The sequence below is a fragment of the Delphinus delphis genome, chromosome 12 (assembly GCF_949987515.2).
Source record: "Delphinus delphis chromosome 12, mDelDel1.2, whole genome shotgun sequence".
In the NCBI taxonomy this organism is placed as follows: Eukaryota; Metazoa; Chordata; class Mammalia; order Artiodactyla; family Delphinidae; genus Delphinus; species Delphinus delphis.
Genome location: NC_082694.2, coordinates 52,542,920 through 53,696,352, shown reverse-complemented (window position 1 = coordinate 53,696,352; position 1,153,433 = coordinate 52,542,920). Strand labels below are relative to the sequence as shown.

Genomic DNA, 1,153,433 nt, shown 5'->3' with positions numbered 1-1,153,433 from the left:
CATGTGGACAGGAGGCCCCATGCAAGCGTGGCTGGTGCCAGGCCTTGCTCACACGCCTCCCTCAGGACTTGCAGTCATTAAGAAAGTTCTCATAATGAGCACTTTGGCCTCAAAGCACCCAGCCTTCCCTGCCCCTCTCACAGCCAGCCTTCAGGGTCCGCCCTCCCCTGTCCCAGGCCTGGCACCTTCTCATGGTGGGAACGGTCCTGGATTCCCTCCCTCTCCCCTTCTTTCTCTGTGCAGCCTCCTTCCTGGAAGTGTTAACAAGGGCTGAAGGCCAGGGGGGCGTGAATCATGGCGCTCAATCAGTTCTGCTACACAAAGCGTGAGCTGCCTCAGCACGCGGAGCTAACTTGCTTTTTATCACCAGAACACTCCCATTTATCTCTCCAATGTTAGTCAGCTTCCTCTGGCTTCAAGGGGAGACATCACAGAAGCAGAGCAAGGTACATTCAATTGGGGGATCGAACAGTGGCTCCCTCCCACTGGCACATTCACCTCCAAGGAAGAAGGTCCAAAGAAAGCTGCCTTGGGATTCCCTGGTACAGGATGGTGCCCCTTGGCGCTCACCGGGTCCTAAGAGTTATTTCATGAGGTTTACTCAGCATCTTGAAATGACAATCCGTGCCTCTGGAGCCTGGCTGCAAGGAAGATGAGGCAAGTGGACTTCTTTTTCTGTATCCAAAGCAGGCAGCTGTGTCCCTGCAGATGGGTTCTGTCTCTTCACTTGTTGAGCATATCATAGGTATCAGTGACTACTTGGATGAAAGATTTATTGGTTTCCAGCCAACATGTTTTTAGATGTTTAGTCCTTTTCCACACAGAAACCAACATGGGGAACATTAGCATAGGAGGACTCTTTAATTTGGAGAGACAGAAGTTGTTATAGGGCAGCACGCAATGGCATGATGGCCTTGGCAGGAGGAGGAAATCTCGAAAACAAGCTTAGGCTTTTTAATCCAAATTTGAACCCAGCTCCTCAGTTGTAAAAAGGGGACGATGTTGCCTAAATAACTGGTACACTGTGAAACAATTCAGCCAGAATGGACACTTGGCAAAGGGTTTAATACATCGTAAATCCCAACCATGATCATTTACTTCTTCCTCTCTTTGGTCATCAAATTCAAGCTTGTACGGTGGATCCTTTGGAAGAGAAAGACGTGTACCTTTTAGACAGTGGAAGTCAATTTCTGCAATTCATTCTTTCTAGATGCGGCTCTGATGGCAAATACAAAGAGTTCACTGGAGAACTGGGACGCATCATGAACGCCGGATGCGCCGCCTTTAGAGGCTGTGGAAGAGGTTCCTCGTGGTCCCCGCACCAGACCATGCCCAGGTGTCTCAGCATCACGAGATTCCAGGCTGGACAGAACCTGAGTGCCGATACCATGGAGGCCTTTCTTGGGCTCTGACTTTCTTTGTCTCACTCTGGCCTGCCAATGGCACAGTGCCTGAGCTTAAAGTCAACAGGTGGTCAAGAGTGGCTTCAAAAGTCTCCTTAGGGCTTTGGGAAGGGACCTGGAGATGCTTGGAAGAGGTACAGCAGAGCAGACCCCATGGAATCACTGTCTTCTGTCAGTTAGGTGAGTCATGGTGGATGGCAACAAGGTGCCTTGTGTCCCCTCCTCTGGGCTTGTCCCCTGCTTGAGGCCCTGGACAGTGAGTCTCAGCTCTTCCGATCCTTTCTCCACTCTGGTCAAGGCTAGATGCTGCCCTGACAGAGAGTTAGGAGCCTCCAGCCACATGGGTGTGATGACCTGACCACAGCTCCGACAGGGTTTACCTTCCCAGGCTAAACTGGATAGCATTTGTTCAGTATCTGTTTAGCTTAGGCAACCCCACTGAACTTCAAGAACAAGTCAAAAGACCAATGAAGTTTTTGCAAAACAGGTTTTGCTTGTTTGTTTTTGTTTTCTTTTACTGCTGCAATGAGAGGGCAAGAACTAAACCTCAAACCTCTTTCTTTGCGAGGTTACCTTTATTTAAATTACACCTATTTTCCAGGAAGCTAGTAAATAAACAGAATGTGTCCCAGAGGTAGGCGTGGAGGAGTAATGATGTAAAAAGTAAAGTGGGGCTTCCCTGGTGGTGCAGTGGTTGAGAGTCCGCCTGCCTATGCAGGGGACCCGGGTTCGTGCCCCAGTCTGGGAAGATCCCACATGCCGCGGAGCGGCTGGGCCCATGAGCCATGGCCGCTGAGCCTGCGCGTCCAGAGCCTGTGCTCCTCAATGGGAGAGGCCACAGCAGTGAGAGGCCCGCGTACCGAAAAAAAAAAAAAAAAAAGTCAAAGTGATCTGCCCGATCACACGGCACGGGCACACCAAGGGGAAGGAGAGGCTGCTCTGGGACTTAGTTTTCTAAGCCTCTAGTTTACAATTCTCTCTGGCAGTGGTCTGTATTTTTTGTTTAAAACTTTTCCAAATTTGCTCTCCAAACTTCGGCCCAAGACAAGGCTGTACTGGTCTTGGAGGTGAAGCCCAGCCATGTCAACTGAAAGGCTTCCTGCTGTCAGATTCTCCCTGGCTGGCCCCTAAGGCCCTTGCTTCTGGCTTCCCACTGCAGCTGTGGTGCCGTCACCAGCCGGAGTGTCCCCAGCCACATGTTCTCTGCTTCTGCTCCTGTTCCCAGGTGGCCAGGATGGCTGGAGCACAGGTTATTACGGCCACGCATGTTGGACGGAGCCAGGTTTCCATCTACAGTTTGCTTCTCAATGCTGCCCATGCCCTATTATTCATTACTGTTTGACTTTCTACCCCATTTCCTGCCTGCCTCCAATTTCCAAGCCATCCCACTCTTACATCACCTTCATCCCCGGCCCCACTCTCAGCACATGATCTCATCGGTTCCTTCCTCAAGAGGCTGCCAGTACTCTCACCCCCACCCTTGCCTTTATCTCTGGCCCATCACCCCTCCTTCTTGCTGCTTTTTAAGGTCAATCCCTCCACCCCTTTCTGCTCCCACCTGTCCCGATCGTGCTCCATCAGAGAGACCCCTCTCTGATATCTTTTCAGTCTCTCCCGTCTTACTAATTCCTCATTAAATATTGTTCAAGGGCCCATCACCTCCGCCCCACCCCCCGCCGCAAATCTTTCCTTTCACATTATCACTGTGAAATTTCTTTAAATTCACTTTTGCTGCCTCTACTTCCCACCCCCTTTTTACTTAGACTGTCCTCCCAGAGGTAACCATTGTCCTCTTTATTGCTTTATTGAACCCAAACAGCCCAGCATCTCCCCTGCTGGGGCCCCCTTGAAGCATCAGAAATGTGTTCCAGCTCTTCTCAAAACTCTCCTCTCTTTCCCTCTTGGCTCTTCTCCTACTCCCCCTGCTGTTCCCTCTTGTCCGTTGCATTGGCACCTCTCAATGTGGATGTTCCTGTCCTATTTTGGTCCCTTTCTCCCGCTGCTGTCCCTTGGATATTGCCTCATGAGAGTCACTGCCAAGAATTCCAGCTCCGCGTATCCAACTGGAACGGATGGCTTTTTCTCTCCCTCCCCGCAAACCACTTCTCTCAGAGTTCTGTCTCTGTCATGGCTGTGGGCATCCTCCCAGGCACCCCGAAAATAGCAAACGACTTGCTGGTGGTTCCCTTGCTCCCACCACATCTCGTGGTTGACCTCTGCAGGGCCCCCAGCACCCGTTCCCCCTCTCCAGGAGCACCGCCAATGTCTTGCAGCGTCTTGTCTTCCTCTCTGACCTGGGCTACTGAGATAACCTTTGGTCCCCCTGCCTCCACTGTCTTCCCTCCTCAGCCTGCTCTTTTTTATGGCTCACAGCGTCTATAATGAACACACAGATGGGGTCACATCACCACCCCCTCACCCACTCACCCCCTTCTCAAGGCTCCAACATCTTTAAGAGGTGACTGTGGTTTGCAAAATAAAGCATGGCTTCTGTAGCCTGCTGACCACAGTTCTCAATATGGCCCCAGATCAACTTCAATTCCATTTCCCACCACCCTTTCCACCCCCACCGACACCCCCCCACAGCCCACAGACACTTGTCTTTTTCTCCTTTCATTTGAGACCACTTATCATTCTCTAGATACAACTTTTACTTTCATACCTCCATGGTATGCCGTGTCTTTCATGCTTATGCTGGTTCCTTACCCTGGAACATCATTCTCTCTTTTTGAAATCCTCCCTATCTTTTCAGTCTCATCTCCTCCTCCTTCTTCCTCCTGGCACAGCTCACTGCTTCCTCCCCTGAAGTCACGCAGCATTTTGTTTGTATCTCCATTACAGCACTTGACAGACCTAGCAACATGGCTTGCACACAGTGAGAATTTACTCTGCTGAATGCACGAGTGAATGAATGAGTAAAGTGTTCCAGTGTTGTATGGGGTGAAAAGTATAATCACTTGAGTGGTAGAGGACGTGCTCTCACAGTATCTATACCTTAGTTTCATCAGGATCCCAGCTCAGACTCAGCCACGGGCCACGTGAACAGCCCTCCAGCTTCACTTCCTCACTACCTTTCCATTCTTCCTTCTGGAGCATGGGCCTCTCCGCTGCACCTTTACCCTGGATTATATTAAGTCTCTACCTCTTCCATAAGTCTGCTGGCAGTCCTTTCATCAAGGGGCTTCCTACTTCTTCACAGGGCCACTGTGAAGGTGTCTGCTGGCTATGGCACCAGTCACCCCCCACTGCTTTGCCCTCACTCGTCCAAGAGCTCCCCTCCTGCTGTTCAGATGCTGGTAAACTTGGATGCTTTTTCTGTCACCCTCTCATGACGGGCTTTTTGCCTTGCCCATCACTGACATCATAGTGAAGATTTGAGTCCCTATGTTTCCCTGCCAAAGACTTCTGCAGTGAAGCCTCTTATGAAGTGCAAATTTTGTCCCCTATTAAAGGCAATTTGCAGCTTTGGAAAGGGACAGGGGAGCTCTGAGATGTTGAGATCCTTCCTCATGCTCCCAAAACCTGCAAGCAGCCATCTCCTCTATCTTCCACTGCAGTAAATTCAGGGAGGCCAGGACCACACAGAAGCCCTTCCCCTGAACAGTGTCCTAGCACGCGGCAAGAGGAAGCCATGCTGGGGTGGGACAGCTTGTAATTCTGGCCTGCCCCGAGGGTGAGTCAGCATTCCTACAGGTGGGCCCTGGCTCCTCTCCCCCGCCCCGTCTGGAGGGAAGATGCCAGCAGCACACCTTGTGGGCAGCCCCTGAGCCAAAGACCCCGTGGCTCTCCATCTGCGCATGTCCCACAGGGCAGTGGGCCTTGGTACCTCCTTCCCAGCACTTGATGAGGGGGCCTAGGAGGCTCCAGAGGAGCAGCCGCCGCCCTGGGAAGCCGTCCCTCTAGTGGTCGGATGAAACACCGACCTTCCAAAGAAGGGACAGGGCCTCGGGTCACGAGTCCATCGCCTGTACCTGCACGGGCCTGAGAGCGCTGAAGGCTCCCATCCCCAGGTGGGGTGTAAACGGAGCCAGCCAAGGCCACCACCGCCATCCAGGTTTCCCCGCACGAACCCTCCTACAGGCGCAAGGCTGGAAGGCCGCCTCCTTTGCCATGGCTTGAAATGGTTTGCACCGACAGAGTCCAGAGATGTAATAACCGTTCTCTATTTTCTATGAGAAGATTTATTCAAAAATAAATTTAGCTAAGGGGAAAAAGTTTAAAAAAAAAAAAAAGGAAAACAGAGGGACAGATTTTCTTGTTGACCGGCTGCCAGGGATTGAAACGTTGAGGCAGCCAGTCCCTTCGGAGGAGACAGCTGTAACATTTCACGGTGTAAAGTCAGCGAATTTCCACCAGCCCGCCTGCCAGAGACCACAAAATGGTTTCAAACAACGGCTCGCTTCATGCTATGTGTGTGTGTGTGTGTGTGTGTGTGTGTGTGTGTGTGTGTGCGTGCGTGTGTGTGCGAGTCCGCGTGTGTTTGAGAAAAAGGCGAGGGTGGGAGCTAAAAAGTGTCCTCCCGCGGCCGGCCGAGAGGACAGGGGCGCGGGAGCCGATTAATGAAAATGTTTCGCTGGCACGAGGGGTTAGGTTGCCCCACTGCAAAATTGCTTGCAGATTTGAAAACAGCATGTTTCATTTCAAACTCATTCTCTTGCCATACATTAGCACTTGTCAATGTAACCATTAAGCACAGGCAGTGCAGAAATTTAATTACAAAACCATTTATTTTATTGAAAGAAAAATAAACCCAAGCTACCTCAAATGCATTAGGTAGGTTCAAAACATGTTCAGCTGATAACACCCAAGGGTAGGGAGGCTGCTGCAGGAATAAATGCGTCTTTCATGTGCGGTGGGGACTCGATATTAGAAACAGCTGCCTATAGGTCGCTCTTTATTTAAGTTCAATTATGAATTAAAAAACAACTGATATAATGAAGGGACTTTTTATATCTGAAGTTATTCAGCTGTGGTATGCATTCTTCTCGTCCCATTTCTGCCTCCCCTTTTGGGCGTTTGAATTAAAAATGTTAATTAGGCAAATGGAACTTTTTATTGAATGGGTCTCCCTCCTCCCCACCTCCAGCTCAGGCTTGTCTTTTGTTCTCCTAATCGTGGAAGAACGCAAGGTCTGTGGTATTAAAGGAAGTCACAAAAATGTGCTAAACACATCAAAAAGTCTCCAATCTGTGTCTTATTTATGTCTTCTTCCCCTCTCCCCCATGTGTGTCTTCTGTACTGTTGGAAAGCCGGCAGCGTATGGCTCTCTGGTGAAATAATAGATTTGGGTCAAGCCGTGGGCTGATGTCATGCTGGAGACGGCCTCTCTTAGCACTAATGGGCTGCCAATAACGCGTCTGTTTTACTATTCTGCTGGAAAGGGGAAAAAAGAGTTATAACCTTAGCGGTTTGGACTGATTTGTCAATTTAAAGTGTTTTTTTTTTTTTTTTTCTTTCCTGTCTGAGATATCTACCCTCAATTTCTTACAGACATCTCCCGCAGTCCACTCAGAGGAGGAATCTGGAAAGCGAAGATTTTTTTTTTCTTTCCCTAGTGAGAATACGAATCTCTAAAATTTCAAGGAGGCATCATTTGTCTGGCAGGAAGTGGGGAGCAGGATGTAGATCCCACAGAGGGGGCTCTGGGACTGAAAGTTCAATTTTAGCTCTTGGAACTAAACTTTTGCACAGTAGCGGACCAGTGACACTGAGACAGCGAGGGTTTACATGTGTCATTGTTTCCTAGGGTGAGACCTAAGGAGCACATCCTGGCCTGTTTTAGAAGGGCCTCCAGACCTCCCTTGCCTCTTGCAGGACCACTGTTTCTGCTCTCTGAGGGGGGCGGTGGGGATGAGCATCTGTCCAAACTGCGCTGAAACCTGCCAGGAGCAGAGCCTGAGCAGCCATGCTGTCCTGGCATCTTGGAAATTATACCCGCTCCCTCGCCTGGATGGGCACCTCTCCTCAGACCCAAATGCTCTGCTCTGTGCTTAACACGTGCTCTCCATGCCAAATACCCAGGGAGCCTCAGGCAAGAAAAACATTCAGAAATAGAGAAACTCACCACTCCAGGTAGCAAACCTTTTACCAGTAGATTTAGATAATCACTTGTTTGGGAAGGAGGAAATGGGGCAGAAGAAAACAGGATGAGGAAGTTGGAGGTGGGCGGGGGCAGGTGTTTGCGTCCTACTTTAATATTCTGAGAGAACTGGAATCTAAACTGAGGGCTGTAAATCAAGAAAGCCCCAGAGTAGAGTGGCCCTCCATCCTGTTATCACATGTGCACCCAGCAGAGAAAATAGCAAAACACGACAAACATTCGCTGATGGGGTCAAGAAGGTGATGCCCCATCCTGACCCAGCCAAGGAGAGACGCTCATATTCCATGACTGTGTGAGAGAAAGAACAAGGAGGAAAAGGGAGACGATGGGGAGAGAGGGCTGACTGGCTAATGCACTGTTACTGAAAGAATTTCCACTGGGAATACGTGCTGCAGACTTTCTGAACATCACATCACACTCAATAAAAGCACATGCCAACACCACGTGCTCCTGCTTATGTCTCTCCCTGTCCAGTGCTTGGGATGGATGAAGTTGCTTCCGTTGGCTCCCAACTCTTGTTAAGTGTGCAATTTCTAATTAAGTGATGTTTCCTGGCCTGGGTTGTAGGCAGGAGAGTTCCAAAAATGTATCCTAGTTTTAAAAACAGCAATGGTTTTTAAAATGAAGCAACTCAATGGATTCTTCAAGAATGATTTCTTTTCTCTTATTCCTGCTGTCTTTGGGAATAAGAAGTAAACTCCTAGGAAACAGAAGAGGTTTCCTCTCCTAGGAGTTGAGCTGACAAAGCAGATGGAGCAAGCAAGGTCTTCAAAACCATCCTGTGGCTTAGAAGAACTGGGGAAAGTGAAATGAGCTTCCATCCACAGCAGCCTTCTGGGCAGTGTGGATGGATAAAGAAAATATGGTGTATATATACACAATGGAATATTATTCAGCCATAAAAAGGAAGGAAGTTCTGCCATTTGCTACACATGGATGAATCTGGAGGGTTTTATGCTAAGTGAAATAAGCCAGACGGAGAAAGACAAATACTGTATGGTATCACTTATATGTGGAATGTAAAAAACAAAAACAAAAAAAAACAAACTGATTTCACAGAAACAGAGAATAGAATTGTGATTTCCAGGAGCTGGGGGAGGAGGGAGAAATGCGATAATATAGGTCAAAGGGTACACATCTTCAGTTATAAGTTCTCAGGAGCTAATGTACAGCATGGTGACTATAGTTAATAATGATATTAAATACTTGAAAGTTGCTGAGAGTAGGTCTTAAGCATTCTCACCACAAAGAAAGAGTTCACTGTGTTAACTATGTGAGATGATAGGTATGTTAATTGTCTTGATCTTGATAATCATTCTATAATGCATATGTATATCAAATCATCATTGTATACTTTAAATATATACAATTAAAATTGTCAATTTTTCTTCAAACTAGTTTAAAAATAAATTTTAAAAAGGGATAAACTTAAAGTATAATGGTCAATAATAATCATAAACGTGCACGTGTGTAAGAATAGAAGCTCAAGATACACGAAGCAAAAAATGACAGAATAAAAGAAATAGAAAAATTTACGATTATAACAGGATATTTTAACACTTCTTTCTGCAACTGATAGACCCACCAGACAAAAAATTCAGTAAAGACCTAGAGCTTCAGAACAACTTACTGATATTTATGTAACACTACACCCAACAAATGAAGGACATTATTTTCAGCTGTACAAGTTCACCAAGAGAGACCACATCCAGGCTAAAAACAAAGTCCTAATAAAATAAAAAGATTGAAATAATAGTAGTGTGTATCCTCTAATCACAATGTAATTAAATTAGGAATCAATAAAAATAAGATACATTGGAAAAACCCAAATATTAGGAAATTAAACACACACTTCTAAACAACCCATGGGTGAAAGAAGAAATCAGAGAGATATAAGAAAATATCTAAAATGTAATGATGGTAAAAATACAACAAAACTTGTGAGATGTAGGTAAAGGAGTGCTTAGAGGGAATTTTATGGATTTAAATGCTTATATTCAAAAAGAACAAAGGTCTAAAATCAGCGACTGAAGATTCCACTTGAACCTCAAGTAAACCAAAGTATAGCCTACCGTCCAAGTCCATGGATGTGGAACCCAAGGAGATGGTGGGCCAACTGTACTAGACCATTTCATATAAGGGACTTGAGCATCCGTGAATTTTGGTATATGTGGGGGTCCTGCAACCAATCCCCTGCAGATATACTGAGGGATGACTGTAGAAGAAACAATAAATATGAGAGTGGAAATGAATGTAATAAGAAGCAGACAAGCAATAAAAATAATCAGCAAACCCCAAAGTTGTCTCTTTGTAAAGAACAAAAAAATTTGATAAGTTTTATTAGACTGCCTGAGAAAGAGAGCACAAATTATCAATATCAGAAATGAAAAGGGATTATCACAACAGATCTTACAGACATTAAAATAATAAAAAGAGAATATGAGAATGTTTTAAAGGAATGTTTAAAGAATGTTTTAAAGAGATTATATCAATGATTTCTACAAAATAGAGGAAATAAAAAAATTCTTTAAAACTCTAAATCCCTAACATTTACACAGATGAAACAGAAAAGCTGAATTCTAGGCACAGGTGATTTCACTGGTAAATTCTACCAAACATTCAAAGAAGAAAAAAGCTCAAACTTACACAAACTCTTTCAGAAAATAGAGGAGGATGGGGTACAATTCTCAACTTGTTTTATGAGGCCATCAAAACTTTAATACTAAAACCTGTCAAATGCATATATAAAAGAGGTTAATATCCCTTATGAACATAAATGTAAAAATTCTTAACAAAATATTAGCAGATTAAACCCAACAATATCTAAAAAAGAGTAATATGTCATGACCAACTAGGGTTCATCCCAGGAAGGCAAAGTTGATTTAATATTCAAAAATTAATCAATATAATTCACCACATTAACAGGTTAGAGGAGAAAAATAATATGACCACTTTGATAGATGCACAGAAAGCAGTTGAAAAAATGTAGCATGTATTTATGATAAAAACTCTCAGCAATCTAAATAGAGAGGAACTTTTTCAGTATGATCAAGGGTATAAAGATGAAATATTGAACACTTTCCCAGTAAGTCTGAGAACAGGCAAGGATGTCTACTTTCATAACTTCTGTTCAACATCATACTGGTGGTGCCAGCCATTGCAACAAGGCAATAAAAAGAAATAAATGGTTTAAACATCAAAAAGGAAGAAAAACAAACTATTTGCAGATGGCATGATTTCTTAGGTAGAAAATTCTAAAGAATCTACAAAACTATTATTAAAACTATGAATGGATTTAACAAGGTTGCATGTTATAAAGTTAATATACAAATTAATTTTGTTTTTATATACTAACAGCAAACAATTAGCAAATGAAATTGAAAAAAGTTAATTTACAAGAGTGACAAATATACTTAGAAATAAATTTAACAAAAGATATGCGAGACCTATATACTGAAAACTGCAGAATATTTCTGAGAGAAATTAAAACATAAATATATGGAGAAATATACTACATTCATGAATTAGAAGAATCCATTCCTTGTTGTAAAGATGTTAATTCTTTCCAAATTTATCTATAGATCCAATGCAAAATTCCAGCAACCTTTTTTGTAGCAATTAACAAGTCAATTATAAAATTTATGTGGAACTAGAACCCAACTAGGATTGCCAAGGTATTTTTTATAAAGAAGAACAAAGTCTGTAGTCCTCTACTACCTGGTTTCAAGGCTTGTCATAAAGCTACTGAAATCAAAACAGTGGTATTGGCCAAAGGACAGACATGGAGATCAATTGAACAGAATAGAGAGTTCAAAAACAGACCCACAGATATATTGTCAGTGATTTTTCACAAAAGTGGAAATGCAATTCAAAGGATAAAGGATGGTCTTTTTGATAAATGGTACTGGAACGATTACACGTCTATAGGTCAAAAAGAAAAAAAAAAGGTAAGAACAGAAAGAAAAAGAAAAGAAAGAACCTCTCTGTACCCTCCACACCTTGTAGCGTATTCAAAACTAAAAATGGATCATAGATCTAAATATAAAACCTTAGATTATATAACGTCTAGAAGGAAAAAAATTTTATGACCTTGGCAAAGATTTCTTAGATACATCAAAAAAAATCATAAGGGCTTCCCTGGTGATGCAGTGGTTGAGAGTCTGCCTGCCGATGCAGGGGACACGGGTTCGTGCCCCGGTCCGGGAAGATCCCACATGCCGCGGAGCGGCTGGGCCCGTGAGCCATGGCCGCTGAGCCTGCGCGTCCGGAGCCTGTGCTCCGCAATGGGAGAGGCCACAACAGTGAGAAGCCCGCGTACCGCAAAAAAAAAAAAAAAAAAGAAAAAAAAATTCATAAAAAGAGAAATTTGATTTTATCCAAATTAAGCAGGAAATAAAGTATTATTTTATTAATAGTTGGAAAATTGAGGCTTGCACCAGGTCCCAAGGCTAGCAAATGGCAGAGCCTAGAAATGAACTCAGGGCAGTCTGACTCCAGAAACCACATTTTTGTGCTCAGAAACAACTCCATTCACAAGATACAATGCACGGAGCACAGACTTCAACAGCTCAGCTGTGCTTCTGGGCTAATAGGCCAGGACTACATCCCCAATTCCCACCCTGAAACTGGGGAGGCCTGAGTGCTTGAGCTTTAACAACACTGAATGAGCTTTCAGCAAACCCGGCAATGCTTCATCGCAAAAGAAAAATGTTATGACGGAGGTTAGAACTGGGCTGTCCTCCCTGAAGATTTGGTAGCTCAATCTTACTGACTTGTTATTGCTTAAAACAAGGGCCATCCATGTGACTGGTGTCACCCCAGAGGCTGTGCTGCAGAGAATTCCGCCCCTCAGTCAGGGCTTGTACAGGGAGGGGTGGGTAAGGTTCGGGGCTGAAATCCCATTGTGGGCCCTCACTCACTGGACCTGCCGCTGCCTCTTTCTTTCCTGCAGTGCCTAACTCAGGACTAGGCACATGGTAGATTTCAATAAAGATATTGCTTGACAGATGGTCTGGAGATGCCATTATTCACATTAGGGATTTATTTGTAGTTCCAAACTCCAGACTTAGACCATTAGATTATTTTCTCTGTGTTCTATAGAGCGTCACATATAAATCTCTTTAAAGTTCAGACTCAAATCTAGTAGGTCTGGGGTGGGGCCCGAGATTCTGCATTTCTAACAAGCTTCCAAGTATTGATACTGATGCTGTCCATGGACCACACTGAGACTATCAAGGATAGAGAACACAAATGCCAGAAATAATTTCTCTATTCCTTTTTTTTTTTTTTTTTTTTTTTGCGGTACGCGGGCCTCTCACTGTTGTAGCCTCTCCCGTTGCGGAGCACAGGCTCTGGACGCACAGGCTCAGTGGCCACGGCTCACGGGCCCAGCCGCTCCGCGGCATGTGGGATCCGCCCGGACCGGGGCACAAACCCACGTCCCCTACATCGGCAGGCGGACTCTCAACCACTGCGCCACCAGGGAAGCCCTTCCCTTTCAACCAAGAGAGAGTTCAACATGAATAATCATTTTCCTCCGGGGAGGAAAGGCTCAATTAGTTCATTTCAATTCGTTTTGTGCATTCATTTATTTTTAAAGGATGGATTAAGAGTATACTATGTTTGTGTTACAGCTACCAGACCAGATGGAGAGCTGTGAGTGCCAGGGCAGGCTCATAGGATGGGGCCCTTCAAACACATTTGGGCACAGGTATTTAGAGGCCATACCAGCTTTCCCTGGTGACGGGGGAAATGTAACCCAGCCTCCCTACTGTCTTTCCAACCAGTTGGACTCTGGTTCACACTTGCAAACTCCTTAGAAAAGAAGTGTAGCAACTATCTGCTGAATGCCTCCGAGTGTCTCTTCCAGCCACACTTTCCTTCTTTCCATGAGACAGATCAAAGTGTGTGCAACTTGCCCTCACACTCCCCCTGAGAAGAACCCTGCTAAGGTTAAGTTTTCCATCTTGTTATTTATAATAGCTTGGCATCCTCAGGAAAGGCCTTGACTAAGCCATCTTTCAATTGGTACAATTACATTTCATTCACCTATACTTTCTACTCAGCCCGCTGCTGAGAAAACATAGTCTTTGCCTTCATCAAGCTTTCCATCTTCTTAAGGAAAGCAGGCTCACAGCTAAGCAATAAGAGCATGTAGCGGAATCCTGGATCAGGCTGTACCCAGCTGACTGCTGTGTAGGCAGGGACAGGTCACTGTGGCCTGGCGGGGCTTGTGGAAGGCTTCATGCAAAGGGCTGGGCCGGGCCTGAGGGACAGGAACATAATGTGAATCCAGAGAGCAGAAACTAAGGCCAGGAAGGAAAATTTGCAGTCTGGACAAATGCACACAGGAGCACGCCTGCAGGTAGTGGGAACCCAGCTCCTCTGGGTTTTCAGAGATTCTCCAGCCCCTATGCCCCTCTTACTGGCACTTGGCCAAAAGATCCACAAACATTTCCATCCTGAATTCAGCCAGGTTAGGATATTTCATTCTAACAAAGAGAGAAGCCAGAGGCTTTGACCTGAATGCAAAGGATGAAAGTGGAAAAACAATGTTTGAATTTTTCTTCAGAAAAAGGAAGCAACCACCAATAATCTGGAAATTCTTAATAGAGTAGCAATTTAGGACAGCAGCTGAAAGTGCCTGACAGAGTAGAAAACCGTGAGGCACCTTCCCTGAGCTGCAGTTATGATCCCACTGTTACTAGGAGAAAGAGAGCGGGTGACACAGCATTGCCGTCTTAGGTCTTTAAAAATCCACATCTGCCCCCGTTACCTGATGCTACAGCCAAGCCCTGGGCCTTTTCTTCAAAAGCACCACAGTAAAAGCATCCCCATGCATTCTCGCCATTCTTCTGCCTTGCGGCAGGCTTCAGGTCAGAGCAGTTGCAAGATTGGCTTTGTCTGTGGTGTGTTTGTAGAATGAAGTGTTTTAACCGGTTGGCAGAAGGAGGGAAAGGTGAAACCAAGATGGCTGGAGCGCTTACACCTGATGGGTCACTCTTGGCAAGAGAAGGGAACTACTGGGTAGCAGGGCAGAGGGAGGCCTAGGGCCCCTTCCTGTCAGCCCCCAACTCTGTGCAGCTGCCCAGAACCTTGAGCTGGTAAGGTCCCTTCAGAGGGGCAGCTGGGCAATGAGGAAGGCCCAGGTGTTAACAGCGACTGCAGAGAGTCAGAGCACAGCATAGGCCAGTGCCACTGGGGTCACAGGGATCCTAGGTACCCATTACTTGGGACTTCTGCTCAAGGGGGCTTTGAGTACCTTGGCTTCCTGGCCATTCAGATTTAGGGGAGGAAAGACAATGCCAGGAACAAAATTGCATCAACCTCCCACAGAGTCCCATAGCATGTGGGGTGTATTACATACCCCTTGACCAGGAATTCAAGGTCTTTAAAATACAGACCCAAACTATCTGCCCAACCTAGTTGCTTCCCTGCACACACCATGTGCTCCAGCGAGGCCAGGGTTCCCAGTTCTTCACTGCCCCTCCAGCCAGGCACAGCCTTTCCTCCTCTCTCCCCTTTCTTAATCCTACCCATCCTTCAAGATCCATGAAGCTTGCTGATTCTACAGGCCCACAATAAGCTCTTCTTCCCCTAGAACTGGATTACCCAAACTGCAGACCACGCCAAATTTAGCACCAGCAAAGCACGGACAACTAAAAGCATCGTTTGATTCCAAAGAATTTGTTACCAGAAGATTTCTTTTAAAAGTACTGAAATAATCATCATGGGAAAACTATAAATTTTCTTGTATTTCTTTACTCTTATTTTGTTGTTTATAGTAATGCTTATTTTTTAATTACCTGGAGGGGGACACCCTGTAATCTTTCCCCTAGACCTGCACCATGCCTGTCCCTCTTTGACCACTTCACCCAGTGACAGCCTGTCCTGCATATCAGGGTCCCTAATCATTCATATCTTACATATGGTTATGTAACTATTTTCTGCCTCACTTTCTAACTAATCAGAATCTCCTTCTGGGCAGGCACTAAGTTTTCAGCATGGTTAAAGGATGTGATGCATGGAAAGCTGTTAGGACAGTGCTTGGCACATTGTAAGAATTCACTACATGTTAGCTATTACTATAGTTGTTATTATTTTACTTCTTTGTATCACCCTAGAGAAGAGGTTTTTATTTTCCTCAAAGGTTAGACATGGGACTTCCCTGGTGGTGCAGTGGTTAAGAATCTGCCTGCCAATGCAGGGAACACGGGTTTGAGTCCTGGTCTGGGAAGATCCCACATGCTGTGGAGCAGCTGAGCCTGTGTGCCGCAACTACTGAGCCCACACTCTAGAGCCCGTGAGTCAAAACTACTGAGCCCGTGTGCCAAAACTACTGAAACCCACTCGCCTAGAGCCCATGCTCCACAACAAGAGAAGCCACTGTAATGAGAAGCCCGCGCACCGCAATGAAGAGTAGCCCCCACTCGCTGCAAATAGAGAAAGCCCGCACGCAGCAACAAAGACCCAACACAGCCAAAAATAAATAAATTAAAAAAAAAAAAGATTAGACATGGGCAACCAATAGGAGCTCAATAAATACTTGTTAAATTACTTTGCAGGGATATACTGTCTACTAAATTAAAGTGTGGGATCAAGAGCCAGCATATCAGAATGGTTACAAGCACAGCCTCTGGAGGTATAATACTTTGATCCAAATCATGGCGCCACCACTTGAGTTCGATTACTTAATCTTAGGGTCTCTGTTTCCTTGTCTGTAGTGCCTACTTCATAGGTTTGTTATAAGAATTAAATAACATTTCAACAGTACATCACACTGTGCCTAGAACATTATAAGCCCTGTGTCAGTATCTGAAATACAAACATTACCACATAGACATTTACCTTAGAGAAAAAGCTTTCTAAGAAGTACCAAGAAGGTTAGTGCTTTTTTTGTTTTTAATCAGTTTGAGAGAGTAAGTTCCTCTTTTTGCAGATGAGCCATTGGTATGCTAATTACATTAAGTCCCAACTCTTCTTCAAAGCTGATGCAATAGGATCTTTCCTTGGCAGGATTTGACTAATGATTAAACTTCAAGTGTATACCTTTGTAATATTTGTACTCAAACTCTTCTCTACCTTTGGGGGGGTAGATGCTGTGCTATGCCACCCTGACCCCTCCTTCGGGACTGCTGGGAGTGCTGCCAGCTGTCAGACCTCCTCCAGAAATCTACCCTCAGCTGGGGAGAGCCCTCAGGAACAGCCATATCCAATGACTGGTGGGTGTGGAGAACAGAGGCCAGTCCCCCTCACACCAACTTGCAAAAACTGTGAAGGTCGTCCCAGCCCCAGTCACTGAGGTCTTTGATAAGACTGCCTTTCCTTCTTGCCTTCCACAGGTATTAATCCCAGGAGCTCTCCCTAATAGATGTCCTGCCCACTAATCTCCATCTCAAAGTCCACTTCCAGGGAACCCAGCCTGTATGTAGCACCAGGTAGGACAAATTCATTTATTTTCACTAATTCTGATAAGACCTCTAATTTACAATGACCTGGATTCCATCTGTAACACAGGTGAGTACACGTAATTATGAAAAGATTTAATTATTCATAGCAATCTCTTTTACTTTAAAAATATTCCCAGTTTGAACAATAAAGTATACCGCCATGCTATCTGTACACAACCTCAGTGTCCCCAGGCCTCACTGCTACTGTGGAAAATGAGCTCTTATTTTTATTTTTTTTGCAGTACGCGGGCCTCTCACCGCCGCGGCCCCTCCCGTTGGGAGCACAGGCTCCGGACGCGCAGGCTCAGCGGCCATGGCCCAAGGGCCCAGCCGCCCCGCGGCATGCGGGATCCTCCCGGACCGGGGCACGAACCCGTGTCCCCTGCATCGGCAGGCGGACTCTCAACCACTGCGCCACCAGGGAAGCCCTGAATTCTTATTAACATAGCCTAAATTGCCCTGGTGTGGAGCTCCTCTTAAATATAACTTTGGAACCTCAGCACCCTTGCGGAGCTCTTTCCACTAATCCTCCCCTGCTGCCCGGAACATCTGAGCAACTCTCTAGAGCTCACACACTCTCAACAGATCAAACTGTCGTTCAGCTCCTGCTCTCAACGCTCTTCTGAGGCTGCTGCTTGCACCCAGCGCTGACAGCAGCCCTCTCCACTCTCCCCGGGACTGGTGGCTCTCACTGGCACTGCTGCTCCTGGGCCTCAGACAGCCTCTGGGTGTTCCAGCATTGCCACAGGGCCCAGATGGCCTGAGGAGGCTCGTGGGTGCTCAGCCCTGACCAGGGTTTGAGTATCTATTTCAGTTGTATTTCATATATCTACCCTCCCATGAAATAAGTAAAGAAACACATTCCCTTTGTCTGGATCCCACAGCAGGATGGCATGGGCCCTAAATGGGGGCAGTTCATCTCATGTTGCCCACAAAGCTCTTTCCCACTCGGAGTCACACAGAGGCCATCAGCGTGGCTGGATCAGGTTGGGGTTGGATAACAGCCTCCGAACTATACCTGGAACCCCTATACCTACCTAACTCTAGTGGCTCAAGTTCTTTTTCCAGAATTTTCCTTACACTCCACATAATTGAGTTGGCACAAGCAGATGTGGAGGAATTGTAATCTAACTCTGCACAAACCAGGTATATATACAGGCAGTCCTCGCTTTGCAGGATCGTGCAGGACCATAAAAATGCCTGTGTAAGTTGAAACCCTGCAAAGTGATCTTGATAATCGATGGGGAAAATTACAATTGTTCTGTGACCTTTAGAAAATTCTGTCAAAATGTGAAAAACTCTTACTGTAAGTTCCAAATGCACTGGGAAATGAAAAATTAGTAAAACTAATATTTACATATTACACTGTAATTTAAAACATTAGAAACATTGAAAATTACAGTGTTTTGGTTTTTTATAAAAAAACTTATCAAAAGTAGTTTGAACAGTTCCTGCCTTCTTCTTCTCATTATATAACTGATGTTACAGAGCAAGCATCTTGTCTATGCCTTAGTGCTTTTTCACACTTCTTTCTAAATTTGGATTGGCTTGCAATATTTCTTGCAATGCCATGAAATGTCTATGAGCATTCCTTTAAGGTGAAGTTTTTTCGCCGGCGTCACTTCCTCTGGGACATGTTCGTTTTCTTGGAATTTGGGTGCAAATTTCACTGTAGCATGCTTATCTGAGCTAGCATCTTCACCAGTAGCTCAACATCAGTCATCTCATGCTGAATTATGAAATAGTGAAACAAGCCTTTATTGGCAGCAAAAGTTCTTCTTCAGTCTTCTTGTAATTACCTTTTTCTTTTGATGCGGCAACTTACTTCAATGCTTCGGCCTGAATACTAGCCAGACTAATTAGGATTTGAAAATATTACAGTCTTCAATCCAAAATAGAAAAAAAAAAACCTCCGTTTCAACCTTAAGTGGCTTTCTGTTTCTAGTGCAATATAAACTAAAAGATGATAAAGTGACTTTATCTTGTTTTTTATACTCATTGGACTTTCCAGTATGGTTTGAGACATCACTTCTAGGGCCCCATGTCTCATCCTATCTTTGTTTTGCGGTTGCCATTTCCATATCTTTTATTCACATCCAATTTCACTTCCAGCATTAACACTTTTTGTTTCTCTGTTGTACTTGTATTTTTGTTATCTAACCCTCTATAGATTATCTATATTTGTAAGATATCATATTAGTTTATCACAGGGAGATAAAGAGGCAACGTAGCTATATGCACTGCTGTCTGTGCATGAACTGAGTAGCAGCTGCATGGTGACCAATCACAGACAGACTTTGAAAGAACTGACGCTATTGCTCACATCATGATGCACATGTGTTGTTTACAAAGTGGTCTGTGACCTGAAGAGTGGGCAGTGAAATCTGTACTCTATGCAATTACAGTCATGTACTATGGTGATGCAAATTTGAACCATTTTGTTGGGGACTGGTATTATTTAACTAAATCATGATAACTGAAATTTGTGCATATCAGAACCATGAAAAGGAAGGACTGTTTTATGAATGTTGTTTATCAAATATTTCTGAGCATATTTCTAGCATGCCATTTCACCCACCTTGTGGTTGGGAGGTTGCATGTGTTTACTCCTGGCTAGTGAACTGTGAGTGGAAGTTACATGTATCACTTTCATGCCAAAGCATTTGCTTGCCGGTCAGCACCCGCACAGCCTCTGAGGATATCTGAGAAGGTGGCTGCTCTGTTAGCCTGAGGCCCCTGCTAAGATGTCACAGACACATAGCATAAGCAAGATGTAAGCCTTTGTTTTAAGCCATGGACATCTTAGGGTTGTTCATTTCTGCAGCATAATAGCCCATCCTGATCGATACAGTATATAATTAGGAGAGAATCTAGGAAAAGGAGGATAGGGAACTGGGCAGAAGTCAGAACCCAGAAATTGGCAGCTAATAGTTAAAAAGGCTCCAAACTGGGGAGAGGTTGGGGGCTAGAGAAAGAATCAAGATGGCCTCCATTGGCCCAGCCTTCTCTCACTAAGCTTTTGATCCCCTAAGAAGTCTCCCCAGGCTCTGAACATCCATAGTCTTTCTCCCCATCTCTCCACCCCATCAGAGCCCACCTGCGGGGAGAGAGGGTCCTTAGAAGATAAATTGTGACAATCACCGCCTTAGAAGATAAATTGTGACAATCACCCATCCTAGAGGTATATGGATTTTAAGCCACATCTTTCAAACATTCTGTCAAAATCCTTGTGGAACTGAAAATGGGTAGCCCTAAGCCCAAACCCAGCTTGGGACTATGTTTTGTTTTGGCTTGCAAGAGTGTTTTCGCTTGTTGAGCTTTTTGGTTTGTTTGTTTTAAGCTGAATGAGACCATTTGGGTAAGGGGCATTTTCTCTCTAGTTACAGCAGAGCCTACCACCCTGTTTTACACTTTCCCTGTTTTCTGAGTCCCAGAGGTACTTGTGTTTGCCACCTCTATCTTATAGCAATCTTGTAGACAGGTGTTAGTAGCCCATTTTACAGGTGAATGAACAAGAACTGGAGAGGAGACAGGCCTGAGTGAGGCCTAATGGAAATGGGATGGGTAGTGAGTGCTCTGGGAAGCAGACCACATGGGGGAGAATGGGTGGGGGGCCCTCTCCAGCCCTGCCCAAACTAAAACCCACATTCTCTTTTCTTCCCTTTTACAGAGACAGCTCAAGGAAGCATGATAAAATGAGGCCTAAGATAATATTTGGGGGGAGAGTTTATTTTTCTATGGTCTGTTTGCATTAGACCGTCAGGCGAAGAGAGGCAGTTAAAGACTTGTCCCAAATGGCTGGGCTGGAGAAGCACAAATCCAATGTCAATAGATGGAAATACAAGTGTTTGGTTTCATTAAACTTCTTTTTAAAAAACATTTCTTCTTTCCTTTTCCTGAGGCAATCCAAGGGAAAGATGCATAGCCGGAAAGAAGCAGGGAGGAGGAGGGAGCAAGCCGGGGCCAGTGAGAAGCTGGTCCAGAAGACTTGCTTCCCTCTCGGTGTCTCCGCCAGCCCAGGAGGTTGTCAGAACTGACTAGGGGCAGCCACCTGGAGTCATCCGCCGGTCCCAAGGACTGGTGTTGATTGAGGGCAGAGGAGCCAGAGTTCTAGCATTTGCCCAGCCACAAACTTTAAAAAAAATAAGTGAATATGAACAAATTGTCAAATCAGGACCAGCTCTGGGAAAAAATGATTTGAATTCTGTATTCTCCTGTGGCCCCTGTTGCAACAGCTGTGTCCTTTCCCTCCCTCACCACCTTGCTGGCCCACGGCTACCCCAAGGCAGAGGCCACATCTGTAGAAGCAGAAGGAGGCAGGTAAAGTAGGCAGGATCTAGTCAGCTTGGGTTTTCAGGTTAAAATCCCAGCTCTGACACTTGTTAACTGGGTCATTTTGGGCAAATTCTTTGTGCCTCAGTTTTCCCATCTGTAAAATTGATAAATAATAATACCATGGCTGTTGAAAGAATTAAATGAGGAAACAAATGCTTAGCATAGTGCCTAGCATATAGTAAAGTGTTCAGTGAACACTTGTTGTATTATTTTTATTTTTATAAATATAAATATATATATATAAATATATATATTTATATGTATATACATATATGTATATACATATGTATATACATACATTTATATGTATATGTACATATGTATTATATGTATTTATAAATATATAAATACAAATATATATATATATTTGTATTATTTTTATTTTTATCCCTCATTATTTTTAGTGCTTTTATCCCTCATTTCATCCCTCATTATTTTTAGTGCTCCCTCTCTCTCTACCTCTGTCCTTGCATTACATTCCACCCCCCAGTAATCCCACTGCATTTGTTAACATAGATAAATGTACCCAGAAGAGTGAAAACACATACTCTCTTGCAGGGCACTTTGCACATTGTCCACCAAGACCCTCTCTCCAGTACGTTTCTATACAGCTCCATGAATACCACTTTCTTTTCCGTATGGCAACATCTGCTTGGGTTGCCCTCTTCATTCACCTCCATCCACTCAAATCTAGTTCAAGGGCCACATTGTAACAATATACTTTCTGTTCCAAGAAAACCAACCCCAAATTCGTATAAGAAGAAAGAAAATGTACTGACTACACAGTTGAAAAGTCCAGGGGACAGGTATGTCTTCAGGCATGGCTTGATTCAGGGTCTTGGATGAAGTCACTAGTACCTGGTGTCATCTCTTGGTCTTGCTTACTCCAGATTGGCACAACTCCTAGACAGACTCTACATTTGTGGTGGCAAGAGGTCTGCATGGCAAGGTGAACTCCAAGTTCAAGCCCAGTGAGAAAGAGAACTTTCCTCTCTCCTAATAGCCCCAGCAGATGTTGCATGTGTTCCTTGGCTGTGATTGGGTCATAAGTCCATCCCTGGACCAATCTTATAATTGGGAGATGGAGGGAGGAATTTGGTGTTCCCACCGGTAACCCAACCTGCAGTTCCTGGGCTGATGGGGCTGGGGAGGGGTGCTTCTCAGAAAGAAATCAGGATAGTTTCCTAAATAAGGGAGAATGGACACAGGAGCCAAACCCCTGCAAATATCCACTACACACACATCTCTTCCAAAACCCATCCCCAACAATTCTAGCCAATTCTCTTCTCTGAATTCCTGACCTAATTCTTCATAATGCCACTCGTGTTGGCCATGTATTTTGCTGTGATCCCTTTGTTGAGAATAAATCTTGCTATATCAGCTACTCTATGAACTGCTTGATGAGAAAACTGTTCCCATGCCCTTCATTTGCCAATGCATCATGTACTGCCTTCTTGTACTGCACTGTTACATTTCTATTACTGATATTGAACTTCCCATATATGTATGCATTACCTTCCTTACAGATTGTAAACTTCCCCAAGGAGGGAAATAAGGATACTTCTTTCTATATAATAATTGCTTGATAGAAGTTGTTGACTGATCAATAATTGAATGATATTTCTTCTCTTATACCTTCCATTGGTTAAATGTCTAGTAGGTGCTAAATAATAGTCTTAGAATTACAGATTTAGAAGAAATGTTGAATTAGGGCAGGACCTTATAATCTAATGCAGGTCCCTCATTTTATTGTATATGGAGTTAGAACAGGACCCAGGGTAACACAGTAATTATATAAGCAAGCTTAGAAAAAAATTTAAATCAAGATCCTTTGAACCACAGTTGGCACTTGTAATTGTTGATTACCTGATTGAAAATTCAATGGTTTTTCCACTGAACTTTTATGTAAGATCAGGAGCAAGCCAAGGATGCCCACTCTCACCACTTCTATTCAACCTAGTATTTGAAGTTCCAGCCAGAGAAACTAGACAAGAAAAAAGAAATAAAAGACATCCTAATAAGAAAAGAAGAAGTAAAATTATGTTTGCAGATGACATAATATTATTATATGTAGAAACTCCTGAAGATTCTACAAAGAAACTCTTAGAGCTGATAAATTTAGTAAAGTTGCAAGGTACAAAATCAGCCTACAAAAATTAGTTGCATTTAAAAAAATCATTTTATTGTGGAAATAACACTTAGCATGAGATCTACCCTTTTAACAAATTGTTAAGTGTACAATACAGTATTGTTGGCCTTAGGTACAACTTTGTACAATAAATCTCTGGAATTATTCATCTTGCTTACCTGAAACTTCATGCCCATTGATTAGTAATTTTCCATTTCACTCTCCCCCTAGCCCCTGAAAACTACCATTCCACTCTTCTGTGAATTTCACTATTTCAGATACCGCATATAAGTGAAATGATGCACTTACCGACGTATCACTTCTGTGACTGACTTATTTCACTTAGCATAATGTCCTTAAGGTTCATCCATGTGGTCACATATTGCATAATTTCCTTCTTTTTAAAGGCTGAATAATATTCCATTGTATGTATATACCACATTCTCTTTATCCATGCATCGACTTTGATCAAAGCATATTTAGGTTGTTTCCATATCTGGGCTATTGTGAATAGTGCTGCAATGAACATGGGGGTGCAGATATCAACTTGAGATCCTGATTCCATTTCTTTTGGATAAATATCCAGAAGTAGGATTGCTGCATCACATGATAATTCTATTTTCATTTTTTTGAGAAACCTTCATTCTTTTTTTATAGTGGTTGTACCATTTTGCATTCTCACCAACGGAGTGCAAAGGTTCCAATTTCTCCACATCCTCAACATGTGTTTTTTGGGTTTTTTTGATAATAGCCATCCTGACAGGTGTGAGGTAATATCTCATTGTGGTTTTTATTTTCTTTTCCCTGATGATTAGTGATGTTGGACACCTTTTCATATACCTGTTGGCCATTTATATGTCTTTTTTGGAGAAATATCTATTCAAGTCCTTTGCCTATTTTTTAAATTGGGTTATTAGGTTTTTTGCTTTTAAGTTGTAGGGGTTCCTTACACATTTTGGATATTAACCCCCTAAAAGATATATGGCTTGCAAATATTTTCTTCCATTCGATAGGTTACCTTTCACTCTGTTGACTGTTTCACTTGTTATGCATAAGCTTTTTAGCTTGATGAATTCACACTTGTCTATTTTTGTTTTTAATGCCTGTGCTTTTTATGTCATAAACAAGAGACAATTGCCAAGACCAATGTCATGAAGGTTTTCCCTTATGTTTTCTTCTAGGAGTTTCATAGTTTCAGGTCTTACATTTATGTCTTTAACCTACTTTGAGCTGATTTTTGTATATGGTGTAAGATAAGGGTCCAATTTAATTCTTTTGCATGTGGATATCCAGTTTTCCCAACACCATTTGTTGAAGAGACTATCCTTTCCCCACTGCATATTCTTGACACCTTTGTTGAAGATCAATTGACTGTATATGCATGGATTTATTTCTGAGCTCTCTATTCTCTTCCATTGGTCCATGTATCTATCTTTAGGCCAGTACCATACTGTTTTGATTACTGTAGCTTTGTAATATATTTTGAAATCAGGACGTAATTGCATCTTGATCCCTAACATCACTAGAAGCTCCAGTCTGCCTACCTGGGCCTATTGGCTGGAGGCCCAGTGGGAAGACCAGCTAAGTCCAGCACAGGAGACAGGAGTACAGCCCTTAAACAGACAAAATAAACAAACAAAAATCTTATCTGGCTTTTCATTCCTCAGGGACCAGAGATTAAGGCAGAGTATATCCTTAACGTGTACAGGAAATAAATCTATAAAATAAGAAATACCAAAGGAGTGTTAAGCCAGTTTAGACACTTCATCCAAAGTCTTTGCCATTACCCGCAATGTAAGCTTGTGTACCTCCGGCGGTAACTCTGTCCCAGGCCCAAGATATCTCTCTGGGCCTTGGCCAGGGGCTTGATCCCAATGCAATTCAAGCTGAGCACTGGGCAAGGCCCAAGGTGAGCACTGCTTAACCTGATTCCCAGGTCAAAGGATCCCCAGGGACACCAACTAGCACCCAGCAAGGGCGAGGAGGGCTGCGGAGGCATAGAATTCAAAAGGCTCTCCAGTTCTCCTCAATCCTCTTTACCAGACGGGGGGGCTCCCTAGTTGCCAGACCCAGGGCAAGAACCAGTGATCAGGCCAACATGGTTCTCTGTCCCACAGGAAATCTCCAGATAACTCCAGATAACTGCTCTAAGTTAGGTGACAGTCAGTTCTGAGGGCACGCTATCGCTGCACCAACTGTACACCCCAGGCCACATCTCTGAGACGTTTGATTTCTCAGTGGACGATCAAGGCCACATCTCTCCTCTGGCCTGTGCCATGGAGCCATGGAGCAGTGCTGCCCAACAGTGAAGGGCACTGCTCTGGAGCCGAACTGCTGGGTTTGTATCCCAGCTCTGCCCCGCTTTCCATGCCTCAGCCTCCCCATCTCTCTAAGTTGGAGATAATTCCTATCTTGTAGGGTGGTTATGAAGATTGAATGAGGTAATTTAGACAAAATCTCTCAGAACGGTGCCCGGAACTTGTACTATAAGGTTGGCTGTTATTACCATGCGTCAGGAGCCCACAGAGCTCTCAAAACCACCATTTGAGCTAATATAAAGTCCAGGGTGCAGCTCCCCAGGACTTTGGGGGAAAGCTGAGCCTCTTGCACACAAGGGCCAGAAAGAGATGGCCTTGGATGTTCTCCTTCTCACTCTGTGGCCTGCAGATTAGAGGCCCTCCCAGCCTCCAGCTCCAGGGGGCCATTGGGACCGTGCTATTGACTTGGAAGGTAACACCCCATGTTTGCACAATGCGGCCTGGCAGTCCGGATGTGGCCTCCTTTCCCAGCAGGCTCGTGCCAGGTGGCTCCATTTCTATGGGGTGCATTTCAGGCCTCCTCTCTATTATCAGCGTCTCACTTTCAGCTGCTGGATCAGGGGCAGGATTCTTCCCTTCCTCCCTCTGCCCCATCATTGGGTGTTTGTTTTCACTGGCAGCCTGGATTCCAGAGGTGAGCCACCTCCTGTCCTGGTGAAGGCTTCTCCCAGCCTGATGCTCAGACTCACCCCACATTGCCTCAGTTAGAACCCAACTCTTGCCTCCCAGTCTCAACCCCAAATGAATCTGTCTTGAGTGAGGGGTGGGAGGTGAGGAAGGGACTAGGTAATAACTATCCTGTCCATGCCACCCACAATTGAAGAAAAAAATCTTTCCTGCAGTGATGACTAGCACACCAGGAAAGACAGAAGGGGAGGAGAAGAAAATGGTAGAGAGGGAAGAAGCAAAGATTTACCCTGGAATCATGAACACCGGATTTACAAAATCTGCCATGCGCCACCCCCCGCTGCTCCTTCACTTGTACAGTGGCCCCTCCTGCTGCGCCCTTTCCCCTCTCCTCCCTGAAGCTGCCCTAGGACATCAGCTGTCACAGTCCTTCCTTCCTGATCATTCCTTCCCCCACTAGAAAAGACACTCTCAAGTAAAGCTGTTTTGATGCTCTCCCTCCCTTCCCTTCTCTCCACCCCCTGGCCAGGGGCAGGGGACTGGGGGCAGGAGCTGTGAGCGCTCCCCACCATACCCAGGTCAGCGCAACTTCCTTATGTTAGATGAATTCCTCACAACGGGGTGGGGGGCATTTCATCTTTGAATAAACAAACAAACAGAATTCTTTCATCAAAGAGCTCCCAAAGAAGCCTGTCAGGGGGAGGGGCATTTAGCAGCTGGTCCCTTTCCCTCCCAGGTTTTCGTCCTCACTGGCAATGCTCTTTTGTTCTCAGTGCCATCAAGTCACCTGGTCCGCCTTGTTCTGCCCAGGTGTGGGCTGCACCTCCACTGTCCCCCTTTGCAGGACTCAGGCTGGAATTCTCTAAAAATAATCCCAAAGAAAATCAACAAAATGAACAAAGAGAACACAAACAGCTGAAGGGCAGAGGCACTGACTGAGTGCCGGTACCTCCGAAAACGACCAAAGTCTCACCACCCCTGGGCCAGCCGGGCCTGGGTTCCTCCCTGCCCATTCCGTCCCCCACTAGAAAAGACACTCTCAAGTAAAGCTTTTTTGATGCTCTCTCTCCCTTCCCTTCTCTCCACACCCTAGCCAGGCACAGTGGGTAAGAGAAGGGGCAGGAGGTGTTCAGAGTGCAGCAAACAGCTGGCCTTGTGTCTGAGCTAGGGTCAAAGGGGAGGCGGGCCCCTAAGTCTCTTGGTCACTCAGTGTGACCTTTGGAGAAGGGAGGTATCCACAGAGGGGGACGTAGGGTGGGGAGGGGAGCTGGTGAAACTAGGCTTGGAGCCAAGGCCAAGGTCTAGATGTTGGGAGCAGGCGCCTGGTTCCAGCTCTGCCTTTGTCACTCTGGCCACGTCCCCATCTTTTCTGGGCCTCAGCTTCCCCATTGGTAAGAGGAGGGAGTTTAAGTAGGTGATCTCCAAAGTTACCTACTCACTTCTAGCACTTGGAAATTTTTCAATTTTCCAATTTCAACCACCAGTTCCCCGAGGTAAGAAAACACCAGTCCACTTAGATGGGTCTCATATATGGCACCTTGGTGTAAAGGCATCAACTCCCAACAGCTAACTTCCTGAATGTTGACCAGGTGCCAGAAACAATTTCAGTTACTTTACATGTGTTGACTTATTTCTTCCTCACAAGATCCCTGAGCAGAAAGGCCTAGTCTCCCCATCTCACAAAAGAGAAAACTCATGCACAAAGAGGTTAAGACCATCCCAGGGTGGTAAGTAAAAAGATCGGCTTCAGGCAGTGTGGCTCCAGCGTCTGTGCTCTGATCCCCTAAACTACTTCTTCATAATGTGCGACTATAATATCTATCATAGGCACAACAGCCAAAAGGTGGAAGCAACCCACATGTCCATCAACAGATGAATGGATAAACAAAATGTGGTATATCCACACAACGGAATCTTATTATGCCTTAAAGAGGAATGAAATTCTGATATGTGCTACAACATGGATGAACCTTGGAAACATTATGCTAAGTGAAGGAAGCCAGACACAACAGGACAAATGTTGTATGATCCCACTTACATGAAATATCTGGACTAGACAAATTCACAGAGACAGAGAATAGACTAAAGATTACCAGGGGCTGAGGGGAGGGGAGAATAGGGCGTTATTGCTTGATTGGTACAGAATTTCTGTTTGGGATGAAGAAAAGTTCTAGAAATGGATAGTGAAGATTGCTGCACATTACATATGCATTTAATGCCACTGAATTGTACACTTAAAAATGGTTAAGATGGTGAATGTTCTATGTTAAACATTTTAAAAAAAATATCTGTAACAGAATAGACGCCGCTTATTGAGCACCTGCTACGCCCCTACTGCAGTAGGTGCTTTATGTGTCACCTCGTTCAGCCTTTACAACAACACTGTGCGCTACGCTACGCTGACATTCCATCTAATTTATAGGCAAGGACACCAAGGCTCAGAGAATAAATTCCCCAAGGTCTCACAAGCAGTAAGTGGCAGAGCTGATATATAAACCCAGGCAATACTGACAGCAAACTCAGAGAAGAGGGTAGAGAGAAACTTGAGCAGGCTAGGAACAAGCTGATATGAACCAGGGTGTGGGGCTTCTCACATCCCTCCTGTGCTGGCCACGTTCCACAAAACCCACGTTCATCTTTCTCACATCCCTTTCTGCATTTGTTATGCAGAAATATATATTGTTTCCCCCTGTATTTTAGCCAACTAACGCCCTCCTGCCTCACCCCTCCATATCACCACCTCTGCCTATGTCTGCCCAGGACACCTCCCCAGCACAGTAGGACAACCTGTCAGAATTTTGGGCAGGGGGAAGGCTCAGAGCCCATCAGTGTTTATTCTGTGCTGAGCAAGACAGGGGCCCAGATCTCTACTAAAGGTGACCCCCTGAGCAAGCAAATCCCATACCCCCTCTGGGAGTTCTGCTGGGGCCAGGGGTCCTGCTGGGGCCAGGGGTCCTGCTGGGGCCAGGGGCAGCTGGCTGATGACTGACTGTCTGCAGAAGAACCTTAGGGAGGCTGTGCAGGTGACTCCATGGGGTGCCAGGCCTTGGTAGGCACCAGTTTATCCCAGTCAGGGCTGCAGGTTTCCTCTGCCTTGTAAAAAAAAAAAAAAAAAAATGCACATGCAACTTTGCATTCAGGTCACCCAGGAAAGCCAAGCACACCTAGGTCCAGGCCACCACACTCCTGTCCATTTAAGCCTCCTGAGGCGTTAGCCTAGCCATGAAGCTCATGCGGAGGCACAGAGCATCCTTAGAAACTCCTCGTATGGGAAGGTTCAGGCAAAAGTGCCAGATGCCGAAGGTTGTGACTGTCAGGGTTGGAGGGGATTTTGTGTCACCCCACGACTTGGTTTCTCTAGCCCGAATCCCCCTAGACATTTCCCTAGCATTCTCCTCCTCCAGGCCCTGCGCCCAGCCAATGACTGTAAATCCCTAGAAGATGTTCACTGATGATCTGGAATCCCTCTCAGGGGACGCTGAACAAATAACACTGACCCAAGAAGTGAAATCCACGGGATTCCAGACCTCAGGCACAGTATGGAGGAAAGATGTTTAAGCAGATGAGTCTTCCTAAATACCCCTTTAATCATGTCCAGTAAGACTGACCCCCACCAGAGGGCAGATTTAAAGAATAGGCTCCCATGCTCTCGGGAGAGTCACTGTGGCATAACAGAGTGGACTCTAGTGTCGAACTTCCAGAGTCTAACTCCCGAGCTGCCACTAACCAGATGGGTGATCTTGAGCCAGTTGTGGCTAAATATTCCTTCTTTATAAACTAGAAACAATAATAATGCCCACCTCAGAATACTGAAGAGAACCAAATGGATGAAGCACATAAACTACTGAGGACAGTGCCTGGCACAAAGGTCCTATTCAATAAATATTAACTAACATTATTATGCAAACAGATAGTGGTAGTCAATTGTGGCATCTTTGCCCCTGAAACCCTGGGAGTCAAGACTCCTTCTCAATGCAGCATAGCAGGTAGCTACTACCAACTGGCCAGGGCACTGCATCTAAGACAAGATCTATTTGCAACCATTGTCCGATTTTTTCTCCACTGAGTTTACTGCCCTTCCCCTCTCTGTGAGCTGGGACTCCTCTACTTCTCCACCCTGTCTCCTATTATGCCAATTCTAGGACCACCCTCCTCATAACATGTACATGCACTTTAGATGCAAAACTGATCCCTGATTTCCCCATGCACAATTTTATTTATTTATTTATTTATTTATTTTTTCTGCATCAGGTCTTAGTTGCAGTGAGCAGGTTCTCCAGCTGCGGGGTGTGGGCTCTCTAGTTGTGGTGTGTGGGCTCTGTAGTTGTGGTGCCCAGGCTTAGTTGCCCTACAGAATGTGGGATCTTAGTTCCCTGACCAGGGATCAAACCCGCATTCTCTGCTTTGGAAGGAGGATTCTTAACCACTGGACCACCAGGGAAGTCCCTTTCCCATGCACAATTTTAAACAGCTTTATTGAAATATAATTCATAACTATATGATTCACCCATTTAAAGTGTACAATTCAATGGCTTTTAGTATGTACAGAGCTGTACATATATCCCCACAGTCAATTTGAGCATATTTTCATTACCCCCCAAAAAAACTCTTACACCTCTTACCCATCACCTCCAAAAATTTCCTTCCCCCATCCTACCAGTCCTAGGCAACCACTAATTACCTTTTGTCTTTATAGATTTGCTTATTGTAGGGACTTCATATAAATAGAATCATATAATATGTGGTCTTTTGTGACTGGCTTCTTTCACTTAGCATAATGTTTTCAAGGTCCATCCACATGGTAGCATGTATCAATACTTTATTTTTATTGCTGAAAAATATTCCATTTTATGAATATAATACATTTTATTTATTTATTATAAATTTATTTTATTTATTTTTGACTGCATTGGGTCTTCGTTGCTGCACGTGGGCTTTCTCCAGTTGAGGTGCATGGGCTTCTCATTGCAGTGGCTTCTCTTCTTGTGGAGCACGGGCTCTAGGCACGCGGGCTTCAGTAGTTGTGGCTCGAGGGCTCTAGAGTGCAGGCTCAGTAGCTGTGGCGCACGGGCTTAGTTGCTCCGCAGCATGTGGGATCTTCCCAGACCAGGGCTAGAACCTGTGTCCCCTGCATTTGCAGGCGGATTCTTAACCACTGCACCACCAGGGAAGCCCCATACATTTTATTTATTGATTCATCCATTGGTGGACATTTGGGTTGTTTCCACTACTATGAATAATGCTGCTATGAACATTTACGTTGAAGTTTTTGTGAGGACATATGTTTTCATTTCTTGGATAGATCTCTAGGAGTGGAATTGTTGGGTAATACGATAACTCTATGTTTAACCATTTCAGAAACTGCCAGAATGTTTTCCAAACAGCGGTACCATTTTAAATTTCCACCAGGAATGTATGAGGGTTTAATTCTCCACTTCCCCACCAACACTTGTTATCATCTGTATTTTCGATTAAACCTATCCTAGAGGGTGTAAAATGCTAACTCATTGTGGGTTTGATTTGCATTTCCTGATGGCTAATGATGCTGAACATCTTCTCTCAGGCTTATTATTGGTCATTTGTATATATTCATTGGAGAAATATCTATTCAGACCCTTTGCCCATTTTTAAATTAGGTTATTTGTCTATTTAGTATTGAGTTGTAAGAGTTCTTTATATATTCTAAATACAAGTCCCTTATCAGATGTATGATTTGCAAAAATTTTCTCCCACTCTGTGGGTTGTTTTTTCATTTTTTTGATGGTATCTTTTGAAGCACGAAAGTTTTTAATTTTGAAGCCATTTTAAGTAATTTTTGTATTTGGTGTGAGGTAGGAGTTTAACTTCATTCTATACATGTGGCTCTCCAGGTGTCCCAGCACCATTTGAAAGATTTTTCTTTCCCCAATTTAATTGTCTTGGCACCCTTGTCAAAGATCAGTTGACCGTAAAGTTGAGGGTTTATTTCTGGACTCTCAATTCTGTTCCATTGATCTATTATATTTATCCATATGCCAGTACCAAACTGTCTTGATTACTAAGCTTTGTAGTAAGTTTTGAAATCTGGCAGTGTGAGTTCTCCAACTCTTTCCTCATTTTCAAGATTTTGACTAATCTGAGTCCCTTGCATTTTCATATGAATTTTAGGGTCAGCTTGTCAATTTCTGCAAAGAAATCAGCTGGAATTTTGATAGAAATTATGTTGAATCTGTGGATCAATTTGGGGAGTATTGCCATCTTAAAATGTCTTCCAGTCCATAAGCATGAGATGAATTTCCATTTATTTAGGTCTTTAATTTCTTCCAACAATGTTTTGTAGTTTTCAGAGTATAAATTTTGTATTTCTTTTGTCAAATTTATTTCTAAGTACTTTATTATTTTGACACTATTGTAAGTGGAATTGTTTTTAATTTCAGTTTCAGTTTACTCATTTTTAGTGTAAAGAAATAAATTGATTTTTGTATATTGATCATGTATCCTGCAACTTTGCTGAACTCACTTATTAGAGATAATAGTGTTTTTGTGAATTATTTAGGGTGTTCTCTATATAAATCATGTCATCTGAGAATAGAGATAGTTTTACTTCTTCCCTTCTAATTTTGATGTCTTTTACTTCTTTTCTTGCCTTATTTTCCTGCATAGAACCTCCAGCACAATGTTGTATAGAAGTGACAAGAGTAGACAACCTTGTCTTGTTTTGAGTCTTAGGAGAAGAGCTTTAAGTCTTTTACCATTAAATAGAATGTTAGCTGTGGGGATTTGTAGATGCCCTTAGTCAGATTGAGGAAGTTCCCTTCTATTCCTAGTTTCTTAAGGTTTTTATCATTAAGGGATGTTGAATTTTGTGAAATGCTTTTTCTCTGTCTATTGAGATGATCATGGAGTTTTTGTCCTTTATTCCAGGGGTCAAGCCTACTTGGTCGTGGTGTATAATCCTTTTTATGTATTGCTAGATTTGATTTGCTAGTATTTTGTTGAGGGTCTTTGTATCTGTACTAGTAATAAGTATTGGTCTGTAGTTTTCTCATGAAATCTTTGTCTGGTTTTTGGTATCGTGGTAATACTGGCTTCACAGAATGAGTTGGGAAGTGTTTCCTCCTCTTTTATTTTTGGAAGAATCTGTGAAGAATTGGTATTAGTTCTTTAAATGTGTAGTAGAATTCACCAATGAAGTCAGTTTTGGTAGTTTGTGCCTTTCTAGGAATTTATCAATTTCAACTAAATTAATATATTGTCATATATTTGTTCATAGTACTACTTTACATTCATTTTATTTCTGGAAAGTCTGTGATGATATCCTTTCTTTAACTTCTGATTTTAATAAGCTGATTCCTTTCTCTTTTTTTCTTCATCAGTCTAGTTAAGGTCTTGTCAATTTTTTTATCTTTTCAAAGAACCAACTTTTACTTTTGTTGATTTTCTCTATTGTTTTCTTAGCCTCTATTTCATTAGTTTATGCTCTAATATTTACATTTTCTTCTTTCTGTTTTCTTTGTGTTTAGTTTTCTCTTCTTTTCCTAATATTTTAAGGTGGAGCATCTAGTTATATGAGATCTTTCTTCTTTTTTAGTGGAAGCATCTACAGCTATAAAACTTCCTCTAAGGACTGCTTTAGTATGGTATCTTTCATTTACACTCAAATATCTTCTAGTTTCCCTATGATTTCTTCTTTGATCTATTGGTTTTTCAATAGTATGTTGTTTAATTTCTGCATATTTGTAAATTTCCTAATTTTTTTCTATTATTAATTCCAAGTTCATGCTATTATGATTAGAGAACATACGTTGTATAATTTCAATCCTTTTCAATTTATTGAGTTTTGTTTTATAGCCTAGCATATGGTCTATCCTGGAGAATGTTCCATGTGTGCTTAAGAAGAATGTTTATTCTGTTTCTTTTCAGCAAGGTAGTCTATAGATGTCTGTTACTTATACATGGTTTATCTAAGTTCTCATTAGTTCCCATTCCTAGAGTGCCTTTCCCTTTATCTCCATGGTACTAAACTGTATCCTTTACTCAAAGCATAGAGTAAATCTTACTTCAAATGCTGTGTAAGCTGCTATGGGCAATTAAAAATAAGGAAAAACTTATGCATTCATTATTAATGCTGAATAACAAATTACCCCAAAACTTAGTAGCTTTAAACAACAAACATTTGTTATCTCAGATTCTGTGGCTCAGGAATCCAGGAGCAGCTTAGCTGGATGGCTCTGAATCAGCATCTCTCATAAGGTGGCAGCCAGACTCTCAGCCAGGGCTACAGTCATCTCCAAGCTTGACTGGGGGAGGATCTGCTTCTGAGATCATTTATGTGGCTATTGGCAGTCCTCAGTTTCTTGCTGGCTGTTGGCTGGAGACTTCAGTTTCTTGCCACATGAGCCACTTGCTTGCTTCTCCCAGAGCAAGTGATCCAAGAGAGAGCCAAAGGCAAGGAAACACCCAAGACGGAAGCCACAGTCTTTTATAACCTAATCTCAGAAGTGAGATTCTGCCATATGCTATCAGTCACACAGACAAACTCTATACCAGAGTCTACACAGGATGTAAATACTAGGAGGAAGGGATTATTGGGGGCCATTCTGAAGGCTGGCTGCCAGAGTTTACAAATAATTTGTTTGAAGCAGCATAACACTGATCCCTAAATCTAATAAATGGCACAAAAAAGAAAACTACAGGTCAATCTCACTGATGAATTATTGAGACAAAATTCATAAATTACTTATTAACAAACAGATTCATGTGGCACCTTTTAAGAATAATACCCATATGTAAGTGGGGGTTTATCTTGGGAATGCAAGGATGGTTCAATATTCATAAATCTGTTAATATGATTCACCATATTAAAAGATCCAAGGAGAAAAATTAATCATTTCCATAGATGCTTAAAAGGCATTTGAATAAAATTCAACATTCGTTTCAATTCAACATTCATTTCAATGAATTCAGATTTGTTTCATAAATTCTTAATAAAAGAGGGTGTTGGGCTGCACCCCACATGCCTGCAAGCCCTGTGCTCGCCCAGCCTTAAGACCAAAGAAAGAGCCTGGAGTCAGTGACAGAGACATCAATGGTTTAATGGATGGGGGAGTTTACACATCAGAAACAAGGTCTTGGAGTGACACCCTACCATGTGGCAGACAGAGGGTAGGACATGGCAGCAGTCTTCTCTCCTGGGGGGAGTGGAAAGTTACCAGTTATAGGCGGAATTGACATCAGGTTGGCTCACAGTTTACCAGGGAAACTAGCAGAGGAACACGCCCCTCACCGCCCTTTTTATAAGCTATCATGGTGGAGATATTCTGATTTAAAGATTAGAACAATCACTAGCTGGGATGGGGTCAATTATGTAGGAAGGTCAGTCATGTGAGTAGGGTGTAGGTAAAGCAGGCACTGGTCAAGCAGGGGATGTACAGAGAGCAAGAGAACAGCCATCTTGGGTGGCCTGATCATACAGAGGAATAGATGGATTCTTTCTCGGTGTGATAAAATATCTTTCCCAAAAGTTAGCATCTTGCCTAAAGGGAAAACAATAAAAGCAATTCCATTATAGTTAGGTAAAAAGACAAGGGTGCCCATTATCATTATTATTTAAAAAGCTCTGGAGAATTATGGCTTTCTCAGGGTATATGCCCAGTAGTGGGATTGCTGGGTCATATGATAGTTTTCTATTTTTAGTTTTTTAAGGAACCTTCATACTGTTCTTCATAGTGGCTGTATCAATTTACATTCCCACCAACAGTGCAGAAGGGTTCCCTTTTCTCCACACCCTCTCCAGCATTTATTGTTTGCATATTTTTTTGATAATGGCCATTCTGACCAGTGTGAGGTGATACCTCATTGAAGTTTTGATTTGCATTTCTCTAATGATTAGTGATGTTGAGCATCCTTTCATGTGTTTTGTGGCAATCTGTATATCTTCTTTGGAGAAATGTCTATTTAGGTCTTCCCATTTTTGGATTGGGTTGTTGGTTTTTTGATATTGAGCTGCATGAGCTGCTTGTAAATTTTGGAGATTAATCCTTTGTCAGTTGCTTCGTTTACAAATATTTTCTCCCATTCTGAGGGTTGTCTTTTTTTCTTGTTTATGGTTTCCTTTGCTGTGCAAAAGCTTTTAAGTTTCATTAGGTTCCATTTGTTTATTTTTATTTCCATTTCTCTAGGAGGTGGGTCAAAAAGGATCTTGCTGTGATTTATGTCATAGAGTGTTCTGCCTATGTTTTCCTCTAGAGTTTTATAGTGTCTGCCCTTACATTTAGGTCTTTAATCTGTATTGAGGTTATTTTTGTGTATGGTGTTAGGAAGTGTTCTAAATTTCATTCTTTTACATGTAGCTGTCCACTTTTCCCAGCACCACTTATTGAAGAGGCTGTCTTTTCTCCACTGTATATTCTTGCCTCCTTTATCAAAGATAAGGTGACCATACGTGCGTGGGTTTATCTCTGGGCTTTCTATCCTGTCCCATTGATCTATATTTCTGTTTTTGTGCCAGTACCATACTGTCTTGATTACTGTAGCTTTGTAGTATAGTCTGAGGTCAGGGAGCCTGATTCTTCCAGCTCTGTTTTTCTTTCTCAAGATTGGTTTGGCTATTCGGGGTCTTTTGTGTTTCCATACAAATTGTGAAATTTTTTGTCCTAGTTCTGTGAAAAATGCCATTGGTAGTTTGATAGAGACTGCCTTGAATCTGTAGATTGCTTTGGGTAGTATAGTCATTTTCACCATGTTGATTCTTCTAATCCAGGAACATGGTATATCTCTCCCTCTGTTTGTATCATCTTTAATTTCTTTCATCAGCGTTTTACAGTTTTCTGCATACAGTCTTTTGTCTCCTTAGGGAGGTTTATTCCTAGGTATTTTATTCTTTTTGTTGCATTGGTAAATGTGAGTATTTCCTTAACTTCTCTTTTGCATTTTTCATCATTAGTGTATAGGAATGCATATACCCTGAGAAAACCATAATTCTAAAAGAGACATGTACCACGATGTTCATTGCAGCACTATTTACAATAGCCAGTACATGGAAGTAACCTAAGTGTCCATCGACAGATGAATGGATAAAGAAGATGTGGCACATATATACAATGGAATATTACTCAGCCATAAAAAGAAATGAATTGACTTATTTGTAGTGAGGTGGATGGACCTACAGTCTGTCATACAGAATGAAGTCAGAAAGAGAAAAACAAATACCTATGCTAACACATATATATGGAATCTAAAAAAATATATGGTTCTGATGAACCTCAGGGCAGGACAGGACAGGAATAAAGATGCAGACGTAGAGAATGGACTTGAGGACACAGGGAGGGGGAAGGGTAAGCTGGGACGAAGTGAGAGAGTAGCATGGACATATATACACTACCAAATGCAAAATAGATAGCTAGTGGGAAGCAGCTGCATTGCACAGGGAGATCAGTTCGGTGCTTTGTGACCACCTAGAGGGGTGGGATAGGGAGGGTGGGAGGGAGGTGCCAGAGGGAGGGGATATGGAGATATATGTATAAGTATAGCTGATTCACTTTGTTATACAGCAGAAACTAACACAAGATTGTAAAGCAATTATACTCCAATAAAGATGTTAAAAAAATTAAAATTAAATCATGGGGGAAAAAAAGAGAAAGCTCTGTAGATAGTAGCCAATAAAATTATGCAACAGAAAGAAGTTGAAGGTGTAAAATTTGAAAATAAGAGGCAAAGTTATCATGATTTGTAAATGATATGATTGTATATCTTGAAAACCTAAGAGAACCAACTGAGAAACTGCTGTAAACAAGAGAATTTGGTAATGAAGCAGCAATATTTTGTTTATAATAAGAAATATATATTTGGTCTTCATCTCATTTCTGGTATAGAGCTCCTAAAACCTTTAGAATTTCCTAAGTGATTAGAGCCATAAAAGTGTCTTTTGTTATGTTATTGAGGTGACTTAGGGCCTCACCTAAGGATGGGGACTTGTTGCTAGGAGAACCAACCATGTGAATAAGGCGTTGAAAATTTCAGTCCCATACCTGACCTCCAGGGAGAGGAGAGGGGCGGGAGGCTGAATGGATTGCCAATGGCCAACAGTCTAATCAATCATAACTATGTAGTGAAGCTTTGATAAAAACCCAAAAGCACAGAGCTTCCAGGTTGGTGAACACATGGAGATGTGGGGAGACTAGCATGCTCAGAGAGAGCATGGAAGCCCTGCACCCTTTCCCTATGCTCTTCCCTCTGGCTGTTCCTGAGTTATATCCTTTTATAATAAACCTGTGATTTATTAAGTAAAATCTGAGTCTGTGAACTACTCTAGTAAGTTAATCAAACCTGAGTAGGAGGTTGTGGAAACCTCCCATCTATAACCATTCAGTTGGAAGTACAGGTGGCAACCTGAACTTGAAACTGGTGTCTGAAGTCCAAGGAAAAGTTCATGGAAACCTCTAATATGTGGCCATTAAGATAGAAGCACAGGTAACAAACTGGGCTTGCACTGGCATTTGAAGTTGGGGGGTGGGGGACAGTCTTGTAAGACTGAACCTTCAACCTGTGGGATCTGATGCTATCTCCAGGTAGACAGTGTCAGAATTGGGTTGAATTCTCTGACACCCTGCTGGTGTCTGAGAACTGCCTGGTGGTGTGTGGGGAAACCCCCTCCCCGCCACACACACATAAACACACACGTTGGAATTGGGTCCAAGAATCCAAAAGAGAAGCCAATTACAAAATTAATGTATGGTAAACAATAGCTTTTATACATAAAAGTATCAACCAGTTACAAGATATAGTGGAAGAAAAGATTGTATTTTCAACATCAATTAAAGTATAAAATAGCTGGGAATAACCTTTAAAATGTGCAAGAAATGTATGAAGAAAACTTTAACATACAAAAGGGACTTGAAAAAATGAAAAGGTATAATACCATAATCTTATATTGGAAAATACATCACTGTAAAAATATCAATTCTCCACTCAGTTATTTTCTAAATCTAACACCATCTCAATAAAGATAACTACAGGACTCTTGTGAAATTAGAAAAGCTGACTGTAGAAGTAAACAATCAGGCATAGATATGAAAACTGGGGACGGGAGAATAATGAGCAAACTTTAGAGTGAGAATCAAGAAATCAGGGCTCTAGTCCAGCTCTGCCCTCATAAATTGAAGGACCATTCATCACTTCTGTTGGCGCTTCAGTTTCCTCATCAGCAAAGTGAAGCCCCCAGGCTCTAGAATGTTCTGATTGATTCTGTTATAAGAATACTCAAATACCCCAGACTTGGTTGGAGCTATGTCTATTCTAAACAGGTCCAGGACAACTTGGCTCAGCAAGGCACCTAGGTATGGGAGTTTCTGGGGTACCAGCTTCACCCTATGCTAAAAAGTGTTCCTACTCTTACCTTTACCCACATCCTTTCTCTGGTATCCCTTCTCCCTGGGATATAGTCAGTTGATTTGACCTGGCCTGTCCCTCCATTACCTTCCCACTGAGGAAGTCAGCAGTGTATTTGGATCTTGGTGTAGCTCCTATTAGATCCTTTCTTAGGAGCCAATTTGCAAAGTAAAAGTAAGAAGATGGGGTGCACAGAGACCCCTCAGAGGGAGGATGAACTAACTACCCAGGGGAAAGAAAAGAGAACACAGAGACACAGAGAACAGACACCGGGCATTTTAGTCCCAGAGAGTCCATTCTGAGAGGATCATTGCCATTGGGCCTGATAGAGAGAAATGGATGCTCAAACAGAGAGCCCACAGGAAGGCACAAGACCTATACCCAGACTCAGGTGGAATTAATTGATCAATATCTTCATGTATGAAACAACAAATGCATAATAGACTGAACTCAGTATTTATTGCCTTGAATAGAGAAGAATAATTTGCACAAGAAGAAAAGAAAAACTTCTCCTCTACCCAGTCAGGAAGGGGAAGAAGATGCTTGGTTAGGATGTGCTTTCTCCAAAATCCAGAGAAGTCACAGGAGAGGGAGATGGGGGAGGATGGCCAGAGAGCAGTGAGGAAGACTTCACATGAAGAGAGAGAAGGGTAGAGGAATGGGGGGAGAAAGATACTAGCCCAGGATGGCCAAGCCCCATGAAGGTTCTGTGAGTGGGCTGACATAAAGTACATTGAACAACAGGGGGTGGGACGATGCCCCAGTACCAGGCCCAAGCATGGGAGTTTTAGAAGCAACTCTCTGGGAACTAGTATAATTCCCTATGATATTATTGCAGGGCTTCAAAGGAGCTCAGAGTTTGACCACTTCCAAGCATTCTCCATCTACCCTCAGAAATGTAAATCATGCTGTATTATTGCCTGTGGCCAGGCAATGGTTTGAGTTCAGATCAACTCAAGTAATTGCTAAACTATTACCATGAGTCCAGCTCCACACTAAGGGCATGGTGACCAAAAGGGAAGTCAGAGCAGGGTCCTTGCTATTAAGGAGTTTATAGCTGGAAAAACACAATTGGAAAATCGTATGATTCATATTACTCACCCAAGTCCCCAATGAAATGTAAATGGATGAAAAAGTGAGTGAGGTAGGAGTTCAGAGGGAACAGAGAAAGACAGTGGGCTGGTGGCCAGGGAGAACTTCACAGAAAAGGTGGAACCTGACACCAATATGCATCTGTGAGAATTTAAGATCCCTCTTCCTTCCTCCCTGCCCCAAGCTACAAGGGGTCCAAGCTGGAGCCCAGGAGTGGAAGAAGCAGCTTCTCTTCTGGAAGCTTAGAGGTGACGCTCTAAGTGAGAACTTTTTCCTATCCTATCTTTTTCAGTGCTGTTTATTTGAAAAGGGAATAGATTTTCCTGTTCCAACAGCCAAAAAACCAAAAATAAATCAAGAAAGGAATGACAAGGATGGACCTGGAAATGAAGTTAAAATATCTAGGCTTCGTGAAGACACCATGAAATGGTTTTCTCCTCATAGTGGCTGCTCAACTTATAGGGACGGCGGACCAGATTGCTCTAATGGATCTGGGGACGTATTCTTCTCCCTGACAACCCTGCCCACCCCTCTTCCCACACCATTTCCTCCAAAAGCCTTTTGCAGATGGTACCTCTCAGTTCCCAGAACCAGTCTGGAGCAGTGATTAAAAGATCAAAATTCCAGGAATCATTTTTGTCTTCTTGTACACCTTGGCAAATGCTTAAGCTACACTGAGACACAGTGAATCATTTAAGAATAACAATCAAGATGCTGGAGAAAAATTAAGAATTCCACTAGGCATGGGGCCAGTCCTCAAAAAAGTGGTTGTTTGGGAAAAGGTAGGATTCTGTGAAGACGCTGGGAACGCTTCCTCCCCATAGGTGCTCAGACCTCCCTCTTGCCTCTCCCCATTTTACATGGACAGGAATCAGTTACATTACTACCAGTTTTCTTCATGTTACAGAGTTGTAACATAGCCTAGAAAAAAGAAATAATGAAAGACTCAGGACGTTATTAGATCTAATAACCCTGAAGAGTCCTTTATACCATGCCCCAGATTCCACTGAAAGGACTCCCAGCGTCCTCTTGCCCATTTCGGTCTTTCAAAATTTTTCCTGACACTCAAGAAGCTCTCCCAGAATGAGGGGAAAAAGACAAAGAGATTTAAGCATACAATCGAGTTTAAATAATTATTGTAAATATCATTTCAAAGCATGTAAGGTAAACATAAATTATTTTTTGAAAGAATATAATGTAAAATGTTAATAATTTAATAGTAATACATTGTTTCCCCATATCCCAGATCACACAACACACACAGAAGATGTGCATAAGAAAGGATAGAAGGAAGTCAAAGAATGAAAATGTCTTCGTGTTACACATGGCTATTTAGCATTTTTTATTCTTAGCACTGGTATTTAAAAGAAATATGGATTCAAGCACGTTTACTGACAGTTTTTATAATTGATAAAACAATCTGTGGGGTGTGTGTGTGTGTGTGTGTGTGTGTGTGTGTGTGTGTGTGTGAGAGAGAGAGAGAGAGAGAAAGCACACCCAAGAGAGAGCAGCTAGTTCCCTTCCCTTTAATTTGATAGGAGGTCGTTTTTCCCCTTAGCTTTACTGAGGTATAACTGACAGATAAAAAGTATATATACGTAAGGTCTACAACTGATGATTTGATATATATATACATTGTGAAATAATTACTGTGTTAAAGCTAATTAACATACCCATCACCTCACATAGTTACCATTTTCTTTTCTTTCTTTTTCTGTGTGTGTGTGTGGTGAGAACACTTAGCATCTGCCCTCCTAGCAGATTTCAAGTATAGAGTCTGTACAGTGTTATTAACTATTGTCACCATGCTGTACATTACATCCCCAGAAGTTATGTTGCATAACTGAAACAGTGCCACGTGACCACCATCTTCCCATTTCCCCCAGGAGGTCACTTCTAAAGAATCTGTCTTTTGTCCCCACTGTTATCTCAGTTCTTTCACAGTTCCCTAGCCCTGCAGGCCTCCATTTCTGGTTTCACGTGCCTTCATATCCAGCTTTGTACATTCTCGAGGGCAAAGGGGAAGCGGGGAGGTATAGGAGGAGAGAAGTGGACAGTGGATGATGGGGCTCTGCTCTGTATACTTTGCCCTCTCCGACATCACAGCCTAAATTGAGCTGAGCTGGGGTTGGGGGCGGGGAGAGGTACACACTATGAAGATAATTCCCAGCCCTTTGTGCTGTGCTGTTTCTAATTTTTTGTTATTATCAATAACACAGTAATGAACATCTTTATACATGTTTTAGCTTCAAAACTTGTATTATTTCTGTACAAGGATATGGAGTGAGACTTTCCCTCTTACCCCAGAAAGCAACCAGGACTCAACACTAAGACTGAGGAAGTATGAAGTGCCACGCTACGGCAGGCAGCCACGCTATGCTTGGCTCCCAGGGATCGTTGCCTCCTGGTATTCACACCCTTATCTAAAGTGCAGTATATAATTAACAATCATTCGGTAAGTCTAAGTAGAGACTTTTTGATATAATTTCTAGAAACCCGAGAAAATGAATAAGTGCAATGACATTTATTCAAAATAAGTTTTCCCAGTTAGTTGATTCTCCATTCTTTGCATTCAGCTAAATAGATAGAGGACCTAATTGAACTGTCAGCTGATAGATCATTAAAAATAACTTTTGCTGATAGGTCACCATGTGATTTTGGTATACAACTGGGAAAGAGTTCAAAGAATTGCTATAATAAAACTCTTTCTATTCCCACCATATTTTTGTGAACACATTTTCTCAGCATGTATATCTACAAGAAAGGAAAACAGGAATAGAACTGAAGCTAAACACTGTCTTATTCTAAAAATAAATAACACTTATCCATGGATAGAGGAGCAAACAAAAAAGAAAGCCTTCCCATGTCAATGAAGAGATACATTTACAATAACAATGTATTTTTGTTATTTATTAAAATTTGTATTACATTTATGGTATTTTGATCAATTGTATAATAAAATTATTTTAATGCATAATCTAGAAAAGTTTTTTTTAACATTTAGAGGTTATAGTCACAGGAGATTTTTTAATGTTAACTTTAATATATACACACATTTTAATTTTTTTTATACACACATTTTTATTGCAGAGAGTATGATAAGCATAAAAAGATATTAGAATAAAATTCTATGGGAGAAATGGAATAAAAATGCAGATTCAAAAAGAAATAGAAACAATGTAAGATTTCTGATGGAAAAAAAAGCTTCTTCATGTACTTTTAAAACAAATGATGGTGAATATCAAACTGCTATGGTATTTATATTTCTTTGGATACATCTAAAAAGAGTAATGTTTCAGTTTTATAACTGTCACATTTCCAACATGCCAGAAATTGCACGCTTTTGTGATTACTTTTTAAATTTGTGATGAAAATATTTAGCTGTCAATGCGCTCATGCTGCCGCTCAGACTTGGCTTAGCTCTTCTCCTTATCTGGAATATTCTTTCCTTCCTAGCCAGGACTGCATGGGTACGGAGGACCTAGGACAGGCGCACACAGTGCGGGTGGGGTGCCTCAGGCTGCACTGTCTGCATCGCAGCTTTCCAGGGCTGTCCTGAACCCACCATTCTCCAAGAGCCAAGCAGAGGCACATCACACAGCTTACCTTAGGGATTATGCCCTCTGAGCTGAGGATAGCAACAGGCCCTGCTCACACAAATAAAGGGTCCCCAGGATTTTCAGGGCACAGACCCCTCCATTGTCCTCTGCCCTAATCAGTGATGCTTGGCTTCCTATGGGGAAGTGGGCTGAGGGGCCTGGGCTCCGTACCAGCCATCTACCATCCACTGTACAGCTTGTGCCTCCTCCCAGCAAGCCCTGGGTAAGCACTCTGGAGACAGAGAGGGAGGACTGAGCACCCAGGCTGATGGAGGAGACAGTCTCTACACAGAGGTGGAGAGGGGACATCAGAATCCCTGCCCCCTTGTCCTCAGCCTAAAAGAGGGACTTTATGCTCTTAATTTTTTTCTTTATGCTCATAATTCAATATAATTGGTGATTTAAAGGGTCCAGGGCCTGAAATAGTCACAGTGTACCTTTAGGACCAGCAACAACAGAAGATAACTACCTATATAATAGCAAGGGCATCAAACGCTTTGGGAAAGGCAATCTGGGAAGGCTGCCTGGAGGAAGTGAGATATTTGAACCAGTTTTTAAAGGAGATTTGAGTCTAAGCAACAATTCCATTATTAATTGCCTCCTGGAATGTTCTCTCTGTGGTGAGGAGTTATAACACTGACAATGCCAGAGATCACCTAAAGACAGATTAGGCGAATTTTGGAGGAAAGGGGTGAGGGGGGTGGAGTGGGAGGAGAGAAAAACAAAAGAAAACAATCCTATTTCAGATCCAATAACATTGCCCTGCTTCATTTCATTACCAGAGATGAACGAAGCTTACAGATGACATTATAAGTTGAAATGTGATCCCCTGGGAAAGAGTATCAGCTACCTCAGTAATTATAGATCTGCTCCCTGCCTGCAGAGAGGTCCAAGAACTAACAGGCAGTATCCCCTTCCACTGAGGCCCATGAGGTTTTAGTTGTAAAGAGCATAACCCAGCACAGCTCTGACACTTGTTGGGTTGGTCAATAAACCCATAGGAGCTGTGCCCTGCTGCAGCTCAGTGGACAGGCCAAGGGGGATAATCTTGGGAGAGGAGGACACAGAGCAGTGGGTACCTACCAACTTTCCAACCTAATATGGCCACTCCCTTCCAGGAACTCTTGGCTCCAGGATAACAAAGCTGTTTGCTCTTGCCCCACACCTCCCTGCCCCGTGTTCTCCTGCCTAAGCCACTTCCCTCCTTTATATGTCCTTTATTCCCATATCCCCATGTCGACCTCCTGCCATTCCTAAGGCTCCTCCTCTGGAAAGGTTTCTCTGTGTTCCCATCAACCCACCCAGCCCTTTAGCTGAAGACTGTCTGTCATCCTCTGCACTGCAGGCCCTGAGCCCCCATCTTGCAATTCTCTCATGAAATGGATCCCTTTCTACCTTGCACTATGGTAATTTAAATGGTCTGGTTTCCCCTTCCAGCCCAGGGCTAGAATTATCAGTCCCTGTTCACTTCAAATCCACAGACATGAGCTGAACATTTCCTGGGTGCCAGGCACTGAGCAGGGTGCACTAACGAGGGTGGGAGATACGGTTCTGTGGCCAGGCATTCCCATTCCAGTAGGAGAGCAGAGGCCAAGCACAGCCCAGCCACCACCCTTCCTGGCCAGGTTCAACGCTTGTTCTATAACTTCGGCCCAGAGTGTGGCTTAGTTCCAGGTCGTTGGAAAATGGTTTATCTTTAGCCGAACGTAGAACAGCCTGTGACTGGGTTAGGGTCCAGGGAGCAGTGGTTGGAAGGAGGTCCAGCAAATATTGCTCAGCGCTCAGGGCATGGGCTTCCGGGGAATGGTGAGAATACCCTTGGTCATCACATTTTCTCTATGTGGAGGCCCAGGAGGGACTCTGAAGCCAAGATTCCTATGCACCCCAGCTGAGTACAGGGAGAACATTCAGTTCACATCCAACAGGTGGTTTCTAATGTTCTGAGAAGCTAATGGAAGTTCTGGATGTTCTTTCCAGAAGTGCACAGACTCCTGCACCCACTATTTGGCACATAATTTCAGGGGATTCACCTACTCTTGGAAATCTATCCACAAATCCCTGGATCCGTATCTTGGTGAAAACAATGAGTCCTTCAGCGTGGTTGCGGTGGAACAATGGGCAAAACCTATACTCCCTGGGGGGAAATTTGCTCAGTAAATGTTTGTTGAATTAATGATGACCTTGAATTTAAGCAGGCCAAGATCCCCACTTGTGTTCACTGATCACTAATTATTTCTTGTACTGTCTGGTAGAGCCAGCATGAAGTCTCAGCCAGAGCCCATCCAGTGTTCAGGTGGAACAGGAGGCCTCTGCATGGTGGCATGTGGGTTCAGTGAATGCCTCACCTCTCAAACGTATCTTCCCCCAACAGTCTTCCTTTGGCCGCATCATGTCTGAAACTCCACCATTGACACAGCCATTAACACAACATCCCTTTGAAGCAAGAGGTCGGAGTCAAGAGGTTACTGAAGTCCTTTCGTCCTTCCAGGAGAGCCCAGGGGTTAAGAACAGACGTGTAGAGCTTCTCTTCCTCTTAGCCATGGGCTTGGCACATGGACTACAGTGCATCATACACACAGACTTCCCGACCTGGGCTCTGCCTACCTCAGTGGTGATGTTCAGACTGTGGGGAACTGCAGAGACCTTAAGAGCGGTTTCAAAATCAAAACGCCACCTGTATGATCTGACAACACTGAAACACAGAAATATCCTGGAAAACCTTGAGAGTCAGTGAATGAAAACTGCCAAGCACCTTCAGCCTCCAGACTAGATTTATCCAAGCGGGAAAGGGGTTGGGAAGGATGAGGATGAACATTTACTGGGTATCTGCTATGTGCCGGGTGATTTCCATATACTATCTCATTTAATCGTCACAATATGGGGAAAAGAAAGTATGATTTTCCCCAATGACAAGTGAGGAAACTGAGGCAAACGTGCCCAAAGGTACACAGCTGGTATAATAAAGAACCCAGATTCAAACTGAGGCTGTCAGTTTTCGGAGCACATGAGCTTCCCACTGTACAATAAATTCGTTTTGTTTCAGGATAGAACACAGATCAGACCTGTGATCACTTCAGCTCAGAAATAATGGAAAATCAGGGGAGACCAGGGTTGCCCTGAATGACATCAACTTTAAAGTTGGGGGATGAGTCCAAGCCCCACTATTTCCCATGGAACCAATGCTGGGTTTGTTTCATGATCATGAGAACGAATCACTTTTCTTTATCAATGTACATGCTTTGCAGACCTTAAGATCCTTGTAAAATCTGAAAATAGGAAAGATTTTCCACGACAGCCCAAGTCCAAATCTTCCAGAGGCTGGGGAGCTGCTATACACACACTTCCACAAGATGCCAGGTTCTGAGGCCCAGCAGAGCCCAAGAAGGCTGACCCCTGTGACTCCAGATGACTGTGACCAAGGACTCATTTGCCCATACACTTCACAGTGCAAGGAAATTAGCAACCTGGGAAAATATTCAGTTTTCAACCACATTTATTATTTCAATTTTTTTTTAGTTCAAAATATCTTTGTTTTACTTTACCTCTTTGGCATTTTCTATTGTTTACGTGACCAAGTGTATTTCCCATAAATGTGATAATTATCATCAAGACAGTCAACGTCCAGGAATTCATCTGCAGTCTAAAAAGCACTTTCCTACAAATGCAAATCACCATCATGGGCCGTAACCAAGACTTCCTAAGACAGACAGTGTTGAGATAATTTTTTTCTTTGGGAGTAAGCAATTTTTGGTGTATTTATTAATTTTTGTGCCTGGATTTTTCCTCTTCTATTTCTCATAATTTTTTTTTAACTAGATGATTTTGAATAAATCATTCTCCTACTGATCCCATTAGACAGGGAAATAGGAACCAACCAGGGTATCTACACACAAATAAATAGCTTTGCACACTAATATTAGCAAACTGATGACTTTCGAGGTCTAGTTAGAGTGGTTTCTCAGATAAAAACCATTTGGATAACATTAAAGAAAATAACTCCAAAACTGTTTTTCACTTCATAGAGGGCTCTGCAGAAAATATATTTGGCACCTCAGGTTGTCTTGTTGTTAATCAGCTCTTACTACAGGGGTTCACACCAGAATAATGTTCCAAAAGCTCTTTATCTCGTGACATAAGCAGAATGACATTTCAAAATCGCATTTTAAAAAGGCATTTAAAAAAAAAAGGCATTAGTCACCAGTATAACAAAACACATGCTCTGTACCAATAAAATTTAATGTTCAAATAAAAAATGCTTATTTACATGTATTTTTATATGGCTTCCGATATAAAAGAAACCATGTTTTCATAAAAGAAACCATGTTTTCATGAGATATTTCCCTTAGAGGAGTGGACTCTCCCTCCTATTTCTCTGACTAATGGGAAGCCAGCCCATCTCGTTGTCATCACCCCTGGAGATGAGGCAGAGATCCAAGAAGGGAGGAGCACATTCGGTAGTTATGACTTTGTGATTTGAAGATAAACAGTAGCTCTGCCTCCCCACTCCCCGACTCAGTCTGGTATAAGAACTATTTCTACAGGTGGGTCGTTGTTGCAATGAGCTTCATCACTTCTCTGCCACCAAACCCACCTGTGGTGGACCCTGCAAGAGGTCCCTTCTTTCTGCACCAACAACACTCAGTTGCATGTATTATAACAAGAACAGTGACAAAAGGTAGAGTTGTTTTTTTTTTTTTAACAGTCCTTTTTTAGTCCCAATTCCAGAGGAACCATCCATCAACAAAACAACTTGTTAAACTTATTAACTTTTACTTCATCCAAGATAACGAAATCTTATGAGATAGGGCAATAGTTCGTTTTACACCACTGTAACTCTATTTGATATCTGTAGGTTAAAATGTCCCCTTCAATCTAACTTAAATTTCCTCACTGAAGTTTATGCGCTAGCAGTATCTGATTTTTACCTGTGTTACTGAGTTTGATGTATTTCTTACATGCATTTAGAATTCACGTGGCTTAACATTGTAAACATAATACTAGGTCATTCATAGACTTGTCTTATATGCTTAGCATCCTGGGAAAGGATATCAGAGTTAAGGATGGAGTTTCTTGTAGGTAATATCTTCCTTTTTGGTTCTACAAACAAAAGTTAAGTGTTGTGTTAAGGAATATTTTATTTTACTAAGAGGTTAGAATTTTATTCAGTAGCAGGTTAATGATTTATTAGTCTTATTAATAAGATGACAAAGCCCTAACATTTTAAATTAAGCTTAATAGTAACAGAGAGGGACCAGGAGGACAGAGAAACATGTCCTAGAAACTATTTATTTGTGTGTGTGGAATAAGTACAACCACCATTAATTCTTCCTTCTGCTTACCTGAAAGCCTTGCAAATTCTAGACAATCTACCTCTCTGTCAGAGTTCAGAAAGAGAAAGAAAAAACAAAATGAAGCTGACACAATTTTTTGCCCATGATGTCATTTGCTGTCTTCCAAAGCCCGTGGGTCTGATTTTGATGTCAGGGTGCGTAACTCCACAGTGACAGGCCCAAATGTATTTGCAGGGGGAAATAACCTTTCAGCTCTGCGGCAGTCATTTTCCCCACGAAGAAAAATATAGCCCAGGCTGAAATCACTTAGTGTCAATCAAGGTAACCAGATCACTTCAGCGTTAATAATGAATTTGATCACATGCCCCCCACAGAGAGAAAAGTGTGAGATAGCTGAACTCTCCTTCCATGGGACACCCACTGGCTTCTATGTCAGGCCACAGTTCTCCTAGCCCAGCTGGGAAGCAACAGGGTAATTTTATCTGCCATCCACTCTAATTGCTAAACTGAGAGAATTATCAGGGTTGCCAGAAAGCGATTTCAGGGCCCTGAGTCCAGGCTGGGTGGCTGGTATGCAGAGCAATGCCTGGGATTGTCATTAGGGATGGACCCAGGTTTTTTGTGGGGTCTAAGGCTTATACAAGTCGGGATCTCTACTTAAGGAAAAGAATACCAAATTACAAAAGCAAAATTAGGAGCAGGGCCTTGGAAGGGGCCCTCTTAAGTTAGAGGTCCTGAAGCTTAAATTTCATTAACATCATGGTAAATCTGCCTCTGGTTGTCATGGAAACCAAAAGAACATTAGCCTCCTGTCTGGGTCCTGGATTTTGGATTGACTGTCTCCAAGGAGGTATATTCTCTCTACTCTTTATGTATTCATTTGTATCTTTCTGTGTTTTATTACATGAAGATGAAGTATATACAATGCTATCATGGGTACTGGTACTGACTGACACCAATCATCAGTTGGTATGCCCTGGCTGTCCTCTATGATGCCAACATTTAAAGGTTAAGAATATGTCCCAAATATCCCTAGTTTCCCCTAAATAATCTGCAGTAAAACTTTTTAAAAAGAGGATAACTACGAACTCAACCACTACAGACAAAAATAATGGAACAATGTAATCAAGGAGAACTCTGAAGCAGTCAGTTTTCAGGCAAACCAAAGATTGCCTGTCCTATTTAAGTTCTTACAAGCAAACATTTATTACCACAAATGGGAAAAATCAAATAGTGTTTAATCCCTCAAGTGCAATGTTGGTCCAACATTTCAAAATATTGTTCAATTAATAGACGAGAAGAGAAAAATTATATGATTATCTCAACAGAAGCAGAAAAATTATTTCATGAGATTTAGCACTCATTCCCAAGAAACTCTTAGCAACCTGGAAGTAGAAGAAAATTTTCTTTTCTTGAAAAAGAATGTCAACCAGAAGCCTAGAGCAAATATCATTCTAATGATAAAACAGAATTATTTCTATTAACATTAGAGATAAGGATGCTCACAACTATTTCACATTGACTTAGAAGTCCCAGAAGTCCCAGCCAATTAACTGACAAAGAAAAGAAATAAGACATAAGGATTTGAAAGGAAGAAACCGTCAGTATTTGCAGACAGCATGAAAGTCTAAGAGAGTATGAAGCAAGCTATCACAATTCACAGAGTTCAGTTAGGAGGCCAAGTACCACATTAACATATGCAAGCAATAGATTGCCTCTGTTCCACAATAACTATGACAAAATGTCATGAAAAAAGATCTTATTCACAAAAGCCACAAAACCACAAAACTGCAAGATACCTAAGAATAAACTAAAAATATTCAAGATCTAAATGATAAAATTTTACTACAGGACATAAAAGAAAACCCAAATAAATGGAGAAAATGTTCATGTATCTGGTTGGAAAGACTTGGCATCGTAAAGATGGTTGTTCCCCTCAAATTAATCTATACATTCAGCGAAATCACAATCAAATTCCCAGTGGGATTTTTCAAATAACTCACAAACTGATTCTAAAATTCTTCTAGAAGAGAAAATGTGAAAGAATATCCAAGGCCAATTTGAAAAAGAAGTTCTAAAAGAGAGAGCATACTGTTCTAAATTTCTGAAGTAGCCCAACAGAGGCTGGGCTTGAAGATGAGTAAGAAGGAACACTTAGGCACAGAGAGTACACGACTTGCATGTCATTGCAACTGACCTTAAAGGATAAGAGATCATATCAAGCAACAGAACTTAGGGAGCACAGTTTCTTGGATTTACCTTAATTCCACCATAAGATACAGGCTTGAGTGCTGCCCATGGTCAGCCTGCCAGGGGGAAACTGCCAGGTACTGAGAAGTCCCAATCTGTGTTTTCTGGAGCCCATAGATTCCCAGCCACAAATCTCAAAACTCTAGAATGGTTTTACAAAACCACTGGATAATGTTGGTAGGGCACATTATCCAGACCTATTATCAGATTCAATTTCTTGCTATATTGCTATAATGCCATATTGCTGCACCAAGCACAGATTAAACGATAATAACTAGGCATCACACATGTCTGGTTGACCTGAGACAATATGACAGGCCATGTGTGATGTCTGGTTATTATCACTACTTGTCCTAAAGCCCATTTTTTGGTGAACTGCTTCAAAAATACAGAAGAGCATGGGCTCCCTTTTAGAACTCCTTTCTCAGAATTTCAGGCAGCCATGTTATTTATCTACTAGGAGGAGCTGGGCAGGTCAAGCCTGGCCATTGCCTGTCACAATATCAAAACATAATGTAAAGCTGTGGGAAATAAAACATTGTGACATTGGTTTAAAATAGCTCAATAGGACATAAAGGGAAAACCGAGCCATGAATATATGGTTTTATATATATATATATGATACATGCATTATATGATAAATGTGACATTTTAAATCAATAGGGAAAGGATAGATTGGCTGTTCAAAGAATGATATTGGAGCAACTTCCAGACCATTGGGAGAAATTCATTTACATCACTACTTTTCACTATTCAAAAATATCAATTCTAGGGCTTCCCTGGTGGCGCAATGGTTGAGAGTCCACCTGCCGATGCAGGGGACACGGGTTCGTGCCCCGGTCCAGGAAGATCCCACATGCCGCAGTGGCTGGGCCCGTGAACCATGGCCGCTAAGCCTGCACGTCCAGAGCCCGTGCTCCGCAACGGGAGAGGCCACAGCAGTGAGAGGCCCGCGTCCGGCAAAAAAAAAAAAAAAAAAAAAAAAAAAAATTCCAGAAGGATTAAAGACCTAAACACTATACAAAACTATAAAACCTTAGAAGAAAATCTTAGAGAATGTGACATAGGGAAAGCCAATGCAAAAATATAGAGGAAAAAGTGATTAAATTTAATTTTGTCAAATTTTAAAGTTCTGTCAACAGAAGTCACCAGAAACATACTAAAAGGAAAGTAACAGATTACAAAAAGATATTAGCTACACATATAACACAGGATTGCTATTCAAACTATAAGGAATTCACACAAAGAAAAGACAAATAGCCCAAGAGAAAATGGGTGAAAGCTATTAATCAGCAATTCATATAAGACCAACTACAAGTCAATATTAACATAACAAAAAAAGTAAACCGATCAGCTTCTCTGCTCACTAGGAATAGATTAAACAGTAGTGCGATACCACTTCCATTTTTTACTTGTGGTTGACAATGCTTTTTGTTTGTATACAGAGAAGGTCTTTATTTTTCCTTCATTTTTGCAAGATATTTTCACTGGGTATAAAATTCTGATTGACAGAGGCTTTTTCCCACCCATAGCACTTTTTTTTGGCTGCACTGGGTCTTTGTTGCTGTGCGCGGGCTTTCTCTAGTTGCCGTGGGCAGGAGCTACTCTTCGGTGCAGTGAGAGGGCTTCTCATTGTGGTGGCTTCTCTTGCTGCGGAGCTTGGGCTCTAGGCGCGCAGGCTTCAGTAGTTGTGGCACGTGGACTTCAGAAGTTGTGGCACGCAGGCTCAGTAGTTGTGACTTGTGGGCTCTAGAGCGCAGGCTCAGTAGTTGTGGAGCGTGGTCTTAGTTGCTCCATGGCATGTGGGATCTTCCTGGACCAGGGATAGAACCCGTGTCCCCTGCACTGGCAGGTAGATTCTTAACCACTGCGCCACCAGGGAAGCACCCCCACCCATAGCACTTTAAAGATGTCACTCCATCATCTTCTCATAGTTTCTGACAAGAAATTTGCTGTAATATTTTATCTTTGTTCCTCAGCATATAATGTCTTTTTTTTTTGCGGTATGCGGGCCTCTCACTGTTGTGGCCTCTCCCGTTGCAGAGCACAGGCTCCGGACGCGCGGGCTCAGCGGCCATGGCTCACGAGCCTAGCCGCTCCGCGGCATGTGGGATCTTCCCGGACCAGGGCATGAACCCGTGTCCCCTGCATCGGCAGGTGGACTCTCAACCACTGCGCCACCAGGGAAGCCCTTTTGTTTTTTCACTGCTTTCAAGCTTTTCTCTTTATCCTTGGCATTCAACAATTTGAATATGATATGCCTAGGTTATTTTGTTTTGTTTTGTATTTATTCTGTTTAGTGTTCTCTGAGCTTTTTAGATCCATGAGTAGTGTTTATAATTAACTTTGGAAAATTCTCAGCCATTATTTCTTTAAGTATTTCTTCTGCCTTTTACCTCTCTTCTCTTTCTGGAATTGTAACTTCCATGTATGTTAGACTATTTGATATTTTCCCACAGATTTTGCATTCTCTGTTCTGTTGTTCTTTCTTTTTTCACTCATGTGCGTGTGCTTCAGTTTGGGTAATTTCATGAAGATAGATCTTCACGTTCAATGATCCTTTCTTTGGCTGTAACAAGTTTACTTATGAGCCTACTGAAAGCATTCTTCATCTGTTACTGTGTCTTTCATGTGTAGCATTTCCATTTGATTCTTTCTTATCATTTCCATCTCTCTACTGAAATTACCCAAACCATCTGCTATTATGCATTGTCCATCTTTTCCATTAGAACCTTCAACATATAAACCATAGCTATTTTATTTATTTATTTATTAAACCATAGCTATTTTAAATTCTGCTGATGGCTTTGTCTCTCGACAGTGTGTTTTTTCCTTGCTGTTTTGTATGTTTTATAATTTTTTTGTTGAAAGCCAGACATCTTGTATGTGACAGTAAAAATTGATGCAAATAGTTTTTATGCCTGGAAATGATTATACCTTTCCCTCTGCTAGGCCTTTGGTATAGGGGTTTGAGTCAGTATATTCAGAAGATGCTCTATGGCAGACACTGTTGGTTGTCTCCCCAACAGTAATCACTTCTTCTTCCTTGCTAAAAAACTCCAACATTGATCAAGTATTATGTGACAATGCCTTTAGGGAAGATAGGACCTTCCTCCAGTTTCAGAAGATGAATCATGTTTGGTTTAAACTTATCATGGAAATCTGATTTCTCTTTGCCAGTGATTGGTTTAAAAATATGCTTGTGATCCAGTCCACACTAATATTAGTGTGAAGACTTCAGGGAGGAGTCTGGGAAAGATTTTCCCACATGATATAAAAAAGGGATGTGGAAGAGGCCTTAACAATTTTCCACCCTATCTTTCTGCCATGCTGTTTGAAGCTGTGGATGTCATCTTGTGACCATGAAGGGAGAACCAGAGGAATCTTAGAGACATGACTCAAAGCCCTAACATGATTGAACTGTTGAATGAATCCACCCTGGAATCACCTTATCTCTGGATTTCACATTGTATGAGAAAATGAAAAGTCTCTATTGCTAGTCTTGTTTCTTCCAGGGAAAGCTATCCCAGAGAATCTAATACTTAAAGAGTATTCATTGACAAAATGAACACAAGGCTCAGGGCTAGGCCACTGCTTAGCTCCAATAAAGTTCTCGATACTCCTCCACACCTCCTCTCTGCCCCAGCCATCCTGATCTTTGATTGCTTCTGTGACTGTGTTAGATGGTTTACACGTGCTGTTCTCTCCGCTGAAACCATCTTCCACAACGTCTTTGCCTAGCTAATTCCTATTCATCCTTTAAGTCTCACTTAGGGCATTGCTTTTTATGAAAGACTCTCTGCCCCCTGAGTATGTTTACGTGGCCCTCCTATGTTCTTCCATGGTGCTCAGTACTATCCCCTCAATAGTACTTGTCACACTAAATGGTTATTGTTCCTCACTAGACTATAAGCTCTGTAGGGCAGCGACCATGTCTGTCTTATTCGCTGCAGCACTCCTGCATGGAGCTCAGGGCCTCACAGGTGGTTAGTCCACAATAAATATTTTTTGAATAAATGAATGAAATCTTACCACCTAGAAAGGAAAATAAGGCACACATATGTAAAAGAAATAAAAATATAAGTCAGGGTATGCTAAGTATCAAATAATCCCCACTAAATTTCAAGGGAGTTGGAGAGAGTATCTGGGAAAAGCTTCCCAGTGGAGGTCGAAGTGAGCTGGACCTTGCAGGAATTGTACCAGAGGGAGGAAGGCATTTCTGGCAGAAGTCGAGGTGCCTGAAGTGGGGAGAGAAGCAAGTAAAGCAGCAAGGCTGGATCCAAGGTGTCAAGTGAGGTGAGTGCCAGAGATAACACTGGATCAGATTATAGAGGGTCTTAAAGGGGTCTGAGCTTTATTCTGTAAGCAAAAGGATTGTCTTAAATATTCTGAGTGGAGCAGTGGCATATGCAGAGCCGAGCTTTTGACTATTAAATCTTGAGAGAGCAAGAGGCGGCTTGGAGCAGGTGGGGTAGAGCCAGGATGACCAATGAGTCAGTCATTGTGATACTCCGAGTGTGAGCAGATGGGGGTATCTGCTTGAGTAATGATTCCGCTCCCATTTTTAACCCATGATTGGGTTAAAAAAAAAAAGCGTGATTAGCGTATACAGCAGATACAAAAAGCGATTTAAAGAAGACCTGTAGAAAGAACAAGTCGGGCAAAGATTATTCCTCACCATGACCCTATAGACAGGAGATCAAGAAGCAGACCCAGGAAAAGAAGGAAAGAAGGTTTCCAGGCTACTTCTTTACCAACAAAAATGAGCTCTTTTTAAGTCATCTGTTTTGGCTGAGGCTACGAGAAGAAACTTGGTTCATTTTTGCAAATTCCAATGTCATTCATGGTTTGCAGTGTTTTCAACTGCAAGACAATTTTCCTGCTGTCACTAAGAGCTATAACTTTTCTTCAAACTACAAAGTTATGGTCAAAACAATACCGAAGTGGGTGAGTGTGCTTTTCTCTAGAAATGCCTTTTAAGAAGGGGCGTGAGGAGAGAGATTCAAGTAAGATTTTTGTTTCCCATAGCACTTTAATTATGTAACAGCTTGAAAATTCTTAACACCTTTCATGTGAGGTGATCAAAAGCAATTTTATCGCACTCGTGGTTTTATTTATATGCAGAAAATCTCTTCAGTTTTCAGAAGAGAGTTGATATATATTTGCATCAAAGCTACCAACTCATATACCTGACAGCAAGTCATATTTTACCAAAAAATGAAGCCTTAAAATTTTACTGTCATAAGGTTTCCAGTCCCCGCGTTGTATCTTAGCCTTCCTGCCAAACTTGCCGAGAAGGCGCCTTGAATTTTTCTGACCCTATTGTGTCAAACACATCTCTCATGCTTCATACTTTGTCTCAGTTCTTTTCGACAATCAGGTCTGAGATTTAAGAAATTCTCCACAGGAAAAACCTCAAAACAAGGACTGTACCTCCTATCACATCTGGAGCTATATATCAAAACCTGTCCTCACAGGTTAGTTGCCAGCTCCTCCTGACAGAAAGGAAGGGATGTCCGTCTTTTGACTAGGAACTGGCTCCCCTAGGTGCCTGCCCTTCCCTCCTTTTCCCTCACGTGAACCCTTGTTTCCCCTTTAGGAAACTGCTCTCCTTCTAGAGCTCGGAGTCCTTGGACTGTCCGCCTCTGATATCCCAAGAACCCTCACGATAATTCCTCAACAGGGCTCAGCCATCTGTGATCCACCCCTCAGGCCTCAATTTGTGAAGTCAAATTTCTTCACTTCCAAGGAATATGCATATTTTAAAATACTAAGGCCCCACTGAATCTGAATCTGGGGGTGAGGCCCAGACATCAGTTTAATTTTTAAAGCAGCCCAGGTAACCTGCAGTCTACCTTCAGAACCACTAGGTTAGATGGTCTCCGAAGTTCTACCACCTTTAACATTCCATGATTCTAGGAGGTGCTAATGGCTTACTAGGATACACCACTTCCCTTTTCCTTTCATCACCAGAGACCCTGGAAACATAATGACGAATCCTAGAAAGGCAAATTGTTTCAGTTCAAAGGCCTAAATCAATGGCTTTGTAATTGTTGTCTAGAGCTCTGGGGTGAAGTTTAAGGCAATATGTGGGTGAATGGGGAAAAAAGTTATATCAACCAGCAGTGTCTGTCAAGAGCAAGAGGAATAGAGCAGCACTCAAGATGTTTCCCAGGCTGTCCTAATCCAAAGAGGACATTACACAGGAAATCTCAGACATGGATCTAGATCAGTGCTATCCCTTGTTTCAGATATGTACTGCTGTGTAACAAAACATTTCAAATTGAAGTGGCTCAAAACAACAAGCACGTGCTCATGATGGGATAACTTGGACTGGGTTTTAGGGAGACATCTTATTGCTTTTCCAAGTGGTGTGAAGGGGCAGGACTTGACTGGGGCTGGAGGAGCCAAGATGACTTCCCATTACGTGTCTAGCACCTTGGCTGGGGAGGCTGGAATGGTGGGAGGTTGGCTGGGCCCCCCTCTCCAGCAGGGTAGTCAGATGTCCTTACATGGTGGCTCAAGGCTCTAAGAGAGTGAAAGTAGAAGCTACTGGGACTCCTGGGAGCCTTTTGCAAGGCTCAGGACGGGCACAGCATTGTTTCTGCAGAATTCTGTTGACCAAAGCAAGTCACAAGGCCAGGCTAGGTTCAAGGGGAGGAGAACTACACTCAATCCCTTGACAGGAGGCACAACAGGTGTGTCCAAGGAGGGGAGGAATTGTTGGCAGCATCTTTGCACACAGTTTACCACACCCCTTACTCAGCTCATCGAATGGGTCCTATTGTGTGTCTACTGGCCTGAAAACTATATTATAAAGTAGGTGACAAGAGTATGTTGATATTCCTAAGTATCCACCTGTAATTTAAATTGTTTAAATAGTAATATAACCACAGACACATGCATATGATATTCACAAACACATATATTTTCATCACTGCCTTAGCTAATATCTAAATATTGTCAAATATGGGTCATCTATTAGATTATTATCTTCACCAGTGACCATCAGGAAGAGATAACATGGTTGAATTTTTACCTGACAATCCCTTGGAAGGACTGTATTTTGTTTTATTTAAGAATACAAGGGGAAATGGGAAATTAAGCCTACAATAGGAAGATAGCTGTTTCCCCCTGACCTAAACCCAAACTGGTGGATACACAGTCTCTTGGGTGTCCGTTTCAGGATATGGCACATAGCAGCAAGATTAAGAACAGGAAGTGAAACCAGGGGCTTAAAATCTGCTTCTTCTGGGAAATTACAACCCCAGCCCCACTCTGGCCTTCCCCTCTCGCTGCATACCCTTATCTCATCTGTCTCTTTTGGGAGACTGTGTTCACTTACTGAAACCCTTTGTATCCCTTCATACCATATGATCCCAAAGACTCTGGGGGGGATCTCCTTTTATTTTAACTACTCTTCAAACAGACCCTAGCCCTGGGACCACAACGCCAAGCAGAAAGATTTATTATCAGTTGAGTTTCACTTGTTTCCACATTGTAGTTCTATCGGTTAAAATTCCAAGACAACTTTTTGTTATTTAAACAAAAATGAGACTTGGGATATTTTGTAAACCACAAGACAATTCATAAGAAGGCCACAGAGCCATGGTTGATAGACTGCTTGTCCCATGAAGTTTGCTGGAAAAAATACATAAATGATGTCCGACAGAACCACACAGGCTATGCCCAATCATTTACTCAACAAGTATTCACTGAGCACTTAGTATGTTCTTGACATGGTGTTAAACACTGAGAAAACAGAGAAAAATAGGACTGTTCTGGCTCTAATAGTTGGAGTAGAAGAGAGAGACGTAAAATCCATTACATCGCACACAATATATTAAGTATCCTAATAGTAACAACAACAGAAAATATGTAGCATTTACCATGAATCAGGCATTGTTCTAAATGCTGTAACTTATACTAATCCACTTACTCCTCAGAATAACCCTATAATCTACATTCTCTTATTATCTCCATTTTACAAATGAGGAAGCTGAGACACAGACAGCCTAAAGAATGTGTTCAAGGCAAGCCCCTAGGAGGTGGGAGAGCTGGAACTTAACCCTATATGGTCTGGCTCTAGAGTTTGTTCCTTTCACCAGCACACAGAGAAGACAGCAACTAATTTGTCTGGGGGAGTTGGGAATGGTCCTATGGAGGTAGTGATGCTACCATTTGAAAGGATAGGGGCAGTTCCCCAGGGGAAGAAGAGACATTCACAAACTTGAAGACAACCTTGAGAACTGAGGAGAAAGCTGGTGAGGCCGTGGAGCTGGGGTGTGATAAGGAGGTGACGGCGGGGCGGGGGGGGACAGGGGGGTGGGCGTTGATGGTGACGAGCCCGGTGTACTGTGACCGTGAAGGCGAAGGGTCCATTTGCGGACGGCCGACTCCCCCCCACATCCCCTGTTCAGAGCCTCACCCTTAATTCAGAACCATGTCCTCACAAACAACATGTTGCAATCTGAAGAAGAGAGATGGAAAAGAATGGTCGGAGAAACCTCCATGCATAGTTTCAGTCAACACACATTCTCTTAGCTACATTTCATGTTTTGCAGTTGAGAAAACAGTCGAAGAAACAAGTGTCACCCAGTAAATTCATCTAGAAAGCCAGGCCTCAGACCAGGTCTTTGGATTCCTTATTCAGTGCCCTTTCTGTTGTGACCAACACAGTCCGTCCCCATCACTGGACCCCAAAACCTCCAAGGGTCCATTCAGCTAGACCTGGGTCCAGAGGACCACTGTCACACAAAAAGGAGAGCTAATGACATTTAGAATGCTGAGACTCTAGAGGAGGCAGATGCACCCACACGAAAATGACATTAGAGTCTCGTCATTATCACAGTCACAGTGTGACCTGCAGGTCTTGGTGTCCTCACCTGTAAAGTAAAGGAAGAGTGTTCAAGATGATTTCCAAAGGGCCCGTCCAGACTCATCTTTCTCTGCCTCCATCACTGTCTACACGTAGCTTCATTATTTTAGTCAACTGCTGTTTTTGGCCATCACTGAGTGTCCAGTTCCACTCAAAACAGAGCTGAGCTGACAGACTGTGCCATTAGAGCTGGAAGTGCAGTGTCTGGGACACAGCCTCAGGCGTGTCTGTATTCCAGCCAAGTTCCTCTCTTCAGTTAAAGCTAACCTTGAAGCGCCCAGCATTTCCATGTCCCACTGAGGGATCTGCTTTGTAGGCTGAAATGAGATATGTGTCTCCCTATTAATATCCTCACACTGTCTGAATGCATTTTAAAAAGCTCACCGTGTTCGGCAACTTGTGGGCCTGTTTTTGTTATTGTTGGTTGGAGCCGTGCATACTTGACTTAAAAGTTAGCACCAAATGCAGCTTTATCTGATCAGGGAAGCATGAAATAGAGAAGGAATGGGTAAATTTCCTTTGCAAAGCGGATACCCCTGGATGCATTTTTCATGCTAGAGATTTCCATCAACTTGAATGAATGGCAGTGGTGGTTCTCACCAGGTGAAGGGAGTGCCAGTGAGGTCAGAGAGAGAACAGTATAGAGTACTGCAAAGATTACAACACAGACTGAGTCTACTGGGCCCAAGGAAAGGGACATGGGGCAATGACCACGTTAACTTGATTCCCTAATCTCCTCCTCTGTTTATGCAGGGCTCTTCAGTTTTCAAAGAGTCTTTATATTCCTTTATTCTTTTGATTTGCCACAGTACCTAGGAGGTGACCAGGACATAGGTCATTATCTCCAGTGACAGGAAGCTGAGGTTTGGCAAATGGCCAAGGTTAAATGGAAAGACTAGAACCCAGGTCTCCCAACTCCCTAGTCCAGGGCTCTTTCCTCTGCACCATGATGCCACAACCACTGGGATTCAAACTTGAACTTTTTGAAGGTAGAAACTGCCTCACTCATCAATGTATGCCTCAGGACTTGGCATACACAATCAAGAAATTTTTGTTGAATTTCTTGAACTCTAGTTTGACTAATGAGAGAGCCTGGCCTTTAGGAACTTACTTAGGTTAGGCACAGACAGAAAAAGTCAAAGTCATTACAGTACCTGCAGCCTCCTATGTGATCTGGTCCCTGTTATCTTTCTGACCTCATCTCCTTTTACTTCTCCCATTGGTCACTTCACTCTGGCCACTCTGACCTTCTTGCTGGTCTTTACACATGCCAGACATTAGCCCTGCCTCGGGGCCTTTGCAATGGCTGTTCCCTCGGCCTAGAACACACTTCCCCAGATACCCTCACGGCTAACTTCCTTGCCTCCCTCAAATCTATGTTCAAACATCACCTCCTCTATAGGCTTGCCCCAAACATCATATTTGAACATGTAACTCACCCCCACTCTGGTACTTTCCAATCTCTCTTACCTTGTTCTGTTTTATTCATTGGCATTTTTTGCCTTCTATCCCACTGCACACATTTCTTATTGTTTATGATTATTTGTCATCTGCTTACACCTACTAGAATATGAACTCCAGGAGGGCAAGGATTCACTGATGTGTATCCCAAGGGCATAGAACAGCGTCTGACACACAGTAGACTCAATAAATGTTGAATGAATGGGTCTGCAAAGTTACAAACACACTTTTATTTCATAGAGAGGTTTTCTTTCTGGTCTATCCAAGTGTATAAGCATAACTGTGGTATAACTGACCCTTTCTGGTACTGCAGGTTGGTCGGGGAGAAGGGAATCTGTCCCGTTGCTCTTGTTGGCGGGGAGGAGCAGCTGTGGCCTGAATCACTGATCTAGAATCTTCTCCCACTGGGCATGGGCATTTTGACCCTAGGTGGGGTTCTTGTAAAGAGGAATAGAGGGGCAGATGGAAAAAAACAGGAAAACATATTCCTCATGGTAGAATTTCAGAGGGGCTCTCACATCTCAGAATCAGTAAGGGATAGCACTGAGAGGGCTGCAGAGAGCACTACTAGATGTTGAGGAACAGACAGAATGTGGCACCAGACCCACTGACATTGCAGCACAGGAGCCAGGACAGGGATTCAAAGCAGACGGGCAGGCATTGAGTTCAATGGGCACACGGCTTCTTCCAGCCCTGGGCCCAGGCCCGCACTGACTAGGGGGGCAGGGGCTGAGGGGGCAGGGCATTTCCAATCATGCCAAGCCCGGGTGCAGGCGAGCTGGAGAGCTGGCTTCAAGCGCCCAGACATCTGTATGGAGCAAGCTGGAGCCTTTGCTGTCACGGGGCTGCTTGGTCCTAGGCTGGCCACCTGGGCAGGACCCAGGAGAGACTGCAGCTCGGGAAGGAGGCTCATGCTGTGCTCAGGCAGGACGAGCAGCCGCTAGTCTGGAGACCTCAGGACTTCCTACATCACCCCAGGCCTGGTCCGGGAACTGGGGTCAAGTGGAGCCAAAGGGGGAGAACGGGGGGAGGGGTGTGAAGCAGCCCCAGCTGTGAGAGACGGAGGGGAGCAGGGCAGGGCCAAGCAGGGCTGACCCGGGGCGAAAGGCTTCTTCTCAGAGACACCCAGCTCTTTATTCACCAAGGCCTTGTAGAGAGAGACTGCATGGGCTTTCAGAGTCAGGGTCAACGCCAATGTCACCGTTCTTTAAAGCTGGGCAAATTGTTACCACGTCCTCACTCTCTTTCCTCACAGGAGTGCTGAAATAACCAACAGAGAGCGAGCGCTCGGACAGCCTGTGTACTTCACGGGCACACTGAGGGGCCCCTCTCGGAAGAAGCAGCGGCCTCCGATCTTTCTACCATGGCCCCCAGCCCAGGCAGGCTGGAGGAGCAGAGCCTGCTGCACGGCCTCCAGCCCACTTCCCATCTCCCACCCCACGCCCAGCGAGAGATGGTTTATTTGAACTAAGAATTTAAATGTAAATATGCAACATCCCTTCTCCTCTCCCTCCACGCAGTGGGAGAGAGCGTGTGTCCACCTCTGTCAGCTGCAGCGAGAGTGCCCTGTGTGCAGAGATCCTATCTACACCGAAAAGAGCAGAAATATTAGACGCGGCTAAATAAGAAAACACAGATTATTGCTGGAGACCCCTAAGGCCTACTTTGTCTGTGCAATAGTTTGTTTTACTTTTCACAGAATTTATTTTGGCTGCAGCCAGATTGATGGTGATTATATCTGAAATCCCTCCCACATATCTGTCACATAAACACTTCGTTTAATTCAGGTCTGTAAAAGCTACAGGCCAACAGGGAGCCGGGTTTTCCAATTAATTAGCAGACGCTAATGCTGGGCATCTTGTCACATGGTCCAACGGCTCAGAGGCTGAGGGCCCAAGAGGCGATGGCACGCGGCCCTGGCCCCTTTCTCAGGAGTTTGATCCCTTGGCCAATAAAGGAAAACCAAGGAAAAGATGGAGGAGGAAGGTCGCTCGCTGTCTAGGCTGCCTGGGGAGCGGGATTCCAGGCTGCAGAGTGGGCCAAAGTCGTCCATCTGGGCACAGCCAGAGGAGGAGGGGGGATTCGTAGGCGTTTTGAAGTGGATACAAAATAAACCCCAGGCTTCCCCGGACTCTCTGTCGATAGAATCACTGGATCCGACACCTTCTGAGAAGGAAAAGGGCCGTAGGGGCCTGTGGCTGGGGAGGGAGGCCCCTGCTCAGGCAGCCGAGGAGGGACATGGAGCCTGGAGCCTTGGCAGCAACGGCTCTGACTCCCCGAGAGCCCCAAACCGCCTGCTCCCCAGTGGCTGCTAAGGCCCTGCTGTAGCCAGCAGGATTTCCTTCTGTCTGATGGGAGCGTGCCCCTAACAGGCCGCATATGCCCGCCAGCTGTTGCGCGCCTTCTGCCCACAGCTGAGACAAGAAAAGCATTATTTCCTCCTGGCCTTCTCATCTCTGGGCCTCTCTAACTTCACAGGCCTGCTTCGGGCATCGTTAACTCGGTGCTGCTTCTCAGGGTGAGTCCCTCTTTGCTCAGAAAAGCCCCCTTTTTATTCTCTCCATCCCGTTTGCCTTTCCGGTTGACGCGGGGTTCCTCCACTAAGGGGCTGGGAGTATGCAGAACTTCAACAAGGATATTTGGTTTTCAGAGGCTTTACCTGCAACCTTACTGATTTGGAAGAGCCTGTCCCAAGCCTGGGAGAATTCCCGGTAGCCCAAGAACAAACATTTTTTGAGCCTCTGGTCTTTATACAGACCATCTCATTTAATACCAAAAACCCGGCCAAAGAGCTATTTTGAACCCCATTTCGCAGATGAGGGATCCGAATGGAGAAGGGAAAAGATGAACCAGAGGTAACCCAGCCAAGAAGAGGCTGAACTAGCCCTCAATCCGCGTCTGCCTGAATCCATGTGCTAGAATAATCCAGGGCTTTCCAGAAAGGACACTGGGACTGGAAGCAAGACTTTCCCACTCTTGTCTTTGCCGTACCACTGTAAGGATGGCCTGAGTCAAGTCCCCAGCCTTCCCTGGGTTTTGTTTCCCTCTGTGTAAAGGAGGGGAGGGTAGCACCCCCCAGGCCCTGCCCTCCAGAGCTGCCTGCCTCGATTCTACCTCCAAACAACCACAAGAACTGGGCCAACCTCAACTCTCAACCTGCGGAGGGACGGGAGGCCAAAAACCCAGCTCAAGCCATATCCAGTTACTAACTAAACACTCGTCTTTCTTCCCGACTGAAACTGGACAGGCCTGGCGCTTAGGGCTCTTGAATTTTTAACCCTTTCACAGCACCTGGTTTTTTTCCCCCCAAAGCGCATAAAACACAAGTCTCAGATTGGTCAGACATTACTCAGCTCAGACCTCACCTGGGGAGAAAGATCTGCGGGAGCCTTAGCGGGACACACCATTTTTGACTTAACCAGTCCTAGGCGTTCACTTCTGTCCCTTTTTGCAAATGTTACTTTGGAAGTGTGATTCCTATTTCACCCTCCTTCTTGAAACAAAGGGTGCCATTGTTTAGACGGCCGGAGGAGAGAGGGAGGGGACAGGAGTTGGGGTCAGGGGTCATGTCTTAGTACAGACATGCTGTTCCCTAAGGCGGAGCTGGGGTACGCAGGCTCCTGGGAAATGCCTATCCAATCAGGGCACCCCAAGTCTGCGAGGAACTCCCCATCTCATTACTTCAAAGGGTCATTTAACTCCTTATTCCTCTGAGGTCTCGAGACTCTCAGGACAAGCCTGGGGTTAGAGGTTTGTTCTCCTGCACTGAAACTGACTGGATTCCAAGATTTTTAAAGCTCCACTCCCAGGGCCAAAAACAGACAAACAAACAAAACTGAAACAGAACGAAAAGCAACCTCGGGGGACAGTACTGTAGAAACCATGAGGATCCAAATTCCCAAACTCTTGCATTCAGCCCAGAATTAAGGATGTGATAGTCACAGCCAGGAAACAAATGCAGAGCCTGAGTGCTGGCCTCCGGGCTCAGAGGCCTAATTGTCAGACTGTGTTTCCAGATGCAAGGTTCCTGCCTTTGGCACGAACGTTTTCTATAACAAACCCACTTTGGGGTCATTTATCAGTGCATAAATACACACCTGGGAGGTGGGGGACAAGCCCCCATTTTTCTGGCTTTATAAATACGGAACTCACATTTCTCCCATTGACATTTGCAGAGGAATGATCGATTAGAGGGCCTTGCACCATGGAGCAATTTCAAATAAACGAGAGTCGGCTGTGCTTGCTCCAGCTCTCCACGCTCTACGAAGGAAACAAGCTTTCCCTTCCAGCCTCTTTCTTGTTAGGTGAGCAAAAGTAAAGACCCCAGCTGAGAGGCGGTCCAGCTTCAGGATTCTGACTCAACAAGGTATGGGGAGAAGGGTGCGAACTCTCAGTTCCACGTGCTGCTCAGCAAACGGCGTGGGAACGGGAAGTCCAGAACTCAGAGCCCTCAGGCCTCCAGGACTACCTGGGACCAAAGAGATGGAAGTGGGTGAGACTCACCGCTGGGTGACTTCCCAGCGTCACTAGTTATAGGGATCTAGGACCACCTCTGATTGTGGGCCAAGTCGGTAGTTATCCAAATGGAAAGATTTGAGAAAACCCCTAGCACTGTTGGCTAACCCAAAATATTGTCTGCATCTGATGCCTGCAGTGACACCACTGGAAACCCATTTCTTTGGGTTGACCATGTTACCAGCTTGTAACATGGTGAAGGTGCAGTGGGAGGAGGTGGGAATATACCGGGAGGAGATGGGGGTGGACTGGAAATTGGTAACAGGAAAAAATGCACCAGAGCCAGTGAGGACTCAGAAAGGGCCCTAGGGTTAGACCTGGACATTAATGGTCACCTTAATGAAGGCAGCTCCAGTCAGTGTGCGAGGAGGGTTGTAAGGCATGAAGTAGAGGCAGTGTGTATGAAACTTCTTTCTTCCACAAGTCTGGGACTGAAGGAAAGATGAGAGAGCTTCAACTACTGCTAGATAAGACAACTGAACGAGGGATTTGGGGGCACCTTCTAGACTTTTGGGGCAGTTCGCATAATACACTATATGTGAAAGTACCTTCAAGACAGTAGGGGGCCACATGGGTGAGAATTTGGGGTCCTGATTGTTAACCGGTAGGAGTGTTGAGTCAGCAGACAGGGGAGACCTGAGCGTCGGCCGGCCAGCCGTGCTGTGCCCTCCACCTCTCTGACCCTCCAAAGCCTCTCGGGCTTTCTGTCTAGAACGTCAGTGACTGTGGCTTCTCCACTTCCGCCGTTATACCCGCCCCAGGAGATGAAGCCTGAGCCTTGAGTGTCTGGGAGGGAAGGGTGTGAGGGAGGAGTACTCCAGCCACCCCCTCCTCCCATTAGACCCTCTTTCAACACCAAGCAGGCGTCTGGCACTTGCTGAACTTTTAGAGGGAAAGACCAGCTTGGTGAGGGGAGGGCTAAGTGGAGCCAGTGAATGTCTTAGGAGGAGAATTAAATTACCCCAAAGAGGGCTCTCTTCTTGGAATCCCTGAAAGCTTGTGTGACAATATAATTAAGTAGGAGGCCACAACAGCCTGTCAAATTGGAAGTGTGCCTCTGGCTTGCCTAAGGGGATGGGTGGGTGAGCAGGGCTGGGGGCGTCAGGCCTGCCGTCAGCGCAGTAATTCCAGGTATGCACGTCTCTCTGTCAGTTCCTGAGAATCACAGACGAAGTAAACAGAGGCCCTGAGCCTTTAACAGGTGAGGATGCCAGCTACTCACCGGCTCACTTCAGCAGGACAGAGCCACCCACGGAAAGTTCTGACAGCCCAGCCCCACTCGACCTCTTCTTTCCCCAAGCTCAGCCTCATGGTCACCAACGCTAGTTAGCACTTTAGGTTGTTTTATTCTTTTTGGCGCCTATGCAGGGGCATTGCCCATGTATCACCACCACATTTGCTCCTTTGATATGGAGACTGGTGCAGCCAGGAGAGGCTTTGCATCCAGTGCAGAGATGCAGAGAGAAAGAGAAAGAGAAGGAAAGGACGGAGGGAGGGCCCTCAACGGAATAACAAGAGACCTTACTGCTAACTCAATGGCTCAGTTTCCCCACTTGTAATTCGTCCCCCTCCACCTCGACTTCTTCCCAGTCCACTGTGCCGCATCGTCCGGGTCCACCGCCACCATCACCACACAGCTGTTTCAACCGAACTCAGGGCTCCAAACGGAACACATCTTTGATTGGAAATCATTGCTGAATAACCAACGGTGGCCTCCGAAGCAACTGCCATTATCCACTGACCACAGACACTAACACACATATGTAGAGATAAACATATATGTGTTCTGTCTCCCAAGCATTTTAAATAAATGTTACCACAACACCTCAGCTATGTATACTTTTTTAAAAAATCAATATTGCCTCAAGCTAGCAAATAAGGAAGGAAATCACTGGGAAATGCATTATTCATGAACTTGCCAGAGCGCTGATGACTCGCAGTGATAAAAGTCCCAGTTGTGAGCGAGCTGCAGTCTGATAGCTCCGTATCGAGTCAATCTATCCAGCCTGCTTCCTGTTTTTGGGAGCAGGGATATCGGCTCTCATCACTTTTCTCGTCTCTCTCATTTAGGAGAGTGGGATCTGTGCACCTGTGGGAAATGAACCTGGCTTCTGCTCCGGTCATGACACGCAGGGAGCAGCATGGAACCAGGCGGAGGAGAGGACCGAGCTCCGGCAGGGGGAAACCCTGTTGAGAACTACTTAGAATTCTGTCCTCTGTAGCTCTTCAGCTCACACCTTCCTGTGAGTGAGAAAAAATCACTCTCAGCTTTTGAGAATTCTAATCGGCATGAGGAAACAATGAGTGGACATTAGTCAATATAGAGCCCTTGCCTAATGAAATTATGGGAAAGGCTCTCAGAAGCCTAAGCACAGGGCTGGTTAGGAATGGCTTGGCTGCCTCATCAGTTAGCTTTCCTAGCAGAGACAGGTCACCAAGCCTGGAGAATGGAGGATGAGGAGAGAGGAAGGGCTCGTGGGGTAGGGAATCCTTGGGACTTATTCACAGATCCTCTGCTGGCCCATCGAGTTGCCTTGGGCAAGACACTCCACTCCACCTGGGCTACTGAGCACCTCCCCACTATTAAAGTAAAAAGTCAGGAACGCCACAGTGTCAGGAAAAGCAAATCAATTGCTTCTGAAGTGTTGCATGAGCTTGAGTGGAGAGAGAGGGAAAACGGAGGAGTAAGAAAAAATTGTTGTGTTCAAATGAAATGTCAAACGATTAACACAGACTCATGCATAACTTATGTGCACCTGAGAAATGTGTTATGTAAATGAACACAGTTCCAACGAGCACTAGTTCACACATGATCACACATGCAGTGGGCATGAATCCCAGAACAATAAGCACGGTGCCCGTATAAGACACAGAGACCATTGCAACAGGGAGATGATGGGTCATTTCCAGCCCTGCTGAATCAGCTACAATCATTTTCGTTAAGCCTCTGGAGGAAAGTAAGAGTCAGCCGTCTGAAGCAGTTTGTTACAGGCCCCCACTACACTCCTTGCCAGAACTCCTGGCAGGCAGGGCGACTGGTACTTCTAGACAGCAGGGTGCAAGTCAGAGATCAACGGATGCAGTTCCAAAGGACGGGGTGGAGGGCAGGAGCAGGGTCCAAGGACCCAGTCCTCCAGCTGCCCAGGTGCCAAGCAGAGGGGAACAGAAGCAGTGTCATCCCCTTTCAGTCCTGGCCAAACCGGTCTCCTGGGCAGGCAGGCAGGGTGAGCCAGAACCAGTGCCGGGCAGAGCCCAGGCAGCAATGCTCAGCTGAAGGCAATGAGGCCATTACTCAGCACAAGCAATGAAACCCCCATTAGAAAAATCACACCATTTTTCACATGAAAAAGTGTGAGTTACAGATTTTTTTCTTCTTTATGTTACATTGGTATTTTCATGTGCATACAGGGCTTTGAAGGAGGTTAACAAAGATAGACGAGTAGCAGTTTCGTGGGTCCCACTTTACCAAATAGAGAAGAATCATCATTTATACTCACATGGTCGACTGTATTCAAGCACATGTTCCTGAATTGTGTGACAGCTGTGCTTTTAATTGAGCTACCTTTCCTCCTGCAACTTTATTTGTGCCACAGCAGTTACCTGAAGGAAATGCTTGCAGGAACCTCTAGACGGAACTATCATGATACCCACCAGGAAGTGGAAAGAATAGCTGAGGAGCAGAGAGCTTTCGCCAAGCTCGTGCATTGCACTCTCAGAAGACACATGTCCTTCAGCCTCTTGCCCAGATGTGGCACCTAAGTACCAGAGCCCAGGAGCAAAAAGCGCTAACAGCAGAACCACATTACCACTGACAGCCAAGGAAGGGCTGTGGAAACAGTTCTGTGTGTTTGCTTTCTGGGTCATGAATCTGGGTTCATTTAGTGTAGGGGCTGGGAGAAAAATACACAACAACAACACAAAACCCCTCTCCTTTTCTTAATAGTCCCAGAGTGTATCCCCGTGTTACAAAATAACATAGAGTAATAGGACTTGGTGTTAAAAGTCACCCTAAGAATCATTAGTCTGGTGTTTTCAAAACCGGGGTTTCCCAGAACATTTTTTCTAAGAGATGTTAACAGGTAGCCTGTATAAAAAGTATCCCACAGTCAATTCGTTTGGGAAATATTTCATACTCTCCCCATATATTCACAATGCACATTGAAATACTGAAGGCACTGAGAAGGACTGTAGTAGATAACTCTTCATTTTAATTTATTGAGCATCTGCAAATTTATCTAAGGATGGGACAATTTTCCCGTCAGTATAGCTAATAATATACTATGGGATAATATTATTTTGGTTAAACATATATCTGTCTTCCCTCTCTCCACCCCCCAGATGAAGCCCTCAGAATACCTGCTTGAATAAGGCAGCTTGTCGTATATGATTGATTCCTTTAATGGCCCCAATTTTTCACCCTTCCCTGTATCCATATCTTTCGCCACGTAATTTTGCAGTTCCTTCCATAAAAGAGGAGTATATTCCCCACTCTTGATGCTGAGTTGGATCATATGACTTGGTTTGGCCAATAGAAATGACTGTGTGCCAGTTTCCAGCCTGTATGATTCAAGGGGTTGTATGGTTCCTCCTGCTCTCTTCCGCCTGTGCCATTGCCACTAGAACATGCCTGGGCTAGCCTGCTGAGGTTGAAAGACATGTGGAGCAGAGCTGAGCCGCCCCATCTGCCCCAGACAAGGCCAGCCTAGATCAGCCCATAGCCAGTCAACCACAAGACAGGTGGCTGAGCCCAGCCGAGAACAGCAGGAGTGCCTGGCCGACTCCCCGCTGAGCCCAGAGGGATGAGCAATACGCACTTACTGTTGCAGGCCACTGAGGTTTCGTGGTTGCCCGTCATGCAGCATTGCTGAAACAACAGATAATCGGCGCAGTACAGAAGGAGGCACACGGGCTTTGGAGTCAGTTATATTTATATCCAAATCCTAGCCCCACTCTCTTTCAACTGTGTGAACCTGAGCGAGCCACACAACATCTCTTAGCTTTAGCTTCCTTGTCTACGCAACAAAGATAACGTCAGAGCATCATCATCAGGATCAACAGAGGTAACATATGAAAGCAACTAAAATAGTGTCTGGCACATGATGGGTGATCAGTAAGTGTTGCTTCCTTTGCCTGGAATTCTTTAACTGAACCCACAGAACTTTCATCTAAGGCTGAGTACTTTGGTGTCTTCATGCATAGATGTGAACAGTCTGGAATCAGAATGCATCAGGATTCCCAGGCATAGAGGCCACCCTGATGTACATACTGTGTAGCAGCCACTGCATCACTTAGTGATACAGCAAAAACTTCTTTCCAATATTTCAATTTCTATATCAAGAGTCTTCTACATCCTTTTCAAAGGTCACAGAGTAACCCATAGAGTGAGTACATCATCATTTATTTTGCCATTTGGGATGTTTCCATCATTTTTCACCACTAAATAAGGAGTAAATGTGTATTAAATACCAAGATAGATGAAGTGACGTAATTATAAAAGAGCACATAATGAACAAAAGAACAGCAAAAAGAAGACAGTCTTTAAAACTGACATTCACAATAATGGCCCTGTGTCATCAACGAACACTTAACATCTCTGCAACATTTCTGTTGAAGAAGAGGCACAGGTAATATATTCTTGAAAACTGTCTGTCCTGAATGGTTAAAATAAAAGCTTTGCTGTCTGCAGGAAAAAGCCCCAGTTGTCTGAGAAATGTCACTTCTGAGGTGCACCAAAACCAGATAACTCAAATTTGCCTGCAGATTCTTAGACAGAAAAAAGATGAAGCCCAACCTTTTCAAATTTCAAGGGTTCCAACTGGTGAGATTTGGCTGTTAAAACCATCATGCTCTCCACCCTTGTGAACCTATATTTATTCCTGGTCCTCTCAGTACGTAAGACAAACAAGAGCACCAGCATCAGCCTTTCTCCAAAGCCCTCTGTGAGCTCACAGTCCCCTGAAAATGCCATTTTCCCCCTCCCTAAGCCTTCCAGGGGAAACAGTAGGTACCTCTGAAAACAGCCATGGCCAACTAATCACCATTAGCTGATCGCTCGCTCCTGGAGGAAGTCATCCTGGCCTACAGCGGAAGTCCATTTCCAGTTATTACCACTAGACAAACGGCTTTTAAATTACATCCTAAAAGGCTAACAGGCCATTTGTCTTTTTCAGTAATGGCACAGAGATACTGTATTACTGCCACCCCAGCCCTGCAAAGGGGCTCTGACTTGCAAGGGGGAGTGTGGGTGGGTGGATAGGAAAGGGGTCCAGGAGACAGAAACACCTGACTTGGGGGGCGTGGGGTGGGATTTGATTCAGAAAACCTGGCGGCTTTTCTAGAGCCAAATGGGGGCGCGCCGCACTGGCTAGACCTCGGAGAAGGCAACGCCGAGGTGATTTTCCCTGGCAGGTGTCTAAGATTAACAGAGAGAACTGGAGCTGAGCTTCTGGAATGGGAAAGGTGAGTGAAGAGGAGGGGCACTGGAGTAGGGAGAGAGAGACCAGACAACGCCTATGACCGGGGCTCGGCCAGCAGGCTAGAGTTGGGACTTTATCCTCAAACATGCGACCCCAGGAGCATGGACTTCCCAAGGAAGCAGCCAGATGCTCTGACTCTGAGCTCAGCCTCTGGGCTTCCGGCCTTGCCCCTTACTACCCTTGGGACATCTTAAAAGCCGGGAACTGCTACCTCCACCAGGCCAGGCGTTAACTCTGTGACATGTTGTGAATAGGGAAACATTAAAGAAAGAATTCCGGCATTCCTCCTCCATGCTCTAAAGCCTTTGTTTACCTTATTAGTCCAGGCCTGTCAGTTCCCCCGTGAGATGACAGGTCTGGAGGGTGAAGGAAGCTGTCACCGCATGGTTTCCACGCTGACAGTCTGTCTCGCCTTCGTTTCAGCACATAGCCTGCCTCGAGGCACCAAGTCACGCCACATCTTTCAGATCGTGGCCTCCCGGGGGCATGGCGAGACCAGAGCCCCCCGTCTGGAGCCCAGAGAATCACACAGAGGGGCCTCTGGGCCTGCCAAGAACAAAAAGCTGGCAGCTTTCAGGGATGGAGTTATCATCATCTCACGGCTGGCTCTCCCCGCCTTCCCAGGGAGGAGGTGCCGCTTCTGTGGGACTTTCTCCCTCCTGCTTTCTGCAAGACACCTGAAGCCCCCCCTCGTGGAAGCAATCACTGGCTGTTTAAGATACTCCACATACTAACCTCATGTCCCTCAAACTGGAGTTTCCCACTCTTAGATATGCTCACCGTACAAAGAGTAAGCATCACTTATGTTTAGGAGAGTCGATTTTATAATGATAAAGAGTTTGTGGGGGAACCACTATTTCTAGATTGGAACAAACACAAACATTAAGAAATAAAATGCATATTTTATGTGCATTTTTAAAGATAACACAAAAGTCCAAGATATTTCATTCTTATGGAATGGAGTTAAGCCCCTAGATTACTTGGATTTACATTTCCACTCTTCTCTGATATTAGGGATGCTTTGGTGAAAAGTTTAAGAACCACTTAACTAGCATGACAAATTACAAAATAGTTCCCAGTATCCAGTTTCCAGCAAGTCTACAGAATATGTCTGTCTCAAGTTCTTCATTTATAGCAATAATAAAAAAATAGTATTCATATGCCAAGTGCTATTCTAAGCACTTTATATGAATTATCTTCTTTAAATATGGCCACCAACCAATGAAACAAGGACTATTGTAACTGTTCAAAGAGGTTAAGTGATATGTCCAAGGTCATGAAGCTTCAAAGTGGTGGGACCAGGATTTAAACCCCGTCACTATGACACCAGACCTTCCTTTCTTAGCCATTCACCCACACAGACTATAAAATGAAGGGCCTGGATCGAGCGATCTCAAATGTCTCTTTCAGCTTTGCATTCCCATGGCTAAAGTACAAGAAATACAATCAAATAAAGAGAAACCCTTTCTTATAAAGGCAAATCCAAGACAGTCAGGGCGTCCTTAGTTTGGTCTCCTCCAACCTTGGTAAGAGGGAATTTCGAGCTGGCTTCACTACTAGAATCGATTCAGGCAAAATGGAATCTGAGAAAGCTTCTTGGAGGAAGCCCTGGGAGTGGGCTCGGAGAGCAAGGACCCGAGGGGCTTTCCAAAGCGTACACAGTGCCAACATGTGTAGAGTGGGAGTGGCTGCTTAGCAGCTGCACCTGCCTAGAAAGCAAATGGAGGAGACGACAGTCAAGGGACAAACGTGTGATGTGAGAGGAGGCAGCATGGCCGAAGAGTGGGCTCAGCAGGAAAGCCTCTGTCTGTGGGCTCCTAAGGGCTCTGAGCACAGTGGCCCCTGAAGGACAGGGACACCTGGGGCCCAAACCCTACCTTCCTGCCCCTTCCAAATGGCCTTCCGGCCCTGTTCTTATAAAAAGCACAGTAAAGGCAGGTTTAATCCACCAAGTCAAGGGAAGAAGCAGACAGCCATGCAAGAGGTCCAGGGGAAGAGAACACAAAGGGAGGGGAGCCTCAGTGAGAAGGTGTATGTGAGGGAGGGGAGGCCCCACCAGTCTCATGGCCCATCAAATGCTGGGGAATGGCAGTGGGGCCATGGGCTCAATACTGGAGAACATGGAGCTTTTATTAGCATTGACCTGAAGGCTCTCTTTACCCATCTGTCTCTAAACGTCCCCCCCCTCCTCCCCCAAACAGTCCAGAGCTCAATGCCTCCCCCAAAATGCTTGGCTCAAGATAATGCTGCCAAAGAACCTGGCGCCATATGGCCAAGGATGGGATGCGGGGGAGATTTCAGAATACTGAACTCTTGGTACAGCCTGGGTATCCACCAACCAGGACAGGGTTCTCACCAGATAACTTTGTGTTAAGTCCCTTCTGCCATTTAGCTTTGTAACCTTCAGTGACGTCTCCCCACGTGGGGCAGGCAGTCATCCTCATAATTAGCTGCTGTGGATTTCCCCCAGTGGCAGCACCTGCCTCTCTGCCCCAAATCCCTCTTCATACCCACATACTTCCCTCAAGTCCTGGGCTCTCTCCAGCAAAGACCATTAAAGCACATGACCCACTGGGGCTTCCCTGGTGGCGCAGTGGTTAAGAATCTGCCTGCCGATGCAGGGGACGCAGGTTCGTGCCCCGGTCCGGGAAGATCCCACATGCCGCGGAGCGCCTGGGCCCGTGAGCCATGGCCGCTGAGCCTGCGCGTCCGGAGCCTGTGCTCCGCAACGGGAGAGGCCACAGCAGTGAGAGGCCCGCGTACCGCAAAAAAAAAACAAAAAAAGCACATGATCCACACATCATTCACTCTAACCTCCAAGCTGTCACCCAACCTCTCCCCCTGGAAAGTGCCCTCTCCTCCCCTTCACTGGCCACATGTCCCTGCCCTGAGCTCTGCCTATGGCCTCCTGACTCCAAGAATTCTTCCCTCCAGTCCAAACAGTGTTGTTAGCATCTCTTCCAGGACACTTTACCTGGACTTGGCGTTTGATGTTAGGAAGCTCTGCTCTTGAGTGAACACTGCCCTACCACGTTCATTTGACTGCTTCATCCATGAGTTCTGCCGCCCCACCAAGGTTGTTTGCTCCTTGAGGGCAGGGAGCAGGCTTCAGTCTCCTCTTGTAACCCCATGGTGCCCAGGGCAGGACTGAGCACTCTGCAGGTGTTTAACAACCACCAAGCAATCCAAACTGACCTATGCCTGGATCTGAGTCCTGGCCCTGACACTGGCAGTCACCTCTGTTTGGGGGCCTCTATAAGCTGAAAGGTTGGACTGTGGTTCCCAATGCTGGCATCACGTCAGAGTCACCTGGGGACTTAGAAAAAGTCTCACTAGCCAGGGCCTACCCCAGGTCTTCTGTTTGAATAGTGTTGGGTGGGAACAGACATTAGTTTTTGTACAGTTTTAAAGCGTTCCAGGTGATTCCAAGGTGCAGCCAACACTGAGAACCACTGGATGAGATCATCACAGTCCTGTGCACTTTGTGCTTCCACGAACTGAAATGAATTGGACGGTATTCCAGGTGAGGTCATCCCTGAGAGAGGGTTAGCTTTAAAGCTCCTCCTCACTGACAGGCAGAGAGAGGCCACCGGTGAGGCTGTAGTAATAGCTGCTGTCAGAGCTCACGGGAGGGTCACACCTACACCCATGGCGGGTCCTCCCCTGGGGCTGTTCTTAGGTGACGCTTACTCCAGAGGACTCTTAGGTGCTAAATGAAAGGGTTAAGGCCTCCCCCACATCTGCCCCCCCGCCCCCTCCCTACGTGCTCTTTAGAGTGTCAGGAAAAGTTCAAGATTGCTGCTGGCAGGTGTGCCAGAACTCTTGCCTGAACATATTGGATTATAAAATATGTGGATGTGACAAGCATATCTGACAGGTCCGTTTGCTTCATACTAAGATGATGTTTAGAAGAAAGACATGTTTTTGCACCGTTGTGGTTTAGAGTTTTCTGGTTGTTTTGTGTGTTTCCCAAGTGTTTTCATTCTTTCCTCCTTCTTGAAATACGGTCCTGACTTTGAGTTGTGACATCTATTAAAAACTAAGCTAATGAGAAAGCGAAACCCATGGGAGTACATTAAATGCCACTTAGGAAAGTTGATTCCGGATCCTTTTCAAAGCCAAATCTTGGACACCAAATCACGCTCAATCACAGACCTTCATTTTTCCTTGGATAGAAAAGTCTTTTTGTAACTCTCCCTCATTGTGGCGCTGCATAAATGGGGCACATTCATATTCTCTCTGACCCTCCCTCCCTCCTTCCTTCACTCTCTCACTTGTTGAAACAAGCACAGTAATTGCATTACCAGATTTCCAGGATTAACTTTTCGTTCAAGGAAAAGAGCTCAGTTTGAGCGTGTATCTGTAATTAGAGGTGGTAGGGTAATTAGCTGCACACAGCTAGATTGTGTCTACAAGGAACCTAGAAGACAGGTCTGTTTGTTCTGTTTCATCAAACAATTTAATCAAACAGTGAGTGCCTTGCTCACAGGCCTCACAGAACAAATATTTGCTGATTGATTAATTCATCAAACAACTGGTCAATTCAGCTAAACCAGCTCTTTGCTGTCCAGTAAGCCAAGGAAAGAAAAATAATTGACCTAAGTCTTTCACTTTTTAAATGGCTGCTTTGCTGCCTTATAGAAACAACGGCAGAACAGCACATGGTAAAGGTGTTGAAATCCACTTCTTTCTTTCCTTTTAATGTCTTTCCAAAATAAATAGCATTTAAAAATTAATAGGCTACAAAATGAAAATCTACAAAAGACACTCATCACTTTGTCTACCCGAAGGCCCCTTCCCTGAGCAGCCTGTCTCCTTGGGGTCAAGGTGTGTCCCATCATTGAGAGGCTCTTAAGTCAGCACATCCCTCCAGCAGAGCAGGACTGACCCGTGGAGACAGCCTCTCACGTGCCAGGAGAAGGTGCAGCACATCGCTGGGGATTTTGCTGTGGACATGATGCCAACATCTAGATGCACAAGGAACACCCAGACCGGACCCTGGTGTCATGCCCGCCTCACAGAGAAACCTCTGCTTTCTTTGTTGCTATTAGCAGATGGTAATGACTGGCTAGAAGCCCTGCTTGGCCCTGCTCTGCTGGTAGAAATTCCTGGTGGGGAGTGAAGTGTTTCAACACACTTAATTTTCCATTCTGGACCAAGTGACCAGAGGAGATTTGTCTCTGTTGGGCCCAGAAGAAAGAAGTTTGCCCCACAGCAAGGCAAGGCTCCAGCTGTGCACAGAGTTGCCTGGCCAGAGAGGCTCTCTGCTGAGGCTGAGGAATGGCAGGGAGGCTGTTTTCCATGAAAAGCAATTTAAAGTGACATGATGTTAAAGGCCAAGAGTCCAAAAAAGGCAAACAGCCCATCACTTGTGAGTGATCCCCTGAGTCCAGTCACATTTTTTAAAAATCCATCTCACAAATCGTTCAGTGTTTAACTTGAAGTCCATTTGTTAATTTGGTAAACACTGGCATGATACTGACAGTATGACTCTAATCCAGGCAGGAAGGAAGTATCAGGTGTCAGATGACTTCAGCCCCCTTTCCAGTCCCTCCTCACCTGAGGGTCAGGGAGGGGGTAGTGACAGTTCAGACAGCAGGTGGAAGAGCAGCGAGACAGGGGCTCCTTAACCCTCCGTGTGCCAAAATGCTCTCACTTGGGGTGGAGGGTGGAACCTGCAGATCTTGCCTCTCTTTCAGCAGTACAGAGCAGTTTACCATTCACAAAACACTTCTCACAGTTCCTGACTAATTAAATCTTCTGGCCTATGAGACCAGCTGTGATAAGGGTTAATTTTTAAATTAACTTGGCTGGGCCACAGGGCCCAGCTATTTGGTCAAACATTATTCTGGGTGTTTCTGTGAAGGTGTTTTTTTGGATGAGAGTAACATTTTTTTTTTTTTTGCGGTACGCGGGCGTCTCACTGTTGTGGCCTCTTCCATTGCGGAGCACAGGCTCTGGACGCGCAGGCTCAGCAGCCATGGCTCACGGGCCCAGCCGCTCCGCGGCATGTGGGATCTTCCCGGACCAGGGCACGAACCCATGTCCCCTGCATCAGCAGGCGGACTCTCAACCACTGCGCCACCAGGGAAGCCCGAGATTAACATTTTAATCAGTGGACTTTGAGCGAGCAGATTCCTCTCCATGATGTGGTGAGCCTCATCCAATCAGCTGAAGGCCTGAATATCGAACAAAGTCTGACCATCCCTGAGCAAGAAGGAATTCTGCCCGTTGACTGCCTTTGGACTTGATCAGCAACTCTTCTCTGGGTCTGCAGCCTGCTGGCCTACCCTGCAGATTTTGGACTTGCCAAGCCTCTATAATCACATGAACCAATTCTGTAAAATCCGTCTCTCTCTCCTCTCTCAGAAATATATTTCTGTTGGTTCTGTTTCTCTGGAGGACCCTGTCTAATACACCCAAAGTGTTATCAACCCTATTTTATGGATGAGGAAACAGCTTCAGTGAGAACAGAAACCAAAATCAGGCCACTGCAATGTAAATTGGTCACAGAGACAGGTGCTGGGTCTGCATTCTAACATGATGACTTCGCCATTTAGTAACATAAAAACCCAGGGCTGGAAGAGAACCCAAGAGTCGGGCTTTAGCCCCTGCCATCAGACAGGCATATGTCTTGATCATATCACTTCTATTCTTGAAGATTTCCAGGCATGTAACCCCACTCCTCACTTACATGACCCGTTGCTTCTTCCTCCACTGCCAATTGGAATGACCTTCTCTCCTAATTTAAACTCATTTTCTTTGGTGATATCACCCACACAGGAGAAAAGTACTGCTTATAAAGTTTCTAGCAGGAGCCCTCCATGAACTAAAAGACAATTTTAAATAGCATGTGGCCCAAAGCTAAGAACACAGCAGCAGATGCACAGAATAAACAAACAATTGTGTTTGTGGTATCCTACAAAGGTGATCTAGGCTTTGTAAACTATAAGGCAAATATACAAATGGAAAGTACTGTCATCATTAATGTTCCAGGTTGCAGGACCGGATGAAGTTGAGAGTACACTCAGTTTCTCAGGTCTAAGAAGCAGATCATAAAAGCTTCTGGTTCAAGGCTGAGACTACTCCATTCTAAAAATTAGTTTAAGTGAGATGATATGAGATTTAACACTCTAAACTTAACTAAATAAATTCTGGACCCCTGGCTTAGACCCTCTCCAAACCCTCCAAATCCTTTCCTTTCTTCATAGTAAAATAAATAGGTGCCCCTTCTCTTATTAAAGAGAACTGTTTTGGTCGCAAGAAATGGAAACCATCTTACATTAACTTAAATGCACAAGTGTAGGTCTCACAGACCCTGAAGGCAAGAGCAACTAAACCTAAGGAGGGGACTGGAATCAGAAAATGGAAAGCCATGGGGAACCCAGGGGCTACTCCTTCTTCCTCTCACAAGGACTCCATTCTTGTCTCTCTGCTAACTCAGTCCACATAGTGGGGAAAAGCCTCCTTCCTGGTCCAAAATTTATAATGTCTTCTTTGTTCAAAAGTCTAGCCAAGAATGAAATCTCTTGGTCCTTATTCCAGATTCTTGGGTAAGGAATTTTGACTGTTCACCTTTAAGCCAGATGTTCACCCCTTATCCAGTTGACTGTGGCAGGGGTCTGGGGTCAGTTAGTACCTCCCATGTGGCTGGCAGAGGACCTATGACTACACACCCTTGTGATCCAGGACCATAGGATGGAGACAGGAAAGTCACCCCCTGAATTGTCAACCATACCAGTGTTTCTGAAAGTTGCTCTGCATCCAAACCACCTGGAAAGCTTAGAAAAAGCACAGATTCTGCAAGCCTACTCTAGCTCAGAGCCCTTGGACCAATAGCTTCCAGCTGCCAGCAGCACTGTCTACTTTCCCCAGAATGTTCTAGGAAGGGGAAAGGATAATCAGTGCATGTAGAAATAGCCTCTTCCCCTTTTCCCACCCCACCCAAATGGTTCTGTGCAACCGTCTGAATCCCCTTTTTGGGGAAAGCACTGTAAAATATCATCAGGCAATGCAGAGTGAGAGATGGGGAATAATAATCTAATAACCCTGTATCAGCCTTTCACCTTGTGTCAAGTGCTTCCCCTCTTGCTAAGCGCTTCCTGCCAGCTGGTCATTGAGCGAGGCTGTTTAATAATTATGGCCTCTTTCCATCTTCACAACGATCCCACAAGGTACATGCTTTTTATTCTCATTTGACAGACGAAAAAAGTGAAGCTCAGAGAGGTTAAGGGACTTGCCCAAGGCCACTTAGCTAGTCAGTGACAGAACCACTTGTATGCTTGTCTCCCTCAGTTCCATGAGGCCAGGGATGATATGTCATTGCTTTTGCCCCTCCCAGGATCCATCTGCAGCACCTGGTGCCTGACACAGGACAGCTGCTCAGTAGTGTTTATGGGGCAAATGTAAAATAAATGAATGGCAGCCTGACAGTCTTCAGCAAGCCCATTCCATGTGTTCCTACCAGAGCTCCCCACCCGTCTGGTTGTTGCACCTTGGCAGGTCTTGGTGGGTTATAAGTCGACTGAGATACATAACCTCTCAGCTGCTGGGGCAGCCAGAGCCCTTGGACCAGTAGCTTCCTCTGGCTGGAAGCAGCCTTGTCTACTTTCCTTAGAAGGTCCAACAATATTCTGTTCTACAGGTGGTATGATTTGAGAAAGTGTGGGAAGTACAGCACAGTCTCATTTAAAGAGTAAATATATGTCCTGCTAATTAAAAACTTGGAAGGTGGGCTGTGAACCCACCCCAACCCTTTCGAGTTATCCTGAGACATTTAGAGAATTGTTCTGGGACTTCCCTGGCAGTCCAGCACGTTGAGACTCCGTGCTCCCAATGCAGGGGGCCCGGGTTTGATCACTGGTCAGGGAACTAGATCCCGCATGCCGCAACTAAAGATCCTGCAAGTCACAACGAAGATCCCGCGTGCCACAACTAAGACCCAGAGCAGCCAAATAAATAAATATTTAAAAAAGAAAACAAAAAAGAAAATTGTTCTGTATCCTCTCTCTTGGGAAAGTCCTGGATGACAGCCCTCATGAGCCAGCAGCCTGCTCCCTTCCAGCAAGAGCACCCAAAGGCTCCAGAGTTAAACTCAGACCTTAATGAAAGGCCGGCAGCATCTGGCATTCTTCACGTGAAACCCAGAGGCCCCCAGCTTGATGCCAGGACTCCGAAACGCCTTTCCTGCCAGGGGATTATGTTCATTTGCACAGGATCTGAGACAGAAATTCCAAAGAGATGATACTGGAAACCAAAGGCCTATATCGTATTAATAATACAGACAGGAAGACTCCCTTGGCAGCTGGTAGCAAACCTATTACATAAAGAAGGGGCCCTGGTCCCAACCCCAGCCCCAGCAAGCCAGCCAGGTCATTTCAGATTACGAATAGACACAATTCAAACTTACTATGTCTATTAGAGACTTCGTCTCTGTTTAGCTATTAGGTTTACGCACTTACATGCTAATTTCTGAGTCAAAGAATCAGAGATCTCTCCAGATGAGGTATCCACCACAGCTCAGCAGGCTACAAAAATCAAGCTGTACTTACCCTTCATTGGATCCTCCGTGCCCGTGTCTGGGTGCAGCTGCAGCAACGAGCAGAGGCCAGAGTCGGTGGAAGGCTGGGTTACAAGGCACAGCAAGGAGAGCATCAGCTCTGCATTCAGAGACCTTGGGTCAGAGGCCTGTCTCGGCCACTCACCAGCTTGGTGACTGTGAAAGAGAGAGAACCCACATTTTTAATTGACGATTTTAAACTTCAGCCAGCCCAGGCACCCTCAGCTCTCACCTATCCCAAACCCCGATTCCAGTTCCCAAATTCCTATACCCACCACTTCTTCAGTCAGTGAGCAAGCTAGCTAAGCGGAGGTCAAAAGCAGACAATCACACCTTTAAATGGTATGATTTCAAATATACACAGACAGCCCTCAGCTTTCTCATCTATAAAACGAGAACGCTAGTAATCCCTGCCTGGGTTCTGAACCCTTATGGGTTCATATTCTTGCTTGGGATCATTAGTTGTATAACTTTATTTAACCTCTCCTGGCCTCAGTTCCTCATCCATAAAAGGGAGACTGTCCTGTGGAGAGGGGTCATGAGATTGGTATATTTCTTCTTTTGTAAACCGCCACTTGTTCTTTTGGAACACTTAGATTATACTGGTTTGTAAGAGCTCTTTATATATTATAAACTTTAGCCCTTCCCCATTAATACCACATTTTTTGCTTAGTTTATCTTTTATTTATGACATATAAAGTGCTTAGCATGGTGATTATGACATTGGCAGCAATTTTATTATTGAGAAATGGTTTCTACGTGGAAAGTTCTAGAACAAGATGAGCTATCATTACTTTGTTATTACCAACAAGGGCAAGGCTGGACCCAAAGAAAAGGAGCTCTACCTTCCTGGAGAACTGAAGCCAATTTGAGCCAGCTGGAAGCAAGGGGTGCTATGGAGACAAACGTGACTGCCTAGGGCTATGCTAGAGACCTGAGGTCCTCAGGTGAGAAAGACAAATGTTGAGAGGAACCAAGATCCCGAAAATGAAGGGCTTTCCTGGAATCAGATTACATCCCATCACCACCCACAACATATACACACACACACATCATATATCGGACATCACACATATACATACACATCACCCACATCACACACACATACACATAACCCCCCCTCACACACACAACACACACATTCATACTCATCACGCAAACGTACATTTCACACCCATCTCTCTCTCTCTCTCTCTCACACACACACACACACACACACACACACACACACACACACACACACCACACACGAGAGCAGTAGAAAGGCTCACAAGAAAGACCGCCTTACATCACACCTTTGGAGAAAACAGAGAGCAGCTCACCTGAAGAGCCGGCACCGGCTAGAACAGAAACCAGGCTGAGAAAGTGCCTTTGTGTGAACAAAGGTCACGGTTGCTTAGCAAGAGGAGCTTCTGGGAGCAAAAGGAAGACAGTAATCTGGGTGCCTGTGTGAAGACCTTGAAGGACCTACACTTTCTATGATCCTCAAAGCAGCCCTCGGAGGTGTCCGGGACAGGTATTTACAGGCCCTTTCACAGAAGGGGAAACTGAGGCTTAGAAGGTGCATGTTTTATTTTAAAACAGTTCACAACTATCAGAACCAGGGCCAGGGTCTGGGTCTTTTGATTCCTATTCAAAGTCATTCATTCAACAAATATTTACTGAGACCCTACCTTGGGCCTGGCCTTAAGTTGTCGGTTTGTTTTAACACCTGGTTATAGAAGGTTTCTGAGTTCCTTAAGCCTTTCCATGTTGGCCTAATGCACCCTAGGATTCCCAGAATCAGCGTCTCAGGCTGCAAGGATCCTTGGAAAGGACTCTGGCCAGACTGGCATGTCTCAGGGTTTTGCAAATATTCCTATATCACATGCCTAAGAAAACAGAACATTGTTCTGTTTGCCAAACAGCTGGACCGTGGCCGCTCTAATAAAGACCAAGCTCAGGGGCCAAGCAGAATCCTCCAGTTTATTTAATAGCATAAGGGGTTTGCAAGTCTAGGAAATACCTCTGGTTTCACTGCCCTGGTTGAAAACCCTTTTACATTCTACTTCCTGCTGACTCAGCACGATGAACATGGCTTGGGTTTGGGCTGGAGGGGTGGAAGATACCTTTGTCCCTAACCCCAGTGCACTGGCTTGCCAAAGCAGCCCCGTGGGCTCCGTCTCACTTCATTCCCCCAGCAAGCTCCTCCACCACCGCCTGGACTGTTCATGGGTCTGAGCAGTGATGAGACCACAGAGACCCAAAGCGTGCCCAGGATGAGCTGCCACATGGAACTCACAGCTCTCTTGGTCCCTCCCTCCTCCCCGGTACCCTCTCCCTCAAGAACTGCTCCCCTTTCAGGAAAGTCTAATCAGCAGGCGGCCAGATCCGTGGTAACTGAGCTCAGACACTGGATCGAATGTCCGGTGGGCCCCCACCATAAACGGCAGGTCACATAATTCAACTTGATCCCTCACTCCATCCTACACTTTATATGCTTCGGGGGACATGGCGGCTGATGGTGAGAGAGATAAGTCCCTGCGATGGGGCTGCAAGATGAGGGATTGCTCTCAAATGGAAAAGTTACTTCGGATCCAAAGAGGAGCAACTGGCTCAAGACCTTGCAGAGGGGAGAGGAGGGGAGGGGAGGGGAGGGCCACCCTGGGGAAGCCCAACCCCAGTCCCCGTTTTCCACTCTGACCCCCATCAGGAAGACTCGACCCTCCTCCTTACTCATGCCCCAGGCAACCTCAGAACCCTGTTGGGAGGTTTTGGAAGCCCCATTTTCTCATCTGTAACATGGGAAGGAGAAAATCTGCTGAGAAAATGAGATAAAATAGCAATGCACATCAGTCCTAGGAGGAAGAAACTTTGAACTGGGCAAGAAGGTTATTTTCCATCCACATGACCTGGTAGCCACAGAGCAAATGCTTCATTTTGTTCACCAGCAGTGACAGGGTTGAGTGGGAATGACGGTGGCACTTGGTTTGTCACCGAAGGCCTATGCAGTTGATATGTAAGAAGACAAAGTCCTCCACAGGGCCTCAGAAAGAGGCTCGGACTCCCCCTTCTGTTTTCACAGACCCAGCACCCCCAGACCCCAGGAAACCAGAAACAAAGGAGCAAGTGGGCCAGGCCCTACTCGTCTCCACCTGCTCGCACCCTCCCAGCTCGGGAATCAGGCCGGAGGCCCATCCTCCCAGCGGAGGCCTCGTACCTTTTGCTGCTGTGTGCCCCGGGGTGCAATCGCCCCTTTTGCTGCTGTGTACCCTGGGGCGCCATCACACCTGCGTCTGGCCTTTTCCTGTGCGCAAATCTCTCTCGTAACAGTTGTGGCCGGACAGGCCCAATGGTAGGGCCGCTGTGCAACAATCTTTAGACACATTGCTAAATATTTCCAGCTGCCCAGAGGGCCCCTATACTATATGAGGTGAGACTGTGACGTTTCACCGCACAGGCGAGGACAGCCAAAGGGCATCCCCTCGACTTTTCTCTACTGTCCTCCATTTGATGAAAGACTTGTGGTTAAACCTTTACCTTCCATAAACATTTAAAATGCGGTTACCTTGATTTCCATGTCTCATTTTTGTTTTATTAAAAAAATGGGTTCCTTGCAGTAAAACATCTGATACTGTGGATGTTCTGCAGAAAACAGATGTTTCTCCATGTAATAGACGTTGGCGGGCCTCCGCATGCCCACCAGGCCTCAGACTACCACTCAGATGCACGTACCCACACATGTGTCTCATGAAAGGCCGGGCATGGCTGGGTCCCACCAGGGACCCTGAGGCCACAAGGCCGCAAGGCTTGAGTCCCCACAGCCGTGGCACCCTTGAGCCAAGAGGCCAGAGAGGTAACATGACCTGGGACTCACTGAGAGGGCTCACCGCCTCTGGGTTCCGCTCCCTCTCTCTGCCTCTAAGGGGACAGGAGCAGAAGCTTCAAACCAAGCAGGCACACTCTTTCTCAAGGGCACACAAAGCGCCCTCGCCCGCTCTATCCCTCAGGCGCTGGGGCGGACTGGCTCGCTCATTTCCCCAGGAATTTTCTCCCCGTCCCCTCTGGAGATTCGCCTGAAACTGGCTGAGACAGCTGAGACTTGCTTCCTTCCCAGGGATAGCAGCACCTTCATGGACCCTGAAAAATTAAGGGTTATCAAGACCCAAAAGAATTAGCTCCCTGCTATGGAATGTCTCAGGTACTCAGAAAGCTGTTTCTGGGCAACAGGGGACTGTCAGGCTGGAGGGGGTCTCCACCACCCACGTGGCCCTACCCACAGGACAGTGTCCTAGAACTTGCCCAGCACTGGGATGACTGGGTTCCCTTTCAACCTGCCTCTCCTTCTCCTATGACCCCAGCAGCATCACTTCCCCTCTCTGTACCTCAGGATCACTTAAGGAAGCTGGACTTTCCTCTCACTGAGCTCCTGTAGTTCCTACAAGCTGAAACTCTGAGCCAATGATTCTGTGAACTTATTTCCCTAGAATTATATTTATAATTCCAAGTAAGATTTGTGGATGCTTATAGAAGTGTACACAAATTTAAAAAAGAGAGAGAGAGAGAGGATGATGACGATGACGACGATATTATAGCAAATGACTAAGAATCAAGGGTAGAAAAAATAAGATGAATCCTGGTTGCTACACAAAATCTTTGCTAAGGAGAACTATAAATTTGGGTCTGGGCTTCCCAGATGCAGAGCAACGAGGATAATACTGTCAGTTACAAGAAGTACGGTGTCACTGAGGTGAAAAAACAGACCATTACTCAGAAGAATCACAGATATTCTCGGGAGTGAGACTTCAAAGCAATTTCTCACAGGGAATTTTGAGGTGTGTAGTAAACCAGTGCTTTTCATCTTGAAAAACAAAAACAAATGGATAACTCTTTTTTTCAAAGTAAAATTTATTTTCAAAATGCAAAGAAACGAAATAGACAAAAAAACTGCTCTGGCTGAAGGGGAGTTTGGGGACAAGGGCTCCATGCTCTGTGCAGGACGCCAAAGTAACCCACAACCTCGCTCCCCAAACAGCTCAGCTGGATTGACCAGGCACTGCATGAGTCACTGTTTCCAAACCCTGCCAGAAGGTAGGAGCCCCCTGGAGGGCTTGCTCAGCACATAGAGCCCACAGCCCCACAGCAAACCGACTGCACCAGAATCTTGGAAGGAAGGGAGACAGGGTCTGATCTGTGTCTCCTGGTGATCTATGTTCAGCAAGCTTTAGAAACACTGCCATAAACCAATACCACAACAGTCTGGCTCAATGAAACAGCAAAAGCTCCTTAGAATGGCGAGCCCCATCCCTGGGAATGTGGCATTCTTTGTAAGGTAAGGCCCCAGAGGGGTAAGAGTACATGGAGTAGGCTGCCAGGGCCACAGACCGCTGATCCGGGAGGAGGCAGAGAATTTCTCTGCTCCCTCTCCGGCAGCCCCGCCCACACCTCCACACCAGCTGCCCCTTCCATCCTGCTCTTCCCTGCTCTCGAGGTGAAGCAGTCTTGCTGTCCTCTCCTCAGAGACATGCAAATATCATGGCAACAATAACAGGCAGAGCAGGCGACAAGGCTTCCCTTCCGTGCAGCAGAAGTTGCAGAAGCACAAACCTCAGGTGACCTGATGGGCTGTGGACATGTGCTCCATCTTCCTACTCCAGCTCACCCTCCATAGGCCAGGTCAGGCCCCACAGACTCTGCTGTCATCAGGGCATCCAGCTTGCAAAGTCCTTCCATGACTTTCCAACGGCCATGACTTCTGCATATGGAATTATATCATGGCGGTTTAGAGCTGGGGCTCTGGAGCCGTATCAGGTTCAAACTGTGATGTTCTCACTTTTGACTGGTGTGTCCTGGGCGAGTTCCTGCCTACTCAGAGCCCAAGTTTCCTCATCTGTAAAATGAGGGTGTCCACTAGGCAGGATATGCTAGCTTGTTTTGCAGTAGCAAACAACCCCAAAATTTCAATGGATTAAAACAACAAAGGCTTATTTTTTATGCAAGCAAAGTTGGCGATGGCTCCAGAGACCTCCCAAGGCACTCGCCCCCCTATGTGGAAGCTCAACAATCCAGGCTATTTCAACCATGTGCCACTGCTGTCTACCACACGCTTCCACGATTAGAATGGGACTCTGGAGGGCCTCGCAGAGACTTTTAAATGCCTCAACCCAGAAGTGATGCACGTCACTTCCCCTCACCAATCACTGGTCAAAACTAGTCACATGGGCTTCCCTGGTGGCGCAGTGGTTGAGAGTCCGCCTGCCGATGCAGGGGACATGGGTTCGTGCCCTGGTCCGGGAAGATCCCACATGCCGCGGAGCGGCTGGGCCCGTGAGCCACGGCCGCTGAGCCTGCGTGTCTGGAGCCTGTGCTCCGCAACGGGAGAGGCCACAACAGTGAGAGGCCCGCGTACAGCAAAAAACAAACAAACAAACAAACAAAAAACTAGTCACATGGCCCTGTCTCCAGCAAGGGTACGGGGAAGCATAATCAAGCTTGTGCCTAGGAGAAGAGAAGCAGACATGGGGGAGCGCTAACCATGGGGCAATGCATAATGAGGGGCTGGTAATCATGCGATCAATGTAAATCTTCAGCACACAGAAAAGTTTTAATAAACGTTCAACATCATTATTACTATCATGGCCTTCCAACGCCCTGCCTTCTCTTCCGTTCTGGCTCTGGCCAGTGTTCTAAGGAGCAGTGGCCCATTTCCTAGCTTGCAAATCCTTTTACCCTCCAGGCTGGGATTTTTGTAGCTCTTCCTTTCCATTAAGCCCAGTATTAATCATGAGATTTACATCAGCCATCGTAAGAACTCTGGATGTTACTACAGCAAGAGGCCAAGGATGATTTATCATCCAATATATACACACAGCACACACATACTTGTTAACACGCGCATATTACAGAGGTCGTTAATTAATGTTTCATCAGCACTATCGCCATCAGTGAATACAGCTGGTTCAAGATCAAGAAGCAGGAGGGGTCACCAGATGCAGAGGGAAGAGCATTCCTGGGAAATGAATGAGAAGCCTGGGTTCTGAAACCTAAGTGTCCACATCTGTGAAATGGGGCTAATGTTCCTGCCAAGCTCACTAGGTTGTTGGGAGGACCCAGCAAGAGCAAGAAGCCGAGTCCCCTGTGAAGCATCATCCAAATGCAGGCCATAGTATCCCCTGACAGGTGCCAAGTACCACGCTGCCTCAGAAAAAAACTCAGCAGAGTCCTTTGAACATCTCAAGTGCTTCTTTTCTATCTCCCAGCGTTTCTCTCCCCAGAGATCTCTGTCCCCCACTAATTCTTATTCCCTTGATAACCAACTCACCATCAGATTGCATAGCCCAGTATCTTCCTCTCTCCAGACTTCCCGGTGAGGGGAGGGGGGAGGTCAGATTGTATTGGGGAGTGTGTGCAGGTTCCCAGGGCTTTTCCTACCAGAGCGCCGAGCTCTGGGCAACAGCTTACTGCTGCCCTAATCGTAACGAGGCTCACGCCACCATTACACAACTTTAGTACCAGCTTTTATGCGGGCATCTGGGGATGTGTGTACTTATGAGCAATCTGTAATGAAAAAAAGACCGACCTGCAGCAGGCTGGGAGAAGAGGGGCCCAGAGCACCAGGCAGGGCAGGCCCCATCACAGGGGCCGCCCCAGGCTCTGGGGACAGGGCTGCTGCCCTGGGACATTTAAGGCACTATTTGATCTCTTGTTAAGTTCCACATGGCTTCAATTTCCACGTGCTCTGAAAGAGAATGGAATTAGAGTCAACAGATCCATCGTGTCTTTCATAAAGATGTGTTCTTAATCAAGGAGATGGAGGAGGAAAGGAAACTCACATTCCTGGAAGGCCTACTATGTGCCAGGACCATGCCAAGAGCTTTGTTTCTATGCATTATCTCATATGAGCCTCACAGTAACCCACTGAGGTAGGATTTGTTATTAACCTTTGTGGCAGTTTGCAAAAAAAACCCCAAAAAGCCACAATATTTTGAGCTGGAGTCTGTTTCTCCATCCTCTGAATCTTGCTTGGGCCAGTGTGTTTGCATTAGCAAACACAATGCAAGCAGGGGCTTGAAAAGTGCCTGTGTATCAGACTTGCCTTCTCTTGCTGCTTTGAACCATTTCACTGCTATGTGAACAAGCACAAGCTAGCCTCCTGGAGGATGAGAGACCACATGGGGCATGACCCCAGCTGGGACCACAAACATAGGAGCGAGGCCATCCTAGCCCATCCAGCCACAGCTGAGGCAGCCCAGACCTGAAGAACACCCAGCCAGCCTGGAGACTCACAGGAAATACTAAATGCTTCTTATCATGAGCCACCCTGTTTTCGGGTAGTTTGTTGTTCAGTAAGAGCTGCCTGATACATCCTTTGTTACAGATAAGGAGTCTGAGGCCCAGAAAGCTCAAGTCAATTCTCCAAGGTTCCTTAACTGGCTAAACGGCAGAGAGGGGTTTGAACCCCAGGCTTATATTCAGTGCGCTGAATTACCATGGTTCCCCTACAGCATGCTGGCATGTGGAGTGGGACTCCCGAGAGCAAGCTGTCCTGAGAGGTGCTGACTCCCCCCACAGCCATTGCCACCATTCCCCTCGGAGGGAAGCTGGAAAGCCTCCAGTGCTCCGGAGACTTTCTGCCTAGGTGGGCTTCGCATCTTACAAAAGGCACAGCACAGACCTGAAAACTTTTCTCTAGATGGCATTTTCATAAATAGAGTCTAATTTTTCCATTACTTCTTATTTAAGAATTGCTCCATCTTTCCGCCTAAAGAATCATCAGAAGACTGAGGTAGCCCCTGCAAGTTCTCTACTCCTCTGGCTCAGAAACCCTCACCTCTGGTCATGTGTGAGTGGTTTGAAGACAAACCTTTTTGTGTGTGATTTTTGTTATGATAAAATATATACAACATAAAATTTACTATTGTAACCGTTTTTAAGTGTACAAGTCAGTGGTGGTAAAGACCTTCATAATCTTGTGCACCATCACCACCATCCATCTCCACAGCTCTTTTCATCTTATAAAACGGAAACTCTGCACCCATTAAACAGCATTTCCCCCATTCCCTCTCTCCCAGCCCCTGACAAGCACCATTCTACATTCTCTATGAATCTGATGACTCTCGGCACCTCATGGAAGTGGAATCATACAGTATTTGTCTCTGTGTGACTGGCTTATTTCACTTAGTATAACAGCCTCAAGGCTCATCCATGTTGTAGCATGTGTTAGAATTTCCTTCCTTTTTAAGGCTGAATAATATTCAACTGTATGCTTATCCATCCATCCATCAGTGGACACTTGGGTTGCTCTCGTATCTTAGCTACTGTCAATAATGCTGTTATGAATATGGGTGTACAAACATCTGGAAGATAAACCATCCAGTGTATCTGGGAATCCTCTTGTTCAATAGTTATACTAAGGGGAGTCATTTTGGATGTTTGAATTTATGCCCTGAGGAAACTACCTTCCTATCCCAACATCATGTTCCAAGGAGGGCTTGCTTAAATATGGACACACCAGGATCAGGGAGCCCCAGTTATGAATCCTCTGTGCCCCCAAAGGCAGTTAACTGAGAAGAAATCTCCCCAGCAAAATCCACTGTGCTTGTCAGTCTGTTCTGGGGCTAACCTGTGTACCTCACAGCGCAGCTGAAGGATCACATACTAGTTCTGGGTCCTAGGGGCAGGGCAGCCCTCCTTCCTGATGTAGAATTGGTTTTAAGTAGAATTTTGAAATAGCCACTGTTACATTTTAGCACTTCTGGGGCTCCTTGTCAGGTCCCTGCCTTCCCTGCTTTGGAATGAGCCCTCCACCACCTCCTACCTTCCCAGCATCAATGTGCTCCACACCCTAGAATAATCTCTCCTCTCCTCTTCTTCTCTCTCCCCCTATTCCTCTCCCCTCCATTCCCCTCTCCTCACCATGTAGATGGGCCAGAGCTGGTGGGCCTTCTTTGGCTGTTCCTATTTAGTTCATTTTAACTATGTCTCATCCTCCATTTAGAATCCCACATATTACCTAGAAGCACCAGTGCTGTTTCACTGGTCTCTCACCTGGAAACAGAAGTGGAGAATCTGCTGGTAGCTGCACCAACTAGTTCAGTAACAACATAAACTGGATTCTAATCAATCTGGAATTTCATATGTAAACTCTCACATCTATGGTGAGGAAGGGGGTTGAGTTTGGGATCCTTCACAGCTTAAAATCTAAAGTCTGAACCTGTTTAAAAATAAAGTGCGTAGAAGACATCTTTTGATATGATTTATGGGATACTGTATGGAACCTGGAATTTATTCTTGAAAGCAATTGTGTGCAGAGAAATTAGCAGACACTAATTGCTTTCAAGAGAAAATTGCATCTCATTACAAACTATTGAATTTTTTTTTTTAAATGACCTCCTTCCCTGCAGTGAAAACATCTGGATTCCCAGGGGCATGGGCAAAGCCAGAGCCTCTTCCAGCCCAAGATAGGTTTTGCAAGTTGCTGGAGCTCTGCGTGAGAAAGGTCACAGGACAGGGAAGTGTGGGATTTTGTTGTTGTTGTTGTTGTTTTTTGCATGGCAAGTTAAATCTAGTAATGGGGCCATCAGTAACACGGAATTGTTTAAAATCTCAGCTTCAAGCCCAAACTCCACATGGCATTCAAAGCTCTCTAAAATCAATCCAGCTCCTCGGCAACCTGAAAATCCTGTCTTCTGTCTTGGACTGGAAGAGGCTCTCCATAGAGCTGCCTCCTGAGTGCAGCGCTGACGACAGAAGGAAAAATGCCTTTCCAAGGTTGTGGCAATCGATGTGTTCCACGGCCAAGAATGAAAATTTTAAGAATGGTCACTCATTAAGTAATCAGCAAGAATGACTCAGGCACCCATGATGTGCGCACAGTACACCAGCAGCTAGTTATCAAGATCCTGCCTATGTAAACATATCGGTTGGAGCACAGCAGCCCAAGGTCCCCAACAGCTGAAGGAGCCACAGCTTGATCGCGTCACGTCTGAGCGAGCTGCTACACACTTTTATTCTTCAGATGGTCCTTTTCCCAAAGGTAGAAGACGACTCCCTGGGAATGCTGTGTGGAGCTATGTTTTTTCAGACCGTTTTAGTCACAGAATCCTTTCTTCAAATTGAAATTTCACGTGGAAGCCCCGGATTTAAAACCCAAGGCCTACAGGACGGACCCCTTCCTTTTTGGTTCCTTAGGGGCCCATTTTTGGCTGCTTCTTGGGAAGGGGGCTGAGGGGTTGGAAGGCTGTACCCTGCTGTTTCTACAAGCAGATACTCCACATGACCTGGTAGTCCAGAGAGAGGGCCCTCCATGCCCGTCAAGACCATAGGAAAGTAGTTGCCCTCAACCTACTCTGAACCCCTCCTTACCTGCTTTCTCCTGGCTGAATCCCCACTGACTTTTCTGAAGGTCCAAAGCTGTTCTTTTCTGATGAAATCAGTCGACTGATCCAAAGCTAATACAAAGCCAGGCAGTGCAGTGAAGGATGGGGTGGGCAATACAATTCTGAGCCTCGTGTTTCACACTTTCTTCTCTGCATCACACAAGGGACCACACTTCACTGCCTGGGCCTTCAGAAAGGGTGATGAGGATGCTTCCTCCTTCCCTGACTCTCCTCTTCTCCCCTCAATTCCTTTAACCCTTTCCTCCCCAGAGGGTGGCAACCCTAACCATCTCCGTCCTTTCCCTGCCAGCCCCACCCTTCCCCATTCATGTATCAGTTTCTAACCCCTAAAGTCCCTCCCCGTATCTTGCAAACATCACAGACTTCAGCAGCATCCTCTGACTGTCCCGGAGCCTCTTCCCAGCCCAGTATCTGCTGCTCTATGGAGTGAGGGAGGGTGCACTCTGGTCTTAAGGTTTTCCCACAACGTGGGGGCAGGATGGACAGTGGAGACGTCCTTTCCTGGATGCAACTGTCTTCTCAACAATAACTCACCATCATGAGGATCAATTCCCTAAAACAATAGCAACAACAACAAAACACTTCGGCTGGTCTTCAAGAGAGATTTATACTTCTCCTTTAATGCAACTTTGACTTATCTGGGGAGAGTTAATAACCCTGGCCATGAATAGCACCATGCCCAAATCTCTTCCTGTAACACCTAGGATTCTTCCTTTGTCACAGAACACAGAGAGGGGAGGAGTTGTTTTGTCTGTCTGTTTTAACTAGATAAAAGCAGAGTTGGTCTTTTTAAAATGGTGGATGGGTGGTAGAAATCCCTGCCCCTTGAACCCTCCATTTCTCTGCTGGCAGGTCCCCTGAATAAGGTTGCCAAATTTAGCAAATAAAAATATAGGATACCCAGTTAAATTTGAATTTTAGATAAACAATGAATAATTTTTAGTATAATTATGTTCCAAATACTGCATGGGGCAACCCTACCCCTGAGACAGCCCTAAGGAGCACTGACTGAACCCACTGTGTGGGAAATGTTGGCTTCAGTTAGGGGATCACAACAGTTGACCTCCAAGAGTCCTTCATCCCAAGGACTCTGATTTCTTATATACCAACACACTAAGAGTGGGGGGTACAAAGAACATGGGTCCTTGTTCTTGGCAGAAGGGCCCCCCTTCCTGAGCCTCAGCTCCCACCTAGGGCCCTGACTGTGGTAATGTCTCCTTCAGCTCAGGGGACTCAAACTCTGCACCTCGCTCTTTCCTCAGCTCCCAGACTGTCTCCATTTAGCATTACCAAGTGACCACCAACATTTGGTAACGGGCTCTGGCTCTGCCTCCCGTGTCTCCTTGACCTGCCTTCAAGGCTGGGACCGCCTCACTCATTCTCTACAACTATCACCTGACACTTGTGATGAGTAGCATTTGGCCAAGAGCTTGGCTGGGATATCAAGTCTCCCTCCAGACCAGCACAGGCCAATCTTTCCTTGCAGCAGGAGGGCCTGAGGCACCCAGAATGAGAATCCGTGTCAGGAAAGTAAATGAGGGTGTCCCTTCTTAAAAACAAGGAGCCAAGATCACCATATGAGAGACAGAACTGTGTTTAGTTTGGCTAAACTCAGGTCTAATGGAGGGTGTGTGTGATAACTATCTCCAGGCTTGGCTAGGGGATACAGATCGAAGAGGAAAGAGGAGCTGGGCAGGGGACTCAAAGAATCAGAAGATAACGGAGGAGGGGAAACACAGTCCGAAATGCAGGAATGTACCCAGCTCTGGTTCACTGGATATGTTGAAGCAGGCTTACAGATAAAAAGATAAAGATGCTGTCAATAATGCTAGAGTCATCCTCCAGCAACCTCAACTTTCTCTCAAACTGAAAAGAAAAAAAGAAAAAAAAAAAGAAAAAAGAGAGAGAGAGAGAGAAACCACCTCCATTTCTGTCTCATTTTAAAATGCAGGAGGATCACAGGAATCAGACTCCCTCACTTCAGACTATACTACAAAGCTACAGTAATCAAGACAATATGGTAATGGCACAAAAACAGAAATATAGATCAATGGAACAAGATAGAAAGCCCAGAGATAAACCCACACACCTATGGTCAACTAATCTATGACAAAGGAGGCAAGGATATACAATGGAGAAAAGACAGTCTCTTCAATAAGTGGTGCTGGGAAAACTGGACAGCTACATGTAAAAGAATGGAATTAGAACACTCCCTAACACCATACACAAAAATAAACTCCAAATGGATTCAAGACCTAAATGTAAGACCGGACACTATAAAACTCTTAGAGGAAAACATAGGAAGAACACTCTTTGACACAAATCACAGCGAGATCTTTTTGGATCCACCTCCTAGAGTAATGGAAATAAAAACAAAAATAAACAAATGGGACCTAATAAAACTTCAAAGCTTTTGCACAGCAAAGGAAGCCATAAACAAGACGAAAAGACAACCCTCAGAATGGGAGAAAATATTTGTAAACGCATCAACGGACAAAGGATTAATCTCCAAAATATATAAACAGCTCATGCAGCTCAATAATAAAAAAACAACCCAATCCAAAAATGGGCAGAAGACCTAAATAGACATTTCTCCAAAGAAGACATACAGATGGCCAAGAAGCACATGAAAAGCTGCTCAACATCACTAATTATTAGAGAAATGCAAATCAAAACTACAATGAAGTATCACCTCACACCAGTTAGAATGGGCATCATCAGAAAATCTACAAACAACAAATACTGGAGAGGGTGTGGAGAAAAGGGAACCCCCTTGCACTGTTGGTGGGAATGTAAATTGATACAGCCACTATGGAGAACAGTATGGAGGTTCCTTAAAAAACTAAAAATAGAATTACCATATGACCCAGCAATCCCACATATACTGGGCATATACCCTGAGAAAAACATAATTCAAAAAGAAACACTGACCCCAATATTCATTGCAGCACTGTTTACAATAGCCAGGTCATGGAAGCAACCTAAATGCCCATCAACAGACGAATGGATAAAGAAGATGTGGTATATATATACAATGGAATATTACTCGGCCATAAAAAGGAACAAAATTGGGTCATTTGTTGAGACGTGGATGGATCTAGAGACTGTCATACAGAGTGAAGTAAGTCAGAAAGAGAAAAACAAATATCATATATTAACACATGTATGTGGAACCTAGAAAAATGGTACAGATGAACCAGTCTGCAGGACAGAAGTTGAGACACAGATGTAGAGAACAAACGTATGGACATCAAGGGGGGAAAGCCGCAGGGGGGTGGGGATGGTGGTGTGATGAATTGGGCGATTGGGAGACATGTATACACTGATGTGTATAAAATTGATGACTAATAAGAACCTGCTGTATAAGAAAATAAATAAAATTAAATTTAAAAAATTTTTTTAAAAAATGGAGGAGGATAATGCCTAGTTAATGTCAGCAGCAGGCACACAGCCTCCACCCAGAATAATCAACACATGAACTGACAAGTGAATGGACAAATACATGAAGGTAGCTGCTCAGTTAGAACTCCCTCTACATTCGAAACCAGAATATCTTGGTTCAGATCCCAGCTCTACTACTACTTACTCCATGGCCTTGAGCAACCGCTTGATCTCTCCAAAGCCTCAGTTTTCTCATCTAAAAACTGGCATTAATAACTGTATCAACTTCACCAGACCACAGTAAGGATGAAAGGAGGTGACATATCAGAAAGGGCTCATAAACTCTAAAGCAATTTCCAAGTACTAAATATTGATACCACAAAATGCAATCCCTACCTTTAAGCAGCTTACAGTCTAGGTCTGTACTGTCCAATATGGTAGCCACTAGGTACGTGTGCCTACTGAGCACTTGAAATGTGACCGATGAAAATTTACACAGGCTGCAAGTATATAACACACACTAGGGAGTGTGTGCGCTTTAATACAAAACAAGAATGCCAACATATCTCGTTACTATGTTTTATACTAAACGCATGATGAAATGGTAATATTTTTATACACTGAACTAAATAAAATGGCAGTAGCTTATTAGTACACAAATGCTGGCCAACCAATGTGTCTTGAAATGTAAACTAATGTGTCTCCTGGGCCTCTGCTGATCAGAAGAGCAAACATAAATACTTGGAACTCTAAGCAACCTTCAGGGCTGTCCAATACAACACCTTATTTTTTTCAAATGAAGAATCTGAGGTCCAGAGAGGGTTGAGACTTAATCAAGACCACACAGCCCATGAACGACCCAGTGTATTTTCCATGAGACCACAGTGCAGGTTTTAGAGCTTTTCAAACCTTTTTTTAATAAAGATTGCCTAAAATCAAGTCACATGATAATTCTGGGAAATAACAACATATCCACAGCTGGCAGATGAAAAAACTGAGGCCCTGAATGACTAAACACACACAATTAGTGGCATCTTTGAGGCCAGCACCCTTTCACCCCATGCTCTCCCTCCTACCCCAGGCTCCCTCTCCAGGTCCAGAAGATGGTGCAATAACACGTAGCATCCCCTTCCCTGGTGCCTCCACCACCTCATGTTCAGGACACGCCCATGAGCATTCTTCAGCCTAATTAAATAATGGAACCACACTGATCCTTTCTTCCAAGGTCCAGGGGCACTGTTTCCTCTCCACCCCAGTTCTGCTTGGGAATGTTGACTTTGGAAAACGGCACCAAATACACTCTAACTGCAATTTCCAAATCAGAAACAGCCTCCAAATCTTTATTCAGCAGAGAGTAAAAGATCTCAGAAGGGCTGAGCCTGTCGAGGCCACGAGAGCCTAGAAGCTCTTCTGCCCAAAGAGCCTCCGGGGACAAACAGGTCATTACAAGTCAGCTCAAATCCACAAATGGGTACCTGCTGCATGTCCTGGAATTCAGAGGTGACTAAAACAAAGCTATCACCTCTTAGTCATTCCTGGTCCAACAGAGGAGATTCATACAAATGGTTAGTTGGACTATGAGGCAGAAAGACATGGGTACCGTACTTTGGGGGCCCAGAAATTAAGGAGCCTCAGGTTCAGGTAGGCTTCCTGGAGCAGGGGGGTCTGACCAAAGTCTTAGAGGGTGAGAAGGACATCATAGGCCGAGAAGGGACGGATAAACCCTCCAGGCAGAGAGAGCAGAGATTCAAGACAACTTTAGTCTTTGAGGACATGTGACACTGGGCTGGCTGTTCCTTTCTGGCACTCTCCAAGGTGACCGTGAGCTAAGCTTCTGAATCAGCAATATTGATAGTACCTCCTCACCTCTCGGGGATGCTTCATGGCCAATCTCATTGCATACTCACAAACACCCCAGAAAGCAGGCAGAGCAAATGTCACACAGCCATTCTCCAGATCAGGGAAGACTCGGGGAGATTAGTGCCCTGACTGGCTTCACATAGCAATTAAGTGACAGAGCCCAGGCATCACCAAGCGTTTCTGGGTCCTCCACCTCTGATCTTGCTTCCATACAGTTCAGCAGCTGAGAATTGCATAGCTCCAAGGTTTTCCCCAACCTCCCTTGTCTTAAAGGCAACTTAGTTATTGCCAAGTACCACTTATGGGGCACTTTGCATGAATGGCCTTGCCCCTGCAGCTGTTTTCTCAAGGTTTGTGTCTTATCTCCCAAGGTGCTTCTTTTATCTCTCACAACATCTAGAAGGCGCTCAGTAGACTCATAGATTCATTGATTGGTAGGCCTAGTGCAGAGATGACGTCAAAAGGGAAAGGGCATGTTAAAAGGATTTTAAATATTATTGCTACCTAAATTCATAGACACTTTCTTTGGAGGTCTTTAAAACACAGGGCTAGCCTCTCTAATTACGCCCTATCTCCATGCCTGTCATGTACCTACAAACGTCTCCTTAATCACATTCAACCTACCTACTTGCCTCCCTGATATTATGACTTTCCAGACTGCTAGATAAACACCAATCCGTTTAACATCTATATCTTGGGCACCAATGCACAGGTGTGTGTGTGTGTGTGTGTGTGTGTGTGTGTGTGTGTGACATAAGGGGAGGAAGGTGTTGTAAGGAGATGCATAGCCGTGCCCAGTCCACTAAGCCGCGTGTGGCTATCGAGCACTTGGATTGTGGCCAGTCTAAATGAAGACCTGCTGTGAGTGTAAAATCCACACTGGATTTCAATGATTTAGTGCAGAAAAACAAAGAATGTAAGATAGCTCATTAATATTGAATATACAACAAAAAGATAATATTTTAGATATAATGGATTAAATAAAATATACTATTAAAATTAACTTCACTCGTTTCTTTTTACTCATTAATGTGGCTACTAGAAAGTGTTAAGATACACGTGTGGCTCATGTTATATTTCTATCGGACATGACCAACCTTTAGAGGGGGTCTAACCCGGGAAGGGAACAGACTTGTGAACAGCCACGCAAGTAGGACCCAGAGTGTGGGGAGCGGCATCTCCCTCAAAACCTTAGTCTTATGGATCTTAATTTCTTTATCCATTTTCTCCATATTTGGTCCTTTAACTTGTCCAACCCAGTAACTATTTATATCTCCCATTCCACCAACCGATTCAAACACATGCAGTTCAGAATGCAAGTCAAAGGCATCCTCGACCCATACCTGCCCACCACACATGCCTCTTGTCTGATTCCCTTTTCTTTTTATTGCTGATTTTGCCCAACTGCTGCCTTATCAGCCACAGGACAAAGCACCTGGCACAGGGTAGTCCCTCAACAAGGACGTGAATGTGGGCTGAAAAATGGGTAAATGAATGTACAAAGTGCATAATGCAGATACGTGTGTGTGCGTGCGCACGTACACACACACATACACAGAGTCTTGTATTTCTTGTTTCATATACACGTCTTGTGTCTTTAGCTAGCTATAAGACTTCTGCCTTAGGACTTTACTTAAGCTTTAGCCATACTGTTTTTATGCTAGATACTCAATACATTCTTGTTGGCTAATTAATTCTTTTCTTTTTCTAAAGCCAAGGAGAAATCACTTCCTTCATAAAGTCTCTATCGTCTCCTTCCACACTGCTCTTCCTCCTGATTCCCATCGACAGTCTATTCTATACTGTGTGACAATTATGTCTTGTGTTTTCTTTTTGTTTCATGAATGAATCCTGCACTCCCTTTTGGTCTTCCCTCTACCCACACTCCCAGTGAACTGTAAACTTCTTTGAAGCCTGAAACTATCTTCTCTTAAAGCTCTAGCACAGAGCTTAGCCCATGGTAATTGTTCAATAAAGACTTGCTGGTTGGTTGCTTGGGGGGATATACCTATAAGAGTCTTGTGATATATAATAGGAAACACATAGACATACCTCAGAGATATTGTGGGATCAGTTCCAGACCACCACAGTAAGTTGAATATCACAATAAAGTGAGTCAAATGTTTTGATTTCCTAGTGCATATAAAAGCTATATTTACACTATACTGTAGTCTAAGTGTGCAATAGCATTATGTCTAAAAAAATGTACATGCTTTAGTTAAAAAAATACTTGACTGCCAAAAAATGCTAACCATCACCTAAGCCCTCAGTGGGTTGTAACCTTTTTGTTGGTGGAGGTTTTGCCTCAGTGTTGACTGATCTGGGTGTGGTTGCTGAAGGCTGGGTGGCTGTAGCAACTTCTTAAATAAGACAGCAACGAGGTTTGTCGCATCAGTTGACTCTTCCTTTCCTGCATGATGTCTCTGTGGCAGGCAATACCGTTTGACAGCATTTTATCCACAGTAGAACTTCTTTCAACTAAGTTTATCAACTAAGTTTACAACATAACCTAAATCGTTGTCATTTCAACAATCTTCATAGCGTCTTCACCAGGAGTAGATGCCATCTCCAGAAACCGTTTTCTTTGCTCATCCATAAGAAGCAATTCATCATTAAAGTCTTACCATGAGACTGCAGCAATTCAGTTACATCTTCAGGCCCCACTTCTAATTTTGCTATTTCCACCACATCTGCAGTTACTTCCATCACTAAAGTCTTAAACCCCTCAAAGTCATCCATGAGGGTTGGAATTAACTTCTTCCAAACTCCTGTTAATGTTGATATTTTGACCTCTTCCCATGAATCACAAATGTTCTTTATGGCATCAAAAATGGTGAATGCTTTCAGAAGGTTTTCAATTTACTTTGCCCAGATTCCTAAGAATAATTACTATCCATAGCCTTATGAAATGTTTTTCCTAAATAATAAGACTTGAAAGTCAAAATTACTCCTTAATCCATGGGCTGCAGAATGGACGCTGTATTAGCAGGCATGAAAACGACGTGAATCTCATTGTACATCTCCATCAGAGCTCTTGGGTGACCAGGTGCATTGTCAATGAGCAGTCGTATTTTGAAAGGAATCTTTTTTTCTGAGAGTAGGTCCCAAAGGTGGGCTTAAAATATTCAGTAAACCATGTTGTAAATAGATGTGCTGTCATCCAGGCTTTGCTCTTCCGTCCATAAAGCACAGGCAGAGTAGATTTAGCATACTTCTTAAGGGCTCCAGGAGTTTTTGAATGGTAAATGAGCATTGGTTTTAACTTAAAGTGACCAGTGGCACTGGCTCTTTACAGCAGAGTTAGATTGTCTTTCGAAGATTTGAAGCCAGGCCTTGACTTCTCCTCTCTAGCTATGAAAGTCCCAGATGACATCTTCTTCCAGTATAAGGCTGATTCGTCCACACTGAATATCTCTTGTTTAGTGTAGCCACCTTCGTGATTATCTGAGCTAGATCTTCTAGATAACTTGCTGCAGCTTCTCCATCAGCACCTGCTGCTTCACCTTGCACTTTTAGGTTACGGAGATGGCCTCTTTCCTGAAGCCTCATAAAGCAAACTCTGCTCGCTTCAAACTTTTCTGCTGCAGCTTCCTCATCTCTCCCAGCCTTCAAAGAATTGAAGAGAGTTATGCCTCACACTGGATTAAGCTTTGGCTTAAAGGGATGTTGTGGCTGGTTTAATCTTCTATCCAAATGACTAAAACTTTCTCCGTCTCAGCAGTAAGGCTGTTTTGCTTTCTTGTCATTTATGTGTGTCCTGGAGTAGCACTTTTCATTTCTTTCAAGAACTTCTCTTTTCATTCAGAACTTTGCTGTTTGGTGCAAGAGGCCTGGCTTTTGGCCTATCTTGGCTTTTGACATGCCTTTCTCACTAACCTGAATCACTTCTAGCTTTTGATTTAAAGTGAGAGATGTACAAACTCTTCCTTTCACTTGAACACTTACATGCCATTGTAAGGTTATCAATTGGCCTAATTTCAGTATCATTGTGTCTCAGGGAACAGGGAGGCCCAAGGAGAGGGAGAAACGTGGGGGAGCAGTCAAAATACATTTATTAAGTTCAACATCTTTATGTGTGCAGTTCATGGCTCCCCAAAATAATTATAATAGTAACATCAAAGATCACTGATCACAGACCACCATGACAAATTAATAATAATGAAAAAGTCTGAAATATTGTGAGAATTACCAAACTGTGATACAGTGACACAAAGTGAGCAAAATCCTTTTGGAAAAATGGCACCGATAGACTTGCTCAATGCAGGTTTGACACAAACCTTCGATTTGTAAAAAGGGCAATATCTGTGAAGCACAACAAAGCGAAGTGCAATAAAACAAGGTATACCTGTATATTCGGTCTTGTCCCCTTTCCTGGTACAGAGGCTGGGAAACCCTTGGAATTTCCTAAGAGGTGAGAGCTAGGGAGGTGTCTTTTTTTCCATGAATGATGTGGCTTTTGGAAAGCCCTTAGGTAAACTAAGGATGGGGGTGCTGGTTGCCAGAAAAACCAATCATGTGATTAGAGGGTGGAACTTTCCATTTCACCCCTGACCTCCTGGGATGGGGGAGGGGAAAAGCTGGAGATTGAGTTCAATCAGCAATGGTCAGTGATTTAATCATTCTCACCTCTGTAACAGCAGCCTCCACAAAAACCTAAAAGGATGGGTTCGGATAGCTCCAGACTGGTGACCATACAGAGGAAATTCGGGGAGAGTGGTCCACCCAGAGACAGCATGGAAGCTCTGTGCCCCTTCCCGCATACCTTGCCCTATTCTTCTCTTCCATCTGGCTCTTCCTGAGTTATATCCTTTTATAATCAACCAGCAATCCAATAAGTAAAACGTTCCTCTTAATTCTGTAAGCCTCCCTAGCAAATTAATCAACACCGAGGAGGAGGTCATAGGCTCCAAACTATAGCCAGTTGATCAGAAGCACAGGTGACAACCTAGACTCGCAATCACCTCGGAAGTGTTTATGTGCTGAGGGGGGTTGGAGGCAGTCCTGTAGGACTGAGCCCTTAACCTGTGGGATCTATTTCTAGGTAGTGTCAGAATTGAATTAACTGTCAATTTGAGTTAACAGACACACACTGGAGGACTTCAAAGGAGATGTATTTTGTAAGCTTGGTGCCTGGATTTCTTATCCCTTCTCTCTACCCCTAGCATTCACCTATGTCCATTAAAAATAAAAATACGCCAAATAAAAATTACTTCAAAGGGTGAGGCCCCCTCCCCCCCAACACACACACCCGGGGCTCCATGCACTGCCTGTCAATGGGTTTCTCCTTGCTAAGAACTCTCTTCACGAATGAATCAATTGGTCTGCTCAGAAACCAATCACAGTAAGGTCATTTAACCTGGGGCTCCAGAAAGAGGCCTCCAACCAGGAACTTCTGCAAAAACAGGTGCTGATTAAGAACTCCCTAATCTGTATCAGCTCTTGCACAGACAAGGATGGCTGTGAGTGGCCCCAGCCAGGGCAGGGAAGGCAGGCGGGCCGCTGAGCAGTGGTGAGTTCCCGGCAGGGAGGACAGGAGACCTCAGAACGAACATGACACCATGCTCTTTCCACACACAAAGCTCCTAGAAAGAGCCCACACATGCCAAAGTTTGGTCCCTCATGTTCACCAAGCCAGCAGACCAGGGCATAATCTCAGAAGACTCCACCTCCTGTGGCCTAGAGGCTGTCCCTGGGTCCTGCCCTCTGGCTTCCCAAGGCTCCTCTTATAGTCGGAGACCTCAGTGCTGGTCAACAGCGAGACACTGGGTGAGGGATGGCTGGAAGGGGAGGAGGGGCCCTGCTTCTGCAGTTGTATCTGGCCTCTTGACCTTCTTTACCACAAGGCCACTCCTGTTATCCTAACTCTCTTGAATTTCCATGGGGCTATGGGTGCCTTGCCCACAGAGCGACAGCCCCATGGCATCAACCAAAGAACGTGTTTGGAATAGGAGAGAGACTAGGCTTTGGCCCACAGGTGCTCCCTGGGCCACCAGTAGACCATTGCTGGGAATGCTCAGTGAAGCCGGCCATAGCCCTGAAATCAGGCCTAGGATTCTCCGACCTTCTTTAAGGGAGCATCAGGTCCCTTACCCAGCATCTCAGATCCTACAGGGCCTAGACCCGACGGGCCCGAGAGAACAGTGCTCCTCTAAGCTACACCCCACCTATCTCCGGGACCCCTCTCGGCCCCAGTAATGTCTTCTAGACTGAAATAACCAGGTTCACCAAGTGTCACAGGGGATGAGCCTTAGAGCTGTCTTTTTCTAGGAGGTCTCTACACCCAGGTGTGGAACCCTGATGTAGTTTTGAGGGTTCTGAGGGCTCATCCCTGACTCACTTTTAATTTTACTCAGGCCCTTAGAAGACTCACAGCATGGGTACTAACCCATTAGGAAACTTGAAGGCTATGGTCAGCTCCAGACTTTGCTGGCATTTGGGGGGTTGCTCTGGCTGTCCCAGAGATGGTGGAGCCGCCAGGGACCCCAACAGAGGCATGCGTGGCAGCTTATTCACCATCCACTCACCTCCCCTCTGTGCTGTGAGGGGGATGGGTCTTCAGGCTCTCCAGGAAGGCCAACCCCTAAAGCTGCTGTGATGTTTGGGATCCCCCAGAGCTGACCTTGGCGTTCTCAGGGGCCATCCTCCTTCACTACTGCCAGGGTCTCTTAAAGCCCTGGTGAATGAGAGAGGGCCCTGCACTCAGGAGAGAAGGGAGCCAGGAGCAAGGGGAGGAAACGGAGAAAAAGGCCAAGCATCTCCCAAGCCCAGGCACCAAGCCTGGTAATTTGCACCCTCTATGCCCCTGGCAGCACTCCGGAGAGCACCTCTCTCCTCTCTGGAGACCCCACTGGCTCTGTGGGAATATTCCTGGTTGTGCTGTGTACACAGCAGGTAGGCTGTAGTGGCAAAGGCAGGTTTGAGCTCACAGCCTCGATTCAAAAGGGCCATCCACATTCGAAACTCGGCAAGACTCTGAACAAATTTCTGAACAGCTCTGGGGCAGCCGAGATTGGGAAATTATGAGTGTACCCACCCTGAAAAGCTGCGTGACATATGGAAACGTTCTGATCACCAGAACTTACACAGGCCTTGGCTTGCTCTGCAGGTGCCGTGATGCTTCAGAATTTCTCACCGAGGCTCTGTGCTTCGTTCTTCTTGGGGCTAAAGCGAGGCTCTTAGGCCCAGGGACCTGCACATAACCAGCGGGTACGTGTATCCCCTGTGGACATCACTGCCATGTAGAAAAGTGGAGAATCACTGGACTGCACGCAATGCTCTGAGAGCAGGAGAGCCTATCTTGTTTCCAGCACCCTCCACAGGGCCAGCCACACGATAAGTGCTCAACAAAGACCCGCTGATTATAATGCATCAGTCTCTAAATGGATTTGTTAGTGACCTCAGTATAGGAGACCCACAAACAGGCCTCTCCTGGCCATGAGAGGGACCACACTGCACCCCCATGCTCCCCTTCCCAGGGAACAGGCCGAGTCAACAGAGCAGGGCAGGCAATAATATGGGTGATGGGAGATCTAGAATGAGGGCAGTTGGAGGTCTGGAGGTCGGCACCCAGCATGACCTGGAAAGCTGCTGAGCCCGTGAAGGGACCCAGGCAGCCACGGAGCCAGCATCGCAGAGGACTGGCAGGCAGAGCAGGCACGGGGACCTTTCTGGGAGCGCCACTGGGATCCCAGGGAGGGCTCGGTAGGGAGCCCCGAGCAAGCTTCAACTCCAGATGAACTGGGCCCTGAGTGAGGCGGGGCAGGGCACAGACTGAAGCTCCAGGGGCTGAGAGGAGCCTCAGAGGAGATGGCCTGCGGCCCAGCTGCTCGTCCAGAGCCCCTGAGTTGCAGCAGCGTGCGCCCCGGCATCCAGGTAAGCCTGAGCTGGAGGCTCTATTCCTGGCCCCTGCAGGAAGGTGACAGGGACGCGGCATCAGGGCCTCTGCAAATCATTTCAATAGTCGGAGCCAAAGAACCACACTGACTGACCGCAAGAGAGGCCAGAAAGTAAACACACCACCTATGACCCGCGCCTTCAAGGAGAACCCTGAGAGCCACGGCCAGGCCAGCCGCGCACGCACCATCTCACCGTCCCGCGGCCTGACGTCCCCCTCAAGGTCCGCATTTCTCTTAGGCAGCGACTTCAGCCCACGCTCTTTGAGTGCGTGTGCTCCTGGACGTGTGCACACACCCACCTCAGGCATTCGAGGAGCAACGGTTTATGTTCTTCACTGTCCTCACAGGCATTTCTATTGAAGTTACATTTTCCTCAACCTTTACTGCAGGTGAAAGAAATGCATAACTGGGCAGGATGGAATTACTGACACGTTCAGGATATATGAGGGACGTTAAAGGCAGTTAGGATCTGAGGACAGCTGCCAAGAATCTTTCCTATAATCATAAGTGAGACAAGCGGGAAGCCACGAAGGCGACAGAAAAATCCCAGCACGAGCCAGGGCAGGTGTTTCCCTGCTGCAGTTAATGACCCTGGGGGAGTTTGCCGCAGACCCAGAACATGTGCAGGTGCCCCTGGCCCCGGGCTCGGAGGGCCAGGGAGCCTCAGGGTGGGTCACTCATTCCTGATGTCAGTTCTTACCTGCGTTTTCCCGGCTGGGACCCCTGCCTGGGAAGCATGGCCTCCTGGCATTCATCTGTGGGAACCCCTGCCAGCCTCCGGGTCTCTCAGGCTCAGGCGGACCCTCTTCCTCCTGGGCAGGAAGCAGCCGTAGCCCCTCCGCCCCACAGTGCTCTTGCAGAGCAGGGCATCTCCTGGTTTCGCTGCAGGGCGCACGCTGCTCACGCAGGCAAACCTTTCACTGGGCTCTTATTAGCTACACCCTGGAGATACCCCAACGAACAAGGGGGTACCTACTGCCTCTACCGTTCTTTACTTTCAAACGCTTCCTCCCTTCCTTCCAAAAGTACTCTGTTCCGACACTGGCAAGCAACTTCATATGATGGATACACCCCACTCTGTCATCCCTACAGAGACCCTCAAGGAGCAGTCAGCCTGAGAGAAGCTGTGAAGTCCACAGAGCTTAACTCGGGGTGCTCAGCATGTCTGTCCTTCTCTCCCTCCACTCCTCTCGCCCCGCCCGCACCCAGGGCTCTCCAGCCTCTGGGGTCTCACACAATTGGAGAACTCAGAGGCATGGGGAAGGGATGAGGTGCAAGGGGGGAGGGCTGCGGCTTCAGCGCTAGGCCTGAAGGCAGATTCCAAGCAGTGGAGGCTTCAGGGATGGGCCTTCGCTCCAGGCGCTCCACAGCTGAGGCCGGACAGGGAATTCAGCCCACCCCCTGCCCCCCGCATTGTAGGCTAGTCAGACTGAGGGGGTGCGGCTCCCTCAGCCTGCCAGGAGCCGATGGGGAATGCGGAGGCTCTGGGACCTAGGGCAGACCCGCCTAAATGTCCTCACCTTTCCCCCCCACTCCTCAGAGAGAACTCCAGTTCCTAGGCTCTCGTGGCCATGTGGACCAAGCTAAGAGTCAGGGGAAATGACACCCCCATGTTCTAAGGCCCCTCATTGAACCAGGGTGTCATGGTTTGGTTTGGAGCTCTCCCCTAAGCTCCCAGATAAACATAGGTGGAGAGTCCACAGGCACCAATTCACAGCAGGAAGGGGCTTTAATGGTGGGAAGCTCTGGGCCAGGGGTCTTCTGGGAAATCCAGGGGGAGGCAGGAAAGGCTCCCAAGGCTTTTGGCTTTTCTATCTCAAATGCCACCTGCACTCACCCCAGGATGGCCCTCCTGCTGCCATGATGCTAAGCCCACCCAGATGATTCTTACTTCACCCCAATTCAACACAACCCTGTCTACCCCACTCATTTGCTGCATGGCCTCCAAGATCTGTCCACTTTCTAAGCCTGTTTCCTCATCGGTAAAATGGTGAAGATAGTAGCAGTGCTTCCTTCAGGACTATGACGATTAAATTTCATGTGATGCACCTGGAGCAGTGGCTGACACACAGCAATTACTCACTGAACGTCAGCTGTTGTGGTTGGTGTTACAATTGACCCTTGAACAACATGGGTTTGAACAGTACCGGCCCACTTATACGTAGATTTTTTTCAACTGTAAATAGTACGGTACTGCACCATCTAGGCTTGGTTGAATCTGAGGAGGCAGAGCTGAGGATACGAATACGGAGGGCCTACTATAAGTTATATGTGGATTTTCCTCTGTGTGGAGGGCCAGTGCGCCTAACCCTCAAGTTCAAGGGTCAACTGTACTAGTATTATCATCGTTATTCTCCCTGGGTGAGCTCTGGGTTCTCCACTGACAGTTACCTTTTATGTGCAATCTTGGGCCTTATGGGCCTGGAGCCGGTGGGGAAAGGGAGCTGGGACCACGGAGCACTACTTATTGCTATTTGTTCGCACCGTTGCCAACTCCTTTCCACTGAGCACCCGCTCCATGCCGGCGATGGCATCTAGACAGGACTTCCCAAATGTTAGTGTGGAGATCTTGCTAAAGCACAAAACACTGGGCCACGCCCTCGGAGTTTCTGTTTAAACTTGCATTTCTCCCTGGTTCCCAGGTGGGGCCGATGCCGCTGGTCTGGGGACCACACTTTGAGAACCACTGCTCTAGGATGCCGGAGGCATCCGCTTTGTCACTGCTGTGCCCCCGGGACAGTTCTCAGCACAAAGTAGGTGTTACCACCCGATGCTTTGTTCGTGCCTTGCCTACTCTGTGGTCAGCTGGCACACCGCCTCCTGGCTTGGGGCAGCCGGACCCTCATTTGAGAAGCATGCGATCTGACTACTCAAGCGGCAGGGAGACCACTCAGTGCTGAACCTCCGCAGAGAGCCTCCAACAGAACTGGAGGCCAGCCCACACCCGCTGGCGAAGCTCCCCACCCTGCCACACCCGGCACAGGCTCCCCACAGCTGTCTGTCACAAGTAATCCGTGACATGTCCCGCATTCTTAACTGTCCCCGAGACAGAATGGAGCTGAGGTGAAAGGCAGATAGTGAGAATGGGGAAGGCAGGCAACCTGATGCCAGTGACAGCAGTGCTCAGCCTTTCAATAACCCACCAAACTCTTCTAGCCTTTTTTTTTTCTTCTCCTTCCTTTTTTCTTTCCCTCCTTCTTCCTCCTTTTCCTCCTCTTCCTCCTGCTCCTCTGCCTCTTCTTCTTCTTTTTATATACAGTTGACCCTTAAATGACAGGGGTTAGGGGTGCCAACCCCAGCACAGTCAAAAATCCGTGTATAACTTATAAGTTAACCCTCTGGACCCACAGTTCTGCATCCACAGACTCAACCAGCCACAGATCGTGTCGTACTGTAGCATTTACTGAAAAGAATTTGCATGTAGGTGGAACCGCACAGTTCAAACTTGTGTAGTTCAAGGTTAACTGTACTTTTTATTGGTTCCCAGTTTTTCACTTTTATCTTCTAAAATGTCTTCGACCATGACAAGGCACCCCCATGACCAATGATGAGATTTAGGAGTTCCTCACTGAGATAGAGGTTTAGCAGACCTTGGAGGATGTAACGCCTTCCAATCTGCTGCCTCCATCACATCTGCCTAAATCTTCCTTTGTAACATGACTCCATCCTGCATCCCAAACATTAGGCTCCCATGAGCCTCCACCCACCACATTCCCCATGAACTCAGCTCATTTTTATGATCATGGTAGACTCTTGCTCTGTCTCCAGGGAGGTCTACATCATTCTCCTTGTTGGAGCAAGTCCTCAGGAGAAAATGCCAGTGCAGCAGAATAGAACCGTGTCACCTATTCTCTTCTTGGGAAACAAAGTGAGGAAAAGCAGGGCCAGATGAAGACAGGTGGATTAGGTGATGGAGAAGCCGTTTCTGCTGAGGGTCAGAAGGTTGACGGGGAAAGCCTGGGGTGGGGCCGAAGTGGAGTGGCTGCCAAGGGCCCCTCAGATGAGCTTCTGCAGGGCCCCTGGGGATGAGTGTGAGAGCCTAGCAAGCAGGAAATACATAAAGGCTGCCTGGCCCCAAGTCCCCCACCAGAATTAACCAAGAGAACAGGCCTGCACTGTGCTATGAGCCCGCGGCAGGTAGGGGTACATGGAGCAGGGGAGGCCCTCTTCCCCTGACTCCAGGGCTGGGCACCTGGAACCCCGCAGGGAAAGTGCCCTCTCAGAGCAGTCAGTGATGGCCTTCTGGGCATAAGCATAAGGTGGTCCAAGGGTCCGCTCTGAAGGACAATACACGAGATTATGTGAGTTCTAATGGGGTTTTGTTCTTTTCTTAGACACGGCACATATGGTCCAATAACCTGGGCATTTTTCTGCTTTTTTTTACCCTAAATTAAAGGGTTTGGGGCTTTGTGGGCCACACTGCATTCCTACGGTTAATGAGAACCACAGATGTGTCTTCTTCAGTTTGGGTTGAATCCCCCGTGGACTAGTTCGTTCTTTCAGCCTCCCCACAGCACCTGTAGGGGTTTCTGCCCACGGTGGGTTTGAGTGGTGCTCACCCGTCTACTCTCATGGGTTCAGATAATAGCAGTGGGGAAGGAGATTAGCTACGGGGAAGGAGAGGTTGAAACTCAGAGCTGCTGAACAGCCCCGCAGGGCCGGGGGCACCTATTATACAGGTAAGATTTGGCAGGCCACGCAGGGCTGAAATAGGACATTATAAACAGAGTGGCTCAACTCCCTCTTCAATCAAGAAAATGCATTTTTGTTTGTTGTTGTTTTGCTTTTCGTTTTTTTCCTGATCCTTCTTTCAGGAAAATGGAAAAGAGAAGGGAAAACAAACGAAAACATAAAACAATGTTCTCTTAAGCTTGACAGTGGCCAGAGCTTTTGATGATTCAACTGCAAGTTTACAAACTGTTCCCATTTGGGTGGTTTCACTGAGCAGCAGATAAGCGGCAGCTTCTCTGCATCTACTTATGGTATCAGCAACAAGCAACAGCATTTCTGGGACTGTTCACCATCGTAGGACCCTTGACATTAATCAACTCCATGCTCTGGCTCCCAGCAGGAAGAGCTCAACTCGAAATCACTCCAGGTTACAGACAACACACTCCAGTGAGTTACCACCTGCACAGCCTCAAACTTCACATCAACCATCTGAGAGGCAGGTGAGAGACCCGTCGTACAGCCAGTGTTAGAGGCAGAGACTGAAAGACTGAAACCAGCCAGGGTCCCCGTAGTCCTTGGCCAGGGCCGGGCATCAGATTCACTGGGGGCTGTTTCCAAAAGGTGCAAGCCCAGGCCCCGCCCCCAGAGGTTCCTTTTATAGGTCTGACCCAAGGCATCTGTATTCTGCAAAAGCAGCTCAGTGATTCTGGTGTGTACCCAAGGTCACCATACACAGCTGAACAGTACATGGCAGCCCCGTGGGCCCTCTAGTTCTAACCACTGGATTCGACCCAGCAAGGCGGCCAGCTTCCATGCAGAAACATGCTGGGACAGGATGAAGAAGGTTGGCAGGGTGACCCTTTGCTAGCAGCAGAAAGCCCTTGTCATTCCGATCCTGAAGAGGCTGGGTGGAAGCGTGTCAAGCCACACCACCCAGAGACAGCTTAAACTACTGACTCATGGCCTATCCATCAGTCAGCAGGGTCCTGCCCAGGAATGACTGGCCCAGAGGGTATAGGCTTTTGAACTCTTTAGAGGAAAACTAGAAAAGAATTTCTTGGTTTAAAAAAAAATGCGAGGCTCAAAATGTAATGTGCCAAAACTTAGGGGGAAAGGTCAAAAAACCCTGCTGCCTGTTCCCAATAACCAGCTAAAACTCTCCAGTGACGCTGACTACTTTGGTGGTTTAAAAGCACGATGCTTGTGCCAGACTGCCGGGTTCAAATCCCAGCACAATCACTTACTGTGTGACCTTGCACAAGTTTCTCTCTCTCTCTTTGAGCTTCAATTTCCCCATAGGGTTGTTATGAAAATTAAGTGAGATAATATTCATAAAGTGCTTAGGACGGGGCAAGTCCAGAGTGCTGTGTAAGCGTTAATTACTGTTGTCACTGGGTGCGATGTTCTCACGACCGCTTCCAGTCATTCTTAGGCACCAAGCCCCCCAAAATGAAGATCTGAGGAGACATCCCAGCGCTCCTGAGGGCAGCAGCAAGATGAAGACTCTCCCCTCTTCCAGCCTTTTGGAGAGACGGGTTTTGGAGAGAGATTGGGTTAGGAAGTATTTAGATGGGCTGGTTGAGTCAACTGTGATACATTCAGACGATGAGATGTGATGTGACTGTTACAAATAACGGCGAGTGCATAGGAACACACACGGAAGACCTGTGTGATCCAGTGCTGAGTGGAATAACCAGGTAACAGAACAGAATGGCCCCGTTTCTGTTAAAAGCATATACGTGCAACATGTATGAATCATACTCCACAAGCTCAGATATGCAAGAAGTATCACATGTCGTTATTTAAATCAACTCAAATCTGACTTCAGGCTTTACCCTGCTGGGCTGGCAGGCAATTCACTCTTGGCATCGCTGAGTTTTCTTCCCCTACCCAGCATCACACGAGAATCCAACACGCTAACACGGTGCCCAGAAAACAGAGGCTGGCCTCTAGCCCCCCATCCCTTGGCCACGGTCAAGCCCACGGGTCTCTTGCAGGTAGATGGCTGTTCATGAGATGGGGATGTGTGGAGGTGCTCCTTTAGCAAGGCTGGGAGCTCAGGTGCCTTTAACCCGTCCCCTGGGGCAGTCATTTCCCTCAGGTGTCCTGTCCCCTCTTCAGGTGCTGCCAAGACAGCTTGGGTTCCCTGCAACTTGGGGCCCACCAGTCTGCATCCCTGACCAGGGCCAGGTGCTGTCTCGTCCCTTCTCCCAACCCCCCGCACACACCTGCCATAATACGGGGCTGGAGGGAGCTTGGGCTTTCCTGAGAGACGGAAAGAGGGGCAACTTCTGCTTCTTCTTCTACCAGAGGCTCCCCAGGCTAGGAATGCATGGGCTTAGAATAGGGAGGGAAGGGGCCAGGGAGAACCCACGCTGATTAGGAGCCCAGGACGTTACTTAACTACATGCTTGTGTGTGCACACGTGGGTACGGGCAAGTCTGTGTGTGGGAGGCCAAATGTGGTACCTCTAGGGGAGGGGAGATTATGGGTGATTGGAATTTTCTCCTTTTAATTTCTCTGTACTTTCTACAATTAATATGAATCATCTGTATCAAAAATTATGAAATTTGACAGAAGCGTTTCGTAAGGAAGCTAGGACTTGTTTAGAAGCCCGAATGACAAGTTTCTGAAATAGGGGGAATTTAAAAGCTGGGGCAATGGAAGCAGCCTTGTGTGCAAAGTGAATATCGTCTGAGTGGTTTTACCTCTAGTGCATGGTCTGAGCATTAAGTTCTTGCCCCGTGTAAATAACTACATGGTGCTAAGAGGCACACTCAGAGCTCTGGGTGGACAAGTCAAGAGCTCCTCCCTGCCCCACCATCCCCTCCACCAGGAGCCAGCTTTCCCGAGTGCGTGGACGGGGCTGTGCCTGCTGATGCCGGGCAGTGTGTGTGTGGTGTGTGTGTGTGTGAGTGGGTGTGTGTGTGGGGTGTGTGTGTGTGTGAGTGGGTGTGTGTGTGCGGGGTGTGTGTGGGGGTGTGTGTGTGTGTGAGTGGGTGTGTGTATGTGTGTGGGATGTGTGTGGGGGTGTGTGTGTGGTGTGTGTGGGGTGTGTGTGTGTGTATGTGTGTGGTGTGTGTGGGGGGTGTGTGTGTGTGTGTATGTGTGTGGTGTGTGTGTGTGTGTGTGTGTGTGTGTGAATTTTCCATGCTGCCTCCTTCCCTGAGCCCTCGTTCAGTGCATCCTTCTCTGAGCTGCAGCAACACCTCCAGATGTGTTTATGTGTTTCACCACCTCCCCTCCCACAAGCCTTCCCGGGGCCACAGAACAAAGGAGAGGAGCAAGAGGGTCTGGGTGTCACTCATTCCCGTTCTGCTGACCCGGGGAACCTGGCTTATTTGTTTTGGTGAGCGGGCCAGCTGCAAGCTGTTTGGTTTGGGGCTATAGGATTAGGACTGTTTTCCTTTCTGAGTTTGGTGCAGTCGGGGGTGAGGCGAAGGATCCCAGGCTGAGGACAGCCAGGGTCTGGCCTCTCAGCTCTGGTTTCTCAGTGCTGCTGCTGGGGATTCCAGCTCCTGCAACAAGTATGAGGACGTTGCCTTTCGGGGGGGGCAGCTCCCTGGACAGGGCAGCTGGTTGTCACCCATGCCACAGGGGCTAGCTCCCCTAGCTCCTGGAAGAAAGCCCCTGGGGGCGGGGGGGGGGCGTAAAATACAGAGGAAATAGGCAGGGCCACAGCCCCTCTCTCAGCCTTAGGGCTCCCCATCTCAGGCCTGTCAAAGGCTGTTTCCCCTCCCCCTCCCAGCAGATTCTCAGCACCCCCAGGATAAGCAGTGTTTGGGGTCCTCAAAGACCCTTTGATCTTTAGACCCTCAAATCCATTGGAGTGCCAGGCCATAAATATTGTGCTACTAACCCTGTCACCAGCCCTCTAGAGTGACAACGCCTATGTTTTAAATTCTGGCTTAGATAACAATGGCTAGGTTGTATTTAATGATTCCCATGTCTGAGCTTTTTCCCCTAACTTCATTAGAAGTTCTTTAAGGTAGACACCATTTTCCTACAGGCCAAAGCATAGGGCAAAAAAGGACCGGGCACCTAAAACACACTCATTGAATGACTAACCTGGATGGGCAGCTGGATAGGTGTACAGACAGACAGATGGACAGATAGATGGATGGCAGACGTCCTTCATGGAAATCTTCCCATAACAGAAACAGTTTTTATGTGCATTCCAACAAATATTTATTGTGCACTAACTACATGCCAGCCATTGTTTTAGGCCATTGAGATTCATCAGTGAACAAAAATACAAAAAAAAGCTCTACCTTCCTGGAACTTATATTCTATCAGGAGGAGATCTATAAACAATAAACACTTAAAATCAAGCAATTTCATAGTATGTCAGAAAGTGATAACTACTATGGAAACAAACTAAGTAGAACAGGATGAGGAGGGCTGGGATTTGAGTAGAGGCAGTTGTACTATAAACAGGAGTCAGAGTGGGTCTCACTGAGATGGTGACATCTGAGCAAAAATTTGAGGGACGTGAAGGAGTGAGTCATGTGGCTATTTGGGGGAGGAGCATTCCAGGAGAGTGAACAGATAGTTTGTAAAACGGAGCATCCTAGGTGTGTCTGAGGAACCGCCATGGGGTCAGTAGGCTGGAGTGGAGTAAATAAGAAGGATAGTAGGAGAGAGTTGAGAGAGGTAGAGTTGAGACGGTTGGCAGATTCTGTAGGACCACAGAGAAATGGGGAACCATTGAAAGGTTTTGAGAAAAGGAATGACATGATCTGATGACATGATTTGATTTAAATTTTGGAAGACTCCCTCTAGTTGCTGTTTTGAGAACAGATTGCAAGGAAACAAAGGTGGGAGCAATCAGGAGGCTATTATAGTAATCCAGGTGAGAAATGATAGTTTCCAACCAGGGTGGTAGCCATAAATGCGGCAAGACTAAGCAATTGGAGGATGGAGTTGGCATCAACTGAGATGGAGATGGCTGTGGGTAGAGCAGGTTTATGAGGCAGGGGTGGGCATAGGGCAGACCAGGAGAGCATGCTGAACTTAAGATATCACCCAAGTAGACATCCAAATAGATATCTGAGGGCTGGAGGTATAAACTGAAATTTGGACATCAACAGTGATATATGATGTGCAAAGCCATGAGATCACCAAAAATATTAATTGTAGAAAAAGGAGAGAAGAGTACCAAGGACTGAGCTCTGAGGTATATCAACATTAAAAGATCAAGGAGATGAGGAGGAACCAGCAAAAGAGACCAAGAGGGAGCAACTTGCAAGACAGGAGGAAAAACAAAGAGAAGGTACTGTTCTGGAAGTCAAGGGAAGAATATGTAACAAGGAGGAAAAGTGATCAACTTGTGTTAAATGCAGCTGATCAGCTAAGTGGTAAAGACACACCTGACCACTGAACTCGGCAACAAGAAGGCTGTCAAGAGTAGCCTGTTGAGTACTGGGGGCAAAGGCTGATTGGAGTGTATTTAAGAGAGAATGGGAGGAGTCCACACGTTTATGGTCAACTGACTTTCAACAAGCATGCCATGAACACACAATGGGGACAAGACAGTCTCTTCTATAACTGAATATCCACAGGCAGAAGAATGAAATTGGATCCTTATCTCATACCATATACAAAAATTAACTCAAAATGGATTAAAGACTTACATGTAAGACCTGAAACTGTAAAACTACTAGAAGAAAACCTAGGGGAAGGCTTCTTGACATTGCTCTTGGCAATAATTTTTTGGTTATGACACCAAAATCACAGGCAACAAAGGCAAAAACAGACAAGTGGAACTATACCAAACTAAGCTTCTGTACAGAATGAAAAGGAAACCTATGGAATGGGAGAAAAAAACTGCAAACCACATATCTGATAAGGTGTTAATATCTAAAATATATAAGGAACTCCTACAACTCAATTTTTTTAAAAGGTGATTTTAAAATGGGCAAGGGACCTGAATAGACATTTTTCAAAAGAAGATATACAAATGACCAACAGGTACATGGAAAGATACTAAACATCATTAATCATCAGGGAAGTGTAATTCAAAACCACAATGACATATCACCTTATACCTGTTAGAACAGCTATTATCAAAAAGACAAATATAACACGTGTTGGCGAGGATGTAGAAAAAAGGGAAACTTTGTGCACTGTTGGTGGGAATGTAAATTGGTACAGCCACTATGGAAAATAGTATTAAAGTTCCTCAAAAAATTAAAAATAGAACTACCAGGTGATCCAGCAACCCCACTTCTGGGTATATATCCAAAGGAAATGAAATCAGTATCTCAAAGAGATATCTCACATGTTTATTACAGCATCATTCACAATAGTCAAGATATGGAAACACCCTAAATGTCCACCAAAGGACAAATGGATAAAGAAAATGTGACATATATATCACAATGGTATATTATTCAGCCTTACAAAATGAAGGAAATCCTCCCATTTGTGACAACATGGAGGACATTATGCCAAGTGAAACAAAACAGAAAGACAAATACTACATGATCTCATTTGTATGTGGAATGTAAAAGGGTCAAACTCATATAAGCAGAAAGTAGAATGGTGGTTGCCAGGAGCTAGGAGGATGGGAGGGGGAAATGAGATGTTGGTCAAAGGGTACAAAATTTCAGTTATGCAACATGAATGAGTTGTGTATAGCATGGTGATGATAGTTAACAGTACCATATTGTATACTTGAAAGCTACTAAGAGGATAGATTTTAAAGTTAGATCTTAGGGACTTCCCTGGTGGCGCAGTGGTTGAAAGTCTGCCTGCCAATGCAGGGGACACGGGTTCGAGCCCTGGTCTGGGAAGATCCCACATGCCGTGGAGCAACTAAGCCCGTGCACCACAACTACTGAGCCTGTGCTCTAGAGCCCGCAAGCCACAACTACTGAGCCCATGCACTACAACTACTGAAGCCTGCGCACCTAGAGCCCGTGCTCTGCAATGGGAGAGGCCACCGCAGTGAGAAGCCTGTGCATTGCAACGAAGAGTAGCCCCCGCTCGCCGCAACTAAAGAAAGCCCGCGTGCAGCAATTAAAACCCAACACTGCCAAAAATAAAATAATAAAATAAATAAATTAAAAAAAAAAGATCTTAAACTTAAATTAAATCTTAAAGTTAAATCTTCTCAACACACACACACACACCCACACACACAATGGTAACTATGTAGAGGTGATGGATAAATTATTGAGCTTGATTGTGGTGATGTTTTCATAATATATCAAAATATATCAAAACATCAAATATATCCAAATAGCCTATCGAATATATCAAAACATCAAGATGTACTCCTTAAATATATATAATTTTTATATGTCCATGATATCTCAAAAAAGTTGTTTTCAAGAAACAACTAATTGGAGACAGTGAGTACAGACAATTTTCTGGAGAAGTTCTGCTGTGAATGGGGAGCAAATCAGAAGTTTCAGAAGTGGGTTCAAAAGGAGGATTTTATAAAGTGGGAGAGACAATCACATGCCTGCATGCTGATGAAATGATTCAGGAGAACATGAACAATTGAAGATGGAGGAGAGAAGTGGGCAATATGGCCAGAGCAATATCCTTGAGTAGGTGAGCAGGGACGGGATCTGATGCCCAGGTGGAAAGGCTGGCTCTAGAGAGGGGCGTGGAGAGTTCATCAAGTTACAGCCAAGGAAACGGAGGATACGAGGGAAGACGAAGGCAGGCAGGGAGATGTGGTGGAGTCCGTGGAAGTTCTCTTCTGGTGACTTCACCTTTGTCATAAAGAAGGAAACAAGGTCATATGGGAAGAGGGCGTTAGGGACCTGGAGAAAGAAGTGACAGTGTAAAGTCATCATCCAGGATAATGGCAGAGTGAGTGGACTAGGAGAGTAGAGGAGGATGACCTGGCAGCAGCTGAAGGCCACCTCGGAAATTGTGGGCATAAATTTCAAGTGACACAAGTCAGCATGGTTGTATTTTTTTTCCCCTAAACCAGCATGGAGTAAATGGGGAGTTGGATTTAACCTTGACTGCGGTTTACAGTACAATAAAATGAGAGGGGCAAGGGAGTGATTATAATGACGGACCAGGAATTTAAGTTGTATTCTAGAAAGAAGGGTTTCCATTTTAGTAAATGGGAACATGTGAGGTCTTTCACTTTGCCAAGAGTGAGCTGTGGATGGAAAAAGGCCAAGACTCACTGCCCTGGAGCCATCATTAACTCAGTGACTCCCTGAGGATTTAATGGAGGTGACCTGCCTTCCGAACTCGCCCTCAGGACTGTCTTGCCAAGAGGTGTGATATAGCACAGGGGCTGGCAGTAGAACAAGGAGGTGAGGGGTTGTCATATTTGTACTAAACTCGCTCTTAGGCTGCCTGTGGGGCACCCCATTCACCCCAAGACACAGTCCTCTCTGGGACATCAGCAAGCCTGGCCTTACCAGGAATGAGTTCAGCAGTCACCTCTGACCTCAGCCAAGTCTCTCAGCTCCTCCAACTGGGCCAACGTACCTCTACCATGCAGCTGCCTTTCCCTATCCCTGCCATATTGGTTAGTCCCAAGATAGCAGCTCTATCTCAATTCATGTCCTCTGAATTTATTTTCAGGGATTTCTGAATCTCTGCTCCTGGCTTATATGACCAAGTCCTTGGCTGTTCCGCCCTCCATTCCTCCCCACCCAACCGGCCCCATCAGACATGCAGACTAGACCTCTGCACACCCACCCCACCAGACGGGCTCATTCTTACGTACTCAGACTGAAAGTTTGCTGGCTCAGCCTCACCCACCCACTGGCAGACAATCAATGTCTAGGCCTCTTTCCAGAATCATGACGACAATAATAATAACAACAGTAGTAACTACCACAGTATAACTACTGAGAAAACAAGAACCTGATCTACTTTGCTCACTGCTATGTTCATGTTCTCAGAATCCAGAGCCTTACAATAGTAGGTACTCAGTAAACATTTGAGGAATAAAGGAGTAAACGAGTAGCATCTACCCAGTGCACATAAAGCCCCAAGGACGGCACTACAGCTTTTCCACACGTGATCTAATTTCAATCCTCCGAGCAACCTCCTTCAGTGCAGGAGATGATACTGTACTAATTTTATGAAGGCGGAAAACTAAGATGCTAAGGGGTCATATAGCTAATAAATGCCAGAAACAGAATTAGGACCAGTTCTATCTTCTAACCCACTACCTTATATGGATCCAACCCAATGAGTCCCCAAAGTCACCTTAGTCCTCCCCACCCCTCCCCTCAAAGGACAGAACAAAAAGTTGCAACTGAGAGCACCCAGGCCAGAACCCTCACCAGTCAAGCCACATCTCGTGATTCACGGCATAAGAATGGCAAACCCCTGGCTCTCAGAAATGTCCTTGTTTCCCCAACCCCAGCTCTGGGACGCCAGGCTCCAAAGATGGCCCAGCACCTTCAGGAAGCTCTGCCCAGGGGTGCCAGATGACCATCCAGAGCTCTGGCCAAGGATCCCAGAAAGTCCTCCCCCTGGTGACCACCCTTAGTCCCTTACCTCCACAGCCAGCCCCATTGTGCATTTTGGGCCGGTACCTCGGATATGAGGTGGACTTCAGTAATTTGGCAGTCCAGATAGTAGTCTTTGCAGATGAAACAGATGCAAAGACTACAAGGTGTCCCCATTCTCTCTTCATTTATAGAGAACTTCCAAGTTTTAGATGGGTACATGGCTACCCAGCTTGTCATGACCATACAAATAACTTCTATGCAATAGGATAACACCAGAAGTAATAGGTGCTTTCACTAGATCAGTGATTCCCAACCAGGAGTGACTTTCTCCCCACTCCCCAGACATTTCTGGTTGTCACTACTGGTGGATGCTGCTGGTATCTAGTGGGTAGAGGCCAGGGACGCTGCTAAACATCCTACAATGCACAAAACGGTCTCCACAATAAATGATTTTCTGGCCCAAAATGTCAACAGAGTCAAGGTTGAGAAATTCTATTCTAGATCATGCCCTTAAAAGGAATGTACATGACCTTCTCCAGTCCCTTCTTCCTGTTCTCCAGGCTATGAGCTGAGGAAAATTGAAGCAATGTCCTTGGACCTAGAAATAGAAACCAGAAGCTTGGAGACAGCAGAGCCACCATGGCAGCCTACCTCCATTACTACCATGAAAAAGAAACAGCTTCTTTTGTTTAAGCCATTGTATTTTGGGGGTCCTTTTGTTATAGCAGCTTAGCCCATACCCTAACTGATACAATGGATTTTAAGAGGCCAGTGACCCAGACCATCTGAAATGACTTACACAGTCATTTAGGGCCAGACTGTGTCCTTTGGCCCATACTCCCAGACCACTATCTGGTGCTTGTCTGGGATGGTTTCTAATCCCAGGATAAGTAGGGTTTCAATTTAGTATAATTTCTTGTAATTCCGTTTCTCCCATTCCCCGCACCCCCCCCTCGCCTTTCTGCTGTAATACCCCGCAGTAAGCAGAATTAACGCCTCCCTAAACATGTCTATGTCCTAATCTCCAAAACCTGTGAATGTCATGTTACAAGGCGCAGGGGAATTAAGGATGCTAATCAGCTAAGGAGGGTATCCTGGATTTTTCAGGTGAGTGCAATGTTATCACAAAGGTCCTTAAAGTAAAAGGGGGAGGCAGAGAGGCAAAGATGGAGTGATGCAGTGTGGGAAGGACTCCACTGCCCACTGCTGGCTTTGAAGATGAAGCGGGGGCCACAAGCCATGGAATGTGGCAGCCTCTAGAAGCTGGACTAGGCAAGGAAATGGATTCTCCCCTAGAGCCTCCAGAAGGAACACAGCCCTACTGATATCTGATTTTAGCCCAAAGAGACCCATGTAGGACATCTTACCTCCAGAGCTGTAAGATAATACATTTATGTTGTTTTAAGCACCAACTGTGTGATAGTTGATTAAGCAGCCACTGGAAACAAATATTCACCTTTCTTCCTTTCTCCTTCTTCCCTCTCTTTCTTTCTAGCTTCTACTTAATCTCTGTAAGAGTCTGAGCCAGTGTGGCAAACAGACCAAGGCCCAGGCTGGTCAACTTCTGGGGCCTCCTGGAAAGCTCTTAAGAGCAGGATAGAATGAACACCTGGGAGAAGAGTCTGGTCATGCTAACCCAGAGCATGGTCTGGGTTCAGCAATTCATGGATTCAGGACTAATTCCCTTTATGACTTGCTTTCAGAAACATACATTTCGTCTGCACCCAAGATCCTGCAGTAAGCAGCCCGGTCCTACTCTTTATGAAATCCAGGTCATCACTGGATTACCTGCAGTTCCAAAGGTGTCTCTGCCCAAAGCCAGGGACCACTAGGTGATAGTCATACTAACTGGAGGTGGAATTACCCAACCCTCTAATTCCAAAGTGTTTAGCTTTGGAGCACAAAAAGTTAAACACCTTCTTGCAACACATAGTAAACATGTCAGTGTGTTTAACATGTTAACCGTCCTCTGTTCTCCTGCCCAAGTATTTAGAAAAGAAACAGGTTATGATGTTTAACTAGTGAATGGATATATGTGCTCATAGCAGCTAACACTTTTTAAATACTTGTGGATGCTTAAAATTATGATGTGTTTAAGATTTGAACACATTTGCTTTTCTACACTCTTAATCCAATGAGTGTTGGCTAAACTTTTTTTTCCCCGAACAGCAAGGGTTTGCCCACCTTGCAAAGGCCAGTCTGCAATAAGTTCCTAGAGCTGTAAACTGCATTGTTGTTGGTGGTTTTGTTTGGGGGAGTTTTGTATTTTTGTTTGTTTTTCAACATTTTCTTTCATACATGGACCCCCTCACCAGGAGAGTGTAAGTGATAGTCATTCTTTGGAGGACGTCTGGAGTCCTATTCTATTAGAGAATCTAAAGGATTTTAATGGAATCAACACGGAAACTTTACCAATTTCACTATAATTTCAGAAGATAAAAACCAAAGAGGCTCCAGGTGCTGCCCAGGCCACGCAGAAGTGTGTGGAGGGCCTGGGGGTTAAGCCAGACCTCCAGGTGTCACCTGGGGCTCTACCTGTCTTCTCCACCGAGCCTGCCCAAACCAGTAGCTGGAAAAGGCATTAAACCCTCCTGCTCCCTTCCAAGTGTGGGCTCACAGTACGTAATCGTGGAGAGGGTTGTTTGGGGTGGTTGTCAGTCTGCTTTCCTCTGCTGCACTGTGACCTCCCTACCCGAGGCCTCCATCCTTTCTCGCTTGATGTCTCTGGTGATCTCCCCATCCACTCGTGCCCACTCATTTCTCCATACCCCACTTCCCACCACAGCCCCTGCTGGACGTGGCCTTTAAATGGCCCCTCAGACACCCTGCCCTGACCAGCCTTGTTTCTTGCCAGTTGTCTCTCTCCCTCTCTATGCTTCAGCCACCCTGGCCTTCTTTTCATCCTCTCTACTTCCTGCCCCAGGGCCTTTAAATATTCCCTCCTCCATGATGAAAGCCATTCTTTTCTAGGTCTCCTTCAACTAGATAACTGTTTTAAACAGCGATGTCTCAGGAAAGGTCTTCCCGACTATCCACAGCCCCTCAAGTCTAGGCAGACACCCCTTCTCTATTCCATCCCAGCACTCTTTGTCCCCCTAGCATGTAATTATCATGTACTTAGTTCTGCCTTCCCCCATCGGTTTAAGCCTCCCATTGAGGGCAGGGTCTGCCACTGTCTTTTCACCAGTGTATCACCAGCACCCAAGGCCAGACACAAAGTCAGCGGCTGATGAGTATTTGTTGAACGGCCAGTGGGACTTCTGGCTCTTCAGCTAGCCTTGTGATCAAGGAAAGAAAGACTGCACTGGGAGTCGGGGGCTGTGAGCATAGTTTCTGACCTGGTGCAAGCTACTTAATTTCTTTGATTCTCAGACTGTCTGCACGCTGGATGGGGAATCCGCTCAATTCAGCCAATGTTTTTGGAGCTGGTACAACGTTTAAGGACCCTGCCAGGCTCTCCTGGTGCCTGCAGAGATGAAAACCACAAGGGGCTTGCCTTCCTTGCCCTCAAAGAGCTTGTAGTTTAGTGTGCAAGGTTAGACTTCTACATAAGTAACCACAATAAAAGGCAAATTTGATAAAGCTTCAAGATACTTTGAAAGGACTAGGGAAAGCATAGAAGAACCCACTTGTAAGTGACTAAGAAGGCCTTGTGGAGGAAAGGACATTTGAGCAAACTTATGAACAGGTAGGGCTCCAACAGGCCAAAAAGTGGGGGAAATAAGAGGGAGTCTTCTAATCACATCAGTGACATTAAAGGCCCAGAGATGCAGAAGCCTGGGACATGCTTCAGGAATGTCTAGGATCCAGCCTGGCTGCCATGTAAGACACAGAACAGGAAGTGAAACTGGAGAGGTAGATTGGAGTCACGCATAGTAAGAGATCTTGAAATGCCACTCAGGAGTTTGGAATAAATTCATAAGGCAGTAGGGAGTGCTGGAGGGCTGTGAGCGGGGAGTGACCAGTGAGAGCTACACTTAGGGTGGTTAATCCAGCTACAAGGACTGGGCTGGGATGATCACTTGGGAGGCAACTACAATTGTTCAGGAGAGAAGGGAGAAGGCAGATGGCAGTGAGAGAAGGCAGCTGAAATCAGAGGCCGAAGATACCAAAGATAGAAGCAGAGGGACTTAGGGGCTGATTGGATATGCAGTCAAGGAAGAGAGTGAAACCCAACAAGGATGTCAAGATTTCAGGTCTGGACCAACAGGAACATGACGCTGCAATGAACAAAAGCAAAACACAGGAGTAAGAGAGGTAGGTGGGGGCCAGACAGCATGTTTCAGAAGTGTTCACTGTGAGTCCCTGATGAAGCTGAATGGTAAAAACACTGCAGGCAGTGAGAAACGCAAGAATGTGGATTAATACCTTCCCAGCCTGGCCACAGGGCTACTGGGGAAATCAAAAGAGATGGTGGGACAGAAGGCACTTTGGGATGTACAAGTCACTCTGGACGTGTAAGGCATGATGGTCTGTATTTTTGTTACTGGTACAGAATACATCTCTAAATATCTCAGAAGTAAAGATGGGGAAACTACGTCTGGTCTCTCTCTCTCCCTGGAGATTAGAAACCTAAAATTGTTCCTTGAGTGTTAAAATCCACCCATAGGGCTTCCCTGGTGGCGCAGTGGTTGAGAGTCCGCCTGCCGATGCAGGGGACACGGGTTCGTGCCCCGGTCCGGGAGGATCCCACATGCCGCGGAGCGGCTGGGCCCGTGAGCCATGGCCGCTGAGCCTGCGCGTCCGGAGCCTGTGCTCCGCAACGGGAGAGGCCACAACAGTGAGAGGCCCACGTACCGCAAAAACAAAAAAATCCACCCATAAAGAAGCAGCCTGGAGGTCCTTGAGAAAGACATAATGGGTTCAGGGCCAGCAGATAGTGGGAAAGGGGTTGAGTTATCCTTGGGGACATGAGAAGGGAGAGCACGAGGCACCACTGGCCTTACCCACCCAGGCACTATCTAGGGATGCAGGGGCAGGAGCATTTCTATTTCCTTGGAAGACTTATCCCAGGCAGCACATGGTTCTTGGACCTAAGTATTCAATCAATCCATCAATGTTACTGATACCCGGATTCTGTCACCAGCAAACCTCATTAACAATTCCCAGGAAACAGAAATAGAATCTGGGTAATAAAATAAAGTCTGACCTTCTTTTCCTTTCCTTTGTGCTTAGTCTAGTTTCACTTGTTCACAGGGTGCTGTGGACAGAGGCCTTGACCCCGGCGCTTCAGAACGGAGTTCCCGGCGCAACGCGGCTGTGCCGACACCTCAGCTGGGAGGCCGCGTGCAGAAGCTGCGCGGGACGCTCAATTCAAGATGGCGGCGGCGGGCCGGGAGCAGAGGCTTGTGCCGGGTACTGGAGCTGGAGCGGGAGCAGCACAGCTCCGCCCATCCCGGAAGAACTCGGCCCCCTCCCCTCCCTGCTGCCGAGATCCCTATAAGGCAGCCTCGCCCACAGCCTGATGGGAGAGCCAGTGTTCTAGAGGTCTGTGCTCTAGAGGTCCCCAGCCCCCGGCGAGGGGCCTGTTAGGAATCGGGACGCACGGCAGGAGGTGAGCGGCGGCGAGCAAGCGAGCGAAGCTTCATCTGCCGCCCCACAGCTCGCGTGACCGCCTGAACCCCTCCCCCAACCCACCGCCGGTCCGTGGAAAAATTGTCTTCCGTGAAACCGGCCCCGGTGCCAAAAAAGGTTGGGGACCGATGCTCTAGAGCATGAGCTCGCACCACTCCATCCTCTGATCAAAGAATAAAGATTCCCTTTGCTTCTCAACTGAGCTTGGTCTCATTCTATTGGCTCAAATGACACCAGGCAGGAGGACCTTTGTCTGGGTCCGACTGGAAAGGGTCCGTAATAATTCTGTTCCCAAAGATTCAGATTTAATTTGGGGTATGGCCTGGATATTGAGGTTTTTTTTTTAAAGTTCTCTAAATAATTCCAATATGTAGCCAAGTTTGAAATATATTGCTTAGTGCCTTAAGTGATCTCAAATTGTACAAATAACCTTCTCATTTCAACCTGACCTCTCCTGTGATTTGCCACCAGGGAAAGAATATGTGAGCCGTAAGACCTGGGCAGCTTAAACCTCACACCCATCAGAAGGGCAATTATCAAAAAGACAACAAATAACAAGTATTGGCGAGGATGTAGAGAAAAGGGAAGCTTTGAACACTACTGGTGGGACTGCAAATTGGTGCAGCCACTATGAAGATTCCTCAAAAAATTAAAAATAGAACTGCCACACAATCCAGCAATTCCACTCCTCAATATTTGTCCAAAGAAAATTAAAACACTAATTTGAAAAGATATATGCACCTCTATGCTCATTGAAGCATTATTCACAATAGCTAAGATATGGAAGCAACCTAAGTGCCCACTGATCGATAAATGGATAAAGAAGATGTGGCATACTATATACAATGGAATATTACTCAGTCATAAAAAAGGATGAAATCTTGCCATTTGTGACAACATGGATAGACCTAGAGGGTATTATGCTAAGTGAAATAAGTCAGACAGAGAAAGAAAAACACCATATAATTTCACTTACATGTGGAATCTAAAAAACAAAACAAATGAACAAACACAAAACAGAAACAGAGTCATAGATACAGAGAACAAACAGGTGGTTGCCAGAGGGGTGAGGGGTGAGGGGTGAGGGCAGGAAAGAAATAGGTGAGGGAGATTAAGAGGTACAAACTTCCAGTTGCAAAATAAATGAGTTGTGGGTGTGAAATGTACAGCGTGGGGCATATAGTCAGTAACTGTGTAATATCTTCGTGTGGTGACAGATGGTAACTAGACTTAATCACGGTGATTGTTTTGAAATGTATAGAGATACAGATTCACTATATTGTGTGCCAGGAACTAACATAGTGTTGTAGGTTAATTGTACTTAAAAAACCAACCAAACAAACAAACAAACTCATAGAAAAAGAGATCAGATTTGTGGTTACCAGAGGTAGGGGGTGGGGAGAGAGGGGAATTAGATGAAGACGGTCAAAGATACAAACTTCCAGTTATAAGATATTTAAGCACTAGGGATGGAATGTACAACATGATAAATATAATTAACACTGCTATTCGTTATGTATGAAAGTTGTAAAGAGAGTAAATCCTAAAAGTTCTCATCAAAAGGAAAAAATTTGTTTTTCTATTTCTTTAATGTTCTATCTGTATGAGATGATGGATGTTCACTAAATTGGCTGTGGTGATCATTCCACAATGTATATAAGTCAAATCATTATGTTGTACCTTAAACTTATACAGTGCTATATACCAATTATATGTCAATAAAACTAAGAAAAATTTTAAGTAAGGTTTGGAAAATTAAAAAAAAATCAATACAGAATTATTTCAGACCTTGAATGAGCCATAACATTTTTTTTTCTGCTTGCCTCTTTTATTTAATTTTTTTAACATCTTTATTGGAGTATAATCGCTTTACATTGTTGTGTTAGTTGCTGCTGTATAACAAAGTTAATCAGCTATACGTATACATATATCCCCATTTTGATGGCTTTGGAGCAGTCTCTCATTTCCCAGTTTTCTCATCACTTGCAAATGGGTAGCATTAGCCCCTCACACTCACTGAAGTCTGAGGCAGCCTCCAGATAGAATTATAAACCTGTGTTCAAAATATGATTTAAATGTCTTTCTCCCTGGGCTTTCCATTTTTTTCCCATGATTCCTTTGGGGACTGGGTGTGGAAGGTTGGTTCCCTGCAGGTGGTCTCCCAGAGAGGGAGACAGCCTTCTGTAGAGCCCTGTGGTTCCTCTGCAGTTTTCTGAGCCAGGGAACTTCTTGGGAGGTATATTAAAATGTTTAAATTTTAGATAATACAATAAATCACTCATCTCTTGAGGATAGTACTACTCATTGCATGATTCAGTGTCAGAATTTCAGCTGATGACGCCTGCTGGCTCGAGGTAACTGTCTGCTGGCTGGTCCTGGGACCGGTCAGGAGGCCCGAATTCATGGCACACAGCTGCAAATGTGAGTCACAAAGCACTTGATAGACATGGAGTTAGAGCAGCAGAGACCGGTTCTCCTTGCCTCTGGCATGCACAACCTGGTAGACTTTACTAGTATCTGCTAATCACCAGCTCTCATCCCCTTTCTGGCAGCAGGAAGGCTGCACGCCTCAAGCCACATAGAGCAGGGCAGAGCTGTATGCTGTGAGAGGGACTTCCAGCCTGAGGCAGGGAACAGGCCATGCATGGTTTTCCCTCTCTTCCTCTGCCTCGTTGATTAAGGAGGCCGCTTTTCAGACACAGGGCCCTCATGGGTCCCTGAGTTGTCATCCGGAGGACATTTGTTTTCCAGAGTCATTGGGACTGGTGTGAGTGAGAAGTAAATTGTGTGTGTTAAAACACTGATACTAGAAGATTGCATATGGAAATGTGACCCATACCCCATTTTTCATTTATTTCAGTGACATTTTAGCTCCTATAACAGATTGGTGACTATATGAATTTCTTACTGCTGTTAAAACAAATGGCCACAAACTTGGTTGCTTAAAGCAATACAAATTTATTATTTTACAGTTTGAGAGGTCAGAAGCCCCAAATCAGTCTTACTGGGCTAAAATCAAGGTGTTGACAGGGTTGGTTCCTTCTGGAGGCTTTAGGGGAGAATCCTGTTCTTGCCTTTTCAAGCTTCTAGAAGCTACCTACATTCTTTGGCTCATGGCCCCTTTCTCCATCCTCAAAGCCATCCTTTTTCTCTCTCTGATCTCTGCTTCTGTATTCACATCTCCTTCTATTACGCTGACCCTCCTGTCTCCCCCTTATAAGGGCCTTTGTGATTACACTGGGCCCCGCCAGATAATCCAGGATAATCTCCCATCTCAAAATTCTTAACCAAACCTACGTCTGCAAAATCCCTTTTACAATGTAAGGCAACCATCTTCACAGGTTCAGGGGATACATCGTGGATATCTTTAGCGGGGAATTGTTCAGCCTTCCACAGTGCCCCATGCATTTGCTTATCTGACTGACCCTCCCAGTCTGGTGGGATTTGGCTGGGAGCCACATGGCCTTCCCCAGGCAGCACCCTTCCATATCACCAAAAGCCATACATCTCTTCTTTTGAGATTCATAAAGTTCCATGTAGAATTGATTATGGGGAAATATTCCAAATGAAGATAAGCTGTATGCACCAGGGTGTTTGTGAAGCATTACAGATTTTGTTATTAAAAAAATTAGAAACACCTACATGTGCAGCAATAGGGGAACGTGCAAAGAAATTCTAGAGCAACGCATGTTTGAATTTTATGCAGCCATTATAAATGTTTATGACAAATTTTAATAACTGAAATTCTTTAAAATAATTTTTAAAGCAAGTTGCACATTTATATAATCTTAATTCTGAGAAAAACATGTAGAAGAGAAATGTATACACCAAAATATCAACAATGCCTTTTTTTTTTTTTTTTTTTTTTTTTGCGGTACACGGGCCTCTCACTGTTGTGGCCTCTCCCGTGTTGTGGGGCACAGGCTCCAGACGCGCAGGCTCAGCGGCCATGGCTCACGGGCCCAGCCGCTCCGTGGCATGTGGGATCTTCCCGGACTGGGGCACGAATCCACGTCCCCTGCATCGGCAGGCGGACTCTCAACCACTGCGCCACCAGGGAAGCCCTCAACAATGCTTTTTATTTGTTTTCCTAGAGGTCATGCATGACTTTTATTTTCTTCTTTACACTTTCTTTCTTTTTTTTTTTCATGTCCACAAAGGATTAGGACTACTTTTGTAATCAGAAAGCTCTGTTGGTGATAAGAGCAGATAACCAGACTGGACAAGAGTGACCTGGCAGTCGTGGAGAATCACTGTTTATGAGGAAAGGTGCTTCATCTTCTCTCTGTAAGCACTTGAGGATTTGTGGCAGGGTGATTCCTTTTCCATGTGTGCTCAGACCATTGAGTGTCCCTTCTTTTGGGGTATTTGCCCTGAGGGAGCAGCTAGGACTTCTGCAGAAGGCATAGGGACCCACTGGGCCATCCTGAACAATGAGGTCCAAGGTTAGAGATATCAGATTGCTGGTTACCCACAGGCTTCTGTTCAGCTCAGCAAGGAGATGATCAGAAGAAGGTCTTCAGTGTGAGTATGAAAAAGTGCACCATCTTCCTAGGTGGCCAGAGCAAAGGAGAAACAAACAAACTCAAGCCACAGCTCCAGGGCACAGAAGCAGTGCGGGTCTGAGACCTCATCATCCCCAATGTCAAAATGGATGTCAGCCCATGTGGCATTGTCACCTCCCTGGTGGGGACATGTCCTTCCTAAAAGACCAAGGTGGGTGGGGCGGGTGAGGAACTGAGGCAGATGAGCAAGCCACCTGCATTGCAGATGTGATCTGAGTGCAAGGACACCGAAATGCTCTCTGCTTTTCAACTTTCTCTTTTCAGCCCAATCCCTGGGACCCCTTCCATTCACCAGCCTTGAGGGAAGTTAATCCACTCATCACCAAACACCTCAGGAGGATTGAATCCACAGCTGCTTCCCAAGAGGAAGGGGACAAGGCACAAGAAAACTCTGGGCATGGGTGAGGATGATGCCCCCTCTGTGCTCATGGATACGGGGGCCGCCATGGTGCTCGGCCAGGTTCCCCATCCTTTACCTTCTTTCTCCAGGTCCTGATCCAAAGTCCACTCTCAAGGATGCTGCCTGTCTCAGACTATGAGCTCCTTAAGAACAGAGAGATGGGGCCACTCCCAGCACAGGGAGTTTAAAGGTGACCAAGAAAGGGGAGGGAGACAAGGGAGGAGGGAAGAGCGTGCCCCTTTATCCTAGTCCCATGCCTTGGTTCATGCTGAAACCTAAGGAGGCTGTCCCTCGACCACTCCAGTCCTAGTCGCCCTCCCCCTCCCCCGGCCTCGCCATCACTTAGCAGAGAGTTTAGCCAGCCTGGACTCCGCCTGCCGGCGCTGTGGCTGTGCACTGCCTGTGCAACGGTCCTGAGTCCACACCTCCACTGTGAGCTGCTCCTTGTGGGGACTCACAGGCCCTCGCTGCAGCCTTGATTGATTGGGTGATGGGGTGGCCAGGGGCTGAGACGCCCTGGTGGCTCCTGCCGAGGAAAGGGGAGTCCAGGGCACATTCCAGCCCTGTCAGCGCTGGCTCAGCCCGAGTGGTGCAAAATCTCATGCCCGGGGTCCCGGGAGCCCCTGGTGCCAGCTGCAGTTTTATTGGTGGTCTGTGACTTCAAAGGCCTCTCCTCCTGAGTGGCTGAGCTGGGCAGGCTTGGAGCAGGAGGCCTTGTGCCCAGGGCACTGGGGAGCTCCTCTGGACCTGGACCTGGACCCAGCCTCTCCCCAGCCTGCCCTGTCACTGCCTTCTGTATTCACTAAAAGCCACTTTCCCAGCTCACTCTGTGACCACAGCAGATGGAGAGGAGCTGCTTGTTTAGGAGACTGCTTTCATGGACCTGTGTGTCCCAGTTTGCAGGCAAAACACTTGTGACCAAACATCTATTCAATGCCCCAACACTTTTTCCTATAGAAACCCCTGCAGTGGCAAGACAGCAGGCTGGGCTGTGGTCTGGGTGACATGGGTCCCGACTTGACATCTCTGTGCCTTACCTCACCTAAAAAGGGAAGTGACACCCAGATCTGGCTGCCTGCCTCACCGTGCTCGGAGGCCTAGAAGAGGTCAAGTGTGGGAGAGGAGGAAAAAATCTCTCAGTGAAAAGTAGTGCTCACTCCACACTGCCGGCATCCTTCTCTGGCAGGACTGAAACTCAATCAAGTGTTTAAGACACACTCTGAGTTTGAATCACAACTCTGACATTTCCCAGCTGTGTTACCTTGGGAGAGTTACCCAACATCTCTGTGCTTCAGTTTCCTCATAGGGATTAGTTAACACCGGGGAAACACTTGACTAGTCCCTGGCACCCAGTAGGTGCTAGAACAGTGTTTGCTATTATTATCATCACCACACATAAACCTCACCTTGCTTGTTTATTCCACACGAATAGGTGCGTCTGTCAGCGAGATGACAAGTTTCCAGCATTCTTTCCTCCTCCCCACGACACACACGGACACACAGGCACACCCCCAGGCTGGTATGGTAGCAAGAGCAACCCAGGGGTCAGATCCTGCTCTGCCATCTGCTTGCTAAACGAGCTTGGGTAAATTATTACAACCGTGCAAAACCAGCTTACTCATTGATAAAGACAGCCAAGAATAACCTGCTTCACAATAGTGGAGAATTTACATGAAATTTAAGGAAAGCTACCAATAAGTATCAGTGAAGCTCAGTGTCTAGCCTATAGAAAACGTTTAGTGAACCTTCTAGTCTCAGGGCTGGACACACCATAGCTCAATAAACACTTGCTGGCCTGAGGTCAGTTCTGCACAAGATGTGTTAAATTGGAGGTGATGTGAAGTCACCAGCCTCACACCCCCATCACAGGCCACACCTTCCACGGCAGCCCCACACTCAGAAGGACTGAGAGAAGTGAACCCCTTAAGGGCAAGGGCTGCATCTTCTCCTTCACACTTGCCGGCAGCTGGTCCAGCTCGGTACAAACAATGCGAGACGCACCCCCGCAGAAGTGACCCTGGCTGTCTGAAATCCTGTCCAGAAGAAAATGATTGAGAGAAAGCTGAAGAAGGAAAAGCTGCCCTGAAACATACCCAGAATCTTGCTGGAGATGGAAACTAACAGGGATGGAAACATGACAGCAACAAAATACAGACAGTTTTGAAGTCTGCCCACCTGGGAGTCAAGCCACATTGAAAATCAATAAGGCATCAGGCCGGGAGCACGGAGAGCGGACTGGATACCTGCTTCTGCCTCCTTTAAAGCAAGGAAACCTTTGAAGTTGCAGACGACCAATAAAAATACAGCTGGCGTTTACAGCTTCAACTCCTCCTGCCTTTGCTTTTCACCAAGTATCTCAAGCTGTAGCCAGAGTTGCCTCGGGCTGGAATGTTGGCCCAGGACCACAGGGCCCATGCCGTTGACAAGGACAATGTCTCCTGGCATGCACTGGCCAGGGATTGGTGATTAACTGTAGGCCTGCTGGCACCTTTCCAGGACAACCGTGGCTTGGGTTCTGGCCACCAGACGCAGTGGCTGAGATCCTCCAAAATCCTTTAGTAAGGTGAGCTCTGTCCGAAGCAGTCTAAGTCAAGGCCAAGTTGAACCACAGGGAAGCTCTCGTTTGCATGGGATACCTCCACTTGATTTAGCGTGCTTTCCATCCACTGGCTCTTTCTGTACTCCCTTTGGAAGGCCTGTTAACACCAGAAGGATACCTGCAGGAATGACGTCCCCCACCTCAGAAGATGGAGCAATCCAAACAGAACAGATTTAATCGATTAGTGACAAAGGCAACAAAAGTTATAAGGAAAGGGCCCTAGAACCCAGTTTCCAGCCCAAGGCCGATCGCTTAGGATGCTGAAGTTGGAGGCGCTTCTCATTTGTCTCATTTTTCTGCTTAGCACCCATAGGAAGCGCCATGACCTCACTCTTCTTTCAGTAAGCACGTAACAGGCTCAGGGCTCATGGTCCAGCCGGGGAGACAGAAAACCTCCAACAAGAAAGCAATAACGGAGTCTTTGAATGGAAGATATTATACCATACAACGTACATGGGCGATGTCAGGCTTAATGACCAAGCTGAGCTAATGTCAATAAACAGAGAACTATTAGGAAATTCATTAATCAAGGCCTTGTTTATACTCCTATTTGTCAACCAAATTATTTGTTTGACTTGTGGCCTCCCTGGTTTATTATGGTCATTTCTGTCATCAGAAGAGCTGGGTTGCTGGAATTTCACACATAGGCAGGGCCTGCACTGTCTTCATTATGCTGTCTTGGTCACCCTTTCCAAGAACCAGAGCTCTCATCAGGGGCCAAGGTCTGTCTTCAGTTAACAAACAACCGCTCTTCGGAATCCAGGGGCTCACTGGACCTTAATTAATTGATTTGCTAATCACTGTTTCCTGCTTCCAGAAGCTGACCTCTGGAGCACCCTCCTGCTCTTGGGGGAATGTCATCGGGAAGAAACTCGAGGCTGAAAAGCAACAGCAGGGTTGAGGGGGACCAGCAGCTCTCTGTGGTCTTTAAAAGGTCATCTCTCGGGGCTTCCCTGGTGGCGCAGTGGTTGGGAGTCCGCCTGCCGATGCAGGGGACGCGGGTTCGTGCCCCGGTCTGGGAAGATCCCACATGCCGCGGAGCGGCTGGGCCCGTGAGCCGTGGCCGCTGAGTCTGCGCGTCCGGAGCCTGTGCTCCGTGACGGGAGAGGCCATAGCAGTGAGAGGCCCGCGTACCGCAAAAAAAAAAAAAAAAAAAAAAAACCCGTCCCCACCCCGCTCCACAGCCCAGAGGTCAAGCTCCTCTGTGAAAGTGTCCCCCTGACCACGGAAGCCGGAAAGGATTTGTCCCACCTCTGGCTTTCAAACTACTCAGTCCCGACGATTGCCTCTGCTCTGTTCTGTTGGCACTGTTTATACCCAGCTTTGCAACTAGTGGGTAAATTCTTTGAGGGCAAGCCAACCTTAGGGGTCTCACAGCTTTGCATCCTTTCTCCTTGGCCCCTCTACTCACACACTCACACACACACACACACACACACTCACACACACAATGCTGGACCAACAGAGGATACTCTGCTCAGTGCAAATGTAACTTTCATTAGGGGTTTTGCTTCTCCCCAGACCCTAAGGTACCCCTGTTTAAGACCTTGCCCATAAGAAGATAAAGAATGATAATCACCTTGGCAACCACCTTCTCTGCTTTCATCTCCTAAGTTGAACTAATTTTGGGGGTTTCCACCTTCTTTGAGCCAGTGCTTCCTGTTTAGGAAATAAATGTTAAATGATTTCACCACTCAGAGTGATGATTGCAGTGGATTTCTGGGTAGCAAGCAGGCAGGGGAGCCCCCTTCCTAAAAAGTAGACATCCTTTATTACTTTGAAGGGAAAAGGGTGAAGGGCCTTGAGGGGAGTGGGATGAAGGGTCAGATTTCTCCATAATGACTCAGAGTAATATCTCCCCTCAGCAGCCACCCTATGAATTTTGACACATTTCAAAAAGCAGGAGTCTGGAAAAAGCAGTCAGAATCTCTTACCTTCTGCAAAAAGCTACTGTGCAGTCTGTTCCTTTGTAGTTTGGGTTTTTTTTTTTTTTTTTAAAATCAAACCATCTTGGAAAAATCAAAAAGCAGATGCACTCATAATTGAAGTTGGCAAGGGCAACAGAAACCTTGTTATAGGTGTTACAGGCCCTCGCACCCCAATTAACCTGGGGGGGGTGGCTCAGTGGCTGTGGGTTTCCCTGCACAGATGTCCGAGGGGAGAGGCCCTGGTGGGCAAGAGACTGAGGTGCTCTGAGACCCTTCTGGAAACTCAGGGCCCAGGGCCCTCGCCCAGTCCTGATGTGGAATCACTCTCCAGCCTTCGGAGAGCCATGTCCAGGGGAGTCCTGGCCCAGGGCCGGCCCTGGAGAAGCGTGGGCCACAGCAAGGCCCACCCGAAAGCGAGCCAGGGAGCGCCCACAGCCATGACCCAGGGCCGAATTTTACTACCCGCCATTTACCATTCTGACGGGAAAACAAATTTAAAACACCTGGACATTTACGTCTCTGATGGGTCGAGTTGCACTGTTCCATTATATTAACTAATGCAGGCGGTGCGCTTCAAAGGCCGCCATCTCCGGGAGGCCGCTGGGCACAGCCTGGGTGAGAGCGCGGCCTGGGCCGCAGGTGGGAGGGCAGCCTTGGGAAGAGCCGTGTGTGCGTTCAGAGGTGGAGGCTCGCGGTGAGCCCCAGGTTCTCACCTGTGACACGGCCCCTGCCGGCCACACCCTGCCCCCGACACACCACTGCCCCAGACTTACCAGCAAAATTTACTCCATTTGGTCAGGTCACGGAGCTCTAAAGGTCAGAGTGGGCACTGAGTGGAGAGGAGGTTTGGGTTGACAGGAAATATCAAAAAGCTAAGACTGGATGGCGAAAGCGGCTCAGAAGAAGCTGGGGAAAAAGTTTAGGATGCACTTGGGACTTGGGGCCCAACAGACCTCTTCAAGGCTGGGACAGCCAAGAGCAGCACTGCGGTAGGGGCGGGTGTGGGGGCCTCAGCATCCTGGGACCATCCAGAAAGCAGGCCTCAGCGCTGACCCTGCAGTGGGTAGGGGTCGGGGCTGGGTCCAGGGCTTTCCCCAGGCTCAGGAGGTGAGGACCAACTGCCCAGGAGCCGGGCAGGTGTTTGGAGACTGAAACCAACAGACTGGTTTAGGGGCTCGTATGAGGTCCACCTTGGAAACTTCCAGAAAACCCCAGAGGAGAGGTGAGGGTGAGCTGTGACATGCTCTGGCCCTGAGGTGAGGGCTGTGAAGTTTCTTAGCATTTGTGCTCCACCTGTGAAATGGCGGGAACGCCTCCTGCTTCTTCTACGTCGCAGCGCCCTAGTGTGAGGACCAGAAAGAAAGTTTTCTGAAGGCACATTGTAAACTTAAGATGATGCAAATGAGCTCATATTAGTGCATTTGGGAAACGGGAGCCTGGGGAACACCTCATAGCCACGGCAGCAGGAGGAGAAAGGCTGGGAGAAGGGGCTCTCACTCCGGCCTCTTTGCCGTCCAGGCCCCATCCTTCAGGGCCCGCTCCCCTCCTCTCTGCATCTCCTCCGAGCATCTCTGCCAAGTTGTGGCTCCTTCCCAGTCTCTGGTGCTCTCTTCCCAGCCACGGCACCAGGGTGTAGAGAAAACACCAAGACGTCTCTTCTTTGTGCAGCGAAAAGGTTTGCTAGAACAGGTTTGCTCTTTGGTTTCACAGCCGTTATGTGGATAATAAGTCACTAATCAGTCCATACACAGGTGGCGCAGAACACTTAGGAAGGTGCCTGCCTCAGACCAGGGCTTCAGAGGCCTGAGTCCCAGACCTGGATCTGCCTGCATCTAACCGTGGCCTCAAGTGAACACGTACTTCACCTCCTCGGTCTTGTCACTTTGCAAGTGAGGGCACGGGGCTGCAGTCCTTGAAGCCATCCCATTCTCTTCTGTGGCTCTTGACCTTGGCGGCACATGTGAGTCATCCGAGGAACTTTGGAACAGAACCATTGCCTGGGCTCAACTCCCGGAAGTCCAGAAGTTTTGCTGTAATTGGGCTGGGATGGAACCTCAGGGGACTGCACCGTGTGGGCACGGCTCGGAAAGCCTGTGCTAGTTGCTGTGACGATTTTATTAAGCGACTGTCCAGTCTACATGGAGTGGTCCAGGGGCCAGAACCTGGAAACGTAAGAGGGAGCTCCTGGGAATTTCACTTCCCCTCCTGGAATAAAAAGCTTAAGAACTAAAAAGCTCTAAAGGTGATTCTGTGGTCTCTTTTCAGATGGTAGCACCGAAGTCTAGGCCACCAGTTGTACTACATAGGTCTGCTATCTAAGAAGTGGGCCGAGTCATGGCCTCGGGGTTGGTTGAGTTCATTGGCCACAAACATTCCATTGAACTATCTTCAGGGGGTCTCCTGGGCAGGAGGGGTTTGCAGCTGGAGGGGTCTGTAGCTGGAGAGGCCTCCCCTGCTGTATCCAAACCCCCAAGTTGGAGGGGCCCTTTGAACCCCCATGCCACCCAGGCAGCATCCCTGACCTGTAATGTGTGATCAGTCATCCCTCTAGGCCTCAAGGGAACCTGAAAGCTTTGAGCTGGTTTGCCCCAACCACTGTGCAAAGTCTGTTGTGAGCAGACATATGAGAGAGAGACCCCAGAAAGTCACTCCTCTATGGACCAGAAGGGGAAGGACTTGGGGAGCAGAGAAAAGTTCTCCATCAGAGGCTTTAAAAGAAATTCTCTAGGAACCCTTTCAAGGATACCAAATGGCAGATGCTGGAGCCCAAGGAGCACCTACCTCAGGCAGGAAGGGTGCTTATCCCCCTGTTACCTCTGCCGTAAAGACCCAAGGGAAGGGCTGAGGACGTGTCATCCATTGGTCTGCTCTACTGAAATAGGGTCATTTCTAATTAACCAGATTCCACATAAATGGGTGCAACTGACATGCTTGGAAAGATTTCCTTTCTTAAGTAATAAAATGAATCCTTTCCCATGATTGCATGTTTGATTCCAATGTGCTTGCACAGAACACTTCACTACCCCTTTGGATAAGTGAGGCAGGTATTAATGTCACTGTTTTAGACACCTAGTGTAAGTAATGACAGGGCAAAAACGTTCTGTAACCCAGGTCTCCTGAGTATCTGCCACGGTCTCATCTCTACCCCATGTTGCTGTTAAACAGTTCTCTCTCCAGCTACAATCAAGCTTATACCATTTGTTTGTTCAGGAATTTTATTTTTAATGTAAGGGCATATGTTGTGTCCCCAGTTATATCATAAAGATGTAAAGCATGATACGAAATTCCGTTTGATGTTCCCAACTTTGAAAAAAGCGTGTATGTGTGTGTAACTCACATAGGATAAAATAACCAAAATAAGAGACATCAAAATATTAACCATGGTTATCTATGGACAATGAGAGTGTGGTTGACCTTTTTCATTTTGCCTTTCTCTATATTTTAAGACCTTTAAAATGAGCATGTGTTAATTTTGAGATTTTTGAAACAAGGTATTTTAAAAATAGAGTTTTGCTTCAGCAAACTGTGTAAGAGTAAGCTTCAGCTCAGCCCCGCCTGTGTCATTTTGAATTTAAAAATGACACCTATGCAGTTGGGAATGACAATCACCAAGGGAGGGCTTGTGGCTTAGCACCCCAAGCAAAGCCCCCGATTAATGGCCATTAGCCATTGCAATGGCCAGTTTCTCAGGGATCACTCCAATTAGGATCTTCTTCACAGCTTACAACACCAGCCCTCTGACTTCAGACAGGGAGCATCTGTGGCACAGCTGGAGCAGCAGGGTTGGAAAATCAATCACTGCCCAACAACTGTGCGACTGATGGCCCATCAATCAGAAACATAAGGCGTCCGCTCCATTTATAAAACACATACATTCTCTTGCGAATCTGCAAATGCAATAAGCAGTCCCAGCACTTCAGCGCTGGAGAAATGGCAGCACCACTCACTTTTGACTGGATGATCACAGATCCGCATCACCAGTGGAGCACGACTGACCCTCCAAGCCCCTGCTGTCCTCAGGGACCCTGAGTCTTCCTGATACCCACACTCAGGGCTGGCTTTGAGATTTTCATTGGCCCTGAAAGCAAGTCATGCTGTAACTCTGTGGGAATGCATCAGTACTTGAAGAATTTCTTTGAGACTTTCTAAAATGGCCATTTCCTCCTTCCTTCCTATTCTCTTTTCCTTCCCTTCCTCCTTCTCTCGTTCTTTCTAACCTCCACACATTAAAGGAGAAATGTCTTTTCCCTAGATTATGGTCAGGTGATGACCAGATCTATGGGACTTCAACACTCACCGTGTGAACATATATATATATATATATATATACTGAATAAATGTATAAACTAAAGAACTCATATACAAGTCTGTCTGCTTGTAGAAGCACCAAAGCTACCTCTCTTCCCCCCAACGACACCCTGATGCTGTCAGGTGGTATCTCCTTCACTAGCCTCTGGAGGAAGTCATTGCGCTTTGGCTAATGGGGTGGAAAGATAGCCCAGCCAATATCTCTGGTCCCTACCAGGAGCACTTAAAATGTTCCTCTTCGAATAATAATAATGACGATGAACATTGTATGCTGCTGTGTGATTTATAGACGATCTCATTTGACCCTGAAAGTCTTGTAAAATAGGCATTGTCATTACCAATACAGATGAAGATGCTGAAAGGCAACTAAGGGGAAGAATATTTAATGAGCGTCTGACAGTGCTGCGCCTGGCACCATGCTAAGCACTTTTCCAATGTGAGATCATTTATTCCTCAGGACAGCCCTGAAGAATGTGGCATGTGTGTATTAGCCCCATGTTACAGATAAGGAATTAAGGCTCGAAAAGGAAAAAGAATCAGAGAGATTGTAAGACATACCAAGGTTACATGGCACATGACCAGGTGAACTAGGATTTCTGACTCCAAATCCTCAAAACTTTCCGACTACAGTTTTGTGAACTAAAGTATGGTAGGGACGTTGTTCTTTAAGTCATATGACATTTCCTGGTTGATTGATGGCCTGGAGCTCAGGAATTCTTTCTAGGAGCAGAGCGCTGGACCAGGAAAACCCCAGAATGGCCCAGCCTGAAGTCCAAACTCACCCTGAGAATAGTTCCCTATGACCTACCCTAGTCCAACTCAGCCCTGAGGCTGGCACTCGGGGTTCTGGGGATATCCTGACTTGCATATGTTACGTCAGGCCAACTCCTCTCGGTCCCTGCCCAGACCCCAGAACTGCAGGCTCTCCTTGCTCCCAATAGGATGCTTCCTGAAGCCCCAGGATCCTCCACCTGCACTGGTTTGGGGAAAGAAAGGTTGAGCTGCCTTTGCCCATGGCTGTGAGCACCTTTCTTTCGCTCTGTGAGCCCAGAACACATGCCACGGGCAGGAGCCAGTGCTGCTGGGGCCCCATTCCCCTTCCGAGAAACGTAATGGTATTACTACAGGGTCAGGAAACTCCAGGCAGCAGAAGCAGACTGCGAAACCACGGCATGCCTCGGGGTCAGCTATGAAACAGCGACGCAGTTAGTGCACCGGCAACCTGGCTGGGTTAATGGTGTTCAGAAATAATCACTGTAGCGAGCAGTTATTGATCATTTACATGTGGCAGGTGGAAGGGTGATTCAACTTTTCTGTATGGTTCCCAGGGGAGGCATGAGGCCCACTGGGAAGAAGGTAAAGGGAGACAGATTTCAGGTTGTAAAGGGGAGAACACAGCTACGCAGAGATTCAAAGGGCCGCCTTGCGGGGCCGTGGTTCCTCGTCACTCGAGTTGTTCAGACGCACTGTGGACAATCCCTTGCTGTGATGTTGGAGATGGAATCATGGCATAGGGGAGCACAGGGTAAGGTCTGAGGATTTTTAACGTCCCTTCCAATGATGAGGTTTCTACGATTCTGCTTCCGTGTTTTAGCCATGCGCCTCCTCTTTACCATCCTTCAGACCAAGCACTTGCTGATATTCTCCAGCTCTTCTGGGCAAATGCTGTATCCCCGAAGCTCCTGGAGGGGTGGGGATGTGAGATCTCCTTTCCCTATGTCTCCCCACAAAGGTTCAAGGCCACGCCCCACAGCTTTGTACCAACGTGGCATTAATTAGTTCATACGTGGAGGCCTTCCTGTACTCTGAATCATAGCAACGTTAGATAAAATAGGAGATGGGGAAGTTACAAAGTCTTAGTCCCAATAGCTCAAAACCAGATAAACACCTCTGAGGACCTGAGATCAAGTAGAAAGACAAGCTAGCAGACAGGCGGCAGCTCAGCTCTTACAGGATAATGAGGGTATAAGTGCTCTAAAGAAGCAAGAAATGGATCCAGATTCATGGTCTGATACCAGGGGTTGGGATGCGGCTTCCCTGCCTGGGAAATGAAGCAGGAGATAGCTCTGAGCGCTGCTTGAGGCTCTGCTTTACCTGGAGGGGCAGGGGACATGGTGCAGCCTTGCATACGGACAGGGGCCCACCTGCCCACTGGCTCAAGACAGGAGAGCTGAGCAACACCAGGCCTGGGTCTAGACAGGATTCCTGGGACACTGTGTGAGGACCCTGCCAAACTGCTAAGCAGAGGAGTAAGTGCAAAGAAAGCGATAAAGAGCAAAACTGGATTTCAAATGAGCTTGCAAACAAAATTCCGCAAACCTCAGAAAAAGAGCCTGACATCAACAATCAGGAAATGACTTTAATCCAAAGGAAATGAAAATAAAAGAGAAATCTGAGGACAAGTTTAGAATAAGTAGGTTTAGGGAAAGGAGGTAAAAGAAGCAAAGAAAGAAAAAGCAATTATATTTTTTAAATTGTGAAACAAAGAAGAAATAAATTAAGACAGAGAGAGAGAGAAAAATAAACAAAATGATAATCTTGGAAATAAAAATATAGTTGATGAAATAAAAAATGTAAATTCCCCATGGGATACAGTTAAAGAGAGAACTAATAAATTAGAAGATAGTACCAAGGTATTTAGTCAGAATGCAGCATAGAGAGAAAAAGAAATTCTACATATGTATTATATATAATGCATATATACACACATGCTGTTTAAGAGACATGGAGCATAGACTGAGAGGCTCAAACATATATTTAATAGAAGCACCAAAAAAAAAGAATAGAAGGAATAAGAGAAGGAACATTCAAAGACATGATGCTGGGTATTTCCCCAAATTGAAGAGATACAACGCCTCAGGTTGAAAGTCATCACCAAGTACAGATCAGGATCAAGAAAAATACCTTGAGCCATCATTATGAAACTGCAGATCCTCAGGGAGAAGAGGAAAATCATCAGAAGCTCCTGGAGCCTGCCCCATTAGAGGTCAGAGAAGGCACACTCAGGGAAGCCGGGGCCTAGGAGTGGTAACTTCTCCTTCCCTGTCTCTAAAACAAGGAACCAGCTTGGCCCCCAACACCAGGAGGGAGTTGGTGTCCAGCCTGGTGTGCAGGGAAGCACCCACACACGCGCCGTGCCAGGGAAAGGGAGCCTGTTGGGTTCCTCCTGTGCTTCCTGACAAGTTCTTTATAAGAACTCTCAGAGTCACAATTAGCCCTTTCTGGCATTTTCAATGAACATGGAATCCAGAACTTCTCTCTGTCGCTGAAATGATGCTTCTTTCCTGGTTCCCGAAGAAATGGGCCTTTTGCAAGGCATTGGATTCCTTCCCTGGCTTTTGCCAATTGCTCTTTTTCTTTACTTTGTAACTTGCAGTTTTTCCCACAGTATGTCACGCTGGAAAAAAATGTGGAAATGAGGTTTTCACATGTCTGAGACAGACAGCAAACTCCCGTTGGACAAAAATCTCCAACCTGGAGCCCCCAAGCCTGAGTCAAACTTTCCACGGACTCAAGATCTCTACTTGCAATTTGAGAGGCAAAATTAAGTTGTAATATTCCAGCAGATAGCTATAGCCACTCAGAATGCTACTCCCGGCTCTTTGGCCGCATCACAAACCAACGCAGAGGCAAACTGAATTACCTGTCAGGAACTAAATAAAAGGTTTGCTTCACCTAATACTCCCAGCGTGCAGGACAGCTATGAAAACAAGCCTGCTTGTATCAATCAATCTGCTGTTTACAGAGGCCCAAAGAGGAGCTGAGACACACAAGTGGGCTGCTTGAAGCTTCTGGAAGGTTAAATACTCTTTAATGCATTTGTCTACCATTCGCTCTTCCTCAGCTAGACTCAAAGAAACCACTGCTAACTCCCAAGAGCTCTTAAAACTCTTCCTTAAAAATATCCCATAATAATCTTTCCTTTCAGATGTCCAAAATGGCTAGTAAGGAAGCCCCACCCCATTAGCTTATCCACACCAGAAAGCTCGTCTCTCCCCGAGAAAAGCCTGTTTTCTGGGGTCCGCTGCCTATGCATCAAGACCTCCAGGCTGTCTGTTATCCCTGCCGGCATCGGCCATCAGTTGAGTCACAATAGAAAGAAACTTTTGGCACCCGGAGACTTTGGTGAGCTAGGCTAAGTTCACATCCGTTGTGCTAAACCTCAGTTTCCCCAACTGCAACATGGAGAAAATTGCCCCATCTACTCTACTTCTAGGGTTGTAGCAAGCCTACGTGTGATGATGAGTGAAAACCAGGGCCAAACTAAGGAGGTGTTACGATCACTGATTCAAATGGATATTAATCACCGCCTGGAGTCCGAGGGCCAGAGGGCAGGGGAGGAGGAGGGTCCATCTTCACAGAAGTCGGACATGGAGGCTGTGGGCAGCACACTGAGAACAGAGGGAAGGGGCGGGGCTGGACTGAGCACAGAGCAGAGCTCTGAGGTATGAACCGGGCAGAGACGGCCCGCCCTCAGCACCACCAGGACTCTCCTCTAAGGCTTAGCAGAAAGCGAGTCAGCCCACCCCTGCTGTCTCAGGGGAGACTCTGAAAAGGTAGCGAAGTAGCAGCTGGCTGGAAATAAAGGGCAAAATCGGGACTGGGGAGCAAAGTTTCTATTTTTAAACAGCTTTTCTCCCTTGGGCCAAAAGTCAGCAGCGTTGATTGGTAGGGATGGACTCTACATTGTCGTGTCCCTAGGACATATTACTTAATGTCTCTGAGCTTCGGCTTCCTTCTCTATAAAATAGATTCGGAACCAGTAAATAAATTTCTAAAGTGAAAATCATTATGGAAACCATTACTGCACCTTTATGGTTTCTGCCCCTTTTCCCTAGGATCCTGGAGGACTTTAATGAATGAAATGGGTTCAAGCGTCCTCGCTCTGGCCTTCGGAAGGATGTGAAAGAAAGGGCAGACTGGAGCCGCACCAGAGGGCAGTACAACCTGGGTCAGGGTCCTCAGCCCCAGGTCACGGGGCCAAGTGGGCACACTTTTCAATGCCAATGTGAATGGTGTGATGCCCTGAGGCTTTGCCTGCTTGCTTTGTCCTTGGTGTGAATGTCCTAGACTTATAAGGGATGGATCAGAGCAGATTCTCCCCATCTGCCCCTAGATCCTGACACCCAGGTCCTACCCCCGCCTCTAGCAGGGCTCCCGGGACCAGAGGGGCTTCGTGCCCTTTCTCTAGACCCCTTCCCCATGCTTCACTCCCTGTCTTGTTGAGTTCCCAGACAAGTGCTGGCACAGCTGGGCCAGGACCAAAGTCTGTGACTCACCACCCCTCTGCTGGCCCTTCTGTCACTGGAGGAGCCCCTGGGCTCTATCTGCAGTCCCACCTCCCGGCCTCTGCCCTCTCTGCCTTTCACAGGTCAGGTTAGAGTGCACCTCCTCCAGGAACAGCTTCTCAACCTCTGTGATCTCCAGAGAGCCTTCCTTCACCTGTGCCCCTGCGGCCCTCACTGTGCTGGCTCCCAGCACAAGCAAGCAGGCAAAGCCTCAGGGCATCTCTTCAGCTGTCACACTCTACTGGAAGTAACTCAGGAGAGAGAGAGGCTCGGGCCAGCCCCACAGGTCTGCAGCCAGGCCTCCCTGCCCCTCCCCACCTCCTGACAGGGGATTGGGGTAGATGGACGGTACTGGAAACCCCACGGGCCACCAAAGCAATGTCTTATCCCCAAAGTCCTAGAAGGGGCTGAGAACAGTCTCACTCCTGACCTGGCCAAACTCAGGGAGGCCCAGGCTGCCCCAGCACAGCTGCCCTTTTAGTTAATGATGGAATAGATAATGCCTTTTAGAGATCCTCTGATTCCTTTTTCCAAGAGCAGGGAAAAGGAAGATGCTCCCTGCCACATCTTTAACCATCCGTTATCAGGAAGGCACTGCATTTTAAATTTCTCTCTGTGGTGTTTTCTTTTTTTTTTTCCCTGAGCAGTGCAAATACAATCTCTAACCCACGTGGCAGCCCCACCGCTCATCAACTATTAGCTGCCCTCAGGCTGCACCAGTCTGTTTATATTATAAATAAAGGCTGAAATATGCTGCTTGCTCAGTGCAGGCTCCTTGGGGGCCGGTGGTGGAGCAAAGTCAGCCCCTCCCTCCTCCCTCTCACCCCAGTTGGGGGAGGGATGGCCCAACAGAGGCCTTGCCTGAAGCTAGCTCCTTTGGACATTAACAAACCACTACAAGGATCTACGATCCATCCCTGGAATCCTGGTTTAATTATTTAGGAAGAGTGCTTTATGCTCCCCCCAAGCTGTGCCGCTCCCCAGAGCCTGAGGAATCATTGTTCAATGCTTATTACCGCCGCAGGCCCCCGGGCACAGTGTGCCAGAGACCTCATTTCAATATTTACCACTTAGATCACTTAAGGGCTGTCAGCTTTAATAACATTTTATCAATTGGATACTTATATTATTCACGGCTTCATAAAAATAACAAGACCTGCCTTGGCATTTCAATCATAGCCGGGCTAATTTCAGTGACTGCTTGGGGATTTCGTTTTTATTAACGTTTAGATCCTACGTGACTGCTTCTCTTCCTGGATGCATAGCGCATGAAGTGGCAGGCAGCGGGGACTGAGCTGCACGGATCTCTGTCCTGGGTGTGTGGTCAGCGAAGGTAGGCGCCCACACATCCCCAGGCCAGGCTGAGACGGCGCCCGTGGCGGGTGCGGTGGCTCAGGGCTCTGTATGTGGGAAACCCTCTGCTCGCCCTTCACGATCGGGCCCCCAGCTTCACGTCCTTCCTTCCCGCTCCTAGGCTGCAGCCGCTGGGAACTGTCCCCTGAACTCCAGAGGCAGCATTCTCTTCCATGGGGCTCAGCCTGGAAAGCCTCTGCTCTGTCCTCTGCCTGCAGAACCCCTACGCAGCCTTCCAGGCTCACCTCCAAGGTCACCTCCGCCCTGAAGCCTGCCCTGCTTTCATGGTGGCTGCTCAGAGTGTGCCTGTGAGTAAATGGCGCCTCCTGGCCCTTCTGGTCACTTCCTGCAGATTCCCACCTCTTCTGGGGCCCCAAGCACCAGAGTTCAGGCCTTTTCTAAAGTCACCATCACTCTCCCTTCTGGTATCCTGAAGGAATGTGGCATTTACCTTGACTTTTCCTGCATTTTGCTGAGAAAAATTTGTTTGCAAACCCCTTCTGGTCTCCAAGGTGTTTGCTGTTGCTCGTAATTGCAGGGCAACACCAGGACTGCTGTTAATTGTTCAGACCCCAGAGATGTGACCCTTTCAGAGGAAATCCCACCTCATTCAGTGGCTGCCCCATCCTCAGTACTCTTGGCTCCAGCTCTAACTCCCTTTCTTGCTGCCCCCAGGCCCCCTGGCCCCTCTTCAGCCCTGGGCCTGCAGGTGTACTGCCTGCTGCAGCCTCCCAACTGGCCTCACCTGCTCCCTTTGACCCCTCCAGCCCATTCTCCTCACAGAGACCACAGTCCTTTCATGTCAATCTCCTGATTAAAGCCTCATCGTGGGTTTTTACTGCTCTCAGAACCAAATCCAATCTTCACCTTTCGCACGGTCCCTCCCTTGGCTCGGGGGCCTCACCGCCCAGCCCCTCCTCCAGCTCACAGTTCTCTGGCGGCTGCTCTATCAGAGACTCGACCCAAGCCCTTCTCTCCCTCAGAGCCTTGCAACGTCGGCAACTCTGGAAGGCCCTTCTCACTGCTCCCCACATGGCCAACGCTTGTGTCCACTTCCTGTCATCTAAGAGAGACCGGCCCTGACGCCTGGCTTCTCCTTCCAGCCCGTCATCCTCTATCTTGGTCCCCTTTGCTGCCTCCGTGAGACTGATCACAACGTGCAATTATTTTTAACTTCTTTGTTGATTTGTTTTGCTCCATGAACTCAGAGACTGTAACTGGCTGTTCAATGAAAATGTGGTGACTGGGTGAAATTATCCATTCCGTTCTTCCCTCGCCTTTGTGAGAATCCCTCACACTCAGCAGCCTTCCCTCTCACATCACCTTGGGTACACAGATGAGTAGGTAAAGGGGATCCAGTGCATATGAGCCGTTCCTGTTACTGGGAAATGCCCAGACCAACCCACGGACAACATGCACAGTTGGTAGGGGCACGGGCTCTGGAGGCAGCCTGTGTCCACTTGTCAGATGTGTGCCTTTGGGCAAGTTCCTTAATCTCTCTGTGCCTCAGTCTGTTCATTTGTAACTTAGGGTTAGTGATACGTCATAGGGTCATTATCAGGATTAATATACGTAAAGTCCTTAGAATTGTGCCTGGTACACAGTAAGCGCTCTGTGCACGCCAACCACTATTGCTGTAGGTTTAGAGTGGCCTTCTGCATTCCTGCCGGGAAAGGTGTCCCCTCTCCCCTGCATACACACACCACCACTGCTCTCTTGGCTGGCTGGATGTCATTCACTGTTGAGCCCAGGGAGGCCCTTGCAGTGAAGCCGTGACTCCCTCACTTTTCGGGATGGGGAAGGAGGAGGCGGGTGAATCCTTGCTGCTGGCTGACCAAGCAGATCTCACACCTGGGGAGACTGGCTTTCTTACAAGAAGATGCTTCTTGTTCTTGTCTACCGCACGAAGGTTGACTCTCTGGATCCCCCAAGAAAAAGCCTATTCTTTGTGATGGAGACTTACAGGAAGTCAGTTTCTCACAAGTACTCCCAAGAAAGGGTTGTCACATCTGCAGGCCCCATGGGGCCACCAGTGTCCCTGGAAAGACAGGGAAGGGGAAGCCTGGGCCGGCTTCTCTGGTCCCCCCCGCAGGAGGAGCAAAGCTTGGCCTGCCACTCATCTCCAGGGCAGCTGGAGTTCTCCACACACACACACACACACATGTTCCAGAGCTGCCAGGCTCCAAATGTGCCCCATAAACTATACTGATTCTACCGGTCAAGTTCTCCATTGCTTGAAGCTTCTATTTCTGTTAGAAAGACATTAAGTGCCTCTCAGGTGGCAGGGCTGCAGGGTTTCGGCCTCTCTGGGTTATTGTGTGTGTGTGTGTGTGTGTGTGTGTGTGTGTGTGTGTGTGTGTGTGTGTGTGTGTGTGTGTGTGTGTGTGTGTGTGTGTTGGGGAGCTACGTGGAGTAAGACCTGTCCCTTTTGACACTCTGATTTGCCTGGGTTCTGTCCTCCCAAATGTTCTAAATTGCAGGTGAAATTGCCCTGACAGAACTTCCCGCTGACAGCCAGTGTCTTGTTACAGACGGAGGTGTTGATCCTTCTCTAATCAACGGTTTAATTAGGTCTGCTGAGATGAAAGAGTCATTTTTACTTGGGGAGCAAATATTTATAGACAACCCTCTCCCCGGCCCCTGCACTGGAGGTGTTACCAACTTGAGGACTAAATCAAATAAAAATTATAAAACTCATTTCTCCACTCTACTAAAATCACTGGCAAACTCAGACAGAACTCTCCAGACCGTGAGCTGCCTACAGAGCAGCTTCATTCGTGGCCGGAGAGCCCAGCAGACATTGTGGTGCACGGTGGGCACGTGGGAAGCACTTGTTGAATTCTGAAAGAGTGGAGAGCCTGCTCGATGGCTTTCTTCTCCAGCAGGAATCACCAGGGCACTGTGGTTCAGTCAGACAGACCTGGAATTGAACCCTAGCAGCCTGGTCACTCAGCTGTATGACCTTGGGCAAGTTGTTTACCATCTCTAGGTCTCTATGGCTGTTAATCGGGACAGTAATAATACCTAATTTTAGGGTTGTTACCCTGAAAGCCTGTAGCACGGTTTCTGGCACACAGAAGCAACTTTAGCGTTGGCTGCTAAGAGCAGAGATGGTGGCAGTAAAGGCAGAGGTGACAATTAATCCTCAGAGCCTCTGATCCCATAGGAAGGTCTCCTGGGCAAGCTTTTAAGCCATCTCGTTTCATAGACTTCTCAGTTCTGTTAAGAATGTATTAGGCTCCCTCATGAGGGAAGTGGAAATTAAAACTACAATGAGATACCACTTCATACCCACTAGGATGGCTATATTCAAAAAAACAGAAAATAACAAGTGTTGGCTATGATGTAGAAAAAATGGACCCTTCATACATTGCTGGTGAGTATGTTTGACGGTGCAGCCACTGTGGAAAACAGCTTGGCGTTCCTCAAGAGGTTAGACATACTGTCACCAAATGATCCAGCAATTTCACTCCTGGATATATACCCCAAAGAACTGAAAACAGAGATTCAAACAGATACCTGAATGCCAATGTTCATAGCATCATTATTCACAAGAGCCAAGAAGTGGAAACTACTCAAATATCTATCACCTGATAAATGGAAAAACAAATGGAGATATGTCCATACAATGGAATATTATTCAGCCATAAAAGAATGAAATCTAATACATGCTACATGAACCTTAAAACCATCATGCTAAGGGAAAGAAGCCAGACACAAAAGGCCGTGTATCGTATGATTGCATTTATAAGAAACATCCAGAATAGGGAACCCTATAGAGATAGAGAGTAGATTAGTGGTTGCTATGGCTACTCCATCTCCCCCCATACAGCTGAGGGGTATAGGGAGAGACTGCTAAGGGGTACAGTGTTTCTTTATGGGGTGATGGGAACATTGTGGAATTAGTGATGATGGTTGCACATCATAGTATATACTAAAGACCACTGACTTGTACAGTTTAAAGCAGTGAATTTCATATGATGTGAGCTATATCTCAACCAAAAAACAAAATTAAAAAAAAGAGACTGTATGGGGCCCCCAGTGGTCTCACTTCCAACTCATCCACAATGACTGTTTTCAAAGTGAAGCCTCTACAGTAGAAAACCTTTACTAACATTTTACAATTTGCAAATCACCTTATGCCAGCCATGAAAATAGGCATTATTATCGCTATTAAACAGATGTGGAAACTAAAATTCAGAAACATGAAGCAAATTGGCACAGATGAATAATAAGTAGAAAAGATGGAACTGGAACTCAAGCCTTCAAACTCCAACACCCTCTATTTTCCCTACCGATGAAACACAATGTGACCAACGGTGCTCTCAGATCTTCCCAACGGTGAGCTGCTTCCCGACAGAGTCTGGATTACCGAGGACTTCAGCCTTCCGCCTCATGTATGTGGGCAGCATTCCTGACTCTATCTGTGCCGGGCCCCCAGAGTACAAACTCCGCAGGTCAGAGAGCCTCGCACAGGACCTGCGAAACAGGTCACCCAATTCCCATTCTACCCAGGCAAAGAGTTTGTCACTTATCCAGCTGCCAGGTGCTCCCCCAAATGTCCCGCTGCTTTTGACATTGACTAAGCACCTCAAGCCAACAAGAGGCGGTAAGGAAGTCCCTGTTTACGGTTATTTCTGTCTCCTTCCTGCCCCATGTAAACCCCACTGCATTTGGAAGAGGGCTTCTCTTGAAGTTCAGAGACTTTTAGGTACAGAAGGGAATCAGGTGTTGGGAGCATCCAATCAGTGCGTCAAGAAGAAAAGGACAGATGTGAAGGAGCTGAGAAGAGTGACGAGGGCTTTCCATTCCACACTACTGGGACGGGGAGTGAGCGAAAGGGAGGAAGGGGAAACCAAGGAATAAGAGTGGAGAAGGTGTAGAGTGTGTGGAGGAGCTCCTGAGGGGCTCTGCCTGCCTGGAGCAAAAAGGGCAGAGATGAGGCTGGAATAGCAGAAGGGAACCAGATTTATTTTATTTTATTAAAAAAATTTTTTTTTTTGCGGTACGTGGGCCTATCACTGTTGTGGCCTCTCCCACTGCGGAGCACAGGCTCTGGACGCGCAGGCTCAGCGGCCATGGCTCACGGGCCAGCCGCTCCGTGGCATGTGGGATCTTCCTGGACCGGGGCGCGAACCCGTGTCCCCTGCATCGGCAGGCGGACCCTCAACCACTGCGCCACCAGGGAAGCCCGGGAACCAGATTTAAAGGGCTGTGGCCACCAGGATAAGGAGGAGGCCACTCCAACAGGCAGTGGGGAGCCATTGGAACTTCTTGAGTAGGGGGCTGACATGAGAGTTTACAAGTCTCCACAGTATAAACTGTCCATATGGAAAAGCCATTAAAAAGAAAAACACCTGCTCGGGGGGCCTTAAATGGAGTTTCTGTGGGTGGCAAGAAAGGCTCTAATAACCAAGTTGAAGGTTGCTTCGGGAACAGGAGGACTAATGGAGTACAAAACTTTTGAACAAAACTCCTAGCTATGAGATGCTGGAGAAAGGTCATGAAATCTCAATGCCCGCTTCTTCATTTGACCCCCCCCAGTACCTCACCAGACTAGACAACGACTTCCTTCAGAACCGGTCAGGTTCAATAGGTGCAAAGAGGCCTTATCACTTTTTTCTGTAGTCACAACAAATCATTTCTTCTTAAGACTGAAAGCGACCTTGAAGTCACTGACACTTCCATGTGAGGCCGAAGTTCCAAAGTCACATCCTTGCTACACTGTGGTCCAGCCTCTGGCTGCACACCCACAGTGACAGGGCTGTCACTGTCTATTAGGTGACCCTCTCTAGCTTTAGAAATGTCTGGCTTTTAGAAACTATTTCCTCTGACAAAGTCAAAACCTGACTTCCTGTGGGCTCCTCTCGTTGACCTCAATCTACCTCTTAGGGCCATTCAGAAACTCATTTGCTCATTCTTCCACACGACGGCCCTTCAATATTTTAAGCCATCTATTATACACTCAGCATCTACTCGATGAGTCTTCTCTTCTTTGTATTTCTTATATGACACTGATTGGAAGCTCTAAGCCTTAGTTTGCTCTTTTTTCTTTTCTTACAGTTTACTTTTTAGGGAAGGAAAAATTCATACTTTGCATTTCTTCTGAGATACTTCCGAACTTCCCTTCCATGGGTCAGCATTGCATCAAAAACGTTAGAATTTAGGCATGGCTTTATCTCCTCTTCATCCAGGAAGTGCTACATCTTGGGGCAAGGCCATGCGTGGGTGACAGCAACAGTGGGACCTGCAGCCAGACCCGTCTGCTGAGGTATAGCAGGTTCTGAGAGGAAGTCAAGTACAACTGCAGAATGTGACATCTAAAGGGCATGGAAACAAAGCGCAGCAGCCATCAGAGTCAGCCTGACAGTGAGGGTCTCAAGGAAGATGTCCCCATAGATCCAGGGCTGGACATTCAGGAACAAGTGATACCCCACGAGCCAGGCAGGTAGTCCGCACTTGGGAAGTTTTGCAGCAAGTGGTCAAGCCTCAGGCCCAGGGCCCCAGTCTTAAGGAGACTGGTATTCCGTGAAGGCTATCAGGACACAGGTACAGAGAACTGAGCCCCAGACCTGGGTCTGGGTGAGGGGCTTGGTCTTGGCCAGGTGGCATGCCAACTCGGACTCACTGGTAGTGAGCCCTGGGGCGCCTTGTTGAACAAGATTCTGGTTCCCCTCCGCTTGTCCAGCCTCATCTCTGCCCTTTTTGCTCCAGGCCGGCTGGGCTCCTCAGGAGCCCCTCTACACGCTCACCACCTTCTCCACTCTATTCCTTGTTTCCCCTTCCTCCCTTTCTCTCACTCCCCATCCCAACAATCTGGGATGGAATGCCCTCCTCACTAGCCCTTCTCAGCTTCACATCCAGCTCTTCTTCTTGACCCAGATAACTGGATGCTGACACCTGATTCATCTAGATTCTAAGACTGCTTCCAGAAAAGTTTCATGATTGTTTGCCAATGTCACTTCAGGCATAGGAGGGGAGGGTGGTGGCATTTCCAAACTAGCCACAAGGTCGGTTGCTAGACCTGGGGCCAGGGTAGAATGGGAAGAGCAGCAAATGGTACTTGATGCTGTTGGACCAGAGCTGCTTCAATCCCTCCTGCCGAGGGACGGGATCCAGAGAGAACGCTGCAACATAGCTGAGCCTGTACGGGTCTGGGGAGAGAGAGTCTGCCAAGGCTGGGAGGGCAGGCAGGCCTGCCAGCCACAATCCTCAGGGCCCCAACATGAGGTTCTGGCTGTATAAATCTCCCAAATTGTGCTGATACTTTTCTCAGCTTATGTGGTAAAGTTGGGCAATCAGAAAAGCACTCTGCAGAAGCAACTTTCACAGTGAGCAGACCGAGAACGCCATCTGTTTTAGGTAAATAAATAAATAAATAAAGTGGAGCGTGGGGTGGAGAAGAGAGATAAAGTAAGGGTCGAAATAGTAATATAGAGAAATAGACTTCTATCATAGTAACTGGCAACATATTTGTGACTTCTTTATGTATATTTAAAAGTTTCATATCACTACTTGGAAGGTAATCCTGCGTGTGAAACCTGTAATAGAAACTGACTGGGTTTTCTCTGAATGACTTTATTGTAAAACATCTACATTCTTAATGAGGCACAGGAAAGTCAGAGGAGGCCACCAGGATGGACCATGGCAAAGGAGGAAGCGCGGGGTATCCTGAGATGTTTGAAGCCCGTCAGGACATTGGAGTAGGATTTTATGGAAATCCAATCAGCTCCAAAATCAAATCACAATTATTTAACCCATTATCACTGGTCCAGAATAATGCCAGACACATTATTCTTACCAGTCCTCACCCTGTCAAGATGAGGAAAAAAAAAATACAAGTGTTTACTTTGATTAGTATGCATCCTGTTATGAGCCCCACCGTCGCTAAGTGCACGCAGCACCTTTAACTAAAGAAACTAATTGCAAGCCACTTTCAATATCTCTTGTTTTTTAATTTAATGCCCTCGGAGAGATATAATTGGGCTGGAGGGAAGAATTTTCACTGAAGTCATGAATTTGCTATATAAATACAAACAAGAAAGAAAGCTAATACAGTAAGGGAATATGGGATTAATTTTGAAATTGTCTGATTAGTGGATTGCTGCCCATCAATAATTGCCTTATATTTTCCCAAGGCCCTCTCTTTATTAGAGTCTGGCACCGCATCTGCCCACAGTCTGTCAATCAGCCCGTGCAGCTGGGAGGGTCTGCAGAGAGACCACAATTGGAAGCCTGCTGGGGCGCCTTGTTAGACAAAGCAATATATCCCAGACGTGAAAACGCTGCCATCTCGACGCGGCTGCTAACGTCCTTACACTCAATCCTCCCATGTTGGAGAAGGGGCTCATGTGACTAGGTCTGATTTTTTAAAAAGGAAAAGAAAAAGTTGCAGTCGTTTCTTTACATGTATTTTACAGGCCTGGGCTCTGCTAGAGTTTGAGGTCACAAACGCCTTCCCCCTCCCAGGGGCTGAGTTGCCGGTAATGTAGTTAAAAAGAGCTTTGCAACAGCTGGAATTTCTAAAGCAACATCGGCATCATGGGGGACAACTAAACATGCTTCATACATTTAAACATTATGAAGATTATCACAAGGGTTACGAGCAAGTGTGCAGATGGTGGGTTTCTAACTTAATTAATGCTTAAAATCTGGAAAGTTCCCCAAGCTCTCAGAACCTTTCCTGTCTATCCTCTCCAGGCCTGATGTTCCCAAGTCCTTAAAGACTCTTGATCAGAGAAAGCTGAGGAGGGTCTGTTGACTGAACTCGCCATAAACATCTTTTCAAACCACACAGACACACACACACAAAGTTGCAACCTGGCTAATGATATGTTTATGCCATGTCCATTTCCTGAAATATTTATGTCTCTCTATCTTGCCAGCAATCAGTCAAAATATACAAAAATGGATTTGCATGTAGAGATGCTTCATTTGGAAGACAGAATATGATGATAATAGGACAAAGATGGCTCACAGCATGCTCTTTTTTTTTGTTTGTTTTCTTCTTATCATCTACTGTTTTCCTTTTCTGTTTGGTAAACTGAGCATTTGTTTTAAATTGAGATTTTGTTCTTGTGAGGTAGGAAATAAAACGATCCTGGAGCCAAGACCCCTGCAGCACCCAGAAGGGTTTATTAGCTACTGAAGTGCAATTTCCTCTCAATGTGCAGGTCCCCGCTCTGCCCTGTGGCCAAGACTAGCCTTGTCGCCATCTTCCATTGGGCACCGTGGACATCTGTGTCTGCCCCTCGCCACATCGACAGCCTGCTAGGCTCAGGGGCCGAGGTCTGGAGGACAGAGCTTGACTCCCTCCAGTCTTGTGTGATAGGAACATGGCCGGTACACTGAACGACTCGTTTCGTGCAGAAACCTTAGAAACACATCAATTCCCCTTCCCGTTATGTGCCATTTGGGTCCCAGCCCTGGAGTTGCTCACACCTCCCTCCTTCATGGCTGTGTCTCCCATTCTGAAAGACTAATAAGGGTAGGGCTCACTGGTGTTGCTGCTCGGATGGCCAAAAACACCCCAGTGGTGCTTAGTGCCCCGGGCACACTGTCCTGTGGATCAGCAGGACCAGGGCCACTCTGAAAATGTCCATCTCCTTCTGTTAGGTGGGAATGCAAATACTTACAGCAGAGGTGTGAGAGTTAAGCCAATAGAATGGAAGCACTTCTTAAGCTGTAGCCTAGAGCTTTCTGCCAAAGGGGCTATTTTGCTATTAACAATGCAAACCTTTAACGACTGCTTGTACAGCGGCACGGAGGCAGCCACCTTGGCGCCTTGCTTTGCTCTGCAGGAGCCGTCAGCTTAGGCCACGGGGACTCCGGGCTTGGCTCACACCAGCAAGCTTCCCCGGTACTGGATGTGGCCCCAGAGATGGCAGAGTGTCTTCCCCACCTCCGTTTCTCTTTTCCAGTCTGCTGCCCCTCTGATATTGGACCTCTTCTCACTCCACCTTGAAGGAAGTCACAACTTCTTTCCTTATGAATTACAACCCTGAGTAGAACAAAGCAGTGGCAGGCGAAGTCCTCCTTCCAGGTCTTCAATTGGCTTTAAGGACCACCATAGTGGTACCTGCTACTCCCCAAATGCACCCACCCCTCCTCCCAGGTTGATCTTGTTGCCCCCGAGGAAGACTCGGTCTTTCATTTATTCACCTTCTTTCCTCACCTGTGATACTTCCCTTCTGTCCTTCGCTGGCCCAAGCCCACCCCTCTTGAAAGCCCATCCTCACCTCACAGCTTCCAACTTCATCTCCCTCCACTTTCTCTGACCACACCAGCCCTTGCCATCTCCTCCTCCCTGACTCTTGTGGCATTTGTGATAGGTAGTTGCCACTGGACAATGATTGGTGGGTGTGTTCCTTTCATATGTGTTGAGAATGTCCTATGTGCTCGACACTGTGCCGGAGCAGATCCACACCAGAATATACACCTTGATGTCATGTCTCACGTGATGTTTGTGACTTTCAACTGTCTGGCTTGATTTTAAGCTCCTGGAGAGCAGGAACCATATCTTATTCTATATTTTGCAAATGTTCATAGTTATCTGTCAATAAACATTAAGTAAGTGACTCAGGGATAACCAGGTGCTGCAGAGGTTCAAAGGGTGAGGTTGAACCACAGAGAAAACAAGCTCTTGAAAATCAAAATGTTGGTGCCCCAGTCAAAACAGCAATGTCCCTTGCCTCACAGATGGCCTGCCCCATAGTCCTCAAACACATAGCATGACAGATAAAATTAAAAAGTCACAACATATTCATATCCTCTCTCTAAGACAAAAACATCAACTCTGTGGTTCAAACACAAAATGGAAAGACAGTACCATAAGTGGGCCGAAACCATTAGTTTGCCGATTCTCCATCCAGAGGCAGGTTCCCCGCTTGCAAAGGAGGCCAAACAGCTGCTTGAGACCTAGGGCTCCTGCCAGGAGGAGGCCACCAGGACCTGGGCCAGAGCTAAATCCATGAGATACCCAAGGTCACTGTGGGACAGGAGCCTTAGTCACCAATATGTAAGGCTTAGTTCTGGACTGGGAGGCCCAGGAAACTGGATGGAGACTTCCACAAAACTGCTAGACCAGGGCAGTGAGCTCAGGGGTAGCTCTTCCTCCTTGTCCAAATTTATGAGTGTTGGAGTGCCCCATGCTCAGTCCTTGGACCTCTTCTCTTCTCCATCTACACTCACTCTCTGAGTAACTCTGTCCTCTCCTACAGCCCTAATATTATCAAGGTGCTAAGGATGCCTGTATTTACATCTCCAGACTCAACCTCTTCCTGGGCTCCAGATACTCGGATGTCTCCTAAGTATCCCAAAGTTCCCATGTCCAAAACACACCTCTAGATTCCTGTCCCAAACCAGCAGTGCCCCAGCCTCTCCCCTTCTCAGTAAACAGCATGGCCATTTACCCAGCTGCTCAGGCCCAAAACCTAGGGGTCATTTTTGAGTTCTCGTTTTCCCTCACACCTGGCATGCAATCCCTCAGCAAGGTCTGTTGGCTTTACCTTCAAAAGATATCCTGAGTTTGATGACTTCTCACTACCGCGACCCCTTGAAGAGTACACAAAGCCAGCCAACACCTCTTGCCAGATTGCTGCAGCCGTCCAGCTGGTCTTGTTGCTGCCATCTTGTTCCCTACTCTCTGTGCTCCACATAGCAGTCACAGTGATGTTTTAAGATCATAAATCAAACCATGTCAGCCCACTACCCCAAACCCTCTCCTGGCTTTCCCTTATACTTAAAATAAGATCCAAAATCCCTGTCTGATGTGGCCTCATTTCCTACTCAGCCCTTCCTGCATACTGGGCACCAGACACATGGGCTTCTTGCTCTTCCTTGAACCCATCATCCTGTTTCCTGCCCTAGGATCTTCCCACCTCCTTGGTGTTCTTCTCCAGAATCTTTGGATAGTTCCCTGCCCCTACGCACCCCAGCTTTCACCCAAATGTCACCTTCCAAAGAACGTCTATCCTGTCTGCAATGCCTAGCTCCCACATCCTTGTCACTCTTTATCCTCCTTCCTGCTTCATTAGTCTTCACATTAACTGCCTGAAACGATGTATTTTGTTGTTGTTGTTGACCTCTCCCCCATACAAGATCCATGATGACAGGGATTTTGCTGCTCTTGATCACTGTTACCTTTCCTGTGCCTGAACTGTGCTTGACACATTAAAGGCACTCAGTGAGTACTTGTTACGTGAGTAAATTAGTGAATGGGTAAATAAGTAAGCAATAAGCTAAGACAACGTTAGTATCCTCATTATCATGTACACGTGACTCTCATGGAGCAATTTTTTAAAAACTGGGTTTGTTTGTGGGGGAAAAACGGTCCCCAAAAGAAAGAAAAACACTGGGGCTGATGATAGGACAGCACAGATCATAAAGAGAACCTCTAGCTCCCCTAATAAAGCAAAACCCAGACAGCACAAGTCTGGAAAAGGATGTCATGGGGAGGTGTGGCTGGACCCCCCTTCCGCCCCCTCCCCCCCAGGAGCTCTGAACCATTACTGCTTTCATCCCAGCTTTCATTTCTCAAAGCAGAGCTAAGACCAGACTGGAACATCTGAACAAGATGTCACCAAAGGTCCAGGGAGACTGAGGATAGGCTTGGGTATAAAGTGAGGGAGGCACCAGGAGTTGTGAGGGCTACAGAAAAAGAAGAAAGAGCTCCAGATGGGACATTTCACTCAGGGCCAGGCTCACTTACAGGATGGGCCACTTTGGAAAAGATAACATAAGCTTCGGGTGGCAGAAAAAGGTCTTAGAAATGGACGTGGGAATGTGCTTATACTTTTACTTGTTCACTTCAGTCTCCCTCACCATACACGCAAGATGGAAGATATAATCCCAGTTTTTTTACAGGCAAACACTGTGCCTGGGGGCAGGAGTTGAAATTAGGTCTGCATGACCAGAAAGCTTTTTGAAACACCTTGGATCACCATTCCATTAGGACCCATTGAGCCAAGGTCCCTTCTCCAGCTGGCACCTAAAGAACATTGCACGAGTCTGCTCACATTCCACAGTCTTTAAGAGTCTACAAACATGTGTGCTGGCTTGTTTGAAAACAGATGCTATCGGGACTTCCCTGGTGGCACAGTCATTAAGAATCCGCCTGCCAACGCAGGGGACACCGGTTTGAGCTCTGGTCCGGGAAGATCCCACATGCCGTGGACCAACTAAGCCCGCGAGTTGCAACTACTGAGCCTAAGTGCCACAACTACTGAAGCCCTCGCACCTAGAGCCCATGCTCTGCAGCAAGAGAAGCCACCACAATGAGAAGCCCACGCACCGCAACTAAGAGTAGCCCCTGCTCACCACAACTAGAGAAAGCCTGCACGCAGAAACAAAGACCCAACACAGCCAAACATAAATAAATAAAATAAATAAATTTAAAAATAAAACAAATGCTATCACCCTGATTCCCTAATGATTCTCACACCAAAATGGGCTGGGGGTGGCAGGAGGAAGGGCAGGGGATGCACAGGGGAAGGAAAGCTCTGAAGCAAAGCTACTCCCTAACCATAGGCCAAAACCTTGCTAGAAACATGACTGATGATGTGATAAGAGGGTGCCCTACCATACTAAATGCAAAACAGGAATTGCAAGGTGCATGTAAAGGACTAGGTAACGGGTTGTGTATTAAGAACACAGTTTCCATTTAGTCACTTGGAACAGAACAATCTGCAGCATTAAAGGAGAGGAAAATTTGGCAGGGCTCACTGGGAGGAGGCATGGGTGGAGAGAATTCCTAAAAGAGATCCTAACTAATCACTTGAAGCAGGAGACCAAAAGCTGCCTTCGGAAATAGATCAAAAGAGTTGTATCGGCCCAGGAGTGCACACACCGTATCAATCTCTGGCCCAAGTGTGTGAGCCTCCAGGCATCACCTCGGAAGCGTGCCCAGAGCGGCCTGGTTTTATTTGTAAATGCACAGGAAGGGTCTGAAACAATCCCAGAGCAAGGCTCTGGGGCAGCAGCCAGGTGGAGTAGGAGTCAGGACCAATTGGAAATTCCCTCAGGTTTACTTTCCTACTGATCTCATTCCCGTGGAACACACACTAAATCCATCCTTAAGCTGACAAATTAGTGGGGCCCCATCTAAGAGATGGGAAAGGGCCTGAGGCAAGAAAGACAGGCCAGGCCTGGCTTGCACCAAGGAGAGGACCTGCCTCTTTGGCCTATATCCTCATGAGCTGTACTCCAGTAACTGAGGCCATTGCTGTCGCCCATCTCAAGAGCTCCAGACTGGGCCCAGAGGCCAGCCTTTGCTCACCTAACATTCTGCACAGATAAGTAACCAGATAGGTACTGTTTTGTTTACACAAAGGGGATTAACTATGCACTTTGTTGTCCATCTTGCTTTTCTTGAGGCCCGAAGGCTACAAGGTATGTCATGAATTGAGGACCCAGGTGAAGAAAGACTGATGGAGTGTTACCCTGTAAGGTGAACTGTAATTTATCTAGTCCTGTACTGATGGACATTTAGGTTGTCCCCTCACACCAGTTTTTTTTTTCTATTACAAATAATGCTGCAGTGAACATCCTTGTAACACAACTCGGTGAACTCTTGCAGGTATATCTGTAGGGTAAATTCCTAGCTCAGCGACTGCACTTTAAATTCCTTCAGAATAGGAAAATGAATTAATCACCTTTCTTGCTTCTTTGCCTAGCATAGTCACAAAATTCTGTGTATAGTACGGACTCAATAAATATTCGTTGGACTCAATAAATATTTGTTAACATGAGTTAATGACAAAGACACAATCTATACCCTGAATTACAAAGCCCTAAGCATGAAACAGATAACAGGACAAAATGGTTTTTAACACAGTGATAAGCGGAATGATCTGGACCAGGTAAAACTGCTACAGGAATTCCAAATGGAGGGTTAGAATCTCAGATTTTTACCCTTTCCTACACCTGAATTTTATATAGCTTTGCTAACGTCTTGTTCTAACAAGCCAGTTATGGATAGGCCAGCTCTGCCTTCTTCCTCTTAGAGATAACAGGAAGAAGAGAAAGATCCTGGTCACAACTTGCTCCCTTCGCTGAGATTTCTGGGAGACATCTAGAACAGCATTTACTCATTAGGCCTGATCTTGGAACACAATTTCCCAGTGACCTGAGTGGCTCCATATGTTTACCAAAGATGGAAAAAAGCTGCTATAATTTGGAATTTTATATTTTCCCCTCAAAATGAATTTTTTTCAGAGCTACCTAAGGATATACTCCACCAATAACCAGAAGTTTCTGAATTCATACTGTATTACAGACATGAGGATCCCAGGGGTCTCAGTGGGATTTGGGACAGCTGTTTTTGACTTTGAAGCTAGCTGCTATTTCATTAAGATGATGTCATCATTATTTCATCAGCCTCTCGTTCAACACTGTGAGGACTTATTATCACCACTTTACAGGCTGGGAAACTGAGGCACAGAGAAGTTAAGTACTTGCCACCCCATACTTCCTAACAAGCAGAACTGATCTCGGATCTGGGTCTTCAAGTCTACTCTCTTGCCTTTGCTTCCAGGAGCAGTTCTATCACGAAGCTTCAGCTTCCAGCCCACACTTGCACCTCTCCTTTCAGGACCCTGGGAGGGGCTCTCACATCGTGTTTATACGGTCACCTGTTTTCATAAAATTTGCAGAAGCAAGATCTTGAACTGTAGTTAAAAACCACTGTCTCTTTTCATTCTGACTTTCCTCTCTGACTCATTCACCTAGTGTTGGGTGGCCTCTGAGTAGTGGAGGGCATTTTTAGGATCTGGCTAAAGGGAAGGTGAGTTGGGCTATGTTCAGTTTGAGTTTGGTCAGAGATGTGGTTCACAATCACTTTGATGTCGAGTTAAATTATCGCTGGCTGTCCTTGTGCAAAACAAAACCAACCAAACAAAACCTTAATTTTACTAAAATAATATATGCACATGGGAACAAATCCAATAGTACAGGGGGCTTAGAGACAAGTTGGATGGTAGCACAAGACTTACAACAAAATAAGTTCTCCCCACCTCTCTAACTACTTTCATTTATTTTAGCAATTTCTTTTCACAGTATCACCATATTTTTAAACAATATCCTAATATTTCAATATTCTAAGTCAAAAAACTGGTGGACCTGTAAATTTTCCTTAGAAAAATTATTTTAAAGAAATTTTGCTTTTGTATAGGAAACTATCTAAATTTGGTTTTGTATATTATAAATGGTAAATATTGTAGTAAACCTTATAATATTTTTATAATACTTTCTTCATTTATCAATATTAGACATTATCTATTGATTTCCTGTCATTAGGTAAAGCTATAGCTCTCTCTCTCAAACCTATTCACTTCCTCTCTCCCATTTTCTTTTTATAGTTCTGCTTTAATATTTGGTTAAATCAATAGTCAGAGTTTACAGTTTATATGACAGGGATAATATTTTTGCAAATATTAAATCAATACATTGTATTTTCCACTTAAATAATTATTTCCAACAGAAAAGCAGGCTTACGTTTACCAAAAAGACAAGTACAGGAATGTTCATAGGAAAATTATTCGTAATAGTCTCCTACTAAAACTTATCCAAATGCCTATCAACAGCAGAGTGGATAAAAAAATTGTGACACATTCATATAATTGAGTACTGAACATATATGATAATAAATGAACTATTGTTGCATGTGACAACATGAATGAATATTAAAAACATAATATTAAGCAAAAGAAACCAGACACATGATAGTACTATATGAATCAATTACATAATATATCAACAACAGACAACACTAAAATAGTCAGAAATTAGTATAGTGGTTGCCCTGGAGTGACTGTGAGGAGGTGAGAAGAGGCTTTTGAGTGCTAGTGATGTCCTATTTCTTGATCTAGGTCCTTTTAATATGGGCGTATTATATATTCATTTTGTGAAAATTCAACAGTATATATACTTAAAATTTCTGTATTTTTCTATACATGTTTTACTTCCATAAAAAGTTTATTTTAAAATATCATTATGAAAAAGATATTTTATACCTCTATTATTAAATATCTATTGATCTCCCAGCTTTTAAAGATTTTGTTATTCTTACCCTAACATCTGTGTCTTTATCCCTTCTCCTCCCAACTTTTGTTACTTTATTTTTTATAATATCTTGGATTAGAATATATTCTCTTCTGTAATCAAAAAAGCCCACATTTCTTTTCATTTTAGTTCTATAGTGAAATAGATTTAATGCTTACCACCAGGTCATTTTATTGTAGTTTTGTCAGTTTTCTCTTAGGTAACTAAAGTGCATGCTCTTATTCATCAAAAAGGACAATGAAACAATAACCCCTCTACCATGTTCTTGCATATTCTAAACAGTTTGCTGGGCTTCCCTGGTGGCGCAGTGGTTGAGAGTCCGCCTGCCAATGCAGGGGACGCAGGTTCGTGCCCCGGTCCGGGAAGATCCCACATGCTGCGGAGCGGCTGGGCCCATGAGCCATGGCCGCTGAGCCTGCGTGTCTGGAGCCTGTGCTCCGCAACGGGAGAGGCCACCACAGTGAGAGGCCCGCGTACCGAAAAAAAACCAAAAACCAAAAAAAAACCAGTTTGCTGGTTGCTTTAGTATAGTAATGGGATAATAGTTTGGCTGGGAATAAAATTCTTGAGAAAAGAAAAGTATATTCATACTGCCTTTTAGTCACTCTGAGGCCTGTCTGATTTCACTTCCATTAGTTACTCTACTTTTTTTTTTCCTTGCTTTCCCAAAGAATTCTTTGAGGTTCAGTAATTTTACAACACTATATCGCTAGGTTGACCATTCTGGCTGTTTTTCCTGGATGCTCCATTTGCATATAAAGATTCATACCCTTATTTTAGTTCAGGAAAGTTTTCATAAAGTATATCTTTATACTTTTGTCCTTTATACATTTGTCCTGTCCATTATTTCTGTTGCCTTCTTTGAAGACCTTACATTGAACTCCTTGGCTTGTCTACCATAACTATTATTTCTCCTTTAAGCCTCTACTCATTCATTTGCTTTCATTTCATTTTGCAATCTTTTCTCATTTCTACTCTGTTAGTCTTAAATGAAGAGTGCATACCCCTGGGCAAAGACTTCCTAAGGAATATGCACGTATATATATAGTTTTAACAGCATCAATTTCCACGTCCTCAATTTCCATATATTCTCTTTCCAAAAAATTGATCTGCCAGAAAATGTACCTGAGGAGGTGTTTTGTGAGTTCTTTTTTCCCATTAACCCTTTCACAATCTCCTTCAGTCAAGGCATCATAAACCCTCAATAGGGCTTCATGTCTTTCCTCCTCTTGTATACGTTTATGTTAAGCTTGAAACAAGGCATTAGAAACTGAGTATTTTGCCTGAATTGGCACGTTCTGAATTCATTGTAGCATAAAGCAGCAGAAGAAACGACAATTTTTGTTTACTAATTTCACCTCTTTTACCCCATAACTATTGTCAAGAATGCACTGCCTCAGGACTTCCCTGGTGGCGCAGTGGATAAGACTCTGCAGTCCCAATGCAGGGGTCCTGGGTTTGGTCCCTGGTCGGGGAACTAGATCCCACATGCATGCTGCAACTAAGAGTTCGCATGCCACAACTAAGGAGCCCACCTGCTGCAACTAAGATCTGGCTCGATCAAATAAATAAATAAATATTAAAAAAAATAATGTATTGCTTCTAAGGAAGAAGCTTGTGAGAGTACACAAGGGACAAATTTATGAAAAGCTCTGGCTCTTATCTATCTTATCTACACCCATTAATCTACGAATTTTAGTATTAACATTTCTTTAAAATTTTATTTATTTTATTTTTTTGTTGTGCCGTGTGTTAGTTGTGGCATGCAGGATCTTTCATTGCACGCGTGGGCTCTTTGTTGCAGCGCACGGACTTATCTCTAGTTGTGGTGTGCAGGTTTTCTCTCTCTAGTTGTGGCACGCGGGCTCTCTAGTTGAGGCACACGGGCTTAGCTGCCCTGTGGGATGTGGGATCTTGGTTCCCCAACCAGGGATTGAACCCATGTCCCCTGCATTGGAAGGAGGATTCTTTACCACTGGACCACCAGGGAAGTCCCAACGTTTATTTTTAAATGATGTATCAATCTGCCACAAATCACTCTTTCTGAATTTCCACCATTCTTGGTGATGGAATTGGGAGAGTATTTGCATTCAAGGCATGGATCGTGCCTTAGTCCATCTCAGATGCATTTCTGCATGATTTTTGGGAGGAGGAAGTGAAGCACTCCACACTAACTTCCAATGCTTCTAGCAGATTAGTGCAACATCTGGAAATGAAATATACATCTAAGTTAGGGTTTTATATTTTCTTGAACACTTATGCAGACTGGTAGGAGAAACATTTTCATTACTTTTGCCAAAAGATGGTTGGATGCTATGAACTAATATTTATTTTTTATTGGGGCATATGTCTCCTTCTCACTGTTACTAGTCAACTACCTGCTGATCAATTATTCTTTTTCACCATGTAGTTATTAGATTTATATTATTATATATATTTTTTATTTACTTTAATTTTTATATTCCTATTACATTATAACAGGAATGTTATAGATTCTACTGTAAATAATACATATAGCAACAATGATTAATAAACTTTTTATAAGTCCCCCACTAACTGATGGTCTAACACTTTCCTTTTGCTATTACTTTCCACAAAGTAGTTTAAATTGCATTCTTAAAAATAGACAAGTAAGAGAATGAAAAGACAAATCATACTGGGAGAAATATTTGTAAGACATGTCTGATAAAGCACAGCCATCCAAAATAAACAAAGAACACTTAAAACTCAACAAGAAAACAACAATCCATTAAAAAATGGGCCAAAGGCCTTAACAGACACCTCACCAAAGACGATATACAGATAGCAAACAAACGTATGAAGGGATGCTCCACATAATATGCCATTAGGGAAATGCAAATTAAAACAATGAAATACCACACTACACATCTATTAGAATGGCCCAAATTCAGAACACTAACAACACAAAGTGCTGGCCAGGACACTAACAACACCGAATGCTGACAACAGGAACTCTCATTTACTGCTGATGGAAATACAAAATGCCACAGCACTTTCGAAGATATTTAGTTTAGTTTGGTGGTTTCTTACAAAACTAAACATAGTCTTGCCATGAAGTACAGCAATCTCACTCCTTGGTCTTTCCCTAAAAAAGCTGAAAACTTATGTCTACACAAAAACCTGAACACGGATATTTATAGCATATTTATTCATAATTGCCAAAATTTGGAAGCAACCAAGATGGTCCTTTAGTAGGTGAATGGATAAATAAACCAATACATCCAGTCAATGGTATTGCACAAAAGAGATGGGTTCAGCACAAAAGAGCATTCAGCACAAAAGAGATGGGTTATCAAGCCATGAAAAGACATGGGGTGGGACTTCCCTGGTGGTCCAGTAGTTAAGACTCTACGCTTCCACTGCAGGGGGCGTGGGTTTGATCCCTGGTTGGGGAACTAAGAACCCACATGCTGTGTGGCGCGGCCAAAAAAAAAAAAAACCAAACCAAAACAAAAAAAACTTGCAGTCTGAGAGAAAAGACATGGGGTTAAGTTAAACGCATATTAGTAACGGAAAGAAGCCAATCTAAAAAGGCTACTTACGATGAGTTTCCAACTCTATCGCATTCTAGAAAAGGTAAAACTATGGAGACAATAAAAAATGATCAGTGGTTGCAAGGGATTAGACGGGAGGGAGAGATGAATTGACATAGCGCAGAGGATTTTTAGGGCAGTGAAACTACTCTGTATGATACTATAATGGTGGATACATGTCATTACACATTTGTCCAAACCCACAGAATATACAAGCCAAGAGTGCACCCTAATGTAAACTATGGACTTTGGGTGATAATGATGTGTCAATGTAGATTCAACAATTGTAACAAATGCACCACTTTGGTGGGGGATGTTGATAATGGGGGACCTTATGCATGTGTGAGAGCAGGGGATACATGGGAACTCTCTTTACCTTCTGTTCAATTTTGCTGAGAACTTCTTAAGTAATAAAGTCTATTAAAAAAAAATAGAACACCTACTGCTGTACAGGTGTAGGACAAAATGTTCCCAAAACATAAACTAGAACATAGTATCTTGAACTTTATAAAACCACCTTTATTTAATTAGGGATAATTCCTCCTTCTCAGATTTTGATGTGCTTTTCTAATAATATCAAACACATAATTATAAACATGCTCCTTTTCAATCATTAAATAAATTACTAACTTATCTCTAACAACTGTCAAGTATCCAACTCTGTCCATCTGTCTTCCCATTTTAAGACATTTTAGGATATTCTAGAAAACTGAAATTCAGTACGATTATACTTTGTTCACAAAGGATTTATAATTTCCAATAAAAAAATCTCAGTTTAAAAGCTATAAAAATGAAATGTATCTAAAACTTACAAGAATAAGTAATAGAAATTTTGTCTTGGAAAGGCTTTTTTTGGCAAAATTATAAGAAATTGAGAAAAAGAATGTCTTTAAAGACTTAGGAAACAAAATTTTTTGCAAATTGGGTGGTTTCTAATTCCTGGGTTTCAACAAAATTGCGGGAGGATCTAATCAAGTTGTCAGTGATGGAGCATTAAAAATAATTTTTGATGATCACTTATAATTTTTGATTTTGGCATATAACTTGAAGGAATTTCCAAGCCCTGGGTGATATTTTTAAAAATAAAACTCCTTTTACCTCCATCAAGTTATTTATGTAAACATGGGTTCTCGGCTCTGATATCTAAAAAAACGAAAAGGAGGAACAGAATTGACGCTAAGCCTGTCTCATTCTGAAAATGTCGTACTTGAATATTTACCTATAGTTACATGAACTAACAGAGAAATGCCTCACCAATATCATTAAGTGATAACTTTCTAATAACTTTTATTAATATTTAGGAGACTTAAGGATATAGGAATTTAAAACAAATTAAAAAATGTTTATTGAGGTATAATTGACATTAGTTTCAGGTGTTACAATATAATGATTTGATATTTGTATATACTGCAAAATGATCACCACATAAGTCTTGTTAACATATATGATTTTTGTTGCAGAGAACTATGATAAGGTAATCAATAAAAATTTTTTTAAACAATGATATTGTACTGGGATATAATTATATGGAAGAAATGGAAAAAAATAGAAGTTCAAGGTAAAAAGAAATGGTAATATTTGACTACTAAAAAGAACTTATTCATGTATTTTGGTGCATGTCAAGGCACTGTAATATTTAGATCTGAATGGATAATTTAAAAGAGTTATGTATGCAGCTCTCGGGTTGTAGTTTGCTGAATCTTGGTCTACAGCTAAGAAAGTGATAGAGAAAATGTAAATAATGCAGATGAAACTTACAAATATGACATGTCTGTAGCCATTACACTGTGAATACCAAATAAAAAAACCCAAAATAAAAAAAACCAAACTATTCTTCTAATATTCAAAAACTATTATCCAACTCAGCAAAGATGTCACACATGCCTATTGATGAATGAATGAAACGCCAACATATGTCTTCATTATTTCACTTTCATCCTACTTGTTAACATCAACAAAACTATTATTCAACATCCATTTGGAACTACACTTGGGGAGCCAGCTGTTAAACATTTATCAGCAGCATGCACTATATTGGACTTAAGTGTATGATTCTTTATTTAGTTCATCTCCTTTTGTTCCTAAAAACCAAATTTTGTCTTGGGGAAATTTCTGTCACCAGCCTACCCATTTTCCTCGTTATTGTGCACCAAGGATTTAGGTCTTACGTTTCAGGATAAGTCCCTCAACTCTGAGAAACACACTTGGTAGTCTGTTCTGAATCCTGCAGGCACAAATCCTCTGCTTCTCTCTGCATGCTCCCCTGCTTGAGCACCACAGCTTTTGTTTTGTTTTTGTTTCATCCAGACTGAGTAATCTCTGCCCAGTTGTTAAGACTCTGTGCTTCCACTGCAGGGGGCACGGGTTCGATCCCTGGTCCAGGAACCAAGGTCCCACATGCCGTGCAGCAAGGCCAAAATAAATAAATAAATAAATAAAGTAATTATTTATGTATTAGGGTTTACATCTACCATCTTATTGTTTTATATTTGTCTCATCTGTTCTGTGCTCTTTCACTCTTCTTTCTTGCATTTTAAAAAGAGATTAATCAAATAATTATCACTCCATTTCCCTTTTGATTAGCTAACTACTTTTGCATTATTTCACTATTCTTTTCATGGTTAGCTTAGAGATTAGAACATGCATCTTGATTTACTAGAATCTAACATAAATTTGTATTTTCACCAATGCAAGGGGCCATAGAACACTTTAATTTCCTTTTCTCTCCTCCTGCCTTTTGTACTTGGTACTATCATTGTCGTGAATTTTATTTCTACATATTTTAAACACCTCAAGATAATATTATAAATGTTTTATATTGTCAGTATGTTAATATATTTATCCACGTATTTTTATGGTTTCAATATCAGGGAAATGCTGTCCTCATAGAATGAGTTGGGAAGTATCCCCCTCTTCAGTATTCTGGAAATGTAAGTGTAGAATAGGTGTAATTTCTTTATTCAATGTTTGGTTAAATTCCCCAGTGAAACAATCTAGGCCTGGAGTTTTCTTTGTAGGAAGGTTTTAAACCATAAATTCAATCTCTTTAATAGATAAAGCATAATTCAAGCTATCTATTTCTTCTTGAGTGAGCTTTGGTAGTTTGTGCTTTTCAAGGAATTTGTCTATTTCACCTAAGTTGTTGAACTGATTGGCATAAAGTTAGTCTTTTACTCTTTAATTATTTTTAATATGAATAGACTCTATAGTTATATTACTGCTCTTATTCCTGATCATGGTAACTTGTGTTTTATTGTTGTTTTTGTTTTTCTGATCAGTCTGGGTAGAAGTTTATCCTTTTTTCCCTCCAAGAGTCACTTTCTGGTTTCAATGACTTTGTTTTTCTGTTTTCTAATTCATTGAGTTTTGCTCTTCTGTACTACTTTCTTTCTTCTGCTTATTTTCATTTGCTCTTCTTTTTTTAAATTTATTAAGGTGGAAGCTGACATCATTGACAAGACTTAAAGGGCAAGGATCCCAAAGAGAAGAGTGGTATATTCTGTAAAAATTTCTTTCAGTAAATTTGCTGATCTTAAGTGGCTCAGGTACAACAGGGAAAGGACCAAAGCAAAGAGCGTCAGCTAAGAACCTGGGAAGCCAATCAGATCTTTTGGCAATCTCTCAGGCTGGGTGACAGAAATTATAGAGATCAGAACCCACCAATGAGGAAGGACCCTCATATACATCCCAGACTTCCAGTTAAGACTCTGGAAGAGTAACACTGTAGGTATAAGGCTCAGTTGGAAATAGAAGAGTATGCACAGAAGACTGAAACCCACCTTCAAATGAGCTCATCCCAGATTGGTTTAATGTCCCTACACTAACTGCCTGCTAAATGGCAGGTAAATCTTCTCTGGAAGAAGAAAACATTAGCCAGGGCCTAAATTTATATCTATAATTTTCATATATGATGTCTGGCATTCAATCAAAGAATTACCAGATATGCCATCTGTCAGTTCAAATGTGTTATACACGGTGTTTGTGGTCCTGGTTGACAATTAAAAAATTAAAAATAGAACTACCATATGATCCAGATATTTCAATTCTGGGTATTTATCTGAAGGAAATGAAAACAGTAACTCAAAAAGATATCTGTAACCCCATGTCCATTGCAGTGTTATTTTAATAGAAATAACTGAAGTGTCCATTGATGAATGGATAAAGAAAATGTGGTATGTTTATATGTATATAGAATATTATTGAGCCATAAAAAAGAAAATCTTGCCATTTGCAACAATATGGATGAACTTTGAGGGTATAATGCCCTCAAAGTGAAATAAGACAAAGGAAGACAAATACTGTATGATCTCACTTATATCTGGAATCTAAAAACAAAAACAAAAAAAATGAGCTCATAGATAGAGAATAGATTGGTGATTACCAGAGGCAATGGGTGGGGAGTGGGCAAAATGGGTAAAGGTGGTCAAAAGGTACAAACTTCCAGTTAGAAAATAAATAAGTCTTGGGGATGTAATGTACAGCATGGTGACTACAGTTAATAACACTGTATTGTACATTTGAAAGTTGCTAAGGCAGTAGATCTTAAAAGTTCTCATCACAAGGAAAAAAAACTGTAACTATGTGTGGTGATATACATTAACTAGACTTAGTGTGATGATCATTTTGCAATATATACAAATATCGAATCATTATGCTGTACACCTGAAACTTATATGATGTTATATGTCAATTATCTCTGAATTAAGAAACAAAAGAAAGTAACTAGTCCCATCGGACCCCAGAAAGGTTATCTTCATGAAGAAAGCAGATTTTATTAAAAGGTAGTATGGTGAAGAAAATTAATGTTTTAAAGTTATGGTGAATATATATATATTGTGTATATCATAAATAACCTTTATATAATGTATATATTGAAAAGAAAAAAGAAAGGTAATTAAAAGGCTGGGGGGGTACTGTACAAGAAATGTGAAGCAACTAAAATACAGTATATATTTTTTTCCTCAGAGTATAAAAAAGATAATTCATTTGACATGAGACTTGGAACACTCTCCTTCAAGAGTTAGTGATACAGGATTATGTTTCCTTCTCTGAGGCTCCAATAATACTATTTTACTCCACGGTTCACAATATTTACACAGTCTATAATAATTTAACCAATTTCTATTTTTTCCATTTTTGGAATAGGTTACAGACAAAAAAAAGTACAGACACTTAATTATACTTACAAAGAAGAATATAAATGCCATAAATCTTAGTGTCGTAAAAATAATGGAATACTAGCAGATGTTGCAGGGCAACATAGAGAATAGAGAAAAGAAAAAAGAGAAAGAAAGGAGAAGGAACTGCAGATATGTTTTTTTTTCTTAGTTACAAAGTGGTGAATCAAAATACATACAGTCTAAAGTTGATGGGCAGAAATAGAAGTTTAAATATGTTTGAATAATAACCAAAAATAGATTGAAAAATAACCAAAAGAACTAAATTAATAATAAAATGAGCAGTCTCTCATTTTAAGATGGAAAAATAAAGAAATCTCTGACTCTGTTATGGACTGAATGTGTGTTTCCCCCCAGAATTCATGTTGAAACCCTACCCTCCAATGTGATGGTATTAGGAGGTAGGGTTTTGAGGAGGTAAATTAGGGTTAGGAGAGGTCATGCAAGTGGAGCCCTCATGAATGCAATTACTCTTGTAAGTATCACGAGACAGCTTGCTTCCTATCTCAGCCTTTCACCATGTGAGGACACAACAAGACAGCAGTTTGCAACCCAGAAAAGGGTCCTCACTAGAACCCAACCATGCTGGCACCCTGATCTCAAACTTCCAGCCTCCAGAACTGTGAGAAATAAATTTCTGTTGTTTATACGCCATCCAATGTATGGCATTTGTTATAGCAGCTGGAGTTGACTAAGACCGAATCTGCTTGCTAAAACCAATCTGAAACAATAAGAATAAAAATGGAATAAAAACTCCATTTAGGAGGAAATCAGGTAACACTCATGACCTAAATTTTAATATTTATAAAGGGCTGCTGCCAAGTGCAGTGGAAATTTGACCAGAGAAAGGACTCCAAAAGACGATGCCTATTGTTGCAGAGCTCAAGTAGAGTCTACAGTTTTGCAATAACTTGAGGAGCAAAATCCAGTTCCTTGTTTGAAAAAAAAAAAGCCTGAGGTTTGCAAACTGGCTCTAGAATTCTCTATGATCCCTTTTGAAACCACACAGACATGACATTCTGCAAAAGAATTTTTAAGATAATAGAGAGGCTAAGGTTAATGGGTGGCCCTGAAGCTACCAATTCTAGTCAATTAAAATTTTGTAAAGTTTGAATATACACTAACACTCACAATATACTCCACTAGACCTTGTATATGCAGGGCTTTGTTTTAAGTTAGGACAAAGCCTTGTTGGTCCAGAGGTTGTTCAAAGCCTCTTACACCTCTCTCACATTTTCCTTCCCCATGTAACTGGTCCAGAAAGGACTCTGTGTGCAAAAAAGAGAACCAAAAAACGAACCAGGAATGGTTTCACGACCCTATGAATGTATGTAAAAATACTGAATGATACATTTTAAGTGGTAAATTATATTGTATGTGAATTATATTTCAATAAAACTTTTAAAAGAAGGAACCAGGAGAGAAAATCACTGCAGGAAAAAGGCAAAGGAGAAAACAAAACAAATTCAGCATTCATCAGAAAAAAATTTATTGTGGTATAGCTGAAAACTGTGACCAAAAAATTTCTTATGGATTCAAATAATTCACTGAAAAAGTGGACTCCATGAATCAAGAGTCCAAAGCACAGATAAAAGGACTGAAGTAAGAAATGATAAGACAACAAAGGATAAGATAAAACTGACTTGAATGAACCCAGGAAAGACGTAGAAAAATAATGACATACAGAAATGGAAATCGCAGAAAGAAGAATAAATGTTGTTGAAAACAAGTTAAAGAAATGGAGGACAGGCTCAACAAAACTGAGCAAAAGAAGAGAAAAAAGAAAAGAAAAGAATTTTAAAGAGTTATAGGGAAAAATATACATGGAAGACAGATGGGATATTCAGTTATGCATTCAGAAGATGGAACAATCTCAAGCACATAAAAAATATTCAAAATGTAATTCAAGAAAATTATTCTGAAATATAAGACTTGAATCTGTACATTTAAACAGGTACACCATCTCCCAGAAAGAATCAACAAAGGTTAATCAGCACTAGAACATATCCTAATAAAGTTACTGGACTTCAAAGAAATGATCTTTCAGACAGAAAATCAAATTACCTCAAGGGGGAGAGGTAGAAATCAAGCTGCTTCATACTTCTTTAAAGCAACATTCAACATTGTAGCAATTTAATGTCTTCAAAATTCTCAGGGATCCTATGACCCAAGAATTTTAGTTCCAGTCAAAGTATAGTTTAAGCATAAAGGCAACGTGCAGATGATTTCAAACATATAAATCCTCAAAGAACATAGTTCCTACGAATCTTTCTTTAAAAAACTACCAAAAAATAGCTTCTGTCAATTGAAAGACAAATGGAAAAGGTAAATAATTAAGTATCCAATTCAGTAAGTTAGAAAAAAAACAACACAGTAATCTTAAGAACAAAAGAAAGGAGATACTATTAAAGATAAAGCAACAATTAAAGAATAGAAGACTATACAACAAATAAACATATCTCCAGAATGTTCTTAAAACAAAACCAAAAAGGTAAAAATTTAGCAAAGCTAGATAAACAATATAAATAAAGAAGCACATATATAAATATGAAAAATGAGTATAGAAAAATAAGCATAGATACTTAAGGAATTTTAAAAATTGTAAGAGAATATATTGTTCAGCTTTATGCAAATACATAATCAGTTAGGGAAATATAAACTATTAAAACTGACCCCAGTGGGCTTCCCAGGTGGCGCAGTGGTTAGGAATCCACCTGCCAATGCAGGGGACACGGGTTCGAGCCATGGCCTGGGAAGATCCCACATGCCGTGGAGCAACTAGGCCCATGTGCCACAACTACTGAGCCTGCGCTCTAGAGCCTGAGAGACATAACTACTGAAGCCCGTGCACCTAGAGCCTGTGCTCCGCAACAAGAGAAGCCACCTCAATGAGAAGCCTGCGCACCACAACGAAGAGTAGCCCCCTCTTGCCACAACTAGAGAAAGCCCGTGCGCAGCAACGAAGACCCAACACAGCCAAAAAAAACCCCCAAAACAAAAAACTGACCCCAGTAAAAGAAGAAAGTTACAAATAGGTCAATTTTTAGAAAATTTTGTAAGTGAATTCTATCAAATCTTTACGGAACATGTAACTTTTCTTTTTTTTTTTTTGGAACATGTAACTTTAATATTATTTAATGGTTCCAGAGTACTAAAAGGAAAGTTTCCAAAATCTTTTCATCAATTCGACGTAACACTGACATGGTCCAATCCCTAAACATTGTAAATAAAACATTAGCCAATAGACTCTAGTAGCACATAAATCAAATATATATCATGATGAAGGAAGACTCAAATCAATGATGCAAAGATGACATAATATTAAGGAATCTACTATATAATACAACTTAAATATATATCAAAAGAGAAATACTACATGAACATTTCTGTAGATGCTGAAAAGGTATCTAATAGCATTCAATATCCCTTTTGATTAAAAAAAATGCTATTAATAAAATAGAAATAGACAAATAGTTTCTTAACATGAAAAAGTACATATATCATTACAAATGCCAAAAACTATCCAGTGAAACACTGAGTTTCATTAAATCAGAAACAAAACAAGAATGCACATTATTACCAGTATTATTTAACTTGGGCCGATATTAGCCAATGTCATTAGAGAAGAAAAGGGAAGATTACAAGGGAAAGGAAAGAAAAAGGAAGAAAACATTACTATTTGCAGGTGAGATAATATTATGACAGAAAATCAACTTTAAAAATCATCACTACAAGAATAAGATAATTTAGTAAGGTGGCTGATAACAAAATTAAAACACAATCAATAGTTATCCAATATATGAACAATTACCTAGAAAATATTCAATTTACAAAAACAAGAACTACGATGGAATACCTAGGAATAAAAATACAAGATTCACATGAAGAAAACTTAGAAACACTTTGAAAGGTCATTAAAAAAGACCTGAATAAATAGTAAGACATTCTTAGATGATGGAAAATGATGGCAATCCTCTCCAAATAAATATATAAATCAAACTTCCTCAAGAAAAATACCAACACTATTATTTTGGAAATAAAGTGAGAAAAGACTAATGATGGAGGACTAGCCCTACCAGATACTGAAAAAAAAGGATAAACATTATAGTAATGAAAACAGTTTGGTACCAGCACACGAACAGACAGATCTGGGACAGAACAGATATCCCGGAAACAGATGTAGATAAATACTGGGAGTAGTTTCTGATACAGCTGGCATTTCAAATCAGTGGGGTAAAATGATATATTTAATAAACAGTATTAGGATAAGAGGGTAGCCATCTGGAAAATATGAAATTGGATTCTGTCTTTCACCTACACCAAACTAACTTCTAAATAGAGTATTAAAACAAATAAACATAAAGGTAACAGAAATGATATATCTGACTTTGTAAAAATTTTGGTTTTCTTTATGGCAAAAAATTCCAATTATATTCTTCATTTCCAAACATTCATTTAGTTCTTTTATCAGACCTACTTGATCACTTAAAAAATATTCTTTCTCCTTATTCAAATGGCTTATGTGTTCAACCTCTTCTTTCATTTAAATACATTATATTTATTTTATAATCTGTGTCTAATAATATCAATATGTGGAGGCTCTGTTTTTTACCTGCTGTCTCTTATCACAGTGGTTTGTTTCTTATTTTTGTTTGGTTTGGTTTTAAATTTTTGACTGTGATATCATATTCCTTGAACTTTTCTGAGAGAATTCTCCTTCAGAGAAGACTTGCATTCACTTCTGCAGATGTCAAGGGGCACAACATTAAATGATTTTGAGACCACTCAGTAGTATGAAATCAGCAGTGCTAATCAGCATTTTTTCTAATTCTCACTTTCATTACTTCTTTGATTGACGGGTTATTTTTAAACTTCCAAATATTTGCTATTATTACTTTTTGCTACCCTCGATTATCTCCATGAGCATTCAGCAAGTAAACCTTTATCACTATGACCTTATTCAGGTCTTGGTTACCTCTCCCTTGTCCTAGAACAATCACTCTGTATGATCTATAGCACCAATGTTGTCTCTGCACTTAGGGGAGAATGCTCTTTATTGTGTGTGTGTGTGTGTGTGTGTGTGTGTGCGTGTGTGTGCGTGTGTGTGTGTGTGTTTAAACACATGTCTAATCCAGATCTTATGAAATTATTCCAGAGGAAAATTCACAGACAAAACCTCTTAATGAGGATATCAGTGATGAATTAAATCACCTGGCTTCACCTGAAACAATGGAGCCCATTGAATCAAGGCAATCAAACATGCCTCCTCTGAGGACACATAATTGATTTGTTTAATTTCTGAAAGGTCATCTGCCCTGAGAAAGGGAAGGGGAATTCTGCATTATCTTCCACGGTCTGTAACCTTATCCCTGACAGCTGCAGGGACACGTGCATGGGGAAGAATCTCTCCTTCTCCTCCTTCCCCCCTCCTGCCTTGCATTCACACATAGCTGTGTGGCAATTTTCTTTTATCACCATGGCCTGGAATGGGTTTTATTTGCTAGGCATCGTGTTCTCCACAGAGGCTTCCCATGGGAAAGTCTCTCTGAGGCCCCTCAAATCACCAGACCAGGCATTTTTTCCCATCTTGGGTTCATTCTTGGATGGACCTCAGTACATCAACAAGTTTTGATGAGTATACCTATCCATGCCCAACTCTGAGTCAGTGCCTGTTCGCACTGTCTTAAGACATTCCCAGCTCCAGAAAGCAAACTACAAAGCAATAGAGCCCAAATCGAGCCAAATCCAGGCTCCCATGAACTTGTACTTTGATGGCTTCAACTGCCTCCTAACTTATATCCCTAATTTCTATCCCTCGTACCACCCCAACGTGTTTATACGTGTCTGCCAGAACAATTGTCCTCAAATTTAACTACATATTTAAATGACCACCATCCCCTTCCCTCCACCAAAAATCTTCAGAGGATCCTCTTTGCTTAGAAAATAAGGTACAAATGAAGAGAACCAGGAATGATGGACAAAGAGGTTAATATAACAAGCTCTATAGAGTTTCTTGCTTTCCTCTTGCTGTCCTTTCTTTTATCAGCTTCTTTAATAGACATAAAATTATATAAAGTAATAATTATACTTATGTATTGCTAGGTTTGTAACATATATAGGAGTAACAATAATATAATATGATATAACATAACAAGTACAGAAAGGGGGAGAGAGAATAGAATTATATAGGAGTAATGGTTCTGTCTCACTGGGAGTAAGTTTCTATAAATCTGAAGTAGGTTCTGATCAGGTGTATCTGGTAAGCATAGAGAAACAATAAGAAAATAGCTCCAAAGACATCACAAGTAAAGAAAACTACAGACCAACATCTGTTATGAATACAGAGGCAAAAATTCTCAACAAAACACAGAAACCAAATCCAAGAATATATAAAAAAGAGAATACACTGTATAAGTTTGCTAGGGCTGCTATAACAAAGCACCACAAATTGGGGGGCTTAAGGAACAGTTCTGAAGACTAAAAGTCTGAGATTAATGTGTTGGCAGGATTGGTCCTTCTGAGGAATCTGCTCCAGGTCTCTCTCCTACCTTCTGAGAGTTCCATGGTTTGTGGCAGTGTAACTCCAATTTTCAATTGACATTCTCCCTGTGCGCATGTCTACGTCCAAATCTCTCCTTTTTATAAGGACATCAGTCACGTTAGATTAGGGTCCACTGTAATTCAGTATGACCTCATCTTTAATTACATCTTCAGTGATCCTTTTTGCAAATATGGTCATATTCTGTGCTACTGGGAGTTAGGACGTCAACATATACATTTTTCCAGAGACACAATTCAACCTATAACATACACCATGACCAAGTGAAATTTATCCCAGGAATGCAAGATTGGTTTAAGATTTGAACATTAATTAATGTAATACACCATATTAATAGAATTCAACACCCGTCAGGATAAAAATATTAAAGAACTAGGAATACAAGGGAACTTCATCATTCTGATAAAAGGCAAATACAAAAACCTCACAACTAAATCATACTTAATGATAAAGGACTGAATACTTCCTTCCTCCTTAAGATCAGGAACAAGACAAGAATTCCACTGTCACTACTTTTATTCAACATTGTACTGGAGGTTCTAATCAGAATAATCAGGCAAGGAGATTAGATAAAAGGAATTCAGATTGAAAAGGAAGTAAACTATCTGCATTCACAGATGGCATGATCTTACAACAGACAGTCCTAATGAATGCACTAAAAAAATGATTAAAAGTAATAAATGAGTTCAGCAAATTTACAAAATACAAATCAATATAAAAAATCAATTGTATTTTTATACACTTGCAGCAAACATTCAGAGAATGAATATGTACAAGAAAACAATTCCATTTATTATTGCATCAAAAAGAATAAGATACTTAGGAATAAATTTAACAAAAGAAGTACAAAGCTTAAACTCTGAAAACAACAAAACGTTGTTAAAAGAAATTAAAGAAGACCTAAATAAATGAAAAGACTTCTCTCCCATGTTTTATGGATTAGAAGACTCAATATTGCTAAGATGGCAATACTTCCCAAATTGATCTACAGATTTGATACAATCCCTACCAAAATCTCAGCTGATTTCTTTACAAAATTGACAGGCAGATCCTAAAATACTTATGCAAACACAAGAGATACAGAATAGCCAAAAATGAAAAAGAACAGAATTGGAAGACTCACATAACACAATTTCAAAATTGCTACAAAGCTGAAGTACTCAAGACTGTATGGTACTGCCATAAGCAGAGACATAAAGATCAATGAAATAGAATTTACCTATATGTCTATAGAATAGAACCCATGTGTCTATGGTCAACTGATTACTGATAAGAGTGCCAAGATAATTAAATGGGGAAAGAACTGTCTTTACAACGAACAGTGCTAGGATAACTGGATATTCACATTATTAAGAATCAGCTGGACCTCTACCTCAATCCATATACAAATTAACTCAAAATGGATCAAAGACCTAAATGTAAGAGCTAAAACTCCTAAACTCTTGAAGAAAACACAGGTGTAAATCTTTATGACCTTTGGTTAGGCCGTGGTTTCTTAAATATAACACCAAAAGCACAAGCAATCAGAGGAAAAAAATAAATTGGACATACTAACAATTAAAAATTTTGTTCTTCAAAGGATATTATCAGGAAAAATTTTTTAAAAGTCCAGAGAATAGGATAAAGTTTTTATAAATCATATATCTGATAGAAGACTTATATTGAGAATACATAAGGAACTCCTACAATATAGAAAAAATAACCTAATTAAAAAGTGATCAAAGAGTTTGAACAGACAATTCTTCAAAGAAGATATACAAATGGCTAATAAGCACATGAAGAGATGCTCAATATTATTATCCAGGAGGAAAATGTAAATTAAAACCACCTCACACCCACTAGGATCACTATAATAAAAAATACCAATAAATAAGAAGTGTTGATGAGGATGAAGAAAAACTGTAACCCTTATACACTGCTAGTGAGGATGTAAAATGGTACAGCCACTTTGCAAAACATGCTGGCAGTTCCCCAAAATGTTAAACACAGAGTAACCATTTGGCTCAGCAATTCCACTCTTAGGTATATACATAAGGGAAATAACAACATATGTCTACATGAAAACTTGTACATGAATATTCATGGCAGAATAATTCATAATAGCCAAAAAGTAGAAAATAATCCAAATGTCCTTCAACTAATGAATGGATAAAAAAATGTGGTATACCCATACAGCAAAATATCATTCAGCAATAAAAAGAAATGAAGTGGGGGGACCTTCAAGATGGCAGAGCGGTAAGATGTAGAGATCTCCGTCCTAACCAGAAATACATCAAAAATACATCTACATGTGGAACAACTCCTACAGAACTTCTACTGAATGCTGACAGAAGACATTAGACTTCCCAAAAGGCAAGAAAATCCCCATGTACCTGAGTAGGGAGAAAGAAAAAAGAAAAAACACAGACAAAGGAATAGGGACAGGACCTTCACCTCTGGGAGGGAGCTGTGAAAGAGGAAAAGTTTCCACACACTAGGAAGCCCCTTCACTGGTGGAGACAGTGGGTGGGCAGGGGGGAAACTTCTGAGCCACTGAGGAGAGCGCAGCAACAGGGGTGCAGAGGGCAAAGCGGAGAGATTCCCGCACAGAGGATCAGTGCCGACCAGCACTCACCAGCCTGAGAGGCTTGTCTGCGGGGCTGGTAGCTGAGGCTCCGGCTTGGAGGTCAGATCCCAGGGAGAGGACTGGGGTTGGCTGCGTGAAGTCAGAAGGGGACTAGTGCGCCACAGCTAGCTGGGAGGGAGTCCAGGAAACAGTCTGGACCTGCCAAAGAGGCAAGAGACCACAGTTTCAGAGTGCGTGAGGAGAGGGGATTCCTTCCCCGTGTGCCCACAGAAGGCAGAGCACCACCTAAGCGAGCTCCAGAGATAGGCGCGAGTTGTGGCTATCAGCTTGGACCCCAGAGATGGGTATGAAATGCTAACGCTACTGCTGCTGTCACCAAGAATCCTATGTGCAAGCACAGGTCACTATCCACAACTCCCCACCCCCCACCACCGGGGAGTCTGTGCAGCTCGCCACTGCCAGGATCCCATGATCCAGGGACAACTTCCCTGGAAGAACACACAGCACGCCTCAGCCTGTTGCAACGTCATGCTGGCCTCTGCTGCCACAGGCTCGCCCCACATTCCATATATAACTACCGTACACCCTCCCTACCCCTGGCCTGAGTGAGCAAGAGCACTCTAATCAGCCGCTGCTTTAAGCCCCGCCTGTGTGGGCGGGGCACAGATGCCCTAGGGCGACCTACACGCAGAGGTGGGGCCAAAACCAAAGCTGAACCCCAGGAGCTGTGCGAACAAAGAAGAGAAAGGGAAATCTCTCCGTGCAGCCTCAGGAGCAGCAGATTAAATCCCCACAATCAACTTCATGTACCCTGCATCTGTGGAATATCTGAATAGACAACGAATTGCCCCACAATTGAGGTGGTGGACCTTGGGAGCAACTGTAGACTTGCGGTTTGCTGTCTGCTACTGATTTGTTTATGATTTTAATGTTTATCTTAGTTTAATTTTTAGCGCTTGTTATCATTGGTGGATTTGTTTATTGGTTTGGTTGCTCTCTTCTTTTTTTAAATTATTTTTTAAATTTTAATTATTTTATTTTATTTTATTTTTCTTTCTTTTTTTCCTCCCTTTTCTTCTGAGCCGTGTGGCTGACACGGTCTTGGTCTCCGGCCCTGGTGTCAGGCCTGAGCCTCTGAGGTGGGAGAGCTGAGTTCAGGACATTGGACAACCACAGACCTCTGAGCCCCTCGTAATATCAATCAGTGAGAGCTCTCCCAGAGATCTCCGTCTCGACGCTAAGACCCAGCTCCACCCAAAGGCCAGCAAGCTCCAGTGCTGGATGCCCCACGCCAAACAACTAGCAAGACAGGAACACAATCGCATCCATTAACAGAGAGGCTGCCTAAAATCATAATAAGGTCACAGACAGCCCATAACACACAACCAGATGTGGCCCTGCCCACCAGAAAGACAAGATCCAGCCCAACCCACCAGAATACAGGCACCAGTCCCCTCCACCAGGAAGCTTACACAAGCCACTGAACCAACCTCACCCACTGGGGGTAGATACCAAAAACAACAGGAACTACAAATCTGCAGCCTGTGAAAAGGGGACCCCAAACACAGTAAGTTAAACAAAATGAGAAGACAGAGAAATATGCAGCAGACGAAGGAGCAAGATAAAAACCCACCAGACCTAACAAATGAAGAGGAAGTAGGCAGTCTACCTGAAAAAGAATTCAGAGTAATGATAGTAAAGATGATCTAAAATCTTGGAAATAGAATGGAGAAAATACAAGAAACATTTAACAGCAACCTAGAAGAGCTAAACAGCAAACAAACAATGATGAACAACACAATAAATGAAATTAAAAATTCTCTAGAAGGGGCTTCCCTGGTGGCGCAGTGGTTGGGGGTCCGCCTGCCGATGCGGGGGGGCGCGGGTTCGTGCCCCGGTCCGGGAGGATCCCACGTGCCACGAAGCGTCTGGGCCCGTGGGCCATGGCCGCTGGGCCTGCGCGTCCGGAGCCTGTGCTCCACAACGAGAGAGGCCACAGTGGTGAGAGGCCCGCGTACCGCAAAAAAAAAAAAAAAAAAAATTCTCTAGAAGGAATTAACAGCAGAATAACTGAGGCAGAAGAACGGATACATGACCTGGAAGATAAAATAGTGGAAATAACCACCACAGAGCAGAATAAAGAAAAAAGAATGAAAAGAATTGAGGACCTCTGGGACAACATTAAACATGCCAACATTCAAATTATAGGGGTCCCAGAAGAAGAAGAGAAAAAAAGGGTCTGAGAAAATATTTGAAGAGATTATAGTTGAAAACTTCCCTAACATGGGAAAGGAAATAGTCAATCAAGTCTGGGAAGCACAATGAGTCCCACACAGGATAAATCCAAGGAGAAACATGACAAGACACACACTAATCAAACTAACGAAAATTAGGTACAAAGAAAAAATATTAAAAGCACCAAGGGAAAAAAAACAAGTACATACAAGGGAATCTCCATAAGGTTAACAGCTGATCTTTCAGCAGAAACTCTACAAGCCAGAAGGGAGTGGCAGAACATATTTAAATTGATGAAACGGAAAAACCTACAAACAAGATTACTCTACCCAGCAAGGATCTCATTCAGATTCGGTGGAGAAAATAAAACCTTTACAGGCAAGCAAAAGTTGAGAGAATTCAGCACCACCAAACCAGTTTTAAAACAAATGCTAAAGGAACTTCTCTAGGTAGGAAACACAAGAGAAGGAAAAGACCTACAATAACAAACCCAAAACAATTAAGAAAATGGTAATAGGAACATACATATCAATAATTACCTTCAATGTAAATGGATTAAATCCTCCAATCAAAAGACATAGACTGGCTGAATAGATACAATAACAAGACCTTTATATGTGCTGTCAACAAGAGACCCACTTCAGACGTAGGGACACATACAGACTGCAAGTGAGGGGATGGAAAAAGATATTCCATGCAAATGGAAATGAAAAGAAAGCTGGAGTAGCAATTCTCATATCAGACAAAATTGACTTTAAAATAAAGACTATTATAAGAGACAAAGAAGCACACTACATAATGATCAAGGGATCAATCCAAGAAGAAGATATAAAAATTGTAAATATTTATGCACCCAACATAGAAGCACCTCAATACATAAGGCAAATGCTAACAGCCACAAAAGGGGAAATCGACAGTAACACAATAACAGTAGGGGACTTTAACACCTCACTTTCACCCATGGACAGATCATCCAAAATGAAAATAAATAAGGAAACACAAGCTTTAAAAGGCACATTAGACAAGATGGACTTAATTAATATTCATAGGACATTCCATCCAAAAACAACAGAATACACTTTCTTCTCAAGGGCTCATGGAACATTCTCCAGGATAGATCATATCTGGGGTCACAAATCAAGCCTTGGTAAATTTAAGAAAGTTGAAATGGTATCAAGTATCTTTTCTGACCACAATGCTATGAGACTACATATCAATTATAGGAAAAAAACTGTAAAAAATACAAACACATGGAGGCTAAGCCATACGCTACTAAATAACCAAGAGATCACTGAAGAAATCAAAGAAGAAATCAAAAAATACTTAGAAACAAATGACAATGAAAACACGACAACCCAAAACCTTTGGGATGCAGCAAAAGCAGTTCTAAGAGGGAAGTTTATAGCAATACAATCCTACCTCAAGTAACAAGAAACATCTCAAATAAACAACCTAACCTTACACCTAAAGCAATTAGAGAAAGAAGAACAAAAAACCCCCAAAGTTAGCAGAAGGAAAGAAATCATAAAGATCAGATCAGAAATAAATGAAAAAGAAATGAAGGAAATAATAGCAAGGATCAATAAAACTAAAAGCTGGCTCTTTGAGAAGATAAACGAAATTGATAAACCCTTAGCCAGACTCATCAAAAAAAAAAAAAAAAAAAAGGGAGAAGACTCAAATCAACAGAATTAGAAATGAAAAAGAAGTTACAACTGACACTGTCGAAATACAAAGGATCATGAGAGATTACTACAAGCAACTATATGCCAATAAAATGGACAACCAAGAAGAAATGGACAAATTCTTAGAAAAGCACACCCTTCCAAGACTGAACCTGGAAGAAATAGAAAATATAAACAGACCAATCACAAGCACTGATATTGAAACTGTGATTAAAAATCTTCCAACAAACTAAAGCCCAGTACCAGATGGCTTCACAGGCGAATTCTATCGAACATTTAGAGAAAAGCTAACACCTATCTTTCTCAAACTCTTCCAAATAATGGAAGAGGGAGAAACACTTCCAAACTCATTCTACGAGGCCACCATCACCCTGATACCAAAACCAGGCAAAGATGTCACAAAAAAATAAAACTACAGGCCAATATCACTGATGAACATTGATGCAAAATACTAGCAAACAGAATCCAACAGCACATTAAATGGATCACACACCATGATCAAGTGGGGTTTATTCCAGGAACGCAAGGATGCTTCAATATACAAAAATCAATCAATGTGATACACCATATTAACAAATTGAAGGAGAAAAACCATATGATCATCGCAATAGATGCAGAAAAAGCTTTTGACAAAATTCAACACCCATTTGTGATAAAAACTCTACAGAAAGTAGGCACAGAGGGAACCTCCCTCAACATAATAAAGGCCATATATGACAAACCCATAGGCAACATCATTCTCAATGGTGAAAAACTGAAACCATTTCCTCTAAGGTCAGGAACAAGACAAGGTTGCCCACTCTCACCACTATTATTCAACATAGTTTTGGAAGTTTTAGCCATGGCAATCAGAGAAGAAAAAGAAATAAAAGGAATCCAAATCAGAAAAGAAGTAAAGCTGTCACTGTTTGCAGATGACATGATACTATATATAGAGAATCCTAAAGATGCTACCAGAAAACTATTAGAGCTAATCAACGAATTTGGTAAAGTGGCAGGATACAAAATTAATGCACAGAAAGCTCTTGCATTCTTATACACTAATGACGAAAAGTCTGAAAGAGGAATTAAGGAAACACTCCCATTTACCACTGCAACAAAAAGAATAAAATATCTAGGGATAAACCTACCTAAGGAGACAAAAGACCTATATGCAGAAAACTATAAGGCACTGATGAAAGAAATTAAAGATGATACAAACAGAGGGAGAGATATACCATGTTCTTGGAGTAGAAGAATCAACATGGTGAAAATGACTATACTACCCAAAGCAATCTACAGATTCAAGGCAATCCATATCAAACTACCAATGGCATTTTTCACAGAACTAGAACAAAAAATTTCATAATTTGTATGGAAACACAAAAGACCCCGAATAGCCAAAGCAATCTTGAGAAAGAAAAACAGAGCTGGAGGAATCCGGTTCCCTGACCTCAGACTATACTACAAAGCTACAGTAACCAAGACAGTATGGTACTGGCACAAAAACAGACATATAGGTCAATGGAACAGGATAGAAAGCCCAGGGATATACCCATGCACATATGGTCACCTTATCTTTGATAAAGGAGGCAAGAATATACAATGGAGAAAAGACAGCCTCTTCAATCCGTGGTGCTGGGAAAACTGGACAGCTACATGGAAAAGAATGAAATTAGAACGCTTCTTAACACCATGCACAAAAATAAACTCCAAATGGATTAAAGACCTAAATGGAAGGTCAGACACTATAAAACTATTAGAGGAAAACATCGGCAGAGCACTCTATGACATAAATCACAGCAAGATCCTTTTGAACCACCTCCTAGAGAAATGGAAATAAAAACAAAAATAAACAAATGGGACCTAATGAAACCTAAAAGCTTTTGCACAGCAAAGGAAACCATAAACAAGACAAAAAGACAACCCTCAGAACAGGAGAAAATATTTGCAAACGAAGCAACTTACAAAGGATTAATCTCCAAAATATGCAAACAGCTCATGCAGCTCAATATCAAAAAAACAAACAACCCAATCCAAAAATGGGCAGAAGACCTAAATAGACATTTCTCCAAAGATATACAGATTGCCAATAATCATATGAAAGGATGCTCAACATCACTAATCACTAGAGAAATGCAAATCAAAACTACAATGACTTATCACCTCACACCAGTCAGAATGGCCATCACAAAAAATCTACAGACAATAAATGCTGGAGAGGGTGTGGAGAAAAGGGAACCCTCTTGTACTGTTGGTGGGAATGTAAATTGATACAGCCACTATGGAGAACAGTATGAAGGTTCCTTAAAAAATTAAAAATACAACTACCATATGACCGAGCAATCCCAATACTGGGCATATACCCTGAGAAAACTATAATTAAAAAAGAGACATGTACCACATGTTCACTGCAGCACTATTTACAATAGCCAGGACATGGAAGCAACCTAAGCGTCCACTGACAGATGAATGGATAAAGATGTGGCACGTATATACAATGGAATATTAGTCAGTCATAAAAAGAAACGAAATTGAATTATTTGTAGGGAGGTGCATGGACCTAGAGTCTGTCATACAGAGTGAAGTAAGTCAGAAAGAGAAAAACAAATACCGCATGCTAGCACATGTATATGGAATCCAAAAAAAAAAAAAGGTTCTGAAGAACCTAGGGGCAGGACAGGAATAAAGATGCAGACATAGAGAATGGACTTGAGGACACGGGGAGGGGGAAGTGAAAGCATAGCACAGGGAGATCAGCTCGGTGCTTTGTGACCACCTAGAGGGGTGGGATGGGGAGGGTGGGAGGGAGGCTCAAGAGGGAGGGGATATGGGGATATATGTATACGTATAGCTGATTCACTTTGTTATACAGCAGAAACTAACACAACATTGTAAAGCAATTATACTCCAATGAAGATGTTAAAAAAAAAAGAAAAAGAAATGAAGTACTGATGCATGCTACAACATGGATGAACTTTGAAAACAGTATTCTAAGTGAAAGAAGCCAGTCACAGAAGACCACATATTATATTACCCCAATTACATGAAATGTCCAGAAGCGGCAAATCCATACAGACAGAAAGTAGATCAGTGGCTGCCTAGTGCTGAAGGCGTGGAGCCACTGCTAATGGGTACAGGGTTTCTTCTTGGGGTGATGAAAATAAATTCTAAAATTTATTGTGGTGATGGCTGCAGAACTCTGTGAATATACTCAAAATCATTGATTTGTACCTTTTAAATGGTGAATTATACTTCAATTAAGTTGTTACCAAAACCAAAACCCAAAGAAGAGCAAGGTAAAGTTTCCCGAGACCAATTTTCGACTGCAGACTATTTTCCTTGGTCCTGGCTCTATTCACTGGGGCCAGCAGCTTTTATTAGTGAAGACTTGGCCAAAGCCCAAAGGAACTCTCTTCATCTGTGCTTTGCCTTGAGCAATTTATTTTTAAATAACCCTTGTCAAATTAGACATACACAGTCTGGTTTTGCATATCCTCTCCTATGGTTTTTGATGTTTTTATCTTGGGGATGGGGTGGGGCATCAAGGGTATGTTTTCCTCTTTAAAAGATGTGATGGGTTAAAGGCCAATTAATTGTCAGTTTTAGTTTTCTTGGTCCCTGAATCACATCCATTTTCAACTCCAACAGCTTCCAGTATCAATCACACAGGAGCCAAACTCTCCATGAGGCAGAGAGATCTCCCCACTGCTCTGAATTTCTACTTTCTTCTTTAATGGATCTGTGGCCTCTGCTCAGTGTTCTTAGAGATCTAGGTGGGAGGGAAGTAATCTAAGGGAAGCTTGTAAACAATGAAGATACAGAGGTTTCCTTAGCACCTAGGTTACCTGGTACTGCTATAAACTGTGAGGCCAGGGCTGGCGAGGTTCTGGGGCTGGCTTGCTTCACAGCTGGTTGGGGAGCCTGGGTTACAGTTGATTTCCACAAGTACAGGATAGGATCAAGGGATAAGAGGGGGAAAAGAGGGAGACGGTGAGTTCATGAGGCGGTGAATCATGTAAGCTAAGTTAGTTTGGAGGAATCGCAGTCCTAGTGCTCCAGAGGCTGTACTGGGCCAGTTTATGAGGCTCCCAGATTCACTCGCCTCCTCCTCAGCCAGAAACTCCATAGGAAGCACTGTTTGCAGTGGTTCATACACTTATCATGAAACACATTAAGGTAGATATAGGGGTACTGATATGGAAAGGTGTGCATGACATATTGTAAAAAATAGAATATATATATATAATCTGACCCTGATTTTTAAGAAAATCTTCATATATGAAGGAGTGTATATATAGAAAAAGGTTGAGGATATACATAAATTATAAAAGGTGACTATTTCTCAAATGACAAGGGACTTTTATTTTCCAACTTTTATATTTCGTTATTTATACTTTTTATAATATATGTATTTTCAATCAGGAAAAAAAATATATTTATAAGAAAATGACCAAAAGTAACTTCAGATGTTTCTTGTGGGTGTTACTACAGGTAAAGTGACAGTATATCTTACTTAGTTGTTTTGGTTATTGAAGTAGCAAATTATACCAAATTTGACTCAATTGGCCTTTTGAGTTTTAGCTCCATGGAATCATTTTAACCCTGTGAAGCAAAGAATTTGAACAAACGTTAGGTTTGACTTTCACTGGTGCCACCTTCTCTTTCATTGCCAAGAGACTTAAACCTGGGAAGGAGACGGGCGGATGTCAAATGGTCAAAGAACCAGCCACTGGGATGGGAGAAAGGCAACCAAAGGCTTGCTCCCTTGAGGAAATTTCCCGAGTTATTGTAGACCTGGTCATAGGAGGTGGAAAGTTTGTCAGAAGTGGGCCGCTTTCAGTAGCAGGCTGTCATTCTTCCATTACTTGACTGCTTTTGCAAAAAAAATACTGCAACAAATCTGGAGACTTATACTTGGCCTAATTGCGTGGATAAAACAAGACTTGAAACTTGAGACAAAACAAAGCTGGGCTATTCCAATGCTTTTTTCTCCCCTCCCTTACCCCATCTCTCCCCTTACCACTGTATCTTTAACTTTAGATTTTTCTGTAGAATTGAGCTACAAAACATTTCAGACCTGTCACATTAGATGAGCTATATATAGTTGTGACAAATTCTCTGCTCCCTGAGAGGTTTCCCTGTAGTATTTAGATTAATAATTTATTTTCTTTCTTCAGGGTTAGACTTTTTTCTTTAAAAAATATTTAGTGGGGGGATACTGCAATCCTTATATAGATTCTTGATATGAGGTAAGAGAACAGCAAATCTTTTCTGGGGGTGGTTTTTAAATTAATTTCTAAAAAGGTAATTTTTAGTACTGACAGGACAAGAGTCTGCTTATCCCACTCTCCCTTTAAATAATAAATGCAGCCATCATGCACAGAATCATCCTCACCATGTAAAATGAGTGAGTGGGAAGAAATCTATATCTTTCTTCCTGTGGAACGGACTGCTTTGGCAATGAGCCCAGTCATTCAGGACTTCTCCATGATCTGTTATTTAAATCCAACTCATTATGACTAATTTTAGGCAGGAAGCCAAAATAAAAAGATCAACTAAATATATTTTTGGTTTTTCCATCCTGTCCTTTCTTTCCATCTCCAATTTTAACACAAGTGCTAACTCTGAGGTCAGGGTTAGATGTATAGACACCCTCAACACAAGCACTCCATTAATCCAAAACCAAGCATTCCAAAAGGGTCTTGTGGCTTCAAATGAGATGGGATGACACTATATTCTGAAGTAGATAGCAGCCAGGTTTAACTCCAAAATGCCCATGATATTTAACTTAAGATATTCTTTGCTGCAGCTTAAATTCCAACTCTAGGCTACAGACATCATCAAGATACCATATTCATCTTTCATCTCCAGCACCTGGCACAGGGTCTCATAGGAGGTGTCCAACAAATGTCTTCTGAATGGAACTTTTAGGTCTATAGGCCCATGTTTCCTCTATTTTTTCTTGTGTGCCAAAAACATGGCTATCTAGTCAGTTCTCAAAGCCCTTCTATGTTTGTTTGTAGTTCTTTTAAAATTTTATTTATGTTTAATTCATCTGGAACTAATTTTTGTGTTAGTGTGGCAATATGATTTTGCCCCAATCTGGAATGCCACTTTTAACATATATTAAATTCCCATTGATTTTAAATTCTCTGCTTATTCCACTCTTCTGTTTAGCTATTCCTGTGCTAGTACGACACTATTTAGATGATAGAAGCTTTTGCGTATACTTTAATATCTGACAGGACAAATTCCCCCATATCATCCACCTCAATTATTCCTTTAAGATATTGATTTGACCTTTTTCACACTCTTCCAAATAACTTTAATTTAAGTTTGAATAAACAAACAAACATACAAACAAAAAGCAAAGTTGATTGAAATGATGATTGAAATTTTGGCAAAAGTAGATATACCTACATCTATATCTATCCATATCTATCTATCTATCTAGATATGATAATTTTTGGAGGACTAATCTTTCTACAATATCATGTCTTCCAGTCCAGGAACACAGTATACTTTAACATATTCTGCTTTTATTTCATATTCAATAGTAAAGTTTTATAATTTTTCTTCATATTAATCTTGCACATTGCTTATTAAATTTTAGATTTTTAAATCAATCAATCAATTAATTAATTTTTGGCTGCATTGGGTCTTCATTGTGGTGCACAGGCTTCTCATTGTGGTGGCTTCTCTTGTTACGGAGCACGGGCTCTAGGCACGTGGGCTTCAGTAGTTGTGGCATGCGGGCTCAGTAGTTGTGGCTCACAGGCTCTAGAGCGCAGGCTCAGTAGTTGTGGCGCACGGGCTTAGTTGCTCCACGGCATGTGGGATCCTCCCAGACCAGGGCTCGAACCCGTGTCCCCTGCATTGGCAGGCGGATTCTTAACCACTGTACCACCAGGGAAGCCCTATTTTAGATATTTTATAGTGTGCTGTTGTAATATATAGGAACCATTTATTCCATCATATTGTTTAACATGATTAAGGAAAACTGGATTTTTCTGAAAACTTATATGTAACCATTTTATTGAACTCTTTTATTAGCTATTTATTCATCCACTCAATCAACATTCGGTGAGTACCTATCACATGCCAGGCATTTTTACATGTAGAGGGGGTAGGGTACAGCACAAATGTATATCAGGGAATACATTTTTCTGTAAACCTCTGTTCGCCCCCCAATAGCTGAAATGAATATATGAAGCTCTTGTTTTTCTCACATAGTGTGAAGTCTAGAGTAGGCAGTTCAAGACTGCTTTAGTGCCTCCACAATGCCAAGATGGATTCAGGAACTTTCTTTCTGTTCAGCAGTTGCTATCTAGTGCTGGAGATGCACTGTTTGCCCTCCAGCACTTCCACATTCTACGTGCACTCCAAGCAGGAAGGAGGGCCAGAGCAAAGGATAAGAAAAGCATAATAGTTGAGCCTGACCCCCCCTCCCCCCAACTCTTTCTAACCTTCCTAGAACCTCACCTCATGGCTTTTGCCTACACTCTCTAGCCACAGCTATATCACACGGCCACATCCACATCCACTAGTCACATTATTGATCCCCTCAAATGAGAATTCCCTTAGTAAGGAAGAAGGGGAGAATTCTGAATATACATCTAGAAGACTGTGCCACAACAAGACAAAATCCCTGTCCCTACAGAGATGGTCAAAGAATTTACAGCTGAGTGTCTTAGATTTCCAACAACCCAACTCTTGGATCTCTCTCTGCTCCGTATTATTTCCACTCATTCCATTGGTGATCTTAAACAGTCTCATGGCTGTAAGTACAGTTATACACTGCTGACTACCAATTTATGTCTCCAGCCCAGCCTTCTCTCCTGAACTTCAGACTGAAATAGCCAACAGTCTACCTGTCATTTCCACTCAGACGTCTAATGAATATCTCAAATTTAACCTGTCCAAAATGAACTTTTTCACCAAAACTTCCTTCCTATCTTAGTAGATAACAATTTCATCCTTCTGGTTCCTTAGGCCCAAAACCATCCTAGACTCCTGTGTGTCTCACATCTTACATCCAATACACCAGGAAACCCTGTTTGACTATACCTTTACCTTTGAACTGCATCCGGAATCCCACCACTTCTCACCTTTTCTAACACTAACATTCTGGTCCAAGTCACCATTACTTTATACCTGCATTACTGCGACAGTCTCCAAAAATCATTGCACATATAGATAATCCTGAATTCTCAGTTCTTTCACTTCCTCTTCTCTAATGAGCTTATCCTTGTCCCCCTACCATGCCCTACCCATTGTTACAAAACCACTCCCAAAACTGTAATTTCAGAGTTAATAAGCATCCAACTTTTGACAACCACTCTTTCCCATCCATTATACCCTCTATTATTCCCACTATAACACTTGCTCCATCAGGACCTATAATCCGTCAATCCTATTCTTTCTCACTTCTCCTCACTCTCCCCTCATATTCTTACTTTTCTTCTTATTGGGCTTAAATTCCACGTTCAGTGATTTCATTGTTCACATGCCCTCAACTTCCTTGCCCTTCTTTCTATTGTATTCACTTGGCAAACTCCCAAACCTGATTGATTAGATCCGTCTCTCCACCTAATCTGGACCTGTACCACATAGTTGATGTGGATGAAGAAATACATAACCAAGCTGACTGATCTTACATTCAGTTGACCACTAACCTGGTAGAACATTTAACACGGCCTGGAAATCATACTCTGTTTCCCTAGGTTTTTCACTTTTTTCTTACCTTTTCTTTTCTTCTCGAACTTTCAACTCCTTTTTGCTCTGCTCTTTGGTCTCAGTCTTCTTTTATATTTCAGTAAGAAAAACAGAGGTAATACAGAGAGACCTTCCATGAGCACCCATCATCTATCTCCCTTCCTGCATCTGCGCCCACATATTCAATCTTCTCTCTTTTAATATGGATGAACTCTTTGTATCCCTATCTTAGACCAATCACTTGTGCACTAGATTCTATCCAATCTCCTCCACTCAGTGATCTCATTCTGGTAATTCTCCTCTTTGTCTCCCGTATCAAATTTTCCTGGATCCTTTCCATTTGCATATATTATTATTTCTTCTGTCTTTGAAATGAATACAAAAACTCTCCCTGGACTCCATTTCCCCCTTCCAGTCACTCTTTTATTTCTCTTTTTCCTTTACAGCAAAACTCCCTGAAAAATTACCTATGTTCAGTATTTCCAATCTAACTCCTCTTACTCTCTCTTAAACCCATTCCAATGAGGCTCTCACCTCCACAATTGATCAGAAAAAACTCTTGTTAAGGTCAATAAAACATCTGTCCCAGTTAAATTCCAGTCATTTTTTCATATCTCAGTTAAGCCCCAATGAAACATTTTCTGACTTTTCTGAAAAGGTCAATCCATCTATTATATGCTGTCACCATTACACTGCTTATCATGCTTGTAATTTTATATTTTTATATGATTTTTTGATTAATGATTCTTTCTTCTTCAATAAACTTCAAGCCCCATAAGGGCAGGGATAATCTCTATTTCTCTCTCATAATTGTACGGTCAGTGTTTAGCACAATGCCTGGCACAAAGGAGACCACTAACACAATCTGGAAAAATGAATGCTTCTTTATCATCATCCCCATTTTAAACTTGGGAAATGGAGGCCCAGAGAAGTAGAGGTACCAGCTCAAAGGCACACTGTAGATTATTGGTAGAATAGGGACTAGAACTAGTTGGACATACTGACCACCAAGCACCATGCTACATTCTGCGGTTACGAGATAAATGAGATGTGCCTCTCTTCACCCAGCCTACACCTTATAGAGCACCACCATGTTTGGGCTGAACAGGACAAATCATGCAACCCAGTGCAATATCAAGTCCTCCTTGTGTCCCCAAGGGCTTAGCTACCAGGTCAACAGAGCTGCTTCATACTGTCGACTGCTCTGTTCCTGTATTCAAAGTGCCCAGGAAGAAGGCCTTTTCCCCCAAAGCATTTGTTTGACTACGTACGGTGATGGATGTTAACCAGACTCCTTGTGGTGATCATTTTGCAATATATACAAATATCAGGTCATTATGCTGAATACCTGAAAATAATATAATGTCATATGCCAATTATACCTCAATTTTTTTTTTTTTTTTGGTGGTACGCGGCCGTCTCACTGTTGTGGCCTCTCCCATTGCGGAGCACAGGCTCTGGACGCGCAGGCTCAGCGGTCATGGCTCACGGTCCCAGCCACTCCGCGGCATGTGGGATCTTCCCGGACCGGGGCACGAACCCACGTCCCCTGCATCGGCAGGCGGACTCTCAACGACTGCGCCACCAGGGAAGCCCCTATACCTCAATTTAAAAAAAAAGGCATTTGCTTGAAATTACATTGCATGCTTTAGAATAAAACTCTTCAGGTGCATATCACTCGTCACTGATCTACAAACTAGGAACTGGGAGGAGTGAATGGGAAGATCAACTTAAAGTTACAACATTAAGATCCATTGTCAGTTGAAGACCAGTAAGAGAGAAAAAGCATTTCAGAAATGAAATCATCAGGCAAACAGGAGTTGAGTTATACAACTTTTAAGGAACCCACTTATTAAAAATATCTATGTATACTGGTTGGAAGGCTGCATATTTCAAGAAAAATAAACCACCAGTCAGAACTGTCAATAAACACAGTCCGATTTACCACTTTGTAAGGGACTGTGACTATTAAGGTGATCATACGATTTATTATCCAAAATGGGGCACTTTGGAAATAAAAAGTGGCACTGTTAAAAATTATGCCAGGACAATGAGCATTTACCAGGACTGACTGTCCCAGGCAAACAAGCAGGATTGGTCACCCTCCTTAGCCAACCATCCACTCACTACACATGAAGAAAACCAGGCACTCATTCAGTCATGCAAATGACTCCACCAGGGAAATGAACCACAGCAGCCAGAATGGACAAGATACCCGTCCAGTGTGGTCTCCGTTTAAATCATTTTTACCCTGTATGGTCAGGCTAATATTTACCATCTCCACTGAATAAAAACAGAGTTAAGAGGACTGGCTTCATCTACTTGTTTTTCTTGCCCCTTCACACCTGATCTGTATTGAATCTTTAGGCGGGCCATTTCTATCCCCATCTGGAGTTTGATCTTAATGCTTAAGAAAGAATATGCCTTTCTGTGATAAGTCAAACAGAAAGTCACTCTTCAAATTAATAGAGGCTTCCCTTTTCCCCAAAGGCACAGTTAGTTGGCTTATATGAAACTTGTATGAATATGTGCCACATCTTCGTTAATCAAGATTGACTCTTAGATCATTCACTGAATCAACATAGCAAAAACAAGATCACTAGCCACAAAATTTTATTGTAGGGATCAATACGTATATCCTTCTGAGAAATAGTTCGAGCTATTCACTTGATGGTTACAAACACATCAGGATCTGTTTTATTGGGATATCTCTGGTTTGTCTGGCAAAGGAAAATCATGAGTCAAGTCCAAAAGGCCTGATTTTTAAAAAAAATCTATAAAAAGAGAGGATTAAGTACTGCCAGCCCTACTGTCAAGAAACACTGTACAATTTAAATCAAGAAGATAGTTCCATACAAATCCAGCAAGGCATGTTGGCAAGTAGAAATGAAACAATCTATTATACAAAATGCAAAAGGAGTCAAAGATGAGTTATAAAAAATAAAATTTTGGTCAGAAAATCATTACTACATAAAGCCAAATAAAGATGTCTATTAGTTGCTTTTTTTAAGGGGAAAAGAAATCAAACCGTTAGCTCTCTATTTATCCAGAAGGAATCATAAGGAAAGTGTCTGGAAAATACTTCTGATATTAAGTGAATTCTCTCTCATCTGCTATCTAGAGCTCACAAACATCTGACTTATTCTTGCCAAACTGTAGAAATGAGGGAATAAAAATCAGTGTTTGGCCACCAGTGGCACACTCACAACACCCGAATGAGGTCCAGAGTAATCCGAGATCGGGGAATGTCAATGTTGAGTACTCGGACTTCCACTCTTTCTCCAGGGCCCAGCCCAAGACTCCTTCTCTTCTTCGTCTTAGAAAGTTTTGCTTCTGTTACATTTCGTATGGGAATCAGCCCTGATCTCCCCACTCCTATATCCACAAAAATTCCAAATAGGGTGGCATTCTCGACTTTGCCTGTAAGAACTGTCCCAACCTGCAGGTCTTCCAAGCAGACTATGCTTCTCTTGAAATCAGGTTTATCAAAATCTACAAGGAAAGGGGAAAAAAGACAGTTTGTGTAAATAATAAAGCACTGTTAGACACAACGTAGATTAGTGAGTAAGTATGGACTATGTGTCGATTGTGTGCCCAGGCCAGTATTAAGCATTGAGGGGGGACGTAAAAGGAGCTGAAGATACAGGGCTGCCTTCAGAGAAGAGGCATCCTAGTTGGAGAAACAGCATGTGCCAAGCAGAAACAATTCAAGAAAATTTACTCAGATACTTCCTTCGCCTCAAATTCTATCTTGCTAGCATGTAAACATTAGCACTATACATAAGGACTAAAATTTTAGATTAGAGAGTCTTATTTTCTTCTCTATGAGGAGGTGATGAGAAAGTATATTTGTTCAATGAATATGCAAGGCTAAGTCACAAACACTGAGAAAATAAGACCCTCGGAGATAGAAGATTGGGAGCTTTTCCCCCAGTACCTGAATTCTCAAACTGTTTAAAGGGGGTAGAACATACATAAATGTTTAGTCAAATGTGGATGAAATTTAAATGGTCTTCTCACTTCTCCCCATAAATTTTGAACTCAAGGATCAATTCCTATCCACTTTGAATATATTTATCCAATCAACATTTATGGATTCTTGATTATCTATTGCTCAGAAACCCAGATCAGCTCCTCATCTCCTTTCCCCTCTTTCAATTCAATTCATACAACATTTATTAACCCCTATTATTACCTCCTGGCCAGGCACTCCGCTGGGTGCTTGAGAGACAAAGATGAAGCATAGACCTCTGCTCTCAAGTTCCTTACAGCCCTCTTCCCTTGCTCACTCCAGTACATTTCTCTACACACCCAAAGGTAGGCACAAAGCCTGCCAAGGAATCATTATGGCTTTAGTTAAAACAAAACAAAAACAACAACAAATGTTTTACGGTGGAGAAGGTTACAACTCACAATTTAAATGGGGCTTTTGGATTATCTGTGGATTCCGTTTACCCATTTACCCATGCTCCCCTTGGCCCCCTTTCCTAGGATTACTGAATGTTGACTCTAGTAACAAAGAACACATTCTATGCTCCAATCTCCTTTTACTAAGACCTCATTTTCCCCTCCGCCCATTCCATTTCCTTTTCCTCCACAGCTGTTGCCTTTATCCTGATTACTTGTTGAAGCTATCCTTTACATTTGTATTAACAACTGGTCACCTCTTGGTTCCCCTCCCGCAGCCCAACCATATTGAAATCAACGTTTTTAAAAAATTCACCTTTTGCCTTTAAAACAAAACAAAAACCCTCTTTAAACCTGAAATCTCATTTTTTTTCATAAAAAAGCAATATGTTAACATTGGAATTGATTGTGTAGAATTCCACCTGATGCTGCAGCAGTGAATTCCAAAAACAAAAAACCCACTAAATGTGCCATTACACTGGGCAAGGACTGTGTCAAAGCAAAGTGAAACAAAGTTGTTGATCAGGGTCAGAGGTAGGATGGTCTCTGAGGCCCCATAGGCATTGTTTTTATGCTTAGAAACTTTTTTCCCCCTTCTTTCTTACAGAGGTCCAGCTGCTACAGATTCCCCAAGGGTTCCTGATCAGCTGCTTAGTTTAATTTCGCATGGAAAATCAGAGTCAAGAACTACTTAACATGTTTCTGAAGACAGCCTGGGTCACTGAGAAATCAGAAATCCTCCATGTACCAGGCAAACTTTAACACTTTGATTGCCAAGGCTACATATTCAGTCCTTTGTCACCTGGATGCCTCTGATGAAGCCAATTATGGAAACTAGCAACCAGAGTGTTAACAAAATAGAATTGATTATGTCACTGGGAAAACAGAAGACAGGATGAGTATGAAGAAAGAATGAGGCAAGGAAGGAAATAATTTTGAGAAAATGGAGAAAAGAAAAGAGATGTAGCATAACTACTGTAATACAGAAACATCCAAAATACTATCTGCCTCTTCAAAAGTAAGACTGTCTGCTTTCCTTCCTGGGGATGTTTTTAGTATTAAAACGAAAGTTCTCAGGCATCTAGGAAACTGTGACTTACTCTAGGGCAAAAGTTTGTTTCAAAGAGATTTATTTGAAATTTCACTTGTCACAATGATAAACACTGCAGTAACTGGTAAGCTCAGTTGAGAGCCCAGGTGCATCTGTTTCTGCTCAACCAGGTAAGGACCAACTTAGCTGTTGGTTGTTTAGCTGAACTATATAATTTGAGTATTGATCTTTGCTCTGAGTCTACAGTGTAACTGGGATAATGGAGCAATCAACACCAAGACCGAAAAATAAGATGGACAAGAAAAGCCAGTACAGAGCATATTTGCCAACCCTCTAATGTAGTGGTTCTAGGCATAGCACCCTCAAATCCCACCGTGCTTGAAAACTACTGCTCACTTAGTATTCCTGATAGATAACACCTAGGTGGAATTCACACATAAGAATACCTGCAAAGGGAGATGGATTTGTCTACTGAAATATTCACTTTGGATGGACCACACAGAAGCTTCTACTCCTGCATTTCTGGCACAGGTCTTCCTGTATGTTTCATTTTATTTTTCTCCAACCTTAAAAGTAATTTCAAACTTACACAACAGTTGAGGGAATGGTGCATTGAGCTTGCTGGGTTAGCACAAATTCCCTTAAACCTTTTCAAAGAAACCACCTCAACACAGCCCAACCCAGAATGCAAAGAGCCAAGCCCTAACATGGTATCATAAAACTGGTGTGAGACAAGCACAGACTCATTTAAATCTAAGGGCTTCCTATTCAAATTTCCTTGGGAAGTAGGTCATTTGAAACCTTAATTCCTTCTCACCGGGTCATTGCTCTCAACAACTATGGCTGTTATACTTCCCTCACCATCTACCTGTGCTGAAAGCCGAGAGACTTTTAGTTAGAAGGAGAATAAACAGAGAGATAGTATCTTATTTGTTAAATGTGTTCATTGACATAGAATCCAGGAACTTGGAAGGCTGTAATTTAGGGAGAAGATTCACTTTAGTTTGTGAATCGAATGCTTTACCTTGGACTTCTCTTATGAGGTAAAAACAGTTTACAAAAGGATCATGAAGAATACATGCCTCCATGCACATGCCAGCACCTGCATGATGCACTTAGTCTAGTGTGATGGGAAATAAGCCTGGGACAAGGGTTCTGGAGACCTGGCTTTTAGCTTCGGCTTTGGATACTAACCAGCTGCAATGACTTTGAAGGCAGGTCACTACGCTTTAGTTTTCTCATGGATAGAATGGGAATGGAGAATCCAACGGCTTAGGATTATTGTGAGCTATGCAAGTGAAAGGTGCTGTTATTCAAGTTCAATTGTTTACCTGTTCGAAAGTCAAAGCTCTCAGGCTGGCTGAGACCATCTATGATGACCTGTAAGGTGTGTACTGTTGTTTGCAATCTTTCTGCAGTTTTCTCTATTCCTTCTTTTTCAAGGAATGAATTTATTTTTTGTTGCATTTCAGGCTTGCCAATCTCACACAGTGTCCCTCCAACAAATGACAAAAACCTGCAGAGGAAAAAAAAACCCCAACACTTATTAATAACATTACTTATTTTCCAATCTCCTTATACAGGTCACTCCTTATTCATCTCAGATCCATATATCAATCAATCAATTGGTCTTTATTGAAAATCTACTATGTGTCCCATGCCATAACAGATGATGTGTCTTGGGGGAAAAAAAGGGAGGGGATAACTTTACGTTTTTGTGCTATTTTCCAGTGAAGCACCTGCTCAGAATCAGCACCAGAAACGTCTTACAGTGCAATGTTCATTAGAGTTTAGTGTCATATATATTTTCTAAATAAGGATACCTGTATTTGCTTCATGTTTCCCAAAATTTCAGTTAGGAAAACTTATTTGTATTTAAATTATCTATTAGGCAAACAATAAATTGATGCTATCAAAATCTGGCAAAACATCCAACAAGCACTGCCAGCTTTTGACAAATAACTCACTCTATTCATATGCCAGATCATCGCTCTTGACTTCTGTGTACCCATGATGACAGTGTTACCTGTGCAAGCATACGCTCAACCTAATAATTCTCAAATTCCATCAACAGTCAAGCCTCACATGGACTAAATAATATCAAGTACATTAAGCATTCAGAGTCAACAGAAAAAATATGAGGGGATTATCAAAAAGAAAAAGTAACTTTCTTCCAAAATGGAAGCATTGCAAGCAAGACCTCAATTGTATAATCTTAAGATGGACATTACTTTATATTCTTTACATATTATATAGCTGCAATATTTATAAAATAAAAACATTTGTCTTTCTCCATTTCCCTTTGCTATGTTTACCATTTCCCTTGCTTGTACAGCTGCCTCTCAATTACTTAGCTTTGGAGTTCAGTAATAAGTTAATTAAGAAAAAAACAATTATAGGGTTAAGCTGAATTTCCCTTCAATCTCATCTGAATATTAGGCTGTAGCTTACTTTCTTGATATTCCTTGGCTGGGTATTTTTCTACAGCAAGTTCCATTCCCTATGATTAATGGCTCTTAAAAAATGTCAGCACAGTAATCAGACAGATAGTGATGCTAATGCCCTCAAATCCTTTCCTCTAATGATGTCTCTGGAATACAAACAGGGGAAAAGGAAACGGAGGCTTGTCTATGATCAGAATTGGGAGGTATCCCATTTGTCAGGTTGCTGCATGATCACAAAAGGAATGCTTATGATTTTCAGTCTTTTCTTACATTGTTGTCTTCAACTAGAAAAGACCTCTTCAGTGATAATCCGGTAGTGATAATCTGTTATCTGGTGGAGAAAGCTCTCTCAACTCTCATTTAGCCAGGGGCATCTCTTTGGGTTCGAACAAAGAGGTTCCTCCTACCTTTCCAAAGCTGTATTTTTAGTCAGAAACAGATTCACCAAAATCCAACTTATTTTCTTGAATATATTTTGGTTAAGGGTTTAATGAAAGACCAGAGAGTTGTCGCTTGGGCTCCCTTTTTTTAAATGAGCTTCCATCCCAACTGATGGCCAGTGAGATACACACTTTGTCTCTGTGCGTCCATGGCTTCCCTGGCCCACGGAGAGGCAGCGGTATCTGTTAGTGCTGATGGGTGAGCAGTAGCACGTAAGGGCCCTAGTGACAGGGAACAGCTGCTACAACTGACTGATGGGGCAGACGACACAGGACAACCTCTGCCCACAGCCAACTTCCTTGCACAACTTTCTAAATAAAACAGGCCCTGCTGAGCAGACTTCCCTGCTATTTACCCTCTTGGCTTGACTGGTCTGCAACTGGCTATTTAGCAGAACATCTTTCAAATCCCGAAGATTCTGGCTTACAATCAACTGATAAAATGCCAAAAAAAGTATATTCATGAGTTGAAAATCTATAATAACCTTGAATAGCATTTTATAACTAATAAAAGTAACTAAAAGGCAGAAACTTCCCAAAGTAATGTACAAGTCTTGGTCTCAATAACAAAAACACTGGCTCAGGAGGTTACTTGGAGTCTTAAGGTTGTGTGTGTGTGTGTGTGTGTAACTAACTGCTCCTAAAGTAACTTCCATATAAAGAATTCTGTTTATAGTGGTTACAGATGTACAAAGAATATTGGTTTGTTTAACCTGGGTGCATATTTCATATATTATTTTCATCCTCACACACACAAGCCTGAGGGCAATGGTAACTGAAATCAATAAAAAAGCACCAAATTGTGCTCCTAGCTAATGCTTCAGTATTGATCAACCCCATTTTTAAATGACTATGAAACAAAGTCAGATGCTTTTTTATTTTGAAAACTTTCTTAAAGTTACAACAGGGTTGCAGAAAAAGGAAAACAGGAAAAAAAGGGGAGAGGGACTATAAAATGAACTGGGAATAGCTTGAGTTTGAGCTCTCCATTATTGGATTTCAAATATATTCAACTGTAAATGATAGGAAACAATGTTTCTTGCTCAGTAGCCACTCAATAAACATGTGTTCTTTAAATAACGTAAGAATAATTTATTCTACATTATTCTCAATTCTTACTCTAGAATCGAGTGTAATAAGTAATGTCCAATACACAGTTTCATTTTATAATTGAGTATAATAAGAAATACACAATACAAAGTACTTTCTGGCTCAAAAGTACCATATAAAAACACACTGTACTTTATGTGAACGTAAGAATGTATGTGAACATGTTCTGAAAAATATATTCTGAAAAAACAGTGCTTGATAGATGTTCTCATTTAATCCTGACAATAATCCTGAAAGGTAGGTATCACATCATACAGAAAGGGAAAATTGAGGTTTAGGGAGGTTAAATAACTTGCCCAAGGCCACACAGCTCTTTTCACCAACTGGAGTTTCATGCTATACATATCAGTGTGTGTCTGTTTATAACTGCAGTTACATCAAAATTAAAGTGCTATATTTGGTTAAGATATAAAACAATACTTTGGGTAACATTTCACCAACACAATTTAATGGCAGATTAGTTTTAAACATTAGACAGTTAACACTGATAAATCCCACAGAGAAATTATTATATATATGCGTTTAAGTAGACAATTCTCTCAAAAGTCCATGCGTTATTAAAATCATAGTCTCATTTTCTCCACTGTCTCTGGAAGGCTTTCAGTTTGCTAAGGACTGCTGTCAGACCTGCTGTTTTTATTTAATATGTAATTTCATCCATCTTACTTAAAGTAAGAAAGTAGCATAAATGCAACAAATAAGCACATCATGTTCTTTCAGCACACATCTGCACAAAGTTAAAATACAGACCTTGCAGCAGAAAGACTGCTTGTTTTTCAAACAGAATGCTATATAACCTAAAATCGCTGATATTTTTAACAGAAACTTGTTACAAATGCTAGTTTTCCCCCTCAAAAAATAAGAAAAGTCTTTGTAATATTTTTCCTGAAGAATAAGAAATTCTCAAGATTCATAAGACTTCAGATATAGCCATTCAGTTTTATGTAATCATTTCCAGCATGGAGAAAAAAATTTAGGAGCCCAGGACTCATTACACTAAAGCAACATGATACCCCACAGAGCACAGAAGAACCGTGGTGATCCAACTCCATCACTTTAAAAACAACTTAATATTAACATGTGCTTTGTGGGCTAAACACACCGGATTTAAGACTCTGCAAAGAACCATGTGGCAAGGGCAAAGTACTTCTAGTTGTCTATCCGCTCAGGACACTTTTAAAAGAGACTTTTACACTTTATTTTTATCCATTAGTTTTTACTGTCTTAAAGTAATCACATCAATAAACCAATAAATGCAAGAGCACAGTCATTTTAGAAAAAGTAGTTACAGATAAAGCAGGTCATTATTTGCAATACAGGCAGATGGCAGTCAATGATTTAACAGAGAGCTTACACTCTAAGAGCTAACCTGGCCTTCTTAACTGATTATAGAGGAAGAGGTGGGACACAAAAGTTCGGCAATAATTTGTTATACCGAAAACCACAGATTCTATATATATTTAAAAATTTACTGCTTTTAATAATAAAGACTAAATATAAATTCCAACGTGCCTAAGGAGGGAAACCTGCTACCCCTTTACACTATCTACCAGGAGCTGAAATTCACCCAGGTGAGCGTGTAGCAGCACACTTTAGTTTCACTTCAAGGAGTGTGGCTTTACCACATCTGCTGTTTCAGCAGTCAAATCAAAGGGGTGGCAGTGTGAACTGCACTTTCATCAACATCAAAGAATCTTTTCCAATTTCTAACCTCTTTGTTAAACCGAGAAACTGAACTGGGCCAGAATCCCTAAAAATCTTTGCTGGTGCAAAATCCACAAGTAATAGTAAATTCAAGTAGAGTGCATTTACAGAGAGGCCCACAGAACAACCAACCGACTGTGCTGAATTAGAAGCTAGTAGGTACCTAGTGAAGGTGATACTGAAATGGCTTTTGCTAGTGTATCATCAGCCATGGAAAGTTATAGCAAGTGATTTTTCATAAGAACTTAATAGCTTTTGATAACTTATATACTGCACATAAACTTTTAAAAAATGTAACCCTTTCAGAAAGGGTTAACAAGGTTGTTCTGAAAGCCTTTATAGACTTTGATCTGAAAGTATAGTTTTAAATGGTATGCAGCTATCTGGGTGGCAGGGGGGCACTTTCAGTGTCATTGCTTGGAAACATCTGGAGTGTCTTTGGAGCACCTCCTGCATCTGAACACACTCTTGGATCTATGAGCAGCAGAAAAAAACAAGAAGAACCAAAAAGGAGAAGCTGCCATAGATTAAGGAATGCAGTTTGTCTTCCAAAAGACTTGGTTTATAAGCATCAGACTTTACCTGCTTCTAACTTTGAAGAACTTAGTAAATGTTTCTTCCTTTTTCAAAAGTCTGTTATATTGATACGTGCACAGAAACTGGATCCTCGATGCACATTGCATTAATTGTATGTAGGAGAACAAACATATTCTTAGAAAGCTGTTTTATTTTATTTTAGCAATTTAGTACAAGGAATTGACTTCGTAAAAAAAAAAAAAAGCCAGTTAAAATGTGATATCCTCTAAAAGTGTGAGATTTAGGATGATCTTTGACATTGCTTATATACTTACATCAAAAAAAATTGCTTATATACTTACATCAAAAAAAATATCTAAGATCAGTGAAATAATAACCAATGCCACAAAGAATAAGCAGCATTGATTTGTACGTAGCTTTTCCTATTTCAGAACCACTTACTAGGTATGACATATTATGATATAATTCAAGATATAATTTAAAAAACCAAATGTGTGTGTATGTGTGTGTATATATACACACACACACACACATCCAAATGAGTATGAGTATATAAAAATGGGAAAGCGTCATGTATTGAAATATTGTGATTACTGCTCTAAAGATTTCTAAAATCTTATCTTAGAAATAAATTTACAAGTGACAAAGGAAAATCAGTTTTATTACACTTGTTAAAACAATAATCCCCATTAAAAAAACACAGAAAACCCCCAAACAACCCAATTACTCAGTGTGATCATCCTCTTTCCATTGAGTCTGGGTTGTTTTAAACATGCTCATACTTATACACACAGACACACACAACACCCTCAAATGATAAAGATTTGCTAAAATCAAGGCTCTTCAAAGGAATGTGACAAAATGCTGAAGTGAATTAAAAATAATTTAGAAAAGTGTTCAGCTAAGTATTCATTTACTGTGGAAGAAGACTCTATGAAAGATGGTAACAGAGCTTTTGCCTTGAATGAACTTATTCTAATTTAAGTACTGACAGTCTATTGGAATAATCTTCCACTTATATCTGCTCTTTTAGAGGTAGGATTTTATATGCAGACAAATAGATATTTTGAAAGTGCTCAATAAAGATTTAAAGTTCATTTAATTCTCTCAACAATTTATTGTGGATATAAATTTGCAGATAAGGAAATCTAAACTCAGATAGATTAAGTGACCTGCCCAAAGTCACATAGCTGAGACCACAAGGTTGTAGCTAAGGTAAAAGTCATATATCACATCTTCATTAGCATTGCTTACCTCTTAACTCTGGCAGATTTTCAATGTAGACAGAAGATTTAGATCCCAGATAAAATCTGGCACCCAGGACCACTGCCTGGGAGCAATTTATTATTATTTTTTAAACCAAATTCAAAAGGAAAAAGTTTGGCTCTTTTTGAGTTACCGAATAAGAGTTATACAAAATTAAGTTAGTGGTTTCAAAGGCTGCGGACTCTCTACAGCTCAAAAACACTGTTCAGAATTCATGTAATTTAATTTACTGTCTGTAAAGCCATAACGTGGATTAGTGCCTGTGAATATTTGAAAGAGGAGGGCAAATAAAAAAGTAGTATTCAAAAACATACAGGCTAGTGATAGCAGAGCTAAAATTAAACAGCTCTGGCACTACTAGGTGATAAAGCCCATGTACTGTAATAAAGAACTTTCTTCCTTGGGAAACAGCCTTTTTACTATGAATTCCATCCTGTCAAGGAATCCTCCTTTTAAGAAATTTGAAAATGCATTTCCATAAATCTCCCCAGTTGTCCTCTGAATGCGCAGAGCCATTTTTATTCCATTTAAAGAGTGGGCAATTGAGGTCAAAGGGATTTGCTTATGGTCACACAGAGAGTCAGAAGACAGGCTAAGATTAAAATCCATAGCTAGAGTGGGGACAGGAAGGGGAGAAGGGAGATAATGGGAGACTAAATCAATACCCTACTGAGTTTCAGGCTCCAGACTGAGTGATCTAAACCTGAAGAAGAGAAGAGAAGGAGAAGGGCAAATACTTTGGAGACTGGAAGAGACTGAAGCAAGCACAACTTTATGGCTGGTCGGCAACTCCCTCTCACTTCTGTTCCACTGGGTACTACAAGGCTACTCCAGATACTCAGGTGAGAAAACAGTGTTTTCTTCAATTCTAGGACCCAGTGTTAACATTAATGAACAATGTTAAATTATATTATAATTTAATTATATCTGGCTCACATGGTAAAACATTTTTTTCCCTCGGAAACTAACAGCTGTAAATCAACCCCCCCCCTTTTCTTTTATGAGTCAGCTTGACAGCCCCTTCTCAATCACGACAAAAATAACAGCAATGACTATAGCAATAACAATAGTTTACTCCGTCCCAGGTGCTAAGAATTCTATGTATATTAATTCATGCCATCCCATGAGATAGGTACTATTATTATCCTCATTTAACAGATAAGGAAATGAGGTAGAGGGAGGCTGAATAACTTTCCCAGATCAAATAGGCATGATCTGAACCCTCAGCAGTCTGGCACTGTACTGCCTCTACAGTGAGCTGTGGGAAGTTAGGCACCAGCTCAGATTCTTAAACCTCCTATTTACCTCTACTAGCCTTGCCCAAAACTTCATGCAGCGTGTGTTAGAACAGTGTGTAAGACATCAGATATGACAATCAGTTCCTAAGTATCCCACATCCTGGTCATCTGATTCTCAAATGGGTAGAATCTCTTTCATCATTTTTTTCTTTTGTGAAAGCACTTTCAAAAATACGATGAATGTTACTTCCTGGGAATTATAGTAAGCTGTTTGGGTTTTTAACTATAGTATTAACAAGAAAAAAACAAACACCAAAAATCACTTTCAGTAATCTGTCCTTTTATCATCTTTAGGTTTGGTCTCTCTTTTATGATGCTATGTCTCTTTATGAAAAGGCAATCTAATATTGTCTAATCATAGTTCCATAGAAGAAGTTAATGTGCAGTAACTAACTGATACACATCCTAAGACATCACTTATCAAAAGCCAGAAAAGATTCTGCCTTAATTTTCATGTCCGAATGCTGCCAACTCTTGTGAGGCAAGTCCAGAAAAATTTAAGATCTTTCAAATTTGCAAGTAACTTTTTAGGTCTGTTTATCAAATCTTCATTTATTTTACAGTATTTGTAGCTGGGTTTCTTTTCAGGAAAGTTTCCCACAGAGAAACATGTTTTTATCATTGTAGAAGTTAGTTGGCACGTGAATGCAGAATAAAGCTGCAGTGAATTTTAGATGTGGGAGGTGTGCTAGACATACTCATTAGACTGACTTACCCCTCCGAAAAATTGCAAAGCACCACAAGTCATGGGCCTTCTGAGTTGCTCACAGTCAAAACTATGAATACCAATGCTCTACTTCTGCCATTTTGTTTTGTTTTTTTAAAACAAAAACAACCTCAACTCCCTGTATTACAGCTGCTTATTAGCTCGAAGGCTTCTCTTCTTGCTGGGCAGAAAGCTAAACTTGGGAAGAATGTGATAAAACCTCTGAAAGCAATGCTAAAAAAAAAGAGTTCAGAGGTGCTCAATCCTTGAACAGGAATGGGAAAGAAACAGAGATTGAGATCTGCTCAGTCATTAAAGGTCTTCAGTATGGGCCACCAGTCACTGTCTGGTTTGACTATGTTAGCTCCATGGCAGAGAGCAAGGCAGGACCTCCGAAGGGACTCTCCACCCCCTTGGCCCCCAACTGCTTTTAGCCCAGAAGCACCAGTTGGGATCCATGTATTCATTTATCTAAACACAGAATCCTTGTTGGGTTAACTCTACTTTTGTGGGTTTTCTCCCCACCAGCTTCATTGAGATGTAACTGACACATAACATTGTATAAGTTTAAGGTGTACAACCTGTTGATCTGATACACTTAACAACTGCAAAATGATTACCACCACAGCATTAGCTTAATACCCGCATCGGGTCACATAATTACCATTTCTTTTTTGGGGGGTGAAACATTTAAGATCTACTCTCTTAGCAACTTTCAAGTATATAATAGAATATTATTAACTATAATCACCCTGCTGTACATTAGATCTCTAGAACTTATCCATCTTATAATTGGAAGTTTGTACTGTTTGAGCAACTTCTGGTCTTAAAAACCAGACACAAGTTTTTTCCATAAATTAAGAATAAACAGTGCTTGGCTTTTGTACAGAAGAGCTCCTGTCCCCAGGAAAATATTTTGTGAGGTTATATGATTACTCCTGTTCCAGACCTGAATTTTAAGTTAATGGTTATTTACTCTCTGAAAACATACTTTTCCACATTGATCTAAGGGTCAGAAATAGGTATATCCTCAGTAATAAAGGAAATATCACATTACTATTAGAATAGTGCAGATACTGATATAAATCATCCCTCGAAAGACAACTTACCTAGTCCATCATTTTGGTGCTGCATGTCATATTCCTGCTACACAGGCTGTTAACCACTTCTAGAAACTAACCTTTAAAAAATTTTCCCTGATGGCCAAAATAGAAATAACAATTAAATACTAGCTAAAGCTTTATCAAAATGAGTGCCGAGTAAAAATTTAACATTAAATTTCCTGGCATTTCTCAAGTTAAATCAAGAACATAACAACTTTCAAGCTTAACTATCTGGAGTGAATCAAATTCTTAATGCAGCAGATTCTTTGGGAGAGTGCCAGGTCTCACTGTGACACGTACCAATCAGCATAATCTGCAGCACAAAGCACTACCTCCTGGTACCTCGTTCAAGCAAAAGGGGAAATCGGACACTTGCCTTTGGCTCTCTTGATCTACCAGAATGGCAGGACAAAACCAGAGGAGGCGTGGGGGGTGGCAACCCCCCCCCACCCCCCAGGCTGCTGGCGATTTCACTCAGGGCCCGCAGAGCCAGCACGATGAAATCACTCACACATGGAGACACTGTGGCAATTTCTGGAGGACGGTAGAAAATGGGAAATAATCCTCTGTCATGGTCTGTCTCTGTCTTCTAGTCTGTAAAATCTAGGAAAGCCCAGGCTCTGGACACAATACTCTGTGGAGGCTTGGGATTTAACTTGGGGAGGTCCTAAAATCCCTTCAATCCACAAAAGATTCTCAAAGAAGCACTTACTCAACACAATGGCAGAAAGGATGATCCAGAGGTTCTATCAACAGTTTTGCTTACACAACTGCATTGACCTCAGCCAGTTTAGACTACATAAAAAATTTTTTTAAATTGGAATAAAGCTAGACACTTCACTTTGCTCTATTAAAACTGTCAATTCCTGGGCTTCCCTGGTGGCGCAGTGGTTAAGAATCCACCAATGCAGGGGACACGGGTCCGGAAAGATCCCACATGCCGCAGAGCAACAAAGCCCGTGTGCCACAACTACTGAGTCTGGGCTCTAGAGCCCGCGAGTCACAACTAATGAGCCCGCGTGCCACAACTACTGAAGCCTGTGCGCCTAGAGCCCATGCTCTGCAACAAGAGAAGCCACCACAATGAGAAGTCCGCACACCACAACGAAGAGTAGTTCCACTCGCCGCAACTAGAGAAAGCCCGCACACAGCAACAAAGACTCGACGCAGTCAAAAATAAATAAAATTTAAAAAATAAATTTATAATAAAAACAAAATTGTCAATTGCTAAGTAGTTCTGTTTCCTCAGTCTTCTCCTATGTAGTCATCTTTCATTCTTTATTTCTATCATTTATTCTTTCATTAAACAAATAATGTCATATCAGTCTGTGTCCTAAAGCCATGAGACTAGAAGACACCACTGGGGAGTGGTGATCAAAGTTTAGTTCTTTAACTCCTCTCTTCCCCCATTGCCCTCCTTTACAACGAGTTTCCACTTCATCCTCCAGTGTCTCTGGCATTCACATAATTTTTGTCATTCATATCCACAATTACTGTCTTTCATACCCTTCATTCAATCTGTCAGCAAATCATATTGACTCTTCTTTAAAAATATACCTAGAATCTGGTAACTTCTTACCAACTCTTTTATCATTTTAGTCTCAGTCACCAACATCTTTCACCTGGATTATTGCACTTAGTCTAACTTGTCTCCCTGTTTCTACCACCACTCCTTATAGTCCCCCTAATACAGCAAACAACAGGATCCTTTTAACATGTAAGTCAGAGCATGTCACTCTTCAGCATAAAACCTTGCTGTGGCTCCTGATTCTGGCTCAGAATTAAGGCCAAGTCCCTGTAATAGCCTCCCAATGCCCTTTTCACCTGATCTCCTATTTTTCTCTCCCTTGCTCACTCTGCATTAGCCTCACTGGCTTCCTTGCTATTCCTTGATCAGGCCAGGCCTGCTCCCACATTAGGGCCTTTACACTGTCTGGTCCCTCTTCCTGGAACACTCTTCCCCCAGATATCTGCACAGCTAACTCCTTTACTTCCATCAAGACTTTGCTCAAATGTCGCCTTGTCAATGAGGTCTACCCTGACCACCCTACTTAAATTGGCAAGCCCTTATCCATAACCCTGGTAACCCTGATCCCCATTACTCTGCTCTCTTTTTCCCACTGATCTTATCACCTTTATCAACTATACAATTTATTTATTATGCTGGTTGTATACTATCTGTCTCCTTGAGAGCTGGGATCTTTGAATGTACTCCAAGATTGCAGAACAGTACCTGGAATACAGCAGGTACTCACTCAGAAGGTATGTGTTTAATGAATGAATGAATGAACAATCTGTTAACTCCAGCCTTGATTAATGGAAAGACAGTAGTGCCATTAACTATTCATCATGGGATAAGAGAGGAAGACCAAGCCTTTTTGTTTGTCTGTCTTGTTTTTTTTTTTTTTTTTTTTGCAGTACGCGGGCCTCTCACTGTTGTGGCCTCTCCCGTTGCGGAGCACAGGCTCCGGACGCGCAGGCTCAGCGGCCATGGCTCACGGGCCCAGCAGCTCCACGGCATGTGGGATCTTCCCAGACCGGGGCATGAACCCGTGTCCCCTGCATCAGCAGGCAGACTCTCAACCACTGCGCCACCAGGGAAGCCCTGTCTTGTTTATATATGGGGCCGGTGAGGAGGATTAGTGGGAGGAAAAGAGGGAGTTATAAAGGGAGGGAGAAAGGAGGATACAAGTTTTAGTTTTAGATATATTGAGTTGGAGCTGCTAAGATATTCATGAGAAAATCTCTCACAGGTAAATGGAAAAGGAGAGCTAGAGCTTAGGAGAAAGGCCTGGACTAGAGATATTGAAATATAGGATTGGAATTAGCAGTGGAGGGGTGAGAGATAAAGATAGTCATGTGAGTGGATGCAGTCATTCAGGGGAAAATATAGAATAAAAGAAGAAGGTGACTAAGGTAAAAACTTGAAGAATATCTACATTTAGAGGGCCAGAGAAAGAAGTCAGAGAAGACAGAATGTGAAAACAGTCATGGAAGAAGATCAGTAAGTTGCTGGTGTCAAATGTTGCAGAATGGGTGAGTGGTTTAAGGACAGAAAGAGGCCACTGATTTTGACAATCAGGAGGTCATTAGTTGAGAGAGTAATTCCAGAAGAGTGGTAAGGATAGAAGCCAATCTATAAAGGCTGGGAGAAAGCAAACAGTAAAAATTAGAGGCAGATAATTCTGAGAAGTCTGGCAATGAGAAAAAGGAGCACTAAGAGAGAAGTTCTAGGAGGAAGTAAGATAAAAAGTGGTTGCTGCTTTTAGCTTTTAGGAAGTGAAGAATGGGAGACCAGAGCAACAATATGTCTGTGGGGCAAAACAAAAGGGATAATTATGGAGACATTAAAGATACAAGAGACAGTCATAACATTTTACAAAGTTAAAAGAACTTATTCACTTGGCTGTCACTCTAACACTACCCCACACCAACTTTTAGAGGTGAGGCAACTATGACTCAGAGAGACCAAGAGAATGCCAAGGTCAAGTGTCCTTAGCGACAACCAGTGAGACGTGAGAATCGGAAGAGAAGCAGAATCAAGTGATGGAAGGGTAGCTTGGGGAAGTGTGGGACAGAATGAATAAAGATATGGAGACAATTATAAGGAAGGTAGCTCTCAATTTTTTCAGTGACGTGGAATGTAAAGTAATGAACTAAATGTGAGAAGATCCTGAAACAAGTAAGAGATTGAGAACAGAAAGGGTTCAAAGGACTATTGAAATAAAAACTACCTGTAGCAAGAGTAGGTTTCTTAATCCCATGTTCCCCTTATATCTTCTATAATATGGAGTTTCTTACTGTTTTTAAATGGACATTTACTAAAAACCTCAAATTATCCCTTACTCTCTTACTTAAAAACACCTTCTGGCAGAGGTGAGTGCAATTCTAGGATGAGTATGCTACTCCTGCTCTTCACCCTCCTTGTCTTTTAAAATGAGAAGATACCAAGTGTGGTCACTATCAACCTGCTTATTTTGAAATGTACATGTCTCATTCTAAAAAGCATAATGAAAGGAATTCTTTTCAGTGCAATACTCAGGAAACATCATACCTGCAGCAGAACAGCATAAAATTCCACATACTCTATGTGAAGAATCCATTTCTTACAGATCCCTTAATAAAATAAATAGGCAAAGTTTCCTTTATTGGAGGAGGTAATGTTTTCTCCAGAAGAAAGAGAGAGTCTACTTTCAGCCATGTGATGATAGAGAATAACAGTCAAAGCTAGCACATTACAGATATTCTGGGTTTTTTTTTCCTTTAGAAGCACACAAAACACAAGCCTTGTTACATTTCTGTGCTGAACACAGACTGTCTTTAAGGGTATGATTCCCTTAAATCTGAAAGACCATTACTATTACATTTAAATCTGGCTCCAAACTAGCTTTTTAATTGTGAGCTCAGGCTTTGGAGTGTCATAGATCTGGTTCAGATCTTGGTTCCACCAGCTGACTTATCTTAGGCAATCTACTTCACCCATTGGAGACTTTGTATACCTAAAGAAGTGGGAATATTAACAGTACTAACCTCGTTAAGATTGCTGTGGGGTTTAAACAAAATGATGCTTCTAAAGTGCCTGGTAATGAGGAAATACTCAATGAATGTTTGTTTTTATTGGACTATTAACTAATCCTCAAATCTGACCTGAGCTATATTTTTTGGTCTCCAACCCTTCAAACATCTTTTTTCCTCTTTCTACTGGCTGGAAGACCTAGCCCAAATGTCACCTCCTGCAAGAAACCTTACAAGAAACTCCTATCTGGAAATGAGATCTTTCTCCTGTGAACAACTTTGTGCTTTGCAAAGGACGCTTACTAATTATTGACCTTTACTATGGTTATTTGTGAATAAGTTTCATCCTCCCTATTTTGGTAGGCTCCTTAGGACCATAAATCACCTCTATTCATTTTTATATTCTTCAGGCCCCCCACCACAGTGCTTTGTACATTTGAAGTGATGAATGAAATCATCAGCAATAAAATTCACAGAATAAAAAATGAAACCATAAAGAACATGAAAAAAAATATGGGGAACACTGAATTGATCTTAGAAATCAGATATCTTAAGAGAAGATCAATTTGCATAAAAGCATGAAAAAGAATAGTAGGTTTACTTCATAAAAATTAAACATTCATATTTCAAAAACATAATAGCATTATAAGCAGATATAAAATTAAATAAACTAGAAAAAATTCAGCCCATACAACACTTTAATATTTAATAGAGAATCCCTACATGTAAATAAAACTTTTAAGTAATATAAATAATAAAAGTAGTCCAAAAAAAAAGTAGACTTTTTAAAACCACTAAACGACTAACTTAGGTTACAAAATACCATGATCTCAGTTTTCTAAAATATGAATGTGAGACAGAATATCATACATACAAAAGTAAAACGACTTAATGGCTTCACATTTTGTTGTATTTCTGGGAGTGACATCATGGTAGGGTAGCATTAAAGCTATTTATGTTCCTACTGCTTTTCTAATATAACTAAAAATGAAATTTACTGCAATGGAACTTACTTTTACAGAACTGAAGTCAAACCAGTGATGACCTAATCACATCCATAGTGGGCTTTTCTTCCCTGGGAAGACACTTTTTTAACGCTATATGAAAGTTTGAACTACCTATATGTTGGGTGATGTCTTTACTAAGTATACTTGAAAGCCAGAAAAGACCATCGCAGTTCCAAAGTGGATAACGGGGATGGTAAGCAAAATTAGATAAACTACCAGTCTGTCTCCAGATTTTAAAGGTCAGGAGTTGAACTTCATGTAGAGAAATTTCCCATGAAAAAGTCCTCAAGTACCCTGCTTGTGAGAGACAAGCCTACTCCCAAAGGAAGCATAGCGAAGGGTGCAGTCACTGGTAGGGCTTTTATGCTCCACATGCAGAAACTAGCCCATGTGAAAACTGGTAGAGAAGTCCTGTCTGACAGGAGAAACTCAAGATTTCTCAGGCTTCAACACTGCTGGTGGCATTGCAAATCAGTGTGTTACTTGGCAATGTATATTAAGAGCCACATAAACTTTCAAACCCTTTGGCAGAGTAATTCCACTTCTAGGAACCCATCATAAGGAACCCCTACTAGTACTACTATTACTAAACTGCAGTTCCATCACTTGATGGAATATTATTTAGTCTTTTAAAAAGGGATATGCAGAAACAAAAAATTTGTGCTTATATTAGAAAGCAAATAGAAAAACTTATAAACCACATTAGAACTACATCATAGAAACAAACAAAAATTAAAAAAAGACACTGGCTTTGCACAGAGCAAAATGCTAATTTAGTGCCCATGGAGATGTCAATTGTTGCAAGAAGTCTATAAATCCATGTGTACATATGCCTCTTCTCAAACAACAAACACTAAAAATACAATTACTATAATATGAGACCACAATTTTATTTAATATTAAAAAAAGGAGAACCACGTGCTAGGATTAAGAATGGGACAAGGATGCCCATTCTCACCACTCTTATTCAACATAGTACTGAAAGTCCTGGCCATTGTAATAGGCAAGAAAAAGAAATAAAAAGCATGAAGATTAAAAAAGAAGTAGTAAAGCTTTCATCTATTTGCTGATAACATAATTGTTTATATAGGGAAATTTAAAGAATATACAAACACACACTAAGAACTAGTAAGTGAATTTAGCAAGGCCACGGGATACAAGGTTACTATAAAAAAATCAACTGTGTTTTTACATATTAGCAGCAAACAATTAGCAACAAGTTAAAAAACATTCCATTTGCAATAGTGCTGAAAAGAATAAAATACATTTAATAAAATACATGCAAGACCTCTACTCTAGAAACTAAAAAACATTGCTGACAGAAATGACAGAAGATCTAAATAAATAGAAAGAAAATAAGTTCATGATGAAAAGACTCAAGAAATATTATGAGAACATCAACTGTTCCTAAATTCACCTAGACTCAATGTAATCCCAATCATAATCCCACCAGGTTTTGTTTTTTTTAATGTAAATTGACAAGTTCATTCTAAAATTTACAGGAAAATCAAATCATCTAGACTATTCAGAGCAATATTAAAAAAACAAAGTTGGAGGACTGACGCTACCTGACTTAGAAACTTAGCATAAAACTACAGTAATAAAGATACTGTGGTATTGACAAACAGACCAGTGAAACAGAATAGAGAGCCAGAAATAGACCTACACTTACACAGTCATCTGACTTTCAACAAAGGTACAAAACAATGGGTAAAGAAAAGTTGTGTTGTTGCTATTATTTTTCAAACTGGTGCTGGAATAACTAAATGTTCATAATGAAGAAAGAAAATGAACCTTGACCCCTACTTCAAATCATACACAAAATGTAACTGCAGATATATCACTGACTTAAATGTGAAAGTTAAAACCATCAAGCTTGGGCTTCCCTGGTGGCACAGTAGTTAGGAATCTGCCTGCCAGTGCAGAGGACACTGGTTCGAGCCCTGGTCCAGGAAGATCCCACATGCCATGGAGCAGCTGGGCCCGGGTGCCACAACTACTGAGCCTGTGCTCTAGAGCCCTCGAGCCACAACTACTGAAGACCACGTGCCTGGAGCCTGAGCTCCACAGTAGGAGAAGCCACCGCAATGAGAAGCCTGTGCGCCACAACTGGAGGCCCGTGCACAGCAACGAAGACCCAATGCAGCCCAAAATAAATAAATAAAATAAATTTACATTAAAAAAAAAATTAAAACCATCAAGCTTTAAGAAGAAAACATTGAGGAAAGATTCATAACTTGAGGTAGGCAAAAGTTTCTTAGGACAAATAAAGCAGTAACTTCATATAAAAGAAAAAAACAGATAAATTAGACATCATCAAAATTAAAAACTTCTGCACATCAAAAGACGTTAATCAGAAAATAAAGATGTAAGCCACAGACTGGGACAAAATATTTGTGGAACATATATTTGACAAAGGACTAATATGCAGAATATGTTTTTAGGGGGCAGAGTCAAGATGGCGGTGTGAGAAGATGCCGAGTTAGCATCTTCTCCCCACTAGGACACCTGGCAGCCACTGGTGAGGGACCCTTACACCCAAGGAGACGGAAGGAATCCCCAAGTGAACCGGTAGGACGTGGGGGACAGAGTGGGGAGGAGAAGTGGAGGCCAGACAGGATCAGCGCCCCTGAGGCCAGGGAGATCAGGAGAAGTAAGCAGGAGGGACCCTCTGGAGGAGCAGGAGAGGAGCTGAGGGTGACTGCCCAGTCCACTCGGGCCCGGGGAGCCTGCTGAGCTCCCAGGCTGGTCCCCTGTCCTCCAAGGCACCCCCACCTCCCTGGCCGCATTGGTCTTGGGGGCATACAAAGGAGGCCAAGGGGAGTTCAGGAGAGGCAGGCAGGAGGGACCCTCCAGGAGGAGTGGGAGAGGAGCAGAGGGTGTTTGCCCCGCCCACTAGGGCCCTGGTAGCCTGCTGAGTTCCCAGGCTGGTCCCCTGCCCTCCAAGGCCCCCTGCCGCCAACCCCTGGCCGCATTGGTCCTGGGGGCATAGGAAGGACGTCAACAGGAGAACAGGAGAGGCAGGTGGGAGGGGCCCTCAGGGACTGGAGGAGCAGGAGAGGAGAGGAGGAGCAGGAATGCCCTGCCCACTCGAAACCAGGAAGCCTGGTGGGCTCCCAGGTGAGGTCCCCCGCCCTCTGAGACCAGGGGTGGGGGGACACGCCTGGGCCCCTTCTGCTCCTTGAGCCTAAGCCCCACCCCCCACAGCCCCCAGGGCCTTTTCCAGCCCTGTGGGCCCTAAGCATAGGCCCCACCCACAGCCCAAACCTTGCCCTTGCTTAGGCCCTGCCCTCCACAACCATGGCCTTTCCCCTTGCCTTTTTTTTTTTCTCTTTTCCCTCCTTTTTTACTATTGTGGTACTGTTGTACCTTCTGGTTGTTGATTCACCTATGTTTTTATTTTTATATTCTTTCTAACATATCTGTTAGTTTCCTAGTCTAATTTTATTTTTCACTTTGTTATTGTTCTCTCTCTCTCTCTCTCTTTTTTTTCTGCCACTGCATGCTGCTTGCAGGATCTTGCTTCACGAGCCAGGGGTCCGGCCAAAGCTCCTGTGGTGGGAGGTCTGTGTTGGAACCACTGGACTAACAGAGAACCTCAGATCCCAGGGAATATTAACTGGAGTGAGGTCAAACAGAGGTCCTCATCTCAGCACCAAGACCCAGCTCTACCCAACAGCCACCAAATTCCAGTGTTGGAAGCCTCAGGCCAAATAACCACTAAGACAGGGACACAATCCCACTCAAAAAAAAAGAGACAGCAAAAAAAATACATCACAGATGAAGGAGCAAGGTAAAAACCTATAAGACCAAATAAATGAAGAGGAAATAAGCAATCTACCTGAAAAAGAATTCAGAGAGTAAAGATGATCCAGAATCTTGGAAACAGAATGGAAGCATGGATTGAGAAACTACAAAAAATGTTTAACAAAGATCTAAAGAACTAAAGAACAAACCAACAGAGATGAACAACACAATAACTGAAATGAAAAATACACTAGAAGGAATCAATAACAGAATAACTGAGGCAGAAGAATGAATAAGTGAGCTGGAAAACAAAATGGTGGAAATAACTGCCGAGGAGCAGAATAAAGAACAAAGATGAAAAGAATTGAGGACAGTCTGAGAGACCTCTGGGACAATGCTAACAACGCACCACATTTGAATTATGGGGGTCCCAGAAGAAGAAGAGAAAAAGAAAGGGTCTGAGAAAATATCTGAAGAGATCACAGTTGAAAACTTCCCTAACATGGGAAAGAAAATAGTCACTCAAGTCCAGGAAGCACAGAGTCCCATACAGGATAAACTCTAGGAAAAACAAACCAAGACACATATTAATCAAACTAACAAAAATTAAATTCAAGGGAAAAACAAAAAATAACATACAAAGGAGTCCCCATAAGGTTATCCGCTGATTTTTCAGCAGAAACTCTGCAGGCCAGAAGGGAGTTGCAGGATATACTTAAAGTGATGAAAGAGAAAAACCTACAACCAGGATTACTCAATCCAGCAAGGATCTCATTCAGATGCAAGGGAGAAATCAAAAGCTTTTCAAACAAGGAAAAGCTAAGAGAATTCAGCACCACCAAACCAGCCTTACAACAAACGCTAATGAAACATGTCTAGGCGGGAAACGCAAGAGAAGAAAAAGACCCACAAAAACAAACCCGAAACAATTAAGAAAATGGTAATAGGAACATACATATCAATAATAACCTTGAATGTAAATGGATTACATGCCCCAACCAAAAGACAGAGACTGGCTGAACAGATACAAAAACAAGACCCATATATATGCTGTCTACAAAAGACTCACTTCAGACCTAGGGACACATACAGACTGAAAGTGAGGGGATGGAAAATGATATTCCATGCAAATGGAAATCAAAAGAAAGTTGGAGTAGCAATACTCATATCAGACAAAATAAACTTAAAAATAAAGACTTACAAGAGACAAGGAGGGATCCTACATAATGATCAAAGGATCAATCCAAGAAGAAGATATAACAATTATAAATGTTTATGCACCCAACACAGGAGCACCTCAATACATAAGGCAAATGTCAACAACCATGAAAGGAGAAATTGACAGTAACACAGTAATAGTAGGGAACTTTTAACATGCCACTTACACCAATGGATAGATCATCCAAACAGAAAATAAATAAGGAAACACAAGCTTTAAATGACACAATAGACCAGATAGATTTAATTGATATTTATAAAACATTCCACAGAAAAGTGGCAGAATACCCTTTCTTCTCAAGTGCACATGGAACATTCTCCAGGATAGATCACATCTTGGGTCACAAATCAAGCCTTGGAAAATTTAAGAAAACTGAATTCTTATCAAGCATATTTTCTGACCACAACGCTATGAGACTGGAAATCAATTACAGAAGAAAATTTGTATAAAACACAAATACATGGAGGCTAAACATGTGCTACTAAATACCCAAGAGATCCCTGAAGAAATCAAAGAAGAAATAAAAAAATACCTAGAAACAAATGACAACAAAAACACGATGACCCAAAACCTATGGGATGCAGCAAAAGCAGTTCTAACAGGGAACTTTATAGCAATTCAATCTCACCTCAAGAAACAAGAAAAATCACAAATAAACAATCTAACCCAACACTGAAAACAACTAGAGAAAGAAGAACAAAGAAAACCCAAAGTAAGTAGAAGGAAAGAAACCATAAATATCAGAGCAGAAATAAATGAAGAAAACAATAGCAAAGAACAATAAAATTACAAGCTGGTTCTTTGAGAAGATAAACAAAATTGATAAACCCTTAGCCAGATCCATCAAGAAAAAAAGAGACAGGATGCAAATCAATAAAATTAGAAATGAAAAAGGAGAAATCACAACTGACACTGCAGAAACACAAAGGATTATAAGAGACTACTACAAACAACTATATACCAATAAAATGGACAACCAAGAAGAAATGGACAAATTCTTGGAAAGGTACAATTTTCCAAGATTGAACCAGGAAGCATTAGAAAATATAAACAGACCTATCACAAGTAATGAAATTGAAACCATAATTAAAAATCTTCCAACAAACAAAAGTCCAGGACCAGATGGCTTCACAGGCGAATTCTATCAAACATTTAGAGAAGAGCTAACACCGATCCTTCTCAAACTCTTCCAAAAAATTGCAGAGGGAGAAACACTCCCAAACTCATTCTATGAAGCCACCATCACCCTAATACCAAAACCAGAAAAAGATATCACAAAAAAAGAAAATTATAGGGGAGGGGCTTCCCTGGTGGCACAGTGGTTAAGAACCTGCCTGTGAATGCAGGGGATGCAGGTTCGAGCCCTGGTCCGGGAAGATTCCACATGCCACGAAGCGGCTAGGCCCGTGAGCCATGGCTGCTGAGCCTGTGCATCCAGAGCCTGTGCTCCGCAATGGGAGAGGCCACAACAGTGAGAGGCCCGCCTACCGCAAAAAAAAAGAAAAGAAAAGAAAATTATAGACCAATATCACTGATGAACATAGATGCACAAATCCTGAACAAAATACTAGCAAACAGAATCCAACAACACATTAAAAGAATCATATACCATGATCAACTGGGATTTACCCCAGGTATGCAAGGATTCTTCAAGATATGCAAACCAATCAATGTGATACACCACATTAACAAATTAAGGAATAAAAACCATATGATCATCTCAACAGATGCAGAAAAAGCTTCCGACAAAATTCAACACTCATTTACAATAAAAACTCTCCAGAAAATGGGCATAGAGGGAACCTACCTCAACATGATAAACGCCATATATGAGAAAGCCACAGCAAGCATCATACTCAATGGTGAAAAACTGAAAGCATTTCCACAAAGATCAGGAACAAGACAAGGATGACCACTCTTGCCACTCTTATTCAACATAGTTTCGGAAGTCCTAGCTACGGCAATCAGAGAAGAAAAAGAAATAAAAGGAATACAAATGGGAAAAGAAGTAAAACTGTCACTGTTTGCGGATGACATGATACTATACATAGAAAATCCTAAAGATGCCACAAGAAAACTACTAGAACTAAACAATGAATTTGGTAAGGTTGTAGGATACAAAATTAATGCACAGAAATCTCTGGCTTTCCTATACACCAACAATGAAAAATCAGAAAGCGAAATTAAGGAAACAATCCCATTTACCATCGCAACAAAAAGAATATCTAGGAAAAAACTTGCCTGTGGAGGCGAAGACTTGTACTCAGAAAACTATAAAACACTGATGAATGAAATCAAATATGACATAAACAGATGGAGAAATATACTATGTTCTAGATTGGAAGAATCAATATTGTAAAAATGATTATACTACCCAAAGCAATCTACAGATTCAATACAATCCCTATCAAACTACCAATGGCACTCTTCACAGAATTGGAACAAAAAATTTTACAATTCATATGGAAAACACAAAAGACCCTGAATAACCAAAGCAATCTTGAGAAAGAAAAACGGAGTTGGAAAAATCAGGCTCCCCAACTTCAAACTATACCACAAAGCTACAGTAATCAAGACAGTATGGTACTGGCACAAAAATAGAAATATAGACCAATGGACAGGATAGAAATCCCAGAGATAAACCCATGCACATATGGTCACCTAATTTATGACAAAGGAGGCAAGAACGTACAATGGAGAAAAGACAGCTTCTTCAATACGTGGTGCTAGGAAAACTGGATAGCTACATGTAAAGAATGAAATTAGAACACTTCTTAACACCATACACAAAAATAAACTCCAAATGGATTAAAGACCTAAATGTAAGGCCAGACACTGTAAAACTCTTAGAGGAAAACATAGGAAATATACTCTCTGACATAAACCACAGCAAGATCTTTTTTGACCCACCTCCTAGAGTTACAGAAATAAATACAAAAATAAACAAATGGGACTTAATTAAACTTAAAAGCTTTTGCACAGCAAGGGAAACCATAAACAAGACAAAAAGACAACCCTCAGAATGGGAGAAAATATTTGCAAATGAAACAACAGACAAAGGATTAATATCCAAAATATACAAACAGCTCATGAAGCTCGATATCAAAAAAACAAACAATCCAATTAAAAATGGGCAGAAGACCTAAATAGACATTTCACCAAGGAAGACATACAGATGGCCAAGAGGCACATGAAAAGATGGGTCAACATCACTAATCATTAGAGAAATGGAAATCAAAATTAGAATGAGGTATCACCTCATGCCAGTCAGAATGGCTATGATCAAGAAATCGAGAAACAATAAATGTTGGAAAGGGTGTGGTGAAATGGGAACCCTCCTGCACTGTTAGTGGGAATGTAAATTGATACAATCACTATGGAAAACAGTATGGAGGTTCCTTAAAAAACGAAAAATAGAATTACCATATGATCCAGCAATCCCATAACTGGGCATATACCCTGAGAAAACCATAATTCAAAAAGAGACATGTACCACAGTGTTCACTGCAGCACTTACAATAGCCAGGACATGGAACCAAGCTAAATGTCCATTGACAGATGAATGGATAAATAAGATGTGGCACATTTACACAATGGAATATTACTCAGCCATAAGAAGAAATGAAATTGAGTTATTTTTAGTGAGGTGGGTGTACCTAGAGTCTGTCACACAGAGTGAAGTAAGTCAGAAAAACAAATACTGTATTCTAACGCATATATATGGATCTAAAAAAAATATATGGTACTGATGAACCTAGTTGCAGGGCAGGAATAAAGACGTAGACATAGAGAATGGACTTGAGGACATGGGGTGGGAGGGGGAAACTGGGGTGAAGTGTGAGTAGCATCAACATATATACACTACCGAATGTAAAATAGCTAGTAGGAAGCAGTAGCATAGCACAGGGAGATCAGCTCGGTGCTTTGCAATGACCTAGAGGGGTGGGAAAGGGAGGATGGGAGGGAGGCTCAAGAGGAAGGGAATATGGGGACACATGTATGCATATGGCTGATTCACTTTGGTGTACAACAGAAGCTAACACAGTATTGTGAAGCAATTATACTCCAATAAAGATCTATTAAAAAAGAAAAAGCATATGTTTTTAACATTCTCACAACTCAATAATAAAAAAGGTAAACAACTCAATTAGAAAATGACTAAATGATATGAACAGATAGTTCACAAAAGAAGCTACACAAATGGCTAATAAGCACATGAAAAACTGCTCACTGTCACCAGGGAAATGCAAATTAAAACCACAAAGAGATACTACCACATACACACATATACTAGAATGGCTAAAATTAAAAAGACTAACATCAAATGATGTCAAAGAGAACGCTTAGCATTGTTGGTGAAGTGTAAAATGGTACAACTACACTGGAGCGTAGTCTAGAAGTTTCTAAGAAAACTAAACACTCACCTGATTTATGACCCAGCAAATCCTCTCCTAAGTAATTTTCCAAGATAAATGAAAAAAAATGTCAACAACAAAAAATTATAGAAGAATGTTCATAGCAGCTTTACTCATAATAACCAAAAACTGGAATAACCAAAAAACTGGAAATAGGCAAGCTTCCTTCAATAAGGAGAATAAACTATGGTACAGTCATACAATGGCATATTATTCAGCAATAAAAATACTTATCCATGTTACAACATGAATTAAAAATCTCTAAACATGTTGAAAGAAGCTTTATACAAAAGAGTACACTGTGTGATATCATTTACATGAAGTTCAAGAAGAGGCAAACTAATCTGGCTGAAGAAATGAGAACACATGGTTAGTGCTGAGAGGCTAGGCAGGGATTTTCTAGGAAGAGGTACAAGGGAACATTCTAGGATGATGGCAATGTTTTTTATCTTGACAGAGGTTTGGGTTACACAGATGTAGGTATTTATTTGCCAAAATTCAGCTCTTGAACACTTATAATTAAAATGTATATGAATTTTACTTCAAAAGAAAAAAAAATAGGAATTATTGAGTTCTAGTTAATGATATACATGCCAAAGTATTAGCTGACCGTGTGTTGATGTCTGCAATTTTCTTTAAAATATGTATAAAGAAAGAGATGGACTCATGGACAAATAGATGGGTAGATAAGTGGAAAAACAGGCATAGTAAAATGTAAATGATAAAATCTGGATGTGGGTATACAGGAATTCACTGCAAAATTTTTTTTTCAACTTTTCTCTATGTTAAATTTTTTCACAATAAAATGCTGGGAGAAAGATACGACTGCTTTTGATGTTGACAGAATATTATTTTTTACTTCCTTTTTTTATTTTCTAAGTTTTCTATAATGTGCAGTAGTCTTTACAATCTTAACATTTTTAAAAGAAATTAAAATTATATTTCTTAAAATAATCAAATATAAATTATTTTTAAAACAAGTTAAAAATCTTACTTTAGATTCAATGAAAATTAAAATATCCACTATTTTTAAACTCACTGTCATTTAATTCACTAAAAGCCTTAAAATATTTAGTTATGTAGGAAGTCATGGTTTTTGAACTAATTAAAATTTTTCAACTAATCAAATGTGGTATCAAAGTTTTCTCTTTTAATGTCTAATATTAAACTTTCCCTTCTACTCAAACTTCCCCCTGTGTTAATTAATGTATGCTCATTAAAAGTACATCATTTATTAAACTCTATAATAACTAAGCAGGGCAACATTTCTTAAGAAATCTGAGAGTTGGCTGTTTACTAAAGGGCTTTATCTTTAGATAAGCATAAGCGTTAAGCCAGGTGCTAGTCATTTGTGTCTTGTTAATTTCCAAAACAAACAGAGGAGAGTGCCATGCTATTTCCATTACACCCACTTCACCATTAGGACCAGGGTTTATGAGCTTGACATTGCTCCAGGAATAATGGTTTCATTCCTCACTGAAATAAAATAATGTGCCACATAAGTCAGCAATGTGGAACTTCTGAAAAATGTTGTCATGTTAAACATGGTCATATTTTTAAAGTCTCCATTATGCCAAAACAAAGGCCATTTGCTGTAGAGAACTCACTCTGGGCACAGAAAACTCTCACACAGGCCTCAGACTTACCTCATCGCTATGTCATATGATTCCGGGTGAATACAAGTTTGGTCCAAAGGATTTGGCTTTAGTACAGCATTCACTGCAGTTTTGCTCTTCTTCTTGCTTTGCTTCTCATTTGTGACTTCAACACCTGCTGAAGATGCCACAGCAACTCCCTGCATTTCACCAGCAGATTCAGTTTGCTGACTACTGTAACCATTCAAAACAACATGGGGGCGGTGGGGGGAGGGAGGGTTAGGGGGCGGGCAGAAAAGAGTCTTTAATTAAAAATGTGCTTATTTCTCTGCCATACAAATATACACAAACAGCAACCAGATTCTGACCATTCACTTCACAGAAATTACCACTTAGCTTAAACACTGTTAATAGGGTTTTCCGTTACTTAAAGCCAAAAACATTCTTAAGTGATTCTGCTTGTATAACTGGCATTCTAGGAGAGAACAGAGAGAAATGGAGGAAAATTAATTAAATAAGGAGAAGGCGAAGGTGATTTCTCAGAGCTGAAGAAAAAGCTCCCCAAAGGAATCTACTGAGTATAAAATAGAATGAATGGGAAAAGAATGAAAAAGATATATTGACATATCATGGGGAAACTTTAGAATATAATTTTTAAAATTAAGAAAGAAAAATAAAACAGATTATTGAAAGGAACTAGAATCAGACTGGCATCAGTTTTCTTACTGACAAACATCAGATGCCAGAACACAGTGGAATAATATTTTAAAAGTCTGAGACACAATGATTTTGAATCTAGAATCATATACCTAGCCAAAGCAGCATTCAAATTAAAATCATTTTCAGACATGTAAGGACTGAAGTACAACCCATATAATATACCCTCTCTGAAAAGAGTTTCTTAAGTATATACTCCAGCAAAAACAATGAATTCACGAAAAATGATAATGTGGGCTACAAGAAACAGTGATGTGCACAGAAACCATATTATTAGGTTAAATAACTGCTCATGAATAATGTAGAAAATATATTAAAAGGACACAGTCTGAAACTAAAATCCCAGATCATCTCACCATAGCACATAGTGTGGAAGGGAGGAAGACTGGTAAAGAGACCTAAGGTTCTAGTCTTCTCCAGGAGGAGGACAGAGAAACGTATTAACTCCAGAGACCAATCCAAATCAAATTTAAAGATAAATTTAAAAGATAAATTTAAAGATAATTTAAAAGTAAGATATACAAACTGAAATCACTAAGAGGAGATAAAGATGAGTAAGGAAGACAAGAAGAGAAACAGGGAGAAAACGTGTTAACTGATAAATCCAACAAACAGCATGAAAGGAAAAGAATCAGAAGGCATGAAGAGAAAATATATAATAAGATGGAAGATCAAGTCCAAACACATCAATAAATATAATAAATGTGAATGTATTAGTAAGACTGAGCAAACCTAGAAAATCTATTTGTTTATAAGAGTCATAAAAAATTGAATGTCATAGAAAGTTTGAAAATAAAAAATACCAAGCATATTCTGAAAAGGTAGATATAGCAAAAATGCCAGCAAACAAAACAGATTTCAAAGTAAAAAAACAGTCAATGAGATAGCAAGAGGCATTCTGAATAAAAGTATGACCTATCAAGGAGATATAATACTCATGAATCTTCAAGTCCTTCGTTACCAGTTGAAAAAATTTAAGGCTTTAAAACAACCCAAATGTTCATCAACAGGGCACTGATTAGATTAAATTATAGTACATCTATAAATTAAATACTGTGCAGGCATTATATATAAATGATAATTTATATATAATGATATAAATAAATATATAAATCAATATGTAATATTTGGAAAGAGATCCAAGATATTTTACTGAAACTAATAAAACAAGTTTCAAATAGTGGTATAGCATGATTCCTTCTGTATGCATTTAACAATAACAAATATGTTATTAATTTACATAAATTTATTTTCAGGAAGCAATATATAAGAAACTATTTTGAAGTGACAAGTTGAGGTGCCCTTTTCATTTCATTCTTTTTTATACTGTTTGAATTTTCTAACCAAGTGTTCAAAAAACATAAAGTAAGAAACCCAGTTTTTTTTGCTTCTGGGTTTGGTGGTCTACTTAGAAAGAACTTCCACTACTCCAGCGGTCTGCAAAATTTACCCATGTTTTTTTCTGGTACTTTTAGAGTTTTACTTTTTCCATTTAAGTGTATGATCCATCTGGAATTTATTTGGGTATAAGGTATGGGGTAGGACTGTATTTTCTCCCACACATACCAAATTCCAGTTGTCATAATGCCACTTACTGGATAATTAATCAATTTTTCCAACTATTTGAAATATCACCTTTATCATAAACTAAATTCCCTCTGGGTTTGATATATTTCAGACTCCTGTTCTACCTGCTTCTACATCAAAACCAAACTGCTTAATTACTATGGCTTTATAATATATTCTACTATCCAGTGGGACTGGTTTTTCCTTAGTCTTTTCCAGGAAAAAAAAATTATTATTATAACTTTGTCAAAAGAAAAAAATACACATGAATGAATCAGGTAGTCCCAAAGAAGCAAATAAATAAAAGCCATTCTTTCATGATTACAAAATGCTAAGAAGCTTACCAAATTTCTTTGCATTTGTGCTACCAGGATTAGAAAGCAAGGATTTAGCTCTTAATCGACACATCTGATAATTAATGCTTTGGCCAGTTTTCAGTGAGGAAGGAGCGGGGAAACCCAACTATGCTTAGGGTAAAAGCTGTCAGTATGAAGTGGTCATTGAGAAGTCCTCTTTGTTACCTCATCTTAGAACAGTCCTTCCCACTTGTGGTGCTCCAATCACACTGGCCTCAGTTTCATTTCCTGAATACACCAAAGTTGGTCCTGCCTTAGGATGTTGCACATGTACTGTTTCCCCTGCTTGGAATGCCCTCCTTCTGATCCCTGTGTGACTGGCTCCTTCATTTCATTCAAAACTCAGCTCAAATAACTTTTCAATGAATAACTCATATAAAGCAGTTTATTGCTCCCCAAAGGCAGTATCATATTGCTTTGTTTTAATTTTTATAACACTTATTACATCTGAAACTATTTATTTTTACTAGTTTATTTATTGTCTGTCTCATTCATTAAAATTTAACTTCATGAGGCCAGGGAATTTGTTGATTTGCTCACTGCTGTATTCCCAGTGCCTAGCAAAGATTAGACAGTTGACACATATTGAATGAAGGAATGAACAAATAGCTAGGATTTATGCCAGTGAGAAGGATGGGTAACAGAAAGAGAGGAGGTTGATAATAGAACAGACAGGGTACACTTCAATAATGACCTGCAAAATGTTCGAATATAATCCTGGTTGACTCTGATGAAACCAGCACACTGTTGGAAAGATTTTGGACCTAGCCCTTTCACTTTCTTCAGCTGTTCTCGGTTGATGAATGGCCCATTTTTCTCACGCCATTCAATAATATTTTTGGCTCGGTTGGCATTGAGTCCAGCAATATGCCTAAAAAAGTAAACAAAATGAGTTATGTGGCCAATGTAATTGTTCTAAGAGTAATGAAAGAAAAGATCTCATCTGAAAAGACAATGATATAAAACATTTGCATCATAAAAGCAACTATAATTACATCTTGTCATATGTCTCTACACTATTCACATTCCTTGTGTTTCTGAATCAAGTAATAATTCTGCCTATTCCTGGTTAGCTTACAAAGTGAGTTAGCAGTAGAAGTTACAATAGCTACAGCTGCATTGTACTATTCTATTTTTTTGATCAGCCTGTTCTCATTAGTAAAGACTTGAACTATAGAAAGGTACTTATTCATGATATAAAAACTCTATCATTACACAGTTGGCTTGGTGTTGATTAGAGAATCTTCATTTTATTACAGAATTCCATATATGGCATTATGGAATGTTTGTCGCTGTGGTAGAAAAGCAACACCTAACAATGCAAGGGTTATTTTCTGCTATTCCAATTTCAAAGCAGAAAGATCCATATTTTTTCCAGAGGTCCAGAATTTCATGCTGCATCAGCAGAATTGTATAATAAATGCAAGACGAGGAACAAAAAATCAGCTCTTCTACAGTCACAGGGGAAAAAAAAAGAATGTATAAGACATGATCATAGTACAATGAAGATATTGAGATGTGACTTGTGGAATCAAGGTAAAAATATGGTAACCATACCTTGAACCCTCAGGATTTATCTTTTGGTGACTGCCAGCTTTGACAGATGTAAGCAAGAGACTGAACTAGTGAAAAATATCTACGTTCCTGTGGTGGGAAACAGCTCTTTTCCATGTTAACCTAATTTAAATTCTATTAGCGACATTAATGCACTCGATAGTCACCATATGTTCTTCACGTTAGATTTCCAGTATTAAAAATAACATGAATTGTTATAACTCTTTTCTTAAATGATGCCTTCCGCTCTGACTGATTATTGGAAGCAATGTATGAACTCACAGATATTTCTATACTTGACAACTTTATACACGTGTCCCCTTGCTCTAGCTGAGTTTGAACTGGATAGCAAGTAAAACTCAAGATTCTGTGATCTTCAGCCACAGACTTCTTGTCTCACCTTAACAAAACTTCTGAACAGATGTTAATATCCACTCCCACAAAGCTGACACATTCTTCTACAACACTATCCAGTGTGGCCTTGAGTAGAGTCTGAGACACATCGTGCTGAAAAGACAAAGATCAAATATGAATCAAAAGTAAAGAACATGCAAAAAACCACATTTAAAAAAAGACAGACAAGATGAAAAGGCAGAGGGCTATGTACCAGATGAGGGAACAAGATAAAACCCCAGAAAAACAACTAAATGAAGTGGAGATAGGAAATCTTCCAAAAAAAGAATTCAGAATAATGACAGTGAAGATGATCCAGACCTCGGAAAAAGAATGGAGGCAAAGATCGAGAAGATGCAAGAAATGTTTAAGAAAGACCTACAAGAATTAAAGAACAAACAAACAGAGATGAACAATACAATAACTGAAATGAAAACCACACTAGAAGGAATCAATAGCAGAATAACTGAGGCAGAATGGATAAGTGACCTGGAAGACAGAATGGTGGAATTCACTGCTGTGGAACAGAATAAACAAAAAAGAAGGAAAAGAAATGAAGACAGCCTAAGAACCTCTGGGACAACATTAAACACAAAAACATTCACATTATAGGGGTCCCAGAAGGAGAAGAGAGAAAGGACCAGAGAAAATATTTGAACAGATTATAGTCGAAAAGCTTCCTAACGTGGGAAAGGAAAGAGCCACCTAAGTCCAGGAAGCACAGAGAGTCCCATACAGGAGAAACACACTGAGACGCATAGTAATCAAATTGGCAAAAATTAAAGACAAAGAACAATTATTGAAAGCAGCAAGGGGAAAACGACAAATAACATATAAGGGAACTACCATAAGGTTAACAGCTGATTTCTCAGCAGAAACTCTACAAACCAGAAGGGAGTGGCATGATATACTTAAAGTGATGAAAGGGAAGAACCTACAACCAAGATTACTCTACCGGGCAAGCATCTCATTCAGATTCGATGGAGAAATCAAAAGCTTTACAGACAAGCAAAAGCTAAGAGAATTCAGCACCACCAAACCAGCCCTACAACAAATGACAAAGGAACTTCTCTAAGTGGGAAACACAAGAGAAGAAAAGGACCTATGAAACCAAACCCAAAACAATTAAGAAAATGGTCATAGGAACATACATATCGATAATCACCTTAATCGTGAATGGATTAAATGCTCCAACCAAAAGACACAGGCTTGCTGAATGGATACAAAAACAAGACCCATCTATATGCTGTCTACAAGAGACCCACTTCAGATCTAGGGACACATACAGACTGAAAGTGAGGGGATGGAAAAAGATATTCCATGCAAATGGAAATCAAAAGAAAGCTGGAGTAGCAATACTCATACCAGATAAAATAGACTTTAAAATAAAGAATGTTACAAGAGACAGGGAAGGACAATACATAATGATCAAGGGATCAATCCAAGAAGAAGATATAACAATTGTAAATATTTTTGCACCAAACAGAAGACAACTGCAACTGCTAACAGCTATAAAAGAGGAAATCGACAGTAACACAATAATAGTGGGGGACTTTAACACCTCACTTACACAAATGGACAGATCATCCAAAATGAAAATAAGGAAACAGAACCTGTAAATGACACAAAAGACCAGATAGATTTAACTGATATTTATAGGACATTCCATCCAAAAACAGCAGATTACACTTTATTCTAAAGTGCGCACGGAACATTCTCCAGGATAGATCACATCTTGGGTCACAAATCAAACCTCAGTAAATTTAAGAAAACTGAAATCATATCAAGCATCTTTTCTGACCACAATGCTATGAGATTAGAAATCAATTAAAGGGAAAAAAACTAAAAAACACAAACACATGGAGGCTAAACAATACGTTACTAAATAACCAAGAAATCACTGAAAAAATCAAAGGGGAAATCAAAAAATATCTAGAGACAAATGACAATGAAAACATGATGATCCAAAACCTATGGGATGCAGCAAAAGCACTTCTAAGAGGGAAGTTTATAGCTATACAAGCCTACCTCAAGAAACAAGAAAAACCTCAAATAAACAATCTAACCTTACACCTAAAGGAACTAGAGAAAGAAGAAAAAACAAAACCCAAAGTTAGCAGAAGGAAAGAAATCATAAAGATCAGATCAGAAATAAATGAAATAGAAACAAAGAAAACAATAGAAAAGATCAATAAAACTAAAAGCTGGTTTTTTGAGAAGATAAACCAAATTGATAAACCATTAGGCAAACTCATCAAGAAAAAGAGGGAGAGGACTCAAATCAATAAAATTGGAAATGAAAAAGGAGAAGTTACAACAGACACCGCAGAAATACAAAGCATCCTAAGAGACTACTACAAGCAACTCTATGCCAATAAAATGGACAACCTGGAAGAAATGGACAAATTCTTAGAAAGGTATAGCCTTCCAAGACTGAACCAGGAAGAAATAGAAAATATGAACAGACCAATCACAAGTAATGAAATTGAAACTGTGATTAAAAATCTTCCAACAAACAGAAGTCCAGGACCAGATGGCTTCACAGGTGAATTCTATCAAACATTGAGAGAAGAGTTAACACCGATCCTTCTCAAAATCTTCCAAAAAATTGTGGAGGAAGGAACACTCCCAAACTCATTCTATGAGGCCACCATCACCCTGATACCAAAACCAGACACAGATACTACAAAAAAAGAAAATGACAGACCAATATGACTGATGAATATAGATGCAAAAATCCTCAACAAAATACTAGCAAACAGAATCCAACAACACATTAAAAGGATCATACACCATGATCAAGTGGGATTTATCCCAGGGATGCAGGGATTCTTCAATATACACAAATGAATCAATGTGATAAACCATATTAACAAACTGAAGAATAAACCATATGATCATCTCGATAGATGCAGAAAAAGCTTTTGACAAAATTCAACACCCATTTATGATAAAAATTCTCCAGAAACTGGGCATAGAGGGAACCTACCTCAGCATAGTAAAGTCCATATACGACAAACCCACAGCAAACATCATTCTCAATGGTGAAAAACTGAAAGCATTTCCTCTAAGATCAGGAACAAGACAAGGATGTCCACCCTCACCAATATTATTCAACATAGTTTTGGAAGTCCTAGCCACGGCAATCAGAGAAGAAAAAGAAATAAAAGGAATACAAATTGGAAAAGAAGAAGTAAAACTGTCACTGTTTGCAGATGACATGATACTATACATAGAGAATGCTAAAGATGCCACCAGAAAACTACTAGAGCTAATCAACGAATTTGGCAAAGTTGCAGGACACAAAATTAATGCACAGAAATCTCTTGCATTCCTATACACTAATGATGAAAAACCTGAAAGAGAAATTAAGGAAATGCTCCCATTTACCACTGCTACAAAAAGAATAAAATACCTAGGAACAAACCTACCTAGGGAGACAAAAGACCTGTATGCAGAAAACTATAAGACACTGATGAAAGAAATTAAAGATGATACCAACAGATGGAGAGATATACCATGTTCTGGGATTGGAAGAATCAATATTGTGAAAATGACTATACTACCCAAAGCAATCTACAGATTCAATGTGATCCCTATCAAATTACCAATGGCATCTTTTACGGAAGTAGAACAAATAATCTTAAAATTTGTATGGAGACACGAAAGACCCCAAATAGCCAAAGCGGTCTTGAGGGAAAAAAACGGAGCTGGAGGAATCAGACTCCCTGACTTCAGACTATACTACAAAGCTACAGTAATCAAGACAACATGGTACTGGCACAAAAACAGAAAGACAGATCAATGGAACAGCATAGAAAGCCCAGAGATAAACCCACACACCTATGGTCAACTAATCTATGACAAAGGAGGCAAGGATATACAATGGAGAAAAGACAGTCTCTTCAATAAGTGGTGCTGGGAAAACTGGACAGCTATATGTAAAAGAATGGAATTAGAACACTCCCTAACACCATACACAAAAATAAACTCCAAATGGATTCGAGACCTAAATGTAAGACTGGACACTATAAAACTCTTAGAGGAAAACATAGGAAGAACACTCTTTGACATAAATCACAGCAAGATCTTTTTTGATACACCTCCTAGAGTAATGGAAATAAAAACAAAAATAAACAAATGGGACCTAATAAAACTTCAAAGCTTTTGCACAGCAAAGGAAGCCATAAACAAGACGAAAAGACAACCCTCAGAATGGGAGAAAATATTTGCAAACAAATAAACAGACAAAGGATTAATCTCCAAAATATATAAACAGCTCATGCAGCTCAATATTAAAGAAACCAACAACCCAATCCAAAAATGGGCAGAAGACCTAAACAGACATTTCTCCAAAGAAGACATACAGATGGCCAAGAAGCACATGAAAAGCTGCTCAACATCACTAATTATTAGACAAATGCAAATCAAAACTACAATGAGGTATCACCTCACACCAGTTAGAATGGGCATCAACAGAAAATCTACAAACAACAAATGCTGGAAAGGGTGGAGAAAAGGGAACCCTCTTGCACTGTTGGTGGGAATGTAAATTGATATAGCCACTATGGAGAACAGTATGGAGGTTCCTTAAAAAACTAAAAACAGAATTACCATATGATCCAGCAATCCCACTACTGGGTATATACCTAGAGAAAACCATAATCCAAAAAGACACATGCACCCCTACGCTCACTGCAGCGCTATTTACAATAGCCAGGACATGGAAGCAACCTAAATGCCCATCGACAGACGAATGGATAAAGAAGATGTGGTACATATATACAATGGAATATTACTCAGCCATAAAAAGGAACGAAAGTGGGTCATTTGTGAGATGTGGATGGATCTAGAGACTGTCATACAGAGTGAAGTAAGTCAGAAAGAGAAAAACAAATATTGTATATTAACGCATATATGTGGAACCTAGAAAAATGGTACAGATGAACCGGTTTGCAGGGCAGAGGTTGAGACACAGATGTAGAGAACAAATGTATGGACACCAAGGGGGGAAAGCGGTGGGCGGGGGGGTGGGAGGGTGGTATGATGAATTGGGAGATTGGGATTGACATGTATACACTGATGTGTATAAAACTGATGACTAATAAGGACCTGCTGTATAAAAAAGTAAATAAAATAAAATTCAAAAAAAAACCAAAGTTATGTTACACTGCCAAAAAAAAAAAAAGTAAAGAACATACAGTTCTTGGACTAGTCCCTTTGCGTATACTACTGGTAGCAGGCTGAGACATAGCAAAGTAAATTTCTTCATTTCTTTTAGACACATTGTTAGCCAATGTAATTGAGCTGAACTTAAGGAATCTGTTCTTACTCTCTAAATTACTCATACACTTGACTCAAATATAACAGCACCAGTATTTTTCCCTTTTGTGAAATTCTGCCAGAGCAGGGGTTCTCAAACTTTAGCTTGCCATCAAAATCACCTGCAGGGTTTGTTAAAACACAGGTTGCTAGGCCCCACATCCAGAGTCTTTGATTCAGTAGGTCTGAGGTGGGGCCTGAGAATTTGCATTCTAAGAAGCTCCCCAGTACTGTTGTTGCTGTTGGTTCTGGGAGCACACTTTGAGCCATACTGGTCACTATCATTCACGCACTGCCTTGTAGTCTTATCTTCACTTGCATATGTATTCTGTCCCTTAGTTCTTCTTAACAGGAGAGAGTGAATTATAATAGGAAGCAGAACACAAATACTCAGTAAATTTGACAGTAAACCAAACTCTCATATTTCATGAAACTGAAGATACTACTGCTTATAAGAAGCACCATTATTTTATATACCACTAAGAAAGAAGATATACCACCAATTAAATCATGACACAATGCTTTCTTGTTACTCAGAATTTTTGTTTTATAAAAATTAAAAGAACTCTTTTAGACTTATTTAGAAAGTTTTAAAATCATATATCATGCATAGACAAAAAGGAAAATATAAGCAATTTAATCTGATTAAGGTATTCCTGAAATTTCTTCACATTAAACATTCAACTTTTCTGTATCACTTTGTAAAGTCAGAGTCATAGATGTCCAAATTCTTCCACCCATTTTATCTTTTATGCTGCTGAGCACCTAGATAATGCAGCATTTCTTAAAAGAGTAATACTCTATAGTTTCTGAGATTTTCTTTCAAGCTGTCAGACGCTCATTCTGTAGTCCTACCTTAATCTCAACACAAGAGATTTTAGACAGCAACAAAACTCCTACTTTTCCTTAAAGGTCCTTAAATGTTTCATTGTTCAATAGTTTATTGACTAGAACAGTGAAGAGCTTGCAGTTCAGCCATGTCTCCAGGATTCACAATCAAATTCACGAAGATGCTACACCATGATTTGCCACAGGGCCAACCAGAGGACATCATTAATTGGAAGATGCATCCTACTATCAGAGTGTTAAAATGTGAGAAAATATGCATCTTAGAATTGATGAAATGCAGTATCTGAATAACTATTTGTTCGTTAATTGAAGCCAGATTACCATAGTGAATGGTTCAAAACACTTGATGTTATTCACAGTTCTAAAATTAAAGATCTTCCGTTAATGTTCCCAGACATGAAACTGTAATTCAGCATTCTTCTCCTCTCCATATGTCTTAAGGAATCAAGGATAGGTTTGATAACCTTAAATTCTTAGGAAGACAATATAGTAAGTAGACTCTCTAGGTATTGTGATTACACTATTATCATTTAATAACAGCTGAAGTTTTTGATCTGCCAGACTGTTTTTGTTTTTCAGAGATAACCTAGTTGGTAACTACTCAGACCACAGCTTAAAAATATAGACACAATTATAAAAATCTAATAAGCAAATATAATCATGAAAAATATCATAAAGTAAAACCCAAGACATCACTAAGAACCTGATTATTTATGAGCCACAGCTTTTAAGAAGCTGGATAATCTTTTCTGTGTCTAAGTAGATGAGAATCAGCAAAATGAAAAGGGGACTTTACAAAATGAGAGGGTAGAAGATGGGTGACAATATAGAGGCAAGTACAATGAAAGTAATGAGAAAAAATATTTGAGGAAAGAGACATAACTTTAAGCAAATAGGAAAAACTAAGAGTAATAGTTAGGGGTCGCTAGAATAAATGCAAACAACTCCACATACTTCCAAACACACCAGATGCTTAGGATATCTAAATGAGTAGCAGTCCCTATAGCAGACAATCTTGGTTGCCTATCCTACCTCTAGTCTCCAACACCCTTTTCCTCCTTCCAGACAGAAGCCTGATTGTGTTTCATGCATCCACTCAACCTCTGTAAGGCCATATGCTTTAGGGAAGCTGGCCCTATTTCCAGCAGATGATAATGACCGGTTAAAACCAATGGTTTTCAAACTGAGGCTTGTGACCAATTAGTGGATCATAAAGTTAATTTGGTTGCTTGCCACACAGCATTAAAAAAATCAATAAAGAAACAGAATAGACCACATCAAGCCTGTTGCACATATCCTTAACATGGAATGAACAGTGTAATAAAAAAATGCAGCCAACTGAGATTATCATGTGAGAAGAATATATAAACTGGCCAGGAACATGTGTTTTGTTCACTGATGTCTCATTTGATCTTTTGATAAATGATGGTCCCTTTGACCACGGATTGATAGAGAGGTTAAAGAGTAACTTTATAGAGTTATAAAGCAAAGTATTTTAAAAAGTAAGTCAGAAAGAGAAAAACAAATATCGTATGTATGAATTCATATATGTGGAATCTAGAAAAATGGTATAGATGATCTTATTTGCAAAGCAGAAAGAGAGAAACAGATGTAGAGAACAAATGTATGGATACCAATGGGGAAAGGGGGGTGGGTGGGAGGAACTGGGAGATTAGGATTGACACATACATACTATTGATACTATGTATAAAATAGTAACTAGGGAGGACCTTCAAGATGGGGGAGGAGTAAGACGTGGAGATCACCTTCCTCCCCACAGATACATCAAAAATACATCTACATGTGGAACAACTCCTACAGAACACCTACTGAATGCTGGCAGAAGACCTCAGACTTCCCAAAAGGCAAGAAACTCCCCATGTAGCTGGGTAGGGTAAAAGAAAAAAGAAAAAACAGAGACAAAAGAACAGGGACGGGACCTGTACCTCTGGGAGGGAGCTATGAAGGAGGAAAAGTTTCCACACACCAGGAAGCCCCTTCACTGGCACACACCAGGAAGCCCCTTCACTGGCGGAGACAGGGAGTGGCGGGGAGGAAGCTTCGGAGCCATGGAGGAGAGCGCAGCAACAGGGGTGCAGAGGGCAAAGCAGAGAGATTCCCGCACAGAGGATTGGTGCCAACCAGCACTGACCAGCCTGAGACGCTTGTCTGCTCACCCGCTGGATTGGGTGGGGGCTGGGAGCTGAGGCTCTGGCTTCGGAGGTCAGACCCCAGGGAGAGGACTGGGGTTGGCTGCGTGAACACAGCCTGAAGGGGGGTGCAAGTGCACCACATCTAGCTGGGAGGGAGTCCGAGAAAAACTCTTGAACTGCCTAAGTGGCAAGAGAATATTGTTTCAGGGTGTGCGAGGAGATGAGATTCAGAGCATCGCCTAAACAAGCTTCAGAGATGGGCACAAGCCGCGGCTAGCAGCGCGGATACCAGAGAACGGCATGAAACTCTAATACTGCTGCTACAGCCACCAAGAATCCTGTGTACAAGCACAGGTCACTATCCACACCTCCCCTCGCGGAAGGCCATTCATCCCGCCACTGCCAGGGTCCTGTGATAGAGGGACAACTTCCCCGGGAGAACACATGGCACACCCCAGGCTGTTGCAATGTCACACTGGCCTCTGCCGCCGCAGGCTCACCCAGCATCCCGTACCCCTCCTTCCCCCGGGCCTGAGTGAGCCAGAGCCCCCTAATCAGCCGCTCCTTTTACCTCCTCCTGTCTGGGCAAAGAACAGACGCCAGAGAGCAACCTACATGCAGAGGCTGGGCCGAATCCAAAGCTGAACCCCAGAAGCTGTGCCAACAAAGAAGAGAAAGGGAAATCTCTCCATACAGCCTCAGAAGCAGTGGATTAAATCTCCACAATCAACTTGATGTACCCTGCATCTGTGGAATACTTGAATAGAAAACGAATCATCCCAAAGTTGAGGCAGTGGACTTTGGGAGCAACTATATACTTGGGGTTTGCTGTATGCGACTGACTAGTTTCTGATTTTTATGTTTACCCTAGTTTAGTTTTTGGCACTTGTTATCATTGGTGGATTTGTTTACTGGTTTGGTTGCTCTCTTCTCCTTTTTTCTTTTATTACTATTTTTATTTTAATAATATATTAAAAATTCTTTATTTTAATAACTTTAATTAATTTATTTATTTATTCTTTCTTTTTTCTCCCTTTTATTCTGAGCCATGTGGCTGACAAGGTCTTGGTGTTCTGGCTGGGTGTCAGGCCTGAGCCTCTGAGGTGCGAGAGCCAAGTTCAGGACATTGGTCCACCAGAGACCTCCTGGCCCCACGTAATATCAATTGGCGAGAGGTCTCCCAGAGATCTCCATCTCAACACTAAGACTCAGGTGCAATCAACGACCAGAAAGCTCCACTGCTGGATGCCCCATGCCAAACAAATAGCAACACGGGAACATAACCCCATCCATTAGCAGAGAGGCTGCCTAAGATCATAATAAGTTCACAGACACCCCAAAACATACCACCGGACATGATCCTGCCCACCAGAAAGATCCAGTCTTGTCCATGAGAACACAGGAACCAGTCCTCTCCACCAGGAAGCATACACAACCCACTAAACCAACCTTACCCACTGGGGGCAGACACCAAAAAAACCGGGAACTATGAACCTGCCGCCTGCAAAAAGGAGACCCTAAACACAGTAAGTTAAGCAAAATGAGAAGACAGAGAAATATGCAGCAGATGAAGGAGCAAGGTAAAAACCCACCAGACCAAACAAATGAAGAGGAAATAGGCACTCTACTTGAAAAAGAATTCAGAGTAGCTATAGTAAAGATGATCCAAAATCTTGTAAATGGAATGGAGAAAATATAAGAAGCGTTTAACAAGGACCTAGAGGGGCTAAAGGGCAAACAAACAATGATGAACAACACAATAAATGAAATTAAAAATTCCCTAGAAGGAATCAATAGCAGAATAACTGAGGCAGAAGAATGGATAAGTGACCTGGAAGATAAAATAGTGGAAAAAGCTACCACAGAGCAGAATAAAGAAAAAAGAATGAAAAGAATTGAGGACAGTATCAGAGACCTCTGGGACAACATTAAACGCACCAACATTCACATTACAGGAGTCCCAGAAGAAGAGAAAAAAAAAGGGAGTGAGAAAATATTTGCAGAGATTATACTTGAAAACTTCCCTAACATGGGAAAGGAAATAGTAAATCAAGTCCAGGAAGCATAAAGAGTCCCAAACAGTGACATATATACACTAATAGGTATAAAATGAATAACTAATAAGAACTTGCCGTATAAAAAAATAAATAAAATTATAAAATAAAAAAAAAAGCAGCAAGGGAAAAGCAACAAATAACATACAAGGGAATCCCTATAAGGTTAACAGCTGATCTTTCAGCAGAAACTCTACAAGTCAGAGGGAGTGGCAGAACATATTTAAATTGATGAAAGGGAAAAAACTACAACCAAGATTACTCTACTCAGCAAGGATCTCATTCAGATTCAACGGAGAAATTAAAACCTTTACAGACAAGCAAAAGCTGAGAGAATTCAGCACCACCAAAGCAGCTTTAAAACAAATTCTAAAGGAACTTCTCTAGGCCAGAAACACAAGAAAAGGAAAAGACTTACAAAAACAAACCCAAAACAATTAAGAAAATGGTAATAGGAACATACATATCGCTAATTACCTTCAATGTAAATGGATTAACTGCTCCAACCAAAAGACACAGACTGGCTGAATGGATACAATAACAAGACCTGTATATATGCTGTCTACAGGAGACCCACTTCAGATCGAGGGACACATACAGACTGAAAGTGAGGGGATGTAAAAACATTTTCCATGCAAATGGAAATGAAAAGAAAGCTGGAATAACATTTCTTCTATCAGACAAAATTGCTTTAAAATAAAGACTGTTACAAGAGACAAAGAAGGACACTACATAATGATCAAGGGATCAGTCCAAGAAGAAGATATAACAATTGTAAATATTTATGCACCCAACATAGGAGCACCTCAATACATAAGGTAAATGCTAACAGCCATAAAAGGGGAAACTGACAGTAACACAATCATAGTAGGGGACATCAACATCCCACTTTCACCCATGGACAGATCATCCAAAATGAAAATAAATAAGGAAACACAAGCTTTAAATGATACATTAAACAAGATGGACTTAATTGATATTTATAGGATACTCCATCCAAAAACAACAGAATACACATTTTTCTCAAGTGCTCATGGAACATTCTCCAGGATAGATCATATCTTGGGTCACAAATCAAGCCTTGGTAAATTTAAGAAAATTGAAATTGTATCAAGTATCTTTTCCGACCACAACGCCATGAGACTAGATATCAATTACAGGAAAAGATCTGTAAAAAATACAAACACATGGAGGCTAAACGATACACTACTTAATAATGAAGTGATCACTGAAGAAATCAAGGAGGAAATAAAAAAATACCTAGAAACAAATGACAATGGAGACACAACGACCCAAAACCTATGGGATGCAGCAAAAGCAGTTCTAGGGGGGAAGTTTATAGCAATACAAGCCCACCTTAAGAAGCAGGAAACATCTCAAATAAGCAACCTAATCTTGCACCTCAAGCAATTAGAGAAAGAAGAACAAAAAAACCCCAAAGCTAGCAGAAGGAAAGAAATCATAAAAATCAGATCAGAAATAAATGAAAAAGAAATGAAGGAAACAATAGCAAAGATCAATAAAACTAAAAGCTGGTTCTTTGAGAAGATGAACAAAATAGATAAACCACTAGCCAGACTCATCAAGAAAAAAAGGGAGAAGATCAAATCAATAGAAGTAGAAATGAAAAAGGAGAGGTAACAACTGACACTGCAGAAATAAAAAAGATCATGAGAGATTACTACAAGCAACTCTATGCCAATAAAATGGACAATTTGGAAGAAATGGACAAATTCTTAGAAATGCACAACCTGCCAAGACTGAATCAGGAAGAAATAGAAAATATGAACAGACCAATCACAAGCACTGAAATTGAAACTGTGATTAAAAATCTTCCAACAAACAAAAGCCCAGGACCAGATGGCTTCACAGGCGAATTCTATCAAACATTTAGAGAAGAGCTAACACCTATCCTTCTCAAACTCTTCCAAAATATAGCAGAGGGAGGAACACTCCCAAATTCCTTCTACGAGGCCACCATCACCTTGATACCAAAACCAGACAAGGATGTCACAAAGAAAGAAAACTACAGGCCAATATCACTGATGAACATGGATGCAAAAATCCTCAACAAAATACTAGCAAACAGAATCCAACAGCACATCAAATGGATCGTACACCATGATCAAGTGGGGTTTATTCCAGGAATGCAAGGATTCTTCAATATACGCAAATCTATCAATGTGATAAACCATATTAACAAATTGAAGGAGAAAAACCATATGATCATCTCAATAGATGCAGAGAAAGCTTTTGACAAAATTCAACACCCATTTATGATAAAAACCCTGCAGAAAGTAGGCATAGAGGGAACTTTCCTCAACATAATAAAGGCCATATACGACAAGCCCACAGCAAACATCATCCTCAATGGTGAAAAACTGAAAGCATTTGCACTAAGATCAGGAACAAGACAAGGTTGCCCACTCTCACCACTCTTATTCAACATAGTTTTGGAAGTTTTAGCCACAGCAATCAGAGAAGAAAAGGAAATAAAAGGAATCCAAACCGGAAAAGAAGAAGTAAAGTTGTCACTGTTTGCAGATGACATGATCCTATACATAGAGAATCCTAAAGATGCTACCAGAAAACTACTAGAGCTAATCAATGAATTTGGTAAAGTGGCAGGATACAAAATTAATGCACAGAAATCTCTGGCATTCCTATATACTAATGATGAAAAATCTGAAAGTGAAATCAAGAAAACACTCCCATTTACCACTGCAACAAAAAGAATAAAATATCTAGGAATAAACCTACCTAAGGAGACAAAAGACCTGTATGCAGAAAATGATAAGACACTGATGAAAGAAATTAAAGATGATACAAATAGATGGAGAGATATACCATGTTCTTGGATTGGAAGAATCAACATTGTGAAAATGTCTCTACTATCCAAAGCAATCTATAGATTCAATGCAATCCCTATCAAACTACCACTGGCATTTTTCACAGAACTAGAACAAAAAATTTTGCAATTTGTATGGAAACACAAAAGACCCCGAATAGCCAAAGCAATCTTGAGAACGAAAAAAGGAATTGGAGGAATCAGGCTCCCTGACTTCAGACTATACTACAAAGCTACAGTTATCAAGACAGTACGGTACTGGCACAAAAACAGAAAGACAGATCAATGGAACAGCATAGAAAGCCCAGAGATAAACCCACGCACATATGGACACCTTATCCTTGATAAAGGTGGCAGGAATGTACAGTGGAGAAAGGACAGCCTCTTCAATAAGTGGTGCTGGGAAAACTGGACAGCTACATGTAAAAGTATGAGATTAGATCACTCCCTAACACCATACACAAAAATAAGCTCAAAATGGATTAAAGACCTAAATGTAAGGCCAGAAACTATCAAACTCTTAGAGGAAAACATAGGCAGAACACTCTATGACATAAATCACAGCAAGATCCTTTCTGACCCACCTCCTAGAGTAATGGAAATAAAAACAAAAATAAACAAATGGGACCTAATGAAACTTCAAAGCTTTTGCACAGCAAAGGAAGCCATAAACAAGACCAAAAGACAACCCTCAGAATGGGAGAAAATATTTGCAAATGAAGCAACCGACAAAGGATTAATCTCCAAAATTTACAAGCAGCTCATGCAGCTCAATAACAAAAAAACAAACAACCCAATCCAAAAATGGGCAGAAGACCTAAATAGACGTTTCTCCATAGAAGATATACAGACTGCCAACAAACACATGAAAGAATGCTCAACATCATTAATCATTAGAGAAATGCAAATCAAAACTACAATGAGATATCATCTCACACCAGTCAGAATGGCCATCATCAAAAAATCTAGAAACAATAAATGCTGGAGAGAGTGTGGAGAAAAGGGAACACTCTTGCACTGCTGGTGGGAATGTGAATTGGTTCAGCCACTATGGAGAACAGTATGGAGGTTCCTTAAAAAACTACAAATAGAACTACCATATGACCCAGCAATCCCACTACTGGGCATATACCCTGAGAAAACCAAAATTCAAAGAGTCATGTACCAAAATGTTCATTGCAGCTCTATTTACAATAGCCCGGAGATGGAAACAACCTAAGTGCCCATCATCAGATGAATGGATAAAGAAGATGTGGCACATATATACAATGGAATATTACTCAGCCATAAAAAGAAACGAAATTGAGCTATTTGTAATGAGGTGGATAGATCTAGAGTCTGTCATACAGAGTGAAGTAAGTCAGAAAGAAAAAGACAAATACCATATGCTAACACATATATATGGAATGTAAGAAAAAAAAATGTCATGAAGAACCTAGGGGTAAGGCAGGAATAAAGACGCAGACCTACTAGAGAACGGACTTGAGGTTATGGGGAGGGGGAAGGGTGAGCTGTGACAGGGCGAGAGAGAGTCATGGACATATACACACTAACAAACGTAGTAAGGTAGATAGCTAGTGGGAAGCAGCCGCATGGCACAGGGATATTGGCTCGGTGCTTTGTGACAGCCTGGAGGGGTGGGATAGGGAGGGTGGGAGGGAGGGAGATGCAAGAGGGAAGACATATGGGAACATATGTATATGTATAACTGATTCACTTTGTTATAAAGCAGAAACTAACACACCATTGTAAAGCAATTATACCCCAATAAAGATGTTAAAAAAAAAAAAAAAAGAGACATGTACCACAATGTTCATTGCAGCACTATTTACAATAGCCAGGACATGGAAGCAACCTAAGTGTCCATCGACAGATGAATGGATAAGGAAGATGTGGCACATATATACAATGGAATATTCCTCAGCCATAAAAAGAAACGAAATTGGGTCATTTGTAGTGAGGTGGATAGACCTAGAGTGTGTCATACAGAGTGAAGTAAGTCAGAAAGAGAAAAACAAGTACTGCATACTAACACATATATATGGAATATCAAAAAGAAAAAAGATTCTGAAGAACCTAGGGGCAGGACAGGAATAAAGACGCAGAAGTAGAGAATGGACTTGAGGACACAGGGAGTGGGAAGGGTAAGTACCACACAGGGAGTGGTACTCTTTTTGATTTATGGTTTTCTCAGAGTATATGCCCAGTAGTGGGATTGCTGGGTCATATGGTAGTTCTATTTTTAGTTTTTTAATGAACTCCATACTGTTCTCCATAGTGGCTGTATCAATTTACTTTCCCACCAGCAGTGTAGGAGGGTTCCCTTTTCTCTACACCCTTTCCAGCATTTATTGTTTCTAGATTTTTTGATGATGGCCATTCTGACTGATATGAGGTGATACCTCTTTGTGGTTTTAATATGCATTTCTCTAATGATTAGTTATGTTGAGCAGCTTTTCATGTGTTTGTTGGCAATCTGTATGTCTTCTTTGGAGAAATGTCTGTTTAGGTCTTCTGCCCATTTTTGGATTGGGTTGTTTGTTTTTTTGAGTGAGCTGCATGAGCTGTTTGTATATTTTAGAGATTAATCCTTTGTCAGCTGCTTCATTTGCAAATATTTTCTCCCATTCTGAGGGTTGTCTTTTCGTCTTGTTTATGGTTTCCTTTGCTGTGCAAAAGATTTTAAGTTTCATTAGGTCCCATTTGTTTATTTTTGTTTTTATTTCCATTTCTCTAGGAGGTGGGTCAAAAAGGATCTTGCTGTGATTTATGGCATACAGTGTTCTGCCTATGAACAAAGTTGATTGTAATAATAATTTTACAAACACAGAAAACAATAAGAATGACAGACCCCAGATGTATTGTCAGTAATGATGTTCTTATAGATGATAGTTTAAAACCTTCAAAATTAAAAACCAAAGAAAAACATCCCCACCAGAATGGCTAAAATGAAAAATATGAAAAATACCGAGTATTGATAAGGATGTGAAGCAGCTGGAATGCTCAAAATATCATCATGATAAATGCATGTTAGGTCAGATATGCAAGGCAAGGCAAGTTGTATGGGGGATTTATTTTGTATGGTTTAAATATAACTTCACATAAAACTGAATCAAATATATGTACACAATGTAAAAATGCATTATTGTTCAATATAAATTAAACTGGGTAACTGCAAAGGAATAAAAAATGAAAATTCGTAGAAACAAAGAAATCGCCAAAACTGACTCAAGAAGAAATAAGAAAATCTTAACAGACCTATCAAAAATCTCCCAGAAAAGAGAAGTCTAGGACTGGATAGCTTCATTAATGAATTCTACCATATATTTAAAGAAGAATTAACATTAATCCTTCTCAAGCTCTTCCAGAAAAATAAATGAGGAGAGAACATCTCTCAACTCATTCTGTGAGGTCAGCATTACTCTGATATCAAAGCCAAACAAAGATACCACCAGAAAAGAAAGCTATAGATCAATAGTCCTTATGAATATAGGTGCAAAAATCATCAACAAAATACTAGCAAACCAAATCGAACAATGTATTGAAAGAATTAAACACCATGACATAGAATACATATCATGCATTCAGTGGATGTAAACTCAAGAACTAGATACATATTTTTTTCAGTTGAAAAACAATTCGTTGGCATTTTATAACTTAATTTTGAAGTAACTTCAAATTTAGAAAAAACCTGCAATAGTAGTATAAAGCATTTCCTTATAGCCTTCCTTCAAATAAATACGTCAGTGTGCATTTCCCAATAACAAGGACATTGTATTACATACCATTGTATGATAAATAAAATAAGGTAAGTCACCAAGAATGTAATATTATCTAATGCATAGGCCATACTCGAATTTCATCAATTGTCTCAATTCTACTTAACATCATTTTCTTCCCAGTCCAGAATTCAATCCAGGGTCACACATTGCATTTAGATGTATCTTTTTATACTCTGTGCTAGGCAGCTTCCAAGATGCTTCCCAATGATCCCCAACTCCTGATTTTCATGCATTTGTGTATCCTGTCTCCTTGAGTGTAGAATTCACTGATGATTCTTGCATGTATCAATTATTATTAAGATTATTTTACTACTCACAATTACCTATTTGTGTGAAAAAGTATTTATCTTGACTCAGTCAAAATTTAGAATAGGCTCAGTAGTGTACCATACAGTCTTACTGTCCTCATGTGTTCTGGACTGGAACAAATTCATGAATAGCTTATACTATATATTAAGTCTTTCCAAATTTTTGCATTTGAGGGTTTAAAAACCTTATATTTAAATATAAATAAAATAGTGTTTAAGTTTATCATAGGTAGTAAGGATAAGTATTATATTGAGAAGCTTTTATTGTGAATTATGTTTGTATAGAGAGACATGTACATATACACAAATATATGTGTGATGAGTATCTTGATCATGGTATAAAATGTATTTCCTACTGTGTGTCATGATCAAAAGGTATGAAAAATAATGGTATAAGCCAATCATAGTGGTCCCATTCCATTTACTCAATTAGGGCAAATGAAACGTGAGGGTAAATCTGATGGGGCCTTCAGAAAGAGACTTCACTCTCGTAAATATATACCCTTATGAAGAGCTGGTCTTTTCTTCCTTTCATTCAAGTACGACTCCTGCAGCCAAAGTAAGCATTATATTATGTGACTGGGACCAGCTTCAGGACAAAGCTGACTCAATGAGTATGGCAGGTGGCACACATGGAAAGACTTTGGTTCTCTTTCCTGAAATCCTGTATTGACAAGTTCTGGACTCACCCCTCCTCTGACCTTCTAGTAATGAAATTTCCCCATTGTTTAATAAAGAATAATACATTTTCTTATCTTTCAAGCCACTCCCAGTTGGGATCTCCGATGTTTTTCTAACTGAAGCAGTCATTTTATTTAGGGGCTTGAAGTCCAGTGGGAAGACTAAAGCAATGAAAACAACTAACAATGACCATATACCAAAGCTCTTGAGATTTTACTGTCAGGCACTGTTATGTCTTCTATAATATTACCTAATTTAATCCTCAAAAGAATTATAAGACGTATGTGTATGATTTCATGCACCTTCATATATAAGAATTTATTCTAAGGAAAGAGCAAGACAAATGTGCAAAGGTGTGTGTGTGTGTGTGTGTGTGTGTGTGTGTGGGTGTATGATCTAAAAATTCACCCAGAAGGTACTGATACAAATAAATTATGGAACAACCACAACATGAACTATTATGAAGTCATTAAAAAACATAAGGCAGAACAGCTATCTTACCAAAATGCCCTGTAAGAAAAAAGATCCAAGATAACAACATACTGAGTTGAAATACTTTTTAAGTCCTCTAGCATCTAGACTCATGTAAGAAAAATTTCTGCTGTCATCTATAATCCTGGATTTTGCCTACATTCTTCTCCAACTTTTTGCTTAGAAAAGCACTAAAGAGTTAATAGTATTTTCTAAAAGTAAAAATCATATATGTTTAGGGGAGGGAATACTGAACAAAGTTCCATATTGTCCTCATAATAATGTTTCTGACATTAAAGTAGCGGCATTGATTCTGTCATTCTAAAAACATTTTCTAAGCAACTATTATTACCAGACACTGTGCTAGTTGTGCTCGGTGTTGAAAGTACAGGAAAAAGCATATGAATTTCATGTCTTCAAGAAGCTCAGTTTACATTTGCTTAAAGTTGGGGTGTGACACATCATTCTACTGGCAGTCATGAGTGTAAGAGGCAAGAGGACCCCAGGACTGATTGTGCTAACTGTCAGACTTGATGCCAGGAAAGATGAATTGTTCCATTTTTAAAAAGTAACCTAACTCTGAATTTCAGGGCAAATTATTTGAATTTTATAAACAGACTGTTCGAATTCAAGGAAACATTATTTGGGCAATTAGATTTTTACCTAAAATTTATGAGATTTTTAAAAAGGAATTTAAGCAGTCATTTATGCTAGTCAGCTTTTTTGAGGTCAGAATCCACATTGTTATTATTGTTCTACCACAAACTTCTAAAGAATTGCTGATCCAAACTGCTCTTTTTTTTTGGTCCTAAGCACTAAAATTATCTCACAATTAGTTTTAAAAATCCTTCCAGATGAAACACTGGCTATGGACTATAACAACAAAATTTCACTTTGCATATTCCATATAAATTTTAGGTTTATTCCCAAGTGGTTTTCTGATGCAATATTCTTGAGTATTTTCTTTAGCAATTATTACTCACTCATGTCCCTTCCTATCCCTTACTATTGCCAAAATATAAAATGCAGTTGGAAACTGAAGATGCAAAAAAGCTTTACAGGAAAAGTCTAGCCAATTTCAAATAAGACAAGTTTATTTCCTCATCTTACATTTACTTTTCTTTGATTGACATGTGACAGTTTAAAAGAGTCACCCAGAGGTGTGTGGGTTGAATGACCCATGAAAAACAGGACTGACAGAAGAATGGAAAACATTTGAGAAAACAGAATATGTATTCTTAAGAGTAGCTCCTCCTCCAAATCTTCAAATCCAGCATACGAGGTCATTATATAGTCCCTTTAAAGATTAAGACAACATTCAGTACCATAGAAATACTGTATTTAACACTATTTCCTAAAAGTAAAAATCGCATATGTTTAGGGGAGGGAATATTAAACAAAGTTCCATATTTTCCTCATAATAATATCTTTCTAAAAACATATGTGTCCTAACTCTACTGGATCATACATATTTACATGTAACAGACAGACATTCTTGAAAAAAGTCTGGAAAAAGACTTTAAAAATATTTCTTCATAAGCACAGTGTTTTAAAAAATTCTTTTAACACTAGGAGAACATTTTTGTTTTTTAAATGAATAAACTATAGCTACAATGAACAGTTCATTGTGCCTATGGGGCTCTGGGATTAAGATGGCAAAGGGCATTTCAGCACTGGAGGTACTTTTCTGAAAGATCTGGAAACATAGATTTAAAGTATGGCCAGTGGTCATAACAGGTAAAAACAACATAGGAAGAGGTTCTCCTTGTAAATCCTCCTCCTCTGATAAAGCAGATGAAGGGTATGCTGAAGAATCGTTTATTGCTAACTCAGTATTTAGGCACTCAGTTGGCATTAACTTATACCATTTAATGTAAGTCAATTTATTCGGGCTAACTTGACAGAAAGATCCCTAGGACAATGATTGCCTTCTCTGTTCTGCAGAAGACAAATGGAAGCTATTTTTTTTAAAATGAAACTTCCACCCTGACTCTGGGGCTACAGTAGCTCCACTCCTAAGGCGTAGATCTTCTGGGTCTCAAAGGAGCCCCCACAGCTGTTCAGTGAGGTCTCCCCACTCTGGATGACCAGAATTTCTGTTTCCAGGACACTGTATAACCTCTGGAATCTCCAATCAGCACAAAACTTCAGCAGTTTTTATGCACTGGCATTATGGAGTCTTGGCCTACAAATGTGCACCTTAATATCTGGTCAAAGACCTATTTGAAAAAAACAAACAAGACTTCTACTTTTAGCTATGATGGAGTAATTGGTACCAGAGTACTTTTCTCACCATGAACAACTAGAAAACTGGGTGAAATATATTTGGTGACTAATTTTAGATGTTAGACAACTGGCAGTGCAGGACTATGATTCTAGAGAGAGGGGAACTACATAAGTTGAGCCTCCACAATTGCCCACAATCTCTTTCTGAAGAGACTTTATAGACTGTGGCACAGGGAGGTGGCAGAAGCAGATCACAGCAGTTTTACTGAGCTGGGGAAGCAGAGACTAGAGTTCAAGATTGCTGAAGTGACTGGAATTTTAAGAGTAGTATAGCAGAGGGAATGGAGCTTTGAAGAGCAGAGCTCCAGAAATCTGTATGAGGCCCCTAATGTATTTAGCTAAATACTAAGCTACATATACCCAGGGCACCAGGACAAGACTCTACAAACCAGGCAAAAAACAGCTGTCTGGAAGTTTGAGGCTATACAGAGATTCCTGTGATTGCAGAGCTGGAAGACATAGGATGTTCTACCAGTCACAGTGGGGAGACCTCACTGATCACTCAGATACTCTGTTGATACCTCAGAAAGGCCAGGGCTTAGAAGTGGGGCTACTCTAGTCCTAGAGTAAGGGCTACTCTACACCCATCCTAACAAACTCTATAAAACAATCCTTTCCAGACTGGTTCACTGGTATACTTTACCAAACATTTAAGGAAAAAAATCATACCAATTCTCTATAATCTTTTCCAGAAGATAAAAGCAGCTTTATTCATAATTGCCAAAACTTAGAAGCAACCAAGATGTTCTTCAGCAGGTGAATGAATAAATAACTGTGGTACAACCAGACAATGGAATATTATTCAATACCAAAAAGAAATGTGCTTTCAAGCCATGGAAAGACATAGAGGAACCTTAAATAATATTATTACTATATGAAAAGAAGCCAATCTAAAAAGGCTATATACTGTATGATTTCAACTCTGTCACATTCTGGAAAAGGCAAAACTATGCAGACAATAAAAAGATCAGTGGTTGCCTGGGGTCAGAGAGGAGGGAGGAAGGGATTAGCATAGCTCAGAGTATCTTTAGGGTAGTAAAACTGTTCTGTATGATACTATAATGGTGGATCCATATCATTATACATTTGTCAAAATCCATAGACTGTACAACACCAAGAATAAACCTTAATATAACTATGAACTTTGGGTGATAATGATGTGTCAATATAGGTTCACCGAATGTAACAAATGTATCACTCCAGTGTGGGATGCTGATAGTGGGGGAGACTGTGCATATGTGGGGACGAGCGGTAATGGAAACTCTGTTTTTCCACTCAATTTTGTTGTAAACCTAAAAACTGTTCTTAAAAAAAGTTTAAAGTTTATTTAAAATGACATAATAATCCTTGCAAGATTCAATCTGATCTGATAATAAATTAACTGATTGCCAGAACAAAATTCAACACTCTAAAAGAAGACAAAACTTGCACTCCCAAGAACATAACATCCACAATGTCCACCGTATAATAAAAAAATAACTAGGCACAGAAAGAAGCAGACAAATATGATCCATAACAGAGTGAAAGTGAAGAACAGTCAGTGAATAGAAACCAATGTAGGTTGCAGACAAGAACTTTAAAGCACTTAAAGGAAAACAAGGTCATAAATGAACAGATGGGGAAAAAAATAGCAGCAGAGAAATGGAAGCTATAATAAATAAACAAATGGAAATTCCAGATCCGACAATATAGTATCTGAAATGAAAAATTTACTGGAAGGGTTTAACAGCAGCTTAGAGATGAGTAGAAGAAAGGGTCAGTGAACACGAAGAAAGAGCCAACAGAAATTATCCTTTCTAAAGAACAGCGATAAAACAGAGAGGGGGGAAAAAAGCAGAGCCATAGTGACCTGTGAGACAATATCAAAATATCTAAATATGTGTAATCAGAGAAGAGAGAATAGGGTAGAAAAATATTGGAAGAAGTAGTGACTAAAATTTCCCGAATATTTTGAAAAACATAATGTATAGATCCAAGAAGCTCAGTGAATTCCAAAAAGGATAAATACAAAGAAAACCACACTTAGGAATATTAGAGTCAAACTGCTGGAAAACAAATATAAGGAGAAAATCATGAAAGCAGGCAGAGAGAAAGAACACATTGCATATGGAGGAACAACAATATGAGAAATGGCTAACTTCTTATCTGAAACAACAGCGGTCAAGAGACAATGAAATGACATCTTTAAATGTTGCATTAAAAAACAAAAATAAAACAAACAACCTGTCAACCCCAAATCCTGCATCTTTCAAAGATGAAGGAAAAATAAAGGCATTTTCAGGTAAATGAGAACTCCCAGCCAACAGACCAACACTACAAAAAATGTTAGAATTCTTCACGCTAAAGAAAATTGATACCAGGTGGTAAATGGTAAGTATGTGGATAAATATTTGACTATGCACATGTGTATGTGTGTGCATATGTATCCTAATTTTACTTAAAAGGCATATGACCATTTAAAGCAAAAATTATAGCACTATACTTTGGGATTTATATACATGAAAACAATCACACAAAGAATGGAGGGTAGTGAGGTGGTATAATATTAACTCAGACTATGAAAAGGTAAGAATATAAATTGTAATCCCTAGAGTAACCACTAAAAAAAAAAAAAAAAAAAAAAAAAAGCAAAAAAAGAATGCATGAAAGTCTAGGTGAAAAGTCCATAGAAGACTTAAAATGGAAAGCTAAAAATTATTTAATTTTTTTTGGCCAAAATAAGGCAGAAAAGGAAAAACACAGGATAGAAAAACAGATGGGGCAAATAAGAAAAGAAACAACAAAACTGTAGACCTTAATTCAACTATATTAATACTTATATTAAATGTTAATGATGTAAATGCTTCAATTAAAAGGCAAAGATTGTCAATCAAGATATAACTATATACTGTCCCAAAGAGACACAATAAATACAAACAAATGGGTTACAATTAAAAGAATGGAAAAAAAAGTATCACGCAAACATTAAGACTACAAGGACTAAAGCAGCTATATTAATATCAAACAAAACAGAGAAAATGTGTATTACCTAATCACTTCAAGAGCTTCAAAACACTTGCAGCAATTCAACTGCTAAATGTTTACCTAAGGGAAAATTTTATAATATGGCCCCCCCAAATCTTATACAAGGATGTCTATAGCATTTTTATTCATTAATAGTCAAAAACTAGGAACAGCCTAGGTGGCCAACAATAGGAGAAAGGATTTTAAAATGTGTATTTTCATATAATGGAATACTATTCTGCAACAAAAAAGAACAAATTGCTGATACATACAAAAACATGGATGAATTGAAAGAACTTGGGTCCAATGGGATACAAACTGTATACTGTCATTTATGCAAAATTCTAGAACAGACAAAACTAATGTGTGCTGCAAAAAATCAAAACAGTGCTCTGTGTGTGGGAAGGGGCAGGAGTGAACTTTCTGGGATGATAGAAATGCTCTACATTTTCACAGATGTGGGTTATGCATTTGTCAAAATTCATTGCAGTGTATCACTTTGCTCTTTTCTGTATGTAAATGATAACTTAAAAAAAACTATAAACAAAAATCCAACCTAAGTTTCTGAACTAGAAACTAATTAGACCAGATAATCATTTTAGGAGGGATTGGTGATACCTTAACTATAGATCTCTCTCAGGATTCATAACTCTAGAGCAGGTATCTGGGGTTTTTGTTCTTTGGAATCTGATAGAAGAGGTCCTCCCAAGGTGGCTCACCTCCTGAACCCAAAAGGTAATTCTTTTCTATATACAGTAATTTTCAAAGCCAGAATCATTCTCAGCATAGTTTTAGTAGACCACATGGGAACTTAGTTAATGAAAAAAAGCATGCAGTTAAATGGCTCAAGCATGCTAGTTAGCTGCTTGTTTGGCTATCATTCCATAATTATTAACATAAGATACTGATCCTGCCTTAAGAAGTTTCCCATGATGACTAAAATTTAAACAAAATGTATAATTCTTCATGAATCACGAAGCTAAAAAATGAGTCTTTTCATATGCTATCATAACAGCCCAGTGTTTAAATTTTAATCTAGTCAGGCTTTCATTCCATCTTCTAGTAGGTGCTCCTGTGTCCCCTAGTGGATACAGGTCGACATGGTGGAAGAAAGATAGGGGCAATACTGGATAAGTAAAGGTCCATAAATCCTAAATGTCTGCCTTGCCCACAGACTTTTCCAAACCAGTGCCTCACACCATCTAATTTACTGTAAACAAAGAAAAACATTAACACATCTAACTTAAGCCACACTTATCTGTCCCATGTGTGGCCATGTACAGGGCCTGGGCTAAAACATAATCCTGGCTTAGGACATATGCACGAACAAATGCATACCAATTAGCTAGACATTTTGACCTAACATAATACAAAGGAGTCAACATTTCCACTGTAAATCTCCATTTTTATAGATTTATAGCTTAGTCATAAACATGGACTTCAGAAAAATTTAGGGTGCAAAGATTAGCCACAAGAGGGAAATTTCCCTTCTAATAAGTTAAAACATGGTGTGTAGGAAGTCTGATCTGCAACTATTGTTTGTATGGTACATATATGAGAGAGGGAGAAAAATCCTTCTGCACAGAAATTCTGACAGCCTGGTGTTTAAACTGTTTGGGGCTGAGGGACAGGGGTTAGCGTTAAAAGGAGGTACTTTGCATTAGCAAAGTAATAAAAAAGGTTTTTTCCTGCCCAAATGGTAGAAACTAGGTTCCTTGTTAATATTTAATTAATAAGTTCTAAAGATACATTTTCTCTCCCCAAATACACATACATTTACTCATTCGTGGCCACACATGCCGCCAGATATGAATTGGCTTCCAGTCCATTAATATTACACAGTAAATTTTCCCCAATCACACCTGAGGCTGACACCACCAGCACAGGATCCACATCAATGTGTTTCCATGGGGGTAGAAGGTTAATACGGTAAAGTAAGGTTCCCTTTTGTTTGCAAGTCCCTTGCCTCTACACGACTATGACAACAGAGAGCCCAGGGCTCCACGGAACGTGAAATGATTACTCTACACTTAGCCTCTTGCGCTGGTGAGAGTGAAGACAGGGATCCAAAACTCTGCCCCCCACACCACTCTTAACCCCACTGCCTATTTTATTTTTTTATCCATAGTACTTATCATCTCCTTCACACAGGTTTGTTGTGTGTATAAGTTAATAAATATTTATGTGTTGTTCACTGCTGTATCTTAGCACATAGCAGGCACTCACTACTGTTTTAATGTGTATTTCCTTGAAAACTGGTTTAATTGAGGATCTCTCTGTGAGTTTTCTGGCCATTTAGACTTTTCTCTGCATTCCCACTTCTTAACACCATGCTTCTTAACACATGGTAGGTACTCAATAAATTACAACTTAATTGGATAAAGGGAGGAACACCAGGGGCAAATTTCTAGCAGTTTTGCTTTTGGATTCTTCTTGCTGAAGTTGGGAATTTGGTTTAAGAAAAAAGAGTTACCTTAAAATAAAAAGAGACAGTAGTGACATAGAATTGCTTGAGGGCATTACAGCAATACAATTTAAATTCATATTATAGAAAAACTTTTTTAGCAGGAGTCAATCAACAGCAAGCTCAGAAGGTGATATTTTAAGATGAAAATCTAAGATGCCCTAACATAACATGTTAAGACTGACCATGGCCACAGGCTCTCTCACTCCAAGCCACCAAATCCTCTGGCAAATAGTTTCTGGTAGGTTTCTAGGTCAATAAAGAGTCCTGTTAACTCAGACCTTACTCACAGACTAATCGCTGATGCTTCTAATTAGAAAAGCTTAAGTATTTATTTTCCTGGGAATTGAGTTAAACTTAAGCTTCTGTCATTTTGAACATGAGCTGAAGTACAAGCATCCTGTCATATAATAAAAGAAGACCAAAGAAGCTGGAAGATTTGGACCCAGAATGCAAAGAAACCCTTAGGAAGAAAGTCCTGACTCACCAGCTCCCAGGTCAAGACTTGTAAGACTCATTTATGGGAATCCATTTATTTACCATAGACAATCTCATAGTCAACATGATTAGAAACTGACTAGGCACCTCTAGCAGAAAGGTCAAAAAGCATACCTTGATACATACCTTGATACAACTAATGGGTTTGGGGAAGAAAATACTTTTTGATATGAAAATGTTGTATTTAGACATAATCTTTTCTTTAAAGCTCAGTGTAGTATAATGACTCATTTTCCCAAAGTATCTGTATGAGTCATGGCAGAATTGGGCAAAATCAAACCCATTTGACCCCCAGAGTAACCAGGCCATGGACAAGGGTTAGGTCATAAAGTTAAAGAAAATACAAATTAGAGAATTCTATAATTTAGAAGTGGGAGACAGATGTTCCTAACTCTTCTTTACCAAGGAAAGAATTCTAGGGCATAAGAACTAAACACTGGTCCTTATAGGATCAGCTATGCAAGCAAGACCAGAGTGCAAATAATTCATCTTATTCATTCCTCAAACCACCAAGGGGAATATTCTGTTGGAGTAAATCTCAGTTCAGAACTGACAGTTTGTTTTAAATAAATTGGGTTTTAAAGTGAATTAGCAACTTATTTCCATTTTAGTATGAAAGTTTTTCTTTTTTTCTGATATTGAGAAGAAATGGGAGGGAAAGGTGGTCTAGCTGTCTTCTTTTACGTGCCTCCCTTTTATAATATTCTAACAAAACTTCTTTCCTTCTCTTTGAGGCAGGAGTGTCTTTTGTCCATAAGAGTAGGTTTGTAATAAATATCTGCTGTTCTGAATGGAAAACTTCAGAATCAGCCAAAGTCCCCCATTCCAATGGGAAGAAGTAGTAAGTTTCACTCTCTTTAAAAGTCACTTTGACCCAGGTATCACTTAAGAAAACCAACACTTTATCATTAATTACTGTAGCAGACAGACCCTGAGGTGACCTCCGTGATATTCACCTCCTCTTGTTCACTCGTTGTGTAATCCCCTCACCTTCAGTGCGAGCAAGACCTGCGACATGCTTCTAAGCTGTGGAATATGGCAGCGGTGATAGGCTGTCACTCCAGTGATTAGGTTACATTATGGAGGAAAGGTGATTCTCCTAATGCCTTGATGAAATAAGCAGTCATGCTGAAGAAGGCCATGTGGAAAGGAACTGTGAGTGACCTCTAGAACCTGACAGCGGGCTACAGTCAGCAGCTAGTAAAAAGCTGGAGATCTCAGTCACTCAGCCAGGCAATGAATTCTGCCAACACCGCGAATGAGCTTAGAAGTGCCCTGAATAGACTCAAAGCAAGCAAATAAAAAATAAACTTTCTATAAGAATTCATTCATTCATTCATTCAATAAACATTACAAATGTTTACTGAGTGTCTACTTTGTACCTGGCCTTGTTCTAATTAATGAGAGTACAGCAGCAAACACACAGATAGCATATATCATTAAATAAACAAATTAAAATTATAACTTGTGATAAATGCTATACGGGAAATAAATAGAGTAACATGATAGTCCAAGGAGTTAAAGGTGGCTACCTGGGTGACTGGAAATTTACTCTTTAAAGAAATATATTAAAACTGACACGAGGAATGAGAAGGAGCCAGTCATGGAAAGAGCCAGAGAGATTATTCTAGGATGAAGAAAAACAAGTGCAAAGGCCCTCAGGTGGGAACAAACTACAGTGTTCATGAAAGGAGGGCAGTGTGGCCAAAACACAATAAGGATGGCAAAAGTGGTCAGAAATAAGCCTGGAGAAGCAGACAAGGATCGTATAGGTCCCATGGCAAGGAGTTAGAATTTTATTCTAACTACAATGAGAACAGAGACAAGATCTGACACACATGTTCAAAAAAGTATGCTACAGAACATGGATTGACAAAAGACAAAAGTGGAAACAGGGAGTCCTGGTAAGAGACTTTTCAGTGTATCCAGAGGGAGATGGCGGTTGTCTAGAGTCAGGTGGCTGGGGTGGAAAGAGGTAGATGAAATTAATATTGAGGGTGAGAAAGCAAAAAAAGGGAGACTCAAGGATTTTAATAAAAGTGATTTTTAAAAAATGAGAACAGGTTTGTAGCTTTACTATTTGGTTGGATGATGATGCCATTACAGAAATAGGGTAAGATGAAAGAGAAACAGGTTAATGGTTTTCGTTTCAAATTTGGAGGAGGCAGGGAGATTAGTAGAGGGACGACAAGAGTTCTTTGCTAGACACATTAAGTTTGAGAGGTCTACTAGACCTCTAAATTGAGAGCTCCGGTTGGTGGGTGGATATATGAAGTTTGGAGTTCAGGGGAGAGATCTGCGGTGAAGCATTCTAAGTATAAACTGTCTAGCACGCAAATGGGAGGAACATAATAAACATAGAAAACCTTGAGAGGGAGGCAGAGTGTAGAGAGAGGATCTGGCAATATCAAGGAACAGAAGCGGAAATGTGCATGTTGTAAATAGCTAAATAAACAAAAACCTTTTGCAGTTCCTATATGCAAATAATTCTGAAATTCATCTTTAAAAAAGAAGAGAAGGTGGTAACTACCTACTTGTTTTATAAGAAATGCTGCCTCCAGAATCCTTTTTATGTACATGTAGTAATTTTCATTGGGTGAGGTATGTAATCTTTAATGACAGGTACTTCGTAAGTAAATGTCTGTGACAGGGTTGAATTTTCATAATTTGGTACAGTTGTTATTACCACAAGGGAGCAAAATACAAAGTGTTACAGAGAAGCTATACTAAGCTGTCAAAGTTCTTCAAAATCCTTGTACAAGAAAACCCATTTTGTAGTAATAACACTATAATGGGTACTACTGGGTACTATAATATATATCGGGAATTTTACAATGCTAACTTAATTCATCCTCACAACCCTGTGGTTCTTATTATTGTTACATTATTATTTCCATTTTACAGAAGAGGAAACAGGCACAGAGAGGTTAAGTAAGTTGCCCAATGTCACACTGCTAGGGTATAGTTGAATGCAAAGGGTCTATCTCTTGAGCTGGAGCTCTAAACACCATGCCCCCCTGTTTCGCATAAGTAGTATCAGTTGATCTAGCAATGCAAATTCCAGCTCTCTTACTTGGGTTGCAAAAAAACTCCACTGACTTCAGCTATTTTATTTTTTAAGGGAAAGTTATGTACCAATCAGGAATACATTTTTTTGCTTATAAGATATTTTCTCTTCATTCATAAGGCTTATCATGATGAAAAATGTTCTGACAAAATAGACATGTTTTTAAAATTCTGTATCACATTGTTCTTATTACAAATCTTATATAAATGGTAACAGTGTCTATGCATAACAGAAAAAAAAGGAGATTTCTGAAGAAACATGGCAACTTACTTTGACAGGACACTAGTCTTTTCTATCATGAAACTATAATTTACTTTCTCCTTTTCACTTTCCCTCTAATTTTTCTATCCTTCTGTCACTAAGAAGGATCCACTGTAGCATTTTACTTGACAGACTGAAAATAATTATGATTTGTCACCTAACCAGCTCAGCTATGAATGACAGATGCAAATCTCTCTCAAAGAAAACTTTAAGACATTTCCATTCCTGCTTGGTTCCTTCACAGTAGCAGCACAGTAAGTACAGAGTTTGGGACATAAGTATCCACAAGTCGGAGTCAGAGGAAAAGGAGTATGTTCCAGCCACTGGCAGTTTTCCTTCTTTCTCCTGGGTAACGATATTAGTCCTGATCAAGTTCCAATTTTGATTGTAAACGACTGCATTTTTAAAAATGGAAAAAGCAAAGATTTTATGATTATCCACCTCCCTTCTGTTGGCAAACAGTGAAGGAGAAAAGAATGACGTCCAAAGGTCTTCCACTGGAATCTCAAAATTTTAGAACTGGAAAGGTTTATAAGAGATCATATATAGTATAACCCATCAATTCACAGATGAGAAAATCTAAACCCAGATGAACTTTACCTGTTAATATACCTTCTACCACGAAAAATAACTACAACCTGAGTTTCCTCAGTTTGGTGTTTCTATAGCCACGTTTCAAAAGACAACAAATTTTCCTTTATTCAGCAAACACCTGAGGACACAAAAAAAGGCAAAGTTGAAAGCTACTAATAGAAACACAGTATGATGAAGTACCATGGTTCCCAAATACCAGTTCATGACAAAGTTTTCAGTCATCAACAACAAAATGAGAAAAAGAACAATGTGAAAGTTTTTCAACAAGATCAATTTATTCAATCTAAGCAACCGTCCTTTACTATAGAATTATGACTTTCCTACTGTTTTGGTACTAAAATAGTCCGTTCCCTTTTCCTTGTTTGTGATAAGGAAAAAATTTGGAAACATGTCAGTTCTCCACAACTCTACTACATTAGTTATCTACTGCTGTGTAACAAATTACTCCCAAATCTAGCAGCTTAAAGCAACAAACTTTTATTATCTCACACAGTTTCTGAGGGTCAGGAGTCCAGGAGCAGCTTAGCTGGGTAGTTCTGACTCTCAGTGAGAGTTCTTGATGTGGTTGCAGTCAAGATGTCAGCTGGGGCTGAAATCACCTGAAGACCTGAGTGGGTTGAAGGATCCGTTCCTAAGATGCTCATTCACATCATTGTTGGCAGAAGGCCTGAGTTCCTCACATGCTGTTGGCCAGAGGCCTCAATTCCTCTCCATATGAGTATCTACCAGGGCTGCTCATGACATGGAAGTTGGCTTCCCCCACAGGAAGTGATCCAAGAAAACGAAAGCATCCAAGACAGAACTACAGTGTCTTTTATAACTTAGTCTCAGGAGTGATATACCATTCCTTCTGCCATATCCTATGGTCACAAAGACCAGTACAACGCAGGAAGAGACTACACCAGAGTGTTAGTACCAAGAGGCAGGGATTATTGAGGGCCATATTGGAGACAGGCTACCAGAACCACAGATGTTTTAAAAAATTATTTTATCAGGCCCTGAAATCAAAAGTATAGAAACTGCCTGGAGTAGAAAGGACATAAAAGTTAAAAGATCAGGGACTTCCCTGGTGGCACAGTGGTTAAGAATCCGCCTGCCAATGCAGGGGACACGGGTTCGAGCCCAGGTCTGGGAGGATCCCACATGCCGCGGAGCAACTAAGCCCGTGCGCCACAACTACTGAGCCTGCACTCTAGAGCCCGTGAGCCACAACTACTGAAGCCCACACGCCTAGAGTCCATGCTTCGCAGCAAGAGAAGCCACCGCAATGAGAAGCCCACGCACCTCAGTGAAGAGTAGCCCCCCTCGCCAAAACTAGAGAAAGCCCATGTGCAGCAACGCAGACCCAACACAGCCAAAAATAAATAAATAAAATAAATTTATATTTAAAAAAAAGTTAAAAGATCATTGCTCTAGTTGTAAGTAAAACACTAGCTAGTGACGGATAAATCACCTAATTTTTTAGGCTTCAGTTTCCTTAGACACTAAGGGGTTTGGGTTTGACAGTCCTTAGATAACTTTCAGTGCTAACAGACTACAATTCTACACTAGGAATGATGATGACTCTGACAATGACAAAGACTATGACAAACTTGATAACTTGCCCAAAGTCAGTAGGCTAGTAAATGGTAAAGCCAAAATTTGAACTCAGGCAGCTAGACTGCAGAGCCTATGCTATCCTAACCTTAGGAAACAAATGAGAATGAAAGGTAATGAGGAAGACCAATCAAGTCATATAACATCTTGCTGCCTTACTCTCATCAACTGTAAAAAGGAGAGGGTAATATCATCCTATCCCTATTAAGTACTTCATAAACACTAATTAACTATTTTATTATTATTGACTTAGGATAATGTAATGTAACAGCCCGCTCTAAGAAACCTGTCTTCAAATCAACTTGTAATAAAATAATGCTTCTTGTAATGTGAAATTTCCATTGTAAAATCATCATGCTTACTATATTGTTATGGTATCACTTCCAGACGACTTTGGTAAAGAACACCGACAGTCAGGAAACCTTCTGTGCAGGCTTAGAATGGAGGTGGGGTAGTGGTAATTTTTAATCTTAGTATTTTTCTTTCCTGTACATTCCTTTCTTCTTTTTCCTAACCTAAGAACTACTTTTAATTTCGCAGGGAAACTTTATAATATCTTAGTTTTTAATGAATCTTTTTTTCCCAATTAATATGTTTTTTGAGAAAATATCAAATATTATGCAAATAAATGGACCAAAGACCATACTATAATGGTTTAGAGTTCTTATCTTTCTCTTTTAGTTAAAATAACAATAATAATATACATATGCTAACTGGAATCATACTGAGAATAATTTCAGTTATGTTTTTTCTGTATTTCCTTTGATTGTCCTTCTCAGTTCCCCAAATACTAATGCTCTTCTACACCAGAAACAGAAACTACTGGGGGAACTCCTTTGGTACCAGTAAGAAACAAGGAAAATCTACAACTCTGTGATTGTTTCGTGTTCAGTAAAGGCAACCTTCCGGCATGAAAGCGAGGCCAGAAGTCAGCTAGAAAAAACGAAGTGAAATTTCTCAGAAACCTTGCCAGGGGATGAACATGAAAAATGGGGGCAAAATAACGCTGTCAAAGTTGTTCTCCATTTTAGGAACTCAAGGAAGACAAGAGGCATCTCAGGAATAGTAGACAATATTTCTCTTGCTTTTAACTAAGATAGTAGGAAAAAGCATTTAAGGTTTCAGGCATTCAAGAGTGACAACTGTCTTTCAGTTAGTTGGAAAGAACTTGAAAAAAACAGTTGTTGGAATAAATGGAATGTGCCTTGGCTTCTGTGGTCAAAATTTCTGAGACTCAGCTGAAACAAGATTCTGGCTTAAGACTTATATGGTTTTCATCACCCTATAAACATTAACATTATTGATGCAGATCCGTCGCTTGAAATATTTTACCCATATCCTCTACTGCAAGGAATTTTCTTTTTACCCATTCATCTCTAGTGACAAATTTGTGGCACTTACAAATTTAAAAGGCTGTCAGAATCTAATAATGAAATCTGGGGGAAGTCATGTGGGGAGCACAGATCAGAAAGAACCAAAATTAATTTCAGAGGATTTACTACACAGGTTAGGGGTCACAATGAGGTGAGTTTCTCTGTACAATGTGAAACCTACAGAAGCAATACCTTCCTAGAAGTAAAGAAAAAGTAGAAAAGGAATTAGTGCTAGTCAAGCCAATGCATGACGTTAGAAACACATTACAGAAATCAGTGCATAGATGGCACAGAAAACCATATGTTGTCAGTGACTTAAATCCATGCCTGGGCCCATGCTTGTTTTAATAATGGCTATTACTAAAAGTCAGACATACTTTTCAATTGATAACTCACCTAGGAAACTTTTCCAATCTCAACAGGGATTGAATTTAAAGGCTTGAGTTCTACAACTTTTCCCCAGGAAAGTGTAACAAAAATGGAAAGGTAGTTCAGAAAGAAACAAGGCCAGGGCTTTTTTCCTTTCCTAAGCCTCTGTGAGGTACCTGCTATTATAGAAAGTTCAACGGCTAAGACAACGTTTTCCTCAAGGTGTCTTTCGGCAGAAGGAGGAAGTTGCAAGCTGATGCATTCATGCTGGGGACCCAGTTGAGGGGGACTTACGAGTTGCCCTAAGTCAGGCAGAAGCTCTAGAGAGGCTCTGTCCTGGGATATGTCAGAGATCACATTGTATAAAACCTGGAGTGTTAATTCAAAGTCAGACTATAAAACAGTTGCCTTCTGAGAGAGGTAAGAGTTAACATGCCATAGACTGATTCCCAGCAAGCTGACTTCACACAAAAGGAGATGGCCTTCAGCACAGAATATCATGGAAGGAGTAGTCCAGTGCTTAAGACAAACCTGATAGAAAGTTGGGCTGGTGAATCACGCCACTATTTCAAAATGTCCCCAGTGCTGGAAATGCAAGTCCGGAGTGCCCAGTCCTCTTTATCAGGCCAGGGATTTGTCCCCCAACCACAAATGCCGGCTAGCATAACAAGAGTGGAGACAAAAGCTCTGCTACACTATAACACGACTGAGTCTCCCCAGGCCCTATTTATACAAGAGGAGGAAATGATCCTTGCCTACTCCTTAAACCTAAAATCTCACAGTCTAGGGACTGGGAATCCTTTTCTCGAGTCTGAGTTTTCAAATGTGTGGTCTGGTCCTTTGAAATTCTTGTGTACAGTCCTCAAATGCAAGAGGCTAGGAGGCAAAAGATGCTTCAAAGCTCTGGTGAGTACGCTGGTCAGGTCATTAAGGCTTGTTTGCTGCACACCTGTTTTAGTTTCACAGGGTTACCGAAAAAAATTACCAAAAACTGCGTGGCTTAAACCAACGGAAGTTTATTCTCTCACGGTTGTGGAGCGTAGAAGTCCAAAATCAAGACGCTGGCAGCTGGTTCTCTCTGGAAACTGAGGGACAATCTGTTCCATGCCTCTCTCCTAGCTTCCAGCATTGCCGGCAACGTTTGGCATTCCTTGGCTTGCAGCTGCATCACTTCACATTCCATCTCCACCTTCACATGGTGTTCTCTCTGTGTGTCTGTTTTCTCTGCTCACAAGGACACCAGTTGTTGGATTAGGGCCCACCCCAACCCAGTATGACCTCATCTTAACTAATTATACCTACAAGGATCCTATTTCCAAATAAGGCCACATTCTGAAGTCCTGGGTAGACATGAATTTTGAGGAGACGCTACTCAACCCGGTACACCTCCAAATTCACCAAAAGCAGCATCCAAAATATTTATTCCATCTTTCCAGCCAAATATTTACTTCTTCTTCTCTCACCAAAAAAGAAAAAAATGCAGGGTTCTTCACTAAAGAAACTAAAAAGTTTGCCCCAAGGAAAAAGTCTTCTGAAATGTGGCGTGTACACATTCCTCAGTTCAAGAATAGCTACCTCCCCTCAAGAGATCATGATAAATCAAAACCTGCTAATAAAACAAACTCTACCTGCATATAGCAAAGTTCCATTCAGTTCTATGAAGCCATATCCTTACACAGGAAGAGATCATCAAGGTTCTCCCAAGAAAGTGAAAAAGTCTCTGTCCTAAGAGATATCAAGGTAACAAACAGAAAAATAAATGACCAAAAAAAAAAAAAGCAGGAGGAATGGGGATAGAGGGGAAAATCTCTTTGGTGTGTATTCTTAGGAAAATCAAAGAAAATATGATAGCTAAAAAAAAAAAAAAGAACAAAAAATAAGAACATAATATTACGTAAAAAGGGAATTAGAGAACAAGAAAACATTTTTTAGAAGTTCAAAATGATTACCAAAATGAAATATTTAAAATAAAATGACTAGAAGATAAAATTGAGGGCTCCACCAGAGCAAAGACAATGACAAAAATCAAGAGCTGAAAATTTTAGAAAAGAGACACAGAGAGGTTCCATCTAAGAGCTCCCATTCCTACCTTAATAGAATTAGAGAAAACAAAGGACAAGAAATCAAATACAGAACACAAGATATTTTCCCAGAGTGGAAGGACATCTTCAGAATATAAAGGTACAAGAAGCATCCAGCCCAAAGAATGGAAGAAGACAAGCACCCATGCTTATAAAGGAAGATGCAAAGAACAGGTCACTCTCAAAGAAATGAGACTCAGATCACCACCAATACCACCAGATGATAGAAGACAACAGAATGGATGCAATATAATCTCTGAAGAAAAATTATCTCAACCACCTAAAATTATACACCGTGTGAAAATATTATTCAAGTGTAAGAATAAAATACCTTTTCGACATGCACAAACTCAGAACATTTACCTCTTACACACCTCTAAACAGTTACCCATCGGTGGTAGGATTTTACTTACTGCTTTGTCTTCTTTTCTAACTTTCCATGTACTATTAGTATAATAAGTGTATTCATTATCAAAGTATTTATAAAGTTATAAATTATGATAAAATTATCATCAAGATATTTATAAATGTATTTGTTATATTTATTATAAAAGTACTTGCTTAATGAACACCCTTTCCCTAAAGAGTTTAAAGCAGAGGTTACTTCTGCGACTTTCTTCCTTTTCCCATCACTCGTAAATAATTTTTAAATGGCACATCACGTTTCCTAGATATGAAAGTTAAGTGACTTAACCCTCATGAGATTATTACACATTCTGGAGAGCATATATTTTTTGTTCCATATAGAAACCAATTTTCTACCTCTAATCAGAATCCCCCACATTGGTTTCTTTTGTCAAAAGAAAACCAAAGGGTAAAACAAAACATATTTAAGATATTAGGCATTAGGTATATAGTACTATGAAAGGTGTATATCAAAGTATTTAACAGAGAGCTTTGTTTTTATAAACTCAGATGGTTATTGTAGGGGTTACGTTATGTTCCTGAATACGTTATGTAACAGAAACTGAGTATATCAGAATTAACATATCTGAAGTCAACAGAATTTTATGAGAAATAGGTATACTATTCCTTAGTATAAAGAAGAACGTTTATACCAAGTTTTCATGGTATACACCAGTATTTCCTCCCTATATCTTAACACATAATGTAAAATTACAAACTAAAAATGAATTAACATGGTTTATTGTTTAATAAAGTATCAAGAATAATACTAAAAACCTTTTCTCCATTCATGCATAATCAAGAATGGCAATTGTTACTGTAAAGTCCCCTCCTCAATAGTATAAACATGATGGTTAAAGATTTTCAGTGATGCTAAAGTATAATCATTATGCATACAACTTAACTATTAATGGCACTGACTTTGAATCCAAGTAGACTTAGCTTCAAATCTTGCCCCTATTACTAGGAGATTCTTAACCTCTTTGAGTTTCAGTTGTTTCCTCATTAAGATTGGAGGGGAGGACTTCCCTGGTGGCGCAGTGGTTAAGAATCCGCTTGCCAACGTAAGGGAAACGGGTTCAAGCCCTGGACTTGGAAGATCCCACATGCTGCGGAGCAACTAAGCCTGTGTGCCACAACTATGGAGACTGCGCTCTAGAGCCCGCCAGCCACAACTACTGAGCCCGCGCGCCCTAGAAACCGTGCTCTGCAACAAGGGAAGCCACCACAATGAGCAGCCTGCGCACTGCAACGAAGAGCAGCCCCCACTCGCCGCAACTAGAGAAAGCCCGTGCGCAGCAACGAAGACCCAACACAGCCAATAAATAAATAAATAAAAAAGATGGCGGAGAAACAGCACCTAGCCTTGTAGAATGGTGAAGATTAGATTACATAATTAATTTAAGTTTTATTATAAGACTGGCACATACTAAGGGCTCAGCAAATGGTAACTTATGATCAACATCATCACCACTACCACTATTATCACGTGCTGGGTGAGCAAAACCAAAAACAAAACCCAAGCACCGAAGTGGACCTTCTACTACTGACAGAAGAATTCAGCACTAGGCACAAAGCTGTACAAATAAAAACATCTGCATCTCAGAGGCCTGGGAGGTTACATAAATGTATGAATCAGGCCAGGAATGAGACAGAGATAGGTAGGGGCTGGTGGTACACTGGAGAGGACTGTGCCCTCTCCTAAAGGCATCCAAACTTAAATTATTTTAAAATTCCAGGGACTTCCCTGGTGGTCCAGTGACTAAGACTCCATGCTCCCAATGCAGTGGACCCAGGTTCGTTACCTGGTCGGGGAACTAGATCCCACATGTCACGACTAAGAGTTTGCATGCCACAACGAAGATCCCGCGTGCTGCAACTAAGAACCAGTGCAGCTAAATAAATAAATAAATAAATAAATAAATATATATATATATATATTTAAAGTTCTTTCAAAAAAGGTAAAATAAAATTCCAGTGCTAGCCAAGCAAAATCCTCCGCTGGTGGAATATGGCCCATAGGTGATTGTTTTTCACCTTGTGAACTACAACCATTATTCAAGCCCTCAAGCTGCACCGAAAGAAATTAGAAAACAGGATTCCTAGATTCCAATGTGTCACTACTATTTTTTTCTAAGTTTCTCATTTAATAAACCTGTTTTTCTTCCAGCAAATAAAAGATACATGCTTTAATTATAGCAAATTAGGAAAGTGCACAGGTGCATAAAGGAGAAGAAAATAATATACGCAACCTTATCATTCAGAGCAACTCAACTTTTAGGGATTTTTCCTTCAACTTTTCCTAGGTATATTTTTCTTCCTTAATACAAGTACAAATCCAGCTTTTTGACTATTTGAACATTTTATTTAAGATTCTTTGGAAACATTAAATGATTGTAGATTATTCAATTATATAGACACACTTTAGTTAATCCAGTCTTTTTTCTAATTGAACATTTTCCTTTTCTTTCTCAGTTCAATTATTATAGGTAATACTATAAGAATATGTTTATGCATAAAATTTTAAATTAACTTACTTCCTTGGGATACAATCCCCAAAAAAGAATTGTTCAAAACAAAAAAGGACAATTTAAGGTCCTTTATACATAGTGTCAATCTGTACACTGAAATAGTTACAAAGGATGACATTCCCCCAAAAGGACAGAGGAATGCCTTTTTGGCTACCTGTTCACCAACTATGGGTCTATGAGTATTCGTAACACTTATATCAAATTAAGATTCCAAAATTGTTCCTTTCACATCATCAAAATAGGGGAAAAGAATTTAAACTCTTATTTAAAAAGTGATTCTGAAATCAATGCCACTATGACTTCAAAATTATACTATTTTAGGGCTTCCGTGGTGGCGCAGTGGTTGAGAGTCCGCCTGCCAGTGCAGGGGACACGGGTTCGTGCCCCGGTCCGGGAAGATCCCACATGCCGCGGAGCGGCTAGGCCCGTGAACCATGGCCGCTGAGCCTGCGCGTCTGGAGCCTCTGCTCCGCCAACGGGAGAGGCCACAACAGTAAGAGGCCTGTGTACCGCAAAAAAAAAAAAAGTTATATTATTTTACTAATAATGTGTTATAATGTATTGATCCTCTGAAATTTTCTATATTAATACAAATGGATATGGTATGATTTTATTTCAATTATCTAAGTTACTGGGGAGCAAAACCAGGGTGAGATATTGAAATTTAGGGATAATATCAAAATTATCATTTTAGCCAATAATTTCAACCAATATCAACCCTGAATTTCTCTCTGTTTCAGAGCTGTAAGTTAAAACACTGAATCTTACAACAACATTCTCAGAGGGCATACTGTCCAGCACTAGCTCACACTCTTGTGTATATGCTACAGAATGTAGTCTATGTACCTAAAAGTAAAGCAGCAGCAACATGCCAGCTACAGTTAATACAAACTGTATAATCACCCTGAATCAGCTATTTAAATTAAATGTGCAGGGGTGTGAGCTGAGATGGTGAAGATCAAAGCTTCATAAAGGTGATCAGGATCTATAGTGATTACCTATCTCAGCTCCTTGTCTTAAGACAGGTGAAACCAGGTATCACGTATAGATATTAGGGTTAATAGCTCCACATAGCACAACAAGTAGTGCCCAAAAATCTGAAAGTGAAACCAGAGTTTTCCATTTCCCAACAGATAGCATGAGACACAAAAAACCCACAGGCCCAGGATACTAAATTTTCTTATTCATCTCATAAGACTGTTATATGAAAATCAAATACAGTAACAGCTACGCATTTGAAAAACGAAAAATCATTACTATTAGATGTTAATAAATTATTGCATTTTGAAGCACTAATTATCAGTGAACTATAATAAGAAGATACTGAATTCAAAGTTCCTTAAAGGTGGGAATCATGTATTTTGTGACTCCTATGGTTTATAGTATATTGCCCTTGAAATTGAAGGCATAATTATTTGTTAGGTAAATTAATAAATAATATTAATAAACTATATTTGTATAGTATATGCAAAATGTTTTTCAAAATATTTTCACATAATGAATGAATCTATAAGTCCTTGTAGCAACATGTTTACAAACATGTTAGATCCTCTATACTGGGAGAAACAATAGCAATATTCCTAAATTTTCTGTGCTCTGTAACATTAATTGCAAAATAAGTTCTTCTCAATTAGCATCATAAAGTAAAGCACTGTCCTAGTCCATTAGATGTTCAAGGGAGGGAACAAGGGAATGACTATGTATGTCAATAAAAGCAATTATAGAACAGAAAGATGTTGGGATGAATATCCATCAAGTTAGTTTTAGAACACATAAGAAGCATCAGAGTTTTGGAGGGGGGAAAAAAGGCAAAAGTGCCCTATCTTGGCTGAGTAGCACTATTAAATTCAGATGCAGGGTTCTATTTAGCTTGGACAGGTCCCAGCCACAGAACAAAGTCAGTCTGTCTTAGTACCATAACTGAATTCTACAAGTTAACAGCTTTTCATGAAAAGCTGCCATTTCAAAATGTCAATCAAATCTGAGCATAAGTGGGAACTCCTGCAGAAATAACCAGCTGCAGGTTTGAAAAACATTTTTCACTGAAAGTGGAAACACAAAAGATGTTTGAATGGGATCTCTTTTCATTCCTGTAACAGTACACGGCCATTTTCACAACATCAAGGACAGAAAACAGAGGACAAAATTGCAAATAATGTCTTGAAAGGGCTATTTGCAGGGGTGATGACTGATTCAAGTTGCAAATGACAGAATTATTGGCAAATGGGAACTCATTAATATGAAATTGTTTGTTTCTCATTAACTGATCACAGTCTCAGACTATTCTTTTAATTGCACTTGAATGATTATGCCATACAGAATGAAATGTTGCCTCAAGTTTTGACATTTATTTCAACTTCTTTATAGAAATTGATGAGGGTATCACCTGACTTTATGGGGGGGAAATCCACAAATTATAGTTTATGAACAAATAAAAAAGAAACATTATTTCACTTTTCAGAATGTCAAAGATGATAAAAATACCATGCATTAATATTGCACCTTTCTTCCAAGAAAAATTCCCTTATAAGCATGATGTAATAAAGTGAAACTAAATAACAGAGTAGTAAATATGATATACTATGAGAGTTTATATAGAAAGGAGATAGGACTTACTTAGGGAGATGCACATTAGAAAATAACTCTACAGAAGATCTGCCACCATGCTAGACCTCCAGAGGCATAAGATAGCATGAAGATTAATCAGAAAATAACTTTAAAAAATTGTTCCACAACTTGAAGAAAGTGATACAACACAAATACCCTCCCGTTTTCTTTTTTACATCACACATTTCAACAAATCTTTTTTAAAAATTTGTTGGCAGCTAATAGGAGAATTAAAGTTCATAGAAATGATGACTCCTCTCAATACCAAGGCAATTGTCTGTGCAGTAAAGATGATATCAATGTTGATCTTCTTTTACAGAAATGAAAGGTAAAATCAAAACTAGTTTAAAAGGCACTACCCATACCATAAGGTTCTATTAGAATTTTGGGGGCTCCCACAGTTGACCAATTTTTATCTATTTGTAAGATTTAGAGAACTTGTTTGAATCTTGTTTACTTATTGTACCCCATATTATTGTCACTTAAATATGAAAACAAAAAAAGCAGTATTTAGAAAGTAGACTTCCCAACCCCAAATAAATGCTACAAACTGTTCAAACCAAAAAGTGCTTTCATATGGTATGAGATAATTCAGGGACACTACAATCTGTCTTCCTTTACTTCATAAAAAAGTTCAATTTCTCTCATTTTCAGAAATTTGGACTTTCTGTGTTTTGTTGACACAAATGTTAACACACATCTATCCCAAACGCAGATTTATTTAATTTTAGTAGGTACGGTCTCATTAACATACTTATCTCTAGCCCAAATTGTGATTCCCTGGTTTCACTCACCTTTGTATACCTGAGAATTTCTCTTGGGCTCAGACTCAACAACAGCAAAGCCTTCAAATAAACATCTAACAGTATTTGTATATAAAATTAAGCAGAGATATAATAAATCTCACTAATCTCTCTTAATCTTTCCAAAAGAACTACACTCATGTTCAGCTATATACTACACACATTCTCCATTATAAAGAGAAAATACATCCTCTTTATCTGAATTTGAGTAAATGAATTCAGTTTTAACAGATGTTTCCAAATATGTGATAGTTAAGCCTTGGCACAGTAGTACCTTTTGCTTTACTTTAAGAACTTTTTCACTTAGTACTACAGCATCCATAGGTCTTCCTAAGAGAGCATCCAATATTTAGTTCCGAATGCTTTTAATTCTTGTGTTCAAACAGCTGTATGAGGTTGTAGAGCTTGTTTAAAAAAAAAAATTGTTGGGCGGGGGGGTGGGCATGAGTTGGTAACCAGTTGTCACCCAAAGACAACAGTTACTTTTACTGGGGTATTACAAATGCAAATGGTTAATGTGGTATAAACTGTACACTAGATTTTAGTTAGAATGTCTAAAGCTATTACACAAGGCATTCATCTGCGTTCCCTGTTTATGGGAATGAAATATGTAGTCATCTGAAGTCCACAATATGTATACTGTGTTTGTAATAACTGCAGATTTTACAAGCACATTATTCTTTCCATTAGGATTAAAACCTCACCGAATAGCAATTTGTGAAAGAATTCTAGCAGGGCCCCGAGCCCAGAACTCTGACCTCTGATGAGATGCTTGGCAGCAACAAACTCCGAGTCTAGGCAAAACATCTGGTTTGAGTTAGACTTCCTGAAAAAATAGCCCCTGTACTGGGTAAACTGGTATTCACTCAGCTTTGTATATATACTTTGACTGACTTCAACACTGCTATAGGAAAAAAGAGAGAAACAGAGAGAGAGAGACAGAGAGACAGAAAGAGACAGAGAAAGACAGAGAGAAAAGTAAGACTCTACTAGAATGCTTGTCAATCACGACAGATTCCTTGGTGGCCTCTCTAGAATGAAGTTCTCTTATTAGCTAGAACAGTCTTTCCTTCCATATTCCTTGAGTATCTCCCCCCACATTATAGCATAATAGAATGTAGGATAACTTCAAAGTAAGTCCAGACTTTTTATTAGCAAACACAACAATACATTACTTTTCTTTTAATCACTCCAGAGGAGGAATCACTGGTTAATTTTGACTTCATTCTGTTTACATATATGAGGGAAAAAGATAAAACAGTAATGTTTTGAGGGTTCCTATAAATTTGGTACATACTAAAACTCCAAAAAATTAAATAGCTTCTAAATAGTGTTCCTTTCTTTTAAATGATAAGCTTACTGTAGTAAATGTTTATTAAGAGGTTCTTTGAGTTTTTGCAAATTTAATAAAAACCTCAATTCAAAAATGATTCTTCTAATATATATACTAGAGAAAAAATGCTCTGGATTAATATGGAAACATGAAACAACAATTTGGAGACAGGTCATTATTTAAAGGTTCTCCTGCCCATTTTCACATTCTGATTAGCAGGTTTAGTAAGACAAATGTGGAAATCCATCCACCACAATTAACAGTTCATTTAAACTCATCATAAAATTGTTTCACATTTTTATACAGACACACCATCTTCTGAAGCACAGTTCTTAAACATCAGACTGAAAATGGCCCCAAACTATGAATGGTGCTAAAAAAGAAAAGGCCAGCGTCTAGGTGAGCTGTTTTTTATAGCCAAAGGTTAACGTTTGGACCTAACAGAAACATAAAAGCAGGATATTCCAACGCAGTACTCCCTACCTTGACTGTGATTTGATTTGAGTTTCTAGTAAAAGCAAAAATATAACCCAATTTATCCCACTGTCAATGTGTAAGATTAAGGTCATATGGGATAATGATTTGGAACATGATTTCAACTTTGCAGGACGTGGGAGAGTTCTGTCATTCTCAGATGGTTGGTAAATTGCCATTTCACCTTTCTATATATCACCTTAGTTTAATTATTACCTTTGTGAATAGAAGTAGAAACTAATTTAAATTTAGTCTTTTGAGAGAATAGTGTGGAAGAGAATGCAAATTAATAGCTGTACATTTCTTTAGGTACAAATTTACTTTTCTGCCCAGTGGCATTTCTAGGGACCCTACTGAATAGTAACATGTCATAAAACATCAGTATCTTTCTTCAACATGTACCAGCATTCTGCAAACCCCACTTTTACCTTACTTCAGGGAGCTATTCAGAAATAACCAAGATTATTTACGCCCTGCTTAAAGATTAAAAATAAAATCTTACTGACCAAACTCAAACCAGAGTCTGCTCGAAGTTCCTCAGAACCTCATGAGACACGTGCACTTGTTTGTCTACTTGCCACAAACAGCATGGTTTTTAATGTATATCACAACTATTATTCAGCAAATTATAAACTTTGTACTATCTCCACATTATACAATTTTTAAAAATTCATATTTCCACCATCAAGTCTTATCATTTCTATTATAATCAGAATCAACAAAATAATCATGCAAAATAAAAAATTTTGCTTCTCCAAACTCTGTTTCTTGAATTCATAATTTACATATATTTTAACATAAAATGTTCCTTTGCCAGCTTTGAGTAAAATACCATGCAGCCTAAGTTCAGCACTTCCTTTCTCCACACCCTTGCAGCCTTCTTTTGTACACATACCATAAACGCAACCCCTCTACATTCCTTAGCTCACTATGAACTGAAATGTTTCTCTAAGATATTCATTTTGACACAAAATAAAAGGTAATAACAATGTGACAAAACTTCTCATTTAAATGTAATTTTTGAGAGAATATATTGTGAAATAAAATGCAGATTGATAATAGCAACTTTCTGTAAACACACATTTACTTTTCCACTCAAAACAAGGATAAACTAAAGCTGTAGTGTTCATCTCAGAAAGAAGGCAGAGGCATTTTTTAAAACTGTGTAAAAATGCATGCAGAATTATCATACATATTTATACATAATCACACTGCAGGTATATGGCAATAGACTCAGGGATAAAGTTTTTAAAAATAACCATTGCCTGGGATGCCTACATAAATTATATTTGAAAGCCTGCTTTCCCTTAAACCTGACTGTGAAACAATCCATATTTGGGTCAGAGCACAAACATAAATGTACATGACTTGACACCTGTAGTTTTTTCATTTTGTCTGATGATGATAAAAAAGAAAATTATTATCATAATTCTGAAGGCCACTCAGATAGAGAAACCCTCCAAAGTACAGGGAAGAGGACTCCTCTGTCATCCTCCTTAGGACAGAAGTAGCAAGTAAAACACTTTCTTCCTGATACAGCTTTGGAATATATGTAGTTCAATCCTGAGAGTACAGATCCAAAAACTGAGTATGACAATGAATAGTAACAAAAAATAATGGTGGTGATTTTGTATTCTGGTAGTACTTTTATACTGGAATTAAACAGCAAATTTGCTTTCCAAAAGGCATAAAGAGCATTTCACTGCTAACTCCCCGCATTTTTTAAAGCTATGGCCACAAAGACACATTTATAAAATAAGCCCCCACTTGTTAAAACTGTAACACTGCCACCATCACTAGAGTTTCACCTTAGTGACTTAAATAAATATAAATAAAGTAATAAACACTATATGTTTTATAGAGTTCTATGAACCAGCAAAAAAAAAAAAAAAAAAAAAAATCACCTTACAAAATAACCTCCTGGCAAATGCAAAAGAAAAGCTAAGTTTGGTTTGCCCATATTTTCTGAGTTCCCAGAATACAAGAAGCAGCTAGGGGAAACCTAACTTACTTAACTGAAAGACTTTCACCTATTTCATTTTCCACATTAGCCTTTCTGGAAAGCAAGGGGAAAAAAGTATTAAACAGGAAAGGATGAAAGAAGTAGAGAAGAGCAATCAATGTAATAAAAAATATCTGGGGGTTTAAAACTAGATATCTTTCATAGTCTAGGTTTTAAGATGACCTTGATGGAAATCTTTCTATTGACTGGGGTTAAATATTGAAAATAAGCTCTATAAGAATCAGACATGATGGCCTGCTATCCTAAGTGGTCAAAATGTTCAGCAAGTAAGTTACTCACTTTGCTTCCTCATCAATCAAGTGATGGTAAAACTCTTCATGCTACTGCTGTCAGATTGCTTGTCAAGTAAACTGTTTCATTCAGAATTGAGGAATAAAAATTTTAATGGCTACTGTCATATGAACAACTTTAAAAAATATGTAATTTCATACTTGTTAATATACTAATGGAGATTTTGTAAAGTTTGAATATAATTTTCAAGTCATCACCTGTATAATAGCAATAACAACAATACTTATTTTAAATAACTCCAAATTATATACAGTTGAGTAAATTTTAATTTGTTTTCCTTTAAGGTCTTCTAAAGTTGAGGCCAGCATGCTGAAGAAAAATATTAAACTATCTATAACCCTGTGTCAACATATGATGCTACTGGGAATGGTAAGTGAATTAATTTTCCAAGGAAAATTAATTACTTATGACTTACAGTTGTAAAAGCAAACAACGTAACTCTGGATTAGGGCACATTTAATTTCTGTTTGCAGTAGCGATTAAATTAATTTCATATAATTCATGGTATGTAATAGAAAGCAGAACAAAAATGAAATTCTAGACAATGACTGACACAGAAAAATGTATATATTTATGAAGCTGATCCAAAAATAAAGGTCATGGGTATTAATCACTGGATACTAAAACAGTAATTTTAATAGCTCTGTAATAATGGATTTTTAGCATAGTTTTTGAGAAAGCTTCACCGAAAAAAGTGTAACACAGAGAAACAAGATAAAAAGCTGTAATAATAGCCTGTAACATCTCCTAAATTTCTCCCTTCCCCCCTTAAAAGGCAGCTGGAATAAGAATTTGCACATCTTTTCTTTATAACAATAATTTTTGTCCACATAGATTTTGGGCAGCTAAAATTTAATATACCATTAAATAATTTGGGGATGAAGTTCTTAAAATTACAACTAAATTCTCTTCCCCTGACACCAAATAGTAAAGTGCTTCTAAAATGGATCATCTGTGATTCATCTGATCGAATTATGTACCTGAGTACTACTAAGACAACAGATTTTGGCTAATAGGGCCCTAAGAATATACGCACAGCTGCACATATAAAAATACTCATCTTTACACCCCACCACATCCTACCTGTTCCAGTTAAGCCATACATAACCTTTTAATTTTGGACTCCAACTTCATGGTATAGTTCATGTGTTAAGATAAAGAATTAAGTCTTGCCCTGATACTAATTGTAATTAAATAGTTTAAAGTAGCTATTAGAAAATGAAATGTCATTCTCATGGTATATTAAAACACACATGCAAATTCAGAACATTTCATATTCTGCTAATAATCTTAAGTATTGACCACTAGCCACCTGGTGAAATCATTGTTAGTCAAATTCCCACTGACGTTTGGGATCATCTGGCTATGAGAGATCAAGCAATTTTGACACATTCTTTTAAAGTAAACTATTTCTATGATTTATGCTTTTAGAAAAAAGTATATGTGGATTTCTAATGAAAGACAGAGCATAAACACATGCAAATAGAAATAAAAACTATATATATATATACTTTTCTCAAAATTTTACTTTTTACAAATTTTAAAGTATTCCCTTTTGTAGTCACACCGTCTATAACAAAAAAGCACTCTTCCCACATTACTTTATCTTTAAAAATACATATTTATATAGAGAAAGACTATCATTTATGTAATGCCTTTGAGATCAAAGAGAAAAAAATTACTAAAAATATTCTAAATTCCATTTTAATCTTAAACCTATCAAAGGAAGAAGAAATTGTTACATTACTTTGGAGTTTATGAAAATAAAAATTCGTGGCACCATAGTTTTTAAAGGGATGTTTTTTTGAAGTAACTGCACTGTGAAAAGATTCATTAAGAGAGAAACTTTTCCATTCCTAGAGAAGCTGCGATTTAATCATGATTAGAAACCCTTTTTGCTCTATTTTGAAGAATAAAACTAAATGAAGCAACAGAAACCTCACCTTTCTGGCTTGTTTTCTTAAAACCCAGGGTTACTCTTATTTCAAAATGGACCTCACTCAGCATAATCCAGATTGAAAGGGGTTTGTTTATAAAATGTCCTCGATAGGTTCTCTTTAGGGTAAGAGGCACATTCAGCTTTTTTTTTTTTTTTTTAGCTAGTAAAGCTACCCAGGAGGCTGAAACATCACCTTGGACTCTCAGAATTTAACTTTCCTTTCATTCTTGGCTTCGACACTGGAACAGGATTGTAAGAAGACAGAAAAAGAAGGAACAAAGGAACAAAACCATGTCCTTCCACACCAAAAAAAAAATCTATCCTGCTGCCCACATCAGTGCTGCCTAACTACACTCAGGAAAAGAGAACAAAGGAAAGAAAAGAAAGAAAAAGAAAAAAGGAAGGAAAGGAAGGAAGAAAGGGGAAAGAGGAAGGAAGGAAAGAAGGAAGGGAGGGAGGAAGGAAAGGAAGGAAGGAAGGAGGGAGGGAGGAAGAGAGAGAAAATGAGAGAACACAGAACCCTTTTCTGATTGGCAGTAGTCTACAAGACAGGGAAGTTACACTGAAACTCCCTCATTAGAAAACACACACAAGACACCCTCTACATTCCCTCAAGCCTGAAATGAATTTCAGAAACCTCTTCAGGCATCTTTCTTTTATTACAACCCACATTCATATTTCAGTAGAATCACTACAGGGGAATCACTAATTTTTTATCTAAACTATGACGTTTTGGCAAATGCTATATAACCAACTATAAATCTACAACAAGCCTCAAATACTAAAGACTTGGTAATTATATGATGAGAAACAGCTTGATTATGGGCGAGGCAAGGCAGGCTGTCAACAAACAAACAGCTGTTTCTTATTGACAATCCATAACCAGATCATGCATCCCAACCAAGTGAGGAGTTTGTTTCTGTTGTGTTTGTTTTTGACTGTTCTACCCTCTTCCCCTCCCACCTCCAAAATACTGAGTCAATTTAAACATTAGATGTGAACCACAACAGAAGAATCAGATATGCAAGGATAACAAGTAAAGCACTACAGACTTACAAAACATTCTCTAGGTAATAACTAACAGAAGTTTAAAGTGTACTTTCTAATTCAACTTCAAATGCCTATCTTTCCCTGTGCAACACGTCCTGTCATTACTATTTATATGAGGCAGCTCAGGCAATGGGCCTGTTTCCTCATTCCTGGATTATGAGCACAGCAATGCCGCCACTCTGATCCTTTGTTCTGGAAGTTTTCCTTGCAGATTCTTCTGTCCTCCCTTTTAGCAGAAGGCAATGAACATGCTTATACCTGCTAGTGTGAACTAAATGACCTCTAAGGTCCCTTGTGACTTGAAATTAAATGATTCTAGGAATACTTGAGAAGCTCAGCATATGAATAAATAATAGAAATAAATAGAACCTTAACACAAAGGTTTAAAAAATACCCCACCAACATAAATGGAATCTGTTTATTTGATAGTTCCATCATATGAAATAAAATGCACCTTTGGGCATTTTCATATATATGTGAAATATATATCTGAAATATATATATTCCTTTTAACATTCAGAAACCATACAGATAACCTTATTTTATTTTCCAACAAGGCATGAAGAAGTAAAATTAGTTTCCCAAGGTCACAAAGCAAATGCAGCTAAACCAAAACAAGACCACAGCTCCCTTTGGTGAACTGGGGCTTTGTGTTCCATTTCACTGAACCACACTGAAATGAGGAAAGGACCAGTGAGAACGTTTACACAATTTCAGTCTAAGGTAAGTTCCCTTTAAACACACCCTGAATTATAACTACGCAACTGCAAGGGGGGGCATATGTCAAAGAGCATAGTTATGTGCCCTAGGTATGACTAACCAAGTATTTTAATCTAGAATCCAAATTTCCTTTGCAAACTTAATGATAAATACAGAATTTCTCTACAAGAAGGTATCTCCTGTCTCACTCTCAACTACAGTGTTCCACTTTATTTAAAACCACGTCCTTACCATAATTTTTAAATCTCAATCCTTTAAAAAGTAACCAAACCATGATGAAGACAAATGCACATGGTGTCAAACATATTGTCTCTCGGAATGTGCAAAACTTGGTTTCATTCTACTAGTAAGGATACCTGAAAGTTTGAGAAGCCCAACCAATGTCATTAAAATTAAGTCTTGCCTACAATCCAATTCCTTTTAAAATTAAATTCTTACCATAGTCTGTGACCATGGATGGTCATAACTAATCACTGTGGCTGAATCAGTCTCAAAGTGGACACGTTCTCACCAGGACTGACAGCACGTGATGACTAAATAACAACATAACCAGGGGTGCCAGTGTCCCCTCCCAGTCCACCCTGTTTACATAAACCACAGGCCTGGACCTCCCTCCTCTACACTGTCTCTAAACTATACAAATAATGTTTCTTCTGGCCTTTGCCAACTCGCTGGGGAAGCGCTATGAGGGAATGACATAATTTTTAGAGGAAATTTAGGGCTCTGAAGAGATATGTGGTGTGTCACTCCAAAGAAGCAGAGAGAAAATATAAAACTGACTGTCATCCTTACTTTCATAGAGCCTTGTAATATGCCAGGTATAAAATGCTTTAATGAATTCTTATCAGTTAAGACTGATTGATTTCTGAGTCCTTCTGTTTGTAAGTGGTTGACACTTGGCACATCTGGAAAACGAAGGGGTCTTTCAAAAATACTGCCAGGAAGATGACCTATTTTCCATCAGGTTCACATCACCAGATGATGCTGGATATGGCACAACTCCAGAGAAAACAACCTTTTCTTGGTCTCTCAGTGACTGTTGCTATGAGTATACAACAAGTGCTTTATACCCCTACAAGCTCATCAGGTGGATCGCTGTTCTGTTAATTTCCTTCTAGAGTGTGTGTACTTCTAGGTGGCATAATATCCTCACCTTCTCCCATAATCACCCCCCACTTCCAAACAAACATTTGTCAGAGACTGTTTTACCTAAGATTGATTTTGTTTTCTACTACAGCATTTGTTTATAAATGCATCCAACAAAAGGGAAGAACAACAGGTGCCTCACTTTTTCTTAACTCATATCTGATACCAGATAGCTATCCTCATTGGTGGAGGGGTTAGCAGATTGACTTATTTATGGAGTCCTCCTCTGAGGTATATGTGGGCTACCTGGAAACCGTAAAGATGTTACCCACTTCCCTAATACCCGAACACATGAGCCCCCTTCTTTTTTCCCCCCCTACTTAACTTGCAGAACTATTTAGATCATTCACATTCATTAAATACCCAAAATAAAATAAAGGAAAAAATTTCAAGTTTAAAGTTGGACAAAAACCTTCCAGGGGAAAAAAAGGAAGAAACCATTTTGTAGATAAACTTCATGCTCTGGTGCTGAAAGTTAAGGTCCACAAATCAAAAAGCAGTCATTTCTACAGAGCTAGGCTTTTCCACCGCTCTCTCAGTGAATCACGCTGTGGTTAGTTGAAAGTGCTGTTCACATAATAAATTAACCACCTCATTTCCTTCATCACCAAAATATACATAGCACCCCCATACAGATTTGTTTTAATAAAAGTAATAAAGCAAGCCCAGAGGTCATGGCTGTTATGACACAATCACACCTCTGAGATTTAAAAACACTCACTTGCACATCATGCCTCAAAAAGTCTTTGCAATCCACCCTCCAACGAAATCTAACTGCACTCATACTCTCTGGCCCCATTTATTCCAAATAAATAATGAACAAAAGCCTTGTATATGGCAGGAGAAAATTCTCCCTTTCAGTTATACATTTGAAAAGAAAATATATCTTTTTTAATAATACTGTACAATAAACAGCTTGGGTAGCCTGATCTAGATTATTAAAGAAAATATATCACCAGAGGGACTTCCCTAGTGGCACAGTAGTTAAGAGTCCACCTGCCAATGCAGGCGACACGGGTTCAAGCCCTGGTCCAGGAAGATCCCAGATGCTGCGGAGCAACTAAGCCCGTGTGCCACAACTACTGAGCCTGTGCTCTAGAGCCCGCGAGCCACAACTACTGAGCCCACATGCCACAACTACTGAAGCCCATGCACCTAGAGCCCATGCTCTGCAACAAGAGAAGCCACCGCAATGAGAAGCCCAAGCACGGCAATGAAGAGTAGCCCCCACTCACCACAACTAGAGAAAGCCCGGGCGCAGCAATGAAAACCCAACGCAGCCAAAAATAAATAAATTTATTTAAAAAAAAGAAAGAAAGAAAATATATCACCAGAGTTAACAGTGCACAAAGAAGGCAGCCAACTAGCCTACTATCTCACCCAAAACCAAAGATATCTTCTAAAGTTAATTGTTCAAAAAGAAAAACAACTCGTGTTTATTTCTGTGGAAGTGAGAAACAATCTTCATTCTATATAAATCCAGGCAAATTAGTTTTTCTTACCTGTAATGCTATTTAAAATTATTGAGAAAAACCCAGGGAAAAAGACCTCTCATCGATATAATTTTTCCTCAATACAGACTTTTCTCCTTAGAACTCCTTTCCATGATCACCAGAAGAAAGACATTGTAACACAACTGTCCACAGCATAAGAGATTTGCTGGACAAATGTGCCATGAGTGAACTCATACCATAAATGAACAAGGCCCATTTTCCTGTGTCTGCACCACATTACAATCACTTTGCAGACAGTTCATTTCTGACCTAAATTCTATCAAACTCACAGTCCTTTCTATAGGATCATGCATTTAATGCATATTATTACTATGATAATGATGAAGACTTCCCCTTGAATTTAAAATATAATCTTACTAGTAATTAAATTTATCTGTGCTATTCTCAAAGCCCACGATCAACACCCACCTCCAACACACATATTTAGAGGAATGAGTTGATCAACATTCCTGAACAACATCAAATATATAGAACATAGTTTTTAAATTCTCGGAAGTGGCCTTCCTAATATTTACACATTTTATTTCTCTTCCCAATCGCTATAATTATCTAGCACAATCCTTACATTTGAGTTTTCAATAATTCTTTCTAATATGAACATTATTATATTATACAGATAGTAGTGTTTTGCACTGAGTAAAGAATTACATCTCAGGTTCTCTCTTTAGTATGCCAAACAATTATCCACACATAATTATATATAAATATTCAGCAAAATAAATAGTAATATCTATATGAATGCCAGAATTAAACATCTTTGCAACAATCGTATTTTTAGTCTATAGGCTATCCATCCACGTACAACCAATATCAGACCTAACCAGTATACTAAAAACCTCCTTAGAGCTCTGTGGAGAACAAAGATGAAATTTTAAAGAATTTCCATAAGCTTATATTTTAATAGACAATTTCACTTTAAAGGAAAGAGTCTATTCTGATGAATTCCATGGCAACAAAGATTTTTCTTTGATAAGGATATTATACTGTATTAATCATAGATCCTTAGAAATACTGATTTACTAATTTAATCACAATCAAAGAACATTCCTATATAAGTGCTCCCTCTGATCTGTCCCGGTAAAAATTATTTCCATAGGGAAAAGGATGTGTGTTGTTGGGAAGAAAGAAATGAAGAGATACGTGCTATGAAGACTAGTTCTTTCATCCCCAGCAATCCTTTACATTCCACAGCCATTCTCACTCCACATGGCTGTTCTAATGTTCTCTGCTCCTTAAGTTCTCGCTTTTCCCGAAAAGAGATTCATTAAAAAAAATACTAGTAACCAACATTTCAAGTTTACCAAACAAAATTTTTAAGTGAGAGGGTATAAAATTTTATGGTGCGTTCACAACAGAGTGAAAAGTATAATAAGTGAGCAACTATACCGATAATCTACCATTCGTTCATTCATTCAGCAAATACAATACTTACTGAGTATCTATGTGTGCCAGGTCCTGGGAGCTGTGGATAGAGGTGGAAACACCTTGTCCTCATATGAGAGTTTACATTCCATTAGAGGAGAGACAGTAAACAAAAGAATACTATGATTTCAGCAATCTTAAAACTAGCAGCTGTTTCTTTGGGGTGGGGGATGAGGCGTATACAACAGTAGGCTCCTACTTCAAAGAGAAAAAAAATGTTCAACCCCTCCCAGTCCTGCTCTCTTCCACTTCTTCCCAGTCACCCACCACCCCAGGAGCTTCTCTCTTCTGAACTCTTGTCCATTTCCTTCCTTAGCCTATTTCTTAGGTAAGCTGTGGGTGTCATCTCCTCAGGCATCTAGCTTCCTCTCTCTCTAGCATCTTCAACTTCTCCCTCTTTGTTTCTACTTCCTTCCTATAAACATTTAAACACATTTAAATCCTGACCTCCTTTGAAAATTCTCTCCTTTAAAGATCTGTATATACCTGTCTCTAAGTGCTCACCTTTCATTCAGTCCTCAATCTACTTCTGACTTCTGCCTCCACTACTCCAATGAAATTATTCTCGTTAGGGTCACCATCAACAATAAAAAATAATAAAACATGAAAGACACATTTTTAGTTCTTATCCTACCTTTATTTTTTTCAGTGTTTTACAATATTGATTTTTGCTTCTCAAGCTCTCATCCCCCTTAGATACTGGCATGTCCTGATTTTCCTTCTACTTTACAAATACTGTAATGTGAATTCAAAACACCTGGAAATCTTGTTAAAATCAGATTCTGATTCAACGGGTCTGGGGTACGGCCCAAGAGGCTTTCAGTAGGGTCTCTTGCTAGTCGAAGTATAATCCTCAGACAAACAGCACTGGTATCACCTGGGAGTCTATTAGAAACACAGAATCTCAGTCGCCACCTTAGACCAACTGAATCAAAATCTGCATTTTAACAAGACCTTGTGAAGGGTTTTTTTACATTCAAGCTTGAGAAGCATTAGAGACCAGTGGTTCTCAAACCTTAGCCATTAAAACACAGATTCCAGTGCCCCACTCACAGAATTTGTGATCCTATATGTCTGGGAAGGGGGTGCAAAAATTTGCATTTCTAACAAGTTCTCAGATGATATTGATGCTGCTGGTCCAGGGACTGTACTTTAAGAAGCAGTGGTTCTTAACCCTGCCAGTACATTAGAATCACCTGTGGAATTTTAAAAAGTTTGTTGATGTCTAGGGCCTAGCCCAGACCAATTAAACTAAAATATCTGGGGAGGTAGTGTAGGCTAGGATTATTAAAAGCTCCCTTGCCTAATCTTAAGGTTTCTAATTTAGGTAATTTAGGAGTCTGTTGGTTGTGGGGGTGTAGTGGTGAAAAGAAAATAGTATAGGATGAATGCTAGTCATATTATGGTAACATTATTACAACACATTATACTATAACCCCTTAAACATCTGTTCTACCCACCTCTGTCCTGTAAATAAACACTAGAAGTTATAACAGTCTACAGGTTTGTCTTAGGCCATGTCTCTGAAATGACCATTTCAGGTAATGGAGCAAAGCAAATAATATTTAATTCTTAAAATTCACAGAGAAGAATCCAATATTTGTGAAATGAAAAAATATAGTGTTAAAACTCTGCATTAAAGAGTATTTGATTTGCTGTGAAATTAGTCTTAAAGATGAAAATTTGAAAGAATATTATGAAGAGAAATGTAACCTAGTATTAAAAGTATTTTTTCATTTTCACTGGAAAATGAAAATAGCTTTATTATTTTTCTGGTTACATAAATCCTCACAGTAAAATACACACACACACCCCAACGTATAAGGCAGAAATTAAAACCAACTGAAAGCCAAAGTTCCTGAGATAAAACACATTTATCATTTGACCCAGCTTTCTTGCATCTTTTTATAAAATTTGACTTACTTAACAAAAAAGTTATAAAGTATAAAGGACACCATGTACCCACCAAACAGCCTAAGAAATATAATATACAGTTGAAACTCCTGTTATACCCCTCCCCGTTCCCATTCCCCTCCCATCTCATGCCCCACTCAAGGTAACCACTACCTTAGATTCCAGTACTTATTTCTATATTCTTACTTTGTACATTGGTATTCATAAATAGTACACAGTATTATTTTTCATATTTAAAATTTTTATACCAATCATAAAATACTATACATATTCTGCAACTTGCTTTCTCTCTTAATATTGTATCTTATGAGGTTTATCCATATTAATATAGGTAGCTCTAATTGGGTCATCTTTGCTCCTATGTAATATTCTACCACCTGAGTATACTACAGTTTTATTTTCCTGTTTTCCAGATGAGGGACATACTGTTTCCAAATTTTTACTACTATAAATAGTGCTTCAGTGAAATTCTTGTACATGTCTTCTTGTGCACATGAGAGTTTTTCAAGGCTATAAATATCTAGCAACAAAATTAAGTTGAAGAGAATCCCAGTCTCTCAATTTACTAGTTTCCAGTTGCTCTCCAAAGAGGCTGTGCCAGTTTAGACTTCTACAAATAATGTGTAAGATTCCCAATGCTCCATATTGTTGCTAACATCCAAACTGTCAGACTAACTTTTGACAACCTGAAAGGTTTCCCATCATGGCTTTAGTTTGCATTTCCCCAATTATTAATCAGAGTGATAATTTTTTTCACATTTTTATTTTCTGTGTGTGTCTCCTCTTCTGTCAATTGCCTGTTCACGTCCCTTGCTATTTTTCTGTGGAATTGTTTTTTTCTCTTAATTTATAGCAGATCTTTATAAATTATGGATCCTTTGTAGGTTTTATGTGATGCAAATACCTTCTCCCTGTCTGTGGATTTTCTATGTACTGTTTTCTGATTCAGAGATGTTTTAGATTCTAATGCAGAACTTAAAAATCTTTTCCATTATGGTAGGTAGTACCTTTAGTGTCATGTGTAATTTTTTTAAATCATTCATGATAAACCTAGTTTAAAATACTGTGAAAATACTTTAAAGTTTTAGAAATCCTAAAAGTGATTTTTGTGCCGATGTATGAAACCAGAAGGCGAACTTAAGTAGAAACAGAAATTGATCTAGTTTCATTGTCCAAGGTCAATGACATACAAAGAGTAAGTAAACAAAAGACAAAGGTAATTACCTATTTCATTGTTAATAATTTAAGGTATTATTGGTAAAAGGTTTTTCAAACCACACCAACATTTCACATTTCTTTTAAAGATAAGTAATGGTGTTATACTAGGGTGTGTGCATATGTACATGGCTTATTACATCGTCAGTGATTTCTAAGAACCTGAGAAAACTATAGTTAATACCTCAACATAGGAAGCATAATTCAACCAGAAGTGAAAAAACATACCCAGAAAAGACATTTTAAAACTTTAAATTTAGGAATAACCAGGAAATTCTAATATATGAGTTCATGCTCCCAGTCAAGGTCAATTACTTGTTTTTGTTCAATTACAGAAACAGCTCAGTTATGGTCAAAATAAATGAAATACCTAAATTGCAAGGCTAAGTTTGAATTTCATGCATAAATACCTGGTAAATCAGGGATTCAAGTACAGCCCGTATCCTGGGATTTACAGTTAAGGGACAAGATTGTAAAAACGTTTGTCAAGGAACTCATCTACGTGAATACTGCCCAATTTCTAGAACAACTTCCTCTATGTTTCTTTCACATTTGCGTTTTATCCATTTCAAAATATTGCTTTAGTATAGGGGGCAAAATCCAGGTAAAGTCATCTAAGTGGATATCCATGGGACAGACTTTTTTCTATATTCCACTCTACAATAACACATAATTAAAGGATTAAAATGTTTAAAAAGATTTGGACAAACAATACAGGACAGATGAGAATCCTTATTACCCTTTACATACCTAAACTAAAACATTTCATAATCCCTACAATATTAACTATAAAATAGGTTTTAACAGAGTAATGTCACCACTGAAGAGTTGGGTTATTTTGGTTTTGTTTAGTTTTTACCCAGAACTGATCCCACAGAGGGGGTAGGGAAATAAAATACAAATTCCCACCTTTGAGTTTTTATGATGAAAAACTGCAGCTGGGAAGATGATTTTCCTTTTACAGTGACTCCTCATTATACATAATAATGAGGAATAAAGATGGCCTGGATATAGAAAATCCACTAAGGGTTCCAGAAACTCATTTTGGAAAACCATTTCACTCTCTAATATCATCAAATGATCTAACAGAGAGGCACAAAGGAGGAAAGGGGACTGCCCTGTCTTTCCTACTTTACCGTGCATACTCATTAACAAATACAGGTGTAAATGAGCATGAAAGTATCTAAAACACAGTTCAAAGAAGAAATAAATAGCAAGTAAATCCAACGTACTCAAGTTGTACTCTCAGGATATGACAAGGCCAAGCTAAAACCATCATTCCCCATGTCCCACAGAACTCAACAGAGCCAACCCTGCATCATCCTGCTCTCACCCTGGAGTGTTTTCTTGGGAGTAACACCAAGCCACTTTCCAGCAAAGTCTTTAGGGGTCAGTTAGGGATATGCTGTCATTCGACCACACTGGCTGCCTCTCTCTCCAGAAATAATGACAGGCATGTGTTTTTGAAATCAGCTCTCCCCATTTTCTAAGACAAGGACTGGAGTGCTGCCTTGAGCATTTTAGCTGTTATTAAACCAAAAGTATTTTAGTTTCTATTGAAATAATATTATAGCTTCTATTATTTCATCTATTTAACATTCTTTGAACAGCTTTCATTTTTAAAATCAGCACTGTTTGTCCGGCTACTCATAATTTAAATCAGAATAAATGTAAGTATTAAATTTATACTAAAAGCACTTAAAGGTCCCAACTAAAAAGAAATCCAGCCCCACTCTGGTCGTACTGGAAGTCTATTGTATCAAGGTTTAAAATTAAGTGGCCCATCGGCTAGGAAATGGAAACAGATATTTGTTTTACAGCACATCTTTCCTAATACATAATCACTATAAGAAGTTTGAAAAAAAGTAAAAAAAAAAAAAAAAAGAAAGGAAAGGAAAAGAAAAGATTCCCTAATCACACCACCAACAAAGATATAAATATCAGTCACCAGCCAGTTACCTTTTTCTTCAATGTAAATGCACATCTCTAGTTCTAAAACACAAATTGGTTTAATTCTGTATCAACAACTTTATTGCAATTTAAAAATATGTCAAGAGCAATTTCTCATGTCATTAAATCGGCCTTGAAAGTCTAAATTTTTAATGGTTGTATAAATATTTCAACTGGTGGATATACCATAACTCATTTAACTATTTTCCTATTGTAGCTGCTTCCAACATTTTGCTGTAACAGCAAACTTGTATGTGAATTTTAGAAATAGTTCTTATTACTGCCTGAGAAGAGACTCCTAAAGGAAGAACTACCAGGTCAAAGGGATGCCTTTTCTTAAAGTGCATCTTGATTGGTATTAACTATTCGCTAGAAATAACAATTTACACTTCCACCAGCAGTGTTTGTGAATGCTCATTTCACTGTACCCTTCTTACTTGTACAGATATTTATCACTTTATTACAACTTTACTCAACTGTTAGGTTGAAATAATAACCCCTTGTCTAATTTGGGTTTGTTTGATAAAGAGAGAAATTTATATTTCATCCATGGTGAATGGTATGTAGAGGCTCTTTGTCAATGTTTTGTAAATGTTTTATATAAACCAATATATAAATGTGTACAAATCAACAAGAAAATACCAAACTCTAATAATAAAATATGTACTAGTTATATGTACATGTATATTTGTGGCCAATAAATTCCCTACTTCATCATCTGTCTTTAAACTTATGTTACATAGCACAGCAAATCCACTCCTAGGTATATATTCAAGAGAAATGAAAACATACATCATAAAAACTTGTACACAGTTTTACTATACATCCATATCTCTCTAGATAAAAAGCCAATAGACTAGTTTGGGATGGATCCACTGAACAATGCTAGCTCACCTAAGAACTGAATATCTAATGATAATTTCTTGTTGCTCACTAACCAATACCTATTTAAAAATAAAATGCTAAATCTACCCACCCCAAATAAAATAAATTAAAATAAAAACTTGTACACAAATGTTCATAGTAGCATTATTCATAATGACCCCAAAATGGAAATAACCCGAACTTCCATGAACTGATAAATGGATAAACAAAATGTGGTGTATATATCCAATGAGATACTATCACCCATAAAAAGGAATGAAGTTCTGATACATGCTACACTACGGATGAACCTTGAAAACATTATGCTAAAGGAAAGAAGCCAGTCACAAAAGGCCACATATTGTATAATTTCATTTATATGACAGATCCAGAATAGATAACTCAATAGATACAAAAAATAAATCAGTAGTTGCTCTAGGGCTGGAGAGTGACTGCTAATGGTTTCCTTTTGGGATGATGAAAATGTTCAAAAATTAAGGGTAACAGTTTCACAACCCTATGAATATACTAAAAATCTTTGACTTGTACACTTTAAGTGGGTGAATTTATTCAAGTATGTATGTATGTATGATTTGTGATTATATCTCAATAAAGCTGTTTTTAAATGTATGTGTTGCTATGTTTTTCCTGAAAAAGAATCCTAATACTTCATCACTTCTTTTTCTTATACCCTCTCATGTTGAGTTGATCTGATCCAGACTAATATATTTAAAGATGAACATTATAGTTAAAAAACTATGAGACTCAACAATACAAATACACTTTACTGGATATGTGTGTATTGTAAAGCTCTCCACTGTTTCCTTACCTTGATCCTGTTTCCTCACAACATGCCTTTCCCTTCTTCGGACCTCCATTCCCCCTCCCCGCCCCATCCCCCCGACCCTCCCTCCGACACTTTAGGCAGGAGTAATTCCATAAATAATTCTTTCAAAGAAGGTCTGTAACAACCAGAGAAGGTGAATCATTACAGATCCAAAAATGCTTTTATTTTCCTCTCACACTGAATTGCTGGTTTGCCTGAATATAGAATTATAGGTTCAAAATAAAATTTTTCTCACAACTTCAAAACTACTGCATTTCTATCTTCTATTACTTGTTTTTTACCAATAATAGGACTGATGTCAACTTGATTCTTTCCTTTGTAGATAAACTATGTTTGCTCTCTGGAAGCTTTTAGTTAGTTCCTCCTCATTACTAGCATTCTGAAATTTCACAGGAAGGCATCTGAGTGTAGGTCTTTTGTTACTCTTTTATGCAGTATTCATTAGGCCTTTTCAAAAGACTTGTCTGTCAACTGGAGAAATTTCATTCTATTATTTCTGTGGTTATAACTCCCCTTCACTCATTGTTTATTTGAACCTTCTGTTAGATGAATGTTGAAGCTTTAGAAGGAGCTCTACATCATATGACTTTTTGTTCATGCTTCCCACCTTTTTCAGTTTAAGACTGCACTCTAAGGAAGGAATCTCTTAGCTCAATCTTCCAATTCATTAATTTGCTTTTAGCTGTGTCCACTCTATTTCACCTGTTTATATGGGGTTTTTTAAAATCTTAACAATCATATTTTAAAATTCTTACATTGGTTTAATTTCATTCTATCCCATATTTGTTTTAGAAATGCAATAACCACTTATCTCTCTGTGAATGTTAATTTAACTTATTTCAGAGTCTGTTGCCTGTTCATTGTTTCTTTGGGTGTTAGTTTTTTAAGTTTGATGCCTCATTTTTCTATCATAGGTTTTCCTCAAACATTTAGTGATTCTTGGCATCAAGATCGTTTCAGAGTCCCTCTTTGTCTGTGTATGCTGTTTCTGTTAAGCACCATGTGCCTCGAGTGATAATGTGGGATATGATGCCAGGTGTCATGTACATGTCAGGAGTTTGTCCTGCCAGGAAGAGACTCCTTGAGCTTCCTGACAATCAAAAGTTACTTGAGGGATCACCCAGCCTCTCTGGCCTCTGTGTTATACTCAGTGCTTTAGCTGGGACTCACAGAATATTGAGGGAGGGGGGTCTCCACAGGCCTAGCCACTCTATACACACCTGCTTATCTAATCCTGCAGGTCCCCTCCCCACTACTTGAATATGATTCTGCTTTGAGAACCCTGCTGATCTATATATTTTTGGGTGTGGCTCCACCATGTTTCATTTTTCTGTGGATGTGATTCTTCAGGCTTAATATCTTTAAAGAGTTCCTCAAATTTCTACCCACTGATGGGACCCTTTCTTATTTTTCCCGGACTATTATCAATTGATTCATGTAAGTGAGTGTTTACATAGGTACAGATATATATGTACAACCTTTCTGTCATCTTACGGAATTTGGTGTTGTGCGTATGCCAGTGGTGGTGGTAATTTAGTGAGAATATCATGAGCTCTGCCCACCATTTTGATCATTTTCTTAGTGTCATTATTTGCTAAATAGTCTGTACTCCAATGTTAATATGGCCATATCTCTTCATCTCAGACTTGTATATCCAACTCCTAGTTTCCTGTATTTCTTACAGGCACCTCAAATTTAACATGTTTGAAACTGAATTACTAACCTTATCCTCACCAAATCTGCTCCACTCAGGCATCCTCAGGACCTTTGGAGCAAATTCTTCACAACTCCTTTTCCCTCACTATTACCAAGCAGTCCCTAAAAATAGATTTAACTTCTTTCCATTTCTACTGCCATTAACTTTGTCCAAGCCACCATTATCTTTCACCTGGAGTAGTCAGAGTCAACATTTAAAAATACAAATCAGATCATGGCATTCCTCTGCTTAAAACTCTTGCTTTACTTCTCATTGCTGTTGGAATGAATTCCAAACTGTTTTCACGTTAAATGCTATCTCTGAATCCAAATCTGGAGACTAGGTCCCTGCTATTTACTTAAAGACCACTTTGATGCCAATAGGTTACTAGCCTCCTGGGCTCTATAAGTTTGACTCTCTCTTTCCTTTGTTTCACTAAGGAACCGAGGTATTCCATAACTTCCATAACTTCACCTTAAATTAATATAACTATAATTTCTCTTAACTATGATGCCTATATCATAAAACTGCTATAAGAGGTATACTCTTTAGTTACTAGGCATTTTATCTATCTGTAGCTAGATCAGTCCCTTTAGGAAGCATCCTCGCCAGTGAACAAGTCCAGTTAAAGGTTTGGATGCCTCTTGGTCTAACTTGCTGTACAATGGGAAAACTCCAGTTAAGTCCCAATATATGACTGGTTAGTCCAGGCTTTGACGGTGTGAGCCTGGGTAAAAATCCTAACTACTCTAGGACACAGCTTCTTTTCCTGTCAGATGAGCAGGGTAGGGTTGTATGATCTCAAAGGTCTCTTCCATTTCTAGTGGCCACAGATTCCATGACTTCATATAATATTTCCTTAGAGAAAGTATAGTACCTATCACTCAAATCTCATGAAAATTATATAGAGAGTAATATTCTATTTCAGGCTTAAGAAGAACTTTCATCAAAGAGAAAATAATTCAACTTGAGGTTTCTGGAGACCACTTAAGCCAACATGGATTCATTTTGCCAAGATTTAGTGCTGCCCTCAATTGCCTAAGGAACACAGTCTCAAGAACTGAAAATACAGCAGCAACACCAAGAAGCACTATTACTACTAAACAGTAACAAAAATGAAAGGTTTTAGCTCATACTGGGCAATGACCAAAAACTAACTATAATACTCAAATAGGAATGAAAACAGGAAAAAAAATCACAGTAGGTACCAAAGGCTTCTTCCTGAAAGATCAATAAAGATCAATAGCTCATACTGGTTTAGAAAAAGAGGCAACATACCCCCCTTTCTCCACACCCCTTCCATTTTTACAGCGACATTAAAAGGAGAGGCTCTTCAGATTAAGTTACTAGTCGTATCTAGAGTTTTAATAGTCTTTAAACTGATTATAGTCCATTATGAGCCTTAATCAAAATCATAAAGACCAGGAAAAAAAAACTCCCTCCTTCCTGAATAATTTGTAACACATAGACTACCTTTCCACAAACTGTATAACCTTTGAAAATGGGAACTTATTCCCACTGACAATTACTATGCCAAGTTTGAGTACTGTCTCTGTACTGATGGATTTCACAAATTAAATGATCCACACTGCTTTACCTGATACATTCCAACTCCAATGTGCTTCGGCTCAATTTTCACTAGCTCAGCTAATGGATCCTGTACACGCCTTGCTATGGAAACTGAAAAAACAGAATCAGAAAACAAGTATGGCTTAATGTAAAAGCAGTATCCAGAAAATTACTATTTTAGTTCCTCATAATGCATAGTTATCCCTCTTTATTCCTCCCCCCAAGGAGGCCAACAATTTAACCAAGTTTCAGAGTTCCTTTTTTTTTTCCACACAAAAAGTGAATGCAAAATTTCAGGATTAATTATATCACCAGAACTCCTAGGTATTCCTGAGCACGAACACACTGAAAGGGTTATACATTTGGAAAAACAAATAAAACACTTAGTTGCTATATTTATACAATTACCTGTTCGTTCTTTAAATATAGTATAGTAGGGCACCTCACACTTTAAAGAACAAGTAGATATTTGTTTTACTTTTAAATAATCCTGCATTGCTATAAACATGATACACATTTGTACATTAAATATGCTTATTAGGACTAGATCCTGATAAAGATGAGTAAATGATAGAATCATATCTTATTGCAATCAGAGATCGTTAGTTGATTAGTGAATACTCTTGAATCACCTTGAATATGATTGCAAGATTAGTCTGAGAAGTGATCTACGTCCCAACTGCTTGTTCCTAACACATGCACAGTCCTAATTACATCTCTTTCTTGACCATTACTTTCCATTTTTAAGAGACTTGAGAGTTAACTTTAAACATCCTTCGTGTCATGATTTTTATTTAGTCATCATTTATTATCATCTTTTTAAAAGCCATATGTTATTAACAAAATCTCATAACTAATTTAGCTTATAAGATAGATTTAGTTAGAGAAAAGAAATTTAGTTGCATTGAGTGTTTACAAATGAACAGCTTTTATTTTCTAAACACATGAAAGCTAGTCAGTGTCACCTACTCACACAGAAGGTTGGATGAAATATAAATTCATTAAGTAAAAACATTAAGGCCATTAAAGGAAACCCCATGCCTGTTTTCGTGTTAAACTGTTCAAGGTCTGGTAAAAGAAGCCAACTTCTTAGACGTAACTATCAGATTCTCCAGTCAGTGATTTGTGCCACCTCTCATCAGAGATAAGATCTACTGTGAACGTAAAGTTCACTGCACATTCAAGTCTTTTTCATATCTTTTATGATTACTGCTAACAGACAGTGACAATGGCAGCTTGCAAAGTAAGCTTAGAGAGCAATAAGCTGATGTTTTACAATCTGCCTATTTCTCCCACAGAAGAGATGGGGATTCCAAGGCCTTCACATACACCTTTCTCATCAAATCTCATAAAAAGTTAATTAGTGCAAGCATGCCAGGTTATAGGAGAAATGGTTTCCTTTAATAACCACATTTATAGTCATATGAAAACATATGCCACCAGAGAAATACCTGATATCCTCTAAAACCAAATAGTCAGGCCTCCATATCTGTGGGTTTCACATCCACAGATTCAACCAACTATGGATCAAAAATATTCGAAAAATAAGTTCCATAAAGTTCCAAAAAGGAAAGCTTGAATTTGATGCTCTCAGCAACTATTTATATTGCACTTACAACTAATTACATAACATTTACATTGTATTAGGTATTATAAGTAATCTAGAGATGATTCAAAGTATATTGGAGGATGTGCATAGGTTATATGCAAATACTATGCTGTTTTATATAAGGGACTTGAGCATCCTTGGATTTTGGTATCTGAGACGGGTCCTGAAACCAATCTCCTGTGGATACCAAGGGACAACTCAACTGTATTATTTCTTTATTCTAGCCTTTACATATATTATACAATAAGAGTGATTTTCAAACACGTACATACATTGCCAAAATATTTTCGGATTAAAAAAACAACCCACAACAGTAGACCAAGTTAAGGTAACAGGCATCAGAACGTTTGCTGTGTAGGAAGGCAATATTAGAAATTCAATAAAAGTATATCAATAATAGGTAAATCTCTCAAATCTACACCTTCAGAAAACCCACATTATGAAAACCTAAACTTAGAAATTGTGTGAGTAGATCCCATATTTTAACATTTCTGAAATACACAAAAGGCTTTTAAACTATTTTCTACTGGATTCCCTCCTAACAGTTCACTGCCAGTGTATCCTTTGTTCATCCTAATATTGCTAAATATTAGCAACAATGGATTTAAAATGATGGCTTCTAGATAACATATTAATTCTACAATAAGTCCCAATGGCTTCTGGAGTTACACTGTACCCAGTAAACAACCCCCAACATAGATCTAATATTTCTAGAATTGGCATTTCACTTTCAGATGCTGTTCATTCTGTGTAGCATAGAAACCCAAGCATGGAAGAGATGGGAGGCAGGAGGAGGGAGAGAGAGGAACATTGTTTAAAGTAGAATTCGAAAAGTAGTACGCTCAGGCTTTGGAGAAAAGATGGTGGTGTTTTCCTGCTGGCAGGATAATCAAGAGAAGGGTTATGCAATAAACAGTAATAATGATCAGGCTGACAAAAGATTTCTGAAAGTAAGAGACAGATAAGTAGTTCAGGCAAAAGGAGTTTAACAGATTGCTGATAAAAAAAAAAGAAGAGGGAGTAAGAATCATGGCCCAAAAACTTGGGGCACATTCATATTTTGAGACAGAAAAGAGAAGGAGGAAATGGTGAAAGAGGCAGAGAAGGAATGGTGAGGAAAGTATAGCAGAAGAAGTCAAAAAGACTTCTGGAACATGTTACTTATGTAACATGTTACCCTATGTCCCTGTGTCCCCAAGTTTTTACTCCTAGGTACATACTCAAAAGAAATGAAAACATTGGTCTACATAAAATCTTGTACATGGATGTTCACAGCAGCATTACTCATAATAGCCAAAAAGGTGAAAACAACCCAAATATCCAACAACTGATAAATGGATGAATACAATGTGGTGTACCTGTATAATGGTAAATTATTTGGCAATACAAAGGAATGGAGTACTGATATATGCTACAGCATGAGTGAACTTTGAAAACACTATGCTAAGTGAAAGAAGCCAGCCAATCACAAAAGACCTCATATTGTAATGATTCCATTTATACGAAATATCCAGAATAGGCAAATCCACAGAGACAGAAGGTAGATTAGTGTTTTCCAGGGATTGGGAAGAAGAGGGGAAGGGGGACCGATTGCTAATGGGTATAGGGATTCTAGGGGCGATGAAAATATTCTAAAATTGGATAGTGGCAATAGTTACACAACTCTGACTATACTAAAAAATGATGACATATACTTTAAAAGGGTAAACTGTATGCTATGTAAACTATATCTCAATGAAGTTGTTATGTATTTTTTAAATGCAGTTTGTCCAAATGTATGGCAAATATTGACTATTTTGCCGACATGTAACGTCCACATTTCTCTGTATCACTGCGACTATTTACCACTGTTTAGGAAGTTCTAGTTAACGCAATTGGAAGAGAAAAGAAAGAAGGTATAATTACTCAAAAGACAGAAACTAGATTATTATTACTTGCAGATGATGACTGTCTACTTAGAAAACCCAAGCAAGTCAACTGAAAAAATATCAGAACTAATAAGATTTCAATCAGTTGGCTGGTGTCAAGACACCCAGACAAAAACTGATGCTCCACCATATGCCATCAACAACCAATAAGAAAATATCATGAAGGAGAATCCATTCACTGTCTGTGGTGTGTGTGTGTGTGTGTGTGTACTGCAGGTGAGTAAGAAAAATAAAATGTGCATAACCTGGATGAAGGTATAAATTTAATGGAATTTCACTGTATTTCTACAGAGTTTGAAAAATATTAGTTAAATGGCTCTAAAGTTTACATAGAAAGGAAGAAATGCATAGGACAAGTGCAATTAAAAAAAACATTAAGGCAAGTCATATTATAAGCCACAGTAATTGAGTCTTGCATTGTAGCAGACTAGACAGACCAAGGAAAAAAGGAAAAAAGTACATATAGGAATTTTGGTTTTAATAAATGGTAATTTGTTAAACGGTAATGAAACATATTGTGTAAAGGAAGACAGTAAAAAGCAGGGAAAAGGAGCTTCGACCGAGTGAAGATTATCATCCTAAAAGGTAAGCAACCAGAGAGCCATATGCAGTAGCACTGAAAACAACATTTCCCCCTCATTCATAAGGTATCTTATATCCAAAGAACAAAAGGGGTTCTATTGGTTTTGGTCTTCAGTTCCATGAAATACATAGAAGCTTAAAGCTTCTAGAGCAAATAAATGTATTGCTTAAAAGACTGTACTAAACTGTGTTCTCTTTAAAATTTGCCTTACTCTGTTATCTGAGAATACCGAAGTGGAAATCTTTATTTTTAAAGTCCAATACTCACTTCTTTTTTATACTTCCTCTTGCCATCAGACAGCAACAGAGGAATCCCCATGCTGTCTTATTTCATCCAACAACTTCAAATTGGAATTTTTTTCACTAAAAAGCTTATTAAAATGTAGTTTTATTGCTCTTAATGCAAATTTATTATAATCTTGATCCTCTAATTAGTAATTACATTTTTCAATAAGGAGCTGACAAATCTGCTGACCTAATATAAATACTCTATATCTTGACTGCAGTGGTTGTGGCTACCCGACTAGTACAAGCTTTTCAAAATTCATAGATGGTGTACCTAAAAAGGGTGAATTTTACTTTATGCAAATATACCCTTAAATTTGAAAGAAATATCTTTTCTCTAAGGATATCAAACTTTTTCTTTATTTTTCTTCTTTCTGTATAGTCTCTATTTCTTCCATGTAGTGTACCCCACCTCCCACCCCATATTTTGGCATCTGTCTTTAATAGCATAAGTTTTCCTTACATGTTAAGTGACCCCAGACTTTCCATCAGGAGTAGGGTACTAAAAAGCTGACTGTAAGTGCTTTGCTCAAAGGTGAGGTTTGTCAACTGTGGGCTTCACTATAGGGTGATTTGGCCAATTCTTTGTGAAATCTCTGATCTCAGTTTGTTTAAGTGTTTTCTCTTGTGTTAGTCAGAATCCCCTAGTCTCCCACATAAGGTTTCTTTAGGTGTTTTCTCTTGTGTTAGTCAGAATCTCCTAGTCTCCCACATAAGGTATCATCTACAACAGCATGTCAATAATTATTTAATCTCTCTTTTTTTTAGTAGGTATTCCCACTCTCACCTATAACCCATGTCCTCCAGTGTAGAAACCTTCGGTTTAACCCTCTCTAGAGAACAATTCTCCAGTCTTCTGCAAAAGTGGAAGAAGGACAGTTACTCAACTGTGTGGAATGGGAGGTCTAATTCATTTCTTCTTTTTTTACTGATGTGAAATTCACATAACATAAAGTTAACCATTTTAAGGTGTATCATTCAGTAGTATTTAGTATACTTACAACATTGTGCAAACCATCACCTCTATCAAGTTCCAAAACATTTTCATCACCCCCAAAGGAAACCCTGTACACATTAAACAGTCCCTCTTCATTGTCCCCTCTCCCGAGCCCCTGGCAACCACCAATCAGCTCTCTGTGTCTGCAGATTTGCCCATTTTGGACATTTCACATATATGCAATCATACAATATGTGACCTTTTGTGTTTAGCTTCTTTCACTTAGCATGTTTTCAAGGTTCATCCATGTTGTAGCATGTATCATTACTTCATTCTTTCTTATGGTTAAAAATACCCTTCCATCGTATGGATAGACCACATTTTGTTTATCTATTCACTTGCTGATGGACATTTGGGTTGTTTCCAGTTTTGGGCTATTGTGAATAGTGCTGCTATGAGCATCTGTGTACAAGTATTTGCTGAGTACCTGTTTTCAATTCTTTTGAGTATATACCAAGGAGTGGGATTGCTGGGTTATATGATATTCTATGTTTAACTTGATCTCACTGCTTTTTAAACAGACTTTCAATCAATCCTCTTATTTTAGACCCATTCTCAGCCCTCCCAAGACACTTCTAAAGGTGCTTAGTGCATTTCCTGAGTCTTTAGGGTTTCTACGATCTATTTCAGGTTAGCTCTGTTTTCTACAATGCTGTCTCAGTATTCCACTTTCTCAAGTTGGCTAGATCTCATCCGGTTTCCAGCTTCAAAACTATTGTTGCTGTTATCTCCTCTCCCATTCTCCTTGTCCTAGTAAGTTTATGCCTTCATTCTATCAAGTTACTGTCATTTTAATGAGATTTCAGAAGAGAGTGAAGGAGTAACAGGTATATTTAATCTTCATTTTAAATCAGAAATCCATAATAAACTTTTTAATACCAACTATCTACTATTCTATCCATCCAATTTAAACTGTCTCAGTACAATGAATTTATTATGAGGGGAATGTAAGCACATATAAGGGTAACTTCTGTTTTCAATAAGCTGATAAACTGGTCAAGAAGATGTAGTAAGATAAAGGTCATTTTCTTACATATGTTTAACACTTGTATGAATGTTGAGGTTCTGTTATATTTGATATGGTAAACTTATGGAGGGTTGAAAGGTAAAACCCACACCCATAGATAGGTCAGGTCTCAGATGAAGTACGAAGTCATCCCAGGCATCAATCACTAGGAAAGAGAAAAATGCCTAGTGAGAAGAAAGGAACTGAAGTGGAAGTGGGGCCTAGAAAGCCAAGAGTGGAGACTCTCAGTTAATTTCAATATTTGCTTCCAGGACCAGACTTTGAAGACTCAGAATGTCTAGATAGGTGTTTTGAGTTGATATGGATCAAACATAGTCACTGCCAATGTGGAAACAAGCTAAGACAAAGAAAAATGGCACACCTGCAGTGAATCACAAACTGAAGACACAACTAGGTTTTGAAATCAGAGTAACCAGGACTATATACCAATTCCCCTTTTTATTATTTCCTATTTTCATAGTCTTGTTAGAATGTTGTGATCTTGTTCCCTTATAATACTGTGGCAGTTATGCACCCACATGGGCCAGTGGTGAAGAGGAAATAGCAGCTCCCTTAGCAAAGGGAAGTCTGAGGAACTGCTACCTCCTATATAATATTTTTCTAATGCCCTGTTGGATGATTACCTTTCAGTGCTCACTTGGGAGGCTCTGAATTTTATTTTCTATAAAGGAAAGTATCCTTTTATTACAGAAGTTACGTACATAAATATTATGTACACACTTGGCTATGCGGCCTCATTAAGCCTTGGTTTCCTCATCTGTAAAGTGGGAATAATAAATGACTCATAGGGCAATTGTGAGGATTAAATAAAATAATCCTGGTAATGTATTTATCACAATGTTTCATATATATTAAGTGCTTTAAAAAGATTAGTGTTAGCAGCTCCCTCCTCCTCCTATTATTATTATTACTATTGTTATTACAAGGCAAGTACCAAAAGAGAACATGGCAAGGAGGCAGAGACCACATTGAGTTGATGTGACACAGAGAAAAGCTTCACTGAAGAAGCAAGACTTTGAGCTGGGATCTGAGTTTGAAAAGATGACCATTTTAGGGGACTTCCCTGGTAGTCCAGTGGTAAAGAATCTGCCTTCCAATGCAGGGGACGTGGGTTTGATCCCTGGTCGAGGAACTAAGATCCCACATGCCTTGGGGCAACTAAGCCCTCGCACCTCAACTAGAGAGCCCGCATGCCACAAACTACAGAGCCCAAGCGCTCTGGAGCCCAAGCGCCACAACTAGAGAGAGAAAACCCACACGTCACAACTAGAGAGAAGGCTGCATGCCACAACGAAGACCCGAAGCAGCCAAAGAAATTAAAATAAAATAAATAAATAAAATAAATATTTTTAAAAGAAAAAAGAAAAGATGATCATGTTAGTCAGGGGACTGTGTCGTCGAATGAACAACTGAAGGGAAACTACAAGTTCTTTTGGATCAAAAAAGAAGTTTTTAACTTTAGATTAACGCAAAAATTTTCAAATACGTATCATCAGGTGTAGATTTCAAGAACAGTCAATGAAATTTGATGAGAATATTTAAGGAAAAAAAATTAAATAAAAAGTCTATTTCCCCTAATTTGGAATTTCCCCAAATTGGGGGATTAAGAGATACAAACTACTATATATAAAATAGATAAACAACAAGGATATATTGTATAGCAATGGGAATTATAGCCATTATCTTCTAAGAAGTTATAATGGAGTACAATCTGTAAAAATACTGGATCACAATGCTGTGCACCTGAAACTAATATAATATTGTAAATCAACTATACATCCATTAAAAAAAATAAATAAATCAGTAAACACACATACACAAGCCACTTCTAACAAAGTAGTCTAAACATCCACCTATTACATAGGAAAATGCTCTGACCAGATCTATATTTTGCTTGTGATACCAATTATTGTCATTAGATGTACCAAAATATCTTTTTAAAAAATAAATTTATTTATTTATTTATTTTTGGTTGCATTGGGTCTCTGTTGCTGTGCGCAGGCTTTCTTTTTAGATGCAGCAAGCGGGGGCTACTCTTCATTGCAGGCTTCTCATTGCAGTGGCTTCTCTTGCTGCGGAGCACGGGCTCTAGGCACGCAGATTTCAGTAGTTGTGGCTCCCGGGCTCTAGAGCGCAGGCTCAGTACCTGTGGCGCATGGGCTTAGCTGCTACGCAGCATGTGGGATCTTCCCGGACCAGGGCTTGAACCCGTGTCCACTGCATTGGTAGGCATATTCTCAACCACTGTGCCACCAGGAAACCCTCAAAATATCTTTAATTTCTTCACACACAAGATTTAAACTATTCCACATCACAGAAATCAAAGCAATTTTATACAACTAAAATCAAATCAGGCTGATTTAAACAATATAGTAATGACAATTCCTATTAGCAAGGCAAGAGAAACTGGTCATTTAACAAATATTTAGCTATAGCCTGAAAGTCTGTGCATGTTCATACATTTGCACTTTAAATATTTTATGTTAATATATTACTTTCCTCCAACAAAAAGCTGTAATAAGTAATATTTTGCAATAATAATAAGAGAACTGAGTATTTTATTGTTTTTACTATTAACTCTCTAGCATTTAATTTTACTAAAGATGTTTTGGGCTAATTTTTCACCACACTCTAGAATACTATGCAGTGTTCTTTAAAAGCAGTATTCTTCTACTTCTTTTCCATAATTCCCAGTATTATTCCAATCAAACACTTTCTTTCTAACATGACTGCAATATATCTTCTAAAATTTCTTGGATATTTAAATATTTTGCTTGCTACAAATACAAGTCCAAAATATCAAAATCACACGCTTTAGTGATGACCCACAGTTTCTTACCTGCACTTCTCAAATTAGGGTCCAGTCCTGGCATCTCTTTATTAGCTTCAGGGCTGACACTGTAGACTGATGCTCCTGCTTCACTGACGATACTGAAAAGAAAGAAAAGGGGAATATCATTTTCCAAACTTTCTACCTGCCCCAAGAAAATAAATGAATGAGACTAGGTATTATAAGAAAAGAAAACTGCAGGGCAAAGCACTCTCTTTATATTTCAATGATACCTATACTATTTAATTTTACATTAACATAAAGTGATTAAGCAATGCTTATTTTCTACACATAGGAAATACACAGGCTTAAATCCATAATGAATTCATTCAGTTGTTTTCTGTTTAAGAGAGAGTTTATAAATGAACACAGTGGATACTCCTCCATGATGCCAACATCAAAATTTTCAGAATGCTTAGCTCCTCTTGTGTTTATAATCCATTATTGACTGACATTTATGACTCCCGTCTGAATCATTCTAAAGCATCTTGGGAAGCACAGACATGTGTGTGGATATGTGCATATGTGGATATACACAAAAAAAATTGCCATTATTATTACTTGGTTATAATTAAAAACCACAATGTGAAAAGGAAGGGGATCAGACAGGATCCCACTTCTTTTCAAGAGGGTCTGAAATCATCCTTTTGGTGAACTTGAAACATACCACTTCAGGCAGGTGTTAAACCACTTCATTTCATCACTTCTTTAACCAAAGCATCACACATATCATCCTGTTCCTTTCTTCTTTGGCTCCATATACTTTACAATCCACAATGGCAGCACTCTCTTACAGATGACCGTTGTATAGTGGTTGACATTTGTACAGTTTACCAAACATTTTAAAATTAGAGGCTTTCTTTATGACATAATACGTAAAGAAGCATCATCTACTTTAAGTATTTACAATACCTTTGGTTCTCTACCATGTGACCATCTAGATGTCACAATTCAAAAGCAGAAACATATTAGTGCTTAATTTTTAATCCACTCTTAGAAACCTCTCCCATTCTCTGCTCTTCAGTAGTTACTTCAATTGTTAGATAAGTTGAGCAGATAACTTTTAACATTATTGCCCCACTGTAACAACTCAACACTGATAAGTAAAATGTGAAACAGTTAGTTCGCTACTCCAAAGAGTTCTCTGAAGAACTCTTGATTGAACTTCGACAACAATTATAAACCAGAGACTTGAGAAGATTATTTGGGGGCAACGAGAAGATTTATATCTTTTGCAACCAAGATCTACTAACCCAAATTTCATAATAGGCAAAATGAACACTGCAACTGAAAAGCAAGGCTGCTCATCCTGTTCCTCATCAACAGCATCATCATGATACAATAAGAGGTGCATATTATATACAAAGCACAAAACCAACCCCTTTATGAAACAGGATAAATAAGAATAGTCAGCCATCAGCCAAGTAAAATTTGGTTTCAAACACAAATGAACACTCAGCCTAACAAATTTTTTTCTAAAAAACCAGAGTATCTGTGAAGTGCAGAGAAAAGAATATTTTAAAAAATCTTACCACAAATTTATTTTCTGGCATTGCCAGAAGCCTCCAAAATTACCTCTATTTGAGCAAAGGAACTTAAATGGTAAATAAAAGTTCCCATTAACTGTGGGCTTCAGCAGTTGGGTACCTGAGAATTTGCTGGGTGATTCACTGTCTCTTGGAAGTTATAATTCTCAAAAGACTGAGGGAAACTGTTGCAAAGAAAAACACTCAGATAATAAATATTCCTCCAAATACCAAATTGCCACTTCTTTTAAACAGAGGAATACAAAACAGATGTGACACGCTGCACCCAAAGATTTTAGATTAACATTAATATTAAATCAATACAAAATGCAGTAAATTTCATATGCTTTAGTTACTAGACAGCATGGGTCCAATAAACTGTTCAGTACTACGCACAGATCAGAATGCTTAAATAATCTAAATGAAGAGAAAAAGCTCAACATTGATTACTTCAATATAAAACATATAAGGATCTAAGAAGTATATGTGGCAAGAGTCAAGTGAAAGAAATCAAGCTGGGAGTGGTGATGATTCTTTCCAGGAGAAGCTGCTAAGAACAAAAGTTATAGCCTTTCCCCCCTTCCTTTTTTTCTTTCCTATTTAGAGTTCAAGGATAGACATTAACTAGAAAGTATGCTAGATTTCACAAGGCACTTTCTGTTCATTAGGAAGTTTCCCAATAAACTATTAGAAAATTATTCCAATTATCTCTAGTATATTTTGAGGAAAGCAAAAGTAAGCTTTGCACAAAATACAGATATCTAACATTTAATACGTATCATATGTCACAAAACAAATTTCACTCAGGTGTAAACTAATTAGGCTCATAATCTTAGCAATTCGATTATTTTATTTACTTTGCCATAAAGCAGACAAGACTCTGAGTAAAATTTATAATTCTGGGGGAATTTAACTGACACAGTTCTAACTGAACTCAAAGGTTTTGAGATTATTACAGTACTTGAAGCCCTTTCAAATTGTTTGTTTAGACAAACGCCTAAATAGATACATATCGTATATGAAACTTTAAATATATGAAAGTACACTTCAGAAGCTACCACTGGACTTAACGTTTTACCAGATCTATGTGTTAATGTGCTAATTCTTTAGAATTAAATTGATAATTTTTAAAGCACTTTATCTAATTCAGCACTTTTCTAGAGTCTTTCTACGCTTTTTAATCTGAAAATATATACGTATAAACCACACACTCATAACCTAAAAAACAAGTGAAATGCCCACAATATAGATGGATTTACTTTTAAATTCATTTAAAAAATTTTAACAAAAACCCTGCAAGTTAAAAATGCCAATTTTTGTTATCTCAAGTAAAATTCAATGCTGTTACATAAATCTGATCATTTATCAATACAATGTACTTTATTTTTTACACAAATATATGTTTAAACCACAGAATTTATATCTCCACAGTTTATAAGTCTCTTCTACCAAGATAAATTGTATGTTGATGAATCTTTTAAAACCGCGCTTGCAAGTACTTTTCTTACTGTGCCTATTCATTCTGACAGTAAAAGAAGGGCAACTTCTTTTGCCAAATTGAGATGGGAGAATTTTTTTCATGAGAGAGGAAAACTAGCTGGTTTTTTTAAGTTATTGGGCTAATAGTTTTCACATTCATTTACAAGGTTGCTTGAAGCCTCTGTATGAGTCTCCTCCCCTCTTCTTATTTCCCAAATATGAAAATAGCTTTTTTGTTTTTCTTATTTTAAAATAAATTGCATGCTTCCTATGTTAACAAGAAAATTCAATTCAAAGTTAACCTACTTAAATGAAAACACAATTAATATTTAGTAAGCTATCAAAAATCAGCCAGGATATATTTGCTTAAACTAATAAAAACTGATTTCTCATTTTTTATAAAAGTATACTAGAATTGCTTAAGTGTTACCAATATCTAGAAGCTTCCTTTTCCTTCTGCCCACCGAAAAAAATAGGTACTAAAAAGCTCCGATACTAAATGCACAGCTCATTTCAGTAAAGTTTTAAAAATAATTTATCTAAAAAGTTTTTCCAAATTTTCAGGCTGAGAAACATTCATATGAAGAGAGGGTAGGTAAATGACCTAAGTTTCTCAACAAGTAACAGAAAATGCTATAAAAAGTTAATCAACACAGATCTTAAGTTTTTGCTTTGCATATGAGAACCTGTTTTGAAGTATGAAAGGATAGCTGTTTGTATTTTGGGGATAGGAGACAAGGCCAAAAACCAAACCACCATAAATAAAAGGGGCTCTAGGGTTTAATGTTTAAAGGATACTTATTTCTAAAAAAAAAATCAAAGCAATTTTAAATTCCTTTATTTAGTGATGAATTGTCATTTCAGGGAGCCTCAAATGAGCGATACCTAGTCACTTTAAAAACTAACATGGGAATTCCCTGGCAGTCCAGTGGTTAGGACTCCACGCTTCCAGTGCAGGGGGCACGAGTTCGATCCCTGGTTGGGGAACTAAGATCCCGCAAGCCATGCACACAGCCAAAAAAAAAATTTTTTTAATTAAAAATAAATTAAAAACTAAGGTAATCTGGTGATGATAAGGAAGCAGGGGAACAAATAAAATCCTATACTATTAAAGATATTTAAACTGTAAAACTCTTTTGGATGGTAATTTGAAAATATAGATCAAAAGTCACAAGAATATACATTCTTTCTGAACTGGCTATTATATTTTTAAGAATTTATATGAAGGAAATTTTAATTTACACAAAAATTTAAACAGCGTTATTCATCACAGCATAGCTCCGACCAAAAGAAACTGAAACCAAAATGCCTATCATTAAAGAGTTCTTTAATGAAAACCTATACTGTCATTTAAAATTACTGTTGTAATGTATTAAGTGGAAAGGCTGGTTATAAAAGTAAGACATGAGACCAACTTTGATATTTTTAAAATATAGGTATATACAAAAGAAAAAAAGGTTTATGTTAATATTAATAGTACTTAACTATGAGTTATTCCTTTAAAAGAATTTTTATTTCTTTAAATTTTTCTGCAATAACTGTAATATTTATTTGTAAAAAGAAAAAGTTTAAAATTTAAGTTTCTAATGACCATTATTTACCTGGCCAGGAGATCCAATATTGCATAATAGCCAACATTTTTTTTTTAATCAAACTTTCTTTTAAAGTTATCAAAGTTATTTTGAACTTAAGTGTGGGTAAATATGTCATTTGTTAGTAATAACTTCCAAACATGACTCCTAGGAAACCTCAAATAATAATATTTTATGATATTGTTTTATAACATGAAAGAAAGGTCAAGAATAACTCTTGATTTGTACATACAGGTCATATAAAAATCAAATGCACAATGAAAAATTTTATAAGAAAGTACATATAATATACAGTTTAAAGTTGTACTTAGTCCTTGGCCTGTGCATCCAACCCCCAAGTTATTCTTCATGAACACCACAGCACAATCAATTCACTACCCACAACAGAAAAGGTGTGAGGTGACACAGTTGTATACCAGGAAAGTAGTGTGTGTGAGAAAAAAAAACACTAAAGGCAAAATATGGTGAAAAAGAAAAAGAGCAGAAATACACCACCTCAAGATTTCAATGGCACCAAATTTACATGTAGGTATGTAACACTAGCACCATCTGGTGGAAGACCAGTTAGATGCCATTCTCCAACTATCACAGTTTTTTAAAAAAAATTCTAAGCTATCTTTCAAAGAATGAGCATTTTCCAAAGAGAACGAGTCTAGCAATGGTACAGTAATTATTTACACAGAGGACCCATAACAAGCCTGTGAGAACTTAAAATGTCTACCAAACAGAGGGTGAGTATATCCCGGGATGGACATCTTATCACATCCACTGAGCAGTATTTCAACAATACAGAATTCCCTTGGCTACTTTTCCTTCAGTGTCTCATAGCATATCAGATGAACACTTTCTAGCCACAAAAGAAACCTAAAAAGGACAACCCCAAATTAGCAACTACCGAACAGAACTGTAATTTGGAATTTGGGGTTCCTCAAAGTAACAGCTACCGACTCTTCTGGGCCATAAACATAACAATAGTATTCATTCCACATGAGAATCTGATTCTGGTTTATGTTCACAATGATGCTGAGCTGCTACAATGTACCACAATGTGTAAAAATATTACACTTAAATCACTTCTACTGCTGTCAGTGGGCCACTCAATTTGACAAAATCACTGGTACCTTCAAATGCCATCAAGGGGAAAGCCAATTAACAAACTGAAGGACAAAGATGGAGAGCTTCTCTCTATTTGTAGGTTGAGTCCCTCTGCTGAGGTAGAAGCAGTTTCTGACAAAGAATGGAACCAGCAGAAATTGTCGGTCTCCACCACTCTCAGGGTAAGCATTCCTTTTATTTTCTTTCTCCCTTCCTTTCACTGTCTTCTGTTTTCCTTTTAAAAACAAAAATTCCTCCTTTATTTTTTTTTCCCCATTTATGTTTGAGTCCAACATGAAGTTGTTACAAGTACTGCACAGTACCACTAAAGGGAGCTCAAGGAAAAAAGTCACAGCAGCAACCAACCACAAGGCCTGATGCCTAAGTGGTGTTAGACTAGGCACAAGGACAAGGGCCCCACTGAACCAAGACACGAAAAGCAGGCTTGAAGAGCAGAACACTGGGACATCCCTGGAGGCGCAGTGATTGAGAGTCCGCCAGCCAATGCAGAGGACACGGGTTTGAGCCCTGGTCCGGGAGGATCCCACATGCCCCAGAGCAGCTGAGAATGTGTACCACAGCTGCTGAGTCTGCGCTCTGGAGCCCGTGAGCCACAACTGCTGAAGCCCGTGCACCTGGAGCCTGTGCTTCGCAGTGGGAGAGGCCACCGCAATGTGAGGTGTGCACACCGCGGGGAGGAGTGGCCCCTGCTTGCCGCAGCTGGAGAGGACCCACGTGCAGTGGTGAAGACCCAACGCAGCCAAAAAAGTAAAATTAATTAAAAAAAAAAGAGCGGAACACTAACTGTGAAAGAGGCTGTTGTTTGCAGCAGTACTGTAAGCATTCCATGTTCGCTACTAATGAGTTCCCAAAAACTAACAGGGCAAGGAAGAAATACTGATCTAATTTTTGTGCTTTCATCAACATTTTGAAATGTCCTGATTTAAAGAACATGATGTCAACCTACCTGCCATCCCTACTGCCCCAAACATACCAAAAAGTATGCTTCTCCTGATTCTTGCAGTTAACTCCAAAACGGTCAAATTTTTAGGTACTCAGCTTGTATTTACTCATAGAATAACAGATTATCTGTGTTTGTTTATTCTTGTTCAAATGCAACTCTACATTTAGATATAAATCTAAGAGTATGAACTGGAGAGTTTTCTTACAAAGGGAGAAGTTTGTTTATTTTTTTCTTTTCTATCCCTATGTTTCTTTTAAGCTTAAGTACATCTATAGGAATTTATCCACTAATAAATAAGTGGAATTCAGACTGCTACGGCATAGACTTTTCAGAATGAAACTTATTGCAAGATATTTTATTCCTTTATTATCCATCCAATAACAGAAGTCAGAATCAGAATTACTAATTTAGAGGGTTATAATATCTAATATTTTGCTAATAATAAGTGCTAAATAATAAAATGTGAATTATTAAAAGTTTTAAGAAAGAACAAAAAAGAGAGAAGCAAAGGGAAAAAGATAATGAGAAATAAAATAATTAAAGAGAGAGACAGAAGCCAAGATACACTTTGCCAGCAACTAACAGCCCAGTTCTTTTTACCTACAGTTGAATAAAGTTTTGGAAATAACAATGGTTTGTGCTACATTCCCTAATATTCTTCCAAATGCTACTGCTAAAAAGCTCAGTGGACTCCACTAATAAGTCACATACATTTTATCAGTTTTCACATCCTGTTACTCACTCCTCTTTTTCTCCCTTGTCTGATGTTTGTTTTTGCCTCCCACCCCCCACCCTGCCAACCTCTACTTTCCTCTGACGTGAACTTATACCTCTGTAGAAGTCATCACCGCCCACTTAAGGGACCCTATCTACAAACTTCACTTAACACATTCACCAACCAGCAGTCTCCAGTTTGAATCATCAGGCTCTTTTCTGGGGCAGCCTCAAACTTTAGAATTTCTTTTGGCCACCCAGATAATGCTAGGGGAAAAAAAAAACCAAACAAACTCTGAAAGCACAGGCCAAATGTAAGATGACGACTCTAGATCAACCACTTTTTCTAATCGTGGTTTTCAAAAGTACACTGAACAGATGGAGGGAGAAAATGAGTTGTTCAGTTCAGCTGGCTGCTCCATTTACTACTTTATCTATGGTCAGATCTTTACTTTCTTGGGATCACTGCACATTTCTGGCTCTGCTATATTACACTGTGTAAATATTTAGGAGAAATAATTCCTTTCAAGGATCTAAACTTCCACTGTCGTTATGGCAAATGAACCTGTTTATGCTATGTTTGTTAAGTAACAGCAAGTCTAAAAGAACACAGGAATTTACTAATATATGTGGTACACAAACATCACAATCATAAAGCTTCTCATAGGGTCATATCAAGAACATGAAAGGCCAGTTTATTTTTACTCCCACTGCCCTGTAATTTTCTTTAACTCTACTACAACAGTCCTTAATTCAAACCTTTCCTACAGTTACAGTAACAGGGTAGACTGAATGTACATAAGCTGTACCAAAACTACTCACATCTCCATTTAACCTTCCTTGATTCTCAAGTGGTTATCAAACTTAATCCTACATCTGAATCTGCTGGAGGTTGTTAAAACACACATTGCCAGGCTCCACCCCCAGAGCTTCTGCTTCACTGGCACTGAGAATTTGCATTTCTAACCAGTTCACTGGTGATGCTGATGTTGCTGGGACCATATAGGTTTTAAAGTCTTATTAAGGTATAACTTACATTTCATAAAGTTCACCCATCTTAAGTATACAATTCAATGACTTCTAGCAAATGCTGTACAATCATCACCAAAATCCAACTTCAGAACATTTCCATCCAGAAAGATCCTTTGCGCCCATTTGCAGTCCTCATTCCCATCTCCAATCCTAGGTATCCACTAGTTTACTTTTTGTCTCTATACATTCACCTGCCTGGACATACCATATAAATGGAATCATAAAATATGTGGTCTTTTCTGTCTGGCTTCTTCACTTAGCATAATGTTTTTGAGATTCATTCATGCTATAGTATCAGTACTTCTTTTTTATTGCTGAATAGTATTCCACTGTTCTAGAAATACCACATTTTGTTTATCCATTCACCAGTTGATAGAATTTGGGGTTGGTCCAAGTTCTCTGGTATTATGAATAATGCTGCTATAAACATTCATTTACAAATATTTGTGTAGACTTATGTTTCATTTCTCTTGGATATATTCCCAGGAGTGGAAATGCTGGGTTGTAAATTCATGTCTAATTTTTTAAGAAACTGCCTAAGTACAATGAATAAGGGCTCCAGTTTGTTCATTTCCTTGACAATACTTGCTGTTGCCTTTTTGACAACTATTCTAGTGGTTATGAAGTGGTATCTACTTCTAGCTTATTTTACATTTTTAAATCATTGATGATGTGAACACTTACTCAATGTCTTTGTTGGCCTTTCCCAATCTTCTTTAGTAGAATATCTGTTCAAATCTTTGCCCATTTTTATTTGGCTTGTCTCCTTATTATTGACTTATAAGTGTTTTTATGTATAAATACAAGTCCTGCATCAGATACATGATTTGCAAATATTTTCTCCAAATTTTTGGTTTGTCATTTTCCTAATGGTCTTTTGAAACATAAAAGTTTTAAATACTGATGAAGTCTAGGACTACACTTTGAGAGCCAGTGTTCTAAAGCCTCAGGTGGGGCATGCGGTGGTGCGTGCGTGCGGCGCCGTTGAGCAACTGGATAAGATAGAGGGGCGGCGCCGCCGCCAGGCCCACTCTCCGTCCACTCCACACGTCGCACCGCCCGCCCGCTGCCCAGCGTCCGCCGCCTCCTCCGCCATGGCAGTGGAGGGAGGAGACCATCTCCCCGGAGACGGGCACACCTTCCCCAAGCACGGCCAGACCTGCGTGGTGCACTACACCAGGATGCTTGAAGATGGAAAGAAATTCGATTCCTCTAGGGACAGAAACAAGCCCTTTAAGTTTGTGCTGGGCAAGAAGGAGGTGATCTGAGGCTGGGAAGAAAGAGTTGCCCAGATGAGCGTGAGTCAGAGAGCCAAACTAACTGTCTCCCCAGACTATGCCTACACTGCCTCTGGGCACCCAGGCATCATCCCACCAAATGCCACTCTCATCTTTGACGTGGAGCTTCTAAAACTGGAATGACAGGAACGGCCTCCTCCCTGAGCTCCCCGTTCTTGGATGTGCCATGGAAGGATCTGGCGCCTCCAGATGTGCACAGCGAGTCCATATGGAGCTTTTCCTGAAATTCCACTACACTCTTTGTATAAGCACCTTCCTTGGCTGAATGTGTCCCGTCACCAGCTTTGCTCTTCCCCTTTCTCCTGGTATGTATGTTGAGCTGAACTACATTACATAAACCTCGAGTTACTCATTTTAGTTTGTTTTCATTTTGGGGTGAAGACTGAGTTTCAGTCCTTTGGATCTAGGTTTCCAGTTAAGTACTAGTCAAGTGTTAACAGCACAAGAAATGGGTTGACTTCAGAATAGGAACTGGTGTGTGGGGTGCAAGAATCTTTATTTTATTTTATTTTGGATCAAAGTTTTATCTATTATATATATCTATTAAACATTCTTGCTGCTGTGCTGCAGAGCCATAGCTGATTTGAGGCGCTCTTGAGGACCGAATTATTCTCCAAGTTGAGAGACATCCTCGGGTTGAATGAAAAGCCCGACCCCAAACTAAAGTGGCCTCCACTGCCCCACCCTCCCCTCCCCTTAACCCTCTGCCTTTTGAAAGCATATCCTTTTCACTGAGATGTTGGACACTACAGGGTCTGTCCCTGGGCTAGCAGGGACCTCTGAAGCCTTCTTCATGGCCTGGCTTTTTTTTTTCTTTCCATCCTGTGGTTTTTCTAATGGATATTCAGGACTTTCGTAATCTCATAGCTATCCAAGCTCCACTTCCTAAATTTTAAGGACTTTAATCAAAAGTTAAATTGAAGGCGCTGTTTGTAGACACTTCACACCCATGAAAGCCCAGCCATCATGACAAATCCCTGAGTGTTGTCTTAAGAAAATGATGCTGGTCATCACAGCTTCAGCATCTCCTGTTTTTTGATGCTCAGCTCCCCCTGCTGATCTCAGAGTTTCCTGGCTTCTCCCTCTCACCCCTCTGCTGTCCTGTGTAGTGATGTGGTGAGAGAAACTGCTGCCTACTCCCTTACCTCCACACTACATATGAGTTTCAAGTTTTATTATTGCAATACAAGTGCTTTATGCCGGCTTTTCTCAACAACAACAAAAATGCCTCAAAAATTCAAAAGAAATAGTAAACCCTTGAAAAATGTGAAAGCTTAGTGGTTTCCATCTGCAATAAGCAATATGTAAATGTCATGCATAGTATCTGCTTTTCTGTTTTGTTTTGTTTTGTTTTAGCAAAGCCTATCAGAACTACCATCCTAAACATACTTATTCTTTTTATGAGAAAGGGAAAAGAGAACTTGCAGCTTACTGGCTTTAATACATTATGGAATGAATAAATTCAGCTGCAGGTGGGCCTACCTGGGAATGCTGGATGGCATGCTGGCATTAAAGAACATGGACCCATGTCAGCGTTTTCAGAAGCATTGGTCAGTCCATGGCTTTTGACACCATTCTTAAGAATATAAGAAATATGTCCACCTTACAAACTAATGGGAATAAAGATAAATGGTGCACCATAGAAGATATTATAGAAAAAGAGCATATTACCTGAAAGATACATTTGATTTATTTTGATATTTTTATTAGTCTTCACGTCAGGGCATTTTAAAACAATTCATATACCAGTACAGCCCTTTCTTTGTTGAAAATTCACTGTACCTTAAGTGAAGAGGAGCCAAAGATGGCAGCTAAAATTCAAATCTTGTCTAGGACCATAACTTGCAAATGTATAAAACATACTTCAGGAAAATATAGGATATGTTTGATTCAGGTATAAGCAATATTAAGATGATTCATTTCCAGGGTGAAACCCAAATTACTACACGTTTACCTCTTGATGATTATCCATGTCCACAAATCATAACAAAACAAATCATAAGAAAAAGAAGCTTATATGAACACACTATTTCTATAACCATGACCTAAGATACAGATTTTGTGATTTTATGGACAAACTATAATGATAAGAAGGATCCAGTTAAAAGATAAAGAAAACCCATTTAAATTTGCAACAACAATCCTTCTTTATATAATTCAAGTCAACCTAGGACCCAAAGCAAGAAGTTTTGTATACTGAAGAATTCCCATGCTTCTGCTATGAAATGTTTTCAAATATTTATGTTCTAATTCATGGACCCTGCTCATAAAAGCCGTTAGTCCTCATTGCCTTTCAGTTGCTGGAGATGGATTTTATTATTCTACTAGTCTTTATAAATTACAATACAAGGAAGAAGCCTGCTGGCCAAAACTCATTCTCCTTTTTTCACTGAGCCGCTCAAAGCCACTTAAGAAGTTGTCCAAAGAGATGTCAGAGAATACAGTTTCCCAAGTGATCCACAGTCTCTCAACATGGTCTGGCTCCTAATAAAACTTACAGGGCATCTCATCCAACCTTTTTACATTTTTTGCAATTCAAAATAACTAAAGTTATTGGAACATCTTTCCCAAATTACACAAAATTAAGCTATCATCATCTCTGTGATGTTACTGGCCCTGAGATCCAAGATAAAGATCAAGATGTAAGAAATAAAGGAAAGAGTTTACTCAACAGCATACAGCCAATTATAATTTATCCATAAGATTGAAAGGTAGGAATAAGCAAAATAATGTTAATAGGTTTTTAAGCCTTCATTTTATGACATGTTCAAGTCCCTTCTTCAACCAGTTAGATACCAGTTACTAGGTGGAACAAACTCAGCAGGTTACACTACTTTTCCTGTCCTTATTTAGCAATCAGTCCTCTGGTCTTAGAACACTAAGGCTCAATGAAAAAAAAAAGGAAGCAGCAGCAGCAAGGACCTCAAGCAGGAGGTCTTACTCCTGGTCATTTAAAATTTGACAGTCATCAGTGTGTGTATCTGTATGACAATATGATCATAACAGAAGTCCATCCTCCAAAATCTGCAATTTCCTAGTGAGGTTCTTGATAACAATAAGGTGCAAGGAGAACTGCACCCCCTGACCCCAGCTCTTACCATTTATCCCATAAAATCCAAAAAAGTAATCACTAAAACCTCTGCTTATACTAACAGCAAATTAGTATCATGCCAAATAGGTACAAAAGTGAATAAGAACACATAAACAAACACCTTTGACTCTTCTGTACAAAATCGGTGTGCCTCTCTCCAAAGTAACAGAACTATACCACTTCAGCAATTCATCCATTTATGAACAAATGCCCTCAGCCTATTCCTGAGAAAGGGAAGAATGATCAGTTATATCTGTCTTCATCTTGTCTGAAAATCTTGACATTTTTCAGCAAGTAAAGTTTCCAAATGGCAGGTGTCAGAATGCCTTAGCCTCACATGTGGTGCTGGAAGGCAGGAAAAGCAGCAGCAGTATGTGGTCATGTCAGAGCCACATAGAAGCTGCCTAGAGAGCACATTCTGAAAAGAGCAAACCTCAGACTTGGTTAAATCAATCTACTGCCAGATGCCACTCTCAGAAAAAGCTGCAGTGAGAAACATTTGCAAAGCTGCCCAGAGAAACATTCAACTCAGAGCTCTCACAAAAGGGAAAATAGCTGAGTGCAGTGGCACCTGTCCATATCCTGTCTGATAATTTGGTCAAACTGGCTCAATGCAGAGATGAAAAATTGCCATAGAATTCTTTGCTTAGTCTACAAGTGAGTATTATTTCCTCAAGGTCATTTTCAGTTAATCTGAAGTAAATAATATGAATCTTCTGCACTCCCATAATATCTATAGTTTTCTAAAAGTGTTTTAACTCCTATAAGGAAGTCAGGATCATAAGTACCCTGTTCATTTTACCTGTGGGGTTAGAAAGAACCAAAGAGGTAAATAAAATTAAATCAAGATCATCTGAAACTAAGACTCAAAAAGGAAAAACTGGTCTCTGTACTGTTAGGCCAGGCTTCTTTCTACTTAGATGCCTACACTCTGCCCACTTCTCGCCTCCCAATCATCTTTTCACAGGTTTACCCAATAATTAGAAAGCTTTGGAGCTTTTTATTTTATTTTATTTTATTTATTTATTTATTTTTGCAGTACGCGGGCCTCTCACTGTTCTGGCCTCTCCCGTTGCAGAGCACAGGCTCTGGACACGCAGGCTCAGCGGCCATGGCTCACGGGCCCAGCCGCTCCGCGGCATGTGGGATCTTCCCAGACCGGGGCACGAACCCATGTCCCCCGCATCGGCAGGCGGACTCTCAACCACTGTGCCACCAGGGAAGCCCAGCTTTGGAGCTTTTTGAAAGTTGTTTGTGAAGGTCAATCAATAAGCACTTTTGTTCCCAGAGGTTAACGTAATTGGCATGATGGTCTACTTTATTTCTCCTCAGATCTGAGTCTATGAAAATGTAATGGTTTCTGAGGAAAACTCAAAGCAGGAGATGTCAAAGAAGCATAAGAACAAGTTATGTTTTAGGGAGGAGCATTCATTGTCAAGTCATCTGGTTAGATACATCAGAAACTAAACAAATTAGGATTCATTCAGATGAACAGTACATAGTTAATGATATAACCATCCATGGAAAAGAATATTCAATATCATTTAGGTTTTTATACTCTATTGGAATATACAAAGGATCCCTGGGCCAAGGATTGATACCTCAAAACACCTGATTTCCTCTCATACCTCAAAAGACAAAGCACAAACAAGAGCCAGGACTTCCTTGAAGTTAACAGTATTTTAAAATAAAAGTGTCAAAATGAGGACATTTGGAAGCATCCAGAACAAGCATGATCTTCCAATTATTGCACAAAGAAATCGGATTCTTCCTTAACATTTTACTCCCTGTGGCTACACCACTGAAATGTATTAATTTGCCACACAATTGTGCATATTTTCAAACTAAAACAATTCACTGGAGTCTGCATTGTCTTGTCTTGCCTTCTAAGCACCTAGAAGGTACTGTTCTTCAACTCTGTGCAATTGGTTCAAGTAATTTCTCATCTTTGTATTTTCCGATCTTATTCTAAGGCCAGTTAACATATACGGCACAGAAAGGATCAAAGTAAATACTAATTAACACAGACCCACATTCAGATAAGGACTAAGAGTATTCTCACATACATATTCTACAGTTTGAAAATCAAATGTATTAAATAAAATTAAAGTATTAAATAAACAGAAATTTCCTAAATTAATTTCTTATTCACCATTTAGTCTGCAAGTTTCTATTTCTATAAAACAAGTCATTTTGATGTGATCATTTTCCATGTCTGCTGTCTTTTTCCTACACACTTTGCTAACTTAATTGATTCCAGACTTCCCAGCATCTCATGCTTTTCTGTTTTACTCATTGAAATAGAAGAATTTGTTTTTTTCATTAACATGGATAAAAACCAATTTGTGTTCATGTTTGGAGTAAAGATGAGTGTTGGTAAAAACAAAGTGTGATGCTGTTGTCAAGGAATGTTTATTGCTCAAAATCATGCAAATGATAAACAGACACATGAAATGGACAAGCTTTGTGCTGGCATCAGATTTAGTATACATTTCAAATGAAATAAAAGCAGAACTAGGACAAGCCAGAAACAGATAGCTCATAATTTTCAATGTCATTGTAAAGAGTCATACTAAGTCATCACTTTTTTTCATTCCACAAAAAAGCAAGAGTACAAGCTAGGGCACTTAAATGTTAGTTGGTTAATGACATTCACCGCAACCTCTTTAATTAAGCCTATGCTTATTAAAAGTCACTGAACATTCTCTAAAACTTAAAATCTTTTAATATCTCTTTTGGTATCCCTGGCAATTTTAAATCTTAATTGTTGGGCCTTATTTTGGGCAAATGTATTTTATCTCAACAATGCTAAGATGAAATCAGAAGCAGGGGGGGAAAAGATCCCAAAACTAACAAATGAAAAAACATCATCTCCTGGTCTAATCTTACCTAAAAGTAATGCCATCTCCCCTATCCCTTCATAAAGTTTCCTGCCCCAAATTCTTAAAACCTGGCCAGTAGATATTTATACAATTTTTAAAACACAATATACTAAAGAAAGTTAGAAGTTTGTTTGGATACTTAGTCATGCTGTAGCTTGAAGGTATAAACTCTTGAAAATTAAAAACAAATATAAAGATAACACAAATAAGAAGAAAGCTAAAGCTGTGTTCTTGAGATTCCCAAAGGTAAGAAAGGAAAAGAAAGTTATAGCAGTCACTTAATATGTACTTAACACCATGTGTAAAGAAAATCTGCGATATAATCTGATCCTGAAGAATTTAAACTACAGACTTCCTGATTCCCCAGTGCTGGCAATCACATCCAACAGTAACTGTGAGCAATGGCTGAAAGAACTTTTTAAATTATTTCATTTCCCCTAAGTTTGTTTTAAGTATGAAGTCTCCATTCCAAAGTAAATTTTAAATGATTTGATGTTTTTCTGAAAATACATTTTATATCAAAGGGCTCCAGTGAATTTTTCCTGTTAATTTCTAGTGTAGTAACTCAAACTTAGGACAATTACAAGTAAAGTTACAATCTCTAAAGTAATATTAATGTTTCACATCACACAACTGGTGTCATATTCCAACATCATTTTCATCTGAAAGTTAAAAAAAACAAAAACAAAAAGATGTTAGAATACAAACTCCAGTGTACATGTGTTAATGTAACATTGACTTTTTACTCCTAGAGGAAAACTGAATAGTGGTGTTTCTTTATGAGAAATTATAAACAGTGAATTGCTAGATGTCATAAGTGATTTTACTAAAAATGGATATAAAAGTGATTTAAATCCTAAGTCTTCATGAAACAAAACAAATCATTTATAGTCATAGGCATTCTTAACAATGCTATGAAAGATGTTTTCCTTCTTTTCCCCTTATTTAAATGGGAGGGGGGAAAAAAAGAAGAGAGAAAGGGAGGCGGGGAAGGCAAGGGAAGGGAAGGGAAACAGATAAATGTTTTCAGGAAAGAGAGAGTGAGCAAGTGCACACATACACATATATGACTGGCAAATCTATTAAAACTTTTTTTTTCACTAAATTATGTAGGATACAAAGTAATAATGACTTGTAAAGAAGTAACAGAACATAACCAATCAACCCTAAGCAGTCTACTTCTCTGAATCATCCACCCACCCCAATCGCAGGGGGATACACTGGTAGTGAAATGAATGCATTTTCCTCACCTGGAATAAATCACTACCATCATGAGCAAGTTTGAGAGTATCCATTTCCAACCTTATCTACTGGTTAAAAAACAAAACCTCACATATTAGAAACACACACACAAAGAAGAAACTAAAAAGCACTCTTTTCTGTTCTTTCACCTATTTCTCAGGCATAGAAACCAGGCTTCTGTCAGCAGATATTTTTCAAACACATGCTTCGGTTTCAACTTGGCCCTTAAATATTCTCCAAAATACTTGGAGAAACGCAGGTATCTAAGACAGTTTTTCAGAAATAAATTAGCATGCATGCTTATGTATTGTGTATGCACTCTATATTTTCTTCAAGCTTTAACTTCTCTATTTAAAAATGTAAATTTTCCGTTATATAGAAAGAGATACACACCAAATAACTTGTACTGAAATTAGTCTCTTCCACCATTTTCAAATGCCATAGGGAAAATTTTTAAAGCAAATAATACTTCTGAGTTAGAAAGATGTAGATTATAACATAATTAAAGAAAAGAGGCCAAAAAGTTTTCACATTTTATACCTGAATTTATTGTCCTTATGGAATACTGTTTTTGTCACAAAGATTAGTATTTACTGCATTAGCCCCACATCCTAACATCTACAGAAAAAATTCTTTCAACCATGTAGGAGTATTTTAGGTGAAGCTCCTATGAAAACACCTGCCAAGGAGCTTGAGCTATCATATTAAATGGATCACAGGGTTTACAAAGTGTTGCAGACGTTCAAAAGCATTCCCTGCACTGAGTATCACAATCATAGCAAGAGAAGACTTTAGGCACATGCCTAAGTTGTTTCCCTGAATTGTTTCTTGTCAAATTAAAATGTCAAAAATTAGTCTATCAAATGCCGTCCCTGAGGAATCTAGCTCAACCCAAAGAGCAGCTACCAATTAGTAAAGTCGGGTGTTTTAATGGGGAAGATTTTTCTTTTTCTATTGATATCTGAAATTAGCAGGGCCCCCAAAGAAAAGTTTCATCTCAGCAGTTAGTTTAAGTGCTACTGATAGCTATAATCACATGCAGGCTGCAATTCCTTTTGAAAGGCTTTTCAAATGAACAAATACAAAGAAAAAAGAGAAACACGAGTGTTTTCACAGTGAATGACTGCCTAGGATTACAGAGGTAATAAAAAGCCAAGGTTAGAGATCCAGATATACATGAGTATTGTGAACTAACAAAACAAAGTCAAATGAAATTCTTGCTTACTTTTTTGACAAGGTCAGTGCACCCATCCCTTAGCACAATATATGACTGAATTTCGGGTTGTAGAAGGTGCTTCAGGAAAATAAAATCCACCACAAATCATTTAATATTCTCTATTAAAATCCTCCAAGAAAAACATTTCCTGTTCACTTGGTTTTTTACCAAAAGCTGCCTATCTCTCAGAGGCTGCCTTGTTGAAGTGTTCATTTGTTAGCAGCACAACTGTGCAGAGGTAATAGATGTTCTTTGGCAGCCAAATCATACTGTATTTTTTTTTTACCTGATAGTCCAGATGAATTTATATAGTGCAACATTTGTAATCTACCCACAGAAATGTGAGCCATGTCCATGTACTAGAAAGAGCTACTGGTTGTCCATGAACTTCCCCCCAAAGGTTCTAAAACTTGATTTCAAAGGACAGAAATACAAGCAACAAGACAAACTCACAGAATAAGACTGTTTACATGAGACATGTACTTAAGTTGCCTAGGCTTACAGTTTGGCAAAAATCATTATATGACCTGTGGCTACTGAAGTAATCAAAAGGTTCAATTGTAACTGTGGCAAGGGACATTAAAAGCAAAAATTCAATGATATGTATATATTCCCACGTATACAGTCCTTTTGCACTTTTCACAAAAAGCCTCTTTGATTTGAATTATCAAACATTTCCCAATATTGTTGCCCTTTAAAGTCTCCATTCCCAAACACTAAGTTTCTTGGCTTTGTGGCTCAAGCGATGCCAAACAGATCATTTCCTGTTCCCTCCACTTACTTCATCACCAACAAGACTGCTAGAATCCAGTTATATTAAGAATTATTTTCAACAGCCACCTTCAATTTCAAATGTCTGACATGATCACAGACTTCCAATGCTAATCCCCTTTCAAGGTGAAATACCCACACTAGGGCCCTTTAAGACACACAGCATGGCTATTTTCTTGGCTTTGCCCTATCCTGCAAAGCTGCTGAAATACATTTGAATCCTTTCTCTCCTCCCCCATCACTACCAACCATCTCTTAAGCAAAGTAATACGCAGACCCGCATGCTTTTGTCAAGACCTAAGTCTTGAACAAAGCAGTTTTCATGGTTAAAACATTTTCCTAAGTATGCCTCTAAACCTGAAAGCTATTTAAAGAAAGGAAAAGAAACTTTTCATGTAACTGACTCTCATTTCCCCAAGTTCGCTGCCTATAGACTATATTTCCTTAGTTTACATACATTTGCATGACCTGAGTATATTTAATTTCCAGATCCTTATTGCTAACCACAATTCTGGACTTAGAAACTTTCAGTCTTGTCTATTCAGGAAGAATGCCCATCCCTTAACCCAATGTAAAGAAAACCTGAATCTATAAAGAATAATATTGTCAACAAACTAAATTATACTTATCCGTTGAGGAGAAACTTTTAAATTTCAAAGAATAATATAATTTTCTGGCACACCAAATTCAGGCATTTATACCAAGAGCACATATCTAAGTCTTTACTATTTCCAAATGACAACCAATTGGGGCTTTGAACAAAAAAACCATGATTCTGCTTCATGTGTAGGTGGACTTATTAAAATCTTTTCTTAACCTGAATTTTCCTAAGTCAAATTCCATTTTAACTGCATTTTAAAAGCAACAAGAGAGCTCATGAACTCAGGAACTACAAAACGAACTTTTTACAGTACAAAGAACACCGGTAAAGCAACTGATCATCCTTTCAATTACGAGCTTTTAACTTGTGATTTTGTGTTTAGAATTCGCATAGTGAATAATACTTTTCTTTAAGCCTGTACCACACCTATGTTAATCATGGAAACATGGACCTCTATGTTCTACTGTTAGAGGAAAGATAGGTCTATCCCCTTAATGTACATCTAGTTTATGTTCCCAAGGAAACTGGGAAGAGTTAAAAACGTCATTCTGAGAAGGACCAAGCAAGAATACAATAACCACTCACAAATTACCCTTGGAGTACACTCCTCAGCTAACAGGAAGCAAAATCAGAAAGTAAAGGGAATCAGGATATGTCACCCCAAAATATGCCACTTTGACAGAATAATTATTTTAAGCTGAAGGAATCTGAGAAATGGCAAGTATAGGAAGGATTCGCTTCCCTTTCTACCCTGAAGCAGGTCGTAAGATTCTCATGTGAGAGGTGTCCTCCTTATATTTGGAGGAAAGGAGCACCCTTATCTCCAAAGATGGGGCGATACTGAGAGGAATCCGAAAGCACAAGCTTGCTGTTTCCCCCAGTTTACTACCCTTAGCTCATATCCTTTATGTCTCCTATCATGATTTCCCACAACTTTCTACTCTTCAACAAACCTAGAATAAAAACACTCAGGCTTAACCGTTTCTTTGGATCTTCACTTCCTTATAAAGGCTCCTGTGCCATGTAAAACATAATTAAATAAATTTGTATGCTTTTCTCTGCTAATTTGTCTTTGTTAGTTTAATTTTCAGGTCCAGCCAGGGAGCTCAAGAGAGTCAAGGAAGAGTTTTTCCTCCCCTACAAATCCAAGAAATCAGTTTCCACCTTCAAACTCTTTCCTTCCTGTTCATGCCACTATTATTCTATAACATTTAACCCATTGCTCCAGCAAGGTCACACCCCCAGGATAGCATAGTAGAAGTGGTGGAGAGATCTTCTCTTTCTTACTCCACTTTCTTCAACATATAAAACTATGTTAGGCCAAAGGGAATCCCTAAGTGATTATTTCCTGTCACCTGCTGAGATTTCAGGCTCATCTGGGTGCTGATGAGAACATATGACTAGTCTGCAGTCTAGTTACATAACAAGGGCGGCTTAACCCCAGAGAGTTCTACTCCTCCAGAATGCTCCCTTTAAAAAAAACCTTACCAGTTAATAAAGTAGTTAATTAGTTTCAACTTAGCATTGAGACAAATTTAGTTCATGCTGAATTTGAAAACATTTAAAAGTTGAAGAAGGTGGAAAATTCAAAAGAGGTGTTGCGTTTCACTACCTTTACAAAACTATCTAAGAGTTTTAGGGCCCACAAAGAACAAAATCTGGCTGGCTTGATCACGCAGCCTCAAGTCCCTTCTGGAACACGGGCTGTTAGACTAGATCTTTGAGGGTATTCTACCTCCAATACTACATCATGTATGACTTAGGAAAATTCCTTAATGCTAAGAAACAGATGAAAATGGATTAATCTGAATATAAACTCAGTTTCGTTAAGATGTTTTTTGCTATTTTCTCCACCATCTCCAAATGAACGATCAAAGGTAAAAGGTAAAATTAAGAATGTTAAAAATAGGCAAGCTTATTTCCTTAAGCCAAACTTTCTGGAAACACCATATTTAAACAACAGAGAGGTGCAAAGCACGTGTGCTGGAAATAGCATGAGATTTAAGATCAGGTAACCTGGACTTGAGTCCCCATTCCACTAATTCTTTCATTCGTATCAACCTGCAATTCAGGTTCCAAACCTGTAAAATGTGAATAATACAACCAGGGGTTTACTATGAGAGCTAAATAAGAAGAGGTGTAATGGCACTTGATAAGCAGTAGTAAATACATGGGACATTATTACAAAGAATTCTGAATCAAAGAACTTATTAAAATCTACTTTGGGACCTCCCTGGCGGTCCCATGGTGGAGATTCCCCACTTCCACTGCAGGGGCCATGGGTTCGAACTCTGGTTGGGGAACTAAGATCCCACATGCCACGCAGCACACACACACAAAAAATCTTCTTTTATTCAACTCTACGAAAAGTACATCATGATTTAAGTTAGAAATACGTAATACAACACAAAGTGATTTACTATAAAGTAAAAATAGTTTTCCCAAGTAAAACTCCTAAAGTCAATATTTGAAGGCAAGGTTCCTGAGTTGTTTTTCTGTTTTGTTTCGTTTTAATTTTATTTATTTATTTTTGGCTGCATTGGGTCTTTGTTGCTGTGCGCGGGCTTTCTCCAGCTGCAGCGAGCAGGGGCTATGCTTCGCTGGCGGTGCGCGTGCCTCTCACTGCAGTGGCCTCTCTTGCTGCGGAGCACAGGCTCTAGGCGCATGTGCTTCAGCAGTTGTGGCACACGGGCTCAGTAGTTGTGGCACGCGGGCTCTAGAGCGCAGGCTCAGTAGTTGTGGCGCACGGGCTTAATTGCTCCACCGCATGCGGGATCTTCCCGGACCAGGGCTCAAACCCGTGTCCCCTACATTGGCAGGCGGATTCTTAACCACTGCGCCTCCAGGGAAGCCCGGTTCCTGAGTTTTGAGGGGAGTAACTCCCCCCCGCCCCATTTTTTTTCTTTACGAAAAATAAACTATTTTAAATTCTTACTAAGAGTTTTAATTCCTGTAACTTAATTCTTCACAAATTCCCAGTTTATGAAATCACATTCTATGAGTCAGTGACCTACTGATAAAAGCACAGAAGCCAGGATAATTTATTGTGGAGAGGTAGCAGGCAGGATAACCAGCAGTACTAAATAATACAAATATAACTTCACAAGTTAATGGGTATGAATCTCAACAAAAATAAATATGAGAAATAAAATTTAGGCAACTCACCTATGGAAGAAAAGGAAAAATGATTACTTTACTGCCACACGTTATTTCCGAAAGTGCAAAAACACCATTCAAAAACACATCCCAACACAGACAATTTAATTATGACTTAGTTTAGCTAACTTTCAAGGTAAAATTAGGTAGCAAAATAATTTTCTCACATGCTTACACAATCCATGACTGAAATGAAAACACATACACGTCATACTTCTGGACCCTTCTCGGCAAGAATAAAATGGAATGGGGGAGGGAGGGTGTTGGGACTATCTGACACCTTCAGGCTCCATCATTATCAAAATCAATGAAGAGTCTGACTCTGGTTTTCCAGAGAAAATATTTATTTTTATCATAGGCTCTCTGGAACAAATGCCTTTTGAAGTGTTCAAATTCTCATTTAAACTGCTTTAAAAATTATTAATCACTTATACCTTATATAAACAACTTTCTTATAACTTCAAATTTTATAGCACAAACAATTTTCAGGGCATTTTCAACCAAAACTCTAAGTCTGTCTTAGATTATGAACAGCTATGACAAACCATATTTTTTATCAAATATCCTTATTCAGTCCTTTAATCACTGTATGTCACTCTTTAATTTTAAAAGGAATTTCTCAATCTCATGAGAAAACATATCACTAAACAATGTGACACGTGGAAACTAATAGTGCTTCAAGCTCAAGAACAATAAATTCAGTGAGAATCTGGGAACAAGAGAGTAGATGAAATTTTATCCTACTGGACACAAAGTGTAAAACCCCTTCAGAATGAAAGAAGACATTATTAGTCATAATAAAATAATAATATAATGAGTGTTAGAATTTACAGGGTCAGACACTGCTGTGCTGCATACATATTAATGTCTTTGATCTTCACAACCACCCTGTTATCATCCCATATAACAACTGAGGAAACCTAGGTACAGAGAGGTTAGCTAATGTGCTGAAGGTTATGCAACTGGTAAGGGCAGAGTTACAATATGAGCACAGGTAGTCCTGACTCAAGAGCTCATATTCTTAACCACTATTTTGAGCTATTTATTATATTCAGCACAGTACAGACCTCATTAAACATCATAATCCTGAGAGGCAGGTATTATTCTCATTTTACTAAGTAGAAACCTGAAGCTCAGAGAGATTAAGAAACTTGTCCAAAGTCAGACAGCTAGCAAGAGGCAGAGCTGAGGTTCAAACCCAGGACTGTAGGACTCTGAAGTCTATGCTCTCATACTTAGCACTGTACACACCACCTACCAAGGAGGCAGTGACTACATCACCACCACAACCCCTCACCAATCACTGTGATACTTACTTCTCCTCCTATAGCTCACTGCCATAAAAGGGTAGGTATAAAACTAAAATAAATTATGTGAAGAAGGAAAATGAGCAGCCGAGAAAGACCTGAAACATCACCTAAGTACTGTGATTATTTCTAAGTCAGCTCTATATTCAGAAAAACCATCATCACCACTTTTTTTAAATATGTCATCAAGAGGCAGAACATAAAATCTCCTTTCCATAATCACTGTGAATGTTAGTTGATTCGCTCCATGATGAGTCCTGGAGACACACTACAGGGAATCCCTGGGTGTAACTGTGATGTTTTTTAGCAAACCCTGTCTTGTCCTTTTTGTTGCCTACCTTTTCCTCCATTCAAAAAACACTTTAATCAAGTACTCAGCCTTGACTCTAAACACAGGGAAAAGGAAAGGGAGAGATCTAATAAGTTCACTTGAAAGTGCCAGAACTTACTGTGTTCAACTAGAAAAAAGGGATTTGAGATATACTACTAAATATACAGATTGTACCAAGAGTTAAAATAAGAATCTTTTACACTTAGGAAGGGAGCAAAGTAGACACTATAACATATAAACAAAACTATAAGGCAGAACACTATTTTTTTGAAAAATAAGTACTAGGGGTAACTAGTAGTTGGAGTTGTTTTCACAGATGGAAGCTGTGTGCTTAATAATAACCCTGGAAAGAAAAATTCATATTCTATAAAAGAACCATAAAATATGCACGTGCAATAAAATAGCATTCAGCAGTCCTTAAAAAATGATATTATCTATAACACATAAAAGAGTGAGGAAAAAGATAGGTATTCATTAATGTTAAATTGTATAACATACACAACACAGATATATTTGGACTCATGTTCACCAAAATAATGACTGTGACCTCTGGATGGTGGAGTACAGATAATTTTCTACACTGCTCTTTAGACTACTCTATACTGTTTGAACTGCTTATAGGAGTACATATTTACACAAAAACAATAAAAGTATTCTTAATTTGTCAGTACTTAGTGTACACATAGAGAAGACACATTACAATTTCACAAAATATATAGTTAAAAACCAAACAAAAGCACTACAAGAAAGGAAAACAACAGACCAGTATCTCTCCTGTACATAGATAACAAATGTCCTGAACAAAATATTAGCAAATCAAATCTAACAATGTATGAAAAGAATTATACACCATGAGTAGGATTTATCCTAGGAATGCAAGACTGCTTAAACATTCAAAAATCAATTAATATAGTCCATCATATCAACAGGCTATATAACTCACATCATCATAGCAATAGATACAAAAAATCATTTGACAAAATCCAATACCCATTCATGATAAAAAGTCTCAGTAAACTAGGAATAGAAGGAAACTTCCTCAACTTGATAAAGACTATCTACAAAAAAAACTACAGCTAATATTATACTTACTGGTGAGACACTAGAGCTTTCCCACTAAGATCAGGAACAAGACAGGGATGTCCCCTCTCACCACTCCTTTTCAACATCACACTGGAAATTCTATCTTATACAACATGACAAGAAAAGAAAAGAAAAGAAAAGGTATACAGGGTTGGAAGGAAGAAATAAAACTGACTTTGTTCACAGATGACATGATTTTCTATGTAGAAAATCTGAAAGAATCAGCAAAAAAATTCCTGGAACATATAAGCAATTATAGCAAGGTTGCAGAATACGAGGTTAATGTACAAAAGTCAATCACTTTCCTATAAACTAGGAATGAACAAGTTAAATTTGAAATTAAAAACACAATACCATGGCAGGGAGGAAGGATCAAGATGGCAGAGTAGCAAGACACTGAGCTCACCGCCCCCCCCCGCCCCATCCACCCATGAACACATCAAAACTACAACTACAGGGAACTGCCTGGTGGTCCCATGGTTAGGACTCCATGCTTTCACTACTGAGGGTGCGGATTCAATCCCTGGTTGGGAACTAAGATCCCCGCAAGACATGTGGCATGGCCAAAAAAAAAAACCCAAAAAACAAAACCCAAAAAACAAAACAAAAAACAAACCTACAACTACATGTAAAGCAACTCGCACTTAAAATGACCTGGAGACTAGCAGAACTGCTCTTCTACAACCAAGTTTATAAAGAAAGAACCACACAGAGTCTGGTGAGAGGCGAGGAAAAACGACCTAGTTGGGACCCACACCCCTAGCAGGTGACCTAGAAGAGGGGGGAATATCACAGGCTCAAGGATCCTCCCTGAGGAGTGAGGTGTTCAAGCCACATATTAAGCACCCCAGCCCTGGGGTCCTACACCAGGAAAACAAACCCCCTTAGCTGGTTTGAAAACCAGTGGAGCTTCCTGAACAGCTGTAAGAAACCAAGACTCTACTCTTAAAGAGTGCTCACACTGACGTTCTTGTTCCCAGTCCTAGCACAGAGGCAGCAGATTGAAAACTGCCTGGTGTTCTAGTCAGCTTGCCAAGATGGCCCCAGAGTCTGTACTGGACTCCTGTTCCTGACCCTCCTGTTCTGATGCTGCTCCCCCATAAGGCAGAGGCTACCATTGCCAACAGTAGTGCACATACTTGGAGGGAATGGAGCTGGCTTGGGCTACAGACCTGCCTATGACCAGGGCACAGGCAGTAACTGCTGGTGGGCCTGGCCATGACCAAGCACATACTTGGGAAGGAGCAGAACCAGTTCAGTAGTGCAGCTCCAACCCCTCCAGCCCCAACCCGGCCTCTAACCAAGGCGCATACACTGGGGGAAAAAGTTGAAACAGCTCAGAAGTACAGCCCCAAGCCCTCGGGCCCTGGACACTCCCAGCTGAGGCAGCATCACAGAAACTCAATCCCCTCAGGGCTCCAGGCCCAGCCCACTGGGCTTGAATCCACCCCCAACTGGGCAGTGACAGTCACTGAGAACAGGGGAAGCCCTGACTTGCACCTAGCTCTGACTCTAGCTCCTCCAGCTCCAGCCCTACCTCCCACCAAGGTGGTGGCTGCCAGCACATCCGAGGGGAAGATGCAGCTCGTGCTCACTTCAGATCTAGCTCTCCCACCAAAGCCACAGGGCACACATATCCTGCAGAGGAAAACTCCCTCACAAGGACACACCTTCAAGACCTGGCTAGGTAACTGTTTCACCTAATTTCACAGAGTAAGAGAGAGATAAACAAAATGAGAAGAGAGAGGAATATGTTTCAAATAACAGAAGAAAAAAACCCCTAATGAAACAGAGATAAATAATTCACCTGATAAAGAGTTCAAGGCAACAGTAATAAGAATGGTAACTGAACTGGGGAAAAGAATAGATGGACACAATGAGAACTTTAACAAAGAACTAGAAAACAAAAAAGAACCAGACAGAGCTGAAGAATACAATAACTGAAATGAAAAATACACTAAAGGGAATTAACAGCAGATTAGGTGATACAGAAGAACTCATAAGGTATCTGAAAGATAGAATAATAGAAATCATCCAATCAGAACAGCAAAAAAGAAAAACAAACTTTAAAAAATGAGAATAGTTTAAGAAATCTCTAGGACAACATCAAGCATACTAACATTCACATGATAGGGTCCCAGGAGAAGAAAGAAAAAGGTAGAAAATGTATTTCATGAAATTATGGCTGAAAATTTCACAAACCTGAAGAAGGGAACAGATATCCAGGTACAGGAAGCACAGAGTCTCAAACAAGATGAATCAGAGACCCACACCAAGACAGATCATAACTAAAATGTCAAAAGTTAAAGAGACAATTCTAAAAGCAGCAAGAAAAAACGAGTTATATACAAGAGAATATTGCAGCTATCATTTTCAGCAGAAACTTTGCAGACCAGAAGGGAGTAGCATGATATATTCAAAGTGATGAAACAAAAAAATCCGACAATCTAGCATAGTGTACGCAGTTATCATTCAGTAGGATGCAAAGTCCCCCAATTGTATTAATCCCCCAATTAATACAATGCAAATTGTCATTGTATTATTGTCAATTTCTCCCTTTCTGTTAACATTTGCTTTATATATTTGGGTGCTCCTATGTCAGGTGCATATATGTTTATGAATGCTATACCTTCTTCTTGTATCGATCCCCTTATCTTTATATGATGCCCTTCTTTGTTTCTTATTATAGACTATGTTTTAAAGTCTACTTTGGGGACTTCCCCGGTGGTCCAGTGGTGAAGAATCCGCCTTCCAATGCAGGGAACACAGGTTCAATCCCTGGTTGGGGAGCTAAGATCCCATATGCCGCAGGGCAACTGGGCCCGCATGCCACAACTACTGAGCTTGTGCACCTCAACAAGAGAGTCCACATGCTGCAAACTACAGAGCCCACGTGCTCTGGAGCCCACCACAACTAGAGGGAGAAAACCTGCATGCCACAACTAGAGAGAAGCCCTCGCGCCACAACGAAGATCCCGTGTGCCGCAACTAAGACCCGACACAGCCAAAAAAAAATGAAAGAAAAACTTTAAAAAATAAATAAAATAAATAAATTAAATAAAATAAATTAAAAAAAAATAAAGTCTACTTTGTCTGATATGAGTATTGCTACAACAGCTTTCTTTTTGTTTCCATTTGCATTGAATATCATTTTCCATCTTCTCACTTTCAATCTGTGTCTAGCTCTGAAAGGAGTCTCTTGTAGGCTACATATAGATGGGTCTTTTTTTAATCCAATCTGCCACCCTAGCCTTTTTTTTTTTAAAAAACATCTTTATTGGAGTAAAGCTGCTTTACAATGGTGTGTTAGTTTCTGCTTTATAACAAAGTGAATCAGCTATACATATACATATATCCTTGTATCTCCTCCCTCTTGTGTCTCCATCCCACCCTCCCTATCCCACCCCTCTAGGTGGACACAAAGCACCAAGCTGATCTCCCTGTGCTATGTGGCTGCTTCCCACTAGCTATCTATTTTACATTTGGTAGTGTATATATGTCCATGCCACTCTCTCACTTCATCCCAGCTTACCCTTCCCCCTCACCCTAGTCTTTTGACTGGACAGATCCACAGACACAGAGAACATGCTAATGGTTACCAGGGGTGAGAGGGGGAGGGGGAAAGGCAAAACAGGGGATGGGCATTAAGAGGTAAAAACTACTAGGTATAAAATGAACTTCAAGGAGGTAATGTACAAGAGAATATAGCCAATATTTTATAATCTTAAATGAAGTATGATCTATAAAAATACTGAATCATTATATTGTACACCTGAAAATATTGTAATTCAACTATACTTCAGCAATAGATAGATAGATAGATTTTTAAAAAAATACTATTTACATTATCATCCAAAAATGAAATACTTAGGTATAAATTTAACAATACATGCATGAGATCTATGTACAAGTGAGTAAAACTACAACACTCTGGGGACTTCCCTGGTGGCACAGTGGTTAAGAATCGCCTGCCAATGCAGGGGACACAGGTTCGAGCCCTGGTCCGGGAAGATCCCACAGTTGCGGAGCAACTAAGCCTGTGCGCCACAACTACTGAGCCTGCACTCTACAGCCTGCGAGCCACAACTGCTGAGCCCACATGCTGCAACTACTAAAGCCCACGCGCCTAGAGCCCGTGCTCCGCAACAAGAAAAGCCACCTCAATAAGAAGCCCGCACACCGCAATGAAGAGTAGCTCCCGCTCGCTGCAACTAGAGAAAGCTCGCAGATAGCAATGAAGACCCAATGCAGCCAAAAATAAATAAATAAAATTTATAAAAAAAAAAAACTACAACATTGATGAACTAAATAAAGGGGGAAATATTCCATGCTCATGGATAAGAAGACTCAATATTGTCAAGGTGTCAGTTCTTCCCAGAGATCTATAGATTCAATACAATCTCAATCAAAATCCCAGCAAGTTATTTTATGAATATGGACAATCTACAGTTTACAGTTGACCCTTGAACATGGGTTTGAATTGCACAGGTCTACTTATACACAAATTCTTTTCAATAAATATATTGGACAATTTTTTGAAGAATTGCAACAATTAAAAAAACTCACAGTTGAACTGCATAGCTTGAAAATTAAGAAAAAGTTAGATATGTCATGAATGCATAAAATATATGTAGATACTAGTCTATTTTATCATAAAATATACACAAATCTATCATGAAAAGTTAAAATTTATCAAAACTTATTCACACATACACTTACGGACTGTATTCCTGGTGCTATTCCTGGTCAAGAGAAACATAAACAAATGTAAAGATGCAGCATTAAATCATAGCTGCATAAAATTAATTGCACTACATACTGTACTACTGTAATAATTCCATAGCCACCTCCTGTTGCTACTGCGCTAAGCTCAAGTGCTGCAATATCTGCTTAAAACACTGTGTGATGCTAATCATCTGTTTGAGCAGTTCATTTCTCTAGTAAATTGCATATCACAGTAAAAAGTGATCTCTTGTGGTTCTCACATATTTTTCACTGTATCTAGTGCAATACTGTAAACCTTGAATAACACCTTGGGACCCACATGAAGCACAACTAGTGATGATGGAAGTGCTCCCGAGAAGCAGAGAAGTCATGACATTATAAGGAAAAGTTGAATTACTTGATATATACCATAGATTGAGGTCTGCAACTATGGTTGCCCACCACTTCAAGACAAATGAGTCTAGCATAAGGACCAATGTAAAAAAAGAAAAGGAAATTTGTGAAGCCATGCCAGCAGGCACAAAAACCTTATGCTTTTTGCAAAATACCTTTCTTTCTTGTACTGAAAATGCAGTTTTTATGTCGGTGCAGGATTGCTATAAGAAAGGCATACACCTATAGACTCTAAAATGATTTGAGGAAAAAATGAAGTCATTATATGACAACTTTACACAACAGGAAGGTGAAAGAGAGAATTTAATGCCAGCAAAGGATGATTTAATAATTTTAGAAAGAGATCTGACTTTAAAAATGTCAAGATAACAGGAGAAATAGCTTCTGCTGACCAAGAAGCAGCAGACAAGTTCCCAGAAGCCATTAAGAAGATTATTAAGGAGAAAGGATATCTGCCTGAACAGATTTTTAATACAGACCAAAATGCCCTATTCTGGGGAGAAAATGCCACAAAGGACATTTATTAGTAAGGAAGAGAGACAAGAACCAGGACTTAAGGCAGAAAGGGATAGGCTAACTCTACTGTTCTGTGCAACAAAACTGCCCTTATCTATTAAGCTGCTAACCCCTGAGCCTTGAAGGGAAAGATAAACACTGCCAGTCTTCTGGTTGTACAAGAGGGCCTAGACAACAAGCACCCTTTTCCTGTATTGGTTCCATGGATGCTTTGTCCCTGAGGTCAGGAAGTACCCTGCCGGTAAGGGACTGCCTTTTACAATTCTTTTGATATTGGACAATGCCCCTGGCAACCCAGAACCCCACCAGTGTGACACCAAATGTATCAAAGTGGTCTACTTGCCCCCAAACACAACATCTCTTATTCAGCCTCTAGACCAAGGGGCCCATAAAGACCTTTAAGGCTTACTACATGCTGTACTCTAAGGAAAGGACTGTCAACACCATGGAAGAGATCCCCAATAGAAAGAACATCATGAAAATCTAGAAGGATGACACCACTGAAGATGACTATGTTACAGAAAACTCCATGAAAGCCATCAAGCCCGAAATGATAAATTCCTGCTGGAGAAAACTGTGTCCAGATGTTGTGCATGACTTCACAGGATTTACAACAGAGCCAATCAAGGACATCATGAAAGAGACTGTGGATATGGCAAAAAAAAAAGGTTGGGGGTGAAGGGTTTCAAGATATGGATCTTGGAGAAATTCAAGAGAAAACTGACACCATACCAGAGGAATTAACAGAAGACTTGATGGAGGTGAGTGCTTCCAACCCAGTGCCAGACAACAAGGAAGAAGATGTAGAAGAAGCAACAAGAACTAATTGACATTATACAATCTGACATAAGGGTTCCCATTATTCAACACTGCTTCTGACTTCTTTTACAACATGGACCTTCTATGATACAGGCTCTGAAACTAAAGCAAACAGTCGAAGAGGGACTGGTGCCATATAGCAACATTTTTAGAGAAATGAAAAAGCAAAAGGCAGAAATTACAATGTATTTCTGTAGAGTTACACTGAGTGTGCCTGCCTCTCCTGCCTCCCCTTCCATCTCTTCCGCCTCTTCAGCCTCTGCCACCCCTGAGACAGCAAGACCACCCCGCCTCTTCCTCCTCAGCCTACTCAACATGAAGACGATGGGGCTGAAGACCTTTATGATGATCCACTTCCACTTAATAGTAAATAATCATTATGCCATACAGTTAATAAACTTATCTGTTGTGTATGTGTGTGTCTGTGTAAAAATATAGTAACTGTACAGCAAAACTGTTTGAGACATTTTTGTGTCATCATCATCACCACCTAAGAAATCACTGTGTATAACATTGTGCACAAGACTTGTATTGAAGTGGATAGCCTAGCCTTACATAGGCATAAGGTTAGAGTGATACTTAGTATAAAACTAATAATGGGTTAGTTTTCTTACTGTTTTATTACCTTGCTTTCAAAAAATTTCATTATTGCACAGTGTGCCTCTCTTTCTCCTAAATGGAGAAACTGTATATCAGCCTACCATTACAGGTAAGTGGTACTAAAAAAAAAAAAAAAAAAAAAAAGTATTTCTGATACTGTATTACAAATATGACTAATACTGTATGCCACAAAAATTTTATAACGATTCATTCATTAGGGTATAGGCTAGGCCACCATGAAGCAATCTTATCAATTACACTAGGCTACCATAAAGCAATCACGTTGCTACTTCTTCATTATCAATGCTTGAATCATTATATCTATAAATATGAATTTCTTTTTTATATTACCTTTTTGCTTTTGATGTCTAGTGTTAGTAATACTAACTATATAACATCTACAGTGTTTTATATCATGTAAGACAATACTGATGTAGGTACTGACGGATGATTCATCTTAGAAACAGATGACATAAATGTATAGTATCAATAAACACAGTACAGTACTGTAAATGTACTTTCTCTTCCTTATGATTTCCTTAACATTTTCTTTTCTCTAGCTTATTTTATTGTAAAAATACAGTATACAATACACATAATACAAAATATGTGTCAACTGACTGTTTATGTTAAGGCTCTGGTCAACAGTAGGCTATTGATAGTTAAGTTTTGAGGGAGTCAAAAGTTATACATGGAGTTTCCACTTCATGGGGGGTGTTGGCATCCCTAACGCCTACGTTATTCCCGGGTTAAGTGCTTATGGAGAGGCAAAGACCCAGAACAGCCCACATAACACTGAAAGAAAAGAACAAAGTTGGAAGGCTGACATTACATGACTTCAAGACTTATTATAAAGACAGTGGGGGGCTTCCCTGGTGGTGCAGTGGTTGAGAGTCCGCCTGCCGATGCAGGGGACACGGGTTCGTGCCCCGGTCTGGGAAGATCTCACGTGCCACGGAGCGGCTGGGCCCGTGAGCCACGGCCGCTGAGCCTGTGTGTCCGGAGCCTGTGCTCTGCAACGGGAGGGGCCACAACAGTGAGAGGCCCGCGTACCGCAAAAAAAAAAAAAAATAAAAGACAGTGGGTATTAGTGAAGAATACACAAATAGATCAATGGAACACAACAGAGAGCTCAGATACAGAACCACATAATATAGACAACTGACCTTTGACAAGGAACAGAGGCAATACAATGGAGCAAAGATAGTCTTTTCAACAAACGGTGCTAGAGAAACTGGACTTCCACATGTAAAAAAGTGAACCTAGACACAGACCCTACACCCTCACAAAAATTAACTCAAAGTATATCACAGACCTAAATATAAAATTATAAAACTCCTACAAGATAACACAGGAAAGATGACCTTGGGCGTGGAAATGACTTACAGTATTTAGATACAACACCAAAGACACGATCCATGAAAAAAACAATTGATAAGCTGGATTTCATTAAAATTAAAAACTTCTGCTCTGCGAAAAATGATGTCAAGAGAATGAGAAGACAAGGTACAGACTGAGAGAAAATATTTGCAAAAACTATCTGATAAAGAACTTTTATCCAAAAAATGCAAAGAACTCTTAAAACTCAATAGTAAGAAAACAAACAACTCTATTTAAAAATGAGCCAAAGACACTGCACCAAAGAAGAAACACAGATGGCAACTAGGCTTATGAAAGGATGCTACACATGATATGTCATCAGGGATATGCAAATTAGAACAATGAGATACCACTACAAAACTATTAGAATGGCCCAGATCTAAAACACCAACCACACCAAATGCTGACAAGGATACAGAGAAACAGAAACTCTCATACATTGCTGGTGGAAATGCAAAATGGTACAGCATTCTGGAAGACAGTTTGATGGTTTCTTACAAAACTAAATATACTATTACCATACAGTCCAGCAGTCACGCTTCTTGGTATTTACCCAGAGGAGCTGAAAACTTACAACCACACAAAAACCTACACACAGATGTTTATATATAGCAGCTTTATTCACAACTGCCAAAAACTTGGAAGCAACCAAGATATCCTTCAACAGGTGAGTAAACTGTGCTACATCCAGACAATGGAATACTATTCAGTGCTAAAAAGAAATGCACTATCAAGCCATAAAAAGACATGGGGAAACTTCAATGCATACTACGAAGTGAAAGGAGCCAATCTGAAAAGCCTACATACTATGTGATTACAATTAAATGACATTCTGAAAAAGGCAAAATTATGGAAACGGTAAAAAGATCAGTGGTTGCTAGGGGTCTGGAGGTGGGGGGAGAGATAAGCAGGTGGAGCACAGAGGAGTTTTAAGGCAGTGAAACTACTTTGTATGATACCACAATGATGGATAAGTATCATTATATAGTTGTCCAAACCCACAGACTACACAACACCAAGAATGAAACATAATGTAAATTTTGGACTTTAGGTGATTACGACGTATCAATTTAGGTTCACTAATTGTAACAAATGTACCACCCTTGTGGGGGATGTTAATAGCTGGGGGAGAATGTGTGGTGTGTGGGGCAGGGAGAAGAAGGGAAATCTCTGTACCTTCCTCTCAATTTTGGTGTGAACCTAAAACTGCTATAAAAAAAAAAAAGATAAAGCCTTAATTTAAAAAAAACTAAGAACTTTCACCATATATATGCTGTAAGGGATTTTAAAATCGTTCTGTAGGGTAAGGCATTTTGTTAATGTAAATGCAAGATAAGATATACTAGAACCCATTAAGTTCTGGTTAGACAGAATCCATTCATTTAGTCAAGAATACATGAGTAAGTACCATGTGCTACATGCTGCCCTATATCCGGAGGAGATAAGAGTAAATGGCCAAACTTGCCTGTGCCCATGGAACTTATATGTTAGTAAATATTTACTAATTATTAAATTGAAAATGTATAAAACTCAATAGCGAAAAACATATATACTGATATTGAGTCACAGTATACCATAGCAATAAAAAAATACAAATTTCCACCAAAAAACAGCTTTCCAGAAGAGTTATACTAATTCATACACACTAATTCATACACAGTATATGAGGATATCTATCTCGCTACACACTTGTCAGCATTATTACTTAAATCTAAAAAAATAAATGCAAACATTAAAACATATATTCTTCCCATTGTTTTGCTATGCTTATTTTATCTTCTAAATAGCCCTGTTTTGGCATTTTCTATTGCATTTAGTGATCTCTATTCCTATTTTTGCGAGTGTCACAATGCTTTGTAATATGTTTAATTTCAACTTTTACATTAGTGAGAGTCTTCATTTTAACATACTGTGATCACAAACAAGTCTAAAAAATAAGTAGGTTACAGCAGGGCAACTAAAAGCAGGAAAAGTGCTAAATCCCTCAGAATAGATGAAAGCTGTTTCAGAGAAAGGAGAGGCTGGTGTGACAAGCTCTGAGTAGGTCTAGTGAATTCGCTGAGCATTAATTTGTCGAAAGTTCCTGCTGACATTACAAAAAAGTTAACTCTCAATTAAGTCTTTGAATATAGTTTCAGAAATAACCTGATCAATTTGATATTTTACTTTTTATGTACATACAAGAGTAAAATATGGTAAAAAATGTAAGTCTAGGTAATTCGAAAAGCTCTATGTGATGATAAAGCACAATGTCATAATTTAATAGTCACTTTTTTTCTTAAAGGTACATAAAAAAATGGTGTGTCTTAAAACTGATAACATCTTAGATTCATTAAAATACAATAATACATTTAGCCCCCACAACGACCCTATGAGTTAAGTATTATTATCATGAACATCTTTACAGGTAGGAAAACTGAAAGGCTAAATAAATCATCCAAGTATATAAAACTTATAAAATATCAAAGTTAACCTTACTCTTCTATGCAATACAGACCCTTCAAAGAATCTACCGAATATTTAAGTAATTATCCACAACACCTCCCAACTTACTTGAGCCCTGCTACATGAGATTATTTTGAGCAGAATGAATAGCAGAACAGTATTATGTAGAAATTTCCAAACAAGGCTGGCAGCACTAGTCAATCCAGGTATTTGTGAGCAGAATGGAAGAGGGAAGAAAGAACTGAGGTACTGGAAGAAGCCTCAAAGCCCCAGGTCATGCCTCTCATTACCTGAACAGGTAATACTTTGTTTGGAAAACGACAGCTAAGGATGAGGTAGGTAGTAATCTTCTACTTTGCATTTTTACAACATGCCCGGGGCTTTCTTAAGAATCATCTTCTTTATCTTTTTGAAATACTATAAAGGAACAGTTTGGAAAAGGACAGATCACAGAATAATGACCCCACATTTTTCTATATGAAGAACATAGTTGTATTCAAGCAAATAAATCACTTTAAACACAAATATCTGGTTTGATTATTTTGTTCACATTAATGAGCCAATTTACAAACTGCCAAAGCATATTTTGTTTGTACAACTAAAAAAATTTATTTCAATCTCATTTTGCTCAGAGATGACAGAGTTGGACTTTCTCTACGACTTTCTCAATGTGAGCTCCTGAAAATGAACAAGGCTGAAAAAAGAGGTAAGGAATGGATGGATCCTGGGAGGGCACTGAAAAAGAAAACAAAATATTTAGTTTTCTCAAATACAGATAAGTATCAGTTATTCCTGGAAAGACAAAGGGAACAACTTTATAGCCCTTACCAAACTACCATACTCAAGGGTGCTCAACTGTACAACAAGGGTACCCCTTTGCCCTCACTACCACCTCACCTCACCTCACATCTCTTTCAAATTACACCTTGACTTCCACAGGCACACGGAAAGGAACACCTTAACCAAAGCAAAAAAGAAACAATAACTTCATCTGGCCTGTTGTGCTTCCAAGGGCCCGGGTGGCCATTTGAGTTTACAAGGTTATCTTTGATTAAGTTTGATTTTCACTGTGCTCTCCCTCTCTTCCATTCTACTCTCTTTTATTTCCTTAAATACATTCAACATGTGTACACTATATTCTTTATGTGATAATCCCAACAACTGCATGTTTGTTGGTTCAAAAGTAAATGTGTTACTTCTGCTAACTCAGGCACATATATTACGTGATTTTTTTTTTTAAGCATGGATTAATTTTCTCTGGAATTTTAACTCCAGAAAAATCTTTGATGTCTGAGTTTAACATGGTTTCCCTTCAGAGAGGATGGAATTTGCCTTTGCTACACAGTAGTGGAGTACTCTTCAAAATACTTAATCATTTAATCCCTGCAACAACCTTATAAAGTTGCTCTTAGTGTTTAAAAAAGATATATCTATACAATGAGATATCATCTTACACCAGTCAGAATGGCCATCATCAAAAAATCTAGAAACAATAAATGCTGGAGAGGGTGTGGAGAAAAGGGAACACTCTTGCACTGCTGGTGGGAATGTGAATTGGTTCAGCCACTATGGAGAACAGTATGGAGGTTCCTTAAAAAACTACAAATAGAACTACCATATGACCCAGCAATCCCACTACTGGGCATATACCCTGAGAAAACCAAAATTCAAAAAGAGTCATGTACCAAATTGTTCATTGCAGCTCTATTTACAATAGCCCGGAGATGGAAACAACCTAAGTGCCCATCATCGGATGAATGGATAAAGAAGATGTGGCACATACATACAATGGAATATTACTCAGACATAAAAAGAAACGAAATTGAGCTATTTGTAATGAGGTGGATAGACCTAGAGTCTGTCATACAGAGTGAAGTAAGTCAGAAAGAAAAAGACAAATACCGTATGCTAACACATATATATGGAATTTAAGAAAAAAAAATGTCATGAAGAACCTAGGGGTAAGACAGGAATAAAGACGCAGAACTACTGGAGAACGGACTTGAGGTTATGGGGAGGGGGAAGGGTGAGCTGTGACAGGGCGAGAGAGAGTCATGGACATATACACATTAACAAATGTAGTAAGGTAGATAGCTAGCGGGAAGCAGCCGCATGGCACAGGGATATTGGCTCGGTGCTTTGTGACAGCCTGGAGGGGTGGGATAGGGAGGGTGGGAGGCAGGGAGACGCAAGAGGGAAGACATATGGGAACATATGTATATGTATAACTGATTCACTTTGTTATAAAGCAGAAACTAACACACCATTGTAAAGCAATTATACCCCAATAAAGATGTTAAAAAAAAAAAGAACTAAAATAAAACAGTATTGAGGCCAAAAAAAAAAAAAAAAAATTCAGACCTGTGTGTTTTTAGGCAGAATTTCCCTTCTTTAAACTAAACAGCTACCATCAAGGAGCATTCATTCCTACTTGACTGACTAAACTACACTTTAAAAAAAAAAAAAAAAAAAGATATATCTAAAACGTGAGACAGAGAAAAGACAAAAGTAAAAGAATGGAAAATTACATCCCAGGAAATTACTAATCAAAAAAAAGCATTTCCAGATGTCAGTCAAGGAGGGCCCAAAAGCAGTCAGCAGTGGGCAGTGCAAAATCAGGAGCAGCAGATTCTGTGGCCCCAGTGGTACTTCTGTGCTATTGCTGGGTTCAGTCAGGCCCATGCCTGCAGAAGTATATCTGTTCAAGTTATGAATCTGGTTTGATTGAAGAGCATCTGGAAGAGATACCCTTGGCAGCCCAGGATACCTTGTGAGAAAGATTCACAACTGTTCACACTGCCAAAGAGCAGTTTGCTTTTGGCATCTTTGATGACAGCTTCAAGATCTCCACATTCACCACCAGAATGCAGCCAAAAAGTTGCAAAGAGCTTGCGAAGCAGTGGAAGAGAGCACCAGTTCCAGGATATATAACTAACTCCTACAACTCAATAACAAAAGACGGACAAGCCTATTAAAATGAATAAAGGGCCTGAACAGACATTTCTCCAAAGAAGACATACAAACAGCCAATAAGCACATGAAAAGATGCTCAACATCATTAGTCATTATGGAAATGCAAATCAAAATCACAATGAGATACCGCATCACAGCTACTTGGATTGCAATCATAAAAAAACCTGGGATAATAATAAGTGTTAACAAGAATGTGGAGAAACTGGAACCCTTGTGCATTGCTGGTAGGAATGATATATGATACGACATGGATGGACCTTGAAAATACTATGCTCAAGAAAGAAGCCAGACAGAGAAGGACAAATATTATGTGAGTCCACTTATTTAAGGTACCTAGAATAGGCAAATTCATAGAGACAAAAGGAGAAAGAGGTTACTAGGGGTGGGCAGAAAGGTGGTAGGGCAAATTATTATTTAATGGGTACAAAGTTTGGGTTGGGTATGATGAAAAAGTTTTGGATACAGACGGCTGGTAGCAATTGTTACACAACATTGCAAATATCTTTAATACTACTGAATGGCACACTTATGAATAATTAAAATGATAAATAACATGTTATGTATACTACAGTAAAAAAAAAAGTTAAAGCAGTGCTGGTGATAAATAAAAACTAAAAGGATAGAAATAACACAAAGTATGTTTTACAACCAAAATGGAATAAAATTAGAAATGAGAAAGAAATTTGGGAAATTCACAAATATAGGGAAACTGAACAATATACTCAACTAATTGGTCAAAGAAAAAAATCAAAAATGGAAATTAGAAAGTATTCTGAATGAAAGTAAAGACAAAACATACCAAACATTATGGAATATAGCTGAAAGATTGCTTAGAGGAAAAATTACAGCTCTAAATGCCTATATTAAAAAAAAGAAAGATTGCAAATAAAGACTTATATGTCCATGTAAGACACTGGAAAAAGAGCAAACTAAATCTAAAACAAGCAGAAGGAAGTAATAAAGATAAGAACATAAGTTAATGAAGTAGAGAACAGAAAAACAATACAGAAATTCAATGAAATAAAAAGTTGGTTCTTAGAAAATATCAACAAAATTAACAAACTGTTAGCTATACTGACGAAGAAGAGAAGAGATGAATTAAATTACTAAAATTATAAATGTAAAGAGGACATTATTACCTTTATAAAAATAAAAAATGACTTTAAAGGAATAATAAGAAAAATACCAATAAATTAGATAACTTAGATTAAATGGACAAATTCCTGAAAAGACAAAAACTACTGAAAATGACTTAAGAAGAAAGTAGACTATCTGAATAGACCAGTAACAAATAAAGATGCTGAGCCAGTAATCAAAGAACTGTCCACAAAGAAAAACCAGGACCAGATGGCTTTATGACTGAATTCTACCAAACATAAAAAAAAAAGAAAAATTAACACCAATTCCTCACAAACTCTTCCACATAGAAGGGGGAACACTTCCCAACTCATTCAATGGGGCCAGTATTACCCTGATACCAAAACCAGGCTAAGACAGCACAAGAAAACTACAGATCGATATCACTTACGAATGTGGATGTAACAATTCTCAACAAAATACTAGCAAACCAAATCTAGCAACATATTAAAAAGAATTATACACCAAGACCAAGTGGGACTTACCCCAAGAATGCAAGATTGGTTTAGCATCCAAAAATCAATTAATGTAATATATCTTATTAACAGAATAAAAAACAAAATTCATATGATCACCTCAATAGACACAGAAAAGGCATTTCACAAAATCTAACATCCTTTCATGATAAAAACACTAAAAAAAAATGAGGATAAGAAGGGAACTTCCTCAACTACATAAAGGGCATGTTTTAAAAAAACCCCAAAAACCTCATAGCTAGCATCACAGTTAATGGTGAAAGACTGGATGCTTTTCCTTAAGAATAGGAACAACATAAGGATTCTATCCTGGCCACTTTTATTCAACACCGTATTGGAGGTTCTAGCTAGGGCAATTAGGCAAAAGTAAAATAAAATAAAATTCATCCAGACTGGAAAGGAAAAAATAAAATTATCTCTATTTATAGATGACATGATCTTAATATAGAGAAAATCCTAAGGAATACACTAAAAAACTGTCAGAACTAATTAACATGTTCAGCAAGGTTGTAAGATACAAGATTACAAAAATCAGTTGTATTTCTATACACTTGAAATGAACAATCCAAAAGTGAAATAAGAAAATTCCATTTATAGTAACATCAAGAAGAATAAAATATCTAGCAATAAATTTAACAAAAGAAGTATAAAGCTTTTACTCTGAAAACTGTAAAACACTGTTGAAAGAAATTAAAGAAGATCTAAACAAATGGAAACACATAACATGTTCACGGATTGGAAGACTTACTGTTTAAAAAATAATAACAATCTCCAATAATCTCCAAATTGATCTACTCATTCAATAATCCCTATCAGAATCTCAGCTGACTGCTTTGTAGAAACTGACAAACTGATTCTAAAATTCATATGGAATTGCAAGGGATCCTGAATAGCCTAAACAACCTTGAAAAAGAAGAACAAAGCAGAGGACTCACACTTCCTGATTTCAAAACTTACTATAAAGCAATGATAATCAAGATAGTGTGATAAGTGGCACTAGGATAGACAAATAGATCAATAAAATAGAATCCACATATAAACTTACACTTATTTGGTCAACTGATTTCATTAAGGGTGCCAAGATCATCCAATGGGGAAAAAATAGTCTTTCTAATGAATGTCACAGGCACAGCTGGATAGCCACATGCAAAAAACTGAAAATTGACTCTTACCTTACACCATATACAAAAATTAACTCAAAATAGATGAAAGACCTGAATGTAAGAGATAAAACTATAAAACTCTTAGAAGAAAACATATGAGTAAATCTTCATGACCTTGGATCTGGCAAAGGATTCTTACATCAGATGACCTCAAAACATGAGCAACCAAAGGAAAAAAAAAGATAAACTAGATTTCAGCAAGATTTAAAACTTTTGTGCTTTAAATGTGATCATCAAGAAAGTAAAAAAGGCAATCCACAGTATGGAAGAAAGTATCTGCAAATCATCCATCTGATAAGGGACTTGTACCTAAAATTTATAAAGAACTCTTAAAACTCAGTAATAAAAAGACAAATAATCTAAAAGAAAAATTAGCAAGGGATCTGAATAGGTATGTAATCAAGGAATTTATACAAATGGCCACTATGTATATGAAAAGATGCAGGACGCCATTAGTCATCAAAGAAATTCAAACTGAATCCACAAGGACATCACGTCATACCCACTAGAATGTCTATAAATCAAAAAGTCAAATAATTAGTGTGGTGACGATGTGAAGTCAGAACCTTCATACACTGCTGTTAGGAATGTAAAACAGTACCAACACTTTGGAAAACAGTCTGCATTGCCTCAGCCAATTAGACAGAAGAGTCACCACAGCAATTCCCCACATGTCCACACAAAAACTTGTACATGAATGTTTACAGCAGCATTATTCATAATAGCCAGAGTATAAATAACCCAAATGTCCATCAACTGATGAATGGATAAACAAACTGGTATATCCATATGATGGAATATTATTCAGCCATAAAAAATAACATTCTGATACATGCTACAACATGGATGAACCTTGAAAACATTATACTAAGTGAAAGAAGACAGTTACAAAAGACCATATATGCTATGATTTCATTAATATGAAATGTTCAAAACAGAGATATCTATAGAGACAAAAAGTAGATTAATGGTTGCTTAGAGCTGGGAGGAAGGGGATGGGGAGTGATAGCTAAAGGAACAGGGTTCTTTTTGAGATGATGAAATGTTTTAAAATTGACGGTGGCAATCACTGCACATATTTGTAAATATACTAAAAATCACTGAATTGTACATTTCAAATGGGTAAAGTGCATGGTATGTGAATTATATCTCAATAAAGGTGGTATTTAAACAAAATAAGTGAATTGAGGCTTCCAAAACAACAAACAAAACTAATAAGAACCCAAATGTCCATCAACTCTAGAATAGAAAAATACTGTATAATTATGGAATGCAACACTAAAAAGTAATGAATCACAGTTATATATGTATATATATCAAAATGAATGAGTCTATGAAATGATCTTGGATAAGAAAGGAAAAACTACTCACAGAAGAATACATGCAGTAGGATTCTATTTCCATAAAGGAGCCATCATGAAAAATAGGAAGGGAATTACTAACACAGAGTTCAGTAGAGTGACTATTTCTGGCAGGGGAGACAGGAGATGTGTTGAAGGAGGGACAGACGGGGGCTTCAAGAGTACTGATAATGTTATATGTCTTAAAAGCTGAATGGTGAGGACACAATATATAATTGTTTAAATTATACATTTTCTTTTGTTTGTAAGGTATATTTTAAAAAAAATTTTTTAATGTACTGATAACATTTGGTTCTAACCTGGAAAACACACCTTTTATTTTTTGTATCCTCCACAGCCCTTACAGGAGTACATGATGCCCAAAAGAATTATGTATGCAAATAAATATATATACGTACTCTCCACATACATATGTGCAGGTAGAGGGAGGGGTTAACCAGTTTTAAATCAATTCACACTTCTGAGTACCAGCACAGGCAAAACACTGAACAAGGTACTCTTCTAAAAGCATGGACAACAATGCCTCCCCTAGACACAAGGGATTTTCCAGATAACAGTTACACAGCAGGAACAGTACAAAGAACACTATATTTTAAGTGTCATAGTAGAAGTACATAGAAAGTTTTGTGAGGATACAAAGGAAGACAAGATTAATTCCAACTGCAGGCACCTAAAAGACTTTCATGGAGGATGTGGCACCTCAGACAGGCCCTGAAGTATAGGTAGGATTATAATAGGCAGAGGATGAAGAAAGGGTATTCCATTTTTTTAGTAGTTATAATAAAAATAGTAGCAGCTAATATTTATTAATTGCATACTATGTGCCAAGCATTATTCTAAGTGTTTTAAAATGTATTACCCCATATAATCTTAACCAAAATCCTTTGGTAGATACTATTATTATCTCCACTTTGGAGATGAAGCGACAGAGAGATTAAATAACTTGTCATTGTGGCAGTAAGAAATAAAGCTGTAATTTGAATCTGGCTCCACAGCCTGTTCTTTCAACTACAAAAGAGGTAGAAAAAAGAAAACCACACATGTTCAAAGAACAAATATTCCAATTTACCTGGCATATAACAATTATTGATAACTGAGGATACTTGGTAAGAGGAGAAAGGGCACTTAAGTGGAATCCACTGAAAACAAGAACCAAAATATCACTGTAAATAAAGGAGCAGATCAGGGGAGGACTTAAATGAGACTACCTTGCAAAATAAAATATTGAAAATGGATATATTTTAGCTTACATTTAATAAAATATAGGCTTATAAATTATAACTGTGCTAATTCTTATAATGAATCAACTGTTGGTTATAAGATTAAATTACATGATTACTTAATGAATGGCATACCAAAAAGATAACTATGTAGACTTGGATTACAAATGCTTGAATGATGAATATCATGTCTTGGGTTGAAAGGAAATATAAGAGATTATATTAGAAAAGTAGCTTGAGGCCAGCTCATGAAAGGCTTAAGCCTTAACCCTCAAAGGGAGAAGACCAGCAAACACGAGACACTGAAAGAAAGAAACAGGAGAAACATTCCAGAGGGAGAATTGACAGGACTTGCTGACAGTATGAATGGAGTATATAGCAGAAAAAGAAATAAAAGATTACCAATTTGGGGCCCAAGGAATTGCTAGCCCATCAGCGAAGGAGGGGCTTAAAGAAGAAAAAAAATCACATGAAGAAAACTGGGATTGGGAGCCAAAGCAAGGAGTTAAGCTTGGTTGAAACAGTGGGATACTCAGGAGACTGGCAGCAAGCCACTGAAATTTGAGTCCAGATCTCTGGAGAAACTAAGGATGTAGATTTAGAACCCAGAGATGCAAAAGATGAAGTCCCAGAAGTGGACGGAGAAATTATCAAGGAAAAGAAGATACAGGAAGATAAAGAGAAGAAAAAGGGAATGAAGAAAATATTTGGGTGCTGTCTAAGAGCACAGAAGGATGCATAGAAAGGATGACTAGCAGAAGTTCAAGTAAGATCATTCAAAAGCAGTGGGAGAAATATCAGTATACGAAACTGAGAAGGAGTCCAGATGAGCTCGACCAAAGGGTAACTGAAATATTTCACTTCTATGTAGTAACAAAAAAAGGATGCTGTGCATACACCAGATTTTGGAGACAAACTCCCCCTCAAGATATTAAATTCAACAGAACAGATACAGTTTACATTTTTCCACTTAACAAAAACCTGTCACTTCTCACTAAGGAAAGGTAGTCAGAAAGAAGACAGAAAAGAAAAAAAAAAAAAGCAGTAAGAAAATGAAAGAGTGGAAGAAATCAAACCTGAAAAATCTAAGATACTTCAAAAGTCCAACATGTTCCTGAGAGAGTCTCAGATCAGTTTTCTCTATCAACTTCTCATACCTGCCTGCCAAAAACCATGAATGAGAAAAATACCGAGTCCCAAATTGAAAAATTTGAGGAGAGGTCCTTAACATCCTTCCAGTCTTTCTGCACCCAACAAAATTTTATTAAAATAGAAAAAATACCAATTTCTTGATAGAAATTTTAATTATTACTCTTCCCACCAAAGTCTAAACCACCTAAAAGTAGCATTTCATTTTTAGAACCAGACACAGAATCTCCCAAAAGGCTTAAGAGGTAGGGCTCCCCTAACAAAGGAGCGGAGATAAGAAAGAAAACAGGTATCAGGGTTCTTCTTATATAACCAGTGAATTTTAATTTAAAATAAACCTAGGACCTGGAAGAGAAGGAAATCATTGAATCCTAGAAATTAGAGCATGTGGCTTGAATAGAAATGAACATCCTTAAAGTATTTCTTGTTATACATTGAAGACATTATAGAGGCTTCTTCACATCTGTATCTTTCGTCAAAGTTTTTGCATTTTGGTCACACCAACATGTGAATTCTGAGCCAGAGACATCCACAATATGTTACTAAGTGTCGCTTAAAATAGCAAGTAGAATATGACAATGACAATGATGGCCGCATCATGATTTAAACCATGGAACTATCTGAATTTAAACCTGTTGGAAGTTGTGAGTGTAGTCTAACTTCTTATGGCCCCTTCTGCGGTTCATGAAAATTATGTTGAAAGGAAAAATAAAAATACTTCGAAGAATAGTAGAGTTTTGGGTAAATGAGATAACTAAGTAAACTAAGAATCAGTCAGAAATATACTGATCAACTGCTAAGCTGGTGACTCACCTCCAAGCTCAAACTGCTTATCACTAAGTAACTAATAAATGTCACTTACAACCCTTCACTATGTTGACTCTTATCGATCAAGCTTTACATTAATTTATAGTTAATAAGTTTGAGTATCATGCAATAATACTGAATAATAATAAATGCAATAGTAGGGCCAAATCATGTGCTTTTAACGATACTAGTCCTAAATTAGATAGGATACACAAAACCTCAAAAAAAAAAAAAGGTCAAAGCATGAGTCACTATGTCAACCAAAACACTCCACAAGTCTGCCTCTGAAAAGCTAAAATCCTTGCAAAAAAAGATCCTGATGACTTTTTTAGGCAGTGTCATGCTTCATTGTCTCCCAATTCCCTATTACTATGATGAGTCATGTCAAATTATTAAAGGAGGCTTCCGTGGTGGCGCAGTGGTTAAGACTCCGCCTGCCGATGCAGGGGACACGGGTTCAGGCCCCGGTCGGGGAAGATCCCACATGCACGGAGCGGCTGGGCCCGTGAGCCATGGCCGCTGAGCCTGCGCGTCCGGAGCCTGTGCTCTGCAACGGGAGAGGCCACCAACAGTGAGAGGCCCGCGTACCGAAAAAAAAAAAAAAAAAAAAAAAAAAAAAAAAAAAAATTAAAGGAACATATCTTATATGCAAAAGAAGATGCTGTTAACTGTGAAGGGGGGATGGGTAAGGGGTTGAAGAAAATTGTGGCATGAATGGAAATCTATACATCTTCCAGCTTTCATTCTACTATTCATTTGCTAATTTCCATCTCTCTCAAGTCCAGAGGCCAGGGGCGAGCCATATATGGCTTATGGCAACGGCAGCAAGCTCTGGATTTCCTATATCAACAAATGGACAAGATGTACCTCTCCCACCTCCTTCCTTAATCACAGACTCAAATGCCATGCAAACTAAATACATTGCTCACTTTCGACATATACTAAGTAAACTATCCCCCTTCAGGAGACCTCTGTAGCTCATTCTATGTTGACAGTCTGTCTCAAATATCTGCTTTCCTTAGAAAGAAAAGGCCATTACCAAACTCCTCTGTGTCAACTGTAGTGTTGGTTTCTTATACCTTATAGGCCAAACACTTTAGTTCAATAAATCACCAAGACCAGGTCTGGGTTATAATTTATTTTCCCACCATATAGGAATAAAAAGTTAAACATGTAAATGCAAACAAAATTAAAGAATATCAGGAGAATATGCTATTTTTAAAGCATTTTAATACTATAAAAATACATCTTAACAGATACTAATCACAAAAAAGTTTTTATTACAATAGATTTTAAAAGACTTCCACAAGTCAAGGTTATGTTAATAAGTTGAAAATAAAGTATAAATTTGGAAACAAGTAAATTTCATTTTATGACATTCTGCAATTTCTATTCCTCACTATTCTGATTTAGTTCTATGGTAAAGATGATAGGAACAGATCCACAGACAATGCTTGTGATTATCTAAAAAGCAAAAATGGTTTTCAATATTTTTTCTTAAGTAAGAGAAACATCCAACAAATATTTGTGAAACAAAGAAGGAATCAATTTCAAAACTGAGCTACGAGAAGTTCTACCCCATATATTCAGCCTAGAACAGAGACGATAAATAGCCTCTAAAATAGGCGTTTACAGGAAAATAAATATTCCACAATACATATGGCAAACCTCCTCTGAGTCCTGTTTCCTTTGTTCTTCTTAAGACTCAGTTTCCCACATTACTATGTTTAAAAGCTTTTTCTCAATTGGCTCAGTAAAGAATAAACAGGCTGTGAAGTTAAACTAATTAAATAATCTCTAATAAGATACTGACACTGCCTTTTATTCTTGCTTTCACAGAGGTCTAATGAATTCTCTTTGGTCATCCTCTTAAGTTTTCTTATAACCCAGATGAGTGCCTCATCATTCTGATCATAAGTACCACATTGGACTAAACACCCCCCAGCCCAAAGGAACATACAAAAACAAGCCATTGTGGGAGGAGCACAGTTGAAAAAGAATATGTCCTTAACTTTTCATTCACTCTCTTCTCTAGCTAACCATTGCCACTCAACCACCACCACCACTGCCACCGTGAAGCACCCCCCCAAGAATGGAAACAACTGCTTTAAATTTCTTTTAGTGCAGCAAGCGATAGCTTGTAAAAGGATGCAAAACAGCTGAAACATTTGACAGACAGTGTTAAATACCAGGGAATTCCTATCAACCATTTTACTTTAAAAGGTACTTTGATGTTGGCTATCTTTCATGTACCTCTTTCATGGCACATTAATAAAGAAAACGGAGCTGAAGTAAATCAAGTCCCAAGGTCACATCTAGAATTACAGCACTGTAGGTACCTGATGAAATACGGATTAATGCTGCATGAGCAGTGAATAAATAAAAGCTCTTCTACCCACCAATCAGGCAAGTTTTACAAGTGCTTCTGAACTTTATTCTGCAACTAGACCTGAGACATCTTTAATCCCCTATGCCCCTGAAACCTAATTATCATAATGTGAACCCAAATGTTAGGGTCCCTTCAAAATGCAAGTGCTGTGAAGCGGAAAAGTAATGGGAATTAAGCTGGGTGTAACCTTAGAAATGTACGGATGTGGGAAACTTGAAAGTGGTATTTCAATAAGTTAGGAAAGCGTAACACAAAGATTTAGCCACATAAAATACATTAGAATCAAAAGGTGCCCCCTCAAAAAAAAAAACATATAAAACACAAATAAGGTGGATTCAAAAACTATTTACAAATACCAATTTCTGGCCCCAGAATCTTCAAGTTCTACATAACCAAATGAAAAAGATGTCAACAACAAAGAATTCTAGCAGTTTTGCATTGTTCTAATGCAACTGAACTATGAAACAGAACCAGAGTGATTCTGCACAACCCAAACAATTCTCATAAAGAAAAAAATTTTAATGTTCCCAAATAATCAACTGAATACAATGCTGGCCAAAGGTGAGGGAGAAAAGCAAGCTGTTTAATGCCAAAGAAAAGAGAAAAATATGAATCAGAATAGGCCAAAGAGTTGACAATCTCAAGGCAAAACTCATTCCGTTAGTAATTTGTTGATAATGCATTTACACATCTAATTTATTCCAGAAACTATGATTAAAAAAGAAGTAAAATTACATAATACGAATACATTCTTCTTGTATTCACTATACATCTGTGTTCACTATAACACAGAATTCAGTGTAAATCAGGACTGAATTGGGCTCTAATCACAGAGACGGTCACTTACAGTTCCAAAATATCTACACTACAACCCTATAATATGGTTGCTAACTTCACCAAATACATGAGTTTTTGAAAGATCAATGTATAATTATTTCACCTACCTATTTATAAGCATTAGAATCTTAAAAATGATTTTTTCTACTCAACAATGTGTCTATGACAAAACAGCATCTATCTGATGCACGTACTTTAAGAAATAACAGAACTATGTTATTTGTATTTTCATATGTATATATGAAATTGGTGAACTCCACTCTACTTTCAAGATCATAGTAAAATGTTAGTTTAGAGGAGGATCTAAGAATATAAGACTGTACATACACAAACTGATATGGATGGAGAAAAAATATAAAACAATTGTTCAAAATAAGGCAGTGTTCCTTTCATTTCTAAAGGTTATCAAAAACACTCATAACATTCCAAAGTTCATCAGTTCTTACATTAATGTTGAACATATTTAATATACATTTTTGGTTCTGTTATAGCAAATACACTTGTCTAAACAGAACATCTGTTTTGGTTACAATGCATTGTATCTTTGGCAAGAACTTATAATAAAACTAACAAAAACAACCAAGAATCTTTATTGGATCTGGCAACAAAAGCAGATTTGTAACCAAAAACCTTAAGACGTGAAATGACCATCACTGGGCTCTAGGCCAGTTCTAATCTAAGTCAATAAACAAAGATCTCCAAGAGTTAAGGCGGGGAGAGGGAGGCTGGGTAATTCCTGCAGATACTTAAGTTGGACTTGGAGATGCAGAAACACATGGGTTACAAACTGCTAAAACATATTTTATTTTGATCAAAAACTGTCAAACTGAATCCGAATCCAAATAGTATTTTAAAACCACACACACACCATAATTATTCATTCCTTACGTCTCCTTTCCAACATACCTCACTGAAATGGTGTACTTACACAGGTATATTTTAAAAATATTCTGGCCCTTTCAACAAAATGAACATAAATTACACTGGCTGTAAAACAATTTTAGTTTTAAATTTACTTAATTTCACAAACATCCCAGAAAGTAAGCCTTATAAACAAGACTCTAGTGTTTATAATAGTCAAAGAAATGGAGGAAGGAGTATCAGTAGGTGAAAGGAAACAAAGTCCTAGAATATCACAGCACATTTTCTAAAGCCATCGCTGTAGAAAGAAGTGAGACAAATACTATAACACCTTAACTTGTCATTAAGCATAATAATCAAACTAATATCCAAAAAACAATTTAGGCTGTTCTAGTTCTAAAGCTAATTCACCTTGCCCTACACATCTCTTCCATCTAAATGTTCATCTGTATCCTATATAGTATCCTTTTATAATAAACCACTTAAGTAAGTAAACGGTTTTCCTGGGTTCTTTGAGCCACCCTAGCAAATTAATCGAAATTAATCGATTGGGAACTCCAATCTACAGCCAGTTAGCTGGTCAGAAGTCCAGGTGACAACCTGGGCTTGGGACTGGCATCTGAAGTGTGGGGGGTGGAGGCGGAGTTAACAGTCCTGTGGGAATGAGCCCTTAACCTGTGGAATCTGATGTTATTTCTAGGTAGATAGTATAAGAACTGAATTGAATGGTAGGACACCCAGCTGGTGTCAGAGCACTGCTTGTTATACATGGGGGACTATATATAGGGGGACGCCACACACACACTTTGAAATTAGGTCAAGGAACCCAAAAGAATTGACAATAAGAAATACTCTCTACATGTCAACCCAGTACACAATACATGTATGTAACTAAAACAAATATTCATGAAATAATACTTAGCCTTACTATATGAAATGAACTCTATTTTCTATTTTTTTCTATTGAATATTTTTTTAATGCTGTTGGGACCCACTGCATTGCCTTCACCTTCCACCAATGGACTGCAACCTACAATTTGAAAAACATGGCCCTAGAGAGCTCATATGACGTGGAAAAGATGAGGATAATGAGGACATGAATCTGGATGCTGTAGATAAATGAGGATATAAATTCATCACACTTTACTTCAGCCTGGGTGGTTTCCTTAAAATATATCTCATATACCATACCACACAAATAGAATTCCTATCACTAAAAGAATATCTGTTATATCTATATCTACCAAAAAATGTCACTTCTTCTCCCTCTCTATCCCCTTACCTTGCTTTTAATTCTCTATATAGAATTTATCACTAACTGACATAGTATACACACAAACACACACACACACACACACACACACACACACACACGTTTTCATCTGTTTTCCTCACTACAATAAAGGCTTCAAGAAGGCAGGCACCTTGTCTGTCTTGTTCACTGCTCTTACTCCCAGCACATAGTATTGTGCCTGCCATACACTTTGGTACTAACAGTACTTTGCTGATTGTATGAGAGCACATGGGATGGTTTTGTTCTGGCTCAAGTCCCAAAAGCCTGTTTTGCTAACGTTAGCAATCCTCCAACTTCGTCCTATAAAATGGGTACGTGTTTGAGGAGAGGGACAGGAGGGAGTTAGAGCTGAAAGAGACAATTTCTTTAAAAAGATAGTTGGAATGCTGTGGCATTTCTCCGGCTGCTCCAATACCTCATTTGAAAGTGTCCCACTCACCCCATGCCAAGTGATGGGGCTTCACTGGGACCAACCAATATGTGAACATAAGAAAGAGAATAAAGGTAAGAACAAGCATAGGAGAGAAAGAGAATGAAAAAGGGGAGAGCTGCACTAAGGATAAGTTGCTGTTCCCCCTTTGAGAGTAGGCAAGGATGTATGAACCAATCGGGCCTGCAGGAGGAAGTGGGAGGTAGCTTGAAAGAGATTCTGTCCAAGAGCACTGAGTAGCAAAAGGAACCAGAGAAGAGCAGCCTGTCTGAAGCCTGGATCTGAAGAAGGAGAGTCAGAACCAGTCAGCCAGAGAAGATACCTGCCAAGTCACACGGATGGCAGCTCAAGGACGCTGTTGGTGAAAATCTCAGAAAACAAAAACAAAAGTTTTTCAAAAACAGCCCATGGAAGAATGAATCAGCAGTGGTAAATGGGCCACCGAAAGGACTCTATCCTTAGACTGCAACTGTCCCCACTTTGTATGACTATGCTCCTTTTCCCTATTCTCAACTCTGAGGACTAAACCTAGAGAAAATTCAGCTAGTGAATTGGGGAGAAGAGAAAAATAAGAAGGGAAGAAAGAGAAAGCTAAACAAGCCCCCTGCAAAGCCCTACAGTAAAGTAGTATTTCCCAGAAGGACATGGAATTTAATTTATCTCAAGTTGGAGCTTTGATTATTACACTAGAGAAGATATTTTGATTGCTAAAATGAGACTGTTCTAATGACTAAAAGGAAATGAAGAAGCTGAGATCTCTCCATTATTTCAGACAAGGATGAAAAGAACTACTCAGGGCCCATGGCTCATGATTACGGAGTAGGATAGAAATTAAGTTTTCTTCTTGTACCTTACTGAGTCTACTTCAGTCAATTAATCATTTACATGTGATAAATATTTGTCAAATAAATGAATATATAACTAAAATAACTAGAATAAAATATAATAAAATATTAATAGCATTCTCGGAGTGGTGAATTACAAATATTTTTATTTTCCTTTTTGTATTTTCCTAGATTTTTCAAAACTCTTTTGAGCATGCTTAAAAGAAAAGAAAGACTATTAAATTGACAGAGAAAAATGTCACACACATGTTTCACAGGCATTCATACCCAGAGGAAACAAGTAAAAGAAACAAGTAATTCTTAATTCAAAAGTATAAACTGAGGGAATCCTTGGCAGTACAGTGGTTAGGGCTCGGAGCTTTCACTGCCACAAGCCAAGCAGTGCGGCCAAAAGAAAAAAAAAGTGTAAATCAAAATTATTTAAAATGATCATCTTCTAATTTTCCCTTATGGTTTATGTCTCTGCTGTCTGAAAATGCCAAATTTGAAATTTAAAGTAGACTAAAAGTAGAAAATCAAGTATTGACCTTGTTGCCAGTAATAGGGAAGACTGGCTACCTGGATCAACAGTTTACTGAAAACAACTAAACATACTAGATATAATACAGCTTCTTAAATGCATCAGCGAGTTGGCAAGAAAATAAAAATACTCAAGCTAAAAAAAAGAACATGGAAACCTTGATTTCTGAAGCTTTCACCTGAGGGCATTGCTGAGCCAGGTGAATTTTATGGCCTCAGAGAGCTTCACAGAACTAGAGGATTAGAAGACAAAACCTAGGGTCCACCTAAGATCATAGTAACAAATGATTCCCCCAACTCCCTTCCTACATATAAAGCCGATATCCCAAAGGGTTAAACCTGCAGTATAAGGGTCAAAGTATATACCCTGTACCCTAACTCCAGGATATTGCAATAAAAAATGGACTATCTCAAACCTTGTCACAGGAGGAATCTCTGATAAGAATATGGAACCATAAGCCATCTCTCTCGTTTGCAGCCTAAATTCACACGACCTGGGTGGCCAGGAAAAAATTCAAGCTGAGAATTTAAGTGTCTACAGGAGCCTGGCAGAAGCAAATGCAAATCTTCTTTCAAGCGATACACAATCAATCCAGGCCTCCATGAATTCTCACAGACAAAGTTCCATGAAAATAAGGAGTTTTCAGTAAAAATTAACCGAACAGAAAAGGAAACAAAGCAGAACCAGCAGTAACAACAGATGGCAGAAACAGAATTGCAGGGATTTTAGATATCAGAATTATCACAGTCTGCAAAATAATAATTCTTAGTATGACTAAGGAAATAAAAGGTTTAAAAATATATTCAGGAACAAGTAAAAAACTGTAAGAATGATCAAGCAGATTTGAAAAATATAAACTTTCTAGATATAAAAAATATAACTGAAATTAAAAATTAAATTGATGGATGTCAGTTTTCTACAAATTAAATTATAGAGTCAACTTAATTCTAATCAAAATCCCAGCAGGCCCATTAGAAGAAACTGAAAAGCTGATTCTACAATTTATGTAGAAGTGCTATGGACCTAGAATAGCCAAAACAATTTTGAAAAAGAAGAACAAAATTGAAGGACTACACTATCTAATTTCATCACTTATTAAGCTACACAAATCAGCACTGAGTAGTATTAAAGATACAAAGATTAGTGTAAAGACATACAGCTCAATTAAACAGAATAGACTCCAGAAATAGATCCATACATTTATGAGCAGTTGATTTTCAACAAAAACGTCAAAGCAATTCAATGCGGAAAGGAAAAATCTTTCAACAAATGGTACTGGAATAATTCATAGCCATATAGAAAAAAAGAACTGCTTATCATATATAAAAATTAACTTTAAATGGATCACAGACCTAAATAAATTTAAAGCTATAAAACTTCTAAAACAAAACACAGAGGAAAATCACAGTGACCTTAGTTTTTCCAAACATTACTTAAACAGGACAAAAAGCAAGAATTTATAAAACAAATTGATAAACTGGACTTCATCAAAATTTAAAATGTTTGCTTTTCCAAAGACCATGTTAAAAAAGGAAAAGGTAAGCTTCAGACTGGGAGAAAATGTTTACAAAACATGTATTTAACAAAGGAGTTGTATTCAGAATAAATATAAAATACTCTTACTCAATAATAGGACGAAAAACAATCCAATTTTTTTTTTTTTTTTTTTTTTTTTGCGGTACACGGACCTCTCACTGCTGTGGCCTCTCCCATTGCGGAGCATAGGCTCCAGATGTGCAGGCTCAGCGACTGTGGCTCACAGGCCCAGCCGCTCCGTGGCATGTGAGATCTTCCCAGACCGGGGCACGAACCCGTGTCCCCTGCATCGGCAGGTGGACTCTCAACCACTGTGCCACCAGGGAAGCCCAATCCAATTTTTTCTAATGGTAAGAAGATTCGGACAGATACTACAAAGAAAATACATGGATGACAAATAAGCAAATAAAGATGCTCAACATCATTTATTGCTAAGGATGTCACTTAAAACTACACTGCAATATCACTGCACATCCACTAAGATAGCTAAATTTAACAGACTGGCCATACCAAGCAGATGGATGAGAATATGGGGAAGCTGGAACTCTGATACACTGCTGGTGGGAATGCAAAATGGTAAAACCACCTTGGAAAACAGTTTGGCAGTTTCTTAAGGTAAACATACACCTACCATACAACACAGCCATTACACTCATACTTATGTACCAAATATAAATGAAAGCATATGTCCATGCAAAGACTTGAACAAGAATGTTCATACAGTTTTATTTGTAATAGCCAAAAACTGGCAACAATCCAAATATCCATCAACAGGTAAATGAACAAACTAATTATGATTTAACCATACAACAGAATACTCAGTAACAAAAAGAACAAACTATGGCATATATAACATCATGGATGAACCTCAAAATAATTATTGCACTGTGTGAATATATACTGTATGATTCCAATTATATATAAGTCTAGATGATGCAAGCTAATCTATAGCTACGTAAAGCAAATCAGAGGTTGCCTGGGAAACAGAGGGATCAAGGAAGGCAGGACGGATTATAAAGGAACATAAGGAAATTTGGGGGCTAATGGGTATGCTCATTATCTTTTTTTAAAATTTTATTTATTTATTTATTTATTTTGCGGTACGCGGACCTCTCACTGCTGTGGCCTCTCCTGTTGCGGAGCACAGGCTCCGGACGCGCAGGCTCAGGGGCCATGGCTCATGGGCCCAGCCGCTCCACGGTATGTGGGATCCTCCCAGACCAGGGCACGAACCTGCGTCCCCCGCTTCGGCAGGCGGACTCCCAACCACTGCGCCACCAGGGAAGCCCTCATTATCTTAATTGTGGTGATAGTTTCATGGGAGAACACATATGTCAAAACTTAGGAAACTGAAAACTTTAAATATGTGCAGTTTATTATATGTCAATTATCTCTCAAGCTGAAAAACTAACAAATAGGACTTCTAGAAGTGAAAAATATAACTTCTAGAAAAAGAAAATTCAATGGACGGGTCTGAAAGCTAAAGAAAAAGCTAGTGAATTGGAGAAACGATCTGAAGAAATCAACCACAAAGCAGCCCAGAGAAACAAGAAATGGAAAATGAAAAGAAAGAGGTTAAAAGGCATGGAGGATAGAGTGAGAAGCCTGAATAGACATTAGAATTTCAGAGGGAGAACAGAGAGAAAAAATGGGACAGAGGTAATATTTGAAAAATGATGGCTGAGATTTTGAAGAATGAAAAGATATCACTCCACCGATTCAAGAATCCCAATAAATTTTAAGTAGAATAAATAAAGAAAGCAGTATAAATGCTACCTAATAGCAAAAAGGAACAATAAACAATTTGATATTTTATTTCTTATCAACATAGCTATACTCTTCTGACTGAGTTGTCAATGATAAATTTGGAAACAGAAATGCCCTTCTCCTCAGCTCATTACAAACACCATACTAAACATGCCTATAAATAAATACTGAAATTATGGTCAATAAGTCTGTACTGATAGGTTTAAAACTAAAGATACATCAAAGATTGGAAATAATCCAGCTGTCAAACAACAGGAGATGTCAAAAATATGGTATAACCAAACAAGAGAAGTAAGGTAGGGAAAAGGGAGGGAAGAAGGAAAAAAAATGAGGGAAGGAGAAAGGAAGCAGGAAAGGAGAGGAGGGGAGGAAAAGGAAGGGAAGAAATCAGGTGTCTCTGCTGTTTACAAAACACCAGAGTTGGCGAAAAGAGAGGCCTTAAGAAAGAATGGGGGAAATTGGCACCCATTCCTTGTTCAAAACTACCCTCAGGTTATCTAACAGCCTTCTACTCTGTTTCTGTTATCTAAGCTGACTGAAGTTCTCTCATTAATTTTTGGTTTCTTGGAGAATAAAGTTTCAAAGCAGCCATACAAGTAACTGAGGATAATGAGGTTTTGTGGCTTCAAAACAAAAAGTCAGAAGACTTAAAAGTTTCAAGCATAATACAAAACTCAAAAGCCATAAAGAAAAAGACAGACAAATCTGAGAAAATAATATTTTAAATTCGATATGAAATACAGCTCAAATTGTAAACACAAAAACAGGGGAAATGATTAGCAAAATTTGCAGAAATTATGACAGATTAATCATTACTATAGACATTTACAAATCTGAACAAGATAAGCAATTATGAACAAGATGAAAACCTCTTAAAGAAAAAAAAAATGGGCAAAGGACTTCCCTGGTGGTTCAGCGGTAAAGAATCTGCTGCAGGGGACACGGGTTTGATCCCTCGTCAGGGAACTAAGATCCCACATGCCACGGGGCAACTAAGCCCGCATATCACAACTACTGAGCCCAACCAGAGAGCCGGTGTGCTGCAAACTACAGAGCCCACGCACTCTGGAGCCTGCGTGCCACAACTAGAGAGAAGCCCAGTGCCTCAACGAAAGATCCCACGTGCTGCAACTTAGACCCGATGCAGCCAAAAATAATAAATAAATAAATAAAATGGGCAAAGGCCACAAACAAGCCATCCATACATACACAAAAAATCCAGAAATGGCCAATAAATATCTAAAAAGATATTTGACCTCATTAATAACAATAATAATGTGCTGTTCTAAGCCCTTTATACTATATATAAACTCATTTAACATTCAATGATAACTCTATAGGATGCGTACTATTATTATTCCACTTTATGCATGATGAAACTGAAACAGAGACAGGTTTATTGGTATGAGAAGATGATACTATATTAAGTAGGGAAAAGGTTGTAAACCATGTACAGTGAGTTCCTTTTCATAATACACACACACACGCACACAAGAAAAATCTAGAAATATGCTCTAAAATATAAATAACGGTTTAGATAATAGAAAATCCTGTCACTTATCTATATTTTCCAATCAATCTATAATAAATATTATTATCTTTAAAGAAATATATGTTTTTTAAATTTTAATCAAAAGATTCTCATTAGCTTCACTATTATGCAGTTTTCACAAATGAGTTAACCCTTTGAAGATCAATCTATTTCCTACAATTAAGTTATACTCTGAAAGGTACATCAAGTTATCTCAAGCAACAGAGCCATGATTCCTTAAATTGTATCTTCCGGGGTTCCCTGGTGGCGCAGTGGTTAAGAACCCGCCTGCCAATGCAGGGGACATGGGTTCGAGCCCTGGTCCAGGAAGATCCCACGTGCCGCGGAGCAACTAAGCCCGTGCACCACAACTATTGAGCCTGCATTCCATAGTCCGCGAGCCACAGCTACTGAGCCCACGTGCCACAGCTACTGAAGCCCGTGCACCTAGAGCCCGTGCTCCACAACAAGAGAGGCCACCGCAATGAGAAGCCCGCACACCGCAACAAAGAGTAGCCCCCGCTCGCCACAACTAGAGAAAGCCCGCGCACAGCAACAAAGACCCAATGCAACCAAAAATAATAATAAATTAATTTTAAAAAATTATATCTTCCTTCTGTTAAATGTCTGGTATGCTTCTGAAATAAAAGAATAAGAAAGAGGTCCAATGTGTATTCCACAGATGTCCAAAACCAATGCTTTTTCCTAATAGGGTCTGGCTACCTGCTTAACCTTCACTGACCAGGCCCCTTGGTATACATCTAACCTCAAAAATTAAAACTCCAATCCTCCACCACAGCTCCCCTTCCCTTTCCTCATTCTGTCGTCACATACCACACCTTATCGGTTCATTCCATTTTCTAATTCTTTTCACTATGCTAATGAATAATGTCATTCGGAAGCAAAATTAATTTCTCTTCTTTTCTATATTTGCCTGCTCAAAGTCATTCATATATTGCAGCTTTTAGAGTAGAAACATTAAGCATGGGGTCTGAATTAACAGCACAAAATTTTATTTTCCATTTTCTGCTCCCAGGTTTTGAGGGGTTTCATGTATCTGTGATTCTCCAGAATGTACATAATGCTGTGATTTCTAGCAATGTTTCCACTAACAGCATGAATCTTGCCAATCATGGTTTAAAATATAAGACAGCAAGTATTAGAGATTACTTATAATTCTTTCATAGTTCATTAATAAATATATAACTCTAACCATACAATATTTTTATTTCAGAAATCATCATTTATCTTTGGCAAGATATAAGTCTATAATCCATCAAATGCAAATTTCTATATCAATGAAAAAATACAGAAAACAGTACATCATAGGTTTACCAAAGCATTAAGCAGAGGGGAAATTTTCCGTAATTGTTGCAGACATTAATTCCTGTCTATAGCCTTGAAAAGACTTATCTGATTAAAAATAGTTTTATTGTTAATATTTGACAATTCAAATTAGTAATATTTATTGAGATGCATCTATAAGTACAGAAATATGCAATGTGAAGGAGGCAGTGCATCTATCTATAAGTACAGAAATATGCAATGTGAAGGAGGCAGAGATAAGTAAAACATAGTACCCTGATTTAAGAAGGTAACAATGTAGGAGAAACCAGATACAGTACATATAAACACAAATGTCTCATAAGGAGCTAGCCATTTCTACATTTCAATAAATTTTACCATTGCTACACAAAAGAAAACACTATTTTTTACCAAGGAAAAACGGATTTTTAAAAAAACAAAAGAGAGAGAAGGGCTTCCCTGGTGGCGCAGTGGTTGAGAGTCCGCCTGCCGATGCAGGGGACACGGGTTCGTGCCCCGGTCCGGGAAGATCCCACATGCCGCAGAGCGGTTAGGCCCGTGAGCCATGGCCGCTGAGCCTGCACGTCCGGAGCCTGTGCTCCGCGACGGGAGAGGCCACAACAGTGAGAGGCCCGTGTACCGCCAAAAAAAAAAAAAAAAAAGAGAGAGAAGAAAATAATCAAGTGTGACATTTTAAAATGAATGGGAACAAATATTCAGACACTCAAAAAATAAAGTGACCGCCTACTATGGGCCAGAGGATTGAAAAGAACAGATCATTCTAGCACATACTTAAAACAAATGACACATATAATACTGTAGAATTTCTTTTCACAAACACTTGCAACTTTAAACGTGTGACAAACTAAGATCTAGCATAGTTATATTCTACAACTTAATCCACTTTTTTTCTCCTTTGGTAACTGAGATTTGAAGCTCTGGATGACTTCCTCCATAAGAGATATAAGTATCAGAGTTTACAAGGTATTTTAAGAGAAATGACAGAAAGAAGTTGGATGGATGGGTCAGGATGCATGGGGTTTACAAGTTAGAAGATAAATCATGGTGTATGTTAACCTATGGCAAGTAGGTCAGGGCAAAAGCTGTTAGAAGGAACAGATAAGAAGGAATGTGCTGGTGGATGTGTCTGGAAAAGGTTTTCCAGGATGAGCAGAATTATAGGAATGCCTATCAGATTATCTGTTCAAGACAATCTGTTCACATTATCTGTTGAAAATGACTGCTAGAAAAGCATGGGAATTTCAACTTAAGTGTAGTTTGCGATGTAATTTCAAACCAGTAGATGAGAAAATATGGTTTCTTCATAAAGGCATGTTGAACTGGCAAAATGATAACAAAATGAAGTTGAACAGCTGATGCCCTAAGCACACACTGTAACTTCTGATTAAGTATTTGCATCATTGAGGATTTCAAAAGCACATAATAAAATACTAGCAAATATATTCCAAAAGTACATTAAAAGAATAATACACTACGACAAAGAAAAGTTCAACTCAGAACTGCAGAGATGGTTCAATTGTAGGAAATCTACTACTTTTACGATTCAGCATATTGATCAAAAGAGGATAAAAAACCTCTTTAGAGAAAAATTATTATGGCAAAATTCTGAAAAAGCATTAACGTTATCTTTTATTCTTGATTTTTAAAGTATAATAAAACAGGAATCAGTATTTTTAAAACACTCATAAATAAGACTATTTCCTTTAAAAGATTTAAAAAAAATACATACAAAAGGCAGTACCATACTTAAGGGAAACACTAGTAGCATTCTAATAAAATTAAAAGAGGAAAAAAAAATCCACTATCACTACTACTATTTAATAGCTTTTCAAAGATACTGCATGATACCTTTAAAGAGAAGAAAATAAAAAGGTATAAAACTAGAAAAAGAACTGATAAATTCATCATCTTTTGCAGATGATATGACCATATCATATCTCTTGAAATCCAAGAAAATGAACTGAAAAACTAATTATAAACAATGAAGGAATTCTGTACTATGGTTGGGGGACCAAACTAACATTAAAAAAGTGCTCCTTCATAGAGATATAAAGTAACGTAGTAAAGTAATTCTTAATACAAACACAAAAAGAGAGACATATAAAAGAAAGTTTTAATATTGAATATAAAAAATAATTATAAAAAAACTTCAAAATGTTACTGAAAGCAAAAGCATTCCCCATTTTAATGATGGAAAGAGAAACTCAGAGAGGCAGAGTAAGTCTTCCAAACTTGCATAACTAGTAAATGGTGACAACAAAAGATGAACCCAGATTTGTCTGGCTCCAAAGCTCATCCTCTTTCTACTACCATATACTGCTGCAAGTTCAAGAAAGAGAGCCTCTGTAAGCAAATTCAGGTGAAATCCAACAAGTCTTCACTATTTAATGTTTCTAATAATTTGAAAGTTCTATTTATAATCACTATAAATGTACCCAAGATATTTATATCCAATTAATGTGAACAAGTTAAAAAGAAATCAGAGAAGTTGCCTGAAATAAACTGTATTTGCTATGTCAGGTCCTTATGGTAGGTTCTCAAAAGGACTGGGTACGTGTGCAATTCCCAGAATAGAGAAGATCCACCGTATTTCCCAGACCAAACTGAATAAGAAGGAGAGGGAAAAACGCTGAGCCAAACTATTCAACCTAATCCTTTACTGAACCATGATCCCATGGAACCTACAGTTTGTCCCTGACCTTCTAATCCCCTTTGGTTACTCTGCATTTGTTTTTCTAACATCTTGATTATACTCTTGGAACACGGAATATTACACTAAACACAAGACCCCTCTCTTTTGGCCTATCTGAATGGATCCTAGAATTGTTCTTCCTGTGTTGGCTTTTGGCTTTGTTTTGTTGAACCTGATCCCATACTTATCAGTTGACTATTCTTAGTTATTACATTTCTCAAAAAGCAGTGGGAGATGGCTCTTACATGCTCTCCCCTAGATATCATCTATTATAACTATCTTCTCTCCTGAATTAAACCCTTTAGGATTTAGCATTCTACCATACTTTGGAAAAGGTAAAGGTGGCCATTTGAGGTTAAAAGGGAAAGTAAGGAAACAATGGTGAATGACAGCAAAACTACTACAGATCTAGGAGCAGGACTAAAGAAATGGGTCATGCTAATACAAAGTTATTTAGAAGTCAACTGTATGCCTATACAAAATGAGAGCATGTGATGAAGAGATTAACAAGAAACGAACATCAGAAATGCTTTAAAAAAAAGAAAAGAAACACTTTTAATTTGTAATACTTACCTTGGCTCTCAGTTCTGAAGGCCAATGACTCATGGTCATCAAAACTTTGGGAGAAGAAGGCTAAGTTATCCATGGTCTATAGCTGCTAGACCTATACACCATTCTACTTATTAGTCACTAGTTAGCTAGAGCCATCACACAAAGTACTGCCTGGAAAATCCCATGAATTCAAGTAAGCCCTAACCTGCTGCATCTGTGAGCGGTTTCAGGATACTGAAATGTCAATTTCTCCAAGACGCAGACACTTTACATTGTCCTGCAAAGCTCTTATGAATAGGAAGAAGTGATATGAGGGCAAATAAGAAGTACATCTTAAAAAGACAAGGGAGAATTTATCACAGAAGGAACTTCAGAAGTTCCTTTGCCTCTCAAAGAAAACAAACATTCCTAACATCCTTACCAGTAAACAATGTCCAGTGGTGCAAAGTAGTTTTTCATTATCAGGTCAGCAAAGTAAGCTTCTGTTTCCCGGCAGGCAGTTCCATTTCCAATCACCACTGTGCTGCAGCTTCAAGGAGAAACAGAATGAGAAACTGGATGAGATCAAGGCACGCTTCTAAATCAATCAGGAGAAAATGGACAGAATGCACGAACAGTATTATATGATGCTCTTATTCTCTCATATATCCAAGCAATCTCTCCACTATCTCACAGGGGCCACGCAGACTTATGTAGAATCAAAGACACTGCTCCTGCACTTGGTATTATAGGAGGCAGTGGAGAAATGTCTTATGGTCACACAATCTCAAGAATAGTCAGCTTTCTTCCCATCTAGAAGGAATGAAATTTAGACATGAGTAAGTAAACTCTGGAACATTCTAAGCCATAATAAAGAATTATGACTGAATTATGTGATATGTTTTCAAGTAATTTCTGAAGCTTCTCTAACTACTGCCACATCCATTCCTCAGATCCATGAAAAAGAAAGAGAGAGAGAGAGAGGGAGGGAGGGAGGAAGAAAGAAAGAGAGAGAAGGCCCAAACTGAAGAATTAAAATCTCACTTTTGGTCATATTACCACCTTTGTTTAGTGAAGGCGGCAGAGGAAGGGAGTAGCATTCCTCCAGAGTCTCCAAATGTAGAGTTCTCCAGCAATTTGCCCCAGCATTGTTTTACATGGTTCCTTTTCTAACACCAAGGCACTTCCCTTAATCCCTCCCACCAAATTACGGACTTCAAAGATATCTCTGATTGGCTGAGCCACTGAAATACTCAAAAGGTTACTTATTTTCATACTTGAAATTCAGCAAAAGCCTCTTTATTTTCTCTGCCTCTCGGAAGCCTTGTCCACAATGCAAGTATACCACATCGGTATGAAGTATCTGACCTTAGGAAAAAATGAAAAGAAAAGGCCATTTTGTAAGAAATTACAAAACATAACACACCACTGATTTGATTAAGCAAGTTGAAATGAAAAGGGGACTGGTTCACCTTTTAAAATGCAGTCTGAATCTTTCATATTCCTTAATCAGATTCCCCCTTAAGCATTCTGAAATTCTGTTACCTCCAAAGTTATTAGAACTCTGTTTTGCTATACAAAAATCATTATCAACTAGATAATATGCCATGATACTAAAAGAGAAATGATTTTTAATAACACTTAACATCAAAAATAGTAAAAGCTGGGACTTCCCTGGTGGCGCCGTGGTTAAGAATCCACCTGCCAATGTAGAGGACATGGGTTCGAGCCCTGGTCCAGGAAGATCCCAGATACCACAGAGCAACTAAGCCCATACTCCACAACTACCGAGCCTGTACTCTAGAGCCCATAAGCCACAACTACTGAGCCCGCGCACCACAACTACTGAAGCCCACACACCTAGAGCCTGTGCTCAGCAACAAGAGAAGCCACCACATGAGAAGCCTGCGCACCGCAACGAAGAGTAGCCACCCAAAGAGCAGCCCCCACTTGCCGCAACTAGAAAAAGCCAGAAAACCTGCATGCAGCAACGAAGACCCAACGCAGCCAAAAAATAAATAAAATTAAAAAAAAATAGTAAAAGCTAACATTTACTGAATATTTACTATATATCAGTGAGTGTTGTAATACTACTCTATTTCTTCCTTTGGGTTGTAGATATGTAAATTTCTTTACCTTATGTAATTTTTTCAGCTGCATACTTATGAACTGTACTATATTTCAGACAGAAATATATTTTAAAATTTGAGGGTAACTCCTAAAGAACAGAAATAATGAGCTAAGTGACCAAATTAGGAAGTTAGGAAAAGGACGACAGAATAATCTCAAAGGAAGTGGAAGGAAGAAAATAATAAAGTTAAAAAAGCAGAAATTAATGAAATAGAAAAAAAACATATAAAACAGAGAGGACCAATGAAGCTTAAAATTTTAAATCACCTGTTAAGAAAAATACATACTTTTAGCTATACCAATCAAGTAAAAGAAAGGATGACACAAGTAAATTATATTAGAAATGAAAAGGGAGTATAACTAGAGATTCAGCACAAATTTAAAAGATACAGAGAGATTATTATAAACAACTTGATGTTAATTTAGATTAAATGATGAAATGGATAAATTCTTGGAAAAGTCTTACCAAAACAGACTGAAAATACATATGCATGTATGTATGTATGTGTGCATAAAATTTTAAAAAGAACCATTCTATAAACAATACAAATACAGTAAAGGACAAAAGCCATATGATAGCTCAATAGATTCAGGAAAAAACACTGACAGAATATACTTCCCGTTTATTGTAAAAATGCACAGCATGAAAAAAGAGCAACTTAGAACAGCAAAATCAAAAGCCCATGACTATATTTATAAAAAAAAAGTATCCCCACAAAACACAAAAGGTGAGCAGGTGGGAACAATGCACCAATAATCACCAAGACCAATGTGCATCAGCATTTCTGTGGGAGGAGGCACAGAGAAACAATGGAGTATCTCATGGACCTGAGATTGGAGGAAGCCTCAAAATGTCAGAAGGTACTTCCCTGGAAATCAAAACTGGCCCATCTGAGAATAGAAAGTAAAACTGGAAAAGACCTTTGCATACTGTAATTTATAGGTCAGTACAAAGGTTGCACAGTAAGTTCAGAAAGGACTGGAAAACTCTGATCTCTGAACTCTTGAAATTAACAAGTAGAACATTCTTTTCAAGACAAAACCCCACAGAGAAAAAACTGTTGAGCATCATATTCACATTGAGCAAGGTAAGGACAGTATGGACAAAAGGGAAAAAAAGTCTAGATAAAAGGAAAGAAAGCAATAGGAAAGCAAATTTCAGAAAGTATAAGGTTATCTCTCTATCCAAATAGATAAAGTTTTTCTTCTCAATAGTTTGGAAAAAGTAGAAATGATAGTTCTAGAGATATACAGCTAGCTTTCCATCCTAAAAGTTGAGAAAAACTAATTTGATGTAAAACTAAGCAACAGAAAAGGATCATAGTCAAATTTCATATAGAATGATTATTTTTCAAATCAGGAAATAAAAAAGACTAGTATGATGTCCTTACAGAAAGATGTGCCCCCAAACAGAGGAAAAACTGTAACCTAATATATAAGAACAAGCTACCAAAAAAAAAAAAGATTAGAGAAAATGAGAATAAAATAAATCAGAATTAGAAATGTCAGAAGTAAGATGAAAGAACTTAGGAATGAATTAAATATGAAAGAAAAAGTTATTCTAGGAATGAAAACTTAAACCAAAAGAAACATAAGAAAAATGTAAACAATCAAAAAAATTAAAAGGTGAAGAAGTTCACCACAGAACTGTAATCTATTTTTTATAAACACCAAATGGAAATTCAAAAACTTAAAAACATAACTTAAATAAATAACTCAATGGATGGATTTAATAGCACATTAGACATAGCAGAATAGAGGATTAATTAACTTAAAGACAATCAATAAAAAATAAAAGAATTGAAAATAGAAGAGGAAATTGAATGGTCTAAAATACACGTAATTAGAATTCCAGAAAGAGATGCAAGAAGGTCTACAAACCTCAAGCAGAATTCACATCCCCTTCCCTCCAAAACAAATAAATAACACACACACAAACAGCTAAGCATATAAGAAAACTTCTGAAAGCCACAAAGAAAAAATCTTAGCAGGCAGAGGAAAAAATTATCACCTTCAAAGGAGCAATAATAAGACTTTTGTCTGACTTCTCAACAGAAACTGTAAAAGCCAGGAAAAAAAAAAAAAAGAAAGAAAGAAATGACATCTTTAAAGCACTGAAAATAACTGCCAATCTTGAATTCTACACCCAGCAAAAATATTTTTCAAAACCGAAGGCAAATCAGAAACTTTCAGACAAAAAAAACGAGACAATTTGTCACTAGCTGATCCACATTAAAAAGAAACAGACTAGAGTTTTAGGAAGAAAGAAAGTGATCTCAAATGGAAACACAGAAATGCAGAAAGAAATGAAGATAATAGAAAGGGCAAATAAATGAGTAAACAGGAAAAAAAATACTGACTGGACAAAACAATAAAAATGTCTCATGGTATTTAAAATATACACAGAATCAGGACTTCCCTGGTGGTCCAGTGGTTAAGAATCCACCTTCCATTGCAGGGGACGCAGGTTCAATCCCTGGTTGGGGAACTAAGATCCCACATGCCACAGGGCAACTAAGCCTGTGAGCTGCAACTACTAAGCCCGCGCACTCTGGAGCCCACGTGCCACAACTAGAGAGAAACCCACGCACAGCAACTAGAGAAGCCCGTGTGCCGCAACAAAAAGATCCTGCATGCTGCAACTAAGACCCGATGCAGCCAAATAAATAAATAAATATTTTTAAAAAAACAAAAATAAAATATACACAGAATCAAAATGTATCATATATAAATGCAGTCAGTATAAACAGAAGTTGATGGGGGATAAGCAGAGTTATTAAAGTCTGAGCCCAGTTAATCCTCAATATATCTATTGTGACCTAGGAAAGGGCATAAATGATAGTAAATGTTGACTGAGTCTACAAACAGGCCCAACAGGAAGCTTCATCCTGATTCCTATATCGCTTTTTGTGAGAAAACCATCTTCTGTTCCTTGAAAATTAGCATTATTTCCAAATCCTCATGAAGTATATGAAGCGAAATTTATGACCAACCAAACAACTTCTATATAAAACGCTGAAAGGTATGCTTACTGGTAGGAGAAATTATAGCTAATTTGCAACCGTGTTTATAACCGGGATCCACTCCCATCAAGGTACGCCCTGGGACAGGGCTTGTTAAAAGGAGCTGACGAAGGTTCCGTCCAAACATCATTACTGATTCTTTCTCTGCATCTGATGTTAGTTTGGCTCTTTAGAAATAGAAAAAGAGAATAAAAAAGATAAAGTATTCAGTTTTCATTCATTCAAATTTTCTTCCAGAAAAAGAACACAATTATTCCTCATTGGAGCATTCATTATAACAAAATAACTTAAGATCTTTAGAAATAGAAAAAGAGAAGAAAAAAGATAAAGTACTCAGTTTTCATTCATTCAAATTTTCTTCTGGAAAAAGAACACAATTATTCCTTATTGGAGCATTCATTATAACAAAATAACTTAAGAGAAAAAAATCACATACAAAATTATATTGAGTCTCTTTTTGCTAAGCTCAGTAATGCAGATACCTCAAACAATTTTGTGGTATCAAACCTGCTGAGTTTGTCATACCTACACTCCTCTATCTGCTCACCCTTATATAAGAAATCTACATGTATAAAGTATCTGTGTATATGAGAGAGACAGGGTGTATAAAGATTTGGACATTACATGGGATGTCAAAGTTTATCAGCTGATTAAAAATATAAACACATAATTAGTGGTCAATTACTGAATCATAAGTAGCCTCCTCCAACAATGCTTAGTTTTATACCCTCACCTATATATATCTCAAGGCCATCTTCTCACTTTATTCCATTCCCTACATCTATCCCCTCGTCATTCTCACAGTGATGTGACATGACCACAGATATTAATACCAGTCCAGAACCCTGTCTCACATAAATAATTTCCCAATTTTATCCAGAGAAGCTATTAAAAGTCTAATTTTCAAATTTTTTTCTAGGATAAAAATATATATCTCTATTGGACTTAAAGGCATTTGGAAACTAAGTTTTACACCATTTGCCTATTTAACAAGAGTTCTTAACATATTATCTTCTGAAACTCAAAAGAATTTATTAAAAGTGTGTCTTCTCTATTAGCCTAGGTTAAAAACAAACTGCATGCCAATGGCCACAAGAGCAAAAGCAATTCAGGGCACATTTCTATCAGCGTTGAGGTAGAATTATCTACATATCTAAAGGCACATACAGCTAACCAACATTTGTTTTCCTGGCTTAATTCAGCTTCTTACGGCTTTTCTCTCATCTTCTCTAATATTTCACTGTCATTCTCCCTGCATTCAGCCAAGCAACATGAAGATATCATTTCAGGTATCTCTAAATCTTCACGTTTAACTTTATTTATTGAGTGAGCACTTGTACTCAATCTTATATAAAGTACTGTGATTGATGTAAGAGATACAAAGCTGAAAAAATCCCTACCCTGAAGATCACTGTCTAGTGGAAGAGACAGAAAAATAAACAGATGAGTATAACACACGGTAGGGATAGCTAAATTAGGATAACTTTCTAAGAGATGTCTTCTCAGGTGAATCAAGAAGGATAAGTAATAGTTAAGCAAACAAAGGCAGGGATAGTAGCTGAAGAGCATTGAGAAAACACTCTGGGCAATAGAAGCAGCAGATGTCAAAGCTCATGGCTTATTTATAGAAAAAGCAAGTAACTTCATATGATAAAATAAAAAGAAATACCAAGACAAAGGGCTACAGAGGAAGAAAAACACAGACCACAAAGGGTTATTCTAAAGAGCTTGGATTTTATCCTGGAGACAAAGAAGATCCACTGAAGGATTTTAAGTAGAAGAGTATGAAATAATCAGATGGGAATTTAAGGATGGCAATGTGGAATATGTATTAGAAAATACAAGACAGAGATCATCTATGATCCTAGTATAGTAATTCAGACAAGAAATGATGATAACCTGAACTAACCATGGATATACTTTCTCCTAGTAAAGATGGAGATAGAGAGGAGGCAAAATTCAAGATATAATAAAAGATGGCATAATAGACAGCACTTGGTAATACTGATAATGTAGTTTTCATGAAAGAGGTATGTGTGAAAAATGACACAGGGATGAAAGATCATGACAGTCATGGAAACAAAAATGCAGAAGTAGACTCTGAATCTTATATAGTCAACTGAATAAAATGGCTGCAAAATAATATAGTCTATTTGATCTCTTTTAATACACACATATGAATGGAGAAAAGTCTAGTTAACAATGGCTATCTCTACGTGGTGAAATTATACGTTTTTTTTTTCCTTTGTTTTACTGATTCTTTCAATTTTTCTGCATTTGGACAAATTTCTTTTTAATTAGAGAATTAAAGTAATTTAATTACTTTAATAAATCAATTGAGGGTTTTCCCCCTCAACTGCTGTTTCAGGTAATTACAAGTATTTCTATGAAGAGATACATCTGTAGACAATGTCTGCAAACCAACTTATGGAATGAAATAAGACATATTTTTTAACCACAGGCATTTTAGAAAAAGAGGAGGAAAGTGCTCTTGCTTGCCACTGCTAATGGAAGTCGGAGAAGAATTATACATTAAATAATCCCACAGCAAACTGCACACATTAAATCTCAATGAAACTATTCCACAAGCAGTAAAGCTATTCACATCAAATATATGCAAAAATGTCAAATGCACCACTGGACATTATATGCGACATGAGAACACAAGATAAAAGGATGAATCAAGAGAATGAATGATTTTGATAAAAAAGAGGTTGGACAAAGGAGCTATATGTCCTTTTTAATAGTACCTGCTCACTCCTGACTCTAAATGCCTCCAAAGTCAATGGCCAAGTCCAGTAAAAGAAAAACAGACAAACATAAAGGCTGCTATAAATTCTAGTGAGGCTGAAGAGATGGCTAGAAATCTATAGTTTCCAGGTGACCCTTGCTGAAACACTAAATAAGTGGGAATGAAGAAAATCTATAGCAAATAGAAAGGCATATATGAAGGCATGGCTGGTGTCTAAACATTGACTACCAAGACAAAGGCTAGAGAGAAGCAGGAAAGAGGGTTTTTGCCTCCCAACATTTCTGTCCACCTCCTCCCCTAAAAACAATTCGGTACCTCACCTCTTTTGCAGTTCTTTGTAACCTTTAGTTCTTCTGCTAGTCCATTTAGATGGTCACCTTAATAATCTCCTAATATTTGTTCATCACTGCTGATAATTATTCATTGAAACAACTCCATCTGCTAATATATATTAGCTTTCTCTCATAGTAATACATTCATCACGTGCTCCCCTGATATCCTTATGCTTTTTTTGGCTCTTTTACCTCTAAAACTGCTGCCAACTAACTTCTCCATTAACTTCTTAGTTTGTTTCTCCCAAGCCAAATCTCTCATCAATAAAACCATTTGTTTGGCTTGGTTGTCAAATTGCAAGACTAGTATTGCAGAACTGGAAGGGGTACACATTAAGTGGTCAAGATTTGAAAAGTATACCGTAATTAAGAGCTGTGTTTTGTGATCTATGCATGTGAATGCCTCTACAGATTGAAATCTATGCTTAAATTTAAGACTCTGTGATTATGACTCAGTTCTTTTGATTGGCTAATGGATCAACAAATATTTACTACACGCTTTAATGGGCCTATTACCATACATAAAAGTAAACAGTCCAGAAAGTTAAATAAGACAAGATGCATACCTGAACTCTCTACAAAGGAGAGGATAAATAAGGCGTTTAAAGGAATCATCCAGTGAGTTGTATAAGATCTTCATTAACTCTGGCCTTGCAAAGCCACGTGGTCTCCACCTGCAAAAAAGAAAAGCCTATACTAAAACTGATGTAACAATAATAAGGCCATAAAAGGGCTCCTGGAAGAGCAGAGAGGAAGTGGAAAAGGGGAGAAGAAACTTTATTGAATCCAAAGTAACATAATCTGTAAGGAGAGACAGTGATGTCTGAAAATTATTACTATGACATCTGGAGTTCTTATTTTTAAAAACCTGGTAACCATGGTAACACATAAAACTTAAGGGAGGAAAAAACTTCCCTATTCTGGGGAGAGTCCCCAAGGCATTATTAATAATGGTAAAAATTTTTAAGATATGAGAAAGTCACCAAAAAATTACTGAACCACTGCTATAGACTGAATTATGTCCCCTAAAATTAGTATGTTGAAGCCCTAACCCTCAAATCGGATGATATTTGGAGACGGGGCCTTTGGGAGGTAATTAGGTTTAGATGAGGTCATGAGGGTAGGGCCCCCATGAGAGGATTAGTGAGTGCCCTTAAAAGAAGAAATATCAGATACCCCCTTCTCTCTCCCCCCACATCAGGTGAGGACATAATGAGAAGGCTGCTGTCTGCAAGACAAAAAGAGGGTTCTCACCAGAAACCAAATCAGCCTGACCTTGATCTTGGACTTCCAGCCTTCAGAACAGGGAGAAAATAAATTTCTGTTGTTTAAGCCACCTAGTCTATGGTATTTTGTTATGGCAGCCGAAGCTAAGACAAGCACTATGTCCTTCTTTTTCCATTTCTTAATCTCTTCCTGAGAGTTAAAGTAGATTGAGCAAAGGAGAAACTCTGTTCTAACCTTTGCCTCTTGTCATCCTTGAGTAGAACTCACTCTATTCCTCAGGTTGTACTGTTCTACTAGGCAGTGTATCTGCATACATACTGATAAATACAAATGCCAGAGAACTCACTGTTAGTAGAAACTGGAGAAAGAACAGTAAGAGAAAAACACAAGCTAAAAAGGACAAACAAATTCAGTCCTACCACTTCTGTGTTCCCTACTTCTACAGCATCTCTGCCCATGTCCTTCAATGGCTCTTGAATAGAAAACATTAATATTTTATCAATGGTTCCTAATAAACCATTAATATACTTCAGGGGCACTGTCATCTCCCTTACTTATAATGTGATACACCAAAGGCTACATAATAATAACTAATTGAATCCCTTCCATAGAAGGGTATTATTTGAGTCTAGTTTTGTTTTTTAATTTGAACGAAAGTGCTTTTAGGCAGGTCATACATCCTTCCTTCCATCCAAATCCTTGTTTCTCCCTACTGTCACCTATACCTGAGGGCATGAAACGTAGGGAGAACTAGGATATGAATTAGAAAGTTATTAATATTATTTTGTTATGTTACAGGCATACCTTGGAGATACTGTGGGTTTGGTTCCAGACCACCACAATAAAGTGAATATCACAGTAAAGTGAGTCACATGAAGTTTTTGGTTTCCTAGAGCATACAAGAGTTATGGTTATACTATAATGTAGTCTATTAAGTATGTAATACCATTATGTCTTAGAAAACAATGTATATATCTTAACCAAAAAAATAATGCTATTGGAAAAATGGTACCAATAGATATGCTCAACACAGGGTTGCCACAAACTTTCAATTTGTAAAAAAAAACAAAAAACCCCAATATCTGTGAAGCACAATAAAGCAAAGTGCAATAAAACTTATAGCTGTGTTGTTGTTATTAATTGGGGAAATTCAATGTCAAACAAAGACATCCCAGAAGAAACATCTGAGACGGCTTTAAAAAAATGAATTGTGGTTTACCAAGTAAGACAAAGGAATAAAAGCATTCTGGGAAGAAACCATACCATATGTAAAAGCTTAGAGGCATGAAAGAGCATGATAAGCTCGAGTAACTAGAAGCAGATTAGTAATACAAGGGCATAAAGCTGCAGGATCAGGTTGCGGGGTAGATGAGGCTAGAAAGTATGGCAGTAGCCAGATTACTGAGGCTCTTATCACCATACTCTGGAGCTTGGCCAGTTAGGAGAGAACATAGACAGCCCTGGGTCATGGGACAATACACTAGGAAAAGAGTCCTTAGAGGCAGGAAGGCCCTAAAGGAATGATTCTTATAATGAATCTATCCGATGTCTGCTGGGGGGTCATTCCCTTTAAAGCCAAACCAAGGTTTCCACATTGCTTGTAGGAAAAAAAATGGAAATCTTTAACATTAGATACCCAATTTCTCTGGAAGCCCCAGTAGGCTTCCTTAAACCTCAAGGTTCTCCTGTGGCGTGACTGCTCACCTCCCTGGAACAGAGTGCTGTGGGTCTATTTTATAACTAAGGATGCCTCAATTATACTCATTCACAGTGACCTTTAGACCACAGACCCAGCTATACTCACTTCCTGCATTACAGAAACTCCTTTTTCTTCCTCACCCCACAGCAATTTCTGTCTCTTGACTGGCTTCCTGTGATCTATTCATTTAGCACTCGAAGGGACCTGAAACAGTATAGCGAAGCCACAGACCTTATTACTTCTAAACTTAAAGGAAATACAATGGGTTTCCCTTACAGGGTATCACTGTAAAACTTGATTCTTCCTCTAATTCAATAGTTAAACACTGCTGAATAAAACTAAGAAGGACCTCACTTTAACTACATTTCACAATACAAAATACATGCTATGTAAGATGTGCACAATGAAGCATACGAATTAAGACAGAGTCACAAACTCAAATACCTACGGGGGGTCAGGAAAGTACTGTAAACAAATGAATAAGACCCAGGGCCTATACGTATGTTTTTGACAGAGACATGCTTTATTCACCCATTACAGACAAAGAAATATTCTCCACTTTGGCAAAGAAATATATTCCCCCACATTCGGTATCTATAGATAAAGATAGGCTCTCTCCATCTAGCTTTCATTTTCCCACATTTAAAATAAAAATGGATACAGGATATAGTTCCCCTTAAATCTACCACAAGAAAAAAGCAGCACCATTTAGTGTAGCATTTTCTCAAAGTGATATGACAGACATTTGCGGACAGAATAATTTACAAGACTATCCTATGCATTGGCACTAAAAGCTAGTTTTAAAAAAGAAAAAAAGCTAGTAGCCAGCCTCAGTCATTCATCTGTTATTCCTATAATATCTGATAAATTAAATTTTTGATTCAATTATCCTTAATAAACAAAACATTTCAGATATACTATATACAGTATGTTTCTATTAATTCATTTTTCATAAAAGAAAATATACTCTTTATAAAAGATTCATAAGGTACAGGATTATAGTAAAAGTCTCTCTCCCTAGAAATAATCACTATTAATAATTCTTATGTACTTCCCAGATATTTCCTATTTAAACATACACAACATATGTACTTTTTAAATTAAAAAAAATTTTTTTAACATCTTTATTGGAGTATAATTGCTTTACAGTGGTGTGTTAGTTTCTGCTTTATAACAAAGTGAATCAGCGATACATATACATATATCCCCATATCTCTTCCCTCTTGCGTCTCCCTCCCACCTTCCCTATCCCACCCCTCTAGGTGGTCACAAATCACAGAGCTGAGCTCCCTGTGCTATGCGGCTGCTTCCCACTAGCTATCTATTTTACATTTGGTAGTGTATATATGTCCATGCCACTCTCTCACTTCGTCCCAGCTTTCCCTTCCCCTCTCCGTGTCCTCAAGTCCATTCTCTATGTCTTTATTCCTGTTCTGCCCCTAGGTTCGTTAGAACCTTTTTTTTTTTAGATTCCATATATATGTGTTAGCATACGGTATTTGTTTTTCTCTTTCTGACTTACTTCACTCTGTATGACAGACTCTAGGTCCATCCACTTCACTACAAGACACTATATCCATTGCCTGTCACTGTTTTTGTTTTTTTTAACACAATGGACATCTTTCCATTATCAGTACATATAGATCTCAATATAGCATTTTAAAAATGAAAAAAAGAATATTCTGTAAAAATCTATAAACAGACCTGTTTTGGATGCACCACCTACAGAACTCATTCTTCACTCCATCAGAAATGTTAACCTTGACCGTCAGTATCTTCAAATTTTCTCCACGGTTAATTGCCAGAATCTGAGTGCAAACATATATGGCAAAGACTGATGATCCACAAAATATATAAATGATCAATTTAACCAGTCAATATTTGTGAAACAAACTGGGTGGTTATCCAGCCTAGAGCTATATCAATTTTGTATTCATTTATTTACCAAGAATGTATTCAAAAATAATCATTTCTTTATATTTTTTCAAGTATTTTCAAAATAAAATACAGGTACAAAGCCTATAATATTCACAGGAAGAGATAGTGTTGATCTAAAAATCTCATTTCAGATCCTATTAATTGAAAGTTTTTGATCATCTAGAGTTAGAAGGATATACTTCTTATGTTTGTGAAAAAACATTACTAAGATAAATACAAACATGGAAATTTCTAAGTGGAATATTTAATAACTACTGTTAGCATTTATTGAGCACTTACTAATTGTCAGGCCCATCTAAGCACTTTAAATACATTAACTCATTTATCTTCAAAGCCACCAGTGATGTATGTATTAACATCTTACTCTTGTATGATAATTTTTCTAAGACTAACTTTTCCTAAATCACAAAGCTAGCAAGTAGAAGGAGGAATTTAAATGCAGATCGACCTGTCTCTGCTTTTAATTAATATATTAAAAGAACAATTGCTTTAAAACACATTAAAAACACTCCTTAAAGAAAAGCAAACAAACCTAAAGCAAGAAGAAGAAAGGAAATAATAAAGAACAGAGGGAAAATTAATAAAATGGAGAATAGAAAAACAACAAAAAATATCAACAAAACCAAAAGTTGGTTCTTGGAAAATATCAACAAAATTGACAAACCTTTCACTAGAGTGACCAAAGAAAAAAGGGAGACATTCCAATTATCAAAATCAGGAATGAAAGAGGGGCCATTAATATGAATGTTATAGAAATAAAAAGAATCATAAGAGAATACTATGAACAACTGTATGCCAAATTAGATCACTTAAATAAAACGAACAAATTCCTAAAAAGACACAAACTTCTAAACTAGAATAAAAAAGAAATAGAAAATTCAAAATTATCTATAACAAGAGATAGAATTAGTAATTTTAAAATTTCCCACAAGGAAATACCCAGGCTCATATGGCTTCACTGCTGAATTCTACTAAACATTTAAAAAAGAATTAATAAGAATTCTTCACAAACTCTTCCAAAAATACAATAGAAGAAAAAACTTCCTGACTCTATTTACCCTGTTCTTGCAAGAACACTGCAAGAGAAAAGTAAACACCATTGCCTCTTATGAATATAGATGTAAAATTTCTCAATAAAATACTAGTAAACTAAACCCAGAAACATATAAAAAGGATTATACACAAGGATCAAAAGGGATTTATTCCAGAAAAGCAAGGTTGGTTTAACATCCAAAAAAGAAGTAATGTAATACATCATAACTATAGAATAAAAACAAAAATTACATGATCATTTCAATAAATGCAGAAAGAATATTTGAGAAAATTCCAGCAGTTGTTTATGATAAAAATACTCAAGAAACTAGGAAGAGAAAGCAAATTCTTCAACATGATAAAGGGCACATACAAAAACTCCACAGATAACATAATGTTTAATAGTGAAAGACTGGATGCTTTCCCTCTAAGATTACAAGGGTGTCTCCTCTTGCAGTTGCTTTTCAACATTGTACTGGAGGGTCTATCTAGGGAAATTAGGCAAGAAAAAGAAATAAAAGCCCTCTAGATTGAAAAGAAAGAAGTTAAAACTATTTGCAGATACTATGATCTGTATACAGAAAATCCTAAGGAAACCACTATAAAACTATTAGAACTAATAGAGTTCAGTAAGGTTGCAGGATAATCAATTTCTACACACTAGCAATAAACACCCTAAAAATAATTTTTTAAAATTCCATTTACCATACCACCAGCACAAATAAAATACTTTCCAATAAATTTAACAAAAGAAGTTCAGAATTATACACTGAGAACTATAAAATATTGTTTTTAAAAAAAATTGAAGAAGACCTAAATAAATGGAAAGACATCCCAGGTCCATGGATCAAAAGGCTTAATATTGCTAAATAGCACTAATCCCCAAATTACTTCATAAATTCAATGTGATCCCTATCAAATCTCAGCTAGCTTCTTTGCAGAAATTGACAAACTAATTCTAAGATTAATATAGAAATGCAAGGGACCCAGAATAACCAAGTCTATTTTGTAAAAAAAGAACAAACCTGGAGGACTCCCACTTCTCAATTTCAAAACTTACTACAAAACTACAGTAATCAAGACAGTGTGGTACTGGCAATACAGATAAACATACAGATGAATGGAATAGAATTCAGAGTCCAAAAATAAATCTATACATCTACCATCAAGTGAATGTCAACAAGGGTGCTAAGACAATTAAATGGGGAAAATACAGTCTTTTCAACAAGTGATGCTGGGACAATTGATGGCCAAATTCAAAAGTATGAAGTTGGACAGCTTCTTCACACCATACACAAAAATTAGCTCAAAACTGATCATAGACCTTAATATAAAAACCAAACCTATAAAATGCTTAGAAGAAAATACTTGAGAAAATCTTCATGACCTTGAGTTACATAAGGCCTTAGGTAAAACACCACATGCATAATTAACACAAGAAAAAAATAAATAGATTGGAATTCAACAAAATTATAATTTTTATATCTCAAAGGATACTATCAAAAAATTGAAAAGAAAGCACTTAGCACAGGAGAAAAGTTTTACAAATCATGTATCACATACAGGACTTATATCTAAAACATACAAATATCTCTTATAACTCAACAATAAAAAGACACAACTTAACAAAAATGTGCAAAAGGTCTAAAGAGACATTTTTTCAAAGATAATATAGAAATGTTCAATAAGTACATGAAAAGATGCTCAACATCATTAGTTAGAAGAGAAGTGCAAACCAAAACCATAATGAGAAATCAGTTCATACTAAAATGGCCATAATCAAAAAGAGACAGGGACTTCTCTCATAGTGCAGTAGTTAAGAATCCACCTGCCAATGCAGGGGACACAGGTTCAAGTCCTGGTCTAGGAGGATCCCACATGCCACAGAGCAACTAAGCCTGTGTGCCACAACTACTGAGCCTGTGCTCTAGAGCCTGCAAGCCACAACTACGGAGCCTGCAACCACAACTATGGAGCCCAAGTGCCACAACTACTGAAGCTTGCGCACCTAGAGCTTGTGCTCCACAACAAAAAGAAGTCACTGCAATGAGAAGCCTGCACACCACGATGAAGAGTAGCCCCCGCTCGCTGCAACTAAAGCCCACGTGCAGCAACGAAGACCCAATGCAGCCAAAAATAAAATAAAATAAAATTTATATATAAAAAAAGATAGACAATAAATAAGTATTGGTGAGGATGTAAAGAAACAGAACTTTCATAAACTGCTGGTGGGAAGGTAAAAATGGTATAGCCACTCTGGAAAACAGCAACCTTAATTTATATAAATTCTAAAGGTATTTTCAAGTAAAATGTTAAATATAGAACAAATCCTCAAAGTTTAAAAAATTACCTATACTGGGGCTTCCCTGGTGGCGCAGTGGTTGAGAATCTGCTTGCCAATGCAGGGGACACAGGTTCGAGCCCTGGTCTGGGAAGATCCCACATGCCACGGAGCAACTAGGCCCGTGAGCCACAACTACTGAGCCTGCATGTCTGGAGCCTGTGCTCTGCAACAAGAGAGGCCGTGACAGTGAGAGGCCCGCGCACCGCGATGAAGAGTGGCCCCCACTTGCTGCAACTAGAGAAAGCCCTTGCACAGAAACTAAGACCCAACACAGCCATAAATAAATAAATAAATAAATAAATAAATTTTAAAAAATTACAGATACTTTAAAAAAATTCTTTAAATATATTTGAGAAATTTCTAAGGTAAACATTGGCAGAAATAAAATAATCAGTTAAAAATAAACTTCTAATACAAAATAAACTTTAGTTTGGGCTGGACAAAATCTTCAATGTCTGCCAGCTCTCTGAAATACTGAAAGGAACACTGAACAGTAAATAAAAGTTCTTCATCCAAGAATTTATCAGTAATAAATTCATTCATGCAGAATACAATATTATAGGGGAAAAAGAGTTATTTAATTCAGATTTATATAAATACACTATTAGGGACTTCCCTGGTGGTGCAGTGGTTAAGAATCCACCTGCCAATGCAGGGGACATGGGTTTGATCCCTGGTCCAGGAAGATCCCACATGCCATGGAGCAACTAAGCCCGTGCACCACAACTACTGAGCCCGCGTGCCACAACTACTGAAGCCCGTGCGCTTAGAGTTCGTGCTCCGTAACAAGAGAAGCCACTGCAATGAGAAGCCCACACACCACAACAAGGAGTAGCCCCCGCTCGCCGCAATTAGGGAAAGCCCACGCGCAGCAACGAAGACCCAATGCAGCCAAAAAAAAAAAAAACCCAAATAAATAAAAATATAAATACACTATTGTATCAAAATATATTATTGGAGGGTGCTTTTTTTTCCACCATACCTAGTAAAGTCATAGGTCAAACTTTAAAAAATCTTAACATAGAAGATCCATGGTATAAAAGGGAGTGGAGTAGCAGAAACAGAGCTTGGGGCAAAAACTGAGGTTGAAAGTAAATACAGAGTTAAAGCAGAATTACTGTAAATGGCAGTACTGAATGTGAAACAGGTGTTTTAAAAGACAAAGAAAGTGAGACATTAGTGAAAGAAGCTACAGAAAAGAATGGGAAGGCTGAGTTACAAATTCATGTAGTGGAAAGCAGCACATTAAGGACCAATGTGGAGAAGAAAGAAAACAAGATGCAGCTAGAAGAATTAATTTAGTAGACAGCTATAACAGCTCTTCCCACAGCATTTGGAGAAGGAGTTCCAGGTACCGTTGTTCCTTTACCACTGTCTATCATCATTCTCCCTCACTTCTGTATTCTGGGATGCTGTATGCTGGGCTATCTAGGTGAAAGCTGAAAAACAGAGTCTGGAGTCAGGGACATGAGGCCTTAGCACTACAGGGATTAAAAATCCATCTTTGTGAGCTAGTATATCATCACTCTAGCCTGCAAGATAACTAGAAAGTTCTCAAAACACAGGTCCGTTTTTCAAAACTGATATTCCCAAAATGTTCTACTTTCTCAGGTCTTAAGACTGTCACACTTAGAAGCCTGTGTTAGTCACAAACTTAGATTCAACCACAAACTAACTCAGAATGCCACATGTGCTAATAAGCACACTAGTTAAAATGCAGAGACCAAAATGTTTTCAAGCAAATACTAGAAAGACTAAGTTTTAATAGAGTAAAAGTATTCATATTTTTCCAAAGTTGCAATAAAATTAAATCAAATAAAGGGAGATAAAATCCAGCAGCAAAATCATTTCTGCAAAAGGAATTTTAGTATTTTAGTCACTGGCTTTATTAAAAACTCTTTTTCATTAGGCTCTATCAGTAGACAATAGCTAGGTAAGTAAAATTTCACTCTTCTAACAATTTTTCCAATTATCAAAAGTATTCATTTCACCACATATTTTACAGTGTACACAAAGGTAAAAAGAACAACTTCGATATAATAGAGAAACACTTCAAAAGTTCAACAGCAGGGACCATGTCATCTACATACCCCAAGTAGGCACCAACACATAATAAGTGTTCAAGAAGTATTTGTAGCGTAACTGAAGACTCTTCATGTTATGTTACACACACACACACACACACACACACACACAGAATAATAACATACCTTTTCATATCTATACCACCGTTTTTTTAATTACATTTTTAAGGAAGATAACTAAACATTATCAATGAAAAGCGACGCATTCTCGTCTTTTTCATTATCCTCTCCTTATAACGGTAAAATTCAGAAAGGAAGAAAAAGTAAATTTAAAAAATGATTCATTGAGGAATTTCAGGTTTAAAGAACACTGGCAGGCCCCTCATTCTAAATCCCCCCCTCATACTCCTATAAAACCAATAAAGTGAATAAATAAAACAACACAGGACCCACATCTTCAGCATTTCTAAGAAACAGAGAATTAGATTGGCATCTGATTTCAAAAACAAGCAAACAAAAAAAAACTTGCAAAGTAAGACAACAACAGAGCAACACGTTTGACAAACTTAAGGAAAGAAAGTGCAAACAAAAAATATTATACTGGGCTTCCTTAGTGGCACAGTAGTTAAGAATCTGCCTGCCAATGCAGGGGACACAGGTTTGAGCCCTTGCCCGGGAATATCCCACATGCCGCGGAACAACTAAGCCCATGCGCCACAACTACTGAGCCTGTGCTCTAGAGCCCACGAGCCACAACTACTGAAGCCCGTGCGCCTAGAACCTGTGCTCCACAACAAGAGAAGCCACCACAATGAAGAGTAGCCCCGCTTGCCACACTAGAGAAAGCCCACGTGCAGCAATGAAGACCCAACGTAGCCAAAAATAAAATAAAAAATAAAATTTAAAAAAATCATTGGATTATTAAAAATATATATATTTACTGAGCTAAACTATCCTTCAAGTATCAAGGACATAGGAAACAATTGTGACTGTGTAAAAACTCAGAATTACAGGCATATCTCGGAGATATTACAGGTTCAGTTCCAGACTACTACAATAAAACAACATCACAATAAAGCAAGTCATACACGTTTTTTGGTTTCCCAGTGCATATAAAGGTTATGTTACACTATACTTTAGTCTAGGTGTGCAATAACATTATGTCTAAAAAAAAAGATGTACATACCTTAAATTAAAAGTGGCTATCATCAAAGAGAACACAAATAACAAATGTTGGAAAGGATGTGGAGAAAAGGGTACCCTGTACATTGTTGCTGAGAATGTAAATTGGTGCAGCCACTGTGGAAAACAGTTTGGAAGTTCCTCAAAAAACTAAAACTAGGGCTTCCCTGGTGGCACAGTGGTTACGAATCTGCCTGCCAATACAGAGGACGTGGGTTTGAGCCCTGGTCTGGGAAGATCCCACATGTCACAGAGCAACTAAGCCCACGAGCCACAACTACTGAACCTGCGTGCCACAACTACTGAAGCCCATGCACCACAACTACTAAAGCCTGCATGCCTAGAGCCTGTGCTCCGCGACAAGAGAAGCCACTGCAATGAGAAGGCTGCGCAACACAACGAAGAGTAGCCCCTGCTCACTGCAACTAAAGAAAGCCCATGCTCAGCAACAAAGACCCAACAGAGCCAAAAATAAATAAATAAATTAATTAATTAAAAAACAAAACAAAACAAAACCTAAAACTAGAACTACCATATGGCCCAGGATTCCACTCTTGGGTATACACCCAAAACAAAAACACTAATTGGAAAAGATAAATGTACCCCAATGTTCATAGCAGTATTATTTACAATTGACAAGATATGGAAGCAACCTAAGTGTCCGTCAACAGAAGAATGGATAAAGAAGATGTGACAGATAGATAGACAGATATAGATACACACTGTGGAGTACTACTCAGCCATAAAAAAGAACAAAATTTTGCCATTTGCAACAACATGGATGGACTTGGAGAGTATTATGCTAAGTAAAATAAGTCAGAAAGAGAAAGACAAATACTGTATGATACCACTTTTATATGGAATATAAAAAATACAACAAACTAGTGAATATAGCAAAAAACAAATAGACTCACAGATATAGAGAACTAGAGTACCAGTGGGGAGAGGGAAAGAAGGAGGGGCAAAGATAGGATAAGGGGATTAAGAGGTACAAACTACTAATATTATGTATAAAATAAGCTACAAGGATATATTGTACAACACAGGGAATGTAGCAAATATTTTATAATGACTACAAATGGAGTATAACCTTCTAAAATTGTGAATCGCTATACTGTAACCTATAATTTATATAATATTGTACATAAACTATACTTCAATAAAAATTAAAAATAAATTTTTAAAATTAAAAAATACTTTAATGCTAAAAAGTCATAGTCATCATCTGAACCTTCAGCAAGCCATAATCTTTTTGCTGGTGGAGGGTCCTGCCTCCGTGTTGACAGCTGCTATCTGATGGGGTGGTGGCTGCTGAGGGCTGGGGTGGCCGTGGCAATTTCTTAAAAGAAGACGACAATGAAGTTTGCCACATCGACTGACTCTTCCTTTCAGGAACGATTTCTCTGTAACATGCAATGCTGATAGCATTTTACTCACAGTAGAACTCCTTTCAAACCTGGAGTCAATCCTCTCAAACCCTGACATTGCTTTATCAACTAAGTTGATGTAACACTCTAAATCACTTGTTGTCATTTGAACAATCTTCACCAGGAGCAGATCCCATCTCACAAAACCTCTTTCTTTGCTCATCCGTAAGAAGTAACTCCTCATCAATTAAAGTTTAGTCATGAGATTTCAGCAATTCTTTCACATCTTCAGCCACCAGTTCTAATTCTGTTTCTCTTGCTATTTCCATCACAGCTGCAGTTACTTCCTTTACTGAAGTCTGGAACCCTTAAAAGTCACCCATAAGGATTAGAATCAATTTCTTCCAAACTCCTATTAATATTGATATTATATCTCTTCCCACGAATCACAAGTGGTCTTAATGGCATCTAGAGTGGTGAATCCCTTCTAGAGGTTTTTTTTTTTTTTTTTTTTTTTTTTTTGCGGTACGCGGGCCTCTCACCGCTGTGGCCTCTCCCGCTGCGGATCACAGGCTCCGGACGCGCAGGTCCAGCGGCCATGGCTCACGGGCCCAGCCGCTCCACGGCATGTGGGATCTTCCCGGACCGGGGCACGAACCCGTGTCCCCTGCATCAGCAGGCGGACTCTCAACCACTGCACCACCAGGGAAGCCCTTTTCTAGAGGTTTTCAATTTACTTTGCCCAAATCCATCAGAGGAATCATTATCTATGGCAGCTATAGCCTTATGAAATGCATTTCTTAAATAATAAGACTTGAAAGTTGAAATGACTCCCTGACCCATGGGCTGCAGAATGGATGTTGTGTTAGCAGGCATGAAAACAACATTAATCTCATTGTACATCTCCATCAGAGGTCTTGGGTGATCAGGCATATTGTGAATAAGCAGTAATATTTTGAAAGGAATCTTTTTTCCTGAGCAGTAGGTCTCAACTGTGGGCTTAAAATATTTAGCAAACCATGTTGTAAACAGATGTGCTGTTATCCAGGCTTTGTTGTTCCATTTATAGAGCACTGGTAAATGAGCATTGGCTTCAATTTCAAGTCACCAGCTGCATTAGTCCCTAACAAGAAAGACCCTATCCTTTGAAGCTTTGAAGCCTTGAAACCAGGCATTTTACTCCTCTCTAGCTATGAAAGTCCTAGATGGCATCTTCTTCAAGTATAAGGCTGTTTCGTTTATAATGAAAATCTGTTGTTTACTGTAGCTACCTTCATTAATTATCTTAGTTAGATCTTCTGCATAACTTACTGCAGCTTCTACATCAGCACTTGCTGCTTCACCTTGTACTTTTTTTTTTTAATAAATATTTATTTATTTACTTACTTATGGCTGCGTTGGGTCTCCACTGTTGCGTGTGGGCTTTCTCTAGTTGCAGCGAGTAGGGGCTACTCTTCGTTGCAGTGCGCGGGCTTCTCTTGTTGCGGAACACAGGCTCTAGGCACGCGGGCTTCAGTAGTTGTGGCTCATGGGCTCTAGAGCGCAGGCTCAGTAGTTGTGGTGCACAGGCTTAGTTGTTCTGCGGTATGTGGGATCTTCCCGGACCAGGGATCAAACCCATGTCCCCTGCATTGGCAGGCGGATTCTTAACCACTGTGCCACAAGGGAAGTCCCTCACCTTGTACTTTTATGTTATGGAGAAGGCTTCTTTCCTTAAACCTCACGAACCAACCTTTGCTAACTTCAAGCTTTTCTTCTGCAGCTTCCTTAACTCTCAGCCTTCATAGAACTGAACAGAGTTTGGGCCACGCTATGGATTAGGCTTTGGCTTAAGGGAGTGTTACAGCTGATTTGATCTTCTATCCAGACCACTGAAACTTTCTCCATATCAGCAATAAGGCTGTTTCACTTTCTTATCATTTGTGTGTTCACTAGAGTAGCAGTCTTAGTTTCCTTCAAGAACTTATCCTTTGTATTCACAACTTGGCACCTATTTGGCACAAGAGGCCTAGATTGCAGCCTACCTTGGCTTTTGACATATCTTCCTCACTAAGCTTAATCATTTCTAGCTTTTGATTTAAAGTGAGAGATGTGCAACTCCTTCCTTTCACTGAACACTTAGGGGCCACTGTTGGGTTATTAAATGGCCTAATGTCAATATTATTGTGTCTCAGGGAATAGGGAGGCCCAAGGAGGATAGAGACGGAGGGAACAGCTGGTCCATGGAGCAATCAGAACACACATAATACTTAACAATTAAGTTTGCTGTCTTATATGGGTGCAGTCATGGCACCTCAAAACAATTACAACAGTAATGTCAAATATCACTGATCACAGATCACCAGAACAAATATAATAATAATGGAAAATTCTGAAATATTGAGAGAATTACCAAAATGTGACACAAGAGACACAAAGTCAGCAAATGCTGTTGGAAAATGGTGCCAACAGACTTGTATGAAACACAGTTGCCACAAACCTTCAATCTGTAAAACACACAGTATCTGCAAAGCACAATAAAGCAAAAAGCACTACGGAATAAGGCACACCTGTACTATACACATAAAATCTTCTTGAGAAATATACAAGAGCAGAGGCCAGCAAACTATGGCCCATGGACCAAATCCAGTCTAACATCTGTTTCATAAATAAAATTTTATTAAAACACAGCCATGCTCATTCATTTATGTATTAGCTGTGGCTGCTTTCATGCTGCAATGGCAGTTGTGTAGCTGCAGGAAGAGGCATCTAGCTCACAAAGTCTAAAATATTTTCTCCCTGATCCTTTACAGAAAAACTTTGCCAACTACATACTAGACTAGAGAATAAGCTTCAATCAGCTTAAAAGAAGACTGGAAAATTTTGGCAAAAGGACTAAGGGCAAGCATTTCATATAATTGTAGGGCTAAGAGTAAAACAAGGGTGAAATCAATTTCCATTAAGAAAATACAGGTTGCAATCCTGATACCAAAGTAGACTTCAAGCTAAAAACCATTAAACAAGATAAAGAAGGACAGTTCATAAGGTTAAGGCCACATGCTGGTTTTGGAATAGAACAGGGTAATACACACCACACTTTAAAGATGCTGTCAGGTGTGATATCACCAAAGTGGTGGAGTAGGGAATTCCAAAACTCCAAACCTCTACAAAAGCAACAAACTGGCAAGAACTGCCAGATTCTACTTTTTCAGAACTCTGGAATCTAATCAAAAACTTACAACAATCAGAGGAACACTTAAAGAAGCTGCAGAATTTTGGTGAAAGAGCACTTTTAACTTACCCACTTACCATCCTCCACTCTGCAGTTCAGCAGTGGCAGTGAAGATAACAGTCTACTTCTGCTAGTACCAGAGGGAGCAATATGGACCTTATTCTCCAAAGTTTGTGATTATGTGTTTCGATCTGTCTCATGGCTCCCTGACGGTTTGGCTCAAGGGCTTGCCTTTGTTTTGCTTGTCTCAGAGCTTCCCCAGGAAGCTCCTGGGTGGCATTTGTTCAAAGTATTTAAAGGCAATGTGTTAGCTGCAGTTTCAAGGGGTAAGGGATAACACCTGGGGATAAGGGATTATAGTCAGGGCAACCATCAGACAGACCAGAAAAACCTGGGAAGGAAGAGGCTAGTAAAGGAGATAATTGAGAGGAAAGGGGCTTTTTAAAATTTCCACATATTTTAGGAAATCTAAGAGGTCATGCACGCATTCAGGACTAGACAGACACCTGCTCTGAAAAGACCTGGGAAGACATTAAGTGTTCACCTCTGTCTGACCTTTGAGCTCCACACAAAGACAAAGTGAAGGCTAAGGTAGAGTTGTAAACAGCCTCGCTAAGCATTGAAGGGTGCCCCAACATAGAGCAAATACGCAGGACCAGGAAAGTTGTTATTTGTTTTGGCTCTAGGAATGAAGGAAATCTCTGTCAAGTAACTAGCTGTCCACTAAGCTAATAGACCAGGGACTTCAGTGGCCAAACATGACAAAGAATACAGATTACAGAAACAGTTCAGAAGTCGCTAAATAAACCACAAAACCCCACAACAGCAACAACAACAAATGCCGGGGAGGGGGGAAGAATCTGATTTTCAGTGTTGCCAACTTATAATATTCAAAATGACAAGTTTTAACAAAAAATTACATGGCAGGCAAAGAAACAAGAAAATATGACCCATTTACAGAAAAAAGAAATTAACAGAAACCATCTCTGAGGAAGTTCAGACTTCGGCATTACTAGACACACTTTAACTGTCTTAAATATGCTCAAAGTTAAAGGAAATCAGAGTCCTAAAGGAAATCATGAGCATGTTATCCCAACAAACAGAATATCAATAAAGAGCTGGGTATTATAAAAAAGAACCAAAGAGAAATTCTTGAGCAAAAAAGTACAATGACTGAAATGAAAAATTTACTAGAGGGGTTCAATATTTGAACAATCAGAAGAAAGAATCAGCAAACTTGAAGATATGTCAATTGAGATTACATAGTCTGAGAAGAATTAAAAGAAAGAAAAAAAAGAAATAAACAAAGGCTAAGAGACTTGTGGGACACTCTCAAGCATGCCAACACACATATAATGGGAGACCCAGGAGAAAAGGGATCAAAGAATATTTGAAGAAATAATGGTCAAAATTTTCCCAATTTTGATCAGAAACATCTAACTACACAACCAAAAATCACAACAAACTCCAAGAAAAATAAACTCAGAGAGATCCACAGCAAGACAAATTATAATCAAATTGTCAAAAGTCAGAGAATCTTAAATGTAGCAAGAAAATCAAGTGCAATCATCATGTGCAAGGGCTCAGTGAGGTTAACAGCTGATTTCTCGTCAAAACCATTAAGGCCAGAAGATAGTGGGGTAACATTCAAAGTGCTGAAAGAAAAAACTGTTAACCAAGAATTCTATATTCAGAAAATCTATGTTTTGCAAGATAAAAAAATTCTGGAGATTGGTTGCACAATGTTAATATACTTAACATTACTAAACTGTACACTTAAAAACAGTTAAGATGGTAAAGTTTATATGTATTTTATCACAATTAAAAATAAATTTTAAAATATAAGGAGAAATTAAGACTTTACAGATAAACAAAAACTGAGGGAGTTTACTTGCCCTACCTGAAATGTTACAGAAAGTCCTCCAGGCTGAAATAAAATCTAGATAGTAACTCAAAAGCATACAAAGAGGTAAAAAATACTGGTAAAGGTAGCTACACAGGTAAATACAAAAGTCAGTATTACTGTATTTTTGGTTTGTAAAAAAAATTTTTTTCTATATGATTTAAAGCCACATTCCACAATGTAGATATATAACCTATAACTACAATTAGGATAAAAATTAATAAAATGAAATGTGAAATTAAAAGACTGAGATATAAGTATGATTTATATAACTGAGATCTCTCATATTTTATTTATTCTAAATCAGTTATCTCTATTTTGTATTTCACATGGAAAAGATCCAGAATTGAGCTCAAATCCAAGCATACTGGGAAGGAAACTCTAATAAGAAAGATCACCAGCCAGAGAGTAAAGATACGGAAGTGTTATACTGTTAGCACAGCTAGTAAGTCTCAGTGTCATTTACTAACTTCTGTGGGTCTTGAGTTCCCCATTTGTCAAATGGGGAGGATATAACAATATTATAAAAATTTACATGAAGGAAGAAAATAGTTGATTGAAAATTCTTTAGTAAACAAATAAGCAAATCTGAGGTATTATCATTATTACTACTATCAGCATGCATAAGCAGTCTTCTTATTTACCTGATGATGTTGGATGTTTCTTATGTTGCACGAAAAATTTTGGTAGAGCAGAAACTTATCAACATCTTTTTCATTTACTTTTTTTGAGGATACCTTTGCCAGAGATGACTGGATACAAATATATCTATTTTGGCACCTGTTCAGATACACAAATATTCAAACATTAAGTAGTTATTAACATGTGCTTTAGTAAAGAAACACGTTATATAGAAAGAAGATTAACAAAAAACTAAATGAGATTTACCACATGAGATTTTTTTTAATGATGCTCAACTATAAAAATGTTATTGACCCATCAAAAGGGGACTCCTCGCCTATTCATGCTAGCATAGGTGTTCCAGATCTATTTATATTTCAACCCAATCCTCCCATAAAATGCCTAAATGAGTTCAGATACTATCTGCAGTTATGCAAGAGACTAATAACTTTGGCTTAGATATCATCCTTTTCTAACCACTGAGTTAGAGAGTCAGAACCAATTAAAAGCTAAAAAGAAGGGAAACAAGACGATGTGTTAGGACAGCTTCCAATGACAATTTATGAAATTGAACCAAATTTCAGCAGCATAATTACTTGTAAAAACACATTTAAAAACCTGCACAATTCTCCTACTTCAACTCATTCCTGTGAGGGCCACTGAGGAAAAAGAAAAATTCTCTCCCTTACATTAACAAAAACCCTGACAAGCTACAGTAGTCAACCGGTTCATTTTCACCTTTACTCTCCTCTGCACAGCTCACACAGCTAGAGATGTGGAGAGAGAGGAAGAGTAGACCTCTGCCAAACCCTGTCCTCTGATACACAGAAGCACAGGAAGGACAGAGTGCCTAAAAATAAGGTTTTTAAAATAATATCCTTTTTTAATGAGGCATAAAATCCATAAGCCCAAACAGGGTCTAGGTCAAAGGGTTTTACTCTCTTATAAATTGGGACTATGATACTATGGATAAGCTGCTCTCTCCATCAGCTAAAATTCATTTTGACGTCAGCACTTTTATCCATACCTGATATTAAACATTCTCAAGTTAACCCAACCACTGGTAAACATTATAAAATTAAGTGCATACAACTCAATACGTTTAAAAAGCAATGCCACCCATTCTAAATGGTTATGAATCTCTCTGTAGCATATATTGCACAGTGCAGTGGTTTTTAAACTGTGTTCCTCAGAGGCCTCTGCTAAGATGCTTCAGGGTAAGGAGGATGAACAGGCAGAGTTCCAGGCTCCCTGCCCAGAATTCAATTAAAGCAACTTTACTTTTATGTTTTATGTATTCGGGTTCTGTTGTTTGAGCAGAGAGCTGTGCTACTAAAAAAAAAATTTTAATTTTTAAAAGTCTGAAACTAAGTTTTTAATGAACACTGGAGTTAGCACTAACCATGCGACCCTTAACATCATGAGTCCACAAGGCAGAAAACTCTAAGAGTTACTCACAATTTCCGAATGAAGTCAAGCGTGTCTTTGTCTTTAGCAATCATGTCTGCTAAAATATGCTGCACTCCTGTTTCAATATCCTGGAGTGCTGAAAGCCCTTTAGGAGAAGGGTAAGAGGGAAAACAAAAGCAAGAACTACAGATTGGTTTTTAAATCTATAAATAAATCACAATAAATTTATTCCAGTCAAAATAAAACCCTAAGTTGACAAACTTAAGACAGAAAAGTATCCTCTGTGGTGACCTAAATGGGAAAGAAATCCAAAAAAGAGGGGATGTATGTATACATGTAGCTGATTCACTTTGCTGTACAGTGGAAACTAACACGACATTGTAAAGCAACTATACTCCAATAAAAATTTAAAAAACAAACAAACAAAAAGACAGAAAAGTATCATAGCAGTGACTAGCTTCCCTCAGCAACAAAATCAAGTCTCCAAAAACAATAATACAGGACCTTAACATACCATATAACCTAGTGGTGAAAAATGCAGCTCTGGAGCCAGCTGCCTGGTCTAATCCTGGCTCCACCATCTACCAAATGTATGACCCTGGGCAAGTTACTTGTTCTCTCTGTGCCTCAGTTTCCTATAAAAATGGAATAATAATAGTATCTACTTCATGAAGTATTTACAAAGATTAAGCATTATAGGATTAAGCATTATAGGTTATAGGAAATATATATTAATAGAGTCATATCCCAAGGTATACTATTTCATTCCAGTTACAAAAATTCTCCTTTGCAAATAATTTTATTAATATTCCTATTTTGGCTTATGAGACAGTTATTCACATTTTCAATGACCTATTTGAATTTCTCAAACCTCAAATGAGCACAAAACAAGAGCCATTATGTGGTTGGTCATCTTCACAGCTGAACTGTCTACCAATGGCACATTAAGTTCTCTCCAAGTGCTTTCAGTTTGCTAATTTACAGCAGTGTGTCTTGTACATTATGGCTCCTGCAATATCAACTTATACACTGAGAGAGATCATTTGCAATGCATTATTTATTTCTTTTGTCTTTATTGCTCTATTTTCATTAAAGCTTCTTTTTTTTCTTCCATTAAAACTTGAATTACACAAGCACTAAGTATCATAAGTATGTTTTTCTGAGGGTATGGTTTTAGTGAGTAACAAGTACAGAAGACAAAGAGGACAGGAGAACAAACTTACAGAGTAATTAATAAAGAGAAAATGCCTTGTTGGGTTGTATTATGATAACTGATAACTGATCTTAACTAATGATGTAACTGCATTTATTCCAAAGAAATTTAAAGAAAGAAATTTGGCCACTGAAATTAATAGGAATCCTGTTTACATTTTAAGAGAGTTTCCCTATGAGGGAATTTTCAGGAACAAATTACCTTTGAGAGGTGTTAGACTGTATATGTAAAGACTTACAACAGCTGTGGCGCATAGTCAGGAGTCAGTAAGTGTCTGCTCTTGTGTTAGCTTTCTCACTAGATCAGTCTTTATCCTAGAAAACCACTCACTATGCATTCATTCCTGGAGTCCAAAAGTACCTCACAGCATCATTACCCGAAGTTTAATGAGAATACCAGGGTGAGAAGTCAGTAGTAAAGATGGAACCTACAATGAGACCAATTAATGAGAGAGACTAGAAAGAGGAAATTATAGATTTTGCAATTGTAACAATGGGCTTTTGTAAAGCCCACATCATTCAGGGGAAAACAATTTGTAAACCTTATGTTATCAAACCTACTTAGTAGGAACTCAGTATGTGTGTGAACTAAGGAAAACTTTGTACCAGAGGAGGTGAAGAGTGGAAGGAAAGAAAATAGACCAGAAGAGAAAAATAAAAACTGACCATAAATCATTATGCATCTAACAATCATTAACATCTAACAAAGCTCCAACGTTTGATTCTATTGATAAGAAAATATACCATCACTGGGCACAGATAGTTCCCACTGTGGCTAATCTTTTTTTTTTTTTTTTTTTTTTTGCGGTACGCGGGCCTCTCACTGTTGTGGCCTCTCCCGTTGCGGAGCACAGGCTCCGGACGCGCAGGCTCAGCGGCCATGGCTCACGGGCCCAGCCGCTCCGCGGCATGTGGGATCTTCCCAGACCGGGGCACGAACCTGTGTCTCCTGCATCAGCAGGCGGACTCTCAACCACTGCGCCACCAGGGAAGCCCCCCACTGTGGCTAATCTTAACGCATGGCTATATGGTCTCAGTTAATATTAAAATATTAAAGTTGCAAACATTTGAAAATATAACGAAAAAAGTAGAACTTGAATTTTACTCATTTCAACCCATCTCTAAATTCAAATATTTACCATTGCTTTTTCTTTTCATTATTGCCCTTTTCAATATAGATATTAGGATGTGTGTATTTGTGTATGAGCAGATATTCATATTTTCACAGACACATAATTTTTTTAATTGCAAATTCACATTTGCCAGATTATATAAAATAAACATAGATTTTGGTATGCTTATTCTCTACAGTAGATTTTGTTGTCAGAGACTGCCCCCTACAGACACTCTCCCAGCTTAAAGGAAGGAAGGCTAAAAGGAACTAGAATGAGAGTAGTAATCACCAGAGCATCAATCTCCCCATTCAATCCTAGCATCGATCTCCCCATTCAATCCTTTCCACTCCCTGGAAAAAGCCACTCTTACTCAAAAAGCTCTCACTCCAAGGCTCATTTTGACAATAAAACCAATATACGTTGACACGTATCAGTTGACACTTTCCTTGGGTTCTTCTTAGAAATATCTCTCCCTTACCCCCTTCCTCTCTCATTCTCTCCTGTGCACGCACACACACAAAGTGAAAGTAAGATTCACTTAAGAAAAAGACAAACACTTTATTCATGGAGAGTAGAAGTGTGGAAGTAGGACTTCACTTTACAATCCATGTCTGTCCGAATTGTTGAAGTTCTTTTCAAAAAGTAGATATGATTTTTATAATTAAATAAGTTTTTAGAAATAGAATAAAAAATTTAAAAGACAATACAGGAGGATCTTTATAACCTTGGATATAAAGGAAATTCTTTAAAAAGAAAAAGAAGCAATTATCTAAAAAGAAAAGATTAACAAAATTGAAAAGATTAATAAATTAACTATGATAAAACTAAGACCTTCTATTTACCAAAAGACAGCATAAGGAAAGTGAAAAGAGGGCTTCCCTGGTGGGGCAGCAGTTGAGAGTCCGCCTGCCGATGCAGGAGACACGGGTTCATGCCCCGGTCTGGGAAGATCCCACATGCCGCGGAGCGGCTGGGCCCGTGAGCCATGGCCACTGAGCCTGCGCGTCCGGAGCCTGTGCTCCGCAACGGGAGAGGCCACAACAGTGAGAGGCCCGCGTACCGCAAATAAATAAATAAAAGAAAGTGAAAAGAGAAGTTACAAGCTGGGAGAAAAGATTTGTAGCACATGTAACTGAGCAAGAATATCTAAAAAATACTTATAAATTAATAAGAAAAAGTGAAACACCACAATAGAAAAATGAGCAAAAGAGTAGAACAGGCACTTCATTAAAAGAGGAAATCTGAATGGCTAAGCAGGAGGTATACTGGGATTTGTTTTATTAGAATTATTTACTCTTTATATGCTGTAATATTCTTTTGTATCATCATTACTTAATGAAACAATTTTTTTAACCTAGGTTTTCAAATTAAAAAAAGAAAGAAACAGGAGCGACCTCTTTATTAAGTAAAGCTGGTACCTTTCACATTGGGCTTAATGTAAGAGAGCAGATTGAGGTCCCCTGGATTCTCAAGCAGTGTCCTGGCTGCTCCTTCTAATCCCAGCTGCTTTGCTCTCTGGGCTTTGGTGCCCTTGCTCCCAGTTTTATATGGTGCTGACTAGGAAAAAAAGTCAGAAAACATACCAAATTATTCAGTTTTAAAAAGCAAAAGTTAAAATTAGGACACAAAATTAGAGGACATGTGAGAATGCTAAAGACATCCTCTTCTCAATCCTTTCCTCTTCCTTCAAAGATTAATGCTAACAGAGAATACAAGTTGTACGAAAACAGTTGTTTCTTATCAGACTCTTTATACTTTTCTACATGCTTACAGTTAGCTATCTGCTTGGATTCACTCATCACACAAACTCAGTGCTTGGACTGCCAGGACTGCAAGTCCTCAACTCAAGCAAGCTCCTCTAAAAGATGTCCTCACACAATGCTTCTACTTCTTAGTCCACATTCACTCCTCAACCCACTGCCCCCTGGCTTCTCTTTCCACACACCTTGCTGCAAGTGGTATCACAAAGATCCACAATGATCCTCTAATTACCAAATATACATTTTTCAGTCCTTATCTTGCCAAAACTCCCTGCTATATTTAATTACTTAACCATTGATCATTACCTCCTTCTATGACTCTCTTCCTTAATCTTTTATGGGTATCATCATCTCCTGATTCTCTTCATACTTCTCTGACTATTCTTTCCATGTCTCCTTCTTAGGCTCTCCCTTCCTCCACCCATGCTTCAAAAGTTAGTGTTCCTCAATGTCTATCCTGACCTGCTTACCCCATGATCTCTCCTTGAGTGAAATCTTCCATTTTCATGGTTCCAAATACCAATTACATGCTGCAGACACTCACATCTATGCCTCCAGCTCAGCACACTCTCCCTTAAGCTTACGCTTCTGTTACCTACTCTCCTTTTTCCCCACTCAACTGGGAATTCCTTGAAGACAAGGACTATGTATTAGTCATCTTTGTATTGGGTTGGCCAAAAAGTGCCTTTGGTTTTTAAGTAAAAATAAAAGACATTTTTCATTTTCACCAAGAACTTTATTAAACAACGTATTCACCCTTTTGTTCCACTACCTTCTGCCATTTTTCAGGCAACTTCATAATTCCATCTTCCCAAAACTTTTTATCTTTTTGAGCAAAGAACAGTTCCAGGTGCCTTTCACAGTCTTCCAGGGAATTGAAATTTTTTCCATTAAGAGAATTTTGTGAAGACCGAAATAAATGGAAATCCGAAGGTGCAATGTCTGGCGAATACGGCAGATGAATCAGAACTTCCCAGCCAAACTGTAACAGTTTTTGCCTGGTCATCAAAGAAACATGCGGTCTTGCATTGTCCTGATGAAAGATTATGCATTTTCTGTTGACTAATTCCAGACGCTTTTTGTCGAGTGCTGCTTTCAGTTGGTCTAATTGGGAGCATTACTTGTTGGAATTAATCATTTGATTTTCCAGAAGGAGCTCATAATAGAGGACTCTCTTCCAATCCCACCATATATACATCACCTTCTTTGGATGAAGACAAGCCTTTGGTGTGGTTGGTGGTGGTTCATTTCACTTGCCCCACAATCTCTTCCGTTCCACATTGTTGGACAGTATCCACTTTTCATTGCCCGTCACAATTTGTTTTAAAAACAGAATGTTTTCATTACGTTTAAGTAGAGAATCGCATGTGGAAGTGTGGTCAAGAAGGTTTCTTTCGCTTAACTTATGTGGAACCCAAACATCAAAGCAATTAACATAACGAAGGTGGTGCAAATGATTTTCAACGCTTGATTTGGATATTTTGAGTATGTCAGCTATCTCCCGCGTGGTATAATGTTGGCTGTTCTCAATGAATGCCTCGATTTGATCGCTATCAACTTCAACTGGTCTACCCTACTGTGGAGCATTGTTCAGTGAGAACTTTCTAGCTCGAAACTTCGCAAACCACTTTTGACACGTTTGATCAGTTAGAGCACCTTCTCCATATGCTGCACAAATCTTTTTTTCCACAAATCTCTTTTTGCATTTCAGTTGCATTTTTACCTTTCTTGAAATAATAAAGCATAATATGCTGAAAATGTTGCTTTTTCCCTTCATCTTTAATATTAAAATGGCTACACAAAAATTCACCAGTTTTGATAAGTCCTTTTTTTAAATGCACGCTGATATGACAGCTGTCACATACAATCTAACAAAATTGTTTTGAATGAAGTTAAAGACAACTAAGTGCTACTAGAGCCATATTATGGGAAAAAACGATCGAACCTTTTGGCCCACCCAATAAACCCAAGTGCCTATCACAAAAAAGTGCTTAATAGATATTTACTGAATAAAGAATATTTTATTGAATTAAATAATGATGGTGGCTGATGACTTTAGCTTTTTATTTCAAGCTCTTTAACTATAAGACCCAAATCATAATATACTGAGGTAAGTATTACATTAAAAGATAAAAAGGATTCCTTACCACGTGTTCTAGTTCTTCAAAAGTTTTACAGTTCAGCAAGGCTTTTAACAAGCACTCAGACATCTTCCCCTCCTTCTTAATTTTTTGGATTGTGTTATAAGTCTTCTTTGCAACAGCCCTGAAAATAGAAACTTTTATAATATACAAGACCTATATGTTAAAACTTTCTTTTTGAAGCTATATCAAACTTACAGAAAAGTTGTAAGTAAGGTAAAAAGAACTTTTCCCCCGCTCTGAACCATTTGAGAATAAGTTACCATCATCCCCAAGTACTTTAGTATGTATTTTCTATAAACAAGAATCTTCTCCTATAACCATCAAAAGCAGGTGATTAAAATTGATATTAACATTGATATAATACTGATATATTCTAACCCTCAGATCTCATTTAAGTTTCACCAATTGTTCCTATATATGTCCTTGATAGTGAATTCAGCTAAGAATGGGTTTTATGTAATTGCTAGCTGTCTACAGTCTCCTTCAAGCTGAAACAGTATTTCAGTTTCTCCTTGATTTTCAAAACCTTGATACTTTAGAATGTATTATTATTACAGCCTTTCATCCTATTTCATTACCTGTTACGATTTATAATTTCTGCCTAATAATGGTATTGCTAAAATGATGGGCAAAAGTTAGAGAGATGATAATATAAATGACTAAAAATGACTGATGGAAAAGAAAACTAAATCTACTTATGAAAAAAAAGAAAGGCAGAAGATTATAAGTTAATGAGGAAGAATATGCAGTCCTTAGATCACACCTCTGTGTCTTCTACATTCCTGGTAGCCCAAGACTGTTTTCAGAGGCTGAAGCCTACCAGGGTCATTTCGACAAAAGGCCAATGACCTACTGGCTTGCATATGAGGGAGAGGAAAGACATCTTTAGAGAAAATTCAGACGTTTCTTACTATCCATAATCATAATCTTTTTTTTTTTTGCGGTACGCGGGCCCCTCACTGTTGTGGCCTCTCCCGTTGCGGAGCACAGGCTCCGGCCGCGCAGGCTCAGCGGCCATGGCTCACGGCCCTAGCCGCTCCGCGGCATGTGGGATCCTCCCAGACCGGGGCACGAACCCGCGTCCCCTGCATCGGCAGGCGGACTCTCAACCACTGCGCCATCAGGGAAGCCCCATAATCATTTTTTGATTCACTTTTTTAAGTGACCCTCAGTAAGAAATATTTTTACCTTGCAACCCAGTATATACACATATATAATTTCATATTTAATAAACAGTTAATAAACATGATAGTTTCATGAAATAATATTTACCTTTACCACAGAAACTGCACTCATATTTTCTATTCTCTATTTCATTTTTGTTAAAGTGGTAATAACCTACCAAATTAGTTTCACTACTCATTTATGAGTAGCAATTAATAGGGTAAAAACCAATGCTCTAGTTATAGAAAAAGCTGAGCTCAAGAAAAGTAGAGACCATACCTCATTACCAAAAAGAAATCTCTGTACGATATAAAAAGATCTTCTAAGTCCTAGTCAATGCCACCACTTACTTGGAGAAATAGTCCTCTACTAATATTTAATGTATTCCTCTATTAATAGATACCCAGAGAATGAACTCTGTTGCAGCTAAAGTGTGTTTTTAGAGAAAAAGAAAATAATAATGTTAATCTTGACATAAAGCTCCTATTTGTCCCCCACCCAATCAAAAACTGGTAGAATACCTTTAATTTTTTTAAGTAAACTATTCTTGATTGTTTGTGACACTTTCCCCAATTTCAGATCCCAAACCCTTAAGATTTTCTTCATTACTTTGCCTTCAACCAAACAGAAAGCTTATTTCCGAATTTGCAAATTGCTGGACTTCTAGATGTGGCCTGTAGATGATTTTGTTTGACCTCAAAATTTTTTTACATAAAAATTCAGATTATCAGTTTTTCAAAAATAGGAAGATACAGCAATCTGGGTAGAGAACCCCACATGTTATAATCTGATGGAGATGAGTAGCAGCTGCCCCTCTTAGACAGGACTTGTGATCTCCAGTTTGCGTCCCTTTGTGCTTGATTATACTAGCCTGGCCCTGGGTGATCTGAATCTGAAACCACTTGAATAACTAGTCATTTATTTTTCTGGGTTGGCTAATTGATTTTGCCTCTTGATGAAATATAACTTTCCACATATTAGCATTTAAATCTTCCTGGCACTAAAAGAAATTCAACAAAAGGGGTAAAAATGTTAGTGAGAGGCAAGTTCCTCCAAAATCACAGAGGCTTATTAGGCTCATTCTAAAAATAACCCTTAGTGCTTTTAAAATGGCTTCATGGTAAGATTATATCCAATATAAATCATATCCTTGTTGAAGAACACACATAGCAACAACACAGCCCTTGGCATGTAGGAGACATGCAAAAAATAAATGAATGGTAAAGACTGTTTTAATAAACTCTACTGAATACAGTTAGTTTTATAGCCTTTATATGCTTATTTCTGAGTTATTACAATAAATCCAGAGGAATAATTTTTTAAAGAGTGCTTTCCATTCTATAACCATACAAAACTCACAATCCACTAACATTAAATTACCATGCCCTATAAAAGAATAGAAAAAGGAAATATACATATTTCCTACCAAACTCTATATAGCCAAAGAACTCTCCATTTAGGGACTTCACAGTATTAACAGGACAGTTTTATGTAAGCTATTGAAGACTTAGACTAAAATGTATTTTTTTGAGTTACCTGCTGGTAGTTCTAATTTTTCCATTATGCAAAATCATTTCTATGAGAGAAGATGACATTCAAACTCATAGGCACAGACTCTTAATAATGCAAACCACCTTTTGCAGATACATGCCCAAGCTATGCATGAACACACCAGCAGAGGGACTCTGCACACCCCTAAATAAGTAAAATGGAGCTGGCTTCCTCTGTCAGAAGGGGACTATATCCAGATTACAATAAATCAAGAAAACAAAATATTGGAACTGTCAAAATATACTATCACTCACTTCCTCACTGTTTCGCCTCATTGGCTCACACACCCTCTTTCCCCTTACACAAAGCTCATCCCTTCCCAGGTTTCTTACCGTAGCTCCTCTAGAGTTTGTTGAACTTCTCTCAAGGAATCAGCATCAAGGTTATTAATAAGCTCTTTTCGATAACGTATAATGAAGGGAATTGTGTTATCATCATTAAAGAGACGAATAACGTTGGCACAAACCCAAAGTTCAATATCAGTTCTCTCAGATAAAACCTGTAAATTAATATTTAATGATTTAAAACTCTGAAAATTAAACATCTGTATTATAACATATGGTTTAAAATACAGCAATTAAATAATGTTCTCCAGCCACTTAGAAACAAACTGCTGTGGTTTTAAAAAAAGAAGAAAAGGAAATTGTATGAAATATATATATATACTGACAATCACGGAATAGTCATTTCACTCATTCTATAAAATCCAATCGAAACCACTCTGTATTGCCCGAACTCTACAGGGCTCAAATGAGATATGCATTTTTCATCTCTCAGATTGGCACCAAAGAAGGAGATGGTAACTCACTGTGCTGGCATAAGTGATGGGAAAAGGCACTTTCAACTATTGCTAGTGAGAAAGTACAATGGTAAACCTCTGGAAGAAGAACAGTTTGGCAATATCTATCAAAATTTACAATGCATAAACTCTATGACCCACCAGTTACACTTCTGGAAATTTGTTCTGATATATTCATACCTCTGGAAAATGACATTATTTACAGTGATATTTTTTGAAGAATTTTTTCCAGTATGGTAGAAGTCAGCAAAAAATAGTCTACAATGGGGAATTGATAAATTATGATATGCCCGTGGAGCAGAATACCACTCAACTTACTCTTATATGAACGGATATGGAATGAATTACAAGAACTTGGAACATGGCTTATTTTGGGGAAAGGTAACTGGTTAGCTTAGAACTAGGGCAGGAAGATCTTTCTATATCTTTGGAATCTTGTATCATTCCCATATACTACATATTCAAAATAATTATTTTTTAAAAAACAAGTCTACAGGTTTCAGCAAAAATGTACATGTAAGCAGAAAAGTTTAGAGAAGTCAGCCTGGAGAAAAGAAAGAATAAAATGCAATTCCAGTAACTGTTCAGTAACTGTTCTCAAAACCTAAGCCGATTTTTTTTTTTTTTTTTTTTCTCGGTACGTGGGCCTCTCACTGTTGTGGCCTCTCCCGTTGCGGAGCACAGGCTCCGGACGTGCAGGCTCAGCGGCCATGGCTCACGGGCCCAGCCGCTCCGCGGCATGCGGGATCCTCCCGGACCCGGGCAGGAACCCGCGTCCTCTGCATCGGCAGGCGGACTCTCAACCACTGCGCCACCATGGAAGGCCCCATGCCGATTTTTTAAAGTAAAGCATGAGAGGCATAAGCTTTATTATTATTTCAATCTTGATGCTCAAGATATGCCAAAAATGTAAGAAAAAATTCAAAAATTATTAAAGCATTAACATGGTCAACTGCTTAACAAAATCAAGTCAATATATAAAATACACTGAATTTCAAAACTACAGATGAAATAAATGGCTGAGCTCCAGAGACTATTAAGGATACCCTCATTCCTCTGTGCACTGTATATCCGAAGGCCTACATCTTAGCACCCATTCTCAGAATGCCAGCTTTACGTCTCCAGCCCTACCTCTCTTCTGCATGAGCTCTGGACTCATTTAGCCAGCTACCTGACCTACCTCTTGAAATCCTATTAGGTATCTCAAACTTTGCATTCGCAAAAGTGATCTCCCTCTCAAACTTCTTCCTCTTCCAGTTTTCCCCTTATTATGTCCATTCAAATTACCAGTTCAGGCCTGAAAACTAAGAGTCTTCAACTCTTTTGACTCCTTTAACTCTTAAATCTACTCTATCATAAGAATCAATCAACTCTAGTGGGAAAATATTTCTTTAGTCTATTACTGCTCTTCATTTCTGCCCTATAGCCCAGTCTAGTTCAAGCCAGGATTACTGCAACTGCCTTTTACTATTCTTCTTGCATCCATAGCAATCTCATCTATGTCAATTTCCATAAAACAACAAGAATTATCTTTCCAAAATCTATATTGGATCATGTCACCTGACTAGTCAAAACCTTTCAATGATTTCCCATAGCATTTAGAATCCAAAGTCCTTACCATGACCCAAAAAACATGGGCCTCCCTCTCCAACCTCATCTTATCCAGTCTTCCCCTCATTAGAAGCCAGCCCCAATGGGCTGCTCCTAGAACAATGTTCACTTCCTAGAACAAGCTCAGTTGCTTCCCTCTTCAGAGGCCTTCATGAGGCTGCGCCATCATGCAGAAATGCTCCTCTTGCTTGATATCATCCCTGACCCCTACGTCATGTTCATTAGTATTTTCTCTCTCATCCTGTACCTCTTCCTGTTTCCTATTCCAGTTAACATTATCTCCTACCACAGAAACCTTTGGGGATACTGTGGTTATCTCCCCCAACAATACCTCCCCATTATGTAGCAGCTTTGTGGCTGAAGAACACTTGACCTCAACTCCACCTCTACAGCATTTTGTTCAGTAACCAGTTGTTTTAGAATTACAACAGCCAGAGTTTGGACAGAGAGATGAGTCCAGTCAGCAGAAAGCTCAAGATCTGGCTTAGAACTCTGGACCCTGATACAATTTCTTCCTCGGGAGAAATATGGTTTATACAAGTAGAATCTTGAAGTTGGATGGCAGTGCAAAGAGAATTGTGGAGAGACTATTGCAGTGCACTTAGGTAACTTTCCTGTTACCTAAATCAGTAAATCTCCTTTATTGCTTAAGCTAGTTCAAGATAGGTTTTCTCTTATTGCAACCAAAAGCATTCTAATCAATGTCCTCAGTTTCACTGTGTGTTCTCTATCTCGCTCTTCTAATCTGTCACCAAGGAAGCAAACTGAACTTCTAAAATGTCTGTTCTTTCCCCTCAAGCTCCCTTTCTATTATCTTCTGTTATCTAAACCACAGAGCATTTTTTTTTCTCTATGCATTCCACCCAACCTTTCTGCATTACTACTGATTATACTTCTAAGACACATTTATAATAAGTCCCTTATTTTTTTCCTCTTTTTCTTCTTTTGAACATAAGCTTCAATGACTCTTTCCCAACTACTAGTAAAAGTCCAACCATTGTAGCATAGTTTTAAAATCCTTTCCCAAGCTTGCTCCCAAATTTCACTGTCCTCACGGAATAAACGATCTAGAACGGAAGATAAAACATTAATATAAATAAGTACAAATAAAACAGAATACACCAGGGAATAAGTGGTATAACATCTTCAGAGAAGAGAACCATCTCCCTGGTGTAATCAAGGAAGGCTTGCTGCAGGGGCAGCATTTCAGCTGGCCCTTGAAAGGCCAGATTCTGAAAGATGGACATAAGACACAAAAATGACAAAAATGCTCATTATTTTGGAACTGAGTGATTGTTAGAACCCACGGGCTCCCACTATCCTAAACTAGTTCAGTGACTGTTAACTAAAAGGGGCCCAAGACAGCTAAGACTCCAGACCCACATCTGAAGTGTACCAGGTCCTGACAAATCCAGAAGCATCATATGTGTTGAGAGTGTATACTGCTGCTTATGAAAATTTGCTTCTTGAAATTAAGGATAATAAAACTACATACAAGCAGTCACAACTTTGGGGCCTCCAAATCATCCAATTTCTTCTGTCTTAATTTAGTCAAACATTTATTTTAGCTCATATTATATGCCAATAACCATACTAAGCCAGTAATAAAATGTAAAAAGCCAAGTCCCTCTTGCCAAGAAGCTTATAAGCTAGAAAGAAGAAAGACACTCAAGTAGACAGTTAAAATACAGTGTGATCTGTACTCTGACAGAAGCATATACAGGCTCTTTGAGAGCACGTGGGAGGAAGAAACATCTACCTCTGCAGAAATTGAAAAGTAACAAGGGAATGAAGGTATCTCAGGCAGCCAAATGAGGGCAGGAATTCTAGGAAGAGAGAAGAGCATATCAAAAGCCACTGATGAGGAACCACTGCACATTTAAAAAAATTCCTATGTTCAGTAATGCTAAAATGTACAAGGTGTATTGAGATGAGTGAGAAATGGAAAAAGGGATGGAGCTAGATGGTGAATTCTAAAAAAAGTTTGAACTTTATCCTATACTTAATATCAAGCCACTCAATGACTGATCTGCTCATTACTTGATTTCAGCTGTTGAGTCAACCCCCGACCCTGTAAACTCCCTTGACATTTTATGAGTCAATGAGATTTGGGGACTAGAGTAGTGGTTCACAACATGTGATTCCCAAACCAGCAGCATAAGCATAATCAGGAAACTTGTTAGAACTGTAACTTCTTGAGCCCCACCCCAGATCAACTGAATCAGAACCTCTAGGGTGGGGCCCAGCATCTGTGTTTTAGACAGATGAGGCAAACGCCAAAGAAACAGCTAAGCGTTAAAAGTAGAGATCAAACTTTAGGGATGGGCAGGGAACGACTAAAATTTTTACTTTTAAACTACTACTTATTTCAACTATTACACTTATTACTTTAATAATTTTTATAGTTAACTGGTGAATAGGAATGAGGGTAAAGTAAAAAGGAAGGCAGTCTCGATATTTTTTTCACCTCTAAGACTTAAATAGACAGACACTTTTTGTGACTGTTGTTGTTTTAAGCTAATACCTGTACAGGGCTTATTATGCTCTACACACTTTTACATATTCAATATTAACTCATTTTACAGATACAAAAACTGAGACCCAAAGAAGTTAAGTAAATAGCCCAAAGTCCCACAAGCTATATTTCCTTTTCAGAAATTTGTGTGCAAAGCAAGATGATTTTCTTCAGCCACAAGTATCAATACAAATTAATCAAATCGCCTTACTTTTCCTCCTGAATCCAACTGCGATGAGACACGGTGCCTTCATACTGTCCTCTACTGTCTAAAACCTCCAACAAAATGGCCTTCTCCCCAAGTGGCATGAGAATTTCCTCCTTCAAAATCTATATTCCCATTTCCTCAGTTAAAAAAGGAAACTGCTGGGTATCAACAGCTAAACTATTGCCTTAATCATACAGGCAGCATTTTAAAAGAACTAGCATCTAAATTAAATGACACTCAAATGAGCAGATTGACAGATAATTTTTTATTTAAAATCAAACCAGCAACTGGACACCTCCCTTCTAAAACAGTTTTGATTACTGCTGTTCTCTTTTCCCTTACCTGTTCATTTTATTATACCACTTATTTTACCACACACACAAGCTTCCTTAAAGACTGCAAAAGGAAAAACTATGCTGTTAGAAGTCAGAAGAGTGGTTTTAGGCAAGGGGATGGAGGACTGAAAAAGTGTATGAAGGGATTGTAGGGGGCTGGTAATGTTCTGTTTCTTGATCTGAAAGCTTGTTACAATGGTTACAATTTTTATTTATTTATTTATTTTTGTGTGTGTGGTACGCAGGCCTCTCACTGCTGTGGCCTTTCCCATTGCAGAGCACAGGCTCCGGACGCGCAGGCTCAGTGGCCATGGCTCACGGGCCTAGCCGCTCCGCAGCATGTGGGATCCTCCCGGACCCGGGCACGAACCCATGTCCCCTGCATTGGCAGGCGGACTCTCAACCACTGCGCCACCAGGGAAGCCCTTTGGTTACAATTTTGAACATTCATGAGTTGCATATTTAAGTACAATTTTATATATATATATGCATATATGTATACATATATTTCAGAAAGTTGTTTTTAAGCCCATAATAAATACGAGCTAAATTATAAAAATAAAAAGGGCCAATACAATTTCTTTTCCTTAATCCCTCCTGGAACACACAGGTTGACCTAACGGATGGTGCATGCTTAGGTGTAGAAGTGCAACGAGAAAGCCAACTCAGAGACACCTGCCTCCTTCCTGTCCCTCTTCCTTCCCCTATACTTTCATCCCATGCTCTTCTTCACCTATATAATCCCACATCATCTTCTTGCAAGAATGGGGAAAATGGCTAATAAAGGGGTTTTTGCTTGCTTTTCTTCCCTAATTTAGCAAACATTACTAAGATATTCTATATGGCTACTCCACGCCCACCCCCCTCAAAATAAAGACACTACATAACAACAGTCACCACTTGGGAGCATTTAATTTTCTCAAAAACTGCTTGTAGCTAGTCACCTCTTAAAATTCTTACAAAGGTTATGGTACTCACAATATATTTGTGTAATGATAAAATATACTTTAACAAAAACTAGTTTCTAATGGCAACCACACATGTGTGGCTTGGGGGAAGGGCTGAAGTAGGTTGTTTCTCAAGGAGTCTGGTGATCGCCAAACCTGATTAGGAAATAGACACAAAGTGTGTTTCTACGTAAAGTCTACAAATAAATTAAGTATTGACAATGTAGTTTTCCCTCCCCAAACAAGACAGTGATATTCCTGAAAAAGCTGTGGACTTTTCAGAAATGAGAAACACACCTTGAAGAGAAAAAACATTTAGAGGATCGAAGTGTCATGGTGGGTAGGGTCCATGGGGAACAGCACACAAAATGAAGCAAATATAAATGACATTTCCCTCATGTTCAATTAGTAATAATAATTCCTATACAATTAATTTCCATTGACTATTTCTTACTAACTAGGAACTTGTTACGACTTCCCCAAAGAACTTGGACATACATTTCATTTTGTGACAGATAAAATGCATACCACAGGCATTTCACTGACTCTGGTCCTCACTCAAATGTTCAAAGCCTTCCTGATTGTCTGACTTGGCATTGCTGACCCTCGCTCTTCTCAGCCCCTTTCCCCCTAACACCTGCCACTATTGTAAAACATGTTTGGAAGCAGGAATACAGTGCTAAGATAGAATGATTCTCTCTCCTGCTTATAGAGAATAAAAAGTATAGGACAGGAAGTCCACATACACTAAAAGACTTGTCTGTAAAAGTAACTCAAGGTTAGACAAGGATGACTGAATCTGGGTAAATTTTTTAAAAACCCAAACATGTAAATCACACCTAAAGTTCCCCAGGCAATTTCCCTAAACCGATCTAGAAAATGCTGAGCGTACTAGTTGTCCTCAGGGTGCTCAGCGAGGGCGGCAGCTGAGGCACCCGCTTCTCCCAACTCACAAGCAAGGAGTGCCACATTCTGAGTATAGGCTTGTTTGAGCCGTCAAAATCACTTTCAGTAAGGAGGAGGAGAAAAAATGCTTGGAATTGAACAGAAAGACAAGCACACCCATATTACCCAAATAGTATGGCCAAAGGCCATAAAAATAGTTCTAGGACCTGAAAACTTGCTTCCATTTGATATTCAAACAACACAACCATGGACACTGCTGCTACCGATTTACAAATGAAGCTTTTACTCCTGGCTGCTCTTCTTCTGCGACTCACCCTCTGGCAGTTGAGAACCTGTTCTCTCTGTACACTTCTCCCTCTTCACAAGCTAAAACTAATGGTAAATGAATTGTGGAGCTGTCATCTTCCACCTTCAATGAAGAAGCGGGGAAATCTGGTCTGTTGAGAGGAAATAACAACTCAGACAAACAGAGAAGGGGCAAAACTGGGTGATCATGAAACCTCTGAAAGAGAGAAAACTGAGAAAATGACTTCCTCGAGTCCTCAGTTTTCCAATTTTTGGTTCAAGGCCTTTAGGAGACTCGATCACACTTTGTCCCTTGCATCTCTGAAAGGACCCTGGTCCTTGGTAATAAACTCTTTTCTGCTTAAGCTCATTAGAAGCAGGTTTCTATTACTTGTAACCAAGAGACAGCTGGCAAAGGTAGCGTCATTTTCATCTCTTTCTCTGTTACACAGATTAGGAGATAGGGGTGTGAAGCAAAGTTTCATAAAATAAGTAGCCCTTGACTTCCTTTTGTAAAATTTATTTCCACAGTTCAAGCGATTTCCTGGGCTTTGAAAGCTTCCTCTCTCCCTCCCTCCCTCCCTCCCTCCTGCTCAGGGTCAGCTACTAAAGGTAGATCTATGTCAGAGGTAAGCTTAAAAGTAAAGGAGAAGAGAAGGGAAGTGGGACACATCCACCTGCCCCTGTAGGTCTGGACTGGAACCAAGGAGTCTGCCTGTTAAGAAAGGCTTCAGGGTGAATCTGATTCAGGCTGCCATGAACCAACCTTTTAAAACAATTCTTTGTAGGCCTAAATGAAAAAAGAAAAAGAAGGCATAGAAAGGAGCCTAATTATACTGTTTCTCCAGGAAACTCTGAACTGTTCAGGAACAAGAAGGAGAAGAAAGCTATGAGGCAACATTCTATTCCTTAATAAGTCAGAGAGAAGAAAAATCATAATTAAAAATTACTGGTGATGTTCAACTAATAGGTAATAGAAAAGGCAGCATGGATAAAAAGAAGTTCCTCTGAAAAAAAGGTAACACACAGACAATCCGAGACTGAGAAGCAGTATTACCCAGCAGAGACACTAAGCTCTAGAGCAGTAATTCACAGCAGAGGAAGGAGTACACATCAAATCACCATGGGACAGACAATAAGGAGGGAGGTTATCCCCATTTACACAGAGGGGCACTGCTATGATTAACTTTGAACCATTCCCAGAGTGTTGGGACAGACAAAAGGTTGAGAATCACTGTTTAAGAGTCACTCTTCAGGTCTTCTCTACCATCCCCAAAGCCAGCCAAAGAAACTGGGAGAAATCCAATTTCTCCTGTATTAAGAAATGTAATTATGGCAGCTCAAGTTAGAATTTGGATAAAATTTTCCTTTAAGAAATTACTAGGCCTTGTTCGTCATCTATTACAACATTACACTAAGAGTTAACAGACGTACTAATGGTCAATGACAATAACTTGCACTGCTTTTATAGGCAATATAGTCCAAGTGCAAAGCAAAAACTTAACAAGGAACTTAGGAGGGCCCAATCTGTTGATGCAATCTGTCTGTATAGGACATGTTCACTAGAACACCAAGGCGGAGATCTACCTTGCCTGAGGTCACAGCTTTTAGCTAAAGAACTGATGACAATAAGCAATAATACCAAACTGCATACCCAGGAAAGGAACCAGTGGGCAAAGCCTCCAGAGACCACTGGCAAAAGTGAAAAGAGAACTGAAAACTCCCAGCCCTTCCCTAGCCCCATCCCAGTCAAAAAGAAAGGAATCAAACAAATTGAAGTGACAGAAAGAGGCTGCACATACCTGTACTATGTCCCAGTTCATTTCCACCTCCTCCTTAATATTGTTGGCATTTGCTGGAAACCTGACAGGCTGCCCCTGAGGACACATTTCCGTCTTCACTTTCTTCAGAGGGGACTGACTGCATGTGAAGTCGTCTTCACTCTCCTCCTTCTTGCACCCACCTTCCCACGTGGTGCTTGTGGACGGTGTCTCTGTGCTGTTATTCCCGCTCTCTAAGCCGCTGGCTTTGTTGGTTTCTTCATCAGCTTTCAGCTTTTTGGTCCTCCGAGCTGAAGGTGACTGAGCTGAATTTTTCCGTTTCATCTTTGCTGTTTTCAGAGTTTGCACAGTCTCCAATTTATTTTTTCTGTCTTCCAAATCAACATCAGCAATAGGCACAGAGCTATCCTATCAAATCACAAAGAGATCACACAAGAATTAGATGATAAAAACCAATGGCTCTGGAATATTATTCAGCAATGCAAAGGCACAAACTGTAGACATACACAATAATTTGGAAGAATCTCAAGGAAATTATGTTGAGTGGAGGGAAAACACCAATCTCAAAAAGTTACATACTATATGATTGCATTTATACAATATTCCTGAAAAAATTAGTGGTTATTGGGGGTCAGAGATGGGGGTGGAGGTTGGGAGGGAGGTAGGTATGACAATAAAAGGGCAATACTAGGGATCCTTGTGATAGGACTGTCCTGCGTGGTGGACACACAGACCTACACATATTGTAAAATTGCACAGAACTAAATATACACATACACATACACACATATAAATGAATACAAATAAAACTGGAGAAATCTAAATAAGATCAGTGGATTTATCAATGTCAATATCCTAGCGTGATATTTAACTATAGTTTTACAAGACGTGACCATAGGGGTCAATGTGATAAAGGGTACATGATATCTCTCTGTATTATTTTCACAACTGCAGGTGAAGGTTTAATTTTTTTAAATAAGTGGAGAATAGGTGTACACCTGGCAGAAAAAACAAGATTTAAAACTTGCAAAAGTCAACACTTTAGAGGGAGAAGAGTAACACTCACAGGTTCATAAAACTCAACATGCTACACCTGCCACCAATTTACGCAGAAAGAGAACACAAAACATGGCAGGACAGCAGGGTAGTACCAGGCATTTTTCCTTAGTAAGAGGCTGCAGAGCAGTACATGCAGGTGTCCAAGGGCTACTCTCTGCACCACCCACCCCTCCCCCCAGGTGACAACTCAGGTGTGAAGCAATGACATCTGGCACTCATTTTGAGACTAGAGTAGTAAATAAGATACAGACCCTGCCCCACAGAGTTCACAATTTCACAAGCTAGCCTGTTTTTAGTTACCTAAGTGATGTAGATGGCACAAACTCAAACAAAAGAACTGCTCCCAAACTAAATTTCAGTCAATATTGAATTTTCTCTCCTATCAGATAATTTTCCATAATTACTGACTACTGAAAACACTGGGAACTATAATAAAGAGCACACCTCCTCCATCCTAATGCCCACCCACCACCACCTAACCTGGAAATGATATATAATACATTAAATAGCCCTCCAAGTATTACATTTTTAATTGGAACATAATAGATAAGAACAGAGGTATAAAAATAGAATGCCTCCTCAAGTCCATAAGAGTTGATAATAACCTGATCAAATTAATTGACATAGCTAAAGAATGTGTCAATCATACAGAGAGTTGTCAGCCCTAGAGGAACAGAAAAAGGAGAACTGTAGAAAGCAAATACAATCAGCATTCTAAGTAACATACAAAGAAGAGGAAAGGTTAGCAAACAGATTCTGAGTAATTTGCTCCCAATGGTTAAGACAGCCCTCCTGTGAGATGGATACATCAGATTACCTTAGACTCATGCAGTTAAAACATTCAGTTCTCATTGTGACAAGCACAGTACCTCGACCACAGAAGGGATTCAATAAACCCAAATGAATATTTATCTAATTCTCCTATTCGGAGCCCATGCTCATCAGGTAAATTTCTGACTATTATTTAATTCCCTACTTACTTCAGCCTCCAACGAGAGACAGTGCTAGTCATAAGAATTTAACTCCTTGCGACGGTTATATCAAACTATTAATTATTAAACCAGCACTCTGGTTTTATACACCACTCTTATGAGCATGGCTGATGTAAAAACACCCACGAGAGATATATTGGTTCCTGAAATGCTGACAAAATCATGTTCTTGACTTAGAAACCCAGTTCCATTACTTACTATCTGTGATCCATGAGCAAGTCACTTAACATCTCTCCCCTTGGCTTTCTGGTCTATAAAATCAGGATAATTAAAGCACCTGCCTCAAGGGATTGTTGTGAAGATTAAGTGATATCATGCAAATGCAGTGCTGAACATGTCACCGGGCTAACGGTAAGCAATCAAATATCTGCTGTTACCACCATCATTACCATGACTACCATACCCAGACTACCTCCCAGGAGAGGGAAAAGGAAGTAGATGAAGAAATAAAGAAAAAGTAAAATGACTAAAGGTGGGGGGTTTAAAGTAAGAGGGAAAAAAAGAAAAGCCAGCAGTCAAAAATTAGACACTTAAAGGTATCTTCTCTGGAGTCTTCAAGCAAAATATACCTAGGGTTTCTCAGTGTTGTTCATAGACCCCTGAGACCCTTTCAGGGGGTCTGCAAGGTCACAACTATTTTCATAATAATGCCAAGGCACTGTTTGACATTTCACTGATGGTGCAAGAGCAATGGCAGCAAAAAAACAAGGCAGTGGCACCAAGCTGTACTAGAAATCACTGTTCCCTTCACTGTCACACACTTGCAATAAAACAAGGTCAGCTTCACTTAAGAATGAAGCAGTAAAAGTTATTAATTTTTAAAATTTCAATCCTTGAAAGCACATCTTTTTCACAGTCTGTACTGAAATGTACATAAAGCACAAATGTACACATAAAGCACTTCTGCTGCAGGCCAATGCATACTGACGTGCAGTGGTTGTCTCACAGTAAATCAATTAGTGAACCAGTATTTTCCAAATGACCAACATATAAGGTTACAAAATCATGCATAGGTAAAAGAGCCATTCAAACAACACAGACCAATGGATTTTAATGTAATAGAATATAGTATGGTTACAGATTCCACAATGAAACCTTTTAAACTACCACTTACTGAGTTTTGGTATAGTATAAAATAATATCTACAATTATCTGAAAAGGCTATTAAAACACCATTCCCTTTTCCAAATACACATCTGTGTGGAGGCTGGGATTTCTTTTTTATTTCAAATATCTTCTAGTAAATCAGACATTAAAGACATTTGCAAAAATGTAAAACAACGTCATTCTTATCATTAATTTTTTTGTTGTTTGGGGAAATATATACCTATTTTTCATTAAAACATGTTATTTGCATTAACATGTAATAGGATTATTATTTTTTTAATTGATGAATATTTTCTCATTTTTAATTTCTAATATGGTAAATATTTACAGATATAACCCAACTTAGCAAAAGTTCCTTGGGGTCCTCAGTACGTTCTAAAAGTGTAAAGGATTCCAAAGACCAAAAATTTTGAGAAAAGTGAATCCAAACATGTTTAGATCAAAACACAGATCAAAAACATATGGAAAGGGCTTCCCTGGTGGTGCAGTGGTTAAGAATCCGCCTGCCAATGCAGGGGACACAGGTTCGAGCCCTGGTCTGGGAAGAGCCCACATACCGCAGAGCAACTAAGCCCATGTGCCACAACAACTGAACCTGCACCCTAGAGCCCGTGAGCCTAAACTACTGAAGCTCACGCGCCGAGAGCCCGTGCTCCGCAGCAAGAGAAGCCCGTGCACCACAACAAAGAGTAGCCTCACTCGCTGCAACTAGAGAAAGCCTGTGTGCAGCAACGAAGACTCAATGCAGCCAAAAATAAAATAAACAAACAAACAAAAATATGGAAATAACTCTCCATTTTTAAAGCTTCTAAGATTCTACAGCCTTCCTCAGTGACATACTCAAGTTTAATAAGCTATGAAAATATTTTTCCTCCTTATATTTAACCTGAATCTTTGACACACTGAAAAATCACAGTTCATTATCTTTTGCCTTCATGGGTTTTTTAATCACTCTTAACATTTCAAATGGTAATTATGTAGCCTATAACTAAACCCAGAACTCCAGGAAGAATCTGACCATTCTTTTTGCTATCTCTGAAAGTCGTAAACTGTCTAGATCAAAAAAGTGGCTCACTGTAAATATCTTTACCAGTTGAATCAGTCAGCAGGCCTTGGCCTTGACCTTGTGTTGTATTGTGTGAGCTTGAAAGATAGCTGGAAAGGGATATGGAGTCAAGGGAAGCCTTCTTAAAAGTTAGATGTAAAACAGCATTTTATACTTTGTAGCAATTGAGGAAGAAAAGTTGACAAGAGAAAAGAAAGGAGATGACAGAGGGAACAGAGACCTTGCACAAGAGTGGATGAGATCTTAAGCCCAAGCGGCGAACCAATCCTTGGTAGGAGGAATGACATTTCCTCCATGGCAATAGGACAGAAGGTGAACACAAATATAGATAGCTTCGTCGTGAGAAAACTGGAAACTTCATATATTCTCAAATAAATAAAAGGCAATGTCATCAGCTGAGTGAGAGAAGAGAAAGGAATTCAGGAAGTTTAAGAAAAGAGAAAAAGGTGGAAAAACAAACCTGCTGAAGAAAAATAATGGGGTTACCAGATATTTCTGATGCAATTTTGAGGTCTGAGATTATGAATCTAAAGTAAAACAAATTAGGCCACTGGTGAGACTGTTTCCTGCAATGGTTAGCTGCTCAGTGCAGGCAGGAAAGGCTATGGCTCACCCAGTGCTGGGGTTTAATCAGCCATGTAGGATCTAATAAAAGAAGGGCAAAATGGTGAGACTATTCAATAAAAAGTGATTATGTAATCTAGGCTAGATTAGGTAGGAAAAGAAAAGGGCTGATGGACAATGACAGAGCCCTAGAGTCAAAGAATTAGGTAATGGATCTCAACTCTGGCTGTACATAAAAATCACATGAGGAGCTTTAAGAAAATAATACCACTGGTGCCAAGGCCTACCTCCAAAATTCTTTCCAGATTTAATTGGTTTGGAAAAGGGGCCTGGGCATTGGTTTTTTTTTTTTTTTTTTTTCAAGTTCCCTAGGCTGAGAACTACTGATGAGAAGTTGTGACAAATTTGCAAAATTACAGCAGTAAGGGCACCTGAGCAAGTAAGCTGGAAAAACAGGAAATGATGAGCTGATGGTACAAAAGTGAGATAGGAGGGAAAGAAATGTCAGCGGTAGCACAGTTTCTGGTCATGACAAGATTCAGGTTGAGCTCATGAGAGGTGTGGTGAAGGCAGAGAAGAAGAAAAAGGCACTGGAGGTGGGGAGGTTAAAGAACCAGGAACACAGGGTATTAGAAGGCTCATCCAAGTGGAGGAGGGTATCACTGAGAAGAGTGAAAGAAGATGCAGAGAGGAAGATACAAAGCAGGAGCTAAAGTCTTCAAAGAATGAAGAGGAATGGCCAATGGACTGGCAAATTACAGCAACATGGAGAGGAAGAGACTGAGTAATGATGGATTTTGTCTACAATGTTTGCTAACCATAGATTTTTAAATTATTAAGAGGCTACCAATTCTACCTCCACCCAAAACCAATTCTAGCTCCACCTAATTAGGGTTTTCAATTATTTTGTTTGGTGGTGGTTACACAAGAACAAGATGCCAAACCAATGAAATGAAATAGTCTAACATGCTCTATGTGCTTTGATTGAGCCAAAAAACTTGTGGAATATCTCTTAAGTGAGAGACTTTCTATGTGAATTCCCTTTTTCCCTTTAAAAGAAATATACATATACCAAGCACCATGGGAAGGATCAAGAAGTCACCATGACAAGGGTTCTTAAGCTGTATGCTCTTGAACCATACTTTAAAACTTATGTGTACATTTTACTGAAGAGAAGGTTCATAACTATAATCAAATTCTCAAAGGGTTTGTGACCCCAATACAAAGAACCCCGGAACTAAGAGATATTTCCTAATTAGGCAGTCAAGCTACTTTTAAGTGCAGCTATGCCATGCTCAACAAAACCTCCAAATTCTGCCAACAAGTCAATACTTTCTCAGCTATAGATAAAGCCTACCCACCCACCCACTAAAAGTGTGTTCAGTGAAAAGCTTGCATGCAAAGATGAAGAAACAGAGGTGCTGGCTGATAGGAGAAAAGATCGATTCAAATGTCCTATCCAAGGGTACAGCAAGGTACGATGTAATGTCCCCTCTATACACGATAAATGAGTCCCTGGGAAGTCACGCATCCACTGCATATTAAAAGAGTATTCTTTTAAATGAACTAGGGAAGCTGTTATTTAAAGGAATACCACAGTGAATGATTTTGGAAATGCATAATCCTTTCGGTACTGCAACAGAGCCTATAATTTATTGTTGTTGGTTTTTTTAATCCAGATTGGTGTAGCCACAGTGTTTGCTTACAGCACGATATACATATGTGCCAGTTGATAAATATTCCTTCTGCTCCAACACGGTGGATCTGATGGTAAATATTATTAAGGCCCCTGGCAGAAGGCACCATTGCCCTGCAGTTTTTGCCATTTACCTGCTTTGTCCTAATCCATGTAGGGAGAAAGTAGCATCACTAATTAGGAAGGCACAGCAGTGTTCCTTCTATCCAGCTAAAGCACCTACCAGCTCTTCCTTAACAGCCACACCTTCTGAGCCATCTTTGGTCTGTAGGGTGTTCTTCTTCACCCGTGGCGCCCTCTTCAGTTTGGATTCCTTGGAAACAGGCAGCTTACGGCTTCTGGGGACCTTCTTTTGGGGCTCCCAGGCACTATCCTCCTTGTCATCTTCAGAGGCAGATGATCTAAAAGTAAAACAATAGAAAAATTTCCAGAAAAAATGAAGCCAAATGTTAAAGGTGAAAAAGAGATATATGTTTTTTGAAAAAAGAATAAGGTAGAAGGCGTTTAATATAAAATGGAGTGATGTGAACACAGAATATGAAGAGATATTGCTAAGAACTAAAGCAAGAGAGTTGACCAGAAACACCCTCCAATACATTATAAATCACAGGTCTCCCTCCGTTCTCCTCTCACCTAACCAATACACGCACCTGTACACTCAAAACATAAGAAATCATGTATTACCTTAAGTAATAAGTGGGTCATGTCACACCATAGTCATAGTGAGGTTTTCCATTTTTAAACAGTGTCTAAAGACATTTTTGATTGTCCCAACTGAGGTGGGGGAGGGGATGCTATTGGCAACTAATGGGTAGAGACCAGGGATGCTACTAAACATCCCACAATGTAAAGAACAGTCCCTGTACCAAAGAATTATCTGGTCAATAGTGCTGAAGTTGAGAAACTGTGCTCTAAAGGAATATAACAAACTCCACTGCCCTCATGGACCTTATATTCTAGTGTATATATTTTATATTTAGTTGGTCACTTTCTCCTTGTTCAATAGTTTATCACCAACACCTAAACACAGCCTGGGACACAGCATGAGTTCAATAAATATTTGTTACATAAATGAATGAAAAAGACACAGCCTTCTTCAACACAAATGACTTCAGAAGTTAGTAAATGGCAGAATGCATCGCCTTAAAATACACATCATTCTCCCACCCCATATGAAACCAGTATGCTTACAACTCAGAGAAGGAAGAGAATTCATCTTTGGATACCACAGTCTGGACCTTCACTTTTGCTCTTCTTGGCAATGATGACATCTAAAAGAAGAAATACAACATGAAATTAGTGTGATTTAAATCACTGATCACTTATTTTCTCTACAAAATGATGTGCCATTCAAAACTAACACTCCAATACCTCTGCTGCTAGAAAATGTCACGGGGGAAAATGACAGTCATTCACAAGCCTAAACACTTGTTTCCCCTCCTATGTGGCTGCCAATTATAAGGGCAGCTAACAGCCTTCCCATGGTTTCAAAAGCCTGATGAGTATGGGCCATCTCTGGAAACATATAAGTTCCTGTAGGGTGAGAATTCTTCATTTTTTAGAATTATATGCTTGCATATACTGCAAGTATTATTTGATAATTTATCAGACAGCAAATTATAAAGTCCTTTATTAAACTCTATCTCAAAGACAAGAAATACCTTCCTTCTTCTTTATCTTCTACAGTATAAGTAGAGGCCCATCTACAAAGTTGGCAGTCAAATAAGCAATGCTGACTGACTGAATAAGCAGCCAGGCTATTCCTAAAACAAGATAATCTAGTCCCTTATAATAAAAGCTCACAATTTTTAAGTAAAATAATTAATCACAAATGCCACTAGAAAACATTCCCCAAATTCAAAGGCCCAGCTCTAAAAAAAACAACAAAAAAAAGGACTCAAATAACCAGAGACATCATACAATACAGGAAGTAAACAAATTTACTTTAGCTGATAAATTTTATTACCTAAAGACTGTATGTCAAACCATAAAAACTACATTAGACTCTGACATGCTTGTAAACCTTTAAACAAGTTCCTAAACCTGTCATATGTTACAATGCCTCCGTTCTAACTTCCACTTGGAGAAGGAACAAACACCTCACAGAAATACCAAAGTGGTTGTCACAAAAGGGAACATGTCTCCCTGGCAGCTATAGCTCAACTCAGTCCAGTGGGTGCAGAACTACTGGACAGGAGAGTGCCCAGAGGGAACCAGGACAACAAAAGAAGTAGACAGGATATTCTTCCATCTTTTCCTTCACCGCCTTTTCTGAATTTTATGTTTATCAAGGTCATCATTCCTCAAATAAGTGCTCCTAGATACTGATCATAAAGGAATGGATAATTTGTGATTTCTGTGTTGTACGTATTTTACCACAATAAAACAAAAACAGAAAGAGTAAGTCAGTGTATGATGGAGTGGCATTTCAATCAATTTTATTTATTCATTTATTTTTGGTTGCGCTGGGTCTCTGTTCCTGCGCGCAGGCTTTCTCTAGTTGCGGCGAGTGGGGGCTACTCTTCGTTGCGGTGCACGGGCTTCTTGTTGTGGCGCGGGGTCTTCTTGTCGTGGTGCGCATGTTTCTCATCGCAATGGCTTCTCTTGTTGCAGAGCACAGGCTCTAGGCGCACAGGCTTCAGTAGTTGTGGCTTGCGGGCTCTAGAGCGCAGGCTCAGTGGTTGTGGTGCACAGGCTTAGTTGCTCCAGGGCATGTGGGATCTTCCCGGACCAGGGATCAAACCGGTGTCCCCTGCGTTGGCAGTTGATTCTGAACCACTGTGCCACCAGGGAAGTCCAGAAATGAATTATTGAATAAGTAGTATTAAGACAAACAGCTATCCCTCTGGAGGAAAAGAAGTGTTTAATTCTTGCTGCCACACCATGAACTAAAATATATTCCACACTGACTAATGATTTAAATGTACCAAATAAAAGTACAGTACTACAAAAGGCAAAGAAGACTGTTTTGATAATTCTGAGTGGAGGTGGGAGAATTAAGGTTTTCCTAGGCATGACTCGAAATTCCAAAAGCCAAAAAGATTAGCAAATTTTACTATATAAAAATTAAAACCCCAAGTCAGCAGTGGGAGCATTTCAGAACCAAACCAATTTACTCTGCAGTATCCTCAAAAAAAAAAAAAAAATCACAGGACATGGTATCTGATACCTTGGAACTAAGGGTAAAGGGAGTCAGGGCTGGGTGTAAGCTGTCTGAAGCAAAGGAATATCTCTAGATGCCCTACTCCACTTCGTGCTATTAACAACTGCCCCAGGAAAAAGTCTGGAGGTTTATTCTCTGGAGAAGGTAAAATAAGTCTCTAGACTAGAGGACATGAAGTACAGTTGTGGACATGGGAACCATACAGGCTGAATGTTAAACTGAGATTCCCGGCCCCCTTCCCCCACTATGCTCCTAAAAAAGCCTCCTACCCTCCAGGGAGGAGCATGGGAAGATTCTTTGGAGAATCTGACCAGCCCAAGAATAAAAAGCTGAAGGTGCTAAGCTCCTCGACAAACAGCCCAACCAGATCATCCACTCCCATCACCCCCTTCTACATTACACCTGAATTCAGAACTTTCCCACTCAGACCACCATGCACCAATTCTAACTCCACACTTCAGCTTGAACAGAAATGTGTTATAAATAGGGGTAGACAAATCCTTGGGAAGCTCATAAAATTGTAATTAACCACTGGAGAAGACTTTCCTAAAACAAATATTTCCAAATGCTCCTTTATCAGGCACTCTGGAGGCAATGCTGCCATTAAGAGGTGAACTTGTCTTTTGACAAGTAGCAAAAACAATATGAATTTGAAAAAGGAGGTGGGAAAGGAGAATATGCATGAACACATAGGCCTATTTCTGGCAAATCAGTTTTAGAAAGAGTATATACAGAAGGTAAGGACTTAGAAATTTTTTTCTTAAAAACTGTGTACCTATCTAGGTATACTCCCAGGGGTATGTATACTCCCAGGGGTATCCATACTCCAGTTTTACCACCAATGTTCTGGGAAGTGTCCATCTCCAATCCTCCCATGTTCTCTTATTTCCTATCATAGGATTTGTAGATTAACCAAAATTTAATCCATTTGCATGGTTTTAAATACTTGTATCACCTACATACTAACAAACCTAATACCTCCATCACAAATCTTACCTCTGAGATTCAGATTTACATAATAAACTGCCTGCCTATGAAACTATCTAGATGTTTCACAGTTATCCCAAATTTAACATATCCACAATGGAACTCCTGATAAACTATTCCTTGTCCTAAAACCCATTCGGATCTCAGTCTTTCCCATCTTTGTACATGGCACCACCATCCACCTAAGATGAATGGTTCTTTGCTAAGTTAGAACGTTGTTAAAATTTTAACAGTTTCATTGAGCTATAACTGACATACAATAAATTATTTGTGTTTAAAGTGTACAGATTTGATAAGTTTTGACATATGTATACTTATCTCCACCATCAAGATACTGAACATAACCATCATCCTCTAAAGTTTCACTTGCTAAACCAAAACCTTGCAAATCTGTTATTTCTTTCATCTCCCACATCCAGTCTGTAAGTAAGTCACATAAATTCTGCCTCCAAAATGTATCTTAAATCTTGATGATCTCCAGTGAGGCTTCAGTCCCAAACGCTTCTCACCTAGACTACTGTAATAGCCTCTTAACTGGCCTCCCTGCTTCCACTCCTGCTCCTAAAACTCATCCTCCACAAACCCATTCAATCTAACATTTAGAAAATGCTTTAAAACCATTCAATGACTTCCTATTCCATCCTCCATTTAAGAGTCAAATCATATTTTTTACCACAGCCTTCTAGAACGCCTTGAAGAAGTGACCACTGCCTACCTTTCTAACCACATTTACCACTCCCTGTAGCTCCTCAGCCATAGTCACAACATTCTTTCAGTCCGTGTAACAAGCGTGATCCTTCCCCACCCCAGGTTCCCTCTGCCGGGAGCACTATTCCCCCTGCTCATCAATAGGCTGGCTCCTTCTCAGCGCTTAGATCTCAATATTTTAGGCCTAACATGCATTTCTCAGATAAAGTATTATTATAGGACACTATTTATTTCCTTTATACAGTACTATGTAACATAATCTATAATTATCCTTGTTTATTGTCTGCATTCCCCACGTTTACTTCATGGCGGTAAGCACCACAAAGTTTGAAGAAACCACATTTGTCTTTTTCACTTCTGTATCACATGGAGCCTGGCACTTAATAGCTGCTCTATAACTATTTTCAAATGAACATAAGAATATATATATATAAATAGTCTCTACACAGGAATATACATTTTTTTCCCCAGCACTATTAGGCAACATCACACATGGCACTCATTGCTTTCTTGAAAAAGTGATGGTACAAGAGAACATCCCTATTGTTAGTGGCTTGAGATTTTCACTCCTCCAAGCTCTCTTATCTCTGTGGGTACGAAAGCTGACTCAGAATCAATAACTTGGAGGTTGCTATGATGTTACTGAGAGGAGGCACCAAGCCAGGGCAAGTGAAAAGCGGAGGAGAGGCTGGAAAGACCTGCACACACACAAATATTACATTAAAATTGTAAAAACAACAATTAGATAACTTAAAGGAAAACAGGGGGAACAACTTTTTAAGAGGCACCTAAAGAAGTTTCCCTGTGTACCAACAAAAGTCCTTGGAATGTCAGCACAGATCCCTAACTTAGTAATAAAAATAAAATACTAGAGCTGGAAAGAGCCTCAGAAATCAGACAGTCCTGCTATTCTCTTTTATGAATAAGAAGCCTGAGATCCAGTGAAGTGATATGGTTTACTCAAAGGGAAGATCTATGTGGCATAAGGACCAGAACCCAGAGCCCCAAACACAAAGCCTAGGCTCGTTTCCCATTGCACATACATTATATTTATGACATGCTGGCGAATGGGAGGCTCGAGAAGAGGTGCCTGGAGTGTTCCCATTCGTTCCTTTCCTCTACAGTTATTCAGTACCTCCTACGCGCCAGGCACACTACTGAGGATGCAGCTGATTCTGCCAGGGCCATGATCTGATAGTGAAAAGGGCGCTTCCTCCCCCATCTCCGATTTGAGGTTTGAAAACAATCTAGGTCTGCCCGGGCTTTCCCACGTCTGCCCCTTTGCGCTAAGAGCTTGTCTGAGAAGACGCGCCAGGTGACACGCGGCAGGTAGGAGGGGTTTTCGAGGGTACGGTATGAGATACAGACTGCAGACAGTAAACTGTAATGAAACTTCTCACTTTAAAAAGGGATGTTATTTCCCAAATGAGCGCTCAGAACTTTCTTAATGGCCCCAAAAATACCGGAGCCCGGACGCCGGGCTCCCGCGAGCCCGCAGGAAGACCGCCAAGGCGGACGCTCAGCTCACCTTCCCGCCCGGCGTGTCAGAAGGCCCGGGATTCTGTGTGTGCGACCACATCTTCCGGTTCCCGCCGGAAGTTTTTCAAACGCCGGAAGTCCCGCCTGGTTTTTCCCTGACTCGCTGCATAGGCGCGCAGCTCCCGGAGAGGGGTGGAGCCGAGCCAAGCGGAGGCGGAACTAGAGCGAGGATCCCGTGGGACCCGCCCGTCGGCTGGGGGCGGAGCTCCATTTACCCACATCCGGCGGAGGGGGTCGTGAGGTTCTTGAAAAGGTCGACGGCTTCCCAGTTTTATTTCTTTATCTTCTGTTAATCCGCTTTGCTTGTATTTTCTTCTCTTTTAAGTTTAATCAAGAATGTTTCTGTTTATTGCATTATTTGTAATTTGCAAATGTGGAAAAACGAAAAACAATCAAGCTTTATTCTAACGTCAATCTTAAATGTCAGTAATTAACTTCCCTAAGGGTGTTTCCTAAACCCTGAGGTAAAGGTTTGCTCGAGGCTTATGGAACTATCCCAGTTTTGCCTCTTCTGTTAAGCCCTCACGCAGCCCCTGAGGTTTATGGGAGAGTTTAGCCCTAGAGTCATTACTGTCTTACGTTGGTCTCTCAGGCAGCTTGGGGGAGGCTTCCATCAAGATGCCGGAATAGAAGGACAGGGGAGATCACCTCCTCTCACGGGTACATCAAAAATACATCTGCATCTGAAACAATTCTCACAGAATACCTGCTGAACGCTGGCAAAACAGCTCAAACACTCCAAATCACAAGAAAGATCTCCACGTGACCAGGTAGGACAAAAGAAAAAAAAAAAGGAATCTCAGGCAGCTTGGTACACTGCCAAACACACTGACTGGGAAACCCGGTTTTCTCAGGAACTTACTCGTGCTCTGGGCAAATACTTTATGTCTTTGGATTTATTTCCACGGCCTACCCCTCCATCTCACTCCTTACCTGATAAGGTACCCCGCACATATTAGTGGTGAATATTCACTGAATTAATTTACTTGAGGCAAATGCAGGTCCCAGTTACCTAACCTTTTGGGGCAAGAATGGAAAAATCCATTTCATTTTTAGATTCTTGAAAAGTGCTGTGTCTTAAGTCCTGATAACCTAGTAACCTAGGTGAGCTATCCTCCATATCCAGCAGTTCCATTTCCCTTCCCAGAAAACAAAAATAGCCCCTACTTATTATCTTGATGAGGCCAAGTATCTCAACCCCACTTCCATACTCAAAGCCCCACTTTTTTTCACTAACGGAACTTAAAAGCTATTATAAAGGTCTCCCAAACAATTCTTCTTTCACTTTCCCTTTAATATATTTTCTCAAAATCAGTTGTCATTAGAAATGAAAAATGACTTGTTTTTTGGTGTTGTGTTTTTTACAAAGTACATTAAACTCTAAGCGCCAAAGAAATTAGATTGTAAAATTAGGGAAATAAGGCTGCTGTTAGTCTAGATTAGAATTTAGCAAATCAAAACCCCATGGATTCGTTTTAGAAGACTCTAAAGAGCAGCTTTCCATGCTACTGAATCATTTCCAGGAACTCTTAAGTGCTGAAGAGCTGAGCAAGCTATTGAAATGGCCCTTTGGGTGCTACAGATTCACCCACAATGAACATAAATTTTATTGGCTAATTTTTGCAATGGGGAGGAAAACAGGACCCCTTAACCTTAGTAAGGTCTCTTTGTCTATATCTAAGATCCTTGGTGATAAGGATCCATTTCTGAGATTGATTAGGGATTTGTTTTTTCTTTCTTAATTTGCAGCCTTATGTTGCGTTTTGCAATGGTTGCAGTAGATCTGCAACTCTGCTGCAATCAGTCTGCTCCACAATTTCTAGTTCTGAAGGAATTCTAGAGAACACATTATAGTTCAGGATATGGGGAAGTGAAACCAGGTCATAATAATCAACAACAACAATTTACAATTTATCATTCACCTACTTTTGATGTCGAAGTGTGCTACGTAGGTTTAAGGTACAGGTGGGTAAAGTTTAACCAATATTCTACAAAATCTTTTGACAAAATTCCTGTCCTGAAGGAATTTTCAAATAAGACTGGGGACTAGATACAGCCACAAGAGACAGAGACTCAGACAAGACAGTCTAGATTCAAGGACTAGGTTGTACATGGGAGTAGCCACATTACCAGTGAGAACAAGAGTAGGGCCTGGCCAGCGTAGTGTTGGACCTTGATTCCCCTCTCCTCTACCAGGGAGAATTGTCTTTCAACTGGGGAAGAAAAAAGATTAGTAAGCTAAAGTAAATAACCTGGTGAGGTTTTAGACATCAGACACCTGGGGAAAATAAAAGCTAGGGCAGTATCTTCCAAAATTAATGTAGGTAGTGACCTACTCCAAAGGCAAGTAAGGTTGTCCAGAACATATTTCCCTTAGAATTTTGCAAGAAAGCTACTCCCACTAAAATATGTCAAGGGAAATTTGTAATCACTAGGTATAAACCAGACTCCAGGGCAAAAACTGTCTTTTCTCTCTAGAACCTTGCCCAGTCTCTTGTTTACCTTTGGATCTTAAGTGCTGAATTCTGAGAAATTCATGGGTTTAGACTTACAGCCTGGAATAATCTGAACACCAGCCTGAGACTAATGCAGTAGAGTTTGGGAGTAATGAAAACATGTTTTGGATTTTCTTGGAGGTTATTTATTTTATTGCTCCAAAGCAAATAGCCCTTTGTATGCTATTCATTGGTATGTATTACTGTAATAATAATAGTAATAACTTACAGTCATTCCTCATCTACGACGTGCCAGGTGCTAAATTAATGTTTTTACGTGTATTTGTGTATTTAACTCATATCAGCTCAGTGAGATGTTGCTATTATCCTCTTTTTATGAAATGAGAAGGCCAAGGTATAGATAAGTTAAATAACTCTTCCAAAGTCACATCAACTATTAAATTGCAGATCTGGGATTCAAACCCAGTGATCTGCCTTACTCCAAATCTAGAACTCTTAAAGACATCCATATACTACCACCAACTTGAAGCAAGTTCTTTTCTTTCTCCATGATGGTGGCCAGTGTAAGACTCAAAATCCTTGAGATGCTCAAGAACCATTGAATCTCTAAATGTACTAAATAAAGTACTATCCACCCACTTAAAACATAGCAAGGCCATTTTCCCTATTGACTTCAAACTAATTTACGTTCCATGAGAACAAAAATTTTTAATATAGATGCAACTGTTTCACCCACTAAATTGTAAGATATTTGGATCTAAGTCCTGGAACTAAGTCTTAATCATTTTAGTCTCCCCGTCTCCAATTTCTCCTTCCACCCACACAGTGTCTAATAATACGTTACAAATAATACGTACCCAATAAAATAGTAGACTAGCTCTTGGACCCAAGAATGTGCCTGGAGTAAAGAAAAATCCTTCCTTGTACTAGAAAAGTAATCTAAAGCTCCTGCCACACAGAAGGGGGGGGTTACCATTTTAAAAATCAAGTGTACTTTTGGAAATTCAAACATTTTGTCACTTAAGAGTCAATCACTTAGCAAAGGCAAAAAAGTCTGTTTCAGATTAGAGGATGTACAAATTGAAACTGAGCCCTATTTCATAAATGTGTGTGTTACCTCCTGCCCATCCACTTTCCCACTATCAGAAGCTCTCATTCCTAAACACTACAACTCATTGGCTTCAATGAGCTTCCCTCAGTAACTCAGCCAGGAATATGGAGGATTTTCTGCAAAATCTAAGACACTGGGAAGCAGAGAGGGGACTGCCTCTGTTTCCCAAATGAGAAAGGGGTTTCTTGTGAAGTGAGGTGGACTGGGCTGGTAGACGAGTTCCCAAACTTAGACTTCCCTGTTGCTCTTTCATTCTGGCTAGGAACAGCAGCATAATTCCGGAGTGCTAGTCTAGTACTGAAGACAATGCTCTAACCCAGAGTGAGTTTGTCAGTCTTTTGTGTAAAAGAAAAAAGATTCAAGGGATTAAAATCCTGAGTTTTGAAAAAATATTGAATGGATCTTGAGAAGGCATCAGTTAAGCGTGAGGAAATTAATTGTACAGATTTTTCAAGGAAATGGATATTCATGCATCATTCAAAAGGATTATACACATTTAAATTTATCTTACGTGAAGTAAAATTGTGGGATTTACATATCAAGCTAGAATATAATTTTAATCTTTCGCTGAAAACTGAAATTTTCAGTGTTTTGTCCACTTAATCTTTTACAAATCCTCAAAGGATTTTTGTAATGAATGTAATTAAAAGCAATGTTAAGGGGGAAAAAGTCTGAATCATCGACAAACCACTGTATCTATTGCATGGCCCACTGTTCCACTTATCATCTGCCTGGCGAAGTCACTGGCTCAATCACTGGCACTCAATCAGTTGCACTCATGAGCAGACATATTGCAAAATTTTCTCCTGGTGAGTGTCTCATCCTCAAGTAAGTGTCCAGGGACCACTTCAAAGGCCTACAATATCCATTGAATGGCCTGAGATCCAGGCATAGACACCCCAGAGAGCTCATTAGGAGATCCTAATGATGGCATGGCTGGTTGAGTTGCAGGGAAGGAATGGAAGGCAGTATAGTGGGACCAGATTTATTTTGTTCATCACCACAGGGAACCATGTCTGAAGACTCTATACATCAGAACTAGTAGTTTGTTTGCAGTACCTTGAGTCCCGTCTTCCAGCTTAATAAACTGGAACTATCTGCAAGGTGCTTGTTTGAAACACTCATCCAGAACCCTATAGTCAGCGTTTTAATACTAGGAGCTTCACACACTAGCTGGAATTCAAATTTAGAAAAGCATCACGTGTCAAATCAGTCTATGTCCAAGTTTGTGTGTACTCATGTTTTTAAGTCAAGTTTATTGAGTATAATTTACATAGAGTAAAACTCAACTTTTTTATTCTGACAAACACATACAGGCATGGAACACAACCACAATCAAAATATAAAACATTTCCATCACCTAAGGAAAAAAAAAATGCCCCTGTGTAGTCAACCTCCTCCCCTATGCCAGCCCCCTGGCAACCATTCATTGTTCTCCGTCCCAATAATTCCATCTTTTCCAGATTATCATGTAAACAAAATCACACACTATGTAGCCATTTGAGTCTTTTTTTTTTTTCCACTTAGTAGAAGGCATTTTAGATGAATCCAATGTTGTTGCATGTTTCAGTAGTTTGTTTCTTTCTATTGCCAGTTAGCATTCCATTGTGTGAATGTTTGTTTAGCCATTCCGCAACTGATGGACATCTAGGTGTTTTCTTTCCACTTTTTGGCTCTTGTTAACAATGCTTCTATGAAAACTCACGGACAAGTTTTTGTGTGGACGTGTGTTTTCATTTCTCTTGGTAAATAAATACCTAGGAACAGGATTGCTGAGTCACATGGTGAGTGTTTAGTTTTATAAGAAACTACTAAATTGTTTTCAAAAGTGGCTGTAGCATTTTGCATTCCCACCAGCAATGCATGAGAGTTCCAAATGCTCATCCTCACAGGGACTTGATATTGTCAGGTTTGTCTATTTGTCTGTTTGTTTGATTTTTGCCATTTAATAGGTGTGTAGGAGTATCTGATTATAATTTTAATTTGCATTTCCTTAATGACTAATGTTTAGTTATTTGCCACTCACGTATCCTCTTTGATGAAGTGTCTGTTCAAATATTTTGACATTTTTTAGTTGGATTTTTTGATTGTTGAATTATGAGAGTTCTTTATATGTTGTGGATACTAGTTCTTTATTAAATATGACACTTGGCTTTAAGAGTTTTGAGTTATTACAGGCAACTGCCATCATAATAGCACACAGAAAAATGATTCCTCCTCTGACTATGAAGAAAGCTCTACCACAGCCAAGTGTCCTTCAAGAGGCTAGCTAACAGATGGTATCAAAACCACCAACCTTTTTACATGCATGAATTTTCCTGAAACGACCATTACCACAGACAGAAAACATTCTTTGTAGAAAAATGGCCTAACTTCACAGTGAAGGATGATAAAAGTATGAGCTTAAAATACCCTCAGCATTTGTCACCCTAAAGGAATGCTTTAAAATTGAGAAAGTGGCATGCACAAGCTTTTAGCAAATTATGTGGAAAGTTAGCTAAACCATAATGTTCATACAGAAGTGGGTATTTTGTTTAGACTGGACCATGACCTGAGTATAAGAAAATCCAAAGAGTTTACCAAGAAACTCCTGTTGGTTTCTGAAAGAGAGTTTAGCAGAAGTAGGTGTGGCATATATAAGGGCCTTTCATAACTTTCTGCCATGAGCTTTTTTTAAAAACATTTATTTATTTATTTATTTATGGCTGTGTTTATCTTCATTGCTGCACGCATGCTTTCTCTAGTTGCGGCTAGCTGGGGCTACTCTTCATTGCAATGCACAGGCTTCTCATTGCAGTGGCTTCTTTTGTTGTGGAGCACAGGCTCTAGGCACGTGGCCTTCAGTAGTTGTGGCTCGCAGGCTCAGTAGTTGTGGCTCTCAGGCTCTAGAGCGCAGGCTCCGTAGTTGTGGCACACAGGCTTAGTTGCTCTGCAGCATGTGGGATCTTTCCGGACCAGGGCTCGAACCCGTGTCCCCTGCATTGGCACACGGATTCTTAACCACTGCGCCACCAGGGAAGTCCCTGCCATGAGCTTTTGTTAGTTAGGAGACCCAGATCTATAATTCCTATAACTTTCAGGCCTGTTTCTAGAAATCATTAGCTAGTACTTCTCAAATTTTAATGCACATAAGAATCACCAGCAGAACTTCTTTTTAAATGCTAATTTCCAGCCCCTAGCACCCAAAATCCCAACTGAATGAGTTTACCATGGCATCTACATGTATCTCAGTACACTGGATGATTCTGATGGGGTGTTTATACATTACTGGAAAAACTGGCCTAATTCTTACCATGTACTTGATTTAGAAAGCTTAGAGGACTGAGCTGTAGCCGTAGGGTTTCTACAGTGTTTTATGGTGCTTAACCTTAAACGCCACCTTCCAAAAGGTAGACCAGATAGTTCTGCTAGCCACACTGACTATGATGGTATAGTTTATTAACTGAAAATAACTTATACTTACAGATTGCTTAATATTTGTAAGATAATTATGGTAATTATATACTTTTTTGTTTTGTTTTTAAAATAGTTTTTGAGGCAGATAGATGATATATTTATCCCCATTTTAAGGTGATAAAACTGAAGCTTAGAGCATTCACCCAAACTCACCCCAAATTACAGAGCACTATTAAATAAATGTATCACGAACTAAAAGAGTAGTTTTATGCAAAATAGTTTTATACCTACTTCAACTAAACCCTTATATATTATTTATCTATTGCTGTATAGCACATTACCCTGAAATATTTTTTTCATGCTGTAAATATTTTAATGTAAATATGTAAATATGTAAATATTTTAAATAACCTCCTGGTAAATAAACTGGATGAACTGGATTCCAGAGAGACTGAGTCTGGTCAAGTAAGAGTGCATATTCAAAGATATATTGAAAATAATGTCCCAACTATTTCATAATATAGCAAAAACGTCCAGTTATAAGACAAATAAGTTCTAGGAATGTAATGTACAGCATAATGACTGTAGTAAACAATATTATATTGTATATTTGAAAGTTACTAATAGAGTAGATCTTGAGTTCTCATCAGAAGGAACTGTTTTATGTCAGTTGCATGTTAAATAATCAACCTTATTAAAAAGTAAATTTATGTAAAAGTAAGTCTGTCCTAATTCTAGGAAGTATTGTTTCTGTACCCCAGCACACAAATCCCTGAAAATTGTTCATTTTACTGCTGGGCCTTTAAGCTTTCTTTACCTCAAACCTGCCTGTTGATGAGAGGGAACCATAAATGCCAACAAGAATTGATGGTAATCACCCTGGAACCTGTTGTTATCCACACCCAACCAGCACTGGTTGGATCCTATCTATGTCAAACTTGAAAGCTCTGGCCCTGAAAATTCTGCCTCTATTCTGTATTGAACTTTTTGAGTTCTTTTTGGAATAGGCCTGAGATCTCAGCTTGGCCCTACTTGGTAACTATTCTTTGCCATCTGGAATTGCTAGGATTGATTTTGCTTACTTGAGATTTAATACTACTTTTGTGTGTATAAAACATTCAGAGTGGTCTGGGAAGTGGCTACTTCCATTTCTAAATATCATCATCAGCAGAAATGAATCAGCAATGCTGTTTTAGTGACACACATAACTGCCAGCATCTTAGAGTCATGCACTGCAGCTGCCTCCTGGTTTATTTAGCAAACACTATGTATGAGCTATCATGGTAACCCAATGGTTGCCAAGTGCTTTGGTGCCAATTAAACTGTTTTTTTTTTTTTTTTTTTTTTTTTTTTACTTTTCAAGACGTTTCTCACCCCACCCTCCCTAGATACTGCTAGATGATTCTGCTGAAAGTCATGTCTTATAAAAGAAGAGCATCTGATATATTTATGCTTTGCCTTATAGAACAATTTCATCAGTAGAAATGTGAAGGAAGCAATGAGGCGAACAGCTATAGTGAACTTAATTTTAACTAATAAAAATCTGCTTGATTATTTACAAGTAACAGAAAACTTGGGAGAAAGGGACAATGTCAGTTGGAGTTAGGGCCCAGCCAGGCACAATGCTGGACTTGGGTTGAGATTGGGGCACGTGATGGCACAGCCATTACTAAGAACAATCACAAAACCATGTACAAATCTGCACAGAAGTAGTGGTATCAGGAGGACTCATGTCCAGTTGCAGTTTTTGAATTTGAATTATTGTTCAAATGTTTCATTTATTAATATAATTATGATTCAAAATGTGAAGGATACAAAAGGGAATGCAACAGAAATCGTCACCTCTGCTTTCCAGTCACTTTGTTCCCCTCCCTTTGAGTGATCTTTTTTACCAGTTTCTTGCAAATTCTCCTAGAGAAAATTCTTTGCATATGCAATCAAATGAAATAATATACTTTAGCAAACCTAGGATCCCATTGATTGGAAGATGTGCCATTATTATGTTTATATATTATTAATATACATATACTATATATATTATATGGTGTGTTGTATTATATGGTATGTATTATACATATACTATAATTATAGTATGTTATACTACTACAAAAGAAATTTTTAAAAAAGCACTGTCAATTAAACTGTGATTTGCCACTATTATACAATGAATTCTAGTTTCGGAGACATTCAAAGTGTGAAAATATGTGCATTTTAGAATCAATGAAGTATGACTTATATTCTTTTTTTCAAATTTTACACAAAAGATTGTAGCCTATGTTTATGATTCTGTATTATGCATGCTTTACTCAACAATACATCCTGGAGCTTATTTCGTATCAGTACATAAGGTATTTCCTCCTCCTTTTTTATGTGGGAGAACTGTGAAAAGAGGACTTTAATGAGTATGTTCTATGACAGAAAGTGAAAAAGGAAGGAATAGGACACTCTTTGGAAAAGATAGTGAATAAACTGCAGATGACTGAAAGAAAAAACCATAATAACCCTTATTTTGCTTGTTTCTTCTCCAAGGATAAAGATATTCATATTGGAAAGTGTAGGATAGATATCATGAAAAAAGGGCTCAAGTTTGCCATAAAAGAAAAAAGAATAGTAAGATGATGTCTAGATAGTTTATAGGAGTTAAAGCCTCTGAACCCGAACAAATACAAACCACAGCACTAAAACACACAGACATGACAAAATCATTTGGGGGAATTTTTGTGAAATAATGAAGGAAGAGGTGACTGAAGATGTGGTGAAAGATTTGTACAAAAGTGAAAATTATAGGAAATACAGACTAGCAAATTTTCCCATTCATAAGTTTTAAAATACATTATTAAAAATACAGTTTATTAGCACTTAAAAAGTTAAAATGTCATGCTTATTTTAATTGAAAAACAAAGAGGTGATTAAAAGGAACCAGAATAGGTTCACTAGAAATGTTATGCCATGGCTAGGTTGTGGCTATGGTGAGGGGGAAGGAACTGAAGAGAAGCTTGCTTTGCCAGCATACTAAACGACTGCCCTGCCAACAGTCAGGGAACATTCCCTTCACTTGTGCTCTGAGTGACACACTACAAAGGACAACAAGGTAAAAAATGGAACTGGAGTCAAGTTATGTCTCAGATGCTACCTAGTAACCTTGGAAAAGTCACACATTTTGTTTTTCCTTATCTAAAATAAGGAGACTTCATTTATTGATTACTAAATTCCTTTCTGTAAATTACATTTTAACTATAATCTGGTTATAACTATATTACATATAACTATATATTATCACTCTAATGTAGAAAATTTGAAAGATCAAGAGTTTTTTGATGTAAGCAAAATGTCTGATGTTTTTCATGATATCTTTATGGAAGTGATGAACAAATATGGATTAGGTTCCCATCTAGTTCCAATCAGGCTGACATTTCTATGCAACAGGTTGATCAATAAATCAAATAAAAACATAAGATTGGGAAAATGGGAAAACCAGTGTTCAAAATCACCTCAAATTACTGAAAATGTGCCTGAAATCAATAAAAGGAAATTTAATAAAGTTGATCTTGAACACCTCTACTTTGATTGTAAAAAAAAAAAGTCATTTATGATGTGGAGAAATTATGTTGCTGGTGGAAATGTAAAAATTGGTGCAGATGCTGTCGAAAACACTTTGATGGCTCCTCAAAAAGTTAAACATAGAGCTGCCATATGACCCAGCAATTCCACCCCTTGATATACACCCGTGGGAAATGAAAATGTGTTCATACGAAAACTTGTACATGAACATTCATAGCAGCATTTGCAAAAGCAGAAAAGGGAAACAACCCAACTGTCTTATCAATTGATGATTGGGTAGTATGTCCACACAATGGAATATTATTCAGCCACTAAAAGGAATGAAATACTGATACATGCTACAATATGGATGAACCTTAAAAACATTATCCTCAGTGAAAGAAAACAAACACAAAAGGCCACATATTATGTGATTCCATTTATATGAAATGTCCGGACTAGGCAAATCCATAGAGACAAAAAGTAGATTAGTGATTGGCAGGGGGTGTGGTAGGGGGCATTGGGGAATGCCTGCTAATAGGTATGAGGTTTCTTTGGAGGATAATGAAAGTGTTCTGGAATTAGATTGTGGTGATAGCTATGCAATCTTGTGAATAAACTACATACCACTGAGTTGTACATTTGAAAATGGTAAATTTTATGGCATGTGAGTTATATCTTAATATAAAAATTAATTAAAAGTTATTTACAGGGGCTTCCCTGGTGGCGCAGTGGTTGAGAGTCCACCTGCCGATGCAGGGGACACGGGTTCATGCCCTGGTCTGGGAAGATCCCACATGCCGCAGAGCAGCTGGGCCCATGAGCCATGGCCGCTGAGCCTGCGCGTCCGGAGCCTGTGCTCCGCAACGGGAGAGGCCACAACAGTGAGAGGCCCGTGTACCGCAAAAAAAAAAAAAAAAAAAAAAAGTTATTTACAGAAAATCAGTATGAGAGACCAGACTTCATAGTTTAATAAGGTGAAAACAAAACAGCAATTCTGAGTTGGCTGTGAGCTCTTAATTGAATCAACAGACTGAAATGGCTGCTTAAGAGAGTACGCCATCTTGAGTTTTGTTAATGCTTACTGAGAACATATTGAGAATTAGGCCAAGCATTTCCAGGATCATCAGAACAACTCTGTAAGTGGCTGTTATTATCTTCATTTTACAGAAAAGGAATCTGAGGTTAAGTGACTTGCCCGAGGTCACCCAACTAGGAAGGGGAGGGCCAAGCTTTGAACCCAGTTAATTTGACTTTGGGAACTATGTACCTGACCACTGCACCATACTTGTGTTAAGAAAAGATTAAAGTCCAGATCAAGGAAGGTGATAGCCTGACAGCCAACTACACTAATCATACTTCATCTTGGCCATCATGGCCAGTTCTGAAAACCACACTGATGGTTTTAGATTATGTCCGCAAGCTCTTTGATGCAGCCCCCTTCAAAAGGTGAAACTAAACTTCCCTCCTTGAGTGTAGGCTGTGCTTTGTAACTGGCTTCTATAGAATAAGGAGGAAGTAATAGTGTGTAATTCTGATATTAGGACATAAAACATGTTATGGCTTCCCTCTTGCTCTCTCTTTTGGATCACTACCTCTGGGGGAAGCAAACTGCCATATTTCGAGGACGCTCAAGCAGCCCTATGGAGAGTTCCACACGGCGAGGAGCTAAAGCCCCCAGGAACTCAGGCCTCCTGCCAAAAACCAGCAGTGACTTGCCAAGCATGTGAATGGGCCTTCTTAGAAGCAGATCCTCCTGTTCCAGTCAAGCCTGCAAATGACTGACTCTTGACTGGGACCTCATGGGAGACCCAGACCCAGACCCTAAGCTATTTGTGGATTCCTGACTCTTTCTTTTTGGACTGATGAAAGTGTTCTGGAATTACATTGTAGTGATGGTTGCACAACCTTGTGAATATACTAAAAAAAATCACCGAGTTGTAAACTCAGAAATGATATAAAATAATACACAGTTAAAGCATCAACTAAGTTTTAGGGTAATTAGTTTCATGGCAATAGATGACTAATACATAACTTTAAGGGACACTGAAAAACCTAAGTGTGTCCCAAGAAGGACAACCAGGAGGTCCCTAGGGTTTTAAGCCCTGTCATGTGTGGAATGTACTTGAGGTGTTTTTGTCTGGACTAGAGGAGTCTGAGGCGGACCTAGCTTCTGTGTGCAAAAATCTTCCAGCAGGGTGACATCAGCATCAAAGCTGAATAAGATGTCCCTCGTCGTGTCCCACCCCTCAACAGCAACAATTTGGCATCCATCCATGGACAAAAGTGCCTGTGGGAGCTTGGAATCCAGTGTCATGCCAAGGGGCCTGGGAGTATTCTTGCCCACCTGTGCATCAAGTAATAAGCATACAGACCTCAAAGCCATGAACAGACTCCGCCCTTCCTGACCATGGACTGAGAGCCCCTGGGAAACATTGCCTTAGACAATCACCCGTGGATGAGAGAGGCTTTGTGGAAGTCCAGATTTCCAGTGGAGGTGTTCCAGCACACTGTTGGAGCAAAGAAAATGCAAGTTTGGACACGTTGGAGAGGTTAGTAAAGACTGGAGGAGGTGACTGCTACTTCAAATGCCAAGACAGTGATGCAAAACTTCACAGAACATGAAAAATCAAGGAAACATGACACCACCAAAGGACCACGATAATTTTCTAGTAACTGACCACATTGACATGGAGATCTACAATTTACCCAACAAAGAATTCAAAATAGCTGTTTTAAGGAAACTCAACAAAACTAAGAGTTGTTTTTCTGAAAAGATAAAGAAAATTGACAAACCTATAGCTAGACTAAGAAAAAAAGAAGATTCAAATAAATAAAATCAGAAATAAAAGAAGAAACGTTACAATTGATACCACAGAAACAGAAAGAATCATAAGAGACTACTATGAATAATTATACACCAACAAATTGGACAATCTAGAAGAAATGAATAAATTTCTAGAAATATACAACCTACCAAGACTGAATCATGAGAAAATAGAAAATCTGAGCAAACCAATAATGAATAAGGAAATTTAATCAGTAATCAAAACCGCCCCAACAAAGAAAAACCAAGGACCAGATGGTATCCCTAGTGAATTCTACCAAACATTTAAAGAAGAATTAACATCAATCTTTGTCAAACTCTTCCAAAAAACTAAAGAGGTAGGAACACTTCCAAACTCATTTTACGAGGCCACTCTGATACCAAAGCCAGGTAAGGACACTACAAGGAAAGAAAACTATAGGCCAGTATCCCTGATGTATATAGGTGTAAAAATTCTCAATAAAATAGTAACAAACCAAATTCAATAACACATTAAAAGGATCATACAGCACAACCAAGTGGGATTTATCCCTGGGATTTAAGAATGGTTCAACATATGCAAATCAGTAAATGTGATACAACACATTAAGATAATGAAAGATAAAAATTATATGATCATCTCAGTAGATGCCGAAAAAGCGTTTGACAAAATACAACCTCCTTTCATGATTAAAAACTCTCAATAAATTGGGTATAGAAGGAATGTACTTCAACATAATAAAGGCCATATGTGACAACCCCACAGCTGACATTATACTCAAAGGTAAAAGGCTGAAAGCTTTTCCTCTAAGATTAGGAAGTTTGAGGAGCAGGAAGTGGTGCCCTATGGGATACAGAGATCTGAGAAAATCTCCCAACCTTTTTTTTTTTTCTTTTTTAACTTTCTTTCCCATTCGAGCCCCAGGCAAGCCCCAGACATAAAACTACAGTCCTGTGATGGATGGATAACATCTGGGCAGTAATGGCAGTGGCTGCCAATAGGCACCTAAAACCTAGAGGGAGGGGATTGCTCATCTCTCACAATTGGAATGTGATCCTAAAAATATAGGGAGAATCCCCATTGCTTTTTTTCTCTATATATTCTCCTGCTGTTTGGCCCCAGAGGTAGACTCACTTGCAGGAAGTAAATGGCAGAACAGGGAAATTAAAACTTTGGATTTCTAATCAGAAGACCAGGAAAGGGGAGCCTTGGAAACTAGACAAGAGGCAGCTCAGGAAAGGGATTCTATAAAGTATGTATCAATTTTTGGGCTCACACCTGAGCTGCACATGCATGGCTATGATCCTAAATTCATACCAAAGACTTAAAGAACTGAACTATAGAGGAGATCACCCAGACACATCTCAGACTGGTCACTGGATGGCACTGATGTGCAACAGATCTGAAAAGCACAGCAAAGTCTTTGAAAGTTGGACATTGAAATCATAGCTCATAGGAGGCAAATTAGACCCTGCAGTCTGAACTTAAAAGGCTTATTGCCTGTTAAAACAAACAGGCAAACAAAAAGTTGATATTCTCCATGGGATTTAAATGAGACACAGAATTCTTATGATATTTTAAATGTCAATTTAAACATTTAGGATCCAATCCAAAAGTACTCAACTAATGAAGAACCAGGAACAGCTCAATAACTAACAAAGGAAAAGACAATCAACAGACACAAATTTCTAGAAAATACAGATGTTGAAATGATCAGACTTTAAAGGAACTTCTATAACCATGCTCCAGTAAGTAAGTGTGAATACTCTTGAAACAAATGGAACGATAAAAAGTCTCAGAAGAAAAATGGAAGCATTGAAAAAGAACCAAGTGGAGTTTTTAGAACTGAAAAACGCAATAAGCAAAATTTTAAAATCACTTCAGAGGATCAGTTGCAGAGTGGAAATGACCAGAGTCAGTGAACTTGGAGATAGGTTAATAGAAATTATCTAGTCTTGAAAGCAATCAAAGAGGAAATCTCAAGGTAAATTAGAAGGTCTTTTGAACTAAATGAAAATGAAAATACACATGTCAATTTATGGGATACAGCTAAAATAATGCTTAGAGGGAAATTTTTAGCACTAAATGCTTAAATTAGAAAATGAGAATAGAAAGCAAACTACAGACTGATATCCTTCATGAATATAGAAGTGAAAATCCTTAACAAAATATTAACAAATGAAATTTAGCAATATATTAAAAAAAATACATGATGACCAAAACAAGGCTGATTCAGCATTTGAAAATCAATCTATGTAGTACACTACATTAACAGACTAAAGAAAAAAATTATCATATTAATTGAAGCAGAAAAAGCATTTGACAAATTCCCATCCATTCATGACAAAAAAAAAAAGTCTCATAAAACTAGGAATATAAGGACACATCCTTAACCTAATAAACTGTATCTACAAAAACCAACCTCTTCCTCAAGATCAGGAAAAAGGCAAGGATGTCCATTCGTATGATCCCTATTCAGCATTGTACTTGAAGTCTTGGTCAGTGCAATAAGGCAAGAAAAAAAGGAAAGGAAGAAATAAAAGTGTCCCTACTTGCAACTGATATGACTGCTTACATAGGAAGGTCCAAGGAATTTACAAAAAAAAGTTTCTAAAACTAATAGTTGAGTAGCGCAAGGTTGTAGAATACAAAGCCAACATACAAAAAGCAATAGTATTTCTATATACTAGCGATGAACAACTGAAAACTTAAATCTTCTAAAATACCATTTATATTAGGCCCCCCAAAATGACACCTAGGTATAAATCTAAGAAAACATGTGTAAGACCTATATGCTAAAAACTATAAAAACTACAAAACACTGATGAAGGAAATCAAAGAAGCCCTAAATAAATAAAGAAAAATACTATGTTCGTAAATTAGAACACTCAGATAGTTAAGTGTTAATTCTCCCCCAACTAAAGTTGCCAAATTTAGGAAAAAAATTACAGGCTGCCAAGTTAAATTTGAATTTCAGATAAATAATGAATAATTTTTTGTATAATTATGTCCCATGCAATATTTGGAATGCTATGATGTTAAATATTAATTTATTTTTATCTTAAATTCAAATTTAACTGAATGTCCTACATATTAATGGCAATTCTACAAGGCCCAATTGATTTTATAGATTTAATGGAATAACAATCAAAATCTCAGCAGGATTTTTGGTAGATAGAGGCAAGCCAATTCTAAAATATATGTGGAAAGGCAAAGAACCTAAAATAACCAAAATAATTTCGAAAAAGAAAAACAAGAGTTCGAGTACTCACATTACTCAATTTCAAAACTTATCCTAAAGCTAAATAATCCAGACAGTGTGGTCCTGGTGAAAGTTTAGACACATAGATCAATGGAACAAAATAAGATTCTAGAAATAGATCCTCACAAATATGATCAACTCATTTAAGACAGATTATTTTATTAAGATAAAATTCACATTACATAAAATTCACCATTTTAATCATTTTAAAGTGTACAATTCACTACTGAGATGAAGACCAAACCAGTGGTTGCCAGGCATGAGGGGCAGAATTTCACCTATGTTAAAATAAGGGAATTTGGGGTGTGTGTGATAGAACTGTTCTGTATTGATTAGGGTGGTGGTTTTATAAATCTATACATGCGTTAAAACTCATAGAACTGTACACACACATACGTACACATCCAAGTACACTTCACTCTTTGTAAATAAAAAGGGGATACATATATTGAAGACATTGTGCTCAAATGTTTAAAATGCTAAGGATGCACCATCAAAAAAAGTTTGGGATTGGTGCGGGCCCCTTATTTTACAGTTGGGGAAACTGAGGCCAGAAGGCAAATGTAACATAAGCCTAAAAGAATTACAAAGCAGCCACAGGGGTGGATTTTTTCTTGGAACATATCTCTGATGCCTGTTTCTCACCACAGGCTCACCCAGGTTTAATTGGGCTTCTGTTTTTCTTCAGGCAGTTTCTAAATTCAGAGTTTTCTGTGACAGACAGAATCATGGTTATGTGTACAAGTTAAAACAAAATCAGTATGAATGAAAGAAATATATATCCTATTTTACCGAGTATGCAGTCAGCATGAGCCCGGTTCCTGATAGGCAGACCTATGGGGAGATGCTTGCAGGATGCCTGAGGTTGCAAAACAAACAGACAAACAGGTGGACTCTGGGCTACTTGTGTCTTAATCCAGGCTCTGCTACCTACTAGCAGTAGGACCCCGGGTACATTGCTTAGTTTTTCTCCATTTTACTTGCTTCACCTGTAAAATGCACCCTAATTTTATGTACTACTACGAGATTAAAAAAAAATTCACCAGCCATTATAATATGACATATTACCATGGATTATAAAACGTTAAAATGTGATTTTATTTATTTATTTATTTTTAGGCACGGTGCTGCGCTGCTTGTGGGATCTTAGTTCCCCAACCAGGGACTGAACCCAGCCCTGGCAGTGAAAGCGCCCAGTCCTAACCACTGGGCCGCCAGGGAATTCCCTAAAAGGTGATTTTTAAAAATGTCTTAGAATTGGAGAAATACGGTAATACCTAGTTCACTGGGCTGTTTAAATGATCAAAAGAGTTGTTACGTGTTAATGCATGGCACACGGCTCTCAACCAGTAGTTGTTAACTGTCATTATTATTAATGTTGCTACTATTGTTACTATGACTCCTATTACTACTTTAAGAAGTGAAGAGTAGGAGACTAGCCTTGCAGTAAATGGTAGTAAACTGCCCCTCCCACTCCACCCTGCCTTCTTCCCCCCTCTACCCTCTTTGCTGTTGAATTTTCAAGCTCTGGCACGAGCAAACACAGAATGTGGGACGAGACCAGAGGAAAACGTGAGAAACATTTACCACTTCTCCATTCTTGTTAGAGAGAAACCACAATGACACACTCTGGGCTGTGTTGGCAAGGTCAGTTCTTGCATTGGCTTGTGCCCTGGTTCCCACGAGACGAGGGAGTCAGAGTGGGAACTTGAACGAATGGAGCAGTGTTTGTGCCAATCCTGCGCCGAGGGACGGGGACCGGAGGCCGTGTCCGGGGTGGCAGGAGCATGGACCTTGTCTGCAGTTCTGGGTCTGCCGCCTGCCCACCCTGGAACCTTAGTTAGGCAGGTGGCTTCACGCCATTTCAGTCTGTTTCTTCTCTGAGAGACAGAGATAAATAATTACTACTTTACAGCCACTGAGGGTTCCAGTTGGGTTAAATGGCTGGAAAACTCAACCGCAGCTGCAGACGGAAGCTGGTTAGCCACATGACTTGTTTTCTTATTATTTATATTTTTATTCAAGTTCCTTGAATGTTTCCTACAGTCCTCTATCTTATCGTAGGAAGGAGCAGTGTAGAAGGGGTACCCCATACATGGTCTCAGGGCCATTCTTAGTGGGGTGCTGGGCCCAGGGCAAATCCCTTTGTGTGCCTGGACCCTTCACACCAAAACCCCACTATCCAGAAGCCATGGTTAAAAGGCTATGGGGAGAGTGGGCTGTCAATGCTAGAGATAAAAAGGATTTTTAAAAAATGTGCCTTAGGGGGCTTCCCTGGTGGTGCAGTGGTTGACAGTCCGCCTGCCGATGCAGGGGACATGGGTTCGTGCCCCGGGCCGGGAAGATCCCACATGCTGCGGAGCGGCTGGGCCTGTGAGCCATGGCCGCTGAGCCTGCGCGTCCGGAGCCTGTGCTCCACAACAGGGGAGGGCACAACAGTGAGAGGCCCGCGTACCGCAAAAAAAAAAAAATGTGCCTTAGAGAGTGAGTATGTAAAGGCATTTCCTAAGACCTACTCAGTGTCAGGCACTGTACCCATCTGTAGCACAATGCCTATTGTTAATCGATAAGGCGGTTGTTACAACACCTTGTTACATTTGAATCAACCAGGGCCCACTGAGAGGCGGGTAATTTGCCCCAGATCCCAGAACTAAGTCCCTGAGCTTCCAAGCTGGACTCCACTCCACACTGCACTGTGCTAAAGGGACAGGCCAGCCTGTCCAGGTTGCCCAGGTGACAGTGCTGAGGGCTCTTAATGAGAACCCCTGGTCTGCTAAACACTAGCCAAGGATCCTTTCTTCCTTTCATTTTTTTCATTTAACAAACGTTTGTTGAGAGCCTAGCCTGTCTGTTGAGACCTAGGAGTACCCCAGGGAACCTGACATACAGTCCCTGAATCAGGGAGTTTGCAGAGCAATGGGAAATACCACAGGAAGACCCGGGTTGCATGTGGCCTGAAGCTTAAACATTTGAAAAGCCCCCTTTAGGAAAAAGAATACAAAATTAGGAATATAAAATTAGGAACAGGGCCTTGGAAGGAGCAAGGGAAGGGCCCTGAAATTTAAACTGTATTAGCTTTGCTGTAACTCTGCCTTTGGTGAAAACCAACAAGTAGACCAGCACTAACAACAACGTGTATTCAGGGCTGATGGGGGAGCGTTTCTCTGGGAAGAAGTGCTGTCTAAGCTGAGACCCACAGGATGGGGCAGGGAGCCCTGGCAGAGGGAATAACTGGGTGCAGGACTCAGGTCAGGAAATGGAGCTGGCGTGGTTTTCAGGGAGTGAAGAGGGAAATGTCCATTCTCGTTCCTTCACTAGACCTCAGGCCTCAGCGACCCTCCCACAGCGCAGGGCCCTGAAGGGGCCACAGCCTGGAGGTTAACAGGATGTCATCCCGGGCAGGGCTTCCACCTTTCCTCCAAGCTCCCTGGGGGATCTCCGGTCCCAGAAGAGGGCTCCCGTGCTTGGTTCCTGCACCCCACCAACAAAGGCCTGCCTCGGCTAGGCCTGGCTTGACTCTCCTGGTTAGGTTGTTTGCATTTGCAAGAATAAAACAATCCAGAAAAGCTTCCTTTGTTAGAAGTTAACGACAGAAGTGCAACAGGTTCAGAGAAAGAAAAGATAAGGGAGGGGAAGGGAAAAAAAGCAGACAAAGACTGACTTTTATAAGAAAATCCTTCAGTGAGATAAGAATTTGAGAGATAGCTATCCTCACCCAGAGGGGGGTGCAGGTAGTGCCCCCCAACCCTCCACCACCACCCCATCCCAGGAAAAGCAATCAGCAGGGTGCCCAGTAGCTCTAAGTTCCTCAGGGGGCAAAGGGCATGTTTAGTGCCTTCCCCGCTGGACCAGGATGCAAATGTGCCCCAGCCAGCACTCCTTCGTTAACTACCACCCACACCGCCCAGGCCAGTTAGGCAGCTGAGGGTGGGTAGAACGGCCTCCATGCAACCCACCAGCTGGAGCAGCAGCCTTTGCCTTGCAGGGCAATGAGGCGTCCTCATTGAGGAGACTCAGTTTCCAGGGAAATGGGAGAAGAGCCACCCACCAGTGACTTGATCATACTCAGATAGAGGGGGTAAGGTTGGTCTTGTGGGAGGCCCCATCTAGGGAGCCAGGTTCTGCTCTGGGCCCTGATCCTGTGTCCACTTGAGTCCCTACCCTTCTCTGAGTTCCAGTTACTCTCCTCTGTAAAATGGGGGATGATAATATTTGCTTTGAACTTGTGGTTGAGAAGTGAGTAGTAAAGGAGGGATAGACATAAAATCTTCCTTAGAAGTTCAAAGTACAGAACAGTATTATTATACATCTGATGCTTGCGCCTGGTGACTCACTTTCACCCCACACTGTCCTGCAGCATCTCCCAGGTCACCTGGAGGGAGGACCTTGACCAAGTTCACTTGTGGGTTGAGAACTTCCCCCCACCAGGAAACAACAGGTGTCTCCCACCACGTCACAACTTTCACCAAAGATAAGGGCAACTTGGCATGTTAATGGGCAGAGACAGGGAGGGGCTGGAAGACGCTGTCCTCTCTAGACACTGTAGCCCAGCACACTGCTTTCTCCTGTTTCTTGACCTTTATCTTGACTCGCACCTGCACCTGTATCTCTCTTCACAACTGTAGAGTCTTTGTAGCTCTTTTTAACACATAAGATAGGGAAAGAATGAGGATAATGAAGAATGGATCAAATTTGTACTATAGGTTAACCCAAATGTCATCCTAATCTCCAGCCAAGGGGAAAGGACCAAGTGGGAAACAGCTCTTTGCTCACCAAAAGCCATGCTCCCCTCACCCTCCTGGCACTTGACCAGACTGTTTCCCGTGCAGCTACATGTGGCCATGTGACTAAGTCCTAGCCAATAGGATGTGAGCAACCTGGCCCATAAATACGTTTCTGGCTCCATGATCCTTCATGTTCTTTTCTCTTTATGGATGGGTCCATTGGCTACAATCCCCAGGGTGACTATGGAAGCCTGAGAGGAACAGGGCCACCCCTCTGGCCTATTCACCCACTCAATACCGTTAGGTGAGAAAACATAAACGTCTCTTGTGTTTGAGCTTTTATATATTAGAGGCTGTATCTCCGATAGAGCAGTTAGCCTACCCTAATTCAAACAGAGCAATATAGCCCACAAGTCCTGCCATCTCCAGGAAGCCCGTGCTGATCTCTTCCTTCTTTGCACCATCTATACCTCTATCAAATGCTACCTTATGTTGCTTTCTGATCATTTCACAGGAACGTAAGCTAAAATTTAAACTAGGGACTCATGTCTTCCTTTTTTATTTTATGCCATGCCTAGCAAAGAGATGCTTAATAGTTTTGGATTAAATCTTTTCTTCCTTCTGTGCACTTAGTGGGAAGTTCCTCTACCAGGAATGCCATTTCTCTTTCTTTCTGATACTTTACCCCATGTCCGCGCCCACTTTCCATCTCTCTTTCTCCACGGGGGCTTCCCTTACCACTCTAGGCCGTAGTGATCTTTCCTTCCTTAAAGTGTACGGAACCTATGGTCACTCACCTGACATTTTCATCGAGAAAACGTTTGCATTATTGTCTTAGCGTTCTGCAGTGTAATTAATGATGCATTTAAGAGATGGGCAGAGGAAGAGAAGAACAAAAGAAACTGGAAAGGAGAAGCCGAGGAGGCAGGGAGAACATTTTGGAGAGCTCAGATGTCACGTGAACCAGGGGAAGAGAGCATTTTAAGGACGGAGGGGGAACAGCATCCCATGCTGCCGAGAGAGTGGCCAAGCGAGGTGTTCACTCCAAAACTGGGCTTAGCGGGGTGGAGGTGACTCGTCCCCTCCATGAGAGAGGGCTCAGTGAGCCTCATGGCATGGGCTGAGGAGGGAGTGGATTGTAAGAAAATAGACAACGTGAGACTAGGTAATGCTTAACTTTAGGGAGGGAGGAGAAGAGGTTTGAGAGGTAGCTGGCGAGAGATGTGTGGTGACGAAAATATTTTTTAGGATGGGTGAGACTTACTGATGGGAAGGAATGGTGGAGAGGGAGAGGTTGAAGGCGAGGAGTGAGGTGTCATCAGCAGTGAAGTCCCTGAAACGGAGGGGTGGGTAATGGATCCAGGGCACAGGTGGGGGCCTAAGCTGGAGGGACCCGCTTCCGTGACAACCGGTGGGATGGAGAAGTGACACTCATCCTTTCTTCCTTCCTAGGTGGTTGTTGGGTTAAGTGGCAAAGTTAGGTCAGCCCCCAGATGATGGCTTCTGTGTTTTTCGTAAAAGGAAACCAAGTGGGCTTCCCTGGTGGCGCAGTGGTTGAGAGTCCGCCTGCCGATGCAGGGGATGCGGGTTCCTGCCCGGGTCCGGGAGGATCCCGCATGCCGCAGAGCGGCTGGGCCCGTGAGCCATGTACACTGGGCTTGCGCGTCCGGAGCCTGTGCTCCGCAACGGGAGAGGCCACAACAGTGAGAGGCCCGCGTACCACAAAAAAAAAAAAAAAAAAAAAAGGAAACCAAGTTATCTGCTGGAATGAGGGGAGCAACCTCTGAGGGGACCCCAATCCTCTGCCACTCCCAGTGCTTCCCATTCTGAATGCGACTCCTCCAGCAGGGTTCCTTGGCCATTTCTCACAACCCTCACCTCAGCTTTGGGAACTGACCAGCCGTCTTAAATCAAGAAAAAAGCAGGGTTGGTGTCTGTGGCCCACAGGGAGGCCCTTTGAGTTCTAACTCCTCAAAAACCTGGACCGCAACTCTTTCATTTCTGTTTTTCCTGGACCCAGCATGGATTTAACTGGCAAACGGATGGCTTATTGCTCTAATGCAATGATAGGAACATAATTCTTCACTTTAAGAAGCCTAGTTGTTGAAAAAAAAAAAAAAAGAACATTATTCACAGTATTTTCATACTGCAGGTGCTTGCTGACTGCATCTGTCCCCTGCTCCCGATGGGCATGTGGGTATAGCCAATGGTCCCATGCCAGGTGGTCTGCCCCTTGACCTCAGCTTTTAAAGAAATCCTAGAGCTCCCAGAGTTTGGAGCCCCAGTCCGCGGACACAAGAGTTAGCAGAGGCGGTCAGAGCGCCGGAAAAACCGGGCTGGGCGCGCTCGCGTCCGCCAGAGGGCGCTGTCGGCTCGCGGAGTCCGGCGCAGTGGCCGCAGGCCCCGAGGTGCCCTCGCGACGCCGCCCAGCAGCCCCAGTGACTTATCACTACAGCCCCTGGTTGCCTTGGAGCGGAGCGAGCCAACCATCGCCAAGGCGCTCATCTGGGCAAGGACGGGAGAGGCTAAAAGATTCGTGACACTCTTATTTCACAGGGCCATCCTTGTGACGAATATTTATAGAGCGCCAACTTGTACCTACCATGTCCAAGGTACTGGGGAGCAGGTATGGAGATGAGTCATATTTCAGAGAAGGGGCAGAGTTAAGACAGGTACCAAATAAGAGACTTATAGCTGACTGGGCAATAAGAAGTGAGGAGGAGGTGGTAGGGGAGTTCAGGGAGGACGATGCATAGCTTCAGCTGGGGGAATAAGGACCGGGCCCACGGAAGATTTGGGCCTTAAAGGAGAGAAGGAATTGCCACCCTGCATCACATGTTGGTTGTAACAAAACCTGTGAATTTAACCTGTTCTGGTTTTACATTTGTTATAACTACATGATCCTTATTGGTAACGAGAAGCAATGTTCCCTGCCCTGGAGCCCCAGCTCCTTGATCCTGAAAAGTAAATTAGAAGTAGAAATGGATTAATCAAATGTCCAGAACTTGTTAGAGATCTATAACCTGATCTGAACAGTCAGATCAGTCATTCTGCTAATTGATAAGATATCCACGGGGAGCCTCGGGAAACAGCTGCTATACTTGGTGCAGGTATCATAAAACCATCTGCCGAAAACACATCTGATTGGTGTTAGGAGAGAAGAGGTAAAAATAGAGAAGTTGAGGAACAATAAAGTCCTTTTGTTTTCAGGAAGACCTCTAGCAATATCATAGTCCCCCGAGAATTATTGTAAGTCTATAATATTGTATTTCACCCAGGCCAGTTAAACTTGAAACCAATACATTAAAACTAACCTGAACCTTAGATTTACAGAAATTTTGTTTCCGAGGTATTAAAATGGAACTGGGGTTATTATCATTACATGGCATTGCATTGGTTCCAGCAGGACAATGTAGAAAAAAAGTGAACTTAAACTAGTAAGTGCAAGCATTGGTTTTGACCTCTAAATAGTGTTTTGGTTATTATGATTATTTTTTTCAATTTTCTTGTGTGGCAAGTCAGTTAACCTCTCTAGAACTGAGTTTCCTCATTTAATAGATGAATATAATAAGAATTAAGGATATAGGCCAGGTAATCTCTCAAATCCTGCAGAGTGAAACAAACAAGTTTTAGTTCTATTGAGTCCAAATGCCTCCTTAGTGCTCATTTGGTTCTGAAGTCGCTTTTGAAGGACCTGCAGGTCCTGTGAAGTTAGACATATTGAGGGAAGGGGAAGAGGAGCTTAGGTGGTTGCTAGTCTGACACTTGGTAGGACTCTCCAGTCACCGGAAGTCTTCTGTATGCCGTGGCCCAGGGCCATTGGACATCAAACAGTCCCACTCTGATTGTGATAGCTGCTCTCCCTAAATGACTATAGCTCTTTCTGACGGTGCCATTTATCTGCCATTTACTATGTGCTATCTTGAATTATCTCTAGGCACCAGTTATCTGAAGACAGGGTCTAGGGCAGTCTTCAGTGCTATTCACCAAACAGTCCAGGCTCCTCCCCTCTGCGGGTAGGAGAGCTTCCCAGCCCCCTCATGTCTGGGGAAGGGAGGCCACGTGACTCGTTCTAGCCAACAACTAGTGAGCAGAAATGGAGGTTAGCACTTCCGGTGGGCTATTGAATTGCCTGAGTAAGACCTTCTAGAGGTCCTTTTGCTCTCTGCCTGTGACCAGCTATGTTCCAGAAAGTGAGAATGACGTGAATGAGTGAGAATGATGCTGATACGGAGGCAGACCTGCAGCCAACCCTGCCATGGACTTTCAGCAGTGTGAGAAGAGATCTCTTGTTATTTTTAGACCTTGAGATTTGGGGACTGTTTATTAGAGCAGCATGAACTGGCCCATCCCAACTAATAAAGGGTCACTGTGTGTCATCATCTTCATTTCCTCAGTGCTCTAGATGACATGGCACTCAATACCGACTGCTAAATATATGAATGACTGCCTGAATTGATCTTTCTGTCTCCCCCACTGGAGTAGGAATCATCCACGTATCTGTTTGTTCTCCTAGAACACCTGCCCCAGTATTCTGAACATAGCAGGTACTCAGTAAAGACGGATGGGTTAATTCATAGATTTAAAAGTCCCAAGATGCAGCCCAACATCACAGCCAAAGAAGATGTGGTATGTGATACTATTTTCCATATGGCACCTGAGAGAGTGGGGCTCAGGGTCAAAGGAACTGAGGAGGGAGGGGCGCCAGGCCCTTTCCTGTCCACATCCACCTTTAAGCTCTATGGAGTTACCTCTGATCCCTCCATCTCTCTGCACGGTGGGAATGAAGCCTGGTCTCTGGGTCATTGCAACAGAGTTTAGAGCAGAGACAGGGCCCAAATAAGCAGACATGGCAGGCCAGATATGGGCCAGAAACAGGAGGGTAGGCCTAGGGCGGGGTTAGAATTGGGGTTGGAACTAAGGTGGGGACTGAGCCAGGGCAGGGTCAACAAAACTCTGCAAGGTTTTCTACTGTTGTGCTCCTGCATATTCCATCACAGGGCCCAGGTGGTTGAACTCTGTTTCACGGAGCGTGTGTGGAATGTATGAGAGACCCTGACCAGGCAGACCTTTGCAGAAGCCATTAACATCCTGTAAACGGCGACAACCAGCAGAGCAACAAGGCCATGAATCTGAACGCGCTAGTCTAAGGTTCTGGCGTCCCTCCCTGCTTGCTTTTACCCAGCTCAACAATATCCACAGACCGTTCCGTTTTTGATCAGATGGAGTGTAAAGCATCCTCAGACTTGGAGCTTCTGTTTCTCCGACAGCCTGTGTTTGGGGTGAGTCTTCTGGAGAAAAATTACAGCAGAGGAAAGGATCCATCCAGTTATGCTGCTTCTCCACTTTACAGGGATCCTTGTCTCTCATGGAGGAAGTTCAGACTTCCTTTGCAGGCTCTACAAGGCCTTAATTATTAAGTCCAACCTACCTCACCTCCTCTTACCTCACAGGCCAGGTACACCGGTCCCTTACTCATCCCAAACAGCCATGCTCTTACCTACCTGTGCTTTATACACTCTGTTCCCGTTGCCTCCAATGCCCTTTCCTCTCCTCTTTGCCTCTGAAGGAATTCCTGTTGAAAAGCCTAGGCCTGCCGGGTGATGCCTTCCCAGGCAGCCCCAGGCAAAGGGCTGATCCTTCTTCCGTGCTCTCCCAGAGGCTGGTGCAGCCCTCCGTGGGCTACTATCACACTGCCCTGGGGACTCTTGCTCCATCAGCCTTTTTCCATAAGCCTTAATTTTAAAAGGAGAAGGTCACCATCCTGATCATTTTTGTCAAATTCTTCTATCACTTTTCTTCCCTTCCTCTTCCCTCTCCCAAAGATCACAATACAACTAGGCCATAGTCGGAATCCAAAGGGTGTTTTACTGAATGTCTATACCCATGGCTGTCCTGTCTTTCAAGACTATACAGGGGCCAAGAGAAGGATGAAGTAGGCAGTAATTATTGACTGGAATTGTACATTGTAAAACTTCTGCCCTGCAAGGGCTTGTTTTTCTTTTCACATGAAATCTGGAGCAGAGGGTCATTTTAGACCCACTGCCCCTACTCCTCAGGTAAATTTAAGGGTTTCCCCCTAAAGAGGCTCACGTCTGGCATCTCCATGGTGCCCCTGGAGGATACATATTTTCATTCAGCCAAGTTTGAGAGGAGGATGGTGAGAGATTTATTTAGAAATAAGGATGTAATAAGGGCAGGAAATTTAGCAATGTTTGTATGTAGACAGCCAGCATTCTCCCTTTTTATTTAAATACTCTTCCAACACAAAACAGAAAGTTTGTTTGGCCAAGTTTTTTAGTTACCCCACTTTCCTCCACCCCCAGACAGAAAGACTTGTAATTGAAAGGAAAGGTCACCCTGGGATCGGCTGCATCTGAGGACTGCAGGCTGATTTATTCACACGGTGTAACAAACATTCTGCTAAGAGGCGGATGCTGCCTTCCTGTAACCTTACCCAGGTCCAAGGAAATGGGATTAGAAACGTGTAGCTTATTGGTTTTAACAACGCCTGGTCACTGGGATGGCAACAGACCCTATTTAATATCATTGGGGTTCTTGCCTGGGGAGGTGGGGGGAATCTAATATCATGCCAAAAGTTCAAGTTTAGTGTGTCTTTAATTCTAAACGTATTTCCTGTTGAACACATAGAAGAGGAGGGATTTTGACCAATGTCCTTCAATCCCTGTACTTCTCTGTTTGCAGGTAAGATAGGACTCACCCAGAGAAAGAGTAGAGAGAAGGTGTGAAACACTCAAGAATCCCTAACTTCACGAAATCTGTGCCTTTCTCCACCGCCCCAAAGGGCTGGGGCTGGTGTGGGGCAAGTGAAGCCCTCATCTCAGACACAAAATTTCAGGGGTGCCAATAAACTCAGTAATACAAAGACTATTTTAATGCAATATTTTAAATTATTCAAAATTTGGATATTATGTTCACCCTGGAATTCTACATTCGTTTTGATTTTTTTAAAAAAAATATTGCATTAAAATATTATTTGTCTTGATGGCCGAGTTTGTTGGTAGGCCTTCAATTTTGCCTCTTTGTCAGGCATCGTAGTCATCTCTCTCTAGCTCTTGCTCTGCTCCCAAATGCATTTTTAAAACATAAGCCCTATTTGCCATTCTCGCCCATCACATGCCCCATGAAGGGGGAAACATGTTTAGTAAGAACAGAATGATGGCAGTAAGAAACAAGGTGGAAAAAGTTATGATGATCAAAGAAATAAAGTTAAACAGCAACGAGATATCCCACCTGTGCTTTGTCAAACGGGCAGATTTTTAAATATGCCTCCAGTTGGTGGGAGTGGCTCTGGAAGGCACAACTTTTATATCTTGACATTTTACATGTGAGTGGTCTCAATTGTCCTTAAGACTGCTTGGTAGCTCTCTCTCTACCCCGCTGCTCCATCCAACAGGGCGGGCTTCGAGAAATTACTTCGAAGTTCAGGAGAGCGCGGTGGCTGCAGGCCTTCGGAGAGGATCTGCCTGGGGCTTTTCGGATCATTTTTGCGACCTGCGTGCTGCACTTGGTATCCTGTTGTTCCAGGGGCCGGCCTTCTTCTTCGCCTTTAAGCCTTTTTAAGCCTTTAAGCCACAATGATAACCTTTTTTCCACTGAGAAAAAGTGATCGAGAGGTGGGTTTCAAATTTTGGCCGACACTAACCAGACTCGAGAGATAAACACTCAGCTTACCACGATTCCTACAAACTCCCTGACTTGACTTGGCACACGGGGCAGGGCCGAGGTTTTCTTTTTCCGTTTGCACAACCCCCCGGCTCGCAGGTTGCGGAGATGACCTCTTCCCAGCGCTGTCCTTCTGCTGTTCCAGCCTGGGCCGCCACCGGGACCTCCGCGCTCTCCGCCCCGGCCTCCCAGGTTCGTGTCCCCAGGCGCGAGGCCGTCCCTCGCCGGGCCGCCTTCCCAGTCCTCGGCTCCCCGCGGAGGAAATTCTTCCCCAGCAGCCCAGGGCTCGCCTCACGTGATCAGCAGCCGCCGCGGCTTCCAGCGAGAGTTTAAAGGTTACAGAGGAAATTAGCACGGACACAGACCCTCGCCCCTCGGAGGACGCACCCCGTTTACGCGCATCTGGGACGGCCGCTGTCAGCGCGCTGATCAGAGCCCAGAAGGGCACAGGCAAGGTCCAGAGTAAATATGAAGTCACTTCGTAAAATATAAACAAACACACAAACCGAGCCAGGGTGCTACTAAGCTTTCACTTGTCAACAAGTTTCTCGCAGCCCGATAAGTCTGGGACAGACCCCCAAAGGGAGAATGCCCCCAAAGAAAGGGAAGAGAGAATAAATGTTTTAAAACTCATACGGAGCCTTGCACGCCCCTCCCTTTCCCCCTTCCCCCACGACCGCGGAGCAGAGCGTCTCCGGACAGAATGACAGACAGACCGACCAATACTCCGCAGGCTGCCCTTGCCAGCCACGGTCCGAGGAGGGGTGGGGCCGGGGGAGGGTCCCGAGTCCTCTCCGGCTGCGCGACCCCTGCCACTTCTCCACCCTCGGCTCTAAAAGACAGTGTTGGCCACAGAGCCTGGAGAGATGCGCGGCCCGCTCGTCTCCCGGCGGAGACCACAGGCCAGGTATCGACAGCCGGCGGGCTCGCACCCCAGCCCCCAAGGCCGCCACTCTCCGGGGTCCCGCGCGGGGTCCCGGTCTGGCTCCTCCGCCCGCCGCCGCGACCCCGGCAGGCTCGCCCGCTCTCGGTCGTCCTCTCCTCGGCTCACTTTTCCCGTACTGCTCCCCCAACCGGCAAAACTTTCTATTTCCCCAAACACAGGAGCGCGCCCGCGCGCGTGCACACACACACACAGACACACACACACAGACACACATACACACACACACTGACGTCTTTTGCGCATTTCCTGCATTAGAGGGAGGGAGACTCGCTCGCACACCGACGGAGGGAGAAGAGACCGAGGGGGAGAGCGGGCGGGCGGGCGGCGAGCGAGCGGCAGCCGAGAGCTGGGACGCGGGGAGCGCGGCAGGCGGGCGCCGGCGCCCGGGAGGTGGGGCCGCGCGGAGTCGCAGTCCCGTCCCCGCCGCCGCGCTGCGCACCGCCCGCTGCCGGCCTGCGCCCCGAGCCTTAGCGGCGGCCACCCCGACTCCCGACCCCGCGCGGATGTGAGATTCCCGACTCCTGGCGCTTCCCGATCGCCGACTGAGGCGCGGCGCGGCTTCGCCCAGGAGGAGGCGGCCGGGCTGGCCGTGTGGCTTGTGGATTTTTAAAAATTTGGCTCCGAGGAGGACCATTTCCTCTCGACATGCATCCCTCCGGATAGACTGCACATCCCTTGGTCCATCCCCCCGCCCCGCGCGGTCAGAGGCAGGCGCTGGGTGTGCGAAGAGGATCCGGGTTGAAATCTGCGCCCCCGGTTCTCGTCCCCGCCCCGTCTCACCGCCCCCTCCCCCTCCCGGAGTCGAAATTTCCCGGGGATTATGTTTCGGAAAGGTAGGTAAGCGCCGGGCGCGGAGCCCGCTTCCCCGCAGCCCGGACCCAGTGAGGCGGCGAGGCGACGACACAGCCCCCGCGGCTTGCAGCGGAGCCAGCACCTCATCTCCTCTTCTGGAGGTGCTGCTGTTGGGGTGGGGGGGGAGAGACTTGCTCCAAACACGGACGTCCCCCAGCTCTCCCCCCCTCCCTGTTTTCCGTTAGGAACCCGGTGAGGAAATACATGCACTGGCTGAGAATCGCCCGCGCCAGGGCGCAACGCTACAAGGTGTAGGGAGAGTGTGCGGTGGGGCGAGAGGGGACCCAGGAGTCCCCGTGCTCGGAGCGCCGCGGCGTCGGTTCTTCGTTCCTGCCCTCGGGGCGGACGGAGTGACCCCGGCCCCTACTCCCCGCCCCGACCATGGTAGTGTTCAATGGCCTTCTTAAGATCAAAATCTGCGAGGCCGTGAGCTTGAAGCCCACAGCCTGGTCGCTGCGCCATGCGGTGGGACCCCGGCCGCAGACTTTCCTTCTCGACCCCTACATCGCCCTCAACGTGGACGATTCGCGTATCGGCCAAACGGCCACCAAGCAGAAGACCAACAGCCCGGCCTGGCACGACGAGTTCGTCACCGATGTGTGTAACGGGCGCAAGATCGAGCTGGCCGTCTTCCATGATGCCCCCATCGGCTACGACGACTTCGTGGCCAACTGCACCATCCAGTTTGAGGAGCTGCTGCAGAACGGGAGCCGCCACTTCGAGGACTGGGTGAGTTGGGCGCCTCTTGGTCCAGGAGCGCGGCTCTGGGGTTCCGGGGGAAGACTCTTGGCCTTGGCTTTGGTCGTGGGGCGCAGGGTCTTAGTGCCATCTGAGGTGTGTGTGTGTATGTCTCAATTACTTTGGGGAAGCACAGTCCACTTCGTAGTTGGGAAGAAGTAGGCATTTGGGCAAGGAAGAAGAGACTTGGAAAGAGGGTACGGCCCTCTGCCCCTTCCAGACAGCGGGTGCTACAGGGAGCTCGCAAGCTGGGAGCCCCGAGCCGCCGGTGCTGAAGGTTGGCGGAGAACCCGGCGCCTTCTGCAGGCGCGCGGTGGGCTGGCTGTGTGTGATTGTGTGTGTGTGGGTTCCTCCGTCCTTGGAGAGGCACGTGGAGCCCTAGACTGAAGGCTTCTTGCACGTCCTGGCTTTGTCCTGCGTAGCACTGAGGAGCTGTTTTATCTTTCCCTCCGGGAGGAAGCTAGCTCGTTTCTATTCTGTTGCCTGGCGGTTAGCTCATCTGCTGACATACGGGGAGAAAAATGTCTTCTCCTCTAGTCCCCTCCAGGGTCCCAGAAACATCGGCCGAGCTGGTTTTGCCCAATGCATTGCCTATCCATCCAGAACGAGTGTTGTATTCTACAAATGGTTCTGCTAGTGAGTAATTGGAAGTCAGTGCTTTGAATCCGACTTCAAGTTATGTCGTTTCCCTGTTTTGATTTTCAAGACACTGTGCAATGAGATACTAAGTATGAGACTGAGTTAATTGATGACATTGTCAAAATATTAGGGACTTGGAAACAGGCCTTGTGCACCTACTATAAGCCAAATGCATTAAACCTTGGCATTCGGAGAAGCAGGGAGAAGCAAGCTTGCTTTAGCTCTTTTTTAGGGGGAAGGTGTTCAATTAGGAAATGGATTTCTTTATTTTCAGATTTGTTACATGTTTCCACCAAGAGCAGGTGTGGCTCTGGGTATATATGTTTTCAGGGTTTTTTGGTCTACCCCAAAAGAGAGATATCTGATCCTCATGGAGAGGTGTTTAATTATTGAAAATGAATAACTTCATGATTGTCCTATGGTCAGAGGTTGCACATGAATCACCTTGGCATATCGCCTTACATATATATACATATACGTACACCCGTATATATGCATATATAGATGTATATATATTTTAAGGATATGGAATTTTAGGGGAAAATAGGAAGAAGCCTCTTCCCTTTATGCTCACAGCTGTGATGTAGTCTGCCCGAAACCATGGTTACGGGGCTTACAGGGAAGCTCCAACAGACCACACCAAGTATAGCCCTAGGAGATTGTGGCTTACACTTTGGGAAGCAGGCAAACCTTTATGGAATCCCAAAGAACACAATGCTATTCCATTCCATTCCAGTTCACCAGTGGCCCTTGCCACTGCCTCCCTCGCACCACTGGCGTTCCCACTCATTCCCCATTTCCTCTCCACACTGGCCTCCAGTCCTTTCACTCATGAAAGCGGTGCATGTCTGAGGGGGAGCTGAAGGTATAACTAATTTCAAAGCCAAATCTTAACACCAAAAACCTGTGGTTTTCAAGTTGTTGTTGTTGTTGTTGTTGTTTTAGAACGTGAAGGGGAAGAAAAAGCTATGACTGTGGTAGTGAGGAGATGGGGCGTTTTGCCGTGTATTCAGATGAAGGAGTTGGACAGTGAGGCAGAGAGCAGGTAGGGTGACCAGCAGGTCTGCTTTTATCCATATGCAGATGCTGGTTGGAAGGAAAGGTGTCTGAGTGTCTCTGATGATGCTTTGCTGGGGCCCACCCAAATCTTGGGCACATTGGGGCACCATCCCCACTTTGGAGCATGTCCAGTGAAGTGTGCATTGGGCACTAGTCTTGTTTGGCTATCATTCTCTAAGGTACTCAAATTCACGTGGAACTTGGCCCTAGACCAGATCATCTAGTGCACAGGCAAGTTTCACAGACAAGGACGTTGAGTCCCAGAGCAGCTAAGTGGGTACCTGAGGTCATGTGACAAGCAAAGGGGGCAGAGTTGGAAGGAGGGACCACACCTCCTATTGCTCACGGCTGGCCCAGTGGAGAACTGACCCCTCTGGCCTCCCAGTCTAATTCTCCTTGCAGAGTCATGTGCTGTGGTCCCTGATGTTTTTATTGTACCTGATAATTTAAACTGCTTTCAAAATCAGTGTTTCTTTTGCCTTATAGCAAGTATGTATTAGATATGACAGGTATTGGATAGATTCAAAAACTTGAGATACGGAAAGGCCAAAGTCACAGGATGAATCAAGTAGTGGAGCTTGTTCTGTTTGCCCATTTGTGGTTGTTTCCACGAGGGTTCTTTGGCCATTCTGGTTTTTCCAGACTGAGGGTGAGGATGCAGCAGCAAAGGTGACTGGCCCTTGGAAATAGACAAGCTGCCACTGGAATGGCTGAGGTCACCTTTCCCATCCCTGTCGGCCAGGGGACACCCACAGAATCACACCTTTGGGTAGAATTTCCTAGGCTCTGGCTTCTGTGCTCTTCACCTGACAGTGAGGAGAGATGTGGCTGAGAAATCTGGCCTGGAGTAAGGAGATGCAGAGGGCCTGCAACAGCCACTTCTCTCAGTGCTGTGGAACATTTCATTCAGCTACATGATGAGTTCCCACGTAGTCACTGGGTTCCTGTTTTGTGCTCGGATCCAACCAGGGACGTTTAGCTCTCTGGGTAATCCAGGAGTAAAAGAGACCATGGGTTACTCTCAGGAGGCTCGGTTTCACTAGGGAAATGACACTGCATAGATCCATATAGACACTTAAGTAACGATTATGTTATAAATGAGTGGTACCTTAAGTATGTTACAGGAATTCCAAAAGGGAGTGTGCTGGGGTGGCTGGAAGAATCTGGAGGTTCCTGGAAGGAGGCATGAACTGGGTGTGAAATGATGGGTAACATTTAAAGAGACATTTATAAGAGGAGATAGTGTTCCATGGGCACGGACATTCTGGAATAAAGGCAGAGAATGCCTGTGGTCAGAGACACATGGCTGGAACTGATGGTGCCTGTCAGAAAGGACAAAGGCAAATTTGAGGTTTCCCAAATTTAAGACCTTTATCTGAGTACTGCCTGTACTATTACATATTTATTTAATATTTTTAAACATTGATGCTTTTATTTCCCACTGAAGCCCCAGTATTCATGAAATCACAGGTTTGGATACTGTAGTTACAATTTTTCTTCATTTATATTAACATAGACATTGGGCCTCTAAAAGAAAAAGAAAAGTTTATCTCAGATGCCTCTTAAAATCATTAGTGCCACGGGGGCCACCCTCTGGAAACACTGGAGCGGGAGAAAGTTTAGAAAATTGAGGTGGATTCTAGAATGTTTAAAACCAGGCTGAGATCATTATTCTCCAGACCATGAGAGATGTATCAGTTCTGATGACAAAAGGGATTGCTTTAAAGAAAGCTTATTACAGAGAGAGGGGAAGATTGCATCTGTACTTGAAGCAGAATCCCATTAAATACTATTGCCATAGCTTGTTTCCTACGAACTAGATAATGACGCTACTCAGACTTTGGTGTGCAGAAGAATCACTGGTTGAGGGGCTTAAAAATATAGGTTCTCCTGCCCCACCTTCAGAGCTTTTCATTCTGTAATTTAGGACGAGTGCTAGGAATACTCATTTTTAACAAAATGTCCTGGAGATTCTGACCAGACCATACCTTAAGAAACACTGAATTAGAATAGAAATAATTAATGTACCAAGACTTTGTACATAGAAATGTCCTGAGATTTTTGAATGGACTTTTATCGTTCCTAAAGCAAGATTTATAAGCAGGATTGGGTAGACTAGAAGTATTGGGATTCCCGTGAGAACCAGAGGCTGAATGGATGCTGGCTGGAGCCGCGCTTGCATTTTAGGACAGATGATGGGGGAGCAGGGGGATAGCAGAGAGGGTGGGTGGAGCGTGCCGCTACAGCTGGCTGGTCCTGTCACACTCTGGAGTTTGCTCTTTGTCACCTCAGTAGCCTATATCCTTAGCCTCAGTTCTCTCCTGTTCTCCCCTTCCTGCCTCTGAAGATATCTTTGGTTGGTGTCACTCCCATGCTTCATCCTGTGGAAGAGGCACTCATAACAGTGCTAATGACAGAAAGTCATTGTCTGAGAGGTGGCGTGGCAGAGCACCTAAGGGCAGAGCACTGGAGCCTGGCTGCTTGGACTTGAATCTCACCTCTACCACCAACTACTTTCGAGACCTTTAGGGAGTGATATAACCTGTGTTTCTGTTTCTTCCTCTGTAAAAAGTGGGGATAGTACAAGTCCCTACCTGTAATGAAAACGGGCTTGTCATGGGATAGAAGGAACACATAAAGTGCATAAGCCAATGCCTGGCCCTCAGTCAGGGCTCTGTGAATGTTTAACAACTATAGCTATCATTGTTATGTCCCCCTAAACCTACCATGGGGCTGGCCCTAGAGAAGGTTCTTTCCTGAGTTGATTATTATACAGGACCTAAGGAAGCCAGTTTTTCTTAGCCTCCAAAATGTTTTTCATTCGGGGAGTCTCATTTGGCAAGGAATGGGACTCTAGTGTTTCTGTTTCATTTTTCCAAAGTAGCTTCTTAAAATTATCCCACCCTGCTGACCCTGGGGGATAGGCCGATGCCCCTTTTGGAGAGGTTAGGCTTGGGGGGGCTGGCAATGCCCCTGGGCCCCAAAGCCCTTGGGGAGAGTCTTACAAAGCCAAAGCCAAACAGAGGGGCCTAGTGGTTCAGATGGTGGTGCCCTGGGCAGAGCCTGAGGACACGTGTTCCAGTGAAACTACCCTAGCTGAGTCTGCTCTGCTGGTGGCCTGAGCCCGTGTTGATATACGCTGCCTAGAGGCCCATCTCCTCTGTCTTCAGGACTCTCGTAAGGCAATCTTTCGGAGGATTTCTGAAAACTTCTATTATCATTTAAATAGAGTGAGGTGGGATGGTCTGGAAAGAGGCACCGAAGACCTGGGAAGGGTCCACACCCACTTTGTGGGCACCTATGCCTTGAATTCGTCCCCCAGCACCTGAGGTTCCAGATCTCTCCCTGCTCTACTTCCTACCGACTCATATAATACTTAACCATCTAATTAAATATTGCTCCCCACGGTACATAATTACTTATTTAATCACTAAGAGTGATTCTTGATCCAGTGCTGTCATGGAGAGCTGCTTGACTTTGGGTGCCCGAAGTTAAAGGGCCTCGAGCCTCATGGGCTGTCAGGCCTTGTCTGTCTGTCCTGTTCCTCTTTCTCTGTCTTTGACCAGCAGCAGATCTAGTGAATGTTTAAGACCATCAGCTCCCTAGCTCCTCAGTGGGCCCCTCGCCCTGAATCTGTGAGCTCTAACTGCAGGATGCCTGGACCAGTCACTAGCTGGGTGTCTTTGGGTACGTGACTTAGGCTCTTCAAGTCTGTTTCTTTGTTTGTAAAATGGGAACATAATAATTCTTACCTCTTAGGGTTGCTGTGAGAAATAAGGGAATCTATGTAAAGTTCTTAGCAAGGGGCCAGGCTACAGTACATTCTAACAATTTTTATTAATAATTGAAGGGTTATGTGCGTCTATTCATAGTTTTAGAATCTTAAATCAGAACATATTGTCTGGTGAAAGATATTTTTCTCTTTGATTTGTGAATGTATTTATATGAGAAGTCTCACATTGTCTAAAAATAAAGTTGATTTAGTTACCCTTAACAATTGCCTTTTTGGAAATATTAGAATTACTTGAAATGAGATTGTTTTGGAAAGTCTAGAACTGTGACCTCTGGGGTCAAAGGTTAATTATTTATTGAAGCATATGAGTAATTGGAAATAAGAATATTTGGGAGCTGCTCTTTTGGTTTTGCTGTAGCAATTTCATCTAGTTTCATGGGTTTAAATACATTCTCAGTGCTGTTGACTCTAAATTCCTAATTCCAGCCCATACCTGCTCTTGAGACTCACAACTCATATATGAGACTGCCTTCTTGTCATGGCCATATGATGGTATAAAGGGCATCTCAAACTCAATTATGTCCCAACCTGATGTTCCCCCTCCCCAGTTTAAGCCTCTCGTAGTTTTCCCCATCTCAAGAAACGGCAACTCCATCCTTCCAATTGCCCAGGCCATTCTTGACGCCTCTCATTCTCATGCACCCTGCCCCGTATGCAGTCCCTCAAGCAACATCTCTCGTCTCTGCCTTCAAAATATGTCCCACATCTGATCAGCTTTCCATACCTCTGCCGACGCCACTCTGGCCCAAGTCCAAGTCATCTCATGCCTGGATTATTTCAACAGCCTCCTAAGTGGTACCCCCTGCCCGAACTTCAACAGATCATGTCACTCTGCTCACAGACCTCTCAGGGTAAAAACCCTTATCACCATCTGTAAGGCCACCATGGTCAGGCCTCCTGTTATGACCTCTCTGACCCCATGGCCCAGTACTCCTCACCATTCAGTCCTCTCCCAGTCACATTGACCCACTTGACACCCTTACACTTACTCACTATGTTCCTGCCTCAGTCTTTGCACCTGCTATTCCATCTTTCTAGAATATTCCTTCCTCAGATACCCTCATGGTTCAAGTCTTTACTCAAATGTTACATTCTCAGTAAGGCCTTTTCTGACAATCCTGTCTAAAATTTTACTCTTCTCCTTGAAACTTTATATGCTCCTTTCCTGCTTTATTTTTGCTTTTTAGCTCTTATCTATCTTATATATTATATAGTTTTATTATTTGTCTTCATCTCTAGCACCAGAACAGAGGTTCAATAAATGTGGAGGTTTTTGTTCACTGCTCTATTCTTGGTACTCAGAACAATTCCTGGCACACCATTGCATTAAAGAATGAATTTAGTCAAACAAAGGTGTATTCCCCTAGCACCCTCTGTGGTCTAGCACTGTGGTAGATACTGGGGGCTTGATAAAACAGAGTGGTGTATGGTATCATTCCCGCCTCTGAGGAGTAGGAAGTCTAGTTGGGAAGACCAGTAAGATAAGCAGTTGAGTGAATTCCTTAAACGATCTTTCTGTATGGTTGAAAGAAGTAAGGATAAGGCAGGAGAAGAGGATATTTTATTTTATAAAAATCTATGGGATCCTTAAAGATGGATCTTTTTGTGAGAGAATGCTGTATTGTTTCCATGAGGCAATTTGCACCAAGCTGAAGCATCTCTATCAAGTCTGAGGTTTCTTTATTTTTTATTTTTTTCCAGCCTACTGAGATATAATTGACAAAAATTATATACATTTAGGGTGTACAGTGTGATGATTTACTATACATATACATTGTAAAAAATTATATATGTATATATATATACACACAGACAGACATACATATATATATATATATATTCTTTTTCAGATTCTTTTCCATTACAGGCTATTACAAGATATTGAATATTATTTCCTGTGCTATACAGCAGGTCCTTGTCAAACCATTTTTTTTTTTTTTTGCTAGTTTTTTTTTTTTTTTTTTTTTTTTTTTTTTTTTTTTTTGCGGTACGCGGGCCTTCCACCGCTGCGGCCTCTCCCGTCGCGGAGCACAGGCTCCGGAGCGCAGGCTCAGCGGCCATGGCTCACGGGCCCAGCCGCTCCGCGGCATGCGGGATCCTCCCGGACCGGGGAACGAACCCGCGTCTCCCGCATCGGCAGGCGGACTCTCCACCACTGCGCCACCCAGGAAGCCCTCAAACCATTTTTAAAGGTGGAAGCTGTCACAAAAAAATAAAGGTTCCAAAAAGTATAGAGTTTCCTCAAAAAACTAAAAACAGAGTTACCATATGATCCAGCAATCCCACTCCTGGGCATATATCTGGACAAAACTATACTTCAAAAAGATACCTGCACCCCTATGCTCATAGCAGCACTGTTCACAATAGCCAAGACATGGAAACAACCTAAATGTCCATCGGCAGATGAATGGTTAAAGAAGATGTGGTGCATATACATAACGGAGCACTTACAGCCATAAAAAGAGTGAAATAATGCCATTTGCAGCAACATGGATGGAACTAGAGATTATCATAGTAAGTGAAGTAAGTCAGACAGAGAAAGACAAATACCATGTGATATCACTTATATGTGGAATCTAAAATATGGCACAAAATAACTTATCTGTGAAACAGAAACAGACTCACAGACATAGAGAACAGACTTGTGGTTGTCAAGGGGGAGGGGAGATGGGAGAGGCATGGATTGGGAGTTTGGGATTAGTAGATACAAACTACTATATATAGAATGGATAAACAACAAGGTTCTACTATATAGCACAGGGGACTATATTCAATATCCTGTGATAAACCATAATGGAAAAGAATATGAAAAAGAATCTATATATATGTATAACTGAGTCACTTTGCTGTACAGCAGAAATTAACACAACATTGTAAATCAACTATACTTCAATAAAATAAATTTAAAATAAAAAAAAGTAAAGGCTACAAATGCTGTATAACCATTACGGAACAAAATGATTATCTGAGGTTTCTGAAGGAGGGAACTGTATACCCTGTGGGTGCTCAGGGCCCATGCAAGGTGCTGTGATAGGGGGAGAAGGAAAAGGCCCACTCGTCTTTCCTTCGCAGAGTTTAAAACTAAGTTTAAATTCTCATAAGGGCTTTAGATGCAACACCCTTTGTAATTGGCAGCAACAAGAAGTGAAATTTTATATTCCAGCACCTGAACTCACAGAGCTCGTTGAAGCACATGCAGACAAAGCTTCCAGGGGTTTCACTTAGTTGAAAAGAACTCTGGAGCAGGCCTGCAGTATTTAACATAAGTAAAAGCTACACTTGGCAAAACATTATATTTCTCTTCAAGTCCCTCCGGGTATATATGGGCTTGCTAAGTAATTACAATCTATTATAATGCTAATTAGCAGGCTGCACCTGTTTGAAATCTAATTTTCTGGCAGGAACCATGCAAAGTGGGCAAAACTCTGCACTGTGCTGGGAGAACGGGAAGGACAGGGACGGACTGTTGTCCTTGTACCTCGCCGACCTCTAAACGGAATGGAAACTCCGTACAGAATACGATTGAGCTCTGTAGTATCTATTGCCTGGGAAGAGGAGGGGCACAAGCCTGTCACCAGAGCCAGGTTCAGGAATGAGGACCTCCCCCCCATCCCCCGTCCTGGTCCCCTCTACCTCACCTTGAAGTCTCAGAGAGTTAGTTTTGAAGCTAGTGAAAAGTCACTTTCATTTGCCAGCAAGGAATAAACTCATTGAGCTACTGACCCAGCTTCAGGGTGTAATCAGGTTCAAGAAGGGTTTAGCGGGTGCATCTATGATTAATTATTGACGAAAAAATTGACTTGGAGTTTGCTTATGTCCTTCTTGAATAGATTTGTTTGTTTTTTTCAGACTAGAGCAACTCTTGGTGCCCATTGTCTTTCTGCAGCCAGATGTAAGCATCTTGTTTTCTTCTTTTAAAATAAATTCTGGGTTTATTTATATATTAGGAAAAAAAGACTTTTTTTTTTACATCAGTCATGGAGTCATAGAAAAGTTGAGAAGAGATACAGAGATTTCCCATACACCCCCTATGTATGCATGTGACCCCTCATTATCAGCGTCTCCCACCAGAGGTACATTTGTTACAACTGATGAACCTATACCATAATCAAAATCACCCACTGTCCATAGTTTACATTAGGGTTCGCTCTTGGTGTTGTACATTCTGTGTTTGTACAAATGTGTAATAACATATATCCATCATGATAGTATTATATGAAGCAGTTTCACTGCCCTAAAAATTCTCAGATGTAAGCATTTTGTGAGCAGACGTGTCTTCAACGCTAGTCAGAGTATGAGCCACTCGGAAGGTGCATGTAACCTACTCCCTCATCCGTGGGTTGAGTAAAAGGTTGCTTCTTTGGAGTCTGTCTTGTAGAATCTTAAATAAGCAGCACTCTTTCATCGGACTAACTTAGCTTCTGCCCCTCTTAGAAGTTCATCATCCAGTACAGTGCTGAAAAGAAGGATGGTGGAACCCACAAAAGATTCTAACCAGTCGACAAAGAGGAGTCTTCCTTCATTGTTCCAGCCATCCTTTCAGCCATTTAGTGAATATTCATTGAATACCTTATATGCCAGGCACCATGCTAGAAGCTGGTCCCTGATCTCATGGAGTGTATAGACTAGTAGGAGACACAATATTAATCAAGGAATAACACAAATGTCCTGGTATGTAAAATTACAGCTAAGAAGGAGAGCTCTTCACAAAACTTTCAGAGCCTGGGGACACCTAGACCTCACCTCTTCAGAGTTGGATTGGCTAATACCTTCTTCTTTCCCTGAAAAATTTGTTGAATGGTGAGTCAGGTGACTTCTATTACCAAGTGGCATTGGACCTTAAACTCCACGTCTGTGAAAGCAGGAGTTTGCCCAGTCTAGAGACTTGGCAAGGCCTGTGTGAACAACGATCCTGACTTGGCTGTCTGCATTTGGGGCCTTGACTGTGCTCAACCTAGCACTTGATAGTATTTTATCTTTATTGGTCTCCATGTAGCTAAGTCTTGTCTCCCCTGAGAAACTTCCAGCTTCTGCCTTTTCCCCTCCTCATCCTTCTTCGTTGTTGTGATCAAAATCACAAAGTTATTTTTGAAAGCTCACTTCTTCGCCTGGTGTTCAAGGCCCACAAAAATACTCTTATTTTTAAAATGGAGCCCTCTGTATCCTTGAGCCATTCAAAGGATATTCTAAAAACAAACAAACAAGCAAGCAGAATTTCTAGAATGCAGGGTCTGTGAATCCATCTCTCTACCTTCCAGACTGATGATTACCTAAAATGTTTGGGGCAGCTGATCGAATCATCAATCCGCCAGCAAGGATGGAGCATGTGATCGACCAGTATTTGCCAGCATATCTTTCAAATAGTTTCAGGTTGCTGTGATCAAAGAGTTTGGGAAATGTTACAGAGTCAAATGCACATTAGTATATTAAAGACTCCAAGATGGCCTGTAGCAAAGGGACTTGTATAACTCTGCGTGGAACCACTTATTTCCAAAATTATTTTGTCATAGAATGCTCTTACTTGTTAAAAACTGTTAGCACCATAGAGCTAGTGTTTTGTGGACATATTTTGCAAAATATTATAATTAGAAAAAAGAAAGAATGGACTTCCTCAAGTGGGCCACTTGGGGATTCAAAGGTAACACCCTTTTATGAAAGTGAACTCGAGGAACTGTGGGAATTCACAGGAGGGGGGATTACTGTGGGTTCTGATAGTTGGCAGAGACTTCTTGGTAAGATTTGGAGCCAGTCCTTGTAGAAAATGGAATCTGAATAGACAGGGAAGGGAGCCTCTAAGTTGAAAGGAGACCATAAAGAATATTGGACTGGCAGTTTCTAGCATTTTGGGTTATGAGGGCAGTCAGGAAATCAGTGAGATTAAAGTAAGAATGCATTCCAAAAATAATTGCTTCAGTAACAAAACACACACAAAAAAACCCCAAGGAATAAGATATCCAATAAAAGGGAACAGTGAGTAGCATGGGGTATTCATTCATTAATCTATCCATCTGTCTAGCTGGCCAGCCAACTAGCCGGCCAGCCATTCAACAAATACATATTGAATAGTTTCTATGTTCTAGGAATTTTGCTCAGAGCACAGTGTTGAACAAAATCACTCGTGATATATTGAACTCTTTATTAGCAAGGAAAACTATCCTGAGGGCTAACATCAGTCTCTCATCCTGTATTTCCAGTTAATTTTCCTTTGTTTATTTCTTGATAGGCCTAATAGAGATGGAGAATAGCTTTGTAGCATCCTTCATGTAATTGAGTGGTGGCTTGTCCAAATTCATGAACATAAAAAAAATTGTGTGGGCTTTGGAGTCAGTCCATCCTGGGTTGAATTCTGGTTTATCAGTTTTGGCTGCATGATCTTGGGCAAATTATTTGACTTATATCTGTACCAGCCTCTTATCTATAAAGGGGAATAATAGCTGTCTTGTAGAGTTATTGTAATATTAGATGAGAAATGTGAAAGTGCCCAGCTTCTAGGAAGTTTTAAAAAAAATGGTAGTTAATTATTATTGGGAAATATCTGCAATTAATATTTCTTACTAGATACAGGTAAAATTGTGCTTTGAAGATTTTGTTCAGTAATTCCCAGCTAAGGAGTCTTAAGCAAAACCTTTTTCAGTCCCTACTTCCCTCCCTCCCTGAAATGAGCTAGCAACAGGAATTCAGGGTTTGCTAATTCCAAGTGTGCAGAACTAGAATCCCACACTTAGCTCTTCTTAGGTGACCCCTTGGGGTGGGAGGTACAGGGAACATAGATGACCTGCCCTTGGGCTCTCCTTTGGTCCTGATGGACAGACCTTCCCAACAAATTGCTCCCTCTTGCCTTTTTAAAAAGCAGAGACAGTGTTGCATTTTGACCTGAACAACACCTGCATCAGTTTGTGAGCCTAATGTGGTAACTGAGGTTTGAGGGTTTTTTAACAGCCCAGTTTGCTGTGGTCCAGGTGTATGTCCCATTTCTCTGGGCCAAAGCATCTGACTTCATTTCCCTACTATGTGTGTCTTCTGTAAGCCCAGCCTCCAATGCAGTGCATGCCGGTCGCTCTGTTGTCCTAGCCGAAATGCTGGCGGCACCCAAAGCCACTCCATTTAGAGAGTAGGACTTTGCTTTTGACCCAGACACTGGAGTTGCTAAGGAGTACCAAGCGTTGAAGAATAGCCAGTCTTTTGAAAAGATTACTGTGTGCTCATAAGGAACTATACACTTACTGGTTACTTTTCGGTTAAGACCCTTGGTCTTTCAGCTCAGATTTCATTTTAGATAATTTATATTGAAATAACAAAAATAAGTGTGGCAGATAGCTCATCTGCCCTTCTTTATGGGTCAGTTCTCAGAAACTGCCTTTTCTTCTCTTCAGTCATAAAGTCCTTTTCTTCCTTCAAATCCTTCTTCAGACTTCACCCAGGAGCAGCAGGTCTGGTTCTTTTGTAGCTTTGTGACTTTGTGAAGATTCACTTAACATCCTCAAACTTTGGTTTCCTAGTTTATAAAAAGCGTTCGTACTAGTTTTCATTTTAGAGAAGACTATCTCATTTAAGTTACAGGTGCCTGAGTACTAATTCAGGACGGCAGCTTTAGGACTGGTTTTCGTATCTTTATTAGTCTGGTTCTCCGGAATCCAGAGGATTTGTGCGAGAGTTGTACGGTAGCACTAAATCCCCTTTCTGGGTGCTCAGAACCAAGGATAGTCTCCACCCACCCCAGGAGCTTATAGGGTAGAGTCCAGCCCCATCATCCTGCCAGACATCCAGGGCCCTGCGCGGCTTGCCCCCTTCCCCGTTTAGCAGATCCCACATCTTCTGCGCTAGGAACCTCCTCCACGAGGGCTTGTTTCTGTCCTCTGCACCCAGTGTTTCCTTGTGCTCTGATTCCCCATGTCCATCTTCCTGGGATATTCTTGCCACCCAACCAAGTCTCATCCTTTTTGGGCCATGATTCGTAGAACTCTCCAGGCTACTGCTCTTTTGGCCTTTGGAATCCTGGTGAGGTTTCGCATCTGTGCCCTCCCTTTACAAGTATTGGTGTCTGCTGTTGACGACCCCATACCCTCTGTCTCTGTTCTCTCACAGAGGCAGCAAAGGTCTCTGAGAGGAAAAACTTGTGCCATTTTGTGCTAACACTTGGCGTATTGCCTTGAACATAATAGATACTTGCTGGGCCAAAAATTTGAACGTTAAATACAGTAAGATTTACCTAAAAAAAGATGTCCTTTAGATGTTTGTTCTGGGGTGTTCTCCTTCCTTCTATGACAGAAAAGAATGTCATATTTTAAAAATTACACACACACACACATCTGTATGTGCTTTAAAAAAGAAAAAGGCAAGAGAGAGTGCTGATACATGGGGAGGATTTTTATCTTTTACTTTTATTTCAGCATTTTTAAAAAAATTAATAAACTTTATTTTCTAGAGCAGTTTTAGGTTTACAGAAAAATTGAACAGGCAGTACAGAGAATCCCATAAACTCCCTCTGTCCCCCACCACCCCAGGTTTCCCCAATTATTTAATATATATTTTGACTTTGAAAAAAAGCAGGGGAAAGATGCAACACAGCCACTGCAAACTGAGGCAGGTGGTGTCATGGTTAAATGCAGAGGCTTTGCATTAGAGGGAGGTGGGTTCTAATCCTGGTTGTACCACTGAACCAGCTGTGTGACCTTTTGACAAACTGGGTAACCACTCTGAGCCTTCATCATCCGTAAAACAAGGTCAGTAATCTCTACCTATTACTATTGTGTTGTTTGGAATAAATAATATAATGCATAGAAAGTGCTTAGAAAAGTGCTTGTCACATGATAATCACTTTAAAATTTTAGCTATTATTATTCTAATTCTATTGTAAAAAATAAATTGTAGATTATGTGGTTTGGGATTTATGATGTCAGAGTCCATTTGATTTGATTTTCTGTGTTGGAGGGTGACTTGGGCTTGGGGGTTGCTTTTTGTCTGAGGGCCGTGTCTCCGATAGACAGTAGTTCTTGTTGTAATGAGTGACATAGGAAATGACTGTGGTTTGCCGAGTTTGTATTTGCTGTCTGCGTCAGGCATTTATAGACCAGAATACATTCACAGAGTGCTGTGTTCACAGTGGCTTGTTTATTCTTTATCAACTCAGCTCCGCTGCTAATGAGCTGTGTGACCTTGGGGAAGAAATGTAACCTCTCTGATCTTCAGTTTCCTCTACTGTAAAATAGGAATAGTCATATTGGCTCTGCCTACCTCATGGTGTTGAAAGACTCATTTACTATACCTCTGAAAAATGAAATATGTCACACACATGTTAAGCAGCGATGATGAACCACTTTGGGATTTGGGGGAGGGGTGTGGCATTTTCATGTGAAGTTTACAGATGGGAAAATTGAGGCTAGAGGTTGTCCCCTGGCAGGGACTAGGGTGGATCTTATCTCCCCAAAGTCCCTGATAAAACTGAGCGGTGAGCAACATTTGGATTTCTGAGCCAAACAGTCTGCCTTACCCTCACATCGTTAGGGCTGAGGATTTAAAATTGATCTGCGGGCTTTGTTTCTAGGAAACTGGCGTCTTAGAAGCCCACCCCCACAAGCAAGAGAACATGTCTCTTTCTCCTTGTTTCCTTATCCCTTCTTGGCTCTTAAAATTTTTGTCTTTATCACTGCTTATCATATGACTGGGCACAGACAACCGAACGCCAACTATTTTAAGGGGAAAAGGGGAGGAAGACAGATAAGACAGTGATTCAGAAAAGAGCAGGAAAGTGGAGTCATGTGGTCGTCCCCTGTGGGTGGGATGTACAGCAGTTTTTGAGACTGAGGAGGCCTCCTGAGTGCCTGGAGAGTAAATTAGGCCTGTCGTGAATGTGTTTTGAAGCCCTTCCCTGTGCTGGGAGAGATCCAGGGCCCAGAAGGAGCACACGATCCACAAGTCATGCCCTCCGGCCCTGCTCTGTGTCTGGGGCGTGCTAGGTGCAGTGGAGGCTCCAAAGGAGAGGCCTTGGCGCCTGCCCCCTGGGCATAGGAAAGGGTGAAGCGATGCCCACTTGAAAAGACCGCTCACATCAGTTTCAGAGTGAGAGGAAACTGGGTCTTGTCCTAACCTATTGGTGAAGGTATAAATTAGTGAAGCCTTTTTTTAGAGAGCAGCCTGGCTGGTAGTATCTGTAAAAACCAAAATGTATATAATCCAGATAATATTTATAATTAATTCCATTGTTAGTTATCAATCATATGGATATGTTACACCGATACTATCTGAGATCCAAACCATCGCTTGTCCCTGATGGCTGAAGGGGGGGCCATGTTGGTGCCCGCATACCGTGAAGACTGCCATGTGACTTCTCTGATGGAATTGGGATTTTAGACAAGGGAGCATCATTTGACCCTTTCAAATTTAAGTCGATTAAGAACTTTCGGAGCTTTCGTCTATTTTTTTGTAGGAGGATCTGTTTTTCTTTTTGATGGGGAAAGACATGAGAAAAGAGAATAAGGGTACATCTTGTTGAGTTTTTCAAACCACAGGTCAGGGCCCATCCACGGAGGTCATGAGATCAATTAGGTGGCTCTCAAACAGCGATTTTAGATATGGAAATAGAATAGAACAATGTCAAAATGACCAGAATGCATTGCAGGCAGTAAGCGTAAATATTACTTTAGAAAACTTTTGCTTCAGTTTTATGTGAGTATTATTTATATGATGATCTTAATTCTCACTGTGGGTCCCAGTAAAAATTTTAAAAAATTTGAGAAACATTGGCGTAGAACACAATTTCTAATTTAACAGACTTTTGATGAGTACCACTAAGAGGGAGATAAGAAAGGAAAGAAGATAGGTTTCCCTGCATTCAATAAGCTTCCAGTTGGACTTCCCTGGTGGCGCAGTGGTTACGAATCCACCTGCCAATGCAGGGGACAAGGGTTGGATCCCTGGTCGGGGAGGATCCCACATGCCGTGGAGCAACTAAGCCCGTGTGCCACAACTACTGAGCCTGCGTGCCACAACTACTGAAGCCTGTGTACCCTAGAGCCCACGTGCCACAACTACTGAGCCCGCATGCTGCAGCTACTGAAACCCGCGAGCCTAGAGCCCGTGCTCCACGACAAGAGAAGCCACTGCAATGAGAAGCTCACGCACTGCAACGAAGCCCCGACACAGCCAAAAAAAAAAAAAAAGTAAGCTTCCAATTTCCTCACCCTCAAAATTCCATAAAGGTGGTGGCTTTTGAAGAATGGGTGGGATAGACTGCTTCTGGAAAACCTGCCTGAGTCTTCCTTAGTGAACAAGTTCACAACAATGTAGGATGCAAAAGTGACCTGATGAACTGAAATACCTTATGTTCTCAAAGAGCCCCCATCTCCTGACACCCCTGCAAATGGCATTCAGTATCAGATAGTGGTGCCTCAGGGTTCACGTGTTGAACTATCCGAAGTTCAAGGTTAGAGAGCTCCGTTCGTGCCCTGTGATGTGTGGTGGGTTTCTCCAGCACTAGCTACACTTCAGCCAGCACAGGATAGTTCTGTACTTTTTCATCAGGAATGTGGTGTCTTTGGAAAATAATGTGTTTTGACCTCACCCCTCATGGCACTGCACAAGGTTAATACATTTGTTCAAAAGCCTGTACTGTTTCTCTTGATTTTCCCATCAAACTTGTATGGTGGTAAATAGATGTTCTCCCTCGTAATTTAACATTCGAGGACAACAAGACCCAGGGGAGTTAAATGATGAATTGGAGGCTGGGGCAGGTGAATGAGGACCTGGGTCTCTTGGTTTTTAGGATGAGGCTATTTACTGCACAGGTACAGGTATATAGTCTCCCAAACACACTGACCTAGGGGACCCAGGGCCTGGTCCAGAAAGTATTGATGTCAATACCATTATACACTTAATACCGTTATATATTTGTACATTTAAGCTGTATTCAAAAGGCATTCAGATGAATCAAAATTCCTTCCTAGGGCTTCCCTGGTGGCACAGTGGTTGAGAGTCCGCCTGCCGATGCAGGGGACACAGGTTCGTGCCCCGGTCCAGGAAGATCCCACAGATCCCAAGATCCCGCGGAGCGGCTGTGCCCGTGAGCCATGGCCACTGAGCCTGCATGTCCGGAGCCTGTGCTCCACAACGGGAGAGGCCACAACAGTGAGAGGCCCGCGTACCACACACACACAAAAAAATTCCTTCCTACCTTTCTCTTTCCCTCCTCTTGCTTCTCTCTCTCTCTCTCTCTCTCTCTCTCTCTCTATCTCTCTCTCTCTTTCTCTTAGGAATGATCAGATGGAGGAAGGGTCCATGGAACATTTTCCCTCCAGCTGAAATTATGCAAAAACTGCTATTTAATACGAGATATTCACTTAACGCTTATGTATAGATGGAAAACTCTTAAGAGCTCAGAACGTCGGTGATTTGATCAAAGTAAAAACTCCAGTAGAGACAGTGAAAATATGAGAAAACAGGTTTCCTCATTCCTATCAAGGTGATTGTATAGCTCCACCACATTGGATCCAACCATCACCCACCTACCAGGCTTCCATCCTCCAGCATTTTCCATCCATCCCATTTATTGGTCATAAGTTAATGCCAATACCATGTGTCTAGAACTTTTAGTAAGGGAGGTTGATCTATTTATTTATCTTTTCAATTTGCTCTTCAGCTGTTGACTGGGGCAGATGATCAGACCACCTTTGGGCTGACGAAAGTTGAAACTTGCCTGTTTGATGAGATGACCATTTGCCTGTCTCTCTGGGGTTGGTCTTTACATGTCAAGGGGATGGTAAAAACCGTGATGAGGGGTAATTTTTAAAAAATAAGTTCCCTTTTTCGTCCCCCGACTTCCAGAATTCTCTGGAGTGTCAGGATACGTTGATTTTGTAATTCAGCCTACTGTACTGACAAGATCCTTCCTTTCAAGTTGGAGTAGGGTTTCCCAAAATGTGTTCTGCAGAATAAAACAAGTTATTCTTTCAAAAAAGGAATACATTCAAAAAAGGAATGCTGTGTCAAGTAGATTTGGCAAACAATGGATTAAATAAAACAAAACACTTACTGTAGGACTTTTCAGAGCCTTTAATGTGCTGATTTCCGTTAGTCTTCTTTATGGCAATTGAGTGAATAGTGCTCCCAGACTCATTGGGCCATACAACACTGTTTGGGGGACAGTCCTTATATATCTTGAAGTAGTATCATTTAAGAAGTACTATCTGAGAATCTGGCCTCTACCATATAAAGCAAATACTACATATTTGGGGCCGTTGACCAAGGGAGACTGATGTGGTGAGCAGGAAGGGATCATTATTAGTTTCCGTTAATCTTTTAATTAATTTACTTATTATTTTATTTTATTATTTTTTTTGCGGTACACGGGCCTCTCACTGTTGTGGTCCCTCCTGTTGCAGAGCACAGGCTCCGGACGCGCAGGCTCAGCGGCCACGGCTCACGGGCCCAGCTGCTCCGCGCCATGTGGGATCTTCCCAGACCGGGACACGAACCCACGTCCCCTGCATCGGCAGGCGGACTCTCAACCACTGCGCCACCAGGGAAGCCCCCGTTAATCTTTTAATCATTAAGTCTAGACCTTTGTTTTTTAAAAATAGGATCCCAAGTGTTGTCCATAGGCCTCTGACCCTAAAGGGAGAGAAGCTGAGGCTGGACAGTTGTTTTTATATGAAAAAAGGAGTGCAAATAGGGCTTTTATTAGTAGGATTTTCTACCTGATATTCTAGTAGTTCATTGTTGTTCTGTCTTTAGCCAGTGACATTATAAAGCGGTCGCCAAGCTAATGTTATGCTTCCTGGGGTCATTCATATAGAATTACATGGGCTGAGGTCAGAGGCCCGTGGTTCCTCCTCCTTCCTGACTCAGGTCAGGCTGAATAGTATCCAAGTGCCATTTAACTCTTGCTCCTTCTCTTCAGAAATCACTTGTTACTGGGTTGCTACCAATCAACTCTATTGTGGAGGCATGTTTTAATATTTCATTTCCTTCTGTTTATTAGAAAAGATTGGGGGAAAGCTACATGAAAAGATCTGAGTGTGATCGTGAGAGCTGACCTGCAGTTAAAAAACGTGAAGGAGGCAAAGATTGATTTCAGGTTTTCATGTCTTTGAGGGCCCCTCCTCGCCTGGGGCCCAGTCAGGGCTCCTGGGTTCCTCTTGGCTGATAAACTCATTTACACTGGGGTGTCCACAGATAATGAGTTATACAGGCTGGAGAGGGAGCAATCCTTCACCCAGAAGGCGATATCTTCACCTCTGGGGTTTTCAGATGTCAGTGATAGGTGAAGATGAGCTTTTTTGGTGGAGAGGAAGCTTTCAAACCAGGTACTGTCCTGTGACCAGGCTATTATGGAGACTATGTCAAGGGCTAGGGTCTTCACATAAACCTTCAACAGTGGGTCAGGACCCAGCTCACCTATGCTGAGTGGACATATCTCGAGATTACCTCACACTGAAATGCTTGTCTCCCTCGTCTGTGAGGGATTAGTGCTTTTCCGCTTTAAAGGAAAAACAGGCCATCAATTACTGCGGAATTTTATGGCACTGTCCAAAGCACAGTTTGGAAGCCAAGGAAAAATAAAACTCCAGCTTCTTTATGGAAAGTCAAATGTAAAAGAGAGATTGCTTCCTGAAAAGAGGGAGGCGCTGCCTAAGGGGAGTGGAGGGATAAGAGACTTGAATTTAGTCTGTAGAAACTCGTCTTCTGGTGCCCCTGAGGGTTTTAGGAGAACTCCGGGCCTCAAACTGATGACCTTGGAGGCAAAGGGAAGCAGGGGGTTGAACTGTTTGGAAAGTAGGTGAGAAAAGTGATTATTTTTGGTAGCAAGATTTTTGTGTTTGGATTATGCCTGCTGTAGATCTAGTATCTTAATTTACATTCGCCTCAGCAAGGCGAAGAATTCCCTAGGTCATTCATACACCTGATTCCAATTCGAGGCTTGTTAAATGTTGGAGAAGGAAAGGAAGGGGTGGTGTGGAAGTTTCTGAGGCTGGCAGACCAGGGAGAAAGCAGACAGATCCTGGGGGCTGGACTTCATCATAAATTACAGACAAACAGAACACTCTAGAACATTGTATGTTGCAAAGCAAAGTAGGACCAGCACAAGAAAGCGCTTTGTACACATACGTGAAGCAGTCTCCTTTCTAGAAAATGTTTCCTCAAACTAGGAAGATCAGCAAGCCTTGTATCATCTTAACCTAAGCCTTCAACTCTTTTCAGCTGTCCTTTTCTGACAGTGGATACACATGATGCTGTAAGTCTTTGCTTTCATGCCTTTATCCCATCTCAGGAGCAGTGGGGGGATTGTGACCGTATGGGGGGAGTAGTCATTTCACTGTCATTTCTTGTTTCAGCATTGGAGTGAATCTGAATGAATCATAACAGTTGCATTTAATAAATTCTCCTGGGTATTAGCTACTTTTAAACCGGTCAGACGAGTTTTAAGGTCCATGTGGTTTGGGGAAATTCAGCGGTGCATTTCCTCGTTTGGTCACCCCTTATTTCCCTCCAACTTTGTTCCTTTTCAGCAAGCTGGTCTACTTGGCACAGTTATCTTTGATCATCTGAGGTAGGGAGGAGGGGAGACTGGGGAGGGGCTGGGCTGAAGGTCATGCAAGAAGCATTCAGGCCTCTGCTTGTTAGCCAGCACCGCTGGGAATTCCCAGGGGTCTTGGGGAGCTGGCCTTCAGCTCGCAGAGGGCCCCAGGTGGGAGGCCGCCATCCACCAGGAAGCTTCCAGCTAGCACATGCCGGGCAGGGGAGGGGGCAAAACTCTGATGGTGGAAATGAAAGTATCTCAGCATTTTGCTTCTTTTCCTCAAGTCCCTGCCTCCACTCCAGGCTCTGACACGAGCAGCTTTAGCCTCTCTACGTTGACTTTCTGCCTCGGCTCTACAATCATGGTGGTTAATGGATGCCAGGTGTGTTGGTTTTTTTGGCGAAGTTATTTACTACCAGAGTGGGGAGATCTTCTGGGTCATGGGAAGTTCAGGGAGCCCCAAGACAGCGTCACTGGAGGGGATCATTACCAGAATCACCCGCAATCTCAGGAGGTCTGCCCCCACCTCCCCTTGCTTCTCTGCTAGATGTTCAGCCCTGTCGACGTTTCATAGCTCACCTGAGCAGGTGCCCCCAGTAGCCTGTATCTTGATAATTGTTTGCCTCACAGGGCAAGCATTACAGTGATTGAAGTGTTGCTCTGTGAAGGAGATTTTTAAAAACCCAAACAAGTGCAACAAAACCATTTAAAACATTTTAATAATTTCTTAAAGGATGCAGAGCCCTTTCCTCGCCTAACACATGCAGTTCAGAATGACATCAATAAAGACTATATTTTCACACTAAGAGGAGAACTCAGTTCAAGGCTGGAGTGTACATAGAGAGAAGGATGGTTCTGCTTGAAGTAAATTCTGACCCACCCACCAAAGGAAAGCCAGGAAGTGGCACCAGGGGGTGCAGATACCATAACCCTTTCATTCTCTACCAGACACACACATTGTTCCATTGTGATGGAAGATTTGTGGTTATGAAGAGGGTAGTGAAAAGCTCAGTCCAGGTTCTAGGGAGGTTTGCAGTAAAGGCAGCACACGCCCATCCTTCTGTGGTTAGTCACTGCTAGTTGCTGAAGGAGGGAGGTGTCAGGCATCTCCATTCTTCCCTTTTTTCTTCCTCATTTCTAGATCATTCACTCATTCATTCAACAGATCATTAGGGAACCCCTGCCTTGTGCCAGGCATCAAACCAGGCCCTAGGGATAGAACTAGGTCATGATAGATGTATGCACCCTGACCTCAGAGACCTTGCAGTCAAATTGGGGGACAGATAAGCAAATGGGCAATTACATAGTATGGAAGTGCTGTGACGTGTGCCACTCTAAAGGGGCCTCGAACTAGGTTGTGGGGTAGGGAGAGGCTTTTGGGAGAAGATGACATTTAAGCAGAGACCTAAAATGAGAAACTAGAAACGTGACTGCATTGTGAAGTGGGGTGGTGGATGGGAGTGGGTTGGAGGCGTGGGCAAGAGTAAGATTTTTTGTGTCAGCTGGTCCCTCCCTCCCGCACCCTCCCCCTCCCTCCCCCTCTCTTCCTGTCTCCCTCCCTCCCTTTCTCCCTCCTTCTCTCCCTTCTTTCCTTAAGAATTAATCCTTGGATCACGAGGAGCTACTTTGCGCGCATAGCAATTTGTGAGTTTGAGCTCTATTCTGGGGGCAACAGGGGAGCCAGGGAAAGAGTTTTAAGCTGAGAAATAGCCTGACCAGATTTGCAATTTATCACCCTGGAGGATGGACCAGAGATAGATTGAAAACTTAGGGAACTGTGGTGGTTAACCCGTTAGAGATGCCAGTGACCTGGAGTGGGAATTGGCAGGGCTGATAGTGATCGGAGAAGGCAGAGCTGGCGGTGGATTGAACACGGGGACGAGGGTGGCTAGCATCTAGGATGAACCTCACGTTTCTGGCTTGAGCCATGGGATGGCTCTGGGTGTCTTTGTGGGTGCTGGGGTCTTTGATGGCTGCTTTAGATCTGCTTTGGGGAATTTCATCTTGGAATAGATAGAGCTGTTTAAGGTAGCGAACATGAGGACAGTTGAAACGTGAATTAAGTGATAGAAAGTCTGCAGAGATAGTGGGAAGTGAGATGAGCATATCACTAGCTTTTCCTGCCCTCTTCTCTGCCCGCACAGTGTAAATATCAACCTTATTTTATGTGAGTCTGAAATATCCTTTAGGACCAAATCAACCAAGTTGGTGGTTCATCCACTGATCCAGGAGAAAAGCTTTGTTTCTTTGTTGTAACAAGGGAATTTTGACTTACCTGGCTTTTCTGCCTTCCTCAAGTCTTTCTTTTTGGTTTTCTTGGATTATATGTGTATGTAAATACTTCATTATTGAAATTTTGGGCTTTTCTGCTTAAACTTTTAATATTCTACCCATGTTCACATGCATTCGGAATATACAGTATAATTCCTTTGAATTACATAGTGCAAAATATTCTTAAAATGTCCTTTTTTTAATTAAAAAAAAAAAGAAACCAAAGTTAAGATTTAAAATTTTATTTTGGTATTTGTTACTAGTGTGATGTATAATTCTAGTGAAGGATCAGGTTTTAAAAATCTCTCCACTGTTGTTACATTCTGCAGATTGCAAATGTTTTGCAACAGCTCTTGCCAAATAAAAAATGCATGTGCTAGTTAAGGGCACCAATTGTTTCTAAACTTCTTTCTGATTTTAAGGGCACAGAGTAAACTTGGGTAAATCAGAGTGTTAAAACAAGTATCAGGTAAGGACATTTTATAGATGAGAAGTTAGAAGGCAAAAAACGTTTATATTAAGGAAAATTTGGAGGGAACTCTTCTTCCAAGACAATTAAATTATTTACCATTCAGAAATTTATCCTGGAATTTTCTGGAAACCTTTTTCATTTCTCTGAGTGTAAGCTCAGGCTCAGTGGACTCAGATTTCACAAATACAATGTATTTTTAAATTCTAGAAGTCATGCATCTGTGGGCATTTGGGAAACAGTGCAAATAAAATGAAGAGATAAATATTTCAATTGTTTCTGCTTTATTCTCCTTCCATTATCTCATTATCAGCAAGGTTCATCCTTGATGAAGCCTAGACAAGTGGAAAGTTTCTCATTTTGAAGTTTAGTTGTTTTTTAATTGGTCACGCCAAAGAAAGGCTTACATTGATTTTGGAAGACAAAACATGTCATTGTTTTTTTCACTCATGCCCAACTCCTACATGGCTGACTGGATATTGTTCAAATTTTCCAAAAGAAAAAAAAAAAAAGAGAAAGAAACACCCTTATTTTGGGTCAGAAGCCAATCATGGAAAATTTCATCCCAAAAGGATAATTTTTCATAAACATGTAAGCAGCAAATGGCAACGTGACTACAATAAACTCTGCCCCTGAACTTCCATAGAAAATCTCTCGCTGTAAATACTCAACTTCAGGCTCACATATTAGGTCCAAAAGAAAAACACAGTATCGGAAGCCTAATTATGCATTTCCACTGGAACTGAGACATCTTATTCTGAGACCTGTAGTGGCGTAGGCACAGGCCCCAGCTTCGTTTTTATTCCACATTCATTCATTCATTCATTTTTATAGCATGTCTACTATGCAAAAGGTGGTTTTGCTAGGGAAAACTCTGCCCTCTGCAATCCAGTTTGGAAAATAAAGTGCACATATATTAAAATCTAAGTCCATTTGTAATAAGTGCCAAGGATGTGATAGAGACAGGAAGCACTATATATCTAAGAAGGTCAAGCTCATGGGTATACGGGCTCTAATAGTTGGGGAAGTCCTCCTAGGAGAAGTGGAACTTGAGTGATAGGCTGAGAGATGGGGTGGATTGAAGCACATGTGCGATACTTACACAACGAAGGGGGTGTGGGGAGCGTGTGATCGCAAAGAGCAGGTAGCCCGGCGCCTGCGGGTGTATGTGGGCCTCTGCTATGGGTTTGTTGATTGACCTGTGTAGACACTCTGCTCTTCCGTCATCTGGGTTTCTGCCAGCTGGAACAGAGAGGCTGGCTCAGCTCAGCCCTTCTGGGTTTTGCCCGAGGACTATGCAAAGTGAAGGTGAAGTCTTTGCCCAATAGGGCAAAGGTCATGGGAAATCTATTTTCCAAATCCAGGCTCTGCCTATTTCCTGCACTTTTATTCCATGTTATTAGATCTGGGAAGGGGTTTAGCGTCTCTCGATGTTAATAGAGGATTTTGAGAGAGAGGGTATACTGAGAGAGAGAGAGGCAAAGAGAATCAGAGATGAACAGGTGTGTGTTGGGATGAAGGGTGAGGGTACGGGTTTGAAGCTAGCATTCACAGATGTGGTGCTGGCTGTCCTAGAAACAATAAAAGTCACCAGGGAAATCATGAAGGGGTGGATTCGTATTGGGACTGTAAATTTCTAGAGGCTGTCAACTTTGTTGAGTTTAAATGGTGAGCACTAGCCATCACAGGAGGCCTCGCTGCAAGATCTGTTCTTTCCAAGTTAGGAGATTCTGGTGTGTTCAGGCTAATAGAATGGACTCTGCATACCCCTCTCTCCCCTCACTGGGAGGGAGAATGGAAAAAGAGGATCATCCTCCTGATATCCCAAATATGAGCTAATACGTGGTAGGGATGCTCACCCCAGCCCTTTAGGCTCAAATCTGTTCCTTTGACTGACAGTTTTTTGGTGCCCAGGGTTAAACATTAAAGTCAAGCTGTTTATATGCTCAGGACATGGAGAGCCAAACTGGGAAAGTAAGACAAAGCACAGCCCACTTCTGCCATTAGACCAGAACTCACACACTCTTGGATATATGCATACATCCATAACCAAGGCATCTTGCTGTTGAATGATCTTCAGGAGAGCAGAAAAACGTTTGAACAAATGTCCATATTATAGAGACTTGCCAGTAGCCTTCTACATTTCAGCTTGTGAAAGTAAATGAGGAGGTATGGTTGTCTCAAGGTGCTTATAACAAAAATCTGACTGATACACATAAAGCAGAGCTTTGTCCTAAACACTCTACAGTTCTTATACATCATATTTGTTCTTCACTCAACAGACATTTATTGACTACTGTGCTCCAGGCACTGTGCTAGAGGTTAGATATTTTAAACCTTGAGAAACTTAGGCATTACAACCTATAAAATGTCATTTAAAGACATAGTGTTTTCTTCCTATACTTACTATAACCACTCTTCATTTTTCTCATGATAGGAAGTGATTGTGGTTGAGTATCGAGGGCCACATAGTTATTCTAGACTTTAGCCAGGTGTTTTTTTAAATTTCCATTTAGAAATTGGTCCTGTTATATTTATCTGTAAACCAAGTCATAAAGTTGTCAGAGTGACCGGGTAGGAATTTATGCACATAACTAGAGGCCAATCAGATCTGTTTTGGTTTTAGTGTTTTTACCTGTGGTTAATGCCCCGTTTGACTCCTTAGGCAATTTCATCTGTGTTATTATATTCCAAAATTTGTCTAGTTGTGTTGGTTATCCCTTCCTCGGCCTGGGGGTGAGACCAGGGATACCAGAAGCTAGGGTCATTTCTTGGTGACACAACTACCAGGCCCACATGAGTGGACAGGAATGGGTAATGCCTATGGGAATCCAAACACTGAGACTGTGAGAGGAATGCACACCCTGTATTTAAAACAAAAAGCAAAGGGGCTGGGTTCCCCCTAAGTGAATACAGTCAGCAGTCGCTACTCCTATAACGTGTATTGTCTGGGTCACTCATTTGGCACTTATTACATCCTGTCTTGGGTTATTAGTAACCGTTGCATGCATCTGTTTTTTCCTCCCCAGCTACACTGCCGCATTGGTGTTGTTCCAGGCTTTCCTCCCCATTCAAATTCTTTACCAGCGCTCTTTATGGGGAGCAAACTTGATGATTGTTTTTATTATGAAATAGGCGTGTTTGATTTATTAAAATATAAGTATTTTTTTTTCAAACAATTATAAATTGCCTAATCGAGCCTTCTTTTAAAAAACAGATTTATTGAGGCATCGTTGACATAGAATAAACTACATGTGTACAGGTGATAAGTGTACAATTTGATAAGTTTGGACTCGATAACTTTTTTTTTTTCAAAAAAAAAATTCAGTAAGCACCGACTTTGTGTAAGTTGCCAATCTAAGAGTGTGAGGTAGGAAGTTTCAAAATGACGCTTGTGTGGTGGTGAGGGGGTGATTTGGCTCCCAGATGACTTTCCAATTGTAGTTTTCTGCCTTGGTGAGTTGGGGTGCTTCTGGGATGCAGTGGACATGTGATAAATCCTGCTCACTGAAGGTCATGTGTGTGTAGTTGTAAAGTCTTCATCTCTGTGCCCTTTAAAAAAGCAGTATTTTACGTCTTTTATTTGTTTATTTTTTAATGAAGGACAGTTTTTAAAAATATATTTTTTCCCAGCTATACTGAGGTATCATTAACAAATAAAAGTGGACATATTTAAAGCATACAACATGCTGATTTGATATACTTATATATCGTGAAATGATTACCACAATTAAGTTAATTAACATATCTGTCACTTAACGCACTTTTTTTTTTTAATGGAGGATCGTTTATAATGCCCTCCGCAACTTAGGACATTTTATCCTCTTGACAAATCCAGATGATTTTACTTTCTGAGTGAAGGGATGCTGGCTGGCCAAGGCTTGGTTGGAAGATTCAGTCAGGAAAGTAGGTGGATATTCTTATTGCTGCAGAATCTCTTCCTCTCTGGATCCTTCTCTGATTTTCATAAGGGCTGAGTGAGTCCTGCAAGCGAATTGAGTGCCAGGGCAGGCCAGCTGAGTGTTAATTGATTCTAATTAACACCCCCATAGACTGTAACAATTTTTTTTTTTTTTTCCCTCCAAGCAGTCAGCCAAGTGGCATTAGGAAAGGTGAGACATCTTTCTTTGGAATCATGGAAGAGGAAAAACTATTTTCAGGCTCTGTCTCTGCAAGTCCTGCCTTTCTCAGGAATAGGCAGGAAGTGAGATAAGGAAAAGAAGTACCTGAGGAGACAGGTGCCAGGAAATATTCACTCTAAACCTAGCTGTGGGCTTAGTACAACAGGAAGAAGATGCTTAAGGTCTTTGCACTCAAGTACCTGCCAGTCGAGTTGGAAAGAATGAGAGATGGGATGTAATCAAGCCTTAATGTTTCATGGGAACTGGGGAAATGTTTCTTGGGAGCAGTATTTATGGACATTACAGAAGGCGTTTTCTTACCTTGAACGAGTCATTAGAGCTGGAACTGGACGCTGCAGCCAAGAGAATAAAGTCTAAGAAAACAAACAGTCTGCAGACAGTCCTGAATGCTCCCTCCCCTTTCATCCACACTCAGCGGGGACCCAGTGCCTGCCTGTAGTAGTAGAGGCTCCCGTTTTCCCATCCCTTGGCAAGGCAGACAGTTTCCATTAATGGGCAGCTAAATTTGCAGCCAATTCTCAATCATTTGTGGTGTTAGGGGGACAGAAATAATGTGGGAAGCTAGAGCCCCAAGTCAACCCAAGGCCTTACTAGTCAGAAATTTCAATCTTCCTTGCCATCTAACACCACAAACAGCTTCAGAGTACAACTGGCTTGGTCTTGGGAGACTTGGGGGAGGGAGGAAGTGAGAAGTTATGCCAGAGCTGGACAAAATGGTGAAGTGAGGTGGGGATATCTTCATTCCCCTCCCCTCCGTTCAGTGATGCGATGGTTTTGATGGTCACTTCATCAAAACTTGCTCTCCGACACATGTGCTATCAGCCATGTAGACCCCAGTATGACTGTAAGCCTCTGGGTTCCCATTTTTAGGAAATTTGCCTTTTGAATTTGGGTCTTCTTGGTGAACCGAAAGGCCTGGGCTTCTGGTGAAGGAATCATAAGGAGTTGAGGAATGGGCAGGCCCGATTCTGAGATGACACTCGGGAGGAGAAGGCCTGCCTCCTGTGCACTCAGGAGAGCACCGCGGGCAAGCTTCACCCTGGGTTTTCAGAGACACGAGCTAGGCCCACGGTAGGAAATACCTTCTGCCTGTGGCACAGGGCGCACACATGAGGAGGAATGGAAGAATATTTACCTTCCTACGTGAGAGGCACCTGATCCATTTTAATAACCTATGGCTTAATTTAAATAATGTTGACTGGATCTGCTAAACCGATTCCACTACCCACAAGTAGCATGTGAGTTACAGGGCCAGGGCAAGCTGCAGTTTTGGGTTTCCTGTACCAGGGCGCCTAGTCAGGGGGCTGGTGTGGGCAGAACCTTGACTCTCATTTCTCTTGCCAAGCGGGTGCCCAGACTTGGGGCTGGGTCTTCCAGAAGAAGGGGTGCCTTTTAGAATGTGTACATGGAGTGATCCTTGTGCCCAAGACTTGTATGCATGGGACTTGTGTGCCCCACCCAACACCCTTTGGAATTTACAAATAAGATCTCTGTGGCTGGTAGTGTCCTGACAGTAGGCACTGTGCAGAAGAAAGAGAGGGTAGAAAGGTACAGGTCAGGAGAGACTAGATCCAGAGTGAGAAAGGATGCCTGCTATGGCTCTGGCACTGGTGAGAGTGCAGTTGACGGGGATTGGTTCCAGCGCCCCACAGATACCAAAACTGGTGGATGCTCAAGTCCCTTATCTAAAATGGTGACATATTTGAAGTATATAATCTGTGCACCTCCTCCTGCATATTCAAATGTCTCTAGATTACTTGTAATACCTAATACAATGTAAATGCTATGGAAATAGTTGCCAGCATGCAGCAAGTTCACGTTTTGCTTTTTGGAACTTTCTGGAATTTTTTTCTCAAATATTTTCTCTCCACGGTTGGTTGAAACCTTAGATGTTGAATTCGCGGATATGGAGGCTCCAACTGTATCTGTTCCCGGCTTCTTCCTTGCGTCCCATTCGCTTTGTGGTCAAAAGATCAGGAAGGTGCTGAACCACGACAAGGAGAAAAGGGCCCATGTGACACTGGCCACTGCTTCTTAGATTTCTCTGAAGGGAGGAGCTAAATTTCTGTCTGTGATGGAAAAATTGGGAAAGAGCAATAAGGAAAAAATACATGTAATAAAAAATGAAAATAAACAATAAAGGCAGCAAATGTCCGTTGAAAACTTTCTCTGTACCAGAGACTGAATCAGATACTACATTGTTTAAATAGCTTCTTATAGTCACCATGGATTACAATAAATTCTTTTGAAAAAAGATGAGATTTACCCATCTGCATGAGCGCTCTCATTTGAATTCTGTGATTTTTCTTTATTTCTACCTAGTCACTAGGCATAAATTTCCTGAAAACAGAAGAGACTCAACTACTGTTATTCAAATAACGACCATTTTGCCAGGAGGGAATGTCAGGGAGTTAATTAAAGCTAACAAAACCATTGCCAGGTTTCCTAGGGTAAGGAAAAGTTTTCTTTTCCCCCCTGTTCTTTTTTTTTTTTTTGCGGTACGCGGGCCTCTCACTGTTGTGGCCTCTCCCGTTGCGGAGCACAGGCTCCGGACGCGCAGGCTCAGCGGCCGTGGCTCACGGACCCAGCCGCTGCGCGGCATGTGGGATCTTCCCGGACTGGGGCATGAACCCACGTCCCCTGCATCGGCAGACGGACTCCCAACCACTGCGCCACCAGGGAAGCCCTCCCCTGTGTTCTTGATTACACTATGGAAAGCATAGAAGACTAACAGGCATTTCTTTTGTGTCACTCAGAGTTTATCATTCAGCAAATACTTACTGAATATCCACTGTGTTGCAGACCCTGAGTAGGAACCTGGCATGAAGCAGGACTAAGAAATCCTTGACCTCAGGGAGCAGGGTTGAGGGGAAGGTAAGGCTTACTCATGAGCAAGAAAGGGCCCTGAGACCCCCTTATATGGGGATCACTAAGGGTCCTACTCAGTGTGTACCAGTTAGGATTAAGTGTGCCTGCATGTGATAGAAAACCTAAATTAACAGTGGCTTAAAGAGACAAAGTTTTAGTTTTTCAAGGGTAAGAAGTTTTGATCAGGGCTGATACGGTATTCCAAGATGCTTTCAGGGACCCAGGGTCCATCCAACTTTCCACTTCACCATCCTTAGTGTGTGGTCCTCTCTCACATGGTCCAATGTGGCTGCCAGAGCTCCAGCTCCAGTGTGGCTGCCATAGTCATTCTAAGAGAAAGAGAAGAAGGAGGGCATACTTTCTCCCTTTTAAGAAAGGTTGGGAAATATAGTCTTTATTCTAGGCAGTCATATGCACAGCTAAAATTCAGGAGGTTTATTACTAAGGAGAAGAGGGGAGACTCGATATTAAGGTAAGCAACTAGCAGCCTCTCCCCAAGCACGGGGTGAAGGGATGTGGGAAAGCTTTGTAAAGGAGGTGGGATGTGACACAAGCTTTCATGGACTGGGTAGTATTTGGATGAGATTGGATGACACCCTGTTCACTGTACACTAGACCCGTCCTCTGCTGTGCCAGTTGTAATAGAGCTTGCGAAGGTCCTCCTCTGGCAGCTTGGTTGCAACTTGTCCATTGATAGAGCCCTGACCACCCAGTAGTCCCAAGAGTCAAGTTGTAGCTTAGCATGTTTTGATTATTATTGTTATTTAAAAATTTAAGTACAGGAGATTTTGTAGGTATAACCGAGGAAATCACACCTGCAAGTTCTTAGAATGGAATCTTAGTTCCTTGTTTTTGGTCATCCACAAAACATACTCCTGACCCTATCAAGCATGGTAAATAAAGGGGAGGGGAAGGCAAACCGAAATCCAGAGAGACCCAGCAGGGAGAGTGCAGTGGGATGGTCCTAGAGAAAAGCTTTTCCTTCTTCATAATTTCCTTGCTTCTGTTTCCCCCACATCCCAGAGTGGATATTGGCAGTTTGATATTCTCCCTTCTTTTTTTTTCTCCTCTGAGCTTCTGCAGAATACAGAGCCAAGCAGGATTCCATGGATTGTTAAGGGTCATGCTGCCAACAAAATAAGGATGTCTAATACCACTGCCTGTATGAAACATTGTTCTGTAGGTACTCGCTGAGGTACCTGGACAAGAGAAAGTATACCTGTGGAAAGCAAGAGGTGGAATTATCATTATATGCACGTGCTATGCTTATATACTAAATGATATACTGTTTATTATAAAAAACCAGAGAGTACAGTAAGGTAGTTCGACACGAAATTAATATACAAAAATAGCTTTAGAGAAAAACAACCAGGTAGAAATAGGAAATAGAGTGGAAGCAAAGACTCCATTCATAGCAAGGATAAGTGAGAATAATTAATATGATCTAGTTTTACAGGATATTATATATTTTAAGTGATATTATACATATTTAAGTAGTGTAATACTGACCCTTGAATAGACAGGAAGATCAGTAGTATAGAACAGAATCCAGAACTAAGACACCTATATATATATGGAAACTTTGTCTTTAGATAAGGGTGGCATTTTATATCAGTAAGGAAAATGATAGGTTATTCAATAAATAGTTTGAGACAACTGGATAGCCATCTGGAAGAACAAAAATTGGAACAATACCTCACTTCTTATGCCAACATAAATGCCAGATGGATAAAAATTTAAATATTAAATGTAGTAGAAGACAAGTTTTAAAAGTCTTGTGGTAAAACAGTCTTCCTAGGTATAACACAAACCCTAGAAATCATAAATAAAAAGATTTATATATTAAATTTCAAAAAACTGAAAAAACCCAGGCCTCATTGAGGCTAGGTCCCTGACAGCTTCATGGACAATCAGAAAGTCAAGAAACAAACAATGAACAGAGAATTATGTATAAAAACCAAAGGACTGGGCTTCCCTGGTGGCACAGTGGTTGAGAGTCCGCCTGCTGATGTGGGGGACACGGGTTTGTGCCCCGGTTGGGGAGGATCCCACATGCTGCAGAGCGGCTGGGCCGGTGAGCCATGGCCGCTGAGCCTGTGCGTCCGGAGCCTGTGCTCCGCAACGGGAGAGGCCACAACAGTGAGAGGCCCGCGTACCGCAAAAAAAAAAACAAAACAAAAACAAACCAAAGGACTAATATCCTCTATAAAGAGCTCTAATCAATTAATAAAAGATCAACAACATAATGGAAAAATGGGGAAAGACAAGAACAGATTATTGACAGAAAAAAGAAATAAAAGTTACTCACATATATAAGAAGATATTCAACCTACAACAGGGTTTGTTTGTTTGTTTTTTGATTATCAGAATGGTAGTTAAAATTTTTTTAACTATCAGAATGATAAAAAAATTTATCATTGAGAGTGAAGGGAACCAGACATTCAAGCATAATGGGAGCATAAATTGGAACAACTTCCATGGTGGGTGTTTTGATGCTCTTTTATGAAAATAAAAAGTGCACATTAACTCAATAATTCCACTTCCAGAAATGCTATCCTTCAGAAATATTTATGTGTAAAGATATGTATGAGAAGATTCATTGCCTCATCTCAATGTCTTCATTACTCTGTGTTTCATTCTGCTCATCTGTGAGGTGGGAATAATGATTCTAGTTTCCTGAGACTTGAAATGGCTGGTATAAGAACATCTCAGAAACAAGCTAGGCTGCCTGAAAGAAGAAGAAAGGTAGTCTTTAAATTCAGGACATTATTCTGGTGTTTCAGAAAAACGGTCTCAATTATAAAGCGATTGGCTGTGCTTTGAAATACCAGGGCAAAGCCAGCACAGCCATGCTAGGTTTACACCTGCTTCGCTACTCTGGTATCAAGAGTTGTGTTTGGAAACACTTGGAAGGCCTTTGGAGGCCAGCGTGATGGAATGGCTGGTAGCCTTTTTGGCACAGGGCCTCAAGAGATGGAGCAATGGGTCAAAGCACACCTCACCACTTGGGGACATGTGGCCCGACCTTCCCGAATGCCTCAAGATGGAAGCTCTCCTAGGGCTGTCTTCCTGGGTCCAGCATGTGGAGAGCCCTCAGATTTGACATTACTTTCACACCAACATTAATTTGACACAGATAATGATGCAACCTGTTACACAGCCCATCAGCATAATTATAGGTAAGGAAATTGCTAAGGGAGGTCCCTGAGCAGTTGGAGGCCAGAAGGAAATATTTTCAAGTAATTAATGGGTGACAGGTGAAAGATTTTATTATTAAAAAAAAATAAGAGGGCTTCCCTGGTGGCGCAGTGGTTGAGAGTCCGCCTGCCGATGCAAGGGACACGGGTTCGTGCCCCGGTCCGGGAGGATCCCACATGCTGCGGAGCGGCTGGGCCCGTGAGCCGTGGCCGCTGAGCCTGCGCGTCCGGAGCCTGTGCTCCGCAACGGGAGAGGCCACAGCAGTGAGAGGCCCACGTTTTGCAAAAAAAAAAAAAAGCAAAAAAAAAGAAAGTCCTAGAATAAGATGTTATAGCTCATATCTGTCCAGAAAAGGATATATACTAGAAGAAGTTAAGCTGAAATTCATGGAGGCTCAAACTTTGATTTTAATCTCTTTTCTTCTTTAAAATATCATTTTAAAATACGTTGTTATATTTCCTTGTTTTTTTTCTCTTAACCCCCAAATAAGACCTAAAAAAATAACCATTCTGGGAGTTCATAAACAGCAGAGGCTAGAATTTACCAAAACAAAGAGAATTTAACTTGGATGAATACATTATGCATAAAAAATAGAGCATCGGTCTGGGCTTTGTTAATGGCAAACGCCTAAACCACCAAATGATTGTGTTGATTTTGTGGGTTTCTTGAAAGAGACCAAGTATTTAGAAACTCTCTGACTTATGTAACACTTCAGCTAGAGCATTGGTTAAGTCAAGAAAAATAAGGCACGGGGAACAGGATTTCAAATAGAGCTTCCTATCTGATTGGAAGAATACACTGTAGTGATGTGTTACGATCGTTTTATAAATTGCACTGATAGCAAATGCACCTTGGGCCTGGGGTCAAGGGCATTAGCTGAAGAGACTGTTGTATCAGAAGGCTTCTGAAATGCCTGCATGAAGCAAAATTCAACAGTTGAGCATCAACAACATAAGCGAATTGGTGATGACCTTTTGGGAGCTCATGTTTCAAAGCAGATCTCACTGATGTGGCCAGAACCTTAAGAACACAAGGAAAATGAACCAAATGTTGCAGGCACAGATGAGCCATCTGCCTGCTCTGTTTAGAGCAAACCTCATACAAGAAAAACAGGGTGAAAGAAACGTGAATGAGTTAGGGATCATTTCTTTGCTTTTCATGAAGGGAGAGATTTAAGCACAACTTGTAGCATCTTGGGAATAGAATTTGATTTAAAAGAAAATCTGGATCACAGATTCCCTGTTTTAAGCATGTCATATAAATAAAACAAACAGCAGTGACGCCTCATTTACCTGGGAAGTAGATTTCAGGTAACCCTGGGCAACCGGAACAGGGCCATGAATACGGAAGTGCTGTGGAAGAGCAGCGAGAACTGAAGGGCCAGAGGTCCAGCCTCCAGCCACCCTCAGGCCATTTTCTGGACCTCGGTTTCCTCATTGTTGAAATGAAGGTATTAGACAGTTTCAAGGTCTCTCTCCCTGTTAAAAATAAAAAGTGTGTAATCTATGCTTTATTTGTGTTTATACATTTATATTTTTATAATATTTAAAAAGATTTAATAAATATACTTTGTAAAGAGTTCAAACAGTAAAAAGGCAGATGGCGAAAAATGACCTTTCCCCTTATCCCAGACTACCAGCTCCCTCTGCAGAGGCAACCATTATACTAGCTCCTTGTATATCCTTCCGAAAATATTCTATAGGCGTATTATGTATATATCTCTTGAAAATGAATGGGATAATTGTCATACACACTGTCCTGCTTCTTGTCTTTTTTACTTAACCATTTTGCAAACTTTTTACAATTTTGGGAATTGTAACTATAGGCTCCATCTGCTTTCTTCCTTTTAAAGACTCTACAGTATGATAATCCGTAGTTCAGTCATTAGTTTAACTAATGTCTTGTTGATGAAGAGTCAGTTTATATCCATAGATCTTTCCTTCGACTCCCTATAGCTCTAAATTCCTATGGCTTTAACATCTTGGTGAAAAGATATCTGAGTAAGAAAAAAAAAAGATAGCTGTTACAAATCACATGTACTGCTCCTCTTGGGAGATAGAAGCCCACCTGTTATCAGCTCTTGACCACAGGTGCGTATATAGTGAGGCGACAGATGAAACTCTAGTCCTTACATCAGCGGAGGCGGGAGATAGAGGAAGCATGTTGATTCCCACAGGGTGGGCCTCCTGCACTGTCATTTTTACCCAAGTGAGAACCCCTGTTGATGCCTGGGTCATTCATTAGTAAATGGGTAAATCAGATTTGAGACCAAAACTTCACTGCCTTTTAAAATGATAAATACATGTTAGAGATTTTGCATTTCAGAAAATTAAAAGAAGCATTTGGGGTTGCCGAAGAACCTCTCAAAGAGAGGGCTGAGCACGTGGTGTGGGAGACCGAAGTAAGGGAGTTCACAGTTAGGGAGGTAGAGGGTGGCGTGATTTTCCCTCTGTATCTAATGACTGAGTGAAGAGACTCCTGCACTCTCAGGGTTGCAGAGGGGACAGTGGAAAGGCGATCGTGGACTGCCCAGGTGCTCCCGAGCTGCAGAACAAGTGACAGTGGCAGTGTGGGCCCTGCTCAGCTAGCCCCAGGCAGATGAAGTGCTGGCAGAGTGGGGACACAGCACATTTATCTTGGAAAGAATTTTATGTTTAGTGTTTACCAAAAAGCTTCAAAGTAGTCATCATGGGAAAAGCCTGAACTTTGTTGGACATCCTCCTCTTATGGCTTAGTAGTTGTTTTATTTAAAATCACACACGTGGGGAACACTGAGTTTTTAGGACTGAGGATCTACAGGCTGTAACCAGGCCCGAGAGGGGGCTTCTGGAAATCAGCGAGCTGTGTCCGTCCGTGGCCAGGCTGGGCAGTTCCCCTTTCTAAGCCGGGCAGGGAAGAATGGACCATTTGCATTTGTGGGGCAGGGGGTGGTCGTCTTGCCACCCACCCCAGGCTTGGTTTCCTCACAGGAACAGGGCTGGGCACACCTGCCGCTGCTCTGCTGTGTCTCCAGAGAGGTTGTGGGTTTTCACTGTGACTCATGAGCCTTATTTATGGCCACCACACCAGTGGAGACACACAGACGGAGTGACACAAGCTAAGAGAGTGTTTCCCCTCTTTCCATTCAGAGGTTTTTCTGGAACGCCCCCAGCATGTTGGCTTTCAGTGTTCAAGAAAGAGAAAAGAGAAAAAACTCATTCTCGGGCGAATTTAGCCACCTTCTCCCCACCCTGTTCATTCCCAAAGGCCTTTGGTTCAAGGGTCCACTTGGCTGAATTGCAAGCATTTTGGTGTCAGCATGGACATCTTGATAATTACACTCTGCTTCACTTTGCGTGTGAAGAGAGACGCTGTCCTTATCAGCCTCCACTCCCCATGCCCCTTTTAGTGAGTCTCATTTCTGCTGGCTGGTATTTGAGGTCATCAGCTTAGTGGAACAGGGCCCTGTGCTAATGAGTCCAAGGTCACAGCTTTGCACAGAGGGTGGCCTTGCTCTCCCTTGGAGGACACCTGCAGGCCCCGCCAGCTGCTTTGCCCACGTTTCCATGAGGTATGGGGAGGCCAGGTGAAGAGGGTACAGGTAGCTTAAACTCAGCCCATCTCTTTTTCTTTCTGGACACAAAACACAGAGCTGAGGTTCTAGTGATTATGGGTCAGTAATTCTGTCTTAGGAAATTATAGTTTAAGTATGAATATACATTCAAGTTTAAGGGATTAATTTTTAGAAAATTCTGCATTCGTGGCCAGAGTTCCTTGGTGTGCGTGGTTCATTTTTGTTCATGAATTCACCGGGATGTTAATGAGTTTCAAGGACTCTGTGGATACTGAGAGTTCACAAAGAGAAATTAAGATGCAGTTCCAACCTGTGTGAGTTTCCCAGGGCTGCCGGCAACAAAGTACCACAAACTGGGTGGCTTACAACAACAGAAATGTATTCTCTCGAGGTTCTGCCAGCTACAAGTCTGAAGTCAAGGTGTTGGCTGGCCCATGCTTCCTCTGAAGCCTGGAGGGGAATCCTTCCTCGTCCAGCTTCTGGTAGCCCCAGACTTTACTCGGCTTGTGTCAGCAGAACTCCAGGCTCTGGCTCTGTCTTTAACATGGCTGTCTCCCTCCCTCTGTCTTCTCTTCTTATAAGGACAACAGTCATTGGATAAAGGGCCCACCCTAATGACCTCATCTTCACCTGATTACATCTGCAAAGGCTCTATTTCCAAATAAGGTCACATTCACAGGTGTGAGGACTTAGAACTTCAACATACCTTTTTGGGGGACACAATTCAACCCACAGCCCCACCTGTCCTTAGGTACCTTCCAATTCATGAGGGAAACTGATGGAAAAGGATGGTGAAATCAGTGCTATAAGAGCCCCAAGCACTGTGTTGTAAGAGTCCAAGGAAGGATACACACACTCCCAATACCAAACATGCACCTATGGCATGATGTGGAATGGTTAAGTTATAAAGACTCTGTGGAGGAGTTTTCCCGGGCATGTGGCCTTGAAGGATGGGATTTAGTTCTAGAGAAGTAGGCAGTGAAGGGCATTTCAAACTGACAGTAAGCAGGGACTTCCCTGGTGGCACAGTGGTTAAGACTCTGTGCTCCCAATGAAGGGGGCCTGGGTTCGATCCCTGGTCTGGGAACTAGATCCCACATGCATGCTGCAACTAAGAGTTTGCATGCTGCAACTAAGATTTCGCATGCCACAACTAAGGAGCTGGTGAGCCGCAACTAAGACCTGACGCAACCAAATAAATAAATAAATAAACCAAGTGTGAGCAAAGTTATGAAAGCACACTTGGTTAGACCTGGGAAGAAAGATGCTTCCGGCAGAAATGTGAGGGCGGGATTGGAGATCTGGAGACTGGAGGCCAGTTGGGAGATTCTATAGGAGCCCCAGGCAGCTCTGGAGGACCTGAACTTGGAAATGGTGGTGGGGTGAGAGGTCAGGGACAGATTATGAGGAGTGGGCTGGGGGCTGGGGAGTTGGTGGAAGGTGGCAACGGACGGGTAGGGGGAGATGGTCAGGGGAGAGCTGACCCTCAGACTAATGGTGGGATTGACTGGGAGGAGGGTGATACCTTTCGACAGGAGGGAGAGCTCAGGAAGAAAGCACATTTGAAAGGGAAGATAATAAGTTTGTTTGTAAATATGCTGAGTTTGAGGTCATTGTAGCTCTAGGTGTAGAGGCTCAGCACACATTCTGAAACTTGAGATTAGCACTCCGGAGGAAGTGGTCCAGGTTGGAGGCGAGAATGCCAGCATGCTAGCTGGAATCATGGGAGTGGATGAAGTGACCTGGAGAGAGAGGGGACAGAGGCAGAAGAGCAGAGGGGCAAAGCCCAAGCCTTGGGGAATGCCCAGGGGATGGACAGGGGTAAGAGACAGTGCAGGTCGAAAGGCAGGGAGGGAGTGGAGAGTTTAGAGGAGAGAGTACACCCAGCAGGGCTGCAGCAGCCTTGCATTAGCCGAGAAGACTGGAAACTAAGGAGACTGTCAGAGCTGACGGCTGGTGTTCTGTCTGAAGGCTGATTGGGAGAAAACCCTCTCAGTGAAGTGATGGGGGCAGAATCCAAATTGCAAGAGGTTGAGGAGATGAGCGGGAGATGTGGCAGCGAGGGTGGACCGTCACTCTTGAAAAGGAGAGAAGGGTAGACTGTCACTTCTTGGCAGGATGAATAGAGAAGGCAGGTCACCTGAAGAAGCAGAGTAAAAAGAAGGAATAGTCAGTCAGGAAGATAGAAAAGCGGATCATTAGTTGGTGAACTGAGTTCTGGAAGAGCCGGCAGGCTCTGGGGTGTGTAGCCGGGAGAGAAGGAGAAGTTTAATTGAGACTCTCAAGGGAATTTTGCGAACAGTGTAAGGAGTCATGGTGTGACTGCAGTGTGAACCTTGTGGGGATTTTTAATCCATGAGGATCGTTCTTGTGGGGGGCTCCCTGAAGACTAGAGAATGGACTAGTTGACCTGTGGACACAGAATTTTGTGATTATTGGCCTCTGCTGCACCCCACCGCCACGGGGACTGAAGGGTCACACCCAGCTCCAGTAACTTCCTCAGAGAGTGTCTAACTTTGTCATTTTATGGCTGTTCCCCAAACTAAGGGACAGCTCCACCATCCTAGATAGTCTTTCTCTGACCCAAGAACTAATGTGTCCTCTGGGTAAACAAAATTGCTATAGGAACCTGACCTAGAAATAGCCATTGTCCCTCTGTCACCATCCAGAGGAACTACTATGCTTTTCTCCTCACCCTACCTCTCTCTAGATCTGAATTTCTGGATCTGGATCTGGATCCAGGAAATGGGCAGGAGAGTGGGGGTGGGGTTAGGAAGCCTGAAGTGAGTGACCTCAACCCCTTGCCGTGCTTATATTTACCAAAGGCATCAGTCAGTCCAGCCCTGTGCTAAGTGCTTCCAGATAAAAGAGGGATGGGTTCCCTGCCTTCATGGACTTCCATGGGACTTAGAGCCTGTGCTACGCTGGTAGAGGAGACAAGAGTTCCCTGAGAATTGCATGTGTGCTAGTGTTGTGGTTCAGAAAGGAGAAGCAAGGTCGGTGTTGGCTGGAGTGGTTGAGAAGGGCTTCGTGGAAGACAAGAGTGGGACTATGAATGATGGGTCGATTGCATAGATCGGTAAGAAATGCAGTAGCATCCCAGGTTGATGGTCAACGTGCTGGAAACAACGTGGCGTGTCCATGAGACAAGGAAAAGACTGGCCAGACTAGAGGGGACTGTATCTGGGAGTGAATGTGATCGGATAGGAAGGAGGCTGGAGTTTGGAGGGCTTTGAGTATAAGGCTGAAGAGTGTGGACTTTTTCCTGAGAGTGAGTGGGAGCTGCTGAACATTATAGAGTAGGGGTCACATGGGCAAGTCAGTGTTTTGGAGAAAGAATTGCCTCTCCTGTCTACTTCACTTTGGCTGTGTAGAGCTAACCGGCTCATGAAAGATGTGTTGGCTGTGTTCCCTGCCCTTGTGGAACTCACCTACAGGAAGGGCACTTCCTCCTTCCTGTTTCTCCTCTCTCTGTTAGGAAACATCCCCCAGGAACTTGGGTTCATTCCTCCAAACTGCAGAATGTAGGTTACTGTAAAGCTTGAGGGGGAAAACCTGTTTTTCAATTTTTCTCTTCTTTTTTTTCCCCCCTCAACATTGGTCTTTTGCCCTTAGCCTCTGAGGATCTCGACAACATTCTTCTTTGGATGTTTCCTATTCCCACAATGAGTTTTCTGAAACCATCACCGCTCCCAGAAGAGAACCCAATCCCAGACCGGAGGTGGAGAGGCCGATTGCGTAGCAGTCTTTCTCACCTTTCCTGCGGGGAGATGGCGTGTGTGTTAGATAAATGCACCACCACTTAATGAAATAACTACCCATCACAGAGCTCCTTGAAGAAATCCTAAAATAACAATAATAGAACATGTGCCACGCTCGTGGGCAGCAAGGGCTTTGTGGGGAAGGGGGTAGGCAGCAGAGAAAAGAAACAGATTTTAATGTTGGGCTGACAAGAGTTTATTATACACATCAGTGGTTAAAATAATTACTTTTTAAATTATGAAAAAGGCTTTGGGGGGGGGCCCTGTTACATATCAGCTGCAGTTCCTTGCAATAGATTTGCTGGGGCCACAAAAGAGACACCTTGCTTTTCCAGATCCCTGTGGGAATTTTGGCAGGAGGCAGCGAAGTACACCCACTCTCCTCCTGCCCTCACGTTTCGGCTTTTGGTTGCAGTGCTCTGTGTGTCCTTGCTCTCCTGAGGCCTTCTTCGATTTCTCCATCTCCCGTCTTGGGTTTGCTTCTGCTTCTCCATCTTCCCACTGCTCTCAGGAGAGAAGTCACAGGGCCACAGGGCAGAGGAAGGTGCCACTTGGCATCCTCTTTTCGTTTTCTCTGAAAAATTTAAGCCCTGTCTGGAATAAGCAAAAGGTGTGACAGGGAGCTGCCAAGATGGTGGGATGAGTGCAGACCTGAGAACTTGGATCTCAGTTTTCCCACCCAGCTAGAATCTTCTCGCAGGAAGCAGAGAATGCTGACTGTCAGATTGTTCCACATGGTCTGCGTGTGATGTTCCAGCATCAGACCTCTCATTACATTTCTAGACTCATCACAGAACTTGAAGAGCTCTAATGCCCTTACCTGTGCAGGTAAGGACGACCAGGCAGCGATTGCTCAGGACACGGCTTGGTCATGTGACCACAGCTCCCTAGACACAGATCTCCTGTTCTCCCCCTGGAACCCTGAACCCCACTTCCTTTTTTATTCTGAACGTCCTTTCCCCCTTGGCTTCTGTACCTGCCAAAAAGGGCCATGTTTGGTACAGAGCTGAAGGCAAGTCCTTTTATGACCGCTCTTCCATTCATGCCCATGGTGATACTGGGGATTATCCCCTGAGATCAAAGGTGGATTTCACTCTAATACTCAGGAAGACGCCTCCATATAAAATGAAATGCTCTGGTGAAGATGACAAGGATCACTTCCTCCTTGCAAAGCCAGTGCTCTGCCTGGGAAGGCCTGGGAGGTGGGGAGGGGAATGTCACCCCTGGCCTTGCCCCGTCCTCCTGGCTGCCCACATTCTGCTTGGCTCTGGTCCTGAGGATTTTTTTCTTTTTTTTTTGAGCTTCGGGAAACTCTGGTCTGGCTCACATTGTCGCCCTCTCTGCCTCCTAATGGTGTTCTGCTTCTCTACTGGTTTGGGCCAAAATATGGGTGTAAACCCATTTTCTTCTTCGTTTAACCAGGACAGATGAGGACTTTTACTGTCAAAAACAAAATGAAATAACCAAAGCAAACAGACAAAACAAAACAAAACCAGAGTGGGAATGGCAACCAGAACCTCCCCCCGAAAGTGAAGAAATTGGGGTCCAACATAGAACAGGCTTCTGCTCTTTACTCCGTGTGGACTGGTTGGCACATGTACAGGACACCTCCAGCCCCCTGTTTTCACTCTGGCCCTGGTTACCTCATGCCTTAGGTGGCTTCCTGCAGGTGCCAGCTTCACCTGGAGGCCCAAGGACCTCACCTACCTCCATTCCCAGGAGCTGGCCGGAAGGAGCTTCCTGTTTCTAAGCCCTGCCCTTTCCTTGAGGCTCCCATTTTAAAGCTGAATGAATTTCCAGACCAGCCCAGCTCACCACCCCAATTCCCAGCGAGGTTTTTGTGGATGAACCAGCACCCAGATATTCCTGCAGGCAGGTAAACTTTGTCCCCAGTTTCTTCAATTGTGTGTGGATTCGCTTTCTACCTTGAAAGAAACTCAGAACATTAAAACTCTTGAGGACTTCATTCTCAGCCAGTGTGAATGGAGTGCAGCCTTTTGACAGAAGAAAGAGACCAGTTTCCAAAGAGCTGTGAGCGTGTGTCATCTCCCTGTAGACTTATTTTCAGTTTCCAGGCATCTGCGATTGGTGTGGACGTCAAGCCTGTGCTAGCTTTATCTTCCACACATGCTCCATTGGGTGCCACGTACAAATGTGAACAGTCCCCACTCATTTTGTGGACGAGCTTCTGGACAAGAGGTTAAAATAGGATTTTGTGTGTGATTATCTACTTCATAGATGTACATTAAAGTGCCCAGATTACCGGTAGGTGAATTTGATGGAATCTTTTTTCTACCAGAATCCCAAATTGTATTTCGAATCTTATTTTAGTAAAGTTAATGTAATCTGGCTTGATATAAAACAGAAATCTCCAGTTGGGGGCTGGGAGTGAAGGGAAGGGGCTGTTTGGGGGGAGTGTCCCCCCCCTCCCCCCCAGTCAGCGTGGGGCTATGGCTCCCTGGGGGGAGGGTGGGGGAGGTGACAGCCTTGATTTTGCCCGACATCTCTGCTAACGATGCGGTGCTCGAGTAAACAGCACATTAATGGACTTCCCAGATATGTGAAATTCAGCAGCTGTTGCAAACAGCAGTGAGCACAGGAAAAAAAAAATATTATAGAGGAAGAGAGAAGGGAAGAGGAAAGAGCGGAAGACGAGGGGAGAGAGGTCGGCAATGTGAGCAGGAAACAACAAGGATGAGATTCCATCTTTCAAATCCAAATTCTTGTATCTGGGCATGATTGCAAATGCACGGAGCTTAGGAATCCATCTGGAAAACCCACCAATCTGAGGAAGCCCCCGAGGGCGACCAAGGGCAGCCGTGCGGCCTGGAGTCCTCTGGGTTTCTTCGGATCTGGTTGTGCATGTAGAGGTGAACCGAACAGGCATCATATAGAGAGGCAATAGGTGCTGACACCCCTTTTGAGAGAATGAACATCCGTGACCTTCAAAATTCACCATCAGTCTTAGGTTAAGATTTACGTATTGTCCAGGGAGTGGTAACAAATTATGCCTTGTCAGCTAATCATAAGACCCTTTATGAACTGCCCCCAGTTTTATCTTTTTAGCTTCATCTATTTCTATTTTTACTGGATACCCTACACCACAGGCAAGTGGCGTGGTTTGCTGTTGCCATAACATCTTATTCTTTGCCTCTGCTTGGAAGCTTTGCCCTACGCCCCCCACCCCCTCCCACCCTCCTCCCTGTCTTACTGGCCTTTGCAGGCAGAGGAGGGGCTTCCCCAAAGCCCCAGAACTCACCCCCTGTAGCCCTTTTGCACTTAACTCTGTTGGGGCATTCACCTCACTGTCTTCTCATTATCTGATTCCCTGTCTCTCTCTCCAGCGTCTCTAAGGTAGGGACAAAATGGACCTCTGTTTTTTTTCTTTCCCTCTATCAGTCCCGTTGTCTTAAATTGTTCCGTTGACACTGTAAGAACTCGGTAAAGGTTGTCTGAGGGAGTGAATGCGATACGAGTTACAAAGTGAGAGTGAAGGAATGGCCACATGGCCTTCCTGCGTGGTACCACACAGAGCTCCTCAGGTTGAGGGGCTGCTGATGGGGGCTGAAGGACCAGTCCCGGTGCTGGGTCACTATAGGCGTAGCTCTGCTGTCCTCATCAATACGCGGGCCAAGCTTGCTTTAGCCATGGTGACTGTTTAAAACGGATCTCAAGGAAACCTGCCGTGTTTTCGATGGTCCTGGAGAATTTCAGAAGCATATAGGTGTGTGTGGTGTTCAGGGTTGAGCAGGGTGTTAAAAGCACGAAATTAAATCCTCAGAAAGTAGTGGCTTTGAGGAGACTGTGTGTGGCTGGCAGCCGCCGAGGAAGGTGTGAAGTGGAAACACCCCTTAGGGCCCTGGGAAACTCTAGTGCCAATGTCGCCTCTTGTGTCTACTGGGGAGTGAAGACATTTGTTTCCCACACTGATGAGGGCTGGATGCAGGGTGCGGGGAGCTGTGGAGTTGAGGGGGTAGCGCTGGGTGAGAGCCCTTTCGTTCTCAGCGATTGCCAGCCATGGGCTGGGGTGGAGAGGGGAGGCAGTCTGGGCCCAGCCTGTGAAGGTGGAAGGCTTAGGTCACAAGGCTAATGACTGCCCTCTACTAACCAGGCTGCTTGGGGCTGAGGATAAACTGGTTAGCTGAGTTTTCTTTCCAAGGACAGAGGACTAAGGTCTGAGCCCCCCCTGAGAGCCGGGAGCTGTGCTAAGAGTCAGGAAGACAGCCGTGAGCAAAGCAGGGAGGTGCTTGCAGTCGGATAGCGGAGAGAGACACCTATCAGATAATCCCAAAACAAATGGAAAATTGCAACAGTGATGAGGGCGATGAGGGAGAGAGAGATGGTGTGCAGAGATCCTGAAGTAGGGGGTTTTGACCTGGTCTGGGAGGTCAGGGAAGGCTCCCTCGGGTCAGGTGCTTGAGCTCCTTGGAGGAGTTGAGCAAAGAGTTGGGGAGAGGAGGTCTGAAGCAGAGGGAGCCGCAAGAGGAGCACAGCACTGTTGATCTTTGATGTCATAGACTCCTTCACGGTATTTGAGTCTGTGCTTCCACCTGGCTGAGGATAATCTAGGAAATGAAACTGAACGTTGCTATGACCAGGACCTTGTAGGACCTTGAGGTCATCACTCTCTCATAGGTGGGTATTATGAGTTGAATTGTGTCCCCCTCCCCCAATTTAAGGTATGTTAAATTCCTAACCCAGGATACCTTAGTATTGACCTAGTATCTCAGAATATGACCTTCTTTGGAAGTAGGGTCTTTGCAGATGTAATCAACTTACGGTGAGGTCATTAGGGTGGCCTCCAATCCAATATGATTGGTATACTTATATAAAAGGGGAATTTGGACACAAAGACAGATGCAGGGAGAAGATGGCTATGTGAGGATGGACGCAGGGGTTGGTATGATGCTACCACAGCCAAGGAACACCTGGGGCTACCAGAAGCTAGAAGAGGCAAGGAAGCGTTCTCTTTTAGAGGCTTTGGAGAGAGCACAGCCCTGCCAACACCTTAATTTCAGACTTCCAGTCTCTAGAACTGCAAGAGAATGCATTTCTGTTGTTTTAAGTCACCCAGTTTGTGGTTCTTTGTTGTGGCAGCCCTAGGAAACTAATACAGTGAGGAAGAAAGGAAAATGAGGGCTTGTGTTGAAGATTAAACATAAGATATTTACACCTAGAACAAGACCTGAAAAATAATATAGTCCAGTAACTATTGTTATCTTATTGGGTAGATTCCATTTTGTTTTTCAGGTTTGTGTGTGTGTGTGTGTGTGTGTGTGTGTGTGTGTGTGTGTGTGTGTGCGTGTGTATGCATGCACACATACTTTGTGTTTCTTTTTGTAAAAACTGGAAAAACTCAAAAGTTAAATCGGGCTGCCTTATATAGATAGACTATTGATAGCTACGGTAGAGAATTTTTACTTCCTTATGCTCAAAAAAATGCCCTGGTCAGTCCACCTATGGTAAGATCTCTGGCCCTTTATCAGAGGACAGAGCTTTAAAATGCAGGTGCCCTGGGAGGTAGGTCACAGTGACTTGCAGAGGCACTAGCGGATAAATGATTGATGCCCCACATCCTCTGGGGACAATTTTGATCTAGAGAGGGGAGAGCACAGAGCCTACTAGGGCAATAAAGGCCTGAACTACAGAAGAGGCCATTCCAGAAGGGATAACACAGTGAAGAAAGAAAGTTTTGCCCAACTTGTAGGTTAACCCAGGCACGGCCCCAGGTGAAGGCGGAACTCTTCCTGTTGGTCCAGGCAGCTTCCCATTCCCACTTACATTCCAGGCTGATAAAGGCCCATCTTTTACATCAGTGTTTTAGAAAACATCTGAATTCTTAGACATCAATGGGTCTGGATCATTTCCTTCCTTCCTTGGTATCTGAAAATTAGACTCACCTAGCAATACAAAATCACAAAGCAAATACAAAGGTGAGTAAACCTGAAATGGGGAGTTACCAATGAAGCCTGAATCAACGTGGTTTTGGTAGCTGGTAAGGAGGCCTTGGTGTCAGGTGCCCTGGGGTTCTAGTCCCAGCCCTTGGACAAGTTATTTGCCTTTTGTCAGTGTCAGTGTCCTCATCTGTAAGATAAAGATGATAGTACCTGCCACTGCATGCAGTCCTGTGCCGGTGATCAAATGAGAGCATCAGTAAGTTGCCAAGTCAGATGTTGCTGTGTTTACTCTGAGCTGTGGGATTTATGCCTCCTGAAGGCTGATCTCTGAGATCTAGTTTTTCTTTTTTCTATTTTTTTTCCAGTTTTGTTGAGGTATGGTTGACAAAAATTATATATGCACATATTCTTTGATGTATAACGTGGTTACATCGGATAAACTCATCGTTAGTTGAAGATACCAAGTCGAAAATACTTTTAATACACCTAACCTATTGACAATTGTAGCTTGGCCTCACCTACCTTAAATGTGCTCAGAACACTTACATTAGCTTTCAGTTGGGCAAAATCATCTAACACAAAGCCTACTTTATGTTTCCCCTTGTGATCACGTGGCTGACTGGGAGCTGCGGCTCACTGCCCTGCCCAGCATCACGAGAGAGTGTATATTGCATATTGATATATTGGGAAAAGATCAAAATTCAAAAATCAAAGTACAACTTCTACTGAAAGTGTGTCAATCTCGTACCATTGTAAGGTTGAAAAATCCTAAGTCGAACCATCATAAGTCAGGGCCATCTGTATTTAGGTTATGCAACATGACTTTTTTTAAAGGTGTACAATGTGATGATTTAACATACGTACACATTGGGATAATTGTGAAGTGATTGTGAAATGCTTACTACAATCAAATTAACATATCTGTCACTTCACATAGTTACTGGGTTTTTTTTATGGTGAGAACACTTAAGATTTACTCTCTTAGCAAATATCAAGTATACAATACAGTGTTATTAACTATAATCACCATGTTGTACATTAGATCCCCAGAATTTATTCATCTTATAACTGTACCCTTTGACCAATATCTCCCCATTTCCCCCAGCCCACCCCCAGCCCCTGGCAACCACAGTTCAACTCTCTGGTTCTATGAGTTTGACTTTTCTAGATTCCACAAATGAGTGAGATGATACACTATTTGTCTTTCTGTGTCTGGCTTATTTCATTTAGCATAATGTCTTCCAGGTTCATCCGTGTTGTCACAAATGTCAGGATTTCCTTCTTTTTTGTGTCTGAGTAATATTCCATTATATGTATGTCTCCCTTATCCACAGGGGATATGTTCTAAGACCTCCAGTGGATGCCTGAAACTTTGGAGGGTACCAAACCCTATATATACTATGTTTTTTCTATACATACATACCTATGATAAAGTTTAATTTATAAACTAGGCACAGTAAGAGGTTAACAACAGTAACTAATAATAAAATAGAACAATTATATCAATATACTATAATAAAATTATATGAATGTGGTCTCTTTCTCAAAATATCTTATTGCACAAATGTAATGCTTTTCCCTCTTAACTAAACAACATGCACCATGGCTGTAATTTTTGCAGTTTGAGGTGCGACAGCGAAACTAGCACACATTTTTTTTTCTTCTTCACAATTTCGCACAGAAGATTCATTCTTATCATAGGTCTTAGCAACATCAGCATATGATGTTTTTTCCCTTATCAAGTTGAGAACTTTCACCTTTTCACTTAAAGGAAGCGCTTTACGACTTCTCTTTGGCGTATCTGAATTGCCAGCATCACTACTCTTGCTGGCTTTGGGGCCACTATGAAGTAAAATAAGGGTCACTTGAACATAAGCACTGAGATACCGCAACAGTTAATCTGATAACCAAGACAGCTACTAAGTGACTAAGGGGCGAGATATGCTGGCCAAGTGGGCAGGATGGAGCGGGATAGCGTGACATTTCATCACCCTGCTCAGAATGGCGTGTGATTGAAAACTTATGAATTGTTTATTTCTGATATTTTCCATTTAATATTTTGGGACCACAGTTGACCACAGGTAACTGAAACTGCAGAAAGTGAAACCGAGGCTAACAGGGGACTACTATATAGATACCACATTTTTTCTTTTTTTAAATTGAAATCTAGCTGATGTACAATATTATGTTACAGGTATACAATATAATGATTCACAATTTTTAAAAGTTACTCTCCATTTATAGTGATTATAAAATATTAACTATATTCCCCACGTTGTACAATATATCCGTGCAGCTTATTTTATACATAATAGTTTGTACCTCTTAATCACCTACCCCTATATTGCCCCTCCCCCCTTCTCTCTCCCCACCCGTCACCACCAGTTTGTTCTCTGTATCTGTGAATCTGCTTCTTTTTTGTTATATTCACTAGTTTGTTGTAATTTTTAGATTCCACATATCAGTGATATCATACAGTATTTGTCTTTCTCTGTTTGACTTATTTCAGTAAGCATAATACTCTCCAAGTCCATTCATGTTGTTGAAAATGGCAAAATGTCATTCTTTTTTATGGCTGAGTCGTACTCCATTGTATGTATATATCTTTTCAAATTAGTGTTTTAGTTTTTTTCAGATATATACCCAAGAATGGAATTGCTGGGTCGTTTGGTAGTTCTGTTTTTAGTTTTTTGAGAAACCTCAATACTGTTTTCCACAGTGGCTCCACCAATTTGCATTCCCACCAACGGTGTATGAGAGTTCCCTTTTCTCCACATCCTTGTCAACATTTGTTATTTGTGTTCTTTTTGATGGTAACTGTTCGATATCTCTTTGTGTTTTTGTGTGTGTGTGTGTGTGTGTGGTACGCGGGCCTCTCACTGTTATGGCCTCTCCCGTTGTGGAGCACAGGCTCCGGACGCGCAGGCTCAGTGGCCATGGCTCACGGGCCCAGCCGCTCCGCGGCATGTGGGATCCTCCCGGACTGGGGCATGAACCCGTGTCCCCTGCATCGGCAGGTGGACTCTCAACCACTGCGCCACCAGGGAAGCCCTCTTTGTGGTTTTTATTTGCATTTCTCTGATGATTAGTGATGAGCATCTTTTCATGTGCCTGTTGGCCATCTGCACGAACTCTTTGGAAAAACGTCTGTCGAGGTCTTCTGCCCATTTTTTAATCGGATTGTTTGTTTTTTTGAGGTTGAGTTGTATGAGCTGTTTATGTATTTTAGATATTAACCCCTTATCGGTCATATCATTTCCATGTCATTTTTTAATCCATATCTGTTGATGGGTACTTAGGTAGTTTCCATAGCTTGGCTACTTAAAGCACCTAGTTTTGTACCTGATTCCATAGATATTTATTGAATGACTAATGAATGAGATTTAGCCAATGTTCTACAACAGTGGTATCCAAATTATTATTATATTTTAGTAGTAGGAATCCTCCTCCCCTTTTTTCCCTAAATAAAGCTCTAGGGTAGATCCAAGAGGAGCTTCTCTTGTTGAACACAGGGCAGGGGCTACCTCTCTTTGTCCCCATTCCCTTTCCTTCATCCTACTGAAGACAACTTCCTAGAACGAGCAATTTGAAAACCTTATACTGACCATAGGACTGAAAACTCTACTGGAACCAGAAAGGATTTTTGCTTTTTGCTTTTTCAGGAAGTCAGTCCTTACTCCTAACTAAAAATCTTAAAATTTAGCTGTTCTTAGTAAGGGTGGAATGTGTTGGGCCTCAGCTTCTGTGTAATTATTTTTTGCATTCCTGGTGACTGTTGTTAGGTTCTCCCTACCTGAGTTAAAGACCACAACACCATTTCCTTTCCTCCTAAGTTTTATTCTCTAGCCCATAAATGAACACCTCGATTTGACACTCCTGGAGGGCAGGGCTCATTTGGAATTTCCTGAGCACCTCCCGCTTGAAGGACACACAGAGGCCCTCTGTTCATGTTCATGGAATGATTCTTCTTTGGATTTTTTTTATTGTCCTAAATAGAAAGCTCCACTTATGCTTGTAAAGATTCTTTCCTAGAACATTTGTTTTGTCTTTAAAAAGACAATAATTGGGCTTCTGTCACAATCTTTGGAAAACTATCTTTAACTCTGCAGCCTGTTCACTTGCAACAAAACATTCATATTCTTTCCTCCATATGCTCACAGAAGATAAAGCTAAAATAGCTTGTGTTACAAGTATTAAAATGACAAACATGTCTCCAAATATCAAATGACTGGAATAGTACAGATTTAAATTCCACCTAGATTGGGAGGCATTATTACTGACAACAGTATTATTCCATCCATTCATCTATCTATCCATCCATCCATCCAACATTCATTGAGCATTTACTTGGGGCAGGCCCAGAGACACATGGGTGATGTATACATGCATAGAAAAAGGCCAAGGAAATCATGGCAGGGAGCAGTGTATAATATTTGAGATTATTAACATTTTACCTCCATTTAATTTCTTTCATTGTCTTTAGAATTAAATATAGGAAAAACAACTCTATGTGCCTCTTCAGTGTAGTATATCTGAAGGACACTACTGGATTACTATGTAGGGGATGGTTTTCTGGCTTGTAGATTGTTCCATTTCATTCTTTCCCCATCCCCTGAACATTCCATAGTACTTTTGGACTATGACCGTCTGTTTTTTTTGTTTTTGTTTTTTCAGATGGAACTTCAAACATTTAATTACTGAACAGTGTAGGAAGTACAAAAACAAATGCATACGAAGTATGCAAGGTTCAGTGGTAGCACAAGGAAGAAAGTGTCCAAAACTTGAAAAAGAGGTGCCCAGAGAAATGATTACAGAGAAAATATTTTATTTATTTATTTATTTAATTTATTTTTTAACATCTTTATTGGAGTATAATTGCTTTACAATGGTGTGTTAGTTTCTGCTCTATAACAAAGTGAATCGGCTCTACATGTACATATATCCCCATATCCCCTTCCTCTTGCGTCTCCCTCCCACCCTCCCTATCCCACCCCTCTAGGTGGTCCCAAAGCACTGAGCCGATCTCCCCATGCAATGCAGCTGCTTCCCACTAGCGATCTATTTTACATTTGGTAGTGTATATACGTCAATGCTACTCTCTCACTTCGTCCCAGCTTACCCTTCCCCCTCCCCATTCCTCAAGTCCATTCTCTACATCTGCATCTTTATTCCTGTCCTTCCCCTAGGTTCAGCAGAACCTTTTGTTTTTTTTTTAGATTCCATATATATGTGTTAGCATACGGTATTTGTTTTTCTCTTTCTGACTTACTTCACTCTGTATGACAGACTCTAGGTCTATCCACCTCATTACAAATAGCTCAATTTCATTTCTTTTTATGGCTGAGTAATATTCCATTGTGTATATGTGCCACATCTTCTTTATCCTTTCGTCTGTTGATGGGCACCTAGGTTGCTTCCATGTCCTGGCTATTGTAAATAGTGCTGCAATGAACATTGTGGTACATGACTCTTTTTGAATTTTGGTTTTCTCAGGGTATATGCCCAGTAGTGGGATTGCTGGGTCATATGGTAGTTCTATTTTTAGTTTTTTAAGGAACCTCCATGCTGTTCTCCATAGTGGCCTTATCAATTTACATTCCCACCAACAGTGCAAGAAGGTTCTCTTTTCTCCACACCCTCTCCAGCATTTATTGTTTGTAGATGTTTTGATGATGGCCATTCTGACCAGTGTGAGGTGATCCCTCATTGTAGTTCTGATTTGCATTTCTCTAATGATTAGTGACGTTGAGCATCCTTTCATGTGTTTGTTGGCAATCTGTATATCTTCTTTGGAGAATTGTCTGTTTAGATCTTATGACTGTCTCTTTTCAGAGACTGGGCGGTTGGAGAGGGACAGGAAAGGAAGGACAAGTCTTTAGTTTAGATTTTGTTAGCAAATCCTAAAGTGATTTTTCTGTATTAATGTGACTTGGGGTCTTGCAGTTTTCCTGAGCCTGGCATTCTGGTGTGAAGACATGGCCTTTGCCAGCAGATCCACTTGAAGTACCCACTGGGAAGTACTAGTTCTGCCAATTACAGGCACACCTTGTTTTATTGAACTTTGCGTTATTACAGTTCCCAGATTTTTTTTTTTTAATTGAAGGTTTGTGGCAACCCTGCATTAAGCAAGTCTATGGGTGACATTTTTCCAACAGTGTTTGCTCACTTCCTGTCTTTGTGGCACATTTTGGTAATTCTTACAATATTCCAAACTTTTTCGTTATTATTAGTTTGTTATAGTGATCTGTGATCAGTGACCTTTGATGTTACCGTTGTCATTGTTTTGGGGAGCCATGCACCGTGCCCGTATAAGATGGTGAACTTTATCAATAGACGTGTGTGCTCTGACTGCTCCACCGACTGGCTCTCCCCCTGTCTTGCTCCCTCTCCTCAGGCCTCCCTAGTCCCTGAGTCACAACAGTATTGACATTAGACTAGTTAATAACCCTACAGTGGCCTCTAAGTGTTCAAGTGAAAGGAGAGTTAGTCAGTATGGCAGCCTTCGTTATCGTCTTCTATTAAGAAATTGACACAGCCATTCCAGCCTTCAGGAACCAGACTCTGATCACTCAGCCATCAACATCGAGGTGAGATCCTGCACCAGCAAAACGATTATGACTCGCTGAAGACTCAGATGATATTCAGCACTTTTTTTAACAATAAAGTACTTTAAAATTAAGATATGTCCATTATTGTTGAGACAGAATGCTATGCACACTACCTAGACTACGGTATCATGGAAACATAACTTTCGTTTGTGGTGGGAAACCAAAAAATTTGCGTGACTTGTTTGATTGCAATATTCGCTTTATTGCAGTGGTCTGGCACCAAACCTGCAATATCTCTGAGGTCCGCGTGTACTATCTGGGTGTCTCATCCACCTCCTCTGAAGAATGGGCATCGTGGTACCAGTGTTGTAGAAGTTTGGTGAGAATGAGGTGCCTGGTATTGTGTCTGGAAAGTGTGGATACTCAGTAAATGTCAGTCTCTTCCTCCTCCTAATTTGTGAAGATACCAAACAAGATAACAAAGTTTTAAGAACCTTTGATAACATAGTTCAGTGCCATATTTTAAGATTCTGTTGGAACTCCTGTACTTATCATTAAAGGCTATAAAACTTGGCCCGGGAGGACCAGGGGTCAGGAGGGTGGTCTTGAACTTACCAACCGTGGTGTAACGTGACCTTAAGTCATTCTCAGCCCCTCTTTTGCTCCCATTTTACCATCTGTCAGTTGGGAGCTGGGGTGGGGGGGTGGGTCCCCTCTTAGCCCCAGGGCAGCCGTGTGGTATGTATGAGATAATGGGATCAAGTATTTTGAGAAGTCTAAAGCTTACAAACGCTTGCAATTCACTATCATCACTATTTGCATAGGTCGAAATGAAATTTGAGCACCTCATTCACTATCACGTTTGGAGGCATATCTTTTCACACCACATTTAATGCATACTTTGTCCCTGGATCTGTGGAGATTGGCCCCATGTAACCCTAGGGGCCTGAACTATTGCTGTACTCACAGGACATAATTTTATGTGGGGGGAAGTAGCAGCCTTTCTTTCACCTGCTTAAAACTCTAAGTTGCAGAAAAACTTGGCTCAGACTTTCCAAAATAAATTCACCTTTGAATTGAATCCAGGAGTGGAAAATTTTAGCTGGAAACGATGGCTTGTCAGAAAACATAGGAATGACTGCAAAGGGGGGCATAGGTGCCCATCAGAGAAGGCTGGGTGTAATTGCAACCATACCATCCCCTGCCCTCCCCCGAGTATAGGTTACAGGCTCCACAGGAGGGGGGAGGCAGGAAAAATCTTAAGAACTGTCTGTTTTTTCCACCGTCAGATCAACCTCAAGGCTTTAGCTTCTGGAGTGATGGGTGGGCTCGCTTTCATTTTGTGGCTTTGATAGCATTTGACTCTATAATTATTCCTCTCAGCTGAATATCCCTGAATATTGTTTGACATGATGGTGGTATAGGTGGCTTTACCAGACATAATTCCTATAATCCACGGAGTGTTAAAAGAAGGTGCTTATTTTCAGATCAAATGCTGCTGACCTGATTAAGCCTCCTGTCTTGCCTTGGAGCAGAGGATAATCAGTTTGTCCAGCGCGCTGGCTGGTGGGACGTGAGGGGCTTTTTTAAGATGGTTCTGAGGCTGCGTGCTGAGCCGGCTTGTATAACTATCAGACGTGTCAAGTTAGATGTATGCTTTGCAGCTCTGCGCCTGGCTTTCTATGCTCTGTTCACTCTGTCCCACAGGTCATTTTGCAGATAAAGGGATCTCTGGTCCTGCTTGAATTTTCCATTGTTTGAGGACTGGAAACTATTTCTACCAGGGATTTCACCTGAACAGCAACGTGTCCAGATGAAAGCTGGGGGGGTGGGGTAGAAGGAGAAGAAGTGGAAGCCCAGGGATTTGGGGGGTGGGGTGGGGGACGATTCTGAGTTGATGCTGGGGTAGAACTGCCACAGGGCTGGCGGGGAGGCTAGGGCTTAACAGCTGCTGTCATAGTTGGCAAGAAAAGTAGTCTATGAAGTGAAATATTACACAGAATTGCTCTAGACTCTCAATGGAAAACTTTTTTCCCCTTCCAACAGAGGAAATAAGTACACAGTAATGGTAATGAGAAAATAAGTCTCTGAATGTGTCCTGTTTTTCTTCATTCTCATCTTTCCCTTCTTTTCCCTGAATCCTCTCTGCCCTTGTTTCAGGCCTTACCCAATCTGTCAACCAGTCTGGAAAGGTATCTGGAAACCTGGGCTCAGCCCTGGCAAGAGTCAGACTAGAATCCAGAACGATCTTTGCTCTTGCTTCTGTTCAGAATGAACAGTTTACAGGTGTCACAACCTCTACTGTCTCATCCCAGCAGTGCCTTCTCTCCTGTTCATCCCGAGGTAGCATTGTGTGTTGGCTGCAGGAGAGATGAGACCCACCACTGTGAATTAAATTCCAGAAGAAGGAAAATGGGAACCCCTGTCTTCTGTGTGTGAGGGAATCTGAGAACACTGTAGGGGATTCATAGGGAAGAAATACCTTTCATCTGATCAGTGTCTTTTAGTTGCCAAAGTGCTTCCCCATCCTGTACTCTTCTGAGTAAGAAACTGGCATATTGGGGTGGTTAAATAACTTGCTGAAGATCCCGATCCAAATAAGTGATGATAGACAGAAACCTGTTTTGCCTTTCATGAGTCAGTTTTCCACTTTTACTTGGGAGCTAGCTCGTTTCCCTCAAGGACTGGGGTCCGCACCGAGTGTAGAAGTCTCGGATTTTTTCTGACTGTGTGTTCCTCGCAGTTCAAAGATACCACACCTGAGTCTGTGAGAGTCGGCTTCTGTGCGGTGGAAGTGATCCTCGTGGATCACAGTTCACTGTTTTACATGCGGATGTTTCTTGATTAGAGCGTGCATCCCAGAACATACCGGGCCTATGTCTGGCACGGGCTTCTGCCTCAGGACCCATTTCTTAAATGTGGAGGCTGCCACGTTGCTCCGACTCATTGAGGCGGAGCCTTTGCCAGATTGTAATTGTTATCAAACATCTGAATTTGCTGGAGAGGCATGAAGGGTGAGTGGATAATAACACCTTATATTCTCGTAGAAAGCATTATACTTTCCAGAGCCATTTACACATTGATTATCTCATTCTAACTTCCGAACAGCTTTTATTATCTCCATTTGACAGATGGGGAAAAAATGGAGACAGAGAATCTGTCACTTGCCCAAGGTCACAAAGCCAGCTAATAGCTGTGCTTGCTTTTTGATCTCTCCCCTCTCTTGGCCCCTTTGGTGGTGGAGGGACTTTGTCTGTCCCCTGAAGGCAAGGGTGTCCTCACCAACGTTTTTCCTGGCTCCCTGCTTTGGAGATGCTGCAGTGGGGGAGGGAGAATGCTGCTTCTGTGGCTTCTCATGTCTGTGGGACACAGTTCGTGATGAATATGAAATAAAATGGAAACAGCTCCTTCTTCCTTCCCACACAGATGAGGCGAGAGTCTGCCTCTGACGTGAGAGCTGGGCATGGGGGCGGGTATGGGGGCAGAGGAGGCTCTGGCTGTCCCCTTCTCCTTGCTTCCCCCCCCGCAAAGTAGATCAGGGAATCCCAGGCATGAAGCTCCGGTGAGTCAGACCGTGGTATTCCTGCAAGACGGCTGGTGCCTGGCACCCCTGCAGGCCCCAGTCCTCCCCTCCTCCTGTTCGACAGACACGCACGGGGGAGCCTTGCTCTGTGACAGGCCATGGGCGAGGAACGCGGGGCTGCCGCACGAGCTGCCGCACGGTTCTTGCCCTCGAAGAGTTCCCCGTCTGCTACAATCTGTCCCTCTCGCTCCTCCCTGCATGTCATAGCCCGGACATTGAGGGCCATCAGATTCCCTTTAAAGGCACCTGGGCAGAGCAAGCCTCCAGCTTAAGCTGGGGCTCCAGTCTAGGACCATCAAGTGCCGCAGAGCAAAGGCGTGAGGTCGATGGCAGCAGGTGGCCTTTGTGTCCACCAAAGCCTCTTTCTTCTGTTCCCTGGGCAAAGAGCTAGACTGCGCCTCCCAGCTTCCCTTATGGACAGGTATGGCCAGGCGTGGCCAGGTGGCTAAATCCTGGCCAGTGGAAGATGGATGAAAGGGATAAGTGGCTCTTCTGGGCTAGCCCGCAAACCCTCCAGGGCCACGCCCCATGTGCCTTCCACCTCCGTTGGCTTGTATCAGCCAGTTGTGGTCATCGTGGGGGCCATGAGTTGAAGGTGGCAGAGTCACAAGGAGGAAGGAGCCATGGTCTTCACATCCCATGTGGATGGCGGCGCACGGTGGGACTTCAATTGCCTTGAGCCCCTGAAGATCTGGGGATTTCCCTGCTTCCCTAATAGGCCAGTTTTAGCAACAGAGATGCTGGCTTGAGTCAGGAACATGGAATCAGTCTGGATGAGACAAGTGAGGTTGTGGAACTTTTTGGGCTGCTTCTTCTAGACTCGTGCTCAGGCCCGGAGCCACCTCCAGTGTGAACACGTAGGAGGTGAGGACTCGCAATCCCCACTTCCGAAAGAGGAGATTGAGCCTGAGGTCTCTAGGGACTGCCAGAGCTTGGTGGCAGGTGCTGGTCTGGAACAGCCTGCACTGGGGCCGGTGCACGGCAGGCCCTGCCAGCCCCGGGTGGCAGCTGCTTCAGCCATGCCGAGACCTAGATGCTGGGCTCCCAGCCTCCCTGGGGCACGGCCAACAGGCCGAGGTGGTCGCAGCTGCTCCAGATCCAGCAGCCCCTGGCTCCTCCTCCTTTCCCACACCAGCCAGCTACCGTGACCTTGGACAAGACCCTTCTCTGGCTCTCAGCGTGATTCTCTTCCTGCCCAGTGGGCTGGGTGTGCACTGGATGCTTTTGGATATTTCTGAGTGTGAATTTTGAAAGCTTTAGTATAAACTACACCCCAGGAATTTCTAGCATCCTTGGGCCATGCCACCCCATCCTGGATTCCAAGGCCCTGACTCTGCCTTGGGATAGCTGCTGTGGCACGTTGTTGAATAGCACTGCAACTTTCCCTGGGACCCGAAATCAGTAACTTTCAACTTTTAAAAAATCTATAAACTCTTAAAAGACATAGAAACATCTCGTCCCCATCCCCGGCCTCCATGAACTTGTGCGTGATGGTATCCTCCACCATGAGACGTGCGATGTCTCATGTTTCCCCCAGCCCATTTATCTTATTTAATCAACATATATATAGCACTGCCTAGGTGTGATGTACTGTTCTCAGAGCTTTCTATATATTAACTCATTGAATCCCCATAACCTGATGAGGCAGGTACTATTATTATCCTCCTATAACTGGGGAGAAAACTGAGGCCTGGAGAGATGAAGGAACATGCCCAAGTCTCTAAACCAGTAAGTGGTCAAGCTGGGATACGAACCCAGGGAGTCTGGCTTCAAAGTCCACACCCTTGACCGCTGTGATACTCAGCCTCTCATAAGTGCTCCTTCAAAGTCCCACAGAACCTTTAAAATGTCCTCCTGGCGGTTTTGCCCTCCTGCTTCAGAATCACTGCCTTAAATGGTCTGGTCTTAGCTAAACCCTGGTGAATTTTTTAGCTCTGTTTCCTTCGGTAAAATTTCCTGCATGTTTTCCTCCGTAGGAAGCCAGTCCATAGATTAATGATTCCATGGCCAGGCCCCAGGCCAGGACTCCCAGTCCCGAGAAGTGGCAGGAGAGGGCTCTGGACATTGCGGCTCCAGCATGGCCCAGAGTGTGCCTGGGGCCTGGGGCGCTGCTGTCACCAGGATTTACAGCTGTTGCTAACTGACATCTTGTTTTTGCCAAGACCAATCAGTGAAGCCCGGACCTGACTGAGATATCATTGTTTGCCACCCCCCTGCCCCGTTCCCAGTGCCACGGCCTGCAGATCCTCACGCCCAAGGGATCGGGGTGTTTTATTGCCCAGCTGACAGGGTCTGACTTGTATGCCAGGCTGAGCAGGGGTGCTGGGAGAGAGGGGAACTTGCCTTCTCTCTTCTCTGCTTAACACTGGGTAGAAAAACTTATTCCGGCTGCTTGCCCACTCCTCTCAGCGTTCAGCCTTCCACTGAGTTGCTGCTCCTTCTGTTTTTCGTACTTTTAGAACGAAGGGAGAGGGGAGGGCGGTTAAAAGCAGTCACACAGTGCGTTAAAAGCAGACTGCAGGGTGCAGTTTGTAACTCTACCACTTCCTAGAATGCGTAACTTTGGGCGAAGTGCTGGTTCTCTCTGTGTCTCGGTTTCTTTACCTGCAAAACAGGCACAGAAAGAGTGCTTACCCAGGGCTTCCCTGGTGGCGCAGTGGTTGAGAGTCCGCCTGACGATGCAGGGGACACGGGTTCGTGCCCCGGTCCGGGAAGATCCCACGTGCCGCGGAGCGGCTGGGCCCGTGAGCCGTGGCCGCTGAGCCTGCGCGTCTGGAGCCTGCACTCCGCAACGGGAGAGGCCACAGCAGTGAGAGGCCCGCGTACCGCAAAAAAAAAAAAAAAAAAAAAATGAGTGCCTACCTCATGGAATCATTGTGAGGACCAAAGTAATAAACAATGACTATAAGGCACTCACCACAGTGCTGGGACATGACGAGCAAGAGGCCATGAATGTGACCAAGAGCCAAGGAAGGGACTGGGGTCAGATTGCCTGGATATAAATCCCAGCTCCGCTACTTACTGCCTGTGTGACCTGGTGTAAGTCATTTAACGTCTCTGTGCCTCAATTTTCTCATCTGTAAAATGGGGATAATTAAAAGCCTTATTTTATAGGATTGTTATGAGGATTAAATGGACTAGTGTTTGTAAAGCACTTAGAACAATGCCTGATACCTATCAAATGCTATCTATTTGTTAACTAAAATACATATGTTCTCAATATATGTTGGTCATTATTTTTATTATATTTTTGTTATGATTAACAACTTTATCATAGCCCCATAAGGGAGGCAGGACAAATATTATTATTTCACTTTTCAGGTGAAAGGTTAAGTGACAAGGTCAGATCTTCTGCTTAGCTCCCCCACTGAGCTAAGTGACAAGGTCAGATCTTCTGCAAGCTCCCCCCCTTGCCTGAACAATTATATTTTCTCACTGATCTGTGTCCCCAGGTGCTCCTGTTAACTTCTAGCCAGATCTGTTCGTGCTGTCCTGCTGTTTAACACCTCTGATGCAGGCAGGTCCTGTTGGCCTCCGGAAAATCTCCCCTCCTTAGTGAGACCCGTGAGCCTTTTGGCTAGTTGACCCTGGCTGACGCCACCAGACATCTGCAGTCCCTTCATGATGTGTCACACCGCCAGGGCCTTGGCACACTGTTCCCTCAGGCTGGAATGGCCCTTTGCTTCTTCTCCACCCAGCGAAGCCCTCCTTCAGGTTGTAGCTCAGATGCCCCCTCCTCCTTGCTCCTACAGACAGTCAGGCTGTCCTCGTCTGGGCTCCTAGCTGCGAGGCTCTAGAATTCCATTGTGCGGTACAGGTTTGTTTAAAAGAGATGGTCAGCTCCTCTAGTACACTTCCCTTTCCTTGATGGGCAGGGACCATGCATCCTTTACCTTTGTACCGCCCAGCCCCTGCCACATGCCTACCTCCTTGAGGTTGGGAGAGCCTGTGGCACATGGTCAATGCCCAGAGATCTTGAGTGGAAACATAATGATGAGAACTACAGCACTGTTGCCTTGCATCTCCAATGCACATCATGATTTCAAGGCTCTGACACCTTTGCATTTTCATCCTAGTTCTGCTCTGGGGTTGACTTGCAGCACTGCCTTCAGTAAGCTAGCTCATCCCCTGGGCCTCAGTTTTTCTACCTGTAAATGACCTGCAGTCGCCCTCACATCAAGGATCTTGTAGCAGTGAGTGGATGCTTACTGAAGAATTTGTTTAGGATGGAGCTCTAGACATACGGAGGGCGTCACTGTTTTGCGCATCTTGCCCTTGGACTTCATGGCCGATCGCCTGGCCAGATGGGAACAGCTACGGGAGAGCACAAGCCTGGGCATGGCTGCTAATGCATGTTTTTCTGTGCCCTACCTAGTTGTACAGTGCCTGGTGGAAATGGAGAGCTGTAAAGACTCATTATGTCCCATGTAGCTGCAGGGATAAGTGTTCTTTTCTTGCGTTACTGATCGGGAGGCTGCCCCCCCGCCCCCCGGGGAGCCAGCCAGTGCACAGGTAAGCCCTGCTGTAAGAAAACTCAGTATCCGAACATCCAAATCCGTACACTGAGAGATCATTAATGCGATCAGAAATGGTTCTCCATTGAAAGAAAGGATCCATCGGTATTTCCTTAAGCAGGAACCCCTGAATGTTTATGGGTTGAAAAATTAAAACCTACGTAATAAAGAGCTTGATAAGGAAAGGGAAAGGCAGAAGATGCTAAAGCTGTGATATTAGTGTCCACTGTTGGGGAATGAGAAGTGAAGATAAAATACCTCCAAGAAAGGGAGTCTCTTTGGAAGTAGATGTGGATTTGCACACATTTTGTTTATAGGTATCTGTTTCAGAAGTAGGTCTGTGGTTTTAACAGAGGGACCCCATAATATGTTTGCTTCCGCGAAAGGACTTACTCTATAAAGCATTGGTTTGCAAACTTTTCATTTCTTGAAGCAACAAAATGCCTCCTCTCCCTCCACCTTTCTCCCCTGAAAAAGGGGAAGGTACCAACCTAGAGTTACGCTCTTTTAATTTTACTAAGTAAGAATTTAAAAATAAATTTACCTTCATAATTATTTCACAAACAGAGCATTTTCATTCAATGATTGGATAAGCATTTATTGAGAGTGTGTGTGCTCCAAATGCTGTGCTAAGTAGTGGCTGTTTAATGGCAAACAAAACAGGAATGGCCCTTGCTCTAATGGGACTTGGAGTTGGGTGGGGGATTGGCACGAAACAAGCCGATAAATAAGCACAGGTTCTAAGAAGGGATTTGAAGAAAAACAAGGGTCTAAGATTGAGGTGAGGAGAGGAGGCTGCCTTCCAGTGGCATGTCCAGGGAAGGCCTCCCCGTGGAAGGGACAACGAAACTGAGGCACAGAGGGAGCGAAGGAGCTGGAGGTGGAAAGGGCGATAAGTGTTCCAGGCAGAGGAAACTGCATATGCAAAGGCTCTGAGGTGGGAAAGGACTTGGTGTGTTCAAGATAGAAAATCCAAAAAGTAAGACAAACATATCTCAGAATAAAGGATGGCTCTTTCAATGAAATATATTCAGTGTTATGAAAAACTCAAAACAATGTCTGCCTTTCTGTCTTCCTCCCTCCCCTTCCTGCCTCATTGTGCTGTGGCCTAGTAAAAGGTTTTCTTGTCTCACCACTGTTAAGCCTGTTAAAGAGGCGATGTCCTTTCCATGTGGGGAGCGTGGATCATGTTGGGGAGGAGCCTGGGGGATCAAGGTTAGGCTTCACAGATGACCTCCCTGACTCAGTGGACGGACCTTGAGGCTGTTGAGCCTGTCCTGGAATCTCTTGGCGTTCTTGGAGTGTAATTTCTGTGTCCCTAAAACCAAGGCAGACCAGAGGCATTGCCGCTGGCCTGAGAGTATTAATATCTGCCGCGTCTGTGAGTAAGCTGGTTACAGCCTCGTGGTCTGCGTGTTTGGGTGGCACTGACAACCGCAAGGCACTTCGCCTCTCGGCTTCACAGTCTCCAGCCTTTACAGGTTCCTCCCCAGACTTTGTTGTTTTCCCTGAAACAGGCTGGAATTGTTCCCTAGCAGAAAATGAGATGGGATTTCACAGAGCTTTTCCGAAGGCGAGCGACGCAAAACTGTGAATTGAGTGAATAAATCATTCATTCAGTTAACAAATATTTTTTGAGTGCCGACTGTATGCAGCTGTGTATGTGGCTTCCCTGGACTCCCTTGATCTGCACTTTGTCGTCTTTTGCCATGGACTCTCCCCAGTGTATGGGCTGCCAGATGAAAGCTCTACCGGGAGGAAGCTTCTCTTGATTTTCTGTTCTGACCCCCTCAGCACCTGGTGCCCCTTGACACCCCCAGGTGGAGCTACTGAATCTTAAATTATGTCACCCGCCTTCAGATCCTCAGGGAAATCAGTGTCCTTAAGGACATGGTTGGTTTTCTCTCTGACCAGTTCCAGCTCTTCCTCTTGGAGGAAGACCCTCACATCCTGCTTTCATCCATCCACTGTCCCTCATTGTCATGGAGCAATGTCCCTTGCTTAGGAGCGAGGGACTCCTGCTGTCTCTCACAAAGACTCGGCTTCTTCTGGAATTTTCTAGGAGTGTCTGTCTACTGTCTCCATAGAAACAGACTAGTATATTCTAAGGAGTTGGATCTCTTTCAAAAATAAAGTCTGCATGGTGGGGTACGGATCCCACCATGAGGGGCTGAAGATGGGGTGAAGATGGGGTGAGTGGGGAAAGGGAGGACCATATATGGATGGATTCTGAGTGCCCCCTCAGAATCCATCTATATAGGGATGAGTGGATATGGATTTTTTTTTCAAATGTCACTTCTTTTTACTTTATTTATTTATTTAATTTTTTGGCTGCGTTGGGTCTTTGCTGCCGTGCGCGGGCTTTCTCTAGTTGCAGCGAGTGGGGACTGCCCTTCGTTGCGGTGCACGGGCTTCTCATTGCGGTGGCTTCTCTTGTTGCGGAGCACCGGCTCTAGGCATGAGGGCTTCAGGAGTTGTGGCGTGTGGGCTTAGCTGCTCTGCAGCATGTGGGATCTTCCCGGACCAGGGATCAAACCCATGTCCCCTGCATTGGCAGGCGGATTCTTAACCACTGCGCCAACAGGGAAGTGCACCACTGCACCATCTCGGGCCTCACAGCTCTAGGAAGGAGGCCTTGTCACCATCTTGCAGAGCAGGAAACTGTGTCTCAGAAGGTAAGCCACCTCTCCCGAGATCACTCGGCTTCTCTGTGATGGAACCAGGCTTTGAGCCCGGTCTATGGGGCTCTGGAGCCCATGCATGTACCACTCTACCATGGTGACTCCTTTCCTCAGCTGAGAGCTCTCACTGGTTCCTGGCGAATAATGGCACTGTATATGTGTGTGTGTGTGTGTGTGTGTGTGTGTGTGTGTGTGTGTTGGGAGTGCTCACTTTTTATCAACGTGGCTTAAGTTGTCTTGTTTTTCCTACTTTGAACTCTTGTCTGCTAGTTCAACTTTCCTTCCTTCTTGCCATCTTTCCTCACCACATAAACTGCTTGTCTCTGGTGACTCAGTTATTTCCTCTCGCTCCTATTTTTGGGACAGGATGGGGTCTGATGGTTTGGGACAGGTTGAGCAGTGTTAGCTGAAGGCAAACGGAGTCCATAAAGCCTGTCTTTATTGCCTGTCTTCCCTTTCTGCACTTTGTCCCTGGAGCCTCTCACCTCAAAGCACCCCTGAAGCCCTCCCTCCTGGAGAGAGGCACCCAGGCCTCTCCTCCCAGGGCCGTGCCCCACATTCTCGGTTGAGTCCCACCTGCCCAAATCCGGTTTTCAGTTTTTAACCTGGAAAGTGCCTTTCGAAGCCTGCAAACCCTCCCGTCCCCTCCCTCCCTCTCTGCACTCGTCTCTTACTCACCTTCAGCTGTTACATGGAGACCCAGGCAGAATTAGAATCCTCCAGAAGGGTTGTTTCTCCAGCTTTCAAAGGTCAAGGCCAAGGCCATGGTGATAGTCCAGCTGCCCCAACCTGTTCAAGGTCCTTGAGGGAACGGATGGGGCTCCCACTGTGTCCTCCACCTCCCAGCTCAGGCTGGGCCCAGGTGAGGATGACATAACTGCTTGTGGGAGGAGGAGCTTAGTCTTTTCATTTGTCACCCAGAGTGCAACTTCTCTGGCTTCCAGGTTGTTGGTGTGTCTGTGTCGTTGGACAGGGAGGAGAGCTGGACCTGTGAGTTAAGGAGAGCACTTGGATACCAGCCACCTGAGAATCTCTCTCAATCCATCCATCAACCATCTGTCTACCTATTCACCATCTGTCTTTTTCTGTCTGTCTACGCAAGGGCACATGTGTGTCAACACAGATACATCCACAGTTTGGAGCATTTTGCTTGCATAAGGAAACCAGCATTGGGTTCCCCCCAAAGCATAACTGGTCTTTGTGCATATTTGCTGGTCCCACAGAGCACAATGTGTCCCTTCTGTCTGAGGTCTTTAATCTCTCTCGACTTCAGGAAGAGCATACTGAGGCTTCTTTCCTAATGTCTTGTGTTTTTAGTGGTGATGACAACGTTCGGTGCACTGAAGTTGTCTGCGACTAACATTCACATCTTTTGCTTCTTCCCCTGTGATGGGAAAGGAGGCAGCTGGAGTACCCACTAGCCTGGCTGCTTCCGCTAGCTGGTCATTACTTTTTGAGCAAATGACATTCCAGCTGTGTAAATGGCTTCATGTGTCCGTTAACTAAGTAGGTGGAGGACAGGGCCGAGGACCTGTTGTCACAGGGTCACTCTGTGTGTGACTGGCCTTTGTGCCCAGCCCCAGGTTGTATATCTTGTGGACATTAAAGAAAAGGCTCCTTCTGTACGGGTGAGCAGATTGACCCCCTGCAGAGGCTGATGGCTGGTTGTCAACAGTCCTTTTGCGGTAGCATTCATTGTTTTGGTCAATTTATCAAGATTCTCAACCTTGCAGACCAAGACCATGGGTTTATAGGTTTCCCAACCTCAGTACTATTGGCATTTTAGACCAGACAACTCTTTATTGTGGAGGCTGTTCCATGCATTGTAGCAGGGGTCCCCAAGCCCCTGGCTGCAGACCGGTACTGGCCTGTTAGGAACCGGGCCGCACAGCAGGAGGGGAGAGGCAGGCGGGCAAGTGAGCAAAGCTTCATCTGCCGCTCCCCATCGCTCGCATTCCCATCTGAACCATCCACCCCTCCGCCCTCCATCCATAGAAAAATTGTCTTCCACGAAACTGGTCCCTGGTGCCAAAAAAGTTGCAGACTGCTGCATTATAGGATGTTTATTTAGTAGCGTCCCTGGCCTCTACCCACTAGATGCTAATAACATCTTGTTGCCAGTTATGACAACTAAATACGTCTCCAGCTATTACCAAATACCCCCCATCCAGGGCAAAACATTCCTAGTTGGGACCCACTATGTTCGAACATGAGAGAGGCTCCAGGTATTTGGGGAAGCTAATGGTAACCGAGTGTTTGCAACGGATGTATAATGTTGGGGTGTCAGTTCATCCCGTTACAAGGAGAATTGGATGTTAGTCTAAAGTTTGAAAAAAAGGTTTATCAGCAACAGGTTGGGGAGGCCTGAGGCATCAATTCCCACCACAAAATCCCCTCCCCTGCGGGCAGTGCTGGGCACTGTCATTGTATGCTTTGAGATTTCCCTCTTCCCTCGCTCTCTTTGTCGGTCCCCCCTGCCCCAGCCCCATCCCAGCCTCTTACTTTTTTGAGATGATGTTAAAGTGTTGAATCTGGTTGAGATCTATTCTAAGTGATTGACTTTTTAATTTTTATGCTGATTCTTGATTGTGTTGATCTTACAGTTTTATTGTTGGAGGGCAAACTGTGTTTCTTATTTTAAAGTTTTTTCTTAAGAAGGATATCAGTGGAGTCAGGAGGGCTGACCCCCCTTTAGGCCATATCCCCAGGGTGTCCTGTAGACCACGGGAAGAACTGTTTGGGCATCTGCCCATCTTTGTTTCCTCCAGCTCTTTCCCACTCTCAGGAATGCAGTGGTTGGCACTGGGCACTTGGGAAATGTATACTGAATGGATGGGTGGATGAATTGATGGTGAGTTGCATTTGAAAGACAGGGTCAGGGTTTTATCTAACAAATATTTCAAGGTGTGATATATCTGAAATACATGTGCACAATACATAATATATAGTCATTAAACACACGTAGCGTGTAGTTATGGCTTGGAAGAAATTTCCTCTCACTCCTTTGCAACCTGGATCGAACAAATCATGCCTCCCCGTAAAACAATTAAAATACTCAGATTGCCTGTCGTGAGTTCACACAGGGCTTGTTTGCTGAAGTCCCTTCCCAGGGATCACAGTTCGAAGCAGTGGAATCCGAATTCACACAGTAACAGCATTCCTTGTCTGCTTCCTGTCTCTCTCTGACGGAGCTGTGGGCTGCCTGCCAGAGAGAGAGTGAGGGAGTGGGGCCGGAGGGCTGAGAACTGTGATGAGGTGCACTAGGTGAAGGGGACACACCCCCAAAGCTGGGAGTAGACACCTCCCCACCCCTCTGGGAGTTGAGAGTAAGTGAAGTGATGCACCATCATTTCAGCCTATTGGTTGGGGAGAGAACTAACCACCTGGAATGTTGGAGGAACTGGCATTCCTCCTAGGGGTTTGCGGATACCCTGGAGAGCCCCCCCGGGAATGGCTTGGGCAGGAACACTGGGGCCCCTCGTCTATGAGTGAGGGAGAAGCTTATGTCCTGAGAGGTACAGTATGAGGCAGCAGGATGCTGAGAAGATGTTCACATCTGAGATAGAAATCTGTGGCATTTGGGTGGATGGAGTTTTAGGTAGGTCCCTGCCCACTAAATGCGAATAATTCATGCTCACTAAAAGCCAGTAGCCCTCTTTTCCCTCCCTTGTTTCCTAGTGTCCCTCTAGGAAGGGCATACTGTACCCCGGTGAGACCCCAACTTTGTGCATTGATTCATGCCTCATTCATTCATTCACCTAATAAGTGTGGGTGATAGTTAAGGCCATTTCTGCCTATCATAGCAACACAGTTGGGAAGAAGACTGATGAACCTCCTGCACACCAGCACCTTGCTTGGAGCTCAAGGTTGTTGGTTGTTCGTTCTCAGAAAAATCCTAAGTTATGTGGTGTTGGTAGAGCAGGTAATTGCCTGTGGTTCACAGAAAGTCTGCCTGCCCTGAGTTTTAGAAATGAGGAAACAGGCTTTGTAACTCGACCAAGGTCAGCCTGCTAGTTAAGAGGCAGAGCTGGGATTGGGACCCATTTGCACAGTTCCACATTGCCTTGGGAAGCAAGACACACCCTTGGGGAAAGTTAAATAACAGGAGTTACGTAACCCAGGACAATAATGCAGGGGAGGTCACAGGGCAGAGTGTGATGAAATGCTAGGTGGTATGGAAAAACCAGTTGCCAGGGAGATCAGAGGGTGGAATTCTTAGAGGGCTGGGTCATCTGGAGGATTTGAAGGAGAACATGGAGCTTGAACTAGACCCCGAAGGATGGGTAGGGTCTGATGGGCAGAAAGCAGCAGGGTTATTCAGATTTAGTTTCTTAAGAAACAGATGGGATGTGAGCATCTTTCTTACGAACCAGTGGTTCTCAAACGTTTGGGTCCCAAGAGCAAAATTGAAATGATTTCAATTTAAATATTTTAAAATTACTGAGGACTCCAGAGACTTTTTTGTTTATGTGGGTTATATCTATCAATATTTACCACATTAAGATTAAAACCAATACATTTTAGAACGAATTAATTAAAAAGAAACCCATTTCATGTTAATGTAAGAGCATATTTTTGTGCAATATTAACTACATTTTCCACAACAAAAATCTTAGAAGCATGGCATTGTTTTACAGTTTTGCCAATCTCTTTAATGTCTGGCTTAATAGAAGTCAGCTGGATTCTTCTATCTGCTTCTGCACTGTTGCCATATCACACATCATGTAGCCCCTGGAAACCCCCCTGGACACTCCTGAGAGTATGAGCGTGAAAGAGACCAAAAAGAATGTGTGTGTATTATTCTGAAAATAATTTTGAACTTGCAAACCAACTGAAGAAGTCTCAGGGACCCCCAGGTATCCCCGGATCACACGTTGGGAACCACTGCTAGGAATCAATAGAACTTTCATGTAGGCAGAAGAGGGTGCTGCACTTGGGATGATGGTCTTGGTGAGTCTCCCTTGGGAAACAAGAAGAAGAAAGAAAGCAGACGGGACACCGTCCTTTCACTTCCTGGAATGATCGCGTGATCTGACTCTTGAATCTGAGTGTACTAACCAGGTGTGATTCAGTGCTGGTGACAGATTTGGCCTGTTTCCATTTGGAGTTCTAATCTCGCCTTTTGTGTGTAACAAAGGCACCTCATGGCTCTCTTCATAGAAACCCAGGAATACACTGTTGTCAGTTAGAAGCTAAATTCACAGCATTTCCTGTGAATTTCCTGACAGTGGGAAACAAGCAGAGTATGAGAGGCGACTTCTACCCTCTCGGAGCTTTCAGTCCACATGGTTTACACATGTGGTTTTCCACCCCTGGAGATTCTTGGGAGAAAATGCCGTGAATCCTCCCTGCTAAAATATGCAATAGGGGAAGAGAGGCCCCGGTGAGCCCAGAACCCAGTTCCCATGTGTTTTCCTGAAAGTACTTAGAGGGTGCCTGCCTGAGCCCCAGGAATCTTTCAGGGCCCGAGGTTTAAGTGTCAGTTTTCAACACAGATGTGCTTGTGGGCTTCTGTGCTCTAAGTTAAGCGTGTGCTGCTTGTTGCTGTCCTTTGGGAAGGGACCGTCCTCTTTCCTATAGCCAGTTTGGCCCATGGACGGTCATGATTCACCATTCACTTCTGCCCACTGTGGAGTTTCTGCTGCTCAGGATAGCTTACTGGTTTTGAGTTGAACATTCCAACACATGTTCTTTTAATTTCTTCATGCTGTGATGACATGGCCTGTTTTTACATTCTTTTAGGAGATCCTGATTTTGGTTCTTGTTTTGTGAGCAGTTTAAACAGTCTAGAAGCTCTAGTTACCACTGCCTGGCTTCAGATCCTGGACAGTGTGCGGGGGTCTCCACTGCCTAGTTTTGCTTCTCGGGATCTATTTTTCTTAAACAAAATATTACTGATTTAACGAATCAGATGTGTCCTGGGAGCCTTTGGCTTCTTATAGTGCCTGTGCTTTCAGCCCTCCTGTTTTCCCAGGTGACATGAAAGGCCTTGTAGGGTGGCTGTAGGGCAGTGGAAAAGGAATTGGAACTGGATCGCTGACTTTGCTGTGTGTTGGCTGGGTGACCGTGGTTAAGCCACTTAACCTTTCTGAGCCTCACTTTCCTGATGGGAAACAGGTATAAGAGTGCATGTGAAGGCTTAGTATGGTCAGGCTCCATTCAGTTTAAAATTTGGCCTTAGAGTTCTTATTAATAGACCTGCCATTCGCTGAGAAAATTTTCTAGGTGAGGATATATTCCCGGATGTGTGTCATAGTACACTTACTTATCTGCCCAAGGTGAAATTAATTTTCTATGACTGGGTATAGTTGATCTTTATTAGGCCAATGGTGCTATCTTCTCCTGAGAAGAGAATTAGGTGCACATTAAGAATGGTTTACTTACACATTTAAGCCACAGTTATTTATTCCGTGTGAGCCAAGTGCAAGGTGAAATGGGAGATAAAATAAAACCCTTTGGAAGTCCCTTCACGAGCACGAGGTGTATTTGGAGGACAGAAAACAAGCAATGGCAGAACGCTTTGCATGTCCAGTGAGTGCTCAGCAGGAAATGTGAGAGGGTGTCCCTAATGGGAGAGACACTGGGTGCAGTATTACCAGTGGAGGCTTCCAGGACGAGGGGGCAGGCGTGTTGAACTCTGCCTTCAAGGATAAGAGGATTTGGACTGGGAGGGAGGGCATTCCCAGTAGCTTAGAGGATTTGGCCAAGCTTTTGTGCAACATCTGTCATTCCGCCCAGATGTGCTGGCTGTCACTTAAGCCCTGATGACACTGGTTTCTTGCCATTGCAGTGGTCTCTGCTTCTTGGCGCCACGCTTGGGGCATGTATTTTCACACTGTATCAGAACTCTGGGAAGCCAGGAAGGACACCATTGATGCTGAAGCCCTGACTGGTTTAAACTAGGCTACGGGAGGGGGAGTATTGTGTAAACACCCTGCCTCGCTCTCTGTTTAAGTATGTTTTTTAAAGTGTGACTTCACATCCTTTCTGAAAGCCTTTTGTAGTCCATCAAGGGAGTAAGGTGATGGGTGAGAAGCCATTCTATATAAATTAAAGGCGCTTTGGCTTTTGGCTTCAAAGGACAAAGAATCAAGGTTAGGGTGAAGAGACATCTCGCTCTCCTGATTTCAGGGGAAACTGTTTTTAACAAGACCTGAATTGCCTTCTTGGTACCTAGACGGCCAGAAACTTCTCTAGTTGCTGGTCTAGAAAACCCAAGCATAACAATGCAAGCAATGCCAGTTGTGGTTAACCAGCGGCACCCCACCCCCTCCTCACCCCTCCCCCAACACTCCCACGCCAGACACACTCACTCACTCTTCACACGCCCCTGTTGTGCACGTAGCTTCCTTTGATGCAGGAAGTTTTCCCGTTAGGTTTTCTCTCTGCTCTCACTTCTTCCCCCATTTCCAACCCTCTCTCCTTTCCCCTGTCCCACTGGGGACCTCCTTCTCTACTATGGTACAAAGGTACATGGCCGCCATGATGAGTCAGGAGCCTGGGCCCCTTCCTTTAGAGCCTTTTCAGTGGTTCAGAATCCTCATCCTGGGCATGTAAAGGGGCTGATATCACATCACTGATACCAGGAGTCCTGGGCTCGTTAAGTGAGGCAGTTAGGGCAGTGGACGGCATAATGCAGTCCCTTATTGCATTGGTTTGTGAGAGACTGAGCAAGATATAGTAGAGAGAAAGTGGATGGAAGGCTCCATGAAACCCACCTCCAGCTCAAACACATGCCCTCTTAGCTGGAGTCAGTTGCATCATCTTTATTGTCAAAGAGTATGTTCCCAATTTGGATGGCCTAGGATATACCAGTGCAGATGCGGTGCTAAGCTAGCTGAGGGGCTCCTGCCTGCATCTCCCACCATTGCATCTGTGTTTCTCCCTTTCATTCTCTTTTCTGTCTCTCTTCTCCCCTTCTTATAGCAGTAGCCTGAAGGATATTACTCAGACCCCATAAGGCTATGACCTCTGGCTTACGTGAATTTTAACACAGTATTGGAGAGACATGTATACTCAAGAATGTAGCCATTTTTGAATCTGTACCAGAGATTCTAGGCTGTGCCAGAGGCTTCATCCTCTACGGGGCTTATTTTTCAAGTTTGAGCAGAAAATAGTCCAAGGGACCTTGGGAATGTAATTGATCAGCCTGCATGGTGACTCTGATGCAGAGTGGGGGCTGAGGGATGCTCTGGTTATCCTTCACAGGGATAAAACTGGTATGTTCACCTCACCGCAAGGAAGATAGACTTGGCAATGGCTTAGAAGTCTACCAAACTGGAGGCAGGGTTCTAGACCCTTCTGGGTTCTTATGAGGGAAACAGATCACTATGGAGAAGATCTTTGGGTCACGGGCATATTTTGCCTTTTTTTAAAGGATAGAGGGTCATAATTTTATAGTGCAACGACACTGACAAGCGTGGATGCTTTTGAGTCCCTTCATTAACCTTGGATTAGAAAAGAGGAAGAAAATGGGAACCACACATCAGAAGAACAGCACTGGGGGTACAGTAGTGTTGCCGAGGACACCAAGCCTGAATTGCCATTTGGGGCTTAACAGAGCACAACTTTTTTTTTTTTTTTTTGCGGTACGCGGGCCTCTCACTGTTGTGGCCTCTCCCGTTGCGGAGCACAGGCTCCGGACGCGCAGGCTCAGCGGCCATGGCTCACGGGCCCAGCCGCTCCGTGGCACGTGGGATCCTCCCGGACCGGGGCACGAACCCGCGTCCCCTGCATCGGCAGGCGGACTCTTAACCAGTGCGCCACCAGGGAAGCCCCAGAGCACAACATTTTTAACTGTCAAGAGCTTTCATCACCACCAGTTTCTTTTCTGTCTCTTAAGAGACACTTCTCCCAAGAAAAAGAAATCAACTTTGTGTATATGCCCAGCAGATCATAGGAGACAGAGAGTTATTATTTGTAAAATGTTTTAAAATTTTTTTAAATAAACTTTTACATTCATGGGCCATGAGAATGATATTCCCCAGATATTCCTGAAAGGAAACCAAATCCCACTGGTGTGAAACGACACATGGAGACTGTTAATGAAAATTTTGAGGTGAAGGAAATAGGAATGTGGAAAATGATGGAAGATTGGGTGCTTTTGAACCAGGAAGAAGTATCAGGCAGTGGTCTAGGGACTGGTAAGAAGGTATTTTAGGGCCAGTTGATTACCATGGTTAGTGAGCGCTCTGCTTTGCTTTTAGAGAAGAGGGGTGTTACAACAACCGTCAGGGTAGCAGGGCGGCATGACTTCACTGAGAGACACACAGTCTTTGCCTCTGATTGACACGTGGTGTTTTCCCGTGGTTTAAAGATGGAGGCCACTTGCTGAAGAGATGGCCTACTTTTCACAGCTCAGCCTCTTGGACCCAGAGTGTTCGCTTTGAAAGAGCAGCCCCTGTGGTTTTCTGGTTAATATTTCAGGACCATCAGTTCTATGACTTATGTGGGTCTGATGTATAAATGTACCCCTTTGGGAGAGATGCCCAAAGGGGTGGGGAGATGAGTATTATTAGAGTAAAAAGCGTCTGTCTGGAGATGTCTCATTGACTGAGTTTGTCTTAAGGTGTTTTGTTTTGTTTTGTTTTGCTTTTGTGGTACGTGGGCCTCTCACTGTTGTGGCCTCTCCCGTTGTGGAGCACAGGCTCCGGATGCGCAGGCTCAGTGGCCGTGGCTCACGGGCCCAGCCGCTCCGCTACATGTGGGATCTTCCTGGACGGGGGCACGAACCCATGTCCCCTGCATCAGCAGGCGGACTCTCAACCACTGCGCCGCCAGGGAAGCCCTTGTTTTTTTTTTTTTTTATATTTTTTTATTTTTTTAACATCTTTATTGGGGTATAATTGCTTTACAATGGTGTGTTAGTTTCTGCTTTATAACAAAGTGAATCAGTCATACATAAACATATGTTCCCATATGTCTTCCCTCTTGCATCTCCCTCCCTCCCACCCCCTTGTTTTGTTTTTAAATCATGGTTAAGAACACTTAACATGAGGTCTACCCTTTTAACAAAAACTTTAAGTGCAGGGACTCCCCTGGTGGCTGGTAGTAGTGCTGGTAACAATAATAATACTATTTTTTAAATTAATTAATTAATTTGTTTATTTTTAGCTGCGTTGGGTCTTTGTTGCTGCATGCGGGCTTTCTCTAGTTGCGGTGAGCGGGGGCTACTCTTTGTTGTGGTGCGCGGGCTTCTCATTGCAATGGCTTGTCTTGTTGTGGAGCACGGGCTCCAGGCGTGTAGGCTTCAGTAGTTGTGGCACGTGGGCTCAGTAGTTGTGGCTCATGGGCTTTAGAGCACAGGCTCAGTAGTTGTGGCACACGGGCTTAGTTTCTCCGTGGCATGTGGGATCTTACCGGACCAGGGCTCGGACCCATGTCCGCTGCACTGGCAGGCAGATTCTTAATTACTGCCCCACCAGGGATGTCCAGTAATACTATTTTAGATGTCACTTCCTCCAGGAAGCCTTCATGGATCCTCCATGTCAGGCTATGTGCAGATTTCTATGTGCTTCTGTGGTATCTTGCCTCACTTCCCCCAGTCAGTACCTAACACACTATTTGATATTTTCCTGTTCGTTTGTTTCTTTTCTTTCTCAAGTAGAATTCCACATCTGGAGCACAGAACAAAAAAATGACATGAATGACTATTTTCTCGATCCTCCCAAGGACGGTACATAACTAGGACAACTGTAGATGCACAGGAGAGATGCTAATTCACTATGATTAATAGACGCCCGAGATCAGAGGCTGGCAACTTCTTGCCACAAAGGGCCAGATAGGAAATGCTTTTAGCTTTGTGGGCTATACAATCCCAGTCAAAACAATTAACTCTGCTATTGTAGCGCAAAAGCAACCACAGACAATGCAAATAAATGAGTTAATAAATTAATTAATGTTTCAATAAAATTTTATGTCCATGAACAGGAAGTGGCTGGGATTTGGCCCAGGGGCCGTAGTTTGCTGACCCCCATGGCTTAGGGCATTAGGGTTTGTTCCTCTCTCAGAGCTTGTTTGAGAAAGTACTAGATTGATGGTGAGCTTGGTAAGGGCAGGGATTCTGGCCACTCACCACCACCTCCCTGGTGGCTGGCCTGTCTCGGTACATAGCAAGTACTCAACAGATACTAGCTCTTATTCATTCATTGAACAAGTATTTATTGAGTGTTTACTATATTCCAACTCCATTCAAGGAGCTTTGGATACATCAGTACAGAAAACCGAGATGCCTGTGTTCATGGAGCTTAAATGGAAGACAAATAATAAACACTAAACGGAGTAAATAGTAAATGATATATAGTATGTGACGAGATCATAAAAACTATGGTAAAAAAAATACCAAGCAGGGTAAGGGGCACTGGAAGCCCCTGGGTGCTGAGGGAGTGGGCAGGCTGGGGTATGATTAGTCAGTAGTACATACGGTCAGCATTGGCCTCATCGAGAGGATGGGGTTTGAGCCAAGAGTTGAAGCAGGTCATGGAGTCGGCCAGGTAGCTGCCTGAAATGCCATTTCTCCTCCCTTCCACATCCCCACATGCCATCCTTCTCTCTTACCCCAGGCAGTTGGTAGGTAGAGCTCAGGGCTTAGGGAGTTGTGGATTCCAGATGCACCCTGTGGTCTCTTTCTGTCTGCTGAGTCATGATCTGCCTTAGGCCTGCTGAACCCCGCCTTCTCAGAACTCTGATTTCACAGCAAGCCAGTGTCTCGTGCGATCCAGTGTGGAACTGTTACTGTGTAACAGTTCTTGGGGTGGTCTCAAGAAAATCTCCTTGAAGGCAGGACCATCCCCTACTTTTTATGGACATATACCATACAACAGATGGCATAGCACGGAACGTGCCGTCGAGGCTGGGTGATCGTGAATTGGTTGAAAAGTGCCCAGTTTAGGTTGTTCGGGTTGGAGTTGCAGCCCGATGGACAACATTAAACTGAAATTCAGTTCTGGTCTACAGTCGGCCCTCATCTTAGGCAAGGAGTGCAATCCTGAAAGGCAGCATGTTCGTCCGGGCAAGTGCACGGTTGCCTGTGTTGCGTGGCTCGGGCATTGGAAGTGAGTGAGTGTCTGGGGAACAGCCCGCACTGTGGTGCATCTTTGGAGTCTGACACGTGGGAGAGGAGGGAGGCGCCCAGGTCTGTGCTCCCGCCTTCCTGGGAGCAGCAGGACTTTGGCCTGAGCCTTTAGTGTCAAGATAACCCGTGAGCCTCAGGGTAGTGGCGGATGCCGTGGTGCACGGACCCCCTACAGGCTTGAAGCATTCATTCCCCCAGCTGCCGGGAGGGATGACTGACGGCTCACAATCACCAACAGGCCCCTCTCTTCCAGTCTGTTGCCTTCAGAGGAAGAGAGCCTTCTGGCCCAAGGTCCACCCCTCCCTGGGGGCAGCCCCTATGGAATGACCTGCTTCTGGGGAGTCAAAAGGCCCTTCCCCCTTACTTCAATGGGAGACAGCTCTGTAAAGCCATCCTCGCTGCAGAGCACCCCTGAGACTTGGCTAAGACCTTTAAGGCTGCATCACAGTCCGTTGGGCCCCATCCCGCTTCCGTCACTCCTCCCACAGGGGTTGATGCTGAGAGCAGTCTCCAATAAACCTCCTGCACGCAAATGTCCGTCTCAGAGTTGGCTCTCTGGGGACCCAACCTGTGACACTAGGCCAGGCCAGCCTCTGGCGGAAACAGTTGCCGGTGATGTGGGCAGATCCCTGGAGCCATAGGGACAGACATGACTGCCTCGCTGTCTGTGGTCCATCACCCTGGGGGGTGTTTTGGGGACTACGGTAAGGCTGTCCACCATCGCTATCCCCACTGGAAGTTTATGTCTTTGAGTTAAATGTGCTCCTTGCTTCAGGCTCTCCTATGGCTCTATGCATTCCTCAGAGATCATCACCTCGGTATGAACAAATATCTCAGAGTGATTTAGTCCCTGCGAAGAGTAACCTAACGAAACTGTAAGACACGGGGGCAGTGCAGTCTGGGGCTAAGGACGTAGACTTTGAATGGGGACTGCTTGGGTTTGCATTTCAGCCCCTTACCTGTTAGCTTCGGTGACCACAGGCAAGTCCTTTAACCTCTCTGTGCCCAGCTTCATCATCTGGGAAACGGGGTTAATGATGGTGCTCACCTCGTAGGGTTGTTTTGCAGATTAAGTGAAGTAGTGCCTGCAAAGCCGTTATGGGGGTTCATGACACACACCTGTGTGAGTGTTGGCTCTTGGAAGAGTAATAGGAAGGGAAAGGAGCTCAGGGGAGATGGGAGGAGGCAGAAAAGTCAAATGTTCGCCAAAGAGGAAATGGCTCTTAGAACGTGACTGTTTTGTACATTTTGTCTGAAGATGCACATGCAAATGAATGAGGAAGGCAGGCCAGACCCTTATCCTGGGGAGGATGGGAGCAAGGACAGGAGACACTTCTCCTGAAAGCCAGGGCTCAGACTCTAGCATTGGGGGCGGGGGGGAGTGGGGAAGGGAACTAACGCTAATTGGGCACGTACTGTGTGCTAGGTGCTGTGCTAAGTCCTTCCATATATTTTCCCATTTACTCCTTACCGTTTCCATTTGACATACGTACTTTCATGCCTATTTCATAGGTGGGTGGGAAACTGAGGTTGTGAGAGATTAAGTTGCTTGCCCCAAATTAGAGAGCTATTATGTGATAGGCAGGGTTGGAAGGCAGGTCTGTGTGACAATAGGGCCCGTGTTCCTGTGGCTAGGTCACACTGCCTAAAGCATTTTGCTTCAGTGCTGTCATGTGCCAGGGCCAGAAGGGCATGAGAAGAAATCAGTTGCTTAAGGTTAAATCAACCTGTTAGGCAAATCAGACGGAGAAGCCACCTCCTCCAGGAAGCCTTTCCTGAGTTCCCTTGTCCTGGAGTCTGCCCCTTGCTCTGATTTCTCTGATGCTGAGGACATCTCCATCAGCTTTAAAGCTCCTCTCACTTCCTGCCAGGTGTTGTTTTTACCTGAGGAGCCGTTCTCAGTCCTGTTAACACAGTCCAGTTTCTAGAGAACATGAGAGGCTGAACCTCTTTCCTTCCATTGACCTGCACATTGCCTGTCCCCTAGCATCCTCCAAAGTGTGCGGAAAGTCTCATGGAAAGAATGAACAAGTAGGAACACTAGACAGTAATAAGTGACTGGGTCCTGCAGCCTCACGTGTTTTAGAAATCCGATGGATATAAGCATCATTTTGGAGACGGGGAGTCAGGGGAGGCTTCTCTGAGGAGGTGAGGCCCAAACCCGGATCTTGGAGAATGGGAACAATTCGGGGATGGGTTGGGCAGAGAGTGAAGAGGAGCACCATCATTCTGAGGGGGAGCTGTCACCTTTGTGGGAGGGGCAGCTGTCAGTTGTGGTGCCTCTCCTGCTGTGTGCTGTCAGGGCCGAACCTGGTGACCAGCGTCTCTCCCGCCAAACAGGGGGCTGGACGGTTCCCCTGGGGGATTGTGGATATGCCAGCCTTGCCAACTTGAGACCAAATGTTCCTCCTACACAGCTGTCTTCAGAATGAAATCCTGACGGCAGGTGGGTGAGCGAGCGAGCATGAATTACCTCTGGCCCACGTCCTGGCGCGCTTACAGGCTGCCTGCTTGCCTGAGCGTCCGCTCATCTTTTAGATGAATCAGGAACCCCCAAACACTCCTCATGGAGTCATTCCCCCTCCCCATCCTTGCCCTGGCAGAATCAAGGCCTGCCAGTCGTGGGACACTCCTTGCTCTTCCTTGGGACACTCATACACATGTTACCTGTCTACCTTTCACACGGGCGGGCCGAGAGGCAGGGCAGGAAGCAGTGTGTCCATCCACACAGCTGGAAACTGAGGCCCAAAGTGGAGGCCCATTTGTCCAAGGCTCATGGCTCCTCTCAGCTGCCTGGCAGAATGATACTGGTTCTCCTCTGATTTCTCGGCTCCTTTTCTGCCTCTTTCATGGGTGCCTTTCCTTTCATCCCTGACATGTAGATACTCCCCAGCATCTGCCGTCACTGGTCCCCTTCTACCCTGGAGCCACAAGCTGTAGACAGTCAGGGTTGGAAGAGTCAAGTCCAACCAGGTGCCCTCTGCTGATTCTCCCTCCCATCCTCTCCTGAAGGCTCTCCATGTTCTGCTCGGGGACCTCGTCCACCCCACAGCTCTTCCTCTCTCCTCCCTCTGGGTCCCGAGACTTTCCCCATCTGCTAACTTGTTTGCATTTCTAAATGCTTCTTGGACATCTCAATTGGACATGACCCCAGCATCCCAAATTCAACTAATCCAGCAATGCACTTAAAATCCCTTCCCTAACCTTAGCTTCCCTTCGTGATGGTAACCGCACCTCCATTCTTCTAGTCTCCCTGGCTTGCACCCTTTATAGCATTCCTTTCCCTCCTTGTTCTCCCTCAGTACTTCCTGGAAGGTCCTGTCTGTTGGTGCTGACAGTCTCTGGCACCCAAATCTTCCTGTGTGCAGTCCTGGTGCGGGCACGTGTCACTTGTTGCCTGGTCTCCTGTGGTTTCCTCTCACTGGCCTCCCTGCTGCCAATCTCTCTCATCTCCAGCTCAGCCTACACACTATTACCAGGTTTATAGTTTTAATTACGTTAATTGAAATCATTAATTAGCACAGTTTTAATTATGTTATTTTCCTGCTCAAATCTTTCAGGGTTTTCTCTTCCCTTTAGAATTAAATAATGACTTCTTGCCTAGCAATTACAGTCTTCTTCAGTATTCTCAGTCTTTCTGACTTAATTCCTTTATACCTGTAGATAAACTACACCTGAAGCAAAGGGCTTATTTGCTGTTTTCTGCATTAGCTGAGTATTTCCTTCCTCTGTGCCTTCCTACTCTCCTCCACTGTTTGAAATCCCATCCCTTTTCGAATAACATGTCTTCAAGGATCTTATTCTGATTTTCCCAACCAGATGTGTTTTCTCTATCCTTTGAATTGCATTCATGATAAAGACTCTATCTTATTAAGCCTTACATAACCGCAGATCCTAGCTTTGTACCTTGTTCTCAGGAAGTATTGGCTGGACTGGACTGGATTTGGTCACCTTGCAAAGAGCCATGCTGAGAAGTCTTGGATGTTTGGCTGTAATGTGTGGCCTAACAAATGCTTTGCCTTTGGCCTTAGGGTTATTGGGAATTAAGATGTGATAGCTCTTAAAGGTGCAGGATTGGGAATCATGTTTCTAGAGTCTGAAATAGAAGAATTTTAACACCATATATCTGTGTAGTTTACATGGCCCTGTCATAGGTGTTATTTTATGATCCTTCCAACATCTCTGAGCAGTGAGGTTGCTTGTGTATTACTTTTATTAAGCAAAGAAAGGGACTGTATTGGTTCAAGCCCGGTCCAGGGATAGATGGAAACAAAGTTGGATCAGGGTACTCACACATTGGTGTCATCACATTGCTGTCTTGTCCTTGTAGGCTGCTATCTTCTGGCTGGCTCTATTCACAGGCAAGTTCTTCCCATGGGGTGGCGGAAATGGCCACCTGCAGCTCCTGGCCTAAGTTCAACTATTGATATTTTAGGAACCCACAGAATGACCAGAGGAGGTATCTTTCTTCATAGCTTCAGCAGAAGTCACTGGGAGGGTCTGTCCCTGAGTTCATCACTGTGGCCAAGGAGATGTGGTGCTCTGATTGGCTGGGTCTGGGCCTCATTGGACACAGAAGGAAATTGTGACTCTCAGAAAGGCTAAGTGACTTACCCAAGATCACAAAGCGAATTGAAGTATGTGTCTTCTGACCACAGTTCATGTTAGCCTAAGTTGTTCCAAGGCAGCCAGTGTCTTTCTACGTCTGTGTGTGAGCCCTTTTTATTTAGGGGCAGCCCTTAGCTGCAAAGGCGGCAGATTGTATTTTGGGGGTTCCTACTTTCCTTTGCCTGGACCTTTCGGGGCCTATTTGAAGACTCAGCTAATGCCCAGTTCCTTCTAGTTCTTTTTCTTCCTATCCTCTTTAAAAACCTGATATTGCGCTCAAAAGTATTATGCTAAATGAAAGAAACCAGACTCGGAATGCTACATATTATATGATCCCGTGTATATGACATTCTGGAAAAGGGCGCAACTTCAGGTTTGGAAAACAGATGCCAGGAGTGGGGTAGGGGTAGGGGTAGGGGATTGACTACAAAGGGACACAGGGGAAGATTTTTGAGGTAATAGACTGTTTTATATCTTGATTGTGGTGGTGTTTACAAGACTGTATATATTTGTCGAAATTCACAGAACCATACACAAAAACAGGTGAATTTTACAGCATGTAAATGATACCTTAATAAAAACAACAACAACAACAAAAACCCCTGATCTTAGATCCTGTTCAAGCCTGAGTGACCATGAGATTTGCGTCTTAATGAGCATCAAAACTTTAGATTGTGATGGACTAAGTAGCTTTGAGATACCACCACAATCTAATAGCAAGAATGAAAAACCACAAAGTATTTGAGTCATTCAAGAATAGTTACTCATGGACTTCCCTGCTGGTGCCGTGGTTAAGAATCCGCCTCCCAATGCCGGGGACACGGCGGGTTGAGCCCTGGTCCGGAAAGATCCCACATGCCGGAGCAACTAAGCCCATGTGCCGCAACTACTGAGCCTGCGCTCTAGAGCCTGTGAGCCACAACTACTGAAGCCCGCGTGCCACAACTACTGAAGCCCACGTGCCTAGAGGCCGCAAGCCACAACTACTGAAGCCCGCGTGCCTAGAGCCTGTGCTCTGCAACCAGAGAAGCCACCGCAATGAGAAGTCTGTGCACCACAAGGAAGAGTAGCCCCCGCTCGCCGCCACTAGAGAAAGCCCGCACGCAGCAATGAAGACCCAACGCAGCCAAAAATAAATACATTAAAAAACAAAAAGAAAGAAGAAGAATAACTCGCATTCCCTGGGAAGGGAACGAGCCCTCCCCGAGCTGAGTGAATCAGTGGCTCTTCTGCTGCCGCCGCCATCAGACTGGAACAGGGAGGCTGTGTCCCAGCTCCCCTCCCTTGGGCTGAGTCAGGGGTGGAGGCTTTCTAGGGAATGAGGGGGATCTGGGATTGGTGTAGAGGGCTTAGGGCACAGCATGGGTGACAGAGGCTGATCAGTTGGCAGGAGAGGGGGAAAGTAAGACCATTCACAGTGTTTAGCATCTACCCCTCTCATCCCCCTCCCCGCTGCTCTGCCACCCTGGCCACTCTGTTGTTCTCTATGATCCACTTAGATGCCTCCTCCCCTTCCCCATTGCGAGTCCTCCCCACACAGCTTCCCTGTCCTTGGCTCCAGGAGTGTCCCCAGGGGACCGTCTCATGCCAGTCTGTGTCTTCCCTCTTCTCCCAAACTCCTCCCCGCTCTCTCTCTCTTAGCTCATCTCATTACAGTGGGGGCATTTCACTTTAACATCCCCATCTGATTATTCCCTTCTGCACCCCCAAATGTTCTGATTTCTCCTGCCTCATCGCAACTCGGTCTCATCTCAGACCACAGTTGTTCAAAGGTGAGGCGTTACCAGGTGATACTATAGAATATACAAATGACAGATGGTTTCTGAAGGTTTAGTAGCCTTCTGTTCCGTGGAAGTCTCTACTGACGGGAAAATTAGAAATACTTTCAGCTGTAGAAATCTATCACATTTTCTGATTTAAAGCATCTCATTAAAAATATATATAAGCTGCAAACATTTTAATTTTTTCTGAAATAATGCTCTTGCCAAAAAAAAAAAAAAGTTGCCTGCGATTACAAACTAAAATAGAGAAAGCTCTAGTGGTGGAATTGAGGCGTTAGGAAGCTTGTCTCAGCAATCCCAGGTGCGATCCCTTCTATCTCTGCCTGTTAAGGAGTCACTGATTATGGAGGCAGGTTTGTACTAAGCTGCAGGTAAGAGCGGTGCTCAGAGTAGACCTTTATGTGTTCAGCATCTAAGGGATATATATATATATATATATATACACACACACACACATATATATACATATATATATTTATATTTTTTTTAGGTGTGAAAGACTCTTATGGAAAAAATTATACAACTTTATTGAACGATGTAAGAGCTATATAAATGGAGAGACGTACCGTGCTTTTGAATGGGAAAACATAATAGAAATTCTCCCCAAATGAATCTGATAAGGTCAATAATTCAATTTTATAATCAAAATCTAAACTAGCATTTTTTACAACATTGGACAACCTGATTTTAAAATTGACATAGAAGCATAAAGGGCAAGAAGAACCAAATAATTTCAAAGAACAATACGGGTGAACTCACCCTACCACACACCCAGATCTATACCCTGCTACGTAAAGCAGTAGTTAATTAACTAGTATGGTCATGACCCAGGTAAACATACTAATGGAAAGGTCTGCCTTTTCACCCTTGTTTCCTAACTCCTCTTTGTGTATAGCTACATGCCAGCCACTCTGAATGATACATGCCAACACTCCTGCCTTGGGAATTCCAGTACCGTGCCTAAAGGATTTTTTTTGATGAGTTGGAAATCAGATTGAAATACATACCCTGGAAACAAGGTTGAAGCCTAGACTCTAGTTGTAAGAAAGCTCCTAAGAAACATTTCCTGGCGGTTGTTTATAGCTTGCCTTTAGCTAAATGGGTCTGACACTTTCCAGTTAAGTTACACGAAAATACTCAATCAGTTATAGGGAGTGAGACAAGGGGCTTGAGCCCACTGGGAACGAACATCAGGGTCTTCCTGGGGCGGGTAGTGCCAGAAGAATGCGGCCTGGCTTTGGCAGAGAGAGACCAGGGGCTCCTCTGGGGGAAGCCAGCACTGCCCTGGTAGAATGAGGCCTGCTCTCCTGCTCTGACATGGTGGATCCCCAGCCAGGGTCCACCAATCACGTCAGAGATCTTGCCAGCCCAGCCCAGCAGATGGGCGTGTGCATGTTTTGGGCTCCTGCCTGGGCTGGACTGCGTTGCTGACAGGCTGTGGGCTGTGGTCTCGAAAGGCAAGTTCAGGAGGGAGCTCGAAGCTAATACAGCCTGTGCTGGATTAGCCGGGAAGGCTGTCAGCACCACTGCCACTGCGGCAGAGAGTGCAGCAGGGCTCTGCGCCTCTGGCACCATCCTCGACGTCATGAGATGCAAGGGTCTCCCAGTTAATCCCCCGAAATGCTAGTTACCTGCTCCGCCTCGGACAGCACCGGCGGGTGCGCTGTGCTGTAGTGATGTTGGGAAGACAACCTGTGGTTAGAGTGCAGAGGACTCGTGTGTTCCTGCTTCCGGGTGCTCCCTGCTTCCTCTCAGGGATGGAAACAGGTGCCTTAAGACACATATTGGAGCTATTAGCAGCGATAGACTTGGGTGAGCCTCTGGATCTACCTCCTTGAAGGAGGTATAGACTCAGGAGCCGGCTGAGGTCTGGAGGGAGGAGGCTGACAGCTCATGCCTGGGGACATAGCCAAGGCTGTCCTGGTCTCAGAGAGGCAGGCTTAGAACATATCCAGGAGAGGGGGCGTAGTTCAACAGCCTGAATAGCCTTGGTTTCTTTTCTCTTTATTAACACTAAAAATTCTAAGAATCGGGGATAAAGAGTCGGCCAAGGGCATCTTGATGGAAGTCTTTCTCCTCTCCTGCTATTTCCTACCCCTCACAGATGGGTCCAGGAGCCTTCCAGACTAGACTGATGCTTTTCTGCCTTTGAAGTTGCTTCGGAGAAAGCAACCAGGAGAAGCTGACGTCGGAAGTTAGCTCATCCCTTCCTACTGAGCCAATTCTGGTTTATCTTTCAGATCCTGCCCTGCCTGGCTACATCTGTGTACATTTACTTATTCTTCACATCCGTATTGTGGGCGTGGGTAACCCCCCTCCCACTCCCCCACTGCTTCTTTTCAAAACCTTGCCCCAAGCATGAGGTCTTAGATTCTGTTTAGTCCAAATAGTTTGAGCCAACACACCCACATTAGCAGACTCTGCAGAGAGCTTGATTCCGGCCCTGGTCCCTACAGATGTTCTCTCAGCTTCTGGGCCATCAAAATAGGAAGCTGGCCTGGCCAGAGACAGCCTGAGTGCCAGAATGACCTCATCGCTGGGCCCTGGTGAAGGGTGCGGAGACCTGAATGTACAGGAAGGAGCTTGACTCCTGAGAGCTAAGTTGATTGTGGATTTGGCGGTTGTTTTTTCAGATAGTGCATCTAATAAATAATGTATGGGAAAGAGGCAGATAGCCCTGGGTTCAAATCCCAACCATCACAAGCTGGGTAACGTTGAGTTACTTGCTTAATGTTTCTGAGCTTAGTTTCCTCATCTGTAAAATGGGAATAGAGATACCAACTGTGTTGTTTGATATGAGAAAAAAGAGACAATATGATTTGTGAGTCTCATGTGGTGCCCTAGAAACTGTATTTTTCAAAGTTCTCCAGGTGATTCTGATGTGCTTTCTGGTTGAACCAAAAGGAATGAATTGCCCCAGTGGAATTTTAGATATTGCTGTGGGGTGTAGTGTAGTTGGTGCAAAGAGGGGAGGTTTGCAGGGAAGGATGGCCACTTTCTGGGGACTCTGAGATCAACCACTTCTTATAATTGTCCTTGTTTGTTCTTGGGGGTTCTAGAGACCACTCCATTCTGCGTAATCTGCCCCTTCCCGAGGCGATGGAGACAGATGGTGGTGGAAGTGGTGAGTCTGGGACGGGGGAACCCTGATACCCAGATGCCCTTTGTCTCACTGTGCTCTGACAGGCCTGCTGCCCCTCTCCCTGCAGTGGCCTCAGAACTTGTGCCTAGAATCACAGCCTTCGAGGCTTCCTTTCTCCATCTGCTCTGGTGTGTTTACCTTTCTCATCCCTGGTTTTTTTTTTTTTTTTTGGCGGTACGCGGGCCTCTCACAGTTGTGGCCTCTCCCGTTGCAGAGCACAGGCTCCGACGCGCAGGCCCAGCGGCCATGGCTCACGGGCGCAGCCGCTCCGCGGCATGTGGGATCTTCCCGGACCGGGGCACGAACCCGTGTCCCCTGCATCGGCAGGCGGACTCTCAACCACTGCGCCACCAGGGAAGCCCTCTCATCCCTGTTTTAAACAGCTTTTCTTTCTCATGCCCTATCCACATCACTCACTCTGCCCTGAAGGTATCTGACCTCCGGATCTTGCTGTAATTTGAGGAAGTTTTCTCATTTAAACTGAAAGACTTGGTTTTCCTTTTCTGTGCTTAGGGTCTGTATAGATAACCTCCCCCAAACAGAAGTGGGTATGGCATTAAGAAAATTTTAATCTCACTTCTAATCCCAGTCAGTTTGTTTCTGGTGGTTAATGGGATGCCTGGGGGCTGGAGAGTTGGCTCTGACCAGCCTGATTAGTTTGTCTCCCAGGGAGATCATGGATGTGGACCAGAGCATCCCCAATATCTGAACAGTGGTGAGATGGGGGAACCAGAACAATATCGGCGTTCTTTCTGAGAGTCAGAGTTTCAGTTTCTGTATTTTGTTTTGTTTGGGTCAGCATCTAATTTTTTTTTCCACCTTGTTTCAACTCTCTCTAGCCCTGAGTCACTGGGCTAATTCCACCTTGTTTCAACTCTCTCTAGCCCTGAGTCACTGGGATGGTCTAAGAGGTCATTATACATCAAGCCACAAACCTGTGGACTTTTACTGTACTATGATGTTTTTTCTCTTTTGTAAATTATGTCAATTATTGTGTGCCCACGTGTGATAGTTAAGAGAAACCAGGCAGTGGAACCGAAGGAAATTAGGCAGCAATCCTAAGTATGCCTGTCTCTCATTTCTGAGAATTTCTCTTTTTCCACTCTTTCTTTCTTTCAAGCATTTATTTGTATTTGTAGGAAAGACTATCATCTATATCCAGTTCCATGGCTTCAAATACATCTTATATACTGATGGTTCTTAAATTTTTACGTCTGTCCAAACCTCCCCTCTAAGACTCATGTATCCACCTGCCTGGGTATCTAATAGTCTTCTCACACTTCAGCTGTCCAAGAAGAGGGAGTGCCTGGCACGTAGTCAGTGCTCAATAAATATTTATAGAACAAAGAACAAGAAAATGAAGAGTTCATGCCTTTGTGCTTGGAGTCAGGAATGGAGGGCTCCATTCCAAACTCTGCAGCTAATGAAATGTGTGTCACCAGAGGAGTCGCTCACCTCCCTACCCCAGTTTCTATCCCACTAAAATGTGGATAATATTACTATCTGTAGTGGAAGTACAAGGACATAATGAGAGAGTGGTGCTGGGTAAATGCAAGACATTATACTATACACCTTCCCCAGAGCATTCAGTGCCCCCCTTTTTCCTGCAGCATCACGTGGACATTTAACCCAGCTTTTCTTCAAGACTGCTTTACACATCTCTATCAAAACCTGTCTACCCAAATGATTTCTCAACAGACTTCTTCTCTCCAAGGTGACAGATTTTCACATTGTTCCTCTCCCAATCCCAGGCCTGGAATGCCCTCCTCTATCTCCCAAGCCCTTCTAGACTCTTCCTACCTTTCAAGGCTTTAGTTCCCACCACCTGAGTCCCCCTGACTCTGCAGCTGCGCTGATTACTTGCTTCTCTGATTTCTCCAGGACTGACCCACATTAGATGGTACCCTGCCTCATTCTGCATGTGTTTATCTTCTTTCCTCAGAGATTGTAACCCTTGAGGCCAGGACAATTTGTTTCTCATTCTCTTTCATCCCTATAGTACATAGCATGAAACAACTATGCACTTTTATTTTTGGCAAATTTTTTTTAAATGTGGTAAAATACACATAAAATTTACCATCTTAACCATTTTTAAGTGTAATGTTCAGTGGTATTAAGTACATTCACATTGTTGTGCAGTCGCCACCAACCTCCATCTTTATTATTCTTTTCATTGTAAAACTGAAACTCTGTACCTGTTAAACAACAACTCCCCATTCTCCCCTGTCCCCAGACCCCGACAACCACCACTATACTTTCCACCTTCATGATTTTTGACTACTTTAAGTATCTCATATAAGTGGAATCATACAATAATTGTCTTTTTGTGGCTGGCTTATTTCACTTAGCATAATGTCCTCAAGGTTCATCCGTGTTGTAGCATGTATCAGAATTTCCTTTCCTTTTTAAGGCTGAATAATACTTCATTATATATATATATATATATATATATATATACACACACACCATTGAGTTTATCCATTCATTTATCAAAGGATACTTGGGTTGCTTCCACCTTTTGGCTCTTGTGAATAATGCTGCTGTGAACATGGGTGTACAAATATCTCTTAGAGACCCTGCTTTCAGTTCTTCTGTGTATATACCCAGAAGCCGAATCGCTGGATCATATGTTTAACTTTCTGAGGAGCCACCGTACTGTTTTCCATAGTGGCTGCACCCTTTTACATTCCTATCAGCAGTGCACAAGGGCTCCAATTTCTCCACATCCTTGCTAATACTTTGCTAATACTTTGTTTTGACAGTAGCCACCATTTACATTTTCCTAAGATTAGAGATATCGAGTACCTTTTCATGTGTTTATTGACCATTTGCCTATCTTCTTTGGAGAAATATCTGTTCCCGTACTTTACCCATTTTTTAATCAGGTGGTTTCTTTTTTTGGTTGTTGAGTTGTAAGAAGAGTTCTTTATATATTCTGCACATTAACCCCTTATCCGATATATGGTTTGCAACAACTGGGTAATTTTGACTGGGAACTCATTGCTCACCCTTCACACAGTATTATAGGAGTCTGCATTTGAAGGTCCTGAAATGCCAGCTGGCAGGTAATTTGAAAGAACTTTTCTGACCTGTGGACACACGCCAGGCATTTTCTATACCCGCCCTCAGAGAAAACTCACAACAATCCTGTCGGGTATGCAAGATCACGTTCATTTTACAGATGAAGAGACTGAGGCTCAGAGAGGTCAAATAATTTACTCAAGGTCCTCCAGCCTAGTCAATGGCATAACCGGGAGGTGAAGCCATGCCTGCCTGCCTCCCCTCACCTCCTGGGCCTTCGGGCTGCGTGTGAGAGCGTGCAAGCCAGCTTCACACATGTGTTGCTCATCACTCTCGTTCTCTGGATTTCATTAAAGAAACCCCTGTGCCTGGCAAGCGAGCCACCGCCAGCACCCCTGACTCTGCAAAATGTGATCCCTCCCTGCATTCGGATCTCCGCCTGACTCAGATACCTGGGGTTCCTTTACCCAGTCTTCACTGGGAGGGCAGATACTCTGGCTTTTCCAATCTGTTATCTCCACTGTCCTGTTTCTAGCTTAGGACTTCTCAGAGCTGTTCACATGCATTAATCAATTGGATTCAACAGGAAGTTAGCGCTGGGCAGAGGACGCTTTGTGTTGGGATAGGGGGATGGGAAGACAGTCCCGCCCTGAAGGATTAGACACCCCAGGGGCTGGACTGGGCGGCAACTGCAACTCTAGAGCAAAGAGAGATGTGCCTTTGAAAGCCGAGTAAACGGTGTAGTGCAGACTGTCAGGGCGCCAAAACAGGGAGGGAACAGGATTTTAATGTGCTCCTGAATCATCTTCCCTGACCCACGGCGGGTGTGTGCTCAGAAAAGCCAACCTGTTCAATGTCAGGCTGAACAAAATATATTCAGGAAGGAAATATGCTACAAACAAATGACACAGTGTAGTCCAAAGCTAAGAGATGTCGTCTTTGGATTATGCATTTTTCTAGCTCCCTGGGCTTCGTGTTTCGTTGGGATTGAATGTCTACCCCGGAGTGTCGCTGGCATGTGGCTCAAAGCCTATGCGATGCAGTTCTGCTACAGGACATAGACCAACCACTTAGATGAACATCAGACAAAAACTAAGGGAAGTCATTACAGAGAGGGTTTCACCAGCCTCCAAGAGGGATTCCACCGTTCCAGATATGGAACGGCATTCATAAGATGTGAATTGCATATTTTAGCACTTATAAAATTATAACCCACATTATGAGTGCTTAGCTACTTTATGAATGCAATCTCACTTATTTTTTATAAAAATCCTATGAAGTACAGGTACTATTATTAGTGAGGCAGAGTGAATTCTCCCGAGTCTCACAAGTGGTAGATGATGGAACCCAGGCTTGAACGTGATTCTGCTTCATTTCTCAAGCCTTTGCTTTCCAATGCTGCACGAAACCACCTCTCCATCACACGTGCTACCAGAAGATAGGACATCAGTTGAAAAAAGGAAGACGATAGAAATACCTCTTACCTTTGTCCACGCTTAGTATTCTTCCAGAGATATTTGTAGGGGTCAAAAACCATGTACAAGAATGAGGAATTCTGGGGGGAGAACATCTACTCTGTATTAAAGGAAAACTTACTTGTCTGCAGCCTGAGTTCTTTCAGCATGGCTGATTTCTCTTGGCTCTTAAGTAGTGAATAATATACCAACTTCAACAATTCCCTTGTCCTTATACCCCAAGGGTTTTTCTTTCCTGTTAGGGTTTTTTTTTTTTTTAAACTGTGGTAAAATACATACTATATACAATATATCATTAATGACATTTGGTAAATTCACAGTTTTGTGCAACCATCACCACTATCTAGTTCCAAAGTATTTTCATCACCCCGAAAAGGAAGCCCTGTACCTATTAGGCCGTCACTCCCTATTCCTCCCTCTTCCAGCTCCTGGCAAACATTAATCTGCTTTGTATCTCTATAGATTTGCTGATTCTAGATATTCATATCAATGGAAACCTATAGTATGCGGCCTTGTGTGTGTCCTGTCAACTTTATCACTCATGGTTCCTCCTTTCCATACCAACAGTTGCAGCCCCACTGCTCTAGTGGGGAGCTGTGTTCCAAGGTGGGTACAGCTTCAGGATCAGAGTGATCGAACTGGGCAAGTTATATGACTTTGAGCTGATCAAGGTCGTTGGAGGATTAAGTGAAATGATGTAAAGCTCCTTGTTCTTGACCTTAGGCAAGCTAGTTAACACTTCTTTGCCCCAGTTTTCTTTCCCTATAAGATGAAGATGTAATAATATCTGCATCATGGGGCTCTTCTGAGGATTGAATGAGGAAATACATGAAAGTATGTAGAAGGACGCTTGCATATGGGAATGGCTTCACACGTGTTAGGATCACGTGCTTGGTTGGTGGCATGAGTTAGACCAGGCCTGACATCATACACTGGGATAATAATGGAGGCCCCTCAGTGGCCTGTCTGCCTGCAGACCCATCCTGAACGTTGTCACCAGAGCCATGCTGGTCACTCACTCTTCGTTTCAGGAAACTTCCAAGACTCTACTACCTGGAGAGTTCAGATTCCTTAGCTTTGTGTTTAAGATCCTCTGCATCTCGCTTCTTTCCTTTCTGGTTCTTCTTCCCATCCTCTTCCCCATGAACCCTTTCCCTGCCACCATGCTGGACCACCCTCGGTTCACAAGGGCCCCCTGGGCTTTCCAGCCTCTGTGCCTTTGTTCCTACTCTTCGCTCTGCTGGGAATGCCCTTCCACTCATCATCACCTGGCTATGCTCCTTTCTTCCCCTCAGTTCTTTCATCCATCATAATTGTATGGACATCATAGGGTTGTTCTGAAATCATTTGACATAATCTCAGTACATGACCAAGATGACATGTGGTACATAATAATGTTAATTGAGATAAAAAGCACACGTGTGTGGGAGACATCTGGTAATTGTTCAGGATGTGTTAATTATCTTCATCTCATATCATTACATCATTCTATGAGGACTGTTTGTACACACCTGCTTTCCCAGCTAGACTGCACATTCCTTGAGAATAAGGCCATATCTTATGTTTATATCCCCGTGGGTGCCTAGATGGAAGCTTGCATCTAGAGTTTCCATAATCATGTATTAAATTGAATTAAAATGAGAGATCTCCGTGGTTCTTCCCAACCCCTGTTTTCTTTAGGGGAAGAAATCGGTTGTCAGTGAAGTCATAGCCAGTTGTGGAGACAGGCTGAGTTTGTCCATTTTGACCTTTCAGGCTCCCAAACTATACCCTGGCCCCCAGTGTTCCCATGTGGACACTGGGTTCCCGGCGACCCTCTCACAGGGCCGCCATAGCCAGGCCCCCTTTTCCTGATTGAGGCCTTTCCCTCCTTCCTTCCACACTTCAGAATGTACCCATTTTGTGTTCCAGCATTTCTCCAGGTTTGTGGTAGGTGAACGGCTAATTAGTCTGACACTGATCAACGCCACCTTGCTGAAGAGGGGCCAACAGTGCCACAGATGAACAGTGTGACCTTTAGCAAACCCCTTCATCATTCTGACCCCGAACTACTTTCAGGTGCTGTTTCTGGAGATTCCTCCAGGAAGGAGGCCTGCCCCTCTGTGCTTTTGTTTACTCTCTTCCCTGCGTGGAATACTTCCTTCCTGGAGACTCCTGGCTTCTTATCACTGCCCTTCATTCTCCCTTCATCACGACTCCGTGTGTGTGTGTATGTGTGTGTGTATGTGTGTGTATCCACACTCATACATGAATACATTCAGCTCTTTGTATCCGCGCGTTCCACATCTGCGTATTCAGCTACTATGTTTACAATCAGCAATTGGTTGCATCTACCCACGCGAAATCTGCCAATACGGAGGGCCGACTATACTAGGCCATTTTATATAAGGGACTTGAGCATCTGTGGCTTTGATACCCGCTGGGGTCCTGGAAACAGTCCCCTGCAGACACAGAGGGACAACTGTATGCATATATATATATGTGTGTGTGTGTGTGTGTGTGTATATGTATATATATGTGTATGTGTATATATATATATATATATGTGAAATCTTCACTTGACATCACGTACTGATTTAGTTCCCAAACAGTTCCTCTTGTTTCTCTAATCAGATGTGAGTCAGGAGGGCCTTTGGCTTCTTCTATTCTCTGATCTTCCATGGCAGTCAGCACCAGGTTGCGCAGATAGAATAGGATTAATACATACCTGATGAATTTAATTAACTTAAACAAAAATTAACGAAGCAACATGTGTGTACCTTACAGGTTTTTGAAAATACAAAAAAGAAAAAAATTACCTGTAATCTCACTTCTAGTGCTACCACTACTGACCTTAAAACAAGTTAATATTGTATGTAATAAATAACATAATTAATGACTGCTTGCTATATGCTAAGCCCTTTGCTGACTATCCATCTGATTTAACTCATGTGTTCCCCCTGTGAGGCAGGTGTTATTATTATCCCCATTTTATAGACTAGGAACCTCCCGAGGCACAAAGAAGTTAACTTATTTAAGGTCACAAGGCTTATAAGTAGAGGAGCTAAGTTTGACACACAAGCAGTTTGACTTTAGGGTCTCTCCTCACCTTCCCCCTCCCCATACCCTTTGAGATGCCCCCTCCCCCATGTTTAATAGAACAAATCAGCACTGGGACTCAGGGAAGCTGGATTCTCTTTCCTCTGTGCACTCACTGGTTGTAAGACATTAGGACGATCACCTTTTGCCTCTCTGAGCCTCAGTTTCCTCACCTATAAATCGGGGAGCTGGCCTCAGCGATCTCTGTTTTTCAGCTAGAACATTCTGTGATTTTATGAATTAAACACTGAAGCGGGGACTTGCTTTGGTGTGTGTCCTTCCCTGCTTGCTTCCTCATCTCCACACCTGCAGGCGTGTTATCTTCCATCCAGTCGGGTCACCCTGACCCAGGTACCTCTCCCCACTTCTCTGTGCCTGCAGAAGCCTCCAGCTGGCCCCTACGCTGTCAGTGGGGTTTGCCCAGCGGTTGGGATTTAGTGGGTTATGTAAGCCATTTACAATCCATTTTAATAGAGTGTGCGCCCTTTGAACTGCAGACGGGGCGCCTGCTGTTTCTGGGGCTTCCTGGAGCGTGGACTTAGGGGGAGGGTCCCCAGGGTGTATGGGGCTTCCCAGGGCACAGGCATTTAATGGCGGCTGTGTCTTTTTGTTTCTCTTCCACTACCAGCTTTCTGGCCCTGGCGGTGGCTGCAGAGCGGGGTTTGTCTGAGCAGGAGTGTGTGTGTTTACACCACTGCTGTGTAAACAACAGGCTCAGAGCAATGTCTGGCCCACCTAGCGCCCCAGGTTAAAGAGCATCAGAATCACCCAAAGACTTGTTAAAGCACCTGGACCCCATCCTGGAATTTTTGATTCAGGAGGTCTGGAGTGGAGCCTGGTAATCTGCATTTCTAACAAGTTTCCAGGTGTTGCTGAAGCCGCTACTCCTGGGACCACACCTTGGCAACCAACTGTACCAGGGAATTGAAACTTTACATTTCTTTAAGTACTAAGTTGAAACGAAAATATTTCTGTCCATGTTTTTAGGTAAACATCCTTCACTTGTATCCATAGTATACTGAAAAAAATAATCGAATATCTTCTTGATATCGATAGTCATAATGTTGATTATTCATTATTGTGGTCGGCTGTCATTTGGAATGTGCTAGACCCTCTGGATGTTGGCGCAGGCTATTTGAGTTGCTGGTTTGCATCTGACATTTTTTTGACTCTTCCCTTGAGGTCAGGTGGTCACGCTGGCTGGTGTGCCCGTAGCATTCTTCCCTGCCTGAAGCTTTTTTTTTTTAAAAAAAAACTTTCTTGTTAAAACATCTGCCCTTTAGGAGTCAGGAGAGTAGAACAATGAACTCCCATATACCCATCATCTAGATTTTTAACATTTTTGCTTCATCTTTTTTTGTGGAAGTATTCTAAAGCTAATCCCAGACATCATCACATTCCCCTCTCAAATATTTCCAACTGCATCTCTAAAAAATAAAGACATTTCTTGCACAACCACAAGACCATTATCACAACTCACAGACCCAATAGTAAGTCCTCAGTATCATCTAATGTTCAAACCATATTCAGATTTTCCCCAGTTGTTCAAAAACTTCCAGTTGAATCAGGATGCAAAAAAGGTCTATGTCCACATTGCCTTTGACTGTTAAGTACCTTTCCCTTCGAACTTGCTATTTTGGAGGGTCAGGGGATCTGCAGGGAGTTGGGGATAGATAGTTGCTCCTAGTTGCCGACGGCTGATGAAGTGTGTCTAAAGTGGGGAAAGCGGGTTTTGAGTTAGGCTTTGTGAGAAGAGCGCAGTTCTCTTGCAGGGGCTTAGAGACGTCTCTGTCTTAGAAACAGATGCGCTTTAACTTTCTTCTCTTTTCTTTGATCTTCAGAGGCAAGGAGGCCAGGCGTGTGACTTCCAGCTCCGTGAATTGCTTTCATGTGGGAATATGTATCTGTTAGAAGATGTTTATAAAGCAGCTAAGTTGCCCGGGGTCGGCAACAGAGTCTTTCGCCCCGAGGCCGCTTGGCTGTGGGTGTTCTCGAGTGTCTGGGATGTGTGTTTTATTCTCCACAGGCTTTCCTTTCTCCCTCTGTTAATAATCCACCCTCCATCCATGCTTTGCGGGGGGAAGAATTCCTTGGAGCTGCAGGCTCTGGGAGCTCGCACACACACCTAGTCCCCTTGGGTGGCCTGGTTTCTTGCCAGAGGTATGATGAATAAATATTGATGTGCTGTGGCTGGCCCCCTTGCATCCCTGCTTCCATGCTCATCCTTCACGTAGGTGTTTCAAACGTGTTACAGGCTTCTAATTTAACTTCCGCATCAAAATCAAAGGTCCCTCGCTGCAGTTTAAATGCCACAGTGTACCCGTGGCTGGGGCTGACGTGGATTGGAAAGCAGAGCTGTTCTGCATCACGCAGCATCCGCTGTACTACCATATGGGCCACAGCCTGGTGCTAAGAGGGGCTGCCAACTTCAAGCTGGGCTGAGGATGGAATCATGAGGCTGCCGGGAGGGGAGGGACCTTCTGGACAGGGACCTGATTGTCGGCGGCTTCCGGGGGCTTTGGACCATTGGTTCAAGGTTCGGGACCAAGCAGCAACACTATGCATGGAGCTGCCCTAGATGACCCACAAGGAGGGCCTGGAGGAGAGGGGAGAGAGCTTGGCTCATGGCCTCATTTCAGCCCCTGTGCTGCCTCCCCGACCCCCTGACAGCCCCCTTTGTGCATCTGTTGTGGTCCCCAGTGTGCTTCATCAGGGCACCAACCACACTGGATTATAAAGGGCTATTGCCTTATTCTTATCCTCCTCTGGACAGGAAGATCCTCAGGGTCAGTGATGTTCACCATCTTGCTGTTTGACACACAGTGGCACTCAGTAAATGTGCAGCGAACACATTACTGCAGCCCAGGAAATGGAGAGAAGGGAGGGGTCTTTGTGGTGAGTTAGGTTAAGCACACTGTACAAAAGCAAGTCAGAGATGGTCCTGAATATCATAGTACATCTAACCTGCCCAAGACATGGGGCTTCATTCTAACGTGACTGCTCCTGGCTGCCATCTTGCTGAGAAACCCTTAACCACGTGCTGTTCCTCACCTTTTCCTGCCTGGCAAACCCGCATGACATTTGGCTCAAATGTCTTATGGCAGTTACCAGGCTGCTTAGAAATATTTCAGTTGTAACTATGTCTTATCCATGATCTGTACTTTATGGTGCATGAGGGTGGCATTTATGCTTGGTTTCTCTTTTCATCCTCCTTAGCCTTGCCACTGTGGTTTATACATACTAAATCTAGTTGCCCAATGACGTGCAAGGCTGTGTTTGGGGAGTGCTAAAGAAATGGCTCAGACGGAGGCTTCTTTTGAATTAGGGGAGGGAGAGCTCCCTGGGTGCTGGAGTCATCAGGAGAACCCTCCTATAGGGAGTTGGAACTGATTGGCACATGGAGAATTGGGGAAGGAGGAGAGAGAGCAGGTTCGGTGCTGGGAAGATCAGGGGAGGCTTTGAATCTCCATGGCTGGGTGTCATAAAAAGGTGTGGCTAATTAGTTTGGAACCACCGAGTTCTGGGTGTTTACTAGACACACAGTGAACTGCCAAGAACTATATAGACTGACCGCAGGGAAGGGTGGCTACAAAATTTTTAAAACATGATGCTCACTCCAAGCTCCTGGTGAGACTGATGGGGATGAGTCAGGTTGAAGCCGAGATAAACATTCACTTATCAGATGAAGAGCCATCCTATTATCTAAGTTCTTGGATTTTGAAAAAGTGTGGACCCAAATACCAGATAATGGAGCAGGGTGGAAGAAGAGGATAAAGGGGCTCTTGCCCCAGGGCTTTGGTGGTTTAGCTGGAAAAGAAATACTGAGATGGGTTGGAGACGATGGAAAGAAGCAAAGTTTCAGGCTTAGAAAAGTGGTGATTGTACAATTGCTTTGGAAAACAATTTGGCAGTGTTTCTTAAAAAGTTAAACATAAACCTGCCATGTGATCCAGCCACTCCACTCCTAGGTGTTTACCCAAGAGAAATGAAAGCATATGTCCATACAAGGTCTCGTACAGGAACGTTCATAGCAGCTTTGTAATAGCCCCAAACCGGAAACAACTCAAATGTCCGTCAAGAGATGAATGGATAAACAGATTGTGGTATGTCCGTACAATGGACTACTATTGAGAAATAAAGAGGAAGAACTGGCTGAATCTCAAAATAATTATACTGGATGGAAAGAGCCAGATTTAAAAAAATACGTATTGTGATTCCATTCGTATAAAAGTCTTGAAAATGCAAACTAATCTATAGTGACAGAAAGTGAAACAGCAGAAGGGACAGGAGGAGGATATCGCAGAGATGGATGAGGAAACTTTTGGGGCTGCAGGATATGTTCATTGTCTTGATTATAGTGGTGGTTTTACAGGTGTATATATATATATATATGTCGAAACTTATCAACGTTTACTCTTTAAAGGTGTTCAATTTATTGTCTGTTAATTATACCTCAGTAAAGCTGCTACAAATAAAGTGGTGATTGAGAGTTTCATTTCAGTTCAATCAAACAAGTCATAATTGCGAACTTGCCCACTCCTGAACTAGAATTGCTTCATTTCAGTGGAAATGAGAAGAGAAAGAACGGACAATTTCAAGGAGGTTAGGATGGCAAGGAAGGGCCGGCCTCGATGGAAGCTAGTGCTGACGAAAACAAAAGGAACTGCCTTTGAGAATTGGTCAGAATGAAGAGAATGTTAAAAGCACAGAGGTGCCAAATAAGAAGGCCTAAAAGATAGAATCCACAAGCTGTGTTGAATTACAAAGAAGAGGTCACACAAGGAAGGCCAGTGGTGCAGTTTGAGAAGGGCTAATATCAAGAAGTAGGGCTGCATGGGCTGGTGGCAGGGCCCAGGGGGTGGATGCAGACGGCCTGGCTGTGTGTCTTGGATGCACACACTTAGAAACTGGGCAGCATTTGGTCAAATTACCTAACTTCTCTGAGCCTCAGTTTTCTCATCTGAGAGATAGTCCAGATCTCATAGGATTACAGTGAACGTGAAACCAATTAATGTACAAAACGTATTTAGAACCATGCCTGGCATATATTAAGTGTTCAATAAATGCTATTGCCGCTGCTGTTATCCTTATCATCATTATTATCATTATCTGCTATTGGGCAGGACCCTGAATGCTAACCTTTTGCAGCTGACTTCTTTCACTTAGTATGTTGTTTTTGAGGTTCATTTATGCTGTAGCATGTATCAAGAGAGCTTTGTTCCTTTTTATGGTTGAATGCTATTCCACTATATCGCGTATGACACATTTTGTTTATCATTTCATCAGTGATGGACAGTTGGTGGAGTTGTTTCCACCTTTGGGCTATTATGAATAATAACTGCTGTGAACATTTACATACAAGTTTTTGTTCCCCTCCTTTTCTTTAAAGCTCGTACTTTTTGAGACTTAAGCATGTTCTGCCTCCCACATGTTTGAAATGACAAAGTGAATTCAGTCATTTAAAGGTAACTTTGAAGATAACAGAGACCTACTGTACAGCACAGGGAACTGTACTCAATATTTTGTAATTAACTGTAAGGGAAAAGAATCTGAAAAAGAACACAAAAATATGTGTGTGTGTATATATATATATATATATATATATATATATATATATATATATATATGAGTCACTGTGTGTTACACTTGAAACTAACACGATATTGTAAGTCAACTATATACTTCAGTAAAAACAGTAAACAAACCTAATTTGGATACTTTAATTTTAGACAGTTTAAAATACACTAGTTCAAAATTTAGAGAAAATTATTTTTCTAATTAAAAAAAACTTTGTGAAATATGCAACAAAATTGAATTTCTAATAAAATAAGAAGAAATTAAGAAAATTAAAATATTTGCATAACTATAAGGGAGAAGATTCACATACAAATAATACTGAAACTAATTTGTATAGATAGTGTTTTCTGGCTGTTAAAAGTTCAAGGTATGTTCTTGATGGACTAGAGTTGAGTAAATTAAGCAAGGCACATATTGCTACCTTAAATTTTCTTTATAATATCCTAGCAATGAAATGAGTCAAAGAAGCATGTGTGGTTCTAGATGTTGCACTATGAAATGGCAAAAATCTTGGTATCAGTAATATAAAATTATATAATTAAATTAAATCTTTTTGAACTAGTTTCTGTGAAGTGTTCATTTTTCAAGTGTTATCCCCATTACAGTGTTTGAACATAAAAACTTACAGAATTATTCCAAGTATTGCATCATAACTTTATAAACAATTTCAGAGCAGTTTTTCCAAATTGAAGTTTTTAAAGCAAATAAGCATATTTAAGCACTAAAAAAAAAATTAATAAATAAGGGACCTTTGTGATTTTCCAAACTTTCTCCTTTTCCCGTTGGGCACGGTGCCCTCTCCTGCTCATGCCTCACAGTGAGAGTCCCAGCTCTAGATACACGCAGGAAATGAATATGCCAGAACGAGGCAGCACCAGTTGGTGCCCCAGGAGAGGCACGCGGGGTCATCGGTTTACTCTGTCATGAGCTGTTCCGTTTTGAAGGGGAGCCGACTCCAGGTTCTGTGCGGAAGGAACGCGTTAGGCGGAGGGGGCGTGGAGGCTGGGAGAGGCGCTGACACATGTGTCAGAAGAGGGGCCAGCCAGATGGCTCTGATTTATCCGTGTCAGGACGGGGCCGGGAAGGAGCCCAGCCCTGCCTGGAGGCTTCCACGCTGCTCGGCCCTTGGGAGGCTGGGCCTCTGCCCTGGCACCTGAGCTCCCTGAGGAAGCAGGGGCGGCAGCGGCTGGGAGACGCCGGTTGTTCCTCAAGTTCAGCAATTAGCGCACTCTCTTTCAGGGCAGACCTCCTCTTAGCTGTAATCTGAAATGTCAGTTATTACACTTGTTTGATTTAAGTATAGAAGCGCCTCGGTTATGCTCTCAGGAGTAAGACAGAAATAGCTAGTCAGCGTGGGTGAGTAATCTTCTAAAAGCATTCACAGGGATCATCCTTGCCATGGCATCATGTACTGTTCAAAGTTTGAGTGAATGTCAGGCATTTGGCATTTAGGGTTGGGGGAGGGGAGGTGGACGATCTTAGGGAAATCCTGGGTTAAATCCCTCAGAGTTTCTGTACTGAGTGATCCGTCAAGCACTTAATATTCTTTTAGTCCCCAGTGTGTGACTGGGGTTGGATTTTATGGGAGGTACTAGAAAGTGCAGGACGCAGCCCTTGGGCCCTAGCTTAGGTGCCCGTTAAGAGGACTAGCACTTGTGCACAGGTAAGAGGCTGCATCTGAAAGCACTGCATGCGAGGGGCAGTAGGAGCTGTTAGCATTCGGGCAGGAAGGGATCCTGTGGACTGGGTGGTCAGCGAATATTTCCTGGAGGAAGCAGCATGTGAAAAGGTAAAAATATTAGGGATAGAATGTTTTGCTTTAACTTGATCCTCGCCCTGCCTTTGTCTACTAAGGGTGGAAGCATCCTATACAAGAAAGTTAACAAACATAAATAGAAAATTGAGGCCATAAAAAAGAAAGAAGTGGCTAATCTAGTTGCTCTGATGGCGCCCTGAATTTGGTTTGGAGCAGCCAGGCCAGGATGAAAACCAGGTTAATTACGTAGCTCTCTTGATCAGAAAGGGGAAAATCTACCAGCTCCTGAGGGGAAGCAAAATTCTTCCTGGCACATTTTTCCAAAATCATTTTCTCATGTAGGAGGTTATACAAAAGACACAGGGGCATAATAGACATTGATCCATCAGCAGCAAAAACCTTTATGAATGTGGAGGATTGAATGCCAAGGTGTGACCCGGTGAAGGTAATCAGGCCAGTGGCTAAGCTGCCAAGATCCAGTTATGTGGCTTTGGGGGCTCTGACTTGATGCAAAATGAACTGAGAATCATTCTCTGGAAGAGTAGACAGAGGAGAAATCCTGATGGAGCCTTTCTAGTGGAAATTCAGAGGGGTCCTGGTGAGATTATACCCAGGGAAAGGATGTGGATCCTGTCTCCCTGGGTTCCCACTGTCCAGCATATAATTATCCTGTCTGGGGATCAGATCTGGTGCTGAGTGTCCTGGCGGCCAGGGACACAAAAGGAAACACACGTCTGATTCCAGAGTCTGGAGCTGGTCTTGTCTCTGTTACCAGCACCCCTTAGTACACTATCCCTTGGTCTATGTTAATTGAGGCCGTAAAGCACTGGCTCTTGTCTCTGACAATTTCTCAAGCAGTTTGAAGTCTAGAAAGGGTAGTTTTACTTTAAAAAAATGAATCCAAGATAGGCACGCGTACAGAAGAGATTACATGCTAGTAGGTTGGCTTTGTAACTATTCCTACTATCGCTATCTGCCATTTGTTGAGTGTTTACTCTGTCCCAAGCACTTTACCTACATTCTCTTTATATCATCCTCAGAACAGCTTCCTGAGGTGTGTGCTGTTATTATCCCCATTTTATTGGAGAGACTGGGGCTTGTGGAGATTTAGATGTACTCTTAAGCCTCCAGTTTGAGGAAGATTCCAGCTGGCCTCACTTTGGGATCTTGTGGGTTGAGTCCTGGCTGCCTGACCAATCCCTGGCCATGGATCTCCTCCTCTCCCATATCATGCCTGGCAGAGGTTTTCTGTTTCAAGCTTGTCCTGGGTATCCTGCTAGTCCCTGGCCTTTTGTATGAGATAGGCACTTCCCCATCTGATCTCAAAGGTTCTTCTTCTGGGCCTCATGCTGCCGTGTCTGTCCCTAGAGTCACACCCTTTCTCATCCTTTATGCTTGAACCAGTTCTGTCTGCGTCCCATCAGTCCGTTCCAAGAATCATAAAAGCAGTGTCCAGGTCTCCTTGTTTTTACAGCCCGTGTTCCATTCAGGACCTTCCAGCAAATTCCTGCTACCCATCAGGGGTACCACGGATCAGGGACTGAGGGAGGGTGAAGCCTGGCTCTTGGTTCCATTCCACCCCTTCACCTGGGTTCCCCTGGTTGGCTCTCTGCTCAGCCACTCTCCAGGGACATAGCTGCCATGTGTCAGTGCCATTTTCTCCTATCAAAAATACTTGAAAACTGCATTAAGATTTGCACTCTCATCAATGGAGGAGGAAAGCATTTTGTTAAGCTGTCTTCCTTCTTCCTTCCTTCCTTCCTTCCTTCCTTCCTTCCTTCCTTTCTTTCTTTCTTTATTTCACTGCCTTGGGTCTTAGTTGCAGCATGCGGGATCTTCATCGTGGCATGCGGGGTCTTTCGTTACAGTGCGCGGGCTTCTCTCTATTTGGGGCGTGTGGGACTCCAGAGCACACTTACTCAGTAGTTGTGGTGCGAGGGCTTAGTCGCCCCGTAGCATGTGGGATCTTAGTACCCCAGCCAGGGATCAAACCCATGTCCCTTGCACTGGAAGGTGGATTCTCAACCACTGGACCACCAGGAAAGTCCCAAGCTGTCTTACTTCTGAAAGATTTGGGATTCTTCTTTTTTAAAAAAAATAAATTTATTTATTTATTAATTTATTAATTTTTTGGCTGTGTTGGGTCTTCGTTGCTGTGCGTGGGCTTTCTCTAGTTGCGGCAAGCGGGGGCTTGCGGAGCATGGGCTCTAGGCGCACGGGCTTCAGTAGTTGCAGCATGCAGGCTCAGTAGTTGTGGCTTGTGGGCTCTAGGTCACAGGCTCAGTAGTTGTGGCGCACGGGCTTAGTTGCTCCGCGGCATATGGGATCTTCCTGGACCAGGGCTCGAACCCCTGTCTTCTGCATTGACAGACGGATTCTTAACCACTGTGCCACGAGGGAAGTCCCAGATTTGGGATTCTTGCTGTCTTTGGACCCCAGGATCAGTGTGCATTCATTTCTGTAGGAAGAGATTGTGTATCTGGGGATGGTGGCAAATTGGTCCCCCTGTGTTGGGAAAGCTGGTGACCAGCTGAGTAACTCGGGTTTAGGCTGAAATTCCTGCCTTCGCCCCTGTTCTGTCTCTCTTCGGCTCCCATTGACCTCTGTCACTGGGAACAGGATGAGGAGAACTAGGTGGCCTCAGATGCACATCTTCAGAGGCTCAGAGGGAACCTTCTGGAACACCAGGACTCTTTTTTATTCTTTGAAGCTTTTGAAGGACAGTATTTTCAATGGGATCCACTTGGCCTCTTGTGTTTGGCTGTCGCTGGAAGGACTAGCCTGGGAAGGCAAAGAAGGTGGCTGTCTAAAAGATATACTGTATGGTAGAGTCACTTCGTTAAATTTGGAGAAGGTATCAGTTGAATATCCAAGTCCAAATAACCACCATTTGTATATTGGTCAGTCTTTCAAATAAAGTTGCACGTCCATGAAAAAAATAAATAAAAGGTACATTGTAAGCAGCTCTCACCTGGGACTCTACACCTGAAAGTGCATTGATGGCTTAATTTCTCCATCACCACAGCAGCTGCCATTTACTGAGTGCTCGCTAAGTGCTTCGAGTGTATTACTTGTTTAATCTGCACAGCAATCTAACACATACCTATTAGCCCATTTTACAGATGAGAAAATAGCAGGACCAGAATGGGAAGACCCTGTGCTATAGGAAGCCCTCAGGTCGTAAGGTCCAGAGTGGGCCAAGAGCCCTTTGAGGTGGTTCCCTCTTTGGCCCCTGGAGATCTTGGACGTGCTTTGGCTTGGGCGTGTAGATGGGAGAGGTGCTTCCTCCTCAGATGAGGAACAGTTGCAGTACAAAACAGCAGAGACCTGTCTGGTAGAAGCTTATGCCAAAGGGTAAGGGCTGAAATGATTTCATATCATCCTTCTTCCCCGTCATCCAAACCCAGACCCAGTGCTACACAGCCAAGTGCAGGAAATGTCAAGTCTTTGACCATGTCCCATCTCTCTCCCCGGATGTCCTCTGGAGATGACCTCAGCCCTCATTGACTTCCCTTCTTCTCTGAAAGTCCCAGCATTTGGATTCTGTAATATCCAGTCTAGGGCTTGATTCTCCAGTCTCCCTTGGTAACAACCCCTCACACTGTTTCAGTCATTGCCCCCCCTCTCCTCTCCAGTCCCTTTTGCTGCCCTCTGGCCTAGACTCAGTGAGCCCCAGAGTCAGGAAGGACCTGAGGGGCATGTAGTTTAATTTACTCATTTCATCAGTGAGCAGAAAGTGTCTCTTTCATGGCAGAGGGAAGAATTCTACCCCCTTGTTGAAGGAATCCCAACCTGAAATGAACAGATTGGAAGCTTTGTGTATTGTTTGTTTTGGTGGATGCTTTCCTGCGTGCCTGGGATTTCTCCACTTAGATCTAAAATCCTTTTACTGAATTAACCCCATTCTCCCCATACCCTTCCATCCTGCTTATGTTCTAGGCTGGTTCTGATTTTTAGTATCAAATCACAGACTCTCAGAGCTGGAAGGAATCTTTGAGGCCATGAAGTGCGATCCCTTCAGAGCAAATGCTTTAGATGATCATTTACAGCGTTCTCCTCATTCTCGAGAAAGGCTTGTGGGCACTCACCGCTAGACTGAGGTCAGTGCTTCAATTATAATACCCCAGGAGTTCTTATTACTGGTTACTCTTTGGAGGAACCAAGAGGACTTCCATACCAAGAATAGTCATCTTTTATCTTTTTTAAAAAATGCTGATTTTCTTATTCTGAGTTTCTTAAAGCAAAGCCCACCTGTATGAATGTCAGTGGGGTGAAACTATTGACTCACTTAAGTTACACTTGTGCAGTACCAGATGGATGACATTTTAATCTGCTTGAGGAAATTCAAGCACATGTTTTACTAAGAGCCTGTAAATGGAGGTAGAAGATTTAGTTCAAAGAAAGAAATGAGTATAGTTGACAATTACAGCCAAAGTAGGACCTTACTTGAGGAGTAATTAAGTGATGAACGAATTAATCTGCTAACCGGCTTCTGTTGTCACTAGGGTTCACTCTTTAGGCTTGACCTGTATGTACACGCGTGCGTGGAAGTTAATATCTGCAGCTCAAAGAGTGTATAGTGTGACGGTCAGGGCCCTTAAACCCCACAGAGGAATTCAGATCTGAGGCTGAGTGAAAGAGGTGAGCGACAGCAAGTTTAAACTCTCCAAATTTTTCTTTATCCATTTGCTGAAAACCTATAAAAGTTGAGAACAATTCAGCTGTTCATTTAGTAAGCCCACCCAGAAGTAAATTCAAATCATTATGTTCATGTCAGAGGCTAAAGGAAGGAGTTACTATTACCTTTGGAGTGGAAAGAAATTACCATCTGAGGGAGATGAATTTAGCCTACATTGAAGAGAAAAGTTGAAATCATACAGCAAAAATATCTATAATTCCTCCCTTTATTCTTTGTGGTCTTGCCCTTATATCTCACGGAATGGGTTGATGTGAATGCCTTAGAGACAGAGGGACCTGTGGCATCTCTTGGTTCTCTTTGCCATCAGGAGCAGACATGCTGAAGAACCTGGACCCCACTTGAGCCACCAGCCTTCCTCCCTGTGGCCTTGGCCTGGGGCAGTTCTAGATGTCAGATCCTCAGAATCCACCCGCTGACATGGACCTTGCTCTCAGCCAGTCTTCAAGCCCGGATGGAGGAAATGTTTTACCCTTAACATGTTGTTAAGCCATGTATAACTTTCTGAGAAATTTCGCCATGTGTTTCTAATTAATTTGCACCTAATTCTTCAGTGGGTTTTTTTCTCTTCATTTTTTTAAAAGAAGAAGTCACATGATGAATAAGCCTGGAGATTAAGCTGCTCTCTGAAGAGGTTTCATTGACAACAAAAACGATATGTTTATAGAAAGATACAACTAATGGCCAAGGGCTATGGAATAGGCAGGTTGGGCTCTCAGGGGTGACCTGTGGATGGAGTTCTGAGGAGATGCTCCATTTGCATCAAAGTCACAGGGTACCCACCTCCAAACTGGCCTCATTCTCAAACTCTGCTCCTTCCTTACAGGACAACTATGCTGTGTAGCAATACCTTTTGTGGTTTGCTGCCAAAGTCTTCATTCAGTACCTAGTATTTCTCCCCGCAGTGTGTGGTCATCCTCTTCTACTTCTTTCTTCCTCCTCCTCTCTTTCCCTTTCATTTGGGGGAAAGGGCTTATGAAAAGAGATCAAATATCTTGGCTGAAGTTTTTTTTTTGTTGTTTTTTTTTGTTTTTTGTTTTTTGTTTTTGCGCGGGCCTCTCACTGTTGTGGCCTCTCCCGCTGCGGAGCACAGGCTCCGGACGCGCAGGCTCAGCGGCCATGGCTCACGGGCCCAGCCTCTCCGCAGCATGTGGGATCCTCCTGGACTGAGGCACGAACCCGTGTCCCCTGCATCGGCAGGCGGACTCTCAACCACTGCACCACCAGGGAAGCCCTTGGCTGAAGTTTTGATGGTGATGGAAATAGAACTCTGGAGCATTGACCCCCACACCCCGGGCCCCAAAATGAGACCACCCAGCAGGATCCTGGGCTGCCCCCAGAGCTGCTTCCCAGAACTGGGCTGTTGGCAGAGTTTGCCTTTCAGAACTCAGAGCATTACTGCACAGAAGGGAATTTCCCCTTTTTCCTGCCCGCCCCCCACCCCCTTCCCACTTCCAGCCAGAAGAGCCAGTCTCGACCAAGTTTAGGAAAAGGGAATTACATTGGGTCAATGCAGGTAGCTGAAATAACCAAGAACCTTTGTGTAGTGAACTTGCAAGTACGGAGGCTGGTTCCAACCTGACATCACACACAGCCCCCGCCCCCCCCCCTCCGCCCCCCGCAACCACCTACTTCCAGGCGGCAACTAGAAAACTTAAAAGAAATACTGGAGATGGGAGAGATTCTCTCAGGACTCTGGCAAGCATAGCAGTTCCCTTGTGTTGCTGGCAGGTACCCAAGTTTATCCATGTTTATGGGGATTTGCAGTGTTGAACTGCGGTGGATAGAAGTGTGTAGTTCTGCAGGCTCCATAGTCAATTAAATTTCCTGCTCATCCCCAAGCTTTGGGCCAAGATAATCAACTGAGAGAAGGAAAAGAGAAGGCTGTTTATTAATCTGAAGGATTTGCACCAATGTACTATTACCTTTTGGGTTCAGGGTGCTGTGTAGATCTTTGTCAATTCTGAAAGAATTGAGAGGCCATTCTAGCACTTTCTCACTTGAGTAAGAGAGAAAGCCCTGTGGCCACTTGCAGCTTGGTTCCATTGTCTTATTTTTCTCCAGCCTGCAGACCTTCTAGTTTACTTTGAATAAAATCAGAGAAATTCCTAGAGAATTAATGGAGATATAGAGAGAGGCAGAGAAGAGGTGTTGAGAGAAGTTTGATAAACAAATCACAGTAAGACCAAAAAAAAAAGAGCCTGGGGTGTAACTGTTTAACCCCAGTTATAATGAATCTTAAAGATGGAATTTCAGACCCTGGGATGGGCTGATGGATGGAGGGTATTTTTTTTTTTAACATCTTTATTGGGGTATAATTGCTTTACAATGGTGTGTTAGTTTCTGCTTTATAACAAAGTGAACCAGTTATACATATACATATGTTCCCATATCTCTTCCCTCTTGCGTCTCCCTCCCTGCCACCCTCCCTATCCCACCTCTCCAGGCGGTCACAAAGCACCTAGCTGATCTCCCTGTGCTATGCGGCTGCTTCCCACTAGCTATCTACCTTACGTTTGGTAGTGTATATATGTCCATGCCTCTCTCTCGCTTTGTCACAGCTCGGGAGGGTAGTTTTTGAATAGCATATCCTGAGCCTCTTACATCATGCTTCATAGAGGAGCCTCTTCCACTTACATTCAAGTTCCTAGCAGTGGGACAAAAAAAAAAGGTCTGACAGCTTGAGTAAATTTGTGAAAATGGCATGCCCCTGACCTACTTTGGTCTTCATGTTTACCTCCCTCAGAGATGTACTATTTACTTGAATGGGATCTGCGCAAATAATCACAAAAATAAGATGAAGGCAACAGTTTTATCAAAAACTTCCCTGCAGGAAGGAGGGTGGAATTAGCCCTCCTCACTCAAGACATTGATGCTCTTTGTAATTGTGTTTGTTTTTTTTTTTTAAAAAGCAAGGAAATAAAATGTCTGTACCACGTTGTCTCCTTTTAATCAGCCTTTTAATGGGCCATTTTAAGCACTTTCAGGATTTGGAAGAGTGCTGATGTCAGGAATGTGTATCATCTCAGCATCCTTGTTGTGTTTATCCAAAAGTCTTGCCTCTTCTCATTTTGAGGGCATGTATGTAGAAACAGAGTATGTCATCAATCAAGTTCCTATTACACAGAGAATTGATACAGGAAGACCCTGGCATAGTCTTGGTGATACTGAGGGCTAGCCATAACTAACAGAAGAATTTTCTAATCCAGCACGCTTAAACTACTGGAGCATACTTTTTCTCTAATCATTGCCCTCAGGTTCTATTAAGGATCAAAGAAACTGCCTTACAGAGAATGTGCCTTCACGCTCAGCAGAAGTTCTAATGACTTGCTGGCTACCTGGCATGGGCGTCCGCTGGGAAGGATCCATGAGTTGCATTCCTTACTGGATGACTTTACTGGAGGAAGACTTAGGGCTTTATTTTAGGAGTTAAGGACCTCTCTAACCCTACCCTTCCAGCTGTCACAGGTGTTTGCCTCCCGGAGCTTGGTGAAGTAGAAACACCGAGGGATAGGAAACGTTTGTGGGAATAGTCGATTCATACAGAAATAACCTCAAGTGCAACATTTAGCCTGATACCAAGCAGAGGAGTTAAAACTCTGAGAGCTGAGCCTCCAGAAGCTTTCTGGAGAGGGGCTGTTCCTTGACAGCAGTGCCAGTGCCCTGGTGAGAAGCAAAAATCCTGGCCGGGCCTTGTGGGTAGTTACCCAAGCCCAGATGTCTGAGATCATGGAAAAGGAGCTCTGAGGGAATGAGCTTTTCACACCCTTTTCACCCAGATGTTTTCCGATAGGTGGAAACCACCTCCGAGGACGTTTCACAATTTTGTTAATAGAAAAAAGTCAAAACAAGGACAGAACCTCCAAAAGCCATTTCATTGCTAAATGTACATTGTGGAAGTGCTGTTCTCCTTGGTCCTATCCTGGCCTGGTTCTAATTAGTTGTAGAGACATCCGATTAACTCCAAATGACATGGTCTATGTGTGAGTCCCATGGGGATGGGTTCTGGAAGGAACCATATCGCATTTCATCAGCTGGCTCTCTTCTTGCAGGCGCTATCCAATTTGGTTGAGAAATGAAAGACACTTCAGCATTTCTTTCCCTATTTTCCTTCCACAAAAGCTTAAGCAACTGATAGTTGGCCAGAGGGGTAGGAGGATAGGGGAGAGTTTGAATGGGGACAGTCAGGGTTGGGAGTTAATTCTTTTCCTTCTTACCTGGAGCCCCAACTGAATAATGCTCCCAACAGATGGGCAGGAGAATTGATATTGAGCAGTGATGCTGTCTTCCCTCTGTTTTTCCAAATCCTCTGTGTCCTTTATGTGCCAGGATGAAGGAAAGCCCACCCTCACTTTCAGTTATCTGTCCCTTCTCTAAATAGTAGCAGCAGTTATGGGCTTTACCACAAAGTGTTACACAAATTTTACACCCACTGACACTGTTTCTCGTATTCAAATGGTGTGTGTCTGCCTCGCAGTAGGTTATTGGTGGCCTGGAACTGATTGGACATCTTTACATGACCACGTTGCCAGGACAGGGCTTAGCCACCGATAGTTGTTGGTCATCTGACTGTCCTCCTTCGGACACATTCGTCTTGTCAAGCCCTGGTTTCAGTGTTTAGCAGATTGTGGGCCGTTTTGGCAGCAGAGCCGTGGGGCAAGATTTAAGTTATTTGTTCCCATTTATCAGTGAACTGGGCAATCCATCCACATGTACAATTCCCTAATCGGCTTAGCTCCGTTTTAATCATCTGGAGTCTGGCTGGGTTTGTTCTGTGTAGGAGCCAGCAAGGCCCAACTGTTGCACTGACTTCCTTTGTCGCTCCTGATGAAGGTCTTTTTATCCTTGCCCACCTTGCGCCTTCAAAACTATGAGTCGGGGCTTCCCTGGTGGCGCAGTGGTTGAGAGTCCGCCTGCCGATGCAGGGGACACGGGTTCGTGCCCCGGTCCGGGAAGATCCCACATGCCGCGGAGCGGCTGGGCCCGTGAGCCATGGCCGCTGAGCCTGCGCGTCCAGAGCCTGTGCTCCGCAACGGGAGAGACCACAACAGTGAGAGGCCCGCGTACCGCAAAAAAAAAAATTTGAGTCAAACTGCTTTTCGAAGAGCTTTTTTTCTCCTTCCTCCTCATGGGTACTTTTTAGCTGCCATTTTCTCTTCTACCCCTTTTGTTAGGTTTTATGACTGCACAGTCATGCTGCCTCCCCTTCAGCTTGACTGGAAGGAGTGTGTGTGTGTGTGTGTGTCTGTGTGTGTGTCCATCTGCATTGGTGATGTGTCTGTGTGGGTTTGTGTGGGTACTCGTGCACACATATGTATATATGTGTATATCTGCACACACCTATGGGTACACACACGTGTGTGGGTTTCGGTGTGTGTATCTAAGTGCTGTGCGTGCACATAGCCACGCACATTTGCTGGTGAATAGCCCCTACTTGACTGACATGGCAAGTGAGTAGGATCTAGGGCCCCAACAAAGTGAACAAAATCACTTTTTTCCCTCAGAGACTGTAGTTTATTCCTCACTGACATTAAGTTTGTTTAACCAGTGGTGCAGAATTGTGGAGGGATTCTGGTTCCTGAGTTTGTAAGTTATTTTCTTTTCTCTGGGCTTAAGCCGGCTTGCCTTTAGCGTGAAGTTTTGTATACGGCGCTCATGTATCTTGGTGTGCTTTGCTAGCTGGCGTCATCCCTAGGGTCTAGGATCAATCAGATATAGATTAACCTGTGGACGGTTAGCCTTTGCTAAGTGCATACTTGTCTCCAAACCCTCATATTCCAGCACCCTGGATAAAACCGTAGGAGGAAAAGGGAGGGACAGATGGACAGATGCATGTACACAACCCCAGTCTCCATGGTTCCTTGCTCTTGCCAGGGCGCAAGCGTGTGCCTACCCCCTATTCAGTGACTCAAGCACATCCTCACTCCTGGATGCCTGGGTAAATAGTCTCGCAGGGTTACCACCAAGGATTTGCAATTCTGCAAGCGGTAGGGCTAGGAAACACTCTCCTCTTGTCCTCACGGGTCTCCTATCCCCTTTCCTAGGTGGTTCTTATATAGGGGACGCCGAGCATTGGCTTGGGGGTGAGCTCCTACCCGCTTTCAGGGGCCGCCCTCCCGGTGGGCGATGTTCAGCTGCCCCCCCACGCCCCTTGCCCTGTGGAATTGCTTGCTCCTCTTCCCTAGGGTCAAGCGCTGAGCAGTCAGGCACGAGCTGGCATTACTATCCAGATGCATCTGGAAGGTGGAAATTCTGCTTCCTCTGTCTGGAAAACACAACCCTGGCTGTGGCTTTTTTATTTTAGGGACATAATGTCACTCTTCTGTTTCCAAAGTATGAGTATTGCCCAAGCTTTTATGTTCGTGAAGATTGTGGTGTTTGAGTCCTGTTTGCAGTCACAGAGATGGTAACATTAGAGGTAGAGTCTGAGATGTCAGGTGCATGGCATCCCTTCTGCAGTGCTGTTGGGGCCAGCAGGAGTATGAATTTCTGTTTTATCAGCAGCCTGGATATCGCTTTAGCTTTATACCTTCACAGGAGGACCAGGCTGGCACAACCGTGGTCCCGCCCCCAAACCCACAAAAACAGGTGGTGGCCGTTATGATTATCTTTACTTCATAGGTGGATGATGAAATTGAGAGAGTGAGAAGCCCAGGGGCCAGGATGCCAGCCCTCTAACTGCACCCTCTCTCTTGACCTGTGGGTTGCCAGAACCGGCCCCACTGGCAGCCGATTATTTCTTCCTTCCTAAAAATCCAGGCTGCTTCTGGCCATGCGGAGACAATGAAATCCTCAACCACGGTTGAAAAAGACCAACCAAATCCAAACAAACAAGGGCTTTTTTTTTTTTTTACACTTTTCTTAGGAAGTCATTAAGGAATTATTGAGCTGATTAATGTGAGTGGAAAATATTTAAGTTTGGTCATTGTTTAGGCTGGCCAGTTTGGCTGCATTAGGAATGGACTTTTGGAAACCACTGTACTGTTCTCTCCAGGAGTCCACTTAGCTCTAGAGTACTCCGGGACTGGGTCAGGCCACCTCCAAACTCAGGGATGAGGAGGGGCTGCCACAGTGTTTAGGGGGACCCTGGCTGAACAGGGAGCTTGGGGGTGGGAGAGGATGGTCATTTCAGGCTTCCCCAGGCTGACATTCTTTCTTGTCCTGTGTTGGCCAAGATGGAGATGCCCTAGAAGCTAAAGGGAAAACAAAGGGATGGACTTAGGAGGAAGGCAAAGCAAAAGGGAACAAGCGGGATCTGTTTATATAGGGCTTGCATTAAGCAGATCCTTTTCCTGGCAGAAGCTGCAGCTCGCGGTGGGCTGGGGAAGAGCCTTGCAGACGGCAAACGAGAGGTTGCTCCTCGCCGAGCGAGCCTGCGGAGACGGGGAAGCTGGCGGCCCCAGGTTGACCTCTCCCCGCAGCTGCCGGCTCCTCTGGGGCACGATGCCGCCGCATGTGCTCTGCCGCCCAGGGTTCTCCTCCTCCTGCGAGCAGCCCTTTGTGATGTGGACTGAATCCTGGCCATCTTCCCCTTCCTCCCCCTTTGTCTTCTCTCAGAACTTTCGTTCCGCTTTTACACTTGCCTGAGACACAGGGGAAGTGGGGTGGTTCTTTCTGGGGTGATTCTGAAAGTGGCTGTGGGGGGAGCTGCCCACCACCAGGGGCAGGCAGGGTGTGCCTCTTCCTCTTCTGGACGCCCCCAGCCCCTTTCTGCCCCTGCTGGAAGCCTTTTCCGAGGGTCCCAAATCTTGCATAGGCTGCCAGGGGTGGAGAGAAGAGAGTAGAGCTAGAACCACACACGTAATTCCAGCTGCCTGGCTGGGATGCTCAGTCATTGACATTAGGGCCCAACCACTGCCCCTACCCTCTGGAAGCACGCGGTAGATGGGTGGAAGGGGCAGGAAGGGAGGGCAACCCCTCCTTGTATCATTTCGTTCTCCCAGCAGCTCTTGGAAATGTCTCCATTTGACAGAAGGGAAAACTGAGGCCCAGAGAGACTGAGTGGCTTCTTCGACCAGGTTAAGTAGTAGAGTCAGAATTAGCCCCTAGACATGCTGGTGCCTAGTTTAGTGCTTTTGCATAAAGCTGGAGAGCAAGGGAAAAACAAGGGCAGTAAAAGTAACTGAAGGAGAAAGGGGAAACAGAGAGTTATAGGGCAGAGAAAAGGGAGCTGGTGGAACCGAGGGAATGTTAGGACTCTCCTAAGTTAGTGAGATGTTCTGTCTGCCTGCAAGGGTCGCAGAGAGAAGGAAATGCAGATTTTGTTCACTTGCCCTCTTAGTTCTTGATCACTTTCACTAATCAGTTTAAAAAAAAAAAAGCTTACTGATCATCTTCTGGTCACTCTGCCTGGCCCTGAGCCCTCTGGGGACACTTGAGATTGAGGAGAGACAGGCTCTTCCCTCAGTAAGCTTGCAGCCTATGCTGGACCATCATGCCTGGAAGCGCTGAGTAGTGTAGCAAGAGGTTGTTGATGGAGAAACGTGAGTTGAGCATCTGCCGTGTGGTCGGCTCCATCGAGGACCAAGCCGTGGGTTCTGAGGAACAGACTCTGAGTGGGAAAGGCGGTCAGGGGGGCGTGTCTCAGGGGAGAGGAGCCTGAGCTAGAGAATGGGACCCCTCCCGCTCTCATGGGGAAAGGCGCTGGAGAATGTAAAGTGGGCAGTGCTGGCGCCATGCCTCAGACGGTGCTCTGCACCTGTGACAGCCTAGCGAGTGACCTATTTGCTGGGTGTTCAGAATCGAGCTTGCTTGAATGGGGTGGTGATGGCAGGTGGCCTGTAAGATGTCTGGGCTGGATATAACGCCTTTCTGAAAGCAGGCAGCTTTGTCGTTCCCGGGAAGGCAAGAGCCCTGCCCAGTGGTCTCCTCCTGGCTCCTCTGTCCCTTCCCCTTCAGGTTACCTTGGGCACTGGCTGACTGGCCCCTGGAAGGGGTTTTCTTTCCAGGCTATGAGTCCAAGAAACTGCCTTAGCTCCTGTGACCCGCAGCCCTCCAACACTGCCCTTTGCTGGACGAGCCAGCCGGAGAGGCTGTGTCACTGTCCCCAGGATGCCCCCAGGAGAAGGGCACCCAGGCTGCAGGAGGGTGGGGCGAGGTGGGAGTGGGGGCAAAGGAGACCCAGATCCAGGCTTGCTCCTGGCCAGCTGTGTGGCTTAGGTGAAGATAACGATGGTGAAGGTAGCAATAGTCACCACTACTTGTGCCCAGATTGTGTAGAACATCACAGGCACAACTCGTCTGATCTTCCCAGTGGCTGTGTAAAAGGGGTGCTGTCTTTACCCTCCTCCTGCAGATGAGGAAGTGGAAGCTCAGGAACTCATGGGCACCGGGAAGCAGAGTTGAGATTCAAGCCCACTCTTCCTGACTCCCGAGATGCTGCCCTAATGATTAGGGCATACTGTCCCCTTAGCTATTACTCTGGGCCTCTCTTTTCTCTCAAGAGGAGGACTTGAATGAACTGACTACTTGGGCCCCTCTGGGCACCATCATTCTAGAATTTTAGGGAAGGGTGTCCCCAAGGACATTGTAAAGGCATAGGCCTTGGGAACAACGGTCCTTCCGAAATGACGGGGACGAAACCCAAGCTGCTGAGACCGTTTGCCCCACGGCAGCCTAGGGCCAATTTCTCAGCTCTTTCTCCACTGGCCGCCCTGAGCACACCTGCCCTGCTGGGAACACTCGGGGACTCTAGGGGCTATTTTATGTAGAGCCGCCCATCCCTGGAGGAGGTGCACTGGGGTGGGATGGCTGAGGCGCCCCCCGTTGCGGGCTGGGTCCTTAGCACCATCCCCGCAGAGCGCGCTGCTCACCAGTCAGAGCTGTCTGCCGCTGTCATCCCACAGCTGCCGCTGACTGCCACATCAGGTTAGAAATAGAAACTCCCTGCTGGGCCCCCAGCCCTCCCCTCCCACTGCTGCCGCTCATCTGGGGGGCCCCCCGTGCTGCCTTAGTTGGTGAGGCCTCTCTCGGAGGAGCAGGGGGCTGGAGGAAGCCAGGGATGTGTCAGCCTGGGAGCTCCAGGGCCAGCCCCACTGGGATGACCACCGTGTGGTCAGGCCCTGCGATGGGCTCACGATGTCCAGGCCTCCCCTCTCTCAGCAGCTGCTTCTCAAGCTCCGGGAAGGTGATTTGACGCTAGCCTGGCAGGGGGGCTCACCCTGCCACCTGCGACTTCCAGCCTTCCGCTGTGGAGGGCCTCCCTGAATACGTGTTGAACTTGACTTTTGAACACAGGACCAGGCAGAACCCCAGCAGGGCTTACAAAGGCAACCTCGGCACGGCCTCAGGGGTTGAGGGCTGCATTTGGGGTTTTTTTCACCGCATCCCTTTCCTCCCCGTCTCTCCTGTCTTCCCTCCATTGTGCCAAAGCGCTCTGTGCCCCCTTCTCCCCCCGCGTGGTTATCTGCCTTGGGAGCGCTGAATGTTAGGAATCAGGGATGGATTTCTGTGTGACCCTTCAGAGCAGGGCGGGGGGAGGAGTGGCGTTCTGCCCAGGGGTTGTTCTGAAGCCGCAGGCCTCTGGGGAGACAGACAGGCCTTGGCCTCTGGGACCATCTTCCCTCCATCCCTGACTCCTGACAGCTGATCCAAGCCAGGAGGCCTGGCCACCCTGACTTTGACCCCTTCCTGGAGAGGCCAGCCCAGGCTGCATCCCTGGAGCCAGCACACACCCTTCCCCCTGTGCCTCTGAGCAGCGGCCCTGCTCCCCCCATTCCCCAGGCTGTCTCCAAGTCCAGGGTATCCGCTGACCCGAGGAAGCACAGTGACACCGTCCCAGCAGGGTGTGGTGAAGGAAGTTGTTTTCATCCATGGTAAACAGGGTAGTAAAACAACAATAGCAGTGTAGACGCTTCGCAGTTATTTACCAGTGGATTCATCTGCATTGTGGATAATCCGTGGCTTTCTCTTCCCAAGGTGGGATTGGTTCCTAGGGGGTATTAGCAGTAAGGAAGGAACTAAGGTTTATTGAGACTGTACTATGTGCCGGGCATTGTGACAGGCACTTTACCCACATTTGTTTTTGTCATTGTCCCCTAAACCTCATTTGTCCCTGTTTTATCCTGTTTGCTCAGGAAGAACTAAGCCTCGTGGACTTTAAATAAGTCGCTCATGGTCACATGGTTAAAAAGTGTCCTAGCTGGGCTCCTGACAGATCTGCCTTTCTCCAGGGGTTATGTCTTCCTACCCTGAGTGTGCGGGGGTGTGTGGGCAGACACACGGAAAGATGGACTCCATAAGGCCCCCTCCCCCCAACCCCATCCGCATGCTTCATGCAGTATATTTGAGGCTCATGAAGTCCTCCCACCAGCAAGAATTTATTCATCCCACCATGAGTTTCCAGGGGCATTTTAAATCGAGGTGGCCCCAAACATTTCCAGATAGTTGTTGTTTTCCACTTATTTTTATACCTCCCTGGAATATGGAAAGGGAGTGCTGAGACCATTACAGGTTGGGAAATTGAGGGTCAAAGAAGGAAAGAAATCCAGGATCTGACCCCTCCTTTGCATTTCTACCCCCTGTTCTGAGGCTCCACCATCTCCTGCCAGGATCACTGCAGTGGCCTCCCCATGGGTCTCTCTGCATCTACCCCTGCTCCCTCCCCACTGCCCCAGCCAACACAGTCTTCAGATTATGTTATTCGTCTCCCTGGATTCCCATGATGGGTCTTCGTCATGGTGAAAACCGAAATTCTTCTAACAGCCTACATGGCCCCGTATGCTCTGTACCCCCATCCCTACGTCTCTGATTTCATTTTATATTTTGCTCTCCCAACTCATTCCACTGGCCTTTGCGCTGTTCCTAGAACGGACGAGGCACTTTCCTGTCTGTACTGGCCATTCTCTCTGCCTGGATCACTTCTGATAGCTGAACCTCTCCCTTCAAGTCTTGCTCTGATGACCCGGCAATGAGGCCGTCCTGGATACCCTGCTTCAAACCACCACGCCCTTCCCCATTCTGATCCTCCTCGCCCTGCTTTATCTGTTTTTTTTTGTCCAGAGTACTTATCACACTCTAAAATGTCATACAATTGACTTTCCTTACCAGTAGTATGTAGACTCTCCTAGGACAGCGATTTCTTCCCCTCTTGTCTTCGTTGATATAGCCCAAGCCTCTAGAACAGTGCCTGGGACATAGTAGGCACTTTAATAAATGTTGGATGAATGAATGAAATCGCATATCAGGTTAGTGAGGGACTCATGAATAGAACCTGGTGTTTTACTCCAAAGATAAGGATTCCCCCCAAGTGTTTGTGTTAGAACAATTACACACACACACACACACACACACACACACACACACACGTATATATATTTACGATAAAACTTAACATGGGCATAGAAAGCAGAAGAGCCTCAACATGTACTGTGCATGAGATATGTGCCAGGTACCATGTATGCATTATCTCACGTGTCTGCACATCTTTCCCGGGAGGAAAGTGACACTCAAGGAAGATAAATGATGTGCCCATGACCGCAGCTACTCAGAGATACAGCTGGGTTTAACCTCAGATGTGTCTGGCCTCAGAGCCTCTTTCCTGTTCTTCCCTGGAGAAAACAGCACTGATAAGCTAGCTGTTTGGCCCTCACGTTCCTGCCAGCTGCACAGAGAACCAGACTTGATGCTGAGCCCACTTGTCTGGGTCCTGCTCCCCTCCCCCAGTTTCCTGTGGGCTGGTCTCTGTCTTGCTCTTCCTTCCCTGGGAGGTCTTGGGTGGCCAGGACCGCATTCGTACGCAGTCCTGGTCGTCACGCAGACCTCGTCGTCAGGTCCTGATGCTTGTAGCAGCTAAAGTAAGCCAGGGGGTTGCAGAAAAGCCATGGCAGGGTCTGGCTACTCACTGAAGGACACATTGGTGGCTGATTTCCAGGGCCCGGGCACCACTGCAGCCCTCCCCTCCTCTCCAGCCAAGCTGAGTTGTAGGTTCCCGTGAAGAGAGCCTGCAGGGAAGTGTGATCCAGACCAACTTGCGACTTGCGTTCTCGTCCCCCTGCAGGCTCCTCCCCAATCCTCCAGGCTGGGGTTCCAAGCTTCTGAGAACCAACATGGAACAGGTTTGAAAGCCACCCAGCATGAGCATACACCTGTCTATTTTAGAGGGACTCACCATCCGGATCACGTTGGGGGCCGAGGAAGATGCAGTGAGGGGTGAATTCATTCCTTTCGCTCAAGAAGTTTCTGTTCTACTCATGGAGATTAGATATACATACTATATAAAATAATTAACGTTACAAATCCGCGAATCAGGAACGTAAATGAGCTATGGATTTTTTTTTTCAAGAAGGACGTGAAGCCTTTATTAAACTTTTCCACTCGACCTGTGGTTTGAGAGGCCCCAAAGTGGGGCCCAGCTGACTGACCAGGCCCCTTGAACCCCACAGGCCTCCTGCATGGAAGGGCAGTTTTGAGGAACGACATAATTCACAAAAGTGGGGTGTTTCTTCAGTTGGTAGTTTGGAATTGAAAAGCACTATATAACCTATAACTATAATGTGTTCTTAAAAATGGAAAGAGAGAAGTGTGGAAATACGGCAAATAGAGAGTTAATCCCCATGTAATGTGGGTGCACATGTAACTGTAGGTTTTTGTGACAGAGGTAGCATCATCTTTGAACATGAAGGGCCAGGATACACGAAGCTAGGCCTTGGGTTACAGTAGCGTGTGTTCATTGGAAGTAGGTATCCCTTTTGCCCAGAATGGCCAGGAAAAAAATCCTGTTGGCCACCGAGAGGGTGATAATTAGGAACATTGAGAGCACCTTTCAGAACATTGAGTTCCAATGAAGGGAAAGCTTTGGAAGTCTCCACGGAGACAGGAACGCTTCACTTAGGCTTCGTGTGGTAATTTAAGGGCATTTCATCCCTGCATGCGCTCAGGTACCAGGGACCCAAGCTGCTTCTTCTCCCTCAGCCTCAGATCTTCGTGGACTGTAGGGGAAAGTTTGAAGGGTTATAACAGAGACCAGTAGGATTGAACTAGTTCTTGGAGCGTTTGGATTTCATTTACCACGGGAGTGTTATAGAATTATAATTCTGCCTTCCAATATTTTAATTAGACAATGGATTCAGCACTTATTGTGGGAGTGAAGAGTGAAGCTTCTGGGAAGAGACAGTCTGATGGAGACTCCGCCCCTGCTTAAGGCCCGGTTCCAACTTCCCCCACTCAGCCCTTCTTCTAGAAGACATTATTTCTTGGCCACCAGCTCCACCATACTTAGATTCTTCTTGTTTTCTCAGCCATTCCTTTGGCGTTTTCCCTGAGGTCAGGAATCAGACATCATACAAGGCGTTCGTCCTCACACACCCTCAATAAATGCAGTTGACTTGAGAGGAACGGAAACTGCCGTTGCCCACCGAGGAGAATGAATAACCAGGAACTTGCAGATTAGAGGACAAAGGGTGACTTTTCTCAGGGCATCTTAATAAACTAACCAAGCCTAGACTCTCATCCACATAATCTGGCCGGATTTTCCTTAGGGGACTTGAATCTTAACTCCAGCATCAGGCTTGGTATTTTCCAGTAGGTGGTCTGCTTGCAAATTTATTTGCTTTGACTCAAGCCCTGCCTCTGAGAACTATTAATTCCGATGATCTAATCAAAACCACACATGAGGCTTTAATGATGCTACCCCTCATCCTCTACCCTACCCCCACCCCCATTACACTCTGATTTTGTTTAAAGAAGTCCAAGCACGGTTGAGTGCCTTGGAGAAAACTGTCAGAGGAGGCCAGCCTCACATGGCTGGACATCCCCACTGGCCTCTTTTCATAGATGACTGATTCTGGTTCTTTTCTGGACCAGAACTCTCCAAGCAAACTCCTCCCAAGAGCCTAGAATGTTAACCTTTTCTGCTGATTATCTCACCTATGAGAAGGATCCCAGCCTTAATATGATATTGTTCAGTGTGTTAGAAATGTATTAGAAATTAAAATGTAGAAATTAAAATTTCATTTTATTATTTCATTTTATAAGCAGCCCTTAGGAGCAGCGTGGCCTCGGGAGAAGAGTGCAGGTCTTGTGACCTCACGGGGTACCAGGGGCCTCTGGATGCCGTAGACTTACTCTGTTTCTTGATCTGGGCACCGGTCACGCAGGTGCTGTCACCTTGCACACTTTTCTGTAAATATATTCCACTTCAATCCAAAGTTAAGAAGAAGAGAAAATAAGCAAGAGAATAACAAACACAAATTTAGGGTAGCACCCCCTTGGGGTGGGGGAAGGCAGGGAGGTGGTATTGGAGAGCCGTGCGTGGGCAGCTTCAAGCCTCCATTCTAGTGTTTGGTTTGGATTTTAGGTTCCTTAGAATTCTTCTCCATAACTCACACATATAAATATCCTTTTATAGATATCAAGTATTAAATAATAAGCTACATGGGGTTATAGAGAAAAGATCTTGCGGGTTCTGTGGTCAAACTGACCAGGTTTGAATCTTGTCTTGCCACTTACAGGCTGTGGGGGTCTTAAATGAATAGCAAAAGCTCCCCGACTCTCAGTTTGCTCATCTGCAAAATGGGGATTGCAATCCACAACCAATAATTCAGTTGACGTTTGGGGTATGTATTACAAAGCAAAGTATAGAGTGTTATGAGAGCATAAAACAGTGGGACCTAACCTAGTTGAAGGGGGATGGGGTGGGAGTGGGGTGTTAGGGAAAATTTCCTTGAGAAGGCAATGTTTGAGCTGGGTGTCGATAGAGGGCTAGTTTTTATGTTTTCTTTAGTTTATTTATTTATTTATTATTTTTCGCTGCGTTGGGTCTTCGTTGCTGCGCACGGGCTTTCTCTAGTTGTGGCGAGCAGGGGCTACTCTTCGTTGCAGTGCGCAGGCTTCTCACTGCGGTGGCTTCTCTTGTTGCGGAGCACGGGCTCTTAGGAGCGAGGGCTTCAGTTGTTGCAAGGGCTAGTTTTTTTTGTCTTTTGTTTTTTTCCGGTACGCAGGCCTCTCACTGTTGTGGCCTCTCCCGTTGCGGAGCACAGGCTCCGGACGCGCAGGCTCAGCGGCCATGGCTCACGGGCCCAGCCGCTCCGCGACACGTGGGATCTTCCTGGACCGGGGCACGAACCCGCGTCCCCTGCATCGGCAGGCGGACTCTCAACCACTGCGCCACCAGGGAAGCCCGCAAGGGCTAGTTTTAAGTACACAGAGTCAGTACCTGGATTTCTCTCTCCTCATACTCATACACTAGCTATGTCCTGTGGCGAGTGGGAGATAAGTGTTCCAGAGAATCATGGAACCTCACAGCCACAGTGGATTTCAGAGAACAATACATAACCCACCGTCTCCCACCCTCACTCTTCCTCTATTTTGCCAATGAAGAAAATGAAGCCCAAGAGATGATGTGACTTGTCCAGGCCCCTCAGCTGATGAACAGCAGGACCTGGACTGAAACACACCGCATTTACCCCTGTCATGTGCCAGACATAGTGCCAGTGCTTTACATTCTTGATATTTAATCTTCATTAACATCTCTATGTACTAAGTCAGTGATATTATCTCTTGCTTACAGATGAGGAAACTGATGCCCAGAGAGGTTAAGTACTCCCTCAAGGTCACACAGCTAGCTCAGGAGAGCAGGATTTGAACGCAGCCTGACTGCAGAGACCCCACATTCCTAATTACCACCCTGCACTTCCTCCTACCAGAACCTCGATTTGCAGTATTTCTGCTAAACCATGACATTTTCCCTGCCCTCACGGAACTACAGTCTTTTTGGAGAGAAAAGGTGTCTTCAATACAGCACAGATGAGAAAGCCCAGCTGGGGGAAGGGTCGGCTTTGGGAGTAACCTGTCAGATCACCTCCTGGGATTAATTTTCTTCATTGGGAACATTGAGGAAGAGTGCGGGTGGGTGACATAATGTTCTCTGAAGTCCATTGGCTGGTAGGTCACTGGCTGGACTTCAGACCAGTGGCTGATGACTGGCAACTGGCAGAGGAGTTCAGACTTGGTCTTGAGGCACTGGGGTGCCAGTGTGAGGTTCTGGGCAGTGGGACCTGAAGAAGGAAAACCGGGGAGGGCTTTATCTTCCACCTATGTTTCTCTGGAGGCTGATCTCCCAAGAGGACACTCCTGGCTGCTTAGGTCCACAGAGTTTGTGCTCCCAGGAGTCCCTGACAGGGGGGACTCATTGCCATTGGTCGCATTCATGTTCCTCTTCAGATGAGGAAGGTTGAGTCATGGTTTGGACTTCTAGCAAGTTCTCACTCTCAACTGGAGTTCCCTGTTTGCGACGGTACCTCCACTTTCGCTCAACATCCCCTCCGCTGCCCCTCCCCCCATTATTCCCAACATTCCTTCCCACCCCTACAGAGAGACCAAGGGATCCTGGATGGGGTTTCATCATTGGTACTGACGGATGTTCTTCTAAGTTGGTGCATTTTCTCCTGCTAACCTCTATTTTAGTATTATGGGGAAATTAATAGAAATGTTCTCCTTTGTATCAGTATGAGAAGAATGTTTTTCCCTTCGGATGGCCCTCCTCTCTATTTGCATAATGGCGAGAAAACGCTACTGCCACCTAGTGGGAGTTCAGAGTGTGACCTTCAGAGCTCCTCCTCCTGACCCCAGCACATTATTTCTATTATTAACATTTAAACTAAGGAGCAGTTCTGAGTACAGTGTTCTTCCCAGTGTATAGATTCAAGTGGATTTCAGGTCCCCTTCCCATTCTCTTAAAACTTGCAGCTGCAAGTCTTAGAGGGGTTGTTTTGTGTATACCAGACAGAGCCTTTGAAATAGGCACAGGGAGCTTGATCTGCTTTCCCCTGGCTTGTCTTTACAGCAGTCCAATGAGGTAGGTACCTGTGTCCCCACTTACAAACGAGGAAATCAAGGCTCAGAAAGGTTAAGTACCTTAACTCACCTGTGTCGTAGGCCTCCTAGGTAGTATGCGGATTATGGCTTGTTTTCCTCTAAAAGTGTGCTAACCAGACATAGTGGCAAAGTGTTGTCAGGTCCTGCCCATCTTGTGGAGGGAGAGGCCCTTGTGCCCTGAGGTAGTCCAGCAGGGCTTCCTGGATGGAGGAGGTGGGTCTGGAGCTGGGATTTGGAAGTCTGAATGGGAGGAAAACGTTTGGTGAATGAGGGCACAGAAGTAGCACAGGAATGGGGCTGTCTGTGAGTAAGGAATATTAGCCAATCTAGAGCTGAGCCTCATGTCATGGATGGAGGTCCAGGATGCAGAGACCTTGAGAGCTAGGCTGGGGGCTCCAGGGAGTCACTGTGTCTACTCCCACACTGCCTTTGTAAATTGAGAAGTGGGACATGCTTGATGGAAGAAATTGAAATAATGCAGAAGTATGTAAAGTAAAAAACGAATACCTCCCTCCAGTTCCATCCTCCCCCCAAAACAGGATTGATAAAAGTTTGCTGTGTGTGCTTCCAGAAGATTTCCTGTGTCTGTAAACTTATATAGATAAACATGCCCATTCATATATACATAAATTAATACATGCAGTCATAGTATGAGTTATTTTAAATAGGATTATTTTAACTACAGTTTTTAAATTTTATAAAAACTCTATATTATGGTCATCTTTTAGCTTTTTAAATAGTCTTTTACTATGGAAGCTTTTAAACATATATAAAAATAAAACAGTCTAATAAATCCACTCTAACAGTCTCAGTATTTGTGAGTGTATGGCCAGTCTTGTATTACCTCTACCTCTCTCCATAGGTTCCTCCCAACTGGATTATTTTAAAGAATGTTCCAGACGTCAAACATTTCATCTGTAAATATGTCTGTATCTATCTCAAAAGACAAGAACACTTAAAAAAGAACCAAAATGCCACTATCTCATTGAAGAAAGCATGAACTCCTTTATATCATCAAATATCTAGTCGGTGTTCAAAGTTTTCCAGTTGTCTTAGAAACTTCCCTTTTACCAGTTGATGTGTTTGAATCATGATTCAAATAAGGTCCATATATAGCATTTGGTTGATGCTTTTTAAGTCTCTTTTCATTCATAGGTTTCTATTTTCTCCTTTTCCTTTTTTGGTTTTTGCCTGTATTTGTTGAAGAAATGAGTCATGTGCCCTGTAGTTTCCCACATTCTGAATTTGCTGATTGTATCCCCGTTGTATCTTTTAACCTGTTCCTCTGTTCCTATATTTCTTTCTTTCTTTTTTTTTTTTTTTTTTTTTGCGGTACGCGGGCCTCTCACTGCCGTGGCCTCTCCCGTTGCGGAGCACAGGCTCTGGACGCGCAGGCTCAGCAGCCATGGCTTACAGGCCCAGCAGCTCCACGGCATGTGGGATCTTCCCGAACCGGGTCACGAACCCGCGTACCCTGCATCGGCAGGCGAACTCTCAACCACTGCACCACCAGGGAAGCCCTGTTCCTATATTTCTTATAATCAGGTGGTTAGTTAGAGGGGGTGGAGAAGGATCAGACTTGATTTCTTTGCAAAAAGGTTGGAGCTCCTTAGGTAGGGGAATGAGGTGACCAGGAGCAAGAGTGGTGGCTTTAGGAAAGAAGGGGACCCTTCATGGGCCTCCCAAAGTCAACCCCTTGATTTGCTCTTCCTAGGTGCAGGTAGGAGACAAAGGGCGGGGGTGCCCCCAAACCTCTGTAGGGTTGGCTTCTGGGATGCTCATTTGCTGGGGGGTGGGGGGGGCGTGGCTTGCATCTCATCAGCGCCTTCTGGGGGCCATCTGGGGCCATCAGATCCCATCATCTGACCAGCACCTGGCTCTCATGACAAGTGGAAGCCTATGGCTTCCTCCTCCTGTGGTTTTGCCCTGGCTTTCTTCCCTTCTTCCCATAAGTAGTAGATCTCCACTTAAAACATACACACACTCACACACACACACACACACCCCACCATAAAAATGCTTTTCTTTCCTCTTCTCAACTCATTCATCCAGTTGACACTGCTGACCCACTGAGGACAGCTTAACTGTCTCAGCTCAGAGTTAGGAAAAATCTGGACAGTGTTTACAGACACTGCCCATGCTCTTGAAATGCTTTACACATTGTATCACAAACTCCTGCAGGAGAATCATTTAATTTAGAAATTAAATGACAATCTCCAAATCCTCCTTCCCACCTCATCCCCAGAAGATAACTTAATTTTCTATGTAGTCTTATCTCAGTAAAATGTATGCTTTTCTTTAGGCCTTCTGAAATATTAAAGATAGTTTCTCATCATCACTTTCCAGAGCTCCTAGGAGTCGGGGATACCAGAGGATGGGGTTACTTTTCTTAGAAACTGGATTCATCAGCCTCCCTGCTGGAGGGGACCACAGGTAATAACCTGGTCCGGGATTCTGCCTGAGCCATCCCCTCCCCTGCCCCTTCACTTAAAAAAAAATATTATCTGACTCGTAGATGGATTATATCATCTCTCAGAATCAATAGGTAATAAGTAGAGGTGAGGTTTGGGCCTAGTCTTTGGTTATGTCTGTTTGAGTTTTATCAAAATCCTTATATTTTTTATGATTTACCCACAAGGTAAAGTCCATAATGAAGGACATCCTTCATATATGCAGTTTGTGAATTGGGGATTATTCCTTCTGAAATATGCCATATAAAGTCTTTGGAGCTGAGTTAAGGGAGGGATGCTTTCTTGTCTAAGTTACCAATGCTTCACCAGGGCTCTTCTTATTGTCCTTTTGTTCACATCCTTCTTCTGACTCTGGCCTAGCAAGTACTCACAGGCTCAGCTGCCCACTTCCTAGGAATCCATGCTGATTTGGGGGACTGTATGTACATCCTTGCATGGAGGCAGTGTGGTTTAATGAAACAAACCCAAGACAGACTTAGGTTCACATCCTACTTGGTAGCAATGTGGTGTTTGAGCAAGTCACTTAGGTTATGATCCTCAGTTTCTTTCCCTCTAAAATGGGCTGACAACCCCAGTCCCAGGACTGGCATGGGCATTCCAGACTGTACATCTCCAGCCCTTGGCAAATACCACATGCTTAATAAATGGTCACCATTGTAACCGTGGAGAGGCAGAGTTGAATCCAGCCTTCAGGGAAGCAGGGAGGAGAGAGATCTAAGATAGAAGGCCTGTGTTTTCAGGATAATGTATGCTTTTGTCTGACCCTGAGATTTGGAAAAGTTGGTTGTTTTTTATGAACTACCCACTTTTCTTCCTCACAAGCTAAAAACTATATTGAGATAATCAGCTCTCTGTCATAAAGCCTCTTGAGTCTTTTTGTTTGTTTGTTTGACTGATTTTATATACTCATATATGTGGACACACACACACACACACACACACACACACACACACACAGAGCAAGTGGGGAAACTCAGCAAACCTCCACCTGCAAGTTGGCCTGTGATTTCTGGTAAGTTGTTAGTATGGTTCCCTCATGTCTGAATCCAGAAAGCAAACTGGGTCGGAAACAGTTCATAAGAAACATGCCCTCAATTGACCTACTCAGGTACTTCCTCTTTATTATTTCATTACTTTTCGTCCCGGAGAATTTTGCTCTTACAGTTTCAAGATAATCAATTTATTTGCACGCGCCTTCCCCATCCAAATTGGATTACAAATATAAACAGCCGTGTCCTAGCCCCGGCGGCCAGGCCAGCCTGTGCTCCCAGCCTCTGCTTGGCAGCCTGGGTCCTTGGGCAGCCTGGGCTGTTTGTTTATTTTCAATTGAAGCTCTAAGTGCTGGAATGACTCCCCCCTCCTTCACACACAGCCATGTCAACACCGCCTTTGTTCTCTGGTTGCAGAGGACAGATACTTGGGGTTTTTATTAGTTGTGGTAAGAATGCCAGTTCCCTTGGCATCATCCTGCCAGTTGCTGTCCTGTGGTTAGCCTTTTTATTTAAAACATTTTCTAAATCATTCTGTCCATTTGTGCGCACACACAGCCCCACCCGCCCAAGGCTGTACCCTGAAGTTTACCTTACTTTTGGTTTTCCTTCCAGGAACAGAAAAACACCATGGTGTAATGTTATAAGGAAAACAGGACAAGGTCTCAGGTCAGGAACTGTGGTTTCCTTTGCTGGGGTTCAGCTTTGCCCTCATTGGGAATCTACTTCTATCTGCATTTTTTTACTTCGTGCCACCTTTGGTCGTATGCAAGTAGTTTTCTTATTGTTTAATCCCACCTCCAGGGACAGAAGTAGAATTAACTAGAACTCAAGTTGGGCTCTGCATGCCATCCGGGAACACCATTTTGCTTGGTCTTCTAGGTGTGAGGATGTTCCGTATCCCAACTTGTTCTCTGTTCACAGGTGGTATGTCTCTTGGCGTGGTCCAGAACCACTGACATTAGAATCTTCTGGGAGCTGGGGAAGATACAAACTCTTGAGCCCTATTCCAGACTTGTTAAATCTGAAATTTCTAAGAGTGGGCCCCAGAAATCCGTGATAGGAAATTCACAGAAACAGTGTTGGTCTGTATATAAAATGCCATCATTGAAAATACTGGGGCTGCTACCATTTCTTCCTTTCTTTCTCTTTAGGGCTCTGACTTTGAACCTGTAGGTAGTCACTCATACATTCATCCCTATGTACTCCTCTATCTCCAGTATCTTTTCATTTATGCCAAGATAATTCTGTGCTTGCCCTCAAGGAGCTCAGGGTCTAGTTGAAGAGATAAGCTGTGTTCGTATTATAAGTAACAACAGAAGGCAAGGAAGGCTAAGTGCAAGTGTGTAGTGTAAACTTGATTTTAAAGGAGAGGAGAGGTGTGGCCTTGGGCGGGACCCTGAGGAAGGACAGCGCAGGGCAGGAGGTAGGTGGGAAAGCAGCCCCTCAGAGGGAGCCGCGTGAGCAGTGGTCCACTTTGGGGATGAGGGGCACGTGTGGGTGGGGAGGGGCGCAGGACCTGAACAAAGAAGGAGGAAGAATGGGGCTGGTTGTGAAGGAATGCAAGCCTAGGAGAAGACTTTTTATGGGGAGCTTAAAAGATAATCAGATTAATTGGGATTTAGGGGAGAAGATTTGGCAAATCAGCGCTATAATCAGCATCATGTTGGGATTTGCCAAGTCAGAATCCAATTTCCTGATTTGGCATCGTCCCCTTTCATTAGTTCAGGGTGCCCCGAACTGTAGGTCTCATTGCCATTGAAGTCTCTGAAGAAGACTGTAAGTAAAGTTATGGACAGGGTGTTCCATAACTGAAAAAATTATTTTTATCATGAAAAATTTCAAGCACATACAAAAGTATGACATTATCATAACTTTTATTTAACAATGAAAAAACCATCACTGTGAGCCAATAACATGAAGTTCAAGAACAGAAGAAACTAGTCTATGAGGATAGAAATGAAAATGGTGGTGGCCTCTGGTTGTCAGGAGAGGTTGCAGGGGAAGGGGCACGAGAGACCTTTCTAGGATAATGATAGTTTTTTGTCTTAATTGGGGCATCGGTGACACAGGTGTATCCGTTTGTGAAACTCAGCGAACTGTGCACACTTAAGACCTGGGCGTTGCACAGCATATAATTCTACCTCCAAAAAAATAATTTTTTTTCTTTTCTCCCAGTTTTCTTTCAGTCCTTCTGATCATATCAAGGAAAAACTCTCAGGTTGGGGTCAGAGTATCAGTAATATGTCTCTAATATTTATCTCCCTTTTAAAACAAGAGTAGAAGCCCTCAGAAGAATATTGTTTTTATTTTAAAAAATAATTGCTTATGATCACTGATACTAACTTTCCTAAGTAGTAGTATAATGTGTGTTCTTCAAAAATAAAATTATTTAAGAAGAGAGCTAAGTGGCGAGGATATAGAGTGAAAACTGTAGGTGGGAGGTGACTGGCAGACATTTGAGGACCCTTGGTGAAATGGGGAGATACCCTGTAGGGCAGAGGAGAAGGGTCTTACTGGAAAGTACTCTGTTCTTACAGTGTCACTCAGACGTTACACGCAGAGTTTGGTTTTGCTATCTGAACTCCTGGCAACAATTCGCCACAGAACCAGCAGCATGGAGAGGTGGCCGTCAGGGTTAGGCCCCTGTGAGGCCTAGAGGAAACAGCAGATGTCAGTGGTTCAGCCGGAAGCAAAACTCTGACCTCCAGCTCACGGGCAGCGCCTGGTCGCTGGGAGGCTTGGCTGCGCTGTCTACTGGAATGAGACAGAGAGGAAACTGCCCTGAACCCTCTCCCTGCTCACCTGTGACTGTGTCCGGTGCCTTCCAGGGCTCTGCTGCAGGAACAGCAACAGGTTACGGCCAGGCTGCCTTGACGCTGCCCAAGGGCTGAGAGTCTCACAGCCCTGCTGGCTTATCGTGGGGCTGAATAGATACCCCTTCTCTCCAGGGAGCCGAGGCCTTGCAGTGACACCCGCTGGGATCTTTGTTTGAAATAAGTAATGTACGGGGAACATGGGTTGCAGCCCTCTAGTGAGTTATTGACGCCCAGTGCTGACCCTGTCCTCTGGTTTCCAGGGAGCCCGGGCTCTCCTGGACAGCTGCCCAATGTCTCTGCGAATACGGTAGAATTCATCCCACATCTCTGGGGGCGGGAGGGGGGTTACAGTGAAGAGACAGTTCAAGTGACAGATGCTGTTCAACCACCTTCCATGGGGTTCCTAGAAAACTGTGACATCGGCAAAGTTTGTGCCCCTGCCCCGTCTTCCGTCTCTGTACACCGTCAACACACCCCACTCTGTCTTTTTCTGGCTGCTCCTCGTATCTCCTTTCAGCCATTTTATCTTTCGATTCCATCTGCCTACAATTTGCTTCACCGCAATAAGACCAGGTAGACCTGAAGGGGTTGCTCCCAGGGACGGGATAGGCCTCCGGGGCACAGTGATCTTGGATGCTGGAGGTTCGCTGGGAAGGCAGAGTATTTTGTGTGAGAGGTCGGAGGTGGTGGGCAAGGCGGCAAGGTCCAAGTTCATTATCAATAGCAGCGAACCTTCCTGGCGGGTTACCGTGCGCCAGGTGGGCTCTAAGTGTTTTCTGCGCCCTCTAGGCCACCGAATCCTCCAACACCCCAGCAAGGAAGCCGCTGTCACTACCCCTGCTTTACAGATCTGGAAAGCGAGGGCTCAGACAGCTTAAGTCGCTTGCATGAAACGGCATGGCAGTGGTAGTGCAGGATTCAAACCCAGGCATTCTCGTTCCTGAGCCTTATGGGTAACCGTGAATCAGTGTTTCTCAAACTCATCCAATTACAGGAATCACTTGAGGCTTTGGTGCATGTGATGGAACTCAGGTGGTTCCACCAGGAACTAGGATCCCATGGGTTTAGAAACCTATACATCCATGAGAGGCCCTTAGTGAATTGCCTGGTGGTGGGTTTAGGAAATTCTGCACCAGGCCATTTGAAAGTGAGGTACTGTCCCCTCAGCTGGGAGGAGTCAGGCTGTGGTTGTAGGCTTTGCTGGGAGCAGAGCTGCTGGCAGGTGGCTTCCTGACATCTGTGTTAGCTGGAACAGAGCCTGGACTTAGGAGCTTGGTCAAATGAACTTCCAGGTACAAGAGCTCAGTTGGCAGACATAGATGGGGTTGGGGATGGATTTGGGGAACAAATAGAGAGCCTAACAAGATAAAATGTAAGGAGGGGGTTCTCACCTCCACACCAGCCTTAACACTGGGCAATATTGGCTGTAGGGCTGGACTTAGCTTGTAGGGGGGTTCTGGGGTTGGGGACCTGGTAGGTCCTTGCCAAATGGTTTCCTAATGGTGTTTCATGGAATTTTAATGGGAGGGAGGAGTAACAAGACTTCAGCTACTAAGAGCCCTTCAACCAGGGGTGTCCCATGTTATCTTTGTAATATATTTGGGTTCCATATAAGATTTCATCTGCAGAGGGGAAAATGTGAAAACAAGGGCCTTACAATATAAACAGTGGTCGGGATTCAGGTATCATCCCAGGGCTTTGCATTTAAAAGAATTGTCTAGATGGTGGTTAGCGTGGCCTCCAGGGAGAATGTTCTTAGGAAGGGATTGCAGGCCTGGAGACCCTGTGCATTGGAGATCCATTTAATGGGAGGCCCAGCTAGAGCAATCAGGTCCTGCCAGCCAAGAAGGATGCCCTGGGACTTAGCTGGGCCTGATCTTAGGTTGTCAGTGAGAGCTCAGAGGACTGTGTCTGTGCCCCGGTACCTAGAAACCCTGAGGGTCAGGAGTATCCATTACCATTTCCCCCTCTCCGGCCTCACCTTCTCCTGAATCTGATAGGGAGGTGGATTTCTTCTTGGTCAAGCTGCAGCTTTTCCTGCTAAAATGTCTCCTACAGAAGTCTATGGCTACCTGGGAGCCCCAGGAGATGAGTCATTCTGGGTGGCAGTAATTTCCAAAGAGCTCAAGATTCATCCCTTTCATCGCACTTGCTGTTTATTATTACTGGTTTTGAGAGAAATCATCATATATTTCAGCTTCCATAACCACTTTATCGTGAGCATCATTTAACTTGACCTGAGTGACTCCGGACTATTCTTAGGATTATCAGTGCTGTGGCACCTTGATGTCCACAGTGTCCTTTCATTAAAGAACCCTGACTTTCATGCTTTTTTTTGTGCTGTGTCTACTGATTTCAGTTTTTCTGTCTCCTCCCTATTAGCGCTCACTTCTCACTGCAGTCAGGGGACCTGCTTCTAATAGTCTCTCTCCTCTTTTCTACCTGCCCCCTCTATCACTTTTAATTTGCATGATTCTAATCTGCTGTTGGTTTAGAAACCAGATAAATGATCTTGTTTCAACGATGTATGCAATGAAATGAACACGCTCCCCGTGAGGGCCCGAGGGACACTCAGCCTGAAAGGTGTACGTGGCCATCATGACGTCAAATTCAGGTGTTCACTCAGATGCCTTTATTACTTGCTTCCTATTTCAGGTAGGCAAAGTAGTGCTGTTCTCTGGATTTTTAGATCTGAAAAAAGGTCTGAAGATAAATTTCCTGAGTTCTTCTCCACCTTCATGTGTTTGAGGGTAAGCGAATCAGAGAAGTGCAGTGACTTCGACCAGTGGTCCTCAACCCTGGCTGAATTCTCAAATAAATTTCAACTATCAGGGCTCAGCCCCATCCCAGACTTATTAAGTCAGGATCGTTGGAGGGGATGAGTCCCAAACATTGATGTTTTAAAAAAAAATTCTGCAGATTCTAATATGCAACCCAGGTGGAGAACCACTGATTTAAATCCCTGCAGAAGCATCACACCAAAGCCCTGTGTTCCTTTAAGACGGGGCTGCACAGGAGAACCATGTGGATGATGGCGCCTGTGCTGCCAGGTGCTTCTAATGAGCAGTCGGGGCTGAGAACCACGCTGCTGTAAGACATTTTGCCTGCAATATTGCTCTTTGTAAGTCTGTGTTTTCTGAAGGGCTCGGATATCTTTTTTTTTTAATGTATCAGCGTCTTTCTGGAGACAATGACAACATTTGTCTTTAGATTAGCTTTACAAATCGAACACCCAAACGGTAGCATTTGCTCGTGTTGGAGTGATAGGAAGGAAAGGAGAACTTTGATCAAACACCTGGGATGCCACAAATTTGTCTCTGATCTTGAGAGTGGAAATCCCAAGCGCAGCCGTGAATTACAGGTCTGGCAGGGCTCCCAAATCGTTTGTGGAAGGATCAGCTTTTGTGATGGCCGCCTGGACAGACAGCTGTGTGTAACTCGCTCTTCCGTGTTTTCTCACCTGCATGTTTGTATTTGCAAAAATGCACATATCCGTAAATGACAGCATCATCCTTCAGCTTTCAGATCAAATGTGCAGTTGAATGAGGGATGCCAAAAAAGATAAATCAATGCAACAAAATTCTCCAGTGTTGCATGAGAGCAGCGACTTAAACCGAGCTTCGGGGAAGAATCATGAGAATCTGTGTCGAGGAGGCCAGAATGTGAGGAAACTTGCAGGATGCGCTGAGAAAAAAACACACACGTGTGTGTTCCAATCTCACTGTTTTTGATTCTCCAATTCACTGTTAGGGCTTGTGATATATTTAGCCTTGTTATCAGAGCATAGAGCAGGTTTTCAAGGCTTGTAGGATGTATCTATTAAAATAACCTATGTGACTGAGCAGCTTCTCACTATAACATTGTTGTTCCACTGAAACACAATGAGAGGAAACGGGGCTCCAGGAAATGGCCGTTATATCAGGGGATTCAAAGCAGCACAGGGCCACTCCAGTATTTACACACATTCTGGCCATTGTGCTTGCAACCTTGGGTAACCCTCTACTTTTTTCTGCTCCTTTTTAATCTTCTGCAGACTTTGAAGGCTATCACTCTTAAGGAGGGATGTACTAAGCTCTGGGCATTGGGAAAATTGATTTGTGAACACACTTTGTATCTCTTTCTCTGCCTTCCTTGGAAGATTTCAAGGTTGTTGATTTTCTAACCAAGCAGCTGACAGTATAACTTTGTGGTCCAGATGGTGTGGTGATAGTGGTGGTTGGGGGATGGGGGTGGAGGATGGGGCACAGCCCCAGGAGACCTGGGGCCTGTACTCGATTCTAGACCTCTATAAGAGCATCTTGGCCTTCCAAGGAGGTCAGGTCCACCTCTCTCCCCTTTTGTCGTCTACAGCCAGCTCACTTTGGTGACAAGGGGAGGTTTAGAAATTGGCTTGTAGAGGTGCCCATGACCTATATGGGCTTGGCAGGGATAGGTCATGGTGGCCTACACTCTCCTGGCCCCCAGCCCCCATTCCCACCTGATCAGCTCCCTCTGTCCATTTTAGATATTGGACTTTCTGATAAAGAGGATCCTGCTACTAAAAGACTGAAATCCACTACTTGGAATAACTCACCCTAGAGATGGAAAAGACCCCAGGAGCTGTGAGTCTGGCTCTGAGGCTTCCAATGGGGGAAAGGCCATAGCCTAGCAGGTGGAGGGACCGGTCCAGAGCCCTTTGCCCAGCGGAGCCCATATAGCAGCCCCTCAGCCCATTCCTGTACCCAAGAGGTCTTGCTTCCTTCTTTCAGGCACTCCTTTGTGCCAATTGGATCCACATACACCCTACTTTTTTTTTTTTAACTTTTTATTTTATATTGGAGTATAGCCGATTAACAATGCTGTGATAGTTTCAGGTGCACAGCAAAGTGACTCAGCCATACATATACATGTATCCATTCTCCCCTAGGGTCCCCTCCCATCCAGGCTGCCACACAGCATTGAGCAGAGGTCCCTGTGCTATACGGTAGGTCCTTGTTGGTTAGCCTTTTTAAATATAGTAGTGACACATACACTGTACTTTTATAATGCCCTAATTTGTTTCCATATCCTTTCTTTCTTTAATTTCTTTCTTGAAGTATGGAGTCAGTTAAGTAACCAAATAGAAACCCAGTAAACACCTGCTGAATTGAATCCTGATAGCTAATTTGACCCCCCATCTTATGGGTAGCTTGACAAAGCAGTTGTACTTTCCTTAAAGACAGCCTGGTCTTGATGGGGGGTTACTGTGCCCAGATCTGCCCTTGCTGCTAGTAAAGCAGTACTGAAGCTTGGATACTCACGGCCAGCTCCAACTCCAGCAAGAGTATCATGGTTGATAGCATAAACTCTGCCACCGGCTGTGTGGATGGGAATCCTGGCTCTAGTACGAGCCCACTGCGGGACCTCTCTGGATCTCGGTTTTCTCATCCATAAAATGAGGATAATGGCGCCTACCTTGTAGGGTGTTGTAAATGACCACATGGGGTTCAGTTGACACATAGTAAGGTCTCAATAAATCTTAAGTGTTATTGTCACTAGCACTTCCCATCACTATCCTAAACACAAAGCTAGAGTAGCCCCTCCCGCCTCTTCACCCCTGTTCAGCTTATTCCTCCAGCTCTAAGACACCAGAGAGTGTGGTGGTTGAGTGTGGCTTGTGGCACCAGACTGCCCAAGTTCATGTCCACTTCCACCACTCACTGACTGTGTGACCTGGGGCAATTTACTTCACTTCTCTGTGCCTAGGGTCTCTCACTTGTAAAATGGGGTTATCCTCCAATAATCCTATATTTGTTTTTAGGATTGAATGAGATAATGCTTATTAATGTATCCATCCATCTATCATAAGAACTGATAAATGGTAGGTGGTATAATCCATTTATTTACCTTCCCTTTTTCCAGAATAGATTTAAAACAGGGCACAGAAGAGGTACTCAATAAACAAAATGTATTGGAAAACTCTGATGACTGTGAGAGAGCTGTGAAGGATCCTTCCTATTTGTTGCATTTGGGTGAATGGTGAAGACGTACCGCTTTGAATCCCACTGGTTCTTGGTCTGTTTGCTGGGCTTCTGCTCTTCTTTCCCGCTTGTTCTCTTTCTTCTGCTGCTAGCCTGTGTTCTCTGTTTGGTTGGACAGTTCTGGGGGAGGGAAGCAAGCTGAGAGAGGAAGAAGGAAGAATAAATTGTATCTAGACTTCCCCAAGCCTTGCTCTTTGGAAACGCTGAGAACGCTCAGGTGTTCTGTCTCTTGTTTCTCTGTCACAGAATTCCTGAGCAATAGCTTCGGCCTGTATTCCTCCAGCAGTGTGAGGTTTGTGTCAAAAAGCAACTTCTAAAGGGCCTCCTCGGCTTCCTGATTTTCTCTCTAATGCTCTCGCTTTTACTTCTGAATAAGCGTATGTTGGGTAGCTAGCCAGTGCCAGGTGTGGGGCTCTATTTGCACAGCCCTGATCAACGCCAACCTCTGTGCTTTGGTTGAGGCCATCCGGAACCATCAATAAAAGGAACAATTGTTTAAATTTCCCCACAGATAGAGTCAGCCTTCGGTATCCGCGGGTTGGGTATCTGCGAGTTCCGCATCGCAGATTCAACCAACCGTCGATGAAAACATAGCACAAGATCTGTGGTTGGTTGAATCTGCAGATGCGAAACCCGTGGATGTGCAACCTGAGGATACAGAGGGCCAATTATGGGGTTTGAGCATGCGTGGATTTTGATATCCACTGGGAGAGGCGGGGGTTGGGTTCCGGAACCAATTCCCTGGCGGATACTGAGGGACTCCTGTAGGTTTAGGTCCAGGATCCGGGCTCAGCCAGAACCTGTGCAGGTGCCTGTGATGGATGAGGACAGGGTCTTACCTTGCTAAACAGCCAGGTGAAAAGGGCGCTGAGTCATGACTGTGCAAAGCGTTGGTTTTTTGCTTGATTCAGATTGGTTGTGGTTATTGGTGCATAACAGAAGGTAATAGATTTAGATAAAACTCAGAGTAATCCCACAGCCCAGTTCCTGAATCCCAAAGAACATAAGATTCTGACGGTCACTGAAACATTGCCTCATTATTGAGGGGCAGCGGCTCTCCACTCTGGCTGGAGACTCAGGGGCCGCAGATGTTTCAGCCTGTTGCAAATGGAATTGCTGAGCAGTCAATGCAGAACGCTTCCTCGGGAGGGTGGCGTCACTGATTTATGAATTATGGCCCTTTTAAACTCTCTGCTTGCCTTCTCAGATATCGACGTTTTAAAAAGTGATTTCTCATGTGGATCCTTTTCAAAAACACACAGGGCCCAAGATTAGCACTTACGCCGGAATAAATGGAGTGGAGCTCTCTGGGCTGATGTTTCCTTTGAATAATGAATTATTCAGGGAGAGGTTTTTGTTTTTGAAAATGGCAAATGCATTGCCAGGCCAGACAGGAAAGGGTTCCACTCAGGGTTGTGTTTCTTCTTATCTATTAGGGAAGGGTTAATCAGCCTGAATGAAACTAGAAGCTCATCTTCCCAGCTCCTGCCTTATTCTAGCACAGTCCCCGGTGCAAAACTTTTCTGTGGTTCAAAGTGCCTGGGGAAGAAACTCGGTGCTGCTGTTGCTAGAAATCTTAGGAAGAGCGCGACGATCACCCAACAATGCCATCCCTGGGGGGAGAAGTGTGACTGGTCCCTGATCGTTCACAGCTTTGTTCTTTTCCTTCTGAGGGTCTCTGGCATCCTGTCTTCCTTACATGGTGGCCGTTTTGGGTGGCTGAAGTACCGTCGTTCTCCATTTCTAGTCATTTGCAATCATAATCATAACTAGAGCCATCGCGGACTGGTCCCCTGCTGTGTGCTTGGTCAGTGTGCTGGGTGGTACGGTGTCAGTCAATTCTCATGGAACCATATGGCGGAGGGGCTGTTAGTGCCCCATTTCTTTTTTAGCAGAACCTCAAAGACGTAGAAATTTCAAGATCACAGAGGCAATGAGAGCAGAACAATTCAGATCCAGTTTTTGTAGTTGTTTGTTGTTGCTTTCCAAACTCTTTTCTTTATTCTCTGTGCCACCCACCCTTCCCTTGCTGCTGCCAGGTTGAGGGGCCCATTTCCACCTTCCTGAGGAGGTGAGGCCAGCCCCTCTTCCTCTCCTCCAGGTCCCACCCCACTGGGGTTTCCAGAGACTGCAGCACCCATGCTCATGAGCCAGCCAGGCACCCGGGCTCAGAGTTCCCGGTCCTGCTCCAGCAGGTGTGTCTGCCGCAGGGACCCGAGGTTGCACCTGGAGCTTGTACTCTTGAGACACCTTGTGGCACAGGTGCTTTCCGACCTCGGGCTCCTTAACTCCTACCTTCCACGTCTTCCCCTTCTGTACACCTGTGCTCTCCCTCGAACCTCGAATGGTTGAACATTTTCAATTTACTCAGCCTGTGATCTGCTGCTTGGCTACACCAGATTCCCTGCCTGGCCCAAAGATCACAGTCAGCTACTTCAGAACCATACACCCTGGCTCCCTGGGCTCTGATTCCCTCCCTAGGGGCTTTCTGGCAATCGGCCTCTATGCTCTGAACCCTTTTTCACTTCATTGCCTGCCAACCCCACCCAGGAGCCTAGGAGCCGGGCAGAGCTGGGCAGTGCCCTTGGACTCCATGCATTTGTCCACTGTGGATTTATGCCTTTTTTTTTTTTTGTATGATCTCTACTGAGGCGTGACATTGCTTTAAATTTTTTCTTATTACAAACAATTTCAGGCATTCAGGAAAGTTAAAAAGAATAGAAAAGGAAACACAGCTCATTATCTCTAAGGAATTCTCCCATCCTCGTCTCCCTTCACTCTAGCCTTACTTGCATTTCTTTGAATGCCGTAATGCTTCGTGCCGCTGTGCCTTTGCCCATGCTATCCCTTCAGTGTGGAATGCCCTTCCCTGTTCTACTTGCCTAACTCCAGCTAGTTCTCTGACATCTTCTCTAGGATCCCCACCCCAACCCCTGCCTCAGGTTCGTTGTCCCTCTTCTATGTTCACAAAACATCCAGGTGGAGTTAGCGTAATGTGCTTGGTAACACAGACCAAGGAGCCAGGCTGCCTGGATTCAAATCCCAGCCTGCTTACTAGCTGGAACCTTGAGCAGTTACTTAATTCTGTATGCTTCAGTGTCCTTGTGTGTAAACAGGGTGATAATAATTATTTCTTAGAGATGTAATGAGCATTAAATGTTCCTATATGTTATGCACTGAGAGCAATGCCTGGTACATAGTAAGCGCCACATACGTAAGGGTTGACTATTACTGATGTCCTATGATACCGTTTAGTATTTACCAAACTGAAATTATCAATAACCTTGAACCTGAGAAGAGGCACTGCCTTAACTTGGGCAGTCTAATGCCGGGCAAGTCAACTTAACCTTTCTGACCTTAGCTTTTCCATCTGGTAAACGGGGTCACTATAATATCTACTTCACTGGGTAGCTGGGGAGATGAAATGAGCAAATAGAGGTAAAGTGTTGAGAACAGTGGCTGGTGCGTCGTGATCAATAGGGTGAGCCATCGTTATTAGTTAGCGGGCATTTCGCTCAGGCTCAGGTCAAGGATTGTAGAGCTGGAAAGGTCATGAGTTTTTTCTTTTTAAACTTTACAAATAAAGATAACAAAGTAGCTTAAAAAAATCATTCAAGGTCACATAGCTCTATTTGCTATTTATTTGAGATATAACAATGCAGGAGAGTACGTGCCTAGGAGGGTCCAAGGTGTTTCAGAGAATGCAGACTTGAAAGGGGGGGAGAGAGGCGGGAGTGGAGTGTGTGATATTTTCACACTGCCTATTACCTCCTCTGTGTAACAGGTCCAGAGGGTATTCTTAGCCTATTGTCCACGTGGAGAAACTGCCCCCAAACCCACTCTAGCCAACGTCACACAGACGTCACACAGCTGGCCACTTGCAGAGTTCAAGATCTTGTCACCTTACTCCTTTGGCCACATTGCTCAGTCTTCTTTGAGCACAACCCAGACCAAAGACAGCTGGCTGGGTGGGTTGGGGAGCGGAGCCACGGATCCCCACATCCTTACTGGAGTGATTCAGCTCTCCATGACTGGCGTGACAGCGCATCCCAGTGTGCCCTGGACAGTCCCGGTTTACACCTGTGGACCGAGTAAAATGGTGCATAGCAGACCTATTGACTCTCACAAGTGTCCTTTCCAGAGCTTGGGGGCCACCTCTTATGCCTTATTTTGTAATCTTCTGGGAACAGGGCTGAAATCACTGTTCCCCTCAATTTATTCCCTGTGCAAACCAGTTGAGCCCACTGATGCTGTGGAAGGTGGTGGAGCCCCTCAGAGAGACTGAGCATTTGAACAGGCCCTGCACCAGGTCCTTTTGGAGGGTCTCACCTGCCAGGGCAGAGGCCTGTTGGAACGGACAGCTGAGACTCCATACACTCAGGAAGGGCTGCCATGCACTTCATCATCTTTTTGACTGGGACTGCCTTGTCACCTTTGGTGTTATGCTTTTAGGGTAAATGCTGCCGTGCTTTATCTCGGTGAAGGCCGAGGGGGTCTAGGCCTCCTCACGGGGCTCTGGTATTCAGCTGGATTTTGGTTAGAATGAGAATGCAGACTGCCAGTACAGCAAATGGCCAGGGCTTACAGAGCCCCTGGATTTGCCAGAAAACAGGGATGTAGCCTTGTTCCCATTTCCTCATCTTATATTCCTGTGAAGAATTCTCGGGGATGCATAATCTCATAAACCTGGGAACCAGCTCCTTGGTATCCCTGGAGAGGCCAAGTTTAATGAGGTTTCCAGGGCCACCGCTTTAAGGACTTTGTCCCAGCTGGATCTCAAGGAGCCGCAGAGTCATTTGTGCAAAGGAAGCGCACGGCTGAAACGACTGTTGCTTTGGATTAGGCTAAATGAGATTGTAAAAGGCAGATGGGAAACGTGAATAAGGAATTAAAGAATGTGAAAGGGAAATTTACATTATGGAACATATACTACGAGCTAGGTTTTACCATGTCCATTTTATAGATGTGGAAACTGAGGTTCCCAGAAGTTAAGTCATCTAGCTAGTAAGTACGGAGCAGTGATTTGAACTTGAAAGTCCATGCTCTTACCACTGAGACACACTGCTTCCTGCCTAGGCTCATATACGTGCTGCCCCCAGCATTCATGGGACGTGGTGTAGGTGCTAACTGAATACCATGTATCTGAATATTGAAACAAATTAACTGTTAAATATGTACTAGCTTCCTAGCTTGACAAATATATCCTCAGAATAACAAAATTTTAAAATGTGTAAAGCCAGCTCCCTTTTTCTTTCTCAAGATTGCTTTGGCTCTTCGGGGTCTTTTGTGTTTCCATACAAATTGTAAAATTTTTTGTTCTAATTCTGTGAAGAATGTCATTGGTAGATTGATAGGGATTGCAATGAATCTGTGGATTGCTTGGGGTAGTATAGTCATTTTCACAATGTTGATTCTTCCAATCCAAGAACATGGTATATTTCTCCATCTGTTTATGTCATCTTTGATTTCTTTCATCAGTGTTTTATAGTTTTCTGAGTACAAGTCTTTTGCCTCCTTAGGTAGGTTTATTCCTAGGTGTTTTATTCTTTTTGTTGTGATGGTAAATGGGACTGTTTCCTTAATTTCTCTTTCTGATTTTTCGTTAGAGACATAGACATAGAGAATGAACTTGAGGACACAGGGTGGGGAGAGGGAAGCTGGGGCGAAGTGAGAGTAGCATCGACATATATACACTACCGAAAGTAAAATAGGTAGCTAGTGGGAAGCAGCATAGCACAGGGAGATCAGCTTGGTGCTTTGTGATGACCTAAAGGGGTGGGGTACGGAGGGTGGCAGGGAGCTCAAGAGGGAGGGGATATGGGGATATATGTATGCATATGGCTGATTCCCTTTGTTGTACAACAGAAACTAACACAGTATTGTGAAGCAATTATACTCCAATAAAGATCTATTAAAAAAAATGTGTAAAGCCAGAGTTTTATATGATTGAAAGTTATTAGCAAAATGTTAAGTTCAGCTTGCACATTTGATGGGAATATTTGTCTCCCTAATTTTCATTGTTTTGATCAGTAGTTAAGTCTTGAATCTTTACTAAATCAAGAATCTGTAATATTCTGTTTCAAATTGTAGGTAGGCCATGCTCAACAGAAGTCTCTTTTCTTTCAGTGTTTGCAGTTTTAAAAAATGTAACATTTTCCTTCATTACTGATTTTCTATTCTATTTTTCTTTTGTTTTTTTCTTTTCTCTGAGCTCCACTTTCTTTTCTGTTTCTACTGTGATCTCATATCCTCAGTGATCTAAAGAATTACACAATAAATTATAATTATATTCAAAGTATAAAAATTGAATATATTTTTAATCAGATATATAAGTTGGAATAAATAAATATAAAAATTAAAAAATTAAATTGTTTTCAAAAAATATTCTTCTTCTAAAATATCCAAAATTATCCATGAAATTAAAAGGCAAAAATATATAATTTAATAAATATTAAATTTTAATTAAAATTACTTAAAGCTAAAATTTTTTTTCTAGTTAATTAATTAATTAATTAATTTTTGGCTGTGTTGGGTCTTCGTTTCTGTGCGAGGGCTTTCTCTAGTTGTGGCAAGCGGGGCCCACTCTTCATCGCGGTGCGCAGGCCTCTCACTATCGCGGCCTCTCTTCTTGCGGAGCACAGGCTCCAGAAGCGCAGGTGTAGTAGTTGTGGCTCACGGGCCTAGTTGCTCCGCGGCATGTGGGATCTTCCCAGGCCAGGGCTCAAACCCGTGTCCCCTGCATTAGCAGGCAGATTCTCAACCACTGTGCCACCAGGGAAGCCCTAAAATTTTAATTTAACTTGAAAAATTAATTAAATCTCATTAGATGTTTTTATATAAATAAAACCATTCACAGCTTTAGGATTCTAATCCATTGAGTTGTCAATATACAGAGTCAGTATCACTTTTCTCTTGCTATATCTAGACCTAAGTCTACACACATTTAAGAGTAGTGTGAATCGATATTGCAAAATGTTCCTCAGCTGCCATTGCAACAACCAATGCCACACGAATTCATGAGTATCTCTGGAACAAGGAATTGGGACGCAAAGAGAAGCAAGAAAGTGATTTTTTTTTATTTATTTATTTTATTTATTTATCTTTGGCTGTGGTGGGTCTGTTGCTGCACACAGACTTTCTCTAGTTGCGGCGAGCGGGGGCTACACTTTGTTGTGGTGCGCAGGCTTCTCATTGTGGTGGCTTCTCGTTGCGGAGCACGGGCTCTAGGCACGTGGGCTTCAGTAGTTGTGGCTCGCAGGCTTCAGGAGCTGTGGCTCGCGGGCTCTGGAGCGCAGGCTCAGTAGTTGTGGTGCACGGGCTTAGTTGCTCTGCAGCATGTGGGATCTTCTGGACCAGGGCTCGAACCCATGTCCCCTGCATTGGCAGGTGGATTCTTAACCACTGAGCCACCAGGGAAGCCCAAAAGTGATTTCTTGACACTGATGAAAAATATACTTGGTTATACAAGACTCTGTTGCATTCAGTCATGTGATATGAAAGGAAGACTTGTTCAGACTAATTAGTTTGCTGCTTCTCTTACTTAAGCATTTAGATCCCTCAAATCTCCCTACACTCCAAAGCCAGGTTGGTCTCCACTGTCTGAAGCAGCACCACACACACATCTTCCTGGCATTTGGATAGTCGTCTTTGGTTTTGAGGACCTGGGACAGGAAATATGGGGAAACATGTCCCTGGGGCCTGAATTATGTTGACACGAGAGAGATGATTAGAGTAATGTGTCGCGCCGGCTCTGTACTGTGCATTGGCTCCTTAGCAACAGAAACACCATGTGCTTTTTTAATAAATTAAACTTTTTTGTGTGTTGTGATACGCATGGCTTTCTAAGCAGGGCCGGGCCAGGGCCGGGCCAGGGCTGTCCAGCACAGGCAGGATTGGGAGCTGGCATCGCATCTTCGGGCTGTGGCTGAGGGAGGTAAGCCCTTAGCATCTGGATATCTGGACTTCTCGTCCACGAGGCGAGGAGAGCTGGGGTGGGGTACTGCCCCCCTGGTGGCCCTGGGGAGGGGGAGGACAGGTATGTGGGTAGTTCCCTCCAGGCTGGCCAAGCTGGCAGGGATTTCCTACCTGGTTCGCTTGGCTGTATAACGTTGAGTAGATGAACGTGCAGTTGCAGGAGGTGGGGTGGGAGTCGGTGCCGAAGAGGCAAGCTGCCGCAGACTGGGTGACGTGTTACAGCAAATACAAGAAGCAGTTTTGTAAACTCTGCTCAGTCCAGTCACAGGCTGCTAGGTGAGGTGGGGTAGGGTGCCCCACCTTCCCTAGAGCCCCACCCTAGGCCGGCCACTCCAGAGAGCAGTCAGGTCACCTGTGTCTTTGGCCATGATCTCAGGCCAGGCCTGGGGTGACCAGACCCCCAGCGGACCCGCAGGCCCTGGCAGGTACTAAAGGAGGTAGTTTAGTACCTGGCAGGTACTAAAGCCTGGCAGGCTACAGGCTCTGGCAACAGGCACTGGGAACCCGGTCTTAGACTCAGGTTCAAGGGCAGCCTCCGTTCCCTGGAAGGACTAAGGACTAGAGAAAAGGACGAGAGACAACCACGATTTGGCAGAAGTGGCTGCTGGGCAGGGGTCAAGACCATGCCTTAAGCTTCGTGGGGAGTTTTAACCTATGGAGTTCGAGGCAGAAGAACAAAATAAAACTCCCATCATTAAAACTGGGGAAGGGGGCTTCCCTGGTGGCGCAGTGGTTGAGAATCTGCCTGCCATGCAGGGGACATGGTTTCGAGCCCTGGTCTGGGAAGACCCCACATGCTGCGGAGCAACTAGGCCCATGAGCCACAACTACTGAGCCTGCGCGTCTGGAGCCTGTGCTCCGCAACAAGAGAGGCCGTGATAGTGAGAGGCCCGCGCACCGCGATGAAGAGTGGGCCCCGCTCGCCGCAACTGGAGAAAACCCTCGCACAGAAACGAAGACCCAACACAGCCAAAAATAAATTAATTAATTTAAAAAAAAAAAAAGGTAAAACTGGGGAAGGAGGGTAGAACAGAACTAGTAAAGCTGGCTGCCCTCCTTCCTTCTACAAATATCCGTGACTTCTGTCCTGTGCACAGCGCATTATGCTAGGCACTCACACACAAGTACGAATGAGCCAGGGTCCCAGCTCCTCCCCACCAGGTGATTCAAATCCACCCTAAGAGGTAGACAGAAGAGAGCATGACAGTACACGGACACCAGTGCAGCCGTAAAGGAAATGGATTGCTGACCTGTGTCAGAAAAGATTCCTCAGCAAGTTTCAGAGATGGATAAGAATTAGCTGGTAAAGGGATTTCAGGAAGAGGGAACGGCGTGAGCAAAAGCAGAGAGGTGAGTGACAACGCTGGAGTGTTCTGGGTACACCTGGTAGGGTGTACCAGGTTTGATGGAGGGTGGTTGGAGGTGAGGCTGGAGAACGTCAGCCACACCTGGGGGCCTGGCTTGCTAGGCTTGGGTGCTTCCTCGGTGGTCTCAGAGGCCATGATGGAAGGATTTGAAGCTGAAGGGTCGCCATTTTTAGTGCCTCATTAGAGACTGGATTTTGAAATGAATTTATCAGGGATGCATTTAGAGAGGAGAAGACCAGAGGAGGGAACCAATTTGAGGGTTGTCTAGAATCCAGGCAAAAGGTGGCATGAACAGGACTGGGGCATGTTAATTGGAATGGAGGGGGCAGACTGGAGAAATATTTAGGAGAATCCACAGGACTTACTGATGAGTGTTAGGGGTGGTGGAGGGGAGATGAGGGGTCCAGTTTGGGAGCTGGTGGAGAAGGGTCTGTGGAAGGCCTGGGGCGCACAGTGAGAGTAGAGGTTCTGGGGGAAAGGAAGTGAGGTCCCAAAGAGGATGTCCTTCCCTGATGTCTCCTGGCGGCCACCAGGCAAGCTGCCTTGCCCAAGGGAGGGAGGGAGGCCACCGTGGATCTTAGGATGGTGCCCAGAACTGGTCAGGAAACCGAGTCAGGGTCCCAGCTTTGCTGCATGTACCAGCCCTGGGACTGGGGCTAATCTTGCACCTCTCCTCCTTTCCTTTTCTGCAAAATGTGGATAATAATACCTACCGTCTAGGTTCAGGTTTAAAAGCATTATGCTGTTTCCTTGAGTCTAAGATGCAGTTTTGTGCCTTTTAGCATCTATGAATTCCAGATACATCTTACAAATGTCTGTTACACTTTAATTGGCAGCATTTTTTCTTTCTTAATGATAGATAAAATAATGGTTTATCTTAAAAGTGATGGTGTCTGAGATTAGATGAACTGCTGTCATTAATGTGTGTTTCGAAAATCTCAACAGAGTAAGACTATTATAGGGCCCTTGACAGCCTACCTCCCACTGAAGATGAGGCTGTCTTCTGGCTTAATCTTCACAACGACAAACAAATTAAAGTGGATTAAGGCACAGTTCTAAACAAATGGAGTAAACCCTCCAGGAAAGCTGGAACACTTTCAGCCCCCTTTCATGGCAGTGGATTTGATAGCTCTCTAAAAGCAGAAAGAGTTGTGAATACATAGGGGCTTTCCTTTTGTTCCTTCCATAAAGATCCCGTTTAGGGACTTCACTGGTGGCATAGTAGTTAAGAATCCTCCTGCTAATGCAGGGGACACGGGTTCGATCCCTGGTCCAGGAAGATCCCACATGCCGCGGAGCAACTAAGCCTGTGCGCCACAACTGCTGAAGCCCGCGTGCCTGGAGCCCGTGCTCCACAACAAGAGAAGCCTCCGCAATGAGAAGCCTGCGTACTGCAACGAAGAGTAGCCCCCGCTCACCGCAACTAGAGGAAGCCTGCAGGCAACAGCGAAGACCCAACGCAACCAAAAGTAAATAAATAAAAAATAAATAAATTTATAAAAAAAAAGATCCAGTTCAGTGGTTCTCAAACTTCAAGGTGCATTAAGATCCTTGGACACAGAAACATAAGCATAAACAGTATACATACTCCATGGTGTGGGTGATTTAAGACTTTCTAGGACAATTTTGACTATTACTTCAATTTGCTTAGTCCCTGACTTGAGAACACAGCTGGCATCTGTATACGATGCGGTGTCACTGCTATCCCCTGTTTATTGTGGAAGGCTCAACTGTTAGATGAACTGTAGTCCAACTCGTGTGGAAGTCAACTAATTTTATGAAAAATATTACAAAATGCAGATATGTAGACAGAGATGCATATTTTTAAAGTAAAATGTGGCTTAAAAGTTGGAACCTAATTTCTAAACAATATGCCAAAGCTACTTTGATGAAAAATTCAAAATTTAAACTGTCAGACAGTGGTGGATCTCTGAGAAATCATGTTAATCACTGCTACACGTCCCGGAGCAAAAGGGGAGTGTTTAGAAGCAAGAGAACAAGATTTGGCGTATGCCCAGGTGTTGGAATTGTACAAGATGATATGGTCCCTTAGCTGTGACAATTTTGCATTGCAAAATAAGACAAGAACAAGAATGTTGGACAGTGCTTCGGGGTCTGTGTGGGGTTGTAGGGGCTGGTACTAACCCTGAAATCATCAAGTTTCAGTTTGTCTTCCCCACTGGGATTTCACCTGCTGGGCAGTGTCAGCTGCCTTTGGCCATAGGTTGCCATCAGAAGGTGGCCTGTGATTATGCTTTTCCCACTGGCGTTGTCATAGAGAGAAGGGTTCCCTAGAACCCCTTTGGCCCTGCTTGTCACATTTGCCTTAAGAGAGTGGTCATTGGGAGGCTTTTAACTTGAATCCCTCTCTGCTTCCAGCTGTAAACTGGCCTTTAATATTTGTTGATGGCTTGGATTTGGACGGTCCTGGACTTGTCGCCATCCCTAGCAGTTATGAGTGCTGACTCAGCCACTGTGGGCTACACTGAATAAATGTTTGGTAAATTGTTTCTGAAACGTTTAGTAACAGAGTGCTTCCCCCCAGAATATTGTATACACTATAACTTTACTTTCAAACAATGTATTATGCTTTTTTGGAGGGTAGTCCCATAAAATAGTCTATCTAAACTTGCAGAGATTCTGCAGAGAGAATGTTATTTAAATGGGCAAAGCTAGAAGTCAGGATTCCCAGGTCCTCATCCTCAACCCATCCTGGGAGAAGGACCTTTGGTCACAAGTTCGAGCCTAGCGTCAGATGCACTGTCTTGCGGGAACCCATATCTCCCTTCCTGGACAGGGGGTCCGGGGGTGCTGTCTGAGGCTGATTCATCTTTGTTTCCGCTGCCGTAGCGTTCAGTTCAATGTCTTGTCTGCCGTGAGCGCTTAGTGTATGACACACATGAGAGCTTTGTGAAGGTGCAGCGAGGTACAGCAAGCTTAATGCCGTGTAGCTAAAGCCGAGAGTCGTTAGGGAAAATAGTGGAGTGGGTCTGAACCCTGGCTAAGCGTCGGCACGATCTGTAGCAGCATTAAAACATACGGATGCCCAGGCCTCACCCCAGACCTACTGAACCGAATCTGGAGGAGAGGACCCGGGCACGTAGTGTTCAGGTAGTTGCAGGTTATTCTAATGGGCTTCCAGGGCTTTGTCCTGATTAGGAATAACGTCTCCTACTCTGAGTTGCTGAAGGCTGTGGGTAGGGGAAGGACCAAGCCCTGGGAAAACCTAAAGCTCTACGGGCTTTGGAGTTGGCCAGCTCCTCGCGGAGACCAATGCTATGGGGAGGGAACATGGTTCCCCTTGGAAAGCAATTCAGCTCTCGGATTGAGAGAAAAGATGGCTCTTCTGCCCCCTCCTCCACCCAGTGACTATGGAGACCCAGGGAATTAAGTCTCTGGCAGGAGACTCCACCATGTTGACGTTGGATGTCGGAAATCAGAGATTAGGGCAAGTTAGCACAGGAAGGCCAACCAGGAATCAAATTTGATTGTTTCATAAGACATCTCTATTTGTTTGCTTCTTTGGGAGATTTTGTATTAAGCCTTTAAATTCTCTGTTCATTTAACTTCATCAACTGTTTTTTGAGCACTTAGTGTATGTTCCCAGTTCTGCTGCCTAAATCCTTCTAGAATGAGGTTAGATATTTGGAAGCAAAGGAGAAGGGAATACAAAAGACAAGTCAAAGACCCAATAATTAGACTAGCTAAGCCGTGAATATCTCTTTTTCCTTTTCAGATATTGTTCTGAGCATTAATTTATCCAATCTTTATAGGAACCCCATGAGTTAGACACTATTTTTAGGATCCCTATTTTATAGATAAGAAAATGGAGGCACAGAGAGGGTAAGTAACTTGTCCAAGATTACACAGTTGGATTCAAATCCAGGCTAGCCACATGGTTGTAAGAGCTTAACCACTATACATAGGGCCTCTTAGGGAATTTAGAACCTGGTGAGGAGAAGTTACACAGTTAGGGATGAATCCTCCTTTCTTGGCTGCGTTCGGCGCTCACCCAGCCCACCATGGTGTGTTTACCTGTGTCTGCCCTTTCCTCGTCTGTCTCCCTGGGCCGTGACTTCTGGAGGACAGGACAAGGTCTTACAAGAACGGGCCTTGGCAATTAAAGATCCTCAAAGAACTTTCACTTATCGAGAGCTTGTGCTAGGTATTTGCATGCATTATCTCCTTGCTCCTATCACAGTGCTCCCGTGTCACACGGGAAGAAATGACCTTTCGAGAAGCCAAGGAACTTGCCCAAGTTTGCACAGCCATCCAGCGTGTCCCTGCCCATGCCCTTGGGCTCCCATGTCCCACTCAGTCAGTGTTTGCTGAATTGAGCTCAAGGGCTTTTAGCAGCCCCAGGGGACAGGAGGAGGTGAGGCTGGGGCTCTCATCCCGGGCTTCAAGGGGAAAGTTCATACTCCACACGTACATCACTGAGAAAGTAGATTCTAGAAGGGTTTTGCTCTGGGGACCCTGGCCAGGTCATCAACCAAACGAGCTCATGTGTGTGAGAAAGCTTGTGGACTGAAGAGCACCCTACACATACACAGCGTTATTATTCCACTACTGGCCCGTCAGCAGCACTGCCCCGCCGCACCCCTCTCTTGGCTCAAGCATGTCTATCTCTCGCTCAGCTCATGTTCATTTCCACCTCCTGCTGCACCCCTGTGAGCAGTGGATACAGGAGACATAGGCTGCCTGGAGCGGGACTCAGGAGATCCCATTGTCTTCTATCACTGGATCCTCCATTCATTCATTTATTAAATTACGGTAAAATACACATAATATAAAATTAACCACCTTGGACTTCCCTGGTGGCGCAGTGGTTAAGAATCTGTCTGCCAATGCAGGGGACGCAGGTTCGAGCCCTGGTCTGGGAAGATCCCACATGCCGTGGAGCAACTAAGCCTGTGCGGCACAACTACTGAGCCTGCGCTCTAGAGCGCGCGAGCCACAACCACTGAGCCCACATGCCTGAAGCCCGCGTGCCTAGAGCCTGTACTCCACAACAAGAGAAGCCACCGCAGTGAGAAGCCCGCGCACCTCAATGAAGAGTAGCCCCCGCTCACCGCAACTAGAGAAAGCCCACGAGCAGCAAAGACCCAACGCAGACAAAAATAAATAAATAAAATTTAAAAAAAATTTACCATCTTAAGCATTTTTAAGCATACAGTTAGTTCAACGGCATTAAGTACATTCACATTGTTGTGCACCCATCACCACCATCATCTTCAGAACTCTTCATTCTCCCCAACTAACACTCTGCACTCATTAAACACTGACGCCCATCCCCCCTCCCTCCAGCCCCTGGCAACCACCATTCCGCTTTCCCGCTCTATGACTTTGACTACTCTGGGTGTCTCGTATAATTGGAATCACACCATATTTCTCCTTTTGTAACTGGCTTATTTGACTCAGATGACTTGATTCTGTCCCCTCAGTTGTTCTCAGGTTGAGTGAAGGTGAGGGAGGACCCGAGGGGGTTGAGGAGGAGAGTGTGCCATGAGAGACCATGGGTGAGTCAGGGGCCTAAGGAAAGGGACTGAGGAAGCCCTGAAACCCCAGGGGCCTGTGCGGAGGGGTGAGGGCCTGACACTCAGAACTTCTGAGAGGCCGGTTTCAAAATTGAGTCCCTGCGGACGTTTTGCCCAGAGAGCCAGTTCTCACTGAGGTTGACAAGAAGGCGCTGAAACAGCATCCAAGAGCTCTCTGCAGGTCTGGGTGGACGGAGCAGGACAGGCCACAGGGTGCAGGCCTGGCACAGGCTGGGGAGAAGGTAGACCTTGGTTTTGCGTACTGGTTCTGTCTTTCATCAGATGTGATTTTTTTTTTTTTTTTTTTTTTTTTGGCCCCATGGCTTGTAGGATCTCAGTTCCACGACCAGGGATTGAAGCTGGGCCATGGCAGTGAAAGCCCGGAATCCTAACTGCTAGGCCACCAGGGAACTCCCATATTAGATATTGTGATCTTGAGCAAGCCACTTAACTGGTCTCAGCCTTAGTTTTTTCATCTGTAAAATGGGGATGATAATCCCTACCTTGCAATAATGTACGTAAAGCGTGAAGTACTGTGTCCGGCACATAGGTGTTCACAAATAGTAACGCTGGAATGATCCCCTCTGGGTTTCTCACACTTACTCGGCATTTTTAAAGCAGGTGAACTCTTCACCTGGACAGTGTTTTCTGGTTATGACTGCTAATTTCTCTTTAAAACAATGTGTTTCACACAGAAATGAGAAGTGGGAGTGTGGTAGAGGTGGTAGGTCGTGGTTGACGGTCTGGTGATCCTATGTCTACACAAACAGACAATAGCAAAGGGCAGAAAGCTATTCATAGAAATGGAGAAGAGCAGGATACAAATTAAACAAAGCGCCACTCCCATTCCATCTCTCCTCTGGGGAAAGATCTCCCGGACCTTGCAGCGGCTCAGCATTCGCGGCCCTCTACAGTCTGGTGCAGTGGTTCTCACACTGAGGTCCCGACCAGCAACATTAGCATCAGCATCACCTGGGAACCTGTTAGAAATGCAAATTCGGAAGTTCCACCCCAGACATCCTGAATCAGAAAGCCTGGGGGTGGAGCCCAGCAAGCTGCGCTTTAACCAGCCCGCTGGTGCACGCACAGGTTGAGGACCACGGCTCCAGCCACGCCCTCCCCCCAGCCTGCATTTCTGCTTTCTCTCGCCTGCTGTGTAACACAACCTCTCTGGTCCAGCCAGACTAGTCTCCCTTTTGAAAATACAAGGGACATTTCTACTCTCGCTCCTTTGCTGTGCCACTCCCTGCACCGGGAATGTTCTTTCTTTTACTTAATGGGGATCTTATCTATCCTGCAAGGCTGCCCTCAGAACTCAGCTTACCGAGTACTCTGAGTCACTCCAGACTGTAGTGGTCACTTCCTCTCTGATCATCTGTAACCCTTAGCACCCTACCTACTCACCTCGGCTCTTCTCGCCGGCTAACTTCTCTGAAGGTTGGTCTTGTCCCAAACGTGAGTTGTAGGTGGCTGGCTGGCAAGGAGTGAGCCTTCTAGTTCTTTCTTTCCCCTTCAGCATTCAATGTGTGTTTTACCCTGGTGAGCACCAGTAATAGACACTCAAAATATACCTACTTGATCAATGACATTTGTAGCTTTAGAAGTTTGAGAAAGGGAACTGTAGAAAATTGTCAGGGGAATACTGTTCCTGTCATCTTTGATGGTACATCGCGATCAACATTAACCAGCACAAGAAACTGTTATTCCCTGCACGCCTGGCTTTTCGTGTGATTAGAGGAAACTCAACACAACAGGTGTTGCTAGAGAGCTGATTAAACAATTATCACCCCTCCCTGACTTCCTGTTTGTGTACAGTCTGGAGAAATCACCGATTCCGCCAGCCCTTCCTCTACCACTGAGCTAGCTGCCAGGGAGCTGCCAGGACTGGAGCCCCGCCCCCCCCCCCCCCCCCCCCCCCCCGCTGCCTGGGGTTGGGGGTGGGCGCGAGGATTGTCTCTGCACCTGGCCCTGCTGAGCTGAAGATGCTCTCAAGAGACTGTGTTGCTGAAAGAAGTATATACTTTTAGGCCTAGGAATCACCTAGTCCAGTCTCAGCTGAGGAATCTGAGACCCAGTGAAGGAGAGCTAATTAGGAGCAGAGCTGAAAGGGATGATTCTTCCCTGATCCTAGCTTAGTGCTTTTTCTGCAACTGTACTCTGGATTGGCACGTGTAGAACTATAGTTTGGGGTCTCTTTATATATCCTGCCCCCTACCCACTGGCAGGCCAATATTTCTAAGTCATGACTGTGCCCTGCCCCAGTCTACCCAGAACTAGCACCGGTGGTACTTATCCATCCAGGTGACTTGTTCCCTCTGTGACCTTGTGGGTATGAGATTGTGAGTGAACTCATCGCAGGCCAGGACCTCGGTCTGGATGCATCCTGGACTGATGGGAAGGGCTGAGACACCCCCCATCCCCCATCCTGAAACTCTACAGGCCTTCACATAGGTCCCTATAGTTTTCTGATCTAAATCTTCTCAGGACTAAGATGGCATCTAAATCAATAAGTTTGCGTTGGAACCTGGACATTTGAGAAACTTGTGCTGATTTGTTACCCTGTGGCAGGAATAGTAATTAAAAGTCATTCATGACTCTTTTTGATACTAATGACCGCTTAGAATGTGACCTGAAGAAGCATTTTGAGTAAGGGCTCTGGGGGAATTGATTAATGATGTCTGCCAAGAACAGTCTAAAGGAGAATTTGCAGCTGCATAAAGATGAAATCGCGACATATTCTGTTAGTAAAGATTTCTCTTGGAAGTCATTTCACTGTTAGGCTTCACTCTAACAGAAAACTCCAAATAACAGTCACTTAAACAAGACAGACATGTGTTTTTCTTACACATAAAAGTCTAGATGAAGTCCAAGGTGGGTGGGGTGCTCCCAGGTCTCAGGCACCCAGGCTCCTTCTGTCTAGGGTGGTCTCAAGCTTATTGTCCAAGATGGAACCATCTGTGTTCCAAGCAGCAGGATGGAGAAAAGGGTTATTAAAGGATAATGTTTTTAAAGGTAAAATCATAACTGTCATACAAATGTAAAAATAAACACATTGTAAAGATGTTATTTAACTCAATTAATGAGGGAACTAGTAAGATGTCATAGTTGGTTCAAAGGAGAGCTGAACACATACACATATATAGGCCACAAGAATGCTGACGTGAACTTAGATGCAAAATGGATCAGTATTCACTGCGATATCAACGTCATCTCCACTGACATAATTTGCATTTTTATGAATGGGGCTCATTTGCATTATTGACAGTATTTGACCACTCACAGAGTTGTAAAGTAGCTCAAAGACAGCCAAAGTCTGATATAATGCAGAAGTGGGCCCTGGACAGGACACCAGTAATTATTTTTGTTCATTTCACAGTGTTTCCTGGCGAGATAAAGATGAAGCAAGTAAAGGGGGTACATTTGCTTTCTCTCAAGGGAGGTTCCTAAAAATCCCCACATATGCATTTGTTTACATCCATGACCAGAATTTAGTCACGTGGCCACACCTAGTCGCAAGGGAGGTTGGGAAATGTGGCCTTTATAAAATTCTCTCGTGTGGAAGAAGGGGAACCCCGATATTGGGGAGACCCAGCAGCCTCTGCCTCAGCCATTATCTATGGTTGTTGAGTCATTGTTCTTAGTAGCAAACAGTTGGAAGCAACTAAAGGTCCATCAGATAATTCGTGGTACATCCATACAATGGAATATTATGTAGCCATTAAAAGGAGGGAGCTGTATAAGTACAGATGTAAAGATCTCCAAGATAGACTGTTCAGTGAAAAAACACATGCAGAAAAGTGTGCATACGTCTACAATTTTAGTTGGAAAAAAATGTATGGATATCCTTGTAAATACTTAGATTCTCATTGAAAAGAATAAGAGAAGGGAGTAACAGTTTCTGGGTGACTGGGGACCAGAGAAAAAAGGAAGTCTGACTTTTCATTATAATTGTTTTTTGGTACTTTCTGAACCTGAGCAACATTCATGTGTTATCTATTGTTGATAAAATAAAATAAAAGTCACCATCATGTATGGCTTGAAGGAAAATCGGAGCTGGTCTGAGGCTGGGAGGGGGTAAGGTTTCTAAATTGTTACAGTAGGTCATCCAAGTGTGGAAAGAAGAGGGAGGCTTGGAGAAGAAGATGGGCCCTCGAATAAAAAGCCATGGTAGGAAGTCTTTTCACTGCACACCATTTTGTGATTCTTGAATTTTGAACCACTTGGATTTAATATTATTTTAAAATGTTGATGCCATCTAAAAATATTGGAAAAAAAGTTTAAATCTTTTGACCCTCATCAGCACTAATTTAAATAAAATTTTGAAATTACGGTACCTATTACAGGTATCTCCACACCTCTGCACATCCTCTCCTATTTATCTCTATCTTGATCTCTATCTCTATCCCCATCTCCATCCATATCCATATATTCCTATCTGGGGAATTCCACTACAGAGCAAATCTCCCGTCAGTGTTTGTAGCCATCTCTTCCTAAGGTGGGAAGAAGAGTGAACCAAGAGATAGGAAGCCTGGGTTTTAGCCTTAGCCTCAGCCTCAACCCAGAAAAGCTGTGTGACTTTGGGTGAGTCACGCCACCTCTCTGGGTAAAGGTTCCGCCTCATTAGAAGAGGCTTACACATACTTGTTCTACTTACATTACAGGAACGTTCTCAGATTTGTGTTTGGGGGAGAGGTGATCTGTTGGCGCTTGTAAAAAATGTAAAGCATTGTTCAAGTGCAGAGGATTATTATTACCCACTGACAGAAGAAGCCACGAATCTCAGATCTCGGATAGGAAATTCAATCGTAGGCAGCAGAGAGGCTGTCTGAAACATGAAGCCGAAGAGTGAACTGAGGAACTGTCTGCCAGTGAAACTAGTATTTATGGAGCACTGTTGTGTGTCAACCCTGTGTCAAGGACAGCAGGGGGTGGGGCAGTGGAGTGTGATGGTGAAGAGCGCCAACTCCAGGACTGCTGGCTCCCCTCCCACCTGCTGGGTGAACTCAGGCTGGTGACTTAGCCTCTCTGTGCCTCAGTGTTCTCTTCTGTACAATCGGGGTATTAGTGCCCACCGCGTAGGCTCATTTTGAGGATTAAATGCGTTAATAGATGTATGAAAACACATAACCAACATGCCTGGCACATGGTCAATGCTATGAAATGCCGTGCCTCAGCAGGTGATGGTCATGAAATGTGCTATTGATTTGTAAAGTACCCAGCGCAGGGCCTGAAGCCCATGGGTGGCCTCACGGTAAGTGTGGTGGTGGGAGTGAAGGCACAGAAGTGTTAATAGCATTTTTCTCTGCTCTTGTGTGACTTACAATCTAGTGGAGGAAAGACTCCTGTGAAACAACACACACTAGCAAAATAACAGTATACCAGGTGAGTATTTTAGTGTCCAGCGGGCATATTAGAGTCATGAAGCTTTGTCAGGGTAACAAGGAGGGTTTACTTAACTCTCTTAAGGAAAGTTTTTAGCTTGGTTGCAAAAAACCACGAAGGGCAATTAGAAGAAAATGGCTATTGGAAATTCCATTTCTGGGTTTCCTGGCCCCGCTCGCAGCCCAGGAATGAGCCTCGCTGGGGATGGAGTTAATAAGCTCTTGGCGTCTAGTTCCAGGCTGCAAAACTTCAGGGAATTTGGCATTATCTCATCTAGTGTGTTGATCACCAGCCAGGAGGCCACTGCGCCTTCCTGAGGCGTTTCTCTGCGGTCCTGGGCTGGGCTCACAGACCTCCCTCTGCCAGGGCCTTAGGGCTGGCCAGTCACGGGTCATTTTTTAAAAGGGCCTAAAAGTGACCCCAGCTGCATGAGCAGGAAGGGGCTCTTGGGGTTAATGGCTAGAGGGGTGCAGATGGCTCTCGCTGGCGACTCTGGCACGAAGCAAATGCAGGTGCTAATGAGGACAGGGTTTGTCCCTGAGCAGAGAGGAGGGGGAGGGGCAGTTTTGTTCTTTCCTTCCCCGTGCCCAGCCCCCAGCAAAATGCATGTGGGACATGAAGGGACCTCAGGAGTCACCCCTGCCCTTTTACAGAGAGAAGATTGGGGCTCAGGGAGGTGCGAAGAGGTCACCCAGCGCTCCGGCCCTCAGAGGCCCAGTCTGGGCGGGGAGCGGGTGGGGAAGCAGGCAGAGCAGGGTCCAGATTATGGCCAGTCAGGAGTTTTCCTCTGCAAATAGAAATAACCCTGTGGGGTGTGTGTCAGGAATCTCTGAGATGGTGTAAGGTGCCCGATATGGCTCACCGACTACATGCCCCAGAACGTCTGCATTCGTTCTCTACTGTAGGGTATAGATACAACTGAGTTTAGCTGCATACCTGTGAAATCTGAACCTCCGAGAGCATGTACAGTAACTCAAAAATGAGTATAGTTTCTGTGAATCCAACACGAACCATTTCAATTGACACTTATCAGGGAACAGAGCCCCCATGGTAAGCAGAATAATCAGAAAAGGCCCCTCCCGGCCCCCCACCCCCAGGAGATTAATTTGAGAAAAAAATGAGATGTGAGTGCAGGTTGGAGTGAGTAGAGGGTAACCACCCCCCAGCCATTGTGATGAGGCTGGTGGTGGCCAGGAACCCGGGCATGACTTTGCCACCAGGTTGAGAAGAATCTTGAAGTCAGAGCTGGAGACTGGAAATGGCAAACTGGTTGGGTCTGATCAAATTCAGCCCACCAGGAAGGATGTGGAGGCCGCAGACCTGAGTAACCCGGTGGTCCCTGTCCCCCTGCCCTGCAGCCAGGGACTGTCAGGTGACTTTGCAGAAGTGCTCCCTGCAAGGAAGCCAGCCTTTCCAGGGGACAGCTGGGGAGGTCAGAGCCCTGCCTCTGTCCAGATCTCCAGTTTCATTCCTGGCACCACTGCTGGGGTCCGGGCTCACTCCTCCTCCAGTGGGATTTTAGAAATCTTTCATGCTGAAAACAGGGAAGGCAAATAAAACTCATGGAGAAAATATGTAGCTGTATGTGCAAAAGGAGGGATGGATAGTTCCGCATCCCCACCAGTTTGAAAGGAAATGTGCAGCCCCAATTCTCCTGGGGTCCGGGCTGCTCGAGGGTGCAAGCCAAGCATCTCGATTCTTTCAGGCCTCAGGCACATTCAGGAGGGGCTTAGGCGCCAAGAATATTTGGGGCAGCAGAGTTGCTGAAATGTCCTAGCCCTGGACAGTGTCTTGCAGGGCACTTTACACTCTCTGGAGGGAGGAGTGGAGAGGAGGAGGGGGGAGGAGCGGGGAGGAGGGAGGAGAGGGGAGGAGGGGGGAGGAGGGAGGAGGGACAAGGCGGGAGGGAAGAAGTGGGAGGCAAGAGGGAGGAGAGTTTTCGTAGCACCTCAGCCACAAGCTGCACTTCTCCGGATGACCCCTAAGGAGGAGAAGAGACCCAAGAAGGGGTGTGGGGACGCCCTCCCATGTCCCAGGCTGGGAGGCTGTGGCAACATGATTTTTCCACAAATGAACCTACAAGGGCATTGGGTTAGGTTCTAACTTCCTTTCGGCTCTACAGCTCCGTGCTCCTGGTTTGAAATGGCTCCAGTCTCACCCATTTAGAGCCGGGGATCACAGGTCTGTGTTTCCACCCTGCTTCATATAGTCAAGCATCCCCCTCTCCCCCAGAGGAGAATTACCCAGTGGTATAATTTAGTTCCCAAGCCAGAACCTCATTACCATTTAAGAAGGCACTAATCTCATAAGATGATTATGCAGGAAATTTGATACAGAAGTCCTCACGCCCACCCCGCCTTCTCTTCTCTTTGGTGGTGGTCAAGAATATGACTTTTTTTTTTTTTTTAACAATGTTCAACAAGAAATGTGTTTGGTGAAGTGCTGGTTCTAGAACCAAAGGAAAGCAGTGTGTTCTTTGAGGTGTGACCATAGCAGGCGGGCTGTGATTCCAGGTGTTTTGAATCCTCTGCCCCAGAGCGCAGGTGGAGTCTTCCCAGACTCCCCAAGAGGTCCATCCTCTCCCTTAACCGAGTCTAACTGGATACTGTTCTTACTTTGCATTTCATTGCCTCCTTTCAGCTTTCCAACCTTGGATGCTCTGTCATTTTCTTCCTGGGTTTCCTCCACTGGCCAAAGATCACATCCTGGTCAGTCACTTCAGAGGGGAGGTGGCCTAAGTGAAAATCCCTCAGGCAATTAGAACCAACCCAAAGTTCAGGCAGAGTCTCCAGCCCCTGTGCAGGGAGAGCGTTTTATTGATAGAATATTCCAGCAAATATACCACTTTCTCTATTTTATTTATAAGAAAGAACTAGGCGATGTGGCTGAGGAGTGACATGGAGTCAGAGTAGGAAATCAGCCCTCCTGGCTGTTACTACGAGTAGAACTTGTGCCTCTGCTTCCTGTTAGATGATCTGGGGTAAGTCATCCTCAAGTTTTGATTTCTCCTCTGAAAAATGGCAATGATGGTATCCGCCCCACCCATCCAGTGCCTGTGCCGGCATGATGGATGTGAACGCTTATAGTGCAAGTGAGATGAGAGTTAACACGAGCACCTCCATGAACCTGGCAATTAAGGCAAGACACGTCCCAGTGGAGATGGGCCTCTCATTTCACCATTTCTCTTGGTCCCTGAGGAGTACCGAAAAGACACGTCTTGATTTATATTTGTATTTATTCATCTGCTTGTCTATTATCACAACTACTGAAATTTCTACTACGGTCATCGCCTGGCACCGCGTTATACGGAGGTTTGCTGTGTGAATGTACCGTATCTCAGGAGTCTGCTTTAAAGGCCCCATTTACCTCTTCCCTGAGTCCCAGACCGGCTTGTGAATGGGGAAGGGCACTTTGTCCTTAATGACCAGGCTGAATGGAATTTGTACTCTCTCCCCTGGACTGTGGTAAGGTTTAATGTTTTGGGGGTGCCCTGTGGACCTAGGAAGTCATTCAGTGATTTGTCTTGGGGATGAGACCGGGTGCACTTTGTCCAGGATGTAGCGCACAGGTGGATAACTCGGGACCTCATTCTCCCTCACACCTAGAGGCGCACTTGACTTTCTGTGTCAACTAGACAGAAGCAATGCAGCGCTGGCCAGACTCCAAGCTTCTCGTGAAACTTCTGGCTTCGGTTTGTTTTGTTTTGTTTTCAATTAATCTTTCTTTCCTTATCCTTAGGTTCCTGCCATTTTATTATTATAATCATTTTTCAAGTGCCAGGACTTTGTTTTCGGCATGCTCTTGCTTTCTCTTCTGTCCTCTCCTCCACACCCCTTCTCCTGTCCCTGGCCCCGCCCCATGCTGTCCTGCATCCCCATCCCCATGCATCAGATGTCCCTTCCCTGCCTTCCGGTTTTCCCCATGCCTCCTTGGTCTTCCTGTCGGCCTCCATTTCCTTTTCCCTAAGTGTTAGAGGGTGAACTGGCCCAAGGTATGAACCAGGGGGTAAGTGTGATTCCCTTCAGAGTTGTTGCACTTTAAAGGAGAATGTTTTAGAGAACAAAATAATGATACTACTTAGCGTTGATGAAAATGTAAGAATTTATTCATGCACTGCAAGCGGAAGTGTAATTTATGAAATCTTTCAGGAGTGCAACATGGCAAAAAATAGCAAGGACTTTAAAAACAGGCATTTCTCTTGACCCAGCAATTCCACTTCTAGGTAAGAATGATCATAGATAGGTATAAAGGGTGTTCTTTTTAGTGTTGCTTAAGTTATTGAAAAGCTAGAAAATAAATGTCCCAAACAGGAGTATGTTGTAGATACTCAGAATTAGTCTGGTTAAACAATTGATTAAAACTTGGCTCATCCCTACTATGGAAGAGTGTGTAATCATGACAGTAGAAAACATAATGAATAAAATGCAAAGATTTTCAAGATATATTAAGTGGCAAAGTTTGCAGGTCATATCTTATGTTTGGTTTGGTGACTCAGTGGACTCTGCCTGGGTTTGAACCCAGGCTCTGCCACTTACAAGCTGTGTGACCTTGGACATGTTTCTTAACTTCCCTGAGTTTCAGTTTCCTCATCTGTAAAATAAAGGATGAACAGTACCTACTCGGGGATTGTTGAGAGGATTATATGACTAAAAACATGTAAAGCGGTTAATTCTGTACCTGGCACACAATAAGTATTCAATACTTTAGCTATTATTATTAAAAAATCACTCATGCACGCATATACATACACACACAAACAGCTATGAAAGGCTGGGAGGAATATATTGCAAATGATCTATGGGTAGTGAGATTATGGTAAATTTTTTTTGTTTTATTTCTCTTTTTTACAGTTACTACTGTGAACTTTTGTAATAACAGAACTACTAAAATCCTTAGGGGCGTAGAAAGTGGGGGAAAAATGATTGTTCTGTAAGGAAATTACTCAAGTGACAGAATGTCTGCAGGGAGTGTGTGTGAGTCTCTCTGTGGGTGTTTTGGGTAGGAACATGCCCCAGGGGAGGGACAGGCCTCCCTCTGGCACTCCTCTCCACCACCAGCTGCAACACTAACCTTTGGAATAATAGCAGTAGCTAACTTCTTATTGGGGGTTGCAGGTTCCATGCAATAGGGCTTTACAGTTTGCCAAGTACCAACTTTCAAATATCTTATCTTTTAAATTCCTCAAATACCCCTCAAACTCTGCTGATCCTGAGGCTTAACTGGGTTTAGTGGCCTGACACCACCCTTAACAAAGGAGAAGCCAGGAATGGAGCCCTGTGTCTTAAGGCAAGGGCAGTGTTTGCTCTACCTGCCTGCAGAGAGCCGGGAAGAGCAGGGCCAGCTTCAGCCCCACCCCACCCCCCACCCTGCTCTCAGGGTTCTGGGCAAGCAAGAGGCAGGGTTTCATCCAGCTGTGTTAGGAATCAGGAGAAGCTCAGTCTCCTTGGAATTTCTCCTTGTTAACCCTGGAGTCCTGCAGAATTTAAATCAGTTTGGTCTTTCAAGTATGAAAGGAGAAAAGAAGGTCAGGCATTGATTTGGTGACTTTCTTCCTTTGGGTGCAGTAGGAATTTCACAATCATTTTGCATAAGCAGTCGGTCCATAAGGTAACCGTGATTATCTGTTACATAGAAATGGAGGTTCTGTTTTTATGTTTTGGCATTCATAGGACATGTTTTTGTTACATCAAAGTGGTCATTCCAAATATTTGGGATTGAAGGCGTAAACAAAAATCAATCCTGTGACTTGTAGATTTCTATCTCTTTGGCTTCAGAAGATGGATAGATAGTCTGGCTGCCCCACACCCCCTTCTGGATTTGAACATTGACTTTCATCTGAGCCATAAGAATAACATTTACGAGATCAACACCCCAACGGAAGTTTTAGCAAAGAAAGAATAAACTACCCTGAGTCTCAGTCATCATAACAGATGTTTTGCTCAGGAAGGACAGGACTGATGGGCAAGTCTCAGAAACTATGTTATTAAATGAGGACATCTAAAGGGTTCATCTTACACTTTGGGGTTCAACCCTTTACCCTGATTTCATCCTCAGTTTTTCCCATCTGCCTTATCTCCTTCCCAGGCCGGCTCTTGGAGCCCACAGTTTGAATTCAGAAGAACAAAAGACTCAAGGAGCCTGTGGCTTTGGTGGAGACTGACCACTGCAGTTTTTTTTTTTTTTTGCGGCACACGGGCCTCTCACTGTTGTGGCCTCTCCCTTTGCGGAGCACAGGCTCCGGACGCGCAGGCTCAGCGGCCATGGCTCACGGGCCCAGCCGCTCCGTGCATGTGGGATCTTCCCCGACCGGGGCACGAACCCGCGTCCCCTGCATCGGCAGGCGGACTCTCAACCACTGCGCCACCAGGGAAGCCCCCACTGCAGTTTTAAGATGAGGAGGCGGAGACCTGTTTTTGATCTTTTCAATGCCGTGCTTTCTCCTCTGCCCTGCTTCAGCGCTCACCACACGTTTCCAAAACACGTATAATGATAAAAACCTGTATAAGCATTATTGAATTTGCCACCAAGTGGATCCAGTAGCTCACAAGAAATCTGGGGTGTTGGCCGAGGAGAGGAAGCAAGTGAGATCAGTTCACCGTGATGGTTTGAATGCTTGAATGGATATTTGATGTTTGAGATACAGGAGGTGAAAAAAGGAGGTAGGAAAAAAATACGATTTGGAACGTAGTCTCCAGTGACAGGAAGATCTGTGTTGAGGGTGAGGCGTTTGCTTTTGTGCCTAAATAAAGAAAAGAAGAGGAATTAATGATAATAACCACAATGATGCTGATGACGATAATAATAATAAATATTTACTTTGTCAGGCATAGTTTCTATGCATTTTATATAAATTAACAACAATGCTGTGAGGTAGGTAATGTTGTTATCCCCAGTCTGCAGACTGAGAATGAGGAATCATTGACTTGCCCAAGGTCACACTGCTATTAAATGGAGCTGGTGCCCAGGAAGTCTGGCTCCCAAGTCCACTTCCTGCACCATGTGCTATGGCTTTACTTCTTAAGAACTCACCTGACTCGGAATGCTGCCTTTCCTCTGGGGCAGTCGGGGAGAACACCACTCTTGTGAGTCCAGGTCTAGAGTTGATCCAAGGGGACACACTGTCAGTTACAGCCATGGAGCTGGGTGGCCGTTCTGTCCCTCCAAGCCTGGGGTTTCAGGGATGCTTCTCTTCTTCCAGCTCGTTCTCTGCCAGGCTGGCTGGTTGTCAGCGTGTGGTTCTTCCTGTTCCTGGACTGGGGGTGGGAGTCCAGGTGATGGAAAGGCAGCACACACGTAGTGAGGATGGGATGTGGGAGGTTGGAGGAGGGAGGTTAGCTCTGGATGACACCGTATAGCAAGGTGGTTTGCGAAATTGCTCTCCACAGAGGCTCGAGAGTCACCAGCGAAAGCTTTGAAACCCATGTTGGCGAGCTGGGAAGTGTGGAATATAAGGCAAGTCATAATTCATTTTTCCTATAAAGCTTCAGACCTAGCTCTCTGGGTAAATGAAGAACAATGGTAGGACCGCAGAGAAGCAACAACACAAGGAAATAATTGCATCAAGATGGGTGTGGGCCGTGTCATTGCACAGCCCACTGCCTTTGTAATGTGTGGATCTGGGGTGGCTGATTCTTTGAAAAGTAATAGGGAGTTTAATGGGGGTTGGAAGTGATCACTGGTCTGGGGAATGCAGATGGAAGTTGGATTCAGCACTTTTATAGGACTGAGATGAGCTCAGCAGCAAAATAAAGGAGGATGTTTTCAGGGGGTTGGACCCAAGGAGTGAATCTTCAATGGAGTTTTCCTGCTGAATGTAATGGAAACGTCATGGAGTCTCAGTTTTTCTGGGTGTTACATCATTTAACAAACAAGGGTTTATTGAGCACTTTTCAGCAGTGTTCCATGTGCTCATGGTGGGGAGAGGGGACTCTCCAGGGATGAGCTACAAGGATATAGGAGAGGACCTGCCATTGAGGGACACCAGTGTTGAGAGGGGAAGCAGATTCAGGTGGAGATAGCCCTGAAAGTTTAGGTAGATTTTATTTGGGCTTTTGGTGAGGGGTGGTTTGGAAGGGACAAAGTGTGCTGAGGAAGGGAGAGTGGGATGTGAAAAGCCTGGTACAGTAGGAGAGCAATATGGCTGAAACATAAGGGGGTGGGAGAAAGAGCTGGAAATTCCAGTTGGGGCCCAGTTTTAAAGAATGTTAAATGCCAGCAAGAGAAGTTGTGACTTGCGGCAGTAGGAATTACAGAGTTGAAGATTTTAACTTTGTTACTTGGAAGTGAGTTTGCTAGGGGGCCTTCTATCCTTGAGTCTTGATTCAGAACCCAAAGGCCATTGAAGTTTTCAAACTGATAGCTTCATTCTCTTTGTTTGTTGCGTTCTTGATTATTCTGAACATACTGGTTTATGCATGATTGTGGCAGATCTCTTCCCCGCCCCTGTGGGAGTTTACAGTTGAGGCAATTAAAGCTCCGAGAGGTTGTCCCGGGTCATGTGGACCTTAGTGGCAGAGGCCAGGGTGAGAAACTTGGCCTTTGGGCTCTTCTCCTCCATGACAACGAACTGAAATCCTATGAGGTCTAGCTCCCTCCCCTCCCTCCCTCCCTCCCTCTCCCAAGAGAGCTTGTTTAGGCCTGGTGACAGATCACCTTACACAAGGCTGCATAGAGCCAGCGTCTCTGAGCCTCCAGGGTTGGGGGAGCCAGGCTCAGGGCAGGGAAACGGGGGAGCCTCTGGTTCAGAACCTCTAAGGCTAGTCTGGGATAATTCACCCCTTCAAGCTCCCCGTCTCCCCCAGTCCATACCCTGTGGTCACCTCATAGGCTGTAGTAGACACACTACCTTTTTGTGCTATTTAGAAACTGGTTGATATATGGAAAGGAGGTGTAGCATTTAAAAATTAGTGTTTGTGTCTAGAGTCACTTTACTCAACATCGAACACCTAGAAGTTGAAGGAATCATCTCTGCTAAGTTACAGATGCTAAAGGAAAAGATGGGGAGCATCACAGCCTGGAGTGGAAGCAAGCAACAAATAAATGTTTATTGAAGAGCTCCTTTGTGGGCTGCTCTGCTCGGTCCTAGAAGCTGAGGGATAGGGGTGGGGGTTCAGGAAGAAGGAATACAGGGCGAAGGTGATGCCCCTGAAAAAGTACCTTTGGTGACTGGTAATATAGGTGAGAAGAGAGTTCCTGACAGCCTAAATGATACTCCGTGCCAAAGGAGTGGCTCAGACAGGCGCAGGAGGAGGCTGGAGGAGGCAGGCTGGATCCCAGGAAGGAACGCATTGGAGCCCAGGGTAAGGCACGTGTTGGGGGGCTTGGGCAGGATGGTGGCTACGTGAGCCTGGCTGCAGCACCAGGCATCTGTGGTGGCCAATAAGGAATAAGAGGAACACAGCACAGTGTAGAGGAAGTGGGCTGCCATGTTGAGGAACTGAATGTCATCCTATGGGCAGAGGGAAGTTTTGGTGAAAGAGGCATTGTTGTGATGACTGTTTTGTACATCAGTGGGTTGGGTTTCCAGAAAGGTGGATTAGTGCTGAGAATAAGGAAGATCTAGGAGCTACTGGGTGGATTCTATTCAGTATGAGGACTGGCACCAGGGCTGAGCATGGAACCCAAGTGTAGGCACAGAAGCTTATGAAGAAAGTGTTGGGGCTCAGTGACTGATGAGATAGGAGGGGCAGAGTGTGGGAGGACCTGGAGACAGCTCCAAGTGAAGGGCCTGGGGGAACGGGCTGCAAAATGTTCGGGCGCTTGTCCAGCACTCTCTCTTTCCCAGTTCTTTGTATATATCGTCTCAGAGGTTATTGTGTTAAGTCAGCATATATCAGTTATTGTGTATATCAAATACGTGTGTCTACAAAGGCACAGGGAGACAGGAAAGCTTATGTTCCTGTCATCTCCAGAGGGGAGAAGAGTAATTTTGTAGTTTGGGGAAGGCCCATGGCATTTTAAGAGCAGCTGGTTTCCAGAGGATGAAATTTGAGCCAACCCTGGAGAGAAGCGCAGTGGCTCTTGGGAAAAATGAGAAGGCGGCCCAAATCGTGCACCCACGAGTGGCCCCAGTAGATTAGGTTGTAAGTGGGTGTAAGCCCGCTGGAGCTCCCCCCTCCTGCCTGCACAGTTGGGGTTGTCTGTGGATGAGTTTGTTGTTGGAAGTGGAGGATAACCGCTAGGGATCCCCAGCTCTGCACGGCTACTTTCTTCCTTCTTTCCTGAGGATGGATGCCCTGTATGCCCTGAGCGGTAGAGAGCTTTATGCCACTGGACTTTGCACCTTCAACCTGGTTAACTCAGGTGGCTTGGCCATTGAGGTGCTGGTAGGGGTGCAGCTGGGGCTACTGTGGGTAAGAGATACAAATCGATGTCACTCACTGAATGGGTTGCATAATTAGGGGTAAAATCTTTCTCATAAGACGGACTTTTCTTTTTTGATTAGGAGTGTTTGCTTTATAACCTTCTCTGTTTGCTTTATAACCTTCTCTCTCAGTGGGGAGAGTTGCGTCTTTTAATTTTGGCAATGATTCCCTTATGCAAAACATAAACTCATGTTAATAATTATCCTCATCCCCTCTAAGAGGTCCTGTGATTGATAGTTAATGGCCCAAACAAATGTAACACCAGGTAAGTGAAGTTCCTCTTGAGTCTTCTGATTGGGTCCTGGTAGTCACTTCCCTGTAACTGACACCTGTTCCCCCCACCCCACCCCAGTTGCCCAGGTGCCATGCCGGGCCTGGGGAGACAAAGACCAAAGGGAAACTGTCCCAGAAGAGCCCAGGCTCCCGCTGAGGTGGCTCCCCGTTGTCAAGCCCGGCGCCCCAGGTGACTTGGCAAAGAGTGAGGGGAGCTCCATTAGGGCTCTGAGCATTGGAGTGAATTCCCAGTACGGTGATTCTTAAGGCTTGAGAAGCTGGCCAGACAACCACATCCTTCCCACTGCCTTAAGCAACACCCCTGGGACTGCCAGGTTTGTCAGCAGTAACTTTGATCCCCTGCTCTCTTTGGGTGAAAAGAAGTTGGAATTTGTTGGAAAATATTTCACACCAAATGGCTGAGCTATTGAAATCACTTTCTCAGGAAGGCTCTGGCAAGCTTTGGGTCCCTTAAGTTAGGAAACCTGTGATTCGCCCTTTGGTTTGTGAATTAAAGACTCGGAGTAACTTGACTTGCGAGAAGCAAGTGGTGGATTTTCTCATATTTGACTAATTGGGTACTAGGGTCTATGTTACACTCCAGGAGATTTACCCACAGTGACAAAGTTGTCGGGGGAGGGGTAGCAAGGCAGATGAGCTGTGGGACATCAGTCCAGTTGGGGTATAGAAGTTGTCCACTTTCTCCCTCCCTTCCTCTTTCCCTCTTTTCTTCCCTTCTCCTTCTCCTCTTCCTCCTCTTTATCTCTTATGGAAAATTTCAACACACCCCGCCATCCCCCAGCTGCTTGCTTTGATGCTCCCTGCAGGCTTCCGAGGGGAGCGTCTTCCATCCGTCTGTGACAGAGAACTTCAGGTTTTCCATCCCTTCCTCTGGCTGCATTTTGCTTATTTCCCAGGTTGTCCTCTGAGCCCAGTTCCACCTCCGAGGGCTCGCCGGCAGCCGCAGAGGCATCTGAGATGTGTGTGCTCTGGACAGCTGTTTCTGTTCTTGTGCTGGTGGAGTTTTTGTACGGTAGATACCAGCCAGAGGGTCACAGCCCCGGGGGTGCATGAGGGCAGGGTGTCTGGCTCGGCTGACATGGCCCAAGCTTTGCACTCCCAGGGCATATGCCCATCGGATCGCTGGCTTTCCCTGGGCACCGCCGGGAGGTTGGCAGGCTTACTTCATACTCTGGAGGCTCCCACAGCCTTCATCCCCGCAGAAGGCTGACTTTGCACACTGGCTTGCTGTGGGGCACAGCCTAGCGTGGTCATATGGAAGCTGACTGGGTTTAGTGGTGGTGAGGTAATCTCTAGGCAATCAAAGCAAATCAGGGATAATTTGCAGGCTTCAGCGGGACAGTCACATTGTTAACACAATTAGTTCCATTAATCTTTCCTAATCATCTAAGGTAAACAGATGGCTTTTGAAGTCAGGGAAAACATCTCTATGAAGAAAGGAAAGGATGAAGTGATCAACTTCTTTTTTCTTCAAAGCACTTATTGTGAATCCTGACTAAAAAAAAAAAAAAGCCACCGCCTACTGTATGTGCGTGAGAGGATCAGGGAAAGGACTTGGGGAGTCTCTTCAGAGGGGCATGAGAAGGGCCAGATGGACAGCTGTGGCTTGGGTTTATTCATCCCATGTCCTGGTTGGAACAGGAGGTGGGAGAGGCTTGGGTTACCTGAGGTACCCCGCTCCCCAGTTAAGGTCTTTAAGAAAGGCTAAGATGAGCTGTGGGACATCAGTCCAGTTGGGGTATAGAAGTTGTCCACTTTCTCCCTCCCTTCCTCTTTCCCTCTTTTCTTCCCTTCTCCTTCTCCTCTTCCTCCTCTTTATCTCTTATGGAAAATTTCAAACACCTACAGAAGTAAACCGAGTAGAATGATGGATTCCTGTGTATCTACCACCTAGTTTCAACAGAGATCATGGCCAACGACCAGTTTTCCAGTTGATGATATTTAATCATCACCACCCCCTGCCTCTCTGGAGACGTTTCTTATTCATTGTACGTTGCTCCTCTGTTTATGAACGATAGGGCTCGCAGATTTTCTGGTAGTGATTTCTTGTCTCTTCTTTTTTTTCTTCCTTAGAGGTCAAATGGGCCAACAATTTAGGTTGATACGGAGGTTTTCAGATCCTAGGAATCTGCATCCAGGGCAGGAGAAGTGGATGAGGGAGGTTGGGTCGTGGGGCCTGGGAAGACAACAGAACCTGGGTCCATCTGGTGGGCTAGAAGGATTGATGAGTGAAATATCTTTTCATTTTTATTTTTAACTGTTGACAAGGCCTCTTACCTGCAGCCGAGCCGCCCACCGTGGAGCACATGTATCCACAGGAATGAACATAGGAACAATAGCTTCGAGAAGAGCAGCTGCCTCACCCTCACCTTTACCTGGCTGAGGTTCTAAATCCTCTCAACCCTTTCCTGTGTCTTGCCTTAGAACGCACAAAGGATCCTCTGTGGGAATCTTGTGCCTCTGTAGTCTAAGAGGGCACCTTGGACGGGGGTTCAGGCACCCAGCCTCTTGCTCCATTGTTTTCTTGCAACGGGCCTGGGACTTGGGGTGCGCCACCGCAGCCCCCCTGCCACTACGTCCTGACTGAATTTAGAGTTGGTGTGTTTAATGGCGGCGGGGAGGGATACTCAATCTGTTAGAGCAAACAGCAGCAGACAGACAGGCTTCCGAGAAACAGGAAATGCCTTTATGCTAACTTAAAGCATTATTTCAGTTTTTCTACAGTTTTTTTTTCTCACTGCACAAACCCCACCTTGCAACAGATACAGCCAGTTAGTTCAGTGGTGCATGAAGTCAGCGTCACATCAGGCTTAACAAGAACTACTGTGTGTGTGTGTGTATGTGTGTTGGGTGGGGGTGGGTAGAGAGGTTTTCTGCCTTCTCTTTTGAAGACATAGAGAAAGCTAAAAAACCAAGGTTTTTATTATCCCCAAGTCTGGGATGAGTGTGCATGTTTGGTGGTGGTGGTTTGGAGGGAGGAAGGTGGGAAGTCAAAGCCGACTCCACCCAGGGCGGTCGAGGTTGGACCTCTGTATCGAGGTCTTTCTGACATCTGGGCAGGTCCCTCTCGTCTTCCCAGTCCCTATGTGTCCTCCTGGCTCAAACTACAGATCCACATTCCTTATGCAAAAGCCCCCAAGGCCAGATTTATTTAGAAATTCACACTTCTTTGTATTCTTAAACAGCGGTCCCCAACCTTTTTGGCACCAGGGACCAGTTTTGTGGAAGACAATTTTTCCGCAGACCGGGGCCGGGCGGCGGTGGTTCAGGCGGTAAAGCAAGCGATGGTTCAGGCAGTGATGGGAGCGATGGGGAGCGACAGGGAGCAGCAGATGAAGCTTCCCTCACTCCCCTGCCGCCCACCTCCTGCTGTGCGGCCCAGTTCCTAACAGGCTGCGGACAGGTAGCGGTCTGTGGCCCAGGGGTTGGGGACCCCTGTTCTAGAATGTTATTCTGTATATTATTGAATACGTAATAACTCCAGTAGATTCTGGGGCAGTCCTTTAAGAGGAAACAAATTAATATTTCTATAACGCAATTGTATGGCTGTTTACACTAAGTGGAATAAATGGAGACAATAAATAGCTGCGTGTCAGCTTGGGTCAGGGTTTGTGGCCAAAGGATTTTGACCCAAACTTCAAAAAAAGTCCAGGTTTTAGAGCATTTTGGATGTCAGTGTTGTGGGTCAGGGGTTTCAGATCTGTACTGTGTCTCTCTGCTAGTGACTTCCGAATTCAGATCTTAAGCTTGGACCTTTCCCCTGCCCTTGGCTATCTCAGAGGTGTCTCCAAGCGTGCCTGTCCAAACCCCGCTCTGGGTGCCCCCCTCCCGCCCTGCCCCCCTCCCAGTCCTCTCCTGCTCGGCCAAGGACAGCTTCATGTTTCGCTCAGGCTCCAAATCTCCACGCTAGCCTCGAGCCCTCTCTTTATCTTATACACTGCGTCCAATCCACCGGCAATCCTTTCGGCTCCACCTTCAAAATATGTTCCAAAACTGACCACTTCCCGTCACCTCCACTATCCCATCCCTTCCTAGCCACCATCATCTCCCCTGGATTATTATGATAGCTTCCAACTCTCACCTGGATTATCACGATAGCCTCGTCAGTGGCCTTCCTGCTTCCTCACTCGCCCCTAAAATTTATTCTCCACACAGTAGCCAGACTGATCCTGTCAAAGTGTAAGGCACAGCACGTCACTTCTATACGCAAACTCACCTCTGGCTTCCCATCTCGCTCAGCGCCAAAGCCCAGTCCTTACCATGTTCCACCTCTGTGACCTTGTCGCCAGTGACCTCCCTCACTCTGCTCCTGTCACTCCATCTCCTACCCTGGCAAAGGTCAAGTCCTCTCCCACCTCCCAGCCTTTGCACTTGCCCTTCCCTCTGCTTGTTACGCTGCTGGTATCCTCCCCGAAATCCACAGGCCTGACTCCTCGAGTATCAAGAAGGCTTTCCTTGATCTTAGATAAATGAACCCTCAGTCACCAAACCCAAACTCTGAAATTTGCCTTTTGACGAACAAGACATGAAATACTCTAAAGGGAAACCAACAAAAGGTTCAACGTTAGAAAAGATCTATTAACTAAAAAAAGAAAAGATCTATTAACTAGAAAAGATCTATTAACTAAAACTTGGCTCCAGTTACGTCTACTCTGGGCAACGAACAGAGCATTGACGATTCTAAGGATAGACTTGAAAAATTTAAACTTTATTTTCCTTTGATGCCTCTGAAAGGCCAAGGACTTTTTTTGTGCTTCTTCTATTTATTTCAAGCCCTGACTTCGTTAATTAATGATCATAGATAGCCCTAAACTATCCTCACAGAGTAGATGGAATTCATAGAACCCCTCCCATATGGTCTGTATATAACATGACATACTTGTGATATGTCTTTTCTGTGCTTGTCCAAAATATGTGGAAATCTGATGTCCACAAGAGAAAGCCACACATTCAGAACTATTCTGACATTCAGAGCTTGGACAATTTTCTGATCCCCTTTGCTATATGCTTCAGGAAATATCTTCCCTTCTAGTTCAGTTATTGGTGGGGTTTCAGCACATGTAAATCTGATTTGTGAGTCCAGCTGCGTTAGCCTGTTCATTTTACAATGCCTGCAGCTTCATAAAGGTATAGAAACCGAGCAGAGAATTATAAGGAGAGTTGCCCATTTTCAGAGAATAGATGGTCCCTGCTTTCATATATTATTTGTACCTGAAAACCTATGTATTCGTTTATCTATAGGAAAAACCCAGTTGAACATTCACACATGCTCATTAGGTTACATGTTAAGGTAGGCTTTATCCCAGAAAGCTGGAAATTATGTCAGAATTTTTATTTATATCTTTACTAGTTTGATACAAAATCTAAGTTTTAAAGCTTTCATGTTTTCCTTCAAAATTCAACAGTCAAATGATGAACATCTAATAGAGGGTAAGATTTTGCTGACGTTGACCTGCCTAATAAATTCCATTTTCCTCTATATTATATGTTTGAGACCTATGCTTGGTTTTCTTAGAACCAGCATTTTAAATTTTTTATAAATTAAAAAAATTATACGTTTTATAGGACACTGAGGACAAATGGGAGAATATATTCCAAAGAACTCCTGTAAAACAAAGATGGTGACACTGCATGGCTAGGTGATAGCACGGTATAGTTATGTCTTGGCAGAAATGTCTGCTCATTACCTGATTGACAAAGTCTATGTTGTTATGGAAGTTTATCACATACAAGGTAGTTTAAAGGTTAACCGTGTATAAGGTATAAAAATGTGGGCCACACCACCCCACAAAAATTGAGGAAGAGCGTCGTACAGAGAAGGAGATTTGATCAAAGCAAAGGATTTTTAAATGAGTGTGTTCTATTTGGTTGAGCTATTGAAGCTTCTGTTAAGATGTTCTGACTGTATTTGACTGAGGAATATGCCTGGCTACTAACCCCTCATAACTGGTGATTAGGATTGAGTAGTGCTGTGAACCATTTGACCAGAAAATTACACTTTTAAAGAAGTAAGTAAATTTAACATAATTTGTCCCATTTTTACCTTGCACCTTAAAGAATTCTGCAGTGAAAATCGGGACAACTGAGTCAGCTGTGGTTAATTTACTGAGATGCCTGAGTGGGTTGCTTGACCTCACTGTGCTTCAGTTTCCTTACCTGTAAATGAGGGGACTGAGCCACATAATGTCCTTCAAGCAACAAGTTTATTGTCTATTTTTTTTTTAATCACAAAAGTTATAATAGAAAGTAGAAGATTTAAAAGACAGTTTAGAGCTTCCCTGGTGGCGCAGTGGTTGGGAGTCCGCCTGCCGATGCAGGGGACACGGGTTCGTGCCCCGGTCCGGGAAGATCCCACATGCCACGGAGCGGCTAGGCCCGTGAGCCATGGCCGCTGAGCCTGCGTGTCCGGAGCAAAAAAAAAAAAAAGACAGTTTAGAAAGACTATGGTTATGCACAAAGAAAAAAATCACATTATTTTACTCTCCAGTAGATAACTGGTTTTTTCCTTTGTATATGTACCTACTTACACACATTTTATTTTTTAAAAATTGGATCATAGTACATATATTCCTTTATAATCTCATTTTTCCTTCCACTTTTAATACCATATTTTGAATATCTTTCCATGTCATTAAATATAATTCTGCAAGATTTTTTTCGTGATGGCATGGTATCTAATGATTTGAATATGCTACAATTTATTTAAATAGTTTGCTATTATTAGACAATTAGTTTCTAATTTTACACGCTTCAAAATGTTGTAATAATGATCTCTGTATTTAAATCTTTTTGCACATGTGTGATTTGGGATAAATTCCCAGAAATGGAATTGCTAGGTCAAAGGATTTTTGTTATATAATGCCAAACCACCCTACAAATTTTGTGCCAATTTATACTTCATTAGCAGTGTGTAAGGGGGCCTATTTCTCCTCCACTCGCACCAGCCCTGGATAATATCATTTAAGACGATGCGTTTTTGGAATTTTCATTCAAGGTGGTCTAGGAGCAAATACGTTTATTGCTTTGCCTACTCAAGATCCCATTTAGATAACAGAAAAGGAAAAAGGTGTGGGGGGGATACAATTTTATAACGAGTAAGTGAGCAGAAGGATGCCATCATTAAGCTATTTCAGTGAATTTCTGGGAAAAGAAAGGAGAGGGCAGGGTGGAAACTACAGAGCAGGATAGAAGTACAAAGGAGCCACAGCCCAGAACATGGGCGGGGGGCTACCGGAGCCTAGCCTAGAGCCACCTGTTCTGCAGGACCCTTAAGGAGCTCTGGGCATGGAAACTGTAGTCACCCCAGAGGCAAGAGTGAGAAGTGCAGCTGAAAGCAAGTGACTATTTGAAAGTCTGTATGTGGCACGTATAGTGAGTATACTCACTACTCTCACTGCTGAAGGACCTGGAGCCAGACCCTGACCCCCAGGGTCAGAAATTGGAAAGTTCTTGTAAAAAGCAATGGAATAATGGTTTGGGGAGAGCTATCATAGATGGTGGGGACCGTTGCTATCACGGCCAGCTCCCACTCTGTAACCCTGTGTTCACAGAAATAGGTTGTGTCCATAAAACACAAAAAGAAAAGGATGCTATGAGGAGAAAGAAGCTGCTGAAAATAGGAAGGTGCTTCTGGAATCTTAACATACTGTTGTCAGAAATAAAAGTTCAGTGGAAGGGTTGTAAGATATAGTCAAAGAAATCTAGAATATGGACTAAAAAGAGAAAAGAGATGGAAATATATATAACAAATAGTAAGAGACATAGGGATTAATTCTACTGGTCCAATAGCCAAATAATGGGAGTTTCATACAGAAAATGAAGAGGCCAATAGCAAAGGACAAATTAGAAGAATATCTCCCACAAATTCAGTGAATCAAAAGAACAAGTACAATGAATCAAAAAAAGATACCCTGAGACATATCACGTTGGAATTTCAGAACACTTAGGGTAAAAAAGATGCTAAAACTTCTAGAGAGTGAAAACAAAACAAAGTCACATACTAAACAACAGTAGCCAGGCTGACATCAGAGTCCATAGGCAATGTTGATGTTAGAAGAAAGTTCTGATAGGTAATGATTTTTTTTTTAACCTAGAATTCTATATCCAGCCAAACTATCAATCGTGTGTGAGGACAAGCATGCAAGGTCTTAGAAAGCTAGCTTTCTATGCACTCTTAATCAATATTTCAATCAGAATGTACTTTACTGGCAAAAAACAAGGGAATAACCCAGAACAAGGAAGATGATGGATTCCAGAAACAGTGACTGTTTCCAGCAGAGCAGTGAAAATAAGTCACGGTACTACAGCTGCGCAGGAGACCAGAGAGTAGTCAGCCCAGATTAGGGAAAAGTGTACGGTGAGGGTCTCCAGAAGGACAGACCCTGAGAGAAGGGGACCCAGGGGAAAAACTTGAGGATCTGAGAAAGGCAATTGAAAGAGTGAAAAAAAAAAAAAAAAAAGAATCCATTCGAATTTGATGCTAGGTATATTCGCCATTGAGTGAGTTGGCACATTGGACCTGTGGAAAAGAAAGTATATGTGGTATCATTTACAAAGTTATAATATTAAGTAAACACTATTAATTCAGATTTTGGAACCAGCATATACACAAAGCATGCAACTCAACTACAATTAGAAAAAAATGTCAGTTTTGTCAATGTTGATAGTCTAACAGTAAAAATGCAGAGGATGGGGAGGGCGGGAAGCACTCACGTCCTCCAGTTAGAAGGTGTAGGGTCAAGGGATATTGTCTATAGTTGATGGAACAAGAAATTGACATTTAGATTGCTTTTTTTGTTTTGCAGTTGTCAAGAAGAATAGAGAAGGAACTGAGAATTGCGATGTGTAATTATTTTGTGAAGGGAGGAAAGTGGCGTGAGGTGGTGAGTGAACTAAATCCTCAACTCTCACAGCAGCAGGGCAAGAGTGAATGTCTAAAACAAGAAATCAGGAAACTGAGGTATAAACATTTTATTTAGGGACATGGCAGTGATGACCAGAAAAAACCAAATAGAAGTTATTAAAATTGCCTCCCTCTGGGGAGTATAGGGCAAGAGACTGCTGCCTCTCATTGTAAGTTTTGATTTTTAAAAACTGAACACATCATGATACTTAATTTTGTTTATATATTAATAAACAAATAACACAAGGATACATAGCCCCAAAGAAACTTTGGCTAAATTGTTAGGCAAAAGACAAAAAGTCTTACCCTTGTTTAAATTTGTATTTTGTTGCTTATTTGGACCAAGTGATTTCAAAGTTGCTTATCACTGTTAGCTTTCATGCTTCTGTGATTTTTATAAAACTCCTCCTCACTGGACATGTTTCCAACTATATGGTGCAAAGCAGTGGCAAATAGGACTTGCTATACAGAAAATCCCAATACAGCAATATTTCCAAGAGGGCATTTACTCCCTGAAGCTGGGCGTCCTACCCTGTGTCTGTGTCTCATAGTCTGAGCCTCCCAGCTGTTTTGCTGTGGGATTGGTGTTCCTTCAACTATGAGCTCCAGGAGGACAATGAAAAAGCTTTACTTTCATTGTTCTTGTGCCCAAGAAGTGACTCCACCATCACGCACACAGCGTGGGCTCCTTGACCAGCTCACGATGTGTTCTTTCCTCAGGATCTCCTTGAGTCCATGCCCTTGGCTGGGTCCAAGGTAACCGGAGCATCGGGGTGGGAGTCGGAGAGCCCTGCCTTAATTCAGGCTGCTCTTCTTCAAGCTGTGAGAATGTGGGCAAGCCACTCAGATCCATGAGCCTCAGTTCTCTCATTCCTGAAATGGTTCAGATAAGGATATGGCCTCCCTCACTCAGATAACGCATGTAAAGTGCTCAATAAAGGGTGTTTATTAGAGTTGTGATTATTATTATGAATAGAAGAGTCTCCATGAGGAGCTCAAAGTGCTGAATAACAATTATAATGTCTTAGGTTTTGAAGGGAGTCAGGAACTGAATGTCTTTGTGAGTAGCTGTTGGTGAAAGGTCCTGCTGGGTTGTGATATAACAGAGACAGAAAAGTTCCTGGTCTGGAGATAATTTTTCTGGTTGCACAATCTCGAGCTCCCGACTGAGCTCGGCTCTGTTCCACGTGGATCCATTCAGTTCCACTTGGAGTCTCTACTGATTCCCTGCCATGTGCCCAGCTGTGGATCAAGAACTGTGGAAACCTCCCCACCCCCACCAAGGGACACGTGGCTCTTCCCAAGAGGGGCTCGCAGTCTAGGCGGGAAATAACCCTAATGACTTGACAGCTGACATTTAGAGGATGCTAGCTGTGTGCTAGGCGCGGCTCCAAGTGCTTCACCCTCTCATTTGAGCCTCCCAACATTCTGAAGCAGATGCCACTGACATTCTCAATGTGTAGATGAGGAGATCGCAGCAAGGGCCACACAGCTTGTGACAGGCAGAGCTGGGGTTTGGACCCGGGTAAGTTAGCTTCAGAGCCTTGACTCTCAATCACCGCAGTTGGCTTATTAGTGTAAAAAAATAGGAAACGTGCAATAAAGCACATGGATGAAAGTGCACGCAGTGAGAGAGAGAACTGCAAAGCAAAACGCAAAACGCAAAGCGCGCACGGGTAGTGGGTATTTTTCACTTCAGAACACTGAGGGTAAGTGGCTACATTTCCTGCTGTTTGCGCTCAGCATCTCCTTGTGGGAGTCAGTGGGAGGACAGTCATGTACTGCCATTTCCCTGAAAGAAGAGAGGAAAACGAAAACGACACCATGACCAGGCAATGCTTCGTAAGCCATTGCACACTCTTGACGTTAGGTTTGGCACTTTTGGATGTTTTCTCAGCTCAGAAAAGCATCTGCATACACAGACTTATTTGTTTTTAGCCACCTCTGTCATCAGAGGGAGCCAGCTCTCTGGGTCTATTCTGCGCCTGTTGAAAAGAGGAAGCAGGTACTAGCTTGAGTTTACTCCATTTGTGGCCTGTGGGGAGCTGGGATCTGGAAGGTAGGCATGCGGTCCAGCCAATGGGACTTTCGCATGGAGATGATGGCTGCTGCTCGGTTGGTGTCTGGGACCTGGGTACCGGGGGATGGACAAGCAACGTGTCAGCCAATTTTGAGGGGCGTTTCTTTAAGAAGTGTCTGGGAACCGAGGCAAGCTTCTCTCTGGGGGACCGGGTTAGAAATAGGTAGTGAAAAAAGGTGTTGACAAATATTGTGACAAGTTCACTCAAGGACACGATTTTAAAAATCAAATGGTTCAAAAGAGCATAGAGTGAAGAATAATGCCCCTTTCCTGATTTCTCGCCCCTCCATCCTCTAGTTTCCATCTCTTGAGGCAACCCCTGTTTCCTGTTGATTAAGACTCCTTCTAGAGATAATCTATGCCAAACAAGTGTGACAGTGTGTGTGTGTGTCTGTTTACCCACATGCACACCCATTTTATTCACATGATAGCCTAGCATAATAAACACATTATACCATCCTTTTTTCCACTTAATATACCCCAGAGATAGTTTCATGTAAGTCAGTACATTTAGATCTTTTTATTCTTTTTTTAGGGCTTGCATAGTGATCTACCAAACGGTGTCCCATAATTTATTTAAGCTGTCTCCTATTCATGGATATTTAGGTCCTTGAGGTTGTTAAAAGCCATTCTAGAGCATTTGGCCTAAATTTTTTTGTTTTGCATATGAGGAAATTGAGATCCACACACAGAAAGACAGGTTTAGATAATTCAGCAGGGAACCTACATTTTGGATGTGTTTTTCTTGCTATTACCGTATTTTGATCACAGAAGACAAGAGAAGGTGGGTTTGAGCGTGTTTTGCACACGTGGGTGGGTGTGTGAATGTGTGCCTACACAGGTAGGTGTACATTATGTTGGGTGACAGATGTGTTCTTGAAAAACTCTGAATGAACCCTTTTATTTTTAAAAATGGAATATGAAATCTTAAATGCCCTGAGGGTGGGAAGATGATTTGTTATTTAAAGGAAAATTGTAGAGCAATCCTTATGTGAAATGATGACTTCTTTTTTTCCTTTTTCAAAAGCGACTTTATTGAGGTATACTTTACATGCAAAAAAAAGAATGCATCCATTTTAAGTGTGTGGCTTGATTCAGTTTAACAAACATACACATTCATGTCACCACCGCCCAATCAACATATAGAAGACTTTCATCTTCCCCAAAGGTCCTTCTGTGCCTCTTTTCTTTTTTATTGAATATATACTTTACTATTGTAAAACACAATACTCAAAATCATTCAATCATCCCCTGTGCCTCTTTGAATCCAGTTCCCATGTCCACCTCCAGGAGATCACCGATACACTTTTTGTCATGATAGATTAGTTTTGTCTGTTCTGGAACCTAATGTAAGTGGAATGGTAATCTTTTGCATTTGGCTTCTGTCCCATAGCATTCGTTTTGTTGCATGTACCAGGAGTTCATTCTTTACTGCTGAGTAAAAGTCTGTCATATGGATACAGCATGGTTTGCTTATTCATTTATCTGTTCTTGGACTTTTGGGTTGTTTCCAGTATTTGGCTGTTATGAATGAAGCTGCTAGGAACACTTCTGTACAGGTTGATGGCTTCCCAAGTAAATCATCTCCCTAATCCAGTTGTGCAGGTCCAGTTTAAAATCGGGCCATTCATCCATTGAGCCCACATGTATAAATATGTATTAAATCCCTTCCATGTGCTGGACAGACAGGGCTCTGCCCTTCAGGGATGTACACGAAAGCCCACATAACGTCTTTGGACTACCATGGAAGGCATATGAGAAAGGAGCAATCCTCCTCTCCTCTTATTTTATGAAAGTAAGTGCTATTCGAAGCCTGTGAGCCGAGTGGAACTCTTAAAATATTTAGTTACACGTGCACCCTCTGCTTTTTAACCAGCCAGTGCACTCTACCAATACATCTAGTAGCAAACTCCTCAAATGAAGAGTCTTTAGTTTAATTGGTGGCTAGCTCCAAAATCACCACCCAGCGGCTGCTCAAGAGCTGCCCATCATAGTGCCTGCACGTTTTGTGCTTTCCAAAAGCAGCAGCTGGGAAGACGCCTGCTGCTTGAAGATCTCCTGCTCTGTCTGGCTTGCCTCTTCCATGCCAGGCACCCCTGGGGACAGTACGTGCCTGAGGGGCCTCCAGGGGAAAATAGCCAGCAATACAGGGGGTGCAGACCTTGGGAAGCGGGTCCTCTGCCTTGGGAAAGAAGCCCTGAGTCTTCTCCCTTCTTCTCCTTCCCACCTCCTCCTCCCTCACTCCCCACCCTCCTCCAGGAAAAAAAAGAAACAGCCTATTATCGGACTTAATTGGTGCAACATGGACAGCGCAGCCTCTTTTCCTCCTTCTCCTCCTTTGTGGAGTCATCCTTTTCTGACCGCCCCCCCCCCCCTTTTTGCTTCTTTCTAGGACCTGGTGCCTGACACCAGATGGAAAAGGAAATGAAGCTCAAATTGGGTCTGTGTGACCCTTGTGGGCTGTTCTGAGAGGTTTGCCTAGAGGTCTCCAGTGAAAGTTGAGCCGGTGGTTAGGAGGAAGCTTGACTATGAATTTCTTGCCTCCTGTGTCTCAAACTCGATTACCCCCAAACACAGGCACACAGACACCTATGGGTCACAGTGACACACAGTGGTGACAGCTAAGCGGGCTGCATGGCTGGGGTGCAAGTCCAGTGGTCAGGGTTCTTGCTGGACAGGTGTGGTGTGCTGGGAGGAGTATAGGACTCAGAGTCAGGAACTGAGGGTGCAAGTTATGATGACTCTGCCACTTACCTCTGGCTGTTCAGCTCCGGAGGACTTGTCCTCAGAGACTACCGTGTGGACGGTGCCCCTGCAGTTGTGCCGTGTGTGCGCTCTCACTAGCCCTGCTTATCTTCCTTAACCACAGTTTTCTCGTACATACAATGTTGCTAATAATACTTGTTACCTTACGGGTTAATTGTGAGGAATCAATGAAATAATGCTTGTGAAGGACTTTGTCAATGCTCAGGTACCACCCAAAAAAGCGCCTGTGTGTCTTTTTGCTTTTCAGAGATGGCTTTTTCCTGGTTTCTGTGGTTTGGGCTCTTTCCCCATTGCTTTGTACCTAAGTCGCAGGAATGGAGCTCTTGTTTATGCCCAGACCTTCCCCAAGGGCTCTGGGGGTGGGGGGGGGCAAGGTGTTCTACGTGTTGCTCTGACTTAAACGGGCCTGGCTGGGGAGCCAGTCAGTTGCACCTGAGAAGGAGAATGAACCCACGGAGGACAAGCCAGAGGCTTCGAGTTATGAGAACCCTGAGACCTGGTTGTCAGAGAAGGCTTTGTGGGGCTTGAGATGGGAGCTCCCGGGCTGGGTGGGGCTCGAGGTGGGAGCTCTGTCAGAGTCATCTCTCCGGTGTGCTCCAGGCAGCAGCGCTGCACGGGAATCCAGCTGAAAGCTCTCGGTACCCCAGTGTTTCTATCTGAAAAGTAGGGAAGATGTATTGCTGGCCTCCCAGGAGATTAGATGAACTAATACAAGTAAAACCTCAATACAGTGTCCCAGGCCTAGTAGGTGCTCAGACAATACGTGGTCATCCTCAGCTTCTCCTTCTCTCGTAATCACCTCACGACCCTCTGATGACCAGGGCTATAGCCTTTTTTCCCACTGGGTTTCCTCCAGGGCTGGGTGAGAAATTCTCACCTTAGGTCTACATCTGATATTCGCAGCACTGTAAAAATCATCAGATGTCCTGAAATAATATGTAATAACATCAATTTGGGGCAAGAAAATGCTTTTTTGGGGGTGGGAAGTTTCATAGAGTGGAAAGAACATCACATCGGATTAAGTAACAGATTTGAAGACTTGGCTTTTTAATAGCAAGAGCAGCAACAGTTACCGAGTGTTCTGTGCCAGGCGCCATGCTATGCACTGTACGTAGATTTTCACATTTTACATTGTGACACCCCCAGTGTTGCAGGACCTTTTATTAGCTCCATTTCACTGAGGAGCAGTCTGAGTCTTAGAGAAGATAGTTGCTTGCTTCAGGCGAGAGAGCCAGTAAGTTCACTGTTAACCACCATATACTGAGTAACTCCTAAGTGCCAAGTGCTTTGCATGTGTGTCTCATGGAATTGTTACAATAACCTGTTTCACAGATGAAGAGACAGAGGTTGAAGTTCAGGAAGAATAAATAATTGCCTGACCTGTAAGTGACAAAACTGGGATTCAGTCCTGGTGTGACTCCAAAGGCTGTGTTTGTCTCCCCCATGGTTCTACTGCCTTGCTTCTGGCCTCAGCTGGAGGTTGAAAGAGAATCATAGTCAAAAACAGAGATAGGGGCTTCCCTGGTGGCGCAGTGGTTGAGAGTCCTCCTGCCGATGCAGGGGACACGGGTTCGTGCCCCGGTCCGGGAAGGTCCCACATGGAGCGGCTGGGCCCGTGAGCCATGGCCGCTGAGCCTGCGCGTCCAGAGCCTGTGCTCCGCAACGGGAGAGGCCACAACAGTGAGAGGCCCGTGTACCGCAAAAACAAAAACAAACAAAAAAACAGAGATAGTATCTGGGAAAGTGCATCAAATAAAGGTATGAGGTTCAAGGAGATTTGATAAATGGGGTTGCATCTGGGAGAATTGGGAGGAACCTGAAGCCGGGGAGAAGGAGCTGAGAAGAAACCCTGGGAATGGTTGGGAGGAGGGAGGAGGCCTGCTTTTATGTAGTGCCAGCTGCCTGGTGGTGATGCCAGCTATCATCTTGCAGGGGTTGTGCAGGGCTGGGTACCTACATTGCTTCATTATCCGGGCCACATGATCGTGAACAGAATTGTGATTAAGTTAATTTGGCCATGAAGTGACAAGGCATTCCACCCCCTTTTGTACCTGATAACCCCTCTATTTATCCACGTTGAAGTCCCACCACCCTGCATGGATTCTCAGAGCCCTCTCACTTGGCTGGCTGGCGCTCAGCCAGTGCTCTGCAGCCATCTGCCCAGGCTGCAAAGCCCTTTGTTGCTCTTGGCATGTTTAATAGCTTAATTTCTATTTTTCTGTTTGAAAATGCAGTTCATCGGCACTGAGGCAGCAGTGGGTGCTAAAATGGTTTCTGATTGCTATCTTGAATGTTAATATCCTAATACATTTTATCATCAATGACCTGTCCCCCGCCACGAGTTCTCACTCCCCTTTTGCAAAGAAGGGCACGCTGCCTGCCTTCCGACAGGCCTCGCGGCCCATCTCATTCCTTTGCTGTCTCCCTCCCTGCTTTTCTCAGATACCATTGTACTTTGCCAGTGAAATCCACAGTCGTGGGAAATCTTTGACTTGGAGGATATGAGAAAGTGTTTCATTTTGCCGGCGGGGTTTAATAGGGATGACCTAATCTCTAAGAGGCGTACATTATTTAAATTCCATGCTTTCGGACAAGGGGGCCCCTGATACTTTTGAACTGTGGCAGGGACAGGATTCTGGTTGGGCTCTGTTGTTTTTCCTGTTTGCAATACAGTGCAGGGGCCAGGTTATGCTCGTGGCACGGGACAGTATTAGTGGTGAGAGTGGTGGAGAACATTTTCTTTACCCAGAAACCTGAAATCTTTGGCATCACGAGTGTGTTATTTGGTTCTTATCTGGATCCCAAGCTCAAGGTCCCAAACCCAGGTGAGCGGTCGCTGTGGGGCTACCTGAGAGCTCCCTGCCCTCCCTCCCTCTCTGCCCTGACAGAGTACCTGAAATATCACAGGGACCTCACCTGGGGGGCATTGAAGACCCGTGTTGGTGGAATTAAAATTTTGAGGGAAGCCATAAGCACTCTCAACCACTAAGAGGCTGAGACTGGAAATGAAGTGAGGCTCACGAATGGCTCAGGGAATCTGCATTAGGAGTGGAGTGAGATGTCGGGGGAAGGGACACAGGGAGCATCAGTTCAAGGTGAGTTTTTACCTCATAGGGAATATATGGTACTCCTGGTATAGCTGCCTCTTCTTCCCCTCTTGCCGCATTGGAACATCATTTTAGTACAGATCACCTGCCTTCCTTCCTTCCTCAGGAAGGGGCTTGCAGGAGTGAATAATTCCAGAATAGGCTCCGGGACACAGAACATTTTCCCACCTCCACAAAGGTTTATTGGGTGTCTCCTGACCAACAGACGGTACGCTAAACACTAGGGATGCAAATAGGCTTGTCATAGTCTCTGTCTAGCCGAGGAGAGAGACATACTGGAGCCGCGGTTGAGATATGTATGTGTACTATAAGAACACAAGTGAGGGTAGTCAATTCTGACTCGGAATATCTGGAAAGGCTTCAGAGAGGAGGCAATAACTGACCTTGACCTTGGAGGAGGAGGAGGTGTTCACCAGGCTAACCCTTCCCAAGTAGTACTTGTTAAATGTGTGCCTGCTTCTCGCTGAGGACTGTGGAAAAGAAAGGGAGGGGCTCGTGGCTCCTGCCCTCAAGAAAACTCACAGCTTGTTGAGACCAGCCTGGCACATCTGAGCCAATTGGAGCTCTGCACAGACAGATGGGACTGTGGAGGCGGGGGTCGGTACCAGGGGTACTCAGTGATCCAGGGTTTCCAGAGTGGCTACTCTCTCAGGGAGAACATGGTCTCTGTGAGGACAGTGCAGACCCTGGAAGGATGTTAACTGCAAGCGGCCCAGCCCCTCTGGCTCTCCTCGTCATCCTGCCAGTAGCTTGCTGGATTGGGAGGTGGGGAGGGAGGGCACGAGGGTGGGTAGAGAAGGTTGGTGGGGAGAATTTAGCGACATCGTCTCTCTCCTTACAACCCTGGTAGAGGCTGGGGTTTGCAACACGCATGCGCCAGCATACCGCGAGCATGGTGGGCCTTCAGTCCCGCACAAGCAGCACTCGCATGCCCAGCCTTTGCTTATCTGTTGCTTCCACCTGGAATGCTTTCCCTTTCTTGCCTTCGTGAAGTCTTCGCAGGCTGCTCTTTTACACTGATTTCAGGTTCACCAGCTACTTTATATGTCATTCTCTGTCCCTCATCATTAAGCTGGGTTCAGCATTGTTCTATTTTTGTTTTAGACTCCCTAGTGAGATTGTAAACACCTTGAGAGTGGGAATAATGTCTTATGCTTTTCTTTTCTTTTCTTTTCTTTTTGCGGTACGCGGGCCTCTCACTGTTGGGGCCTCTCCCGTTGCGGAGCACAGGGTCCGGACGCGCAGGCCCAGCGGCCATGGCTCACGGGCGCAGCCGCTCCGCGGCATGTGGGAACTTCCCGGACCGGGGCCCGAACCCGTGTCCCCTGCATCGGCAGGCAGACTCTCAACCACTGCGCCACCAGGGAAGCCCTGTCTTATGCTTTTCTTATCTCCCGTGAGCAATTTGTGTAGTATAAAGAGCAGGGGCTTCTGTAGACAGTCTTGGCATTGGATCCCAGCATCGCCATTTACCTTGGAACTTTGAGCTCAGTTTCCTTATTTGTGAAACGGGATTTAACACAGGGTTTTTCAACCTTGACACTGTTGGCATTTGGGGCTGGATAATCCTTTGTTGTGGGGACTGTCCTGTCTGCTGTAGGATGTTTAGCACATCCTTGACCTCCACCCATTAGATGCCAGTAGCATCACTCCCTCTCCAATCATAACAATCAAAAATGTCTCCAGATGTTTTCATGTCCTCCAAAATGTTCCTTATGTAGGTGTCCCCAGTGTAGTTCCTCATGTCAGGTTTCCCTTGTGCAGCAAAATTGCTTCCAGTTGGGAACCACTGGGATGACACTACCTGTCGGGTATGCATCAGACCTCATTGTTACTGCATCTGGAACATAGTAGACATTCCACAAATGCTGATTCTCCTTCATCCCTAGTTCACCCAGCACTCGGTGTGTTGCAGATTCATGGATCGAATGGAGCTGTGACTCCAGGTTTTAGCAGTTTGGGGTGGAAATGCCATGAACTCCCGGGTTGCCCCTACAATGCACTAACAGAGTCACTGTCATTTTCTTAATTGCAGATTGATCTGGAGCCAGAAGGAAGAGTGTATGTGATCATTGATCTCTCGGGGTCATCGGGTGAAGGTAGGAGAGTGTGAGCTCTCGTCATTGTTCTTGTCCACCGACCCTTTTGTCTTTTGGTCTCTCCCTTCCCTCCTCGGCTGAGACATATTCCAGTGACATTTAATTAATTGGCACCCTTTAAAGGAAAAGGTTATTTTGAAGATGCTTACGCCTGTGTACCAAAAGGGACCAGCCATCTGTTAGCTTTGGTGGAGCAGAGGGAAGATTTTCGACTTAGGGAGTGAGGCCAGTAAAGCAGGCGTTCCTTCGCATGGGTGCCCAGGCGGGCTTCGGTGGGGCGGCTCCTCTCCCCGGAGGTGCGCGTGGGGTCAGCGCGTGTGTGGTGGCCAGGAAGTAAGACCAGTTGGTCTCACGGTATTCAGAAATGAAACAAATGAGGTGTCAAATTTCAGAATCAGAAATGTTACTTCTATAAAGAGGGATGAATGAGGAGTTTGGGATTAACATATACACACTACTATATATTATAGATAACCAACAAGGACCTACTGTATAGCACAGGGAACTATACTCAATATCTTGTAATAATCTATAAGGGAAAAAGAATTTATATGTATATATACATATTTTTTATGCATATGTGTGTGTGTATAACTGAATCAAAAAAATAAAAGAAGTGTTACTTCTCTTTACCAGTTCTTTACCCAGGCAAAAGCTCTGCTCTTAAAGAGAAATAATGGGGTGAGGATATCTGCTCCCCACTAGCTGATTAAGTAGGGTATAAATGTTCTCTGATCGTTGGATTTTCCTTCTTTCTTCTTCTTACACCCTCTTCTCTCCATCCTGTCTTTGCTCACTTACTACCTTTCAATGCTTTTCGCGTGTTGAGGGCTGAGCAGTCGGGGTAGAAGGGAAGACTGGACAATAAAACCTGTGGAAACAGGGAGATGGTGGCAGACTTGGGCTCTAGGGAGGTTGGGAATTAGGACTAAAGTTTAGTTACTGGGACCATCTTTCTTCTCCTCTTCTCTTTGTGGGCAGGGGACAGAACAGTTGGCTTTAATGTCATGGCAGAAAGATGGGACGAGCAAGGCGGGTTCTTCTTGGCAGTGAGAAAAAATGGGGATTAGAGGTTGTGGCCCCAAGGGAAAGGCACAGCTCCTGGCTGGGAGACTTGGGCATTTTATAGCATCTCCCCAGAATACTGGGGATTATAAGCACAAAGTCACAACCCCACAGTTTTGGGGATGAAGCTCTAGTTTAAGTTTCTATAATGGAGGAGGGACTATGTAAGCAAATTTAAAGGAGCTGGTCAAATGATGCACTTGACAGTGGGGCCTGATGACTTTCATTTAACTAATTTAATCACCTGATTTCAACAGGTGTTCAGAATAATTCAATAATTGTGTGTATATGGAGCTCATGATAGAATTCAGTCCTCTCTTAATAGATCTCAATTATTTGGCATAGGTTTAAAACTTTAAACATCCTTCCAAAATTGGTCTCTTAACATTTTCTGCTCTTTATTGCAATTACATTTTGGTGTTTCCAACTTCCCCTCTCTACTCTCAGCTCTGAACAGCCCAGAATAGAAACTATTGTAGAAGATTTAGAGATCTAACAATATTTAGTATGAATTATTCAAGATGTACAAAAGGGCCTAAAATATAATAAAATGGGTACCAGTGTACCCGCCACCCAGATTAAGAAATAAAGCATCCAGTAAGGTAAAGCCTTGCCTTACTTTTAACACAGCGTGTGATCCCAAATTTACCAGACTTTACAGTATTACAATGGTCTCCTGATTGTTGATACTGGTGAAACATTTGCTGAGCAAAATCAATCCCCCTTTTTCCTTACATAATGTATATGCAACAGGATAATTAACTAAATATGTATTCCCTGTGCCAAGACCCTGGGCAATCAATGGGAGGCTTGGATTATTTTTTTCTTTGAAAAGATTAACGACTTGCAAAATTATAGAAGACATCCTTTTTTACATTAGAGGGGAAGGATATGGACAAATGAATGAATAAATAAATAAGAGGCAATTGCTTTTTTTCTTCTTGCTTCTACAGTTTATTGCATGTGAATGACCAAAGCAGTTTTCATTAGACTGAACTCATAGCCTATTTTTTTTATCTCTTTCATCTAAAGAAAATAGAGTTTACTTCAGAAATGCTGACACATGCCAGACTCTGTCAAGTGTTAGCATGTGTTGCTCTGAAGAAAAGAAGTTTTTCTGCTTTTTCTTAATTGCTTTTCCTGGATTTGGAATTCTTTCTCTGGATAGTGGGAAGGACTTCCAGTAATCTCTTTCTAGAAGCTGATCTTGGTGTGTTCTGTTTGTGTTCTCCACATCTGTTCTCCCACTCCTGCTGCTGGGACTGTGAGTGCTCCTGGCCCAGAGGTGGCTTTGTTTTTGGAAGGATTGAGAGGGTGAGAAGAGGAATGGGAGAATGAGTAGCCACAACACTTGCTATCTGGGTTGCATGGGAAGGGTCCAGGGCAAAAACACGGTTGTCACACCCAGACTATGGGCATTCATTGATTCTTATTTAGGTCCCTTTCTTTAGTGAAAATTCCTAACTCTATATTCTGAGAGAGGGTGAAAAAGAGAATTGAAATGAGGCACAGCTGACATTTTCACCACTCTATTTTTCTGCCATCAAGCATCCCTTCAGCTCACCTATTTCAAGTGCTCCAGTCAGTCCCATCAATGGAAAAAAAGATATTCGTAGCAATTGCACAAACTCTACACCACATGCAAATACCAAAGAGCCCAGAGAAAGGTATGGGGGTGAGACTGTGTGAATACACCCCCTTCTTCTGGGATGTGCTAAAGGATTCTTTTTTCTTGCTAACGCGCTGTAGAAAGCCTGGATGTTTACGTCTGCTAGAGCTGGGGTTAATGTGCTTTCTAACTATTTAATAAAATTCCATTGCTTTCACGTCCTGTGCAGTTCATCATAATGGGATTTGACTGGTGTGTGCTTTAGCTAAACCCGGCAACCTAACCCCAGGTGTAAGGGGTCAGGCTGGATGACAGTCAAGGTCATTTCTGGTCATGCAATTTTGATCGTCGGTATAATGTGAATAGACATCTATCAGAGCTCAAGGCTGAAGGCTGGCTAATATCTGTAGCCAGTAGAAGGGATTGACAGGTACAGTGCCAGGAACTTTACCTATGTTATCCCATGTAGTAAACCTTCTTAGGATGTTTTGTGTGTTGCTCCAGGCTCGGGTGCCTCTTAGTGTTTGCTTTTATCATAAGTAATGGCCATGGGGCTTCCTCGTAAACATGGCACTACAGGGTCACCAGATACTTAAATCAGAGCATAATTAGCCCGGGCAACAGAAGCATAAGCAACAATGGATGTAGTTCTCAGTTGTGCAAATTACTATTTCCTGTTGTGGACATTAGTTACTATTTCTTCCTTTTTTGTGATGTAATTTGTATATTACTTCTATTCTTCATAGTAATAGGACAGTGAACCATCATTTGCAGGCTCCCCAGAGGAGGGGCAGTCAGGGTCTGACCCAGGGATTTCTAGGCTCTTCTTCCCCCACCTTCCTTCCAGGTGTCGTGTTCACCCAGGAGAGTTTTTCAGAGTCTTAGGCAACAATAGAAAGAACAAGAAGTGGGCCTCAGTGGTATGTTTGGGCCCCCAAACTGTTTCTCCAATAAAATGCCAAAGATACAAAATAATTGGAATGGTTTTTGCAGCACGTCCATCACAAATACTGTGGTTAGATCAGGTTGTGGAATGAGTGCATATTGTGGAAGCAGAAGATGAAGAGGTGGGCTCAGGATCCAGCCCTCTGCCCTTCTTTCTATAGCCACAGGCTCCAGAAAGCATTCAATATCCTCTCTGGGACCGGCAGCAGAGAGAAGAAAGAGAGAGCCTTAGGAGTCCACAGTCCTGAATGTAAATCCTGTCTCCGGTGCCTACTAGTTTAGAGCTTCAGATTTCTCACCCGTCTGTGGGGATAATGGGATGTGTGGTAGGTATTATGATAGGACTGCTATAAGGACAGTGCCCTCACATAAAGGTGACGCTCAGTAAATATCCTAAAGGCCCTGGAGACCTGAGGGCAGGGAGGTGAGCAACGTTCTAACCCAGTGCCCAGGAAGGAGCAGCAGGCAGGGTATCCAGGGAAGCAGTTTGAGGGCAGGTTTCTGACTCTGGGGTGTGGCATATTCAAAAGGTCCAAGAATAGAGCAAGGTGACAAAGAGGCAACTCATAGAATAATATCTGTATCTGGCAGGGCCTATGAGGTTGCTTTTTGCAGAGTTCAGACCTTCCCATAGTTTTGCCCCATTTTCTGTCTTTCTCTTTCTTCCCAACCCTTCCCCCATTGAAGTATTTCCCAGAAGAACATTCTTTAGCTTGTCTGTGTCCTGTGGCCCTTAATGTTAGAAATGTCTCCTTGTCAGAGCCTGGGCTTGTGCCCTCTCTTCTCAGTGCAGACAGAACATGTTGTCCTTACACTCTCATCGGTCCTGGGTAAAAGCCCTGCATATATTTGAAGACAGTTATTAAATCTCTCTTCTTCAGGCTGAATCAATCAAACCCCTTAACCTTTCTGAAGAGAGAGTTTAGAAATCTTATCTCATCTTTGCAGCTCTCTTCTGGACTTTTTTTCAAGTTGCACAGACAGGTAGACATGATCAAACCTGCTTTGCTTCGTTCTAAAATGATCATGTGTGTATAGCAAGTATTACCCGCTGGTGGGAGATGGTGACTTCGAGAGGTCAAGTGATGTGCCTGTGGCCAAACAGTTGATTACAAGGCCCTGTTGGGTCCAGACCCCAGGCTACGATCCAGGGCCCTGCCTGGATCATGGCCCTAATCATGGCCCCATGAGTTTGCCAACAAAGACCTCCTCGCTGCTTTTAACATTTTAGTGCTTTTCTTCAGGAAGCTTTTTACAGAAATAGGAAGGTAAAGTTTATAGCTTTGAATCCAAAGATGACCCAGAAAGTCCCTTTCATAAATCAGCAGATCTCTTTTCCACTCTCTTTGAAATGAAAACTTCCATGGTCCCAGTTCAGTTCTGGTCAGCTCCTTCTCAGGCTCTCTGTAAGGTGAATCCTTAACTAAGTCTTGGTCGGACTCATCCCAGCAGGTTAGTAATCTTTCTTACCTGTGTCCATGGCAAGCATTAGAGCACTGCCTTCAGGGTTGAAATAGAGAGGTAGGCCTTCCTCTCGACCCTCTGCCACTGGTAGTTTCTACCTAGATAATGTCTTTCAGATTCCAGGGTCCCACTGATGCTTCAGTTCATAAGAAGTCTACCCTTTTCCTTAGAATTTCTGCATTATTTAATCCAATGCCTTCTGATGATCAGATAATTAAGAAGAACCATTCATTCAAATGAAAAGTAGTCACTAATGCACTTTAGCAAATGTGCCCAGTTTGGTGCCCATGCTGAATCGGGCGACAGGGAAGTGGAAAATGAGAGATGGCATTTACAAGAACACATGGCCCTTGACTTCAAGGAGCTTGCAATTCAATTAGGAATCCTAGGCTTACCTGAAGGCCAAAAGCATTAGGGAACAAGGCAAGGCAGTATCACATTGAGTGCCTAATTTGGTGTTACCAGGAGTTCTCCAAATGGGAATAAATTCAAGCCAGAATAACCAGGGAAGTTCAAGAAAGAGGCAGGGCTTGGGCTGAAAAGGAAAAGTTAGGTAGACTGGATTGACAGGGAAGAAGCAGGGAGGCCATTCTTTTTTTTCTTTTTTTTTTTTTAAATACTTATTTATTTGGCTACGCCGGGTCATAGTGGCTGCACAAGGGATCTTCATTGCCACATGTGGGCTCCTAGTTGTGGCATGTGGGACCTTGTTCCCTGACCAGGGATCTAACCTGGGCCTCCTGCATCAGGAGCGCAGAGTCTTAACCACTGGACCACCAGGAAAGTCCCAGGGAGGCCATTCTGAGTAGAGGGGATCATGCCATCATTATCAAAGACAGCTTTGAAGCTCTTATTTTTAGGTAAGTCTGGAGAGACACGATAAATTCAATAGATGCAATTTGTGTTCTCAGGCTGCTTCCAAACAGAGTCATCAGTGTGGCGGACAGACATTTTCAAACAAGAAAATGAAATACCTTAAATGATGAAGCTGTATTTGAAGACTGAAGGCAGTTCTTTCTGGGTGTGTCTTCATGGTCAAGGCTTCTCACTTACCTTGGTCACCAGGGAGAAGGGATGTTCTAGGTCAAGTATGGTCAAGTCTGGGACATTGAGTAGAGCACATTTTATAAGCATGGGACTTAAGTGAGTAGGAGGTCAAGCCTGGTACAGGCATCCCTGTATATCTTTTCTGCACTCTCTTGTTTCTCCCTCAGCAGTCTTATGGAGTCCCATGGTAAGCCCTCCACCACCCTCAACCTTCTCCTCCTCTCCAGACTATCTAGCTAGTGTCCCGGCGTCAAGCCCTGACACTCCCACCCTTTTCAAGTTCTGTCCAGTCTCTAATGAGAAACATTGCTCGACATGTTAAAGGGAGCCCTTACCCTCCCAAATCGGGGATTTCAAAGTCAGGCACTTGCTCCAAGGAGCTGATAGGTCTGCCTCCTGTGAGGTGCCTCAGGCAATAAGATGGTGTCCTGCTCACCCCACGGCGTCCCCAGACATCCATGGACAAGTTGGATTCTCCAGTAGCATGTGGGGAACAGAAACAGCCTCAGCATTTGATAAGGGTGGAAATAACAAAAGTCAGATGTTCAAAAACATTGATCTTGCAACGTGTACCCCGCATTCCCCCGACCCAGCATCACTGCTTGCCATTGCTACTCAGACTCAGGGAGTGGACCCTCTTTTTTCCAGATTTTTGTCTCCATCCTTTGTCCTGATAGAGTAAATGCTTGTTCCTGGAAGTGGCCATATGCACCAGATGAGACAGGGGGAGTCAGCTTGAAAGCAACGAGTAGCTAAACCCCCATCAAGAGGTTTCTCATGTCACAGAGACAATGCTAAAAGGCTTGATGAGAAATACGCCAAGAAACCCTCATTTCCTTCCAGATAGGCTCGAGGTGCACAGCAGTTCCTCTGAAATGAATCATCCACAGTTAACAACACCAAATGCCAACCATTAGCAGATGAAAAACAGAATTGAATCCTGAGTGTTTGGAGAGCAGAGCCCTTTAGGATCACTACCAAAGCCTCCTTCCTCTCGGCCATTACGGGAGCGTAGATGTGCATTTTCTATTGACGTGTGTGCCTGTTTTACTAATGAAGTAATTGAAGGAGGGAGACTCAGGTTGAAGAAATAAGCTTATAGAGAGGGTGGGTTTATAACAGATCCTTAGTCAAGAAGTGGGCCCCGTGTTTCCTGACAGGGCCTCCAACTCTGTCTCTGTTGTCTTGCTACACATCATTTCTTTGTCTTATAAAGAAGATGGTTTCAGGAAATTCATGTTTGCAGCTCAGATCGTGGGTCAAAGTGGCTTATAATTGAATTGTTTACTGTTGTTGATGTCCTTGTGATTTGGCTTAAAACAAAAGGGTATTTCCATTCATCTAACCTAATTTAGAGAGTTGTCTTTCAGGACCCATTACTTTATTCTTTTATCCAGTTGAAATTGGCCACTGCTGACAGTTTTATTGATTTTCCTTATTACCTAGCTTCGTTGAAACATTCACATTTTCACAATCAAGTGCATTCGCCATCTTATTCAAGCTGCTTTTATTTTCCTCCTTTGTTATAAATCTTTGGTGTGAGCTTGTGGGGGCCTGTGAGAGTGTGTGCTTTTGCCCATATACATACAGCTGAGAACGAACGTCTGTGAATCTCCCATTCTAAGCTCCCCTTCGTCCTCCTTGTCCCTCATTGGAGTCATCATTTATTTACTTACCTAAGAAGTACTAGGCCCTGGGAGTATAGAGTTAATGAAGATGGTCCCTGCTCTAGGGCATCTGTACTCTTACAGAAGGAGGCAGGCACTAGACCAGTAAGTACAGTAATATGTTTTATCAGTTGGGTAGCTGTTGGGAGAACAGGGTGCAGTGGGACCACCACGGAGACTGCTCTTTCTAGAGTAGGCAGTCAGTAAATGACAACCACCGATACTTCCTTCCACATGCACGCATCAGCTCCATGGCAACCATGAAAGGCAGGTAATAACTGTTATCCTCTTTTCTTGGTTGAGGAGGCAGAGCCGCTGTCCACTGAAGGTCATCCAATCAGAAGATAAAATAAAGGCAGAGTAGGACTTGATTTACCAAAATGTGAACTTTTCAGGAATACATCTGATTTATAGATTAATTTATTCAACATAGAGCTATTGGGCACCTTTTCCAGTTACTCTTCTCAGTACGAGGGGCACAGAAGTGAACAGTGAAAACAGAAATCCCTGTCCTTAGGCACCTTCCATTCTAGTGGACATGCTTGCCTGTGTGTCAGCTGTCTCTTCAAGATACATCACACACTGGGAACAGCAGTTGCCTCTGGGGAAGGGAAGGGGTGAATTTAGAAAGGAGGAAACCTTTCTTGTCAATGCCGATAATCTTGGTTTTCTTTCCCATTGATGTGTATGAGCTGCTAAAACGATTACTCAGAAAATTGGAAACAAAATGAATTAGGTGGAAATGTGACCATTCCCATACCTACGGAGACCGTGACTTGCCCATGGCCAGAGGTTATGACAGGTTTCAGAAGACCCAGGCAGAGAGGAATGACTGGCTTAATCCATAGCGTGAACGTCTAAGGGCAGGGAGCTCAGAAATAGTGCACATGGCCCACTTCATGTCCTCCGTCGCCCAAGACACCTCTGATTTGGAGTGGGAAATACTGAAATTCAGGATTCCCTCCGATAGTGCCCGTCACTGAGGACTGAATGCTCCCAACGTGGAGAGGCAGGTGGGCTAGGTAGCCAGACTCCGTGGAGCGAGTGATGATGAACGATGCACACAGAGCGTTCATTCCAGGGAGCCGCTGGCCTCTGCGTGCCCCGTCCTGCTGCTGAGAGGCTGCACCCCTCTGGATGGACAATCCCACGTGGGTGTTTTTACTAGTGCCAGGCAGCACTCTCCAGCGTTTAGGGTCAGCTGCTCCTGTCCCAAGCTTGGCCATCTCCACACACCGAGAGGCTTCGCTAGCTGGGGTCCCTTCTGCCCAGCTAAGCAGGGCGCACTGGCTGTCAGTGGGTTATTCCTACTCTGCAGACCCTCAAGTTTGCCTCTTTCCTGACACTGAGAATAATGGTCATGTTTTAGTTCAGAGAGCTGTTGCCTGCAGCAGAAACCCGTGGTCTCAACTATTAGCCAGGTATAAATTCTTTGGGAACTGTCGGGAAGAATGAAGTCAGGGGAAGTTAAGTCCGCTTTCAGGTGTATCTGTGTGTTATTGGGACTAGGATTTCGTAGACACCTGGATATTAGCTTTTGTTCCACAGTTAGTTAATTACTGAATGTACCGATTGATTCAACAGATGTATCTGGAGAGTCTGTTGCCTGCCTGGCACCATGCAAGAGTTGGAGAAACAAAGATGTAAAAGACATAGGCCTTGCCCTTGAGGAGCTCCCAAGCTAGGGCACGTCAGGCAACGAATCATCTGTTCCACTTGGACCTCCGTGGCCTCCTTGGTACACAGAGAGGGAGGTGGGACTAATGGCCCCTTGGCCCTCTGCAGTGCTGAGTTAAAACCAAGAGAAGTTTGCATAGAGCTGGGCACCTGGAAGGAGGAAGGGAGGCAGAACAAAAGTTTTAAGCCAAATCTCTGTAGAGAGATTATTTTATTTAAGCGTAAATGGATCTGCCATTTTATCATCCCTATTTTACAGATGGGAAAACTGAGGCTTAAAGAGTTTTAAGAATGTAAATCAGGCTTCCCTGGTGGCACAGTGGTTGAGAGTCCGCCTGCTGATGCAGGGGGCGCGGGTTCGTGCCCCGGTCTAGGAAGATCCCACATGCCGCGGAGCGGCTGGGCCCGTGAGCCGTGGCCGCTGAGCCTGCACGTCCGGAGCCTGTGCTCCGCAACGGGAGAGGCCACAACAGGGAGAGGCCCGTGTACCGCAAAAAAAAAAAAAAAAAAAAAAAAAGGATGTGAATCACCCGGATCCTGTGAAGACGCAGATTCCAACTCCTCAGTGGGCCTGGGGTGGGGCCTGAGGGGGACAACAGTTTGAGGAGTGAGAGTCTCTTAAGACCTGTGATTTCCCCTCTGAACCAGTTTCTATGGGATTGAAAATTAAGAGGGAAATCTGCTTTCTCTCTTGCCCAACTTCCAATCATTTAGTCTTTCTAAAGTCAAGAATTTTGAATCCCTTTTTGTTTAGTATCCTTCCCCCCACCTTCTCCTTTCTTCTGGAAAAGGGCTCGGAAGGCACTTGGCGTATTCTTAGGGAGGTAGGCAATGTCCAGGCCCTGGTGTTCCAGTCCCGGCTTTAATCATCGGCAGAAGGTCAAAATGGATAGCATCAGTGCTCTTCAGCTAGGAGAACAGGCACCAGTTTATACCAGGAAACCGAAAAGCAACCAGTCAGGGTATTGGATTTTTTTGTTTTTGTGTTTGTTTTTCTATAAATACCCTCAAGTATTGAGTGGTGCTTGAATTTGATCCCACTGTGCTAATTTTCTCCTGATTCCTGGGGCTTTAATTAAAATAACTCACCCAGGGACCTTGCTAAAACTTACCTCTACGTGATCCTCCTCTGAGGTAGGCACGTTGCACCTGCCTTTAATGGATGGGGAAACGCAGGGGGAGTTCTGGGTTAGGTGCTGGGTACACAGTAGGGGCATAATTTTTAACTTGTCGCATAAATGAATGCATGACTAAATGAAATAACAGGAGAAGTGTCACTATAAAAGGAAATTATGGAGAGAAACAAGGTGTTGGGACTGATGTTGCTTTGGATAACCGGTTGTTTCATGTTCCAGTGTACAGTCAGTTTCACGGGTGCGCGTGGGCCTGCATGATTACTTTCTGTGCCTAGCACTTATGAGGGGCGCTCTGAGGCCACCTCAGGGTCTCCACACACACCAAGTCCCCTATTATAATATCCTGTACCCTTCCTGTTAATTCAACTTCTTCTCTGTTCTTTCAGAATTTGATTTCAAGTTTGTCTCCTCCTGGGAGCCTTCCCACGCTCGCCCACCCACCCCAGCCTGCTGGTTCACACACTGTGCTCCCACACTCCTCTGTGTCTTTCTGTATAAGCATGTACTCAGATATTTACATTGTGTCTATAACTAGAGTCCTGGTTGTACCCTGCCTACCCCAGCGAGCCACAAGTTATTCAAGGGCAGAGGCTTCTAGAACATGGGCTTCGAGCTGAGAGCTGGCCCAGTGCACATGAGGCTCCCGGCTGGTCTCGTGATATAGCCGCGCTGAGCCTAGGGTGCTGTCCTGCCATTCGGACTACACAAAGCCAGACTGGGAACAAGGGCCATCTCTGTAGTTGGGGCCTCTTTGTCCACTGGGGAGCCAGACCACCCCAAGCCATTGTGGGCCTGGCTATCATGGTGGCACCGACAAAGTCCATGGGAGTCCTGATATCACAGGGCCTCTTGGTGCTGGGCACGAGGCCCCCAGTTAGCTCCACTGAATTCAGCAGAAGCAGCCTTCTGATGAAGTGTAGTGGGAGCAACCTCTTTACTGAAATCAGAAGCTTGGATTCTGTTCCTGGCCCTGCTTCCATTTTGAAGGTGAACGAATGATTGTTTCTGGCCCTCAGCTGGATGGCATCAAAGGCATTAAGATGCTATGATTCAGTGAATGCTCAGGAGTTTGGATTCTAAGATTTAAGACTCTCTGAATACAGGTGTGAGCCAATGAGAAGGTTTCCTAATCTCTCTTTATACTTATCACGAGGGAGCCAGACTCAATTATTCCTCAGCAAAACACAGGACCCTGAGTAGTGGGTGAGGCATGGTGGGTATCGTAAGAACTTAAAGTGTTGCCAAGACAAATAGGGAGAGAACTTATCCCGTGGCTCCTTAGGGCAGCTCTGGGACCAGAGGGGTAGAAGTTACAGGGAGGCAACTTAAGCTTAGTTTAGTAACTACTCGTTAGCAGTTAAGTACATCTGAGCAGTAAGTAGGGAGCTCTCCATCTCTGCAGGTATTCAGAGACTGAATGAGCATTTTAAAAAATTGTAGAAAAGATTCCTCTTCTAATGGTCTTTTGTAAGATGTGAATATCTGTAACAACTTCCATAAGTATCTACAAATGGAGGATCAGGGAACTGTTTATCTTATTTGAAAAAAATCCAAGGTCTGCATGGAAAAAAAGGTAGAGAAAAAGAGTGTATGAAATAATAGGAAAAGGGAATCAGCTGGATCGCAGCATCTATTTACAGAATAGTTGTATTTCTTGAAAATTTAGTCACAAATGGAAGTGTTGAAACTTGAGTCTTATTTCCAAAGATCTGGGGAAGGATTCTGTTTGAGTGGACCCCAAATTGTGTGAACCCCTCCTGGAAGCCTTTTTTAAGTGGAATAATCTCTTGTAACACCAATCTCCCTCCTTAATTCTCTCTCACATGGGGATGCACGTGGAGTTCAATTAAAGAGTGGTCCATTGGTTGAGCAGGTCCATGTGGGGGAAGGAAAAAGGGCAACAGAGGTCCCTGACTCGAGGGAAAACATCATTTTGTCATGCTTGTCCATGTCTGCTGGGAGGTAAGGATTTTCTCCTTAAACTTATGAGGGTATTGCATGGAAGCTACAGAAGTGGGAAGAAACTGAGGTTTCTTTGCCTCTTAGCCTCTTGCCCCGGGAAAGGGTTTGATTTTGGGTAGATAGCTTCTCACTATGGTGGGTGATGACGGCCATGAACAGGCTAAACCATTTACTGCCTATGTGAGGTGGAGGTACCAGGAAGGTAGTTGACAGCCTGCCCCCAACCGTTGACCTACCTTTTATCTAATGCTTGAAATTACCTTCAGAGCTTTCACACTGTTGTTGGTTTTTGAGGCCATTACATAGTTAACTCCTCCTGCCCTCAAAAAAACAAAAACAAAACAAAAACAAACAAAACCCAAAGAACAAACCCTTGTAGAAAGACGAAATCCTGTCTTTTTAACCTCCTCATTCATGAAGTACCAGCAGCCAGATTTGCAGTCCCCTAAATTTGTGCATGATGTTTTCTAAAAAAACATGTCTGAAGGGCAAAGCAGTGAAAGTTTGAATAACTGAGTTAAATGTTATAATGGGAGATTCCATTCCCAGAAAATGAAAATATCTTACAAAATCCTCTCATCATGTCTCATTGTGTAGACACAATTTTTAGTAATATTTCCGGCATCTTTTTTTTTTCCTTTTTTTCTCATTTGGTCATACGGGCAGCGTGTCAACCTGCTTAAGTGCTAGGAGGATCCAGCTGAGGCTAAATAGGGGCCTTTGCAGCCCCCTGAGGACCTTTTGCTGATTTGCTCTATTCCCTAAAGGAGAAAAGATGCATCTTATCACAAGGGCCAATATTTTCACTTTTTTCCTTACCCATCATTTTTATTTAACAAAAAAGGGCAGGAGCAATAAAATATTCAACAAATGCACAAGTGCTTTCTTTAGACTCTAAACTCTGAGAAGGCCAGGACTGTGTCTATTTTGGTCTTTGCTGGACTTTCTTGGCCTTAGTGCCAGCGTACAGCAGTGCTTAGGACATATTTGTTCCATGAATTAATGAGCGACCGCTGTCCAGGTGAACGTGGCGAAGGTGTGGAGGCGGCACCGGGGCTTGGCAGGCAGAGAGCACTGCTGTGAAATGTCATTGCTGGCTGGTGGCGAGTGTCCCTGTTTGGCCTGTGTGTTGTTTGAAGGCGAAAAGTATGAAAGTCAAGAACTGCCTGTAATAGGTGGGTTTGGGGTCACCAGGGCCGTCGGCAGTGCGCCTGGAGCCTGGACGACAGACTTCACCTGCTTAATTACAGATGGCCATCTAGCTACTCGACCTCTCCCTGGCTGTAATTATGACCCTTGTAGCCACTATACTGCCAGGCCGACTAGAATCACCTAGCGCTGCCTGGAGACGGACCTATTTTGCTTTTATTTTTAATTTTTTAAAACAGAAATCAAACCAGTGTCCTTTGGATTTAACACTCACTTCCTATATTGCATGAGGCCTTCACCAGGCTTCCTTGCCTTGGAAAACCAACAAATGATAATTCTTTTGTTTGACTTAAGGAAAAAATACCGTCAGTGATTTGTTCCCTTGAACCAATCTGTCCTTTGGGATTGATTTAAATCAGCCTTACCTTCCCTCCCTCCTGCTAGTCATGTGTACCTATGAGCCAGATTAAGAAAAAATGTTTCCGGGACCTTTGCAGCCTCCGGGGCCCTTCACTGACCTTGTCTTTTCTTCCCCAAAGGTAACTACTATCCTGAATTTCGTGTTAAATTATTCTTTTTTTGCATTTCTTTATGATTTTACCACCTATATGCACGTTTTCTTAAATAATATATTGTTTTGTCTTACCTACTTTTTAGCTTTTTTAAAAGAGTACCATCCTATATAAATTCTTTGATTCATCCATATTGACGTGTGACGGTAGTTCATATTATTCCATTTATTAATATATCAAAATTCATTTATCCGTTTTCCTATTCATGGACATCTGGGTTATTTTCACGTTTTTGCTATTAGGGACAATACTGTATTCTGGGGCACACTTGCACCTATAGTTTTCTACATTATTTACTTAGGTGTGGAACTGATGTTTCAAAAGGTCTTTGCATGCCCAACGTTAGTAAGTAATGATAAATTGTTTACTAGGTAATGATAAATTGTTTTCCAAAGTGACTATACCAATGGATGCTACCACCAGACATAAATGTACTTCAGTTTGCAGTTTCCTGTTACTTTATATCCTCACAAATACTTTAAAACTTTAAATTTCTGCTAGCGTGGTGGGTGGTGTGTCATTATACTTTTAATTTGTATTTCTCTGATTATTAGTGAAATTGAGAATCTTTTCATGTATCTACAGGTTTTTGATCTTTCCTGAAAAATATCTGTTCCTTTGGTGCATTTTTCTGTTATGCTTTTGGTCTATTCTTATTGCTTCAGAGGCAGTTATATTTGTTGCAAACATCTCCCCCTAATTTGTAGCTAATCTTTTCACTTTCTCTACAGCCAACTGATAAATAGAAATTCAAAGAATGAAACTTGGTGGACCTTGAACAAGTCATTTTTCACGTCTGGGCTTCTGTTTCTCCTCGGGTAAATGAGCACACTGATGTATCCCGCCCAACACTGAGTGATGGCAAAATGGGCTGATATGCAGGAAGGCACATTTTGAAAGTAAAACACCAAATACATATGTAGAAAGTCTAGTTTTCTTTCTACATTATCATACTGCCTCCATTTTTATACTAAAACATACTCTTTGGGAATATTTTTTGTTTTTGAGCTGCTTTTTTTAATAGCACTTGGTGCTTTTTTAAATTGTTTGTTCACTTATTTGTTTGTCCCTCTAGCATGTAAGTCCCAGAGGACAAGAATTTTATCTTACTTGTTTATCACTGCATCCCTAGCAACTTGGAATAGTGCTTGGAACATAGTAGGTGCTCAAAAACTATTTGTTCAATGAATGACTAAACCAATGGTGTTAGTAGTAGTCATGATACCATTGCTATGTAATCATCCAAATGCTGTTTTTAGGATTTGCTCCCTGTTCAAATAACTTTCAAACTGATGCAGTGTATTGTTCAGTGTATCTCTGGCCTTTTCCTTTCCAGAGAGGGTGGGTGGAGCCAGAGGAAGGGAATTGTGCCCTAGGGAATCTGAGAGCTCAGTTTTTAGACTTGTAGCTGGGGCCCCCTGATGGGCTGGCACTCCTCTGAGGGCAGATTTCTAGGGTGAGACCAGAATTTCCCAGGCTATTTTTTTTTTTTCTCCTTCTGCATGGTTGCTGTCGAATTTGCTGCTTTTTCAAACCCAGTTGGCTTTTGCTTTGTTGCTATGGAAACCGGAGCTGATAGTTTGGGGGAAATATGTGTGCACATGAGTGCTGGGGGAGGGGCGTTTTGTGGAAGTGGAGGAGAACCAGAGCTGGGTGGTGGCCATGGACATGGAGTAAGTGAGGACAGCAGGAAGAGACAGAAGTCTCTGGGAAGGCCCTGCCCACTTGGGCAGTGACTCTCTTCAGAGAGCTTTTGATTTCGAATGGTGCACACTTGGGGAACAGGCATCTCTTTGTAGATCTGCAGGGCTCCCCTGGCTCCAGTCCAGCCCTTCAGTGGAACATCTGGAAAGGCTTGGCCCCTCCCCATGCCAGAGCCGCTGAGCCCTGGAGACAGCGATCAATGACCTCTTCTTGGCTGCTCCTTAACCCGTGTCCCAGACAAGCGTTTTTTTGGGAACCAGTGAGTAACGCAGATCTTTGATGCCAAGGCTTGTGGGCTGCTGCAGGAAGACTTTCACTTTTGCTAAAAGGGCGGGAGCAGAGAAAGGGTCTGTGCAGGGAAAGCAATGAGGATTTGGCTTTTCAGGAAATCAGAGCCCAAGCAGGGAGCCCTGCTTCCTGCTCACTGGTTTTCTGGCTGAGAAAACAGCAAGCTGAGCTATTGCCTAATGTTAATGCTCCTTCAAGCTGGGGGTGGGCTTGAGGCTGGAGACGAATTTGGTTCTGACCTCCGCAGGCAATCCTTGGACCCCCTGGGAGATAATTCTGAAAAAGCACAGGGTGATTTTTTATTTTATGCACGTAATTTATCACACACTGGGTTGCGCTGAAAACAGTGAAAAGAATTTACGATATATAATAGATTGGGATAAATATGCCATGTGATTACCTGCTCTGCAGTAATGTTTTATAACCCATGTGTTAGGTTGCACATTTAATATTTATCGTAAAAAATACATGTATACACAATAGAAAAAATATAGGAAGAGTGGAAATGCCCTTAACCTATCCCTCAATAAATGGTCTCGTCCTACTTGAGGTCAGGTGCCCAAGATCAGTTTACCTTCAGTGTCATTAAAATAAGAGCTCTTTTTTTCTTGCATATGGTGGGTATTCAGTAAGTGCCACGTGAACTGTTGAGAGGAATGCAATTAGTTTCCCTCGACCCAGAAATTCTGCTGCAGGTTTATCCCACTGGCAAACCTGCTCAGGTGTTGTAAAGAGAAATCACCAGATTTGAAACAGAAAAATGTAGAAAACAAGGTAAACGTCTATAGCTAAGGAGCAGTTTGTACCTCCCTATAATGGAATAATAAGCAGCTTATAAATTTTTAAGGCTGATTTGTATATATTAATGGGGAAATATGTTAAAAATAAATGGTTAAATTAATAAAGTTGGAATAGTGTGTGTAATGTCATTTGTGCAAAAAGAAACACACATACATACACACACAGTCGACTTGTGTACACAAAAACTTCTACCTCCGAAAAGTGGGAAGGCGGACCAAAGGACTTTTGCTTTCCTCCCATGTCCTTTGAACTCATTGATCTTTTTCCCTTGAGCTTATAAATATTGTAAATCTGTTCTTCTGAATTCCTCATTATATTGCCTTCTAGTATACATGACTACCTTTCCCCCAACAGTTTGCTCTTCCCTCTCTCTTCCGGGCCTCAGCACCTGCATAACACCTCCTGGACCCTCCCTGGTGTGTTTCGTTCTCCTTTCTGAAGCACCACAGAACTCCCTGGTCATACAACTCAGCAATGCATTAGGCCTCTCTGAGGTCGTTCTCTGCCTTATTTTGTGGTGTCGACTACCGGCCAACCAGACTGTCAGGAGGGAAGACGGTACTGGGTATGAGACGGCATCAGGTACTAGCCACCTGTGCAGTCTGAGAGGCAGGGGTCTCTTTGCCTGGCTCTTCTGGCTTCCTGTGTCCGTGGAGCTGGAGTCTGAGTCACTGACTTTACGGCCCATTTCCAAGGGCTGCCGTGCTAGGAAACCTAGTTCTTGGTCATCCCACAGGTGATGTAAATAAGGGTGCAACGCCCAGGGCTTTGGGTGCTGCAGTAAGGACAGGTAGCTCATTACCAAAGTTAACTCTGTTCTGCCCCCCCAAGGCTGTGTGTGCGCATGCGCTGCACCCGCCCTCACGCACGTACGTGCACGTTCACACGCACGCGTGAGCTCGTGATCACCTGTGCGGCTGCTCCTGGGCTCTGAGCTCGGCTGGTGCTACGTCGGCGCTGGAAACTGAGGTACCCTCCTGCCCCAGATTGAGTGTTCTGGCTGAGAACCATTTTGAAAAACAGCCTTCCTGGTTCTCTATTCTTAGTCCCTGGTGCCAAAGTTTCCGTAGCCCCCGCTCTCCCCAGTTTGCTGGGACCCTGCCGGGGGGAGGGAGGGAGTGGTTGGGGACAGTATGTGGTGTTTGAGTGGCTGTAGGGTTGTGGGAAGGGGCAGCCAGACTCCCAGTTTGTCCTATTAATGTGGGTTTGGGGTTCTGGGAAGGAGGGTAAACCGAGCTAGGCTCCCCATGGCCTGACATACCGTTAGCATTGGGCTTAGATCCTACGGCCAATTTTGTTTAAAAAAACTCGACTTTTTAGGAAAACCGAACGGTGTCAGGGCCACCCACCATGTCGCCTACTAACGTGGCTCTTGCTACTTCCTACCTAAAGACAGGACTCCTGAAAGAGCCGCGTTCTGTTCTCCCGGCCTGCTTTCCAGGTCACAGTAGGCGTCCTCAGCGTCAGACCCCTTGGCCTAGGGACCTTGACTCCTCCGACATTTCATGAAAGGTTTTCTGTATATTCTGGACACACATTTTAAAAGCAGAAGGCTTATAGCTTTGCTCCGGTTTCAGAAGAATTCAGGACCTCAAAAACCTTAACGGTAATTGCTTTGGAGAATGGTCTCAGGTCCTACCATGCCACCCTGGTGTAACCTTTCGTCTCTGCCCCTCCCCCCCCCAAATATTTAGGAATGAAATACTTGACACAATAGACTGTTCGTAGCAATTATTTTTCACTTGAAAGAAATGTAAAATGTTGTAATAGAAATATTTCTAAAATGTAAACTTGGTTGCCTCCTTAAGGAGAATGTACTGAACACAGCTGACGTGTTTAGTATTTTGGACATTTTTGTGAACATCAATTGTTAGCCTGTAGTTTTCTGAGGACCCCAGGTCGCTTTGTTTCTAATTCTTCCCCACCACACCTACTTGCTTGTCCTGTGTCATGGGTTATAAAGAGAGATCTTAATTTATGTGTAATCGTTTGCGTGGGAGCCTGAGGGTGGCTTCAGTTTCTCTTTGGAAATGAATTGCTGTGCTTATAATCACTACTTCCTGCTTGGGCAATATGGAGTTATGTTCTAGATGCCAAAGTAGTGGGTCTCAGACTTGAGCACACATCAGTGTTACCAGAAGGGCTGGTTAACGTACAAACAGCCTGCCGGGCCCCACGCCCGGAGTTTCTGATTCTGTAGGTCTGGGGTGAGGCCCAAGAATTTGCATTCCTAATATGTTCTGCTCTTTGAGAACGACTGTTATAAAATAGCCTTTCTCAAATTGAATGTGCATACAAGTCACCTGGGGAACCTGGTCAGAACCTAAATTCTGATGCAGAAGGTCTGGGGTGGGCTCTGAGATTCTGCTTTTCTAACTGGCTCCCAGACGATGCTGATCCTGTTGATCTGTGGATCCTGCTCTGTAGAAAGACTTTAAAGCAGTGGGTCTCCATTCCGACCATACATTCACATCACGTGAAGAGCTTGTGGAAAAATGATGGAGGAGGTGGAGGAGGGAAGGAAAAAAAAGAGTTATGTCTTCAAACAGAAAAACCTGAATTTCTGGAGGTGGAGCCCGAGCATGGGTCCAGCTGCCCAGGTGATTGGATGTGCACTCAAGGTTGAGAACCTTGTTCTTAAGTTGTAAAGTTGCTGAAAGTCTGTCCTGTCATTAAATGGCATGTCACAGTATTAAATATTTGATTGACTAGTCACTGGCCTCCGACTGTGGTTTCACATTTGAATCATCTGGGAAGCTTTAAACGATATCGATACGTGGATGAAATAATATGTCTGGGATTTGCTTCCAAATAACATGGTGGGAAGAGAATTGGGTGAGAGTATCGATCTGTACTATCCAATATGTAGCCATCAGCCACCTGCGGCTATTTAAATCGAAATTAATTAAACTTTTTAAAAAACTGAAAATGCAGCTCCTCCCGGACCCCAGGCACATTTCAAGTGCTCATTAGTCACATGTGGCTAGCAGCTATATTGGACCACACGGGTATGGAACATTTCCATTGCTGCAGAAAGTTCTATTGTGCAGCAGTGGTATATGAAACGAGATTGACCAGGAGTTGATAATTATTGAAGCTGGATGGCTGGGTACCTGCGGGTTCATTCTCCTTTCTTGGCTACTTTTATATATCTTTACTTTTTTTTGGTAAAATGTTTTAGAAAGATGCTCAGGCATTAGGAGTTGGGGCGGGGACATCAGTGGGGTTTTGGTGGCTCCCCAGGTGATTCCAAGGTTCACCCGAGGTTGAACCCCCGACCCTGGGCTAATTGAACAGGTGGGCTTAAGAGTGATTAGAGCCAGCTGTGTTCCTGACCTGCATAGCCTTCACTCCATTGTTTGGTACCTTTTTTCTCTCTCTCTTCTGGTTAATGAGGGTGGAGAGAGATTTGTCCTGCTTGCCTCTCAGGCGTAGTAAAATCTGGAGAGAAAAGGGTTGAAAAGGCTTCGAAAAATGTCAAGCGCTGAATACACTAAGGGGTTTGATGCTTTTCCTTGTTCCAGGTCTTACCACAGTGAGGCCTTAGGGTAGGGTTGCCAGATAACGTGAAGAAAAATACGGGAGACCCAGTTCAATTGGAATTTTAGCTAAACTACACATACCTTTTAAATTCTTTAATATGCTCCGTGCAATATCTGGGACATACATATACTAAACACTTATTTGTATTTTATCTGCAAACTGTGTGTTGGTACTTCTGTGCGCCCACGGTGGGTAGAGGCCCTGAGGCTTTCCTTAGTAGCTGCACATCCATGAGGCTACTGCCTTCATTTAGAGATTTTTCCTGGTAACCATCACGGTGAAGAAATGCATTTCTCAACCTCTGATTTGAGATCAGGTTAACAGAGTTGGAGAGTTTGCTTTTAAAATTCAGTGTCGGGCTGCTCATTTATTTAGATCTTCTCTGATTTCTTTTATCAGGGGTTTGTAGTTTTCCTCATGCAGATCATGGGCCTGTGTGGGCTTTTGTGTGTGTGTGTGTGTGTGCGCTAATGTGTTTTTAAGTTCCAACTCAAATTGTGCATGGCCAGTATGTAGATAAACAATTGACTTTTGTATATTAACCTTGTATTCTGCAACCTTGCTCCAATTGCTTATTAGTTCCAGGATTTTTTTTTGTCAATTATTTGGGATCAGCAGTTGCCAGAGGTTTGGGTTGTGGGAGGGGAAGGAGGGAGGGAGGGATGAATAGGTAGAGCCTAGGGGATTTTTAGGGCAGTGAAATTATTCTTTACAGTAATGATGGATGCGTGTCATGATATATTTGTCAGAACCCATAGAACGTATGATCCAGAGTGAATCCTAATGTAAACTATGGATGTTAATGTATCAATATCGGTTCATCAATTGTAACAAACATACCACACTAATACAAGATGTAAATAACAGAGGAAACTGTGTTTGTGGAGGGGCAAGGGGTATTTGGGAACTTTGTACTTCCTGATCGATTTTTCTATAAACCTAAAACTGCTCTAAAATAGTCTATTAATTTAAAAAACACTGATAGAGGGCTTTGGTGAAATAAAGATGCCTGGGTTGGTTGGCACATTTTGAGTCTTCCCTCAGATGAGGGAATGACTTGCCTGATTATTTGATCATGTGATGAACCTGGGTGTTCCTTAATTTCTTTCTTGGTGTTTAGGCTAAACATGCCGTGCTTTTTCCTCTGTGTCTTTGGGGCCTTGAATAGATCTGTGCTTCTGTAAAGTGGTAGCCTGTTCCTAGAATAAGAATGAAGTAGATTCAGGTAATGGTTACAACACTCAAAAAATAAAACGCCACGTTAGCAACCATGTCACAAGGGGAGTGGCTCTGAAGGGGTGGGAAGGAGTGAAAGCCTCCATTTCCTCATCTGGGAAATGGGGTTGATAATTCTCTCCCCCTCCCCTTGGGCTCTGGTGATTAAATGAGGGGAAGCATGTTAAATGCTGGGTACATAGTGAGAGTCAGTGATTACAAAGACCCTAGATCTTTGAAGAGGATAAACCTGGGGACCAATGGCACTTAGGAGGAGCAGGCTTCCCAAAAGATGGTGAGGGAATGCTCTGTCCCCAGAAGCATTTGGGCATACATTGGGCCCTGGCTGTCAGGGACATCGTGGAAGGGACTTCTCAGAGAGTGGCATGCTCCAGGGGCCTCCAGATGCTTCCTTCCCTCTGAAGGAACAGGGATCCGGGATGTCCTGTTCCTTCAGAGGGACTGTGGTTGGGTGTGGAACGATCAAGCAGTCACCTCAGTTAACCACCGAGATGGGAAGAGACCCTCTTTCCCCCACCTCCAAGTAGCTGACCTGGCCTTTTGGCCTCACCCCTGTCCCTGGAGAGGAGAACCTCATTTGTGTATGGCTCTGGCTTTGAGAGCATTTTATACCCTCCCTCGTGGGACAGATGGAAGGTCCAGCAGGTTGACACATGCACCTGCATCTGGGACCCAGGATCTTTATCCAAAGGTGCATTTAAATGGATAAAACCCTTTACCTGTGAGACCTGTGGTTAGATGATCCAGCACGGGGTCGTGCGGGGTTGGGGGGGGAGTCTGTCAGCAATGGCTCTGTTGCTTTGTGCTTCTTCTCTTGATAGAACTTAAAGTGTGTTTTCTCAGCAGCAAGGGTGATACAACCGTCTCAGAGGAGGAGGTAGATTTTCCTGACTCCTTGAGAGCAGATGATTTAGAGGCGTCACTATAGGAGATTAAATGGAATTCAGGTAAACAGCTGAAGGGTTTACATGGGATTGAGTTTTTTAAAAAGCCCTCCTAGAGGGTATTTTGCTTTGCAGAGATGAGGGTGCAAAGTAGTGGCTTTGGAAGGCAGGTCAGTGGTGAAGAGCGGACTTTTCCACACTTCCCTCCAGAGACAAGTGCCCAGAGATGGGACACAGGCCTCTTTCACACCTGTTGGAGTCATCCCCTGAGTTGCTGAGATGTTTGCTGTCTGGGTCTGGTGACCAAGTGGAGAAGGGGCAACCGGAGGATCTCGGACCACCCAGACAGTGACCCACAGAACTCCTCCCTCGTTCCACAAATGTACTGAACTCCTGTGTGCCAGGGACTGGGGCAGACACTGGGGCTGTCACATGGACAAAAGGCACAAACATCTCTGCCCTTGTGGCCCTTACCTTCTGCTGGAGGAGACAGATCACAGACAAGATAAAGTAACTGTTACATCACTGTAACTGCTAGGGAGAAAAAGTTAAGCAGGAAAGGGGGATATGAACTGTAGGGAGGGAGGACCCTGAGATGTTAGGGGACCAGGGAGACCTTTGGGTAAAGTCCTGAAAGAAATGAGGGAATGAGCCATGCAGGGATGAAAGAAGAACATTCTGGGCAGAGAAAACGGCAAGTGCAAAGATCCTGCAGGCAAGGCAACGTGACTGGAGCTGAGAAGACAGGGAGGCAAAGGGCAGAATGCAGGTCAGAGAGGCGGTAGGGGGCTGGCCCGGGTGTGCGGGGCACGGGGCTTGGCTCTCAAGAAAGGTGAGCAGAGGAGTGGCCGATCTGGGTTTTAGGAGGATCATTCAGGCCACGGTGTAAGAGCGGACAGTGGAGGGGCCTGTTAGGAGCCGCTGCCGTGAGCCAGGCTGGCGATGAGATGGCGGTGGCCTGGATAGCGGTGGTGGGATAAGAAGAAGAAGTTGGATTTTGGATGTATTTGAGCAGGTAAGTTGAGAGCTGTATTGATATGTTGACAGTGAGTTGTGAGATAAAGGGAGAAATGAAGGATGACTTCAAGATCTTTGGTCTAAGCAATTAGAAGGATGGAGTTGCCATTAACTGATGGGGCAAGACTGTGAGGGGTGGGGGCCTATTTTGGGGCTCCGTCGTGATCAGGTTAAATTTGAGATGTCTGGGAGGTATTGAGGGCAGATGTTAAGTAGGCAGCTGGATGTATGGCTCCGGCGTTCAGGGGAGAGGTCCAGGCTGGAGACATAAATTGAAGAGTCCTGAGCATGTAAGTAGTCTAGAGAGCTGTGAGTCTGGAGGAGAGCATGGCATCTGGGAGCTGGAAGGGTCCTTAGTAGCTGCCTGGTTCAAACTTGTCATCTTCTCAAGGGAAGCTCAGTCACCTGGAAGTTAAGGATTAAACCCAGGGTTATACCTTGAGTCAGTGGAAAATCTGGATTAGAACCTGGGTCTGCTAAGGCCTACCCAGCTACACCTCTTTACGGGGTTTTTGGCTGGAGCTGTAGAGCTGGTGGTGATTGCTGGAGTCCGGGTGACAGGAGGCAGCCCTCCCACATATGACACTGTCCCCATGTGGGGCGGCCACTCCTCAGTCTTCCAACCTAAGGCCTAGAGTGCTGCTCCAGGATGGTGCTGCCCATGAACTGTCTGCTGCTGCCGCTGACAGATGAGACCAGAAATTGACGGGAAGCATTAGAAACTCGTGACAATTCAACATCGCCACAACATCCAAGGGTGACACCGGTGGACTTACCTTGTCGAACAGGGTGGGGACACGTTTGGGTGTTGCTGATCTCCGGTGATAAGTCGTTGGTGGTACGGGCTGCCTATTAGTTGTGCATAGTAGGACCGTGTGTTAGATTGCAAACAAATAAGTAAGAAACAGGTCTGTCACCACAGGTAGTTTGAGAAGCTCAGCCCCAGCATGATGCCTGCTGAGGAAAACAGTAAATGCTTGTTAGATGTATGTTCAGAATCTTGTGCTCCTTTTACTGTTGTCTAAGGCTCAGGTTGTATCTTTTGCCAAACGATGAAGTCAGCAGATTACCTTTGCCCTCGAGGCGTCTCAGATTTCTCCTCTCTCCTCCTGGAAGGCCTGTGGCCGCACCATAACCATCTCCCTGGAGACGGCATGCTTCTCAGCTCAGTGTTCATCAGTCTTTCCCGAGAGCAGTTCTCCCAACGACACAAGCGTTGTGCACTTGCTTCTAAAATCTCACCACTAATTGGGAAGGAACTAGCCACACTGACCACCACTAGGGCTTGGGGGGGTCACATTAGGAACACTGAGAGGGGCAGGTGGCAGGCGACCCCAGCATTGTGCACTAAGGCACACGTGTAACCCACAAGAACTGAGTCTCTCGTCTTGGCATTTCAAGGGAGGAGATATATTTTGGCTTCAGTCTAGAGGGAGGCACTGAGCTATTGTAGAAATAACAGGAGTTTTGGAGGGAGATAGACCTCGGACAGACCTTGTTAACCTTTCTGCATTTCATCCTTCCCTCTCTAGAAATGGGGCAATAATCTGCAGGTCAGAGCAATGTTGGGAGGTTAGATGAAGTAGTGGTGTGAGGTGCCTAGTAGAGGAGCTGGTGCTAAAGAGATGGTCAGTGAAAGTTCTATCAAGTCGCACCACGGGGATCATTTCCTCCTTAGGATCCAGCCTTGCTCCAGTCTTCCATCTCTCAAACTCCTCACTCGGGGACCCTCCTTTCCCTGTCCCTCCCTTCCCTGCCTTGTCTGCCTATGGGGTCTATGGTCCATATGCTGGATCCCAAGTTGCTGGACAGGCTGCCATGTAGGCTATTCACCCACAACTCCACAGGGCTCCATTCCTGCTGGTGACCGAAGGAGGAGGCTGTAGGGGCTTCGGCAATTGCCTTGGCTCGCCCTGAACTTGTACCTGTCCTCTCATCTCCCACTCTGCTATCTTCAAGGCTGAATGAAGGAGGCTCTTCAGCCTAGAGCGGGCTGCCAGCGGTGGGATAGGTCCTCCCTCCAGTTGGGCAAAGCCTCCCAGAGCTGTCTTTCCCACTGGTCACTTGCCTCTGAGACGGTTGCCGATTACCACTTTTCAGGGCTCCCTACCTCCTTCCTCCTAACTCACTGATTTGGGTCTTCGGAAGAGTCACATTGGGCAGGGCATGGCCATGGGGTGTGTCAGACATCAAGCTTGGGGGCCTCACTTGTTTTATTCTTACTAAAGTGCCATTTAGGGTAACCCTTGCCTTCAGGTTCTACATTCCCAGTGATTAATATGCAGCTGATGGCTTATCGTTCCCAAAGCTGCATCCCACTGTTTACAGAGAGGGAGGGTTCCTGCTTTCTGCTCACTGCCGGCCCTGGATCTCAGAGATTTCACAATATGCCACTGAAGAGATGGCAACTGGGGATATTTGGGAATTAAGTGCCTCATGCTCTTTGTCTGGTCTGGCCTATTTTAATTTGGGGATATAGGTGAAATCTATTTGCCCTGTGTTTCAAGCAGGTAAGAGTATCCTGTTTTTCTTATTTCATTGAGAGGAAATATATACAGATATGTGAATTAATTATGAAATATATGTGTGTATATATATGCATATGTGTATGGAGAGGGAGAGAGAGGACATCTCAGACCAGGTGCACCTGGTCTCTCTGTATCCCCTGAGATGCTGCAAGATCGAGCATGTGGGTGACATAGGCATGAGGGACGGGAGTGCACAGGCCTTCAACCAGCTCCTCCAGGTGAGACTCAGAGCAGAAATGGTACAGCAGAATCTGGGAGGAAAGAATAAGCAAATGCAGATTTCCCTGTCTGTTAAAAGAAAGTCGTACATTTAAGTCCAAGGTTAAGCCATCAGTATTTGTGGTAAAATTCAGCATATCTAATTCCATATCTTAGCATTTTCATCCATTGCCTCATGGTGCTATGATTTAAAGCCTACTGATTCAATGTCCACAGCTGTGTTGAAGACTCGTCAAGTTGGGGGTCAGTTCTGGTGTCACATACTAAGGAGGATGTTGGCATACCAGAGCCCAGCTCCGGAGGAACGAGGAGAAGGGTCCAGAGGCTGTGATGGAGGAGGGTCTATAGAAGAGACACCTTGCATGTATCAAGCCCCTCAAGTCAGTCATTTCCATGGGAAGGGTGATCATATAGATATAAGTTTATTGTGTTCTGCATTGATCAGGAAAACAGAGTAAAGACCAGTGGGGTAAAAATGTAGGGTCACGATAAAGACTTCCCACAGTTAAATTGGCTGCTTTGTGGAGGTGGTGAGCTCCCATCACCCTGAGTGTTCATGCAGATGTCGGCTTACTTTCTGCCTAAAATGGATTCCAGCAATGCCTGGGAGGTTGGACTAAATGAGTTTGCAAACTCATCATAGACTTTTTAGAAAATGAATGATATATCTTCTTAGTTAAAAGTGCTGAGTTTTTTGTATTTCCCACAGTGCTAAGCAGATATCCAGTCCTTAGAAAATGCTAAATAAATAACTTTACTTGGGCAGATTTTGGAATTTCAAAATTAAGCTGATTTTTGAAGAGTTTGATAACAGTGGTGGCAGTAACCTTCTATGCGTGCTGAAAAATCCACCTCTGCCTCCCAGATTTTGGTGTTTCCATCTGGGGAGTAGGGAATAAGAATCCATGCTTCTTGTACATCACTGAGTGTGTTGACTGTGGCTCTGAAATCAACAGTGGTCTAACTGGTCTCCCTCCTTCCAGTGTCCCTCTTATTTCATCTTACACAGCCTTGCCTGAGTGGCTTTAAATGAAGATCTCATCAAATTACTCTCCAGTTTAAAATCCTTTAGCAATTCCCTGTCATCTGCAAAATATAAATGTTAATTCCTTTTCAGAATACGAACCGTCTATCATCTGGCCCCTGTGGTTCTTTTCAGGTCATTTTCAGCTTATCCTCATCTCCAGATTCACACTTCAGCCACATCATTTCCCAAATAGACCAAGTTTCTCTTTTTTTAATGTGTGCTTAAATGCACTAGCTGTTTATTAACTGTGCTTAAGTCTAGTTATTATATTGCAGTTTGAGGTATAAATGGTGCCCCCTGTACCTCTTCTAATACTTTTCAACCATTTAGGATACATTCTGTGATTTTCTTTTGGCTTGCTCCTGTGTGGATTGGCCAAGCCTAGCCCTCCAGCCTTGCTTCAGGCCATACTTCCTTTAACCTCTACACCTTAACCATACTGACGTTCTATCAGTTATGCTTTCCTACTACTGGACTTTCACAGATGCTGTTACTGCTACCTGGAAAACTGTTCTTGGCCAGGTTGACAGCTTCTCATTCCTTATCATTTACTTTGTCTGTTGTATGAAGCATACCACTGGATGTTTAAAAATCCAGTCTGACAATCTTTGTCTTTTAACTAAATAAGTAGTCTACTTACATTTAATGTAATTACTGATATATTTGGATTTAAATCTAACATTTTATTCCTTCTACATGTGCCCTGATCTGCATTTCTTTCTTTCCTTTCTTGATTTTTTTTGGACTGAATTTTTTTTTTTTATTTTATTTATTTATTTTATTTTTGACTGCATTGGGTCTTCATTGCTGCTAACGGGCTTTCTCTAGTTACAGCAAGCGGGGTCTACTCTTTGTTGCGGTGTGTGGGCCTCTCATTGTGATAGCTTCTCTTGTTGCGGAGCATGGGCTCTAGGCACGTGGGCTTCAGTAATTATAGTACGTGGGCTCAGTAGTTGCAGCTCACGGGCTCCAGAGCACAGGCTCAGCAGCTGTGGCGCACGGGCCCAGCTGCTCCGCAGCATGTGGGATCTTCCCGGACCAGGGCTAGAACCCATTTCCCTGGAATTGGCAGGTGGGCTTTCAACCACTGCGCCACCAGGTAAGCCCTGGACTGAATTCTTTTAAAAATTCTGTTTTCTCCATTTACTACTTTGGAAAATATGTACTCTCTTTCTTGCTTTTTTTTTTTTTTTTTAGTATTAGGTTTTTCTTAAATTTTAAAATTTTATTTTACTTATTTTTTTATACAGCAGGTTCTTATTAGTCATCAATTTTATACACATCAGTGTATACATGTCAGTCCCAGTCACCCAATTCATCACACCACCATCCCCACCCCGCCACGGCTTTCCCCCCTTGGTGTCCATACGTTCTCTACATCTGTGTCTCAACTTCTGCCCTGCAAACTGGTTCATCTGTACCATTTTTCTAGGTTCCGCATACATGCGTTAATATACGATATTTGTTTTTCTCTTTCTGACTTACTTCACTCTGTATGACAGTCTCTAGATCCATCCACGTCTCAACAAATGACCCAATTTTGTTCCTTTTTATGGCTGAGTAATATTGCATTATATATATGTACCACATCTTCTTTATCCATTTGTCTGTCTGTGGGCATCTAGGTTGCTTCCATGTCCTGGCTATTGTAAATAGTGCTGCAATGAACATTGGGGTGCATTTGTCTTTTTGAATTATGGTTTCCTCTGGGTATATGCCCAGTAGTGGGATTGCTGGATCATATGGTAATTCTATTTTTAGTTTTTTAAGGAACGTCCATACTGTTCTCCATAGTGGCTGTATCAGTTTACATTCCCACCAACAGTGCAAGAGGGTTCCCTTTTCTCCACACCCTCTCCAGCATTTGTTGTTCGTAGATTTTCTGATGATGCCCATTCTAACTGGTGTGAGGTGATACCTCATTGTAGTTTTCATTTGCATTTCTCTAATAATTAGTGATGTTGGGCAGCTTTTCATGTTCTTCTTGGCCATCTGTATGTCTTCTTTGGAGAAATGTCTATTTAGGTCTTCTGCCCATTTTTGGATTGGGTTGTTTTTTTTTTAATATTGAGCTGCATGAGCTGTTTATATATTTTGGAGATTAATCCTTTGTTGATTCGTTTGTAAATATTTTCTCCCGTTCTGAGAGTTGTCTTTTCGTCTTGTTTATGGTTTCCTTTGCTGTGCGAAAGCTTTGAAGTTTCATTAGGTCCCATTTGTTTATTTTTGTTTTTACTTCCATTACTCTATGAGGTGGATCAAAAAAGATCTTACTGTGATTTATGTCAAAGAGAGTTCTCCCTATGTTTTCCTCTAAGAGTTTTATAGTGTCCAGTCTTACATTTAGGTCTCAAATCCATTTTGAGTTTATTTTTGTGTGTGGTGTTAAGGAGTGTTCCAATTTCATTTACATGTAGCTGTCCAGTTTTCCCAGCACCACTTATTGAAGAGACTGTCTTTTCTCCATTGTATATCCTTGCCTCCTTTGTCATAGATTAGTTGACCATAGGTGTGTGGGTTTATCTCTGGGCTTTCTATCTTCTTCCATTGATGTATGTTTCTGCTTTTGTGCCAGTACCATATTGTCTTGATTACTGTAGCTTTGTAGTGTAGTCTGAAGTCAGGGAGTCTGATTCCTCCTGCTCCGTTTTTTTCCCTCAAGACTGCTTTGGCTATTCCGGGTCTTTTGTGTCTCCATACAAATTTTAAGATTTTTTTGTTCTAGTTCTGTAAAAAATGCCATTGGTGGGCTTCCCTGGTGGCGCAGTGGTTGAGAGTCCACCTGCCGATGCAGGGGACACAGGTTCGTGCCCTGGTCTGGGAAAATCCCACATGCCACGGAGCGGCTGGGCCCATGAGCTATGGCTGCGGAGCGTGTGCATCCGGAGCCTGTGCTCTGCAACGGGAGAGGCCACGACAGTGAGAGGCCTGTGTACTGCAAAAAAAAAAAAAAAAAAAAAAAAATGCCATTGGTAATTTGATAGGGGTTGCATTGAATCTCTAGATTGCTTTGGGTAGTATACTCATTTTCACAATACTGATTCTTCTAATCCAAGAACATGGTATATCTCTCCATCTGTTGGTATCATCTTTAATTTCTTTCGTGTCTTATAATTTTCTGCATACAGGTCTTTTGTCTCCCTAAGTAGGTTTATTCCTAGGTATTTTATTCTTTTTGTTGCAGTGGTAAATGGGAATGTTTCCTTAATTTCTCTTTCAGATTTTTCATCATTGGTGTATAGGAATGCAAGAGATTTCTGTGCATTAATTTTGTATTCTGCAACTTTACCAAATTCATTGATTAGCTCTAGTACTTTTCTGGTGGCATTTTTAGGATTCTCTATGTATAGTGTCATCTGCAAACAGTGAGTTTTACTTCTTTTCCAGTTTGTATTCCTTTTATTTATTTTTCTTCTCTGATTGCCATGGCTAGGACTTCCAAAACTATGTTGAATAATAGTGGTGAGAGTGGACATCCTTGTCCTGTTACTGATCTTAGAGGAAATGCTTTCAGTTTTTCACCATTGAGAATGATGTTTGCTGTGGGTTTGTCATATATGACCTTTATTATGCTGAGGTAGGTTCCCTGTATGCCCACTTTCTGGAGAGTTTTTATCACAAATGGCTGTTGAATTTTGTCAGAAGCTTTTTATGCATCTATTGAGATGATCATATGGTTTTTCTCCTTCAGTTTGTTAATATGGTGTATCACATTGATCGATTTGCGTATATTGAAGAATCCTTGCATCCCTGGGATAAATCCGACTTGATCATGGTGTATGATCCTTTCATTGTGTTGTTGGATTCTGTTTGCTAGTATTTTGTTGAGGATTTTTGCATCTATATTCATCAGTGATATTGGTCTGTCATTTTCTTTTTTTGTAGTATCTTTGTCTGGTTTTGGTATCAGGGTGATGGTGGCCTCATAGAATGAGTTTGGGAGTGTTCCTTCCTCTGCAATTTTTTGGAAGAGTTTGAGAAGGATGAGTGTTAGCTCTTCTCTAAATGTTTGATAGAATTCACCTGTGAAGCCGTCTGGTCCTGGACTTTGTTGGAAGATTTTTAATCACAGTTTCAGTTTCATTACTTGTGATTGGTCTGTTCATATTTTCTATTTCTTCCTGGTTCAGTCTTGGAAGGTTATACCTTTCTAAGAATTTGTCCATTTCTTCCAGGTTGTCCATTTTATTGGCATAGAGTTGCTTGTAGTAGTCTCTTAGGATGGTTTGTATTTCTGTGGTTTCTGTTGTAACTTCTCCTTTTTCATTTCTAATTTTATTGATTTGAGTCCTCTTGCTCTTTTTCTTGATGAGTCTGGCTAATGGTTTATCAATTTTGTTAATCTTCTCAAAGAACCAGCTTTTAGTTTTATTGATCTTTGCTATTGTTTTCTTTGTTTCTATTTCATTTATTTCTCCTCTGATCTTTATGATTTCTTTCCTTCTGCTAACTTTGGGTTTTGTTCTTCTTTCTCTAGTTCCTTTAGGTGTTAAGTTCAGATTGTTTATTTGAGATTTTTCTTGTTTCTTGGGATAGGCTTGTATAGCTATAAACTTCCCTCTTAGAACTGCTTTTGCTGCATCCCATAGGTTTTGGATTGTCATGTTTTCATTGTCATTTGTCTCTAGGTATTTATTGATTTTCATTTTTTTAGTGATCTCTTGGTTATTTAGTAGTGTATTGTTTAGCCTCCATGTGTTTGTGTTTTTTACGTTTTTTCCCCTTTAATTGATTTCTAATCTCATAGTGTTGAGGTCAGAAAAGCTGCTTGATATGATTTCAGTTTTCTTAAATTTACTGAGGCTTGATTTGTGACCCAAGATGTGATCTATCCTGGAGAATGTTCCATGTGCACTTGAGAAGAAAGTGTAATCTGCTGTTTTTGGATGGAATGTCCTATAAATATCAATTAAATCTGTCTGGTCTATTGTATCATTTAAAGCTTCTATTTCCTTATTTATTTTCATTTTGGATGATCTGTCCATTGGTGTAAATGAGGTGTTAAAGTCCCCCACTATTATTGTGTTTCTGTCGATTTCCTCTTTTAGAGCTGTTAGCAGTTGCCTTATGTATTGAGGTGCTCCTATGTTGGGAGCATATATATTTATAATTGTTATATCTTTTTCTTGGATTGATCCCTTGATCATTATGTAGTGTCCTTCCTTGTCTCTTGTAACATTGTTTATTTTAAAGTCTATTTTATCTGATATGAGTATTGCTACTCCAGCTTTCTTTTGATTTCCATTTGCATGGAATATCTTCTTCCATCCCCTCCCTTTCAGTCTGTATGTGTCCCTAGGTCTGAAGTGGGTCTCTTGTAGACAGCATATAGATGGGTCTTGTTTTTGTATCCATTCAGCAAACCTGTGTCTTCTGGTTGGAGCATTTAATCCATCCACGTTTAAGGTAATTATTGATATGTATGTTCCTATGACCATTTTCTTAATTGTTTTGGGTTTGTTTTTGTAGGTCCTTTTCTTCTCTTGTGTTTCCCACTTAGAGAAGTTCCTTTAGCATTTGTTGTAGAGCTGGTTTGGTGGTGCTGAATTCTCTTAGCTTCTGCTTGTCTCTAAAGCTTTTGATTTCTCCATCAAATCTGAATGAGATCCTTGCCCGGGAGGGTAATCTTGGTTGTAGGTTCATCCCTTTCATCACTTTAAGTATATCATGCCACTTCCTTCTGGCTTGTAGAGTTTCTGCTGAGAAATCAGCTGTTAACCTTATGGGAGTTCCCTTGTATGTTGTCATTTTTCCCTTGCTGCTTTCAATAATTTTTCTTTGTCTTTAATTTTTGCCAATTTGATTACTATGTTTCTTGGCATGTTTCTCCTTGGGTTTATCCTGTATGGGACTCTCTGTGCTTCCTGGACTTGGGTGGCTATTTCCTTTCCCATGTTAGGGAAGTTTTCGACTATAATCTCTTCAAATATTTTCTGTGGCCCTTTCTCTCTCTCTTCTCCTTCTGGGACCCCTATTATGCGAATGTTGTTGCATTTAATGTTGTCCCAGAGGTCTCTTAGGCTGTCTTCATTTCTTTTCATTCTTTTTTCTTTATTCTGTTGTGCAGCAGTGAATTCCACCATTCTGTCTTCCAGGTCACTTATCTGTTCTTTTGCCTCAGTTATTGTGCTGTTGATTCCTTCTAGTGTAGTTTTCATTTCAGTTATTGTTCATCTCTGTTGTTTGTTCTTTAATTCTTCTAGGTCTTTTTTAAACATTTCTTGCCTCTTCTCGATCTTTGCCTCCATTCTTTTTCTGAGGTCCTGGATCATCTTTACTATCATAATTCTGAATCCTTTTCCTGGAAGGTTGCCTATCTCCACTTCATTTAGTTGTTTTTCTGGGGTTTTATCTTGTTCCTTCATCTGGTACATAGCCCTCTGCCTTTTCATCTTGTCTGTCTTTCTGTGAATGTGGTTTGTTCCACAGGCTGCAGGACTGTAGTTCGTCTTGCTTCTGCTGTCTGCCCTCTGGTGGATGAGGCTAAGAGGTTTGTGTAAGTTTCCTGATGGGAGGGACTGGTGGTGGGTAGAGCTGACTGTTGCTTTGATGGGCAGAGCTCAGTAAAACTTTAATCTGCTTGACTGCTGATGGGTGGGGCTGGGTTCCCTCCCTGTTGGTTGTTTGGCCTGAGGCAACCCAACACTGAAGCCCACCTGGACTCTTTGGTGGGGCTAATGACAGACTCTGGGAGGGCTCACACCAAGGAGTATGTCCCAGACCTTCTGCTGCCAGTGTCCTTGTCCCCATGGTGAGCCACAGCCACCCCCCGCTTCTGCAGGAGACCCTCCAACACTAGCAGGTAGGTCTGGTTCAGTCTCCCCTGGGGCCACTGCTCCTTCCCCTGGGTCCCAATGCCCACACTACTTTGTGTGTGCCCTCCAAGAGTGGAGTCTGTGTTTCCTCCAGTCCTGTCAAAGTCCTGCAGTCAAATCCCACTAGCCTTCAAATTCTGATTCTCTGGGAATTCCTCCTCCCGTTGCCAACCCCCAGGCTGGGAAGCCTGATGTGGGGCTCAGAACCTTCACTCCAGTGGGTGGACTTCTGTGGTATAAGTGTTCTCCAGTCTTTGAGTCACCCAGCAGTTATGGGATTTGATTTTACTGTGATTACTCCCCTTCTACCATCTCATTGTGGCTTCTCCTTTGTCTTTGGATGTGGGGTATCTTTTTTGGTGAATTCCAGTATCTTCCTGTTGATGATTGTCCAGCAGCTAGTTGTGATTCTGGTGTTCTCACAAGAGGGAGTGGGAGCACGTCCTTCTTCTCCGCCATCTTGGTTCCTCTTCTGTATTCTCTTTCTATTCTTGTAGTGATTACCTTGTAAATTACCACTTAAATATATTTATGCCTACTTATGCCTACTTATCAAATTTTAAAATTAATCAAACTTTTATCCTCTTTCTGAATAATATAAGGACCTTAGAATAATTAATTATATTTACTTTCCCCATGCTCATCTTACATACTAGTGTTGATGAAAATTTTAATTATATTGAGGGACACTCTACAAAACATTATATTTGTTTTATGCAGCTAATTTTTATATTGATATATCCATATATTTACCACTTTCTTTTCCCTTCATTCTTTCCTATACTGTAGACCTACCATTTGGCATAGTTTTCTTCTATATAAAGTACATCCTTTGTAAATTCCCTTACATTTCACATTCGGTGTGCTGTTGTTTTATTTGTTTGAAAATATTTTTCAATTTTAGTTTTATTTGTTTGAAAATATTTTCAGTCACCTTTATTCTTGAATGATTTTGTTGTTGCTATATAGAATTCTAGGTAGGGAGTTATTTTCTTTCAGCATATTAAAGGTATTTCACTATCTTGGGTTGTTGTCATTGAGAAGTCACCTGCCAGTCTGTTGCTCTTTTGAAGGTAATATGTTTTCTTTCTTTTATATATATATATATATTTATTTGTTTATTTTTGGCTGCGTTGGGTCTTTGTTGCTGCGTACAGGCTTTCTCTAGTTGCGGCGAGCGGGGGCTACTCTTCGTTGCAGTGTACGGGCTTCTCATTGCAGCGGCTTGTTGTGGAGCATGGGCTCTAGGCACATGGGTTTCAGTAGTTGTGGCACGTGGGCTTCAGTAGTTGTGGCTCATGGGGTCTAGAGCGCAGGCTCAGTAGTTGTTGTGCACGGGCTTAGTTGCTCAGCAGCATATGGGATCTTGCCAGACCAGGGCTCAAACCCGTGTCCCCTGCATTGGCAGGCAGATTCTTAACCACTGCACCACCAGGGAAGCCTGGTAATATGTTTTTTCTTTCTCAGGACCCCTTTAAGATTTCTCTCCTTGTCTTTGACGGTGTACATTTTCATAGCAATGTGTCTAGGTTTGGCTTTTTTTTTTTTTTTTTTGCGGTAGGCGGGCCTCTCACTGCTGTGGCCTCTCCTGCCACGGAGCACAGGCTCCGGACGCGCAGGCCCAGTGGCCATTGCTCACGGGCCCAGCTGCTCCGCGGCATGCGGGATCCTCCCGGACCGAGGCACAAACCCATATCCCCTGCATCGGCAGGCGGACTCTCAACCACTGCGCCACCAGGGAAGCCCTAGGTTTGGCTTTTTAGTTTTTCTTCTCAGACTCCAGTGGACTTTTAAACTTACATATTAGTATCTTTCAGAAGTTCTGGAAAATTATCAGTCATTGTCTCTTTAGATATTACCTCTGCCCCATATTTTTTTTCCTCTTTCTGGGATCCTGATTACATATACTCCATTCTCTCACTCTTCGATGTCTTCTATCTTCTGTGCTGTATTTTCCATCTTTTTGTCTTTTCATGGTACACTCTAGATGGTTTCTTTTGACTGTTCAAGTCTCTCTCCAGCTGTATCTAATTTAATATTAAACTCTTCTTGAGTTTTTAAGTTTTGGTGTTGTATTTTTTAATTTCCAGAATGTCTATTTGGTTTTTTAAAAAATCTTCTAGGTCACTCCATTTCCTGTTCCTGGCAGATATTTTCAAACTTTTCCTTTCTTTAAACATTTGACATTATAAGCATCATTTATAGTGTGATAATTTCAGTACTTGAAGTTTTTGTAGTTCTGTCCTTAATATGCTTTTTCAGGTGGTTCTTGCACATGGTACCTTGTTTCCTTGCAGACTTGGTTATCTTGGGTTCATCGTGCTGAAATTTTTATTTGTGACCTGTTATGAAGGTACCTTCCTCCAGTGTTTGCTTCCGCGGGTGCCTAGTATCCAGATCCAACTTAAGCCCAATTTAGGGCTTGAATCTCTGTCTGAGTCCATCCAGGCTGCTATTTCTGTCTTAGTCTGTTGGGGCTGCTATAACAAAACATCATAGACTGGGTGGCTTATAAACAACAGCAATTTATTTCCTTATAGTCCTGGAGGCTGGGAAGTCAAAGATCGAGGTGCTAGCGGATTCAGTATCTGGTGAGGGCCTGCTTCTTGGTTCTTTTGCTGTGTTCTCACATGGTAGAAAGGGCAAGGTAATCTTTCTGAGATCTCTTTTATAAAGGTACTAATCTCATTCTTGACGGTTCCACCATCATGACCAAATCACCTCCCAAAGTCCTCGCCTCCAAATACCATCACACTGGCATTAGGATTTAACATTTGAAGTTTGATGGGGGTGGTGGGCAGCATAAACATTAAGTCTATAACTGTCTCCCAAGTCACAGATCTGCATAAGGGTTTGTTTCCAGTCTACCCTTATGCTAAGGCTTGGGACCTTTTGGGTCCTAGCATATTGAGAGGAGGGTCTCTCACTTGGATCTGTTCTTTGAGCATGCCCTAATCTTTTATTTTTGTCCTCCTGATCTTGAAAAATCTTCCAAATTTTAATTTTCCAGAATTGGCAAACGCCCCGAGGGCAAAAGCGCCTCCCTGGGTTTCTATTTTTCTTCCATTTCCCTAGTTCTTCAGTACTGTCTTGTCTTTGATACTTTGGAGAAGAATTTTAACAATTTTATCTGGCATGGTTTTTTTTTTGGCTATTTTTAGTGGTACTGTTGGCTCAGATAATGTAGTCTGATTGCCAGAAACTGGAGGTCTCACTTTGAATGCCACATCCTCATTCGAGAGGCTGAGCCCAGTCTTAATTAGGACTCCTTGTTATACACTTTCATAACCCTGTGTTTTTCCTTCATGACATTTATCTCAATTTATAACTTTATGATTAAAGATTCTGTTTACTGCCTCGATGGCTATGAGAGGTCAGGAAGTATATGTGGACCAGTGCCTAGCATAGAGGCTAGTTCTCACTAAAGGCAGAATCAATATCTGGTCCCTCAAAAGATAAATGCAGCAGAGTATTTGTTGATCGATAGGTGCCTGGCAAGATGCAAAGGACTAGGGTGGTTTGAATGCAGTTTTGCAAAGAAGCACAAATTGTCCCATTTTTATAGATCAATAAGTGAGAAATAGATATTAAGGGCTTGCAACAGCTTTTTCAATATTTCAGGGTGCTTTTTGTCTTCAGGGACTGCAGCTGACATCGTAATGCGCTCACCTTCCCCTGCTCTGTGCCTTATCTTTTGGAAGAAGCAGAACCGTGGAATTAAGGCAATCATATATAGAACGTGCTGTGTTTTAACTTTGTGCTGTACATACTGCAAAACCGAGGATGAGGCCAGTGTTGTAAACTAGGTGTACATGCTACAGAAGATCTAGCTGTACACATTTTAAATTGACAATTTCCAGGCCTTCTTACTAATTTTTGATAATATATAGTACAGATAACCTTTAAGTACCTAAGTCAGAAATTTATGAGTGTAATACATTTTTGTTGCAATTTAAAAGTCTTTTACTCACAGTGCTTAGTAGGTCCTCAGTAAATGTTCATTAATAATAATAGCCAACTCGGAGCGCTTACTGCATTCCTATAAGTATTTTAGCCATGTTATGTAAAGTGATTCATTTAATCATTTCAACAGCACTATATGGAGGGTCCTATTATCATCCCCATTTTTACAGATGAGGACACTGAGGCCCAGGGTGATGGAGTAACTAGGTCACACAGTAAGAGGAAGAGCTAAGATTTGAACACAGCTGTCCTGGCTCTGATGTCTGTGTTCTTAATCTTACGCTCTGCTGTTACAAGGAGCAAGATTGAGTGATAAGTGGCTTTTCCAGGCTACCCAGGGCTACGTGCAGCTGTGCAGGTTGACCAGAAGCTTGGTGTTAGCTGGCAGACCTCTGGGCAAAGGGAGCTCCGTGCATCGTTCTACCACAGCCTCTGTAGGGACTGTTCCCTGCCTGCTGCTGGGTTTATGAATTATTTCCAGAAAGCTGATATGCCAGGTCTAACTGGCTAAGGGGAAAGGCGTTTCTGTGGAAAGAGAAGAACACCAAACATATGGAAATAGTTTTTAAAGCTCAGAGATGACATTGCCCTATTATAGCTGTTTCTCCTCTTTGGTGACTTGTCTCACCTACTTCCTTCCTATTTCATGGTGACGTAATTAATAATATACGGAGAGCAGGTTCTGAATTTAGGGGAGAGGCTGTCCTGTTGGTACACCTCCTCGTAGAAGCTGTGAAGGGGCGCCTGTGGGTTAATGTGACACCCTTGCCTGATGCTCTGAGGCGGTGGCCTCTTGGGGGTTACTTCGTGGGTCAGTTATCCTGTACTGTTGGGTCAGCTGCTGGGATTGAAGAATATGGAGAGGTGTTAGGGACGGGCCTTCAAGGACTCTGGGGAAATGATGTTTGGAAGGTTATCATTGCGGTATAAGGTGTTGACTGGTCTCCTCGCAGATGCTTTTCCCTCGATATTTGGAGGGCATTTTTCTTTTCTGAATTACCCAGAGAATTGGCCTAATTCTCAATGACTCCCTCACCCTGGGGACCTGTCCACAAATGGAGGAGAAGGATGAAGAAGAGAGTGGGTAGAAAGAGCCTGCCTGACGAGCTGGAATCTCTGATCCCGCCTGCCCCTTTGGGCCCGCGCTGAACTTGTTAAATTTTCATGTGGCCCCTCTGAGGCTGCCGATTCCGGGACAGCTCTGGCTTCTGTCCCTGCCGCCAGCCGGATGACCCTGTGTGAGCACAGGCAGGCTCCATTCTGCAGGACTTGGAAGTTGTTAATAGAGCGGCCACTGCTCAGAAGTTTGCTGTTGGTTCACCTGGCAAAGCTGGACTAAAGCCACACTCTACAGCAGTGTGTGGTGGTGACCAGTCACTGCTGAAACAGTTGGCTCTCTGGGCCTTAAATCTTAGTGGGGTTTGAAAAAAAAAAAAGTCCTCACATATTCAAATCCACGTCTTAGCACTGTTTTTAGGTACTCGCCGTCCAGCCAGCGTCGTGTCTGTCCACTGCCTTTGAGACCTGCCATGTGAGGGCTGCTCTAAACAGACTGGTCCTGAATAGAGCCAAGTATGGATTCTGATTTTGTAGAGATTAACTGGTCATTGAGTTTGCATTGATTGAAGGCAGCAGAGCATTCCAGACAGGACTCTGAGGGCCCTGCAGGGATGCCTCTTGGCTGGCCGCCTCTGGGATGTGGGTGAGTGCCCGAGGCCTGTTACCCCACCCCATGGCCAGAGCCTGAGGCCCGGTGGGAGCCAGGCCTGTGTGGAAGGCTCCTGGGGCCAGGTGCTAGGGCTGCCTCTGCCATTCGGATCGACTCCCCTCCCAGGCTCGGCCCTGTGGGGTGTTGCTTTCTTTTGGGGTGGGAGGAGTTAAGTTCACACTGTGTTTTTTCTCGCATTTATAGTTATTCTCGCGCAGGTGCTGAAAGTGAGCCGTCACACTCACAGTGCCACTCCACCGCCCCTGGGCGGATGGCGTCAGAAGGCTCCTGAGGAAGGAGTTGCCCTCCTCCTTGCTGGAAGGAAGGGCAGGCTGGGCCAACAAGTCTGTTTTGCACAACCAGTGTGGGAACGGGGTGGGGTCACAGTACAGGCGGCAGGGGGTGGGCGGGAGCAGTCCCTTCCCTCGCACCCCACACCAGCCCTGGGAGGTACCCAGGCTCAAGCTTTAGGGAAAGGGCCTGGGAATCTTTCCTTGGAAGTCGCTTCCCTAGTGGTCAGTGCTCTGCAGAGCTGAGGGTTTTTTTTAATTTTTTTTATTTTTTAATCTTTTCTGCAGAGCAGCTTGGAATCCTCGAGGCTGCTGCAGGCCTTCTGGGGCACGGGAGCCGTGTTCTGGCAGCTGCCCTTACAGTGGGTGGCTCCGTGGACTGCCCGTCGGCCCTTGTTCCCACCACACAGTTTCTAGTACACGTGTTTCTGCAGATTGTCACAAATCAAGACCATTGTGAACATCTGGAGGCCTGAAAACAGCACTGTTTTAGGTGGAGGGGACAGCTGAAGAGGTGGCCTGGAATAGCAGCCAGGAGGTGGAGTGAGAGGGTTTCTGGGTTCAACTCCTGTGTGTCCCTGGGCAGGTTACTTGTCCTTTCTGATTTCAGTATCCTCTTTGGTAAAATAGAATACTATTTACTCATTTGTTGAAAGGATGCCTATGATAGTGTCTCCATGTTATTGATGGGTGAATCAAGACCCAGAAGTGACCTGACGAAGGTTCCCAGTGTAAAGACAGGATAGTGGTGAGGAAGGAGGCCTGAGATCAATTCCAGGTGCCCTCACTACAGCCCCTGTGGCCCCAGGCAGGACATTTAGCGTCCAGAACCTCTGTTTTGTAGAGGTAAAATGGGAGTAGTGTCTCCAGGGTGTCTTATCTTGACGCCTATGACAATGTTACAGGAATTAAGGGAGGCAGTCTATGCCTTATAAACTGTAAGGAATTTTATAGCTGCAAAACAGTTCCACCATTACAGCTTCTTGGTGATGAGCAGGGCTGACACTGAGCTCTTCAAAGTTCCTGGCCTGTGGGCTCTTGAAGTGATGTGTTCATTGCTAGATTTTCTAATTAAAAAAGTAATATTCATGGTAAGAAGTCTACTAGGACAGACGGGTGTAGAGTGAAAGACACCCTTCCCTGTATCAGTTCTACTCCCCAGAGATGACTTCTGTTTACTTCTTGTGTAACCTTCCAGTAATTACCTAGACACATGGATACACACAGATGTGTACGTATATAAGTATATATGCTGCATGTAATCGATTATATATGGGTCATAATTTTTTTCACCAAAAGCCCAAATGGCGAAGATCCAGGTAGTTTCTAGTATTTCGGTTATTAAATGCAACAGCAGGGTGAGCAGAGACACACTTCCACCTTGGTGCCCTGGATTTAAAACAAGTGGTGAAAGCACTGCCTGGCGGCTCGAGGCTTTCAGAATGGTCTCTTTTGCACTTGGCAGAATCTCTCCTCAAAAAGAATTATGTTGTTAATTCTGTGGTTTTCCACTACTCCACCCAGTTAAATTTAATCACGCCATGTGACTTCCAAATAAAATGATGTGTGTGTCTGGAGGGAAGGGACCTGAGAAAGCTTCCCTTTTTTTAGATCCTAGAGAATACAGCAAAGCTGTCTTCGGAAGACCCTGCTTTCAGAGCCCTCCTGCCTGGGATGTTTTTATTTGCAGCTCACTCTTTACCGTCCTTGGAGGAAGCTGTTGTCATTAATCGGTTTGCAGAGGGTGGCTATGTATTTTTTTAAAACATGTCTTCCTACACACAAAAAAAGCCCAGCCAACTTTATTTTAAAAAGCAGCTAATCTACATGAATTCATACATCCCTTTGATGATGCTGTTTGGGCAGTGCATCGTCAAACCATAACCAGATTTCTTTGCCTGTTGTGGATGACAAATGGGGTTTAGTTCTCTAGTTAAAGCAAACACTTCAGACATCCTGAAGTGCATGTTTTGGGGTTAGAGCAGCTCCTCTGATTCCATGTTGCAGTGGGAAATGGTTTTTCTTACGGTTTAAAAAAAAAATCTGCAGATTTGTGGGGTTTGGGTGCTTTTTTATGTTGCTGTTTTCCCAAAATGTTATGCATCAGACAGTTTAGAAAGCTAAATCTTCTATTTTAAATGCACTAGGGAGCCTTAAAGGAATCCTGTGGAGTTAAATGTTTTGTTCTGTTTTGTTTTAATGAGGGCTTTTTGGTCCTATAAACCCAAGAATCAGGTGTGGAAGGGATGTTGGGCCCAGCCCTCTTGAGGGCCTGAGTCCTTCCCTCAGGACTCCCAGATCAGTGGCCTCTCCATCCTCCTCTTAATCAAAAGGCCTGCTTGGGCTCTTGCCACGGCCCCAGCTCTTGCTGACAGGTGTAACACCCTTACGTTGCCTGGCTCATGGGCTTTGGGCCCCACGTGCTGGCTGTCTTCTGTTCTGGGCTCTGAAATGCATGGTGAGGTGATTGCAGAGCTGCCCTCAGCCCTGGGAGCTCTGGCTCTTGGTGACTCTAATTCCCCTCCTGTCACTTGTCCCAATTCCTAACCCACTCCCCCTCTGCACACTGAGAGCTCCGAGCTCCTCCCTTTGGTCTGGCTGCTGCCTGCTTTCCTGCCTACTTAGACTGTTTCTTCCTGAGAACCCCTGCCTTGTGGCTGTCTGTCAGCTTAGAGCAGCGCTTACAGATTGTGTCAAGAGGATTTGCTTCCAGGGGACGTGGCATTTTAAGGCTAGCAGTGAAACAAACCTGCCATATTGATTTTCTGTTGTGTCAAAAACTGAAGAAACAGGAGTGATGCCTGCTTAAAAACACCAACAAACAAACAGCAGCAGCAACAACAAAAACTCGGAACTATGTGGGTACAGGAAATCTTCCAGCCATCTTGTATGACGGCACAAAAGGACAGCTGACGTGAAAACAATAACCTTGCAACGAGTCTTGACAATCCTGTTGAAGTGAAATGATTTTTCCAGTGCTTGGCTATAATCTAAAGGAGGTATTGCACTTTCAGTGCTCTGATTTTTTAATGAAGCTCATAAAACTGTCTCTAAACGTGAGACCTGTCATACAGAGTGAAGTAAGTCAGAAAGAGAAAAACAAATATCGTATATTAACGCATGTATGTGGAACCTAGAAAAATGGTACAGATGAACCGGTTTGCAGGGCAGAAATAGAGACCCAGATGTAGAGAACAAACGTATGGACACCAAGGGGGGAAAGCGGTGGGGGGTGGAGGTCGTGGTGGGATGAACTGGGAGATTGGGACTGACATGTATACAGTAATATGTATAAAATGGATAACTAATAAGAACCTGCTGTATAAAAAAATAAAATTAAAAAGAAAGAATCTTATTACAAATAACACACTGAGGTCTGTCATTTTCAAAAGGTTTTTCACATTTGATAAAACCGTATTTTAAGTAATCTTCATTAAAAAAAACTTTCTAAATACAGTGTGCTAAAAAGTTATATGTATTAAATTTAGCAAGTTTCTTTAAGAGTATGGAAAGAAAGGCCTTCTTTTCTTGGTTATGATTTCTGAATGCTAGTGATAATATTAGTTAGTCATAGTAATGCTATCCTTCTAATAGAACTCTTTTTCCCCAAAGGCCTTCCAGGTCTACCCTCCTCCTTCCCATGAGGTAAATGATGTCACTGTCCCCAGTTGGAAGAACAGGTCTGCAACTCAGAGTTTAAGTGACATGGGTTGGAATTCGAGCCCAGGCATGTTGTTCCTTCCTGTAAACTCTTCTGTTTGGGTTTTACATGGTTTCTGTGTATAGCTGCTGCTCCAGAAGGAGTTGGGCATCATTACTGCTTGGGAGGCAGACATCTATGTTGACCTGACCCAAGATGCATGCTTGGCTGCAGAAAGCCAGCTTTGTAAGTATCCAGCGTTTGGCTACAGTCTGCCATACGGGAGATTCCCCACCTGGATGGAATATGGACAGTGACTCAGTTTGAAATCCCACAGCCATCAAGGTGGGACTGAGAGGTTAAGTCATCCTTGCTGAAACACCACTTGAGTTGGAGCGTTGGTCATGATTCGGTCAAAGGAAGCAGAATCCACTCAAGCAAAATTCAGGAGGAAGGGATTCATTGTAGGAAATGAAATGGCTTGAAGGCTTATGGAGAGTTCTGAAGACACAACTCTCTAGCGGAGGTTTTAGGAATGAGTGTCTCAGAGCCACGCTGAGGAACTGGAGCACCAAGGAAGCTGCTGCTTCCACAGTCGTCAAGCAGCTTCTCCACAGCCACGTGGGGATGGCCGTGACCGAGAGGCTCCCAGGATCAGAACCATGCCACACCACTATGATCCAGACCTGCAGACAGGTGTCTTGGTCCTGTGTCCTGGCACCCGTGAAGCTGGCACCTGGGTGCCGGCACCTTGGCTAAAACTGTCACAGAAGAATCGGGTGCCTCCTGGACTTCACTTGATGAGGAAAGGGCAGCAACTGCCGAAGTATGATCTCTGCCTCAGTTTTCTTTCCAGATTTCACAAAAGTACGTCTGGTTGGCCAAACCTAACTCACACTTGGAACCTTTGCTCTAAGACATCTGGGGGATGTGGTTTTAGCTCTTCACCCCCTGCAGGGCAGGTGGACACACTAGAAATTCTTGGAAACAAATCCGTCGTATCCCTTAGGGCCCGATGGTTAGTGGAAACGGACCTTGATTTCCAGAGTCAGCTGAAGAGTACAGAACTGAGGTAATAGCTAGAGCATGGAATGTTGGGAATCTTTTTGGGGTTGCGTGTCGATGACCTCAGATAATAGGCAGCAAAGAGTTAAGGGTAGCAAAAGGCCATGGGGTTGCCCTCTGGCTTCTGCTTAGCTTTGGGATGGTTAAGCTAGAGTTGCAGCATCCCAAGGGGGAGTTCTAGAGAACTCAACTCTCACTGGATGTTATTAGGGGAAACGATATGAAGAAAATATACGATACATGTCTTAATTGCGGTCTTTACTATGCTAATGTATGTGACTTTCCAGATGGGGATGCAGCGTGCAGGGGTTCCTCAAATTTATCTGGCCACAGGAAAGCCCCACTTCTAAAAGCTGCAGAAGTACTGTTTCCCAATATATGTGAGGAGTGCTGTTTCAAAGAGGAAGCCAAGGAGCACCTTGGAGGAAAGGTTTGTTTTATTTCCAAGGAATTGACCTTTTCAGTGACCTCGATCGGGCACATTTACCATTGAAATGATAGAATTTTCTGTACTGAGGATAGCGCTCTGCCCTTCAAGAAGGACTAAAAAAGAAGAGACACTGCCCAGAGAAATGAGCCTGTGTGGACAGAGGGTTCTCTTAGGAATCCACATGGCCTGAGAGTCATGCTTAGGGACCTCTAAGGAGGTAGCTTTGTAATCACTAGTAGTAGTTACAACAGTAACAAGGTATTAATCAATTGTTGACCACATCTGGTGTGTTGATCTGTTATAGAAGCAGATGGTGTTACAGAAAAGGAACTGTGTTTAGCTCAAGGAAAACAAGGGCAGCAAGATAGGGAACTCAGTCTCTGGTGAGAGTGTCCTGAGTGGAGGAGGGGACAGTGGGGGTGTGAGTGCAGGAGACTTCTGTGTGAGTGACAGCCACAGCGGAGCAGAGCATGAAATGCATGAGGACAGGAGAAGGCGGACCCCTGCTTGGAAGGATTTGCAGCCATGATGGCAAAGGCCTAGAGATAGTGATGAGAATCGAACCAGTAGTCAGTAAGCACCTTCCAAAAATCAGATGCTGCAGAGGAAGGCAAGAGAAGACACCTTCAGAGATGAACTTAGATCATACAGTGCATCGTTCATTGATTTTATTTTATTTTTTAAATTTTTTTGGACTATAGTGGATTTACTGTGTTGTGTTAGTTTCAGGTGTACAGCAGAGTGACTCAGTTATACATATGTCCACTCTTTTTTGGATTCTTTTCCCATATAGGCCATGAGAGTATTGAGTAGAGTTCCCTGTGCTGTACAGTAGGTCCTTATTAGTTACCTATACGTTCATCGATTTTAATTTTCTACCTTAACCATCTAACAAAGAGTTCGTGGCATGTGTGCGTCATTCTCAAGCAAATCTTTTTGAAGTTTGAGTCTAAGCACTGAAACAGAGCACTGGCAGTTTGAAAAAGCACTCAAATCTGGGTGTGCTCCTCTGTGTCTTAACACTAGGAAGGCAATCACACATGCCTTAAGTGGATTTATGTGCAGCCTTCCTGGGAACCGGGAAATGGGAGTTAGACGATTAAATTAGTTTGCTGAAAGGTGGGAGTAATGTCCGTACAGAATCACAAGCATGTTTCTGACTCCCTAAGTTTTTCTGTGTTCTGATTGAGTGAACCTGAAGTTACGGGCTGGTTACCAGGGTCCTGTGTATACGAAGGCATCTCACGGTGTCGACTTCTCCTCCTCTTCCAGTTCCCGTTCAGAGGAGGATGGCGGTGGGAAGGGCAGGAGCCCTGCAGTGGAGGGTATCACTACCCCTCCCGCCTGCTGTGTTCTTTGGGCTCAAGTCCCTCTGTGCTGATTACCTTCTTGAAGCGCCTTTTGTTTTTCTCTGTAAGCACTTTATTAAATGGAGGTTTTACATTATTACTAAATCCCAGCTTTTCCTAAAAACATGGAGTTCGATGCTTCCTGTCTATCCTAAGCAATTATCACACAGTCACCAGAGATTTCAGTCCCCTCTCCATTTGTTCTAAGGTTCTCAGGGATAGTCTTAAATGACTATAAAAACTAAATTTTTGATAGTTATTATTCAATCTTTTAAAGCTTTAATTATGGGAAATTTCAGTATCAAAAGTAGAGAGAATAGTGTAATAAATTCCCGTGTCCCTATTCCTAGCTTAAGAGTATGTGCTCATGCCTGGCCAGCCTTGTTTCCTCTCCCCCATTATTTTGAAACAAAAAAAAATCATAAAAATATTTTTGTTATTCTACCCTGATTTCTCTACTCTGTTTCTCAGTATTTTTATATAATTTTCTAAACATTGCAGCAATAAGGACTTTTAACTTTTTCACATTTTGCCTTGAATATGTAAACGTAATCCAGATGGGTCTGCAGGCATAAACAGAGTGGCTCCCCTGCCCAGGGTGCTATGCTAGGTGTGGGAACAGGTCAGGTTTTGTTGGATGGCGGGGGAGTGAGGCAGCAGATGTGCCCACACTCAGGAGAAGCTGTGGGCTCTGCTCTGATAACCCTTGCAGTCCAGTTGGTCCTTGGGAGGCAGGCTGACCGAGTGAGCACAGGTTAGGTGCCCAATGAGCATCTCTGTTCAGATGTGCTAGGGTGGCTCCGCAGAGCAAGGGGCTGTGTGGTCTGGGAATTTGGGGATGAAGATTTTGAGGAGGGGCACAGAGCGTGGATTGGGTTGAATATTGCTGTCAGCACGATTCTGACTACAGGAATTTGTTGGGAGCCCACTGGGTGACTAAATTAGGAATCGTCAGACTGGAGCATGGCTCCCAGACCACAGGAAGCTCAGCCCAAGTTGTGCCACAAGAGCTCTTTGGCTCCATCACCATGCCTGAGGCTGCCCATTGCGGCTGGATGCCTCCTCTGGGGTTGCGTCCTAAACTGTCCCTATGTCTTTGTCACCCCTCAAGTTTCAAAGTCCCGACGAGACTGTCTGATTGGTGGAGTAGGTCACACACCAGAACGGTGGCTGCCCGGGGTCGGGGGCCGGGGAGACAGGAACAGGGGGTTTGTCACCTTTAGCTTCTCTAGAAGACATGGGCTCTGCCTTCCAGCAAGAAGCATACAGTGAGGGGTCTTCCCAGACATAAAGGAGTTTTAAATCCTAAGCACCCAAAAAGATAAGGGTCCACTCTGAACATCCCCGTCATCCTAGACTCTTTCCTCTCCATTGTTTTCAGCACAGACAAGGTCTTCGTTTTCCTTAAAAAAGCCATTTGCGTCTGTTGCTCCCGGTTTCCCATCCCCATGGCAACTGCGAGCGCCCAGGTGCCCCTGAGCATCTCCTGTGCAGTTTTCCTGCTTCTAGTCGCTCCCACCTCCATTCCTGCCTACACAGTGCTGCCGCCACTGCTTTCATCTCCACCAGAACAGCACGGCAGCTCAGAACATCTTTGATACCCTCCTGTTGCCTGGAAGACAAAGGCTAACTTTTTGCATTGGCCCTGCCTTCCACAAGTTGACATCTGGTCTCCATTTTCAGCCTTATCTGTCATTCCAGAAACCCTCGTCTCTGGCTAAGCAGGTCCCCAGGCACACGCTGTGCCTCGCCAGCTCTGTGCATTGCTCATCGGTAGTTCTGTTGCTTGGGGGCCCTCCCCTCTCCTAACAGAATCCTTGTTCTGCTCACGTTCTGCTGACCTCCCTGGAGAGAGGTGACTGCTTTCTTTCACTCCTGTGGCACGTGTGTGCCTTGCTCTGAGGCCCTTTCGGCCCTGGCATCTGTCTGTGTAGACCTGTGAGCTCGCTGTGCAGCCTGCTTGCACGTCTGTGTGTTTCTCTCCTGTGCCAGCACAGGGCTGGGCATACGGGAGCTCCCTAGGTATTTGAGGTTTCCTTTTTCCATAGAAGGAGAGAACAGGGGGGAAATTAGAAGTAGGGATGGTTAAATGCAAAATACAGAGGTGGAAATGCTGCAGTCAGAAGTTGAGGTCAGCAGGCTGAGGACTTGAGGACGGAGGCAAGCTGGAGTGGGAGGCGAGTTTGGGAGAATGGAGCGGTTGGTTAGGTATTTGCTCTGTGGTATAAACCAGAAGGAGACACTTCGGTTCTATGCTCCCGGGTGTATGAGTGCTCACCTGGTTTAAAAGGATGCCCTGGAGGTGGCCAACAGTCAAACAGCAAGGATTTCTGGAGACTCGAGTGCGTGTCTCTATAAACAGCAGTGAGAGTGGCAGGTGTGGGAGCAACCTTGGCCGCTGACGGGATGTGGATTTCCGGGCACACACTAATGGCAGATGGACTGTCCTCACAGCTCGCACCCGCGTGGCACTTTGATGTGTATCCTTGTGCGCTTTGCAGGAAGAGGGAGTGGAAATGTGTAACAGTCAGTGATGCGCCCCCTGGGGTTGCTCCTGACTGCTGACTTCTCTAGGGCAGCATCCCCAGACGGCTCGGGGCATCACTGGGAAAGTCAGCCTGGGCCTCCTGCCCATTATCTCGTCAGCCTTGTTCAGCTGTTCAGAGAAATGTTGCATGGGGCCCCCGATTTGGGCCTACGTGTTTGCCTCTCTGCAGGGTTCACAGAACCCTGAAGGCCATGTCTACAGATTCAAGTACAAAAGAATGAGAAGGGAGAGTTGGGAAGGGTTGGGGCACCTGGAGGGTGTTCAGCTGGACAGTTTGGTGGAAACAAGGAAGTGACCTGTGCCTTGAGAGACTGTGTGGAGAGTTGGTGATAGAAGGGAATGCCCCATGAGGATGACTGCAGTCCGGCAGGGTCAGCGTACTGGGGGCTCTCAGGAGAGGCTGGCCGTGGGGATCACCCTCTCTCCCCTCATCACAGCCTGGCTCACGTCCTGCTCGGAGCCTCCCTAAGTGCCGTCTCCTCCCACTGCAGGGGCCACTCCTGTTGGGACACTCATCGATCCTGCTGCAAACACTCGCTTGAATTGTAGGTTGCTTTTCTGTTGAACAGCTAGGCTGGAGCTCTGAGCCCGGGGCTGGTTTGTTCTGTATAGACCCTAGGGCCCTTAGCACTACCCCAAGCAGCAGTGGGAGACCCAGAGGGGCTGGGGCTCTAGGGCCATAATCCTTCCTCCCTGCTTCTCGGCGAAGGACTTCCAACCTAAGTCTGCTCATTTGTAAAACAGATAAAAACATATCTCAGATTAAAGTGGTAACGTGTGATGTCCCGGACATAGCTCGCACTCGGCGTCCAGCAGACACAGTCTGGATGACCACCCTCCCATATCCTGCAGCCCATACATGTTGCCACACAGGATCGGTATGTTACAGTTGTTTCATCAATACATGTCTGTAGATTAAAGGTGAGGAGAGTTGTCGTGATATCAGTTGCGAAGGTCTCTTTTAGAGCTCAGCTTTTAACCTGCAAGCATTCAGAACTAGAACTGCTGAGGGGAATCCTGGAACTTGTCTTACTGAGAGTGATTAAAGAAACAGGTTGTTTGATAAAGGAAGATTAAGGCGACTAATTGCTGAGCAATGAATATCTGGCTAATGCCAGATAGAGACATCTTAAGAGAGAGGAAGTTAAGCATCCAGTAAAGGGAGCCATAAAAATGAACAGGGGAAACGTAAGGGGAAAAATAGATGAATGCCCTGGAGTGAGAAAGTGTTATAGTAACACCCAAGGATCTTCTAAGGGGAGGCAGCCTGGCAGTATGTCGGGGAGGGCAGAGTTCTGCAAGTTACTCAGAGCATCTGAGCTGAAGTTTCCTTAACCCCAGAATGGGAGTAATAATGCCATTTCACAGAGTTGATGTGAAAATGAGATTAAAAATTTTTTTAATCAAGTTTTATTGAAATATAACATACATATAATAAAATTTACCAATTTTAAGTGTAAATTTGATGAGTTTTGACAAATGTAGACAATCATCTAGTCGCCACCACAGTCGTGATGTGAACATTGCCGTCATCCCCTTGGCAGTCAATTCCCTCATTTCACCTCTGGCCACTGGCAATCAGTTATCTGCTTTATGAACCTAAAGCTTTACATTTTCTAGGATTTCATAAAAATGGCATCACAGACAACATATTCTCTGTGGCTGGCTTCCTTTACTTATGAAGTCTTGTTGCACATAGTCTCCATTTGATGAAGACGGGATTTGACAGCGTGTGTGAAACACTCGCCGTGTTGCCTGGCACACAGTAGTCCCCTTCCGTTTCCCTCTAAAAAAAAAAAATGTTCATTTTAAAAGTGAGCTCATCAGTGTCATCTATCCTTCTGTCTCTACCTGGGTAAACTAGGGACTTAGAGGTGCTTCTTGAGGACATTAGTTGTAAGGGTTTGGCCACAGGCTGAGGAGAATGTCTGCTGAGAAATGAAATTTTTTCCAGGACAAGTGTTGTCGACCAGATACATTTTCACCAGTTGATTTCTGTTTTTTCACTCATGGTCACTAGGTGTGCTCCCCTGGAACACAGCCCCAGTAACAGTAGCTCCTAGCAGGGGTGAGCCTGATGCCGGTAATACTGACTCTGGGAAATTTCAATGAATAGAAGAGGAACTTGCTCTTTAAAAAAAAAAAAAAAAAGCCCTGCTCTGCAGAGGCCTGGCTGTCACTTTGCACCCTGATGCCATTTGGCTGGACCCTAGACCGTGGGGATAAATGGTACAGCCAACTAAGGCAAGACAGCCACGTGATGATTTTAGAAGGACTAACAGGACACCAGGAAAAGCCTAATTCATTCTTCTCTAGTTTGGCTAGGGGAAAAAAATGCTTTTCTGGGTATATGCAAAGTGATCATGTTTTATTCATCATTTGGTCGAAGTCACTCTTGAGGCATGCAGGGTTGATGATGTCAGCTTTTCCATCTCAGCAGAGTCAAATTTGACTGAGCCCTTCGGTATCTGTGTTAGGGGCTGGGGAAACCAAGCAGAAGAGGGCATGGTGCCCATCCCAGTGCATTAGAAAAGCGAGAATCATCTCAGCAAGGTGAGATCTGCTCAGGTGTAGAGGAAGTGCTGTGGGACCACAGAGGGAGGAGACACGAATACAGAAGGGTGGGGGGCACGGGCTGGAGGTTCCGGAGGAGCTGGTGTTTGGGCTGTGGCTGCAGCTCACTGAGGAAGGTGGAGGAGGGCACTTCAGGCGGAGTCCCAGCTCTTTACGATTCCTGTCCTGGACGCGCCTAAACCAGGGCGGTCATCCACGAAGGCGCATGCGTTACCTTGGTGTTGCCCCTGCACGGTGGGTGTGGGAGGATCTGGGTTCTGGTTCTCACCTTCGACCTGGCTCTGTTACCTTGTCCAAGTCGCTTAACCTCTTTCAGGGGCACATAGCTCTTTGTAGGTTGGTTCAATGGTCCTAGTCATCCCCAACCTGCCTATAGGTGGTCTGTATAGGCTCCAGGGGAAGCAATTTGAAGTCCTTGGCTTTAAGTGGCCATGGCTAAGAGAGAGCTCTTTGTTCCATCTTCTCTCCTGGAAGTTTCATCTCCCAGTCCTCCTGCAAGGATGATATGACCACCCGAATGCCTGGTTTTCCCTTTCAGCCTTTTTTTCTGTATTTCCCTTCCTTGGCTTTGTATAGATTGGATTTACGTATTTGAATCAGGTAATCAGTTTTGTTTTGTTTTTTTGTAAATAGCATAATGTAAATATTTTCCTTTTTAAGACAGGAGACAATTTTGAGTCAATATACCCCTATCAAAGGAGTGAAGTACACAAATACTTTTATTTGAATAGATTATAGAGAAAATATATGCAGTTGGTAAGTAATCCTGAGATGAAATATATACGTGTTCCTAAAACCCAGAGGTAACCTGCTTGTGATTCAGAGCTTCATGTGCAGCTTTTAAAAACAGGGATGTATGAGGAAAAAATAATGACCATTAATAACTGGATTGGTGGTTTCATTAAATATAATATGTCCTTTGAAATAGCTAAACTTGTATTAAGTGTGCACTCAAATAGAGAACTGTCCACTCTTTAGTTCAAGAAGAAGTGTAGGCATTAATATCTGGTTTATCCATCTATCCGTCCATCCATCCCCTAGACCCTATTTCATGGAAGGTGATACCATCAGACCATTTGTAAGACGTTGCTTTTCCTCATAACACAGCTCGGGAATTGCTGTTCAAGGCAGTGTGCCAGTGGGTCTGATGAATCAAGGCTCCTCTTTTTAGTCAGGCTGCCCATTTTGGTCCATGCTCACAGAAATAAGTCATTTGATGGTTTTTATTTTATATTTTTATTTTAAAAAACCTGAGAAAAGTTTATATAGGTCAGAGGGATGAATGAATAGCTAGTGTTACAGAAGATAACGCAGTCGAGGATCGTTAGAGGATAAATGGTATTTTCGCCTGAGATAACTGCCAAATGTCGAGTGGTATACGGGAGATGGTGCCACATTCTCTGCCACTGCATTTGGTGCCTTTCATGGCAAAGCTGATCTGTCTTCTCTCTTGGGTGGTCAGGCTGAAGAAAGAGGAGTCAGAGTCAGTTCAGTGGTGACTTAGATGGAGGGAATGTTGCAATATGGTGTATGGCTTGAGAGGAGAGCTTCCCCAGCCACCCAAATATCTTTTTGTTGGTCTGCCAGCTGCCAGAAGCTCCATCACTAGAGATTCAATTCTTTGACTTAAGAATTGGCTTTTAGGGCTTCCCTGGTGGCGCAGAGGTTGAGAGTCCGCCTGCGGATGCAGGGGACACAGGTTCGTGCCCCGGTCCGTGAAGATCCCACATGCCGTGGAGCGGCTGGGCCCGTGAGCCGTGGCCGCTGGGCCTGCGCATCCGGAGCCTGTGCTCCGCAACGGGAGAGGCCACAACAGTGAGAGGCCCGCGTACCGCAAAAAACAAACAAACAAAAAAAAAGAATTGGCTTTTAATTGGCTGGCCAGAGTTTGGTGAGAGGGACACCCTGATAAACTGTTGGGAAGATATAAATTTTCCCAGTCTTTGGTATAATTTGTCAGTGTGTATGGCACTCATTTAAGAAGTATATACCTTTTCTTATCCAGCAGTTACACGTTTATCAGTTTATGCTAAGGACACAGCCAACAAGCACACAAAAAGCACATGGACAGTTTCCCACGGCAGCCTTGTTAATGATAAAGACAACTGACAATAGCCTAAATCACTTATTTTAAAAAAAAAAAGGATTGCTTAAATATATTTTGATATACTTAATAAAATACTATGTGGCTATTCCAAATACTGTTGTAATTTTAACTTTAATTACTTGAAATAGAGTTCAGTATTGTTAAATGGCAAAAAACAGATTCTAAGTAATATGAGCTCATTTTTGTAAGAAAAATAAACAGCACCAAAAAACATGCACAAGTAGGAAACATGAAAAGTTATATCAAAATGATAAAATTAATTATCTGGGTGAGAATGAGTAATTTAAAAATTTTGTCTTTGTTCTTATCTATATTTAATTTTTTTTTTTTTTTTTTTTTTTTTGCGGTACGCGGGCCTCTCACTGTTGTGGCCTCTCCCGTTGCGGAGCACAGGCTCCGGACGCGCAGGCTCAGCGGCCATGGCTCACGGGCCCAGCCGCTCCACGGCATGTGGGAATCTTGCCGGACCGGGGCACAAACCCGTGTCCCCTGCATCGGCAGGCGGACTCTCAACCACTGCGCCACCAGGGAAGCCCTATATTTAAAATTTTAATAAAATTTAAAAATTTAATAAAGTAAGCATAGATTAATAGTATAAAAATAAAAGATTTTTTTAAAGGTAAACCTTCTAAAAGTATATATATTTCCTAAGTATATATATAAAGTATATATATTTCCTAAGTCATAGAAAACTGTATTAGGTACCTTTGATGCATAACAAATTACCCCCCAAATTTAGCTGCTTTATATAATAAACATTAGCTTGCAGTTTTTGTGGGTCAGGAATTCCAGAGAAGCTTAACTTTGTGGTTCTGGCTCAAGGACTCTCATGAGGCTGCAGTCAATCTTCTGTCTGGTACTAAAGTCATCCAAAGTTTCACTGGAGCTGGAGGATCCACTTCCAAACTGATTCTCTCATATGGCTGTTGGCAGGAGGCCTCAGTCTTGCTTTGTGAGTCTGTTCATAGAGCTACTTGAGTGTCCTTACAACATGGCAGCTGGCTTCCTCCACAGAGAGTGACTGGAGAGAGCAAGGATGAAGCCACAGTGGCTCTTGTGACCTAGTCTCTGAAATCACGTATCATCACTTCACCTTTTTTATTCCTTAGAGGCAAGATACTAAGTCCAGTCCATGCTCAAAGGGAGGGGAATTAAGCTCCACCTCTTGAAGAGAGGAACATGAAAGAATTTGTAGACACATATTCATACAACCACAAACACATGAAGTCATTTGCGATCATTAACACATCAGCATGATTAGATCTATGCACTAGGAGCCTCCTTTCCTCTCAGTGGGTAATTGAGAACAGTCCTAAAGGGGTGAGAGTTTTGGTTTTGAGATTAATATGTGCTTGGTAATGTTTAAGGAACAGAAAGCCACTCACCGAAAGAGGACTGGGATTTTGGAGCCTGGAGACTTGGTTCTACCACACACTGCTTGCATACCTTCGGTAAATCAGGTGTCTACTCGGGTTTTCTTATTAGGTTGTGTTGGGGGTCAAATAAACTAATGCAGTTGAGAGCCCTATGGAAACTGTAAAGCAGTAAAAGAAGCTGGCTCTTGCTGACACTATTACCCCCACTATTGTTATTGTTGGAAAGGGGTACCCATGTGAGAGTCAGGGAAGAGTGGGACACAGACATAGATGAGGGAGTAGAGAAAGGGAATTGAAAACCATTCTAGCCAGATGAGTATCTCCTAGGGCTGGAGAAGGCCTAGCTCAACCATGAACTCACATGAGGCCATGACAGTTATAGGGATTTCTGTGTAGGAGTGCTGTGTTGGGTCTTCATAGAACACAAAACCTAGTCCATGAGAAAGGTGACTACCAGCGTAGAATGTATCAAGAAGACAACATTCTCCAGTCTCTGGGATCAGAAAGTCCTCACTCTTCTTAGATTGGTGTCGTGCATTCGTTCATTGTTTCAGGAACTATGTATTCATTCCCAGCTGGGTGCCAAGCCCTGTGCTGAGGGCCAGGGAGATACAGTTAAACTGGCCACAGCTTTTTCTCCCCAGCATCCAACTCCAGCCGGAAAGGCTGATGTGCAAAAATTTTGAAAAGTGGAAGACTGAGCCTTGGCTGGTGGCCTCATTCCCCAAGCCTGGATTTGAGTTTCAGGAAATAGTTTTCTCAGATGGCCTTATTCTTTCAGAGGTCACATAGCTCTGAAAATTTTATGTCTTTGGAGATTAAACCCTTTTCCCTCCACTGATGTTTATAGGCTCTTGGAGTGTTGGGCAAAGATAAAGCCAGGCAATTGCATTCAGATGGCTGTAATTTCTACTCCTCCTTCCTTCCAAGTCTTAATGGCCAACATCACACAGTTTCCAAAGGCCCTTTCATGCTCTTCCAGAAATGGCAGGGCCTGTAGTTAGTGCTGCACAGAGCAGCTCCTGCCTGAGATTCCACTTGCTGTCGGCTGGGGCTGTCTGCAGAAATGGTTGACACCAGTATGGTGAGAAAGCTACCCAGCAGTTAGTTCTCTTTTCTTTTACTTGCCTATATTTCTACTGGGAGGTACTCTAAATATTCAGAAATAATCCTTGTTCTGTTAGCCTAGGCTGAACTGTGAAAGGTAAATTGTTTTTATTTAGCTGTCCGTGACTTCTGACTGTGCCTTAGGTGGTAAACCAAGTCAAACTTTTTTCTCATTAGAACCATTAATCTATAACAGACCTAACTGGGAACTGTTGCTTCAGATAAATCCAGTTAGCAAAAACAAAAACCAAACAAAAAAACAAATCCCAAAACAAAAAACAAATCCCCAAACAAAAAACAAGTCAGAAAATAACAAATGTTGATGAGAACGTGGAGAACTTGGAACCCCTTGTGCACTGCACTGTTGGCAGGAATGTAAAATGGTGCAGCCATTATGGAAAACAATATGGCGGTTCCTCAAAAAGTTAAACATAGAATTACCATATGATTCAGAAATTCTCCTCTTGGGTGTATACTCCAAAAAACTGAAAGCAGGGACTCAGACAAATATTTGTACACCAGTGTTCAGTGCAATATTATTCATGATAGCCAAAAGGTGGAAACAACTCAAATGCCCATTGAGAGATGAATGGATTAACAAAATGTGGTATATCCATACAATGGAATTCTGAGACATGCTACAACATGGCCACATCTTGTATGATTCCACTTATATGAGGTCCTAGAGTAGTCAAGTTCATAGGGACAGAAAGTAGAATAATGGTTGCTAGGGGATGGGGGAGGTGGGGTTGAAGAGGGTTAGTGTTTAATGGTACAGATTTTCAGTTTGGGAATATGAAATGGATGGTGGTGATAGTTGCACTGCCATCACCAGCCCTGAATGAGGCTCTGGGGTTACAACATTGAGCCACGCAGAGGACCTGACTGCAAGGAGATCTTTTAGATTATTTTCTACTGATGGGGCATGGACGATAAACATTTAAAGCATGAGGAAGGGAATACAGGTACTATAAGGACTTTGAGAAACATAAAATCAGGAGTGGATGTGGTAGAGAGCTGTCTCGTACTTGTGTGTGGGGTGTGGGGGGCTTTAGCTGGGGTGGCCCCGGGAAGGACTCTGAAGAGTCGATATTTGGGCTGAGTCCTGAATGATGAGAAATGATTTGATCGAACTACTGAATATATCTGGACCCCATTTTACCTGAAATCTCACTGAGATTTCTGAGATACAGAAATGGCCACAAAATCCAAAATTTACTATGAATTGTGCTTGCAAAACAAGAGTGTCTGTGTTGTGTATTCCTAATTGATTGCTCGAGGATTGAGATGGGGACAAACAAGGCATTAGCAGTCTAGAATGTTACAGTGTTTCTTACCAAATACCAAGTGCTCAGACCTGGCAGTGTTTTCACCCAGGAAATGTGTTAGCTGGTTCACATATTTTTCCAGGAACTGAATCCAATGAAGTTTCCCATGGGCCTTCTTGGAAAGCCTTTTATGTTTTTTAGAAAATAATTGATTTACAAAAATCAGTTTATTACTGCTATTTTTATCACTTGTTGTCATTCAAAAGGAGATTAGTCTATTTCACCTTGGAAACCAAGGCTATTTATTTAAAGCTTTGAGTGTGGAGTTTGAAATTTTTGTATAATTGGCTTGAAATGGAAAGAAGTATGCTTCTGGGACAATGAAGCGTGTGCACAGTTGATTTGTGTGATGTGTTTAGATTTCCAGTTATGTATATTAGAGACTCCCCTGTTGTTGCCCAGGTTTTTCTTTTTAAATCAGAGTCTCAGGGTAGAAGATGAGAACTCCATGAAGACTATGGAAATGCGGTGGAATTGTTAGAAGTCTGCATTGCACAGGCCTTGATTCATGATGGAGCTCACAGCGCAGTGTCTGTAAAACCCTGAAGCCCTGCCAGCACATTAAATAAAAGAGGCCTGTGACGTCAGTGCTGGAGAGTAGGTCATTTTGCAATCTGTTCTTTCTTATCAGAGTACATGGCCATCTTTGCTTCAGGATAGTGAAATGGTATTTCCCAGGACAGAAGAATTGAAATCATTTGAATTTCAAAGCTGCAGATCCTATCTATCATATTTGGGAATTTTGACCTATAAACTAATTGGGAAATTATTTCAGCCTCGTGGAACTCTCGGGTCTTCTCAGGTCTTTCCCTCCTCCACTGGTTTGGGTTGGAGTTAGGGTGTCTGCTGGGGGGTGGTGACTGATGCAAGGGGGCACACAGTGCATGGCTCAGACGGCAACGCTGAGGTTAAGTTTTTCATCTTTCCTGGCGCACAAGAGAAGCCAGCTCGTGACTCTTTTAGGAAAACCATCCCTTGTTTCTGAAACCTGTAACGATTAGAACACGGGGGCATGAATAGACATACTTCTGTCAAAAAGCATTTACCAAAGGCCTGCTGGATGCCTGGCCCGTCTTGCAATAAGGGGCTATGGTGAAGCAGGAAAAGTGTCACCACAAGTAGCTTCAAGCCTGGTTGAGGAGCCAACATATAAAGAATCAGAAAACAATAGCTAAAGAATCAAGTCAGCATGGGCTTCCCTGGTGGCGCAGTGGTTGAGAGTCCGCCTGCCGATGCAGGGGACGTGGGTTCGTGCCCCGGTCGGGGAAGATCCCACATGCCGCGGAGCGGCTGGGCCCGTGAGCCATGGCCACTGAGCCTGCCCGTCCGGAGCCTGTGCTCCGCAACGGGAGAGGACACAACAGTGAGAGGCCCGCATACCGCAAAATAAAAAGAATCAAGTCAGCATACTTGGATTAATGTCCTGAGGGCATGGGATGTGTGAATTGGTGTGCTGGGAATAATTGCTGAATGAAAAGTCAGAGAAAGAAGGATGTGGTCAGTGTGGCTGGAGAGGCCATGAGGTCAGGGAGGCTTCGTGGGGCAGGTGGAGCTTGGGTGCGCCTTGAAGGAAGATGGAGACAGAAGGGGTCTTGGACCAGGGACAGGAACACTTCTAAAGAACCCAGAGCCCCAGACCTAAACTAGGGCATGGAAAGAAATACTAAAGGGTTAGTTTTGTTTGAAAAACATTCACCTGTTTCTAGCATCCCAGTTGTTATCTGTAGGGTTAAGAGGCATTAGGTGGGGGTAGGGGCAGCCCGTGTGCTCTGTGGTTGAGTAAGTTCGGATCGTGCTGGAATAAGCAGCTCAGAGTTTCCCCTGCAAGACTCCTCAGGCCTTTCATACACTGATGTTCACAGTGACTTTCCCAGATGGGCATAGACAGCGTGCAGTTTCCTGCTTATTCAACCACAGAACCATGTTTTTTCCAGGAAGATCCTGTGGGAATAGAGTTCCAAAAAGTATAATTGAGTTGGGGAAATACTAGCCTAAATGATTTCATTTCAATGTGTTTTTTAGTGCAAGTCACTAGCAATAGAGCCATGTTTTCAGTGGTCTGAAAGCCCAAGGGGATCGATTGGAAGGAAGTTAGAGGGACTTCATTTAAAGAAACCAGTGAATGTGAGTGGTCCTCCAGGAGAGCTTAGACTGGAGTAAAATACCCTGGGGCCATCTTAATTCAGAAGTTATTCCTCAGTATATTGAGACACTTAAAATTGGCTTTAAAAAAAATACTATTTTTGTTAATATCCTTCCTTTTCTTCTCTTGAAATATGGGGAAGGATTTTGCATCAACAGTACAGCCTCACCATGGGGACAGAAATCTGGGTCACAGCAGGTGGGGCCGTTAGTGAAGGTACAACTCAGAGCTGGAAGGACTGGAGTTGCAGAAAAAAATACAGGCTGCCCAGTCACATTGAACTTCACATCAACTCTGCATCATTTTCGATATTAACTATGTCCCAAATAGTGCACTGGACAGACTAAGACAAAAAAAGTATTCATTATTTATCTGAAATTGAAATTTAACTGGACATCCTGTGGTTTTGTTTTCTAAATCTGCCACTCTTGCACAGAATGCTTGGGAAACGTAGACATGTGGACCAGAAGGTGACTTAAAATGTAAAGGCAATGTAGCACGGATCTGTTCCGAGCTCTTGAGAGCCTGGGTCCTTCTCCTGGGAGATGGGTCACTACATCCTCCCATTCACTTTTATTACATCTCCCTCAGTTTGGGAGAGTTTATACACGAGAGGTTACAACCTGGATGGTATTTTATTTGGCTCACACACTTTTAAAAACAAACAAATATAAGGTCCAAAACTTTGCCTTTGGGTAAAAAAAAAGCACAGATTTTCAGCTTCTTTGGAAAATGCAAAAAGCATATAGTTTCATAGAAGGAAACCAGTTGTATCTTAACCTAGAAATCTTGAACCCAGAAGGACTACAAGTTCCCTGCCTGCAGTGAACACAGTGAGGGCTGGCCCATTGTACTCCAGGGCAAATGTCAGGGTGGGGGAGAAGAGAAGAAGATAGGGTTTCTGAATACCCCACCCTCCAGGTTTGGAATTTAAAATGTAATTGAGGACCCTGAATAACCTCACATGTGAAAATAAAGCAATGGTTTAAAAATGTGTCTTTGTATTGACTCGGGATGAGAGTTTTGCGAGGGAGAGATGGGTTTGTTTGGGGTACGGGAGGTTCTGGGTGTTCCTTTCCCTGCCAAGAGGTGAAATGTCTTAGCTCCACACTCGGTGATGATTACTAAATGGCCAGGGCTTACCAGCGGGCTCTGCTCAGCGATCTCATAGGGAGGAAAAAGAATCAAGCTAATCTCTTTGTGGAAAAAGTCTCCCTGTGACCTGCTGGGAGGCTGGACCGCCCGTCCCATCTGCATTCTTCTTTTCAATGACTCACCCCTCTCCTCTCTGCCCCAGAAGCTCACCTTTCCCGCAGCCCTGCACGGGACATGCTCCTGAGAGCAGGGACTTGGGGGGAGCATGGGGGCAGCCCCTGTGCTGTGAATGTGTCTGCCGGTCCTGGAGGGAGGAGTCAGGGATTCTGGGGAGCTGGGCCCCGGGGGCTGTGTTTGAGAGCAGGGCTTGGCGCTTCCGCTGACCATTGTACAGACGTTGGCAGGGACTCTAAGGTGCCTCTGCGGGCATCGTGGCACAGAGCATCGCTGGCTGCCACCAAAGTAAATCACACCACGGGTGCTTGCTGTATCCTATGGCAACAGCAGCTCCTTGTTAATTCAGTGATGCTGGGGGCAGGCAGTATTACAGGCTCCTTCACATTGGCTGGGCAAAACCAATGTGAGCCCAGATCATGAGCATCCTTGATTTATGGCCAAGCCCCAGGTACCTCTTTGCTTCCTCTCACATCCCTGCTACCCCTCCCCCCAGCTCTCCAGTTTTGGAATTTGGTAGTGGGAGGAGAGGGAAGCTCCAATAAAATGTTATTCCAGAGGGCAAGCGGAACCCTGAATAATGAGTCCATTAAACTCCACGATCGATATCCAGCTTCTAAACATTATGTGTGTTGATGAGCTGATCGCTAGGAGACTAGTGCTGAGGGACTTGGATTCCGTTTTACTGGGACCACATTGGTTGTTGATGGGCTATAGTAGGCTGTGACTTTAATAATCAGCTAAAAACATCCTGCCGTCCAGTAAAACACAGCTTCAGCACATCAGAGCCCTCGTGCGCTTTCCTGAAAGCTGGGCAAGAGCAGGGCTTTCACTGGGCCCTGCATCATGACCCTACGGGCTCTTCCTAAGGGGCAGATGGGCTGACCAGGGCCCCGCTGAAGCCTCCCCTGGTGCTGGGGTGAACAGAGGGAGACAGGCAGGGAGGGTGGAGGCAAGGGGGTAAGCCTTTCAGCTGTGATGTGAAAACACGACGTGTGCTTCCTGAAGGGTGCGTGAGGACTGGCTCCTGGCCCTTGTGGTCAGTGCACACACATGCCGACCTGAACTGCTGACCCAGCTCTGTTCTCGGGACACACAGGTCACAAACTGAGTGAGCTGTGCTTCCCACAGTGGGAGGGAGTTCCCTTTACGGTCTTCTTATCCGAGAGGCTCAGTAGGAGGAAGGCTGTGTTTGTGCGCAGTATGGCGTTCGAGTGTGTGTGTACGCACGGGTGTGTGCGGGGGGGGGCGTGCTTTCAGTGAAGCACTTCAGCCTTCCTTCCCCACCCACACTTCCCAGGTATGGAGCATGACATGGTTTCCCGGAACACACTGGAATCTAATATAAATTCTCCTCTTAATAAGCTGGGCCAGAGCCAGTCACATGGTCACTGAGGCCAAGTTGAAGAGTCTCGAGCTCCTGGCCTGTCGGGGCTCCTGCGTCTTTGGGCTTCTGCTGGGTATAGAGATGCTCAGTCTGGGGGTCTGTTGCTGCTCATAGGGCATAGCCTGGGCCCGGACACTGTCAGGTTTTGGAGAACAGGTTTCTGGAGGCAGGAAGTTGCAGGTAATTAGGTTAATTAAGCCCTTACAGCTCTCCAGCTGGGGAACTGCTCGGAGATACTCTGGAGATTTCAAATTGTGCATTTACTAAAGCAAAGCCCAAACGCCCACAGTTAAACCAAGGTGCGCCCCTTCTCCCTGTGGTGCTGTGCACCGCTCCGCGCAGTTTGAGTCGGGGCAGGGTTTTAGGGTTTCCCACGTTCTCTCTGGATATCTCTCATCTGATTCTGAACGCAGGCCCGGCTGGCGTGACCCCGGGTCATTCCTCAGTCTGACCCTCGGCCGGGGCATGGTGGGCAGTTGCGTCTGCCTCAGGCTGCTGTGTTCCTCCACATGTCCCTGGCTAAGGGGCAGTGGGAGCAGGGCCGTGATCTGTTGCTGCTGGCCCACCGCCCTCTGTCAGGCAGGAGCTCTGGGTGTCAGTGTTCCAGCAGCTTCTGCGATGCCTGGCTGGGTGTGCAAGGCCTGCTGAGGCCAGGGGTGGGGGAATGCGGTGGGGGAAAGGGAGCAGCGTTGTTGGAGATCAGTTCCCCCGCTTGGCTGGGCCAGTGTTTGGCAGGGGGTCCGCCTGGAGGGGTTCTCATCGGTCCAGGCCCAGAGGACCTGGTGGGCGGTCCTGAGTGAACGAGGGCGCACAGATGGCATCCCTCTCACGGCCCCTGTGGGCGCTGTGCTGGGTGGTGCCCCTGGTCAGCTCCAGAACAAGGGAGGGGAGGGGTAGGTGTGGCGAAGAGGGGAGAAAGGCAGTCAGAGGGGCCCCGGGTGCATTAAATTGCTGAAGAGCGAAGGTTAAAACCCTTGAAGCGATTGGATCAGCAATGGAGGAGGAAGCCGGAGAGAAGAAAATTGAGTCTTAAATATCACGGAGCCTCTGACTGGGCGTGAAAGGGGTTTAAGTTGGCCAAAGGGAGAAATACATTGGCCCCTGTTGAGCTACTTTCAGGAATTAGAGGCAGACCGACTGGATATTGAGGAAACATTTGAATGTACTGGATTATGTCTGGTTTCAGAGGCTAAGGATGTCTGAGGCCCTTCTGTGTTTTCTGAAGTGTTTCTGGGGTTACTCTCCTGCAGAATTAGGAAAAAATCAGACTAGACTGGATTTATCCCTGGCGGGAAGGTAACCGCGGTAGAATGCATTTCCCACCTGTCCTGCTAGACTTTCCCTGCGGTGGAGGTGGCATTCGAGGGTGTGGCCGGCTCTTGTCATGCACACGCCTTGTGTTTTCCCCCAGAGCCCCGCGAACTGTTCTGTCCTGGAGAGAGCAGCAGCCTGGAGCAAGTGGGAGGCTTGGTTCCGAGGCCCAGATCTGCCCTGGGCCTGCACCCCAAGGCTGAGCAGAGCAGATCTGAGCCTGCTTGCGTCCCGGCATCGCTCTGGTGCTCCCCAACCTGCGTGACCGTCAGCAAACTCCTTGCCTCTCTGGGTCCCTGGGCCTCAACCTAAACGGGGCACACCAGTAGTATCTGCTTCTAGCCTTGTGCCGGTTAGATGGGTTAGGATTTATGGAGTGCCGAGAACAGTGCCTGGCATCTATATTAATAAAGAAAACATTGTCCAAACTGATCTCTCATGTCTCTCCCAGTTTTCACTTCCTGTAATTCTGTTTCATCTTCTCAAACCTCTCAGGTGGGTAGGGTGATTATCACCTTATTTTGGAGATGGGAAAAGCACAAGGAGACCTTGGGTACATTTTCTGAGTGCAGGTGGCTGGTTAATGGATGGAAAACTAAGAACTGGGTTCAGAAGGGGAAGGAATTGCATTCGAGTTGAGGGGCCCCGACTGTCTCTCCACTCCCCAGTCTTGTCATTGGCCCTAGGGGCCCGCTTCCCAGGCACAGGATGAAGATGATAAAGCAAGTCCTAGGCATTGGGAAGAAACAGTGCTGAGGAGTCAGCCGGGCCCCTGGCCATGGGAGGAGGCTGGCAGGCCGGTTGCTGCACAGCCTGGAGGGAGGAGGGAAGGGGAGGGCTCCAGGGTCTTGGCTTGAACGCTCAGAGCACAGCCTACTTCTGAGTGCTAAGGAAGTGTGACCGGAAGTGGCCACTCCAGCCACTCATGCCCTTTGGACAAAGGCCTAGCATCTGGAAAGTGCCAAAGGGGCCGACCCACAGGTTGTCCTGAGTGGAGAGGAGGAGAAAGCTGGCATCTGAAGGGGCCCATCTAGCCTATTGGTTTCTTGCTAGAAACAGGCGTGGCCTGCATGGGGGTCCCGCTCCTTACCAGATGGTCAGGATGCCGGGGCTACAGTAACTCATCAGAATTAAGGCAGGTGGTCAAAGTTCACCAAATACCCAACCAAGGAGTCGCACCCTTGCCACCACCACCCCACTCACTAGCTCTCGGGTACCAGAGCAGCGTTTCCTCAAATGTTAACTGCACGGGAGTAACCTGGGCATCGCGTTACCATGCAGATCCTGACTCAGTGGGTAAGGGTGTTGCCGCCGAGTCTGTGTGTCTTCCCAGCTGCCAGTCTCGCTGAGGCTGCTGTTCAGGGACCTCGTTGAGAAGTGAGGATCTAGAGGGCACGCTGCCTGGCCTGGTGTCTTTCCATCAAGAGCCCTCTCTCCTGTGCGCGGGCTCTGTTTTCCTCCTCACGATCACAGGTTTCTCAACACCAGCCAGATGGGAACAAGCCTGAGTGAGGCTAACGAGGTCCCACCGGGGCAAAGTGGAGGACCTCTCTGAGGTGTTGCTTTCCCCAAGAGGAAAGGCCTATCCTCCAGGGTTGGCAAAACCCTGGCGAGAGGGGAACAGGCAGGCTGTGCCTCCCTCCTCCTTCCTCCGAGCCCTGCAGTCATCTGTTCGGGCAGCTTTCTACTTAGCACTCTGATTTCTGTGTCCAATCGATTGGCCACTCTTTGTGCCACGTAAAACTGCATGACTGAGTTTTGACCTTGAAGCCAGCCAGCCAGCCATGCAGGCTTCTGTCTTTCACTGTCTTTGAACTTAGAGAAAGATGAGGGAAGAAAACCAGCAAATTGTTTTGCCAAAATAATGTCGTCATTAGTAATACAACCTCTTTGCATTAAATCCTGTAATTATTAATAATACGGTAATACCACTCCCTTCCATTTGTAGATTATACTATGTTTTACAAAGCACGTTCACAGTCATTATCTTACTTGATACTCAAACTGCCTTTATGAGATGGAAGGTGATTACTGTCTTCAGGAAACTGAGGCTCAGATCGGTTTAGGAGCTTGCCAGAAGTCACAGGGCAGTGGCTAACAGAACTGGGATGCGTGCACATCTTATTACAGTGACATTGACAGTTGCATAGACTTGCCGACACTGTGGGTCATAATTTGCTTCATCCCAAACATTGTGATTCCATACCAAGGAAGACTGTTAAGGTGTGGTCAACCCGTAGCTGAGTGTTTAGGACTGTTCCTGAAATGATACTGGACATATTGTTCCTGAAGTGCGTAGCTGAGAATGCTCTGAAGTTTAAAAAGTGTTAAAATAGCAACTAAAGCCCACAAAATCAGCAGAAACAAACAAAACCATAGGGAAATAAGGTAGAAAATGTACACACACACACACACAGTGCCTAGTGTTAACCTTCCACAGTGAAGCATTTAGAATACACACACACACACACACACACACACACACACACACACACACACACACACACACACACACACACACACACACACACACACACACACACACACACACACACACACACACACACCCCCCCCCCCCCCCCCCCCCCCTTAGTGTTACCTTTCCTGGCAGGGTTAACCTTCCACAGCGAAGCATTTAGAAAAGCCATCCAGGCAGGGATCAGTCGTGCAGCGCTTGTTGAAGTCGTTCCTGGAACGTCCCCTCCGGGTCACCACACCTGTGTCCTTCCTTGGGACAGGCATTCCAAGCCACTGCCCGTGACAGGGTAGGCCAAACACGTGGACAGCCACAACTTAATTTCCCCCAAACCTTCTTTAGGTCCTTATTCCACATGCTGCTTAGGGTTGCCATGGAGACCGTCTACTGCCTCCTCCCTCAAACAGAGCCGGAATCTCATTTCTGCTTATGTGCAAGGTAGAAGCGACAGAGTGGCATTTCTGTAAATGGCCCTTTCCAGTAAACTCCCCCCACCGCCTCCACCCAGCCAAGTGCCCAGGAATGTGTGAGCAGGGCACCCGAACTCACGCTGCAGGGTACTTAAAAAACAAAGCAAAACAAAACACCTGAGAATAATCACTTCTGAGTTCCATGTGTAGTTAATGATTCTAGGAATGCCACTGCTAAGTTGCTGTTTAAAAAAAAGTCGCCACACACAACCGGAGCCTCCCCACAAGACAGTCTCTGTCTCTGAAGGCCATGGACCGGTTGTTCTGGAGTCCGGAGGGCTGCGTGCTTAGTCCTGGACTGGGAGCAACTGGGAAGTGGGAGGAGGCAGTGGTGAGGAATCTGGAGAGCGCTGAAATGGGGCCCGAACATGCCTTTCCGATTCTGGCGCTGCCTTGGGGCTCAGGCCACTCGGTGGGCAGGGGCACGGGGGCACCGGGCACAGAGACAGGCTGCGGGTCAGATCCTAACTCTTTCACTTACCAGCTCAGGGTCTTCGGGTGAGTTTCTTAATATTTTAGAGCCCCAACTTCTTTCTCCTTCCTCAGGAAGGTGGTTGTGAGCATCACGTGACCTGGTGTGTGTTGAAGAGCCCAGCACGAATCAGGTCCTCAGTGGACACTAGTTCAGTCTTCTCCTTCCCACCTGTAGAGGAGGGTGGGGCAGGGGCGGAGGGGTGGGCAGGGAGGTCCCGAGGCTGGGCGACAGCACAGCCAGGGCTTGGGGTTTGGAGCTGTGGGTGTGGAAGGGGCAGTGAACAGTCCCGGAAGATGCTGGACAGAGACCCACCCCGAATTCCCAGCCCAGCAGCAGCCCACGTGGTATGAGGGCCTGTCAGGAGTGTGTGCTGAGGGCAGCTTGTTGAGGGTCACGGCTCTCAAGGGGGAGTGGGAGAGGGAATGGGGACTGAGGCAAGAAGTGATGCCCATCACAAAATGAAAACCGGAACCGCTGTGCATGGGTGGATGGTTTCGGTGTCGTTGAGCTGGGCCGATTGCTGTGGGCTGCTCACGTGTATGTGCCGCGGTTCAGACCTAAGGAAGGGCTTGTGTCCTCTGCCTCAGTGTCCCAGGAGGTACTGACCATTGGCATTTTCCGCCTAAAGCAGTTTTCTTTACAACTTGCCCTGGACCGGAATCCAGGGAAAATGCTTCTCAATCAACATTAAGAAGATATGGGTCATTTAAGACCAACAAACAAGAAAAAGCTGTGTCTTTTCCTGTACATGCCTTCCCCAGCCCCACCACTATGCACCTCTCCCCAACATTTCTGAAAACATGAATTGCTGAGGAAATGGGCTGCGGCGTGGACGACGCCTGCCCAGCACCAGAGCATGTGTGTTCTGCTTTCCAGAGGCGCTGCCTTGTGCGCCCGGAGCGTGGCGGTCTCGGGATGACAGGTCAGTGAATCCCAAATGTGGCCCGAGCGGCTGTGACTCTCCATCTCCAGGAGGCCACGTCCCTGGGCTGCATGTGGTCTCATTTCCCCTAAACCCTGGAGACAGTGTGAGAAACTGCTTTGCAAGTGTATTCTTTGCAAACCCCGCGTGAAGGCAAAGGATGGATTGATGAGATGAGCATTCAGCGTGTCTGTCAGTCGCAGTTTCCTGAGACTTCAGGAATCCTCCAGGCCAAAGGATAACTGGACCTTTCATGTTGTCTGGCTTCCAGGACTGGAGACAGGGTGGTGCAGTGGTTACAGATGGGGGGGTGTTGACAGAGAAACTAGAGAAAAATAGAGAATCTTTAGTTTGCTGGGGAGCCAGGGGAATCCTGCTCAACCCTTTTGGTAACTGAGTTCAAGGGAGTGAGTGTGTTTTGGGTTCTTTCTCTCTCCACCAGAGCGGCTTCCTGGGTGGGGGGACATATTGGTCGTAGTATTAGAATAATACCAGTAATAAAAGCAAGCATTTTCCAAAGTACTTTCGTAGTCTCAATGGATCTTTACGGTACTCTGAGAGATAGGCGGGGAGGGTGTGCTCCTGGATCAGAGAGTAGATGAGAGGTCAGTGTCCTGCTGGGAGCCACACAGCTAGTCTGTGACAGATGGAGGACCTATAATCCATGCCTCCGCAGCTGCAGTGGCATTGCCCTCGGAGTGAGCTCCAGGTGTGGCAGGATAAGGGAAGAAGTAGGAAAGACATCACACATGGCCCTCACCCTGGGCCTACTCTGCTTCAGGTGTGTGGAGGAGAGGCTCTGCCTTGGGAGTGTAGCCTCCTGCCTGGTGGGTGGAGGGCCACATGCTGCAGGACCCTGATTGTGGAGGGTGAGTCTAAGCCATTGTCAGGGAGAAGGCGTCTGACAGCTCCTAGCAGTGGGGATAATTCAGGAGGCTGATAGAAGCCTCTCTGGGGACAGTGAGAGACAGGCTTTGCAGGTGGCGTGGAGTGGCCTCAGAAATGTATCTTAGAAGCAGCTCTTGGCAGAAGCCATCACGTGGAGCAGCCAGGACCCCTTCTTGGCCTCTGGCTTCAGCCAGATGGAACGTGAAGGCTTCTAACACAGAGTAGATTTCAAAGGGAAAGCTTTGAAGAGAAAAGAGTCTCTGAGATGAAATGACAGAATAGGTTAACTTAGCTCAGGAATCTGGAAAGGGGCCATGTAGAGATGGGCAGTCTGCTTCCTGGAAGCCTCCTGGGGGTCACTGACCGACCCATGCTAGAGCCTGGAATGAGGGTCCTGCTGAAGTTCAAGCCCACACTTCACTGGGCCACTCTGGGGACACAGCAGTAACATGACGGCATTGTTGAAAATGTGTGGGATTGGTGCCTAGGAACCGCTTTCCTTAATGAGGCAGCTAGACGAGTACCCTCACCATAGGTGTCTTGTCTGACCCACGGGTTCATGGAGAAGAAAGACAGAGCCTGTGATCGCTTTGCGTAAGGAGAAGGCACAGTCAGACACCAAGGAGGCGCTGCTGAGAAGTGGTTGCTTTTATTCAGTGAGGCGGGGAGTCTCGGCTCCTGGTCCAGACTCTGCTCAGGGGCACGCTGGGGTCCCGGCGTTCCTTGGGTTAGATGATTCTCACTGAGAGCTGCTTGAAGTCTTTGAGGACCAGCCTAATCTCATCAGCCCCAGTTTTCAGGACTTGTGGCTGAAAGACGTACTTCAGGATCAGTAGACTAGTTTCTCTGTCTACCTGTCCATTTTCTCACTCACTCGCCAGCTCTAATGTATTGAGCACAGCCCTAGACTTCTGGGGCCATAACCTGCAGACATCGCCCCTGCCGCCCAGGTGCTTCGTGTATAGTCAAGGAGAGGAGCCAGATGTGTAAAGGTTATAGTGCAATACAGTGTGTATCTCTCAATCATGATGATTCCATGACTTTCCTGGTAATGCCAGCCAGCCAAAACTTGAGTGTCTATTCCTCAAGTGCTAGAAAAACAGGGATTCTTCCCTCTACCCCATTTCTTTTTGATGCAGAATTTGTGGAGGTTTCATTTGTGGCCTACAAACTTAATGGAGTCTAGTACTTTTCTTCCTGGGTGGAAACCGTTAACAATGTCAAGAGCTGTTAGCGGATGCAGTTTTCTCTGCATGTGTAGCAAAGTGTAATTCACATTCTGGTCCTGAAATAACTTATTGGTGACTTAAGTTACAAATATGCATATGGTATCATGCTAGGTGCCGTGAGGACATTAAGGCATTTACTATGTAATTATTAGGGAGATAATAGATCCATGTGTGAATTCAAAAAATAATGGTGCAAGCCCGGTGGAGGGTAAATGCCAGAGGGCCTAGGATAGCTAATAAGATGCTAAAGGTGGATGGTAGGTCCTTGGGCTGCCTATGGGAATACAAGGGGAAGTGACAAGTTCTGTTTGGACACACAGAGTTGGATATGTCTTGGGGACATCATAACCAGAAGGCGGGGAGATCTCTGGGCCTGGAGCTGGGAGGAGTGCTCTGTGCCAGAGATCTCAATTTGGGGATTAACATTCAGAGGATGCAACGCCATGATGGTCAAGGAAGTATGTGTAGAAAGAATACGATAGAAGCGAAGCCGAGGACAGAGCCTGAGGAAGCTCTGGCTCAGGCTCAGGGAACGGACAGAGGGAGACTGACCAGAGGAGCGTGTGTGAGATGCTAGAGTGCAGTGGAGGGTGGTCTCCAAACCAAAGAGCATTTTGAGAACAAAGGGGGTTGTTAACAGTCTCGTATTCAAGAGGGATCAAAATGAGCTGCAGCACCTGTTGGATCCTGGCGCCCTTGGGGAGAGCAGTCCCAAGGGGAAGTCAAGGGCAGAGGCCAGAGTGCAGTAGAAAAGAGGGGCAGTGAAGGAGTAGAAAGTGCAGGAAGACCCCATTTTTAGGACTGTAAGGGCAGGAGAGAGCATGGGTGAGAGTTTTCAATATCCCTCCCCAGCCCAAAGGTGGGCGTTATTTTCTGTTTACAGAGGAGACCGAGTTCAGGGAGGTGAAATAATTTGCCCTTTCCTACATTACTATTATGAACAGAAACTTCCCTCCACCCCAATAAAGGTTATTATTAAAAACGTTTCCAAAACATTTACAAAAAAGGAAGTGGCAAAGTGGGGATTCAAATGCTAATATACCTGACTCTGAAGTCTAGGTCTTTGCTACTCGAAGTGTAGTCTGGGGTCCGGTAACATGGGCATCACCTGGGACCTGGTTAGAAATGCACATTCTCATATCCCACCCATACCTACTCAGACTGCATCGTAACAAGATTCAGGGGATGCACATGCACCTTGAAGTGTGAGAGGCACCGCTCTGGGCTCTCCGCTCTACCACGTTTTAGTAATCCAGGTATCAGGTAAGAAGCACATGAATTATCAAGTTGACTTAAAAGCAGAGAAACGGGTGGGAGAGGCATGCAACTTCCTCCTTTCGCTGAGTGGCACAAGACATCTGCATGTCCTCAGCTGACCCTCTAAAGCTCCTCTTCACCATGAAGGGCATCCACGGGCCCCTGAGGCTTTCCATAGAGCCCGGGAGGGGCCTGCTTCACCATAGGATGATGGAGCACATTGGGCCTTGAGTAAGCTTTGCTACAGTTTAATTAACAGCCATTTTCTCCAAATAATAATGCAGATGCAAAGGAAGCAAAACACCCTTTCAATCGCTAGCATAATTGAGCTGCATAGATTAGGCTGATCTTTGCTGCCTCTCCAAGGGAAGATAACTCACGTGCGTGGAGATTTGCTCAGGTGTTTTGCTTCTCAAGGATTCAGTAACTGCCTACCTGTGATGTTCTTTAATTACAGCGGTCTGCTCTTTGAATACCTGTTTTTGAATGAGCGCTCCCTTCAAGGTTCTGTTTGGTCCCTTCTCTCCCGTACCTAAAACAACCAAACCACGTGCCAAAAGCCAAGAGACTCTAAACCCATGGTTCCTTCTTCCTGTGGGCACACTTTCTTTTTCTCACCTTTACTCCCTGTTTCTTGGAGGTTGTGTAGTTCAGTGTTTTCATGAGTTGGTTGTGAAATGAATTTAGTGAGTCTCAACCAATGTTTTAAAAAAAATGTACAAAACGAAATAGAACATATCAAAGTGCATCACCTGCAGTAGGGGCACCAAACGTTTTGTGAAACTTCTGTTTCAGTTATGTAAATGTGCGTATCCTGAGTTTCAGGGCAAAGATGGTTTCCATCCTACGGGTCACTGTCAAAAAGTATGAGAGCCACCGATCCATTTCAGTGGTTCCCTATTTATAGAATCACTGAAATCATAGAATGTTTTTCAATTACCTATTTCCAGGCCAATTTCCACCCTTTGGTTTCAGTAATCTGTATTTGAAAGCATTCCCAGAGATTCCAACCATCAACCATGTTTAAGATCTGCCGGTGTGGTTCAAACTCCCACCCCAAGGAGGATTCCCTTTAATATTATTTCTGGCAGGTGACACTCAAGCCTCTGGGTGCCAGCATTCTCTCCCTGTTAACACCAAGCATACGTATGAGGAGGCTGATCTGTGAGCACGCTTCCCCGAAGAACAGCACGCAGCCCCAGCTTTGTGGGATGTGCCTTCTCGTTAGAAACTTCTGGGGACTGATCCAAACCCGGCTTGCCCCGCAGCTTTCATTCTTAGAGGCTCCAGTGGTCAATCCCCTGGAGTTCTACAGAGCACATCTGTCATGTCCTCCACACTGACAGCCCTTCAGAGACTAAAGAGCAGCTTTTATTTTCCCCTACAGCTTCCTTTTCTCAAGCGAAGTAGTTCTGGGGGCTGAAAGCATCCTTTATCGCTTACAGTAGCAATACTCTTCCTCATCCTACTTTAGCATCTCTGAACTACTCTTTTGTCGAAAGGAGAACACAGTTCACTGAATACAGTGTAAACAGCGCTGTGAGCCAGGAGTTCCACTTCTGTTAGAACCAGTGATGTGACCCTGGGCAAGCCACCTCGTCTCTTTGGTCCTGGGTTTCCTCGTTTGTCTAGTGAGGCTGCTTGGCTGAGTGACCGACCCACTTTACAAAGTTCTGGTTTTAGCATTAACTGGGAGGAGGGTAAATGGCTCTCAACAGAAAATATGATTCTCATTTCATGTTAAAGTCAACAAGCCGTAATCAGATGAGGAATTTTTTGAGAGTCCATAGGGTCTTTCACTGACGGCAGTTTAATCAAGTGTTGCTTTTATTGGCTTGTCACACATGGGAAGGAATGAATACCATGCATAGCTCTCCAGAAGCACCCAGCTCTTAGGGATTACACATGCACACCCAATAGAGAACCCTTTCTTGGGCTTCCCTCCTCAAATTTCTGTTTTCCTTTACTATCAGCCCCTGAAAAAGTATCCTTTTGCTAGAATTTACCGTAGTGTGTTTTAGACTGAAGAGATTACTGTTCTTTCCTTACCCTGAAGTTTTATGCAAAATAATTTAAAGTAATGGAGGACTAGGGTATGCTGTCCTTTCAGCCCAATGAGAGTCTTCATTTTTTGTTTTATTCTGTTTTAACAATAATTAGATTTAAAAAAAAATGTCCAGCCAGTGCATCTGTTGTTGTTGGCCTCTAAGCACGTCTTAGGGATCCAGGGCAGGAATTTGCAAGAAGGAAGGTTTTAAATATTAATAAGATTGGGAATTGGCTCTTCTGTATGAGCATTCTAGAATTCGCTAAAGCTCTGGTGAACCCTGAAGAGCTCAGCTCCTCCTCATTAGAGAGTGAGGTTCCCTGGAGGCCTTCCCAGGAGCAAGTGCTTTTTACCTGAAACGTGAACAAAGGACAAATGAAAGGCGTTCGAGCCTCTAGAGGTGGATGTATGTTTTCAAGCCTCCCCTAGGTTTTACTAAACCCACCACAAGCTCTTCCGCGTTTGCCGATGAGCTGGCCAGAGGGTGGTGCTGGTGGGGCTAAGTCATGGCCTTGTTTTGGTGTCACTCAGTTACGTGTGACCTTGGTCTCAAGAGGGAAATGGCAAGAGATGTGGGTGGACTGCGGGCTGTGTCCCACGGCCACCCCCGTGGTGACTTCTGCAGCACCTGCGCCCTCTTAGAACGAAATTGACATCAGCCAGGAAAAAGTAGGGCCGATTTTCTGAATTAGTCTGACGGAGCTTACCACTTACGGTGAAAAGAGGGCAGAATTTGGAGGGTATGGTTCTGGGGCTCACGTGAGAAGAGATGCTTTTATTGAGAAGGAGCTCTGTGGACACAGAGAACGACCGATGTGGTATCTGGTGGGTTTTGTGTTGGTCTTGTCTGTCGCTACTTATTTTTTCTTTAAAGTTATCTAGGATGTGGAGTTCTTAGGACAGGAGAGAGCAATAGATTTCTTTGTATTGAGGAAATTTCTTACTTTAGAAAGGTAAGTCTGTAGGAATAATGTTTTATCTGGGCAATTTTCACATCCTCTCACATTGAGGGTTTCTTTAGCCAAATAGAGAATCTTAGATGCTCTATTCTTTTAAAGGAGCATCATATCCAAACACAGTAAAGACTCATTACAGAGTGTCTGTTATTCATAAATTTACTTAATATTGCAGATAAAACTTCATTTGCTAGCTGTAGAAGAGGTAGGTGGAGTATTTCATTCCCCACCGTGAGTGGGAAGTTTGTAAGGATGGCTTTAGCTTTATCTCTTAATGTCTAGTCTCTAACAAGACTTCTCTGACTCTTCTTCAAAATTGTAACTCACTTATTTTTAGTGAAGCTCTGATCATTGTACCAGACAGTGTTTATCAACAACACACATTTGAGATTAAGCGTCTGCTATTCAACTAACATTTTGCAAGGACAGTGGAGGAAAACAGGACCAGAATCAAGAAGCACCTGGGGGCTTCCCTGGTGGTGCAGTGGTTGAGAGTCCACCTGCCGATGCAGGGGACACGGGTTCGTGCCCCGTTCCGGGAGGATCCCACATGCCGCGGAGCGGCTGGGCCCGTGAGCCATGGCCGCTGAGCCTGCGTGTCTGGAGCCTGTGCTCCGCAACGGGAGGGGCCGCAACAGTGAGAGGCCCACATACAGCAAAAAAAAAAAAAAAAAAAAAAGTAGCACCTGGACTTGTTAAAGGGTCAAGGTAAAGGTAGCTGTTACTGTTGGTGTTATTAAGGCCTGTGCTTGCAAAATACAGGCTTAAATGGTGGCTATAAAAGACCACGTAGGATTAAAGACCCGAAAAGGGTTGAGACAATAAATGCAATTGGAGGAGAGAAAAGTCACCGTATAAATTATTTTTAGGTTTCTGTAGTTCCTTTAAAACCAGATGATTCAAATTCAGCTGAAATCCCTGAAGCTTTCATGGCTGTGTATAGTAAACCAATCTGTCCACCAGCCAGGAAGTCAAGGCACTTGTAGGAATTACTTTCTGTGGGCCAGGTTTATTGCTGGCTTGAGTCCTCCATGGTGGGCAGGCGAAGCCTGGGGGGAGAGGTGAGGCACACAGGAGCATGGTAGGGGGCCCAGGTTGGCAAGGGGGCAGGACAAGGAAGGCAGAAGCCAAGTCCGCAGAGCCTGGCCTACATACGAGTCCGTCTGTGTTTTGCGGACTATGTCATACAGAACATCTGAGGTTGGAAGTTTTCACAGCTCCTTTCAGGGCCCAAGTTATGTTCCCCTTTCTTGTCAGTCATTGTCTTCCAGGGGAGGCAGAACTGAAAAGCTAAACAACAAGGCAAGATCTATTATGTGAACATACACACACACACACACCCACCCACCCACCCCCGAGAGGAAATACTTCAGAATACATAGTGTTGTGTTTCGATGGTAGAGTTTTGAATGATTTTTCTTTCATTCTAGTTCAGTTTGCCAGATTTTCTTTAATAATCTTGTATAGTATTTATGATGAAAAGACTGTTAAAAGGTAGCTATTTAAGAGATGTCACAGCAGATGAAAATGAACACCAGAGCGGGTGGGACGCACAGTGCGTGGGCCGGGGCCATTGGTGGCTGAAGCCGTGGGAAGGTGTCTGTAGACGGGAAACGTGGTCTGGGGCGGAAAGTGCGGCGGGCGGAGAGGGTAGCACCTTCAGGGGCATGGAGGCACTCGCCTGGGCAGAGCTGGCAGGATATGGCAGTGGCTGGAGTGTCACAGCTGGGCTGGACAGCCACCCAGAGAGCGTGCCGGAACAGTTAGGCCTGGAGCCAGCCCGTTTGGGTTTGATAAGGTGGTTTATGTAAATGAAGGGTGTTATACGGAAACAGCTGGTTTCACTTTAGTTTAACTGAAAACAAGAGAACATCAGGGTTGGGGAGACGAGAGGGGAGGTGGGTGGACAGAGGGGAGAAGAGACGATGAGCTGGGCTCATAGGACGAGGCAGTGCAGGCAGTCTGTCCGGGGAGTGAAGGCAGGCAGACAGGTGTCAGCGTCAGTTTAGCTGAGAAGACCAGGCATGGGCAGGCTGAACCCGGATCCTCCAGGCCCGGCTTGGCCTCAGAGGTCCCCTTCCTTGCCAAAGCTCGGGATCTCCAAATGACTTGGCGATGGAGACCACAGGAAAGCCAGTGTTTGTGAAGGTGTTTGCCTTCTACCCTCCAGTCTCACTTGATTTGCTACCTTTCCACTGACGTGTGTGTTTATGCCTTGTTTCTGGCTTGAATTGGGGGACCCTCCCCCTCTGGGGGAGCCCACGCCTCTCCTCCCTCTTTCCTGAGGTGAGCCGGCACCCAGGGGTGCTCAGTGGTGTCAGGCTCGCACTTTGGATAACGCTGAGAAGATCAGGGGCGGGCAAGGCAGAAGACAAAAGGCCATGGAAGAGTAAGGAGGCAGCCCAAGAGAACACAGATTGTTGCCAGGCACCGCCTTTTTAAAAAAATCCAGGCCTTCTGTGGCTGTAGGGCGAGGGCCGGAGAAAAGCACGAAGTAAGCAGCCCGCGTACACTCGTCACAGCGTGTGTGGGGTCCTCTGACAAATGAGAGCAGAGGAAATAAAGAACGTATCCAAAAGAGGTAAACAAACACGTGTGTGAAGTCTTCACTGTTCAGGCGAGCACTAGTGAGACCTTTAGGTGTGGCAAGGAGGCGGGTGGCTGGGTGGAGGGAGGACTCAGACTCAGGAACTGGCTCCATTCATCCCATTGCTGAGTGACCGCGGGCTGGCGGGCGCATCTCCTCCTCGTTTCCACATGCAGGCACGGTGGGCCCAGCCAGTGCAGATACAGCCCTGCCCTCTTAGTCTCCTACAGCCCCGAGGCTGGTAGGACAAGAACTAGTAGCCCCTGCTGGAAGGTAAGGACACAGCTTCACTCTTCGACAGTCCAGCAGGGGCAGAGCAATCTCACAGTCAAGTTTCTCTTTGACAAGAGGAAAACTTTGCTCCTAAGATCTCATGGAGGAGAGTAAAGTGACGTTAGCTTGAGGCTAAAAATTTAGAAGATGAGTACACTAAGGCCTCAGCTTGAGACTTTCTAACTGTCCGATAATGAGCTAAATGGCAGAATGTAAAATGGGCAGCTGTGTTGGAAAACCTTCTCAAACGATTACACATAGAGTTACCATGTGACCCAGCAATTCCACGCCCAGGTATATTCCCAGGAGAGATGAGAACGTATGTTCACACAAAAACCTGTAATGTTTACAGTAGCATTCTTCGTAATGGTCAAAAACCAGAGATGATTCAAATGTCCAACAACTGTTGAGTGGATAAATAAAATGCGGGATATTCATACAAGGGACGATTATGGAGCTGTAAAAAGGAATGAAGTACTGATACATACAGCACCATGGATGAACCTTGAAAATATTGTGTGTGAATAAAAGAAACCAGACACACAAGACCGTGTGTTGTATGATTTGGCTTTTAGGAAACGTCCCAAATAAGGAGGTCTAGAGAGACAGAAAGTAGATTAGTGGTTGCCTAGGCTGGAAGTGGGGAATTGGAGGGTCGGGTGTGATAGTTAAAAGGTAGGTTTCTTTTTGAGGTGAGGAAAGTGTTCTGATGTGGACTGTGGTTACGGTTGCACGTATCTGTCAATATACCCAAAAAACAAAACCCACCGAATTGTGCAGTTACAATGAATGAACTCATGGTATGTGAATTATAGTTGGCTCTTCATATGGGGGTGGAATGGGGGTTCTGTATCTTCAGACTCAACCAAGCAATTGGTTGAATACACAGGTGCAGGAACTCCCTGGATATGGAGGACTAGCCGTACTACACCATTTTACATAAGGGACTTGGACATCCATGGATTTGGGTATCTGTGGCAGGTCCTGGTACCAATCCTCCATGAATACAGAGAGACAAATGTATATCTCAATAAAGTTGTTTTTTTTAAAAAATCAACCAAATGTCCCTGCCTCCCTCCTACTCCTTCTGTCCTGCCCCCACTCCCCCTCCCTTACTCCACGCACATGCCTGTAATTAGGCTTTTCCAGCCACCAGCCAGGTTCTCAGCTCTTCCCTGCTGAGCTGAGGAGACAAGAGGCTCGCTCACTCTAAGACATAAGTGCAGTGCAAGGAAGTCTACAGATGGCCCAGCCCTAAACAATTTAACCTAAAAATATTGTCACACAGTAGACGGATTGGGCAGAGGTCTTCAGTGAACCAAAGGAGACTGAAGACTACGGGCCAAAGTGTCGGGAGGGGGTACTTCACACGGCAGAGTCCCGAGTAGAATTCCTGAAGTTCTTGTGGAGACTTGGTACCCAGGAGAAATGTATGCAGAGTTGGAGCTGCTGAAATTCTTCCAGCTTCTGAGAGGAACTGTGGCCAAGGATTATAGAAAATAAAAATGAATAAGGTATGGTGTCATAAAAAGGGTTAACAGGGTCCTCTTAAAAGAAAAGATGGGGAAAATGGTGACGGTTTGACATTCATTGAGCCCTTATTCCGTGTCAGGCGCTGTTTTATAAGTTTTGTGTGTATTAGCGTATTTGTTCCTCACAACAAGCCAGTGAGTTAGTTGCTATTACTATCGCCATTTTCTAGATTAGGAAATTCAGTCACAAGTAGTTGGGTCACTTGCCCGAGGTCATACAGCTGGTAAGTGGTAGAACTGGAGGAAATTGCCAGGGTGGTCCTAGTGGCCAGAGCCCCTGGGCCCGCTGTGAGCAGCTTCATTCGGTTACCTCTATGTGCTGATCAAACGTTATCACTTTTCACACACCCCATTCTGTAACAAAGGTGGAGTTACAGAGCGCCAGAGCCCTTCTGTGAGACCTTTGAGGGGAGACCTAGGGTTGTCTTCATTTTGATCTCTCTTCCTTGTGTGATGCCTGCTGGCTTATAGAAAGGGCTCAATACATATTTATTGCCTTGGACTGAGTTAATTTGGATGTATAATAAATGGAGGGAGTTCACTGATTTCTACACTGTTTTTGATATTTGGTTTAGTAGTGGGCATAGCATTATCATTACAAAAATATTTATCCATATATGCCCATATAGAGAGGAAATGAAAAGGTTCAAATGAGATTACAGGGGGCAGGTGCTCGAGATCTCAAAAAGAAACCCTCTCTGCGTCGGGGACTTCTTACTCCTTGGGACTTGATTTTCTTAAGGGTACCCCATAGTGTGAATGTGGTTGCTAATGAGCTGATGTCCCTCTGGGAGGTCAAGTTGAAAGATCTGGGGTGGAGATGGCGTGAGTGTCTCTCTGTTGACATCAGTTTGAGGTTGACTCTGATCCTGGGGGATTGCTGTGGCCTGGAGAATTAAAATCCATGGAACTGGTTCAGGACACACCAGTTAAGACCTACTACAAAGGCGCTGTCCCCAAGGAACCCTCTGGATTGGTGTGAATTGCTTTTCCTCTACTTTCCATTGCCCAGCTTTCAGGCAAGAGGTGACTAAACTGGGCACTATGAAAAGGAGAGCCCCGTCTCTTAGTTCCCTTGTCCTGCAGCTCTGCCCTGCACCGGTTTACTGTTTTGCATTGTTTTGCGTTGGCCTCTCTCTATCCAGTTTAGCCCCTTCCTAGGGTGTCAGTGTATTAATACACCGGCCCCACAGAAAGGCAAAACTTCTTCCAGACACACAATTTTCTCCTCTGATCAACAACCCAGGGACGAGCAGGGCAAGTACTATTATCCCTTTTTTATGGATGAGGCTTGGGAGGTACTTTTTTTCCAGTTCCAGAGCTGGTTAGTGGAGGTCACTCGCCAGCCCATGTATCCTAGGTCTGAAATCACCACGTGCTGTCTGATCCTAGATTCTTGTGTCTGTCTCTCACAGCATCTGGGAAAGCTTGAGCTCCATAAAAATCTGTCAAATCACGACTTCAAGAATCTCTGTTAGCTTTCGTATTATATTTAGTGTGATTCATTGGGAAAGATGGACTAGAGGTCCCCAAATTCAAATTTCTGAAGCCAAGCTCCCTCGTATTGGTTTTGTTTTGTTTTGTTTTTGGCTGTGCTGCGTGGCATGCTGGATCTTAGTTCCCTGACCAAGAATCAAACCCGTGCCCCCTGCAGTGGAAGCACAGCGTCCTAACCACTGGACCACCAGGGAATTAAGCCAAGTCTCCTTGCACCCTCAAGGGGCACAGCATCTAGAGAGGGAGAGAGGGGAGTAAGAGGTTAAGTGCAAGGAGATGCTTCAGGCCTCCCCCGAGGGGGTTAACTGCCTTCCCTGTGCCTCATTTTGAATTCTTCCTTTAACTTCTGGACAACCTGCCACCCACTCCGTTCCCACTGACTGTCTTCATTAAACCCTTCCTCCTGCCCTACCCCCAACCCACGTGGCTGGTCTCTGCCTGGGGGCCACCGGCTCAGATCTGTGCTTCCCACCAGGCCAGAGCCGCTCTTTAATAGAAATATGCGGGCTGATCCTCCAGCTTGTGTCGCTAAGCACTGGCTTTCGGTTGCCTGGAGATTATCATGGAGTCGAGACCGCAGGATGGAAAAGTGTGTCTCATTCTGCGCTGGGATGTGCTTGGACGCCTAAGAACCACCAAACCTTTCTTTTGCAGCTCTGATTTTACATTAAATCCCTGGAACTTGAGGATACATCCTTCACGTGTTAGTCATTGGAAATAATAAGTGCACAAAAGATCATGTTCTGATACCCCTGGGTTTATAGGGATTGGCAGGATATAAGGGGGGAGAGCGATATAATAACACAGTCTTCTGTAAAGCAGGGTAAAGGGCAGAAACAAACTGAGCTTTTGTGCTTATAATGGAGGGGAGGAAAACAGCGCTTTTGAATTTTCCTCAAAGTCACTATTTATTTGTAGGGGGAGCAATAATTAGAGGAGTAGGCCTCACTGAGTGGAGAGCATTTCAGAAAGTTCCTGTGGGAGAGACTTTGGCACTACAAATCTTTTAGAAAATGCAGAAATTAGAGGTCCCTGGACCCCTGGGCTGATGCTGTGACACATTTACCTTTTCTTGAGGTATCGGCAACTTTCAGATCCAGAGATAGGAGTGCTGGATGGTATGACAGGATTTAACCCGTCGTTCCGCCAGAAGAGTGTGTGTGTGTGGGGGGGGGGGCAGGATTTAACCCGGCGCTCCACCAGAAGTGTGTGTGTGTGTGTGTGCGTGCGTGTGTGCGCACGCGCGCGTGCCCAGAACAGTGTCCAAGAGGAGGCACTGACAGCCCCGAGGCTCACAGAGCAGGGTCTGGAGGTTTGGGGAGGAGATGCCACAGGGGGTTGGTAGGATCTGCGACTCTGGCCTGCAATTTGTCCATTTGACACTGGCCTTGGAGGTAGAGCAGCCGAAGCCCAGGGAGGCCTCCCGTTTCCATCAGCCAGCCAAGCGTGTTCATCACCTCTGTGTGTTCCCAGCCCCATTTCAGATGCGGTGGCAGATACAGGAGCACAAGACACGTGATTTCTGCCCCCAGACTAGTTGAGAAGACACACGTGAAACCAATGTGTGACGGTGTATAATTAAGCACTGACTTTTGCAGCAAAGACTTTGCAGGTAGGAACACAGCAGGGAGCTTGCCCTCAGGATTCGAGGGATTCTGGAAGCTTCATGGGCGGTGGGACTGGAGCTGGCCATGGAGGATGCATTTCTATGAGCAGAGGGGATGGAGGGAGGAAATTCCAGGCAGGAGGGGCCTGGTAACCAAAGGTGCAGTGGTTGGAGTGAGCTTGAAATGTAGTAGGAATGTGTGGGAATGAGCTCACCTGAGCAGAATATTCTCAGGGGCAGCCGGCGATGCGGGGAGAGGGAGTTACGGGAAGCTTTGAGAAGAGTGGTGTAAATAAATCAGCATTTCAACATGAGTTTGCTATGTCCTGGCTCCTTGAGGTGCTGGGGCAGGGGACGTGGGTGTGAGCACTCCCTCCACAAGCCTTGATTCCCCATAAACAAATGGACCCAACCCACTGGGCCACATTCTCCCTTCTCTCCTGGGACTTAAGCCTGCAGAAACTTCCACAGGAGCCTCTCCCTGTAGGTGGGAAACAGGCAGTGGAATTGACTTTCACGCCTGGCTATTCAGTTGCTGAGTAATTGGTTTCTTGATCATTGTAACAAAGGGAAACAAAGGTAAAGCAAAATGTCCGCCGCCAGAAGAAAGAAATCCTCGAGCCAAATTTGAGGCTTTACCAGACCAGTTGTTTTTGAACAGGAAGGTGAAGGACTGAAGGCAGGGGAGACATTAAGAAAAGTGTGCTTGCTGGGGTCAGTGAAGCATTCCTCACTGTACTGCGTGTTCTGTGGAGGCAGGATGGCAGAGAGGCTGGGAGTGCAGCCTCCCTCTCCAGACTGGATCAGGGCTCTGCCACTTCCCAGCAGCAGGGGCCCTTGGGCTGATTATTTAACGCACCAGGGAAAATACCAGTCCCGGCCTCCCTGCTTCGTGGAGTTGTTGTGATCCTTACAAGGTTGAATACACATATAAAGGGTTTGAAAGAGTGCTTGGCGAATACTATGTGCTCAAGTAAATGTTAGTAAGAGATGCAGTTTTATTACTGGCCTCAAACACGACGCTGAGAAAGACGGGTGTTTTATTCTGTGTTGGTTGCAGCAAAGAGTTCCACAGAAATTGATTGATGGGAGAAGCGAGGCTGAATGCAGAACGTGGATTGAGCACAGATATGACGGAGGGCATAGGCCAGTGACCAAGGGCTGTGCAGAAACCAGCAGAGCCCTGGATGCCTCAGCCAGCTGGGATGTGGACAGCTCTGAGCACAGAGGATAAGGGACCAGCCTGAGGGCCCGTGGCAGCCAGGGCTGAGCAGCCAGAGTTCTTGGGTTGCCCAGTGAAGGGAAACTGAGAAACATTGAAGAGGATCAGGGCAGACGAGGGTGGGCAGGGTGTCTTAAAGGTATCCAAATCCTGCCTCAAGGGTAAGCTTGCTAAAATCTTCAAGTAAAGAGAACTGTCTGGAGCCTGACATCAGGCAACCAGGACCTGAGGACTATTCTTTAAGATGTCCAGTTCCTCATTTTTGACACATACGACTTGTACTGAAGGGTGGGGCTTTTCTCCTATCCTTTCTTACAGGCAAATTGTCCTGATAACGTACTTCACCTGACCTTGCTAAGCATCCCGCCTTTCTATCACCAGTTATTATCGGCAAGTATTTACCGTGTCCCTAAGATGCATCCAGCTAGCACTGAACCCAAGGAAGAATTTTGGGGCCCAAGTTCAGGGAGCTCACAGGCTGGTCAAGGATCACTTAGACGGAGGTTACTTTTCTCAAGCGCTGAGATCTGTGATGTTGATGAGAGAAAGCTGCTGTCAATCGTTGAGGGCTAGGAAAGCCTGGGCTGACCTCCAGCAAAGGTGGGCCTTGGGCGTGGACGTCAGGGCCTTCATAAGCAGACAGAATGATGGGGTAGACACTGCTGGCCCCCACGTAGGGGTACCATGAGAGTGGGGTTCAGTGGGGGAGGGGTGGTCAAGGCTAATTTAAGCGGGTAGAGGATCAGATGAGGGGAAATTCAGTAGGCAGCACGTCAGGCGCCTCGGTACCATCCACCTTGGGTTGGGAATTTCTAGAAGAGCATTTTGCCAGTTTCTCCTACATCTCAGGAAACTGGGGATTTGAATCTCACAGACTGGTACAGTATAAATAACTCAGAAATTTTGAGAAATGACAGGGTTGGCAGGCATAAATTTTCAGTCTGCTGCTCAGCAGCTGCGTGTGCTGGGGCTTGCAATGATATGCATGGGAACTTGGTGGGCTGATTTTGAAGTCTCCTTTCTCCAGAGCCCTGGCCAAGGATGTGTAGGGAAGAGAGGTTATCCTCCTTGTTTCAGGGCAACTGCCATGCATGAGCACTTTCTTCAAAGAAAAAGCCTGTCACAAATTTCCATTACACAGCAAGTCAGGAGGGAGCTAGTGAATTCAATGAGTTAAATGAGTACCTACATCCTAAGGATCCTTTGTGTGTCATGGTGATGGTGATGGTGGTGGTGGTAGTTGCAGTGATGTTGGTGGCAGCAGTGGTGGTAGCAGTAGTGATCATGATGGTAGTGGTGATGGTGGTAGCAGTATTGGTGGTGGTGGTGATAATGATAGCAATGATAATGGTGGTGATTATGGAGGTGATGGTGATAGTCATGATGGTGGTGGTGGTGGGAATGGTAGTGACAGTGATGGGATGAAGCGGTGGAGACCTTATACTTACCTAGTTATGGGAGATTATGTAGCTCTTCTATACAGGTAATTTTACTTGAGCCTAGAGCAAAACTGTGAGGTAGGCAGAACAGGAATTGTTATCGCCAATTGAAAGACATAGGCTGGGATTCAGAGAATTTGTAAGCCAGGGTTGTTGTTTTGTTTGTTTGTTTTGTGTCACTGTGTCTCTTGCCAGTGAGTGTCAGATGAGTAGCATGGACAGTCATAGATAGAAGTGTTCAGACAAAGAAGGGCTCCTGTGGGCCAGAGCCACCAGAAAGGGTTTCTGGAACTAGAATTTGAGCTTAGAAGTTTTGGCTGAAAAGTAGGACACAGGAAGAGTCGAAGATGTTAGAATGTATATATGTGCATATGTGAGTGTGTGTGTTGTGGGGAGGGGGCTTGTCAGAGAAAAGGGAGATTAGAAAGTAGAGATACAATCTGTGAACTAACAAATCGTGTTGGATTTCTCTGGAATTGGAACCCAGAGAAGAGAAGGAAGTTAATATTCATTGAACACTGCTCAGTGTGCCAGGTCTCGTGCTTTTTATATACCTTTTAAAAATGTGTCCTTTTATATGTATTAGCTAATTTAATTCCTCACAACCTCCCTGTGATGCAGATACTGTTGTCTCCACTTTATACCGTTGAAAACTGACCCATAAACAAAATAAATACCTTCTTCAAAGTCACCTAGAAAAGCCACACGAATCCAGGCCTCAGGTCATAACTTTCTACCAGGGATGCTGAGTGTGGTGTGTAGCTGCTGGCCCGAAAGTCTGCAGCCTGGGATGTGTTAGTGATTCTGCAGCCAAGTTGAGGGGCGCTGGAGACGGGGTTTCGTCTCCAGAACTGCAAACCAGCAGGAGGTCACCTCTATCTCATAGAGGCTGGTGCTCTTTCCTGCGGTGGATTGGAATATTTGTCTTACCATTAAATAGGTAAACATATAACTGCTAACTGCTGGTGTAGGCAGAGGAAGAATACGGCTTTATTTTTCTTCCGCTCTGGGAAGACTTTTCTGTAGCGACTTTGGACAGTCTTTGAGATATCCAAGGTTTCATTCAGGTGTGCACCTTCCATAGTAACTGTTGCCCATTACATGTCCTGGGAGGAGAAGGAGGAGGATGGATGGGCTGAAGGATCCCAGTGGATGTGAACTTAGCCTTTTTTTTTTTTTTTTTTTTTTTTTTTTTGTGGTACGCGGACCTCTCACTGTTGTGGCCTCTCCCGTTGCGGAGCACAGGCTCCGGACGCGCATGCTCAGCGGCCATGGCTCGTGGGCCCAGCCGCCCCGCGGCATGTGGGATCTTCCCGGACTGGGGCACGAACCCGCGTCCCTTGCATCGGCAGGCGGACTCTCAACCACTGCGCCACCAGGGAAACCCTGGACTTAGCTTTGATGAGCCCAGGACCTGGGGAAGGCTGTCTGGCTTTTGTATGTTCTTTGGGGACACTAAGGTCATACCCCAGCACTACCCCCCTTGACTTCTAGGGCTCCCTCTCTCCTCCCCTCTAGGTTCTGGTTTCTAGAGGAACTTGTCCTGTGCTGTGACCTCTGGGAGGAGGTGGCTTGGCCCCCGTGCCCTCTGCAAATTTTACTCGGGGTGTTTATCATGGATTACAGGTCAGACTCATGACAATAATGCTTTACATCTGAATGTAACCTTTTACTTTTCTGGACATGTTTATTGTTCCGTTTTAGTCCTTCCACACCCCGTGTATAGAAGTGATGTGGTTATTTTTAACACAAGGATGCCGACTCCGAGAGAGGTGAAGTGCTTTCCCTGGAACGGCAGGAATCGACGGCAGGGACGGGGCGAGTGCAGGGTTTTTATAGTCCCACTTCATGCGTTTTCCCGCCTCCCAGCGACAGTGCTGATGAGCTTTTATTTTTCCTAGAAAGCTCTGCAACCCGTGCATAGTTATACGCGCAGCCAGCGTTAGAGCATTCTTTTTGCAGCTGATAGAGCCCTCCGCGCCTTTGGGACCTTTGGCCGGCCTCCTCAGGCCTGGCTCAGGGGCATCAGGGGCCTCTCGGTGGGAGTCCGGCCCTACCTGTCTGAGCCCTGCTTCTTCGTGCTTGTTGTAGGGCGGAGCAGCCCTTCCTAATGTGTTACCGTTCAGTTCAGAATTGTGCGTTCTTGCTGCTTTCCCCTTTTAGAAGGGCTGGATTTAGCCCTGGCGCCAAATACAAGCCCTCACTTCATCTCGAGAGCTCTTTCCATCCACCCCTCCTCGGGCAGGCTATTTACAGACTTGTCATCCCACCATGCGGGTCAATCCACCAGTGAAATGAAAGGAAGGAGAGGCCCCAAGCCAACGAATTCGGGCAGATGAGCCTTATATAACACGTGCTAAAAATATGTAGATAATTGGAATGGAAAAGCGAAAAATGAGTTGCGCTTAAGCCTTAGTCTGAGACACCAAAGAGTGATGGGGAAGCAGTTTCTCCCAGCAGAAGATGCCCATATATAAATCATTTTACTCTGTGCGTACTCTCCTTTTTGTGGCTTTTCAACCGTGTTCAGTTCCCACTCATCCCCCCACGAGACTGAATTCGGGCAGCAGAAACCAAGACTGAGGGAGCATCAAAGAAAAGATGCAGAGAGCTTCTGCCCTTCAGAGCAGGAGGAGGCGGCGCCTAGGGGCGTGGCCAGATGTTAAGATGGTAAATAGAGCTCCCACTTCTGACAGCTTCCAAAACCAAACACGTGGAAGACTCAAATTATCAAAGGATTCTTTCTGCTCTGGAAGTTAACGTTAGGGATTTTTTCTGAAACTGAAGAAGATAACTGTTTTATTCCAGTTCCATCCCCGTCTGCACCTCCCTGCCCCCCAGGTCCCCACTCTGTCAATTATCTCCTCTCCTTCTCTTGGCATCTTTAATTGCTTTTTCCCCTGGCTTCTTCCCCTCTGCCTACAACATGCTCTGTCCTCCCTCATTGTGCTATATTGTGTGTGATTAATGATTAAGCTCTGCATTTTCTATAGAGCGGGAGCGAGCACCTTGAGGGCAGGGCCTTGGTCTGGCTCAGTGCCTAGTACAATGCCTGGTCCAAAGTGAGCACCAGATCCTTGCTTGTTGAATAAATCAGTCATTCAGTGGATCAGTGAATGGGCAAACCAAAGGGGATGTGTTATGATTTCCGAAAAATACAGTGTGAAAGATATGAACCCTGTTCTTCTTATTCAGATCTGATGCTGGTCTCCTTGACAGTCAGATGACACTTCATCTAGCTCATCCGGCACCTGATGACTGTTCTGTGTGACACCCCACAATGAGGACACGAGGACTCTAAAGATAGCTGAACAAGATGTAGTGTTTGGAGAGCATGTGGGTTGATTAAAGATTTGGAGGTGACCTGGTACTGCTGATCAGTTTTAAAATGAGAAAGTGGAGACCTAGGGCGTTCAGATTTGGCCAAAATGACATGGTTAGTGAGCGGCAGTCCAAGCCAGTGCCTGCCGGTTCATGTTGGCTGCTTAATCGGTCTTACAAACAAGCACAGGGTAAGTCTTCGGAACCCAAGTTCAGAGCCTTCCACGGACACCGCCGTGCCCCTCACGGGGGGAACGGAAACATCCATTGATCCGCGATGCTGGGCCCTCCCCCGCCCCCCACAGGTAGCTCCAGGGAAGGCTCTCGCTGCCCACCTTTCAATCTGAATGCCTGTCTTTGCTCTGCGGAGGGCATAGCAGTCACTCTGTAATGAACTCTTCTGCCTTGTCATTGGGAGCCCGTCACCATCACTCACGTGGTTTATTCCGCCTAGAATCTACTTCCTCCATCTTTGGCCGACTCAAAAATCTGTGCCTGCCTAGGGCTGAGTCACGTTGATGAGAGGTCCACTCCACAGCCTCCCGTTGCTGGGGTGTCCTGGGCAGCCCTGCTTTTCTCTTCCTATGGCTTGGGGTTCAGGTCTTCCTTGGACTCCATGAGGTGGTCCAGGTCTTCCCAGTAAATTCCCCTTTGTGCTGAAGCAGCTTTTAATCTCTGTTACTTGCAAATGAAAGAAGCTGAGCTGATCTAACATTGGAGTAGGAAGGAAGCAGAGCATCCAATTCCTCACTTTTCAGGTGGGAGAACACTGAGGTCCCAAGTGGGGAGTTTGGTGGTCCCACATCTCAAAGGCAGAGGATGGCGCAGACTGCATAGGATCTCAGTCCCTGGGTTCCCCACCCACTGTCCACAGTGTCCCCTCTGAGAATCACAGCAGGGCTGTGGGATCCCAACACCTGCTCCTCCAACAGTAGGAGGCTCTCAGCAGGTGCTGGGTCAGGGAAAGGAAAGGGCCTTGATGGAGGGAGACCTGGGGAAGAGACTTGTAACACTTAAGTGTAGTGGGGGTACATGTTTGTACTTAGAAATTTATAAGGCTTTTTATAACCAACCCCTGCCCTAACTGGGGTATCAAATTATTCATGAGTTATGGGCCTTAAGACTAGAACTGTGAAAGTAATAAAGAGACATCTGGTTCATGGAAAAAAATGTGTGGGTGCAAAAGGGTTCCAGAGGTTAGGTCAGAAAGGCATGATGTGCAGTCCCCCAACCCTGGGAGCTGGCTTCCAGAAGATTTGAGGAAATGAAGCATTGAAGAAGGATCTAGATTCCACCTTCCTTTCTGCTTAAGATCAGAAGTCTACACAGGCTTTAGGAGAAGACAACTGCCATACTTGCCTGTGTGCTGCTGGGCACATAAATGTGTCCCGGATCCCCCATTTCCTGAGCTTTATCTCATATAATTTATCTCATCCTTACACCAGCCTTATGAGGTCACTACTGTCCTCACTTGGAGGTTGCAAAGCAGAGGCCAGGGATACTATATACACCTGCCCAAGATCTGTCATGCTTCAAAGCCAAAGCTCGCTCTTTATTATGAAGTTGCCCCAGATACATAGTCTAATATTTCTAAGTCCCCACGTTCGCTGACAACACATTTAATATTTACTATATCATTGTCATGTAATCCTAGTATTGTATATTATTACTGAACAAGTGGTTTTGATTCTTACGGCATGCCTGGCCCTGTGCTAGGTTCTGGCTTATACTAGAGAAATAGCACCAGAGTCCCTGCTTTCGGGGAGCTTATAGTTAAGGTGAATACTCATCAGACCTTCACATAACAAAACAACGCACCATGTGATTAGATGCCAAGATGAATGACGTAGGTGGTGAATGCCCTAACGGCACCTTCTGGTACCATCAGCTCGTTGATCTGAATCTTCCCCACTCCTAGACGACTCCCTGATGCTGAATTACATGCTGGTTGAAGCCAGGTGCTTCCTATTTCGCACCATCAATGTTCCATTAGGGCTTGACTTCCCCACACTCTTGTGTCCTAAACAGTCCATAATCGAATGCGTTATTATATGCAGTGCTGCATATGACTGACTTTCTTATTTTATGTCAACTTTTAAAGTGACATATACACACAGAAAAATGCATAGCACATAAGTGTACAGCTCAGTGAATTTTCACAAAGCAAATACACCATATGATCAGCATCAAGATGAAGAAACAGAATATGACCAGCCTCCTCCATGCCGCCTCCCTGTCCCTGTCCCCCTTCTCCCGCCATCTTGACTTCTAAGGCCATGGAATAGTTTTCCTTGGTTTTGAACTTTAAATAGGTGGGTTCATATGATATACAGTTAACCCTTGAACAACATGGGTTTGCACTTCACGGGTCCACTTGTGCGTCTTCTCTTGGGTTTTTTCCCCTAGTAAATACTGCAGTCCTGCCAGTCTGCGGTTAGTTAAATTTGCGGATGCGGAGCCATGGATATGGAGGGACGACTTTGGGTCTTGAGCATCCTCAGAGTTTGGTTTCCACCTGGGCTCCTGGAAGCAGTCGCCTCTGTGGATACTGAGGGATGACTGTATACTCTTTTGTATCTGGTTTCTTTCATTCAGCATTCTGTTTATGCGATTCATCCATGTTGTTGCGTGTAGTTTGTTTTCATTCTCATTGCTGTGGAATTGCGGGAATACCTATCCATTCTGCCACTGATAGACACGTGGTTATGTCCAATTTAGAGGTAGTACAAATGATGTTGCCGTGAACGTTCTAGTTCGCGTCTTCTGGTGAACAAGTGTACGTGGTGCTCTTGCACACGTACCTAGGAACGGGAGTGCCGGGTCATGGGGTGGCCACTGTTCGGCTTCAGTAGATTCTGTCCGTGTCCCAAAATGGCTGGACTGATTTGCTGTCCCGCCAGCTGTGTGTGAAGAGTTCCAGTTGCTCCACAACTCTGCCAAAACTTGGTACTGTTCATCTCTAATCTACTTACAGCTGTTCTAGTGGGTGCGTTTCATTGTAATTTTTCTTTTATTATTGTGGGAAAATATGCATAACACTTACCATTTTTAAGGTGCGGTTCAGTGTCATTAAGTACATTCACATTTTTGAGCCATCATCACCACCATCTACTTCCGGAACTTTTTTTGTTTTTCCAAGTTGACAATTTGTACCCATTAAACACTAACGCCCCATTTCCCCTCCCTTCACCGCTGACACCCACCAGTCTACTTTCTCTGTATGAATTTGACTACTCTAGGTGCCTCATATAAGTAGAATTGTGCAGTATTTATCCTTTTGTTACTGGTTTATCTCACTTGCATAATGTATTCAAGACTCATCCATGTTACAGCATGTGCGAGAAATTCCTTTCTTTTTAAGGCTGAATGATATTCCATGATATGTATGTACCACATTCTGTTGATCTGTTCATCTTTTGATTTCATTCTGATTTTAATTTGCATTTGTCTAATAACTTTGCATTTCTCTTGAGCACCTTTTATTTGATCAGTAGCTGTTTGGGCAGAAGACTTAAGCAGGCATTTCTAAAGGATGATATCCATTTTCCTATTGCATTGTCTGCCTTTTTCTTACTGATTTGTAGGAGAACTTTACATATTCCAGATACGAGTCTTTTCTGAATATATGAATTGCAAGTCCTTCCTTCTAATCTGTGGCTTGCCTTTCCACTCCTTAAGAATATAGTTTGATAAATAGAAGTTCTCAGTGAATGTAGTCCAATGTATCCATTTTTTTCTTTATGGCTAGCATTTTTGTGTGTGTTCTACTTAAGAAGGTGTTGCCTACCTGAAGGTCATGGTATATCCACCTTTGTTTTCTTCCAAAAACCTTATTGTTTTCACTTCCATCTAATGTGTCCGTTTTTTCATTTAGGAGTCGTTTTCGATCCTGGGGAGACTGGGGTTTGCAGCGCAAGCCTAGTATGTGGGCAGCACTATAGTGAAACCACATTAATTTGGGCGAGTGGTAACCGGCTCAGGTGATTGGTAGAACCCTACATGGGCGCAGGTGTCCCTTGCTTGGACATCAGATTTGTTTTCTGAAGAGTTACGTGTAAATTCTATCTAGCAAATTTGGCCACATTAGAAAGGTCAAGTCTGCAGCTTTTCAGACATTTCCACCAAAGTTTAGGAGGGATTCTCCTAACCCACCTCTGCTTTACAGACTTGCTAGACTCACTGTACCTCCCATTTCTTCTGACCCCCAAGAGCACACTTGAAAGCTCTCATCTACGGCACAGCAGCCTGCTCTCTAGAACTCCCTGCACTTCTGTCTCCATCATTTTAATCGTATAATTGTGAAAAGTCACTTGTTCGTTGTTCTTCTTGTCATTACATAATTTTGATCTAATCTCATTTAATGTATGAAGTAGGAGCAGGAAAAGAAAACGTTTCTATGAAAACGAAGGTGAATGTGTTGGAAAGAGTCACTGAAGATAAACTGCTAATAAAATCGCTGTTGAATTATGTGCAAGAGGGAAAACAATAGAATCCTAAAAGGGGGAGGGGCCAGATAATAAAGCTCTAAAAAGATTCTCAATTCATATTGTTCATAAATGTCTTTAAGTTTTGCTCCACTGTAAAGCAATCAAAATTAGAAGTGGTAGATACTCCACCATCTAGGAGAGAGAGTGCAGAACGCAAAACGGGGCATCCTTTCACGAAGTCTTTGGCTTTGTTACTGGCCCACGGGTGTGCATATTTTCTGATAAATGTTTGAAGTTTGGATGGATGCTGTCAGTTAAAATACTTAAAGTATATAGATGTCTTAGTTTTGCATGAGTCTCTGTTTTAATTGACTCTTTGTTAACTAAGCACTGTTCCTTTCGTCATAGATAAGGGGGTGGAGGGGTAGGAATCCCTCCCCTCCCGCGGCCATCCTCAAGCTAGGAACTTCTGTGAAGTACTGTTTTGTCTTAAAAAAAAAAAAAAAAGTATTAATACTTCACAATTTGCATTTTACTCCATGTTTAAAAACAAAATAAAAATAAGCATTTTTCTTCATCAAAATCTTCAAATAAAACCACAGCTCAGCTGAGTTCTTCCGTGGTAGGAGTTGGGGGATTTAAGTCGCCTTCTAATGTATCTGCTGGATCAATGCCACTGGAATCCATGCTGATTTTTCTGGCATCACCATGCCCGTGCCCTGCAGTCCTGGGATGCAGGCTTGCCTGTGCCATGCGGTGCCTGGTGAAGCTGGGCGTCGGGGCCACTGTCCTGCCCTCGGGATGTGGACATATGTGTACGCGGTGGTGAGGATGCTGCTCTCTGTGGGTGTGGGAGCCCCTCCATTCCAGAAGCTCGGTCCTGCACTGTCTGGGGGCCAGTCTGCTGTCCTGCATCTCAGGCTGGATTCTCTCAGCTGTGAGCAGAGCTGGCAAGCACAGAGGGCGGGCACGCCTCTCACGCCAAGGACACCATGTGACACACTGAAAAACAGTCTGTTGCTCCGCTCCCCCCGACTCCCAACCCCCGCCCTCCAAGGCTACCCTTTGGGGGGTATTCATCTGCTCCCTCCGGTGGCAGGGTAGGTGGTTATTTTACCGGTAAATTTCATTTATTAGTTCCATTCTCCTCCACCCCACCTCACCCCCCCTCCCCGGGGGTAATAACGGTAACCAGTGCCCCAGGCCACGGCGCTGGGAAAGTGCTTAGGAAGCGAGGGGAAACCTTTCGGGCCGGCGCCCACACGGTTCTGAAACACCCGGGGCAATCAACCTGAGTCACTGCCGCCAAGGCAGGAATCATCCAGTAGCGCTTCTCCGCTCACCGACGTCGTCCTCCTCCTCCAACGTTGTTTCTGACTTTTCCGGAGAGGAAGCCTGCGGGAAGCCCAGGTCAAGGCGTTGACTCGCGCGCCCCCGTGTGGTCATGGTGGGCGGGTTTGGAAAATGCGGCCAGGTTTTCCTTTCCCCAGGGCCGGAGAAGGCAGCGGGCAGCCTGCGACCCGTGCGCACACCTTAAAAAAGCAGACATTTTGCATAATCTTTGATTGCTTATTTCTATTATTTTTTCCAAAATTTATTCAGTCGTTTAAATTATAATGGTTAATTTAGTGAGTATGTTGATTCTTATGAAAAATTATGTGATTTTATTATAATCATTACTTGGTCATAGTAGTGTCAAGGTGAGCTTTTTTTTTAAAGAGTTTTTTAATTGAAGTATAGCTGATGTACAATGTTGTGTTTCTGTTATTTTTAAATTTTATTTTTATTGCTCTTATTTCTTAACAGTTAAGCATCCTCAGGTCTTATTCAACTCGCGTTACAAGGCGTGGCTTTTGGAGCCTTCAAATTTTCTGTAGGTGTAGGCAATGCCCCCTCCCGATTCTGGGAGACTTCCCCTAACCCGCAGCCTATTACTGGTGCATGTTTTTATTCAAAAGGGACAAGAACAAAAGGTATAGCTCTGCCTGTCCCTTTTACACTTTCAGGCTATAGTAAATCAGCAGGTGTTCGCACCTGCAAGGGCCGAGCTATCGAATCCCCAGCATTGAGACCAGGGCCTAGTGTGGATACAGGGCTCCCAGTGCTTGTATTTTGAGTTCCACAGAGGTCTGGACCTTCTTTTATGGATCCTTTGGGCAGTGATGACGAGAGAGGAGTTGTGCTCCCCAAGGGATGAGCAATGTAATCCTCTTTGGGAAGAAAAGATTCAAATTCCATCCATTTAAAAAATCTGCTGCTTTAAAAATTTTCCCATTGTGTGTAGTTTTATAATGGTCCTTCAGTAAAAATACCTGTGTGTGTGTTCAGGGGGGTGGTTAGCAGATGCTGTTGGTGCCCCAGCATGGCTGTAGTCCTTGACCTACCACTGCGGTCAGCTGCAGAATACCCTGTGACTTCCCATGTCTCTCCGCCTGAGGTAACCTAAGCCCCGATGTTATGGGGTAGGGGCTAAAACCTGACGGGCCCCTGTTGTAGGTCGTTTGATGTTAGGAAAATTCCTCTTACGTCTACATCATTATTCCAATAACAGCTACCATTCTTGAGTGCCTACCATGTGCCTGATACTTTATAATGAGTACGTTGTAAAGGTCACACTAACTTTGGAAGCAGATGTTATTAACCTTTATTTAGAGATGAGGAAACGAAGGCTTAGCAGATGGCTGCGGGATCTGGAGATGAACACAGGTCTCGCTAGACCCTGTTCTCTCCCCCCTTGCTGGCTTCTCCATGGTGACAGCGAGCTCCATGCATGTCCCTCTGAGGGCTCCAGCCCCCAGATCCCCACTGTTTCTCTCCCCTTCCAGCTCTACTCTCCTCTCCTCCTCACCAGCCCCCCTCACCCTGTTCCTCTCACGTCCTCAGGAGCCAGTGTGGCCCCAGAAGTGAAGGATTGGAACCTCACACTATTACCATCTGTTCAGGAGGCAATGGGAGCGCTCCCTGCCTCGGGGCAGGCGGAGAGGGCAATTTTCAGCCCCTTAGAGAGGCTGTGCAAATGTAGAAGCCAGTGTAGATGGCTTGGCTGAAGGCGGTGCTGTCTGGCAATTCGGTGCATGTTATGGGCTTTGAGAACAAGGTTGAGTAGTTTATCCTCCAAGAAAGAACACAGTTGAGAGGGAGCGGTGGTGCTACTCGTGATGCCTCCGGGAAAACAGGTGAATCCCAGGACTCTCCTGGGTGAACCAGAACCTGCGTTCTCCCTTCCTGCTCTATACCTGTCCTGTATTTCTCACGTTGCTTTTAGATCGACCTCTGGGTCCCTTTTAAATTTTGGTACCTACTCTTCTCACCATCATCAATCCTTACAACAGCCGTTTGTTCAGGGAGCAAACTTGGTCTGGCCTCCAGTTTTCGTTCTTTTCTAACTTATAGACCCCTTCTCTCTTGCCTAAGCTTTGCCTTTTCCTGATCATTTGACCGTAAATTCATCATATCATGCCTTGTTCAGCAACTTGTGGAACAGAAGGAACAGACGTACAAATTTGCTTAAACTGAGTAAGCGTATATTTACAAAACTGTGACGTTTTCTTTCTCACTCATTTATTACGATCTCAGGAACATCCGCCCCCTTCATGGTCCATGACATTGTAAATCCCCGGGGGCAGAGGCTGGTCCTCTTGCCCGGTTAGGCGTGGTGGGCACCGCGTGGGCCCTAGCGCTCGTAGCTCTGCCTGGGCGCTTGGAGTTCCGTGGCTGAGTCAGCACTCAGGAATCCAGTGCAGCAGGTTAATTCCCTACTGGCTCCGACCCCAGCGAGATCCAGCCCAGAGCACCCCGCCAGAGTGGAGGAGGTGCTGGCTTGTCACTTACCAAGTTATTTCTTCTCCTGGAAAAGGTGAAAAAAACAAACAAACAAAAAAACAGGCCTGTATACATCGTACTCCTGAGCCTCTTTCCTGTGGTTCCTGTGAGTCCATGGTGAAATAATCGGTATTAGCGTGCCTGCAGAAGGTGTGAAATACTATTATTAAACATCCTAAGAGTTTATCTTGGTAGCGCCCCGATAGTGACAGACAGGAGACAGGCTTGTGTAAAGTCAGCACCGCTGCCTTCCTCAGGGGTCACCATTTACGTTCCCTAATAAGCAGCCCTACTGTCAGGCCCTGGAGCTGACCTTTTCGCTGCTCTATCATCATTTTATATCCCACCGTTCTGGAGAGTAGAATCTGGGCACTCTCTTTCACTAGATTACTAAGACTTTCAAAGAGACATTTCCAACTCCATGTCATTAAGAGAAAATGCAATGACTTAAAAAAAAAAACAAAAACTGTTTTACTTAAGTGATTCCAGCGCCAGTTAGCTAATGCACTGTTAAGTCATGCTTGCTGTAAATTGTTGCGGGAATCTGCTGTCATTTCTGAGATGTGGGTGTAACCCATCCCCTCACCATGCTGGGCTGGCAAGTACATTCAGAAAACAGGCGCCCACACATGCCCTCTCCCCATATAACCTTAAAGAGTCTCCTTGCTTAGTTGACTTCATGTTTTAGAGCTCATCTCTGCGTCTTCCTGGGGGCTTCCTTTGATCCCTCACTTCCTGGCTTCTAGAAAGTAGCATCAGCAATGCAAATTGGAGGTTGTCCTCATGTGCAAAGGACCCCATTTCCAGCCTGGCATTTGCTTTGAATAATCCAGTGCTAACCCTCAGCAGGGTGTGTGTGGGTGTGTGTGTATGTGTGTCTAAGAAAGGGGTGAGAAGCCGGATTAGGGGCCATTGTGCTTTAGAGGCGTGGCCTCCAGTGTGGAACTTGCATATGGTGTGGGTTAGGCCACATGAGCCACTGGGAAATGGGAAACAAACAAGAGTCCTTCCATTTGTATCTGTTACCTAAGAAACAAGAGAATGATTTCATTTTAATATTTAATATATGGATTGCCAGGGCTACATGTTTATAATTTATAAGAAAGTAAACTTATATTTTAAAGTTGTTACTGATACTTGCAGCCAAAAATACGTGGAGACATTTGCCTTAGTCGATCCGAATAGGTCCAAGGAATGGAAGAAGCAGAGATCATGTTAATCAGAGCAAGAGCTAAGGTGATTACTTGTGTTCAGGGTCATGTGTACACACTTGTGCATGCACACGCATGCACTCACACAAGCTATACACACAGCTTGCATGTGCACACTCACGCATGTGCTCACACTCACATGATTATACTGACACACCCATCAGTCATACTACACCCACTTACCACATGCATATCGCAGATACACACCTACCTTCACTCACTCCTGCACACACTCACTCCCACTTATATTCATTCACAAACACAAACTCCCATGCTCCCCCCAACTCTCACACTCACATACACACACACATACACCACATGCTCTCGAACACAATGCACCTTTTGCTTAATAAACTTAATAGACGCCTATTCCCAAGGGGAAGCAGCACGGTTAATCCCTTAGAGACACGCTAGTGGCCACTTGCTGCCTGACTTAACTCATTCTGATGGTTGGCATCAGACCTGAGCCTCAGGAAGCCGGCGTCCAGCATGTACGTGCTGAAGCTTAGTGTCCGGGACATCTGCATATTCAACACCATCCGTGTAGTCATCTATAGATCAGGTGACATGAGGGCAGGTGAGAGGGAGAGACATGGTCTCTAGACTTAAAAGACACTTAGTATCTGGATTGGGAGATTATACAGACCTATGTCAACTAGGCACTGACAGGTGTTTAGACTGGAAAGCAGTTAGGAGGAAGGAGGGACAGGAGGTCAGTGGGAGGGGTTTGAAGAAAAAGCAGAACTTCTGCTGGGCATTGAGGGATGGATGGTTGAATTAAAAAGGGAGAGGGAAGGGAAGATTCAGCGGGCACAGTTCTATCTGTTGAGGGGCTGAGGATCAGGGGAGCTTAAGTCACTTATTCTGAAGTGAGTAGCCCCCTGGTCATTGGGCAGTTCAAGCATGCACTGGAGGAACCTAGAGGGATTTCAAGTGATGGAGTTATTGAGCTAGACACCCTTTAAGGTTCACTTGAGCCCTGGGATTTTATGGTGACATGACAGTCTTTCCTGGCTGGCTCTGGCTAAGAAGGTGATAAATTCACTGATTATGGGGAGGTTGTTCTTTGGGATAAAAGACCCCTGTTGCCGGAGAGGTTTACCTCTTCTACCGTGCTCGAAACAGGAGGTCCAGGCAAGAGGCTGCTGCGGTTAGCTGGAAGTTCTGTCGGAGTGGGGTCCGTCTTTCCAAATAGTTCTCAAAGCAAACTCTTAGAAACCAAACCTAATTGCTGTTTGGAATTTATTTCTTCTTGGGGCATAACACCCCTAGCCTGGTCCATGGAATGTGAGCAATCCTGCTTAGAGAGAGAAGTGTCGGAATCAGGCATGAAAAACGAATATGTTTTACTTGTCATGTTCATCTGAGGCAGATTAATACGGTTCTATTTCTACCTGTTAAATATTGACAGAATGAATTGTGCTAGTTAAGCTCCAAAGACACCAATTAAAGAAACATTTCGGCCAAAGACAATGCCTTTCTGGGTGTACCCTGAGATGCCTGGAAAAGATTTACATGTGGGAAGGGATAATTACCATGATAACATCATTTGGTTGATGGCATTCAAATTGTATATAGGCAACATTTTCTTCTTAGAATCCATTTAGGTGATATAACTGAGCAAATCTCATGTACATTTCATGCATGTGTCACGTACAGAGGAACAGCCCTCGTGATGTGAAAAGTCCTAATAGCTCTCAGGAGGGGACCTGCAGGGACTGGCACAGGCCGTGCACTTAGTGAATTGTGTTGGCCTGATGATCAGGTCCTCATAGGAAAGCTTAGGACATGAATGGATCACGAATTCTCTTCTTCCCTGTGCTTTGTTACAGAAGCACACTGTTCTGATTCTACAGTGAATTCCTGGGCAAGCCATTTAATCTCCTTGAGATTCAGTTTTTTGACAATAAAATGCATTGTATTTATTATAATACACGAGTATTTAAACGAGTATATGGATGTCAAAACTCTCTGTAAACTTTAGTCTTACAGATTATTTAAATAATAAATACCGTATGTGCTTACAGGAAAGGACTGAATAACACGGAGGAATGCTTTAGGGAGTAAAAGTTGCCTGGGCTTCCCTGGTGGTGCAGTGGTTGAGAATCCGCCTGCCGATGCAGGGGACACGGGCTCGTGCCCCGGTCTGGGAAGATCCCACATGCCGCGGAGCGGCTGGGCCCTTGAGCCATGGCCGCTGAGCCTGCGCGTCCGGAGCCTGTGCTCCGCAACGGGAGAGGCCACAACAGTGAGAGGCCCGTGTACGGCAAAAAAAAAAGTTGCCTGACCTCTCGCATCCCCTTCCCGGAAGTCAGCTGCTGTCCCTTTCTTTTATATATGTCAAAGTGCTACACAGATACATGTGACTATGATTTATTTCATGTAATCTTTCAACTTTTATAGTATTTTGTAAATTGGCAAATCATTTTAGCCAAAGAGAATGATTACATCTTGTGAGCTAGGACATAGCAACGAAGATTCAGGAGGATTTAAGAGCCCATTATAGGTAATTTTCTACTTGTCTACTTTTATTATAGGAGGCAGATTCCTTTGTTAAGGGACATCATTCAGTTTCCCCTAAACCTAACACTCCTTCATTCATTCCTCCATTAAAAAAAGGGATTTTTGCACTTACCATGTACAGAGCACTTAACCAGCCTATGAAAGATTAAAAGGACCATAAACATCTCAGCTGGGAGATAGGAGTTGCACGCTGGTAACTGTATACAGTACTGGGTATATGCGTGTAAAGAGGGGTGTGGGTAGAGGGCCACAGGAATTGTCCACGGACCCCTCTAGCCAGGGGCTTCCTGGGAGGAGGTGACATTTGACCCGGGTCTTGCAGGTGAGTTAGAATTAAGACATACAAGGTGAGAACTAGTTTCCCTACAAAACTTGAAATCTTTGAGATGACACAGACCAGAACTTCTTCTTTCCAGATTCCTTTTTTCTTTCTGAAATGTTTTTGAATTCCACTGCCCCAAATGCCCTTGAGGAGGACACAGTAATATAAAGTTCTCACCAGATGACACCACGGTATAAAAATGTGTCAGCTGAGTTACACTATCTTGGCATAAACCCAGCCTCCGCTCCTGCTTTCCTGGGTCCTCCTCATGAAGAGTCCCCATTTGCAGAACGAACCAGACAACTGCAGGGGAGGCTGTGTCTGTGTCGAGTAAACAAGGGAGAATTTGGAGTCCCCATACTGTGAAACTGCCCTGTCTAGATCATCAACACAGAATTAAGTTGCTAGAGCCAGAAAAGACACAGATGAGCGTTCGGTCCACAAAGGCGTTGTTTGACAGGGTTTGGAGACTGAGGCACAGAGCTGTGATGTGATTTACCCCAAGACAGTTAGATGGGGAGGAGATGTCTGAGTCAGGTGTGGGAAAGAACCTAGGTGTCATGAGTCAGTTCCAGTGCTCAGCCGCCATGGTCCCCCCACAGGGCCATTGTTTGCAGATTCTTGCCTGGATTCATTGATACCACAGCCTTTAGAATTGAATCACCTAGTTGGTGACTCAGTTCTACCACCCATCCTGCTTCACTAGTTCCATTTACTCCATTTAGGCTTCGCTTTTGTTCTGCACCTTTTGTTCTGCACCTTATGGATTGCCGCAGCCATCAGGCTGTAGGGGAAGGTCCGTGTCTTCCCGGTGGGCGTTCCTGACGTGTGAGCTGTGCGTGGGACGCCTTCAAGCCAGTACAGAAAAGACAGCTCAGCTTGGGATGGTGGCTGCACTGGTGTATACGTTTTGTCAGAACTCATTGACTTGACACTTGCGATCTCCGTGTTCTACTTTCTGTAAATGAATATTTAATTAAAAAAAAACATTCAAATGACTTCACTTGTAAATCCTTGGGTATCTCGGTGGGTAAATTCCACCTACCTTCAGAACCAGTTTGCGGTGGTTACAGAGGTGTCACTCGGTAAAGAGGGGGCTCTTGTCTTCTGCTCCCAGCCATCACTGACCTTTTCCTCTCCGGGAATGGTTTTTCCATTTCCTGCTCCTCTTCCAACCCTCCACCTGCCTCCCATGGGCCTCCAGCTGCCATAGGTTGGTCCCATCAGGCAGGGAAAGGACTGCCACACCAGAGCACTAAGAGTAGGGTGTGTCCTGGGAGGACTTTAGTCTCAGAGGAGGACCTCAGAGGGCCACACTGCACAGCTGGCACTGGTTGAGCACGTACTGTGTGCCAGGCCCTGTGCTCGAGAGGAAAGAATGACTTGCTTACCGTAGAGGGTCGGGCACTGGTGAGGAAGGCCCTTTGGTGAAGGGCTTTTTCATCTCTTTCAGTGAGACCACGTGAATAGCCACCTGTATCTATGGGTATGGCCAACATTGGATGGCAGTGATGCCAAACCCAAAAATGGACTGGATTCAGTGCTCTGCATGTATAAGTCATTAATGAAAACAAAACAACTAGGGCTGCCATTAACACCCCCCCACCCCGATCTGCAAGGCCAGGATTTATTGTGAAGTTGACAGAGGCCCTCCCAGGGTATAGGATGTTGGCTGAATATCAACTAAGGTGACCAGGGTTTGCAGACCCGTTTTGCAAAGGATCCCCGAGGAGCCCTGTGTCTCTCAAATCCCTGCCCTGCACCGGGTTCCCTGCCCTCGGGACCCTTGATCAGATCACCCGTGGCTGTGAGTCACGCACCATCACCCTGTGACTGACGGTGCAGTAAGGCCACTTGGCCTCTTTGTCTTCTGGAGCACTTCACCTGAATCTATTTTCCATTTAAATGATAGAAATGAAATGAGTTATAAGCGACCCAAGTCAGAACATTGGGACATGCTGGCTCAGCTCTTCCCAGGGTTTGCAGGGAAAGCAGGGACAGCTGACACATCTGTCCACTTGAGCGGAGAGCAGGCGAGGGCCTGGAGAACAGAGCTGTCTAATCCCAAAGACGTCAGCCTCGAGCTCTTGTTCAAAGAAGAAGGTCAGCGATGGTGAGAGATCGGGGGAGTCACCCTGCCAGCTCACTGCCCCTTAATCTTTTTGAGATCCATGCCAGCACCCTGGGAAATAGCCAGTTATAGTTGTAGGAGGTTCTTATTGGAGTGCCGTGGAGGAAGAGATGAATTAAAGGTCGGCAGAACCGGATTGTGATAAAGGTACCAACATGATTTGCGGGGTTAATCCTCCCCTGCTTGCCTCATGGAGTTTCCCAGGAGAGAAAGCCTGGATGAAGCGGGGTGTGACCACCCTCTTGAGTAGTTCAGAATGCTGCCCCAGTGCAAACCTGGGCTCTCACTGCCCTCCAAGGGGGCAGCTCCTACACACCATGGGTTGAAGAGTGAACTTGTCTTGTCTTTGCCGTGGCCTGGTTCTCCAGAAACTGCTGTCTGCTGTGGATTCAGCAAATCTTCACCGCCACCCTCACAACTGCAGGGGTAGACTTTGGAATCAGACTTGGGTTCAAAGCCTGCTTTGTCACTTTCTGTTGTATCACTGTTGTACCTCTGTAAATTTTAGTCTTCTCGTGTGTAAAATTAGGGTAGTGAGGGTACTTTCCTTGTAAGTGGTTGTGAGGATTACTGATAATATACATTAAACCTCCTATCACCATGCTGGGGGCATAGCAAGTAATCAGTGGTGCCTGCTGTTATGACAATGAATCCTTTCCTCCCTCCTAGGCCTTTACGTTGCATGGCTCCTGTAATCCTTAAGTCAAGTTCAATCTCTAGGCCCCAGGGGACAGCGTCCTCTTCACTCTGCCTCCTCTGGGGCTTCTCTGGCCTCAAACTCCTGGCTGAGTAGCCGCAGCTCTGCCTTGGCCAGGCTTTCTGTAGCGGGGAGCTGCTCTGACCCCACAGCCAGGTCCATGCTCTGGCCTCCTGATCAGTGTCCTAGGACTTTCCATGCATCTGGGCCTGCCCTTGAGCCCAGTCCCATGCTTGGGCCCCTCCTCCAGTGGCTGGATCTCCCCGGGCAGCTGGTTACCTGTAGGCCCCTCTGCCTCTCCTCTGCCCTGCACTCTCTTTCCCAGCTCCCACCTGTCCAGCCCTTCCTACTTGTGCTAACACCTCTGCCCCCCCGACCACCGCCCCCATTGCTTCCTTTTCTCTCTGCCGACTGCACTAGTTGTCAACTCTGCCCCCCTAGAGACTCTGGTCCCTGGATCCAACCCCTCCAGTCTGGCCTGTCCTACCGGTCATCCAAGTCCCAATTATGACCCAGTAGACCTAGACTCTATGAGACAGTCGCTACCCTGAGGTCATCATTCAGACACCAAAAGTAATTCGTGTTAGAATAGGGTAGACAGAAAGCGCCCCGAACCTCTCTCCATCACATAGAGTTCTTATTGCTATTGTAAAGATAGTACCACATAAATGAAGTGTGGTATATCCATTCAATGGAACATTATTCAGCAATAAAGAGAAATGAAGTACTGATACATGCTACAGTATGGAGGAACCTTGAAAATATTATGCTAAGCGAAAGCAGCCAGACACAAAAGGCCACATACCGTGTGACTCCATTTATACGACACATCCAGGATAGGCAGATCCATAGCGACGGAAGGTGCATCGGTGATTGCCAGGGACAGAGGGAGGGAAATGGGGGATGCCTGCTAAAGCGTATGGGGGTTTCTTTTTGGTGTGATGAACATGTTCTAAGATTGTTTGTGGAGATGGTTGGACGTCTGTGAATATACGAAAGACCATTGATGACACACTCTAAGTGGGTCGGTGGTACAGTGACCCATGATATTGGGACATGATGTCCCAGTAAAGCTGTTACCAAAAAAAGATAGTTAAGGAATGAATGTATCCACATGTTAAAAGATTAAAATAATGTTTATAATAATACAATGCGAACACAACTGTTTTAATTTTTACCTATCTTCTGATCTTCGGCTACTTGAAAACCACCTTTTTATGTGGCTATAGCCTCAATGTACTCTTTTCACTGTTCTTTTTAGCAGACATTTGTCCATTTTGTTACTTAGTCTTTATAATTATCATTTGTATTCTATCAGTTTGATATCTCGTTTAATTATTTTCCAATTGGTTAGGCATTCATGGCTCCAGATTTGTTGTGGTAGTGGTGGTTACGATAGACAGTGTTTCTGTTCTGTAGAACTAAAAAATGTCTTCAGGATTATTTCTTTGGAGATGGACTATTCAGTCAACATTCCTTGCAATGAAATTTATGTTCCTTTTCTAGTCTATTTTACCCAATAAAGTTTGGAGATGTACAAATGCCTGAGAAGCAGGAGGAAGTCAGAGCACAATGGACATGTGAGGTCAGCAGTGTTCTCGTTAAGCAGTAATAAACCTCCCTCTCCCACCCCCATCCTAGACAGCGTTCAGGCATTGCTCAGTGTAAGTGTCTGTTGTCTACATGTTAGACCTTAGCTAGTAACTACAGCCGTGGTTAGGTGGAAAAGCAGGAATAATTTAGTGGCCATCTCACAAGCCCTAGTTAGCAAATATAAAAATGTAGTATCTACTTCAGATCTTTTTCATTGTCTTTGTTAAAGACATGAGATACAGTTGGAATTCCCTTGAGAAGGGATTTCTACTCCTCTTTCCCCAGAGGTAACCACTGGGCTGAAATTGGTGTTTAGCCCATTCATGTGTGTGCATGTGTGTATGTTTAGAGATATATATATATATATATATACACATGTATATATATACATATATAAAACGTGTGTGCATAAATGTTTTGTGAATTTGATTTTATATAAATGGTAACATTCTGTACATTTTCTTTTGTAGCTTCTTTTATTAAGGAAACATGTTTTGAAGATTTGTCTCTGTTGACATGTACACTCATTTTAACTACTAGATGATATTCCTTGTATGACAATATCACAGTTTTTATCCATTCACTTGTTGATGGACACTCAAGTTGTTTTTAGGTTTTTTTTTTTTTTAAATACCACAGTGTTCCAGTGAACATCTTTGTGAGAATCTCTTTGGGTGTACGTGTGCAGATTTCCCTAGGGTTTGTACTTAGGATGGAACTGCTGGGCTGTAGGCTATGTACATTCTCAGCTTAGCTCATTATTGCCAGATTGTTCTTCAACCTGGTTATATTAGTTCACACCCCCTTGGGACAGTATGTAAGAGTTTGCTTCTTTACATCCTCATCAAAACTTAGGAATGTCAGATTTTTAATTTTTACTAACCAATAAGTATAACGTGGCACTCATTATTGTGTTAATCTGCATTTCCCTGATTACCTGTAAGGTTGAGGACCCTGTTAGGATTATTGGCCAACTGTATGTCCACTGAGAAGAAACTGTGCATATCCTTTGCTAATATTTCTTTTGGATTATTGGTCTTCTTCTTATTGATGGTAGGAGTTTTTGATACATACTGAAGTACCAAATCTGAGTCTATTATGTGTGGCAGATATCTTCTCATAGTGTCTCTGGCTTGTCCTTATAATTTATTTCTGGTGTCTTCTGCTGTGCAGTTTTATTTACATTTTAATATGATTATATTTTTAGTTTGTGCATTTTGCATTCTGATGAATAAATACTTCTCTAAATGACAGAAATATTTTTGTATTTTTTAAATAAAAGTTTGAGTGTTTTGCTTTTTACACTTGGATCTAGTTCTTTTTTTTTCCATTTTGACAACTTGTGGACCTAGGTTCAGGTTATGATCATTCCCTGTTTTCTCCACTGATCCTCCTGCTTCAGATCTCTGTTCTATTCCTTTGGTCTGTCTATCCATCTCTGAGCCAACACACATTGTTTTAATTGCTCTAGCTATGAAACAAATCTTGGTACCTGTAGAGCATGCTCCCATTCTTTATTCTTGTCAATTTTTTTTTTTTTTTTTTGCAATTTTTGGCCATTTTTCTTCTGTGAATTTTAGGTTCAGCTTTTCAAATCCCATGAGAGACCTTCTGGGATTTAAATGCATTAATTTTTGAAATACTGATTTAAAAAGTGATTACAGATCTATTCAAGTTTTTAATTTCTTCCTGTGTTAAATTTTTGAAGCAAAACACTTGCCTAAAATAAATTCTTGGAAAATATTTTCCTAATTAGCACCCCGGGGAACACAACAAAGATGGCTTTCTGTGAATGCAATTTTGATCAAAGACCGAAGCTCTCTTCAGCTAAGTTGGGTTTTGCCTTTCCTAAAATCAATATACTTACCCAAAATGAATGCTTAGTTTTAACACTAGTCATAAACACACATCACTGCTTTGTAGATCAGATAATTTCTTACCCCGTAGTGAACATCACCCAACCTCTGACCTTTAGATGAGTGCGTTTGACTTTCATATTTTCTTATGAAAAGCTTTATCTTGAAATTTGCTGGCAGAATTTCAGTTACACTCACTGAGAGTTAATGTATTTCTGCTTCTCACTTTCTAATTTTGAGGGTAGCTGTTACAGATGTCACAGAGCATTTGCATGGGGAACTCTGGCTGGGCGAGGAGAAGTTAACTTTCAAGGTCATCACTGGGCTTTCTTCTTGACTCTACTCCAGTTTCCCCAGGGACTACCAGATGCCTGGTTTGATGATGCCCCAGGCCAAGTGTCTTCATAAGCAACGGAGTAAAAGAGATTACTGCAAGCACATAGAGGGCAGAGAGGGATGGGTGCTGAGGGGGCGGGATGCAGGTCAGCACGGTGTCTGCCCTGTCTCCGTGGTTCAAACTCCTCTTGGCCTCAAGGTGACAGGTGTTTGTGGATGAGTAGCAGCTGGAGGGCAAGTGGGAGGACTGGCTTTCCTTGAGTACCCCTGAGAACTCGGCTCCCTTAATTAAATGTCCACAGACTACCAGGCTCATTTCTTTGGTCTCTCTTTGCCCACTGGGTGGCCCAGACTGTCTGCCTGGGACCATGTTCACTTGGCCACCATGACAGGAAGCCCCAGACGGTGTCCTTGCACTTCTGCTGGTATCGTCTATCCCTGGTCATGATTGTGAATTATTCTCCAATCCTTCCACAACTAGTACTCGGGGCCCGGACAGTCACTGTAACCAGTGTTCTTCAAACACTGCCACGTCGTCTGTGCTGCATCGGTGGCACCAGATGCCCTGGGGAGCTGATTGAAATTACAGATTTTTAAGCTTCACTCAGTGGGGCTGGGAAGCGGCTCAGGAGTCTGTGGCTGCACCAACTTCACAGGTCACTGCAATAAGCATCCAGGTTTTGGGAACCACTGCTCTGTACAATTTTAACCTAGGACTCTAGGAAGGAACCAGGTCATCTAGGAAACAGCTTCGTAAAGACTGTTCAGTGACTAATGTTACCAGTCACAGTCATTTCTTTAGATGCGTCCCTCCGCCTTGCAAGTCTTTGGGCTTCCATAAATCCCCCTTAACCCTGACTTCCACACTCAAACTAGGTGATATTTATGTGTACATGATCTCCACACCTCCTCTGGGCCCAGAAGGATAGCCTTTTGTCATGGGACCCCACTTTGATGTTAATCACAAGAATTGTGCTTTGCTGCTGTTAGGTTTAAAGGTCCTGCTCTCACCAGGGCCAGGCTAGAGCATGCAGCACCTAATGCAATGGGGGAGCCCCAACTGAGCTAATACAGCCCTGTGCTGGGGGCAGATGTTGCAAAGGCTGAGTACTTTTGTGCAGTGTACAACCTGCACGACCGCACACAGTGAGCTTGGTTCTCCCACACCTCATCCTTCTAGTCTGTGCCAAGCTGGATCAAAGCACTAATAGGAGGGGTTCTAGGCCTGTAAAATTTGTCAAGCTTGGATGATCCAGACTCTTCAAAGAAGCCTAAAATTCTAAAATGCCAGAGCTGAAAAGGACTTTAGAAATCACCTAGTCCAATATTTCTGACACACAAATAAATAAGCTAAAGCCCAGAAAAGGAAAGGGACTCCCTCAATGGCACGCAACTAGCTGGTGGTGAGCAGAAGGACGTCGGACCCCAACCCATAACGATTCAGCTCATTTCATTGCACCATGTTGCTCCTGGGCCTTTGTAAGCACAGGCAAGTCATCATTGTTCTCTGTATGTAAGTGGCTCAACACAAAGAAGCGCAGTAGAGTTTTAACCAATAAAACACCCCTCCTTTTGCTGCAAATATTCTGAAGGAACATGCACTACAGCAGAATTTATTATAACATACCCCAAACCCCTTAAGCGTTCAAATTAAGGGAACATAAAACAACCTCTATTTTACATTGAAATTGCTACGTTAAAATTTAGTTTTACCAAACAGTTGAATTAAGCTACAATTATTAGCATTACCCCCAAAATTGTCACTCTTCAAAAGCACTCACCACAAGGCTCCCTTATATAGCACTTAATGTACATTTCAAATTGAATTGGATTGATGGAAATTCCATTGACACACAGCTTTCTAGGAACACAGCTTTTGTAGAAAAAGTAAGAACACTGAGTGCTGTGTTTAAGCCCTGCCCCACGACGCACAGGTTCTGTTAGACGACCAGTTCCTGCTTCAAGGAGCTTATGAACTAACAGGACAAAACGCAGTAACCAAATAAACCTACAGATTACAGAATAAGAATTTGTTTTACTTGGGAAGCTGAGTTCACCCTTAAAGGTGGAGGAAGGTCGAGTCAGCTGCCTTTTTTTTTTTTTTTTTTTTTTGACATTTTTGAGTGATGTTTGAGATGATGAAATTCTCAAATAATTGAGAGCTCCAAAATAACCCTCCACCACCTGTCCTCAAACTTTAGCCTTTGCATTCAGTGGCCTGGAAGATACTCAGCTCTGATGCCTCTTCTTCTTCCCCTTTGCGGTGGGGTCCAAGTTAATGTCTACTGAACACTCAGGTGATGTTGGTAAAACACACCTGGAGATTCTCAGAAGCAGAAGGGACCTGAAAACACACAGCTATCCATGTAATATGGGGGAAGCTGAGGCCAAGGCAAGACAAATGGCTCACCTAGGGGTCACATATATGATTAGTGTCAGATCCAAGACTCTATCTTCCATCACCAGGCTCTCAGTCCTGGGCAATTTAAAATTGTCCCTGCCTCTTCTTCTCTCCCTCCCTCTCCCTGAATACCAACTCCCTTTCCTTCTCCCTCTCTTTCCCTCTTGGACTACCTCCCCTGCAATATCCATTTCTGAGTCGTGCCCCAAGACATTGAACCCAAACCCTCGTTCAGTGTCACTGGCAGCTGCTGGGTCAGAAGCCGCTGGCTTGATCAATGCTGATGTCCCCCTGGGCCTCTCCTGATTTTTAACGGCCCCACCATTAAAAATGTGGGTGCTTCTCCACACTGGCTGCACATTACAGTCTCCTGGTGGGCTTTAAAGTACTGGTGCCTGGGCTTCACCCACAGAGATTGTGAGTCAGTTGTCTGGGGGGGGGGGAGGGCCGCGGGCACCAGCAAATCTCGGGACTCTCCAAGTGAGTCTAGCGCGCAGGCAGGATCGAGGGCACGTGTCATGCAGTATTAGTTCTAGTTATTTTTGTGCACCTGCTGACCCTCATTTGCCAGTTGATGTGGGTACAGCACACTTAGGGAGGTGAATGGATTCACCAAAGCTGTCTATTTTCCTAACAAGGCACAGAAGCTGTACCCCCCCTCCCCTGCAATCTTACCTAGTGCCTTTGCCTATTCAGAAAAATAAAAAGGACTTATTGAAATGCCACTTTCTGTAACTCTCTTGGTTTGGGGAATAAAACAAATCTCTTGGCTGTGGAAATGCTCTCATCACCATCTGGAGGGCAGGGAGAAGAAGAACACAGGCTTCTTTTGGGCCACGAAGCCCAGATCTGGTTCACTAGTGGATCTCAATTTTGACTCCAGGTTAAGATCACCCGGGAAACGTTTAAAAATTCCCCGTGGAGGGCCGGCCCCATTTAAATGGGAGTCTCTGAGGGTAGGGCCAAGGCCTCCATGTGTTTTAAAACTTAAAGTCCCCAGGGCCTCTCGCTGGGAGAGCATAGGAAGAAGCTAATCCTAAACCAGGGCTTCTCCAAGGTGGTGAAACCCCAGAAGGGTGCAGATCTGGGTGTGCAGCCTTCAGTGCCCTCTCCTGGGGGTGGAGTACATTCCCCACAGTCCCTCCTTCAGCCTCTGGAAGAGCCAGGCTCAGTTCTGGGCACAGCAGGTGCTCTGGGGTGGACGTGGAATTGCAGGGTTCTCCTATTGGCGCTGCTCTCCCTTTTGAACCTACACACGTGTATCCTTCACATGACTGTTTGATCGACGGCCAATCAAGTCCTTAGTCTTAGTCACCTGCTCTCAGGAGATGCTTCCTGGCTGACCCAGTAGTTCTGCTCCTAGAAGCTTCTATCAGAGATTCACAAAATGTGGGAGCTGCAGACTCCCTGGGAACACTGCTTTTGAGACTGTCTCAGCATTTACTATTTGTAGACTTTTTGATGATGGCCGTTCTGAAATATTGCTTACAGGTGGAGCCTAAAAAGTAATTCAAATGAATCTATATACAAAACAGTAACAGACTCAGATGTAGAAAACAAATTTATGGTTGCCAAAGGGGAGAGGGAGGGAGAGATTAGGAGAGTGGGATTAAAAGATATGAGCTACTATATATCAAATAGATAAGCAACGGGCTTCCCTGGTGGCACAGCGGTTCAGAGTCTGCCTGCCTATGCAGGGGACGCGGGTTCGTGCCCCGGTCCGGGAGGATCCCACATGCCGCGGAGCGGCTGGGCCTGTGAGCCATGGCCGCTGAGCCTGTGCGTCTGGAGCCTGTGCTCTGCAAAGGGAGAGGCCACGGCAGTGAGAGGCCCGTGTACCGCAAAAAAAAAAAAAAAAAAAAAAAAAAAAAAAAAAAAAAAAGGCAACAAGGATTTGCTGTATAGCACAGGGGATTATACCCAATATCTTGTAATTACCTATAATGGAATATGCTCCAAAAAATTGCTGTACTTTACACCTGAAACTAACAATATTATAAATCAATTATACTTCAATTAAAAAAAAATGCCTCTGGAGTCTCCCTCCCTGGGGCCCCCTGGGGCTGTCTTGATGGAGGGATGGTTCAGAGCACTGATGGATTGCAGAAGTCTCTGTGGCTCCTCTTTTCTCTGGGGCTATTTCCTGTCTCTCAGTCCAGAATTCTCGGATAATTCTGGCCACCCACAGGACCATAGATAGTCTCGGGCGGTCTGGGATGCTTTTTTGTTTTGCTTTTGCGGTACGCGGGCCTCTCACTGTTGTGGCCTCTCCCGTTGATGGCCCAGCGGCATCAGCGTCACCAGTGAGCTTATTAGAAATGCATGTTCTCAGGTCCCAACCCAGAGCTCCTGAATAGAAACCCAGGTGGGGCCCAGCAACCTGTGCTTTAACAAACCTCCAGGGATTCTGATGCAGGCTAAAGTTTGAGAACCACTGGCCTAGTGGTTTTGTTTTGTATTCACTGGTATAGTAGCACGTGCCTGTCTATTTTATTTTGTCTACCTGGGTGTAATACCTAAACGCGAACCTTTAGGCTGTAACTAGAAAGGGCTGGCCTTCGGCAAAATTATCAGTTTGGACAATGATCTCGTCAACTTTCCAAGCCTTTTCAATGCTCCCTTCCACTTTGGACGGGGCCTTAGAGGCGTGCCGGGATGTTTGTGCAGCCCCAGTGATTCTGGGCAGGGATGAAAACAGTTCTCAAACTCATCCACACACACGACTGTGCTATTATTGAATGGAGTCTGTATATCTAAACGAAGTGAAGGCTGATGGTTTCCTTAAATTCAGTACAGAGTCAAAAGAGTTTAAATGCCAGCTGGAAAATTTCTGGAGAAAAAATAATTTCTTTATCAATATTGCGTTTTCCATTTATAATTTACCATAAACTAAGCAAAGGACAAATAGTGAAATGTAATATGAGATTCGGAATACAATGGCAATAACCCAGCACGATGTTCTTCTTGCATCACTGTTCTGCAGGATTAAAAGACTAATTAAATTGGCCTATCTAAGTTAAATATAAGCATGCATGAAAATTGGGAACATCTGTAGAGGGGGTCTATTAGCTCAAGATGCTTGGCCAAAGACTTCTAGAAGAAAAAAAAATAAATGTATAGACTTTATTTGATTATTGTTTAAAAAAAAAAGGAAAATAACCCAACCCTCATTTTAATGTGACATCAGGAAATGAATCTAATACAGTGGAAACAATTACACATCAAGAAATGCATGTACTTACTGTGCTATTGTGGGTCCTTTAGGGATTGTTAAATTGCTTAGAACCAGGCATGGCTTTTATTTTGTGAAAAGACATTTTAATCACCTTGTATGCAAGGAAAAAATCTACAAAGGTTTTGAGCTATGAGCAGATGAATTGCAATATGTTTAATACCACATTGCATCTCTTACCTACTGTGGTTGATATTTCATTCAGTTGATGGTTTGAATTAGGCAATGGAGGTGCTGGGGTGAGGTTGGGGAGATGGACACGAGAAATCTTAAGGGCTTCCTCTTCTAAAGTAACTAGCAGTGTAGTTACAATAGGAAACAATAGGAAAACCACTTCAAGCACTCAGAGTGTATAATTAATGTTTAATGGATGAATATCAAATTGAATAGTGAAGACTCCAAGTCCTAAGGTGCTTCAAAGAGGAGGAGATCCCTGCTCTGGTAGGGAAAGTTTCATGAAAGGTTTAGATCTTAAAGGATGGGAAAGATTGAGATTAGGAGAGGGGAGAAAGCTGTGTCCTAGACAGGAGAGCTGATGTAATTAGAAGCTTGGAGGGAGGATTAAATTGACTTCTGTGAGGGGGCAGTCGGGCGATCCACCTGGTTAGGGTGGTGAGAGGAGGGAAGGCAGAACGAAAAGCCCACGGATTAAAGGCAGAAGCAGACAGTGGAGGGGACCCTGTTTATACCAGATACCCCAGCTTTCTCTGGAGTCATGTTTACAGCCTATTCTGCTCACCTGAGGTCTTAGTTGTAAAACTTGTTTAGGCAGATGTTCACTCTAAACCGTCCTCAGGGCAGTTCTCTGTATCTTTAGTAGCTTTTGACACAGAGCTGAGGCTCTAGTAGGTCCTCCCTATTATTCTTTTTTCCTTTTTTTTAAGAAAAAAATTAAGGTATCATGTAGATACAGCAAAATTCACTTGTTTTAGCATACAGTTTTGTGAGTTTTGACAAATACATACAGTCAGGTAGCCTCTACTACGATCAAAATATAGAATAGTTTCACCACCTTCCAAAATTCTCCCATTATCTTTCCCTGTCATAGTCAAACACTTTGCTCTCCCCCGAGCCATGGCAACCACTGATTCTTTTTCAGTGCCTAAAGTATTGCCTTTTCCACAATGTCATTCACATGGAATTACACAGTATGTAACCTATTGAGCTTACCTTTTTTTTTTTTATTTAATGTGGCACGTTTAAAGATTCATCCATGTTGATGATTGTATCAGTAATTTGTTCCTTCCTTTGCTAAGTAGAATTGCACTGTATGGATGTACGCCAGTTTGCCCGTCCCCCAGTTGAGGGACCTTTGGATTATTTCCAGTTTTTGATGATTACAAATAAAGCTGCTATAGATATTTGCATATAGGTTTTTGTGTGAATTTCATTTGAGTAAATACCTAGGGATGGGATTGCTGGGTCGTGCATGGTAAGCGTGTGTTTGATTTTATAAGAAACTGCAAACTGTTTTCCTAAGTGGAGAAGCTATTTTGTTTTCCCACCAGCACTGAAAGTTCCAGTTACTCTGCATCCTCACCAGCACTTGACATTTTCAAGCTTTATGTTAATACTATTGTTGTTGTTATTTTAATGTTAGTCATTCTAACAAACGTAGTGGTTTCACTGTGATTTTCATTTTCGTTTTCCTAAAAGTGATGTTCAGCATCTTTTCATGATTAATTGCCGCCCATATATCTTTTTTGGTGAGCTGACTTTCAAATATTTAGCCCATTTTTTAAAATTTGGGTTGTTTCCTTATTACTGGGTTTTGAGAGTTCTGTATATTCTAGATATCTGCTTTACCAGCTATGTATTTTGCAGATATTTTCCCCATTTGGGGACTTATCTTTTCATTCTGTTAACAGTGTCTTTTGAACAGTAGTTATTAATCTTGATGTTCAATTTATCAGTCTTTTATGAATTGTCCTTTTAGTGTCATAGCTCATAAAGCTTTGCCTAACCTTGTGGTCACAGAGATTTTTTCCCAACATTTTTCTCCAGATGTTTTATAGTCTTAGGTTTCACATTTTTTTCTGTCATTTATTCTGAGTTAATTTTTGTACAACACGCAAGGTAGGAAACTGTGCTTATTTTTGGCATATGGATATTCAGTTATTCCAGCACCATTTGTTGAAAAGACTAATTTCTCCTTTGAATTGCCTTTCTACCTTGTTGAAAATCAGTTGAAACTATATGTGTAGACTAATCTCTGGACTCTGTTCTGGTCCATTGATTTGTCTATTTTTTGTTGTAATGGTGGAAGTGATGGTCCTTCCAGCTTTTTCTGCATCCTAAGCAAGGCCCTAATTTCTTTTGAATAAATAAGTGTATCACTTTTAGGTGATTCGGATAAGGGATAATGTGGTCTAGACTGTTCTTAGAATTTGGTCCTGGGCCAGCAGCATTAAGATCACCTGCCAACTTATTAGAAATGAAATTCTCAGCCCCTCCCCAAACTTGCTGAATCAGAAACTCTGGGGATGGGTCCAGCAGTATGTTTCAAGAAGTTCTCCAAGCAATTCTGGTGCATGTTGGAATTTGAAACTTTAAGGAGGTGAATTTAGGTTATTTAGAAGAAAACAGTGATGGAACTATGTTAATGGCTTTAATTTGGGTTCTTCTGTTTTCTAATTCAGTTTTTTTTTTTTTTTTTTTTTGGCTGTGTTGGGTCTTTGTTGCTGCACATGGGCTTTCTCTAGTTGCAGCGAGTGGGGGCTACTCTTAGTTGTGGTGCTCTGGCTTCTTATTCAGTGACTTCTCTTGTTGCAGAGCACTGGCTCTAGGCGTGCAGGCTTCAGTAATTGTGGCACACAGGCTCAGTAGTTGTGGCTTGCGGGCTCTAGAGCACAGGCTCAGTAGTTGTGGTGCCCGGGCTTAGTTGTTCCGCAGTGTGTGGAATCTTCCCGGACAAGGGCTCGAACCCATGTCCCCTGCATTGGCAGGCGGATTCTTAACCACTGCACCACCAGGGAAGTCCCTCTAATTCAGATTTGATGAGAAACTGTGGCCATTGTCTGACAATGGCCATTGACTGTGGCTTTATCTGAAAGAGAGAAGAACCTTTTTTCCATTCCTTCTGGCCTTTTATTCTGAGCTCCCTTGCCATCACACTCCAACAGGAAATGAGATGTCCCCTTGAGGAGTGAGAAGCCATTTCTGATACCTAGATAGGTTTTCAAGCCAGGCATCAACGTGAGAGAGAACCAAATTGGGGGTCTAATGGGTGTACATTTCAGGTTGATAAGTTGAGAATCACCCAGAAGTTCTGGTTAATGATTTGTCAAGTTTCAGGTTGCTCTCACCCAGAAATCAACTGGCGTCCTCTTGAGCAGCAAATAAGGGGGAAGAATATTGTGCGAGCTTATTAAAAAAAACCCCAAGCTTCCCTAGTGCAAGAGCAAAATTGTTGTCCTGTTCTACCCATTCAGCAGTAGATGCATTAAGAGCTCTCCTTTCCAGTAGATCATTTGGGCCAGACTCTGCTCACCAGAGTGGCCAGAGCAGCTCCAGAAAGGAGGGATGCCTTGCCTTCTTCACCACTGCAATCTCGGGAAGATGATTTGAAAGAATAAAAGATATAATGTCATATCGTCATTTTAGTACTTCTACCTTAACACACACACACACACACACACACACACACACACACACACACACACACACACACACACACACACACACACACACACACACACACACACACACACGCTATTTTAGCTTCTCACTTCTAATTTTTTTGTAGCCTCAGGAGTGAAGAGGGGACTGATGTGGAAAAGAGAATAGGCTTTCCTTCGTGGCCCCGTGTTCCTGCCGACCGCAAGCTGGCTTGAGGCAGGTTTGGGGAACATCTTGACCTAAAGCTTTCTTCCTTGCTTGGCTCGAGCAGATAGAAACTTTTTGTTCCAGGAGGTGGTTGCCTATGTGACGAGTATATCTGCTCCTGCATCATACCTCACGTCTCCTCCTGCCTTTCACAATTCTGTAGGAAATGCCTGGAAGCAGTACAAATCGGCTGAAAGCAAGGACTCTGGTCGTATTCCTGTCACTCCCCCTGAGCTCCCTGGCACGTGTGCTGTGAGTCTGTCATCTCTATGAATTTTCATTTCCTGTGACTTTGCCAGCCACCTGTTTTCCAAAACAACTTTCAGAATTTCTCATTAAACCCTACATTCACTTAAAAGAAATGGGTCTCTCTCGTTCCAATCTGCTATTAATTTTTCACATAGCTTTTTCATTTACAGCATTGGAGAAAGAAAGTTCATTTAAAAAAAAATCTATAAACCACCTGTTAGAATAAGAGAAACAGCACGCTTGAATTTTCTTGAGTGTTTTTTTCCAGTTTCTATATAAGAAGAAAGGGGAGAAGAATGTCCGTTTTATTTTCTTTACTATGTGGAGCATGGTGGGGAAACCATGAACTTGTGAACTTTGGAGCACGACAGTCCTTGGTACAAAATCAGGCTCTACCACTTAATAACGATGCACCCTTGGGTGAGTTATCGAGATTTTCTTAGCCCCAGTTTCCTCATTTGCATAGTGGAGAGAATAATACTGATCTTGCAGGATCCTTTCAAGAAGCAGAGAAAATATGTTTTAATCACACACCGTACGGCAAATGGTACCTATTATTTCTATTATTAGATTTGTTTACACATGGATTTTGTCTTTTGCTTCAGACTGTAAAGTTTCCAAAGTTTCTCTCCTAACACCACTCTCCCTGCAGGTTCTATATGATTTTTCTACCTTCCCAGTACGACCTCCCCAAAAAGGATCTGAAATTCATTCATACTAAACTCATAATGGCCCTCCCGCAGGATCTGTGTTTTAACAGGGCTTTAAGCCTCAAGCTTAAAGCATAAAGCTGACACAGTGGAGCTGAAAGTATCCGGGATGGTTTGGTTTTCAGGACACCAGTATCTCAGGAGCCAGGTCAGCCTAACTCACTTTTCTATAGGCACCAGGATCCCTGTGACCGTGGTTCTAATATAATCTCTCCTCTCAGTATTTATTTCCCTTTGTCCCTCCCCATAGGCAGGATAAATGTGTAACACAAAGGCCTGGTACCTAGCATCCCGGAGGCACTCAGTAAATATTGGTTGAGTTGAATGAACAGTTCTCACAGTTAAAACGTTTTCCTTCTGATGTTTACCCTAAGTCTCTCCTGCTTGGTTTATCTATTACCTCCTGAATTAGATATGTTGCTGAGTAACAGATTATCCCAAATTTAGTAGCTTAAGACAATAAGAAATTGGTATTATTCCTTATAGTTTCTGGGGGTCAGGAATTCACGAGTAGCTTTAGCTGGATGGCTCTGGCCTGTGGTCTCTCGTGTTGGCCGGGGCTGTGGCTGACCGAGGGCTCCAATGGGGCTGGGGGATCCGATTCCAGGATGGCTGACACACCTGACTCATGAGTCAGTGTTGACTGGAAGGAGGTTTCAGTTTCCCACCGAACGGACCTCTCCGTAGGGCTGTTTGCGTGTCCTCAGAACATGGCAGCTGGCTTTCCAAGAGTGATCCAAGAAAGAGCAAGGTGGAAGCTGCAATGTTGTCTTTTATGACCTAGCCTCAGGAGTCACACTCTGTCATTTCTGCAAAATCTTTTTGGTTACACGAGTCAGCAGGGCATCTCTAGTCATTGTAGGAGGGGCCTACATTGAAGGTGTTAATACCAGGAGGTAGGGATCCCTGGGGGTCATTGTGGAGACTGGCCACCATACCTCTCATTCAACCCTTTCTTTTTTTCTCCCAGAAAATGAAGTTTCTTCTCAAGGCTTTCCTCTAGGTAGATTTCAGTTCTCTCCTCCTAGGCATCTCACGACCTACTAGGGGCAGCCAGACTCACTAGCACTGCAGAGATGTGCTTTGGCCAGGGCCAGCGCTAAAACATCACTAGGGATTCTTGACACTCTTAAGACTGTGGTAGACCTTAACTGCAGCTTAACCTTTGCTGTCTAGTCCCAGTTAATGCTTAAGCCAAGACCTACTGAAAGGGTGGGCAGGTGACTGCACTGTATTCAGGGCCCAGATTTCCAGTTTAGGAAAGTACCATCTTCTGTAAGTAAAGACGCAGCTCTGGGGCTGCCCTGAGGGAGGAAGGTATAGGATGGGAGTTGGGTTTTTAGGAGAGAAGTTGGGTAATATTTGGCCATAACTACTACTTCCCGAGAGCCCTGGTGACCAAGAATGGATATCTGCGAGAAGTTTGCTGAGATTCAAGGCAGGGCCTGTGTCCACAGTTCCCTCTGGACAGAGATAACTTACTCATTTGGGGAATTTGACCTCCATTTGTACTTCATTAGCACTAAGACCTAAGCTAACTGGGTCTCCCTTAAGCATCTGTGGCTTCAGAATATTTTCTTAGGTTCATTAAACTAGAAAGAAAAAAAGGTTCTCCCCTCCCCCACCCCCATCTTTTGTTCTTGATGATTTTCGTTTTCCGTGTATGGGAGTTTATAGATATGAGACCCCAAATTCAGCAGATGTCTCTGTTGTTTTGTAGAGCTAGTAGAAATACATTTTTCTCCTCACATCGTGAGTCTGCTTTCCCCAACATTCTCCTGTCTCTCTGGAAGACATCTCATGGAGAGATAGGAGTTTCTGAGACCCTAAGATGCAATCCTGGAAATTCATTAGTTTTTCCAGACTGCAGTGTTCCCTGGAAAGAGGTGTCAGCATCAGGTGGGTGGGGCACATTGCATGTGCGCGTGCGTGCGTGCGTGTGTGTGTGTGTGTGTGTGCGTGTGTAGTTAGAGCCTGTGCACCTTGAAGGGGCACGGGGTTGGATTCTGGATTGCTTTGCTTTCAGTTATTGAAAGCATTATTGTTTTTGACCTCCTTATCCCTCTCTCAACATGCAGAATTCTGGTCATAGTCTCCATGGAACATAAAACTTTTCAGAAAAAGTTTAATTTAAGCAGGTTTTTGAAGCCAAGGGAGAAGATATAAGTTCCACGGGCACTGTGGCCATGATGACTGTATCTGTAGAAGGACCTGGGGCTTGTTCACCTGTGTTAAGCTTCCCAAGGAAAGTCCATCCTCCCAACACCCTGCCCTGGAAACTGGCTAGACCTGGGTTACTTGGAGGGACAATGGAAGGAAGGTGAGCTCACTTCGTGGTCCAAGGGATGGGGAGAATAGATTGTCTGACTTAAGACAAATTCATCTGCTTTCTGGAAAGGTGTGGGGTTCACTTGGCCAATTACCAGCCTGGACTTTGTGGCTTAATAATCATCTTTACTTCTTTTAATCTTCTTTCTCCATCTCCTTTGTCTTACGGGTCTTTCATTGCCTATTTTTGTTTGTTTGTTTTTATCTCCTGATTCCCTGAAACTATTCTTCTTTCCTAGTTAGCCTGATAAATACCCATCTGGCCAACTTCCTGGGAACCCTGCTCAGGACTTCAGATCTCTCTGGGGAAGGCTATGGTTTTTCTTTTTAATTTTAACTTTAAAATATTAGTGACAGTGCAGAACTGCCTTAGCAAACAGAGGAGTTTGGGGAAAGTAAAGAGTGAGTTCATTGTGGCATTTTGGGAAATTGTGCAGGCGGTTAATTTTGAGAAGGTCTCTGGAGCCTGGGGTGACGGGGTAAGGGGACCACTTGGGCATTGGAGGGTGTCATTTTTAGGTCACTGTCCTTGAACCTTTCCGAATCCTGCCTGCCGCTGACTGGATGATGTCGAAGGGCTGATAGCAACAACACTGATGGGTGTGCGTTTTTCAGTAAATAATCCCATAACCTTTTTGGCCGGGCTACCTTGTCATTAAAAGGCTTGTGATATATTTGAAAAGGGGGGTGTCAACCTTCACTTGGCACTGACGACCCCACCCCTCCGCCCATGACCACCAGCTAGCACCTGGGAACGGACAGATGCTCTGCTGAGACTTCTGCCACTGCTTTCCCACAGGCATTTTTTAATAGAGCATTTTAGAAACATGAACCACAGACATGACCTCGTGGACATGAGCTCCACAGGGCTCAGGTGCCCAGGAATTCAGCAGCAGCTAAGTTTCCTGTGATATGAATCACAGGACCATCGCTGGTACCAGTGAGGACTCTGGCCCCACCCTTGGCTGATTTCCCTGGATGAGAAGCCTCTTTGAGCATTTAGCAAGTCTGCCTGGAGGGGTTTTGCTCTGCGGTTTTTCTCCTGGCAAGTAGTGACTTTTCCTGGGTACCAGAAGCATGTAGTAGTTCCAGTGTGACTGCAGTGTGTAATTTTGAATGGATGGAGGAGGGAGGAAGGGAGGGAATGAATAAATGCAGACAGGCAGGAGGCAAGGAGACTTCCTGCTTGCTTAAGGACGATCATTGTTCTCCAGTGGTTCTCCATGTCCCCATGTGCTCTGCATCAGAGCCTGGGTGGTGGGATTGGGGGGCTGCCCGCCCCCTTTCTCCCTGGTGTGCTCTCCCTCAGTGACCATCCCATTGTCCCGCCACCGCTGGGTTTGACCTTAGTTTACCGTAGCGCTACTCTCCCTACCCTGTCAAGCGTCCAGATTTTTCACGTTTTTTTTTCCCCCCAGCAAAGCACAAACTAGCTTAAGCTTTATTTTAAATAAGTGGACAGAGCATACGCCCTGCCATGAACACAAAACAGGTCATTCAGAAAGTAAAGATGAGAAAGGAGAAAATGGTTTACATTAAATTTGAGATGCTAATCTTGAAATGCCACCAGTGCTCTTCTGATTAGATTACACACAGAATAGCACATGCAGACAATTCCAAGCCTCTCCTCCTAGACATTTCTGCTTCACATTGTGTGGCTCTTTGGAAACGCATAGATAGCACAGACTAATCTCACTCGCGGAATTAATTGCTGTTTCCTCTTTCCTGTTTTGAACAGAAATTTTCTTTATTGTGTGAGCACAACATGTGGAACATAGTCTTCGGCACCACATAAATATTTACTTAATCATTAAAACTCACTGTCATGTAGCATTTGTTTCAACTTGAAAATATTATAATCCATCTTCCTCATGGAAAATAAAATGAAAAGGCACTGCTCCTTTGATTTTCAGTACCTAGTTTTGTTTTGTTTTGTTTTATTTCCGTGATCTTGCATTTTTAACGGTAAGTCCATAAAGTTAAACCAGAGATTTACTGAGAGGGAAAATTAAGTAAACTCTTCAGAGACTGAGTGGGAAAAATTCCATTTAGTGTCTGTCAGGAGCTCCTCCCCACACCCCAGTCATAATCACCGTTGTCCGGACTGTGATGGTAGTTCCTTGCTTTGTTAGTGGAGGCTCATCTACTAAGGACCAAATCCAAAGTATTTGAGAAGAATAATTTAGAGAGTGGCTATGCCCCTTCCATTGTGGCCAGGAGTCTGTGCTCAGAGCCCTGCCTTCCAGCCAGTATCGACATAATAAACATTTTTTAGGATGTACAGTTTTTTTACCCTTCAGAAAGTCTCAATGTGTATTTCTCCTTATGCTCCTTGACGATATTTATCCTTTTCTCTTTCTTATTTTATTCAAATATACACTATACACGTTTCCTAGTTTTCTTTTTCTACTTATTCTTTCTAGGTGGACTTAGCATATCTGCTTTTTGAATCCACTGCATTAAATTCTGCCGTGTGGGTGTGTTATGAATTCATCAGTCCCCTTTAGCTTTCTTTTCTAAGTCTCTAGATGAGAGCAGGATGAATGTGCGGAGAGGTGGGTGGGCAGCAGCCGGGAAGGGACTTCCATACACACAGTTGGGTACCAGGGATCTAGGCTATTCCGCCGTCCTTGGGAGGTGTGAATGGATGGGCCAGGGTGAGAATTCCTGAACTGACATTCACTGTTAGCTGTGTGACCTTGAACAAATCAGTCATTAACATCTTGGGGCCTTGGTTTCTTCATTTGTAAGTCAAGAAGAATACCACCTCAAGATGTTAGAGGGTGTGTGTAAGTTGCTTTCATACCTCGTGTATATGTAATGATACCTCATGTATATGTAATAGTACCTCATAGATGTGTAACAGTACCTCGTATAGAGAATAATACCTCAGATGTGAGATGCTTAGCACATGCCCATACACGCAGCTTCAGAATCATCCAGGATTTGACAGTTATTTAGACAAAAATACCGGGATGGGGCTTCCCTGGTGTTGCAGTGGTTGAGAGTCCGCCTGCCGATGCAGGGGACACGGGTTTGTGCCCCGGTCCGGGAAGATCCCACATGCCGCGGAGCGGCTGGGCCCGTGAGCCATGGCCGCTGAGCCTGCGCGCCCCGAGCCTGTGCTCCGCAACGGGAGAGGCCACAGCAGTGAGAGGCCCGCGTACCACACACACAAAAAAATACCGGGATGGCTGAGTTATTTTCTTTGTGTCGTGAAATAACCTGCCTTGAAGACTGTATTCACTCTTTGCTTGGGTTCCAAGATGAGCCATCCGAGGACATTCCCAGCCTTTTTCGAACTAGTCACATTTCTTACTGCTTTTGTCCTAGAGCTGAGTCAATGCTCCTTGCCCAGCCCAGTCTTCCCGAGAGTTCTCCAAGTCTGAAGATGGAGTCTGCTTCTCCAGAGCCTCTGATGGATGGGGTTGGGGTAGACCATGACGACTCTCTCTTTTATTCACAGTGGCAGGGGTGGACCATCTGGGGGCAGCCGGACCCCAGCAGGGGTAGGTTTTGCTGGGCAGGGGATGAGGCAGTTTCACTCCCTCTCAGTAAGGAGGTGCCGTGTTGGCACCTGGGGGAGAGAATGTGCCAGCTTGGTGTTCAGGCAGAGCCATTGCACTAGCTCTTCTTGATGGATAAGAAAACAGAAGCCCAAAGAGGTTAAATGACTTGTTCTAGGATACAAAGCAAGTCTGGGGCAAAGGCAAAATTTGTCCAGTCTCCCAGCACCTATTTTAACCCTACTGGTAGAAAGAGAAAGTCAAAAGAGGGAGGTCAGAAAAAATAATGAAGACCACCCATGACGTACTTGCTTGTGGAAAAGACCCCTGTGTGCCCTGAACATCAAGAGTAGGTGACCTTCCTGCAGTGAGGAATGACACTGGTGCCCAGAGGTGGCCGGTCACGCATATTGGTCCTTCTGACTCGTCCAGGCTCCCAGCTCAAGGGTCTTGAGCAAGCTTGATCCATGGGTTTGGCAGTCCTTGTTACACATACCCAGGGAGGAAGTTCTGGCATCTGGGAGTTCGTCAGCGTTAGCCTATTAGAAATTCCCTGCTAGATATTCTTTAACTGAAAGACATTCCCAGAGCACTGAGGTTAAGGGTGCCCATGACCTTGTGTGGGGGACTGTGTTCAGCTCAGCCCCCTTTTTGTGCAGGAGGACATGAGATGAGGTGAGGGAGGTGATGACGAAGCAGTGAGACCTTCAGTAATCAGACTGGCCAGAAGAGGTGGCATAGGGTTTGGTGCCAGGGGCTGCCTCTCCCTGTGTCTCTGAGTGTCCCTCTGGTCTAGACTGAGAAGTCTCAGCCCAAGGAAAAGGGGCCAGCTGAGACTGATCCACAGAACAGTAACCGCGAGGTGTGGGTTCTTTGTGCTTCTCCTGCCACTTGCCTGCAGCCTGTCATAGATTTTTTTGAGCACTGGGGCTGTAAGGTACCTATTGGTGTTAGAAGCCCCTAGGAGGTTGAGCTTATAGGCAAATCAAACCAAGCAGAAAACATTCCTGGAATGTTGTTAGAGATTGGAATTGCTGAGGATCTCACAGCTGCTTCATAGGGTGTCTCCTTAGCTTTATGCCTTTGTGAATTCTTGTCACTGTATCTGACCGGCCAAGATCTTCATTTCCACAGAAAGTTTCACGAGACTTATCCAACTTTGCGTTGGCCTTTCCCTCACTTGAGTCACCCCTTCTACTGTGTGGTAGATGCAGCCATAAAACAAAGGATCTGTGTAGGGCAGGAAGGGCCTGGGAGGAAAGCCAGCATTGGTTTTGCCTCATGGGCTGTGGCAAATGAAACGTTGCCCCAGGTGGGTGTGGCCGAGTGCATCCAGTGACGGCAAAGAGCATCCTTCAGAGCAAGTCGCAGATGTAGGGGCAGGTGGGGTGACTCTTCACGCAGTTCAGAACCACAGGCAGTTGGGGAAGCCAATAAAATGTATATTGTCTCTCCTGATCTCCTTGCCAACATCTGGTGCCCTTTCCTCCTCATTCACGCCATGCATCCCCCCACTCCTGCAACACGAGGGACCCTTCCATTACCTAATGCTTTAGGCAGAAAGAACTGCTTTTAAAAGTCATTAAAGAGCATTAGAGAACATTTTTTCAAATATACAAATACATACTCCCATCGTCCTAATGTAACATAATTCTTACTTTCATGTTACCTTCAGCCTGCAAACGTGTTTTACGTAGGGTTGTGTTTCTGTGCCTTCTGTTTCCCCACGTTCCTACATAGTCTTTCCCTACCATTTTTAAATTGCTATAGATGTAATATAATTCATTAGACCATTCTCCTAATGTGAGACAGTCAAGTTATTTCTATTTGATGGCCGATTAGACATGCCATGGGGAACATCGATAAGTTATAAGTGTATAGCTTTTAGTTTCTGTTTAATTATTGACTTGGCAATTCCTTAGGAATTAAAGCTTAATCAGAGGTTATGAATCTGTTTGTGATGTTTGCTATGTACTGTAATATTGCTTCTGAAAATATTATGTGACATTGCCTCTAGCAGTGAATGAATAAATCAGTTTCACAGCAGCCTTCCAAATAGCTGATAATACCATTTTAAAACAAATTTGTTTCTTTATTAGGCATTAAACGGTATGTCAGTGGTATGTCAAGACTGCTCTGCTTTGCATTTTAAGAATTCCTAGTAAGAGTGAATATTTTATATTTCTCCTCCTATAAATTTTATGTTCATGTCATCTACACATTTATCTATAGATAAAGATTTTGATGAATATATTTTTTTGTGTGTTTTTTAATACATTTTTTTTTATTTATTTATTTTTGGCTGCGTTGGGTCTTTGTTGCCGCACGCGGGCTTTCTCTAGTTACGGTGAGCGGGGACTACTCTTCGTTGCTGTGCGCAGGCTTCTTCTTGCGGTGGCTTCTCTTATTGTGGAGCACGGGCTCTAGGCACGTGGGCTTCAGTAGTTGTGGCTCGCGGGCTCTCAAGCGCAGGCTCAGTAGTTGTGGTGCATGGGCTTAGTTGCTGCGCAGCATGTGGGACCTTCCCGGACCAGGAATCAAACCCGTGTCCCCCGCGTTGGCAGGCGGATTCTTAATCACTGTGCCGCCAGGGAAGCCCCTTGATGAATATATTTGGATTTGTTGATACGTCGGTCTCTATGGTATGCTTGCCATTGAATTGGAAACTAATCAAAAGGGAACAAACAAATCCAAGTTGTAGAATGTTCCATAAGACAATATCCTATATTTTCCATAAACGTATCATAAAAGAAAAATGTCAAGAAAATTGTTCTAGATTAGGAGATTAAAGAGACATAGCAACAAATGCCATGCATGAACTCTAATTAGCTCTTGGATTAAACTTTTGAAAACAACAGCAACGATAAAGGACATTTTGGGGACAATCAGGGAGATTTGAATATGAACTGTATATTGGATAGTTATGTCAGTGTTAAATTTCTTGACTTTGATACTGTGATTATGTAGGAGAATGTCTTTGTTCTTAGGAGATAAAGGCTGATGTATTTAGGGGTGAAGTGTTGCTTCAAATGGTTTGGCAAAACTATGCATCTGTCTATCATGTATTTCATATTATGCAATAATATATTGTAATTAATATAATTATAACCATGCCATAATATAATATATCATAATGATATTATGTTAATGGCATACATATATTAATATATTATGCTATATTATATGTAAGTATATAGTATATAAATTATGCATGATGTATTTGATATATATGTTAATTGATATTATACACACAAATATATATATGTATTTATAAATCTTTTACCCCTGCACCGTGCACTCTCTCCTACCCACGCGTGAGTACGCCTGTGCACACACACAGTGTGTTACTCCCTTCCCCGTGGAAGCCGCATTTCAATAGAGACCCTTCACATCAGTGGGAAATGCTGAAGGGATCCATTGCTAGCAGTGACTCCAGGCCCAGCAGGGAGGTTCTCTGGGACTGCGGAACCTCGTGGCCCCCCTGTGCAGAGGTGTGTGGAATGGGGGTGTTTTCATCAGCCAGGGGCCCCACCCCCTTTCTCCTGAAGCTTTGTGTGCAGGCCTCCTTGGAGCATGAAGTTTACCTGTGTTCTTCCTCTCCTGTAGCCTTTTGTCTCCCCACATCTTGGATGCAGAATCTGACTTTCAAAAGACAGGGCGCATATGCTTTGGGGCAGCGTAACGGAACCCTTTGGGGAAGTTAGATCAGAGAGACCCCACCTTAGCAGGAGCTGTCCTTGGCTCTCTATCTACCCTGTGCCCCAGACCCTCCCATCCCCCAGCCCCCACCCTCTGCAGGCTTGAAGCAGCTTCTCCCCCAGTGTCAGTGCACCCCACCAAGAGGTCTTCAAAAGTAAATGGAATTAAATTAATTGGTTGCTGCATTTATCTATTAAATCAGTGTAAGCACAGTTTAGAATGTTCAGTTTGATTGCTGTGGTCATTTCTCTAAAAGGTTGAGGAATAAGGCCGTCAGGGAGCCCTATAACCCCCGTTATAGCAGTGCTCCCTTGAGAAGACTAGATTGAACTCATCACCATTTTAACTGAAAACACAATTTCCAGGATCACAATGACTCGCAAATCTGAGAGATTCGTAAATCAAATTGCATGTTAAACACATTAGGGCTTACTATTGACATATATTCCGTGGTGAATCCTTCTTTGAAAGAATTTGAAGGGTGCCTTGTACAAAGAGAATCCACATCCCCTGGCCTGAGCTGCCCAGGGCTGAGTTTTGGGGTTTGGATTTTTGTAGATCAGGTTTGTAGCAAGTAAGGGCTATTGAAAAGTTTTGTTTTTTTTTAAATACCACATTTTTTCCAGCTTATAAAAATAGAATAGTCTAAATATACCGAAAAGTATGAAGCAGAAATGAAAGTCACCTCTAATTGTACAGTTGAGTGATGATTGTCATATTTTTGCGTGTGTGTGTGTGTGTGTGTGTAGATGTCTCTAGTTAGAACTGGGATCTTCCTGTGAGAATTTGCTCAGCTGGGTCTCACCCCCTAGGCTGTGGCCAAGTAGGAGGTAGTGGGCTTTCTATACCCAGAGGTAGTCGATGTCAGAGACTGTTTGAAACAATAAGCACCAGTTAAAAAGGAAACCCAGGCAGGGTGGGGGCTATGAAGCAGGAGGTCCACAGGCAGACCCCCGTCTGGGTCATCCGGGGCAGTGCTGAGGATGCAGCCTGGGAGCGCAGAGGGCAGCCTCCAGTCAACGGCCCTGCCTGTTTGCTTGCAGGCTGCTTCCCTCTGAAAGCACACGCTAGGCATTTGTTCCCCGTCGTTCTTGCCTTTTTCCTCCTTCAGTTTGATTTTCTCTCCACCCCTACCCTCTCTGGATTGACAAGATGCCCTTGGATTAAACAGATGTTTGGCTCACACACATGACCTCCGCTGCAGGGAACCTTATTGTCAAAGAGGCCAGGAGGAGCAAAGCTTGTTCCCCTGAGGACTGACACTGTTATGCTGGAGTGTTGGGCACTGGCTGGTGCAGGGGGGATTTGGGGGGCACGGAACCTTCCTCGTGCATTTTCAGTTGTGCCATGCAGGTGACCTTCCGGGGCATACTTGAGAGTGACAGGAGCTTAGTAGGAGACCTATAGCCTGTATCCCCTGCCCTCGGGAAAGCCACAGGCAGCGCAGCTCTTCCTTAACGAGAGCCACCCCGTGAGAGCTCTGGGGACTTACTGTAGGGAGGGTGGGCTGTCCCTCAGAGCAGCATGTGGCCGGTGGAACCTTGGCGTCTCCCTCTCTGGGTTGGAATCTGGGCGCCACCACTAGACAGCTGTATTAACAGAAACAGGCTACTTGAACTCTTCATTCCTCAGCCTGCGCACCTGCAAGAGGCGGGTAATAGCAGTACCCCTCAGGTGGGGTTGTTGTGATGACACGTGTCATGCATTTAGCATAGTACCTGCCAGAGTGTAAGCCCTCGACAAACATTAGCCATTATCATCACCGTCTTAGTCTCCTCAGGCTGCCGCAACAAATACCATGGACTGGGAGGCTTAGATAGCAGATATTTATTTCTCACAGTTCTGGAGGCGGGACGTCCGAGATCAAGATGCCAGCATGGTTGGGTTCTGGTGAGGACTCTCTTCCTGGCTGGTGGACAGCCACCTTCTCACTGTGTCCTCACACGGCAGAGAGTGAGCCAGCTCAGGTCTTTTCCTTTTTAAATATTTATTTATTTATTTTGGCTGCGCCGGGTCTTAGTTGAGGCATGTGGACTCTTAGTTGCAGCATGCAGACTCTTAGTTGTGGCATACATGCAGGATCTAGTTCCCTGACCAGGGATCGAACGGGGACCCCTGCATTGGGAGCATGGAGTATTACCCACTGGACCACCAGGGAAGTCCCACTTTTCCTTTTCTTATAATAGTATTAATCCCATCATGGGGACCCCACCCTCATGCCTGCATCTAAACCTAATTACCCCCCCAAAGGCACCCCCTGCAAATGCTATCGCACTGGGGTTCAGGGCTTTAACATATGAATGGGAGGGGAGGGCAGGGGTGGCACAAACATTCAGTCCATAACAATCTTTATTATTATTTTTGTTGTCCATTTGCAGGGTGTCCTTAGGTTTGGGACAGGCTTCCAAGGGGAGGGAAGGAAGAAATGAGGAAGCTCTTTTTGTCTCCAGTAGGGTCTTCAAGCCCATGGGGGTGGTTCTTGAGCCTTCTGGAAACTGTCTGCTTTCTAAGTGTTTTATTTCCCTCTCCTTTTAACCTTTGGGGAAAGGCTCTTTATTGTCCTAGTCTAGGTAAGAGGGAGCAGGAAGAAAAGTCAGGTTTATTAGGCAGCTGGGGGTGGAGGGAAGTCACACCACTGACTCCAGGCCACGCCCCTTGGTGTTATCCCCATTGACAGAGGACAGTGCCCGCCGAGGCTCTGGGCCAGGAACACCAGCAGTCCAAGGTCACGCTACTCAGAAGTTTCAGGGAGATTTGAACGCTGAGCCTTCTGACCCTGCACCCTTGCAACATGTAGCTGGTGTGGGGAGGAGTGGAGCGGCCAGACCTGGAGCAGGACTGGGGTTGGGATGGATGCTGAGTGCAGCTGTCATGGCAAAGTGCACAGTCTGCGCCTTCCCATCACGGGGTGCTTGCTCGCTGGAGCTGAGCGGTGAGGCTCCTCAGACCCCTGAGTCCCTCGACCAGTGGAGGCTGTGCCCACGCCCCCTTCTACCTCCATATCCCCGAGGCTGGAGTAGCTCTCCTGCAGGAGGTTATTTCAAGGGACGCTAATCCAGACTGTGTTTTCTCCTGTGCTCTTATCCTTCCCCAGCCCCCAAAGACAATGAAGAACGCGTGTTCCGGGAGCGCATGCGGCCCAGGAAGCGGCAGGGGGCTGTCAGGCGCAGGGTCCACCAGGTCAACGGCCACAAGTTCATGGCTACCTACCTTCGACAGCCCACCTACTGTTCCCACTGCAGGGATTTTATCTGGTAAGGCCCTCTTTCCTGGAAACCTCTAGTTATGCTTTCTTGGCAATGAGAGGTGGGGGGAATGGGTCAGGAGATTAGAAACTTTACGTAAAAAATGCTGATGTGCTTTATTTCTTCTTCTGACTACAGAAGACTTTTCTGGAAGGCTGAGTGGTGCTTGGGGGGGTAGATAGAAAGAAGAAACTGGTTCCTGGTGCCTCTGTACTTAGGATCATATCATACATCATATTTAAGGAGTTAAGATTTTATAATCAATAATGGTATTGTGGTTTGTTTTTTTAAAAAATCCTTATCTTTTAGAGAGACAAGCTGAATTATTTACAAATGAAATGATAGGATGTCTCAGATTTGTTTAGGAAAAATATAAGCTGGAAGGAGGGGCGAGGGGCCAGGGGTAGAGATGAAACAAGGCTGGCCATGTATTGATCGTTGTTGGATCTGGGTGATGGGTACATGAGGGTCCACTATATTCATCTCTCTCTTCTAATATACATCTGAATTTTTCCATAATAAGCTTAAAATATTTGATTGCCAGTATTTATAATACAAAGCAGTTCTTAGTAACTGTCATAACACTGGTGCTGATAGGATGCTAAGATTTCAGAGGAGGGAGAGAGGAGCGTTGCCTGGAGTGCTCAGGGAAGGCTTCCTGGAGGAGGTGGCATTTCTCCTTTCATGATGACTAGGATTTTGATAGGCAGAGATAGGTAAGTAGTAGGCCTTTTGGGGAGGTGGAGAAACATAAGGACACTGGCCTTGGGGATAAGCAGGGAACTTTTGATGAATACCTACCATGTGCCAGGGTCTCTCTTTGGCTCTGGAAATCTCTAATTAACTCTTCCCAGCATCCTATGAGCTATGTATTATGAACCCCATTCCACTAACAACAGTACTGAGGCTCAGAAACGAGACCACTCTACGGCCCCCCAGCTAGGAAGTGTCAGAGGCCTGATTCCACCCCTGGTAAGCACGACTAATAGCTCATGCTCAGTCTTCCTGGCATCCTCTCTGAAACTGATGTGGAGTTTGCCAACACACTGGGATCCTGCAGGGGAAAGTGAACAAGCCCACACTGCAACATGAACCCAGAAGAGGGACATTCGAATTGCACTGAGGACCCCCTGGATTCCCATGGTATCCAGGAAAGCCTCATCTCATCCTCATGGTGTTCTAGAACTAATCATAGAGGTTGGCGTGGACATCTGAGGTGACACAGCTTAGAGCAAAGTCAACCTGACTGAAGCAGAAATAATGCCCCACTCCACCCTCAGACGTGTCTCATTCCTGGGGCTGCCAACCATCTGACCTCCATCTCTGTATTTTGGTCAAGAATAGGGGGAACAGGTTCTGAAAGTTTAGTCTTAGAGACTCGGGTCTTCTCTAACCCATGGCCAGCACCACTCAACTCTAGGCTTCCTTAGCTGCAGCCCTAATGACTTCTGGCTCCTTTTGCTGGGCTGGGCTTTCACTGCAGGGAGCTGACCACTTGGTGATGGTGCCCCGAGGACAGGGCTCAGGCCAGGTGGGTTGGGTTGTTCTGTGTCCAGGCTGACCCTAAACCTGCCCTAGGGGTACCCTACTCTGGCCATGGAAGGACTCTCTGGTGCTGACCTTCAGGTGGTAGATTGAGCTCCCAGTCCTGGCCACACACTGCCCCATAGCCCTTGGCTGCTTCTGCAATGCTCAGGGACTATGCCTGCCAGCGACAGCCCTCCTCCACGTTTATCCATGAGGAAGGGCACACTCGACGCCTCGAGGCCTGTGGAAAGCAAGCAGAGTCTTCGTGGCTTTCCAGAGCACAGCTGGGCCCCTGGAATGGTTGTTTGTATAGGAAACTGAGCCCTGACACTGACCAAACCTTGCACCCAGTGGCCTTCAGAGAGAGTCATTTTAAGGCACCCTGCAACTGGGAGTGAGATCACTACCCCACTGCTGGGTGGACTCCAGTGTGCTTGGTGCACTGTGGGCAGCGACTGGAATGATGGGAATGGGCTGGCTTTGTGTGGCTTTTGACCTACTGAAATTCTTCTTCTTAAAGGGCCGTGTTCTTCTTTTCAGGGGTGTCATAGGAAAGCAGGGATACCAATGTCAAGGTAAGAGGGTATTGTATGAAGTAAATCCTTGGGGCCCCCAGGTCGACCCAGATCACCCCTGCTCGTGGGAGGCGGGTGCTGGGTCGGGTGACATCCAGAGCTCTGTACGCTGTGCACGCTTACGCTCCCTCCCCACAAAGCAAGGCCCTGATTTTCCTTTGTCCCTGCCTGGCCATCTCTCCCCCATAATTGTGTGGGAGCAGATGTGCGGGACCACCATCTGCAGGTGTCCCAGGGGTCTCAGCCTTGTTTTGTAGCCTCTCTGGTGCACCTTCTTCTTTCCCCATGAAATGTAAAACTTCCGTAAGATGCCCATTAGAGGCCGCCTGTGTCGTGAGCCGGGTTCTGTGTGTTCTGTCAGCTCCCTCACTCTCCCACTCCCTGAAGAAGCTCCCTCGCCAGCTTGTTTTATTCAGTATCACTAATGGTCCTTGCTGGTTCTCTTTTTTGTCTCTTCAGTGCCGTCATTAGCTCTTAAACATTTAACAGTCACTTGAAAGTATGGGAGGGTTTGTTTTTTTCCCCAGTTAACTGACTACAGATGCGAGGTTAAGTTGTCCAGAACTGGATGGTGGGTATGTGATGAGGTCATGTTGAGGTTTCTCTGTGGTTGGAGCTGGGAGGCCATCCCGTCTCCTCGCCCAGCCACTGGTTGACTTGGGTCTCACCCCTGGGGGACTGGGGTAGCTTCTGTGGGACATGACTGTGTTTCGGGGGTAGCATGTATGCAGTTGCACACGTGAGACTTCTTAGGTTACTTGCAGCTAGCTGCTGCCCAAAATGGCCCATGACACTAAAGACGGAGCTCTGGGCCACCTTGGGGAAGTATTACATTAAATGAAATTTGTGTTTGGCACAGAAGGGCACAAGCAGATCAAGAAGCTAGAGCACTTCTGTGCCACGAAACAGCCATTTGCCTGCTGCCGGCCGGCCGGCCTGTCACCCCAGCCAACCCTGGTGGGACCCTGAATGGAGCACATTCAGAGCGACAGTTCCCTGGGTAGACAGTGCTTCATGGCTGGCCATTGTTCCCTGACCTTGGCATAGAGAAGCAAGAAAATTGATTGATACTCCTGAAACTAGAGGAAACTGCTGATGCCCTTTGGATATAAATGGTCCATTCTTCTCCAGAGCACTTAGGAAACCCTAATGGCTCTGATGGCAGAGTGCTTTGAAATGACTGCATAAAGGGCTTCAGGTAGGGCGTTACATTAAGACTTGGCTACAGAGACAGAAGGGCGCGGCTCCCCCCCCCCCCCGCCCCCGCTCCTCTGCAGAGACCTAATCGAATCTCAGGTTGGAACCTTTCTGCCCCTACTTGTCGCTCAGCCCTCTCGTGTTTTGCTCTTTGCAGTTTGCACTTGCGTGGTCCACAAGCGATGCCATGAGCTCATAATTACGAAGTGCGCTGGATTAAAGAAACAGGAAACTCCTGACGAGGTAAATATTTATAGCATTGAAATTCTGGGCTTTCTTCACCGCCATCCCCACCTTCCACTGCCTCCTCTGTGGTCCCCAGGAGAAACCTTATCTCTTTGAGGTCCCGCTGCTGTCTTTATTGTGTTGATCAAAAATGAAGGGAGTTGTCCACAGTCTTCCAATATGAGGTACAGCCTACGGAATGAGTGTGGCTCAGAGTCGGGTTTAGGTGTGTGAATAGGATGCCAAGAGTTGTGTGATCCCCAAAGGAAAGACCACAAGGAAAATGTGAGTTGTTTTATGTCATTATCTCATCGGAACAGTGAAGGGGCTCACTGGCATGTCAAGGAATCCACACAGTTCTTAAATAGTAAGAGACACAACATGCAAGCGGGAACCTTATCTTTATGAGGTGATGGGGAAATGGAGTGGGATTAGCAAATCTAAGAAACACTCAGGAGCCTGAAAGAACCGCAGTAATAACAATAATAGCTGACATTCATTGAGTACTTGCTGTGCACTGATTTAAGCACTTTATCGTATGTTTTTTAAAGCCTTAACAACCTTAACGAAATCCATGTTGTTATTACCTTCACTTTCCAACAGAGAGAATAGGAGCATAGAGAGGTCAAATTAACTTGCCCCAAACCTCACAGCCCAGTATATGAAAAAGCCACGTTCAAATCCAGCTAGTCAGTTCCGGAGTCTGAGCCCTTGACCACTGTGTTCTCTTAATCTTAGAAACTAGTGTTAGATTGACTGTTAGAGAAGTTGTTAGGGGTAAGGAAGAGAGAAGATTCGACTTGAAGCCAGGTTTCTCCTGAGTGATTAGAAGAGTGGTTCTACTAACAGATGTAAAAATCTTTTGGGAGGGCTTCCCTAGTGGCGCAGTGGTTGAGAGTCCACCTGCCGATGCGGGGGACGTGGGTTCGTGCCCCGGTCTGGGAGGATCCCACATGCCGCGGAGCGGCTGGGCCCGTGAGCCATGGCCGCTGGGCCTGCGCGTCCGGAGCCTGTGCTCCGCAACGGGAGAGGCCACAACAGTGAGAGGCCCACGTACCGCAAAAAAAATAATAAAAAAATAAAAATAAAAATAAACCTTTTGGGGAAGATGACAGGTGTGAATCTAAGTAGAGAAGTTATCTGTGTTCATAACAATTGATTTCAAATACATGATTTTAATTCTCGGTGAAATAAATAAATACTGTATAATCAGGCCATTAGATTTGGGAGTCAGAGAGGCCTTGGGTGGATTTATAATCAGCTGTGTTTATAATCAAATGGGTTTATACTTTGGCTTCTAGAGGGAGTCACCTATAGAGATCTTCTACCTGCTTCTTAAAAAGAATTCAGCCAAGTGACATCTCAACATCCAAAGCATTTCCATCTTTTATCTCCTTTTGATTTCCCGCCATCTCTGGAAATCAGGAAGGGACGAGGCTTAGATTGAGTGTCCCATGTCCCTGGAGGGCAGACAGTACAAAGCACCAAAATTATTTACAGAGGTTCTACTGACAGGGTAGAAATTGCAAGTCACTGTCACCCGGGTCTCCTGGCTCCTGGTCTAGGATCATAACCCGAAGTATGTTGTTACCCTCATTAGTTTAAGTAAATGAAAGAAAAAGATGATTAGCTTGCTGTCTGTCTGTCTTCCTTCTTATGGACATTTTATTGAGCGTTTATTGAGCACTTCCTGTAGGTCAGATAATTGTTCCATGTCCCAATGAAATAAAGAGGAATACATGATTCCTGCTTTCAAGGATCTCATAAGTCTCAGTAAGTTAAAAAAAAGTCTCGTAAATCTTATGAACTGCGAACCTCTACAGGTTTATTTATATTCACAAATAGGCACACGTATGCTGCAAATCTACGGAGGGGTGGGCACGATTGTTTTCAGTAAATACTGGGATGCTGGTGCTGGGGTAAGTGCACAGTAGACAGCCGATGCACCTCAAGCAGGGCTCAGTAAGATGCTGGTGCAGCGGCAGGATCAGCCATTCCTGTTGCCGGGTGATAAGGAGGTTGATATGAAGCTGAGTGACTCTGAGGGTGTGTGTGACATACCTCGGTGTTTGTGTTCACATTCATGTCTGTGCCCAGCTCTCACCCACCCCCCCATGAGGGCTTTTCACTCACCGGGCAGCAGTGAGCCAAGGACAGCTCCTCTGCTGTGCACTGTCCCTAATGCCTGGAGTAGCAAGAGTGATGCTCTCTCGAGCCCAGGGGCTCTCAGGTGATGGTGCCGTGCTGTCCTGAGAGGGGCAGATTTTGTTCGTGTGGCTAGCGATGTATCAGTAGGTGGAGAGCGTCTCTTAGAGGGCAGAGGGAGACCCCTGCTGACGTCTTGCTTCCGTTAATGTTTCCCACCTCTCTACCCCCAGCGTGTCATTGACCCCACAATCTTGTCGTATTAGGTGGGTTGGGGGGTGTCATCCTTCTTTGCTGGATAAGGGATCCAAAGCCCCGAGAAGTCAGGAAACTTGCCTGAGACCTCACAGGGGGCTGGTGGCAGACCCAGGCCTGCAGATCAGATGCCTGGACTCTGCTCCCCCATCCTCTGCCCTTCCGTCTTGCCACCTTCTCTTTACTCCTTTTAAATAATGAGTGGCAGCATAGTGGTTAAAAAGCCTGGGCCCTGAATTCAGACCCACAGCCTCAAATCCTGACTCTGCCACGCACCCGCCTGCAGGCACATCTCTTAATCTCCCTGTTCCTTAATTTCCTCATTTGTAAACTCGCGCGCACCCCGTAGGGTGGCGGTGAGGTTTAACTGAGCTGGTGGTGCCTGGCCTGTGGTCAGCACCGACGCCTCAGCGCCCTTAGTGGTCACCACTCAGTGTTAGCCATCTCCATCGTGGTGGTTGTTGGTCCTAACTGATGACCTACAGTTTCCACGGCTGTGCTGGGTTCTTGGGTGTTCACAGAATCCCACATCCACCATCAGGCTGCAGAAAGACTCTGCCTAGCTAGGCTTTGGTGCTCAAGCAGCATTAAAAGCACATAATGACAGTTCTTTAAGGTCAAAATGTGAGGTACAGGTTGAGTGCTGTGTGCCATGGGAGTTGGAGGTCTGGAGTCCCGGAGGGGACTGGTGGGGGAGCAGAGTCCAGCAGGGCAGCAGAGAGAGTGGGATAAGGGTCCCAGCAGGGAGGTTCTCTTCACCTCTTTCCCAGGGCAGCTTTCAGAGCAAGGAGCTGAGCGGTGACCCTGTGTTTTACCGTCCCTGCAGGTGGGCTCCCAGCGGTTCAGTGTCAACATGCCCCACAAGTTCGGGATCCACAACTACAAGGTTCCCACCTTCTGCGACCACTGCGGCTCCTTGCTCTGGGGCCTCTTGCGGCAGGGTTTGCAGTGCAAAGGTAAGGCGCTGGTCCTGGCCTCCTCCCCCCGCACCTGCACCCCGATGTCCCTCCTCTTAAAGAATCTTTTCGTAGCCTTGAGAGCGCGTTCCAGGCCTGGCCAGAGGACTGAGCCCAAGCCCTCGCTAAGCCCTTATTAGTTACTCCGAGCATTTGTTAAGCAGTCTCTGTGCAGAGGCCATTCAAGGGACTCTGTAGAGGGAACCAGAAGAAGGAAGGCATGGCTCCATCTTTTAAGATAGTGAACAAGCTGGGGAGACAAGATGAGCCTATGAAAGTGCAGAAGAAATTTAAGGAAAAATACATTAGAGTAGAAGGGAAGAAAAGTTTTCAGAGGTGGGCCCTGAAATAAGTCATAGAGATTCTTCTGTCACCATCTGTGGTTCAGAGCTTACTCTTGGAAGGAACCCTGCTAAAGCACTGTCACATCTTATTGATCCTTTGTAGGCCTGTGATAGATGTTATATTATGCCCATGGCCCCCATGAGGAAACGAGCTCAGAGACTAAGTAATTTGATCATGTCATGTAGCTTGTGAGCAGAAGTAGGGTTTGAACCTTGACTTCTGAGTCTTGAGTTTCTTCCTCTGTTTCCTGCTGTCCTGCCTGTGAATTGATTTCTGCTCAAATGAGTGTGCTAAGTGGCACAGGTTATGGTATGTAATATGGGGAGGTGGGGACATACCCTGGGGGCCTGGATAGAGTGTCCAGTTTCGGAAGCTGGTCCCAACCTGCTCACAGAGTTGGACAACCATGAACTATTGGGCAGGAACGTCTCATGGACATTATTTTAAAACAGTGTTTTATTATTTTAAATTTAATTAAAAAATGAAAAACGTTAAATTTTATGAAATTACTTTGTTATAAAATCAGTATGTTATTATTAGTGAATGTATTATTGATAAATACCTATTGTGGAAAAATTGGAGAAAGAGATAAAGTATAAGAAGGAAAGCTGAAGCCATGAACCAATTGGTCATTGAAGGGATCCCAATGAGAAATTATGAGGACTGGAAATAAGGTGCTGGCTGTAGTGGGAATAAAGAAGGAAACCCACTTAAGAGGTATCGAGGAGTGATTTATTGGCTGTAGTGACGAGATCCAGCTGGGAGGATGGCGACACTACTCGCTGAGACAGGGAACACGTGAGGGAGGGCAGGGCTGGAGGCAGTGATGGTGGAGTTGAGCTGGGGGCATGTTACCTTTGACGTGCCTGTGGGAAGTTTACGTGGAGCTGTCTGACTGTTGGACGTTCTCATCGAAACTCCGAGGAGAAGTCTAGACTGAGCATTTAGATTTGGGATTTGTCAGTGTCTAAGTAGTAGTTAAACCTATAAAGTAGATGTCATCCCCAGGGTAAGTACCTTGAGTGTGAAGAAAGAAGAAAACAACTTGGGAATCTGGGGGGTGGGGTGGGGTACCAGCATCCTAGGATGAGTGTGCAAAGGAGCTGGGAGGGAAAGACCTCAGAGGTAGGAGGAAAAGTAGCAAGGGATGGCATCATGGAAGCCGAAAGAGTAGAGAGTATTTTTTTAAAATTTAAAGAAGGAAATGATGGATAGTGCCAAATGGTTCCAAGAAGTTATTAAAGTAAGAAGTAGAACATGGGAAAATAGAACCACCATATGATCCAGCAATTCCACTTCTGGGTATTTTCCTGAAGAAAATAGAAACACTAATTTGAAAAGATATATGTACCCCTGTGTTCATTGCAGCATTATTTACAATAGCCAAGATATGGAAGCAACCTAAGTGTCCATTGATAGATGAATGGATAAAGATGTACACACACACACACACACACACACACACACACACACACACAAAATGGAATAGTACTCAGCCATAAAAATTAATTAAATCTTGCCATTTGTGACAACATGGATAGACCTAGAGGGTATTATGCTAAGTTAAATAAGTCAGAGAAAAACAAATGCTGTATGATTTCACTTATATGTGGAATCTATAAAACATCAAGTGAACAAACACAAAACAGAAACAGACATAGAAACAGAGAACAAACAGGTGGTTGATGGGGGGGAGGGGGGGAGTGAAATAGGTAAGGGAGATTGAGGTAAAAACTTCCAGTTACAAAATAAGTGAGTCAGTCACAAGGATGAAATGTACAGCATGGGGCATAGACTCAATAATACTGTAGCATCCTTGTATGGTGACAGATGGTAACTAGACTTATTGTGCTCATTTTGTAATGTATAGAAATATTGAATCACTGTGTTGTGCACCTGGAACTAACATAGTGTTGTAGGTCAATTATGCTTCAATAAAACTTAAAAAAAAGTGGAACATGGGGTTGGATTTAACAGCAGGGAGGCCACTAGTGCCCTCAGCAGGAGCTGTCTTGGTGGGGCAGTGGGGATGGATGCCCAAGTGCAGAGGCTGAAGTGAGAATGGAGGGTGAAGTATTTTCAGGTTATTTTATATAATCAGGAAAAAGACAGTGGAAATGGTGAGCCAGGAGAGACAGGGGACCATTGACAAAACAGGGACAGAGAGATGGATACCCCTTCTCCCAGTGGAAGGAAAGCCTCAAGGCCAGGCCAGGGTACAGATATGTGTCCTATGTTGGGGAAGGGAGTCCAGGAGGAGGTGATTAGGCAGAGTGATCATTTAAGTTCTGAATCTTTTGAGGGCATTGCAAATAAAAATAAGGATTTCTGAAACAGGAGATCCTGTTCAAAGTTGAGGTGAGAAGTGGGGGTGGTGTGGAAGGTGTGAGCAGGGTTGGAAACAGCTGTCGCGGGAAATGAGGACGACCTGCCCCAGGACAGGAGGAAGTGCTGCTGCTGACACATCTCGTGTCCTGTGTGAGCTTCCCAGACATTCACATTTCCCTTTCTAGAATTCTAGCACGTGACCTGAAAGAAACAGGGCCTACTCGAAATCCTTTTTGCCATTACGTGACATTAAAACAAAGGAAGAGAAAGAAAACAATGCAGCAGGAATCTCAGATGTTTTCAGAGGAGTGATGCATTTTTTGGAAAGTTGAGTGGGTTGCTGGGAAGCAGAGTGCCTGCTTTGGACGGGACTCTGATGAAGCCATGTCTGGTTTTTAGTAAATCTATTAATTATTGATCTGTCTAGGGAATCTAAATGAAGATTCGTCATATCATAAATATTGATATCTTTAGAAAGCAGCCCAGATGCCCAGACACAGCAACTAGGGCTATGGGTCCCTGGATGACCCCAGGAGAAGGCAGGGCCCAGGGACAGTGTATTCAACTCTGTTTTGGCAGGAAACACTCTCAAGCCTGCTCAAGTAAAGGATGGGATGAACGAGGCTGCCTAGAGCAAGGATTCTTGTTCACTGGAGCCCAGGGGAACGTGAGGGGGTCAGGCCACACAGAGATGAGAAGGTAAAGGCTGTTCAGAATTTAGGGCCCCCAGCAAAAGTTCACAGATGTTCCCTGTCCTTTTCCTCTGCTACCATGACTTGGCCATTTCCTCCTTGCTCCTTTCCTACTCTTGCTGTTCCTGTCTCTCTCTCTCAATTAATAGACTTTATTTTTTTAGAGTAGTTTTGGATTCACAGCAGAACTGAACTGAAGGTACAGAGATTTCCCATATATCCCCTGACCCCACATACACTGAGCCTCCGCCACCATCACCATCTCCACCAGAGTGATACATTTCTTACAGTCGCTGAACTTACATTGACACATCATAATCACCCAATGTCCGTAATTTACATTAGTTTCACTCTTGGTGTCGCTTTTGATCCTTTTTCAACCTCAAGTCTTTCTGCCCCTGCAGGACCTTACCCTGTGGAGAGTTTGATGACCAGAAGAGGCCAGGAAGGGCCAGGGCAGGGGCCCCTCGTGTCTGGGTCTAAGCCTGGTTCCGCTCCTATGATTGCTAAGAAAAGGAAATCAAGACTTAGTTACCTGCCCGGGGTCCCAGAGCAAGTCCCCATGGAGCTGGAGTTAAACCCAGGCAGCGGGCTCCTGCCCTGGCTCTGACCCATGCTCTGTGCCCTCTCCTGCTCGGGGAGACTCCGTCAGATCCTCACCTCTGCTGCATCAGGCTGGCTTGGCCTCCTGGACTGGAGCCCCTATCCCCTGGTCGTGGTGGGACACCAGCCACTTGGCCTGCTGGTCTTTGGCTTCAGCTTTGTTGCCCGTCCCGCTCCTGGCGATAATCGGTTTAGGTATTTTTAGTGAAACCAGTTTCTCTCGAGCCTGGGTCTATAGGGAAGGATCCATGAGACTGTCCTGGTCACTCTCCCTTCAGCCTAAAATTGCCTGAGCCACATGGGTTCAAGTGTGGTGCATGTACTCTTTCAGGGATCGTCCCTCTGTCAGCCAGGGAGAGGGAACATAATTACCCCCTTTTTACTGGTGGAGAATGGAGAACAGTGTGCAAAGGGGGTACAACAAGGGGCCTGTGGGACGCACCTCTGTCCTCCGGGCTGCCACCTCCCTCCCACAGCCCAGAGGGGACAGATGCTTGGAGGATGCTCACGGGCTATTTTTGGTAACTGAGTCCTTAATCAGGGCAGAAAAACACCAGCACTAAGTGATAAGGCAAAATACTTCATTCCTGTCCTTTGTTTTTTTGTTTTGTTTTGTTTTGTTTTTGTTTTTAGCTGTGCCACGTGGCTTGTGGGATCTTAGTTCCCTGACCAGGGATTGAACCTTGCGCCCTCGGCAGTGAAAGCACGGAGTCCTAACTACTGGACTGCCAGGGAATTCCCTCCTGTCTTTTGTCTTATGATTTGAGTGCTGGCGCAGTTGCTGTGTCTCTCTCCAGGCTCGTTGAGGGTCTGTCTGAGCCCTCAGCCACTATTAGTCCAGAAATCAGCTTCAGACGTTCAAATATTAGCGTCACTGAGGCATTTGAACCCTTTTTGTTCTTCACTTTATTTGAACTGTGTTGCTTCCCCAACCTGACCACCTGCAGTGAACCCCCTAGGGTCCTTTTGCACCTGTGTTTTGTTTTTCCATTGACTCATGGAGTTATTTCCGTGTGGAGGTAGAGACTCCCAATACCTTAGGATTTGTGTTTCCTTCTCTAAAGAAGATGTGGGGTTCTCACGTGTCCTGTGGGTCACTGTCCGCCTCTCTTCTGCCCATGAACTCACACTCATGTCTCCAGCACAGCCGCCCTGAAGTCATCAGGCACCGAAGGGCAATTTAACAGAAAGCCAGACCTCTTTTCACAATCCACAGTGCCCTCCTGGTTTGCCGGTCCCCATCTGCGGTGGGCTCCCTACTCCTGCCTGTCCCCTCTGACTGCAGCTCTGTACCGAGGTGGAGGATAGGTACAGGTGGGAAAGTTCTGGCCTGGAAATTCCTGAAGAATCTCCTTCCTGGCTTCCTGACTCTCTCTCAGATCCTATCCTGGTAACAGCTGTGATCCGAGCCTGCTTTTGTGGGCTAAGGGGCAGAGTGTCACTGTCCCATGGGTAATGAAGAACAGGCCATCTTGTTTAGGGGAAACCCCTTAGGCAGAGAACTGTGGCCAGTGAAGATCCCAGATTAGGAGTCCAGGGAACTGGTCTGTCCTGGTTCTGTCACTGCCTGGCTGGGCAATTACAGGCAGGGCCCATTGGCCAGGTGACCCCAACTGCCCACCTACCTTCTGAGAATTATAATGAAAGTAATGAAAACAGAGTGATCTTAGCTGTATATACCTCGTGGAGTGGCTGCAAGAGCCATAAAGGTAGGAGGAAGGAAAGGTCTTCTCTCTCCCTCCCTCCCTCCCTCCTTCCCTCCCTCCTTCCCTCCCTCCCTCCCTCCCTCTCTCCCTTCCTTCCTTTTTGGATATTTAAAAAACATTAGAGACATGAAAAAGGATTTTTATTCTCATCATTTTTGAAAATATCAGCCCTTCACTATTATTTTTTGACAGCTAGGTTCCTTGTCATTTCTTCAACTTTTATTCGTATTTTTAGAATTAAAAAAAAACACAAGGGGCTTCCCTGGCGGTCCGGTGGTTAAGACTCCGCACTTCCATGGTGGGGGCATGGGTTCAATCCCTGCTCGGGGGACTAAGATCCCTCACGCCGCACAGCATGGCCAAAAGACAAACAAGCAAAGCCACAAATAATACATAAATAATTCTCACTAGGAAAGATTCAAGCAAGACTTAAGTCTTAAGCATATGTATAAAAAATATTAAAATCCTTTGTGTTCTTTTTCCACATCCATCCCCAGCCTTAACTGCTACTAACAATTTGCTGTGGATCCTTTCAAGCCTTTCTGTGTGCATTTGTTGCATGAATACTTATATACACACATATACGCTGTAATAGGCATCTGTTGGTGCATAACACATTATCCCAAAACCTAGTGGCTTAAAACAACCAATATTTATTACCTCAGAGTTTCTCTGGGTTGAAAATCTGAATGCAGCTTAGTTGAGTGCTTCTGACTTAGGTTTTCTCGTGAGTTTGCAGCAAGCTGACAGGTGGAGCTTTGGTCTCATCTGAAGGTTCAACTGGAAGAGAATCCCTTCCAAGCTCACTCATGTTGCTGTTGGCTAGAGACATCAGTTCTTTGCCACATGGGCCTCTCCAGAGGGCAACTTACAGCATGGAAGCTGGTCTCCTTCAGAGCAAGCCAACAGGAAAGCAAGAGGGGATGCCCAAAACAGAAGCCGTACTGTTTTGTAACCTAATCTCAAAAATGACACCCCATCACTTTTGACATTTTCTGTTCGTTAAAAGGGAATCACTACATCCAGCCCCCCATTTAATGGGAGGGAATGGTGTGAAGGGTCAGATACCAGAAGGTGGAGATTATTATAAGCCAACTTAGAAGCTGCCCACCCCCCTTCCCACCATACACACACACACACACACAGAAATATGATCACTTTCTCTGGGAGGCCTACCCTTCTACAAACTGAAGCTCCCATCTCTTAACTTCCTTCACCTTCCTCTGCTTTTTTTTCCTCTTTAAAACAATTGTCACATTCTAATAACTTAAATTACCTATATTTTATGTTTATTTCTTTCTCTCCTAATCAGAATATAAGATCCATGAGGGCAGAGGTTTTTTTGGTCTGTTTTGTTCTCTGCTGTTTCCCCAGCATCTAGAACAGTGCCGGACACATTAGCATTCAGCAAATGTTTGTTAATTAAATGCTATAGGCATTGTTCTGTAATTTGCTTTTCCTACAAGTCAGCGTATACAAGGTTACATCATTCTTTTTACTGGCTGCTTAATGTTCCACATCATGGGACATTCCATACATTATTTAAAGCTTACCTTCTTGATGGACATTTACTTGTTTCTGTGTCCTCACCATTTAATGCTGCTGCAGACATCTTCATATATGCATCTTCATGCATTTGTATGAATAATTATGAAGAAATGCTCATAGAAGTCCTGTAGTAACTTCAAGCCCTATCTTTTGTGGTTGAACCACATAAGGAGGGAATTACAGAAGGACACTTTCCGTCTGTTTGTTGCTTGCTTGTTTTTACATAAGTCATGTTCACTGCCTGCTTCACCTTCTCGTGCCTCGACATTTAATTTTGCATGATCAGAAACTGCCTGTGTAGTGACTTCAGGATTTCAGTTACCTATTATCTACTGGGGTCTGGTCATTTTTGCTGCCTATGTGTTAACTAATTTCCACAGAGTTAGAATACACTGGAAAGCATGGCATCCTGGTTTGTGCAAGACATCAGGGAGAACTTGGAGATAAAACATCACTTTAGTATTCTAGAAACTTGCCCTTACTTGGGCATTAAAACATAAGTTAAATATAGACAACAATTCAAGCAGTGAATCAGAAATACGTGTGAGCAGTTCAAGGGCAAGAGAGGCCAACAGGAACTTGGTCAGGACAGGCTTGCTGGGGGGAATGGGGCTTGAGCTACACCTTGAGGGAGGAGAAGGACCTGGAAAGGAGGGCAGGGGAAGATGTTCTAGGTAGGTAACGAATTATACCTAGAGGGCAGGGGAGGAAGAAGCAGTTCCCTGCTCAGCACTGAAATGCCACAGGAGTCTCCTTGGTTGATTCTGAATCCTTGCAGTAGCAGCTGGCAATGCCTGGGGATCATGACAAATGCCCCGCATCATAAGTGGAAGGTCAGTGGGAGACTCAGTCAGAGTTTTCGTCCGAGGAATGCCACGTAGCAGACAGTTGGCCAGTCATTGCTTCTGGAAAGCTTTGAATGGTGGTTCCAGTGCCCAGTCTCTATCTGGTGACAGTTGGTGCCCAGTTTAACCCCCAAGGAGCTCCCCTCTAACCTCCTGTTCTCATCTTCTGCCCAGGACTCTGCATCAGTCACTCTCCCACCCCTGCCAACCTCCATGGCACAAGCACACGATTTCCTGTTCAAAATTGTGTGTGCTCTGCCTCTGAGCGTGGCGTGGCTGACTAATCTGTTACGAAATCAAACCACTGCCCTGGCTTACCCTCTAGGGCCAAGTAACCCTCATGGAAAGAGATTTCTGCAGGGCACATAGGCCTGCCCATCTCCCTTTGTGATTGTTCTGACAGTGTCATCCGCTTGCTTTGGGAGAAATCCCAACAGCCTGACTTGCCCCATTGCAACCCTCGCTTTAATCTCAGCTATGAAAAGGGTGGAAACATGGAAACCAAAATGAAGGTCAGAGTGCTCGAGCCCCCATCTGTCCTGAGGATGACACTGCTGCTGCAATACCACCCAGCACAGAGTAGGAGCTCAACGAATATGTGATGAAAAACTAGGTAGTAGTACTGTAATGATCCTCCTTTTAGAAGAGCCCCAGCAGGGCAGCTCTGTTTCTTCCCAGTGCAGTTCATCCAGGTGGAACAGTTGAAAATGAACAATATGAAGCTGCCTGGAAAGGGAAGCCTTAGGGGCAGCCTCGAGCTATGAGGGGTTTGGGAGCCTTGCCACTGGGCCTGGGTGCTCACCAATCGGGATGGGGCAGAGGAGTGCAGAAGGGGGGTGATTTGGCTGGTTTGTCTGCCCAAACGTTTCCCCTTTCTTTTTTTTTAAACATCTTTATTGGAGTATAATTGCTTTACAATGGTGTGTTAGTTTCTGCTTTATAACAAAGTGAATCAGTTATACATATGTTCCCATATCTCTTCCCTCTTGCGTCTCCCTCCCTCCCACCCTCCCTATCCCACCCCTCCATGTGGTCACAAAGCACAGAGCTGATCTCCCTGTGCTATGCGGCTGCTTCCCACTAGCTATCTGTTTTACATTTGGTAGTGTATATATGTCCGTGCCACTCTCTCACTTCGTCCCTGCTTACCCTTCCCTCTCCCCATATCCTCAAGTCCATTCTCTAGTAGGTCTGTGTCTTTATTCCCGTCTTACCCGTAGGTTCTTCATGACCTTTTTTTCTTTTCTTAGATTCCATATATATGTGTTAGCATACGGTATTTGTTTTTCTCTTTCTGACTTCCCCTTTCTTTTGATTCCAACTGGCACATCCACTTTCTTTTACTGATCTGCAGCCTCTGGGTGTCACCTTACAGCTTCCAGGAGCCCCACTGTGGCTGCCTAAATTATGTCAAGTTCCTCTCCCTCAGCCAACTTTGCCCTCTTGTTTCCAGACTTTTCAAAGCACTTTCAAAGTTGCTTTTTCATGTGGTCCATTTTAACTGACATGTTATTGGATTTTTTTTTTAACTTAACCTATTGGGACAACTAGACAGTTCTCCTAGGGAAATAACAGAATTTAAAAAAATGAAAAACAAAATCTCCGAAGACCGATCCTATCTTGCTGACCAGCCAACCTGAGCTAATTGTTTCATTAGGATGGACAGGTCTGGCGTTACAACACCAGGGGGCGCCAGTGACTAAATCACCTAGATAAACTGCCCCTGCTGAGAAATTCTCTCTCTTCATTTCGTTGCTTCATTCTTGTCCTTTCTGTCACCTCAAGAAGAGACAGAAGACGACTTGCATGAAGTTGGTGGGCAGGTGCAGGTGAGGTGGGCTGTGTGTCAAAGGGTAGCTGTTGCTAAGGGGAGTGGGACAGAGGATTCAGAGCTGAGTGCTGTTGCCTGCAGTCTGGGAGGCTCTGAGGATTTTCAGGCATTGTTAGTAATAACTCAGCTAATGGATTTGGCACCATGGCCAGGCTGTGGTGGAGCTTTCTCGTTCGTTTATATTGTCTGAGAAAGGTCCTCTCCCATCAGCGCACATGCTCCCCCATCCCCACACCCCTGCCTTTGGTTCTGTGGGCATCTTCAGCTCCATAATTCACTTGAACTCTTCAAGCCTGGGTTGGGAAGGAGGGGGAGTGGAGTCTGTGCTGTCCCTCCCTCTAGGTCAGGGACCAGGCCGTGAAGGGCCAGTAGGAGGTCTGGCCATCCTGCCTGGTTTCACTCCAGAAACTGTGTGTGTGTGTGTGTGTGTGTGTGTGTGTGTGTGTGTGTGTGTGTGTGTGTGTGTGTGTTTTAATAGACTTTAACTTTTAGAGCAGTTTTCGGTTCACAGCAAAATTGAGGAGCAAGTACAGAGATTTCCAATATACCCTCCTACCCCCACCCATGGACAGCCTCCCTCACTATCAATGTCCCCACCAGGCTGATACATTTGTTACAATCAGTGAACTTAAATTGATACATCATTATCCCTCAATTTACATTAGGGTTCCCTCTTGGTGTTGGATATACTGTGGGTTTGGACAAATGTACAGTGTGTTGTATGCACCATTATAGTATCATACGGATAGTTTCACTACCCTAAAAATCCTCTGTGCTTTGGCTATTCATCCTTGCCTCCCCCCAACCCCTGGCAATCACTGATCTTTTTACTGTCTCTGTGGTTCTGCTTTTCCAGAAAGTCATATAGTTGGAATCATATAATATATAGTCTTTTCAGATTGCCTTCTTTCACTTAGTAGTGTTCATAAGTTTCCTCCATGTCTTTCATGGGTTAATAACTAATGTATTTTTAGTGTTGAATAATATTCCATTGTATGAACTTACCACAGTTTATTTAGCCATTCACTTACTAAAGGACATCTTAGTTGTTTCCAGGTTTTCATAATTATGAATAAAACTGCTGTAGACATCCGTGTGCTGGTTTTTGTGTAGACATACGTTTTCAACTAATTTGGGTAAATACCGGGAGTGTGATTGCTGGATTGTAAGCTAAGAGTATGTTTAGTTTTGTAAGAAACTACCGAACTGTCTTCCAAAGTGGAAGACGTTTTTCATTTCCACTAGGAATGAATGAGGATTCCTGTTGCTCCACATCCTCACCAGCATTTGGTGTTGTCAGTGTTTTAGATTTTGGCCGTTCTAAAACGTGTGGAGTGGTATCTTGTTTTAATTTGCAATTCCCTAATGCCATATGATGTGGAGCATCTTCTCATATGTTTGTATGCTATCTGTATATCTTCTTTGGTGAGGTTTCCGCTCATGTCTTTTGCGTATTTTTTTAACTGGGTTGTTCATTTTCTTATTGTTGAGTTTTAAGGGTTCTTGCATATTTTGGATAAGCTTTTATCAGATATGTCTTGTGCAAATATTTTCTCCCAGTCCGTGGCTTATCTTCTCATTCTCTTGACAGTGTCTTTTGCAGAGCAAAAGTTTTTAATTTTAATGAAGTCCAGCTTATCAGTTATTTCTTTCATTAATCATGCCTTTTGTGTTATATTTAAAAAGTCATCACCATATCCAAGGGCACCTAGATCTCCTCCTATGTTATCTTCTAGGAGTTTCATAGTTTTGAGTTTTATATTTAGGTTTATAACCCGTTTAGAGTTAATTTTTGTGAAGGGTGTAAAATCTGTGGGTAGGTTCTTTTTTTTTTTGCATCAGATATCCAGTTGTTCCAGCACCATTTGTTGAAAAAGACTATCTTTGCTCCCTTGTATTGCCTTTGCTCCTTTGTCGAAAATCAGTTGTATGTTTATGGAGGTCTATTTCTGGGTTCTCTCTTCTGTGCCATTGATCTGTTTGTCTATTCTTTCACCAGTACACACTGCCTTGGTTACTATACCTTTACAGTAAATCTTGAAGTCAGGTAGTGTTGGTTGTCCAACACTTCTTCAATGTTATGTCGGCTATTCTGGGTCTTTTGCATCTCCATGTGAACTTTAGAATCAGTTTGTCAATCTCTACAAAATAATTTCCTGGGATTTTGATTGAGATTTCAGTGAGTCTATAGATCACACTGGGAAGAACTGTCCTCCTTACAACATTGAGACTTCCTACCCATGAACATGGAATATCTTTACATGTATTTAGTTCTGTTTTTGTTTCTTTCATCAGTTTTGTAGTTTTCCTCAGTCTTGTACATATTTTCTTAGATTTATACCTAAGTATTTCAGTTTTTAGGTGATAATGCAAATGATATCATGTTCTTAATTTTAAATTCCACTTAATCATTATTGATAAATAGGAAAGTGATTGGCTTTGTATATTAGCCTTGTATCCTACAACATTGCTATAATCACTTATTAGTTCCAGTTTTTTGGTCAGTTCTTTCAGATTTTCTGCATAGATAATCACGTCATCAGCAAACAAAGACAGTTTTATTTCTTCCTTTCTAAGCACTATACCTTTTACCTCCTTTTCTTGTCTTATTGCATTAGCTAGTACTTCCAATGCAATGTTGAAAAAGAGTGGTGAGAAGGGACATCCTTGCCTTGTTCTTGGAACTAGAAAGCTTCTGGTTTCTTACCATTAAGCATGTTGTTAGTTGTAGGGTTTTGTAGATGTTCTTTATCAAGTTAAGGCAGTTCCCCTCTATTTCTTCATTGCTGAGAGATTTTATTATGAATGGGTGTTGGATTTTGTCAAATGCTTTTTTTCTTTTTCATTGATTGATAGGCTTTGTGATTTTTCTTCTGTAGCCTGTTGATGTGATGGATTACATTAACTGATTTTCAAATATTGAACCAGCCTTGCATACCTGAGATAAGTCATACTTTGTCATGATACATATTTCTTTTTACACATTGTTAGATTCAATTTGGTAGTATTTTGTTGAGGACTTCTACATCTATATTTGTGAGAGATATTGGTCTGCAGTTGTCTTTTCTTGTAATGGCTTTGTTGGTTTTGGTGTTAGGGTAATGCTGGTCTCATAAAAGGAGTTAGGAAATGTTTCCTTTGCTTCCATCTTCTAGAAGATATTGTAGAGGATTGGTATAATTTCTTCCTTAAGTGTGTGGTCCTGGAATTCACTAGTGAACCTATCCGAGCCTGGTACTGTCTGTCTTGGAAGGCTATTAATTACTGATTTTATTTCTTTAATAGATATAGATCTTTTACACTGTATTACATGTGTGAGTTTTGGCAGATTGTATCTTTCAAGGATGGTTTTGCTGCATCCTACTAATTATGAAAAGTTGTATTTTCATTTTCAATCAATTCAAAATATTTTAAAATTTCTCATGAGATTTCTTCGTTGACCCATGTGTTACTTAGCAGTATGTTATTTAATTTCCAAGTATTTGGGGATTTTTCCAAATATGTTTCTGTTACTGATTTCTGATTTAATTCCACTGTGGTCTGAGAACAGACATTATATGATTTCTATTATTTTAAAATTGTTAAGATGTGTTTTATGGCTCAGATTGTGCTCTGTCTTGGTAAATGTTCCATGTGAGCTTGAGAAGAATGTGTGTTCTGCTGTTGTTGGATGAGGCAGTCAATAAATATCCAGTTGATTAATGTGGCTGTTCACTTCAAATATGTCCTTACTGATTTTCTGCCTTCTGTATCTGTCTGTTTCTGATAGAGGGGTGTTAAAGTCTTCAGCCGTAATAGTTGGTTCATCTGTTTCTCCTTGCAGTTCGCTGTTTTTGCCTTACATATTTTGGTGCTCTGTTGTTAGGTGCATACACATTAAGGATTTTAATGTCTTCTTGGAGAATTGACCCCTTTATCATTGTGCCCTTTGATGTCTCTGATAACTTTCCTTGCTCTGAAGTCTGCCCTGTCAGAAATTAATATAGCTACTCCTGCTTTCTTTTGATTAGTGTTAACATGGTATATCTTTCTCCATAACTTTAATTTTAATCTATATGTGTCTTATATTTAAAGTGTATTTCTTGTAGATGATATGTACTGGGTCTTGTTTTGTGATCCATTCTGACAATCCCTGTCTTCTTATTGGTGTATTTAGACCATTGACATTTAAATTGATTATCAGCATAGTTGGATTAATGAGTACCTTTTTTGCTATTGTTTTCCATTTGATGCCCTTGTTCTCTGTTCCTATTTTTGTCTTCCACATTCTTTCCACCTTTTGTGGTTTTAATTGAACATTTTATATGATTCCATTTTCTCTTTTTTCTTAGCATATCAGTTCTTCTCCTTCTCCCCCTTCCTCTCCCCCTCGTTCTCCTCCCCCTCGTCCCCCTCCTCACCTCCTCCTCCTCCTCCTCCTCCTTTTTTCTTATTTTAGTGGTTGCCCTAGAGTTTGCAATATACATTTACAACTAATCCAAGTCCACTTTCAAATAACACTCTAATACTTCATGGGTAGTGCAAGTACCTTATAATAACAAAATACTCCTAGTTCCTCTGTCCCACTCCTTATATTGTTGTAGTCATCCATTTCACTTATACATAAGCATATATTTTCTATACATATATATAAGCATAATAATTGAAAACATTGTTGCTATTATTATTTTGAAAAGTTGTTATCTGTTAGATCAAGTAAGAATTTAAAAACTAAAAGTTTTTATTTTAGCATCACTTATTCCTTCTCTGATGCTCTTCCTTTCTTTATGTAGATCTGAGTTTTTGACTGATATCATTTTCCTTCTTTCTGAAGAACTTTTTTTATTTTTAAGTTATAAAATATTTTTTATTGTAAAAACAGAGTCAATAGAGGTTGACAACATAAATGTTTTCTCAGAACATTTCCCCTTGGTTCCTGAATTTGCTAGGTTCCTATGTACCAGCAAGTCTCCATTAGCACTTCTCAGATTTCATGGTCCTTTTTGGATATGTTTATTGATTATATGTAAATATTGCTTAGAAACAGAAGTCCATATGATATTAAAACAAACAAAAAAACCTGTTGTGCCTTTCTTTCACATTTCCTACAGGGAGATCTATATATCTCAGGTGCTTTCACAATTTAAAAGTAAAGTTAGTACCTTAACCAAACCAAAGAATCCTCCATCACAAGTTACTAAATCAAACCTCTCATGACATTTGCAATATATCCAGATTTAAAGATTTTAAAACAAAAGAATTTAGAATTTAAAACAAACTTCAGACTGATTTTTCATATTTGAAAGACTACAGTTATTTGCAGCATACAAATGGAGAGAGTAGCGCAAAATGCATCAAGTTTTATATGATAAATAGACTTTCAACCTAATGGCTGCTTCAAAAGCAAAGGCTGAAAAACTACCTCTTCTTAAAAGCAATCTAGACTGACTCAATAAAGTTCACAATTTAGAAAGATCAATTGCTACTCTGTTTCCATAGATTGCAAAATGATTTCAGAAACAGATTAAACATACAGTTGTTTTACAAAACTAGAAATATTGTTTGGGACTTTACAAAACTTTATAAAATATAATACTATATTTGTAAATTCAAGATAGTTTCACACTGAAATAGAAAATACTTCCACAAATATGAAGTCTAGTCAAACTTAACTGGTCTCTCCCAACCATTCTCATACATTATTTCTTCCAGATCTTCAACCTGAGTAGATCTGTGCTCTAGCATGAGATTTTTTTAAAGAGATTGGTTAATTTCAAGAAGTTGTATAAGATTTTTCATTCTAGAAACAATGTTAAAGCAGATGATTTACACCTAAAAATATGTCTCACTAAAAGTAGAAATAATGCAGTGACAATTTGTATTTGATAAATTTCAAACCAGATTCCTCAGAATGACAATTATAATGTGGTACCTACAAAAAGTAAAAATATACAGTAATCACAACTATTTTATGGAAAATATTTATTCATATGGAATAAAGAACCTCTAAATTTAGTTATTTGTAGCTGTCAAATGAGAAGTACTTTCTAATTACACCCATTTATAACATTCATTTTACACCTCAAAGAGCACCAGTGTATTTTTTTTTTTTTTTTTTTTTGCGGTACGTGGGCCTCTCACTGTTGTGGCCTCTCCCATTGCGGAGCACAGTCTCCGGACACGCAGGCTCAGCGGCCATGGCTCACGGGCCCAGCTGCTCCGCGGCATGTGGGATCCTCCCGGACCAGGGCATGAACCCATGTCCCCTGCATCGGCAGACGGACTCTCAACCACTGCGCCACCAGGGAAGCCTTGCACCAGTGTATTTTTAAAACAAACTGAAAAGTGAGAAGGTAGGGGCTTATTCCATGCAACAGTGGTATTATGATAAGGCACCACCTGGTGTGTGAAAAAGCCAAACAAAGTATTTCCAAAGCATGTATTTCTGTTACTGGTGTCTTAACCTTTAGATAAGATGGTTAGAAAAAAGCTAATAACATTATTAGCTAACCACATCATACTCCTTTTCCATCATTCTTTGCTTTTAGTTTTTCCATATTACAGAACATATAATAAACAACAGTAGAGTACATGATATGTTAAATAAACATCTTTTCCCAACCATTCAAGAAAATAGTGTAGAATTAAAACAAGAATAAGAAACCAAAAACTTTTCTGATATATTCGCAATAGTCTGTCCCTGTAGAAGAATAGGGAGCTGGGGGAGGTGAGGAGAGAGTGGCAGCAGCAGTTGGGGTTGGGGGATGGTAACAGGACCTCCTTTCTATAGAATATATTGAGGCACACAGGTTAAAAGTTTCTCAGGCAAATTCATTGCTAGAGCAAAACTGACAGAAAGCTCAGGATTTTACATTCCCCCCAGAGCTGATTTCTCAGATAGTCACATCCGATTAAATATTTCAAAATATTCCCTTAGTCACTGCTATCATCGTCGTCATCATCATCATCAGATACATCATTTAAAGGAGACTTCAGTGACTGACTATAAGAGTCCGATCTAGTAGGCTGGCACCTGGCCATGTCCCCAGTAGAAAGCAGGTCATAGTAGAAGTCACAAATCCTCACAGGCTTAGAGGACTGGCTGGGAAGAAGTCTCTTTTCAGAGCAGGGCCCACAGACAACAAAACCACATTTGTGGCAGTGGTGAGGACGATTAACAGGTGTGAATTTTGCTGTCTGACAACGCATACATACAGTTGCCTCAGAGTCAGGAACCCAGACGGCAGCACGTTCATACTGGGTGTCTTCCCACTTTTGGAGAGCAAATCAGTAACACATTTATCTATGTGATTCGTCCATTCTGATTTCTCAGTGGCAGTGGCAGAATAAGCTGCAAATGATTTAGTTGGTGTCTTGATCAGCCATCCATTCCTCAAGTCTCCCTCATCTGTGAGAGAATCAATTGTGACATTTTCCAGGGGAATAATACGTTATTTGTTATATTTTTTCTTCTGGATGGCAATATTGCTATACACAAGAATATCATTGAATAAGAAAAACTGCCTTGCTTTAGGCTTTTTTCTGCACAACTTAGACAATACTCCTTCTCCAATAAGAACCCGTCCAGGTATAGTTAAGGGTTGGCCAGCTGCTCCAAAACAATTTTCTACTATATTTTTACGTCTAGTATTTGCTTCACTGTTTGCCAAGCGATCCACCATCTTTTGCTAATAGCCTCCAAACTCGGGAACTACACACTCCAGAGGCCCTCCTTTCCACATGCTGCCTCTCCCCTTCTGCCTGAAGAACTTCTTTTAACATTTCTTGCAAGGCAGGTCTATTGGCAACAAATTCCCTCAGTTTTTATTTGTCTGAGAAAGTCTTTATTTCTCCTTCACTTTTTTTTTTTTTTTTTTTTTGTACGGTACGCGGGCCTCTCACTGCTGTGGCCTTTCCCGCCGCGGAGCACAGGCTCCAGACGCGCAGGGTCAGCGGCCATGGCTCACGGGCCCAGCCGCTCCGCGGCATGTGGGATCTTCCTGGACCGGGGCACGAACCTGTGTCCCCTGCATCAGCAGGCGGACTCCCAACCACTGTGCCACCAGGGAAGCCCTCTCCTTCACTTTTGAAGGATAATTTCACAGGCTACAGAATTCTGCATTTTTTTTCCCCTCTCAGTACTTTAAACATTTCATTCTACTCTCTTCTTGCTTATGTGGTTTCTGAGAAGAAGTCAGATGTAATTCTTGTCTTTCCTTCTCTGTAGGTGAGGTGTTGTTTCCTTCTGGTTTCTTTCAGGATTATTTTTCTTTACCTTTGATTTTATGCAGCTTTTGTATGATATGCCTACGTGTAGTTTGTTATTGGTTTTGATTTTTGTCATTTATCCTGCTTGGTGTTCTCTAAGCTCACTGGGTCTGCGGTTCGGTGTCTGACTTTAATTTGAGGACACTCTCAGTCATTTTTGCTTCAAATATCTCTTTTATTCGTTTCTCCCTTTTTTCTCCTTTTAGTATTCCCATACACATATGTTACATCTTTTGTAATCATTCCACATTTATTAGATATTCTGTTCCTTTTTTTTTTTTCAGTATGTTTCCCTTGCTTTTCTGTTTTGGAAGTTTCTATTGACATATCCTCAGGCTCAGAGATTCTTTTCTCAGTTATGTCCATTCTACTAATGGACCCGTCAGTGACCTTCTTCGTTTCTGTTGCAGTGTTTCTGAGTTCCAGCATTTCCTTTTGAGTCTTTCTTAGAATTTCCATCTCTCTGCTTGCCCATCTGTTCTTACATGCTGTCTACTTTATTGATTAGAACCCGTAGCATATCAATCATAGTTGTTTTAAATTCCTGGTCTGGTTATTCTAACATCTCTGCCGTGTCTCAGTCTGGTTCTGCTGCTTGCCCTGTCTCTTCAAACTGTTTTTTGCCTTTTAGTATGCCTTGTAATTTTTTTTTTGATAGTCAGACATGATGTGTTGGGTAACAGGAACTGCAATAAAAGGCCTTTAGTAACATGGTGCTAAGGTGCTGGGGGAGGGGAAGCATTCTGTAGTCATATGATTAGATCTCAGTCTTTCTGTGAGCCTGTGCCTCTGAACTATGAGCCTTACACATGTTTCTCAGGGTCCGCCCCCTCTCCACCTTATGTGGGACAGGATAGCTAGCATGGGCTGGAGTTGGGTATTTCCCTTCCCCCAGGTTGCTTAGGATCTGATAAAACTACCATAGTTTAGTCTCTGGCAAAATAGCTTCTCCTGAGAGTAGGCCTTGTTAAGAACAGGGTGCTCTGGTATATATCAAAATCCTTTCCCTCTCCCCCTGTCATAAGCAGGAGGGAATTTTTCTCCAATGTTCACTGTGAGAGACCTGGTCAGACAGTTAGAGGTAAAGCTCCCAGAGTGCGGGGACCCCTATGACGGGGTCAGCCTAGAGTCTTTGACTCTCAGACTTGTCCGCTCTGGGACCCCAGCAGTTCGTCAGTTTCGGTGCCAGCTTCCCTACCCTGCACTGGTTTCCACGGGGTTGCTGCTCTGGAGTTTCTGCTCCGCTAAGTTGTGATTCATACAGTTACCTGTCTGTCTCTCCCTCAGGGCAGTGGTTTGCCCTGTGACCTTACTTCTCTGATAAATCTTAAGAAGAGTTGTTGATTTTCCAGTTTGTTCAGCTTTTTACCCATTAGGGCAGAACAGCAACTTCCAAGCTCCTTATGTGCGGGACTGGAAACCCAAACAGTTGACGTCTTCGCCTTTGATGTCCTACACCAAGGACAGTGAAGTGATGTGGACAAAACAAAGACATTCAGGCGTGGCCTTTGTCCCTCTGAACCCAGATTTTGGATTTGAAAGGGGCCTTGGAGGTCACCTCATTCAGTCTCCTTGTTTTCAGATGAACATCTTGATAGGCTGTACTGTGGGCATTCCTCTCTCGGGAATATTCCCGCATTTCAGCAGAGTAATAGAGTGAACTGTGTACAGGGGACCCATTTGGGTTCAGCATCCAATTGAACTTTCTTCAGAGAAACCAGTTAAGTTCTATGGTCAGTGTTCTGCTCCCTGAAAGGAAATTTCAATGTGATTTTTATTTATCCGTAAGCTGGTTCTCTCCATACGGTGGTTTGGTGGATGATTTTAGTTCTGTGTGAGGGGATGATGGGTGATCTTTCATTTTGCTTGTTTTGTCTTTCTCCATTTTCTAAATTCTAACAAATGAACATGTGTTCCTTTTACAACCAGCACGAAATAAGGTAATGTTTTAGGCTATGACCATTTGGAAGCCTCTCCTCTGTGCTTCCTTACAGTCTGCAAGATGAACGTTCACCGGCGCTGCGAGACCAACGTGGCTCCCAACTGTGGCGTGGACGCCAGGGGCATTGCCAAAGTGCTGGCTGACCTGGGCGTCACTCCAGACAAAATCACCAACAGTGGCCAGAGGAGGAAAAAGGTAACCAGCTCTTTGGTGGTGTTTCTGGAGCTCTTTGTGAGCCAGCATCTCTGTGTTGGCTTCCCGAGAGTCACTTGGAGTGACGTTCTGAGACTGCTGGGTTTGAGACACTGGACTTGAAGCAGCACGTGCTTCAAGAAAAAAGAAAAGGTCAGGCAGGTAGCATGAAAGTCTCCTTCGGTTCCAGAGGTGGAGAAAAGCTAAGCAAGTCTCAAGTGTGCTGTTTCTTAGGGGAACGTCAGCTTCAAGATGAGGACTCCGGAATTCCCTCCAGAAAAGACTCGACTCTAGACAGGGAAATAGACTTATCTGCCTCCAGGACTGGCATGAAAGCAATGTCAGTGCTCAGACTTTGCCTCTGGTATCACTTTAATGAGGATAAATGGATGAAGAGCTGGAACCACATTCTTTTCTAGGAAGCAAGCCAAGAAGATTTGTGTTAGTGCCGGCACTCGGCTGCCCGAGGAATATTGTTATGTCCCGCGACATGAAACATCTGGGCCTGTCTTTGGAGACCAAAGCCCTGTCTCTATCCGTATAGCATTCTGAATGTCAGTAGGAAGAGATCCATTTGCTAAAGTGTTACTTTGGTAAGTCAGGGCCCACAGATGTAAATAGAGCTAAAGGTATCCGTAGCATTTTGTTTGAAGGCCCTTCCTAGCCTTGGATCCTAGCCTAGAAAATGTAAGAATTCTCTGGAAGACTTAAGTTATGAGAAAATTGGAACCATGTTAACTGGGCAAGAAATCCTGGTGGGGGTGGGTGGCCCTTGTTGCCCGGTATTTTTTTTTTTTTTTACTAGAAAACAAGCCTGACTCTGGGCGCCTCTACAACTTGACTCCTAAATGTCCCTGAATTTTCGCTTGAAATACCTTCTGAAGGACATTTTAGAAGCTGCCCATGCCTTTTCCCTGCTGCCTCTCAGAGGAGCCTTTTCCCTGAAATGGGAAGGTTTGGGTTGTTTCCATCTTCTTAAACTTCTTCTTCCTTACCTTTCCAATAAACAAAGCAGTTTTTTAAGGATTGGAGGAAAAAAACATTCTCTTCTCTGGTTAACGGTGAGATTTTGTGCTTCTGGTGGCTCTTCTCAGCTCTGTCGGTCCCCCTGGTGGAAACAGGACTTCGGTTATTGACCCAAGACACGGGAGTTGCAAGCAGAATGTCAGCACCCAGAATGCTGGGGCTGCACCGGGGAGGCAGGTTAGACGAACAGCCTGTGATGACAGTGTTGAACACACAGATTTATGAGCTCTACAGAGAGCCCTGTTCAGGGGACATGATTTTGTTTCTTGCTAGAAGTAAACTGAGGCAGAATCCTTATTGTCATGAAACATTTCAGAGAAAACTCAGTACCTGCCCCCTCCCCTGTATTTACATGGGCCATAATGGCAGTAGCCAGGCATTGTCTATCTGTCTTGGATTTGGGAGATCCTGGAGGTAAGAAGCCAACATGGAGAAATTCAGGAAGGAACAAAGTCAAAGACTAAAGGACTTCAGTCCTGATGTTTTTATTGCTTTGATGCTTCTAATGCAAAAGCTGGAAAAAGTCAAGTGAACCAAATAGTAGCTCAAGTTAGTACGAGAGGATGGGAGACAAGTGCCCTTGGCCAGAAGCTTCAAGGGCTTCTTTGCAGGAGCGTCAGGCTTGCTAGAGCTTTGGTTCCCTTAACATGGCCCCTCGCAAGTAGTCCATCATCCAGAAAGAGCGTGTGTGCACAGCAGGTAGATCAAGAGTAAAAGGGAGCAGAAGGGCTTGCAATCTCTGAGTCTAAACCTCTGACTTAAATGGGAACTTAAAGTGGATATGCCAGCATCTGTGCCGGGAAACAGACTTCCCTGGGGGTGTCCTGCTGAAATTTGCCAATTGCCGACAAATACCCACACACCTGAAGATGTTTATTGAGCTTCTGTTGTGTGTATCACTCTCTGCAGTCGCCAGGGGCAGTACAAATACTAGATAGGGTCTAACTTTCAAAGAACCTACAGTCTACCTGAGTAGCGAGCCCCAAACGAAATGAAGCTGAACAAAGTAATGCATGGCAAGCAGCTGTTAGAGGCAGGTGTCAAGTTGCACTGGATGAGGTAACTTGCGTTTCTTGGGTAGGCAAGGAGGTTTCATGGAAGGGGGAAGGTTGGGCTTCGCTTGGAAAGGTCAGCTGTATTTGGATAGAATAAAAATCAAGCAGACTGACATCTCTTGTTTTCTTCCCTTTAATTGTCAAATGAAACCTTGAGTCTCTGCCTTCAAACTGTCAATTCAGCAGCTGCTGCTGTGCGCCAGGGACTCCTAGGGCCCCTGGCATCGTTTCTTGATGCTTTTGACCTCAGGGAAACTCCCCACGCTCCCTTCTGATCCCTCTCTCCCCTCGTTCTCTCCCCCTCTCTAGCTCATTGCTGGGGCTGAGTCCCCGCAGCCTGCTTCCGGAAGCTCACCGTCTGAGGAAGATCGATCCAGGTCGGCCCCCACCTCCCCTTGTGACCAAGGTGAGACTCTCAGATTTGCTTCTTTACCTCTGAGCTCTGTCCTTGGAAGGACGAGGGAGCCCGAGGCCTCTTCATCCAAGCATGGCCTTGTGAGCAGAAACAGCCAGCAGCCCTGGAGGGTCTCCAGGTGACCTTTCCCAGCTGACTCCGTAGCTGTGCTTTCCCTCTACAAGGCTTTCTTGAGGGTGAGGCACTAAATGGCTGTGCCAGCCTGAAATGCCCCCCAGGCAGGGCGAGAGAGAGCGAGCTGGGGTGCTGTGGTTCTTTTTTTCTTTTGCCTCTCCCTGGTTCCACGTTCAGGAGAGGGAGAAGCCCTTCTCTTACCCCGCTGCTCCCAGGCCCGTCAGCACTGCTCAGCTGAGCCTGGCTTCCTTCCTCCCTGACTCTCATCAAGGTACCCAAAACCTGAGAACAGGGCAGGAGTCGGGGGATGGGTGGGGGAGGGCATCTACCACGTGGGTGGGTGGGGATAGGAAGGTGAGGCTGGCGAAGAGCCTGAGAGAAGCAGTGGGGAGGAAGCCAGCTCTGGGACTGACTCCCCTGTAGAGCTCAGCTCAGGACGTTTCCTTCGCTGTCAGAATGTGCTGGAAGTCCTCAGAGGTTTCTGAATTCTACAGGCAGCCAAGGATGCCAGGCTGAGGAGGCACTTACACGTTTAAGACCTTCCCCTCTGGCGACCAGAACCAGATCTCACTGGGAAGGGATTTTTGCACCGGCAGAACAGTCACCACCATTAGTGAATCGTAACAGTAGCGCCTTGATGTTCTGTAGCCCCTTTTCTTTCGTCTTCCTTATCCTGATTTTATGCTCACGCCGACTCTCTTGTCCATGCTCCCTTACTGTCCCCAGGTGACAGGGTGGGAAGTGGAAGGCAGAGAGTTGAAAAGGTTTGTCCAAAGGTCAGGAACTAAGTCAGGGGTAAGGGTGAGACTGCACCTCTCCTGGCATAGGGACCCCATTCTCAGAATCCATGCCATCAAACCCTCCCTGGGGGTCATCCCTGTGACCCAGCCCTTGGCGTGACCCTAGCCCTTACCTAGGAGTAAATAAAACAGCTGCAAGGGGGTGTGCCGGTCCTGAGGCCACAGAATAATTGGTCTGAGCGCCTCTCCATGCCGCTCTGGTTCACTTTCTGCACCTTTATCCTCTGCTTCATTTCAAAAGAGGTGTGACCCATCTGTTAGTAAGCTGACGGTCCTCTGGGGCCTCCAAGCAAGCAGGTACTATCCCGGCCCAGTGTGGGTATTTTCACATTTCCCTTTTTTTAATACTGAGAGCTCCTTTGAGAGCTTCAAGGAGACAGGGTCATATGGTAAAGAGACCCCAAGTAACGGGTGAGGTGCCTGGGTTTCTAGGCCTGGTCCCTGCCCAGAGTGCTGTCCAGCCTTGGCAGGACACCGTGCCCCTCAGGACCTCTCTTTGGCCCCAGTCAGTGCAAGTACGGCATTCCCCAGCAGTGTTGTGAGCACAAAGGGACGTGAAAACCCTCTTAGCAAGACATGGCATTATTGCAGAGCAGAAATAAGGCACTATTCCTCTTCCCTCTGTTGTAAGAACACATAGAAAGACATTTTCTTCAAGTTTTGATATCCCCAAGCATCCAAGTTCTGTCTTCCAAAATCCATTTATTAACTTGCCTTGGAAGTTAGGCTGAGAAGCTCTGTGCTGAGACCAAAAGTTATACTTATTTAAGAATAAGAGATAGAAAACTGCAGAATTGGCGTGGGCATATCTGTAGACTCGGAAGCTGTCTTCACCCCTCCCCTCTACCCTGCCCCGACACATCTCAGAGTAGTCAAACTCCAGATCCAAGGAAGATCTCCAGGTTCCTGGAGTGAGCTCTCCTGGGCCTCAGTCCTTCCGAAAAGAAACCAAAGTTGTCTTTATGTCAAGCAGCACGTGGTCACTAATGCGTGATTCTGACTCCCAAGGGTCAGTAGTTTGTGTTCCCCTCCTGTGATCCCAGTTATTCACGAGCATCTTTTAAAAATGGGTTATGCTTAAGATGCCCATTTCTACACAGAGGAGTGTATGTCTTGGTGAATATATAGCTAACAATAAAGCTTCCTCAAATAGAAAAGGTCACAGGATCATCCAGTCTTATCATCCCTAGGTAATTCAGGTCACATACTCTGGAGGGGCACAAGGCTGTGTCGTAGTTGTGAAATTGTACTGAGGACTCCCTGTCCCGTCCTAGATAAATTTGCAGCATGTCACTCTTGGGAAGCAGTTCTTTTGGTGATGATAAGCCCATTGCTCATTTTGTTAAATAACCTTGTGTAAGATGGGTATTTAGAATAAACCCAGCAACAAGGCCAAATAAAGTCCCTTAGAAGGTAAAGGCTTCTTAGTCCCAGCTATTGAAATAATTACCTCACCAATAATTACTGTAACAATGGTTCTCCATTAGTCATTGTTCTAATTTTCAAAGGAAACTGGAAGGGTACCTGTTGCCTTTGGGACTCTGCGAGGTTCCAGAGAAGGCCAGGATTCCTCCATTACACCTAGAATAATGGAATAAATAGGCTACTGGCTGAAGGGGGCTTTCGGAGAGGTGGCCTGGTCCCAGAGTAAAAGGAAGATCTGAAGGAGTTGTTTGGCGGGGACGGCCTCCTCTTTGCATGCCTAGGCCTTGCTGTACGTTAGGTGCCAAGGAAAGTGTGCAGAGCCAATGAAGCCACGTAAAGGGATGCCCCACGGGGTTTGCTGCTGTGAAGAACCAGAAAGAGGGTTGAGAGCTCATGGGGGTAAATTCTGAGTATTAAATCCTAATGGGAAGGGCTCGTGAGGTATGCGCTCATGCAGTATCTTGTCACCCTTGGCCCTAGAAATAAAAGAACTTGAAAACAACATCCGGAAGGCCTTGTCATTTGACAACCGAGGGGAGGAGCACAGGGCAGCAGCGTCCACCGACGGCCAGCTGGCGAGCCCGGGCGAGAATGGTGAAGTCCGGCAAGGCCAGGCCAAGCGCTTGGGCCTGGATGAGTTCAACTTCATCAAGGTGTTGGGCAAAGGCAGCTTCGGCAAGGTCTGTGACATGCAGGGGCAGGGCTGCTGGTTTGGTCCAAGATTAAGTGATGAACATTTCAGCCTAGTCTGATTATGTTTTCCTTCCTTGTTGAGTGCAGATGGCCTGAGGCCAAGCAGACAGGAGCCAGGGTTCTCCTGCTAACTAGCTGTGGGAGTTCAGTGTAGTCATTCCACCTCTCTGGGATTTAGTTTTTCTCGTTTGTCAAATGGGGACAGGAATCAAGTGAGAGAGTGGGGGAGAAAGCACTTGGAACGGTTTAAATGGCACTACGTGTGCCTGGCATCCCATTATCGAGAATAGTAACGATAGCTTTCTTCCCTTCAGAGATCCGTCTGAAATTCTGGCTTTAATTCATCATGAAGACTTTGGAAATGAATTCTAGAACCTCTGCCCTCAGTGAACTTGGGGCTCAAAAGAAATCTTAGCATGTATTAGTTTGGAAATATAATGTTATTCAACTGACTTTTCTGCCACTGACTAAATGTCTTGTTTGTCCTCTGCACCTGGCAAGAGATTGAGCACAGCTGTCTCATGTCTTGGATGAGGGGCCACTGCCCTCGGTTCCATTCTCCCTCTCCTGCTGTGTCCGAGCCCGACACAGCGATGTGGGGCGTGGGTGCAGAGTGTGCCCGCTAAAGTATTTGCAGTGATCAGCCAGCATTCTGAAGGTGGGGTGAGATGGAAAAATAATCCCGTTTATTTTAGAAAGAAGATGGAAGGGCAGAGAGCCTAGGAAGCTGGTTAACACTTCAGTTCAGACCCCTGATTATTCCTGCTCTTCCCAAAACCATGCCTGGGCGTCGATGGGAGTCATCTTTCTAGGACTTCCCAGAGCAGAGCACCGGTGCTCTGGGGCCCAGGTGCCTGGCTCTGGGAGCTCCCAGGGGTCCCATGCCCTCACGCGTCCTGGACTTTTGCAGGCTGAGCTGCAGACCTGCTCCACCTCTCTCCAAAGGGAGTGGCTCTCTGGAAACCCCAGGCTATGAGCCCCGGTTCTTAACCCATCTCACCTGCCCCATCTCATCCTGAGATCGCAGTGGCAGGAAAGGAACTGGGATTGGCTTAAATGGCAAAAGATGAAGCAATCACATTCTTTGGAGACTGGTTAAATAAGAAACAGACCCCAGTCCTCTGAGGAGGCATAACTCTGGGATGTGAGCAGGACCTGGTTTAATTTTGAGCAAGGTTCAAGGGGAAAGAAGCAGGCTCAGAGTTTCCAGGTTTTCATAGGGTATAAGCAGGATGGGAACTGTGATGAGTCCGGAGCATTTAGGTTGCTTCTTCAGAGAAATCGCAGCCAAAGTTTGAGCCAGTTTTAAAGAGTTTGTAGTATACGTGGGCGACAGAGGTCTTCAGGGTAACATCCTGAACACCCTCGTGCAGCCTCTGAGTTACTGTTCTTTAGCTCTACTAGAATACTGTGCTTGGGAGTTATTCAGTGGGAGAAAGTCTTGTCACATTTATAGGGAAATGAGTGCAAAAATATCAAATGATCGGAAAACTTTAAGAAAATAGAACTGCTAATTTGCTCTCTAGAGAAGGAATCACATTCCCAGCTTTAAAGCTGTAGAGGAAACCATAAAGGTAAACAAGGACAGATTCGACTACATAAGATAGGGGACCCTGTTCAATAGAAAAAGCTAACAGAAAATCATAAAACAGTCTTAGAAAAACATTTGCAGAAAGTAAAGTGGGGGCTTCCCTGGTGGCGCAGTGGTTGGGAGTCCCCTGCCGATGCAGGGGACACGGGTTCGTGCCCCGGTCCGGGAAGGTCCCACATGCCGTGGAGCGGCTGGGCCCGTGAGCCATGGCCGCTGAGCCTGCGCGTCCGGAGCCTGTGCTCCGCAACAGGAGAGGCCACAACAGTGAGAGCCCCGCGTACCGCAAAAAAAAAAAAAAAAAAAAGTAAAGTGGTAGTAACTTTATATACCAAGCTCCTACAGATGTGTAAGAAAATAGATAACTAGACGGAGGAAATTGACAAATAATTCGCACAAAATGTAAATATAATTAGAAAACAAATATTTTTAGTTTCATTACCAGTTAAAACAGCATTGAGGTAGCATTTCACACCCATGACATGAGCAAAAACGTTTAAGTGAAAGCACCCACTGTTGGTAAATTTGCATGAAACTAAAGCACTTCTACATTGCCAGCGGCAGATTATATTGTACCTCCTCTTTGAAAGTCAGTTAGGAAATGTGCAAACTATTTAACTCTATAATCCACTTCTAAGGCTTTCCATCTTAAAACTGATATAAAAGAAAGAAAAAATAATATGTGTAAAAATGCTTGATGTAGTTTATATAATAATAATTAGATGTAACTCAAATGTCTAATATGAGATAAATGGTTAAACTGTTACTGATATACTTGAATTGAGTACCAGCAACTATGATATGGTGGAGACCATGTAGAGAAATGCTTATGAAATAATGTTCAGTTAAAAAACAATCTATTTGCTGTACTCTAATTGCAAGTATGACAAATTATATGAACATACGAGTAATTATTTAATAGATGTGCATTGAACTTTTCTTTGCCTGGACACTGTTAGAGATTAAAAATAAATAAATTGTAGTAGCTGTATTAGGATGGGTAGTCTTTACATTTTAAATACTATTATGCTATTTAAAATTAAAGAACAAAAAGGAGATTTTAAAGCATTTGATGTTGACTTGGGTTTCTTTTGATTCCCTACAAGTATAGACTTACGGGGTGGTTTTGGTTGATTACAGGTCATGTTGGCGGAGCTCAAAGGCAAAGATGAAGTATATGCTGTGAAGGTCCTGAAGAAGGATGTCATCCTTCAAGATGATGACGTAGACTGCACAATGACAGAGAAGAGGATTTTGGCCCTGGCGCGGAAACACCCGTACCTAACCCAACTCTACTGCTGCTTCCAGACCAAGGTATGTTTTAGAAGAAGCTGGTGGACCTCCATCTTGGGGTTGTGCCGTAGGACACTATGGTATCTTGACTGTCAGATTAAAAAAAATCAATCATAGATCCCCTATATTCTTTTCTCAAAGACCTTGTAAAGTGGAATGGATTTTACCCTTGAAAAGATCAAGGTATATTTGAACAGTATTCTCTTTTAAGGGCAAGGGATTTTCCATTCAAGGTTGTGCTTGTGAAGGGATGAGAGGGCAATAGAAGTCTTTGCAAATGTAGCTGAACAAAGCCGAATGACTAACCCCGGTGTTTGCTCCTTGGAGAAAACAACAGGCATGGTTAGCCCTTTCTCAGCTCCTACCTTTCTGTCACTGGGCAAATCCCTTAAGTTCTTTATGGCCTTCGGATCAAATGAAAAAAGAGTAAAGGCCACCCGAACCACATCTAACCTGTGTAATGTCATATGAGGTAAAGGATGTGAACAAGCGCTTAAAATGCCATCGTGGGGAATTCCCTGGCGGTCCAGTGGTTAGGCTTCGACGCTTTCACTGCCGGCCTGGGGTTCGATCTCTGGTCTGGGAACTAAGATCCCGCAAGCAATGTGGCATGCCAAAAAAAAAAAAGGGTTGCCATCGTGAACCACAAATATAAGGTAGCATTTTAAAACTACCAAGTAGGTGCCTGGGGACCAGAAGGTGGCAGTAAAGAAATGAAAATAATCTGTAAGTACATTATGGAGTCTGACCGATGAGTATCCTTAACTCATTGGTTACTTATTCTTAGTAAAGAAGAGAAATGCCAACATTCTTCATGAAGCTCTTTTATTACCCCATTTCGGGGAATAAAATGAGTGAAAGTCTTTCAGGATGCCTTAAGGATTTGGAGCCCTTAGCTCCTTGAGGAGGCAAAGGCAGCCTCACCTGAAACGCTTACCCGTGTCCATCTGGAGCCCAGACAGTGACGGGTGCCACCCTGGACAGATGATTCCCTGCTCCTTGGCATACTCTCACCACCGTGTCGTTGCGAATGCCAGGCTTTCCACTTGGAATTCAACAATTACTCATTTGGTCATTTGGCCAATTTTTATTTTATTATATTTTACTGAATCCTTTCCATGTGCCCAGTGTCGTGCCAGGTGCTGGAGAGGTCGTGGTAAGCAAGGCCCAGTCCCTGACCTCAGGGAATTTACAGTCTCTTTGGTACACTATTTCCCAAAGGGTATTTCTCTGAACCTTCCTCACTTGAGAAACTTTTCAGAATAAAAGGGACGAAGTGAGAGAGTAGCATGGACATATATACACTACCAAATGTAAAATAGATAGCTAGTGGGAAGCAGCTGCATCGCACAGGGAGATCAGCTCTGTGCTTTGTGTCCTCCTAGAGGGGTGGGATAGGGAGGGTGGGAGGGAGGGAGATGCAAGAGGGAGAGGATATGGAGATATATGTATACATATAGCTGATTCACTTTGTTATACAGCAGAAACTAACACAACATTGTAAAGCAATTATACTCCAATACAGATGTTAAAAAAAAAAAAAAGAATGAAAGACTCTGTGGCCCATAGTTTGGGACACTGCAGTCTTGACCTCTCTTAGAGTGTCTCAACATACATTTGCTTGTCAGAGTTGCTGAGGAGAACTGCAATGGAAAAATATATATGTTACCTTTACTTAATCTACTATTTCCCAATGACGTGATCCCAAGCTTTACCTTACTGTCACTACCCATTCCAAACACTGATCAAATGAAATTTTTCCTAACCCTCTGAAATCTCTCAGGAGAATATGAAATATCTCCTGAAAAATCTGGAAATCCCTTTACTGAACAAGTATAGGACTTAACACGCATCCAGAACAAGGATAGCTAGTGTGTATTGCCTGATATTCGTGGGTCCGTGTGTGTGTGTGTGTACACGCGCAGAATCCAGTGTGACAATAGAGGGTCAGTCACGACGTCAACTTTCCTCTTTTCTCCATGTGAGCATGATCCTGGATTAATGAGAAATGTATCCTGTATCTCTTTATCTTCCATGGTACCTGTCAGAGGGCCTCACAACCGGTAGGTTGTCACTCTCAGAATTGGAGGGTTGGAAGATTTTTTAAAAATTCTCTCTTCTAATCTTCTTTTTGCACCAGTGAGAAAATCAGATTTCAGAGAAGTAAGTCTTTTGCCCACAGATACTTGGTATTGGCCAGGTCGAACTTACCGTCTCATCTCTGCGACTCGCAGTCCAGCGGGGACTTGCTCTGACATCACGTTGTGTCCCCTCTGTGGGGAGACGCCCCTCTTCCCCTGCGTCTAGCAGCTGTGCCGTCTCTTTCGCCCTCTGGGCTGGTTTCCTAGGCAGGCATCCACACGAGCTTGCTTTCTTTGGACGTGTTGCCAAGAGGTCTGACATCCCAGGAGGGGTCCAGTCCAGTTGTAGGGACCCTGTGAACCCCCTGTACGTGGTGGACCTGGAGAGCCAGAGGGGAGGCTCTGCCTCCCTGCCCTCTTGGTGAATGAGTGAGGGAGCAGGAACGATGTCTTCAGTGTCAGCAGTGTTCTCTTCTGTGCCGTTAGAATTCGCTGAGGGCCTTCACTGCCCTTGGAGCGCAAGATGGCATCATACAACACCATGAGTTTCCTTTACGGCAGAACGGTGACCAAACTGACATGGAGATCAGTGTCTGGGTGGTAGAGGGTGAGGTTGGGGAGAGAGGGGACTCTCCTCTGAAGTTCAGAGATTTGCTAACTCTTTTCTCAGGCCGGTGTCAGGTAGCGACAGTTACAGGAGCAAGTCCCAGACCACCGTTGCCCAGTAGAACATGGCACGTCTCACTTTACGTGACAGATGTGTGCTCATCTAATTTTTCTAAAGCAAATCATATTTTAACCTCACCGAAGGACCTCTGCTTACTAGAAAGGAATCTTATGAGGAATCATAACCTCCCAGCTTAACCGTCAGAAAATGTGGCTTCTCCTATGGCAGCCAGTCATCATGTTTTTAAAAAGGAGCTGTTGTTCACCTGACTCTGAGGTAGGTGCTGAGTATGGAGTTACCAGCAAAAAGGAAGGTGATTCTCAAGTGGAGGAGTTTACTCAATAAGGGATGGGGCTTAAAAGTTTTTTCACAGCAAAGGAAAACATAAACAAGACTAAAAGACCACCCTCAGAATGGGAGAAAATATTTGCAAATGAAGCAACTGACAAAGGATTAATCTCCAAAATTTACAAGCAGCTCATGCAGCTCAATATCAAGCAAAGAAACAACCCAATCCAAAAATGGGCAGAAGACCTAAACAGACATTTCTCCAAAGAAGACATACAGACTGCCAACACACACATGAAAGGATGCTCAACATCACTAATCATTAGAGAAATGCAAATCAAAACTACAATGTGTATCATCTCACACCAGTCAGAATGGCCATCATCAAAAAACCTACAAACAATAAATGCTGGAGAGGGTGTGGAGAAAAGAGAACCCTTTTGCAGTGTTGGTGGGAATGTAAATTGATACAGCCACTCTGGAGAACAGTATGGAGGTTCCTTAAGAAACCAGAAATAGAACTACCATATGACCCCGCAATCCCACTACTGGGCCTATACCCTGAGAAAACCATAGTTCCAAAAGTATCATGTACCACAGTGTTCATTGCAGCTCTATTTACAATAGCCAGGACATGGAAGCAACCTAAGTGTCCATCGACAGATGAATGGATAAAGAAGATGTGGCACATATATACAATGGAATATTACTCAGCCATAAAAAGAAACGAAATTATTTGTAGTGAGGTGGATGGACCTAGAGTCTGTCATACAGAGTGAAGTAAGTCAGAAAGAGAAAAACAAATACCGTATGCTAACACATATATATGGAATCTAAAAAAAAAAAAAGGTTCTGAAAAACCTAGGGGCAGGACAGGAAAAAAGATGCAGACATAGAGAATGGACTTGAGGACACGGGGAGGGAGAAGGGTAAGCTGGGACGAAGTGAGAGAGTGGCATGGACGTATATACACTACCAAATGTAAAACTGATAGCTAGTGGGAAGCAGCCGCATAGCACAGGGAGATCAGCTGGGTGGTTTGTGACCACCTAGAGGGGTGGGATAGGGAGGGTGGGAGGGAGATGCAAGAGGGAGGAGATATGGGGATGTATGTATATGTATAGCTGATTCACTTTGTTATACAGCAGAAACTAACACCATTGTAAAGTAATTATACTGCAATAAAGATGTTAAAAAAAAAAGAAAAGAAACTACTAGTCGAATTTTGCTGTAAAATAAATAAGGGATGGGGGTGGGGAGTTATACTAACTTCCATAGCAAACAGCTTTGAGACGGTACATTCTGGGTGGAGGTGTTCGAGCTGGGAGGACTCAGAGGAGGGGATGAGCTTTAGTCTGGAGGTGGGGAAAGAGCTCAGTCTAGGCTCTGCAGAGTGGGGAGGACTGGGACAGGACTTGGATGGGAATGGGAGCCGAGTTCAGTGGCCATCGTTCAGTCCAGCTTTAGTTTCACTTTTCCTGAAAAGAAAGGGCAGTGTTTCTGAGCCACCGTAAGCCTGGTTTTGACTAAGACTCTAATACATGATTAAGGAACACAAGACCTGCTTGCAATCCTATTAAGATTTCTTGCGTTCTTGTCTGATTATGACACAGAGAGCGGCAATAATGTTAAGTCGGGTTTGATTATTTTTAGATGGGCCTTTAGTGTTTGGTATGTAGAAGAAACAGCCCCTACGAAAGCATTCCTTTGAGAATTTCCTGAGGGATTGCACATGGCTTCAGGGCACGCGCTACGCAGATTGCCGGACAGGACTTGGAAGTGTGTGAGGTCCCATGTCTGGTATGGTGACCAATGGCAATGATTGTGTAAGCCTACTGGCGCCAATCGTGACGTCAGGTCATGAGTTAGGTCTGGTCACCACAGCCCACTGAATGACCAAGTTACAGTTAAAGAAGGATGTGGCCTTTTCTGTGCCAAGCCCACCTGCCCTTGGCTTCTGCACTCTGATTGTTCTCCATGGGATCTAGAAGGAAAAAGCAAATGAAATGGCTCCAGAGCTTGTGAGAAAAGGCAGAAAGCCCCTCAAATTAAGCCAGTAACTTCAGTTTCAATCAAATTCACACCAGTATGTTTGACTTGAGTTCCCACTATGCTGTGTGCTCTCTGGAATGCGGCATCTGTTATATGCCAGACACTGCTAGGTTCTGGGGCTACAAAGCTCAAAACATTCTGAACGCATGGAGATTGCTGTTTAGTGGGGAGACAGACATGCAATGATATTCTACAGCATTGTAACTCTTCTAGTGGAGCCCTGTAGGTGATTCATTTGAAGCTCTGCAGAAGGCAGTTGGGAAGGCTTCCTGGAAGAGGTGGCACCTAACTTGGACCTTGAAGCACGGGCAGCATTTGGAAAAGGATAAAGGCAAAGAGATGCTGATGAAGCCTAGAACTCATCTCCAACTCTCATTTTCATTGTTATTTTTCCAACACTAGAACTCCCACCTCAGTCTGTGTCCTGCTTCTTCCAAGGAAATGTCAACAGCTAAACAACCACAGGGAAGGAGAAGAAGAAAGGGGAGGGTATTTGGAAAATAAAGAGGGAGCTTCCTGCGTCTGCAAGATCAGATGTTGAGTGGTAGAGAGGGGAGGTAATACTGGGAGGCTGCTTCTTTGGGCTCTAAAAGTTATGGGCTGCTCAACATCAGGGCTTAGGGGGAGGCGTGATTTCAGGAATTGCCTCTTCTGGCTTCCCACTCATCCACGGAAGGCTGGGGATGGGAGAGCCACTGAGTGGTAGGTTTGTTTTTGCTTTTGTTTTTCTAGTTATAAGAAATAAAATTCTCAGGCATTTTGAGCCGCTGCATGTGATCCCCATTGTGAAATCATCCCTTCCAACTAAACCTGACTTCAATAAATTCATCCGTGATTTTTCCTCTTTAAAAATATGAGTCTCTACCTAATTGTCCTCATCCCCCACTCTTTGGCATTTCCTGCCAGGCCTGGGAAGACAGCTCCTGGAGGGCTTGGTCAGTGTGAGTCGCTAAGAAGGAAACAGAGGGTGAACTAGAGAATCTCCCTTGGCCAACCTCCCTCACTGCCCTGGGGGAAATGCAGGATGGAAAAATCCTTAAAAAGCAACCGGAGACATTTTTCAAATGAGTTTTAATAAGCTGTGTGAGCAGGGGGTGAAAAGTGCTGGGAAAGGAGTGTTGACTATGCAGGGGGGAAACTGTGGTTTCAAGGAACTTGGACATTCTTGTGACTGTCAATTCTGAAGAGCAGCAAACACGAAAGCAAAAAAAAGTAAAAATTAGGGCACTGGTAGTTTTTTTTTTTTTTTTAAAGAGGTGACTGTGTCAGATTAAATGTAAAAAAGCTGAGAGTGAAGTATGGGTCTCTTTTGTACTAGAGCACGCCATCTGAGGCAGCATGGTGTCTGAGGGGTGGGAGGGGCTTTGACTGGATTTGACGAGTGCCTCAGGAGCGTAGACTGAGACGTCCAACACAGTGAGATGGTATATGGGTCAGGCAGCCACCCAGGAATCGATATGCTTGCTAGGAAAAGAGATAGCCTCCGTGGTTTCTAACAGATTTCAGTGAAACGAGATCTATGGTAGAGGGTACAGGCTTCCCATTGGCAGAAGCCATTGTCAAAGTGATGAGACTCCAGCAGACTCTATCTCCTTACTTCCAAAGACCATCCTGCCCTAGAGCAAGCCGGTCAACAGAGCCACTGCTTTTAATCGGCCAGGAAGACATCTTCAACAAGGGCCTGCAGCGTGCAAATCACCGCCAGGCTTTACAAGACTTCTGTCAAAGTGGTGGTCATAACCACTGTTCACTTGAGGAGGACGGGCTGAGGCCTGTGGAGGGCTGGTGGGGATTATGGGGGTGGGCGTGCGGGTGGTAGGGAGAGAGAGAAAAAGAGTGAGTATGTGAATGAGTGTGGATGTGGTGGGGGGGGGGGGGGGGCGTGTCTGTGTGCAGACCTACCAGGGGTGCCCAAGCCAGTTGGAGAGAGGAGATCACGGTTTTCATAAGCAAGGCTTCACAGAGGTGGAGGGCCAGGTCTAGAAGCATAATAGGATGCATTCTGCATGATGAAAGGAAAAGTTACAAAGTTAATTACTGCTCATGTGCCCCCTGGGGCAGAGAGAGGTGTGTGTGTGGTGGTGGTGGTGGGGGGCTCTTAATCTAAGGTGCTGCTGCCCCAGGCAACTTCTTTGCCTCCAAGGAAACCTTGCATTTGAATAGGACAGTTACTTTTACAAATGCCTTCATTTCATTTAGATCAGCCTTCCCACACGTTCCTAAAGATGTCTCTGTGAGACAAGTAAGGTCACTCCCTTCTATGGATGAGAAAACCCAGGCCCAGAGAGGTCTTAACAGCTTGTCTGAAATGGAACCCAGGTTGGAAGCAAGGTGTGCTGAAGACCTTTGTTGTTCACAGGGTGCTACTCTGTGTCCAACACCTCCCTCTTGCCCAAGTTCTCTACTTCACATATTCCTACCCCCAGCCCGCGTCTCCCCAGTCCCCATTTGCTGTCACACACATGAGAAAGGTTCTGAGTGACAGCTCTGTTTTACCTGGATTCAGTGAGATTGGAATTTAAAAAAAAATTAATGCCCCTTAAGCTGGTGAGAGTAGCAAGATCCTTCACCCTGTTTCTCGAAGCTTTTCTGTTTTCTGAAAGTGCAAGAGAGGAGAGAGGAGAGAGGAGAAAGGGGGCATGGGCATAGGGATTATATCCAAAATGGGCTGGAGCAGGACGAGGCCCTCACACCTGTCCATTCAGCCACTGTTTATTGACCATCTACTATGTACCCAGTGTACCGTGCCGTGGGCATCATGGGACGCCATGCTACCTGACAACAATTTAACAGTGAACTCATTGCTTTGTTCTCCTTCCGAAACTGTTGGCCTTGGCCTTTAAAAAATAATAATAATTTTTTTTTATCACAAAGAATATTTGTTAATTGTAGAAAATTTGGAAAATTCAGAAAAGGACAAAAAGAATTATTCTAATGACTGCTGCTAACATTTTGATGTGTATATTTCCAGCTTAAAAATATGTATCTGTTTATACATATATATTTTAAAAATTGATATCATACTTTCAACTGTTTCACCAAAGGTATCTTGTAGCTATTTCTGTTGTCACTAAGTATTCTTTAACCAAATGATTCTAGGGTTCACAGTATCCGAGGGCCTCCTGTAGAGAAATCCTGAGTTTGGGGGTTGCGGGTCTCCAGTAAATGCTTGGCTTCCCATGGAGCTGATGTTAGCAGTAAGTGAACCAGAAAGCACTGCCCGGTGTTGCGCAAAGATACCATTTGCCTCTGTGCAGCAGAATGGCCTCTTTTTGTTTTTGTTTCTCTCTTTCTGTAACATAAACTTGAGTACAGCTTGTAAATACTCTGACACTGGCATCTTGTAGAACAAGATTTAAATTCCTTTGACATCATATACGTGTATATATGTTTGTTTACTAGATGTTTTTTCAGCAGTGTGGAGTATATTTACCTGTCCTCCTAAACGATTTGCTTATTCCGCTAAGCTGTAGTTTCTGAATTGGTTTTGTGGAGGTGCCTCAGGAATTGCTGTGTGTGTGCACATGTACACACACACACACACACACACACACACACACACACACACACACACACACACACACACACACACACACACACACACACACACACACACACACACACACACACACACACACACACACACACACACCCGTGCTATGAAGAGAGGACTTCCACACTCCTCTTTCTGTCCACCCAGAGCAGTCCCACCTTCAGCTGCTTCTCGTGTTAGTATTCCAAGTAAGACGTCATTTGAAGAAAGGATTTTACTTTGGGGAAAAAAATTTAAAGCCACTGCAACTTCCGCTGACAGTTTGGAGTAAGTCTTGATGGTTTTAACCTACCTATGTATAATCGGATATATATATGCAGGATGTCATTTCTTGAAGGTTTACATTATAAATGTCCTTCTTTTATTAAAATGGGCACATTCCTGAGACTTAGGTAGAGATAGAATTTTGGAAGCAGATTCAAAACTTAACATTTCTCCTATTCTCTGTGAGTGCTGTCTCTAGTTCGGTTGGCTCATTAATAGAAACCACTTTGGCTCGCTGAGAAAGGTTTTCCACCATAGAGAGAGTAAGGTAGAGAGAATGTAGCTGGGTTATAACATTACTCTGGTGACAAGCAAGTTGACCATGAGAATCTGCTCTGTACCAGAACCTTATTAGGTGCCACTGGGAGATAGAACTGGGACTCTTATGTGCAAGAGCAGATGACAGAGCATACATAAAATAGTAACTTAGAATAAAGGTGGTATGTGATAAAGAGGAAGGAAAGACTTATTGAGCACCTGTTAAGCGGCAAGCCTGGTGCAAGGACCAATTTCTTTAATCTTTCCCGAATCCCATGGTGTATAGGTATTGTCCTTTCTCTGGGCAGAGGAAGAAGCTGAGACTAGGGGAGGCTTTACAACTTGGCCACTGATAGTTTAGTGGTGGGATTCAGATCAACCATCCCCACCCTTGCCTCCTATGGGAGAGAAGGACCACTGTGAATGAGGAAGGTGTGCTGGGTGGGGGAGTTTGGGGGGATGATGTCACTGGAGGAGAGGGGGAGGAGCAGGGCACAACAAGTCTGAGGGAGGGAGGAGCTTGACCCCCAAATTTAGGGGGAGTGATGACATGTTGTACCAGAAAAGCAGGCTTACATTGGGAAGGCATGAGAAAGACCACTTTGTAAGGAGAGTCTGGCTAAGCCGTGGAGTTCTTAAAATTTCAGACAAGAAGGAGTTTGGACTTATCCTGGAAGTAACAGATTGCTTGAAGGTGTTACAGGAAGTGATGACTTAGGAAGCATAGCGTGGCAGCTCTGTGTGGTTTGGATTAAAGGGGAAAATAAAAAGCCGAGCTGTCTGTGTGGAGGGTATTTCAGTGGCCTGCAAGTCTGGAGGTTGTGGGGAAGAACTTCTGAAGGAAGAATTGCCGTAGGCCGTTCTGATTCCCCTCTGCATCTGGGAAGGAGGGCCTGCCCGAGAAGGAAGTGGAGTCCTGCATTTAATACTCCGCAAAGTATCAATCGTACAACCCCGAACTGATTAGAAACAAGAACTTAGGTTGCGGCCAGTTGGGTTTAGAAACAAGAACTTAGGTTGCGGCCAGTTGGGTTAAGTGACCTGCACACTTCTACGGTGTCATTTGCCCACAGTCAATGGGTACATAATGATCGAATTTAAATTAAAAGTTCCAGCTTGAAACCTAAAACCAGAGGTCCAGGTTATCTAAGCTGTTCACGGAACAAAGCCAGTTTCCTCATTGGTTAACCTCAGACCTCCCATGTCCCCCCAGTGCCATCTGTTCGATTTCAGGATTTACCTTGTTTTTTATCGTGTCTATTTTTAGATCCTAGTTGAATCTGATAGTGGACTGGTGTTGTTTTCTACGTGGGGCGTTTTGTAGAAAAGCTTCTACCAGTCTATTGAGATTAGTCAGCTGAAGCAATGGGCTTACCTCGTATAACCTGAACTTTTTCTTCCAATGGTCTCAGATACTTCAGCTAACTCTGCTGGCCCTTGGTTCTTTGGCTTTGAAGATTTTGCCAAGGGGCGGGTGTGTCCCATTTGCCTCCTTGTGTTCATATGTGCCCTCTTCATTGGTAAGGAACACGGGATCCGGGAAAGAGGGCACCGTGAGGCAGGAAACTCTGGTTCTAGCTCTGGCTTCTGCCACGGATGCTTGGCTGAGACATTTCCCTGTGCATTGATTTCCTATCTCATAATAAAAGATGAGGGAGGACACAGAGAGGGGAGTTAGACGACATGATCTATAAGATTCCTAAATCTGATTCTAAGTATCTGGGAAAATGCAGCATTGGGACTATACGTGGGACCATTACAGACTGACTTGTTGCTGATGCGTGAGTGAGAAAAGAACAGTGATAAAATCACACGAGAAGTGCTTCTGTTTAGTGTTCATTTTTCAAAGCTCAATTCAGAGAATGATCCCACCCCGAGCAATGCCTTTATGTTCACAAGACTGTCATTCTACATTACGGTTCCAAATTCAAACACACTTTGAATGACTGATGGTTGTGCATCAGGAGGCCTACCGGGAGGTATTGTAGTTGTCTTACTAAAGCACAGCACAGTCTCTAGCACACACCAGGCACAGTAAATTTTAGCTTCTGTCTTATCCAGTTAGCAGTTTCAGTATATGCTTTATATAAACACGCCACCCCCGCCCCCAAGCCGGACTGAGAGCTTTGCCATGTGTCTGTTAGCCTATAGGGACGACCTTTTCCGACCAGCTGGCCAAACATTCATGAAACAAAATTGAGAAACCATTGTTGGTAGATTTGAACCCCCAGGTACACTAGCTTCATAAAGAGAAAATACATATTACCTAACCCCTAACCTGAGCCCAGATGTCCTTAACCACAGCTATGGCCCAACCCCTTAACCTGTCTCGTCATCTCACAAGTATATCAGGAGGGCGTCAAGCAAAAGATTACCAAGAGCCATCTCTTCTCCTGGAAGAAATCTGTGCCCAACCAGAGGATGAATGCCTTATTAGATCATTTTTGTTTCTTAATTATAAAATGGATTCTTAAATCTTAATTATAAAATCTAGTGAATTTAGAAGTGTGACTAGTTAATGTGAAGAACATGACTTTGATTTTGTGTCCCTAGGAGTCAGATAGCTTGTCCTTCTGACTGCCTGACCCATAGATTGAACTGGGGCCAGTACAAGTGGGTCACCGTGACATTGGCTTCTGCACGGTTCCTCTGAATGATTTTTTTTCATCCACAAGATTCCAGTGAATTCTTGCTGGACCCTTTGTCTCCTTCTTGTCACTGGCGGGGGTGGGGGGGTTGGTCATATTTAGGACTGACTCCCCAGCGTGAGAAGAAAAGGTTTCTGGTTCCAGTAAAGAACATCTTAGAACTGCTCCCTTGTGGTTTGTCTTTGAGAGAGACATGGGTCATCCAGGTGGGCTGCTCATCACCTCCCATCTCAGGGTCATCCTTGGCTCGATAATAACAACCAGAACAAAAACGTATACAGTACGTGTTAAATGCCAGGTTTAATGTCAAGCGTTTTACATGTATTAACTCATTTAATCTTCACGTCAACCTTCTAGGTAGGACTATTATCCCAAAGAGAGGTCACACCGCTGGAAGTGGCAGATCCTGGATTCAAACCCAGGTAGTTGGCTTCCAGAAACTTCATTTTGTCTGAGTGCCCAGGGGAGATTAGTCTCCTGAGGATTAATGAACACAAATCAAAATCTCAAGAGACCAAGGTGTAAATAAAGTAATACAATAGCAGTGGTTAATTTATAGTGGGGTGACCAGATACTTATGCCTGTTACGCAGGGTCCCTGGAATAACCCTATGTGGATATTATCTTAGGCAATCCAGATTGTATTAGGAAAGCAATAGAAGGAAAAACAGACGCTCTTCTTCCTGTTATGAAGACTTTTTTTTTTTCCCAGAGGCAATGGGAAGTTGAACCATCCACTTTTGACCCCATCAGAGCATTTTATTTTACCATGACATTCCAGGGAGAATGCCAGGAGGGATCACACACAAAAAGAATTCTCTTAGTTGACCCCTGTAGTGTGGTGAGAGGTACAAATTAACTCCTTTGTTGGGTCAATAGGATATTCACTTGGAATTCAGCAGCAGCGTGTAATCCATTTTGTCTGGAACACTTGCGTGCAGGTTGCTAGGGAACTAAGCTCATTACCTGGCCCTGCCTCTTAGAGCTGAAGCCTCCTGGCTCTACAGCTTGGTTTGGACCTGACCGACTGATAGTGAATGACATGGGTGGTGATGGGGATTGTGGCCTTACCTCATCCTCCAAAAGGTGCAGTCCAGTAAGGGTCTGAGGATGGGAGTGGTTGGAGAAGCTGATGTCTTTGTTCTCGATGTTTCTTCCACCATTTATCCAACCCATGCCAGTTTTGTTTTCAGCTAATAACTTAAATTCAACCTCCATTATCAAGCCCTAATTTATGAACGTTTTCTAGGTGCACCAGTGTTAACACTAAAACCACACGAATGCAACCAAACGAAACACGCTGCCATCCACGTTGAAATACTTCCATGGTCTAATTCACCCAGAGTTTTGTTCTTTAAGGGGAGTTGATTAGACATGTGGGAAGTATTTCTTGATGTATATACATTGAAAGGGAATGTAACAAAGAAGTACAAGTAGGTCCACTAGAAGAAAACTTGAAAATAAAATCTGGCTTTCGAAAATAATAATTATACATGTAGGTGTGATGGTTCACCTTGCAAAAGCCAACTCCTTTTATAAAATGTTCATAAAAGAATTCATCACTTCGGGGTGGCAAGACCCATTTGGATTGCCAGGTGGGGTGGCTGAGGGGTAGATGTAATAGGCAGAGTAACTGGAACCTGAAGTGCTAAAAACAGCAGCAGGAGAGGCGCAGTACAGGGAGAGGAGGACACAGGAAACACACCCCACCTGTCAGGGAGGAAGCGCTCCGCTTTAGTAAAGTCGACAACCAATATTTTCCCAGAACCTGGTACGTCTTCAGCTTCGTACCAGGTATGGCAGGGATGGAAAAAGACACAGCCTTTATCCCAAGAATTTCTAGCTTGTCTAGGGAGGTACGACTAGCACATTTGAGCCAGAAAATGAAATATGATTCTGTGTAAAAACAAGTGGCGTGGAAATTAGCTTAGAAAGTTAGAGGAAGAAGCGCTGTGAGTGGGCTGGAGGAGTAAGCATACTCCTGCAGGTGGGAGGGACACTCTCCTCTCATATACGAAGAACTTTGTCACAGGAGGAAGAACCCTGGGTCCCATCTATCCTAGGGGAGCACAGTGGTGAGAGCCCATTAGAATCTATGGGATTGGCACAGTGTGGTCACGTCACTGTGTGACATTGTGTGACAGACCCTGACTGAGACAGCCTTGCATGTTTACGTAGTTCACATCCTCCCATCCAGCTGCCCACCCAGTGCTGATCTCTGCAGCTTTAAACCACAGCAGCCTATGGGTGAGGGAGGGGGAATCAGCCCATTACCATGGGAACTGAAGAGAGCCCAGTGTCCTAGGCACTGGGTAAACACAGGAAGTCAGTATCTTGCGGATGCCACAGGCAGGAACAAACCGGGTCCTTCCAAAAACTTAAAATGATAGATGGCTGCTTCCAGCTCAAAAACCATGCACCTACATCTCCTGAAAGGCAGATTCTGTTTAGCTCTTTGAGCTACTTGTTAATTCCTGGATCTTGAAGACACTAAGTTCAGCACAAAATGCAGACATTCAGATGCTCCTTCCTCCTCTGTAGGAAATGGTACTAACAGTTTGCAGGACTATGAGAGTAAAAATTCCACTTGATCCAAATAGGTATTTTTGTGGGCGGGAAAAATGCAAAGTTAGAGGGCTTTGTGAAAATCTGTACAAGTTGTTCAAAGGTTATGGTAGTGATGTGAAATTTAAAATCCCAATTCCATAAAAAGGGACATTTAGATTTGATAGGTAAGGAAGGACAAGAACAGAGAGGAGTGAGCTATTGGACAAAACTGGAAAGAAACATAGAAGACTGTGCAAAAAAATATTAGGAATATGGTGCTTGGGGGAAAAATGTCTCCTTTTGGAAGATGGTTATCATTTGGAAGGTTTGAATGCATTTCTTCGATCTTTAAATCTACCAAAAACGTCACTTTGATGTAAGGAAATAACATTTTAATCCAAAAGTTGAGGAACTGGCCACAGCTTACCAAAATGTGGCAGACAGTTCACATCCAAGGGAAAAGAATGACCCGGTTCAGTTGTTGTGTCATGATATTTTAGGGAGAATGTTTCAGGGATTTTTTTTAAGGGCACTTTTAAAAGAGAAAGAGTGAGACCCTTAAGAACTGAGACCTCATCCAGAAGAGCTGGTGATTAAAAAGGAGGAAACACAGACCAAAAGTGCAAGTCAGTCCAAGAAAGAGCTGTGCAGCATAACTGCATTTACATAGAGTCCCCAAACAGGAAACACTAAATAATATATTGTTTAGCGATAAACATGTAGGTGATGAAACTGTAAAGAAAAACAAGGCAGTGATTACCTTGGTGGTTACCCCTACCTCTGGGTGGGGAGTGGGGGAGAGGATGCAATCAGAGAGGGTTAAAGAAGCTTTTGAGGACCAACAACCATGTCTTTTTTGTCAAGATGCATATGGTTAAAAGGAAGTTTGTTTTGATTATTCTTTAAAATATATATCTTACATGTTCTTCTGCAGGTATATTATGTCATGAAAAGGGGGAGAGGAGAACAAGATCATGAAAGTATCCAAACTACCATAGACATTAGCATTTTAAGTGATGATACCGCATCCAAAAAAAACCCCAAATTCTCACTATAGTAAAAACTGAGCTTGAGGACAATGTCTGCATATCATTATTTTGCCTCTAAAGTCTTGATTTTCCTGTTGTCTTTGGCAGTGAGGTCTGTCTCAAGGACAGGAAGTGTGGCCACTGGTCCCATGGTCTGTTTAGCTGGAAGGATAAAGCATAGGACCCATCTCCTTGCCAAGACCAAGGCCAAGAGGGAGCTGAAGTCTAGGGGTTATCCACGGAGGCGCTGGCCCATCTTCAGCCCAGCCTGGGCCCTCCCGTTCACAGGTTGCGAATTCTTAAGGAGTAACCCCGCTCAGCCTCACCCTTTCAGCACGCAGCTCTGATTAGGGAAGAAATCTTTCCTAGTCTCCACTACTTCAGTGTTTCTCAACATTTAAAAATCCTGTCTTATAGCCAAGAAGGTGTCATCAGACACTTTTTTGGTGACTTTTATTATGAAAACCATAGACATCTTTTCATTTTCCATCTACAAAATTATAAATTAACCGCTTTTAAGCTATATGCATACGTGTTCTCTCCAGATCCTGACATATCCTCTGTGGGGGACATACCCCTTCCTGTGCCTCCCTCCCCCCTCCCCCATACCACCAGTTGAAAGTAGCTTTCCTTGCTGCCATCCCCAGCAGCGAACATTTATAGAATGTTTTCTATAAGCCCAAAATAATGGTAGCTGACATTTTTACAGCATTTACAATGGACCGTTTTCAAAGCTCTTGACGTATATTGATGATATAATCCTTTCAAGGGCCTTACAAGGTAGGCGTATCCTGAGGCACAGGGAGGTAGAATGCCTTGTCAAAGTCACACAGCTAATAAGTAGTAGAACTGGGATCTGAACCCAGGCAGTGTCCACCCGGTTGTCCTCGTGCTCCGTATTCCGTGCCGCCTCACGTAACATGCTACCCACTTTGCAGGTGTGATCGACTTACCACATCTCTTAGAGTTTTATTATCCCCCCATTTTATGGATAAGCCTACCGAGGTTTGGAATTTCATTTCACAAAGCGAAGCGTTGGAGGTGGGACCAAGGAAGATCTCCTTTGTTCATCCCCTGCCCCACTCCTTCATACACACAGCCCCACACACCACCCCCCCTTCACCTCCCCGTGAAATGGAAAGTCTTCCCTTTCCCCCAATCCCAGGGTGAGTGGCCCCTGCAGCGGGAGGAAAGAGCAGATCCCGGAGTGAGAGCATGAGCAAGCCCGTTCATGTGTTACTAATTGCTTCAACATCATGGAAAGGAGTTTGTCTTACTATGGGGTTTTTTTGGTGGGAAAGCTTTTCGTACAATGCTGGCTGACTCCTGAGCCTTAAAGTAAACAACTACATCATCCTGTACAGAGAGAGTCAGGAAAAAGGAAACTGTAAGAAAATATCAAAGCCCTCCAGCTCGCTCGCTCTCTTTTTTAAAAATGTAAGTGGAGGAAATGAGGTTTAGGGGGATTTGCTGGGGTCCGTGTAACAGAAGGCGCTGTGAGTAACAGCCCCCTTCCCAAGCTGTATATTTGAGTAAACGCTTTCTTCTCAACGCCCTCCCTGTGATGTAAGGAAGGAAGTACACCCAGAAAGCATGGCCAAAAGACTCTCTAAACCCGTTAGAAAGTTAAGTGACCTCCCATCAGGGAGTGGTGAAAAGTCCTCACTTTCAAAACTGCTAGGTGGCTGGGTGGGGTGACAGAGCTGACAGCTCTCTGTGGTCCTTGAATCCTGGGGGTGGAACATGTATGATTATCTCTGTCTCCATTGTCTAAGAACATGGACAAAATTCTAGGCATCCCCCTGCACTGAGAATACAGCACTGCAGAACCTTCCAGTTAAGGGTACAGTCAGAAACACAGCAGACTTGCTGAGAAAACACCAGTGCCCCAGCCGTAATTCACCTTGTCCAATGTCCGCATCCTTTAAATCCACACTAGGACTTTCTGGAGGGCCTTCCTGGTTGCCTGACTTTAGCTTTTCATGTCAACCCAGAGCGGTGGTACTTGGCAGTGGGGGTGACTAGAAGAGCAGAAGATGCAATTATCCAAATCGCCTGTGGGCTTTTCCAACCATGCGCCCACCCCAAAGGTTCTGAAGTGCTCTCCGTCCTCTTCCATCAGTGTTACTTCTGAAAAGCGATTGCATCTTTCGGAGGTGATTGAGGGATGTAGAAGATACAAAGCTGCTGCCTTTAGGATTGCCGGAATGAGTGTCTCCTAGAGTTGACGCTATAGTAATGCTTTCCTATAGCAAATTGTAACTATGTCCCAGCAAAAAGGAATTACCCCCTTCAATGAATTTGCCCTTTTCCCCCTCCAATCCACCACTTGTTTCTCCTGGTCCCACATGATGTGGGACAGTCCCTGTCTTCCTGACCCGCCCCCGCCCCGCAAACCCTAGGATCCTTGCCATCTTTGTCATCCATAGAATAAGTACGTTTCTTTACCCTGAGAGTAGTAGTTTTCATTCTGTGTTTCCTTTTACGCTAGATGGGAACTTCTCTGGGGTGTGTACCTTGCACTTACCCTAGCATTCATTACCTGTAGGGCTGGGGTCCCCAACCCCCGGTCCACGGACTGGACCCTTAGGAACTGGGCCGCACAGCAGGAGGTGAGCAGCGGGAGAGTAAACAAAGCTTCATCTGCCGCTCCCCGTCGCTCCCTATGGCTTGCGTTACCTCCTGAACCATCCCCCCATCACTCCCATTACCGCCTGAACCCTTCCCCCCACCATGGGTCCGTGGAAAAATTGTCTTCCACGAAACCGGTCCCTGGTGCCAAAAAGGTTGGGAACCACTGCTGTAGGGCCTCCTAGTTTATACAGCTTTCCTGTGAGTGACGTAGCCAGCCCCATGTGTGTAAGGATAAGTATTTAAATGGGCTTCCCTTAAATACTATTATGGGTAGTAACAGCAGCAACAGATCATAGTGGGATAACTGTTTGATTTTTATTTGAAATGAACCGCTCCTCGAAGGAGTTTTACAAATACAGCAAAAGAGCTTGTCCGCTTTTGCCACCCTCTTCTGAGACTTTGGACAGCACCCACGGCCTGTAAAATAAAATGTCATTTGTCGGATCTCCGCCTGCCCTCTTCAGTTTCACTGCCCCCTTTCTGGATACTGCCGGGCAGATCCCTGCCTTCCTGCTTGTTCCCCTTGCCTAGGATGACGCAACCCCACCTCTCTGATTATCCACGTCTCCCGCTGCTGCTCTCACGTCCCACCCCTTCTGTGAATCCGTCAGTTCGTTCGAACCCCTTTAGTGTTTATTGATGACTCTTCTCACTCGGCATCCAGAATATACAGCATCACTGGCTGTTAGATTTGTATGCACCAACGACTTATCTCCCCAAGCCAACTATGAGCATCCAAAGGCCGACACAGACTTTTCTACCTGTCTCTGCCCTTCCCGTGTGCGTGCGTGCGTGCATGTGTAGGTATGTATAGGAGAAGCCCACTTACTTATGGAGAGTAAGTGTTCAGTAAAAGCATCCTGTGACGGGATGAGAGCTAGTGTGAGAGGTAGTGTGATTATACCCAGCAGGAATCGTTTGGGGAATTAGAATCAGCTGATTTAACAGTGACTGTCTTGCAGCTAATCCGTCATTCTCCCTCTTTCAGCATATGGCTGTAGAATCCTGAATAGGATTCTCTTCTGTTCTAGCCACAGTGATCCTCACAGCTCCTACTAATTGATTGGAATTAGCATGGGAGAGAATCCAAACCTTTTTTTTTTTTTTTAACTGCTTCTCACCTTAGACACACTCATTTGTCAGCCCCTTAGAGACAGGGTGTCTCTTTGACACTTTGAACAGGTGTTTAGTTTTCAGAGACCTATTATTTTGTCTGGTTTTTAGAAAACTTACAGCTCATATTAAGACTGCTCATGAATCTTGGTTTCCTCCTCCACGAAGTGGGAGTACAGTTGGTCCTCTGCATCCTTGGGTTCCACATCCATGGATTCAGGCAACCACGGATGGAAAATATTTGGAAAAAAGTTCCAAAAAGCAAAACTTGAATTTGCTACGCCAGCAACTATTTCCATAGCATTTACATTGTATTAGGTATCATAAGTAATCTAGAGATGATTAAAAGTATGCAGGAGGATGTGTGTAGCTCGTGCAAATACTTCACCATCTTATATAAGGGACTTGAGCGTCCACAGATTTTGGTGTCCATGGGGGCCCTGGAGCCAATCCCCTTGGGATGCTGACGGATGACTGTAGCAGCGCAGCCCTCAGAGGGGCTGCCCTCAGAGCGTCTGCCCTGAGGATTCAGTGATAGCTTGCAAGGCCTTTAGCAGAGTTCCTGGCAGGTAGCACGCACGTAACTCTTAAATTGCTTTCCGGAGTCCTTTGTACGTCATGGCTTCACTTTATCTTCACAGAACCTATGAGACAGACAGGGTGCTAGCGTATTTTCCTGTGATAGATGAGGAAACAGGCACAGATCAGTGAAAGGACTTGCTCGGGGCCTGTGATTCATGAAGAGCCGGGACTGGATCTGAGGGCTTTCCCCGCTGCTCCAGCACTCCTCCTGCTGGCAGCATTCATCGTGGGGTGGCGGGAGAGAGGGCAGCCTTCGCCTGTGGAAGGAACCCCCGCCCCTGGCTTCTGCTGAGGAAGCTACCAGCCGTCTTTTAAAGTGGGCGTGAGTGTGTCGGCAGGACTTGCCGTCGTTGTGGTCAGGCTGCCTCCTCACCCCCAGCCTTCCAGAACCTTCCCCTCTGCTTGCGGCCAGCAGTAGGATTTGTGAAAGGTTAAAATACTGTGTATTTGCCTTACACCCTAGTTATCCCAGAAAGTTCCAGGATGACTTGGGCGATTTTATGGGCTCGGCTGAAAAATACTCAGGCAGTGATAGGCCTTGATGCTTGGAGGCAGGCTGGCTAAGCAAGGGGTGATTTAGGAAAAGCCCTGTAACCCTAGAAGCTCCTAATCAGGAGGCTGAGAGAAAGGGCTGAAGCGTCTTAATCCTCTCCGTCGTCTCCTCATTACTCTCATTAGTCATGGGTAAAGTTTCTCTTCTGAGGTGTGTGCTTTTCGGGATATTAATGAAATTTCAGGTTTCCCAGCTCAGGCTTCCACATCTGCGGTCTGCCAGTGTTTTCATCAGTGAGAAAGGAACTCTTTGCCAAGAATTCGTCATGTACTGGAAACAGGAAAGTATGGAAAATGAAGCGTTTATCATCAGTGCTGCTGCTAAAGGTCACGGTTTCTTTTATAGAACTGAAGCCATCCAGCTGGAAGAGAAAGGTCCATTCTTGTGCGCAGAGAGCACGAAGGGTGTGGAAGCACGGATCGGATGGCCTCCACTCATGATGCGATGGCGAGAGGTCAACATGTATTTACAAAGATCAGCCGTTTCTGGGAGGATTAGAGAGGAGGAAAGGTGAATCAAACATTAGTTATGGACTTAGATCATTTTCAGCAACAGGAATGACAACACATCACCACGTGGGCATTTGGGGACAAGAGAGAGGTCAGGGAGCCATTGCTCCCCATCTCTTTCACTAGGCAGGAATTTGGGAAGTCCCCCCCAAGCAGGAGATCTTCTTGGTCTCCACAGCAGAACCCCACGTTCTGTGTTATGATCGCTGTCTGAGTGGGTGAGTGGATCACCAGTATGGCAGGGTTCTCAGTACTAGTGTGCATGGCATCTCCCAAGGAGCTGGTTAAATGGCAAATGGTAGGTCCCGCCCCTGGAGATTCAGATTCAGCAGGACCCTGATCAGCATTTTTTAATGCAAGGCGGGTGCTGGCAGCACTTTGAGAAACATTGCCTGATAGTGGCATCGTTACCTACTTTTGGAGAGAGCTGGCTTTAAAATTAATCACCAAGTGGCTGCCCTAGGCAGTATCCTAGGCCTGCTGGGATTTGCAAGAGATTCTTATGCTATGAGCCTTATCCTTAAGGAGAGTATATTAGGAATGGAGTGGGAAGCACAGGATTTGCCAGAATCAGGTGCCGGGACATTGTTGGGGTACCAAGAGGGCTGGAGAGTCAGGGCCAGCTGGGCGGGGGGGATTGCAGGGTCTGCACTGATGGCTCAGAGGGGAAAGAGGGCATTTCTGATGAGGGGCTACCAGTGTGCAGGCAGCCTCGAGCTTGATATTTCACCAGGCTGAAAACCTGTGTCTCGGTTTCGAGAAAGTAATAGGCTCAGCGGGCGTTTGGCCAAGGCTCCTTGAAATCTGGTGTTAATGAACCTGGAACAGGCACCAAGTTTGAGCAGTGGCCCAGCCCACCATCAGCAGGTGAGGACTTAGCCCAGACCATGCTGGTAATGACAGATACCACTCTGGACTTTTGGAGACTTTGCTCAGAAATAGAGCGTATCTGGGGTCACCATAGACTGTGGTGTTTAAGAGTTCAAAACCTCAGTATTTGTACCTTGAGGTTACTTGTAAAATGTGTTCCAAATTTCAAAGCACTCAATTCTCCGTGATCCTGAGGTGGGACTTAGGGGACTGTCACCTCCTTTAATGGGTTAGAAAACACATGGGGTGTTCTTGAAATTCTCACAGAGATACGGGGTGGAATTGAGTCTCTCGTACAGGCCCTGTGACCCCCAGCTAAGATTATCCTGCTGCCCCATACTGAGGAAGTTTGCATGAGAGGACCAGAGCTCTTGGAGTCGTTTTTAAAGCTCTGTCTTTAAAAAAATATTTCTTCTCTTATTGGTCTTCAAGTCTCTTTCTTTACAAATAGCTGCGTGATCTGCGACCCCCCCCCCAACTTCCTTCTAAACAAGTCTAATTTCTTCTTCCTTTTATCTCCCTAAGACTGTTACTCTACAGTACTATGTCCCCTCTGCTTCTTTATATGGTAATTATGTCTGTGATGGTATTTCCCATCACACTAGACTATAAAAACCCTGAGGCAAGGAGTTAGATAGTAGTCACACTTTCTTTCTTTTTCCTCTGCTTTGCCTCTTAGGATCATAATGGATAAAAATACTTGTTTGCACTTGGTAGCCCCTTAGTGTGAACTTACTGATGGATTTCAGTCTACCTAATCATAAGAATTACAATAGTTATATTGATAGATTCAGTTATCTATGGCTATGCAACAAACCACCTCAAAACTTAGTGGCTTAAAACAACGATAAATTATGTCTCCTTGTTCTGTGGACCAGGAACTCAGGAAACTGGGCTGGGTGGTTTTTTTGCTCCATGTGTCATCAGCTCGTGTCCCTTGCTTGGCTGCATCCACTTGGTGGCGGGGCGGGGCGGGGCTGGGCTGGGCGGGGCTGGGCTGGAAGGTGCCAGGTGCCTTCACCCACATATTTGGTGCTCTCCACATGAGGTCTTATCCTTTGGTGGCTGGCTGAGCCCAAGCTGCTTTCCAGCATGGTGGTTGGCTGCCCCCAAGAGCACAAAAGCAGAGGCGGCCAGACCTTTCAAAGTTAGAGCCAGAACTGGCGTAGTTAGCATCACTTCTGTGCATTCCATCGGCCAGAGCAAGCCGCAAGGCCAGCCCAGGCTCAAGCGGAGGGAAGCAGACTCTGCCTTTTGATGGGAGGAGCATATGCTCATCAGGGAAAGCGGGGACTGATGGGCCGTCTTTGGAGACCATCTAGCACAGTCATAAGGGCAGCTGATACTGAGCTTTCACTGTTGTCAGGCACTGATCGTTTAATCCTCACACAGTTCTATGAAGAAGATGCTATTACCGTTTCCTTTTCATATATGAAGAACCCGAGGCTTGGGAAAAATTACGTAACTTTCCCAAAGTGACACAGCTCACCTTTGAGAGGAGTGGACTTGAGACAAGGTGGTCTAATGTAGAACCCCTTCTTGGCAAAGAGGCAACCTCGATGGAACTCGTAGACAAGCTCTGAATCCTCTTACGTGCATGGTTTCGCGTTACTTGCTGTGGGAAGTCAAAAAGTATAAGCCATATCCGGGAAACAAGGCTGAAACGTACAAGATAAGTAGAGACACATATGCCAGTAAGTAATGATGTGTTAAATGGGATGGGCCAGGCAGTAAATGATGGAGGAGTTTGGAAAAAGAGGAAGTGCAGATACCTTGAAGGAGGTAGGGAGACTGGTCCTTTGGATGAGCTGCTGCTTCATTAGGAATGTTGGGTGGGGCTAGGAAATAGCCTGAGCCCCAGCAGGGAGGCTGGAAGAGGCTGGTGCTCACAGGTGAATCGGCAGATGGAGAATAGCCTGGGTCTTGACTCCAAGGAGCTGGGAGAGCTGACTGAGGAGTTCAGACTCCCTGAGGCAGCCTGGAAGGGTCCTTTTTAGATGGATCCTCAGATTTTATGGCTGGAGAGGATCCCTCCAGGCTGTTCCTTGACAGCCAGGACTATGACTTGTCCATTTCTGCTTACCCTAGAGGAGCCCAGTGCCAGGCAGAGAAGTACCCTCAGTTAACGTACATAAAAAGAGTGACGTCAGAGGTCTTCTATCCAACTTCCACGTTCAGAGATGGGGAAATCCAGGTTGACCCCTGATCTCAGGGCTCACGAGCAGAGAGTGCTCACAGCCTCCATCAGCCAGCCCTTCCAGGTCCCCGCCCACACCTCAGGTCACGAGACCACACTTGAGGGCTTAGTTGGTACTTGTGTAGAAACATCAGAACTGAAGCGGAGCTGAAAGCCCGGGGACTTCCCTGTGGCCCTAAGGACCTGAGCTCCTTTCTCACAGAGAACGAACAAGGTCCAGATCTCCTGGGTGGCAGGAAGCACAGAGGTACCAAGTACCAGGGCTTGGTACAACTGGTCCATGCCTCTCACTGAGGATCCCTTCAGAAAGATGCAGACTAACCTGAAAAGTTCCCCATTGACCTCTCAGGGCTGCCAGCCAGGAATTCATCCTTGAACCAAGTGTCGAACGGGTGACTCTACTGTTCTCTTGTGAGCACGAGCCCAACCTGGCTGCAAGATTGTAATGTTGGAGATAGTGTGATAACAGGACACCTGGTCCTTCCTAGTCACTGCCTGCTTCACTCCCCTCCCCCAGTAACTCCCTTCTTCAGACCAAGGCGTGCCCTCCCAGCCTTGAGGAAGGAGCATGTGAAATGAATAGACCAATAGGGTTCTGAACCCAAGGACAGAATAATATTGTCATTTATAACAAATATCTGTTGAGCATTTATGCTCATATATATATAAACAGTAAATGGTAAATGTAAATTACATATATGTGGTATGTCTGTATATGATATATACCATAGGTATATGATAAATACACACAGAACATATAGCCCAACACTGCTAAGCAAAAGGGCTATAATAATATAGAGACAGTCATTCATTCAACACCTGTTTCTCATGTGTCTACTACATACAAGGCGCTGTTCTGAGTGTTGGCCATCCAGCAGTGAAGAAAACAGCTGGAAATCTGTGCCCTCATAGAACATATTCAAGTAGGGGGAAGAGGGCAATAAACAGATAAAAAAGTCCATCATGTCAGGTGGTGATAAGACAAAACAGGGACAAAAGCAAGGGAAGATGAAAGTGGAGTTCTGGGAAAGGGCATTTGTTCATTTGTTGTAATCTGGGGTATTCACAGAAGCCTGTCTGATAAATTACAGTAACATTTGAGCAGGGCCATTAAAGTGTGAGCCATTTACCTAGGGGAGGAGTATTCTAAACAGAGGGAGCAGCCAGTGCAAAGGCCCTGGGGCAGGAGTGTACCTGGCATTTCTGAAGAACATTGAGGAGGCCAGCATGGCTGGAGCAGAGTGAGCTAAGGACAGGATAGGAGGAGATGGGTCAGAGGGGAGGCACCCTGACCATCCTAGAAAAGAAAGAACGTAGTCTCGTAAAAACTTGGGTACTGGGACAAGGTGGGATGTGGTAAGTGCAGACTAAGGGACCCTGTCGATTTTAAAAGAGAGGAGAGAGCATCCTCCCTGGGTTGGAGAGTGGTCAAGGAAGGCCGCCTGCAAGAGCTAGGACTCAAACTGACCAGAAGAAGGTCAGTGCACCCAGGTAAGGGCTGAGGATGTTCCTGGCAGGAGAAACGTGAAGGATGCTCTGAGGAGAGTTTGCACAGGGGCCTGGTGAAGGTAAAGCGGAACATAGAGGTGGAGGCTGTGTTTAGAGGGCCTTGGATGGCGGACAGGAAAGTTGTGAAAAATCAACAGAAGCCTGCCTGTCCCACGTCCCGTCCTACCAAGCAGGCAGCTTAGCCCAGGCCAGTGGAGAGGCTGGCTCTTAACATCTTCCCAAACCCTGCCTGGGCCCAGGCCCGTCACCCTGCCTCGGGTTCATCCCTTCTGTGCTGACTCAGACTTTCCTGTATCCCTTCCAGTGATGACTGTGGCTCTGCCAGGGGCACAAACCAGGTCCCCTCCCAACCACAGACACCCTCCGCAGACATAAATCTTTGAGGTCTGGAATTCTCTTTCCATCGTGCTGGGACCACTGGATTCCCACACGCAGAGGGTGGGCAGCTGTTCTTACGAAAAGTATCGCTCAGTTTCTGGACTAAAAAGGCATGTGAGAGCCGAAGATAAGGATCCCCAACTCCAAGTCAGGCTTATCTGCAGGCAAACCCTGAGACTTACCTCTTTCTTTCCATCAGTAATGACCTGTGTGTGAGAAAAGCAGGGAGGCATCGTTGCCATATGACATGGCAAAAAGGGATTAGCCGCTAATGCCATTTGGTTTAGAGATGCATTGTTACATAAAATACTCTGGAGGAGTTCAAATGTCCCCCAAGCTAATGCTTACATCCCCAGGTTGGTAACACTATAGCTGAGTATTGTTTTACTTGCCATCTTTCAAAAGAGGGAGGAAAAATACACAAGCCATTATTCGGCCTAGTAATAATAATTTTGAAGGAAACAACCACAACTCCCAGACCTTACTTCTGTGGGCAGGATGTGGTGAGGCTATTGCTCCTTCCTAGGCCACCTTTCAACCTACAGAAACTGCTCTGGGTTACAGTCAGATTACAGGGAGTATTAGGAGGCTTTGGGGAGTTAGAGAGTCTTAAAGATGGCAGCCTAGCTCTAGCAAAGAGGATGATCACTGACTTCAAAGCCAGACACGCGTGACCTCTATTTTTGGTTGACTCTGAGCGAATTGTTGAAATTCCTTAAACCTTAGTGTTCTCATCTTAAAAAAAAAAAAAAAAAGTGGGCAGGTGTTAGCTGACACTGTGGAGGTAATCATTTTGCAATGTGTAAGTGTATCAGATCAACAGGTTGCATGCAATGTGTTGTATCAATTATTATCTCAGTAAAGCTGGGGGGAAAAATGGGGATAGGGTGATAATGACCATCTCCTAGAGTTGTTTCAAGGTTTGGATGTGAAAAGGTCTGCACAGACCTACTAGAGAATGGACTTGAGGATATGGGGAGGAGGAAGGGTAAGCTGTGACAAAGCGAGAGAGAGGCATGGACATACATACACTACCAAATGTAAGGTAGATAGCTAGTGGGAAGCAGCCGCATAGCACAGGGAGATCAGCTCGGTGCTTTGTGACCGCCTGGAGGGGTGGGATAGGGAGGGAGACTCAAGAGGGAAGAGATATGGGAACATATGTATATATATAACTGATTCACTTTGTTATAAAGCAGAAACGAACACACCATTGTAAAGCAATTATACTCCAATAAAGATGTAAAAAAAAAGGTCTACAAAAGTGCCTAACACAGTGACTAAATAATACCAGTTTCCTTCTTTCCTGGCTAGCATCAGCTGGGGAATCAAGGAGGGCAGTTGGGTGTGGTACTGAGTGGCTGGAGGCCGAGGCCCTTCCTCTATATTTATCTTCTTTTTAAGCCAATTATACTCTTGGTATAATTTTGAGAAAAAAAAATTTAAGAGGCTACATAGCATTTAAAAGTCTTTAAAAACAAACAAACAAACATACTGGCAACAATTGCCAAATTATTGAAGTTCCCAGACAAGGGAGCAAATGTTGGGTCTTGGCAAAGTGGGATGGGGAATTTCTGAGTGTGATTTTTGAATAAAGAAATCTAAACTGGGAGGGTGGGGTGGAAATTTCCCCAGATCTTATAATTGTGCAGTGAAGAGTTGTATAAAACCTGTTTGTCCCCACCGCATGTTTACTTACCAATGGGCACGATATCTTGCAGGCCAAAAGTTCAAACTACTGTTAGCTCCCAAGTGTTGTGTGAACTTCAAATGAACCGGCTTCAGAAGTGGCTCGAAAAATGCTCTGACCCACGAATGTTCCCGCCTCCTCAACGTTCCCCAGTACTTGCCACAGTCCTGGGGGATCCGGTGTTAAATATCTGGAAAGATGAGATGAAGGCTTGGTGATAACACTCTCCCTCCCCAGTGCAGACTCTCACTCTCAACACTTTTTCCAGATACTTCCTTGGGAGTACAGTTCTTGTTCCATTACATCAAGCTTCTAGGCTTAGCCATACTTTATAATGAAAAACTCTGCCAACTCCAGTGAATTGACAAAAATAGATGATTTATTTGAATTCATTTCATAAATGCGGGTTTAGTTTTTGAATTTTCATGCTTTTTGCTGTAGCAACTATGAATGTATTCAAGTTGGGACCTAGGTCTTACTAATCAACATTTGAAGTGTCAGCACTATTCCTGGCTTCTAGTACAGATTCAGAAAATGTCTTCCAGGTGCAGTTTATCTAGTTCCTTAGGCATCGTGTCTACTGTTAACATGCAGTTTAGTGGTAGTAAGATCATGGCCTTGGCTTAAATCCCATCTCTGTTTTAACTGGCTGTGTGATTTTGGTCAAGCGACTTAACTTCTCTGTGCTTCATTTTCTTCATCAGCAACATGAAGATACCAGTAGCTAATAAAGCTACTTTTGAGGATTCAATAAATGAATCATGAGAAGTCTTTAGTAAACTATATGACACACATAATTTGCTGTGATATTTATTCCTGTTCTCTTCAAATTTACCATTTCTCTCCTGCCTTACACCAGTTTCTCTGCACTTCTCACACCTTCCTGTGTGAGAGCAGTAGTTGCAGGGAGCTTGGAAACCAGTTGTCAGCTCTGCCGCCATTTTCTTTTCACAATTGCACTTGCCTCATCAGAGCCTCAGGTCCCCACATTGATGTTCCTACAATCTGTTGCTAAATCAACAACAGTCTTATTGACCACAGTGAATAAAAAGATGGGAACGGGAGAACTGAGATCTCCAAATTCTGCCATTGTGCTTACAGCACTTCTTAGAAGCTAATAAACATAAGGATGTCCCAAGGGGAATCTTATCTAAGTCCCAGTCTTACCCCAACCAAGGTACCCACAAACACAGAAATGACACCCGTGCTCTCAGACTGCTTACCAGGCACATAGGAAAAAAGACCTTCTCCTCAAATAAACCTCGACCTAGGCTGTCCCCTTTATCTCTACCGACGGTGTTTCTCTGGCTGCATGATGGGTTCATGTTATTAATTTTAAAACAAACAAACAAAAAAAGATAAATAAAACCAACTTTGCTCCCAGGGTCTAAGTTGAGTCACTGGATTAGTTCAGCCTTCCTCTTCCAGAAGACTGCTCTGGCTAGTATTCTTTCAAGTATCTCTTTTCTTGTTTATTGTTTATTCAAGAAATAGTTAAGGATGACAATGCTGACGGTTGGGATAAGGCTGCCCCGATTCGGCCCCAAGTCTCAGCTTGCTAGTTCCCTCTGTGGCTCATGTTCACCACTGATTCAGGAGGAGGATGTTTGGGGTCCTACCACCGTCTCCTCTCATTGGGGTTCTCTGTGGGTCTCCGTGGCAATCAAGACTCACTCATCCTCCACTTGAATTGGTTCTGCTTCCAGGCTGTTATGCTTACAGGCCTGTGCTCTTTCTAGAATTGCCATTTTTTAGCCACTGAAGGTAGGACATTTGATCTGGGCTGATACCTCAGGAAAGTTTGACTTCTCAGCCATGGCTGGAAGCTCCCGGAAGGCAGGTCCTGTGTCTTGGGCATCTGAGCTGTACACAGGGTCTGGCTTCCGGTGGGTACCCACAGAATGTTAACTAAATTGAACTGAACTGGGCCTCGAAGGATGACGAGGATTTAGCTGGAAGGACTGGAGAGCTAGAGGCATTCCAGGGAGAATTTTCTCCGAGAAGGAAGAGACAGGTGGGAAGCAGGAATTACCAGGGGGTGAATGGCAATTTAGTTACATGAGAGTGATTGGAGGGCAGACTGATGGCTGTGCGCTTTGAATCCTTAGAACATTGTTGCCTGTTCTGGCTTCAGGTTAGAATCACATGGGCTACTTTAAACACATACACCCTCCTGGCCTCACCCTAGTTCAGTTAAAACAATCCCTGTGGGTGGGACCTGGGGAGGTTGAGAACCACTGACTTACGGCTTCTAGGGACACTTTACAGACTGTGTTGAGAGTCCCACACCAGGTGTCCCCTTTTACTATAAATTGCTAACAGTCTTGGGGAAATGGCAGAATCTGCCTCAAAGTCTTCCAAGCTGGAGTTTAGAATTTTAGAGCGATCTAGAAAGAATTGTGTAAAACAATCAGTGAAAGAGATCTGTTGACGACATGGCAGAATTCTCAATAAGGACTAGTAAAAATCAGGGCGGGCAGTGCTACAAACTTCTGAAGACTTCACCACCCCTACTTGCCCTTAATTGTAACCCTTGCACTCTCAACATTGCTAATTTCCTGAACGCTCGCAAACTGATGAATCTCGATTTTTTAAGTGTAGTTCAGATTTCACCCTGTATCTAAGTCACAGCAAAAGTCACTATATGTATCAAGAATGAGAAGTTTGCGAGTCAATTAGGGTGCTGTTTATATTTCCAGAATTCAAAATAAATCATTCCATTTAACTGTTGTATCCTGACTTTCTAAGAATCATTTCTGTTCATGAGTAACATAAATGACACAAGGTGTTCATTTCCTAAATAGGTTTAGGTTTTGCAGGTGCTCAAGTTCATGGCAAGGACACAGTCTCAAGTGTGTCTCATATTGGTACCAGTCATTGAGCCATAGGACTTAAACTAGCAAATAATCACCCTCGATTGTGGAGTCCTGGGTATGCCCCTGCCCTGTGTAAGAATTTTAAAGCAGTATTAAAACAAAACAAAATGCTTCTCATGGAAGGACCCATTCACCTGTCTTTCCTTCCATAAGTCATCATCTGATACTTGGGCTTTCATTAAGTCACATACACTTAATACAGCATACATACCCCTTTGGGAACATATTGGGTGTTAAAAGGAGAAAATCACATATGCATAGTTCTCCCTACACCTGTCCGAACTCTGGGCATATCCCTGCTGGCTTCTAGAAGAAAGGCTGAAAACCTTACAGTGCAGAAAGTTGTAGCATTTGTAGGAGTTATAGGAATCTCGGCACGTAATCTTGGACAAGCAAATATTGGCCTGAGTAACCGTGAAGCCAGCGACTTTGGGTTTGTTTACCAAACTAACTGCCAAGTCACAAATAAGAGCTTTTTTGGCTTCATGAGGAATGAACAACATGGTACTGAAGTGTTTCCTTGTGAAACCTTTCCATATGCATCACAGCAAAGTAGAGATCAGAGTACATTACATTGTTTAGTTAAATTCAAAATTCTTTGAGCTGGAGGAATTTCCCCTAAAACTGCACCACACTGCCAACAATTTAATGTTGGAAAAGCCATGTTCCTTTTTTTGTTGTTGTTGTTTTTGTTTTTTGCGGTACGCAGGCCTCTCACTATTGTGGCCTCTCACTATTGTGGCCTCTCCCGTTGCAGAGCACAGGCTCCAGACGCGCAGGCTCAGCGGCCTCACGGGCCGCTCCGCGGCATGTGGGATCTTCCCGGACCGGGGCACGAACCCCTGTCCCCTGCATCGGCAGGCGGACTCTCAACCACTGCGCCACCAGGGAAGCCCCCATTTTTAATATTTGAGATTGAATACTCTTATTTTCTCACTGAAGACATTATAGGACATTGAGCTTTTCTGTGGTTGTTATCAAAATGTGTGACTTCTATATCACAGGTTGTAATATAGCTTGATATGACAGTCCCCTTTCCAGGAATCCCATTTTTATTTTTTGTTGTATTTTTTTTTTTTTTAATATATGAGCTATTGCCGAACTCCAAAAGGTGACTGCCAGGAGTACCAGCCAGTTAATATTAACATTATTGAAAATAGTAGGTTAATGTGAAAAAGAGAGTCAAAATTGATAAATTTGCTGTTTATTAAGGACCTGTACCTGCTGGTCTTTATAGTGTGTGCAGCTCATTGATTTCTCCAGCTAAGAAGGACGGTGGCTTCCACAGCTGACCTACATTCTGTCTCTGTGAGTTCCTCCTTCCTGTTCACTTTTTCCCTCTACTGTCCTAGTCCCCAGAACATAATCTTGCCCCCTTTTATTCTTATTGAGGTGAGGAACAGAGTTTTTCCCATTTGTTTACTACCTAGATAAGTTGGAGTTTTTTCAGAAGGAACAAGAAGGGAAAACAAACAGAAACAGGAGAGGTTAGAGTCCAAGATTCTGTTCCAAATTTAAATAAGGTCTAGCCACAGAGTGGAATGGCCAGCCAGGCTTAAGAGGTATATATGTCACCCTGTGGTTCTTTTCCCTTTGCCTCTGGAGAGCCAGGGCCAGAGCCCCCCTTTAAAGCCCATGGTATGTCCCCCTCTTGGTCCTTCTGTCTAACTTCAGCCAGTGGAATGAGCCCTGAGCAGTATACTGTTAAGTAACTGGTGGGAGGAGAAATCTCCTCCAGGCCTTCTCCGTGGGAGTCTTCTCTCCATCTCATAAAATCCCAGAGGCAAGGGGCAAGGGCTCACTCCTACTTCTCCCAGGTTAACCAGTCTGGTTACTCCAGCCTGACTCTGGGCCTCTTCATATATATCCTTATTCATAGGCACTGCCCTGGTCAGCGTTTTGATGTTCAGACATCACTCTACTGATGCTGTTGTTTCGTACATAGGATTTTTAATAGAAGGAGAACATAGTAAAGTTTCAGAAACTATATTGTCCTCTCTGTAGCTCCTGCCTTTTCAAGCCTTTTCAAGCCTTTTCACATTGTGGTGGTTTCCTGAGAGACTCTCTCTGTTTTATAATTTCATTCTAAACTCACAAGACAACTGCCCATCCAAATTAAACACTTGAAGTAGGAAAACTTTGTGGGGCCTTCGGAAAAACACTTCTTGAAAGGTGTGTAAATATGGGATTACTACACCTCCTTATGCCAAAATCATGTCAAATAAAAGTTTCAGATCTGTTCTTTTACTGACCCAGAGCCCTCTTTCATCACGATTATGTCCTTAATCTGTTCTAGGATTACTGCCATAATATTATCGCTCTAATTATAGCCCCAAAAATGTGAAATATGTTATATAGCTCAGAGCTTGTTTGGACTTCTTATAGACGTGCTTATATGGCAAGAAAAACAACTTTCAGTCCAACAGTGGAGAGGAGGAATCATACACGTGGTCGTTCCTCCAATTTTTTTTTTTAAGTATTATTAGAAATGCCTGGTTGATATCTTTTTGTAACATATTACATTAAAAAATTTTAACTCGGGGCAGTTACGTAGTACACTCCTAGAGATGTGTGGGTCTGAAAGCAATTGCTGCCTCTAAGGTATTATGGTAAATAATCTACCAGACGATGAGGGCACTCACCTGTTTGGACAGTGGGGGGGCAGGAAGAAGGGTTTGGGTAGATAGGTTGGGACCAGACAATGGAGGGGCCGTAGGTCCCACTGTGAGAAAAGGCTGCCTCATTGGATGACACTGGGCAAAGCAGGAATGTGTTTGACCCACTTTCTTCCCCAGGCTGGAGGAGTAGATGTGAACCCATCAGTGGGTCCAGAGCTCCGTCTCTGAGTGGTCGCCCCACAGCTGTGTGTCTTCATGGATGTGTGGCACCATGTGATGGTTGTGTCATTCTCGTGTAGTGGTTCCAGCATCTTTCCTTACAAAATACTCAGGTCAATGGCTCTACCAATTCTTCCCCTGCCCCTCCAGCGTCTGCTAGTCCCTAGACTGTTTTTACATGTCAAAGAAGGCTAGCAGTGGCCTTAGGTGATCCCACATGATGCTACGGGGCTTTGATTCCAGAGCGACAGCTTAATTTTTGACTGGAGCCATTCCATATACGGAATACTATTGTATTAAGCTGTGACATGCTCCCTTTTCTGATGCCAGCCAGTGCTCAGAATTTTCTCTTCATGTTCTTGCTCTGGAGCTGAGGGGGTTGCTGATTTAGCATGTGGTTATTCAATTTGGGGTTTATATCATTCAATATTTTCAGTGCAGAGTCCTGTAGAAACCTGGAACTCCCAGCAGCTCCTGAAAGCAGTAAGAATGCCATAGGGTCACCATACACAAAGCTTTTGCTTATGCTCGTTTAATTATAGGTGGTTGGCAAATAAATAAATGAAGGCGAGTGACCTGTGGACCTGCTCATGCTCAGGGGTTTTCAGCTCCTCCCTGCCTCTCAAGCAGGGGGCATCTCCTCAGGAGGAGGGCATCGCTCTATCTACGCTGAGTGATTCTACTGTATGTTAGATCCTGCGCTTGTATCTGATTATCCTATTGTGTACTTTATTGTATATGTTGTATATTTGTACTCACATTTTATTTGACAGAATAGTATACACAAAACCATACATCCTATACTCTACAGGCAAGTTAAAGTAGTATTTTTCAAACTCCAGGTCATGTTTGACTAGTGGGTCATGAAATTCACTGAGTGTGTCTCTGTGAGCATTTTTTCTTTAGTGAAATAGAATAGGATAGAAAATATGAGAGTGCATCTGTATTTTCTACATGGAGTAAAGATAAGGGTTATCTTGGGAAACTTAATTGCAGTTACCTGTTTGTATGTGTACGTGGGTTTTGACCTACAGTGTGGGGCCCTGGCCAGGGGAACTGAGTCAGCAGATGGGAGACCAAAATAGCATCCCTAGAGGGCAAAGACAACTCCCAGAAGGAGGCCTGAATCCCAGAGGATTCCCCCCACCCCCCGCCTGGTCACGGGAAGATGGTGTCTGATGGTCAGTGAAATGCCTCCCCTTCTTCCAGAGAGATCAGTGCCCGCCCCCTCACCCAGCAAGCAATGGCTGGAATGCCTTCCTAGTGGAGGTTCTGGGGTGAGGGCCATGGGGCAGACCCTATTCCTAAAGGATCAGCTGCCATCCTTTGTTCCAAGCAAACCGGCTGCTCAAACGTCAGCCAATCAGCCAGACTCTGTCTCCAGGCTGACCTGGCATTCTCCAGCAATCCCGTGTGGGTCCGGGCCTTGTCTGGCCTCCAGGGCTAGACATGACTCTTGCCAGCAATACGTTGTGATACCTAGCTCCACAGGACAGTGTTTCTCAAAGAATAGCCCAGAGAACTTTGGCTTCACATGAATGTCACCTGCTGAAGCAGAACCTCTGGGTTGAGTCCCAGGTGATTTTTTTAAATTAATTAATTAATTAATTTGGTTGCATTGGGTCTTCATTGCTGCACATGGGCTTTCTCTAGTTGCATTGAGTGGGGGCTACTCTTCATTGCGGTGCACAGGCTTCTCATTGCGGTGGCTTCTCGTGTTGCGGAGCTCAGGCTTTAGGCATGCGGGCTTCAGTAGTTATGGCACATGGGCTCAGTAGTTGTGGCTCACGGGCTTAGTTGCTCCGCGGCATGTGGGATCTTCCTGGACCAGGGCTCGAACCCGTGTCCCCTGCATTGGCAGGCGGATTCCTAACCACTGCGCCACCAGGGAAATCCCAGTCCCAGGTGATTTTAACAAGACTTCCAGAAGATTCTTCTACACATTAAAGTTTGAGATCTCAGCTTTAGGGTTTCTTTGATATACACATCACATTGAAAGATGGAAAAACTTAAGCTTGGAGGGTGTGTTATTTTTTAATTTTTTGATACGGTTTAATTTGGGATTATTATTCTTGGTCAGGGTTGTTTTTGGTTTTTTTTTTGCGGTACGGCGGCCATGGCTCACGGGCCCAGCCGCTCCGCAGCATGTGGGATCTTCCCAGACCGGGGCACGAACCCGTGTCCCCTGCATTGGCAGGTGGACTCTCAACCACTGTGCCACCAGGGAAGCCCTTGGTCAGGGTTTTTATATAACTGTTTGAAAACTTAAAAGGGGGCAAAAAAGTCAACTGTTTATCTACAGCAGCAGCAGGATAGCACTGCTCTAAATGCCTATATCTTGGGCAAGACCCCTTCAGGAATCCTCTTGAAAATACTCTCTGGTAAACAAGGAATTGGATGGGTTTTAAGAGGTATTCCACATTCTCTATTTATTTCTATAATGAGTGAACATTGTTAGAAGAGCCCTATTTCCATTTTCGTCTGTCCGTTAACAAACAGCTCTTAAAAGCCCATCTTGGTTCTGACACTGAGCCTTCTGTCTCTTTCCTCAACTCAGCATGGAAGGGCTTTTCTTAGCCTTGTTCTCTGTCGCTTCTCCTGCAGTGAATTCTTCTTAGGTCAGGAGAGATGTATCTGATATCCAAGGACTATTTGAGGGAGAGATTCTGTGGCCTTTTTTTTTTTTTTTTGCCTGGAGACCCAGCCTACCTGTCTGTGTTTATCCCTAGTTAGAGAAGTTTAAAGGCAAAGGATTAAGAGGAGGCTGGGCCAGGCAAGCCAACTGTTCTCCCTGAGCTGGACCACATCTGATAACACTTCGCTGAACTGTTTTCTAAAAACTCATCAGAGAAAGAGTACAGAAATATCATCTCCAGTTGGCCAAGGGAACCCAGGGCACTTGGTCTTGACAAGATCTCGTTAGGGGCTGATAAGTACACGTTTACCTGGTGATGCAGGTGCTCTTTTATAGAGTGATGAAGACTAGTGGCTGGAACAAGAAGAAGGCACAACACATGTCTCGGAAGACGTGGTCCTGGGAAGTCACCTCCCCTTCTGCAAGCCCGGAGCTCACAGTGCTGTTATCACCAACACAAGGAGGGCTTTTGCTGGCTACATCCTGGATAACTTACTGAGTTAGAGATTGCCATAGAGCTCAGGCCATTAATCCCATTTTAGATGTTAAATGTTGGAGAAGCTGTGCATTTCAAAACATTGAAGTGGCTTTGGACAGACTCAGCAATGTCTGTTGTTTCACTTGTTTAGAGCTTCAAATCAAAGCAGTTCCCTCTCTCTCCTCCTCTTATTTACTTAATTAATTAACTCATTTACTTACTTATTTTTTAACATCTTTATTGGAGTATAATTGCTTCACAATGGTGTGTTAGTTTCTGCTGTATAACAAACTGAATCAGCTATACCTATACATATATCCCCATATCCCCTCCCTCTTGCGTCTCCCTCCCCCCCACCCTATCCCACCCCTCTAGGTGGTCACAAAGCACCGAGCTGATCTCCCTGTGCTATGTGGCTGCTTCCCACTAGCTATCTATTTTACATTTGGTAGTGTATATGTGTCCATGCCACTCTCTCACTTCGTCCCTGCTTACCCTTCCCCCTCCCTGTGTCCTCAAGTCCATTCTCTACGTCTGCATCTTTATTCGTGTCCTGCCCCTAGGTCCTTCAGAACCTTTTTTTTTTAGATTCCATATATATGTGTTAGCATATGGTATTTGTTTTTCTCTTTCTGACTTACTTCAGTCTGTATGACAGACTCTAGGACCATCCACCTCACTACAGATAACTCAGTTTGTTTCCTTTTATGGCTGAGTAATATTCCATTGTATATATGTGCCACATCTTCTTTATCCATTCATCTGTCCATGGACACTTAGGTTGCTTCCATGTCCTGGCTATTGTAAATAGAGCTGCAGTGAACAGTGTGGTACGTGACTCTTTCTGAATTATGGTTTTCTCAGGGTATATGCCCAGTAGTGGGTTTGCGGGGTCGTATGGTAGTTCTGTTTTTAGTTATTTAAGGAACCTCCATACTGTTCTCCATAGTGGCTGTATCAATTTACATTCCCACCAACAGTGCAGGGTTCCCTTTTCTCCACACCCTCTCCAGCATTTATTGTTTGTAGATTTTTTGATGATGGCCATTCTGACTGGTGTGAGGTGATACCTCATTGTAGTTTTCATTTGCATTTCTCTAATGATTAGTGATGTTGAGCATCCTTTCATATGTTTGTTGGCAATCTGTATATCTTCTTTGGAGAAATGTCTATTTAGGTCTTCTGCCCATTTTTGGATTGGGTTGTTTGTTTTTTTGATATTGAGCTGCATGAGCTGCTTGTAAATTTTGGAGATTAATCTTTTGTCAGTTGCTTCATTTGCATATATGTTCTCCCATTCTGAGGGTTGTCTTTTTGTCTTGTTTGTGGTTTCCTTTGCTGTGCAAAAGCTTTGACGTTTCATTAGGTCCCATTTGTTTATTTTTGTTTTTATTTCCATTTCTCTAGGAGGTGGGTCAAAAAGGATCTTGCTGTGATTTATGTCATGGAGTGTTTTGCCTGTGTTTTCCTTTAAGAGTTTTATAGTGTCTGGCCTTGCATTTAGGTCTTTAATCCATTTTGAGTTTATTTTTGTGTATGGTGTTAGGGAGTGTTCTAGTTTCATTCTTTTACATGTAGCTGTCCAGTTTTCCCAGCACCACTTACTGAAGAGACTGTCTTTTCTCCATTGTATATTCTTGCCTCCATGGTCAAAGATAAGGTGACCATAGGTGTGTGGGTTTATCTCTGGGCTTCCTATCCTGTTCCATTGATCTATATTTCTGTTTTTGTGCCAGCACCATACTGTCTTGATTACTGTAGCTTTGTAGTATAGTCTGAAGTCCAGGAACCTGATTCCTGTAGCTCTGTTTTTCTTTCTCAAGATTACTTTGGCTATTTGGGGTCTTTTGTGTTTCCATACAAATTGTGAAATTTTTTGGTTCTAGATCTGTGAAAAATGTCATTGGTAGTTTGATAGGGATTGCATTGAATCTGTAGATGGCTTTGGGTAGTATAGTCATTTTCACAATGTTGATTCTTCCAATCCAAGAACATGGTATGTCTCTCCATCTGTTGGTATTGTCTTTAATTTCTTTCATCAGTGTCTTATAGTTTTCTGCATACAGGTCTTTTGTCTCCTTAGGTAGGTTTATACCTAGGTATTTTATTCTTTTTGTTGCGGTGGTAAATGGGAGTGTTTTCTTGATTTCACTTTCAGATATTTCATGATTAGTGTATAGGAATGCAAGAGATTTCTGTGCATTAATTTTGTATCCTGCTACTTTACCAAATTCATTGATTAGCTCTAGTAGTTTTCTGGTAGCATCTTTAGGATTCTCTATGTGTAGTATCATGTCATCTGCAAACAGTGACAGTTTTACTTCTTTTCTGGTTTGGATTCCTTTTATTTCTTGTTCTTCTCTGATTGCTGTGGCTAAAACTTCCAAAACTATGTTGAATAAGAGTGGTGAGAGTGGGCAACCTTGTCTTGTTCCTGATCTTAGTGGAAATGGTTTCAGCTTTTCACCATTGAGAATGATGTTGGCTGTGGGTTTGTCATATATGGCCTTTATTATGTGGGGTAAGTTCCCTCTATACCTACTTTCTGCAGGGTTTTTATCATAAATGGGTGTTGAATTTTGTTGAAGGCTTTTTCTGCATCTATTGAGATGATCATATGATTTTTGTACTTCAGTTTGTTAATCACATTGATTGATTTGCATATATTGAAGAATTGTTGCATTCCTGGGATAAACCCCACTTGATCATGGTGTATGATCCTTTTAATGTGCTGTTGGATTCTGTTTGCTAGTATTTTGTTGAGGATTTTCACGTCTATGTTCATCAGTGATATTGGCCTGTAGTTTTCTTTTTTTTGTGGCATCTTTGTCTGGTTTTGGTATCAGGGTGATTGTGGTGTATGTTCCTATTACCTTTTTCTTAATTGTTTTGGGTTTGTTATTGTAGGTCTTTTCCTTCTCTTGTGTTTTCTGCCTAGAGAAGTTTCTTTAGCATTTGTTATAAAGGTGGTTTGATGGTGCTGAATTCTCTTAGCTTGTGCTTGTCTGTAATGGTTTTAATTTCTCCGTTGAATCTGAATGAGATCCTTGCTGGGTAGAGTAATCTTGGTTGTAGGTTTTTCCCTTTCATCACTTTAAATATGTCCTGCCACTCCCTTCTGGCTTGCAGAGTTTCTGCTGAAAGATCAGCTGTTAACCTTATGGGTAGTCCCTTGTATGTTAATTGTTGCTTTTCCCTTGCTGCTTTTAATATTTTTTCTTTGTATTTAATTTTTGATAGTTTGATTAATATGTGTCTTGGCATGTTTCTCCTTGGATTTATCCTGTATGGGACTCTCTGTGCTTCCTGGACTTGATTGACTATTTCCTTACACACATTAGGGAAGTTTTCAACTATAATCTCTTCAAATATTTTCTCAGTCCCTTTTTTTTTCTCTTCTTCTCGGGGACCCCTATAATTTGAATGTTGGTGTGTTTTATGTGGTCCCAGAGGTCTCTGAGATTGTCCTCAATTCTTTTCATTCTTTCTTTTTTATTCTGCTCTGCAGTAGTTATTTCCACTATTTTATCTTCCAGCCTACTTACCCATTCTTCTGCCTCAGTTATTCTGCTATTGATTCCTTTTACAGAATTTTAAATTTCATTTATTGTGTTGTTCATCATTGTTTGTTTGCTCTTTAGTTCTTCTAGGTCCTTGTTAAATGTTTCTTGTATTTTCTCCTTTCTATTTCCAAGATTTTGGATCATCTTTACTGTCATTCCTATGAACTTTTTTTCAGGTAGACTGCCTGTTTCCTCTTCATTTGTTTGGTCTGGTGGGTTTTTACCTTGCTCCTTCATCTGCTGTGTATTTCTCTCTCTTCTCATTTTGCTTAACATACTGTGTTTGGGGTCTCCATTCCGCAAGCTGCAGGTTTGTAGTTCCTCTTGTTTTTGGTGTCTGCTCCCAGTGGGTAAGGTTGGTTCAGTGGGTTGTGTCGGCTTCCTGGTGGAGGAGACTGGTGCCTGTGTTCTGGTGGATGAGGCTGGATCTTGTCTTTCTGGTGGGCAGGACCGTGTCCAGTGGTGTGTTTTGTGGTGTCTGTGACCTTATTATGATTTTAGTCAGCCTCTGTGCTAATGGGTGGGGTTGTGTTCCTGTCTTGCTAGTTGTTTGGCGTAGGGTGTCCAGCACTGTATCTTGCTGGTCGTTGAGTGGAGCTGGGTCTTAGGATTGAGATGGAGGTCTATGGGAGCGCTTTTACCATTTGATATTATGTGGAGCTGGGAGGTCTCTGGTGGATCAGTGTTCTGAACTTGGCTCTCCCACCTCAGAGGCTCAGGCCTGACACCCACCCAGAGCACCAAGACCCTGTCAGCCACACGGCTCAGAAGAAAAGGGAGAAAAAGGAAGGAAGGAAGGAAAGAAGGAAAGAAAGAGGGAGAATAAAATAACGTTATTAAAATAGAAAAAAAATTATTAAAAATAAAAAAATAAGTAATAAAAAAAGAGAAAGAAAGAAGAGAGCAACCAAACCAAAAACCAAATCCACCAGTGACAAAAGCACTAAAAACTATACTAAGAAAACAAAACAAAGCTGACAGTCACAACCCTAGGACAAATGGCAAAAGCAAAGCTATACAGACAGGGCTTCCCTGGTGGCGCAGTGGTTGAGAGTCCGCCTGCCAACGCAGGGGACACGGGTTCGTGCCCCGGTCTGGGAAGGTCCCACATGCCGCGGAGCAGCTAGGCCCGTGAGCCGTGGCCGCTGAGCCTGCGTGTCCGGAGCCTGTGCTCCGCAACGGGAGAGGCCACAACAGTGAGAGGCCCGCGTACTACAAAAAAAAAAAAAAAAAAACTATACAGACAAAATCACACAAAGAAGCATACACATATACACTCACAAAAAGAGAAAAAGGAAAAAAATATATATAAAAGGAAGAGAGCAACCAAATCAGTAAACCAATCTACCAATGATAATAAGCTGTAAATACTAAACTAAGACAAACATAAAACCAGAAACAAATTAGATGCAGAAAGCAAACCCCAAGTCTACAGTTGCTCCCAAAGTCCACCGCCTCAATTTTGGGATGATTCGTTGTCCATTCAGGTATTCCACAGATACAGCATACATCAAGTAGACTGTGGACATTTGATCCTCTGCTCCTGAGGCTGCTGGCAGAAGTTTCCCTTTCTCTTCTTTGTTCGCACAGCTCCTGGGGTTCAGCTTTGGGTTTGGCCCTGCCTCTGCATGTAGGTTGCCTGAGGGTGTTTTTTGGGAAGTCTGAGGTCTTCTGCCAGCGTTCAGTAGGTGTTCTGTAGGAGCTGTTCCACGTGTAGATGTAGTTTTGATGTATTTGTGGGGCGGAAGGTGATCTCCACGTCTTACTTCTCCGCCATCTTGAAGGTGGCCCCTGAAACAGAGGCCAGCTCAGCCCTTCCTCAGAAGACCTTTTGGGTCCTGCATCCTGGGCTCCTTGGTTCCCCCTGGCCTGGCTCTTCTTCCTTCTCATGGGTTCCCAGCATGGAGCCAGGCAAGCTTTCTACTTCAGTGATTTCAGAAATCGGGTGGATTGTTCTTTGTCTCAGGAAGAATTCATTTTGAAGATGCCGGTGGCCTCAGCTCTGGCTGGTGGCCAGCTTCAGGAAGTGTGGCTCACAAGCCGTCAAGTACTGTGCATACTCCACATTCCTTGGGTAATGCAATTCTGGACCCAAATCGATTCCAGAAGTCTGATCTTCCTAGAGGAGCCAATGCTCTGCTCGTTTATTTTTGAGTGAGAATGCTGGATGACTCAAAAGCAAGAACTTGGGAGAAATTTTTTTTCTAAATTAATTCATTTATTTATTTTTGGCCGCATTGGATCTTTGTTGCTGCGCGCGGGCTTTCCCTAGTTGCAGTGAGTGGGGGCTACTGTTTGTTGTGGTGCGCGGGCTGCTCATTGCAGTGGCTTCGCCTGTTGCAGGGCAGAGGCGCTAGGCGCGTGGGCTTCAGTAGTTGTGGCACGTGAGCTCAGTAGTTGTGGCTCACGGGCTCTAGAGCGCAGGCTCAGTAGCTGTGGCACACAGGCTTAGTTGCTCCACGGCATGTGGGATCTTCCCAGACCAGGGCTCAAACCCATGTCCCCTGCATTGGCAGGCGGATTCTTAACCACTGCACCACCCGGGAAGTCCCGGACATTGTTTTAAGAGAGAGTCTATCTTGGCCTAAAAAAAAACGTCCCATCATAGCATCTCCATTTTGATTTCTGACCTTTGACCTGCATACAGGATGTCTTCTCTCAAGTACCAAACAAATCCTAGAAAACTGAACATGATTTTAAAATACAATTGTCTCTCTTGGTTTCACTCAGACCAGGTGGGTGGCTCATTAAATGTAAAAAGTGCTTTGAAAATTAGGAGGCCAACATATGTATGTTAACTATTATCAACAGTCATGAAATCAGTGTCTCTTAATTTCAGTCCTTTTTCTGCACAGTGGGCCAGAATTCCACAGATAAGCCCAACTGCCCACTACTGCAGGGTTTACTGACTTGCTTTAAGGGCACATGGGGAAAACTAGGAAGAGGAAGATGAAGTTCTGTGTTCTGTTCTTTTTCTGATTAGCTGTAGGCCCTTAGGGCAGCTACATGATGATTCTTTTGAGCCTCAGTTCCCTCATCTGTGAAATGGGTTCAGCATTCCTTGCCTACTCCATTCAAGGCTGTCCTGAGGCTTAAACGGCAGCATTTTGAAAAGTCCTAAGGGTAGTCGTAAAATGGAAAATTCCCACCATGTGTTCTTTTTGTATTGTATATTCTCCCATCCACTTTTCACTTCCTCACCTTCAACAGGAACCCACGTGGGGCTCACTGCACTACGTCCCACCAGTACCCCTCTGCCTGCACCTCCCACCAAACAGCTGGCTTTCTGAGCAAGGGACACAGAGGGGTGGGCAGGTTTGCCCAGTGTAGACATCTGCCCAGTTGTCCTTGATCCCTTTTTTCCCTAACACTTGGCCTTTCTCCAGGGAGAGGCAGGTGATCGGCTCTGCATGGGGATTTTGGTGGCAGTGAAGGAAACCAGTGTCTGACAGGTGAGCTTTTCCTTTTGGTAGGAAATTCATTGTGCTTTGAATACAAAAGGGTCTTCTCCACCTGGACACATTCTGCCCATCCTGCAAAACCCAACTCGATGTGACTCTTGCCCTCTTCGTCCTCCTTCCCAGAGAGAATGCACTCTCCCTTTTCACACCTCCCCGTGGCAAAGACCAGAGCGTAGTAGTTGGCTGTGGGTCATGTAACTCTCCAGTGACGCCTGATGTCTGACTTTGGTAGGGGGAATTCAGCAGAGTTTCTAAAAGCAATTTGATTGGCTCGTCCCTGCTATCTGAGTTCCCAAGGCTTTCCTTGGAGTCCCCTGATAGAGATTATTGACCTTTATAGTCAGAGTCAGACGGGCAGAAGGATGAGACAAGCCTCTTTCTTTCTCCTTCTGAACTGACCCTGGGGCAGGGTTGTCTGTCCAAGCCTCTCCTTGCTAGAGTTTTACTGGTGCCGTTCCCTTGCCCTGTTTAGTGGTCTGCAAGGCCCTCAGGGTTTCTGCTTAGAAGCTTCCCAGGCAGTCACTAGGCTCAGAGTGTGATGGAAGCCCCCGCCCCTGGATCATGCTGCTGTGGTTTCTTTCTAGCCCTGACAGTTCACACAGCCCAGCCCTCTCTCACGCCTCCAGATCCTTTAAGCCTCTGTTGACTTAAAGTGGTCCGAGACAGGGTGAGATGGGAGAGCATGCGGCAGATTGGGGGGCAGAGCCCTTTACACACACATTTTGCAATGAAGTGTGAGCCCAGATCAGAGTCCAGGCTTTGAGGAGCCAGGCCAGTTTAAGCCTGGATGGCTCCCAGGAAGCCCTCTGGTCAGGAAGGAGCATCTGTGAGTTTTATGCCTGCTGCAGGGAATACCTTCTGGTCTCCTTGTCGCTGTGGGAAAGCACTTTCACCTGATTCCATGTAGGTCACCAAGGGTGGAGGGGCCTCACCTCTGCTTTTCTATGAATTCTTGTAAGCCCCACCTGTTCTAGAATGTCTATCTTGATCTCCATTAGTTTCCCTCTGCCCAATTCCTCATTCCTTTTGCCAACTTAGCGCTTGAGGATGTAGCGTTTTATGTTCTGTGACTTCTAATTCTCCATCATGCCTAGAAGACCCTTGGGGCAAAGACCAGGCCCTTGTGTCTGCTGACTCCAGCACACACTGGCTCCCGAGTGCCTGCTATGAGAGGGCCCTGAAGCACAGTCCTCAGGGCCAGCACTGGAGGCCGGAGGGTAAAAACCAAGCGGCACCTGATAGGGAAGTACCAAGCCCTTGCAGGGGCTCTCAGGGCCTGGCGTTTCCTCCATTGGCCTCCCAGCGCTCTCTCCGCCGTCCTGTTCCTGGGATGGCTCAGGTGAGCTCACGGCCTGGGGTGCACAGTCTCAAATCCACAAAGCCACTTCCCTTCGATCGTGTTTACCTTTCACAAGAAAAGAGCCAAAGCAGGAAAGCCTAACAGAAACACTACCGCCAAGACTCTGGCACTGGTCATTTCTTATGAGCCTTTTGTGACTGTCAAGTTTATGAAATTTAAGTCACCAGTCTTCCCTCTAATCCCCAAGCCGTGAGAAGCTGTCTGAGCATTTGTTTGCCATCCCTGCGTGCCTGTCCCGGGGCACACCTAGGCTCTAGAGTTCCGCCCATCAAGAGGTGTCTAATTTCTGTAATCATCTCCGAGTTTAATGGCTTTCAACCACATGGGTTGCAGCCAAGAGAAGACATCATTTCTAGTCATTTGGTTTCTTTCCTGCCTTCCCCACCTCCTCTCTCTCTCCTTGCCCCTCCCTCATGAGCTGGTGGATTATAAAATGTTAGGTGTGACCTTGGGGGTAGGAAGGAACAAAGGTTTCAGTTTCCCCCTCCCTCCTGCTCCCCCAGCAAGGGCTCCTTGATGAGGTTCCAAAGGTAACGGGGTGATTTGAGGACACATCCACCGGGGCCCGGAAAGAACATAACTTGGTATATATTTAATTTTTTTTTTTCCAGCAATGTCCCAGGGGTTATTGGGGGGCTCACCGGCACAATATGGGTGTGTCTTCTCCCATTTCTCTTTTTGTCAAAGCCTCCCTCTTCTCCAGGAAACAGCACAACACAACACAGTGATTTATGCCCACGATGGGCAGCAGCGTCCTCTGCGCGTCATCCAAGAAGTCCCATGAAGGCCCTGGTTCTTAATGATCCTCTTATCCCCTCCCTGCACTTCTAGCCTGTGCCCACTGGAGAGGAAGGGAGAGAACAGCTGATGTGCCAGGCTGAGGGGTTGGATGCTGTTGTCTGTGGCAAGCCCACGAATAAGTGCTGAGATGACCTCAAGTCCTCCCACAAGAGCTATGCTGGTGACAGCTTCTCTTTGCTACTGCAGTTCTCAAGACACGTTCAGCTCATGTCATTTGATGCTCAGATCTGACCTTCCCAACCAGGGTACCGAGAATGGATTAGAGGCAGGCTGTGATGTCGCTCTTCCTGTCAGCTCTGGGGATAGCCCTGGGGCAGCCCGGGGTGGTGGGGCCCTGGGCTGGTGGTTCCTGGTAGCAGGGATCTGTCTGCATTCCTCAGTGTATCACACACGTGCTATCACTTTCTCTCTGAGCTGTGATCATAATGGTTGGGAAGCCATGAGCAGGGCGGAATCTTTATCTCACTTTTCCAGATGAGGAAACAGAGGTTCAGAGAAGTTACGTGGCCCGTGTCATTGCCGATCCCCTGAGTATGAGGCACTATCCTTGCTATTCTTCTCACCAGCCATGGATTTTAAGATGGCTCTGATATTTGAAGTCATGCTACATATCAGTTTCCTAGGGGCTGTTCTGTCTCTTTAGTGCTTTACCATTTGCAGGCATTATGTTCTGTTTTGGGTTTTTTTAAGGCATCACTGGAGTAAAGTGAGACACAAATACTCAGGGATAATTTCCAGTGTAGGGAGAGAGGGAGGAGAGAAGCTACGTAATCTAAGGTTGTATCACTGTCAACATGATCCCCTCTTTCCTCTGGTTGTTGAGTGTATCTAAGGTTTGAGCCTCTTTTCAAAAGGCAGTGTGTGCAAATAACACGATCCTGTATGTAGAAAATATTAATGAACACATACATGCAAACACACACACACAAAGGACCTACTAGAACTAATAATCAATGAGTAGAGGAGGGCCACAGGATGTGAGATCAATATACAAAAATCAGTTGTATTTCTATATACTAGCAATGAGCAATCCAAAAGTGAAATTAAGAAAATAGTTCCATTCACAGTGACATCAGAAAGAATTAAATGCTTAGGAATAAATTTAACCAGAGGAGCTGGGGACTTTCGTACTAAAAAATACAAAACATTGTTGAGAGAAATTAAGGAAGATCTAAATTAATGGAGAAACAGTTCATGTTTATGGATTAAAAGACTCAGCATCATTAAAATGCCATGTCTCCCCAAGTTGGTTTACATATTCAATGCAATTCCTACCAAAATCTCAGCAGGTTTCTTTGCAGACATTAACAAGCTGAACTTAAAATTCATATGGAAGTTCAAAGGACTCAAAATAGCGAAAGGAATTTTGAAAAAGAACAAAATTGGAGGATACATATTTCCTGATTTCAAAACTTCCTCTAAAGCTACAGTAACCAAAACAGTATGGTGCTAGCATAAAAATACACAGATCAATGCAACAGAATTGACAGCCCAGAAGTAAACCTTTACATTTATGGCTAATTGATTCTCCACAATAGTGACAAGACCACTGAATGAGGAGAAGATGGTCTTTCCAATAAATGATGAACATTTAGATTCTGTTCCCACACCATACACTAAAATTAACTCAAAGTAGACCTAAAAACAAGAGTTTTTCATACAACTTCCTGTGAAGTTAAAAGGATGAGAATGTCAAAGGCTGGGTGGGAGCACCAGCAGAAGAGTTATCAGTAAGATTATCTTTTTGTCAAGAACTTCAGTGATTTCAAAGAAATAACTGCGTGTGAGAGGAAAAAACAGTGAAAACGTGGTGAGAAGTCCTGCTCTGAGGAGGAAGCATCCTTCTGTCACTGTTCAGACTCCACTAGTCATTTGCAGCCTAAGAAATTTGGACTCAATAAGGGACCTTACTATGTTATAAGGAAGCTTACTTTTTAATATAAAATAGCTACTTTTTATTTCAAATTCTTCTTATTTCCTATGTGTAGCTTCCCCCCACCCCCACCCCAATCTCCTGGTGACGCAGGAAAAGAGTTGCCATCATCTTCATTTTAGCTAACGTTTCTCTCATGCTCGCCATGTGCCATGCTCTGCTCCCAGCACTTTACTAAGACACTGGATCCTCACAACAGCCCTAGGAGGTGGATCCTGTTATCCCTGCTACTTTACAGATGAGGAAATTGAGGCCAAAGCGGTTTTGTGACTTGCAGCTAGCAAGACGCAGAGCTGGGAGACAGATTCTGGCAGCAGGATTATGGGACTGACCGTTCCACGCCCAGTGCCACCTCTTATCACTTGTGTTTGATACTTGAGGAAATTGCAGTGCAGGGACATTGAGTGATTATGCAGGGTTGAACAGCAAGTTCTGTGTCATTTTGTCTAGTGTTTTGCTTCTGCATCATGTGCTCACCCAGTCCCCCACTAAGAACACACAGCCCTCATAGGTAAGGTGTTAAGAAGAATTACAAGAGAATGCAAATCTTCATTCATTCCTTCATCCCTTAGGGCAACTCTTATCCCAGTTTAGAATCTCTGCAATTTCAACCATGCACAGAATCCTGGGGTTCAAAGACTTCTCTTAGAAATCCCCTAGTTCGGTCTCTCTGTCAGGGCTAAAAATGCATCACAGCTCTTCTGCGGCTTCTGCTTGTGTATTTTCTGCAATAGGAAACTCACTACCTTGTAACTGTCAGTTATTTGATGCACCTACTAGCTAGAAAATTCTCCTTTTTGAGCACTGGTCAGTCAATATTGGCGTTGCTGTGACTTGCATTCTTAATCTTGGTTTTGCCCTCTGGAACAGTGTATGTCTAATTTTTACATGTCAGGGCTTTGTCGTTAAAAGCAGGACTCAGGAGTCCGATTGCCTGGGTTTGAATCCCGGCTCTGCCACAAACATGCTCTGTAACCTTAGGCCTTAGCTTCTTCATCTGTAAAATGGGAACAGGCTGTTTAGAGGAGGCATCAGATAAGCCACATCAGCAGGAGCTCAGTAGCTGCTCACTGTTACCATAGTTGGAAACAGTAATTACATTCTATCTCAGTCTTACTTCTTCCCTGTTAGTATCCCTGGTTCTTCAAATATCTGTCCTCAAAACACAGAAGCCAGACCGAGCTCAGTAACCCCTGACCCATCTGACTACGCCTGCTTGTGACTAGAGCACGTAGTACTTTTTAGATGGGGTTCATTTGTCCAGATGAAGCCTTCTGATAAAGCTGTTCGTTTCGTGTGTATTACCTGGAGGGACTGTGTGCTGCCTTCCTCAAACCCACTCTTCTTTCCTTTCTCAAAAGGTATTGTGTTAAGATAGAAATTGGCAGTAATTAGTGAATTTAGGTGTTTCCAGATTTTAGATCCTTTCCTTTTGAATCACTATTCATTAGAAACTTTACTGTGCATTGTGAGTATCTCTTTATCTAAAATTAAATATTGGATACTAGTCAAGCGTGGAGATAGATTTTGTCATCATACCATGCTTCCAGTGGGTGGTGGCAGAGCTGAAATCACCTTCTCCCGTAACTTTTTTTTTTTTTTTTTTTTTTTTTTTTGCGGTAAGCGGGCCTCTCACTGTTGCGGCCTCTCCCGTTGCGGAGCACAGGCTCCGGACGCGCAGGCTCAGCGGCCATGGCTCACGGGCCCAGCCGCTCCGCGGCATGTGGGATCTTCCCGGACCGGGGCACGAACCCACGTCCCCTGCATCGGCAGGCAGACTCCCAACCAATGCGCCACCAGGGAAGCCACACCTTCTCCCATTCTTAAAGGTGGCTTTCAAACTTTTCATTTTTGGTGCTGGAATCCATGGTTCTAATAATAATGAGAAATAGTTCTAATACTAATACGAAAACCCAAGTATATAAAACACATGGAAGCACTTCTGCTCTGACTGAAAGATGAGACTTGGAGCTGTTTTGATTACTTTTGCTGCAAGAGATCAGCCTCGAAACTTAGAGACTCAGCCGGTTGGTTCTGGCGCAGGGCAGTCAGAGGGTGCTTGGAACAGTGAGGGTGGCAGGGAGCTGAAGTCCTTGGGGGCAACCTGTCGTGAGGATCAGAAGAGCAACAGCTTATGAAAAGATGTGAGTGTGAATATCTGCGTTAGGAGTATTCACAGTGCTCTTACAGCGGCCGAGACAGAGGAGAGGCAAACGTCCACTGAGCAGCCGACTGGCAGATGAAATGCAGCAGTTAGATTCAGTCCTCAGGAGTTGCCTCCTAACCTAGTTCCTTTTCTTCTGCTCCCTCTTTGCCCTCACTTTTGGGCTTTCAACGTTAAAACAGTGAGTGAATTCATGGGTTTCTCAGTGTTTTGCAGTTCCAGCTAGAAGGAACCTCGGAGGCCATGTAGTTCAATTCCTGTGAGGTTCAGTGGCCTTCTGCAGCTCACACAGACGGGAGACGTGGCTGGCGGGAGGGCCACGGTTTGCAGCTTCTGGAGGGAGCAGCTGAATTTAGCTTTCTCTTCCGACAGGACACAAATGTCCTGAGCCAAGTGGCCCGCAGCAGGTCAGGACGAGAGGAGGAGCCTCTGGAAAGCTGGACCAGGACTGGCTGGGGTCCAGGTGCGCATTGTGTGGGGATGAAATGAAATGTTTCCAGAGGAACTGGCTCATTGTTTAGGATGCTAAATATTTATTTGATCAAACCAAACTTTAACTGAAGAAGCCAAAGGGTCTGAATTTCAAGTCCCACAAACCCAGCTTGGAGGGAACAGGGAAGAGGAGGTAAGAGTTGTTTCCAGTCAGATAATTGTCTGCACATCACCTGGTGAGAGGGGAATTGGCCTCCCACCAAGCAGGACAGACCGAGGTGCTGCTAGGTTTCCAGATGTTAAAACAGTTTTACCACCTGACATGGGTTCAGTCACATGGAATGATCCTTCATTCTATTACTTGAAATGATACCTTTAAATGAAATAAAATAGTATCAATGCCTGTTTTCTTGTACTTTAATTGTTTTCCTTTGGCCTCTAAAGTTCTCTTCTGCAACTTTGTGGGCGTAGTGGCCTCAGTCCATAGATCATTCCATCAACCAGGGCGATCCTTGTCACTCAGCTCCTTCAAGTAAGCCTGGCTGTAAGTGATAGGTTAGTTCTTATAAATCAAAACACCCAGAATCTGATTCAGAAAAAAAAAAAAAAAGCCATTTTCAAGACCATTGGGATTCATCTTGCTTCTGCAGGGATTAGTGATCTTGCTAATGGCTCCCAGCCAGTGGGAGAGGCATTTCATCATCTTGGTTGTCCCCTGCTATGCCTGTGCCTCTTCTCCAAGCCCAGTGCCTGGTTTGGGCCATCTGCTCACCACTTGTAATGTGATCCTTTAAGACAGTATCTGAATTATTTTTTTTTAATGAACTAAAATTCAAGAGATGTTGGACCTTTTAGAGATTAGCCAGCAAGAGTGTTTGTTATTGCTAACTTGACATTTTGGTATTGCTTTATGCTAAGGTCATGTGTTTGCACTATTACCACGTATACGGTAAAAATGGAAACCAAACAAAATTTAAAACTTTAAAGGACTAAGAAAAAATAGGCATTGAATTAATTGAACAGGAATTATTCTGTATTTTAACTTCAGAGCATATTTTTGGCTTTGAATTGTGTGCTGGTAAATGTTGGGAGAAGAATGGTTTTGCTGTGTATCTTTTCTCTAAAGAACATACTGTGTACTTCAATTTAGCAATGCATTTTCAGCTCCCCCACCCCTGACCAAGAACTGAGCTTAGCAAAATGAATGACTGAGGAAGCTAGTTCACATACAGTCATTACACATAAGACCAGACAGCCCTTCCCTTCCATGTACACAGTCCAAGAACCTGTGTGACTCTGTCCAAGGTTTCATGATACCTGCTGTGAATGAGATTTTGGGTGGGCAGAGCAGCAGAGGGTAAAGTCTCAGAGCTCTGCTGCTCCTAGGCAGCCCACAGGCACACACAGACAGAGCCGGCGTCCAGAGGGAAGTGGGCAAGAGCAGAGAAGGCAAACAGCACCCACTCTGTGTGGCACAAGCTGCCCAGAGCCGTCCTTCCCTCCAGTGCTGCCGAGTTGCGGTGGGCCAGTGGGAACAGGGCTCCAGGAAAGTTCTATATGCTTCTAAGATGTTCAGCCCTGCTCACATCGAAGGTATCTGCATCTGTGTGTCCATCTCAGTGACCAAAAGAATACTCTGGGGGCTTCCCTGGTGGTGCAGTGGTTCAGAGTCCACCTGCTGATGCAGGGGACTCGGGTTCGTGCCCCGGTCTGGGAAGATCCCACATGCCGCGGAGCGGCTGGGCCCGTGAGCCATGGCTGCTGAGCCTGTGCATCTGGAGCCTGTGCGTCCGGAACCTGTCCTCCGCAACGGGAGAGGCCACAACAATGAGAGGCCCGCGTACTGCAAAAAAAAATAAAATAAAAAGAATACTCTGTACTCTGTCTAGTCCTGTCAATCTTATGGTCAGTTTTTTTTTCTTTAATTTTATCCTATTCGTTCTCATTTTTTCTATATATTTTCTTAGCATTATTCTCTGGTGCAGAAAACCAGTTCTCTCTGGTACATTGTTCTGCTGAAGCCAGTGTCCTAGAGCGGTGGTTTCAGGCTGTGTACAGTAAGGGAATGACACCTGCAGAGCAGTGCACTCTGTAAAATTATACGAGGGGAAGCCCCTTTTATTCAGGGGAGCCGTGGGACTTGGCTGCCTGGGAGCTGGCCCCCAGTGCACCTCCTTGGCATGTAAGATCCCTGGAGGAGAGTTTTCAATCCCCTCTTTTAGTTGTTGGGGGAAATCGGGACTGGCAGAGTTTCCTGGAGATCAGCATCACACTTGCTTTCCTGAGTGTGATGCTTTCAGCATCTTCTCATTCATGCATAAACGAAATATTTCTCACTGTCCTACTAGGTACAAAGCGCTGCGTCAGATGCTGGTGACATGGAAATGAGTAAGTTAGACATGGCCCCTACCCTCTTGCGGAGGGCAGGGTTTTAGACTTTCAGGAACAAAATCTGCCCCAGTGCGCCGGCTAGTCAGTGTGTCCTGGTGACAGGTCATCCTGTGGGTGCTCCCTGGGCCGATGTGTCTTACCCGATCTGGTCGGCCTCCTCAAGCAAAGTGTTCCCCTTATCAGGAAGCCATGAGAGGCCCAGCATGCCAAGAAAGTCCTGCTGTGATTCTAAAACTATCCCGGGGAAGTAGGGACTGCACACAAACTATGGGGACTAAGAGGAAAATTGGGCAGAATGAGGGCTGAGGTTCTCTGTAATGTAATACCATTCAGTTTTCTTTTGGATTGACTAACCCCTCCCCCTGCCCCCACTTTACCACCTCTATTCTTTTAACTAGGGGTTGAAAGATAAAAATTCAGCTTATTAATGAAGGTTTTCCTACACTGAAAACAATAACACACAAACCTTCCAACATGTCTCACTTAACTAAGTGTATTCTTGGAAATCAGAAAGAAGAGGAGTAAAGCTGATCATTTGTTCCTTTAGGATCCAGTTGCCGAGTAGCTTGCAGTGAACTTCTTTTGCCACTAGAGGGTAATCACAGTCGGAAAAGTAGCGCTGAGATGGTCAATACTGAACCAGGGAATATTGACGAAATAGCAACCGGTTATTATGTTTGATGGATACAGGGCTAGAAAGAGCAGCCTGAAGAGCTAAAAGACTTCTGGCTTAGCTGGATGAGAGAATTTGTGATATTCCAGGAGAAGAGATTTTGGAATTGCTATATACTGTTACTTTATGAGCAAGATCCTGAAGTTAAGCAGAAAAGAATGGACAAAAAGTCAGGGGCAGGGCTTCCCTGGTGGCGCAGTGGTTGAGAGTTCGCCTGCCGATGCAGGGGACACGGGTTCGTGCCCCGGTCCGGGAAGATCCCACATGCCGCGGAGCGGCTGGGCCCGTGAGCCATGGCCGCTGAGCCTGCGTGTCCGGAGCCTGTGCTCCGCAACGGGAGAGGCCACAACAGTGAGAGGCCCGTGTACCGCAAAAAAAAAAAAAAAAGTCAGGGGCAGAGCTGTGCTTTTCTTTTAAAAATAGATACATAGAAGCATGTGTTTGTTTGTTCCTACTTGGTGTTTTTGTTTTACTTCTAAATTGAGAACAGCTGAAATAATTTCTGAATTGTTCTGGACTTTTGAGCCCAGACTCCCAGACGGTTTCTGTGGTCTGGGCCTTCAAAAACCCACCTGATGAGAGATGAAGCTCATCTTTGGAAAAAGCTATTTGAGGCTCTGTGAAGCAGCCCAAGCTTGTTTGTTTTCCCCTGCATTTGAAAATGGAAGTCAAGCATGCTCCCAGGACAGAGGATTCGGCCATTGTGACCATCTTAAAAGGGGCAGGAAAGGATTTGCAGTTTTGCCAGGCAGAGCAGTAACAGTCTCCGTTCTTTGTGCTGTAATAATCCTTACTGGTGACTTCTAAATTGGAGTAGCAGTTTCCTATCAAATTCATTTAAGAAGCAAATTGTTCAGTAACTCGGGAAGAGTGTAGAAGATTCATTTCTGATGACTTTACAGAATCCTAGTTCCTCCCTGACCCCGAGAGTTGTTGACTGTAATGCAGTTTTCGTCCTCAAATTTGCCAATTTTTGATGACTATAAGAATGGTTAACTGCCTTTAAGATATAGTGTTATTCCTTTGACACCCCAAAATCATCTAAATATATTTATAAATGCATTTCAGTTAATGATGTATTTCTTAATACTGGCTGATAGGTAACCCCAAGTTAATTAGATTTCCTTGCACCGATGGTTTCTTTAAAACATGGTATTACATGATACTGGAAAGGACAGTCTTGGCAACAAATGCTTAAACCGTAGCCCAAGGGATTTAGATTGTCATCAGCAGCCTGTAGCAGAAGCAAAGTCTTACTGAATGCTATCTCTCTTCTAGATTAGATAGAAAGAAGAATTGGGGAGATACAAGGAAACATTTTCTGGTTATACTCTGATTTGGGTGAGGGTACAGACTATGGGAATTGGAAAGTACCTCATTGGTCAAAAACTGGTAGCACATAAACTACTACAGGTGGCAAAATTATTATTTTTTTTTTAACTCCCTCGGGCTCTTCCTTTGGGCTCCTCAGTTCAGTAGTATAACTACTGTGGGGGGATTGAAGGGGAGGTCTGTTGTTGCTGATAGCAAGCGCATGCTTTCTGCAGATGTGGCTCTTGTTTTTAACCAGAGTATGGAGGAGAAAATAGTGACTTTCTAACTTACAAAACCGTGCTCTTAACTTATTTTACCCTTGCCCTTTCTTGGCCCTTCAAAATATTTAAATTCTTCCCCACTTCAGAGCTAGGATCGTAGAGTGTCTGATAATAATTCTCCAAGCTTCTTGTATTCAGACGGGGAAAGGAGTGGGGGGGGGGGGTTGATGTAGTTCCTGGTTTATTCAAACCTAAAAGCCTGCTATTAAGAGGGGAAGAGAAAAGGGGGAAGCAACTGTTTAAGACCTGCACCTCGAAAGAATGCTGTTTATCTAGTCTCCCCAGAGCAGGGAATGTGTCTGTGGCTGAACTAAACAACTCCTCCAAGAATCTCAGAAACAGTGTTTTGGGTTTGTCATAGTTTCTCGCATACTCTGGAAATAGCGAAAGCAGGCGTTGTTTCACGCACAGACTTCCTCTGATACCCCCAACAGGCCTTCCATCCTACGGTCTGTGCAGTTAAGCTTCACAATCAAAAAAAAAAAAAGGAGCACACCATTTCGGTGAATAATTTGTTATTCTTCCCATCTGAATAGCCAGCGGTTATTTGTGTGTGAGGACCACAGTTCAGATAAGATCTGTTGTAACTGTAGCAATCTGGAGAAAGTGCTGTTCAGATTTTAGCAGAATCCCTTTTACCTTCTTATTCTAGAATGAGCTACCTCTGACCGGCCTTGGCATTATCTTAATGATCAAGATCTGATGTCACTGGAGGTTAGAAACACATACAAAAAAGAAAATTTAAATATTTTCCAATTGGAAAATTATCCTGAAGTATTTGTGTTATATTTCCAAGCCATAAATGATCACAGGTGCTTTGAGTCATGTTGCCGATTCCAGGAAAGTGTTTGCGCAAGTTTAGAAAATAGAGCAGACCAGTTGATTCATGCTTTAGCTGATGGCATTGTCTCCTGGGGAGCTAAGGCACCCTTGCCTTCTGCACAAGGGGCTGGTGGAATGCTGCTGTTTAGTTTGTCTTAACTCTCTCTTCTGGGGCTGTATTGCACAGCACCACTACCCTCACCCCCCAACCCATTTATGAAGATGCAGCAGCGACCCTCCAGAGATGACTATTTCACAGACATTCCAAAGGGCTGGCTGCCACTAGCTCAGCCATTTTAATCCTTGCATTTCCCTTGAGAGAATATAGGAGTAACAGGCCGTGACCTAGGGGAAGAGTGTGCAAGTGGTAATGGGCTTCACGGGTCTTCGGGGAGATGAGATAGCCCAGTGCAGTATCGGGTGAGGGGGTAGCGTTTGTAAATTTCCTTTCTCATGTTTTGTTGTTTCCCCTCTTTTTCCGCCAGCACGCCCATCTGAGTGTCGGCTTGGCTCAAGTCACCCCAAAGGAAGTGTTGAAGTAATAAGAGTCACCTACCTTTATTCAGATCTTGCTTTCCTGCTCTCCCTTTCTTTTCACAAAAATTTGCGAATGGAGGTAGATAAGGCGAGGTTGAAGTGGCCAAGGCTGGAGGTTGCCTCTTGATAGTCTGGTCTCTGGGAAAGAGGGCAGGGAACCATCTTCTCCCATTGAAAATCCTAGGCTTATATTCATTGAACAACTTTATGTTACCCAGTACATTTTGTTGAAATAAATTGTGAAAATAAGTTATTTCTAGTGCTCAGGACACAGTCTGTGACCTGGTCTGTCTGTATCTCTCGTAAATTTTCCATTTGGATGATGAGAGCAGGGCAGAAGTTTCTCGCTGTGCTGTTAGGTTACAGGCAACTGTTGTCACTGGCTGACCCTGGGTTGTAAGTACGTGGGAACTTGGTCGAGGGCTTCACGGAGAAGAGGAGAGTTAGTCCTGGTGAGGTCTGCCTTTGGGGTTAGTGGGGAGCTCTTGCTAATGATTCTTTGGTCAGTGCTTCTGTTTTAACCAAGTTGGCAGAGTTTTATCTTATCCAAACAGATGCACAGCAAAAGAAAACTAATTTGGGCAATTAGAATTGGTGGTAAATCTGAAATATATGGAATGTGTTCAAAAAGATGACAGGAGTTAGAACTGCTCACAGATTGTTGCCAGGTAGAGGTTCCTCAGAACCTTCCCTGGTAAAAAGATAAGGGTAATTTGAATTAGCACACTGGCCAAATAGATGGGTGCTGTTGGTGTACTTAAAAACGTGTGTTCTTAATTATAAAGGTTTGTACATTTGAGCATTTGACTTGGCTATCAATTGGCTTAGCAATGTATTTCTTTATAAAGATATATTTCCAGTTTGCTCCTGTTCAAGCTATCACAGTCTCATATTTGAACAAATGCCAGACTGATGAAGTGTACTAGATAGTGAGTCCTTGTCCATCAAAATACTTTGGTGCAGTGGTTGAGCAAAGAATGGTATTAAAGTATTGGTTTAGAGCCCTGAGAAGCAGGTTCGGCCGTGCCTGGGAGGCAGAGGTGAAAGGGTATCTCTCAGCCCAAGGCCATGAGCTGAGTGCTGTTTTAAAGTCATGCTCATCTCATCTACATATTCAGATACTCAGGTGTAGGCCCAGTCGACATGGTACAAAATGAAACCGCATGTATAATTTCAAGGGTAGACAACGTCTTGGAGTTTGGAGAGAGAGATGGAGAATGAGCAGTTTACGGGTGGAACTGTCTAGCATCTAGTATGTGCTCAAGAAGTATCTGCCAGAGATTGATTGCCTTTTATGAAATGAATGAACCAAACTTCCATTTAGTTTAGCAGAGCCTGGAAGCCCAAAGTTGCAGGATCGCCCATCCTTATAGAGCCAGTTCACTTCGTAATCGTTTCTTAGCTCTCCTCCCACGTGGCAAACCAAGAATCTGACGCAACACAGAGGAACAGTAAAAGTCATGTGGATCTGGAAATATACCCCTTTTCCAGGCATTTGTTAGAGCTTCCTGGCATCGGATTGTTTGTGAGTCAGTATTGCAAGAGAATGCACATTTTTTACATAACACTGTGGTTGAAAGTAGGGTTTCCTCACCAGCTTACTGATTATTTCACTAAGTAAGGAATTAGTCAGAAGGCAATTGAAAAATCTTTTGTTTTTGTCGTCCATGTGAGACTCTGATGGTTTGCCTGTACTTTACATCATTGGTGGGTAGACTCCCCAGTGGAATTCTTAAAAGTAGGGTCATGAATGGGTATAAGCCTAAGCTGGTTTGTATCCAGGAGGAAGAGAAGTAGTCCATTTGGGCGAGCCACTCAAGTAATCAACCATGTAATTTCTGAGCATGCCTGCTCTGTTAGGTCCAATAAAGGACCTCAGAGGCCGCTCTGAGAACGAAGACCGTGAAACAGTGTTGAATTGGCTTGTCTAGAGTAATGATACTCACCCATCTTAGTAATTTAGACAACCTTACCCAAGTCGAACCAAAGTTATATTAACTATGTTGATCGGTAAGTCTAATTAATCAGTCATTATTAATCGATTGACTATTATATGCAAGGTATAATTCCTGCTCTCAAGGACTGAGAAAGTCCAGTTGAAGAAGTGGGGTGAAAAAAAAAAACACTGAGTTAAATAAACTTCTCTGTCCTAACAATGTAAGCCAATGGCATAAGGTTATAATGTACAGGGTGTGATTAATCATCACATGGCTGGTTTAGGGACTGCCATGAATTCACAGGAGGAAGAGTTTTCTCAATACTGTCTTCATTGGAAAAGGCACCACCGAGGAGGAAGAGAATAGGAAGAGTCTGATAGGTGGAGAGGAGGGACCTGGGGCGGAGTTGCCAGGATGGTTCAGAAGTGACCAAGAGCGAGGAGTGGTTGCCATAATGAAGAGAAATCAACTCAAGCAGGAAGTCGTGAGATAGGCTGAAATTTAGATGACCACCAGACTGGGGGCGGTTCTAACCGCAACTGCTCAAAGTGGGATCACTCAAAGTGGGATCCCTAGACTAGCAGCATTGCATCACCTGGGAGCTTGCTGGGACGAAGCCCATTTCTCATTCTGGGAAATGCGGAATCTCACATCCCAACCTAGACCTTACAGCCTCAGTATTTTGGGGCCCAGGAATCTGTGTTTTTAAAAAAGTGTCCAGTTGACTCTCACGCATGCTAACGTTTGAAAAGCACTACTACTGATAATTTGGGTTTCGTTTCAAGCGACTGAAGGCTCTTGAGTGGAGAGGTAGCACGTTTTTCAGCGAGGCAACAAATTAGAGCATCTGGGATACTGTCTTCTACATGGAAGCCTCTCTAGAACTCTCACTTACAATTCTCCCTTACCTGCAGCTCACCACCTGCAGGGTGAAGTCTCTCCGAATTGCCAGTCATGGAACTGGTAAAGTTAAGGTCATACAACTGTTCTTTGCAGTGATTTCTGAAGGCTAAGGGTAGGTCTTGTCTGGGTAACGGTGTGATATGCATCTGTGGTATGTTTCTATAAGTAGAGTTTTATTTTGAGTGTGTGCTGTGCAAGAACTATATGAATCAGCAACAATAACAAATGCATATGGTGCTTTACAGTTTAAAACATAATATTCGTTCATATATTTTCTGACCATTTAAAAAATTAGTTTCCACTACTTTGAAATCAGTTCATTTATCTGGCATTTATCAGGAAATTCAGATTTCCATGTTACAAAGGTAATATGAGCTCTTGTCAACCAGTAAACCTTTTTGATGGAAAACTTTTTCCAGACTATATCATTGTATTATCACTAATACCAATAGAATTACTGCTGTAATAATAAAATCAGCACATATTTTTAAGTCTTGGTAGAAAGAGTTTTGAATGTTATTTTAGTTTTACTTGGTGACTTTGGTATAATAACACCTTCAGGGCTATAAAAAGTTAGGACTGCTGTTCCTACTTTAAACAGCCCCAGATTGGCAATTTTTTGGTCAATTCTAGTATACTCCTTTATCTTTATTTCCCACCTTACTGCTCCAGTAAGCTAGGAAGAGTGGAGTTTTCTTAAGGTTAAAATCCTAACCTTAATTTTGCCTGCAGTGTCACAAAGTAGCCCTTGGCCCATGGACTTGAGAGTGGTGTTAGCTTCTGTTGTTGTGGATAATATAGACTGTGGCACCAGTGTTTTCTCTCCCCCACTCAGGGGACATTTTCCCCCTTACAGTTTCACATTGGTGGTCCAGATGGTGGAATTTGTCAAAGAGCAGACCACTGTATACAAGACATGACGTTGTATTCACCTAGATTCTGTGTTGACTCTAAAGAGGGTCAAGAGTCCCAGAGAGAGGAACAAATCCCTGTCACGCTGCTTCAAAAAGCACCAGAATTTGTGTCCTAGAGATTCAAGACCGCCTCTACAAATACAGCCTGAGCAGAGGTTTAATGTGGAGACGTGAACACAGAGTCTCTAACCTGAGCCCCAAGCACCATTATTTTTGATACATAAAATGTGACCTCTAACGTCAGCTTATTGAATGATGCTGAGGGTGATGGAAAGAGCCCTGGCTTAGGGGCAGACAGATCTGGGTTCAAATTCTAGCAGTACTACTTACCAGTAGCCTCAGGCAAGTCAGCTTACTCCTCTGAGCCACTGTTTCTTCGTAGAAAATGGGGATATTAACACTTGCTTTCAAGATTGTTGCATCAGTGGAAAAGTAGCTCATACTTCACAGGTAGTAGGTGCTCAATAAATTAGAGCCATTGTCAGTTTCCACTTGTTAATTGTGTCCTCACATTAATCTTAGATTATAATTTTCTAAGAAAAACGGAAAGGCCGCGTTAGAGATGGTTTGCTTCAAACAGCTAGACCTCCTCACCATTCCCAAAGTCTACCAAATGCATCCCATCTCTGTGACTTCACGGTTCTCCTACACCTGGAAGACCCAAACTCTCCTCATTTTGATTCCCTTTCACCTCTAAGTCCCAGCTCTTCCATGGAGCTTTCCTTCACTGTTTCTTCATCATAAATCCACAAATAATAAAATACCCTCCTGTGGTGTTAACTCTTACTTCATTGGAGCTTCTCACTCCTCCAACTAGGCTGTAGCCTTTTTGAAAGCCCTCTATAAATACAAACTAATGGACTGATTTGAAATGTGTTCATCACTGAGCCATATGAAGCCACTGAATGGAAGCTTGTGAATGAAAACTTGAAACTAATATTTTCCAGAGCACTTTTTTGGGGGCCAGGCACCTACGATAAGGATAATCTATTATAATTTTCCAAGAAGTAGCTACTATCGAATCTTGATTTTACAGATGGGGAAACCAACACCCCTGATTGTCCAGTTCACACAGCCAGAGGGTAGCTGAGCTAGGATTTGAACACGAGCAGTCTGGGTCCAGAGGCTGAGTTTGGACCGCTACACCATGCAGGTGAGGATGTGGATGGAGAAGGCTGTCAGAACATTCAAGAACATCCACTGGCAGAGTTCTACAAACTTGACTACAGTCAAGTTATGGACATTTCATTTGAGGTTCTCCACGTCTTTTTCCTCATTCGTGTCATTAACAAGGCCATTGAGATCATGGATTTCTACATTTAGAGAAACCAGCCGCCTCTCGGAATTGCCGGCCCTCGGTTTGTATCAGAGGCGAGACTTGGTCCTGAAACTCTCACTTGCTTTGTCTATTTCACCACCTTTTCAGGTCATTAAGAACAAAAGGTCTGTGCACAGATTAAACACAGGCTGTTTTTGTTCTGCTTCTACAAACACCTACACCTGCTGAATGTAGACTGCATAGTGTTGATGGGAGTCTGTGCTCATGGATTTTTTAGAAAACAACACATGCCGGAATCCAGCTGAGGTTAAACAGTTCCTTGGAGAGGACACTGCGCTGTTACACCAAATACGTACAAGTTTATCTCACCGCACTGCCTGGGGTTCAGAGTAAACCCGGGTGGAAGTATGGAGATCAAAGAATTTAATAATGAAAAACCTCTCTTCATGCTCTATCTGTCATCAAATGAAAGTATTAGTGAAGTGGTATGGAAATCCTCTTCAGCTTGCCCGCAGCCACCAGCCATGCCACTTAAGATTTAAAACAGTGTGATCAAGCGTCCAGAATCCACAAGATTGAGTTGTATGCATACATTAGTGTATTATTTCCAAGTTGCCAATTTCCCCCAGATTAGCACATTTTCATTTCGGCTTTATTAAAGGAGTCAGAACATGAAAGGGAATTTAGCACAGCGGAGATGTCAGCAGAGCTTTCTTGCCATCGTGGTGTGGTTTATTTGGTTTGGGGCAGCCATGCATATGAATCCACCGAGGTGTCTGTGGGACTGCAAGTCAAGCCAAGTGGGACTGATAAACTGGAAAAGACAAAATACAATAATGTGGTGAAACCACAGCTCTCCAACTGTGGGTGGGAATTTCAGGCCCTTGATTTGTTTTCATATGGCCCCGCACTTGGAAATCCACGGTACAGCGTGGTGTCAGCTACACATAAGAGCTTTATTATGGCGTTAGTGGAGTGGCTTGGATGAGCCCAGCATGGTACGAAGCATTGCAGGGATGCAGGAGACATGGCCCTGGTCACGGCAGGAGATACCTCCTGTTGTGGAAAGCCATGCTTTTCCTGAGAGCACACCTTGTCTGTCAAGAGTCCTGGGCTGAAGGAAAGCTAGAAACCACTGGTCCAAGAATTTACACTTTGTTGGACTTACCGACACATGAAATTCTCACAAAAAGATGCAGAACCCAATGCAATGAAATCACCAAATCCTGATGTCAGAAGCCAGGACAGTTGTCCAGTCCAGTGGTTCCCAAACTTCACTGAGCATTTGGAGCTACCTGGGGAATTTAAAACGAAGTGAACGTTCCCAAGGCCCAGCCAGAGTTAGAAGCTCCGATCAAAGGGCCCGGAAATCTGCATGCTTTAAAACGCTCCCAAGGGATTCTGTGGCTCAGCCAGCTCATCTGGCCCATCCCCTCAATGAACAAAGAGGGTTTCTGTTAACAGCCCTGCAAAGTGATGATCCATACAAGGCTGGCCTCCTCAGGTTGGAAGGAATTCACTGCAGAACAAGGCAGCGGGATCCAGACAGAAGGCCGGAGTTCTTTAAAGTCTTTCCTAGACGTTGATAAAAGGGGCCTCGGTTTATCTTCTACCCATTGGTCTTAGTTAATCTGCAATAACACAGGTTGTCTTTACCAACATGGCAGTCCTGCAGTTGATTACCAACATGGCAATACTTCACTCGTTTGAAGAGAGTTCCTCTTCAGTGTGTTCCTTTGTTTGATAGCTAATTCATTTGTTCATTCATTCATTCAGCTCGGACTCTCAGCATCCTCTAAGAGTGGGTTTCTTGAGGCTGACAATGGCCACTTCCTTCAGCCGCTTCTTATAGGTCTCGGCTTCTCCACACCCTCCTGTTTGCCATCCTCTGTAAGAACTCCAAGTTTGTCAGCATCAAATATGGTGCCCAGAATCGGATACCACACTGACCTTGTGGTATGATCAGCAGAGTCCAGCTGCTACAGGAGCAGTTGCTACCTGTGTCCTACTTCTACTAAAGAGTGTTGTAAGAATAACCAAGAACTCAAACTGGTGCAGACAGAAAGCTCCGGAGCAGATAGGAAGGGAAAAGGTCAGTGTTGGCTGAATTGGGCGTGAGCCAGGTCCTAGTGAATGGGTAAACTTTGGAATGGAAGAGAGTGCCGTCCTTCCAGCATTCCAAGTGGAGAAATAATGTTTCATTGGAAACTCAGATATTTGCTGCATAGACCACAGTGTGCATCTGTTATCCGGTCTGCAGGCTAAACAGAGGTTCTCACCACATCACTGCCCGCTACGTGTAGGATCAGCTCTGACTGCTACACCAAGCCAGGGGGTGTGAGGGGAAGCTTTCCTTCCTTCTCTGTACGGTGGGCTCAACCTAAATATTTCCATCTAAGCAGGTTGTATTTCCTTCCCACAACTGAAGAGAAATAGTGATGTACCTTCTCTCCTTAGGGTCAGCTACCTGGTATTTGCTTATGTTTAAAACTGTCACAAGAACTTTGTATATTCTTTGGGAAGAAAAGGAAAGGTAAGAAAAGAGGAACTATTGTGACGTTGACAGCTGGATGTAAAGTTAACTGAACGGTTGTTCCTTATGTGTAAAATTGGAAAAACATTTCCTTGATTACTTTTCACTGAATAGACGGGTCATTTTAACATTGATGTGGGTACATTCTGATCCCTGAATTGGTTAGCAGAATTGCATTCTAAATCGAATTAAGCAAGCAAGCAAAGAAACAAAAAACAATGAGAGAGAAAACAGCAACAACAATTGCAGCCATGACACAGTTCGTGGCTGGCCTGACCCAGGACTGTAGGCTTTATTTACAACAGCAGGTGCGCGAGCCTCCTGGAAATCAGACCTCAGGTGTGACCTCTGTAGGGGCTTCTTTTTGTGTTGGGCACGGGAAATAAGGTGGCATCTGAAGTTTCTGGAATCAGAGTAGCAGCGACATGGGCTGCTTCCATTCTGCCTGGGGTCCATCTCTAGCATCTGAGCTGGAGACCAGAGATACTCACTTAGTTCTTCTTTACCAGCTAGACATGCACCAAGCCTAGATAAGCAGGGGATACACAGGAAAGGGGAGTCTTGAGGCCCACCTGTTGGGCCTTACATCCTGCTGGAGACACAGGAAGTATTGGCGGGACAGTCAGAGTGCGATGCAGTCACACACTGGATTGAGAGGGAAAGCCTGAGCTCATGAAAGGAGTGTTGGTAAAGGACAAGACTATGACATGGGCCTTGGCTGGATGGGGAGATGGGCTTAGAACAGGAATACTTTCATTCCTTTGCTTAAAAACACTTACAGGGAACCTTCATCCAGTTCTTAACCTTGGCTTCAGACAGCTGACTGCTGGTGACAGTGGTGACAGTGTTTTCCTTCTGTTTAAATTAACTCTTGGTATCATCAAAGACAGATTTGGCCTGTGTCACCATCTTGCCCAGAATGGGCAGACCAGATTCTCAGTGGGCAACAGGCACACTGCAGAGCGTGAAACCTCTACAAGATGGCCAGGCTGCTAAGTTGGGCAGACGAGTGAGGGGCAAGGTTCCTGATGCCTTGCTGCTTTCCTGGAGTCCAGGTCAACAGCCAGGGACAGAGGACAGTAGCCAGAAGCCACACCCCAGGAGTGGCACTTGATGGAGAAAGCAGCCGGAGGGTGAAAAACCAGGAAGGAGCCTGGTACTGTCAGGTGATGCTGACGCTCTGGTAATGCAGTGGAATAAGAGGGAGCCTCAGCGAAACCACACCGCTGCACATTTCACTGCCATGTTCCCCATCTAAACCCCCTGGATTCTATCATTTTCAAAGAGAAAACTAACAACAAACCATTATTCCTACTTACCTTTAGATGTTGCTCTTATTCATGGCATGAGGTCACTCTGGTGTCAGCATCATCGAGATGTAGCCTATTTGGGGGCCATTCTGTATGTCCTATCATATCATGTGATAGTAACTTCTATTTCCTAAGATGTTGATGACCCTACGAAAGGCAAGTGTTCTCTGACGTATTGAACCAAAGCCTTTCCCCCTTTGCCCTGGCTTTCACACGCAGATCAGTGTGCGTGGGGCAGGTTGGCAGTAACTTGAAGATTTTCCCTGGGCTAAGTGCAGCTCTAATCAGAGGCAGGAAATGTTTATTTTGAGCTTTATCGAGTGAGTCAGTTTAGTACAGCTTTAGGTCACTTTAGACTTGAGGTGTCCTGTGTACTTCCAATAAGCAGAGTTAAAAGCAGTTGGAAACAAACATTAGATGGACATGAATGAAGTTTATACCTTCTCAACCAGCAGACTTTTGCGTGGAATTTTTACTATTTGGCCAGTTCCGATTAGGTTAATACTTCCCCCAAGAAAAATACTTCTCCCCTTTTACCCAAAGGAGGGTAGACTCTACCATCTGTGACTTACGGAAGATTATTGTAAGAAACAGCGATGTGAAAACCCATTCTGTATTCTCCGTTCCACTCTTGGCGTTGATGGAATTGGCCGTGGCTGTAGGAATTTGGTTGAGATAAATCTGAATTCGGCAAAGACCACAACCGAGTAAGGCCTTGCACAGTGGGAGGTGAGAGGGGGAGAAAGCTGAGAAGGGCTGAGGACGGGTGAACGTGAATCTTTTTAAGCGACATTTTTTGGGTGATAATTATTAGTGTTATTGCATAAGAAAATTTACATCACTGATCATAATTATTATTCAGATGAGACGCTCATTCTCTGTTAATTGACAGGTAAGTCTTCCGTGAGAAGAAAGGTCCTTTCTTTTTATTATCTACAACTCTCTTTCACCAAACTTAGGGGAAGGTCTGTGACACCAGCTGAACAAGGCTCTGCCTGTAGTCCACAGATGGTACGTCTCCCTGTGAGCTGGAGAGTCTCACTCATGACTGACTGTTTTTAGTTGATTGTGATGTTGGCTGTTCCGTCTTGGTGGGGAAATAAAATTGAGGTGGTTACGTTTCCCGAAGTGGTCGGATCTTTCCCTTCGTTCGATCCAGGAAGTGTAATAGAGGAGAGGGAGGGTTGCTTGTTGGTCTTTCTCAAAGATAATAAAACATTTAACACAGTGGAAATAGGGAAGAGATGGAATAACTTCAAGCAACCTTCCTTCAACCCATCCTAAACTCTGCTTTTAGAATAGTTTTTTTAATCAGCTTTAGTTATGCCAATGTACAGCTCAGAAGATCTCTAGAGGTCTTTACTTCCCACCTGTGTTTTCAGAACCATCTGGCCTCACCCCACCATCGAATCTGTCTCCTTCATTCCTATATCCAAGTTTTTTCACTGGTTTACTCTCACCCTCCTCATATCCCCATATGCAGTGGCCACTCTTGCTTACCTCTGCCCTTCAGGGCTGTGCTTCTAACTTGCCAGGCTCTCTACTCCTTCCACCTTCTGTTGTTCAAGACCTCAGTTGTGGTCTTTCCCTAATTCAGATTTGTCTCAACAAAATTCCTATAGCAATGGCTAGTTCCATCAATACCAGTTGTATTATGGAAAACAAAATACAGAAAGAATTTTCTTATGAGTGTTTCTTATAATGATTTTCTGTAAGTGCTAAGGCCTGGATGACAGACAGTTCTTCTCTAGGGGCCTAAGAAGATAAGGTCCCAGATACATAGGTTTCACAATCTGATTTGATACAGAAGGGTTTAGCACATAATGATAGAGCATTTCGTGTTGCTTTCTGTGGTTTCCTGTGTTCAATTCCTAGCTCCCAAAAATCAAAACCATGGCTTATATCATCTTCCATATCTCCCAGTCACCTACCTCAGGGCAGAGCACCCAGGAGAGACCTGTCGAGTTGATAGGTTAAATGATGGAGACGTGGAGAGAAAAGGAGATGCTACAGAGTGTGAGGTCAGGCCCCATGATTCCCTCAGATGGTACCTTAGAGAAATTGTTCATCCTGTCATTGGCATATCAAAGACAGACTGTTCCAAGTCTTTTGTTGGGCATTCCTGTGAAATTGATTCAAAGATGATAGAATCTTTGCACATATAAACAGCTAACAAACGATGGAGAATGTGTGTCTAAACAAACCCAATTGGCAGGACATGCTGTGCTGCTGAGAGGAAGCCTCTGGCTATCCATCACACCTTGAAAGATGAACAGGGAGGGCCTAGTTTTCCTTTCAAAGTCAGGAAAGGTTAGCACTCTGGGAAAATGGAGCCCAATGGGAATTTCAAACACATGGCGTGGCCCTTCCGGCTTGTAGGTCATTATTAACTATTCTTACCCTAAATCGCCATGACATATAATCTCTTTCCTGATTTTATTATTTTACTTGCTATCACAGGACCGTAACTTTTCAGACATTCAGGTGTGATTAAGGGAGGAGGAGGTAGAATAAGGCTTTTAAAATCTTTGATTACCTCAGAAAACATACTTGCTTACTTTACAAGGAAGTTGGGGTTTGGTTTTGTTTTGTTTTCTACTGATGCCAAGAGGGGATTAATGAGTAGCTGCTGGGTCTGCCAGCTTTCTTTTGATTTCAGTTTATGTAATTAAGCAGTTCCCAGAATGACTTGAGGTTCTCACTCTGCATCAAAACATGCTTCTCAAATGTGTTAGGTGTGGAGGTCAGAAACAATCCAGACTCACTGAACGGAGGGAGGAGAAGTGAAAAACTTGTCTTGCTTTAAAAACAGTCCCTCCTGTGTCGCAAGGGTTGACCATGCTTTGGGACCATGCACGTTGAGCTGTATTGAGTAGAAAACCAAGTTAAAACTGAAGTTCAGATGGGCTGAAGTTAGAATAACTCGAAACGCGGTTAACAATAGAAGTAATATGGGGAAACCAACTCTGGTTTACTGTTGAATTTCCAGCAAGCAGGGCCTCATCTGCGGTGGGTATTTAAGACCTCGTGCATTCAACAAAGACACACTAGGAACCCACTCTGTGCCAGGCTCCATTCTAGTCGCTGGGGGTACAATGAGGAACCAAACCAATGAGAGTCCCTCCCTCAAGATGCTAACGTGGAGTGAATGTTGGATGAGCAGATTTTTATTGAGCGCCTGTGAGCTGGTAGTGGTGATGGTGATTGCTGGGAAGTATAAGGTATGTTCCTCAGGGAACTGACCATCTCACGGGGAGGTGAAGACATCTGTCCACGGAACCAAAGAACTGTTCCAAGCTATACCAAAAATTGGGTGCTGATACAGACAGGCCCCCTGAGGGGGAAATGGTCAGAATGGGCACTCATGGGCACATTCTGCAGGCAGGAGGCCTAGTGCAGCAGGCTGACTTGTCTTGAAGGCTTTAACTCCCTAAGCAGTAAGAAATTGCAGATACAAATATCAGAGCACCCTTTGGTTTTGTTTCTCTCTTAGAGCCCCCTAAACTTTTTTAGTTCTTCTCCCCACATGATGCTTGTTTTTAAAGGGAATTATAGCCGCTTTTCTTTGGAGTTAGACTAATTCCCTTACAAACCAACAGGGCAGAATTACCAATAGTTCCCGCCCTCATGAAGTATACAGACTACTGGCGGAGAAAGACATAAATCAGTGACACAAATCAAAGACCCACTGGAGAGTGTCGCATGTAATAGGGGGATTTGACCTGGTCAGAAAAGTTAGGGACGGCTTCCTAGAAGAAAAGATGGTTGCACTGAAATCTGAAGGACAAGGAGGGATTCATTAGGTGAAAGGAGAGGGGAAAACATGCCAAGCAGAGGGAGCAGCATGAGCAAAGGCCCTGTGGCAGGAGGGAGTTTGCTGTCAGGGTGGAGGGAACAGGGAACAGCTGAAAGTGCTTCTTACTCAGAAGAATTAGATAGGGCCAGATCACACAGGCCACGAGGCATGTTAGGGAGTCTTCTATTTATTCCAAGAGTATCAGGAAACGTTTGAAAGAGTCAGTAGAATGAGGGAAGGAAGGGGGCATGCATTGTAATCAGATTTTCATTGCAGCAGGGTAACTCTGTCCATAGTGTGATGAGCGTTTGGTAGGGCAGGGTGGGGGGAGCTGGAATCAACGTAGGGAGTGTCAGTAAGAGGCACTTGCAAGAATCTCGACAAGAGATGATAACTGCTTGGGCGAGAATGGTGGCCATGATGGTGGTGACAACAGAAAGGCAAATGTAACAGGTACAGAGGTAATAAGTGCAAAGGTACAAAAGGTAAAAGCAGTAGGGCTTGGTGATGGATATGAGGGATAAAGGAGAGGAGGGAGGTATTGAGAATGACTTTCAGGTTTCTGATTTATACACTTGGCTGGTTGGTTAAGCCCTGCCCTGAGACAGGCACCCTGGACGAGGACCAGTTTGCTGGGGGAAGATTATGGAGCAGTTTTGAACATGTTGGGTTTGAGTGCCTTTGAGGCATCAGAGGGAGATGTCAGAAACACAGCTGGGTAAATGGGTCCACAGATTGGAGGAGAGGTCTCGGATGGAGGGAGACGTTTGCGAGTCATAGGTGTCAAGGTGCAGTAGCCACTGTGGGTGTAGATGAGATCACTCAGCGAGTACGGAAAGGGGGGCGCCTAGAACACTGCCTTGTGGGATTCCAACACCTAACTTTAAGTTAGGCTGGAGAGAGGAGAAGCCTACAAGAGAAGGCAGAACAAAACCTGCCACAGTCACAGGGAAGAACCAGCTGAAAGCTAAGGGGAGCAAGCGTTTATTGGGAGAGGAGGTGATCAGGGGAAAATACTGCTGAAAGGACAGGGAAAACGAAGACTCGATAATGACCGTACTAACTATCATACCTCTAGCTAGAACACTGTAGTAACAATAGTAACAGACAGTCTTTATGGAGAAACAGGTATGAGCCAGGCACTTTAATATGTAATTTAATCCTCATAAGAACTTTGTAAGGTGGGTCCTATTATCATCCTCATTTTCACAGATGAGAAAACTGAGCACAGAGGGCTGAAGTCATTTGCCTGAGGTCACACAGCCAGTAAGTGATGAAATCAGCGTGGGAGCTCTTCTTTCTCCCTCCACGGCCCCTATCTTCAAATGCCGTGTTTCCGGTGTTGGAGTATAAAAAGCCAGGGGGAGGGCTTCCCTGGTGGCGCAGTGGTTGGGAGTCCGCCTGCCGATGCAGGGGACACAGGTTCGTGCCCCGGTCTGGGAAGATCGCACATGCCGCGGAGCGGCTGGGCCCGTGAGCCATGGCTGCTGCTGAGCCTGCGCGTCCGGAGCCTGTGCTCCGCAACGGGAGAGGCCACAACAGTGAGAGGCCCGCGTACCGCAAAAAAAAAAAAAAGCAGCCAGGGAGGCAGGATGGGGAGGGGAGATTTTTCCTCTTTAGAAATTTGGATTCTTTCAGACACAGGCAAGGAAATACTCCATTGTTGCTAAAGCCCAAGTCCAAGTTGGTGACCGTGGACTGGCATTGTAGCAGCTGTTTCTGACGGTTCAGCTAGATTAGGGCAGTGTTGAATGCATGACGCAGCTGTTCTTGCCATGGGAAAGCCTTGCCCCGAGTGCTCTAGGGCAGTGGTTCTCAAAGTGGGGGTCCCTGGCCAGCAGCATAACATCACCTGGGAACTAAGAGAGGCAGAGTGTCAGGCTCCAGCCCAGATCTTCTGAATCAGAAACTGCGGGGCGGGAGGAGGGGGGAGGAATCCATGTTCTAACAAGCCTCCGTCAGATTCTGCTGCACAAGTTTGAGAACCTGTGTTCTTGGGAGATCCCTGAAAAGATAAAAGAGGAAAACTCCAATAACTTATAATCCATATATCTCACCTTGGCAGAAACCAGATGGAAGAGTGGTTCTCTACCCTGGCTGCCCACCAGAATCACAGGGGGGCCTTTGAACACTACTGATGCCTGAGTCCCATCCTCAGAAATTCTGGTTTCGTTGGATTGGGGTTGGCCTGATCATTTGATTTTTGAAATAAGGATTTGAATGGGGACTAGGTGATTCAATGAATGGTTGGCTTCTGAACACTTCTGAGTACAAAACGGTACTTGGGGGAGAAAACAAGGCGGGCTTTGAAGGGGAGGGTCAAGACAAATGGAAGAGAAACTAGACCTTAGGGCCTTGGTGAATACCAGTAAAGCTTGAATAATCCTGGAGGTTGTGGTGGGGGGAGAAGGTAGTCTGAATTCGTAACAATTCTTAAGGATGGACTTATTTTCAAAGAGATGCCAATTATAAAGTAGATATGCCGTCCAGGCTGCTCCCTGAATAAAGTGTCACTGTGATTTTTACTCAGTCTTCATGGAAATGATTCTCCTAATTCTGGTTGAAAACAATATGCTGACATCCTCCTGGCAGCTCCGCTGAGACTGTATCTGTATGTTAAGAATGTACTCTGACCCTCTGGCCTCTCACCTCGCTGTTTCCCCTTTGCTCCATGAATGTTCCTCCCCTGCTGACGTAGTCAGTTTACCGGTCCGCAAGCCTTCTCTGTTCCCATGTCCTGGTATTTGTTGACACCTCCCGCACCTCCTCCTCCTCTAAGTGAGGGCCTAGCTCCTTCTAGAATCCTCCATGGACCCCACCACTTCAGAGAGCTCCCCTTTCTCCTAATCCTTTCAGCACCCAGTGTCTTTAAGGCACTCTTCTCCTGTTTTGTTTTCATCATTCTACCTATTTCCCATCTCTGCCCCTGGATCATAACCCCCCCCTCCGCCCCGCCACGGCCGCCTCAGGACAGTGATGGTTTATAACTCTTTGCCTCCTGTCTAGCACAGCACCCCACACTCTACGGGCTCCAGAAACTGTAGGCAAGAAACTGCAAAAGTGAATTTCGGTCCATCTTCTTCCCACCTCCAAATGGTGGGCAGATGAGAAGGCACCACCCCTAATGAGGGATGACTGTGGTTTGGCCCTTCTTGAGGACAGAACCCATAGGAAGCACGCCAAGGTGGGAATCCCAGAAGGAGCATCCTCCAGAGTGAGACGTGGCCCTCATGGGAGGGGCTCTCACCATCTCATTAGTCCATGTTGCTTTGTGTTAGTTTCCTAGGACTGCCGTAGCAAATCACCACAAACTTGGTGGTTTAAAATAATAGAAATCTGTTCTCTCACAGTTCTGGAGGCCAGACGTCTGAGACCAGTGTCCCTGGGCTGAAGTCAAAGTGTCGGCCAGGCCGTGCTCCCTCCAGAGGCTCTAGGAGAGATCCTTCTCTGCCTCTTCCAGCTTCTGGTGGCACTGCCTTCCTTGGCTTGTGGCCGCATCACTCTAACCTCCACCTCCCTGGTCACGTTGCCTTCTCCTCCCTCCTCAAATCGCCTCTGCCTCCCTCTTATAAGGACATTTGTGACTGCCTTTAGGGTCCACTCTGGTGATGCACAATAATCTCCCCAACTCAAGATCCTTAACTTAATCACAACTGTAAAGTCCTTTGTTGCCATCTAAGGTAACATTCACACATTAAGGGATTAGGACATGGATACCTTTGCGGGGGTGGGGGGGCATGATGTAACCCACCACACATATCAAGGTAACGGGAGCCTGCAAAGGGACAGAGACTTGTCCAAGGTCACACTTCAAGGTCATAACAGAAATTAGACAGAGACCCAGATCTCCTTTCTGTCAATTTTGGGCTTCTCCCACTAGACCAAGCTGACGCCTCTAAAAGTAAGACAGACAGATTTTAGAATAACACTTCGTACCCTAACTCCTTCATCTTCTCTCCGGAACGTGTGCTACTAGGGTCCTTGAGTCCTGGTTCTGTTACTTTGGACTCACAGTACGCTTGCTGGCCTGTGTGGGCAGCTGCAGCGGAATTCGCTAAATGGCATTTCCTCCTCTCCTTTCAGGACCGCCTCTTTTTCGTCATGGAGTATGTAAATGGTGGAGACCTCATGTTCCAGATTCAGCGGTCCCGAAAATTCGACGAGCCTCGTTCCCGGTTCTATGCTGCAGAGGTTACGTCAGCCCTCATGTTCCTCCACCAACATGGAGTCATCTACAGGTACCTCTCCTCTCCTCCTCTCTTCCCCAAAAGCGAAAAAAATAAAGAGCTTTCCGGATGCTTGGACTGACTTGGCTCCTGCCCCACTGGTCTCTTAGCAACCCGCTTTAGATTAGCTGTTTGTTCCAATTTGCTTACAGAGGGCTTTTTTTGGGGGCTGTTTATCACTGTGAATGTTAATATTTGAATGGCCCCGGGAGATCTGACCCACTGTTTGTGCCAGTTTTGATTGAAAGCTTAAGCACGACATTTTGAAGGCTCGGCGCCAAGTAACCTTGGGGTGACCTTCGTTTCTCTCTGCCCCACCCCCTACCCTCTTCCTTGAACATCAGGGCATTCTCTTTACTTTTTCCTTCTGTGCCATGAACTTCCTCCCCTTCCCAACCTCTTGCCACTTCCTGAGTTTGTTTGGCTTAGTTGTCTCCAGCAGATAGAATCGGAGAAGGAGGAGTTCCTTGCGGGTCTCAGGGTTTATGATCTTGGGGGGGAGGAGGGGAGGGGAACTAGACAATATCCAACAGGAAGTGACTCTCTACAGATCATCCAGTCCCTTATTACTGCCTTGTCCCCCTTCCAAGAAAACATAGAATGAACACACACACACAGAAATTTTCCAGTAAGAGAGCGAGACTACGCAGGCTCTTCTGTGAGGTCAGGAATTCTGGGAGGAGTAAATATTTATAATTAGCAACAAGGACACTAAAGTTCCTTAAGGTTTTTTCAATGACTGTCAATTTCTTTACTCAGATTTTGCTTCCTCCTTTTTTTTTTTTTTTTTTTTTTTTTTTTTAAATTGGGTAGAGGAATAGCTGGCTTGGTTCAACCCAGAACTAATCCCTCACCAGAACTTCACTGACCTGCTCCCAGGAGCAATGCCCTGACTAAGTGTTCTCCAAGGGGTTCTGACCAACCCTCACCAGCTCCCTAAAGTCCCTCTGCTCAAAAATAGTCAGTGGCTCCCTATGGCCTGCATAACAAAGCCCATACTTTTTAGCCTGCTTTCATGGCCCTCCACGACAGGAGTCCATGTATTTGTTTCCTGTTACTGCATAACAAATTACCACAAACGCAGTGGCTTAAAACAACACCCATTGATTATCTCACAGTTTCCACGGGGCAGGAGTCCAGGCAAGGCACACCTGGGTTTCTCTGCTGTGATCAAGGTGTCAGCCAGACTGCATTCTTATCTGAAGTTTGGGCTCTTCTTCCAGGCTTACATGGTTGCGGGCAGAATTCATTTCCTTGCAGCTGGAGCATTCACGTGGCTTCCTCAAGGCCAGCAGGAGAGAGTGTCTTTCCTGCTTTGAGTCTCTAACTTCAGGGAGACCTGGACCCTCTTTGAAACAGATCATTTGATTAGATTGGGCACAGCCAGGCTAATCTCTCTTTTGTTTAACTCAAAGTCAAATGACTTAGGGACTTTAATTATACATGCAAATCCCTTGGCCCTTGCCCTCTAATGTCATATAATCTCAGTAGTGATATCACATCCCTTTTCCACATTGTTTTGGTTGGAGGTAAGTCACAGTTTCGCTGCCACCGTATACAAGGGGAGGGGGTATGAGATTATACCAGAGTGTGACACCTTGGGGGTCACCTTAGGTTATGTCTGCTACAACCCAGAACATCTTTGTCCCCTCACTTCCCATGATCTCTTGTTTTGAACCTACCGAGGTTCTTAGCTTTCCTCAAACTCACCTGCCAATTCCCAACTTCCTCATTTTTCTGCTCTCCTCTCCACCTCCTCTGTCCAGCCCAGAAGCCTCATGCAATACTGCCTGCCGGCTCGAAGCCTGGTCCCACCAACCAGAGCAAGTCTCTCCATCCACCACACTTTATTTGCAGTTTGGGAATGAATTGCAAGTTGAAACTGATTGCTGCACCTGCCACTCTTCACCTTGTGTTAGGGTCGGGCATCCATGTGGGTCCTTCACTAAGTCCCACCCTCTCCTTTAGGGCCATGGCTGCTGCTTTTTAACCCTTTGATCTTCTTATTTTACATCCTCTTCTTATCTTGCACGTAGTAAATGGTCAACAAATGACCATTGGCTTCAATTAGTTTAAAACCCTAATGTCTGCCCCCAAAACTGGTTGCAGGCTAGTTAGAGATACCGGGGTTCGATATGTGGAAAGATCACCCATGCTACAAGGCAGTGCACTGTTAGGTGCCAGTGACAGGAAGAATTGGCATTCATTGATATACCATCCCCATCCCCTCCCTATTAGAGTGGGTATAATCATCCCCAGTTTACCAGCAGGGATTCAGACTTCCCTTAAATCATTTGCCCCAGGCCGTAAGTGACAGGCTTAGGAAGTGGAACTGATCAGTAAGCTCGTGCTACACATCATGACACTTGCCATGGGGCTCATCAAATCCAAGTCCACGCTTGACTAGTCATTCCAGGTGCTCCAAAACTTGACTTTTGCTTACATGTCTGGTTTCTTCTCCTTTCTACTTCCCTCGTTGAATGCTTCCCTCTCATCACACCTGAGAACACTTTTGTTCTGTTGACTTCTATGAGCCATACATGCCCCCTCTCTTTCTCTCCTTCCCATCTCCTTGACCATTTCGCTTCAGTCTCTATATCACCTGGCCTGGTCCTTCTCCCCTCCACCCCCATCTTCTAAATGCTGGGTTTTCCCACGGCCTTCATCCCCAACTACTCCTCCTGAGCAATTTCAGCATTTGCATGCCTCCAAATGACACCCGTGTGCCCGTGACTTCCATATCACTCTCTCCAGAACCCCGCACGAGATCTCTCTCTTTCAAGACAACCTCCAGGGCCTTCTTCCTTCTTTCTGGCTAGTTTGCAAGAATTTCTCGACGTGACTCATTCACTGCCTGTCGGTTTTCTGCCCTTCTGTCTGTCTACCTCCCTCTCCATCGCTGCCCAGTGTTCTTTCAAAGCACAGGCTGGTTGTCACAGGATCCCCTTCTTAGCATCCTTCAACCCTCATAAAATAAAGCACAGAAAGGGTGCTTTTTCTACCCAGAGGAGACGCCTTTTTGTGTTTCTCACAAAGACACCATGCATGCTGACAGGGCCCTCGTGGACCCCAACAATCTTTTGATCCTTATCCCCCTTCCCCCAACCGTGTATCCCACCCTCAAGGCCCTCCAAATTAGGCCATTCTCCCCCAAATACCCTTCTCTTTCATTTCTCCTAGTCTTTGTCTCCACTGTCCCTGGAATTCCATTGCTCCTAATCTGTGTCTTGATCAGTGAGTGGCTTCCAGGTCACATCTGTGGTCTGACTGCCTTAGAGTCTCTGGTTTAAAAAATAGGTAGATTCCAGAATACTGGACAAGGGGACGAGATAAGGATAATAGGTGAGGAAAGAGTGGCCATGAGTTGGTGATCGCTGAAGCTGGGTGATGGGTACACAGGGGTTCACTATTCTGTCTGCTTTTTGTATGTTTTGAATTTGTCATAAATAATCTTTTTTTTTTTTTTTTTAAAGAATAGCAATTCCAGGGTACCATTCCTAGAGCCTTTGATTCAGTAGGTCTGGTATGGGGTTCAGGAATCTGTACTTTCTTAAAACATTCCTCAGGTGATTCGGGGACCACGGGTCTAGAAAAATTCCATTCTGCCCTCAGAACTGTGTCAGATGCCCCGGCTCTGGGAGGCCTCCCCTGACCACCCAGCCTGCCGTGGGGGTCATGCCTTCCCTGAGCGACAGCATCTCTCTGGATCAGGCTGGTTCCCTTTGCCAACCTCGTATTTTCACTTAAGATACCTATTCTGTGATTGAGAACTCCATGCAAGCGTGCTTACCTGGCTGGCCTAGGATGGTACCCTGCTTGTAGTAGGTGCTCACTAAATACTTGTTCTAGTCTCTGATGCTCCAGAGCCTTCCAGTCTAGTGGGTTGCTACCTCATACATGTGCACTTTTGAAAGTCTATGTTGGAAGCATCTGCAGCACACACACACAGTTTTTTTTTTTTCTTTGCCCCTGAGCGGCCCCCCTTCCTTTATCTCTCTCGATTCATAGATGAATGAGGACCATGTGATCTCTCTTTCCCATGCTGCCTTGTTTGAAGCTTCCAGCACACGGGCTAGATGGTATGTGTGTCTGCATATTCGTCTCTGGCTGTTCCGAAGCCCAGGTGGAGACCATATTTTGGGTGGTGCAGGGGTTTATCTGGGAGGTTGGCAAGACCAAATTTTGCAGGAGGAACCTCATTGCTGAAGTTGAGATAGAATTTTCCAGCTTTCCTGCTGGAATTTGTACAGAAACTAATTAGCAGCTAATTGGCCAGGGTTCAGGAACTAAGGGAAGAAGTCGTTTCCCTGACTGGGGGCTCACACTTGAAGTCGAGCCCAGGCTGACAGGCTCCCTTTCCTCTGGGCCCTCTCTGCTCAGGTTCCCCGCCATGGGCGGTACAGGGCACTGTCTCTGTGTCCCCTGCCCAGCAGTCCTGAGGATCCTCTGTGTGCTGCAGTGGGAGCAGGCGCTAGCTTACTGTGTGTCCATGCTTCCTAACTATGGCTTTTAAAAATCTCTTCCCCTCCCTTACGCACTCACACATACCATGACAGGGGGAGGTTTTCAGGGGTGGACTTTCTTCCGAAAGTTGATTCAGGGAACTTTCTCCTACTCTCCATCATGCTCAGAGCTTGTCTGTTTTCCTCTGAGCTGCTCAGTACAGCAGCTGAGTCTCAGAGGATGCTCTTCTGACCATGGGATATGGAAGAGAGACTGTGGGATCCACCTCAGACACAGGGCAGCGAGGATTCCCTGGGAGGAGAACCAGAGGCTCGGCAGACAGGAATGCATCTTCTTCTCTCACAGTCACACGTACTGCGGCAGAGGGTGGTAAAGAACATGGCTTCTGCGGCTCTGGCCAAGTGTCTTAACACTAGAAGAATGAATTCCTTCCTTCGTTTTTATAAAATTGAATTCCTTTTTTTAAAGTATAGAAGTAGTAGTCATAGGGAAAAATCAAAATTTAAACAGCAAAGAAAGGTAAAGTTAGTTTTCTCTTCCCCGACCTCGTAGGTACCCAGGACAAAGCAGTTGAACAGCTGCTAGAGAATCCTTCGAGAAATCTTGAGCAGTGACTGAACCTCTTCATGACTGGCCTCCCTGCGGGGTTCGGATAATACCTGCCTTGTCTCCTTTCTAAAGTAGTTGAGAGTGATCATGACTAGTCGGACTGTACAGGTAGAAGTGAAGGATATAAAAACAAGTGGGGAATGACAAGGTATTTTATTTATATCAAGTATGATTGGTGATTAACATGCCTCACTTAGAGCACTAAAATTTGGCCTTTTACCAGCAGGAGAGGAAGTTGTAAGTTTTAAAGCTCTCCTGCTCCTTTATTTCTCCAAGATTTTCAATCTTTAATGAGCCATCATCATCACCCCCCAAAAATCAGTCCGCCCTGGGTGCCTGTTATGTGTCTGGTGCCAGAACTGAGGGGCAGTAAGGGGACCGGAAGGGAGAGAAGGGCATTCTGCTTTAGCCCCATCTAGATCACTCTGTACTCTGGAGGTGCTTAGAAAAGGCTTTCCTTGTTGATGATAATGTTTATAAAAAGTCAATTAACAATTAAGAGCAGGGAACAAAGATTTCGTTTCGACTCAGATAAGCCTGAGTCTGAAATGTCGGGTCCTCTCCAGGGCTGGGGGAGAAAGCCCGAAGGAGGGACTTGGGAGGGATTTCCCTAGAAAGAGCTGAAGACGTACAGAGGTCTCTGGCTGTGCTCCCCAAGCCCAGCCTCCCTGGGAAATGCATACAGAGTTGTGATGTGCGCCGTAGTCTTGCCTTCCTGGTGGTCTAAGGGGGTTGTGTGCCTGGTCTGCGGAATGGTAGCCTGCCTTGATCCCTGGAAAGCTTTCCTGCCATAGGCAGTTAGGCGTTTCCTGAGTTGATGAAGGTCTCTGGTTAAAGGCTGTGTTAATAACTGGAAAATCGACTGTCTAGAGTCTCATCTTCTTTCAATACATTTCCAGTGTAGCTAATGCTCGTACACAGCAGGGGGGTGGAGGAATTGGCATGATCCCTTCCATTCTCCTTCTCAGTCTTCTCAGGACCTGGCCCTTAGAAAATCACGGGGGGGTCTTTGTTCCCACAGAGCACCGTTCTCAGCCGTCAGCATTCCCCCACCCATTGTAGAAAGTGATACTTTAGTGTAAAACTCCTAAGGACCTAGGGGCTGAGTGTGTAATGAGATGACACCAGTTCCCGTGGTAGGAATCGCAGTGTAAATGTTAGATCAAGGAGGCCCTCAGAGGCTGTCTAATCTGACTCCATTTTATAGATGCGGAACTTGGAAACCGAAGCTGGGCAGTAACTCACTCAAGTTTATGCAGTGAGGTGTTATAAAGCATAGATGTTATTTTAATCAAAGATATTCCTATAGATAAAGATTCAAACAGTCCTACACAGTGCTTAAAGAAATGAGAAGCCATTTTCTGCCCTTCCTCTCCACCAATTTCCCCTCCCACAGAGACAACCACTTACAATTCTTTTAGCTGACACTTCTGGTATGGACCTTTATATTTCAAGATAACGTGGTTTTTTTTGGTTTCTTTTTTAAATTGACGTATAGTTGATTTCCAGTGTTGTGTTAGTTTCTGGTGTGCAGCAAAGTGATTCAATTATACATATACATATATTTTTTCACATTTTCCATTATGGTGTATTACAGGATATTGAATATATTTCCCTATGCTCTACAGTAGGACCTTGTTGTTTATCTATTTTAAATATAATAGTTTGTGTCTGCTACTCCCGAACTCCTAATTTATCCCTCCTTCATCGCATTCGCTCTTTGGTAACCATAAATTGGTTTTCTATGTCTGTGAGTCTGTATCTGTTTTGTAAATAAGTTCATTTGTATCATAATTTAGATTCCACATATAAGTGGTATCATATGACATTTGTCTTTCTCTGTCTGGCTTACTTCACTTAGTATGATAATCTCTAGGTCCATCCATATTGCTGCAAATGACATTATTTCATTCTTTTTTATGGTTAGGTAGTATTCCATTGTATATACAACACCTTTATCCATTCATCTGTCTTTGGACATTTAGGTTGTTTCCATGTCTTGGCACTTGTAAGTAGTGCTGCTATGAACATTGGAGTGCATGTATCTTTTTGAAATATTTTTCTCTGGATATATGCCCAGGAGTGGGATTGGTGGATCATATGGCAACTCTATTTTTAGTTTTTTAACGAACCTCTGTATTGTTTTCCATGGTGGCTGCACCAGTTTATTTTCCTACCAACAGTGTAGGAGGGTTCCCTTTTCTCCACACCCTCTCCAGCAGTTGTTATTTGTAGACTTTTTAATGATGGCCATTCTGACCAGTGTGGGGTGATACCTCATTGTACTAAATAACATGTTTTAATGTTATTTTTTAAATTTTATTTTAGACATTATCTAGTGACTTTCCACTATGGAAGTGAGAATTTAGTTCTCTGCCCCACCTACTACCTACTCACCACCCTATCACATCCACATAGCCTTCCAAACGTCCCATCTTCTCAACAGAGTTTACTGTAATTTTTGTTAAATGAATGTACATTGTATACATTATTATGACTGTGAAATACTATTTGGAACTAAGCCACTTGATAAGCTATAATTACTTTTCCTTTCCTATACATTTTCTCTGTTTGTTTTCCCTGGAGATAACACAGATGCTCTCCAGATTGTCCACATCTCCCTTCAGGGTGGCTAGGTGCAATAGGCATTCTATCAATATTCTTGGATAAATTTCTACCGGTGCCTTCTAAACTGCTCCAGTCTGAACAGTTGTCCTCAGTGCCTACTGCAGAGCTGTCACCCTGGGATCTCCCTTCACTGTTGTCCAGGCGTCTTTGCTTCTTCCATGTGAGAGCTCCTCTCTTATATCACATGTCTCCTCTTTCTTGATACACTTTCTTGATGTGGTGATGTACCTTCTGAGAAAGCGTATGAAAAGTAAATTTTTGAGATCTTCCTTTTATATCTAAAACGATCTTGATTGTACTCTCAAACTTGATAAAGAGTTTGGCTAGGTATAGAATTCTAGATTGAAAACCATTTTCACTCACAATGTGAAGGTATTGTTCCATAGCCTTCCGACTCCCAGTGTTGCTATTAAGAAGTCCAAAACTATTTTGCTCTTGATCTTTCGTATGGACCTATTTCTTTTTTCTGCAAGCTTGTTAATTACATGTTAATGATGTGGTGTAGACCCATTTTCATCCATTGCACTGGGCCTTAGATAAACCTTTTTAATTTAGAAAATCATGTCCTTCAGTTCTGGGAAGTGTCTAATTTCTTTAATGATTTCTTCTGTTCTCTTTCTGTAACTATCATTCAGATATTGGAGTAGTCAACTTGGGCATCATTACAATGAATCATCCTATGAGCCATTTATTTGGGGGAACTTCTGACTATCAATATTTTTACAGTTTTTCTATTGGAGTCCTCAGATTACCCTGGGAAGACTTTTCCAGAGTCCTGTCTGAAGAGACGGGGCTTGGCAGCCAGGTGAGCCAAATGAAAGAAGAGGGTTGAAGGCCCAGCTCCCAGAATACATATATCCATCCAATTGCCCTATTTTTAGTTCTATACGCTGGTGCCTGCCCTCTCCCCTGTTCCACCCCGGTCCCGGAGACTTTCTGTTTCTCCCCTGAAGAGAATAAATCTCTGATGTAGAGAAGGGGCTGTGCAGAGTAAGAAGAGAATCTGAGTTTATAGTTGCTTTTCAACCAGATCTCTTCACTTTATCTCTTTCTACATCATCCTCATCTCCAGGGGTAACGGTTACTGCAAATTCCTGAGCTTTGTTAGAGCAGGAAGTGGGAGATTCTACAGCGTAAATTTGATCATTCTTGACTTTCCCCATTGCTGGTTCAGGATTCAGCTCTTTCTCAGGTCTACTGAGTCATGTCCCATTCACCCCTCTGCTTTCCAGCTTCCAAAATTACGTCGCTGTTCTTTCTTCTCTTGTTCGCCCCATCTTTGTGTGTTTAGGCCTTTGTGTGTAATTTTGGGATGGAGAGAAAAATAATTTGTTGTGGGTATTTGAGAAGTCAATAATTTTATATCTAGAAGTCAATAATAATAACAATAACAAAAATAATAACCACCACAGCAGTAGCAGCAACAGCAACAACGATAGCAAGATACTCATTTAGCCTTCGTTACCAGCCAGACTCTATTCTGAGCACTTTGTACCCAGTAACTCATTTAATCAGCACACAACAGCCCTGTGCGGTAGATACAGCTATTATCCATGGGATTTACGGTATTTCCGAAAAAGGAGATCCTGCCAGATCCCACCCCATTGCCGTCACTGTCAGGTCACCCTGTCGGTTGCTGCCAGCTGCGGTCTTGCGTGGGAAGCAAAGTTGTATGCTGGAGACACAGCGCTGAATTTGGAGTCGGAGAACTGGGGCTGAATTCAGTGTCTGTCTCGTCTTTATTGTGTTTTCCTGGGCAGAATACTTAAACTGTTTGAAGTGTAGTTCCCTCACTGTACCATGGGAATTAGAATGCAAAGCTCCCTGGACGGGGTGGAAAATTACATGAGAAAACATTTGCAGAAGTGCCGAGCGCAATTCTTGGCACCTAGGAAGCTCCATAAATATTGGTTGGATGAATGAGTGGGAGGAGGGTTATGGAGTCAGAGGATGTTATGGGCTGAATTGTGTTCCCTCCAAATTCGTATGTTGAAGTCCTAACTCCTAGTACCTCAGAATGTGGCTGTATTTGGAGATAGGCCCTTTAAAGAGGTGAGAGGTAATATAAGGTCACATGGGTGATCCCTAATCCAATATGACCAGTGTCTTAATAAGATGAGGAGCTTAGGACACAGACATGCACAGAGGGAGACCATGAAGACACCAGGAGAAAACCCATTTACAGGCCAAAGAGAAATCTCAGAAGAAACCAGTCCTCCATCTGGGACTTCCAGCCTCCAGAACTGTGAGAAATACATTTCTGTTGCTTAAGTCACCCAGAGTATGGTACTTGGCTATAGCAACCCTAGCAAACTAATATAGAGAATGCAGGTTGCAGTCCCAGCATTGCCACTTACTAACCATGTAACCCTGGGCAAACGACCTGATCTCTCTGAGCCACAGTTTCCTCATCTGTAAAATGGAGCTGATAATAAATATCAAATCAAAATAAGATGGCCAGGCCTGCAGACTTGGCGTAAATTGAAAGCTTTAGATAAGCTAATGGACATGAAAGGACTCTATAAGTTGTTTGGGGCACAGGGAGGTGTGGGGAGGTGCAGACACCCCAGGAACGATGACACCCTGTTTGTGGGGAGCAGGGTGGTGGACATGTGAGGCTCTGTCCCCATGCAGGTCAAGGGCCCATCTAGGACAGGGCCTAGATCTTAGAGTCAGGCAGTATTCCGGGGAAGGGAGCCTCTCTTTGGTGTTATTCCAATACTGTGAGCATGCAGGGACCCTGAGGCAGGGTAAGAGGGTACTGAGAAATGCACCTAACAGTGTCCAGTGGGCTGGAACAGCCGACAGGTGTGCTTGCATAGGAAATCTGCAGAGTCTGACTTCCGTGCCTCGGCCTCCTGGACGGAGATCTACCATCTTCATGAGCTCCCACTCCACCCCCCACCCCCATCCCCCACTCCCTACATGACCACCTTCAGCAAAAAAGCTGACTTCAAAAATGTGCATTTTGGTAATGAGAGTCATTTGGTCCCTCTACCGTGTTGTATAATTGAAGGGCTTGTCTCCTGATAAAGGAATACTAAGTGTAATTGTGGGGTTTCAGGGGCAGTCACTTTTTTGTGGGTCTAGGTTTACTTAGAGGTGAGACCATCTTCACCCCAAACTCCTTTCGTGCAGTTTCACCTGCCAATGACAGTGTAGGGTGAAGTCGTTGTGACATGATAAAGGGGAGGGGAAGAGAGAGCAGAGCCTGAGCTGGTTGGGATGAAAGCCAAGTTTATATTCTTCTGAGGAAGCCATGTTATTGCCGACCAGATCAGAAGTAGAATGCTGACTCCGTTGACATTGGAGGCGCAGAGCAAACAGGAAGTTTGGAACCAGAGGGAAATTCCTGATTAAATGTGTCTGAGTGTTTCAGCTAATAGTGTGTATTCAGAGAGAAAATGATCAGGGACCCTGTCATCTACTTTTGTGTCTCTCATTATACCTACCACAGAGCTGAGAACCCGTTGTAGTGGGTAAGGACTCCTGGCTCAAATTCTTGTCTCCACTTCTTATTAGGTATGTGACCTTCAGCAAGGGACTTACTTCTCTAACCCTCAGTTTCTTCATCTGTAAAATTACCTCCCTCAAAGAGAGATTGTGAGAATCAAATACATGTCAATATGTGTAAAATCATTACGATTGTGTCGGGTACAGAGTAAACACTCACCGAATGCTCGCTGCTGCTGTTGCCATCATGATTCTATTTCACAAGAGGCTGAGCAGACAGTTGGTCAGATTCACTTCGTCCATCTCAGAAAGTTTACCATGAATGTATCTTGCTAGCTGGCAAACTGATGAAAACACCTTGTCAGGTTAGAGTCTCCCAAACAAAAGCTAGTTTGAGGACTTTGGACCTGTATTATGAAGCAGAATTTGGTCTATGTAGCTTTTATGACCATGCAGTGTTCTATAGAAAGTAGACATCTTGGAACATGTATTACTGCAGTGTATTCAACAGTAGAGCCTGAATTCTCCTGGGCTGAGTCTTAAGATTGTGTTTCTTCAATGCCTTTGGCTAATGATTGAACTGCAAAAAATGGGAATTGTTTTAGCAAACAATGGGCGGCTTTGCCACGGGGTAAGCAGAGTCTGTGTGAACGTCTGAGTGAATCCCGCGGTCTCAGCCCTGGCTGAGTCCAAGACGACTCGGGCTGTTGGGGCCGCTCCTCAGCCCATGGAAGCGTTAGGGGCCACAGTTAATTAGCTTTGTTTCTCTCTTTGGTCATGTGGTAACAGGCTGATGGATTAATCCTGGTGGTTGTTGCCACCTTCTCTCTCCTTGCTTCTGGGTCTCTTCTCCCACCATTCCTACAGATTAACTATCATGAAATAAGGAGCTGGGGCACTTTCTTGCTCAGAAGTCTGCAGTGACTCCGTGTTGTCTCAGGATATTGTCCAGACTCTTCCACCTCTTACCTGAAGCCATCCCCAAGCTGACCCTCTCACTAACAACTTCTCCAGGATTTGCACACAGGTCTCTTCCCACCCACCCTGCCTCCCCAAGTGCTTCTCCCACCGGGCTCCTCCCTGGAAGGTGTCCTCATCAACACAGCCACACACTGTGCATTTATCACCCAGGTCCCAACATCAACTCCTCTCTTTGCCTAGGAATACCGTACATTTTCCTAGAATACCAGACCTTCTTTTTCACTTTTTATTTTTTCTCACTCTTTCCCGTCCTTTAAGATTCAGCTTCAGTTCATCTTCCCCTGGCCCTTTCTTCCTCCCGTTAACGCGGCATCTACTCCATTATATTCTAGCATTTCTCACGTTGTACTGACAACTGTTTCTTGGTGGAATGATCTTGTAGAGCTTCTGCGGGTTATGCTGAACTTACGGTTGAATCCAATCGCCCTTGAGTTCATGGCCAACCTATTCAAATGGATCAAGCAAAACACCTCCAGGGAGGTAGGGGGACTTTCTAAATATATTTGGCCACAGGGATGCGCTTTCTGATGGACTTCTCGCTGGACCCACCTTTTCCTGGGCTTCCTTTCTGTGTGCACTGCCCCATTCCACGGTCTTTTTATTCTTCGCAGTGTCTGGCTGATGAAGTGCTGCAGTAGAAAGAACGTGGGGCCAGGAATCTGATAAAGCTTTGCCTCAGTTGGGTGACCTCAGGCAAATGACTTCTCCTCTCTGGACCTCGGCTCTGTACGTGACGGCTGCATTGGAGGACCTTGCTCTGTGAGCCTAAGGTTGTTGGTCTGGGAATCCCTTGAACAGACTCTGAAAATGAATCTCAAAAAATGGCATCTGCAAATGACCTCAGTGAGGCTCCAGAGGTAACTGCATTTAACTGCCTGGTGCCTTCTGGAGAGTTTAGAGGTCCTGGAACGTGAGACTTGGTTGACAGGTGGTCTCATGCTCTGTGCTCTGAATGTCAGATCACCCTCTGTGGATCCCCGACTCCAGTGTATCCACAGTCCCCCCTCTTAATCAAAACAAATGGTTTCTCAAGGGTCTGATGCTGCCAAGTTAAGTGTTTATCCCTGTAGTGAGCAGAGCTTCCTCCAAGGGCCATAACCCACCACACGGGCAAGAGTTCCTGTCTGAGGAGCAGGGCTGTTTGCTTAGAAAGTCATGGTCCCGTCAAGATTGAGAATCTCACTCCCCAGGATTCAGAACCTTCTCTGAAGTGGGAAATCTCTCAGATGAAATTCCCTCCATTGTTGGAAATATGCTAATGCAAAAGCATTCATCCAAAAGGGATTTCAGTTTGGGTTTGTACCGTTTCTTGAAGAGTACCGCTCTGTTGTTCAGAAGCTGTGTGTTTAAGCAGATGCTCATTTATTCAGTCAGCAATCACTGTGTAAGCCTCCTTGGTGTATCAGGTGTAGGCCTTGGAGATACCATGAAAAGGAAAAGACACACACTCTCTGCCCTCGTGGCACTTAAGTTTGGGTGGGGATGCCAGGCAATAAAATGAACAATAACAATAAAACACTGATAAGGATGGTGATAGGGAAAGGGTAGGGTGCCAGGGAACTACATAGCACAGATACCTCAGCTGGATGGCGAAAATCAAGGAAGGCTTTCTGGGGGAATTGACGTCTCCCAAAGAGCCCCAATGGGGTAAGAGTTGGCCAGAGGAAGAGGTCATGGGAGAGTGTACCAAGGAGTGGGATCAGGATGTGTGAAGGCTTGGGCAGGCGGGATGCCAAAGGGGTCTGTGGGTCTAAAGAATTTCTACATGCCTGGATCTCGAAGCACAAAGGGAGGCTTGGTGAGCAGTGAGGCTTGAGGGGAGACCACAGACCCCATCCTGAGGGGCCACAGAATGACCGTCTGAAGTCACGTGACTGCACACTGTTGTGCTGTTAGGTTGTGTTATCTGTGGGCATTGTGGAAGAAGGGCCTACTATTTAATAGAATTTTAGAGGTGTGAGTAAACTTGGGGGTCAGCTACTCCAACGCCATCTTCTATAGATGAATAAATTAGGGAGGTGGACTGACTCGTCCAAGGTCATTCAGCCTCTTGATGATGCAGACAGAACCACTGGTGGGGGCTCTGGGGTTTTTTGATAGTGTGGGCTGATAAACTGACTCCAAATAAACAAACAGAAGCACCGGGTTTGTAGCTGATTTCCATGGTGTAAATATTCCCTCCGGGGGAAATTTCAAGCTACCCATGTTTCACAATCAGCTCACAACGCTCCTGAAGATTTAGCAATCTGATTTGTGAGCCGGCACCAAAGGAGGAAAGCTATGCACATCTCTTCCCAGCTCCGTGGCCAGTGACATTTTGTTGGTAGGTTGATGTCAGCCATGGTGGGAGTATTTGTACCATGGAACTCAGCAAATGCTACAGATCAAAGTTTGTTTCCCCTGGAAAGCTATTGTTAAATATTTACCGGTACCCCACTGTAAAATGAAATCTTTAGATTAAGTTGGGCAGTGCTGTTCGGGTCAACTATACCCCTCTTGGTTTTCTGCCTGTTTGGTATATCACTGAAAAAGGGCATTTGTGCATTTCTCCTTTCAGTTCAATCATCTTTTTTCTAACAGTTTTATTCCAATTTAATTCACATACCATACAATTCATCCGCTGAAAGTGTACAAATCAGTGGCTTTTAGCATATTCAGACAGTCGTGCAGTTATCACCAAAATATTTTCATCACTCCAAAAAGAAACTCTATTTCTTTTAACCATCAACCCCCAGTCCTCTCCCACCCTCACTCCCAGCCCTAGGCAACCACTTATCTACTTTCTCTATAGACTTGCCTATTCTGGGCATTACATATACATAGAATTATACAACATGTGATGTCTTGTAACTGGCTTCTTTTACTTAGCATGTTTTCAAGGTCCATCCGTATCGTAGCATGTATCAATGCTTCATTCCTTTTCATGGCTGAATAATGTTTTGTCGTGTGGGTATACCACATTTTGTTTATTCATTCGTCAGTTGATGGGCCTTTGGCTTGTCCACCTGCTGCTATTAATATTACTGTACAAGTCTTTGAGTGGACATAACGTTTTCATTTATCTACCTAGGAGTAGAATTGCTGGGTCAGATGGCTTAACTTTTTGAAGAACTGTCAAGCTGTTTTCCAAAGTGACTGCATCATTTTACATTCCCACCGGCAACCTATGAAGATTCCAGTCACTCCACATCTTCACCAACACTTGTTATTGTCTGTCCTTTTTGATTATATATCCAAGTGGATGTGATGCATATCTAATTGTGGTTTTGAGTTCTATCAGTTTTTGCCTCTATTTAGACACTCTCTTGTTCAGTACATACCTGTTTAGGATTTTTAGATCATCTTGAAGAATTGACCCCTTCATCATTATGTAATGTACCTTATTCCTGATAATTTTCCTTACTGTGAAGTCTGCTTTGTCCGAAGTTAATATAGGTCGTCCAGCTTTCTTTTGATTAGTGTCAGCTTGGTATTTCTTTCTCCATCCTTTTACTTTTAATCTATCTGAACCTTTATTATTCAATGTGTGTTTCTTATAGACAAAATATAGTTGGGTCTTGGGTTTTTTTAATTTTTTATTTATTTTTGGCTGCATGGGGTCTTTGTTGCTGCACACAGGCTTTCTCTAGTTGCGTTGAGCAGGGGCTACTCTTTGTTGTGGTGCGCAGGCTTCTCCTTGTGGTGGCTCCTCTCATTGTGGAGCAGGGGCTCTAGGCGTGCAGGCTTCAGTAGTTGTGGCTCACGGGCTCTAGAGCGCAGGCTCAGTAGTTGTGACACGGGCTTAGTTGCTCCGTGGCATGTGGGATCTTCCCAGACCAGGGCTCGAACCCGTGTCCCCTTCATTGGCAGGCGGATTCTTAACCACTGCACCACCAGAGAAACCCTGTTTGTTTCTTAATCCACTCTGACAATCTCTGTCTTTTAATTGGTGTATTTAGAGCATTCACCTGTAAAGTGATTATTGATAGAGTTGGATTGATATCTACTATTTTTGTAACTACTTTTTACTCATTACATTTGTTCTTTGTTTCCTCCCCCCACTTTTTCTGTTGCTTTCTTACTTAAAAAAAAATTGCCAGTTGTAATTGTAAGATGCATCTTAACTTCAAAATTGTTAAAATGTAAAAAAAAATTTTTTTTAAAGTGTGTTCTAGACTCGATGAACCATGGTCATAGTACCCCGCCCCCCATAAGGAGGTTGTAGAGCTTAAATAGGGCTGTGCATCAAAGTACTTGGTGCAGTATTTGGTATGGCAGTGAGCACTAGGTATTAACCATTACCATAATTACTGTATTAGTCCTACCCAGTTACTCTGTGGACCTCACAGCTGACCTAGACACCCCAGTTCCATCACTGCATCACAGCTGAGAATAATTGCCCGAAATACATAGGCATATGGTTCTGCACTGAGGTTTTTTGTGGTCCCTTACTGCAAATATGTTCTCTTGGCCTGTTTGTTCTGTAGTCCACAGTCAAACACAGAACTCTGAGGTCAGACAGCCCCATATTTGAATCCCAGATTCATCACTTACAGATGCATGCCTTGAGAAATTTCTTAACCTAAGTCTCAGTTTCCTTACTTGTAAAATGTATATATTAATACCTTCCTTACAGAATGTGGTCAGGGCATAGCAGGCGCCCAAATCATAGCTATTATTATTATTATCAGTTGTCATCCTCTTTCTCTAAATAAGATGCTTACTGTGCCTCAGTATCCCTTTTTGAGCTGGAAACTCTAGGCAGGACCTGATGGGTGCATAGAAGAATTTAAACATTAGCAGGGGAAATGCCTTGAACCATAGGGACCAATCTCTCCAGGTAGATTTGGCAGTGGGGAAAGGGGGTGGGGCTCCTTCCTAGCATGCCTCATATAGGAGGTTCCCTCTTAGCCCTGGAGAGCCTCAGCTTTAACGCAAAAAGAGATTCCTGACGGATGCAGGCACAGCAGGGGCAACATGATGGCAGCCACCCTTCTCACATCCATCATAAGGCAGTTCATCCTGAAGGAACACCGGCTGTGTATTCGTTGGTCCTGGCTGTTGTGGGGACACCAGGTGGGTGACTGTGCTTCATCTCTGCAGTTTTCTCCTCAAGAATATTCTAGATAATGCTATTTATTCATTTTCCTTTGCTTCCTTAATTTTGTTTCCCGAATCTGCAGTTTGGGTTTAATGGGAATGGATCACCCGCCGCGCTCTCTTCACTCCCCAGACACATTTTTAGTGTCTGAACAACACCAGGCTGGGCCTCTAGACCCAGATGAGCAGGAGATGCACATTGACAGAAGAATCCTATAGTGCTTGGCTCTCTTTTATGGTGGTGGGGGTGTGTTGGACAGCATCAAACTGAACATGGGCAGAGCTAGTCCTGCCTAGAGGAAATTTCTGTGTCTGTTTAGTTTTGTGTGGTCAGGGGACTTTGTTCATGGTTTTTCTGAGTCAAGGCTGCAACTTTCCCAGAAGCCGGGCCTCGCCTGGCCAACATGGCTGGAAACAGTAGCGCCCTTCCAGAGCCCAAGGCTTCTAGAAGGATCTGGAATTCTTAACCTCAAGACAGATACTTTGCTGTGCTTTATGATTCAGTGAGAATTTTGTGATGTACTGATGTGAGTTTAAAAAAAAAAAAACCAGTATGACTTAGAGCAATTATCTGGATTACCCAAACCAAGAAAAGGGCAGGATTTGGAGAAAAAGGATTTTAGGCCTCAATAATATATATTTGGGAATCCCTTTTTCCAAGATTATATGTTCTAGAAGATCCCAGGAAATCCTGTCCCATTGGGCTGGGCTACTGAGGAAAGTCAGCGACAGTTTCACAAAGCTTCCAGTCTGTCCTGAGTCAGCCTCCACGTGAATGACACCCTTGGAGAATTTCTCCATGCCGTGTCCCACCTGGACCACAGCGGAACTCAAGCCTCAGTCCTAAGCACTGTAAGGTTATATCAATACTTGGTAAGGGGTCAGGGGCGTATTATTTCACAAGTTGTCAACTACCCAAAGCAGAACAAAGTTTTCAAACTGAGTGAGTCACCTTGGATTTTCGCCCCCAACCTTGCAAGCTTCCACTGACAGGTCTGTTTTTAGACTCTGTTTCCCATCCTTTCCAGGTTCCTGTGAGGTAGTGGAGGTATGTGCTGTTTGTGAGGGTCTGAAAACCTAACTTATTTTTTGCACAAAGAAATACTCATATCGTTAGAACCCAAACCCAGTGAAAAACGTCCACCCAGTGTGTCTTGTCCAGAGACTTGAGCTGCTAAGCACATGGCTAGAAGAATAAGCAGAGGGGTGTAAGGAATCCAGAAGCCCCACTTTCCTGCAGATGTCGTGGAATTCTCCAGTGGGGACCCTTTATTGTCAAAGGCGAATTTGTGTGCATACAACACGGTACCAGCCATCAATGAGAGGTATATCTTTGCAGGCATGAAGCCAGATTTGGGAGCTATCTATGTGGGCATCAGTGCTTGCTTCAAAGCTACTGGGTTCTATTTGTGTGTTTGTCTAAATTATAAATCAGTGTTTCTGATGGAAGCAAGATACAGAGTTATATTTAGAACCTTCTTAGAATCAGACACAAGCTCCTTTACCCCTCTGTAATTAGTACCCCATTACGGAGGGTACGCTGGGGAATGCAGCTCAGAGAGAGTTTTCCCATCGATTGCCTTCTTTTCTTTTATCTTTGCATATAAGTTTTCATCTTTGCTTTTCTTTTCAATATAAGACAAACAAAATTCCTTACTATTAGGAACCAAAGGCCTAAAGTTACAGAAAGAACTTGCTTTGTAATATTGCAGGGGGCAGGGGGATTGGGGTGAGAGTTCCCCAAGAGGTGAATGAGTATTTATTTGTACAGTGACTTATGGGATTTCAGACTGTGGGTAGGGACGTAGTGCTTGCTCAGTCTCAAAATGTTTCACTTTTGTTAGTCTTGTCTCCAAATTTAAATTGTTAGCCCTTGGAGGTCTGGGAACATGACCTCTCCTCCTCTCGGGTCCTCCAAGGTGCCCAGCATTGGGCTGTATATGAGGTAAGCCTACTTCAGGGAGGATATCCCTGTTTGGCAGGTGGGCACATTCCTGCAGACGGAGGATGTCAAATGAGAGTTGCCTTTTAGAACTTCTCAGAGAACAGCGTATGCACGTGGATATGAACTGCTTGGCAGCTACAACCTACAGGCAAAGTCTTGGATTCTAATCTAAAACATCCAGCGTAATAAGCAATTCAGCAACTCTTGCCTGTATGCCTTCATCCTAGTTTCAAATAAAATAAGATGATGATGAAAAATGTGAAAGGAGATTGGCGAGCTGCTGGTGACCCAGTGCTGTTGACACCTTGGAACAATTATGAAATAAGAAGGCTGGGATATTCTGATGGTGTTCCTCCCACCCCCCCCCCCCCCACCTCCATTTACCCTTAGCAGAAACCAGTGGAAGAAAACAAAAACAGTCATTCGAAAAGATATATGCACTCCCATATTCATAGCAGCATTATCTACCATAGCCAATATATGGAAGCAACCTAAGTGTCCATCAACACATGAAAGGATAAAGCAGATGGGGTATATGTATACAATGGAATACTACTCAGTTATAGAAAATAATGAAATTCTGCCATTGGCAACCACATGGATGGACCTGGAGGGTATTATACTTAGTGAAATAAGTCAGACAGAGAAGGACAAATACTTTGTGTTATCACACAAACATCCTACAGTGAAATTAGAGGAAGGAGAAAGAGTAGCAAAAAGAGGACATGCTTCGATAGTTAGATTTGGAGGGGAAAACGAAACCATGGGTAGCAGAAAGACCTTTCACTTGGAGATTCTAAAGAACCTTGTGGTGGTTTTTCTTGCTATTGCTTAAAAGGAAGCCAGCAGTAAAGAAAATTATAGGTCAAATTTCATAGAAGAAGGAACATGAAACAAAGGATTTTATCTTTATTAGCTAAGAGCCCAATTTAATGTTTGAAGGAAAGTGAGAAAAAAACAAAACAAAACAAAAACCAGCAATGGAGTATCCAAAAGGGCTACAGAATCCTGTCAAATTAGCTCTTCCAGAAAGCATGTGAGGGCTTCAGGAGCTGGGAGTTTCTCAATTCTGCCATGAGGAAATAGACTGATTTTTTTTTTTTTTTAAGCAAACACAGCAGAGTTTACACATCCAAATGAGTATTATCATCTGCTTTAAAAGAGTCCTCCTGGGAGACTTTATTCTCAGGCAAAAATACGGCTTTTCCTTTGAATATTTTTATACTCCTCTCTAGATTTTACTTTGAATATAGCCTCTTTTGTGTCTAATCATCCTCCTTTGGAGACAAATCTGGTTTCTGAACATCATTTTGTACCAAAAATAATGTGTGCCTGTGATGGAAAAGCCCTGATTTCTCTGAGTGGCTGTGAAATGATGGATTCTGAAAGACATTCTGCATATGGTCCAGGAAGCAAGTGGGCAGAGGCAGCAGCCTCAGTCCTCTCCACAGTAACCTCCAGGGAACCCAACATGCAGCAGCATGGCTGGGTGATTACACACCTGTCGGCCAGACATACCTGGGGTGATGGGATCCTGGCTCTGCATGCTGGCCAGTTCTTCTTCCCTTCTGACCTTCAATGTCCTCATTTAAATCCTGGGATAACGTTATGATTGTTGTGACTGTTAAATGAGGTAATGCTTGAAAAACACATAGGAAAGGCTTTAGTAATTGTTTATTGTTATTATATTCTCTTACAATACCTTAATGTGGAGCCAAGTACATGGTAGGTAATCACTAAACATTAGTCAATTGGTTGCAAGGTTGATTCTGAATATGTCAGGTTTTGACTTGAAAGTACAATTGTACTTGAAGTGTGGGGTCGTCTGAGGTAACTGCAGAAAGGCTAGGAAAACACATTTCTAATCCTTAATCCCATAAAACTATTCCAGAATGGCCTTTATTTACCTTGAAGGTCCATCCCAGCTCTAATAGTCTATGAAATTGACTGTTACATCAGATAATGGAATTAATACGAACAATAAGAAAAAGTGTTAAGTAGCATAGACAATTGAAGAATAAACTGTCAGAGAGTCAAGTAACTTTATAGGTACAGCTTAGGGGGAAATATCTTGAAAAACCACCTTAGGACACTTTTGTGGGATTGTCAAGGGGAAAGACTCCTCTGTGGCCTCGTCACTTAAGACGATGAAGTAATTTGTTTAACCTGGGCCTGAGAGGCATTGCCAAGAAGAAAACTTACCTGAAATTGCACAAACAAAGGAGAGTGGGCCTTTGGGGAGTTAGGGGACAGGGTGGGGAAAGAGAGAGTGCCCAAGGTTGGCCAAAGAGCTTGTCACCTTTTTATAACGATCTCAAGTTGGGTAAGAAGGTTTTTGCCACTTCTCAGAAGATTTGAAAGAGAGAATAGATACTGGCAGCTCTGAAAACACTGTGTTGACTGCAAAACCCGGTGTGTGTATGGTATTATAAGCAAGATATTAAAATTAGGCGGGGGGAAGCAGAGACACAGTAGAGTATCCCATTCGTGGAACGCCTTGAAGTAACAAAAAAGAAAAATGGCGATGAGGCTGTTTAATTATTACTGCATCATAACTGACTTCACTAAGGAAGCTCCTAATGCAATCTTGTAACCAGAGAAGACAAATCAGGAAGAAATTGACTTAAAGCCAAAGAGATGCAAGGTGAGGCATATGGAAGAAGACCTTCTTGCCCTTCTTGAAGATAAAACATGAAAAGGAAGATTCTAGTGATGGACAAGAGTGATGGACCTGGAGGTTCAGGCATTGACCTGTCCAAAGGTAGGCCTGGACCATGGGCCCCAGGGAGCCCGAGAACTTCTGAGAAAGCAGATTTTTGACCCAAGACCCTCTGATTTTAACAACCGGATCGAATCCCAGCCTGGGATGAATGCTCCCTGGGATGCTAGAAACTGCCTGGGACAGGACTGGAGGAGGAGAGTGAATGGAGATTTTCCTTTCACGAGCTCCTTGGACCCATGGAGTCAACACAATAAAATTAGCAGCGTTAAGTAGGCAGATTTGTGGGTTTGGAGGCATAATTGGTCCTGTTTTTCTCTAGTCTTGACCTAAATGGAGTTCACTGGGTATGTAATGGAAAAAAAACAACCAGCTTGATATAAAAATACAGGAAATGCCTGCAATCACTGCTGATTACAGTAGCAGCTTTCCTTCTGTTATTTTTGTGAAGGAGAAAAAAACAGGGTTTGTTAGGTTTGGTTTGGTTTTGCCTCTTTTTTTTTTCCCTTTCCTAAACGGTAGAAACAGCTTGGCCTATTAGTTCTTTTTAGGGCATTCTTTACTTTAGCTAAATGATGTCATTTAATCTTTATGAAGAAGGGGGAGGGCAGGGCAAAGAAAACATTTAAATTCTTATCATAAATTAAATTCCTGTAAATATAAAATACATTCAGATGGTTCTAAATATGGTTTATTGGTCCTGGGGGCTCATGTTTTCTGAATTTCCTCCAATTTCTAATCTCTCTAGGCTGACCAGGATGAATTTAGTTTTTTTTAGTGTAGTGCCTGGTTTTGCAGTGTGATTTACATTAGTGCTAGGAGAGGTAATACTGTTTCCAGCGATTTCTTTTCCTAGAAACCATCACTTTTTAGCAAATTGAAGACTACTGCAGTGAGACCTTCTGAGCCAATGGACTAAGAGACACACACTATTCCAGGAGCAGAGAGAGAGCTAGATTTTCACTAACCAGGAGCTAGCAAGCAACATCCCACCCAGTCTGTTAGTGGAATTCAGTTAAGATATCTTAATTTTAGCTTTAGGATTCACAATTTCTGTGGCCGGAAATCGGATTGAACAGGGGAAATCTGTAGTTGCAGTGTGTTTTAAAACGCTACCAGGGAATTTGTGGATTCCCCTGGCTTTCATCTGGGGGTACCCTGGGATTTTGCGGATGAGAAACTCACCGGGGCACTGCCCAGGAGATGCTGTGATTCGTGGGTAGGGCCATGAGGCTCCAAGAGGTGTTGTCATTCTAGACAACAGGGTTACGAAGCTCAGTTCCTTAGCATGGTGCTCAGGCAAAAAGGAGGATTTGCTTTTCCACAGCAGCTTAGGAGGAAAAGCACCGAACTCAGGCTGGGAACACTGTCGTTGGCCATAGTTTCTTCACCTCTGATGAGGTTAGAGCAGCCGATCCCCGCTGCTCCTCTGGCACAGTGGTTCTCAGCTGGTGCTTCTGCCTCCAGGGGACATTTGACAATGTCTGGAGTCACTTTGGGTTGTTGCAGCTGGGCAGGGGGCCCTGTTGCTGGCATCTAGTGGCTGGAGGCCGAGGGTGCTGCTAAACATCCTGCCGTGCGCAGGGCTGTCAGTAGCACGAGGATGACAAACCTGTCCCAGAGTGCTATGATTATGCAGCTCTAAGGCTTGGAGAGGTCATGAGTTAACAGGACCCTTGCTTGGGCTGGTGAGGTTTATGCAGCTTAAGTGGGGTACAGCCAGAATGGCAGGCTTTTCAGACCCTGAAGAAAGCAGGTCAGGCTTTTTGAACCCTTTTGAAGACAGAGGAAGGCATTTCCTCTCCCTTTTCTCCACTCAACAAGGTTCTACAATTTAACTTCTTAGACTGTATTGGCTTTTCTTTCAAAGGGTACCACCCATGTTTGAAAAACCAGAGGTTGTTGGGTTGGGGATTTTTTTTCGTTTGTTTGTTTTTTGGTAAATGTTAAATCAAGAAAGATATATAATCTATTCATATTATAAAAACTAGCATAGTCTTAATATGATCTTTTCTTATTAATGTATTAAAATCAGTTTCCCGCCGCGGTGATTCTCCTGCACGTTTCACATGAACATGTGGCAATATCCATCTCCAAACCAAAGCCACTCCTCTCCAGATAAATTTTCTTTCAAAAACAAAGTTTCTCAAAAGTCATTTTACCATCACAACTCAATCGAACCAGAGCACCTTCACGTTACCCCACTCTTTCAGTGTCTTTTATGGGGAAGTTTATGCCAGTAATGGTTTGGCGTTCTTGGGATTAAAAGGATTAAGAATACGCAGGCAGCCAATTTTCATTTCCACTTCGGTGCACCCATCGTAAAGTAGACATTGCCTTGTTTATGGCTCTTTGGACCAGACTGTCTTGAACATTTTATGGCATGAGACCAGATTGAGGAGGCACCCTCCCCGTGCCCTGGGATGGGCCTCACCTTGCACACTGAGAGAAGTCTCCTGGGTCTGTTCTCTCTGACACCAGGGTGCCCAGGGCATGCACTCCCTGACTTTGACACCCACAGGCGGATGCCTGCAAATACCTGCCCAGTCTGTACAGCATAGCATAGTGGGCTCTGAGATGGTATGGGTGCCCACAGGGAGTTCACAGGACCTGGAAGGATACTGGGCTTGTAGGGGATGGCTAGAAAATGTTGGCCAATTTGTCGATGGGAAATTCTGGGATGATGGTCAGGCTTAGCAGTTTCAGTAGGAGGCTCATATGGCACTAGGTGTTCGGCACATGTCAGCAGGCACGTTCAGACTGAAGACAGACCAGCATGCAGTTTCTGAACACTTACCCCCATGGCCTCACACATCTAAATACAGACCAAAACAGATGCTCACGGATGCCTCGGAACAGGAGTTAGGATCTGGTCATGGAGGAGAGAGCACAATTCTTTCCGGTGAGTCAGCTCAGTCACTGAATAGGCCTCTCCCGAACTGGGTTTGTGGGTGGCTTAAAAAGAGCAAAGTAGACTACAGGAAACATCGTTTATGCCTGTCCCCCCTTTCGTTCCCTCTTTTTTTCTCCCTCCCTCCCTCTTTGCCTCCCTTCCTCCCTTTCTTCCTTCCTCTCTGCCTCCCTTCCTTCCTTTCTATTTCTTTTTTCTTGGTGAGGTATAATAGGCCCACAGTTCTCAGGTGTTAACAGGTTTTTACATGAATGTGCACCTGTGTAACCCAGACTGAGGTAGAGTCTGTTTCTGGCATCCTAGCAGGCTGATGCCCCTTCAAGTCACTACCAACCCCCACCCCAGGGGTAAGCACCCTTCTGACCATAAATACGTTTTATATTTAGGTCTCTTTAAAACTGACCTTAGTGCTAAAATACCCTAAGTAGCCCTCATTGTATCCCTCTGACCTTGCCCAAGTCTGGGTTGGTATGTGAAGCTCCTCACTTTGAAAATTATTAATAATAATTATTGAGGAGTTAAATTGTGCCCGGCAATAAGTGTTTTTCCATCTGTTCTTTCATTTAACCCCTGGGAACACAGCCTGTGAGGTAGATCGTATTGTCCCCATTTTACAGATGAAGAAACTGAGACTTCAGGTTGTAACAGGAAGCAAGAAGTTTCCAGAACCAGGAAGTAGGGGAGCAGCATTGGAACCTTGCTGTATCTGATACCGTAGTCTGTATTCTTTAGCATTGTGCCAACAAGCGTTCGCCTCCGTTATACTTAGAAAAGCTAGCAAAGCCAAATTATTTTTCATATAAAATTGAGTTCAGTATTCCCTAGTAAAGCTGGAGAAGAGATTCTAGAAAACTTGGCCAGACCGCCTTGCCGTTGGTTATTGTGGCAACATTTACTGCCCAGTGGTCAGAGTCTGAAACCTCTCTCTGTAATATATGTTTAAATTCAAGAAATAAGTTTACTCAAGTTCACTAACAAAAATGTGCAAATACAAGGAAAGGAAAAGCTTTACAGAGGAAAATACTCGAGCCCCCACTCCCCTTTTTTTGTCAACACACTGCTCAAAGGAAACTCAGAGTAAAACGATAAGTAAGTCACACACTTTAATGTCTTAAACTATTCCTCCAATTGTGGAACAGTTACTGGGAAGTAGTGAGACTAGAATAAGGTTCAGTGAGATAATGAGGATAAAAGAATTGGGGGAGGGGGTCAAAAGGCAAGGAATTACTTCTCTTGGGGGAATGAAATGATTTCTCTCTCGTTTACTGTTCAGAATCCTGAAGAATTCTGGGGGGTTTTTTGTTTGTTTTTTTTAGTTATCTATTTTATGTTTAGTAGTGTGTATATGTTTTTTTTCCACAACTCACACGCACACACACTGTATTTTATTTTTACAAGAGACAAATAAACTGACACCAAGCATTGTAAGCGGATGACCACAACAAAAGCAACAATGATTGCAATTACCAAACACGAAACACATTCACACTATGTCATAATATTGACATTCAGTCCAGTAATCCTCCATTGTAGCAGCTCCTTTACTTTGCAGTGAAAATTGATTTGTATATTTTTTGCCTCTGAGTCCTTGTGGGATTTTTTTTTTTATTCAATTGTTCTGTTTTGTATCACATAGATCAAAAACAAACGTATTGGTTTTTACATTACATTGTATTTTAGTCCTTCTTCAGCCCTCTTAGGTTGTAAGGATTAGTGCCTTTCCAAGCACAGAATAACCAAGCTTCCAACAATGAACAAAGAGACCAATGTTTATGAGGCACATGCTGATGGAAGGGGAAGCAAACTCAAGCACGGCTGAGTTCAAGCACCTGACAGTAGTCAAGCGATTTCGTCAAGTCTTCCCAGTTTGAAAAGTGATTTTAAATGTTTGCTTGTATAGGAAGAAACGTTAGTTAGCATCAAGCAGTGGACACTATTCTCATTTCTAATTAAAATGAAATTGCTGCCTTCTGAGATATCATAAGGAGTATGAATAAATAACCTTCTAGGAAGAATTTCCTCTTAAGGAATAGTTCAATCTAATCAGCTGATATTAATAGAATCAAGTCCCTCCTCCTCTATGAAACCTTATTTGGTCAGTACCTATGACACTAGTCTGTAATTCCATGTTCACTCCCCAGCTGGAAATCCCTACTTGTGTCAAAAAAAATTGACCATGTAAATCCACAGCTCTACATTTATGTTAGGGCCTCTGGGTAGAGGAAAGAGGTCATATTCATAGGACCGAGTACCTCACTCATTGATACAACTTTGACACACTATAAACTCTTTAAGGACTGGGAACAAGTCTTATCTCTCTCTGATCTTCCACTATATCTAACAAAGATCTTTACATAGTCCATGTGGTAAATGATAAGGATGGTTGTGTTGCATGTTTATATAATGTTAGGTGACCCTGAACAATTAAAACTATTTCTCTGCTAGCAGCCTCCACATAATGGGTAAATATGGTGAGTCTTGAAAAGAACCCCTTACACACAGTTAAGTCTTTTCTGGAAAAAGGGATGTCACCCTTGGATTCTCTCACTGGGGCACAAATAAGATACTCTGGTAATTATTTGTCTTGCCTACTTTAGCCGCTGATTGCCCAATACTTTCTCCCTGTAGCAATTTCTCGAATTCTTCACTGCCATGCTTTAGTTATATATATGTACACAAACTTTAGAAAACTGGAATGTAATTGATTCGCATTTATATTTATCTAAATGTTAGTAAAAATGTCTTTGGAAAGAGTAGTTGGGAAAATGAATTGATGGCCTGTACCACAGTTCACACATTCCATAGAACTCAGGGATCCAAATTCTAATAGGAAACATAGGCATGGTCCCCATTATGGGGTTGACAAAGAGGATTGCTTGGTTTCTGATATACTGTGCTCCTCTAGAAAGTTTTTTGGGACCAGCCAATAAGTGAACAGAACAGTGACTTTTGGTGAACATTTTTAGGTAGCGATGACTGAGTTTAAAATAAAAGTTTGAGTTTACAGGAATCAATTTATCTGGAACAGAGGAATCTTTTCTGAAGTTGGTAAATCATGCCAGAGTTTGGCTCTTCCCATGCAGGGCTTAAAGGGGGTGGGGGGGGGGGACAGAATGTCAATTTCCTAGATGTGGTTAACTGTGTATCATCAGGAGGGAAATGAACTTGCATTGACTTCATCTAGCCAAATACAACTAACTGATGGAATTTTTCCACTTTTTAGTGTCTTGGAATAATTCCCTTCTCCTAAGTTCACCCATGCCAGTAAATAGGTACCTTAAAAAAAAAAAAATTAACAGTGCGAGAATACTTAGTAGGTACGTAAGTAAGCACCCTCTGAGAAAAACAAATGTCGCAGCCTATGGCAGTGAGTCATTCCTAATTCACATTAGGATTAAATAAGCATGAAAATCAAAGTCCATTCCGTACATAATTACTGCCCTAACAAAATGGAGTGTGAATCAAAATCAAGTTGTACGTGTCTCCATTGTATCTAAGGGAAGTACTTGTTTAAAATGATTAAAACTTATTTAAGGCAAGTTAATCTGTGCAAACAGCAGGGCGAACGTAAGCAACAGGGTTGGGGCCGCCAAGCCAGGGTACTAACAGCCCAGCGGGTTGGCTCTCGTAGTGTGGGGTTAGGCGGTGTTCTTTTAGCCACAGCCGTCCAAGCGGTGCCACAGGCAACACTAAGTTTTCAGAAGAAAATTTCTTCATGGATCTTTCCTTATTTAGTACTCCAAGGTGCTGGCTATCTGGGAAGCTGACCCCCTTCAGCCCACAGCGCTCTCTCCGAGTCTCCTCTGAGTGCCTGTTAATTCTTAAGAAGTCAGCCATCAGACATTTACGAAGTGCTTACAACATCGCAGGCACTGTGCAGGGTCCTGCACAGGTGAAGTGGTGAACTTGACTGGGTCCCTTTGTCCCCTTCTAGTGCCCAGTGGGGGAGACAGACAAACAGGCATTCACGTTTCATTGTCACGAATACCGTGGCAGGGGAGGTCCAGATGCCTTGGCACCTCTTAGGAAGAGCAGTGAACCTAATTGGAGGAACCCATGAAAGCTTCTTGCAGGAAGTGATGGGTGGTGACCGGTGAGGAGCGGAGAAGAGTGTTACAGGCAGAGAAAACAGTTTCTGCAAAAACCTGAACATGAACACTCAATATTTATACCTTTTACTTCACGTTTCTTGACACTTAAATCTATATTTCCCATTTTAGTGTCAGATTAAAAGATTTTTCACAGTGGAAACTCTTTAGTGACCTTGGGTCTCCCGCACAGAAGCTGCCACGAGCCTGGTGTTTGGTAAGAGTTTGACAAATGTGAGCTCCCTTCCCTCTTGCCTGGAGCACTCACACTGGAGGCTGAATACTGCTGCCGCAGCCTCTTGCGGGAGCTGGTGGGGAAGAGCGGAAAGAGCAGAGAGGCCAGCAGGCCCTGGACCAGGGAGAGGGCACCACTGAGGACAGACAGGGTGAGGTGAGGAAAGCTCCGGATGGTGAAGACACACCTCACTCATTTGCAGTTTTTTTGTTTTGAATTTTATTTTATTTTTTTATACAGCAGGTTCTTATTAGTAATCTATTTATACATATTAGTGTATATATGTCAATTCCAGTCTCCCAATTCATCACAGTTTTCTTAAGGCCCAGCATTAATAGACTTACCCTAGGGCTTCCCTGGTGGCGCAGTGGTTGAGAGTCAGCCTGCTGATGCAGGGGACACGGGTTCGTGCCCCGGTCCGGGAAGATCTCTCATGCCGCGGAGCGGCTGGGCCTGTGAGCCGTGGCCCCTGAGCCTGCGCGTCCGGAGCCTGTGCTCCGCAACGGGAGAGGCCACAACAGTGAGAGGCCCATGTACTGCAAAAAAAAAAAAAAAAAAAAAAAAATAGACTTACCCTAGATGAGCTCCTTTGAAATATGGATGTTGTCATTGAGCTTTAAAAACTGGAGTCCGTTTGTGTTATTTTAAGCCTCCAGACCCTTAGCCTAGGAGTTGAAGGGCAAAGTATGGAAAAAGTAAGGGTTCAGGGCCAGAAAGCGTACAGATTGGGGCCTTCCCAGTAGCTCTGCTGCTGCTTCAGTTTTGATTCGTTATTGAGCTTTCAGGTTTGTTCAGTTCAAACTCATTGATCCTTGCCCTTAAACAGTTCATCATTGATATTTTCTTCCCATATTGCTAATCTAGTAACACTAGATTCTTAATCTCTTAATACAGTGTCCTGCACGATGATTCCTCTAGGTTTTAATAATATCCCTTATTTTGAACTTCGAGGAGAAACAGCTGTATAGACTTTTTTTTTTTTTTTTAAAGGAAGAGAGCTTCTGGGTCATGTCAACATACACCGAGTAGCTATTATTTGCCCCGACCTTCTCTTAGAGCATGGAGACCAATGCATTTGGTATTGTTTGTCCTCGTTGCTCTTCTCAGTATTGGTCTCTGCTCCCAACCAATGCTGTGCACAGAGTAGGTGGTCAACAGGCAGTTGTGAACGTATGGTGGCCGGCAGGGCCTCTCTACTCTCAAAATACACTGGCCTAGCTCCTGAGATAGTTCCAAGTTTGTAAGCCTTTGACAACGAGCAGCTGTCCTCACGGGCAGCCTGTGTGAGTGAAGGGTTTTTAGATTGGCCTGGGACTGGGAGGGTTAGTCAGGGGTCTTAGTAATAAGCATGGCTCTGGCCAACTTGTACAGAAAAGGAATTTACTGGACAGAGAAGGGGTAGGTCACAGATACAACAGGCAAGCTGGAAAATCATGGGGAAAATGGGCAGGGGCCAAGGAGGCCGGACACAGCCAGGCCTCTTAGACGTGACCACGGCACACCCCAGTGTGGGCAGATCACAGCCCCTTCACCTTTGTGCCCTTGCCTCAGGAGTCACAGGAGTACCGAAATGGCCACGTGTCAGTGCCCCGTGTTCCTCCACAATTCACAGCCGAGGCACCTTGCCCATCCACCCATAACAAGTCAGCTACAGTGGCGAATTAAGACAGGATCTGAGCAACAAGAGCACAGCCTCCATCCTACAATTCCTATTTATATTTCCTCATTCTGCTTTCCCCTTCTGTTGGTGGCGGTGGTGGTTTGCCATTGTGTTGCTCCCTTACAGTGTCACTTAAAATGTAGTCAGCCTAAAAAAAAAAACCAGCAGATATTTGCATCTGTTTGTGTGGCAGACAGTCATTTTTTGGGCAGTTAGAGAGGAACAAGAAACTAGTGGTTTGAATGATCAGGTTTGGAAATTGCTCATGAAGGGGAATTGGAACTAATATTAGTCAAGCGCCCACCCTGTGCCAGGAACTATGATGAGTTCTTCACATATTATCTTATTTAAGCATGACAGTAAGCCTTTGAAATGAGTTATTGTTATCCCCATTTTACAGGCAAGGGGCCTGAGGCTCAGTGAGGATCACTCACTGTCCTCACATCTTGTTGATAATAAGTCAGAGCCAGAGTAATCTTCAAACTCACATCTGTGAGACATCACAGTCTCTCCTGCTCGGTCTCCGGTTCTCTGCCTTACTAATCCTTACGTGGTATCGCAGAGAGTCCCTGTTTTGGTGAATGTCCCCTAATCCTTATGTCAGTGGTCTTTAACCAGTTTTCCAAGGGCCCCAAATCTAGATCATTGGTAGACCATTAAAAATAAGATTGACAAGCCAATGAAATGTCATTATTGGGAAGTCAGTGCTGGATGACCACACACGCAAAGACCTTCTGGTCTGGAAATTTGGGTGGGTGATCCGGAAGTGAGAGCATGAGAGAACAACCAGGCTGTCTGGTTTACTGACTTCTCCTGGCACGTGCACTGGAGCAGGCAGTATGGACCTGGGGAGGATGTGGATGGTGGAGCGGATGTGGCTCCTTCTTCGGGAAGCTTACAGCTTCTCAGGAGCTCCTTTAGTGCACATGGTCTCCACCAGCCAGCGGAGACACACATGGTTAGGATTTTGCTCTACAAGGTGCAAGCCTTGGTTCCCACCCCCACCTTGCTTCTAGGCAAGATATTTACCCCCTATAAGTCTCAGTTTTGTCATCCATAAAATGGGAGTGATGGTAGTCCCATTTCAGAGAATTTGGAAGAGAATTAAATAAGATCATCCACGTGAGGTGGTGTCTTTAGGGTTTTCTCCTGGCTCCACCTGCAGATGGCAGAAGCCAAGTCTTAGAATTCTGTCTCTTGAAAGTCATTTCACAAAGGCCCAGGCACTTAGAAGGTGCTCAATAAATACTTGTCACTTAATGGAAAAGAAACAAGAACAGGGACCGGAGTTCATCTCAGCCTAAATGCTCATAGCACTTTTCATTTCTTAACATACTATTTATTATTATGTTAATTGATGGTCAATTTCCACATTAGAATGTAAGCTCCGTGAGGGCAGGGCAGGGAATTTGTTTCCTCTATGCCAAGAACAGTACATGTTACACAGTAGTTGTTCAGTAAATATTTGAATTCCTGAATAAATGGTCTTTTCTATGAAAGGGAACTAAGCTGGCTAGAAACCTGTGGGCAGCCTCTGCCCTGGAACCTCCTGAGCCCTGGGCGGACCATCCCACTGTCCCACAGGGACTCCAGCCATCCTTGCGTTCTTGCTGGAGGCCATCCGTGGGAAGCGGCCTGTGCCTTCCTCTGGCCCCAGCTCCAGCCAACTCACCTGTTGGGCCCAGGGCAGAGCTTTCCAGATTGGCAACTGCTCAGTTTGATGTTGTAAGACTCACTGAGAATTGCTGCCATTTGGATTTATGATTTTAATTGTTTTATAGTTTATACTTGTGCCCTGCAGTAATTTTCCATTAAATCAGAACATTTACGTTTCAAAAAAGAGCTGATGTGGTTCTGGGTATATATACATATATCTTAACAGCTAATCTCTGGCAATAAAAACTGACAGTTCTCAACAGATGAGGAAATTAGCATTCGTTTAATTAACTTCTGTTTGAAACTGTTAGTGCATGAATATAGTGATTTTCTTTTTTTTAGCCTGATGACAGATTTTGCATTTGTGTACTCTGAAGGTTCAGGAGTAATTGTTGTTTCTATCCCTGTTTAGCATGAACCAGTAGGTAAAAATAAGTTGCAAAATTGGGAGGCGACCAGTAACTCCAAATATAGTCTAAGAAGTCACATAAACTTCTACTGATTTTATGTAAAACGTATGCTATATGTACATATATTATACTATATATGCATATAATATATAGAATATAAATACATATATCCAAATAATCACACCAAATATTCGTCATATATATTAATCCAACTAGAAGCTTTACCATAGACATACTTTATTGCATGTGTGTATATAAGCAACACGACTCCCAACATCTCTCTCTATATATGGTATGTATTAATCCTACTGTATATTTATTATATATATGTGCAGTTGACCCTTGAACAACACAGTGGTTAGGGGAGCCAACCTTCCATGCAAAAATCCGTGTATAACTTAGCCCTTCGCACCCACGGATTCAACCAACCATGGAGTGTGTAGTACTGTAGTACATATTTATTGGAAAAGAATCCATGTATAAGTGGACCCATGCACTTCAAACCCATGTTATTCAAGGGCCAATTGTACTTCATTATATATACCTTATTATATACACAATAAAGTATCTAGTATGATTAATGTATGAGAGAAAGAGATTGAGAGTTATATGTTGCCTGGGCTCATTCTCATGCTACATGTTAACTACTTTTGGCATACATACTTCATTATATTATATTTATATGTGTAAATATATATTCACTGCAGGGTAACACGTAACTCTCAATCTCTCTCTATATATCAGTGTCTCTCTATATATTAATTTGATATTCTCTATACTAACCATAATATTGATATATATTTTATTACATATATAATAAAGTACATATACAATAATATATACTGATGTATGCATGTAATAAAGTATATAGCATGACTAGTATGACATAGAAATGTACATATAAAGAGAGATGTTGAGAGTTATATATTGCCTGGGCACATCCTACAGCACGTTAGCCACCTTTTTAGTTTTCGCTAAAGTTTCCGTTTTTGCCACAGCACTTGCTAAAAAAAATTTCACAAATCTTGATTTCTTTATTGCAGAATAGAGTATTTGGAGGACTTGTTTGTCATAGATCTGAATCCCCAACACATTGCACATTCCTGTGTTTAATTTGGTCAAAGCACTTGCATTCTGTTTGAGAACTATTCCTCTCCCAGACTCGCCACTGTCTCCACTGGGTTGAGCTCATTCATTGGCCCACTGGCTGACCCCACGCACTGGCTTCATTAAGAAACCAATTAAAGTATGTACCCTGAATAGGTAGAAATTGCTACTTATCATGGATCCTCAGGGTACCTCAAGAATAGAAAGCTATAACTGCTGTGCTCTGTGTGTGTACCCCATGCCCTCAGTACACTTCCATGACCTTGATTGTAATTGAAAGAGACTTTGTTCAAAAGCCAGGTATCACTTTTTCCCAAGGCAGAGATGGACCAACCTTTTATAAGTACCTCCCTCCCTTGAATGTAACTTACTACTATTTCATCCACAGCTATGGCCAAACAACCTGCTCTACGGTGAGGATACATTCTGCTGGTGATCTCCAGCCAAGTCAGGGAATAAGCAGCACTCTGAATTTTAGCTGATAGACATCAGGAAAATCCAAATCCTGCTCCAGGAATGGTCCTAGGGTTAAAAAAAAAAAAAGCAGCTGACTCAAGCTGGACTCAGAGGCAGGGATAAGGAGGTGGCCACTAGGAGAGCCCTGGAGGGGACCTCAGCCCCCTCCAGGCAGGATTTGAGAAGTGGTATTGAGGCTGTGCCCCCTGCCCCATCTCCTCCACCAGCTCTCCAGAGTCTTCTGACCAGTCTGTGCAGGTTCCTGGGGGAAGTTGCGTACCAAGCCATAAATGCCTACCTTAGCTTAATGACATTGAACAGATTTGCAGGTCATTCAGAAGGGCTTGTAGTTTGGGGGAGAGTGAGTTTTAAAGGGAAGGGAGTAAAGAAATATCCTGAGTACCCCTTCAGATGGTGCAGTAGGTAGGGAGTGCCAGGGAGGGCAGCCAGAAGGCAGTGGGCCTGGTGGAGTGGAGAGAGGGACCCGGGAAGCTGGGCTGTTGTTGAGCTGGGGCGCCAGTGCACCCACTCACCTGGAGGAGGCGGGGAGGAGGGGAAGCTGCTAGGTCCTTCTTGGTTGGAGACTGGAAGGCTTCTGGAAAACACAGAGCTCCAGTGGGTTTTTTCTGAATGGGGATTCTTCCTATGTGGAGACGAGACCGTCTTATACAAAGACATGTCTCCCAGTGTCACTTGCAGAATTAGTGCTTTATTTTTTCCCCTGAGTGGAATTCTGGAAATTCCTTCTCTTTTTCCCATTGACAGGTTTGACATTTTCTTTTCTTTACTAAAGCTGTTCACCGGGCCAGCCCTGGTACATGATACCTCTATTGATCTGGCAAGTCATTTCTTGAAATGTAAAATTTATTATTATTATTATCACTACTATTATCATTATTTCTAAATTGGAATCACAAAGCATAAAGAGAAAATATCAGTAAATATAAATAAAGCCAAGGGACTCTACCTCCTGGGCCTCAGTTGGATAAAAAGAACTCTGAGCTACTGAATCACCAAACTTGAGACCCGTCAGCAGCACGGCAGTGACTGGCCCTGCCCTTTGGTTGAGATTGTCCCTCCTCCTTGGGCCTCCTGGGCATCCAGGCTTGTGAGTTTCCTCTCTGATGGTTTCGTTGCAAGTCCCACCCATTAAACGTTGGGCTTGCTCACAGACCAGTCTTAGCTTTCTTCTCTTCTCACACTATACTATCTATCTTCTCAGAAAATCGCACCCACACTCATTCTTTCTCCAGCCCAGACCTTCATATATCATCACCTGGCCATCACGTGCAGTTAGATGTCGCCAAGGCATCTCAGACTAAGCATATGCAAATTGAACTACTGGTCAACCCCTGCCCTCACTCCACAACCTGGACCTCACCAGCACATAGTAGGTGCCCCGTAAATATTTATCAGGTGGAGCATTGGAGGTACTCTTAGCTCTAATCGTATTTGTTTCATAAACTCCACCAGATGTGTCCTCCCTGATGAAAGAGAGGAAGCTTTCACAGGTCCTTGCCTCATCCTCATGGACCTGTGCATCCCCCTCGACCTGAGCCGACGAACAGACGTGTGGCATGAACACACCGTGTACCTGTCCCTAGTGGCATGTGTGCCTACACGCACGCGCGTTCACATCCCTGATCAGCTGAAAAGCGCCACTTGGTCTCAAAGCAAATACCTTCTGTGGCCAAATTAAACAAATATAAATGTACAACTTCTTTTTTTAAGAATAATAAAATCTGTTTTCTGTCCTTTAGAGGTCAGTCCATTTTCAGCTCCCTGGCCTTGCCGGAGGCCTCTGATGTCCTCCAAGTAACTTGGGTGACCCCCGCTTTGCAGGAAGACGTGCTTTCCCTACATCCCCCTCAACTTGTCAGGGTTACATTTGCGTTTCCTCAGCTCTTTATCTGGGCTGGGCTGACCTGCAAGGGGCTGACCACTGTCTTAGCACGTGGCTTCTTGCGTGGCTGCACACGGAAGCCCTATACTTTCTGGTTCTGGCAGCTTGTCGTACTGACAGAGGAGCTTGAGGAGTAGTTTTCTGGCCTTCCTGTCCGGGAATTAGGAACCCTGCCTAGGGTTCCATAGTCCACTTCCGCCAGGCTCCAGGCACGCCCCCAGAAAGGTTACTCTTGGTCCTTTAGCTGGAGTGGCCCTTTCTGTCATGACAGAGTGCTGGCTGGGTTCCGAGCTGCAAATCGCTGGGCCCAGAAAAGGCGAGACCAGCAGCCCTTGCCTTCTAAGGGCAGTGGTGGTGTCCTGTTTGTCCTTCTGGTGTAGAACTTACCATCCCAAGTATCCCGGACTCATTCATGTTCACTTCTCCCTTGAGGACAGGGACTGTGTCCTCTGTCAGTGTCCTCCTAGCACCAAAGCAGACCCTGAGTGGCAACTCAGTAAGTATTGTGGAGCATTATGTAGTAGGGCCAAGTAGGCAACGGATGTATTAGGAGTTGTAGTCATGCCATTAACTAGACTGTCATTAGAATGGACTTAGTACAGATCCTGCTCATTAGCTCATCCAGGCACTCAACAAACATGGAGTGCCAGGTGCTTTGCAGGACTCTGGGGACCGAGATGCAAACACGAAGACATAGTTCTCGTGGAGCTCACGTGAGGGAAGCCGTAAACTCAAGGGCACAAACAAGCAAAGTAATTACAAATTGTGATCACTGCTGCAAAGGAAATGACCCTGGTTACTGAGAATACAGGAAGGGTCGGGGGCGGGTGGTGGTGGGACACTTTAGACAGGGTGGCCAAGAAAGGCGTCTTTGAGGAAAGGAAATGGAGGCAGAGACTCAGATGGCAAGGAGTCTGTTTTCCAGGGAAAGGGAACAGCGATGTGGCAAAGGTCTCAAGGCAGGAAAGTGCTCGGTGAGCTTGAGGAGCTGTCAGACACCCCTGTGGCTGGACAAAGGGGAAGGTGACTCCAAATGAGATGGGGAAGGGCCAGCCCCAGGGCCAGAGTAAGGCACTTGGATGCTAGTCTGACTGCCGTGGAAGTTGCTGGGGTCAAAAAGGGGTTCTTCCTGAGTATAACCAGAGGATGGATTGGAAGGTGCAAGAGAACATCAGATTCAGCTGCCTCTGATGGTTTGGGCGTTAGTTTTAATATTTTTTAATAATAGTATGTTTTAGTAGTTCCGTACATTATCTGAAAATAAGGTCATCTGGCTGGAGGGGCCATGATCCACAAATTCACTTCTCTACTCACTCATTCCTTTGACCAACAGGTATTGAGAAGCTAGGATGCTTCAGGCACTGGGGGGATTCCCAGGCCCCGCCCCCATGGCGTGGGCCATTGTGGAAGACAGATGCTCCCGGTGGGGCCTGGGTTTGCCAAGACATTGAGGCAGGAGACAGCCTCACACATCTGGGAACCACCCCCAGTCCCCAGGTTTGGATTGTGAGGGGGTGGGGTGAGGGATGAGGCTAAAAGGCCAGGCTGGTGGAGACCACACAGGGTCTTGCGCACCATGTTAGGAAGCGAGTTCATGGGGCGCCCTGGAAGAATGCAAGCAGGAGGAGAGCGTCATCTGATTTACATTTTGTATAAAAACGCCTGCTGGCAAAGGTTTGCTCCAAAGTGGAAAGGGAAACATTTGGTGTCGAACAGCTAGGACTGCAAGTTCAAGCTTCATGTGCTCCAGCTGCCTTGGCTTCCCAGGGTCTTAGACGAGAAGGATCCTTGGGGATTAATTTATCCAGCCATCATATCTCATATTTGAAGACAGTAAAGCTCAGAAAAGCAGCTTGCTTGAGGTCGCCATTGTCCTTGGTCCTGGTCTGTACGCTGAATCCCAAATAGCCATTTCGAAGCCAGGTTGTTTGATGACCTGGAGAGGAATGAGGGGACTAGGTGTAAGTATCATGGTCAGGGCAGCCCATCCTACTTGCTGGGGACACAAGTCAAGGTCTATTTCCCATCAGTGGAGGTCAGGATATTATCCATGAGTATTAAGGGTAAGGATTTGCTTTCAGTACTGTGGGTTAAAAAAAAAAAGTAATTGGAAAATCATGCTATCAGATAAGTGATCCTGCAGTGATTCCAAGTCTTAATGCCCAGGTAGAGCCCCAGGCTATGTATTTTGGCCGTGAACAGGGATGCTCTTTCACACCTCAGGTTTTCAGCTGTCAGTGTGGTAGCTTAAAGTCTGCTGTCTTCAGACAAGGGGTCATCTGTTTGGTCAAAACAGCAGTGTCTAGCTTATCAGTTGCATCTTGTAACCATGTTGCTGTGAGTCAAAAGCAACCACCCTCCAAGAGCAACAGTTGTGTTCCCAATCCCGCAAAACGGCAAAAACGTGCTACAGTTTTTTTTTTTTTTTCCCCTCCCCAAGCAACATAGCAAAGTGATTAAGAACATGGGAGCTGATGTCAGACAGCACTGACTCTGTCACTCACTACCTGTGTGTTCTGGACCAGGTCAATAACCCCTGAGACCGTCTTTAAAATGGAGATAATAATAGTCTTACCAGCTTCATAGGCTATTTGTGAGATTAAATGAGTTAATGCATATAGAAGATTTACCCCCGAGCCTGGCATGCAAAAGCATTTGAAAAAGAAAAATGGTGGTTATGATTTTGTTCCTAAATGATTGAGCTTTTCCTGTGAAAAGACTTGGAGAAAGATTTCTCTGCAGACTGGCCCAGAGTGAAATATTATCGTCAACTCTCAGGTATCAGCACTGATACGGAGAATTTTGTAATCATTTACCTTGGTTCTGAAAGCAAATTATGCTTTTCTATTTGATGGAGAGGCCGGGGGTACACTCTCCTAGGCTTCTCGCTTGCCATCCCGTCGTAGGGGTGTAGGGTCGTACTTGAGTGACATGGCCTTCCTGGGAGTGATGGGAGGTGGCTGCCACAGAGAAAGCTGGGAGAAAGGGTGATGGCTCGTCACTAGCATTGGCGACCACCTTGAGGGGAGTCTGACTGCATTGAAGGGGCAAATGGTCTTTCTCTTGAACATACTGTTAAATTTATGAAAGTGTTTGACATCGTCTGCCAGAAGAGCCTGGATTCCCATGTGATTAACCACAGTCGTTTACAAGTCTCCACTACTTGTCCAAAAACAAGCAGAGTTTCTTCATAACCTCGCCCCAAGGGCCTGCTCTCTGGTGATCCAAATACTTGGCATCCCGAGAAGTAATCTTTCTCATCTGTTATCTTCAAGTAAATGGAAGAATTTGCTGTCGTTTCTGTGGCACTCAGGCCTGAGCTTTGTGGAATTAGCCTGCCGGTGGGGTGAGCATACCAGGAAGTGAGGGCATTAAAAAAAAAAAAAAAAAAATGGAGCCAGGGTGAAGGAGACAGGAGCATATGGATATCTTCCTTTAGGGCAAGTTTACAAGTCAAGCAAAACAAAATTTTTTTCACTTTTTTCTTGTGTGTGAAGGGTCTCACGGGTGTCACCCCTTTGCTGACTGCTCTGTGGTTTACAGAAGAGTTTTCTGGCCCTTATTCTCGGGGAATCTGCCGTCAAATTGGGACACTAAAATTTTACAAATGGCAAAGGGTGAATTTTCAGCTGAGATGGCTGAGGTGCTATGGGAGGGATGGAGGACTTCACCCAGCTTCTGAAGTGCAGGCCCCAGCTCACCTCCCTAGGCTTTATTTCCCTCCAGGTTCTTCTGTAAATTGGGGATGATGCTACTCATTGCCAGGGCTGCGTGGTAAGAGAGATAAGGCATGTGATAGCCTTAAGGTGTGTAAGCCTGGAGCTTAGGGACAGGTTACAGCTGCAACCACAGCAACCCTTCAGGCCCCATTCCCAGCATGGCATCCAGGTCCTGAGAAGTTTGCTAACTAAGGGTCTGGAAGCTGTCACAGCAATCCTGATTAGAAACACCTGTATTGCCCCACCCCCCCCACTCCCTACCTCCCACCCAGTTGTTTTCTCCCCTGGGGCTCTAGGTGTTCCCATCAGCTGTCATTCCCCAGGCCCAGTGGAAAGGAATCTGTGATTTTTCTCACTGGACTGGACTGAAAGTTTCAGTCTCTATCTGTGTCTGTCTGTTTCATTTAAGTATCAGTCATCACTTTATTTCATATATTACAGTTGCATATGCTTCCTATTTTTCATCCCACAGTGTCTCTCTCAGTGGCTTATACACAGTAAGAGGTAATAAGTATTTTTCAAAAATTCTAGTGACTTGCCCTCACGTGGCAGGTGTATTTTAAGAAGTGACCGTTAGAGATCCCTGGAGAGGACAGACTTTCTGGGGTAACTGCCATGTCTCAGGCACTGTGCTAGAGCTTTCATGTCAGTTACATCAGTCAACCGTGGCAGTATTCTTCCCATTTTACAGATAAGAAAACTGAGTCCCAATGATATTTTGGACCAGCTGAACATCATCCAGCTTGAAAGTAGCCAAGTTAGGATTCAGATTCAGAACTGCCTCACTGCCTATCAGGAAGAGACAAGTTGGGGGACCCCCACCCCCCACCAGCATCTCAGATCAAAACATAGAGGCACCTACGTCTTAGACATAGCCATTAAGTGCATAGATAGCCGTGGGGGGCAGGGGCGTACAATTCTTAGGAGCCAAAATATGTATTTCAAATTGTCGTGGACACATTTCTAGAGATAGCAATAGCTGATTCCATGTCATGTTAAAAGTAAATTTTTGTTAAAAGCAAAAGTGTAATTTGATCTACTGCAGATTTCGGCCCATCTGTAACAGATGTCCCTGATATGAAGACCTTCTGTACACCTTACTTATCCTCAGGACAAGACCATTTCTTCCCCAGCTCACAGTAAACTCACTTGAGGGATCTTTGCTTTCACTCACAGATCCCTTTCCCATTTTCCAGCCCGATAAAGCAGTGCAGTTGGTCGTAGAAGAAAAGCATTTTTTTTTCCCTCCTTAAAACCAACTGCAAGGTCTCACCTCTACCCCCATAGGTTTTACAGAATGTTTTTTTTAAAGATGTGTTGTTTAGGGAATTTTTCTTGGTGCCTTTTGAGTTTCTGGAAGAGATCTGTGCTCCTGCCCCAAGGGAGCCTTGGTCATACCATCCTGCATCTAAATCAGTCCTTCCCTGTCAGCCACTGTGACCTCTTGGCCTCTGTATTCCCCTTCTCACCACGAAGCCTTCCTTATCCAGCCCAAAGGAATTTGGGTCCAATCAGCAGATGGAGATTTCCAGCTCACGGGCCTTCCATTTGGTGTAAGGTGATCACGGGCAGCTGTGTGGAGTCAGCTCAGTGCTGCTTCTTACCAGCCCTGTGACCTTGGGCAAGTGACTTGCCTTGCCTTGGGCAAGTGAGCCTCCATTTCTTCATACATTTAAAAAGGTGGTTGATGGGACTTCCCTGGTGGCGCAGTGGTTGAGAGTCCGCCTGCTGATGCAGGGGACACGGGTTCGTGCCCCGGTCTGGGAAGATCCTACATGCCGCGAAGTGGCTGGGCCTGTGAGCCATGGCCGCTGAGCCTGCGCGTCCGGAGCCTGTGCTCCGTAACGGGAGAGGCCACAGCAGTGAGAGGCCCGCGTACCGCAAAAAAAAAAAAAAAAAAAAAAAGGTGGTTGATGATAGCAGATGTCAGCAGGGTTGGTGTGTCAGGGTTCTTGTCTCCTAGGATAAAATGGCAGAGGATACTGTAGGCAGTTGCACCCTTTCCTGATAGCCAGTGCATGGCTCCCAAATCCCTGTTTGGCTTAATGATCTGGGTTAGGCCATCTTGGAGCTTTGATCACTGTTAAGACTTATATCAGAGAAGTAGCTCTCTGCCAGAGGTCCTGCAAAGAGACGTTTGGCCATGTCTGGAGCCGTTTCTGGTTGTCACAGCTTGGTTGGGGATTGCTAAGAGCATCTAGTGTGTAGAGACCAGGGATGCTACTAAACATCCTACAGTGCACAGGACAGCTCCCCACAACAAAGAGTTATCCAGCCCAAATGCCAGTCCAGCTCCACGTGCCAAGGGTGAGAAACCCTGGACCAGAGGGACAGGGCATATGACCTGCTCCTTACCCGCTTCTCTCCAGCCCCCACACAGCCCATTTGGACATCTGGCAGCTCGGGGAGTCAGGGAGGTTCCATGGAAGTTCTCACAATCCTCAGCCTCGTGGAGAAAGTACAGTAAGGAAGCCTTCGATCCAGGTGCCACGTGACAGGGGCTATAATAAAGGTATTCTGCCTGAGGACCAAATTCTGGGAGCCCCACCCCCTAAGATCAGGGACTACCAAAGGTGCTCACTCTCACCGTTATTCTTCAGTACTGTTCTCAAGGTTCTAGTCAACACAATCAGACAGAAGAAATAAGTTAGCAATATAATCCCTGAAAAGGAGGAGGTCAAAATGATCACTGATTACACATGATATGGAAAATCCAGGAGAATCAACTGGAAAAACTCCTTTACAAAAATAAAGATGATTCAGTGTAGCAGCAGGGCACAGAATGGTTAGCAGAAATCAATAGTACAAACGTGTGTAACAAGATAGAAAATGGAATGGAAGGAAAGCTCCTATTTACAATAGGAATGTGAAATATAAAATAATAACTTGGATTATTTAGAAGTAGATTCAGTTGCAGTTAACACATGAAACCCAGACAACAGTCCTTTAAATAAAGTACAGGTTTTTCTTTTTCTTAAGAATGTTATCTGGGAGTATAGGTAGTCCATTCCTGGGACGTGGTCCTTATCTTTATGGTCGAAGGTGGCTGCTAGGACTCCAGGCATTACATCCTCATTCAGGCAATAGGATAGAGGAAGGAAAGCAGAAGTGTAAGGCTCTTCCTTTCAAGGAGACTTCGACACATCTGATTGGCTAGAACTTAGTCACGTAACCACGCCCAGCTCTAAAGAAGGCTTTGAATTCTAGTTTATAGCTGCATCACTATGTGCATGGCTTAAAAGAAATCAACATTCTCTCACTAAGGAGAAAGGGAGAATGAATATTGGGACAACCGGCAGGCTGCCATGAAATATAACAAAAGTGTACTACAAGATCTATAGGAGAGAACTTTAAAATGCTCCTATAGGACACAGGCAAGATTTGAACAAATGGAAAAACAAACAGTGTTATTGAATAGGAAGACTCAACATCATAGAAAGATCAATTCTCCTTGAGTTAATTTATAACTTTAAACACGTTTCCAATAAAAAACATCACTAGGAATTTTTTTTTAACTAGACAGATGATTCTAAAGTTTGTATGGAAAAATAAATATGCAAGAGTAGCCAGGAAATTTTGAAAAAGAAGAAGAAGGGGACCAGTCCTGCTGGCTATTAAAACATATTTTAAACCTACAATAATTTAAAAAGTATGGTACAGACCAATGTTATAGAGTGAAGGGTACAGAAATAAATCCAAATATATATGGACATTTAATACCAGTATTTATTAAAGGTGGTATTTCAATCAATGAGGAAAAGATGAAGTATTTAACATATTGGATTGGGGCAACTTACTAGAAGTCTGGAAACAAAGTTGGATCTATACTTCACACCTTTTATCAGGACAAATTCCAATTATAGCAAAGACTTAACGTTTATAAAATGAAAGCCTAAAAGTACTAGTGAGAAACCTTGGGAGAATGCTTTTATAACTTTGAAATGGGTAAAACAAAGACTTTCAAATGAAAACATAAACTCCAAAAACCGTAAAATTAAACATCAATTCAGTTACATCAAAAGAAATAAGATTGGCCTGGCAGAAACCAGCATAAGCAATGTCAGAAGTCAGAGAGTAAACTGAGACAAGTATTTGCAATTCTTAGCCCACACAAAGGTTGTTTCCTAATGTAGAAAGAACTCCTAACAATCAATAAAAATCAAACACCACCAAAGGAAAATAGGTAACAGTTCACAGAAAAAAAAATACAGATCACTTTTAAATATAGGAAAAAATGCCCAAACTTAACAGAGAAACCTAGGGATATACTGAAATACTATTTTTACCTATCAGACTACCAGACACTTGGTAACACAACATGGTAGCAAGCAGGGACTATCATATATGCTTATGGAGATGTAAACTGTTCAACCTCTAAGGAGGGCAGTTTGACAACATTCATCAAAATCCACATTTTTTACTATTTGACTCAGAAATGTCTAGGATATGTGTACAATTACTTTCACATATGCACAAGATGTCATTATGTACAAACTTAATCACAGCAGCACTATTTATAATAGCACAATATTAGAAGCATCTTAAATGCCCCCCCCCCAAACTACGGTGGAGTATCATACAGCCATAAAAATGAATTAGGAGACTCTTCATGTGTCGAGACAGAAAGATCTCCAATATAGCCAATATATAAGTAGAAAATATAAGGTGTGAACGAGTGCATATAACAAGCTTGCATTCAGTTAAACGGGAGGAAATGAATGTATATTCACATTTTCTTTTTTACGTATAAAGTGTGACCAAGAGGATACACAAGAGGGGAAAGGGGTGTCTGGTAGGAGAAGGGGAGGGAAATCATGAGGGGACCACCGCCCTCAGCCAGCTGTGCCGCTAACAGAGCTTCGGGGATACCACCTTCTCTCTGCAGGCTCCATCCCCTCTCCCTTGCAGGGAAGGGCATTCTCTCTCCTCTCTCATTCTCCACCTGAGCAAGCATGGCCCTGGGCTTCCCTGAGCGCTCCCATCCCCTGAAACCCCACTCAGGAACTCACTTAGAGCCCGGGACAAGACAAATTTGGTCTCTGTGGTATGAGTATTTTTCTTTTTAAAATGAAACTGAAGACGCCCAGAGAAATAAAGTTGCAGTAGCAGCCTTCCTGGCCCCCAGGGGTCTTTCAAGCTGTGCTAATCTTTCCTGTTACAAAAGGAAAGGAACATAAATCACTAACTCTTCCTTGGGACTTGGATTCCCATGGGGAGTTGGAGTTTAGATAAATACAGGCAGTGGAGGGGGACTCCAAGGAAGATGTCAGGCATCATCGACAGGACAGTGGGAAGAAATGCTTTGGCCTGGGGCCTCCCTCCGCCACAGCAGAGGGGCAGCTGCTGCAAAACATGCTCGGCCCTGGTGGCTGCCCTGGGCCTTCAGCAGGAGTGACTTCTCTCTCCAGGGAGCAGAGGGGCAGGGAGCCCAGGGATGGTGTGCACCTGGGCCAGGGCAGGCAGAGAAGGGCAGGAGGTGGGGAGAAACTAGATGGTCCACCTTCTCTTGCTCTGAGTAGGAGCCCCCCGCGCAGAAGGAAAGGCTGAGCCTGATGGGCCGGAAACACTGAGTCGCAATTTTCAGCACAAGGGCAAGGTTCGAGTTGGCTCAGAATCTTCTGAAATCTATTCCATTTGTACAAATGAGAACGAGTCCTTCCTATGACATAACAAAGGCTTTAAAAGAGAGTGCTTGAGCGATGGCATGCGGGGTCCTTTATATTTTGGGGGTTGGTGACTGGCACTGAAAGTCATCCACCACTGAGAAGGCAGGAAGGTAGGGGAGTGTAGCACACGGAGGCAGCGATGCCAGCCTTCAGAGCCAGGGACCTGAGTTCAGGTCACAGTCCCACCAGCACCCTGCCACCTTACGGAGGTCACTTGCCCTCTTCCAGTCTCCCTGTGCTTGTTTCTGACGCCGTCGTGCAGAGTGTGGTCTTCCTAGCTCTCAGGGTTGTTTAGAATACGAATGTGGTTTGTAGACTACCAGGTGCTTTCCGCAGGTTGTCGTTACTATTAGCGTGGGTGTTGCCATGGTGATCGTGGTGGGCAAGGGTAGGTCTTGGAAAGGCAACTCTATAGACTGGAGAGCGTGTAAGGGGCCCTAACTCAGCAGGGCCGTGGATCAGCCTCTCAGCCACTCAACGTTTGCAGGAAACCCGGCTCCCTCTCAGTTTCCTCATGCAGGAGGCGGGTGTTAGGGTATCAAAGACCGGCTCTTTCACACACCTCATCACAGTAACCCTTCGCGCCAGCACATGGGCTTACAGACCAGCAAGGTGACTGCACCAGGACCACAGCCCAGTAGTGATTGCAACCCAGGCCGCCTGCACCCGAGTCATGCTCCCCTCACTGCTCCCCTCCCCCAGCCAGAGCGGAGCCTTGACCACGCACGGTGGCCAGGGTAGGGACTCGGGGAGCCCTGGTCCCAAGGGCCCGGGCGCACTCTTCTTTCTGTAGCCCGCAAGCACTTGCTTGGAGCAGCACATTTTATGTGCTTTCTCTTTTCTCAAGAAGTCCCAGCTGTATGAGGAAATGGGGCCACGGGTGCAAGACAGGCTGGCCTTAGAGTGTTTCCTGCCCCACCTTTGCACTCGGGCCTGGATTCCTGACGGTGGCCGGAGTTCAAGTCCAGACGCCAGCAGGCTTGTGAGAAAGGCCCCTCTTGCTCTGTGTGCCGGGCAGTCGGCCTTCTTTGCAAGGCCCCCCCACCCCAGAGTGACTGCTGAGAGAGACCCAGGGTGAGGACCTCCATCTAGATCTTTATATGGGACAGGTCTGGAATTTGCAGACTTGGTAGGGGAATTCTTATCCAGAACCCTAGATTCTATACGAGATCTTAGGGGAAACCCAAACTGTAAAATAGGCCATATGGAAGCTGCACTGGCTGAGGCCTGAGAACCACCCAGCTCTATGGGGCCTGGTTATTGCAACCAATGGGCCTTCCTTCCTGCACCCAGACCCTTCCCCTGCTTGGCCTTCTTGCCCCTAAGAGACTGATCTTGCAAATGTGTCGTGTGCACTTGTGCAGGCTGGGGCTTCAGTTACCCTCGGCCCCTCAGCATGAATTTCAGACCCCTCTTCCTGGCGTTCTGGGCTCTTCGGGTTTGGTTTCAACATGTCTGCCTTGCCTCACCATTTACTGGGACTCACTTCTCTGGTCTCTTCACTGCCTTTTGCATGTACTGTGTTGGCCTTCCCCTCCCTCCCACCTTTTCTCCTCATGCTCTGTCCAAACCTTACCACCTAGCCAAGCTTCTCTTGAGTCAGTTTCCTGGGAGCCCTCCCTGCCTGCGCCAGCCATCAATGGTCTCCCTCCCCCGCTGCCCCCAGAACACAGCAGCTCACATAGTCCGTGTCCTGTAAAGCAGCGCCTGGTTCTTATGTGGTTCAGTGTGCTTCATTGGTGCCAATGTGTGCCAGTCTTGTCCCACCACCTGATCCCCATGATTAACTGATAAAGGGAGGGGCCTAAGTTCCTTCTTTCTCTCTTATCAAGATCTGAATAATATGAATTTCAGCATGCAGTAAGGCTTCCGTAAATGCCTGCCGGCTTCTTTAAACCAAAGCAGTGTTGAGACATTCCTGAGGTTACAGAAGCTCCTCCCTCAGGCTGCAATGAATGGGGGGCACTTTGGGGGGTTGGCCGTTGTGGGCAGGAGCCCTGGACTGGGGTTGGTTGTCAGCAGATAAAGCCTCCTTGAAGACTTTCCTTTCTGTAGCAGAGTTCCCTGAGACGTGCATACCTCTCCACCTCAAAAAGGCCATATTGGGATGAGTGAAGCATTAACCGTGTGGTTCTGGCCCATCTTACAGGGATTTGAAACTGGACAACATCCTTCTGGATGCAGAAGGTCATTGCAAGCTGGCCGACTTCGGAATGTGCAAGGAAGGGATTCTGAACGGCGTGACGACCACCACGTTCTGCGGGACTCCTGACTACATCGCTCCCGAGGTGAGACCACAGACAAAGGGCCGCTTCCACCTGTTACCAGGGCTGAGGCCTGAGTCCATCCCCATAGGCCAGGGTCATCCAGCGGTGCTGGGGAAGGCTCTGGAAAAACAGAATGGATTCCGGGGAGGAGGGAGAAAAGGCAAGGTAAAAGGCTTGCCGATTTCTGCATAAGGAAGTGGTGGTGATGGGGAGATGACGGTGAACTGAGAGTAGCAGGCCATTCCCCAAAGCTGGCCAGGCCCTCCCTGAGCATCCTCTCACCCCAGTCCAGAACTACCAGCAAAACTAGGACCAAGAGACATTTGTTGACTTGTATGATTGCTTTCATTTTTTTAATAACCAGAAAAAAGGAGAGCCATTGATAAAGGCAGTGATTAGCTTTATCAGCTATAATTGGCCTACAGTGAAACCAAGAAGTAGTTGCCATTTCTAGTGCAGCAGTGATTCCGCATAGCAGGCACACAGGATTGAGCCGGAAGACGAGAGCGCCTGGGCCTCATTTTAATAGAGATCGGAGATGTTCGTGGTGAGCCTCGCCAATAGGTTGCCTTTCATGGGAGTTGCTTGGGTGTTTTGTGCATCAGAAAGTGTTTGTTTGCCTTCAGTTTCTGCGGGTCAGTCTTGCCTAGACTGAGAGATATCTAGTGTGGTATGATTCAGATTTAAGACACAGTCTGTCATAAATACTTAATAAAAATGGTGCTGAGTGTTCTGACACATGTGAGATGAGAAGGAAGTACCAATCCCCTTTAAGCATTGTCCATGGTGGGTAGGGGTAGCACGGCCAGATTTCATTTCCTTCCAATGGGCATTGTTTGAGCACCTGCTAGACACAGAGCCATGTGGGGATGAAGAATTGACTAAGACGCTGGTGGCTCTCCTAAAATGACTTTGTGTCTAAAGAGAGTGACAGATAAGTAAACAATGAATTAAGCAGAATAAATAGGTACACAGCACAAGACGGTAACCTCAGGGATTGGGGGGTTTCTTAGAGCACCTGGTGGATGAATTGAGTTGTAGAGAATCAGCAGGATTTCCTTTGGTGGTATGGAGTGGGGAGCATTCCTAAAAACAGCAGGAAGGACTGGAGTGGGCGTGGGGCAGGCAAGGAGGCTCAGTATTCCTGGGCTCTGAATCCTTTAAGGCAGGGCTATGTTTCTAATCTGGGTACTCCCAGGCTCCGGCACACTAGTCAGTCTCTTAGTAATGGTTTGTTGAATGAATAAAGGAATGAGAACTTGTGATGCTCCAACATGAGCAAAGACCAGGCGATGAGAACATTCTTGGCCATTTTTAGAAAAGAAGATAGTGTGGCTAGAAGAGAGGATTTCTTAGTGCTCTTAGTAATGAACAAGGTTACGAAAAAGGACCAAGGAAAGTGGCCTTTATTCTGTAGGATCTGTGGACCCACTGAGGGTTTCCCAGCAGAAGGAGGGTCATCATCAGACCTGTCCCAGAAAGAAGACAGGCAACAGCAGTGTAGATCAGAAGCCAGAGGGTCAGGGAAGGACGGTTGAGAGTCTTTCCACAGCCCAGACAAGACACGGGGAGGCCTGAGGAGGGTCATAGAGTAAGGATGGTAATAGGTAAGTTCTCACTGGAACCTCCATCTTCTAAAAGATCTGAAGAATAGAGATTTCAGTCTGTCTCTCTAGTATGTTCTCTTAGCAGGGACACTAGGAATTCAACCTCCAAGGAGAGATCATTGAAAGCAAGAGCTCTCGATTGAGACTTGCTTTTTCTACCACCTTCCTCGTTCACTCTTTATCATCAGAATGCTTGGTCCTAGGCCCTCTGAATTGATGCCAGAGTCAAAGGGTTGGCAGCCCAGTGTACTAGTCAAGGACCCGGCCCAAGATAAACACTCACTTTATGATGAACAAAACACCCACACAGCTTTCACAAAAGGCAATCCATTGGTGAAACTCACAATGAATAACTCCGGTCTCTGTTTAGAGTGGGCCCTAGACACTCTTCCTTCCCATTCTACACTTGTGCCAACTGCAGCATCGCCACTCCACGCGAAGTGAAATCCCTGGTCTTACTGTAGGCAAATTACAACTGATAAGGGTATCGCTACCTTTATCAAAGGGTCATCGGGAAGATTAAATGAAATCACGCCGCTAAAGCCTTTAGCACGGTGCCTGGCCCACGGTAAGTGCTGGGTCAGTGGTGTCTCCGTCACAGTCTTCGTGGTCGTTGGGTTGTGCGGTGGGGTGGGAAAAGCACAGTCCTGAGAGTTGAGATTCCAGGCCCGACTTAACCACTAATGCCCCCATGTGATCCTGACCAAGTGGCAAAATGTTTTGGACCCTCAGGTTCCTCATCTTTCAAATGGGAAAATAATTCCTGCCCTACCCACCTCATCAAGCTGTTTTGAGAATCTAATGAGATTAGAGCATGGAAATGCTTCAGAAAGCATAAGCCTGTATTCAAATAGGAGGGGTTGTGAGACACCTGGCTAACCCCGGAACCAGAGACGCTTTCTGAGGCATTAGCTCTGCCCTGGGGCTGTTCTTCCCACGGCGTGCCCTTGGCTGACCTCCATGGCAGCCCCTCTCCTTTCTCCATGCCCAGCCCCCGCTCCCCGTCAAATGGCGGCCAGCCCTGGGTAGCGCCTGCCGTCATCAGGCCCAGTGCCCGCTCTTCTACCCCAGCTCTGACCCATCAAGGGGTTGGCCGCTGCACCAGGTGCCCCCCCATGGCATGTGAAGCCTTGCCCTTCTCACCAGCTCCATCCGTGACAAGGCGATTAGGAAACAGATAATTAGGGCCAAGCCTAAGGGGAATTTTAGAAAAGATGCCACCCAAAATAGGAAGGCTCTGGAGGGGCCTGAGGAAGGGTGGGCAGGGCTGCTCTGTGGTTTCCCCAGCGCCATCCTGTCTGAGCACACGCAGGGCCACCTGGAGGCCACCTCCCCACCACACCGAGGAGGCACAGAACCCAGCTTCCTTAGCACCAAGGCCCTCAGAGCCCAGGAGAGAAGGGGGCATGCCCAGGAAGATACACACGGTGGGCACACCTGGCAGCCAGTCTCCCTGAGTGTTGGAACTGGGCTGGTCACAGGGGTAGATTCAGAAAAATATAGAGCCCCCACCCTCTGGTGGCTTATGGATGCCCTGGGGAGACAGCTGACCATGAAACAAGTAGCTCAACTGCTGGTAGTATGTGGAAAGTGCCTGGCAGATCTTAGGGCCAGGGTCTTGGGGTGTTAGAGGAGAGGAGAAAAGCTGGAGAAATCCGAGAAAGCCTTCTGGAGGAGATGGGTGATAACCATGACCTTGAGGTGGTACCACGGTGAGCCAGGCTGGGCCGCTGGGTCTTTCAAGGTTGAGGGAGTCTTGGGCTTTGGCTTTCCCTTTGCCTTTGGAACAGAGCAGAGTTACTGGCTCCTCAGTGGAGCCTGTAGCTCTGACCTTACAGATACCCTGTGCTGACCACTGGGCCGAGACCAAAGGTCCTAACCCAGCAGCTTTACCAGCCCCAAATAATTTAAAGTTGGCTGCATTTGCTCACATTCCTTTTCATTCTGAATTCTGAGGAGTCCTAAAAAGTGCATGTTTTTACTGTTTTCAGAATGCTTCTGCCCATCTTTTGATTTAATCCCAAGCAATCTACAACCTCTGGAAGGGCATTTTGAGTAGACCCCAGACAGTCTAGATACTTGGGTTCAGCCTCCTCTTCCATCTTAGAACCTGAGAACTGAGCTGGAGCCTTGTTCTGTAACGAGTTACCTGAGAAGTTACCTGCAAGCTGGAATGGCCTTTGCCTACTTGGGGGGGAGTCCTCAAAGTACACCCCCCTTGGGTACCTGCACTCCAGCCGTGCTTCTCCACAGCCTTCACCTGTTGGAATTCTTTATAGAATGACAGCGCTGAGAGCGGCCAGAGATGTCCTCCCGTCCACCCGCCTGTCTCTGGGCAGTACCACGCCTGGTTTGCTCTGACTGAGCATTATTTCTGCTCTGAGCCAAACACACATCAGTGACCTGCTACATTCTATATAAACGTGGAGACCAAACCTTGTAGAAGAAAAACTGGGTTTAGTACCACCTTGTAATTATATAGAGCCTTGTAGTTTGCAGTAGGTTTTCAAAATCTTCCACCTTAATTAATCTTGTGAGGTTAAGCTGAGAATCTGAGCCTCATCTGATACATGAGGAAGTCAAGTGACTGGCTTGAGATCACCCAGAAATCTAATGCCAGACTTGGAGTGAAACTAGATGCAACCTGGTTGATCTTCCATCTCCTTCCGGCACATGGCCAGTGCTGAAGAAAAATTGGGATGGGGCAGTTACTTGCTTTTCAAAAAGTTCTGCAGCTTCTTGACTCAGAGTAGAGTTCCTCTTGTGCACTGACATTCTGATTCTGTTTGTAAAACTGCAGTCCTTACACACCGTTCTGCAGGAAGCCCATGGTGTTGAGTATTCAGCATCCTGTCATACGTGCATGTAACCTAAGTGACTTTGACTCCACACACTTGGTCAGAGAGAGAAAAGAGAGGCAGAGAACGTAGATAAGAAAAATGGCCACCGTCAAAGATAAAATGCACCAGACAACCAAGGAGAGGATTTGATTTGAGATCTTGGAATAGGGAGAATGTTTATGGAACACCTCAAATAAAAAGAAGCGGGTCTGGGGCTTCCCTGGTGGCGCAGTGGTTGAGAGTCCGCCTGCCGATGCAGGGGACACGGGTTCGTGCCCCGGTCCGGGAAGATCCCACATGCCGCGGAGCGGCTGGGCCCGTGAGCCATGGCCGCTGAGCCTGCGTGTCCGGAGCCTGTGCTCCGCAACGGGAGAGGCCACAGCAGTGAGAGGCCCGCGTACTGCAAAAAAAAAAAAAAAAAAGACGGGGGTCTGGGGCATTATAGAGGCAAGAAAACAAGGATTCATCATCGAGCTGTAGGAAAGTCATGGGTCTTTTCTCAGAATATGCAAGAGCATAGTGGTCCTGTATGATTAGAACACATGTGGGTGGGGAAATTTATTAACTCTAGTTTCTTTTCCAAGAGCACAGGCCTCCTTAAATTCAGCATTGTCACCATTTAAAGAGGACTAAGATTCCGCTCACCGTTCCACTCAGTGAGCCGTGCCCTGGGCTGAGCATGCAATGGGAGCCCCAAATTTGCTGCACGCACTCACCCCAATTTTAGTGTCAAAAATGTGCACAGCTTTTTACGTGGCCCTCAGTTCAAGTCAGGAACTTCATCTGGTGCTCAGGCAAAGAAGCAGTCTGCTCCCCCTGGAAGACAGACTGTGGGTATTGGTTTTTGAAAGCTGGCCCCCAACATGGTGCCTCCCAAACTCAATTTTCACTCAACTTGCTGATTTAGAATCTAATTCTATGTAAGGCAGCTCCGCCCTACAAAGGAGCAAGCTGGAAATAGAGACGCGCGTCTTCCCACGGGCGCTGGTGGCGCAGGTGTAGCCACAGAGGGCAGCTTTCGGTGGACCCTGACGTTGCCCGTCTCCCAAACAGATCCTGCAGGAGTTGGAGTATGGCCCCTCGGTGGACTGGTGGGCCCTGGGGGTGCTGATGTACGAGATGATGGCTGGTCAGCCCCCCTTCGAGGCCGACAACGAGGATGATCTGTTTGAGTCCATCCTCCATGACGATGTGCTCTACCCGGTCTGGCTCAGCAAGGAGGCCGTCAGCATCCTGAAAGCTGTGAGTCACTGGCCCTCACCCACTTTCTGTTCCCCTGGCTTTCCCACCTCTCTCTCTCCCCGCCCACTCCTCCTCTCGCTCTCTCTCTCTCTCTCTCTCTCTCTCTGTCCCACCTCTGCTCACTACTGAACAGAAGGGGCGGACAGCAGTCACCGCTGGGAGCTCAGGCCCACTGCACCCGCTCCTGCCAGAAATGGGGTCTGGGACAAATTACTGTTCTTGTGGGATAGGGACACCATGTCTGTGTTTCCCGAGGAAGGCTCCATGCACCTGGGTCCTCCAGTGCTGTAGAGGGGTCAGAGCCAACCCCTGCTCCACTGGGGTCACCCCTGCTGCTTGCACTCTGGGGGCTGGACCCTCCTTCCTTACCTGCACCCATGGCCTGTCTTCCTCCGGGGCCTCCAGTGGGGGAGGGAAGGGAGGCATTGCGCACCTGTGTCCGCGACAGCATTGCTGATCAAAAACGATGCGTCCCCTCAAGATCCCTGTGGCCACGCTGGATCCAGATGTAATAGAGAGACTGCCCCCCCACCCCCTGCCAACAAATAGTCCCTCACAGGTGACAGTGCTTAGTACGTGCTCAGCATACCCGTTGCTGCATTGTAAGACACTTGCACTGTGGCAAGTAAGTGAAGTTACCTGTCCCCCTTGGAATGCTGGGGGAGCTGGGGTGCACGGAAGGTAAGCAGACCAGCTTACCTGGGAACGGTCACCCCGCTGGGCTGAGACCATGACATCCCAGGAATCTGGACTTCCGGTCCTGGCTCCTTTCGCCCATCAGAATGCCCCACAGTTCAGAGTTGGCGTGCCTCAGTCGCGGAATTTGCCACACCCAGATACCCGCTCTACCGTGATTTAGTTTTGTTTTTTCAATCAAGTCCCCAAATCTACCTAATTATATGTATTTTATAAAGAAATGTTATATAGCTATCATAAATGGAAAGAGTATCACTTGTCATAATTAATTAACATAGATTATCCCATGAAAATGGTAAAAATGACCTAAAATCATTTCACAGGCATCTGGCAGGGGACATGTATCATGTTTTGGAAAATGCCACAGCAGAACATGTTGCTTCTTTCTGCAGTTCATTTTTGCCTTCCTCTTCCCTTCTTTCCCTCACCTCATTTCTTTCCTCCCTTCTGCATCTCTTTCTCTTTCCCTCCCTCCCTCCCTCCCATTCGCTGATTCAACGAACGACCGTTTGTTGAGTGTTTCCGGCGTGCGGGGCATTGTGCTAGATGTGAGTAAGCACTGGGGAGTGTAACAGCCGTCATCCCTGCCTTGTGGAGATTGTGGTCCAGCAGGAGAAGGTGGGCAATAAGTAAAAAACACATCCACATGTGGTCACAATTGGGATAAGAGCAGTGAAGGAAGTAAACGGAGTCTGCTCATTCCCTCATTCATTTATTCAACACGTATTTATTGGGCATCTAGGATGTGCCAGACGCTATACCAGGTGCTGGCTAAGGAAAAACCTGCAGCACCTGAGGCAGCCAGAACACCCCCAGCAGAGCTGGTCACTCACCCTGGGCCCTGAACGCCAGCCTGACGCATTTCCCTGTGAGCCCCCTGCTGGCACCCGAGGTGGGCCCTTTCATTATGCATGACCTAGAGCAGTGGTCTTCAGCTAGGGGTGATTGTGTCCCCCATCATCCCCCAGAGACATTTGGCAACGTCTGGAGATGTTTTTAGTTGTTACAACGTGGAGGGGCGGGGTGCTATTGGCATCTAGGAGGTAAAGCCCAGGGGTGCTGCTAAACTTCCTGTACTGCACAGGACAGCCCCCAAACAGAGAAGTGTCCAGTCCAAAACGTCGTTAGCACAGAGATTCAGAAGAGGTCGCGCCTGTGTCAGCTGGTTGGTGAGGGTGAAGTCTCTGGGAAAAGAGAAGAGCCTGTGGCTCGGGGTCAGCTTCCTGAGACGCTAAAACCTGTATGTTTATCCGTAGCCCTGATACTTCCCCTCCCAGAAGTGGGAGGACAGGAAGAGCTGAGGGAGCAAGGAGAAGTCTTCTACTCCCTTGGCCTTGGAACACTTCACTTCCTCACATTGTCACCTGATTCTAGGGCCAGGCCAGGTTTTCCATGACTCTGGCCACTGATCTGTGTCTCTGAGGTTCGCTGCCTACACACAGAACTCTCCAAAGGCCATTTGCACCAGACAGTTATGCAGTGCACAACCTGTGCAACAGTAATGGCATTCCTGCTGCCTCCCTTCCTCAGCACTGTGCCCTGAGGCCCAGCCTTCGACCCGCTGTTCACTCATCTCAGTGTACTGAGTGCACAGTGGGAGCCTGGCACTGAGCCAGATGCTGGGAAGATAGAACTGATTCCTATATCATAGAGCTCACCAAGGAGAAGAGATGTTTAGACAAACTATAATTTAAATAAACGAGAAGCATGGTGTCTTAGATGTCCACAGAGTGAATCTGGGGAGGCTTCACAGAGGAGGCAGCATGTTGACTATTTCTTAGAGGATAGTTAGGGGCTAGAGAGGGACCTTGGACCAGGCAAGTAAAGGATGCAGTAGGCAAGCAAGAGAGACTGGCTACAGACTGAGTAGTTTATGTGCCAAACTAAGGGGTATGGACTTTATCCTGTGGGCGATAGGAATCAGGGGTGGGTAAGCAGGGGTGACCTCTGCCAGCTGTTCGATTAGAAGGATGAAGTGTGTTGGCACCATTCCTAACCCGTCACTCTCTCGTCCGTGGCTCCCCTGCCTTTCAGGGGTGCCAGGCAGGAGGCAGGAGGAGGCTCCTACTGCCCAGGAGAACCTCCCTTGCTGATGAAGCCTAAAATGCTGTCATTATAGATTTATCCCTTTGGATTATAATTTGTCCTCTTAGGTTCCTTTGTTTAAATCTAAACTTTCAGCCTTCACCCCATGAAATATAATACTCAGTCTCTGACACACATGCACACACACACCCCTACCTTTATTCTGGGTGGCTATCAGAAATATTTCCACCTACCAGCACTGATTTGTTTCAAGGTTATGTTACTATACGTCTGCTCAGTGAAATTAACATTTGCCATCAGGACTGACTCATTTAACAGGAATAATCATTTCGCCTGAGTGTGTGAGGTCACAAGACACCAGCCAAAAAGTACAAAACACATCAATGTGTTTTTTACAGACAGGCATTGAGAAGAAGTAAGCCTTTCTTTTTCTTGTTTTTTATCTGTTAATCTATGTGGGGGTTTGTGCTAGAGATTACAAAGTCAAATTTTTTTAAAAAGTAGGAGGGCCTGGGTCCAGGAAAAGGAAAGAGGAGGAGGTGCCTTTGATAATTGACCTTTACATGAATATCTGATCTTCTTTCCTTCCCTCAAAAAGGACTGCTGACCTCTCAGTGTGAGTTTATCAGACCTCAGTCTCCCTGATGAGAAGACTTGAGAATCTGAGGGGGAATCAGAGGGTCAGAGAGTCTGAGCTCCTAATCCTGACTTGATACCTTGCTGGCTGTTTGACCTTGGCCAAGTTAATTAACTTCTCTGTGCCCCAGCTACCTCACTTATAAAGTAGGGATCATGATAGTACCTCAGAGGGTCACTCTGGATGAAATGAATCAATGCACGTATATGTAATACTACGTGTAGCACGGTGGCTGGCGCACAGTAAGTTCTGTGTAAGAATGAAAGAGCACCCTGAGGGGCAGAGCCCCCGAAAATGTAGAAAGTGGGCTTGGGAGGTGACGCTAAAGATGCTGCCTTGGCTGAGTTCCGTCTTCCCCTCACAGCCTGTGCCTGCCGGGCCTTTGTCACTGATTCCATCTCTCTCCTCATGCCCGCAGTTCATGACCAAGAACCCTCACAAGCGCCTGGGCTGTGTGGCGGCGCAGAACGGCGAGGATGCCATCAAGCAGCACCCGTTCTTCAAGGAGATCGACTGGCTGCTCCTGGAGCAGAAGAAGATCAAGCCGCCCTTCAAACCTCGAATTGTAAGTAGGCCGTGAGCTCGTTCCGCGGCGCGGGCGGGCCTGGTTCCCACGCGCAGAGGCGGGGGTCTGGGCACATTTTACAGCCAAGATGACAAGGGGGGGAGGTCGCCAAGAGGCCCCCTAAAAGAGAGTCTCCTCGGGCCTGGGAGTTTACTGTCGAAAACACATAACCGATAGCGGTAACCAAGGTGATGATTTATATGGGACACAGAAGAACCTTTTGTAGCTTAATCAAATTTTATTTATCTTGATCAAAAATTATAGATGATACTGGTTTTCCATGTGTGGTAGCAATATAAGGTTTCCTTATAGATAAGGTTTTTTTTAAATGAGTCAATTTAAAGAAAAATGTTAAGTAACTAATGGTTGCAGTCATTCTGTGGAGCGAGCACAGAGCGTGAAGCTGAGGCTCAGAGATGGCCGTTTGCAGAAGACTGTCCCCCGGGCTGCCCATGGGTGCTGGCTCTATAAGACGCTGTTTCTTTAGGCCACATCTCTGCCCTCTCTGATCCACTCTCCCTTCTGCCTTCACTCCAGCCTCAGCACACACTCCTTCCAGGTTCTTGGGCCTGTTGTGCTCATGCCGGTCGGAGGAGGGTGCAATAAAAGGTGTTTGAAGCTCAGAGGTTGGAAAAAGGAATAGGCCTGTCGATTCCGGGCTTAACTCAGAGACCGTGTTGTGGCAGTGACCTTCTGCTGGAAGGGGAGAGGGCCGGCGGTGCTCTCCTTAAACTTAGAGAGAGAGTGTGGGTGTGGGTGTGCATGCGTGTGCATGTGTGTGTTTGTGTGTGTGTGGGGGGGAAATTCTTATCTCTGTTGGATCCTAGCCCAAGGAGGCAGTCATTTAGACTGAAACTTTGGGTAGCCAGCTGGGTAGCGTCCTGGGGGCAAGGGAGGGTGTGTAACATAGGAAGTTATAGGGCAGAGCCCCAGAGTCGTGGGGCTGGGGTCTCGGGCAGGGAAGACCTGAGATTATCCATTCGGCCCTCAGTCACCCCACATTCTGTCAGAGGACCCCTTCTTCCTCACTTCCAAGTACAGAAAAGACCCTCCTGTGCTTAGGGAATCATCAGAGAGGAAATCTACTGTATTCCAAGACATTTTCTGGGGGGCAGTGGTTGAGAGTGCGGTGCTTCTCAGAAATGTTTCGTGTCGGGGGTAGCTCGCAGCTGAAGGGTGTGGTCCAGGCCTCAGCCAGATGCGAGCATGGCAGGTGAACGGGCCCTGGACACTCAGTCCTGTCTCCATTCCTCGTCGGCTTCCTTCTTGGGTGCTCATGATCTTCACTGGCTGGCACACAGCCTGGAGCAGGCTAAGTTCAGCTTTACCTTCTTTCTTTGCTAGCATCACCCACAGTTCTGGGGCCTGTCACGCCAAAAGCCCATGCTGTGGGCTCAGGACAGGGCTCACCGCGTGTACCAGCCTGCCTGAAGGCCGCCCCACCCCATCCCGAGGGTCTCTGAAGGTGGCCTTTAAGGACAAGATGAGCTGACAAGGTTCCCCAGACAAAGTGAGGGGAAGCAGGAGACCAGAGGCCAGGCAGAGGAGGAGAAACCAAAGACTCAGATCTGAGGGTGAGATGTTATTTTAGGTTCAATCTAACTTAATCAACCCAAAGAAAATTGAGACGTAGAACTGAGTAAGGAATCCAGGCCCAACAAGCAGGAACCTGGGACGAGAGCAGGGACCAATCGGCCAGTGCAGGTCTGCAAGATGACCTGGACTCCAGTCTAGACACCAGCTCAACAAAAGGACTGGACACTAGCCTTGTGGGGGGGGAGGGGGAGGACTTGAGGAGCAGCTTTCTCCCAGGGATGCAGCCTGGAGGGGACAAGCGCCAGGGGACCATCAGCAAAGCGTGTGAAGGGAAGAGGGGCCCTGGGTGGGGCAGAGGCAGACTTTGCCGAGAGGCCACAGGGAAGCAAGGAATTCGGGAAGCTCTTTGTGATAAAAGGCGCAAGGAAGCTCTAAAGGATGGATTCGCAGAGGAGGGTCTCTCACTGGGGTAGAATAGTGGCAGATCATCACTCAGATCCAGTGCAGGTGATTCCTCTGAGATGGCCAAAGACCCGAGTAGCTCTGGTCTCCAGGAGCTCTTCCCAAAGCCCTAGCAATGCCAGGGGCTCCTCAGTGGGGCTTCCAGCCTCCAGTCTGAACTCTGAGCCCAGTGAAAATGCAGACCTGAGCGGAGCGACACTTTGAGCAGTCCCTGGCTTCCCTGGAGTACGGGGAGGGCAGGAAGGACAAGTGTGAGATGTCTGTGGACCTGCAGGATGGGCAAGGAACCAGACAGAGGAAGGGGGAGGAATGAAGCGTGAACCAGGAGGCCGAGCAGGTGACCCAGTCCGCTCCTAGAGCTGCCCCTGGCCAGGGGTGCAGGTGCTCCTGCAGTCAGGGGGTGACGGCCCCCCAGGAACCAGCAGTAGAAGCCCATCCTGTGGGTCAGGTGGGACTACCTCTCTACCTAGAGCACAAGGGCCCTGCGCTTCCCTTCCCAGGGCCTCCCACCGGGTCCCCAGCCTGGGGCCAGAGGGTAGGACTCTGCTGGCTTCCTTCGCTGAGGGGCTCAAGCAGGCTTCCAGGGGCCGTCCAGGAGCTCCCACCGAGTTCAGAGCTGTCTTAGCGTTCCTAAAGACTGAGTCCATCATTGCCTTGGAAATCATCCTCTGTGCGTGTTCCTCCTCGCCCCCCACAGACCTCCAGAGTCATCCTCAGCACTGCTGGGGGTCAGGGGAGAGGGCGTTTATTTGGTTGGTGTGAATTCAGTTTGGAGGAGAGAATTAGAACATCCAAAGGAAGGGCAAGAAGGGAAACTTTGTGTTACGTGTGTGTACAAGAGGTGTTTCTGGTCACATTTGGAGCTGAGTAATGTTGATCCATACTGAGTTCTCGGCTGTAGGTCATTCAAGAAGTATTCAGGTTATTTAGATCTCTGATCACAGCTATATCCTTGGGACTAGAGATTTCTCTCCAGAGAAATACTAAAATCGGAAAAGAAAAGAACAGTCTTCATCTAGTCAGCAGGTTGGAAAGGTGTCCCAAATCTGACCCTTAAATGGAAACGCGTTTCTGAAACATGTTCGTGACACCACCCTGAGCCATCTGTGGGCTTGTGTACCACAGAAACAGATTTTAAGTTGAATTAAAGCCCACTGCAGTGGCGGACATACTGTGTTTCTCATCTCTAAAAGCGCCGTAAGGCCCATGTGAAAACTCACACAGGTGTTTATAAGCCATCACCCCCTCTAACCATCTCAGGACTCACCACGGGGGTGTGGGACTGCCTGGCTCAGATGCCAGGGGTGAGCATGGCTCCGTGCTCCAAAAGCAAGGTCAGCCTCACCCCCAGACAGAATAGATGGCCACACACAAGAGGTCATTGGAGAGACACTGGGAAGCTGAGGCATGTCTCCACAGAAGTCATCTTCTGTTCACGGGGCAGGGAGTTCCAACACAGGACAGGCTTCCCGTGGGCTTCAGGTATCACATAACTTGAGGACACATCAGATGCCTTCCGAGGAGAGCAGCAGAAGAAAGGTTTTGTCGGAGGGAGGAAAGAAAGCTGGTCTGGAGCCTGACATTGGGAACAAGTGGCCAAGATGGTGGATCACAAGCAGCCAGGGATGGTGTGAGTTTCTTAGATCTTAGGGACAGACTCCGAGTTAAAGGAAAGCCACTGTGAGAAGGAAGGGGACAAGTCTATGAGCAGGCATCTCCAGCCATGCACCTTGGTGGTGGCCTGGAGAAGACACTGGGCATGAGTTTTAGCAGCAAGGAAAGCGATGCACAGACTCCCCTATCTCATGGGTCTGAAGAGCCCCAGGGCGCTCGGTCGAGGTCCTGGGGCTCGTGAGGGAACTCCAGGGCTTGTCTTGCTTCCTACCCATGCCCCACTGACGTCACACCAGGATACCACTAGTGCCCAGGCTCCTTCTGAGCAGCTGCTCTCCACTCCTCAGCTGGCCCTACTGAATCTGGGCACCCTGGGGGGCATCCTGCCTGTCTGATTCAGGAAGGAGTTGGTTTTGTCCGGCTGGGGGGAGACTGGGTGAGGTCATGTCATCCAGTCTAGGAGTTACGAAGAGACGAGACGTAGTGGCCTATTTTCCACAGCTCCTGACCGTCCCCACTCCCCCGCACAGACGGAGCCCCTCCACAGCTGGTGGGCACAGCAGGCCTGCACTCTGCCCAGGTTGGCTCAGCTGGAGGCGGGGGTCCCTGGATCACCCCCACAGGGGCTAAGGATATGGCGGGAGAACAGCTCCCAGGCCTGGTTTCCATCCCCTCTGCAGGAAGCCTCGCCCCTCTGAAGATATCACCCAGGACACTGTCCAGATCCGTAGCTGGAATTTGGCCTCTGGGCAGGTTCCATCCCGTACTTCAGTTGGCTGCTGTCCCCTCCAGGCCTTTGCCTTCTTGAGATGTTTGCTGAGCTGAGACTTCTGCTCCCTGGCGCCTGAGCCTCCGTATCTAACCACTGCGCTGACTCGCCAGCTGTCAGTATTCCACTGGGTTTCCTGCCTACAGCTTTTCATCCCTTTGCACTAACCCCACCCCAGGATATTTTTCAGTGGCTTTTGCTTCTGCGTGGAGATTTCCTTCTCATCTTTCCTCCCAGCCGTCTTATCTTGTGTATTCTCCCTCCTCCACTTTCCTTTTTACGCTCCTCCCGTCCACCCTTGATCCACCCACATACTCGACTGACGTTGCACAAGCAGTGTGCTCTCAACACCAAACCAGAGACCTGGTGCCGTCATGCGCTCAAATCCGTTTTCTGGGGGTGGCTGGCTTCAGAGCAGGGCATACAGCAGTGGACAGGTGGGGGAATAGAAAAGCCAGCGAGGCTGGCTCCACGGCCTTTGATGCTGGAAAAAGTCGCCAGGCGTAGAATTCACTGGTCCATCCCACTGGGGATTTGCTTCCAAAATGGCGGCCCCATTTGCTGCCATTAAAAGGAGCCCACTTAGCTTTCGTGTTGCCATGGGGCTTGCCTTCCTTGGGGCCTGTAGGGGAGAGAAGTGATGTGTTTGGTGTGGTTGAAGGGCATCATCCAACCTTGTAGATCTTGGAGGTGTTTTGCTCACTCCTGGCTTCTCTCCTGCACACGCCTCCCCCGCCCCAAACGCATTAGGCTCTGAGATTATGGCTCCTGGGGCTTCGGCGCTGGAATGGGGGGGAAGCCAGCAGAGGAGGGAGAGGTCTGCCTCCCCAGCAGCCTAGCTGTCCTCAGTGAAAGCCAAAGCCAATGAGGGAAATGCCAGCCAAGTAAACTTCTCTTTGTGTACGTGTTCTCTCTTTTCAAGTTTGCTTCAGTGTGAAAGTCCCTCTTTAAGGTAAGGCCTCCAGAGTGGGGAGTCTTTCCAGGTAGGTGAGCCCTCAGGCCGGGTGACACGGAGGCCCCTTTCAACCTCATGATCTGTTCCATCCAGCCATCCACACTGCATGGCGGGACCCCCAAGGGAGGCCTTTCCTGCATGCTCCTGCATGACTGGGCTGTGCTGAGAGAAAACTGGGAAGTGGGCCTGAGACCCTCACACCCTCACCAACTCAGCGGCCGGAGGAGGAGCCCTGCTGAACAGGCAGCCCCTTCCCCTAAAGCCAGCCCACTGGCCAAGGGACCTCCTGAAAGCGTGAACCATGAAGACAGAGCCCCGGGGACCATGAGAGGCTGTCCTCACCTTCCACCTGGCAGAGCAGGAATGGGGCCCAGTCGGTCCCTGCAGACATGTAAGGACATCCCGCTGGCCTGTGTCCATGCCAGAGTGAGAGCCCTTAGCCTCCGAGAGGCTGCAGGGTCCCGCCAAGAGCCAGGATGCTGGCCCAGGGCTGGAGGGCATGGGAGAAGTCCAGGAACCTGTTTTTAGTAGTTGGCCCAGGTGATGGCATGGAAAAGTGGACAGGGCACTCGCTTTCACCCCAGAGAGGCCTGGGTAGGAATAAAATTGCTGTCCCAGGATAGTCGTGTGAACCTGGGAATTCACTTCCAGCCGCCTAGAGCCGCGACCTCCTTATGTGTAAAATGGGGTTGAGGACACCCGCTCACAGAATTACCCCAGGGTTAGTTTAGAAACCTCAGATGTTCTGCATACTACAGGTTCTCAATAAATTTTAGTTCCTGTCTCTCCATTCATCACCCTCAACCCAGCCTGTTAAAGCCCCTCTCCCTCTTATCCCAAGACTCCAAGAATCAAGAGTTAAGGACTGCAGGAGGTGGCGTGGTATTTGGAGGCTGGGGTGTGGCATCAGATGCAGCCAGGTTCTGACTGTGGCTGTAGGATCTTGGGAAAGTCACCTCCTCTCTCTGAGCCTCAGTCTGCTGATCCATAGAATGGGGATGACAAAATCTACCACACTGGATTGCTGTGAGGAGAGGAAAAGCTAACGATGTGAGATGATGAGGAGAGCCCTTCATACACAGTGAGTGCTGGGGATGGCGCTGATGCTGTCAGTGACGGAGACAGTGGGGGTCTAAGCTGAGGGAGGCCAGTCTGGACAATATTTCTGTCCCAAAGGGGTGGAGGGGCCAGGATGAGGGATGACACCCTGTGCTCAGGGCAACAGCCATCCATACAGGGCAGAAAGGCAGAGACGGGCAGAGAACACAGTTCAGACGCTGCCCGAGAGCCTCCTGGGCTTAATTCTGACACAGCCACTGGTCTGAGCTGGGAGAGTACTAGAAAGGAGGCGCTGCAAGACAGTTACTCACCCCAGATGCCAATATTCCCAGTCCTTTGCCCCTTGGAAGACCCCCGAGGTTCCCCAACTTTTATTCTGTGAACGTGCTCGCCAGCTTTACTCTCCTTGCCTTTGGTCTCGGCAGTGTTTTTGCTGAGCAGGGCTGTGTGGCTCTCAGTTCCCCAGCCCTGAAATGGTAGCAGTCACAGCTTCCCAGGTATTTCTAAGCCAAGCAGCCTCAGTGGGGCGTCCTTGACTCTACACAAGAGATTACTCCGTCAGGGAATTCTGACTGCGGAGCGTCTCTGTGGCCAAGGGCTGGAGGGCCCACCTGTGCTTTGCTTTGGTCCTCCCAGCACCCACCCCAGGGGAGGGATCTGAGCCCTAGGCTGGGCATTTCCATAAGCTCCAAAGTTTTTATTTACGACTTAATAGCTGTGAGGTTGGGATTCGCCTTCATGGATTCACCAAACTAGTGTATATGGAATTTAATCTCCTCCCTGCCCCATGGACACTTAAGGTAACACACACATCCTGCCTGGGAGCATGGGACCCACTAGGCTGTGCCTGATGGAAAGTGGGGAGAGCAGGGGCCATCGGAGAAGGTTCTCGAGAGTTGCTGGATCTTGGCAGAGAAAGCCAGGAAGGGTTGGGAAGAGAGAACTACACGGGACAAGGCATGAAAGGGAAAAGGGAAAGGCAGGATTCAGATCAGCTCTTCTTAATGGGTATTTAGTGAGCATGTGCTCTGTGCCTTCTGGGAAGGCCTGGAGGGGGAGGTAAACATAGAAAAGAATCCCCTACGAACACAAACACGTTCAAGTCACCGCGTGACGTGAGGAGCTTAGATGGCAGGAGGAGATACTGAACACGAAGTACTTGAAGAATACCAGGCAATGGGATGAAATTCAGGATTTGACTCTGGGTGGGGAGTCTTGAGGCTTGCCTGTCGAGGTTAGAGGACGGAACGGGAGAGATGGCACGAAGAAGATGGCCTCCCCAGTCAGGCCTCTGTGGGTCACAGGACCCACTTCCCACCCGAGGTTTCATAGAAGATCTTGTCCAGAAGGGCCACGTAGCTGGCTGAGCAGTGCCCTCCTGCCTGCCTCTGCAGAGAAGGCTACAGGGTGGTTCTGCAGCCGGGGGGCGGGGGGGCATAGCGGTCAGAGGCTGGATAATGTGAGTCAAAGTAAAAGCAGATAGAATCTCCAGCTTTTCCCATGGAGGGGCTGCGTCCTCCAGCCCTCAAGCCAGCATTTGCGCTCTGAAGGGTGTAGGCACCAAGGGACATTTTGCCACCTGACAGGGTTCCCCCGTCCACACCAGCCTACAAGTCCAGGACCTTGAAACTCCAGGGCTGCATCTGTCATAGCGGAGGGAAGCTCTTGGAAACCCAGTTTTGCATCTCGGGGGATCAGTGCCCTGTTTACTCCCCATTGTTGGTGCTGGGATAAAGGGTGATAACAGAATTGGACTTGGCCTCAGCTTGACGCTCAGACGTTATTCTAGAGTTCCAAGCTCTAGCAAACACACATTGGGTTAGTGAAGCTTCGTTAAGGTTGTTCATCAACCTCAGTCTCTTCAAAGAGAGAAGACCTGGCTCACAGGCCTGCATCTTTTAGAGCCTGCATGTTATTCGGGTCCCTCCTTTCTGAGACCTACTCCACCCCCAAAGGGGTTTTCTTGAGCACAGAGCTTGGATGTCAGTGGAGTATTTCAGGTGTGTGAGCCCAGCTAGGTGTGGAGGAGGGTCCAGAATGATGGGGACAGTGAAATAAGATCATTGCCTGAAGTAGGGAGATGGGCAGATAAGACCAGAGTGGGGATTGTCAGCTGAGATGACTTAGAAAATAAACCAGACCTTGACTGGGAGCTTCAGCCGCTCCTTCCTTCTCCCCGCAAGCAACTGGCGCCTCCCCTAGTGTTGGAAACGACAGGATTGATGGTCCTCCTGGGGAGGTGTGGCAGATTCAGGCTACAGGTACCCAGGTACCTAGGATGTGGGTGTTCCACTGAATGATCCAGAATACCCTCACCCCAAAACAGGAGCTTTCAGAACTTAGCCCCGACTCTGTATCACAGGCAGTGAGCTAAGAGGAAAACACTGGACGGGGCTGGGTCCAGGTCCCTGCTGTGAGAGCCTGTGAAACCCTGAACAAGGCGCTGAATCTCTCTGCTCCTTTCCTGTAAAGTGAGGGACTTGCATTGTCCCTAAGGTTTCTCCCAGCCCCAGGCACTCTGTGTAAATGTGCTCCCTGAGGGCGGGGATGTTTGCAGGTTTTGAATCAACTTTATTATAATAACATTTACAGAGCTGAAAAGTTACCTGTTTAAAGTGTCCATTTTTTTAAATTTATTTTGAGGTACGCGGGCCTCTCACTGTTGTGGCCTCTCCCGTTGCGGAGCACAGGCTCCGGACGCGCAGGCTCAGCGGCCATGGCTCACGGGCCCAGCCGCTCCGCGGCATGTGGGATCCTCCCGGACCGGGGCATGAACCCATGTCCCCTGCATCGGCAGGCGGACTGTCAACCACTGCGCCACCAGGGAAGCCCTAAGGTGTCTATTTTGATGCATTTTAACAAACCTATGTAACCACCGGCTCATGAATGTAAAGAACATCTCTAGGGCTTCCCTGGTGGCGCAGTGGTTGAGAATCTGCCTGCTAATGCAGGGGACACGGGTTCGAGCCCTGGTCCGAGGGTACCACATGCCATGGAGCAACTAGGCCTGTGAGCCACAACTACTGAGCCTGCACGTCTGGAGCCTGTGCTCCACACCGAGAGAGGCCGCCATAGTGAGAGGCCCGCGCACCGCGATGAAGAGTGGCCCCCGCTTGCCACAACTAGAGAAAGCCCTCGCACAGAAACGAAGACCCAACACAGCAAAAATAAATTAATTAATTAATAAACTCCTACCCCCAACATCTTCTTAAAAAAAAAAAAGAACATCTCTATAGCCAAGCAGTTCCCAGGTGCCTCTGCCCCCGGCAGCCCCGATCTGCTTTCTGTCCCTGGAAAGGAGGTTTCTGTTTCCTAGGGTTTCACGTATATGGAGTCATGTTGTACGCACTCTTTTGTGTCTGGCTTCTTTCACTCAGCATCACGTGTTTGAGACTTATATTTTTACCTTTTTATTATGGAAAATTTCAAGCATGTACAAAAGTAGCGAGACAAGCGGAATCCCCATGTGCCCATCACCCAACAGCAAAGACTACTAGCAGGCTCTGCTTAATGTGTTAGGGGAGGGATGTGTTTCTGTTTCGTTCACAGCTGCGTCCTCAGCAAAAACTCCTGGCACATAGTAGTAATTCATATATCTGTGTGGAATGAATGAATGAATTCTATAGATCTACAGTGTTTTTCCAGAGAATGTTTCTCTCTTAGTTCCATCTCAAAATTCTCTTCTCACCTTTTATGGCCCAAGAGCTATGCCAGTATGTGCCTGGGAATTTGGGGTGATAAGATCCTGCATTAGGAAACCTGAAATTGTTGAATGGTAAGAGAAGGTGGGTGACCTCATCGTGATTTGAGAGGCATCTATTAGCGTGTTTACAGTTCCCGCTTCAAAGCCAGTAGGCAGAGCAACCATATGTCCCAGGCCAAGAGAGCTTGATCTCCATCCAGGACATGTTCATAAATACGGGGCGGGGGATTGGAGTGGGGGATTGACGAGTGCAGGATCAGGGCTTTCGCCAGGACTGATTGGAAAGTTTCTTCTCTGAGTACCCAAAAGCATCCCTAGAGTGGCTAAACTCAACAGCTGTCAACAATGACACTGATTTGAAAAGTCCATGATAAATGAAAAAGGGCCCCGGTTAGAGGCAGAGCGGGGCTGGCTTTGCCGCTGTGCATCTGCCCACTTGCAGCAGGAGCAGCCATGGGGCCTGCTGCTGCACGTCCCACTGCATGGGGCCAGCTCGCTGCAGAGCCTGGCACCGGGGCTCAGGCCTTGGGCAGGCCACAGCAGGCAGGGTGCTGTCTCCTCCTAAGGCTTTTTATTCCTGCAGAGCGACATTGTATTTTCTACACATTGTCAGCTCCAGACATCCCTGCTTGGTGCCCCTTTGCCCTCCTTCCAGGTCTACCCATCAGTGGGTTGTAAAATCAATTTAGTGGGTCAGGTGCAGAAAACATTTTTCATGAAGACTAGGATAGGGTAGAATTGGGTCGAGTAGAGAAGAAGAGAAAAGGAAAGAAAAGAACAAAGTAGAGAGGCTAGAACACAGACTGCATCACATACGGTGAGGGTAAAGTGTAGCAGCTGCATCTCTTCTTGGGGACGGTGGAATGAGGTGATGTCCACTAGGTCATATATAACATGTATTTCTTACTCTTGGTCATAGCGAAGAATTTCGAAGGGCTGTCTTCCCCTTCACCCCTAGGAAATGACCCCCAAGGGCCTAGTGGGGACGGCAGCCTCGTGCATTTTGAGGGATGCAGGGCGGAGGGCAGTTGTTTGCTTGTTGGCTGATTGGTTGGTCGGTTGGTTGGTTTATTGGTGGAAGCCGGTGGCTGGCCGCCCGGTCTGGGCTCGGCGCTTCAGCCCTTTTGCACAGGTGACCGCCTTGACGCCTCTCAGCGGGAGGCAGGACGGCACACACCAGGGGCCCGGCCCGGGGTCAGAACAGGCTGAATCCAATCCTGGCTCCACCCCGTGCGGCCCCACCTTGGGCCAGCTGCTTGCTAGTCTTTGCAGTGGGAGTTGGGGTAGCTGTGAGGTTAAATGCATCAGGCAGGTCTCCATCCCTGAGCTTTATTATGTTGTCCACACGGAGGGACTGAGCCGTGCCGCTGCTGGAAGTACACGGCAGGCCCTCGAGCAGGGCCTCTAGCCTGTGCGTGAGACAGTTACTGAGTAAGTCACTTTTTAGCCCCAGTTACAAGGAGGGCAAAGAAAGAGAGGCACAGGGCGATCAAGGTATGTGAGGGGGACCAGCCTGGGTTGGGGCTAGTTCTCTAGGAAGGGGCATTTCTTTCCCACATAGCAGTTCCAGACCCTTCTTATTAGCAGCAGGATGGAGGCCTTTTGGCCTCAGGAATGGTTTCCGAGCTCCTTTGCAGCATTTGAGAGGGAAACGGGCATTCCTTTCTTCTCACATCTTGTCTTGGAGGGGGCGGGCTCCCCTGTGTGAGAAGAGCTCTTGCTCTGGGCTGTCACCTGGGGACTCAGCGGGGTCCACTTAGTTAAGGCCCGGCTGTGAGCTGGGTACTGCGAGCGACAGAAGATGCAGGTGGCCCCGAGATGCTACTTGCCTTGCCAGGGAGCCAATATTCTTGGGGCACTTGGAGACACCTCTAGGCCATTTAAAACTCCAAACTGAACGTCGTCAAGGGCCAGTGAGTGCCGTAGACTATGAGGGTGCGTCCTTGACCACACGGCCCAAAATGAATCTTGGCTGAAATGTATGCTTTATACTTTTTTACCAAGTTTTAACAGCAGATAGTCACAGCCAAAGGTGTGTCCACGTGTGGACCTGGGCAGGCCTGGGAGGGTTTCAGGAGGCAGGTGTCAGCACCGCCCTTCAGAACTGCCCAGAAATGTCTCCTTCCCTAAAAGGAATGAAGAAATGCTGTGTCTGTGAGGCTAAAACTACGAGACAAATGGTTCCACCTGGTCTTGAAATAGCCTTAGACAGAGAGCCTGCGTCCGGGGGACTTTTCCCAACCATTTTCATAGGGACCCTTCAGCCTTCCCATGGAGCACCACACAGGCCCAAGGCAACGCCCCATGTGGGGGCCTCCACGGTACGAGGGACTTGAGCGAAAGGAGACATTTACGGTCCTGAGACTGCTTCTCAGGGCTTTCTGCTCTCTGTGGATTCCTCAGAGTTATTGTTCCACAGAGAATTTCAGGCCTTGTTTGAGGGGAAGCTTTGAAATCTGTGATTCCTAACTTAGCAGTGAAGTTGCCACCCCTTCCAGAATCTGCTGCAGTGAAGTCTCTCCAGGAAAACCCAAAAGTGCCCATACATACAACACACTGGGTTGTATTTCACGAGGTTCCTGGAAGCCCTGAAGTCCCTCGTCTAGTACAGGGGTTGGCAAACTCTGACCCACCGGCCAAGTCCAACCTACTGCCTCTTTTCGTGCAGCCCTCAGGCTAAGAATGGGTTGTACTTTTTTCTTCAGTAGTTGAGGAAGAATGGTGACACTTGACCATTATAAGAAGTTCGAATATCTGCGTCCATAAATAAAGTGTGACTGGGACGCAGCCACTCGCAGTCACTGACACTTTGCCTAGGGCTGCTTCGTGCCACACGGCAGAGGGGAGTGGTTGTGACAGAGACCCCATGGCCCACCAGGCCTAAGGTATTTACTAGCTGGACTTTCACAGACAACGTGCCATGCATGCTCTAAGAGTGGGAACCCAGGTCAGGATGTCTTGTTTGAAATATTTTAGTTTTACTTCAAATGATTGAGCCATGGAATACACAGGTAGAAGCAGCTTTGAAAATCACCTCAACAAGCTCCCCACTTTATCAGGGACCACATTCCCTGCTTCTGTGGGAGCAGGGGATACAGGGAGTTGTATCTTGGGTTCCCCTTTCAAGCTTCTGTAGGTTTCTAAGCTGGCCCTGCCTTCCAAAGGAACCTTCAGGTAGAAGCCCCCAAATTTTGTTTAAAAAGCACCGTAACAGATGTTCCAAGTGTGGTAACAGCTTCTTCAGAACAGGGATACCTGCCCTCCCCTGTAAAGGAGATCCCAGAGGGCTGAGTCTGCAGACTCCTGTAAACCACTGATGTACAGACAAATTGTAGCTGGCTGAACTCCTTTGATCCCTGAAGTATTTCTAGTGTGAGGGAGGAGGTTAGTGGTAGCTAATAGGAGTTTCCAAAGCGACTCTTCAAACGGAATTTGTAAAACTGTGGATTTTTTAATAATCTGGGAAACAGTTACGAGGGAAAAGGAGAGACGGGGAATAGTTGAATTCCATCAAGCAGTGGATTTGACAGAATTCAGCTGTAGTTGGTAGTTCAGAATGCCTCTTGGTCTGAGGGACTTAGTCCATTTAAAAAATACATTTAGGGGCTTCCCTGGTGGCGCAGTGGTTGGGAGTCCGCCTGCTGATGCAGGGGACACGGGTTCGTGCCCTGGTCCGGGAAGATCCCACATGCCGCGGAGCGGCTGGGCCTGTGAGCCATGGCCACTGAGCCTGCGCGTCCGGAGCCTGTGCTCCGCAATGGGAGAGGCCACAACAGCGAGAGGCCCGTGTACCGCAAAAAAAAATAATAATAATACATTTACATATGCAGACGGCCTCAGGAGTGAAGCGGCTTTCCCTCAGACATGGTTTAGATGAGGCGGTGGACCAGATTATGGGGGAGGGGGCGTTCGACCTGAGGCTTGGGTGACTCCCCATCTCTGTATGCTAGTAGCAGAGGCCAGCCTGCTGCCATGATTCTCTCCTGTGGACCAGGGAATGGCCAGGAACCAAGTGGCTTCCCATTTTTACATGTCTTGAAGCTAATCATTTGTGCCTGAAAAGCAAATGGGTCTTGATTTTCTTTTTCCCTAAAAGGTGGAAACAGCTTTACTAAATAGAGGCCACAAGCTGGAGGGCCGTGCAACCCATTCAACCAGGCTGCTCTATTTTTAATTGAATTCGTTGGCAAAAATTAGGAGATCTAACATGAAAATGTGTCTGGGGTATTTGGTGGGAATTCAGGAGACCTAGGAACCTTGGGTCTGTGTCCCTGAAGGAACACATCAGCTGCTGGGGCATGTGCTGCCCACTTTGCCCCCAGCTCTACAGCTCCTTGTGGACACACACACACCCTCCGGCTCATTACAGAGAAAAGAAGAAATGATGTCATAGCCAGCACTGCTAAAAGTAAAATTCATCTTCTTTCTTCCTTTTTGTTTTTCTTATCTTGCTTTATGCCAGAAAGTTTAAAGACAGCCCACTAGGATATACAAAGAACATACTGTAAATGTAATGGCAGTGAAAATGAGGAAAGACAAACAAGGTTAGGAAGGCAATAAAAGGATCAGGAACGTCCTTTTGGGTGGGTCACAATTCTGGCTCTTAGCTTTTGAGAGAAGACTGGTTAGTCCTAGTATTTGGAGTACACAGGAGATGAAGCACACAGGTCACCCCGGTGATACAGTGATTATTCTGTGAACTGAGATCAGGGATCATCCCAAAGACAACGCTCTTTGTTCTAACCGTACTGTTGTGATCAATATTGACAAAGAAGCAATGCTAATAATTTACATTTACTCTCTGCTGTGTAATGTTCTCATCACTTAAATGTATTATTTCACTTAATCCTTATAACAAGTATATGGGGAGGACTACTAATATCCCCATTTTACAGAAGAGGAAACTGAGGCACAAGAGAGAATTCCTGATTTGCCCAAGGCCACAAAGTTTAGCGTGCATGCTAAACCACTAGGCTACGCTGCCTCTCAGAGGGCGACATCTAAAGAAACCAGTGTGGTTTGCCAGTGAGCTCTTGGGTATCCTGATTTTATAAAGACCGATATAAAATAGGAATGGCATGAAATTCAGAAGGAATACCAGTATATTGTGTGACCCTGAGGGGAAGCTGAATCCAGAACAAATAGGCTTTCAGACTACAAAAAGTCCCTTTGAAACTGCTAAGAAAAAGAAGAAAGAAAGAGATCCACTGCTCCTTTACACAGAGGGACTCAGCAAGGCTGCACGTCAGAATCACTCACGGAGATATAAAAAAAAATGCAGGGCTTCCCTGGTGGCGCAGTGGTTGAGAGTCCGCCTGCCGATGCAGGGGACGCGGGTTCGTGCCCCAGTCCAGGAGGATCCCACATGCCGCAGAGCGGCTGGGCCCGTGAACCATGGCCGCTGAGCCTGCGCATCCGGAGCCTGTGCTCCACAACGGGGGAGGCCACAGCAGTGAGAGGCCCGTGTACCGCAAAAAAAAAAAAAATTACAGAGGTCTGGGCCCCACCCCCTGGACATTCCAGTTCACGAGGTGTGTGTTGAGGCCCAGGTGTCCATATAGATGCATGTTTGTTTCTGATACACAGGCAGGATAGAGAACCACTGACTGAAAACAATGACAAATAGCAAGGCTGTTATTTTGCCTCTAACTTTTCCCCAAAGAGAAATATCTTCAAAGTTCAAAGATTAGGGCAAAAACCACTCTTGGGTGAACTGAAACCCAAGAGACGTGAACTAATGAATTATATCTAATGAAGTCACCTGGGAGCTATAACTCACCCAGGCCAGGTCCTGGAGCAGTTACCCTGAGTCTCTGGGGTGGGTATAGCATCACTCTCATTTAAAGTTCCATGGTGGTTCTGTTGTACGGCCGAGTTTGAAAGCCACTGTGCCAGGCCCAGGTGAGTCATCTCTCAGGTTAGTGAAGAATCAGCCGTGCCCACTATTTGGTTATTTGGATTTGATGGAATAGAGCAGTGGTACCAAATGGTGGGACATGGGCAAACAGTCTCCCAGTATTCAGAAAGAGGGAAAATGAGGTTTGGGATACTCTGAGATGGATGTGATTAAAGCAAGTTTCTAGAAGGTTTTATGAGAAGATAGTTTGTGGACACTTAGGGGAAAATGGTAATTGCTTGGAGCCAATTAACTTCACCTCTAGACTAATAGATGAGAGAAGTGCTGCAGGCATTGTGTATCTTTATTCCAGCAAAACAATTGAAAGTCTTGGATAGCATCCTCCTGAACAAGATGGAAAAAGTGACCGTGGCTGGTTGATTTACAGTGGATTTAACACCCGTACCCACAAAGTGTGCTGGTGCGACGGGGTAGGTCAGCTTTGTGAGAGAGCTCTTTGCAGAGGGCAGGTCAGACGGCTCTGAGCCTGAACTTCCCTTATATAGTATTTTTATATGCATCTTGTTAAAGAGATGGGAGGCATGCCAATCAGATTTTAGGATGACAGAAATCTGAAGGATATGGCAGAAAAGATGGATGACAGAATTAAAATGGCATTCACTAGGACTTTAGAGTTTACACGAGGTTTACTTTTATGCTCTCGTGCAATCCTCAGCACGCTAGGTAGATTTATTATCCCCACTTTCTTGGTAAATAAACTGAGATTCAGAGAGGTAAATTACAGAATCGTTATTTACAGTAATCTTAACGACCTAGACATAAGTACCACCATAAGAAGAAATCAAGGTTAAGTGTCAGAGGTTACATCTGGATGCAAAAAATCCACTTCAGAAGTTGGGGATTTGTATTAGTTTCCTAGGACTACCATAAAGTTCCACACGGCGGGTGGCCTACGACAACAGAGATGTATTGTCTCACGGTTCTGGATGCGAAAGTCTTTGATCAGGGCGCCTGCAGAGCCGCGCTCCCCCTGACACCTGGAGGGGAGGAATCCTTCCTCGCCTCTTTCAGCTTCTGGCGGCGCCAGATGTTCCTTGGCTTGTGGTAGCATCACTCTGCTCTTCGTGTGGGTTCTCCCTGTGTCTCTTCATCCGGTCCTCCCGCTGTGTGCGTCTGCCTCTGTGTCCAAATTTCCCCTTCTTATAAGGTCACCAGTCATCCTGGATAGGCCCCACTTTACATCTGCAAAGACCTTATTTCCAAATAAGGCTGAGGTGCTGGTGGTTAGGATTTCAACATAGCTTTTGGGGGAGACACAGTTCAATACATAACAAGGTTAAATTGGGTTGATAAAACTGTAAGAGCGTCACTGTTTTATCACAGTTACCTCAGAAATGATAAAACAGTGACACCGTCTTAGACATTGATTTAATTTGAGAGTTTCCACCGGGTAGAGGGTCATGCCACTTCCCTTGGCATTGCTCAGACCACGGAGTCAGGGATCGAGCCATCGGTTCTGGCCACCACATTCTAAGAAGGAAATGGATGAAAACATGGTAGGGCACCACCATGGCAAGAGAGTTGCTGCGAAAGCTTCCACTGGCAGCCTAGACAAACCCTTGATGTGTCTCCCTGTGTTTTCTATATAGGGAAAATCCAAAAGTATGATCAATTCTTGGTTAACAAAATTAAAAAGGGGGGAAGGGATAGAAGAATATGTTGAGAGAAATTTCTAGGCAAATGATAGTTGACTTGAATTTCTGTTCCAACCCTCGTTTTTGTCAGGCAAAACAGCTGTGCAGTTACACGTTTCTCATTTCATTTAACGTCATGGGTGAGCGTGTGTGTATAAGCATATGCACGTGTACTTTGTCGATATGTGGGTATAATGAATATATGTGTATATGGAAAGACCCAGTTAACTGATGTTAAGCAAGCATTCTAGTTATTTAAATTCTCCCTTTTTCTTCGAAGATATTTAAAAGAAGAAAGAGCTTAGATAAGAATATTGACATTTCAGAGCTAAGAGGAATCTTGAGTTTGACTGTTGCGCGAATAAGAGGGTTTTGAGCAAATGAGTATTAAGGGATTGCTGTGTGCCCTGCTTTGCAGTAGGTACCTCGAGGGATACGAGAGGAAGACGTGACACACGTAAAAACATGACAAGGAGGGAGCAAATGCATGTTCCAGGGACTGCCGTGGGGGCTGCAGGAGGGGGGCTGGGGTCGGGGACTCGAGAGGGAGGTGGAACCTGAAAGCTGGATTTTTGGAGACCACGTGGAGACAGCATGTCTCCCCAGAAAGTTACGGTCACACACATGGGTCCGGGGACCCTAGCTTGTGGTCAGTCTACTGCCTATGCCCTTGCTGTCACGCCAAGCACAGATGAAGAGGCGGTGTGGGACCAGCACGGTGACTACAGGCCCGTGCCCCGGCCCTCGGTGCTTTAGAACAAAGTCATCTGTTGATCTCGTAATCAGATAAAGACAGAAGCAGAAATCGCTGGCTCCTCTGAACGCTTGTATTTATGACTTCAGTTCAGTGAGGGCTATGAAAGAATTGCGCCAGCCAGACAGGAAGCGAGCATACAGGCAGCCTGCCCGTGTCCGCACTGGGGTCCAGACACTGCCACAGTCGGCTGAGCCTCCGGCCCTCAGTGGCCTCAGGGCGATTTAAAAGGCAGGTCTCCTACCTTTGCCTCTCCAATGCAGTTTCTCAGAGGCATCTGGAGTGACCTGTAACTCTGTTTCCATAGTTCTACCTCACTCCCCTGCTGCAGATGCCAGAAGTGTGCCCTCCCCCCAGGGTCAGCCCCAGACCTCAAATCCAAGACCTCACATCTCAGTGAAGCCAAAGGGAAGAGGAATGTTGTTCTCCCCTGACACCAACTGCAAATACCCACCAAGTCCGTAAACTTCTCTTAGCCCATCTGTCTTGGTAGAATTTGCCCAAACCCTGGTTCATCCTCTTTCTTTCTCAGACCAGCAGTCAAGGAACCCTAGTGGCCCAGGCTGACCACTGCAGGGAGAGGAAACCCCATTAACCAGCCCTAAGCCTGCCTGTCTCTCAGGGTGCTGTGGGGCAGCCATGGGCTGGGGTGCACTGCTCCAGGCTCTTTGTGAGTCAGACCTCAACCTTCTCCAAACAAAAACACCCTCTGGCACAAGAGTGCCACAGGTTCTGAACCCAGATCACTTCAGTGGCTCTAGATAAAGCAGCAGCAAGAGACGTGCATTCGATTATTTTTTTCCTCTGATATTTCTTGAGCGCTCTCTACGTGCCAGGCAGTACGCCATCCCGGGGATGGAATGGCGGGTTCAACCCAGTCCCTGCCCCCAGGAGCGCACAGATTACTTGCAAAAGGAGGCGGACACCCAGGGTGGTAAGTGCCGTGATGAGAGTTAGGAGAGGTGATAGAACCCCCCTAAGAGGCCTGGAGGGACAGAGAAGGCTTCCTGAAAGCAGGGCATCTGAGCCAAGATGGGAAGGTGAGCAGAAGTCAGCTCGGTGATGAAGACGGGGCAGGAGGCAAGGAGGGGAGAGGGTGCCCCGGGCCGAGGACTAGCTGAACAAAGACTCGGTTGCAGGAGCAAAGCCAATGAGTCCAGAGGACTTCGTGGTTCCCCCGGGCCCGGGAGATGAAGCTGAGCAAGTGGATAGGCACGAGATCCCAGAGGGCCTTAGAAGTGAGTAAGAAACTGGGGCTTTTTCCGAGAGCAGTAAGCCACCGTTGGAAGAATCTCAGTGGCTGGAGGAAGCACGGGATGTTCAGGCAGGCCCTGGCTCAGCACTAGTTCAGGATTTGAAAGCATCCAGAGAACTGTGGGCTCAGGCCCTGCCCTCACGAAGCTCACGGCACCCGTGGGCAGATCACGTGGGCTGTGCTGGGGAACACAGCCATGGCCACGGCACACGGTGCTAAGACTCGGAGGCAGGGTAGGATCCCACATTTGTTGGGTGCCCATTGTGTGTTGGGGTCCGCACGAAGGCACCCCACATCTGGCATCTCATTTAGTCCTCAAGGCAATCTGTAGGGCACCTGTGACCACCCCCCTGTTACAGATGAAAAGACCAAGGCTCAAAGAGGTGACCTTCACACTGTCATCTAACCAGGATGGGAGGTCAGCCAGTGCTCTTTCTCCTCCTGCATTCAGCCTTCCTTCCGTGTGGGTCAGAGGATGTGGGAAGGACTTAATGGAGGAGATGAGGTGCGAAGAGTTAGAAGGCTGTTCCGCTGTCCCAGTGTCACCTCTCAGGCTGTGCGGTGGGGGCCGAGAATCAGGCATTTAGATATTAGGAGAGGCACATGGGGCACATGGGGTGACTAAAGATCGAGTTAAACAGGGAGTGTCTCTAGGAGTTTGCCCATCAGAACCCTGGAGTGGAGTCTCGTGCCAACTCTGTAAGGGAGACAGCAGCTTTCCAAAGAGTAAAACCAGTGAGTATAGGATAAAATCCCCAGTCCTCTCTAAACTTGAGGATGCTATGCTGCCTCCAACGGTATTAACAGGGGATGGGGTTTCTCAGAAATACTTGCTTTGGAAAACTCCCTAAGCCTCTAAGGTTAATTCATAGTCAGGAATTGTTAGTTATTTGAATTGGGAATGAGTGACTGACATGCACCTAAGCTGTCTCCAAGGGAACTAGGGCCTGGGCCGGGTTGCGTAAGGGGTACGTGAGCCAAGTGCGTTCTTCCGTAGAGCTCTTGAAGAATGGCACACTCGCTCCAATGCCACAGATGATTCTGGGACCACTGGAAAGCCCAGAGCTGAGCTAGATTGCTACCCAAGCCAGCCCGCCATGGAGCTAGAGGGCCTCTGGGAATGACGTCCCTAGCTGTATTGACTGAGCCCGATTCCCTGGTAAGCAGTCAGCAAGTTGGGACATTCAGACATCCTGTGGAATCTAGCTCCGTCACTATGCTCATTTGACCTCAGGAGAGGAAACCAGTTTCCATGACTAATGGACAAAAACAATTGAAAGGTGAAGCACAAGTAGTTAAACAGGGGAGCCGATGCCAGAGTGTTTACAGGTTTCCTGAGGTTCTCTATACACTGGCTCCCCTCCCCCATTAGTGACCAGTGAGAGGGAGCCAGGAAGGAAGTGGTCCTGCCCCTGAAAGTACCTGGGCGTAGCCCACCATTGGTGGTGTTACCGATTGAGTTTCCCTCCTGCCCTATTCCTTGCCAATCTTCTTCACCAACTCCCGCCCCTGGTCCCCCTCTCCTCCTGCCCCCACTGAGGATGCCCCTTGGTCGCCTTCTGGGATGATACTCAGTGCTTCCCAAGTCTTAAAGTCTTGCTGCCACCTTTTCCCCATCCTGCTGCTCCCCCAGCACCACGGGCCCATACTCTATAACCCCTCTTCAATCAAAGTGAACCCATCCCTCCTTCGATAGGGATCTTCAGAAGAGGCGTCACCACACCCTTTCCCCAGGCACCTGCCCTCCCACGTCCCTCATGCGTCACTTGGGTTTGGGCTCTGTGGTTCTCCTCTGGAGTTCCTCTCCATGAGGGCCCCCCTTTTCCTCGTGCTCTGTACACACTGGAGATGGAGAACGCGTCATCCTCTTGCCTGGGACCAGCCCTCCTGTAGAAAAGACTAAGCCACTCCTCGGTTTTCCCATCTCAAGGGGCGACACACACATCCTGCTGCGGCAAGTCCTGTTTCCATCCCTGGGGCTTTTCTGTGTCCCCCTTTTGTCTCCCCTCCAAGGTCTCTGAGACCTACTGAACTATGCAGCTCAAGGCCAGAGAGAAGACGCCAAGCAGGACTGATGGGTGCTGAAAGATGGGAGAGACTAGCTCATCTCCGCTCTGTGCTGTCCATCTGATTCAGATCTCAATCTGGGGAAATGTGAAAACAGACTCCCCTGCCAAGCTCACCTCACCATGTCACCACTCTCCCCAGCCCACAGACCTCTCCCACCATGCTGGCTTACCAGCAAGTCGTTCTGGCTTTGCTTCAGCCTAGTGGTTTGACCTAAACGTCTCCTGTTTGAATTTGACTCTTGCCGTGTCTTCCCACGTCTCCAGTACCCAGCTTTCCAGACGTTCTGCACCACGGGAGGCATCGTGCTGAGAGCTGGATTTGAGTCTGGCTCTGCTCTGAACTCATTGGGTGACTCTGGGCAAGTCACAAACCTTTGTGAGCCACGGTTTCCACATCTGTAAAATCAGGATAATGACACCTGCCTTTTCCAAGGATCAGTGAGCAAATAAACGTGAAGATGCTGTAAACTGTAAAACAGCACTTCCCAGACGATGTTCTGCAGAACTTTGCTCCCATCTTCCTAACCACCTTCCTCTCTGCCAAGGTGCCTTCCTCCCGTCTCTACCGACGTGATTGTAACTCATGCTTCAAGTCTCAGCCGGGCCCCGACTACTCCATGAAAGTTTTTCTAACGATTGCAGTGTGTTCTAGACAGGAATACTGATTCCCGATTCAGCAGTGAACCCCCGAAGGCAGAGAGCATTATTCATACTTGCTGATTTTCTCCAAAACCCAGGACTTGTTTGATTGATGCCCTCCACCCTCCACAGACCATAAGCCCAATTTTGGTAACTTGAACCTCCAGCTGGGTATGGGTCTTTCTGAGCTGGGAAGTCAGTGGTGGGCTTGCTGATGTATTCACTCATTCAGTAGATGCTTAGTGCAGGGGACTGCTGGGGACCCAAGGCTGAGTCAGACAAGGGTTCCGCCTTTAAGGAGCTCGTGGTCAGGACAAAAGCATTAACAATTCACTGCAAGTCAGTGTCTTGAGTATAATAATAGAAATAACGTGGGAACACAGAATAGCAGGTGAGGATCAAGGGAGGCTTCCCAGAAGACGGTCCCACCCCCCATCCCATGCATCCTCCTACTTATAGAGAAGATGACATCTGGAGCAGACATGGCAAGGTAATGGGGGGTTTACCTTTATGGAAGAAAGACCACTGGAGACCTTGTGGGAGGGAGATTCAAGTTCACTTCCTGGATCACAGGAAGGGAGGTCTCAGTGGAGCCAGAGGGTTAGGGCAGGTGCTGGAAGGGGGAGTGTCCGCAACACACACACAGACATGCACACACACACTCCACCCCACACACACAGTCTATGGGAATCCCACTTCCCTGCTTTTCCATCATACCTCTCACCCCGTCTTCCTTCTCACCTGGACTCATTCTTCCTCTCCAAGTCCTCCATCACCTCCCGGTCCTGGGGCCATTCATCGTTACCTCATTGGAACAGCTCGATGTCTGCTCTCAGTAGCTAGAGGTCTGCTTTGGCGAGAGGCTGGTCAGCGCGATGCCCACTCCCTGCGGGGGGCCCTGGGGAGGAAGGTCAGCCTGGAGTCAGTGCTTTCTCTTATCTTCCCACAGAAAACCAAAAGAGACGTCAATAATTTTGACCAAGACTTTACCCGGGAAGAGCCGGTACTCACGCTCGTGGATGAAGCGATTGTGAAGCAGATCAACCAGGAGGAATTCAAAGGCTTCTCCTACTTTGGTGAAGACCTGATGCCCTGAGAAGCCGCTCCAGGTGGAGTTCGGTGATGCTGCAAGCAGGGGCGCTGGGAAGATTCCTATTTTCCCGTAGGACGGTCTTGAACTACTTCTCCTCCCCGGAGCCCCAGTCCCTTGTCCACCCTCTATTTATTGCATTCCCTCCCCCCAGGCCAGCTCCTCCCTCTTCCCACCTGGTGACCAGAAGGCACTCTTGGTTCCTGTCTCACCAGTAATGCAGAATCGTGTGGCGTCAGCAGTTCACTGGACCCAGTGCCGAGTCTGGTCCGTTGGCAAGCCTGGCTTCACTCCACGGGGGCTTCTGGCAGGGAAGCGACTTCAGGCCTTTTACTGAAAAGAAAAGGAAAAAAAAAAACAACAAAAAAAAGCTAACGAGACTCTGGCTCTGCTCATGGACGCAGAGTCCTGACAACTCTTGCTTCTCATCCCTCCAGTCCCCCCCGCCTGCCACCATCTGCCATTCTATCCAGTAGAAGAGACTGGTGCTTCTTCAGCCCAAAGATGGGCGCCCTCAAGGCACGCCCAGGAAGGAGAGAGGCTGGGAGATGCCCGGGTTGGCTCCCTGTGTTGGTTTGCTCTGGAATGGCTAATTCTCGCTTGCTTTGGTTTTAGCTTCGGGGCATGCCAAAGTTGTGTAAGCATGTGTCTCGTGGAAGAAATCGCTCTCCGTAGAAAAAGAAATTTGATTTTGAACTCGATTAACATTTGAAAAATAGATGATCAAATTTGCTTTCTAATTGGCCAAAAGATATAAATTCCAGTGTTAATACAGGTATATATTAAAGGGCTAATAAATGATCGTCCAAGGTTTATGCTCTTAATGCTTTCGTGGCACGTGAGGCTCTGTGAATTGAGAGAAAAGGAAACTAGTAGTGCTCTTCGTTATTCAAGTTCTGCCTGAACTCCAAGGCCACCGCAGAGATGGCCGAGGCCTTGGGGTTCTAGCAAAACTCGCCTCCCAAATTCTCTTTCCAGTTTCGTCCTAAGTCCCCAGCATCAACTCTATTTATTTTCTGCAGCAGTGTGCAATTTTTGCGCACTTCTCCCAAATGGTAGTACTACTGTGCTGTGGTTTTTAAACATTAAATGTGTAAAGTTAAATATGAAATATCTGCTTTTGGAACATGCAGAATGAGGCTTAACATGGGTTATGCAGAGGGTATCGGGAGATTGAAGAGCGACTTATTTGAAAACTGACAGGGTGGCAAGATGCGCTCGGAGTTTTGTTTCTGTGTGACATGGAATGGCGACTCATGTGGACACTATTTAATGGATGTGACATTACCTCCTGTAGATATGCTAACAGTGTTACATTCTTTGATTTCCAAGGGTTCTCTGTGGCTTTGTGTACATGTTTCCTGGAGGTCGTTTGATTATCTATTTTACTGAACCGATTTAGCAGGGAATGGAATCCATTCCAACTGTTGCACGTGGATTTCCCAGCTGCCCCTAAATATATATACTTGTGAGTGGCAAAGTGGCACTAATGAAGCTTTTTGCCTTTTGTACATTTGAGACTTTTGTATATAGTGTTTGCTGCAAGGCCTGTGGAATTAATTCATTGAATTTAGAGGTATCAACTGCTGCATGTTCAGGCATATTATAAAACTTTAGTCTATGAAAGAATAATTATAATAATGTCCAGGTGCAATACTCTCTGAGTGTATTGGTTCAAGTTACCGAGAGATAAGGTGTGTTTCCTTCTTTCTTTTTTTTTCTCGGGGGGGGTGAGGGGTGTTCTTTGTATTGTTTATTTCATTTTGGTTTATTTTAAAAGATGTAAACTCACATATAGTTCTCCTGCGCTCTGTTATGCCCTGATAGAGATGGGAAAGAGAAAGGAATGTTCTGGATGGTGGTTTCGAAGTTTGGTCAGTGACTAGCTGCGGCCCATTACCTGGTGTCCATATGTGTATCTGGCTAGTCACGTAGCCTTGGTTACTAGTGATGCCATTCAGTTCTCTTTTGTTTTGATTTTTTTAAAAACTCAGGTGTAATTATTAACTGTTCTTATGATAATTTCAAATATTATGCTGTATCAATTTGTGTGTTTGGCATACCAGTGAAGAGATGAAGAACAGTAGGTTAATTGATCTTCGGTAACTTGACGTACTGGGGAGAGACTGTCTTCTGGAGTTGAGGACAAGCACAGAAACATCTTCATGGTGGCATCATCTCATTCTTTAGGAAGACATGACAATACTGCCCATCTTACTCATGCATCACCACTGCTCTCTGTTTTCTCCTCTGCTTCCTTCACCCTGATGGACTTTGAAACACCAAGCAGACTCTAACTATAATGCCAACTGGCCTTGTCCAAGGTATTCCCGTGTCAGCAGGGGCTGGACCTTCCTGAAGGACAACTGGCATTTTTGTTGGGAAGTCAAATAATAATACATTCCACCAGGCAGCTCCAGGCAGCCACTCAGCGGGTTGCCTGGCCCAGAGATGCCCCCTTCCAGCCCCCAAAGCTGGGCTGGCTGGGATGCCTCCTGTTTGGGGCTGGAGCTCATCAAGTTCTCACACAGGCAGATTCAAATCCCACGTAGTCTATAGAATAAGGCTTGTGTGTTCCGTGAGTAGTCATTGTTTCATTTTAGCTTTCACAAGAGTTTGGAAGCAGACACACTGTTTCATTTCTGCCAGTTCTTTCTAATCTTTCCAGGTCGCTCACTCACTTTTTTTTTTTTTTTTAAGAAAAAACGGGGGACGGGAGTGCAAAAAAAAGCCAAAAAAATATATGAAGGATAGCTGTTCTCCTGCGTTCTCTCATAATGGACTTTGTGAAGTGGAAACATTTTTTTTTGCCTCCAAAGGTGAAAAAACAATGCATTCTTGCTTTAAAAAAAAAAAAAAAAAACAAGGCTAAAAAATTACCTCTTTTTAAATTATGTGCAAAATAATTCTGGCTAAATATAAAATGTATTCAATTTTAGGGATTTTTTTTGTATTGTGACGCTTTATTTGTACATTTTTTCCCTTTCTGGATGTAATTTTAATCTCTTGCCATTCATTAGTGTTATTTCATTGTAAACATTATTGTGCCAAATGTACTGTATTCAAAAGGATGTGAATGTGTATTGTTTCGGAACCTAATAAATACAATGACGTGAAATCTTCTTTCTCAGTCCTGATGAACATTTTTATCTCCTTGGTGAGTGTCAGGGTGGCACTAGTGAAGCGTACTGCGTTTTAGACATTAGGGATTCCACATTCCCAAACCTAGATGTGGTTTCAGCTTTTCTCTTACCCTTTGAAGACGCACAAAGGATGCACATGACCATATCGGCAATGCCCAACGCCCACCCCTGCCTGGCCTCTGTTTCGGGGACTGCCAGCCAGAGGCGTGGAGGGCGCCTGAGCAGACTGGGTGTGGCTCTGGGCTGCCTGGGTGTGGAGCTGCCCTGGAGTGCCAGCAGTTGGGCAAGCAACGCAGGAGCACTTCGTTTTCATCTTTCTAGAGAAGCAAATGCTGGATCTCCTTGCAACCCATTCAAGCCTCTTCAGGACTCAGTTTCTGACCGGCTGCTCAGAACTTTAGGCCTTGGGAGTCCTAGAGACCCATGCGAGGCTGGGAGCCCCTTGGAGGCTGGGCCTGGAGCACGGGCTAGCCAGTGGGGCTCCATGCTTGGCTTGTACCCTCCCTGCCACTCAACCAGCGTTCATGGCCATCACAGTGACTCTGAGCTCTCCAGGCTCCTCCTTCACGCTGGGGCTCCTTTCTCACACTCCACTCATGTTGCACTGCTCCTGCTAGGCTCCTCCGCTTCCTTCTCCAGCATAGAATTTTCAAGAATGTTTGAAACCCAAAAGGATGCTCTAGAGTACACCAGAAATTTCAAGTAACCAGAACTCCCTGTTTCTTAAGAGCTATGGGCATGATTGCAGTTTTACAATTTGTCATCCTCAGGCCATCCTAAGGAGATGGACTAACTTATCACCCTTTCAGCCCTTACAATCACTTCAAAAGCCCTCCCATGACTTTGCTATGTCATCCTGAAGGTACTCGCCTCTCAGTCCCCTCTCCCACCCCCACCAGCAACATCGTCTGCCTACCTGGAGATGTAAGCATGGACCTCCAGACCCACTCCAAGAAGAAGGTTGTATTTATCTATTTTTCTCTCTGGTTCAGGCAGCTGTTTCTAAGTAAGTGACCATCCCAGGAGAAACAAGCTTCCCACCAGTGTGTCTGAGTTTAAATTAAAAAAGAACTGAATTAAAAGATGCTGTTCTTAGAAGGTCAGAAGACACCTCCAAGCATTTCAGTGAACGAAATATGACCAGTCTACGCCTCCCTTGTCTAGTGGTCCAGAAGAGACAGCTCCAAAGTCCTGGAGATGAGGAAATCCATCCTCCCAAAATCTGTGTGCTCCACAAGTCACACAGAAGCTAGAAGAAAGGTCAATGGCTGATCAGAGTCCCTGGTTTGGAACCTCTTCCCTCAATCCCAACCATGTTCTGGGAGAGGAAGCCAAGCACTGCCATGCCTATTCCAGGAAAGCCGCCATGGCCACTGGTCCCTGACAAGGGTTGTTAGGTGGCTCCGGAGCTCCTTGAGGAAAGCCTGTCTGTGTGGCTTTGCCCCCGAGCTGAGAAACGGCAGGTCTAACGGATTTCTTGCAGAGGGAATCTCTGGGAAGACTGGTCCTTCTCTATTTCCTTGTACCTGAGTACAGTCCAGTGCTTGGATTACTAGAAGCCTGAAGATCTCCATGCAGTAAAATTACTGAACCACAAAGCATGCGTCGTCATAGTGCTTACCGTGACAGAGAGACGGAGTGAAAAGAAAGCGTAGAAGCCACATCATGAAGCCTGTTTTTCACTTTGAAGTTCTTTAGCCTAGACAGTGATACAACTTGTGTGGTATGCCTTAAGCTAGACCTGAAGGATGATCAGCTGTCCTAATCAGGAATACACCCTCCAGGGATGGGCAGCTGATTGAATAAATAGACAGTGTTTATTCAGAAGGTACTACAAGTGCTTCAGCTCTCTTTTAACTCCCATCCACTCCTGGGGGTTTTGTTATTAGCATAAAGAATGCTAGAAAAGGATTCCTAAGGAAACCCATAGCTTGTTAATTAGCATAAAGGATGTCAGAAAGGTAACATTAGTGATGTATGAGGTAAGTAGATTGGCAAAGATATTTAAGACAAATCTCCATATTAAAAAAAAAACAGGATATAAGAAACTAGAGAGCCTTCAATTTCCCTAGTAGTCAGGGAGATGCAAATTTAAATCAAACTGCAATACCACTTCACACCCACCAGAATGACTAAATCAAAAAGGCAGGCTTATCAAGGTTTACTAAGGATGTGGAACAACCGGAACTTGCAGTGTCTCAGGTTTGAGTCTAAAGTGGTGCAACGACTTTGGAAAACTTCTGCAGTATCGACTAAAGCTAAATATGTATACGCTTGACGCAACAGAACATTTATCCGGTGAATAAATGAATTGGGGGATGTTTATACAATAGAGCACTAGGTAGACATGAGAATGAACGATTTACAACCACACACAACATCGTAGATGAACCTCACCACACAGCATTGAGTTTAAGAAGCCAGGCACAGTACAGACCGTGCGATTCCATTTACATAAAATACAAAACAGACAATCCGTGCTGCTAGAAATCAGTCTAGTGGTTGCCCTTGGGGGAGGAGAGGCCATGACTAGGAGGGGGCGTGAAAGGGCTTCCGGAGAGATGCTTTAGTCCCCTTATGATCTGTGCACTTTTCTGTGTATGTACTGTATGTCAGTAAAAAAGTTTCCCCCCCAAATCTAGAATGCCCTTGTTCTGTCACCCTTAGGGCTGGCACCCAGGCTGGATCTGTAAGCTGTCCGTGTCTCCCTGCTGTCCGGGAGGCATCTTGGTTCTCTTACTCCCGTAGAGTAGCCTGATCCTATGGCTGGAATAGAGTGGCATTTGCCTTGGGTGGACCTTTCCTGCGAGACACTATTGGAAACATCCAGACAGACAGCTGGAACTTCACGGAGCTTTCAGAGTGGCCCCAAGACTCTTCAGGGCCTGCTTGCTGATAAAATGTCTACATGTCTCTGAATGTGGTCTGTGAGGTCATTAGGGGGCAGCTAGGCTTCCCCTTTGGCATCTACTGAGATCTACCCCAAAGAGCCCAGGGTGTGCATCATGAAATTGGCTTACGCAGTCCACAACAAGCAAGGTTTGGTTTCATTGCTTTCACCTCGGGCAGGTAACTACCTTTCTAAACCTGTTTCCACGTTTATAAAATGGCTATAACAAGACTGAATTTTCAAAGACCTGTTCTGAAATGTCAGCGAGATAAAAGTCTCCAGAGCGCTGTGCCTAGTACTGTTGACTTTGCAGGAAAAAAAAAAAAACGGGGCTTGAGAGGATGGTCATGTCCCAGGTCTTGGGTGAGCCCCTGGGATGGGCCACCAGGTAAGGGTTAAGAATTCAAGAGCGAGTCATAGCGGTAAAAGGTGAAAGCAGGTTTACTTAGAGAGATATACATTCTATAGACAGAATGTGGTCCGTCCCTGAAAGTGAGAGCGGCCCCGAAATATGGGGTTAGTTTTTATGGGCTGGGTAATTTCATAGACTAACGAACGGGAGGATTATTCCAACTATTCTGGGGAAGGGAGTAAGGATTTCTAGGCACTGGGCCACTGCCCACTTTTTGCCTCGGAACTGTCATGGCACCTGGGAGGGTGTCATTGAGCATATGCTAATGCATTACGGTGAGCATGTCATGAGGCTCAAGGTCTGCAGGAAGTCGAACCTTCAGCCATCTTGGACCTACTTGATTCTAACCAGTTTATGTTGTGTCCTCAATGGCTCTGTCGTTCTTTTCAAGGTTGTGCCCTGATCCCTCCCCTCCCGTCTGTCTCATTGCTACTATTTCTCCTCCTCCCCACATCCTTCTCATCTTTCAGTGCCCTCTCACCACTGCCTCTTCCAGGAAGCCTACCTGGATAACACAAACCTGACCCCTTTCTCCGGACTTCCCTGGCCTCATCTGCAGGGCTTTGTCCCTTGCGTCTGCCTTACGCTGCTCTTCTGTATCAGGCCCGGTCTCGTCTCCTGCTGTAAGTTTGAGAGTCGGGACCTTGTCTTTGCAGCTTGTGCTCCCTTGCTGCCCCAGAGAGGGTCCTTCATGGCGTGGGGTGTGTCAGGTGGCCCAGGAGTGCTGAGGGGCAGGACGCCGGAATGAGGAGGGGAACACAAGTCAGAGAGAAAAAAGAAAGGTGGCTCTTGTCTATACCAGGTCGCTTTTCCCAGGGTGCAGGCTGGGCTCTGATCGAGAAGGGCAATGCTGCAGTAACCCTCACACCATGTCTCAGCAGGGGATTGGCAAGGTCCCGGAATCCTTTAAAGTAGTGTGATGGTCTCTGCAGGTGGTACAATCTCTGAGAGGGCCCAACCCTCCTCTTGAGTAAAGACCCCCTTGTCTTTGTGTAGGATGGGGGAGTTCAACTTTCACTGCCTACTTTCTCAGGGTCAGGTAGACACCGCCTGAGGGTTGAGATCAGACCAGCCTCAGTTCTAGGACCCAAATGCTGCATAAACAATTGCAAACCTCACTGCTTCTCAGGCTTTCTGCACTTTGCAGCAGCTACCTTCTTTGCCTGTCGTGAGAGGCTTTGAAAGGACCCTTTCTGGGCACCAGTTGTAGATTTTCATCCTTCATGCTTCCGTCTTTAGGTTATTAATCACTTAAGTGTAACATGTATTATCTTCGTTGTTCCAGACATTGTGCTAAGTACTTCACGTAAGTCATCTATTTAAAACCTCACCAAAAAAGCACGTGGAATAGATATTCTAGTTATCCCCATTTTATAGATGAGGAAACTGAGGCTCAGAAATTATATAACTTATTTAGTCCTTACAACTCCAGGAAACTGTTGTATTCTTATGCCCATTCTACAATAAAATCAATTGCCCAAATTCTCAGACCCAGTAGAAGCTGTTTGGACAGGACATAGTATTTACACATAGGACAGGTGACAGAACTATTCATTCACTCATTTATTCAATAAATTTATTCCACAAATGTTCATAAAGTTCCTACTGCATGCCAGCCATTCACCTAGACATCACTAAACAAAAATCTGCATTCTTACAAATCTTACGTGGGGGTGGGTTATTGACAGACAGTAAGCAAGAAACATGACCATTAGTGTGAATTATATAATGTGTTAGAAGATCCAGGCCACCCCTAAGAAGCACCCCTTTGAAGCAAAGGTACACATGGAGGTCCAGACCAGAGGGCTGAATATTTTTTGTTATAAATCAAGCTATTGTTAAATAAAATACGCTCTAGCCTTGTCCCTTGACAAAGACACCATCCTAACAACGTGCAAGGCCAGGTGTGAATTTGGAGAGCAGGAGGAGAGTGGGAGGAGAGAGCAAGGGGGGAGAGGGACTCGTGAAGGAGGAGAAAGACCAGGAGGGAGGAGTGGGCAGTGGCTCACTGCCCTGGCAACGTGAGTCCGTGACTCTGTGCCCCCAGCCGTGTCAGCCGCTCTAAGGAGGTCCCACTCATGAAGGCCCATCCTAGTGGGCACTGTTCACCAAGAGGCAACAGTAGTGACCCACAACACAGCATATGAACTCAGAGCAAGGAGGGGACTGGGTAGTCCCTCCCTTGTAGCCCTCGCATTTAGCCAAGGCCAATTCCTCCCCCGGAGCTCAGCCCCACCGTAGGGGTGGGATCAGAGGGCCTTTTTCTGGTCAATACCTCCTTCAAAATCGTGGTCCATGCTCAGGTCCTTCTTTAAAGGGCCCTGCTTTGCATTGCACCCATCGCAGCTGTGCTTGGGGGTGTTTAAACTGTCTCTCATGTGGATATTGGGGTGAGGTGAGGGCTCCTGGGTGATCCCTGGCAGGGGAAGAGGACAGATAGAGTCCAGCCTGGTGAGGATAAATGCCGCCACAGGCAAGGGGGCTGGGGCCAAGCAGGAGAGTCTGTTCTCCCAAATCGCCAAATCACTAGGCAACAGGCAGTTAAAGAAACGAGGCGAGCAGGGTGATTGCTAGAGACCAGGATGTGCCTGCAGGGGTAGAAGGGAGGGGAGGCAGGGGCCTGGGCAGGAGCCAGCAGCAGCTGCTAGGAGAACTATTTTGGCAGAAGTGGAGCTGATTAGATGGCTCGGGAACAGATGTGCCCCTATCTCTTGCCTAGGTACCCCTCTGCCCTCCGTCGGAGGGAAGGAGACTGGCTGCCGATGTGCCTTCCCTGGGCCAGCTGGGCACCGTTCCACTGGGGAGGTGGTCATTATTAGGTCCCCCGTTTGAGAAGTGAGGGTTCTGAGGCACAGCAAAGTCAGGAAATTCTCCAAGCCATGCAGGCAGCCCCTGGCAGATCCAGGACGAAGCCTGTGATTTATATCTGCCTCCAGTTGGGGCCAAAGACTTTGCGCTTCCCACTGGGTTCTTGGTCATTGTCCCAACACAGGTCCTGCGTGCTTTTGGCTTCCCTCTTCTAAGAAATTCCACCTCCTTGTGAAATGATACGATTGTTTGATGGCATTAGACTGTGTTGCTCTGTCTAAAGACTACGGACGTGAGCCCTAAGGAAGGTGCGGCTGGGAAATCGGGCAGAGGCATCTGGGGACTCTTATTACTCTCCTTTCCCACCCTTTTCTCTGTGCCACCTCCTAGCAGGGCCCTGAGAGCTGGTCCTCAAGCCCAGCAAAGCCTACATCCTCTACCCTCAGACACCCCTCCCACCACCAAAAAAAGAAACCATCCCTATGGACTATTCTAAGCAGGAAGCCGAGTTTTCAGTTCACTGGAAAACAGGAAATGCCTCCAAGGGTCTGAAGTCTTTTTAGTCCCTGCGCCCTCCATGCAGGGTCTGCATCCCAGGCCAGCTGCTGAGGACGACGCCCTAGAAGCAAGGTCATCCCAACCCCCAGCACCGAGAGTGTGACCCTTGGTGCCACTCAAAAGCCCCCTCTACTGTTAGAGCCAGAGCTGACGTCATCTGCTGCTCAGGAGACTGGACATTCTGGACCAGGCAGGAGGGCTCGGGATTCCAGGGATGCAGCGCGAGCACCTCAGAGGATCATTCGCTTTGTGAGGAGCAGATTCTGACCGTGGACGGAGCTCTCACCCCAGCCAAAGGCTGACCACTGATCCCCGCCAGATGGATCTGTAAACCCTGCCAGAGACTGGCTGACCCCCAACAAAGCCTGACGCCCTAGCCCTCTCCTATAGTTGATTACCCCATCCTGGCTCTAGACTGACCCTCTCACCTTGACCTTGTCAGAAGCTAACCTTGAATACTAGCCACAGCAAAGCTTTCTAACCCTGGGCACAGACCAAACTCAGGTGCTTGCCAGCTTCCTCATCCATTCACAATCATCACTGAGCTTCTGTGGAGTTCCATGTGCTGCGAGCCCAGCACAGTCCTCACAGACCCTACAGCCTGGGGGAGGAGGTGGGCCCCACACAAGCTTTAATCAGATTGTGAGCTGGGGGGAAGGGTAAACAGAGGCTTGTCGGACACCCCAGCACTGTCTCCAACTTTGCTGGGTGACCTTGGGTTGGTCACATCACCTCCTGGGCCAGGGTCTTCTGCCTTCCTCTGCAGTGGGCTGGTGTGTCTAGATGGTGTCCAGGATTCCAGTCCTCAATAGCACATGCCAATGGTGGAAGCCTAGACCACCCTCAGCATCTGGGATGTGAGGCGTCATCACTAGGGTTGGTGTTACTCTTGCGAGTAGGAAAGCCAGACTCAGGAAGATAGAGGCAATCAGGCACCTTCCCTTCCGCATGGTAGATGGGGATTCAAGGAATCCCTCCTCTGTTTGAACATTGGTTTCCTGCTTCCACTACAGACAGTGGGGCCCTGATTGGACACCATTGATTCTTCTTCCTGCCTCAGCTTTTCCGTCTGTAAAACGAGCTGTGACACCAGCAGTTTGGGAACTTTGGAGGCAAACAGAGGGGCCTGTATGAACATGTGGTGATTCAGACAGAAGACTTTTCACTGACTGGAAAGCAAAGATTCTGGCTGTCTTTGTGTTAACCTAAACGTTAGAGGAAATAGGATGATTTATGATCAAGATCACCCAGGGCCTGGCACAGCCTGATTTCCCCAAAGGGCACTGGGATGGGGGTGGGCAGAGTGTGGATGGCTGTGGAGGGAACAGACTATTACCTGAAACCTTGTCCCCACCTGCCATCATATCTCTCATGCACTGCCCACTGCCTGAAAGTCTACTGTCATGAAGAAGTAGCAACGTCAAGAACAGGCGCTATGCGCACATCACCTGCGTATCACCTGTCACTGGCCTACGTCCTTTACCAGCACTCTTCCTTGAATCAGCTGAGAGCAGGACCCTGAAAGAAGAGCAGATACTGACTGGGAAAATCCACTGGAGCAGCTGAAGATAGATAGGTCTAGAGGAGCAGTGCTCAAAGTGAGGTCTGACGACTCCTGGGGGTCTCTAAGATTTTTTTCAGGGAATGCGTTAGTTATCTCTTGGTGTGTCATAAACTACCCCCAAGACTCAGCAGCTTAAAACAACAAATATTTATCACCTCACGGTATCTCACAGTAAGTCAGGACTTAGCTGGATGCCTCCCGTCAGGGTCTCTCACAGGCTACCATCAAGGTGTCGGCTGGGGCTGCGGTCTCATCTGACTCACCTGTGGGAGCGTCAGCTTCCAAGCTCAAGGCCGCGGTTGTTTGGCAAGATTCAGTGAGGAGCTTCCTCACTTGGGGCCTCGGTTCCTCACTGGATTTCGGCCAGAGGCCTCTCTCTGTCCCTTGTCAGGTGGGTCTTTCCATCCTGAAGCTTGGAACATGGCAGCTGACTTCTCTCCGAGCAAGAGAGCAAGAGAGGGCCCCCTCTAGACGGAAGCCACAGTCTCTCTGGGACGTAATCTTCAGAGTGTCATGCCATCACTTTTGCCATGCCACTTGTACCACTCACTTCCTTGGAGCGAGTCATCTGACCCAGCCTACACCCAAGGGGAGGAGATTACGAAGGGTATGAAGGTCAGGCAGTGGGGAGCCCTGGGAGACACTTTACAGGCTGCCTGACACAGGGCATCTGCGAGAGTTTCTTTCCAGCTACCTACCTCTGGGATACTTGACTTTCTTCCCATGCTTCAACCAAAACACATAAGAGATTTCATGCAGAAGCACATATAAGAATCCAGCTGGGGCTTCCCTGGTAGCGCAGTGGTTGGGAGTCCGCCTGCCGATGCAGGGGACACGGGTTCGTGCCCCGGTCCGGGAAGATCCCACGTGCCGCGGAGCGGCTGGGCCCGTGAGCCATGGCCGCTGAGCCTGCACGTCCGGAGCCTGTGCTCCGCAACGGGAGAGGCCACAACAGTGAGAGGCCCGCGTACCGCAAAAAAAAAAAAAAAAAAAAAAAAAAAAAAAAAAAAAGAATCCAGCTGTCCTGTATTAAGCTCACAGTAAAGAAACTTGTACAAATAGAAAACAATGCCACTATAGTGGTAGATATAACCCACATTGATAAAAGCTCTTTGGGGTCGTCATAGTTCTTAAGAGCATAAAAAGGACTTGAGATCAAAAAGTTTGAGAACTACAGGTCTGGAAAGACAGAGCTAGGACACGGCCCAAGGAGGGCTGCCCTGGGTGGGGAGGGGATGGAGGACACACTGTGAGAAGCCTCTCTGCCAAACGCCATCAGAGGCCTGGCTGCCTGGGAAAGGGGTGGTTAAAAAAGAGCAAGTGAGAGGAAGGGCCTACCGTCTAACTGTCACTTTCTTTACAGCTGTGCGCACAATGCATCTCTGAGGGTTTGCCCTTTCTGCGTCTGTGTGCAGATAGGTTCCCCATGCACAAACGTTAGCTGGCGTGAGCACACATGTGCACAGGTGCATCTGTGCGAGCATGTGTAGAAGTTGTCGTGTGTGTGCCTATACCTGTGTGCGTTGCCTGTTTAAGCAGGGGTGTGCCTGGGGCCCCTGGGAGTGGGCAGGGCCTGGCCAGCAGGCCCAGGGACACCCTGCGAAAGGAGAAGGGGCAGTGGAGGGTTGGGTGGCATGATCGCCACCACCATGGCTGTGTGTCCCTGTAACGCCCTCTGTCCTCAGCCTCCGCTTTCAGCACGACTCTCAAATATTATCATCTTCTATGGGAACTTCCTGATCAGCTTCCTGTTGTTCTTGGACTTTTCTTTTTTAGTTAGATTTTTTTTTTATGTTGTAATTCTTTCATCTACCTTTTTATTTTGCCCGGGGAGGCACTGTGGTCCCCAGCTACCTCTGAGAGGGGGCAGAAAATAACCTGCCAGGGCAGGCCAGCTGCTTGGCTGGAGTTAAAAGCGCCCAGGAGTTGGGACTGGGGAATCAGCTCCTCTTTCCGTCAACATAAACTAATCCTTCTAACCCCCCAGCTGATTTTGTAGAAGATGTTCAGAGTGAGGGGTGGTGGGAGGGAAAGAGGCCTGAAGGGGAGTGGAATCGGCCCCCCCAAAATTTGTGTCTTCGGCACCAGGATCACGTTGAGCTGATTAGTTTGAGAAACAGAGATATGGGAGGAGTTGTAAAAACAGAGTAGAAGTTACTCTTTGGTAGGGAAATTTATAGGAAATCTCCCTTTGCGAGGGTGTCCACTGTCAGTTCTCAGAAGAGAGCCTTTACCAGAGAGAGATTTTCCCACCTGAGAAACTGCAGAGCAGGGCAAACTTAGTTTTCCTTCCATTTCCCCTCTCACCTTCCCGGATTGCCTCCTCCCCGCAAAAAGCCCCAGGCCCCTGCCCCTTTCCTTAGCTCAGGATGGTATATAAGCCTCAATTGTCCGTGCCGTGCGTCTCCTATGTTTGTGGGGCTCCTGTGCGTAGGTACCAGTACAATTAAAGTGTTTCTTCTCCTGTTAATCCGTCTAACATCAGTGTCATTCCTAGACCAGTCACAGAAACCTGAAGGGTAGAAGGGAGAAGGTTCCCGCCCCTGCAGCCTCGGGGCAGACTTCTCGGAGGGTCAGGGAGGGCCCGGCTAGGGCAGTGCCCCAGGTTTGCAGAGTCCAGTGATTCAGCACTTCTGCCCTCCGCCCGCTTTTCCTGCCACCTCTGAAGCGGCAGAAGGGAGTGCAGCTAGCGAAGAATTCAGCCAGCGGCTAGGCCCGGCCTCACCTCTAGGCGGCCCCCTCCCCCAAATGGAGGGACCTCTGCACAGACTTGCCTGTGCCCTCGCTGGCCCTCTGCTCGTGCCCTTCCTTTCCCAGCCACCCGCCACTGAATCAGAGTCTTCTTTCAAGTTGCCTTCAGAAGGCCTTCGGGAAGCCTTCCCTGGCACTCCCAGGCCAAGGGGAGAGCTTTGTCCACAGTGCCCCTCCCCTGGGACCCCCTCCTCAGGACTCCCATCACCTGCCCCAGTAGCCAGTCCGGCGGTTGAACCATCCTTGTTCTAACCCTCTGGATTTCCTGTGTGCGCCAGTGTGTCTCCAGTTGCCACAGGGCCCTCCCCTGAGACTCCAGCGCAGTCCCCTGGGTTTTGAGCCTATTCCTCTTTTCTCCCCACTTTTCCTCTAGATGCTCCCAAGGGTGGGTCCCAGTCTGGTTTTCTCGCTGTTACTTGTCTGGGCTGTGAGCTGGCACAACTGGTCCTGACTAAGGATTTGTTTTTCTTGTTGTTTACTCTCCCAGTGCGTTGATTCAACAAACTCACCCATATTCAACTGGTAATAGCTGATGTGCTCCCCGCAACCCCAACAAAGAGGTGACCCTTTTAGCTGGAGATAAAACCTAACCCAAAGGAATAAATCTGACTGTGGAATTCCAGGCACCTTGGAGGAGATGGGGGGTGGCTGCCTCTTTCCCTCCTGCTTAAGGCTGAAGCCAGCTGCAAGAGATCAAAGCCAGGCCACTCCGCTTTTCTTGCCTGCCTAGAAAGGGAAACCAGTCTCCTCCACCCCCCAAGGTGGCCCGAGAGGCCCCCACATAAATGGGAAGCGGCGTTGTCATTTCCAAGTATCATTCAAGTAAAAATGTGAATTCTTGAGCTCCACCCCTCAACCTGTGAAGTCAGATCTGAGGGTGGAGGGTTTTAAAGGTGATCTGGTACACAACCAGGGCTGTGAAACTGTCCTCCTGTGGACAGGGTGTCCTGACTTCTAGCTGAGTGACTGCCATGGTAGGTGCCCCATAAACGCTCGAAGAATTGAATGAGAGGCAGGGAGGAGCAGTGCAAGGAGCACGGGTTCTGAGCTCTGCCACTGTCTATGGGACACTGGGCAAGTTTCTTGCATAGGCCAAGTAGAGACACACCCCTGCCTCACAGGGTTGCTGGGAGGGCAGCGATGCCAAACGTTCCTAGGATGGTCCCTCACGGGACACAGGGGAGTCTCCAAGAACGGTGTGCAAAGAGAAACCTCTGCGCCTGTCTTCAGGACCTAGGGAGGGCCAGCAGCCACCATTTCTAAGTGTGTTTCCTCCCCAGCTTTGGCCTAAGGGGGCTCCTTGGAACTGTTATTTATGTGACCCACCAAGATTGCTCCTCTGGGCCCATCCCAAGCAAGCAGCATGCCTGGAATCTATTGTTTATGAGCAGGGATAAGAGGACAGGACACCACTTGCTGGTTAAACCATCTCCTCTAGAGCTTATCTCTGCCTGGGATGTTCCAAACAGCCAGCCCAGACGCTACTGCCCCTGAGGCTGCTGCCCTCTGAAGCCACCGCAGCCTGAAGAGGGGGTCTGGGCTGTGAGCCTGTGACCCACACCACCTCCAAGAAGTTTCCCTTCCTCCCTACTGTCTCCCTCTGGACCCACTGGAGGGGATCATCCCCCCCAAACCAGCTCAACTTCCACCATCTACCTTCATTTATGTTGATAAAGACCTTATCACCTCAGGCCTCCAAACCCCCAAGCCAAGGAATCAAGAGAGTATTTTTTTTCTTTTTTGTGGTGCGCGGGCCTCTCACTGTTGTCGCCTCTCCCGTTGCGGAGCACAGTCTCTGGACACGCAGGCTCAGCGGCCATGGCTCACGGGCCCAGCCGCTCCGCGGCATGTGGGATCTTCCCAGACCGGGGCACAAACCCGAGTCCCCTGCATCGGCAGGCGGACTCCCAACCACTGCGTCACCAGGGAAGCCCTCCTGGGCCCAGTTTTATCCAATCCTCTTCTGTTCCTTCTTTCCCAAGCCCGTGCATTGGACCTCCATCACCTGAAACCCACCTTTAGCAAGCTCCACTATGTTTTCAACCTCTTTGTCCCTTCAGGCCCTCCTAGAATTCTGCCTGTCCCCTGCAGCCCTCTCAGGTGGAGGCAGGTTTCCACAGGTCTAAAACTGGGGTGGGTGTTTTCCTTGCTCTCCACTGACATTCCCAAGCCTTTTTATTCCTTCCTTCAAAATCCCATCTCCTGCGGCACTGAATCCGTCTCACCAATATCGTCTGCCATCGTGGTCCGTCTGCTGACCTCCCGGCTCTTCCCCTCATTCACTGAAGACTCTAATTCCTGGCTCACTGTTTCTCATTCCTGCCCTCATTCTAAGAGGCTTTAACATCCATGTGGTACCACATCTAACACGCTGATCTCCCCATTCCCTGCCCCTCTTGGCGCCAACTCCAACTCAGCCACCACCCTCACCCCTATGGTCACCCCATCCCTATTCAACACCGGCAACTACCGCACCTCTGAAATTCAACTACAAGCCTCACACCCTCACCACAACCTTCTAGGCCAAAGTGCACCTACTTTTATATCCCCTCAAGGAGTCTTCGACTGCCAATCCACTGAGCCCATCACTTTTCCACTATCATTCTTCTTTTGTCTTCCCATTCCTCTCTACCTAGCTTAGATTCCATCATTGCTGTACCTTTCAAGCACTGTCAGCTTCCTCGGGACTTAGTGTTACTTGTCTGGCAAAATCCCAAACTTGCTTAAATCCAACAATTTCACTGAGCTTACCCCTGAGCGGCTGAAAATTGGTTGAGAAAATTCACAAACTCTGACTCACAAATTTCTCTTTATGTTCATGACCACAAACACGGTAGGCGTTTAACTCTTCCTGGAAATCCTTGGATGGTACCCAAATAGGTTTGTTCCCTCACTCTAGAAAATGATTAGTTAATTACCTTCCCCTCTCACCAAACCCCTGACAACTTCTTCCTATCCCGCCACTTACAGCTGATGACTTTGCCTATTGCTTCATGGAGAAAATAAAAGCCATTAGTCAAAGAATTCCTTATCTTCCCACCTTCAAATCTACCACGGTAAAGACAACTAGGACAATTTGTATAGAGTTCATTGTAGTGGACAGTCATGATTTGTCTGGTTTACCAGCAAACCTATAGCTTCCATATTAGATATAATGATTGCTATAGGTTTTTGAAAGCTGTCTCTTTTCATATTACTTTCTAATATTAGTTTGCTATGAGGTCTGGTTTGTTTGTCTGTTTTACCAGGAGTGAGTGTTGGATTTCATTAAATATGTTTTCTATATTGACTGATAGAACTATATGGTATATAGTGACCATAGACAAATGAGTAAGAAATAACTGTAAATCACTGGAATTTGAGGTGTTATTTGTTGCGCGGCACTATCACAGCAAAATCTGACTAATGTGCTTGGCCACAACCTGCTGTATGTGGGATCTTAATTATCCAACCAGGGATGGAGCCCATGGCCCCTGCAATGGAAGCCCAGAGTCTTAACCACTGGACCACCAGAGAAGTCCCTTTCTTCTCTTTCTATTGTCTGAAACAAATTGTATATTTTCTGTTCTTTGGAACAGCTTCCTTATGAAGCCATTTGGGCCTGGTATCTCTTGAGAGAAGGAGGCTTTTGTTACTGATTCACCTTCTTTTAGTCTCATTGGCTTATTTATTTATTTAAAAAATTTTCTTCATGAATCAATTATTACTATTTATATTGTTCTAGAAATGAATTCAAGTTTTCCATTTATTTAGCATTTTTTATTCTTTCTAATATGTGCATTCAATACTATAAATTTCCCTCAAAGCAGTGCTTTCACTGCATCACACAAATTTTGATATCTGGGTTTTCATTTTCATTGAGTTCAAAATATTTTAAAATTTCCCTTGAGATTTCTTCTTTGACTCGTGCTATTTAAAGGTGTGTTGTTTATTCTCTACGTAATTGGGGATTTTCCGGTTATCTTTCTGTTATTGATTTCTAGTTTAATTCCATTGTGGTTTGAGAGTAGACAAAACATTATATGATTTCTATTCTTTTCAGTTTGTTAAGTTGTGCTTTATGGTGCAGTATATGGTCTACCTTGGTGAATGTTCCATGTGAGCTTGAGAAGAATGTGTATTCTGTTGTTGGATAAAGTACTCTATAGATGTCCATTATATCCAGTTGCTTGATGGTGTTGTTGAGTTCAACTGTGTCCTACTGATCTTCTGCCTGCTGGTTCTGTCCATTTCTGATAGAGGGGTATCAAAATCTTCAGCTATGACAGTGGATTCTCCCATTTCTCTTTGCCATTCTATTAATTTTTGCCTTACATCATTTGTTACTCTGTTTTTAGGTGCAGGCACATTAAGGATTGTTATTGTTCTTGGAGAGTTGACCCCTTTATCATTATGTAATGCCCTTCTCTATCCCTGATAACTTTCCTTGCTTTGAAGTGTGCTCTCTCTGAAGGTAATATAGCTACTCCTGTTCTCTTTTGATTAGCGTTAGCAAGGTATATTTTTCTCCATCCATTTATTATTAATTTGTATGTATCTTTGTATTTTAAATGGGTTTCTTTTGGACAACATATAGTTGTCCAAACAACATAGATTCATATTTTTTGATCCACTCTGACAATCTTTGTCTTTTGATTGATGCATGTATATCATTAATGTTCAAAGTGAATATTGCTATAGTTGGATTAATATCTGTCGTATTTGTTACTATTTTCTATTTGTTGCCTTTGTTCTTTTTCCCTATTTTTATCTTCTATTCATTTTCTGCCTTCTGTGCTTTTAATTGAGCATTTTATATTATTTTATTTTCTCTCCCTTTTTAGCACACATTTTTTTGTGTGCATGCTTTTTTGTAGTTGTTGCCCTAGAGTTTGCAATATACATTTACAATTAATCCAATTCCACTTTTAAATAACACTATACTGCTTCACAGGTAGTATGAGAACCATGTTATAACAAAACATGTTATAAAAAATAGCGCTATTTTCTCCTTCCCATCCCCTGTATCATTGCTATTATTCATTTCATTTATGTTTAAGCATATATGAGTAACATATACATTATACATACTATATATAATTTTATTTTGAACAAAGTGTTATCTGTTAGTTCAATTAAAATGAGAAAAATGTAAGTTTTTATTTTACTTTCACTTATTTCTTCTTCAGTGCACTTCCTTTCTTTCTGTAGGTCAGAGTTTCTGACCTATATTCTTTTTCTCTGATATTTACTATGAAAACCTGGTCAAGCTCCTGGAAGTAAAATTTACGAAAGTGTGGGATCACCCCATGACTGAGCCCCCCCGGATTTTTTAACCCTCAAACTTGTCTGCACTGAGACTCTAGCAATTTGTTCGTTACAGTTCACGTTTTCCTACCCCAGCGTTGGGTCTCATTATGTTTCCATTCATGAGTCTCTATTCCGGTAAGCAGAGACTCCCTGTATTCTCTTGTCTGTCCTTCTAATCTGTGGGCAGTGGTTTGCCCTGTGCCCTCACCTCTCTAATGTATCCAGCAAGGATTGGTTTGTGGTTAGGATTGAGTGTCAATTTCCAAGCTCCTTACATGCAAAACAGGACACCAGAAGTGGCAATCTCTATTTTTAAAAGTTTTTTATATAGATGAGGCATTCACAAGGCTTACAAATCAAAAGGTATAAGAGTTATATGGTAAGACTTCCCCTCTGATGATGAAGTAGACGTCTCCAACCTACCCTCCTGCTGAGAACAGCTGAAGAAGTAAGATAATATTTTTAAAAACTATCTTAGAAACATCAAAGAATTTGACAAATACTAAAGAACTGTTGGGAGACAAGGACAACCCAGAGAGTTAAGACAAGCCACTTTAAGCCATGTTTGCCTTGAGATAATATACCTGGGTAAACAGCTATAAAGACAACCTGAACTCCTAGTTGCCTCATGAAGTCAGGAGAAGGGGACAAAAGTCAGAGCCAAGAGCTTATCAGGAGTTATCAGGAGCTCTGCTTAAAGCACTCTTCACTGTGTCTTCAGGGTAGAATAAACCAGAAATAATTCAGCTCTGGCACCAGCTTGCAGCCCTCCTTCCCATTATCTGGAGGTTAGGGTATCTCAAGTCTTTAACTTGGATTAAGGTGGTCCTTGACAGGATCAACAAGCAAAGATCCATTGTATAGGAGGATAGCATCATTCTAGGAGTAAAACTGTTCCTCAAAATAATTTTTACATACAGTCTACGAGTCTTTGATAAAAGAAATAATCAGGTGTACAAGGAAACGAGTGAATGAAAACTTAAAGAAACAACAGACAACAGAAATAGACCATCCATCTCAAGAAGTCAGGAAAAGAATGGCAAGGTAACACAATGTAAGTAGAAGGGAGAAAGAATAAGAATCAGAGCGGGAATTAATGAAATAGAAAACAAACATGCCAAAGAGAAGAGTTAAAAACTTAGAAGTGGAAAGATTAATCTTTGGAAAGATTAATAAAGATAATAAGCCTCTAGCTAGGCCAATCAAGAACAAAAGATAAAAGCATACATAACAAATGTTATAAATTAAAAAGGGCGCATCGTTGCATATTCTGTAGACATTATAAAAATAATAAAGTGATACTGTGAAAATTTTTTCACTACATTTGAAAATTATACAAACTAAATTCCTAGAAAAATATAGCTTACTTAAAGAAAAATAGAAATTCTGAACAATCATAGAATTATAAAATAAATTGAATCAGCAGTTTAAAATCTTTCCACAGAAGAGACTCCAAACTGTGGATGTCACTGGTGAGTTCTACCTAACATCTAAGGAATGAATAATTGCAATCTTATAGATACGTCTGAAAAACACGAAGAGTATATACTCTCCATCTTATTTTGTGAGACTAACAAAATCTTGATATCCAGGTAAGATAAACGTAGTTGGAAAAAGAAAATTACAGGCCCATCTCACTCAGGAAATACAGATGCAAAAGTCCTGCACAAAATAAAAGCAATCTGGACCCAGCTGCATATATCAAATAAATATGTCAAACAATTTGGCTTATACTAGTAATGTGAGATTGATTTAACCCAGAGTTTTTCAGCCTGGGCACTATTGCCACTTGGAGCTGGATAATTCTTTGTTGTGGGGAACCAACCTGTTCATTGTAGAACGTTTAGCAGCATCATTGGCCTGTTGTCACTACATACGAGTAGCACCACCACCCCCATTTCTGACAAGCAAAAATGTCTCTTGTAAAATTGTCCATGGTTGAAAACTAACATTACAAAATCAATCAATATAATTCATCATGTTAATAATTACAAGCCAAACTCATATAATAATTTTGATAGATGCATAAAAATGTTTGTTAAAAGTAAACATCAGTTATGATAAAAAAAAAAACACCTAACAAGTGAGGCAGGAAAGAGGCAGATACAACACTTCAAAGACATAGATCTCCTATTTTTTTTTTAAACAATCAGAAATGTATTGGTTCAGGTAACTGGGAGGCTCAAGAGGTGATATAATATTAGTACTGGCTAGATTCCATGCCTCCAGCAGTTCATCAAGACACTACCTTTCTACTGGCTCTGCTTTTGTTCTATTGACTTCATTTTCGAGCAGGCTCTCTCCACACAGTTTGGGGTGGATACCAGCAGCTCCAAGCTTTTACCTTCTGTGGGTTGAGTAATCACTCACTATGTGATAGTTCCAGCAAAGTCCTGGAAATGAGTCTCATTGATCAGGTCTGAATCATCCTTTGAGCTGGAGTCAGGGGAGGGAGAAAGCCCTGCAACCCACAAAGATGGTTCCCCAGAGGAGAAGAGATATTCTTTCATCAGAAGAAGAAATGCTGAACAAGTGAAACGATAGATGTCTAGTATAGAGACTTTTCAAACTGTATCCCATGAATGAGAACAGCCTAGTTTATGTGGCCAGGAGTTCAGGAGCTGAATGGTTCTAGCTCTGGGTTTCTTGTGGGGATATTGCCTAGGGTTGTAGTTTTCTTAAGGTTTGACTATAGCTGGAGAATCTGCTTCCAAGGTGACTCCCTGATAGGATAGGCAAGTTTGTGGTCTTTGTTGGTTGAAGGTTTCAGTTCCTCACCATGTGAGCTTCTCCACAGGGTAGCTTGAGTGTCTTCTTGAGATGACAGCTGGTTTTCACTAAGCCAGTGATCCAAGATACCAAGGAAAAGGCTGAAATGTCTTTCATGACTGGCTTTGGATATCATCCCTCATCACTTCTACAATATCCAGCAGGTCACACAAGTCATCCCTTTCAGTTTTGGAGGGGCTAAACAAGAGCATGAATACCAGGAGATGATGATCAATGAGAAGGGGCAAACATAATCAAATAACTAATAGAAGAAAATTCCCTAGATAGGAAGCTCATGAGAGTCTAGATTAAAGGGCTCTTCAAGTTTGTAGCACAATGGATTAAAATAGACCATCTCCAATGCATATCATGAAATTTCAGAATAGTGAACATCAAAGAGAAAATCTCCCAAGATTCTGGAAAGGAAGAAAAAATATGTCACATATAAACATTTAGAATCAGAATGACTTCATAATCCTCAAAAGCATGTTTGTAAGACAAAATATAATAGTGTTTTCAAAATTCTATTAAACTATTTTAAATATAGCATTTTATACCCAAGACAAACCATCAATCAAGTTTTAAAGTAAAATAGAGACATTTTTAGATATTCAAGTTTAAAAAATTGTCTCCCACCCACCCTTTCTCAGAAACTTTGGGAAAACAGAAGATCCAGGAAGCAAGGGATTCAATACAAGGAAAAGGAGAAGGAAATCCCCAAAATGATGGAGAAAGGAATTCCAAGAACAACAGCTGTGTGCCAAGTGCAGAGGGCAAAAGAGACTGACTTAAACAGATCAGAGAACTCAGAATGTTGTTCCATGAGAATATTAAATCTATAGAACACAAAATGTGTTTGAACATAATAAGGGATTTACACAACTGGGAGAGAGTTTGAAGTCGAGTTTGCCAAAAAGTAAAATAATAGGAAAATAAAGCAAGTATTAATTCCAGAGAAAACAAGACACTAGGTAGGAAAAGGTAAAGCAATCAAAGTTTACTTTATGTCTCAGCTGGAACTGGCATTTACAAACTCACAAAAAATGTAAACACAGAATAGTGACCTGACTAAATTATAATGTAACTATATTGGGAAGACAGAAGAATGAAAAGTGTGATGGGGCAGGCCAGGGGTTTAAAAAGAGCTAAATCCTCATTTTCCATAGTGGGAAATCAACAGGTAATATCTAGAACTGAAAAATCAATAAACAGCATTATAAGAATGTTACTCAGAAATGTGGAAGTAAATACCACGTGAATTAACTAAAGTTGTTTGAAACTAGTTGCTTCTGGGAAGCAGCAATTCATGGAAGGTATGGGGGTAGAGGTGCTAATTTTCATAATAAGCTTTGTATAACTAGTGTAATCTTCCAAATATGTTCATGTAAATTTAATCAAAATAAAATTAATAGAAAGGATTCTGAGAAGATGGGAGAGTGGGGAGCACCAGGAATCTGTCTCCCCACCTGGACAACAATTGCACTGGCAGGATCTGCCTGATGTGACTATTTTGGAACTCTGGAGTCTATTGAAGGCATGCGAATTCCAGGAAAAGGTTGAACAGTAAATTACTGTTAATTTCAGTCAAGTTCAACTCTTAGGGCTATTGCAGTGGCCCATCCCCCACTCCCAGCCCCATGGCAGGCAGCAGAACACATATTCCAGGAGAAGCCTGCATGCAGCATGTGAGAACCAGGGTGAGAAAAAAAAGACTGTGTCCTCCAGATATCAGGGTTCTGTGCCCCATAGCTGACTGCTGCTTCTGATCATGGAAGTGCAGACAAAGAGGCTGCCACCCATTGTCGTTGCATCTCCTCCCATTGTTGCAAGCCCCTCTCCCTCCAACTGAAATTACTTCCAGGAGATTTGAAGGGCTGACATCCTCTTTTTCCTCCCTTCCATTTTTCTCTTTTCCCCTCTTGGGCGCCAGAGACATTAAAGACTATGATATTAAAAAGCAACTTTGGGGGCTTCCCTGGTGGCGCAGTGGTTGGGAGTCCGCCTGCCGATGCAGGGGACACGGGTTCGTGCCCCGGTCCGGGAAGATCCCACATGCCGCGGAGTGGCTGGGCCCGTGAGCCATGGCCACTGAGCCTGCGCGTCCGGAGCCTGTGCTCTGCAACAGCAGAGGCCACAACAGTGAGAGGCCCAGGTACTGCAAAAGAGAAAAAAAAAAAAAAGCAACTTCATAAATGAGAAAACTTAGAAAGTGACCACACATGCACAGGGAAAGGTGAAGGCTCAGGAGAGACCTGAGAGGACCTTAAGTTTATACCTCAGGCAGATCCCTGGCACAGAGACAGCCTGCAGTTGCTTAAAAAAGAAAAACAACAAACAAAAATAATAATTAAAAGTGGCAAACTCTGGAGAAGGGGGCAGAATATGATTTCCAGAGTTATCACATTATTTGAATCAAATGTCCAATTTTCAACAAAAAAATCACAAGGCATACAAAGAAACAGAAAAGTATAGCCTATTCAAAGGGAAAACATTAAAAATCAACAGAAACCATCCCTGAAAAAGACCTAGAGGCAGATCTACTAGACAAAGACTTTAAAACAACCAACTTAAAGATACTTCAAGAACCAAAGGGATATTTGAAGAAAGTCAAGAAAACAATGTGTGAACAAAATAGAAATATCAATAAAGAGATAGAAAACCTTAAAAGGGTTTTTTAAAATTTGGACTTAGGTGCTGGTCTTGGGATGGAGCTCAAGGCTAGTCTTAGGGTACAAAATGTTTGAGACATTGTTATTGAGGCATAGGATTAGGTTCAGCTCTGGGTATAAGGACCTTAAGGTAAGAGAAGTCTTGGAAGGCTGGTCCTGAGGCACCTGTGCCTGGGTCCCTACCCTTGGAGCTGCTGCTAGAGGTTCCAGGAGATGGGTTACAGTGCACGAAATTGCAGAAGCCACCATAGATACCTTCCCCCATCTGCCGACAGCATGGCTCCCAGAAGTCAGTGACAGGAGACAGCTTGGCATGAACAGTCTGGCTGTTGAACCAATGGTTATCGAGTTCAGCCACTCCCTGAGCTGCATCCCCCTCATGCCAGAATTTGACATAGACATTGCCCACAAGACGGCCCCTCAGATGGTCACTGAACTCCCTCAGCTTTTATTTATCTGGGAATGTCTCGATTTCTCCTTCACTTTTGAAGGACAGTTTTGCTGGATATAGAGGTCTTGGTTGACAGGAGGGGTGGAAACCCCCTTAATATTCAAAGAGATGCATAAATACAAAAGGGAGAAAAGATAAGACCTAGAGGAAAATAGACAAAGAATATGAATAGACATTACAGAAACAGAAAAAAGAAATGTAATCCTCAGTAGACACATGAAGAAATGCTCCATTTCATTCCTAATTAAAGAAATGCAAATTAAAGCAATGCCATGCTGATTTTTGTAGCATATTGGCACAAAGTTGTACTCATCATTGGTGAAGGTGGGTGTAGATCAGCAGGAGATGGGGCAGTATTTGTTGAAGGCTAACTTGGAAATATCTATGAAAATGTATAATGCACCTGCTCTTTGAGCATCACCTCTTCTGGGAGTTTATTCTTCATACATAGGTCACAAGTACACATTCTGTATTCAAAGGTGTTCACTGGAAATCACACAGATGTTTCTCAGTGCAGGACTAGCTAGACAAATAATGATACATCCTTCTCATGGTATCTTAGTCTATTCGGGCTGCTGTAAGAGAATACCGTAGACTGGGTGGCTTATAAGGAACAGAAATTTATCTTCACAAATTTGGAGGTTGAGCAGTCCGAAGTCAAGGCACCGGCAGATTTGGCGTCTGGTGAGAGCTTGCTTCCTGGTTCACAGACAGTCTTCTCTCTGGGTCCTCACATAGCAGAAGGGGTGAGGGAGCTCTCTGGGGGTCTCTTTCATGAGGACACTTGTCCCATTTATCAGGTTTCCACCCTCATGACCTGATCCACCTCACAAAGGCCCCACATCCAAATACCATCACATTGGGGATTAGGTTTCAACACGTGAATTTTGGAGGGACGCAAACATTCCGTCCATATAAGCACACGCAATACTCTGCACCATTAAGAAGAGAGACTGCTCTGTATGTGCTCACACAAAGAGGGAAAGATACTTTAATATAAAAAAAAGTTTCTAGCAGTATTTGTAGTGTGAGTCCATTGTATGACAAATGGAGAGAAGTAATGTGTGTAATGATCTGGCCCCTACTTGATGGTCATTAGAAAGTACTTAGCTACCTTCTCTAATGTAAGCTGTCAAACTAAGCAGCTTTTGATTGTGATTCAAAACACAATACAAAATTCATTTGATAATGAGGCTCACTTGGCTGCAGAGGTCATGTCTAATCTTGACTACATTTTTGTGTGATGTACATCAGCTTTGCTGTCCTCATTCATCGACTTGATGATGAAATAGAATACGTTTGAACTTAAAAAAATAAATTCCTAGAACATTCCCATGTGCTTTTAGATGTTTTGTATGTTTCACCTATTGGGCTGTCTTTTCTTTCTTTTTAACCATGCTTTCTTTAAAAAAAAAAAAAAAGTATGTAGCTCTTTAGCTTAAAAAAAAAAAAACCTAGAAAATAATATCTCCCATTTCTTTTCCCAGCTGGCCTGGATTTCCCTGACCCAATAAGACCTCAGCAGATTTATCCTGGACTAGAATTCAGGAGACCTGGGTGCCGATCCTGACTCAGCTCTTCACTAGCTGTGTGACCTTGAGTAGATCCTTTAGCCTTTCTTAGTTCTTTTTCTCAGCTGTCACATGGGGCACAGTACCTTTCTTATCTACCGCATGGGATGATTTTGACGTGTAAATGAAATGATAGGCATACAAACTCATAATTTGTAAAGACGACAAAAGTGAAAGGGCTTTTGTTTTGATAACGAGGGGATCCTCTCAAGAGGTTACATATTTCTATTTTCTGGTTTCCCCAGAAGGGAGGCAAGCCTGGGTATCTATTCAATTAACCTAGAGTGCCTTTTCTGGACCAGGCACCATGCCAGGGGCTGGTGATCCGGAGTCAAATGTGATGCAATTATTGCTCTCAAAGAATTCAGTTTGGTAGAGGATGCAGCTAATAATTGCCGTAAGATGTGAGAAATGCAATAGAATGGTTAGAGATGAAGACTGGTGGGACAACTCTCTGATTGGGAAGGCATCACTGAAACGGTGACATTTGGGTTGATTCTTAACGAATGTGTTAGATTTTGCCAGGCGAAGAACTGACTGCTTACCTGGTTGAACCCAGGCAGTGCCCAACCTTGGACCAATTTCTGACCCATCTTTATCAAACTTTCCCTGTGCTGTGTTGTAGTACACATTACTGCCACATTAATCGCATTGAATGACTCACGGTTTACAGAATTCTGAAATGTCGTGGGTATAAAACCAGAGATTATTTGTATGCTCAGAATAGTTGTATAAATCATTAATGAATTCAATAGCCTTTTCATACCAATTAGGACTTGTTGGGCTTTTTGGATAACACAGTTAATTACCAGTCGATACTGATAATCACTACCAAGCTGATATTTCAAGATTAAATTAGTTTCATTTCCTGAAAAAAAAAAATCAGAAACTTGCTCTCAACTGCCCGTCCTATTGGAAAATATTTGTGAAAAGATGTTAACCACAGGTTAGGTGTGTTTCCCTCCCAGGAATATATGCATTGGGTCCAGAGGGTGATACGAGTCCCTACACACAAAGGAATCATAATAATGTTTTAGTTTTACAGCTTACATTAGGGGAAGGACCGACGTACTTTCTATTGGCTGCCAATTTGTGCAAGATACTTACAAACATTACTTTTCTTCATTGTCACAACTCTGTTTTCTCTCTTATTATAGGTAAGGGAACAGGATCACCCGGCTAGTTAGTGGCAGAGTCAGATTCAAACTCCGGGCTATCATCTTGCGCGTCCTTTGGCAATGCTGGGAAATGGGCAAGAAACGAATATTACCCCTCTTTAGGATGGAAAATCGGGACTTGGAAAGCTTTGCTGGGGACCCGCAGCTAGGCTTCCAGACTCTGGCTCCACTGGGGGCTGTTACCTTGCTGTCAGGGTCAGAGCCCTCACAGGCAGTGGAGGAGATCCTCTGGGGTAAGGCTGTCTCCTTGGCGCTTCTCAAATCTCATCTCGGGGAATAGCTGCCCCTGGGTCCAGGTGTTAGGTCTGCCCTGGTTGGGCCTGGGACCCTGCTGTTCTGGAAAGTTCTTTGGAAGAAGATACCTTTCCTTGTCTGTCTTCGCCACGAGGTGGGCTGGGCGCCGTCTACCAGAGTCTTCCCCAGGTTAACGCTCTTCCTGCCCTTGTTCAAGGAAATGACAGGGACAGTGGAGGAGAGTGAGCCCCCTTGGCTTGAGACAATATTTGGGGTGATAAAGAATAGCTTCCTCTTTGATGGACTGCTCGGGTTCGTTCACTGAGAATGGACCCTTTGTGGGGTTGCAGAGAGGAGTAACTGAGGAGCTAGAATGGTGCCTTGCCAGGATGACGTCACGTCTGAATACGCATCACCTCCTGACCTCTTGCGATGCGGTCCTCAGACCCACCGAATCTTTCCTTTCTCTGTCCAGCTGTCTCCCTTGGTCTCTGCCTCTGTCCTCTCTCTCCGTGTATCTCTGTCTGTCTGTCCCGGCTCTCTCTTCCTCGCTCCCTTTTCCCCTCCCTCTCTCCCTCTGTCCTTCTCCCTCCCTTTTCCCTGCCTTCTCTTTCCGTCCACAACCCTTTACCTTGTCTCCCACTTCGCCTGCCTCATGCAGACCTACACACGGTTCGGATTCCTTGTTCTCCCTGAAGAGATTCTCTAATCACTTCTGTTAAAAAGTAGACGAGTTGCACTCTTCAGATGCTGAGAAAAAACCAGTCATCTTAATTTAACCTTTTTTTCGGCCCACTGGCCTGTGGCTAAAGCAAAAATAGGTCTCCTCGCTTCTGGCACACACGCCGCCCTCCCCAAGCTGTGAGCCAGCCCAGTTGGCAGATACGCTGCGGGGGCCAGAATCCTGTTACCAAACACATGGCCAGGGCCAGAGCTCCAAGTCCAGTCAGGCCTCCTAGCCAAGGCCGTGCATCGGCCTGGGGCCGGGGGGGGCAGGGGGCACGGAGGCTCCTGCCCATCTGGCCCTCAGGCTGTGGCGGGTGCCGGTTAGCTGCCTGCTTCCCTTCCCCAGTGGGGCTGCAAGAGGCGTTTGGCTGGAGCCCTGCCCCCTCTCAGCTTGTCACCATGCCGGGTGACACCCCACAGGCCCGGGCCAAGCTGTCAGGTTAGTGCCCAGTCTAGCACCGTTAAATTTATTGGACTAACATTTGAATGAGGATTTAGAGTTACATAATGTTCTTACCTCATAGCAACCTAGTAGAGGAGGTTTTATTGAGTCCTTATAATGACCAGACAGGTTAAGTTATCCAGTTAGGGATAAAGCCGGTACTTAGGACTCGAATTTCTTGCCCCCGTGTCCCCAGACCAGGTTCCAGAACCTGCACGGGCCACTTCCCCAGGCCTGTTTTCCCAGGGGGGACTGTACCAGGCATGGACACTATCTCTAGTCTCAAGGTTGGCTGCAGGGCACAAGTTTGCTGGCTGTGGGTGGACATTGGACATGTAGGTTGGAGTGTCCCCAGATGAGTGTGAGGTCCTCTGCAATTCAGGATGTTGCTGGGAGTAGCAAGAAGACGAGAGTGGACTGAGGGCCTGGGACTGGGGCCTCTGACCACCACATTCGGGCATGACCTCCCAGGAATCTGAAAGTTCTCAGTTTGAACCTAGTCTTCCAGGTCACTGTGAATGTGCATTTGTGGAGTTAGAAGGATAAAATATATTTCACTTAATAGTTTGTTGACTCAGTTTATAACTGAAATATTGAAATTTATGTTAATTGGGCTGTTACTAGACTTACGAGCTCTGGGTCCCGTAAATGTTAGAGGTGGGCCTGGTGAGCGCATTTCATGTGTTTTTTGTGGCTGGCTGGGATGTCCTCTTTTGTGAAGTTCCTGTTCGAGTCTGTTGCCCACTCTTTTATTGGGTCATCTCAATCACATTTGGATGCCTTTGTGCCTCTACCCTTTGGGAACTCCTTATCTAGACCCAGGAGGAGGGGCAGAGTTCCAAACAGCGTCACTCAGCTTACGGCTTCATCTCAGCCCACCTGAGAGGTTGGTCGTGCTTCCTGGTTGAAAATATGCTCGTCACACCTGCCATCTTTCCATGTCCTGATGCAGATCTCCCTCCTGAGCTCCGTCTGAATGTCACAAAACGTCCTGCCACTCAACCCAGTCTCTCTCCCAAACCCATTCCCCCTCATGGTTTCTATACCCAGGGGTCTTTGACTGTTTCCTCTCACCCCCAAACCCCATCTACCTATCACCAGATCTGATCGATTTCACCTCCATAAGTCTCTGTGAAGTCCGTGCACGGGGCTCTACCCCACAGCCACCGCCCCGTTCCCCTTCAGGTCCTCTCTGCTGTGCCCAGAGAGAGCCTCCGGACTGCTGTCCCCTCCTCCAGCCCTGGCCTGCTCTATCCCACTCTCCAAACTGCTTCCTAAACAGCTCAGAATATATTCTAAGTGCCTCGCTGCCCACAGACTAGAACTCCAGCTTCTCAGCCTGCTCTCCAAGGTGCTTGTTTCATTACGGTGTTTGTTGTAAAGTCAGGTGGCCTCCTGCAACAGGGATGGGGAGGTGGGTAGGAGCACAGGGAAATCGGGCAACGCAAACGTCAACCACGTGGCTAGACCTGGCAGAAGCCAGGGAAAGCCACCAAGAAAGACCAAGGTGGACACAGGGTCAGGGTTCCTGAGGCTGGAGTACAGTTTAGGGGCTCAGAGCCTGGCCACCTCATGGCCTTCTCAGCACTTGAGCTCAGCTCTTGCTACAGAAGGACTCGCCCTCCTTCTCCTCCCTCGTGGCCTTCTTCCTTTCACTCTCACCGCAAACCAATAACCTTTCCTTTTTCTTGTCGCTACTTTAACACTCCCACCCCCTGGCACAGGGAAAGGATCTATTGACCCAATCAGTCCCAGTATTCCCTGGGCAGAGAGTTCTTGCCAGCCCATCTCATGGACAAGACTTGGAGCAGCTACCTAGCCTGATCCAACCAACTATGAACAGGGAGATGGGGGTCCCAAGGTAAGCTGATCTCCTCATCCTGGAGTGGACTGGTGGACCTCCTGAGGTCCCCATTCATCAGCCAGACCCACCATCTGTAGAGGTTCAGCTATTTGAGATCCCAGTGCACCCTTCCAGCCTTCCTCATCTCTGCTCACGCTGGGCCCCTCACGGGGTACACTCAGCTTTCACGGCTCCGGTCCACACTACCCAGACTTTCTTTCCCTTCTCAGCCTTCTCTGAAGTCCTCCAGCTTGAATTGACCCAATACTGGACCCCTGTTGCTAGTTGCTTGTAACATCTTGTTAGCACTGATTTCCTTTTCTTTCACAATTGTGAGTTGTTACCTGTCTGTCTCCCTAATTGGTTGTAAACACCATGAAAATGAAGATTCTATTATCCATCTTTGTATAGAGTCTAAGTGCTTAGTACAGAACATTACATAGAATAAGCTTCCAGTTAAATACTTTGTTGGAAAAATAAGTGAATAAACGGTCTGGATAAGCCAGCATAGCAGATGATTCCCCAATTTTTTTTTCTCCATGATGCATCTTATAAATTTTTTTAAATGCCAAAAACAGATGTTAAAACCCTGAGAGCTCAATCCCCACACCCCCACAGCCCACCCCCACCGGCAGCATCTCACCCTGCACCAGCTCCTCCTTAGCCGGGCCCAGGGTCCTTCCCTCTGTCCCAGCGGGCAGGCTGTGGTGAGGGCAGCATGGGCCACCCAGGAGCCTGTGTGGTCATGGGCTCTGCATGGAGGGCCTGCCAGGGCAGCCCGGGATGTGGCTGGACCGCTGCTGGGGCCTGGGCGGGCTGGGAGGCGTGGGCAGCACCAGCGTGCTCGCCCTCACGTCCTTGAAGCTTCCCCTGTCCTCTGACTCAGCTCCAGCATCTCAATTCGTGGATGAATGCCCTGGTCCTAGACAGAGAGCCGATTCAGCCCAGCAGGGTTTCTGGAGGGCTCCCAGGAAGGGGAGGCCCAGAAAATGGCCGGGGGGCAGTGAAGTTGGAGTGACGGCCAGTTCACTCCAGCTGCAGCTCAGGGCATGTTCTTCTCCGCCCCCACTCCCACCCCACATGCTTCTGGTGCCCTCAACGGTGCTGGGCTCTACGGGGCAAACAGGAGCCTGGAGCAGACCTTGGGAGGCCAGCTTCTAGTGTCCTACGCTTCCCAGCCCTTTCCCCATCACTTTCCCGCATCTGGGTTTGTGTGTGTTCGTGTGTGCTTGTGTGTGCATTCTGCCAGCAGATGCGGGTGACATCTCTACTCCAGCGGGGGTCCCTATGCCCACTGCAGAGCAAGTTGAACCCCTTTTGAGCTCAAAGAGCCCCCATATCAAAACTTGGTACCATTTGATAAATTAACATACAATAAAATGCACATCTCAGTTTGACCATTTTTGACAATTTGGGCGCAGCTACCACCCAAATGGTCCAGTATCTCCCCGACATCCCCAGAAAGTTCCCTCACGCCCCTTTCAACCCCCTTCTCATTTATGTAACCATAGATCCGCTTTTAAATCTGCATCAGAGGAGATGTGACCAGACTTTGTGCTGTGTGAGTATAGTAACTGCCGAGCAGCACCCAGTTCTGAAGCTAAGGGCCTCCTCCCACCCTCCTTCCCAGCATCCCCACTCCACACCTGCCCCAGGTGCTGCATGACAGGACAGCAGGATCAACAAACAGTGCAGGGAAAGAACAGAGGGTATGGGCGAGGGCCCTGGGTTTACGCGATGCGATCGGGACAGTCACTCGCTCTTTTGGAGTCTTGGGATCTGTAGCTCTGCCCTGGGGATGGTAACGGTCACCCTTGGCCCCGAGGAGGACTCTGGGAGGACTGAAGCCAATTTTGCAGCCAACGTTCTATTTGGAGAGAGGGCATCAATCAGTTAATTGATTGATGCATGTACTGAACTCCCCTGGGGGCCAGGCATCATGCTAACAACTTCCTTTAACCCTCAAGTCCCGGGGGTGGGTACTACTTTTTATCCCTATTCTACAAACGGGAAAACTGGGGCTCAGAGGAATTAAAAGACTGGCCCCAAGCCAAACAATGAGAACATGATGGAGTTACATTTGCCTGTAGGCAGCCACTCACGGCTCAGTCTCTCGATCCTCTATACCATTCTTTCTCCCAGATGGATCCATTAATTGACAGAAATGAGCTGTAGCTGACAGTAGCTTGTGAACAGAGATGTGCAATGCAAATGGTGCTTGTTATCATTTCTATCAGCAAGTTTTGAGGGCCAGAGAATTAGCTGACAGCCCACAGGCCTCACCTCCCACCCCAACCCTAGTTGGTCTGTCCTAGTAAATTTCAGAATCACGACTCCTGCCTCTTCTCCTTGGACCCACAGACTATTTCCGCTTCAGAGACAGAAAGTCCTTCTTCACGTCTAACTTCAGTCTCGCCTGCTGGAGTATAGCCAACATCAAGTTGACTACTGGCCTTATACAAACGATGTGCATGTGGGTGCTAATCAGCTTTCCACCCTGCAGGGCACCCCAAAGTGCTGAGGCCTGAGGGGGGCAGGTCACCACAGTCCCTTCCCAGTCCTAAGCATGTGAGTCCTAGGGGATGGAGGAGTAGAAAGGAGGGATGGAGAGAGGGCGTCTGAGCTCCCTCCTTTCTGCTCTTCTCAGCTCCCGCAGAGACCCCTGTGTCTGGGTCTTTCTCCTGCAAATCCTCCACCCACCACAGACCTCACCCCACATCCTTGTAGCATTTCTGTGAGGCTTGTCACTGGAGGGGTTTGGGCGACAGGAGAGCAGAGGGTCTGGCAGAGCCCTTCAAGAGCAAGGCCTTGCACCGGGGAGCTTAGCTCAGGGGTACAGGCCTGCTAGCTCACCGCTTGCCCTTGGTCAGGCCAGGTCTGTCTTCTCCGCTTCCAGGGGAGATAATATTACTGCCTCTCAGGGCTGGGCCGAGGCTCGGATGATACCAAGACCGGGAAAGGACTTGGCAAAGCAGAAGCTGAAGTTCAACCCAAGGGATTGAGACACATTGTGCTGCAGGGAAGGGCCTGGCCTCGCCCAAGAGAGCTCAGGGCCAAGGGTCTGGCTCGCTGACCGCCTTGTAAGCTTCTCATGGACCCCTCTGAGACAGAAGGACAAACGGTCAATCCACCCCTATGCCCCCATCCACCCAAACCAAAGGGCCCCCTGCTGTGCTGTCTGTGGCCTGCCTGTGAGCACCTGTCTGTGCTCTAGGGTGCAGGCAGAGGCCTCTCTGTGATGGCAGAGGAGGTTCTGGTCAACAGCACCGTTTTCTGGGGGTCTCTGTGTATGCGCCCCTCTGTGCGGGCTCATGTGTGTACATCCATGTCACAGAGCATCTATTTTTTAAAAAGCTATCTAGGATTTATTGTCTGTTACATGGGAATGGGGTACCTTAGCCTCTAGGCCTCTGGAGGCACAAGGATTATGTTGTGAATTGTGGGCGTGGTGGCCACAGGGCTCCAGAGCTACCCATGGCTCCTTATTCCTCAGTGCAAACGTCTTAGCCTGGTGCTCAAGGTCCTCCACGCCTGGCACACGGAGGCCTTTCTGGTACAGTCATCCACACTTACTGGGCGCAGACAGGAGAGACTCTGACTTCAGGCTTGTTCCTTCCCCTCGGGCTTCATTCTCTCAAATGTGAAGTGAGCTGCGAAAGTCATCTACGCACTGTAAAGCATGACACACAAGCAAGGGATTTTTCCTGCAGCTTCCTGGATTTGGGGTGCATAGCCCACTCTGGGCCTCTCCTCCTGTTGTCCCAATATCCCCACTCCCTGACTGCCCTCCCCGCCTTCTCTGAATAGTCAGGTTCTGCCCATGCTTCCCCCCGTCAGCGCTCTTCTGCCTGCAACTCTCCTCTGTTCCTGCTTCTCTGAGGATCCCTGTTTGTACGTCTGTGTGTGTGTGTTGTGTGTGTGCCCCTGTGTGTGCACTTGGGTCTACCCTCTGAATGCACCTTTTGTTCATTCAACAAGTATTTATTGAACACCTGTTACCTGCCAGGCATCACGCTGGATGCTGGGAACTCAGCTGTGAACAAGGCAGGTGCAGAAGCAGTACTGGCGCGCTGGGAATCTGCACAAATAGGAAAAAGCTACCCTTGGCAGGAGATGCAGCCCCAGGGCTGTATGGCTTGCTGAATAAGTGATGCGCTTTTTTTTTTGCGGTACACGGGCCTCTCACCGCTGCGGCCTCTCTCGCTGCGGAGCACAGGCTCCAGACGCGCAGGCTCAGCGGCCATGGCTCACGGGCCCAGCCGCTCCGCGGCATGTGGGATCCTCCCGCACTGGGGCACGAACCCGCGTCCCCTGCATCGGCAGGCGGACTCTCAACCACTGCGCCACCAGGGAAGCCCAAAGTGATGCTTTCACACAAGGAAAAAGGAGCCTTTTCTTCCTGGTGGACACAGCCCTAAATTAAGGTCCACAGCTTGGGAAGCAAGGATAGGGGCTGGACTTCAGCCCCATGCCGCCTCCCTTGGTTAAGCCAGCCACCCTTGGGCATTGAACAAGACACACATCTCAAGACGGCAGCCCAGGAAAGCCCTTCTTACCCTTGAAGGTAGCACTCAAGCTCCTTCAAGGAGCATCTTGAAGATGTGTGCATCTCCGTACTGCTTGTGTGCACACATGATGCCAGTGTGTCCCTCTGTGCACGTGTCCCTGCTCTGGTGGACCTCTCTGTGCCATGTCTGGGAGTGGGGGGGAATACATATGTGTGGGTATCAGCCTGTATACGTGTGCACCCGCGGCCCTGACGGCTGTTTCCTCACCATCCTGCACATCTCTCGGTTGGCTTTCTCTGCTTACCTAATTGTTCATCTTCCCCAACTGGACCCCAGGCTCTGTGAAGTCTTTCCTCAGCAGAGCAGGGTGGAGCTTAGCCTCAGGAGTCAGTGGACCAATGCTGGGCCCAGCCTTCCTCCTAACCTTCTGCTTCTGCTTTTCCCTTCTCTGGAAGGAAGGACTGGGGCCCTCTGGTACCAGCATGGGCCAGGGAAAAGGGCACAGCTGTTACATGGAGGGCCTAGGCTCCCTCTGCCTGGGAATCTCTGGGAGACCCCGGGCAGATCCCTAACCCCTCCTGAAGACTTACCCATGTGGAACATGATGGACTTGTTTGTTCTGTGCTAGATACGTCCTGCCTCTGCATCTTTGCTCAGCCCAGTCTCATGGCGTGCTCCCCCATCCTTCAAGACCGAGGGCCACCTGTGCTATAGGTAGTGGCAGCAGCGACCCACTGTAGAGCACTCACCTGGCACCAATGTGGTAGAAGGGTGGATTGCACACATCGTGGACCTTGCTGTTTAGATGCTTATCATACACACGATCTCACTGAAGTCTCACAGCGGTGTAATGAAGTAGGCATTATTAACATCCCAGTTTTTGAGACAAGGAAGCCAAAGTTCAGAAATGTCCACGAACCTGCCCAAGGTCACACTGCCTCACTAGCTGCCTGCGCCTCAGGCTCCCGTGCTCCTAACCTCAGGTCAGCCTCTGACCTCTGCAGCCCAGTCACTCTCCCTGCTCTGAGCTCCTGGTGTCCCAGTGGGCACAGTGGCCATCTGAATTTATACCCTTAGCTGTTGTCTTAAAAATATATACTTTTCTTTTTTTTTTTTTAACATTGTACCTACCTCCCTGACTAGATTATGTTTCTGAGGGTAGTGACTGTGTCCTTTTATGCCTTTGTTTCTCCAGCCCCTCCCACCTACAAGGTGATGCTGCTGCTGCTGATGGTGAGTGACCCCCCTGCCTGTCTCTGGGCCACAAGGTCACAGTGACGGCGTTGTGTGGTTTCCTCCTTTGTGTGACCTGGAGGAGCTGTGTCCCTTGTAGGAGAGTTTCTTGGTTTGGAAGGAGAAGCCCTGGGCAGTCTGTGCCTCTGGCCGGGGATCCCAAAGGGCTCCTGCAGCCCTGAGGACAGCGGCAGAGACGGCACCTCCCTCGCTCCCCCTCGAGCCTGCATTCTGGCTAATCCCCCACCCCTGACTCCCCAGGGCCCTGGGCTTTGCAGGCCTGGGTGGGGAGGAAGCCGGTAGGAGGGGGGCCTTCCACCCTGCCTCTGCAGCTCTGGTGCAAAACTATGTGGTCCTTCCAGTATGTTCAGAAATCCCATCCCCACAGAGGCATGGACTAGGTGGAACCGACGCCCTGCGGGCAGCCTAGCCGGATGGTCTGGACCTGGCAGCCGCCTTGGAGGTGCCTGACTGCAGCCACGGGGTCTGGGCTGTGACGTCTCCACTTATGTGAAATCAGAGTGCTACCGTCTAAGAGGGGGGCTGTGGGACCATATTCTCCACAGTTTCATCCAATAACCAAGGGCACAGTGAGCACTTGCCACTGGGGGTACATCTCCGAGATGCATTTCCTGCTCCATGGGTGGAGGGGCTACCTATAGCCAGTCTGCTCACACAAGGAAAGGGATGTTACCTTCAGAAAGCAGCGCTGGATACCAGCAGTGCTGTATTACGTTCAGGAGGGAAGAGCGTGATGGGTCAGAGGGGTCCCGGAAGGCAGCGCAGTGAGAGGAAGTGGGGATGGCAGTTCGGCAGGGAGAGGCTCAGAGGATCGGGTAGGTTACCCTTGGTGGAGAGGAGCAACACGACCAGGGGGATGATACCGCACACACTAGTCCGTAACTGGTGGGCTTCACCTCCCCCAACAGCGTGGAGAAGCCACCAGTGCCCAGGCTTGACTCCAGTGTTGATACTGACATTTTCTAGATGTGCAAACGTGGGATAGTTACTTCGCTTCTCTGAGGCTCCGTTCCTTCATCTGTAAAACAGCGATGAAAATTCTAACCTCTGAAGGTTGTTGACTTTTTGTTTCATCATTCTTTAGAGAGAGAGAGTATTCTCAAAGGGAATGTCTATTCGTTCTCTAATTTGAATGAAGTGGAGGGGGAACAGTACTGTTTGGATTCCCTGTGTTCTATCTATCAAAAAATATTTATTTACGGGACTTCCCTGGTGGTGCAGTGGTTGAGAGTCCACCTGACGATGCAGGGGACACGGGTTCATGCCCCGGTCCAGGAGGATCCCACATGCCGCGGAGCAGCTGGGCCCGTGAGCCATGGCCGCTGAGCCTGCGCGTCCAGAGCCTATGCTCCATAACGGGAGAGGCCACAACAGTGAGAGGCCCGTGTACCGCAGCAAAAAAAAAAAAAAAAAAAATTTATTTCCATGAGCTCTGCCCAGTGTTGTGTGTCATAAGGGAAGCAGGGCCTTTGGAATGGTCAGGCCTCCCTGGAGACACGGACATTGGCTCTGGGGAGGCAAGATTGTGCCTTGGCACAGTCCAGGGCCGTGTGGACTAACTTCATGGGCCAGACAGCAGGGGCTGCAGCAGCTTGTCAAAGGGGCACCACTGAGGTCTGGATTAGGCAGGAGACACTTGCTGTAGAGGCTGGCACTAGAATAGAACGTTTGGTTGGTTAAGATGTCCAGTCATGGTTTTTTTTAACATATTTATTGGAGTATAATTGCTTTACGAGGTGTGTTAGTTTCTGCTGCATAACAAAGTGAATCAGTTATACATATACGTATGTTCCCATATCTCTTCCCTCTTGCATCTCCCTCCCACCCTCCCTATCCCACCCCTCTAGGTGGTCACAAAGCACTGAGCTGATCTCCCTGCGCTATGTGGCTGCTTCCCACATAAAATACTAGCTATGTATTTTACATTTGGTAGTATTTATAAGTCCATGCCACTCTCTCACTATGTCACAGCTTACCCTTCCCCCTCCCCATATCCTCAAGTCCATTCTCTACTAGGTCTGTGTCTTTATTCCCGTCTTACCCCTAGGTTCTTAATGACCTTTATTTGTTTGTTTGTTTTTCTTAGATTCCATATATATGTGTTAGCATACGGTATTTGTTTTTCTCTTTCTGACTTACTTCACTCTGTATGACAGACTCTAGGTCCATCCACCTCACTACAATTAACTCAATTTCGTTTCTTTTTATGGGTGAGTAATATTCCATTGTATATATGTGCCACGTCTTCTTTATCCATTCATCTGTCGATGGACACTTAGGTTGCTTCCATGTCCTGGCTATTGTAAATAGAGCTGCAATGAACATATTGGTACATGACTCTTTTTGAATTATGGTTTGCTCAGGGTATATATCCAGTAGTGGGATTGCTGGGTCATATGGTAGTTCTAGTTGTAGTTTTTTAAGGAACCTCCATACTGTTCTCCATAGTGGCTGAACCAATTCACATTCCCACCAACAGTGCAAGAGTGTTCCCTTTTCTCCACACCCTCTCCAGCATTTATTGTTTCTAGATTTTTTGATGATGGCCATTCTGACTGGTGTGAGATGATATGTCATTGTAGTTTTGATTTGCATTTCTCTAATGATTAGTGATGTTGAGGATCCTTTCATGTGTTTGTTGGCAATCTGTATATCTTCTTTGGAGAAATGTCTCTTTAGGTCTTCTGCCCATTTTTGGATTGGGTTGTTTGTTTTTTTGTTATTGAGCTGCATGAGCTGCTTGTAAATTTTGGAGATTAATCCTTTGTCAGTTGCTTCATTTGCAAATATTTTCTCCCATTCTGAGGGTTCTCTTTTGGTCTTGTTTATGGTTTCCTTTGCTGTGCAGAAGTTTTTAAGTTTCATTAGGTCCCATTTGTTTATTTTTGTTTTTATTTCCATTTCTCTAGGAGGTGGGTCAAAAAAGATCATGTCATAGAGTGTTCTGCCTATGTTTTCCTCTGAGAGTTTGATAGTTTCTGGCCTTACATTTAGATCTTTAATCCATTTTGAGCTTATTTTTGTGTATGTTGTTAGGGAGTCTTCTAATCTCATACTTTTACATGTACCTGTCCAGCTTTCCCAGCACCACTGATTGAAGAGGCTGTCTTTTCTCCACTGTATATCCTTGCCCCCTTTATCAAAGATAAGGTGATCATATGTGCGTGGGTTTATCTCTGGGCCTTCTATCCTGTTCCATTGATCTATATTTCTATTTTTGTGCCAGTACCATACTGTCTTGATTACTGTAGCTTTGTAGTATAGTCTGAAGTCAGGGAGTCTGATTCCTCCAGCTCCATTTTTCGTTCTCAAGATTGCTTTGGCTATTCGGGGTCTTTTGTGTTTCCATACAAATTGTGAAATTTTTTGTTCTAGTTCTGTGAAAAATGCCAGTGGTTGTTTGATAGGGATTGCATTGAATCTGTAGATTGCTTTGGGTAGTAGAGTCATTTTCACAATGTTGATTCTTCTAATCCAAGAACATGGTATATCTCTCCATCTATTTGTATCATCTTTAATTTCTTTCATCAGTGTCTTATAATTTTCTGCATACAGGTCTTTTGTCTCCTTAGGTAGGTTTATTCCTAGATATTTTATTCTTTTTGTTGCAGTGGTAAATGGGAGTGTTTTCTTAATTTCACTTTCAGATTTTTCATCATTAGTGTATAGGAATGCAAGAGATTTCTGTGCATTAATTTTGTATCCTGCTACTTTACCAAATTCATTCATTAGCTCTAGTAGTTTTCTGGTAGCATCTTTAGGATTCTCTATATATAGTATCATGTCATCTGCAAACAGTGACAGCTTAAAGATCAGATCAGAAATAAATGAAAAAGAAATGAAGGAAATGATAGCAAAGATCAATAAAACTAAAAGCTGGTTCTTTGAGAAGATAAACAAAATTGATAAACCATTAGCCAGACTCATCAAGAAAAAAAGGGAGAAGACTCAAATCAATAGAATTAGAAATGAAAAAAGGAGAAGTAACAACTGACACTGCAGAAATACGAAGGATCATGAGAGATTACTACAAGCAACTCTATGCCAATAAAATGGACAATCTGGCAGAAATGGACAAATTCTTAGAAATGCACAACGTGCCGAGACTGAACCAGGAAGAAATAGAAAATATGAACAGATCAGTCACAAGCACTGAAATTGAAACTGTGATTAAAAATCTTCCAACAAACAAAAGCCCAGGACCAGATGGCTTCACAGGCGAATTCTATCAAACATTTAGAGAAGAGCTAACACCTATCCTTCTCAAACTCTTCCAAAATAACTCATTCTACGAGGCCACCATCACCCTGATACCAAAACCAGACAAAGATGTCACAAAGAAAGAAAACTACAGACCAATATCACTGATGAACATTGATGCAAAAATCCTCAACAAAATACTAGCAAACAGAATCCAACAGCACATTAAAAGGATCATACACCATGATCAAGTGGGGTTTATTCCAGGAATGCAAGGATTCTTCAGTATACGCAGATCAGTCAACGTGATACACCATATTAACAAACTGAAGGAGAAAACCACATGATCATCTCAATAGATGCAGAGAAAGCTTTCGACAAAATTCAACACCCATTTATGATAAAAACCCTGCAGAAAGTAGGCATAGAGGGAACTTTCCTCAACATAATAAAGGCCATATATGACAAACCCACAGCCAACATCATCCTCAATGGTGAAAAACTGAAACCATTCCCACTAAGATCAGGAACAAGACAAGGTTGCCCACTCTCACCACTCTTATTCAACATAGTTTTGGAAGTTTTAGCCACAGCAATCAGAGAAGAAAAAGAAATAAAAGGAATCCAAACCCAATCGTGTTTCATATGGGTGATTTTTCTGCTTATCTTTTGATTTTTTTATGTTAGTATATTAGTTATCTATTGCTACCTAACAAACAATACCAAAACATAGTGGCTTAAGTTCTAGAGTGGCTTAGCTGAGTGGTTCTGGCTCTGAGTTCTCATGAAGTTGGCATGGGCTGCACTGTAATCTGAGGGCTTGATTGGGCTAGAGGATCCACTTCTAAGTTCACTGCCATGACTATTGGCAGGAGGACTCCGTTCTGCACTGGCTATTAGCCTGAGGCCTCAGTTCCTTACCATGTGCGTCTTTGAGTGTCCTCATAATGTGGTGGTTGGCTTCCCCCAAAGGGAGTGGGCCAAGAAGGACAGCACAAGGAGGAAGCTGCACTGCCATTGATGACCTAGTCTCTGATGTTACACACCATCACATCCTCTGTTCCTATTCATTAGAAGCCAATCAATAGGTACAGCCCACATTTAAGGGGGAGAGGAATTAGACTTCACCTATCGAAGGGAGAAGTATCAGAGAATTTGTGAAAATATTTTAAAGCCATCACAGTTATGGACATTTTTTCTTTCTAACAAGGAAAACGTAAAACATTTGCAAAAGCAAAGAGAATGGTATAATGAGCCCTTATACACCCATCATCCAGCTGCTGACTGTGAACAATTATGAAACCAGGCAAATATTTTTATCAGGTTTATTGAGGCATATATAACATACGATAAACTGCACATATGTAAAGTGCACAATTCAATAAGTTTTGACATATGTTTACACCCATGGTACCATCACCACAATCAAGCTAATGAGCACATCCTTCATGACCAAAAGTTTCCTTGTGCCCCTTTGTAATCTATTCCTTACCTCTTACCCACCTTACCCCATCCCCAGGCAGCCTTACCCCATCCCCAGGCAATGACTGATCTTCTTCCTGTCATTATAACATAGTTTACATTTCCTAGAATATTATGTGAATGAAACCATAAAGTATATACTCCTCTTTGTTGGATTTTTTCACTCAGCCTAGTTATTTTGAAATCCGTCTATGTTGCTGTGTGTATCAATAGTTCATTCCTTTTTATTGCTGAGTAGTATTCCATTGTAGGGATATGTTATAATTTGTTTATCCATTCACCTGTTGATGTACATTTGCATTGTTTCCAGTCTGGGGCTATTACAAATGAGGCTGCTATGAACATTCATGTAAAAGTGTTTGTATATACATCTGATTTCATTTCTCTTGGGTAAATATCTAGTAATGGAATGACTGAGTTATATGGTAGGATGTGTTTAACACTTTAGAAAACGGCCACACTCTTTTGCAAAGTGGTGTTACTAATTTACATTCCTGCCAGCAGTATATGAGAGTTGGTTATTCTACATCATCACCAACACTTGATATGATCAGTCTTTTTAATTTTAGGCACACTGAAATTAGTAGTGGCATTTCATTGTGGTTTTAATTTGCATTTCACTAATGACTAATGAAGTGTAACATTTTCATATGCTTATTTGCTATCTATATATTGTCTTTGGTAGAGTGTCTGTTGAAATGTTTTGCCCATTTTTTTTTATTGAGTTCTTTGTTTACTTCTTACAGAGTGTTGAGATTTCTGCATAGATTCTGGAAAAAAGTCCCATCTCAGAAGTGTGATTTGCAAATAGTTTCTCCCAGTCTGTGGCTTATCTTTTCATACTCTTAAATGTCTTTTAAAGAGAAGTTCTTAATTTTGTTGAAGTCCAGTTTATTCTCCTCCCCCTTTAAAATAGTTTTTTTTTTTAAACAAAAGGGAGCATGTTTTTAGTGTTGTATCTAAAAGATCTTTGCCTACACCAAGATCATAAAGATTTTCTCCTATGTTTTCTTCTAGAACTTTCATAATAATTTCAGGTTTTACATCGAGGTCTATGATCCATTTTGAGTTAACTTTTGTATTTCGTTCAAGGTACTGGTCAAAGTTTTGTTTTGTATGCATATATGCAGTTTCTCCAACACCATTTGTTGAACACTATTCTTTTTCCACCTTTGTCAAAAATCAATTGGCCACATATCTGTGGATTTATTTTTATTTCTGGACTCTATACCATTCATTGATTTATTTGTCTATCTTTAAACCAATACACACTATATTGATTACTGTAGTTTTATAAGATTTTCCCTGTTTTTTAATTGAGATATAATTCACATGTTATAATATTCACCTTTTAAAGTATTCAATTCCATGGATTTTATATATTCACAAAGTTGTGCAACTATCACCACTCTCTAATTCCAGAACATTTCATCACCAAAAAAAGAAATCCTATATGCATTAGCAATAACCCTCATCCCTCCCCTTCCCCCCAGGTCCCTAGCGAGCACTGAATCTACTTCTGTCTCTATGAATTTACGTCTAATGATATGGTTGCTTTTAACAAATAACCTTTCTTTCCTTCCCCCCACATTAAATAATAGTCCTGAATCCTGCATTCTTCATATCTTTGTACTCCTTTATAAGAGTCTTGCTGTATCTACATAATTCCTAAAATGCTGTTTTAAAAAATTGTAGCTTTCTGAAAAGTCACAATGCATGCAATTTGGGGGGACTCACTTCTTTCACTTGGTATCATGTTGCTGACTTTTATTCATATCGTTGTCTATCATAAGTTTCTTTATTTCAACCCCTATGTGAGAATATACCACAACATAATCTTCCGCTCTCTGTAGAGGGACGTTTGGGTTGTTTCCAAGTTTTTGCTATTGTGAATAGGGCTGCTATGAATACTCTTGCACATGTTTCCTGAGTATTTGTGAGTGAGTGAAAATCTAGGGCATAGGTTATGTTAATTTTCAACTTGAGGAAATAATGAGTAAGACTGTTTTTTCAAAATGTTTTCACCAGTGTAAACTCCCACCAGCAATGTACAAGCATGTGCCTGTGGATACACATCCTCCAAAAGTGGTATTGTCAGACTTTTGAAAAAATGTTGCCGGTTGATTAGGTTCAAAACGGTGTTTCATTATGATCTTGATTTGTGTTTTCCCAATCACCAGTGATGTTGAACATCCCTTTATATGTTTATTGACCATTTATGTTTCCTTTCTATGAAATCCCTGTTCATGTCTCTTGTCCAACTTTCTGTAGGGTTGACTGGGTCCAACATCTTATTTTAAATGATTGTGTTATATATATGAATATATTCTTTTTTTTTTTTTTTGGCTGCATTGGGTCTTTGTTGCTGTGCATGGGCTTTCTCAAAGAGTAGCGGGGGCTACTCTTTGTTGCGGTACGCGGGTTTCTCATTGCGGTGGCTTCTCTTGTTGCAGAGCATGGGCTCTAGGCACACAGGCTTATATTCTTAACACTAATCCTTGTCAGTTGTGTATATGACAAATATCCTCTCCCAGCATACAACTTGTTTTTTCACTCTTTTTAGGTGTTCTCTTGAAAAACAGAAGTTCTTAATTCTAATATAATCAAATTTATTCATCTTTCATATTTTAGCCAATGCTTTTTGTGTTTTAAGAATCCTTCCCTACTCCAAGGTATAAAACATACTCATATATTTTCTGCTAAACATATTAAAGTTTTGTTTTTGGCACTTCAGTCCTCAATCCACATGAATTATAAAGAAGGGATTGGATTTAATCTATTCCAATTAGAATACATTTCTTTCCAGTTTCATTTATTTACGAGCCCTCTTTCCCTGTCGGTTGAATGTATGACATCTATCATATACCAGAGTCCCACGCTGCATGGATCTGTTTCTGAGTTCTCTGTTCTATCACGTTGGTCAGTCTCTCCAACCCTGGACCACAGGCGAAGTGCACTGTCCTAACCACAACAGCTTCAAAATAAGTCCTGATATCCAGTAAGGTAATTCCCTCCTTGATTATCTTCTTCAAAAAATGCCCTGGCTATTCTTGGCCCTATAGTTTTTCAAATAAATTCCAAATAGAATTATTTTCTCAAGTTCCATAAAAATTTCTTAATGGATTTTCAGTGAAATTATATTTAATTTATACGTCACATTGGGAAGAATTGACATCTTCATGATAATCAGCTTTCCTGTCAATAAACGTAGTATTTTTTTCTATTTATTTATGCTTTTTAAATATCTCTTAATAATATTCCCCTGGTCATCAATATCTTTTTCTTAAAACCAGCATTATGTGAGAATCTTTATTTTGACAAATAAGTACACAGTATTTTTTTAAGATTTATTCCTGCATGTTCGATATTCTTTAATGCTATTGTAAATGATACCTTCCCTTCAGTTGCATTTTCTAGTTATTTGCTGTTAGTATATAGAAGTGTAACTGATTTTTGAGTATTGCTTTTATATCCAGGCACCTCGATCAACTTTCTAGGCTTTTGTAATTTTTGTCTTTAATAACCTTAAATCTTCCTGCACTTGGATAGGTTTAAGCTTTTCCAATTTTTTCCTGTTTGGCCCTCTCTAGGTCCTTTTAATCTGATGTTTCTCAGTTCTTTTGTTGTTTTAAACTTCAAGTTGTATATCTCTATTATTTTATAAAGTATTTTCTCTTATCCCTCTTTATTCCTCTCTCTTTCTGATATCTTCTATTATTCAGATCTTAGCATTTCCACCTCTAAAATTTTTATCTCCTAACTTTTTCTGCATATTTTCTATTTCTTTCCTTTTTCTGTTTGGGCTTTTTTTTTTTTCAATTTCATTTTCTGGTTTTGAATTCATTTCTCAGTTGTAACCATCCTGCTATTTATCCATCTATTCTGTTCTTTATTTTAAACGTTGTATGTTCATGACTAATATTTCTACTTGGTTCTTTTTTTATGAGATCTTTGAATGGCCAGCTGTTTTGGCTGGGGTTCATTTTCTCCTAGAGGTATTGGCTTCTATGTCAGGCAATAATTATGGGGGTGGGCCAGACCCTAGTCCAGGAAGATTCCAAAAGGTTCAAGGGATGGCTAATGAATAAACCTTAAGGTAGAGAGAGCCTCAGGCACCAGGAAACCACAATTCCCTATCCATAACTATAGCAGGCCAGGTGCCCAGGGTCCGTGATACTTTTAGTGGCCCACAAAAATATGTTATTTCTAATTTATTTTAATGTAAGGAAAAAAATGAATATAATAATAATGACTACATAATAATGAATCAAGTCTGGATTATATTAATCTTTATAGTAATATGGTCATCAAATAATATTTACTATATTTTAATGAAGGAAGGATGCCCGGGACACACTGAAGTCATAATGCAGCTTCATCTCCAACCCATAAAACACAGTCAATCACTGCTCATTCTCCAAAAAACTCTCAGATCAAGTCTGGTCTTCACTCTCCCTTCCAGCCCCAGACAGAGAAGTGCATTAGGAAGAGACACTCCTTAGAAAGTAATTCACCAGCACTGGGGGTTGCAAGGAGACGGGTTAAGAAAGGAGGCCCGTTGTTCCCCACCTGGTTTTGTCAGCTCCTCTCAAGCTCAGGGCTCCTGCACTGCCCTGATTTCACCTCTGTGGCACCAGGATAGGGAAAGGCCCTGTCTGACTCAAGGAAACGGTGGTAGAGAAGCAAGAGCAGACTGCCAACACTTCCCGTTCTGTTTGATCCTCCCAGGGAATGCTAGAAGCCAGAGTGCTTGTAGCCTCAGGCCAAAGTCACCACCAGACACAACAAATAAAAATAGCTCCTATCATCCCCGGGGTTCTCACTGTTTTCTATCTCACAGTTCCCCTGGGCTGATCCTGGAGGAAGAGAGCCAGCAGTGGTGCTGCTTAGAGATGCAGTTCTTACTTTGTCACTCAGCTGGCTAAACAGCGTTCAGTGGTTTCCCATTGGGCTCCTGGATTCCCAACTTGACTCGTTTAGGAGGAAGGAGAATTAATTATAACCTCCATGTGTACCCTCTTTCTAGCTCTCCTCTGAGGAGCGTTAGTAACCTGAACGCCTAAAGTGGAGAACTGCTGATTTAGCAGCAGAGAGAAGCGGGCGGAGGTGCTGTGCATTCGTGGTCGTGTGCACCGCTTGTCTTTCTCCATCCAGCTGGGTAGGCAGGTTGGCTTAGTAGATTTGGCCCTATCTTACTCCACAAACCTGGCCGATGTACTCCCCTTTGTCCTTGATTTCCTCCATACAGCCCCAGAAGAAGACAGAAGTTGGTGAGCTTAAAAGCTTTGGATTTGGGCCTAGAGGGAAGCAGGAAGACTTTTTCAGCTTAGAGTCTAAGCTTCATGCTTCAGCCCAGCTTTTGTTCAAGATCTGCACTGGTACAGCTAGTAATTGTCATTTTGATTCCAGTTTGGCTCCTGTTCCTTCCATTGGGAACTTTCTGGGGCTGAGAGGAAGAGAGAAGAAATGATCAGCAGCGTAGGATTCTGATTTTCCAGAATTCCTGACCACAGTGACATCAAATGCCAACAGCACCTCTTGGCTCTTGATGGTGAAAGTTGACCAGCCCCTCTGTGAACCTGCTCGTGCCCTACCATGGCTGTCTGCTCGCCATTTCGCCTTTCCCGGTGGTGTTCCTGCCATACGGGTCCTATTGGGTATCCCCCAAATTTAGCATGGTGCCTGGCACTTAGTATGTATGTGTGTGTGTGTGTGTGTGTGTGTGTGTGTATATAAAATATGTGGAATGGATAAAGCTAAACATGTATTGTCACCCCCATTTCCTAGATGTAACTCAGAGAAGACAAGGAATTTACCCAAAGTCACACAGTTCTCTATGACATCAGGTTGGCTTGATTCCCAGTCCCTCCTCCTCTCCACAGGGCCAGGCAGAGAGCCGCCTCCCTTGGCATGGCCCCATTTGCATCCCAAGAGGGAAACTCGGGCTCGTGGAGATTACATGCCCAGTGCTGACGGCTTGCTCAGCTCATCCACTTATCTGCCATCTATCTTCCTTACTAGTGGAGATACTGTGGGCATAGTTCTTCTTAAATTAAGCATGAGATTAAATCATTTAAAGCCTTTTTACCTGTCCATTTCCCCAGGGCAGTTCTTTATGAAGTGATTTCTCACATTTTCCGAGTGACTCAGTTAGTTTGATTGGTGATGTGCCAGGAAAAGGTTGAGAAAGGGGAGAGAGAGACAGTGAGCTCAGAAAGGACGACTGGGTGCCTGGAAAGGAGAGCTCAGTACACGAGGTATGAGGAGAGAGAGAGTATGCAAGCCTACAGTGAAGGCCCTCTGCCCCCAGAGAGCCCCCGGGAGCTAGCCAAAGTGCCCTCGTTAGAAAGGATGCCCTTTCTGAGCTTTTCCCTTTTGAGCGCTGATTTCCCCCAAGAGAAAAAGCAGCTGCCCTTTGCTAGTGCAGGAGGGTCTCAGGGCATAAGGCAGGTCCTGAGTTCCCAGAGTCCTGGGAAGCAAGCTGGAAAGGCCTAGGAAGGAGAGGAAGAGTGAAGGCAACACCAGAGGCTGGACTGCATCCAGCATAGAGTGTTAAGGAGGTTGGACCCCTGTGAGGGAGAAAACCTCCCTAGGGTGGGATTCAAGGCCTGAGATAGTGACAGGGCCTAAAGAACCAAAAACTGGTCAAGGTCTCACCACCACTGCTATCAAAACTTTGAGAAACTCCACAGTAAGAGTGAGGAGAATTTGTGAAAAGAGGCAAGTGGATTGGGAATGGAGGCACTGGGCTGGCTGTCACTGTACTCTCTAGCCTCCGAGTTCCCATGGGGCAGGTGATGTGTTGGTCTGACTGCTCTCTGGACAGGGTCTTCTGCCTGGGCTGAAGCTTCCTGATGATGACTGATTTGACCCCGAACGACATCTGTCACACCACCATGTATGGATCATACACAGGGTTCTGGAGGCCCAGACTCTGTCAGGAACCTCAGTGTAGACAAAACACCTTCTTTTACACCTCAGACTTTGGAGTAGGCTGGCCACACAGGCAACCCAACAAGATCAAGATCATTGGCCTTGAATCAGGACATCTGAGCCCTAATACCAGCTTCCTCTGTGACTTTGGTCAAGTCTCTAACGTGTCTGGGCTTCAGCTGTAAAATGAGGAAAATAATATTTACCCTTGTAACCTCAAGGAGGTTGAGAGATTTGAATGGCATATGACTGTGAAGGGACTTGGAAGTATATACAGAGCAAGGCACTATGATCAATACTGATATTGCTATACAGCTATGAAGAGGAGACGATAATACCCCAGAAGAAAGGACACAAAAGGCGTTTTGCTTATATTAATTTAAAAATATATCATTTCCTTTAAAGAAAGAGATCATTCCAGACTAGCCATACAAGGTGCTGGTCAGAAATACTGTCCCCTACAGGGAAGCCTGGGTTTTCACCCTGAGAGACCCCCATCTACAGGGTCTTCAGGATTGGTGCCATGTGACATTCCTTTTGGCTATAACCAAAAGGACAAGAAGTAAGCGTAGGCGGCCCTACAGGCTGGCAAAGTAGTAAGTACGAAATTTCTGCCCCACAGTGGTGTGATCTACTGGATGCTGACTGAGTGGTCCACGACACACGCAGGTCTATCCTTCATCTTTAAAATCTTCCCTGCACCTCACAACCCTGTTCAGCCATGGCCTCATTCTTCCATTCCACTTTATTTCAAAACACCTTGAAAGAGTTGTCTAAACTTGCTGTCTCCTGTGAGGAGGAGATCTTCTCCTCTCATCAAAGTGGGTATAGAGAGTACATATCTCAACATAATAAAGGCCATTTATGACAAACCCACAGCTAACCTCATACTCAATGGTGAGAAGCTGAAAGCTTTTCCTTCAAAATCAGGAACAAAACAAACATGCCCACTCTTGCCATTTCTGTTTAATAACATTGGAAATCCTAGCCACAAGAATCAGATGAGAGCCGGGCGCGGTGGCGCGTGCCTGTAGTCCCAGCTACTCGGGAGGCTGAGGCAGGAGGATCACTTGAGCCCAGGAGTTCTGGGCTGTAGTGCGCTATGCCGATCGGGTGTCCGCACTAAGTTCGGCGTCAATATGGTGACCTCCCAGGAGCGGGGGACCACCAGGTTGCCTAAGGAGGGGTGAACCGGCCCAGGTCGGAAACGGAGCAGGTCAAAAAACTCACGTGCTGATCAGTAGTGGGATTGCGCCTGTGAATAGCCACTGCACTCCAGCCTGGGCAACATAGCGAGACCCCGTCTCTTAAAAAAAGAAAAAAAAAAAAAAAAAGGAAAAAAAGAATCAAATAATAAAAAGAAATGAAAGGCATCCAAATTGGAAAGGAAGAAGTAAAACTGTAACTATTTGCAGATGATATGATACTATATATAGAAAACCCTAAAGTTTCCATAAAAAAATCTGTTAGAGGGGGGAACCTTCAAGATGGCAGAAGAGTACATGGAGATCACCTTCCTCCCCACAAATACATCAGAAATACATCTACATGTGGAACAACTCCTACAGAACACCTACTGAATGCTGGCAGAAGACCTCAGACCTCCCAAAAGGCAAGAAACTCCCCACGTACCTGTGTAGGGCAAAAGAAAAAAGAAAAAACAGAGACAAAAGAACAGGGATGGGACCTGCACCAGCGGGAGGGAACCGTGAAGGAGGAAAGGTTTCCACACGCTAGAAGCCCCTTCGCGGGCGGAGACCGCGGGTGGCGGAGTGGGGAAGCTTCAGAGCAACGGAGGAGAGTGCAGCAACAGCAGTGCAGAGGGCAAAGTGGAGTGATTCCTGCACAGAGGATCGGTGCCAACCAGCACTCACCAGCCCAAGAGGCTTGTCTGCTCACCCGCCGGGGCGGGCGGGTTTGGGAGCTGAGGCTCAGGCTTCGGAGGTCAGATCCCAGGGAGAGGACTGGGGCTGTGTTGCGTGAACACAGCCTGAAGGGGGATAGTGCGCCACAGCTAGCCGGGAGGGAGTCCTGGAAAAAGTCTGAAACTGCCTAAGAGGCAAGAGACCATTGTTTCAGGGTGCGCGAGGAGAGGGGATTAAGAGTACCACCTAAACGAGCTCCAGAGATGGGTGCAAGCCGGATATCAGCGTGGACCCCAGGGACGGGCATGAAATGCTAAGCCTGCTGCTGCAGCCACCAAGAAGCCTGTGTGCAAGCACAAGGCACTATCCACACCTCCCCTCCCGGGAGCCTGTGCAGCCCGCCACTGCCAGGGTCCCGTGATCCAGGGACAACTTCCTCGGGAAAACACACGGCGTGCCTCAGGCTGGTGCAACGTCATGCTGGCCTCTGCCACCGCAGGCTCGCCCCACATTCCATACCCCTCCCTCCCCCTGGCCTGAGAGAGCCAGAGCCCCCAAATCAGCTGCTCCTTTAACCCCGTCATGTCTGGGCGAAGAACAGACGCCCTCAGGCGACCTACACGCAGAGGCTGGGCCAAATCCAAAGCTGAACCCCAGGAGCTGTGCAAACAAAGAAGAGAAAGGGAAATCTCTCCCAGCAGCCTCAGGGGCAGCGGATTAAATCTCCACAATCAACTTGATATATGCCGCACCTCTGGAATAGCTGAATAGACAACGAATCATCCCAAAACTCAGGCAGTGGACTTTGGGAGCAACTGTAGACTTGGGATTTGTCCCAAGGTTCTATCTAGGGTTCTGTCTGTCTGTCTTTTGTTGTTGTTGTTGTTTGTTTTGGTTTGGTTTTGGTTCTTTTTGTATAGTTTGTAGCACTTGTTATCATTGGTGGATTTGTTTTTAGGTTTGGTTGCTCTCTTCTTTCTTTCTTTTTATTACTTTTATTTTAAATACTTTTTTATTTTAATAACTTTATTTTATTTTACTTTTTTCTTTCTTTCTTTTCTTCTTTTTTTTTTTTTTTCTCCCTTTTCTTATGAGCCATGTGGCTGACAGGGTTTTGGTGCTCTGGCCAGGTGTCAGGCCTGAGCCTCTGAGGTGGGAGAGCCAAGTTCAGGACATTGGTCCACCAGAGACCTCCCAGCTCCACGTAATATCAAACGACAAAAGCTCTCCCAGAGATCTCCATCTCAACGCTAAGACCCAGCTCCATGCAACAACCAGCATGCTATAGTGCTGGACACCCTATGCCAAAAAACTAGCAAGACAGTAATACAACCGCACCCTTTAGCAGAGAGGCTGCCTAAAATCATAATAAGGCCACAGACACCCCAAAACACACCACTGGATGTGGTCCTGCCCATCAGAAAGACAAGATCCAGCCTCATCCACCAGAACACAGGCATCAGTCCCCTCCACCAGGAAGCCTACACAACCCACTGAACCAACCTTAGCCACTGGGGACAGACACCAAAAACAACGGGAACTACGAACCTGCAGCCTACAAACAGGAGACCCCAAACACAGTAAGTTAAGCAAAATGAGAAGACAGAGAAACACACAGCAGATGAAGGAGCAAGATAAAAACCCACCAGACCAAACAAATGAAGAGGAAATAGACAGTCTACCTGAAAAAGAATTCAGAGTAATGATAGTAAAGATGATCCAAAATCTTGGAAATAGAATGGAGAAAATACAAGAAACGCTTAACAAGGACCTAGAAGGACTAAAGAGCAAACAAACAATGATGAACAACACAATAAATGAAATTAAAAATTCTCTAGAAGGAATCAATAGCAGAATAACTGAGGCAGAATAATGGATAAGTGACCTGGAAGGTAAAATAGTGGAAATAACTACCACAGAGCAGAATAAAGAAAAAAGAATGAAAAGAATGGAGGACAGTCTCAGAGACCTCTGGGACAACATTAAACTCACCAACATTCGAATTATAGGGGTCCCAGAAGAAGAAGAGAAAAAGAAAGGGACTGAGAAAATATTTGAGGAGATTATAGTTGAAAACTTTCCTAATGTGGGTAAGGAAATAGTCAATAAAGTCCAAGAAGTGCAGAGTCCCATACAGAATAAATCCAAGGAGAAACACGCCGAGACACATATTAATCAAATTATCAAAAATTAAATACAAGGAAAAAATATTAAAAGCAGCAAGGGAAAAGCAACACATAACATACAAGGGAATCCCCATAAGGTTAACAGCTGATGTTTCAGCAGAAACTCTGCAAGCCAGAAAGGAGTGGCAGGACACATTTAAAGTGATGAAAGGGAAAAACCTACAACCAAGATTACTCTACCCAGCAAGGATCTCATTCAGATTCGACAGAGAAATTAAAACCTTTACAGACAAGCAAAAGCTAAGAGAATTCAGCACCACCAAACCAGCTATACAAAATGCTGGTAAATACAAAAGGAAGTTCTCTAGGCAGGAAACACAAGAGAAGGAAAAGACGTACAATAACAAACCCAAAACAATTAAGAAAAGGGTAAAAGGAGCATACATACTGATAACTACCTTAAATGTAAATGGATTAAATATTCCAACCAAAAGACATAGACTGGCTGAATGGATACAAAAACAAAACCTGTATACATGCTGTCTACAAGAGACCCACTTCAGACCGAGGGACACACACAGACTGAAAGTGAAAGGATGGAAAAAGATAGTCCATGCAAATGGAAATCAAAAGAAAGCTGGAGTAGCAATTGTCATTTCAGATAAAATAGATGTTAAAATAAAGACTATTACAAGAGACAAAGAAGTACACTCCATAATGATCAAGGGATCAATCCAAGAAGAAGATATAACAATTGTAAATATTTATGCATCCAACATAGGAGCACCTCAATACATAAGGCAAAAGCTAACAGCCATAAAAGGGGAAATCAACAGCAACACAGTCATTGTAGGGGACTTTAACACCCCAATTTCACCAATGGACAGATCATTCAAAATGAAAATAAATAAGGAAACACAAGCTTTAAATGATACATTAAACAAGATGGACTTAATTGATAATTATAGGACATTCCATCCAAAAACAACAGAATACACTTTCTTCTCAAGTACTCATGCAACATTCTCCAGGATAGATCATATCATGGGTCACAAATCAAGCCTTGGTAAATTAAAGAAAATTGAAATCATATCAAGTATCTTTTCCAACCATGACACTATGAGACTAGATATCAATTACAGGAAAAAATCTGGAAAACATACAATCACATAGAGGCTAAACAACACACTACTAAATAACCAAGAGATCACTGAAAAATCAAAGAGGAAATCAAAAAATACCTAGAAACAAATGACAATGAAAACACGATGACCCAAAACCTGTGGGATGCAGCAAAGCAGTTCTAAGAGGGAAGTTCACAGAAATACAGTCCTACCTCAAGAAACAAGACACATCTCAAATAAACAACCTAACCTTACACCTAAAGCAATTAGAGAAAGAAGAACAAAAAAACCCCCAAAGTTAGCAGAAGGAAAGAAATCATAAAGGTCAAATCAGAAATAAATGAAAAAGAAATGAAGGAAACGATAGCAAAGATCAATAAAACTAAAAGCTGGTTCTTTGAGAAGATAAACAAAATTGATAAACCATTAGCCAGACTCATCAAGACAAAAAGGGAGAAGACTCAAATCAATAGAATTAGAAATGAAAAAAGGAGAAATGACAACTGACACTGCAGAAATACAAAGGATCATGAGAGATTACTACAAGCAACTATATGCCAATAAAATGGACAACCTGGAAGACATGGACAAATTCTTAGAAAAGCACAACCTTCCAAGACCGAACCAGGAAGAAATAGAAAACATAAACAGACCAATCACAAGCACTGAAATTTAGACTGTGATTAAAAATCCTGCAGCAAACAAAAGCCCAGGACCATATGGCTTCACAGGTGAATTCTATCAAACATTTAGAGAAGAACTAACACCTATCTTTCTCAAACTCTTTCAAAACATAGCAGAGGGAAGAATACCCCCCAGCTCATTCTATGAGGCCACCAACACCCTGATACCAAAACCAGACAAAGATGTCACAGAAAAAGAAAACTACAGGCCAATATCACTGTTGAACATTGATGCAAAATCCTCAACAAAATACTAGCAAACAGAATCCAACAGCACATTAAAAGGATCATACACCATGATCGAGTGGGGTTTATCCCAGGAATGCAAGGATTCTTCAATGTACACAGATCAATCAATGTGATACACCATATTAACAGATTGAAGAGGAAAAACCATATGATCACCTCAATAGATGGAGAAAAAGCATCTGGCAAAATTCAACACCCATTTATGATAAAAACCCTCCAGAAATAGGCATAGAGGGAACTTACCTCAACATAATAAAGGCCATATGACAAACCCACAGCCAACATCGTTCTCAATGGTGAAAAACTGAAACCATTTCCACTAAGATCAGGAACAAGACAAGGTTGCCCACTCTCACCACTCTTATTCAATATAGTTTTGGAAGTTTTAGCCACAGCAATCAGAGAAGAACAAGAAATAAAAGGAATCCAAATCATTCCTACACAATAATGATGAAAAATCTGAAAGAGAAATTAAGGAAGCACTCCCATTTACCATTGCAACAAAAAGAATAAAATACCTAGGAATAAACCTACCTAAGGAGACAAAAGATGTATATGCAGAAAACTATAAGACACTGATGAAAGAAATGAAAGATGATACAAACAGATGGAGAGATATACCATGTTCTTGGATTGGAAGAATCAACATTGTGAAAATGACTATACTACCCAAAGCAATCTACAGATTCAGTGCAATCCCTATCAAACTACCAATGGCGTTTTTCACAGAACTTGAACAAAAAATGGCACAATTTGTATAGAAACACAAAAGACCCCGAATAGCCAAAGCAATCTTGAGAAAGAAAAACAGAGCTGCAGGAATCAGGCTCCCTGACTTCAGACTATACTACAAAGCTACAGTAATCAAGACAGTATGGTAGTGGCACAAAAACAGAAATACAGATCAATGGAACAGGATAGAAAGCCCAGAGATAAGCCCACACACATATGGTCACCTTATCTTTGATAAAGGAGGCAAGAATATACAATGGAGAAAAGACAGCCTCTTCAGTAAGTGCTGCTGGGAAAACTGGACAGCTACATGTAAAATAATGAAATTAGAACACTTCCTAACACCATAAAGAAAAATAAACGCAAAAGGATTAACGAGGTAAATGTAAGGCCCGACACTGTAAAACTCTTAGAGGAAAACATAGGCAAAACACTCCATGACATAAATCACAGCAAGATCCTTTTTGACCCACCTCCTAGAGAAATGGAAATAAAAACAAAAATAAACAAATGGGACCTAATGAAACATAAAAGCTTTTGCACAGCAAAGGAAATGATAAACAAGACAAAAAGACAACCCTCAGAATATAATATAACCCTCAGCAATCCCACTACTGGGCATATACCCTGAGAAAACCATAATTCAGAAAGAGTCATGTACCACAATGATCATTGCAGCTCTACTTACAAAAACCAGGACACCGAAGCAACCTAAGTGTCCATCGACAGATGAAGGGATAAAGAAGATGTGGCACATATATACAATAGAATATTACTCAGCCATAAAAAGAAACGAAATTGAGTTATTTGCGGTGAGGTGGATGGACCTAGAGACTGTCATACAGAGTGAAGTACGTCAGAAAGAGAAAAACAAATACTGTATGCTAACACATATATATGGAATCTAAAAAAAAAAAAAAAAAAAGGTTCTGAAGAACCTAGGGGCAGGACATGAATAAAGATGCAGACATAGAGAATGGACTTGAGGACACAGGGATGGGGAAGGGTAAGCTGGGATGAAGTGAGAGAGTGCCAAGGACATATATACACTACCAAATGTAAAATAGATAGCTAGTGGGAAGCAGCCACATAACACAGGGAGATTAGCTCGGTGCTTTGTGTCCACCTAGAGGGGTGGGATAGGGAGGGTGGGAGGGAGACGCAAGAGGGAGGAGATATGGGGATGTATGTATATGTATAACTGATTCACTTTGTTATACAGCAGTAACTAACACACCATTGTAAAGCAATTATACTCCAATAAAGATGTTTAAAAAAAAAAAACTTAGAACTAATAAATGAATTCAAAAAAGTTGCAGGAACAAGATTAATATACCTAAACCTATTGCTTTTCTATACACTAATAATGAACTACCAGAAAGAGAAAGCAGAAAACAATCCCATTTAAAATCACATCAAAAATAATAAAATACCTGGGAATAAATTCCTCTCCTTATTTCTTAAACTCATTCCAGTTAGGCTTCTGCTCCCATCCTTCCACTCTGGAAGGAGCCACCAATGGCCACTGTGTTGCAAATCTGATGGTCAATTCTCATCCCTATCTTCCTCTACGTCCCAACAGCATATGACACAGTTGATCATTCTTCCTTGAGGTATTTCTTCTTTTGATGTCCAAAACCACTCTTTCTTGGTTCTCCTCCAACTTCACTGGCAGCTCCTTCTTGATTTCTTTTGTAAGATCTGCTTCATTTTCTTGATCTTTGAATGTTGAAAGATCCCAGGGCTTAACCCTCAGTGCTTTCTCTTCGCCGTCTATACCTGCTCTCCAGCTGAGCTCATTCAGTCCCATCAACAACCATGAATAAGCTGATCATCCCAAATGTATACTTCAGTCCAGACCTTTCCCCTAAATGCCACTCATGTATTCAGTTCCCATCCAAAATATCCACTTGGATGGCATCTCAAACTAAATATGTTGAAAACCACACTCCTGACATTCCCCATGCCCTCTCTTATTTTTCTGCCTTAGCCACCTTATTCTTTCAATTGCTCAAGTTAAAGCCTTGCAGTCACCCTTGAGTCCTCTCTCTTTCTGTGCATGTAATTCATCAGCACCTCTTGTCAGCCTGACCACTTTATACCAACGCCACAGCTACCACCCTGACCCAGGTCACTCAGAGACCCGCCACAGCCTCCCTACTGCTCTCCTTGCTCCCCCCACCCCCCGTCCCCGTCCCCTTCCTCCATTCACAGCAGCCAGAGAGATCCTTTGATAATATGTAGATCATGTTATACATTTGTCAAAATGGGAAGAGTGAGCCCTACTATAAACTATGGACTTGAGTTAATAATGATGTATCAATACTGATTCATCAATGGTCACAAATGTACCACAGTAATATAAACTGTAAACAATAGGGGAAATTTGGGAAAGGGATATGTAGGAACCCTGTAATTGGCGATCAATTTTCCCGTAAACCTAACACTGCTCTAAGAAGTAGTCTATTAAATTTGGGGAGAAAAGTAAATCACATCTGTGCTCTAAACACAGGGGCTGCCACTTCACCTTGGGCGGGGGTGGGGGGAGGGTTGGGCAAACCCCTTCAGTAACCCACAAGACCACCCATAATGGGGTCTCCAACCTCCTCCATCAGCCTCTCCTTCACCCCTTTGACGTGCTGCAGTCACAGTGGCCTCTTTGCTCCTCCAATACAGCAAACACACTTCCCTGCCTCCTCAGCCCAGGGATCAATACCTGCTCTTCCCATTGCCTGTAAAGCTCTTCCCCGGCTGTCTTCTTGCTTCACTCCCTTGCTGTCTTCAGATCTCACCTTGAAGTTCACCTTGTCAGAAAAGTCCTCCCTTACTGCTCTGTGAAGCAGGGCACCTTCTCTCACTCTCTCTCCCTTTACAGTGCTTTATTCTTCTCTGCACATAGCACCGCCTGACATTCGACACATATATATGTGTCTGTTACGTGTGTGTGTGTGTGTGTGTGTGTGTGTGTGTGTGTGTAATTTTTTTGTCTTCTTTCACTAACATGGAAACACCTTGAACATGGGGACTTTGTGTATTTTGCCTACGGTTATATCTCTGGTGCCTAGAAAGAGCCTGGTACAAAATATATATTTAATAAATATTTGTTGAATTGATGAGTTAAAAAAGGATTAGAACCAATTAGATGCCTTCCTGGGAATCTGCCCTGGCAAGTCTCAGAAATTCAGTACAGCCAGAGAACAGAGAATGGCCCAGTCACCGTAATGATGGAGTTTGACAGAAGGAGCTTCAGCGTGCTTGCTAAGGAGATGGCTAAGTGACCATGTCACTACAGCTGTGTTGTATCCTAAACAATGAAATATTTTCCAGCAGATGGTTCAGGCTCCCTGAGACTTGGCTGTTTAGTACATTTGAGGTTGTTTCCTATTAGGTTTTTTGAAGAGCCTAAACATGTCTCCTCTCTTTGCAAATAGAGAACCTAACATACCGAGAGGTAGAGACCCATCCTCATGCCAAGTCTAAAAATTCAGTTTTAAGTTTAAAATTATTTGCCTGATTAACTTCTTGACCAACCTCAACTTGTACCGGGTTTCAGGGAATCAAAAACAACCGATGATAACGTTGTCTCCAAATGTTTATGTTACAGATAACATCTTTTCAAATAAATCTTTCTTTGCATCTCTGATCATATCCTTTGGCTTTCTTCCTAACAGCAGAATGATTGAGTCTAAGGCTGTGAATCCCAATGATGCCCTAGTGTGAGACAGGTGTTTGGTTTTTTTCCCCTTCTTGAATTACTCCTCAGAAGAGAAGGCATCACTTATTGTCAGGTGCTTGTGAATACTTTTATTAGCAGCACTCTTTAAATTATTTTTGACAGCAAACAGCCATTGGAAAAAGATCCCTAAATCCCGTGCTTCTCAAGCCTGGCAGGAGTCTTAGAGGAGTTTAAGAAAATCCTGATGACCCAATCCCACCTGAGACCCATCATATCAGAATCTTGGGGATGGGGGGAGGGTGCTGGGCATTGCCCTTTTTAAAAAGCTTCCCAGCTGTTTCTGTGAGCAACTAGAGCTAAGTGTCTCTGCCCCTGAAATGACCTCAATCCTTGCTCATTATGTATATTTATAAAAGTCATTGCTCAGAGTCAGTGTCCAAGAAGCTAAAGAAATTTAACTTGGGTTTTGTCATTTTTCTTGGGGTTTTTTCGTCTCTTCTTATCCACCTATTCTCAGGAAACTGGCAAGCTCAGTCACACTGAGGTGTCAATGACTGATAACAATCTAGCGTTAGTTAGCCTTTAGGCAGGACATCCCTTGCCTTCAACGTGAGCTGGGGGCCTTCTGCCTCCATGCCCCATTCTATCTCTCCAGATAGTAGCTGCCCCCTATAAGACCATCTGGATTCCTGAGAGGCGCTCTAGGCCTTCCAACCAGAAAAACAGGGCATTCCGGGGCCATAACTAGCTCTGGGCCTGGGAGCGGGGCAGTGTCCCTTTAATTTGCTGCTGGAATCGGGCAGCATCTGAGATCAAGACCTTTTGAAATATTTATCTGCTTGTTATTTATCTGGACAGGGTGCGGGGGAGAGCAGAGGTCCTGGGAACTATGCCCAGAGCCAGAGAGAGTACAGGGAAAACTTGCTAAATTTGTTTTAATAACTTTTACTGTACTTTTTTTTAATTATAAAAGTCACAAATGCTTACTAGAGAAAACTTGGAACGTGCAACAAAGTATAGAGAAGAAAACACATAACCCATAATCCCAGAGTCCATCCAGAGCTATCCAATGTTAAGAGTTTGGCATATATCCATAGAGAACTCTTTTTTAAGAACACACACGTGCACCGTGTGTAATTATATATAGTGTTGCATCCTGTTCTCTTTCCTTAACATTATATCATGAGCACATTTCTATGTCATCAAAAATTCTTTTAAGACATAATTTGGAATGGCTCCATAACGTTCCCTCATTGGCTGTCTCATAATTTATTTAACTGATTTCCTATTGTTGGATGTTTAGGTTATTTCCAAGTTTTCATTTTAATGAAGAATAATGAGACTAGCAACCGGCCAGAGATCTGCTCACATTTCTGATAGGTTTTAGTTGGATTTTGACCAGGAAGTCAACATAGTATAGAGAAAAGCACACGATTTTTTCTTCTCTTTTTCTTTAATGATTGAAGGAAAATTTGCGTTAACATAAAAGTCACCATTTTAACCACTTTAAAGTGTGGGATTCAGTGGCTTTTAGTACATGCACAATGTTTTGCAACCATCACCACTATCTAATTCCAGAATATTCTCATCACCTTGTACCCATTACTCAGTCACTTCCCATCCCTGCCTCTTCCCAACCTCTACAACCACTAATCTTCTTTCCACCTGTATGGATTAAAGCTCACTATCCTTGTCCTCAGAAATGTCATGATTCAAAGCCTGATTTACCCACTGACTAGGCTTGTGACTGTAGGGAGGTTACTTACCCTTGTTCAGCCTCAGAATCCTCACATGTAAAAAACTGAGCTCTTGATGACTTAAATGAGATACAATAGGGGAAAGCTCATGGCACACAGTAGATGCTCACTAATTTAAAAACTAAAAGTATCACAGCTGAAATGGACTTTTGGAAATAATGTAATACAACCTATTTATTGTACAGTTGAGGAAACCAAGGCCAAGTGGGAGAAAGTAGCTGCATTCAAGCTTATGCTAGTTTGCATGTGTGTTTTGGACTGACAGTGCTCTGCTTTTTGTGAAAAATATAGTCCCCAGTTCCAATAATTACAGACAACCCTCAGGCCCAGAGGCCAGCAGCTTGCAGGGTTCCCCAAGAATTCCAAAGCTGCTGGCCTCAGACTAGTGTTGAGAACCCAGGCTGTACCATTGTCTCTTTCTGTGTTCCCAAAACACCTGCAAAGATGCTAAATAAACCAAAGATGGCAGTCTCAAAATATCACTCCACATATTGCTTATTAGTTACAACGGGAAAAAGGTAACTTTACAATGGAGAAACCTGGTTGAAACCACCTTACCAGCGTGGTCAAGCTTGGCATCACTAAGCATGGGACAAACTGACATCACGTGCCTTCTGATGTGATGTACTGAGAAGGACACAGTGTCATCCATGCAGTATTTTTACCCAAAATATCTGACCTTCTACTCATAAAGACATATAATCAGGCAAACCCAGAGACCGTCTCCAAACAACAGACCTGGGACCCTTCTACACTGCCCTGTCATGGACAAAGAAGGCAGGGGACCCATCGAATAAAGGACACTAAAGATGTGTCTGAGTCTGGATTAGATCATGGATTTTTTAAAAAAGAGTCACAAAGGATATTATTTGGGGAAGTTTGAATATGGACCATATGTTAGATACTATTATATCATGTGTAATTCCTTGAATGTGATGATCACATTATGTTTGCATAAGAATATAGCCTGTTCTTAGGATATACCTGCTATAGTATTTAGGGATGAAGGATCATATGTTTGCAACTTATTCTCAAACATCTAGCAAAAAAGAAAGCGTGTATGTATGTAAAGAGAAAGAGAGCGAAATAAAACAAATGTAAAATGCTAGCAACAGGTGGGTCTAGGTGAAGCTGGAATATGGGTATTCATCTTACTCTTCTCTCGACTTTCCTGGATTTAAAATTTTTCAACATAGTAAAGTTGGGAAAAATAAAAATTAAAAAATCATTTAATCTAGCCCGTAAAAAGGTACAAGTGAACTTTGCAGTGTGTTTTAAAAAATTGAGCCAGTACTTAAAAATTGAGGAATTTCACTTAAAATTTTTACTTCCAGTTTCTTTTAAAGAACTATCAAATCTGGTCACACTAAGCCCATATTCTCAACAGGGCAGCAATTTGTGCTGCTGAGTGGCTTCCTTCTACTTTAAAGGGTCTCCCCACTCCAAGGACACATGCCTAGGCTCTTACGCTCCCTGACATTGACCAGGAAAGCCTTGATGCTGGGGAATTTGCACACCAAGGTGTACATGGGGAAGGAAGGGGTTCTGGACCAAAGCCCTCAGAAACCTACACAGCAGGTTGGGTTGCCAACACAGCCAATCAAACCAGGAGGCCCCTAACAGCATGATCATGGCCCTCATCCCAGACAGATGATTCATGGAGGATGGGGGCTGAGCCTCCTCAGACTGGGGGCCCTCTCAGGGCCCTCTCCTCACCAAATGAGGGGTTTTCATGAGAGCAGAGACCATAGGCTTCTGACTTTATGTTATTTCCAGAGAAATAAGGGCATGTAGCCTTGACAGCAGGCACCCAACTAAAACCTCAACAGGTTGAGATTATAGGAATCTCAACCACACCAACATCCATAATGACCACTCCTAATAAAAGATATTGCTCCGAAGCCTATGGGCTATTGGTAGCCAACCCATCACCATGGTGCCCATCATCCTGTCCAACCAATCACAGATCAAAGCAGGCTGGGGCAAGAGCAGCACCTCCTGTCCTCGCAGAAGATTATGACACTTAATTGGCTAAGATGAGTCTAATTAGGGGACACATATACATGCTTCATATGACATCATCATAATAGGATAATGTCCTTGACCCTGGTAGAAGAGAAAGAAAATCCCGATGCTGGTCTCAGCTTCACCACTGACTCACTCTGCAAGGTTGGGTGAGGCATTTAACCCCTCTGAGCCCTCACATGCCTCATCGATCAATTGCAGGTAATTGTCCCTGCCTCGCCTACTTCACAGAGATGTTGTGATGAGAGAATAATAGGTAGGAAGGTTTTGGAAAATAGGAGTACTGAGATTTATTTATTTACTATTTAGGGAATATTTTGTAATTTTTTCCCCCTAGAGACATTGTCCGCACTCCAAGATCATCTAGTTCTTTTTTTTTTTTTTGCCATTGTCTCTCCTTCAAACTTTTCTTTGTTCCATCCTGGAGTTCCTGAAACTTTCAGGAATGGCTTTCCTTGAAGGCTGTAGCCCCAAAACATGTACAGATGAGGCCAGGACACTTGAGCCTCAGGCTTCCACAGGAGCAGGAGTGGGCCTACCTGTCTTTCCAGCCCATGACTCTGCCATGGACCAGGCACCAAGTGGGAGCATATTACATGTTTGTTGACTGAATGAGTGAGTGACTCAAGGATGTAGGTGGGTCCTGCCTGAGTTGGGGAAGGAAGGAGGCAGGAAGGAACCAGCAGCCACGCTCTACACAGCAGAGGGTAGAGAGGAAGGTTCTTGATTTGGGGCTGAAGGGCAGAGAGGCCTTCCACCCTGCTGTGCAGAGAAGCCTCTGGTTTGGGCAGCTTCTCTCCTCTAACACCTGCTGACCTGGGAGCCAGCTGAGCAGCATAGAGTGGGTTCCTTATGGTCTGTAATCAGGCCATTAAGAAGCCCCTCACCTGCCCTGTGGCCTGATAGGAGGGGCCTCTGCAGCCACCACTCTTGGATTCACTGGGCGGAATGAAAAAAGCTTCACCTTAAAGCCGTCAATTTCACTCTTCGAGTTTGTTTGAAATTTCTTTGGTGTGGGAAAGACGTGGACAGGCAGAAAGACTCTCAAGCCCGCAAAGCACTCCAGCGACAAGAAAAGAGGTGAGACACAGATGAGAAAATGAGTGGTCGGCGTGGGGCTCGGGCGTAGCACCAGGCACTGAGGGTGCTGAAAGAGGCTCTCCTAACCCAGCCCCCTCCCCCAGCCCCCGCCCCCTGAGCACATGGGGCTTCCTGCAGCATCAGAGAAGGGGGATAGAGCATTAGATGGTGGTTGTTTGAAATGAGCGTTTTTAAGAACACTTTTTTGCATGTAGGTAAGCACACACTTGTGATAAGAGTGATTTTACTTTTAAGTTACTTTTTCTAAATCCTAATCTTCTCTAAAAATTTTATTGAAATATAGTTGACTTACAATGTTGTGTTAATTTCTGCTGTATAGCAAAGTGATTCAGTTATACATATATATATTATTCTTCATATTCTTTTCGATTATGGTTTATCACAGGATATTGAATATAATTCCCTGTGCTCTACAGTAGGACCTTCCTTGTTGTTTATCCATCCTATATATAATAGTTTGCACCTGCTAATCCCAAACTCCCAATACTTCCATCCCCCACTGCCCTTCCCAACCACAAGTCTGTTCCCTATGTCTGTGAGTCCGTTTCTGTTTCATAGATATGTTCATTTGTGTTGTATTTTAGATTCCACATGTAAGTGTCTAAATCCTAATCTTAAATGCTTCAAAACAAGCAAAGGGGGCTTCCCTGGTGGCACAGTGGTTGAGAGTCCGCCTGCTGATGCAGGGGACACGGGTTCGTGCCCCGGTCCGGGAAGATCCCACATGCCGCGGAGCGGCTGGGCCCATGAGCCATGGCCACTGAGCCTGTGCGTCCGGAGCCTGTGCTCCGCAACGGGAGAGGCCACAACAGTGAGAGGCCCGCGTACCACAAAAAAAAAAAAAAAAAAAAAAAAAAAACCACAAGCAAAGAATTGGGAAGATGTAGTAGAAAAATGTAGGCTGTGTCGGTATGCATGCAAAATTACAAAATAAGTCCTTTACTCCTCAAATAATTACCATTCCCCCTTCTCCACCTGACCCACTCTGATGGGATCTCTTCTCTGAGGCAACCCTAAATCACCTGTTCTGCTCCTCATGTGTGACAAAACTCTCTTTCTTCTTGTATTAGTTATTTCCTTCATGTGACAAGTGTTTATTTATTGAGGACATGCCATGTGGCAGGCACGGGCTAGGGATACATTATGAACAAAACAGGTATAGAATATAAGCCTTATATGGCTTACATTCTGGTGGGAAAAGACAGGCACGTAAGGAAAGAAAGAAAACATCCTATTTTTATAACATGTCAGATGGTGATGAGTACGATGGAGAAATGCAAAGTTGGAAAGGGGAGCAAAAGTGTGTATGTACGGAGGACGGGGGCTGGGTTGGGGGGCCTCACTGAGGATGGGTTTGAGAAAGCCCTGAGGAGGTTGCAGAGTGAGCCACTTGGCCATCTGGAGAAAGAGTGGTCCAGGCAAAGGCAACTACACGTGCAAAGCCTCCAAAGCAAGAAAGGCCAGCGGGAGCAGTGGGGGCCAGTGTGGCTGGAGTGGAGTGAAGTGGGGTGGGTTAGTGGGAGATGAGGTCAGAGCAGCCGTAGGGAACCTCATCGTGCAGTGCCCCAGAGGCCATCGTAGGAACATTGGCTTTTATTTTTCTTAGAGGGTGAGTGGCTTGATCGACTCCATTTTAACAGGGTCACTTGTGCTCAGGAGAGGCTGTAGGGGGCAGGGGGAGAGATGACAGCAGTTTGGACCAAAGTAGTTGTGTTGTAGCTGGTGAGACAAGGTCAGCTTCTGGCTATGTTCCAAAGCAAAGCCCACAAGTCTTTGAACATGGATGTTAAAAAAAGAATGAAGTCGAGGATGACTCCAACCCTTTAGGACTGAGCAACTGGAAGGGTGGGGTCATCATGAAATGAGGTCTGGTAAGAGTTGGGGAAGAGGAGGTTGGCTTTCGACACTTTGAGTTTGAGATTTCTATTAGGCATCCAGGTGGGGATGTCAGGTAGGCAGTTGGTTATGTGAGTGCAGTTTTGGGAAGTGGCCCAGGCCAAAGACTTAAATTTGAGAGTCATCAAATTTATATTATATGTGTTTGGGTAGGTCCATCAGGGCAAAACCTACATGTTATTAATCATTGAACCCTCACCTCACCTAGGAGTGGCTTGCCTCCCCATAGTAGAGACTCAGTAAATATTTATAGAATACGTGGATATATTTGTCTGTGAAAATAAAATCATGATTAATTGAGTTGTGAAAACAATGGTACCCCCCTTCCATCCTGCACAGATAATGGTAAAAGCCCAAGGTCTAGAATGAGCTGATCCAGACATGAGCCCTTGTTCTGCTGCTTGTAACTGGGTAATCTTGGCCAAGTTATTTAACCTCCAAGTCAGTTTCTCATTTGTAAAGTGAGAGCAATCCTAATGATTATTTACCTAAAAGCATGGTTATGAAGATTAAAAATCATGAGTGTGAAATGTACAAGCACCTTATAGATGGGAGTTAGTTGTGAGAATCAGGCAAGGATTGGTAAAGACACAATACTGTTTCTTAGGCTTGTTGCTGTCTTCCTGTTTACCTGAAGAACTTTGAGTAGGGGGCCCCAGAAGCTGAGATTCAGAATGCAGTGGGCTGGTCTCTGCCTGGCCCCATATTCCTCACTGCTAAAGTTCAATTCAGTACCATTAAATTAAAACCGTTCTGATACCACCACACATTAGAATAAAACAAGAGAAAAACAAAAAATGTAAATACCCATAAGCCCTAATAATGCTAAGTGCTGGTAAGAGTTTGGAGCAATTGGAACCCTCATGTTTCTGGTGAGAATGCAGATGGCGCAGCCACTTCGGAAAACAGTTTGGCAGTCTTGTATAAAGTTAACCGTACGCTTCTATGATCCGGGTACTCTTTTCCTAGGTATTTATTCAGGAGAAACAAAAACCTATGTTCACATGAAAACCTGTGTGTAGGTGCTTACCGCAGCTTGATTCATAGTTGCCCCAAACTGGAAACAACCCAGATGTCCTGGTGAATGAACAAACTATGGTACATCCATAATATAGATGGAGTACTACTCAGCAACAGAAGGAACAAAGTATTGACTCACACGATGACATGCATGAGCCTTAAATGTATTTTGTAAGTGAAAGAATCCAGAGCTAAGAGGCTCCATATCATATGAGTCTGTTTCTAGGACATTCCAGAAAAGTCAAAATGGTAGGGGCAGAGAACAGATCAGTGGTTGCCAGAGCTTAGGAGGAGCTGATGACAGGAGTTGATGAGGGAACTTGGAGGTGATGAGACTGTTCTGTATCGTGTGTTTGTGGTGGCGGATACACTACTCTATGCATTTTTCAAAACCCACAGCAGAGAATGTTATAAAAAGTGAATTTTACAGTATGTAAATTAAGGAAAAAACCAACCAGGACGTGGGGTGAACTCAAAATGAAATACAAATTGTAATACTTGAATGGAACTGTATTACAAATGATTAAGATCACCACACGGAAGGGGGGTGGAGAAGAAAAGAACTAACCCACATAATTCTGGAAAACAGTACTTTGACTGGATATCATAAGGCTAAGGAAAAAATAAACCACACAGATAATGTGGTGAGTCAATTTGTTTCTCACAGGGGTCTGCATTAGCAATTCTGAAAGTGGAGATACTTGGGGTGAACAAATAAGTAAACACGTTATAGATAAGGAAAGCCTGTGTTCTCGCTGTCAGAGAAAGAAGTTACAAACAAGGGAGAGTAAAGGCCCAAATGAACTCTGTGGTGTTGGACTGGATTCAGAGGTATCAGCGCAAACTCACGTTTGTTTGTTCTTGTGGTATGGTACACATAACATTTACCATTTTAATCTTTTTTAAGTGTAAAATTCAGTGACATTAACTACATGCGTAATGTTGTGCAACCATGACCACTCTCCATTTCCAGAACTTTTCTTCAACCCAAACAGAAACGCTGTAACCATGAAATAATTCTCCATCACCCCCTCCCTCCAGTCGCTGTTAACCTCCATTATACTTTCTGTCTCTATGGATATGACTGTTCTAGGTACCTCGTGTAGGTGGAATCATACAGTATTTGTTCTTCTGGGTCTTGTTTACTTCACTTAGCATATTGCTTTCTAGGTTCATCCATGTTGTAGCATTTATCAGAATTTCATTCCTTTTCAAGGCTGAATCATGTTCCATTGTATGTATATATCACATTTTGTTGATCCATTTATTTGTTGATGGGCACTTGTGGCTTTTTTTTTTTAATATGTGTACAGATAGATAGCTACAGAAATAAACACACCTGGCACCCAGATCGTGTAAATGTTTTCTTATAAAGAAGGACTGGGGGCTTCCCTGGTGGCACAGTGGTTGAGAGTCCACCTGCCGATACAGGGGACGCAGGTTCATGCCCCGGTCCAGGAAGATCCCACATGCCGCGGAGCGGCTGGGCCCGTGAGCCATGGCCGCTGAGCCTGCGCGTCTGGAGCCTGTGCTCCACAATGGGAGAGGCCACAACAGTGAGAGGCCTGCATACCGCAAAAAACAAAACAAAACAAACAAACAAAAAAAGAAGGACTGAAAGCTTTTCTGCTCTCTATATGTTTAGGCACATAAATACAATGGAATATTACTCAGCCATAAAAAGAAACAAAATCGAGTTATTTCTAGTGAGGTGGATGGACCTAGAGTCTGTCACACAGAGTAAAGTAAGTCAGAAAGAGAAAAACAAATACCGTATGCTAACGCATATATATGAAATCTAAAAAAAAAACAAAAAATGGTACTGATGAACCTAGTTGCAGGGCAGGAATAAAGAGATAGACATAGAAAATGGACTTGAGGACATGGGGTGGGAGGGCGAAGCTGGGGGGGAAGTGAGAGTAGCATCAACATATATACACTACCGAATGTAAAATAGTTGGCTGGTGGGAAGCAGCAGCATAGCACAGGGAGATCAGCTCGGTGCTTTGTGTCCACCTAGAGGGGTGAGACAGGGAGGATGGGAGGGAGGCTCAAGATGGAGGGGATGTGGGGACATGTATGCATATGGCTGATTCGCTTTGTTGTGCAAAAGAAACTAACAGTATTGTGAAGTAATTATACTCCAATAAAGAGCTATTAAAAAATTAAAAAACACAACCGCCCCCAAAAAATACATCTAATGCATTAGTAGAATGATATAAATGTATTAATTTATAAATTAATGATGATAGATACATTGGTGGTGTGTGTGCCAACTTATTTACCTGATGGGAGTTTATGGTTAAAAAGATTTGGAGACCACTGTCCTTCAACCTGAGCAAAAAAGATGGCAGACACCTCGAGTGGTCAAAAGTCACAGAGACAGAAAGCAGAATGGTGGTTGCTGGGGGGTGGAAGGAGGGGGATGGGGAGTTCGTGTTTAATGGGTTCAGAGGTTCAGTTATGCAAAATGAAAAGCATTCTGGAGGTGATGGTTGTGATGATGATGATGGTGGTGGTTGCACAAAAACCTGAATGAACTTAATGCCACTGAACTGTACACTGAAAAAATGGTTAAGGTGGTACATTTTATGTAGTGTATATTTTTACCATAATTAAAACCAAAACAAGGACTGCAGCGTTTATCATTCGGTTCTGCACTTTCTTGCTTCTACATATTTCTTGCATGTTAGGCTTTTCTTCCCAACGGGGCTTCATGTGATCTGCATCTGGAACACAGCTTGTTTTGAGAGGCAGAGCCCCGGGACTGGGTATTAGTTCATGCTTAATCCACAGATATGGATGGACAGCTGGGAAAGGTTAGAGTGCAAAAACGAAAATTCTGTTCGCTTGGGGAAAACTATTAACAAGGTTCCATTGAAAGTTATCTTAATCTCCCAGAGACAAGACAAGCCTGCCCTCAGATCTCTGAGGTCTGGTTCCTCAGGGCTCAGGAGTAACCTGGGAGTTGCACACTCGCCCTCCATCTTCCTTCCCCACCTCCCTGAGGGGTCGGCCCAATTATGTATGTTCCTTGGTTCTGTGGGATCTTCCTACAGGCTACATGCTCACCCATCTGTATCTATACATGCGCCCATCTGTATAGGCAACGTTATGCCATGGTAATAAATAATCCCCAAATCTCAGTGGTTTAAGACATCAGATGTTTATTTCTTGCTTATTCTGCACGTCTAGCACAGGCTGGCTTGGGCTTTTCTCTGTGTCATGGTCCCTCTGGGATCCAGGATGATACCGCCGTCACTACCAGGAACACTGTGGTGACCATGGGTGCTAGGTCTTACAGCCTTTGCCTGGAAATGACCCAGGTCACTTCCGCTCATATTTCATTGTCTAAAGCATGTGGGATGGCCCATCGTGACTTAAAATCCTCCTGCAGGGAGAACATTAACTATTGGGAAAGAGTAATTTAGTCTACCACACGCACCGAGCCCCCCAGCACTTCCCTCACCACTAGAGGAAGAAATCTGGGGGCTGGAGGGAACTCCATCCCCACCTCCATCCACACCCCGCACACACTGCCCTCCGAAAGAACCCTCAATGCCTCTACCTCCTGCGGTTGAGGCTGCAAAGCCCAATTAGTGGAGTTTGTCTGGGGTTTGGAGTTGGTCCTCTCCATGTCTGTTCATTTCCTATTCCATTCCCATGCTCCAGACTGGGTCTGCCCCTAGGGCTTCAAGGGTCCCACCCTCTCCTTCTGAGAGCAGATTCATGGTCATTGATGAGGACACATATGGGTTGCCCACAGGGGCCACAGTGTGACTCACTGGCTTCCCAGAATCTAATCAGCCGACTGGTGATTGGCGATGCACCAGCCTACTTCCCCCTCTTCCCCTACTGGGAATCAGTGGCAGTAATCCTGGAAGATAAGGAGAATCCCTATCACTTGGTTGCATTTTCAAGGGCAGTAGTACCACTGATTTTTCTTCTCTTTTTTTTCTTTTTGAATAAAGTAATGTAATCTTTATTTAAGATTGCTCCCTTAGCAACAAAGAGAGATGTGGGAGTGTGTAGTGAGTGTGTATCCACGTGTGTGCCTAATTTCTGTGATTTAGCTTGATTTCACCTTATGCTAATTTAACAAATTACTCACTTTCTATACAAATTCACAGCATTCCTAAAATAACCAATTCCCATTGTGCATTTAAAATACTAATTCTTTTCCAAAAATCTGATTTACACGCAACTTTTTGGGAGCATTGTTTCATTATAAAGCAAAGCCTTGCTGTGCTGTTTCTCAGCAAATTCCTAGAACCAGAGACAATATGGAAATGGAAGGTCTTGGATACAATTGGAATATTTGTGACTCACCCAAAACTTGCTTCCCTTTTCGGTTGGGGGATTTCTGGCAGGGAGGAGACAGATTCATTCATTTGTTTAACAAATATTTGTTTTGCTGAGTGGTTTCTAAGAGCTGAATACTCTGATAAGTAGTGTAGAAGATTCTAGGAAAGATTAGCACCCTTTACTCCCTGTGGCCCGAAGGTCATATTCATTTGCATGACACTCTCTGGTATGTCTTGCTGCCCAAAGACCAGAAATGGAAACTAAGCCCGGGAGAGGTCAGGCCTCTGGCCCTGCCCCACACGCCCCTGGCTGAAACCGCCTCAGGTCCAGCTTCAGACTTACTCTACCAGACAAATCCCTGGGCAGATGTAACAATCCGTACACACCTCCCCTCAGAAGTCATCCTTAAAAGATACAACTCCCTCTACCAACCCTGTGGCCTGCGGGACGCAGCCCTGGCCCCAAAGGGGCCAAATCAATCTGACACACGGAGCATTGAAGCTTGTGGGCTTCTCTATTTGCCTAAATTAATCCTTTGTTATTGTTTAGCATTAATGTCTTATTAAATCAGGGTGGACCGTAATTGGCCTGTGAGTGCTGGTAAGGTAATGCCTTTGCAGAGCCAGGCAGAATCATCTTCTGGGTACAGAAGCCAGCACCTTGGTTTGCCTGGGCACGGTGGCAGCAGTGGTAGCTCAGAGCAGCTGTCAGGACCTGGGAGATCTGGTCAGTCACGCTGTCAGGCAGGTGGGACTGTTGTGATGGAGAGAAGCTGCTGGAAAAGGTCAGTCCCTTCTCAAGGGTGAAAGCACTTGTTGCCCCAAAGGGCAGACAATTCTAATACTCACGGGGGAAGACTAATAATACGTTGAGAAATTTCTCTAACCCTGACCTGCCATTTGGTTTCAAGATCTCGCGTGTGGAACAGTTTTACAAAGGGGTAGGTAAAACAACCTTGGCTCCTTGGAGGCTGATGTAAGGCCCCCAGAACTGCTGCAGGGTCACTTGGGGAGAAGATTATCTTAGAATGCCAGCAACAGCGTAGCACAAGCAGAGTTCCAGCCTGGCAGAAAGCAGCTGTGGCCGGTGCAGAGGTGTAAGTCAGGCAAACTGCTCGACTTGGGACTTTTCTGGGATTGTTTTTTTCTCTCCCTGGGGAATTATTTCTCCAAACATAAACACCTCCACGGTTCATTTGGGATTTTAAGGTGTGCTCTAACTAGCGCAGTCCCCTGCCTCTGGATAGGATGTCATTTATGCCATGTGGGTTTTTTTTTTTTTATGCTTCCTTGCTTTTCCTTTGATCAGGGCCACACTTTATCTGCTCACCTTCTTTAGAATGTCCCCCTGAGGAAATGTTGGTCGCTCCTCTGTTTTTGCACTTGTTACAAGCGGATGCTCAGAAAATTTGGCGGAATTAAATCAAATGCTCTGTCCCTGCCCTGCCCAGGAGACTTAATGGCCTCCCTCAACTCCTTTCCAACTTCCCCAGCCAATTCCTAACCAAAATGCTTTACCCCGCCTCTCAACCCTCTTTCCTTGGAAATAAATGACTAGTTCTCTGTACCTTCCTGGCTGCTTGCTCCCCACCCATCATCCCTCCCCACGGAGGGGAACTGTGTGAATGGAGAAAAGAATTCAGGAGGGCAGGTAATGGAGCTGACATTTCCCCCTCTATCTGCTGAGTCTGTATTTCAGAACTTGGGTGGGGAAAACACGGGTGTTGTCTATGGACCTCCTCGAGCCCCATCAGGCCCAGAAAGAAACCACCCAGGCCTTTTCAAAAGTGTCTCATGCCCTAGAGGCATATGGTAAGCTGGGTGCCCAGAGCCTAGCACCCCATTTTAAAGAGTAGCTGTTTGGGTCTTTAAATCCCTTCCCTGTTGTTCTATGTCCCTAGGGCCTCCTGACATGTATAGATGCCTGGCTGGGTCCCAGAAGCTGCGAAATGTTGAATTAGACACTGTGCCCTGCCCAGTGTAATTATCCAGCTTAAAGCTGAGTCGGCAGGCAACCCAGATTAAAAACTATGGCTGCTGACTCAGGCCCTCGCTCACTGTACCCACAGCCTTCTGAAGGAAATCTCTAAAGTTGGGGGCAGGGGAGGGGAAACGGTGAAGAGCCACCAGGGAGCTGGCCTAGATTCTAGGTGAGGCAGGAAGGATGATGAGGTGTTTCAGGAAGAAAGTCAGGGCGTCCCAGCACCTATTCTTCCTCCATAATTGCAGTTTCCCCCTGCCCTGCCCACCCCAATGTAGCTCTCTGCTCTGGCCCAATTCCCTGGAGATCAGGAGTACTGGCCAATACCTCCAGTTCACAGCAAACATTCACTTCAGCTGAATTCTGTGCCCAATCCCTAAAATGGTGACGTATGGAGGGCCACCTGAACCTAAAAGATACATGTATTTTAAGGATTTAGGTCAGACTAAATTGTCCATTTTCTGAATTCATTGTGGAGGATTCCTTAGCCTTCTATTGCCCTGAGGAGTTGACAGTTGACAACTTTCATGGAGCAGTAGTTGGATGAATATTCCTGTAAAGAAGTGCTGAAATTTCTGAACCCAATGTGGGGCCCAAGTTAAATAATTCTAGGAGGTCTCACTCTATCTTCAACCAACTCCATGACCCAGCTGACCAGGAAGTAAACAGCTCTGGGTTATTTTATAGCCCAGTGAACCTCAAGCCATCATTTCCATGGCTAGTGGATTGATCACTTAACAATCTTTGGGAATTTCAGAGTACTCTGGAAGCATCATTCACATTGCACAGACCTGTTCAATCAGAGAGTGGGAGACCCAATGGGAGGAGCCAGGGCATTTAGCCTAGAGAAAGTAACACGCAGTCTATAAATATGGGAAGGGATGCCTTGTGGATAAAGGCCAAATATAGTACACCCCAAAGAGCAGAACTGTGTCCGGTGGACTCAGGTAGTGAGCTTCCAGCCACTGGGCAAGTTCAAAGGGAGGCTGCGTATGCATCAGTCAGAGGGGGTGTTTATGTACCCATGAGGGTCGGCTACCAAGTCACTTCCCACCTGTTGTGGACTGAATGGTTATGTCCCCCCAAATGCATATGTCGAAGCCCTGACTTTAATGTGATGATATTAGGAGGTGGGGCCTTTGGGAGGTAATTAGGTTTAGAGAGGGTAGAGCTCCCATGATAGGATTAGTGCCATAAGAAGAGGAAGAGACACCAGAGCTTCCTCTCTCTGCCATGAAGCGAGAGGGTGGCCATTTACAGGCCAGGAAACGGGCACCCACCAAGAACTGAATCAGCCAGCACCTTGATCTTAGACTGCCCAGCCTCCAGAAATACGAGAGATAAATTTCTGTTGCTTAAGCCATACTGTCTATGGGTTTGTGTTACAGCAGCCCAAACTGACTAAGACATCACCAGAGAGTCATTGATTTCATGGAGATTCAAGAGATGGGGGTTGAGTTTACACCAACCTTGAGACCCTGTGAGATGCTCAGAACATTATAAAAAGGAAAGAAAAGATTTCTCCCTTATCTCCTCAAAAACACAGGAAGAAAACTTTCTGTGGTTTGTAAACTTTCCATGGATTGTGGATGAATAGGAATCTGCAAAATTTTCACGTATTTTCCTGGGAACTGGAGGGTGCTATTTAGGGGTGCTGGGTTTCACCTTATCCGAGGAGTCCATGAGCATCCTCGTAAATTCCCCACTCAGAGATTGCAGTGACAGAAATAGACCTGAGTGATGACATTGGCTGCACCCCTCCTGCGGGAGTCCACCTCTGAGGTGTCATTTTCTGTTCAGCAAACTCCTCCACCCTCTAATTCATGTGGCAACAATTGACCTCTAGCTCAGATGCAGAAAATAAAACATGCAGGAAGCCAAGGAAGTAGGCCTGCCCTTTCAGTGGGAAGAGAAGTTGGTTCCCTGTGCGGGGAGACTTGAAAGATCCTAAGAAAGTGCCTTGGCCTCCCACCCTACCCACACCTTAACCCCCCCCCCCCCACACACACACACACAGATCTCGTCTTCCCACAGAGCTGTCATGGGTGCCTTGATCTCCCAACTGGTGAAACAGCAGTGCCGAGGCTGGAATCCAGGATACTCAGTAATTCAGCAAACCTCCAAATAATCATCCTGAAAAAGAAAATATGAATCTTGTTGCTCCTCTTTATGTTTGTTTGATTTTGAATCTTGAGATATTTTAAAGTTACAGAGAAGTAAAAAGAATAATGCAACCAGCACCCACATTTTCACCGCCTAATTTAATTGAAGCTAAGATTTTTTTCACCTTTGCTTCCAATCATTTATTTTTCTGTAAGGAATAAACGTTTCAGATAGAGGCAAGTGCTCTTCTATCCGTGCCCCAAGCCTATTCTTACATTTTTGTTTAGTTTGTGTAGCTTTCTGTTTATCTAAATAAAAATAATGTAGCTCTAAAATTACAAAAGGGCACCGGGACATCGTGCTATTTCCAGGGCTAGGGGCCCTATTTAAGGGGTCCCTGGCGTCTGAGAGAGAGCGGCAGCGCCGTGGAGGCGTGGCCTGCCCGCCCAGCTGCTTGGGTGGGTGGCGGGTGCAGTCGACCCCAAGTTCTTTCTCTTTCTCGGGGCGGGATCGGGACGGGGCCCCGAGGTGAGGCTGCTTCCTCTAAAACCCCGCCCAGGCTTCCGCTGCCGCGGCCTTGCTGCGAGCCTTTGTGCCCGTGCTGGGACCCGCCGGGCCAGCGTTCGGGGGGGTGGAGGGGCTTTTCTGGGATGCAAGACTGGGCAGCCTGGCAGGGCGGCCCCGCCGAGGAAGCCTTGATTCTCCGAGTGGCACGTTCGCCCCGGGCCCTGCCAAGTGTCCCGCTGGGCGGATGGGGGTGTCCGGTGCGGCGCCACGCTGGGGTCCAAACCAGGCCTTGGGGTTTGCCGTGGAAACCCGGGTGCACTCACTCCTTGGCCCCTTCCTTCCTTCCATCTTTCTCCTAATCATCACAGCTCCTCTTAGTGCCACGCTCTGTGTTGGACGTCGGGATTACAAAGACAGTTTCTGCTTTCATTCATTCATTCGCTCCTTCACTGCTTCCGCCTATTGAGCGGCTGTGTGTGCCCGGCACGGTTCTAGGTACTGGGATGCAGACTGGGAACAAAGTAAAGATCTTTACCTCCTGGAGCTTGCATTCTAGCAAACAGACAGACAATGAATAATGGATGTGATAAGGAAGTATATTATGCAAGAGATGATAAGGGCTCTGGAAAGAAAGAGTAGAAGGGGTGAGGAAATCAATGATGGGGGGAGGGGCGGCGATCTGGAGGAAGAGCATTCTAGGTGGAGGAAACAGGCAGTGTGAAGCCCTGAAGTGGGAGTCTGCCTGGTGGAGGGGGAGTTGTACAGAGATGGTTTTCTCCCTCATCCACCTGTGCCTCACCTGGACTACCAGAGCTCAGCTGGAGGGAAAACAGTCTCCCAGAGGCAGGTCCAAGAGCAAGTGGCCATGTCTGTGCTCCAGTGGCGCCCCAGGATCTGCAGAATAACACTTACTCGCCTTGGGATGCCCACAGGTATCCTCCGTATCTGGACCTTGTTCCTCTCTCCAGTCCCATTTCCGCCCCTGCAGCTTGACCCAGGACTGGTGGTTCCCCGGGTTCACCGTGCCACTTCAGGCCTGGGCATGTGGCATCTCCTGGAATGTGATCCACTCTCCTCCTACCTGTGTCCACCTGACAAGCCCTTATTCTTCCTTCAAGATTCTATTCAACCTCACCTCCTCCATAGAGCCTTTTTTTTCCCCACTTCCCCTTGAATGTTCCAGCCCCATCCTCTGCTGTGTGACACCTGGCACAGACCTTGACTAGCAGGTGTCTGGCTGCATTGCAGTTATGGCCCTGCGTCCTCAGCCTTCAGCACCTGCCTGGCACGGAGTAGGTGCTCATAAAGCCGTGTTGACTGACTGAGCAGTGCTTGGCTGCCTTGGTCCCCTGAGAGGGTCCCACGGGGCCTAAGTTAAATATACCCTTGGATATTTAACAGACTGTATTCACAGCTGTGGGCTCCAGGGACTCAGATTTCCTGTGGGTGAGGGACTGGCAGGAGAAGGGCCCTCATTTCAACCACAGAAAATGGCTGGCTGAGGAGTATTGTTGTCCGAGAGAATAGGAGAGGCCGCCCCTCTCCCCGACTCCACCCCTGCCCTGGGTGCCAGTCTATGGCTGGCTACACAACTCCTGGAAACCCTGGTCAAAAGTGTGCTTCCTCTCCAGCCCCTGGGGACTCTGAGTCCTCCTGGGGCAGCGGCACTTACAAAGGGTACAGCGGACTGGCTGTCCAGCCACTTCTCAGCCCCCAAGGCCTGCCAGTCTTCCCTTGGATGTCCCTGGCCTTCTCTTCTCCCTCCCACGTCCACAGTCCTAATCCACTCCCCTGTCTTCACACTTGGGCCTGGAATGTCTCCTGGCTCATCTCCTTGTCTCCACCTCCTATCAGTTCCTACCCTCTCCCACCAGTGTTAGAATCATCTTCAGAAACTTCTGTTTTCCAAGTCACCTCTCACTGTCCAAGGACAAAGTCCGGACACCCAAACCTGGTGTCCTGGGTCCTCTGAAAATTGACCCCAACTCACTTGTGCACACTTTTTCTTCCACCTCCCCTTCACCGACCTCCTGCAACAGTCTGCTCGCCGCCCCTCCTCTCAAGTAACTGCCTAGCTCTGTGCCTCACTTGTCTTGAAGGCCCAGCCTCTCCACCCATCCAGTGCTAACAAATCTTTCCGTATGTGAAGCCTGCTTAGACAGTCCTGGCTCAACCCAGCTCTGAGCCCTGTATCACTTATGCTTACTACCTATAACAATCACTTAGTAATCACTTAGACAGTCGACCTTGAGAGCTTTGAAGGTCCCATCAGTCATGCAGTTCTATTCCGACCATGTGTTTTTGCTGTTATTTTCCACAAATTTGTCTTCCTTCTTCACTTTTAGAGTAAGAGACTTGAAGACCAGACCTTGCCTTTGTCAGTCTGTATCTTCTATGATATAGTAGCGCCCGGCACATGGCGGGAGACTCGTTACAGGTTTGCTGATGGAAAGTTTCCAGACCCCCATCCCCACACATGCCTGTCCTTGGTAGTTCCCCGCTCAGCCGCCATACGTTGAGGCTGTCACACATGTGCCTTCTGAAGGGGAGCTGATAAATACATGCATATTAGGGGATTAGAGACTTAATATATTTGTCCCCCAAAGGGAATCTGCATTGCAAGAGGTGCCCGGAAAGAGCACTACTGAACCATCATTTAGGTCTAATGACAGAACAGCATTATCGGCGAAGGAGGAATGGTTGGCATGGGAACCTTTCTTGGAGGCATTCAACCAGTACCCTTTTCCCCTACCTTCTTTGCCCGGGTGTTCTGCCTGCCAGTTCTAGACTGGGGAGTAGAAAGAGGAGAAAGAACTATCCATTTACAAGGAAACTCAGCTCTCACACCTTTACTCCATGCAAACCTGACCTCCCTAGATGTCATCCCTGAGAAGAGACCTCATGTGTGGGTTGTGTGGGCAGAGGGAAGCAGGTGTCATCCTTGTTCCTCTGTCTCTGGTCAGCAAGGCTGCCTGGAGCTCCTTGCCTGGAGCTGGGCCAACAGAACACGGGGGAGACAAATGTTACTTGAGTGAAGGAGAGCAGGACAGGCTGCCAATGGCGCATAGAGTGCAGAATGGGAAAGATGGGTGTGGGGATAGGGGGAGAGGAAGGGATGAATCTGTATTGATTCAACACCTATTGTGTGCCAGGCACTGTGCTAGTCACATTCACATCTGTTACCTCATCTAATCTTCCCAGCAATCTTGTGAGATAGTCATTAGCTGCATTCCCCAACACAGGAGTTTATTTCCTCTCACACCCTTTCTCCATTGTTCTTTTTCCTGTTTTGTTTTGTTTTTTTTTCTTTTCTGGTCATAAAGTAATTAGTGTTCATTATAGACATGGTATATGAAAATAATAAAAAAGTACAAGAAAAAAATCATCTGTCACGCAACAACAGATGATTAACATTTATGTGTGTATATTACAGTTTTTAAAATTCATTTTAAACATGTGATATAACATGATATATACAATTTTCTATTTTTTTATTGACCTGTATAACAGAAATATTTTCATAAATATTAAAATTCTAAAAAAGCATCTATAGTGTCTTCACGATGCCCCATTATATGGATATACAACTAGCTTTTTAACTCTTCCCCAACTGCTGGACATCTGTTTTTCTATCTTTTGAAATTATAACTAATAGTTCAATAACATCTTTGTACCAACATCTTTCTCTGAATTTCTGATTCTTTTTTTAGGATAGATTTGAAGAAGAGAAGTTATTGAGTCAAACTGTGTAATTGTGATTTTAAATAACAGTTTTATTTTCTGATTTTAAAAGTAACAGTTGTTTATTGTGGAAAAATATAGATCACATAAAGAAAGACAATCACATCATGCACAACCTTTCAAATTACTATTACAACATTTTGATGTGATTGTTTCTCTGTCTTTTTTCCAATGACGTACAATATAAGTGTAAATAAATATAGCTGCATAAAACTGGTATTACACAGTTTATGCAATGCTATATCTTACTTATGAGCAAGCATTGTATTATAATCATTATATTATTAACTATCTTTGAAAATATTATTTTTAATAGTTGCACAATTCCACTTTAAGGAGGCAGCATAAAAATTTAAGCATTCTTTTACTCATGGCCATTTAGATTTCTGTTTTCAAAAACTTCCTATTAATAACTCTGGTATGAATATCTGAACATCTGTGAATATTCACCTTTGACCTCATCTCTGATTATATCCTTCAAACAGATTTCTAGAAGTGAAATTACTAGGTCAAAGTGTATCAGCCTGGTCAAAGCCACTGGTACCTATTGCCAAATTGTGTCCCAAAAAGCATTCCTAACAACCAAGCAGAGATTGTCCATTTTCACATGTCCATCCGTGAAATATTATTTTAGATTAAAACTGCAGTAGCTTTTCATAAGCAAAATGTGCTTCACTTCTTTAATTTTCACTTTTATGATTAATGATATTAAACATGTTTTGAAATGTTTATTAGCTACTCACAGTTCATTTTTTGGAATTATCTGTTCATGACCCCATTCACTTATTGTTTTTGTCTTTGTGTATTTCTTGTTGTTTTAGATGAAATCTTTATATTTTAAGGATACGAATTTTATGCCTATTATATTCATTCATAAAGAATTTTCCAAATAAAGAAGAAAATATGTCCATGTTTACAGATGAGTAAACCCAAATTCAATGAGGAAAGTGAATTATCCAAGGTCACCCAACTGGCAGTGGTCTAGTTGGGATTTGAACACAGGTCTTACTGACTTCAGAACTCTCGATCAGAAAAAAAATAAGAGGAGAGGAAATGGTAACAGTAACTGTGGAAACCTTAGTGGTGGTATTGAGTATGTTCTGTGGGATGAGTAGAAGTCAGCTGTTGGAGGGGTTGGGAACACATATGGAGGAGAAGGAGGAACAAAGTGCTGGGGGACTTGGAAGCCAGGAAGGGGCTTGGCCTGGTGCCAGCTGTGCACCTCTCCATTCATGGCCTCCAAGCTTAGAAGAACATGCTCCTAGCATCCCTTATCCCTTCATAACCCTTCAGAGGACTCACTCCAGCGTTTACCCGTATCGTCTCCAAATCCTTGCTCATCAGCACAGCCTTTGGTTTGTCCTCACCTGTGTGTTCCCAAGGCTTTGAGAAACTCCTTATTATCTCTTGCAATGATATTTAGAGATGGGAGGGGCCTTGGAGGCAACATCCTCAGTAGAGTCCAGAATCTGAGGACTTCTTTGATTCTCTCTTCTTACCCAGTTACATTTATTCCAACCGACATTTCTACCAATCCTTGCTGATTGGCAGGGAAAGAAAGGGGAAGAGGAGGGAGAAGAAGGAAAAACAGAGAAGATCGGACTACTGGTCTCCTGAGGACGGGTGCACATGGTCTCCCAACCAGTGTAGTAGCGCCTTGTCTTCCACGCAGCCCTCACCACCTCTGCCTTTCTGTTCACCTGGCACAGGGCCTGCACGGAGACGGAGCTCCCTAAGAGCCTGTGGGTGACTGAAGGGGATCCAGACTCTGCCAAAAGGGTATCTGCTTTCCTCCCTCCCCCAGGGAAGAACAGATGTAAAAGCAATAGATAAATGTAGTAGTTGAATCTTGCATTCTGGGATCAGACAGATGCCCTTTAGAGCGAGGTTAGAAGCAGGGAAGGGGGAGGTGGTATAGGAAGGAGGAAGGGGGGGAACCCCTTGTTACTTGCCCACTCCTCTCTCATAGCTCCATCTGGACCCATCCTTAGGGAGTTTGGAAATGCTTAAAATTTTACCTTGGCAGTCAACCGCACTCTGGGAACTGGAAGGAAACTTGAAGATTTTGAAGCCTTTGTGAAAGGGGGGATGGAAGGGTAGAGAGGCCACCGTATCCATGGCGGTGGGGAGAGAATTGTAAAGTTCTGCAGGATCTACAGAAAAGGATGAAGAGCACCAGAAATTATAAGTATATGGGTAACTTTAACAGAATAATCTTTCAGTTCTTAATTTCTTGAAAAGACAATTGTCTAAAGCAAAACAAGAATGTATCATGGGACTTATAACGTCGTCAAGAAATAAAGCATGTGAAAACAGTAGAACAAAGGATGGGGGAATAGTAAAAGGGGATTATACTGGTTTAAGTTCTTATATGTAATAAATTAAGGATGCATATTGTAATCCCTAGATCAAATACTTCAAGAATAAAATAAAGAGGTTTAGCTAAAAAGCCAAAAAAGAAAGTAAAATTGAATACCAAGTAATAAGTGGTTGACCTAAAAGAGGGCAAGAAAAAGGAACAAGGAACCAAGGGGACAAATAGAAAATAAATGATGGTACTTATTAATTGTAATATTAACCACAAAGGGAAGAAATTAGATGATCCCTGAGGGCTTTCCCAGCTTTCGGTGTCTCTGATTTGAGTTCACACCTGCATGGCAGCATACAGTCATGGAACTGAGGCATAGTTAGTTAGGGTTACTTACGGCAGAACTGGAATGGGTGTGGAGTTAGCTGGTTCTATAATGGGCCCATCAAGTAGAGGAGACTGTGGTTATGGGTTCACATTGCAATCAGAGTAGTAAGTTCAGGTGATGACTGGGGGGCGTGGTTGTGAATTTAGAGATGTTACTTCTACCAGGTAGGCCTGGGGTTAAGGCCGATTTAGAGTCTGCTTAGAGTTACTGCTGGATTTTGTTTGTTGGGCAGATCTGTAGGGTGGGAGAGGACATTAGACTGGGTGGGGATGGGCTGATCCAGCAGGGCTCCTGCCGTCTCTCACGGCAGTAATTCACGTTATTCAAGGCATATCCTTTCCTATAGTTAATAACCTCTTTCTCCCAGAACTTCTTCTCTCCAGGACTTTTTCTCTCTTTCTTTTATAAATGCAGTATAGCATCCATGGATTCAAAAAACCTTTATTACCTGCTGCATATCAGGCCCCATTCTAGGTGCTGGGAGGGCAGCGTGAACAAGACAAAGTCACAAAGTCCCTGACCCCAGCAGGCCAATATTCTGATGGTGGGAGACAAGAAAAAAACAGTTCCAGAGAGTAAAACCAGGCCCGTAGGTCAGAGTGGCCTGGAAGTCTGGGAAGATCCTGTGATTGACGACGAGGAGGCAGGTTGTGAAGAACCACGGGGGAGAAGGGATAGCATGGGCAGAGGTCTGGGGATGGGCGGAAGGAAGGCAGCATGGCATGAGAGGTGGACAAGAAAGGAGCTTGGAGAATACAACCCAGCAGCAGAGAAGTAAGGCTCCTGGGTTGTATTCTACTTCTAATGGAAGCCATGGGAGGGTGGAAACAAGGGAGTGAATGGTCTCCTTTGAGATCTAAAAGATGACTCCGGCTGCTGTGTGAAGAACAGCCTGGAGCAGTGACAAGAGAAAACCAAACAAAAAGAAACAAAGGGACAAGAGATAGGAGCCCTGGATTCCTCGACATGCTGTGCGTGATGTTGGCTACTTCACTTAGTCTCTCTCCCGTGCTATCTGTCTGTAAAATGCCAATGGTGGTATCTATGCTATTTGTGTCATGGTGACATGGAGATGGTGCTAGATCATTTAAAAAGTTACTTTTAAGGAACAAAGGGCTCCACGAAAGCAAAGCCTGTGGTATCTTCTTGGCCCCTCGGTATATTAGACACTCACTAAATTCAACTGATTAGGTGAGGTCTATATAATAGTAACTTGAGTTCATTTTCTCCCTGAACACAGTGGCTTCTGAGACTTCACTGGCACAGGGGCTGGTTAGTTAATTTGGTCCATGGGGTCAAACTCAACTGAGTAACCCCAATGCCAGCCAGATCCTTTCCCTCCATTCCCAGGCCATGACCTGATCAGACCGCTTTTAATGGGAAGTTACTGGTCACCACTCTCCCCACTGCTGGTGACCCTCCCCACTGCTGAGGCAGCCCCTGTGCACGGAAACGGGAGCGACACCTGGGACGTATGACCAGCTTGCAGCTGTCGTGCTGCTGAGTTGCTTCAGTTTTCCTCCAAAGCACTTTCCCCTTAAGGAGAAGAGGGATAAGAATCTGGTGCTGGCTTCCTCACAGGGGGAAGTAACATCAACAGAAACCCCTGGGGAAAGGTCAGAGTGTTAGTAATGTTGTTGCTGCTGCTGCTGAGAAATTACCTCTGTTGTTAGTGGATTGGGAAAGGACCTGTGACACACTGGGAAAAATCTTAGTGCTCCTCAAGCATGTCACCCTTTGCCCAGCCCTGCAGGCTGAGTTTGAATGAAAGGGCATTTAAACACACACACACACACACACACGTGCACAAAGAGAAAAACAAACAAACAAATGCAAGAAGCCAGACTCCACCTGCACATACACTTTGGGTGATAGTTAGGTGACTTTTGTGCCTAAGCGTTGTATATGCATTAAAGTTCACTGAATCCTCAAGCATCCTTCCAAGTGAGTATCATCATCCCCATTTTACAGATGAGGAAACTGATATTCAGAAAAGGTAATAAATTTGTCCAAGGCTATCAGGTGAGTTGCAGAGCTGGAAGTCCGCCCCGGTCAGCCTGATTCCAAGGCCTTGTGCGCCCCAGTCCTCAGGCTTACGGTCCTAAAGCATTCAATGTACCTCTCCATCATTCTTTCCACGAAGGCCAGCACTCCAGACATCCTGGGAACCCCTCAGGCCAGAGATGATCGAGGACAAGCTCAGACCTCTTGGGACTGGTTTGTCATTCAATCCATCAAGAGACAAATAATCAGCCAGCAAACGTTAACTGAGGGCCTGGATGAGAGGTCTAGCAGGGGAGGCAGAAGGTGTGCAAGCCTGAGAATAATTCAAGAGCAAGACACAGCCACGTCCGTGCCCAGTGGAGGGGCAGTGCCGGCCGCTGAGGAAGGAGCTGACCAGGGGCTGAGGGTGAGGCAGGTCAGATGGATGGAAGAGGGCGGTGTCATGGGCTCAGCTGCCACTGTCGGGAAGACAGAGGGCTGGATTGCTTCCCTTCCAGGGCCTGGGTTCCCTCTGGGGCATAGAAGAAGGCCAACAAAGGGCCATTGGGGGGGCCCAGCACCCACCTCTCCACCTTGCTCAAGTGACCCAGGCCCAGACCCTGGACCTGGGTCCAGTTCCATTTTCCCCACAGAGCCATCCTCGGCACTGGCTGAGTGACCGAGGCTGCCCGGGGCCTGGATGCAGGAACTGAGCTAGGAGAAGGGATTTCTTTCTGTGTGAGGGGAGGTCCCTGAGGAACAGAGAAACCCAGTGGGAAGGACAGATTCTCACAGAAAGGCTGTGTGGGGAGAGCTTAGTGCCCTCGAATGTGCGGGGCTGGGCTGATGGTTCCCCAGCGTGACAAGGTGACGGGGTGTGAGGCTCAGCTGAGACGGGAGGCAGAAGAACCTGCCCTTCCTGTCAGGTGGGCCTCCCTGCCGGCTTCCCTCCCTCTCTCTCAACACTATTTTAAAAATGTAACCAGAGGCTTACCTTGTCCCTGCCCATCTGCTCCGGAGGAGGGGAGGGCGTTTACCTAAGCAGCCCTCTGCTAGTGGACGGGGAGGACGGAAGTGGGCCCTCCCCTCTTGAAGGAGGCTAATTTAGCAATGGCAGAGAGCAGGGGAGAGGGGTTTTCCTGACTCAACTGATTTAAAATAATCTGATTTTAAACTATATCAAATAAAAACTAAGTGGTTTATTTTTGAATTTTATTTTATCTATTTTTTATACAGCAGGTTCTTATTAGTTATCTATTTTATACATATTGGCGTATATATGTCAATCCCAATCTCCCAATTCATCCCACCACCACCTCCACCCCCCGCCACTTTCCCCCCTTGGTGTCCATACGTTTGTTCTCTACATCTGTGTCTCTATTTCTGCCCTGCAAACCGGCTCATCTGTACCATTTTTCTAGGTTCCACATATATGCATTACTATATGATATTTGGAAAACTAAGTTTTTAAATGTACAGAATTTGTAGTGTCCTAGTGTGCAAGATTGAGGTTATTGTTTTTTGTTTTTACAAAGAATTAGAACACTTTAATTCTGGATGATTCTATTGTTTTAAGTGACAATGTGCTAAATTAATATTAGTTTTACTATTTTTTATTTCCCTATATACTTACAACTGACAGTAAAAGGGTTTCGAATGTTTTGACAAAAAATTTTAAAGGTGATGGAATGATCATAATTTTTCCATTAATTATTAAGATTTCTTTTTGCTTGATTTCAGGTTGCATGATCAATCTTTACAGTCTCACACTATCATGCAAAGCAAAGACAGCATTTCTTATTTTTAATTGAAGTATAGTTGATTTACACGTTGTATTAGTTTCAGGTGTACAGCAAAGTGGTTCAGTTATACCTACATAAGTATCTATTTTTTCAGATTCTTTTCCCCTATAGGTTACTGTAAAATATTGTGTATAGTTCCCTGTGCTATACAGTAGGTCCTTGTCGGTTATCTATTTTACATACAGTAGTGTGGATTTGTTCATCCCAGACTACTAATTTGTCCCTCCCCCACTTCCCCTTTGGTAACCAAAAGTTTGTTTTCTATGTCTGTGGGTCTATTTCTGTTTTGTATATAAGTTCATTTGTATCTTTTTTTTAGATTCCACATATAAGTGATATCATATGGTATTTGTCTTTGTCTGGTTTACTTCACTTAATATGATAATCTCCAAGTCCATCCATGTTGCTGCAGATGGCATTAATTCATTCTTTTTATGGCTGAGTAATATTCCGTTGTATAAATATACCACATATTCTTTATCCAATCATCTGTGGATGGACATTTAGGTTGCTTCCATGTCTTAGCTATTGTAAATAGTGCTGCAATGAACATTGGGGTGCATATATCTTTTCTTTTTTTAAAAATTTTTATTGGAGTATAGTTGATTTACAATATTGTGTTAGTTTCTGTGGTACAGAAAAGTGCATCAGTCATACATATACCTATAGCCACTCTTTTTAAGATTCTTTTCCCATAGAGGTCATTACAGAGTATTGAGTAGAGTTCCCTGTGCTGTATGGTAGGTTCTAATTAGTTATCTATTTAGGTTGTTTTCTGTTTGATTGAGGTATAGTTAATTTACAATGTTGTGTTAGTTTCAAGTGTATAGCAAAGTGATTCAGTTTGGGGTCCATTTGTCCTGACACCTTCTCTTAAACTCCATAGAATCTTCTGGAGAAAAAAGATATATTCATCAGGAAAGAGAAAGGAAGGAGAGGAAAGGAGAAGAAGGAAAGGAACAGGCACAGAGGGCAGGTGGGGGATGGGATTGCCCAGGGCAAGAAATTTAGTGGAAACTTGCAGGGCCCAGGGATTCCCTCTAAATCCACTCTTCCCAGCTCCAGGGATCTCTTCATGCTGCTTCCACCTAAATAAGTCGAGTTGTACTGTGGGGAAGAGTTCGATTTGCCTTTGACCCTATTTAACATCCCCAAGATGCTACGGCCTCCACAGCCACCTGTCCGTACTTCCAGGGATACACATACAGACCAGGGTCCCCTCCCACATCAGGGCTGTAATAATTGGCTCCTTGTTTAGAGAGGCATACTCAGGAGATTCTAGAATCCACAGGAATTTTTGTCTGATGCTAATGCCTATTGTGCAAAATTTCAGTATAAAGAGGGCATGAAGGTTTTGTAAAAAATTGGGCTGAACAAGAAAGATAAACTGTTCTTCCGAAGCACTGGAAGAAGTTACCTAGTAACCTGAGCCAAGGGCTGCCCAGGTCAAGGCATCCACACTCCGTTCCACAGATGCTCCTAGAGTTTGCAGAGAAATACCACCGTACGTTGATGTCATTACGCCATGATGGCTACCTAATTATTGGGAACAAACGTGTGGTGGGAAAACTGGCATGTTATGGCTAAAAGGTGAGGGTCCCATCCCATTCCTCACCAGCACACATGTCACTGTCATCCTCCAAAGGCCTTATGAGGCACTAATTCATGTGTTCTAAGTGCTCTACAAAACCAGTAATAGCTGATCATCTCAGATGAACAAGAATAACTAAACCTCCTCAAGGGGTCTTTTGTGTTGCTTCCATATGCCCTGCCCTTTGCTTTGAGAGTTGTAGAGAGGACTCAGTCCCTACCCTCAGCTCAGAATGCTCTCCTGCCACTTCTCTTTCTAGCAAATTCCTCGTCACCCTTTAAGATCCAGCCAAAATGTCACCTTCTCTGGAAGCTCTCCTTAACATCCCTCACCCCCAACCAGGCAGACAGGATCATTCCCCATTCTGAACTCCCAGAAAAACAGGATTTTAACTTCTTAGGTGTGGTATTTCATCTGTTTACAAGTTGGTCTCCAGCAGTAGACTGTGAGCTTTAGAGGGGAGGGCTGTGTTTTATTCATCATTCTAAGCTAGGTTTCAAGCACATCGATGAGTATGAGCTGGATGCTCAATGAATGCTGAAGAATGGAAGAATGAATGAATGAATGAGATTAATTAATTAAACAAAGGTTAGAATACACACAGCCAACGAGGATGATGCCTCAAGTGCAATGGAATTTGAAGAGGGAATTTGGCAACTTGCATTTTGTGAACACTATCATTTTATTACGTTTTAAAACTTCTAAAACGCTTTCCACTCTAAACAGGTAAAGTCAGTGCGGAATTGTCTATGGGTCTTTCCAGTACATTTCTAATTCTGGCCTTAATTATTAAACCTCAGGCAGATGAGCTTCTCTTTGTAATGCTCTCGTACACAATGAACTCTGGGCTCTCTGCCTTGGAGTCATTTACTTAGAGCTTTTTACCATCAGCATTTTTCTAGGTCAGAAGGCATCTCTATCATAAATTGCTATCTGATCAGAAACTTCTTTAATTTAGCCTAAGACAGAATAATTAAGAAGGCTAATCTGCTATGATATAAAAATAACAATTAAGATAGGGCCTGCCAAGCCGCATTGTCCAAAAGCTTTAAAACAGCTGTGCCTCCTCTTCCTTCTATTGGGGTAGATCATTGAGCACGTTGACCACAGCAAGGCTTGCGACCCCAGCATTCAAGCATCAGAGACTACAATTTTCTGAGTGAGACCAAGAGAAAATCCTCAGAGTTTAAAATCTTAAGTATTTACAGGCACATTCTCAGCATTGCATCCCTGGTTTTCTTCAAAGGGCAAAGACAGAGGTATGCACTAGAGAGAAATGAAACGTTTAAAATGAGGTTTGTATGGGGAACTTATTTCTCGGCTTGGCACCTGGGGAGGTACACGTGCATGTATATGTGTGTACGTGCGGGTGTATTTGGGGGGCGTGTTAATGTGTGCTTTAGAAGGTGCCCCTGAAGTTCTCCCCTCTAACACCAACACTACAGAAGGACCCAACTCCAGACCCCAGAATCGTGCAGATAGAAAAGGCCTTTGCACAGCCACTGGAAATCCTAAGGGGGCAAAAATTTCCCTCATTCTTTGTGTATTCATATATTTCAAAATCAAACTTCTGCAGCGTCCAGGTCCCTTAAATACCATGTAACTATCCTTCTCAATTAGCTTAGCTCCAAAGCCTCGGTTGTCTCTTGCTATCTCTAACTACTTCTTGGATCTGCAGGGGGTTTGCTGGGAACACATGGTAATGACTTGGAAGGAAAGCCATTTCTGAGGTTGTGAGGCCCTTTGCTCCCATTTTCCTTTTCTAAGATTTAAACCTGGAGAGTGGGCCAGATGTAACTATGATCTGTGTCTAAGCCCCCTCATAGACATTGCTGGTGCTCCGTTGTCTGCCACAGGAGTGCTCTGAGGATGGCAGGAGAACAAGGAGATCAAGAGAATGTGAGGCAGGAAGATGCTGGAGACCAACTCCTGCTAACTCACATTTTAGCAGAGCATCTGCCTAGACAAGATGCCCAGAATGGTTATCTTCCCATGTAGGAAATGGAAGCCCTGAGGATACAGTCTATGGCCTAACCCTAAGCAGCCCAGAGATGGCCTCACTTCTCTGCCAGCCTAGGCTAACGGGGCAGAGACCACCATGTAATTCAGTGATGCGTAGACTATCAAATGGCAGAGCTTAAAGAATTCTAAAGATCCAACCCTCTCACTTTATTAACTTATTTTATTTATGCTTTTTTTGGGGGGCTGCATTGGGTCTTCGTTGCTGCGCACGGGCTTTCTCTAGTTGAGGCGAGCGGGGGCTACTCTGCGTTGAGGTGCGCGGGCTTCTCACTGCAGTGGCTTCTCTTGGTGCGGAGCACAGGCTCTAGGCACGTGGGCTTCAGTAGTTGTGGCACACAGGCTCAATAGTTGTGGTTCGTGGGCTGTAGAACACAGGCTCAGTAGCTGTGGTGCACGGGCTTAGTTGCTTTGCGGCATGTGGGATCTTCCCAGACCAGGGCTCGAACCTGTGTCCCCTGCATTAGCAGGTGGATTCTTAACCACTGAGCCACCAGGGAAGCCCCCCTCTCACTTTAAAGAAAAGGAAACTGAGGCCCAGAGATAGAAAATTAGTTGTTCAAGAAACTCATACCAGACTGTCGGTTCCTTGAGGAGTGGAATATGTCTCTTTGCTCTTGGTATTACCAATGCCTAGCAGGGTGCCTGGCACACACTGAACAGTCAGGAGATGCTGATCAAGTAAATACTGCATATGAATGAATAAGTGAATGAACGAATGAGTACATCAGCCAAGATTTTTAGCTGCAAGTAACAGAAATGATCTCTAGTTAATTTGAGGAGAAATGGTTCATTAAAAAGTTCTGGGTACCTCACAAAATCTCTGGGAGGGTTGGAGAGCCAGCCACAGAGGTACAGCAACCAGAAACAAAGCCTCAAACTGGAACCATAGCTGCCGCTGCAGATGCCTGTAGTTTGCACGAACTCATGACTCTGGGTGCCGATGCCAGCACTGCTGGCGTCAAGATGCTGTCACCGAGGTGGCACCCAGTTTGCAAGGTGCCCGCTTCCCTCAACCACTAGATTCAAAGTCTGGGCAGATGTGTCTGATTCAAAGAACCTGAGTCTCATGTCCATATCCTGAGTTCCAGGGAGGCCTAGGGCATCTGGCATTTTTACTTTCTATAGTGAAAAGCAGGCTTTGCTTCACAAGGTAAATGAGGAACTCCCCAAACATAGAAAGATGCTAAGGTTTAGATGCCAAGGGGCTAAGAAGAAAGAAGAATGTCCATTACCATGAATGAATTAAGAAAATGTGTGGTGCATTTGGCTAACCCTGGCCTCTGTTTGCCCCGTTTGGCTGACTCTTGCTTTAAGATGTCCCTCCCTCTTGCAGCCTCCCTATCACTTATTTCTGGGGGTCCCTGGAGCATTTTCCACAAGTTCTCTCTGTTGCTGCCATTTTCTTCCTAGCCTTCTACAGCACTTCCTGTGATTTCCATAGTTAAGTCCTCCTTCAAAATTGGGTCAGTACCTTTGCCACTGCCTCCTGGGCCCACTTTCTTTTTCTGGGCCACCTCTTGACTCTCTTCCAATGAGTCTCCAATATTACTGTGGCTTTTGATGTCATCCACATGCACAGCTTTGAAGGGACCCAAAGACCCCTAAAACAGTTATGTTGAACAAGTGGGATTTTTTTTGGGGGGGTGGTACACGGGCCTCTCGCTGTTTTGGCCTCTCCCGTTGCGGAGCACAGTCTCTGGACACGCAGGCTCAGTGACCATGGCTCACGGGCCCAACTGCTCCGCGGCATGTGGGATCCTCCCAAACCGGGGCACGAACCCGTGTCCCCTGTATCGGCAGGCGGACTCTCAACCACTGCGCCACCAGGGTACCCCACAAGTGGGATTTGTATGGTACAATTACAAGGTAACATTATTATTTTCTTCCATTAAACTTCTGATGGACTATTTAGTTCCTATTTTGAGTAAAACCTCCTTTAGGTCCGAAGACTTTTCCAGTCACTCTTAAGCAGTAAAAATGGAAATTCCTTTGCTCGTACAAAATAATAGTCTGAGTCCAGTGTAATAATAAAAACTCCAAGCTTCATCCCAAGTTAAAGCTCTGTCCTCCTCAGCTCAGACCTCCTTCAGCCTGGAAGCCTGTGTGGACGGAGGATAGATGGTGTCTGTTGCTTGCAACGTAGAATCTTGACTTAATAGATTCATTTGTTTGTCCGTTCATACATTCATGTATTCATTTGGTCAGCATTTACTGAGTGCCCATTTTATGCCAGGTGCCCTGCTAGGTACTGAGGATACTAAGATATTCCTCACCTGGCACATTTACTCCCATCCCCCTACTACCTTACCTTTGTCTCTCTAGTATAGGAGGGAGGAAAAGTCTTTTTTTTTTTTTTAACTAACATGGGTGTAATTCCCTGTGGCAGCTGTTCCCCCTTTCGTTATCTTTGTGTGTTTGTTGGATATTCCCCAACGGTCCCCTCTAATTGCAGCCCTCATGGCTCCTGCAGCTGGCCACTTGTGATCTTCCCAGAGTTTCTTCCTCAGTGGTACTTCCACTTTCTTCTGCTGAGATCTCCTTGAAGAAGTGCATTTGGACAGTACCCTCTTTAAAATCCTAGATGGTTAAGCTGTGGATTCCACATCCAATCTGTAAACAGTGGGCAAGGTAATAGACCTAGTGACGGCTGCCCAGATCCCCTAGTGATGGCTGCCCAGATCCCCCTTCAGAAAAGAAGGGCATACTCCCCCAGGTGCCGTTGCCCAAGGTCATACCTCTTCCCCAAGGGCAGCCAGCACCAACAGCTGATCAGTGCAGAGGTATAAAGTCCTGGCCCCTCCACCTCACCGTGGGGCAACTCTGAAGGGCCATTCCAGCTTCAGAGGTTCCTGGGGCAGGGTGGGGGGCGGATTGGATGAGTTCTTTGTTGAGGCTCCACTTCTCCCTCTGCCCAGTTCTGCTTCCTTCCCTTTCCTCCCACAGGTGCTGATTCCAAGACCACTCCTTAGTAAACCTCCCTCTATGCTCACCTCCCCCTCACGCTGGCTTCCAGGGAATCCAAACTGCAACATGCACCGTCGCCATGATGTAGGTGAGAGGGAGGAACTTTCGAACCCGGCCCTCCTCCTGGCTGCAACAGGCCACTTCGGCCAGCCTCTCACCCATGGGCAATCCCCTGTGTCCCTCAAGCTCTAGGGGACAGGTATCAACCTCAGTACATGGTCCCCAGGAAGCCCCAGTCACTAGACCTGGAGAGAGTGGTCAGGAGGGTCCTCCTTTCCTCCGTGGTACGGGAAGGGGGAATTCCATGACGTTGACAACTCTACCCTCAAGACCCAACGTCTCCTCACCCATATCAATCCAGGCACTCCCTTGAGGTCAGCGTCGGCTAAAGCACGCAAAACCATCTTCAGAAAGCTTTCTCCCGTTCTGTATTTTGGAAGGAAGGGGAGTTGGTTCCTCTTGTCTTGGGACCTCAGTTGAAACTGAGCTAGAAAAAGTCCCATTTTAACACCCGGTGATAGGCCAAGGCCACACTACAGGAGTGAGGAGGGTGTCTCTGATCCCCACTCTGTGTCATTCTTAGTTCTGCAGGCTCCAGGGTAGTGCTGTTTGGCGACCAATATCATCATTTTTAGTGACAGTAGCACCTTCATTTCTGCTTGTGCCTTTTTGTCTCTAAGGTGGGGCTGGTGTGTCCTTTCTATCGGCTGTTCCTCCCACGTGTGTGTGAGTTTACCACCCTGGCAATGGCACCCACCAGCCTGGCAGATGGGCCAGCCTAGGTGGGGCTTCTCTGGGCCCTAGCTGCTTCCATGGCTGCGACTCTAGCTTTTTCGACTTTTTCACTCGGTCTCTCCACCCTCCCACCCTCCATCACCAAATTCTTACAGCACTTATTGTTCAGCCTCTATGATTTTTCTCTCAATTCTTGTATTAAAAAAAATTTAAGAATATATAAATTGTATATATCAATTTAAAAATAGTTCTGGGGAGAAAACGGGAATCGTTACTACATTAAAAGATTCTTATTGATTTCAGAAGCCTTGAAAAGTGAGTAAACGTGTGTCTCATTATCTGGAAATGCAGGGTGTGCACAAATAGACTGTCTGCTCCTGGAGGGAAGGGAGCCACTGGCTCTTCCTCTTCCACCAGCTTGATGCCCTGAAGCAGGATACACGGTAGCCATGGACCAATGACTCCTTTGCTACTAGTTTAAGGACAGCATGATAGACAGACAGGACCTTTCATGGGCAAAAACCTCATCCCTAGACCTAGAAATGGAAGCCATTAGTCTCTAAGGCATTGATTATCCAGTCTTGAGACGTTGGGGAATCTGTGGTTCTTTAAAACTGGATCCTTCTTATCAATAAGCACTTAGGAATACAAGTAGGAAAAAAAGCTTGACCCTTTCCTCCATAAAAACCACAGAACTCTTTTTGAAAGATGACAGATTCTGGATTGGGGGTGTCAAAAGTCACAACATTTAATGTTAGATATGGCATATGTCTGTGTGAACTATCCCATAGCTTTGGCCTGAAGCCAGACACGGGAGGGGTAGGGTATGGTTTTCTGGTGCTGGAGTTCAGTGACGGGAAGCGTGAGGATAGATTTTTGTAAAGTCACAACTTAAGAGTTGGTTTGGGGCTTCCCTGGTGGCGCAGTGGTTGAGAGTCCGCCTGCCGATGCAGGGGACACGGGTTCGTGCCCCGGTCCGAAAAGATCCCACATGCCGCGGAGCGGCTAGGCCTGTGAGCCATGGCCGCTGAGCCTGCGCGTCCGGAGCCTGTGCTCCGCAACGGGAGAGGCCACAATGGTGAGAGGCCTGCGTACCATAAAAAAAAAAAAAAAAAAAAAAGAGTTGGTTTGTTTGGAGGGAGTAACATGCAAGTGTTACTTGTTATTTCAAGTGTTATTTCAACAGAGAAAGAGCCATGGCCTCTGTGATTGCCCTTCCTCCCATCTCTGCTCCCAAGCCTGCAGGCTCTCCCAGCCCCCAAACAACTAATTGGCCAGATGAGGGCCAGATGGGTAATCCTTGAGATAACATACCTGGTAGCACCAAGACTAGTGCGGGGTCTTGCATGACTCTGAGAGCCTCTCTTGCCTCACCTGAGTTTCAGCCCTGATCTATGATAATGCACTGAAAGTTGTAAAATACTAAAGAAATAGCCCAGCCTTCCAATATCTCTTCTCCTGGGAGATCCTACCATTCCAACATAATTTCCAACCACATCCTGGACCATACTGTTACTTTAACGGATTACTGAGGTCTTATTTCTTCCATCTGCACACTGCATCCCAGGTGCCTGATATCTATCAAGTTTGTAACTTAACTCATTGTGTCTATCCCATCCTCCTAGGGGTGTGCTCTATAGAGGAGAGGAAGCTACAGACCCAGTCTTGTTCCTTGTTAAAACAAGATGGGTGTTTCCCTGCTGCCACAGCCTTTGTCACCAAGCAGTTCGGTCTATAGTTGGGAGAAGGTAGGAAGATTTGCTGGGAGATGGGCAGTTTGCTCCCATTTTAAGCAGCTTGGGTGCTTTGCCTAGCAGTGCCCTCTGCTGCCCTCTGTGGCCAAAACATCAAGGTCTCTAGAGACACTAAATCCTGGGATCCATCTCTCCCTGCCATCATCTTTTAAAGCTTTTCTCCTTTGGTTCTCCATGGGCTTTAAAAAGTAAAATGGGACGCTCTAGCCACAAGCCTGCATCTGGGTTACACTCTTAGCTCCTTCCTGCAAAGGTTGTTGAACTGAATTCTAGAAGAAATCTTAAGAGGTCATTGGGCCCCTCAGCTCTGCTGGCTCCAATCCTTCCGAGAATTATATAGGCTTTTAGCGAACCTCTCACTGCCAAAATCCCAGATTCTTCAAAGTTACTCACTGGGATTTCCACAAAGTCTGCGTGGTTGTTTAGTTTAGCTTGGGACCTTTCGCTTAGAGGGCAAAAGTCCCAATTAGAAACATGGGTAGGCTGGCCATGAGAAGGATCTATGTTAATAGGGTTGATGTGTTCTTGACTGACACTTTACCTTGCCACTTTCTTTTTTAACACCTAAGAAGTTAATTTCATAAGCTCAACCTTGCTGAAATGTTCTCTTTGGTTTGGAGGTGTTGATTTGTGACTGGCAAGCACAGCTGAGGACTCAGAGGTTTCTCCTTGCTCTGGCAGTGCATGGTTTTCGGCACCTGAAAGCCATCAAAGCACCTGTTTCTTCTCCCACTCCAGTCCCAAGGGAGGTGAGTAAGCTTATTGCTAATTAAGAGAGAACTGTGTCTCACAAATTTGAATTCTGCGTTAAGACAATTCCATTAGGAATTGTGTCCATTAGGATTGGCTGGCTGGAGAAGCCCGATACAAAATCAACTCATTCCTGAAACCCACCAGCACCAAGAAATGGTTCCCTAGAGGGATTTGCAATTTTTGTTTGAATTTCTTAACTGTTAGGCCTGATATTTGGTTTCAAAGTCTGTGTGCACAGTACTCAGCCACCCTAGGAAAATGAGAAAATGTGCCTGGTTCCTCAGTTCTCCGCTGCTTTTTTCGCCTATCCTTATTCTGCTTTCCAATGGCTTCCAAAAACTCCTGAAAAATATCTCCACCCCTCTTACAGGATGCAAGGGAAAAACACGTTTATTTTGTATTTCGGTGGTGACACAGACTTATACCAAAAAAATTCTTCTTATGTGTATTACTTTTTCTTGACATTTATTTTTGTATTATGGTTAAAAAAAGCATAAATTTACCCCCTTGACCATTTTAAGTGTACAGTTCAGTATTGTTAAATATGTTCACATTGTTCATTGTCTAGAACTTTCTCATCTTGCAGAACACAAACTCTATGCCTATTAAACACGAATCCCTCACCTCACCCTCTTCTAGTTTTGTTTTCTATGAATCTGACTAGTTTAGAAACTTCAAGAATGGAATCACACGGTGTTTGTGTTTTTGTGACTGGCTTATTTCACTTAGTATAACAGTCCTGAAGGTTCATTATGCAGATTATTTTTATATAAAATGTGGGGAAACTAAGGGGGGAAAAGGAACAGCAAGGCTTAGCGTCTCAGGGTGCCACCCATGCTTTCTCTTCTCTTCAACTCATACCTGTGAAGCCTGCAGGGACCTTCTCAAATGAGCTTCAAAGATTAAGAGCCCCCGGTCCCTTCCAGAAATATCCCTGCTGGATCGGTGCCATGTAGGTAGGGAATAGGGTGAGATTCTTGGGAGAGCAGCTCAGCGAAGGTCAGAGCAGAGGCTCCCTAGCGGGCGCGGGTCCATGACAGCGCTTAAAGATTAGCAGCTGGAAAAATCCCTGGGCTAACGGCCTGCCCCTGGATCTCTACTATCTCCCCACACCCAGCACCTGCAGTCCCTTAACAGCGCTTCAATCGGACCGTAGAAATACACTGGGCAGCCCTGAAATTCTGCGATTTGAGGACACGCTGTCAACTTTTATCCCAAGATCACATTGTAAAGCCAGACTGCCTTCTCCAATTCTGAACCGGCCCGGACCCGCACGGTGGTGGCCAGGTGTTGGGAGCGGGATGCGGCAAACCAGACCGCTCGAAGGACCTCCTCTCCCGCATCCCCGCTAGCTCTCAGCACAACCCCGCAAGCAACCGACGTGCCAGCTGAAGGAAGAGAAGAGCAGAGACAGCACTAGCTCAATTTCACTGCACTGTTTCCCGCGGACCCAAAGGCGCAGAGGCTCGGTCTCCCAGCCTCTCTCTTTTCGGACGGCAAAGCCAGCTGCGTTCTGCCGGAAAAAAAAAGCTCATCGCCCAGGCCGAGAGCGCAGCGCTGGGGCCCTCGGAATTACCGTCACCGGGCCCATGGGGACACGCAGCGGGGCGAAGGACGCGGGAGCGCGGCACCGCCGAGCGGCTCTGCGAAGCGCGGGACCCTCGGCGCTCGCGGTTGTGCCCTGATCCCAGGGCAGAGGTGGGAGGACGCCAGCGCACGGGAGCACTCCCGCTCCTGCAGCACTCCCGGAGACTGACTCCTCGCTGCCGCCTAGCCCCACTTAAGGTGCGCCTCCCCAGTGCGGAATCCCTCCTAGCTCCCCGCCACCCCGCAGACCTCATAAACAACTTCTGGAACCGCAGAGGGCGGAAGCGGGGCGGGCGGGCCGCAGCCGAGCGGAGCGCGGGGGCAGTGGGGCGGGCCGGGGTCAGGGCAGAGGCTGCGGCCGCGCTTCCCTATTGGCCGGGACGCCGTGGGCTGCCCGGGCGCGCGGCGCGGGCGGGGCGGGGCGGGGCCCTCTAGCGCGAGCCCGCCCCCGCCCGCTGCGCCCGCGCCCCTCGCGCCCGCCCCACCCCCCGCCGCGGGCCGCCGGAGTTTTTAAAGTGGGCTGGCGGCCCCGCGAGCCCGACATTCGCGAGCGGTCCGCCGCACAGCTCCGGCGCCCGTCGCCTCCCGCCCCAGCTTTCCTGAGGCGGCCGTACAATCCTCGGCAGTGTCCTGAGACTGTATGGTCATCTCAGCCTCCGCGTCCTCCCGGCCCCGGACTCTGCCAACTCCCGTCGTTTGAGCCACTTCTTCTTTTTTGAAAACCCAGAAGAGTGACTCCTGACTCCTTTTCGAAGGAAAAGGGAACCTCGGCCCCCTTCTCGCTGCCCTTCTTTTGCGTGTGACAGCCTCCTCCCACTCCTTTCCCCGACCCCGCCTCCGCGTGCAGGTTCCTCCCCGTCACCTTTCTCCACCCCCCTCCCCCGCACCTAGCCAGCCGCCCGCAAACTTCCACCTGGCTGTGCGGGCGCTCGGGACCTGCGAGCACTCGGGACCTTTAACACGGGCGCGGGCCTCCGGGAGTGGGCTAGGGCCACAGCGAAGGTAGCGGCGGCAGCCCGCACCGGCCCTGGAGCTCAGGTGCTCGGCGTCTCAAAGGGCCCCCGCGACAATGACAGCTGACAAGGAGAAAAAAAGGTAAACGGGCGTCCGGAGCTGGTTCAGGGTGGGGGTGGGAGTGGCGGGGCTTCGCGGGACCGGCGCGACCGCGAACCGCTGGGAGAGGAGCGTGGAGCGGTCTTTGAGGCCGGGGGATAGATTTGGAAAGTTTGGCAGGGGAGGGTAGGTGCCCCGTCTGGGGACGCGCGGCTGCGGTTTCGCGGTTGAGAGTTCTGTGGCCCGAAGGAGTCGGGAATCAGCGCGGGCAGCGAAGCCAAGAGGCCGAGGGAGATGGCCCTAGAGGTCGGAGGTGCTCCCGGGGTACCTTCCAAAATCCATCCCCCCAAACCCACCCCCGCACCAACCCCCCGCGGCCAGCATGTTGAAATGTTTCTTGGTTGACTCGGCTCAGGTCAACTTTCGACTTTCTCACGGCTCGCATGAGGGGTAGCACTCACTCCTCTCTTTTCCTCGGGACCCTTGGGGTTCTTCCAAACGAGCTCTGCCCGTGCTGCTCCCCAGACTGGCGAGGGGCCGGAGGCGGAGCGCGGCGCTGGTAAGGGCCCCGGCAGAGCGGCCAGGACGCAGCAAAGGGCCCCACTCCAGGGTTCCAGACCCCACGGAAGATGGGAGAAGCCCCTTTCCTGATCCCTCACCTTGCCTCGGCGGGAGAGTGGGTAGTGGGCCGGGCTGCCTCGCGGAGGCAGGTGTCTTGGTGTGTGGGGAGGGGATGGCGACACCGGGCGCTCCCGGCAGGTCCCGGTGTCTCTCTCCCAAGAGGACAGAGAAGGGCAGCCACGATCTGCCCGCCTGCCCTCGCCAGCCTCTCGGCACTAGCGGAGAGGCAACCTCACTGCCCTCTCCCGGCGAGGGTGAGAGCGCACGGCGTGGCGTGCAGACGTGGGAACCGCCTTGCCTCCCGCAGTCGTGCGTGGCTAGCCGCCTGACCCCCCCTCTCCTCCCAACCTCCATTCGTGCTGCCCCGCGGGCTGGAGCTTTCAGCCCCGTATTCGACGGCGGCTGGCGGGGCTGGTGTGCGGAGAACTGTAATCGAACGCGCGGCCGGCTGAAGGGCCTGAGCCGCGGGAGATCAGCTGCTGGAAGGCTGTGCGGTGGTTCGGGGATGGGGACCCAGCCGCGATGGGCGGGGGTGACCGGCCTCGAGCCGGGGAGCCCGAAGAGCTCAGTGCTTGGGTCGATTTACTCTTGCTCCGACTTCCACTGTGGGACCGGAGCCAGAAACCGTGTATCCTCTGGTCGAAAGCGGCGGTTCCCACCTCGGGGCACCGATAAGGATTTGATAAACAGGAGCGAATCGAGCCCGTTCTGGCCGAGCGCCCGGGCCCTTCGCTCCCGGATCGCTGGGGGGAGGGGATTGAGCCCGGCTCCCGGGTTGCGGCCGCGGCTCCCCTCCCGCGTCACGGTGGCGCCCCCAGGCTTGAGACGGCTGAGGGAGCCTTGCCCTGGCCGTTCTGGGCTCTGAGACTGCAGCCGTCGCTCGCCCCCGGGGGCCTCGGAGCAGCCCAGGAGTCCTGTGTCTTTGAAGGGCAGCGAAGCAGGGAAGGGACTTGAAGATTCCAACGCATTTTGTTAAGCCAGTATAGCCTGCCAATAATAATGATTGAACGATCAGAAGACAAAATTATAGTCAGCTCCTCTGCGCGCGCTGGGCTCTGGAGCCGGCGAAGGAACTTATTGTACATTTTACAAGGGTGATGCCTATCGGTGAATGTTGCAATCGCGGAGGTGGGGCCTGATGGTAATCTTGACAGATGTGTGAAGTGTCAGCTTCTCCCGCGCGGCTTTGCGCGGGTCCTGTGCTATTATGTATGTTAATCGTCGCAAGAAACTTGGGAGTAGGGGCAGAACTATTTCGACATACCTGGCTGTAGTGCCTCTTTCGTTAGAGATAGAGGGAGCCAGAATCGGAGCAGGAAAAAGTTGGGTAATCAGACTGCGAATTATTCACTAGAGCGGCAGGTTTAAGAACCACTGTGGGGATTGCCTGTGAGATGCCTAGGAGGCTAGAGGCGGTGGCCCCGCGTGTCTACTTTCTGCGCCTTGCCTTTGGTTTTATGTCGCAGACTGGCAGGGCAAACAGTGTGTCCCTCACCAACCGGAGTCCTAAGAAAGGTTGTCCAATTCATGTTGGGCTAATTGTTTTGAGACGTATTTACTTTTCTAGTCTGGCTCTGTTTTCTGGGGGCATGCTCCTTGCAGGACCAAGGTGAAATTCAAATATGTGAACCAATGCATTGAAAGTTGGTGTGTCACGTAAGTGGCGGTCCTTAGCTTTGCCAGAGTGCCTCACAAGTTCGGTGTGACACCTGCTATGGGGGCTTTCAGATTAGGATTCTGTGTATAGGTTCTTAAGATGTGATTCTTCTGGTTCCGCAGAGCCATTTCTTCCCCAAAATTCCAGATTCATGGAACCTTAGCAATGTTCCTTCTAACAACAGTCTTGCAAGAAGTTGACAGGATTATTTTGTTCGAGAAAGTTCATGCATCGATGGAGATGTTAATGTTTAATAAAAAAGAGTTTGCTTTCTAAACGTTGGCTGGCCAACTGAGTTTCAGAGTGTGCTCTTTTAGCCGTGGTGGGCATTCCTAGTGACATCAGAGATGGCCAGAAACAAGCTTGCTAAGGGTGCTGCACTCACTCACTTTCTGCACTCATCTGTCAGGAGTGAAGTGAAGGTCTCATTAATCAGGGTTCCTGGTTCTGTGAAGAGCTAGAAAGTGTCTGGGCTACTCACTTCCTGATAAAAACAATTTCTGAGCCCCTTCCCTGGAAGAGAAAATAGTCTGGAAGTTCTTAGGTACATGGGGATTGGAGAGTGGTTTGGGTAAATATAAGTTGGATCTTTGGATAATCAGGGATCAAAGTCCATTCCCAAAGCCAGACCCAGCTCAGAGCTGCTTTCCAGAAAGCTTCAATTGCTTAGTGTGGGGCCTTCGGCGGGAGGAAGATCAGGGGTAGCAGATCAGAAGTTTTCTATCTCTGTCTCCCCCTGCCAACTGGATGTAGTGGTTCCTCTGCTAAAATAAAATCAAAGCCCACCTTTTTTTCTATTTGGAAGGCAAAAATATTGCTGGACAGTTTTCCTCAATTTAAATATACTATAAACATTCCTTCAACATTTGATGTCTCTTTCCAATTGCATTACCAGAATGCAGGTGTGATAAGGAATTGATGTAACACGTTATAGGTTCAGGTGAATAAAATTTAATTCACACAGCTTTCATTAAGTTCAAAAGAATGCTATGACTACAGGTTTTTTTCAGCATTGCTGATGGGAAGCTTACAATTATTTTATGCAGGGACTATTCTCCAGTGGAGCAAATTGCTTTATGAGGCAGAGAACTACCTGTCAGCAGAGACATTCAAGCAGCTACTATTGATAGATTGATTCCTGTATTGAATAAGTTGGCATTTTCACTAGGAGTGAAAACCATGAGAACAAAACTGTTTAATTCACTTTGAATGTAAGTCAGTCTGTGTCTCTTTGTGTGTGTGCGTGTGCGTGTGTGTGTAGGGTGATCCTCAACTTTCTAGGAATCTATTCTGTAAAATGTTTACAAATAGAAGGAACCAATTAGATAATTCTTAGTGCTCCAGGATTTCAGCCCAATACATTTGAAAATATTTGCTGTCATTAATTATCTCAAGATTTAGGCTTTTCTACTTCTCAGGAAATCTCTCCAGTGGTATTGGCTTATTTTTTTTGTATTTTCCTCAGTTCTGTCCCATACCAACATGTGTCTTCATTTTAGCCTAATGAATCTTCCCTATTGTATTTGGTACTGACCATCATTGATAGTTCATAGCAGGTAGGGCTTTTGCCAATATTGTAAAGTTAGCAATGTTTGCTCTCAGGGTCCCCAGTACCCTTTACCCCCACCCTCCCCAGTACCAATGTCTAGTTTCGTGATGAAAACCAGCTCTGCTATTCACGATGTAAACCAATAAAGACAACAAATGTGTATTGAACACCTACTCCGTCTTTGGATAAAATGCTAAAGAGATACTAAGAAATAAGGGAATGTGGTCCTGGTCTTCAAGTTGCTTAGTTTGTTTGTGGGGAGGGGAAGGACACACAAGGAAGCTTAACTAAAAACACAGTAGCTGGCAGCTTACCTGTCACTTTTCTGTTGAGATCAAATCTTTTGAAGCTAAAGATAAGAAGTTCTTTTTTTTGCAGTACGCGGGCCTCTCACTGTTGTGGCCTCTCCCGTTGCGGAGCACAGGCTCCGGACGTGCAGGCTCAGCGGCCATGGCTCACGGGCCCAGCCGCTCCGCGACACGTGGGATCTTCCCGGACGAGGGCATGAACCCGCGTCCACCGCATCGGCAGGTGGACTCTCAACCACTGCGCTACCAGGGAAGTCCAAGAAGTTCTTAATAGCATTTCAGTCAATAACTATACATTTAAGCACAGACAATTATTGAAAAGTATTGTGTGTTGGGGAGTGGGAGAATGGGTTCCTGGTTTTCCCTGGAATCACACAGGGTAGGCCTAGATCACCAGCATGAAGACTGGCTCTGAGGGAGGTCAAACAGAGGGAGTCAGTGTTGAGGGTAATGAGAGTAATGAAAAGTGGGGGGGTTCAAGGGTATCCCTGTGGTGTTCTCTGACACCATAGACGGAAGAGCCCCCAGAGTTGAATGTTTACTCTTCTTTGTACACTTGCTTTGGTGAGGGGCACGGAGGGAGGCTAGGGATAGAGATTCTGGTCCCACTGAGGATAATCGTGGAGATAGCTATGATTCTAGGAAGACCAAGAAGGGACAGGGAGTTTCTTCATCTGGGCTTTGTGAATGGGATTCAGAGGGGTGGTCCAGGAGCCTCTGAAATTGGCTGCTGGTGTTATGGATAAAAGCATATTTTTCTCCACGGGAAGTCAGTTCAGCTCTAATAGGCTTTCAGAAGTTCTGTGATCTGGAGAAGCCAAGCCCTTGCTCTCGGATGTCTGATTTGGTGAGTGCCTTACCTTTTAGGATCTTACTGTTCAGGTCTCAGAGGGGTCCTACATTTCACTGCCAGTGTCTCTCCCTGTCTTGGAGATGGGGGAGGAGGTTGGTGTGTACATCTAGTAAAGATTCTGTAGTGCAGCTTAACCTTACCTGTACCCACCTGTCTGTCCACCCACATGTCTACCCTCAGTAATGGGAGGAAGGGGAACTGTGTGCCCTGCACAGGCTTAGTTCTGGTGTGGTTCATTCTTTTTAGTAATTTTTAAAAATTTTTATTGGAGTACAGTTGCTGTACAATGTTGTGTTAGCTTCTGCTGTACAGCAAAGTGAATCAGCTATACATATATCCCCTCTTTTCTGGATTTCCTTCCCATTTAGGTCATCACAGAGCACTGAGTAGAGTTCCCTGTGCTGTACAGTAGGTTCTCATTAGTTACCTGTTTTATACATAGTAGTGTATATATGTCAATCTCAATCTCCCAGTTCATCCCACCCCTCCCTTCCTCCACCCCCTCCCCCAGTATCCATACATCCATTCTCTATGTGTGTGTCTCTACTTCTGCTTTGCAAATAAGTTCATCTGTATCATCTTTCTAGATTTCACATATAAGCGATATTATACGATATTCATTTTTTTCTTCTGACTTCACTGTGTATGACAGCCTCTGGGTCCATCCATGTCTCTGCAAATTGCACACTTTTGTTCCTTTTTAATGACTAATATTCCGTTGTATATATGTATGGTGTGGTTCATTTTGTTACTGCTTCTTAAAATGGCCATGAAATATTATCCTCATGTTTTCTATCATCCTCAAACAGTTATTGGAGGTCTTTTTAGGTACTAGGAATGTGTGTGTCCTTATATCTGCAATAGGACGAAACAAAAAATTCAAACACTTAGTCTTATTTGTGTAAGCACTGTCCTCAGAGCTTTCCATGGGTGAACTCTTTTAATCCTCATAACAACCCGTGAGATAAGCCCTGTTATTATCCCCATTTCACTGATGGGAAAGCCAAAGTATAGAAAGGTGAATTGCCAAAGGTCAAATAGGTAGTATGGGTGGAACTGGGATTCGAATGGGGCAGAATGCCTCCAGAGCCTGTACTCTTTTTTTTGTTGTTGTTAGTATGCTTTTTTAAACTTTTATTTATTTATTTTTTAACATCTTTATTGGAGTATAATTGCTTTACATTGTTGTGTTAGTTTCTGCTGTATAACAAAGTGAATCGGCTATGCATATACATATATCCCCATATCCCCTCCCTCTTGCGTCTCCCTCACACCCTCCCTATCCCACCCCTCTAGGTGGACACAAAGCACCGAGCTGATTTCCCCAGAGCCAGTACTCTTAACTAGTGATCCACACTGCCTTACCTTACCTAAGATATCTATAAAGTATCTAGTACCATGCCCAACCCATGGAAAGTACTCTATAAATGATAACTGCTTTTGCTGTTGTATTTACAATTATTATAATTACTTTTCTCTTTTGCGATTCATCACTTGTATGGAACCTCACACGCAGACAGGGATTGAAGATATGAACGGTAGACTTGGAAGCCCTGGAAACTCTAATTTTTCATGGGTTTTCCTCCATTCTGGCAGGAGATGGTTCTCTACTGCCCCCAAGAAGTTCAAAGCTTTCCACCTCCCACTCTTAACAGGTGGCAAGACTTAAGTAATTCCTGTAACCTTCAGACTCCATTGTGCAGAAGAACCTGTTGGAAGCTCTTCCTCTGTGGCTTCTGGAGAGCCATCTCCAAATCAAGTTGCATAAGACTGCCTCTGGCCCTTTTGATCTTTTGACATTGTGAGCACAGGAAGGAGAGAATGGACGGGAAAATAAAGAATAGCTATGATCATTGCAATAATAGTATGGTGCGTTTTTATAGAGCCCTTCTCTGATGAGCCCCAAGCTTTCACAGCCGTCACACCATTGGCCTCTGCACTGTGAACCTCAAAGGGCTTGTTGAGTTTTCCCAGTGCTGTAGAACACAATTGCGTGAACATATAACAGAGAGAGAAGCAAGCCATATTGGCAATTGCATATCACTGTGTGTGTGGTGGCCATGCATGGCGTGCCAGTATCTGTGATTTTCAAGTAGAGGTTGGTGCAGTTTGTCACCAATGGTCAGTCCCGCTATGGAAAGCCACAGAACTGATCTGCAAGTGTGAGATCAAGAAGAGTGACGGGGCCCTGTGAGCTCTCTGGAGCCAAGAAGACAGGTGTGTGGAATGGACCAGAATGTTATCTACCTCTAAGTGGTCTTGTTTTCTCCTGTATTCTCAAGAGTACCAGTTTGCTTGACCTCCTTAGACTGTTTCCAGGGGCCAGTTGTACATCAGCAAACTTATAATATGACATGACCATCAGAGCCTTTACATGTTCCCAGGAGGCACATTTTCCTCCCTTCACTTGGAAAAATTCTTTAGTTTTAAAGTTACAAGTAACTTCTATGTGAGATAATGACTCTGGGAAGCAGGTCCTTTTCTCATGTGGAAAGATATTTCAGAAAAGGTGGTTTGTCAGTAAGGAAAATTACCCCATTAAAAAATATATATTGATTTGCCATGCCCCCATCTGGCGTTTTCCCAATTTTACAAATCCAAGGAAGTGGATTGTTAGAAATCTCTTCTTATATTCCTCCAGTGACTTTCTGCATCCCATATCCATGGTACCTTCAAATAAAAAATTCAAACCTGAGAGGTTAGTGCTAGGAATCATAACAGATGAGTGATTTTATTGGATGAAGCTGTATAATAAAGCACACGAGTGGGAAAATGACTCCATTTTCTGTACTCACACTTGTAATGTTGGAGGTTAACTAACCCCCATTGCGATGTTGGCTGCCCACAGATGCTGGGGGTACAGCTGATATGATAGTCTTTTTAGAAGTTCATCAATTCTGTAACAGCTTTAGTTGACTCTTTTGGTCTCATTTTCAGTCTGAGTCTCCCTGCTCTTGACCTATGAGTGTGGGGAGTCAGTGGCTCACTATGAATGAGGGGACACATGGCCTCAATCTGTGTTCAGAAGCATTTTATAAATCCTTTAAAAATACATTGGTTAAAGTGTATGTTTTTTTTTTTTTTGGTAATAATCATTTAAATCACTGTGCTGGGTATCTAGTCGTACAGTTCTCTCTCTCTGTCTGTCTGTCTGTCTCTCTCTCTGTCTCTTGATGCTGTATTTATATTAACAAATATGTGTATTTTACCCTTGATACAAATTTTTCATATTGTTACCACTTGGAATAAGATTTGTCCTGACTGCCTCTGGGTAGAGGGCAGGGGGAAGGAAGGGTAACACATTATCCTAATTTTATGTTTGAGAAATTGAGCTGTGAAAAGAAGCAAACCATGTCACCTGCAGTGAAAGCTACAACTGGACCCGGGTGTCCTCTTGGGCACCTGTTATAAGCTAATGAAAGAGCATGAGCACGAAGGGGGTGACTCAAACTTCAATGCTAACTACTCTCATTACTAATGAGTAATTACAGCGAATATCTACAGGCCTCCTTCCTACCTTTACAGCTTCCTGTTGCTGAAGCACTTTGGAGTATTGAGAAAGATCGTCCTGGAAAATACGTCATTCACAGTTGCAGGAAGGAATGGCTTTTTGTGTGCACACAAAATCAGCTGCTGTCTCTGTTTATGAATTCCACGTGGAAGCAGCAGAAAATTGTGCCTGTGAGGAGCTGTTCGAGGGCCCATTCTTCAGAACTTCAAAACAAAATTGAAAAAATCAATTCTGGATGGTCAAATATATGGGGAACTGGGACTCTGTGATGTTTCTACAGAGTGTTCTAGAAATAATAGGACCGTGCAAGTAAAACACAGATCATTTGATAACCACTCTTTGATGAACATATAACCTCTACACTATTTTTCTGAATGAAAATACTCATGTTTAATTGAGTATATCACGGTATATAAAATATGCCATGTGGAGAATTCAGGGAGCTAGAAGAATATCATGCACTCTGTGAAGATTCCAGGCTAAACCCCAATAACGCTCCTTCCCTCTCTATTTGATTTAAGAAGCACTCCAGTGAAATTGCTTTCTTCAGTGTTTGTAAACCACCGTAACCTTGTGTTTCTCTCCTGTGTTTCCAAGAGTTCTCAGATACTATTTTAGCATGGCAGCCTTCACTGCAGCACTGGCTGAGGTTGATGAAGCTAATTTTGGTGCCCAGGGTAAAGAGAGAGAGAGAAGTCATCTCCAGAGCCAAAAGGACTTTCTGGTGCCCGGGTTCAGAGCTGCGCGGTGTTACTGGACACACCACATTTCACCCTTAGAACCTTTATTTGTGTGATTGCACAACAAATGTTTATCCAGATATTAAGATAAGAAAAGTATGAAGGTCACATTTTGCTGGTGACAAGGGAGCTTCTCTAAAGGTAACTATATCGCCGTGCCACCGGAGTCTGTCTTTTCTCCTGTACCAGGGCTTTAGGGGAATTAGTGGTAGTGGGGCATAGGAGCCACAGCCCCTTCGCAATTTTTTGGCTTCCTTGCCTTCGCTCTGCATGTCCTGGCGCAGCTGACACAGCCCCTCCCATTTGGTGAGGTTCTTTGGGGTGGTCAGGAAGTCAGGGGGAAATGCTGGTCCACTGTGTGGCTGCCCCACTTTCTGGTGCTTTCTGATACTCTCTGGAAATTAGCACCCCCATGCATTTCCCTGCTATCGGACTGGCTGGGAGGCAGCCTGGCTGCTAAAATAGCTCTCCTAGCCTCTCAGAACAGGTTCGCATGGCGCTGATACTGCCCCTATTTTAGGCAGGGTTGTCGTGTCCTTGGAGCACAGTGAGTCTTCAGGGTGGGGAAGGGGTTCCTTTCATGGATTTGAGTGTTTCTCTTGAAGATCTGCAAGGATTAGCTAGACACATTCAAAACCTGAATGAGGACATGGATCCTTGGTCAGGCTTTCTTCCCAAGGGCAGCCTACACAGCTGTGGGAATTCATCTCATTGACAAGAAGGGACCCCACTCCAGCCCTCTCACCCCATTCAACATCACCCAGTGTGCTTCCTGAACCCCAGATGTGCCAGTCTCCTCGCTCTGCCGCAAGGGCTGGTTCACTCCACGTCACAGGTCTCCTTCCCACCTCTGCTCCCTCAGCCCAGTCCCTCCATCTAGGATGCTCTCCTGACTTCTCTTTGTACTCGAGTATCTCCCGCTTTCCTAGCATGAGCCCGAGTCCCCCAGGTCCTACAGAACCTTCTGCAGTAGTTCCCACACCAGCACCTCCCCCTCCACTCCTTTCTAGCTCTTGGCGACTTACGCGAGAGAGCCCGCCTGATTATATTTCTTTGTTATCTAATGACATTTCATGTGTTCTTGTCTTTCCAGCAACATTACATGTTGCTCAAGGGCAAGGATGTCTACTTTTCTAATGTGCCTTGTAAACACCGCGCATATTTTGAGTCCCCAAAATCATGCTTAATTTAAAAAAAATCATACAATTGCTTAATGTTTCTTGGTTCACTTGGAAAGCCTGGCTCTTGGGATCTCCTTTTCTTTTTCATGTAGATTTCAGCCCTTTATTTATTTTCTTTTTCTTTTTTTTTTTTTTTTTTGCGGCACGCGGGCCTCTCACTGTTGTGGCCTCTCCCGTTGCGGAGCACAGGCTCCGGACGCGCGGGCTCAGCGGCCATGGCTCACGGGCCCAGCCGCTCCGCGGCATGTGGGATCTTCCCGGACCGGGGCATGAACCCGTGTCGCCTGCATCGGCAGGCGGACTCCCAACCACTGCGCCACCAGGGAAGCCCTTATTTTCCTTTTAAAAAAAAAGAGAGAGAGGAAAAAGAAAAAAATACCCACAAGACCATAGGCAGGTCTGATTGATACATGATTTTACATCGAATGCAAACATTAGGCTAGTATTGTGAAGTCAGTGCTTCACTTCAAGATTGCCCAACGCTCCAAGGCAAGTACCAGCCAAACAACAAAGTACTTACTTGCTCTAGGTTAAAGTTTAAAAAAGCCAGGTGGGAAAGTGTGTGTAGGGGAGTACCCACTCTCAGGTTAGAAATCATCTTCCCTACGGGGCCTTCCTGATTCGCAGCACATTGGTTACCCCTGCATTTATATGGTCTTCAGTCTGTGTCTTATTACTTGTATGATGCTCTTAAAATTTGCTTTTCAGTGTGTGTGTGTGTGTGTGTGTGTGTGTGTGTGTGTGTGTGTGTGTCTGTCCCTGATCACCACATAGGTGGTAAGCCCTTCAGGAGCAGAAACCCAGTTATCTTTTTTGTTCTTTCTTCTCACAGCACTCAGAACAGAGGCCCACATTTGGTGCCCGGTAATTGTTTGTAGACTCAGTCATTCGATCTATGTCATGAACTTTGGGCTTAGTGCAGTGGGTTAGAGATTTAGGCAGAAACCTTTGCTCAGATCAACTTACCCATCCTCCTTGGTCACCCACCATACATGTAGTGAAGTTTGCGTGGATACTGTCATCACCATGTACAAACATTCTAGGTTACCTACTAAGTTCAGGCGCCATGCCATGTAGTGAGGTTACAAAGAGGCATTAGAGTCTAGTCCCCTGCACTCAGGAGGCTTAGAGTCTAGTTGGTGAGTCAAGGAGTTCCTAAAATGATCTGTTTAAAACAAGGCAAGATGGTTTATGTTAATGGTTGTCTTAGCCCCACCTTTACGATGTTGCCATCTTGTTAGGTCAGAACTAGCTCAGATAAAACATTGAGCAAACTGTGGAAGATGGATAGTAATTGAGTGTGAATAAGGGTAAACAGATCTTGTGTGTTGTGAATAGTTTCGGGAAAGGAACTGATCAGCATAGATTAGAGGGAGGTTTAATGGAGGAGCAGTAAGAGGTAGGTCTTGAGGATTAGGTGGAATTTGGATAGGCGGATGGGTTTGCGGCATTCCAGCGGGGGTGAACAGCTGGAGTAAAATGAGGGGGTAGGAATAATGAGGGTGGTGTACAGGCCAGTGCTGGGAAGCCGGCTCCTTCCAGAGCTGAATCTGGAGCTGTGTTAAAAGATGGGAGATGGGGGACCAAGCCCAGGGTGGTGTTGGGAAGTTGAGGACATCATGATTCCTCTTTGAGTCATGATGTGATGGAATCTTAGGGCTGCCTTGTGGCCACAGGAGCAGTGCCTGCTTCTCTTGGGAGTTATTTGGACTGGGAGCTGCTCAGGGCACATCTGTTATCTTCCAGCTGGCTCTGTGTAAGCACCACAGGGTGGTTGGACGGTGCCATGGTTGTCCTTCATAAGGCTAAGAATGTTCCTCTGTATTGCTTAGGAAATAAGTCATCCGCAAATGTGCCCAAATTGCTCTAGAATATATTTCTTTTTGGACTGTACTACACCTCAGGGTAATAAATGCCTCCCAGTGTCCAGAGTAGGAGGCTGGAAGGGGACAGCTTACTGTGTTCTAAAATAGCTTCCATCGGGTTCTGTGGACGGGTGCAGTGATGCTCATTCCACGTCCTGATTTTGATGGTGAAGCCTCTGTCTCCTTAATAACGTGATAGGGGCTTTTGTTCTATCGTTTCTTGCCCTTTGTCATTGTAGATTCTAAGTTTTTGAGTCTGATCATTATAGAAAGCTAGGACAGGCCCTTCAACGCTCCACTATTTGTAGGGAGAGAGATGGCCATGCTTTTTGTCAGCCTCTACTGATCACTGGGAATTGCATCCCCTGCGTGAAGTGGCAGCTGAGCTGTTCCCTGGCCTTCTCCTTTCCTGTTGTGTGGCTACACCATTCCCTAAAGCCCGAGCTCTGGTGTTCTCGGACAGATGTAGCCAGAGATAAAAGGAACCATCTTTCTGGAGTCACCTGGTAGGGTAGTTATACCCACAGCAGGTATAACGTTTCTCCTGGAGGTATTTAGAAGCATTTGAGGTCATGGCTGGACACTTGCGAGCAGGGCCTTGGCAGAGATCCTGAATCCCTGAAGAAGTTCCCACACCAGGGCCCAGCAGAGGCCAAGCAAGTCACTTTAGTGCACCCTGTCCAACGGTACTTCGAGGGGGGCCGCTACTGTTGATAGCTCTTGTCTTGGAATTTAATGTCATTGTGGCAGTTGTGTGTCCCGTCTCTTCTTCCTTTTCCAGCCCCTCAGTAATTCGTAAATGGTTGTCGAACTGGGAAATTGCTCCCCCTCCCAGGGAGGATTGCTTTCTTCAGTGATGTGCTCGCATTTAACACCTACTCTGTGCAGGCTGCTGAAATCTGGGCCTGAGCCCAGGAAGGGCCCTCTGCAGCCAGGTGGATGGGGGCTTCCTCCCCCGGGACTGCAGGTGGTGGAGAGCCACAGAGCTCAGTGCAGCCAGCCCAGACACAGGGGCTGCCTGGGGCCTTGGGCAGTCCCTGGGAAGTGGCCTCAGGGATGTCCTGAGAAACCCCGTAGGCCAGGAAGTGGTGTTTACCTTAATCTAGCTAGAGCTAGAATTCCAGTCGAGCATCCACCTGCCCACAGCTCCAGATAGGCCCCCGGAAGGGAGAGGAGGGTGATCTAACCCAGCTAATCTGTGACGACACCATTAGGGTAGGAAACCTGTGAACTTACCATGTCTATTGCTCTCTGTTTTTTGTTTTCTTTTCTCTTCCTTTCCAAAGGAAAAGTACTTTTGAAAATAACAATTTTGCGAAACTCCTAGCAAAGTGTTTGCCCCACCTGAGTCAGTTCGGTGATGGGACCTGGGCACACTTGGTGGTGGTGTGGTCACAGAAGCCACTGGCCAGCGTTGGGCCTTGAGAAATCCTGGTGACCAGAGCACCCGGGCAGAAAGGCGTCTCAGATGACCATGAAGGGTGATTCATTCTTTCCTGAGCCATTCATTTGAGCACAACTTGAACCATTTTCCACACTCAGATCAACATAAGCCTTGGGACGCTGGGCCACCTGTAGCTCCTTGTATGGCTCCAAATGTTACAAGGGTAATGACGTCACAGTTCTCCTGGAGTTAGATTTTCTGGGCCAAGGCAGAGTACATGTTTATTTTGGAAAGGGACAAACTTTCACCCACTTGAATTCCTTTGCCTCCAAAATTAGTGTCAGGGGACGACCACAGCATTCCATATTTCTTACCCTTTGTTTTGCCAAACAGATTGTAAATGCCCCTAGGGCCACTTTTTACTTCTTTTGTGTCCCTGGCAAAGCCAGCCTCCATAGGAGGTTCAGAGGAGCTCTCAAAAATCTCTAGGGCTCTGAGAGACTGTTCTAGATCTTTTTCAGACTTGTGTGATCTAGAAAGGTAACTTAACCTCTCTCTGTTTCCTATTCCTCAATGGGGGTTAGATACACTAACTGCTTTCTATGAGTACTGTTATTATAAGTTTGATATGAGCTAGAGTTTCAGTAAAACCATGCATTTTAAGAGCGTATTGCACTTTGAAAATATTTTTTGCAACCATTATCTCAATAGAAAGACCTTTGAAGAGTATAAAGTACAGACCATTAAGGCAGCGTTATTAACAAGAACAGCAACATAACCATTTGGCACGTCACTACCTGTTGGAGCGATTTGACTGCAATTGGGAGGGAATCTTAGCAGACGCTGAAAGGAGATGCTAGCTCTCCAGCCTTTAACTGCCGCTACCCCCAACTGCCCCCAGGGTTATGTGCTCTTGCCAATCATGATTTTCAAGTTTGAGTTGTATTTCTCCCATCTCCTGAGATGGGAGGAAATCTGATAACACCAAGAGACCAAGGAAACTTCCAGGACTCCTGAAAAATGGTCTGACTGTGGATGTGCCCCTTTCCATGCCTGGCCTGTTCTCCCCCTCACCTGTGGAGATGAGGGTCCATGGCTGCTGCCATCCTGTTACAAGTGGGGATTTGCCCTTCGATTCAGCACCCCCAGATCTCTAGACCTAAAGAGCTGTATCTGCACCACCTCTGCTCGGGTCCCACTTGTTGCTCTGCTTCTCACAAGCAAAACCTAACTAACTATGGGCCCCCAAAGGGACTAAGGTGTTCAAAAGGTCAGGCAGCTTGTTGGGAGATGTAGAAATGAGGGGCACACTGAGGCCTCGAGATGCCTGGGCTTCCTGGTCTTGCTGGTAGTGGGAAGAGACTTTGGGTGTGAAGAGCTTGGCTCTGCCGCATAGTGACCGTGAAACTTGGCAGGTCACTCCATTCTGGCCTCAGATCTGTCACCTGCAGCATCCCTGACATCTCTTGTGCCTGAGCTGGCCCTTCCCTCAGCCCCATCTCGAGGCTGGACAGCTGCTGGGGCCTTAGGGCTCAGCTTAAATATCACCTCTTCAGAGAAGTCTATCCCCACCTCCCTCAGTTAACCTCCAGCCCTCCAACCCTCTTCTCCATATTTTTTTTTTTTTTTTTTTTGAAAGACAGCATTCCCCACATGCTGTCATTCACCTGTCTGCTTATTATCTGTTGCTGCCTCCTAGTTTGTAAGCTCCCTGAGGGCGGGGGCCGTGCTGCCTTGCTTGCCACCATACCCGCAGCGTTTGGGGCAGTGCTGGGCACCTATGAGGTGCTCCTTAAATATTTGTTAAGTGAAATAATTATTCCAGGGTTGCCGGGTCTTTGTCCTCAACCTGGCGTTATCATTTCTTGCGTTTGTTCACTCAGTGCTTAATTTTTTCCCAAAGCTCATGACGTAGGTTAAAGTAGTTGTCATTCTCACCATATAGATGAAACAAGCGGGGCACAAAAATGTGATCGCAAAGTCAGAGAGCAGAAGAGTCCATGTTAGCAGAGCCCTGACCCCAGCCTCTCTCCACTGGCTGGTGCTGTCTCTCTGGGCACGTTATTTTTCTGTCGTGGTGATGTTATTGTTTGTCTTATTTGGCAATGTTTACGCCAGAGGAGTAGGGGCCATTGTGTGTTGGTGGCGACTGGAAATACACAGCAGAGTCCCAGGAGAATGCCACTGTCGGTCCTCACCACAATTAGCAATTGTCGGGCCAGGGGCAGTGACTGGGTGGGAGTTGTTCCCTACGTGGCTGGTGGTTCTGTGTGTTAAAATACCACTGCCTGCTCCTGACAGAGGCAAAAGAGAGGAGTGGGGGGACCTCAGTCCTATTTCTGCCCAGTCCTGTCCATCCCACTACTTACATCTAGGGCCTTTCTGCTTGGGAAATGTCCTGTTGTATGTCTAGCAGAATTCCTGTGGCCTGGTGGAAAGGAGACAGGAGTGCTAACCAGCTGGGTGACCTCTGGGCCTCAATTTCTCCATCTTTAAAATGAGCTAGTAGGTGGGAACCAGTTCCATTGTGAAATGAAGTCCAGGTGGAACCTGGTCCCGACTCCTGTTTCCAGGTGCTTCCTTAGGGAAGGAAGATGGGAGGTTAAAGGTGATCAGTGGAGATTTGGAAAAAGCGTCTCCAATTCCCCTGTAATTTCCCCCTCTCCAAGAGGAGGTTCTGTTAAAGTGGAGAGGGGCAGAGACTTGCGAGTCATTACTGGACATGGCATGATGCCAGAGAGCAGGGGCTGGACCCACTTCACTGACAGCAGCAGGACCCCCTCCCCACCCCCCGTTAAGGAGAAAGTGGGTTGAGGTGGGACAGAATGTGTGCTGCCCAGCAGTTTCTACAAAAGGGAGCAGTTGCTACCAGGCAGGGCCGCGTCTCATCTCCTAATGCCAGGGAAGAAGGAGGCAGGCTTCTCGGGTGAGTGAGAGCATCCTTAACCAGGAGACCTGGCTCCCCACTCTGATAGCATCATGCTGCAGCCGTCATGCACTCCCTCTGAGCTTCGGTTTCTATAACTGTCAGATGGCTGTTGTAATCCCTGCCCTGCCAGTTGGATTGGGGCTTGGAAAATATAAACTACTGCAAAAGAAGGGGTTATTACTTCTGTGATTCACATGTAAGTGTGTGTGTGTGTGTGCATATAAATAAACATATCCGGGGTGCTCAGGGTTGATACTGACATGAGATGATGGACACAAGCTAGCTGAAAGTACTGAGTCCTTCAGTCTGAGGCAGTGAGAGAGAGAACTGAGTTAGAAAGCTGGTGGCCTTGAGAGGAACAGGCCTGGAAATTGCTGAATGGAGTCATGTTGTGTTTGGGGGGAGGAGGAAAGCGATGTGGGACAGAGGTGAGTCATGGTGCGTGAGTGCTGGGGAGTCACCTTGAACTTGGGCCAAAAAAGTAGAAATATTGGGACTTGGGTTTATCTGCCTTACATCAGGTACATCAAGTTCTGGATGGCCGCCCACTGGCCAGAGACCTGAGGTGGACGGCTCTCCCTTGCCGCCCTGGAGGCTTTCTGCTGGCTTCAGCCCTGCTGAGCAAAGTCCACTTGTTCACTGGAGTTCACACAGACTCCTTGCCAGGCCTGCCCAGAATCCTGTCTCCTCTGACTTCCTGTGCTCTTGCATAATATTTCCTTGCTTCTTGAATGGCTGCCCCCAGTGCGGGGGCAGCTCCCTGACGCTGCTGGACGGAGAGCAGGATGTGGAGGGAGGATAGGGATGTGCAAACGTCACCCAGGGATGCCTGGGCCTGAGGGAGGAGGGCAGTGCTCCCCAAATTGCTTGGAGGGAGATTTTAGCATAAGGGTAGTTAGGGAGACTATGCAAGAGTATGTGTGTGTACACACACACCCCCAGACCCTATAAGTTGTCTCTCCTGTAAAATTATTATTATTATTATTTTTGCGGTACGCGGGCCTCTCACTGTTGTGGCCTCTCCCGTTGCAGAGCACAGGCTCCGGACACGCAGGCTCAGCGGCCATGGCTCACGGGCCCAGCCGCTCCGCGGCATGTGGGATCTTCCCAGACCAGGGCATGAACCCGCATCGGCAGGCGGACCCTCAACCACTGCGCCACCAGGGAAGCCCTAAAATTATTTTTAAAGTAGTTGTTTTCTTCTGATTATAAAAAGTATACATGTTCCTGAAAAAAAAAAAAGTCATGGTACAGAAAGGCATCAAGATAAAACTAAAAATCACCACAATTCCACCATCCAGAGATAACCACTGTTAACACTTTGGTGAACATACTTTCTTCTGTAGAGTAAATATGGACATGTAATTGCAGAGTATAATCATACTATATACTGTTGTGGAAAATGCATTTTTCATACAGCAGCTTATCAATATTCTCTCTTGCTATCACGGTATATAGATTTAATACAGCTGTATTTAGGGCCACTTACAGATGTATCATAACACAATTCCGATTCATCGACACATCCTGGTTCAGAAAACAAGCTCTAACCAGCCCAGAGATGTTCACAGACTAAGAAAGCAGCATCTCTTGTATACGCCTGACCAATGTGTCAGCTCTGGTGTCCCAGAAATAACTACAAAATAAAAGTTTTTGTATCCATGTAGGCCTTTCTCTAGGCTTAGAGTAATTCACGAGATTACATAGAAGAGGCAGCGACGATGAGGGCTGTCAGGGCTGGGTGTCACTTTGGGTAAGATCATCTCCCAGTGTGGCCCGTGTGTCTGATCTGAGCCAGGAGCCACTAGCTAGAAGAACAAGTTTTTCTTCAGTGATGTCGTTCCTGTGCCCAAGATTTCAAACAAGCATCATTTAAAGTTTTAATTGTTTATCACCCTCCCCAAGTTCTGTGACACAATCTGTATATTGTAAAAGGCACCCTTCCTTCTTTACACAATAGTGTATTCATGATATTGAAAACTTTAATGCATATACGGTATCATTCAGAGTTGTGACAGAAGATAAAAACAAAAATTTTTTTTAGCTGAGGTGGATGCTATTAATACATTTCTATCCCATACCTGAAAGCTGTATATGTTTAAGAGTTGTAATGAGCTTTTTCTCTTCCTTTGCTGATCCTGGTTGGAAGTGTGGCATTATATTTACAGCAAACTTCAGCATAACGATGACTCCTGTTCGTTTGGGAATCTGTTGTCTACACAGCATTTGTTTGTTTCCTATGAATCATTTTTAAACCGGATTGGATATTTCTTTGATTTAATCAGGAGTTTTTAGTATGAGGCTGGGCTCATTGTCTGTGGTTGGAAATTGCTTGTTAGGTTTACTTTTGAGTCAAGACAAATTGTTTCCTAGAGCTCTCTGTTTCAGACATTTCTTCTAAATCAAAACACTTGATACTGCTAGTCAGTTTAAATATATTTACTTAAAACTTTGCAGGCATTGTTTAAAACAAAAATTTGCAACAAAATTTAGCACCAATAAAATCCAAGTATCTTACCCCATTTTGTTTCTAGTTGTGTGCTCTCCAGGCAAACAATCTGTTACAACAATTTGTGTAATTATAGTCTCTCCTTCAATTTATTCACCCAGGATTCCTTTTTTGAGAATTACTGGCCAAACTGTTATTACATCAAATTCTTTGATTGTACTTCTTTGGGATGGGGATAAGAGTTAGAGAGAGGAAATAATATAATGTTCGTCTGCCCTGCAACATTTTCGGTACGTGGACATTTAGCAAGTCAGTTTTTTAATTGCTCCCTTTCTTGGTCATTACCTGATTTTGGTGGGGTCTTTGTCGTGTGTGCACATTTGGGAAGTGCGGAGGGTCAGTAAGATGGAATTGGTCCTCAGAATTATGAAACAGGACTTTGTTGAAGTTGATACTCCTGTACAATGAACATGGAGCAGCCGTTGGCATGGCAACCCCTACGTGGAAAAGTGCACGCCGCTTGCAGATGACTTTTGCAGTACTCAGTGTTAATCTGATAAATGGCTTTTTTAATAGTAGTTTGTGGGCTAATGGAAAGGTCGAAGCAAACCTTCATTAACGGGAAGAAGGATGGGGATTTTGAAGCCTCTGAGTGAACACATCGGAGAGTCACAGCCAAATCTCCATTTTCAGCTGTCTCCTTTTCACATCAGATGCGCTCATAACGTGGCAAGCCAAAGTAAATTGAGAATACTGTTTGTCTCGAAAGGGTGTTGCTGCCATAATCAGTTTAGATTTTCAAGCATGCAGAGGTTTTAGAGTCCTTTTTATTCAGGACATTTACTTTGGTGAGAATTTAGTAGTACTGTAGATGTAGAAGGTTTATATTGTGCTATCTATTTCCTTTTGTGGCCATGGTGGGGTGAGAGTGGTTAACTACTCTTTTGTTTATCGTGGTAAAGTATATATAAAACGTAAAATTTACCATTTTAACCATTTTTAAGTGTTAATTCAGTGGCATTAAGTATACTCCCACTGTTGCACAGCCAATACCACTATCCATCTCAAGAAATTTTCCATCGTCCCAAATTGGAAAGTCTATATCCATTAAAAAATAACTCCCATTTCTCCCTCTCCCAAGCTGCTAGTAACCACTATTCTATTCTTCTCTATGAATTTGACCATTTTAGGTACCTCGTAAGTGGAATCATACAATATTTGTCCTTTTTTGTCTTGCTTATTTCACTTTTCATAGTGTTTTCAAGTTTCATTCGTGTTGTAGCATGTGTCAGAATTTCATTCCTTTTTTTAAAATAGATCTTTATTAGAGTATAATTGCTTCACAATACCGTGTTAGTTTCTGTTGCACGACAAAGCAAATCAGCCATATGCATACATGTGTCCCAGTATCCCCTCCCTCTTGAGCCTCCCTCCCATCCTTCCTATCCCACCCCTCTAGGTCATTTGCAAAGCACCGAGCTGATCTCCCTGTGCTATGCTGCTGCTTCCGAAAATGGTACTCATTCCTTTTAAAGGCTGAATAATATTACATTGTATGTATATACCACATTTGGTTTATTCTTCCGTAAATGGAATTTGGTTTGTTTCTGCCTTCAGCTGTTGTGAATAATGCTGCTAGGAACGTGGGCATACAAATATCTGATTGAGTCCCTGCTTTTAGTTGTTTTGGGTATACACCTAAGAGTGGAATTGCTGGATCGTGTGGTAATTTTATTTATTTATTTATTTACTTATTTACTTACTTATTACCTGCACCGAGTCTTAGCTGCTGCATGCAGGTTCCTCGATGCTGCATGCGGGATCTTCGTCACGGCATGTGGGCTCTTTAGTTGCAGCATGCAAACTGTTAGCTGCGGCATGCGAACTCCTAGTTGCAGCATGAGGGATTCAGTTCCCTGACCAGGGATCAAACCCAGGCCCCCTGCACTGGGAGCACAGAGTCCTAGCCACTGGACCACCAGGGGAGTCCCAATTTTATGTTTAATTTTTTACAGAACTGCCTTAGTGTCTTCCACAACAGCTGTACCATTTTACCTTCCCACCAGGGTTCCAATTTCTTCACATCCTTGCCATTTTTTCTGTTTTAGTTATTGTTGTTTTCACATGAAAGCCATCCTAGTGGATGTGAAGTGGTGTTTCACTGTGGTTGTAATTTGCATTTCCCTAATGATTTGCAGTTTATTTGTCTTTATAAATACATTGCCACATGCGTGATGGCCTGTGGGGATGGAAGTCATTGCACCATTGTTGATACCTGTGAGGCACATGAAACTGTCAGTGCAGTGATGTTTGCTGGGGCTGAGGGCTGGGGGGAGGGGAGTACCGTGCGATGATTATGTACTGCCACCTCAGTAGACCTGTTGTCAAAGTCTGTACTGTGGAACAAGTGAAACAATTTTAAAGTAGAGGTCTTTGACACCTGAAACTAATAGAAAATTGTAAGTCACTTATACTTCGGTAAAAAAGGGCTTTGGGACTGAAGGAACGGCACCTCTTTGGATGAGGTTTAACTAAGACAAGCCTGCTGTGTATGATCCTTCCTGCTTTGGCGTGTTGTGTAGGCATAAGTAGCCCTCATCCCTGAGAAGATCATTGCTGTCATCAGCTCCAGGGACCTGAGCCCATCCTCCTTCCTCTCTGTGGGGAGGAAATCCCCCAGACATCTTGCCACAGGCTTGCTTAGGTCTTTGAACCACGCCACTGTCTAATTTCTCCACCTGAAACAACATGCACAGCCTGCTCTTCCCCACCCCATAGGTTCTTGTGCTGGCAGCTCATATATATATATATATATATGTATATATTTGTGTGTGTGTGTGTGTGTGTGTGTGTGTGTGTGTGTGTGTGTGTGTGTGGTATGCGGGCCTCTCACTGCTGTGGCCTCTCCCGCTGCAGAGCACAGGCTCCGGGCGCGCAGGCTCAGCGGCCATGGCTCACGGGCCCAGCCGCTCCACGGCATGTGGGATCTTCCCAGACCGGGGCACGAACCCGCGTCCCCTGCATCGGCAGGAGGACTCTCAACCACTGCGCCACCAGGGAAGCCCCCGGCAGCTTATATTTTGACAAGAAAGGGAAAGAAATTAGAATTTGTTGAGCGCCTGTGGTCAGCCTGGCACTTTGCTGGACAGTGTGTAGCAGGTGAAAGACCTGACTTCTGTCCTTAAAATAAGTACTATAAGTCTTATCATTTAGTATGGGATTCTACAGTAGGTCTTCCAAACTTTAGCAGACATCGGAACCACGTGGGGGCTCATTAAAACTCAGATTGCTGGGCCTCATGCCCAGAATTTCTTATTCAGAAGGTCTGGGGTGGGGCCTAAGATTTTGCCTTTCCAGCAAGTTTCCAGGTGACGTTGATGCTGCTGGCCTGAGGACCACACTTTGAGAACAACCGCTTTACATGGACCCTATGAAGTAGAAATTATTCCCATTTACAGATGAAGAGCTGAGTTGTAGCAAGGCAAAGTGACTTTTCTCAGATCCTATAGACAGAGCGCCAAAGCCCAGATTTGAAGCTGGGGGCTCTCACTCCAAAGCCTCTGCTCTTCCCATTATATCAGGAGTGGTAGATGCACAGCCCTTGAGCATCCCTCATCTAATCCACCCCTGGGGACAGGCAGTATTAATCGATCACAGGACCTCTGAACCCAGAGGTGGCCTTGGAATCCTTCCTACACTGCTCCTGATAGCCATACCTACCAATCAGTGGGAGCTGAAATAGTTATTGTACCAACAAATACATCCTCCCTAAAATAGAGACATTACCAAAAAGCAATCTATTAACATCTAAAAAGAGCCCTAACCTGAGCTCAAGTCTGCTCTGCTTAGGAAGGAAGCGGTTGGTGGATTGGGAGCTATGGGAAGCATAGCTGTCCCAAACTGTGCTGGGACCTCGGGGGTCATCAGCTAGATTCTTCATTCAGCACCCAGGCAGGGCAGGACTAGGGGCCCTTACCCTTAAGAAGTTCTAAATCTAGATGATGTTAATAAGGCGATTTTTTTTTAAGCTGCCATTATTTTTCTAATTTATATCTACTACATGTTATTCTAAAAATTAGTTATTCCATTATTTGGCAGTAAGTTCAGTGATGAGTAGAAAATAGTGCTCAATAAATACTTAAGAAAGATAAAGTAGGTGCCAGAGACAACTGTGTCCTCGCCTGATGAAGTCTTTTAACAAACGGACAGCAGAAATAAGTAAGATTGAACAGGATAACACCTTGAATTTACATAGCTTCTCTGACTCCCAAAGTCATCCACAGATTTGAAATGAGTGATTGGTAGAAAACTGATTAAACTGGTCAAGGGAATAATTAATTTTTTCCTCTAAAAATTGTGAATTATATGAGGCATCACCATTGTTATATCCCTTGGACACTTGTTTATATATTTTCCAAAGGGAGTTAATGGACAACAAAGCAGAGTTTTACAGAGGTCAAGAGTCTTCTAAACTACGTATGTGAGTGACCCATGGAAGCTGATTGTGTCAGGTGTGATTCTCCTGTCTTCTAGAATAATTCATCACTATCTTTCATGTTTCTGCTAGCCCACACAATGTCTGACCCTCATCACCACTAACAACAAATATTTAGTCTGTTGCTAGTGTGTGTACAGGGAGATCTCTTGTCTCACCTGCTGTTTTTTAAAAGCAAGGGCAGGATGAATTAAGTTTTTATACGTCTAGAGTGGCCCGCTCTAGACGTATAAAAGTACTTAGCAAGGCCTATGTTAGTAGATACTCAACAAATATTCATCATCTGAAAATACTACAGATCTTTTTTTAAAAACCTTGGGAAAAAGAAACAGTGTAATTAATGTTCATATGCATACATGTAAGGCGTGCTTGTGTGTACATCTACCCTATGTATCTGAAACGAGAGGGAGCAGGTGTCTGGGTGTTTGTGTGCATGTATTTTTCTAAGTGATTTGTATTTCAGATCTGAATTGCGCACATGATGGGGTTGAGAGGAAGATTAGAGATGAGGTCATCTGTGCCAGGGTTGAAAAGTGCATGAATAGGGAAGGTGTATGTTGGAGGTGGGGAAAAATCACCCTGAGAACAAACTGGTCCAGGACTGTCTCTGGCCAAACCAGGACACAATGACAGGGAGCATTTATATTTATTGCCTTGAAGGCCTTCCTGGGTTTTGCCTTCTGGATTGTTCTGAGAGGAAAGACTTTATGGTATTTAGCATCCCCACCTTTGTATAGGAAACTGAACTCTCTCTGCACATTCCTGATGGCCTGTGTTGCTATATGAGCATGCTTATAGTCATGCTCTTTTTTTTTCTTTTTTAATGAGACTTCCTGTGTAGCCCAACTGGCAAAAGGAGGAAGGAATATTTCCTCCAACAATATGTCCAGAGACAAGAAAACTTTCCAGGATGCTCTATGGGTCTTTGATGAAGCCATTTATGGGATTGGAAGTCAGTCTCATGCAGACGCACAAGGACGACTCAACTGGCCACTGAAAGCCATGACCATGGCCATGCAGGTCAAATGAAATAGATTAGTAAGTACAGGTTATTGAATGGTTAAAAAACTTGAACATAGGGCCTCCAGAGGAAAAAAAGAGGTTCCTCCATGATGTCCCCTGTTCTGGCTGAATAGTCTACATGCCTTGAGAAATCCACCTTGGTTTGGGAGTAGCATATAGATATTGTGCTCAAAAAAGGAGTGGCATCATCTGTGACCACTTTGGTTGTGATGATGCCTTGTGGTGGGCAAGACTGAGCCTGGTTAGAATGAAAAATGGTCATCTTTGGGCAGCTTCTGGATGACAAGATTTTTTCCAGGGTAAATTTTAAAGCCATGTATTAAATCCAGGTACGTAAGTGGGAAACTAACTGCACCTTATAAAAGGCTTTACATTTGAGGCAGAGTCCTCCATTTGGAGCCTGTTTTGTTAAATGGCAAGGGTAGGGAAATCCAAAACCCATTAATGTTTCTGCTCTGCCCTGGGAATGTATTTAGCTGGAACCAGTCTTGCAGTCTGTATGAGCCATACATCTGTCCTGCCTAGTGTGGGTAGAGACTTTAGCTATAGTGTTGGATTGGGGAATTCCCCATTGACAGAGAGAAGTTGTTTAATCGTTTAGGTATGTTCTGTAGCTCATATAACATTGAAAGAGAAGACAAAAGATCCAGTTAACCCTTAGGGTCAAGTGGACCTTTCCAGATGGAGCAGAGAAGCCCCCTAAGGACAGGCCCCTGGGAAGACCCTACTTCCCTACCAGAAAGCACAGAGAAGAAGGCTTCCTTAGACCTGTTTGACCCAGTGCTCTCCAGTGGGCAGTGCTTCTGGATGTTCTAAGTCAGAGTCTTAAATGATAAAGGGTTTTAAAATAAGCATTGTGTTATATTAGAATATTAATGTTTCTTGACATTTTTAGACAGTTATTTGAGGGCGAGGGTTCTGTTTTGCCCCATCCGTTGGAGATGGGAGAGGAGCATATAAGACAGAGCATAAAGAGAAATTCTGCTGATGTGGGTGTTTCCTTGGGGTGAGGCACTGGAAGAGGCACCGAGGGTGTGCTTGCTTCATGGTAAAAGCCCGAATAGTCTCAACGTAAGAATGTCCCATAGGCAGGTGAAGGATGATGTGATTCACTCGGGTGGTGACCTCCTGCCAGTTTATCTAAGAATCCAGGTGAATCAGATCAGTAGGGGGTAACTGTGCCGTCACTGGTCAGCCTTTCTATTGCTCAGCAAGAGAGTTCTGGCCTGTGGACCAGTGGTATCAGGCAGGCGTTGGAGGAAGATTCCATAACCATCTTCTCTCTTCTGCCATCGGTTACAGAAAAACTCCATCAGGATGTGCACCTTCACTTCCAGAATGTTTTATTTACAGTTAACCATAGCTGCTGCATGGGAGAAAAACTTACAACTTTATTAGCATGATCGTTTTCAGAATTTGTGTTAGGGCCTTTGACCTTTAAGACGAGGACACCAAATATAGAAGAAACAGAAAACAGCTATGTATAAGGTTAATAAAAGCCCCTCACCTCCACCCCATTTAAATCCTGAAGAGAGAAAATAGCTGAGCTGTAGTGATTATTTCCAGCAAAGAAAACTATAATTATGGGGCCCAGTTAGTCTTCATAAGGGGCAGCCTTGGAATAGCATGGATGCTATTTTGAATATTTGAGAAAAGAGTGACATTCCATGTGAAATGGAAATGATTCTGCACTGCTGGGATTGGGCTAGCTCCCTCCAGGCTTCAGTTGTCCCTTGGGATAGCCCAGTTTCCTCTCCTTGGTGGGTTTGGGATACACTTGAAACTAGTAGTCATTGCTGGGACTCCCACCAGCAGCTCCTGGGAGAAGCCGGGGGAGTGGCAAATCTGCTTTTCACATTGGCTTGCAGTCCCAGCTACCTAATATCAAGGGAAATAAGACTTAGGTATGTGGACCAGGATGAAGTCTTCTGTACAGAGTGAAAGAATAAGGGAATAAAAACCATGAATAGGCTGTGGAAAGGAGTGGCTGGGTCACCTGCCTGGGGGGGAATGAACCTCCCACAGGACTTCATGGTTGTGCAAGAGTTGGGCAACGTTTGGCCAGGGTGGAGAGGCCCTGGCAAAGGCATTTGCACTCCTAATGGATTCCTATCTCCTTCATGAAGCAAACAAGTATTAAAGTTCTGCATAGCACTTTAGGAGGAAGAAATCGATTGCCTTGTCTAGCCTACCATACTTTATTTGTATTTTCTTGGAGTTTTATTCAACAAACACCCACTGTAGCAAAGGCACTGGGCTGGAGACCCCAGAGCGTCAAGAGAAAATGAGGCATTTCTGTTTCTGCCCATAGGAGCTACAGTTTAGTGGGGGCTGGGTAAGGGGAGGACAAGCATAGAGGCGATCGCAGCCAAGGCAGGAGATGATGAATGCCATGACGGGGAAGCGGGGCATGTGGTTTCAGGGCTTCTGCAGAGGAGAAGCGGGATAGAGTGGTGTTGAGCATAGCCCTGGAGCCAGATAGCCTGCGTTCAAGCCCTGGATCTGCCCTTATTTGTTGAGGCATCTGGGATAAGTTCCTAAACACTCTGTACCTCTGTTCCCTCAACTGCAAAGTGGGGGTCATTATAGTACTGTCAGAGGGTATGTTTTAATGCTCATAACGTTGGTCTTAGCTCTAAGACTAGAAAGGAGGGCCTGTGCTGACCTTAAGTTAGTGACTGACAACCTCCAGGCCTCAGTTTCCTCATCTGTACATTAAAGGGACTGGGTTGGACTGGATAAATGCTAATACTTTATTTATTCTAAAATTCTATTCTGCAATTGTGTGTACATTAAGTGCCTGCTGTGTACCCAGTACTGTGCTAAGCGCGGTGGGAAAGAGAAGAGGTGGAATATGTGCTCCCAGCCCTCAAGAAGCTATAATCTACATGAGGAGAGGACATTAATATTCAGGATAGTTTTGGAGAATTAGAGAATATTAGAAATTAGAAACTTGGTCTTATGGGTATGAGAGAATAGAAGTAGAGAGCTTAGAGTGGACCAGAATAGTCAAGAGATTTGACAGCAGCCATCGGTCCGATATATAGAGCTACAAAGGCTGTAGACAAGAGCTCAGCCTTGTTCACCAAATCCCAGAATTCTGAAGCTTGGAACATTGCATTAATATTTAAGTTAAAGTTGAACTGTAGGGGCTTCCCTGGTGGTGCAGTCGTTAAGAATCCGCCTGCCAATGCAGGGGACATGGGTTCGAGCCCTGATCCGGGAAGATCCCACATGCCACAGACCAGCTAAGCCCGTGCTCCACAACTACTGAAGCCCGCGCGTCTAGAGCCCGTGCTCCACAACAAGAGAAGCCATTGCAATGAGAAGCCCGCGCACCACAACAAAGAGGCTAGCCGCAACTAGAGAAAGCCTGCGAAGCAATGAAGACCCAACACAGCCAAAAATAAATTAATTTTTAAAAAAAAAAGGTTAAACTGTAGAAAAACAACAGTTATCTATTTAGGATTTAGACGGAGTAAGATCTGTAAAACTCCTTGCTTAAAGCAATAATATGGTCTGAAACTATAAAGAGGCACACCCTGGTTTTCCATGTATTCCTGGATGGTCATTCTGGTAGAACCTATAGTGTTAGTTCACTTGCACGCCTCAGATTTGAACAGCCTGGGCATCCGGCGGTGTTCTCAGCCCCTCCTCTAGAGGGCAGCACACAGAGGTGGCCCTGCAGAGCCCTCCAGCCACAGCTTTGGTAGAGCTTAGTATTCCTCATGCCTCCTTATCAAGGATGAGTTCTGCTCCTAAGGACCCTCCCCCTTAGGGACTCTAGGCCCTCTCTCTCCAGCAGTGTTTGCACTTAGGTTTTGAGAAACCTGCCTCCTGCAGCCCTACTATCTCAGTTTCTCAAGGTAGATGTGCGGATTAGACCATTAGTGACCCTGGCCTACACAGGTGACAAGACGCTTAACAATAGTTGGCAGATTGATGCGTGCCAAAAGACTGGTATAGACAGTAAGTTTACCCCGTCTAGCAAACTGGGGACACCTCCTGGAAGGGGTGAACCGGGGGCTTGAGTGGGCCTTGGAGAATGAGTGGAGGCCAGGTCAAGTTGGCAGATAAGGTGGGTAGAGGCACCAGGTATGTCCATTTCCCCCACCAGTGTCCCCCACACACAACTACTCCTCGCTAAACAAACACGGGAGGCGGCAAAGCCAGTTAGGTGTGGGGGAAGGAAGCGAGGTAGAGAGGACAGATGAGGCACAAGCATGATCTCCCTGGCCTCAACCAGTCACTGAGAATTTCTGCTCATCACCCAAGCGGTCAGCAATGGCCTGGCTTGATAGGCCGGTTCATGACCTCCTGGCTTCAGATGAGCAGACCGCAAACCCTCACAGAGCTCTCAGCCAAATTTCCGTCAGAGCAGGGCACCCAGAAATCCTGTGATACATGTCAGCACCCTCTGTGAAGGCATGAGTACGTATCGTATTTGCCTCCACACAGGCGCCCACCAAGGTAGGGAGGACAGATGGGGTCATGGAGGTTCAGAAGGGTGACGGGTGCAGTGGCTTGCTGTTACAGCCCTTTGGAGAAAATCGGAGATGAAAACGGTTCGGAACTCGGGTCTGCTTTCTAGGCCAGTTTTCCAAGCACCTTTCTTCTCTCCCAAATGGTACCCTCTCTCATTCTCCCTTTTCCGCTCCTTTACTTTCATAAAAAAGTTATTTTTTCCCAGATAAGCAAGATGGAATCAAACTTTGCAACCTCCAAATGTATGAAATAAACATTATTCCTAATGAGCCTCTGGGAAAGTGCTCACCTTTGAACTTGGCCAAGGATTACGGAGCAGAGAAAATGTCTTAAGAACTTGATAGAGTGTTAGGGCTTCCTGGATTTTTAAAGTCAAGTTACATATTACATTTCTTTTCCTTAATAAGGGCAGTTCCAGAAATCCTTCCTGATGATTAGACCATGTCCAAAAGCGGAGACCTACACTCCTGACGCTGGTTTGGGGCTTGTCATCTGGGTGCTAGGCAACAACAGGACGGGAGGCGCTGTTTCCAGAATGCTCCTACTTTCCTAGGTCTCAGCCCCTACTCTCTGGGTCCTTGTCCGGGGGGAGAGGAGCATGTAGGCTGTCCTAGGGTGCGGTAAGGGGAGCCCTGGAACAGAACAGGGAGATGTTCAGGGAACCCAGTAGCTAAAAGGTGATAGGGCCGAGGAGGGCTCCCACTAAGACGAGCTTTTTTTCTGGACACCTTGCTTGTTCGTTGGCCTGTGCTCATCTCTATTTCAGTTTCTAAGAAAATAATAAGAGTTCTGTTAAAAAAAAAAAAAAACTTTCCTAAGGATAAAACACCACTGGCTATCTCTATAGTCTCTGCCTGCCTCACATGGACTATTAGACATTTTAATTTCCCTAGCTATTCCCTCATAAGCTAAGAAGTTCATCTATAGACATCAAGGTGCGTCCTTCACAGAAGGACATATCCAATTAGGAATGTGTAACTGCAGAACATATTCTGCTTGAGGTCCCAGAACATTTGTGCTGCCCTGGGTTTGTTGTAACAAGCAGAAGATATTTTAATTGTTTACTTTTTCTTGAAACTTTTCCTCCAAGTTTCCATCTTCATGCTTTTAATCATGACCAGTAAGCTCCGTGCTCTCCCATCCCTGTGATGGCATGAACTGCACCAGGCACCCCTAGTCCCACAGAGGTCTACAGTACCAGGGCTTTATAAGCAGAGCCCAGCAACGTGGATGTCTGTTGCGGAGCTGTTACTGCTTCGTGGCAGAGGCTGCCTTTCTCTGCATCCCAGCCCCCAGTCCCTGCACACGGGGAAGTTTAGTACACAGACCCTGAATTGAAAATACCCCATGAACAGGCTCCCTCCTGTCCTGCACCCGCTTAGTGCAGCTTATCTTTTAAAATAAGCCATCCTGCAAAGAGCAAGTTCCCTTGGTGGCCTTGGGGTTTGTTGGAGGTTCTCTAGAATCGGCAACTTAGCTGTGACCTCGGAAGCCTTGGCTCTGGCTAGGGAAGGTCTTTGCGCCAAAACAGGCTCAGTGCCCATGGAGATAATCACCTCCTGTAATATCCACACAATCATCTCATTGTCAAAGCACAAGGAATGCAAAAATAGAAGAAATGCCACAACAGGGTTGCCCCATGGTTCAGCTAACCCAGGCTTCTGCTTCTGGCTGAGGGCACCCTGGGACACCTCGGGAGGGACAGTCCCACCCGTTGTTCTGGGTCGGCCCTGATTGGTTAAGGCCCATGCTCCTAACACCTGAGCTGAGCGCCTCTTTACCAGGCCTCACCAGGCCTGATTCTGCACCATCTTCTCGGGAACCCCTTCACCCCCTTTGTCCTGGCTCACTCCTGTTGTCCTTAATATCTCCCTGAGAAGCCCTCTGTAGTCTCTGTTTCTCCTCGCCTTGGTCAGGGCACCCGCTGTGCTCCCAGAGCTCTGGTTACTGACTTCTGCAGCAACAGTTTCAATCTTACACGTCAGGCATGATTCTAAGCACACTGCGTGTGTGTAGCACTTACTCCACACAAGAGCCCAGGAGGCAGGGACTTTGAGAGGAGCTGTTTTACAGGACACTGAGGTTTAGAGAAACCTAAGTGACTTGCCCTGGGTCACAGAGGAAGCGTCTGAGCTCCCAAGCCCAGGTGGTCCATCTGACCCATGCCCTGGCCTGCTTGTCCATCCCCCTCACTAGGCTGTCATCTCATTGTGGGCAGGGACCTGTCTTTCCTTCTGTATCCCCCAGTGCCGAGTGGACACTCAATAAATGTTGACTTAATGAAAGCAAAATTTCACCAAACATAAATGCCAGATGGGATTTAAATTCCAAAGAGCCGAACTTCTTGCCAAAAAGCTAAAATGCAGAGGAGTACTTGCTCTTTGAGCTCAGTGATGGTGCCTTTTTAAAACACTGGTTGCTTTAGGACTTTCTTCTACATGCCGCAAAGTTGGGGGATGTAGTGTGTACAGGACAGATGGGTTTGTCACAATCTCGAAGGCGATCAGAAGTCACTCCAATGAAACCAGAGCTGCATCTGGCATTTTTTAAATAATTAGAAACAACCAAGCAGGAACACAGAAAAGAGCATTTCTTAGTTGATTCTGGAGAAATGAACCTTATCCTCCTTCGCACCGGCAGCGGGATTTGCAGTGTCCCAGGCACAGCTGAGACACAAGTCATGAGAACCACCACCAGGGTTACACAGCGCCCCTCCACTCAGGTCTCCCCACATGGGGGCTAATCTTCTAAATGGTTTAATCAAACCCACTGTGGCCTTTGAGGCTACAGGGACTTTGGGGCTGTTTTTCCCCTGGGCTTAAAGTCTTTCTGTGCTGCTGACTCACATGTTAATTATTGCTTTCTGCAGAGCGGAATTAGCAGCGCTGCCCCACTCGCCTGCCTGGATGTTATAGGGCTGTGCAGCCCCCGGCCCTTTCCCGAGCAGTCAGGGGGCCAGCGTCCCAAACACAGAAACCAGGCTTCACTTTAGAGTCTGTGGGGAAAGGGCTGCTGAGGGCGCTCTGCTTGGCCCAGGCTTCTGAGGGTTAACCTCCCAGTCTTTTGACCAAAATCTCCTGAAAAGTGTAGGCAAGAGCTTCAGTTCCCTGTCACCTGTCAGCATTAATGGACAGAACTGGTGTTTCACAGAAATAATATCGACTTATTTTCTCTTTGACTGCTGGGCTGGATAATGAAGTAAAAATGACATTATCTCTAATAAAAGTGATTTGCAGCAATCACTGATAGAATCTCAGTACCAGAGATTTGCCATTAGCAGGTTAGTCAGATAAGGGGAGCAGCTGGGTTCTGTTAACCCCCTCCTGGTCTGGTGTGTGTGTGTGTGTGTGTGTGTGTGTGTGTGTGTGTGTGTGTGTGTGTGTGTGTGTGTGTGTGTGTGTGTGTGTGTTAGGGGGTGGGGTTGAGGTTAGGGGACTAGATTTTTAAACATTGACGTTTTAGCTAATGGTTTATTCCAAAGTGTGGGTTATTCTCCAACCCTACTTGCTTACCTTTAGGATTGTATTGGGTTTTTAAATTGTTTGGTTCTTTTCCCTTAGGATTTTTGTGTTTGGTAGCTTTCTTTCTTTTTCTTTTCTTGGGTTGGCCCATTTTCTCACCTCCATGTTACATCACCGAAGGGGTGGAACCCTGGCCAAGCCCTGGCATCCTCCTTACCAGAAATCTAACTCCCAGAAGGTCATCTACACATATGACATGAGGGCTTTGGGCAATGGGTGGTATTGGGCAACAGACGGTTCTGTTGTGTCAGGGAGGTGGGGTCAGAGGCAGAAACCTCCCTGATCTCATCTGGAGGGTAGGGAAGAGGAGGGAGAGGAGGGGAAGGGGGAGTAGGGAAGGAGGGGGCCACCGCTGTCCGCACTTGTTCACCAATGTCAGTGAAAGCTGACTGGCATCTGGCTCACTGAACACCCCCTGTGATGTGGACAGCAGGCACAGCCAGCAGCTTCATATGAAAACCTCCTTAGGGTATGGGGATCTGTTTCCCGGGAACAGCGAGGAGTCATCGGATATTAGGTAACCTAGTGATGAATGCAGCCACCATCACACCTCTTTATTAACCCACTTTCTACCCAGAAAGCAGCAAAGCATTATAACTCTGCAATCCTAATCCCACTGCTGGGGGATCACGGCTGGTTTAGCCTTCATCCAGCTCGCCGTGTGTATCTGAAAGAGCTAGACGAAATTGTTATCTTTGGGGTAAGATGCAGTGCCAGCCTCTGTCATACATAAGCGGCTTGAAATTTTGCCTCTGCCCTCAGAGAAGATCCTTGAGATGAGGAATACTAAGGTGACGCTACCTTGCAGTTAAGTGAAACAGCTCAGTTCTCCAGGCGTTCAGGGCAGGGGTGAGAGGGGGAGATCAGCGTGGGCTGGGTAGTGTGATCAGGAAAACCTCTGATGGTGGTGGGCCTATGTTGGTTCTGAAAGTATAGGATTTGGAATGTAGGAAAGGAAGGATCACATTTCAGATGGGAAAAAAATAGCTGGGTGGCAGGTGGGGAGCTGAGTTATGGGTGGTGGTGCAGAGTGTTGTCTGGCTGGAGCACGGGGTGTGCTGCAGACGTGTGGCAACTAGGGTTGGAAAGCAAAGCCGGGGCTGGTAGACCTTGAGGGGTATCTAGAGCTTGAACTTCATCGTGAGGGCAGTAGGGAGCCACTCCTCTTTTTTCAATAGGGGGATGACATGCTGAAATGGTTCGGGGGAAAAGGGGGCTGCGCTGGTGTGCTGTTCCTCTCTCTGAGGTCTGATTGGAAGTGTATTCTTCTTGATTAGTGGTCAAGGAGGTGAGGGGCAAGGGGAAACAGCTAGGGGACGGGGGCTAAAGTCTGAAAATAAATGCAACACCCCTGGAGCCAGAGGAGGCGTGCACCCTTGGTCCAGTTTTGTTTTCATCCCATGGGTAGCGTTTGAGTTACTATTCAGCAAGAATGCCTTGCTGACGTCTCTGCGGGCTGAGCCGAGGCTCCAGCTTGTGGTGGCCCAAGGGTTGCTGCCATATTTAGAGCTCTTAACAAAGGGACTTGTTTCCCCTGGCTTTTCTCCCAAGGAAGAGCGGTTCTCACATTCGCTGTCCCATGTGGCAAAAACACAGCCAGCAGAAGAGGGATCCAGGCTGGGTTCTGCGCTGCCCACCACCTGGTACCTCGGCCGCTAACTAGTCAGTGGGGTAGGCAGTTACCTGATCATCGCTTTAGTTCCCAGTTCTCTTGTTGTTGACAGCCCTCCTCTGTGCTTGGCATCTTGTGGTCACTCAGCCATGTGTGTTGAGTGAAGGCATTCTCCCCACTCTGACTTTTCCCATCTTGCACCCTCCCCTCCAGCCCGTCTCTTGAACACCGGCACCCCTGCTCACTCCCCAGCAGTGTCTTTGTTCTCATTCCTCCTGCCCTCGTGATTGCCCCCCCCCCGCCCCCGTAACTGCCCCTCCTTCGAATGCCCCCTCCGGTGCCGCGTTCCCCCCATGTTGTCCAGCCTTGCAGACTCTCTTTGCTCAAACTCCCGTGGCATCCACTGACCACTGGGCCAGGCCTTTGGGACTCGACTCTTCACTTCTCTGCAAGCGCCCTGAGGTCAGGAGTGGTCGTTCCATCTTTCGCTCTATTGCTCACAGCCCCAGCACGTGAAAAGAGATTCACAAATATTTGTTGAATGAGTGGAGAGAAAAAGCTATTGCTGGGGGAAAAAAAGCCACAACCCTGTTTCCCAGATTGCTCAATATTATCATTTGAGAGCATGATAGTAATATGGGGAAGACTTCTTGGCATTTCCCATGGTTTTTGATGACTTCTCTACCAAAAGATGGAGTGTAGCTTGTTAAATGTGTGTGAACATCTCACTTCACATCGTAGTATGACAGGGCAGAAATGGGACAAAGCAAAGGCTTAACCTGTGACCATATAAACAGGCTGAAAATTGTGGTTCTAAAGGAGAGAAAGGGTCTCTGAGTTCTCTCTGGGTTCCTTTCTCTCTCCTTTTATTTTGCCTTTGCTCACTTTCTTCATTCTGTAGACAGGGAGGCTAGAAGGGGTTATGGGATGGGGGGAGGAATGAGAGAGCCCGTTCAGATCCCACCCTTCTCTTGCTGCTTTGAAATGCTCTAAAGACCAGGCACCAGAAGTTCTGGCATCCAATTGGGATTAGTAAGGCAGATCCTATGGGTGTTTCACTATTAACATATGATCAGGCATCAGTCCTGATGAAAAGACTAAACAGATGTTGTTTCCTTTGAAATTAAAGTGTCTAAAATGAAGAAGAGAGAACTGACCCTTAAAATCATGTTCAGTACTTGAGAAGAGTTCCCTCTGACAACTGTCTATTCCAGTTTTGGCTTTTTAAGTTTTTTTCAGCCAGAATGTCTGACGACACTGCCAGGGGAATTGCTGCCCCCTCCTTCCTGAATATACCCAGCGCTGGCCCCTGAGGCAGCCCAGTTCTGTTTTCTCATGACACAGTGATTATTTTTGGCACTGCACATATTTTCTCTAATGTTATTACTCCCCCCCCCGCCCCCACCCCCCACCCCAGTCCTTGGTTGCCTTTTGAGGAGCAATTGTTTGGGCAACTCGGTGTAAAGCATGGGGTTAATTTTACTTCCGTGTGGTGTGGCGGGGAGGGAGTGGGAGACAGGAGGCCTTCTGCTTTGCCTCCTCTGCAGCACCCCGGCCCCCATGAGGGTGCCAGCGCAGGGGTCCTGTCCCCCTCACCCCCGCTCATGAAAGAGCCTGCTTTCACCAGGCTCTGGACTCACCATTCATCCTCTCTGCCGACAAGATTTGAGGGGCTATCTCGAGGTGACGCTGGGGGCTGCACCTCAGGGACGGCATCTTAATGACTTGACTTGGCGGGCGTTAGAACAGCCCCATTCAGAGTGAGTTCACTCCCTGTGCAGTTGGCTCACTCGGCCTCTGTCCATAGATGTTCTCTTGTTCACGCTGCGTGAGGAAATGGAGATTTCCAAGTGGGAAGCAGACTTCCCAGCGCTTTAACTCTTCCCTGAAGGGGAGAGGAGCTGCAGAGAACGAAACACAGTCTCAGCTGACCCAGCTGCAGCTCCCGGGAGAGGAGCAAGACTTTTATCTAATGTCTCCAGGGCTGGGGATGGAGGCCAAGGCACCAGGGATCACATTTTCTTTCCTCCCGGAGAGGGAAAGGAGAAGAGTAAAGGGCACACTTGAATTGTCCTTACAGTCAAGCAGCAAATATTCACTTAGTTTGTCTGCCCTGGTCCAAGGTCCCATGAAGGATGCACAGAAGTAGAAGATGTGTGTCTGTGCCCCACCCACCAAGGCACCAAGGTCCTTACAGTCTAGTTATAGCAGCAGGAGGTTTGCATAGAAAAGCCAGCAAGACCCTTTAATGAGGGCCAGTGAGAAATTTGGGCAGGAAGCCCCTTGGAGAAGGGAGTGAAGGTGGCCAGGGAAGTGGCTGGGGGAAGTAGGGCTGGAACTGGCCCCAAGGCATGGAGTTTTAAGAGATAAGAAGGGGTGAGATGATAGCGGTGGGGAAGATGTGAAGGGAGAGAGGGGCACCAAAGTAGGACTTAGTGAAATCCCATAAAGAAATATAAAAAGTAAGATGCTTCCTGGCAGAAGAGGAGACCTGCCTTGTCAGACTTTGGGTGGCTGTGGATGGATAAGGACAGCATCCGAGTAGCACTGACCCAGCCAGACGCTGGTATCTCCCTCATGTCCTTGGTCTCCAGATCTCATGTGTCCCCGGGTCTCTTTCTATTTACACTGTGGACACAGACCAGTAGAATCAGCATCATCTAGGAGCAGAACCTGAGGTTAGAAATGCAGAACCTGAGGCCCCAGCCCAGACCTACTAAGTGAGAAACTGCATTGTAACAGGATCCTGGGGTGATTCGTGGGCAGAGTCAAGTTTGAGACGTTCTAGACTGTGTGACCCCACTGGCAACTGTCAGCAGCGCTAGTTCAGACCCCAACTTTGATTCAAAGAGCTGGGGAAACACACACACACAAACATCTTTGAGTGTCTCTGAACTACGGCTCTTCCCAGATGGAAATCTTTTTTTCTAATTAGGAATTGGATTAGAATTTTTATGTCTTCCATTGTTTATTTGTTTTTTTTGTAATTGATTAATTTATTTTTTGGCTGCATTGGGTCTTCGTTGCTGTGTGCGGGCTTCTCATTGTGGTGGCTTCTCTTGTTGTGGAGCACAGGCTCTAAGTGCACGGGCTTCAGTACTTGTGGCAGGCAGGCTCAGTAGTTGTGGAGCACGGGCTTAGTTGCTCCGCGGCACGTGGGATCTTCCCGGACCAGGGCTCGAACCCGTGTCCCTTGCATTGGCAGGCAGATTCTTAACCACTGAGCCACAAGGGAAGTACTAGATTTTTATGAATGATCTAGAACAGCAAGCGACTTTGAAGAGTTCACAGAACAGAAATCATTTAAGTGGTTTTTATCTAATGTCTCCAATTTGTACCACTTTGTACTAATTATGCTTTAGAGGACTCCAGAAGAACAGATAATGGGGTCCTTTCCCTCCAGAATAGGTGGTCTAGTTAGGGGGACAAAAGCTACAGAAGTGAAGTGAGTGGAGAACAACGCAGGGCCGGATGGTGCAGCACAGAGTCTCTGAACTGGGATGCGGAGAGGTCAGCGCAGGTGAGGGCTTCCTGGAGAAAATGGGCGGTGGGAGGTCCTGGAAGATGAGTGCAGTTAGGTCTAGGGATGAAGAGTGTGTCCTCCAGGAAAGGTGTGGCGAGGGGAAGAGCAGGCGCTAGGTGTTAGCCACCAAGGGGACGGTAAGCTGCTCCCCACTCCCTCTAGAGAAAGTGCTTGCCTCATGCTGGGAAATCCATTTTACATCTGGGGCAGGGCACTTTTTTCTTTATCCTTCTGTGCAATTTCTTTGTCAGTTCTCTTAGCTGAAGGCAGTGTTGTAGGAACAGGATGGCTGCATAGGCAGAATGGCTTGAGCCAAACCCTAGACTGTGCTGTTGGAAGCTTGTGGGATCCAGAGGAAGTAGGCTGCTGATGGATAGAAGCCTTAAGGAAAACCCTAAATCAGATCGCGTACCAGCTTGGGTGTGGGGAAACAGCCTCACGTCCAAGGAAGCGGACCAAGGAAAAGAGTCTATAGCGAGAGTGAAACCTGTAACCTGTGGTGTCTGTAGATGCTGAGAACAACCTGTAACCTGTGGTGTCTGTAGATGCTGAGAGCAAAGTAGGAACTTTTTTCCTTTGTGAGACAGACATCTCCAAGCAGAGACAAATGATCCCGCTGGGCCTGGTTTGTCATCGTGGATCTGACCTAGAACAAGAGGGTGACCAGGATGTCCCCTCTGCTGCTTCCCAGACCAGGAGCTCATCAAATTAAGCATCCTTAGAGGGTTTCACCCCCGATACACCCGGCTCAGCTGAACCTTGTGAACTTGCGAAAGGGATCTGCTTATGGGCATTTTGGGGAAGGTTGCCTGATTGCCATCAAGAGTATAGGATTTAGGGTCAAATGGCAGGTTTGAGTGCTAGGTCCATCACTGGGGGACACCAGGCATGTCACTAACATGTCCTTGGAGTCTGTTTCGTCATGTGTGAAATAGGGATGATACACTCCTTCCTCCCCAGGTTGTTCCAGGATTAAGTCAGAGGCAGTGTGGTGAGAGTCCTTTATCCGACGACAAGCGCTGCGTGTGGTTCTTAGCTGTAGCAGCAGCAGCCCTTCGGCTTGCTGAGGTTAATTAGTCCCTCAGCTGGAGTCTGCACAGTGGAGGGGCTCGGGCAGTAGCGGGCATCAGAGGCCGGAGAGGACAGTGGGGAGCCAGGCAAACGCTCCTTGTGGACGCACGCCTTCCTCCCGTCTTCATGGGGAGTCTTCTCTATCAGTGCACTAGACATGCTGAGATCGGGGTAGGCGGAAAGAAAACCTTATTTTTACACTGGGGCATGAGGTCCTGCTGACCCACAAGAGTGGCCATCTTCGCAGAACTGGATTCTCCAGGTTCAGGACAGTTGGTCCTCTCTCTTCAGACGTTTTAACCTGGACACTGCATGAGGGGAAGAGGAAGCCCGAGAGAGCCGGTCAGAGGGCAGGGAACGTTGCTGAGACAGTGCGCACACCCCGCTTTTCCTTCCCCGGGTATCTCCCTCTGCAGCACTTCCTCTGGGGCTCCACATTCAGTAATGGTGGCCATGATCCTGAAGATGCTGTTACCAAGTTCGTCTCCTCAACTTTCAGAGGCGATCACGGTGAGGAAGCCATGGGGAGCTGGCGGCAAGCCGGATATGTCATCTTGTGTTATAAAAATAAATTAAACAGCAACACCTGATACAAAGGTAGTTCTCATTAGTGTTATCTATAACAGCTGGAAATTAGAAATCATTTCTGAACATCTGTCGAGCGCATTGTGATCCACCCATACAATATGATATTGCTGGCTGTTAGGAATATTTCTAAAGAGTTCTGTAAAATGCGATAAAATGTTAAGTAACGAGCATAAATCCAGTGAGAGCTCAGTTCTTTTCTTTATACCTCTCTGTATTTTCAAAATTGCCTGCACTAAATATGCATTACCCTTATTCCACCAAAGCCTTTTTAAAAAGTGATACCTTAAACTAGGTTATGAGATGGTAATGCATAATGAAGGTCTATTTCCAATTGTGTGACACAGCTAGTGCTGCTTGCCAATGGGCTCTCTGTTCACATGTCCTTGAAAAAGTCAGAGCTCAGGGGTTTGGTTCCAGCTCCACACATTCCCATTACCTTTCTGAGCCTCAGTTTTCCTCATCTCTAGAATGGGAATAACGGTGCCCGCTCTTTGTATCTCGCTGGGCGAGATTTACAGATTAACATACAAAGTGCTTTGTAAGGTGTAATGAGTGATACAAATGTAAGGCCGTATTCCTCACTAATATGTTGGATAGGGAAGCCCGCTACGGTGTGGGCTTGGTGAAGCCAGCACAGGCACAGATCGCCACTGTCACTCCTGTGCATGCGCGCTCTTCCCAGCTGGGCTGGAGACTGCACATGTCCTCAGATGACGTAAGGAGCTGGGTCATCTGGAGCCCCAGATGGGCTATACCTATGGGGCTGCTTGGTAATTGGGTCTGCTGCTCTCTTCCCCAAGGCTGCCTGGGGCCCAGAAGGCCACCAGATAAGCATCTCCAGTGGGCCCCGAGCAGATTTGACCATTAGAGGGCCATGTTGGGTGGGCCCCAGACATTACTGTCAGCTCTGAATGCAGTCCAGGCCCTGTCTTCAGGGGCACAGACCACCAGAGTGGGTCAGGGAGCTGGGGGCGTAGCCCCAGGGGAGGGGAGGTGGGGAGGTTGAGAAATGAGACACTTCCCAGGATTCCTCCTTCAGGGCAGGGCTGAGTGAAAATACCTGTTCTTGTTTTAGCCACTCCAGCCCTGACCTCTTCTTTGTATCCCTGCTTTTAGGGCTTTTGATACACTAGTCTGGAGTATTAGTCTTATCTCTCAGTTGGGCTGTGCTCTCTTTCAGCGCAGAGACCAGGCCTCTCACAGAGGCATGTGTCTTGAAGTGTATTGATGCCTTTCCCCCTTGTGGAGTTCTGTCTGATCTGCCCAGTTTCGCCTGAATTTGCTAATGTAATTTCTTCCATTTTGACTGGCTAACTTTGATGCCCTTTCCTCTCCTATATAATATATAATCTATATAATAGATTCCCTTACGCATCACTACTGTCTTCGGCAAACATCAGAATATCCCAGAAAGTTGGCCACCACCACCGTCTTTTAAAATATCTTGCCACTCCTTTGGAATTGCCTTCAGAGCCAAAGACCATTCTTTTCAGTACTTTCAATTGTGGCAAGGCCTTATCTTTGAGGGCATATTTTATTCTTTCAAACAACTGAGACCCATCCACAGCCAAGTCTGGTGGCTACACAGGATAATGTCATTTGGGGTTTAAAAGGATGTATGTTCGGGCTTCCCTGGTGGCGCAGTGGTTGAGAGTCTGCCTGCCGATGCAGGGGACATGGGTTCGTGCCCCTGTCCGGGAAGATCCCACATGCCACGGAGCAGCTGGGCCCGTGAGCCATGGCCGCTGAGCCTGCGTGTCCGGAGTCTGCGCTCCGCAACAGGAGAGGCCACAACAGTGAGAAGCCCGCGTGCCGGGGGGAAAAAAAAAAAAAAGATGTATGCTCTATGAAGTATTATGATTGATTTTCTTGTGTGACTCTGAGGTTCTTTCTAAAGGACCTCCCAAAATACTTAGAGCAGTGGCCATTTCACCAGAATAAAGTTTGTACCTTCTCCCGAGGTGGCTATTTTGAGGGGCTGTTGCCTTTTATGTGGCCTCGCTTCAAGCCTGTCTCCTTATTTTCACCTCCCTCTTTCTGTCAGTCATAGCCTCTGGGACAGTGATGGCCACATGAGCTCCTAGATAAATAACTGTTTGGTTTATGATGGTGACTCCAAATTAGCTGAGTGTGGCCACAGTGCATGGTAGGGGGAGAGGTGTGGTTAGGTTTAAGAAGTAGATCAGGGTTTCAGTCCTCCAAAGACAGGTGATCACTGGCTCAGAAACCTTTTACGAAGCCCTCCAGGTGATTCTTCTGCAGGCTAAAGTTGAGATCCATTGCTCTGCAAAATTGGGACCAATGCCACTGCATTGGTCAGATGAGAAATCTGACCAATGAGATGAGGATGAGATGAGGATCAGATGAGAATGTTTATGAACTGCACCTAGCCCCAGTGATCAGTAAATATCAGTTTCCTTTTCCTTCCACCAACAAAACAAAACAAAACAACCCACACAAAAACAGCCTTTTTATTTTAAAGCTGACTGCTTTGCAACAGTGGTCCCCAGCCCTGGCTGCACAGGAGGATCACATGGGAAGCTTCAAAACCCCTTAACAGGCTGCGCGGCAGGCCTATTAAACAGGACTCTCTGGGGGCAGGTGTAGAACCCAGGCATCAGTTTTTTGAGGCTTCTCTAATGATGGCTGTGAGCAGCTAGGATTGAGAAGCACCGGCTTTGGTTCTGCTCTAATTTATTTATTTATTTAAATTTATTTATTTTATTTATTTATTTTTGACTGTGTTGGGTCTTTGTTGCTACGCGCAGGCTTTCTCTAGTTGCGGCGAGCCGGGGCTACTCCTCCTTGCGGTGTGTGGGCTTCTCTTTGCAGTGGCTTCTCTTGTTGCAGAGCACGGGCTCTAGGCATGCGGGCTTCAGTAGTTGTGGCTTGCGGGCTCTAGAGCACAGGCTCAGTAGTTGTGGTGCACGGGCTTAGTTGCTCCCCGGCATGTGGGATCTTCCCAGACCAGGGCTCGAATCTGCGTCCCCTGCATTGGCAGGTGGATTCTTAACCACTGCGCCGCCAGGGAAGTCCTGTTCTGTAATTTAATCCATGAAGCAATCAACCCCTAGGTGTAGGGCAGCCACTGGTCCTGATCTCTGGGACCTGAAGCTGGCACGTTCCTTCCTTCAGGCAGCCCTCCTGCAGCAGTGGCACAGCCTCAGTGAAGCGTCTCAAAAGCCCCCTCCCCATTGCATTTGACCTTCATTTCATTCATTTACAGCCTTCTGCAAATTGGCACCAGCTTAGAATTTCACCACCAGCCAATAGACTGATCCAAGCTGGTTTAATTAGCTTCAGTCTTTCTCCTTAACCTGCTGAAATCCATTCTGCTTCTAAGCCTTCGAACCTTATAGGGAACAGGTGTATTGTTTTTATACCCTGATGGCCCACAGGCGTTAGGCGTGGGAGCCCTAATCACGCTAAAGATCAGAAGACTATGGCTCATTAAGCAAGCAGCCCCGTTGGTGCGGTGGGTGACAGCTTGGGGGCCGCAAGCCAGGCTGACCAAGAGCTGATAATGGTTCCATTACTGACTTAAGTAGGGATCTCTAAGCCAGGCTTAGAGCAATAACCCCAAAGTTAGGGAGAACTTTTTAAGATAATGAAGCTCTGGGCAAAGCGGCTTTTCCCTGGTTGAGTTATAGCATGTGCACGCTGAAGCTGTAGGACCGTCAGTTTTGTCTTAGCTTTTGGTTGGCTGCCTGGTCCCTAAGTGGTTTTTTTCCCTTAGTTGGGATCAAGTGTTTCAGAATTTGAGTTTTTAACTTGGGGAGAATACGTATAAATTTGTGTATATGAAATGTCCCCCCAGAATGAGAGAAACCGCTTGTCCTCCACCTGTAGCTTGGAGAGAGACATTCGTGCAGGCTGGACCTGCAGCTTTTTTATGGAGCACTGTAGAGGCACCTCGGATGGCACTGCACCGCACGCCCAGCCGTGCGTGATGCAGGCTGCGTCCTGCACCGATTCCCCTTCTTCCTACTCACACTCCATTTGAGCTCGGGTATTGGCTCTTAATCCTACACCTAAGGTGCCAGGTCTTTTTCCGAGGTGAGTGGGTGCTCACCTAAGGGCAGCATCTCCCCGCTACCCCACCATGGAGTCTTTACGTCGCTGTATCTTTTCCAAATCGTCACCCTTCTCGTCTTCCCGTAGTGTACATGGACATCCATTTGGTGGCAAGGTAGACAATAAATAGCAGTTTCCTTGCTGCCAGGGGAGAACCTTTGATCTTGGACCCAGAAGAACTAGGTTTGAGACAATGTCTTTTAGCAAGTCACTCTACCTCTCGAAATCTCCACTTCTTCATCTATTAAATGGGGATAGGAGTTTCTCTCTCTCAGGCGTTTTGTGAGGCTCACATGAGATAAAGTGTAAAAAATGGGCTTTCTGTACCCCTCAGACACTGTAAGGTATTGCCACTTGTCCTTCTAGGATCAGCTGGACTCCTGCCTCACTGGGTAGCCTGCCCTGACCTTGTTTGCTGACATCAGCTTGTTTCTTATCTTAACCACCTATCGCGCTTATTGCCTGTGTTTATTTCTCTGGTTCATGGGCATGTTTCAACTTGTTGGCTCCCCAAACAGACTGCGTACTCCTCGAGAACAAGGAATGTGCACCTCCACAAGGTCCGGAACGGAGCTCAGTAAACACTTCTGGGTCCACGCGAGACACAGTCAGCCAGGGCCACATTCATGTGGTGTGTTCCGTATACCATGTTATTGTGCAGGAACCCCCTGTGGTCTCAGGAGGACCACCAAGAAAGACAGGAGCAGGGACTTTGTAGAAAGAGCAACTGGAATAAGAAATACATTTCTGAGTCTTTTCTGATGATCCGGAAAACTTAAATAAAATATCTTTTTACAAAAAACCCAGAGAATTCTAATATGCCATGTCTAGAATTATCATTAAAAAAAAAATTCCGGTCTATTGCAGTGAATTCTAACACCCATCTAGGGAGAGAAAATAAGGCACAATGAAGCCTCATTGACCTAAGAAGGGTCAGCTGCATGACCCAACAAACTAATCAAAATCAGCCTGACCGACAAATACACCTGCAGCCCTGAGACAGCATTGACTTGGCAATGAGCAGCTGTAGGGCCAAAGTCTGACCGTGACTAATGCTCAGATTAGCCTGGCAGTGGGATCATTACTATCTGTCTTGAGGGTTTCATTGGTGGAGAGCTTTCTAGTACTTCCAACCCTTCTACCCTCATCTCGTTTGATCTTGACAAAGAAGACACGAGCTGGCTCCCATTTCAGAGATGAGGCAGTCAGGGCACCGAGAATGCATTTTCTTGTTCAACATCAGATAGCTAGATAGTGTATGGCCAGCACGTTAAAACACCAGTCCTCCTAACTTCCCGTCCCCTGATCTGTTGGCTTGAGAGGCCCAACCTGGGGTAGATGGGGTGAGGAAGTCAACTGGGTGCATCAGCTAGGCCAAGGCAGGTCTCACCTTTACACTTAGCATTAATTATTCTTGTTCTTCCGTGTTGCTAATTCAATATGGCAGCATTACACATGTTTGTCTGTTCTTCCCAGAGTCAACGTTAGACAGATATCTCTGGGCTGTGTCAAGGTTAACTAGATAATCCAATTAAAGTCATGCTGGTCCCAGAGCACAACTGCAAAAACAAAGTAGCTAAAGTGGAGCTCAGACTTTTAAACCCAGAGACTGCATGTGATTCTCAACCTTTCTTTTTCTAAACGTTAAGATGTTGCTGTTTCTTTATTTCTTGCTAAAGCCACTACCTCCAACTGTTAAGCAGTAGAAAGAGTATGTATTGGCCTGAGAAGAGATGGCTTCTAGCCCTAGCTCTACCGCTAATTAGCAGAACTGCCCTAAGTAAGTAACTTAACCTGGTCGAGCCTCAGTTTCCAGATCTGTGAAATGGGGACAACAGCAGTGCCTGCCTTGCCCATCTCATATGCAGGGGGTGAGGATGGAATTAGACAGGGAGCACCCACATGTCTCAGGACATCTAAGTGTCTGCCCACTGACTGTACAGGGAGCACCCACATGTCTCAGGACATCTAAGTGTCTGCTCACTGACTGTACACCCTCCAAGAGCTTATGTAGGCACTTGCTTTGTGACCTTGAGAAGTTACGGATGATGTCTGAGCCTCAGTTCCCAAGTGTGTAAATACGCTCACAATACCTACCATAATTGTGTTAAGAGGATTATAATGAGGTAATACATGGAAGGTTCTCAGTGCAGCACCCGACACAAAAGTGGGTGTCAATAAACATTTGTGTGGCCAAGGGAATGTAGTAGGAGCCAAATCTCAAAGGCCATTGGCAGACAGAGCACCGACTCCAGACGGCCTTTTCCTTCCCTGGCTCTTCCTCTCTGTCTGCTCTTCCACTTCAAAGAAGGGGCAATGGCAAAGGGAAGCGCTGTGCATGCAGACACTGATGTAAATGTCACATCGATGTAAATGTGCTGGTATCTCTTTCACCCAGGAGGCCTTCTCTAGAGACTCCTAATGGCTGGTCATGTGTTGATGATGCTTCTGTTGGGGAGCACGACGGTTGTGCTGGAGAGTGGAATCCAGTGTCCTGAAGACGCTGGCTCTCATGACACGCAGGTGTGATGGGTACAGTTGTAGCATCCTGTCCCCTTCCCACCCTCCCTTCCTGGGCCAGGATGCGTGCAAACCTCGAACAACTGTTTTCGCTCCACAATCAGAGGTCGGGATTAAAATGCAAATGAGGGGGACTAGTATACAAACTGCCACTACAGGCTGGAGGAAGAGCAGGGTGATCCTAAGGGCAGGTTCTGAAGGCATGGGGTGCAGGGACGAGAGTTCTGAGAGCTGGAAGTCAGGGGCAGAGGAGGAAACGTGCATTGGGTGAAGGAAACAGAAAAGGGAGATAGGACAAGAAAAGCAATTTCACTCGTTTCACAATTTTTCTGAAGGTTCTTCCTGACGCATTAACAGCTGTTGGAGTTTCCTCCTGCAGTCTGAGTCTATGAGGCTTGATCCATCCAAGGAGCTGGTTGTTTTGTTTTTCTAAAATGAAGCATGTGGTAAAGTCAAAACAGTGCCTCTGCCCCACATCTTGGCGGTTTGAGAGGCGGCGTGTCAACATTCCGGGAATCCCAAAATACTGAATTTTCAGTCCAGATAACAGGCTGTACAGCCAAACAAAAGGAGAAGCAGCCCCTGATTTTGGAAGTTTCAGGAGAGAGGATAGACAGAGCAAGCTGGAGCCGGTTGGGTGAGGCCTTGAGAGCCGTGAACTACATTGGACACCTTTTTAAAAAAATAAAGACAAACTTGTTTATTAAACAAGAAATACAGGTTTTTGTTTTTTTTTATAGAAACATAAGAAAATACAGAGAAGCACTAAGAAAAAAATTCCTCCTAACCTCACTGACCTGACACTGTAACATTTTTGAGCCTAGGGAGGCAAGACATCATTGATGGAGAGGAGCCTGGATTCCGGGGCCCAGCTGCCCGGTGCAAAGCCCCACTTCCCCATTTACCTGCGCAGAGGCTGCAGGTGACTTACAGCAGTCTCCCCTTATCCACAGCTTCACTTTCTATGGTTTCAGTTCCCCACAGTCAACCCCAGTCTGAATATATTAAATGGAAAATTCTAGAAATAGGCAATTCATAGGTTTTAAGTCTCATGCCGTTCTGAATAACATGATGAAGTGTCCCACCATCCCATTCAGGACATGAATCATCCCTTTGTCCAGCCTATTTGTGCTATATACGCTACCTGCCCATTAAGTATAGGAAAAAACATAGTACAGGTAGGGTTCGGTAGTATCTACGGGGTCAGGCAATCCACTGGGAGGCTTGGAATGAGTCCCCCGTGGATAAAGGGGGACGACTGTACTTAGTCTCTAGGGACCTGTTTCCTCATCTGTAAATTAGGGGTAATAATAACAACTACTTCCAAGGGTAGTTGTGAGAATTAAAGAAGCCAGTGCAGTAGTGCTTAAGACAGTCCCTGGAACATAGTAAGTACCATATACGTGATAGCTGTAAGAATAACAGTTATTAGTATAGGAAGTGTTATGTATAATACATTGCCATGAAAATAGGATTATACTGTACTCTTTTGTAACATTTTTACTCTCACGATGATCTTTTCATGAATATATTTGTTATTGATATTAGCTAAAATTGACTGCTTGCCATTGGGATAGGCCTGGCACTAAAGACTTTACAGAAGTTGGGGGCTTCCCTGGTGGCACAGTGGTTAAGAATCCGCCTGCCAACGCGGGGGGCATGGCCTCGAGCCCTGGTCTGGGAAGATCCCACATGCCGCGGTGTAACTAAACCCATGCACCACAACTACTGAGCCTGTGCTCTAGAGCCCGCAAGCCACAACTGCTGAGCCTGCGTGCCACAACTACTGAAGCCCACGCACCTAGAGCCCGTGCTCCACCAACGAGAGAAGCCACCGCGATGAGAAGCCCGTGCAACGCAACGAAGAGTAGCCCCCGCTCGCCGCAACTAGAGAAAGCCCGTGAACAGCAACGAAGACCCAACGCAGCCAAAAATAAAATAAATGAAAAATAAATAAATTTATATTAAAAAAAGATTTTACAGAAGTTATCATATTCAATCCTCACATTAACTCTGTGGGGCAAGTACTGTATTACCACTTTACAGATGAGAAAACTGAGGCTAATCAGGTTAAATAATATAAACGTACAGAGCTGGTGAGTGGCCCTCTGTCCTGCAAGGAGAAGGAAAATGAGGCCTGCTGGTAGCCTGTGCTGGCAGGATTAAAGAGGAATCGTGTTTGTGCTCAGTCCTTTTTAACCCTCAGCAGGTGTGCACGTCGGGACATCAGACTGACGGGTGTCTGGCTGACTGTTCTTGGGCTCTAGTGGCATTTTCGATTTTTACGGTGGAAATCACTCTCTGATACGAAATGGGATCTAAGGTCCCATACTGGGCTTCATTGTCTCTGAGAGCATTTTATCCAGAAGCAGATCTTCATCTTGTTCTCCAGAGGCTTTGACACAGCCATCTGGGCCACTGGCCACAGCTTCCTCACCCTTCCCTCTCCATCCCTGGGCATTCACCTCAGTCCCCAGATAGCCCTGGACCAGGTCCCAGGCATTGCCAGTGGATTGATTCAATCAGCAAGGCTTTGCTCAAACCCCACCCACGTGAAGCCCTGTTGTGGACTCTATGGCGCGCAGGAGGGGAAGGCGGCCGAGAAGACACGAGACGCGTGAAGGCAGAACTGACAGTACAGAGCTGACTCTCTGCGGCTCAGGTGACTGGCGTGAGCCCGCGTCAGCTCATCGGAAGGGTCCGGCCGTGCCGTGGGTGGGGAGTCCCGGGGATGTCGTGACCAGGGGTGTGATGGGATGACAAGTGACGTGCTAGAGACTAACCCCTGCCTCTCGATGTAGGAGTAGCTCGGAGAGGAGGAAGGAGAAGTCCCGAGATGCTGCCAGGTGCCGGCGGAGCAAGGAGACGGAGGTCTTCTACGAGCTGGCCCACGAGCTGCCCCTGCCTCACAGCGTGAGCTCCCACCTGGACAAGGCCTCCATCATGCGGCTGGCCATCAGCTTCCTGCGTACACACAAGCTCCTGTCCTCAGGTGAGGCTGCGGGCCCCCGGGCTCCTTCCCCACGTGCCCTCGCACACAGGAGGTGCCACTGGGCCAGAGTTGGAAGGCCACTGGCACAGAGGGAAGGTCTTCCTCCCCAGGAACGCGCACTCTGCAGACCTTCCACCCATAGAAACGCCGTCATTGGCTCTTCGTTCTCTTTCGTTGAACATCTTTCCAGCAGTGGCCTTTGCAGTGAGTACAGCCACGGGCTGAAGAGCAAGGGCAGGACCAGGGGAGTGCTTGGAAGCTGAGGGGACAGAGAGGGCTGCGAGGGTGAGGGCAGCTTTTGCTGGCTTCCAGTTCCCGCGCTCTGGCTGTCAGACCCACACTCCAGTCGAGGGTGAGTGAATCCTCAGGAAGCATCTTAGTGCTTATCCGCGGCCACTTTCTCCAGAGCGGAGGTGCGCCCATAGGACCTTTCCCTCTTACTAGTCAGGATGCCAGGCAAAGTATGCAGTGTCTCTGCTCTTAGTTTCCTCATCTGTTAAAAGGGGTTAAAATACTTACTGCATGGGGTGTCTTTAAGCATTAACTGAGAGAAAGTCTGTAAAGCACCAGACCCAGCCACGCTACTCACCGGGGAGCCCCTGACAGGTAACAGTCTCCCCTCAGAACCAACTAATTCTCACCTCCCCTGAGAATCTCTGCAAGTCTCAAGTTCACAAAACTTTTTTTATCCCCTTAGAGCTCACCTTCTTCAAAATACCATTTCCTGTTAGTCCTGACCAGAAAGAGGTGTCCTGGGGATTCTGCCAGTGTCAGGTCTGATGCGACAGGCCCTTCTAGTCTGCCAGTTTCTTAACAAAACCAGGCAGCAGGCAGTGCCCCTCCGCACCCCACCTGGCTGTGGCACTGCAGGTGGCAGCATCCAAGGTGGTGAGTGGAGGAGGAGGGGCAAGGGAAGGTCCTCTCGTGCTGGCTTTTCAGTGTTCCCGAGTGAGCCGCGTGCCTTGGAGTGGGGTTGACTCTGCCATCCTGTTATGAAGTGGCTATTCTGGGAAAGAAACCCAGAGCAGAGGGAATCTAGTGTGAGGCAGGGAGGCCAGACCGGCATGTGCTATTCCGGGCCCTGGAGCACAGGAAGGATATGGGGGGAAGACTTTCAGAAAGTAGGACAACAGCTCAGTGGATCCAAGGGTTGGAGGGCTAACCCTGGACTGCAAATCTAAGAGTCTCGAGAAAGAGCAGACGGGAGGGCGAGAACCCAGGGCAGAGACTTGCTCTATAAATACTTTGAAAGAAACAGGGCAAGGCAATGGCAGACTTGTCACCCTAGATGCTACAGGAAGAGGGAACTATGGGCTGAAGTATAAGAAAGGCTTGGACATGCCATCGCAGGACACGTGTGTACTTTTCTCCTTTAAAGAAGTTTGTCCTCCAGGACAGGTGAGGGCAGTGTCCGGTAGTGTTGGAATCATCTTTACATCTGCACAGAGTAGGGAGTGGAGGACTTAATGACTAAACGGAGACCCCTTCCCCACACCCAGAAGCATCTCAGCTTCCCTGTTACAATGCTTGGGATTCCCCTCTTAGACACCGATTTCTTTGGGTTTGTCGCTGCTTCCTTCCACCACCACCCCCGCTGTTCCTCCACCAGCAGGGAGCCCCGAAAGGAGTAATACATTAATCCTGGGACATCTCTCTGATTGAATTTGGACTTGTAGGATGTTTCTCCTCATTTCACAGATGATGAAAAGTGAGGCACAGCAAAGTTAAGGTTGCTCCAAGTCACACATTTAGCGCCTGGAGTTCCAGTCCTTTTGAATCCATGGGAAGAGAGACATGGAGGGCAGGAGCATTCTGCAAACCTGGCCAGGCGGAGATGTCCATGAGGGCTGAGGACTGGGGGAAGGGGAGGGTTCTCCCCTGGAGGAGGAACCAAAGTTAAACAGGCACCAGGGACTGGCCCTGAGCATTGGGGTCTGCAGGAGGTCCTCACACACTCAGTGACTGTTTCTACCCTTGCTCTTGGTGCACGGCCTTGGTTTCCGAGCTCTCCCATGCATAACCGTCCCCCTCAGTGGTTCAGGGTTGGCTTGGACAGGACACATATTGGAGGCTCTGAGCACATCTGCCTGCATGTGTGCTGGCGTGAACCCCCTGTGTGCCAGATATGCCCAGGGAGATAGGACCAGAGTGGCCACAGCGAGACATCAACACATCCCCTCCCAGGGCGGTTGCAAGTGTGGAAGCAAAGTGCCTGTGCTCTGGCTGGGCTTGGCCCTGGACTGACCAGAGCCCTCAGCGTGTCAGCTCTGGTCCTCTCAGTCCCGAGGAAAGAAATTACAGAAAAGGATAAAAAGTGTCCACATTTGGCCATCTGGTCTGGGTGTCCTTGAAGGAGCAGTTCTCATAAAACATGCATCACCTGGGGGAGGAGGAGGTGGATGGCTTTCTGTGCCTTCTCTTCCAGGCCACTGCCACACATTCTTTAGACCAATTGTTGTTATCGTTTTTAGGAATTGTATGCGAGACAGGATCTTGTTCTTTTTAAATCACATTTTGCTTCTTTAAAACATGCAATGCAGCGAAAAGGAGTACAGGATTTGTGGACAGTTGGACCTGCCCTGGAACCTCAGTCGGGCTGCCTTCCTTCTCTGCAGCCTTGTGAAAACCTCTTGACTACCTTTGAGCTTTACTTTCTCATCCGCACAAAGAGGATACCAGTACTTACCGTGGACATTGGATATGAAAGCCCTTTTCCTCTTGCCTGCCACATATGGGCTCTCAGTAAGTTATAGCTTAAGAGATAAAACTTACTATGAACAAGCAAATTGATTTATAATAAGAGTAGTCTTCTGGGAAAAATGATGTAAATGAAAACCCAGTGTAAACCCTTACTGTCCTCTTACCACCTTCTAGCAATTTCTAGCAAAATGCAGAGTTGCCAAGCTTTCCCAAGTCAAAACAAACCACAGATCCATTATTGAAGCATTTCTAACAAAGGTGAGCGCCGATGTTGGCTCACTTTATGATAGGAAATAGCTGGTTGCATACTTCAGAGTTCAAAAGGCTAAAAAAGACCAGGTTTTGCTTTAGAAAAGTTTCTTCTTTACTTAGTAACACGTTTCCCTTTGATTTTCACAGTAGGCTGTTCTGTGTGGGAATGTTGGAGAGGAAACCTCAATGCTGAGAAATTCAGGCTGGGAGTCTGGGCGGCCGATTGAGATTTGTATCACAGGAAGCAAACTGAAACAATAGCTTTATGATATTAGCTTCCACGCTGGGCCGAGAACAGAACACACTCTGACGGGAACATCAGTGGAAATACCACTTGATTGTCTTAAATCCTCTTTCAAGAGGAGCTCCGCAAACTGTAACCAGATGAGGTTCACTCCTGCATTCAGAGAGCCTTAAACAGTGGTAGCTATGCAGAGCTGGCTTTTCACTATAAAATTGATTTTTGGCTTCCCCCATACTCATAGGAGGTAAAATCAAATTCATTTTACATGAGAGCTAGAGGTCAGTGTGCAGCAAGCTTTCTAAGACAAATGTCAGGTTTATTATTAATTCACTGGCATTTGCTTAGTGAAGACATCAGTCTTAACAAGAGATTATGATTTCCTCGTCTCTAGACTACTAAGGGAAAGACACTAAAATGTGGGACAAGTGATTTTAGTTTTTTGCCGTGACCTTTTCATGCAGGAGAGAGTGAGACCAGAGGGAAAATTGTGGAGGCAGATATGGTTTCTGGTGCCCTCTTAGGTCCCCCCGTTCGGACTTCTTTTCCCAGGCTTTCACCTCTACTTTTTTGTTTTTTTCCTGTCTCACCCCCTTGCCCCACTCACCTTCCAAACCAAGGCCTTTTTCTGTCCTGTTTGGTGAAGAGCTGAGAGGCTGATTCATGCCAGAATGTTAATGGCTGAGAGCAGCTAATCGTACAATCTCTTCTAGAGATGCTTTGTTCAGATCATTCCCTTAACTTAAACCAAAAAACTCTGGTCAGTCAGCAGGTATGTACTGACCCCAGCCCAGCACAACATCTTATGAAGGGTAACACAGAGAAGTGAGATAGGATAGTAAGTTATGCACAGAATAAAGGAATGAATTTCTAATGGTGGACTTTCAAAGCCCTTTGGGAGGCCTGCAAGGTCAGATAAAACACAGTGCCTTCTGCCAAAGATGTGAGGGTAGCCCAAGCCTACTACCAGGCAATGGTGGAGTTTAAAGGTGGGGCTAATGACCCAGTAAGTGATTCGAAAATAGTTTCCTCGGGCTTCCCTGGTGGCGCAGTGGTTGAGAGTCCGCCTGCCGATGCAGGGGACACGGGTTCGTGCCCCGGTCCGGGAAGATCCCACATGCCGCGGAGCGGCTGGGCCCGTGAGCCATGGCCGCTGAGCCTGCGCGTCCGGAGCCTGTGCTCCGCAACGGGAGAGGCCACAGCAGTGAGAGGCCCGCGTACCGCAAAAAAAAAAAAAAAAAAAAAAAAGTAGTTTCCTCATGGCTTGACTGGGTCTGCTTTTGCAGTCAGCACAGCCAGGGCTGGGTGTAGTTGTGGGTCTGTGGGCCGGAGGGAAGAATTGGTGTAAAAGGAAAGCCCTTTCGTTGATAACTACCCGGTGACACATCTGCACAGCACATCTGCGCCAGGAGGATCACATCAGGGTGGTTTGAAGACCAGTCAAAACACTCCTGGGACTTCCCAGACTAGGAACAGAGGTAAAATAACCCTGGTGGAATAAAAATGCACCCTGACCAGCAGCCCTGGGACGATCTGGTCCCAGAGGCCCGGTCAGGAGCGTTTGCCCTGCCACCTGCCCGCTCGCCCCAGACGCCCAGCTCCTGCTGCCCCTCGGGTCCCGTCCCCCCTCCACCCCCCGCGTGGTGCTGCCTGAAGGAAATGCGCGGTGCTCCGGAAAAAGTGCTCCGAAACCTCAGCCCGCGCATATCCTGGCTGTGGGGAGTCATCAAAGCCTGTTTACCGGGGCTATTTTTAGCATTAAAGAACCGTGTTGTGCTCCTGGGCCCAGCATGCTGCATCTCTGCGGAGGGCCTCTGATCTGCATGAGCCACCTCTCTGCTTTGGGGTCAGACCCTGAAGGGCCCTGGGAAGCAAGTAACTGAGACCTGGAGCCCGAGGCAATTTAAAGGACCCTGCCGAGGGTTTGTGGAGCGCCTACCGTGGGTTCCTCTTTATTCGGCACCGGCGGTCTCTTCTGGATTGTTGCGCAGCCTTACGGCGGTTCATCTTTCTCGTCCCCACCAGTCTGTGGATTCCTTGAGGGAAAGGATGCTCTTACACCCGACTTTCCCCAGGACAGGCCTGAGCATCTAGTAAGCGTCACTTGTTGACAGATGACCTGACTGCTTCGTGCCCAGCGTGGGGCAGACGTGTAGCAGGAGCGCAGTAACTGCGTAGTGAATGAGGGAATTTTCTGTGTGCTTAGCACTGAGTCAGAGATCAATGATCCCATCAGAAGATGTGATGCTCCCGAGAAAGGGCAGAGGAGAAGGCAGAGCCGACTTCAGCCGGATGATGTGCCTGAGCCTCCGGCCCCTCGGGTGAAGGGCTGCATCCGGCCCCGCAGTTTCCACCCTCAGCTCCAAGCTGACAGCACGCTGGCCAGGTTCCTTCCGAAGCCCCCAGGAGTACAGGCAGGTGCTGCGGCAGCAAAGCCTCCCACAGACGAAAGAGGCCTTGCTGTCCCAGGGTTCCTGGGGGCCGGCCTGCTGGCTTCCTGGCCCCCCAGCCCTGGTGGCTTCAGTTCCAAGATGTTCTGTTTCCATTCGTGGGCCCTGTGCACCCCTCTCCCTCCCTCCTGGAGGCCAGCTGGCCAGCTGCTACAGCCAATTTCGCCACCTCCTGGAAGCAAGTGTACTGGGCACGGATGGAAACCAGTTTGACTGTGTCGGAACTGTTAAAAAACAGGAAATTTTAAGCAGAACTATTTCCTCTGGGCCTAGTTAACCCAAATAGGGTTGTCTTGGGATTACTCCAGATTTTGAAGTCAGTGTTGCCACTGAGATCAAAGACATTGAAGAGAAGAAAATCTCAATAGGCCAGAAATCACAGGGCTGGCCTCTGCTGTCTGGAGAAGGTGCTCACCTCTCTGGTGTGATTTTTAACAGTGCTGAAAACCTCTCCTCACCCATCCCCCAAATAGGTCACCACCTGCCAAACTTGGTTTTCCCGGCATTAGGGTTGCTCGTAGGACCTTGAGTTAAGGCAGTGATTCTCCACCTGTGGTCTTAGGGCCACCAGCATCCACATCACATGAGAACTTGTTAGAAAAGCACATTCTCAGCCCCCAGCCTGAGACCTACCGACTCAGGAACTCTGGGCAGGGGGCACATCCAGGGTGGCTCCGTGACTCTGTGTGACCTGTGCGGTCCCGCACAGGAGGGTCCTGGGCATGGTTTAATGTTTCAACAAGAGGCCCCACATTCTTACTTTGCCCTGGGCTTGGAAATCCTTGTTTTAGCAAGTTTTCTTGGTGGTTCCGGTGCACGCTCCAATTTGAAAGCACTGAGTCAAGTCATGGTCTCTCCTGCAGCCCTTGTTTAAATATAGGTGTTAACCCAGAGCACGAACGTTGGCCAAGGCACCACCCACACCTGGAACTTTGGTTCACTATCATCAGTTCAGTTAACCAGTTAGATGGCAGGCGCCCGAAGCAGGGATCAAGTGTGGGTATGTGTGTGGTAAAAAGGCCATTCCCAGACAGTCTCCCCTCCCATAGGCTAGCCACCTGAATCAGGTTATGAAGAGGAAAGAATGTCCCTCATTCCATTCTACCATTTTAGCAAAACAGGGAAGTCACTAGGCTAGTACTCACTCTGTATGGCCCAACTCTTGGCTCTAAAGGCTCGCCTGTCCCTGGGCAGCATGAGTGACCTCGGCACATTCACTGACCCTGTGTCCTGAAGGTGGATGGTCCACAGTGGTGCCACTGGGGCCCCTTGGTAGGAACATCTTCTAATTTGGATTTGTTCTTCTTGAGAAATAACAGCATATGGCCCAGAGCTTAAATTTAGGAGCTCAAGGGAAAAGAGAAAAGAGAACCAAATAAATCCAGTGCCCTTCCAGAAAGACCCTTGAACCTCATTTCACAGCATCCATGTGTCCCTTGCCACGTGGCCCATAAATGCATTGCATTTTACATTCCCTAGAGCAGTCTCAGCTTGAAAGACTCCTTTTTTTTAGTTAAGCGAATGTTAACGTTTGTAAGTGACAAATTATTCTCTCATCCTCTTGTTCTGTAAATTAAGGGAGGCATACTGGGCTTGATGTTTGTACTGGATGAATACAGATTTTTATAAGTGAATGTATATTTGGAGTTAAATAATGAGCTAGGAGAAGCAGGGCTGAAATAAAGTCTGTGGTCTGAGCCATAACAGCCAAGGGTCTGGGGCCTGAGAGCTGCATTTGCTGGGACAAGAGCTGAGTCTGCCTTTTGCACACAGCAGAGGTATACTTCATAGGCCAGGGTTCCTCAAAGCGCTTGGCTGGGGAGTGGACGCCTTCCCAGGTTGCCCCTAGCGACCACCTCTGCAGCCTGCCACCAGCACAGCAGCAGCCGCTGCCTCACGTGGCTTCACACCTCTGGTCCTCACTCCAAACCGCCTTGCATGCCACTGCCAGATGAATCTCCCCAAAGCCGTGGTCTGAGATGCCACTGCTCCAGGCCACTGGACCCACGTCGTGAGGCCAGTCGATAAGTCTGGGAAATGGACCCTCCTCTCCAGCCAGGTGGACCTGTTCTCCGTCCCTGGAGGGAGGTTTCTCCAGGCTCTGCCACCTCCATGCTTTCCAGCGTCGGCCCAACCCACTAGGCCCAGAAAGCCCTCCTTTCATTTCACAGAGTGAGATCCCTGTTTTTCACGCGTGTCTTCAAATGCCCTTCTTTAAACAGTTGTCTCTGACCATCCCAAAGCGACCCCCTCTTCCTATGAACCCTTCAGCACTTACTGTCTGTATGCCTCTTGGGTGCCCAATTCTGTCAACCTGAAGTTTTTACTTAATTTGTGTCTCTGTGTGCCACGCAGCCCCCGTCCAGGTTTTGAGCAATCTGAAGGCGGTGACAGTGTCATAGAGGGGCAGAAGGGAGAGAGGATCATGATAGTTGGTACGTTTTAGGCATTTTACATACGTATTTAATCCTTACAACTCAAAGAGATGGGAATTATTATCTCTATTTAGCTGATGAGGAGACTAATATTCAAAAAGGTTGTTACTTACGCAGAGTCATAATAGCCTAACGGGAGGAACAGTCCAAAGCCTATGAGTGGTTACGAGTGTGGCTTCTGTATTCAGCTGCCTGAGTCCACTAGCCACAACCTCTATAACCTTGGGCAGATGACTTAACCTCTCCAGGCCTCATCTGTAAGATGAGACAAAAAAATAGTACTTGCCCCACAGGTGTCTTGAAGATTATATAGCATGCTCAGTGCAGTACCTGATGTGCTGTCCTTGTTCAACATCCATTAGGGAAAATTATTGGGCTGACTACTCCTGTAACTGCCTTTGCCTCTGTGACCACGACTGCTGCCACTGCCACTGGTACCACAAGTATGCGGCCACAACAGCCGTACTGCCCGCAAAGCTCCTGTCAGGGTGTCCTCTGTGCAGTGGGTTCATCAGATGCCTGCTGCTTGAGCCTGTGGTGGACACTTGGATGGTGGGCAGTGTGCGTTTCCAGAAAAATCCACGTACTGCCTTTGAGCCATCCCTGGCAGACATCCGTCCGTGCCAGTCACATCTGCTTTAACACATTGATGCAAGCCGTCCAACCCTGTCTCTTTCCAGTTTGCTCTGAAAGTGAGCCTGAAGCTGAGGCGGACCAGCAGATGGACAACTTGTACCTGAAAGCCTTGGAGGGCTTCATTGCCGTCGTGACCCAAGATGGCGACATGATCTTTCTGTCAGAAAACATCAGCAAGTTCATGGGACTCACACAGGTGACACCCTCCTCTGGCTCTTTCAGAAAGGGAGGGAAAGCGTTTCCACTTGGGGGTAGAAATTAGCGGAAGGTTCTGATCACCTCCCTCCTGACCTGTCCTTGCATATGCCCACCCTGCTTCTCTCTGACTTCAAGCCTCAAACCTCAGGAACACACTGAGAACCCCTGGCATTGGGCTTAGCATTGCTGATGGCCACTCTGGTGGACAGCTCTGCCGACTGGATTAACAGAACCACCCTTGTGAACCACATCCATCGTGAAGTCTGTTACACTGGTGTGTCTGTGGACCTGTGGAGTGGAACTTGAGAAGACCTGATTTAGCCTCCTCCCTCTCTCCAAGTGTGAAAAGGGGGCCCAGCTTCCTCTTGGAGACTTCTTCTTCAGTGTTAGGAATAATGAAGCCCAACCTTGTTTTGAAACAGGTGGAGCTAACAGGGCACAGTATCTTTGACTTCACTCATCCCTGTGACCACGAGGAGATCCGTGAGAACCTGAGTCTCAAAAATGGTAACGTATTCTTCATTGCGTTTTTTTCTTTTCACACCACCTGGGAGGGGATCTGCCTTACCTTTGTCTGCAAATGTAGGACGGTTGGAACATGGCCATCATGATCTAAAAACACTGACATCCATAAAAAACCCAGCAGAGCCTAGGAGATGAGATCGAGGGCCCTGGAAGGACCTAGTACTCAGAAGGATCTCCTGCTGGCTCTTCCTGGGGCCTGATGTCACACTCCTAGGGCACTCCTTCAGGTTAGGACACTGTCTCCAGAAGGTTTCATCACCTGAGCATCCAGCATCTCTGCCAAATGACACCACCCAAACCAATCAGCTCATCTGTGCCAAAACGTTCATGGGAACCATTGTGGTTGTCCCTAGGACAGTTGTGTAACAGACTGCCCCAAACATAGTGGCTTAAACAGTACTTTTATTAGCTCTCATGATTCTGCGGGTTCTGTGGATGGTTGTTTTGCTCCATGTGATGTCAGGAGGCTGGACTTGGTGGGATGACCAGAGGGTTCACCCACACCCCTGGGACCTTGGGGCCGGTAGCTGGAGGCTGGGGCTCAGCTGGGATGCGGGCACGGCTGGACCTCCCTCTCACTCTGTGAGGTATCGGAGCCTCTCCCTCTCCACGTGGGGTCTCCAGGGTAGCCAGACTTCTTACACGGCAGCTCAGGGCTCCCCCAAAGTGCAAAAGTAGAAGCTGCCAGGCTCTCCGAAGGCTTAGTCCTGAAACTGGTACAGCACCACTCTGCCCCATCCTGCTGTTAGAGTGAGTTACAGGCCAGCCCCATTCACTGTGGGAGGGAACTACAGGAGGCCCTGAATACTAGGAGATGTGGCTCATTGGGGCCACCTTTAGAGACTAGCTACCCTGGGAGCCAAGGAAGGAATCTGGCCTCCTGGTGATAAGAAATGGGACAGGTAGTTTTTGATGGAGAAGAGATTTATAAGGTCTCGTGCACTGCACCCTCCCTGTGGGGCCTCCAGCAGATGCCAGTGGATTGAAGGGCCTATACATGCAGAAAGCGCTTTGCAGTGACAATCAGAGCCTGCCGCTTCATCTCTTGTAACGGGGGACAGTCAAGCAAAAGCACAGATGGGCATATTGTCAAGTGGACTGAAGCTTTGAGAAGAAGGGGATTTAATGGCTTTCAAGGTCCCTTCTGAACCTGAGAGTCGATCTCTGCCCTGGGCAGATTGTGCCCGAGTCTAGACATCCCCTTTTCTGTCTCTCACCTGTCACTGCCATGGAGTGTGTGCTTGTCCAACCTGAATGACAGAGGCAGTGCTATCAAGCCTGCAAGGTTTTGCTCTTATTACCACACATGGTGCAAAAGCAGACACCTCATTGGCCCACTTCTACCCTTGTTACAGACCGAGCCTGCAAAGCGCAGGATTACCACCACCTCTACCCACCCCACCACGGCCTCCCCGCCCAGCGCCTCTGCTCTCCCTCCCGAAGGCCACCTGGCTCCGGGCGTACACAGGCTGGGGAGCACTGTGGGCTGTTCACTGTCTTCTCTGTGCCGCTGAGAAACTCTTGTTCGGTTCTGTGAGGAAGGGGCTGCCAGAGCTTCTGAATCCCTTTCTAAAACAGGTGCTGGAAGCCCAAGAAAACCAAAAAGTCTCTTAATTTCTCTTCTCTGCTCTGGAAACCCTTGGGCCCTTGGGTGCTCAGTCTTAGGTCAACCTCTGACCCTAGTCTCAACCTGATCGTGTGATCTGAACCGAGTCACTTCATTGCTCTGTTTCTGGGAGTCTTTCTTTTCAAAGTGACAGTATTGGACCAGGCAAAGTCTAGGACCTTCCAGCTCCCAGGTGCCATGATTCAGCAGGACTCTACTCGGTTGATCCGAGTGGAACTTTAGATCTCTTGGTCTCTGTGTTGAGGACTTGGGATCCAAATCAGTGAATCAGCAAAGCCTTTGAAGGTGCCGACCTGAACGATCTGTAAGCACAGGGTTAGTGCGAGCACCCAGGGAAAGATAAGGCTGTGAGGCTGGTGTGGAAGGCTTTGAAGGCCAGGAATTGGGCCTCGATCCTCTTCCTTGTAGACAGAGGGGAGCTGGTGGAAGTTTTGGGGCAGAGGTGGAGTAATCTGGTTGGAGCTGTATTTAGAAAGATTAACCAAATGGCAGAATGGGGCAGACTCAGAAGTTAACAGGTCAGGAGGCCACAGCCCTAACCCATGTCACAGCCACAAATGAGTCCTTCCAGCCCACTTCCCAGCACCTGAGCTGGTGCTCGTGCTGCGTCCAGGCCCCAAGATACAGGAATGTCTCATGATGTGCAAACCCCACTCGTGGGAATTAGAATTGTAGGAAGAGACATAATTGAGTATGGGAGAGATGGTTTTATAATCATGAATGAGGAATATTCTCTCTTTAAAAAAAAAAAAAGATGCACCACCTGGTCTATTACTTAGTGGGCTCTCCTAGGGATGTTGAAGATGAATTCAAAGGTGCCACAATTCATTCAACACACAGTGATTTGGGGCTGTGTCACCCAAATAAGTCACAGCCCCCTGGGGGTTCAGATTCAGAAGCTGGTGGCCATGCCAGAGGGAGGGGAGTGATTATTTGAAACAAGGCTCTGGTCTGTTCTGAGATGCTGGGCAGGGGGCAGGAGTGTACCTTGGAAGGTCCAGGATGGCAGAATTTAGATGTGGACAGGGGGGCTCAGCTGGTGCTTACTGCATTCATCACTTTTTTTTTTTTTTTTAAACAAAAAGTGGGAGAGGTTCTGAAGGGCAGGCTATTTGGAGACTATAAGGAAGGAAGCGATCTTGTTTGTCTTGGTGATTTATTTAATTCTGGCTGAGAAAGGATATGATCTGTGTTGAGTTAATCCTCAAGGTGAACTTGCTCCCCACAGGAGATTAGGACTAGCAGTCTCTCTTGAACCTTGACCTATGTCACTTTAGGGAGAAAGCAAATGGTGTAGGACCCTGAATGCAGCCATTGCAGGGTGAAACTAGGGCACTGGAGGGACAGGAATGAAGAAAAGACAGGGGTGTCTAAGGGACATGTCCAACCCGAGAGGCTTATCCCCGTGGAGTAATTGTGGCCTCGCCCAGACCGTCCCTTGGAATTCCGTCTCTGGAACCTGGACCTGCCCCTGGAGACGTTTGCTGAGATAACGGCAGATGATCTCTCATCGCCTGGCCGCCCTGGAGTGCGAGGTGCAGTGGGAGATAACACGCTGGAACAGCCCCAACCCTTCAGCAGTGGGAGACAGGCTGGAGATGAGCGAGCCTTGGTCCACAGCCAGGGTGGCACGGAGCATTCAGGGCAGGCTGCGCGTGCTCAGAGAGCCGCTCCTCGGGGAACACACACACACACACACACACACACACACGTGTTGCCCTGAAAAACTGCCCCCCCCTCTGAATACAAACACGAAACTTCAGCTGGCTCCCCTCCCCTTCTCTATCCAGGCTCTGGTTTTGGGAAGAAAAGCAAAGACATGTCCACAGAGCGGGACTTCTTCATGAGGATGAAGTGCACAGTCACCAACAGAGGCCGCACCGTCAACCTCAAGTCAGCCACCTGGAAGGTAGGACGTCAGGCCTGGGTTGGAGTACCGAGTGCGCCCCCCCCCCCCCCGCCCCCGCCCCTGGCTCTCGGCTCCACGTCTGACCCTCCGCGGCTGGTCTCCAGGTCCTGCACTGCACGGGCCAGGTGAAGGTCTACAACAACTGCCCCCCTCACAGCAGTCTCTGCGGCTGCAAGGAGCCGCTGCTGTCCTGCCTCATCATCATGTGTGAGCCCATCCAGCACCCGTCCCACATGGACATCCCCCTGGACAGCAAGACCTTCCTGAGCCGCCACAGCATGGACATGAAGTTCACCTACTGTGACGACAGGTGGGGCCCGGCAGAGTGCGCGCGCGCGCGCGCGCGCGCGTGTGTGTGTGTGTGTGTGTGCGCGCGCCTGTGGTCAGGGTGTGGGTCTGCGGCATTAATGTTGTATTGCTGGGTGCAGGTCACTGTTTCATCCCATCAGTGCCACCAAGGGGTTCCTCATACCGTATTGGACTGTCCCCTGTTGTCACAGCAGAGCTGATCTGGGGTGCCGCTGCTGTCGTGGTGGATCGCGGTGGTGTGTACATATTCCTCCACATATGTGTCAGGCTCCTAGGAAATCTCCAGGCCACTCTCCCTCCCCAGGAGACGAGGGTCTGGAGATCTCCATTAGCAGCCCCACTTCAGAGGCCAGCTGGGAGATTTGGTTTCTGTCCTGGAAGCTGCCCTACGGCCGCGTGGCTCCTGTGTGTTCTTCTCAATGAATGAGCTCTTTCCTCGGCCTTTGCGCCTCCTGTGTCACCTCCATTCCAGCCACTGTCCAGTCCACTTTGGAAGGCTTTTCAAGGAAGGGAACTAAGCCAGACCCTAACCCCCAAAGCCAGGCCTAACTGGAGATTCTCTTATGAGAGAACGCAGTGGTTAAGAGCCTTGGTTCAGTGAGACGGCCTAAGTTCCAATCCAATAGGAAGTGTTGGGTGTTAGCTGTGGTCCTCACCCTAAATTGCTTCTTTATTAGAGTAGTTGAAAGAGCACCTAAGACAGCACATGTAATCCATGTCACTCTAGTTTCAGCTTGAGGAGAGGCTCGAAACAGGTGGAGAAGAGGCTTGGGTTGTTGTGGAAGGGGCGGGAGGGACAGCTCTGACTCCCCCCTGCCTGTCCTCTGCCCTCCCCTCTGTGCCTGGACATTGGGAACATGGGCGGATCGGGAGGTGGAAGGAGGAAGACAGGGAAGGATAGATGCCGTGGGCAGTGGCTGCCATCAGAGAGGGAAGGACAGGCCAGGAGCAGGGGCTGGGCCGGGCAGGCCTGGCTCGAGGAGCTGCCACTGCAGTCTGCTGACTAGTGCATGACCAGAGGTGGCCTTCAGGGATCTCGCCACCTGACCCCAGATTTCAGCAGTGTCCAGAGTCACCATGTTTGTCCAGAGTCATAGTTTTTGTGGCAGCTCTTTGCTGCTCCAACCTGTCCCCTATCCCCTTCTAGGGTTTCTCCAGAAACCCTGAGATCTCAGCTTCCCCCTCTCTATAATGCAGATGAGAATACTGCCTGCACCTGTTTCACAGGATCAGCGTACGATGAGATGATGGCTATGGAAGCGCTTTGAAAACCACAAACCCCATCACTGATGGGAGGCTTTTTGTTCCTGCTGATGTCTTGCTCCCTGTTTTTGCCCTCCCCCAAAGCTAGTCTCCCCACTAAACTCAAGGGGCCAAGACCACTTCTGGAGGCGTGCAGAGGCTGGGGGCCTGGAAGAAGGAGAGACCACCAGCAGGAAACTGCCTCACCTTCCCAGCCAGCAGGAAGCAAAGGCCCCAGGACAGAGCTCCTGCTCAGCGGCCCCCAGGCCTGCCCACCTTTCTCTCTTCTGCTGCATGTCCCATGGGTGTCTGGATTTCTTCATGGCTGCGGCCCTACTTTCCAGGCTTAGCTGAGTTTCTCTCCCCTGATTCTAGACTGACCTGGTGTTGGCTGGTGCCACTCCAGGTTTAAGAACTTTTGTACAAGTGTCCTTGACTCACCCCTGTCCCCATAGTGCTGGATTCAAGGCTCTTGGAGGTAGTGCGTAGTTCCAGATGTAGAAAGAAGCGCTCTAACCTCATAGGGAGAAAATGTCACGTGTGAAGACTTGTGTCCTGAAACTTTGACACAGTCAGCGTTTATCATGACTGTTCCTATTGTCATTATTGTGATACAAGGATAATTAGAGAGAGAGATTATTCCAAAGGCAGGCACCTGAGAAATCCACGCTGTGTGTAAGGTTCTTTCTCAGAGGTAGTCTTTGTATTCCAAGAACCATCCTGGGCAGAAGATACAGTTTTGTAATGTGCATCCGTCTCCGTAACCTTCTGAGACAAGAGAAATCCTGCTGCGTAGCCCGCGTGTCTCCAGCTTCGAGCTGGGGTGGTGGGGTGGGGTGGGGTGGTGCGGTGCTCCGCATGCCTTAGCCTTAGAGCGGCTGGAGCAGTGCAGACAGTGAAAGCTGCATGTGAAGCACAGCCCTCATGTGACCCCAGAAGCACTGGGAACACCCTACTGTCCTAGAAAATAACTCCTCATCCCTAGATAACAGAAAAGAAGGATTTTTTTTTTTAAACTTAAGACTTTGATCCTTGTTAATGTGAAGGGAAAAAAATCCTCTGGAAAGGGTAATTTGAAGTTATCCCTCATTCATCATCTTGTTTTGAATGAATTTCAGGTCGTTTCTTGAAAGCATCTAACTTTTGGGTAAAAGGAAGAGGGGACAATAACATGAGCAATTGGGGGCCTAAGAGTGGAGAAGGCCCTCTTCCCAGAAAGGGGAGGGGCCTGCACTGACTTCTTAGTTTGGTTCAGGGCTGGTAGGCAGAGTCGATCCTGGCTCGACGGAACCTGTGATTTAGGGCTTTGTGACTCAGGGTGTGGAGGGTGATATTGCTTATAAGGTTTGCTAGACACAGTGCACTTTGAGCAGAATCTTGCCTTTCAAGAAACCTAATTACATGGCCCAAACTCTGAATCCAGAGGTGCTGGAAAGGTGGATGCAGAGGCATGTAAAGACACAGGCTGCTGTGCCACACAGAAGCTGTGTTTAACGGATTAGCAGATTAGCTAACAAGGGCACAGACACGGCTTAGACAGTTTATAAAGTGACTATTTTAAGTCCCTAATGCCTATGTGTTATTTCTCAATTGCCCTGATGAAGACCTAGGATTTTTTGGTTTTGGTAGCTTGTCTTGTTTACACTTTTTTTTATTGGGATGGGGAAGGATATACACATATTCATTCTCTCTCTCTCTCTCTCTCTCTCTCTCTCACACACACACACACACACACACCTCTTCCAAGATCAATGCTTCAAAAACCAACACTTACATATCATAGCGGGGTGGGGTGGGGGGCATTGCATTTTAATCAGGGAATTCACTAGATTTAATGACATCTGGCACACATGAGGGGCTGTGATTTCCCATAAAGGGGATTATTTTCCCAATGGGAAAGTTAGGAAGAATCTGATGAAAATGTACAGCAAGTAGAACCCACAAAATCACTTTTGAGGCTGTTTGGTACTTTTTCTTAGATGTATTGAGACCATAGACATAAACACAAAAAAAGAGAAGGATCGTGGAGAAAAAGGGGAGAACCGAGAGGAAACGGGGGAGCGACAAATAAAATAGAAAAGAGTAATCTTGTGTGTAAGTCTCAGGTTTCCCAAATCAACTGAACCTGAAACAAGTTATTCTGAAACATCTGAAGTTGAATGAAGGAATGCAGATGATTCAAAATGCATTCATCCTGCTTCTCTTAACAAAGGGTCAGAGGACCACGTCAAGTCCTGTATTAATGATCTGAAACAGCAAATATTGTTAGAAGTGGATTCTGTAACAATTTTTATGTCAGTCACACTTATGTGTATATACAGTCAATTGCTCTAGATAGGGGGAGTAAAGTTGAGTAGCAGGTTTAAAGAAGAGTATCCTGATTATCAGTGTAGTGGATGATCTCGTCTCCATTTACGATTCAAATAGAGGTGTTATACTGTGTCTCCTAAAATGAGCAGCCAATTAATGAACTGTGATTTATTGAGCATCTGCTATATATCTAACTCAGCGCCAGAGACTAATTATATCAAAGAAGAAAAGAGATGATTCCTGATCTCCAAGAGTTTGAGACATGAGCAACTTAATGAACCATTCACCCAAAAGGAAGACAAAAATTGTTCTCAAGCAGTTTAACTTTAAAATGGGGGTGGTTCTGGGGCTTCTCTGGTGGCACAGTGGTTAAGAACCGGCCTACCAATGCAGGGGACACAGGCTCAATCCCTGGTCCAGGAAGATCCCACATGCTGCAGAGCAACCAAGCCCGTGTGCCGCAACTACTGAGCCTGCGCTCTAGAGCCTGCGAGCCACAACTACTGAGTCTGCACTGCAACTACTGAGCCCATGTGCCTCAACTACTGAAGCCCGCGCGCTCTAGGGCCCGTGTGCTGCAACTACTGAGCCCGCATGCTGCAACAACTGAAGCCTGTGTGCCTAGAGCCCATGCTCTGCAACAAGAGAAGCCACCGCAATGAGAAGCCCGCGCACCACAACAAAGAGTAGCCCCCACTCATCGCAAATAGAGAAAGCCCGCACGCAGCAACGAAGACCCAATGCAGCCAAAAAATAAATAAAAATAAAAATTAAAAAAAATAAAATGGAGTGGTTCTTAAATTCACGTGGAGGCGCCATCTAGTGGAGAAAGAGAATAACTGAAAGAAGTCAAGCCATCAAGGAGAGTGGGGCAAATCTATAATGCATATAATCCCACTGTGACTTCGTGTGTTTTATGAGTCTTCCTGTATGTTAGAAATAAATTATAAAAGCAAATTATGTGGATGAGAGAAGTATCACTGGGGGAAAAGTTATAACAGGAAAATTTTCAAATTAACAAAGAGGGTCCTGTAATTTTCCCAGATAAAGAATTTGAGGGCAACCCTGTTTTGTCATTGGGTTAAGGCAGTGTAGGATGTAATAATTTCAGGAGTTACAGTTCGATAAGATGCCTGCATTTCAAATTCTGTGGATCAAATCTGTGATGAATTCTTTTTATACAAAGAAGTTGGTAATCGTGATGATGACAAAAGGGAGGAGATAGTTGAGGACTGTAAAGAGGCTGTCAGTAAAGTTATAGAGAGCCATGAGTTGTAAAACACACGCGCATCAAAACACCTGAAAAGCAATAGTGTTAAAGTCTGAGAAGAAAATAGACTGACTTCGGGCAAACTACTAGTAAAAGATTATATACTTTCATTGTGTACTGAGATACATTTAACAAATTATTTTACTTTTTTTTAGAGGATAGGTGGCATCTTTAATTCCAAGTGGTCTTTCAGACTGTGATACATTACATGTCATTTTTAGTTTCGTATTTAGTGTATTCTAAATATTTTTGCAGACATGCACAGTAGTCTTTCTTTACCTATCTTATGTAAGATGGTATAGTATATTTCTTTAAATCCCTGAGCTAGAAGAAACTTTAAATGCTCTCCTTGTGCATCTGTGTCTCCTCCAAACGACGATGTTCTGAAATCAGCCCTAAGAAAGTTTGAACATATTTATGAGAAATGCTTGTATATCGTCCTGTCTAATCTGCTTGAAATTCTCCTTGGAAGAAGCAGCTCTACAAATCCTTTTTGGAATTTATTTCAAAGTGTAATGGACCTCACAATTCAAAAATTATTCCCCTGCACGATCTGCTTCTCTCCTGCTACAATTCAAGGCAAATTTCCCCTTCTTGCTTGTGGGTTTCAAGGTAATGAAAGGCAGCTGTGGCATTTGGTGGCACTCAGGGTCAGTCCAGGATTGAGCCAGGGCTACCCTCCTATGTATACTATGAATACACCCCAACTGTAACACATAACACTGATAGGGTGGAAATTCATTATCCATTAACTGTGGAGCTGATTGTATAGATATTCACTTAACTGTGTACTGCTGGAGGAAAACACAAAGCAGAAGTATTGTTGTTTAAAGCCAAGAAAATCTGGATAGAAATATATTGAAACAAATGTCACTGAAATCTGTGTTAGTGAATAGTTTGGGTATTATTGGGGAAATGCAGTTTCAAAGCTAAAAGCACATACAGAAACCTAAATGAGGCGAGTCAAGTGTTGCCTAGGAGAGGGCATTGCCAGAAGGCCGGAAGGAAAGAAAACAGACCTTAATAAAAGGATGGTTTTATTAGCAAACGCGTTCTTTGGAAAACAAATAGGTGGTTAGGAAGTACTTTAAACTTTTATCCTCTCACATAGTTTAAATGCTCTCTAACCTTCCACGATCGTTGACTGAGTGAATCCTGTACTCGTAGGGAACAGGGGTAAAAGCTGCAGCCAGACCTTGTCTGACTCCAGGCTTGGCGTGTGAAGTAGGGAGCTTGCTGCCTCGTCCCTCGTGGGCGGGTGCGTGATGGAGCCGGCTGAGGCCCGAGCTGCATTCCTTCTGCCCAGGAGGCCACACGGCACTGACACTGCAGCCCAGCCGGAGAGCCCATTTCTCCCTAGCGCTCAGCCACAGGTAGTCCATGTTGACAAGGGCCTTGCAACATTTTTAAGGGTAAAGAGCAATGGACGAGCAGTAACTGTCATTTTACATTGTGAGGCAGACCTGACTCTGAAATCCAGGGCCCAGCTGTCTGACCCACACATTTCCTTGGGGCAACAGTAACTTCAGATTTTAACCTGAAAGTTCTCTAGTTTCTTTTTTTTCTTTCTTCCTTCTGCCTCTGCCTCCTGGGGCTGCCTGTCAATGTCTACATTTCTCTCCTCACCTCATCCTTGATCTGGTTCTTTTCCTACTTTATTATTAAACAGGGACCTCTGTGCTTCTCGTTTCTGAAGTCTGCTGAATTAAGTCCCTTCATATTTTCTTCCCCTTTACAAAGGGAACAGCACTACTGAGCTGACTTTTGAAATTTATGGGTGACCCCAAACTGATTTTTTTTTTTTCTCCAGAGAGTCAGGGCCCCTTAATTAGAAAGAAAGAAAGAAAAAAAGTTCCCCTGCCCCTGGTGAAGAGAGCAGATGAAATGGTGTTATCACAGCCCAGCTCCCGAGGCTTCCCTGAGACAGAGGGAAATGAGCAGGGAGGGCCCTTGTGTGCCGTGGAGGCCAACCCTATAAACAAACCGGGTTCGTTAGCCTCCCCGCTGGCGTCGGCACGCCTGCAGATTGAGGGCAACGACCATTAGCTTTGAGTTGGGGTTTCCTGGTTTTGTGAAGTCTGACCAGTCGAATGTTCTTCAATTGTGTTTGGGGTGTGTGTATTTCCCAGTTTTTATAGTTGTCTGTTGAAAGGCATGAAGGAGGAGACGTTAAATATTTATTTTAGTTGACAAGATAAATGAAGGCTGCTACTGGGAAGAGGGCTGGCAATTCTGAAATTGAGGTTTGTTTGTCCACTTCCAAAACATGCCCATTGTGTGCCTCTGAATGGATGGCACGTTAATTAGATTAAGAAATATTTTATTTGAGGCTGATTGTAATAAACATTTACTCTGAGCATTTTAAAAGATTCTAATCTTGAAAGAAAGTGTAATCTCTTCATGGAGTAGAGTCAGATCTTTCCCAGAACCAGCCTCATTTTTGAGGGTCTCTAGGAAACTCTAGACCTAGTTCGGGAACAGAAGTAGCTTATCTGGCACATTGGTGAGCCTGTAAATGGCCAGCCCGTTGTCAGCACAGCCCACCGGTGCAATTCTGGTTCCCAGGCTAAGGCTGAAAGGCATGGGACCCATCAGAAAAGCTACGTGGGTGTAGGAAACGAAGGGCCTGCACTGTGCGGCCGTCTGCTTGTTCTCCCTGAATCTCCACCTTGGCTAAGGCGCCATGAATGCCAGCCCTGGAGGTAGGCCACTGAGGAACATGTCTGTTGCTGATGAGTTCAGAGACCTCTCTGCTCAGGGCCAAGTGAGGGGACAGATCCTCCTGGTCTGAGACCAACTGGCTGGTGCAGGTGAGCTGCTGGAATCTCACTGGAGAAATCTCCCCTGGGCTAAATCAACTGAGACCTAAGCTTCTCAGCTCAGTTGTGTTGCCCGTTGTTTTACAAAGGCTTTAACCCCCAAGTCTCACCTAGGCAGAGAATTTGCCTCTTCTCTGCCCACTTCAACACCAGACACACCTTACGGAATGGAGAAAGGATGGATTGAGCATCGTGAGGGCTGCGCTGAAGGCTGTGTGTGTGCACCGTCATGCACTGAGACAGGTGACCATGCTCTAGGAAGAAAAGTGGGCCATTAGTGCCCAGGTTCCTTAGCAGTGCTGGGCTAGACAGGGCTCTGATTGTACCTTAGGCCCCCAAAGACTGTCAGGCCATTGGTCAGCTACTCTAGCATTTACTGAGCACCCGTGGTAGTGGAGGCCAAAGGAGAATGTGGTCCCTGAGCTCAGGGGTTGGCAGCCTAGGATGTGGAGAGAAGCATACATTACTCCTTGTGACATTGTGTTTGCCTGTTAGGACTTGATGAGAAGGGGAAACCTGGAGAAAGCTCCAGGGACAAGGCGGGACCTTGAGCTGGCCCTGTCATCGTCAGGGCTCCGAGAAGAGAAGGCCTCAAGGCTCTGCGGCCAGCGTGGGTTTGCCAGGGGTGGGAACTGCGAGGAGAGGGGTCTACCGGGGAGGGGGGACCTGCCATGCTGCCGATCAGCTGCAAATCAGACTGCTTGGAAGATGGAGACAAGACCCTGGAGCCTTAGAAGTTAGGTGGAGTTTATTTACTCTGGACGTGGTTGGTCCTAGGTAAGCTGGAGGTGCTTACGTAGAGGGGTGACAGAATGGAAATAATATTTTAGGATGATTTCGTCTGACCTGTGCAAAACCCGTATGGAGCGGGAGAGAGGAGTAGAGACAGGAGACCAAGGAGCCACGGCTTCTGCTTTCCTCTCCACACTGTTCCTCTCCGGCGTGGACAGGTGACAGGGCTGTGCCCCTGGAGTCACGTATTCCAAAATAGAGCTTGTAATGATGAGGATATAGCATCACTTCTCGCTCGTGATAGGCTAAGTAAACAAGACAGTGAGCCCGTTAGAAAAAATGTGAGAGACCAAAGATGATGAGAAATAATGTTTAGGTATGACGTGGGAAAGAGCTAATCTGGTGGTTCTTGGGCAGGGCTTTGCTTATTTTAAAGGTTCCAGCACAGAGCAGAGGGTCCTCAGAGAGTTAAGTGATTCTTCACGTCCACATTTGCCTTTTCTCTGCCCACTTCCCATCTAAGCAGACACCCTACACGGAAGCCGCCTATTTATCGGAGTGTAACGAAGGGGCACATTTCTAGGACTATGATTCTGTATCTGTTCCTCTCGGCACCTCCTGCCCTCCCTCCTTTCCTTGCGGTAGCAAGAACAAGTAGAACCCATGAAGGCAAACCTGATGTCTAGGAGGTATCTGAGGTCACCAGACAGGACCCGAGGGGAGAAGGTTTAAGCACAGACAGGGCTCTACCTGCCTGGGTCCCTCCTCGATCCATGGTTAACACACATGCAGAGGCCGCCTCCATGCTTTTCCCAACTTGGCACCACACAATTTTCACTTTTCATTTATATCGCCCTCTACTAGAATAATCTGGAATAGTCAGGATGTTCCCATTTTCGTTCTTGCTCTGTCCCCGGACACTTGTGTAGACATCAAGCAAACTGTCTACCCTCTCTGCATCTCTGCTCCCTTGTCTGCAAAAACTGTGGGTAGGGGGCAATGAGAGCCCCTTCCAGTGGTCACTGGAGCAAGGCACATGTGTCTATTTGGGGGTGGGAGGTAGGGAGCCCCTGAACAGGTGCTTTTCCTTCCTCCCCAGACACAATCCAGGAAGGGCAGGAAGAGTGGAGGTTCAGTAGACCCAGAGTTGCAGGTTGACCACCATGTTTGTTGTTGGTTTTTTCTTTTGCTTGGATGAATGGTACGACCGGGACGTTCCGAGTGTGTTTCATTGAATGTGTGCATTTGAATTACCTTCTACATAAAGGTCCTTGAGCCCCTGCTCATATTCATATGGTCTTTCTCTTCCCCCTTGCTTTTTAAAAAAATTTAGAATCACAGAACTGGTTGGTTACCACCCTGAAGAGCTGCTTGGCCGCTCAGCCTACGAGTTCTACCATGCACTGGACTCAGAGAACATGACCAAAAGTCACCAGAACTGTAAGTACCAGGAGTGCCCTATATGTCTGTGGAATCTGGCCTTGAGTGGGGTGTGACTGGTGAGAAGGGAGAAGATCCAGTTGCTTCCTTCACAGAGCCATCATCTTGTGTGGCAGACAAGACTCATGCCCGCAGGATGGTTAGAGAACCAAGGCTGCCACCGTCCTGTGTGACATGCTCATGCAAATCAGGAAAAGGGCACTTTGGGTAGGGGACACACAAACACACCAAGGCGTACAGCCTGGAGAGTGGAAGGTGGGCTGAATCTCAGTCCCTACTTACCACCTCACTGAGCACACTTATGCAGTGAACAGTCTGCTTAACCTTATGCAACAGCCCCGTAGAGTGTAATACGAGACAGCATGGAATCAACTTGGGTTATGCGCTATAGGAACATGTACATCCATTCAAAGAAGAGGGCTGAGAGAGTTCAGAGAGAGAAGACAGGGCGCTTGAGTTGGACCTTGAAGGATGGAGGAGCATTGGTCTAAACAGAGGTAGAGGGTGCATGATACCAACCTAATGGACGTGTTGAGGCGGGTCCTGGTTTTCCAAGAGCTTGCTTGCTGAATCAAGAGAACTCAGTTGGGGAAGGCTGTCCAGGCAACCCAGTAACGGCGTGTGGAAATGGTGCCTTGCAGCTTGAAAGAAAACCTGAATTATGAAAGGATTCTAGAACAGGGCTGTCCGATAGAACTTTCTACAATGGAAATGTTCTTCATCTGCGTCATCCGTATGTGAGCTATGCTGTATATTAAATATGTCTGGTGCAACTGAGGAACTGAATTTTTTAAATTTAGTTTTAATTAAATTTAAGTAGTCACGCTTGGCTAGTGGCTACCATACTGGACAGGGCAGTTCTAGTGCATTTCAGTTGACTATGTTCCCAATTAAGGCTTCCCATTTGCAGGTGATCCAAGACAATTTTCTTGAATCCATACAGCCCATCAACATGCAAGGACTATGGGTCTATAGCCCTATACCTGGCCTACTGGGGGAAATAGAAATTGATAGGATTGATCCCTGCCCTAAGGGATCGCATTCTGCGGAAGAAGGAGGGCTTTGGGCTCCGTGGGAGCATGGTGGTTCATACCTTCCGCCTCAGTATCTAGCATCGTGTTTGGTACAGTACAGGCACTAAATGAATGACACACCCAAGGGCAAAAAAAAACATATTTGGGAAAGAATGCTTCAAAATAAGTGCCCCCAGTGCAGATCGGGGTGCTGAGAGGATTACAGAAGGATTTAAAATGGGTAAGTCTGAGAAGATTCCCAGTGGCCCTTTTGGTCTTGGAGTCCAAGGATTAGCTGTGGCCTTGGAGTGGCAATGAAGAAAATGGAAGTGCAGTTACTTGTCCGTTGTTCCTAAATCCATCCATCTATCCCAAGGTTAGGACACCTGAAGTTCAGATCAGCAGGCCATAAGCTGCATAGAAGCACAGTTAATATTCTCTTAAGGAATGAGATCTTCTCTTTCTAATTGGTTTCTTTGCTTCATCCTCATGGCTTTCGGGTTTGATCCAACAGTGCAACAGGGCCCCTAATGATATCTCAAAGAAGTTTCTCACTGTGTTCTCCAGCAAAAAAACAAACCATCCGGCTTCCCCGTTCAGGGACCCAGGGATGCGGGAGGGAGGTGGAGGTACTTTTGTGCGCCCATGGATGTGGCCCAGCTCTAGCCTGCCCCAGCTTTAAACTGTAGGATGTGGCTCCAGCCTCCACTCTGGGATTCCCCATGCTTCTCTGGCCCATGGTGGTTTCAGCTCCCAAAGTCATGCTGGTACTGGGACCCAGGGACCTGGCTCTGGCCCAGCTTACCCAAAGATTCCCAGTGCCTGGCTTTCTGGGGCTTCCCTCCTTTAGATGTAAAACTGGGGAAAAGCCTAGCCTTCCTTCTCAGCCAAGCGTGAGTCAAAGTAGAGGACAATAGCGAAAGTTTCTGGAAATTCTTGCGGAACAGTATTGTGCTTTACCTTCTGGGGTGGGAAAGTAGAGGAAACTACTGTCAAAGAGAACAAAAATGATGGCTTCTCACTAGGCCTATGAAAGTGATTTTTTTTTTCCTTCTCTTAGAACATCTTTGATCCTTAAAAAAGAGCTGGGGTAAAAAATTGTCATAGTAGTTTTCTGCTGAATCCAGGGGAAATATGGTGCAGATTTATTGAATCTGTGGTTTTAAGCATTAGGCACGCTTAAAGGTAATTCACAACCCAAATGGAAATCACAGGTTCCCGTCTTCCCCTGATGGAGCCAAGTAAAGCAGCTCTGAGCTCAGGCCTCTGCTCAGCCAGCCTGAATCCAGCAAAGGGAGATGTGCGTGGGCTGGAAATTGGGTTAATGCCAGCTAAACACAGGCATCTATTTCTCTTTCACTTTCCCTCTTTTTCTGTCTCTCAGTCTTTCTCAATCTCTCTCTCTCTCTCTCTCTCTCTGTCCCTCTGACTCTGTCTTTCTTGCTGGGTTTATGCAGATAAAGTTGCACCACAGACCCACACTCATACTGTGGAATAATTGGAGGCCCAGGCTTGAGGCTCGTCCAGGTTCACACACCAGCATCCCGAGTTTATGCTCGCGTGTGTGTCTTAGCCTGTGAAAGTTTACCGTTGAAATTACTGGGGAAGCTCAGACCTCAAACCAAATTTAAATCATTGAAAGCCATCATTTCCAAATGGGTTAGTAATTTATACATTGTTACCCTCAGAAGGTAAGGGTTTGGGGGAAGGGGGGTTGGTTTCTCTTTGTTGTGTGAGGACATTATGTGCTCTTAGGAAAACAAGATTAAAGGCCATAAAAAGCCTATCTACCAAGTAGCAGGCCCCTCACCAAGGCTGGCATTAATGAGCAGATGATTAGAAAGCTGGCGTAATTATATTCTACTGACAGAGCAGGCCCTCGCCTGCAATCGCTAGAAATGCAGTTAAAAACCTTTGCTCACTGCACTGTTTAATCAAAAAGAATAAGATCCCTGAATCTTGTCTGCATTAAGAATAAGTTAATGAGTTAATGAATAAGTTAACTCCAGGTACTTGAAATTGTGCAAGAATCATGTCTCTTGGGCATAGGAGCCTCAATGGGGTAGATAAAGGGAGATGAGGGAGGACAGAGTTATTTCTTTGGCCAAAGGGTCCATGATGGTTTAGGACAGCAGCCACCACCAATTCAGTCTTCCTAGTGAAGTGTTGCCCGGGGGCATGTAGTAGGAGGGCACTGTACTGCGGGCCACAGGCTGTCGAGTAACCCAGACTGTTGTCCTGTGTGATGTAAAGCAGGTCAAAATCCCTCTGGCCTTAGTCCCCTCATATTAAAAAAAGATGGTATCTGTCTTCCCTACAGCACAGGATTTTATTAAAAAGATTAGACAATGATGATATGACCACTTTGGAAAATAACTTGGCCGTATCTTATAAAGGAAACATGTACTTACCCTATGACCCAGCCATTGCACCCCTAGCTGCACTCACACTGTATGTCCATACAAAGATTTGTACACAAATGTTTATAGCACCTTTATTCATTATAACCCAAAACTGAAAACAATGCAAACATCCATTGACAGGTGAATGGATAAATTAGTTATGGTATCTCCATGCAGTGGAATATTACTTAGCAATGAAAAGCAAACCAGGAATACCTACAACAACGTGAGGGCTCTGGGAAACATGCTGGGTGAAAAGAAGGCAGACACGAAAGAGCTCTTGTATGATCCCGCTTACGTGTGAATGGAGAGAAGATCCTTTCTATGTATAGCAACAGAAAACAGATCAGTGGCAATGGGGATTGACTGTCAAGAGGTATAAGAAATTAGGGAGGTTGGATGATGGAAAGTTCTATACCTTTGATTGTGGTGACTTGTTACAAGGGTCTGTACAGTCGGCAAAACTCATTGATCTGTGCTTAAAATGGGTGCATTTTTTTTTAATGGGTGCATTTTTTATTGAAGGTAAATTAAACCTCACCAAAGTTGACTTTTTTTAAATGCAAACAAAACCAAAAAGACTTAGGACCCTTTAATTTGGACTATAAGCCTGTCGACTGTTTCCACTGAGGGGGCCTTTGAGCAAATCACTCTAAGCCTCAGTTTCTTCAGATGGAAAACAGGAATAATAATAGATACCTCGTGGTATCACTGTCCAGTGAACGAGGTGATGCTAACACTAATCCTGTGGACGCTTTGTGTGCCAGGCACTGTTCCAATTCCTTTGCAGAAATGAATTTATCTTATGAGATGGTGTTGAACCCTGCACAGCAGGATACACATGTAAGTTATGTGCAGTATGGTTACAGTGCTTCCTGTAGCTTGGAGGTGCTTGTTAATTTCTGAACAGGAGGAAATGTGCCAAGAAGAACTTAAATGTGAAGGATTACAAGCACGGTTAGTACGAACCGAGCTGCATTCCTCAACCACACAGAGTGGTGAATGGGGAGTGATTCCCGAGCCTACACGGAAAAGTGGGGAGGTTTGTGACGTTTAGAGAGTCTGCGTGTCCTCCCACAGGGCCCCTTGTGACATTATCTACAGATGTGTCCTGTAGACGTGACAGGGCCTGGGCACTGTACATGTTAGTAACTTTGGAGCAGAGGGGCTTCTCCTATACAGCATTTGTCGGTGACATTCAGCCACATTTTTGGACCTGATAAACCAGGCAGGCAGATTTGGTCCTCAGTACAAACAGCTATGGGACACTGGGTACTAATAATTATTATCATTACTGTTATTATTATCAATACCCCATTTTGCAGATGAGGAAAACCGAAACCAAGATTTCCTAATCCTGCCAGCATGCTTCTTTCTCTGTGATTTGGGGGTTTCTGAGACTGGAATTCAGAAGAATGAATTCCCAAGAAGGAAAGTAAATGGGCAGTTCAGAAAGCTATCAGAAAGCCTAACATTAGTAAACTTTCATTTAAAGGGACTTGTTGATTCTTTTTTTAATGGGAGCAGATAGAGCATTCTGGACTGGGGAAGAGGGCAATCTGGGATGCCGGGCCCTTTCCCCGATGTTTTTATAGAGTAAAACAAATATTAAATGAACATTTAGAGCATTCTGGAAGAGGAAAGAAGTCATGCGCAGGCAGCCCCTCTGGGCGGCTGGGAGGACTTACCGGGGCTTTGGCGAGGCTGTGTGTAGAGGCTGGCGGGGGGCTTGCTGCTGCCTTTGCTGTGGGTCACAGACTTGCTGTGGCCCCAAAGGCGGCAGGTCTGACGGATGACCTGGAACAATCGAGGATATCTGGGGGTTTCTTTAAACTGCCTTTATTCGCAAGCAGAGTGCCGACGGTGGGCCTGCTACCAGTGGCTGCCCGAGGACAGGCGTTCTCCACGCTGCTTGGAAGCACCCTGCCGCCTGTAGTGTGAGGCAGAGGGGGCTCGCCTGTTCCCTGCGTGCCCATTTGGATCCACAGGGCACCCCATGGAGAGGCTTCCCTTGGGGGGGAAGGAAGGCAGGTGCTGCTCTTGGTTTCTGCTCCCAGCTGAGCCAGGGGTGAGCCAACTTGCCAAGGGCTTGGCGATGGCCACTCCCTCACAGCCAGCCTAGGGAAGTCAGTTAAGCTCTCTGGTTACTTTCCTCATGTTCAACATGAAGAGTTGGGCGAGATGCTCTAAGCTCCCATCCAGCTCATTCTCCCCCATCTTTCCCCTGCACGCTGCCCTCCCCGTGGGGTCTTCCTCCCCCACCTCCTGACCTCAGGTCCCATTTCTCCTCCCCTAGTGTGCACCAAGGGTCAGGTGGTGAGTGGCCAGTACCGGATGCTTGCGAAGCACGGGGGCTACGTGTGGCTGGAGACGCAGGGGACGGTCATCTACAACCCTCGCAACCTGCAGCCCCAGTGCATCATGTGTGTGAACTACGTCCTGAGGTGAGCACGTGAGGGCCGGCGGGGAGGGGAAGCAGGCTCTGGGGTGCAGGGTGCTCCTGAGACTGAGGACGCAGCCCAGGAATGCCGAGCCTTTCAGGACCTGGCACCACGTCGGCGAGCTCTTTTGCAGTGGGCGTCCTGGGAACAGTGAAACACTGGGATTTCCCCTTACAGGCTTGTTCTGCCCCTTCCCCCTTTGTCATCTGTCATGCCTCTGACCCACGTGGGGAGGCAGCTAGAACACAGTCGTCACTTAAGTGCTTTCTGAATGGGAACCAAGGGAAGAGAACCACTGTTACTCTTTGGGAGAAGATGTAACACCTTTGCTCGGTAGCACCTGGGAAGAAATCTAGAGAAAGTCCTTGCCGGGGTGCGACAAAAGCAAAAGCCTTCAAGTCTCATGCACACCACGCAGCCCACGCACGACATTAACGCAGCATCCGAGACAGACACACACTCAGCGGTGCTCTCCGCGTCGCTAGCTCCACGACTCCAACCTTCCAGCGCACGGTTCTTTACGGAATGCCAGCACACTGTCCGTACCCGTGTTTCTGTCTGAGAGGCTTAGCTATCAGGACTTGCATGTGTCTGGAGAGTAAAAGAGTTTTGCTGGAAACTATGGACGGTCTGAAGCTCGCTCTTGTCCCACCAGTGAGATTGAGAAGAACGACGTGGTGTTCTCCATGGACCAGACGGAGTCCCCGTTCAAGCCGCACCTGATGACCATGAACAGCATCTTTGACAACAGCGGCAAGGTGGCTGTGTCTGAGAAGAGCAACTTCCTGTTCACCAAGCTGAAGGAGGAGCCCGAGGAGCTGGCGCAGCTCGCACCCACCGCAGGAGATGCCATCATTTCTCTGGATTTCGGTGGGTGCCGCTTCGCTGAGCCAGGGCCCGTCGAACCCTCTTGGGGCGGGGGGAGGCCTCCCTGGCCGCAGCTCTTCCTTAAGCAGAGCTGCCGTGTGCCTGCCCTGAGTCTTGCTGATCATCCGTTGGTGGCCAGACCCTATGCTGGGCACGTGCACTCACCGCAGCATAAGACCCGTCCTATTTCTGACCTCGTAAAGCGCTGAGCGGGGGCGGGTGGTGGGGGGTGGGGGTGTTCTGGTCGATTCTCCACCGTGGGGAGGGGGGAGCCTGAGACGAGAGGGATCTGCTCCGAGGCCACGGGCATCTTTCCACAGGGTGGGCAGATCTCCATCTGCACCTTGAAGGACAGATTGCTTGTTTAGGCAGAGGCCTGCTAGGTTGAAATAATGTTGGGAGAAATCCTTCCAGAAACGTGGGTTGAGAAAAGATTCAGGCCCGGGAGTAAGCCCTCGAATGCACTTCTTTCAACGTTTGCCTGTCCCACGGGGATGTGAGTCCTGGTGGCCCCAGCGGAGCTGTCAGCTCTTGCCCCGCGCTCTGAACGCAGGAAGCCCCTTCTTCCCCATGTTGCAACCCACGGTCACCCCCCAGCCCTGCTGTGGCCGCTCAAGGAACAGCTACGCCACCCTGTGCTTGCTCTGGACTGGCTCAGCCCCGTTAGGTGTGCTGTGAAAGGCCACCGGGGAACGGTGATGTCAGCGAATCACAGAGAGCAGCCCTGGGACAAGGAGTCACGCAGCTTCCCAGTTTCGCGGCAGCAATGAGGCAAATTGCCCAGTTTTCATAACCTCCTCCTCTACGTTCTGGATTGCCCTTCAGGGAAGAGTGGCTCCTAATACATTTAGTCTTTGAAAATTAAAGGCTTCAGCAGGGTGTTCCCATTAAAGGGGGTCTGTACATTGAACCCCAGCCCCAGTTGAAGGCCCCTTTGTCCCAGCGAAGCCTCAGCACACGGGGGCCGAGCCCCAGGCACGCTGCAGGCCCCTTTAGGGTCACCTGTGCATCCTTCGTCCTTCCTCTGCCCTGGGGTGAGCCCAGCAGTCGGGGGTGCGGACCAAGCCAGGCCCTTGTCTCCACAGGGAGCCAGAACTTTGAGGAGTCCTCAGCCTATGGTAAGGCCATCCTGCCACCAGGCCAGCAGTGGGCCGGAGAGCCCAGGAGCCACGGCGCCCACACGGAGGCCGGGAGCCTGCCCGCCTTCACCGTGCCCCAGGCAGCCGCCCCGGGGAGCACCACCCCCAGTGCCGCCAGCAGCAGCAGAAGCAGCAGTAGCTGCTCCACGGTGAGCGCCCCCTGGGGTTGAGGCCATGGAGAGGGTGGGCTCCTCCTCTGGCTGCTGCCGGATGGCTGAGCGGACAGGCCAGACCCAAGTCCTGCCCTCCTCCTACGCAGGAGCCCCCTGGGGGGCTGTGATACTTACTTGCCACGCATTAGCGCTGTGCGCTTGCTCTCAGTGCCCATCCACCCCCATCTATGTGATCAGGTCCTTGAAGACAGGGGCCGAGTGGCACACAGCTGTGAGCCCCGAGCTCAGTCCCCATGGAGGGCAGTAACCATCCTGCTGGGGGCACAGAGCCACAGTTTGCAGAGCCCGGCCAGCCATGCCTCTATCCTGTTTGCTGTTCAAGACAGCCTCATTTTATGACGAGGAGACTGAACTCAGAGAGGCTCCCACAGCTCCTAGGGCGTGGTTTCTTTACAAATTCTTATTCCGTGGAATAGAGTTGAATCTGTGGGTCCAGAAACATATTTCTCCTTCTACCTTGGCCTTCTGGGGAAGCCAGTGCCGTAGCCTTGACTTGGTCACCTTCCTTCCTGGCCCCCCAGCCCAGCAGCCCCGGAGACTATTACACATCTCTGGATGACGATCTGAAGATTGAAGCGATCGAAAAGCTCTTTGCCATGGATACAGAGGCGAAAGACCAGTGCAGCACCCAGGTAGGTGGCCGTGGGGAAGAGTGGAGTGGCGGGCCAGGCCTACCAGCTGCTGGTGGCGAAGGCTGAAGTCTCTTCTTGCAGCCTCAGCCCTTTGTTGCAAAGGCTAGTGGGAATGCTTGGCCCAGGCCACAGTCCCTCAACTGGGTGAGGGTGCAGGGAAACGGAGCCTGTGGTCGTCTGCTTCTCTCACTTCTGCCCTCTGCTTTACCCGTGTCAAATCCAGCTCTTCTACTTTTAACTCTCGATACATTTATGTCCTCCTAGCTTGGATATTTCTTAATGCTCATGAAAACTACAACTGAACCTTTCTTTCAGGATCCCTGCATTTAAAAAGCATACCCCGATGTATACGACTTCTGTGAGCGTAGGGAACAATTATTCCCTTTACAAACATTTCCATTTTAGGATTCTTTGAAATAACTTACTTTAAATGCATTTTAAAATGACATCGGACAACTTTTTGTTTACACGTAACTTTTCAGAAACTTATTACATAAGGCCAAACGTCTTGTAAAACCTGTGTAAACAGGCTAGGGTGTGGGTAGATGGGTATGTGGGTCACAAAACCCAAAGGAAAATCATTCATCCCCATTTATGCATCCAGATTTCTGCCTTGCCTCCTCAGTTTGTATCTTTGTTCTGCAAAACTTTCCGTTTCTCCCCTGCACGTTCTTCTCTGAACTCCTATAAGATTCATTACTTAGTGTTTGCTTATCACTGTCTGCTTCTGCTCTTTAACAGTTCAGGTGGTTGTAATCAGCTGCCTCCCCCAGTGAGGGCTGAAACATTTATTTTTCTGCGTCTGCTTGTGAGAATTCCCTACGGTGCCCATCATGGTAGTGGGAACTTGCGGGTCCATGTCTGAGTTCTCGTTGATCAGAATGAAGGTCCCACAGGTAGCACTGGGCCACGGTTACCCTATGAGCAGTCCACCGATACACCCTGGGCACGTGAGGTGATGAAGACAAAGCTGCCCTCGGCCCCCTGGGAGCCATCGTGCTCCCCGGAGTGGGCAGGGATGGCTTCGTGGAAGAGGTGGTGCCTGCCCAGCGTGTGGGAGTGAAGGCTGGGCTCGGACTGGGAGACAGGAGAGCATTTGGGGCTGGGTGGAGGTCGTGGCACGGGGGGGTGTGGAAGGATGCCTGAGTGGAGACTCAAATGACTGGGGATTGGTGGCACAGGCTGACCAAGGGAGAACATGCACGGGAAGCTGCGGGAGGAAGGCCTCTGGCAGGGGTGGGGTGGGGAGGACGAGGGGCTAGGATGGAACAGTATCCCGGAGGCAGCGCCAGCTGCCGTAGCTGCTTTGCCTGTGGTCTGTCTCCCCTCAGACGGACTTCAATGAGCTGGACCTGGAGACCCTGGCACCCTACATCCCCATGGACGGGGAGGACTTCCAGCTCAGTCCCATCTGCCCCGAGGAGAGCCTCTTGCCGGAGACACCCCAGTCCACGCCCCAGCACTCCTTCAGTACCATGTCGAACATCTTCCAGCCACTGGCCCCGATGGCCGCTCACAGCCCCTTCCTCCTGGACAAGTATCAGCTGGAAAGCAAGAAGATAGAGCCCGAGCAGCGGCCTGTGTCCTTCATCTTCTTTGACGGTGGGAGCAAGGTGTCCCTGCCACAGTGCTGTGGCCAGACCTGCACCCCTCTCTCCTCCATGGGGGGCAGATCCAACACACAGTGGCCCCCTGATCCGCCCTTACACGTGGGGCCCACGAAGTGGCCCGGCGAAGATCCCGTGGAGTCCTTGGGGGCCTCGCCCTTGGGGCCCCCCGTCACTGCACCCCATCTCTCCGTGTTCAAGAAGAGGTAAGTGGCAGAGACCCTTGGCTGCTTCCGCGAAGGCTGTGCTGTACAGGGAGGGGACAGCCAGGTGCCCCGAAAGGCCCCCCGCCCCATCACCAATTCCCACTCCACGGGGGTCTGATACTCCACTCAGCCCTTCTCAGAACTCTGAGAGCTCGGGCTTTAGGGGACTCGCCCCTAGGTATGTGAGGCCTCGAGTGGGACACGTTTTATCTGGGCTGGAGGACACCCCGAGGGCCCTGCGGCCAGGGAGAGAAGGAGCTTGTCCAGGGCCCTGAGCACAGTGGCTCTCCGGACCACCCCTCAGAGTGCCTCGTTTTATGCAGAGCTCGTGAGCTGAGCCGCACAATACCCACACGCACAACACGGAGGGAGGGGTCCTTGGCTCGGCCGTGGAAGCCTGGTTGAGAAAAGCAAAAAGATGCCCGTGCCTTCCCCCTGCCTTCGGCTGCCGGGGTCCAGCACACCCTCCCCGTCTCCCCCAAGTCCCTTCCACCCACTGGGAACTCACCTCAAGCTCCCAGGGCCCTTGCCTTCTACAGAGCCCCCTCCCTGGTTCTCGGTGGGGGGCGGTCCAGGCAGGGCAGGGGCGATGGGGCAGACTGCCTCCCAAAGACTGCCGTCACGGAGCTGGGCGGCCGCAAACCAGGACTGGAGGCTGCCCGGGTACGGGCGGGCACGTGTGGAGGGAGGTGCAGGTGCCCTGAACCCTCAGCATCTCACCAGGTAGAGCGAGGTAGAGGGCACTGCGGAAGGAAGGAGAGCCCGGGCCTCAGGCCCACCGCCCCTCCTTCAGGACTCTGCATTTGGGGTCTTGGAGCCGCCACGGCCATGAGTGTTCGTTCTGGGAGGGCCCTGGGTGTGTGGGGCTCCAGACTCCCTCACGCCCATCTCTTGGGCTTGGCAGGTCTGCAAAGGGCTTCGGGCCTCAGGGCCCAGATGTGATGAGCCCGGCCATGGTCGCCCTCTCCAACAAGCTGAAGCTGAAGCGACAGCTGGAATACGAGGAGCAAGCCTTCCAAGACATGAGTGGGGTGAGCGCCGCCCCTGGGGAGGCCGGCGGGGAGCGGGGGCTGAGCACAGAGATCCAGGCTGACGCAGAGCGCTGCCCACCTCAGCCTGACGCAGCTTGAGGACCTGGGTCTCTGGCCTCTCCCCTCAACCTCTGCACTTCCACCCCCAGGGGGATCCACCAGGCAGCAGCACTTCACACTTGATGTGGAAAAGGATGAAGAGTCTCCGGGGCAGTGGGAACTGCCCTCTGATGAGCGCAGACGTCCCCAGTGGTGAGCACAGGCCTGGGGGAAGGCGTTGTGCCGGTGGCGGGGCTCCCCACTCCCTCCCGTCCGAGGCTTGCGAGGACAGGAGGGTGTCTCCGCCCCCCCCTCCCCACCCCCCGCTTTCCACTCTGGCCCGGGTGCCGCCGTCAGAAATCTCTGGGCTCCTTGTGTGAAGGAAAGAGGGACGTTGGGGGCGTCATGGTCTCTCCCCCCACTGTCTGACATTGGCCTTTCAGATGAGTTCATCCGAAATCCCATGAGAGGCGGGAGCCAGCCCCTGAGACACTTAACACCGCCACAGCTGCCATCTGCCGTGAGCCCCGGGGAGCCCGCCAAGAGTGGGTTCCCCCCGCATTGTTACACCCCCCAGTACCAGGACTACGGCCTACCAGCGGCTCACAAGGTGTCAGGTGGGTGCGCTCAGGAATGGGGGCACTGTTCCAGGGGCTGCTGGGTTTGGGAGGGTGTGGGCCAGGGGACGGACAAGGCAGTGGGTCTCAGCTCAGCTCCAGGATGAACCTGCTCATGAAAGGCAGCTGCCTTGAGAAGGGCGAGCCCTCTTTTCCCCCAAGTACTGCAGCAGGGGCTGGAAGGCCACGTGTCCACAGGGCTCGAGAAGGAACCCTCCACTAACCAGGTGCCACCCGGGGCTCTTCCACCTTAAGAGCCCCCGAGCCTATGCCTGCCTTTTGCTCAGTTCTTCACGTTACTGCCTACCGGGGGGCATCACTCTGAGCTCAGGCAGGAGCTGAGCTGAGGACGTGCTGCTGGGAGGGGGGCCAGGCTGGTCTGGGAAGACTCACCCTACTGGACCTTGCTTTCTGGGAGGACTGGCCACCTTAGTCTGTTACCATCTTGTGAAATGTAGATGTTGTCACGGAAAGGTTGCTTGTAGTTTGGGTGAAACATTGTTGGACCCCTGCCCTAAAAAAGAGAAATTTCCTCAGCAATATGGTTCGGGGCAAACTGCTGCTCAGTGCTTCAGGGCTTTAGAGTCACGAGACAGGCCTGGGCTAAGAATTCTGCTCGTGACCAGCTGGAGGACGGAGCAGGCCACACATTTAAATAAGAGGCTCGCGTGCAAAGTGCAGAGTCCGTGGATGTGTTTGCAGGAAGTGGGAGCCAGCATTATCGTCCCTGCTGTGCACCCAGTTTCCTTGAGTGGAAACTCATCCTTTTCAGGGGAAAAATAATATTCTTTTTAAACTCAGGTCGTTTCTTAGGGTAAAAGAAGGGGGGATTAGAAAGGGCTGGTGAGCAAGTATCCGTTGCTACTGCGGTGCTGCAGAGAGGCGTGAGACCCGCCCCGTCCACGAGGGAGCGAGGTCGAGCGGGGGAGGAAGGCATGGGGGGGCCGGGGATGAGGTTCTGCAGCCAAGCCAGGGGAAGGGAGAGCCGGCGCCTCGCGTTACTGGGGCCGACGAAGGGCTTCCGGAGCCGCCTCCAGGAACCCGGGCCTGCTCTTCCTGGGAAGTGGGGTGCTGGGAGCCTCCCCTTCTCAGCATGAGAGAAAGAGGGGCAGCCAAGGGTGGGGGTCCTGAAACTGGAAGTCAGGCCCTTGAAGGACCTGTGTGTGTGCACACATGTATATATGCATGTGTGTACATTTTGTGTACGTGCATGTAATGTGTGTGTGCAAGTGCGTGCAGGCACCAGCTGCTTCAGAGCTCCCTCTCTCTGTTCGGCCTTTCTTCCGGCTGCCAGTGCACAGTGGGCATGGGTCAGTTGGCAACCCCGAGCCTTGCCCAGGCGCTGGCTCACGCCTCCACCTCCCAGGCCAGGAGGCCTTCGTGGGCTCTCCTTCCATCCAACCTCCCTGTCCCCCGAACATTCCCTGCTCTGTCTGCACTGCACACTCTCCCCGCCGGGGTCTCAGCCCCCTCTCACCTGATGGGATGGAGACGACATGCTTTCTGCTGGGTCCCTGCTCTCTGCATGGGCTGGGTCACTAGGGAAAGACAGACGACATTGAAGAAAGTGAAATGAGGGCTGCCCCACCTCTGCCCCCCGAGTCATGAAAACTGGAAATGCCCCTTGCTTTCCCAACACGTCTCCTCCATGCTGGCCTCTTATGGAATAGACCCTTTTCCAGATGTTTGATTTAGGGTTTTGAAAATAAGGGCACTAACTCTTCTTTCAGGCATGACAAGCCGGCTGCTCGGACCCTCGTTTGAGCCCTACTTGCTGCCGGAATTGACCAGATATGACTGTGAGGTGAACGTTCCTGTCCCAGGAAGCTCCACGCTCCTCCAAGGAGGGGACCTCCTCAGAGCCCTGGACCAGGCCACCTGAGCCAGGGCCACCCACTGACAGGCACCCCCTTCCCATGCCGTCCCACCAGCTTCACGGTCTCCGTCTGTGTTTTTGCAACTAGATATTTCTAACACCAACACACTTTTTACAAGATATACTTACCTGGCAAACTTGCCCAGGTCACCAAGTAGTGGCCTTTTTCTGAAGATGCTCACTTTATTATTCATATTTTTAAAATACAATTGTTTTACCTGCTATGTTTTGTTCTGTCAATGGAAATGTTCTTAAATTTTATAAGATTGTTCTTTCCCCAACTTCAATTACTTCTAATTTATATTATTCACAGGTTTCTCTCTCTCTCTCACACACACACACACACACACACACAATTCATACTAACAAGTTTGGTGTATGTTTGTTTGTTCTCCTTTAGGGAAAGCTTTGGCTTCATTTAACTAAAAGGATTTTGTTGTTGCCAAAGAGAAACAAAATAATTTTGCTCTCTCAGCTTGATTTGTGGCCTCTCTCTCTCAGCCCTCCTCCTTTCTTTTGTAAAACTAATCACTGTATTGTAAATTTCAGTCTTTTTTTTTTTTTTTAGCCAACTCTTTGCTCTAATTTTGATACGATTTTTTGGGGGGAAAAAAAATGTGAAGGGTGAACTCCGTTGTATGTGGTTATCTGTGAAAGTTACACAGTATGGCTTTTCCTAAACTGGTGTTTTCCCCCTGCATTTGGTGGAGTTTTTTAAATTATTATTCAAAAACATAACTGAGTTTTTTAAAAAGAAAATTTATATCTGGGTTAAGTGTTTATCTTATATATGGGTACTTTATAATATCTAAAAACTTAGAAACGGAAATGGAATCCTGCTCACAAAATCACTTTAAGATCTTTTTTAAGCTGTTAAATCTTCTTTTTCATGGTGTTGCTGACACTGCAGAATTGTACAGAACTCCACGGGCCTGTACTAACCCTGCTCAAGGTCTCCCTCTCTGTTGCCTTTTTGCTTTCGGGACATGCCATAGGCGTGACACACAATCCAGAAAGTGGAATCATTATGTGGGAGCATCGCCAGCTGCCTTCTCCTCATGTTCTGTATGTATTCTGTATGTATGTACGTATTATTATTACTGCCAAGAGGGTCTGACGGCACGTCAGGGGTGGAGGCTACGGACAAATCTAAGGGAGGGGAAGCGCTTTAAACTCTTCTTCAGGTTTCATTGCCAGCCCTTCAAGTGCACTGAGCTATGTGACTCTAATGGTCTTTCATGGGGCACACTTGGATATTTCCAGAACTACCATGAGATGGTTTAGATGGGAATTCATGAAAGAAAGTGAGGATTTAGAAATGGTATAGGGACCCAGTCCACATCCTCCCAGCTCACCACCTTGGAGCCCGTGGAGCTGGACTGAGGGGGGCACACAGGGGGGCTCCTGGTCCTGACCAGCCGCATCTCATGCCCCTTCCTCAGCCACACCATCAGCTCGCCCTACACGGCCGAGGTGCAGCAGGCAGACCCCCTGGCCCTCCTTGAGGTCTGTCTGTCCCCAGAAGTGACGTGTATAGGTAGGAAGCACTGAAAACAGTGTTCTCAGAGCGTCTTGTAACTCACCAGGTAAGAGGGACGATGCCATTTGTTTTCGAAATAGCAATCACGTGAAACTTTTCCGTCATGGGTACAATGAAGAAGTTTCTAGAAACACACAAAGCAAAACACAGCAAGCCAAGAATCTGGTAAGGCTGGATGGACTTACTGCCCCAAACAAAATAAAATTTAAATCTCAAAAGAAAAATTACCTAGTCACTGTGTTGCCAAAAATGTTACTTGAGCACCACAGCCCTGCCTCACGTACGGCAGGCGGCAGAACTTGAAGGGTTACTGACATGTAAGCGCCGGTGTTTGATTTTCTCTGTGTGTTTGCCTCAGCATGAAGGGCATTTTACCCTTGCAGTTTTACTAAAACACTCTGAAAAATATTCCAAACTTCATATTAACTTTATCTATCAACATAATGATTTCGTGAACATTATTATAAATGTCAAATTCCTACTGACAACATTATTACTATACGGGAGCTTAACTTTATAAGGAAATGTATTTTGACACTCTGCTATCTTATTAAAGTATTCTGATCCTACCACTGCTGGTGGCTCTTGTTTCCTGTGGGTTTATCATGGGCTACACTGATGTAAAGTGAAGTATGTATTTATTAAACAGTTTACAGAAAACGAACATGGGCACTGATCTTTGTGAGGCGACTGAGGCCAGCTGATTGATAGGAATCTGGAGAAAGGAAGACAAGGCTAATGTTAAAACTCGGCAACTAAGACCAGGAAGCCATGGTCCGTATTTGGTCCATGGACCAAATACGCATGGTCCATATTTCTGGGGGCCTCTTTTTCTATGTTCTGTGAGGGGCCCGAGAAAAGAAGTCAGGGTTCCTGTCTTCAGAAAATTATAGGAAGCAGCCTGAAAACTCCGCTGCCTACGTGTATTCACACGCCGCACTTCGGATGAAGGCTCTCAGGGGAAAGGAGCCGCCTGAGCTCTGGGGCTCAGAGGAGACCTGTTTGGAGGCGGCAGGGCTCACGCGGGCCCTCCCAGCTAGAATGTGCACGGGAAGGGC

The 1,153,433-nt window shown here is 44.1% G+C and overlaps 3 protein-coding genes and 2 pseudogenes across 5 annotated transcripts; 3 read left to right on the top strand and 2 right to left on the bottom strand.

Annotated features, from left to right (window-relative positions):
• Positions 1-197,137: 197,137 nt before the first annotated feature.
• SRBD1 (S1 RNA binding domain 1) lies at positions 197,138-428,353 on the bottom strand. 2 transcript variants are annotated; one of them, XM_060026693.1, is made up of 21 exons: positions 428,303-428,353; positions 423,108-423,187; positions 422,140-422,317; positions 415,454-415,840; positions 406,378-406,544; positions 403,334-403,451; positions 400,845-400,983; positions 397,148-397,244; positions 395,713-395,848; positions 381,772-381,875; positions 377,708-377,815; positions 374,067-374,224; positions 370,182-370,272; positions 369,347-369,454; positions 305,811-305,902; positions 296,572-296,654; positions 232,178-232,284; positions 230,918-231,094; positions 227,636-227,815; positions 201,810-201,994; positions 197,138-198,512 (listed from the first exon to the last, which is right to left on the bottom strand). In XM_060026693.1, the coding sequence occupies exons 1-21, from the start codon at positions 428,351-428,353 to the stop codon at positions 198,223-198,225; spliced, it is 3,036 nt and encodes a 1,011-aa protein (XP_059882676.1). In that variant the 3' UTR covers positions 197,138-198,222. The 2 variants fall into 2 exon arrangements, with proteins under 2 accessions (XP_059882676.1, XP_059882675.1); XM_060026692.1 differs by having other exon boundaries at positions 197,139-198,512; positions 227,636-227,818.
• Positions 315,370-315,624, top strand: LOC132435448 (peptidyl-prolyl cis-trans isomerase FKBP1A pseudogene; annotated as a pseudogene).
• Positions 428,354-458,491: 30,138 nt separating the features above from the next.
• Positions 458,492-965,458, top strand: PRKCE (protein kinase C epsilon). Its single transcript, XM_060026691.1, has 16 exons — positions 458,492-459,074; positions 459,279-459,822; positions 645,429-645,492; positions 775,602-775,761; positions 777,820-777,854; positions 779,209-779,294; positions 782,503-782,632; positions 802,772-802,914; positions 805,302-805,398; positions 808,227-808,426; positions 811,168-811,341; positions 884,054-884,208; positions 932,035-932,173; positions 937,653-937,841; positions 941,639-941,785; positions 965,101-965,458. Exons 2-16 carry the CDS (start codon positions 459,475-459,477, stop codon positions 965,245-965,247), a joined length of 2,214 nt encoding a protein of 737 aa, XP_059882674.1. The 5' UTR covers positions 458,492-459,074; positions 459,279-459,474; the 3' UTR covers positions 965,248-965,458.
• On the bottom strand, positions 799,443-800,191 carry LOC132435336 (pleckstrin homology domain-containing family F member 2-like; annotated as a pseudogene).
• Positions 965,459-1,064,222: 98,764 nt separating the features above from the next.
• EPAS1 (endothelial PAS domain protein 1) lies at positions 1,064,223-1,153,033 on the top strand. 2 transcript variants are annotated; one of them, XM_060026690.1, is made up of 16 exons: positions 1,064,223-1,064,788; positions 1,113,507-1,113,697; positions 1,122,456-1,122,607; positions 1,123,032-1,123,116; positions 1,126,552-1,126,670; positions 1,126,775-1,126,980; positions 1,136,686-1,136,792; positions 1,142,504-1,142,651; positions 1,143,304-1,143,518; positions 1,144,601-1,144,803; positions 1,145,349-1,145,459; positions 1,146,791-1,147,272; positions 1,148,177-1,148,303; positions 1,148,453-1,148,555; positions 1,148,786-1,148,959; positions 1,150,690-1,153,033. In XM_060026690.1, exons 1-16 carry the CDS (start codon positions 1,064,763-1,064,765, stop codon positions 1,150,839-1,150,841), a joined length of 2,601 nt encoding a protein of 866 aa, XP_059882673.1. In that variant the 5' UTR covers positions 1,064,223-1,064,762; the 3' UTR covers positions 1,150,842-1,153,033. The 2 variants fall into 2 exon arrangements, with proteins under 2 accessions (XP_059882673.1, XP_059882672.1); XM_060026689.1 differs by lacking the exon at positions 1,064,223-1,064,788 and adding an exon at positions 1,064,918-1,065,305.
• Positions 1,153,034-1,153,433: the final 400 nt, after the last annotated feature.

Excerpts from the sequence above, each read along its gene's own strand:
- PRKCE (XM_060026691.1), top strand. The coding sequence starts at position 459,475 with ATGGTAGTGTTCAATGGCCTTCTTAAGATCAAAATCTGCGAGGCCGTG. Across the intron at positions 459,823-645,428 it reads GCCGCCACTTCGAGGACTGG|ATTGATCTGGAGCCAGAAGG; the intron begins GTGAGTTGGGCG and ends TCTTAATTGCAG. Across the intron at positions 777,855-779,208 it reads GCAGGGATACCAATGTCAAG|TTTGCACTTGCGTGGTCCAC; the intron begins GTAAGAGGGTAT and ends TGCTCTTTGCAG.
- SRBD1 (XM_060026692.1), bottom strand. The coding sequence starts at position 428,353 with ATGTGGTCGCACACACAGAATCCCGGGCCTTCTGACACGCCGGGCGGG. Across the intron at positions 370,273-374,066 it reads AGCTATAATTTCTCCTACCA|GTCAGATACTTCATACCGAT; the intron begins GTAAGCATACCT and ends TTTTTTCCTAAG. Across the intron at positions 369,455-370,181 it reads AGGCTTTTGCTGAATTTCAA|CTGCAGCACAGTGGTGATTG; the intron begins GTATGAAAATAA and ends TTCTCCTTGAAG.
- EPAS1 (XM_060026689.1), top strand. The coding sequence starts at position 1,065,190 with ATGAGGGGTAGCACTCACTCCTCTCTTTTCCTCGGGACCCTTGGGGTT. Across the intron at positions 1,122,608-1,123,031 it reads AGTTCATGGGACTCACACAG|GTGGAGCTAACAGGGCACAG; the intron begins GTGACACCCTCC and ends GTTTTGAAACAG. Across the intron at positions 1,142,652-1,143,303 it reads TGTGTGAACTACGTCCTGAG|TGAGATTGAGAAGAACGACG; the intron begins GTGAGCACGTGA and ends TTGTCCCACCAG.